Raw genomic sequence first — 1,153,433 nt, 5'->3', positions numbered from 1 at the left:
AGTGGCTGGGCCCGTGAGCCATGGCTGCTGAGCCTGCGCATCCGGAGCCTGTGCTCTGCAATGGGAGAGGCCACAACAGTGAGAGGCCTGTGTACCCCCCCACCACACACACACAAAAAATTTACAAGTTATGTAATTAAATCTAATGATTGCCTAATATTTTCTTCTGCTTAATTTTTTGAGCCTATGACTGTATCCTACGTCCTATTATCTGTTAACTATTTCTGCAAAATTCTAACAAAGTCAAAACTTCTATATTATCTATTCCACATTTTGCTTTTCTGGAGACAACCCTCTTGGAGTTCTTCATACTCCTGCTCCAATCTCGACTGACATAAAGCCATAGTCTGGGAATTATTTTTTTCTTCATTTTCTTTCATGGGCCTCTTAGTTTTCCAAGAAGAGTGCACAGGAAATATATTATTTAAGCCACTGCCTTTCTGAAATACCTTTATTCTGTTTTCTTATTTAAAAGATAGTTCAGCTGGATATAGAATAATTTTAGGATTTTCAAGGCGTTTATTCTTTTTTTTTTTTTTGCTCGTTTCCAACTTTGCTCCTAAGAAGTCTGGTCTTATTCTTATTTCTGGTGTCAAATAATTTTTTTCTCTTGAAACTTTAACATTTTCCCTTTTATTCCCAGAGTTTTGAAGTTTCATTAATGATGTTCTTTGGTGCAAATAGCATTCTAATTCATTATTCTGGGCACATAGTTGGTCATTTAAATCTGGAGACTCATTGATATTGAATTTCTTGAATTATTTATTTGATTATATACATTTTTCCCATTTATTTGTAATTTTTGCCTTTTTATGTATCCTTAGAGCAAATATTTTGGAATACATGGTGCTTTTGCTGTGATAGTTAAATATTTTGAAAATCATCCCTTCTTATCCTGTTTTACCATCTGACTTGTACTTTACATTTCAGTGAGGGGGTTTTATTCATGATACTGAAATATGCTAGGCTCAAATTTCTTCATGCTATTTCTCTAATCTGGAGTACTTTTATACTGCTTATGTTTTTTTTTTATGTTTTGGTCTTTTGGCCACAAGGCATGTGGGATCTTAGCTTCCTGACCAGGGATCGAACCCACATCCCCTGCATTACAAGGTGGATTCTTAACCACTGTACCACCAGGGAAGTCCCTACTCTGGAGTACTTTATCAGCTCTCAATTACTTCCTTCTAATAAGTCAATATTAATATATACTATTCCTCTTTTAGTCTTCTACCCCTCATGATGTTGTCATTAATCACTTAAATCGTAATTGGTTTATCTCCTTGAATATCATATTCCTTGCTTGAAGCATTCTATTTAGCTCTTGATTGTATTCTATATTCAATTTATAATAAAAATAGGGGATAAAGAAGATAAAATAGTTAACATGAATGTTTAAATATACAGTATAGCCACTGACATTAAAAATCCAATAGATGAGATCAGCTCTAGACTATTCACAATTAAAGAGAGCTTGGTGAACTGAAAGATAGAACTGAGGAATTCATCCTGAATATAGTACAGGGAGAGAGCTAGAGTTAACAAGTGTGAAAGAGCAGTTGAGACAAAAGGGTTAATTGAGTTACTCCAACATATGTTTACTAGGAGATTCTGAAGATGAGAAGTGAAGGAATGGAAGAGAAGCAATATTTGAAGAGATAGTTTAGAATTTTCCAAAATTAAAGAAACTTTTTTTTCCCCTTCAAATGGGAGAAATAACAGCTTATTTATTTGTACGGGGGATGATAGCCATAGCTATATGTATAAGTAGATGGGAAGGGGTTAGATCAAATACTTAAGTGAAGACAGTGACTTTATTTAGGAGTGAGGCACTTCTCCACTGTAACCTATGTGCCCATTGTCAGAGTAGCAGATTGATGAGATATAGTGGTGAGAAGCGTGGAGATTATCTTCTGATTCTTTCAGTGTTCTCGGTGAACCAGGAACTAGAGTCATCAGCTGAGGATGATATATGGGAAGAGATGTTGGAAGTCTGAGAGGAGGAGAAGATGAAATAATACTCTAGGAGAGTGGAAGTATGAGTGACTAGGGAAATGTCTATTGCTGGACAGCACTAAGAATCCACGTGGGGTCAGTGGTCATTTTCAGTGAGAAGAGTCAGTTATGTCCTTCTTCAGACATATATTCAGCAGTCTGGCATGAAGGAGGGATTGACCTGAATTTAACTAAAGATAGAGTCAAAAGAGACATAGAGGATCTGAGACTATACATAAAGGTGGGGTTATAGCTATTAACCAGGAATTTAAGTTGGTAAGAGTAAAGTCAGAACATGAAAGGGTGAAGGGTAGATAAAGGTGGAAGGATTATTGTAGAATTAGTTCCGATGGGGTTGATGAAATATTGGAATTGGGTACTAGAGAGATGGTTTGAATGGTTAGAGAATATGGTCAGACAGTGGGATGTTTGAAATCAGTATCATGGAGGGGGTGAAGTTATTGGTAATGACAAGTTCTGCAAAGAGCTTTACAACCAAAGTGACACAAATAGGTCACAGTTTTGCTCCAGTGATTAATCCAGGAATCTAGGGACTCACAGAGCCAACTAAATCTGGAGTGGCCCGAGTCCCCAGGCCCAAGGGCAGCCTCCTTCTCCTCTTACTGATTTGCATGCGTGACGTGAAAGTAGTTGGAATACAGTGGTCTAGTGTATGACTATAGGAATGAGTGGATGAAATAATGGGGAGGATAGGATTACTAGAGAAGAGGAGATCAAGCAACTCAGGGGCCAGGGTTTTGGAAATATTATTTCTGTGGTTTTAGGAATGACAAAGAATTATGTCAGGAGCAGTGTTTGAGAAAGTAACTGAGAAGCAAGAATGGAAATCTTCAGGGAGTGAGAGGGAGCAAGTCAGGGAGCTAAAGGTGACTGACAAATAGGGATAGGGTGGTGATGGATAGCCTGATGACATGACATCAGGATAGCCTGATGACATGAGCTTAAGAGCTTAATGGAAGAAATGGTCTGGACATAGCAATGAATAGAAAATTATCCATGTTATGAAAGGGCTGCAGGGTCTTTAGGAGTCGATCAGAGTTTTGCTGTAACAAGAAAGAATGTTCCAAAAAAAGGTTGTTGCCTGACCTTGCATTCCAAAAGCCACTTTGGATAGGGGTGGAAATAAGGTTAGAAAGAGGAATGGACAGAGCATTATGGATTTAGAGTCCAGGGGTAAGGGATAGCTTGAGTCTTGGGCTTTCTATGGTGAGTGACAGGAACAGGGATAAAGCACATTATGAAATTATCACTAATGCTCTTAAGGTAGATAATGGAGATGAGTCTGTGGATATTTAGAGAGTTGGAGTGGTGGAATACTTGACAGAAACAACTGCTAAACTTCCACTCCCTTCTTGTACACTCCCTTCTTCTACTCCCTCTCTTAATCTCTTCCCAGTTTGACTTTGTTGCTACAGGAGCTGGCTCCTGGTTTAGTTCAAGGTAAACAATTATCTACAAAGTTCTTTGCTTTTTTATTTTGATTGAAAGGAAAGAGTTAAGTGTGTGTAAAGTGCAGTGAGCAAAGGGGGGAGAGTAGTATGAGAGATATGATATTGAAGTATCAGGCAGGGACTGAATCATTTGGAATCTTTTAGACCAAGGAAAGGGGATAAGAATTTATCCTAAATGTTAGAATAAATAGAACCACTCAATAGATCTGTGTTTTGCTGAGATGGAGAAGACTGTGGGAGTATCAAATTAGGGGGAAAATCAAGACATGTTTCTGTTATGGTAAGCTTGAGATAGATCCCCACTAGAAGGTACACTCCATCAGGGCAGAGTTATTTGTCCACTTAATTCATTGCTCAATCCTCAACACCTTGAACAGTGCCTGACACATAATGCAGGCTCTTTCTTTATATTTGTTGAAAGAATGAGTGAACAGGTGAATGAATAAATGAATGAAAGAGTGAATGAATAAAAGAATAATAGGTTTGCAAGTCAAGATGGAAGATAGACATATGGATATAGGGTCTGGATTTCAGGGGAGAGAGACCAGTGCTGGAGATATAAATACATGTTCATTCAGGAAAAATTTGAAAGTATGATGATAGTAAAGATGATGACACAAATGATGTTAATATTTTTGTACATAATCTTTCTATGTATATGTACTGGAAAAAAATCATACTGTATGTAGTCTGTAATATTTTGGTTTGAGTTAATATTTTGTGACTACCTTTAACTATCACTACATATTATTTTGTATTTGAAACGATGGCATGTTATTGCATACCTATAGCATTGTTTATTCAGTGTTTATTATTCAAAACTCAAATTCTGTTGGATTTTTAAAACTGAACTTCCCACTATCTAGATCTTGTGCATATTTTACATTATTTCCTCAAAATAAATTTTCTAGAACTGGAAGTGAGTCAGAAATGATTAGAACTGCATATATTAAAGGCTTAATGAGCATTGCTCCTCAGAAAGGTAAACTCCCCTTGACAATGTATGAAAGTGCTTTCTTCTCCAATACCAAACATTACCTTTTCCTTTTATATCATTATTTTTTCTGACAGGTCTCTGTTGCTTTGAAAACTTCTACATAATGTTACTTTATATGAGGACACTTTGAGGAAAGAAACTTATTTTTTACAGTTTTGATCACAATGCTGATCTGTAACATATTACTGAAAGCACATCAATAGGGGACACATTTTCTTGGAAACATGAATTGGATGTTTCCAGAGTATCTGATTTTAAATTCTTTAGGACAAAGAAACTCGGTATCATGTCAGTACAAACATTCAATATCACACTAATTCAATCAGCAGCTATTTTATTCTCTGTAAAGTCAGACTGATTAAAAAGTCTCTCCTATATGCTTTGAGATCTATAAATGACATAATACAGAGAGGACCTAACATAAAATAGAAAAATATTTAAACCTAAGTTGGAAAAATTTTAGAGGTGCGGATTTACATATACATTCCTTGGAAATACTTACAAACTTTCACTCATGTGTCCTAATATCTTATCACATCTCATATTTTGTATTTAAACAAATATTTTCTCTGGGGCTAGTAATAAAACTCAGTTAATGTCTCAGCATAGGGTTTTTATCCTCTCTTCATATTATGAATCCCCTCTTGTTGAGAAAAATACCCATCTGCAGTTCTAAACAGCCACACTCTTTAGTCTCAGACAGGTTGATTCTGTAAATGTTAATCCCATGACTGGAGGTGATGTGGAAGGCAATAAACCCCTCCTGTTTCATAAACAGTGAGATGTGAAACCTGAGAGCTTAGGACAGCAGGAGACATTTACTGCTGAGTGACAGGTTCTGCCACTCTGGAACTACCACGTAAACAAAGCAAGATTATTAGACCAAGGATGTGAAGATTTTTCTTCACTCTTTTAAACAATTTTGTTCTGTAGGAAAATTTGAAGAAAAATACTTGAAGACATAAAATCAGTAAGCAGTGGAGCTTATTATTATACAAAAGAACTGGGTGAGATGTGTCTTCAATCGGGATATCAGAGGCAGGAATTTAGATCCACCCTGAGAGGAACAGGAGGGTCAATGGGTCACTCACACCAATGGTATGGCTAGAAGCAGTCTCAGATGCCTAGGAAAAATCAGACACAGGAGAAGGACCAGCAAGCAAACACGGTTGTACACCAAAACACAGCATCAGACTGTGCGTTTAAAACATACATATTGATTACTTTCCTTTTTTAAAATTAATATATGCTTACTAAGAAAAAAATAAAAACAGATGGAAGATTTTTAGAAAGTCTCTATAATTCTACCACTCAAATACTTTTCCATTTTGATGTATATTTTTCCTCTATCCTTTTAGAAGTACAAGTTTTTAAAAAATCCTTTTTAAATAAAAAGAATTCTTTTTTATTATAATAAATGAAGTAATCCAGAAATTTATATGGTAAAGAGTTAAAGATCCTCCAGCTTTCTAAATTTCTCTCCACAGAATAAAGCACTGTTAAATTTTATTTATATATTTCTGGTTTTGGTCTATGCACATGATACCCACTATACATATATGGCATATGTATGATATATAGTATATATTATCTACTATCTATAGTAGATATATATGTGTATATTATATATACATTACATTATTAAATATAATATTTATATTTTACATAACTATAATCATATTATATATGAAAGTTGTAAATCTCAGCTCTAGAGGTGCAAACATAAAACCTGATTACCCTTTTACTGTTGTGGTTCCCAGTCCTTTCCAAAGAAACATTTTTCCCCTAACTCATTCCAGAACCTTGACACCTTGGTCCATATTCATTCCATTTCTTTCTTTGTCTCTCAGGTAACAAGCTCTATTTATTTTGTTCTTTTGACAGGTGATAGATAATCTAATTATACAGTTGAATTTCTTGTAGATCACAAAATGATAAATTGTTTGTGTCTCATTATGTATGGATTCATGCACCATTTGCAATGCAGTTGGCCCAGAGAAATACAGTTACTGCTGTTACAGTTCATTTTAAAGAGTTTTCAACAGTGTAAGATGTTATCATTTCAGAACTGATAGTCTTTTAGAGAGATAGACATTCATATATATGTAAATTATCTTCCCAGACCTAAAAAAAAAAAACAGACTAAAAAAGTGAATCATAGATTCCTATAACATATTTTTAGTTTTCCTTGATAAGAAGAAAAAGACTTTAATTCTCATAGTTCACAGTTTGACAGTTTAGAAAGCGAAAAATCTGTTTCTTCACATCACTGAGTTTTGCTGACTTCGTATAAAGTCCGACAGATTATATCATACAGAGTATACAAATAGGGCCTGTTAAGTGATTTTTCCACTATCATAATTTTTTTGGGTGAAATTTCTCTTGTAGAAGGCTTCCAAAGTGATTTACTCACACCCACATAAAAAGACTGACCCTTGACAGTAATGGCTCATGGAGACTTTATTTACATTTTTACAAATATATTGTTTGACACAGTGGCAGGTTTTTAGTCTCAATTATCAAGTTTTGAGGTGACAAAATAGCAATTCTATTCTCCAAAGGGTAGTATAATTGGGAATTATCAAATGAAGTTACATATAATATTTTAAATAAAGGTCCAAAGTTACTAGTTTCTGTGGCTTTTATTTTTTATAAATTTTTCTCCATGGACATTACCATATTACTAACATTATTTTTCTTTTTTCATGATAAGTGTAAACTTTTATTAAAGACTTAGATGACATAAACATATTGGAAGCATATACAATATTTGTTATATTCACTTAAAAACAATCTTCAGGACATACCTCAACAAAATTCCTAAACCTTTTAGTTAACATTGAGTTTTCTTTTCTCTGAAAAATAATTTTAAATCACATTTCTAAACATCTCTTAATTTTTTAGCTCCTAGTTGTTGTTTTCTTCTAAGATCCATGAGAGAAATAATTGCCAACTCCATCCAACGTATCTTCTGTAACAGGGTTAGAGTAGCCAGACAGCAAACATGAATACAGCAGCCAGATTAGTTCCCCTGACACAGACATACTTGGTTTGCGTTTTAGACAGGTAGAACTACTGTAAAGAAATGTGTGCATTCCCATTTCTCAAAAACATTCTTCAAAAAAAAAAACACCAAAAAATCCCCCAAAACATTCTTGACTTCATTTTTTGCTTTTTCATAGATTTGGGTATAAGAAATACTTATTTCACTGTCCTGTTTACTACTAAAATGAGAATAATAACACAACTGATTCTTGGCTTCAGTGTAGGGACTGTGGCCGTGTGGAGAATACCACATGAGAATGAAGCTCAGTATGCCAAAAGGACTAATTATTTAAGCAAAGAAAGAAATGTAGATTTATTTGGGAGTTCTCCCAAATTTTGTAACTTCTTAAATAATTTAAAATTTAAAGATAGTGCAGACCAAGAATGTATGGCCCATATAAAACATGTGTGTAGGCATACCACCAATTTACCACCTCTGGTCTGTAGTATATAACAATGAAAAGTGCTCGTTAATCCAGTTTACATGATATGATCATGATGTGGAACCGAACCAACTTCTCCCTTATAGTTAGAGACTAAGCTTGCTCTTCAGCTATAAAGAAATGGCTAAGCAGGTTTCATTCATCACGGTATAGGTTACATTAATTGGTATCAGTACAGTGGGACTTTGAAACGGTTTTGTGATAATTGCTTTTTAATTGATTATAACTTTACCTGTAGTTCCTTAATTTAAATATCTCAACTACATAAGATGTTAGTATATTGAAAAACATGTGTTATTCTTAATAAAAGAGGACTAACAATGATGTTTCCAGGTTTAGTCCATCAATCAGCTGTCCATAGCATAAATTAGAAGCTTAGGGATTGACCCCAGGTTGAGCCATCAAGGAGAGTATTGTTTGTTCTACCCTTACCATACTTTTTTTATTGAGATATAGTTTATATATGATACAGTTCACACATTTAGATGTTCAGGTCAATGTCTGTGTTACCACCAAGCCACTTAATGTAAAGACAATTCCATTTCCCCACAAAGTTCCCTGTGTCCTTTCGAAGTCAATATCCTTCATTCCCACTCACCCCAGAAAATCCCTGATCTGATTTCTAGCACTGTAGATTAATTTTGCATGTTCCATATTTTCATATAAACGGAATCCTTGTGTAGCACTTTAAAAAAATCTTTTTTCACTTGGCTTTGTGTCTGTGAGATTATCCATGTTGTTGCTTTTATTAGTAGTTCATTCCTTTTATCGCAGAGTGATATTACATTGTGTGAATCTACCAAAATATAGTAATTCATGCTCCTGTTGAAGACATTTGCATTCTTTCCAATTATTGGGTATGATAAGCAAGGCTGCTATGAACATCTGTGTACAAGTCTTTGTTTGAACATATATTTTAATTCATTTTGAGTAAATATAGGCATACATTGGAGATATTGCAGGTTCAGTTCCAGACAACCACCACAGTAAAGTAATATGACAATAAAGCAAGTCACATGAATTTTTTGGTTTCCCAGTGCATTATAGAAGTTATGTTTACAATATAGTCTATTAATTGTGCAATGGCATTATGTCTTAAAAAACAATGTAATTACCTTAATTAAAAAATACCTTATTGCTAAAAAATGCTAACCATCATCTGAGCCTTCAGCAAGTCATAATGGTTTTGCAGGTGAAAGGTCTTGCCTTGATGTTGATGTTTGCTGACTGATCAGTGTGGTGGCTGTGGAAATTTCTTAAAATAAGACAGCAGTAAAGTTTTCCACATCAGTTGACTCTTCCTTTCACCTGCAATTTCTCTGTAGCATGCAATGCTGTTTGATAGTGTTGTACCCACAACAGAACTTCTTTCAAAACTGGAGTCAGTCTTCTCAAACCCTGCCACTGCTTTATCAACTAAGATTATGTAATACTGTAAACCCTTATCGTTTCAGCAATCTTCACAGCATCTTCACAGGAGTAGATTCCATCTCAAGAAACCACTTTCTTTACTCATCCATAAGAAGCAATTCCTCATCTGTTTAAATTTTACATCTTATTGCAGCAAATCTGTAACATATTCAGGCTCCACTTCTACTTATAGTTCTCCTGCAATTTCCACCACATCTGCAGTTACTTTCTTCAATGAAATCTTGAACCCCCAATGTCATCCATGAGGGTTGACAGCTTCCTTCAGATTCCTGTTGATGTTATATTTTGACCGCTTCCCATGAATCTGAATGTTTTTCATGGCATGTAGAATGGTGAATCCTCTGCAGAACATTTTCAGTTGCCTCTGCCTAGATCCATAATAGGAATTACTGTCTCTGGCAGCTACAGCCTTATGAAATGCGTTTCTTAAATAATATGACTTGAAAGTTGAAATGACTCCTTGATCCATGAGCTGCAGAAAGGATGTTGTGTTAGCAGGTGTGAAAACATTAATCTCGTTGTATATCTCCATCGGAGCTCTTGGGTGACCAGGTGTATTATCAGTGAGCAGTAACATTTTTAAAGGAATCTTTTTCTCTAAGCAGTAAGTCTCAGCAGTGGGCTTAAAATATTCAGTAAACTGTGTTATTAACAGATGTGCTGTCATCCAGGCTTTGCTGTTCCATTCATAGAGCACAGGCAGAGTAGATTTAGCCTAATTCTTAAGGGCCCTAGGATTTTCAGAACAGTAAATGAGCATTGGCTTCAACTTCAAGTTTCCAGCTACTGTAGCCCCTATAACAAGAGAGTCAGACTAACCTTTGAAGCCAGGCATTGACTTCTTGTCTCTAGTTTTGAAAGTCCTAGATGACATCTTCTTCCAGTATAAAGCTGTTTTGTCTACATTAAAAATCTGTGTTTAGCATAGTCACCTTCATTAATTATCTTAGCTAGATCTTCTGGATAACTTGCTGCAGCTTTTTTTAAAAAATAAATTTATTTTATTTATTTTTGGCTGCGTTGGGTCTTTGTTACTGCGCATGGGCTTTCTCTAGTTGAGGCGAGAGGGGGCTACTCTTCATTGCGGTGCACGGGCTTCTCATCGCGGTGGTTTGTTGCGGAGCACGGGCTCTAGGCACGCGGGCTTCAGTCATTGTGGCACACGGGCTCAGTAGTTGTGGGTCGAGGGCTCTAGAGTGCAGGATCAGTGTTTGTGGCACATGGGATCTGCCCGGACGAGGGCTCCAATCTGTGTCCCCTGCTTTGGCAGGAGGATTCTTCACCACTACGCCCCTGGGGAAGTTCCCTTGCTGCAGCTTCTGTATCAGCACTTGCTGCTTCACCTTGCAGTTTGGTGTTTTGGAGACGGCTTCTTTCCTTGAACCTCATGAACCAACTTCTGCTAGCCTCAGACTTCTCTTCTGCACCTTCCTCACCTTTCTCAGCCTTCACAGAATTGAGGAGAGTTAGGGCCTTCCTCTGGATTCAGCTTTGGCTTAAGAGAACATGTGGCTGGTTTGATCTATCCAGACCACTAAAACTTTCTCCGTATCAGCAGAAGGCTGTTTTGCTTTCTTATCATTCATATGTTCACTGGAGCAGCACTTTTAATTTCCTTCAAGAACTTTAACTTTGCATTCACAACTTGGCTGGCTGTTTGGTGCGAGGGCCTAGCTTTTGGCCTATCTCAGCTTTCACTGTGCTTTCCTCCCTAAGCTTAATCATTTCTAGCTTTTGATTTAAAGTGAGAGACGTGTGACTCTTAACTTGAACACTTAGAGGTCATTGTATGGTTATTAATTGGCTTAATTTTAATGTTATGCCTCAGGGAATAGGCAGGCCTGAGGAGAGGTAGAGAGATGGGGGAAGGGCCGGTTAGTGGAGCAGTCAGAACACACACATTTATCGATTAAGTTTGCCGTTTTACGTGAGCATAGTTTGTGGTGCCCCAAAGCAATTACAATAGTAACATCAAAGAGCTCTGATCACAGATCACCATAAAAATATAATAAAAATGAAAAAGTGTGAAATATTGTGAGAATTATCAAAATGTCTTGTGTCTCATGAAGTGATCAAATGCTGTTGGAAAAATGATGCCGATAGACTCGTTCAAAGCATGGTTGTCACAAACCTTCAGTTTATTAAAAACAAAAACAAAACCCCACAGTATCTGTGAAGCACAGTAAAGTGAAGCACAATGAAAAGAGGTGTGCCTGTATCCAGAAGTGCAATTGTTAGATACCAAGGAGTGTGTCTGAAGTTTATAGTTAAACTGTTACACTGTTGCACATTCACTCCATCCACAATTTATGAGAGCTTCAGTTACTCTGTATCTCTAACACTTGTCAGTATCCTCACTTTAATTCCAGCCATTCTAAAGGGTAGGAAGCTATATCTGTTGTGCTTTCACCTTAAATTTTCCTGAAACTAATTCTGTTTAGCATCTTTTCATTTGCTTACTTGAAACTTTTCTATCTGTGTTTACGGCATGTATGTTAAAGTCCTTTGCCCTATTTTTATTAAGTTTATTTTCTCACTGTTGAACTCTTGATATATATCTGTAGATAAGCCTTTGTTAAATATATATGTCAAGGATTTCCTCGCAGTCTATAGCTTGCCTTTCCCTTTCCTGATGGTATATTTGGAAGAAGAGAAAGTTTTACTTATTATGGATCTCTGAAAACGCTGAGTCTTCCAATCCATGAACATGGTAACTCTCTTCACTTATTCAGACCTTTAATTTTCCTCCTTATTGTTTAATGTTTATTAGTTTTCACGTAGAGGTATGGAACACATTCTGGTAGGGTAGGTGTGAGGGAAGATTCTGAGTGACTATATACCTTGTCAGATGTGACACAGATATAAAAACTAATGTGTAAAGATAAAAACCTAAAGACTAACTATTAGCTGGTAAATAAGTTTGTGGCAGGAGTGTGAGAGTTGTTCCTTAAAATGATAGTGAGGGCAGATGAGCCATTCCTCATTTGTTCCTTGTAGCTGAGTGTAGCGAAAATCTGAGTAATAAGCATTTAGCAGTTGGCAAAGAAAACTGCTATTTTCTGAAAAATATTTCCAAGCAAGAGGGTGGTACCAGTATACATGGGCACTAAACAGCTGCTGACTGTATGAGGCTGGGGAAGGAGCTTGAGAACTGTTCACAGTGATAGCTTGAGTAGTTTAGACAAGCAAGGTAGGCAAGATAAATACCTTTTCCCCCTTTGGGTTTAATCCACTTAAGACAGTTGAAGCCAGTTCCCATGTTCTCCATATCATAAAGAGTTACTGCCACTTCGCCTGATCCAAGGCAGATTTGTTGTGGCTTTGGCTGGTTTCTTTGTCTCATATTCCTGGTAATAACATTATTGGAAGAGACCTTAAGTGTATTGCAAGTGTGATGTGTGACAGTTCCAGGCTGAGACATGATCATGCTGGTCATGGTATTTGAAATGTTTTCGTAGAGTGATTGTATAAAGCAGTGAACTCCTTTGAGAATCTTTTTGTATATTGTGTTCTTGCCCACAGAAGTTATTAGGTAGGTTTGCATCCTCGTCTTGTTCTTGAAATTTCATGATTTCTTTCTGTCTCAGCACTCTAGCTATCCATGTGCAATCAGAGACACAGTTAGTGCTGAATGATAAAGATCAAAGAGCAGCTTATTTTTTAATAAATGCCCATAATAAATGAGAAGTGTGCTATAAAGATAAATTTGATTCAGCTGTAGTTTTAAATCACTGTAATTGTTTATAATAGGAATCATACTATAACAAGGCAAAGCTACAGTAAGACTATTTGAGAGCATATTAAATTATAAAATATGAATAGCATGTTATAAGGAAGTGTATGATTCCAGTTTAGATTGGTTACATATACCCTAAATCAAGACTGGAATTTAAAAAACACACATATACAAGGGGAATTCTAACGTAGATAATAGTGAAACTTTAGGTTAAATGATTTACAAAAAATATACATGTGAACAATTGTGATATCCAGATATTATAGAATTGCTTTTGGATTATCTCTAATATATTATAAACAGCCCACTTGAGTTTTCTCTTGTCTACTCACATGTTACATTCAGTTTAAAGGTTATTAACACCAGGTACTCCAAGAAAGGAAAATAAATTTATTGGGTGTTAAAGAGAAAAAGGGAAAGAGTGTAGCTGCAATCATCTATGGCCCTACTCTTGTATCCTGACCCCAAGTAGGAAGTTTCCCAGGAAGGGATTTTTTTCTCAAGATGTTTGTGGCTACAGTGTATAGAAGACCCTTCTTGGTTTCTCTTGGGACCTTATCTTTGAATGGTTCTTATAGGAGATGTAAAGGTTGAGCAGGGTCTCAAATAATCCTCTGAAAAACAATACGCTCCCTCAAGACATTCCAAGGCATAAAACTCCACTCTGAGTGGACTCAGAGTCCACTCTTTGCCTGACTGGTCCTTCCTCAAGACTGATACTTAGAGAACATGAGCTTATTTCAGTACCTTTATCTGAAAGATTCAGTCAAAGTGGTTCACAAGCTTACGAATGAAATTGTTTCTCATACTAGGTCCCACGTTTCTTTGTCTCACAATATCTTTGATTCATTGTTCATTGTAAGCCTAAGATTCTCAGTTTCAAGATCCTAAACGTAACAATATTTTTACTTGTTTTCTTCCAAGGGCAGGAAAAAAACCCATAACAATACTCCATTATAAACTTTTATGTGGTATGGATACCAGCTTTTTAATTTAATTTTTTAATTAAAAAATTTTAAATTTTTTATTAAAAAATTAAATTAAAAAAATGGCCTTGGGTCTTCGTTGCTGTGCGCAGGCTTTCTCTAGTTGCGGTGAGTGGGGGCTACTCTTTGCTGTGGTGTGCAGGCTTCTCATGGTGGTAGCTTCTCTCGTTGTGGAGCACAGGCTCTAGGTGCGTGGGCTTCGGGAGTTGCAGCATGCGGGCTCAGTAGCTGTGACTCGCGGGCTCTAGAGCGCAGGCTCAGTAGTTGTGGTGTATGGGCTTAGCTGCTCCATGGCATGTGGGATCTTCCCGGACCAGGGATGGAACCCATGTCCCCTGCATTGGCAGGCAGATTCCTAACTACTGTGCCACCAGGGAAGTCCCCCCAGCTTTATTTTTATCCCAACTTCCCAAATTTAGAATTTTAAGGAATATCCTCTATATCAGGAAAAAGCACATAAATATGAGAAAACTTGATTTAGAAAGAGGTTGATATCTGAGCAGTGTTCAACTTCCTAATTCTGGGTTAGAATTAGAAAATGTTACTACTCGAAGGAATCTTAGAAATCTGAGGCCCAGATGATGAAATGATTTTCCCAAGATCACTTATTAAATATTTGTGCTGGAGGAGTGATGATATTGCTTATCTCATTGAGTTGATGTTAAGGTTTATTGAGGTCATACATGTTAAGTGCTTGACTCAGTGTCTGGCACATATATGCATAATAAATATGAATTGTTATCCTGTTGTAGTTCTTTAAATCACATTATTACCAAAAAAAAGTCCTTGTGTGACAACGATACTCTTGAACCTATATATGTACTGACTTCCCATTAATGGTAATGGGTTTGGGTTTCTTTGTTTAAAATATCCAGCTCCTTATTCTTTACAGTTTGTGATACATTTACTAGAAATAAGCCAGGCCATGAAATCAGTGTAGACTGACTGCTGTTGCAAACAACTTCCAAATCTTAGTGTCTTAACACAACCCAATTTTATTTCTCACTGTATCGTCCAGTGCAGGCCTGCAGTGTGTTTTCCTTCACAAAGTCATGTAGGGACTGGGCTCCTTTGATATAGTGTCTCCACCATCCTTTTAGGGCCTTGCAATCCTTCACTGGGTCCTCTGCATATGGCTGACCGTGGAAAGTTATGCAGGAAGTTTTAGAGGTGTGGCCTGGAAGTAGCATATCACTTTGCTCACAGCCCATTGAAGAGATAAATTAAAAATCAAATTTACTTCTACAGATTATAGCTCAGAAATTTCTAAGTTTATTAATGAAAAGTATCACTAAAATAATCCATGCAAATTATTCATTTATTGCCATTTAGGAAATTCATGCTTATGGGTACCATATTTGCATGCTATTCACAGTTCAATTTTTACTTAATTAAAAACTTAGAAAATTAAAAATGTATGCAATGTGCTTTCCTAAAATCCATCAATTTGCAAATCTCAAGCATAGAATTGCCATTTTTGGAATGCAAACACACAGGCAAGCTGGAGGATGTAGGCCCAGGAAGAAAAGAAAATGGGATTTTATGATCATATGGCCTTGACTCTGCAACAGCCAAGGTACAGAGTACAACACACTGACCCACGTGGGAGAAAATAATCATACGCTTTCCAAAGCATTATGTCATTTGTGTCTATCACATCACAGTGGTGTTGGTATATATTATCACAAAGGAACTAGAGGTAAGTGATTTTTGTCTAGATGCTATGATTTCTGTTTCATTCAGTTTTAATAATTAGTTAATTCATGAAAAATTCTTCCTGAGTTTTTCATATTGGCAAAACAAAAATTTTAATCACACCCATTTTTTTTAGAGGCTGCTTAAGAGACTTCATAAATCCAGTATTTTGCAGAATAGTCTTAACTGCCTTTGTAGATAATAGTGGTTTTTTGCTTCCTGAATAAAATTTCAGTTTGGTTAGCATAACGTCACATTTATCAAAATCTTATTACCTAAATGAATGCTTAAAGTGATTTAATGATTTAAAAATTCTGCCCTTAATTAATTCTTGGTGTCTTCCTGCAGGAACCTTCCAAAAATGGCAATGCTATGCTTCTTATTTTCGAGTTGATGGATATTAGGCATATTCATTGCATAATTTTTTAATTTGCTAAATTTTAATTAAATAAAAATTATACTTTGACTAGCATGCAAATTTGGTACTCACAAACATGAATTTCCTAAATGACAGTCATGAATATATTTATGTGGATTATCTCAGTGATTCTTTTAATTAATAAACTTGGAAACTTCTGCACCGAAACCTGTAGAATTAAATTCAAACTTTATCTCTCATTCTTTCTTTTGAAGGAATTTGATTCTACCATATATTTATTTACTGGGCTTTTATGAAAAATAGATATGAACTAGCTAACAATCCAAACTGACAAAGTTGACTCCTAATTAAAAATTTAAGTACCTTTTTCATTTCAGTAGGTACATATTTATACACTAAAATAGCATTCATTTCTAAAACTAATTAAAATTTCATATTGAAATCTTACCAGAAGTTCTCATTTCATATTAAACTTTTGTTTTTTTCTCCAACCACCTATTTGTCCTTCCACGTATGTTGTTCTGAGTCTTCTACCTACAGTTTGGGAATGTACTTTGCAATTATGTTTCTTAAAATTTCTTTCAGGATATTTTGCCATGTGACTTCTGTGGTTTTATGTTTCCCTGTTGGGTTGGGAAGAGGAAATACCTGTAACAGTTAGGGATTATGGAAACGCTTACTACTTATCGTCCTCTCAAAATCTAGATCTGGAAGTACATCAAGGTTGACAAGACATCCACCACTTTATACAAATCTTATCTATGTTAAATTGAATTTTTAAATAGTGGTGGAGAGTTTCGAAATGGAGGTAGTAGTTGGTCACTTCATGTGTGGCAGAGGGCTCACCTGAGATGAGGGTCAGAGCGTCTTATGAACAAAAATGGCATCAGCAGTTTAAATCTCCCAGAATTTACATGTTACAGCTTCAATCCTAGCTCCCAAATTCTGAAAGATGGATTTATTGGCCCCCTTTAAGTCTGGAGTTGGGATTGATCCAAGCTTGGGTGTCAGGGGAGGGTCTTGGGGAAGAGATAAATGGTTTTGTAAGGGGGAAAGGTGTAAGGAGGAAAGGGGAAGAGGACCAGAGCAGATATATAGACAGGAGTCCACAGAAAAGGAGGAACAGCCGTGGTGATGTTCTAAGTCCTGAGTTCTAGCTTGCTGCAGAGGCCTTATCCCACTCCTCAACTTGGGTTCTCTGCGGCAACCAGCATCCTTATGATTAATATATTCTCTGCTTGAGCTCCTTCAAGATGGATGCCTATTATTTGCAGCAAAAATCCTCTGTAATCTAGTACCTATCTCATTTTCAAACTCCATAGAATAACTTTTTGGAACAGGATCTGCTTGATGACAATATCCAATATTTTATTTTGAATAAAGCTTTGGAATCTATGAAAGCTCTCACTACATTGTCTCCTTTATCCTTATAAAGTTTTGGGAGAAAACCTTGACTCCGGGTAAATCTGCTAAAATATTTGCATCTGAAGGAAGATCTGGTAGTTCTGTTTTATCCATTTGTCATTGATAGAGGATATGTCTTTCTCTTAAGCCAGTTAAAGTGTAAGTCATATTTTGCTGACTACAATTGAAGGAGATATATCCAGACATAAAGAATATGTCCTACGTATATTTGGAAACCAATATCTTTTATAATATACTGCTTGGTGTCTATTGTAGTTGTAAATCAAGAGGTTCCTGGTCTCACACTTTGTGATACAGCTATATGGAATGAATTTTTTTTTTTTTTTTAGCCTTACCCTTTTTATAGTGTAGAAATTCTTAAATCTCCCTACAGGATAAATTGTTTCCCCAGAATGTCAGTAGTAGAAAATACATTTTCATGGCCTCTGATGGAGATTGGAATTTTGTAGAAAGGAAGGAATTTGTTCAGGTAGCCCACTTCCACTTAAAACTCAATTATTTGTAGTTACATACCTCAAGCCTACATATATTATAATTCTGTTTCCATGAATAAAATAAAGACAAGACACTGGTGTTTGGGTTAGTCGTTATCCCTCTTATAAGCATAGAGAAAATGGAATAATCAGAATCATTGACGTAGGAAAAGTGGTGTTACTGGTGTTTTATCAAGAACTAAGCCTCAGAAAAATGCAATTTTTTATTTTCATCAGAATAAAATATTCAGTCTAGCATTGATTGTATCTTCAGTTAAACACACAGAGTCGTTAGGTGCTTATAAAATAAGTTGTTTTAATTTAAGAGGGGTGTATTAGCTGTATATTTCCTTGAGTTTTGCTGGCAATGATGATTCACATGTGTGCTGTTTTCCAGTATGTAAGACACTGCCTCATGGTGCAGTGAAGAATGAGTTTATCTAGAGTCTCAAACTCCAAACTGATTGCTACCATATGGGCCTATCCATTTGAAGGCAATCTACTTCTCTTACTGTTTTCAGGCTCCTAAGGAAATGGAGAGTATAAGTTATTAATGAAAAATTCTGAGTAACTAAGCCATTGATCTTCTTATCCTTTCCTTGCTGTTGTTAATGAGTCTTACACTTATAACCCGAAGTCATTGGCAAATCCCATTTAGGGAGGGAAGCTATGCTTTTCACAGTCTTCACTCGTATTTTCCCATGATTCTCTTAGTTTCCTTTCAGATTCTTATATGCTAAAAGAAAGGATTTACACACTTGTTTCAAAGCTTTTATTATTTTTCTACTGATTATTAAGTTATTTTAGTGGTGTAATTTATTAGGCATACTCGTATAGATCTTACCAAAAATTGTAATTTTAAAATCCAGTAAAATATTTACATTTGAAGCCGAACTGAATTAAATACAGCTAACTTTTATGAAATGATCCTGTCAGCACCTCTACAAAGCTGATCTTGGGGTGAAACTTACAGGTTCAAATCAACTGGATTTTGGCATTTCTCAGCTGTTGCTTCTTGTGAGAAATTACTGACAGTTTGAGACACTAAATGTTAACTGCACCAAATGATGGTAAACATTCTGGGTACTAGCATTTTTTCCTTCAGTCTTTCCCCTGAAAAATGAGATGTTTATATCTTCCCTTTGCTACTCTCACATGTTCTGAAATTGTTGCTTTTAGCCATAAGCAGTGGCACAAGGGTCAAGGGTATAATGGATATGTATATACAGAGAGTTTTAAAAAAACCTCCAGTTTTAAATTGCGCTGTTTTAGGTTGGTGCTCCCTGCTTTCTGCCAAGAAATTTTTATAAAATGTCTGGTTGTAGAAATATTTGAATCAAACATTATTGCCTTGATTTTTTAATTGATAGTGGTACCTATTGTTTTAGACCTTGAGAGATAAAGTGGATGACATAAAAATAGGAGCTTTTCATGCATCAACAAAACTGTCTATAGTATACTATTGTGTAAAAGGGAAGACCAGGGTAAATGAACTATGAATATTTTCATACTGCAGGATTCCTGTCACTTATTACTCTCTTTTTTCTTGTGAGTATTTAACCATTTTAGCAAATCTAATTCCATTGAAGCCATCAGGAAAGGGTTGGAAAGGTAATGATTTGGGTTTTTAGAATATGGGGCTTATAATTGTCTCTATGTGACTGAACATAAATAAACATTGAATTGGAAGGTGATATTAGCAATCTTGTTTTGAAAAGATACGCCAGGCTATTCAAAGAACAAGTTACTCTTGACTCTCTAGTTAATCGGAACAAATGTCAGACTGCAGTGAATTCACACAATCTGTTATTAATTCTCGTGAGAGCATGTTTTATAGCAGAGTAATTTTTTTCTCTTAATGCATATCTATTTAAAATAATTATACATGATTAAATGCCATACTGCCAAAACTAGATTGTTGATGTCATGTGCCTGAATTAGATATCAATCAAATTTGGCCATTGTTATTAATGTTAAGATCCAAAACTAAACATTAGTCACCATATTCAACAAAATGAAACACAATGTCCTCTTACGAGAAATCTGTTCTAATCAAGAGAAAATTCAACCAAAATCTTTTTTTATTCATTGGTATGCCATTACGATTTCTGATTTGTAATGCCATTTCAATTTGCAAAACATGAACAAAGAATATGAATAACATAAAGAGAAGGAAATAACCATTATGAGTGAAAACCTAGATAAATTTTGCTGGTAATGATTGTCTTTCCTTATCCTACTCAATAGAATGTAAACTTCCTAAAGACAGGAACTTTTTCTTCTATTATGGAATCAGTACAGAGCAGTACCTGGCACATAGAACTGCTCAAAGAAGATTAGATAAGTGTAAGTCCATTTAGAAAACTGATAATTATTCCCCATTTTCCTAGGTATTAAAATGGCTTGTATATTGAATTCCTGAATAGTTACAACCACCGACATATTCTATATCTGTTATATTTTATATAGATTAAGAATCCTTATAAAACATCAAAAACCTTCAATAGTTAAAATAATTAACTAATAATAACTAGGAATAGTTAGTGATTAAAACATATTATCTATGAATTTTGATTTAATTCTTGAGTTAAGGCAGAAAATCAAATCTGAACCCTGCAAATTGTTAAATCATGATCAATGTGTTCATTTTTATTTCTGAGTCAAAAGTATATATCCAAGGCAGTGTAGTGACTGTATCTAATATGAATTAATCACCAAGAAATTGGCATATTCTAGCTTTATTGTTTAGTTTCTAAACCACCAGCACTAATATAATTCAATCTTAATTGACATTTCAATTAAATTTTAATGAATCCAGAAATTATTACTCTATCAGATTTATACTAATTAGTGTTTAAAAACACATTTCTTTAATGTTTACTTTTAGTGACCATTAGCTAGTGAATGAACTTAGGTCTGACATATTCATTGCTCCAAACTTTATTGAATAATATTCTGTACCTGGTCCTGAATGAATGTATATAAATGCATATAAAGTAATGGTAGTCAATGAGATAGGTGGTCCGGGGTTTTAAAAATTTGAATTGGTTATAAACTTTTAAATTGGATTTGTATGTAGAATCTAAGATGTGCTTGATGTTGGCAGAGAACTGTAGTAAAACAAAACAAAACAAAAAATCCTCTGGTCACCATCTAAATGTAAGGCAAGACACTCTAAAACTCTTAGAGGAAAACATAGGCAGAACACTCTATGACATAAATCACAGCAAGACCCTTTTGACCCACCTCCTAGAAAAAGGGAAATAAAAACAAAAATAAACAAATGGGACCTAATGAAACTTAAAAGCTTTTGCACAGCAAAGGAAACCATAAACAAGATGAAAAGACAGCCCTCAGAATGGGAGAAAATATTTGCCAATGAAGCAACTGACAAAGGATTAATCTCCAAAATATACAAGCAGCTCATGCAGCTCAATATCCAAAAACAACCAATCCAATCCAAAAATGGTCAGAAGACCTAAACAGACATTTCTCCAAAGAAGATACACAGATTGCCAACAAACACATGAAAGGAGGCTCAACATCAGTAATCATTAGAGGAATGCAAAACAAAACCACAATGAGGTATCACCTCACACCAGTCAGAATGACCATCATCAAAAAATCTAGAAACAGTAAATGCTGGAGAGGGTGTGGAGAAAAGGGAACCCTCTTGCACTGTTGGTGGGAATGTAAATTGATACAGCCATTTTGGAGAATAGTATGGAGGTTCCTTAAAAAACTAAAATAGAACTACCATATGACCCAGCAATCCCACTACTGGCCATATACCCTGAGAAAACCATAATTCAAAAAGAGTCATGTACCACAATGTTCATTGCAGCTCTATTTACAGTAGCCAGGACATGGAAGCAACCTAAGTATCCATCAACAGATGAATGGATAAAGAAGATGTGGTACGTATATACAATGGAATATTACTCAGCCATAAAAAGAAACAAAATTGAGTTATTTGTAGTAAGGTGGATGGACCTAGAGTCTGTCATACAGAGTGAAGTAATTCAGAAGGAGAAAAACAAATAGTGTATGCTAACACATATATATAGAATCTAAAAAAAAAAAAAAGGTTCTGATGAACCTAGGGGCAAGATGGGAATAAAGATGCAGATGTAGAGAATGGACTTGAGCACATGGGGAGGGGGAAGGGTAAGCTGGGATGAAGTGAGAGGGTGGCATGGACATATATACACTACCAAATGTAAAATATATAGCTAGTGGGAAGCACCTGCATAGCACAGGGATATCAGCTCAGTGCTTTGTGACCACCTAGAGGGGTGGGATAGGGAGGGTGGGAGGGAGACATAAGAGGGAGGAGGTATGGGGATATATGTATATGTATAGCTGATTCACTTTGTTATACAGCAGAAACTAACACACTGTTGTAAAGCAATTATATTGCAATAAAGATGTTAAGAAAAAATGGGAATAATAAAAGTACTTTCCTTAAAGGTTTATGGCAAGGGTAAAATGGGACAAGACATGATGTCAGGGAAGGTATCATTAAAGGGACAGAGTTAGGAAACAAAACCATGTATATATTTTAGGATATCATTCTACTTCCTATTGGAGTTTGAGGACTTAGATAAATCTGTTACACTTACGAGAACCCAGTGAGGTTTCAAAGCTGGTCATCGGTAGTATATTTTAAGCAAGCATAATATACCAGAATCTAAATTGACAAAGGAAATAGAAATCATCACTACAAAAGGACACACCCAGATGTGTGCAAAGAAATAATTTCTTTGGTTCATTTTATAGTAAGTCAAGTTTTAAACTTTGGGAGTGAATCTATCATCTTGTTAAAAGCTGCCCTTATGAGGCAATTCACTTCATGGACAAGAGAGGAAAAATACTTAAAAAAGGTTCTAAATTCCTGATATGATATTTAGCTGTATAGAATAACTAGAACATTGGCTTTAGGGTCAGATGATTGTGTGTTTAAGTTTTTGCTTTTAGATTTTAGCTCTCTGACCTTGGGCAAGTTGCTTAATCTTTCTAAGCCTCAGTTTCCTCATCTGTAAAGTGTTGATAACAATACTTACCCCATAGTATTGTTGTGGGCATTAAATAATAGTGGGTAAGTGTTGATATATAAGATATACAAGGAGTGAGCCCAGTTGGCCACTTCTGTAGTTCCAATGTATAAGTGTCTGTGAAACATCACTGTAATACATCAGAAATACACATTAATTTGGATGCCCATGTGTCATTACATACTTGCCTTGTGATATGTAAATTGGTCTTTCTCCCATGGGATAAAGCAGAGCTTTGGGGTTCTGGAAAAAAAAAGTGAATTTCCTTTTCACAATTGTCTAACCTATCTCTGTTGAATATTGTGTGTGTGTGTGTGTGTGTGTGTGTGTGTGTGTGTATCTGTGTGTGTGGAGAGAGAGACCCTTAAACCATAACTCAGAATCCAAGTACAACCTGTGCTACACCGCAACACATACAAATATAAACCACATTTAAGTTAAATGAGCTCTTACTATGTATAATGTCTGTACCATGTGCCATACATGTATTCCTTCCTTTGATGCTCAGAACACCCAGTGAATTGGATACTATGATTTGCATTTTTTCTGATAGGAAAATTAGAGATTAAAGCAGTTAAATAACTCTCCTAAGGAAACACATCCGGGAAGTAGCAAAGACCAAATTTCAACCTAGTTACTCTGCTCAGAATCTCATGTTCTTTCTTTCCTTTCTGGCCTCACTGTGTGGCTTGTGGGAGCGGCTTGCGGGATCATAGTTCCCAGGTATTAAACCCAGACCCTGACAGTGCAAGCACCATGTCCTAACCACTGGACTATCAGGGGATAGTCCCTCATGTTCTTTCACTGTGATATGTTGTGATGCTACTTACTTTACTTTATTACATAAAGTGTAAGCCCTTCCTAAGAAGTTCTCTGGTTCAGACCATTGCAAACCAAACTCAAGTACAGAAATTACAGAAAACTGGGAACCGTTTTGTAAAATGTATTTTTCATGGATTTTGTTTACACATTTCTGTATACCTTTTTGTGTGTTCATTAACTTATTTTTAAAATACACTTGAATTGTGAAATAATTGTAGACTCACATGCAATCGTAAGAAATGACACAGGGAGATCCCTTGTATCCTTTACTCAAGTTTCCCCAATGATAACATCTTAGACTGTAGTACAGTATCACAACCAGGGTATTGACATTGGTGCAATCCACTGATCTTATTCCAGTTTCCTCCTTTTTACTTAGACTTACTTGTATGTGAAATGTGTGTATGTTAATTCTATGATTTGCGATTTTAGCACGTGTAGTTTTGTGTGCCCACCACTACAGTTCAGATATAGCACGTGTCCCTCATGCTGCCCTTTTACATCCATACCCACCTCCCTCCACCATAACCTTCTTCCCCCGCCATCCCCAACTTCTGCCAACCACTAATCTGTTCTTAGTTTATAAAACATTTTGAGAATGTCATGTAAATGGAATCCTATAATATGTAATCTTTTGGGATTGTATTTTATTATTCAACATTATTCACTTGAGATTCATCCAGGTTGTTGCATGTGTCAATAATTTGTTCCTTTTTACTCCTGAGTAGTCTTACGTGATATGGATGTCATATCACATAACATGAGTTTGTTTAAGCATTCACTCATTGAAGTGATTGAAGGACATTTGTGTTATTTCCAGTTTTGGGCTATTATGAATAGAGTTGATATAAACAACTGTGTACAGCTTTTCATGTGGATGTGAATTTTTATTTCTCTGGGATAAAGGAATAAGAGTACAATTTCTGGGTGTATGATAATTACATGTTTAGTTTTATAAAAAACTGTTTTCCAGAGTGGCTGTACCATTTTACATTCCTACCAGCAATGTATGAGTGATTCAGCTTCTCTACACTTTCACCAACATTTGGTGTTGTCACTATTTTAGTTTTAGCTATTTTGATAGGCATGTAGTGATAACTCAGTGAGATTTTAATTTGCATTTCTCTAATGAAGAAGATGTTGAATGTATTTGTATGAACTTACTTGCTATCTGTATATCCTAGTTGCTGAGATGTCTGCTCATGTCTTTTGCCCAGTTTCTAGCTGAATTTTTTATGTGTGTGGTTGAGTTTTGAGAGTTTTTTGTATATGTGTATTCTAGATAGCAGTCCTTTGTTAGATAAATGGTTTACAAATATTTTCTTAGTCTGTGGTTTGCCTTTTAATTCACTCCACAGGGTCTTTACAGAGCAAACGTTTTTAATTTTGATGAGGTGAAATTCATCAAGTTTTCTGTTTATGGACTGTATATTTGTTGTTAAGATGAACTCTTTCCTTTTTCTAGGTCCCCAAACTTTCTCTTACAGTTTTTTCCCAAATGTTCTATAGCTTTCTGTTTTACATCTAAGTCCATAATCCATTTTGAGTTAATTTTTTTATATAAGGTATGAGATTCAGGCTGGGGTTTATTTATTCATTTGTGCCTGTGGATGTCCAGTTTCTCCACCACCAGTTTTTGAATAGGTTATCCTTTTTCCATTGAATTGGTTTTGCTCTTTTATTCAAAGATCAATTAAGCATATTTGTGTGGGTCTATTTCTGGGTTCTCTGTTCTATTCTTTTGACCTATGTGTCTCTTTTGCTGATGCCACACAGTCTTGGTTACTGTAGCTGTATAGCAAAACTTAATATGTTAGAATGATACCTCCTACTTTCTTCTTTTTTTCCCCTCACGATTATTTTTGCTATTCAAGGGCCAGTTCCTTTTCATATAAATTTTGAAATTAGCTCATCTAGATCTAAAACAAACTTTGCTGAGATTTTAGTGTAATTGCATTAAACTCTGATCCATTTGGAGAGAATTGGTAACTTTATTATGTCGGGTCCTCCAATCCATGGGCATAATCTCACCATTTATTTTGGTCTACTTGGATTGTTTTCATCAGCTTTTTCTAATTTTCAGTGTGCTATACTGTACATGTTTTGTTAAGTTTATATGTAAGCATTTTGGGGGGATCAGTAGTTGGTATTGTGTTCTTAATTTTCAGTTTCCACATGTTCATTTTTAGTGCATAGAAGAGCAATTGATCTTTTTTGTGTGTGTTTTTCTTGTATCTTGCAAACTTGATTAACTCACTTATTAGTCCAAGAAATTTTTTTGTAGATTCCTTGGGATTCTTTGCAGACAATCATGTGGTCTGCAAATACAGTTTTATTTCTTCCTTTCCAATATATGTCGTCTTTTTTTTCTTGCTTCATTGCAGTGGCTAAAATTTCTAGTACCATGTTGAAAAGAGTGGTGATGTATGCATTTATTCTTGTGAGAAAACCAGTTTTTTGTGTCAGTACCAAAAAATAATAGTAAACAAAACCCAAGTTATTAGCTTATCTAGAAATTGTACATTATTTTGGCCCATGAGTGATTGCCTAGCTCATCATAAACATTGAGAAAACGTTAGCTAACATCATCATAATTATGTATTTTTCCTTATTGTTTCTGTAATTTTAACAATGACTAATAATTTTAAAGATATTTTATTAATTAATCACGTTTTTGTTATTTCACGTTTTAGAGAGCACTAATCCATGCTTATTTTGTCTTGGACTCTAATTCATGGCGGATTGTTTGTGTGTTTTAATAATGTATTATGAACTCATTTTAAGCACAAAAAAATGTTCTCCCTTGAAGAAGGTAAATATGGCAAGTTTTGGGAAAGCATTCTTCTGGAATGGTTTTAAATTTTGTCAGGAGGCTTAGGTGCATTATTTGCCTTTCCCCAATTTTCTAAGTAATTCAGTGGCTGGATATTTCTCTATACCACCTGTGCATAGTAAATATGGGCTCCAAGTCAGTGGAAAGCAATCCTCACAGTAGAATTGCTTTTTCCTTCCATATCCAGGACAGACCTAACCTGTCTTAGTTTGGGTTTCCCCAGAAGGAGACCCCAAGGTAAGGATTCACATGCAAGTAGTTTATTTGGGAAGTTATCCCAGATAATAGCGGTAGGAGAATGGCCAAAGTGAGACAGAGAGGGAAAGAAAACCAACAAAAGTTGATTGACCATTGTAAATGATACAGGATTTTTATTTTCAGTTCCCACATGCTCACTTTTAGTATATGGGATGAGGTTACCACTGTGGGTAACTAGAACACAATTCTGCTAGAGATAATGTAGAACCTACCCCAGAGTTTCCCCAGCAGAGGGAAAATGTTGAGATGTTTATATACCCACACACCAGCTGTCATTGGTCAAGATACTTCTGAGGGACATTCTCTCCAACAGTTCATTTGCCCTATTTATGCACACAGCAAAAAACCTACAGTAATTCCTCAGACAGTTACATTTTATTGGTGACTCAGGTATTTGCTCTCCACATTCGGGAGACGTGGACAGGGCACTGAAGGCATCTGTCAAACCTCTTTTGTCATTTCCCTGGGTCAGTGAGTTGATTAAATGGTGTTTGCGTTGGACTTGTAGCCCTTTCAGGGTCCAGTTATCTGCAGAGTGCTGAGTTCAAGTCCCCTGCCTGATGTAGGCCTAAGGCATGTTCTCCTGTTCTGTGGGGATGTTAAACGCTAAACCTCTAGCCCTTGCAGCTCCAATATTTCCCCAGTGCTACTGCAGTGTTGGCTCTCTTGCCCACTGCTCTGGTTTTCAGCTTCTTCCTTGCTTTTAGCACGTGGAGATTTCTTTTTGTTTTTTGCTGATAAATTCATCATTTTGCTGGAATTTGAGGACAGCTCACTCTTTTGAATAGCTACTATAATGAGGGATGGATTCACATTTATTCAAACTATTTACTTGGTGATGGATATTTTTTGTGTCTAGGTTTTTGTTTTTTTGCACTATAAAATGCAGTTGCTCTAAACTCCCCTTTACATGTGTCTTTTGTTGTAGTGCCTTTACGTATGGGATAATGCCTTAGAAATGATATAACATCCCAGAGATTTTAATTTAATATTTACTGCATTCCAGAAAAGCTATAACGATTTATATTTCCACCAGCAATGCATCCTGGTGGAAGGATTTATCAGTCTTATAAATATCAATCAGAAATTAAAATCTTTTCCTTAGAGCATTAATGCTTTAATTCCCTAGCTCCTCATCAAAGAAAGTAAATTTGCCATTCACTTAAACAGAAAAATTGTATAATAATAGTAAAACCAAAGTGCAAGGATCGAACAATAAATCTGCAAACCAGGAAAGTTGAGAGTATACGAACTGTCATTTATACCTGGACCAGAGAAAAAGAAATAATAAATCCTCACTTCCAAGGAAAACTCACTCCATCCAAGGAAAGTTATTACTTCTTAGCTCCTTGGATAATGAGGGGTCATTCAGGTGCTTGGTATGAATCCTTAGGATAATGGCTGCCTGGAGACATCAGCATGGTAATTAGAACATGCTCATGAAATCGGATGAAATAACTACTTCCTTGGAATTTAAAAAATGCTGCTTTTTAAAGTATGTAGTCTCAAAGTTATCTTGGGGATGCTTGAGTTCACAGGTTTCTGGCACTGTTGACTGGAAAGGCTTCTCTAAATCCAGCTTGGTTTATCTCTGTTAAAATGAGTTTCTATTTCTGACACAGTCCATCTGATAAAGATCTCTCAAGCTCTGTGTGGCCCTGGCTTCTGCGGCTGCAATATTCCTATGTGAACTGAGAAACTTTTAGAAGCAAAAGATCAACTCTGATGCCAGTACTATTTCATTGCATTAAAATATAATTCCCGGGCTTCCCTGGTGGCGCAGTGGTTGAGAATCTGCCTGCTAATGCAGGGGACATGGGTTCGAGCCCCGGTCTGGGAAGATCCCACATGCCGCGGAGCAACTAGGTCCGTGAGCCACAACCACCGAGCCTGTGCGTCTGGAGCCTGTGCTCCGCAGCAAGAGAGGCTGCGATAGTGAGAGGCCCACACACCGCGATGAAGAGTGGCCCCTGCTTGCCACAACTAGAGAAAACCCTCGCACAGAAATGAAGACCCAACACAGCCAAAAATAAATAAATAAATAAATAAATAAAAAGCCAAGCATTTGAAGCCCTTTAAAAAATATATATATATATAATTCCCATAAAATTAATTTCTACCTATAAAAATGTAGACACTGATTGAAATTTAACCAACAACAATATCACTATTCAAGTCTTTTAAATTCAGAATTTGTAATTTTAAAATCCGTTGTTGTACTGAAATTTATTTTTATATTATTTTCGGTAAAACATCAATAATATAAAGACTATGAAGGAAATATTTAAAACTACCAGAGAGAGTAATTTTCAAGCACTACAAGTACAATATTTAATATAACTTACATCCCAGTGAAAGATACTGTAATGTAATTGTAAATCTTTTTCTACATAATACTTGGTAAGCCTCTTTCTAGTTTTTGTGAGTGCTTGAAAGTTTAAGAAAAAGATTCTTTTCAAAATATAAATTCCATTTTATTAGTTGAAAATGACTTTTTGTTAATTCTGACAAATCGTGTAGTTTTATTTACTTATTTCTATTTGTTTATTTGTTGTGTGTTCTGAAATTGTTAGAAGTGACTTTTGGCTTTCAGAATAATATTTTATGTATGTCCAGATGGAGTTCTTAATAATTCAGTCTGTTTTCTTGTTGGTTTTTTTTTTGGTGCAGGGGTAGAAAGGGAAGTTTGGTTAGGAGAGGAATCTTAAGTCTTCAAATGGTCTAACTTCTCTCTTGAAGAGGTTGTGTAGATTCGCCTATTTATTTGATTGATTGTGGGAGACAGGTGCTCTGAAGGAATGTTAATGATGCCTTAAGAATGTATGGAAGAGAGACCCTGACTTAATTTCAAAGGGTAGGTCTAAGAATGTTGCCTTGAGGAAACAGTGTTTGAGCCAAGACCTGAAGAATGACTAGAAATGGATTAGAGAGGTTTGCAGAGAGGGTGGGGCATGTGGGTGGGGCACAGAAGTGAAGTGTATTCCAGGTGAAAGAACATCATGGGCAAAGAGCCAGTGGGAAATGACCTAACACTGGGGTGGGGAGAAACTGACAGAAGGTGGCAGGTGTGTGGAGTCCAGAGGCCAAGGGGCAAGGTGGTATGAAGTGATATCCATGAGGGTAGGCTCAGGCTAGGCCAGGCAGGCTCACTGTCTTTATTGCTTCTGGCGTCAGCATATTTAAACACATTCATGTCTGTTTCCTTATTTTATCTTCACTTTACCCGTGTAATGTAGGTGGGCACAGTGCCTACAGTTGACAGAGGGAAGGAATCTGAGATTCAAGTGATATTCTGAGGCCTCACCGTCAGTTAATGAAGTTGCTCACAACAACCAAATAATCTGTGAGTCCTGATCTGAGTCCTGGTCCCAGAGATTTTCTCCCAGGCTATGGTGAATATTAAATTTGCTTTCAGTGACTGTTCCTTCTTTCCTTGATTGTAGTCATGATAGTTGATTTTGCTTCTAAAACACGTAGCATATATGTAAATTTGGTATAGTTTTGAGCTGTTGGAGGATTTCAAATTCTGGTCTTTTTTTGGTCTGGTCTGGCTTAATGTTAAACTCTTAAGAGAGGAAATTGTACTATGTTGCATGTCCATAAATTCAAAATGAAATACCTTACAAAATAAGAGTTTTTATAGTACTTAAAGTTGTGATGCTATTTTTAATACAATTGTTAATACTCTTCAATCTAAGTATCCGGAACTTTGTTTTTTTATATCCTTTACCTCAGAATCATTCCTTTTATATTGATTTATGCAAATGTGTCAGTGACGTTGTCTCCAATATATACTCCAAATTTGTAGAAATGCAGAAATGTATTCAAAAACTGACAGAAACATCTGGAGACAGTCTCTACAAGGATTCAACAAAACCAACTTGTGTTAATCCAGTGATCTCTTTTTGCAGATAAAAATTTTCCTAAAACATCCTTCCCTGAAAAAATTTCCTATTTGGTAGTCAATTCCAACTTAACACGGGAATTATCTTTATGTGGCTTGTTTGTGGGAATTTTTCACTCCCTTAATAGCAGCTAGCTGTTCTGTTTAACATTCAAAAATTATGTGTATTTATATAACACAAGTACAAATTTGCCTATACTGAATTTATAATCTCTTTAAAAGGTAACTGCTCATTAAAAAATGTAATAATGCTGCCATATTATATATGTGGCTTTACTGTGTTATTAAAATTTCAACCATGTGTTTCTCTGTGTTTACAGTGAAGTTGATTAAAATTCTTTTAGTAATGCATTTTGTAAACAATGCATGAAAAAGTATCCCTAGCCTTTTTTTGTTTCATAATGATTTCAAAATCATAACAATTTCTCCTTTCTTAGAGGACGCTTCATAAATGTTTTGTATTCCCTTTTACTTTTGAATTGTGCATTTGTTCTGCTACTACTAAATGGCCATTTAATCTGATTTCTTAAGTTACGATATACAACACCGCCTCCCCCAAGTGAGCTCTGCCAATATTCTATAAATACAGCTCTGTTGCTCTTGACTTCTTGGAATATCTGTCATTATCTATACTCTAGTTACAAAGGAGACTAGTAACAAGCCTGAAGCCCAAGAAGACAAATGACTGTACACCATAAAAAGGGTGTATTAAGAGGATAAAGGAAAATCCTAACAGAGAAGACAACGCAGGCCCCCGTATATTTAAAGTTCCACTGTTCCTGAAACAGGATGACAAGGATAGTGTGCTACAAATTGTTTTCAGTGTTAGCAGAGGAATTTTGGCTGTGTAAGGATAATTAAAACTTAAAGCAGCTGAAAGGAAAGTTACAATCACATATCCTTTCACAGTGCTAAAGAAATAGTGTTATGGGGAAGAAAGGAAGAAAAGACCAGCATTAAATGCTGGTTGCTAGAAAGACCAATACGGAACAGTATTTAGTTAATGACCTCAACTCTCTCCAGGGTCTTATGGCACTGCCTATACTTTGATAAGCTTGTATTCAGTATTTGTATTTGTCTAATGTTGTAGCTCCTTGTTTTATGATGTCATTCTCATAAGAGATGAGAGGACCCAGGACATCCTGTATGGTGCTCACATATGTCATCTGGATATGAGAAATACTTCACCTATTCTAGGGAGGCTGTCATGAGACCTCATAGAAATGAGGTGGCATTCTTCTTCATCCCAGATAACAGAACTAACTCTAATATTATCCATCTAGCATACCTGTCTGCCTAGATATTGAATTCTGTCACGGTCCACAAGTTGTACACAAAATAAAGGCAATATTTTCCTTTAGAGCTCTCATCCAATATTCCTGTCTTTTGATTAAAAAAAAATCTGCACTATGAAAGTTCTAGGGAAAAGAGAACTTTGTTCTGTGATACTGTGGTTTAAAAATTGTGTTTACCAGGAAATCCAGTATATTTAGGATATGGGATTCTTATAATGGAAAACAATTCAGAGAAAGGTATGAACCCACCGTCAAGATGCTAAGGACAAAGTAAATTCAGGAATCACAGAAAACTACAAAACAATAATAAGTTTTTAATCATCAGTGAAAAGTACTATTGATATTCATTCTTCGGGCATGTATCGAATGCTTCCTATGTGTCATTCTTTGGGCTCGAGGATACAGAATAAGCAAAGAAGTGGGCCTAGAAAATGTGTCTGAGGATAGATTGAAGGAAGGTAGCATTGTAGGTGGGCCTCTGGACATAGCGCCTGAGACAGAGATTTCTATGCTAGTGATTGAAAGCAGTGCTTTCAAGAGAAACCTGAAAGGGAGTGAGGAAGCAGGAGAGAGAAACTAGTCAGAGAGCTGTGTCTCCAGGTGAAGTCTAGCCTCAGTCTGATCCTGTGGTGAGTTCTCAACTATAAAGAGGGTTGGGCTTTTGTACCCCTCACACCAGTCACTGGCTACTGGATGTAATGGAGAGTGGTCACAACCTTGCATGTGTTTCCAGGCAAGACAGCTTTCATTATCCAAGGGTACTCCTTCAGAGAAGGTGGCAGGAGAAAGCTCTTAGTGGCAACAGACACATTAATTGAGTAAAAGGGATTCCAAGAACCTGTGCATGGCACCAACAGTGTCTGCTGTTGTAACTGACAAAGGATGGAAAAGACGTTGTGGATGCATATAAGGAGAAATGCATTGTTTCGGATTTGAGAAAAGAGAAGTGATAGGGAAATACACTGCATCTCATTAGCATTGGGGACCCCAAGGGTGAGTGAGGAATTGAGTCGGATAATGCATCTACCAGAGTGCCCCTTACCAGTGCATGCCCAAACACAGTCTGGATGACTACCCTTCAGACATGCTTGCCTGGAAAAGGGGTGTACCTGCTAATCTATAAGGTCATTTTCAACTCTTGGGTTTTATAATCTTGCAGACACTTAGTCCTATGTGTTCCTGCATACCATTTAGCAAAATATTTATATGTCAACACTTCTGAACAGTATCCTATAATTAATAACTATACTTAAATTTTTAGTGAAACAATAATGCTACTGTTAGCTATTCTGAATTTTCATGGGATCTTGGTTCAACAAATTGCCTAGTAAGTTTGATAATCTCCAGTGGGAGGTAAATACTTTTAGGAATAAGCTAAGAACCATATGTAGAGTGGGACTGGATATTATTAAATACAATGGATATCGAATTAGTTTCTCAGGGTGAGTCAGCTTCTTTTTGCTGTGATCAGGTACCTGTAGAAGCTATGGAATCTCTATCTTGTGCCAACATTTTTCTTTAGAAAAGGAAATAACAGTTTCTGATTCCTCCTATAGTATGGCTTCCTCATTTGGCTGGTAGTTTCCCAAGTAGAGATGGTTGATTTGAAGTCAGCAGCTAGGCTTGTGGGCTTTCTAATTTGGTAGGGGCCATTCTGATCTTGTGAGAAGCAGCAGCCCTTAGGGTGGCCCAGCCCTGTGATGTGGCTTTGAAAATCCATCCTGGAAGCTCTAGCCATGGTCTGTTATTTCAGTCATCTAATCATTATGTAAGTGGTACAGTACCCTTTCTGTTAAAAATCAGCTAGAATACATTTTATTTTCAGGGGTTGAACCCTGACTGATCAACTTTTAAATTGAAATTTAGTGATTCCTAGATGTAGGGTGTAGAGGTAGGTTAGTTCTTTTAACTCACAGAGTTGAGAAACTTTCTTTCGCTTTGACAGCTATACATGTATATATTTACATGTATATATTAGATTTTAGGTAAAAATGTTTTATTAAAAAGTTTACTGGCTAAACTATGATTAGAAACATTTCCCACATTATGCAAAAGTTGAAAATGATTTGCAAAGGTACTTGATTGCTTAAAATATTTATTATTTTTATCTGACTTTAAAAATAACATTCACATTAAAGAATCTTTGGAAAGCTAGTTGCACTTTAAGCCTGCTTTTGGTGCTACAGCCAGCCCCTGTCTTGCCTTACAAATCCCTCTACTCTGGAAAGACAAACTGTAAATTCGCTGGCTCCTGTGACACATAATGAGCATCAACCAGTGGCTTTTTCACACAAGTGTACAATTATCTTTTACTAGCTACTTTGTCAGTGACTTGGTAACTTTAAATTCTGCATAGATTCCAATGCTTAGATTTTGTTTCTTCATGAAAATTAACTCTTATGCTAAGGTTTTTTCTCCTTTGTAATAGTATGTAATATCACGGGCTCTACAATTAAATTCAGAAAGGGACATTGTAACTTGCTAGTGAATTATTTATTTCCACTGAGTCACCCATAATATTGTATTCTCAGTAATATGATGAAAATAATTCCAGAGAGAATACTCTTAATACATTATAAATTTCAACGTTGTTTTACAATGGATAATTTGATTGCTAAACCAAGCAAAGCTTTAAGCAAAGGCTTCCTCTTTTTAAGAAATAAGGTAATGGGTAGGGAGAACATTCTTCAGCTTTCTTGCTTAAAGGTGAAGGAATCTTTTGCAGTCTTGAAGTGTGACATATATTGCATGTCCTTAGAGAATGCCACATAAAATTACAATAACAAAAATGTGTCAGTGTGTTTGGTACAATATTGCCAGTGACTTGATTTCATTTCAGTAGCGTAAGGTTTCTTATCTCGGGGTGATGATATGCTTATTTTTATACTGCAGGTATTAAAAACTTGACGTTCTTCATGCTTCTGAAGGGTTGTCAACAGTCACTCACCCAGCTAAGAAACCATAGAGTTGTCCGTGTTCTCTGATAAATGGAAGCAACTTGCCCAAGGGCAGAAGTACTGTTACATAATTAATATTATCTTGGAAATAAACATAGTGCCTAAAGAACTGAACCATAGACCATGTCTATAGGGGTTATTGATTTAATGATTGATGTTGTGTATCACACAGCTGACTCACTTTTAGTGTTTGGAGATAGCTCATGAAAATTAATGCACTGAATGGCTTGGTTATTTTATGATCGAAGTCAAGGCAATTAGAAAATAGCATTTTTATCATATTACTATATTTACTTGCATATCAATTTAGTGTTCGCTAGTAAAGGACTTAGAAAACAGGCTACTGTTCTCTTTGGCTCCCTTAATAGAATTGATTTGTGTCAACAGTGACTGGGTGAAACAATGAGCTTTAAAAATTAAATATTATTTTCTTGATAGTGATGAGGGTAATAATTATGCTAGAGGAGAAAACTGAAGATTTATTAGACTTTGCAAAGTCCTGTGACAGAAAAATGGGAAGGAGAAATAATCTAAACATATGAGGTTTCAAAGGCTACATCTCTATCTGCCACTTATTGATGTTTAACTTACTGAGTTTCACTCTGATACAGAATTTTAAATTTACTGAGAGAAAGAAAAACAAGGTACTACATATTAAAAATTATATTTTATATGCACAGGCAACCTTACTAACAACTCATATTTAATAAGCATGTATTAGGCATATTTGTATACAAGAGTGATTTTCAGAGTTAGAATGTGGCAAGTATCAGAATTCCATAGGTATCTTTTAGAATATGCTCTAAGATTATGTATACCTGGAGCAAGCCATAGTCAGCTTGGGCTGCCTTAAAAAATACCATTATCTAGGTGACTTAAACAACAAACCTTTATTTCTCATAGTTCTGGAGGCTGGGAAATCTAAGATCAAGATACTGACAGATTGAATATCTGGTGAGAGCCCTCTTCCTGGTTTGTAGATGGCAGCCTCCTTGTTGTATCTGCAAATGACAGAAAGTGAGAGGGTTCTGGCCTCTTGCCCTTCTTATAAGGGCACTAGTTGCATCACGGGGGCCCCATCTTCATGACCTCATCTAAACCTAATCTCTCAAAGGCAGCTCCACCTCCAAATACCATCACGTTAGGGATTAGGGCTTCAACATATGCATTTTTTTTGGTGGCGGGGGTGGGGGGAGGACACAAGCATTCAGTTCATAGCAGAGTGTATTTCAGCCATTGTGTCATTGTTGCTGATTAGAGCACAGTCTTAGGTGCAAATAACTGAGAATCAAATAAATGTTGGGAATCGGGGATATGCATCAACCAGGGAATGCTTATGGCTTCCATACCTGGCTGATCAGCAGGAACAGGTGATTCTGCAGACCAGATAAATCTGGGAATACACATATGGCTTATTGTCCAAGCTGAGGTAGTAGTATTACCACAACATTTCGGTTAGAATGCAGTTTAAATAGGAAGACCCCTACAGCTTCCAAAGAAGGATCAGTAGTTCAAAGGATCTGTAGTGGCTCAAGACTTCTTGAATTTGATGAGTGGCCTTATGTCCCCGATATTGAGCCATTTTACTCTCTGAAACCTTTGGTTCTGATTCATCCTGTGGCTCTTAAGATTTTTAGTCAACTTTGCTCAGACATGCCACCCTACCAGCTCAGGCCCCAGAACCAAACTCCAGGTCCATTTGACTTGACCATGTTGAATATCATCATGGGTGGGGAGAATGTTTTCAGGGGCATCCTCAAGTCATATATACAGGGGCAGGGTATACACTGTCAGGTCTAGGACTTGAAACTCATTTGCCCACTCATGGGAAGTGGGGTCAGTCAGCTATGCAGGTGTTACAGGTATGTTAATGGCAAGGGACAGCAGTTCAACACAGTCATTGACATCAGGCTTGGCCATTACTGCACAATAAGGATATATCTCTGTACGTGCATGGAGTACGAAAAAGAGGAGTGTTTTAGGGAAGCCTCTTGGCAGAGCATCAAGCCTCAGTCAGCCCTTAGGAAAAGAACAGACAGGAGGGGGGCAGGGTTCAAGTCCTAAGGCCATTAGTATATAGGAATATGCCCAAAGGAGAGGAAATGGTGGAAATTAATTTAAAAGCTTTGTCTTTAGTTCTAGACTGGAAATTCACATGGCCTACAGTCTACTGCACATACCAGACTGTACTACTGGCATCTCATACTTAACATGTCATATACCTGAGCATGCCACTCTCATTCCTGAGGTCCTCTGCTGCAGGGAAAAAACAGAAGCTTCTGTCCAAATGCCAGAGTCATGGGTAAAACAGCCTTCTTAGATTTTTATACCAGCAATGACAAGCCCACTTAACATTTACTTGTATCTCACAAACTTCCTTTTCCCATAATGAACCCAGAGAAGGCTGCTCTAATGATAACTATTACCTAGTGCTTACCACGTGTCAGGAGCTGTTCTAAGGAATTTACTTGTAGGGGATCAAATGAGGTCCCATAACAATTTTATGAAGCAGTTTTTATTATCATTAGCATTTTGTAGATGAGGAAAGGAAGACGCAGAAAGGTTAAGTAACTGGCCTGAGGTCAGCTGGAATTACGGCCCAGGTACTTCATCTCCACAGTCCACTATGCTTTTCACCGTTGTAGTATATTGCTTCCTAATTCTGTTATACTGCTAAGATGTTAATAGGTATTGCCTATTAGCCTAAAAGGGTTTTGTGGGGAAAATAAGTTTAGAAGTGTTGACTTCATTATGCAGATCTATGGACTGTTAGTCTGTGATGGGAGTGGTTGTTTTTGGTGGAATATCTCCAGGAGCCAGGCTTCTGTAAAACACATTTCAGGGAAAACTGATACTAGTTATTCAGCAGCCGGCTTTTGTATCCCAGTATATTCTCGCCAGAAAGAAGTTTCATAGGTAGGCTGGAATGCTGCTCTTTCTGGCTGAAAGCACTTTTTAAATCTAACTGATTGCTTATGCTATTGACTCAATACGATTCTGTGGTAATCAGAGCTGGAACTGCACTTACTCACCTGGAGATTCTCATTTCCGGCATTATCTGTGGAGCTTACCTCCATCTCAGGAACCAACTCGAAGCCTTTCTCTCCTTGAGGCTTTTCTCGTTTCCTCCATCTGAAGCCTTCACCTGTCCACGTTTGAAATACCATGACTGCAGTTCAGCAGTTCACATTAAAGATTTTTCACGAGCTACCTGATGGAGTAGTAATTTTTGTACATGTTTCTTAACTCCTCTATTATAAGCACTGCAGATCAGAAAGCTTGTTTACACCTCACAGTAAATTCCTACAGCTGTGGCAGTTGAAGATCTGTGTTTTGATCAGTGAATGAAAAGTTTTTCATGATTTGAAAATTACTTTAGATGGTCATTTACTTTATTTCAGGTATAAATGTAATGTTATTACATTTTGTTTTATTATTAATGATAACTTAATTAAAGTTTAAAAAAATAAAGATATCTCTAAGTCCATCAGTCACATGCATCAAACTGTTGGCCATTTTCTCTGATGGTGCTTGTCATTCTTGCCCATATCACATGCATGTATAATTGTTTGTAGTTTTGATTATAATAGAGGTCTACTTTCTTATATTTTTAAAGACCTTATTTTTTAGAGCAGTTTAGGTTCACACCAAAATTTAGAGGAAAGTACAGAGATATCCCGTATACTCACTGCCTCTGCATAGGTATAGCCTTTCCCATTATCAGCCTCACTGAGTGGTACATCTGTTACAACTGATGAACCTGCATTGACACATCCCAATCGTATTTATTAAGCTGCATGGGGTTGCATTCAAGAAATGTTCCATAATTTAGTCTTCCACTAATATTAGATACCCACATTGTGCTCTTTTTCCTATTTAACACAAAAATTAAATCTATGTGATTATAACATATACTGAAAAGTTGCAACATTCATGATGGGGGACGATGTGGTCAGTGGTAGATTAGATTATGGGAGCTCTTTTCTAAAAATCTTTTTTGCTTAATTTAATAAAAATATGGTAAAGAAAGTTAACAGAAGAAATTCCTTAACGTAAAATATGCTGACTGAAATGAGAAAAAAAAATCATTTAGTAATTGATTTATTTTTTTTGCTCAGTCTGAATCAAAAAATGGAAAAAGGTTTTTTAAATCAAATTTTGTTTTATGCAGAGGCCTATGGATTGAAAACAGGTCATGGGGCTTAACTGAGAGAAGAAATAAATAAGAGGGCTGAAAAAACACTGTGCCCAGCCAGCAATCAATGAATTGTTGCACAGAATAGAACCTAAACACACACACACACTCAGTGTAAACTCAGAAGCAAAGAAAATAGCTGCTCTAACATATTGGTCTTGCCTGCATACAGTACAGGAGACTTCTGTAGGAGAAGAGCCTTGTGTTTAAAACCTAAAGTGGCTCTACCCTACAATAGTAGACAGAGTAAGGAGGGGCTCTTGATAGTTGATGTGGCTCTGGCAATTCCAGAAGAGGCTGGACTAACCTCATCTGCTCTCTACTGGTTTTTCTTCCTTCTTCTTTCTTGCTTTCCTTTCCTTTTTCTCTATTTTCCTTCTTTTCCTCTTCCTTTCTTTCTGTTATCCTCTATTTAACAGGGTCTACGCTGTGCCAGACCCTCTTCTAGGAGCTAGAGATGCAGCAAAGAACAAGACAACATACACTCCTGCCCTCGTGGATCTTTTATATTCTGGTGAAGGGAGTCATAAAATAGACAAATGCATCTATAAACAAATGGAATATTTCAGATCTTGGTAATGAAAATAGAGTAGGTGATCTGTTAGTGATTGACAGAGGCTATGTGTGTCATCTTTGGATTAAGTAATCTGGAAGAGGTACTTTGAGGAACTAAAGATGAGTTAAGACCTGCAGAGTACTCATTAATAAGACATTAATTATAAAAATATTACAGGTAGAGTTTTCTGACAGAGGAAATAGCAGATACAAAGACCCAGGAATGACCTCGGTGGTTTAAGAAGCCCAGTGTGGCAGGAACATAGTGAATCACGCTTGGAGAGAAACAAGTCAATAACTGGTTGTTTTCTGGGGTGGGAAAAAAAATAGAGACCTCTGTGGGAATCAGAGACACTATCACACCACACCTTCATAGCAAGACTGAATGGGAAGGTTTTAAAGAACTTAGTGGTTCTTTAAACCACCAAGGTGGTTAATGGAGGTAGTTAATGGAGCCATCAGAGAAGAACATGGTTTTTCCATTCTTTAAATGTGCATCATGGAGAACCTTCTTCCCATTGGACAAAAAGTATATTCTCAAGCTCAGTTGGATTACATGTTAACAGACGGTTTATACAAGTTTGATGCCTAAAGTGTTATATTTGTCATGCCAGAGTGAACAGACAGAATAGTGCCTGTAAAACTTAATTGTTCGCTAGGAAATAACTCCTTGATGGCACAATTGATATTTAATTCAACAAGTTAATTGAGGGATAACTCAGGCTTACATTTTAGAAAATCGATTTACCATCCAATTTGTTAAGGCAAAAAAAAAAAAAGTCAGTGTCTGATTATGGATGAGAAAAACACGAACAAATGAGATTATGAAGCTGCCTTATTTTCAGATATTTGGCAAAGAAAACCCAAAGAGAATATTTTCATTGTTGGAGCTCTTAAAGATAAAATTTTCAAAGTATGTGGATTAAAATGTATCATATTTTACATAAATGTTTGATCCAATTTATGAAAGAACATTAAAACTTGAAGTTCCTTCATGTTTTTGAAGAAAAACAGGCTGGTATTCGTGGAAAATGAGCCACAGATAGAATTACTATCCCACTGGGAAATCTTTCAGTTAAATTTCATATAATTTTCTTCAAGCTTTGACATAACTCGAGTTGACTAATAACCATATGTAGTTTGAAACACACCTGTGTATTTAACTTTTCATGTGTCACTTTATTTGGAGCTGCTTGACTAGATTACAGTGTTCTTGAAGGTAGAGAGCACATTATCTGTTTCTTTTTTATGATGTTCTATAGGATCTAGACCCAAGATAATATGACAAACTTGGTAGCCATCATGATTTTTACTGGGGTTTATGTAGGTTTTAGGTAGGACACTGAGATGAGTTAGATAACGATTGGAAAACTATGGCCCTAGAGCCAAAACTGGCCCTTAGCCTGTTTTTGTAAATAAAGTTTTTCTGGAACACAGCTATGCCTTTCTTGTTTACTTATTTTCTGTAGGTGCTTTGCTGCTACAATAGCAGTTGAGTAGATGTGACAGAAACTATACGGCCCTCAAAATCTAAAATGTATGGCCCTTTATAGAAAAGGTTTACAGGACCCTGAAGTAGTTTTTCTGTTTGTGACTTGGAATGATCAAAAAGTATGTGCCTACGTCTGCAACTAGATTTAAAGCTTTAAAGTTTTATATTTGCTTTTATTTTGGTATAGGTGTAATGTAAAAATCTAACTACATTCCTACATGGTGGTTGCCTCCATGCCAGTTATTGGGTGACCCGTCTGTTCGTCACTAATATGAAATATAACATTTATTGTGTATTCAAGGCCTGAATTAGAATATTAATATGTGTTGAGCTTTTACTATATGATAAGCACTTTGTTAAGCATTTTATCAGTATAATTTTATTTATTGATACACAGTAATTGTGTGATGTGTGTACTTTCATTATCCCCATTTTACAGATGAAGAAACTGAGGTATATAGATGTTATATAACCTGCCCAAGGTCACACAGTTAGAAATTTGTGGAGAAAGGGATTTTTATAGATTTGAAAGAGATGAAAATGGCAATTGAATAATGACCAGGAATGGAATTGCTGGATCATATAGTAAGTCTATTATTAGTTTTTTGAACACCCTCCATGCCATGTTCCACAGTGACTGCACCAATTTACATTTCCACCAACAGTGTAGGAGGGTTCCTTTTTCTTCACACCCTCTCCAGCATTTATTATTTGTAGACTTTGTGATGATGACTATTCAGACCAGTGTGAGGTGATACCTCATCGTACTTTTGATTTGCATTTCTCTAATAGTTAGCAATACTCTAATAGTGAGCATCTTTTCATGTGCCTGTTGGCCATCTGTATATTGTCTTTGGAGAAATGTCTGTTTAGGTCTTCTGCCCATTTTTGGATTGGGTTGTTTGTTCTTTTAATATTAAGCTGCATGAGCTGTTCATATATTTTGGAGATTTATCCTTTGTCCATTGATTCATTTGCAAATATTTTCTCCTATTCTGAGGGTTGTCTTTTCGTCTTGCTTATGGTTTTCTTTGTGGTGCAAAAGCTTTGAAGTTTCATTAGGTTCCACTTGTTTATTTTTGTTTTTATTTCCATTACTCTAGGAGGTGGATCAAAAAAATATCTTGCTGTGATTTATGTCAAAGAGTGTTCTTCCGATGTTTTCCTCTAAGAGTTTTATAGTGTTCGGTCTTACATTTAGGTCTCGAATCCATTTTGAGTTTATTTTTGTGTATGGTGTTAGGGAGTGTTCTAATTTCATTCTTTTACATGTAGCTGTCCAGTTTTCCCAGCACCACTTATTGAAGAGGCTGTCTTTTCTCCATTGTATATCTTTGCCCCCTTTGTCATAGATTAGTTGACCATAGGTGCGTGGGTTTATCTCTGGGCTTTCTATCTTGTTCTATTGAGCTATGTTTCTGTTTTTTGTGCCAGTACCATACTGTCTTGATTACTGTAGCTTTGTAGTATAGTCTGAAGTCAGGGAGTCTGATTCCTCCAGCTCCATTTTTTTCCCCTCAAGACTGCTTTGGTTATTCGGGGTCTTTTGTGTCTCCATACAAATTTTAAGATGATTTGTTCTAGTTCTGTAAAAAATGCCAGTGGTAGTTTGATAGGGATTGCATTGAATCTGTAGATTGCTTTGGGTAGTATAGTCATTTTCACAATATTGATTCTTCCAATCCAAGAACATGGTATATCTCTCCATCTGTTGGTATCATCTTTAATTTCTTTCATCAGTGTCTTATAGTTTTCTGCATACCGGTCTTTTGTCTCCCTAGGTAGGTTTATTCCTAGGTATTTTATTATTTTTGTTGCAATGGTAAATGGGAGTGTTTCCTTAATTTCTCTTTCAGATTTTTCATCATTAGTGTATAGGAATGCAAGAGATTTCTGTGCATTAATTTTGTATGCTGCAACTTTACCAAATTCATTGATTAGCTCTAGTAGTTTTCTGGTGGCATCTTTAGGACTCTATGTATAGTGTCATGTAATCTGCAAACAGTGACAGTTTTACTTCTTCGTTTCCAATTTTTATTCCTTTTATTTCTTTTTGTTCTCTGATTGCCATGGCTAGGACTTCCAAAACTATGTTGAAAAATAGTGGTGAGAGTGGACATCCTTGTCTTGTTCCTGATCTTAGAGGAAATGTTTTCAGTTTTTCACCATTTAGAATGATGTTTGCTGTGGGTTTGTCATATATGGCATTTATTATTTTGAGGTAGGTTCCCCTGTGCACACTTTCTGGAGAGCTTTTATCATAAATGGGTGTTGAATTTTGTCAAAAGCTTTTTCTGCATCTGTTGAGAAGATCATATGGTTTTTATTCTTCAATTTGTTAATATGGTGTATCATATTGATTGATCTGCATATATTGAAGAATCCTTGCATCCCTAGGATAAATCCCACTTGATCATGGTGTATGATCCTTTTAATGTGTTGTTGGATTCTGTTTGCTAGTATTTTGTTGAGGATTTTTGCATCTATATTCATCAGTGATATTGGTCTGTAATTTTCTTTTTTTGTAGTATCTTTGTCTCGTTTTGGTATCAGGGTGATGGTGGCCTCATAGACTGAGTTTGGGAGTGTTCCTTCCTCTGCAATTTTTTGGAAGAGTTTGAGAAGGATGGGTGTTAGCTCTTCTCTAAATGTTTGATAGAATTCACCTGTGAAGCCATCTGGTCCTGGACTTTTGTTTGTTGGAAGATTTTTAATCACAGTTTCAGTTTCATTACTTGTGATTGGTCTGTTCATATTTTCTATTTCTTCCTGGTTCAGTCTTGGAAGGTTATACCTTTCGAAGAATTTGTCCATTTCTTCCAGGTTGTCCATTTTATTGGCATAGAGTTGCTTGTAGTAGTCTCTTAGGATGCTTTGTATTTCTGCGGTGTCTGTTGTAACTTCTCCTTTTTCATTTCTAATTTTATTGATTTGAGTCCTCTCCCTCTTTTCTTGATGAGTCTGGCTAATGGTTTATCAGTTTTGTTTATCTTCTCAAAGAGCCAGGTTTTAGTTGTATTGATCTTTGCTATTGTTTTCTTTGTTTCTATTTCATTTATTTCTGCTCTGATCTTTATGATTTCTTTCCTTCTGGATTACTAATCCTTTTTTGATAAGTTCTTTCACCAAATTTGTTTTTATTTCTAATTTTCCATGGTACTAAATGTTTATATACAGACCTCAAAATCATTGATTCCATTGCCCTTGACTTTATTGAATGAATGTTCTGTATCAGCTCTCACAAAATGCTCCCAATTTCATGCTTCTTATTGAATGAAGAGTAACATTCCCCTTCTTAACCTCAGAAATGCTTCTTCCAAAATTGAGACAGTACTCCCAATAAGATCTAGGAAAATTGAGGGTATAGAATATTTTTGGTATAGAGTAGTTTGGTAAGACAGCAAGAGAAAAGTAGCATTAATTACATTTTGAACTAGATTTGTTTGTGGCCTTATACAAGCCACTTCTCTGTCATTCCCAATTTTTATATTTGTGAAAAATTTAATTAGATGATTTCCAAGGATCATTTTGACTCTAAAATTCAGAATTTGTCAAGAAATTAGATAGTTGTATTAGTGAGGATAATTCTGAAGTGTATAGATTTTGTTTATTAGTAGAGGCTATAGAAATGAGCTTGATTCACCCTCAGTCTAGTTTGTCAGTTCATAGAGGGCAAGCATGGTTATTTTCATTTATCATTAGATCTTCCTAGCATTTATTAAACCTTTTTGCACAGTCAGTACCTTGATCAGTGTTATTTAGTGTACATTCAGACCCTCTGGACGGCTTTAGTAACCTGTGGAATCATTGTATTGTATATTTCCTCTAGTACTAAGGGGTCCACAAGGCCACCAGGAAGAAAGAGCATATTCTCTAGTCCACTCTATATTTTTTAAGGACATGGAAATTAAGATAAAGGGTGGTAGAGCTGCAGGGTGAAATGCAAGTGGTGACCTGTATGGTTATACTGGGGGTGGATGGGGTTAGGTAATAAGCTTTCAGATCCAGGTTTAGTTGGATGAGGGTACTGACAGCTGTAGTGCTGTAGTTACTGAGAGAAAGCTGTGGAAAAGACTGCTGGGAATCAAAATAGGCAAGCAGGACTCTACTTGTGTCTTTGAATTCCTTTGATCTTCACCCCATTCTCATTAGTTCCAGAGCAAAGAACTTCCCTGGCTTATCCCATCCCTCAGAAATAACTGAGTCTACCAATCTTTGAAAATAGGGTGTCCCAAATCAACAATCCTTTTGTTCTTTTGGCTTTTATTTTAAAAATAAATAATTGGAGATTGTTGCAACCCACCCATAATGATTTACTTTAAGAAAATATCATATGATAATTATATGGCAGGGAAGATTTGTTATAGCTGACATAAGTTATGAATCATAAGGCAGAAGAAAATATCTGGTGAGAGGACCAGAAATTAGATTTGCCCTGACACAGTGAGGATGCCATCAAAATGTGCAGTGGCATCTCTACACGTCATAAAGGTGATTATTCTGTGTCAAATCTCTGGCAAGGTTAGGTCTCAGATACTATCTTTAAGATTAAGGAAATGAGCGTTACAGCAGGTAGGCTGGGTTTAAAGAAACTCATGATTTTTTGTTTTTAAATTTATTTATTTATTTTTGGCTGCATTGGATCTTCGTTGCTGCACATGGTCTTTCTCTAGTCGCTGCAAGTGGGGCTACTCTTTGTTGCAGTGCGCAGGCTTCTCATTGCAGTGGCTTCTCTTGTTGCGGAGCACGGGCTCTAGGCACGCAGGCTTCAGTAGTTGTGGCACGTGGGCTCAGTTGCTGTGGCTCACGGGCTCTAGAGCTCAGGCTCAGTAGTTGTGGCACACAGGCTTAGTTGCTCCACTGCATGTGGGATCTTCCCAGACCAGGGCTCAAACCCGTGTCCCCTGCCTTGGCAGGCAGATTCTTAACCACTGCACCACCAGGGAAGTCCTGAAATTCATGTTTAAGCATTGAGGAGATTGTGTTTTGAGAGAAGATTATGGGCAGTACAATCATGATGCAGAGGTTCATTGTACATGAGTAGGAGTGAGCGTGTTATGTGGTAGCAGTTCAGTATGTTGGGCAATGATATGGACCATAATGCATAAATCATAAAGTTAAGCTACTGAAGGACTTCGCTATGTTTAGAAAAGTAAATTTAAAAGGATAATTATGCAGGGCCAAAAGAGGCTGCTGTGTCTCTACCTATGCATTTTCATATCCACTGAGTTAGTCCTATGAGAACATCAAAGTAAAGGCTAGTACATATGAACTTAATGTAATCCAAAATGCACTGGTAACAAGGAAGAAAATTAGGACTATTTCTCCTATTTCTAGGTGGTGAAATATAGAGGACAAGATTTTTGGTTTTATGGAGAAGGAGGGCACTGAAATTATCTCAGGGTTTTAAGACTAGTGATGGGGAAAACATCCCAAAGTCGAGCCCATGCAGGTAGTAGAAAAGCACTAGAGAAAGTTAAATACAATTCACTGAAATAGAGAAGGGCTTTATACCAGATATTTTTGATGGGGAACTTTCAGAACAACTGTGGAACTCAGATTAAATCTGGACTCAACATCAGTCCATAGATCTGCTCTATTAGTTCCCCACGGGGAACTTTTAAAAAATACATAAATCTCAGAGCTTTACACATAATATTTCTAGAAATTAGGTGAAGCCTAGAAACTGGAAAAAAAAAAATCTTTTTCTGGTTTCTGATTCTGATAAGCCATCAGGCTTGGGAAACACTTCCTAGACAATTCATAAAGTATCGGAACAGTTTCTGATGACAGGTAACATGTGATGAGAAAATGAGGAGATGACCACATAAGTTCCGACTGTCAAAAGAGACTTTCAATTTCCTGAGATAAAAGAGAGACTTACAAAATGCAACTCAGAAAAACCCAAAATTTCCCTGTTGTATTATATTTTTCCTGGTTTAATTAAATTATGCACGGAGTTTGTCTGAGGAGGCTCTGCTCACTAAACCAGTATTTACTTTGTGTGGTACAGTTCCAGGTAAAACCAAATCAGGGATATTTAAGAAATGAAACAATATTAAAGAACCAGTTCCATGATCCTCATGAGTTGATTTCATTAAAACACGAAAGACTAGTTTGTCAAATACTCTTTTATTGGTCAAAAAATGAGCTGTAAAAATAACACCATTCATAGATTTTCAACTATTTGAGCACCTTTTTATAATTAGCAGGAACAGTTGTATTGATAAGCTAAATGCAAACTCTAAGAACTCGTCATATATGGGGTGAAAAATAAGATCGACATACTTTAATCTCCATGGAAATTAATTCAAGTAAGATAATTTAGACTAGGAGGAATATGGGAGCAGTTTTCTTGCTAAAGAACACAGCCATGTTATAAACCCGAATTGTGAGAAGGCGCTTTTAAAATACTTTAATATAGTTGACTTTATGTCTTTGTGGAGTGAAGGCTAAATTATCCTTAAACATCAGAAAAAAGACATTTAAGAATGGTAAACTATTTTCGCTATAATTTAGGAGCTTTCCCTTTTTGTACTTTTAGCTTGAAATCTCAGCTTCTAAAATCTGAGGAGTTCTTTAGACAATGAAATTTGGTTTATATATGTACTTCCACAGAGTCACTGAGGTCTGGAAACTGCTTTTAAAGGCTTATTTCAGAGTTAATTTTAGATTTTGCTATAGACAATCAACTGCTCAATATCTATGGAGCATGTAATATGCCAGCATCCCAAAGTACAGAAGAAATAGAAAATCTTATAATCTAAATGGGAACAGGCATTATTGGTTGTCTTTTCTACTACCCATATTACCTTTTTTTTTAGTGTGCCTTTTACAGGCAAACTGCAGCCTCTACTTTAATACCTCTTGTGATAAGAAGCACACTACCTCACAATACTATTTCGTTGCTAGAGAGCCTACATGAAATAAAAGATCCTCCTTATGTAGACCATTTCTTAAAGTCTACAAATTGACTCTAGTTCTATAAAATACCACAGGAAACTTACATTTCTGCATTTTACCCAATTAATATCAGAAAAAGTATACTGTTCCCCATGAGTTCTCCGTTTCCTTGGCTGAAAATTTCCTGTTCTGTATCTGTTTATGGAGCTTTTCTTCTTACCTACAGCATAAAATTCCAAATGTCTTATCATGGCAAGGGCCTTAATCATCTAATTCCTGCTTACTTTTTCCTTTTTTTTTTTTTTTTTTTAGTTTCACCTTCTGTAATTCTCTAATACCTAATTCTCTAATCTCTAATTCTGTAATTCTCTAATATGTGCCAACCATGCTAAAATACCCATAGTTTGACAAATGCATCATGCTCTTTCACAGTGATGTATTCAGAGGCATATTTCTTCCTACGTTTGAAGAGCTCGGAAGAGCTTTCCCACCTAGCAAACTCCTGTTGTCTTTTAGGACTCACCCTAATAACACCTACTTGGAAATCCCCTTTGATCCCTCCAGGGGAAGAAAGGCTTCCTTACCCATCTGAAGATATCTCTGCCCAAGGTATATTCATGCATCTCTCTTCCCGAGATTGTAAACTTCTTGAAGGCAATGAGTGTGCCTTTCTTTATTGTTCTGGGTATTCTTGAGTTGCACACAGTCACACAATGGATATTCAGCAAATGTTCATGAATCCGTGTCTCATAACTTTGACTTTAAATATTAGATCAGCCCTAAATCCATAGGTCCTCTGGTAATAATTACAATTTACCATGCTTATGAGAATAAATATAATTGAGGACATATGACTACTTTTCAAGTCTCAGTCTCACTGCTTTGTCTCCAAAAATCCTAAGTGCCAGAGCTAAGCTATTTGGGTTACGTGGGTCATTGACCTTATCTCCTCTGACCCACAAGATTACATTTATTCTTTTTTTTAATTGAAGTATAATTGACTTACACTATTATACTAGTTTCAGGTATACAATGAGGTGATTCTATATTTTTATACATTATAAGATGATCACCACAATAAGTCTAGTTACGATCTGTCACCATACAAAGTTATTATACTGTTATTGACTATATTCCCTATGCTGTATATTACATGTGTGTGACTTATTTATCTTATAACTGAAAGCTTGTACCTCTTTAATTTATTTTATTTTATTTTTTTGCGGTACGCGGTCCTCTCACTGTTGTGGCCTCTCCCGTTGCGGAGCATAGGCTCCGGACACGCAGGCTCAGCGGCCATGTCTCACGGGCCCAGCCGCTCCGCGGCATGTGGGATCTTCCTGGACCGGGGCACGAACCCGTGTCCCCTGCATTGGCAGGTGGACTCTCAACCACTGCGCCACCAGGGAAGCCCTGAAAGGTTGTACCTCTTAATCTCCTTAACCTACTTCATTCATCACCCAACCCCCTCCTCTCTGCCAACCATCAGTTTGTTCTCTGTATCTGGGACTCTGTGTTTTGATATGTTGGTTTGTTTCGTGTTTTAGGTTTTGTTTTTTAGATTCCACATAAAGAGAAATCATTTGGTATTTGTCATTCTCTGTTCATTTCACCTAGCATAATACCCTCTAGGTCCATCCATGTTGTTGCAAATGGCGAGATTTCATTATTTTTTTATGGCTGAATAATAATCCATTGTGTATGTATATGTGTGTGTGTGTGTGTGTGTGTGTGTGTGTGTGTGTACAGACCACATTTTCTTTACCCATTCAGCTATTGATGGGCACTTAGGTTGCTTACATATTTTGGCTATTGTAAATAATGCAGCAATAAACATACATTTTTGAACTAGTAGTGTTTTTTTTTCTTTGAAAAAACTCAGAAGTGGAATTGCTAGATTGTATGGTAGTTCTATTTTTAATTTTTTGAGGTACCTTCATGCTGTTTTTTTTTTTTTTTTTTTTTTTTGCGGTACGCGGGCCTCTCACTGTTGTGGCCTCTCCCGTCGCGGAGCACAGGCTCCGGACGCGCAGGCCCAGCGGCCATGGCCCACGGGCCCAGCCGCTCCACAGCACGTGGGATCCTCCCGGACCGGGGCACGAACCCGTATCCCCTGCATCGGCAGGCGGACTCTCAACCACTGCGCCACCAGGGAAGCCCCTTCATGCTGTTTTTATAGTGGTTGTAACGATTTGCATTCCCACCAACCGAGCATGAGAGTTCCCTTTTCTCCACATTCCCCCCCACACTTGTAGTTTGTTTTCTTTTTGATAATGGCTATTCTGACAGGTGTGAGGTGATGTCTCATTGTGGTTTTGATTTGCATTTCCCTTATGATTTGTGATGTTGAGCATCTTTTCATGTGCTTATTGGTCATATGTATGTCTTATTTGGAAAAATGCCCATTTAGGTCTTCTGCCCAGTTCTTATGGGTTGTTCATTTCCTTGATGTTGAGTTGTATGAGTTTTTGTATATTTTCCATATTAACCCCTTATCAGATATATTGTTTGCAAATATCTACACCCATTCAGTGGATTGCCTTTTTGTTTTGTTGATTGTTTCCTTTGCTGTGCAAAAGCTTTTTAGTTTGATGTAGTCCCACTTGTTTATTTTTGCTCTTGTTTCTTTTGCAGGGGGAGACAGATTCAAAATAACATTGCTAAGACTGAAGTCAACATGTGCACTGGCTATGTTTTCTTCTAGGGGTTTTATGGTTTCAAGTCTTTTATTTCTTTAATTCATTTTGAGTTTTTGTATATGACATGAGACAGTAGTTCAGTTTGATTCTTTAGCATGTAGCTGTCCAGTTTTCCCAGCACCATATATTGAAGAGGCTGTCTTTTCCTCATTGTATATTCTTTTTTTGTTTGTTTCGTTTTTTGCAGTACGTGGGCCTCTCACTGTTGTGGCCTCTCCCATTGTGGAGCACAGGCTCTGGACGCGCAGGCTCAGTGACCATGGCTCACGGGCCCAGCTGCGCCACGGCATATGGGATCTTCCCGGACCGGGGCACGAACCCGTGTCCTCTGCATCGGCAGGTGGACTCTCAACCACTGCGCCACCAGGGAAGCCCTCATTGTATATTCTTGATGCCATTGCTGAGGATTTAACCACCACAGAAGTGGTGGTTCATTTCTGTGCTCTATATGGCTCCATTTGTGTCTGTTTTGTGCCAGTTCTATACACTTTTGATTACTGTAACTTTGTAGTATAGTTTGAAACCAAAGAGTGTGATTCCTCTAGCTTTGTTCTTAATTCTCAAGATTCTTTTGGCTATTCAGGGTCTTTGGTGTTTCCATACAAATTTTAGAAATATTTGTTCTAGTTCTGTGAAAAATGCCATTAGGATTTTCATAGAGATTGCATTGAAGCTGTAGATTGCCTTGGGTAGTGTGGTCATTTTATTTTACTTTATTTATTTAGTTTAATTAATTAATTAATTTTTTTGATGTGTTGGGTCTTAGTTGCAGCACGTGGGATCTTTTGTTGTGCATGGGCTCTTCATTCTGATGCGTGGGCTTCTTGCTAGTTGTGGCATGTGGGCTCCAGAGTGCATGGGCTTAGTAGTTGCAGTGCTCGGTGTCTCTCGTTGTGGCATGTGGGCTCTGTAGTTGTGATGCACAGGCTTAGTTGCCCCGCATCATGTGGGATATTAGTTCCCTGACCAGGGATCGAACTAGCATTCCCTACATTGCAAGATGGATTCTTAACCATTGGACCACCAGGGAAGTCCCTTGTGGTCATTTAAAAAATATTACTTCTTCCAATCCATGAGCACGGTACCTCTTTCCATTTGTTTCTGTCATCTTCAGTTTCTTTCATCAACATCTTGGAGCATTTAGTCCATTTACATTTAAAGTAATTATTGATAGGCATATACTTGTTGCCATTTTGTTCATTGTTTTTGTGGTTATTTTTTGTTCCTTTATTCTTCTTTTGCTCTTTTCATTTGTGATTTGATGACTGTCTTTTGTGTTATATTTGAATTCTTTTCTTTGTGTGTGTGTGTGTGTATTAGACATTTTTGTTTTGTGGTTACCGTGAGGTTCATATATAACAACATACCATATATATATATGTGATTATTTTAAGTTGAGGATCTCTTAATTTCAGACACATTCTAACAACCCTGTAACTCTGCATTTTTGCGCCCTCCCCCCACATTTAATGTTTTTGGCATTATATTTAAAATTTTTGGCTTTTGTATCACTTAACCTCTTATTGTGGGTATGGATGATTTCATTACTTCGTCTTTTAACCTTCCTACTAGCTTTATACGTGGTTGACCTACTAACTTTACTGTATGTTTGCCTTTACTAATGAGAATTTTCTTTTCATAATTTCCATATTTCTAGTTGTTGTCTTTTCTTTTACAGCTAGAGAAGTTCCTTTAACATTTCTTGTAAAGCCAGTTTAGTGGCATTGAACTCTTTGAGCTTTTGCTTGTCTGTAAAACTTTTTATGTTTCTTTCAAATCTGAACAGTAGTCTTGCTGGCTAGAATATTCTTGGCTGTACCTTTTTCCTTTCATTGCTTTGAATATATTGTGCTACTCTCATCTGACCTGTAAAGTTTCTACTGAAAAGTCAGCTGATGGTCTTTTGGGAGTTCCCTTGTATGAAACTAGCTGCTTTTCTCTTGCTGCTTAAGGTAGTCTTTTTATTTTTGCTTGTTTAATTATAATGTGTCTTGGTGTGGACCTCTTTGGGTTCATCTTGTTTGGGACACTCTGCTCCTGAAACTAAATGTCTTTTCCCTTTCCCAGGTTGGGGAAGTTTTCAGCTATTATTTCTTCAAGTATGTCCTCTGTACCTTTCTTTCTCTCTTCTCCTTCTGGGTCCCCTGTAATACAAATGTTAGTATGCTTGATGTTGTCCAGAGGTCTTTTAAACTGTCCTCATTTAAAAAAATTCTTTTTTATTTTTTATGTCCAGCCTAGGTGATTTCCACTACTCTCTTCTAGCTGGCTGATCTGTTCCTCTGTATCATTTGATCTATTGATTCCTTCTAGTGTACTTTTTCAGTTATTCTTCAGTTCTGTTTGGTTCTTTATATTTTCTAACTTTTTTGGAATTCTTGCTGTATTTTTCTGCTGAGTTTGTTGAGCATCTTTATGTTCATTACCTTGAACTCTTTATTGGGTATATTACTTATCTTTACTTCACTAAGTTTTTTCCCCTGGGGTTTTATCTTTTTTTTTGAAACATTCTTCTGTCTCCACATTTTTCTTAATTCTCTGTGTTTATTTCTATGTATTAGGTAGGTAGATTACATTTCCCAATCAAGGAGAAGTGGCATGTGTAGGAGACATCCTATGTGTCCCAGCAGCACAGTCCCCTTTGGTCACCTGAGTTGTATGTTCTAGCACTGTCCCCTATATGGGTTGAGTGCACCCTTCTGTTGTGGCTGGACTGATTACTGGTTGGTGTGCTGGCAGGTGAGGCTGGCCCCCGGCCCTTTTGGCTGCCAGGCCCTGCCTTGTGCAGTGGCTGGTGGTCTGATGGTGGGCAGGGCTCAGTTTCAGCATGGCTGGCTGCTGGGCCCAGGTGGCCCTGAGGTTGGTTTTGGCCCTCTGGTGGGCATGGCCAATTCCTGAGGCAGCTGGCTGTGGGGCCTGGGCGCTGGGTCTGGTGGTGGCTCGCTGGTGGGTGAGGAGGGTCCCAGCATGGCTGGCTGTGTGGCCCAGGGATCCTAGGGCTGTTGCCAGCCTGCTGGTGGTTGCACCTAGGTCCTGGGGCAGGTGGTTGTATGGCCAGGGTGGGCTTGGCCTGGTGACTGCCTGCTGGCGGGTGGGGCTGGCCCCTGGTGCAGCTGGCTGCGCAGCCCCTGCTGTAGCTGCTGATGGTTCAGGCGAGTCTAGGGTGGCTCCTAGGTGGGCTGGGGGATCCTGGGCCTGGTGCCCACCTACTGGTGGGTGGGGCTTAGTTCCAGGGTGGCTGGCTCCAGGCTGCAATGATTACATTTGTTCTTTGTAATTATTGCCCTCTTGCCACCCTTGACTCCACGTTTTCTTTGTTCTCTCTTTGACCTCCACATTGTAGTGGGTGCTGGGCATAAAAGAGGCAGTACATATAGTGAATTTAAGCGATGAGCCAAGATAGGGATATCTGATAACTAGTAATCAAAAAAGGAGAATGGTCCTAGAATCAGATAATCAGTCTGAAAGGTAAGGACAAGTATACCAGACGAAGCCATTAAGCAGGTCAAAGTTAGGACATATACAAATCATGAGAATCAGAGCCTCCAGCAGGAGACAAACCTAGGAGAGACGTGACTAGAACAAGAACAGTATATAAGCTAGAAGGCTCACAGTGCCGTTGGTCAGAGTTCAAACAGATAACAAGTCTTTACTGGTCCCTGACTACATACGAGGCAGGTACTGTGAGGTGTATTGTGCACTGAGGCGTGAGCAAGGGAGTCAAGCCTCTGCCCTTGGGTTGAGTACAGTTGGGGGACAGTTAAAGAATAAGCAATTATGACCGTTTGTGAGAAGAGTTGTGATGATGGAAGTATGGGATGCTATGAGAACACTTAAGGACACCTAGACTGCTCCTCCCAGGCCTTGCAGGGGTGCTTCTCTCAGATCTCAGGGTTGCTTTCCCTCTCATGTGACCACCTGAAGATTTTTCATTCCTGGATCTCAACATCCCTTTTTATGCATTCCAGTCTCAGACTGCATTGTTGGACCCTGTAACAACACTGCTGCTCGCTCTGCTAGTTAGCAATCCTTTTATTTATGTCACGTTCACTTCCTAATGCATCACCTGAGTGGCTACTCCAGTCCTGTCCCTTCCAATCAACCTCAAATCTTTCATCCTTAGCACACAACCTTGTCTCCCATTTTCCTGAGCAGATTGAGGTCATTGAGTGAGAACTCCTTCATTCCTTCACCCCTTGCTACCTGCCAAAACACCATCCTTGCTGTGTCTAATTACTTCTGCACTTTTGCTTATCCATATTTCTTTCCTCCTGACTTAGAGAACAAGGTAACCTTCCTTCAGAGCTGACTGCTCCCCTGTGCTTTGGCCCCACTCCTCCTTCCTTATCGAGAACTCCTTCTGTTTCCCTCCCTTTCTTTGGCAGGTTCAGTTTTTCCCTCTTCACTCACTTTTCCAGTACCAGAATGCATGCACAAGTGCTAGCCTCAATCTAAAACTAGCTTCCTTACCCACTATCCATTTCCCAGTATCTGTAATTGTCAGAAGTTTCTGGTTAAATCAAGTTGCTAACATTGTGTTGTTGGGGAGAAAGAATTTTCCTCTATCATTCAAACATTCTTGTGGCTGGTCGCATAATCAAGTTGATGTGAAATAGATTAGCAGAAGAGAAACCAAATTTAATTTTGTACATATGAGAGGTTCAAAGACAGAAAGGTAATATGAGGTATATGTGCCATCCTGAGGTAAGGATAAGAGCCTGGGACTTTCAAGGACAGGAGGGTAATTCACAGGACAATAAGAAAAAGCAGATGTTGGGTAATTACATGTTTGCCCTGCCCTACAGATGGGTCACTCAGATAAAATTTATCTCTGGTAATAATTCTCACTCTAAGACCCCCAATTTAAATTCTCCTAAGTAGTTGAAGGAAGGCAGAAGTTTTTCTTGAGCCTACAAGGTTTCAGTTGACTTTAGCTCGGAATAATTCATGCTAAAGTGGCACATTTTGGGGGAGGGTCATTCTAAATGCTTTCAGTGCTTTGCACATGATGGGCTGCCAGGTGTAGAGGTGGTCAGTGAGAATAATGAGCCAGACTGAAAAGTTACAATCAAGTCTTCATTCACTTATTACCACAGTGCAGTCAAAAGGCAAAAAAGGGAGACACTGGTTCTCCAGTATTCCGTTTCCCCCATGGAAGCCACCTGGAGAGGGTCAAATGGATGTAGCACAGACAAGGAAATTATTTCACAGCCTCCAAACAAAAGGCTCCTGCATTTTTATGAAGCCTTGGTCTTGGGAAAGACAGGGAAGGGCTAGGAGTGGAAAAGTACTGAGTCAGAGGGGAGAGAAAGTTCCTTAGCCAAGGCCGCTCCTCCATATGGCCTTGACTGCAACTCCCGCCGGAAAACTGCAATGAGGGAAGAAGTAAGTTTTTAAAATTGGTAAAAGAGTATTTGAAAAGTCAGGAATAATCAACAATTTAGGAAGAATTTTACAAGAAAACTGCTTGCTTAGATACCAGATTGGTTAACATCAACAGACATTTCCTGTTCCAACACCAGAAATTGTTTGCATCTCTGCTGGGCAAAAATCTTTAATCTTGGCCTTTCAGACTTTATTAAATTACTCAGACAATATTAGTCAAGTCTAGCACTACATTGGGGAAAAAACCCAGTAATCACTTTCAACTGCTCCTAAGTTTCGGATAATTTTTCTGACATCATGAAATGTTGTTATTCTGACCTACCTCACAGGGTTGTTGTATTAAATAAGATATGGTATGTTAAGCCCATACACATTATGTAGTGATCACTCAGATGCCAGGTGCTGTTATTATCATTAGATTGTCATTGTTCCTCTGCCATAACCTTTGCAATCTGACTCTTCTGCACTATTCGACTGAAGTGTTCCATAGCTAAGTTAATTGGCCTATTTTTGGATCTCACTATTATTGTTTCTTTCCCTAGCATTTGGCCCAATTTACTGTCTCCTACTTTCTGAAACTTTCTGACTAAGTTGTTTTTCCTGATTCATGTTCCTCCTATTAGCTTTTAAACGTGAGCACCCCTGCAATGCTTCAACTTTCTTCATCTCATTCTCTCCATGCTTTAATCTCTCATACAGGTAACTCATATTTCTAGTCTTCCCTCCTAACATAAGTTACAGATATATTTTCAGTTACATTTGGGAAATTTCCACCTGTACACTTTAATCAGTACTTTACACAACACATCTTATCTTGCTAAAATACCTCCTGGCCTCAGTATTATTGTCATTTGTTTACTCTCTCAGAAGCAACCCATATCCTAAGATATTCAGGCTTGAAACTCTTCACTGTAACTTTTGGCTTATTCTTCTCCTTTATTTCTTATATTTAATCAATTGCCCAAACTTTTTGATATTTTGCCTTAAAATACCTCTCACATTGTGGTAGACTGCTACTTTGCTGGCCCCAAAGGAACTATGCTTCCAATATTCATGCCTTTCGTAGATGGGGGCAATCTGCCCTAGAATGCAGGCATTGTCTGTAGAGCCTCTACTTCAATTTTAAACCAGGTCAGTGATCACATACTCTTTCTTGATGGAGTGGACTCATCCTTTTGCTTCCACCTGGGTATACACCTTCCTGTATTTACTCTAGGTTTAACTTTTCCTGATGGATCACCAGCATGCATGATACATTCAAAGCCTTGATAACACCTGCACACTGGACCTTGCTTTCTGAAATGTTTGCTTTTGGCTGCTGCCTGTCATCATTTAGCCACCATGCTGTAGGAAGCCCAAGACACATGGTGATGCCATGTGGAAGGCAACTGAGGAGCTCTGGTCAACAGTTCCACCTGAGTTCTCAGTGTTTTGTAAATCTAACAACAAAGTCTCTTACTTCATCTAGGTATGTTGCAGACCTAGTAATTATCTCAAAAAATTATGCACACACTCCCCACCAAACAGTGCCTATACAGAAAACAGAGACAACGTTAAAAACAACTGATATAGTCATGTTCTGAGAAAGACAACTGCAATAAGAACTGAATTTCTTTTAGGTCAACACCAGTCATCTTATGGAAGAATATAAAAGGTCACTCGTAACTGGCAGGAAGAAAATGAGGTTTTTCCAAACTTAAACCGACTTCCTGAAATATAAAGGCAGAAGTTAATGTTTTTAGAATACCAATATTATTATTTTATGATGTAGATTTCAGCAAAATTTAGCATATGGGAGGATTTACAAAGAAGTGCGTAAACTTGAGTGACTTTAATACTTGCTATGGTTTAAAAACTAAATTTATAATTTTTTTTGAAAAACAGAAACACCTAACACTCAATGTTCATAGATTTTAAACATCAATTAATGCAATATCAACTAAGCTCTGTGATATCTGGATGTATGAAGATAAAGCAACCTGCAGACCCTGCCCTCAAGATTTTAATCATTTAGGAAATTGGACATATGCACTTATAAAATTAATAGTGTGAGAGTTAAACAGTAACATGTAGTAAAAAGGAAAGAGAATTCTCAGAATTATATGTTTAGGTGCCCAATAAAATATATGAAAGAAAGAGAAGTGCCAACAACTTAGAAAGATGAATTTTTCTTTTGGGTCCATGTGGGGAGAGAGAGGTAAAATACTGGAATGGTGGGGGTAAGTGTCAGATTGTGAAATACCCTGTGTACTCTGGTTACCTAACATATCAAAGATTATAATTTTAACTGTAGCCATACAAAACTAAAAAGCTTTTCATATTTAAATATAGGGATGGGCATCTTTTCCCCTTTTAATCAGTTATAAGCAGTCCAGAAAGTTGCTTTAAATAGTATGCATCATTCATTCATGTTGCAAATTATTATTAATCGGCTCTTACTACGTGATAAGCACACTGTGAGGCATGGGGGATGTAAGAGTGAGGGAAATATACACACTTGAACTCATGGAGCCGAGACTCTAGAAGATAAGGCAGTTAAAACTAGTCCTTGTAATGCAGTGGGCTATAGCGGGGCAATTAAAGTTCTTAACATAAGCCCAGAGAGGTGAAGCTAGCTTTGGTAAAGGAAGATCAGGGAAAGCTTGCTGAGAATGAGAAAATAGAGACCTGAAGGTAAGTAGGGGTCAGCCAGAGAAGGGGATGCAGAGGAACTTTATGCAAGAGCCTAGAGATTAGAGAGAGCAAGAGAGTTTTGAAGAACTGAAGTATTTCTTAGAATAGTCTGATAGAAGAGGTGAGTATATCTATATCAATCTATCTACCTATCTCTACTTCTCTTTCTCTATAGAGTGATACAGAAAATTATATGAAATTGTAGCTTGTTTAATCAAAAGTTGATGGTTGAGGAGAAAGAGAAGGTATTGTGTGAATGGATATCATGCTTTAAGTCTCTATACTTGCTTTGGTTTGTCCGGTTCAATAACTCAGCTAACATTTATTCAGAAAGCCAGATACAGTGCTTGGTGATTGGGATGCTGAGATAAAAAAGACAAGGACTCAGTATCCAGTAGTGGAAGAGACACATCATGGGTGAATTCAGTATTGTCCTGAGTGCTGTGTGCTAAGAGATTGTGTACTGGATTCTGAACACACTGGGCTGCAGAAACACAGAGGAGGGCACTTCACTTGGCCTCAGAGAATGGGAATGACTTGCCAGAAGACTGATACCTGGGCTGAGCTGAGCCACAGATCTGCTCCATTCAGTGTTTTTTATTATGTACTCATATGAAAGCCTAGAAGTCTACAAAGAGTAAGCCTTACTAATGTCAGCAATGAATTAAACTATATGATTAGCATACCTAAAACATAGAAAACATTAAATGTCTTGATTCATTAAATAAGAGACAATTTTATTATATTTGTGAATGAAAGCCAAAAATGTTAATAACAGTAAAATTAAAAAAAAACTTCACAGGTTGGAATAACTGTCCTTAATAACAAGACATTTAATAGTGAAAAATGTAGTGGGTTGTACTAAGCTCATACAATCAAATGTCTAAGAACGAGAGTGGAGAGATCCTATTAAAATGGCAACGCCTCAGAATGAGTTCACATTATGCAGAGGAAGTAAAGACATTATTTAGATGGAAGTAGAGTGTTCAGTGCAGAGGGGTTGATAATTCCACTGGTCTCATTGCATTTGTTGGAATCTCTGGATAATTGTTTACAGTTCTTAGTGCAACATTTAAAAGAATGGCTATGACAAAATTGAATATACTTGGAGAAAAGCAGTCAAGGCAATGAAAGCTTATAACTAACATAAGGAATTTTCATGGTGGAGGAGAATTTTCCTCAAGAAAAATAACGCTGTTTTGTTATTGAGATTGTAGGTGCCAGCCTTGAGTTTGAGAATTCAGTATATTTCTATAATTTATGACTTTAGAAGAATAGGAAAGTGATGAAGAAAGTGTGAATATTGCTACAGTTTCACTTTATAAAATATTTTCTTGTTTTCTATTTGGTTCAATTTCTGATTTATATAATCATATATATTCATGCACTGTTAGTATAGTACTTAATAAGTTTCAAAGTTTAAAGGTACTACTTTATAAAATTTGAAGTTAAGGGCAAGCAAAGAGCATATACATACTTTTATGGCTTGATGTCTCCCCTTCTCCCTAGAAAATGATGGAGCATCCTTAGATTGGGAGATAAGCTATAATCCTTGCTTCTTAAAACACTTCAAGTGAAAAGAAACAGCATCGAGACTGCTGTCTTACTATCACTCTGAAAGGAATAGATGAGATAATATCCAAAGAATGTGTAATGTAATAATGGATCAGTGTAGCTGTATCCCTTGATATTTTCAAAATGATTGTATAGTAACTTTCTGCTATCTATAACCAGTGAGAGTGTACAAGGTAGTGATGGTAGAACAATCTGTGAATATTTAATGATAAACATATTTTATTATGGATTAAAAATCTTGTTCTTCTGAAGATAAAATTGCAATAACTTTAAAACATCTTTTACTTTCTGTGATTTGTTGAAACTATCAGGATAGTATCAGAAGCAAAGTGTGTATTTTCTTGAGTTTTTAAATTTACCTTACACACAAATCAGGCTAAGCTGAGAAAGTTAAATGTGAGAATTATGCAATAAAATTATTTAAAATCTTGAGTTCAAAAAGTGAGATTTGAGCATGCTTCAGGACATAGGGCATGGCTTTCAATCCTTGAACATAAAAAAAGACAAAAATAAGTTAGGGTCTGCTTTACCTTGGAGATACATTTTTTTAATATTATAGGGACCGTGAGTATTTATGGCAAGAAAATGAACACACAAATTAATGAGTGAATCAAATAGAAAGGCATATAATTCTGTATCACCAAAGTGAAACTTTAACACTGATTAAATCCAAATCTTTGCCCCTCCTTGGATCTGTAACTGCACTGTGTGAATATGACTGGTCAAAACCACATTTTTTTTCTCATTTAAAATTCAGGGTACTAAATCTCAGGCTCACCTTCATTGCTGCTTAGAAATCCTACTTTAGTTCATTCATTCCCCTATTTTCCTAGATAATAATTTATACTTTCTTCTCTTCTTTCAAACCTCTTATATTTCTTCTCCCATAATCATATACATGAAGTTTTCATGATTTTGTCTAAGACAAACCACTCCAGTTCTACAAATATTACATACTTTTGCCTTTGCCAACACAAGGCAGTAGTTCTAGCGATTCTCTGTCTCCTTATACTTTATCAAATGTTACCTGTTTGTTGTATTTTTTCTACTAGCATTAATATCGCACTAGAACCCCACATTTCCTTTTGTTAATAAAAAAAAAAGGAATCCAACTTTTGTTTTTAGCCATGGAGTAAGAATATTTGAAATTACCCTTCCATCACAAACAAACAAAAAACTAAAAAACCTATAAAAACAAACATTTTTCAGATATTAAAAAGCAAACAGCATGAGACTATGATCCCTGAGAAGGAGGGAAATGAGTTTATCCCTACATAAGCTAGACTCTCTACACAGAGGTAATTTCCAGATTGTGAAGGAGAAAGAGAGACCCTAAGCAGAAGATTTAACAGAATTCTGGGAGGCCAACACAGAATTTTGAGAGCATAGTGCCCAACAGAAGAGGGCTGCGTAGAGAAAGAATGCCAGAAACTTGCATAGGGATTTCTTTGAGACTTTAGCCAAATACAAATCTGAGAATGCATAGGATAAAACCCTGTGAGGTCAGGAAAGAAGAAATTCTATGGAAGGAAGCTGAAAGCTGAACAATTCACAGGTTTTACATAGGGCTGGGGATCATTCAAGTTCTCACCAGCCAAAGTGGACAGATCTTACTGAATACATGGGGCATTCAGTAGAGACTGTAGATGGGTCGTGACTAAGAAGTGGAACTAGTACAAGAGTAAAGTCTTTTCTTGAGCTTCCCTAAAAGAAATTGTAAAACTAAGACCTGAAAGGGTCAAACTGACCTACAATAACTTAACTGCCTACTAGGGAAAAAACTCATAAACTTGAAAGAAATACACAGACAATCTAGTATTCAACAATATAAAATGTCTGTCATTCAAAGAAAAATTTCTAGATATATAAAGAAGCAGAAAATGTGACTTATAACCTGAAGAAAAAACCTGAATAAAAACAGACACAAACTCAGAGATAATAGTATCATAAAAAGAAAATTAATATCATCTATTATAAGTATGCTCCATGTGCTCAAAGGTGTGAGCAAAAACATGACCATAATGAGGGAAGAACTGGAAAATATAAACAAGAACCAAATGGGACTTCTGGGGATGAGAAATACAGTATCTGAAATGAAATTTCTTTGGATAAAATTAACAGATATGACACTGAAGAAGAAACAGTTCATTTAAATGCATAACAATAGAAATTATCCAAAATGAAAACCAGAAAATAATATGATTGGGAATAAACAGAGTTATGAGAAATTATCAAGCAATTTCACATATGTGTTAAGTGAAGTCCCAAAATGAGTGGGGGAGGGGAAGGAAAATTATTCTCAGAAATAATGGCTGATATTTGTAGTGAGGTGGATGGACCTAGAGTCTGTCATACAGAGTGAAGTAAGTCAGAAAGAAAAAAACAAATACCGTATGCTAACACATATATATGGAATCTAAAAATGGTTCTGAGGAACCTAGGGGCAGGGCAGGGATAAGGACACAGATGTAGAGAATGGACTTGAGCACACGGGGAAGGGGAAGGGTAAGCTGGCATGAAGTGAGAGAGTGGCATGGACATATATACACTACCAAATGTAAAACAGATAGTTAGTGGGAAGCAGCCACATAGCACAGGGAGATCAGCTTGGTGCTTTGTGACCACCTAGAGGGTTGGACAGGGAGGGTGGGAGGGAGACGCAAGAGGGAGGAGATATAGGGATATATGTATATGTATAGCTGATTCACTTTGTTATAAAGCAGAAAGTAACACACCATTGTAAAGCAATTATACTCCAATAAAGACATTTTTAAAAAAAAGAAAGAAAGAACGGCTGAAAATCTTCCACATCTACAAAACTTACTGAAGTCCAAGCAGGTCAAACACAACATTAAGGCATACTATCAACATGCTGCAGTCTGATGATAAAGGAAAAAAAATTTTAAAAGCAGTTGGAGAAAAAAAGCATATGCAGAGAAAAAAAGATAAGAATTACTACAGATTCTTTTTCAGGAATTATGCAAGCAATTAGAAAATGGCATGATGTATTTTAAAGTGCTGAAGGAAAAAAAGTCAAGCTTTGAGAGTTAGATATTGCAGTACACATTAACATGTTGACAGGAGGTGGTGGCTCCGTAAATTAATAGCCTAAAAAGCCTAAGAGTAAAGTTCCTGCTTCTCACTCTCCACTTCTTTCCAAAGACTAAAACCAGATAGGTGGAGTAGCAGTAAGCCAGAAAGTGGCCTTGTTCTAAGACAGCTGGGTTCCTCAGCCCAAAGTTGCCCATCCATGTATTAAATAACTGTCATGAATATTTCCTAATTTTTCATTTTTAAAATTAAAATGAATAATATAGAAAAACAACATAAGCTTCTTGGGGGTGGGTCTGTTTATTTTATTCTCTATTCACATCACTAAGAAGGATGGATAGCATATTGTCGATACAAAAATATTTGTTTTGAATGAATGAATAAAATAAGTACTGTAGTTTACCACCCAGAATAGCATTAATATTTTGTTTGCTACCATATTTTCTTAAAGAAGATAAAAATATTACAAATGAAAGTAGTTTCTCTTAACCACTTTTGATTTTAAATTCACTTCATCTATTCCTAGAGGCAATCCTATCATAAATTTGGTATGTTTTCCTTTTGTCATCATTATTCCCTTGCAGATAGATAGCTATAAAGACGGATATAGAAACATCACTATATATAGATATATACTCAAGCACATGCAAACACAAATTCATCCTGTCTTCTATCATTAACACTTTCTAGCAAATCTCCATAAATGTTATTTAAGGCACTGCACAGTTCTAGGGGAAGCCATTCATGTTGTGCTAATGTGGATATCATTGCTTTTACACTAGACATATTGTTCTGTATCTACTTCTTTTATGTAATATATTTTTAATATAGTTCATACCTTATCATTGCTATGTAGTATTTCATTATATGAATAGGCCATATTTAATTTATCTATTCTCTGAGAGACAAACTTCTAAGTTGTTTGAATTCCCCAGTGTTACAAAAAAAGCTGCAAAAATATGTTTATATATGCATCTTGTACAAGATCCTGTGTAAAAGTTTCTCAAAGGGTGTGTTCCTGGAGGTGAAACTGGTGGGTCATAGGATATATTCCTTTTCAATTTTATTGGACTTTGTAAAATTACTCCACAACTCACAACAGGTTGAACCATTTTAGTGTCCCGCTATCCATATATGACAAAACCACTTTCCATATATCTTTGTCAATACTTAAAAGGGCCGAATGTTAATTTTTGCCAGTATGAAAAATGAAAACTGTTTTCTCATTATTGTTTTAATCGAATCCTTTAATAGGTTGAGCATGTTTTCCAAGGTTTATTAGGTATTTCTCTCCTTTGGGAATTACCTGTTCTTGTCCTTTGCCCTTTGTGGCATGTTTTCACACTTTGAATTCTCTTTAGAATGAGGCAAACTTCTGGTTACATAGTGGCAATAAGTAAATATTTGTTCATAGAGTTAGGAAAAGTGTGTTCTTCTGGTCTTTGAAGAAATTGGTGTTTTCCTCCTCTTTTTCTTTGAGCTGTGTTTTAAAAGACTCGATTTTTAGAGCAGTTTTATGTTCACAGGAAAATTGAGAGGAAGGTACAGAGATTTTACATATTGCTACTGCACTCACACGTGTATAGCCTCCCCCATTGTCAATGTCCCCCACCAGAGTGGTACATTTGTTACAACTGATGATCTCTGTGCTGTTTTCTGAATCCTGAGTGTGGCAGGATATGGTAGCCAGGATGGTTTAATGTGAGAGCCTGTGCTTTGGAGTCAGGTAGACTTGGGTTTGGGTCCTGGCTCTTTCACTCAGTTATTATGTAACATTGGAAATTTACTCAGACTTTCTGACATTTGGATAATAATTAGTAGCTCATAAAGTTCCAAGTATTAACTTGAGAAAGTAAGTATAAAGCACTTAGCACAGTGATTGTAAAGTAGAAAATGCTTAATAATAATAATAATTGCTTTTTTCCACACCCTTTATCCCAAACTGCATATGTAAATAAACATTGCTTTGGTCTGATGAGATGTCCAGTTAATCTTTTTCATCAAATGTTACATTAAAACCCCATCCAGGTATCTGGAAGGCCTACTAGTATGCTTCATCTACAACTAAGTGTATTTTTCTTTCTGGGAAAACTTAACTCCTGAGTTTACACTAAAAAGTCTAAACAACGTCATGAAAAACTTAGGGGTGAAACAGGAATAAAGACACAGACTTACTAGAGAATGGACTTGAGGCTATGGGGAAGGGGAAGGGTAAACGGTGACAAAGCGATAAAGAGGCATGGACATATATACACTGCCAAACGTAAGGTAGTTAGCTAGTGGGAAGCAGCCGCATAGCACAGGGAGATCAGCTCGGTGCTTTGTGACTGCCTGGAGGGGTGGGATAGGGAGGGTGGGAGGGAGGGAGACGCAAGCGGGAAGAGATATGGGAATATATGTATATATATAACTGATTCATTTTGTTGTGAAGCTGAAACTAACATACCATTGTAAAGCAATTATACTCCAATAAAGATGTTAAAAAAAAAAGTCTAAACAACCAATCAAAATAAGTGTTGCAGCTGTGGGTGATAACGTTTCTTATTGTGCCCTTTTAAACTTAACATGTTGAACCTTTTTTTTGTATTACAATCTTAGCCATACACAAATGGGGCTGGAGAGGGACAGGTGCAGTGCCTGTGGCTAATTTGCAGGGAGTTTTGAGGAAAAGTAGAACTATTACATGCTGACACATCGGTCCTTCCTTCAAATTTTGCTGAATTATCTATTTCTTGAGAATAAGAGTCATACTTTTAGACCTTGCACTGGTTTCTAGTCTAGTGGCCTTTATTACTAGAAACTTAAAGAATATTCAGTAATGGTGTTAAGTTTTTCCTTGAGAATTTAAATGTGCGAACACGTGGACAGCAGCGGTCACAGTTGTCTTAGATTAACATCAAAAAACTGGTGTGCACATGATCTTTGTTTGTTTTTGCTACTGTTTTTAGATTTATAGAATAATAGTTTTAAGAACTGAGTTTGGTTTGGTTTGAAAATTGCAGTCTTTGGCCATATTAAGAGGCTTAAGATCTTGTCTTTCCCCCATTCTGCATATTTGCATAATTGTTTTCAACATTGCTTTTCAGAGAGAAATTTTCATCCTTAGACAGCTAAGTTCTGAATAATGGTATTCTTTTAATCACCGCCAAACCAAACAGGGATTTTCATTAGGGACTTTTAAATTTTCTAATCAAAGTTCCTGAAAACAGTTTTTGAAAAAATGAGTTTCATATTTTACAGTATGGTAAAAACTATTTCTCTCTTCTACTTTGAAGAAATGAATGAAGTTACATTAAAGCTATAGTTGCTAGGAAATTATTGTAGCTCGTTATTTGCCAGTGATTGGTTAGGATAGATATGTTTACTTAAGTCTCTGCATCACTTAACTGTAATACATCATGAGAGCTCTTACAGCCAGGAAAATTTAATGCAGTATTTGATGCAGCAAATTATGCTGTTCATAACTTTTTGATTCAGAAATATTTGTAGGAGATCAATGTACTAGATAAACACAAAGGGGCATACTATTTATTGTAGACTAAAGGAGGATAACAAAGCACTGATGAAGATATGCAGTAACTGCAAATCATATTGCTAGTGAGAGTGAAAACTAGTACAACTCCTTGAAAGACTTGTTTTGGGCAGTACCTATTAAAGCTGATCATATTCATATGTAGCCACTCTACCCTTAAAAATATACCCCACACTTCTGTAGTAGTCCTAAATCAAAAACTGTCTGAAAATCCATCAACGTGTTATACTTCCATATAAAATTAAAAAGACCAAGAGTGTAATGATGAATTTGTTCTATTAATAAAGAATGGTTGGATGGTCTCGGTGCTTGGTGATACCTTTTTTTTTTAAATTTTGTTTTTGGATGTGTTGGGTCTTTGTTGCTGTGTGTGGGCTTTTCTCTGGTTGCGGCGAGCGGGGGCCACTCTTCGTTGTGGTGCGCAGGCTTCTCATTGCGCTGGCTTCTTTTGTTGCGGAGCACAGGCTCTAGGTGCGCAGGCTTAGTAGTTGTGGCACATGGCTTAGTTCTGCAGCATGTGGGATCTTCCTGGACCAGAGCTTGAACCCATGTCTCCTTCATTGGCAGGTGGATTCTTAACCACTGCGCCACCAGGGAAGCCCAGCTTGGCAATATCTTTATACACTTTCTCCATTGCTCAGCATGTGATCCTTAAGTTGCATGTCCACAATCATGTCTTTGCCAGTGTACTTTGTGTTGCTTATATTAAGAAAAAGTTATTCCTTTGAACTAAACTTATAGAAGACTGATGAATATATTAAGGTAGATGCATTAATTTACAATAAGTAATATTCTTTTTATCAACTGGAATATTCAAGTCCCTTGTTCAGGTAAACCTTTCTATTATTGTGAAATTAATAATTAGAAGTTGGTTTTAGTGAGTTTAGAATGAATGCAGAGGCAGGTGAATAATAATGAGGAGTTTTTCTTTATAATATGTCGATGCCCAATGATTTATTTCTTTTACATAACAAAGTTGTTTTTTTTCCCCTAGTGCCTATGTTAGTATCTTCCAGATGTGGTCTCATTCTGTAGGATGCTATATACACAGTGCTTGCTCTTAATCCTTTTCATTTATTTTCAGGCTGACCATTTTGTTTTTAGTCATCTTTTTTTTCATTATTTTCAAAATGATATGAGCATTTTCCTTATGGTCATGTCATCTTTTTTTTCCCATTGTCTGTAGAGGGCAATGTATATGAAAAAGTTTCAGACAACTGCAGATGTATCTTAGTACTGCATACCTGAGATGATATCCAGATCACCTTGGAACATTCACAGCTCTTTTTGGTCACACATTAATGATTTCTTAGTGTACTCCCCCACATGATTAATCATATTCTTTGATTGGGGATGTGTTCAAAGGGCCATCTCAATTTCAAGTTCTTTGGGGCTAACTTGTGCCCTCACTTATGAATCTCTGATATTATTATTATTTTTTGGCGGTACGTGGGCCTCTCACTGTTGTGGCCTCTCCCATTGCGGAGCACAGGCTCCGGATGCGCAGGCTCAGTGGCCATGGCTCACGGGCCCAGCTGCTCCCAGCATGTGGGATCTTCCCAGACCGGGGTACGAACCCGTGTCCCCTGCATCGGCAGGTGGACTCTCCACCACTGTGCCACCAGGGAAGCCCTATTATTTTTTTTTTAAATTTATTTTTCTATTGAAGTATAGTTAATTTACAATGTTGTGTTAATTTCTGCTGTGCAGCAAAGTGACTCAGTTATACACATATATACATTCTTTTTTGTATTCTTTTCTATTATGGTTTATTCCAGGATATTGAATATAGTTCCCTGTGCTATACTGTAGGACCTTGTTGTTTATTCATTCTCTATATAATAGTTAGTGCATCTGTTAACCCCAGACTCCCAGTCCATCCCTCTTTCATCCCCCTCCCCCTTTGCAAACACAAGTCTGTTCTCTATGAGTCTGTTTCGTAGGTAGATTCATTTGTGCTGTATTTTAGATTCCACATGTAAGTGATAGTATATGGTATTTGTCTTTCCCTTTCTGACTTAGTATGATAATCTCTAGTTGCATCTATGTTGCTGCAAATGACATTATTTTGTTCTTTTTTATGGCTGAGTAGTAGTCTGATATTACTGAAGTAGTTAAGCTATTTTCACTTCTTTATAACTGGAAGAAACATTAAAATATCATTGTTCTTTCCCCCTGTTCCAGCTACATTAACATAAACCAGTTCAACTAGATGAGTATATATTCTACTTTGAAGAAGTATTTTTCAGGGAAGACAACACAATTATAACACAGTTGTTCTCAAAACCTTTTTTTTTTTTTTTTTAGCTAGTTCTAGAATGGAGGAGAGAAAGCAATAGCACTAATTGTGAAGACACCAATACACCTAGTAATATTGTAGGGAAAAACTTGGTTTCCACTTAGTTTGGAGAAGTACTTGATGATTCAAAAAATTGCAGGCAAATTTCCTCTTGCTACTCATCACTTCTTGCTCATCCATTTTTAAAGTCAAGCAGCCACAGGGACCAAATACAACAGAATGAGAGGATGATTACAAACCCCTGTACTGGGGTGTTGGTATTTTCTAAAAATTCCTCAGAAGAGGCCCTTAACTTCAGCCCAAGATCTGAGGGCACACATTCAAGCAACCGAGCAGTACCCAAAAGAAGGATGTAACTTGTCTTCATAGAACTAACCACAGGTAGCTGTGGAATCCAAGTCAGCAGGGGTGACAGTATTACATTCAAGCATGCTGACCTTGCCACATTTTTACAGGATGAAACTAGAGCAACTAGTTAAATGATGTTGAGGGTAAGGTCAGAAATATAGCAAGGTCAGGTACCTCTGGTTAGAGAGCAGGCATAAAAGTCAGTATAGATAAAATACTTGCCTTTTAGAGGATTTTGAGTATAGAATATTTAACATTTCCACTGAAGCATGACAATGAGCAAAGGAGATTGATTTCAAACATTTGAATGCTTGAATATAAAACCATATTATAAAGGTGGAGAAAAGGATTAGTTTAAACTAATTTTAGAAATTAGTTTATTTCTTGTTGACCTGGTTACTTCAACTGGTGATCATGTTTAGATATAATATTGATAAGATAAAATGATGATATTTACAAAAATTAATTCCTCTTTGCACCATGGAGGAATTTCCAATATATCTGAAAAATATTTTGTGCTTTCATGAATGGTGGATTCCTGAACTTGGATGTTTTTGTTTAATGAAGATTCACTCATTCACTTATACATGTATTCATTCATTCAGTGCCTACCCTATTCTAAATGCTTTGCTAGGTGCTATTAGAGGATTCAGAGATGTCTAAGAAATAATCCGTGTGCTATAGGCATTTATGACTTGGTAATTGATTCTGTATCACTTACTAAGTAAGTATAGTTTAAATCCAAATTAAATTCATGCTAGAAGAGCTGTATTAGTAACTTGTGCCTCAGAAGAAAGGACAATTAATTCTTCTTATCAGGGAGAGCTGCAGAGAGGAGGTGACTTTTTAACTGAGTCTAAAAGATAACTAGTATTTTAAGGTCAGGGAAGGGTGCATAGGACAGCCTTGGCTAAGAGAACAGCAATAACAAAGATACAGAGTAATGTTCTTGGTGTGCTCTGGCCTCTAGAGGTGGTTTTACATTGTGATGCTCAGTAGGGTATGAAATGTAGTGAGATGGGAGAGAGTTGATTAGGAAATACACCAGTCTTTTATAAAGAGAGAAGCTGTAGTCATTTCTCTGACATTTAGCAAACTGAGTTTAATACTGAATATCAAAATAACTGAGAGCAAAGTGTTCTACAAACACATTTGATCTAGAGGGAATCTCAGAGATTATCTGGTTTAACATCTCTCTTTCTGTTTCTCTCTCTCCCCAAAACAGAGGCTCATAGAGAGGTTAAGGATTTTTAATCAAGACCATACAACCAAGTTGGTTAGGTATGAAATATCTCAGGTTGCTGGAGTTGGTCTGTAGCTGTTTTGACCACGGTAGGTAGAAGAGAGGCTGCTGGGCTGTGAGGCAGAGTAGAGATCAAAAATAGAGTTAGTTCCCATCACTGAAGGTAAAGAAGGCATTAAGTTCCAGTTTTGTAGGTAGATGATGGTCTAAATTTGATGTAGGCAACTCCTCAACATAGCAGATATGCTGGGAGGTGCATTTTCGGGTTTCTGAATTGAACTGTTCATAACAACTGCATAGTAGTACATCCAGGTAGTCAGATTCGTGTCCTCTGAGGCAGTTAACTACACCACCTACTTGACCAAACATGGACGTCTGCTTCAAATTGATCCAGTAACATGCCTTTCCTGGGAATGGGATCGGGAAGGCTGAGATGAAAGATCATGTTAGGTAAATTCTAGTGCTGGAATCCTGACAAGCTACAACCAGTTGTAAGAAGAGTTGGAAAAACAATAATGCCAGTAAAAAGAGGGAGAAAAAAGAGAAGGGGGAGATGTGCAGACAGAAGGAGAGACAAAGAGGAACAGAAGCAGAGCCTCAGTGGTACCTATCTGCAGCTCAGTTTCCCATTGCTCAGTGATACCTGATTTCACCTTTCCGTGTGACATGAGTGAGATCTGACATCTTTGCATGGGCCTCTGCTATATGCAGGCAAAGCAGCTTTGATCTGAAAAATCATTTCGTTACATGACTCTTTTTAACTTCAAATTGTGAATAACCCCTCTATTTCCCTTTGAATTGTGTGTTCACTACTTTTCTTCAAAATGAAACTGAACAAGAACCCCCTGAAAAACCCTACCTTATCCATTTTTTTTATTTGGGGGAAAATGCTTACTTCTTTTTACATAGATCTGCTGAGTCAGGATTACCTCATCAAAGTACCACAGGACAGTGGAAACTGTCTGAAGCATTCTTGAGTCTTTCATGCACAAGACCAATGTGTGTTAGACAGAAAGGCTTGAATTGCCCCCTGGAACTGAACACTGCATCAACAACTCGCTTTCCTCCATCCATTGCAAAATCACCTTTCAGTTGAATGAATAACTTGAAAATCTGAAGAACAGACGAGTTATCCTTAGTGGTTTTCTTTTCCATCTTAATCATCAATCCATTGTCATTAAAGGGAGTAGTGGATCTTGACAGAGATGCTGAAATGAGCACTTTCTATTATAAGGAAAAAAATTTCTGTAGACACCGTGCTGGGGCAGCAGTCACAGAAACTTACTGAGCTTCTGGAGCTTCTGTAGGGACAATGAGCCATCATAAATCTTTCTAACTGGGAAAAAAATGTAGGTATTTAGTTGGAGACTAAACAAAATATTAGGAGTGTATTTCAATTAAATACATTTATTTTTATAAACATTCATTTATACATATTTAAATATCTATATTTATAAATTACTTACGAATAATTTACTTACAAATTATAAACATGAATTTAGAAGGCACCTCTCGACCACCCAAAATCATTTCGCCTAGGAAATAGCACATGTCCTATTTAGTAAAAATTGACTTGCCTCCTGCTTTCTGAAAAGAGTACTTTTCTATTTGTAAAGTTTTTACCATGTTTATAAACAAACATACACATAGGTAAGGGCTTGAATTTGCCAGGATGTTCAAGATGTTCATTCACTGGAATGTTATCGTAGACTTGCAGAAGATTTGGAAAGACCAAGAAGCAGATTAATCCAGGCTTTAGTTTCTTGGAAAGAATGAGCCTTCTTGGGGAGGTTAGTACTGGAGATTAGTCACCAACTCTACTGCACTTAATTCAGGGCACATTATGGGTTAATGCTTGTATTTCTGTCCCTTTCTTTGCTGAAAGGAAATAATCACCTACAAGACTCATCCTCATTAAACTACACATAAAGGACTAACTGCAGGTAGCTTTAATCAGCAAAATAAAAGCAAATTCTGTCTGAGGCATATAGCTCAGCAGGTCTGCTCACCAGTGCTGTTCATGATTCTGTGTGTATGCTTAACTCTGAGCACTTGCTGGTAATTGACCTCTTATGTTTTAGCAACAAGTCCCGAGATTGGATCCCTTGTCTACCCTATCCTGTGGTATGTGTGGAACTCCTCCTTTTCTTCTGAATTCAAAGGCTAGCTAGCCCCTTCTGACTAGCTGTCTCTCTGGCACCCTGTACTATAGTTGAGGCACCAAGAAAGAATTAGGTTTCAGATACTGATGTCCACACATACCATTCCTTAAATGGTTACTTAGTCTTTGAGGTCTCACTATCTTCTTCTGTAAAATAGGAAGACTGAGAACTATGTTGCATAATTGTTTTAAGAAATAGGTAAACCATATATTTGATAAAATGTATATAAAGTGCCTAAAAATTCTAGACATATGGCAAGGGTCTCAGAAAATAGTAGTAAATTCTTGCTTGCATGAGAAAGTTGGCTTTGGATTCTCAGAGGGTCTATTATTATTACTATTATACCATAGTTAAAACACATGGTCAGATTTTCACATTTGCTAATGAACAAATACAGCAGTATTGAAAATGTATGTGCAAAGTACGTCTCCTGCTTAGGCCCTGATTTAAATAATTACTTGGGGTTTTATGGAATACCCAAGATTAATCTTGTAGAATAAGCTTTCTAATATGAGATTTCAAAATACTTGCTCAGCATTTGAACTCATTTTTTCCCCTAAAATAATCATTATAAATGCACACTGGAAGTGAAAAATGATATTAAGGGGAACATTGCAGCCCTGTGGTCTCTGTTCTTTCATTAAAGAAGCATCTGCTTTTTATGCCCCCAGAATCACATTTCCTAGCTGCTGAGTACTAAAAAGCTGTCTTTTTTTGGGAGAAAATAAAAATTAGCATTGTAAGTCTATTAACATAAAGGGAATGTACTTTAAGTTTATTCAAATTATGAAATGCTAAGAAAATCAATTTGTGTTAATTTAAAGCCCACTTAGTCCTCACAGGGCTTTGACTGGAGTATAATTTAAGTTGTTTCTACACATATGTCAGCAGCTCTTGCTGGGCCTGCCATAGGCCCAGGGTTGTGACTATTGGTAAAATGATTTAAGAGACGAGATGTGCAGCTTAGATAGGTTCTCAGAATTTACTGTCCAAAGAGAGGCCTGTGACTAAGGGAAGAGAAATGGTCATTCCATTTATCTATCATCTTCCTTCACTTAGAGAATTAGGGTCCTAAATGTACATGTCATAGTGCCTTAGAGAGAACATGGTGTCCCAGTTAAAGGAGTCCGGAGGATAGTGCCACTAGTCTCTGTACATCTTTGGATCCTGGGATTGTATGTAAGTGATACAGGCATACCTCCTTTCATTATGCTTCGCTTTATTGCACTTTGCAGATACTGTGATTTTTACAAATTGAAGGTTTTTGGTAACCCTGTGTCAGGCAAGTCTATTGGCATCATTTTTCCAGCAGCATTTACTCACTTTGTGTCTCTGCATCACATTTTTGTAATTCTTGTAATATTTCAAACTTTTTCATTATTATATTTGATATGGTGATCTGTCATTGATCTTTGATGTGAGTTGTGTGACTCAGTGAAGTCTCAGATGTTGGTTAGCATTTTTTTACCAGTTAAGTATTTTAAATTAAGGTATGTACATTTTTATACATAATGTTACTACACACTCAATAGACTACATTATAGTGTAAACATAACTTTCATATACACCGGGAAGCCGAAAAATTTGTGTGGTTCACTTTATTGTGATATTTGCTTTTTTGTGGTAGTCTGGAACCTGCAATATCTCCATGGTATGCTTGTATTTATATTTGAGTTGCTGAGAAAATGAGGTTTTTACTTATCATTTTCAGAACCTTGAAGTACACTTAGATTTGAGCCCTAGCTCAAATTACTGTTATGGGTTGAATTATGTCCTCCCCAAATTCATGTGTTAAAGCTCTAACCCCCAGTACCTCATGATGGACTTTATTTGAAGTTAGGGTCTTTACAGAGATAATTAAGTTAAGATGAGGTTATGAGGATGGACCCTAATCCAGTACAACTGTTGTCCTTATAAAAAGGGGGAATTTGGAGGCAGATACACACACAGTGAGAATGCCATGTGAACGTGAAGATAACCACCTACAAGCCAAGGAAAGAAGTCTGGAATAGACCCTTCCCTCACAGCCCTCAGAAGAACCAACCCTGTGAACATCTTGATTTTGGACTTCTAGTCTCCAGAATTTTGAGACAATAAATTTCTGCCACTCAGATTGTGGTACTTTGTTATGACTGCCCTAGTAAACTAATACAATTACTTATTAGCTGTGTGACTTTGACAAATTAATTTTTTAAAAAGCCTGAGTTCTCCCCATTTAAATTGGGAATGATAAAAACAGAATTGTTTAAAAGAATGAGTTCTGAGGTGAGTCCTTGTGTTCACATTCCAGCTCTACCACTTAATAGATGTGTAACCTTGAGCAAGTTGCTTAAAACCTTTCTCTGCCTTAGGGTTTTAATTTGTAACATGAAGATAGTAATAGTACCTAGCTCATAGGTTTGGTGTGAGGATTGAATGAGTTCATGTGTATAAAGCATCTAAAACTATCTGGTACTTGCTAAGTGCTCAATAAATGTCAGCTAATATTGGTCATTTGGAGGATAAGTTAGTATGTATAAAACATACTGCCTAGTGCCTGATACATAATAAAATCCTAGTAAATGTTTATTATTATATTAGTTTTTCCTACTAATCATCTTAAGTGGTCCTAATAACATTAAAAAAAATTCAGAGGTTTGAAAAATTGAAATTATAAAAGATAGTGATTATTAATAATTACATATTAATAAAAACCTTAATGTAGAATTTTATTTCAATTATTGCCTGTAAGATCTTGAAAAGCTGCCATTTTTCATATTCAACAATACATATTTGTACTCATTTTTGAAGATCTTATTCATGTCCTTATTTTTGTTTTTATGTGTTTCTTTAAATGTGTCATGGATTTTACATTTTCCTTCAGTAGAGCTAGAGCAGAGTTTTCTATAACTAATATTTCACTTAGAATATCTTCAGTATTATGCTATATAGGGGGATGCTTGTTTCCTTTACTTTTACTCTTTTCATTTTCCCTTTTCTCCCATAAAATAGCATTAAAATCAGAAATACCTCTCTTACAGCTATACTTGATGAAATTAAGATATAAAGACTTCATGATTTATTAAAATGGTAGTCTCTGTGGTTAAGGCAAAATTCTTAGTAAATGGCTTCAACTATCAAAAATAAGTAACTTTTTTAAAAATTAAAAAAAATATATTTATTTTTTTTGGCCGCGTTGGGTCTTCGTTGCTGTGCGTGGACTTTCTCTAGTTGTGGCGAGCGGGGGCTACTCTTCTTTGTGGTGCGTGGACTTCTTATTGTGGTGGCTTCTCTAGTTGAAGAGCACGGGGTCTACGTGCACAGGCTTCAGTAGTTGTGGCTTGCGGGCTCTAGAGCACAGGCTCATTAGTTGTGGCGCACAGGCTTAGTTGCTCCGTGGCATGTGGGATCTTCCCAGAGCAGGGCTCGAACCCATGTCCCCTGCATTGGCAGGTGGATTCTTAACCACTGCGCCACCAGGGAAGTCCCGAGAAGTGACTTTTGAACTGATATATACACTACCAAATGTACAACAGAGCTAGTGGGAAGCAGCCCATAGCACAGGGAGATCAGCTTGGGGCTTTGTGTCCACCTAGAGGGGTGGGATAGGGAGGGTAGGAGGGAGACACAAGAGGGAGGAGATGTGGGGATATACGTATATGTATAGCTGATTCACTTTGTTATAAAGCAGAAAGTAACACACCATTGTAAATCAATTATACTCCAATAAAGATGTTAAAAAAAGAGAACAAAAGAAGATAGCTCATGGTGACTAAAAGTATTTTCTTTTTAAATTCTCAATTCATATCAGTTAAGGAATCAAAACTTTCTTCAGGGAGAAACTTCTTATAGTTCAGGCCTTTATAATTCAAAGTTACACCAAGTGGATTGCAAAATAGTCTATTAGCTCCCAAATGGGTTGCAGGTGTGGTTGTTGAGCACAAGGAAGAATAGCAAACACTCGTTAACTGCATAGTGAACATTTCATGCTTGCTGTAGTGTGGTGAGAAGCCACTCCACCGTGGAGAGATGTCTCCTTGTTTGTTTATTGTTTCTGTTTTTTAAAATTAGGTATATCAGTCAAGGTCCCAGGTGGAATATAGATGTCTTACTCAAAAGGGTATCTGAAGAGTTGGAGGGGCTATTTATAGAGATGTGAGTGGAATAAGGAAATCAACAAGAAACATAGGATAGTAAAAGTGAAAACCTGTTACCTCTTCTAGGCATAAAAGGGCAAGGAGAGGGAGCAGTTACCTGAACCCACAGGAAATACAGCTCTCACAAGAGTTGTGCCTTTACACAGAGGAAAGAACCACTGCCAAACAGCATCCTGGCAGAATGGGATAGAGGCAGTAAATTCCTTGACTTGTTTATGTTCCCACCTTCTGACCCTGTAGAGCCTCCCAGCGGTTGAGTGTGGGAAGCCAGAGAGCAAAGGAGCTTAGTGACCAAAGTTCTTGCCAGTCAGTCTCCTGAGGCACAAAGTAGGGCACAGAATTGCTGAAAATGGATCTGGAAGGACAAACTAAGACAAAATGCATGTAGAAGTTTTGTTATTCTGAGTTAAAGCTGTATCTTAAATATGTGACTCAGTTACACATTGATTAGAATAGCAGTGATCATTTCTCAAATAACTCAAGTGGGCCTTGAATTCATTCTTTTATACTCCATAATAATCTTGATCCACAAAAAATAATATTTGATATATTCTGTTCAAATGTTGTTTTCTTCCTGCTGATGGGCTATTAAATATAAGTGAAATATTTGTCATAACTTAGTGCTTTACTGATTATGCAGCTGAATATTCACGTTTGTTTGCACGTAGAAAGTTCTTGATATCAGGCATAATCATCATCCTTGTATTGAAGATAAAATGATGCTTTGTTGAAGAGTGAGACTGGCGTGCTGTTGGGTGACCGATTGAGCATTAATCTTGCCATAATTGTTTCTGTTTGCTTAGTCATCACATCAAATAAGCACTCTAGTCTTGGTGATTTGACATTTAACTGCTGGGAGCACTTAAAAGCTAAGCCAACCACATGGTGAGTGATTAATAAGAGTGTAATTCTGGAGTCCTAATACCAGTGTTTCAACTGCAACTCAGCAATGAGAAAGCTTGGGTTAGTACCTTAACATTTTAAAGTTTATTTTTCTGATTTATAAAATAGACTCAATAATATTATCCATGTTATAAGGTGATTTATAAGGATTAAACAAAAATATAAATGTAAAAATATTTAATGTTTGGTACATGAAATAATTATCATGAGAAATACTGAATTTACCATTTAGACAGAATCTATGACAACTATAATTAATCTGGGTTAATATTGGGCCTATGGTGTTTAGAAGAGTGTCCTCACTAATGTGAGATTATATACACAATGGAAAACATGCCATATTCTTGAGGCAGCATGAAGTATGGTAGGAGGAAAATGATAGAAAAATTATAGAAACAAGGAAAGGAAGAAAATATAAAAGAGAATCTCCAAAATCAAAGAGTTAGAGCTACTTTCCTATTCTTCAGAAGCTAAATCAATTGACTGCTGAAAGTGTAGATGTGATTTTTTCATCACAATATTATAAAATTTTTAAAAAGATATAAGACTAGTTGGAATTCTTCTCAAAACAGTCCATGAGATGGGCTGGAGAGTAAGGATTGACATGAAAAATATTTCTTCCTCTAGACATAGAAAACTTGAATCCTAGTTCTATGATTACCTGTGACTTAGAATGAGCCACTTTTCTGAAATTCAGCTTCATTTTGTGCACAGAATGAGTTGGACAGAAGCAACAGTTTTCAAAATATCTTCCAGAAAAATTGGATTCATTAGTTAAACAAGTTGGGAGATAGTGCATTCTATATCTCCCTCTCAGAAATTCCTACAGTATGTGTATTCATTAAAAATTCAAAAAACATTCAGAGATATACTGTAGCAAGGGAAAAAAATAATAGCAGTTCACTTTTGTTTAACCTTATTTTAAATTTATTCATCATGAGATTTTTTTTCCATATAACATCTATTAATATCATATAAACTACTAATAAAGGGCTTCCCTGGTGGCTCAGTGGTTAAGAATCCACCTGCCAATGCAGGGGACACAGGTTCGAGCCCTGGTCCGGAAAGATCCCACATGCCATGGAGCAGCTAAACCCGTACGTCACAACTACTGAGCCTGCGCTCTAGAGCCCCCACCCCACAACTACTGAAGCCTGAACGCCTAGAGCCTGTGCTCCGCAACAAGAGAAGCCACGACAATGAGCAGCCCTCGCACCGCAACGAAGAGTAGCCCCCACTTGCCTCAACTAGAGAAAGCCTGCGTGCAGCAACAAAGACACGATACAGCCAAAAATAAAATCAATAAATTTAAAAAAACAAAACTACTAGTTAAGAAATACCTTATTAGAGGACTTACGTCCTCTTACAAGTCTTGGAATCTAATTCTTAAACTCTGTTTTATGATACAGTAACTACACAATAACTGTTAAAAATCCTGATTGATTTAATATCTCACTTCAGTTAGGTGAGTAAGGGTTAAGGAACAGGAGAATCCTGGACAGTTCATTTCTTCTTCTGCCTGAGACCCAAAGGAAAATAGATAATTAAATCTGATTCCCTGGAGTAAAATCAGCTTTTTTGTTGTTCTGTAGTATACAATGTGAAATCCTACATGACAGACTAGAGATAATTGGATGTATATGCATTTTAATGCACCTGTCATAGAGCACACTGAATACATAAATCTGTACTGAATACTTGCCATGTTGTTTTTAAAAAATCTGCTTGTTAAATCTTAGCAAAATATAGCTATTATTTTACTGGTACAAGTATGTAAATTAAAAGTATAAAAATAGAAGGTATGATAGAATTGTTGCCACTTACTATGAACTTGTAAACAAACCTGCTTCCTAGTCATTCCAAAATAGTATTTGCCTTCAGGAACCATAATATAAATTATCTTGGGTACTAACTGATCTTGTTATTGGGCCCAAATACTCAAAATGTATGGGAAATGTGTTTAGGACATTGGCTCTTCACTACCAAGCTCCAGAAGCAACTGCCAGAAGCATATCTTGTTACTACTTCAGCTCCACTCCATAGCAAATTTTAGTTTCCATCGGTTGTCATCTCATCACTTAGAATAGATAAGGCTTCTCTATTTCTTACTTAAAAGGGCAAAATAAGGAAAGAGTAACAGCTACTTCTGGGTGTTCATGATAACGAAACAATGTTAGTTACCCTTCATTGAGCCCTTCCTGTTTTAGACACTAACACGTATTATGTTGAATTCTTTCAGCAAGCTGTGAAGTAGGCAATTTTGCTATCCACAATCTCATACAAGTTGAAGAGCTTGTCCAAAATTTAACATCTAGTAAATTCCTAAATTATGATTCAAATCCAGGACTGCCCCAGTGTTCTCATTCTGCCACAAACAGATTTAAACCACAATGACTGTATGCACATGGCCAGTCTGATACCACATATAGTGTAGCACATGGTTTAGCAAATGGTGTTTTCTAGAGAATGTTTCATGTACATTTGGAAAGACTATGTAGTCTGCTCTTTTGGGGTAGAATATTGTACCAATGCCAGTTATATCAGTTTGGTGGCTATTGTTCACGTGTTTAATATTCTTACTGATTTAATGCAAATTGTTCTTTCAGTTACTGAGAGGGGTATTGAAATATTCAACTTTAAGTGTTGAATTATCTACTCTCTTCAGTTCTGTAAGTTTTTGCTTTGTGCATTTTGAAACTCAGTTGACACATGCATAAACCTTTATAATTTTTATATTTTCCTGATGCATTGATAATTTATCATTATGAAATTATTCTTTGTTTCTAGGAGTGTTGCTTAAGGTCTGTTTAGTATTAACATAATGCCTCCAGCTCTTTTATGATTACATTTTGCGTTTTTTTCCACCATTCATTTACTTTCCACCTATTTGTGTGTATTTCTGTACAGAGCATATGGTTGAATCTTGCTTATTTATTGTGTTTGACAATCTCTGCCTTTTGATTAGAGTATTTTGTCCATTTATATGTAATATAATTATTGCTATGTTTGGACTTACATCTGCCACTTTATTTTTTTTCTGTAGGTTTCATGTCATTCTTTTCTCCTTCGTTTAATGTCATCTCTTTGTTTAACAGATATTTTTCTTTCTACCATTTCATTCCTCTGTTGATTTTGAACTATTTTTAGAGTTGGTTATTTAGTGATTGATCTAGAAATATGATATACAATCTTATCAGAGTTTTCTTCAGATTAATACTAATGTAATTCTGGTAAAATATAGCAACTTTGCTCTAAGATAGCTCCATTTTCTGCCTCTCCTCTTATTTGTGCTAATATTAACATATATTACACTTTTATATGTTGCAAGCCTAATCTAACAATACTATAATCATTGCTGTTTTTTTTTTTTAACAAACTTATGTTTTTTAGAGAAACTAAGGAGAAAAGAGAAAACATATCGATATAGTGTCTTAGTTCAGTCTGCTGTAACAAGATACTGTAGAGTAGGTGGCTTATAAACAATGAACATTTATTTCTCACAGTTCTGGAAGCTGAGAAGTCCCAGATGAAGGCAGTAGCAGATTTACTGTTTGGTAAGGGCTTGCTTCCTGGTTTATGGACAGCTATCTTCTTGCTGTGTCCCTGTATGGTGGAAAAAGCAAGAGATCTCTCTGGGATCTCTGTTATAAGGGCACTTATCCCATTCATGATTTACCTCCCCAAGTCACCACCTTCTAATACAATCACATTGGGGGTTAGATCTCAACATGTGAATTCAGAGGGTGGACACAGTTAATAACGTGTAGTCTTTTTTATTTGCTGACGTATTTTCTATTTCTTATGCTCTTCATTTCTTTGTATTAAAGTTGCTATTTCGTGTCATTTTCTTTCCACCTGAAAGACTTACTTTAGTATTTCTTGCAAGGCAGTTCTGCTAGAAATAAATTATCTCACTTTTTATTTATGTACGACTCTCTTGGTTTCACCTTCATTTTTCTTTTTTTTTAACATCTTTATTGGAGTATAATTGCTTTACAATGGTGTGTTAGTTTCTGCTTTATAACAAAGTGAATCAGCTATACATATATATCTCCTCCCTCTTGCCTCTTCCTGCCACCCTCCCTATCTCACCCCTCTAGTTGGTCACAAAGCACTGAGCTGATCTCCCTGTGCTATGTGGCTGCTTCCCACTAGCTATCTGTTTTACATTTTGTAGTGTGTATATGTCCATACCACTCTCTCACTTCGTCCCAGCTTACCCTTCCCCCTCCCCGTGTCCTCAAGTCCATTCTTTATGTCTGCATCTTTATTCCTATCCTGCCCCTACAATTTTCAGAACCATTTTTTTTTAGATTCCATATATATATATATATATATATATATATTAGCATATGGTATTTGTTTTTCTCTTTCTGACTTACTTCACTCTGTATGACAGACTCTAAGTCGATCCACCTCACTAAAAATAACTCAATTTTGTTTCTTTTTATGGCTGAGTAATATTCCTTTGTATATATATACCACATCTTCTTTATCCATTCATCTTCGGTGGACACTTAGGTTGCTTCCATGTCCTGACTATTGTAAATAGAGCTTCAATGAACATTTTGGTACATGACTCTTTCTGAATTATGGTTTTCTCAGGGTATATACCCAGTACTGGGTTTGCTGGGTGGTATGGTAGTTCTATTTTTAGTTTTTTAAGGGCCCTCCATACTGTTCTCCATAGAGGCTGTATCAGTCTACATTCTTACCAACAGTGCAAGAGGTTTTCCTTTTCTCCACACCCTCTCCAGCATTTATTGTTTGTAGATATTTTGATGATGGTGTGAGGTGATACCTCATTGTAGTGTTTTTTTTTTTTTTTTTGTGGTACACGGGCCTCTCACTGCTGTGGCCTCTCCAGTTGTGGAGCACAGGCTCTGGACGTGCAGGCTCAGTGGCCATGGCTCATAGGCCTAGCTGCACCGTGGCATGTGGGATCTTCCCGGACTGGGGCACAAACCTGTGTCCCCTGCATCGGCAGGCGGACTCTCAACCACTGCGCCACCAGAGAAGCCCCCCTCATTGTAGTTTTGATTTGCATTTCTCTAATGATTAGGGATGTTGAGCATCCTTTCATATGTTTGCTGGCAATCTGTATATCTTCTTTGGAGAAATATCTGTTTAGGTCTTCTGCCCATTTTTGGATTGGGTTGTATGTTTTTTTGATATTGAGCTGCATGAGCTGCTTGTAAATTTTGGAGATTAGTCCTTTGTCAGTTGCTTCATTTGCAAATATTTTCTCCCATTCTGAGGGTTGTCTTTTCATCTTGTTTATGGCTTCCTTTGCTGTGCAAAAGCTTTGACGTTTCATTAGGTCCCATTTGTTTGTTTTTGTTTTTATTTCCCTTTTTCTAGGAGGTGGGTCAAAAGGGTCTTGCTGTGATTTATGTCATAGAGTGTTCTGCCTATGTTTTCCTCTAAGAGTTTGATAATGTCTGGCCTTACATTTAGGTCTTTAATCCATTTTGAGTTTATTTTTGTGAGTGGTGTTAGGGAGTGTTCTACTTTCATTCTTTTACATGGGGCTCCCCAGTTTTCCCGGCACCACTTATTGAAGATGCTGTCTTTTCTCCATTGTATATTCTTGCGTCCTTTATCAAAGATAAACCCACACACATATGGTCACCTTATCTCTGGACTTTCTATCCTGTTCCATTGATCTATATTTCTGTTTCTGTGCCAGTACCATACTGTCTTGATCACTGTAGCCTTGTAGTATAGTCTGGTGTCTGGGAACCTGATTCCTCCAGCTTCATTTTTCCTTCTCAAGATTGCTTTGGCTATTCAGGGTCTTTTGTGTTTCCATACAAATTGTGGAATTTTTTGTTCTAGTTCTGTGATAAATGCCATTGGTAGTTTGATAGGGATTGCATTGAATCTGTAGATTGCTTTGGGTGGTATAGTCATTTTCAAAATGTTTATTCTTCCAGTCCAAGAATATGGAATATCTCTCCATCTGTTTGTATCGTCTTTAATTTCTTTCATCAGTGTCTTATAGTTTTCTGCATACAGGTCTTTTGTCTCCTTAGGTAGGTTTATTCCTAGGTATTTTATTCTTTTTGTTGCAGTGGTAAGTGGGAGTGTTTCCTTAATTTCTCTTTCAGATTTTTCTTCATTAGTGTATAGGAGTGCAAGAGACTTCTGTGCATTAATTTTGTGTTCTGCTACTTTACTAAATTCATTATTAGCTCTAGTAGTTTTCTGGTAGCCTCTTTAGGATTCTCTATGTATAGTATCATGTCATCTGCGAAGAGTGACAGTTTTACTTCTTCTTTTCCGATTTGGATTCCTTGTATTTCTTTTTCTTCTCTGATTGCTGTGGCTAAAACTTCCAAAACTGTGTTGAATGATAGTGGTGCGAGTGGACAACCTTGTCTTGTTCCTGATCATAGAGGAAATGGTTTCAGTTTTTCACCATTGAGAACGATGTTGGGTGTGGGTTTGTCATATATGGCCTTTATTATGTTGAGGTAAGTTCCCTCTGTGCTTACTTTCTGAAGGGTTTTTATCGTAAATGGGTGATGAATTTTGTTGGAAGCTTTTTCTGCATCTATTGAGATGATCATATGTTTTTTTTTTTTAAATCAGAAAATCATTTAATAGACTCTTCACCATAGAAGATGTGCTGTAGTAATTGAAAATTTAACTATTATGTTGTTGAGGCACTGGGTTTATCTGACTAACCCATGAAAACTGAAATGCATGCAAATCAAAATGGTGCACAGCAAGGACTACCTATATTTTAAAAACATAATCACAACTACTTTCAACGTTTATGAATTTCATGTGTTTTCATTTGTACTAAGTGTTGGGCAAGGGACACATCCTATAGTATTTTGGGGGAGAGTGCCACACCATGAGTGTGTTGACATCTGGTATGAAACACTCTTTGCCCTAATTGCCCTTACTGACTAGTAATAAAAATGGCCCACATGTATTGCATCACGTGTCAAGCATAGTTTAAAGGCTCATCTCATTTTCTCTTCTCACAGCAAAGTAAGTACTGTTATTCTTTGTGGAGGCTTAGGTAGGTTCAGTAATTTGGAGAGAAGAGATTCAAACTCAGCTGGACTCCAGAACCTGTGCCCTTCACTACTGTATACAGGTGGAAATGATCGATATGGTGACTTTGCAGAGAGGGGAAACACAAGGAGTTATGACACTATGCCAGAGTGAACAACTTAGCTGTGGGACCAAGATGGACTTTCCCAAGGAAACAAGGTGTACACTTCTTCTTTAGTGAGAGTGAATGCTAGACACATGTGCACAGAGACAAGTGGGTTCTAACCAGGCCTTTGTCAATAACAGGGTAGGCGGTGTAGACCAGTGATCTCCCTGAACAAGCTTCTGTCCTTCACTCATGTGGCTACTGTCTTTTCAAGCTTCAACTTTTTATGCTTATCAATAAATAGGCACCTTTAGTAGATAAAGATTTTTATTATCTGAGTTTATGTTTTCAGATAATAAGTATGTCTTCTATTCCCTTCTTGTTTCTATGCCAACAATTTGATTAGGAAACCCAAGGTTTTTTAAATAGCTGTTCTTGTGAAAGTTGACATTGTCAGTTTCATGAAACAAATTATCATCTCTGTGTTTTAAGATCACACAACACAGATCCTCTGATTAGTATTTCCTTGTGCTCAAATTTCTGAAAATAATCAATGTGATTTAAACAACTGATGAGCATGTAGAGTATGTATTGGCCCGATGGAGGAAGATGTTTATGTGTGCCTTCCATGTGCCAGGCACTTTCACATACGTTGTTTACTTTAATTTTCACAACACTTTGAAGTTATTATTCCCGTAGAGTAGTTGGCAATACTGCAGCTCAGAGGAGTGAAGCAGCTTCCTCAGAGTTACACAGCTACAGGTGCAGAACCAACATGCTAATTCCAGCATATCTTTCTCCAAAACTTACGCTGGGAATCCTTTGCTTCCCATGCCATTACCCAGCTAATCCAGCCGTCTCTTTGTTCAGACAGTTTGCCATGAGCATAAGATAGAAGGAGATCATACTTCACAAGACCATTTTTTAAAAATGTTTTTCTTTCTTTTTTTAGTATTTATTTATTTATTTGGCTGTGCTGGGTCTTAGTTGTGCCACATGGGATCTTTAGTTGCAGCATGTGGGATCTAGTTCCCTGACCAGGGATCAAACCCGGACCCCCTGCATTGGGAATGTGGAGTCTTAGCCACTGAACTACCAGGGAATGAACCAATTCATGCCTCCTCCACATTCCTCAGTCCCAGCCAGACTCTGATTTGAGTTCCTAACTGCCCGTTACCCATACCCTTTATTCACAATTCTTACCTATGTTTCTTATTTCTACCTTGATTGGTCTTCTTGACTATTTGGTACCTGACTGATCTTTAACTTTTATTTGATCACTTTGGACTCTATCTCGGATCCATTTGACAGTGGAATCCTCTTAATGTACCTTTTCAAGCAGAATTACTGGTCCAGATCCCAGGACAAGAACCAGACCTTTTTCTGGTGTTTGTATAGGTTGACCAGAAGTGTAATCTTCCTATAATGTCCTGCAAGTCACCTGGGTCCTCTGGTATCAGAGGAAATGCTCACTCATGGTCACCTTTTTTAAAATTGAAGTATAGTTGATTTATAATATTGTTAGTTTCAGGTGTACAGCATAGTGATTCAGTTATTTCTTTGCAGATTATATTCCATTATAGGTTATTACAAGATATTGAGTACAATTCCCTGTGCTATACAGTAAATCCTTGCTGCTGATTTTATGTATAGTAGTTTTTATCTGTTAATCCCATATTCCTAATTTGTCCCTCCCTCTCCCCTTTGGTAACTGTAAGTTTGTTTTCTATGTCTGTGAGTCTCCTTCTGTTTTGTATATTGATTCATTTGCATAATTCTTAGATTCCACATATAAGTGATACATAGTATTTGTCTTTCTCTGACTTTTTCACCAAGCGCAATATTCTCTAGGTCCATCCATGTACTCTTTACTCTGAACTTTTTTGTTCAGTAATAGCTTTAGAAAAGCAGTGTCTGCTTTTGCTTTCAATCTTAAAAATGTTGAAAACAAGCTTTTATCTCATATAAATTCTAAAGTTTTATACATTCATTTAAAAAACTGTTAGTTCTCTTTTTGAAGTTTGCATTGACAGCTGCATAAATTTCTGTCCGTTTAAATAGCCGTGCTTGAAAGTCACTTCGACTTTTGAAAGCTGCCAGATTGCCTTATCATTGTCTGAGAGATTAGGGATGCTTGTTTGGAAGGTTGTTTTATTTCTAAATAAAACTGAAGTTTTGTTGTTCCATTGTAATGTTTCATTTTAATCTGGTTGGTTTCTATCTGGATATAATTTATAGTAGGAACCAAACATAGTTCAGTGAAAAACCTTCCATTATAAATGGCTGACTGTCGTTTGCTGCCTTTAGGTGTCCTTGTCAGCCGCATTAGACTGCTGCGTTTGATAGACAGGGAAGAATTTTCTCTGGGCTATTTAGGTCTGTGTCGGAGCAGGAATTCTATTCCTTTCTTAATCATGAACCATCGACAAGAGGAAGAAGCCATTTTCCATACAAATATCCTCTCTTTTCTTCTCAAACCTCCAACACTTTCTTTTCCTTCCTTCCTCTCATTGTTGACTTGTTTTGCTGCAGGGACTGGAAAACGGAGGTGAGGTGTGGGGAAGGGGAATGGTATTCGATAAGCAGTAAATGCTCTGCTGCAATGACGCAGACCCCCTTCAGCCACAATTTCTCTGCGTTTCTTTGTAGCCAGACTCTCTAACAGGTGGGTTGTCTGCCCACCTGCTCCATGTTCTCATATTCTCTTCTTCCACCAGTGTCGCTGGGGCTCTAGCCACTTCAGTAACTGAAACGTGTGTCAGATCAACAGGTGACCTCGACAGTAAATGCAGTGTTCATCCTCAGTCTTCATCTCAGTTGACCTTTTGGCAGTTCTGACACCACGGGTCACTTTCTCTTTGATAGACTTTAATCACGTTAACAGGTGGTATCACACTCCCCAGGGGTTGCTCCGGGTTGGACCACTGCTGTTATAGTGGCTTCGCCTTATCTTCACATCCCTTCATGCTTCTTTTCTCATCCCAGTTGACCCTGTCTAGCCCCACAGCTTCAATGCCATCCGCATGCTGGCGGCTTCCAGTCTGCATCTCTTGTCTTCATGTCTCTCCTGAGCCCTGGACTTGTATATCTAACCTCCTCCTGGACATCTGCCCTAAAATTCTGCTAGGAGCCCACACTTACCACTTCTGAAACAGAGCTCTCAGTTCCCCTCCAGTCTTCTCCAAGTCAGGAAATAAGACTTGCAGGCATCCCTGACTCAGTTCGTTCTTTCACAGCCACATCCTTCCTATAAGAAAGTCCCGCTGATTTTGTCTTTAAAGTACATCCCACATCAGACGGCTTCTCGTCACTTCTGCCATGACCACAAGGTTTAAAGCACCCTCAGCTCTCAGCTGGACTCTACTGCGGCTCTTACCTGGTCTCCTTTCCACACTTCTTCTCTCTAAACTCTGTTGTCCACATCTTCTGCTCAACACCTCTCAGTGGCTACTCACCACTATTAGGACAGAAGGGAAACTCCCTCACTTTGCCCTCAAGGTGCAATGCGATCTGGCCCCTCACTTCTCCAACTTATCTCCTGCTCCTTCCCCTGGTCACACAGACACAGCGTGGAGCTTTAGGCTGAGCTTGTTCTGGATTTCTCCTCTAGATCTCATGTCATCCAGTGACCAGCTGGTTCCTGCCCAAATGTTAGCATCCCGTCTCACTTTCTATGCTTGGACTCCACCTTTTCTCTCCACATTACTTTGCACTTCCTAGGATTTATGAATATTATTATTTTTATATTACATTAATTTATTCATTATTTACATTAATTTTTTTCACTATTTATTCCTTTTTTTCTTAGTTTCTGCTTTATAACAAAGTGAATCAGCTATACACGTACGTATATGCCCATATCTCCTCCCTCTTGCATCTCCCTCCCACCCTCCCTATCCCACTCCTCTACATGGTCAAAAAGCACCGAGCTGATCTCCCTGTGCTATGCAGCTGCTTCCCACTAGCTATCTATTTTATATTTGGTAGTATATATAAGTGCATGGCACTCTCTCACTTCATCCCAGCTTACCCTTCCCCCTCCCCATGTCCTCAAGTCCATTCCCAACGTCTGAGTCTTTATTCCTGTCCTGCCCCTAGCTGCTTCAGAACCTTTTTTTTTTTTTACATCCATATATATGTGTTAGCATACGGTATTTGTTTTTCTCTTTCTGACTTCACTCTGTATCACAGACTCTAGGTTCATCCACCTCACTACAAATAACTCAATTTTGTTTCTTTTTATGGCTGAATAATATTCCATTGTATATATGTGCCACATCTCCTTTAACCATTCATCTGTCAATGGATATGTAGGTTGCTTCCATGTCCTGGCTATTGTAAATAGAGCTGCAATGAATATTGTGGTACATGATTCTTTTTGAATTATGGTTTTCTCAGGGTATATTGCCAGTTAGTGGGATTGCTGGGTCGTATGGTAGTTCTATTTTTAGTTTTTGAAGGAACCTCCATACTGTTCTCCACAGTGGCTGTATCAATTTACATTCCCACCAACAGTGCAAGAGGGTTCCCTTTTCTCCACACCCTCTCCAGGGTTTATTGTTTGTGGATATATTGATGATGGCTATTCTGACTGGTGTGAGGTGATATCTCATTGTAGGGTTTTTTTTTTTTTTTTTTGCAGTATGCGGGCCTGTCACTGTTGTGGCCTCTCCCATTGTGGAGCACAGGCTCCGGACGCGCAGGCTCAGCGGCCATGGCTCACGGGCCTAGCTGCTCCATGGCATGTGTGATCTTCCCAGACTTGGGCATGAACCCGTGTCCCCTGCATCAGCAGGCGGACTCTCAACCACTGCGCCACCAGGGAAGCCCTTGACTTTATTTTTGTGTATGGTGTTAGGGAGTGTTCTAATTTCATTCTTCTACATGTAGCTATCCAGTTTTCCCAGCACCACTTATGGAAGAGGCTGTCTTTTCTCCATTGTACATTCTTGCCTCCTTTATCAAAGATAAGGTGACCGTATGTGTATGGGTTTATCTCTGGGCTTTCTATCCTGTTCTCTTCATCTATATTTCTGTTTTTGTGCCAGTACCATACTGTCTTGATTACTGTAGCTTTGTAGTGTAGTCTGAAGTCAGGGAGCCTGATTCCTCCAGCTCTGTTTTTCGTTCTCAAGATTGCTTTGGCTATTCGGGGTCTTTTGTGTTTCCATACAAACTGTGAAATTTTTTGTTCTAGTTCTGTGATAAATGCCAGTGGTAGTTTGATAGGGATTGCATTGAATCTGTAGATTGCTTTGGGTGGTATAGTCATTTTCACAATGTTGATTCTTCCAATCCAAGAACATGGTATATTTCGCCATCTGTTTGTATCACATTTAATTTCTTTCATCAGTGTCTTATAGTTTTCTGCATACAGGTCTTTTGTCTCCTTAGGTAGGTTTATTCCTAGGTATTTTATTCTTTTTGTTACAATGGTATATGGGAATGTTTCTTTAATTTCTCTTTCAGATTTTTCATCACTATTGTATAGGAATGCAAGAGATTTCTGTGCATTAATTTTGTATCCTGCTACTTTACCAAATTCATTGATTAGCTCTAGTAGTTTTCTGGTAGCCTCTTTAGGATTCTCTATGTATAGTATCAGGTCATCTACAAACAGTGACAGCTTTACTTCTTCTTTTCCAATTTGGATTCCTTTTATTTCTTTTTCTTTTCTGATTGCTGTGGGTAAACTTCCAAACTATGTTGAATAATAGTGGTGAGAGTGGGCAACCTTGTCTTGTTCCTGATCTTAGTGGAAGTGGTTTCAGTTTTTCACCATTGAGCATGGTTTTGGCTGTGAGTTTGTCATATATGGGCTTTATTATGTTGATGTCAGTTCCCTCTATGCCTACTTTCTGGAGGGTTTTTATCATAAATGGGTGTTGAATTTTGTTGGAAGCTTTTTCTGCGTCTATTGAGATGATCATATGGTTTTTCTCCTTCAGTTTGTTAATATGGTTTATCACATTGATTGATTTGCGTATATTGGAGAATCCTTGCATTCCTGGGGTAAACCCCACTTTGTCATGGTGTATGACGCTTTTAATGTGCTGTTGGATTCTGTTTGCTAGTATTTTGCTGAGGGTTTTTGCATCTGTGTTCATCACTGTTAATAGCCTGTAGTTTTCTTTCTTTGTGACATCCTTGTCTGGTTTTGGTATCAGGGTGATGGTGGCCTCGTAGAATGAGTTTGGGAATGTTCCTCCCTCTGCTATATTTTGGAAGAGTTTGAGAAGGATAGGTGTTAGCTCTTGTCTAAATGTTTGATATAATTTGCCTGTGAAGTCATCTGGTCCTGGGCTTTTGTTTGTTGGAATATTTTTAATCACAGTCTCAATTTCAGTGCTTGTGATTGGTCTGTTTATATTTTCTAGTTCTTCCTGGTTCAGTCTCGGAAGGCTGTGCTTTTGAAAGAATTTGTCCATTTCTTCCAGGTTGTCCATTTTATTGGCATAGAGTTGCTTGTAGTAATCTCTCATGATCCTTTGTATTTCTGCAGTGTCAGTTGTTACTTCTCCTTTTTCATTTCTTGTTCTACTGATGTGAGTCTTCTCCCTTTTTTTCTTGATGAGTCTGGCTAATGGTTTATCAATTTTGTTTATCTTCTCAAGAACCAGCTTTTAATTTTATTGATCTTTGCTATCATTTCCTTTATTTCTTTTTCATTTATTTCTGATCTGATCTTAAAGATTTTTTTCCTTCTGACTTTAGGGGTTTTTTTTGTTCTTCTTTCTCTAATTGCTTTAGGTGTAAGTTTAACTTGTTTATTTGAGATGTTTCTTGAGGTAAGATAGTATCGCTATAAACTTCCTTCGTAGAACTGCTTTTGCTGCATTGCATAGGTTTTGCATCATCATGTTTTCATTGTCATTTGTTTCTAGGTATTTTTTGAATTCCTCTTTGATTTCATCAGTGATCTCTTGATTATTTAGTAGTGTATTGTTTAGCCTCCATGTGTTTGTATTTTTTGTAGACTTTTTTTTCTGTAATTGATCTCTAGTCTCATAGCATTGTGGTTGGAAAAGATAGTTGTACCATTTCAATTTTCTTAAATTTACCAAGGCTTGATTTGTGACCCAAGATATGATCTATCCTGGACAATGTTCCATGAGCACTTGAAGAAAAAGTGTATTCTGTTGTTTTTGTATGTAATGTCCTATAAATATCAATTAAGTCCATCTTGTTAAATGTATCATTTAAAGCTTGTGTTTCCTTATTTATTTTCATTTTGGATGATCTGTCCATTGGTGAAAGTGGGGTTTAAAGTCCCCTACTATTATTGTGTTACTGTCAATTTCCCCTTTTATGGCTGTTTGCATTTGCCTTATGTATTGAGGTGCTCCTATGTTGGGTGTATAAATATTTACAATTGTTATATCTTCTTCTTGGATTCATCCCTTGATCATTATGTAGTGTCCTTCTTTGTCTCTTGTAACATTCTTTAATTTAAAGCCTATTTTGTCTTACATGAGAATTACTACTCCAGCTTTCCTTTGATTTCCATTTGCATGGAATATCTTTTTCCATCCTCTCACTTTCAGTCTGTACATGTCCCTAGGTCTGAAGTGGGTCTGTTTTAGACAGCATATGTACAGGTCTTGTTTTTTGTATCCATTCAGCCAGTCTGTGTCTTTTGGTGGGAGCATTTAATCCATTTACAGTTAAGGTAATTATCAATATGTATGTTCCTATTCCCATTTTCTTAATTGTTTTGGGTTTGTTATTGTAGGTCTTTTCCTTCTCTTGTGTTTCCTGCCTAGAGAAGTTCCTTTAGCATTTGTTCTAAAGTTGGTTTGGTGTTGCTGAACTCTCTCAGCTTTTGCTTGTCTGTAAAGGTTTTAATTTCTGTGTTGAATCTGAATGAGATCGCTGCTGGGTAGAGTAATCTTGGTTGTAGGTTTTTTCCTTTCATCACTTCAAATTTGTCCTGCCACTCCCTTCTCACTTGCAGAGTTTCTGCTGATAGATCAGCTGTTAACCTTATGGGGATTCCCTTGTATGTTTTTTGTTGTTTTTCCCTGCTGCTTTTAATATTTTTTCTTTGTATTTAATTTTTGATAGTTTGATTAATATGTGTCTTGGCATGTTTCTCCTTGGATTTACCCTGTATGGGAGTCTGCACTTCCTGGACTTGATTGACTACTTCCTTTCCCCTATTAGGGAAGTTTTCAACTATAATCTCTTCAAATATATTCTCAGTCCCTTACTTTTTCTCTTCTTCCGGGACCCCTATAATTTGAATGTTGGTGCATTTAATGTTGTCCCAGAGGTCTCTGAAACTGTCCTCAATTCTTTTCATTTTTTTTTCTTTATTCTGCTCTGCAGTAGTTATTTCCACTATTTTATCTTCCAGGTCACTTATCCATCCTTCTGCCTTAGTTATTTTGCTGTTGATTCTTTCTAGAGAATTTTTAATTTCATTTATTGTGTTGTTCATCATTGTTTGTTTAGTTTTTCTAGATCCTTGTTAAACATTTGCTGTGTTTTCTCCATTCTGTTTCCAAGGTTTTGGATCATCTTTACTATCATTACTCTGAATTCTTTTCCAGATTGACTGCCTATTTCCTCTTCTTTTGTTTGGTCTGGTGGGTTTTTACCTTGTTCCTTCATCTGCTGTGTGTTTCTCTGTCTTTTCATTTTGCTTAACTTACTGTGTTTTGGGGTCTCCTGTTCACAGGCTGCAGATTCGTAGTTCCTGTTATTTTTGGTTTCTGCCCCCAGTGGGTGTGGTTGGTTCAGTGTGTTGTGTAGGCTTCTTGGTGGAGAGGTGCCTGTGTTCTGGTGGATGAGGCTGGATCTTGTCTTTCTGGTGGGCAGGTCCACATCCGGTGGTGTGTTTTGGGGTGTCTGTGACCTTATGATTTTAGGCAGCATCTCTGCTGATGCTTGGGGTTGTGTTCCTGTCTTGCTAGTTGTTTGGCATAGGGTGTCCAGCACTGTAGCTTGCTGGTCCTTGAGTGAAGCTGGGTGCTGGTGTTGAGATGGAGATCTCTGGGAGATTTTCGCCATTTGATATTACGTGGAGCCGGGAGGTCTCTCGTGGAGCAGTGTCCTGAACTTGGCTCTCCCACCTCAGAGGCACAGGCCTGACACCCGGCTGGAGCACCAAGACCCTGTCAGCCACACAGTGTTCAGAGGCCTGAGCAGTGGGAGCTGCAGCCCTGACTCCAGCAGAGGCCTGAGGCCCAGTCGGTCCTCAGCAGGGAGTGGCAGGATGGGCACTGGGGGCTCCTGAGCACCCTCTGTGGCCTCAGGTTGAGGACCAGTAACCCCTGGAGCTGGCGCAGTCCGTTCACCATGAAATTCCTCCTCATTTGTGGCCCTTTTGGCAACCCCTGCCCGCCCTTTTCAATTTCTTCAGGATCTGTCCACCTTAATTTTTGAAGGATAATTTTACTTTGTTGATAGTTTATTTTTCCTGCAGCACTTTGAATATGTCATTCCTCTGCCTTCTAGCCTCTATTGTCTCTGATGAGAAGTCAGCCATTAATCATATTGTTGTTACCTGTTGTGTCATGAGTCGTTTTTCTCTTGCTGCTTTTAAAATTTTCTCTCTTGCTTTCAGTGGCTTGACCATGATGTGTCTGGGTGTGTATCTCTTTGTGTTTATTTTTTGGTTTCCTTGAAACTTTTGCATCTATATAATAATTTTTTAAAAATATATCTGGGGAATTTCCAGCTGTTATTTCTTTAAACAATTTCTTCTTTCTTTTTTTTTCTTATCATTCTAGGACTACTATTACACATATATTAGTACGTTTGAATTTTTCCTGTAGTTCTCCAACACTTTGTTCAATTTTATTCAGACTTTTCAACTTTTCAACTGTTTTTTAGATGGGACAGTTTCTTTTGACATATCTTTTTTTTTTTTTTTATAAATTTGTTTATTTATTTTTGGCTATATTGGGTCTTCGTTGCTGTGCACAGGCTTTCTCTAGTTGCAGCGAGCGGGGGCTACTCTTTGTTGTGGTGCACAGGCCTCTCATTGCTGTGGCTTCTCTTGTTGCGGAGCATGGGCTCTAGAATGCAGGCTCAGTAGTTGTGGCACACTGGCTTAATTGCTCCGCGGCATGTGGGATCTTCCCAGACCAGGGCTCGAACCCGTGTCCCCTGCATTGGCAGGCGGATTCTTAACCACTACGCCACCAGGGAAGTCCCTCTTTTGACATATCTGTGTGAGTGTAAAGTTACCAAGTAAATTCGACAGTGGAGATGATATCTTTTTCTTTTATTTTCTTCTCATCTGGCCTCAATTTCTTAATCTAAAGAACACTGGCAAAACCCTATGAATTTCTGAATAGGAGATAAATATAGATAGCAGAGACACCTCCACCCTGAAAACCAGAGTGAAGGGAGTAGTGTGGCTAATCAGTTTAGCTTTGGATCAGAATTTGCCTACTCCATCAGGAAAACCAGAGCCCCACAGTTAACATGACCCCTTCTCTTGAGATGGTAATTAGTGATCATTTATTCTTTTTAAAGTAAATTTTATATGTGTGCGTGTTTGGTTCAGGAGGGAATGGTAATCTCATTTCCCATATGAGGTGGCTGATCAGTGTTCCTTCCAAAAACAAAGAACAATTGCCCTGCAAGGAATTCTTGCTAATGCAATTTTTTTTTTTTTTGGACACATTACTTACCTTCTCTTGTGTCTCAGTTTCCTGTAGTCTGTAAATGGGGATAATAGATTATCATGACTAAATAAGTTAATATATGTAAATATTTTAGGAAAGTGTCTGGCACATAGCAAGCATTATGTGTTAGCCATTATTATGATCATTTAATAACATTTCTATGGTATTTAGAACCTCAGAGATGTACTAGAACACCAGATGAAATGGCACCCCAGGTCATTTCTCAATGGAGCCCTGGGCCAACTTCATTTCTCTAGAACTTGTGTGGCCCATGGTGGAAGGATGGTTCCAATGATAAGTGCTTTGAAGAATCACTGGGACAATATTTATCAGGTGTGAAATTCAGTTGCCCTTTAATGGTGTTTTTACCTGGTGATAGTATCAGTCAGTGATTAAGGCCACATTTCATTTTGGTTACTTTTGAAAGAGAATAGTCACGTCAATCATACGACAGCTTTGTTGTGGTTGTTGTAAACATTGCCTTCATCTTTCAGATCCTGATTTTTAAATGCACCTGTGTGTTGCAGTACCAACACTAATGGATTCTGAGTTCTTAACAGCTATTTCCACTCAAGTACCCCTTTCCCTACTTCCAACAGTTGAATTTAAGCAGAACTGAATTGAGTCATCTCCAGTGTCCTGGTTCTGTTATAGCTAGCGTTAAAACAAACAAAAACGTTTGACAAAAGGACCCTGGACCATTATGACACATTTTTTGAACAATCGCTAGGAAATACAAATCACCTTGATGAAACCAATATCTTTAAAACACTTTGCTTTAAAAACACTGAATTTATTAATCTTTTTGTAAAATTTGCATATATATAGAAGAAAACCAGTATAAATTCCCTTAACTAGGATGCCCTAAATAACTCTAATTAGAGCAGTTGAAGTGGGTTTTACTACAATTCAGGTTTCCACAGAGGGCTTAATCAACCTTCATGCATAATGAACACCCAGTAATGTTAAAGTGTAATCTATATGTGAAAAGGGCGTGAGAAAGAAACTATCCCCAGAGGTAAGACTGGGTCTTCAATGATTCAGATAGTTCAGAGCTAACAGAGATCTATTTCAGAAGTTCTGTTACACTTGTTGACTAAAAAAAATATATTTGACAACCTAAAATTTGAGAGGTACATTTTATTTGGCAGAAATTTTTAAGACTTCAAGCCCAGGAGGTAGCATCTCAAGTAACCCTGAGAGAACTGCTTCTAGGAGGCGAGGCGGGGAGTCAGGATATATAGGAGTTTTGCAACAGATGGCAGGTAGTCTGAATGTCAAAAGATTATTGTTAAAGAAAACCAGATATCTCAAGTTAAGGAATTTAGCGCTTTTCTGTGTATGGGAAGATGCATGAGTCTGGGCTCACTGAAATCATTCTTTTGATACGCACCTCAGCTATCTGAAGCCAGTATCCTCATATCCTGAGTTTCCTCAGGGCTCACCTGGAGAGTGGCTGCAATCTGATGGCTGCTAGATGTCAGGTATTCTTTTCCTTCCTTAGTTCCCTCAGGGCTCACCAGCTCACTGCTGGCAGTGGCTGCAACAGCTGATGACTGTGATATCCTTTGTTTACTGATATGACAGGCAGTCTTCCATTTCTCATACTGAATGTAAATTCTGATATTATTTTAGTACATTCAAGCTTTAGACGATGAAAATATGCATGTAGGATTTATAATACTGCATGTTTTATTAGAGAATGGCAGTCAAATATCTTTTTAGAGCTATCTTAAGTATATAAAATCAAAGTTACATGCCTCCAATTCATATAATAAAACTTTCAGCATTCAGTATTATGTGAATACTGTTACAAATATCTTTCTTATTGTTACTGTTTACATAGATCAGTATCTTTCGTGATCATTTTAATTCCCTCAGCATTAAGTAATTTCCTAAAGCAAGTGGCGAATAGGAGTAAGCAAGAAGCGTCTCAGTAAACCTTTGTTCACTGACTGGTTATTTAGTCTCTTCATTTGGAATAGGTATTTAATAACATTGTGTTGATCATTGTTCCACATGAAGCTGAATCTGGCCTCTGTACCCCAACACCGAATTAAATCTTGGAGACAGAGTTTTGGGTGAAGTAGAAAAGGATAGCTTTATTGCTTTGCCAGGCAAAGGGGGCCACAGTTGGCCAATAACCTCAAAACTGTGTCCCAACCTGGAGCGCACAGTGAGAAGTTTTATATAATGGTTCAGAGAGGGTGTGATCAGCTTGTGGACATTCTTCTGATTGGTTGGTGGTCAGGTAAGTGGGAGTCAGCATCATCAACCCTCTGGTTCCAACGGGTCTGGGGTCTAAGTGCCTGTGGGCAGCATACTGTTAATTTCTCCCACCTGGTGGGGGTTTCAGTATCTGCAAAACAGCTCAATGATATTGTGATGTGTATCCCTTGATGGGGAACCAGGACCTTGTCCCAAGGCTGCACTATTGTTTCTCTTGACTGTTCCTCCCTTGTCTCCGCATCCCCTCCCTTTCCTAATTAGCAACTGTTGGAACCTGCTCATTGGAACTCAGGGAAGGTCATGGAGGCCGAAATGAAGCATATTTCCAGTAATCAAGAAATGGGGAACACAGAAAGGCTTTTGTGCCCAGAAGCCCCATAGTGTCCTGCTCGGTATCATACAGAGTCTTAGGTAACTGAAAAGTTGGTCTTAATACTAATCCTGTGCAGAAAGGAATGAGAGGAATCAAAGTGTTGAATAGTGGGCATAGGTGGAATTTTTACAGTTTGCAGAGATGTCTTTATGACTGAAACCCACAACTGTGAAGGAAAAGATGTATTCTGACCATTTGAACAGTAATTATCAGTGATTTCTGTGACCTCTACCTGATTTTCCCATGTCTATTCAAACATGACTAAGAAGAAGGATCCTGGAAGTGCTATTTCCTGTGGTTTCAGGTGACTCACAATTTGTCTGTGAAGTTCACTGCCTGTGATTGGGACCTCTGACTTGGTTTACAAGTTGCTATCTCAGATCTCTTTTGTTGTGCTTAGTATTGCTCAGATGGGGGATGTTGTACTTGATAGAACGTAAACCTGCTAAGGACTAATTTTGCTCTTTATTTATTTAAAAAAGTATTTCTTGAGTGTTATAATAAGTACAGGGGATAAAGTGGTTAACATGGGGCTGCCCTTGACCGCAAATAGCTCCCTAGTGGCTCTGGCTCGTTTGCTTTAAAGAGGGCTGCATCTTGGATATGCCTGTGTTGCCTTGCTTTCCATTCCTTACATCTACCATTGACCCTCCCCAAATAAATCCCTACATTACCATAGTATTTTGCTTCTTGTTATGATTCACAGTGCTCTTACTATTTACAGCCAATATTTATTGAGCTTTATTCCATGCAAGGCACTGTGTCAAGGTCCTTGGAGGGATCATCTCATTTAGTTCTTACAACAACAGGTACTATTATTTTTTCTATTCAGTAGGAAATGAAACAGAACTTTAAAGAGTCAAGTACATTATTGCAGGTTATAAGCTGGTGGAGCTGAAACTACTGTTACAGTCCCACTCTAGAACTCAACACTTAGTTACTGTGACAAACTGTCTCCTACTCACTTTATTTTCTTTACTTACTCTAGTAATTCCTAACTAGGAGAGCTGGGTAAATGGGGGGTTGAATAGGGGAAATGTGTTAATTAGTCTTTTTGAATTATAAGAGGAAATTTCAAAATACACCTCTTAGATCTTCCTCCCCAGAGATTCTGATCTGCCCTTTGCTGGTAGGAGGGACCTGTAATTTGATCTGAAAAAAACTCCGGCAGTAATTTTGCTTCACCCTCTCTGAGAACCATCAGGGAACAGTTACATTTGCTGTATCCTAGACTGCATACTTCCTACTTCACTCTTCCAGCCATCTGATTTCCAGTTGGACTCTTGGCTTTTTTTTGACTTTGATCATTCTTTGTTCTGGGTGTCTGACTCTGCTAACCCGACAGTAAATGGGAGCACTGTAGCACCCAGTTTGATCCCTATCTCCCCTGAGCTACTCCCAAAGAGGCTGCAGGCCTTCAGGTTGGGCTCCTTCTTGACTTCTTTCCGCCCATAGTGTAAAAAGTCTTTTTTCACTTTTAGTATTCCTTTTCTTGGGGCTTTTAAGTAAGTTTTAATAGGAGGTCAGTAACTGCAGCATAACAGATTTAAGGCAAATGGGTTGCAGACAAAAAGTCCTAGAAGATATATGACCAGAAGTTAATTCCCAATTTGCTGTTTTCAAGTGACCTTTGATCCATGTGGACATTTGATGGGAAAATAGTAAAAAAGAATTATCCGCTGACTTTGAAAATTGTGTAGTTTTCTGGAATTATTTAAGTAAACCCAGCAAGCATTTATTCAGTTCTTAATACATAGGGTACTTTTATAGGCTTTACAGATGATATCTGAGTGAGATGTATAAACACTGCTCTTAAGAAGCCTAGAAGGAAGAACACAAATGCAGCTAACAATGATGAAAAGCATGAGACCTGTGGCAGAGGTTTAAAGCCATGCCTGTGGAATCCTTGGAGGCTGTTAACTTTTTTGGTTGTAGGTATCTTGGGATTCAAAGCACGAGCACCACATGCATTACACCTAAGCCTCATGGGAAAAGTCATTGTTAAGCTACAGGGAAGTGAGGTAGAGAGGAATTGGAATTGGAGAGAATAGCAGGAGGAGAGGCTAGAGAGGAAGGGAAGGGCCAGTACATGTAGACTGTTGCATACCATCTATGTTCAGTGTTACGTGTCTTTGGGTTCAAACCAAACTGTGTTTCATTCGTAGAGTTGGTGAATCTGATAGGAAGTAGCTCATTTTGATTTTCATTGATCTAGACTTACAGGCACTGGTGGACTCTTTTCTCCTAGCTATTCACAGCATTGACTCTGAATATGTTTCCCTGAGAGTGACCGAAATGCACAACCTCTTTTTATTTATTGTTCAGCAAGTCTGTGTGGCTCATACCATTCTATAATAGGGGCAAAATTGTCATCGAGAGAATCAGGACTATAGTTTTCATTAGTCTCACTTATATATTATGCACCAAAAAGGGAAAAGATAGATCCTACCATTAAAAATGATTGCCCTTACTGCTAATGACATGATCAACTTGTCGTAGTCTAAAAGCTAATTTTTGATAGCCAAGTCTGAGGTTCAGCAACACAAAGGTAATTATTATGCCTCTTACTTTCTTTAAAATTTACTGCCCCCACTAAATACACTACCACCATATAATTGTTTTCCTTACCTCCATCCCTTCCTCTCCTCTTCACTTGATCCCCTAACTTATATTCCATTATCTCAACCTAAAAAAATAGGGTAAATTGGCTAATCTTTTGTATGAAGTAAAAATCTTCTTCCTAAAATTCCCATCGTATTTCTTAAGGCTTGAGTTATCCCAATCTTGCCATATATTTATGCCCATTAGCTACATTTTCTCAAGGAGACCATTCATTACCCTTGAATAAAGACTGAAATTTAGGTTTTTCCTTCAAATGTCAGGAATTCAGGATTCTGTTTGTATCAGTGACTTTGAAATGATTGCAAGTACATAAAGTGCAATTTATTGCCACTTTAAAAAATATAAGCTGAGAAAAGGGGCATGAAGTTACTTATCCCACACTATACAATGAATTACATCTCTCCATCCATCTATTCAACAGATGTTTATTGAAGTTCCTTTAGCTAGTTTCTTGGAATACAAAGGTGAACACCAATGATAGCTGATCTACTTTACGTATTGCCCATAACTTATAGTGTCATATTCACAAGAAAATAATTATACAGAATTTATCAGTAACCCTGCTTTCTTTAGAACTTTAGGAATTAGCTACTTAGGGGACAATGAGTTTATACTGGTTGATATTGGTTTCAACTACAAAAGCAACTCATAGATGAGAGAAATCTGTGTGGCCTCTGGTAATTAGGAAAGGATTGGCAGAGAAACTGGGACTATATAAGAGCCTTGAAAGATGATTAGTACTTAAATAAATGAAGGCAAATGGAAATGTCCGTCCAACTATGGGAAGGTTGAGAAATAAATTCCATTCTTCCAATGCCCAGGCTGTTTTCCACACGTGTGTATCTTTGGTTTCATTAGACTGACCATGAAGAGCAGGACTGGTTTGAAGCCAACAATTTTGGTTTTAGGATTCTTCCTTGTGGCCACATTGACAAATTATTCATTTAGCCTTTTATCAATACTTCTATCAATCAGGTGAAAAAAAGATAGAGAAACTTACAGAAATCTTCTCATCTAAAGGGTGTCCTGCAGTGGGATCCATTTATCATTTTTATGTGAAGTGAGGCGATGCTCCTTGAAGACACTTTTTATTTGCTTTAGGTTTTTGCTTTATTTTTTTCTTGTTTACGGTAAACATTTAGTTTATAATAGTATATATTCATTAAGTATTCGGTAAATATTGAGGATACTGGGTAGAGGAAGAGGGTAGAGATTGTAATTTCTCATTGCCTCTTAGGAGGTAATTTTATGTAGGTTGAATGGAGTGGGCATGAGAAAACTATGAACCAGCAAAACCTGATTTTGTTGATTAACAAAAGGACACAGTGCTGAGAAATTTTGTTTTCTGAAATCATAGACTGTCAGAAACTTTGCTGTTTGAAGACCATATCAATAAGAATGGAATAGCTCACTTTGCATAAAGGATCTGAGTCACTTTGAGGCAACCTGAATTGCTAACCCATGTTCAGAGCTATATAGATAAGGAGTTTCTAAATAAAACCTGCTAAATTTATTTTAACTTTATAGTTTCCACAGAAACAGAGCCTTGAGTCCACTTTGCAGTCCAGACAGAATGTAAACCTTTTTAATACCAAGCCCTTGCTTTGCTTTGAGCCTATCAAAACTCCATTTCATTTAAATTTTACCTAAACTCCACCCTTTCCAGGAATCCTACAATAAATAATACTGCTTCTTCCTTTGTTTTGTGAGAGTCAACACACCGTTGCTTTGAAGTGTACTCCTTTGTTGCAGCAAGAAAATAAACCTATCTTCGTTAGAGTATAAATTTGTTCCTAAGATTGGCTTTATTAAATCTTAATACTTTAGATCATGATTTTAGGGAAAAAGATTATTTTTCTCCACCTGCTGAATAGTATTTGTTTCAAAGGTTATTGATCTTCGCTCAGTAATCTGTTTCAAAAATACACACACTGCCTCTAATGGAGAAGGTTATTTGATGTAAACTAGAGGAACTTTGGGTGAATTGCTAGGAGTGTAGATTCTTGGTCATTACAATGCTTAGGGATGTAAAAAAAAAAAAAAAATTAGAAAATTTTCCACTGCCACTAAACAGAGATTTTGTCTCTCTTATTCAGTGGTGTATCCCGAGCACGTAACAATGTCGGTCATGTATTTTGTTCTCAGTATATATTTATTGAATGATACATTCACACAAAGGTTTGCTGTGAAGGGCTAGAGGGAATGAGAGAATCATACAATTTTAGTCTTAAAGAAATAAAATAGAGGCAATTGTATCACTTTGTTCCTACCTTTTATAACCTGAAACTGTATATGAGCCTTTACCCCATTCACACTGTCCTCATTTATTATGCCTTCTGGGTTATAATAACTTAGTTACTTACACAATAAAATCAAATTCTCACCTTGCTATCAAAAGATCTGACTTAACGTTTTCATATTCATATCCTGTTACTTTCTCATTTGAACAAGAAACTGTTGGGTTGTTTTTGTTTTGATTTGTTTTTAAATTCCTACTTGTGGTGACAGTGATTGCTCCCCAGATATTCATGTGCTTCCCTGACACTTATGCCTCCTTTTGGGGCTGGATGACTAGTTTTGGTGGATGGACTTTGTGAACAAAGTGACATGGATCACTCCCAGGTTAAGGAAGTTAGAAGCTGTTGTACCACCTCCTCTCTCTTTCCCTAAATGATGAACTTGGAGACTGTGTATTGTAAATAGCAAAACTCCAAGATAGATGAGGGCAGCTTGCCTAAATCAGAATTTACATAAGGGACATGAGTGACAAAGCGTTATTGTACTAACGCATTGGAATTATTGTGTGTGTGTTATGAACTGTGCAAGATAAAATTTTTATATTCAAGCTGTTTCTCCAGTCTGGGTTGCCAGATTTCTACATCTCTATTAGAAGTTTTCCTATTTCTCAAGGTCCAAAAATAGTTCTACCAATTTTGAGCAGCCTGCCTAATTGCTCCAAATCAAAGGGGAAGATTGATCTGTTTTCCCTCTGATGACCCACTGAAAGTTAGTCTGCAAAATTTATTTAAAATTAACTGCTTATGGACTAGACAGGATGGCTTGGATTATAGTTTACCTCTTTCAGTATAGTTGTAATTATTCCTCTAGCTTCATTATGAGTTCCTGCATCTTTTACTACATCGTGATCCCCAAAGACCTAGGACAAAATGCTTACAGCCTCCTCCTAGTGATTAATTATAGGATAGATTTTTATCTTCTGAACTTCTAACAATGAATTTTTTATTGGAGATGTCCAACATGTTGAGGCATGTAGATATTTTTCTCAGATGATTTTTCAATAAAACTTGCGCCTTTCTAAAGCTTTTTTTTTTTTTTTTTTTTTGGGGTATGTGGGCCTCTCACTGTTGTGGCCTCTCCCGTTGCGGAGCACAGGCTCTGGACGCACAGGCTCAGCGGCCATGGCTCATGGGCCCAGCCGCTCCGCGGCATGTGGGATCTTCCCGGACCGGGACACGAACCTGTGTCCCCTGCATCAGCAGGCGGACTCTCAACCGCTGCGCCACCAGGGAAGCCCAATAATAAATATATTAATAGGGCTATTGTGAGGGTCTAATAGAAAATCAGACAAAGATACTCTATATATTGAAAGGAATTGTTCAAAGTCTAGCTGCCTCAGAGCTGTTTTTTTGGAAAGGAGTTAGCAGTATGAATCCACTAGAAAATATATTGATGCCCATAATTAGTTTCTATATTTTTCTACAGATGATGCTGATACAGTCAAGGTGGGGGAAATCTTGCAACAGTTTGCAATAGTAAGTGACATAGAAGGTAACTGCATTGGGTGCGGATTAAGGAAAGTCCACAAATACAAAGTTTCTTTTATTCTCAATATATTTAACAATAATTAAAGGCTATAGAAATTGGGAATTCCACACACCTAAGTTCCTGTTCTCTTCACAACTTTGAGAAGAAATTCTTGCATACTTCTTGAGGTAATCTTATTGGTTAATATGATGGGGTAGAAAATAATGTGATCTATGCCATCTATGTAGTTAAAATTTGTGCCCATTTAGCATTGCAGCACATGAAAACTGCTGGATTGATTGTCCAAAGGTTTTGTGCGTGTGATTGGAATTTTCTGACACAACATGGGATACATGACATATATTATGTTCATTTCGGAGAACTCTGGGGCCATAGAGGCATGAAGGGCTGCTGTGGGTGAGACACTGTTCCTGGCAGCTGAAACTGTTGTCTAGCCAAAAGATGTTTCCTTCTTATTGGGTGAGTCCTACATATTATTGTGTCAAAGTGAGGATTCTAAGAAATCTGTGAAGTTCTAGAATTTGCCACTCTTGTCAAGTCCTGAAAGCTGTATGCTTTCCTACTAGTAAGTTCAAATTGAAGCCAATATCCAAATCCCTCAGAGATATGGAAATACTTGTTAACATAGAAACATTCAGACTTGACATATAAAACATTTCAACAGGGTATATAATATAAGGAGATGAGTCTTCGCAGCAACCTCCACTACCTCTGATTTCTTAAAGTTACCCATTTACTCTAAACTGTTAAGTCACTACGGCGGTTGTGCTGATTAACTGAGGCCGACTTGTGAACAAGTTGCTTTGCATGTAGGCAGACTCACAGAGCATGCTCTAAGATAAGGCGCAGCAGGGATGGGTTCATCTTTACCCTGCAGACTAGAATAACAAACATGCCACTTAAAAGTAAGTTTTGTTATGAAGTAGAAAATTATGTAAGACTGTATTGATTCTTAAAATGACAAAGTGATTACAGTTCTATAAGCAATACTTTAATGTTGCTAATGAAATTTAAAATATTTGTAGATTATTTTCTTTAATAACACAAGGCAATAGAGCCAATTAGTAGTGATGCTACTAACAGGTGACACATACTGAACTCACACTATACGCCAGACTCTGTCCTGAGTGCTTTATGGGCTTTATCTATAATTGTAATATATGTTAAGACTTTGAGAAATTAGGTCATTTGCCTATGATGACTAATTCAGTAAGTGTTTTTCTAGAACTCACACTGGTCAAATTCCAAAGGCCACGCTCTTCGTGACTATACTGCATTACCTCCTTTGCATCACATGCTTTCTGCTTGGGTTCGTAAACAAAGTGATGTGTGGAGGAGTATAAAGCATTGAGGATATACTCACAAACACTGGGTGGTATTTGTAAATGTGGACAGGACTAGATGTGTTTCACATAGGGATGATGCTGTTAGAATAATGACTCAAAGCTGTGCTGCATTTTCCTCCATAGATTCTCCCCCATGCCAGTGTGGTCAGAAGAAGGCTATGTTGGCAAACAGAATGTACAGTGTAATTGCTCAATTAGAAGCTGCTTATCCAGCAAGGGTATTAAGCATGTGCAAAGCATTATAACGATCCCTGGGAAGGATCTGGGGGAAATAGATGCTTAATGTCTAGTAATTTCCTTCCAACACTTGACTACATCTGAAACTAAAGCTGAGGGCTGCCTTTAGCCTAGGCTATTGCACTCTGTCATGCTCGTTTCCACTGTAGTGTATTCTCAGGTGCTTCTCCCTTCCTTAGGAAATTTCTTTCTTTATAGCTTCCACTCATCCACACACTGAACATCATTGATGGTTCTGGTCAAGTCCCACAGTTCTTTGCCAGCCCATACTGATGTTTTTCCTATCTCAATTCTTAGTACCAGATAAATATGCCCTTATGCCTGTAAGTCCTCAGTTAAAATGACTTTCTTGTATTCTTCTTTAAAAAAGAAAAAATTGTGCAACTTCAGAGACATTGTCTTCATTTGTGTATCTTGCCAACAGTCCTCATACACTCCCAGACATAAAATTAAGGTAAAATGAAGACCTGTTGGTTGGTGCATTTTTACAAATTGTGCTCATTTGAATGTTTCTTTTAAAAGTTGATTCCTATATAGCTTTTCCCCTGCCCTGGGTGATTTAGGCATAAGTGACTTCCCAAGATCTCATTCCACACAAAGATTGCAATATCATGAAAACCTTAGATATTTTGTATTAAGAAATGTCTTTTAAATGGATGCAATTTAAATCTTATATTCTTTCTTTCCTATTTTGTCTTGCTAAATGCAGTTAGTATGTATTTGTGTATTGAAATGACCCCTATTCCTTGCAGTTTTTTCACACAAACAGTTCATAGTATTTTGTTTACGAACTGCCATTCCCCAGAAGAGGTGGTGGATTTTAAATGAAGAGCTCTTATAGAGATCATCTTCATGAAAAAGTTATTTCCTCCTTTTTATTGTGCTTCTCCAGGCTCCATCTATACTAAACATTTGCAATTATTCTTGTCTTGATATATGTGAGCGCTGTGACATTTCAGGACATCCACCTCTGCTGAGCTGAAAAGTCCTCAGTTCCTCGTGATGCAATACTGGTAAAGTAAATAAACAGTACTCAGATTTGTCTTGTGGTTGATGAAGCAGCTCTGTTTTTGTTTCCTGGGCATCCTTTTGCAAATCATCATACGCTCGTTTGCTTAGAGCTTCCTATCAATCATGCACTGTTCTAGGATCTGGGGCTACCATAATTCAAATATAAAAAGGTCCTTGCCCTCACAGAACTGACATTTTAGTGGAAGCAGACAATTAATGACAAAAATATAATACATCTCTCTTTAGCATAATTCTGAAATCAAAAACTTCTGGAGACCAAAATTTCCTTATAACTCATCTCCTGACCTAAATTAATGAAAGACTGTTTATAACTTTTACTCATCACAGAGTGGATATTCATATATTTTATTATAGGAGTATTAATTTGCTTAATTTGATATGGACAGTGTAACAGAAGTAGAATATGTGCACTGTATTGCTTTTCTAAAATTAAAAAGCATGTGAATTCTCAAAGATATTTAGCTTAGGTAAGCGAGTGTGACCTGTATAATGTGGGGAGTGATAAATCCTATGCATAAAATAAAGTAGGGAAAAGTGATAGGAAGTGCCAAGAAGTGTTCTTCCCTTTCTTGAAGTTGAGTTCATTGAATCCTTGTTGTTTTCACAGATCTCTGGTATCTTTAAAATGATTTATTTTTGTTAGGCATTTTTGGTCTTCAGTGAGTGCTTTGGCCTGTTGCATCCTACTGTATCTTACACTGAAGCAGAATCCTGATATGTGCTTCTTTCAAAATATGTCACGGATGTAGAAAAGTTAAATATCCTCAAATTCAACCATTTGGCTATAACCACTGTCTACATGTACATATATCTAAGTGTTTATTTTAGAACACTACACCCAGGAGAGTCTTAATTCATAATATTATTAACTTTATTTTTCTCATTAGCATATAATTTCACCAAGTTACTCTAATGACAAAATATAGGGATGGCAGAATGTATCTGATTTCTCTCTTATTCCTGGAATATTATTTCTCTCAGTCCCTCAGCGGGAGTCAGGTAACTTGTAATGGGTCTTCTGGGTAATAAGGCTAAGTCCATGTTTTTTCCTCTCTACTCATGGTTGAATAACATCTCCTTGCATTTTTTATTACTTTACATTTATAAAGTACTTTTAAAGTTTATACTGAAGATGGTTTTAGTCTAAAATAATATCCTCTGTTAACATTTAAGTTGGGATATGTATGGAATGAATATAAGCTACTTGACCTTGGCCAATTTAAACTCCCTGAGCTTTTTTTTAAAAAAAAATCACCTTGGGCTTCCCTGGTGGCGCAGTGGTTGAGAGTCCGCCTGCCGATGCAGGGGACGCGGGTTCATGCCCCGGTGCGGGAGGATCCCACATGCCACGGAGCGGCTGGGCCCATGAGCCGTGGCCGCTGAGCCTGCGCGTCCGGAACCTGTGCTGCCGCGTATGCCAAAAAAAAAAAAAAAGTTATTTGTTTGTTTGGTTTTTTGGTTTTTTTGTTTTTGTTTTGTTTTGCGGTACGCGGGCCTCTTACTGTTGTAGCCTCTCCCGTTGCGGAGAGGCCCAGGTTCGACCCCTGGTCTGGGAACTAGATCCCACATGCATGCTGCAACTAAGAGTTCACATGCCACAACTAAGGAGCCCATGTGCTGCAAATAAGACCTGGTGCAACCAAATTAAATAAATAGGTGACATCTAGGAATATCTCAAAAGAGAATTAAATTAAATGATAATGATTATATAAGAAAAATATCCATTTATCAATTCTACGAAAGAATGGCTTATAACAGGTTACATATTTGCAAATATGTAAAGCTTAAAAGTAGGAAAAATATAAGATTTTATGTTAGGAAATGAAGGTTATTAGGTCAGTAAACTAATCGAAGTTAGTGTGACATAAAATACAAAATACTCCAACAAAATTTGGGACACTTTGCCTATGCTTATACTTCTGCTTTGGTGAGAAAAGGAACACAATTGTAACAAAAAGGACACGAAGGTTTTCATTCACTCTTACCTGGAGCAATCAGCTTAATAATAAATCTTCGAAGTAGCATATATCAAAGTATTTATATCAAAAAACAAAGATTAAAGAAAGTGTCCAGAAAACACGTCTGGTATAATTTCTTTCTGATTGCAATATATTTGTCTTACTAGACAAAACAATCTTAAAAGTCAGATTTACTGTAGATTTATTTTTTTTTCACCTGGTTTTTAAGTATATATTGACAGGTTGGTGATAAAATATTCAAAGTTGGTTTTAACTACTTGTTTTGAGTTGTGTTAATAATAAAACATCCTTTTCTTGCCTCTAGCAAACCTAAAAGCAAAAATTACTTCTAACACCCAGATGGTATATTTTTTTTAACATTCATTGAAAGCAAGAATAACAAACTGACATGCTGTAGTTGCCTACCTGTCAAGCCTGTATAAGTATATTCATAATGCACATGAAACTGCTTGTATGTTGAAATGATTTGTATTGCAATAATAAAAATATAGCTTTTATAGGAGAGTGAGGTAGTCTGATGTAGAAGAAAGAAGTCCAAACTAGAAAACAGGACACTGGGTTCTGGTTCTGACTGTGTCACTAATTATGTGGGGTAAGTTTTTGTAAATCTCTTACCCTCACCGGACTTTTGCTTCTTTATTGGCTAAATAACAAGGTTAGAGTACACAACTTTTAAAGTTCCTTTTAGTCCAAAAATGTTTTAATTTCATAAGCCATGTACCCAGAATAATTTTCTTTTGTGATTCAACTTAAATTGTATAAAGTGCTTCTTCTGCCTCCTACCAGACAATGTAATTTTGGTTATGCTTGCTAGATTTTATCTAGTGACATTTAAACCCAGTAAGTTAATGATTGTCCCTTCTTTCTCATTCATTGTAGCTTGAGTGGCATCTAAATTGCTAAAGTGTCAGGTGGGGTTACCTGGTCATCTGTCTGTGTCTGCCCATAGTGGCATCTGCTGAGGTGTATGGAGTGTCCCGTCTGGTTCACAGGCATCACAGACTTCCACAGTGCTGTCCTCTACTGTATCTGAATCGGGCGCTTTATAGTCCAGGTCACTCCCCCTGTAGCTACTCTCATTACAGTCAAAGATATTTCCAAATAATCTTCTCTTTCTCCCTCTCCCTCTCCTTTTCCCTTTCCCCCCACCCTCTCTGTCTGTCTGTCTCTCTCTCAGCTAATATCTACAACTTTCTTGGAGGCATAAAAAAAACAGAAGCTGCTCTCTCATGAAGCCAAATGGAAATATTTGTATGCTGCCTGGACCAGTCTCAGCTTATATATCCCTCATTTTCATATCTGTCACCATGGAGACCCTTTGAAAACTCCTGAACCTGGGTTTGGGACGCAGTCCTCTCCATTCTGAGATCCTCAAGCCTGTCTAGCCGTTGTATTGCACCTCTGCCCAGAGCATAGCTAGAGGGGTGGGAAGGATGAAGCTCTGCTCAGAGAGTCTGTCATGGTCTGATTTTCTTGTTCCCTCTCCAGCTCTCCTTTTGCTTCCTTCTCCTTAAAGGATGTCTATCTAATCTCAGAAAGGGAGGAAGGTGACTAGAACAAAGATCACTTGTTTTACAATATCTATTATTAAACGAAGACCTTGGGGCTGCAATGTGAAAATGTTTGAAACTCAAAAGTCCTTTTGTTCTCAAATGTATTACCATGGGCATCAAAATTCTACCTTAAAACTCACTACCGAGCATTGGCTCATATATTTCTCAGTATATTTTTGCAGTAATTTTACTGAGGTCATTTTACTGAGGGCAGATGTGAAGGGGGGAGGGTTTTTACTTCTTGGGATCAGGGATGGCTTTGCATCCTGTGAAAAAGGTACATATTTTCACATACCAGTTTATAGTTGAAAATGTTATCTTTTCACATAATTTTTAACATTTTATACTTTTGCCTCAATTTTTATAGTAAAGTACTTTCGATAAATTGTTATTAGGTTAATGTAATACACAAGGGTAATAGAGTTTGATTTTTCTAACGTATATCAATATTGCAAAATTCTGAGGTTACTTGGGCATTCTCAATAAATATTGTCTTTTATTTTTATAGCCCTGAACAGGGGTGGAAATTGTGAAGTTATTTCATTTTCAATATCCCTGGAAATAGACTACTTCACAGATTTTTACCATATAAAATTAAATTATTTGGGCCTAAAATTTTACTTTTCAGAAAAGTGTAAGTGGTATTAGAAAAATGACAGTGTAGGCTGAGTGACATTTTAATTCTATGTTTACCTTTTTGAGGAACTGCCAGATTGTTTTTCACAGCTATACCACTTAACATCTCTTCCAGCCGTGTGTGAGGGTTCCACTTTCTCTATGTTCCTGCCAATGCTTTTTATATTCCTTTAAAAAAAATGATGGTAGCTGTGAAGTTGTATCTCATTATGGTTTTGATTTGTATCTTCCTAATGAATGATTTTGAGCATCTGTCCATGTGCTAATTAGTCATTTGTATATCATTTTGGGCCAAGTGTTTATTCAAGGCCTTTGCCCACTTTTAACTGGACATTTTTGGCTGCTGTTGAATTTAAAAACAATTGTCTTAAATATGCTAAAAGAGCTAAAGAAGAACATGGGCAAAGAATTAGAGGAAATCAGGAAAATGAACTATGAATAAAATGTTAATAAAGAGATCAAAGTTATAAAAAGGAGCCAAACAAAAATTCTGGAACTGAAAAGTACAATAACAAATAAAAAATTCTCTCAAGAGGTTCAATAGAAGATTTGGGGAAGCAGAAAACAGAATCAGAAAACCTGAATATAGGATAATTGAGATTATCTAGTTTGGGAAGCAAAAAGAAATACTAAAAAAGGAAAAAAAAGTGAACAGAGCATAATGGACTTGTGGAACTCTATCAAATAGAGTAATACATTTATTTTGGGAGTCTCAGAAGGAGAAGAGAGGGAGAAAGGGGGCAGGAAGACTATTTGAAGAAATAATGGCCCAAAATTTCCCAAATCTGATGAAAGACAGGAATCTAGAAATCCAAAAATGTCAGTGACGTCTAAGTAGAATAACTTCAAAGAGAACCATGTCAAGACAATTATAGTCAGATTGTTGAATGCCAAAAACAAAGAAAGAATCTTGAAAGCAGCAAGAGAACAGTGATTTACCATGTACAAAGGATCCTCAAAATAAAGCATGGAGGCCAGAAGGCAGTAGGTTGACATATTAAAAGCTATATGAAGAAAAAATGATGTCCAGTAAAGGTAACACATGGGAAGATATGTAAAAGCTAGCATTATCGTCTTTTGGTTTGTAACTGTTCTTTTTATTTTCTATGATTTGGAAGAAAAATGCATAAAAATAATTATAAATCTATGTTATTTGGCACACAGTGTATAAAGATGTACATAAATGGTTAAAATGTTAAGCTTTACATTATGCATTTTTACCACAATAAAAATGCAAAAGCATGTCCCAAACTGTTAGAATATATTTTTAGTACATAAATCTAACAGACAACTGATATTCAGAATATATAAAAAAATTCCTATGACTCCATAATAGGAAGGAAAACAACCTAATTTTTAGAAAATGAGTCAAGACTTGAATAAACACTTCACAGCAGAAGAAAGGTCAGTAAGCACAGAAAAAGTGCTCAGCATCATTAGTCATCAGAGAAATTCAAATTAAAACTATAACTAGATACTACTTAATATCCAGTGTGCCAGCTAAAGTAAAAAGAATTGAAATAATCAAATTTGGTAAGGATGAGGGGCAGTTGGAGTTTTCATTATTGCTGTTGGGAGTGAAAAACAAAAAAACAGCTATGGAAAAATTTTTTGACATTTTCTATTAACATAACACATATACTTCCTTATGATTTAGTAACCATACTCTTAAATTTTTAGCCAAGGAAATAAAAACATATATTACACACACAAAGAAATGTACATAAATATTCATAGTGGCCTCATTTATAACAGCACAAACAACAAATAACATAAATTTTCATCAACATGAGAAGGACTAAGCAAACTGTGATATATTTATATAATAGAGTGCTATTCAGCCAAGAGAATGGACACGTTGTTGGCATGTACAAGAACATTGATAAACTCAAAAATATCAACAGTCTAATGCAAAAGAGTTGATTAATTATAAGTCAATTTATGTGAAATTTAAGCACAGGCAAAACTAATCTATGTTGAGAGAAAATGCCTTGGGGTGAAGGAAGATTGAAAAGGAACACAAAATTTTTGAGCGTTGGAAATATTCTGTATCTTGATTGTGGTAATGTATAAAGATTTTATGTGTATATACATACACATATATATGATTTTGGATGAATAAGTATCAGCAAGTTGTGACCAAGTGTGCACAAAATATGCAATAGGAATTTTGAATTAAAAATAGGGGTAGAATTTGCCTGAGGTGTGTACAATATCTTTGACAGTCCAATGATTTATCTTATTATATATAGGATAATTCATTAATGAGTTAATGTACTATGCGAATACCAGACAACTATGCTGAAAAATGTGTTAATACTGTGTAAAATTTTAAAAAGCAGGCTTTCAGAGTCTGTCATCATCAAATGTAGGTAAACCCCTAATAAATCAGAAGTAATGAAATGCTGTATTTCAGACTTCCAACTTTGAACATCACAAGAGAGTCTGTATGGTGAACTATTACCATGTTGGGAAAGGGAGGCTATGGCAGGGGTCATAGATAGTGATTTATTAAAACCCTTACTCTACATTAGAAGATCTGTCCTTCAGTCAGATGCTCAGAAGCGTGAGATGACTAGATTTTTCTGATAAATTTAGGAAGCTGGCTACTGGTAATTTCCTGTTCAGTTTTTCACATTAAGTGACAGAAACTCTCATTCTAAAAACACAGAGTAAAATAAGCTACATGAATTCAAATAATGGAAATGATACTTGTTTGGAAATTTAAGTTGATATCAAAAGATATATGGAGTAAATAAAATTTTTGAACACATATAATAAGATGCTGAAGAACAGAGACTAGGACAGAAAGCGAAACAGAAAAAGTTGAAGGACATTCTCGTGTCTACTACTTTCAATTTCCTATGTAATGGGAAATATTTAGAAGTGAATGTAACTGTAGTAGCTGTGCCCTGGGCATGTCCTTTAAGAGCAAGAGCTCAGTCACCAATGATCCCCAGATGAAAATAATGAATGAATGAATATTCCAGTGAGATCTCTCTATACCGTATGTTTTTGTCAGGTGATTGGAGAGAGAGAATTTATCTTTGGTTGCCAGAAAATGACATATTTCTTCCTGTGCAGAGCCAGTGATGATGATGACCAGGGTGCCTCAAGTAAGAACGGTGAAAATGTGACTACAACAAGGATAGCAAAATGAGTAGGAATGCAAGGACTGTGAGCAATTTGTATGTATTTGGGGGTGGGGGAGAGAATAAAGATTTTTATTCTCATGGCTCACCAAACTTGACCAACCTTGTAGTTTAATGATTATAGAGTTTGGAAATCATCATAATAAAAGAAATCTAGTCAAAATGTCTTTTGATGGACACCATCAAACATCTTAAACTCTGTGAAATACAAAGAATCTCATTTAAAAATAACATAAAATAAGAGCTTCCTAATATAACAATGTTGACTAGAGATTTAATTTACAGTAAGCAATTTGGTCTGAGAACAATACCTTGTTACACAGTGGTAACGGAAAAGAATGTTATTGAAATAACAGATCCAAAGGTTCAACTCCAATATTTTAACTTACTGTGTATTTTGTAGAGCTACTTACTTCTGAGTGTAAATTTTCTGAATTACAGAATAGGAAAAAATAGCACCTCATGTGACTATTTGGCATTTTATATATATATATATATATAATCAACATAGTGTCTAGTATCATAACCATTAGTTATTGCATAGCAAATGAAGTTATTGCATAACAAATGAAAAATTTAGTAGCTACAAACAGCAATCATTTATTACCATAGCTTATGAATCATAAGGCAAGGGGTCAGGTGATCTCAGCTGGGCTCACTCATGAATTTTTTGTCTTTGATGGGGGTCTTCTGATCTGGGACAGTCTTTACAGGAGTGAGTATGGACACTTGGTTATATTCCACATGTTTCTCATCTTCCAGAAGATATGTTCTCCTGACAACGGCAAAGGGACAGGAGAGCAAACAGAAACACACACAGTCTCTTGAGTCCTAGGCTTGGAAATGGCATGCTGCTGCCTCTGTCACATTCCATTGGCAAGTTACATGGAAACCAAGATAGAAGGATTGGGAAAAATAGGCACTACCTCCTTCTTGAGAGGAAATAAAACGTCACATCAAAGGGTATGAATACTGTGTTAAAAAAGGAGAAGAAGAAAAAAGAAACAGGCCCAAGGTGGAATCACTTGCTCCCAGGACAGCAAACCAAGATTTAATTGCAATTTTAAACTTTCCCAAGAATGGAATTTCTGAAATTTTCTGGTCAGCACTTGTGAGGCAGCCTTGCCTGAAATCCCTTCTATTCTTTTGCTAATAACCTCCTTATCCTGCCTATTTCTATGAAAGCCTTCCATTTTATACAGTTCCTCAGAGCACCTCTCTATTAGGTGAGATGCTGCCCAATCCATGAATCATTTAATAAAGCCAGTTAGATCTTCAAATTTACTCAATCGAATTTTATTTTATTTTTTTAACAACTGGGAGGTATAAAGAAATGGGCCTATTAATGCAGTCTGTCTTTTATAGTTATAGAGAAAGTGGTTCAGAAACGGTAATTACTATTCCTGCAGAAAATGGGTGTTCAGTAAATTCTGCTGCTGCTGATAAATTTGACAAATTGTTTAAACATTTTTCTATATTTCTATGAAAACTTACTCTGCTCCTTTAATTGGTATTTATCTTTAGAAGTGCATTTTTTTTTCTTCTTAGAAAATACTTGGTTCTGGTATATGAGAGGAAAAGTACAAACTCCTCCCTGCCCCCTCTTCAGGAAATGCAGATCAAAATGACAATGAAATACCAGTTCACACGCACTAGGATGGCCATAATCAGAATGACCAACAGTAATGTGTTGGTGAGGATGTGGAGAAATTGTTGGTAGCGATGTAAAATGGTAGAGCTTCTTTGAAAAATACCGTTTAGCAATTCCTTAAGGTAAATGTAGAGTTACCATGTGACTCGGTGTATTAGTTTCCTATTGCTTCTGCAACATATTACCACAAACTTGGTGGCTTTATGAATACAAGTTTATTATCTTAATCATTCTATAGATCAGGAATCTTGCACTGTTCTTACTGGGCTAAAATATAGGTGTTGGCAGGTCTACATTTCTTATAGAGACTCTAGGGGAAAATCCATTTCCTTGGCTTTTGCAACTTCTAAAAGCTGACTGCACTCTTTGGCTCATGTCTGACCCTGCACCCCCCCCGCCCCCCACCGTTCAAAACAAGTAATGGCAGATTGAATACTTTTCACATTGAATCATTTCAACATTTTCTGCCTCCTCCTTCCATTTTTATGGACTGTTGTGATTATGTGAGACTCACTTATGTATTGTAGGACAGTGGTCCCCAACCTTTTTGGCACTGGGAACTGGTTTTGTGGAAGACAATTTTTCCATGGATGAGGGGTGGGGGAGGATGGTTCAGGCAGTAATGTGAGCGATGGGGAGCGGCAGATGAAGCTTCATTAGTTTGCCCACAGCTCACCTCCTGCTGTGTGGCCTGGGGTAGGGGTGGGGTGTTTGGGGACCCCTGTTGTAGGATACCTGATTTCCTAATTTCATGTGCAACCTGAATTCTCCTTTTCCATTTCTCCTAACAAATTCATAGCTTTTGGGGATTAAGACATAGATGTACTTGGCAGACCTTCTGTCTACCACAGTTTCAGTTCTACTCCTAGGTTCATACCCAAGAACTGAAAACATATATCTATATAAAAACTTGCACACAACTGTTTATAGTAGCATTATTCACAATAGCCAAAGAGTGGACACAACCCAGCTCCCTATCCACTGATGAATGGGTAAACAACAACAATAAAAGAGGCATTGTCAATGTAGCGTGGCCTTCACGTGAAGAAAAACATCCCATTCAACGTTAGAAAAATCACAGAATGCTTCATGGGGGATGTGAAATTTAAGCTGAACCATGGAGGAAGTATAAGACAGAAACAGAATTAATATTTTTTTCTTAAACTAGATACAAATTTTAATTACAAGGTGCTATCATTCAAATTACTACTTCAGCAAGATTCTCTGCAGAGATTTGGTAGTATAGGTCATGATCCAATTTCAGTAGACATTTGTTTTCTGCAAGAGAGTAGTGTTTTATTATTCTTATCAATCAAATAAAATATATTTTTCCATGGTTGAGATGTATGGGATGATACGTCAAGCCATAGCTGGTTTTGTTCATGAAAAGCATCTTAATCCTCTTTCCTTTAGGATTTAAAAAAGAAGAGAATAGTTATTAAAGAAAATATTCACAGAATGTACTCTTCATTCAAACTATACATTTCATGTTTTGATCACAATTTAAGTGTTTGCAAAAGCCTGTGGGTCTGATAAATGCAGCTAAATATTTATGCTTGACCTCTTTTTCTGCTCCTTTATCCCTTCCCAAACAAGCAATAAGTTCAGTCTCTTTACCTATAGGGACCAAATGCAGATTAATTTATCCATTACCCCTTATATTTTGGCTATTTTGAATGGTTCAGTTTTGTTCAGTTGTGTCTGTTCTGTAGCAATATAGCACATTTCTGAAAGTTCCGATTCAAATGAGGAGAAAATCATCCAAGTGATTGTCATCTTTGACATAAGCTTGAGAATCATGAGTATATGTGCCTTTCTCTGTAAGACAAAGACTTAAGCCTGAATTTATATATCAGGAGTTATATATCAGGTAGTGACTCTATTTTGTTGTTTTTCTGCTTTCTTCAATGGTATTCAGTTTGAATCTTTTACTATTTGGTAAAAACTTCAAAAACCAGACTTTATGAAAATAGAGTTGGAGTAGTAAAAAGAGACAAGTTACTTGACAGTAAGGCAAATGGTAGAGATCTGAAGTAATTCATTGGCGCACTTTTTCTGTGGAAAGGAAACTTATTATTTCTGGCAGATTACCTAACCCTGCAGAAAATGCAGACCGTGTGTTTGGAATCCAAATGGGATTTCCAAAAATTCATCACTGAGGTTAGTTGAAGACATGCCTCGTCAGTATTCAGTGCCTCTATCTTAAGATGAAAGAGAAGAAGCTCCTTGGGTGGAGAGAAAATAGAAGTTACTTTATCCGACAGCAAAAGCTGCCATCGTTTACTCATATCCAGCTCCCATTGACTTCAATCATCTTCATCCTCTCAGCAGGAAGAACTTGGCTGCAGGACAGAAATTTGAACATCACTAATAGTATTAGAAGGGGATCAAGGCTTTTATAATGAATTTAATAACTTGGGTGCAGAAAGAATCATTGGACACTGGAGAGTCTTAAAAAATTTTGTTGGCTTGGTGATTTTTATCACAATTCCAAATGGTGAATTTCTGGAGATGGAAAGTTTTAAGCCAAGTGCATATATTCATATAGATATGTAGTTGCTAGAACTCAAAAATAAATATGAGACCATCACAATGTTATATAAATGGTGTCCATTTATAGGAAAAATTGGGGTGAAAGACTCTCCAAATAAAGAGTGTGAATTGTAATGAATTTGATGATGAATAGCAACATTCTTAAGTGACTCCCATAGCATCCTTGCATCTTTTCCTCTCTCCTCTGCCCCTCTCAGTTTCTTAAAAAAGAGTGAATAATAAGATTTTTGAGTGTTTCCTGTGTGTCAAGTAATGAGCTATTGAGTTTTACATGCATTGTCTCATTATTTCTTATTACAGTTGCTTCGTGTGGGAAACTCAAGGCAAGTAAGGTTAAGCAACTTTTCAGGTCACATACCTAGAGGGATGGAATATGGGAAATTAAACTCAGGTCTGCTTGAATCCAGATTTTGATGAATCGGTTGATTGAGGCCACTTAATCCCTTATTTCTCTTCTGTGTGGTGTGTGTACATGTGTATGTGTATATATGTGTGTGTGTGTGTGTGTGTGTGTGTATATATATATATATATATAGACCAGCTTTTTTTGCCTGGTACCCAAGTTTACCTAAAAGAGCAGCATCAGCGTTACTAGGCATATCTCCATAGCTGGACGTATCTGTAACTACACTAGGTGATTTGAAAAGAACTAGGCATGGGTCTAGCACCCAGTATGGTGAGTGAGAATCAGAGCATGGCCCTTGACCACTGGCCCAGGCAGCCTCCAGTCCATGTGAGAAGCTATGCTATACTGTAGCATACAGTAGAGCTACAGTGTAGCTATGCTAAACTGGTCATATTTTTAGAAGATGTTTTCATATTGTTAGTATTGTTCTATGTGTGTATTTTACTCCTTACTGCTCTCTATATACTATATATAGCTGACAATGTTAGGTGCTTTTTTTTTTTTTTTTTTTTGCTGCACCGTGCAGCTTGCAGGATCTCAGTTTCCTGACCAGGGATTGAACCTGGGCCATGGCAGTGAAAGTGCTGAATCCTAACCACTAGACCACCTGGGAACTCCCAGTTAGGTGCTTTTTAACAAATATCTAGTCTTTCTAGATATTCTAAAGTGCCTGCTATATGTTCAAAGTAGAGGTAGTAAAATAACACATTGTATAAATATCCTTTTATTAAAATTGATATGAAATATTGTCTTTTGGAAATGCAATTGCTAAACCACCCCTTTGTATGGTCCTGTGTTTTTGCACTGGTTCCAGGAAGGAGGGACAAGAAAGACATGCAAAGGACTCTATGCCAGTGTGATTACAGTTAGGCAGTGTTCAACATCGTCTCATGTTCTGTGCATTTTATTTTACTTTGTGTGAATAGCACATTTAATGGACAAATGAGTCCTAATTTTTCATCTCATCTTTCTGTGTGTTAAAGAGGTTGCCAGTAAATAGAAGAAAATTAGTAAACTAATTCTTTTATAAATTTTGTGTTAAAATTTATTGGAAAGACTATCTTCTGAACATGACTTGTGGAAGTTCAGTTGTTAAAATTAGCTCATATCAAATCAGTTATTAAGACCCATGAATTCTAGTAGCATTTGTCCTCGTTTTCTTAAAGAACTTGGACTTTGGAATTAGACTGCTTGAGTTAGGGTCTTGGTTTACCAACTTGCTTAAAGCTCTCCAAGTCTCCTGTTTTCCCATTTTCAAAATAAGATAAAAATATCATCTGCCTTGGTGAGTTATTCTGAGAGTTAAGGTTGATAATAAATAGAAAGACTTAAAATGGTCACTGGCTTATACTAATTTCTCAGTATCTGTAATCCATTCTTATGGTTCTGTATGACCAGAGTATAGCATGCTTTTAGGAGACTTGGAGAAATTGAGTCTGAAAAATAGGCAGAAGCTGGGTAGAGAAGAGCCTCATTACCCTGTTAAGAGTTAGGATCAAATTCTCTATGTAAGAGGGAACTGTGTAAGGATCAGCTTAAGATGAAGAGTGCCTGGTAAACCTTATGGCAAACCTTTATCAACAGGTCAAACATGGGCTACTGTGGTCGTCTAAGAAGGCCATGATGTGATCCTGAATGAGGCAGTAGAAATAGGGTACAGTAGAGTAGAATGAATCTAAATAAACATGACTTGTGATATTTTGAATGTAGGTGTTGAATAAGGAAGAGAGATCTGGGAAGAATTCCTTTCCTTCTTTGAATGACTAAGTAGATACCAGTGCTAAGGTAGTGAATGCAAAGCAAGAAGTAGTATTGGTGCATAGATAATGGCTAATATAAGTTTGGATATGTTAAATATATGATACCTAAAAAAACCTTTCAGGTAGGCATATACAATACACAGTTGGAGGTAAAGGGCTGGAACTTGGAAGGTTGGGCTGAAGTTACTGATTGGGATTCATCACAAATATAATGATATTTAAAAAGAATAGATGAGCCCACTGAGCTAATGAGAAAAAAAAATGCAGGTCAAGGGTAGAACTGCAAGAAATTCTGCACAGAAGGAAGTAGATAGTTACTGAAAAGACCAACTGGATTGGGTAACAAAGACGTCACTGATTTTCTTGGGGTGTGCCAGGCCAGTAGAGGAAAATGAACAGAAAGCAGATTGCAGCATTTGGGGAAGAGCAAAAGGGGAGGAATTGGAAATATGAATGTAGACCAATATTTTTTAAGAAGTTTAACAAATGGGAGGGAGGGAGGGGCCATTAGCTAAAGAAATCTTATAGTTGAGGGATGCAACTATTTTGTTTGCTTTATGTGTTTAAAATGAGGAAAGCCCGTTTGTAGGCTAAGGGAGGGAGGCTGTGGGGAAAGTGAATTTATGGATGAAGGGCCTTGTTTTATCATATACCTAATAGTTGAAGAACCCATTTTCTTTTCATCCAGAGTCATCCGCTTATTTCCTTTATCTAGATATTTCCCCATTCTCCTTTAATCCTTTTTTGTTTCTTACCTCTTCTTCTTCCTACATTTATACTTACTCTGGTACCTATATTCTGCACCTATCTGTTGACATGTCTATTGGTGGTTATGGATAATACTGGTATTTTATTCAGGTAACACTTGGGTGGTTTATCAGGTATAGTCAATGCTTGAACTCAACCCTGTGACCTAAGGAGAAATCTGGGTCCAAGATAGGTGAAATAAGGGTAGATAGGTCTGCATAGTGTTTTGACACTATTTAAATAACAGTTTTTAAAAGAAAAGTCACAACGCAAGGTATATGCACAAGTCGGAAAAGGACCAAACTATCACTCGCAAATAACCTGAAACAGAAACCTTAAGGTCTGAACTTGTGTAACAGTTCAATGTTTCCTGACTCTTCTTTCCCTTTCAGACTATCTTTTGGGAGGAATATGACCATCTCCGAGCTATGAAGCACTTAGACAATCAGGAGAAATCGAGTTTTACTGTTATTAACAGACTCCAAGGACTTTCCTTATCTTTTTAATTTCTATTACTCCACAACTTGTACAATCCCTTAGATGTTTTATATTCAGAAGTCAGTATCCAGCATTTTGAATTTTAATGGTATATTTATGCTCTGCTTACTTCTCCTATCTCCTGAAGAGTGTCTCTTGAAGAGTTATGGCTCTGGTCATAAAATCCAATAAAGATGCATTTGTCAAACTGATTTTTTCCCCCCAAACTCTGTCCCTGTTAAATTCATAAAAGAAACCAGATTTCCGCAGATATTTGACTACTGTAGTGGAAATGATAAGAAGCGCAAGAGTCATCCAGGCACAGATATTAAAAAGAGCCACACGAAAGAAAGCTCTGTCACTTATACTAAATTGTTGCTTCTCAAAAGACGAGGCAATCACGTAAATAGAAAAATTAATCATAAAGCATGTTAAATCATCAGGCATGAAAACAGTTGGGTTTCATGATTCATGATAATGTTTGGAGAACCAGAAGTTATAACTAAATAGACTTGTGAGAAGAACTCACAACTGGGTAAATTCATTTTATTTTCAGACTGAGCACACAAGGCAAATGCTTTACCAAAAAAAAAAAAAAGTCTCTTGGATTTATTTGGTCATTATTTTAAAACCTACATTTTGAAGTCAGGGAACCTCAGCACCATAGTGAGATTTTATATACCACCTGGTAAGTAAGTAAACGACTCAGGCAAAACCTCAAAATAAGAGAAGAGTTTGTCCTCAAGTTTCTGTCCCCTTTCCTTGTCATCATAGTTCCACAAAATTCAATGCCTTTTTTTCTTGTTCCTTGGTTGCTTCATACAATAAAGTCACAATAATAATAGTAAAATTGTATCACCCTGGTTTCAGCTGTCATAAGTAAAAATAGCTGGAAATATCAGACTCAAATTTTTCTTTACTATTTCAGGGGAGTGACTCAAATGTCCTATGTGTGCTTGCAATGAACTGTGACTATCAATTTTTTTCCACTTCATATTTTTTATCTTGTCTTTTGACACTCGACATAATCCATTCATTCTGTGGTCACTGTGTTCACTTCCAGTGGATAATTTGTTCCTGTTATGTCTCTTTAATTACCATGTTGGCTCCAGGTTAGGACAGTTGTGAGGATTTTCAGTTTATGAAACTGACTTAGCTATTTCACCATGCTCCATTTCTTTTCCTAACCTGTGTTTACCTGTGCTTTTCTCCTCCTATTTTGAAGATACATTGAGGACACAGCTCATTGACATAGTCCTTCCTCTCGCCCCTTCTCACTAGGACTCTCTTATAAGTCACTTTGGGCTGGGCCAAAAGATAATCTAAGTGACTCAATGGAATATAAACAGATTTGATCCCGTTCATAAATCCTCTTACATTTTCCATACACTGAAACCTTCTGCATCTTTTCTCCTTTTACTCTCAGATAGGCCTATTGGGTCTTCTTTTTGAGAGGTTTAGTAGAGGAGTCTTTATTGTCTGATGGATTAGAGGTGAATGACCTGAGGACTAGCCATTAGTCCTAATGTATCCAGTTGTTACTGACACGATTAAAATTCTATTTCCTTTCTTGTCTTCAGTCATATAGTAAAGCAAGTCTATAAGCAAGGATCAGGCCTGAGAACATCTGATTTTGCCATAGATATAAAGCTTAATTCTGTGGTACCTTCATTCTGTAGATGTTGTCAAGTTACAAACCAGAATTATTTGCTTATTACTGAAATATATCCAGGAGCTTTATACACATAATTGGTGTCCCCACTCTACACTTTACCATCACGTGGAAAACAGGGCTACTTTTCATGAAGATCCATATTTTCCCCCAATATAAATCATTAAATGTCCTTTGGAATCCATGCTTATCTTTTCATATGAAAAACTAGACCTAATTTAAATTAAAATGGAATTTTATTACATTCAGCCTTCATCTTTAAAAACTATTTGGCCATCATCTTTTTCAAAAAAATTGCAAATTAGGACAGTATTGTTAGTCTTTGTTTTGCTGGTCAGGAAATGAGGGACAGGGAGAGGTTGAGTCACCTGGGACTATAGAAAGTCAATAGCAAAATGTGGACAGAAAATAATATTACAGGGACTTCCCTGGTGGTCCAGTGGTTAAGATTCCACGCTCCCAATGCAGGGGGCCCGGGTTTGATCCCTGGTCAGGGAGCTGGATCCCACATGCCACAACTAAGACCCGGCACAGCCAAACAAATAAATAAATATTAAAAAACAATATTATGGACTCCCTGGAAACCTTTGTTACTTGGTTTGTTTACTTATTATCTACTGAGCAGCAAAATCTCGTAATATAAAGAAAAATCATAGTTCAAGATTTTTAGCCTCTTATAATTTAGTTATTTCTAAAAAATAGGGAAAGAAAATCATAATCTTTGAAAAAATATTATGATATGAAGATGATTTAGACATTTAAATAGTTTATAGATATTGTGAAGTGGTGCTTCTTTGAGTGTACGTAGCAAACCCTTTTTGTAGCTAATGTTATATATCAAGATCACATTAATTCAGATTCTTACAGCATCAGCAAATAGAGTCAGGAAAATATCTGAGGCAGTTGTTGCTTGAATGAATATATGTGTAAAATACAATGATCACCTAAATTCATTCTTTAATCAAATATTTATTGAGCACCTACTATGTGCAGAGTTTATTCTTGGTGTTCAATACTGGGAAAATGTGTGCCTAAAATGCTTTACTGAGAAAAATGCATACTTAATCCTTTCAAAATGGGGAGAATTAACAGTTTCGAGTGCATCTTGAAAGCCAGTTTTGCATAAATTTTATTAGTCCCTTTCTGTATTCCTTTTGATTTTGCTCTTCTCATTTATAAGCCCATCTTCAAATGATTGATTAAACTACTGCCTGCTTCTGTTCTGAATGTTGCGCTTTGTACAATGTCAGAAAATACATGAACTTACTTTGCTTTTCCAGTGTTTCATATCTCAGTAGTCAATTGCAAACTATTTGATTCTTGTTGCTCTGACTTACGATTTCAACTCTCCTCCTTTTATTAGCTCTGTTTCAGATTATCTATTCTACCTCTGCTTTTGTTCTTTTTTTTGATGAATATTTCTTTTTTAACATCTTTATTGGAGTATAATTGCTTTACAATGGTGTGTTAGTTTCTGCTTTATAACAAAGTGAATCAGCTATACATATACATATATCCCCATATCTCCTCCCTCTTGCGTCTCCCTCCCACCCTCCCTATCTCACCCCTCTAGGTGGTGACATGTACTGAACTCATCTCCCTGTGCTATGTGGCTGCTTCCCACTAGCTATTTGTTTTACATTTTGTAGTGTGTATATGTCCATGCCACTCTCTCACTTCGTCCCAGGTTACCCTTCCCTCTCCCTGTGTCCTCAAGTCCATTCTCTATGTCTGCACCTTTATTCCTGTCTTGCCCCTAGGTTTTTCAGAATCATTTTTTTTAAGATTCCATATATATATGTGTTAGCATACGATATTTGTTTTTCTCTTTCTGACTTCACTCTGTATGACAGACTGTAGGTCCAATCATCTCACTAAAGTAACTCAGTTTCACTTCTTTTTACGGCTGAGTAATATTCCATTGTATATATGTGCCACATCTTCTTTATCCATTCATCTGTTGATGGACACTTAGGTTGCTTCCATGTCTTGCCTATTGTAAATAGAGCTGCAGTGAACATTGTGGTACATGACTCTTCTTGAATTATGGTTTTCTCAGGGTATATGGCCAGTAGTAGGATTGCTGGGTTGTATGGTAGTTCTATTCTTAGTTTTTTAAGGAACCTCCATACAGTTCTCCATAGTGGCTGTATCAGTTTACATTCCCACCAGCAGTGGAAGAGGGTTCCCTTTTCTCCACATGCTCTCTAGCATTTACTGTGTGTAGATTTTTTGATGATGGCCATTCTGACTGGTGTGAGGTGATACCTCATTGGAGTTTTGATTTGCATTTCTCTAATGACTAGTGATGTTGAGCATCCATTGATGTGTTTGTTGGCAGTCTGTATAGCTTCTTTGGAGAAAGGTCTGTTTAGGTCTTCTGCCCATTTTTGGATTGGGTTTTTTTTTTCTTTTTTGATATTGAGCTGCATGACCTGCTTGTAAATTTTAGAGATTACTCCTTTGTCAGTTGCTTCATTGGCAAATACTGTCTCCCATTTGGAGGGTTGTCTTTTCGTCTTGTTTATGGTTTCCTTTGCTGTGCAAAAGCTTTGAGGTTTCATTAGGTCCCATTTGTTTATTTTTTTTTTTTATTTCCCTTTCTCTAGGAGGTGGGTCGAAAAGGATCTTGCTGTGATTTATGTCATAGAGTGTTCTGCCTATGTATTCCTCTAAGAGTTTGATAGTTTCTGGCCTTACATTTAGGTCTTTAATCCATTTTGAGGTTATTTTTGTGTATGGTGTTAGGGAGTGATTTAATCTCATACTTTTACATGTAGGTGTCCAGTTTTCCCAGCACCACTTATTGAAGAGGCTGTCTTTTCTCCATTGTATATTCTTGTCTCCTTTATCAAAGATAAGGTGACCATATGTGCGTGAGTTTATCTCTGGCTTTCTATCCTGTTCCACTGATCTATATTTCTTTTTATGTGCCAGTACCATACTGTCTTGATTACTGTAGCTTTATAGTATAGTCTGAAGTCCAGGAGCCTGCTTCCTCCAGCTCCGTTTTTCTTTCTCAAGATTGCTTTGGCTATTCGGGGTCTTTGTGTTTCCATACAAACTGAAATTTTTTGTTCTAGTTCTGTGAAAAATGCCATTGTTAGTTTGATAGGGATTGCATTGAATCTGTAGATTGCTTTGGGTAGTATAGTCAGTTTCACAATGTTGGTTCTTCCAATCCAAGAACATGGTATATCTCTCCATCTATTTGTATCATGTTTAATTTCTTTCATCAGTGTCTTATAGTTTTCTGCATACAGGTCTTTTGTCTCCTTAGGTAGGTTTATTGTAGCTATTTTATTCTTTTTGTTACAATGGTAAATGGGAGTGTTTCCTTAATTTCTCCTTCAGATTTTTCTTCATCATCAGTGTATAGGAATGCAAGAGATTTCTGTGCATTAATTTTGTATCCTGCTACTTTATGAAATTCATTGATTAGCTCTAGTAGTTTTCTGGTAGCATCTTTGAAGTTCACTTCTTCAGCGGCCTAAACAGGCCGTTGGTGGCCTGCAGTCTCATTTTCCTGCTTTTCTATGTGTCCTCTGGGCATCAGCTGGTCTCCTGAAGATGGAAGGCTTGCCACTTTAGGAGCTGCTTGGGTCAGTGACTTTTTGCTGACCTTGTCCATGCCTGGCAATGCCAGCCAATGCCCAAGAATTTCCCCATCTCTAATTAAATATGACAGTACATAATCTCCTCCCAAGATTACCTCTAATTTTAACCTTACTTACACGGGATATTTTTTATTCTGAACATTTAATGTTTATAACTGGATCCATACACACTATTTATTTTACCTTGGGACCAATTGCTTGTAAATAATCTTCAATCCCACATGAAAGTTATTGCATTGTTGCATAAGATTTTAGACAAATTTTGTAGGGTATATTTTTCCTTCTCCACTAGAAAAATGAATATGTGTATTTGGACATGTTCTGTGACTTTGGTTTATAAATTGGGAATACATGAGATAGGAAGCAAAATCTATAATATAAGGTAAATTGTAATCTTACAGTGAGCAGATACCTTTTTTTTTGAAGATCTTGGTGTGGCTAAGCAATATCTTGTGTACTACTTGGAGCAGCGAAAAATAAACAAGGAATAAGGGAGAAAAATGAAACACAGCATTGTGAAAAACAGGGATGAGTGTGATGAGAGAAGTACAGGCCTAATACCTATAATGGAACACGTGCCACAACTTTTATATACCTTAAATCTGCCCTCTTTGTGGGCTTTGTCACTTATAATTACTAGGGGATATGTAAAGATAAACTTTCCACTCCCAGCTCATTTTAAACACAGTTTACCAAATGAACAGATTTTTTTGGTAATTAAAAAACTAATATTTATCATATTAGATGAAAAGAGTGTAAAGGTAATTTAATGCTATAATTGTTTCAATCTTGATTTTTAAAACTCTTTGTTTTGAGAATTGAATGTTATCACATAAGTCAATCTTTGAAGGTAATGAAAACAAGCATTATTATCGCCACTTTGCAGTTGGTGAAACTGAGACTTAGATGTGAAACAGTCTTCTCTAAGGCTAGCGCATGTTAAGAGTCCACTAAACGTAACCCTCTAAACTTAGTCACTTGGGTACAAACTAAAGGTATAGAAACTTCCAATTTTTTGTGTATCAAAGTGGGCTTTTCCCATGAAGAAAACCATCTTAGAAGCTAATCCTGGTAAAGTGAGGAAGACTTTCCATTCTGGGCTGTGGAATCAGGCTAAGCAGTTACTCAGCCTTGGTGGGCGGAAGTGGGATGTAATGCCCCCAAACCTCTGTATGTCTGCTACTTGCAGCAAAGATGAGTTGGTATTGATGTAGTCTTCTGATTTCTGGTCCTCTAGCAAATACTGAAAGGGCTAGGAACTAACCAACAACCAGAGTCCTCTCCCTGCAGTGAGATGAGAGCTGGTTCTGGCTCAGCATTTAACGGATGCAGGAGTCCTCCCTTACCCAGCTATCATGTCATTGAGTGTGGCATTGAGAGGAAAGGGCTGTCTGTATCTAAAACTGAATAAGCTGGCCTCATTGATATCTACATGTCCTCCAGAATTTTAAATAAATATTGAAAGAGCCCCAGCTATCAGAGTAATACTGCAGTAAACAGGCTCTACCTTCCAACTCCTGGGTGTCCAGGTTTTTGGAACATGCTTTCTATGTTGCATGTTTGTACCAGACTTCTGGAATTCCTGTTCCAGCAACAGTATCAGCAACAGTTGATCAGTCTAACTTTCTGGCACACTTGGAGTTCTTTTACTCATCATGACTGAAGAAGAAATGGACTTTGCTCAATCAGTGGGATATAGAATTATAATTATTTATCATGTATATTGTGTCAACTCTGATCCTGTTTTGTACTCCAGCAAATACATGGACTATATTAATTATATAATAAATAGAAGTTTATTTATCTGATGGGAACAGCTCTTTTACAAGTTTCATAAGAATCATGTTACTACTGAATGTAAGAACATTTGAATCTTTGAGGGCATATGTATCATTTTTCTTGTCAATTTTAACAATTTTTGACAAAAATAACTATGACTCTTAAAAGGTATAATTATACCTACTTCCTTCAAAGTGGAAATGTTCTGAGTTGCTATTTCTTTGTGAGGCATTTATAAGGTGTTAGATTTTTAACACTTGTCAAAATTATCTCTTCATAAAGGTCTTTTACATTTCTGGTATCTTTTCATGACTTTATTTTTAATTTAAACTACATCCTGGACAGATTGAATAATGAATAATAAGTATTTTTTAATACCTACCAATTTTTGGAAGCCAGAAAAATTGTTTTTTCTCAAATAAAGGAAAGGAATTGTATCAGATTCAATCATAATGTAGGTAAAAGGAGTAACTTGAGAAATTACTGCTGCTCAAATAAGTTATTTTTATCTGGAATTAATTTGGGATTGCTACCTCAATTACATGAGTTATTAATTATTCCATATTTGATCTATGATTAAGATATGTATATTGTACTATATATATGCACATACATTTGGAGTAAATAAGTATGATTTAAATATTTTTCTCTATCAAAATTATCATCTTCAATTGGCAAAACATTTCTTGAATTGTTAAGCCACATTCTGAAAGCATTTCAAAATGTTTAAATGGGTATTATTTCCTAATTTATAAACCTTCAAATGATTCCAGGAACAAAGATTGAGAAAAGAAAAAAAATAAAAGTGGTACAGTTTAAGAGCTTAAGGTCAAGGGACTCAGTTTAGCATGAATAGTGTTGTGATGGCTTTTTACTCTTTGGCTGGAGATGGTTTTCTGAAATACTGAAAGAAAAGAGAAGCTTGGATCATGAAGAGCTCAAATGTAGGACTACAGATTTCTCTTTCAAGTGGGTAGTTCCATTCTATGCAAACTCCTGTTGTTTGAAGTCAAAAAAAACATTAGTGTATCTATTATGTTTTGTGTTTTCACTGCAGTAGCATTGTGGCTCTGTTACATTTAGACACACTTTGAAGAACAAACTGATGTAGGTTGTTGAAGGTGAGCAAACTTGCTTGTTCTCTGCAATTATAAAACCAGACCTGGAACAAGGACTTTCTGTTTTCTACTGGGCAAATTTTCTATCTGATTTTGAGTTGAGGTCCTAAAGCCTTTAATTGAATTCTACAAAATGATTAAGAGACAGGGTTCACATGGAAGGTGTTTCTGCTTGTATTCTTAGAGTTGCAGTAAAGCCTAGTGGTTAAGACCTTGAGCTTTGAAGCAAAAAAAATAAATAAATAAAAAAAACTTGGGTTTGATTCCTGAGTTTATCACTACTGGCCACGTGATACTGAATAATCTCACAAGGCCTTGGTTTCATCACCTGTAAAATGAGAAAAAAAGAAATGAAAATGACAAGGAAAAGAGAATGGTTAGAATGAATCCTGTGGAGTTGGCTTAGAATTGCAGTTACCAGTGATATATATATATATATATATCTCATATATATGTGTATGTATGTGTGTTTGTTTCCTAGCTCTGAGAGGACCTAGAAGTGATAAAACCTCAGTACCAATAAGTATACCTAGAGTCCATAACTTGTTTTCTAAATTCCATTCTCCAATAAATTTCATTCCTTTCCTCCTACCAGGACCCAAGGTTGCCTAGAGAAATGTCTGGTTTCAGAGCTATGGCAGAGAAAGTATAAGATGAACCTGGGATATTTTGCACTAAAAAAATGAGATGTGCAAAAAATGATGGGGGCAACTCAAAAGAACATAGGAGCCAACCTGAACTGCCTTTCAATGTTAAGCAATTTAAGCACAAAATAAATAATATTGATAATGCTTTATAACCTATAGAATGAAATGATAATCCATGAGTCCATATTATAAATACATAATTAAATAAACACATGGGGCTGAAGGAAATGTCTTCGTGGAATATAGAAGGCATAATAATAATAGAAAAATAACAAATTACCATTTGACAAATACCACTGTAATAATGGTTTCTTATAAGAATCAGTAATAGTACTAAATGTAGTACATGAAAGGATGGTCAGAAACAAGATAATTGCATGTTCTCAAAGTATCATAAGATACTAATATTTATTAATTAAAAAGGCACAAAGTATCCTATATAGTGAAGAGCCTAATAACAGACACCACCTGAGCTCACATCTTCAACAGTGAGACAAATCAGCATCACGACCCTTCTGATATGAGAAGTTAACATCACTTTTGTGGTATTTTTGCCAAAACTGATTAACCTGAACTTAATCATGAGGAAATATCAGACAAACCTAAACTGAGAGAGATTCCATAAAATAACTAGCCCCATTTCCTCAGAAGTGTCAATATTTTGAAAGACAGGCAGATGGGAACTATTCTAGATCAAAGAAGACTAAGGAAGCATGACAGCTGTATGCAATGCATGGTCCTGGGTTGGATCCTGGACATGAAAAATGACAGTAGTGGGATAATTGGCAAAATTTTAATAAGATCTATAGATTAGATAATAGTCTGTGTCAATATTAATTTCTTGATTTTGATCATTGTACTGTGGTTGTATAAGATGCTAATAATCAAAAACTTCATCTCTTAGCCCAGTATTTCTGTGTGCAGTCTATACTTCGGACTCACAGTTGAGCTCATAAATCATGAATTAATAGGATTATCCTTTTGATTTTTTGAGGAACAGATTTATCTACTATATTCTACAAGCATTATGCATAAATTTGAGTGGGTTCTAGTTCATTATTTTAATCAGAATTCTCATCAAGATGGTTGCTACGCAATTAGGTTATTTAGGCATGTTGTAATGGTTGGAATTTCCATTTGCCTTACCTTTTAAAGACAATCTCCTTCAGTGAATTACTTTGATATTTTGGTCACAATTTGGGGCTACAAGTTAACTCCTAATTATCTAGCACTTTGCATCTGTATCAGCCCTTAAATTTGTGAGGAAATGATGAAAGCATTGAGAAAATCCCCATTACTTTCATTTGAATGTAAATTTAACTAATCTAATTCTCTGCTGGGCTCCTGAAATCTTTCAGAATTTTTTTCATTTTCAGTGTTCATGCAATAGCCGACTTTAATTTCAGACCCACTGGTAGAGTCCTGACTTAGGGGTGAATAACAAGCCCACCCTACCTCTGATGGGGTACCTCCTTCAGTATGGGATGTTGGAAAATATCAATTGTTTCCTCTAGGGTTTATTTCTCACCTTTGCAAATTGTGTGGTATGGAGAGAATTGAGGTGAATGAGGTGATTTCTAAAGTCTTGTTTACTGTGGAACAGTAATCAGTATCCAGGCTGCAAAGAACAAAGAGCTTTATTTGGAGTCTTAAGAATTACAGGGAGACACAGATTTGGTACAACTGAACAAGTATTCTGGGGAAGGGAAAGAGTTTAGGGGCTTATAAAGGCAAAAGCCACAAGGCTGTATTCTGACATGAGAAAGGAAATATTTGTCCTTAAGTTTGGCTGTCATGAGTTGTTTCAGGATGCATGTCTGATAAATATCTTGAGTTCTGGCAGATGTTCTAGATGCCTATGTTAGGACAATAAGTGGTCAAAAGGTCAGATTCCATCCAGGCTGAAACATACATAAGTCACCTTTCCTCAGTGGCCTCCCAGCTGGGTTTTAGAGAGCTCTCTTAGCAATACTGACTCCATTTTGATTTTTCTTTCACATTAGTAATGGTGGGGATGGGGAGTGATGGTGGTTGGGCTGTACTCATATAGAAGGAGAGCTGTAAAAATCAATGTGTTAAGATACTAAGTACAGGCAACAAAATAAACAAGTGGGACTACATTAAACTAAAGGGCTTCTGCACAGCCAAGGAGATGATACATTGAAAAGTCAACCTACAGAATGGGAGAAAATATTCACAAACCATATATCTGATAAGGGGCTAATATCCAAAATATTTTACCCTTTGACCTACATCACGTGATCTCCCCCTCCTCCTAGTTCCTGGCAACCACCATTCTTTCCTCTGCTCCACCGTAAATTCCATGGGTGCAGAGAATACGAATGTCTTTTTAACTGAAACATTGCTAGAACTGATGCTGAGTAAAATTTTCACTAAGAACCAAAACATGGCCTTGGTATTTAGCCAAAATCTAAGATTTGGCTTCAGTTTTGGCCTCAGATTTAGGAAGACTGAATTCCTGAATGACCACTTCAAAGACATTTCTGACATTTCTGGTCTTGCAAATGATGGACGATAGATAATCAGGTAGTTTAGCATCAGACTCAATCAGCATAACATTTTCAGTAATGTGTACAAGTTGTGTCATTGGGATTTACTGTTAATCTGAGAATTCACTTCAAATGTAAGCAAGTAACCAATATACATTGGACTGAAAATCTAGTGTCCTTTGTACATTGCAATGCTCTGTGTGTTAGAGTAAAATTTTATCATTGCAGTAATATAATCCTGCAATAATTGACTGTGAAAGATTTATATGCATAATAAATATTTATAACTTTCAAACAGTTATGAAGATAAAGATATTTTCAGTATGACTATCAAGAGAAAGTATGTTAGGTAGATAACTTTATGAAAAATACTCCTTTTGAAGTAAAAATACTTATAAAAATTTAAATAATATAGCAGAAAAATAAGAGCTTAATTTATATCACAATGATAAATTTGTTACATTACATGTGATCCTTGTATTTTAATAATAAACACATGATCTTTAAGAAATCCATTTACTTTTTCATTACTTAAGTTGTGAGTCATGAGTCTTGGGCATGAGTATAGAGAAGCAGAGTTACTTACTTGAGGACATCGTATGGCTTGTTAAGGATTTTGGATTTTATTCTAAAGGGAATAAAGTGTCTTTGAAGCATTTAGACAGGGGAGTGATGTGGAGACACCCACATTTTATATTACTCACTTCAGCTTCAGTGTGGAGGACAACATTAGTTTGCCTAAAACAAGATTCTGGGGTACAAATTATTAGATTGTGCTGCAGTCCAGGAAAGAAAGATGAGAGTGGTTACACTGGAAACCAGTGTTTAGGAAGTGAAATTAGCATGCTTTAGTCTTTTATTTCATTTAAGATAAAGTGATAAAGATCTCAGTTTCTGACTTGTGTTACAAGGTGTATAGTGCTTTTATTAATTGAGATTATATTAAAATGAGGAAAATCTGATTTTGTAGCAGTCTGAAGTTTTGAGTTTTGGACCCAAGTGTGAGGTATTAGTGGAAAGCCAATAGATATGTTTAGGAGTAAGTTTTATTTGTGAAAGTAGAGCTTATAAAGTGTTCACAATGTAGATACAAATATGGATTGGAGAGTTGTCAACATATAATTAGTTAAATAATGTATGAGAGTCACATTTTAAAGTTTTTTGAAAATTATACTTTTAGCACAAAATGACCGTGTTTATTTCTTTTGACTTTTCTTTGTAAGCAGATTATCCTCTTCGGGGTATACATATTTCTTTAGATGAATTAATATCTATAATTGAGGTATAGCTTAGCCTGTGGGCATATGAAGCATTCTTTCACTTTACTCTGAATCTTGATTTAAATAGTTTAAGTAAAAGAACTTTATTTCCTCATCCAAGTTACCTTAAAATCTGCTCTGTCCTGCCTAAAATGAGGTTACAAATGTGAGACATTTATGAATGAATCATGACAAGGTATTTAGAGACTGATTCAATAGACCTGAACTAGAACTCAGGAAACTGAATTTTAATAAGGATCAGGCAGGTTCTTCTCATACTTAACCAAGGAATACCTCAAAGGCACTGCTTATCTACTGACCTTGTCTGAACTGTTGCTGTCACTTATAGAATGATGTCCAGAGTAGTTATTTTGTTACAATGCAGTTAAAATAATAATTGTTCCATTGGATCACAGACTGCATCTGGGTCACATTGTTGGGTTGCTTCAAGTATGAAAAGACCAGGATTTAAACTACATTTTTACATATGGGCAAATTTGCAGTCTAGCTGGTAATCTGGGGTTAGTTTTTACAAGATCTACTCCGGGGAAGGGGCATGAGTAGGGATGTGGTTTTTGTAACAGGTTGACTGTCAGTGTCTAGATGTTTGAGCCATGTAAGAGGCTGCAGTATCAATACACAGGTAAAACTCAGCTTTATTCTTCTCAGGTTATGAAGGACCAGGTTTAGGCAATGGGTTTCTCCCAGGGCTCCAACCAGCAGGTGGTTCTTTACTCAATCCCAGGGCAATAGCTGCTAGCCTTAACACCTGGATTTAAGCAGCTCTCAGAATATGAATGACTAGGGGATAATAAGTTCCTGTTGCTCTACAAAGTAAGGCAGGGTTTTCTAGGTAAAGAGCATTTTTCTGGAAAGTCTAGTTCTTCTGGGCGTTCCTCATGCTTGACATTCTCCCAATAGCTCCAGCTTTTACAGTTGCCTCGTAGTGTTATTTTGAGTAAGCTAATCCTTAATAAGAATTTCTGATCTCATTTTCAGGAAATGTAAATGAGAATACTATGCCAGTCATTACTTAATAAAATCTTCTCTAAACTTTTCTGACTCCTTTTAGAACTAAAAAGAAAAAATAGTCATAACTCTGAAAATATGGCCTTAATATCTGTGGAAAACATGATATGGAATTTGTTACTAGCTTGGACTTAAACCAATAAAATAAAAGCTATTTATTTAAAATATAATATTTAAAATATAAATATTTAAAACATAATCATTTCTACATTTTACACAAGTGTAGAAAAAAATTAGAATGGAAGACTAAGAGCTATAACACCTGGAGGTAGAATTGAATGAGTTCAAATTTTCTTAGGGTCCACCTTTGCATTTATGTTTCCATGATCTTAAAATATTTCTCTTTATGTTCTCAGTATCTTATTAATAAGCTGCATTTTAAACTTTATGTATACCTTTCTAAAGCAGGTCCAAATAAGATGTGTTGTTTCCTTTATTTTTGGAATATCCTTATTAACCAAATGATCTAATTAGAGAAAATAATAGGCCTTAATTTTTAGCTAAGGTTTTTTTCCCTTTTGATTAATATTGTTTTCAAACCCAGACCAAAATTTTCCTTGTTTTCAATTAATTTTTTTTGGTTTCCTTCTTATTTGAGTTATCATACTCTTGATTTGATTAATTTATTTAGTCTCTGGGTATATTCTTCTGCGATCCTTTATTTTTTTAGAAGTAGTTAAATGGTTGAAAACTGGGGGAAAAAAAAAAACAGATGGAGAGAGATGGATAACTTATACCAATCACTAATACCTCAGTGTTTATCCCTTACCCTACTGTTCTGTCTCTGCGTCAAATAGTCAACTTATTCACTTGGCTGGTTCTGCTAGTATTCATGGATTCTGTAGATTTGCTCTAGACTTCTGATTTACGCTAGACATTACGAATGGATTATCATTATCCATTTTCACTGCTTATTAAGCACTCTTTTTGATGGCAGCCTGAGTATACACATGGTCTATATGTTGAGGCTACAGTAGAAATTCCATCTGGGAAGATAAATATTAGGACCTCCGTCAGAACTATGGATCTTTCTGGCCAGCACTCTGTCTCTACCATGAAAGTGTTTTGAAGAGAAGACCTAATCTTTCCCGATGATTTTACCTCAGAAGGCCAGGAATGAACGCTAAATGTCAACTCATCAGCAGGTATTTAATAAGCAGTGAATACTTATTCATTTCATTCATTCAGTAGCTGCTTACACACTAGGGGCTTGGTGGCTAAGTGTGTAAGCTCTGGTGTCAAGTTGCCTGGGTCCAAATCCTTTCACTGCCACTTATAATCTATGTGACTTGAGTGACTGACTTAGACGGTCTTTGTTCCTTAGAAGTATTGTATGTTTCATAGGATGCATGCTTATATTTATAATATGTAGGTCATGGAAGAACCCAAAATATGTTCACCATTATATTATGCACTAAAGATCATGCTAGGAAATGTGAGAAACCTTAAAGTTCCTTCAGAAAGTACCCCTACCTCTAGTAGTTGACAGTTTAAATGGGAAACATGTACCAATAATACATGTAATCTCAGCGTGGCTGGCAGCCTGGGTTTTTACTTCTTGCCCATCTTAAAGTTTGATTTTGCTTTTTGCTGCTTCTGTCCTTCCTCTCACCACAAAATAATTCCAAAGGCGTTGGTAATTAATGTAAATTTTACTAAAGTTTCTTTTAGGAGATGGATAAGAAGTTTACACGGCGCACTGTAAATTCACTAGCTAGCCATTTGCCCTCTGTCTCAAGTTTCTGTCTTTAGCCATATAAATGCCAGTTCCTCACTTTCAATTTTCTTTCTATCTGTGGAGTGTCTCCAAATTCCTTTTCTATTCCAGGACGATTAGTTTTTGTGCAGCCTGCATACTCTACTCAGCAAAGCAAAATCTCAGAAATGAGCAAATTTTTTCTCTTGTTCCACAAATATGTCCCATGGGGTGTCAGTTCATTCAGTCCAGATATAACAAGGTAAAAAAGTGACATATCAAAGAAAAGAAATAAGTGCTGTGTGACTTTATAAATGGAAGAGTTTATTTCTGACTAGGGATGCTGAAGTCTTTCTGGGAGTGAATGACAGTTCAGCTGGACTTTGAGAAATGAGTATGATTTGGACACATGGAAATGGATGGGTGGGGGAGGGGAATGAGAGACGAGACAACAGGGTATATAAGATGGAAAGAACTGAAAGTGTGTATAAGCAGACTGAAACGCTGTGCTGTATATGTAAAGATCAATGTTCAGTTCAACCAAGCACCACATTATACAAGCTTTCATTACAGTAGAGAAATATTGTCTGTTAACTCATCCTGAGAAATAAACTCTGGAAAAGAGTGTCCTAGAATATTCAGAATTGGGAGATTGCCTCTTCCCTACACTTCAGTAAGGGAAGTGACTATTGGATAGCACAATCTGTGCAATAACTCAGAAAGACAAACCATGAGAAAAAAGCTGGCATGCAGTAAATAAGTATAAAACTCCTCCCCCTGAAACTTCTCTGCCATCAAGGGTCAGTGGAAGGGGAACCTACCAGACATACCTCCTTCCCACTAAATGCTCACAAATATCCCTCAAATCACAAGTCATTATTTTAAAATATCACTGTCTCTTCATTTCTATTTCCATATACCTACTTTGCTTTTCTTGGTAGTTGCTGAAATTTGGAACAGTGACTAAGTTTTATGACTGTTTTGACACGGTACAGCTTCAGAACAACATATGCATGAACAGAAAGCCAGGAGTGACCAGGAGAACACAGGCTGTGGGCCTAGAGAGAGGCTCTGGGAAGGTACTGGTCTTCCACAGGGTAGGAAACGAGGGTACATCCTATCATTCTTACATCGCGAGGTCAAAGAGATCTCAGCAGTCATCTGGATTTCAGAAAATGGGCTAGAGGAGGTTGGACTGGATTATTGAAAGGACTCTTTAAGAGCAAACAGTCTGTGACTTTTATTTATTTATTTATTTTGCACATTGGAATTAGATGCAGAATTATTTTTAGAAAATTATTTGGAGTCAGGTTGCAATCACTTGCTTAGCTCAGCTTTCCCGATTTCTGTTAACCATGACCGGAGAATCACCCTGGTAACTGCGGTACATGTTTGTCATTTTCAAAAAGCCAGGCTCATTTACCTTGATTTGAAAGAGTAAATGGTGGACTTTGGCTTCTGCTTTCCTATCTGTAAAGAGACTGTGGTGATTAAATGAAAATCACTAAGATTTTGAGAGCATAAGTCATTGGTTAAAATCACGAATAGCTGGATCCGGACATATTAATGTTCCAAAGCAATTAACTACAAAGACATATTTTTCATGTGACCAGAGACAAATTCAGTTAAGAGAGCTGTCTGCTATCATAAATAAAAACTAAATATCTCCCATAGCACCATATTCTAATGAAAATGCCAGAAACAAGGGAAATGTTATAGCTAGGTGGTGATCCCAAGCCTTCTCTGAAGAGAGGACAGGGCAAATAGAAAACTGTGTAGAACTGACTGTTCAAAGTGCAAACTAATTTATCATTGGTAATTAGAACAAAATTGGGAGAGGAGTACCCCTAGGGAGTCATTTAGCCCAATTCTATAAATTATCACAATGAAAAAACTAAAACCCAGAGAGGATAATAAAATCAGTGTGCATTTATTGTATTCTTGTCTGTGTCAGGCATTGTGCTAAGTGTCTTTCGTATTTCCTATTTATAGCAACTCTGTAAGGTGGCTACAGCTATCCCAGTTTTACAGTGGAAAATTTTTAGTTTTTAAATTTTCATAGATTGCATAGCTAGCAAGATTAAAAGGATGACCTTAAACCCAATTTTTCTTTTTTCAAATCTTCACCTACTTTTAGATGAAGTATTTTGCCCAAGGCCTAAACAAGCACATCCATGTCCTGACTCCTAGTCTGATTTATTTTTTCTTGCTGCACTGTTTGAAGATTATTATGCTGAATTATTGATCCAAAAATCAATCTACCGAACCGTCTAATCCATGGGTCAAGTAACTGTATGTAAAGAAAACTGTTTTGCATACGTAAAACTATATGTAAAGAAAAACACATTAAAGTATTTGGCCCGTTAGCATGAAAGGAGAATTTTTAAAGAAAGGAAATCTTAAATGCATGATGAATTGCTATATATTAGAGAGCATGAATGAATTGTCCCATGTGATATTCCAGTACTTATCACATATTGTTTTCCAATGTGGCCTAGGAAGGGCAGCTGGATGAAGTAAATAAATATCTACTTGCTAAAATTTTTATTTTGGCAGATGCTCACTTAGCACATTGTTATTTTATCTGGAATATTCATGCTTTTATGTATAATGCTCAACAGCAAAACATTACATGCACAGTTTTACACAAAAGCTTTTACCTATTACTGAGTAAATACTTGATATTTATATCCAGAATAGTAACTGATGGTCCTAATGTGTCTACAGGGCTGTAATTCACTTCAGCGTTTTCTGCTGACTTATACACTGCAAGAATACTATCTGAGTGCTTTATTACTGACTTCAAAATCCTGAGGCTAGGGGCTTCCCTGGTGGCGCAGTGGTTGAGAGTCCGCCTGCTGGTGCAGGGGACACGGGTTCGTGCCCCTGTCCGGGAGGATCCCACATGCCATGGAGTGGCTGGGCCCGTGAGCCATGGCCGCTGAGCCTGCGCATCCAGAGCCTGTGCTCCGCAACAGGAGAGGCCACAACAGTGAGAGGCCGCATACCACAAAAAAAAAAAAAAAAAAAAAAATCCTTAGGCTAAGTTTAAAATTCTGGAATATTCACTCTATGGACATATTTTGTTTCCCCAAATTAGAGAGCAAAAATGGCTTGTAAAGTACTTAGAAGTTGTCATCCAATTATTTGTGTATTTGTAGAATCAGGACAGTGTGATAGTCTTATGTGTCAGCTTTTCTAGGCTATAGTGCATGGTGGTTTAAGTAAATACTAGTGTTGGAGATACGATTGACAGCTATAATCAGTTGACTGAAAGTAAAGCAGATTACCCTCCATAATGTGAGTGGGCCTCAACCAAACAGTTGAAGGAGCAAAGAGTGAGGTTACCTGGAGAGCAGTTCTGCCTCACAGCTGTAGCATCAAATCTTGACTTTACAGCTTGCTGGCCTGCCCTAAGAATTTTAGACTTTGTGGCCTCTTCAGTTCTGTGAGCCAATTTCTTAAAATAAATTTTTTATTTATATATACAGGCATATCTTGGAGATACTGTGAGTTTGGTTTCAGACTACCACAATAAAGCAAATATTGCAATAAAGTGAATCACAAGCTTTTGGTTTCCCAGTGCATACAAAAGTTTTTTTTCTTCCAGTTTTTTTTTTAACATATATAGCACTGTATAAGTTTAAGTTGTATGGCAGAATTTTTTTGACTTATATACATCATGAAATGATTATCACAACAAATTTAGTGAACATCCATTATCTTATATAGATACAAAATTAAAGAAATAGAAAAAAGTTTGCTTGTGATGAGAACTCTTTTTTTACTCTCTTAATGACTTTCATACATAACATACAAGTGTTAATTATATTTATCATGTTGTACATCACATCCCTAGTACTTATTTATCTTATAACCAGCAATTTGTACATTTTGACTGCCTTCATTCATACATGGGTGATTTACTACCTTTACTGTACATTTGCCTTTACCAATGAAAATTTTTCCTTTTGTATTTCTAGTTGTGGCCTTTTCTTTTTCATGCAGAGTTCCTTTAACATTTCTTTTAAAGCTGGTTGGTGGTATTGAACTGTTTCAAGTTTTGCTTGTCTGTAAAACTTTTGATCTTTCCATCAATTCTGGATGAAAGCCTTGCTGCGTAGAGTATTCTGGCTGTAGGTTTCTCCCTTTTATCACTTTAAATATATCATGCCACTCCCTTCTGGCCTACAGAGTTGCTGCTGTAAAGTCAGCTGAAAAGTTCAGTTTTCTGCTGTAAACTCCTTACAGAAATTCCCTTGTACACAACTTGTTGATTTTCCCTGGCTGCTTTTAATATTCTCTCTTTATATTTACCTTTTCCATTTAAATTACAACATGTCTTAGTATGGCCCTTTTTGGGTTTGTCTTGTTTGGGACTCTCTGTGATTCCTGGACCAAGATGTCTGTTTCCTTTCCCAGGTTAGGGCAATTTTCAGCTATTATATCTTCAAATATGTTGTCTGCCCCTTTCTCTCTCTCTCTTCTGCTCTAGGACCCCTATAATGTGAACATTAGTACACTTGATGTTGGCCTAGAGGTCACTTAAACCATCTTCATTTCTTTGTATTTTTTTTGTTGTTGTTCCTCATCTTCAGTTATTTCCAGTACTGTGTCTTCCAGCTCACTGATCCTTTTCTCTGTATCATCTAATCTACCGTTGATTCTTTCTACTGTATTTTATATTTCGGTTATTGTACTTCTCATCTCCGTTTGGTTCTTCTCTGTGTTTTCTCTTTGTTAAAAGCTTCTAACTTCTAACTCTGTTCATCCAGTTTTCTCCCAAGTTCTTTGGATATCTTATCATCATTACCTTGAACTCTTTATTGGGTAGATGCTTATCTCTACTTCAGTTAGTTCTTCTTGGATTTTATCTTATTTCTTTGTTTGGAACATTTTTCTCTGTCACCTCATTTTGCCTAATTAGCTGTTTTTATTTCTATGTGTTTGGTAAGTTGGTTACATTTCCTAACCTTGGAGAAGTGGCCTTTTGTAGGAGATGTACTATGCACCCTAGCAGTGCACTCCCTTCTGGTCACCAGAGCTTTATGTTCTAGGGGAGCCCCCTATGTGGGCTGCATGGATCCTTCTGTTGTGGTGGGTAGACTACTGTGGGAGATATGGTAGGCATTGTTGGCCCCTGGTCTGGTTAGTTGCTAAGACCTGCTTTGTGTGGAGGCTGCCTGGTGCTGGTGGGCAAGGCGGGGTCACAAAGTGGCTGGCTGCAGAATCCCAGGGGGTCCCATGGCTAACACTGGCCCACTGGTGGGTTTAGCTTGGTTCCAGGGTAAGTAGTTGCAGGACTGGGTTGTCAGATCTAGCGTCAAGCCTGCTGGCGGGTGGGGCCGGTTCCTGCCACAGCTGGCTGTGGGGTCTGGGGTGTCCCAAAGCTCGTTTTGACTCTCTTGTGGGAAGGGATCCCGAGGTAGCTGGCTGAGGGGCCCAAGGTGTCGCAGAGCTGGTGCTGGTGTTCTTTTTGTCAGGGCTGGGGCCCAGGAGGTCCTGAGTCTAGTGCTGGCTCACAAGTGGGCCGAACCTACCCCTCGGGTCTCTGGCTGCAATACCCTGGGGGTCGAAGAGTTGGCGTATTTGCCCATGATGGGTGAGGCTTGTCCCAGGGCTGGTGCCAGCCCACTAGTGGGTGGAACCACATCCCAGGGTCTCTGACTGCAGGGCCTGGGAATCTCGGGGCTAGTGCGGGCACACTAGTGTGTGCGGCTGGGTTCTGTGCCCTCTGGCGTTATAGTGCAGTGTTCTGGGTTGGCTTTGGGCTCAAGGGCTCTTAAGATAGCTGGCCTGCTGGTGGGTGGGGCAGTGTCCCTGCCTGGCTAGTTGCTTGGCCTGCAGTGTCCCAGTACTGGTTCTGACAGGTTAGTGGGTGGGGTTGGGTCCAGGTGCTAATAAGCTAGAGAGAGGATTCCAAAATAGCATTTGTCAGCACCAATGTCCTTGTGGTAGAATGAGCTCCCCAGAAGGGCTGCCACCAGTGTCTGTGCTCCCAGGGTGAGTTCCAGTTGCCTCCTGCCTTCAGGACGCTCTCCAAGATCAGCAGGCTCCTTTCAAATTACTGCTTCTGCCCTGGGTCCTAGAGCATGTGAGATTTTTGTGTGCGTCCTTTAAAAGTGGATTCTCTCTTTCCCATAGCCCTCTGGCTCTGTTGAAAATAAGCCCCACTGACCTTCAAAGCCAAATGTTCTTGGGGCTTGTCTTCCCAGAGCAAGACCCCTAGGCTGAGGAGCCTGATTTGGGGCTTGGACCCCTCCCTCCTTGGAGAGAACCTCTGCAATTTTAATTATCTTCCCATTTGTGGGTCACCCCCCTGGGGGTGTGAGTCTTGACTAAACCATGATTCCACTCCTCTTACCTATCTTGTTGTGGTTTCTTCTTTATATATTTAGCTGTAGATCTTTTCTGCCAGTCATCTGGTCTTTCTCATCAATAGTTGCACTGTAAATAGTTGTAATTTTGGCCCTTGGGTAGAGTCTTCCAACTCTGCCATCTTGGCCACACTTTCTGTCATATAGCAGTTATGTTTGTACTCTACTGTAGTCTGTTAAGTGTGCAGTAGCTAACCATCCTCTGAACCTTCAGCAGGTTGTAATATTTTTGCTGGTGGAGGGTCTTGCCTATGTGTTGACCACTGCCGACTGATCAGGGTGGTGGTTGCTGAAAGCTGGGTTGGCTGCAGCATTTTTTTAAAAAATAAGACAGCAGTGAAGTTTGCTGCATTGATTGACTCTTCCTTTCACGAACTATTTCTTTGTAGCATGCAATGCTGTTTGATAGCATTTTACCCACTGTAGAATTTTTTTTTTTAAAAAAAGGGGGACCAGTCCTCTCAAACCCTGTCACTGTTTTATCAAGTAAGTTTATATAATATTGTAAACTCTTTGTTGTCATCTCAACAGTCTTTACAGCAGCTTCATCAGGAGTAGATTCCATCTCAAGAACCCACTTTCTTTACTCATTCATAAGAAGCAACTGCTCTTCTCTTAAAGTTTCATCATGCGATTTTAGTAATTCAGTCACATCTACAGACTGCTCTTCTGATTCTAGTTCTCTTGCTCTTTCTACCATATTTGCGATTACTTACTCCTCTGAAGTCTTCAGTCCCTCAAAGTCATCCATCAGGATTGGAATCAACTTCTTCCAAACTCCTGTTAATATTGATATATTGACCTCTTCCCAGGAATCATGAGTGTTCTTAATGGCATCTGTTGTAGAATGGTGAATCCTTTCTAGAAGGTTTTCAATTGACTTTGCCCAGATTCATTAGAGGAATTACTATCTATGGTAGCTATAGCCTGACAAATTGTCTGTCTTAAATAATAGGACTTGAGAGTTGAAATGACTCCCTGATCCATGGTCTGCAGAATGGGTGTTGTGTTAGCAGGCATGAAATCATCATGAATTTCATTGTACATCTTCATCAGAGCTTTTGGGTGACCAGGTACATTGTCAATGAGCAGTACTTTTTTGAAAGGAATCTTTTCTTTTTTCTTTTTTTTCTGAACAGTAGGTCTCAACAGAGAGTTTAAAATATTCAGGAAACTGTTGTCAACAGTTGTGCTGTCACCTGGCTTCGTTGTTCCATTTATAGAGCACAGGCAGAGTAGATTTAGCATAATTCTTAAGAGCCCTAAGATTTTCAGAATGGTAAATGACCATTGGCTTCAACATCAAGTCACCAAGCTGGCTTAGCCCCTAACATGAGAGTTAGCCTGTCATTTGAAGCTTTGAAGCCAGGCATTCACTTCTGCTTTCTAGCTATGAAAGTCCTAGATGGCATCTTCTTCCAATATAAAGCCGTTTTGTCTACATTGAAAATCTGTTGTTTAAGGTAGCCACCTTCATTAATCAACTTAGCTAGATCTTCTGGATAACTTGCTGTAGCTTCTACATCAGCACTTGCTGCTTCACCTTGCACTTTAATATTACAGAGGTAGCATCGTTCCTTAAAACTCATGAATCAACCTCTGCTATTTTCAAACTTTCTTCTACAGCTTCCTCACCTCTCTCAGCCTTCATAGAATTGCAGAGAGTTAGGGCCTTGCTTTGTATTAGGCTTTGGCTTAAGGGAATGTTATGGCTGGTTTGATCTCCTATCCAGACCACAGTAATAAGGCTGTTTTGCTTTTTTATCATTCATGTGTTCACTGGATTAGCACATTTTTTTTTCTTGGCTGCGTTGGGTCTTCGTTGCTGTGTGCGGGCTTTCTCTGTAGTTGCGGTGAGCGGGGGCTACTCTTCATTGAGGTATGGGGGCTTCTCTTGTTGCGGAGCACAGGCTTTAGGCGTGCAGGCTTCAGTAGCTGTGGCTCACAGGCTCTAGAGCCGCAGGCTCAGTAGTTGTGGCACATGGACTTAGTTGCTCCGTGGCATGTGGGATCTTCCCAGAGCAGGGATTGAACCCATGTCCGCTGCACTGGCAGGCGGATTCTTAACCACTGCGCCACCAGGGAAGTCCCAGGATTAGCACTTTTAATTTCCTTCCGGAAGTTTTGCTTTGCATTCACAACTTGATTAACTGGTGCAAGAGGCCTAGCTTTCAGCCTATCTAGCCTTTTGATATGCTTTCCTCACTAAGCTTAATTGTTTCTAGCTTTTGATTTAAAGTGAGAGATGTGTGACTCTTTTTTTCACTTGAACACTTAGAGGCCATTGAGAGATTACTAAGTGGTCTAATTTCAATATCGCTGTGTCTCAGGGAATAGGGAGGCCTGAAGGGAGGGAGGGAGGGAGATGGGAAATGGCCAAGGGATAGAGTAGTCAGAACACACACAACATTTATCAATTAAGTTCGCTATTTTATATGGGCACGGTTTACAGCACCCTAAAATAATTACAATAGTTACAGATAAGATCACTGATCAAAGATCACCATAACAAAGATAATAATAATGAAAAAGTTTGAAATCATATGAGAATTACCAAAATGTGACACAGAGACATGGAATGATCAGATGTTGGAAAAATGGCACCAAGAGACTTGCTTGACGCTTAGATAGTTGCCATAAACCTTCAATTTGTTAAAAAAAAAAAAAAAAAAAAGCAAGCAGTATCCGTGAAATGCAATAAAGTGAAGCACAATAAAAAGAGGAATGCCTCTATATGTAAAGTTGATGAAGTTCTTAGACTTATATGCTAACTTTCAGGTTTCTGTGACAGTGAAGACAGTTATCTTTGAAGTGTTTTGAAAGATTATTAGTCACAACTCTCATGGTTGAAAATAAAGGAAACCAAATTTAAAAAATGGGAAATTGTTGGCTTTTGCCACTGGGAAGTGTAGAGATACAATTAAGCCTTAGGTGCCCATGAAACTAGGTGCAGCGTGGGCCAGGACTCTCACTCTACTCACAGCTTTGCTTTTCCATGTATGTTCCATTCACTTTATCACCCTGCAGGCCAGCTTCATCCACATGGTAGGAAATTCTGTATCAGGAGTTCCTGAGCATCAAACCTCCTCACAGCTTCTACCCTCACTGAGTCCTTTTACTCATTTCTAATAAGCAAAACCTTGGCAAAAGACCTGATTGACTCAACTTTAGTCAGGTGCCGTTCCCAAGAACCCTTCAAATGTGAGTGGAGGTGGGGCCATGTAGCTTCTTACCAATATTATAGAAATACAGACAGGACAAGGGACAATACTTGGCTGACAACACCAGAGGATTCTCAATCCAGAATAAGAAATGACTGATTTTGTTCTGGGTGTGTATATAATAGTTCACAGATTGAACTCTATTTCTTTCATGAACTAGAGAATTAGCGCTAACCAAATGACAGCTGAATATGAATCAAGTGTGAAATACTCAATTGGGTGAGTAGTTTTAGACTAGCAAAGAAACGATTAAAGGGATTTGGGGTGTTATGTAGGTAGATTAACAGTAAACTCATATACCAAATATCTTGACCCACAGGGCAGGAATCTCAACTTTGGCCTGTGCAGGCAGGTTGATATGATAGAGTTTGATTAGGAATCAAAACTCTTCAATCAGATTCTTTTCTTATAGTTGAATAATCATGATAAAAAATATGTCACTTTATGTTTTCTTAAAATAAAAAGGCTTTATAAAAATTTCTCTCTAAAATATTGATTTGATTACTCAAAATATAAAGATTATTATCTATTTAGTTAGAAAAGTTAAAAGTAGGCTGAATATAGTTATTCTAACCAAAAGAAGATTCTTAGATAGCATAAGTTCTCCTCAGTTGGAGAAATTATGAGTTGAAATACACTTTTTAGTCTCATTTTGTACATCGCTGGCTAGGTGAAGAGAGAGTTTTTCTTGCCTTTCAGCTCTTTTGGCCATTTCCTGATCTGTCTGTTTTCTTTGGAAGACCTTGCCTTTTCAGAGTTACCCTTCAGTATAGCTCAACATTACTCACTTTACTCTGCCCCGTAAGCTGCTACTTGAGAATAGGATTTTGGTCCTAGGGATCTTCTTATCTCCAGCACTAAACACGGTGTCCCAAAGCTAGAGCGTTCAATCAATGTGTTTGGTCTTTGTCTGCGAGTACCCTAAAAAAGGCACAGAAATATGAAAATATGTAGTGTTCAGGTACCAACAAATAGGGTGGAGCCTAAGGAACTCAGGGTGATCCTGCAAAGGGAAAACCACTTGTGAGTCATGTTAAAGAACTTAGGCTTGAACTTCTGTAGGCTCTGGGGTAGGTTTTATGCAGGGCAGTCAATTGGAGAGCCAGTGTTGTGCTAGGACCATGCTAACACTGGTCAAATAAATCTGGCTGAGATTAATATGGTAGACTTGCGTTTGCAGAATTAACAGAGAAAAGTCTTTTGGCAAATGACAAAGTTTTGTTTGGGTTCTCCTTTCTTCCTCTCATTGTAAAGGAATCTGTCTATGGAGAATAGTTCTAGGGTTTTTTTATGTTTTAATACCTGAATTTATGTGAGTAAAATTACTTGCAGCAGCCAGGAGTGAAAAATGTCAGAAGAAAGATATTTTAGAGAACACTGTCAGTCAATCTGGGAAAACCAAGATCAGTTGACAAGTCTAAAGAACAGGAGAAGGGAAAAACTTTACAACCACCACAAAACAACTGGAAATAAAAAGCAGAAACATAAAGGAAGCTTGAATCTGGAAGAAGATTGATTACAAAATGAGGGGTCACAGGGCATGTGTTTTCAGTCTCAGGCTGTGGGAATGGGCCAGGCTGGGTTAAAGGAATAGGGTCAGGCCTGGGATATGTGAATTAGAGAAGAATGGAACATGAACTTGGAGGAGTGTCATAATTTCAACAGCTGACATACAGTCCACTAAGCATAGTTGGCAGGTATTAGCAGGTGAGGGTGATATTCTATGATTGTAAAACTAAGGAAATAACATGGCTTACATCCCCTGAGAAAGTCATGATATGAAACAGAAAGATCAAAATACTGTCTGTTTGATTTTTTCACTTGTGAGGTCATCTTAAAATACAAGGACAATGCAGTATCAAACATCAGTTACACACTTAGATATGTAAATCGACTTGAGGATGAAATGTGACAAACTCCAAATGGATTAACGGTTATAATAATAACAGCATATTGCTTTTTCAGTTTTCATTCAGCAGCAAAATGGGGAAATACTACATTTGATACTGTACATATCAATGATGAGACCTGTGGGCCACACGTAATAGCATAGTGATACTTTACATCTACATAGAGGTTTCACATCAGCGCACAAATGAACTCTCAGTGGCGGCATCATTATCCCGTTTGCAGAGCAGAGGGGCCTGTGCAACTGCCTGGGAGAACAGATGGTCTTTATGTCTTGCCCTGGATAGTGACTGCTTTGATTTATTTGGAGGATGAACTCATTTCAACCCTGTAATTTTCCTCAAGACCCAGGTTCATTTTCTTGATCCTGAAATTCTTCTCTTCAGTTAACATACTGAGGGGGCATTGAAACTGGTTCTGGATCCCACAGCATCTGCATTTGAGGGACTAAGTTATAAATACAGAAGAGCATATATGTGTACACATAGATATGCAGGAATGCATTTATATATGCATGTGTATGTGTATAAAATGGCTTTATTGAGATTATAATACACATAGCATAAAATTCAGCCATTTAAAGTATGCTCCATTTGGAGCATATGATAGTACTGTTTGAGCAAAGTGTATTGTGAAGGGGATATTTCTCATTGCAGGGAGGAGACTGCTGGAGCTCATTGAAAAGAAAGAAGGATGGGTAGTGGGAGGAGAGCCCAGTGTTAAGAGCAGGTGACCAGCCACCTACAACGGGTCTGTTGCCCAAGAGCCTGGTGACCCAAAGAGTGAACCTCAGGAGAAGTGCATCATGGCTCTACGGATGCCAAAGCACTATACACTGAGCATGGAGAGAGAAGGAGGGGTAGAACCTTTCACAGCTTAGGAGTGACAGGTGATAGCCTCCCTACTCCTAGAGTTGAGGAGCCCAAGCAGTAGTTTCAGCAGGAGTGGGAAAGTGGGGGAAGACAATAGGGATGGATACATCATAGTTTTCAATCAGTAAGAGATCACACTAAGAATTTTGCTATGCAAAGAAATGGGGGCAGTGCCATTTAAAAAAAAGTAGATTGATTCATCATTCATTCATTTAGATGAGAAAGATTACATTAAGCTATTATACTGATAGGAATAATCCAGTCAAGAAGGGAAACCTTTTGATGCAGGAGAGTAAGGTCAGAGGGGATGGGGTCTAAGGCACGAGGGTAGAGGTTGGTCTTAGGTAAGAGCATCAACAGTTCTTCCATTATAACTGGAAGGAAGGCAGAGCAACATGGACACGTGTGAGAGGCCCCTATTGGGAGGAGAGTTCCCACAGTCCTGTGAGTGGGAGTCCAGACCTAGAAAATGTAATTCGGTTAATGTTGTGGGACCCCCATCCATCCCTCCATTCATTCATTTATTGAAGAAAATTCTGTACTAGGCATTTTACTAGCTGCTGAATACTGTGTAATAGTGAATAAATTAAAGACCGGAATAGTTTGGCAAAACAGTTTTCATAGAACAGTCATGTCTGAAAATTCTAGAAGGTAAATCATTTTTACAATATACTGCTTGGTGGAAAATTTAGTTTTACACGTTCTATTTTGGCTAACATTGCTAAATGATAAGCCAGGGATGAAAAGGATAAAACATGGGAATTATAAGATTCATGGAAAAGGCAAGTAGCTTTATTATAGAGGGACATTATCATTTTTAATTTTATCTCTCATTTTTCACTATTAATGTTTTAAATCACTTTTAAAGAGGACTATAATAAAGAAATACCTTTTGAAAACTGCAAATACAAATTTAGGCGCTAAATGTGTCGGGATTCTTTGGCTGAATATGGGATGGGGGTGATGATCAAGCATCTACAGTAGAAAAAAGTAAGCACATTTGTGGAATATCCATATATATCTGTATCTGTCTGTGTATCTGTATCTATAAAACATCCTCTCCTGCACCAATCTCCAGCTGTGTTAATTTCAGTCTCCTGTGCTCTTTTTCTTCCCCAGCTTTATTGAGGTATAATTGACAAATAAAATTGTAAGATATTTGAAGTGTACATTGTACTTTTTTGATATACCTGTGCATTGTGAAAGGATTTCCACTATCACCTCACATATTTATCTTTTTTTTTGGTGACAGTATTTAAATTATACTCTTTGTAAATTTCACTTATCTAATCCAGTGTTATCAACTCTAGTCACCATGTTTTACATTAACTTCTCAGACCTTATTTATCTTATTAGTCTCTTATGTTCTTGACTTTATTTTTTGTTGGCTACGTCAATTTCACCTCAGATACTGAATTACAACTGACCAAACAACAAACAAAAATACCAACTACATAAGGCCATAAGTGCAAACTTCTAGTTCCTTTATCCCCTTATTTATTATGAATACTTTTCAGAAGCAGAATACAGCAGTTATGTGTCAGATTGTCTTCTGTTCTTTTCTAACTATCTTTTCCCCATACAACCACATATAAAGCCAACAGGTAAGACAGTAGACACTTTTCCTGTCTCCAGCTGGCATGAGAATCTGTGTGTCCATGTATGAGTGTGATTGGGGAGCCTGATTTCAGGTTGGACTCTCTCCTAGTAATAATCGTGATACCTCTCCATGTTTCTCAGCATTTGTTAGAACTGGTAGAATTAGGAATTAAGCTTCATTAAGCTCCCTCTTCCTTGCTAAGTGAAGAAGGCACAGATTTTTCTGCAGGTCACTGAGTATATGATAAATTTTCCTCTGGGTCAGCCCAACTCTGAGGGCAAATTTTAGTTTCCTCCCGGAACGTCACTCTGGCTTCTGTTGTGGTGGTACTGGCGGTGGCTGTGTGGATGACTTCTTGATTTTACATGAGTTTTGGTTTTAATGGCATTTTGTAAGATTTGCAGCTCATTAGCTCAGTGCTCTGAGTGCTTTTATCATGAACAAGTTCAATCTGTTCAGTGTGGCTTCAGATTGTGATTGAATTTTGACCAAGGAAAGAGGTAAGGTTTTTAATTAGTAAATGTGGAAGGTGTATCCAAGTAATTTTGGCTCCAACTTTGTCGTTAAAATTTATTGGGTGATTGTTAAGCATCTTCTATTAAGCGATATTATAAATGTACCATCAGCATTGTTTTGCTTTTCCTTACTGACTCTAGCTTCGTGTCACTATGCAATGTAAAAAAATGGTGTGCTGATTATTTTAAGGCACAGTATGTTTGGAAAAAGAGGTAAGAAGACTAATATCTATATCTATATATATATGTTTAAGAGCTTGAATATCTCACTTAAACATTACAAAAACTTTTCAAGGTAGTCACTCACATTCACATTTTATTGACCAAGGACCTGTGCTGTAGGGAGTTTGAGTTGCCCAAGTCTTATCGTGAGTGGTCAGTAAAGCTGGGATTTAAACTTTGTCTTTCTGATTCCGCTTCTATATTCTTTTTCACTTTAGTATACTTGCATTTAAAAAATAGTTAGTTCATCTATTTGTTCTTCAGTGAATTGTTTGCCAGGAGATTTATCTAGTATCTTTATTATGGGATGGAAGTAGAGTTCAGAGATTGTATCCTAACCTTATGTCCCATGTACCACCTTGGGATAGAAATAAGATACGGTTTGTTTTAATGATCTAATCAATGACTCCATACTTTTAACTTCACTCTGGGAGAACATCCTCTTCCTATTAGGAGTAGGCCATCCGGAGTAATACTCATCCACACTCTCCTGACTCCAGTATTTCACTTCCGAATACTCCATTGGTGTAGGCCTTCAGGACTGCCACCTTATGACTATTTGCTTCTGGCCAAGCCTTTAGCTGGAGACTTGCTGCTGACAGGTAGAAAATAAGCAGGAATCCCTTTTACCCACCCTCAACCCTACTGTGAGAGCTTCTCAGAAATCACCTGTGAGGTAATATTGATTACCTCAATATAAGTGTCCTTCATTGGAGAAAACTGGAAGGAAGAAAGCAGGAGAGCTGTGTTGCTGTCAGGTGGAACTGCTGCTGAAAAGAATCCACGTCATACCACTGGAGGCAGTGTCTGGTATCAGTGGCTTTGAGAGGTGTAGGATCGAAGCGGGCAGGGGCAGTGCTGACTTCCTAAAAATTGTATACCACTGTATTGTATACAATTGAATGGCAACATATTTTTAATTAAGTAAAATTAAGTTTTAAAACAACTAAGAAAGGTTCAGACTCAGCTAAGGTTGATCCACAGCACTGTAGGCATGGCATCCCAGATGTCACAACTCTGTATTTCATAGTCACAGCAATTCCGACAGCCCTGAGCTTGCCAGCTGTGCCAGGGTGGAGAAGAGAGCTTTGTGGTCCCAGGCACATATTGAGCCTCTAACAGGCCCCTGGGTCCTGATGCTTCCTGCTCTGTGGGAGTGCATGGAGGAGGCATCACTGTCCTTTCTTGCCTAATGGTCGCATTTTGGACTGTTTTAAGCTCTCAGAGAAATTCTGCAACACTGAGCTCTGAAAGAAAAGGTGGTTTGGATGTTATGATTCCTTCATTGCAGGAGACTCTGGTTCTTAAGCAAAGGTTTCCACTGTGTCTCAAGTAGCAACCAGGAACAAATAACAAGCAATATAGGGAAGAGGAGGTCTGTGCCTCAGACCATTATTGAAACCAGTGTTTGTTATAGTTGTCTGTAATGTATTTTGTGGCTTTAACACTCTCCTTACAAATACTGGCATTTAAAAAATTGTAAGAAATTAAGCTTTGTTCACTCAAATAAGCAATTTGATTTTCAGGAAATTATTTATTTAGAAAACAAGATTTAACAAAAAACCCTCACATTTACTGAGTTTTGGATTAAATTTTCCCCTGTGTTAGCAACTGGGAATAAACCAATAGTTCAGACAATTTCTGGCTATTTATTGGCCTATAAATACAATCCAATATTCTGTGTATTCAGTATTTTAATACTGATTCAATAAACACTAAGCCTTAAAATATGCTGGTATTTCATTTTAAAGAAAGTATAAAATTTTTTTCCTGAGTAATTTTTAACTTAGAAATAAAGGGAGAAATTAGAAAGTACAAAAATTCCAGTTGAGAAAAATTAGTAATATATGTTTGGCCCAACTTCTGGAAAAAATAATTTGTTTCTAATTAAATATGTCACCATATTGAACTTGAGCACCTTTGACAATACAGTGCTGAAGGCAGGTTACACTGTGATTATCTGGCAATGCTTTACGAGGGCCTCTCACTGTTGTGGCCTCTCCCGTTGCGGAGCACAGGCTCCGGACACACAGGCCCAGCGGCCATGGCTCACGGGCCCAGCCGCTCCGCGGCATGTGGGATCTTCCCCGACCGGGGCACGAACCCGCATCCCCTGCATTGGCAGGCGGATTCCCAACCACTGCGCCACCAGGGAAGCCCTGGCAATGCTTTTTTAAGAGGACATTTTATGTTAATATGTTAGGTCTTGGTAATTGGCAATTCTTTTAAAAATGTACTTTAATTTTGTTGGTGTAATAAGTGTGGATGCTAAAGGTTAACTGTCTCAATCAGCAAGAACCCAATGCTCGCTGGTTACTAGCAGTAAATAAAAAGCTTTTCTATTAAGAGAGAGAAACTTGATTTTATTGGACTTTGGGATGTAAAGCGATTTTTCCTCTCCTGAAGCAAGCACCAGTGAGTGGATGTGTGGCTCTATGTTCAGATCTGAGGCTGCTGTGTTATCACTGTCAGACAGCTGGAAAAGCAGGGGAAATGTCAGTGTCAGGCCTATCAGTTGTATCCTGTGGGAAGAAGTGGCAGCCAGAGCCATTCAGTCACAGCCATGTAAAATATTGTGCGGACTGGAGTGAGGGATGAAAGTGATTCTTGCGAATTCATTGAATGTTGCTATTGATGTGGTTTTAATAGAATACAGAGGCAGAGAGAATGAGTTTCAGCTACTGCAGTGTGGGTAAGCATAGATTGTGGTAACAACGTGGTGACACTATAGGAGACGTGATTCAGAGAAGAGTATTAGAACTTTAGGGGCTAAAAGGTGAACCACAGCTTATTTATCCATTCACTCATTAAAGGGCATTTGGGTGGTTCAGGCATTGATTCTCATCTTAAAGTGGCTTCTTTACACTAACTCCAGGCTTCTGAGAGCTCATAGGACTCTCCATACCTTCAAGATTCTTTACTCATACACTTGGTCACTTCCAAGCCTCTTACTCTATATGGCCATTGAGAATTAGGAACAGTGCTTCCATTTCACTCATTCTATTATGGCTGTTGTGCCAGCACCTTGGTGGAGAATGGCCACACTTGGGGCTTTCCTATAAGCTTGCAGGGTTCCCCTACTAAATCCAGTCAAGTATGCCATTAGACCCAATGTTTTAGAGTGTCCCATACCTATCTGTAAATTAGAGAATAAATCTCCCTGCCTGCCCACATGCCTGGAAGTTCAGCCCCAGGATGAAAAAGGGCTCTGGAATCTGACCTTATTCTTCCTCTTTTTTCCCCCTCTTCTCTCTATAATAAAGAAGAGACATAAGAGGAGAGCTTTCCATCTCTATATTTCATATTCTCCATCTTTAGATTCTGGGGATATGATAATACACTCTAATAGAATCCTCTGTCTCTGTAAAGAGAGGATATAGCGGAATTAAATGTCTTTCAATTGTTGCCTTGATGAGGATTCAAAAGTTTTATATTGGATATCAGAACTGAATATTAATTCTCTCTCCATGCATTCTTGTTTGAACAATTCTGTTACCCTATACTTCATAGATATATGCCTCTTGATCACTGAGGAAGAGATTAAGTACATGAAAGTACAAGAATAAAGCATATTCACTTGTTTAAAATACTCTTATAATGCAAACAAATGTGCATAAATTTTTTAAATTGTGTATAAGGACTTTCAGTAGCAACACGTTGAAAACAATTTGAAATTCTATTAAATGGAGAAAGATTGAGAAATTTCACTATATCCACACTAAGGATTACAATCCATCTATTAAAAAGAATGAGGAAGAGCTACATATACAGAAAATGGGCCTGTTTTAGAAAAATATATAAAATATTCCATTTTTTAAAAGTCCTGCATAAGTGTGTACATAATTTTATATGTTTGTAAAAACATAGAAAAACCATGGAATAAAAAACACCTCAGCCTATCAACTTTAGTTATCTGAGAGGTGTGGGATTAAAGGGGTTGAGGAACATGATTGACTTTCTAGCAGTTTTATACCTCTGTACTGTGTAAAATCAAATGCAAATGTAAGTTGCTAATGAAGTGAAATTAAGTTTTAAAACATATAAAGACTGGATGGACATTGCTATGGAATGAATTTCCCCCCAAAGTGATGGTATTTGGAAAGAGGCCTTTGGGATATAATTAGGTCTAGGTGAGGTCATGAGGGTGGGGCCATCAGGATGGGTTAGTGCCTGTATAAGAAGAGACCTCAGAGAGCTCTCTCTGCCACATGAGGACACAACAAGAAGAAAGCCATCAGCAAACCAGAAAGAGAGCCCTCACTGGGAAACTGAATTGGCCAGCACCTTGATCTTGGACTTCCCAGCCTCCAGAACTATGAGAAATAAATTCCTCTTGTTTAAGCCTTCCAGTCTATGGTATTTTGTTACAGAAGACCAAGAAGATGAAGAAAGATTTTAGTACTGAGAAGTGGGGATGGTGCTGTAACAGATACCTAAACATGTGGAAGTGACTTTGGAACTGGATAATGAAGAGTTTTGAGGTTTTTGCTAGAAATATGGCCATTAAGGGTGATTCTGGTAAGATCTCAGAAACAAGGAATGTGTTATTGGAAAGTTTATGAGGAATATGTTATGAGGAAAGGTTATCTTAAGTTGGCAACAAACCTGGCCAAATTGTGTTCACATTCTAGTTTTTTTGTGGAAGGTAGAGTTTGTAAACATTGAAGTTGGTTATTTAGCTGAAGTGATTTCTAAACAAAGAGTTGAAGGAATGGTTTGGCTCCTCCTAACTGCTTATAGTAAAATGTGAGAGGAAAGAAATGAGTTGAAGAAGGAATTTTTTAGCAAAAAGGAACCAGAACTAAATATTTTGGAAAATATTCATTCTGTTCATATTGCAAAAAATGCAAAGTGTGTCTAGAAGAAAACACTGAGGGATTATCACTTGATAAATAGATTAAGGGATTATATGAGCAGAAATGTTAGTTTGAACTGAAGCGGATGGAGACAGTATGAAATGAGGGAAGATTGTCAGGCTTCTTAGATACTACAGCTATACAGCTGTGAAAGTGTGCTATTGTTCAAGACAAGGGGAAAATGACTCAAAAGGCAGTTCAGAGATCACTGGGGCTACCTCCTAGGTATCAAAGTGTGGGTAGAGGGGTGCTGCCTCAGTTTCATGGTGGGGCCACCTGGAGGCTTGGGAGCTTGACCCCTGCCTAGCAGAGTTTTGGGGTACAAACCCTGCCCCAGTGGGTCTGGAAGGCAGAGCATAGAACCGAAGAGGATTATTCTCAAGTCCTAAAATCGAATGGAATTCGCTTTCCTAGGTTTTGGACTTGCCTGGCACCTGTCATTCCTTCCTTCTTTTTTATTTCCCCCTTTTAGAATAAAATATCTGTCTTATGCCTGTCCCACCATTGTATTTAGGAAGCACATAACTTGTCTGGTATCACAGGTTTATAGCTGGAGAGAAATTTTGCCTCAGGGTAAATCATACCTCAAGTCACACTCATTTTATATGACTCAGATTTTATTTAGATGGGACTTTGGACTTTAGAGTTGGTACTGGAGTGAGTTAAAACTTTTGCAGATGTTCAGATGGAATGAATGTGTTTTGCATGTGAGGACATGAATTTGGGGGGGTGCAGCCAGAGACAGAATGCTAGGGACAGAAGTGTGTTCCCCAAAATTCATGTGTTGAAGTCCTAACCCCCAATGTGATGATACCTGGAGATTAGGCCTTTGGTAGGTAATTAGGTTGAGGTGAGATCATGAGGGTGGGGGTATCATGGTGGGGTTAGTGCCCTTAAAAGAGAGATACCAGAGAGCTTGCTTCCTCTCTCTCTGTCTCTCTGTCTGTCTGTCTGTCTGTCTCTCTCTTTCTGCCATGTTAGGACATAGTGAGAACGTGACGATCTGTAAGCCAGAAAAACAGCCCTCACCAGGGAACCTAATCAGCTAGCATTTTGGTCTTATACTTCTCAGTCTCCAGCTGTGAGAAATAATTTCCTTTTGTTTAAGCATCCTTTCTATGGTATTTTCTTATGGCAGCCTGAGCAGACTAAGACAGGTATACAAAAATGTTATATTGTATTTTCTATTGATTATCTGGGGCTTCTGTTTTGTTAAAAATTATTTAATTTATGCTTTTATATATTCTCTAAATGTTGAGGGTTGTTTATGAACCATAACACGTTTTATCATTTTTTACAAACACATTTTCTTTTTAATAAAATGAAATTAATTACATGTATTATTATCCATATCAGGGATACAAATGTGAGAACCCAATGCTATTTCAGTGAACTTTCCATCATAACATGCTTTTTTTTTTTTTTTTTCCGGTACGTGGGCCTCTCACTGCTGTGGCCTCTCCTGTTGCGGAGCACAGGCTCCAGACGCGCAGGCTCAGCAACCATGGCTCACAGGCCCAGCCGCTTCGCGGCATGTGGGATCTTCCCAGACCGGGGCATGAACCCGTGTCCCCTGCATCAGCAGGTGGACTCCCAACCACTGCGCCACCTGGGAAGCCCATAACGTGCTTTTTCATAACAATCTATATGCCGGCATTCTGCAGTAGCAAAAGGTTTTCACTGATGGTATTTGAAAGCAATAGCTTCTGAAACGTATATGTAAAATACATGAGTATGAAGTTTAAACAGTATGTTTCCATCAATAACATACCAACAAACTCTTTTTTTTTTTTTACATCTTTATTGGAGTATAATTGCTTTACAATGGTGTGTTAGTTTCTGCTTTATAACAAAGTGAATCAGCTATATGTATACATATGTTCCCATATCTCTTCCCTCTTGCCAACAAACTCTTAAACGAGACTTAGAAATCCAAATGTTTAGAGAGTCTAAATACATAGCATTACATTTAAAATCAATGAGAGTTACTGGGTGGCTAAGTATGCACAGTATTTTGTATGTTTTTTGAATGTAGATTTGTTTGTATATTTATTAGAATTATGGGTAGAAAGAAATGGAATGGTGCAGAAAGCTCTTGTCAGCTATATAAAAGTGGAACCTAAATTGTATGCTTATGCTGTAGCCCAAGTATATTACTTTTCCCTTTTGATTTTTAGAACATGCAATAGATAACCTTCCTATTTTCCCATTCTAAGCTTTAATTATGGGACTTCTTTGTATCATTGTTATTATAACTAGTATGTTTATACTTTCATGCATATAAAACTTTGGGAATCAAACTTAGATATCTATGTACCTAAGTGAAATTGAAGTCCAAACTGACTGTTCTTTGGGCTAAATGATAAATACCCAGTAATCAGTCAATACTGTCTTGAATATGGGTATATCCAAAATCACTTTCATGAGTATAGTGGAAAGTAATAGTGTCAATTTCTTGGGCCACAAATGAGCCACTTAATGAACATGATAAAGAAACAACAAGAGAAAACAGAGAAGTTCAAATGGTTAGAGGGATGATGTCAGTCTAGTGCAGAGCTTAAGAATAAGTTCTGTGGATCCAGACTGCCTGAGTTAGAAGCTTGTTTCTGCTGCCTATATTATATGCATGACAATCAGAATTTGTTTAATTTTCTATATGGGTTTCTTTTTCTGTAAAATGGAGATAATAATTATAATGCTTACCTCATAAATAAACGAAGAGAATTCCACAGTTCTGAAAAGCTCTATAGTACATTTTTTTTCTCATATGTTTGGTACTAAAATTAGATGGGCAACATAATTGGACTGGAATGTACAATTATATTTCTTTCTTTGCTGTTCACAGATATTTTATTACCTTTCTTTCTTTCTTTCTTTTTGGTGACTGAGTTTGATTGCAGTGGGGAAATGTAAACAAGTAAGCAAGTGTTAGTGCGCCTACTGCTCCCACCATGTGTTTCAGTGAAAAAGAGTAAAGGAAATATTTGTTATAATCAGTAATGCGTAAAATAGGGTTATTGCCCAAGTGTGATCATTTTAAGTCTTTTGGAAGACTTTTATAAATGGAATGTCTAACGGAAGTGTCTAACTACAGAATACTATATGGGAAATATGACTTCCTATCTCTTAAGGAACTAGAAAAACAGTTGATGAAGTTTCTCACTGATAATGGTAACTGAAAACTAATATAAAAAGGGAAAAAACTGATCCTGTAGAAAAATCAAAACAAAATCAAAACAATTAAGATTCCAGTCGTGTGTTGAATGAGTAGACTCAACAACTATGAAGTGAATCTGAACTACTGACTGGTGTGTGGTTCACAAAACAAACTTGAATAGACCATAAAGACTGAATGTTGAATGTGAGTACAAATATTCAAAATATTGGCTGCAGAAATTTCAGAAGCTTATGGTGTAAATTACCGGGAAATTTGTTGCTTAAAAGTTGCTGCTGATCGTAAAGCTGCAGATTTTATTAGCATACTTGCCAAGATAATACCTAATAAAACTCTGAACAGATTGACAGTGCCAGTACAACAGCTTTTATTGGTGTTAGAGTTCTAGAAAAACAGCAGCAGAGACAAATGAGAGAGAATCAAGAGGGTTTTAAGGACACTGAGCGTAGACGGACTGTGTATGGATATGCTGGTGCTGTCAGCGTATACAAGGTAGAGTCTATAGTGACTGGAAAAAACCAGCATCCAGATGTTTAAAAGTACATGCAGTTTGCCTGAACTTGAGTATCCAAGACATACTTCTGGTGAGTTCAGTTACTACTAATTATTAGTGTAAGATCACTGCAGGCAAGCTTAATTGGGGAAAATGTAAAATTTTATGTTTTCTAAATAATGATCAGCACATACCCGTTATGAAATTTTATGGGAAGTAATGTTTTCAGAAATTACTTTTCCCTCATGTGACATATGAAATACATCCTTGTGAAATACACAAGGAATGTTACAATCCTTGGGAGAAATAAAAACAAAAACAAAGTGAGTTGCTTGTTCCAGTTACCAGAGAATTAGGAATTAAGACTCCCTGAAAGACTCCAGTCTTAAGGATGGCTGCTAATGCTTGAAAATCTATCTATTGATAATGTTGATGAATTTATATTAGTAGATCACTGACACATTGTTGGATTAAAATAAATTTGGAAAAAACCTGTATCTAAAGACTTTGAAGGATTTTTAGTAACTGATAAGAAAAAAATTATGTCAAACATTTTACCTAAACCAGCAGTCTGTGGGCAGAAAGAATAGATGAGCCAGAGATAAAAAGCTACTTACCATCAGTGATTGGTCATGAGTCCAGAGAGTGGTGAATAGTTGTGTCAGAAAAGACAGCTATTGGAATTGTTCTTAAATCATCAGAGCTCCTCTAAGACTAGAGATAGTATATAGAGAAAATGTTGTGCTCATAAAATATTTCTGTTTCTTGAGAGAACTTGCTGTGTTTGCTTTTCTTTTGTATCCTCAACATGCTTACAAGTCTCCATTTATAAAAGTACATGTTTTTGTATGTCTTCCTTGTAAACTAAGATACTTTAATTTTACAAGAATAAATGTCAGTGCAACATTCACTTGCTAAGAAATAGCAAATTTTTATATTATTTATTTTGTGATTATGTATTATTCTTGCTTTTCTATGTTGACTTATGTTGTTGCTTGTTCCCAAATGGAGTTTTCTATCATAATCAAACTGACATAATCAGTATATGACATATAAAACTTATCTGGGTCCATGTCTTTGATTCCATTGTCTTTGATTTTATTTTGAGGCCAGATTATAGAAAAGTTACTATCTTCAACAGGTATATTTATATAAGGAGTTAGAATCAGACCAGCTAAATTTACAACAAGGCAATTAATTGTTTTCAAATGTTGTAACTGAAGACAAAATTAGAATTATGATAGATAAATTTGCATAAATAATAACCAAAGATGTATTATTTTCTAGAGACTGCATAATTCAGTGTCTTCTGTCTTTTGTGAAGTATAATCTTTTCTGACAAACGGTATGATTTTAATTTTTTCCTATATTGTTGGCACTGAATTCTTCTCAAAAACAAATCTGGCTTAGTTTGATAAATCGTGAATTAGGGGTAATCACTCTCAATTAGCTTATGGATAGCATTGTGTAGAAATATATTGCATTTAAATAAATGCTCTATTTTATGTGGTTGACATAATCCTGTACCTCTACATTTAAAGCCTGACTAAACCATACTTTTAAAGGCTTTTTCTGCAAAATGAATTGTATTTAAATGTAAATTTGGTTTTATGAAGCTTAGGAAATATAATTTTTAGACACAGAAATTTGAAAAAGATAATGAAATGAATTGCTACAAAGAGCAGGAATAATCCTTCAAATCTTAATTAAAGAGAGAATGTTAGCTGTTCTGAATGTGTCATAGTTATGACACATTCAGAAATAAGTTAATTGTAATAAGAAAAATGGAATAAAAGGCGTATTACTGTCAAATTCATGTAAGAGGAAGAAATTAGCTGATTCAGAGTTAAGTGAGGAAAACCTGTTGATGGAAGTTTAAAAAGGTCTCTTAAGTACATTATTCATTACTTTACAAATTTCTTTTGTTAAGTCTGGAAGTCTGGAACTCCTGTAAGATAAAATAAGATAAGATGATTTACTTTTGCTTATAAGGTTAAATGTAACTTTTTGTTAATGATATGAACTAAATATATCAAACATAATGTCTGGGTTTTCTAAGGGTAATATCTGCCTGTTTATCACTTATATGGGAAACCCTAGAGGTAATCTTCACAGAAAGTTCATAGTGCCAATAATTGGAGCTAGCAAGAGTGTGGGATACAGAGGGAATATTTTTGCATTTCTGTGGAGTTGGGGCATTTTGGATAAATTCTGCTGAAATCTTGGGATGCTGGTCTAAGAGCAAGATTGGGGAATTAATTTACAACTGTAGAGATAGTATGAGAACTCCAGACAGGTTTTCCTAACTCTAGAGTATATGCTTACCTTTCAAAGGAAGATAAGGCTCAGGGCTTTGGAGACATCTCTAGGTCAGAAAAGCCAGAGACAGTGGGCTTATCTGGTCCTTGGAAGTATGTATTTACATCCCAAAAGTTTATAGTGAGATCTCAGGATCTTTTTCATCATCCAGTATCCAAAGAGCAAAGGTTTTTCTCCCTTTGTCAAGAAGGGAGGAGGAGGTGGCCGTTTCTTTCTCCTGTAGATAAGCAGGTAAAATCCAATTTTCTCCATTCCTCATCTGTAATATAGACTTTGAAACTGGTGTGTGTAGGATATCTGACCCGGCTTTCATTGCCCTAGGGGTAATAACTGGGGCTTTGGGAAATACGCAGTCATTATTTACTTTTAAAGTGAATAATAGTAATCTGTCTTTGATTCAGAGCACCTTGTATGCACATTCAAGATAACATTAGTAAAGGTCAACATTAAAACCCTAATAAAGACTCAAAGTAAAGAACAGATCAAAATAGAATACATGATAATTAATATCTAGATCAGGGGTAGAGTCAGCAAGATTGATGTTAAACTTTAGAAAAGCCTTTTTTTTAAACTTGTATATCATACGACTTTATCAGAATATCACAGTATTTATAGATACAAATTGCTAATATTTTATTTACCTATAATTTAAGTGGAATCACATTTATTGTAATCATTAAAGATAATAAATAGAATCCTACTGAAGGGAGTTCTTTATTTCCTATAGTTGTAGTTCATATTCTTGAATTGTAATTCCACCTTAATAAAGAATAATTACAGTATCATTCATGTGATGATGTTTTCAGTTTGTGAGGACTTTGTACTAAAGCAACTGCATTTAGTTTCTTAAAACTGTGGGAAAGTTGTGTTTAGACACTTTTTACTTTTGTTATTTAATATTTTCATAAATAGTAGATCCAGTATAGATCCTATCAGAAAACAGTACTCAATAAACTAATACCTCTAATACTTGACCTTTATTACTTGGCTTCTGCTGACTTAATGCTCATTGGCAGCTGAAAAGACTTATAATTTGGAGGTCTGACCCCTGTGAACTGGGCATTGGAAAAGTGTGGTTTGCTGTTTTCAAGAAATCAGAAGAATCAGTTTAAAGTGAGATTTTAGAAAGCTCAAACAGATGTTGGTTTAAATGCTACAAAAAAAGGTTTGAAAATTTTTTTTTTTCATTGAAATAACTGCTATGTGATGGAATTGAACAGGATTTTAAAGATCACACAGCTAGAACCCAGTTTCACTTTTCAGTCCTGTGGTAAGATATCCTACTAAAAATATTTAAAATTCACCTAAAATGTATAACTTTAAGACATTCATATTGGCCACAACATAAAGTTACTTAAGAAACATGTCAGTGTACTTCACGGGAAGTGACTATTAGCACTGAATGAAAAGTGTTCAAAATGTTTGCATATATATTCACTGACAGTACTGTCCTGTATCTTGTAGCATTTTATATTGCAGGGATATTAATGTACACTTTTGCATTTATGAGAAATAAAGTTAGAGCCAACAGCTGGTGCCTCATAATTTCAATTTTTAAGATAGTGATCTTGTATGGCACAGGATTTAATCACTGTTCCTGTGATCGAAGCTTTTCCCCTCTGTGCTAACTCTTTCTGATATAAAAAGATCTACAGACTCTGCATTTACTAGGGCTTCTGGGAGACATTACAGATTAACAGATAGATCCAATGAATAGCATTTCTGTGGGAGATTTACAGGAGCATCTTTGAAACGATCATATTTCTTGATGTCTCAGCTTGGCACTGTGGGAAATGTGTGACTGCAACCACACCATTTCTCTGAGCTTAAGACCCTGAACATTTTTTGCCAATGTGGTGGGACGTTTTTCTAAGAAAAGTGGAGTTGAGATTTTTGGTTTAAAATGGTGGTTTGAACAGACACATTAATGCCTTTTCCCTCATGAAACCCCACTCAAGTGAGAGAAAAGGATTTTAAAGATGCTTATTTTGACAATGACAAAGAGAGCATGAGAAGAGAAAATAGCACTAAAAATTTGGATATTCAGAAAGAAGGTGATGGGTTTGATTGATTTATCATGTCCAAGAAAGTTGAATCCTAACCTGACAATCAGTGAAGTCAAATTGTGAACCTCATAGAATCCCCCAAGGCCCAGGAATTGGTAGAATTCAGGACCTCTGTAAGAGATAGATGGAGGTAGAGCTAATAACAGGATTGTTTAAGATCTATTTACAAAGCATTTGGACCCATATCTTCTCACTACTCTGAAACTTGAGTGACTGCCATCTCGTATCCTGGCAGAGTTCTGACGATTTATTATTGAGATTTATCTGAAGAGCATAAACAGAAAGTCTCTAGACTGAAGGACAGAAAACAAAATGGAAGGTATAGGTTACATATTGAAAGTGGTGATACAGTGAAAGTTTACATAGTGAATATGGAGATCATATGTCCTTGCTTATTTGATTTCTAGAAAACTGGAACCAAAGCTTATATCATCCAGATAGGATAATAAAATAATTTTGCATGGGAGTATCTCATCATCCCAAGAAGAAAAGACTTAACAGTACTCAGTACTGAATGGCGGTTCCACAGTGCATCAGAATATTTCAGAAAAGCTCACAATCAATACATCCCACCCATGGACACAGAAACTCTGATCTATTTTTAACTGACCCACTCCCATAAAAGTAGGCAACCAAAGATTACCAGACATTTGAAGAAACCTCAAATATGGAAGGCCAAGAACCCCCCCCCCCCCCAATTTTGAATATAGCACATTCAGGAGGAGAAAATTGAAAGGTGTGGGAGGAGGAGCGGGAGGGAGGGAGGGAGAAAAAAAGAGGAGGAGAGGGAGGAAAGGAGGGAGGGAGGGCAAGGGAGAGAGAGAGATGTGGAGAGATTGAAAGAAAGAAAAGGAAGAAAACATCTGCTTTGGATTGGTCTGTTTGCTCATTATGCAGGTGGTAAAGGACAAAGAAAAGTTATCAATCCCATGAAGGCATGTCTGTTGTTGGGTTTCTTGGGCATTGAAGGGCCTTTCATTGGTTCGTTGGATGATGTATGTATGGGTGGTAAGAAGAGTTACCCTTCTCTACTCATGTGCAGGGGAGTCTGTCATTGGAGAGACATTGCCTTTCCTTTAGCATTTGGATTGTGGGATAACTTAGGGTAATGCAGAGGTGAGATAATGAAACCATAGAGACTATGTTTTCCGAGTCATGACTGTATTATCCTAATCTCATAGGGCAGTTGTATAATTTGGGGGATCCCTTCTTGTCCCTGACTTCCAGTTAGTATGTTAGGTACAAAGTAGTCAGTTTGATTGTACCCATCCTTTAGTCATCATTGGATGAACACTCTCTATGCTGGTGTGTGTGTGTGTGTGTGTGTGTATGTAAATGTGCACACAGAAACACTTGCATGTACAAGTTTTTCAGTAGGACTTCCTTCAGTAGTTAATCACAACCAAGGAATTCTATTTCAGGTGATCTTACTGCTGTGAGTCTTCTGTTTTTAGGGAATAAGTTGGGCTGGTTCTTGGGAGCATCCAGTGACCACATATGTTAAAGACTGGCCAATTTGTACCAATGGACTTTCCCTCCTTTAAAGTTGGTCATTGTCCTCTGGACTCTCAATCCACTTCTAGAAATCCATGGTGGATACCTGACAAGATATACATCTTGCCTTGATAACTCTCATACAAATGAGGGGAAATGGTGAGAAAGCACACACACACTAAATATGCTGGAACAGCATTTATCAGTGAAATTTCATGGAGACAGGAGTAGTAGTAGCAAGTGTGTGAATGCTCATTGCGTTCTAGGTCAGTGCCAAGAATTCAGGCTGGGCTGGAAATCAGACTTGGCAAAAGGCACCTCACAGTTTGTCCATAGGATTTTTTTTTTTTTTTTTTTTTTTTTTCCGTATGTGGGCCTCTCACTGTTGTGGCCTCTTCCATTGCGGAGCACAAGCTCCAGACGTGCAGGTTCAACGGCCATGGCTCACGGGCCTAGCCGCTCCGCGGCATGTGGGATCTTCCCGGGCCGGGGCACGAACCCGTGTCCCCTCCATCGGCAGGTGGACTCTCAACCACTGCGCCACCAGGGAAGCCCTGTCCATAGGATTTTAAGTTACATGGTTAAGAAAGTACAAGCCCATCCTCTGGTGTGATTAGTGGCTAAGAAATAATGGTAATATGTCATAGCAGAACCTTGGCTTCACCCCTATTGTGACAGATATCAGGCTGCACTCTGTGCTGAGGAGTAGATGAAGACTAAAGGCCCTACTGTAATCAGAAGCACTTTTGGTGATCCCCTAGATGGAATAAACCCATTAGGGATATACCCATTACCTTTGTCTTGTTTTATATGATAATTTATTTCCAGGTCCAAACATTATGCCATGTAAGTACCATACTGACTTTTCTCACTCTGGTATGAGTACAAATGAGTGTATTACAATCAGGAACATGAAGGTCGATTAATGTGATGGTTAACAGGGAAATCACTGGTCCACATCAAGATGACTTGTTTCGGTATGGGACAGGGCCTATGGATATATTCCAAAGAAGATCCTTGCCTAGTAAGAGGGGAACACTGCATTCATTGGAGACTGGAAATAGGTACACACTGTCTTGTACTTGGATTTCTCCAGAATTGCCGCTAAGGCCATTCCAAATTCTTTGCTGCTGTCTTTCTTTGTTCATCTGTCTCTGATCTGCCAACAAGGGGGAGGGAGAGAGAATACTTTCAGCATCTGCTAACATACCTACTCTGCTTGTGAAACTTCATAGCAAACTTGATCTCTATACCATGTAGTAGTATTGGCAAATGAAAGTGATTGCCAACAGTGGATTTAGATCCCAAGGTTTTGGAAAAAATTATTTGGCACTTTCTTCTTCCAGAATGATACAGATCATTGGAGGATACTTGGGAGAAATCTAAAAGGTCCTCAAAAGACTTTTCTCAACCTTCATGCTGCTTCTGTGAATGGCAGCCTTATCAGTACTTTCCATACTAGATAGTGTATGCTTTTTAGGCTGTCCATAAAAATGGTCTTACCCCATATTTCTCAGGAGAAATAATCTGCATACTGAGGAAAGTTGTCAGGCACTGCTGACAAACCTTTAGTTTCTCCTTTGGCAACTTCATTTCAAATTCATAGCTCTTAGGAGATTGATAATTGAATGTGGTATTTTGCTTACAGGACACATTTTGTGATCAGGGTAGTAATATGATCAGGTAGATCATAATAGGGTTAATATGCCATCAGCAGTTTCCCTAAAGGGTAACTTCCTAGAAAAGAATTGATTGACAAAGCTCCACAGAAACTGGCTAAAGTCTAATAAATAATCTTGGTCAACCATAGAATCTGGACCCTTAGTCCCAGATCATGCCAGTGAAGATGTGTCAGTTACTTATGGCTATTTAACAAACTATCCCAAGGCTTAGTTGTTTAAAACAACTACTGTTTTTATCCCTCAGAAATTTACGTATTAGTTAGCTTGATATTTCTGCTGATTTGGACTGAGATTAACTGGTCTTGGCAATATTCTCCCACATGTTTTGGGGTCTGCTGGCTGCCGGATTGTCCAGAATGACCTCAGCATTTTCCCTCTTGTATACCTCTGTCAGGCTTGCTTGTTCTTGTGGTGACTGCAGACACTAAGAGAGAACAAGTACTACTGTGTAAAATAGCAAGTGGAAATGCACATGTACTTTTCAATTCTCTGATTATGATACATTTGATAACATCTTATTGGCCAAAACTAAGTCTTAGGCTGATCTCAGAGTCATAAAGGGAAGGGAATAGAAAAAGGGCATGGATATAGAGATGACGTTAATTGATGACATTAATGTCATCAATCTACCATAGTCTATCCTCTGTTCAAAATTATGCACCTCCTAAATGCAAAACACATTCATTCCCTTCAAAGGCCCCACAAAATCTCATCTAGTCAGAGCATCAGGCTAAGAGTTGAGTATTTTATGGTATACTTTAAATCAGAATGTGTTTTTCCTAATCCAGAGACTTATGAACAACTTCATCAATACGACATAACACCCGATGGATGAGTTAATTTGGGGCAGCGTAATCACAAGAGGCATATTCACTCAAAAAAGGGGAAAATGAAAACCGTATAGCAGACATTTGTCCATTAGTAATCATGACATCCAGCTGCTAGGTCTTCCTACTCTGGGCCCAGAGGCTGTTGCTTGATGAGACCCAGTTCTGCTACTTGGGAGTAACTCATCAGTTCATTACTCTCCGCCCCTCTTTGCTTCGCCCTTATGGATGTACTTTGTTTTCCATGCTCCTTGACCACTTTTGAAAAGAGCATCATGCTCTCTGGGCAGTTTTCTTGACCTGTTTCCTGCCTGTAGAAAGTTGGTGCCCACTTAGAAATGGAGCAGATGAATTGCTAACATTTAAGCTGCTACTCCAAGATCACACAGGGTCAATGTAATGTTTTTACACAGTTTTTAAAATATGAAGTAAAAAGTGCTGTTAGTACCTATTATACATAACTATGATTCTAGGAAATAATCTTCTTAGTTTGTTTATTTTAACATATTTTATCTTAAGTAGTTTCATGCGTAAAAGAGCAAAAAAACAAACACTGTCTCAGGTGGTTGTGTTACCATGGTAACAGGCTTCTGCCAATGAAGTACATTATTCAGCAACATTATTGTTTCACATATTGGTGTCCTCCCTCCCAAAATATTGTTCTTCCAGTTTTTAAAGAGGAAACTTGAGAGTAATACAGAACAGTAATAGTGTGCCATTTCTCATTGACATTAATTGTACCTCTTTTATTACATTATATGTTTCTTAACTATGTTTTGTGACCAAGGAACTTTTAAACTGTTTTGAATACCCTTAGAAAAGATGACAATGGTTCACAGGGATTCAGTATTTCCATAAAGACTAATTTTGTGCATAACATATGGTAAAGAAAGGGCCTATTTTGAATACAATAAATGTTTGTAATTTCAAGAGAACATGGTTTAAAATTTCTCATTTTAATCATTCTCATGTTTCACACTAAAATGCAAAAAATATTATGGCATTTTAATGCACTTGAATATAGTAATTTCAGAAGACACAGATCTATAAATGTCTTCTCAGATTGGAACCAAGATGGCAGAGTAGAAGGACGTGCTCTCACTCCCTCTTGTGAGAACACCAGAATCACAACTAGCTGCTGGACAATCATCGACAGGAAGACACTGGAACTCACCAAAAAATATACCCCACATCCAAAGACAAAGGAGAAGCCACATTGAGATGGTAGGAGGGATGCAATCACAGTAAAACCAAATCCCATAACTGCTAGGTGGGTAACTCAGAGAATGGAGAACACTTATACCACAGAAATTTATCCACTGGAGTGAAGGTTCTGAGCCTCACGTCAGGCTTCCCAACCTGGGGGTCCGACAAGGGAGGAGGAATTCCCAGAGAATCAGACTTTGAAGGCTAGCGGGATTTGATTGCAGGACTTTGACAGGACTGGGGGAAACAGAGACTCCACTCTTGGAGGGCACACACAAAGTAGTGTGCACATCGGGACCCAGGGGTAGGAACAGTGAGCCCAGGGGAGACTGAACCAGACGTACGTGCTAGTGTTGGAGGGTCTCCTGCAGAGGTGGGGCATGGCTGTAGCTCACTGTGGGGACAAGGACACTGGCAGCAGAAGTTCTGGGAAGTGCTCCTTGGTGTGAGCCCTCCCAGAGTCTGCCATTAGCCCAACCAAAGAGCCCAGGTAGGCTCCAGTGTTGGGTTACCTCAGGCCAAACAACCAACAGGGAGGGAACCCAGCCCCACCCATCAACAGTCAAGTGGGTTAAAGTTTTACTGAGCTCTGCCCACCAGAGCAACAGTCAGCTCTACCCACCACCAGTCCCTCGCATCAGGAAACTTGAATAAGCCGCTTAGATAGCCTCTTCCACCAGAGGGCAGACAGCAGAAGCAAGAAGAATCCTGCAGCCTGTGGCACAAAACCCACATTCACAGAAAGATAGACAAGATGAAAAGGCAGAGGGCTATGTACCAGATGAAGGAACAAGATAAAACCCCAGAAAAACAACTAAATGAAGTGGAGATAGGCAACCTTCCAGAAAAAGAATTCAGGATAATGATAGTGAAGATGATCCAGGACCTTGGAAAAAGAATGGAGGCAAAGATCAAGAAGATGCAAAAAATGTTTAACAAAGACCTAGAAGAATTAAAGAACAAACAAACAGAGATGAACAATACAATAACTGAAATGAAAACTACACTAGAAGGAATCAATAGCAGAATAACTGAGGCAGAAGAACGGATAAGTAACATGGAAGACAGAATGGTGGAATTCACTGCTGTGGAACAGAATAAAGAAAAAATAATGAAAAGAAATGAAGACAGCCTAAGAGACATCTGGGACAACATTAAACACAACAACATTCACATTATAGGGGTGCCAGAAGGAGAAGAGAGAGAGAAAGGACCTGAGAAAATATTAGAAGAGATTATAGTCAAAAACTTCCCTAACATGGGAAAGGAAATAGCCACCCAAGTCTAGGAAGCTCAGAGAGTCCCATACAGGATAAACCCAAGGAGAAACATGCTGAGACACATAGTAATCAAATTGGCAAAAATTAAAGACACAGAAAAATTATTGAAAGCAGCAAGGGAAGAATGACAAATAACATACAAGGGAACTCCTGTAAGGTTAACAGCTGATTTCTCAGCAGCAACTCTACAAGCCAGAAGGGAGTGGCATGATATACTTAAAGTGATGAAAGGGAAGGACCTACAACCAAGATTACTCTACCCAGTGAGGATATCATTCAGATTGGATGGAGAAATCAAAAGCTTTATGACAAGCAAAAGCGAAGAGAATTCAGCAGCACCAAACCAGCTCTACAACAAATGCGAAAGGAACTTCTCTAAGTGGGAAACACAAGAGAAGAAAAGGACCTACAGAAACAAACCCAAAACAATTGAGAAAATGGTAATAGGAACATACGTATCGATAATTATCTTAAATGTGAATGGGTTAAATGCTCCAACCAGAAGACACAGGCTTGCTGAATGGATACAAAACCAAGACCCATATATATGCTGTCTACAAGAGACCCACTTCAGACCTAGGGACACATTCAGACTGAAAGTGAGGGGATGGAAAAAGATATTCTATGCAAATGGAAATCAAAGAAAGCTGGAGTAGCAATACTCATATCAGATTAAATAGAGTTTAAAATAAAGAATGTTACAAGAGGGCTTCCTTGGTGGTGCAGTGGTTGGGAGTCCGCCTGCCGATGCAGGGGACGTGGGTTCATTCCCCGGTCCAGGAAGATCCCACATGCCGCGGAGCGGCTGGGCCCGTGAGCCACGGCCGCTGAGCCTGCGCGTCTGGAGCCTGTGCTCCACAACGGGAGAGGCCACAGCAGTGAGAGGCCCGCGTACCGCCAAAAAAAAAAAAAAAAAAGAATGTTACAAGAGACAAGGAAGGACACTACATAATGATCAAGAAATCAAACCAAGAAGAAGATATTACAACTATAAGTATATGTGCACCCAACATAGGAGCACCTCAATACATAAGGCAACTGCTAACAGCTATGAAAGAGGAAATCGACAGTAACACAGTAATAGTGGGGGACTTTAACAACTCACTTACACCAATGGACAGATCATCCAAAATGAAAATAAATAAGGAAACAGAAGCTTTAAATGACACTCTTCTCAAGTGCGCACGGAACATTCTCCAGGATAAATCACATCTTGAGTCAAATCAAGCCTCAGTAAATTTAAGAAAATTGAAATCATATCAAGCATCTTTTCTGACCACAATGCTATGAGATTAGGAATGAATTACAGGGAAAAAAATGTAAAAAACCCAAACACATGGAGGCTAAACAATATGTTACTAAAAAACCAAGAGATCACTGAAGAAATCAAAGAGGAAATCAAAAAATAACTAGACAAATGACAATGAAAACGTGACGATCCAAAACCTCTGGGATGCAGCAAAAGCAGTTCTAAGAGGGAAGTTTATAGCTATACAAGCCTACCTCAAGAAACAAGAAAAATCTCAAACAATCTAACCTTACACCTAAAGGAGCTAGAGAAAGAACAGACAAAACCCAAAGTTAGAAGAAGGAAAGAAATCATAAAGATCAGAGCAGAAATAAATGAAATAGATATAAAGAAAACAGTAGCAAAGATCAATAAAAATAAAAGCTGGTTCTTTGAGAAAATAAAATTGATAAACCATTAGCCAGACTCATGAAGAAAAAGAGGGAAGGACTCAAATCAACAAAATTAGAAATGAAAAAGGAAAAGTTACAACAGACACCGCAGAAATACAAAGCATCCTAAGAGACTACTACAAGCAACTCTGCCAATAAAATGGACAACCTGGAAGAAATGGACAAGTTCTTAGAAAGGTATAACCTTCCAAGATGGAACCAGGAAGAAATAGAAAATATAACAGACCAATCATAAGTAATGAAATTGAAACTCTATTAAAACTCTTCCAACAAACAAAAGTCCAGGACCAGATGGCTTCACACATGAATTCTATCAAACATTTAGAGACGAGGTAACACCCATCCTTCTCAAACTCTTCCAAAAAATTTCAGAGGAAGGAACACTCCCAAACTCATTCTATGAGGCCACCATCACCCTGATACCAAAATCGGACAAAGATACTACAAAAAAAGAAAATTACAGACCAATATCACTGATGAATATAGATGCAAAATTCCTCAACAAAATACTAGCAAACAGAATCCAACAACACATGAAAAGGATCATACACCATGACCAAGTGGGATTTATCCGAGGGATGCAAGGATTCTTCAATATATGCAAATCAATCAATGTGATATACCATATTAACAAATTGAAGAATAAAAACCATATGATCATCTCAATAGATGCAGAAAAAGCTTTTAACAAAGTTCAACACCTATTTATGATAAAAACTCTCCAGAAAATGGGCATAGAGGGAACCTACCTCAACATAATAAAGGCCATATATGACAAACCGACAGCAAATGTCATTCTCAATGGTGAAAAACTGAAAGCATTTCCTCTAAGATCAGGAAAAGGACAAGGATGTCCACCCTTGCCACTCTTATTCAACATAGTTTTGGAAGTCCTAGCCATGGCAATCAGAGAAGAAAAGGAAATAAAAGGAATACAAATTGGAAAAGAAGAAGTAAAACTGTCACTGTTTGCAGATGAGATGATACTATACACAGGGAATCCTAAAGATGCTGCCAGAAAACTACTAGAGCTAATCAATGAATTTGGTAAAGTTGCAGCATACAAAATTAATGCACAGAAATCTATTGCATTCCTATATACTCATGATGAAAATTCTCAAAGAGAATGAGGGAAACACTCCCATTTACCATTGCAACAAAAATAATAATACCTAGGAATAAACCTACCTAGGGAGACAAAAGACCTGTATGCAGAAAACTATAAGACACTGATGAAAGAAATGAAAGATGATACCAACAGATGGAGCGATATACCATGTTCTTGGATTGGAAGAATGAATATTGTGAAAATGACTATACTACCCAAAGCAATCTAGAGATTCAGTGCAATTCCTATTATATTACCAATGGCATTTTTTCACAGAACTAGAACAAAAAATTTTAAAATTTGTATGGAGACACAAAAGACCCCGAATAGCCAAAGCAGTCTTGGGGGAAATAAACAGATCTGGAGGAATCAGGCTCCCTGACTTCAGACTATACTATAAAAGCTACGGTAATACATACAAATGGTACTGGCACAAAAACAGAAACATAGATCAATGGAACAAGATAGAAAGCCCAGAGATAAACCCACACACCTATGGTCAACTAATCTATGATAAAGGAGGCAAGGATATACAATGGAGAAAAGACAGTCTCTTCAATAAGTGGTGCTGGGAAAACTGGACAGCTACATGTAAAAGAATGAAATTAGAACACTCTCTAACACCATACACAAAAGTAAACTCAAAATGGATTCGAGACCTAAATGTTAGACCAAGCACTATAAAACTCTTAGAGGAAAACATAGGAAGAACACTGTTTGACATAAATTACAGCAAGATCTTTTTTGATCCACCTCCTAGAGTAATGGAAATAAAAACAAAAATAAACAAATGCAACCTAATGAAACTTCAAAGCTTTTGCATAGCATAGGAAACCATAAACAAGATGAAAAGACAACCCTCAGAATGGGAGAAATATTTGCAAACAAATCAACAGACAAAGGATTAATGTCCAAAATGTATAAACAGCTCATGCAGCTCAATATTAAAGAAACAAACAACCCAATCCAAAAATGAGCAGAAGACCTAAATAGACATTTCTCCAAAGAAGACATACAGATGGCCAAGAAGCACAGGAAAAGCTTCTCAACATCACTAATAGAGAAATGCAAATCAAAACTACAATGAGGTGTTACCTCACACCAGTTAAAATGGGCATCATCAGAAAATCTACAAACAATAAATGCTGGAAAGGGTGTGGAAAAAAGGGAACCTTGTTGCACTGTTGGTGGGAATGTAAATTGATACAGCCACTGTGGAGAACAGTATGGAGGCTCCTTAAAAAACTAAAAATAGAATTACCATATGACCCAGCAACCCTACTACTGGGCATATACCCAGAGTAAACCATAATTCAAAAAGACACATGCACCCCAATGTTCATTGCAGCACTATATACAATAGCCAGGTCATGGAAGCAACCTAAATGCCCATCGACAGATGAATGGATAAAGAAGTTGTGCTACATATATACAATGGAATATTACTCAGCCATAAAAAGGAATGAAAGTGGGTCATTTGTTTAGACGTGGATGGATCTAGAGACTGTCAATACAGAATGAAGTAAGTCAGAAAGAGAAAAACAAATATTGTATATTAACGCATATATGTGGAACCTAGAAAAATGGTACAGATGAACTGCTTTGCAGGGCAGAAATTGAGACACAGATGTAGAGAACAAACGTATAGACACCAAGTGGGGAAAGCGGTGGGGTGGCGGTGTGATAAATTGGGCGATTGGGATTGACATGTGTACACTGATGTGTATAAAATTGATGACTAATAAGAACCTGCTGTATAAAAAAAAAGTCTTCTCATTTTAACCATGTTATTAAGTGATCTTCTTCAAGTCCATTCTACTACTTTTATATCCCCTTTCCTCTGTAATTTGCAAGTTATGGAAGCCAGTGACTTATCTCTCTGAGATGATTAGTTGCCGTAAATAGTTCTTATGTTTCTTAGGAAAGGTTGTCATCAATATATTCTGTAATTATTGTTTTAGTAATACCTGTTAATTTAAACTTATATAACTTAGTTGTTCCCCAAATCTCAGTCAAGAAAAGCATTTGAGGAAATGCATGTAAATGAGCTATTTCAACAGAGCAGTGAGGATCAATAAGAGTAAGTAATTATATTTACTCTAAAATTTTAAATAGGGGGAAAAGTACACAAATTTTAATAGCATTGGTAGAATCACCCATTATCTCTGAAAGAAAAATAAGTTGAGATAAGGGAATAATAAAATTAAATAATATAAAATTAACAGATTAAAACAAGAAAAAATCACCCCAAATTAAAATTTCTATGCCAGGTCTTTGTTTTAAGACTTGGAGAAAAGAACTCTCTCTCTTCCTTTTCCTACTTCCCTTCCTTCTTCCCTCCCTCCCTCCCTTCCCTCCTCTTTTCCTTCCTTTTCTCTGTAATATGCAATGATAAATAGCCATGTCATTTATTAGACGTAAACATGATGAAATCAATTCGAAGATGTCATGAGAAGAAATACCCAAGTTGCCTTCTTTAGTTCTATTTTAATGACTGAAAAGAGATATAAGTCAAAGTGGAATTTTCATTCAGCTACAGTAATGACAATTCCCCTAAACTCAGGGACAATGGGTTACACTTTCTCATTTACTTCTCAGGAATTAGTTCAATACCTTGCTCTTAGTAAGCTCTCAAAAAACTATTTTTGATGAGAAAATATTTATTTCTTAAAAAGGCGACAAAGGATTTTCATTTCCACAGCATTTTAGTGATTTTCCAAATGTAATGACAAATGGAAAGGGTGATATAAAAGTTAATGGCAATAGATCCCAAAATTAGGTAGTCCATTAGCAAATCATGTAAATTCTCTTGGCTTCAAATTTCTATGTGTAACACAAAAGGGTAGAGCTAGAGGACCTTGGAAGTATTTTTAGCTTTATGGATTAAAAAATTATATTTTTAAAAGTTGAAAATTTATTTGCTCGTTATTACAATTTTGTTACATTTCCTTTTGTATAATTCATTCTACAATTATGGAACTCTATGCCAGGTATTGTGTGAAACTCTAGGATAGAAAAATGAGTAAGACAAACTTTTCCTCAAGAGTTTATAATCTAGTTGGAGATATGAGAATAAATTTATTATTGCAGTAAAATAATACAAGCACTATGATTGAAGATTCACAAATGAGTGCTTCTAGTCTGTTCAGGCTGCTGTAACAAAATGCCATAGACTAGGTGACTTATAAAGAACAGAAATTTATTCCTTATAGTTCTGGAGGTTGAGAAGTTCAAGATCAAGGTAACTGTAGATTCCCTGGTGAGGGCCTGCTTCCTGTTTCATGGACAGCCATCTTTTTGCTGTGTTCTCACATGGCAGAAGTAGAGGGAAAGCTCTCCTTGGTCTCTTTTAAGGTGGCTAATCCCATTCATGAGAGCTCTGCCTTCTTGATCTAATCACTTCCCAAAGACCCCACCTCCAAATACCATCACATTAGGTGTTAGGATTTTTTTTTCTTCCATTCATATAACTTTTATTTGTTCTTCTTGCCTTTTTACAGTAGCTAAACCTCTCCGGGTTAAGTTAAAGTCGTGAGAGAACATATTCTTCTTCCAGGTGTTAGGATTTAACATGACTTTTGGGGGACACAAACATTGGACTGGAGAAAACAGTGGATAGAGAGTTGAGAACTAATTTCTAGAAGAGATATTGAGTATAGAGACTCCTAAAAGGTGGTAGTCTTTCCTCATGGACATGATAGTAGAGGAATTTCAAGATGTAAGGAGTGGAACATTACAGGGCAAGCAGATGTAATGTCATGTTATCATTGTGGTAGGGGAGCTAAAAAAAATTTTGTTCGCTCATTTTTTTCCCCACTAGACTAATAATTTTAGTGTTTCTCAAGAAAACGTGGCTCTGGGAAGGTAGTCAGGACATTTGCTGGAGGATTTTGTTTGTCATATTAATAAGGTTATATTTTAAGTAATAAGTAGCCTTTTTGGGGGGGGAGCTTGGGAGAAAGAATATATGGACTGAAGGAGAGAATTCAATAAACTAGTTCAATAAACTAGGAAGGGGAACTGACACATTATTTTCCGTATTCTTAGAGCTGTTTTTCATACTGCAGTTTTCCCTACTCAACCGTTTTCTTTCAGGACGTTTGTTTATTAAAAATTTTTTTAATTGAAGCATAATTGATTTACAATATTATGTTAGTTTCAGATGTACAGCAAAGTGATTCAGATATATATGTTTATCTGTCTTTATCATCAAAAGAATATATATATTCTTTTTCATGTGCTTCTCCATTGTAGGTTATTATAATATATTGAATACGGTTTCCTGTGCTATACAGTGAACCCTTGTTGTTTATCTTTTTTATATATAGTAGTGTGTATCTGTTAATCCCATACTCCTAATTTATCCCTCCCCTACCCCTTTCCCCTTTGGTAACCATAAATTTGTTTTCTATGCCTGTGAGTCTATTTCTGTTTTGTAAATAATTTTATTTGTATTATTTTTTAAGATACCGCATATATGTGATATCATATAATATTTGTCTTTGTCTGACTTCATTTAGTATGATAATCTCTAGGTCCACCCATGTTGCTGCAAATGGCCATATTTCATTCTTTTTTATGGCTGAGTAATACTCCATTACACACACACACACACACACACACACACACACACACGCCTCACATCTTCTTTATTCATCTGTTGATGGACATTTAGGTTGCCTCCATGTCTTGGCTATTGTAAATAGTGCTACTTTGAACATTGGGGTGCATGTATCTTTTCGAATTAGAGTTTTTGTCTTTTCTGTATATATGCCCAGGAGTGGGATTGCAGGATCATATGGTAACTCTATTTTCCATTTTTTAAGGAACCTCCATACTGTTTTCTATAGTGGGTGTACCAATTTACATTCCTACCAACAGTGTAGAAGGGTTCCCTTTTCTCCACATCCTCTCCAGCATTTATTATTTATAAACATGTTGATGATTGCCATTCTGACCCATGTGAGTTAATACCTCATCGTAGTTTTGATTTGTATTTCTCTAATATTTAGCAGTGTTGAGCATCTTTTCATGTGCCTGTTGGCCATTTGTATGTCTTCTTTGGAGAAGTGTTTATTTAGGTCTTCTGCCCATTTTTTGATTGGGTTACTTATTTATTTATTTTTGATATTTAGTTGTATGAGCTGTTTTTTTAAATTTGCGTATCTTTTTTGATTGTGCAAAGTGCCAATCTATTATGTCAGCAGATCCAAATAACAATCAGTAATATGGAAAATCAAGGACATTTGCAGATATTAAAACTAGGAGTTATAGACATTAAAGTCCCCCAAATAACTATTTAATAAGAGAGAAAATTATACAACGTAATATCCAAATCCCCAGAAATTTTTCCAGATAACTTCAAAATTCACCAAACCCTTTGCCTATCATAGTTTTCCCTGAGGAAAACTTTTACATCTTCCCTAATGAATCTCTTAACTTTACGACCAATTATGAAATCACAATAATCATATATAGGACCAATCAATGTACACTTAAGTTAAATATATATATATAGAGAGAGAGAGAGAGAGAGAGAGAGCGCACTTACTGTGTGACAGGCACTGTTCTAGCAGCCAGAGAATTTTTTTTTTTACATTTCTTTTTTTATTGAAGTATAGTTGATTTACAATATTTGAGCTGTTTTTATATTTTGGATATTAATCCCTTGTTGGTCGCATCATTTGCAAATATATTCTCTCATTCTGTAAGTTGGCTTTTCATTTTGGTTATGGTTTCCTTTGCTGTGCAGAAGCTTTTAAGTTTGACTAGGTCCCATTTGTTAATTTTAGATTTTATTTCTATTGCTCTGGGAGACTGATCTAAGAAAACATTGCTATGATTTATGTCAGAGAATGTTTTGCCTATGTTCTTCTAGGAGTTTTAACATGTCATGTCTTATATTTACCTCTTTAAGCCAATTTGAATTTATTTTTGTGTGTGGAGTAAGGAAGTGTTCTAACTTAATTGATTTACATGTGGCTGTCCAGGTTTTCCAGCACCACTCGCTGAAGAGACTGTTTTTTCTCCATTGTATATTCTTGCCTCCTTTGTCGAAGATTAATGGACTGTAGGTGTTTGGGTTTATTTCTGGGCTCTATGTTCTGTTCCATTGATCCATATGCCTGCTTTAGTGCCACTATCGCACTGTTTTGATTACTGTAGCTTTGTAGTATTGTTTGAAGTCTTGGGAGGGTCATGCTTCCAGCTTTGTTCATTTTCTTCAGGAATGCTTTGGCAGTTTTGGGTCTTTTGTGGATCCATATAAAATTTAGGACTATTTGTTCTAGTTTTGTGAAAAATGTCATAGGTAATTTAATAGGGATTGCATTAAATCTGTAGATTGCTTTGGGTAGTATGACCATTTTAACAATATTAATTCTTCCAGTCTGAGAGCATGGGATATCTTTCCATTTCTTTGAATCATCTTCAGTTTCCTTTATCAATTTCTCAGTGTATAAGTCTTACACCTCCTTGATCAGGTTTATTCCTAAGTATTTTATTTTTGATGCAATTTTAAAATGGATTTTTTTTTTTTACTTTCTGATATGTCATTTTTAGTGTTAAGAAATGCAGCAGATTTCTATATGTTAATCTTGCATCTTTCTACCTTGCTGAATTCATTTATCAATTCTAATAGTTTTTGTGTGGGCTCTTTAGGGTTTTCTATAGAGTATCATGTCATCTCCATATAATGATACTTTTACCTCTTCCCTTCCAAGTTGGACACCTTTTATTTCTTGTCTGATTGCTGTGGCTAGGATTTCCAGTACTATGTTGAATAGAAGTGGTGAGAGTGTCCATCCTTTTCTTGTTCCAGAATTTAGTGGGAAAGCTCTCAGCTTTTCACCATTGAGTATTATGTTGGCTGTTGTTTTGTCAAAATGTCTTTTATTATGTTGAGATATGTTCCCTCTCTACCCAGTTTGGTGAGAGTTTTTATCATGAATGAAAGTTGAATTTTATCAAATGCTTTTTCTGCGTCTATTAAGATGATCATGTGGTTTTTGTTTTTTCTTTTGTTGATGTGGTATATAACACTGATTTTGCATATGTTGAACTATCCTTGTGATTGTGGAATAAATCCAACTTGATCTGGTGTATGATCCTTTTTGTGTTGTTGGATTTGGTTTGTTAATATTTAGGACCTTTCTTAAAAAAACATTTCTGAGAAAACTGTGGCCTATTTAAAAGACAGTTTTATTGTTGAAATGGGAAAAGTTACTTTCTCCCCTCTTATATGGCCACTAATGGTTATTTCTTCACTAGGGCCATTGACTTGAGAACATACAATGTCTTGGTGCTGAATAAGCTATGAGCATAACTGGTGAGCAATGAAACAATGGAAAGGGTGTGCTCAAACCACCTCTACTCTTTTTTTTTTTTGAGGTATAATTGACATGTAACATTCTATTAATTGCAGATGTACAATATAATGATTCGATATTTGTAAATATTGTGAAATGATCACGGAAAGTCTAGTTAATATCTGTCACCTTATATAATTACACATTTTTTCTTGTGATGAGAACTTTTGAGATTTACTCTCCTAGTAACTTTCAAATATGCAGTACAGTATTATGAGCTATAGTTACCATGCTGTACATTATATCCCCAGGACTTATATATTTTGTAACTGAAAGTTTGTACCTTTTGACCCCCTTCACTCATTTTGCGCCTCCCCCCATCTCCCATCTCTGGTAACCACCAGTCTGTTCTCTGTATCTGAGCTTGGGCAGCTCTCACAGAGCTCTACTTTTGAGGTGAAGAGAGTCTCCAATATGTGGCCATGGATATTTCTGAGTCTCCCACTGATGTGAACAAGATTAAGATACCTGTGAACAAGAAAAACTGAGTTTGTGGGTACTCTGAAAGAAATACCAGAGATAAATGAAACTTTCTTTTTTTAATGAGGTAATAGAGCTAAAATATCAGTCAATTAAACAATCATTAGTGTGCTTACTACTTTGTATTTGGATTAATAGGATAGCGTAAAGAAATTTTTTAAAAACATCACAAAAACGTGTGAGGAAAACCATCTCATCATGGCTGAGCTAAAAGAAAATGTCATCTAAATGCTATGTGGAGCAATAATATTCTTGATGGTCAAAATTGTTTGTAAAGCTGAAGCTGAAAAGTAGGCATGTTCAAATACTCTCCTTTTCTTAGTGATTCTGTAACTGCTAAGTCCTAGATGACATATGGGAAAAGTGGAGTACAGTTTAAAGCCGCAACAGATATTAGTTAAAATCTGGAAGTTATATGTTGAGCATGATGTAATAACAATTCTAATATAAACCAGAAGAATGAGAATTTTGTGTTTTATATTGGCTGCTTGTTTAGAAATGATTTTGTGAGATTTCTCTGCTTCAGATACAGTCACCGAGTAGCTATTTGGAAGCATAATTGAATTTGAGCCTCATTCAAATGTCAAAAAGCCTCTTATGGGGAAACAGAATCCCAGGAGTGTTGTGAGAATACATGTTTAAAAATGAGGACAGTGTCACAGTGACTCCAGAACTCTTCTGAGCACTAAGTTATATCTTCTCATACATTTTACAGGTAGGGATCAGTCTTTTCATGACATACAGCTAAAAAAATTCTTGTAAATATCTGAGGAAATCTCTCTGGGGGTCCGCACTACTTGCAAAAAATGTCCATATTGATGACTTCTGCATTCATTTTCCATCCTAAACCAGGGCATATGATTTGCTAGACTGAACTGTTCATCAGAGCAGCACCACGGGATCCACTGTGGAATGGCACATTTGCTCTCCTTTTTGTCATTCAGCAAGATTATAAATGAACTGTAAACACCCTTGGTATTTCTTTTTGAACCACTCTACATTTGTCATCAGTGAATTTAGTTGCATCATTTTGCTAAAATGCTGAATGCCGTCTGAATGTTTTTTGTAGGGTTGATGTATTTAGTGTCAAGTCTGAAATAGACCACAAGCATTATTTAATAGTTATTAAACTATAGGGAGTTACACACTCTTCTAGACCCCTCTCCTTCACCAGATTGCATGTACATAAAGGCCCTCCTAGTATTTTTTTTTTTTTTTTTTTTTTGCGGTACGCGGGCCTCTCACTGTTGTGGCCTCTCCCGTTGCGGAGCACAGGCTCCGGACCCGCAGGCCCAGCGGCCATGGCTCACGGGCCCAGCCGCTCCGCGGCATGTGGGATCTTCCCGGACCGGGGCACGAACCCGTGTCCCCTGCATCGGCAGGCGGACTCTCAACCACTGAGCCACCAGGGAAGCCCCCTCCTAGTATTTTGAGTTAAAATTCCAAACAAAACTACCTCGACTGATACATGTGGTATCTGAGGCCAAAGTTAAATAACTTGTTTAGAATACACTCCTAATTAATCTCAGCCTCATAAGTGTAACCCTTCTAACTTGATTTCAGAATTGATGCCCTTTGTGTTACCAAGCGTTCTCTAAAAGGTCGAATGCCAGTTGTCTGAATCTCTAATCATAGGGCTCATAAGACCCTGTTTGCATTTGCAAACCTTAATAGACTTTGCATCAAGCTTTTATCAGCATTTGTTCTGTTCTTTAAAATCTCTTATTAAATAGTGGTTCCATCAATTTCTTGACCAATTTCTCTGACCACCATCGTTTCATCTTTCTTTGGTCCATGTGAGATTTGGACTGTATGTCCAATAATGCATAATCAGATATAACTGAAAACTACTTTCACAATCTGCATGATATATTTAAACACTGTATATTTAGTTTTTTTTAATTAATTTTTTTAGGAGTATAGTTGCTTTACAATTTTGTGTTAGTTTCTGTTGTAACAGCAAAGTGAATCAGTTATACATATACATATATCACTTCTTTTTTAGATTTCCTTCCCATTTCGTTCACCACAGAGCATTGAGTAGAGTTCCCTGTGCTATACAGTATATTTAGTTTTAAACATATCTGAGGAAAAAGAAATGAAGGAATCAATCTGGGAAAAATGCATTAGTTCTCAAAGTTTCAGATCTTGTCTATTTTTCTGCAATTGGGTTTAAATGGATAGAGTTGCAGATTCACAGGACATTTCTCTCCTAAAGACAAACTCTTCCTTGATCTTTCTATTTTTTATTTTATTTTAAAAGACTAGCATTTGCCTACATTTTTTGACACTACAGAAAATTTTCAGATTTTTGAGTAAATTGTGATCACTGAGTGTGTTCTCTATAGCAAGTTTAACAGAAGAGACAAAAATAATACCAGACTTTCCTTATTAGTTCTTTTTTCTCACCTTTTGAAAGAAACTATATATGCTTATGAGGAATCATACATGCCTAGGTCTATGTGACTAAGTACAGTAATGATGAGTTGATAAAGTTCTGTGGGCTAGAACAAAAAGGACAGAATTTCCAAATAGCATTGAATTTGGTCCTTGTATTTTTTGACCCAGGATTTTATTCAATTTTAAGCTATTTGTATTAGACTTCAAATAATTTTCAGTAGTGGAAATAGAGATGAAAGAGCACAAATGGCCAATTTATGTATTAGGAAAGATATTTTTAAGAAGCTCTTGATAAAAATGTTTTAGCATATAATTAAAATTTCTTCTCGAAACGAAAAGCAACAACTGCATAGGAAAAGAAGTTTGAACTCTTCTATTAAACAACTGTTGTTGTTTAAAATACTGTACATGTTAAATCTAAAGAAAAATGCCCATTTAGGTATTCTGAACTAAAAATACTCATGGCACTGATCTTGTTTCCATTGCAGATTCCAGTCTGCATGGAATTAAGAGGTAGAGATTATTTGGAGGCAGGCCGACTTCTCGGACACTTTCTTTGAGTTTAATTGTTTAATTAGGATTGCTCAAATTTTAAATAGCTGTCCTGAGGGGTGCAGATCATGGATCTGCACATCAGCAATTGACAGGGTAGCACATCTTCAAATCAGCTCACGAGGGAAAAAATGAGTTAGAACTCTACATTTAGGAAGCTGAATTTGTTAAGCCAGTGGCCACATACATTTTAAAAGCTAGGTAAATTCCACTTGCATTGACTTAGACTGGATTATTTTAACTGTAGATGGCTATGGCTTGGAGAGACCAAGGAAAGAAAATAATCCATTATGAAGCATGAGTTCCATTAGCCAGGTGCTGTGGTAACTGCGTTACATGCAGCATCTCTTTTAATCTTCCTAACAACTTCATGAGATAAATACTATTGTTCTCGCCTCACAGCTAAGGAAACAAAGGTTTTGCAGGGTAAATAATTTTCTCAAGGTAATTAATGGAGCCAGATGTTGAATTATAATTGGACTGTACAGTATATTCTGTTGATAACTCTGATACACCCTCATTTTAGGGAACCACAGTTCAGAGCTTAAGTGAATTCCTTAAGATCATATGGCTCATTGGCTAGGGGGCCAGGGCTTGTCTCCAACTCAAGTTAAAGGAAGTAAAATCAGATATTTACTGAGGAGTGTTTTCTTAAGATGATCACATAATATTTAAATGGATCAGAGTAGGGCCAGAGTTCACTCCAGTTTGCAGAGCTGGGCAAGATGCCAGCTCCTCAATGATCAATTCCTTTGATGGAAATGCTTACAAATGCCCTTGTAACAAAAGACTCAAAAGACTGTGCCTGTATAGCCTAATATACCTGTGCTACCGCTAGGTGGTGCTGTCTGCCTTCAAGAATCATTGCACCTGACCACAGGCAAACGTGTGAAATCTAAGCTGGGTGTTTAGAGCCACCCTTGACTACCTGTCATCCTTTCTGTCTTACTTCATCCCTGAAGTACTCTTTATCTTTCCATCTTCTGACAAAATGAGAGTCTAAATAAATAAGAAGAAAACTAATTGGCATAGGCTTTGGGGTTGGTAAGTGCTTACATATTCTTTATAGTGTTTTATCTGTACACTAACCATTAGAGATAGAGTTTTATCTCAATGACCTTAAAATAAGCAAATGAAAGGCCTGCATGCTAAAGTGCCCAGAGACCTGCAGTGATAGAGGCAATATTTGAACTCAAGCCTTCTGACTTAAAAGCCAGTTTGTTTGCCCCACTCCTTCTGGGTAAGGTGATCATGTATCCTGTTTTGCCTGGGATAGTCATTGTTTATATCTGTTGCCCTGGCATAATTATTATTAGTGCCCCTTTTCATATTCAAAGTGTCAAAATTTGAATGATTAAGTCACATTGTTCACTAATGAAATCAGTCATAAATTTCTCTCCCTTAGTGGTATCAAATTATAAGCCTTTATCTCTGGTTTGGTGAACATTTCTTTCTGTAAAGAAATCTCAGGCATCAGTGAATAGGTGAGGGATGCTTGTTGTTTTTCTGAAAGTTTGTGAATGTTTATATGGCATTTGAAGCTAAAGATGGAGAGACTGGCATCTTTTGCACTTCCAGCTGGGCCTGATACCTGCTTCATACTGCTATGATTTGAGTGCACTTGTGTTACTATGTTACGATTCTAGCTGTTCAAATCACAAAACCTCCATTCAAAGCTTGTTTAAACAGCAAAGGAATTGGATTGTTCACATAGCTGTGAAATTCAAAGGAAGTGACCTTGTTTGGACACAGCTGGCATCAGAGCTTCAGTGTCTCTCTTTCTCTGATTGTCTCTCTGTTTCTCTCTGTCTTCCTTGCTCCATCTGTTGCATATGCTTTCCCCTGTATGACTTTCATCTCTCAGAAATGAATCTTCATTGCGGGGATAAAGAAAGTCACCAGCCACTCCAGCACTGCATTTTACCTTTGGCATCAGCTAAAGGTCTGAGGCTGGTTCTCACTGGATTGACTTTAACTATATGCTTATGCCTAAACCAATCACTGTAGTCAAGGGTATGGAATGTTCTAATTAGATAGATGTTGCATCACATGCCCACATATCCCAGGAGCTATATAGCAGGGTTTGTCAGAACAGATAGAAGTTGAAGAGGAATGCTTCCCTAAAAGAAGACAAGAATGAAGAATAGGCAATGGATGGTGGACAGAATGACACCACAAGGCAAAACAAACACAAGGCATTCACTGTTCTGCTGCTTTGCTTAATTAAAAAAAAAAAAAATGAATGAGGTAGAGGTGTAATTAGAGGGACCTTTTTTTTGTTATTTTTCTACAAGTGACAAGAGTGGGTCCCCGTCATGGTCTGTTTAACTCTGGAAGGGGTACTCACAGATCCCAGTGCTTCCTCAAATTTATGCACTATGACTTCAGGCCTTTTGTTCTAAAGATAGAGGTGTGTGTGTGGGTTAGTTTCCTATTGCTGCGGAAACAATTTACCACAAACTTAGTAGCTTCAAACAACACAAAGTTATTATCTTACAGTTCTGAAGGTCAGATATACAAAACAAGATTTACAGGGCTGAAAACAAGTGTCAGCAGGGCTTTATTCCTTCTGGAGGCTCCAGGAGAGAATCTTCCTTGCCTTTTCCAGCTTCTAGAGGTTGCCTGCATTCCTTAGCTCATGGCCCCTTACTTCATCTTCAGGGTGCATCACTCCAACCTCTGCTTCTATCATCACATCTTTTCTGACTTTGACCCACTTGCTTCCCTGTTATTAGGACACTTGTGATTACACTGGCTCTATCTAGATTGCCTAGAAAGCCCAGGATAATCTCCATATCTCAAGATCCTTAACTTCATTGTATTTTCACAGTCTGTTTTGCCATGTAAGGTAACATATGCACAGGTTCCAGGGATTAGGATGTAGGTGTCTTTGGGGAAGCCATTATCCTGTCTACTAGAGGACGCTTCTCTGAATTTGGTCAAGCTTGACCTTCTCACTTAGAAATGGTTCAGCTATCACTCTCTTGATCTATATTCTGAAGCTTTGGTAAATAAACATCCTGGCTGTTTTCCAGGCCAGGCCTACCAAGTTGAGACACAAATCGTTGAGGGTAATTGCACAACTGAAAGCTCCTTAAAGATCATGACTTTGTCTTACAGCTGTAAGCTTTCTGCCTCACCCTGTATCCACTAGGTCCTCCCACTTGCATCACCCATGGTGAGTCAATAGTAGGTATAGATTGAACAGAAGGGTGTCTTTTAGAGTTCGTTCTGTTGATGCAAAAGAGTTTGAGAGGATAATTCCTTATCCTACAGCCAGTGGTAGATTTGAAGGACAAACATGACAGCACCTAGAACTCTGTTGTTTGCTTGTATGTTGGGGAAATTCCCAACATACCCAAATCAGCTTGTGGTGAATGAATGACATATAATGCATTCATCTTTTCCTATATAAGAAATATTTATTGAATGCCTATGATGTGCTATCCACTAAATTATTTACTGCTTTGTGAAGAACCCCTAGTCCCACAGTAGAGTTCTTTATCTTTTCTGAGACACCTGCGTAGAGAAAACGAGTTTATCAGAGGTGGACAATGAAATCACTGAAGGAGCTTTTCCAACTTACATGTGCCCACACACTCATAAGGTTTCGAGTGGGCTCTGAAGAATATACAGTTAAAAAAATCTTGTCAGGTAATGTTTTGACACATACAACCCTGATTAAAACTGGACATTTTATTCTAAGTCACTCCAGTTGGAATGGCTCCAAGGTCCTTTGGTCTTTTCCCAGCCCCACATTCCATCCCTGTGAGTATAAAAGTAAAGAACTCCCTGGGGCATGATGCAAGTTAGGCTGCTGTCAGTTGTTTCAGTTCTCCAGAGCCTGGAGGGAATCTTGGCTTTGTTAGTTAAAATACTCAGGGATGTGCAAACGGAGAAGAGCAGCTAACACTTTATTTTCTTATGAGAATAAATTCAAGGAGTTTATTTCTGTTGCAGTTTTTAATTTGGATGCAACGTATTTCTTAACTGCTTTTATAGTTAGGGCTATTTGTATGTCAGGCAGAAAATTACTGTGAAAAGTTATTAAAATATCATTACTGGCCAGGGTTGTCACAATAACCTTTTATTAGAATTGAAATATTCTCCTTTTCTACCTTCTCCTTTTCCCTTCTTTTTGTTTAAAAGTAATAGAAACCCAACTGAGTCTTGTTCAGGCAAAAAGGGAATGTATTGGCTTAAGTAACTTGGGAAGATAGAAGTGGGACAGTCCTTAAGCACCATCAGATAGAGGAATCAAAAATGCTCTCTTCTGCTGTCTCTTTTTCTCTTTCTCCCCACGTTATATATAGTAATAAGGAATTTGGCCTTGCGCAAAGAAAAGGTCTGGCCTTTGCCTTTGGTTTCTGGGAAGTAATATCTGATTTCTTGGAATATCGTGCCTGATAGGAATAGCTTTGCTTGTCCGGGGGCTTTGGGTCATGTGGATACTCTTAAAACTGTGACTTAGGGTGGAGACTGGCCATGCCTGGATGATCGACAGTGTGAGTCAGGGTCGTCTGATGATGAGTTATCAGTCTACCTGGAGAGTGAAATCAGCCACATGGGCAATCAGTCATGCTTATATCATGCAGCCCCAATAAAATCTCTGAATGCTGAAGCTCAGGTGACCTTCCCTGGTTGGCAGTACACCATGTGTATTGTCACACATCAATGCCAGGAAGATGATGAATGCATCCTGACTCCATGGGGACAGAACAACGGAAATGCTACATTTGTAACCTTCCTGGACTCTGTCCTATGTGCTTGTTCCCTTATCTGATGTCAGGCTGCGTCCTTTTCCTGTAATAAACTGTAACTGAGAATAATAGCTGTCGGTAAGTTCTGTGAGTCCTCAAACATGAGGGTGGTTTGGGGAACCTCCAGAACTTGTAGGTGGTGTCAGAAGTGAGCATAGTCTTATGGAGGACTGTATGCCCTCTGACTTGGGGCTGTTGGCCAACTCTCGTACCCCCTAAACTTTCTGTAACCTTTAACTCCTCTGCTGCAGACAGGTTATTCTTATGTGAGGAGAAGAAATGGATGCAGACAGCTCCAGAGTTGTATTATTACATTTAGATAGTCTCAGAGCAAAGAGAGAAACATCTTTCTCAGATTCAGTATATAAAAACGTGGGTAAGGTATCTGAATGGCTTTGTTTGAGATATCAGCCTGAACTCTGGAATAATTACCATGGCTAATGAATATGAAAGTACTATTAGAAGCCCCACCAGAATTACATGGATATGGGCGGTGTGGGAGAAGCAGTTCCCCTAAAGAAATGAGTGAGTATGTGTGTGTTGGGGGAAGCAGGGTTGGAGTTTGCAAATGGTTCTGTCCGGACAGAAAAAGGAGATAGGGTAGAATAAAATAACCTGTGTCATTAATATCTTTCCTGTGCACTAAATCTCGAATAAAGGATGGGTTGTCCCAGTAGCCTACCCACCCAAGGTTAGGTTTCAGCAAAATTTAGTAAAATTAGGTTTTACTGATCTGTGAGATCCTGTCTCTGAGGATCTGGAGAATTCACAGGAAAATATTGGCTTAATTATGAACACACACACAACCCTTAGTGACAACAGAATGTATCTATAGTAACTAATACTTTGTATAGTAATGTTGTGAGTATATCTGTCTCAGGGATTTATTTTTGTTACAGTTTGAATCCATTACCAAAATAGTCCCCAGATATTGTTACTGTTGTTACTGTTTCTTTATTATGCTGAAAATTTATGGTGTAGTTTGATTATTGTGCAACAGAAGTAGAAGGCCCCTGGGAACTTGAGGTGTTCTCTTCCTACCCTCTTCCTCTCCATCATTTTATTCTGCTTATTAAGTATTAAGTAAGTACTAAGAAATTAGAAATTTTGTGATTAATCAAAAGTTCAATTCAAATAGCTGATAGAGCAACAGTTTCTTTTATATTTTTTTCACTAAGAAATTTGGAAACAGGAAACTGTGACTTGCATCATTTTTTTTCTGCACACTTTTACATTTAAAATTTTCTGAAACCAAGATTATTTTAAAACTGATGTAAAAGAAAACTTGCTAGCCATTGTGTCTCATTTTAAATAATAATAAAAAACAAAACAAAGAGTGCTCTAGAAATGTTTAAATCTTATTTTTTTTTTTACATCTTTATTGGAGTATAATTGCTTTACAATGGTGTGTTAGTTTCTGCTTTATAACAAAGTGAATCAGTTATACATATGTTCCCATATCTCTTCCCTCTTGTGTCTCCCTCCCTCCCACCCTCCCTATCCCACCCCTCCAGGCGGTCACAAAGCACCGAGCTGATCTCCCTGTGCTATGCGGCTGCTTCCCACTAGCTATCTACTTTACGTCTGGTAGTGTATATATGTCCATGCCTCTCTCTCGCTTTGTCACAGCTTACCCTTCCCCCTCCCCATATCCTCAAGTCCATTCTCTAGTATGTCTGTGTCTTTATTCCTGTCTTACCCCTAGGTTCCTCATGACATTTTTTTCCTTAAATTCCATATATATGTGTTAGCATACAGTATTTGTCTTTCTCTTTCTGACTTACTTCACACTGTATGACAGACTCTAGGTCTATCCACCGCATTACAAATAGCTCAATTTCGTTTCTTTTTATGGCTGAGTAATATTCCATTGTATATATGCGCCACATCTTCTTTATCCATTCATCCGATGATCGACACTTAGGTTGTTTCCATCTCCTGGCTATTGTAAATAGAGCTGCAATGAACATTTTGGTACATGACTCTTTTTGAATTACGGTTTTCTCAGGGTATATGCCCAGTAGTGGAATTGCTGGGTCATATGGTAGTTCTATTTGTAGTTTTTTAAGGGACCTCCATACTGTTCTCCACAGTGGCTGTATCAATTTACATGGCCACCAACAGTGCAAGAGGTTTCCCTTTTCTCCACACCCTCTCCAGCATTTATTGTTTCTAGATTTTTTGATGGTGGCCATTCTGACTGGTGTGAGATGGTATCTTATTGTAGTTTTGATCTGCATTTCTCTAATGATTAATGAAGTTGAGCATTCTTTGATGTGTTTGTTGGCAGTCTGTATATCTTCTTTGGAGAAATGTCTATTTAGGTCTTCTGCCCATTTTTGGATTGGGTTGTTTGTTTTTTTGTTATTGAGCTGCATGAGCTGCTTATAAATTTTGGAGATTAATCCTTTGTCAGTTGCTTCATTTGCAAATATTTTCTCCCATTCTGAGGGTTGTCTTTTGGTCTTGTTTATGGTTTCCTTTGCTGTGCAAAAGCTTTGAAGTTTCATTAGATCCCATTTGTTTATTTTTGTTTTTATTTCCATTTCTCTAGGAGGTGGGTCAAAAAGGATCTTGCTGTGATTTACGTCATAGAGTGTTCTGCCTATGTTTTCCTCTAAGAGTTTGAGAGTTTCTGGCCTTACATTTAGGTCTTTAATCCATTTTGAGCTTATTTTTGTGTATGGTGTTAGGGAGTGATCTAATCTCATACTTTTACATGTACCTGTCCAGTTTTCCCAGCACCACTTATTGAAGAGGCTGTCCTTTCTCCACTGTACATTCCTGCCTCCTTTATCAAAGATAAGGTGACCATATGTGTGTGGGTTAATCTCTAGGCTTTCTATCCTGTTCCATTGATCTATCTTTCTGTTTTTGGGCCAGTACCATACTGTCTTGATTACTGTAGCTTTGTAGTATAGTCTGAAGTCAGGGAGCCTGATTCCTCCAGCTCCATTTTTCGTTCTCAAGATTGCTGTGGCTATTCGGGGTCTTTTCTGTTTCCATACAAATTGTGAAATTTTTTGTTCTAGTTCTGTGAAAAATGCCAGTGGTAGTTTGACAGGGATTGCATTGAGTCTGTAGATTGCTTTGGGTAGTAGAGTCATTTTCACAATGTTGATTCTTCCAATCCAAGAACATGGTATATCTCTCCATCTGTTTGTATCACCTTTAATTTCTTTCATCAGTGTCTCATAGTTTTCTGCATACAGGTCTTTTGTCTCCCTAGGTAGGTTTATTCCTAGGTATTTTATTCTTTTTGTTGCAGTGGTAAATGAAAGTGTTTCCTTAATTTCTCTTTCAGATTTTTTGTCATTAGTGGGTAGGAATGCAAGAGATTTCTGTGCATTAATATTTTATCCTGGTACTTTACCAAATTATTTCCCCACAAAAGAAAAATTTTAAGTAGGAATATCATCAACGCTATGGGCAGAGGATGCTGATCAGGGCAGGGAAAACCTAGCTGGCCAACAGCACAGAGGCAGATAAAGAGCTAAAACTTCTGCTTAAGGTCAACCAAAGAGCATGTGCCCAGAATTTTGAAAATTATATTGGAATATAGCAAAAACCTTTTTATAAATTCATTATAAAAGTTGTGCTAAAGAAAAATTTGCTGTAGTAAATGTCCTCAGGTAACTTATGCAAGTGTAATAAAATTTTCACCTCTAATAAAGCAGATAGACATGGACACCTAAGATAAGAAGCATTGAACATGAAACTGTGTAATTCATGGGAGAAAGAAGATGAATCTAGTTCAGTCTGGAATTATTTCCTAAATCACACTGGTTATCATCCAATTTTAAATGAGGAATAACTGAGACATGACAAAATGTATTATATATCCTCAACTTGCCAGTACATGTAAATCTGAGTTTAAAATAACATATAATTATCATTAAAGATGGGCATAATTATTTTCACAGGCTCTTTTCACATATTCTTAAAATCCCAAGACATCTTTACAGTATTAACACAAGAAGGTGTCAACACTCTGTATAGACCGTGAAGTCTCATGCCCACGTATGGCAAAATTAGATAAGCAGACTTCTTCATGGAATCACATCTAATGAAGGTTTATTTCTCTATGTGTATAACAGATGTTAAAGACTGCATAGCCTGCTGGGTCCCATACAAAGTAGTTGGTTGCTTTTAAAACAGAGGAAAATAACTAGGTATTTAGCGAATTTGGTGTAAAATTTTCACTTTTCCTATATATTTATGATTGTGTAGAAACACATTTACGGAAACACACACATATATTTACAGAGGAATATGATGTGTTTCACAGACCTTGACTTAGAAAAATTGGCTACCACATGATTCTGCAAATTATACATTCGTTACTAGTTACTTTAATTATGGCAACAAGCACTCTAACATACTTGATCTAAACAATTTCTAGAGAGTAAGACCTGCCTTGGAATACAACAGAAAAACCAGTAACTTAATCTCTGTGACCTATGCTTACTGGGGAAAAAAATTACAATGAGAAAAACAAAGCAGGGAGAAAATCACTCAGTGCTTGAATGCCTGTATAGAATCTGGAAAGAACTATTGTCAATTTCATAGACGAATGGCCCAGTGCACTATAGAGGAGAGTTTAAATAAATTTATTTTCCTTAAAATTCGCAAATAACTTGAAGAAAACTTTACTCCCCTGTTTCAGAAAATAATCCCCCTTAATGTGCATCATGGCATATTATGGCATTATTTAATGTGCTGTGCTGTTGAGTATTTTTTTCAACGTTTTGCAGAAGGTCTGTACAATGGAACATTCAATCAACTTTCAGGGGAGTAATCATGCTCCCCTGCTGTGATCATTTCACCTTGTTCCCAGATGCACTCCCATTTCAACTAACTTCTAACTGCATAAAAAAGCCCCAATTTTTCTATCAATACATTTGTGTATAATCATAAAGAATCATGTCATTTTTAGGCCTCTTAAAAATACAATTTGTGATGTCTTTTTAAGCTTCTTACAAATGCAAATAGAATAATAACTTCAGATAACCTTAAAAATAAGATTACTTATTTTTTCACCCTCATTGATGGTTGTCCGAACATTTTCACCTTGTACCAGTGGGCAACAATACAGTCTTGACCAAGAAGACAAATACAAAGAAGAATGGGCATATATTTTTAACCTAAATGTGTTTTTTTAGGTAGGGAGTCCATGTAGTTTATTATCTTAAAGAGGAAAGTACAGTAGACATTTGGGACACAAGAATAAGCTGAAACTGTCCTGGGAAACCAGTTATATGCTCACCCTAGTTTCAGGTGACCAGTGAATCTCCTGAAGTAGTCTAAACACTGTGTTTTCTTATTTGCATGTGCATTTAGGGATCTAGTGGAGAACACCCAGAGCTTTATATAACTTTTAAAAGGGGTCTATTTCCAAAGAAAGGTTAGGAACTCCTGGTCTGAGCTATTCTGTGACTAAGAAATGGAGGAATACTGCAACACCAGGGGAAATCACTCAGGAAATATGAATATGACTTGGGCAGAGAAGCTGTGCAAATGATTTATTTATGAACGTATTTATATGTGAACATACAAATTATAGAGACACACTCTATAATTTTCAGTTCTCTTTAGATATCCAATTTATCAGTTATTGAAATTTCATTGATTCAGTTATGGATGGATCTTTTAAAATCTCAAATGGTAAAGAAAGCTTATAATTTTTTGATACACTAACACCCCCTATAAATTCTAATGATAATAGTGGTTTAAATAATGGGGTCAAGAATTAAATAGAGCTTGTTTTAAACTCCTGTATTCCTTAACTATTTGTGTAACTTTGGTCAAGCCACTCATTCATTCTGAGCCTCACTTTCTACATCTGTGAATTGGGGAGGGTGTAAATAACCTTTTCATATGATTGTAGTGAAGATTAAATGAGATGATCCATAAAAGCTGTGCTGAGGCCAGTGATTAGACCTTTGTAAGTTCACTAAAATATTAGGTGTTAACAGTATTGCTATGTATGTACAAACTGTGCTGTTGTCATTCTCTTTTCTGTAGGTCTTCTGAAAACAGAGGGACTGTTTCTATTATCAGCGGTCAGTCTTCATTGTCTAGTAACCGTTCCATTGCATCGTTTGACTGACTCTCTTGATATCCAGATAATTTATCTCATTTTAGAACATAAATAAAATTTTAGAATTTTCATTTAAATGGAGAGTTCTGATATCAACAACCAGATTATTATGTATACCACCATTTAACTACTTTCCTCTGGCATTTTCCTCCTTTTTTCCCCCCAAGGTAAAAACTCTCTTAATAATACCTCCAGGATGCTTGCTATTTCATTCATATTAGTCACTGTCGACTCTGTCTAATATGGCGTTCCCTAGGAATTTATTAACATTATAATAGCCTTAAAAGATTTGTAGATAATTTTGAGCCTGTTGAAATATTTACATATGCTAAGTGAGAGAGGGAATCTTAAATGAATTAATTTCACCCCCCCGTTTATAAAAGCATAAGTTCATTGTATAAAATAAAAAAAAAATCAGAGAGGTGACAAAAATAGAATCTCTCCAATCCCATGATTAGAGAAGCAATTTTCCTATAACTGGGTCTCCCCATGTCCCAGATAATTAAATGTAGAATATAGGAGGCTAAGAGATTTAAGTTGCCCTAAATTGTCCTCCATGCCATTGGATGAGGTCAAGAAAGGGTCAGGTCTAAATTGATTAGAGAGCAAGAATTTCATGAGGTTTTTATATGCTTCCAAAGTTCCCAATTCTCCTCCACCTGTACAGTCCCACTCAATACTACATCCACACTTTCTCCCCTCTGCCCATGTAGTTATTGACAGAGTACTGACAACTGCCACTCTTGTCTGAGGGGTCTCTTGCTGGTACTAGTGAGTTTTGCACTTTATGACCTTCAGCACTTGAAGAATCTAAACCAGACCTCTTAAGAACTTCCTGCCAAACCCTAAAAGTCATTCATTTGTATACCATATAAAGAAAAATACAATCTTCACCTTTCCTATCATCTCCAGCCTGTTTACAGAGGTGCTGTAACCGATTCCAAGGTCTTATGTGTTCTTTTTAAGAGAGGGATTCTAGTTAATTAGCTGAGGCAGAAAACAATAAAGCCAAGTCCTTATTTTGCCTGATATTCTAAGGAGCACTGAATAGGGGAGGAAAAGTTTGGAAACTTTCTAGCCCTTTCATTATACCCCTTTTTCTATTTTATTATTAGACCTCTGCTTGAATATTGACAGTGTAATTAAGTTTGTCTTCATAATAAGCACTGTTAATGCATTTTCTGAAATCAATGATCAAATTTGTAAGGAATGTGGAAGGATTTATGCTTAAAATATTGGATCATATGCCACTAAAACAATATTAGACAATAGTGTGAGATGGATACAGGTGTAAAATACATCAAAATACCTTAATGTTAACATGTGATCATCAGAAAAGCTTTTGCAAATTAATCTTTCTACGTTAGAGCCATGACCATGACAATCACCAGATCATAAACTTTCCAAAACTCCAGTCCAGTGTCTATCTGATCAAGGTCAATGACTTAAATCCTAAATCAAAGCTCAGTAATTTAGCATCAGTCATTTTCATCTCTCACTACTTGTATAACGTCTCTGATACTACATCAGTACTGTACAACTGGCTTATAGAAGTCATCTGAGAATGTATTTGTTGCATAAAAAACTTAGGCAAGGGGCTTCCCTGGTGGCACAGTGGTTGAGAGTCCGCCTGCCGATGCAGGGGACACGGGTTCGTGCCCTGGTCCAGGAAGATCCCACATGCCGCGGAGCGGCTGGGTCCGTGAGCCATGGCCGCTGAGCCTGCGCGTCTGGAGCCTGTGCTCCGCAACGGGAGAGGCCACAACAGTGAGAGGCCTGCGTACCGCAAAATAAATAAATAAATAAATTAAATTAAATTTAAAAAAAAAAAAAAAACTTAGGCAATAAGTAAGTTACAAAAGTAAAGTAGCTTATGCACATACCTTTTGGATTCTTGCCACCAAGCTTGAAACTATAGCATCTTTTAAAACTTAAGATCTCACTAGTTTAATGATATGTTATGGAAAAAAATTTATAATAAAACTTAAGTGGGCTTGACATTTACTTACAGATCAGACATGTAATTTAAAATAAATGATAAAATTTATTTAAAAGTTTCACATCAGTTGTTAAGGAGGCTTTTTTTTTTGACACCCTCATATTAAGTACCATCTCCTGAGCCTTTTGATACTTACCCTTTTATAGCATTAATAAGTATACTTGTAATTAGTTGTTCTACTTATATCTTCCTTACTAGATGGTAAGAATCATGAGGGCAGCTTAAAAAAAAAGCATGCCTTACTCTATTATTCTGCATCTTATTATCTTATTCCGTATTTCTGTATCCACAGTGCCTAGCATAGAGTGTAATACATAGCAGCTGTTCAAAAGATTGTTGTTGAATAGAAATTAATATCCTACTGCTTTTCTGTCATATTAAGTTAAATATCTCAGACATTTAAAGCTTAACCTAAGACTGAAGCAATGAGATCCCAGGCTTCCCTTGATGCCCTACTCTCCTCAGTGGACTCCTCCTATATTCCTCATCTCCATGCGTGTAGCACCATACATCCGGAAACCTGGGTACCATTCCTTATGCCTTGATCCCTTTCTCCTGTGGCTTATTAATGAGGCTCCTTCCATGTTTATTTATCCCACAGCCACCACCCTGTTCAGGCCCCTTCGTCTCTTATCTAGCTGGTGGAACAGTCTTCTGACTGAACTTGATTTTTTTTCATCTCTCTCCCCTACCTTAGCCAGATGGATCTTTTTAATAAAATGCAAATATAATAATTGCACCACCTTGCTTAAAAACATCTTTAGTGGATTCCTATCTGCTGGGGTTTTAAGCTCAAACTCCTGTACATGGCTCATAAATTACTTCTTAATCTAGTCCCTGCTTCTCTCCTTAGTCTAATCCCTTACCAGAGCCCTCCTACTTTAGTTCTCATCAGACTGAGGTAACATGCCATGAACTTTCAGATTTTGGAGACATTGCATCACATGCTGTTCCCTTTGCCTTCACTGCTGTTTGTCCATTAATTAATATCACTTCTTCTCCAGAGCTTTCTGTCACCTTCCAAGTCAATGTTAGGTGCTCTTTCTGTATATATTCATCCTCTATTTCAATTTAACATTCTGTCATTTCTTTGTATCTCATAATAATCATAAGATCATTAGAGTAGAGAATGTGTTATTCATTATTAATAGACAAGCTGTGGCACATACTGGGCAATTAAATATTTGAATTAGTGAACAGATAAAAGATTGTTAAGGGGAACCACTAAATGATATTAAGCAAGAGAGGAACAAAACTGATTTAGAATAATTGTAAGAAAATTGGTTCTGGAGCCAGATAGGCCTGTAGTTGAATCCCATCTCTACTTCTTACTATTATATAATCTTGAGCAAATCAAAGCTGCACTTGCATCATTTTTAAGAATATCAATAATGACATTAATAAGGAAACTCATTTTGTCTGACTTTTAGACATTATGAACAATCATTTTGGTGTTTTGACCTAAAACAAATAGACTGCCAGTTATCAGTCCAGCAAAAAATGAGTTTATTCAGGATCAGAGGAGAATTGCAATTTGGGGTCTGCAGCCATGGCAAGCCACATGCAAGTCCCTGCACAGCAATGGAAGGAGAACATTTCTTATAGAGGAGAAAAGGAAGTTGGGAGGGCTATAGTAAACAAAGAGTTCATGGCTTTTCATTGGCTGAGTTCTTACTGGGAAAGAAGAGGAATCTGTCTTCTTTCTGTTGGACTCTGCTGTTGTCATGCAGGAGAGCTCTGTCTCCTGGTTTCTCGATGCTATTGATTAAGGTTTGTGTTTACAGGCATACCTTGTTTATTGTGCTTTGCAGATACTGTATTTTTTTCTTACAAATTAAAGGTTCGTGACAACCCTGTATTGAGCAAGTCTTTTGGCACTATTTTTCCAACAGCATTTGCTCACTTGGTGTCTCTGTGTCACATTTTGGTAATTCTTGCAAAATTTCAGATTTTTTCATTATTATATTTTTTATGGTGACCTGTGATCAGTGATCTTTGTTGCTGTTGTAAAAAGATTATGACTCGCTGAAGGCTCAGATGATGGCTGGCATTTTTTAGCACTAAATTATTTTTAAGTTAGGGTGTACATTTTTAAAGACATAACAGTATTGCACACTTAGCAGACTACACATAACTTTTATATGCACTAGGGAACCAAAAAATCATGTGACTCACTTTATTGTAATATTTGCTTTATTGCAGTGGTCTAGAACTGAGGCCACACGTTGGAGGGAAAAATTGTAAACCTCTTGAGGTCACATTAGAGTAATAAGGAGGGCTAAGTGGGAACTCTCAGGACCTTTTATCTAAAGTCCATATGTTATCAAAATCATAGACACTGGAGATCATCTGAAACATTGTCCTCATCAAAGGTTTGGCAACAAACTTCCAACGGGATATCTTGGGAAAGCTATCTCATCAGAAGTTTCCTGCTTCAATTCTGGAAAATATTTTCTTTCAGGACACCAGATGATGTATGAGTCCAGTCAGAGCTTGGTGCTTTCTTTAGGTGTGTCATGTGAATCCAAAAGTCTTTTCTTTGGAGTTTAGTGGCATAAGGGTTGGTTAGTAATACCTGATAGGGGCCTTTCCAGTGAAGTTGAAGAGAGATTTTCTGGAGGTATCTTTCCCAGTAGACAAAGTCACCAGCTTGCCAAGTGTGTTGCTTAAGGTCTTTGTCTCCTGAAGTCACACTATGAAAAGATTGTTCTACCAAAACATGGTTATTTTTAGTAAAAGCAGTTAGGCCTTTGCAATATTGGAATGTATCTCCTTTTATCAGTTGTGGGTCAAAAGAAGCAGGAACCAAGTGCGTTGGGCATCCTGTGACTATCTCAGTAGCGAGTTTATGAATTCAAAAGGGATGGATCTAAAATTTAGAAGGACTTTTGGCCAAAGTACATGGAAGGAGCTCTACCAGTTTTACCAGTTGAGACTTAATGCTGTTAGTGCATTTGACTAAACCAGACGATTGAAGGTGGTTAACACAGTGAAAGTATTGTAAAACTGGTGAAACAGCGCAGACTTGCTGAAGTACCTGACCAGTAAAATGGGTTCATCTGTCACTTTGAAGTTCCAGAGGAGTTCCCTGGGTAAGAATAATCTTTTCCAAAAGGACTTTAACCACAGAAGAGGCAGTAGCCTCTCTATAAGGGAAGGCTTCGGTCCAGTGTGGAAACATACAGAATGTGAATAAAGCATATTTATATCCATGAGGTTGAATGAAATCCATTTGCCAGACCTCAAGTGGTCCATTAGGTGATTTTAAATGTCTAGGAGCAGTACAAACAAGCTTCCTCGGATTTGGACAAATGGGACAAGTGAGGTAGGTACTTTTTGTGGCCTTGTTAATGTTTCCTATCAATATTGATTCATAAATGCTATCATTCTGTCAGTAGAGCAGTAGTTTAATGCATACACAGTTGCGAGAAGTCGGAATTTTAGAGTCTCCAGTAGGGCTAGGCTGTTATTTCGTCCAAATCAGAACTTTCTCCTTTTGTCAAACCAACAATTGTTGAATTTCCAAACTTGTTTTTCCTTTTCTGAGGCCAATTGCCGGGCTTCTCTAGCCAGTTTTTCTAGGTTATCATTTGGGGAAACATCCCTTCAGACCATGACAGAGGTGTGGCTGCTGCTGGTCCCTTCAAGGGAAGCCTTCCTTGCAGAAATGTTAGCAAGGTGATTTTCCTTAGCTTCCGGAGAATCAAGTTTAGAATTTCCTGGAAACTTAGTAATAGCTAAAGTGGCAGGTAAAAGTATTGTATCCAATAATTCTGATCATAGGGACCATGTTTAATTTGATTTCCACTGGAATTAAGGAAGCCACTTTGTTTCCACAACATTCCAAAATCATGAGCTACTCCAAAAGCATTTCTACTCTCAGTATAAACATTGGCGGTTTTGTCCTTGGCCAAAGAGCAAGCCTGTGGAAAAGCATATAATTCAGCCTGTTGGGACAAAGCACCATAGGTAAATATGCTGCCTCAACAACATCAAAAGGAGTTGCAGTAGCATACCCAGCACAGTATTTGCCATTGTCACCTTTTAAATAAGAACCATCACTGAACCTTGAGAAGTCAGTGTTACCTAAAGAAATTTTCTGCAGGTCATCGTGAGGAAGTCAGGAGGTGATCCCCAGCGTTAAGTACTTTTGAGGTACTTTGTTGGTGATGGAGGGGGGACAAGTAGCTGGGTTAATGTTTAAAATTGTAAAAGAGTTACGTGAGGAGCACTTAACAAAAGAACTTCATAGATGAGGTGACTGGTTAAGAAATGTTGACTGTGGTGAGAATTTAGGAGAACATCTACTGCATGAGGTACAAAGATGGTTAAAGGGGATCCCACTGTGATTATCCGAGTGACTTTAATCTAAAGGGCAGTGGTGGTAATGGTTCTAGGGCAGGGAGGCATCCCTTTGCCACAGGGTCGATGGTAATCTCTGTATTTTGGGGTGAATACCTCAAGGGTACTTTCTTTTCATCAAAAAGGAAAATGGGAATCTGATATTTGGGATGCCCAAGGTCAGGTGGCTTTATCAAACTCTCTTTTTAGGCCTTAAAAGCTATGTCATCCACTTCTTCCCATAAAATTGGGTTGGGGTTGTTATTGTTAAGCAAAGCACACAGAGATTTGGCCATAAGAGAGAAATTTGGAATCCAATATTGGCAATAACCAAATAGCCCGAAAAAACCTTGCAGTTGGCACTCAGTTTTGGGTTTTAGGAAACTGAGGACACCATGAAATCTATCTGGATCTAAGAGTACTCTTGTTCTGATATCAGACGCCCTAAATATTGAACCTGGGTTTGGGCGAACTGCGGTTTTTCTTTGGCGACTTTAGGTCCCTTTGAGGATAAAAGCTTTAGCAAGTGCACGCTGTGTTACTGTGAGGAGGCTTGAGAAGGAGAGCAAAGAAGCCAATCATTCACATGTTGCCACAAAGTAGAACCCTAGGGAACTTTATATCCTCCAGATCAGCCTTCAGAATTTGTGAGAAATAAGGACTTGCAGTAAAACCCTGAGGCATTACTGTTCCGGTGAATTGTTTTTCTTCCTAAGTGAAGGCAAAAAGGTATTGGCTAGCTTCATCAACTGGAGTACTGAATAATGCACCACGTAAATCAATTACAATTTACCTCCCATGGTAATGGATGGTGGTAATTGTGAGGGTTAGGAAAAATAGGGTGTTGAGGGATAACAGTGTTTCTTGCTCAGAGGTCCTAGACAAACCTCCACCCTCAGCCCTTAGGTTTTCTCACTAATAAAATAGGAGTATTGCAGGGACTAGTACAAGGGATATTGAGGCCTTGAGGCTCTTAATCTTCTATTATGGGCTTTATGCCTTGAAAAACTTCTTTACATAGAGGATATTGATTAATTCCGGAAGGAGGTTTTGAGGGATTTATTTGAATCTTGATGGGAGCTGTGCTGTGAATTTTTCCAGTATCAGGGGGAGATTTTGCCCATAAGGTGGATGGAAGATGATGTAGTAGGGACAAAATGATCAGTATTTTGAGAAGTAGCTTTAGTATTGTCAGAAGTGGAAGAAACAAAAGTAGCCTGGTTGGCTGTTTTGACGACTATTGTCAAATTCTGGAATTATTTCCTCCTTTTTGGAGAAAGAAATTCTGAAATGATACTTCTCTAAGAAGTCTCAGCCTAATAAAAGGATAGGGGTGGAGGAACCAAGGAGACAAGGATGTGTATCTCTCAAAGGGCCCAAACAAAAGGGAATAGATTCAGAAACAGGAACCTCTTGAGGTTCCCCAGTATTTGAACTGTTTTAGTACTCCAAGGCAGGGATGCTTTATAGTAGTGGGGTTGAGCACAGAGAATGCGGCTCTGGTGTCACTTAGGACTGGAAGAAATTCATCCCCAATCTGGAGTGATGTTTCTCCAAGCTGATTAAGAGGGAGGATTGGGAAGAGCCTCTGTACTTCCTCAGAGGGTGAATTGGGAGGATGTTGGAAAGGCTGGTTAGAGGGCTGAAAGTGCCTAAAGCACTTAAATTTGTAACATTCTGTTTTCCAATGTCCTGCTCTTTGCAATAATAGCAGAAACTAGGAGGGCTTCCATATTTCTCTGGGGGACAGCAGAACACCAGAAGCCTCATAACCCATTTGGTTTATTCCAGAATGGAGACAATTTGTGCACTGCTCCTGGGAAAGCAGCAAGATTCCCTATTTCTCTTTGCCCAGGCCCATGGACATAGCTTATGAACAGTAGGTTAGAGATGGTAATACGGCATGTCTAGGCAGGAGACTTGCGGCAGACCCACAGCATAGTGCCATCTCACTTTCAGAATGGCCTACTTGCTGCTAGTGAATAAAGCTTTGTCCTTTCTCTGCTGTCTTCTGGTGGTTGAACTCTGGGACTTTATCTGCAGTAAATAAATCTCTGTAGGTGTATCTAAACTCAATTCTTTATAGCTCCATCAGTTCTCTATTCACTATTGGTTAAAAATAGAAAATAGTATTTAAAATTTTTAATTTTGATACAGGCTTTTAATTTTTTCCATAAATACAGTTACCATGCGTAAGTAATACATTGAGTATACCATGACCATTTTCACTTACTTCACATTCTACTTTTAATCATATTTCAGATGTCTATGAAAGCAAGAGCCTTTTTACTTCCAGGTAACTGGGTTTGTCTCAAGTAGACAGCAGTTCTAAGAGTTGTCATTCTCTGATGATTGGTGGCTGCTTGAAATGCTGTGAGGTGAGGTTTCTAGTCCACCCTTCAAAGAATACTTACTACTGCAAAAAATGGGCAAACGTCTTTGCTGCTTTAGGAAAGGAGCCAAATTGTAAATGGTTCTAGAATAGAGTCATGGACTCATAGGGCTTAACTTAAGGATGCAAGATATTGAAATCAGAGAACACTTGAAATCAGGAGACTTGGACTGATGTCCTTACTGTGTGAATAGTTAGTCTTGTGGCTTAATTTCCATTACTTATAAAATGTGATTCTGTTATAGATGGCATCTAATATCCCTGCCAGCCCTGGCATTCAGTGATTACGGAAGGAGGCATTTGCATCTGTTATTTAGATCACAGTTTAAAAAGTCTTGTTGATAATCAAAAACCCTGAGAACTATGTTAGAACATTGATTCCCAGGTTTCATCCCTAAAGAAGCTGATTCATTAGTTCAGAGATGGGGCCTTGGAATCTGAATTTATAAAATATCTCCAGAGATATCTCCAGAACCAGCGTATATGATGTAGATCTAATTCAAACCACAATAAGATGAGTAAAGCCTGGAGCAATGGGTTAATACTGTGACACAGAGAAACGTAAAATTATTTTTAATTATAAAGGTAGAAAATGTGAATTATAAAAAAACTTAGAAAATACACTAAGTATAACAAAAATCTTAAAATCATTCATTCATAACGCCACTGCCTAGAGCAAATAATGTATTCATTTTTTGTGTGTTTAACATTTTTTGGTAAATATGTATGTGTGTGTATATACACATATGTGTATATATACATGTATACATTCATATTATAAATATATAAATTATCCATCTGATTAGGTTTATGTCAATTCTATTTTGCTGTTTTATTAAATATTTTAAATTTAAATTCAAATATCATGAGTATTTCCCATGTCATTAAAAATTCTTTGAAAATACAATTTTATCACTTGATTTCATTTTTGTGTGTGGAAAATTTCCTGAATAAAAGTTTCAGGCTTCTTCTGGGCTGACCACCTCTCCACATCCCATGTGCCAGGCTGGAATAAGCAAAGAAGAGGGCTCCTTGGATGGGCCATCCATTTTCCACCTTGTTGAATCATAACTGTGACCAGGCTCGATTTAATGCCGAAAATCCCCCCTTTGAGATGATGAAATTAGGAACTACAGGGCTTTCATTAATCTTCAACTCAGCTTGTCAGAAAGCACTGCTGATGAATCATTTGCCACAAGGCAGCTTTGTTGTTCCAAATTGTCTGAGTTGTCTCCATGTTCCTTCTTTTCTTCAACTTCTCTTCAACTACTTTACAGAAAAACGGGGATCCTGTTTCTATTATAAAGAGGTTAGTTGGTGATTTTAACTACAGGCGTACCTTGGAGGTAGTGCGGGTTTGGCTGCATACCGCTGCAGTATTAATCATATGTTGAAATAAAGTGAGTCATGCGAATTTTTTGGTTTCCCCGTGCATATAAAAGTTTTGGGTGCACTATAGACTATTAAGTGAGCAATAGCATTATGTCTAAAAAACGATGTACATACCTTAGTTAAAAAATACTTTATTGCTAAAAAATTCTAACCATCATCTGAGTCTTTAGCGAGTCATAAGCTTTTTGCAATAGTAAGATTAAAGATTGATGATGACAGATCACAATAGCAAATTTAATAAAGAAAAAGTTTGAAATATTGTGAGAATTACCAAAATGTGGCACAGAGACATAAAGTGAGCAGATGCTGTTGGAAAAATGGTGCTGGTAGACTGGCTCAACTCAGGGTTGCCACAGACCCTCAATTTGTAAAAAACAAACAAACAAAAAAACCCCGCAATGTCTGTGAAGCACAGTAAAGCGAAGTGCGGTAAAACAAGATATGCCTATAATTCCTTCACTCTGTTATTTGGCAGACAAAGGGATATAATTTAAGGTCCAGTTCTTGGATCATGGACTTACAGATCCTGAATAACTTGCTCATTTCAGAGTCTAACCAAAAGTCGTAGAATTTAGATGACTTGCCTGAGGAGAAATAGCTGATTTGTGACAGAGCTGGAACCCAAGTCTCCCTATCCCTAGTCTAGTATCATTATGTCTTACCATAATGACAATTCTTTAGCGCACCTGCTGAGAAGAGCAGGGCAGGTGTGGCAGCAATTCACAAGATCAAAGCCAATCATCAGATACTAGTGGCTGCTGATGTGGTCTTAATTCAAACAATTGACCCCAGCGATAAAAAGTCATAAAACTCTAATACCTCATTTCCAATAACGCATCAAAAAGAATCTGAAGCAGCATTTCTATTAACAGTAGCTCACATTTTATAAATATAATATGGCAAGTATATTTTTCATACATCTCAGAAGATGCATAGCCAGGTTATGTAATCATGTTCTTGTTTCCCTTTAAAACCTCATTTTACCTAAAATACTTAAGACACAATGGCTCCACTCTGCTTACCCCATGTCATCATCTCTCATTACCAAGCAACGATGCCCAGGCCTACCCTTCCTGCCACTTGTGGGAGTTTGGACTCCAGCAACTCCTGTGTTCACACTAAAGAAAGACTGAGGCAGGAGATTTTACTAAATTTCAAAAATGTCAAATCGTTTTAAGCACTGTTCTTATCCTTCTGGATTCAAATCCGTTTCCTTTATGTATTCCCCTTACCTTGTAGGAAACAATCATTGCCTCCTTCTCAATGTGATAAATAAATAAAAAAATGCCCAGCAGTTGGGGGCTTAAAACTCTGAGCAAGAAATTTAACAATTTTCTCATCATTGCAGTTTTTCTAAGTTATCAATCTAGTTCAAAGTTATTTTTTATGTATTTGGATTTTTTTAAAAGACGCTTTATTGGGCTTCCCTGGTGGTGCAGTGGTTGAGAGTCTGCCTGCCGTGGCGGGGGACACGGGTTCATGCCCCGGTCCGGGAGGATCCCACATGCCGCGGAGTGGCTAGGCGCGTGAGCCATGGCCACTGAGCCTGCGCGTCTGGAGCCTGTGCTCCGCAACTGGAGAGGCCACAACAGTGAGAGGCCCGCGTACCACACACACACACAAAAAAAACGCTTTATGATCTGTGCTTATAAATGAAGGTTCTAAGTAGTTTATTAATGCAGTTTAACATGAATAATATTTTACTAGTTGAGCTGATATATTTTTATATGTTGTATGATTAAGCACTCTGTTTGGACAAGCCCCAAAGCCACTTTGCCTTCGTAAATTAAGTACTTGGGAAAAATATATTAAGTCTATCAGGGCTCGTGAAGTTACCACATAATTTAGCAAATGGGCACTGCAGTCAATAGGATTTATAAATGATCTGGTGGCTAAACGTATCCCTTATCAACAATTAGCTCTCATAGAATGGCTTGGATATTGAGAAAATTAAAGATTACAGTTATTATGCTTACTAATGTAATTGTTTTAACATAAAATGATAATTCCACACATGAGTGATTGAACCTAAATGACAGATATTAATATGCCCAATCATATGGAGCTAGATTCCTGACATACTCCGGTATTTTTACTTCTCCAGTTTAGCTATCACTTCCTCTTCTCTAAGCCCTATTAGCTGTCTGAATCCCCTACTCAATCTGCCCCCACCCATGGCTACCTAGCTGATTTTATTCATATTTTGTGCCTTACTATCAAATTAGCCATGGCTTCCATCAGGAAATCAGACATAATCCTTCTCTGCCCTGGCACCTACTGCCAGTAAAGGCTGGATGCCCCTTTTATATGCTCCTAAAACGCTCAATTATAGCACTTACTGTGCTATTATAATTGCCTACTAAATAGTGGGAAGTGGTAGAATGTAAGTCAAATGAAAAAGTTTAGCATTATCTCCCCTAAACTCAAACTCCATGAATCCAGGGGCACTGTCATCTGTCTACTGTTTTTTATTCTTAGTGCCAAGAACAACGAGTCATATATAGTTAAATGCAATATATGATTATTATATAGTGACTAATTGAATTAGTGACATTATTTCTTAGGACAAATGTTGACAACATTTCGACTTAATGAGGTAAAAATGAATTCATTGAGTCCTAACGAAAACCTTTAAAAATATTTTCTAAATTGTGCTTTTTAAAGAAAGAACTTGTCAGTACTATAAAAATATGCTTTAAAATACCTCTGAATAGTCTTATATACCAAATTCATGTTCCTCACGTTAACTGGTTATTTTGAATTACTTGCCATTTCAAAGAACTGAATGAGAATTCGGTGAAAGTAACAAATGAACTAAAAGAACAATTCAAAGGAAAATGACTGAGAGAGGTTCACCTTCTTGATCCAGAAGAATGACTTTCAATCTCAACTCTGTTACATTGTTCATGAAATGTTAACCAACTGCCTTAGATCCCTGGAGTTTTAAGCCTTCTTGTACTAGATTAGCTGCAGAAAATATAAGGGAAATAGTGACCTTGTTGTCTCAAAAGAAGTAAAATGCACACAAGTAACATGTATGGATTCCTTAAAGTTAGCACTCAAGTAAATCAGATGCCAAAATATTAAATGTGTGTGATAACAATCTGATTCATTTAATTACTGTAAGGGGTATTTATTTCTTTAAAAGGAATAATTGAACAGTTGAAATTTTTGAATGTTGATGTTCACAAATTATTAGTAAAGGCAAATGCATTCATGTTCTAAATTCTATTCATTAGAATTCTGTTCAGAAAATTAGAAACATGAGGCATCATTACAGTGGGTATCTCTTATCACCTCATTATTAATTCAGTTATTTATTTAAAAATATTTACTGAGTGTTTATTACGTGGTGGGTGCTGATTACAGCAGTGCTTCAGAAAGGTATGTTTCCCCACTCTTGAGGGGCTTTGATTCTAGTGAGCAGGGAGGAAGAGATGCAATCAATAGAAAGGTCATCAGAGGAGAAAGGTGTTTTCAAATGGCGATATGTACTCTGAAGTTAACAAAGCAAGGTGCTGTGAAAGAGATCAAAAAGCAGATGCAGGTGCTTTCTGTTGATAGGTCCAGAAAGGTATGTCTGACAAGCTGGGTGGCATTTGTACTGATAAGTAAGTGACAAGAAGAAGCAGCCACGGGTGTGTGTGTGTGTGTGTGTGTGGTTGTCTAGGCAGAGCTAAAAGCCAAAATTAAAGACTCTAAGGCCAAAAGGATCTTTGCGTATATGAGAAACAACATTAAAGGTAATGTGTCTGTATATAGTGACAAAGGACAGCAGAAAGTTCAGCAAGAACTAGGTAAATATGAATTTGGATTTTAATCTAAGCAATGGGAAGTCATTGGAGGTCGTTTGTGTGTTGCATTATTGTTGTTGTGTTGGTGGTAGTTATTTTACACGTTTGGACCTCAGCCACCGAGAGTGGAGTCAGTCATAAACTTTAGTAATCAATGTGAAAGATCTCTCTTGATTAACTTATTAATCCTCATTCCTCTTCAACTTCCATTCTTACTTTTCTCACCCTAGGTCTCCACTCTAATTCTCTGGTTGGAATTGTTTTTATTAAATAATAACAGCTATTCAGAAATGTGTAAAAATTATGAGAATAGCTCAATGATTGCAGAAGTTTAAACATATCTGTGTAAGAGATAAAAAGACAAGCCACAGAGTGGGAGAAAATCTTTGCAAATTACTTGTCTTGGCCATTTAAATTACATTCTCTTTTCTCTGTTGGTGAGTTTACATGTTTAATTAAATGGGTTAATGCCTGAATGGAGATTTAAATGGCCATTAATTCTTATGATAGCTTTTCAGTCTACTGAGTGTTAGGTACTTTTCTGAGTCTGCAAGAGAAAACAAAAACATTGTCTCATTTCCTGCCATGTTTAAAATTTCACATTTATATACAATTAATACACATAATATGCAGAAATCAACTTTAAATATTGTGCAATAAAGGGGAAATATTTTGCAGTATTCGTTTTGAGGTTTCTGAGAATTTAATGCCATTTCAGAGGTGGTTTTCTAGGGACTTTCTCCCCATAGACACCTGCTAATCCCACTGCTCTGAAAAGTAATGTTTGTAAATAAAGTCATTACTTTTCAATTCTTAACAAAAGGAAAATCTTTAGGAGCTGAAATTAAGGCACTTTTTATAATGGGGAGTTAAAATAAAACTGTAGTTGTGTCATGAGGTTGCATGAAAATTATTTCAGGTTAATCATCAACTCTTCCAAATGCAATGAGAAAAATGTGTCCAAATATAAATGGATTCCCAGGAACAGCTAGTAATTGTTTTCTAAGGCCAAATGGACCTTTTGGCCAGTTTTCTTTCAAATTTTCACCCCTGGGTATGTTGTCAGTAATTTTGCACTATGAGTTATATAGCTTATAATTTGCTTGCATATCAAAACTATACTAAATCAGGTAGGAGTATGGTTGATCTGCCAGATGGCCCAGAGCAACATTGTACTGATTTGGAGATAGTAATTTCTATAGTCCGAGCTCTTCTGTGTGTGTTTGTGTTTGTCTGTCATCTTCTAGTATTTATTTTCTTACAGATTTACAGAGTGGTTTGTAGTAGAAGTGGGAAAGGGAAAATGAATGAAATAAATTGAGTCATGTTCATTGCCCTCAATAGCTGTTATTGTTATTAAACAGTAATTATTCTTTCCTACTTCAAATATGCCATCTGCTTAAATCACCTTCCAAAATCCCAATTAAACTATTAATTATCCATCTAAACAAAACAAAGAGCTTACCCAAATTTCAAGAAAGTGAAGTAATAACAGAGTGGTGTGAATATGCTAATTTATAATTAACTCCATCAGATTTAGAAGCTTTCTTGGCAGGTGTAAGAAATAATGATAGCGCTCATATATTTTTATAATGAATATAAGAACTGTTATGCCCTGTATGTTGAAATTTTCATGTAGTCTTCATCACAAACCAATGAGTAGATACTGTTATCCTCATCCTATGTTATTGATAAGAAAATAGAGGTTTTCAAATTATTTTAGGTATCTTGTTTATGGTCACATCTGGCACTGTGTGGACTTGAAAATAGTCAATGTGGCAAATTGTACTTTCCATAAATGACCAAAGTGATATTTCTGCTAACATAATCTTTTAAAAACCTTGCTGTTCCTCGCCAAGAGGTGGAGTCCATACCAACTTCCACCCCTACTGGAAACCTTGGTGGGCTTGTGACTGCTTTAATAAAGTGTGACCAACAGAAATGATGTTTTTTAACACCTAGGCTAGATTATACAAAAAGTAGAGTTTCCATGGTCTCTTTTTGTGACAGGACTGTCACCCTAGGAACCCAGCCTTCTTGGAGGAAATTCGGGAGAGATCACATAATAGGTGTTCTGGCTGAGAGCCACGGTTAAGGATTCAGCTGACAGCCAGCATCAACCTTGAGAGTAAGCAGGCTTAGGCCAAGTGACCAAGTTTTCAAATGATTCCAGTCTCTTGCCATCAAGACATCTCCTGTCGTTTAGTCTTTTCATAGGAGGCCCTATGTATCATGGAGCAAAGACAAGCATACCCAATATATTGTGTTTGATTTCCTAACTTAAAGAACCCATGAGCATAATAAAGGGTTCATTAAGTTTTAGTGTAATTTGTTAAGTAGTCCTAGTAAATGGAATAGGCAATCTAATTTCAAACTAGTATTTTGAAATATGAGAAAATACTGTCTCTGTCAAGGAAAATGAAGCATAAGCTATGTTATAACTCCAGTTTTTAAAGATTCAGAATATTTCCTCAAGCATGAAAATTATATACACACTTGTAGTCTGCAAAACTTGCAATGTTTGGGAGTCCTGCCTCTTCCATAGGCACTATATGACTTCTGATTCCTTCATGACCAGGAGGAGGAAGAGATGAAACCAGGACCAAGGAAAAACCATTTAGCATAGTTGAATCTTTGTGTTGTTATTTTTTGTTCATCAAAACATCTGGCTGGGCAGATTTCCAAACACTGACTCTTTCTCATTGGAATGTTTAATGGATTCTTTACAGACTTCCAGCCTCCCCACAAAGTGAAATCATTTGCACTATACATTTATCTGCACAGGTGGTACAGTAGCCCTCTGATTTCTTATAACCTGTTGAACTTTTTCTCTGCACATTGACAAGCTACAGTCTCTTTCTGCTGGAGTCACCTCACTCCACCACACAGACTTCTCGGACAGGATTTTTACAAGTTAAAATTGGTTCAAGAGGGAATACCACTTGAGTTGTCTATCCTGATCCATTTAAGATGTTATGAATTTTTGTCTCATGTCCCTCACATTTCAGGATGCTTCAAATCTCTCTCTCCATCTCTCTGTCTCTAATTGACAAAGTTAGTAGCACTGAACAGTCTTCGTCTATGTATGACCTTTTACACATCAACAATCATTTGGTCAGAGGTTGAGGTGCCCGTCTTTCTTCTTACAGACAAGTCCCTTTCTTCAAGTGGTTTAAATGAAGCCTCCCTTTCTCCAAAGCGGTAGGAAAAGAACCCCCTCATCTCATGAAAAACACAGACATATTCAGTCACAAGAGGGAAAGGGGCATATGCAGCACATCTTATTTGGCAGATGACTGTATTTAAAGAAAATTCCTAGTGAATCTCAAGCTTTTTCTCTTTTAGGCTGAAGATGGATAATGAGCTTAGTGTTGAGACACTGGGTTTGCTACATCTCAGCAAGTACTCTATTTATAGCAGAAGAATGCTTTGGAATCTGTTTTGGGCATTGGTTACCAGCCAAAATCAATAAGTAGGAAAAATCCATTTTTAACATCTCAAGAATCTTATTGTACGTGCGTAAGTTAACCAGACCTTTCTGTGTTTTGAACTTTTACAGTTAAAATAGAATTTGGATTCTTTTTTTGTTTCTTGTGTTCCTTCTCTTGCCCCAAGGGATTAGTGGTTTTTTTTGTTTGTTTTGTTTTGTTTTTGTCTTGGAAATAGTTCGACCACTGCTACCTGAAAGAATATGAGGAAAATAAGGTGTCAGGAGAACATGAGTTTTCTCCTGGGTATCTACAGATAACTTACAGAAGTAACTGTTGATAAAAACAGAAAAGATAGTTTGGGACAATATTATTGATGATATTTACTGTAAAATCCTAAATATCTTGAAATTTCTATTTGAAAATAATTTCAAACTTAAACTTACAAGTACAGTACAGAAGCACACTTTACCAGATTCAGTTATTAATCTTCTGCCCATTTTGCTTTATTATTTTGTTCTATCATTATCTGTCTGTCATAATTTAGCTATCATCTATCTATCTCTAGCTATGGTAGGCAGAATTCTAAAGACGTTCTCCTTCCAGCCCCCAGATTCCTGTTCCTTGGTCATTCAATCAAACATTAATATAGGTACTACTATGAAGAGATTTTGCAGATGTAATTAAACTCCAAAGACAGTTAACCTTAAGATACAGATTTTAGGGACTTCGTGGATGGTGCAGTGGTTAGGACTCCATGCTCCCAATGCAGAGGGCCCAGGTTCGAAGCCTGGTGAGGGAACTAGATCCCATATGCCTGCTACAACTAAGGAGCCTGCATGCCATAACTGAGGAGCCAGCAGACCACAACTAAGGTGCTCGTCTGCTGAAACTAAGGAGGCTACGTGCTGCAACTAAAGAACCCTCAAGCTGCAACTAAGGAACCTGCCTTCTACAACTAAGGAAGCTGCCTGCTACAACTAAGGAGCCCACGTGCCACAACTAAGACCCAGATCAACCAAAACAAAAAAAGATACAGATTTTATCCTGGTGGGTCTTATATAATCACATAATCTTTTATAAGTCAGAAGTCAGAGAGATGTGATAGAGGAAGGGATCAGAGTGATTCAAAGTGTGAGGATTCCACATGCCATTGTGGGTTTGAAGATGGCTCATGAACAAAGAAATGTGAGTGGCTTTAAAGTACTGAAAGTTTCCTAGCTGACAGCCAGGGAGGAAAGGACCTCAGGCTTACAACCATAAGAAACTTAATACACTCTCTCCATATAACACTGTTCTTTTCCTTTCTTTCTTTTCTTTTTACAAATTTATTTATTTATTTATGGCTGCATTGGGTCTTCGTTGTTGTGTGCGGGCTTTCCTCTACTTGCGGCGAGTGGGGGGCTACTCTTTGTTGCGGTGCTTGGGCTTCTCATTGCGGTGGCTTCTCGTTGTGGAGCACGGGCTCTAGGCGCATGGGCTTCGGTGGTTGCAGCATGCGGGCTCAGTAGTTGTGGCTCACGGGCTCTAGAGCGCAAGTTCAGTAGTTGTGGCGCATGGGCTTAGGTGTTCTGCGGCATGTGGGATCTTCCCAGACCAGGGGTCGAACCCGTGTCCGCTGCACTGGCAGGTGGATTCTTAACCACTGCGCCACCAGGGAAGTCCAATACTCTTCTTTTTCTGAATCATGAGAATAAGTTGTAAATATTACATCCCCTAGATATGTTATTGGGTAGTCCTTAAGAGTAAGGTTACTTTCTTAGGTAGGAATATAGTTACCAACTTAAGCAAATTTATCTTTGATGTAATACTTTTATCAAATCTGTTACTCATATTTTAGTTTTTGACCTAATAATGTCCTTGGTAGCAATTTTGTTACTCTAGTGAGAACATAGTCTCAAATCATGTATTGCATTTAGTTATCACATCTCTTTTAATCTAGGGTATAGTCAAAGGTTTTCCTTTAGTTTTATTAAATAGTTACTTTTGCTGAGGTTTTTTTGTTTGTTTGTTTTTGTGTTTTTTTTTTTGCGGTACGCGGGCCTCTCACTGTTGTGGCCTCTCCCGCTGCGGAGCACAGGCTCCAGGGCTCCGGACGCGCAGGCTCAGCGGCCATGGCTCACGGGCCCAGCCGCTCTGCGGCATGTGGGATCTTCCCGGACCGGAACATGAACCTGTGTCCCCTGCATCGGCAGGCGGACTCTCAACCACTGCGGACTCTCAACCACTGACTCTCAAATTGTTACTTTTGAATAATACAGTCACCTTTTAAAATAAAGTTCTCCTTATTTTGAGTTTGTCTGATGTTTCTTTATGATTAGATTCATGTTTTGCATTCCTGGCTAGAACATGATGTTACATATAAATGATGCTGTATACTTTTTAGGTTATCACAACTGAAGCTACATAATGTCAGTCTGCCCCTCATTGGTGATATTGGTTTTCATCATCTGATCAAGGTGTTGCCCTTGACAAAGAGTAGTTACTTACTGATTTTCCCCTTACAACTAATAAGCAATCTATCAGGAGACTTTAGAACCATGCAAATATTCTGTTCACTTACCAAAATTTCCCTCCAAGTTTGGCATCTGTTGATGATGAAACTGTGAAATAATAATTACTCTGATGGTTAGAAAGTGATGATTTCCAACTCCAGCACTCTCTTCTTATTCACCACTTACCATTGGTACTGTAAGGAATAGCCCTGTTTCCCTTCTACCCTATTTACTTACTTTGTATCTTTTACTATTGGTACAGATGTATGTTTTTCTACCTTTTTTCCTATATCTTATAATTTATTATGCTTCTTCTTATTTTTGGAGGGAGAGCTCAAATTGTCTGAGATTTGGCCAGTGGTAGCCCCTTTAAACTGGCTGCCATGTCCGTGGGACATGGCACTATCACTTTTTTGGAGAAGTTCTTTATTTTCTGACATAATAAGATGACCAGACTCATCTTGTATATATCCTGACTAAACCTAGAATCAGCCCTGTCTCCAAAAATACAATGGAACCTTAGATAGTTTAACTTGAGGAATTATACCATGAAATTCTGTAAGAATATTAATCTTGAAATAAAGTTTGAATTAGAATGCATTGTAGATAAAATGGGAAGACAGATTATGAGACTAGAAACTTTATTATTGTTTTTTTTCTTTCCTGTAGATCTTGGTAAAATTTTGGGGTGAATTTTATTTCAGAAGAGATGATCAAATTATCTCTTCTCCTCTCTTCCTCCTCTCCTTCATTTTATCAAAGGAAGACAACTTCATGGCCTTACCCTGGTAATTTCTTACAAAAATATGGTATATGAACACACCTTTGACATCTCTGTTTAGCTGTACACAAAGTCAAAATAAATATTTAAAGACAAATCTTTCTAAATAATCATAGAGTTAGTGGTTTGCAGAGAAGAGCTTTATGAGGACAGTAAGTTCTTACTAAATCAGAGGTGTAATATGAAGTTTAAAATTAGCAAAGCGCTCTGATGGATCCAGGTTTACAACCCTTTGTGCTTGAAACTGAAATATGATTTCATATGGAAGTCAGTGTTCATTTCAGTAGGCAATATTGAAAAAGTTTGCTCTGTAAATTTTTGAGGAACACCAACAGGATTTGAGCTCGTTTGTATTGCCTGAGGTCAAGACTAAATGTGTCATAAAGGAGAACTGTTACTCATTCAATTTTTATTGTATCTTGTGTGGTCTCTACAGAGAATAAGAATTTGCTAGTACTTATCCAGAGAAGGTATTTCTCTGGACTTGCATTATTTATTTTTTAAACCACAGCTAGCAGTAGGTCAAACTCAAGTGGGTATATTTATCTAGGACATTCTGAAACTGGGGATTAGTATCAGACACAAATGGATTATTTTCTAAATGCATGTTGTTTTAAAACTCATTACATAGATTAATAAGGGGATTTATATTCATTTATGCAAGAAAAAATGTCCAGAATTATCAAGAGCAATACTGCTGGAAAGGTGGTCATGGACTGCTATGATTTGTGGAATGTTTGTCAGTGGCCCTTAAGATGGGTTCAGAAAGTGAGACTTAACATTTGGAAACTGTTATTGAAATTAGCATTGCTATGATATACAGGCATGTGATCATTTTTATAGTAATTTATTACATTTTCCAAAATATCAGTCCAACCAATGGGTTGGAATTTTAAAACAACACAAAAAATAGATCCTTGATTGTAGAGTTTGTAAAGTAATAATCTATAAATTGAAAAATTAAGTCCAAATTAGGGGTTTTCCTGAAATATTTAGATTGAAGAATATTTTTAAAATTATATATGTCTATTTGTCACTTAAATTTTCTGGATGAATGTCTTATTTTCAATTTTTCTCTAATTATCTTTATATGAAAAATAAGATTCTTCTATCTGCCAAATATTTTTGGCTTCTTCTCAGCTCAATTGTCTGAGAAAAATCAGTTTTTATTTCAATATTAGAAAAGGGTCATTGCTACCCATGCTTCATTGCTTCCTCTGAATCTAGTTCAAAGTCTGCATCATAGTGTCAGGAGATCAGAGAACTAGTTCTTGTCTAATTCACAAGCTCTTTTGCAATTTAGATCTTAAGAAACATCAAGGACACAGAGTTCACTGAGAAAATTAGCCAATGTCTTGTGAATAAAGCATGGACATAAAACACAACACAGTATCAAATTGCGTTAGACAGTTGGCAAGATGGGGAAATCAATAGCATCTTGGCATGTTGATGAGAAATGCTGACTGATTTGTGGCATCATTCTGAGCTCTAGGCATCAGTTACTGTATTTTTTCATTTTTATTATATAATGCTTACTGTTTTTTTTTATGAAAGCATTACTTGATCATAATATAAACTTAAAATTACAGAAAGCTGTAATGATTAAAATGAAAATCACATGTATTCTTACCACCCAAGGGTAGCTGTTCACAATATTGTATCCAGTTTTACATATGTAAGTATTTCTTCTATGTCAATTGGTGTTATTTATGTACATGAATTTGATAGTGATTTTTAACCTGCTACCATATAGGCATTTTTTCTCATGTTATCTAAAATTCTTCAAAAATGTAACTTTAAACATCTGCGTAGTATTTCATAGTATATTTAACAATTTCCTCACTGTTGAACATTTACTTTAATATTTGTTAGAGCAAACAACATTACTATATATACATATTTGTCTGCATTTCTGTCTGTTCCTTATGATTGATTTCTAAAACAGTGCCATTTTATTGAATTGTATTTATTTCCTACTGGGACATTGCATTTTATTTATATTTTGAAAGTCATATTTTTCTGTCTGTTCAAGTATGTATAATAGCTAGTTTGGTTCATTGCAAAATAGACATAAATTCTTTCAATTCAGTTCTTAAAATTGAAACCGTATGTTCATATAATGATGCAAAATATAGTACAGAAATGCATGTTAAAAAATACTTAGGGCTTTCCTGGTGGTGCAGTGGTTGAGAGTCCGCCTGCCTATGCAGGGGACACGGGTTCGTGCCCCGGTCCGGGAAGATCCCACATGCCGCGGAGCGGCTAGGCCCGTGAGCCATGGCCACTGGGCCTGCGCGTCCGGAGCCAGTGCTCCGCAACGGGAGAGGCCACAACAGTGAGAGGCCCTGCGTACCGCAAAAAAAAAACCCCAAAAAACACTTAACCAGTACCTCTGCTTACAATCAAGCCTCCCCCAACATATGTAAAACTTTAAATCGTTTCTATTTTCAGTTCTTGTGATTATCACTCTAATAGTTAATGATATTCTTTTATATTCACTTCTTGATCTGAGAACTTGGGCATTTTCTATAGATTATTGCTATGAGAGGAGGGTTTCTCTCTATTATGGTCCCCCCGCCCCAACCTACTTCTTTTATTTTTGACGTTTATATTATTATTCTTGCTTTTTATTGCTTATCTATGTAACTCTAGGCAATAAAATTAGGTCATTTTTTCTTCTCCTCTGTGGCTAGTTTCATGACTCCTCACTAGGTAAGATGTGGATATTTGCCCTTATGATTACACCACATTTTTAATCATTTTTAATTTTCTACCCTGTGCCCTTTGTACTTTTAATTTTGTATTCTCAAAGGAGAAGAAGTTAGTATTGTGTATGCACAAAATTCAGTTTTCTGAGCACTCTCTGTATGTTGATGCCAAAAGATGTTAAATAGTAGTATTTTATTAGTATGAGAGAATAAAGAGATTGGATGCATGTAAGAAAATATAAATGATATTCAAGGAGATCTAATATATGTCACATGTGAGTTCCAGGAAGAGAAGGCTGAGAAGATAGGTCAGAGGAAAGGATCAAAGAGACAAGGGAGGGGAATATCAACAGCTAAAGATGACAGGAGTCTGCAGGTTTTTAAAAAGTTATTATGGTTTTCTAGGCCCTTTGTATTTTTGTTAGACGTTTAGCATAATTTGTCAACTTCCGGAAAAAAGAAAGCCTGCTGGATATCGATTGAGATTGCATTGAAGCTGCAGATTGATTTGGAGAGAACTCTTTCTTGATAAAATTGAGTTTTTTTGGTCTCATGAACATGGTATTTATTTCCATTTATTTAGGTCATCTTAAAGTCCTCTTAACAAAGTTTTGGAGTTCTCAGTATACAGGTCTTTCACATCTTGTGGAAGATCTATCCCTAAGTATTTTATATTTTTGGTACTATTATAAATGATATTTCTAAATTTCCACTTGTTTGTTACTAGTTAATAGAAATACTATTGATCTTAGACTATAGATCTTGAATTCTGTAACCCTGTTAAACTCATCAGTTCTGGTGGTTAATTCATCGGTTCCATAGGATTTTCTACATTGACACTTGTGTCCTCTCTAAATAAAGACAACTTTATGTCTTTCTTTCCATTTCTGATGCTTTTTATTTCTTTTTTCTTTTTCTTCTTATTGCACTGGTAAGAACCTCCAGTACAATGTTGTATAGACGTGGTGAGAGCAGAAATCTTTTTCTTGTTCCTGATATTAGGGACAAAAAATTCCATCTTTCACCAGTGAGTACAATGTTAGCTGTAGGATTTTTGAGGATGCCTTTATCAGGCCTAGGAAATTCTCTTTTATTACTAATTTTCCGAGTTTTTATTTTTTTAAACCAGAAATGGTCTTTATATCTTTAAATGGTTTTTTAAAATTATTGAGATTATTATTTTTTAAACTATAATATTTTAGATCATTTTTTTCTTTCAGAAAGAAATCTACAAGTTAGTATTTATCTTTACTGTGCCTGAGCTCTAACAACATCTAATAAAATCAAAGACACATCCATTGTCTTGGAGAATAGGAAAGCAAAAATTGCACCAAAGTTAAACAGGTAGGGAAAACTTTATCCAAGGCTATTGGAATAGTGTAGAAAGCCAGAACTAAAGTCTGAACTTAGCTCCACTGAAACAAAAGGCAGGAGAGTTTAATCACTGAGGTGAATGAGTGGAAAAATACTGGAGGATATTAGCGGAGAGATTAATCAGTTGAATATGTCCAGCACATTGAGTTATTCCTGAGTTTTCAACTGTTTTGCTCTGTAAATAGGCCTGTTTTGCTAATTGAGACTGATTGAAGGTAGACTCCTACCTCCTACAGAGACTGGGAGAAAGGGCTCTATCTCCCTTAATGATTACATTCAAATGAATGCCTCGCAAGTCCATGAGAAAGTCATGCCTGGATCAGAAAACTGGCCAGAGGCTTTTAAAAAGTTTTTCATACATCACAAAAGGACAGAGAAAGTTACAAGGCTTTCTGAAATAAGTGCTCTAAGAAAAGGGAGGTCGGGGGCCTAGAGTCAGGAAGTAGCCTGTCTAAAGATTAGGTAAGCTGACAGGAACATTAAGGCTGTCTTGGTCACAACTATATAGTCCCTGGGTAAGCTTGTTAAACAGTGCTCCTGTGTGACATTGGAAGGCATGCTGTACTCCTTTTTGATTTTGGATAAGTTTTGGATAAGTTTTCTTAGCCTCAGGTATTTCAATAATCACATAAGGTGGGAGATGATGATTTCTTTAGCCAGAGTAGTGGTAGTCATCGTGGTGGCTATAGGTAGTCAAATTTTTAAAAGTATTTTTTAAATTAAAATTCAGAAAAATTAAAATGTAAGCAAATAAAACTTGCTGATTGAAGAAATGGTGGGATATTAGAGAAAGAAAGGAGTCAGTGATGACACCAAATACTGTTTTTTTCTGAGCAGTGGGAAAAGTAAGGTTTTCATTAACTTTGTTTTTATAGAGTTGGTCATCAGATTAGCAATCAAACTATGTCTTGTTTTATATACTATCTGTGACTTTTTCCCTGCAGTATATTGGTCCCCTGCAATATTGCCTTCACAGCATTTCGTATCTAATTCTTAGCCTTTCGTCAAAAACCTGCTCTTACGCTGTCTTTTCAATGAAATAATTCCAGTTATCTCCAGCCTGATATGATGACAATACTATTGTTGGTATTGTTAGTGTTGTTGCTAAAGTTTTTGGCGGTTATACTCTGTGCTTGATACTATGCTAAGACCTTTACATTAATTGTCTAATATCATCCTTATAACAACTCAGTGAGGTATTATTATTATTAATTTGTTTTTACAAATGAGAAAACTAAGGCTTAAAGATGTTGTCACTCCTAGAGATGAGGATGCAAAGATGGAAGTGGTGGCACTAGTATATTAATTCAGTTTTGTTAAACTCCAGCGAACCAATCTCTTAAACTTCTAGAATGACTTATTAATTGCAATTATTGATGAATGACCATTTGTTCTATAGCTTATGTTTGGTTTCCCCAAGGTGATTGCATTTGTAATTTAATCCTGTGCATCCATCCTTTATTTCTCCTAGTTACCCCTGTGGTTAGTGCTGTACACTATTCAATTCTTTTTGCTTTATGGTTCTCTACTGAATCATATTTGAGAGAGAGATTGTTTCTTTATTCCAAATAACGTAGCAAGATCCTCTGGCAAATTATTTATATAAAGCGAGTGGATTTTATCAAAGGCTTTAGTTACCTGACAATTTTTCTATCCACACACATCGTTCATTACCTAATTATTTATTTATTGACTTGTGTTAATACATTTTTTTTAAGTGAGATAATGATGTTTATTACACAGAAATCTCAGATATGTTTTCTCTCTTTTTCTTCCCGGCATAAATTCTTTTTTTTTTTTTTAACATCCTTATTGGAGTATAATTGCTTTACAATGGTGTGTTAGTTTTTGCTGTATAACAAAGTGAATCAGCTATACATATACATATATCTCCATATCTCCTCCCTCTTGCGTCCCCCTCCCACCCTCCCTATCCCACTCTTCTAGGTGGACACAAAGCACCAAGCTGTTAATGAGAATAATATACACTGTATTGGAGAATCAGAGCTAGGGAACTTGAACATCACTTGGTACATCCTTCTACCCAAAGGTAAATTCCCTGCACAGCCTCCCTGACAAAGCACTGCTCTATTTCTGATTAATTATGGCAGTAAAGGGAAAAGCAGAATACCTCAATGCATTCAGTTTTATTATTGAATGAATATGTTTGTTCAGCGTTACTCATGATAGTTAGTTGAAATCTTCCTCTTTGTAACTTTTCAACCATTGCTTTTAGTTCTACACTTTTAAGAAATAAAAATAAATTTAAGATACACACTGTGCCACATGCTCAAACACTTAAAGATGCCCATCATCTTTCTCTCAAGGCTTCTTTCTTCAGGCTAACTTTGCTCAGTTCCCTTACATACTCTGTGGCGCCCATCCTACTCCCTCTCAATTGGCTCTGTTTTTCCCTGGAAAGAGGCAGCAAAAATATTCATTGCTGTAGGCTGCCATATTGATAGCAAACAGGCCAATTAAAAAATGCCACCACGATAATGACCTAGTTCCTAAATAACTGATCCTTCCATGCATTGATTCTAATCAGTAGATTGTGGATTCATGAGCACTTGGTTTATTGACACTAATCGCTGTATAGACAATGTCCCTGAAATAGTCAAGATGTTTGTCCACATTATAGTCTCTCTACAGTTTCTCTGACAAGTTTCTGTCCTTCCCATTTTGATCTTTGTCTTTTGCACAATTGCTTTGAAATGTATCAGTCTTTTCCTGAATCAGATCTAGTAAACGTCTCCTCTGTCCATCTTAAATGCTCTTTATTTCTTTTAATGTGGTTTTTCTAATTAATGGCATTAACATGAGATGATCTTCAATCTTGGTTAATCCGAAAAGGGAAGTGTAAAGTTTAGTTTTAGCTGGAATTTCTGCTATATATACAGTTGCTTCTCATTATTTGCCATAGTGATGTTTTAGAAAGTTACCATAGATACTGAATTAGTGAATACTGAAATTTTGCTCCTAGGGGAAATACAGGGTTAGGTTCCTGCAAGCCTCTGGCCACAACATTTTTATCAACCAAAACACCATTTATGTTTGGTAGGTTTGCTTGCTAACAATGTCCTTGTAAAACAAGCTAGTCTCTTCATTGTTGAAAACCTGCTCTACCATGAAATCCTTTTCCTAAATAACACTTAGCAGGTATTTTTACAATTCTTCTGCAGTCTCTTGACTCACAGAATCTGCCTCACCTGCAAGTTTAACTTTTTTCATGCTCTATTACCCTTTGAAATGTCCAAGCCAGCCAGCACTAGCTGTAAAGGGTTTAACATTTTTCTGATTCTAGGTAATGTGATTATAAATTTCTCTGGCTTTCAGCTTCACAATAGTGCCATCTACTACACTTTTTACAATGGGTCATCACCTCATGAATCCACAAATTTAGCTACTTCTATCTTTTCCATGGTTTCGTTATGTATTATAGATGTTGCTTTAGCACATTCTGGAGTAGTCTCATGGACAGATTGGTGAATTTCCTCTTCATTTTTCTGTATATACCTTATTGTTGATTCATTAATATTGAGCTCATAACCAACAGCACTATAACTCATGCATGAATGAATCTAACACACATATTTTCCCCATAAAGTATATCACAGCCTTCCACTTAGGAACACAACACAGCACTTCAGTATTATACCTGGGAGAATTTTAAAATTCTCAAACTAAATTCTCAGTTAAATCACCAAGAAAAAGTACAAAAATGTAAAAGATATGGCACTAAATAGACTTTTAAAAGTGTGCTTGTTTACAGCATGAGAGCTGACTTGCCTTGTTTGACTTCAGCTGGGAATGCGTGTGTCCAGCAACTTAAGTCTTTGCCTCTATGTACATGTCCATGAATAACCATGTAAGTGCCCAAGTATTGATTTGGAGGTTACAAATAAATTTTAGTGAGTAGACCAGTCTGTAAATATGGAATCTACAAATAATGAGGATCAACTGTATTAGGGTTAAAGGATATGAGCCTTCAGAATGAAAAAGTCCACCAAATGTCCAGCATAAAACCATATGCTTTGACAGATCATTGTGTATTTTCAGAACATTAGGCTTAAGAGAAGATTCCCAGATTATATCCTCCACCTTGTAAACTCAAAGAAAAGTTTTTCTCAGGCTAATTTTGCTGGTTACTCTTATTGCATCCTTTTTAAAAATTATTCCATCTTTTGTTTTTATTTGTTTAGAAATGTATTATCCTTCTACCTTCTACTGATGGTTGTATTCTCATGCTCTTCTTAATTAGAGGTTTATGACTTTATGTATGTTTTACTATCATCTTAGGGGAATTATAACAGAGAAGAAAAACGTATCTTCAATCTTCCATTTTTCACTGACAGCTCAGAGACTGAGAAGCTAATGTGCTCTGCATAAGCAGAAAGTAGACAAGTTTCTGGAAGTTGGATATGGGAGGGTAGTAAAAATTACTTGAACCCTTGAAGTGTGTGTTCCAGGAAGATCAGGTAAATCACCTGAGCTGGGAAAGAGACAAGTGATATGAGTTATACATCAGAATGTAGGTTTGGAAAAAGTAGACTAAAGCTTGTGGAAGAGTAGAGAGTGGCTCTGACTTGTTACTTTTTGACCCACCCCTAGGAGCCTGAAAATACTTTTTTTAATAGGAAGATATGATATGAAATCCTAATCAACTTTTTCTAGTCACATAGATTGTGTGCTTTTGTAGAATGAAACTACATATTTGTATTGATGTCTTATATTTGAATAATGCTAAAATTACTTTATTAACAAAATCTATACTTCCTATAGACTCTAAATGAGAAAGACTTCCAAATTGTTGAGTCCTCAGGTCCATGATTTAATGATGGCTGAAATGAGGAGATAAATTATCTATTGTATCATTATTTTTCCACCAAGAGAAAAAACAGAATTAAAGCTTTGTACTTTGTCAGCTTGTCCCCTGGGTAATAGAAGAGGAGGCTGAGCCTGAATAAATGTGATGGGAGGGATACACTGATTCAGGTTCTTACTGAGATGTGGTTGTAAGAGAAATTTACACACATAATTAATATTCAGGAAAGTATGGAAGCCAAAAAAGTCCTCAGATAAAATTAATGGTTTTGAAAACTCTGACAGCAGGAAACGCCATTAACTATTATGCTCAAAAACAAAACAACCACCTGCTGCAAACTTTCTTATTTTGGCATGGCAGAACAAATGTGCTAGAAAGAGAAAAACTGTAAGGAACCATTTTATTTTTGATAGAAATCAAATATCATGATTTGCCAAAGTCTTATGACAATTTTGGAAGGGAAGTTTCTTTTCAGAACTTGGAACTAAATCCATCTGTATTTCTATTGTTGAGTATTTAACCAATGAGGTTTTCCTAAGATGTTACTTTTATCCTGAATTTACATTATCCTGGATCACTTGATTACTGGCTTATGCTATAGTCTCACACATGATTTACCATGTATAATAACCTGCCTTCAAAACGTATGCATATATAAATAGATTACAAGATATTAGTGGATACATAACATAAAATACAAGAATGTAAAGAAAAGTCTGAGTTCAGAGGAGGTGGTATTACATTGTTCTGAAGAGGTGATTTTATTTTTCAGTAGGTTCAGGAAGGGGGAAAGTTACTAAATGAAATTAATATTTAAGCAAAAATTCTAAGGAGATAAATATGTACAAACCCAAGAGTCTTAAGAATATTTTATTAAAATATATGAAGGGTTATGGAAATAACAAAAAGAAATTATTTCATAGTTGAGTAAGCCATACTACCTATATGGAATTTTGTAAAGAATTTATACACATTCAAAGATTTATTAAATATGGACATTTTGGCCAATTTTCAGTTAGCCAAACATATTGTTTCGAAAATGGATTATGGAAAGAAGGTAGACACTTAAGGTAAACATGAATAGAAAAGCAATGAAGATTGGCACAACATTGTAAATCAACTATACTTCAACTTAGAAAAAAGGAAAAAAAAAGCAATGAAAGAGAGGAAAGAGGGAAGGAGGGAGGGAGGGAAGAATGGAGAGAGAGAGCAGCAGACTTGAGAGCATGCAGCAACCAGAAGAGAAAGTTATTTATATTCCTGCCTTTCCATTTAACCATTGCCATTAGTACTTTAAGCCTTGAGTTCCATGACATTTTTCTCTCTTCAAGTAGTCTCATTCCTTGATTATACTGAATAACTTTTTTTCACTGAAAAACAAAAGAGCAGTGTTACCACCAACTTCAAAAGGTTGTTTGTAGGATTACTTAAAGCATTGAATATGGAAGCACATTGAACGGAAAATGTACAGTGTTAAATGAAATGATACATTAATATGAAGGCAGCCATTTTTATTGCTTGGAAGTTTTTAATCAGTAAATCAACTTTTTATTTGTTTATAAATAAATTATTGTGAAAAATGGCTGATATTGAAATTGTGTTCATCTGTTTCTCGACTTTGACACCACATCCACAGAGTGTATGACATGAGGCAGCATTATTGGGGTCAAATGGACCTTGTGGGTCAAATTTTAGCTTTATAATTATTCATCTTTTTTATAGGCAATAATGCCTTCCTTCAAAATCACTTGCATGTCAGCTTTGACCTGTGTAAGTCATAATCAGCATTATACACACTCATACAGTGTGTTTGTTCACCAAGGAAAGACAAAGAGGCTTATTGAAAACTTCAATACACACTTCTTTCTGACTTTCTCAATATATATTTTTTTACACAGTGCAGACTGCAAGGGGAAGGTAAAGAGCAATCTTATGGGGCTACTAAATGGTTCATTTGAACTCCATTCAACCATGTGATGTGCAGTTATGCTCTAGTGAACTAGGTAGACAACACTTCTCTCAAGTGTTCATAGTTTGTTCAGGGAGGTAGACAATAAATAAGGAAATAAATAGTTTTGATAGTACTGACTTCTAAGAAGAAAATAAATCACAGTGATAATTAGAAATGGGGAACCATCTGCTTCGGTTAGGATGGTCTGGGAATGTGTGTGTCAGCTTAGATACTCAGGGAAGGACTCTTTAGGGTGGGCAGAGTGGGGGGCATTTGAGCTGAGGACAGAATGATGAAGAGGCTGAAGCTGGACAGATGTCTGGTAGAGTGCAAACATCCACAGGCAGAAGGAGATTGGCATATCTGAGTGAAAAAAAAGAAAAGATTCAAGCTGGGGATATATATTTTTTTCTTCAGTGCATGTGTCTAGGTAATGGGTTATAATCCAGGAAAAATTTTTAGACTCTTGCCAAAGGAGGTAAATTCAATGGATAATGTAGTAAAATGTACAGGTTTAAGATAATCACTTTTGATTTTCCCTGTGGAATGTATTCTTTACATATAGTTTTTCTTGATAGGTTTTGCCTTTGTTTTACAGTCACTGTACATATTAATGTTCTTGCAGAACTGCTTTAAAGGATATTATAATTATCCTGATCAACTATAAAAGCTATACTATAGTCGTAACTGTTGTAGTCCATATCCATGGATGATATCTTCTGGCTACTCATCTCTATTTTGAATAGTCATGGAAGTGTTTTGAAAATTAGAAAGGAAGAGCAAAAATATATCACAATGATGGTTTCCTGAATAGCTATGTTAAGCAGGTGATTTTATGTTTATGTGTGTGTGTATGTAAACACAAGATTTTTTTCTCAAAGGAAACTGTGACCTTTATTGTTTTGACTTTACGTAAGTTATCTTTTCTGGCCTACAGATTCTACAGCCCTCTTCTTCCAATAGACTCACAGCACTAATATACGCAGATATAGCCTCAAACCACAAGTAACATAAATATATTTTCTATTTGTATGAGGCACAGAAAACCAAGGAGAAGCATTGGAAGATTTAAAAAGAAATCTAGGGCTTTCCTGGTGGCGCAGTGGTTGAGAGTCCGCCTGCTGATGCGGGGGACACGGGTTCGTGCCCCGGTCCGGGAAGAGAGAGGCCACAACAGTGAGAGGCCCACGTACTGCAAAAAAAAAAAAAAAAAAAAAAAAAAAAAAGAAATCTAATGGGAAAAATTGGATGAATGAACCTTCTTTAAATACACACTGCTTTCCAAATGTTCCTTCCAGTGTGGTCAGCATTAGCTTTTTTTTTTTTTTTTTTTTACTTTGTAGTCGATTTCATACACACACACACACACACACAACCCACCCACAAGGGAGTATTGGTATTCAGCATACAAAAATCACACATTAAAATTGTAGATGGTTAAGTCCAAGCAGATGGTTGCACAGCATTTATGTCTTTGATTAAATTTTATTTTGATTTGTTAATGGAACTATAAAATTCCTTAATGAAGCATATTCACGAAAAGCCAAAGAAGAGAAGATTGTTAGCTGGGCTTGTATTACTGAGGCCATAAAATTAACAAGTAAATAGAAAACATAACTGTCAAATTATTTATGGGCTTCTCTTTAGCATAAATATTTTTAAGGCTGTATACCCAGGTTGATTTGGTAGCAGATGGAGTGAAGCAACCCAGTTAGAAAATATAAAAACAGTTCCCCAAGGCTCATATCATTTAGCAAGTGTGTTATTAGGGTATGCAGGGCAACAAGGATCAATGTTGGCTGTCACTCAGAGGACATTGAGCTGGAGAGGAACATGTAGAGATTGGAATTTAGGAACAAGTGAAGATTTGGAATAAGAGTTTATAATTGCCACTTTCTGGAAGAGATAGAACTTCAGAAATTTGAGAAAGTGTTCAAGGAAAAGAAACAATAGGAGTTATTAGTTTTAAATATTTTAAAGTCCTGGAGTCAGGATGGTATTTGTGGCCTGCTAGAGAAGATGTATCAGCAGCTCAGTCAGGTGAGGAAAGGGGATTTTGACATAGCAGTTCCTCTGATACTTCTTCCAAGCAAAGGCGGGACTTAATGTCATAGTGTAGATGCCTGTGGGCCTGAAGGTGTGAACTGCATGAAAGGTGAAAGACATTTCCAAAAGCCAGAAGGCAGCAAACTGTTAATTTTTCTTTTAACATCTTTATTGGAGTATAATTGCTTTACAATGGTGTGTTAGTTTCTGCTTTACAACAAAATGAATCAGTTATATATATATATACATATGTTCCCATATCTCTTCTCTCTTGCGTCTCCCTCCCTTTTTTTTTTTTTCAAAGAGCAACTGCTTTCCCGTCGTTAGGTTAACTGCCAGAGAAAACACATTTAAAACACACCTTTGGAATTTTCTATTCTGCTCTTAAGAAAAGATGCATGTTTCTCCCCTATAAATTCTCTCCCATAAACAGTTCATGGTTGTGTTTTAAACAAAGTGCTTCAAATCTGGGAGGGAGGAAACAATCTTTAACATGGTTTTGAAGAAGATCAATAATGAAAACAAAGTATTGTAAACTCTGTAGTGTTAAAAATTAAATCAGTTGCATTCCTTGGTTTTATGATACAGAATTTGCTTCATCACCTCCCAACCCAGCTTTAGGGCAGGGATGCACTCTTAAAATGGACAGAAGAGGAAGACACTCTTGCTGTGCTTGATTTCCTGCTCGGTGCAGTTTCATCTCCTTTCTGGTTTGGGCAGCGTTTATTACATCTACTGTCTTATTTATGTACATCTTTAATACCTCATTTGATTAAAAGTTTGTTGTTGAGAATGGAACTCATATTTGGATCACACTTGTATCCTTTTGCTAAGCACACATGATGTCTTTTAGGTCTTTGGTATTGATATTTTTTTTTAAAGCAGTTTGATTTGCAAGCTCTATCAGCTTGGTTTAATCCCACTGTGAGGCAGCCTGATGATTTATCCTATTGCTATGAAAGCTTAGAACTACGTGATGATAGAACACTGAAGTGCGTGTGATTAGTTCAATTCCACAGCATTGCTAGCACAATACTGACCAATACAGTATATTGGTAAGTAGTATTTAATTTAGAAAACTTCCTCTTGGGAATTGCATTGTAGTGCTAAAGATGTATAAGGCATGCAAAATAGACCACAGTCATTTGGATTATCTAAAATTATGTTAGTTACATTTATGCCAGAAACTGTGCCAAATATTTAGTATGATTTAAACAATATTTACTCATAGTTTAGTTATCTTTCTTGTATAACTTCATGCATATAGCATATAGATGAGATCATTCTTTTTTTGTTCTTGTTTTGTGCTTGTGTGACCATTTTCTGAATCTGATGGAAAAAATGAGTACTTTTAGCATCGATATGAATATTTTACCCTCAATTTAAGGAACATTAAAGATACACATTTAATTTTATACTACAGTAAAAGTAAATGGCAGAATCTTTATTTTTGTATCTAAAATTAATATATATGAGTAATAAATATATTTGGATACATATATAACAAAATGCTAAAAACTTTTTAAATTAAAAAATTTTGCATTAAATGCTCATGTTCTAATAATATCCATCAATATACCTGTGGATCAAAATGACAATATTTACACTCTTTTGAAATTTAGTTCTGAATGAATAAATTTACATTGTGACTATCATTTTTTGAGATGATGTAAGTATTTAGGAAAGTGGTAAAAAAAATTATGAATCACACAAAGAAATGGTTAGACTTGAAAGGATCTTGTTAAGAAATAACTCCTATGAGAATTCTGGTGCTCTTAGTTTGAAATTGACTTAATAATAAAACAATAAAATGTACTTATTTATTTTATATGCATTAAATATATATATTAGCCCTGTAGAAATGTATACTGTATTTATAATTTGAAAATTGATATGAATATGAAAATTATTTACAACTGAAATGATTTATTCCAGTGTAGGAGAACATTTATCTGTGCAATTGAGAGATTTAAAAGCAGAATGAATGACCCGTTTTTCATTAGGCTCGAGGCCCTGTCCCATGTACAGATTGTTGTAGATAAGCCATAGAAAACCAAGTAGATTACAAGTTTTAACCTAGTATTATATAATTCAGTAAAATTATAATAGGTTTTACATTAATACAGAAATGTTTCCAATGGCATTTGTTTAGATTTTTGCTTGTAAATAGCTCAAGCCCATTTTGAAGTAATTTAATCAAAATATAAAATCTATGAGGACCTTGGCATCTCATCAAACCTGTAGACTGAAATGTGGCTGGGATTCAGAAGCAATTATAGCCAGTGATTTGTCCACTATTGGGAATCTCTCCATTTATCCTCTCTCCCTCTCTGTGTGTCAGCTTCATACTTTTCTCTTTTTCTGTAGTTCTGCCATTTTCATTTCTCAGTTCTACATGACAGAACGTATAGTAGCTGATAGATCCTGAGGTTAATATTTTATAATGTCAGCCATTAGGAAGAGATCATCCTTGGGGATGAATTGATTGGTCCAGCTGGGCCAGACACTCACTTCTGACCATTATGTTATGGTCTGAAGTTGGATCATATTGAACCATGGCTGTTCCAGCTGCCATATGACTGTGGAAGGGAAAGTCCCCAAAGGAAGTAAGAATGTTGGTCAAATTTCATAGATTTCCTATAAAAATAATCCCTTGGAATCTCAGCATACATCTATATCTTTCAGTTCAAATATAAAACATCACATAATATATACCTATGCATTACAGGTTGGGAAGTAGACACTGAGATGGTGATTAATGTGTAAAAGTTTTAATAGGGAGTTAAACACCTATGGAAGGAAAGAAAGGGATGGAAGCAAGATTGAGCAGAGGGAGAAGTTGGGCTGAGACCCAGTCTCATCAATGGCTCAGCTGACCCTATGTGGTGCTGTACAGTTGTACGGGCCTAAGTAGGGCTGTGAGGCTTGGGCCTTTATACCCCTGCATTAACGACTCAGTGGATGTCAGCTGACTTAGGAAAGGAGTATATCCTTGGGCTAACTTTAACTAAGGCAATTCCTGAATAGGGTTCTTAGCTGAAGGCTTACTGCTGGTAGCACCCCCAACAACTGGGAGAGTAAGTTGTTCATCTCTGAAGTGGGACCTGAGCAGGTAGCACAGCATACATTATAATCTTTTACTTGTGTTTTCTGGATATATTTTTTCATATAAATCCAGAGAATAACACCTCTAATATTCCAGGGAGTTTTTTATTTTCATGGACAGACTTAGTTGAGGGACAACAGTGGGATGAATGAAAGCCCTCCCTGATGAATATAGAGCAGGAATTGCAACTGATGCTCCTCTTCCTCCTCTACTATCAATTCAAAAGTGCTCTGACTCTCAATTAGTATCTCTGCTGGTCTCAGTGGCTTAAGTGGTAATGTGACCTGACCTCAACCTTGAGATGCCTGAGCCCGTAGTCAACATTCTCTTCTCAAGCTGTGGCTGCTGTGCTTGTTATTTACCAACAAAATTGGGCATGGGGTACCATGAGGGTCACTTGCATATCAAAATATTTCTCCCTGCTCCCATAATTGATGATCATGATCTATAAAACCCACAAAGCTGACAACTCTTAACCTGCTAGGTCATCCCAAAGAGCCCAGGCAGTACCCACTTCTTATAGTTTAATGAAACTCTTGCTGTGTATTCAGGTTTTGTGACACAGAACCTCAAAAGATTCAGACAGATCCCAGAGTTCTGAGGATGAGAAGCACACTTTCCCCAATAGGGATGATGGAAATGACAAGTGAGATCACTCCTGCGTCCACCTCTTTCTTCCCAGACCCATGGATTCTTCCTATAGGGAAATAACCATATATAAAATTCTTAGTTGAGTGCAAATTGTGTCCTGGAAGAAGGCACCCTATCATTACAAGGTATCACCTCTGAACTGGTAGACAATCTGTGCCTACAACAAACACTGTTCTATCAAGTTGTCAGTTTCTGGGTGATGTGGTATATGATAGGATCAGTTGATTCTCTGGTTTGGTGCTTACTCCTTACTGAACCTCCTTTGCTATATAAAGTGGGTTCTTTGGTCTGATGTGATATTACATGGCATCTCATGCTCAAGAAATATGCATTCCTGAAGCTCAAGATAGTGGGGCTAACTGTAGCCAACTGGGCAACAAGGCAAAGCCAGGGTTTAAATTTCTTTTTATTCTTGTCAAAATGAATTGCTGTCCCTTCCAGGGTGTAGCCCAAATCTGGCCTGGTTTCATTGTTACTTAATCTTGGCTATTAGTCTACTGTGTAGGAGAATGTATGGAGGCAGATCCTGAAGGGGGGGCATGTTGCCCTACAGGGTGGTGGTAAGTCTCTACATGGTCTTCAAATAAATTCTTTTAACATCTCAAAGAGAGTTCACAGCAACCTGTGCATCAATCCAGATGTTCACAACTTAGGTCTTAGGATCCCATTCTTTCCCAACAAGAACCTTGACCTTGGTGTCTAGGCTGGGAATTTTACCCTCTGATTTTCTGCTACTCTATTGATTGATTCTTGGGGCTAGACCTAGACTTTCTCTGTTCTCACATTGAAGTAGATTAGAACCTCTTTGTATACTGCTACTTAAGAGACTTCTTTGCCTTTCATATTTGGCTTTTAATTAGAGTCACCACTCCTAGTCGTTTTTTTCCCCCAAGGTATGGATTGTGCTTAAAAATAGCTCCCCAATTCCACTATCTTTATAGTTATTATTTTTCTGGAACTTCCTAAATATTTGATACAGTCCTCTTTAGAATAAGATTCCAGTTTATCATTAGTGAAAGTTTAAATAATTGCACTGCTATCTTATACCATGTTTGGTTGCAACACAGTCTTATGAAAGGCCTTAGCTGGCTCCATAGCAATTGGGTAAGCTTAATCCATTTTCATTTGTTATGAAACTAACATATGTGGAATTATTTTTACCATTTTGATTTGTGTTTTTTATGTATTGTGCTTTCTCTGCATTTTGTGTTTTGTTATTTACTTTTATGCACTTATTGAAGTAATTAGTGTTTGTATCCTCGTGTTGTCTCCTCTACTTGTTTCAAAGTTATATATTTTATTGATATGAGAATTTTCTTTTAAATCTTTAAATGCACACTCTATTTAACATAGTGTAAAATTAATCATTATCTTTTATCCTTTTCTAAGACAATACCTTAACTTTTTTCTTTTTTTCATACTAAGTCTTCAAAAATCTGGTAAATATTTTTTTTTATTGAGATGTAGTTGATTTACAATATTATATTAGTTTCAGGTTGCAGCATAGTGATTCAAAATTTTTATAGATTATACTCCATTTAAAGTTATTATAAAGTGTTGGCTATATTCCCTGTGCTGTACAATTTATCCTTGTATCTTATTTATTTTATACATAGTAGTTTGTACCTCTTAATCCCCTACTCCAATCTTGCCCCTCTCCTCTTTCCTCTTCCCTCTGGTAACAAGTAGTTTGTTCTCTATATCTGTGAGTCTCTTTCTGTTTTGTTACATTCATTCATGTGTTTAAAGTTTTACATTCCACATATAAGTAATAACATACAGTATTTGTCTTTCTCTGACTGACTTATTTCACTAAGCGTAATACCCTCCAGATCCAACCATATTGTTGCAAATTTCATTCTTTTTTATGGCTGAACAGTATTCCATTGTGTGTGTGTGTTTGTGTGTGTGTGTGCATGTATGTGTGTGTGTATGCCACATCTTCTTTATTCATTGATGGACACTTAGGTTGCTTCCATGTCTTTGCTATTGTAAATAAAACTGCTGTGAACATTGGGGTGCATGTATCCTTTCAAATTAGTGGGGTTTTTTTCCTTTGGATATATACCTAGGAGTGGAATTGCTGGATCATATGGTAGTTTTGTTTTTAGTTTTTTGAGGAACCTCCATACTGTTTTCCACAGTGGCTATGCCAATTTATTTTCCCACCAACCATATGCAAGGGTTCCCTTTTCTCCACATCCTTGCCAAATTTGCTACTTGTGTTCTTTTTGATGATAGTCATTTTGATAGGTGTGAGCTGATATCTCACCATGGTTTTGATTTGCATTTCTCTGATGATTAGCAATGTTGAACATTTTTTCATGTGCCTGTTGGCCATCTGTATGTCTTCTTTGGAAAAATTACTATTCAGATCTTTTGCCCATTTTTAAATTGGGTTATTTATTTTTTTGATATTGAGTTGTATGAGTATTTATATGTTTTGAACATTAACCCCTTATCTGTCATACCATTTGCAAATATTTTCTTCCATTCATTCACTTACTTTTTCGTTTTGTTGATGGTTTCCTTTGCTATGCAAATATTTTAAGTTTAGTTAGGTCTCATGTATTTATTTTTGCTTTTGTATCCTTTGTCTTAGGATACAAATCCAAAAAAAATATTGCTGCGATTTATGTCAAAGAGTTTTCTGCCTATGTTTTTCTTCTAGGAGTTTTATGGTTTCCAGTCTTAAATTTAGGTCTTTAATCCATTGTGAGTTTATTTTTGTATATGATGTTAGAGAATGTTCTAATTTAATTTTTTACATGTTTACATGTCCAGTTTTCCCAGCATTACTTATTGAAGAGACTGTCTTTTCTCCATTGTATATTCTTGCCTATTTGGTCATGGGTTATTTGACCATACATTCACGGGTTTATTTCTGGGCTCTCTATCATGTTCCATTGATCTAAGTGTCTGTTTTTGTGCCAGTACCATACTGTTTTGAATCCTGTAGCTTTTTAGTAAAGTCTGCTTCAGGGAGCATGATACCTCCAGCTCTGTTCTTCTTTCTCAAGATTGCTTTGACTATTTGGGATCGGTTGTGTTTTCATACACATTTTAGAATTATGTCTTTTAGTTCTGTGAAAAATGCCATTGGTATTTCGATAGGGATTCCACTGAATGTGTAGAATATCTTGGGAAATTTGATCATTTTAACTAGTAATTCTTCTAATCTATGAACATGGTACTTGTCATCTTCAGTTTCTTTCATCAGTATCTTATAAGTTTTCAAGTATATGTCTTTTACTTTATTCCTAGGTATTTAATTTTTCTGATGCAATGGTAAATGGGATTTTTTCTTAATTTCTCTTTCTTATAGTTCATTGTTGATGTACAGAAATGCAACATATTTCTGTATATTAATTTTGTATCATGCAACTTTACTGAATACATTGATGAGTTCTGCTAGTTTCTTTAGGATTTTCTATGTATAATATCATGTTATCTGCAAACAGTGGCAGTTTTACTTTCTTTCTTTTCAATTTTGATTATTTTATTTCTTTTTCTTGTCTGATTGCAGTGGATAGGACTTCCAATACTATGTTGAATAAAAGTGGTGAGAGTGGACATCCTTGTCTTGTTCCTGACCTTAGAGGAAATGCTTTCAGCTTTTCACTGTTGAGTATGATGTTAGCTGTAGGTTTGTCATATATGGCCTTTATTATGTTAAGGTATGTTACCTCTATGCCCACTTTCTGGAGAGATTTTAATCATACATGGGTGTTGAATTTTGTCAAAAGCTTTTTCTGCATCTATTGGGATGATCCTATAGTTTTTATTCTTCAATATGTTGATATAGTGTATCACACTGATTGATTTCCAGGTATTAAGTTCAGAAGAGTTCCTTTCTCTGCAATATTTTAGAATAGCTTGAGAAGGATAAGTATTAACTCTTCTCTAAATGTTTCCTAGACTTCACCTATGAAGCCATCTGTTTCTGGACTTTTGTTGGTTGGGAGTTTTTTTATTAACTGATTCAGTTTTGTTACTGATAGACAATATCTTAAATTATCTTAACTATATATATATATATATATATATATATATATGGTACTTGATCTGTTTCTCTGTCTGTCTATATCTATCTATCTATCTACCTACCTATCTATCTACTATGTGCATAATGTATACCATATATACACAGATATATACTATATACACTGTATATTTTGTATGTATGTATATACACACACATACACAGTTGACCCTTGAACAACACAGGTTTGAACTGTTCAGGTCCACTTATACATTGATTTTTTTCAATGGTAAATACCACTTCTTTTTGAAACTTTTTCTTTATATGGCTTCAGTCTCAGCACATTCTCCAAGTTTTCTTCCTCTTACTTGATCCATTCCTTCTTTGTCTTATTTGCTGTGCCCATATCCCCTTTCTAAACTTTAAACATTTAAGATTCTCAGAGCTCACCTGTCCTTACCTAGAGTGATCTCATTTAGCTTCATGTCTTTTTGGCCAATCCAATACTATGTACTGATAACCTCCAAATTTATTTCTACTTTAAGCCAAATATATGCTCCCTAAATATGTATTTTCAGATGTCTATTTGACACCTTTCTTAGAAAGCTAATTGGAGTCTCAATATGTTCAAAGGTAACTCTTGGTATTATGCCTCAAAAGGAAAATCTTTCCCTCTTCTAGATGTCTCCACCTAAATTCACTGTACCTAACTGATTCATTTGCTCCTGCTAATATCCTGAGATTTGTCCTTAACTCCTCTTTTTCCTTCACTCCATAAATCCAATCCATCAGTAAGGTTTAGTCACATTATATGACAGATCCCTCTCATCTTTACTACTATCACTGTACTGGCCCAGGCCATCATCACTGCACTAGCCCCTAACTGTTCATCTTGCTTTCAGTCTTGCTGTTAACAGCCTTTTCTACACACAGTGACTAAAGTTTTTTTCATATGCACATCAGATCCCATCATTTTCCTGCTCAAAACATTTCAGTAGCTTCTTCTCACGTTTAGTACACAGTCTAAACTCCTTTTCCAGCCTTACAAAACCTTATGTGAACTGTCCCTTATTTGCCCTGGTAACCTGATCTCTACTGCTCTTTTCTTTCAGTATCCCTTAGTGCTTTAGCCATTTGCTATTCCTCTAGATATCATCACAGCCAGTCCCTCTATATCTTTCAAAGTTCTACTCAAATGTTGATTCATCCAAAGACCTTTCCTCACCAACCTGCTTGAAATGGAACCGCTCTGTTCCAATTTCTTTCACTCTGTCTCTAATTCTGCTTTACCGTCTACATAACACTTACTCTCTGAAATCAGTTTGTTTATTTGTTCCTCTTCTCATCCAATGAAAATCCTAAGAAGCAGGATTCTTATTTATCTTACTCAACATTGTATCCTAAATGCATACAAGGGTGTTTATAGCAGATTAATAATTCAATAACTACCTGTTTAATAATAATTGAATGAATTGGTCAGGGTGATGATGCCATTTTTTGTTATTTAGATTCCTATTTCAGGGTTGTTTCTGAGACCACCCCAGGATCATTTAGCTTCAGGTAGCAGTTCCTTTTTCCTTCTCCATGGTTCTTTCACAGTTTCCAACCAAGCCTAAAGACGAGGTCTGAGGAAATTGCCCAGTTTACTGTGTTATAGGGAGGACCCTGCTTACCTATCAGAAGAGAATTGACTGCATCTTTAAATACATCTATTTAGTTCATGTTGATGTTAGTAGTAACTTATTAGTTCTCCTCTTCAGTTAAAGGGTACTTTCAGGTTTGGCAACAATTCTAGCTGCTAATGACCGACCCAAGGCTACTTGGGTCCACAGAAGTGAGGACACGGAGCTCCTCTATTCTGAGGTTCAACAACATTAAGGGAAATCAGCAACAATGCTTTCTTCTTTATTTCTAATAATTACTTCCCTCTGCCCAGCCCATATTCAGTGTCATCATATAACTGGAGAAGATATTAAAACTTGTCATAGACTTATATATAACTTGTCCATGATATAAAAACTGATAGAAACAGATTCACCTCCAAATGCTAGAAATTTAGGAAGCTTCACCATGTGACATAGTAATTTCTTTTTTTACTAAAAAAATTTCTCTGTGTGAGGTAGGAATTAGGTTTTTTTTTTTTTTTTTTTTTGGTACCCATGAGGAGACTGAGACTTAACGAAGTTGTAAAGTGTTCTATTGCTAGTGACAGCAGAGCAGTGATTATAGCTAAGAACCTTTTGATTCCAAACCCAGGATATTTCCCAAAGGGGCTTTTCCCTTGTCTGCAAGAGAAGTCCTCATATAACTTGTCAAATATTATTGACCCGCTCAACTGTTTATATCTGATCCATTCCTTATAGACAAAGGGCCGGAACTGAATTGAGCCTCGTTTCCAAGCATCATGTCAAGAAGTATAGCTACAGGAAGGGGAAGGTTTGATCTGATACAGGGATAGAAGAACTGGATTCTTAACAATAGTTATATAGTGGGAAGAAGAGAGAACAGTTTGGGCTTCCATGTTTGGAAGAATTCAAAACCAGGACAGTGGCAGTGTCAGAGGGCACTTTCTAAATTAGTTTCTTTCCTCCCTGGGAATTAGGGAATTAAAAAAAGTCAGAGCTACTGGTTTATAATTAACTATATCAATTTTTTTTACATGATTATACATTGGTTGAATTTTTATATAGTTTATTATCAAATCTTGAACCATTTTGAAAGTGAAAGGAACAAGGGCAAATGTGAAGTCGCGTGAGATGTTCGGGCTGTGAATTGATAATAGTTGAAACTACGTGAAGCAGTTCTTCCTTTGTTTTTTGAAGCTTTACATAGTAAAAATTAAAAGTTTTTGATAATATTTTCAAGTGTTGGGATGAAATTATATAACAGAACTATGCATATTACTCTTTTAAGTATTAATGTATGCTTTTATTATTTAAGCACTATATTCAAGCCACACATATGTAGTCTTAGAGATAGTTTGAGAAAATAAATCCAAATACCACACACTTATATGACAGCACTCCTACCTTGAAAATATTGAAACTGCCAGATTTATTACTTAATACCAATGTCATTGGACATAATCCTGATGTGACCTGTAAAAGGGAGTGATATGTCTGTTTCTCACAGTGATTCAAGTAGGTAATTAGCTGAAAAACTGGATATTTTGGTGTAATCCAGATTCAAACCAAGTGAAAAGTTCAAAAGAGTAAAGCAATAAAGGGACAAATTATGAATCAGCACCAAACCTTATTACAATTATATTTGAATGAAAAGGAGTAGAGCAGATGTATTTCTTCTTGGAGTAGTGAATGAATATCAACTGCTATAGAAAACCTTAATGTTTTATTATTTGAATTTTGGGTATTTCTATAAGTAGACTCTTCTAAGCCTGATGAAAAAGTTTACCAAGTGGAAATAGGAGTTTATTCCCTGATATGCTCAGAGACCTCTGATTAATTACCTTTTCCAGCCATTTCACTTAGGGCCCCTTGGCTTGGACTCAATATTGCTCATCATTATATTTTGTTCAGATACCTCATACAGTGGCTGGAATGGAATGTTTGCTCAGCAATTGTTTATTGAATATCTGATAGGCATTTTTTCACTCCCTTAGTATTCACTTCTGTACTATATTTCTTTTTTTTTTTTTTTTTTTTTTTTTTTTTTTGCGGTACGCGGGCCTCTCACTGCTGTGGCCTCTCCTGTTGTGGAGCACAGGCTCCGGACGCGCAGGCTCAGCGGCCATGGCCCACGGGCCCAGCCGCTCCGCGGCATGTGGCATCTTCCTGGACCGGGGCACGAACCCGCGTCCCCTGCATCGGCAGGCGGACTCCCAACCACTGCGCCACCAGGGAAGCCCTGTACTATATTTCTTGATGGGAACTGATTGGATAAATTAAGGTGCTACTAGCTGATAATTTCAGATATCAACTTTTTTAGTGCAACTCATCTCGTGCAAAGAATGACCACTTAAATTGGAATTTGGCTAGTTGAGAGAAAATTTGGTGAGAGACTTTAGGAAATTTCCAGAAAACTTTTAATAAGATTATATAGATAACAGTTGAAATAGCATTCTTAAATTTAAGAATAACCTCTGGTAAATAATGGCATTGGTCTCTTGTATTACCTATAAAATAAAGAGGTGGACCTACTCTGGGTAAAGCTAATTCAGTTGCATACATATAAAATTATATATATATATTATAGTCATAAGACTTCCCACTGCTCTACATGGGGTGGATATCCCTAAGAATTATAAAAGTTAGCTAGCTGAGATAGTTTTTTGAATATGTTTTCCTCTCAGCACGTTAAATAATTGTTTTCTTGAAAACAGCATACACTGTATTTATACAGCAATTGAGGTATACATTGCCTGTGGTTTTATTAAGCATTAAATAGGAAAGATAGCTTTAGTTTGATTCACCAAAAAATTTTTTCAGAAACATTAACCAAAGGCACTGCATTTCTCTATTTTTATTCCCCTAGGCAATGAACTTGTGGGCAGCACAAAGTAAGATGAATGACAGAGCCACAGAATATAGCTGAGGTAAGAATTACATAATTGCAATTCACACAGATAACATTTTCCTGAACTGCCATTATCTCCCTCAGTTGATACCCACCATTTCTGAAATTATCCTACAGTTTTATCTACTGATAGGCTATGATCAAATTCAGAAAAATGTGTGGTTGAGAGTTGAAAAGATACTAAGAAAATGAATCAGTCTTGCTTTGATTTGCAATTCTATATAAAGTCCATAATTCAAAAGATCTCTTTCCCTGTATTTTCTACCACTCCATAGATAAATAAAGGTTAGTTTGGATGAAATTGTTTTAATTGCACAAAATTCTTTCAGGGTTGTGACTAATATCAAGGCTTGGAGTCATGACAACTGGGATAAGACTCTGGCTGTCACTTATATTGCTCAGGTTGCAACTCCCTGAACCATAGTTCATCTAAGAGGGCAGCTGAGATTTTGATCACCTGCTGTGTTACAGAGTGATAGGAAAATCACAGGAGAAAAGCCTGGGATGGGGGTAAAATTTGCTAATTTTACCAAGCAAACTCCCAGGTAAACCACAAATCAAAGAGAAAGAGATTCTGAGTCATTGAAACCTCTTTGTCCACAGTTTGGATCTTTATAATGTTCTCAAGGTCATTTTCTTTGATTGAGTAAATGTAACCTAATTAGAAAAATGGGCATTTTATCAGTCTCTTAGGATTAACTTCTCTGCTCTGTTTTTTGATGGGAAGTGTGTTTCTTGTATTTCTGTGGGGTTTAGATGTTTCCAGAGTTAACTCTCATGTAACTTTGCAAAAAGCAGGGAAGTTATTGTTTTCCCATATTATAGTTATGAGGAACCTGAAGCTCAGAGATGTTAAGTGGTTTGTCCAGTAATTGACATCTAAAAATGGCAAAACGCTTTCATTTCACTCATTTACTTATCCATTCATTTAATACTTAAATATTTATGTAACACATTCTTTGTTCCAGGCTGTATATGAAACATTGTGTGTGTGTAATAATGAACAAGGTGGGGGAATGCAGACAATAAATCTAATCAGGGAAATAAACACAAAATTATAACGTGACAGATGTAATGAATGACAGAATAATAGATGAAGAACTTTCTAAATAAGTGACTTTTAGGCAAATATTAGAAATATACAACAAGAGAGGATGGAGCATATATTCCAGGCATATAGAACAACCTTTGTGAAGGCTTCTGATCTGATCTTTATTGCAGCTCATTGCCATAATTAGAATGCTGTGTGTGGGAGGGTTGTGGGTGGGTTTATGCCTCTAGTGCAGGTCATGCCTTCTCAAAACTCCACTGTCTAGCAATATCTTGGGTACAGTTTATCTGTGAATATAAAATGGGACGTATAGGAAAGGGACAAGAGAAATATAGTTGGTACCATTTCTGTTCATGGTTAGAGAACTTAGTCATCAAGGACTTCCAGTCCACTCTGCTAGCCCTGTTGACTTTGGCAAGACCCAGTCACCTATGTGAAGAGAAAGGGTCAACATCAGCAAAAGTCTGCATATACAGGGGCTCATATGATTCCTTGCAAAATGGAACACTCAGTAAGTACTCTTGAAGGACGATAGCAAGGTGATATCCTGGGGCTTTTCCCAAAGAGCTACAGTTTCAGATGGTTTTCTCAAGACCTGTATTCTGCCATTGAGGAGACCTGTAAGAATTTCCTAAAAGCATTGAAAACATGCATAAAAATTCTTTGAATGTCAGTGTCTAACTGCTTGTCTCATTTACATTTAAGTCTGAGGGAAGATAGAGTATTTTAAGCAAAAATGGAAGAAATGGACACATTTAAAAAATTTCAAAAAGAGTGCCTCAGTCTCATGACATTCAAATACTCAAATATTTTCACAAGTGGTAGTCTTATAATTTTAATAAAATATATGTGTAAGAGGGCAAAGTCAAATTTTTAATACTCTTATGGGGATACTATTTACTATAAAATTTATAATTCAGTGGTTTTTATTAAATTTATGGAGATATGCAGCCATCACCACAATCCCATTTTAGAACGTTCCCATCACCCCTCAAAATACTCTCATGCCCTTTTACAGTTAACCCCTATTCTCACCCTCAGCACTAGACAATCACCAATCTGCTTTCTGTTTTTATATTTTTGCCTACAAAGGAGAAACTTACTAAAATAGTTCTGTATGTCTTGTGCCTCATCTCCAACTGCGGCTACATGACACTTGCCAAGGATCTGAGGCCTTGTCTTTCCGTATCACTCAGAGTGATTCAGGTTTTTAAAACTAAAGTGGGTATGGTAGGCAGAATATGCCCCCTCCTCCAAAGATGTTCACAGCCTAGTCTCTAGAACCTGTAAATATGTTATGGTACGTGGCAAGGGGGAATTAAGGTTGTTAATCAGTTGACTTTGAGATCAAAAAATTATTCTGTATTATCTGGATGTGTCCAATATAATCATAAGGGTTCTTAAAGGTAGAAGAGAGAGCATAGTTAATGACAATGTGATAATGACAAAAAATGTCTACCAGCTATTGTTGGCTTTGAAGATGGAAAGGGGTCCCCTAGAATATGGGAAAAATCAAGGAAGTGGATTCCCACTAGAACTTCTAGAAGGAACACAGCCCTACTAACATCTTGATTTTAGCTAAGTGAACCCATTTCCAACTTCTAATCTTGAAAACTGTAAGATAAGAAATGCGTGTTGTTTTAAAGCCACCAAGTTTTGGGTAATTTGTTACAGCTGAGCAAAGCTGTTAATTACATAATGTTAGGGGATTAGAACAAGTGCCTCCTTTTGGTACAATACAAGTTTTCAAGCATTCTATCAAATCTAGTTACTGTAAAAGGGACCTGGCTAATTCTAGAGAAAAGGCTTGGCATTTTCTCTGAGTGCTTTTAAGGGAAAATAGAAAAGAGTTACATAGGTTAACAAGTAATTGCTAACCACAAGAACCTTGAACTGGAGTTGGTCCCTCATCTGGAATTTTCTGGCTCTCTGTTTCCTCTCTTCCTCAATATACACACATTTCTTGTCTGCCCCACATTTACTCATCTTCAAAGCTCAAGGTTCCAGGAGACTTTCATAGTGAGTGTCATAGGAAGGTAGGTTGCTGGACTTTGTACATTGTGCTGGAAAGGTTTCACTCTTCTTCACCTGCCCTGTGCTCATGAAGTTGTACTTCACAGGCTGCAGTTATGGATCCCCTTCTGATTCTCTCTCATACTGGGTTCAGATAATGGCAGGCACTGTGAAGAGAACAGAGGCATTTGTCTTCCCTTCATCTTTATATTATCTGTATATGGTAGCGCAATGTCTGAACATCAGTAGTTAGTTAAGCTTGAACTGATTTATCTGGAATACAAATTAGACCTCTCGAAGACTGAAGGAAAACAAGCATACAAATGCAGAATGTTTTCCCAAAGCAATGGAAATACATTAAGTTGCCATCTTTCACTCTTACATATTTTTATTGGAGATTATGTACAGTTTTGCATTTTAGTCACACAATATCCTGAAAAAAATCTATATTGTATCAAAAAAATGTGCTTTGTAAAAATGCCATAGAGAAATTATTTCACAGTTTAATCTGACAAATTATACATAGCCACCACCCTTAGCCTTTCACTGATTTCTTCAAAACTAAAACAAGATTGATGACCAGTAGTATTTATAATTACTATGAAAGAACTTACGAAATGGAAAATTATAATTGCATGCTTAATAATCTTAATATTTAATGTATTCTTTATTAATAGTTACATATGTTACTTTGATTTTTCTGGGGAAATATGATTTTTCCATTGCCTGTAGTAAATGTTCTTATCCTATTGAAGTCAATGACTCTGATCTTTACAGTAGAAGTAATTAAAAATACCCTGAATATTTGTATATCTCTTGAAGGCAACTAGCTCAGTGGAGGACAATCTTTGGAAACTGAAACAAGGTTTTGTTTTTGGTGGGTTGTTTGGTTTTTTTGAGGGCTTCAGTTAAGATTTACCTAAGAAGTGATAAACACCGTACTTCCTTAAAAGTGTAACACTATAATAGCAGTGTTCTCTTCCACTGTGTTCTATTTCCTCTGCTCTGCTCTTTTTTCTCTCCCCCTCTTTCCCCTTTCTTCTCCTCTTCTTCCTTCCCAATTCTCCCTCCCCCTTTCCTCTCCCTCTTGGTCTCCATAGCCATCTCTCTGTCTTCCTTTTTCCTAGCTTTTTTTCCTTCTTGCAGTAGTTTTTCTTCATAGAGCTATTTCGTCTTGAAACTTTGATGTTGCTAATGAACTTTTGAGACATCTCTTTGAAAACCATTAGAAAGGTTCAACTGCAATCTTATATACATTCTTCATTAAGAGAATGTTACATTGTTATTATAAATTTTCAACTGATTGTAATTTGTTTATTGTCAGGCTAGTAACTACTTTTCTCACTGTGAGTTTTAATCACTCATACATGTTTTATAATTTGGAATAACTAAACATAGAAAATCATTGAGCAAAGCATGTTATGGGTTGTCATACCAGGATTTTGTTACGACTCTAAAGATGAAAGTGCTTGACAGATACTGATTTATTTGAAAACTGGAGTTTCAGTACAGCTTGAGTTTTGTGTATGTGTGTGCCTGTTATTTTAGTTTTAAAGAATGTCTTATGGGGATTACATTGATCTAAGACATTTATTTATCATTTATTTATTATTTATATTATTTAACTCTCTTAGCTTGCTATGAAGTTCTGCTTAATATTTAAAATAAGTGCTTACTACATGGTGAGTCTAGTAGTCACTCAGCAAACCCAGGGTTGTAGAGATTTAAATTAGTTTCTTAATGACTCACAGGGAGTTATTCATCTGATTTTCTTATTTAGACTATGTAGTCTTCAGGTTTCTAGTCTCCATCTTTAGTTAGGAAGACTTTTTATCTTTCCAGTGCTTCAGTGGGGCGGCGGGGGGAAACCAGAGTAAAATACCACAGTTCATCCTCATTGCCTATGTTTTGTAAAGTTGCATTTAAAGTATTATTTGTGTATACTCAAATGTTTTTATTCAACTTTATCGAGACAAAATTTTCATAAAATAAATGATTTTAAGTATGCAGTTTAATGAGTTTTGACAAATATAAACAGACTTGTAAAACCACCACCAAAATTAGGATAGAGAATATTTTCATCATCTCAAAATATTTCCTCACGTTTCTTTTGCAGTCACTTTCCCACAGCCACTGCCTCAGATAACCACTAATCTGCTTTCTATTACTTAGATTACCTCTGCCTAATCTAGAATTTCATAGTAATGAAATCAGTATATGTCAGTGTATACTCCTCGTTCATGTAGTTGTATATATCAGTATAAATTATTCTTTTAAATTTATAAATATCATTCCATTGCATGAATATAATTTGTTGATTCACCTGTGGATGAAAATTTGAGTTCCTTCCAAATTGTAACTATTAAAATTAAAATTTCTATACACATTCTTGTAGAAGTTCTTATGTGGGCGCATATTTTTATTTCTCTTGTGTAAATGCCTACGAATATAATGAATGTTTTATATAGTAAGGGACTTCATAAAAAAGTAACTTCATAAAAAAGCGGAGGAATCATTTCCAAGGAAGTCATACCATTTTATACTTCCACCTACAATGCAGGAGAGTTCTGGGAGCTTCGCATCACGGAAACGTGGTTTGTCTTTCTAATTCTAGCTACCCTAGTGGTTTATAGTGACATCTCATGGTTTTAATTCACATTTCCTTGATGATTGATATTATTGAGCTTACTTTTATGTTCCAATTGTTTGTTTAAATATCTCTTTTTTTAAGTGCCTGCTCTTACCTTGTATTAACAGATATAAAGATATGCATATTTTCTATTTCATCTTTTGTCATTTTTGGTACGTTGTTTTTCAAGAACTTTGTCAGTTTTATCTAAATTGTTTAATTTGCTGGTTTAAACATGTCCATAGTAATCCCTTTATCCCTTTAGTGTTTTAAGGATATATAGTGATTTTTCATTTTTGATATTATTATTTTATGTTTTTCTCTTTTTAATTTTCATGGCTACTACTTTTAGGAGTTTATCAATTTTATTAGTATTTCTACGGAACCTTTTTATTAGTATTTCTACGGAACCTGTTTGTTTATTTTTTCTAGGTTTGTGTTGTACTTCATTGATTTATTCTCTTCATTATTTGCTATGTGCTGCCTTCCTTGGTTTGATTTGCTCTTCTTTAACTAGGCACATAGTGAGAAATCTTAGATTATTATTGAATTTTTCTTTCTTTTCTGTTATAAGTACTTAATGCAATAAATTTCTCTACAGATTGCATCAGCTATATCCCATACATTTTGATATGTTGTGTTTTATCTTTAATTTTCTTTCACTTCGAAGTAGTTCCACACTTTTTTTTCTCTTATTTTCCTTTGACTCATGGTATTTGCAAGCGCTGCTCAATTGCCAAATATGTGTTTCTTTGTTTTGGATATCTTTTCATTTTGATTCGTAACTTAACTCCAAGTGCTCAGAGATAAGACTGTATTTTTAAAATTCTTTGAAATTTGTTGAAACTTTCTTTATGCCTTGGACTATAACTTATTTTGCACATGGTTCCACTTGAAAAAAATGTGCGTTCAACAATTACTAGTATAGTGTTCTAGAAATATCAACTAGGTCAATTTGTTTGATGGTGTTATTAAAATATTCTCTTGTACTTATTTTTGTCTAATTGTTTCATCAACTCCCAAGAATGGATCATTAAATTCGCTAAGTATAATTGTGGATTTGTTCATTTCTTCCTTCATTCCTATTAATTTTTACTGTGTTATTAGCTGTGTACACAACAAGGATTGTCACATCTTATTGATAATTTGCTGTTTGATTTCACTTTGAAATAACCTTTTTATATCTTGTAATGTTCTTTTTTGTGAAATATTGATATTAACACAGGCCAGCTTTCCTTCTATTAGTGTTTCCATGGAATGTCTTTTCTAAATCTTTTAGTTTCCATTCTTTGTAAAGTATTCCATTATTTCACCTATCTGGTTTTATATTCAAGGTGGTTTTTTTTACTTGTAAACAACATATTGACCTAGTTCAGTCTTATTTTTTTAATTCAGTCTGTCGATATCTGTCTTTTAGTTGTAGTTTTTACTATATAAAATGTAATATAATTATTGATATGTTTGGTTTAAGTCTACCATCTTGCTATTTGTTTTGTTTGTCCTATAAATCCATTTAACCTCCTTTCCCTTGCTATTGTTTCTTACATTCCCTTGCTATTGTTGTCATACATTTTACTTAAATGTGATAGGCATGATAACACATTATTAAAACTTTTGCTTTAAACAAATGATCTTTTTATAGTATTTAAGAAAGCAAAACAGTCATTTATATTTAGCTATCTACTGTTTCATCATTTCTTCAAGATATGAATTTCCATCTGATATTATTTCCCTTTTACTTGTAGATCTTCATTTCATATTATTGGTGGTATGATTCTGTTGGAAAAAAAATTTTTTTCCCAGTTTTATCTTACTCGAGTTTCTGAAATCTCTGTTTAGATTTTTCAACCTTTCAGTTTATTTCTTACGTATTTAATCACACTCTTGCATTACTCAGTTAAGAATTCTGCCAAAGAATTTGAGGGAAATTTCTATGCAAATACTGAGGCTTACCCACTATGGTTGCCTTTACTGTGGGTGTTCCTATTCATTTTCCAGCTGTCTGGTAGCCCAGTATTCTGACCTCTAACTCTAGATGAATAAGACTGCTGCTGTCTGCAGATAAATGCAGATACTCTCCAGGGCAACTTTTTTTTTCTTTCCCACCCCAGTGGCTATCCCTTTTAACTCTGGGGCCAATGGGATGAGGCTTGAATCCCAACTCTGACACCTACCTGTTAGTTGGGCTATCTCAGGCAAGTCACTTAACACTTCTGAATCTTACTCTCTTTTGTAAAATGAAGGAAATGGGATCTTCCAGGATGAATTGATTTTAGGATTCAAGATTGTTAGATATGTTTGCATATATTTACATATCTCCCCTAGGAGCATTGGTTTAGTATTTATTAATTCAGTGTTCATAGTGACTTTATAGAACATTACTACCAGGAATATCAAGAATTGAACGCATACCTAGAATTTATACTGGTTATTGACAGGATATTAAAATTAAATAAACAAAGCTGCCATTAACAAAAGAAGAAATCTGTTGATGCTCCTCCTTATTTTTAAGGACACTTCCTGGTAGTAACACATACTTTCCTATACATCTTATAGCCTGGTACGTAATAACATCATTATACCTAACAGTGAGTGATACTTGAAAATATAGTCTTTTAGCTCAACAAAAAATAGCCTGTTTTCATAGGGAAAAATAGGAGATAGGTTAATTAGAAGCATCTGAGGGTCTATGCCATATAGGCAGTGATAAGAATAATTCAACAAAAATAAAAGATGCAGAACTTACCCTTATAGAAGAACTCAAATCTAATCGAGAAACCAAGACTATAAGGTGGAGATCAATGAGAACACTTAAAATATAACCTAATGGTATGGGTTTTAAGAAGCAAAGAAACAAAATGAGAAAAGGGGCAGCCCAGCTGCCATGAGAATGTAGAAATAGGTACTGAATGAATATTTATTGAGTATGTGAAAGAATAACTGTGTAATTAAATGTTCAATTCAAGGAATAATCAAAATATCACTACTAAGAGAAAGAGTATTTAGCACTCTTTTCTTTTTTACAATTGATATCATAATATCAACTTAATGTTACCTAAATCTTTGACAAAGCAGGGAAACATTGGATGTCTTGATATGCAATCTTCATAGAATATCCTGTGTCCTAAAACGAATGAAAACCTTAAAAGTTTTATCTTATCCTTTTATTTTAGCCTGATAATCAGTTGTCACCCCCATTTTATAATGAGGCTTGTTAAGTATTTTATCTATGGGAAATCTCTTCATAAGTCATAACTCAGAATCTAGAGACAGGACCGATTTCTTTCAGGGAGTAACTTTTCCATTTTATTGTTTATAACTACTAATACTTAGTGTTAATACTTTTGGTGATTTGGGTAATAATTTATGTACAAAAAACATTTTTTGTTAAGTTTGTGACCCATCCTTTCTCAAAAGGGATAAAGGTGAAGTGTTTCAAGTATTTCAGGGAATTCTCAGCCGTAAATTAGTATGAAATGTCCCAAGTGCAGATACCTTCCTTTGCCCCCCAGTAATATTCCTCTTAACAAGGCTTACAGATATGGCACCTCCAGAAACAAGGCCAGCCTTCATGTGGGAAGATAAAAAAGTCACATTAAAAATCAAACAATTGAATCTTTGTGGTGTGTCTGTAAGAGAGGTAACTCACTAGTGGCCTAATGGGCAGCGCACAGTGTGAAAGCTTCAGGGGAAAAACACGTTAAAGGCTGGATCCAAACTTAATAGAAGGTTTCTTTTTGTTTCTCTATCTATTCTTTTAGGAAGAGAAGGAAACAATAGGTCTTCTAATGGATGAAGAGCAACTTGTAGAGGCAGTGCAATGATATACTGCATCTCGTGTTTTTATTTTTGAGAATATTCCCATTTGCTCATGAACTCTGCATTGTTAGGTCATTTACAGTGTTCCTTTGTGCAGATGACATAAAAAAAAAAAAAGGAGAGGACTAATGATGATAGCCTTAATTGAAATACCAAGAATTGGTTTATTGCCTGAGCATTGAAACAATTTAATAGGGACAGTTTCTTTTAAGTACAGAGAACAGAAATGCTTTTGCAAGAGGGTGAAAATTAGAGGCTCTGATCAATCTATTTGAGATTGTATTGCTAGAGGGCAAACTTTTTAGCAAACAACTTTGTACCATATGGCTGGGAGTTCTACTTCAGATCTGCTAGGGTGTTCTAGTATGTTTCTCCTGGCATTCTCTATGTGTCATTCTGAATTTACAACGGGGAAGCTCTGTCAGAGTGGCAGAAAAATTAAGAATAATGGACTTGTAAGTTGGTAGACCCTAAAGTGCTTTCTTTTAGAGGTCACTGAACCACTTTCTCTCATTTTAACTTGACGAAACTTCATCCTGTGGAGATGAAGAAGGTGAATCAGGTCATCCAAAATCATGTGGCCAGGTGAAGGCAGATTCAGGACTAGGTATCCTTATCTTGACCATCAGTTCAGACTTGAATCTCTGGCAAGGTGTTTTATTTAAAAAATACCAATTAAAATCTATTCAAATGAAGAAGGCACTGACAAGATCAAGGGTGTTGTTAGAAGCATTGCCCTCCCATTACTTAGTAGCAAATTTTGATTGGGCTAGAGATAGATGGTTTTCTTCTGTGTTGTTTGAATTTCAAAATACTTTGTCCATGTGTGTGCCCGTGCACATGTGTGCATTCCCTTTGCTCTTTTCAGCTTACTACCTTCCTTATTGGCTTTCTGGTAACCGAGGAATCTACATCTAAGGCAGGCTTAGAGCTAGAATGTGATTATATGCAAAATAATATGGATAATCAAGAATAATTAAAATTCTGGAACCAATTGGAGTTTCTCTTTGACTTTGCCACTTAAGCTTTCAGATTCTAATTTAGAAACAGACTCTTCGGTGTTTTTTTTTGTTTTGTTTTGTTTTTTTAACACGGGCCTCTCACTGTTGTGGCCTCTCCCATTGCCGAGCACAGGCTCCGGACACGCAGGCTCAGCGGCCATGGCTCACGGGCCCAGTCGCTCTGCGGCATGTGGGATCTTCCCGGACCGGGGCACGAACCTGCGTCCCCTGCATTGGCAGGCGGATTCCCAACCACTGCGCCACCAGGGAAGCCCTAGATTCTAATATAGAACTGACTTTTATTAGTCTTTAAAAATCCCATAAACCTGAGTAGCACCTTTCTGATATATCTTTGCTGCTCCATTCCAAGCTCTGCAGTGCCTCCTGACACTGTTTTTATTTTAATTAAAAAAATTTATTATTATTGGTTAATGTATTCTAATTTATATATATAAATGTGTGTAAAATATATAAATGTATGTTCATTTAAATAAATTTTATTAAAATCTGCCCACATATTTTGTTGAACAATGCATAAAATATATGTAGCTATCAAGAATGTGAATTTCTTAAGTGCAAGCCTTTTTTAAAACAAAATTTTATCTCTGTATTTCAAGCATCTAAATTGACTGACAAATAGAGGACGTTCAGTAGGTATCTAGATAGACCTTTGTATTTGCTTATGTTTTTCATGCTGTCTTTTTATATTGGTATGCATTAAAATATAGATAGACTCATCAAGGATCCTTTGTAAACTATATATATTTTAACATGTGGTATCAGTTTCAAATATTGGGAAGCACATAATTACATTAGTAAATAGTTTAACTAGTTTTCATGGACTTTAATATAGATGCATTTTTTTCCCCCAGGGATGAAAATATTCTCACCCCGTTTCTTGATTCATTTTGGAATAATTGCATACACTTTGTAAATTGCATACACTTTGTAAATACATACACTTTGTAAATTGCATACACTTTGCTCTGGAGAGAGATCATAGTAAATGTGTTAATCATCTAGTTTTAAAATTTGTAATTTAAAACATGCTTTGTTTTCCTTTTGCTGTTTCAGGGGAAGTAAATGCCACACATGAATGCATGTTCACATACACACATATAGACACACACTTGTATTCTCTTCTGCACAATTGAGTATTTTATTCAATGTTTTTGGTAAAACAAGGGGATGAGCAAAGTAGAGAAGAATTGTTAATGAAAATTATGCCCCCCCCGTGCTAATACAAATGGTTAGATATTTTGTTTTGATGTCCTTTTGTGTTTCATCTTTCTGGACAGGGCAATATGATAAAGCATTCTATTTATCTATAAATTTATCTATAAAACTAAACCCCAGCCCCGGTGACCACAAAAAGGCAATATAATGGTGGTAGAAGAATAAAAATTCAAATAGTCAATAACTAAATAAAAAAGAATGCGATTTCTAGCAGTATGATTAGATAATGGTAGGTAATCGGTAACTCAAATTGACAAAGTATAGATTTAAAAATCATTATAAAGTACTATTTTTACCCTGGTAATTCAATAGAGATTATGACACACAAGTGGGATCATTAATCTTAGGTTATTCATATGTATATGAATTATACAAACTGAGTTTATTCCCTTCACCTCGATGGGTTGTACCCACATATTTATGCCAATTGCCATGGGATTCCTTGTAATACAAATAGCATAATGTGAAAAAACATGAACTGTTTTTGTTCTTGTATAATTGATACAATGCTAATGCCAAATGTATTGCACAGTAAGTACTTAGGTAGAGTGCTTATCGATTTACAGCCAACATTTCACTTGATCTTTACAATAATTCTGTGAAATGGATAAAATTATTATCACTGTTTTACAGAGGAAAAATACTTTAGAGAATTCAAATAAACTGCCAAAATCCCACTGTTAGCAGTAGGGCCCATCAGAATCTCCACATTGTGTGTTCAGTGCCCAAAGACAGGACACAACTTGCACAACTGTATAGAAATTTACTCCATAAGATGCTGGAATTTAGAAACTCTGGGTGCAAAGAAAATTCCATTAGATGCTAAGATTTTGTATTCCTGATAGAGTCAAGTCTGAGTTGGCTAATTAAAATTTGGAATTTCAGCTGACCTGAATGCAGCAGAAATAGAGAAAACAAATGTGGCAGAAAGGTTGGGGAAATAAAAAACAAATCTCTAGGTAGAAAATCTTGGATCTCAGTTTAGAAGTTGCTTTGTTGATTGTGTTCCTCCTGAATCCTCAGTGTCTGGATGAGTACCTTTTAGTGCTTTCATAAGAGGCAGTATTTTTCTACCAAATCCTACATCACTCTACATGGAAGTGCCTGCATATGTGTGTCACCTTCAGTTTACTATAGTTTCTGTAAAGACAGGGACCCATTCAGGCTTTATGCCCAGAGCCTAGAGAAAGAGAGAAATTTGACTACAGAGAAAGACAATGACATGTCAAAGACCATGGATAAATATCTCTGAACTTTGATTTGTAATGATTTCATGAACTAGAAAGAAATATGACCTCACATAGTAACAAAATGAACTCCATATTTTAATGCACCCCCTTTATCTTTTTAGTTTTTATTTAGTGAAAAGCATTTTAAAGTATAATTAATTTGGGGAGGGGTAAAGTAACATTTTTAATGTAAGACACTAGTGAGTCTTTGGGACACATCACTGAATTTAATTCTCTATTTATAAAATATCTTAAATTATTCTGTTTCTGAAACGTCTTCCAGGTTTGATAAAAGCAACCAAAATAGGGATAATGTATTGTTAAGACTACTTGGGAAAGAATTTCTTGCTAGAAAAAAATGGATTCCTATTTCCATGTCACAAAATGCTAAAATGAAATTAAAGTTATTAAAAAAGGTTTAAGATCACAATGAAAAAGAAAACAGGAAAGGAGACAATAATAGAAGAGAGAGAAGGAGCTGGCAACTCAAAGATGGAAAATAAAGAGCAGTAGTAGCAGGCTTACCAGGCTAGAGAACACCAAAAACTAAATGCCTGAATTAGGGAAAAACAGGAAGAAGCTAGCTTGTTTATGAAGAAAAATAGAAACTTAGGAATTCAAAGCACTATGCAAATTTGAAGGATGTTAGATCCCTAGTCTTCAGAAATCACCAGCTCCGGTAGCCAGGTAACTTCCCTTCCCTATTCCAGCAAAACATGTAGGGCTTACTTTTAAGAGACATTCTGGCCTCAGTGACATCAATATCAGCTGAGGTTCTAAATGAGGAACCAACCCACAAATAAGAGAACCATGTCAAAGTCAACAGCATTATTTGGGAACTTGTTAAAAATGAAATTTACTTAGCCCTCCCCAAGACCTACTCAGAAACTCTGAGGGTGGATGCCAGCACCTGGATTTTAACAAACCTTCCATATGATTCCAAAGTACTCTAAAGTTTGAGAATCACTAATTCAGAGCACACCATCAGTAGTTTAGCTCAAATTCTGAAAAAAGTCACATTGTACCAGTAAAAGAGGGGGATGTTGTCACATTTATTTTAAAAAGCTTGTCCTCAGTGAATGGAGAAAACTACCATCTCTATTTAAAAATGTTTGCATGTTTGTTTATTCTTCTTCTGTGATAAATACAAAAGGGTTCCTGACAGCTAGAGCAGATGGCAGTTACTAATAGATTTTATTTTATTTAGAGGTGCTTGAGAAAACTTTTAGCGGGGGGTGAATATATTTATTATTTTGGTGGGGGTAATGGTTTCAAGGCTGTATACATAATGTGAACCTCACCAAATTGTACATTTTAGATATGTACACTTTTTGTACATCAGTTATAGCTCAATAAAGATATTTGGAAAAGGTGAGGTGGGGCTTCCTCTTTATTAAGGCTGAATAATGTTCCATTGTATGCATATACCAAATTTTCTTTAACATTCATATATTAATGGACATTTATGTTGCTTCCACATCTTGGCTATTGAGAATAATGTGCAATCAACGTGGGAGTACAGATGTTCCTTCAGGATTCTCATCTCAGTTCTTTTGGATAAATATCTAGAAGTGGGACTGCTGGATCATATGGTAGCCTCTATTCTTAACTTTTAAAGGAACCTATGTACTGATTTCCGTAGCAGATGTACCATTTTACATTTCCACTAACAGTGCACAAAGGTTTCCAATTTCTTCACATCCCTGCCAGTAATTGTTAATTTTAAAGTAATTGCTATTCTGAGAGGCATGAGATAATATCTCATTGTGGTTTTGATTTGTATTTGCCTAGTGATTAGTGATGTTAAACATCTTTTCATATACCTGTTGACCATGTATATGAACCTTGAGAACACTATGCTAAGGTAAATAAGCCAGTCGCAGAAAGGCAAATACTACATGATTCCAGTTATATGGTATCTAAAAGAGTCAAACCCATAGAAGCAGAAAATAGAGAATGTAGGGTCAAGGAAGAACTACTGAATCACAAAGCAGCATGAATGATTTTAAGAATAATTGTGTTTATAATATTTTTTAAAACTCATGTTCCAGTTATTATGGTTGACTCATGCATGCATTTGTGTTTACAATATATTTATTCCACAAGAAGGTGAAGCAATAGTATTGCGTAGAATTTTTAGTGGTATAAATGGAGAGAAATTATGAGAAGATTGTGACATCCCAAGGCAAATAGCAACCTATGCTGTAGCTTTTGGTTCCGCATTTACCATGCAAGCCTATGTTTGACTTGGTTCTCTGTCCCTATCAACTTTCAACAGTTAATTGGTTTAAGTAAACCAATAGGATGGTAGGTGAAGATTTTTTTTACCTTGATGATTATGTATCACTTGAAGACAGAATTCCTGAGTGGTACAATAAGGAATAAATCTCCAAGAAAATAAAAAGCGTTTGCAGGCTTATTAAATGAAACACCATTAAAATTCATATTGAAGATGGCTCTTTGAGAAGGTTTTCATTAAGTGTAATGTCTGATTATAGGAGACTAGCAAACTAAGCCTTTAGATAATTTAATACTATTTGCCTAACATTCTTATGGCCATATACTTCTTTATATTAGAAATATTGAAGAGAAAGAATAGGAAAAACTAACTATAAATCCATCCTGAGGCTTAATGTTTCTATTATGACCCACAATAGCAGTGATTTTGACAAAAAACCATCATCCATCACAGTAAATTAATGGACTTAACGTGGATTTTATGGGTTTGCATCTAATTGTAAGTGTATTTTGGTTTTATATATGTGAAAAGTCCTAAGCTTAGGAAATTTTACTTAGAAACAAAACTTAAACCTAGGAAGAGATGCTTAGCCACATTAGTAGCCCACGGTATTAATAATAAAATAACAGTGCAAAAAAGTTGGAAGAACTATAACCAGGTGTGAATTTTAAATTTGTTTAATTTGCAAAATTTAATACACATAATAAATCATTTTGGACATTTCAAGGTAGAAACAAATCAGTTATTTAAAAAATATTTACATTATTACCAGCAAAAAAACCAGTATCCCAGTACTTTAAAATAACATGTTTATGGGAATAGGGTATAAAAAAATTAGTATTTCAAGAATCATAACTCTCCTCAATATTTTTTCCCCATTGGTAGTGTGTGTGTTTTTAAAGCAGCTTTATTACTATCTAATTTACATGAAATAAAATGCACCTATTTTAAATGGATAGCTCAATGAGTTTTTTTAATCTTTAGTAGTCTTTATCTTTTTGTCCAGTTTTATTGAGGTGTAATTGACATACAGCAGTATATAAGTTTAAAGAGTACAGCATAATGATTTGACTTATGTACATCATGAAGTGATTACCACAGTACGTTTAGTAAACATCCATCATCTTGTACAGATACAAAATTAAAGAAATAGAAAACAAATCTTCTCCCTTGTGAGAACTGTTAAGATTTGCTTTTTTTTTAAAACAACTTTCATATTTAACATACAGCAGTGTTAATTATTTTTATCCTGTTGTACATTACATCCTCAATACTTATTTATCTTATAACTCTTATAACTGGAGGTTTGTACCTTTTGACTGCCTTCATCCAATTTCCCCCCCCACCCCCCCACCCCCACCTATGGTAACCACAAATCTGATCTCTTTTTCTGTGAGCTTGTTTGTTTTTGAAGTATAATTGACTTACAGCAATATGTTAGTTCCTGTTACAAAACTTAGTGTTTCAGTATTTCTGTACATTTCAAAATGGTCACCAGGATAAGTCTAGTTACCATCTGTCACCATACTAAGATTTTACATAGTTGTGGGCTATATTGCCCAGACTGTGCGTTTCATATCCATGACTTATTTATTTTAAACTGGAAGTTTGTACATCTTAATCTCACTCACCTACTTCTTTCCTTTCCCCACTCTACCTCCCCTTTTCCCCTTTGGCAATGAACTGTTTGTTCTCTGCATCTGTAGCTGTGTTTCTGTTTGATTATGTTTGTTCATTTGTTTTGTTTTTCAGATTCCACATGTCAATGAAATAATACAGTATTTGTCTTATTCCACTCAGCATATGACCTTCTTGGTCCATTCATGTTATCACAAATGGCAAGATTTCATTCTTTTTTATGGCTGAGTAATATTCCATTTTGTGTGTGTGCGCCTGTGTGTGTATTCTACATCTTCTTTATTCACTCATCTGTTGATGGGCACTTAGGTTTCTTCAGTATATTGGCTATGTAAATAATGCACTGAATGATATTGAGTTGGATATTAACCCCTTATCAGTAAGTGGACTTTTTTTTGTTGTTGATATTTTCCTTCTCTGTGAAAAAGGTGTTTAGTTTGATGTTGTCCTAGTTGTTTATTTTTGCTATTATTCCGTTGCATGAGAGGATATTTCCAAAAAATATTGCTAAGAATATTGCTAAAAATATTGCTAAGGGATCAGTAATATCTTTTGCTACCTTTTCTATCTATAGATCTTTATCTTTTTGACTGGAGATAGGTGTGACTTTAGCACAGGAAAATTAAGCAGCACATTTCATCTTCACCTTTGAGTAACATCCTTCACCCATATATTTTAGTTCTTTACCCCACAGCAAGAATCCAAAAGTACTTTTGCTATTTGTTCTGGCTTTTTGCCTTGATTTTCCTAATGACTTGTTCCACTATAGCAATATTTTGGCTTAAAATAAATTAATGGATTAAGTGAGCACATCAATTCCCCAATAGTCTCCTGGCGAAATGAAACACACAGTAAGCACATTTTGATATGTGGGTTGGAGGAGTACTGCAGATATGGTATGGGGAATGGTAGGAGGATGGGAGAGAGAATAAGGGGAGATTGAGAGAAGGACAAAAGAGGGGAAGAGAAAAGTAGAATATCAAAAGTATAGCTGTAAACCCTGAAACTAGGGAGATCTGTATTCAAATATCGCCTCCAGTGTGGTAAAATTGTTAATATTTGGGCAATTGTATTTTAGAAGACTGAGAGGAAATAAAAAGTCACAGGTTCTTTATAATAGAAGGGATAGTAGTAAGGTGTTAAATTCAGAAAATATCCACAGGATTTAAAAAAAATTCTTTTAAAACTATATTTTAATGATAATTTCATTAATAATACATTAACTAATATGTATGATTTTGTTCATCTGATTTCCTATTGTTTTTTTAGATGGACTTTGCCGCCTGGCAGAGATCTAGAAACACAGTTCTTATAGTTTCCATTTCTAGAACAGCCCATCCAACTGGCAATGTCTCAAAGTTATGAGATATAGTTTTTTAATATCTGGCTAAGTAGCAAAGACATTTTCCCCCATATTTTATAGCAAAAATTTTTCTTGTCTCATTAGTTGTGTTTGTGTAATGCACCATGAATCTCAGGTGAATTTGCCCCCAAGGCTCTCCCTGCTTTCTTAATATAAGTTGTTTTTCTGTTTGAGTGCTAATGTAAGTAACATTTTCAGAGCCTTTTCCCAAGTGCTACACAATAACTGATTCAAAGTGAATTAGAAATTTTGCTTTTTCCAAGAACAGCTGTTTTTTATTTTTATTTTCCATTTGTTCAATGATTCTGAGAAGACGTTTCCATCTTAATAATGGAAAAATAATGTCTGTATCATTTACACGCTTAAAGGAATTCTCTTTTCTTTCCCCACTGGTTGTGCCATTTTCTGCCTCAGGAAGATTGGTTGAGCAACGCAGAACTTTTGTGTTTGATATATGGGACCATTAGAGCTTGATGAACTGCAAACAAATACCCCCCCTTTTTTTTTTCTTTTCTGAGTTATATACTTAAGAACTTCTTTAGTACAAATGTGATTACTCTTTAACCTTTGAGATCTTTGAGGCAAGACTATTAATATGTAAATTTAACTTTTTGTGCTTAATATAACATAAAATAAACTAACTAAGGTACCTAATAGAGCATTTGGAGGAAAAGAAAGTTTATAACCACATTTTTGATGTGGGTTTGAACGGTAATAATTTCCATTAAAAACAGACAGACAAGCTTAGCTTTTCTTTCCAAGTCAGTTCCACGCAGAAGTTTATGTAGAGGTAGCGAACGTACACACTGTGGTCTCTCAAGTCCTATCTTATACTATCACCATGAAGCCCATTATTATGATTTGTCATTTATTATCTAGTTCTTATTTCTTTTTTGTACTCTTCCAAATTTAAATATCAACTCTGAGATATTTTAATATATTTTGAAGTATATATGAGGCACTATTTTCAAAAGAATTTGTGATAAATAGATCAGAAGATACTAATCTATTTGTAGTGTTTTACATATTTATACTTAAATATGCTGGTATAAAATTGTCAACAAGTGAAATAACGAGTTAGGTAAAACCAGGGTTTGGACCTGTGGTAGGCCAAATTCTAAGATGCACCCCCAACCAAGTTTCTTGCTGTTATGCACGGATCTGTCATTATGACAAGATCAGTCCCAGTATTATGTTATCTTATGTGGAAAAAGGAATTTTGAAGATGTAATTAAGGTTAGTGATGATCATTTATTTCAAGATTATTCAGGTAGGCCTAATGCAAACAGTCAGGCTCTTCAAAATTAAAGTGCTTTCTTCATCTGGTAGCAGAGGTCAGAGATATTCTTTTTTTTTTTTTGTGGTACAGGGGTCTCTCACTGTTGCGGCCTCTCCCATTGCGGAGCACAGGCTCCTGACGCTCAGGCTCAGTGGCCATGGCTCATGGGCCTAGCCGCTCCGTGGCATGTGGGATCCTCCTGGACCAGGGCACGAACCCGTGTCCCCTGCATCGGCAGGCGGACTCTCAACCACTGCGCCACCAGGGAAGCCCCAGAGATATTCTTAGCACAAGAAGAATTCAATGTGTCATTGCTGGTTCTGAGATGGAGGGGGCCCTGGAGCTATGACCTGGGAGGAACCTCTAGGAGCTGAGAGGGGACAGAGGCCAATGGCTGGGGAAGAAAATGGGAATTTGAGTCCTACAACCTCAGGGAACTGAAATCTGCCCCAAACCTGAATAAGGTTGGAAGCAGATTCTCTATTCTCCAGAGAGAGCACAGCCTGGCTGATTACCTTGATTTTGGTTTTGTAATACTCTGAGTAAAGAACCTAGTCAAGCCTGGGACATCTGAACTGTGAGCATAAAATGTTTCTTTGTTTTTTATCTTTTTATTTTGAGATAATTATAAATTTATGTTCAGTTGTGAAAAATAATACCGCGAGATTCCATGTACCCTTTTACCCAGTTTCCCAAAATGGTAACATCTTGCAAAACTATACAATATCAAAACCAGGATATTGACACTAATACAATCCATTGATCTTATTCACATTTCCCTAGTTTTACTCGTTCTTCTGTGTCTGCTACCACATTCAAGCTACAGAGTATTTCCATCACCAGGAGGAGCCCTCAGGTTGCTCTTCTATAACCATACCACTCTCATGCAACCCCCTCCCCCTAACCCTTGGCAACCACTGAAATTTTGTCAGTTTTGGGAATGGTACATAAATACAATCATGGACTATGTGACCTTTTGGGATTGGCTTTTTTTCTGTCAATATGCTTTTCATGAGATTCATCCAAGCTGTTTATGGATTAATAGTTTCTTTTTATTGCTAAGTAGTATTCTGTGGTATGGATGTATATAGTTTGTTTAACCATTACACACTGAAGGACATCTGGGATATTTCCAGTTTTTGACTTACAAATAAAACTGCTATATTTATGTAGGTATTGTGTGTATATAAGTAGATTAGTTCCTGTGGCTGATATAACAAATTACTACACACTGGATGGCTTAAGAAAGCAGAAATTTATTCTCTTATGGTTCTGGAGTCCAGAAATATGAAATCAGTATCATTGGGTTAAAATATAGGTGTTACCAGGTCCAGAGTCCCTCCAGAGACTCTAGGGAAGAATATATTCCTTCCCTCTTGCAGTTTCTGGTGGCTGTCCATATTCTTTGATTTGTAACTATCACTCCAATCTCTGCTCTGTGGTCACATTGCCTCCTCTTCGTCTCAAGATCCTTAATTTAATCAAACCCACAAAGATTCTTTTTCCAAATAAGGTAACATTTACAGGTTCCAGGGGTTTGGATATCTTGTGGTGAGGAAGGGGGAATTTTTCAGCTTACTAAAGTAGTTTTTAATTTCTCTGATAAATGCTCAAGGGTGCAATGTCTAGTCACGTGACAATTGCATATTTAGTTTTACATGAAACTGTCCAATGTTATCTGGAATGCCTGTACAATTTTACATTCCTACCAGCAATGTATGAATGATCCAGATTCTCTGCATTTTTTTAAGCTATTAAGTTTGTGGTAATTTGTTATACAGTAACAGAAAACTAATAAATTATCTTAACCAAATTAGTCTATTCGAGTGAGCAATATATTTTTCACCTTTTCAAATATCCAAGATATCAAAAATGTTAAAATGAAAACACAGCTAACCAATCAGAGTGCCTTTTAAAGCATATCAACCAGGAATAACTCTAATAGTTAATCAAGATGATGGTGTATGGAAAACATTTCTCACTATTTTAGATGTATGTGTATGAAAAGATTGCAATAGCATGAAAAGTACTACACAAGTTTCACATTGTGGGAAGTAACAAGTACTGGAAGTTCACCCTTAATTTTTTTAATTAATTTTTTTTGGAGTATAATTGATTTACAATGTCATGTTAATTTATGCTGTACAGCAAAGTGAATCAGTTATACATATACATATATACACTCTTTTTTAGATTCTTTTCCCATATAGGTCATTACAGAGTATTGAGTAGACTTCCCTGTGCTATACAGTAGGTTCTTATTAGTTATTTATTTTACATATAGTAGTGTGTATATGTCAATCCCAATCTCCCTATTTATCTCTCCCTGCCTTCCCCCTTGGTAACCATAAGTTTGTTTTCTACATCTGTGACTCTATTTCTGTTTTGTAAGTAACTTCATTTGTACCATTTTTTTTTAGATTCCACATATAAGCAATAGATATCATATGATATTTGTCTTTCAGTGTCTGACTTACTTCACTCAGTATGCAATCTCTAGGTCCATCCATGTCACTGCAAATGGCATTATTTCATTCTTTCTTATGACTAATATTCCATTGTATATATGTACCACATCTTCTTTATCCATTCCTCTGTTGATGGGTTGTTTAGGTTGCTTCCATGTCCTGGCTATTGTAAATAGTGCTGCAATGAATATTGGGGTGCATGTATATTTTCGAATTATGGTTTTCTCCAGATATATGCCCAGGAGTGGGATTGCTGGATCATATGGTAGCTCTATTTTTAGTTTTTTAAGGAACCTCCATGTTCTCCATAGTGGCTGTACCAATTTACATTCCCACCGACAGTGTAGGAGGGTTCCTTTTTCTCCACACCCTCTCCAGCATTTATTGTTTGTAGATATTTTGATGATAGCCATTCTGACCCATGTGAAGTGATAGCACATTGTAGTTTTGACTTGCATTTCTCTAATAATTAGTGACATTGAACATCTTTTCATGTGCCTCTTGGCCATCTGTATGTCTTCTTTGGAGAAATGTCTATTTAGATCTTCTGCCCATTTTTTGCTTGGGTTGTTTGTTTTTCTTGATATTGAGCTGCATGTGCTGTTTGTGTGTTTTGGAGATTAATCCCTTGTCGGTCGCTTCGTTTGCGAATATTTTCTCCCATTCTGTGGGTTGTCTTTTCATTTTGTTTATGGTTTCCTTTACTGTGCAAAAGCTTTTAAGTTTAATTAGAGTCCACCCTTACTTTTAAGGAGATTTGGCCTAAGTGAAGGAAGACAGACAATGTATATCACAGTGAAATAAAGTTACTATGTAAAACTGTCTAAATATATCATTTTTAACACATGATTGAGGTGTGCAGAGAAAAAGAGTATGGCTGCAAGAGAATTGAAATAACTGAAATGGTCTGAAATAAATGAAATGAATGAAACTTATTTTATGAAATGGGTCAAAGTTTTAAAGTGCTAATGCATTATGAAAGAGGTTAGACTTTCAGGAGTAAAATCTGAGTTAACCAAATGGCAAATGGTTAGAAGAGAAGGAGAGGAGTAACTGGAATAGTCAGACATATCTGCCTGCCAGGGAGAAGGAGCAACTACAGGTAAGAGAGGAAATCCTCTGGATTTCCTAGAACAAGCTTCAATGGCTTCATGGTGGTTTGGAGACTGGCACTGAATTTTGTATGAAACAAAATTGTCATAGCTGGAGTTACCTCAGGGAACGCTGACTGCAAATATCTAGGTTATGCAGTTAAAAAACCTAGGGGAAAAAAATCCCATTATGTGTTTTCTTTTAATGTTTATGTTCATTTTTCTATTAACTTATAAATATTATAGAGCATATACTTTCTGACAGAATTATGACCATAATGCAATAAAATTAGAAACCACAAAATTATTGCAAGAACAAATCCACTTGGAAAGTAATACAAAGATATAAAACATAACCAAACTGTCTTATTTTACAAAGAAAACTCAACACTAAAGCTACTGCAAGTATTGTAGAAATTATAGCTAGTGCCATATGTATGAGATATGGTTGCAGGAATAATCAAAGGAAATTATAGAGCCATAAATTAAATTTTAAAATGCAAGATATATTGAAAATAAATTATTAAACATTTGGTTCATTACACTACAAAATATTAAAAAAACAAACCCAAAGAAAGTAAACTAAAAGGACTGGTAAAAATAATAACAGGAAAGAAGGTAAAGAAAAACATTGAAAATTAATTGGATCAGTAACATTAAAGCTTATGCTTTGGAAAGACAATTAAAATAGAAGAAATTTTTGCAAATCTTAAGAGAGAAAAGGAAGCAGGAGGAAGGAGGGGGAAAGAGGTAGGGGAGGAAGAATAGAAAGAAGATGGAGTGAGGAAAATATTATCAATGCAGATATAAAAGACATTGAAAATATTTTCTATTAACGTGGATAGGATGTCTTGACATGCCACAAATCTTTGAACCCTAAAATCTTCACCAATATGATAGGCCTCTGAATCTTTGTATGGTTTGTCTATTATGTTCTGGCACACATTTGTCTTACAGGACATCCAGATTACTTGCCATTTTCTTCTCAAGAGATTCGATCAGTTGAGTGGTGAGGTAGCAGTTCAAGGGCTTCTACTTGACCTCATTATGATGCCTTTTATTCCACAGTTCAGTGAACTCATCTTAGGGTACTGCCAGCAATTAAGAACAGCTGCCCTGATTATACACTCAGAAATTAGGAAGATAACCACAGGGTGACCCATTGGACTCTATGTAAAAATGAAATGGGCCAGTACTTCATTTATCATCTGGTGACTCTATGCCCCCACTTTAACATGGGAGTTATTGTGATGCTCCACATCACCTAGAGCAGCTCAGCTCTGATACTGTATCAAAATGTCAACAGTCCCTAAATCATCTTGGTATGGCCCCTTTCCCCACAATATAGTTACTCTTGAAATGGCCATAGATCCTTTTGAAGAAGGATTGGTGAAATAGATACTACATATTCTTGCTGTGAAATTATAGGTTACTTTTTCAAGAAAACCTTTTAATTTGTTCAAGAGACAACTTCTAATCCGTTGTCATTGAGACTGAGATCTGATTCACATCTGGAAACTGGGCAAGGGCTTTTGTCAGCCTTCTGCCTAGCTGCATTTCATTATATAAACCAAGCAGCAGTCTCATTGGATGCCCAATTATATCACCTCGTGTTCTAATTTCCATTACAACAGATTGCTACATGTCAGGGCTCCCTAGTTGCCACTTTGGTCTTGTTCCTTATTATGGTAATTATTTCCTCCTTGCCTCTGATGGTTAATTACTGCCAACTGTCCACTGCTATACTGGAATCTTATTGCCAATTTACACTAGAGAATCCACTTCTCTAATAATATCTCTTATTATCAAGACTAATTTATAAATGACAACCACCATTGAGATTTCATCAATATCACTTCCCTTTATTAATGTTTGTATTATCCCTGTGAGCTTCTGGAACTTAATCCTCTGGAATGTCTGGGAAACAATATAGAATTCATCCCTGATTTGCCCCAACTGAGGAGGTGGAAAGCTTGGGTATTTATCCACTAATCCCTATTTGGTTTTGGTTGAGTGTTGAGCAGTGGTAAATGTTTAACAGTCATCTCTCTGAACAAATAGTCCTGATTTCTAGGATCTGTCACCTGTGTTGGAACCACTCTTACTATGACCAATTTCAGACTACAGCATGACATCACTGAGTGTGGGATTGAAAGGAGATGCTCAGTAGTGCACCATTATATGGAATCTCCACCCTACAAATACAAATAAGACATTAAGAACCTCAAAAGCATAGATAATAGTAAAGTGTAAAATAATTAGAAAGTGATGAGTTTTGAGCATATTTTACTCTTGTTTTTAATATAATTTATTTAATTGTAAGTTTATATAATTTAATTCTTAATAATGTTGTACTTAAGAACCAAGTTGTAAAATCCCTGAAAATGTACCAGCCAGCATTTGTACACTGGTACACATGACACCAGCACACCACTGCTCCTGTAGATGACGAATTGTCAGCACCTGTATTCTGACCTGCACAAAAAATCTAAGCGGCTCCTTTAGTCAGGGAAAGGAGTCGTTTGGAAATTTGTAGGTACTTGTGATGAGAAACCAGCACTGTGCCTGGGAGCAGTAAGTGCCAAGGATCCGGGGGTCACTGAAAGCATCTGCTGCATTACTTGTCCTTAAGAATTCATGAAAATGTGCATGGATAGGATTTAAAACATTTATATATAACTGAGAAGGGAGTTCTCATTTATTGCATACGCACAATGTGTTAAAGGGCCTTAATCTTCACTATAGCTATATGTAGGCTGTTATCCACCATCCAAAAGGCAAGCAATATGCTCAGGGGCTCTGACCGTTAACTAGCTGAACAAAGCTTTTAACCCAGGTTTGTCTGACCCTGAGGACTGAACTATTTATTTCAGGCTAGAGTCATGTGTGATTGTTTTAATTATATCACACAAGTAGGATAAAGATTAAATCTATTTTTTTTAAATTCTGAGTACCACAAATTAAGTAGAGAATAAGAAATATGTATCTTGCCTAGATTTCTTAATGGGAAATCTTTATATCAGAAAATTAGCCCAAGTTTGTGACTGACAATACAATACAGTTGAATTTGGCTAGGAGAGATTCCCCCTTTCCATTTCAGCATCCTGCCCATCTATCCAATAAAAGGCAAAGATTTTCCAAGGAGAAAGAGTCTTCGTGAGTTGTCTATTATTTGTGCGTATGAAATGCAGTGATTTTGTTAAGAAACTCTCTGAAGAAAAAATTTAAATTAAACAGAATGCTCTCATTCAGACAATATTGTTCTAAGTAAAAATCCCCAGAGCTTTTCTTTATAAATCACTATTACCTCATAAAAAATGCCCGATTAAGTGATAGGAAGTAATGGCAAAGAGAAACATAATTTGTTACTGCTTCTGAAGTTGAACAGCTTACAGTGAGTTCTTCGTAATTATCTCCACTTCGCTTTTTCAAAGTTAATAAAAGTTTCTGTTGACTCCAGCATTGCTTTGAGGTGACTAGAAATATAGAAAGGTAGTGGTGCCAAAAAGAAAGGAAATATAGGAAATTAAGCCAGAATTTTACAGTTTAGGCCAAGACTTGGCACATGTTTTCTAAAAAGGGCCAGGTGGTAAATATTTCATGCTTTGCAGGTCATAAAGTCTCTTGGCGTAGCCCAAAAGTAGCCATAGACAAAGGTAAATGAATAAGCATGGATGTATTACAATGAACTTTATTTACAAAAAAAAGGAATCAGGCTGAATGTGGCCTCTTGGACATAGTTTGCAGACTCCTGATTTATGCAGATGAACCATATTGCTAAGTTCCTGATCGTTCCAGGTTTTTTTTTTTCTTTAATGAAACAAAAATGCTAACAGTGGATTCATAGTTTATTTTTTTCATTTTAGTAAATGTTGACTTGGTGCTCAAGATGTGCCAGACACTGTTCTGGGTACCGGTGGTGCAGTGGTGAATTATTAAAGTCCCTCTCTCAGTGAGCTGTTCTTTGAGTGAAAATGCCTTAAGCAAATAAATAAACAAAAAATATAGAATATTATGCCAGGTATTGCTTAAAAAAACAGGCAGGTAGATAAAATGAAAGATGTTTTAAATTAGATAATTGATCTGGAAAAACACAATTGATAAGGTGATATTTGAATATAAAGCTGAATAAGGTGAGGTGGAATGCCACATAAACGACTGGAAGAATAGTCTCCTGGAAAGAAGAAACTTTTGGGACCAAAACCCTGAGAGTAGAGATTGCTGACTGTGTCCATGGTGTAGTGAGAAGTCCGTGATGGTTAGAGCAGATGAAATAAGAAGAGAAGAGGGGGGAAAAATGTCTGAAAGGAAGGCAAGGCCCAGATCCCTGAATTGCAAGAAGATTGTTTTTTCCATTCTCTTCTTGCTTTTCACCTGCACTAATACAACCATAGCAACCACTATCACAGCTTACCACTCCTGATTTTGGTGTGGTCTCAAAACAAGGGCATAGATGATGATTTTTCTCCTTCTCCTTATTCTCCTTCTTGCATATTCTGCCCCACATTCCCCTCCCATGACCTTGGTAAGAAAAGCTTGGGCCAGGATAATAGTGTTTAATGTAGTAAGAAATAGATACTTAATATAGTAGTTGGTGGGTAGGGCAAACTGAATATTTTAATAGGTTAGATGTAGAATGTTAGACAGAGAGTAGTCAAGAGTGACTGTAATTTTTTTTTGACCTGATGAATTGATAGATGGAGTTCTCATGTACTGAGATAAATAACAATGTGGATGAACATATCTGGGGTAGAGATTAAATGTCCAGGATTTTTTTTGTTTGACTTCTCTAGGATGTCAAGGTGGCAGTTTGTTTTAAAGCCTGGAGTTTAGGAGAGAGGTCCAGGTTGGAAAAATAACTTGGGAGCATCAGTCTACAGATATTATTCAAACCCATGAGCATGCATAAGATTTCCAAGGGAGAGTGTAGATAGAAGGAAAAAAAAAAAAAAAACAAGCACAGAGGCACCTGAGGCATTCCATCACTTGAAAGTTGGGGAGACATGGGGGAATCAGCAAAGTAGAAGAATGAAGAGTGGATAGATAGCAAGGTAGGTGGCAGTGAGGAATATATTCTGCAAGCCCTATGCAGAAAGTATTTCAGGGAAGATGGAATGATCAACTGTTAAATCCTACAGCGAGGATGTATAAACAAGAACTGGGAAATAAATGCTTTATTTTGCAGCATGACGATCAAGAGCAGTTTTGGTGGATGTTTGGATTAAAGCTTAATTGTAATACGCTCAAGGGAGAAAGAACAGAGTGGAATAGGATAAACTAAGTATAGATAACTATCAGAGAAGTTTAATTTAAAAAGGAACAGTAATACAGCAACACAAACAAATAGGACAGGAGTTGGCAGGAGATGTAAAGATAAGAGAAGGTATATAGACAAAAGTTCTTAAATAAGAAATGAGATGTAAAGAACAAGTGGAGGATATGTCCTTAGGAAGGGCAAAGGCAGCTGCTTGGTGGTAAAAGAGGGGAGGAAGACTATATAGACACATGTGCAAAGAGATGGAGAGAAGAGTGGTGGGTGGTAAGGTATTATCTCTTCAGAGGATCCCTAATTCCTTCAGTGGACAGTTTATCTGCTTTATCTCCTCATATGTGTGCATGATCTATTTCACAAAGTATAATTAAAGCTAAATTATTGCTCTGGGGCATGAGATGTTATCTAGTGAAAATGAAGCTTAGGTAGAAGGTGGTGAAAGTTTGAGGGAGAAATTTTGAAGTGGTTGTCTTAGAAGAATGAATAAACTATGGAAAAGTAGTAAGAATGATAAGCAGTCCTAAGCACTATGAGGTTACTGTTAGTACATTAAGTAATAAACGTGTCAGCTCTGTTCTCTCTGCAAGTGCAGATGCAGATGCAGAATAGGTTGAGAGTTGGATTTAACCAGGTTGTTTTTTCCCACTCAAGTATAATGAAGAAAGAAGGATGGTGGATGGGGATTGAGTATGCACCCAGGTAATTTGTTATGTATAATGCTGAACGCAATAAACTTGTAGGGTTAAGAAGTGATATAAGAAGGTGAGGGGATATGAGAGTGATAAAGTAGTTTTTGCAGTGGATGGTAGGTCTTGATGGAGTTGAAGAATTGTTACAGTTGTAGTACTAGAGGGAGTGAGCTGGGGAGATAAAAAGTTGTATCAGAGGATGGGATATATGAAAATGAAATTGGGGATAGACTATATTTAGTTATTAGGAAAAAGCATGTTCAAGTATGTTTTAGTGAAGTAATATAATAATACATATAATACAATAAACTAGTCCTCATTCATATTTCTTGTTTGCTCTCAAATCCAACCATATAGGAGGATTCCACTTTCACACTCCTTGAGTTTAGGTATGTCCATGTAAGTTGCATTGGTCAAAGAAATGATACCAGAAGGGTCACTCCCATGTTGGGTGCATTTAAAAACCAGATTTCTCCATTCTTTATTTTCCTTACTCAAGCTGTAGTTGTGGACATATTGAAATGATCATAAATAGCGTAACGAATGAAATGTAATAAATGTCCACTGTCTTCTAAGCCAAAGATGGGCAGAACTTGGCCACAAGGCAAGGTTAAAGCATCCTGGAACATTTAATAACCATGTAGAAGTCAGTTGCCCTGGAGAACTTTGTGGGTTCACAGTATTTTACAAGGGTGAGAAATAAACTTTTCTTACATTAAGCCACTGACAGTTTGGTGACCTTTTTAACACAGCATAATCTAGGATATCTGGCTCACCACAAAAGTATGCTTAGTAAGTGAATGGCTGAGATAGGCTGGATGACAAGGTCACTGAAGGAGAGGAGGTCAAGTGAAGGGAAGTCAAGGTATAGAACGATTGTCTGAATGAAAATTTAAGTCACCACACATCATTACGTGATACGTTTGAAGAGATGACAGTGAGCCAAGAGCTAAAATTCTCAAGGCATAAAGAGAAATGACTTGGAGATCTTAAATGACTGCAGCAAGCAGTGATAATACATAGCATAGTATGAGGACATAAAATCCTAAAGCTGAGAGATTCATGGAGAAGAAGGAAACATTGCAGAAGTAGCTATACAAAGAACCATTGAGGTCTGGCTATTTTAATTACATACAGGAAGATTTTATTTAAAAAATATCCTTATATTATTCAAATAAAAACATTTACCGAAACAGTTTCCCTTTTCCAGAACTTTAAAATCTACAATTAAAAAAAAAAATAGACCTTTTCCTAGCACTTTGACCATGGAAATGACATTAAAATAAATTAAGAAAAGACTTATTCTGGAATTCCCATCTATTAGGAGGTTACATGGACTTAATGTATAATTTACAAGTCATGTACTTTACTAATTTTGATCCTATTTTTTTTAAATTTACAATTCAGTTCCAATATTTGCCTTTGCTATTAATAAAGAAATGCAAATTTCTTCAACTTTGGAATAATACAGTGTGCCTGAATTCATTTTATATGAATTTCCATATATTTCATTTTCCTTTTCTTTAACTATGAGTCGTATGTTTGACTAATGTAACCTTTTGGCTGTTTTACAATTTAGAATATAAATGGTTCAGGCAATAATGTTTAATATTTTTGTAAATTTTGTTCTGTTGCTTGATTTTTTGGCAAAGTTAGGAACATGAGTAATTATGAGTTAATAATGAGAATCTGCTTCATAGCATGGGCAATCCTTATTGCCATATATTTAAACTTCATATTTTGAGGTATGTTTTAACTCACACATTTTAAAGAGTAAATATTACACTGGAAAATACCTTACAATGGACAGAGTGGGGAAGGATCTTTTTGTCTTTAATGGTAATTAGAGGTTAGACTTTCTTTAGGCCCCCAAATAACTAACATCCCTTTACTTTGAATGTAGATAAGAAGTTAAAGATTCTTTTCTGAAAAACTATGCAAGGTTTACTGCATCATTAACAAGTTCACATAATTAAAGAACCTGAAAATGCTCAGTAAAAAGTAGCATGGATTCTGTACAGATAGTAAAAGCTAATCGAAGTATTTTGGGGCTACGAACCCATGTCCCCTGCATTGGCAGGTGGACTCTCAACCACTGTGCCACCAGGGAAGCCCGAAGTACTCATATTTTTACTGAGAATATTAAATTTTTTTTGTCAACCTTCTAAATTCCTCTGTGTTGTAATATACTCACTTCTGTTATTTCTGTACTCTGTTTATGGCTATTCCTATTGGCAGAAATGTTTGTTGTAGCTTAAGTTTGAGCTTCTTCCTATTCTTTAAATATGAGCAAATAAAGATATGAGATATGAAATACTATTTTGGAAAATACCATAAACTCTAGAACTTGGAAGAACTGTGAATTCTAGAACTGTGAAGCTCTGCTGTTTCTTTTCTTTATAGTTCAGATATCTATACCCACCAGATTTTGTTATATCGTCCCACAGAATTCGCATTTTATTATTCCTTTAGCTATAAACTCAACCCCCCCATGTCATTTTCAGAAATAAAGGAAACAAGCGTTACATGAGCTCTCTGACTTATTAAACTACACCCAAAGACTAAATTTCTTTGATCTAACGTTTATAGCGTATTATAAAAAGTTTGTTAATTTTTCAAAATTAAGTGATATCCTTAATTTTACCAATCAGAATGAGGGGATGAAGCATAGTAATTTCCTTAATACCTATCATCAGGCTTTGCCTTGTTCTCAGCTCTAATAAGAGTGCTTCTTTTCTTTTTCTTTTTTTTTTTTTTTTTTTTTTTTTTTAAGTACGCGGGCCTCTCACTGTTGTGGCCTCTCCCGTTGCGGAGCACAGGCTCCGGACGCACAGGCTCAGCGGCCATGGCTCACGGGCCCAGCCGCTCCGCGGCATGTGGGATCTTCCCGGACCGGGGCACGAACCTGTGTCCCCTGCACCGGCAGGCGGATTCTCAACCACTGCGCCACCAGGGAAGCCCCAAGAGTGTTTATTTTCTGTGAGCAAATATTCAGTATGTACTATGTGACACGTACTATCCTTTCATTTAATCTTGTGAGATAGAATTTATTACCATTTATTCTGTTAAGCTGTGACTTAGTGAATTTAAGTAACTTGGTAAAAATCACACAGCTAGGACATGGAGATATTGAAATACAATTATGGGTCTGTCTGTTTCCAAAGACTACTTCCTAACCAGTAACCATTTTTCCAAAATATAATATTCAGATGATTTATGATGCTTTATAAAAAATAATCTAGAGAGTCAGTTTGGGTGAAGAACCAGAACCTGCATTTTTACAAAGCCATCATAGGAATTCTGGCATGCCTAGTTTGAGAAACTTTACAATGACCCCTACAAATGGCCTTGCTTGCTCAGTTGCTGGATGCTTTGGTTCCCACCTTTGATAATCTGCTTTCCTCTACTCTCTAGACCCAATCCCTAGCAAAGACACAAGAAATTAAGAACTAGGGCCCTATAGTGATTAGCACTAAATCAGCACTGAGTCTACCCTGAGCCATTTGTCTCTTTGGGTTAGAGTTACCATCTACTGTGGGTCACAAAAAACTGTATTTATTACATGATTTTGCTGGACTGGTATTTCTTTACGTAAATTTCAGCTGAGTGTGAAACATTCCACAAGCTCCATTTCAGGGAGCAAACTTATTTTCAGGGCTGTGCCAGTGATTGGATGAGCTACATCCTAAGATATGTCCTGTATCATTAAAAAACAACAACAACAGGGGGCTTCCCTGGTGGCGCAGTAGTTGAGAGTCTGCCTGCCGATGCAAGGGACACGGGTTCGTGCCCCGGTCCGGGAAGATCCCACATGCTGTGGAGCGGCTGGGCCCGTGATCCATGGCCACTGAGCCTGCGTGTCCGGAGGCTGTGCTCCGCAACGGGAGAGGCCACAACAGTGAGAGGCCCGCGTACCGAAAACAAACAAACAAACAAACAAAAAAAACAACAACACAGCAATCCTATCATATAGGAATATACCATATTAACCAATAGTATTAATAATGGGGATTTGGTAGATCTTGCAAAGTTAGATCTATGCCCAGTAGATAAGATTTAGGAGCAGTGTTTTTTTGTTTGTTTTGTTGTTGCTTTTAAATCATAACTTATTTCCTTTTTGATAGTTTTTATTGAAGTATAGTTGATTTATAATATTGGTTTTAGGAATACATCATAGTGATTCAATATTTTTGTAGGTGATACTCCACTTAAAGTTATTACAAAATAACATAAATATTTCCCTGTGATGTACAGTATATCCTTGTTGCTTATTTATTTTATGCATAGTAGTTTGTATCTCTTAAACCACTACCTCTATCTTGCCCCTCCCTACATCCCTCTACCCACTAGTTTGTTCTCTACATCTGTGAGTCGTTTATGTTTTGTTATATACATTTGTCTTATTTTTTAGATTCCACATATAAGCAATAACATAGAATGTTTGTCTTTCTCTATCTGACATATTTCACTAAGCATAATATCCTCTAGGTCCATCCACATTGTTGCAAATCACAGAATTTAATTCTTTTTTTATAGATGAGTAATATTCCATTGTGTGTGTGTGTGTGTGTGTGTGTGTGTATAGATGAGTAATATTCCATTGTCTGTGTGCCTGTTATCCATTCACATGTTGATGGACACTTAGGTTGCTTCATATCTTGGCTGTTATAAATAATGCTGCTATGAACACTAGGGTGCATACATCTTTTTGAATTAGTGTTTTTGGTTTGTTCTGGATAGATAGCCAGGAGTGGAATTGCCAGGTCCTATGGTAGTTTTAGTTTTTGGTTTTTTGAGGAACCTCCATGCTGTTTTCTGTAGTGGCTGCACCAATTTACAATACCACCGAAGGTATTCTAGGGTTCCCTTTTCTCCACATCTCTGTCAACATTTGTTGTTTGTAGACGTTTTGATGATAGCCAGTTTGACAGGTGTGAGGTGATGTCTCATCATGATTTTGATTTGCATTTCTCTGATGATTAATGATGTTGAGCATTGTTTTTCAAGTGCCTGTTCGCCATCTATAGATCTTTTTTGGAAAAGTTTCTATTCAGGCCTTCTGCCCATTTTTTGATTGGGTAGTTTATTTTTTTGATATGAGTTGTATGAACTATTTATATATTTTGGATATTAACCCCATATCAGTCATATTATTAGCAAATATTTTCTCCCATGCTGTAGGTTGTCTTTTTGTTTTGTCGATGGTTTCCTTTGCTGTGCAAGAGCTTTTAAGTTTAATTAGGTCCCATTTGTTTATTTTTGCTTTTCTTTCTTTTACATTAGAAAACAGATAAAAAAATATTGGTATAATTTATGTTGAAGAGTGTTCTTCTGCCTGTGTTCTCGTCTAGGAGTTTTACAGTTACCCATCTTACATTTAGACCTTTAATCCATTTGAAGTATATTTTTGTATATGGTGTGAGAAAATGTTCTAATTTCATTCTTTTACATGTAGCTGTCTAGTTTTCCCAGCACCACTTATTGAAGAGACTCTTTTTTCTCCATTGAAATTTTTTGCCTCCTTTGTCATGGATTAATTGACCATAAGTGTTGGGTTTATTTCTGGTTCCTCTCTCTTTTCCTCTTGATGAGCCTGCCTAAAGGTTTATCAGTTTTATCTTTTCAAGAAACCAGCTCTTGTTCTCATTGATCTTTTCTGTTTGTTTTTTTTTTTTTTTGGTCTCTATTTTATTTATTTCCTCTCTGATTTTATTCCTTCTGCTGATGTTGGACTTTGTTTTTTCTTCCTTTTCTAATTCCCTTACATGGAAGGTTAAGTTATTTGAGATTTTCCTTGTTTCTTGAGGTAGGGCTGTATCACTATAAACTTTACTTCTAGAACTGCTTTTGCTGTATCCCATAGGTTTTGGAATGTTGTGTCTCCATTTTCATTTGTCTCGAGGTAATTTTTGATTTCCTCTTTTATTTCTTCTCAGACCCATTGGTTTTTCAGTAGCACATTGTATAGGCTCCATATATTTGTGCTTTCCCCATTTTTCTTCCTGTAATGATTTCTTGTTTCATACTATTGTGGTTGGAAAAAATGCTTGATATAATTTCTGTTCTCTTAAATTTGTTGAGACTTGTATTATGGCCTATCATGTGATCTATCCTGGAGAATGTTCTGTGTGCACTTGAAAAGAATGTGTATTTTGTTGTTTGGGGATGGAATGTACTGTAGATACCTATTAAGACCAACTGGTCTATTGTGTCATTTCAGACCACTGTTGCCTTATTGATTTTCTGTCTGATCTCTCCACTGATGTAAGTGGGATGTTAGAGGTCCCTTATTAAATATTATTGTATTATTGTCAGTTTCTCCTTTTATGTATGGTAATATTTGCTGTATATATTTAGGTGCCTCCTGTATTATGTGCATTTAGGAGCAGTGTTTTACTGACATAAATTTTTTTTTCTGGACCCCAGACCAAGTGCAGTATTACAGGATTTTTGTTTATTTACTTACATTTTTAAGGAAATAGTATTTAATGTAAACATAACATGTATGCATTCTTAGATACTATCTCAAATATTCAAAATCTCTTACAGCCTCTGCTTTGGAGATTCCATAACTATACAATGTACATTATAACATGTCATTCTTAAGAAATCCATGAAACACCTATTAAAAAAGACAAGAGGTGAGAAAAATAGTATTTCCTTCCTAGAACTTAATTCAAGAGTGAAAATGGCTTGAAAACTAAAATATTTTAACCATGAAATACAGTGGAAAATTTTCGGCCTTACAGACTCTAAAATAAGCTTCTTATTGCTATTTACTTATTGCTGTCTTTCAAATAACCAGAAATTCCATGGGTATTAATTGATCACCATTTCCTTTGCAGTCCTTTCACCATCTGTTTTTATCATATATTCTGTTGTCTCTCACAGCCTTCTTCTATTATGTATGTCTCTTTTTCTGGCTTATTAACATCAAATCTCAGACCTTGTCAATAGATTGGGATGAGTTCCTGTAGTTTTGTAAATCATTATCTATGACTGATAGTTATATAAAGAAAGGGCTTTATACTTCATTGGTACATTATTACATAATTCTCCAGCAGCGGTTGAGAAAGAGTAATTGAATGAATGACACTCTTTGGTACAGCAGTCTGTAATGATAAAACTTAGGACAAATGCATAGAAAGAAATGTATTTAATTGTCAGAGAGTTTCTGAGGAAGTAAATACCATTCCCCCTACCTTCTTGTTCAGGATATACCAAACACAGAGAAGGATATGGGAAATTTGAGGGTCCTAGCCTCTTGACTAAGGAGTTACTGCCTCTTTTCTTCTTTCATCTTCTCCCACTGCCCCATATATGAAACTTTTCCTGGGAATCTTGTTAAGATGAACAGAAAAACTGAACATAGGAAAACTGCCTATGTCTGCATTATTCTTATGTAGTTGTAACCACTTTGATTTAACATTCTTGCTACTAATTAAATTGGAATAGATTATCTTTAATAAATTACCTTTAAGTGGCTTATCAAGGTAGATGAAACTACAACTAATATAAAAATTGAATAATAGGCTGAATAATGGCCTTCCCAACAATGTCCACACTCAATCCCTGGAACCTGTGAATAGGTTGCATTACATGGGAAAAGGGACTTTCCATATGTAATTAAGGTTATTGGTCCTTAAATAGGGCAATTATCTTGCATTATCTAGGTGAACTCAATCTAATCACATGAATATAGAACTCTCTGGCTGGAATCAGAGAAGGAGTGATAAACTCCAAACTTATGAAGGATTTGCAGCACCTTTAATGGTTCTGAAAGATAGGGGCCATATGTAAGGTCTGGAGAGAGGCCTTTATGAACTCATGGAAAGCATGAAAAGGAGTGAAGGCAGCCTCTAGAGTAAAGATTGGCTTCTGGCTGATAGCCATTCAGGAAGCAAGGACCTCATTCCTGAGATTATAAGGAACTGAATTAGGCTAACAGTTTGAATGGACTTGGAGTTCAGTTCTTTCCCAGAGCTTCCAGTGAGGAACAGAGTCCTGCTAACACTTTGATTTTAGCCCAGTGAGACCCGTGTCAGACTTCTAACCTACAGAACTATGAGATAATAAGCAAGTGTTGGGCTTCCCTGGTGGCGCAGTGGCTGGGAGTCCGCCTGCCGATGCAGGGGACACGGGTTCGTGCCCCGGTCCGGGAAGATCCCACATGCCGCGGAGCAGCTGGGCCTGTGAGCCATGGCCGCTGAGCCTGTGCGTCTGGAGCCTGTGCTCCGCAATGGGAGAGGCCACAACAGTGAGAGGCCTGTGTACTGCAAAAAAAAAAAAAACAAAAAAAATAAGCAAGTGTTGTTTTAAGCTGTGGTAATTTATTATGGCAACAATAGAAAATTAATCCAAATAGTGACTTAATGTAAGTTGTTACTTGAGCAAGTTATTTGCCTTCCCTGTGCCTTCAATCCCCCATTTGTACAATGGACTTAATAAGAGTATCTAACTCATTGTATTGTTGTCCTATATGACTATCAGTCCGTATACATCATTAAGTCTAGTTATATAGGAAGAGACATAATGCCAAACTTGTTGCCAGAGTACAGTACAATAAAATAAAGGAAGTAAAGGAAGTAAAAATTCATGCTATATAAAATGATCACATTTTCTTAAATTGAATTCAGATGAAAGAGGAAGCATGCATTTACAGATAGACAGTGGTCACAGGTTATATGAGATATGTATTCCTGACAGTCTCTTAATATTTGAAACTAAGTTAAGAAATGGACAGTATTTTGTTACCTAGATAAGGTTGTGTCACAAGCTTGTGATTCAGTCATTCAGGATTCTTCCAAAGTATGCAGTTACCCCCTTTTGGGAAGCATTTAAATTATATAAAAAAATACATAAAGTAAATTTTAGTAATATTATTTCAGATTAATATGTTTTGATTGGCATTGAATGCAGCCACACTGCTTATATTGTTTTCTCCAAATGGGTTTGTGCAGAGCCAGGTTGAGCATAGGCAGCATTTACTGACTGCAAGTACTATATGTCAAAGTAGTTTTAAGCCTTGTATCTGGGCATTAAATCCCACTACATAATGGGATTTTTTATACTTAACATAGTTCTGGTTAATTAATGATATATGTGAATTATTGATTAGTTCTTCAACTCACATGAATTTGTTATGTAGAAGCCTTGATCAATACATCCATGAAAAGACCTAAAGATTTTATCTTTATGCAAATTGGCTTAGTAGCTCTAAAAATCTTTAAATGTTATTAGTGTTTCATTTTCTACTTATATCTGCTGATAAGAATGATAACTCAATTAGACTTCTGAATATATATCCATGTATACACACACACAGACCCAGACACACACGTGTATATAACCTCAGGGAGGAGTAGAAAGCTGTTCTCAGGAATTTATTCACAAATTTTCCGATGTAACGAAATCATGCAGAAAGGAAAACACCTAACACTAAATTACCAATGCTGTTTGATAGGCATTCACATAGTACTTTTTTAAAAATCAAGGATATTCTCCTTTGCCCCAAAATCCATTTCTGGTACCAACTATAAAAGGATTGAGATGTTTTTACCACGATCCTGATCAAAGAGTAACATGTAAGGATGAGCATTGCTTTTTTCCTGAAAAGAGGGAAAAAAGATGCCAGTCTTAAGCAATGTGACATTAAATTTAAGACCAAAGTCATTCTAATATGACACTATTGAAAGAAATTTGATTTTTGTTATATCATGGCCGTTTTATCATTGTTGACCATTTTAGAACTGATAGATGATACATACTAGATCTATCCAGTAATGTAAGCAAAGTTCTAAAAAGAAAACAAAATTGTGAAAAGCAAAAGGTTATTATGAGGTATAAATAAGAAAGGAAAATAGCACAAAATGTCACTTGGATTTTGAGATTTGTATAAAAAGCCATCAAGCAGTGGGTGTCCATGCGACTTGCCATTTGTGCTTATATTGATTAATTGCAAAATAAATAAAATGTGAGCATTTTACATACAGAAAGAAAAATGCTGTTAACCTTCTGCAGACTGAACTTTATAAAGCTGTTTTTAGATGTGTAAATCTTGCTGAAATTAAGGGACAGAAAGTGTACGTTACACATCTTTTTATTTTTAAGAGATAATGATTCAAATCTGACCCAAATCCATTTTATGACTTGGGAGAGAGTTAGCAATGCTTATATGAACCTGTCGTCCAGGTGATAGCGATGAGTGGGTATACAGTGGCACTTCCCAAGAGAAAGAAGGGGTTATTATACAAAAAAGTAAAATAATTGAATGGGGTACTATTTTCTAAAATGGGCCATTTAGGGAATCTTTTTATGAATAATATTAAATGTCCAATCTGCATCAGTTTACAATGCAACAAACCAACCACCTCCTTAAAATATATACCCTCTACTTTCCTACTTGTTTCATTATCTTCATAAAAAGTACATTTGTCATTATGGACAAGGACCGTAAAAAGCAGAGTTCCTATACAGAAAATAAATACATGTGGGGGAGAGAGCACAAACAAAGAATCAAAAGGCCAAAACACCAGTCAAAATACTGAAGAAAAACTATATAGGTTGGCCTAAGCAATTGAAGAAAATTGGAGAGTGTTAAATAGTGGAGAAAAATGTCTGTGGGGGGAGTACAGTGAAGAATGTTTATACTAGAGCCTACCTTATTCAAATTGAGTAATGAAAGATAGAGAACCTCCTTGTGATACATGGTTATGAGTCCTTAGAAGTAAATGTGGCTTTTAGGGGTCAAGCTAATTTCTAGATGACATATGATCAAACAGTTGAAAAAATACATTATTTCTGTAACTGATGACATTATAGCCAAAATGAGGAAATACGATCTAAAAAATCAAAAGCTATATATAAATTTGTTTTAATTTATGTTAATTTATTCATATTAGATTACGATTTGCAGGGCACTAACTGGAATAGACAACTAGTGGTTGCAACAGAGGTTCATTATGCCATATGCTGAGAGATCTATTGTCTATTTTAATGAAGTCCAAAGTCTTGGTAAAGCTACTCTCTAGTAAATTTAATAAAAGCATGTAACAGGTATAAGTGTAGGAAATACTTTCATGGTAAACAGTTACATAAACCCCATGTGGCTCTGCATTTCTTCTACCTTTTGACCAGAATGTCCATATCATAAGGGAAAATAATACTGTCTTTGGAATCCAAGTTCACATATTACCCTATCAGGGAATACTTCCAACATACTTAGACAGGGATAATCTGTCTTCTGTGTTTCTGCATGTCACATTATATTACCCCATTCCAATAATCTTCACATAGCATTATATATATATCTATATATATATATCTTTTTTATTAGATTGTATATTCCATGAAGGAAGATTTTATTCACTTTGCATTCTTACTTTTTATGCCTGAGATATAATGAAAGCTCAAAATATGTAGATGACACAACTGGATGTAGTTCCTGGACTTAGAATTTTGAGTTTGAAATAGATTATGACTTAATTAGTTTTTCAGCACTGTTTTGCCTTTCTATGTTTCATAATTGATGTAGTGCCTGAAAAATGCTTACTGCAGTGACTGGCACAGAGCAACATATTAAATAATCAAACTCATGTTAAGTCTCTGCTTTAAGTAATTCTCCATCCCTCTCCTTCAAACACCCAGATCTTCCTACTCTGATACTGAAATCTGAGCCTTCACTTTACAGATAGCATCCTGACCTCAAAGCATAGATAGGTGATATTAGCATTTGTAAGAAAGAGTTATGCTGTTGGAATGAAGTTAGTACAAATCATCAAACTCTCAATCATTGGAAGACTTTCCTCCCTCCCTCTCTCTTCAAAAATGTATCTCCTGGCTTGCATGTATTTACAGTGTAATAGAAGAGAAACATGGGATTTTCTATAATAAATATAAGCATATAATACTGAAATAATACAAAACAAAGACAAGTTAATTCTGCCTGGAACACAAAGGAAGGCATTGCAGAGTTAGATTTAAGCAAATCCTTGAAAGATGAGTAGGCAAGTGAATAAACAATGTTTAAGCAAAAAGTGCAGAAGCAAGAAATTTCGTGGATTAGGTAGAAAATCATGATAAAATCTGAATCACAAAATCATGGGGGTGGTGGAGGGCAGGATGTGAGGGACATAACACCTCCAACGTTGAATAGGACCATATTGCCAGGGTGTTACGTTAAGGAGCAGTCTGGTGTTGACAAAGCCTACATGAAGAGATTTGTATTTTAGAACAGTAAGTAAAGGAAAAAACTGATTTCTGGGGGAAGAGAATGGTTACCTATCTGTTGTAATAGTGTATGTGTAATATGATGGGGGCAAGTAATCATGAGAATAGAGCACAGTAGAGAGATTTGAGAACCATATTGTAGAGTACTGCAAAATTTAGAGGGGACACAGTCCAGAAGAAAGTCCTCACTTATGATACCATTTGCAAGTTCGGGGTACCAAAACAACCTCAGGTTCAAAATCTCAACTCACTGAAGGCTGTTACACTCATGGTTATGATTATTACAGAGAAAGGGTTTAGATTCAAATTGGCCAAGGAAAGAGATTCATGGGGCAGAAGACAGGAGGTTCCAAACATGGAGCTTCCAGGTGTCCTCTCCCCATTGCAGTCATGGAAAATGTTGGCTTCTAACAACAGTGTGTGACAGTACTTATAGAGTATTGCCAAGTGGGAAGCTCATCCAAGCTTTGGTGGCTTTATTACATAGGCAGACTGAAGCCTCTGTGGCTGATCTCGTTCTGTAGCCTTTCTGGAGGTTGAGCTGACACCATGTGACCCCAAAACCCCACTATAAATGCCAGAACTCACCCTAAAGACACTTTTATCAGGGCTTAGAGATTATGGGAGCAGAAGCTGAAGATAAAGGCCAGACCTCTCATTGAGAACGGGTAAGTTCTTTACTACACAAGTATCAACAGGATGTGGTTTTAATGGTGGGTAACTGAATATTTGAATAGTGGAAGGATAACTGAATAATCCAACAGGATTTTCTGTTCCTAGCTTCTGTCAGACACTAGTTACCTTCTTAAACAACATTTGAAAACAAATAGAAGGAAACTCTAAGAGACTATTAAGGTGGAGATAATAAGATGGTTTTAGAATTTAATGAAGTCCAATGTTTGCAAAAATTTACAGACTTGAGTTTGTGATTTTTATTTGATAGAGAATATGAGTGGCAAAATAGGAAAATGAGACCAATGAGAGAGAGAGGGGAGAGAGAGTAGGGGTGTGGGGGTGGAGAAGAATTGAGTCACCACTATAAAATAGAAACTGATTGTCTTATTTATTTTATGACATGGCATACATTATTAATATTAAGAACAATTAATGATAATAATACAGTCTTCTAATTCATCTATATCTAATAGCAAATAGCATAAATTTATTACTCCATGCTACATATGTGAACAAGTAGTATCATTTTTCAATCATAAAGAGATCCTCTATTATCTATATTGTTTATTAGTCAGAGAGATGCTTAAAAAATACACATTATCACCAATTTTTAAATTTTAGTCCAGTTACCTTAAATGTATCATACTTACCTAAAAAGCTTAATTCTTACTTTTAAGGTGCTGTGACAGTATTTGAAAACATATTGGGAAAAAAGATGTAGCAATATCAAGTCTATTAATTAAAGTCCAGATGAATTAATAGATAAATATTACTTTAAGATAAGTGGATAGGTAAAAAAGAGAGAAAACCAGCCATGTTCTTTGAAATTTATTGTAAGATGCACAATTTTGTTTTTGGCATCTTTATTGGAGTATAATTGCTTTACAGTGGTGTGTTAGTTTCTGCTTTATAACAAAGTGAATCAGCTATACATACACATATATCCCCATATCTCCTCCCTCTTGCGTCTCCCTCCCACCCTCCCTATCCCACCCCTATAGGTGGTCACAAAGTTCTGAGCTGATCTCCCTGTGCTATGAAGCTGCTTCCCACTAGCTATCTATTTTACATTTGGTAGTATATATATGTCCATACCACTCTCTCACTTCGTTCCCTCTCACTTCGTTACCCTTCCTCCTCCCCGTGTCCTCAAGTCCATTCTTTACGTCTGCGTCTTTTATTCCTGTCCTGCCCCTAGGTTCTTCAGAACCATTTTTAAAAAATATATATTCCACATATATGTGTTAGCAGACGGTACTTGTTTTTCTCTTTCTGACTTACTTCACTCTGTATGACATACTCTAGGTCCATCCACCTCACTACAAATAACTCAATTTCGTTTCTTTTTATGGCTGAGTACTATTCCATTGTATATATGTGCCACATCTTCTTTATCCATTCATTTGTCGATGGACACTTAGGTTGCTTCCATGTCCTCGCTATTGTAAATAAAGCTGCAGTGAAAATTGTGGTACATGACTCTTTTTGAAGGGAACCCTCTTGTACTGTTGGTGGGAATGTAAATTGATACAGCCACTATGGAGAACAGTATGGAGGTTCCTTAAAAAACTAAAAATAGAACTATTATATGACCCAGCAATCACACTACTGGACATATACACTGAGAAAACCATAATTGAAAAAGTCACATGTACTGCAAGGTTCTTTGCAGCACTGTTTACAATAGCCAGGACATAGAATCACCCTAAATGTCCATCAACAGATGAATGGATAAAGACAATGTGGTATATATATACAATGGAATATTACTCAGCCGTAAAAGGGAACAAAATTGAGTCATTTGTAGAGACGTGGATGGACCTAGAGTCTGTCATACAGAGTGAAGTAAGTCAGAAAGAGAAAAATATCGTATACTAATGCATATATGTGGAATCTAGAAATATGGTACAGATAAACCTATTTGCAGGGCAGGAATAGAGACACAGACGTAGAGAACAAACATATGGACATGGGGGGAAGAGGGGTGGGATAAATTGAGAGATTGGGATTGACATAAATACACTACCATGTGTAAAACAGATAGCTTGTGGGAACCTGTTGTAAAGCACAGGGAGCTCAGCTTGGTGCTCTGTGGTGACCTAGATGGGTGGGATGGGGGTGGGGTGGAAAGGAGGTCCAAGAGGGAGAGGATATCTGTATACGTATAGCTGATTCACTTCATTGTACAGCAGAAACTAACACAACATTGTAAAGCAACTATACCCCAATCAAAAAAACTGATTCCATCATGAAACCAGTTAATATGTCAATTAAGACTACTGTTAAAGGAACAGAGCTCAGGGCAAACACTACCCTAGCCTCTTTTTCCTTTTTACTGTTATTTCTTGTTCTGAGTTCTGTGGTAATAAGAAAACATAGTAACTTCCCAACTATGTAAACCGCAAGGTGTTTGTGATTCACAACATAGTATAGTACTCTTAAAAATATAAAAGCACTTCATGGACAATGGGGAAGAAATCAATACATGTGTCAATGTACGAAGGCCTAAGGTCAAAGCTCCCAACTGGAAGGTGCAGGATTTTATAAACACTTTAGGGATTCCTTTTAGTAGAATATTGCCTAGATGTTACTATTGATTTTCTAAAGAGGACTTTGGGAGCCCTGATGGTCTGGAATACAATCCTCCAATTTTCCTAAATTCATGCTAGGTTTCTTTTCTTCCTCTTTCCACTGTAATTAGAGTTTATTGACTTCCAATTCTATTCTTCATCCTCCTGAATGAGGGCTTGACCCTCTTTAGCAGAATGAGGGATCTGAGAGAACACCCTAATCAACAGGCTACAATGTTTGCTCCAATCCCCAGACAATTCACAAAGGCTATCAGGAGAGTAATTTCCGTGCTTTCTCAGAACAGGTTTCTTTTCCTGTAACAGTTTCGACAGGGAAAGTGAGGTCACAAGAATACATAAACAGCTTGGTTAATTTGAAAAGACTGTTCAAATAAGTGAAAGAAATAATACACTTATATTGCACCCAAGAAGTTCTCATCATGTACAGGTACTCTGTATAATTTCTTTTGCTAAATTTTAGGTCCATCCACTGTGATCCAATCCTTGGTCCACCTCACAAATTCCCCTCAAATTCCTGTCCAGATCTTCAATCAGGGTGGAGTTGGCTAAATCACAAGATAATGAACTGCTAATTACTCTTTTCTAAATGGATCCACCTATTACTTATCACATTATAATATTGTTAGCATCTGGGAGGGGCCCTGTAACCTGAACACTGAGAAGTGGTGCTGTGTAGTTTGGTCATTGTCCAGAACATTTTTCATCTTGGCTGGGCTCCTACTGTGACCTTAGGCCACCTCACAGTTATGACCAGAAACAGATAAATGTAATATGATCTTATAATCTTGATTCTGAAAGTCAGTTGGGTAAATTTTTCCTCTTTGTCTTACTGATCAGGGCAACTTAACAAAAAACTGAAAGCATTTTCAGACACTCATAGAACATGATTTTATCCACAGTTTGCAAGGCTTTTTATAGATATAAAATTATAAAGTGTAATTATATATGTATTATAGGGAAGGAAAATTAATTTTCCCTTACCTTTCTGAGTTCTTTGCTAAGACCTCTGTAATAAAAGACAGATTAACAAAAGAAAAACAAACAAGATTATTAATATGTATACTTCATGTATACATCGGAGACACCCAGGAAAAATGAGTAACTCAAAGATGTGGCTTTAGAATTTAGGATTACATACCAAATTAATAGGGAAAGGGGAGGAGGCATGTAGGTCTTTTAGGGGAGATTAAATGGCTTTTAGGAAAAATGAATGGGCCTTTAGAAGAATAGATGGGAGGTATGATAGTTTGTGACAAAGTTGTCTGGGTGTGGTGTCCACTTGTAGACTCTTCTCTCATTTTACAAAGTAATACTTCTGAGATTTCCTCTGATGTGTAATATAGTATAATCAATAACTCTTCAGTCTGATTTTCATTCTGTATACTATTATTGTTAGTTATTGACAGATGAATAAAATCAATTTGCCATTCACTTTCTTGTATCTGGGCACAGCAGAGTGATGTATGTGACACTACTCAAGTCAAAGGCAAGGGGTTGCTTAAACCATTATTGATATGGGCATGCAGATGAGTCTGAACCATTTATTAATCTGGGTAAACTATATAAGAAATGGCTAACTGTACTGATGTGTTCTCTCTTACCATTATTTATTACTTCTATTAATTACTTATATGGAGTTACATATAGACTATAAAATTTCTGTGTGGAATCTAGAATATTAGATCTAAAAAGGACTTTGTAATAAGATCTAGTTCAACCCTTTCCCCTTATAAATAAGAGAACAGATTTTCTCTCATAGTGAATTTTCTGGGTCTGTGTGGTGAGACCAAAAAAGGTGGTGACTAATTGAAGTAGTTTTGCTTTGCTTGATGAAAGTAAATAAAAGTGATAAAATGTGGCCAGGATTGTTAAAATTCTCAGTTCTTATGAAAGTACTGGTTTAAAAGGCCCAGGAAGGAAGACATGTGACTCTCTGATTTATCTTTATGACCATAGTACCTGGCCTAGCACAGAGTAGAGGGTAATCAATTTCATTTAAAAAATAATTAGTTGGCCTTAGCATATGTTTATTACTAGGTTTGGATGCAAGTACTGTTCAAGAGAATGTTTGAGGAGTGGCCAGGATAGTGGAGTAGGAAGACCCTGAACTCCCCTCCTCCCCTGGGCACCTTGAAGTTCCAACTGTTTACAGAGCAATTATCAATGAGAATGACCTGAAGGCTAACAGAAAAAAATCTTCTACAACTAAAGATATAAAGAAGGAACCACAACGAGAAGGTTAGGAGGGGTGGAGATATGATATAGTCAATACCTATATCTCAGTAGACCACCCACAGGCAGGAGGATAATCACAATTGCAGAGCTTCTCCCCAAGGAGCAAGGGTTTCAAGCCCTACATTGGGCTCACCAGCCAGTGGGTCCTGCTCTGGTAAGGTAAGCTCCCAGAATGTTTGGTTTTGAAGGCCAGTAAGGCTTATTTGAAGGAGAGCCAGAGGGCTATCAGAAAAGAGATCCATTCTTAAAGGGTATACACAAAATCTCATATGCTCTGAGCCCCAGGGCAGTAGCAGTACTTTGAATGGAGACTGGGTCAGACCCACTTGATGATCTTGGAGAACCTCCAAAGAGGCAAGATGCAACTTGGACTTCCCCTGGGGACATAGATGCTGGCAGTAGCCATTTTGGGGAGCTCATTTTACCCCGAGGACACTAGTGCTGGCAAGCACCATTTTGGAATTCTCTCTCTGGCTTATTAGTGGTGGGACCTGGTCCCAACCACCAGCTGGTCGAATGAGGACACAGCCTACTCACTAGCAGGTATGATGCTGTAGGAAATCCTGAGCTCTTAACCTCACCTACCAGTGGACCAGCTGAAAACTTGGGACAACCTGCATCCTGGCCCCACTCACCAGTAGGTTGACACCAGATTCAGCGCCCCTGGCCAATGCATCCAGAGACCCCAGGATCTGACTCCACCCACTAGTAGGCTGTCACTAACACCAGGACCCTGCCTTACCCACCAGTGTGTGGCCAACAACCCTGGGATACCGTGGGTCCTGGCCCACCCACCAGCAGGTTAACACCAGCTCCAGGACACCATATACCCTGCAGGCAACTGTCAGAAAGGTGCCACACCCACCAGCAGCTCGGGGATCCACAGCACCACTGCACCACTGCCATCCACCCTGAGAACCAGCCCTACCAACCAGAGAACAGAGCCAAGACCTGGACTCCTTGGGTCATGCAGCCAGTATTCCAAGACCTAGCTTTGCTCACCAGTGGCCAGCAACCTCTGCACTAGACAAGACCTGGCAACCAACCAGACTGGGGGCCAGCCATGCCTACCAGTGTGCCCAACATTAGCCAATTCACCACAGCACAGGGCTCACACAGCCCATACAGAGAATATTCCCTAGAGCATATAGCTCTAGTGACCAGAGGGGAGTGCACTGCTGGGTCCCATAACACATCTCCTACATGAGGCTGCTTCTCCAAGATCAGGAAAATTAACCAACCAACCATATATACAGAAATAAAAATAGAGAAAGGCAAAATGAGGCAACAAAGGACAGTGTTCCAAACAAAGAAATAAGATAGAACCCCAGAAGAAATAATTAAAGTGAAGAAAAGCAGTTTACCGGACAAAGAGTTCAAAATAATGATCATAAAGTTGCTCAAAGAACTCAGGAGAAGATTGGATGAACAGAGTGAGAAGTTAGAAGTTTCTAACAAGAGTTAGAAAATATAAAGAACAACCAAACAGCTGAATAATACAATAACTGAAATAAGAAATACACTAGAAGGAGTCAACAGTATTTTAGATGATTCAGAGGAACAGATCAGTGAACTGGCAGACAAAGTAGTGGACATCACTTAAGCTGAACAGAAAAATGAGTTTAAGAAGTGAGAACAGTTTAAGAGACATCAAGCACACTAACATCCACATTATAGGGGTCCCATAATGAGAAGAGAGAGAGAAAAGGGTAGACAACATATTTGAAGATGCAATAGCTGAAAACTTCCCTAACCTAGGAAAGGAAACACACATCCACATCCAGAAGGCACAGAGAGTACCAAAAAGATCAACCCAAAGAGGACCACACCAAGACACATTATAATTAAAATGGCAAAAATTAAAGCTAAAGGGAGAATATTTAAGTAACAAGGGAAAACCTACAAGTTCCATAGAAGGGAATTCCCATAAAGCTATCAGCTGACTTTTCAGCAGAAATTCTGTGGGCCAGAAGGAAGTGGCACAATATGTTTAAAGTGATGAAAGGGAAAAACCTACAACAAGGAATACTCAACCTGGCAAGGTGATTATTCACATATGAGAGATAAACAGTTTTAGAGACAAGCAACAGCTAAGAGAGTTTACCGTAAAAGTTGCTTTACAAGAAACATTAAAGGAACTCCTCTAAATAGGAAAAAAAAGCCAGAACTAGGAATATGAAAACTACAAAATGAAAAAAATCTCATTGGTAAAGACAAACATACAGTAAAGGTAGTAGATGAAATACTTATAAAGCTGATATGAAGGCTAAAAGACAAAAATAACAAAATAATCTATATCCACAATAGGTAGTTAAGGGATACACAAATTAAAATGATGTAAAATATGAAGTAAAAATCATTAAATGTGGCAGGGGTGGTAAAAATGCAGGGTTGTTAAAACTCATTTGAATTTAAGAGATCAGCAGTTTAAAATAGTCAGATTGATTGATTTAGATTGTTATATATAAACCTCATGTTAAGCACAAACTAAGAATCCATAATGGATACACAAAGAAAAGGAGAAAGGAGTCCAAGCATAACACTAATGATAGTCATCAAATCACAGGGAAGGAAGCAGAAGACAAAATGAACAAATAAACATAACAAAGCAGAAACAGAGTCATAGATATGGAGAAGAAACAGGTGGTTGCCAGAGGGGTAGAGGGGTTGGGGCCAGGAAGGGAGGAGAGAAATAGGTAAGGGAGATTAAGAGATACAAACTTTCAGTTACAAAATAAATGAGTCACAGGTATGGAATATACACTGTGGGGAATATAGTCAAATAATTATGTAGTAGCTTTGTATGGTGATAGATGATAACTAGACATCATAGGTGATCATGTTGAAAAGCATAGAAATATAAAATCCCTATGTTGTGTTACAGGAACTAGCATAACATTGTGGGTCAATTATACTTCAAAAACAAACTCATAGAAAAAGAGATCAGATTTGTGATTACCAGAGGCAAGGGGTGGTGGGAGAGGGAACTGGATGAAGGCAGTTAAAAGAAACAAACTTCCGATTATAAAATACATAAGTCCTAGGGATGTAATGTGCAACACAATAAATATAATTAACTCTGCTATATGTTATATATGAAAATTGTTAAGAGGGTAAATCCTAGGAGTTCTCAGCACAAGGAAAAATTTTTTTCTCTTTCTTTAATTTTGTATCTATATGAGAGGATGGATATTCACTAAACTTACTGTGGTAATCATATAAGGATGAATGTAAGTCAAATAATTATGCTGCACACCTTAACCTGATACAGTGCTGTATGTCAATTACATCTCAATTAAACTGGAAGAAAATAAAGGAAAATGTTCTATTTATTATAAATACATACATTCCATTTTTTAAAATTAAGATATCATAACAACTATTTGAGATACATTTGATTAATTTTTTAATGAGGGTTTTGAATCTCCAAGTGGTTAGAGAATCTGGTAAGATTCCTGACTGAATTACAGGTTTACTGGCCAAAATTTGACTGTCAGGAAATTTGTTTTCCAGTATCAGGAAATATCAGGAACTCAAAATGATTTGTATACTACTGTGTAAAAAAATAAATTACTTCATGCATTTAATCCACAGTATGAATGTCCACTTCTTATATTTGAAATTCTGATTGTTCCTTGCTGGTATATAAAAAAACAATTGATTTTTGTGTATTAACCTTATACTTTGTAATCAAGCTAAACTCACTTATTACTACTTCCAGGGTTTTCTACTCCTCCTGTTCCTGTTCCTTTTCCTCCTCCTCCTTTTTCTATTTGTTGTTGTTCCCCTTCTCCTTTTTCTTTTTCTTCTTCTTCTTGATGATGACTCTGAGATTTTCTACGAAGACAGGCATGTGCTCTGTGAATAACAAGCTTCATCTTTTCTTTTCAATCTGTATACCTTTTATTTCCTTTTCTTATCTTATTGTGCTTGCTAGAACTTCCAAAACAATGTTGAATAGGAGGTGTGAAAGAGGATATCCTTGCCTTGTTCCTGATCTTAGAAAACATCCAGCTTCTCATGGTATGTGTGTTGAAGGTTTTTGTAGATATTCTGTATCAAGTTGAGGAAGTTATACTTTGTTTCTAATTTGTGAAGTAAGAGTTTTTATCCTGAGTGGGTGTTTAATTTTGTCAAATATTTTTCAGTGTCAGTGGATATTACCACATGGTTCGCTTTTGTAGCCTTTTATGTGGTGGATTACCTTGATTGATTTATGGATGTTGAATCAGCCTTGCATACCTGGAATAAATCGCACTTGATAGGGATGCATATTGTTTTCATACGTTGGATTTGATTTAGTAATTCTTTTTCTGAGGTTTTTGCATCTCTCTTCATGAAAGACATTAGCTTCACATTCCTCTCATGTCTTATTTTTGGTCTCCTCTGTTGATTTTGGGCTTCCCTTAGTACTCCTCCTTAGAGAGAGCCTGTATCTTGCAGCTATTTTAGTTGTAATCAATTATTTTTATAGTAATTTTTATTTTATTTATTTATTTTTGGCTGCGTTGGGTCTTTGTTGCTGTGCGCGGGCTTTCTCTAGTTGCAGCGAGCGGAGGCTACTCTTCATTGCAGTGCATGGGCTTCTCAATGCGGTGGCTTCTCTTGTTGCAGAGCATGGGCTCTAGGTGGGCGGGCTTCAGTAGTTGTGGCACGTGGGCTCAATAGTTGTTGCTCGCAGGCTCTAGAGCGCAGGCTCAGTAGTTGTGGTGCGTGGGCTTAGTTGCTCCACGGCATGTGGGATCTTCCCGGACCAGGGCTCAAACCTGTGTCCCCTGCATTGGCAGATGGATTCTTAACCACTGTGCCACCAGGGAAGCCCATATAGTAATTTTTATAATCCTGTTTTGTGGTGGTAGGGTATTGGGGAAGGGAAGCATTCTGTAATTTTATGATTAAATGTAGAGATCTGGAATGTGATCTTTACACGTGTTACTCTTATGGTTTAGCTTGTTTGTTTTCTCTTTAAGCAAAATAAAAAGGATAGATGATGTTGCATTGATGAGGATGCACTTTTCCATTTGGGATATTCCCTGGAAAGCCTTTTCCCTGGAATGTAGGCCTTTTTTAGAGAGACATTTCTGGGCATATTTTACAACGGATAATCTTTTGCTACTCCTGCTATATCTATAATATGGTCTTTCTTGGATCTTTACAGCAATAACCTGCAGTGACAACCTGGTGGGCTTCCTGGAGGTAAAGCTCATGAAAGTATGGGGAATTTTCTGAGCCTGCAATCCCTTAGGAGTTTCTCACTCTCACACTAGTCCATATTCAGCCTCCAGCAATTCATTAAAATTACCATTTAAGTGTATTTACCAATTTATGTCTCCAGTGAGTTCTGCTCTAGGTAAGGAGATCTTGGTTGAGATTCTCTAGATTCATCTGTCTTTCCAGGTTTTAGTGTGCCAGTTTACACTGCAACTTTAGTTCTTTAGTTCTTTAACGGGTCCAAGAATAGTTGTGAGATGTGTGAGATGAAAGAGAGGAACTTAAGGTACCTTTAGGTTTGGGATTTGAGAAACTGGATGAAACTGGGGAAAATTGGGACTGACAATCATCAGCATGGAGAGAAGAATATCGGGTGTGTTATAGACATGTTGATTTGAGATGTCTGTTATACATCCATATGAAGATACTGGGTACGCAATTGAGTATGTAAGTCTGAAATTCAGGGAAGAGGGTAGAGCTGGAAATACTAATTTAGTAGCCATAAATTTAGAGATAGCTTCAGAAAAAAAAATCCATGGACAGGCTTCCCTTGTGGCGCAGTGGTTAAGAGTCTGCCTGCCAATGCAGGGGACACAGGTTTGAGCCCTGGTCCGGGAAGATCCCACATGCTGTGGAGCAACTAAGCCTGTGTCCCACAACTAGTAAGCCTGTGCACCACAACTACTGAGCCTGAGCTCTAGAGCCCGCGAGCCACAACTACTGAAGCCTGCAAGCCTAGAGCCCGTGCTCTGCAACAAGAGAAGCCACTGCAATGAGAAGCCCATGCACCACAAAAGAGAGTAGCCCCTGTTCGCCACAGCTAGAGAAAGCTGTGCACAGCAACAAAGAACCAAAGCAGCAAAAAAAAAAACCAAAAGAAAAAATCCATGGAGGAAGTCTTCTTTGATATATACAGAAACAATGTTAAAATAAATCGTGCCTTTCCCTTGAGAGAAAAAAAAAAAAAAGAAGCTCATCACGGTGGCAGAAATCATTTAGTGTACAGGATTCTGTACTGTAAAACAAACGGGAAGTTATAAACCTCAAAGTATAGCTCAATGCTGGATAAAGGGTTTCAGGAAGGATTTTCTTCTCTTTTGTGAGTATGTGCTATCTATCTTCTTCCACAAAGAACATATTCCAGGGAACGTCATTTCCACTCAATTATATTAGAATAGAAGAAGGGGCAAACAGGGAATTGAAATGCATGCACTTTAGAAAAGGCACATAAAGCAGAACAATTTTTAACTTTAAAAGAACAATTCTCATCTGTGGCACTAATGTTTATTCAATAATTTCCATTTTTACCTCCTGCAAGACTGAGGTCACCTTATTTGAAAAGATTAGGAAATAAAGGAAAATACAATATCAAGAGACTAAGTATATCTATTGAAACCAGAAGAGGAAAACACAGGGAAATGCAAAAAGGACCTTTAAAAGTCATTTTCTTTCTATGCAGTTTTTTTCTTTTTAATGGAATTCATCCTTTACAAGAGCTCTTCGGTTTGGCCTACATATCTGAATGGTGGTAAAGTAATTCTAAGTTCTAGGAGATTCAAATTGCCATAATTTTTGACTTGGTTTTTTGAATTTTCTGCCATGTCTGGAATTATCTTGCTCTAGACCAGCTACTTTTCTTGCCTGTATAATTGTGCTATAGTCCACAGTGGGTCTTGACCAACTTAAGTGAGTTTAAGAAAAGGGAAAAAGATTCTTTCTGATTATGAGGAGTAGTCATAGGAGAAATTCTAATATCTAAGATGTCCAGGATTTGGGGTGTGTGATGAATAAAGGGTCAGTGATCTGAAGATTTGTAATATTATTTTGCTTCACTCTAAATAATGTGAAGTGAGGAAAACCCAATTTTATGGGTATATTCCCTTGTGCTCCCAGCCCTGGAATCTTAAACTGCACAAAGAGAATCAGCCCTGGATATTCACCAGCCCCCTCACCATTTCACCCACATTTCTGCAAAATCCATATAGAGTACACATATAGTCAGGAGAGACAAAGGAGAAAATTACAAAGACATGTATGTAGTTTGCCTCTCTTCAGTCTAAATGGTTGTCTGTGAGAATAATTTTTGGGAATTACAGATTTACAGGATTCCTAGGTTGTGGTTCAGAGCCACACTCTATATAGATCCAGAATCTGTTTTATTCCTTACTTTCTGTGAATTTTTGTCATTAGAAGCATCCCTTTTGCTTATAGGTTGCTGATGGTAAATTTTTAACTGATTTTACTCTTATTTGTTATTTTTTTTAGATATTAGAATGTTAGATTCTGCGGCATTTTTTTTTTTAATCACTCTGCCATGTTTAGTCTTTTTTTCTCATGCAACTGTCTGTGAAGATAACAGTTGCTGTAAAACAAATGTCAGAAAATAGAAGTCCTTGAAACTGCAATACTGGAAAGTAAGGTGCTGTAGAAGAAAGTATAGTGGCTTTAGAGTCAGCCAGGTTTGACTCCCAGACTTTTCTAAATATATGACTGTGTGACTTTGGCAAATAACTGAAACTTTCTGAGCACAAACTTTCTCCAAGTGTTTATAAAACAACCAAATGAATTATGTATGGCATCTAGCACAGTGATGGAGACATCAAGTTTCAAGAAAATGTAAATACTATATAATTACTATGTAAATACATTATATTTAGCTTTGCCACCATTCTATCATTGTTTTACCATGTGAATAATGAGATGGGGTATTCAACTCACTTTAAAGGTTTAAAAGAACTTCAAACGAGCACCAAACTAGAAACTGACATTTATTTTTTTTAACATCTTTATTGGAGTATAATTGCTTTACAGTGGTGTGTTAGTTTCTGCTGTATAACAAAGTGAATCAGCTATACATATACATATATCCCCATATCTCCTCCCTCTTATGTCTCCCTCCCAACCTCCCTATCCCACCCCTCTAGGTAGACACAAAGCACCTAGCTGATCTCCCTGTGCCATGTGGCTGCTTCCCACTAGCTATCTATTTTACATTTGGTAGTGTATATACTGACATCTATTTTAATAAGGATCAGCTTTCTACTCCTATCAGATACTTTTGCTACACTGCCTCACTTCAACTCAACCTCATCTGTAATTGCAGTTGTAGCTGCAGAGGACATAGTCGATCTAGGCTTTGGCTAATATAGTAGCTATGACAGTTGATACATAGTTACCAATCAGTAGAATACTTTCCCTTCAATCCCCACTATTAAGCAAAATTAATCTAATCCCTTATTACATGAGAAGGACAACAGTAAACACTGTCTTGCCCCAGGCTATGTTACTGTCATGATTTTGGTCACAATATGGTCTACAAGAGGATAACATTAAATTAATTGGTTCTAGTGATCTGGCAATCTCTTATAGATAGACGCATGACTGAATTTGGGAGAAAAATACTATGGTAAGTTTAAAGTCCTGCCTCATCAAAAAAGTATTTAGGGATTCAGTGTTTTGAAGCATTATCAGAACATTCCCTTAAAAGTAAAAAGCAAGTGTTGCATCTTGAACCTCTACAAAGGAAGCATAATTCTTAGTAGGTTTCTTTGGATTTGGGAAATAATAAGTACTGTATTTGGGTATACTACTGAAAACCATTAGATGATGCAAAAAGGTATTACTTTTGAGCGGAACCTAGATCAGCTCCAGAATACAGTATAAGCTGTTCTTGACTTAAAACATATTACTCACAACATCTAAATTACTCACTATCTTGTTACACATATCCATGTTGGATATGGTAGCTTTGTGGAGTCTGTCATGCCTCAAAAGGATTGCAGAGCAAGGCCACCTCATTTGTAACAGAAAACTACTTACCATTTGCAGAATAGTTCTCTTGGTGAGCTACTGGACCCTAGTAGCGTTCTGAAGTTCTGATCATGTTACATTCAACCAAAGCTGCATGTAAAATGTTAGGAAACACAGATACTCTAGGATTTAAGGGCATGCAGTCACAATAGCAATTTTTTGTACAATAGAAATTGTCCATTTTGTATTAGGCTAAGCAGATAACATGTTTATAAAGATGTTACATGACTGAATAGTGTAGATTCTCATATAACCTGCTTTTTTTTTTGCACTGATGCCTTTCCCTTTTCTACATCTTTGTCCTCATAGGGAATTCTCTATGACTGCTTAACAGAAGTGGAAAATATCTTAGACATAGATAATAGATGGGTTTGCCTGGTATGTTGATGTGAGCTAAAAATGGAATATTACACAGTATATACTCTATCAGAAGTCACCTTAAAAGGTAGCATGAAGGGGCAGATCTTTCCAAAGAGCATTTCTGTTAGCAGTTTATTTGGTCTTTCACGTTGTCTAAGATAAAGATACACGTGGACTCAGGCAGTGGTGAATGGCTTGATTAGTTGGTCATGAGTATAAAATTGGCAAGATTGAAAAATCAATAACAAGGAAGTCTACAAAGAGGAATATGGATAGACCTATGGGAGGGAATAAAAAGCATGTAGATCTTGTGTCTTCTGCAAATTCCCACCACATAGCATCCACTGTATAGAAGTTACTTAAATAATAGGTGGGCATAAAGACAGCTAGTCTGTTTCCTCCATTACTCCTTGTGCAAAAGTCCCATGAATGCATGGGTCATGGTAGCAGGCAGGATTATGTAAGACTTGGCCCAAATAGCATAAGCACCCTCTTATTAAGAATGATCTAGGTAATGCCATGACTGATTACTGTGTCTGCTAAGGGCAACGACTGATGATGAACCTTTAATAGGATACCATAGTTTGAGGAGACCAGCCAGCCACATACTGAGAGAAGTTAGTTCCATCAGACTCATTTCACACTGGAGGCAACAGGCATTCCTCTTTTGGCAATTTCCTTAACTTCTGTACCTCTGCTTGTACTACTTTGTAAGGCCTTATGGATTATTTTATTGTCCAACAAGGGATACTAAAACATCTTCCATACCTAGGGACTCATTTTGTGGTAAATGAGGTATAACAATGAGTTAGTGATCATAGGCTCTACCTATTATCTCATATCCTGTGTCATCAGGAAAAAAAAATGACCTAACAGAACAATATAGTGACCTATTAAGAGCTTTGTTAAACTATCTTAGAAACAGCACCCACAGTATGGTACACTACATGTACCAAGCCAGTAGCCAACATAATGGGTCTGTTTCCTTAGTGTCTAGAACAACAGGTAAAGGAACCAAAGGCTTGAAGTAAGTTTGGTTCTTTCTAGCATTACTTCCAGAAACTTACTGGAGAATTTATGCTTCCTATCTTGTGAATTTATGCTCTGCTGGATTAGAGCCTCTGTGTTCCAGCAGGTGACAGATTCTTCCAACAGAAGACAGTGAGATTTTCATTAAACCTGGAGTTATGACTACTGTCTGGTTATTATGAAGTCCTCACGCCAGTGGGTTTGTGGGATAATGCAAACTAAGGCATACTTTTTATTTAGTATAGTGTCAAAAATATATGTCTTCTTGAAAATGTTCATGTTTCAAGAAGGCTTACAGTGTCAAATCACATTAAAATATGTTGCAATTTCCATAATCAGACTTTAAATATCCACACAATAAAATATTTTTTGAAGTCATCACACACGTAATAAAAGTGTAACAAATAACTGATCAAATTGAAGAGTGTATTTTATTTTATCACTGATAAAAGATGGCACTAGATGTAAGTGGAAGATTTAGTTAATTTAATATTAGTTAATTAAGACAATTTTTATCTTATTTAGATGGTGTTATTTTATTCCCAATTCTATGGCATAACACATTTTGCCAGCAAAATCTCTTGCTATTCTAATGATATAAACCTAAATTAGTGACTTTCCAACATTCTGACTATAACTCACAGCAGGAAATACATTTTATGTCTTTAAAACACACAGACACACAGACACACAGACACACAGACACACACACACACACGATAAATGTATTCAAGTAGTCCTTACCTTTTCTACTTTGCAACTGGCAGCAGAAATCTGGAATAGACTATGAGATTAAATTCAACTATGCAGTCAGTGACTTCCTTTCTAGTACTGAGTCTAAAACTGTGGAACAGAATGCCCTGCTCTCCCCGCTTTCCCCATGAAGAGGAATTTCATATTAGTCAGAAGATACAGGGGAGCCATTCTAGAGACACGTTGCCTTCATTTCCAAAGACATATGTAGCTCGTTTATGGAAAAATTAAATAACTTCTCTCCTGAGGATATAACTTTTAAAAGCCTGTGCCCCCTGTGTTAGGGTTCTCCAGAGAAACAGAATCAATAAGAAGTTGCTCATATGATTATGGAGGCTGAGGAGTCCCACAAGATGCCTTTAAGCTGGAGAACCAGGAAAGCTAGTGCTATAATTCAGTTTGAGTCTGAAGGCCTAAGAACTAGGGGAGCTGATATCTGAAGGCAGGAGAAGATGGACGTCCCAGCTCAAGCAAAAAGAGCAAATTTAGTTCCTCTTGAAGTGATATGACACAATGTGGTATTTGTGGCATACAACATGAACAAGTCTTCTTTCTCTCCGTTCTACCATGCCTTGTATTAAAGAAAGCAAATATTCCTTGCATAAACTAATTCTCTGACAGCCATGCAAAGCAGATTTTCTTCACCTCCTCTTCTGACAATTCATTTGCCAGTCAACAAATGGATTTAGTCTGGTGATAGATAAAATGACATGCTTTCCTTCTATATTGCTTTCCTCCTCTCTAAGATTTTATATTTAATTATACATTTATTGAGTCTTTTATTTCATTTGAAAGGCAATGGGTAGATGCCATAAATCCTAATCAAATTAAAATTATGCTACAATATAATTAAACCAGTTTGAAAATTGTTGCCTCTAGAAGACATTTTTGTGTAATGGGAGCAGTAATCAATATTCTGAATATGAACACCCCAAAAGAGGTGAATTACTATTATTTTGACAAAGCATTCTTTTATTCATAGGACTCTCATTAATCACCTAGCAAACAATGTCACTGACAATTTAATAAGAATGCTTAATAGATATTTAGGTAGAAATTATTAAATCATTTGTATGCTTCTTTTTATGTGCACTTTGCTAATTTCACAAGGTAGCTGAATGTCTATGAAAAAAATGTCTTTATAATTTAAAATTCTGGCAGCTACTTTTATTATGAGTCTTTCATCAGTGACCCATTTGTAGTGTACATAGATCAGGCTGGCGTGTTAATGTCTCTTTTAACTAATTTTGGGGCAAATGAGTTATCAAATTCCCTGTTTAGCCACATCTCCCCCAGAGAAGGTGCATGCACATTTAAATTTACCTCCTGCAAATCCCTCTAACCTAAAACTCACAAGTACATGCAAGTATACATAATTTTCTAGCATAGTTTTGTGTTTGCATTTAATTTTCTACCCTCAAACTATTTTTTGCATTTTTATCTTTCCAAATAAGAGAGAGAAAATAAGAGAGAGAAAATATATTTACCATTCCTTAATTTTCATGTGGTTATCTGTATATGAAATGGTAGCTATTATGTAGTAGATAATAAATGTATATTGAATAAATTATTCAGGCAGTAAATGTGAAAGAACTGGATGCTTTTATTTATTTGCTCAGTCCCAAAATTCATTGACATTAGCTTAAAAATTTCCCCCATATCAGCTGCCAAAAAAGAATAAAAGAAAAGGAAAAAAGACAATTTATCGACTCTGAATCAGTATTTATGTAATTATTTTTGGTTTTAGTCTGCAAGCATTAACCCAAATGTGTTCAAAAGTTACTTGGATAAGGCCCACCTCTTATTTTGGTTAATTTTTGGTTAATTATTCATGTACTATTCTAAGTATATAAATAATTTATATGGTTTTAAAAGATAGCAATGTACCACAATGCACACACTCTTGCCCCACTCTTTTTTTCTCAATTTCTGCCACTCTCCATTTGCCTATCCAGTAGGTAATCAATCTCATGAACTTCTGATTTTTATTCCTGTGTGTCTATGTATGTATGTATTTTCCCTCCTTGTTTGCGTGCAAAGAGCATCGTATAGATATTCCTTTCACTTTGCATATTTCACTTAACAATACAGCCTGTAAATCATGCCATGTCAGCTCTTAAGGATCTTCTTTCTTGCTTTACAGCAGGACAGTACTCCATTATATGGGTGTACCAAATCTTTTTAAGCTTCTCTCCTATATATGAGCATTTAAGGTGCTCACAACAGGTTGAAATTATAAACTTTACTGCTATGAATAACTTTGTGCAGATGTGTTTTTATATTATTGGAGTTACATCTTCATGGTAAATTTCTAGATGGGGGTGAGAAGCTAAGTCCATATGTATATTTATTAAGTAATGCAAAACGTCCCTTAAAAGGGTTTTCAAATTTCTATTACCACCAGAAATGTATGAGAGTGCTTTTTTCCCTCAGCTTCAAAAACAGGGTTTTTTTTAACCATTTTTTAATTGAAATATAGTCAATTTACAATGTTGTGTCAGTTTCAGGTGTACAGCAAAGTGATCCAGTTGTGCACATATATATATTCTTTTTCATATTTTTTCCATTATAGGTTATTACAAGATATTGAATATAGTTCCCTGTGCTATACAGTAGGTCCTTGTTGTTTATTTTATATATAGGACTGTGTATATGTTAATCCTCAAATCCTAGCTTATCTCCCCTCTCCTCCCCCTGCCCCCCCGCTATCTCCTTTGGCAAACATAAGTTTGTTTTCAATGTCTATGAGTCTTATTTTGTAAATAAGTTTATTTGTATCATTTTTTAATTTCCACATATAAGTGATATCATATGATATTTGTCTTTCTCTGACTTCACTTAATATGATAATCTTTAGGTCCATCTATGTTGCTGCAAATGGCATTATTTTATTCTTTTATGGCTGAGTAATACTCCATTTGTGTATGTATATATATATATATGTGTGTGTGTATATATATATATATATATATATACACACACACCATATCTTTATCCATTCATCTGTCTATGGGTATTTAGGTTGCTTCCATGTCTTGGCTATTGGAAATAGCACTGCTCTGAACATTGGGGTGTATGTATCTTTTCAAATTAGAGTTTTCTCCAGATATATGCCCAGGAGTGGGATTGCTGGATCATATGGAAACTCTATTTTTAGTTGTTTTGGGGAAACTACATACTGTTCTCAATGGTGGCTGCACCACTTTACATTCCCACCAACAGTGTAGAAGGGTTCCTTTTTCCCCGCACCCTCTCCAGCATTTATTATTTGTAGACTTTTAGTGATGGCCATTTTGACTGGTGAGGTGATACCTCACTGTAGTTTTGACTTGCATTTCTCTAATAATCAGTGATATTAAGTATCTTTTCATGTGCCTGTTGGCCATCTGCATGCCTTCTTTGAGAAATTTTTATTTAGGTCTTCTGCCCATTTTTGGAGTAGGTTGTTTGTATTTTTGATATTGAGCTGTATGAACTGTTTGTATATTTTGGAAATTAATCCCTTGTTGGTAGTGTTGTTTGCAAATATTTTCTCCTGTTAAATAGTTTTGTTTGTTTGTTTGTTTATTTTGCTTATTGTTTTGTTTCCTTTTCTGTGCAAAAGGCTTTAAGTTTACTTAGGTTCCATTTGTTAATTTTTGTTTTTATTTCCTTTGTTTTAGGAGAGGGATCCAAAAAAACATCGTTGTGATTCATGTCAAAGAAGGTTCTGCATTTTCCTCTAGGAGTTTTATAGTATCTGGTCTTACATTTAGTTATTTAGCCCATTTTGAGTTTACTTTATATATGGTGTTAGAGAATGTTCAAATTTCATTCTTTTATGTAGCTGACTAGTTTTCCCAGCACCATTTATTGAAGAGACTATCTTTTCTCCATTGTATATTCTTGCCTCCTTTGCTGTAGATTAACTGACCATAAGTGCATGGGTTTATTTCTGGGCTTTCTATACTGTTCCATTGATCTATATGTCTGTTTTTGTGATAGTACCAAAGTGTTTTGATTACTGTAGTTTTGTAGTATAGTCTGAAGTCAGGGGGTGTGAGTCCTTCAGCTCTGTTCTTCCTTCTCAAAATTGTTTGGGCTATTGAGAGTCTTTTTTGTTTCCACACAAATTTTAAAAGTTTTTGTTCTAGCTGTGTGAAAAATGCCATTGGTAATTTGATAGGGTTGTATTCAATCTGTAGATTGCCTTGAGTAGTATGGTCATTTTAACAATATTGGTTCTTCCAATCCAGTAACACAGCATATCTTTCCATCTGTTCGGGTTGTCTTCAGTTTCTTTCACTGGTGTTTTTTTTTTTTTGGCCGTGCTGCACAGCTTGCAGAATCTTAGTTCCCTGACCAGGGAACCCAGGTCATGGCAGTGAAAGTGCCAAGTCCTAACCACTGGACTGCTGAGGAATTCCCTCATTGGTGTCCTGGAGGTTTTGGACTGCAAGTCTTTTGTCTCCTTAGGTAGGTTTATTCCTAAGTATTTTATTCTTTTTAATGTGATGGTAGATGGGATTGTTCCCTTAATTTTTCTTTCTGAGAGTTCATTGTTGGTGTATAGCAATGCAACAGATTTCTGTGTATTAATTTTGTATCCAGCAACTTTACTGAATTAATTGATGAGCTCTAGTAGTTTTCTGGTAGTGCCTTTAGGATTTTCTATGTATAGTATCATGTCATCTGCAAACATTGACAGTTTTACTTCTTCTTTTCCAAGTTGGATTCCTTTTATTTCTTTTTCTTCTCTTTTTGCTGTGGTTAGGACTTCCAAAACTATGTTGAATAAAAGTGGTGAGAGTGGACATCTTTGTCTTGTTCCTGATCTTAGAGGAAATGCTTTCAGCTTTTCACCACTGAGTATGATGTTAGTTGTGGGTTTGTCTTATATGGCTTATATCATGTTGAGGTAAGTTCACTCATTGCCCACTTTCTGAAGAGTTTTTATCAGAAGTGGATGTTTAATTTTAACAAAAACTTCTTCTGCACCTATTGAGATGATCATATGTTTTTATTCTTCATTTTGTTAATGTGGTGTATCACATTGTTTGATTTGTGGATATTGAAAACTCCTTACCTCCCTGGGATAAATCCCACTTGATTATGGTGTATGAGCTTTATAATGTGTTATTGGAGTCCCTTTGCTAGTATTTTGTTAACGATTTTTGCATCTACATTCATCAGTGATATTGGCCTGTAATATCATTTTTTTGTGTGTGTGAAATCCTTGTCTGGTTTTGATATCAGCGTGATGGTGGCCTCATAGGATGAGTTCAGAAGTGTTTCTTCCTCTGAAAAATTTTGGGAATATTTTCAGAAGTATAGGTGTTAACTCTTCTCTAAATGTTTGGTAGAATTCTCCTGTTAAGCCATCTGGTCCTGGACTTTTGTTTTTGGACATTTTTAAATTACTGATTCAATTTCATTACTGATAAGTGGTCTGCTCATATTTTCTATTTCTTTCTGGTTCAGTCTTGGGAGATTGCACCTTTCTATGAATTTGTCCATTTCTTCTAGGTGGTCTATTTTATTGGCATACAGTTGCTTACAGTAGTCTCTTATAGTCCTTTGTATTTCTGTGGTGTTGGTCATAATTTCTCCTTTTTCATTTCTAATTTTATTGATTTGGGTCTTCTCCCTGTTTTCCTTGATAAGCCTGGCTAAAGGTTTATCAATTTTGTTTATCTTCTCAAAGAACCAGCTTTTAGTTTCATTGATCTTTGCTATTGTTTTCTTCATCTCTCATTTATTTCTGTCCTGATCTTTACGATTTCTTTCCTTCCACTTACTTTGGGATTTGTTTGTTCTTCTTTCTCTAGTTGCTTTAGGTGTAAGGTTAGGGTTTTCTTGTTTCCTGAGGTAAGCGTGTATTGCTATAAACTTCCTTCTTAGAACTTTAGAACTGCTTTTGCTGCATCCCATAGGCTTTGGACCATCATGTTTTTATTTTCATTTGTCTCTAGGTGCTTTTTAAATTTCCTCTTTGATTTCTTCAGTGATCCATTGGTTGTTTAGTAGCATATTGTTTAGCCTCCATGTTTTTTGCAGTTTTTATTCTTCTAGTTGATTTCTAGCCTCATAATGTTGAGGTCGTAAAAGATGCTTGATATGATTTCAGTTTTCTTAAATTTGCTGAGGCTTGTTTTGTGGCCCAGCAGGTGATCTATCCTGGAGAATGTTCCATGTGCACTTGAAAAAAATGTGTATTCTGCTGCTTTCGGATGGAATGCTCTATAAATATCAAGTCCATCCTATCTAATTTGTTATTTAAGGCCTGTGTTTCCTTATTGATTTCTGTCTGGATGATCTGTCCTTTGATGTAAATGAGTTGTTAAAAATCCCCCATTATTACTGTATTACCATCAGTTTCCCCTTTTACGTCTGTTAACATGTGCTTTATGTATTGGGGTACTCCTATGTTGGCTGCATATATATTTACAATTGTTATGTCTTCTTCTTGGATTGATCCTTTGATCATTATGTAGTGTCCTCCTTTGTCTCTTGTAACAGTCTTTATATTTTAAAGTCTATTTTGTCTGATGTGAGTATTGCTACTTTGGCTTTCTTTTGATTTCCATTTGCATTGGAATAGCTTTTTCCATCCCCTCACTTTCAGTCGGTATGTGTCTTAGATCTGAAGCGAGTCTCTTGTAGGCAGCATATGTACAGGTCTTGTTTTTGTTTCCATTCATCCAGTCTATGTCTTCTGGTTGGAGCATTTAGTCCATTTACATTTAAGGTAATTATTGATATATGTGTTCCTATTGTCATTTTGTTAGTTCTTTTGCATTGGTTTCTGTAGGTCTTATTTTCCCCTTTTTTCTTTTGTTTTCTTCTGTTACGATCTGATGACTATCCTTAGTGTTATGTATGGATTCCTTTTTCTTTTTTATGTGTATATCTATTATAGATTTTTGTTTTGCAGTTACCATGAGGTTTTTGTATATCAGTCTCTCTCTCTATATATATGTACTTATTTTAAATTGCTGATCTTTTAATTTCAAATGCATTTTAGATACCCTGCATTTGTACTCCTCCCCTCATGATTACTGTATTTGATATTATATTTTACATAAAATTGCTTTGTGTATCCCTTAACTGCATATTGGGGGTACAAATGATTTTACTACTTTTGTCTTACAACCTCCTTACTAGCTTTGTATGTGGATGATTTCCTAACTTTATTTTATGTTTGCCTTTACCAGTGAGGTTTTCCATTTCATAATTTTCTTGTTTCTAGTTATGGCCTTTTCTTTGCCATCTGGAAAAGCATTCCACCTAGCATTTTTGTAAAGTTGGTTTGGCACTCCTGAATTCTTTCAGCTTTTGCTTGTCTGTAACGTTTTTGATTTCTCCGTCAAATCTAAATGAGTGCCTTGCTGGGTAGAGTATTCCTGTTTTGGGTTTTTCTTTTTCAGTACTTTAAGTATATTGTACTACTCCCTTCTGGCCTGTAGAGTTTCTGCTGAAAAACCAGCTGATAGCTTTTTGGAAGTTCCCTTGTATGTAACTTGTTGCTTTTCCCTTGATGCTTTTAATATTATATTTAATTTTTGTCATTTTGTTTACAATGTGTCTTGGTGTGTTCCTCTGTGGGTTAATCCTGTATGGGATTCTCTGTGCTTCCTGGACTTGGGTGACTGTTTCCTTTCCCAGGTTAGGGAAGTTTTCAGCTCTTATCTCTTCAAATATTTTCTCAGGCCCTTTCTCTCTCTCTTCTTTTTTGGGGCTACTATAATGTGAGTATTCACATGCTTGATGTTGTCCCAGTGGTCTCTTAAACTGTCCTCATTTCTTTTCATGCTTTCTTCTTTATTCCGTTCAGCAGCAGTGATTTCCACTATTCTGTCTTCCAGCTCACTGATCCATTCTCCTGCCTCATTTAATCTATTATTGATTCCTTCTAGTGTGCTTTTCATTTCAGTTATTATATTCTCCAGTTCTGTTTGGTTGTTCTTTATATTTTCTAATTCTTAGTTTAAGACTTCTAATTTATTATTCTCTGCAATCAAGCCTGCTGACATTCAAAGCCAAATGCTCTAGGGACTCCTCTTCCTGGTGCCAGACCCCTGGGCTGGGATCCTGGTGTGAGGCTCAGAACTCTCACTTCTGAGGGAGAACCTCTGAATATAATTCTCCAGTTTGGATGTCGCCCACCACGGGGTGTGGGATTAGCTTATATCCTGAGTCTGCCTCTCCTACCATTCTCTTTTTGTTCCTTCTTTATGTCTTTAGTTGTAGAAGTTCTTATTTGGTAGATTTCAGTCTTTTGCAGAGATGGTTATTCTGCAGATTGTTGTGATTTTGGTGTAATAGTGAGAGGAGGTGATCTTAGGGCCCTTTTGCTCCACCATGTTAGCCACTCTCCTAGGTAACTATTGATAGGCTCAACATGGCATCACAACCCAACCTTCTCACCAGCAGTAACTGCTTTGAGAATCTTTTTCTTCCTTTGTGCTTAGTTGAGTTTTACTTGCTCATAGGTCACCAGTGCAGAGGCCTTGCACCCAACAGTTCAGACCCAAGTTCCTAATGCAAAAATGGTTGCACCCAACACCTCAGCTTGGGGTCCCTGTCATACCAACAGTTTTAATCATTTTTATTTTTTAACTGATTATAGAAATGGGAAGTGATATCTCTGTGTAATTGAAATTTGCATTTTCTACTTGTGTGATTGAACATCTTTTCATATGTTTAGGCCATATTTATATATTTTTGTGAATCATCTGTTTACCTTTCTAACCTATTTTTCCATTTCAAACCTGTTAACTTTTTAAAAAGTTAAAAGTTTTATTGACCTATAAATCACATATAAAAATCACCCATTTAAAGTGTATAAGAGAGAGGTTTTTAGTATTTCACAGAGTTATGTAACCCTCACTACAATCAATTTTAGAGTATTTTCATTACCTCAGGAAGAAACTCTGTACTCATTAGTAGTCTTTCCCTATTTACCCTGAACCTCCCATCCCTCACCTCGGTGAGACCCTAGGTCACTATTAATATACTTTTATTTCTATGGATTTGCCCTTTCTAGATATTTCATGTAATTGGACTTTTATAATATGTGTCTTTTGTTACCTGTTTCTTCCACTTAGCATACTGTTTACAAGGTTCGTCTACATTGTATCATATATCAATACTTTTTTATTGCCAAATAATATTCTATCATATGGCTGTACAACATTTTGCTTATTCATTCATCAGTTGATCAGTGCTTGAGCTGTTTCCACATTTTGGCTGTTATGAATAATGCTGCTATTAACATTCATGTATTAATTTTTTGTGGATGTATATTTTCTTTTGTGGGAGGTATATACTTATAAATGTCATTGCTGAATTGTATGATAATTCTAACTTTTTGAGGAATTTCCAAACTGTTTTTCAAAGTGGCTGCGCCATTTTACATTCCCACCAGCCATGTATGAGGGTTTCAATTTCTCAACACTTGCGCCACCACTTACTCTTGTTATTTTTTGATTATAGACATCATATTGGGTATGCAGTGGTATGTCACTGTGGTTATTATTTGAATTTTGCTTATGTCCAGTGATGCTGAACATCTTTTCACGTTGATCATTTGTATATCTTCTTTAGAGAAATGTCTTTTCAGATCCTTTGCCCATTTAAAAAAATTAATAGACTTTAATTTTTAGAGGTTTTTTGATTTCACAGCAAAATTGAGAGAAAGATAGAGAGATTTCCCATATAGTCCCTGCCTTCACACATGTTAGTGTCCCCTAGTCAGCATCCCACATCATATTTTGTTACATTTGTTATGATCAATGAACCTACATTGATACATAATCACAAAAAGTCTATGGTTTACAGTAGGGTTTACTTTTGGCAAATGTATAGTGACATGTACCCACAATTATAGTATCATATAGAATAATTTCACTGCCCTAAAAAATCTGGTGTCCTCTGCCTGTTCATCCCTCTTTTTCCCCTAACCATTGATAACCACTGATATTTTACTGTCTCCATAGTTTTTCTTTTTCCAGACAGTCATATATAGGCATACCTATTTTATTGCACATCACAGATATTGTGTCTTTTACAGACTAAAGGTTTGTGGCAACCCTGCATTGTAAGTGATAGTTAGCAGTTTTTGGCAACAGAATTTTTTTGTTTTGTTTATGATTTTTTTGTTTTGTTTTGATTTTCCATTTTTATTGAGATATAATTAACATACAGCACTGTATAAGTTTCAGGTGTACAGCATAATGATTTGACTTACATATGTCATGAAAAGATTATCACAATAAGTTTAGTGAACATCCATCATCTCATATAGATACAAAATTAAATAAAAAGAAAAAAGTTTCCCTTGTGATGAGAACTCCTAGCATTTACCCTCTTGACAATTTTCATGTATAACATACAGCAGTGTTAATTGTATTTATCACGTTGTACGTTACATCCCTAGTACTTATTTATGACTAGAAGTTTGTACCTTTTGACTACCTTCATCCACCTCCCCCTCCCACTACCCCCTCCCTCTGTTAACCACAAATCTGATCTCTTTTTCTATGAGTTTGATTGTTTTTGAAGTATAAATGACCTACAGCACTATGTTAGTTCTTGTTATATAATGTAGTGATTTCGTATTTCTGTACAGTTTTAAATGATCAACATGATAAGTCTAGTTATCATGTACATCACTGTACAAAGAAATGTACATCACTGTACAAAGATATTATTTAAGTTACTGACTATATTCCCCACATTGTACATTTCAGATTCGTATATTTTGCAACTGGAACTTTGTACCTCTTAATCTCCCTCACATTTTTTTTTCCTTCACCCTCCTCCCCTATGGTAACCACCTGTTTGTTCTTTGTCTATAACTCTGTTTCTTTTTTGTTATGTTTCAGCATCTGTTTTATTTTTAGATTCCATATAAATGAAATAATATAGTATTTGGCTTTTTCTGTCTGACTTATTTCACTTAGCAAAATACTCTTTAGGTTTATCCATGTCATTGCGAATGGCAAGATTTCAGTCTTTTTTATGGCTAGTAGTGTGTGTGTGTACACAATGGAATATTACTAGTCATAAAAATACATCATATCTTATTTACCCATTTATCTATTGATGAGCACTAGGGTTACTTCCATATCTTGGCTATTATAAATAATGCTGCAGTGAACATAGGGGCTCATATATCTTTTCTAATTGGTGTTTTTGATTTCTTCAGGTAAATATCCAGGAGTGGAATTGCTGGGTCATAGGGTAGTTATATTTTTAATTTTTTTGAGGAATCTCCATACTGTTTTCCATAGTGACTGACCCAATTTACATTCCCAACAATAGTGTGCAAAGGTTCCCTTTTCTCCATATCCTCACCAGCACATGTTATTTGTTGTCTTTTTAATGTTAGCCATCCCCAAAGGTGTGAGGTGATATCTCATTGCAGTTTTATTTGCATTTCCTTGATGATTAGTGATGTTGACCATCTTTTCATGGGCTTGTAGTTCATCTGTATCTCTTCTTTGGAAAAAATGTCTGTTCAACAGATCCTCTGCTCATTTTTAAATTGGGTTACTTGTTTTGTTTGATGTCAAGTTGTCTGAGCTCTTTGTATATTTTAGATATTAACCAGTAGTATTATGTCATCTGCAGTGACAGTTTTACTTCTTTTCCAGGTTGGATTCCTTTCATTTCTTTTTCTTATCTGATTGCTGTGACTAGGACTTCAAATACTATGTTAAATAAAAGTGGCTAGAGTAGGCATTCTTATCTTATTGCTGGTCTTAGAGGAAATGCTTTCAGCTTTTCACCAATGAGTATGATGTTAGCTATGGTTTTATCATATATGCCTTTTATTATGTTGAAATATGTTCCCACTATACCCACTTTGATGGGAGCTTTTGTCAGAAATGGATGTTGATTTTTGTCAAAAAGCTTTTCTTGCATTCATTGAGATGATTGTATGATTTTTGTTCTTCAGTTTGTTAATGTGGTGAATCACATAGATTGATCTGTGGATATTAAACCATCCTTGTATCCCTGGGATAAGCCCCTCTTGTCCATAGTGTATGATTCTTATACTGTATTGTTGAGTTTCATTTACTAATATTTTGTAGAGGATTTTTGCATCTATATTCATCAATGATATTGTCCTGTAATTTGCTTTTTTGTGTGTTATCTTTGATTTTAGTATCAGTATGATACTGACCTCATAGAATGCTTTCAGAAGTGTTCCTTCCCCTGCATTTTATGGGAATAATTTCAAAAGGATAAATGTTAACTCTTTTATATGTTTGGTAGAATTCACCTGTGAAGCCATCTGGTCCTGTACTTCTGTTTGTTGGGAGTTGTTTTATTACTGATTCAGCTTCATTACTGGTAATTAGTCTGTTCATATTTTCTCTTTCTTCCAGGTTCAGTTTTGGGAGATTATACATTTCTAGGAATTTGTTCATTTCTTCTGTGTGTCATTTTATTGGTGTATAATTGTATGTAATGATCTCTTATGATCCTTTGTATTTCTTTGGTGTTGATTGTAACTTCTCCTGTATCATTTCTGACATTATTGATTTGGCTCTTCTCTTTTTTTTCTTCATGAGTCTGGCTAAAGCTCTATCAATATTGTTTATATTTTTGAAGAACCAGCTCTTAGTTTCATTAGTCTTTTCTATTGTTTTTACTCTCTGTTTTGTTTATTTCTCTGTGTTCTTTATGATTTCTTTCCTTCTACTAACTTTGAGTATTGTTTGTTCCTCCTCTTCTCGTTCCTTTAGGTGTAAGATCAGGTTGTTTATTTAATATTTTTCGCGTTTCCTGAGGTAAGCTTTTATCTCTATAAACTTCTTTTTTACGTCTAATTTTGCTGCCTCTCATAGATTTTGGATCATTTTGGTTTTGTTTTCTCTCATGTCCAGGTAGTTTTTGATTTCTTCTTTGAGTTTCTCAGTGATCCACTGGTTGTTTAGTGGCATAATGGTTGGCCTCATGTTTGTGTTTTTTGCAATTTTTTTCCTATAGTTGTATTCTGTTCTCACAGCACTGTAATCAGAAAAGATGCTTGATATGATTTTAATTTTCTTAAACTTACTGAAACTTGTTTTGTGGCCTAACGTGTGATATTATCTTGGAGAATGTTCAATGTTCACATGTATTCTGCTGCTTTTAGATGGAATATTCTATATGTGTCAACTTCATTTGGTCTATTATTTCATTTAAGGCCAATGTTTCCTTATTGATTTTCGTCTGGATCATCTGTCCACTGATGTAAGTGGGGTGTTAAAGTCCCCTCCATTATTGTGTTACTGTTGATTTCTCTTTTTATGTCTGTTAATATCTGCTTTATATATTTGGGTGCTCCTGTGTTAGGTGCATGTATATTTACAATCATTATAACTTCTTGGATTGATCCCTTGAGTACGATTTAATGTCCTTTTTGTATTTTGTTGTAGTCTTTGTTTTAAAGTCCATTTTGTCTGATATAAGTATTGCTGCCCTAGCCTTCTTTTCATTTCCATTTGCATGGAAAACCTTTTTCCATGTCCTCACTTTCAGTCTTTGTGTGTCTTTATATTTGAAGTGAGTCTCTAGTAGACAGTATAAATATTGGTCTTGTTTTTGTATGTCTTCAGCCAATCTGTGTCCTTGATTGGAGCATTTTGTCCATTAGCATATAAAGTAATTATTGATAGATATGTACTCATTACCATTTTGTTAATTGTTCTGGGGTTATTTTTGTTCTTCCTTTTTGTTCCTTTCTTCTTTTTTTGATCTCTTCCCTTGTGATTTGATGACTGTCTTTAGTGTTATGTTTGGATTCCTTTCTTTTTCCTGTGTGTGTGTCTATCAAAAATTTTTGGTTTGTGGTTACTGTGAAGGGTGTGTGTGTGTGTGTGTCTGTGTGTGTGTGTATAGATAGGTAGATAGATGATTATCTCAAGTTGCTGATCTTAAGTTCAAACATGTTTTAACAAACCTGCATTTTAACTCCCTTCCTCCCACATTTACTGTTTTTTGCCATCATGTTTTACGCCTCTTTGCTTTGTGTATCTCTTAACTACTTTTAGAGGATATAGTTTTACTACCTTTTTCTTTTGAACTTTTTACTAACTGTATACACAGTTGATTTACTACCTTTACTGTATATTTGCCTTTGCCAGTGATTTGTTTTTTCCTTTTGTAATTTGTGTGTTTCTATTTGTGGCCTTTTTTTTTTTTTTTTTTTCACTTAGAGAAGTTCCTTTAACATTTCTTATAAAGCTGATTTGGTGGTGCTGAACTCTTTTAGCTTTTTCTTGTCTATAAAATTTTTGATCTTTCCATCAGTCTGAATGAAAGCCTTGCTGTGTAGAGTATTCTAGGTTCTAGGTTTTCCTCTTTTATCCCTTTAAATATGTCATGCCACTCTCTCTGGTCTGTAGAGTTTCTGCTGAAAAGTCAGCTGATAGCTTTATGGGAGTTCCCTTGTATGTAACTGGTTGCTTTTCCCTTGATGCTTTTAATATTCTCTCTTTATCTTCTATTTTTGCCATTTTAATTGTAATATGGTCCTCTTGCATTGATCCTATTTTGGACTTTCTGTGCTTCCTGGATAGAAGCACAGGATTTGTGTTTCCTTTCCCAGGTTAGGGAATTTTTCAGCTATTACATTTTCAAATATATTCTCTGCCCCTTTCTCTCTCTCTTCTCCTTCTAGGACCCCTATAATGCAAATGTTGATGAGCTTGATGTTGTCCCAGAGTTTTTTTAACCTGTCCTCATTTAAAAAAATTCTTTTTTCTTTTTTCTATTCAGCTTAAGTGATTTCCAGTACTCTGTCTTTCAGATCCCTGATCCATTTCTCTGTATCATCTAATGTACTCTTGGTTCTTTCTAGTGTATTTTTCATTTCAGTTATTATGTTTTTCATCTCTATTTTGTTCTTCTTTGTATTTTTTTTACTTTGTTAAAAACTTTTAACTTTTCACTGTGTTCATCCAGTCTTCTCCCAAATTCTTTAAACATCTTTATGATCATTACCTTGAAATCTTTATCAGGTAGATCTCCCATATCTATAAAAGGAGTGAAGGAGATAAGCTTCCCTGTCAGACCCATTTGTAATGTGTCACCCATCAAATCACCTCTTCTTCCTCTTTCATCATGTGTAAATATTGTAAAAAGTCATTGTGAAAAAAATGTTGAAAAATGATAAATTTCTAAATAAAATGTTAAAAAGTTAAATAAATATATTTTCATATATCAAATCATTTTGTTGTACACCTAAAACTAATACGTTATATGTCAATTATATCTCAATTTAAAAGAAATTATTAAAAAATTTAAATTTAAAAGAAAATATATTTATTAAGGCCCATGAAAAATTAGACATCTATGTTAACAGATCTTCTTTGCTCAGGTTTAGGGGAAATTTTTTACTGTCACAATAGCAGTATGAACAATAATAGAAAATCATTCACTGATTTTAAAGCCACTCTCCTACAGGTAAAGCAGTTTTACATACCTTTCTCATATGAACTTCATATGTTGTCTTTTGAGATACATAAATGTGTTCTCATTTTACATTTCATAGGAGGGAGTCAAGGTTCAGAAAGTTTCAGAAAGACTTGTCAATGTCAGATAAGAAATAACCAGATCAAGATTTGAGTCTAGGTTTTCTAAACTCAGCAGTGTGAATTTTTAAGTCTACCAATTATCTCTCCTCAAATGAAGGTGGAAGGCTACTTCTTGGGAATTGGTAAAGACTTTGGTTGAAGGATTTGGTCAAAGGTTAAAGGATAAACACCCATTTATCTAAGTTTCCTTGAGGTGACCTTAGGCTTTCAATCTTCTTATCACTCAAGAACAACCATATTCCAGAGCACAAAATAAATCATGGCAAGAGGTTGGACTATGACATCCAGGATCACAGAGAACGGAGGCTAGACCTATAACTGTTGGCTATGTTTCTTGCTTCACACGGGCGTTCACTTCCCAGGGACCAGGACTGAGCTGTCTTCCTGATTACACATATTGACCTAGACTGGCATACCTGTCCACCAGATCTTATCCTTTTGATAATGACATCAGGCCAGATTGCATGTAAACATGCTCTATGACCCTGTTGTTTCTGAACACAAATCAGTTTTCTTGGGTGACAGCATCATTATTTAGTCAGATTCTTTAGCCATGATTATAATGGTGTATTCTAGGTAATACTTTGGCCCAAATCTCTTATAGTCAAGCCCAATGGCTTATACAAATATTTATTTTAAATATTTAATTACACACCACTTCTCTATATCATGTATTTTAGTGAGATATAGGCATTATTGTGTTCCTGAGAAAAGGTATATACAGTCGTATTTTAAATGCATTTGAGAAATTTGATAAGGCCATTTGTTAGTTTCATGGTACTGTTTTTGTTTTGTTTGGTTTGGTTTTTTTAGCAATTCATCATCCCAGAATTACATTCAGCAAGAGAAAATTGGGTTTTCAGGTTAGTTTTTAAATTTACAATGCAAAGTATGATGCGTTCCTCAGATACTCCTATGGTTCATGTGTCAGTCAGATTGCTATGTTCAGTTACTAAGGCTTCATGGTGTTTAGTTTTAAAGATACTCAGGCTTTGAGATTTTTTAAGGAGGGGATTATATTTAAACCACGGGTCATCAAAACTATTTAGGTATAGGGCCAGATAATAAACATTGTAGACTTTGAAGGCCTTAGATCTCTGTTAAGTTGAAGACTAAATTCTACCAATAGTGCTGGAAGGCAGCCAGAAAGTTGGCTGTGTTCCAATAACATTTTATTTACAAAAACAGGTGGTGGGCCAGATTTGGCAAGTTGTTATTTGCCTGATTTAAATGGTTCTGTGCTTTGTAGAAAGTTGATTTCACTAAATATTAGGAAGAGTAAAAACTGAGATGACATATCTAAGAACCTACATTTAAAAAATATTTTCACAAACAAATCAACCTATTCCTGTTGCAAATCATTATTTTCATTTTTTCTTTTTAAAATTATGTAAAACCCCCCAAATCATATAATTCATTTAGAAATTTAGCAATCACCGTGAAATAATATAAATTCCTCATTTATGATGCTCAGGATTTGAAGCAGTTAGAGGATATTGTTCTCATACCTTCTGCCCAAAGGTGAGGATAGAGAATAACACTAATTCCTCTCACCTGCTCTAGGGCTTAGCACAGAATCCACTCTGCCTCTCAAGATGATTTAGGGACAGGAAAACCCTGAGTAAAACTGTGAAGTAATTGAATTTTTGGTTTCATTCTGTCCACTTTTCCTTTCTATCCTCATCTACTCCTTTTTATTGCATGAGTCTTATCTCCCAGTACATGTTCCTATCTGACAAGACAACCCCTGCCATCCGGAGGCATTCTGCCACTGCCTGCCACTGCCTCTATATTCCCTTTTTGTGTCTTAAAACTTTAATTTCCAACAGCAGTTTGTTGAGGTGAGTTTTCCAACAGGGCAGTTAGTTATGTGATAAGTACATAACTTATTTACATTTCTTTTTTTTTTTTTTTTTTGCGGTACGCGGGCCTCTCACTGTTGCGGCCTCTACCATTGTGGAGCACAGGCTCCGGACGTGCAGGCTCAGTGGCCATGGCGCACAGGCCCAGCCGCTCCGCGGCATGTGGGATCCTCCCGGACCAGGGCACAAACCCGTGTCCCCTGCATCGGCAGACGGACTTTCAACCACTGCGCCACCAGGGAAGCCCTTTATTTACATTTTAATAAGGGATTCCTTAAGTTTCAATGTTTAATTGAGGAAATGAGTCTCTGTTCATTGGCTTTTATAGTACCATGAAGAGAAGGATGTGAAGGTGATTCCTCACAAACCACATAATTTTGCTAGTATACTATTTACATTTTATGACAGTCCTATTAAGGTGGTTGTTTGAAATCAAACCAATATCCAAGAGTCCTCTAACTACCATTCCAGTTCACAGGTAGAGAAGGATATAGGATACTAGTCTAAAATCAGTTTATTTATATATTAAATATTGTATTTTCTGGCCATTTTATAAATGTATAAACTATTGATCATTTGCATGGACTCTGTCTAGGTTCCAGTTTGATTTACTTTGATTCCCACATAGGTCTACCTTTTTTCATTGGGATTTTTCTGAAAGGACATGTGAATGATGGAGATAAGAAAAGAGGCAAAGGGTAGATGCCTTTTTCAGGCCTTCCAGGAAACCTAAAGGGAAACAACAGCCAGGAGAGGGTACTGACATCAGTTCCTGTGCCACTTAGACTTGTGCAGAACATTTAAGAAGATAAATATCAGAGCAGGAGACAGAAATTTGAGCAATTGCCAGTGGAGAGAAGGAGATTTCTGCATTTTGTGTATCTGCATTTATCTCAGAAAGACTAACCCAATATAAGATTCAGAATCTGAGAATATGGTCAGAGATGCAGTACAGTGATAATAAGTGGCTGTGGACTGGTCCTAAGCGGGGATCACTACTCTAGTTACCTCCAGTTAAGGGCTGAAAAACACCCTAGTGAGGGAGGATTTGTAGTTAACACCAGTATCTCACTCTAGTTCTAACTCCATGTTATCTAATTTCTAGAAACAGCAAAATCCTTAACCTATGACACTGTAATACTTAATTTACATGTATTAATGATTTGTAAGTATCCACTGGCCTCTTAACTAAAAATTACTGTGGTTCATGCTTAAAATGCATATTCTTGCACACCACCAAGACATTAGATATTCTGAATTAGAATCTATGGAGTTGTAACCCATGCAGGCTGCATTTAAACATGCCTGTCAGGTGATTCTTATGCATACTAAAATTGGCAAATCACTGGCATGTCATTTCATTAAATCCTTAGAATCGCTATGTGAAATAAGCTATTATCCCCATTGTATAGATGAAAAGTTTAAGGTTGAGAGATAATTTAATTACTCTAGTATCATTCCATTATTGAGAACCAGTGCCAGTGTTTGAACATAGGACTGCCTATAAAAACAACCCAAAACACTGTGACATAATGGATGCTATGCAAATTGTATTCTACTTTAGATGGCAAATTACAAAAACACATACTTATCTGAATGCAAAAATAGAAATCATGAATTTTAAAAGCTAATTTTAACTTAATTGTTTTCATATTTTCTGTTTACATTTCACATTGGTATGTTTGTATCTTTATAACTAATGCTTTTGTTGACCTACTGAATTTCAAGTTAAATCTACCCAGTTGGGTATAATTAAATAGAGATTCTTAAAGAGATCCAATTGACAAGGCACTCTTGATTCTGAGGCACACATTCCTCATACTTATAAAAGCAGATCAGAGGTCGATTCTTCGATGTATGTAAATGCACAGAGAGCAAAGCTTTCCATCTACTTCTACCATCCTTAAAATTTGTTTAGAAAAGGATGATCAGTAATGCTTTGGGAAGACATGGACTTAGTCTTGTAGTTAGCTGCTTAATGAAATTGCCAGAATGCAATCACAGATGACCAAACAATGTGGGTGGAAACAGATACTTCCTTGCTTTGATTAGATAGAATGCCAAGAGGCAGTTACATTCTTTAGCTAAAAATTGAACAGGCTCTACCACTTCCAATTTGTTCACATTGTTACTGGGCAAGTGATATTGGGCAAGAAATTTAGTATTCCAGGCAATGCAAATGGTACCAGAACAGAAGAGATGCCATTTGTAAACTTGGGTTTAGGCTCCAAAAATATAGGGTTGGAGGCATTTAACTGGAAATGCTTTGGAGGCTATGGAACAGAAGAAATATGTTCATACCAGCAAATCTCCACCTCCCCCATCACAGAAGGCAGAGGTTTCAAACAAGGGAATAATTTCCTTTGTACATGGCCCTGTAACTGGTTTAGAGATAAATTATAGTTATGGAAGACTGAAGTTTTCAGAATATGAGTTTTTTAACTTCCTTAGCTGAAGTGAAATAGTAATAATGCTTTTGCTTGGAGTAAATAAAATAATCTTTGATGAAGTCTTCTAGTTGGCTTGCACTCATTTTGCTCGCTTTGTTTCCAGTTTTGGGGGCTGTCAAGGAAATACTCTGTTTATATGCAACATCAACTTCTTGCTGACAAGAGAGAATTAAATAGGGAGAAACGAGTTTTTGGTTAAGCCTAATAATCATTGACTGCAACATAAACTCAAATTAAAAAGACCTAGCAAAGAAGGGAAATAGCCCTTCAATATTAGTAACCATCAGGCATGTAGATTTGTGTCCACGTGAATGCTGATTACAGAAGTGAGCTTTTCTGCAGTCACAAAAGGGAAGACAGCTGCTGGATCATTTTCATGTAGTAGATATTTTACAAACTAAGCCATTTGTTTCCTCCTTTTTTTCTTAATAATTGCATTGTTTATTTAAAATATTAACTATATAACATCTAATGTTTAATCTGTATTTCATTAGATCTTTTTCTCAAACTGAGCTCCTGTTAGTGAGTGTTCTTACGGAGACATCTGCCCACCACTGTGATCAAAATACAGAGCACTGATAGACAAAATATGAATAGATAAAATTTAAAAGGTGGCTATAAACAGAACAAGATAGATATCCCTCGGGCCAGAAATTAAAAGATACAAAATACTAAAGCTACAGTCTTTTCTTTAATCTATAATAGGGAGAGGCTACCTTCTCAAGTATGGAGCTGTATTTAAATACAAGTAGTAATCTCTGATTTTCAAGGCCTCTATTCACAATTAGGAGAGCCTCTTACAAGGTCCTGTAGAATAAAAGTGCCTCATTCTACACAGAAGACCTGACCAGGCTTACTTCCTGAAATGGAGTTCAGGTTTACAGCTTGAAACACCAGCCAGTGTAGCTTCAAAACAATGGCTTGGGCTAAATTCCCCTTGGCTCATATATTGGCTTTTTTCTTAAACCGATATCCATAGAATAGAATGAAATTTTGCTATTTGCAACAGCATGGATGGACTTGGAGGATATTATGCTTAGTGAAATAAGTCAGACAAAGAAGGACAAATACTGTATAATATCACTTAGAAATACAGCCAATTGAAGTACTATATGTATTTATAAATACATATTTATCTCTCAAAGATATTAGCATAATTTATCATACTGATTCAGAATAGTATTTTTTTTCCAGAATGGTATTTTTCATGAGTTAGTTTATATACATGATATTTCCAGGTGAGTTTTTGATAGTTTTGATTGATAATGATAGTGTCCAAGTCATTGTGTCAAGAAAGAAACTGCCTACCAAAGTTACTAAGGAATGAGCTCATTTTGAAAAACATATAATGTATTTTTAAAAGTTTAATTTGTTATGGATAGGGGAAAGACACTTGGAATGTCTGATGCTTTTATTAGTTTCAATTTATTACTTGAGTAGATTTATTTAATAATATCTATCCATAATTCACCTTAATCATGTGGTTCTCAAAATGTAATCCCATTGTGATAAATGTATCTCCACATATTTGTGTATGCAGTAAAACATTTCCTGTCATTAACCACTTTCACTACAAAGATAATTCTTGTAGTGATGCATAGCAAATCTCTTCATCTTGTTTAAAGTGTGATGCCTTTCGAATGGATGAATAACACCAGTAATAATGATGATGTACACTGCTCTGTGTGTTTACGGGACATCTGTATGTTTATAGGGCCGTATTTTCCTCTCCATTCTTTTATCATCTGGAAGTTAAATAAGTGTAACCCTCTGGGGGCCACAATGGGAGTCCCAATCTCTTTATGAAAATCCATCCACAATTTCAGAAAACAACCAATCAGGATACAAGATGATACACCATCTATCATTTGTAAAACTTGCTGAAGACTCATTTGGTCTTTGCCCATAAGACTACAGGCAAAAGGTTACTATAACTGATTCATTTATGCTCAGAGGTTGTAGTCCTGACTCCATGGAAGGTGGCATCTTGCAAAGTTACAATGTGGTTTTTGTGGAGGATAACATGGAATTTGATTTTTAACCTGATGATATGTTGGTAATTATGTGTCTGCCTCAGTTCAAAAGGCAATCAGACCCTATTTTTGTCTCCATCTGTAGAAAGCCTTATTTGCTTCACGAGCCCAGCATAATGTTGCAGAAATTCCATTTTGAGTTACATATAAGGACCAGGCTTCTAATCTTCACCTGTTCTTCTAGATGTTGTTGGCCTAGAAACTCTGACCTTACTTTATATGAACTTGTGTCTATCAGCAATTATGGTCTATAAATTCTGATGTGTATGCCTTCACAAAATTCCATATCTCTTGGTTGACTTTTGAAAAGACTTGTTTTCAGAATGTTAACTTGCACTAGTTCTTCAAACTAAAATTTTAAATAAAAATTTAAAATAGATTTTTATTTATTTTTAAATTTCTTATGATATATTTAAGGCATATATAAAATAGAAGAAAAATATAATGGACATTCATGTACCCGTCATCCAGGTTAAGAATAAAATAAATCAAAATACATTTGAAGTCCTCTATGTACTTCACCATGATTTAAGCCTCTTTTCCAAATAGATAACTACCATTTACACTTTCTGTAGGAATTATTTTATTAGTTAAATAGATTGTCTGTGGTGCTAGAGGTAGTAAATGGTTAACATATTGATGTATAACATAAAAAGATAGAGCAAATTTTGTGGTTTTCCAATTATATAATAAAACTATGTGAGATTTGGGTATAATCTGAGACTCAGTTCTTTACATATTGTGTGGTTCTTCAGATACTACTTGGCTTCTCTAATATTCAGCTTTTTTTTTATCAAAGAAATCTTATGGAATGTGACTGAATATTGAGCATTTACAAGTGAGTGGTACATAATTGGCACTCCATACATATTTGTCAAATGAATAAGTATAGAAGTTCCAAGCTAAGGAGATTACAATGTTTCTTTAAATCAGAAAATCACTGACATTATAAAGGGCATTTTGGTAATTTTCTTTTCTACTTTGACATTCTTAGAAGTGGTTTTTTCCTGTACTATTAGGGTAGCTTACCACCCTGGTCTCAAGATGACTTCCCAATTCCCAGCATGACAAAGAGGCCAGAGCGCTGAAAGGGAGTTTTCTCCTCACACATTTTTCTGCAAGTAAAGGAACTTCCTAGAATATCTTTTCCTGATACATATTTGTCTATCTCTTTAGCCAGAAGCCTATTCATAAACTAATCAACATTAAGATGAATTGCATTATAACATGCATTTTTAGACTTTTTATTAACTTTTTATTTTGAAATAATTATAGATTTAGAGGAAGTTGCAAAAATACTGTTATTTTGGTAATGTCATATAAATGGAATCATACAGTCTGTAACCTTTTGATATTTTTTCCCACTCAGCATAATGCCATTGAGGTCATTCCAAATAGTTGTGTATATCAACAGTTTATTCCTTTTTAGTGCCAACTAACATTCTGTGACATGAATGTACTGTAGTTTGCTTAACAATTCACCTATTGAAGGACATTTGAGTTGTTTCCAGTGTTTGGCTATTACAAATAACATTGTGTACAGGTTTTCATATGGATGGGTAATACCTAGTGACAAATGCTTGTTTGGAGGTAAAGCATATAGGGAATGCCCATAACCTGGTGTTGTGGGAGCACGTAGGAAGAGTCTTCAGTCTCACCAAGGAGAGTAGAAGGTGACATCCTAAAGGGAAAAGGATGATTATTCATAATGACAGTAAGTCCAAATGATAAACAATTCAACTCGAGCTGAATATTCTAATTGGGTAAATTGGAATAGATGATTAGCAGCCTGTAATCGATGATTATCTAGCGTATTTGGGAAAAGAGTCTGACTTTGTTTTGCCTTTTCAGCTTGTAATACAAGGCTCTACCTCATTTGTTACATTTACTACTTATCAGATAAGGAAAGCACAAACATAATCAAAACTGTCCCTGGGGAGGCAGATTTCACACACGCTCTATACCAGCAGGGTTCTTCATGCAGCTTATAAGCCAGTTCTGTTATATAATTATTTTCTAGCTTTTAGCTGGACCTTTTAATAGAGCTCTAATTTTAAGCTTCATTTCATCCTTTTCTATTGTTTTCCTTAATGTTTAAATCAAGGAACCTTTGATTTACTGCTGCCCTTTGCATATGTGAAGGTTAGAAAGCACAGGTCAGATGCTGAGTATTATTTAAAAGTGTCCTCTTGTGTGTGAGAGGAATAATTTTTACATGAATAAAATCAACGAATTATTAAAATCTGTGCCATCAAAATGATAAAATTCAATGGAATAGTTAAATGTTAAAGAAAACATTTGTGCTCAGACCATAACATCAAAGGCAAAATGAAATGTTACTCTGAAAATCTAAGACTATAATCAAATAAATGCAGTTTCTCAATTGAATGGACTAAAAAATACTCATTATTTTCCCTAGTTAAGTTTCATGCTTAAAATTCCTTCATCTTAATAATGTAAAAGATGTTTTATGGAGTATGTCATATTTGAAAAAGCTCATTTGATTTTCCATTCAGTTTAGTATTAATATTTTAGTTGAATACTGGGTAGCATTGTACCTGTTGTGGTAGATACGATTTTGCTATATATGTGTAGACGTATATTTGCCAAAAAATTTGGTAGATGTAGACATCTAGCAGACATCCTTGGTAAACTTCTTTTTCCTTTACACTCTAGCATCTCATCAATCACCAAAACCAGATAGTTCTGCCTCATGAATGTTCCTCAAGTTCAGCCATTTATTTCCATTTCCACTTACAACACCCTTCTACAATCCACAATTATTTCCTACCAGAACTTCTGTCCCTCTCCAAACTAATTGCTGATGTTGTAAAAAATAGCCCTGCTGGCAGATAGGCTGTGATGGGGCAACTTTAGAATTGAACATAAACCATGACTTGTAAAACATTACTATGAGTCACAAAATAGATAAACTGTATCAAACCAGGATATGCAAGACATATTAAACACAAACTCTATTTAATCCCCATATATTAATGATGAGACCTCAGTCAAACTAATCTAACAGTAACTTGGCATTAGGTCTTGTGTTCTAAAGCTAAGAACTCTGACTGTTCCAGCAAATCACTTAGTTTACAAATTCTGGCCAAGCCCTGCCAAAACCATCCTGTGACTAACTGTACCTTCAAATTTTTAAGTTCACTTAACTCTCCCCTTTAGAGAAGCTTATGGTTCTGCAGGGCTTCTTTTCATTTTGCTGAAAAAAGCTAATAAAATGAACTTTACTTTGTTACCAGTGTGTTCCTGGTAGTCTTTCTTTAGCGGGCTTATACAAGTAGAAATACAACAAAATTTGGCAAGATCCTCTGTGGACCAGAACCCTTGACTTAGTAATAGTTTGCACAGCTGAGCATATGTGAGTTTTTATTCCTTGAGGCCACTGTGGCTGTGACTACGAGGAATGACTGTGGTTGACTGAACTATAAATAGGAATTAAGGTAAAATATATAGCTAACAATTACTGAACACTTGATACACGCCAAACTCTGTCCTGAGGGCTTCGCGTGTATGATATCATTTAAACCTCACCTTATGAGGCAGATACTACAACTAATCCTACAACTAAAAAAAAAAAAAAAAGAGAGACTAAGGCACAGAAAAATTAAGTAACTTGCTGAAGGTCATAAATTATTTTCTCTTTTATTCTCAAGAAAAACAATTTGCATAATGCTTATGAGCATGGGATTTATAGTCTTACAGATTATGTCTTGCCCCACCTCTTGGCACAGTAATTGTTATTTATCAGAGTATTCCAGACATGGCAGAGAAACAGAGACTAAAAGGAACACATAGCTCTCATAAAAGAAAAAAAAAAAGATAGTCATTTTTCTACTCTGAAAACATTCTGAGACAATGGGAATTTGAAGAGTAATAGATGGACACACAGATACATGGGTGGATGGATTAATAATTAAAAGTCATCTTTTTTTTGTCTCTTGGTCTATGTATAACACATCCCAGTATCTAAGCAAGTATTTAAAAGAATCCTTCCTGGGAAGCACAAAGTATTTGCAAATAGTAAATAATAATTAGCTTTTAATCTCAGCCATTGATGGCCACACGGAGATTTTACAATTTAAAAGTATGGTACAAAATCTGATTTAATTTCTTATTCCCTGTTTTCCCTCTTTTCCTTATCTCCAATCATATTTTAAATAACTTTATTTTTCTCTTATGTGTACTTTTTGATCAATTGCTACTATGTTTTACTTTTTACTAAAGAGTACCATGGAAAATTCAATTTCATGATTATTCCTTATTCCTGAATAGTTATAAGTTAGATTTTATGTTATGTGTATTTTAAAACATTTTCAATGATTATTGTTGGATTTGGATGTATAACATATTGCATTCTTGCTCAAAATCAGTGTGCAAAACAGAGGAGTGGAATGTTAATAATTTGCTTATCCTCTGCAGAACACATCTGTGCCTATTTTGTAGGCACAGTAATACAGATATACATTTTCATTTATTTGGTTTTGAATAAAATTTTTCAATAACTGAGAAATGTGAGATTAACAAAAGAGTGTAAACTGGAAAAATATATCAAAAGGCTATGACCTCTTCTCTGGAATTTATATATGTCCTGGTTTTAAGCATTCAGTCCTTTATAGATTCAAGGCTATTGCTTGGGGTCTGTGCCTGCCCATTGCAGAGAGCTAATTTATTTCCCCCCAAAATGGATTTTATTTTTTAAAGTTCTGATGGTAAATTTTATAGTGGAAATGTGCAGAAGAATTTAATTTAATTAAGTTCCCAGGTTGACTAGCAATGCTAGTGGGGGTTTTATGGTTATTTTCAAAAATGCATTACTATTTGAAAATAGAAAATACCTAAAACATCAACTTATTTCAGGGGAATGGAGTTAGTGGAAAAGAAAGTGAAAAATAGTAATTCAAAGTATTTTTCTTTGTGCATTTTTAAAACGGAGTGTCTATAGATGTTTTAGATAAATAGATAGAATTCAGGTATTTATAAGTAAATCAGACCATGTTATTTTTCTTACATTTTTCCTTTGTTCTTTTACTAAAGGAATTATATATACTATCTTACTTTCCAAGGTTTGGGGAAGTTTATTTTTAACTTAATTTTTACATCTTAAAATTATTGGGATTCAAATTCAACAACAATAAACAATAAGCCAAGAATACAATTTTCTAAAAAATAATACAGAAGCTAGAAAGAAGAAACGTATAATACAAAGGAATCAAATTACCCTTTATTGATGAGGGCCAAACATTTGTCTTTACTCCAAGATAATAAATTAACATTATATACATTTTTCCTCAAAATAAAGGGAATTATTCCTATTATGGGAAGTTGAGACTGAGGAAGCTAAGGAGCTTTATTATTTCCATATTTACAGGCAGCCAAATATGTGGTATGAATTATTGGCTACTAAAAGACCCTGCTGCTTGCAATATTCATTGTACGATTTTATCAAGATTTGTACAATGTACACTTTTTAAGTTATAATTTGGGATTGATGTATAGAAAGAGCCCTGTTTGTGAGACAATGAATAAATGTTTACTGGAAGAAGGAATATGAACTCTCACCCATTGACTTAATTAATTATCCAGGTTTCAGATAGAAACCCTTAGGGTATGGAGAGGTATAGAAAAGAACAAAAGTGGGAAATTCTTACAAGTACAGTGTGGAAAATCAGATATATGGTTGGGGGGAACCTGAAAATCCAAGAAAGGCCATCTTGTTCTACTCCCTGGAACTTGTGACTGTGTTAAATTACATGGCAAAAGGGAATTAAGGGCATGGGCCTTGAGATGGGGAGACTATCTTGAATTACTCACGAGGACCCAATATAATCACATGAGTCCTTAAAAATAGAAAGCGCAGGCAGAAATGCTGGTCAGAGATAAGACATGAGAAGGACTCTATTTCTCTGTTGCTGGCTTTGAGATTGGAAGAAGAGGCCCATAAACCAAAGAATGTGGTGGCCTCTGGAAGCTGGGAATAGCTCTCATTTTACAGCCAGAAAATAGGGACCTTGGCCCTACAACCCCAAGGAGCTGAATTCTGCCAACAACCTGAATGAACAAGAAACACATTTTTCTCTGGAAACTCCAGAAAGAAATATAGCCTGTTGATTCCTTCATTTTAGCCTGGTGAGACCCATGTTAGGCTTCTGACCTACAGAATTGTAAAATACAAATTTGTGTTGTTTTGAGCCGCTAAGTTTGTGGGTATTTGTCTTTGCAGCAATGGAAAACGAATACACTGGGTGGCAGATATTTGACAGAGGTGGGGTGGGAATGGGGGAGAGGATATAAAGTAGAAAAATAGACTTCAACGTCATTTTGCATTTGGTGTATCATGTCAAGCAACGTTCGTTGTTATATAGATGGATAAGTTATTTGGTAATAGACAGATCCTGTGATAACACTCAAGCCCAACTACTTAGTTATTCATTAATTTCCTGTATACTTAGCGTCACGACTGCCTTCAGTTTGTACCTCATATGGAAAGGCTCTCATCTGGATAAAATTAGTAAATATCTAGTGCCCTTTTATGTTGTAATGACTTTTTTTTTTTTAACTCCATCATGAATTAGTCTAGCCCTATTCCAGTGAGAACTGACTCTACAACCAGAAAAACATGCATGTTATAGGTAAGCTAGAGAATGCTTTTATGGTAAAGTTTAGGATATTTCACAGGCCTTACTTATATCCTTCATTTCATGGGAGTCAAGCAATATCTTGACAAAAGGCAAGATGGGATTTTAATAAAAATTTAAATAAAGGATTTCAATAAAATTTTAAAAGCAATACTATTACAATATTCTTCAAAGTCCTCAGTTACTAGTTATATTTTCCAGCTTTAAGCAGCAGTGCTAGTGATGTTGGCAGGGAGTAGGGTGAGGAAGGGGGATGAAGACTATTTTTTTCTTTTTTTTTTTTTTTTTTTTTTTGCTGTACGCGGGCCTCTCACTGTCGTGGCCTCTCCCGTTGCGGAGCACAGGCTCCGGACGCGCAGCCTCAGCGGCCATGGCTCACAGGCTCAGCCGCTCCACGGCATGTGGGATCTTCGCGGAAGGGGGCACGAACCCGCGTCCCCTGCATCGGCAGGCGGACTCTCAACCACTGCGCCACCAGGGAAGACCGGATGAAGACTATTAACAGGGAGGGTAGAGCTTGCTTTGTAACTTAAACTCTTTGCTTGAAGTCCAGTCTCATCCTTGTGAACTCCAGTTATTTGGTGCCATTCGGGATGCACCAAAACAATCATATATTTCAGACTTTACTAGAAAACTTAGCACCCAATCCAAACTTCAAAAATGATATTACATATATTATTCAATTTTTATGCCCATAGCCTTCTCCTAAGAGGTCAGCTTTTGTAGCAAGGTCTAGCAAATGATTTGTCTAATACAATCCATCTAAGCTGATTGAAAAAAGAGAGAGAGAAATCATTATAAAGCACAAGGTCATACTAAGGTCTGAAAGGTTTGGTACCCTACCAGGTTAATGATAGTTATATTTTATATTTGACTTCTATTTCATAATTCATATGCAAAGTGAGTCCTGAGTAGATGATTTATTCTGTGCTGCTAAGATAACTTTTGCTCAGTGAATATTCACCTTTTATTGTGCAAGCATATTATTTGACCATGAAATTTAAGAATTAAAGTTCTGTGTAGGCTTTTGAATCTGAATATAGAGTTCTACCCTATGAACAAGGATTCCTTTGTAATGATTTGATTTCAGTAAAACTATCCAGTATCATTTTTTTTTTCCAGTATCATTTTGAAGTAATCCTGAGAGACAGTGTATATAACCAAGTTGTCATTACCCTGTGAGCTGAACCAAATATTGAGCAACTTGCTTGTAAATAAAATTTTTTTATTAGAGCTATGTTTAAAAGAAGGTATTTTTTTTGAATACATAGTTTTCCTGATCTACTAGAATTTGAAGATGATTTCTTAGAATTTTCAAATGCATTGCCATGAATGCATACAAAGTTTATATATATATATTAATTAACATTCTGTATTGCTAAGATTTTCCCCCAATTTATATTCACTAAACACTCTAGATGCAGCCAGTTTGAATCTTCAGATATTTCCTCTGCTTATCTCCATTGGGAATGTTTGTCACAATATCGACAGACTATCTGTCCTTAAAATCACTGAGAGAGTATTGAGCTGTCATATTTTGAATATGTTTTTCAAAATTAATTTCTGAATTTTAGGAGATAAGTCTACACTTTTCATGCTCTTCCTTTGCTGTTGGCCTTTTAAAAATAAAAGTCATGGTTATTTTGTCAATGTTGTCATCATGCTTTCATGTTTAAAAAAATTTTTTTCAGCACTGTTTTTCTACCTGGGAGCCATCATTTCAAGAATGTAGACTATTTTTGCCCCAATATAATGAAAAACACATATTGTGTTCTCATTTATACCAACTTTATACTAACACAACTCATATTAAACCATTTCTTGGGTGTTTTGCTGTATAATTTTTATGTTTTTGGTATGGAAAGGAGGATAAGCAGCAAAGCATGACAGCTGAGTTATTTTTGTGGTACTCTTATCTTTCTCTGAAATTATCAATATGTTCTCAATCTAGTAACACTTGGTATTAAAGTGTTCTCAAGAAGATTGGAATCATAGAAAGAACAACCTAAATCCTTTTACATAAGAAAAGGCCAAGTATTATTCCTGAGGAGTAGTGCATTTCACATCTATATACAGCCTCTCTATTTTGAATCTTTACCCCTTAGACCTATGTGAATTTTAGGTCTCTAAATCATTGCATAGCCCTAAGTAATCACAAGATATTAATTTGCCCTCCCACCCAAAATTATTATGTGAAATTTTTGAAAAATGATGATTGATAAGCAATGAGACAATATCTTGAAATAGTAAATTTTGTGCTATTTTTCCAAATCTCCTTTTATCTCTAAGTTTATCCTCAGTCTTCCAGAGGCATCCACAAAATTTTGGATTTTATCATTATTTCTAGTCTTTACTTCCAAAGGAGGCCTTAAGAACCCACATCATAACAATAATTTTCAACGCTAAACGTTATTTGCAAACCAGGGTTGTGTTAACAGGACGTGTGTCATAGAGTGTATACTATACAATATATAATAGGTGTAAAAAGTAGTAGCGGGAGAAACAGACTAGCTCACTCCCAAGGAGACTAGATGAGGGCAGTTTAGTCTGTGAGGTGGGTATGAAGGCATAATCCTGGGGGAGGGCAATGGGCAGACTCGTCAGCAGCATCATGGTTCTGGGGCAAGTGTACGAATGGAAGCCTATATATCATAGTTTTAAATATTTAAGAAAATATGAATCGAGCAAACAAACTAATTAAAAGTATATATGTTCTAACCTATTAGAACATATATATTTTATTACCTTCTCAAATCTACCTTCCCAACTGCCAGGGTGTACAGGTTCACATTTATAATTCTCAGATGCCTCAGTATTTTTCTTTGAAACAAAGAGGTTGGCCTGACCAGGCCTCAAGATCTGGCCTGCAGAGCATCCTGCTTTTCTTCTCCCTCTTTCCTTTGTTCTGCACTGCAATAATCTTACATGGGTGGACACCCCAGTTTCCACATTCCCGGGAAATAGCCAATTCTTGGCCACTTTTCAAACCTAGGAATAAGCTGAAGCAGACCCTGGAAACAGTCTAAGCATCAGTTGGTCAGGGTCATTGGATTCTGGGTATCTGGAGAATGGTCTAAGAAGGTGGTTCAAGAACCAGGTCAGCCCCATGAACATTTTGTCCCTGGGGAGGAGCTTGCCAGAGGAGGGGCCTGTGTGAGCCCCCTCTAAAGCAATCTCTCTTGCCATATTCTAAAATCTCTGCTGGCAAACACGCCAGAGAGGCGTGATATGACCTGTGGTGGTCTAGGAGTAGAGAAGCAGAGACAGTTTTTCCTGAGATCAGCAGGGAATCCATACTTGCTGCCCTTGTCACTGTCATTTTCTCTAAGATTTGACTGTAAGTTACCCTTGGATTGTTCAGCAAGCATGAAACTTGCCTTCAGTCAGAGATTTAGTTATTCTGTGCAGAAAATCTTTTGTATTAGAAAGAGAAACTGAAAGGGTAAGAAAGCTGGAAAAGACAATAAAGATTATTTAATTTAGGGGTCCTCAGCACCTAGGACCCAGATTTTGTATGAATTATCATATGTATGTGGGTATGCACATTGTTTTCTACCAAATTCTCCTAAAGATCTACAGCCTGCAAAGGATAAGGAGACTTGATGCTTTCATGACACAAAGGGAGAACCTACGGCCTAGACAGGCCGGGGCCTTGCCCAGGGTAACACAGGTCTGTCACTTCAGTTCAGTGCACTTTCAGCTGAGCTAAAGCAGCTGTCTGCTTCTTCCCACTTGGGACTGAACGCTACACCACTTAAGTTTTACCCTCTCTGTCATAGTGAGCTGCCCAGTCTGCATCACCATCCTTTTATTTTTATTCCCTTTCAACTGGAGGTTACCGCATTGGCCACACTGATTAACATCTTTCCACCTGGACTCTGTGCTGAGCTTGCACTTTGAGACAATTGCATGTGCAGGAACTGTTTTTTGAGTTGCATGCATAGAAACAGTTTTTATGAATTGTTTTATTTAGCTGTTTTCTTGTGCTGTGTGCTTTATAAGAACATTTTATGAGCATGTCAGCAGGCACCTTGGCCTAATAAATGCTTTTAGTAAGCCAAGCACAAGGTGAATTTTCAGCATTCATAAGCTTGTTTAGTAAATAACACTCTTGAAATGAGGTATTCAAGGAGATTTTAACCTCAAGGTGTTGTTGTTGTTTCTCATTTCATCATTATAAAACTCGGGTACAGAATTATTTTGTATTGTTTTTTAAATGATGGCCATGTGGGTTATTTTATTCAAAAATATATACATATATTTTAAGGAAAATATAATAGATATATACATATATTAAGTTCTAGCAGCTCTAGAAAAAATATATACATATTAAGAAAAATTATATGCATATATTAAGTTCTAGCAGCTCTATAGCTATGTTCATTTCTATACATTTTATCTATAAATATTCATTGAGAGAGAGAGAAAAAGAGAGAGATAATTTAGTACCTAAATCTCAAAAGGCCCATTTTGATCTGTCTTCCTGTATATATATCTTTGTGTGTGCATGCTCACATGTGTGTTAATTAAGATCTGTTGTTGTTGTTTTTGTTTTGCTTTTTTGCGGTATGCGTGCCTCTCACTGTTGCGGCCTCTCCTGCTGCGGAGCACAGGCTCCGGACGCGCAGGCTCAGCGGCCACGGCTCACAGGCCCAGCCGCTCCGCGGCATGTGGGATCTTCCCGGAATGGGGCACGAGCCCGTGTCCCCTGCATCGGAAGGCAGACTCTCAACCACTGCGCCACCAGGGAAGCCCAAGATCTGTTTTAACCTAAGCATGTATGGCAGGCTGTGGGAAATGCCAGTGATATTTGCATGAAGGTTTTAGCATTAAGGAGCATAAAAGAACAAACAGTTGGGAAAAGGATTGGAGCACAGCATGGTATCTTTCTTGGTGACTGGTAGATTGGCGGTTCAGTAAGAATTTTGCTGACCATTAAGTGTGTTGTTTTCTTTTTTCTTGCTTTAAGTTGTATATATTTTAAATTGTATACATTTTTAAAAATTCCAATCAATATTTATTTCTTTGAGTGAATCTGTGAACTATGCTTTTACCTAGAGGAAGTATCTCCAGTTTGAGCTAATACACTGAACTAAGATCATTTCAGCACTTGTTAATTGCTCTGGCATGAGTAAATTCACTTAAAAAATGAAACAAATACTTTTTTATTTGTTTTGTTTTTTAAAATTAATTTTTATTGTAGTATAGTTGCTTTACAATGTTGTGTTAGTTTCTGCTGTACAGCAAAGTGAATCAGTTACACATATTCACTCTTTTTTAGATTCTATTCCCATATAGGTCATTATGGAGTACTGAGTAGAGTTCCCTGTACGATACAGTAGGTTTTTTAAAATTTATTTATTTTCATTTTTATTGGAGTATAGTTGCTTCACAATGTTGTGTTAGTTTCTGCTGTACAGCACAGTGAATCAGCTGTACATACACACATATCTCCTCTTTTCCAGATTTCCTTCCCATTTAGGTCACCACAGAGCATTGAGTAGAGTTCCCTGTGCTACATAGTAGGTTCTTATTAGTTATCTATTTTATATATAGTAGTGTGTATATGTCAACCTCAATCTCCCAATTTATCCCTCCCCCCTTCCCCCTTCGTAATCATAAGTTTGTTTTCTACATCTGTGACTGTTTCTGTTGTGTAAATACGTTCATTTGCACCATTGTTTTAGATTCCACATGTAAGTGATATCATATGCTATTTGTCTTTCTCTGTCTGACTTAATTTACTCAGTATGACAGTCTCTAGGCCTATCCATGTCACTTCAAATGGCATTACTTTGTTCTTTTATATGGCTGAGTAATATTCAATTGTATATATGTACCACATCTTCTTTATCCATTCTGCCATGATGGACATTTAGGTAGCTTCCAGATCCTGGCTATTGTAAATAGTGCTACAATGCACATTGGGGTACATGTATCTTTTCGAATTATGGTTTCCTCAGTATATATGCCCAGGAGTGGGATTGCTGAATCATATGGTAGCTCTATTTTTAGTTTTTTAAGGAATCTCCATACTGTTCTCCATAGTGGCTGTATCAATTTACATTCCCACCAAGAGTGCGGGAGGGTTCCCTTTTCGCCACACCCTCTCCAGCATTTATTATTTGTAGATTTTTTCATGACGGCCATTCTAACTGGTGTGAGGTGATAGCTCATTGTGGTTTTGATTTGCAATTCTCTAATGATTAGTGATGTTGAGCATCTTTTCATGTGTTTGTTGGCCATCTGTATGTCTTCTTTGGAGAAATGTCTATTTAGGTCTTCTGCCCATTTTTGGATTGGGTTGTTTATTTTTTTGATATTGAGCTGCATGAGCTGTTTGTTTATTTTGGAGATTAATCCCTTGTTGGTTGCTTCATTTGCAAATATTTTCTCCCATTCTGTGGGTTGTCTTTTCATTTTGTTTATGGTTTCCTTTGCTGTGCAAAAGCTTTTAAGTTTCATTAGGTCCCCTTTGTTCATTTTTGTTTTTATTTTCATTATTCTAGGAGAAGTTGTATACATTTTTGAATGAAATGCCCAGCCCTTGCAATCACATGCTTGGGAAACAATGCTGACAGTGAATCAATTTCAGTTTGTTTCTTGGCTTATTTTCCATGACAAATGATCAGGGTTCACAAGCCTGCAGTTGAGAATTTCTGAGGTTCTCTTTGCACCTAGTTGTAATCATAAGAAGTTGTGCAGTGTATATGCTTTTTTTTTTTCCCAAATATGGATACATGCTAGCCTCTATGAATTAAAATCTTCACATCTCATTGTGATATGATTAGGTTGTCTCTCTCACTCCTACCTCTATGCCCCTAGAAGAAGATTTACTACCCTTAACTGCATGGGTTCATGGATCCCAGATCCAGAACCTGAAAGGAGAGTTTTGACAATGCTGAATAGGGCAACGGTTAGAGATTATGTGGGAATAGCATTTGTGTATGTTTTTTCTCCCACACTGATGAGTTAAAATGGATATGGAATCCCAAGGGTGGCCTAGGCAAGCTCTCCTCCTGGCCTGTGTGTACGTTTTCTCATTCTATTGCTTGAATTTTTGAGCTGGATTTTCTTCTAGTCCTGCCTTGCTGTCCTATCAGATTGGTGGAATCTGAAAGCTGAGTGAAAGTTCAGGTTAAAACGGTCAGAGAATGTGATTCATTCTGTGTGGTTTCTTTATCTTAGGGCTGTGTCTAACCTGGACAAATTGATGTCTCTGATGTTTAGGAATCTGGCAGTTATTTATTTATCTTGAAAATTTATACATTTAAAGATGTTGATTGGTACTTGCTTGTGTCAAGACTTATAGTTCCAGGACCAAAAAATAAAATATGCATAAAATTGTATAATACTGTGCTCATTTGAGCATATCAGCATATTGGATTTTTGAATCACTAATACATTGATACCTAAAGTTAAAATATCCAAAAGTAGTTTCCATAAGGAAATCAAATAAACTTTTTTCATATCATTACAGACAAACTTGTTAAAGTCACTGATAATGAATGTTCTTTTACTGTTAGTTTTGCTATGAATGTTAAAGTTTGAAAGCAACATGGCAGGACATAGAGATATGATGTGTGACATCTCTCAGGGTCATCCATAATCCAGCTAACTGTGAAATAGGGACAGTAAGCTTTCCACGACATTTTCCTATGGGGCATAGTCTTTTCAGTATTTCATAAATGACTTATTATGCATGTAATTCTAAACTTTTCATATCAAATTCTTTTTCTTTCTGGGCAAATTTGTTGTTCTTCAACACGGTTACAGATTCTGCAGTAAATATTCAACTTTATTTCAACTTCAGTAGCTTTAAAAGACCTTTTTAATTTACGGGAAAGTAAATATTTTTAGTTTTGTGTTCTTAAAGTCCCAACTAGAACATGATTTAGATTTCAATATATGCTGTATAGAATTTTTCAGTTTATTTTTTATTTTAGTCAAATTTGTGTATTCATGCAGTTTAAAGTGTCAAATGGTTCTTGTGCTTTTTACCCAGCCCATTTCCTGTTGTACAGATGCAAACACTTTCAGCTATATTAGCTGATTCTTTTAAGATCTCTCCATATCTCTAAATAACATGCTTATATTGCTATTTTTGGTTTGTTATTAATAGGCTTTATCTCTTGGCTTCCTACTGTGGAAAATGAGAATTTAGCTTTCTTTCATCTTCTGGCCCCTATCACACATGTGCACACTTTTGAGCTCCCATCCACTTGAAATAGTATATCATAATTTTGATTAAATGAATATTCATGTTTATTATGACTAAATGAAAGCATTCAGAGCTCAGTCATGCACTATACAAGAGTTGCTTTATCTCTCCTTCTAGCATTTTGTTTTCTTGTGTTAATTATGGGCTATTTTTATTGATTTAAGTCTTTTTTTTATACCTAACACTAATTCAGAGCTTCCCACTTGTGTAATGTACCTCAGTATTTGCAGGAATTTTATATATATTCTACACATTTTATCTTCTTTAAGAAATCTCTCCCAGAACTCTCTAACCAACTCCCACTGACTGGAGGGGTTGAAGGTGCTACTTTTTAACTCCAAAATTGTTGAATGGTTCTTCAGTGGGAAACCCAGAAGCTTGCTTGTTACGTGCTTCCTGCAGTTGGGGGACCCTGTTGATTAGTGCCCAATTCACACAAAGGAAAGCAAAAACACTCTGTGCCAGAGGACTACTGGGACATTAACTGCCCATCCAACAATGGCAGGGCAAGGAATGCATGTCACATGTTGACCAGGTGTGGGAAACAGGAACCTTAAGTTATTGTTTTCTCCAAGGGGATGTTAGAATCAAAGTCTTAAATATCATGACATATATTATGGTAGGAAAGGTGTTAGGGGAAGTGTTTTGCTTGTTTGTTTTATTTTAATTTTAAATGATCTTTGCTTCTTTAAAAACAAACAAAAGAAGCAGGTCTAAGAGAGATTCCACCCTTCTCTGACTACTTATTGAGCTGTAGTACAATTGGCAGCTCTCTTGCCACATTCTATAGGGACACAGTCTACCTCCTCAGAGCAAACTGGATCTTCTGTAGCCAAGAAAAGGATTGACCAGGCCTTTTCCCTCCCCTGTCTCATCTCTGTATTTCCACTGGACATGACAAGGAGAAGATTGGCCACTGACTATAAGATGGTGTTGCATAAGCACAACTGAATTCCATTTTATTTCCAAGGTCATATTAAAATTTGCTTATTGGAATTAGTCCTTTTCCCTACTTTGCCTCTTAAACTCTTATTGGAAGGATTCCATCACCTTCCCAGAAACGTCAGTTCAGTAAGAGTTTTTCAAAGTTGTACTGCCTAAGTTGGTCCTCTAATTTTCTAATCTTTGTTTTCCCAGTTTCCAAGCCTGTCTTGGTTCTATACTTTGGGTGCTCCCATTTATCTTCTGACTTTTCAATTTATTGTTTCACTTATGCTTTATAATTAAATTCCAATAACAGTTTTTATAATCTAAATATACTTTTGAGCTGGTCAGTTTCTGTAAAAAGAAAACTTTTAGAAACTCCTGCTTGGAGAGTTTTGGTTTTAGATTTTTTTCAGTCCTTAAAACCTTTCGATAAATTTAAAATTATTTTGAAGAAAAAGGACACAGCAAAATGAAAAAATAATGATTCAAAAGGAACTGGGATCTGAAGTAAAAATTTGATTTTTGTGGGACTTTGCACTAACAATTAGATTGCCATAGAGTAGAAAGAGAGAGAGCACTCCTAGTAGGGCTTGCTGGGAATTATAATTTTTCATGCACTTTTTCATTTCACAGTGTGTTAAAAAAAAAAGTAGAGGAGTTTGGAGTACATAGAATTTCCTTCTATCACATTCAATTGGTTTTGAAACCTGGAGTTTAATTACAACTTATTTGACTAAGGCTCTGGATTTTCTATTTGAAAGTATATGGGAAGCCCTAGCCTACACTAGTTCCTAGTACAGAGTAGACACAAATAAATGTTTGTTGAATAAATGAATATTATATACAAAGTCCTTATCATAGCATTATTTGATGGTAGATGCTACTCATCATTTTTAAAAGATAAAAAAAGTGGTATCTGTATACAGTGGAATATTATTCAGGAATTCCTGCCATTTGCAACAACAGGGATGAACTGGAGGACATTTTGCAAAGTGATATAAGCCAGATGGATAAAGACAAATACTGTATGGTATTAGATGTGGAATCTAAGAAACTTGTACTCATAGAAACCAAGAGTAGAATGGTGGTTGCCAGGGCCTGGGGTTTAGGGAAAATAGGGAGAAGTTGGTCAAAGGGTTCAAAGTTTTAAGATGAATAAGTTCTGGAGACCTAATGTACAGCATGGTGACTATAGTTAACAATACTGTATTGTATACTTAAAATTTACTAAGAGTAGAGCTTAATTGTTCTCATCACACACACAAAAAATGGTCACTACATGAGGTGATGGGTGTGTTAGCTTTATTATGGTAATCATTTCACAATGTATACATATGTCAAATCACCACACTGTACATCTCGAATATATACAATTTTATTTGTCAATTATACATCAGTAAAGCAAAGGAAAAGCTGATATTAAAATATCCAAACTGTTAGTAAATATGCTGTATAATAAGATGCTCAATTGGATTAAAAAATCTGATTTATTATGTTAAGACATTTGAACCCTAATTGTTTCAATTAATTAACTTACAGAATAGAATAGGAAGTAACTCAACTGCAAGTCTCTATAGAGCAATGACCTTGCCTTATTCATTTTTTCTCATCACAGAACCTAGGATTGTACCTGGAATACAAAAGAACTCAGTAGATATTTATTGAATGAAGAATTGTAGTGTGAAGGGGCATGTGTGTGTGTGTGTGCATACAAATGTGTGCAGTACTTAACTAACAAGAAGACAGAGCCTAAGCCTGAGCAAAACTGTTATAAGCACTTTTAATTTCCCTTATCTGTAGCCATTATTCAACTGGGAGAGATGACTAAACCATTTAATCATTGTAAGTGTCTTTTATTGCCATTGTGCACCCAGAACCTTGTCATCAATATTCTTTAATAGATGACCAAAAGGGAATTGGAATCATTTTACTAAGATTTGAATACTCAAAACAAATAAGAACACTGATAACAAGATGCTCAGACCCTTCAGAAAATTGCCATGCTCCTCATATTTGATTCTTCTTTATTTTGAATATTTAATTTGGAGATTATTGATGCACAAAGATTTGCAAATCTCAGACACCATTGTTAACAATATCCTTCTGGCACTTTATGGTATGATCATCAACAGTGATGGACTTGACATTGCTAAGTTCTGACAGCATTAGAGAGCCTGCGATAGAGTTCCACTCATAACCTTGTGTGTCCTATTGAGTGTACAGGAGGCAGGGGACAAGTCTGAAGCTGATCCCATACAGTAAGGTTTCGTTTTCATTTCCTTCTTTTTAAAATATTCATTTATTTATTTGTTTGCCCTTTCTAAAATATCTGTAGGGCTAGAGAAAGCCCAAAACAATTAAGCTAAGAGACAATCATCTTATTTTCCATTATTTCACCTGAACTGAATTACTTAGCATATTCCTGCAAGGTAATTCACACTGACAGTTGGCTTTGCTTCTTTCACTTGGACAGGTCATGCAAAAACTTTTTTGAAAAGACTTGGTTATGGTTGATTTTTCTCAATTTCACGGACAGAATCATCCACCTAGATTATTTAGAACTAGGGAGAAATTATAGGTTTGAGAAATGTTGTCCACTTACAAAAGTTCTTCCTGGCACCTTGTGATTTATTTATTAAAGTCATTTTGGTTTTAGTATAAAATATTCATCCAGATGAAATCACATCTCAGCTTCTCAAACATCCATTTAGACATTAGAAAATTGGCAAATCTCAAACCCACTGCTCCATATTGGCATTTTTTTTTTTTTTGCTTGAAACCATGCAAATTATGAAAAACATGTAAATCCAGAATCTTGTAATATAATGGGCAGAGGTTCTGACTGTTGCAAGCTATTTTCTCTTCCGATGACACTTTTTGTATACAATTTTCCCCTACATTTTAGTATGGTTTTTCTATTCATATTAATATTAAATGAATAAATAGAAAGCTATATAAAAGTCCTTTTTAATGAGGAAGAGAGATACTTAAAATATTTTTTAAAAATCCCTGGATTTTATTGTGGCAATTCTCCAAAATAAAGTAGCTATTGCTTACTTAATGGTTGCCGTACGTTAGATATTTGGGTTGCCCTTACATTTGACCCCAGATTCTTACCTGAAATCTTTCTTATTTAAAAAGTACCAGTCTTCTTGGCCCCCATTCTTCCATCGTTATAGATATTTGATGCTTACAAAGTAAAACATAAACATGGATCAGATGGAGGAAACACGACCTATTTATTCAGAAAGCCTGAGTTGGAGAGAGAGGCAAGTATCACTGTTCCAAGCTATCTCTCTGGGTCTAATTTCACAAGCCATCACCACTTTGAAAGAGGAAATTAATATGAATATTTGTCATATCCTAGAAAGTGGGATGAAGTATTGGTAAATAGTGTCAAGGAGCCTTAGAAAAGACAGATTCGTAAAAGATAAGTATTTTTGTTTAAAAAGGAGGAAGCCACCCGGAGAGGTAGAATTTTATTCTTTCAGTATTTATTAATAATTTAAATTTGTTTTCCTCATTGTCCTTGGAAAATTACTAAGGCAGTTTTACAAAACATTGTGGTCATGAACTCAGGGATAAATTAAAATATGTACGAACTGTGGAATGAGGTGCATGTAACTAAGCTTAACTATGGAGAGGTAAATAATCATAGAACTAGTGTCAGTGATGCTAAAGTACAGAAGGGAATGCCGTTTCCAACTAGACTCTTACATGTATCCATCAAATACAGTAAGCATTTGATTCTGGTGGTAATTATTCATTAGACAATGAAGTCTATGTATAATTATTTTGGATATTTTGAGTTAGAGTGGAATACATCAAGATTTTCCAGTTGAATTTAGTGGCAATTTGTTTTCCCTTAATAGCTTTTCACTTAGCAGCAGTATTTTAATGAAAAGAATGTTAAGCCATCTACCAAAAATATACCTGTGTCTGTATAGTGGTGTGCTCTACTCTAATGAAAATGAGCAAAGTAGAGCTACATGTAGCAACATGGATAAATCACACAAACATAAATGTGAGTGAAAGAAACCAAAAGAGGTCACATTGCATGATTCTATTCATATAACTCAAAAAATAGGAGAAACTAATTTTGGTTTTAGAAGCCAGAATAATAGTTAACTTTGAAAAGTTGATAGGAGACAGTGAATGAAAGGGGCTATGAGGGGACTTTTGGGGGACTCTAATAATCCATTTTAAGACCTGTGTACCGTTTTACACAGCTGTCATTTTGTGTTATCCCATTGAGCTGTACAGTTATGATTTGTTCTTTTCTCTATATATGGGTCATATTTCAGTTTTAAACTTGAAAGAAAATTTAAATAAATAAAATTAGTCAGTTAAAAATTTCAGAGCATGTATTTGTAATAGTGATAAAAATATTTTGGCAGAAAGTAGCTCAATATTATATTCTCACTACTATTATATCCCATCTACATGGGCAAAATATTTTACTATAAATGTAAGAATGGTCTCAATTGGCTTGATCTTTTAAGGATAATATATTAATTTACTACATCTTAAATGTTTTCTATTAGCCACATAATATGCTGGGAGTTATGCAAGTCAGTATCAAAGGCTTTTAGTTAAAATTAAAAAACAATTTTTCTGTAATTGTTTTACATCCATTTTGGGGGGTGTGTATATGTGTGTTGGGACATGAAGTTTTTTTCTAGGAAAATACTCAGATTATTTATTTTAGTGAAAACCCTCAGGTAAAAACATTTAGTGAAGTTTTTTTAGCTATGTAAAAATAATTTCAGACTATAGAATTGCAAATTATTCTATTAAGCTATCAAACAAAAGGTCAAGAACCAATTCCGTACTTAATATATACTCAATCTTGAGAGAAATAAAAGACCAGAGTATACTCCCTTTATAAAATGCAGAGAGCTTATTTTCTTGACTGAATTTATCCATTGCAATAGTATTTCCAAAAAGTCATATGTGAATTTTCTATTTTTAGATGGACGATAAAGACCTTAATATAAAAGCTCAGTGCTTTGCATTGAGAAAATCAGGATTTTCACTTCTAAACCTTTGTCTTTAAGTGTAATAAAGTTTTGGTAAATCACTTATCGTTAAAAAGATCATTTTTTGAGATGTTATGTCTGTGTCAGTTATCTTGTGGGTGAGAAAAAATACCACATAAAATTGTGACAGGCAGGATAATGGCTCTTGAAATATGTCCACATCGTAATCCTAAGAAACTGTGAATATGGTACCTCACATGGCAAGAGGGACTTCGCATACATGATTAAGTAACTTGACAATATCCTGGTTTATCTAGTAAGTGGGCCCCATGTAATCCTGAGGTTTTACAATATGAGAACCTTTCCCAGCTATGGTCAGAAAAAGAGAGTTATGACTGTAAAAAAAAAAAAAGAGAAAGATTTGATGTGGCTGCTTTAGAAGATGGAAGAAGAGGGACACAGTGAAGGAATGTGGGCAACCTCTAGAAGTTCGAAAATATAAGAAAAGAGGTTCCAGAAAGGAGCACAGCCTTTTTGACACCTTGATTTTAGCCTAGTGATCCCATTTTGGACCTCTCAACTACAGAGCTGTATGATAGTAAATCTATGTTGTTTTAGGCCTCTAAATATGTGTTATTTGTTACAGCAGCTGGAAAAAAGCTAAGAAGAAAAGTTTGGGCAATATGTTCTAGACACGTAACTGGGTGAATTGTAAAGATAACATTTAGAAAAATTTTAATTCAGGAAGAAAAGCATACTTAAACTTTGACTTTCTACAACTCATGTCTACACACACATACACTCTAGTAATCTCCTTCAGACAGAAACCTGGGAACAATGAGAAATTTCCAAATATATTTTTTATTCTTCTTTCTTGATATTTTAAAATACTTTATTTTAATTCTTTTCAATATGGAATACTTCCAATATCAAAAACCTATATTTAACGAATATGATTGAATCACTAACATCTTAAACTCAAATGATAAACATTTTTATTGTTTTCTGTTAATAGCTTATGTATTAGAATTTGGGTTTTAACTAAAGCCAACATCTTATTCGAATATTTTAGTTTAACAAGGAAGGGTTATACACATGAAAATATTAAGTGACTTTACTAAATAAGGAGTACCTACTAAAATATCTGTCACTTTGAATAACTTATATAATTTCTTAAGTATGTCAATTAATAGGAAATACCACTGGATTTATAACTTCTATAAATCCCTGTTGTTCTTTTCCTTATAGTGAATAAGTGTAAGACATTTGAGAAACAGTTGGGAAAGCTGGGTTCAAATCCTAACTCTGTGTGACCTTAGTCAATTCCATAAGTCTCTCTTATTTAAATTATTATCTGTATTATTCCTATTATCTGTAATAGGAAGGATTATTAGACTACATAACATTTAAGTTTATTTTCAACTTGAAAAAAATTTGTGACTGCACATTTTGTTTATGATAGTTGCCATTTAATATCTGGAGACAGTTTTAGTTGTCATGACTCGATGTGTATGTGTGTGGGGTGTGGCATGTGTGTGTGTGTGTGTGTGTGTGTGTGTGCGCGCTCATGTGTGCTGGCGGTGGGGTGGGTTATACTAGCATGTAGCAGCTTGAGTTCAGGGATCCTGCTAAACAAATTGCAATGCCCCACACAACAAAGAATTATCCAGCCCAAAATGTCAGTAGTCCTGATCTTGATAAATCCTGCTTAGAGAAATAAAGTATTCAATGTTTTTTTTTGCAAAAGGGGAGGTTTTTTTTAACTGGTAAAAGTGATGCAATTTCCAAATACAATCGAATTTAATGCAAACTAATGAATGTCTCTCTGGCAACTAGAAGAGTGATACTTCAAAGTATTTCACTTTGCCATCTTAATTACTGGAAGTGAATTAGCATGCAAGGGAAAAAAATTCACTTACATTTCTGGATATTTTGGAAATCAGCCAAGACTCCAAGACTTCACAGAGAAATTCAGGACCCAATGTGAATGTGAAGGAATCACGTGGCCTCTTATTTACCCCTGAATTCTTTGCCTGAAATTGTTTATCATTGTTGTATTTAGAAATAATGCAAGTTAATTACATTAGTCAGAGCCTATTATGACAAAGTTATTGTGACAAAGTTGTAATATCAACATTTTACAAGCTGCTGTATAAAAAATAATAATTAATTAAATTTAATTTTAAAAATTAAAAAAAACATTTTACAGCATTTCCCATATTTTTGCATTATCAATAAAGTAGCATTGCAGAGGTTAAAATTTCAGAATTAAAGGGTAACTAAAAATTTAGTCTTACATGATTTAGGAAGATACAGACTGTAAAAGAAATTCAAAAGACTGAACCCCTTTCTCAACGTTTTTTCAGGTTCAGTGAATAAACAGACATCCTGAGCTAACAAATGAGCGTTTATAATTGTTTTCTAGTCAGAACTTATTATTAGCTCAGCATTGCCCGGATTTCACTCTTCTTTTCCGATATACATAGACGAAACAGAACAAAGCAAGAACTTAAATTTCTGCAAGAAGAAGCAACTTATTTAGGCAAATTGTTTTCCACAATTCTCTATGGTCTAAAGGCAAATTCCATGGGATATATTCCCAATTTTCCCTATAGAAAGTCCACACGTCTAATTATGAAAATGACATGGAGCTGAATTTATCTGGGGTCATATCCTACTTAAGACTCTTTCTTTGACTCATATAATCATTATATTTGGCCCTTTCATAGCCCATCATCAGATGATAAAGCACTGTGTCTTATGAGAGACAACGACCTCAGCAAGCTCATTATCATGTGTAATTTTACTTCAAGGTTAGGAATTTGAAGTAATTTTTCAATGAATGCTATGTCTTCTATATCTTATCTGCTAAGGATTTAATTCTACACTCAGATTTCTTTTGTAGGTGAAGAGAGTGCAATTCTGAGTACTTGTTCGAAAGTTTAGGAAGGGGATTAGTGCTGTTTGTGTTTACACTCTCTGAACTGAGAATTTTCCCTGTTTGGAGAGGGCATATTCACCAGTTGTGCATGTGTCTTCAGAAAGGACTTGAACACATGAGATCATAAAATGTTGTGGCATGAAGAAGATATCTAGCCAGTCAGCCATATCAACAGATGTAACCCTAGAGATTGTTGGGGGTTACGTATGCATCAGTAATAATGGCCTTGCAGATGGAAAGAAGACAAGATTTGGAATCCAAAGACATAATGCGATTACACTCCATTGACTGCGAAATTGAAGTACAGATTGATAGATTCATTTGGACTTCCCAGCATCCCTTTTATTGGGGAAACTCATCTACATCATTCCATTTGGTTCCGGTGGGTATCAGTCTCAGCCTCTCACCCAGGATGCGGGAGCTGTTATGTGATCTAGGCTTGTCATGTCATAGTACTCCATGGCATTGCCAACAGTGAGTGTTTCAAGGAATGGAAAATGATGAAGCAAAGTCAGTTGAAGTACTTCAGTTGTATTGATATACTATCACCAGGAGCAAATTCTTTTTAATGGAAGCTTTAAACTAGTAGCCACAACTACTGCTAGTAGCCATCTTCAAGGTTTATAAAGCAGCCCAATAGCACAAGCCAGAGCTATTGTCATCACAGAGAGGGCAACAGAAAGAAGGAAAAACAGGTGACAAAGTGTGAACCCCTGGATCCAGCTGAACACGATTTCTCAAAGTTCCATGAACCCAAATATTTTCCTTTTTCCCTTATTTCAAGATGGGTATATATTCCTTGATATTAAAAAAACAATTTTAAAAAGCCTATTAGGCCCCACGTATCTTGGCTACCAGTAACATTCTGTCCTCAGTTGCCATGACTGTCCTCTGATGTACTTTTTTCTATTAGTGCTGACTCTTTGCTATTCTTTGAAAACCCCATTACACTCTTGGCTCATGGTCAGTACACAGGCTGCTGTAGACTGCTCTTCCTCCAGACACCTCCAGATATCTTCACATGCTCTACCTTATCCTTCAGATTTTTGCTCACATTCTGGCTTTTCCACAAGGGCTGTCATAATCAGTGTCAGTCACCTTGCATTCTGCCCCTACCAGCATACCCAATCTTCCTTATCTGTTCTAGGACTTACTACTTTCTAAAATATCATATGATCTATATATGTTTTTATTTATTGCCTGTTCTCCTTCTCCATACCACCAACAGCAGATTGAAGACCTATAAAGTAACATTCATCTTTTGTTTTGTTTTGTTTTTTACTGTTCTAACACCAGTGGTGATAATAGTGCTTGGCATATAGCATGATCTCAATAAATATTTGATGAATGAATCAAACAAATCATACACACATAAAACTATATTTGACTTTGGCTAAGTTACATAAATTCTCTGAGCATCAGTACTATGTTTGTAAAACATTGACAATGACATCTACCACCTGCTTTCCTTATATTACAGGTCTATTACATAGATCTCATGTTACTAAGTTTGTGAAAGTAGTTGAAAATCTGAAGAATGCTCTAATGATATGAGACAACTTTTTCAGATACTTTTTATAAGTATATATAGAATTAGAACTACATTTGTTTCTTTAGTTGTGACCCAACTCATTCTATCTTTTTTTTTTTTTCATGGAATAGTATAAAATGGTTTGGGATAGTTTGTTATGTAGCTATAGGTAACCAAAACATGCTTTGCAGGTACTAAATGATTTAATTATTCTATTTTTTATAAAATTTTACTTACCCACGCTCTGTCTTTGGGTTGTCAGTGTTTCTTAATGGTTACTTTGGTATGTACAACTGCCATACCTTTATTATATCCCTCAAATGTTTTTACTCTGCTGAGGTCTTTTCTCATCCACACGAAAGGAGAAACATTTGTGTAGGATAAAAAGCAATTCTAGAAATTAGAAGTACGACTATATTTTAATTTTGCCACTAGAAGTTTAAGTAATTTAAAATTAACTGAAAAGCATATGTAAGTGTTCTGATTAGCAATATGTCATATACAAAATAATTCTTCATTAGATATCTATTGTAAAGAGGTAGACTAAACTAAACTATATATATAATAAATACTTTGTTACCAATAATTATGTGAAAGGGGGAAAAAGCAAGAAGCAATTGAGAACTCTATATGTAATTTGAAATCTGTAAACATCATTAAACTCAAACTAACATGACCATTTAAATTATTCATACATGATTTCTTTCTTCACAGTTAATAATAACTCCTTTGGATTTTCTAAAATGGTCAGCACTCTAAGATGTTTATCATACTAAAAATTTCAAATCTTACAACTGTTCCAGACTGAGACTCTATTATAAAGCAGTTTCTCATCTTAAAAAGAAAGAATGGTGCACTGGAGCACATCCTTTCTCTTTAAGTTCAGGAAATTAAAAAACATTCATTTGAATCTCCCTCTACCATTTGAAATAAAGTTTCAATTGTTCAATCAACTCTGGTTTTTAAGATTTTGAACATTCCAAGCCAATTCTATATTTAAGTTTGCATTATTTCTAAAGAGTACCACTTTTGTTTACATGAAAACTTTTAAAAAAGATATCTAGCTCTAAATATCTGTTTTTAACATAAAGAGAACAATAACCAAGAGAATGTGAAAAGTAATCTAGTTCTTACAAGAGAAAAAAGAAGCAAGTTAATTAATCCCAAGGTACAGCCACCAGTTATTGATTTGTTCTATTAATAATTACTTTAATTTTGAACATCAAATTATGCTAATTATATAATTAAACCAATCTAGAGAGAACACTTATTTTCTTTTTTGAGGACTCTTTTAAAAAATTGTTAAAATTGACAGTTTATTCTGATATTATGTATTTTCATTAATTATATATTGATAACATCACAGATATCATGATTTATGATTTAAGTTTTGGCTAAATAATACATACACTTAAAATATTTTAGCATGATTTACTAGTTTCTGTTATAATAATGTCCAAATTTTCTTTGCTGTCTTATTTGCATAGGGGTCGTCATATGCCTCTTTTAAAACAGATTGCTATACCTGGCTGGAGGAAAAGTATCTTTTCAAGTACACATAGCTTATGTGTTATGGTTATGAAGAGCCTAGGGGCAGGACAGGAATAAAGACGCAGATGTAAAGAATGGACTTGAGGACACGGGGAGGGGGAAGAGTAAGTTGGTACGAAGTGAGAGAGTGGCATGGACATATGTACACCACCAAGTGTAAAATAGATAGCTAGTGGGAAGCAGCCACATAGCACAGGGAGATCAGCTTGGTGCTTTGTGACCACCTAGAGGAGTGGGATAGGGAGGGTGGGAGGGAGACGCAAGAGGGAGGAGATATGGGGATATATGTATATGTATAGCTGATTCACTTTGTTATAAAGCAGAAACTAACACACCATTGTAAAACAATTATACTCCAATAAAGATGTTTAAAAAAAAAAAAAAGAGCATACCAGAGCCTGTTTTCTCCAGACTATTGAAATGCCCTTGTTAGTCATCTTTAACCATGTGCTTTGGTTTTCATTCTTCTCTAAATCTCCTCACGTATTTTTTCCCCCAAACTCTGGCACAGCAGAATTGAGAAAACACCCATGACTGGGGCAAAAGGAAGGAAGATTATAGCCAAAGCCAGAATTATCCTTACAATGCAAGAGATAGCATTCATGGGTATTAATATATTAATACTTTTACTTTTATAAAACTTAACTTTGTTCAAACTTTTATGATTTTTCTGAGAGACTCCTCTATTTATGGTCTTATATCCCTAATTGCTTACCTTATATTTAGGAGTGTTCATGATTTCCCCAGCACTGCTTCTCACGTTCTCTTTCAAAAGTATGAAATATTTATTAGTGATGTGTGTGTTTCTGTGTGTGGGTGTGTTTAAGGGGTAAATTTCGGTATACTATTACTATATTTTAAAACAATAATGTCAAAATAATATTTTGCATTTAAGAATATCCTTTAGGTAAACATGCTTTTCTTTTGATTGCTTAATATTAAGATATATTTAATAGTTACATCTAAATAAAACCTAAGAACTTGTCATAATAATTGTATTGAAATAAGACCTAAGGACTTACTTCCTGACGGAAATGCAAGCCAAATGACCACAAGGCAAAGACGAGAGACTATCACTGTGTCATCCAGATACTGAGGGTACATGAGGCTTCATAAACCTTCCAAATGTTTTACCGGTGTCTGCTCAAGGCTTCTGTGTGTGATTGCAAAACCTTTATTATTTTATTTAAATATGATATCATGGTGTGAGATAAATGAGTCTAGGGCAGTGAAATATTGTTCTTGGGGGCTTTTAAATCCTTAAGGGCTGGAGTAGCAGAAGCAATACATATTCTCTACATGTCATTTTGAAGTGTAAAAATCAGCCTAATTTTGAAGAATACAAGATTTAGAAATGAACAGAAGGAGAGTAATTCATACCTTGCATTGGAATAATACCACACAAGAAAGTTATTAGGGGAAAAATTTGCTATTAATCATGATCTAAAAGCATATATAGTTTCATCTCCCTCTGAACCAGTAGGTTTCATTCATTCATTCACTACTATTAGACAAAAGTCTAGGAAACTCATGATGATAGCACCTTTACAACAGCAGGAAAATTTATGAAGGATCTTGAAAAAAAATGAGGAACCAGTGAAGATAATTTCCCATCATTCTAACAGATGTAGCTATTGGTGATCCAGCCTCTTTTTTCCTTCAGTGATGATCAGGGAAATAGTTTAAATCAGATCATGATTGGCCAAGCTAAGGGTTTTACGCATAAGCAAAAGGGAGATACTGAGCATTTTTGAGTGAGTACTGATATGATGAGATCTGAAGAGAAGATACATGAGAGTAATGTATGACAGTAGTGAAGAGGAGAGCTACAGAAGCAGAGAATGACAGAGCAAAGCAGGGAAAAAAGCAGTAAGGAGGACTTTGTGATTAATGAGATTGGTTATGCTGATGACTCTCAAGACAGAAACACCAAAATTTATGATGGGGAACAAAAGCATGCATTTAGGAGTATATGGACACTACTAAGAAGGCGCCCAATCTGCTGGCTTTGGTAACTGAGTAAAATCTACCAGCCAAGGGTAATGTAGGCAGAGAAGCAGATTTGGAGAGAAGACCTGAGGAGTTCAGGTTTAAACAAATTGTGGTCAACATCCCCATGGGACAGTCAGAGACCAGGCCACCAGAGAATTTGAATGTTTTTAGCAAAGGAGAGACATAAGTAGATTAGCATGTTTAATACCGTTTGCCAAAGGTGTGAAGAAATGTATTTTGTAAAAGAAAAAAAAAAAAAAAGGTCTTGTTTTGGTTTTATGATCATTAGGGGGAGCCCCAGTGCTTTTAATTCTTCTTTAGTTTATATCCAGATCAGAAATCTTGAGAGTTTCAGAAAAAAAATAATGTTCTTTTATACACGAAGTTAGCATTTTATAAAACTTGCTGTACATCAGTGACTCATATGTGTTTGCAGGGTTTGTGAAATAGACTCAAAATGTGTCTTTCAAATGGCCAGCTGCACCTACTTTTTATTTTCCAGGGTATATAATGGCAAATAAGTGCCTTGACAACATTAAATATACTACATTTCTCTCAAAATACCATGGGGTTTCTCAAGATATAAATCAAAGAACAACAACAACAAAATATCTCCAGTGTCATCTCTCTATCCCCTCCAAGATGAGGGAGAAGCATCATAGAGTAAAAGAAGAAAATACCTGTCCATTTTCCTCTCAGAATTGTTTAGATCTGAGAGCACCATGAATAGCTTACCAGTCCCTTATTTATCCTGATATCCAAGCTATAGCTTTGACATGATTTTCTACTTTTTTGCTCACTAAAATGCTGTAAAAGCATATGCTGTAGTGATGTCAAACTTGAGCCTTTTGCTGTGTATTACCTGTAGGCGAAAGGATCAACTTCCACTTGGATTACTGCCAGTCCGCAGTAATACAATTGTGTACTGAGGAATGCATGAGCTGCTTCAAAGTCTCCTACACCATTAATGATCCCTTTGATATGCTGGTGATCAAATCTAATGAGTAGGACTAAAGTCTTGGCCATGTGCCCAGCAGTGTGCATGCTAGAAAGAGCCATGAATGAAAAGTCGACATGATGCAGTGAGTCTGGGCACAGTGCAAGGGAACAGCCAAAAAAACTTAGAGAGAGGTACATGCAGTGTGTAACAGAGGGCCTACTCAGATCCAAGGTCTGCTTTTGTGATCATCTGTCAGGATATGGTCAGAAAGGAGATTCTTAGTAGAAAGGACATAGTCATGTCCTTTGATTAGTCATTTCAAAGAAGAAAGGCCAAGGAAGAAGTAGATTCCTAGGAGATTGGCAACTTTACAAACTCTGTTAGACTCAAGAAGTACAGCCAGATTATGACTGTTGTTCCTATAATGGAAGCCAGTTACCTTCAGCTGGGTCTTAGAGATATTTTTGCTTGAAAGTGGATGTATTTATTTGCTAGGGCTGCCGTAACAAAATATCCCAACGTGGGTGACTTAAACAACATATTTATTTTCTCACAGTCCTAGAGCCTGGAAGTGTAAGATCAAGGTGTCGCAGTTTAGGGTCTCCTCAGTGGGATATGTCCTTGTCTTGCAGATGGTTGCCTTTTTGCTGTATTTTCACATACATTTTCTCTATGCACATATATCCCTGATGTCTCTCAAGTGTGTCCAAATTTCCTCTTCCTATAAGGACACCAATCACATTGGACTAGAGCCCACTTATATGTCCTCATTTAATCTTAATTACCTCTTAAAGTCCCTGTCTCCAAATAAAGTCATATTCTAAGGTGGTGGGGGTTATAGCTTCAACACAAGAATTTTAGGAGCGCACAGTTCAATCCATACTAGTAAACAAGGCTGGCCAGGACACAGCATAGTAAAGGAAAGCTTAACTTCTTTCCAGATATGGAAGTAAATGGTGGCAAAAGCTTAAAGATCCAAAAATATTAATGCTCTTAGAGGGTTGTTATTTTTATTGTGATTATTAAAATATATTTCTCATTAGCACTATTTATTTATTTTGAAAATAGTATTATAGGTAGCATAAGAAATAAGGTCATCTTACATCCCTTGAAAGACTATTTTTAATTTTGTTTTTAGCAAACTCGATTTTTCTTCTTGTACAAATATGATTTCAACATAAAGACATTGAAAAATAGAGAATCTAGAGAACACGGGTATTGATGAACTTGGTACAAATAAATTGAACATGTTTATATCATTATAAAACAAAATTTAAACAAAACTATTTTAAATTTTCAATTGTTGACAGTTTGTGTATTCTTTAATGAATAGTGACTGTTTAAAAAGAAACTTAATACACTTTCAAGGATCATATAATTCATTAAGCATTATGCCAATCAATTCTATGGATTTTATTTATTTATCTGTAAATGCCTTTCTATATTTGCTATTGGATCAGAAACCAGTATAGGACATTGGGCTGTAAATTAGGAACATTGAATTTACTTGTACCTACCTGGCTGACTTCATGCAAGTTATTTAACCTCTTTAATTTTGAATTTCACTAGCCAAAGAGCTTTAACTGTGTAAAAAAGCTTTGAAAACACACAGTGCTTCACAAATATATTATTAGTATTATAATCATTATTCAGTTTTTTATAAGAACAAGTTCCATTTACCTTATTGCACTTTTCTTATCATTAGTTCAAAATTATTTTTTCATACTCAAGCTATATATTGGCATTGTCAATATTAAGCTCAGTTTTGGGGGTTGGTCTGATTGAAGGAATAAGTACTGTTGAGAAACTGTCATAGGATTTAATTCTCAGTATTCTCTGATGCCAAGGTTCATCTGAAAATTGCAGTTCATGAAATCTCAAGTACAAATAGGATCCTTAAATACTAATGGCTTCTAAAATGTATTCTATTTTGAGTATTTCAGTATTTGGGGAAAAAGGCTAAAATTCTGGAGTTATATTGAGGCAGATTCCTTATGAACAAGATCTAATTACATAGCAACCTTATGTTTTATTGAGACCTAGGTAATCACATACTAACATTAATTCTTTATATAATTCCTTTCTACTTTATTATATGTGCCAGCCTTCCCTAGATTCCTACCAGATAACTGAAGCACCAGTCCCCAAGTCAGAGAACTCATGCTATCTCCCTTAGGTCACTTTTGTTCTCTTCTCTTATTAGCTTTGCACACAGGTGGTTGTGTGAGCAAATTTATCAGCATAGTCTCTGACACGCTGAATGCACAGAGCAAATGTAAGTTATCTCCATTCTGTTAATAAGGCAATGCATTCCAGTTATACAAGTTTCTTGTCCAGTTTCCGATAGAACTTTCTTCCATTGCTGTTATAAATTTTAATGTCATTGTTAGCTGCAGGGATTGTGAGTATGTGACAGACATATGAGCCTTAACAAGACTCTTTATATTTGTAAAAGTGTAAGGGAAATCTTCCCTACAGTTTCCTTTCTTTGTTTTTTTTTTTAATTTATTTTAGATATTTATTAAGTGCCCACTATGTACCAGGGATTATGCCAGCCCATGGCTGTACCATGTTAAAAAAGAAGGAACAGCCTCTGCTCTCATAGAGTTTATAGTCTAGAGGGAATAACAGACAATAACCCAGCAAATATCAAACTGGTGAAACACATTTGATATGTGTTAGAGAAAGACTAAACAGGATGCTGTCTCACATATAACAGTGTAGTCAACTGCAAAAATGGCCACAATTCCCCATCCTTTCTGTTTCCACACCCTTGTAATGTGACACAGTAGCTTCTACCATCAAACGCTGGGGTCTATTTCCTCTCCCCTTGATTCTGAGGTGCCTGGTGACTTGATTTGACCAGTCGACTGTGGTAGATATGACAGTGTGCCTGCTCTGAGCATGGGCCTTAAGAAGCCTAGTATGCTTCTGAGCGCTTTCTCTCTCTCTCTTACACACACACACACACACACACACACACACATACACACTTGCATAGTAACCTGCCTTTTCATCCTGTGAACAAGTTGGCCTAGGCTTCTAGAATGTAAGAAACCACATGGATCAGAGGCCAGTCTTCCTAGCTCCTAATGACACACACTTGAATGGGCTGAATGAATGATCTGACCAAGACCAGAAGAACTTGCCTAGCTGAGTCCAGCCAAAATTCTTTACTGAAAGAATCATGAACTACAAACAGTTATTGTTTTAAAATATCATTGGAGTAGTTATTATGACGTAAATCTAACTGATCCAGTTAAATAGAGGATACCTCAAGAAAGACCTTAGAAGATGAGACTAGCTCAGATCTAGAGGATGAGAAAGTCAGTCATGTGAAGAGTGGTTGAAAGAGCACTCCAGGCAGAGGGAACTGCATGTGCTGAAGCCTTTTGGCTGAATTAAGTTGGTGTCGTATATGAACTCATGGTAGGACGACATGGATGAAATATATTGAACAAAGAGAAGAACAGGATAAGACAAAATTGGAAATGTAAACAAGAGCCTTATTATATGCTAGGCCTTGTAGGTTATGAGCAGAAGCTGGCTTTTATCCCTAAGATCAGGGGGAACTATTGAATGCTTTTAAGTAAGGAGGTAATACAATTTAATTTATATTTTAGAAAAATTAGTGTGGCAAAGACCAGATGGGAGACTATTACAGTAGTTTGGGAGAGATATGGTAGTAATTTATAATTACCTCCCAATTTCTTCCCCTTAGTAGACATGGGGGTTATCTGGGGTATCCTCAAATCATTTTGGGGGGTGCTAAACTGGGTCTGCCTACTTCTAGAGCTGTCCCTAAATAAATCCATGATGTTTTGCATATTCTCCTATGCCTGCATCTATCTCCGTTAACAAGGATGTTGATGAGGACTGCAGAAGTCCTTTGTAAACACAAACTTGTACTTTTAGTTATATGAATAGTCATGTTTTTAAATAGCAAGAGAATGCTTTTCCTGACTTTCTGTTTTCTACTTTAAACACTTTTCCCCGTGACATTTGCTTTATTCTTTCATGGATCTGATTTGCAGTTTCAATCTAACATTATCAGTATTTTACTCAAAATTTTCCATTCACTTACATTTTTTCTGTAAATGTTCATTCAAAGAAAGAAAAACACTTGAGATACTAATGAAATTCTTTTTAAATTTTCTTAAAAAATTCCTGTTGTTTTCTATTCAATCTGAATTAACATGTTCTTCTATACATTGTTTCTAGACTCACATGCGTTATATCTTACTCTTCATTTGCCCAGTATTTCAACAAGACCCATGACTATATATATATATACAATCTTCAATCTTGCCAAATATGGATCTGAAAATTGTTCCATTTCTTGTTCTTTTGAGCTCTATCTCCTGTTCACTTGGAGTTTAAAGAAGAGATGATAATGATAATAACAAAGATAATGGCACACTAATTCCTTTCATTGAGTTTGCTTTTTAGTGCACTTAGCTAGATATTTTGTGCTTGAAAGAGATACCATTTTCCTTTGAGGTTAAATTAATTGAGACACAGAGAGATTAATGATTACCTGTAGTGACATTATTAGTCAAAGCAAGATTCAAAGTCTCTTTCGTTCAATCATAGGCTGTTTCTGTTGAACCAAAAAGATTTCCCTGGGGGTGACAAGGTTATCTGAATAACTATCTGATAAATGTTTCTCACATTTGTGAATTACATCTGCTTTAATGGGAACCTTGAAAGTAATCAAAAAAAAAAAAAAGACAAAAATACATAGGTCCTATAAGAGAGCACCTAAAGAAATGACAAGAGAATAGTGAATATTTTTCTCAGTGTTTTAAAAAAAATCCTCTATTTTTTTTTTCCAATTAACAGTGGGCTCAGAAGAAAGCTAGAAACTTAAGTGAGATGTGAAAGAGATTTTTATTCTCTGTTTCTCAAAGCACATAGAAATAACAGGTAAAAGATCATTCATCTATTTTTAAAATAATTTGTTTTCACTTTTAAATCAATCAATAAACTCTGAACAGTGAACTAAGATTCATGAGACATGCAGAGATTATTGGGGCAAAACAGGGGCTAGAAGTAAAGGGGATTGTAATACATGAGGAAAAAGCATTTCTCTGTATCACAGTCTCTGACCTTGAAACAACTACTAACATGCTTTATAAAATTTCTAATTAAAATCTCTTGGGCTTCCTTAAATTTAATTCCCTTGTACTTAATTAAGAGCTTTCAAAACCTCAGAGAAAAATATTTGACACTAAATTGTGTCTGTAGTTTAGGGAAATAGGACTACCCATTTCCTTTCAGTTTTACTTAAATGTGTGATTTAAATAGATCTGTTTAATTCAGTGACGGAAATTACCCAACCAAAAGAGTTTTCTCATATGTTCTAACTTAGTGCAAAAATATTTCCCCGAAGCCTGTCTTTGCAACTCACCCACGTATTTGCTATTTGTATACAGCGCAACCTTGTGAGAGCTTTTCTATTATTAAATGAGCATCACACAAAATGTAATAACTGGTCTCCCTAACTAGACTATAATCTCCTTGAAGAAAATGATTAGGGCTAGTATTTGTATCCTCCATAGTCGTTAGTCAAGTCTTAGTATGAAGCATTAATAAGTTCATTATTCATTATATGGAAGGCTAACGATTTAAAAAAGTCAAACCGTGTTTGTTATTCTTGAAAGATCAAAACTACAAAGAGTAATATCAGGAAATAATTCTTTACAATATTGTATTTATTATTTTTGTCAATCTTATTTTAGATAGGAAATGAAAGAAAACTACAAAAAGTGAAATTTCTTAGTTTTTGATATACTTTCTTTTGACACAAAGTTAATTAATTTCATAGAGAAATAGCTCTATTGTACTTGTTAAAGAGTATTTTTGTTCCCTTAATATATACAAAGTGCTGGTAAATGAAATAGGAAATTGGCCTTCATGAATCCCTTCTGTTTGTGTGTGTTTGGGAGTGGGGGAAGAAAATAATTATTTAAAGAAATATATATATAAATATGTCCTTATGAAACAAATGTAAATATCTATTTATATATGTATATACTTATACACATACATGCATATGATTAAACATTATGATAAGTGCTGTATTTGAGTAGAGTTCTATCCTAGATACGAACAAGAAATAGCCAACTTTACATAGGGTCATCAGAGAAAGATGCTGTTTAAATTGTACCTGGATGCTACTGACGTGATTTATGCAAGTGCATGCCATGATTAGAGCTGTGTATTTCACAGTTCATTCTGCTTTCTGTGGAGACATTAGGTTGGTCTGAAGCAAAATTAGAAACTGTAACTGTATTTTTAGAAGCCATCATAATGAGCCATTGACAAAGCCATCATAACAAAAATATGGAGATCGAAGAAGATGGATTTATAGTATTTTTAGAGTATTTTGGAGACCCCAGAGATTCCGATAACCGCCAAATGATTTTTCTCTCTGACTTCTCAGTACATTTGAAATTCTTTTAATATTAGTCCGTGAAAAAATAAGATAAATGTAATAAATAAAATTAATTAAATTGTAGCATTGGTTAAAAACAAAACATGTAATGGATTGATTTATACATGCCAGGAAAACTTAGTAAAATATGTAATGAAGAGCCAATAATTTAGATAGCTGGACCTCACAAAGTCACATAATACTGACACTGAATCCTAATGCCAATAAGTAGATAAAACAACTATTTCAATTCAAACTGCAACCTCAAAGTTATTTTCTTTCCTCTCATCTATCAGTCTGCTGCATCTTTGTATTTGTAATAATTATATCAGAAACATTTTTCTATTTCTGATTATCTGATAGACACTATACAGAATAATACTGCATTATCTCAAGAGAACAACAGTTCATGCTGGCCTGTTGAACCTGAAATGCTCTTAAAAAGAACAAAAAGAAATGAGAGCATAGATGATATTTTCACCCCAAACACCAAGTCAGTTGTATCTTTATCCTACAGTGGGCAACAGAATAAAGATAACAGCTAGATCACACAGTTATTTTGGAAAAGAGGCATTAACTGTGCCATCTCAGATTGCTGGAGTGTTTCTGTCTCTCAAACATAGGTACCAAACCAAATACAGGTAACCACTTTTTTATTATGTCATATGACTGATAACAGAATAAGTGTCTACTTATGTTCCTATTTACAAACCATGGTAACTCAAGGAGAAAAACTTAAGACATTACAGTTGTGAGAAAAATGATTTATTCTCTATCCAAATCCCAATTCCAATGGAGATTTTCTTTTCTATATCTCTTGTAACATGAATAAATGGGCCGAGGGATTGTACCTGAATGTCTCTTCTGAGACCAGTGACCGATTTTAAATATGATTGCATTAACTCTAAGAACGTAATATGTGAAATTACAACCTGAAGAAAAATTTAATGTTTATCTGAAAAAGTTACCTTTCAAGCTCTCATTCTAGCAATGATATTGCATATTGTTGCCTGAGTGGACCCACAGAACTTCTCTAGTATTCTTTTCCTCCTTCAAAAAAATCTAAGGGCCAACTTGCAACATAGATTTTTTGTTTTTTTAAGTGAGACCTTAGGCATAATGGGAACAAAATTATCTGTCAATACAATGGTGAACTAATCTCCTTATTGCAAAATCATCAGTCACGCTGGGCTGCATTTATTGTCTGATATTAAGATTATCAGAGATATGAATGGTTGATAACTCATTTGGCTTGCAGAGCCCTCTGGTCATAAAATATAAAAAGTAAGTAAAAAGTTTTAAAACTCAATTGAAAAGGGCAGACAGCCTGCAGATGATTTTGATTCTCAGTAATGTTTATAACATTTATCATGCACTAAAGAGTTCAGTGGTAGTATTCTATTACTGTTGAAACAGCTTGGCACATATAATATATACTTACAATGTTAAGCAGCCTGTCATGGAGGCATTTAGACAATAAAATATTCTTGATTAATGATGCACTATCCCTTCTTGTTCTACCTTTCACTATAAAATATTCATAATATGTCTTGAAGCATATACAAGTTCACTTTATAAAATACAGATATGTCTACCTGCTAAATGGTATTTAAAGCCTTTGTTTAGACTTTTGTGATGATTTCAGCTATCCAAATGCATATTTATCCTTCCAAGAAAGATGATTCATTGCATTTTTTTTTTTTTAAATTAAAACTCTGGGGATTCCCTGGTGGCACAGTGGTTGAGAGTCCACCTGCCGATTCAGGGAACACGGGTTCGTGCCCCGATCCGGGAAGATCCCACATGCCACAGAGCGGCTAGGCCCGTGAGCCATGGCCGCTGAGCCTGCGCGTCCGGAGCCTGTGCTCCGCAATGGGAGAGGCCACAATGGTGAGAGGCCCGCGTACCGCAAAAAACCAAACCAAAACAAGAAAAACCTCTACCTCAGAATTGCATTATAAATTATCTCTTAAGGCAAAATACAATATATCCTATGGTAGGAGTTTACATGATAAAGCCTTTAGTTTCTCTTCATTTCAAATATGTGATAAGGTCTCTCTAGAACACAAAGACTTGCCAAGAATTATGCCTGCTGAACTGACTACTAATAATTGGTTCATCCATAAGGATGGCATCTTTGATGGTCTATTGCAGAAGTCCATGGAGAGCCTCTCTAGAATCTTTTCACATAATATGAGGTTAATGGTTTTGATAAAATGAGAGAGGCAAACTGTGAATAAAACTCTCTCTCGTCAGTTTCAGATTTATGGTAACTTTTATACAGACCTAGAAGAGGCCAAACTATTAGTGTTGACACTAATTGATAAGGGATATAAAAACAGAACAGAACATTTTATCTTCCTTCCCACAATAGGTGGTTCTCTGTGGAACAGATTCCACAGTCCTTTATACATGAATGTCTTCCAGGTCTCTTAAGTGCATCCGTACAGTGGAATGGACAAAAAAAGACTACTGTGATTTGCTGAGATGGACAATTAGAGCCAAGTAGTCAATTTACTTATCTCTGATTTAATAAACTCCATTTCTGATTATTTGACTTCTTTTTTTAAAATTTAGTTTATTTTTTATACAGCAGGTTCTTATTAGTCATCCATTTTATACACATCAGTGTATACATGTCAATCCCAATCTCCCAATTAATCCCACCACCACCACCACCATCCCCGCTGCTTTACCCCCTTGGTGTCCATACGTTTGTTCTCTACATCTGGGTCTCAATTTCTGCCCTGTAAACTGGTTCATCTGTACCATTTTTCTAGTTTCCACATATATGCGTTAATATACGATATTTGTTTTTCTCTTTCTGATCTACTTCACTCTGTATGACAGTCTCTAGATCCATCCACGTCTTTACAAATGACCCAGTTTCGTTCCTTTTTATGATTGAGTAATATTCCATTGTATACACGTACCACATCTTCTTTAGGCATTCATCTGTCAATGGGCATTTAGGTTGTTTCCATGACCTGGTTATTGTAAATAGTGCTGCAATGAATATTGGGGTGCATGTGTCTTTTTGAATTATAGTTTTCTCTGGGTATATGCCCAGTACTGAGGTTGCTGGGTCATATGGTAATTCTATTTTTAGTTTTTTAAGGAACATCCATACTGTTCTCCATAGTGACTGTATCAATTTACATTCCCACCAGCAGTGCAAGAGGGTTCCCTTTTCTCCACACCCTCTCCAGCATTTGTTGTTTCTAGGTTCTTTGATGATGGTCATTCTGACTGGTGTGAGGTGATACGTCATTGTAGTTTTTTTTTTTTTTTTGTCATACGCGGGCCTCTCACTGTTGTGGCCTCTCCCGTTGCGGAGCACAGGCTCTGGACGCGCAGGCTCAGCGGCACAGCTACTCCGCGGCATGTGGGATCTTCCCGGACCGGGGCACGAACCCGTGTCCCCTGCGTCAGCAGGCGGACTCTCAACCACTGTGCCACCAGGGAAGCCCACCTCATTGTAGTTTTGATTTGCATTTCTCTCATAATTAGTGATGAGCAGCTTTTCATGTGCTTCTTGGCCATCTGCATGTCTTCTTTGGAGAAATGTCTATTTAGGTCTTCTGCCCATTTTTGGATTGGGTTGTTTGTTTTTTTAATATTGAGCTGCATGAGCTGTTTATATATTTTGGAGATTAATCCTTTGTTGATTCAAATGCAAATATTTTCTCCCATTTTGAGGGTTGTCGTTTCATCTTGTTTATGATTTCCTTTGCTGTGCAAAAGCTTTTACCTTTCATTACGTCCCATTTGTTTATTTTTGTTTTTATTTCCATTACTCTAGGAGGTGGATCAAAAAAGATCTTGCTGTGATTTATGTCAAAGAGTGTTCTTCCTATGTTTTCCTCTAAGAGTTTTATAGTGTCCGGGCTTACATTTAGATCTCGAATCCATTTTGAGTTTATTTTTGTGTATGGTGTTAGGAAGTGTTCTAATTACATTCTTTTACATGTAGCTGTCCAGTTTTCCCAGCACCACTTATTGAAGAGACTGTCTTTTCTCCATTGTATATCCTTGCTTCCTTTGTCATAGATGAGTTGACCATAGGTGCATGGGTTTATCTCTGGGCTTTCTATCTTGTTCCATTGATCTATATTTCTTTTTTTTTTGCCAGTACCATATTGTCTTGATAACTGGAGCTTTGTGGTATAGTTTGAAGTCAGGGAGTCTGATTCCTCCAACTCCGTTTTTTTTCCCTCAAGACTGCTTTGACTAATCGGGGTATTTTGTGTCTCCATACAAATTTTAAGATTTTTTTGTTCTAGTTCTGTAAAAAATGCCTTTGGTAATTTGATACGGAATGCATTGAATCTGTAGATCACTTTGGGTAGTATAGTTATTTTCACAGTATTGATTCTTCCAATCCAAGGACATGGTATATCTCTCCATCTGGTGGTATCATATTTAATTTCTTTCATCCGTGTCTTATAGTTTTCTGCATACAGGTCTTTTGTCTCCCTAGGTAAGTTTATTCCTAGGTATTTTATTATTTTTGTTGCAATGGTAAATGGGAGTGTTTCCTGCATTTCTCTTTCAGATTGTTCATCATTAGTGTATAGGAATGCCAGAGATTTCTGTGCATTAATTTTGTATCCAGAAACTTTACCAAATTCATTGATTAGTTCTAGTAGTTTTCTGGTGGCATCTTTAGGATTCTCTATATATAGTATCATGTCATCTGCAAACAGTGACAGTTTTACTTCTTCTTTTCCAATTTGTATTCCTTTTATTTCCTTTTCTTCTCTGATTGCCATGGGTACGACTTCCAAAACTATGTTGAATAATAGTGGTGAGAGTGGACATCCTTGTCTTGTTCCTGATCTTAGAGGAAATGGTTTCAGTTTTTCACCATTGAGAATGACGTTTGCTGTCAGTTTGTCATATATGGCCTTTATTATGTTGAGGTAGGTTCCCTCTGTGCCCACTTTCTGGAGAGTTTTTATCATAAATGGTGTTGAATTTTGTCAAAAGCTTTTTCTGCATCTATTGAGATGATCATATGGTTTTTATTCTTCAATCTGTTAATATGGTGTATCACATTGATTGATTTGCATATATTGAAGAATCCTTGCGTCCCTGGGATAAATCCCACTTGGTCATGGTGTATGATCCTTTTAATGTGTTGTTGAGTTCTGTTTGCTAGTATTTTGTTGAGGATTTTTGCATCTATATTCATCAGTGATATTGGTCTTTAATTTTTTTGTGTGTTGTGATATCTTTTCCTGGTTTTGGTATCAGGGTGATGGTGGCCTCACAGAATGAGTTTGGGGATGTTCCTTCCTCTGCAATTTTTTGGAAGAGTTTGAGAAAGATGGGTGTTAGCTCTTCTCTAAATGTTTGATAGAATTCACCTGTGAAGCCATCCAGTCCTGGATTTTTGTTTGTTGAAAGAGTTTTAATCAGAGTTTCAATTTCAATACTTGTGATAGGTCTGTTAATATTTTCTATTTCTTCCTGGTTCAGTCTTGGAAGGTTATACCTTTCTAAGAATTTGTCCATTTCTTCCAAGTTGTCCATCTTATTGGCATAGAGTTGCTTGTAGTAGTCTCTTAGGATGCTTTGTATTTCTGTGGTGTCTGTTGTGACTTCTCCTTTTTCATTTCTAATTTTATTGATTTGAGTCCTCTCCCTTTTTTTTTGATGACTCTGGCTAACGGTTTATCAATTTTGTTTATCTTCTGAAAGAACCAGCTTGTAGTTTTATTGATCTTTGCTATTGTTTTCTTTGTTTCTATTCCATTTATTTCTGCTCTTATCTTTGTGATGTCTTTCCTCCTACTAACTTTGGGTGTTGTTTGTTCTTTGTTCTCTAGTTCCTTTAGGTGTAAGGTTCGGTTGTTTACTTGAGATGTTTCTTGTTTCTAGAAGTAGGCTTGTATTGCTATAAACTTCCCTCTTAGAACTGCTTTTGTTGCATCCCATAGGTTTTGGATCATCGTGTTTTCATTGTCATTTGTCTCTAGGTATTTTCTGATTTCCTCTTTGATTTCTTCAGTGATGTCTTGGTTATTTAGTAATGTATTGTTCAGCCTCCATGTGTTTGTATTTTTTACGTTTTTTTTCCCTGTAATTGATTTCTAATCTCATAGCATTGTGGTCAGAAAAGATGCTTGATATGGTTTCAATTTTCTTAAATTTACTGAGGCTTGATTTGTGACCCAAGGTGTGATCTATTGTGGAGAATGTTCTGTTCGCACTTGAGAAGAAAGTATAATCTGCTCTTTTGGATGGAATGTCCTATAAATATCAATTAAATCTATCTGGTCTGTGGTGTCATTTAAAGCTTGTGTTTCCTTATTAATTTTCTGTTTGGATGATCTGTCCCTTAGTGTGAGTGAGGTGTTAAAATCCCCTACTATTATTGTGTTATTCTCAGTTTCCTCTTTTATAGCTGTTAGCAGTTGCCTTATATATTGAGGTGCTCCTATGTTGGGAGCAAATATATTTATAATTGTTATATCTTCTTGGATTGATCCCTTGATCATTATGTAGTGTCCTTCCTTGTCTCTTGTAACTTTCTTTATTTTAAAGTCTGTTTTATCTGATATGAGTATTGCTACTCCAGCTTTCTTTTGATTTCCATTTGCATGGAATATCTTTTTCCATCCCCTCACTTTCAATCTGTATGTGTCCCTAGGTCTGAAGTGGGTCTCTTGTAGACAGCATATATATGGGTCTTGCTCCGGTATCCATTCAGCAAGTCTGTGTCTTTTGGTTGGAGCATTTAATCCATTCATGTTTAAGGTAATTATCGATATGTATGTTCCTTTTACCATTTTCTTAACTGTTTTGGGTTTGTTTTTGTAGGTCCTTTCTTCTCTTGTGTTTCCCGCTTAGAGAAGTTCCTTTAACATTTGTTGTAGAGCTGGTTTGATGGTGCTGAATTCTCTTAGCTTTTGCTTGTCTGTAAAGCTTTTGATTTCTCTATCGAATCTGAATGAGATCCTTGCTGGGTAGAGTAAGCTTGGTTGTAAGTTTTTCCCTTTCATCACTTTAAATATGTCATGCCACTCCCTTCTGGTTTCTAGACTTTCTGCTGAGAAATCAGCTGTTAACCTTATGGGAGTTCCCTTGTATATTATTTGTCGTTTTTCCCTTGCTGCTTCCAATAATTTTACTTTGTCTTTAATTTTTGCCAGTTTGATTACTATGTGTCTCGGCGTGTTTCTCCTTGGGTTTATCCTGTATGTCACTCTCTGCACTTCCTGGACTTGGGTGGCTATTTCCTCTCCCATGTTAGGGAAGTTTTTGACTCTAATCTTTTCAAGTATTTTCTCGGGTCCTTTTTCTCTCTCTTCTCCATCTGGGACCCTTATAATGTGAATGTTGTTACATTTAGTGTTGTCCCAGAGGTCTCTTAGGCTGTCTTCATTTCTTTTCATTCTTTTTTTGTTATTCTGTTCCTCAGCAGTGAATTCCACCATTCTGTCTTCCAGGTCACTTATCCGTTCTTCTGCCTCAGTTATTCTGCTATTGATTCCTTCTAGTGTAGTTTTCATTTCAGTTATTGTATTGTTCATCTCTGTTTGTTCTTTAATTTTTCTAGATCTTTGTTAAACATTTCTTGCATCTTCTCAATCTTTGCCTCCGTTCTTTTTCCGACGTCCTGGATCATCTTCACTATCATTATTCTGAATTCTTTTTTTGTACAGTTGCCTATCTCCACTTCACTTAGTTGTTTTTCTGGGGTTTTATCTTGTTCCTTCATCTGGTACATAGCCCTCTGCCTTTTCATCTTGTCTGTCTTTCTGTGAATGTGGTTTTTGTTCCACAGGCTGCAGGATTGTAATTCTTCTTGCTTCTGCCTTCTGCCCTCTGGTGGATGAGGCTATCTAAGAGGCTTGAGCAAGTTTCCTGATGGGAGAGACTGGTGGTGGGTAGAGCTGGCTGTTGCTGTGGTGGGCAGAGCTCAGTAAAACTTTAATCCACTGGTCTGCTGATGGGTGGGGCTGAGTTCTCTCCCTGTTGGTTGTTTGGCCTGAGGCCACCCAACACTGGAGCCTACCTGGGCTCTTTGGTGGGGCTAGTGGTGGACTCTGGGAGGGCTCACACCAAGGAGTACTTCCCAGAATTTCTGTTGCCAGTGTCCTCGTCCTCACGCTGAGACACAGCCACCCCACACCTCTGCAGGAGACCCTCCAACACTAGCACATAGATCTGGTTCAGTCTCCCATGGGGTCACTGCTCCTTCCCCTGGGTCCTGATGTGCACATTACTTTTGTGTGCCCTCCAAGAGTGGAGTCTCTATTTCCCCCAGTCCTGTCAAAGTCCTGCAATCAAATCCCACTAGCCTTCAAAGTCTGATTCTCTAGGAATTCCTCCTCCTGTTGCTGAACCCAGGTTGGGAAATGTGACGTGGGGCTTAGAACCTTCACTCCAGTGGGTGGACTTCTGTGATATAAGTGTTCTCCAGTGTGTGAGTCACCCACGCAGCAGTTATGGGATTTGATTTTATTGTGATTGCACCCCTCCTGCCATCTCATTGTGGCTTCTCCTTTGTCTTTGGATGTGGGTTATCTTTTTTGGTGAGTTCCAGTATCTTCCTGTTGATGATTGTTCAGCATTTAGTTGTGATTCCAGTGCTCTTGCAAGTGGGAGTGAGAGCATATCCCTCTACTCCGCCATCTTGAACTAACATCCATTAGTTGCATTTTTTTTCTACTAGTGTACTGCAGAGTTCACCATGAGATGAAATTTTAACAGTTATATTGTTACCTGTGCCAGAGATTATCCATGTTCCACCTACTGCTAACAGGGGTTCTTTAGCCTCAGCCAGCCAACAGGTGATCCAGCTCAGAGTCAAAAATCACATTTTAGCATCTGTTTTCATTGACTACTGCTGTTACAAACTCATAGGGTTGGTTTACTTGGGAAGTAAACTCAGAGATGGAGATTTGCCTAGAGGAAATTCCCTTTAAAGTGTTCTCACAGGAAAATCCTGTGTAAATCACAGGATTTACATACACCTGTGAAGAAAGGGAAGCAAGCAAGACTGGGAAGAGGGGGAAGTTGGCTGAAACTTCAACAGTTGCCTCAGCCAACTCAATGGGGTAATATGAAGCTATAAAGGCCCTTTATAGTCTCATGTTGGGGGATGAACTGGGCTTTCATACCCCTGTGTTGCCCAGCAGTCACTATAATTAAAAACAGCAGTTTATTAGGGAAGTGGACAAAATTTTCATACTATAATCTTTTTATCTTCTTTTTAGATGAACACACTTATCTCTAAATTTTCTAACATCTAAGACTGTATGTAAAATGCAGTACTAACTTAAGGGAAAAGACATTGTTGTAAATATTCACTAAAAATAAACATGTCCACGTATACAGCTAAAATTTCTACAGATCATATATCTAGAAGACAATATTTCAATGCTTTGCTAGTCTTTAAAACAACCCAGATTGCATTTAAGACTTTTCTCCATAAAAATACAGAAATTAATACTTTAATTATAAATTATAACTATATAATTATAAATTAATAAAATCACATGGTAGGAATATGAAGAGTTATAGTTGTTAGGAAAAGCTCATTAACCACAATTTGTTATTTATTTGGAGTTTTTATGAGAGAAAGTATAACTCAAAAAGAGCATAGTTGAAAAAATAAAAGGTATATTTATAGTGTCTTATATTTGCAATGAATATGGATAGTGCTATATTATAAATTTTAGAAATTTGTCTTAAATACCAACCTTTCCTATAGATAATTTTATAAAAATATTATAAAGTTGCTCTAAAAGCTACTGATCTGCTTTAATTTATAATAACAAATATATTTTGCTCAAAATAGAAGAAATTGAATTACATACACAAGCCTATTCCATGATACCAAAATATACTTCTAGATATAAATTTAAGACAAAGTGTTATCAGTTCTTTTATTTTTAATAACTGCTGATTATATGTTAAATATTTTGGGGGTCATGGTTAAGTGAGGATGATTAAAATTTTATAAAAATTAGAATTTGATTTCAAGACTAATCACATTAAATCAAATAAAATAGAACACTTTCTGAAGTAAAATTGATACCTGTTTATACCTGTGAGGCTGTGGGAGATTTCAACTCTTTAAAAACAGTAAATTATAGTCACTACTAATGAACTATTTTAGATTAGTTTGTATAAAATCAGGTTACAGGTAATACCTCTAGTTATGATTTGATCATGGCAGTAACTGTCAAAATACCTTGAGTTCAACATTTCTATTAACACTGACTTCACATCTGCCCTGATATGCCTTGACTGCAACAACTAAAAAATTTTCATTCTTGCAAGGCACCATCACATAACTTGCCCTTCACCTGCCAAAAAATACATCACTTACAATTTTTTAAATTATTCTGTATTATTTAAAATAGTTTCTTACTCTGCCACAATATATTTTGTCAAATCAATATCTCACGTTATTTAAAAATTAAAGGGACAAATACCTTTTCTTAAATAATGTTCTTCAGTCATATAGGAATTGTCACTGTATAAGAGAAAAATTCAATTTAACCACACAAATGTAAAACTATTTTAATTTTGACATTACATCATGTCAACCTAAAGGTATCAGACATGGTGGCCTTTACCAACACATTAAGTGTTAAATGTTATCTCTTTAGGGAACTCACTTTGCTTCAAACCAAGCACTGATACCCCATTCTAGAATATCTTAAATGGAGGTTATCAACTTGATCCAAAATATACTCATATTTATTTTTGTTAAGATAGTTATCAATTTGAAATTCAAATTTAATATTTGTTTTAGAATTTGAGGAACCCTGAAACAATCTGTTTTTTCCCAGATAACATCAATTTTGGAAGTGTTACACGAAGTACAAGATAGAAATAATACCACTAGAGAAGTGACATTTGGAAGGATGTCTTTTATCCCACTTCAGAAAAGATAGTCACAAAGATGATTTCTCCACTCTTTAAAGGTCGTTGTAAATCACAGCAAAGAAGGCTGTGTATTTACTCTAAGCATGAAAAAAAGAGAAGAGCCAGTTCCAAGAGCCTGAAGGGAACATCAAAAACTCCCAAGAGCACCATGGAGGAAACAAGTGGCCAGGTTGTCTTATACTGAGAAAAGTGTAAAAATATTTAACTTTTAAAAAGGTGTACCCATCCCTTATTTTCAGAATGATTTTGAAGAAGCCTAAAGGCAGTAAGTATAAAACCTTTGAGAGGAGAAAATTATAACCACTACCACCACAACCAAAGGAATAAGTGCAGTTATCCAGCATAAATAGGATGAGTTGTTTTCATACAGTGGAAGTTTTGCAGTTTTGTTCTCATCAACAGAATTATTCATAAATCTGTTCAATACAAATTCCATGTTCTTTCCCTGGTTGTAGTTGGTAACAGAAATGGTAGTAGTAATAGATCCTTTTAGCATACACTACTGACCAGGAAATCATTAGTCTTCTACAGGATTCATAAATGTTGGTGATATTATCTATATTTTGGAGATAAAGAAGTTTGTGCTTTAACAGATTATCAGTTGTTCAGGGGTCAAAATCAAGAAGAGTTTAAGGCCAGTTAGAACCTAGATTTGGATACAAAGTCCATGCCCATCCACTTGTTCTCCTCCTTAAACAGTGTTTTGAATGAGCTTTGACTTTTACTTAATAATGAAGTCTTAATTGTGAATATATCTATAGTATTAATTACTCCTTTAATCGTATTGAGGGTTATTTATCTCCTAACTAAATGGTCCAAGATTTATTCTTTGAATTCGTGTGATTTCCTGTATGCAGCATGGCTTTTAAAGGCTTTGAAATGTACTGTAAAGGGTAAACCTGGTTACATCAATTTAATCTGATGTTTTCCTAAACAGACAAATACATATATTTTTTTCTGTATATTATATATATATAATATAAAGATTCACAGAATCTACTTTTTTTGCTTCTCTCTCTCTCTCATCTTTCTGTCTCTTCTGTGAAAACAGACATTCAACTACACATTGAGAGGTGTTTTCCTCATATATTGGCATCACCCACTGCTTAATTCTTTTTTTTTTTACATCTTTATTGGAGTATAATTGCTTTACAATGGTGTGTTAGTTTCTGCTTTATAACAAAATGAATCAGTTATATATACACATATGTTCCCATTACTCTTCCCGCTTGCGTCTCCCTCTCTCCCACCCTCCCTATCCCACCCCTCCAGGCGGTCACAAAGCACCGAGCTGATCTCCCTGTGCTATGCGGCTGCTTCCCACTAGCTATCTACTTTACGTCTGGTAGTGTATATATGTCCATGACTCTCTTTCACTTTGTCACAGATTACCCTTCCCCCTCCCCATATCCTCAAGTCCATTCTCTAGTAGGTCTGTGTCTTTATTCCTGTCTTACCCCTAGGTTCTTCATGACATTTTTTTTCTTAAATTCCATATATATGTGTTAGCATACGGTATTTGTCTTTCTCTTTCTCACTTACTTCACTCTGTATGAAAGACTCTAGGTCTATCCACCTCATTACAAATAGCTCAATTTCGTTTCTTTTTATGGCTGAGTAATATTCCATTGTATATATGTGCCACATCTTCTTTATCCATTCATCTGATGATGGACACTTAGGTTGTTTCCATCTCCGGGCTATTGTAAATAGAGCTGCAATGAACATTTTGGTACATGACTCTTTTTGAATTATGGTTTTCTCAGGGTATATGCCCAGTAGTGGGATTGCTGGGTCATATGGTAGTTCTAGTTGTAGTTTTTGAGGAACCTCCATACTGTTCTCCACAGTGGCTGTATCAATTTACATTCCCACCAGCAGTGCAAGAGGGTTCCCTTTTCTCCACACCCTCTCCAGCATTTATTATTTCTAGATTCTTTGATGATGGACATTCTGACTGGTGTGAGATGATATCTCATAGTAGTTTTGATTTGCATTTCCCTAATGATTAATGATGTTGAGCATTCTTTCATGTTTGTTGGCAGTCTGTATATCTTCTTTGGAGAAATGTCTATTTAGGTCTTCTGCCCATTTTTGGATTGGGTTGTTTGTTTTTTTGTTATTGAGCTGCATGAGCTGCTTATAAATTTTGGAGATTAATCCTTTGTCAGTTGCTTCATTTGCAAATATATTCTCCCATTCTGAGGGTTGTCTTTTGGTCTTGTTTATGGTTTCCTTTGCTGTGCAAAAGCTTTGAAGTTTCATTAGGTCCCATTTGTTTATTTTTGTTTTTATTTCCATTTCTCTAAGAGGTGGTTCAAAAAGGACCTTGCTGTGATTTATGTCATAGAGTGTCCTGCCTATGTTTTCCTCTAAGAGTTTGATAGTTTCTGGCCTTACATTTAGGTCTTTAATCCATTTTGAGGTTATTTTTGTGTATGGTGTTAGGGAGTGATTTAATCTCATACTTTTACATGTAGGTGTCCAGTTTTCCCAGCACCACTTATTGAAGAGGCTGTCCTTTCTCCACTGTACATTCCTGCCTCGTTTATCAAAGATAAGGTGACCATATGTGCATGGGTTTATCTCTGGGCTTTCTATCCTGTTCCATTGATCTATATTTCTGTTTTTCTGCCAGTACCATACTGTCTGATTACTGTAGCTTTGTAGTATAGTCTGAAGTCGGGGAGCCTGATTCCTCCAGCTCCTTTTTTCGTTCTCAGGATTGCTTTGGCTATTCGGGGTCTATTGTGTATCCATACAAATTGCAAAATTTTTGTTCCAGTTCTGTGAAAAATGCCAGTGGTAGTTTGATAGGGATTGCATTGAATCTGTAGATTGCTTTGGGTAGTAGAGTCATTTTCACAATGTTGATTTTTCCAATCCAAGAACATGGTATATCTCTCCATCTATTTGTATCATCTTTAATTTCTTTCATCAGTGTCTTATAATTTTCTGCATAAAGGTCTTTTGCCTCCTTAGGTAGGTTTATTCCTAGATATTTTATTCTTTTTGTTGCAGTGGTAAATGGGAGTGTTTTCTTGATTTCACTTTCAGGTTTTTCATCATTAGTGTATAGGAATGCCAGAGATTTCTGTGCATTAATTTTGTATCCTGCTACTTTACCAAATTCATTGATTAGCTCTAGTAGTTTTCTGGTAGCATCTTTAGGATTCTCTATGTATAGTATCGTGTCATCTGCAAACAGTGACAGCTTTACTTCTTCTTTTCCGATTTGGATTCCTTTTATTTCCTTTTCTTCTCTGATTGCTGTGGCTAAAACTTCCAAAACTATGTTGAATAAGAGTGGTGAGAGTGGGCAACCTTGTCTTGTTCCTGATCTTAGTGGAAATGCTTTCAGTTTTTCACCATTGAGGACGATGTTGACTGTGGGCTTGTCATATATGGCCTTTATTATGTTGAGGAAAGTTCCCTCTACGCCTACTTTCTGCAGGGTTTTTATCATAAATGGGTGTTGAATTTTGTCAAAAGCTTTCTCTGCATCTATTGAGATGATCATATGGTTTTTCTCCTTCAGTTTGTTAATGTGGTTTATCACATTGATAGATTTGCGTATATTGAAGAATCCTTGCATTCCTGGAATAAACCCCATTTGATCATGGTGTATGATCCGTTTAATGTGCTGTTGGATTCTGTTTGCTAGTATTTTGTTGAGGATTTTTGCATCTTTGTTCATCAGTGATATTGGCCTGTAGTTTTCTTTCTTTGTGACATCCTTGTCTGGTTTTGGTATCAAGGTGATGGTGGCCTCGTAGAATGAGTTTGGGAGTGTTCCTCCCTCTGCTATAGTTTGGAAGAGTTTGAGAAGGATAGGTGTTAGCTCTTCTCTAAATGTTTGATAAACTTCGCCTGTGAAGCCATCTGGTCCTGGACTTTTGTTTGTTGGAAGATTTTTAATCACACATTCAATTTCAGTACTTGTGATTGGTCTGTTCATATTTTCTATTTCTTCCTGTTTCAGTCTTGGCAGGTTGTACATTTCGAAGAATTTGTCCGTTTCTTCCAGATTGTCCATTTTATTGGCATAGAGTTGCTTGTAGTAATCTCTCATGATCTTTTGTATTTTTTCAGTGTCAGTTGTTACTTCTCCTTTTTCATTTCTAATTCTATTGATTTGAGTCTTCTCCCTTTTTTTCTTGATGAGTCTGGCTAATGGTTTATCAATTTTGTTTATCTTCTCGAAGAACCAGCTTTTAGTTTTATTGATCTTTGCTATCATTTCCTTCATTTGTTTTTCATTTATTTCTGATCTGATTTTTATGATTTCTTTCCTTCTGCTAACTTCGGGGTTATTTTGTCCTTCTTTCTTACTGCGTCTGGGGTCTCCTTTTCGCAGGCTGCAGGTTCGTAGTTTCTTTTGTTTTTGGTGTCTGCCCCCAGTGGCTAAGGTTGTTTCAGTGGGTTGTGTAGGCTTCCTGGTGGAGGGGACTCATGCCTATATTCTGGAGGATGTGGCTGGATCTTGTCTTTCTCTTGGGCAGAACCATGTCCGTTGGTGTGTTTTGGGGTATCTGTGACCTTATTATGATATCAGGCTGCCTCTACTAATAGTGGGTGGGGTTGTGTTCCTGTCTTGCTAGTTGTTTAGCATAGGGTGTCCCACACTGTAGCTTGCTGGTCCTTGAGTGGAGCTGGGTCTTAGCGTTGAGGTGGAGATCTCTGGGAGAGCTTTCACTGTTTTATATTACATGGAGCCCAGAGGTCTCTGATAAACCAATGTCCTGAACTTGGCTCTCCCTCCTAAGAGGCTCGGGCCTGACACCTGGCTGGTGCACCAAGACCCTGTCAGCCAAATGGCTCAGAAGATAAGGGAGAAAAAAAGAAAGAAAGAAAAAAATAAAAGTTATTAAAATAAAAAATAATTAAAAATAGAAATTAATAAAAAAAAGAAAGAAAGAAGAGAGCAACAAAACCAGAAAAGAAATCCACCAATGATAACAAGCACTAAAAGCTATACTAAAAAAAAAAACAGGACAGACAGAGCCCTAGGACAAATGGTAAAAGCAAAGCTATACAGACGAAATCACACAAGAAGCATACACATACACACTCACAAAAAGAGAAAAAGGAAATAAATATATATATCTATGCTCCCAAAGTCCACTGCCTCAATATTGGGATAATTCATTGTCTATTCAGGTATTCCACAGATGCAGGGTACATCAAGCTGGTTGTTGAGATTTAATCCACTACTCCTGAGGCTGCTGGGAGAGATTTCCCTTTCTCTTCTTTGTTTGCACACCTCCTGGGGTTCAGCTTTGGATTTGACCCCACCTCTGCATGTAGGTCACCTGAGGTCATCTGTTCTTCGCTCAGACAGGACGGGGTTAAAGTAGCAGCTGATTAGGGGGCTCTGGCTCACTCAGGCCAGGGGGAGGGAGGGGTACTGAATGCAGGGCGAGCCTGTGGTGGCAGAGGCTAGTGTGATGTTGCAACAGCCTGAGGCGGGCCATGTGTTCTCCCAGGGAAGTTGTCATTGGATCATGGGACCCTGGCAGTGGTGGGCTGCACAGGCTCCGAGGAGGGGAGGTGTGGATAGTGACCTGTGCTTGCACACAGGCTTCTTGGTGGCTGCAGCAGTAGCCTTAGCGTTTCATGCCCATCTCTGGGGTCCGCTCTGGTAGCCGCAGCTCGCGCAGTCTTTGGAGCCTCCTCGCGCACCCTGAAACAATGGTCTCTTGCCTCTTAGGCAGGTCCAGACTTTTTCCCGGACTCCCTCCTGGCTAGCTGTGGTGCACTAACCTCCTTCAGCCTGTGTTCATGCAGCCAACCCCAGTCCTCTCCCTGGGATCTGACCTCCGAAGCCTGAGCCTCAGCTCTCAGCCCTCACCCATCCTGGCTGGTGGGTGAGCAGACAAGCCTCTCGGGCTGGTGAGTGCTGGTCGGCACCGTTCCTCTGTGCGGGAGTCTCTCCACTTTGCACTCTGCAACCCTGTTGCTGCGCTCTCCTCTGTGGCTCCAAAGCTTCCCCCCTGCCATACCCCGTCTCTGCCAGTGAAGGGGCTTCCTAATGTGTGGAAATTTTTCCTCCTTCACAGCTCCCTCCCATTGGTGCAGATCCTGTCCTTATGCTTTTGTCTCTGTTTTCTGTTTTTTCTTTTGCCCTACCCAGGTACATGGGGAGTTTCTTGCCTTTTGGGAAGTCTGAGGTCTTCTGCCAGCATTCAGTAGATGTTCTGTAGGAGTTGTCCCACATGTAGATGTGTTTCTGATGTATTTGTGGGGAGGAAGGCGATCTCCATGTCTCACTCCTCCACCATCTTAAAGGTCTCTCCGGTACTACCGAATATTACGTCAAGTTAAATAAGAGAAAGACAAATACCATATGATTCACTTATATGTGGAATCTAAAAACAAACAGACAAACAAACATAAGATAGAAAGACTCATTTATACAGAGAAAAAACAGGTGTTTGCCAGAGGGAGGCAGGTGGGGGATGATTGAAATTGGTGAGGGAAATGAAGAGGTACAGACTTCCAGTTACAATCAATGAGTCATGGGGATGAAATGTACAGCATGGAGAATATAGTCAATAATAATATAATACCTTTTTATGATGACAGAGATGGTCAAATCATACAAACTTCCAGTTTTAAGATAAATAAGTACTAGTAATGTAATTAATATAATTAACACTGCCCTGTGTTATATATGAAAGTTAAAGGAATAAATCCCAGAGTTCTCATTACAAGGAAAAAATGATTTTTTTATGTCATATCTATATGAAATGATGGGTGTTCACTAAGCTTGTCGTACTCATTTCATAATGTAGATAAGTCAAATCATTTTGCTGTATACCTTAAACTTATACAATGCTGTATGTCAAATAAATCTCAGTAAAACTGGAAGAAAAGAAAAGAAAAAAGAAAAGTCCATATTTTGGATTCTGCTAGATTCTTCAAAAATTTTATAAACATAATCATGGCATGACAGTCCTATTAATACTTTTAATCAGTACATACTTTTTATGCCTAAATTCCCTGAGCAGAGGTCTTAATAAAAGGGAAAACATTAGATATGGGCCAAACTTAAGAATTATGAATATAAAGTTATCAATACTTTTGACATAGAAATGATTATTTTAATAACATAATAAAATCCTTCAAGATCTTTATATATTAGAAATAGACATGAATCCTCTTCCTTGAGTTCTTTGAATATTATTTTATATAACCTTTGAGCCAATGTTGAACCATAATTTAAGCATCCCATATAACTTGATTTTAATTGAAAGTATTTTATGTCAACATCTAGTATAATATTTGTTTTTTTGATAAAATAATTTTATTATTTGAAATTACTTGTATTTCACTTAAAATTTACTGGTAATGGCTACAATCTTAATCATTTCCAGTATTTATTATTATAATAGCATTTTACATTTTATTATTTATGATGAAACTATTTATATTGCTTAATTTGTTTAGTTTTTGCATCACTTAAATATACCCTATTTGGTCATAAATTATTTAATGTACTGTTAGTTTTTTAGCAGCTAATATCTTATTTAGAATTTTTGTGACTGTACTTACTAAACCTATAACTCTCCTTTCTTAGTAGTATTTATCAATATCAGATAGTCGATTAATTCTGGCTATGGTCTCATTTATATAGCATCAAAATTACATAATTTTGGAGAATCTGATGACATTACAAGTCTATATTATTTTTGTCTTTTTTTTAAAGTCTACACAAGGATACCAAAGATACAATATATAAAGTGATCACAAACATAAGAGATCGAGCTAAAGTGTTTCGAGTAGCAGAAAAGGGTAACACTTAGTTTTAACAATGCATGGATCATTCACATATTGTACATTTGATCCTAAATAAATGTTGAGTGCTAATCATTTCTTTTTAAATGGAGTGTAATTGCTTTACAATGTTGTATTAGTTTCTGCTGTACAATGAAGTGAATCAGCTATACGTATACCTATATCCCCTCCCTCTTGGACCTTCCTCCCTCCCATCCCACCCATCTAGGTCATCACAGAGCACTGAGCTGAGCTCCCTGTGCTATACAGCAGGTTCCCACTAGTTATATGTTTTACAGATGGTAGTGTATTTATGTCAAACCTAATTTCCCAATTCATCCCACCCTCCCCTTCCCCCACTGTGTCCACATGTCCATTTTTACTTGTGCGTTTCTATTCCTGCCCTGCAAATAAGTTCATCTATACCATTATTCTAGATTCCACGTATATGAGTTAATATACAATACTTTTTTGTCTCTTTCTGACTTACTTCACTCTGTATGGCAGACTCTAGTTCCATCCACCTCACTACAAATAACTCAATTTCGTTTCTTTTTATGGCTGAGTAATATTCCATTATATATATTTACCACATCTTCTTTATGCATTTATGTCAATGGACACTTAGATTGTTTCCATGTCCTGGCTATTGTAAATAGTGCTTCAAAAACATTGGGATACATGTGACTTCTTGAATTATGGTTTTCTTAGGGTATATGCCCAGCAGTGGGATTGCTGGGTTGTATGGTAGTTCTATTTTTAGTTTTTTAAGGAACCTCCGTACTGTACTCCATAGTGGCTGTATCAATTTGCATTCCCACTAACAGTGTAGGAGGGTTCCCTTTTCTCCACACCCTCTCTCCAGCATTTATTGTTTGTAGATTTTTTGATGATGGCCATTTTGACTGGTGTAAGGTGATACCCCATTGTAGTTTGGATTCACATTTCTCTAATAATTAGTGATGTTGAGCATATGTTCAAGAGTCTCTTGGCCATCTGTATGTCTTCTTTGGAGAAATGTCTATTTAGGTCTTCTACCCATTTTTGGATTGGGTTGTTTTTTGATATTGAGCTGCATGAGCTCTTTGTATATTTTGTAGATTAATCCTTTGTCTGTTGCTTCATTTGCAAATATTTTCTCCCATTCTGAGGGTTGTCGTTTCATCTTGTTTCTGGTTTCCTTTGCTGTGCAAAAGTTTTTAAGTTTAATTAGGTCCCATTTGCTTATTTTTTATTTTATCTTCATTACTCTAGGAGGTGGGTCATAAAAGATCTTGCTTTGATTTATGTCATAGAGTGTTCTGCCTATGTTTTCCTCTAAGAGTTTGATAGTTTCTGGCCTTATATTTAGGTCTTTAATCCATTTTGAGGTTATTTTTGTGTATGGTGTTAGGGAGTGATCTAATCTCATACTTTTACATGTACCTGTCCAGTTTTCCCAGCACCACTTATTGAAGAGGCTGTACATTCTTTCTCCACTGTACATTCCTGCCTCCTTTATCAAAGATAAGGTGACCATATGTGCATGGGTTTATCTCTGGGCTTTCTATTCTGTTCCATTGATCTATCTTTCTGTTTTGGTGCCAGTACAATACTGTCTTGATTACTGTAGCTTTGTAGTATAGTCTGAAGTTGGGGAGCCTGATTCCTCAAGCTCCGTTTTTCTTTCTCAAGATTGCCTTTGCTATTAGGGGTCTTTTATATTTCCATACAAATTGTAAACTTTTTTGTGCTAATTCTGTGAAAAATGCCATTAGTAATTTGATAGGGATTGCATTGAACCTGTAGATTGCTGTGGGTAGTATAGTCATTTTTACAGTGTTGATTCCCCCAATCCAGGAGCATGGTATATCTCTCCATCTGTTTGTATCACATTTGATTTCCTTCATCAGTGTTTTATAGTTTTCTGAGTACAGGTCTTTTGTCTCCTTAGGTAGGTGTATTCCTTGGTATTTTATTCTTTTTGTTGCAATGGTAAATGGGATTGTTTCCTTAATTTCTCTTTCTGATCTTTCATTGTTAGTGTATAGAATGCCAGAGATTTCTGTGCATTAATTTTGTATCCTGCAACCTTACCAAATTCATTGATTAGTTCTAGTAGTTTTCTGTTGGCATATTTAGGATTTTCTATGTATAGTATCATGTCATCTGCAAGCAATGACAGCTTTACTTCTTCTTTTACAATTTTTATTCCTTTTATTTCATTTTCGGACTTCCAGTACTATGTTGAATAAGAGTGGCGAGCGTGGACATCCTTGTCTTGTTCCAGATCATAGTGGAAATGCTTTCAGTTTTTTTATCATTGAGAATGATGTCTGCTATGGGTTTGTTATATACAGCCCTTATTACGTTGAGGAAGGTTCCCTTCATGCCCACTTTCATTAGAGTTTTTATCATAAATGGGAGTGAATTTTTCAATAGCTTTTTCTGAATCTATTGAGATGATCTTATAGTTTTTATTCTTTAGTTTGTTAATATGGTGTATCACATTGATTGATTTGCATATATTGAAGAATCCTTGCATCCCTGGGTTAAATATCACTTGATCATGGTGTATGAGCTAATCTTTTTTGAGGAAATAGGTCTGGAAAAAAATAGTGACATGTAAGCACAAAGGGAGTTTGTCCTTGGCCTACTTTAAGTTTGAAATTTATCTACATTGTTGCTGTATAATTCTGCCAAATTTTTGTACTCTAATGTGCACTCTGACACTAGTTATTTGGGGTCAAAACTCGCCTAGTTAGAAATAAAGGAAATAGCTAGTTAGTATCTCAATATACCACTCTTCCATGATTTGCTTAATCAGAAGAGACAAAGAGCATTTATTACCAATTGGAAATTTGCCATGAAGTTTCTCAAGTGTTCTAAATCCCCGTGTTAATTAAATTTTAAGTAAGGAAATTGCATTAACTGTTTTATATCATAAGGACACTGTCCAGCCCAACCAAAGGCAGTAATTTTTTAACTTTGACCCAAGTGACCTGTTAGAATTAATGACATTTACCAAAACTGATTATTTTCTCCCTGCAAGTTTACAGGAATATTGCCTGGATAATTATCTAAATTGTATCAGATGACAGTCGTAATGTAAGTGAGAAAAATTCCCTGAGAGATTAGGCAGAAATAATTAATTGTAGATTAGAATAGTTGCATGTATCTTTTCAAAAGATCGCCATGGGTAAGTTTTCCCAATACAGACAGTTTGTCCTAGACCACATAAGTCCTGATACCAGAGCTAGTTGAGTGAAATATTCACATCCACCTTTAATGAAAGAGTTTTATGTGGAAGGAGTATGATTTGGGGTTTACCTATAATACAGTAGAACAATTTAAAATGCAATTTCAGGGGAAACAGCAACAACAAAAAAGGATGCACTAAGCAACAAATCCATGTCATGAACTATCCAAGCCCTATTCCTTTACCTATTTACATCAACTCATAACTGAGCCCAAGGAAACAGCTGGTTCCTATCAATGCTGAGTAATTTTTTATAAGTAAACCAAAATTGTAATAAGACATAGATTATAAACAAACAGGAAAAGTATTCAAACAGCAAAGTTTTTTTATATGTATATATGTCACCTTTCTCTTTATTCCTCTGTCAGTGTACATGGGTTGTTTCCATATCTCAGCTATTGTGAATAATGCAGCAATAAACATGGGAGTGCAGATAGTTCTTTGAGATCCTTATTTGAATTATTTTGTATACATACCCATAAGTGGGATTGCAGGATCATTTGGTACTTCAGTTTTTTTGAGGACTTTTCTTACTGTTTTCCATAGCTGTGGCACCATTTTACATTCCCACAAAAAGAGTACAAGAGTTGCAATTTCTCTACAATTTTGTCAACACATTATTTTCTATAATAGCTATCATACCAGGTGTGAGATGATATCTCATTGTAGTTTTGATTTGTATTTTCAGGATAATTAATAATGTTAATGATGTTGAGCATCTTTTCATATACCTGTTGACCATTTGTATGTCCTCCTTGGAAACATGTCTATTCAAGTCCTTTGCTTATTTTTTGTATGAGTTTTTTTCTTCCTTATGAAGTTGTAGGAGTTTTGGAAACTAATTAGTTATCAGATACATGGTTTGCAATATTCTCTCCCATTCCATAGTTTGCCTTTTCACTTTGTTGACTGTTTCCTCTGTTGTGCAGAATCTTTTTTGTTTGATGTAATCCCACTTGTCTATTTTTGATTTTTTTTGTCTGTGGTATGATAACAAAGTGTCTTGGGTATGATACCAAAGTATCATATCCAAGAAATCATTGCCAAGACCAATCTCAGGAAGGTTTTATCTTTTTTCCTAGTTTTACAGTTTCAGGTCTTATGTTTAAGTCTTTAATTCATTTTGAGCTGAATTTTGTATATCATATAAAGTAGGGACCCAATTTTATTTTTTGCATTGGATATCCACTTTTCCAAACATTATTTGTTGAAGAGATTCTCCTTTCCCCACTGTGTTATCTTGGCATCCTTGACAAAGATACAGTTGCCTGTATATGCAGAGCCTATTTCTAGGCTCTCTATTCTGTTCCGTTGGTCTTTATTCTGTCTTTATGCTAGTACCATACTGTTTTAATTACTGTAGCTTTGTACAGTAATATACTTTGAAATCAGTAAAAGTGATGCTTCCAGTTTTGTTCTTCTTTCTCAAGATTGCTTTGGCTATTATGAGTCTTTTGTGGTTCTGTATGAGTTTTAGGAGTGTTTTTTCTACTTCTATTTAAAAAAATGGCATTGAGATTTTGATGTTGCTAGCATTGACTCTGTAGATTGCTTTGGGTAGTACAGACATTTTAACAATATTAATTCTTCCAGTTCATGAACATGAGATGTCTTTCCATTTATTTGTTTCTTTTAATTTATTTCAATGTTTTGTAATTTTCTTTTTTTTTAATAACATCTTTATTGGAGTATAATTGGTTTACAATGGTGAGTTAGTTTCTGCTTTATAACAAAGTGAATCAGCTATACATATATCCCCATATCTCCTCCCTCTTGCATCTCCCTCTGACCCTCCCTATCACACCCCTCTAGGCGGTCACAAAGCAACAAGCTGATCTCCCTGTGCTATGCAGCTGCTTCCCACTAGCTAGCTATTTTACATTTGGTAGTATATATAAGTCCATGACACTCTCTCATTTCATCCCAACTTACCCTTCCCCCTCCCTCTGTCCTCAAGTCCATTCTCTACGTCTGCATCTTTATTCCTGTCCTGCCCCTAGGTTCTTCAGAACCTTTTTTTTTTTTTTTTTTAGATTCCATATATATATGTGTTAGCATATGGTATTTGTTTTTCTCTTTCTGACTTACTTCACTCTGTATGAGAGACTCTAGGTCCATCCACCTCACTACAAATAACTCAATTTTGTTTCTTTTTATGGCTGAGTAATATTCCATTGTATATATGTGCCACATCTTCTTTATTCATCTGTTGATGGATACTTAGGTTGCTTCCATGTCCTGGCTATTGTAAATAGAGCTGCAGTGAACACTGTGGTACATAGACTCTTTTTGAATTATGGTTTTCTCAGGGTATCTGCCCAGTAGTGGGATTGCTGGGTTGTATCGTAGTTCTATTTATAGTTTTTTCATTATGCAGATATTTCCCCTCCTTGGCAAAGTTTATTCCTAAGTATTTTATTATTTTGGATGCTATTGTAAGTGGGATTTTTAAAAATTTCCTTTTCAGATGGTTTGTCGTTAGTGTGCAAATTTGCACTTGATTTTTGTACTTTGATTTTGTAACCTGCAACACTATTGAATTAATTTATTAACCAATTGATTAATTCTAAGGTTTTTTTTCTTTTATGCAGTCTTTAGAGTTTTCTCTATATAATATAATACCATCTGCAAATAGAGGCAATTGTATATCTTTCTTTTCAATTTGTATAATTTTTTTCTTTTTATTGCCTAGTTACTTTGGCTATGACTTCCAGTATGTTGAATAGAAGGGGTGAGTGTGGGCATCCTTGTCTTTTCCTGATGTTGAGTATGATGTTAGTTGTGGGCTTATCATATATGGCCTTTATTATGTTGAGGTACATTCCTTCTACACCCAGTTTGTTGAAAGCTTTTATCATGAAAAAGTATTGGATTTTATCAAATAGTTTTTCTGCATCTATTGAGTTTATCATGTGATTTTATCTTTTGTTCCTTTAATGTGGTACATTTCATCAACTTATTTGTGTATGTTGAACCATTTTCACATCATACAGATAAATTCCACTTCATTATAGTGTATGATTCTTTTAATATGTTTGTGAATTGAATTTGCTAGTATTTTATTGAGGATTTTTGCATCTTTTTATATGAAAGATATTGGTCTGTAGTTTTCTTTTCTTGTAGTGTCTTTGTTTGGCTTTGGGATCAGCATAATGCTGGCCCCATAAAATTATTTTGGAAGTGTTCCCTCCTGTTCAATTTTTTGGAAGAGTTTGAGAAGAATTGGCATTAATTCCTCTTTAAATGTTTGGTAAAATTCACTAGTGAAGTCATCTGGTCCTGGACTTTTCTTTATTGGGCAGTTTTAATTACTGATTAAATCTTTCCAAGTTTCTATTTTTTCATGATTCAGTCTTGGTTGGTTGTATGTTTCTAGGAATTTATCCATTTCCCTAGGTTATTCAGTTTGTTGGCATATAAATTTTGATAGTCTCTTATGCTCCTTTTTATTTCTGTGCCATCAGTCGTAATGTTTCCTCTTTGATTAGGCAAGTAGCAGGATGAGAAGCCTTGTCATCTATGAATAGGAAGAAGGAAGATGACACAGAAGTGAGCATAGGAGCCCAGAGAGCAGAAAGATTCATGGCAAATAATTCCAAGGGTAAAGTACTGGACTATAACCAAGGAGCTGATGATATTTGCCTGATGGGATTTCAGAATTTCTATATCAATTACTGTGTGCCTACCACCTTCCCCCTTATTAAATGGAAGTGTTTGTTGCTATTGTGCTATCTTTGACTTCCATTGCATGTGAAGTGTATGTGAGGAAGAAAAGATGTCTCTTTAGTTAATAGGTATTTAGATTGAGAGGAATCATACCTGAGAAACTGAACTTACAGAGTCCCACTAAACAATGAATGTGAATGAGTTTCAAAAACCTGGACCTTGCGCCCAAGTCTGATACCATAATAGGTAAGATTTTAGGAAGTGTTGAAAGGGGTGAATGTATTTTGTAATAATTCCTTTCCCTGCAGGCAATTACTTCCTTTTTCTATAGTTTTGTTTTGCCTGATATTAGAGATTATATAAATGAAACCATACAGTGTCTATTCTTTTGTGTTTGGGTTCTTTATATTTTAAAGATTGATTTTTGTTGTTACATGTATAAGTAGTTTGCAATTTTGATGGCTGAGTGGAATTTCATTTTATTAATACATTACAGTGTGTTTCAACCATTCTGCTCTTGAGGGACATTTGGTTGCAAAGAAGATAACTCCTAGGAACATTCTTTACAAGTTTTTATGTGAACATATGTTCATATTTGTTTAGTACATACTTAGGAATCATAGGCATCAGTTTGAATTCATAAAAAATGAACAAAACTTTTCCCTAAGTGATTGTTCGTTTTATGCTCCTGGCAGCACTGTATGAGAATTTCAGGAGCTCCATATTCTTGCCCACATTTGATCTTGCTATTGACTTTAATTTTTGCTGTTCTAATAAGCATATAGTAGTATCTCATTATGATTTTAGTTTGTGTTTTCCTGTTTCACATGTGTTTACTCTCTTGCGCATATCATGATTTATAAATTTAAGTTTTTTCTGAGAACCTGCCCTTTTGTAGCAGCAGGAATCATGCCTACTTTGTTCACCCATTTGTCCACACACTTAGGACAGTACCTTAATAGTTAAATGCTGAATGACCAAAGGAAAGTTTTAAAGTAATATTAATAGAAGAGTCCTTAGTCTTTTTAAGGTACTCATCCTGAATTCAGAGATTTTTAGTGTTAAATGCCAGTTCTGCCAATTTGCCAATGTGCAACATTAGGCAAGCACTTATTTTAGCTCAATTTCCTCATATTTACAATGGTTATGTCTTCCTTATTCTATTCTTCCTTATTCTATTGCTACAAAAAATAATATATCTATATTATTCCTTATTCTATTGCTACAAAAAATATCAATAATATATCTATATTCTTCCTTATTCTGTTGCTACAAAAAATAATATAAATTTTTTTTGAACAGTGACTGAGATTTATTTAGCACTTAACAAATGTTAAATTGTTTTAAAAATGTATTTGTATTTTCTGTATTAATTCTTACGGGGGACAAAGGAATGAGTGAACAAGGAATACCTAATTTTAGATATCTCCCAGGCCCAGAATTAAGTTTCTATGAAGTGTAAAGCTGTCTTTCATTTTCTCAGCTACCACTGAATAGAATATGTACCATGGCTGTCAGTCCTGTTGCTGTTATTGCTGCTAGGATTCTCATTTTCCACTTACCAGTATTCATAATAATTCTAATGTGGCCTTGGAATGTTTTCTCTTCCTGACTCTTTCTTGATAGCCATTTATTCTCCATCAGCTCAGTACAAAGTAATTGTTGTAAAATACCAATTTTACCACGTCACCTGCCTCATCAAATCACTACTATCAGTAGGAGCATTTTTTTTTAGCTTGTTAGTAGTTTTATTGTATTGATTACATGTTGAAATAATATTTTGGACATACTGGGTTAAGTAAAATATAGTACTAAAACTAAGTTTACCTGTTCTTTTTATATTTTATTTTACATATTTAAATGTAGCTACTAGGAAATTTATTATATATGTGCCTTGCGTTATATTTCTGTTCGGTAGCACTATTTTAGACAGCCCAGCCAGCTGTGTCTTATTCTGAAAGGTTACTGTATTTTGATTTACCTTTTGACCCCATTCTTCAACCCCCTGCCCCCCACCTCTGGCAACCACCAATCTGTTCTCTATCTGTGAGCTTGTTTGGTTTTGCTTTTGTTTTCCTTTTTAGATTCACATATAAGGGAGAGCACATGGTGTTTGTCTTTTCCTGCCTGACATATTATTAGTATAATGCCTTCGAGATCCAACCATGTGGTTGCAAATGGCAAGATTTCATTCTTCTTATCACTGAATAATATTACTCTCCATGTGCCACAGTTTCTTTATGCAGTCATCCATCGATGGATACTTAGTTTGTTTCCATATTTGGCTGTTATAAATAATGCTGCAATGAACATGGAGGTGCATATATCTTTTCAAGTTATGTTTTTCATTTTTGGATAAATACCTGGAAGTGGAATTGCTGAATCATGTGGTAGTTCTATTTTTAATTTTTTGAGGAACCTCCATAATGTTTTCCATGGTGGCTGTACCAGTTTACATTCTTGTGCACCAGCAGTGCACAAGCCTTTCTTTTCTCCACATCCTCACCAACACTTGTTATTTCTTGTCTTTTTGACAATAACCATTCTAACAATTGTGAGCTGATATCTCATCATGGTTTTGCTTTGCATTTTTCTGATGATTAATAGTGTTGAGCATCTTTTTATGTACCTGTTGGCCCTCTGTGTGTCTTTGGGAAAGTGTTTTTTCAGATCTTTGCCCATTTTATTATCAGATTTTTTTTTATTTTGCTATTGTATGAGTTCTTTATATATTTTAGATATTAGCCATCAGATATATGATTAACAAATATTTTCTTCAATGCACTTAGTAGGTTGCCTGTTTACTTTGTTTGGTTTTCTTTGCTGTGCAGAAGCTTTGTAACTTGTGTCATCCCCCTGTTTATTTTTGGTTTTGTTGCGTTTGCTTTTGGTGTCAGGTTGAAAAAAATCGTTACCAAGACCTATGTCAGGAAACTTACTGCCTTTGTTTTTCTTCTAGGAGTTTTATTGTTTCAGGCCTTATGTTCCAGTCTGAGTTGAGTTGATTTTTACGCATGGTATAATATAGTGATTCAGTTTCATTCTTTTGCAAGTGGCTGTCCACTTTCCTCAACACCATTAGTTCATGAGACTGTCCTTTCCCCATTGTATATTCTTGGCTCCTTTGTCATAGATTAATTTACCATGTATGTCTGGTTTTTGTTCTGGGCTCTTTATTCTGCTCCATTGGTCTGTGTGTCTGGTTTTGTGCCAGTAACATATGGTTTGCATTACTATACAGTTGTTATAGAGTTTGAAATCAAGAAGTGTGATGCCTTCATCTTTGTTCTCTTTCTCAATTTATCTTTGGCTATTCAGGGTTTTTTGTTGTTCCATACAAATTTTAGGATTGTTTGTTCTAGTTCTGTAAAAAATGCCATTGGAATTATGATAAGGATTGCATTGAATCTATAGATTGCTTTGAGTAGTATGGACATTTTACCAATATTAATTCCTCTAATCCATGAGCACAGAATATCTTTCTATTTATTTGTATCTTCTTCAATTTCTTTTCTTAATGTTTTATAGTTTTCAATATACAGGTCTTTCACCTCCTTGGTTAAATTTATTATTCAGTATTTTATTCTTTTTGATGCAGTTGTAAATAGGTTTTTTTTTTTTCTTTTTCTTTTTTTTTTTTTGCGGTACGCGGGCCTCTCACTGTTGTGGCCTCTCCCGTTGCGGAGCACAGACTCCAGACGCGCAGGCTCAGCGGCCATGGCTCACAGGCCTAGCCGCTCCGCGGCATGTGGGATCTTCCCGGACCGGGGCACGAACTCGTGTCCCCTGCATCAGCAGGTGGACTCTCAACCACTGCGCCACCAGGGAAGCCCTCATATTCTTTTTTTGTTAGTAGTTGATACCTTTTCTTTTCAACTTGAAGTCCCTTTAACATTTCTTTTAATGCTGGTTTAGTGGTGATGGGTTCCTTTAGTTTTTGCTTCTCTGGAGATCTCTTTATCTCTCCTTCAATTCTGAATAACTTTGATGGATAGAGTATTCTTGGTTGGCAGTTTTTTCTTTCAGCAGTTTGAATGTATCATTATACTCCCTTTTGTTTTGCAACGTTTCTGCTGTGAAACCTGCTGACAGTCTCATGGAATTTCCCTTATATGTATCAGATTGTTTACCTCTTGCTGCTTTTAAGATTCTCTCCTGTCTTTAACTTTTGACATTTTAATTATAATGTGTCTTGGTGTGTGCCTCTTTGGGTTTATCTTGTTTGGAACTCTCTGTGCTTCCTGGTTCTGGATGTTTACTTCCTTCCCTAGGGTGAGGGAAGTTTTCAGCTATTATTTCTTCAAATAAGTTTTTTGCCTCCCTGTCTCTCTCTTTTCCTCCTGGGAGCTCTATAAATTGAATGTTAGTCAATTTGGTTGTGTCCCATAAGACCATTAAGCTATCTTCACTTTTTTTCATTCTTTTTTCTATTTGCTTCCCATTGGGTGAGTTCCATTTCCTGGTTTTTATGTTCACTGATCCATTCTTTTGCATCATCCAGTGTGTTGTTGAAATCCTCTAGTATATTTTTCAGTTCAGTTAGTATATTCTGCAGCTCTGTGATTTCTATTTGGTTATTTCTTGTATTTTTCATCTCTTTGCTGATGTTCTCATTGTTTTCATCCGTTCTTCTCCCCAGTTTGGTTAGCCTTTTTAATGACTGTTACTTTGAACTCTTTATCAGGTAAAATACTTATCTCCATTTTATTAAAGTGCTTTTTTTTTTTTCCTGAGGCTTTATCTTATTCTTTCGTTTGGAACATGTTCATTTATTTCTTCATTTTGCTCGACTCATTTTGTGTTGGTTTCTCTGCAGTAGGTGAAACTACCACCTCTTTCAGTCTTGAAGGAGTGGCCTTTTGTAGGAGATGAAACTTGTTGCTCAACCCTGCCCTAGCTCTTGGTTATCTCTCAATACTCTGTGCTTGTCCAAGCAGTCTATTATATTTTTAATAGCTCCCAGTAGTTAAGTATGTGCCAAGACCCGTTAGTGTTCCAATGAGAGGGTCTCAGAACCTAAGTTCAGGCTGACTAGATATCAGACCCTCAGATAGCAGCTTTTAAAAGTATACAAATATATACAGTCCTGTGGGGCTGCAAGCATAAGCCCCACTGGCCACCAAAGACTGACAATCTGGAGGTGTCCCCTTGGTGGAAGTTGTAAAAAATGGAGCTTCAGATGAATGTATAAGCTGTCTTCTGGGAGATACCACTGAGCTTGAGCAAGGCAGAGGGAGAGCACCAAGATGGAGTCCACAGCCTATGCTCCTTGAGAGCAGCTCCATAGGCCACTAGATGTATGCTACCCTGAAGGCTGAAGCTCCAGGATAAGCAAAGAGCCCTCCTTCACAGAAAGACTTGGTAAATGTGCCCAGTCTGATGTCTGTACAGTGCCTTAGGTGTTAGCCTGCCAAGAACTGTCTCTCTGATTGTCATAGTCCTATGGGATCCAGGAATGCAATCCTCCCTGGCTACCAGAACCAGGTGATCAAGGAGTGTTCTCTGAGCAGCAGCCACAAAACCTGGGGCACCATACATAAAAACCAGGGTGCCAGACACATGTGCAAATCTCTCCTCTGAAGGACCCTGGAGCTCTGGAGTGCAGAAGAGGGAGAATGCAAAGGTAGCACCTGCCTCTGAGGTCTGTGGAAAGGATTATAGCCAGCCCCTAAGTGTATGTTTAATTAGAAGCCTGCCCTCAGGCCACAGCCATGATAACTAGCTAATAGGTCTCCTTTACAGAAAGACCAGTCTCCTGGCTCTGTTGCCTCTTGCTCTACCCTAGGTGTGGTAGCTGTGTAAGAACTCTTTCTCCATTGATTACAGCCTATGAGACCCACAAGCATAAACCCCATGGCCATCCGACACAGGTTATGTGGAGGTGTCCCCTGGCAGCAGCCATAATAATTGGGGTGCCAAGCAAGTGTATAACCTCCTTCCTGTGTAACTGTATTTGTCACAGTCCCATAGGACCACAAACACAAGTTCCCCTGGCCTCCAGAGTCAGGTATTCAAGAGGTATCCCCTGGGCAGCAGATATAAAAATTGGGGCACCAGATGTGTGTAAACCCTTCCTTCTGGGAGATACTGTCACTTTAAGAGCACGGCAAAAGGAAAACACAAAGACAGCACCCACCAGTCTCTGTCCCCAATGAGTGTTCCAGCAAGCTCCTAGATGTCTGTGCTAAATTAGATGCCTGGTCCTCCAGCTGACACTTTAAAGGTGAGCTTCCTTCACTTTGAGTGTGGGTGATATCAGCTGCCTCTGAGCTGGGCCCTGGTGTGGTGAGTCTGATTATGCAGGTGCTTTAAGAGCCATTTGTCAGATTACTACAGCCTTGTGGGTCTCAGGATGGGAGCCCTGTTGGTTTTCAAATTTAGGTATTTTGGGAGCTTGTCTCTCAGGTGCAGTCTTAGAAGTTGAGGTGCCCAATGTGGAACTCAAACCCTTCACTCCTCGTGGAGAAACTCAGGGTTTTGAGTTCTCTCCCGATTGCAGGTCACATTATCAGGGGTGGGATTTCTGGAGGGATTGTGTCCCAGCCTCTCCTAGCTGCTTCAGTGTGGTTTTCTTCTAATTTGCCTTGTGTAATCATCACTCAATCAGTCACTAGGTCCTTTTAAGAGGAAACTGTTCCATATGTAGCTGTAGACTAACTGTATTCCATGGGACGAAGTGAGTTCAGGATCAACCTATATTGCCATGTGGAACTGTTCTCGACTACCATCAGTGGGAACAATTTATATGCAAAAAATCATGAGTACTCTTTCAAAAACTTTATGTTTCTTTTCACTAAAGCAAAATATTTTATTCTCAAGTATATTTGGGCCTGAATTTAAATGTTTAGCTTCTAGCTATTAACATCATTTGCCTTTCTTTCTGAGGTTTCATTACCTTTTAATGAAGCAAAATGGATTATTTAGATTGTCTTATATTTAAAAATGCAAATGGATGAGAAAACTGGGGGAAACTTAGAAGTAAAAAATTTATGAACATAGTTACACTATTATAAGCAATTTAGATATTTCTTTAAATGCTTAGGGCCCTAACAAGACCAGCCCACTATTTTCTTTCCTGAGCTTAACACAAGCTTAACAGGTGACCTAACAAGTAACCTATATACATAAATCCAGCAGGTCTATTTAGTGTGGTTACATTTGGTGATTAAATGTAATGCCACACTTGCCTTAAAAGGAACATTGATAATCTATGCTAATTAGTTTAGTTTGTTTTGTTTAATTTTATTAAAAATGAACTTCCAGAGTTCTGAATGGTTGTTTTTTAATTTTTCTCAGCTTTGTCATTACCTTTGGGGAGAGGATTTGCTGACTTTCTAACTAAATCATTCTAGTATTCATTAGCTCATTAGTAATACATTCTTTTACTATTTTATTGTTTATCCTAGAAATTACAACCTACTTTCTTGATCTACTAATGTCTAATATAAAGTAATTATTTTATAATTTACCTCACATGGCATTCACTTTAGAGTAATGTATTTGTATTAATGCTTTCCTGCCTATGTGCTACACGTATCATGTGTTACATAGATAGGTAAGTAGGTAGATAGGTAGATAGATAGTTTGCTTTCACAAATATCATTGTTCTCTTATAAAACTAATTACCCACATGATAAGCCATTTCTCATTTTATCTTTCCTTTCTGCATCCCAGAATTGTTATGTATAGTTATTCTTTTTCTACCAAAAAACACACATTAGTATTTCCTTGAGTAAGTTATTTTAGTAACAAACTATGTATTTTTCTCTAAATGTTTTTATTATTTTTTTTTATTCTTAAAGAATATTGTTTACTGGTTATAAAAGTCTAATTTGCTTGTTATTGTCTTTCAACCCTTTAAACATGCCATCGCTTTGTCTTCTGTTTTTATCCACTCTGGTGAGAATTCAGCTATCAGCTTTACTGTTGCTCTTAAAGCCATTGTGTTCATTTTCTTTTATTCTTTCAGTAGTTTCCCTTTTCTTTAGCTTTTATCAATGTTCTATGAGTCTTCCAATATCTCTGTCTCTGATGGAAATTTATAGCAATCTGTGGGGTGTTATCCTTTATTCAGTTTCTCTTAAAAATTTTTTTCTGGGCTTCCCTGGTGGCACAGTGGTTGAGAGTCCACCTGCCGACGCAAGGGACATGGGTTCGTGCCCCGGTCTGGGAAGATCCCACATGTCGCAGAGCGGCTAGGCCCATGAGCCATGGCCGCTGAGCCTGCGCATCCAGAGCCTGTGCTCCGCAACGGGAGAGGCCACAACAGTGAGAGGAAACGCGTACCACAAAAAAAAAAAAAAAAAAAAAAAAATTTCTGTCCCATCTCTCGTCATTTTTACATACTCCAGTTTTTCTAGTATTGATTTTTTTCCAGCATATCCCATATTGGTCTTATACTCTTTTCTGTAATTTCCAATTTTTTTTTCTTTGTGATGTATCTAATGTATTTTCTTCTATCTTCTAGTTTACCTATTTCCTTTTCAGTTGTGTCTAATTTGAAGTTAAGACACATTGAGTTCTTAACTTTAGTTTTTGCATATTCAGTTGTAGAATTTCAGTAGGGTTCATCTTTTTATAGTTGCTAATTATTTCTTTTAATGTTTTTAACATGTTGGTCATATTTATTTTATAATCAGTGTCCGATCCTTTCATAAGCTATATAACCTTTTGGTCTATTTTTTAATTGACTTCTTCCTCCCCCCAACTCTTGTTTTCTTATTAGGCTGTCATATTTTGACCTATTCCAGGTTCTTTTGTCTTGGTTTCTTAACACTATACATGAAAACTGGTAGAGTTAATTTGAGGCTCTGATAAATATTGCCTTATTTTTGGTTCTGCCCTGCTTGTTGGCTAGTAGAAGGTTGTCTTGATCCATTCAGTGGTTGAATTCATTCAGATGTGGACTTCAGTTCTTTTGAAGGCTAGACTGTATCCAGGAAGATTTACATACCATATAGTCTTCTGAATTTGGCAGGAATAGGGCTTTCTATTAGCCATAATTATCTTTATTTCTTCTATGATGATTATCTACATACTGACTTTTCTCACACTGGAATTCTGCTTTCCTCAGACACAAAAATTTCAGAAAGTAAGTTGCTGCTGAACTGTGATTTTTAGCTTTAAAAAAATGTCTTTCATACACTGAAATTTAATGATAAACAGAGAAAACATAAGATTTACGCATGCAATAATAGAACAGTGTTAATATTTCTTTTTTCTCACATTGCATAATTTTTGGCTTCTACCAAAGTTGTTCCATAACCTCCATCAAATGCTTCCCCCCTTAAAATATTTTAATAACATATTTTTCTATTTCTTCATTATTTTAGGTCAACCTAAAATAACAATTATCTCTAACTTTTCAAGTTTTAAGATGAAAAAATTCTTGTTTAAAACTCACAGACATAGAGAATATACTTGTGGTTGCCAAGGGGGAGGGAGGTGAGGGAGGAATGGATTGGGAGTTTGGGATTAGTGATGCAAACTATTATATATAGAATGGATAAACAATACGGTTCTCTTGTATAGCACAGGGAACTACATTCAACATTCTGTGATAAACCATAATGGAAAAGAATATGAAAAAGAACGTATGTGTGTGTGTATATATATATATATATATATATATATATGTATATATATATATATATATATATAACTGAATCACTTTGCTGTATAGCGGAAATTAACACAATATTGTAAATCAACTATACTTCAATAAAATAAATTAAAAATTTTTTAAATTCTTGTTTAATTTTTTTCCTGTGGTTTGCCTTTGATTTTCAAAGCATGATTTAATTTTTTATCTCTAGCATTGCATGACTGTGCCTTACCTAACTTCTCTTTTGCTCTTGCATGTGTGTATCACCAGTACTCTTTTTAAACCTCCAGCTTATCAGCTGGCTTTTTCTGACATATTCAAAATGATGATATGAGTTCTTAATATTCTTTTAATCCTTTTTCAAAATAAATCTCATTTTTTCTAATTTCCATTTTCTCCTATATGGAAAAATGATTGTTTATATAATATATATGTATTATGCACTATATAACATATATAATTATGTAATCTAATATATAATATTATATGGTATATAATATATACACATATATAGTAAATAATATACTAATATGTATATTCTTCATACTAATGTAAGTATGTTAAGTTAGGAGAACAGAAAACTTTAATCAAATTGATATTTTAGTGAAGTTTTCTGGATATACCTTCTCTATACTGTTTTCTTGTTCTCTTTATTATTAAGTCACTTATTTGAAAAGTAAAAAAGAAACAAACACATGTGGATATGCATATAAGTGAAAATACTTGTAATATAATAACCAATTTTCTATGATAGTAAATTTAATTTTCTAAACAAAAAGTTTGACTAATAAAAGTATTTATATTTCTTTTTACAGTGTTGGTTACAGTAAGGCAGTCATTCCTGCACTCCCCCTTGCCAGACTTTAGATACCTCTTCATATTTTGGTAAGTCAAATTATTCACTTTCTCCTGAAAGGAATCAAAGTCTTCTAGGTGGTAGTCATGTTTTTTCCAAAATTCTCTTTTCTAAGAATGGATTGGCAAGTAGAGATTATAATAAGAACTAACATTAGCAAAAGCCTATCATGAAAGATTGGAAAAAAATAAAATTGTTGCAGGAGCGTCATGAGTTAGTTGAAGATGGCAGCTCTGTACTAGGCCCTGTGCTAGGTACTGGTATCTGGTACTCAAAAAACAGAGTCTATCTCTACATTGTCCCTATCCTCACAAAGCTTACAGTCATGGAGCAAGACACAAGTGTGACAGAAGTTTAAAATGTTAAAATAAATAAGTGTCTTTGTAAAACTTGAAGTAAATATTCTGACTCTAAATATATTTCCTATATTTAGTATGAGCACATTTAGTTTATTAATCTAAACTAATCTTATATATAATACACATGTTGTATATTCTGCTCCAGATAGTTTTAGAAATAATCATTCTAATGTCTAAAACAAGGTTTCTTAACCTTGGCACTAGTGACATTTTACATTGGGTAATTCTCTGTTGTGGGGGGCTGTCCCATGCATTGTAGATATTTAACAACATCCCTGGCTTCTACCTACTAGATGCCAGTAACATTCCCCTCATTTGTGATATCCAAACATCTCTCTAGACATTGCCAGATCTTCCTTGGGATGCAAAATTGCCCCCGTTGAGAATCATTTATCTACAGGATTTTAATAGATGGATTCGTGATATATTAAAGGTGATTATGGTCACATTTCTTTGGGGGTTCTTTTAGTCATCAGAGTAGTCTGAGAGCTGCCTATTAAGAGATCAGGGTCTAGATCTATTGCTGAAGACATAGCCTGAGGACATATCTCTTCCAGCCTCCTTGTAGGCCAGGGAATCGTTTTGATGACAGACACAGGAGGAATTGATCCCAGGATGATCACCTTAATATGGAATACACCATGATAAGGTGAAGAACTGTGAAGTGAATAAGTAGCTCTAGGTGAGAATAGTAAACATTACACTTCATGTAAGATTGTCCTATTGAAAATTATTTTCTTATCAATCATTATATCAAAATTACTTCCGAGTAATAAAATTAAAAACAATAAGTGTTCTTTAAAATGTAAGAATCAGTTAGGTCTATAAGATAAGAACAGATCTTGATAAGCTACATGGCCAATTTTGGCTCTCTGTCTGTTAAAGATATCAGCATTTCTTAGTGACTTTGATTTATATCTTTCACTTTGTTATGAAGAATCTGCCTAAAAGTTGAATCAAAGTGAATTCATGTTGCTTAGAAATATGTGAGAATTTTCTTACATTAATATTCATTTCAGTGTGTTAAATGAGCATCAACAGAGTGCTTTATAATTGCTACCTATATATTCAAAAACTACAACATGGTTCAAATTCCTTATATGAGAAAAGATTCCCAATTGTATTTTCTTTTCCTTTCTATCCTCTTTAAGTATGGGCTGAGAGCAGGTGGCACAGTCTTTTTGTTAGCATTTGTGACAAAATAAGAATTGGGAAATTTTAAGGGTTATTGAGCACCACAGGGAAATTTTCATCCTGGCACATGGGCAATTAGCATGTAGAATCATTAACTTTAATGGGGTTGTGTGGCTAATCTGGAAATTTTCACAATGTATCAGCACAAAGTTATGTAGTACAGGTGTTTAATTTCTGTTGGAACTAAAACCAGAGCTGAATTAATTAATTTTAACAAAAACTTATCAATTGCTTGCAAAGGAAGGAAGGTCTAGAAAATAAACTTTTAGGTTACATTTGGCACAGATGAAATTATTTTATTAAAAGAATGAGAAGAATCTAAACATTAAACTTTCTTAATTAATATGTTCTTAATAAAATGCAACCAATACACCTAGGTATATGCCTCAGTGAGAGCCAGAAACACAGCTTCTTAGAATGTTTAGGCCATGTTTTGTAGTTACTCTTATCCAAGAATTATTGCTGTTAAGAAAAAAAACTCTAAGTGAATGTGCGTATATCAACAGGTAAACTATTATTACATTTGGTTTCTCTAGATAGACACTTTTATTCAGTTGCCATTTTGCAATTTCTTACTTAGATACCTCACAAGTAAAAACCATTTCTGAATGCGTTGCCTATATTATCATACGATGACAATGGCCAAACTTTTGCTTTTAGAATTTTAGAGTTTATTTCACTGTTCTGTGTTTCTTAATTTTCTGGGAAAGTATATTCACAACTGATTTTCTAACAACAAGAACAACTATGTCATCACGTATTCAGTATTTTTTAAAAGGACATTTGTGGATTTTGTGATTTGTAGATTATACAACCTTCACGGGTATGGGTGATTCCAGTTGGTGGACAAAGCTCATCTGGTTATTCATTCAGATGCCTGCACTCTGAAAATTCCTCTAAATATGTATCAAGTAGGAGATAACTCCTGTAGTAGATTACTTATAGAATGTTGAACACTTACATATCCTCTTACAAATCTTACATAATCTTAAATTCTCTGAACCTCTGTTTCCTAGTCTGTAATATAGTGGTAATACTATCTAAAATAATAATAGTAGGACTTCCCTGGTGGCGCAGTGGTTAAGAATCCGCCTGCCAATGCAGGGGACAGGGGTCCATCCCTGGTCTGGGAAGATCCCACATGCCGCAGAGCAACTAAGCCCATGAGCCACAACTACTGAGCCTGTGCTCCAGAGCCCGCGAGCCACAACTACTGAAGCCCGTGAGCCTAGAGCCTGTGCTCCACAACAAGAGAAGCCACCGCAGTGAGAAGCCCACACACCGCAAAGAAGAGTAGCCCCTGCTCGCCACAACTAGAGAAAGCCCGTGTGCGGCAATGAAGACCCCACGCAGCCAAAAATAAAGTAAATAAATAAATTTTAAAAAACAAAAAAATAGTAATAGTATTCAGGATAAAGGGAGGTAAAGGATGAGCCGTGTTTGCCATTTAAACCAAATCAGTAAATGCTGTACCCTCTTATTCTTTTCCTCATACTTCAGCATAGGAATGACTGGGATGAAATAAAGGGCTGTTAAACATACGCACTTTAGTGTCCCAAACCCATAGATTTGATTTGTCAGATTAGGGCTGATGCACTTAGTCTTTGGACCATAAACTGAGAAATTTTACCTTGGAAATGAGATGTTGTTTATATTTAAAGACAAAGTAGATGACTAGCTTTGTATAGTTGCTATGTAGATGAGCAAAAGTCCAATACTTTGGCTGTTCTACTAATATCACATTAAAATGGATATTTTAAAAATTCATTTTATAAGGATCCATTGTTTTCCATAACAATCTATACTCTGCCCTTATTTTGCTATGTGAGTAATTTTTTCTTTATATCCTTGTTCCTAACATCATTTCTTCAATTAATCAAGTAAAACAAATCACCTTTGCACAGAAACTTATGTATCTCAAAGACATTTTTTCAAATTTAACTAAATATTGGAAAAGGAATAAATTATATTTCTGTACTTTTCATATATAGCAAGGTCCAAACATTTGTTTTCAAAAATATAAATAAATGAAATATTTACTTTTATGTTCTTTATAATACATTTTTGTTATTCAAAGAAACAGTTTAGGCAAAACAGTGTCTCTACTAGAAATTATTAATTAAACCCTGGAAAAAATATTTAGGTCACAGAGCAATTATGGCTCTTTATGTAATCACATACACACACACACACACACAGTGAAGACAAATAATTATCCAAAAATGTTTATGGTAACGTGTCTCCTTATTATATTTTTAAAAAACTCTTTCCACTAATTTACACTGCTCTGTCTTTGCTTTTTCACATTGCACAGATAAATCTTTTTTGTATAAAAATAAAAAATTTTATGTGCTGTCTTTGGGAATAATTTAATAGAAATATCAAGGACAATAAGTTCAATATATAAAGATATAAATAGTCTCCTAATAGCAAGATATACTGTAGAATTAATGAAATGTGTATGTCAAATTTTATTCATTTATTTAAAATTTTTTAAACACTATGCAACTCTGGATATATGAATTATGTTTTCTTTCACAAATTATTATAGAACAATTAGTAATTCGAATCATTCGTGATCCTTGGCACTAAACATCTGGTGCTATTTTTGATAGCAATATTATGCAAAACAACGCTGAACTTAGCTGAGTAGAGTACTCAAAAGTATTGTTCATATCAAGAGAGAATTAGCAAGGTTTAACACATGGTTACTTAATGGTGCTTAAAAAAATAACTTAGAAGTGTCCTTTTATTTTGAAGTAGTACTGATTGCTTTACATTTATTTCCACAGGATGAGTAATTTTATACTCTGCATATCCACACATTTAGTTTATATTGAGCGTGTATATGTGCACGCACGTGCATGCGCACAGTGCATCAGCACTTTATTTTTCATATATTACTAAAAAATAATTCAGGCCTTTGAAGCAAAATATCCTAAAAAGGAAATAAAATTATTTTTTCCCATTCACACCACAGTATTCATTAAAGTCTCAGAAAATACATGTTTTAATTAAAGTTAAATGTATCTACAAACTACATTTATGTACATTCTTGGATTGGCCTCTTACTCATAAGAAATATGTTTATCACAATCTAACTTAAAGCTAACTACTCCCTAAGTTGTTGCGTTCCTTGTTGCATGTTAATAGAGCTAATAATGGTCACTGTCCACTACTTTACAACATAAGTTTTTCTCTACTGTATGCAGTTTACTAAAGCCTAAAAAACACTTTATATTTTCACTTTCTAAAAAACATATGCAATGTCCTTTATTCCCTTCTACATTGGTTTCAGATTTTCTGAAGTAAATGTGATGCATTTAGACAAGGACAAAAATTAGATGCATATTTATCTATCCATCTATTACTTCCATTCAGAAAGGATTCTGTAGATAATCTTATAACCACTCATTTAGAGTCAAGCGTTTCTACTGGCTGAGGTTGTTCCTTAAATTTCTATTTCTCCCCTTGTAAGACAGTTAGGAGAAAGGAACATTTGGGATTACTTGACACCATGAGGAATTAAAGTATGTTTTACAATTCTCTCTTTCTTTTAAATGTAAGTATACGTCTCTTTTTCTAAAACTACATGAAAAAAAAAAAGGCTCAGGGCACTTCTGTTTTCATTATCCCTTCTACCTAAGTCTCTTAAAGCAGTTTTATTTTCATTCTCTCTTCCTGTTAACAGAGGCGGGGTTCAGGTGTTCATTGGAGTGAATTGATTGCTAGAAAATGAGTTCAAGTTTAAAAGAGTATTACTATTTTTTTTAAACTTTACTATTGGGATGTTATTTGCATATCATAAAATTCACCCTTTTAAGTGTAAAATTCAGTGGTTTTTAGTATATTTACAAAATGTGCAACCATTACTACTGTCTAATTGTAGAACATTATTATCATTCCAAAAAGAAATCCTGGAGCCATCAGCGTTCACCCTCAATTTTTCCCTCTTCCAGCCCTTGGCAGCCACTAACTGACTTTCTGTCTCTATGGATTTGCCTATTCTGAATCTTTTATATAATTCGATTCATACAATATGACATTTGTGCTTGGATTCTTAAACCTCTGATATGTTATAGCGTGGATCAGTGCTTCATTCTTTTTATGATATATTCCATTGTATTGTACTTAACAATACCAAATTGTATTGAACCATTGACGAACATTTAGGTTATTTCCATGTGTTGGATTTTTGAATAATGATGCTGTGAAGATTCATGTACAAATTTTGTGTGGACCTGTGTTTTCACTTCTCTTTGATATTAACCTAGGAGAGGGATTAGCTGGGTCATGTGTTAACTCGATGTTTAATTTTGGAGAAACTGCAAAACCGTTTTTCAAAGCAGCTGTGTCATTTTACATCCTGTCAGCCATGTATGAGGGTTCCAATTTCTCCACATCCATGCTCAGACTTTTTATTTTCTTTTTGTTTATAGCCATCCTAGTGTGTGAAGTGGTATCTCATTGTGGTTTTGATTTGTATTTCCCTAGTGACTAATGATGTTGAACATCTTTTCTTGTGCTTACTGGCAATTTATTTATCTTCTCTGGAGAAATGTTTATTAAAAACCTTTGCTCAGGGCTTCCCTGGTGGCGCAGTGGTTGAGAGTCTGCCTGCCGATGCAGGGGACACGGGTTCGTGCCCCGTTCTGGGAAGATCCCACATGCCGTGGAGCGGCATTATAAGTATATAAAATTTTTACACAATTTTCAAAGGTTACTTTCCATTTACAGTTATTACAGAATATTGGCTATATTCCCTGTATTTTATGGTACATCCTTGAGCCTGTCTTATACCTAATAGTTTGTGCCTCACACTTCCCCACCCTATATTGCCCCTTCCCTGCCTTTCCTCACTGATAAGCCCTAGTTTGTTCTCTGTATCTGTGAGTCTGCTTCTTTTTTGTTAAATTCACTAATTTGTTGTATTTTTTAGATTCCACATATAAGTGATAACATACAGTATTTTTCTTTCTCTGTCTGACTTATTTCACTTAGCATAATGTCCTCCAAGTCCATCTATGTTGCTGCACATGGGAAAATTTCATTCTTTTTTACAACTGAGTAGTACAGTAAGTCCCCTACATATGAACCTTCAAGTTGCAGACTTTCAAAGATGTGAACATGTGTTTGCATGTCCAATCACGTAAGTTAGTTCATGTGTCTGGAGTACATTGTGAAGTGTGTGCATTCTCTATAAGTGGTTGTACTTTTGTGTACTTTATTGTACAGTACTATATAGAGTACAGTAGTAGAGTATCTTTATTTCAAGCCCAGGATATCCAGAAGCAAGCGTAAAAGCATCAGTGATGTACCTGGTACTGCTAAGAAGCACCAAGTGATAATGATGGAAACAAAAGTGAAAATGATTGAGAGAGTGGAGCAAGGCTTGTGAAAAGTATTATAAACCTATTACAGTACAGTACTATATAGCTGATTGTGTTAGTTGGATACCTAGACTATCTTTGTTGGACTTAACGAACAAAGTAGACTTTCAAACGCACTCTCGGAAAGGAACTCATTTGTATGTAGGGGACTTACTGTATTCCATTTTATATGGATACCACATCTTCTTTATCCATTCATCTGTCTATGGACACTTAGTTGTTTCCATATCTTGGCAATTGTGAATAATGCTGCTATGAACATTGGGGTGCATGTATCTTTTATAAATAGTGTTTATGTTTTTTTCAGATATATACCCAGGAGGGGAATTGCTGGGTCATATGGTAGTTTTATTGTTAGTTTTTTGAGAAAAACCTCTATACTGTTTTTCACAGTGACTGCACTTATTTATATTCCCACCAACAGTGTACAAGCGTTCCCTTTTTCTACACATCCTCATCAGCTTTGTTATTTGTGTTCTTTTTGATGATAGCCATTCTGACAGGTGTGAGGTGATATTTCACTGTGGTTTTAATTTGCATTTCCCTGAAGATTAGTGATGTTGAGCATCTTTTTGTATGCCTGTTGGCCATCTGCATTTCTTCTTTGGAAAAGTGTCTATTCAGTTCTTCATGCCCATTTTTAAAATGGTTGTTTGTTTGGGTTTTTTTTTGTTTGTTTTTTTGATATTGAGTTGCATGAACTGATTATATATGTTGGATATTAAGCCCCTATTGGTCAGATCATTTGCAACTATTTTCACCCATTCAGTAGGTTATATCACCCATTCAGTAGGTATGTCATTCTTTACTTTTGGAGATGGATCCAAAAAAATATTGCTGCAATTTATGTCAGAGTGTTCTAATTTTTCCCCTAGGAGTTTTATAGAATCTGGTCTTACATTTAGGTTGTTAATCCATTTTGAATTTATTTTTCTATATGGTGTTAGAGAATGTTCTAATTTCATTCTTGTAGCTGTAGCTGTCTAGTTTTCCCAACACCACTTATTGAAGAGACTGTCTTTTCTCCATTGTGTATTCTTAGAAAGGTATGTTTTAGTTCTTATTAAAAATACAACTATATTGCTATTAACTTTATCTCCCTTTAGTCATACCAACTTTCTAATATCTTTTCCGTAACTAAAAATGTCACTAATAATGTTCTGAAATTGAATGATGAGCTAGATATTCAAACCCATTCTTTCACAGGTGAGATTAACTAAATGCCAATCCATGCTCTCAGGAGGAATTTATATCTTACCCATTCTGGTAAGTCTTACTGTATTGGGAAGAATACGGGAACATCCAGTGGGCCCATTGGTCTGTGGTATGTTTGTATTTGGCAGGTTATTATAAGAAGACTGTGTATTCCTGTGATTGCCTTAACATCTAGTGGTTTTTAATGGTGGTAATATGCAGTACATCATATTGAGTGTGCTAGGCTGAACACAGATAAACACTAACAAATCAGTAATTTGAAGAAATAAATACAATTTTTATTCTTTTAACTAGAACACATGCTGTGAAACTTTTTATTGCTGGGTGATCACAGAGGGAAAAAAAGTGTTGTCTGTGTTATTGCTTCAAATCTTTTAAAAGTCAGTTGTCTTGCAAAAAAATGTAAAATAGAATTTCTCTATCTCAGGTTAGAATAGGGAGAAAAAGTGTAAATGAACAAAATGCATTTTACTTAAATGAATAAAAATATTTTTTTTTTTTTTTTTTTTACAAATGCCAATCAAAGGAAAAGGCTTCTTTCTGGTCATGAAACACAAACTCCTATACAGTCCCTAGCTTATCTCTTACAGTAATATCTTCCCTAGTTTACTTGTCTATTTGTTCATCATTTGTGTGTTATTTTTACTTATCTATGTAAACGTGGATGCTCTTTGGTGGAGAGCTGCACAGCCAGGTTAATTGATTTTGAACAGTGCCATAGAGTCAATTTTTGCAGATAGTCACTCAGCAAATGGTTTCGGTAAAACGTGGCACTCAGTATTTTAATGTGTTGTTTTCTTTCAGAAGTCCAGAGTCACACCATTTAAGGTGATCTGGATTTATTACTTATGTTATATACATAGTAAAAAGGCTAGGTTATTGTAAAACATTCTCAGCTACTAAGAGTAGATTTCTATTATGTAGCAAGTTACAGAGTTACCTTTAAATAAAAATCTCATCAAGGTATATATTTAACTCCAAAGAAATATGTAGAGCCATTGTCAAGTTAAAAAGTGGTTTTAAATTGACTATTAAATTCAGTATATTGATTTAATAAACTTGGACCTTTTCCATTTTCTTAACTAAGAGGGAGACAACAGTCAATTAAAGTTGAAATATTAGGAAGTGACATTAAAATTGAACATAAGGCAGTGAAGCAATATCTGTAAAAAGCAGCTGCTGAGCATATAACCAACATACAGCTCCAGATAATATTTAACATTTCTAATGACACATACCTCCTAAGATAAAGTTATGTGTTTTATCTCCCATCTGCCACTCTTCACCTAGAGATAAATATAAATATGCACATACATAGATTTGTATAGAATGCACACGTACAGACTGATACCTGTTAAGAACTGATGAAAAAAGCAAATCCAGGGCTTCCCTGGTGGCACAGTGGTTGAGAGTCTGCCTGCTGATGCAGGGGACATGGGTTCGTGCCCCGGTCTGGGAAGATCCCACGTGCCACGGAGCGGCTGGGCCCGTGAGCCATGGCCGCTGAGCCTGCGCGTCTGGAGCCTGTGCTCCGCAACGGGAGAGGCCACAACAGTGAGAGGCCCGCGTACCTCAAAAAAAAAAAAAAAAAGCAAATCCATATTCCTCCTACCCAGAGTAAAAACCAGAGCATTACCAGTAACCTTGAGTTCTCCTGAACGTCCCTCCACAAGTTTATCATTTTTCTCCTTCCAGAAGTTAACCACTCTTACAAATTTTGTGTTAGTAACTGGTTTTCACATTAAATGTTGTGCTATATTAGAATTTATTCCTAAACATTTTTATTAATTTTATCTGCTTTTGATCTTTATATGAATAGAAACATAATTTGTGCATTGCTCCATGACTAGATTCCTTTTTTGCTCAAAGTTATGTATTTGCTAACATTGTTGATGCATGTAATTCTAGTTCATTTATTTTTCACTCCATCATTTTCCCATTGTACTACTGATACACAATTTTCTTCCTGTTTTCTTCACTTCCTACTATAAAATACTGCCTAGAACACTTCTTCGCATGTTTTTCAAAGTGCTTGTTTCTAGGATATATTATTCATAGTTACAAAGTGATGCCAACAGTTTTCCAAAGTGGTTATACTTATATACACATTCACTAAGATGGTCATTAAAATGAAAATTTTAATGAGTAGTTAAACATTAGATAATAATAAAATGAAAAAAAATTGGTAAACTGTAAAATAGATTTGATGTGAAAAAGAAGAATTCAGTTCAAATGTTAAAGAGATGGAAAGATATTAATGAGAAGACTGAACATGCCTGTGACAAAATTGCAGAAGTACAAATTAGAATGAATAAAGAAATGTAATATTAAAAAAGATAATGTTGGAAAATTTTCTCAAATTGATGAAAGACATAAATCCTTAGATTCAATAGAAGAGCAAATCCTGAAATTTTTATCTTGATAAGTACAAAATAATATTCCACCAAGACACAATGGGGGGAATTTGCACCATCAAAGACAAAGTAATATCATCATAATTAGAAAAAAGAAAGATAACATACTAGGAGGAAGCAATTAGGAATTATTAGAGGTCAAAAATATTGGAATAATGCCTTCAAAGTGCTGAGTAACAGCTTACCTGGAATGCTGTACTGATCTCAGTCATCATTCCTTTATAAGGATAAAATAAAAGCATTTTGAGAAACAAAATTTTTATTATTGCTGAGGTAAGTTCTTTAATTTATTATGAAAAAAATATAGCCTTGGTATTAAGTTTTGAGGTAATAAAATATTTATTATGCTGAGGTAAGTTCTCTCTATGCCTACTTTCTGGAGGGTTTTTATCATAAATTGGTGTTGAGTTTTGTCAAAAGTTTTTTTTGCATCTATTGAGATGATTATATGGTTTTTCTCCTTCAGTTTATCACATAGAATACTTGCATTCCTGGGGTAAACCCAACTTGATCATGGTGTATGATCCTTTTAATGTGCTGTTGGATTCTGTTTGCCAGTATTTTGTTGAGGATTTTTGCATCTATGTTCATCAGTGATATTGGCCTTTAGTTTTCTTTGTGACATCTTTGTCTGGTTTTTGTATCAGGGTGATGGTGGCCTCGTAGAATGAGTTTGGGAGTGATTCTCCCTCTGCCATATTTTGGAAGAGTTTGAGAAGGATAGGTGTTAGCTCTTCTCTAAATGTTTGATAGAATTCACCTGTGAAGCCATCTGGTCATGGGCTTTTGTTTCTTGCAAGATTTTTAATCAGAGTCTCAATTTCAGTGCTTGTGATTCATCTGTTTATATTTTCTATTTCTTCTTGGTTGAGTCTTAGAAGGTTGTGCTTTTTTTGTTTTTGTTTCTGTTTTTTGTTTGTTTTTTTTTTTTTGCGGTACACGGGCCTCTCACTGTTGTGGCCTCTCCTGTTGTGGAGCACAGGCTCCGGACATGCAGGCTCAGCGGCCATGGCTCAGTGGCCCAGCCACTCCGCGGCATGTGGGATCTTTCCGGACTGGGGCACGAACCCATGTCCCCTGCATCGGCAGGCGGACTCTCAACCACTGCGCCACCAGGGAAGCCTGAAGGTTGTGCTTTTCTAAGAATTTGTCCATTTCTTCCAGGTTGTCCATTTTATTGGCATATAGTTGCTTGTAGTGTCATGATCCTTTGTATTTCTGCAGTGTCAGCTGTTACTTCACCTTTTTCATTTCTAATTGTGTTGCGTTTTCTCCCTTGATGAGTGTGGCTAATGGTTTATCAATTTTGTTTATCTTCTCAAAGAATCAGCTTTTAGTTTTATTGATCTTTGCTATCCTTTCCTTCATTTCTTTTTCATTTATTTCTGATCAGATCTTTATGATTTCTTTCCTTCTGCTAACTTTGGGGGTTTTGTTCTTCTTTCTCTAATTGCTTTAGCTGTAAGGTTAGGTTGTTTATTTGAGATTTTTCTTGTTTCTTGAGGTAGGATTGTACTGCTATAAACTTCCCTCTTAGAACTGCTTTTGCTGCATCCCATAGGTTTTGGGTCATCGTGTTTTCATTGTCCTTTGTTTCTAGGTAGTTTTTGATTTCCTCTTCAATTTCTTCAGTGATCTCTTGATTATGTGGTAGTGTATTGTTTAGCATCCATGTGTTTTTATTTTTTACAGATATTTTTCCACAATTGATATCTAGTCTCATAGCATTGTGGTCGGAAAAGATACTTAACATGATTTCATTTTTCTTATATTTACCAAGGCTTGATTTGTGACCCATGATATGATCTATCCTGGAGAATGTTCCATGAGCACTTGAGAAGCAAGTGTATTGTATTGTTTTTGGATGGAATGTCCTGTAAATATCAATTAAGTCCATCCTGTTTTATGTGCCATTTAAAGCTTGTGTTTCCTTACTTATTTTCATTTTGGTTATCCTGTCCATTGGTGAAAGTGGGGTGTTAAAGTCCCCTACTATGATTGTATTACTGTCGATTTCCCCTTTTATGGCTGTTAGCATTTGCCGTATGTATTGAGGTGCTCCTATGTTTGGTGCATAAATATTTACAATTGTTATATCTTCTTTTTGGATTGATCCCTTGATCATTATGTAGTGTCCTTCTTTGTCTCTTGTAATAGTCTTTCTTTAAAGTCTATTTTATCTGATATGAGAATTGTTACTTCAGCTTTGTTTTGATTTCCATTTGCATGGAATATCTTTTTCCATCCACTCACTTTCAGTCTGTATGTGTGCTAGGTCTGAAGTGCGTCTCTTACAGCAGACAGCATATATATATGGGTCTTGTTTTTGTATTCATTCAGCCAGTCTATGTCTTTTGGATGGAGTGTTTAATCCATTTACATTTAAGGTAATTATTGATTGGTATGTTCCTATAAGCATTTTCTTAACTGTTTTGGGTTTGTTTTTGTAGGTCTTTTCCTTCTCTTTTATTTCCTGCTTAGAGAAGTTCCTTTAGCATTTGTTGTAAAGCTCGTTTGGTGGTGCTCATTTCTCTTAGCTGTTGCTTGTCTGTAAATGTTTTAATTTCTCCATCGAATCTGAATGAGCTCCTTGCTGTGTAGAGTAATCTTGGTTGTAGGTTTTCCCCTTTCATCACTTTAAATATGTCCTGCCAGTCCCTTCTGGCTTGCAGAGTTTCTGCTGAAAGATCAGCTGTTAACCTCATGGGGATTACCTTGTATGTTATTTGTTGTTTTTCCCTTGCTCCTTTAAATTTTTTTCTGTGTATTTAATTTTTGATAGTTTGATTAATATGTGTCTTGGCATGTTTCTCCTTGGATTTATCCTGTATGGGAATCTCTGTCCTTCCTGGACTTGATTGACTCATTCCTTTCCCATATTAGGGAAGTTTTCAACTATAATCTCTTCAAATATTTTCAGTCACTTTTTTTTCTCTTCTTCTTCTGGGACCCCTATAATTTGAATGCTGGTACGTTTAAAGTGTCCCAGAGGTCTCTGAGACTGTCCTCAATTCTTTTCATTCTTTTTTCTTTATTCTGCTCTGCAGTAGTTATTTCCATTATTTTATCTTCTAGGTCACTTATCTATTCTTCTGCCTCAGTTATTCTGCTACTGATCCCTTTTAGAGAATTTTAAATTTTGTTTATTGTGTTGTTCATCATTGTTTGTTTGCTCTTTATTTCTTCTAAGTCCTTGTTAAATGTTTCTTGTATTTTCTCCATTCTGTTTCCATGATTTTGGATCATCTTTACTATCATTACTCTGAATTCTTTTTTCATGTAGACTCCCTTTTCCTCTTCATTTGTTTGGTCAGGTGGGTTTTTCCTTACTCCTTCATCTGCTGCTTATTTCTCTGTCTTCCCATTTTGCTTAACTTACAGTCTTTGGGTTCTCCTTTTTGCTGGCTCCTGGTTCCTAGTTCCCAATGTTTTTTGTGTCTGCCCCCTATTGGTAAGATTGGTTCAGTGGCTTGTGTAGGCCTCCTGGTGGAAGGGACTGGTGCCTGTATTCTGATGGATGCGGCTAGATCTTGTCTTTCTCGTGTGCAGGACTACGTCCAGTGGTCTGTTTTGGTGTGTCTGTGAACTCATTATGATTTTAGGCAGCCTCTCTGCTAATAGGTGGTGTTGTGTTCCTGTTTTGCTACTTGCTTAGCATAGGGTGTCCAGCACTGTAGCTTGCTGGTCATTGAGAGGAGCTGAGTCTTAGCATGGAGATGGAGATCTCTGGGAGAGCTTTCATCATTTGATATTATGTGGTGCTGGGAGGTCTCTTGTGGACCAATGTCCTGAACTTGGCTCTCCCATCTAAGAGGCTCAGGCCTGACACCTGGCTGGAGCACCAAGACTCTGTCAGCCACATGACTCAGAAGAAAAGGGAGGGGAAAAAAAGGAAGGAAAGAAAGAAAGATAAATAAATAAAGTTATTAAAATAAAAAATAAGAAAAATATTATTAAAAACAAAATAATTTTAAAAATAGAAAGAAGAGAGCAAACAAACCAAAAACAAATCCACCAATGATAACAAGCACTAAAATCTATACCAAAAAACAGGACAGAACCCTAAGACAAATCGTAAAAGCAAAGCTATACAGACAAAATCACACAAAGAAGCATACCCATACACACTCACTAAAAGAGGAAAAGGAATAAAATATATATATATATAAAAGAAAAGTAAGAGAGCAGCCAAATCAATAAGCAAATCTACCAATGTTAATAACCTCTAAATACTAAACTAAGATAAACATAAAACCAGAAATAAATTAGATGCACAAAGCAAACCCCAAGTCTACAGTTGCTCCCAAAGTCCACCGCCTCAATTATTGGATGGTTCATTGTGTATTCAGGTATTCCACAGATGCAGGGTACATCAAGTTGATTGTGGAGATTTAATCCGCTGCTTCTGAGGCTGCTGGGAGAAAGTTCCATTGCTGTTTTTGCACAGCTCCTGGGGTTCAGTTTTGGATTTGACCCTGCCTCTGCGTATAGGTCACCTGAGGGCATCTGTTCCCTGTCCAGACAAGACGGGTTTTAATTAACAGCTGATTGCTCACTCAGTCCAGGGGGAGGGAGGGGTATGGAATGAGGTGTGAGCCTGTGGTGGCAGAGGCTGGCGTGACATTGCAACAGCCTGAGGAGGGCCTTGTGTTCTCCTGGGGAAGTTGTCCCTGGATCATGGGACCCAGGCAGTGGCGGGCTGCACAGTCTCCTGGGAGGGGAGGTGTGGATAGTGACCTGTGCTTGCACACAGGCTCCTTGGTGGCTGCAACAGCAGCCTTAGCATCTCATTCCCCTCTCTGGTGTCTGCACTGATAGCTGCAGCCTGTGCCCTTCTCTAGAGCTTGTTTAGGAGTGCTCTGAATCCCCTCATCGCACCCTCTGAAACAATGGTCTCTTGCCTCTTAGGCAGTTCCAGGCTTTTTCCCGGACTCCCTCCTGCCTAGCTGTGGTGCACTAGCCCCCTTCAGGCTGTGTTCATGCAGCCAAGCCCAGCACTCACCCTGGGGTCTGACCTCTGAAGCCCGATCCTCAGCTCCCAGCCCACACCTGCCCCAGCGGGTGAGCAGACAAGCCTCTCAGGCTGGTGAGTGCTGGTCAGCACCGATCCTCTGTGTGGGAATCTCTCCACTTTGCCCTCTGCACCCCTGTTGTTGCACTCTCTTCCGTGGCTCTGAAGCTTCTCCCCCACCCACCCACTCCCCATCTCCACCAGTGAATTGAGTTCCTAATGTGTAGAAACTTTTCCTCCTTCATAACTCCCTCCCTGAGGTGCAGGTCTTATCCTTATTCTTTTGTCTCTTGTTTTTTCTTTTGCCCTACCCAGGTACGTGGGGAATTTCTTGCCTTTTGGGAAGTCTGAGGTCTTCTTGCAGCATCCAGTAGGTGTTCTGTAGGAGTTGTTCCACATATAGATGTATTTTTGATGTATTTATGGGGAGGAAGGTGATCTCCATTTCTTACTCCTCTGCCATCTTGAAGGTCCCTCCAAAAGTACTATTTTAAAAAGTTGCTAACTGTGGGAGTTTTGAAATGGGCCAGGTAGGCATCTAGAGAAGGTGTAATGATTAGAAAGAAATTAATGGCATGATGCAGCTGCTTCAAAAATTGACAGTTCTGTTAATAGTGATAAATGATGCTGTTTTTTCCTTTTCCTTTATACTTTGTCTAGTTTCACTTGCTTATACGGTGCTGCATGCATACGCCTCACACTGGGCACTTCAGACCAGGGTTCCCAGTGTGAAACAGCTGCACTGATGCCTCACATCTGCAGGCGGCCACGTGCAGAGACACCGTGCCTGGCACTGCGATCTGGAGCATGAGCCTATCAGTTATTCTTGATTCCAAAAGTAGAAGGGCTTATACTGTTTTATTTTCATAGTTGATTAAATTTCACCTCTTATGAAGATCGATTTTCTTTTCTAAGTGAAAAGCACGTATAGGGACTTCTTATTTGCCATGGGAAATCAATTTCCTTCATTACCTACAATGTAAGAGATGATTGAAAGGTGATTAGGACAGAGAGTATAAGCACTTATGGCACATTCATGGTCTCATTTTACATAGCAGTTATTTCTTGTGAAATATGTCACGTAATCATTGAATTATACAAATAAAACAACTTTGCAGTTGAAATATCTACCATTAAAATTGTCTCAAATTTGAATGTAAGTCAGGTAAAATTCCCATTAAAGTAGAAGCCTAAGAATTATGTATGGAAATAGTGATATGTGATCATAAATCATTCTGAAATACCTGAAGTCTTCTCTTTCTGAAGTGTGATGTTTACACACTTCATCATCTGTACACGGGAAAGAATGTGTATTATTTCTAGTGGTGAGGTGATAGAAGACACACTTGCTTATTTGATAAGCTTTTCTCTTTCCCTTTCTAGCTCTTATTTATCACATGGGTAGCTTCATTTACAGGAATTTTCTCACTCTTTTTCTAAAATAAAACTTACATTTAAAATATTAATCTCTATACAGCACCCAAAATTTTTCATGTATTTATGAGAACTGTAATTTTACATGATGTATTTGATATTATTTCTAAAAGATGGTTGAAAGGAGACTCTCTGGGCAAAATGCTCAAGAACAAACAAAATCAAATAGACCACAGATAATTCAGTAATAAAGGGAAATATTGCCATTTTATTCTATTTAAAGGTAGCTGAGATCAGGACAGGAATATAATCATAACAAGGTATTTTTTACTTTAAACTCCTGTCAACTCCTTTCTTCTACTAAGACTCCTGTAACCATACAAATTATTGTTGCCTTCTTCCTAGGTAGCAATATTATGGGATTGTCATTGTAGAAGGAAAAATACCTTTCTACAATTATACTGGGAGGGATTTGGCAAGACTCATGAAAAACAAGGTTGACTTGAAAATATTTAGTCAACTTAAAAACTGGAACATTTGTTTCAGATTTCCCCAAAGTTCAATATCTTTTCTATAAAGGATAAATTTCTAAATATAGGGCAGATACTCTCATTACAGAGTACTCACTGCCAGTATGTCCTTCCTAATGCAACTATAGGAAACCACATTCTGTATCCTTTGGTAAGCAGTATGTAAACATTATTTAACTAATAGAAAGCCCAACACTACTGGCATTTTCTTTGTTTATGAACTCTTTACATTGTCTTTGTAGGCATACACAATTCTATAATAATGTAAACAGTACTGGATAGATTATTTGGAACACAATACACAAGTTGCTAAAATAAAGATAATCCACTTGTTCCAGGAAACCTTATAAAAAATTTTTTTTTTTTTTGGCGGTACATGGGCCTCTCACTGTTGTGGCCTTCCCGTTGCAGAGCACAGGCTCCGGATGCACAGGCTTAGTGGCCATGGCTCACGGGCCTAGCCGCTCCACGGTATGTGGGATCTTCCTGGACCGGGGCATGAAGACGTGTCCCCTGCATCGGCAGGCGGACTCTCAACCACTGCGCCACCAGGGAAGCCCTAACCTTATAAAATTTAAATCAACAGTCCACTATAAATATATCTGTAGCTGTTATTAAATGACAAACATCTTTATCTCTTGTTCTCACCAACTTGGTCATCTTTGACTAACACTTAATAAAATGCACAAAGAAAACTGCATGACATTGAGAAGTTGGATTGAATAGTATGGGATTGTAAGGTTTTCTCTTTTCTCCCAGAAACACTGATGCATCAGCTGAAGCCTATATCTAATAGGACTTTTTAGTGTTATTTTAGCCACCAAAGATATACTTCAAGAAATCATATCTCTGGTGAGCCATTTCTTGTGTAAGTAATCATTGTGATAGGCAAAGTTCTAGAGACCATGAAACAAAATAGGAGATCATAACATTATTCTATTGAAAACAAACCCTCTGAATGCTGGAACAGCTTAACTAGGCCTCCAATTGTGAATCTTTTTTTTATTGCTTACTCCAGAGTTGTGTATTCTAGCTATATTGATCTAGTTTAGTAGGAGCAAGAGTTAAATAATTGATTGGATATTTATGTGAACTATATATGTGCATGATGTGCATGTGTGTGTTTGTGTGCCTGTGTATTTTTGTGTGTATTCCTTGATACATGGCACTACTCCCAATCTTAAATTTTCCTAAATATATTTAAACTTACTTAGTTATATTAACCTTTTAAAAACAACATACCATTAGCAATTTATAAACTTCAGGAAGGCAGGTGATTTATCTTCTATACAACCTATAAATATTAGGAAGACAGGGAGAAATACATAGCATAACCTGCTAACATTAATTGATGATCCTGCTCCCACTCAGAAGGCAATAGGTGGAAAGTTAGAGATTGTATTGATAATTCATCTTTGTAATCTATTATAAGGTACACTTTCTTTTCTTGGTGTTTTTAATCTTATTCCCATCCCTTGCTGCCATTTTCCCCATAATTAACAAAGCTTTACAATGGCGGGTGGTGTGGAAGATAAAGTAGTGTTCATTCTACCTTGTTCCCTGGAAACCTACTAGAAGTTTCATAACTAAATTTCTATAGTGAGTTAGTGCTTCAAGAAATTCTGTGAAATTCCATTTTCTATTTGAGTTAATAAACAAATTTGTAATTGTGCAAAACAATTATTTATCACTGACCTGAGCCCTCATATGAATTTTTTAAATCAATTTAATAAATTTTTAAATATCTTGAAAATTTAATAATGAGAACTAAGGTACTCTTTATTTAAAAAATGTGAGGAAAAATAGAATATCAAACTATACACTCAATGAACCCAAATTTGGTTGTTCTGTGTTTGTGTTACACTTTGTATGTGAAATATTTGTTGTGAGGAAACAAAATTGAATTATTTAGCAAATACTTTATTCTGAATCATTATTAAAGAAAGGTATTGAATATATAATATTTAAAGGAGTACATTTTTGTTATATATATGTGTGTATATATATATATATATACACACACACATATAATACATTTAGGTCACAGTTGTAGACTCATTGTTTTTAAAAAGAAATGTGAATGTGTTGTAATCATATGAAAAATTTGTAAGAACATGTTTAGATAATGCTTTTAAACTATATTTCAGTATGTTTCCAATACAGAATTACTTTATTTTGCATACTCTTTTATTCTGTAAATCTAAGGTGAACTTTAGTTTGGTTTTCCAGATCATATCACTGCAATTAGTTGCTCTGAAGTAAATAATGATTTTTTTTGTTTGTTTGTCAACTGAAATACAATATCCTTCTGACTGTAACTGCGTCCCTACCAACAGTCCTGATTTATCACTGGGGTTAGAGACATAGTCCCTTCTAAAATCTATGGACACTACTGATTTATACCCAACCTCTTCAAGAAGTTTTCAAAATTTCAGGTTTCTTTTGTTGCTTTGCTGTTGCTGCCTCTACTGATTGAGAATTTCTTTCCTTACACCCTGCCCTCCCAAACTACACTATTTATTTAAAGCCCAGCCTGTATATTGTGTACATACATACATATGTGTATATTGTGTACATATTGTGTACATATCTGTCTATATATATATATATACACACACACACACACACACACACACACACACACACACACACAAGAGAGAAGGAAGGACAAGGGATCAATCCAAGAAGAAGATATAACAATTATAAATATTTATGCACCCAACATAGAAACACCTCAATATATAAGGCAAATGCTAACAAACATAAAAGGGAAGTCAACAGTAACACAGTAATAGTAGGGGACTTTAACACCCCACTTACACCAATGGACAGGTCATCCAAACAGAAAATAAAAAAGGAAACACAAGCTTTAAATGACAGAATAGACCAGATAGATTTAATTGATATTTGTAGGACATTCCATCCCAAAACAAAAGAATACACTTTCTTCTCAAGTGCTCATGGAATATTCTCCAGGATAGATCACATCTTGGGTCACAAATCAAGCCTAAGAAATTTGAAATTGTATCAAACATCTTTTCTGACCACAATGCTATGAGATTGGAAATCAATTACAGGAAAAAAACTGAAAAACACAAATACATGGAGGCTAAACAGTGCAGTGCTAAATAACCAAAAGATCAATGAAGAAATCAAAGAAGAAATTTTAAAAATATGTAGAAACAAATGACAATGAAAATATGATGACCCAAAACCAATGGGACACAACAAAAGCAGTCCTAAGTGGGAAGTTTATAGCAATTCAGTCTCATGTCAAGAAACAAGAAAAATCTCGAATACACCTTACAGCTAAAGCAACTAGAGTAAGAAGGACAAAGAAAACCCAAAGTCAGTAGAAGGAAAGAAATCATAAAGATCAGAGCAGAAATAAATGAAATAGAAACAAAGAAAACAATAACAAAGATCAATAAAACTAAAAGTTCTTTGAGAAGATAAACAAAATTGATAAACCTTTAGCCAGACTCATGAAGAAAAAAAGGAAGAGGATGCAAATCAATACAATTAGAATTGAAAAAGGAGAAATCACAACTGATACTGTAGAAATACAAAGGAATATAAGAGACTACTACAAACAACTATATGCCGATAAAATGGACAACCATGAAGAAATGGACATATTCTTGGAAAGGTACAATTTTCCAAGACTGAACCAGGAAGAATTAGAAAATATAAACAGACCTATCACAAGTAATGAAATTGAAATTATAATTAAAAATCTTCCAACAAACAAAAGTGCAGGACCAGAGGGATTCACAGGCGAATTCTATCAAACATTTAGAGAAGAGCTAACACCCATCCTTCTCATACTCTTCCAAAAAATTTCAGAGGAAGGAACACTCCCAAATACATTCTGTGAAGCCGTCATCACCCTGATACCAAAACCAGACAAAGATATCACTAAAAAAGAAAATTACAGATCAATAACACTGATGAACATAGATGCAAAAACCCTGAACAAAATACTAGCAAACAGAATCCAACAGCACATTAAAAGGATCGTACACCATGATCAAGTGGAATTTATCCCAGGAATGCAAGGATTCTTCAGTATGTGCAAATCAATCAATGTGATACATCATATTAACAAATTAAGGAGTAAAAACCATGTGATCATCTCAATAGATGCAGAAAAAGCTTTTGACGAATTCAACACCAATTTATTACAAAAACTCTCCAGAAAATGGGCATAGAGGGAGCCTACCTCAACATAATAAAGGCCATATATGACAAATCCACAGCAAACATCATACTCAGTGGCGAAAAACTGATCCCCTAAGGTCAGGAACAAGACAAGGATGTCCACTCTCGCCACTCTTATTCAACATATTTTTGGAAGTCCTAGCCACAGCAATCAGCGAAGAGAAAGAAATAAAAGGAATACAAATTGGAAGAGAAGAAGTAAAACAGTCACTACTTGCAGATGACATGAAAGTATACATAGAAAATCTTAAAGATGCCACCAGAAAACTACTAGAACTAATCAATGAATTTGGTAAAGTTGCAGGGTAAAAAATTAATGCACAGAAATCTCTTGAATTCCTGTGCACTAACAATGAAATATTAGAAAGAGAAATTAAGGAAACAATCTCATTTACCATTCCAAAAAAAAAAAGAATAAAATACCTAGGAATAAAACTACTTAAGGAGGCAAAAGACTTGTACTCAGAAAACTATAAAACACTGATGAAAGAAATCAAAGATGGCATAAACAGACAGAGAAATATACCATGTTCTTGGATTAGAAGAATCAATATTGTGAAAATGATTATACTACTTAAAGCAATCTACAGATTCAATGCAATCCCTATCAAACTACCAGTGACATTCATTCACAGAATTAGAACAAAAATTTTACAATTTGTGTGGAAACACAAAAGACCCTGAATAGCCAAAGCAGTCTTGAGAAAGAAAAATGGAGCTGGAGGAGTCAGGCTCAATGAATTCAGATTATACTACAAACCTACAGTAATCAAGACAGTATGGTACTGGCACAAAAACAGAAATATAGATCAATGGTGAAGGATAGAAAGCCCAGAGATAAACCCACACACATATGGTCACCTACTCTATGACAAAGGAGGCAGGAGCATACAACAGAGAAAAGACACCTCTTCAATAAGTGGTGCTGGGAAAACTGGACAGCTACATGTAAAAGAATGAAATTAGAACACTCCATAACACCATACACAAAAATAAACTCAAAATGGATTAAAGACCTAAACATAAGGTTGGCCACTATAAAACTCGTAGAGGAAAACATAGGAAGAACACTCTTTGACATAAATAGGAGCAAGATCTTTTTTGACCCACCTCCTAGAGTAATGAAGATAAAAACAAAAATAAACAAATAGGGCCTAATTAAACTTAAAAGCAGTTGCACAGCAAAGGAAACCATAAACAAGATGAAAAGACAACACTGGGAATGGGAGAAAATATTTGCAAATGAAGCAACAGACAGTGGATTAATCTCCAAAATATACCAACAGCTCATGCAGCTTAATAACAAAAACACAAACAACCCGATCAAAAAACGGGTAGAAGACCTAAATAGACATTTCACCAAAGAAGACATACAGTTCTCCAAGAGGCACACGAAAAGATGCTCAACATCACTAATTATTAGAGAAATGCAAATCCAAACTACAGTGAGGTATCACCTCACTGCAGTCAGAATAGCCATCATCAAAAAATCTACAAACAATAAATTTTGGAAAGGGTGTGGAGAAAAGGGAACTGTTTTGCACCGTTTGGTGGAAATGTAAATTGATACAGCCACTATGGAGAAGAGTATGGAGGTTCCTTAAAAAACTAAAAATAGAACTACCAGATGACCCAGCAATCCCACTACTTGGGCATATATCTCGAGAAAACCATAATTCAAAGGGACACATGTATCCTAATGTTCATTGCAGCACTATTTACAATAGCCAGGACTTGGAAACAACCTAAATGTCCAATGATAGATGAATGGATAAAGAAGATGTGGTACCTATATACAATGGAATATTACTCAGCAATAAAAAGGAATGAAACTGGATAATTTGTAGAGATATGGATGGACCTAGAGTCTGTCATACAGAGTGAAGTAAGACAGAAATAGAAACACAAATATCGTATATTAATGCATATATGTGGAATCTAGAAAAATGGTACAGTTGAACCTATTTGTAGGGCAGGAATAGAGATGTAGACATAGAGAATGGACATGTGGACACAGAGGGGAAGGGAGGGTGGGACGAATTGGGAGATTAGGTTTGACATAAATACACTACCATGTGTAAATAGATAGCTAGTGGGAACCTGCTGTATAGCACAAGGAGCTCAGCTTGGTGCTCTGTGATGACCTAGATGGGTGGAATGTGGGGGGGAGGGAGGGAGGTCCAAGATGGAGGGGATATAGATATACATATAGCTGATTTACTTCACTGTACAGCAGAAACTAATACAACATTGTAAAGCAATTTTACTCCAATAAAAAATAATATATATATATATTTACAGTAGGTCCTTGTTATCTATTTTAAATATAGTGGTGTGTACATGTCAATCCCAAACTCTCAGTCTATCCCTTCCCCCACACTTCCCCCCACTATACATTTACGTGTTCATTTTATAAAAGTTTACAGTTATCTTCCTTTTTTTCCCCATCTTTCTATGCCCTTGACAGCAGTAACTCCATTTCATCCATCATTTGTGTCTTCTGCATTTAGCATAGCCACAGGCAGAAAGCTAATGCTTAATTACTATGTATGTATATATGAATGAAAATGTCTCATATTTCTCTAATTTTCCATGTTCCGACTGCAAACCAGTCCCCTTTATGACAGTCTTGCTATCCTGTTGGATTTCTTAATTACATTCATTCAGTTCTTTCTCTGGTCTAGGACTTTGCATATCCCCAATATATTGATTTACCTACAATAAACTATGAAAATTCATTATGATAATAAACCCTAGTGTGCTGTTATCTGACAATTTAATTGTATTACCAATGGTAATTAAGTACAAATTACTACTTTTAACATAATTTTGAATTCTTAATGGAGAGTGAAATATTATTTTAACAAAGTCTATGTTAAGGGAAAAATGACTACCCAGTGGAAGGCAGTCATTCAGTGGTGCTGAGAACACTACTCAGATCACAAGAAATCTTTTTAATTTCACGAAGCTATTTAACAGTAACAGTACAGTGACCCTAAAGAAGTTAAGTAACCTCTTTTTTTATCCAAAGCAAGGCATTTGGGTTTAATGCTCCCTAGTGGTCCTTCCATTTCAAATATATATTTTTAACATCTTTATTGGAGTATAATTGCTTTACAATGGTGTGTTAGTTTCTGCTTTATAACAAAGTGAATCAGCTATACATATCCATATATCCCATATCTCTTTCCTCTTGCATCTCCCTCTCTCCCACCCTCCTTATCCCACCCCAGACAAAGCTGTCCTTTTGTTACTCCTTTGGAATTTATGAAAGTCCATTTCAACGATTCTATGCTAACATTTCTAGTATCTGATTTATCCCATTCTCTGCTAAAGCTAAGATTTTCCTTTTACTTTCAAGCTGCTTTTTATAGCTAGAAAGTTGTAAAAAGTATGATCTTGTATTAAGTCTGACAAATTCAAGCCTGTTTTGACTGGATATTTCTTGGTCTAAGAAACATTTCTGTGGGCACTCATTTTCTTAAAACTCATGGAATCAACAATAATGGATTAAGTTCAAAGTAGTTTTATAGAGTCACTGTGTTTCCTTTAGGTCTATGATTGATTAAGTGAGCAATAGCCGTGCCATCCCATTGAGTACAATTCTTAAATTAGACCCACATTAATTTCTATTTTAGAGAGCATGACTATGATAGTGGAGGGAAAGAAGTTAGGATACAATGATCCCATTCCTACTCACTTGATGATAGGCAAACTGTGTGAATTGTTTACAGATTATTGGCAGAGACCTCATATTATAAATAAATGAGACCAGAGTAGAATGTGGGGCATTTGAGAATGAAGAGGCTCTTAGAGACATCGTTTCTTCTTTGTCGTCTTTACATTTAATAAAGATGAACTCTATTTATGTTTTGTGAGATCTATGATCTATTGAACTTTTGTAAAAAAAAAAAAAAACTTTGAGAGTTTTTATAGAACATGACATTCCTTTATTTTTACATGGATAATTTGGTAATTGTGGTTATTTGTACTTCGATTATCATCCTTTCCAAAATGTTAAATCTTATGAGGGCAGGGATTGTGTTTTTCTTGGTTATATTATCAAGTGCAGTAACTGATACATATGAGATGCTTAATAGTTTAGTAAACATTAATTAAGTTAATACTATATAGTCCTCTGATTGCCATTGTTCCTGAGTGCTTAGTAGTCTTTGTTTTTCTCATTAGTCTCTGAGTTCAGAGGCTGTCTGGGACTTGGGGAAGGTTAATCTCAATTTTGTTCATTGCAGAAAAGATATTTTTCCTATTGATTTTCAAATGATAGAACTATTAAGTCTATTCTTGGAATTGTAGGTTTTTTCAAAAGAGTCATGTACTCTACATTCTGTTTAGAATCTGGTTTTCTTTTGTGTTTATATGATTTTATTTCAGTTATGAGTCACTGATATGTTTAAATGATCTTTATAGTTTCGTTTCACATAAAAATGTGGTTTTGTTGTGGCTGTTTTGATTGTTGATGTTTCTTCTGTGGTTTTGTTTTTAAATAAGCTACCTATTAACACAAATAATTTTTATGGAGTTATTAGTTGATATGATAATAGTTATTTCACTGCACCCAACAATGGAAGTCAGATTACTTCTTTTTTTGAAAAATAATTATTAATAACTTCAGTTATTACAGAAAATTTTGGTTATTTTTATGATTGCATATTATCACTCTGAGGAGCATATATCCATGGAGTGCAAGAAAATTTGAGGAGTAAATGTGAGCTCAGGATAAGAAATACTTAGCAGAGAAAATTCTTTGTAATGGAATTCATATTTGACGGCATCTCAGGCAAAGTATGAGTAAAAATACAGATGTATGTCTACTAAGCAACATAACTGCTTTTGTAACTATATATGGACATTTGTTTAATATTTTATAATTCCATACTTAGGACAAAAATTAATCTGCAATACTACATTGACAAAGTCTTTGAGATGAACTTAATACTACATCTAACTAATATAAGTACACTTATTTCAGTTAGGCACTATACTATACTTTTTAGAAAATGGGTGGGGAGAGTGGATACTGAAAACAAACCACATGAACAGTGTTTTCTTTCAAAGAGCTCTACTGTGAAAAGAACAGTATCAACAAAAATGCAAGGCATAAAATTATAAAATATTTGTATAATTTGTACAGTTGTGATTAACAGGGGCAATTACTATTATGGGCAGTATAGAAGAAAAGAGGTCATTTTTGGTTCCAAATTTTCAGCCTATAATTCTAATGGCAAGTATTATTTCATGTTGATTTCTCTTTTCTTCATGTCCTGGGACAAGAATGTTCAGTGTCCAACTAAATATAATCAGACACCTCACTTGAGAATAACACGTGAGTTTGAATCAAGAATTTTGATGAAAATTTGTTTGGCTAACTTTGCTTTAAAGGTTTATTGTTACATGAAACATCTTAAAATCTCAGATTTCCAAGGCCTATGACATTAAGATGGATAAATAACTGTAAATTTTTAAAATCATATTGTATATAAACCTATGTGTAATAATTTCAGGGAAAATTTTGCAAAATATACTGTAGTTTAAATATTCAATTAAAAGAATATTATTCTGAAAACCACATTTATTTTTCTAGCTTTGATAAAGAATGCCTTCTGAAAATTATGTTCAACCTATTGTCCTAAAAGTATGATGAGATTTCAATTTTTTTTCAGTTTTCCTAGTATTATTTAAATACCTAGTACCACCAACTATCACAAGATCCATGTGTTTATTGTGAAAATGAAAATTTCTAATAAGACTTTAAAGAAAGTTATGACTTGTTTATAAGTTCCAAAATGAATTTCTTTTGTCTCATTTTTCTAATTTTTTCATTGATTAGTACAGCATATACCATCAGCTCAAATGTCATTTTAACAAATAATCTGTTTTGATGACAGATATGAAGATGGATTAATAATGTTAATTATTTTCATAACTTGTTTTATGCACAAGTGCATCTTGAGTGATGGATAGCAATAAATAATTAATATTCTTAAGTGTATATACACTAGAAATTTTAGACCATCCAATATTTTAGTTCAAATTTGATTATGTACTTCTTTTTCAAACCAGGTCTCACAGAATCTATACAAAGCACCTCAGTTTTCCAAAGGGGAAAATGCAAATCACATATGGGCTGCAATCTGATATTGAGCTACACATTATTCATGGAAAAGTATAACACTTTTTAAACTTTATAAAGTTGGCAAGTCTATGACTCCAGGAGCAGTATTATTTTCTCCTAGATACTATGCACACAATTTGGATAAATTGTCACAAATAAATGCAGTTTATGTCTTCATACCATGAACATTTACTGTTACTTTTTTAATGTTTGATGACAAAGATGATTGTAATTTTAGCTTGATGCATTTTCTAATGAAAATATAAATCTGTACAGAATCAAATATTAAAAATAACCTAGGAATGTTTAGAATATTTTACAATATAGCGTAATTCTGAGCACTTCTTCAAAATATACTCAACAAGCATTTGTTAAGTACATGAATTGCACCCAGGTAACATGGCAGAAGCTATGTATACATGACTTATTTTTTTATAGAGATCAAAGAATAGCAGGGAAAATGGGATGGAAAATAATTATAAAAAGAAGAATAAACATAATAATGAGGATATGCAGAAATATGTGTGAGACTACAAAGGAAGAAGGCACTTAATGGTGACAGGGAAGGTTAGGGTATACTTACGGAGAAAGTGACTTTTGAGGTGAGTGTTGAAAATATTTACTAGATGGACAAGTGAAAGGACAATCCAAGCAAGTGGAATTGCATGAACACTTTTGGAGGGATTGGATAAAACTACAGTGGAAATGAATATGGGGATAGAGGTATATTATAAGGATAAATTTGACTTGAAATTCTTACAGGATAGCTAAGAGGAGATTAAAAAGAAAGAGGCTCATATCCAAGTCTGTTTCTCACAGAAGAAGGCTGGGCAGTGTAAATGAATTTGATATATAAAGTTGATATTTAAAGTCTTAGAAATTCAGATCAAGAACTGGCATAAGGCCAGAAAGAGTAAGATTCACTTACAAATTACAGTTTATTATATAAACAAGTTTTATTACTATTTTATAGGCTATTAACATAACCTTTTAATTTATCTGCCATCAACATTAGGACTCTCTAGCTTGTCATGGATAAATAGATTTATCTTTCCAACACACACACATAATATACACAAATGTTTGCTTTAATCCTCTGCTCAAAAATCTTTCCCAACTTTTCATTGCCTGCTATATCAAAGTAAAATGTTTTAGCTCTGCATTTCAAAGATTTTTTTTCTGAGTTTCTACTGTATGTTATGAATTCACTTATTATGTTACTCTTATGATACCCCAGTGAAGGGAAAAGGGCACATCACAGGATTTCTCCTTCAAGTAGTAACCTTCCCTGCCCTTTAATCATGTTAGTTATTTCTCATTCATTAGGACTGCAGAAGCCTGTGTGCAAACCCTAAAATTATATCAACTTACCAGATAGTACCCACAGTTTTCTGTATCCATATTTTTTATTATAGAGAACACTCTTTTGTACTTAAATTTGCTGAATAGTACCATCACTTATGTTGTACAATTATTTAATTTGAAATCTGTTGTACAGTTATTTGAACGCTAATTTGATGTACTAAAACTCTGTGTATGTGTGTGTATATATATATATATATTTACAAGTATTGCCATATTCCTTTTGGGAATTGAAAATTGAAGAACTCAGAGAGATCTGTTTATAAAGTAGATGAGAAACTGTGTGAGATGTCTATGGTAATATTCAGTATGGTCTGGTTATATTCCCATTTTTTCATTTACCAGTTTTGGCAACCTTTGATCTCGGTCCTGAGATCTTTCTTGTTTTGCATTATTTTCATCAGTGAACCTGTTTAGCCTTGTAATTTTAAATATCATTACTCCATCAACAGTTTTATGTTTAGCCCTGATCTCTGCTCTCTGAACTAGAGACTTGGAGAGCAAACAGCTAACTAGTCATTTATAATGTCATCTCCACCTTGATAATTCTTACATATTTTACAGTCAACTTCACTAAAACGGAATTCCCTATCCCTAGCTCTTTCATTAAGCTGTTTCCCTCTAGTTTTCTCCATTTTAGTAAATTATCAATCAGATATCCTATTGCTGGAGTTTGTCTCCCACATCCCACCCAGCAGCAGACCTATTAGTTTAATTTCAAAATATATTTCACATCTGTCCATTTCTCTCCATCTCACTGGCAACTCTCCTACTATAATATCCCAGTTGAAATATTTACCTCCAAAGGAGACTGAATATGACCTCTGTGCACTCTTACCCTACTACAACAGCCTCCTGTCTGTATTCTGCTTTCCACTCTTGCTTGCACATTATCTGTATTTATTTAGTAGCCTAAGTAACCAGGCCCTTCCTACCTCCACCCTCATCTCTTGCATTCTTTGATTTCTCATTATGCTCCCGTCATTCTAGTTTCTTTCTATTCTTTAAACACACCAAGTTCTTTCCTAGTTTAGGCAAATGATGTTCTCCCTGTTGATTCTTAGTTGGCAGGAAATTTCTCATTCTTACACAAACATTATCTCCTCTGAAATTCCTTTCCACACCATCATTTCAAAGTAGCCCCCTTCTTGCCCTCTCCTTGCCCACTGAGTTGGTATGTTAGACTACTGTTCTGAATTTCTTCCATTTACCCCTCCAGATCCACTCTCATTTTTCTCCACCTTGCCTTCTTCTCGCTGAGGCTCGCATGTATAGAATATATCTTTTTTTTTTCATTTTAGTGAATTTAAAAACATTTTTTTAACATCTTTATTGGGGTATAATTGCTTTACAATTGTGTGTTAGTTTCTGCTTTATAACAAAGTGAATCAGTTATACATATACATATGTTCCCATATCTCTTCCCTCTTGCATCTCCCTCCCTCCCACCCTCCCTATCCCACCCCTCCAGGCAGTCACAAAGCACCGAGCCGATATCCCTGTGCCATGCGGCTGCTTCCCACTAGCTACCTACCTTACGTTTGGTAGTGTATATATGTCCATGCCTCTCTCTCGCCCTGTCACAGCTCACCCTTCCCCCTCCCCATATCCTCAAGTCCGTTCTCCAGTAGGTCTGTGTCTTTATTCCTGTCTTACCCCTAGGTTCTTCATGACATTTTTTTTCCTTAAATTCCATATATATGTGTTAGCATATGGTATTTGTCTTTCTCTTTCTGACTTACTTCACTCTGTATGACAGACTCTAGGTCTATCCACCTCATTACAAATAGCTCGTTTCTTTTTATGGCTGAGTAATATTCCATTGTATATATGTGCCACATCTTCTTTATCCATTCATCTGACGATGGGCACTTAGGTTGTTTCCATCTCTGGGCTATTGTAAATAGAGCTGCAATGAACATTTTGGTACATGACTCTTTTTGAATTTTGGTTTTCTCAGGGTATATGCCCAGTATAGCCTTCATTGCCCTTTGGGTTCTAGTTGGCTTCAGCTTGGGAGGAGCTTTGGTAGGAGGTCAGAGTGAGAAATGAGAGCAAAGCCAAGGAATTTACAACTCTACCTCCCTCCCTGTGAAGTTTCCCACTTCTTACCCCTTTAAACCTAGGGTGGTAATAACTATTCTTAGCTAGTGTATAAGTCACTGCATGATCTCTTGTTAATCCACTAAGCTCAAATCTTTGTAAACAGTCCTTTCTAGGAAACAAAACATGAGAATGCAAACAAATTATTTTGTTTGGATTATTCTAGTGTAAATCTGCTAATCTGATTTAAGTATGCTCTTGGTTTTTTTCATGGGACCCTGTTATCTTCTTGATTTCCATCATAACATGATAATAACGGGTAATAAGATTTTACATTTATTGGTTTACTATTTACTGTGACTCTGCCTAATAGAATATAAACTCTATGAGGGCAAGGAACTTTCCTTCTTTATTCATTGCTATTTTTGTCAGCTTCTAGAATAGTGTCTAATATAAAGCAGATATCAAAAAAATATTTTTAATAACTGAAGAATCAAAATTAGAGTAATTAGTATGTTAACATATAGAGAGTCTAAATGGAAGAACTGGGGTTAAAATTAAAGCCATTATACCCAACAAGTTTTATTTCTTTGAGAATTTTAGTGTGGAGGGATATTCCAGTGATTCTAAATTTATAAATTCAAACAGTTGAGGATAATTCGAATAATGTAGAAAACAAAATCAGATGTTTAAATTTTCATGATGCCAAAGAGGCAAATAGTTTAAAAGAAATTAAATTTTAGCAGCAAATATCAGTTTTATGCAGATTTTTTAGCATTATATATCATGTAATTGAAGCGTATATGATTGCTTGCCAAGTCCTCTGTTCTCTGTTACCATACTAGTAGAGGTAATGGGTAACCCTCAGTCACTAACTCTTTAATTAAATATACCAGGACACTTCGGCAGAAAAATCAAATAAACAATTGCTCACATACATAGCTTTGACTTACTAGAAATGAGAGTTGTTGTAAGCAGTAAGTGACAAGAAGTGACTCTAACAAATAGAAAATGTTCAGTGAGAAGATGTACTGTCTCTTACTATATTTAATCCTTTTTGTGTGTGTTACTAGAGCAAAGAGTCTTCTGACAAGTGGTATACTTTCTATACTCTGACAGCCTAATCTGCAGGGAAAGCCTGAGCTTTTCAGTAGGTCAAAGCTTTGCCTTTCACTCTCAGTGGCTGTGACACCGGGAGATAGTGCAGGGTGGCTTCTGCCAGAGTGAGGAAATTAGAGATGCACAGAGCATTGTTTTGAAAATATTGGAAGCAGTTCCTCATTGTGCACCTTAATGTACTAAAATCTTCCTTGTTAAATGAGAAGATTGAATTCCCACATCTTGAATCCTAAGTATCATATTCCATTCAATCAGTGTCCCTTCATTTCAATATAATCATTATGTGTCTTCATTTAAATATGAAAACAATTAAATGGTGCTTCATATTTTGTAAGAAGTAGAAGGATTTCTCTGGTTTCTGGACAAATCTATTGTTATAAAACAATATTCATTGGCATAGAAAGATTCTCTTGATATTTTCTTCATCAAGAAAAAATAGACTATAAAATAAGAAGTAGATACAATTTGTATAATATATATAATATCTAATATTATATAATTTTATCTGTATGTTATATATATCTTGTATAATGTATATAACATAAATATAAAATATAAGAATGTATAATATATTTATAGGTTATAAGTTTATGTTTTCTTTTTATTACTATTTTTTGCTCATTTATAATGTCAAATTTTCCTAATATAAAATACATACTAATTTCCTAATACAAAATATAATACTATATTTTCATATATTTATTATATATCTACTATATATTACATGATTTATGTTGTTATATTCAATGTATTTTACATTATATGTAATAAGAAAAACACTTAATTGTAATTATAATTTTGAAAAGAGCTCATGAATGATATGGAAAAGATTTTTAGTAACCAATAAAATAGTTTCCACCTGGTAAAGTTGAGCAGTAAAGACAACTTTTAACATATAGTCACTTATTCATCTCTGTACAGTACCTAGAATTGGGCCAGTCTTGGAAGTATACATGTTTTAAAATAAATAAACTAAGGTAGAATTCACAAGTAAATTGGCAATTTCATAGAATAAAATTAACAAAATTCAGATGAGTTACTTGAACGTTCATGGGGGGAAAAAACTAAGGTGTAAACAACAAATTGGTAAACAATAACCTTTAGATAATAGTAAACAATTTTTGGTACTTCTGAACTCTTAGTACAGTAGTGAATTAACTTCAGCAAAATCAACAGTGAGTAATGAAGCTAGCCCTAGAAATACTACTCTATATTTCTAGTCCTATTAGTCTTTCTCTAAATGTTTACTTTTCACATCCTGGTAATGCCCATATAGAAATGGAAGTTCGTAGGGAATTATTCAATATTATTTTAGGAAAGTTAAGCAGATATAACTATCTAGAAGGAGCCTTGGGATCATTTGAATATAATGGAAATCTCAGCAATTATGATTCTAATTCCAGATTCAAGGCTGAGTCTGGGAACTGGAAAATCCTTTCAAAGATTAGTTTCACAACATCTGGATGGCAGCTGAAAAAATCCAGTCTTCAGCAACATTCCATGTATAGTTGAAGCCATGCATATCCTTGATTACATGTCATTTACATTCTTATGTGTTGAAATTGTCTTATGGAGACTCACCACCATTTCCAAATCTTTTTTTTTTTTTTTTTTTTTTGGTACGCGGGCCTGTCACTGTTGTGGCCTCTCCCGTTGTGGAGCACAGGCTGCGGATGCGCAGGCTCAGCGGCCATGGCTCACGGGCCCAGCCGCTCCGCGGCATGTGGGACCTTCCCAGACTGGGGCACGAACCCATGTCCCTTGCATCGGCAGGCGGACTCTCAACCACTGTGCCACCAGGGAAGCCCCAAATCTATTTTTAATAATACATAAATTAAAGGTGAATTCCATTTATTTCAACAGTCAAGGCCTACTCTGTTTTAGGCTTTCAGTTAGACAGTGGGAACACAATGATAAAAATGATACAGTCCTTGGGTTCAAAGCCATACAATTCATCCAAAGAGACAGAAATTTATCTTAAGGAATTTAGTGATATAATGAAACAGGGGTAGTTACAAAGTGGCATAGACATGATGATAAGATAGCACCTAACTGTACTTGATGAGTTTAAAAGACATTTGAGCTAAAGTTTTAGGAGTAACTTTTGAGGAAGTTTTAGGAATGCCTAAAAACACTGGAGAATGGTTGGAAGAAGTGGATTTCACATGTTTTCAAAGATGTATCCCCAAAGCCTAATTAGCACCATTCTTTAGAATGTACAGCAAAATATTGTCTATTGTCCTCATTTTGGACCTCCTATGGAACTCTTGAGACAACAGGGAAAGTCACACTTAGGTGCCTATTAAAGGAGTGCTATGGTTGGTTGGACTTTGCCACTGTTTGCAGGCACATATTCCTTTGTCAGCAGACACCAGAAGAGAGAAAACGCCAGAGAAGAAAGGCTCTTTCTCTGTCTCTGTAAGCCCAACTCACAACCTCTTTTCTTCTAATTGTAAGCAAAAATCATTGTTTAAACAACTGCTAATTTAAAGCAAATTTTTAAGATAGTATTTCTTTTTGAACTTAAAAATGTATAGTAGCTAGAACAGAGATGTGCTTTGCAAGAAATGAAAGCATCCAATATAATTTTTCACTAGAATTAAATTGAAATCTTAAAAAAATGAAAGGATGAAGGGACCAAATACATAGCTTTGATGAGTTTGCTTTATAGTTATTTTTGACTATATGTTAAAGTATGTAAATAACGATAGATAAAAGATACATAAAGACAAAGAGAAGTTTGTGGTTGCATATGTATGTTTTTGTTCTTCAAAATAATTTTTAAAATATTCATGATCCACAGTCAAGTGTACTCTGAAGAAAGTAAAATCAGTTACAATTTGTGAGTAGAATTTTCAAATAGCTTAAAATTCTAAAGAGAAATTTAAGCTATCATTTCTACTTGCTACTTGTAAACATTGGCAGTGTTTGTATAAACACTGAAATCAGTACACTTTTTTCAAGAGCTTCTTAACAACCTTACTTTTATTCACCTTGGATTCAAAGATACTAACGAAAATAGCAGTGATATAACCTCTCCTATATAGGTTTGTGTCCTTGAGTGTCAGCTGGTGACACTATGATGATACATGGCACTAATAATTGATTAAAGTGACTTCTCTCCTTGCCCCAGTGCTTACTGATATGTGACACTTGGTAATATATTACTAAAGCCCCATCGTACTGATGATGCACTGGGACAGAATGTCACTAGAGAGTCCTTCCTTGAGTGATATATTTCTCATTCACAGGGTCATGAAAGTCTAAGGATGCACATTCAAAGCCAGTCTATTTGACTATTTTAATAGTAAAATCAACTTTTAAAATATATCAGTATTTCAGAGATTGCAATGGGTGTATTATAGCTGGAAACTCAGACAATCCAAACTCGTAAATAATGCATTCTGGTAGTATTGTGTATCTATGAAAAGGGGAGCCTTCCTCTTGGGAAAAGAAACTTATGGTAAAAGGCAGACACACTGAAGGATGGTTTACAAAATGAATTGTGATCATGGGCCCAGAGATTTATAGAAAAAGTTCATATGAAGTTTAAAAGAAAAAAAAAGACTCCATTAGACTGTAGAATCACCAAGGAACTAGAAATGATAAAGCTGAATGCCTGTGGTTTTAATCCCATGTATTTAAATGCCTATGAACAGCACAGGAGAACAAATGGTCTCAGAGTCCTGTCTGATATCCAAAGATACGGGAATAGGTAGTATTTATCTGCATATTATAAAGAATGGTGCTAGACCTTCTTCAGAGGACTTTCCATAAAGTACACCAAATGGATCATTTAAATATCCATCTTTATCAGCTCCCCAATTTTCAATGTAGGGAGCTAAGGCTAAATATCCCTGTAAAATAAAGGAAGGGATTTATAAAATGCCTTCCTTAGCTATCGCTATGTACATGAGAAAGAATAAAATTTAAAATGATTACCTAAAAGTTTTCCTATCTTAAATATCAAAAGTATTCTGAATTTGGGGTTATGCTAGTACATAGGAGTAAGGAGTAAAAAAGCCAGTAACTTACTCAGATCTGTTACTTTGCTATCATTACATGTTTTTAAATTATTTTCAGTTGAGTAAGTATAGACCAGAAATTCAATTATATATCAATATCCCCAAAAGAACAAGTCTCTAAAATCACATTTTTGTACATTTGTTCTTTTGTTTCATACTTTCAAAAGAAACCCCTAAATGACCATGAACTGCAACAATATTTCATTAAATGAGGAAAATATTCCTAAATTACAGGCAAGTAAAGGAGAAGGAAAAATGTGTGTGTGTAATGTGTATTTAGTTTTAATTTAAAACAATAGTATAGTATTTTTTTATTGTTATAATAGCCCAACAGTTTGTTTTTAATTGTCTATTGAAATGTCTTCTTTCTTTTTCTCTCCTTAATTCCAGTCCTAAACCTGCATCTGTAAATCAAGTGATAGAAACTTTGGTTTAAATACAGAAAGTAATATTCCAGCAAAAAGACGAACATTAAAACAATTTGAAGCTAGTTGTAGAGATGTCTCAAGTCAATTTCTAACTGTTTTAATTAGGCAGTAATCAGACTACCACAGTGTCAACCTTCATGAAATCCACTCAGGTTGTGTTAAAACAGTTTGGGACAATCCTCATTTGTTGCCTCTACAATGGGAATTCAGAATGAATAAAATAATAGCAGCAATTCAAATGAATCAAATTCTCTAAAACTAGCTGTTGTGTTTACTGGCATGTCTAGCACATACTATTTCTTTCTAACTTGCATACACCTACACCTGTTCCTTCTATATATATGCTAATTTAATTTAGAGATGACAAGTCATTGTCAGGATTTTCTAGGGAAAACAAACGCACATATTTGCCCTTTTTTCTCTTGTGAACTTCTACTTTCAATTACTGCTTCTTATGTAGAATTGCTGCATGCAGAATAGGCCCTGTAGTATGTATGGGATCATCATTTGCAGTTAGTGAGAAATCTAAAAGCCATCATTTTCCTCTAACTTTGGAAATTAATCTTGTCTGTCTATTCTGAGTGTTGTTGCCACTGGTATTTTCAAATACCCACTGACTTCAATCAGAGATTATATATTATTTTATAAAAGCATTACAACAGAAGAACATCTTTGAAATATTTTAACCTGATCAGTTGTCAAGATACATCTACAGACTGAAATCCATTTTTATGTGACATTTGTGTGGAAAGCTATAGCTTCTGCTCAAACTTTGTAAATGGCCCAAAATTGTAGGTATGGGGATAGGATTTGAGGAGGAGGTGTGGAGACATAGAGGTAGATACCAAAAAAATAATGAAGATATGGAATCACAGCTACATATATTTCCCCTTTAGCTGGCCCTGTTAAAATGTGTGGTTTCCTAGCATTTAAGAAGCACTTATAAATATTTAGTAAATGAAGTAATGTTATTTTTAGATAATTTGCAGTTCTTCTTTGATACTTGAATTCTGCTCAATTCTTTCTTTCTCAGTGGTATGACATAGGAACAGGGAGGGACTAGGGAAGGGAACCAGGATTCCAGTGTAGAGTAATTTTTATAACATGCACTCTGGAATGAGAGAAAAGTGAGCTTTGAATCCCAGATTCTTTAGTAACCAGCCACCTAATAGTTGGTGAGTTTCTTAAACTTTCTGTGATTCAGTTTCTTCATCTGTAAAATAAAGATAATTCTAGCATGTATTTTATAGGTTTCTTATGAATATGTAGTGAGATCATTTCTGTAAAGCACATAAAACAGTCAATGGAACATGTTAAGCACTAAGTGTGAGCTGCATAGTTTGGTTGAAACTTGAAGAATTTTCTAATAGATTCCACTTTTATGAATCAAAGGGCAGGGTTGGAACTGGAAGAGGATAATCCCTACTCCTTCCTCTCTTAGAACGTACAATACCATTTGGTGACCATCTTCCTCCCCAAGGGTGCCAGCAGCACCCTCTCCCTGGGTTTTCCTCCTTACACAGAGACATTTATCCCTGTACCTTCAGCATGCTTATCAGAAATGGAAGGTGTCAGAGAAGTATCAGAATTTGAAAATGTGAGGAGTTCCCATGTCTCCCATTTTTATAGCCAACAAAAGAAAACAACTAAGGAAATTAACCTGTAAGCTGCATTTTTTTAATAAATCGGGCTTATTTATTCTAGACTTCATTGCATTTAACATTAAAAATGTCAACACTAGAACATGGAATCTCCTTTAGAGGTATGGGTTATAAGTGACTGGAATTTTACCAATAGATAAGATGAAATAAAGATATAGACCAAAGATAACACCTATAAATTATAGACCCATTCAATATCTTCCATCCTGAAGAAAGGCTAAGGGTGGCCCTAACAAGACATTAAAACATGTCAATTCAGAGCCAAGAGACAGTTAAAATGGATATAAAAATGTTTATTAAAATACTTCTTACTCATCAATTGTTTCATTTGCTCTAAGAGCAGAGACCATTTATCTATGTCAAACCCACCTCCCTATACCCACATCCACAGCCACACACAAATCTTTCTTCCGTCTTACAGATGAAACAGAGAAAAACAGAAAAATAAAGATAAAGCCCATTGAGATCAAATCTTTCTAGGTGTAGTGGATGCAATGGTGTGCCACCCCAAACCCCCAAGTTATACAGGTGACTAAGGTATACAGTTTCCCAGGTTCTGGGTATGTTGGCTGCTGACAGAACTTCTTTCCCCCCAGATTGCCTTGATATAAGGAAGCTGTCTCTCCCAAATTTATTCCATCTCCTTAGTGGCAGCTTGCATCTAACAACTGGTTGATTCGAGAATAAAAATGTCTTGCCCCCTTGACACAATTTAGTTTAACTCTGAACTGTCATGTTAGCTTCCATGCTCCCTCTGGGATCCACTAAGGATAAAATATACTTAATATTCTTAATTCCATATTGTACGGTGTAATATACATACATTTGTAGACTATATATATATATATATATATATATACCTTATATGTCTGTTTCTTAGGATCACCTGGTAAGGTTTTTTTTTCTTTTTGTCATTGAACTTCCTCTGTATCCCTGAAACAAACTGACTAAATTGGTAAATGGAATCTACATCTGCTTCCCATGTACAACAGTGTTGTAGGTGGAAAAGTCTTTTTAAAGTTATTTTAAAAAGCCAAAAGCAGAACCCACAGCAAACACTTGTGTGGAAATGTGGAATATAAACTGTTATGCAAGGGTCCATTTTATAAACTCCATAGTTTATTGAGTGGAAAACATTATTTACAAAAGTAACCAAGGGTAAAGTGTCTTTATCTTCCTCTTTAGGCTGCTTAGTTCTCATAATTATGACTTTGGTGGTTTTCCCAACCTGCTAGTGATTTTCATCACTTTGAGACAGGAGAGACTTGTAAAAACGATAAGCATGCCTTCAGAGAATTATACCACTTACTAACCATTAAACTAGTCCCAGCCTTTGACAAATGATGCTCAGCTGTTTCTCCCTAGTTTGTCATTGATGTTAGTGTATTTTCCCTTGCTAAGTGAATGTGTCTTCCATCAGATTTCAGACTTCTAGATGATAACACTAGCTTATAAACTCACAAGGAAATAATTACAGCTGATCAACTGCAAAGAGGACTTATTTCAAAGAAAATATTTGCCAGTTGACAAATGCTCCCTAGGGCTTTTCTTTTAGTACATGGCATTTCAATTTGTGACTTTAAGGATAAAATAAAGTTCACTACTATCCATTAACATAGTTAACATCCATAATTTTGCCTCGGTATGTTTATGTACCATATATTATAGATTCATGTCAGCAACAGTTTCTCTCAGAGATCTAACACTATATAGGCTCCTGATAGTTCTATTATGAAATACCAAGCAATATTTTATACAACCAAATAATCATGGAGTACTTAGTTCTTAATCCTGTAAAAGAAAACAAAAATGTTTTATAGCTGGTACACTAATGATATGATAATTATTTTTATTTTCTGACATGGTTGTAATGACAAATTAATGCCTACTTTCAAACACTTCTCCCTCATTCATTTATTTCACTGACCAGTGTGGTATGGGTGAATATGGGTGAAGATTTTTTAAATGCACCTGAGGAGAATTTATGGATACTCTCAAATAGCATATCTCCTAAATTTAGTGGACTAGAAATAAAGCAGATGGTATTGAAGAACTGTGTTCAGGTGGATGTGTTAACAGTTGGTTTTAGGGATTGATTTTGACATGATAAAGAAAAAATGAATGAGTTGCTGCTTATTTGAAGCAAAGATGTCTAATTCCAAAACAAAGGGTGGGAAATGGCCTGCAAAGAAGGCTTAAAAGAGGAAGTTAAGAAGGCAAGAACAAAACTTTTAATCATTTCTAGACATAGAAAAAGGATATGCTGACCCATTACCATAGGGATTTCTATATAATCACTAAACTGTAAGACTCCATAAGGTGAGGGTTCATTCTGATTTTTTAACTTCTGGATAGTAGAATATAAGATGAAAAAGTTATTATAAGAATAAGGGGAATTATAAAGAGATTAATGTTCCTTCAAACAATGTAGACTTACCAGAAAAAAACATTCATACCAAGCTCATCTGACCCCAGTTCCTACTAAGAAAACAGAGGTTGCCCCTGATTCTTTGTCTAGTGGAGAAACTGGTGAATCCCTATTGGAGGAATAAGACATTATCTGAATTCTCTGAAATATTTTATACAACGTGGTTATAAAAAAATCAAAACAACACAGTTAACAAACATGACTAGTTACAGAACTGGATACATAACATGTGGGGGTTCAACGAAAGATGAAAATGCAGGGCCTATTATTCAAAGTGACTAAAACTTTAAGATGGTGACAGCAAGTATGGAACCATTTTAAGCACAGGGCCCCATGTTGTACACATCCATAAAACTGGTTGGAGAGAGAGAGAGAGGGGGGGGGAAGAGATGGTCAACATTAACAGAATGCATATTATTTTCTAGTACATATAGAATATTTATATATAGAACATTTATTATAGAAAATAATCTGAGTCATAGAGCATGTACCATTAATAAATTTCAAAAAGTCAAGCCACTCAAAGTACATTCTATAACCACTATGGGATTATGACAAAAAACAACAGTAGCATGTAACTAGAAAACATTTAACCATTTGGAAATTAAGTAGTGTACTTCTAAATAATAAATAGGATAAAGAAGAAAGGCCACAGGAAAATAGAAATCATATTGAATGATAATATATATGTGACATGTCAAAACTTTCAGGATGCAGCTAAATCTTAGTTAATAGGGAAATATATAACCTTAGTTAATATATTAGAAAATAAATAAATATATAGTAAGAAAATTTGAAATTCAGTGATTTAATGTTATATCTTCAGAATCTAGGGAAAAAATAGCAAATCAATCCCTCAACATGAGAAAATAGTAATAATGAGTAAAAATTAGTGAAATAGAATAAAAGCATTAAAAACATAAACTCAAACAAGGCCTAAGTTCATTATTTTTTAAGATTAACAAAATTGACAAATCCCTGGTAAGATTGGTCAGTAAAAAAGGGAAGAAGTACAAATTACCATTATCAGAAATAAAGACATCACTGTACATTTGTTGTGTTGGTCCCAGCCTATTGGTGGTAATCCTCTCAGCAAGGAATGTCTGAAGCATTCATCCAGGATATATTACTGAATGGGAGAATATATTTGCAAAGATATATGTGATAAGGGGTTAATATCCAAAAAATACAAAGAACTCCTACAACTCAACATCAAAAAACAAACAACCCAATTAAAAAATGGGCAGAGGACCTGAATTAACATTGTTCCACAGAAGACATACAGAGGACCAACAGGCACAAAAAAGATGCTTAACATCACTAATCATTATGGAAACGCAAATCAAAACCAAAATGAGCTATCATGTCAAACTTGTCAGAATGTCTATTACCATAAAGACAGGAAATAAGAAGTGTTGGCAAAGGTGTGAAGAAAAGGGAATCCTCATGCACTGTTGATTGGAATGTAAATTGGTGCAGCCACTATGGAAAACAGTATGGAGATTCCTCCAAAAATTAAAAATAGAACTACCAAGACTTCCAACAATTCTAGTTCTGGGTATTTTTCCAAAGAAAACAAAAACACTAGTTCAAAAAGATATATGCACCCTTATGTTCATTGCAGCATTATATACAATAATCAAAAGATGGAAGCAACGTAAGTGCCCATCAGTAAATGAATGGATAAAGATGTGGGGTGTGTGTATGTGTGTGTGTGTGTGTGTCTGTATATATATATAATGGAATATTCTAAAAAATGAAGTCTTGCCATTTGTGACTATATGGGTGTATATAGAGGGCATTATGCTAAATGAAATAAGTCAGATAGAGAAACAAATACTGTATGATTTCACTTATATGTGGAATCTAAAAAGCAAAACAAATGAACAAAGGTAACAAAGGAGAAACAAACTTACAGATATGGAGAACAAATAGGTAGTTGCTAGAGGGGAATGAGTGGAAGATAGTGTGAAATAGGTGGTCGAGATTGAAGTACAAACTTTCAGTTACAAAATAATGCATCATGGGGATAAAACGTACAGCATGGGGACTATAGTCAATTTTATTGTAATATCTTTGTGTGATGACACGTGGTAACTTGACTTATCATGGTGATCATTTTGTAATGTATTAAAATATTGAATCACTATGTTGTATACCTGGAACGAACATAGTGTTATAGGTCAATGATACTTCAATTAAAAAAATGTAGACACTGGGAGGAAATGCATCTAAATGCTAATGGTATTTATCTCTTCAGGGGTGTGGATTATAGGTGATTGTCATTTTTGACCTTATGTTTTTATGTATTTCTGTTGATCTCAGTGAACATATATTGCTTGTAAAATTAAAAAAAAATTAAAAACAAAATAAATGAAAACCACTAGAGTTCATTTTAACCTTTGGAATACTCAAGAATCTAGCTACCTAAAAGCTTCTAGTGAAATTTATCTATTTCCTAAATATATAATGCCACTGAAATATACAATCAGAACACGTTAGCCACTGTGGAAAACAGTATGTAGATTCCTTAAAAAACTAAAAATAGAATTACTGTATGATCCTGTAATCTCACTCCAGGGCATATATCTGGAGAAAACTGTAATTCAAAAAGATACATGAACCCCAGTGTTCCTAGCAGCACTATTTATAGTAGCCAAAACATAGAAACAACCTAAATGTCCATTGACAGATGAATGGATAAGGAAGATGTGATACACACACACACACACACACATACACACATATACACAGTGGAATACTACTCAGCCATAAAAAAGAATGAAATAATGCCATTTGCGGAAACATGGATGAACCTAGAGATTATCATACTAAGTGAAGCCAGTCAGAGAAAGACAAATATCATATGATATCATTTATATGTAGAATCTAAAATATGATACAAATGAACTTATTTACAAAACAGAAACAGACTCACAGACATAGAAAACAAACTTATGGTTACCAAAGTGGAAAGGGGAGGGGGAGGGATAAATTAGGAGTTTGGGATTAGCAGATATAAACTACTATATATAAAATAGATAAACAACAAGGTTTTACTGCATAGCAAGGGAACTATATGCAATATCTTGTGGTAAACTATAGTGGAAAAGAATGTGAAAATAATATATATAAGTGAATCACTTTGAACACATTGGCTTGGAATTTAAATTCAGAGAGATCCCTATCTTTGTCCCCTACTACCATAACCATCTTCTTAGCTAATATTTGCACAGGACTTAATGTTTGATGATATGGCTTTATCTAAATCGTCACAATTGATATTCACAGCATAATGGCAATACATGCAAGCCAGATGCTAATATCTCCCTTTTACAAATAAGGGACCTCTGTTTACAGTGTTAGTTGGCCTCCATCATAGAGCAAATAAACGATGAAGAACAGTTTAACTCAGGTTTTCTGATTTCTAACAGTATGTATTCTGTCCTTCTGTAAAATATTTCAGATGTAGAAATCAGAAAGCTTTGTGTGTTAAATAAATGACCAAAAAACTAAGAATATTCATCTTTTTAACTTAAAAAATTACTTTGAAAGCATTGGGTCAACTGGTTAATACTGTTAAAAGAAACCCACTTGAAAGGGACAGTGACAAATGCAATTCTCAGTTTGTGTTTATGTATGTTTGATAATGTTGAAGAGGAGAAATTTTACCCCCTACCCCTCTTGAGTTCTTATGGTTGGACTAATAATAAAATTGACAGAAGACAGATTAATGGGAGAAAAAGAAACCAATTTTAATTCATGAGCATGGAGGTATCATAGCAATGGGATCTAAGAATTGGCCAAAGCAGGAAGATTTTATACAAATAAACAATAAATTTGTGAGGAATTGACAGGACAAAGAAACTTAGGTTTTGGGTACTCAACTAGTGAAGAATCTAAACAGACTTTGGACTTGGTGTAGTAAATTAAAGAAGTAACAAGGTTTGCTTACATAGGCTTCTCAGCCCGAATTCCCTGTCTCTGGCAATAAGGGTGTCCTTCACCTCCAGATGCAGGGAGCGCACCTTTCTCATGAGAGATTTATATCCTGCTTTTGGAGAAACACATCAGCAGGGTCAGTGTCCCTCTTGCCTTGGCTCTTTCTTAATTAACTTTAACTCAAAATAATCAACATGCCATTGTGGCATATTTGGGGGTGGCCTGCTCTGAGCCAAAACAAAAACAGGATAACTTTAAAAGATAAATCATTTTATCTCTTCAGTTGAAAACTGCAAGTTCTGTAAGTTGAGAACAATGAGGAAGAAGAAAAAAATTAAAGAATTTATTGCAAAGTGTTTGGTAAAGTGTTTTGATTATTGTCTCTATAATTGTCATTCTCCTAAAATCCATGTTTTCATTGTTTTAAGCTAAATATGTGCATGGAGTGTAATCCATCATGGCAGGTGCATATGTTCCAGGGACACTTACCTCAGGCACACCTGCCCAACTTGTTAACTTTGGGTCAGAAGGCAACCTATACATAAGGAAACTGATTTCTAGCCAGTCACAAATGCAGGTCTGCCTCTTATAGATAAGGATTCTTCTGTCTGTTGCAAGAAATTTTCTTCAGTTTTCTTGATTTATCATTGTCTTTCATTCCTGAGCATATTTTCTGCTTTTTCATTATGTATTACACTCTAAAAGGAGTCAGACCTCAACTTACAGCTATCCCCCATATGGACCCCTCTCTGCTTATATCCTTCCTGCCGTTTTGGGAAGATATAAGACGAAAAATCTCTATCAGACTCTCACAATACTGTTGATGTTTGCAGCTAGTGAGAGTCCTCTCCAGCTACCAGCATGTGGAGGTATAGCCACAGGGCTTTGCCCAAATTGGCGAATGAGTAAGAGCAGCGGTCTTTTCAAAGGATAGTACAGTGCCCATTAAGCCAGACTTGGACGATTATTTCATTGGGGTTTCAATTTAAGATGAATGGTCTGGGTACCTTTAGAAAGCCCAGGTTTAGGAGGAGAGTCTTTGCTTTCTAAGACTGGAAATAACTGCTTGGTTTGATTTTGTGACTTAGTGTGTATGCTATTCATTATGTAGAGCATATATTGTCAATTGTAATATTATTGAAGATTTTTTAAAACATCAGGAGGGAACTAAACATATATCAGAGAATTTCACTTGGAAGATCTCCATCAAATGAGTTTATAGCTATTCTAAATTATTTTCTTAAAAAAAAAATTATTTTCTTTTGGCTCTTATCTAACATTTGTTTTTTGTATTGCTTTGTTTTCTTTTTTCCTGAGTTTGTTCTTACTGGCAGAACTCAGCCTCTCTAGCCTTCTTCCTTTTTCTTTCTTTTTAAAATATTCATGCAAGTTAGCGAGGGTATTTTTTCTTAAAAAAATGCAAACTATAGAGATTCTGGAGCTTTACTTTTACTTGGAAGTGATTTATTAAAGAATCACAGATTTCTCCCTTCAAGAATATTTTAGTACCATCTGCTACCACCCAATATAAATAATACTTATCATAGGTAAGTGGGACATTTAGGGAATTTTTCAGCTTTTTATTCTAAAAGCTGTTCTAAGAATGTAAATTCATAGTAAAAGTAAGGAAAAATTATGTATATATGTATATGTATATATATAATTTTATTTTCAGTCAAAAAAGGAATAATAAAGCACCATTTTCACTTACTTCCTCATTTATTTATATATTTGATATATTTCCCCCATAGTCCCCATCCAGAATCTATGATAAGTAATCCATTTAAGAGGGCAGATTATACAATCTTTATTACTGAAGAAGAAATTAACCTTCATCCTCTCTCAATTCTAATCCTATTGAAGAATATAAATGAAAAGAAAAGGAGAAAATTTGTTTAGTATTTCACAGTATGCCATGTATGTAATTAATCTTATATCATCATGGATACTCAATCTTTGCTGTCTCTCTGTTCAATTCTATAATTCATTCTAAAAGGAAGTCCTCAGGCATTTGAAATAAATCCAAGGCCAACTCATTTTCATTCTGTTGCTTGGATTTGTGAATGTCCCCTCTTAGGGTTATTTCAGCAAATTAAATATGATAATACTAGGAAGGAGTTTTTAAGGTTCTAATTATATCTCCTGTGTATCAGTAATATTTGCAAAAACATAAACAAGAAGATGCTTAAAAATAGTTGATTATGAATAGATTTATTGTTGACAAAATTAACTGCCAACTTACACTATTTTTCTGACGATCCGTAATTAAAAGTTAAAGTGTTTTCTGTCCTTTTTTGTATTAGAAAATAACTTTGGAAGTTCTACTAATTAAATTTCTTCTTAAACTTGTCAAGAGTATTAAAGACACAGGTCAAATGTATGGTAGCTATAATTACCATGCCTGTACTTACCATTTTTAATTAGGCAGGGTTTTTCTTTGCCTTGGCAAACAGACTGTAAGTGTTCTTGTCAATTTCAAATACATTACTCTGAGAAACACTGCAGTTTGCCTCTGGACCAAGTTGTCTTTTTAATTCTAATTCAAGGTCCTGAGAAGGGATGTTCTCTGACTCCATTTAAACAATATATCTCCAAAGTTTTCTACCTATTTTTCTCTATTCTAATCGTATCTGTGTTGGAATATCATACCGGAATAGACTGAGCCATTTTTGGCATGGTCGAGACTACTCTTGATTATTTTAAGTTACACAAGTGTGAGAATGTAAATTGAATGTAAAATTGTCCTAAATCATTGTACTAGATATTAACAGATTGTGTCAACGATAAAATAATTGCAAACTTTGGAGAGTACAAGCCAGGAGCTATTATCTGGATATGAATTGCTGGATAAAGCCTAATTAATCACATCTCAGCCTGTGTAATATTCTTGTAATAGCAAGCATTCTCGAAATTTCAATCTGTCTTTAGTGCACGACTTGATACCTTTGAGACTGAGGGCTTTAATGACGTTAGGTAGCAGTGTTTCTGTAGAGGTGTATGGAAAGAATAGTTTTCTTGCTGCAACATTACAAATTGATCTTTTCTTTTTAATTTTAATCCCAGCACCCTGTCATGGAAGTATTCTTTATTTGGAGAGAGATTTTCATTTGAAAAGAAGAAAGTTCTTTGGAATTAGTGAAGTTTCTTATGACAAATCAGCAGATCATCAAATATCAAGGATAATTTAATCATGAGTCAGCTAGCCCAGTATTCTCTCTCTGAGATTCAATAGTTCATCAGCAAATAGTTTTTACCCTCAGTGGGATCTGTCTTGGCATAAGAAAAGAAAATCCAACTTTCTTCTTGGATCATTCAATACTCTGATTTTCTCTTCTTACTAATATAAAATCCATTTTTATGTATGTAAAATATACATAGAAATGGGCTACAGATATATATTATATATATATATATATATAAGCTCTGTATATATAGAATATATACATAGCCCATGTCTATGTAGTGCTTCATTGTATGTAGAATTAACCTTAATTCTCTGATAAAAAACAGTAGCAGAAGGCTTGCTATTGTTTAAAAATGCCAATACATAATACTAGTTCCCACTACTTCTGACATAAACAGCATGCATAGATATTAGCTATATTAAAATAAAATGTGTCAACATTTAAATCTATATGCCTCATAGTCTTGGTATGAAACTAGTATCATTTACTTCAAAATGAATATTCTTCATTTAAGTTTAGATTCAGTCAGATTTGTTTATTTTATGCTTCACCTGTTAATTCCAGACATTTTGATTATATTAACCAGTTTATATTTCCATTTATTTTTATAAATACTAGTTTTATAAATTTTTGTTTATGAAGAGGACATTCCTCTATATGAACAACAATAGCACATTGAATTAGTGTTTGTAATGCCTTGCAATTTAGCCATTAGAAAATTTAACTGCTGTAACTCCACCCAGGTTTATAAATATCAGTGGTATTTCATTCATTTATTCTTTAATCTCATTAAATCAAGCATCTATTATTAACTTAAGTAAGAATATAGATGTATTTTTCTGATCTCACAAATGGAAGAGCAAGGTGACAGATATGTAAACAATTTATTATCATTTAATGTATTAGATGTCAGAAAAGTGGCCTACCATGGAAGGGAAGGATCCATGGACGATATTATTAAAGAGTACCTGAAGGAAAGAAAATACTTTTTCAGACAGAAAAGAAGGCTAATGAATTTTAGATAGAGGGAAATGTATGTTATGGAAACATAAAATAATATTGTACAAATAATTAAACAGTAATTAAACTGTATGGTCAGTGCTGGTTAGTCTCTTCATTTGATGCTGGCTGTCTTATTTTATCCTCTGTTTATACTCACAAAGAGACAAGGATATTCATAAGTAAAATAGAAAATTTTAAAATTTTTTGGTGAAGGCATTAAGGAGTAAGGCTGAATCACTCTAATAATTATCATTACTCTCATTTTCCATATATATAACTCAAAAGTCAACAAGCAAATAAATTGTTAGCCATGCTTCAGAATGAGAATATAAAAAGACTTGATATACAGCTGACCCTTGAACAATGCAGGTTTGAACTGCACGTGTTCACCTACATGTGTGTTTTGTTTTCAATCAATACTTACAGTACTACACAAACCATGGTTGGTTGAATCTACTGTTGCAGAACTGAGAATATGGAGGGTTGACTATAAAGTTATACTCAGATTTTCAACTACGCGAGGGGTCACGCGAGGGGTCAGTACCTCCTACCCCCACACATTGTTCAAGGGTCAACTGTTTTATATGTGTGTGTGTGTGTGTGTGTATATATATATAATAGACATTTATAATAAATACATAATTATATATTCACTATGCATACAAATTCATTGTAACTATATTAACTTCATATATATAATGTATATGTAATTGTATATATATAAAATTTTATATATATTGTGTGTATGTATATATATATATATATATATATAAAACCAACCATAGATCATGTAGTACTATAGTAAGTATTTATTTAAAAAATCCATGTATAAGTGGACTTGTCAAGTTCAAACCTGTATTGTTCAAGGGTCAACTATATATATATATTTTTTCATTTCCTGTCTTTATTTTAAAAAGGACTTAAAGAAAAACCAGTGATTGAAGGAAAAAATCACATAAAACTAGAATTAAATTTAACACACAGAGCCCATGTAAGAGAGTCATATAACTTACTAATATGGGTACTTTTACATCTTGTATTTCCAAGCAAGTAAATATGAAAACATGGTTAATTATAGGATCCATGGTTTCTATAAAATAAAGCAGTTGCTCAGGAGAAGTGAGACTATTCTATTCCTCTTACTAATATCTAAAAGAATGTTCTACCTTAGAATGTTATGTAATGTAGCAAACAATATATGTATTATACAATGCTATGTAATGTAGTGTGAATGACATACTTACCACAGATACAGAAGCTGGAGTTGAAGAACTCTTTGCCATATCACCCTTCAATATATGCCTTCATTAATACACAAAGCCAAGCTCCTTAAAACTGAACCAACACATTCACTAAATAATATTTTCTGAGCACACAGTTATCACGGTCTGGCATAAGGCAAGGATGAATTTAAAACTATCCACAGAGAAACAGGGAGTGCACCCCATATCAGATGATCTTTTTAGTATTACATGTTCCCTGACCTAAACTTATTAAGAAGTGGAGAGTTTGAAGTAAGGGTCTGTATCAAATAGCTTTGATTATTATCTATTCCAGTTTGCCAGTTAAGAGTAGAACAGTATCTTTTGACAATTTCTTAAACTGGAGGTGGATTTGACATTTCCTTATGAAAATGAATACATTTGCCAGAAGAGAGGTCTTAAAAAGAGAAAGAAGTTTGAACTGAGGACAGGAATGCCTAAATTCATTGACAAAAGGCTGTCATCCATTAACATATTTTTATCATCCTATAAAGATAACCTTAATCAAGAATTTAACTGTTCAAACAAATGGGTAATAAGTTGTGCATCAAGTATTTATTTTGTTCTTTTTTAAGTTTTCATACCAGTATAAATTTATAATGGATTTGAAACATACAAAGTATTAAAGCCCAGTTCACAATGACAATGCAAGAAGGTAGACAATCCTAGGGAATGAAAACAATCCCCAAGCAGCCTTCACTCTAGCGATAGTTATGATCATGCAATAATTATTTTTTTAAAACACTTAGTAGCATATACATCAACCAAGATTGAAAAAAAAGAAACCTTTCTTTCTCATTTTTATTTTCCCCCACAATCTCTTATTATTCCAGAAAATATGGTCTAAACATTATTTGGTCTATTAGCCATAGGGCAATTTAAAGCCCTGGACCCTTGTATTCTTTGAAATTTGGTTTTCAACTCTGGAATTACTGAAGACATGTTAGTGTTTGTTCTCATTAATATGTGTTTGGGCTTCCCTGGTGGCGCAGTGGTTGAGAGTCCACCTGCTGATGCAGGGGACGCGGGTTCGTGCCCCGGTCTGGGAAGATCCCACATGCCGCGGAGCGGCTAGGCCCGTGAGCCATGGCCGCTGAGCCTGCGCGTCCAGAGCCTGTGCTCAGCAATGGGAGAGGCCACAACAGTGAGAGGTCCGTGTACCGCAAAAAAAAAAAAAAAAAAAAAAAAATGAATTTAGGTGAGTATAAGTTGGATTTATTTTCACATCCATTACTTTTCAAGGATAGATTATTTTTTCTTCTGTCACTCATTGGAACCTTTTGATTTCTATTGAAGGAGAGACAATTAAAATTGTATCAGCATGGTCCAAGAAGAACAATCAAGATTGTATTCTACTGTTTTATTTTCCTGATAAAAATACTGCTTAAGATGATTCTGTGTCGCATAATTATTCTTTTCACAAAATAACATCTGAAAGTACTCATAAATTTCACCATTTTCTATACTATTTAGCCTCCAAGATGATTCTAATTGAATAGTAGAAAAGGATAAAGATGTGGCCTATTGCACCCCAGGTAATTTCAGTATCTTTTTTTTTTTTTTTTTGCGGTACATGGGCCTCTCACTGTTGTGGCCTCTCCCACTGCGGAGCACAGGCTCCGGACGCGCAGGCTCAGCAGCCATGGCTCACGGGCCTAGCCGCTCCGCGGCATGTGGGATCTTCCCGTACCGGGGCACGAACCCGCGTCCCCTGCATCAGCAGGTGGACTCTCAACCACTGCGCCACCAGGGAAGCCCTCAGTATCTTTTTTACTCATAATTTTGCAAATTTCAGCTAAAGAGATGTGATAGCTCTTAACAATCTAATAATAGTTTGGTTAAATTATATGCATAAACATTACTGATTCTAAGCCCCATCATTCTCTCAATAGTTCATAACTTTTAACATTTCTCTCAATTTTTAAATATGCAAAATTACTATTTTTTGATGGGAGATACTAGTTACTTTAAAGGAGGTACAGATTTGTAGAGGAGAATTGCCCACCAAAAAACCCTCAGGCTGAATTTTACATAATTCTGATGTTTAGCAGATTACAAGGACAAAAGAAGCCTAATTCTCATACATAAATTGGGTTATAATAATATTGAAGACTTCAGTAAATTTAAGCACTAAATACCTAAGAAAACTAGATTGTCATCCCTTCAACCTTATCCATAAAATCATCTCATCATCAGTCACGAGGAGCCTAATCTTTCCTATTTCCTTAAATACTATAACAAATGACTTATATTTCGTATATAATATTTCTTAAATAATATAAGAAATTAGGAGAAAGCCAAACTCTGTAATCAATCAATCAGACATCTGAGTTCCTTGATACTTTTTTTTTCTTTCATCTCACTTTAAAATTGGCTGTGAGGTGAAGAACTTAGACCCTAAATTTAAGAACCAATATTTATTAGCTGCTAAAACCATGGATTTCATAGTCACATTGACCTGATGCTAAATCTCATCTTGCCATTTTGTAGCTATGAGATTTGGGCAAGTCATGTAATCTCTTTACACTTCAATTGTTGCATATGTAATACATTATAATAAACTTACCCCAGAAGAGGAAATAATTTATGCAAAATATTTAACATGTTATCTAATGCATAGTAAGTTCTCAATAAAAGTAAATAATTATCTACTGCAAAGAGAATTCATTTTTAATTACTTTAATTGAAATCTACAGTGTGAAAACATATTTTGGAGACAAATACTACTTTTTACTGCCATCACACCCAAAGAACACTGAATTCCTATAGAATATATTGTCACATGGACTAAAATCTGTTTCCCATTCTGCATCCTGGTTTAATAGCTAGTCTCCATCAGGACTGAGAAACTCTCCTCCATTCATCTTTGAAAGGAATCCTCCTTCTGCCCGGAAGCTCTGAGGGCACTCATTTCCCACAAATGGGACTCTGGAAGTGCTATAATTCACAGCTCTCAGAATGCCTCCTCAGTTCCATGGGAGGTGACAGGGAGATTGGTGATATAGGAGTGTCAATGGGTTGCTAATCAACAGGAAAGAGTCATTACAGAAAGAAAATCACAGGGAAATAATGAAAATGTGAGAATATGAGAGGGAGATGAAAATGTGGGCTCCAAAAGCTGGATAGGTTTAAATACAGGCTTTGCCACCAAATATCTGTATATTCTCAGGAAAGTTTTTGAGCCCTTTTGTGTAAAGTATTTTATCTACAAAATGGGGATAATAATAGCTATGCTATTAGATTGTTGTGAATATTAAATAAGATAATGTAATCTCAGGTCTTTACTGAAGTGCTTAAACTATTGTAAAGTATAAAATTAGCTAAAGAAGCCTGAGGAGGAGGGGGAGGGGGAGAGGAAGAACAGTTTTCACTGAGAAAAAAATGGAAAGAAATAAAATTAAAATAAAGAAAGCAAAAATGGATAAACTTTTAGTTTGTAAAAAATTAATATTAAAGATAAATAAGTATTGGTGAGGATATGGACAACTGCAACCCTCGTTCATTCCTGCTGAGAATATAAAAGGTGCAGGCACTGTGGAAGATAATGTGGCATCTCCTCAGTAAGTTAAATATGGAGATCCTATATGGCCCAGCAGTTTCACAACTAGGAATATACCCAAGAGAAATGAAAACATGTTCACACACAAACTTGTACAGAAATGTTCATAGCAGCATTATTCACAATAGCCAAAAAGTGGAAATAATTCAAATGTCCATTAGTTGATGAATGGTTAAATGAAATGTACATCCATACAACGTAATATCATTCAGCCATAAAAATGCTAGAAGTACTGCTACATGCTATAACATTGATGAACTATGAAAGCATGATGCTAAGTAAAAGAAGCCAGACACAAGGGCTGCATATTTTATGACTCCATTTATATGAAATGTTCAGCATAGGCAAATCTAGAGCGACAGAAAATAGATCAGTGGTTGCCAGGGGCTGCGGGAGAGGGACTGCTGATGTGTATGGGAGTTATTTTGGTGGGGTGAAATTATTTTGGAATTAGATTGTGGTGATAGTTGCACAACTTTGTGAATATACTAAAACCCACTGAATTGTATACTTTAAAAGTAGATTTTATGGTATATGAATTATATCTTTATAAAACAGCAGTTGGTATAGGAAAAGTAAAGCAGAAAAAAAGCACAATATGGCAAAGAAATAATGGATTCGGTACACAAAGAATATGTAGATTTCAAAATAAACAGCTGAATTTCTTTCTACACAGAGCTATGATTGAAATGTGACTTTTCCCTCTTGCGATTACTAAGTCATTGAGTAGCAAAATGTGCTTAACTAACCAGAAAAAGCATAGAAAGAAGCAAAGTAAACTAAATAAAATAAGAACAAAGAAATGAAGTGTAATTACTGCAGTTAAAATACACTTAATAAATACTTAATTTAACCTTGCTACAATTTTTTATCAAAGCACCATTTTTATATGAACATGACTTGCCATAATTTACTTAGATTTAAGGATACAAACTTATGTTTCAATCCCAAAATCTATCCCCCTGAGCCTCTTTAAAAAATACAAAGAATAATAGCAGCTACTCTGTAATCAAAGCTCTGTTTTAGATTTCTGCTTCATTCTATTTGCATAAATTAACCTGGTTCCAGCAGTAATTGTAACCTGATTTTCCCAGCTTCACATACAGCACTTTTCCAAGTTCCTCTTCTTTTCTTAACTATCAAAGATCCTTCAAATATACATTTCTTGGCTTATTTTGTCCTATATCTTTCCTCATTCAACTGCCTGGACTTATGAACATCACCATGATACCCATGAAGAATAGCATGAAATAGTGGTTTATCAACATGAATGGAGCTGTAATTTTTGAAGTAACCAAGAGCTATAATTTAAAGGAGTATGTCAAGAACATCTAGGATTTTTTTTTTTTAAGAAGATGTTGGGGGTAGGAGATTATTAATTTATTTATTTTTGCTGTGTTGGGTTTTCGTTTCTGTGTGAGGGCTTTCTCTAGTTGTGGCAAGCGGGGGCCACTCTTCATCACAGTGCACGGGCCTCTCACTATCGCGGCCTCTCTTGTTGCGGAGCACAGGCTCCAGATGCGCAGGCTCAGTAGTTGTGGCTCACGGGCCTAGTTGCTCCGCGGCATGTGGAATCTTCCCAGACCAGGGCTGGAACCTGTGTCCCCTGCATTAGCAGGCAGATTCTCAACCACTGCACCACCAGGGAAGCCCCTAGGATTTTTTTTAAAAAGGTGATTAATAATGCATGAAACTTCCCTCATCCACTTGGCATTTTAGCTTTTACAGACCCTAAAAACAGTTCCTTTCAGTAATGACTTTAACAAAACCATTCAGAGCAATTGACGTGAAATTTGCTAAGTTGAGTCTCTTAGGTGTTGCCCTGTGCTGACTCTGATACTAAGCTGGGAAGGTCTAGGACAAAGCAGTAACCAAAACCTTTCTAATCTGTTAGACATTTTTACTGACTGGTCATTGTAGATCCACCATCAACCAAGATTCACTTTAGGTAACTGAAAACACCAACTTACCTGGTTACCTTAGAAGCTTCTATTATAATTATAGAATAATATGCAAACTGAAGAGAAATGTGTATATGCATGTGTGTGTGTCGATATTGGAAAGAGAATTTTCTAGTACATTTTTTCAGTGATTCCTGAATTATGCAAGCAGCAGTCTGTTATTATCTGTACTAGTTCTTATTCCATCAGCTTAGATGTATCAAAAGTGATTTTGATAACTATAGTCAAAGACATATAAGCTGGACATAAATGAACAGTGAACCAATCCATTTTCTCTGGCTAGCTTTTTGATAAGAAGATTTAATTGCAATAAAATACTCTTAAAATAAATATATTTATTTATAAATAAATCATTTTGATTTATAAATAAATGATTATAAATAAATCATCATTGCTCTTCAATGCGAATAATATCCTTTATGTGTCTTTTACTTGCATATTTTATTCATTTCATATATCTACACAATAAGGATTATCTTGTCCTCTCATTTCTATCTGTAGTCTTGAGAACAATTGATCTATCCTGTGACTTTTGATGTGACCAAACTGTATTCTACTGAAAAGGCAGTAATAAATTAATATTCTTTATAACAACTTCAGGTACATAAAGTAGCACTGAATAATAGGAATTAGTGAAAAAACCCACTTACTTCGATATTCAAACATCAAAGTATCTTATATAATTTCATTTCAATATACTCAATTTCTATTCTCTTATTTCATATGCTAATCAATATGAAGTACAAATCAGAATGCTGAACTGTAAATAGTTTTGATTCATTCTCTACTAAGCTTTCATGAGTCGTGTTATTAATGTAAATAGTTGACCAAATAACTTGCATAATTAATCTTCTCAACTGGCCTTTTAGGCTACTTTAGGTAAAAGACAACTGTTTCAGAAGGGACAGAATTTTAATTTCTTTTTATAGGGGAGGGAATACATATTGAGGACATTCAACACTGAAATATTAAAGATAATAGATATCATTCTAAGAGCACAGTATTTCAAAAAGAGAATGGTTCCCAAAATTCTCCATGAATAGAAAATAATTATTTTAAGTACTGGTAGCTGACCAAAAAAAACAAAACGTGGATGAAGCTTTGGGCTAGATCTGAGATTCTGTCCAGCAGGCTACAAATGGCCAAAAGTTTTAATATTAATTTACTCGGTGGAGTGCAGAGATTGGTGTTTTTAAATGAGCATTCAGAGGCTATCTCTACCACATCAGCCTAACTAAGTCATGTTCAGGTTTCAATCATCTATTTCCTTCCAAAACCCACTGTTGCCCTATAACTGTGTTTGTCTTTACATTTTGATGCACACATTAATTTTGAAAATTTTCAAACTGACCAAAATGTTATAAAATAGTACAATAGTCTCCATGTATTTTCACCAAGCTTTATCAATTGTCAACATTTCACTTCATCCCTTTCCATATAGCTATCTTCCTGTGTGTGTGTATTTGCTAAAAAGAAAAAATTGAGTTAGTTGAAGATATCATAACATTTACCCTCTAACTAATCTGCAGATAACTGTATAATAAGAGTATTATCCAACATGATCAAAGAATTTTATATTCAGTCAAATTTTTATTTTGGAGAATAAAAAAGATATGCTTTGTTTAAAAGTATAACTCTCAAATTCTGTAAATAAAAAAGGAAACTACTAAATGAATGAAAAATTCTTCCCCCACTATTTGCATGTTCATGTATTGTACTGAGTTTGTTAATAATTATGGGGTTTTAGATGAAGTTTTTTATTACATTTTATTATCAATAGCTAGCTCTTCTACCTATTATTTTTCTCATGTGCATTTAATTTTGTTACCCTGTTTAGAATAGTTAATACCCAACTGAGTTGACTGCTTTCAATATTCACTCCATACTCTTCAATTATTTATGTTATTGGAACATTTTATTCCATGCCTACTAGACTGTTAACTCTTTGAGAACAGGAGTTTTTGTCTGTTATGTTGATCACATATTCCTGGCTCCTGGAACAACACAATTACATGTGTTGTTCAACTTCACAATTACAACTAGATTTCATACCAAAATGTTTGAAAATCATTTTCCAAGTTAATTGCTTTAATAGTTGCTAGTAGTTTAAAATGTGTCCACTGATGATATAATTTTTTTTTGAATTTTTAAATTTTATTTTTTAAACAGCAGGTTCTTATTACTCATTCCATTTTATACATATCAGTGTATACATGTCAATCCCAGTCTCCCAATTAATCCGACCACCACCGCCACCACACCCACCACTTCCCCTCCTTGGTGTCCATACATTTGTTCTCTACATCTGTGTCTCAATTTCTGCCCTGCAAACCAATACATCTGTACGATTTTTCTATGTTCCACACATATGCGTTAATATACGATATTTGTTTTTCTCTTTCTGACTTACTTCACTCTATATGACAGTCTCTAGATCCATCCATGTCTCTACAAATGACCCAATTTCATTCCTTTTTATGGCTGATTAATATTCCATTGTGTATATGTACCACATCTTCTTTAGCCATTCGTCTTTCGATGGGCATTTAGGTTGCTTCCATGACCTGGCTATTGTAAATAGTGCTTCAATGAACATTGGAGTGTATGTGTCTTTTTGAATTATGGTTTTCTCTGGGTATATGCCCAGTAGTGGGGTTGCTGGGTCATATGGTAATTCTATTTTTAGTTTTTAAAGAAACCTCTATACTGTTCTCCACAGTGACTCTATCAATTTACATTCCCACCAACACTGCGAGAGGGTTCCCTTTTCTCCACACCCTTTCCAGCATTTGTTGTTTGCAGATTTTCTGATGATGCCCATTCTAACTGGTGTGAGATGATACCTCATTGTAGTTTTGATTTGCATTTCTCTAATAATTAGTGACGTTGAGCAGCTTTTCATGTGCTTCTTGGCCATCTGTATGTCTTCTTTGGAGAAATGTCTATTTAGGTCTTCTGCAAATTTTTGGATTGGGTTGTTTGTTTTTTAATATTGAGCTGCATGAGCTGTTTATATATTTTGGAGATTAATTCTTTGTCTGTTGATTCATTTGCAAATATTTTCTCCCATTCTGAGGGGTGGCTTTTCATCTTGTTTGTAGTTTCCTTTGCTTTGCAAAAGCTTTGAAGTTTCATTAGGTCCCATGTGTTTATTTTTGTTTTTATTTCCATTACTCTAGGAGGTGGATCAAAACAGATCTTGCTGTGATTTATGTCAAAGTGTGTTCTTCCTATATTTTCCTCTAAGAGTTTTCTAGTGTCCAGTCTTACATTTAGGTCTCTAATCCATTTTGACTTTATATTTGTGTATGGTGTTAGGAAGTGTTCTAATTTCATTCATTTACATATAACTGTCCAGTTTTCCCAGCACCAGTTATTGAAGAGGCTGTCTTTTCTCCATTGTATATCCTTGCCTCCTTTGTCATAGATTAGGTGACCATAGGTGTGTGGTTTATCTCTGGGCTTTCTATCTTGTTCCATTGATCTATATTTCTGTTTTTGTGTCAGTATCATATTGTCTTGATTACTATAGCTTTGTAGTATAGTGTGAAGTCAGGGAATCTCATTCCTACACCTCCATTTTTTCCCCTCAAGACTGCTTTGGCTATTCGGAGTCTTTTGTGTCTCCATACAAATTTTAAATTTTTTGTTCTAGCTCTGTAAAAAATGCCATTGGTAATTTGATAGGGATTGCATTGAATCTGTAGGTTGCTCTGGGTAGTAGAGTCATTTTCACAGTATTGATTCTTCCAGTCCAAGAACATGGTATATCTCTCCATATGTTTGTATCTATGTCTTTCATCAGTGTCTTATAGTTTTCTGCATGCAGGTCTTTTGTCTCCCTAGGTAGGTTTATTCCTAGGTATTTTATTCTCTTTGTTGCAGTGGTAAATGGGAGAGTTTCCTTAATTTCTCTTTCAGAATTTTCATCATTAGTGTATAGGAATGCAAGAGATTACTGTGAATTAATTTTGTATCCTGCAACTTTACCAAATTCATTATTAGCTCTAATAGTTTTCTGGTGGCATTGTTAGGATTCTCTATGTATAGTATCATGTCATCTGCAAACAGTGACAGTTTTACTTCTTCTTTTCCAATTTGTATTCCTTTTATTTCTTTTTCTTCTCTGATTGCAGTGGCTAGGAATTCCAAAACTATGTTGAATAATAGTGGGGAGAGTGGACGTCCTTGTCTTGTTCCTGATCTTAGAGGAAGTGCTTTCAGTTTTTCAACATTAAGAATGATGTTTGTTGTGGGTTTGTCATATATGGCCTTTATTATGTTGAGGTAGGTTCCCTCTATGCCCACTTTCTGGAGAGTTTTTGTCATAAATGGGTGTTGAATTTTGTCAAAACCTTTTTCTGCATCTATTAAGATGATCATATGGTTTTTATTCTTCAATTTGTTAATATGGTGTATCACATTGATTGATTTGCATATATTGAAGAATCCTTGCATCCCTGGGATAAATCCCACTTGATCATGTGTATGATCCTTTTAGTGTGTTGTTGGATTCTGTTTGCTAGTATTTTGTTGAGGATTTTGCATCTATATTCATCAGGGCTATTGGTCTGTAATTTTCTTCTTTTGTATTATCTTTGTGTGGTTTTGGTATCAGGGTGATGGTGGCCTCATAGAATGAGTTTGGGAGTGTTCATTCCTCTGCAATTTTTGGGAAGAGTTTGAGAAGGATGGGTGTTAGCTCTTCTCTAAATGTTTGATAGAATTCACCTGTGATGCCATCTGGTCCTGGACTTTAGTTTTTTGGAAGATTTTTAATGACAGTTTCAATTTCACACTTGTGATTGGTCTGTTCATATTTTCTATTTCTTTCTGGTTCAGTCTTGGAAGGTTATATCTTTCTAAGAATTTGTCCATTTCTTCCAGGTGGTCCATTTTATTGGCATAGAGTTGCTTATAGTAGTCTCTTAGGATGCTTTGTATTTCTGAGGTGTCTGTTGTAAGTTCTCCTTTTTCATTTCTAATTTTATTGATTTGAGTCTGCTCCCTCTTTAACTTGATGAGTCTGGCTAAAGGTTTATCACTTCTGTTTATCTTCTCAAAGAACCAGCTTTTAGTTTTATTGATCTTTGCAATTGTTTTCTTTGTTTCTATTTCATTTATTTCTGCTCTGAACTTTATGATTTCTTTCCTTTTGCTAACTTTGGGTTTTGTTTGTTCTTCTTTCTCTAGCTCCTTTAGGTGTCAGATTAGATTGTTTATTTGAGATTTTTCTTGTTTCTTGAGGTAGGCTTGTATTGCTATAAGCTTCCCTCTTAGAACTGCTTTTGCTGCGTCCCATAGGTTTTGGATCATCATGTTTTCATTGTTATTTGTCTCTAGGTACTTTTTGATTTCCTCTTTGATTTCTTCAGTGATCTCTTGTTTATTTAGGAACATATTGTTTAGCCTCCATGTGTTTCTGTTTTTTATGTTTTTTTCCTTGTAATAGATTTCTAATCTCATAGCATTGTGGTCAGAAGAGGTTCTTGATATGATTTCAAGTTTCTTAAATTTACTGAGTTTGATTCGTGACCCAAGATGTGATCTAACATGGAGAATGTTCTGTGCGCACTTGAGGAGAAAGTGTAATCTGCTGTTTCTGGATGGAATGTCCTATAAATATCAGTTAAATCTATCTGGTCTGTTGTGTCATTTAAAGCTCGTGTTTTCTTATTAATTTTCTGTTTGGATGATCTGTCCATTGGTGTAAGTGAGGTGTTAAAGTGCCTCACTATTATTGTGCTACTGTTGATTTCCTCTTTTATAGCTGCTAGCAGTTGCCATATGTAATGAGGTACTCCTATGTTGGGTGCCTATATATTTAAAATTGTTACATCTTTTTCTTGGATTGATTTATTGATCATTAAGTAGTGTTCTTCCTTGTCTCTTGTAACATTCTTTATTTTAAAGTCTATTTTATCTGATATAAGTATGCTACTCCAGCTTTCTTTTGATTTCCATTTGCATGGAATACCTTTTTCCATCCCCTCACTTTCAGTCTGTATATGTCCCTCGGTCTGAAGTGGGTGTCTTGTAGACAGCATATATATGGGTCTTGGTTTTGTATCCATTCAGCGAGCCTGTGTCTTTTGGTTGAAGCATTTAATCCATTCACGTTTAAGGTAATTATTGATATGTATGTTCCTATTACCATTTTCTTGATTGTTTTAGGGTTGTTTTTGTAGGTCCTTTTCTTCTCTTGTGTTTCCCACTTAAATAAGTTCCTTTAGCATTTGTTGTAGAGCTGGTTTGGTGGTGCTGAATTCTCTTAGCTTTTTCTTGTCTGTAAACTTTTGATTTCTCCATCGAATCTGAATGAGATCCTTGCCAGGTAGAGTAACCTTGGTTGTAGTTTCTTCCCTTTCATCACTTTAAATATGTCATGCCACTCCCTTCTAATTTCTAGACTTTCTGCTGAGAAGTCAGTTGTTAATCTTATGGGAGTTCTCTTGTATGTTATTTGTTGTTTTTCCCTTGCTGCTTTCAATAATTTTACTTTGTCTTTTATTTTTGCCAATTGGCATGTTTTTTCTTGAGTTTATCCTGCCTGGGATTCTCTGCACTTCCTGGACTTGGGTGGCTCTTTCCTTTCCCATGTTAGGGAAGTTTTGAACTATAATCTCTTCAAATATTTTCTTAGGTCCTTTCTCTCTCTTCTCCTTCTGGGACCCCTATAATGCAAATGTTGTTGCATTTAGTGTTGTTCCAGAGGTCTCTTAGGCTGTCTTCATTTCTTTTCATTCTTTTTTCTTTATTCTGTTCTACAGCAGTGAATTCCACCATTCGGTCTTCTTGGTCACTTATCCATTCTTCTGCCTCAGTTATTCTGCTATTGATTCCTTCTAGTGTAGTTTTCATTTCAGTTATTGTATTGTTCATCTCTGTTTCTTTGTTCTTTAATTCTTCTAGGTCTTTGTGAAACATTTCTTGCATCTTCTTGATCTTTGCCTCCATTCTTTTTCCGAGGTCCTGGATCATCTTCACTATCATTATTCTAAATCTTTTTCTGGAAGGTTTCCTATCTCCAGTTCATTTAGTTGTTTTTCTGAGGTTTTATCTTGTTCCTTCATCTGGTACATAGCCCTGTGCCTTTTCATCTTGTCTGCCTTTCTCTGAATGTGGTTTTTGTTCCACAGGATGCAGGATTGTAGTTCTTCTTGCTTCTGCTGTCCGCCTTCTGGTAGATGAGGCTATCTAAGAGGCTTGTGTAAGTTTCCTGATGGGAGGGACTGGTGGTGGGTAGAGTTGGCTGTTGCTCTGGTAGGCGGAGCTCAGTAAAACTTTAATCTGCTTATCTGCTGGTGGGTGGGGCTGGGGTCCCTCTCTGTTGATTGTTTGGCCTGAGGCAACCCAACACTTGAGTTACCCAGGCTCTTTGGTGGGGCTAATGGCAGTCTCTGGGAGAGTTCATGCCAAGGAGTACTTCCCAGAACTTCTTCTGCCAGTGTCCTTGTCCTCACAGTGAGACACAGCCACCCCCTGCCTCTGCAGGAGACCCTCCAACACTAGCAGGTAGATGTGGTTCAGTCTCCTGTGGCATCACTGCTCCTTCCCCTGGGTCCTGATGCGCACACTACTTTGTGTGTGCCCTCCAACAGTGGAGTCTCTGTTTCCCCTAGTCCTGTCAAAGTCCTGCAGTGAAATCCCACTAGCCTTCAAGGTCTGATTCTCTAGGAATTCCTCCTCCTATTGCTGGAACCCCAGGTTGGGAAGCCTGACGTGGGGCTCAGAACCTTCACTCCAGTGGGTGGACTTCTGTGGTATAAGTGTTCTCCAGTGTGTGAGTCACCCACCCAGCAGTTATTGGATTTGATTTGATTGTGATTGTGCCCCTTCTACTGTCTCATTGTGGCCTCTCCTTTGTCTTTGGATGTGGGGTATCTTTTTTCGTGAGTTCCAGTGTCTTCCTGTCGATGACTGTTTGGCAGTTAGTTGTGATCGATATAATTTTTTAAAATACATATAATTAAAACTTTTTTTTTCTAACATAAATTCTAGAGGTCCCTCCTTTCTTCTATTCTATCTTTTAAGTTTTTAGGGAAGTTAAATCCATTATATTCAATTCAGCATACTTAGAGTAAGAATGTGCAACCTTTGTAGCAAGATAAGGGTTTATATTCCATCTAGCATATCACCTAGCTACACAATAGATACATAATGGTTGAACTGCAGTCTGTACCCAGAAAAGTTCAATAGGTTATAACATTTTATTTAATTCAAATAATAGAAAATTATGATCTGCTGATGATTTCAGCCACATGTAGGAGTTCCAGGATTATAAAGAGAACACATGATTCTGAAAGATGTATTTATATGGACCTGATTACTGGAGAAGAATGTAGAAATTCATTAAATTTAGAGATTAAATGATTTTATATTTCAAATGTTATAGAAATGCCAGAGGATATTTATATTTATGAGAAAACAGGCATGAATCATTTTTTAAAACCCTGTCTTAAAACTTTGCTGGCCTTATATAGGATAGTGATTTTATATGTTTAACAATGCCATGTACATTGCAGTGTTCTAGGTGAATGAGCATAATCAAAGATAGATAAAACAGTAAATGAATTCTAGAATTTTGTGTTTCATGCAAAAAAAAAAAAGGATCAACCTGGGTTTAGCTAGAATCTTTCATATATATAAGAACAGATTTGTTAGAGGGATTTGGTCTTATTCAATTTTGGGAGCTTAATTAATATTGTAATGGAGCAAGAACCTATGGGGCATTCCTAGGACAGACACACCCCCCTCCATGTCTTTTGCCTGGTTTTTGTGTGTAGAAAAACTTTAGCTGAAGAATAAATGTAATCAGAGAAGTGAGAAAATGAAGAAGCAAAGAAAAGCGGTCAAACAGGACAAAATATAATAGTTTAGTCATTAAACAAAGTCAAGGACATTCAGTTCCTCCTCAAGGCTTATAGATAATATTCTGAGCCATATCCCTTGAGTTGTTTTATAGATACTGAAACCCCCACCAGGTGATAACCAGACTGTAGCCATGACATAAGTTGCCACAATTCCTGTAAACTGGCCTTAAGAAAATGGGAACAAACTGACCCTGGAACTGTAGATTAACTGTACTTTAAAACAATCAAGATGATATTGATCAGACCACCTCATGGCCAATTTCACGATGACTGTCAGAACCGACTGTGGTGTTCTGCACACAGCCCCCTCTTCCACCTACACACCCCTGAAGCTCCCCTTTAAAAGCTCTTGCTCCCTACTCAACAGTGGGGAGTTGGCCTTTGGACACGAGTCTGCCTTCTCCCCAGGCTGCCAGCTTCCTGAACAAAGCAAACTTTCCTTTCTACCAACACTTGCCTCTCAAGTATTTCCTTTCCAGTGGCAAGCAGCCGGGCCTGAGTTAGGTGACAGGTTTTGGCACCCAGTGTGGGGCTGTGCTCTTGCAGTGTCTGGCCCCTCCAGGTTTCCTGGAGTAGAGCCATTGGCCACGGCAACATACTAGGATGGTCATGATGAGCCAGCTGCCTATGGCTAGCTGGTCCCAAGAAGGGGATTTGGGGGAAAGTTCCCAGTAACTGCTGAAACTGTTTGTTTCGGGGATCCTCCCTGTTTCTCCCCTGCTCAGCACTGGCTGCCAACTTTTGCTTTCAGTTGGTGGAAACAGAAACAACAATATTATAAAACCAATGACTTTTTTCTATCTCGGAAACCTGAATGTCATATATAGGCCTAAACAAATATGCTTTTACTCTAGAGAATTCATACTCACAGGATCAAACTTGTACCCAACAGATCATGGGTAACTATATCCTGACATCTTTATAGACTAGTAAAATTTTACTGATATCATGTGACTCTTATAGTAGGTATAGGTACCTTGGACATTCCACTAGATAAATATGAAAAAAAAATTATCACACTACCATCTTTTATTTTAGGAAGCACTAAATTCTAGTTGATTTTATTTGAGCAATCTAGAAAGAAAAATAAAATATCACCAATAGATAATGAAAAACATGTTTTACATTTAGAGTAAAAAAGAGAGATAATTCATATCTATAAGAGTCAGTATTATGCTGTTTTTCATACATTATGTCCTTGCTTTTTTATTTGATCTCTTCTGCCATATAAGTATTTTACTGTTAACTATATAAATATGTCTGATTTAAATGATAAAAGAGAATCATAGTATTGTGTATGTTCATTTCCTTAAGCAGAATGTAGTAGTAAATTTGATGAGTAGTTTAACGCCTGCAGAGTTCTTTGGATGATACTGCTTTGTTTATTTATTTGAGCGTGGAAGTGTGCAACAAAAGAAGGTTGAGTTGTTGATGGGGAAGTGCTAACACACCTAAGAAGATTATTCTCAAAGCTACATATTAAAGCTTTAAGGCCTTTTTATGGTCTTTATTCTGCACATGACTGAGTAAAGCCTTAAGATTTAAATTCCCTTAGGTGTCTTAATGGTTAGGGACTAATTTATTTGACAACTCGCCACACAGTGGCAATGTGGGTAGGCTGCATCTCAGCACAAAACTTGGGATGTAGAATTCCAACAAACTAAGAACATGTGTTGTAAACTGGAGCCGTTTAACAGAGCATTTAACGATTATTTAGTTGAAAATCTCTCTAAATGGAACAAAAAATTCACACACCATGCTGCAATGTTCTTTCTCCTAAATGTTTAAATGAAGTGATTAAGGGTTCATTTGCTTTTTATGTCTGACATTTCACCATTTTAGTTTTATACACTGACTTTTACAGTGAGTGATGCTGGTTCAGAAAACAGGTGTCCTTTTTTTAAGTGCAATTTTTTTTTCAGAAAAAGGGAGAAAGTAATGTATCAAATGCAAATGTTGTAGATAAGATGATTAATATATTAGCTAGAAAAACAGACTGCAGACATGTAAACCAAGGTATTATTTAACAGTCAAAAACATATAGTGTACCAGTCACAGAAGGACAAATACTGCACAATTCAATTTACATGATATTTCTAATTAATGAAACTCATATAAGGAAAAAGTTGAATGGTGGCTGCCAGGGGCTGGGGGGAGGGGAAAATGAGGAGTTACTAATCAGTGTATACAAAGCTTCAGTTATACAGGATGAAAAAGTTCTCTCTGATGTACAACATTGTGCCTTTAGGCAATGATAGTGTATTGTACACTTAAAAATCTGTTAAGAGGGGCTTCCCTGGTGGTGCAGTGGTTGAGAGCCCACCTGCCAATGCAGGGGATGTGGGTTCGAGCCCTGGTCTGGGAAGATCCCACATGCTGCAGAGCAGCTGGGCCCGTGTGCCACAGCTGCTGAGCCTGTGCTCTGGAGCCCCTGAGCCGCAACTACTGAGCCCTCGTGCCTAGAGCCCGTGCTCCACAACAAGAGAAGCCACCTCAATGAGAGGCCCGCCCACTGCAACAAAAAGTAGCCCGCGCTCGCTGTAACTAGAGGAAGCCCATGAGCAGCAACGAAGACCCAATGCAGCCAAAGATAAATAAATAAAATAAATTAATTTAAAAAAATCTGTTAAGAGGGTAGATCTCATGTTAACTGTTCTTTCACAATAAATATATATATATTTTTAAAATATATATATGGCTAATATAGGGGGTTATTTTTTCTTCCAAAAATATTAGAAACTATACTTTTAGTTGTATTTAATGTTCAAAGAAAAATTCTGAGTTTCTGAATCAAATATATGATGTACACCAATGCTTTCCAATCATTTTTAGAGCAATAGGACATTTTTAAAAACATAAAACAGAAGTATTTGTGTAAAGTGATATTTATTATAATTTTAAATTATTTGTTATTTATATGAGCTATAGGAAACTAAACAGATAGATAAATCTACAGAAGAATTCTGCTTAAAATCCTTTCATTTTGTGTTTTTTTTTAAATCACAAAATTCAGAGTTAACTATCAAATGAAGGTTTCAATGAATTTTTTCTTAATGATTAGAAAACGGATCTCAAGTGTGAAAACCAAGTGAGATTCTCTTAAAGATAATGCTCAGCATGAGTAGAAGGAACAAGTTGTTGGAGCCCACAGTCTCTATATTTGAAGAGATGGTCAAACATGATCAGATAGAGGTGGGCACCTTTCCAAGGGTGAGTCTTAAAAGCATGTGTGGTAAGTGCTTGAAGGCTTAACTATACCCAGTCCATCCCCTACTGTTAAAGAGCACAGTCATTTTTGCATGCTTAGATGTAACTGCCTCGTGGCCTAAAACCAGAATAGGATTTCTACTGGACATCTTGGCTGGTCATTTAGGGCCAGGATAAGGCCCATCATCAGATATTGACCCATGTATTTCATTGTAAGAGGAAAAAAATGCAGATTAGCACATTTTTGATTGATCATAGAAGATTCTGCATCTTTTAGTGTGAGGGCCAAAATAGAGCTATTTTGCCTTAGAGCTCTTTTTATTGGAAGCATTTGATTAATATTGCTTTGAGGAGTTGGTTTCACAGTCTCTACCTGCTAACCATTAAAATCTTTTGGTTTAGTTCTCTTAATATACTTCTTGGTTAACAGCTTACATCTCTCCAGAAAAATCTCTATCTTTAACATAAGCAGGATGGAATAGACGTGGGCTCTCATTTACTCTGAGTTTTATAGGAGCTTATTTTTACGTAAATTTTCAACCATTTCATGAGTTTTCTATGTGTACATTTTAACTATCTCTGACAGTTTCAGCTCTGTATTCTCCCAAAACTTCCTTGCTGTCATCAGCTATTGTAGAAGAGTCATTAGTGTCTACTGCCTACATGCACCATATTTCTCTGCTTTGGGCTGAAGATTTGTATACATTTCAAACTTGAAATTTATTATTCTTAAACTCGTTTCATATAGGACAATTTTTCTGCTTGAAAATTTGACAGAATTTTTTATGAATTTTGCAATATTTTCATAGCTTTCTGATTTTCTAATACATGTATATATTTTCCTCTTTTTCTAGATTAAACAGCAGATTTTATACTAGCATTTGCTTTGTATGTTCTTTTTTTTAATACATCATTATTGGAGTGTAATTGTTTCACAATACTGTGTTAGTTTCTGTTGTACAACAAAAGTGAATCAACCATATGCATACATATATCCCCATATCCCCTCGCTCTTGAGCCTCCCTCCCACCCTCTCTATCCCACCCCCTAGGTCATCACAAAGGACCGAGCTGATCTCCCTGTGCTATGCTGCTGCTTCCCACTAGCTAACTATTTTACATGTGGTAGTGTATACATGTCGATGCTACTCTCACTTTGCCCCACCTTACCCTTCCCCTCCCCATGTCCTCAAGTCCATTCTCTATGTCTGCATCTTTATTCCTGTCCTGCCCCTAGGTTCATCGGTACCATTTTTTTTTTTTTGTAGATTCCATATATATGCGTTAGCATACGGTATTTGTTTTTCTCTTTCTGAGTTACTTCACTCTGTATGACAGACTCTAGGTCTATCCACCTCACTATAAATAACTCAATTTTGTTTCTTTCTATGGCTAATATTCCATTGTATATATGTGCCACATCTTCTTTGTATTTTCAAGTCTTGTTATGGTATCTTTAAGCCCCAGAACTTCATCAGAGTGTATATATTTTTTTAATCCTAGGTTCCTTTTTGTTTTCACTATTCATTCAGAACCTGGCACTCTAAGACCTTTCTATATTCCTTTTGAGATAGTTTCAAAGTTATTGTCGTTCAGTGCACCAGTGTCAGCTGGTATGTTTCACATTCTGTCTGGAAATTTCCTAGCTAGTGACAAATTCATTAGGTACGTTTCCTATTTGTACATTTTCTAAGTGAAGGAAATCACTGCAGAAAGCAGTACTGCAAACTTTCCACTATTACAGTAACAAGGATCCCATATTCTTTAGCTTCCACTACCATTTGTTGCTTGCTTACTTTTATTCCCTCATGAACATAAAGGACCTTTATGTTTCTGCAAACATTCACCCATGTTCTATTTTCTCCTGATACCTGAATTCAAATCAATATCATATGTTCAGGAACTAAATTATTTTTCAGTTAGTATATGATATATAACAAACCAGCCCAAAACTTAGCAGGTTAAAAAAAAAAGAATAATCTTTTTTATTATTTTTCATGACTTTTGTAGGTCAAAAATTTGGAAGGTGATCAGATGGGCAGTTCAGGTTCAAGGTTTCACATGTGATTACATTCGGATAGTGACTAGTTGAAACAGCAGAGGACTGGAGCAGCTAGATACTGTTCAGGCAGTCTCTTTTCATGTAGTTTCAAGGTCATTCCATATGCTGTCTCCACATTCACTTGTTTGGGCTTCTTCCCAGAATGGTAGCTGCAGGGCAGTTGTACTTCCTACACGGTAGCTGGCTTCTCTCAGGGCCGTTTTTCCAAGAGAATCAGGCCGTAGGTATATATTACTTTCAGAAGTCAATCACGGCATCACTTATGCCATACTTCATTGGATGAGGTGGTCACAAAATCTCCCCAGGTACAAGAATAGGGGAATAAACTCAACACTCAGTGGGAGCAATATCAAGGTCTCATTGTAAGAAGAACATGTAGAATGGGATAAATTTTTGGAAACATCTTTAAGAAATTCATTCTGCTAAAGGCTTTAGCCAAAATATAGGAACAGTTTTACATATTTAATGTACTCTTAAATTTACATTAATCAAAAATTAAGCTCTTCTAGGACATCCCTAGTGGCACAGTGGTTAAGAATCCACCTGCCAATGTAGGGGACATAGGTTCGAGCCCTGGTCCAGGAAGATCCTACATGTCATGGAGCAACTAAGCCCACAGGCCACAACTACTGAGCCTGCGTGCCGCAACCACTGAAGCCCGCATGCCTAGAGCCCGTGCTCCACAAGGGAAGCCACTGCAATGAAAAGCCCGTGCACCGCAACAAAGAGTAGACCCGCTCACCGCAACTAGAGAAAACCTGTGTGCAGCAACCAAGACCCAATGCAGCCAAAATAATAATAATAATAAAAATTAAGCTGTTCTAAAATGAGTGTTATGGACCGAATTGTGAACCCCCAAAATTCAGGTTGTGGAAGCCCTAACCCTCAATGTGACCTTATTGGAGATAGGGTCTTTAAGCAGCTAATTAATGTCAAATAAGATCATAAGGGTAGTGTCCTAATTTGAGAAAATAAACTTCTGTTTAAGCCACTTGGTCCGTGGTATCTTATTATAGCAGTGCACGCTAACAAATACAGAAAGCAAAGTGTATAATTGTTTTTTAGTTTAAAAGGTAGAAAATATGTCTTTTCATGTCCTTCTCTTGGAGCTCACAATGCAGTTTATCAAATAAAGTTCTCTGAAGTCATGCAATAAAGAGATATGTTCAATTGTATTTAATTCCCTTTAACCCATTTATTCCCAAACTCATCTGTGCACCAAGTAGCCCCCTTTTCCCCCCGATGCTTGTGTTGCATCTTGTGGAATAAAGTAGTTTTCTGCAGGATGACATTTTAATAAAAATTGAGGACATTCATTTATATTGGATTTTCTACTTAAAATGCAGTCTACTCCTGAAATATCTCTTTCTTAGTTACCTAAATGATGCTAACATCCAAGTGGTGGTCACATTAATTTATACTATTTAGCTTTACCCTAGGACTTTTACATATATTGTGCAAAACGTGAATTAAAGAGACAAATTAGTAAAGAATTAATATATTCTCTTAACCTGTCTCCAGGAGACATTTATTGAATGCCTATTATCAGCTACACACTGTCCTAAACATGCACTTGATGGATAAATTAACATCTTCAAGGATTTTATAGCTAGAAGAGGAAGAGAGCTTTGTAAAAAAAACCAAACAAAAAACTTAAGAGCTATATAGTACCATTTGTTTGGCTCTCAGAGTAATGATAATAATTACAGTAGGCATTTATTGGAAACATACTGTGTTCCAAGTACAGTGCTAAGTATCTCGAAGTATATCATCCATTTAAAAGTCACAACCATCAACCATATGTTAGAGATAATACTGTAATCTTTTTGCCTGAATTAAGAAGCTCAACGTCAAAAAAGTTAAGCAATTTGCCTGATAAGTGAGACACTTCTGATAATCAGTACAGTGAGGTTGAGAGGAAGATGCTTTGATTCGATTTTTTTATGAATGAGCAGGTTTGTGCAGAACAGGACAATGCAGAATAAGGTTCTCCTCAGAGAGGAAGCAGTGTTGACAATATCATGAGGGAGTGTTAAGACATAAGCCATCTGAAGACTGCAAGTGGTGTGGTGTGACTCTCAACAGTTTCAGCTGGGTAAAGAGAGGGCCTCACTCAATCTTAGCATTCTCAAGACTGTTCATCTGAGCTACAACAAAAGAAAGAACAAGTACTAAAAAAACCCTCTCTTTTCAGTAAAAAACTATATAAGCCAGTAGTTCTTGAGAGGGGTTGTTTAGCTCCATAAGGGACATTTTTGAAGTATTTTAAGTTATTTCAAAGATTGTTGGACATTACTGGCATTTGCTGTGTAGGGACTGGGGATATTAGACAACTGGCAATGTGCGAGGAAATCCCACACAAGAGAGAGTTGTCCTGAGTCCAGGGACGTTTCCAAAGGTCCCTGGGATATTCATTCAGGGGGAGTACTTGTTTAAAAGTATATAAAATCTAACTCCATAATACATATAAACCAAAGATTTGCTTTTCTCAGGTTTACTACACATTAAACTTTTACAATTAAAAGACCTCAGCGTGAATCAATAGAGATTACACTTTAATTTGTCGAAAACCAGAGTCAGAGACACTCCAAATTTAGAAAATCACATCACTAATGGCAACACTGAATATTTTGTTTGGTCACCAATATAGTGCATACATCTGCATTTGTGGCTCTTATACCAGATGTGATTCCGTGTATAGGATAAACATCTGACTCCTTTGTTATGACTTCTACAGTTGTATCTGTAAATGTGCAAAATTAAATACATATTATTTTATTATCAATTAATTTTCTCATTCTTTTTAGATTAAGTTTTGGGCATTGCAGCTAATTTTTTAAAATATGAATATAGATATTTCACTATTCTTAATTTCAATTTAAGGTTATAAAGGGGGAGTTGTGTGTGTGTGTGTGTGTGTGTGTGTGTGTGTACAGAGCGAGGCAGCATTAGATATGGTAGAGAACCATAGATACTGTCTTAGCATAGATTCAATATGGAAGACAGAATTTATACATCTTTTTCTCCATGGGTTTGCTATATATCTATTTAAAAATTCTCATCTTTCTAAACTTTCTTCCACTTATAGGAGTCAGGTTATATTTCTAACCATGAAATTGTAAACAGGATTGCTGAATACGATTTCTGAAAAAGCTTTTTGACAAGGGATTGTCTCTGTTCATGTGCTTCTTTTGTCTTTCCACTGTACTGCTTTGTTTTCTTTCTGCCTGGAATGATACCCAGAAATGTAGCAGAAATAGGACAAGTATGATGTAGAAAAGCCAAGTGATAATACTAATGGAGGAGAAAAAGGAGAAGGGATATTTGTTCACAAGATTATCATGGAATCACTATACCTGCGTATATCTTGACATCTTAAGTGAAATCAGTAAACTTTTTTAAGTTATTGTTTGGTGGATTTTCTGTTGCTTATATCGTAACATAGTATCAACTGATACAGAATTAGGGTTTGGAAGTAGAGTACTGCAAGTAACAGAACTTAAAATGCAGAATTGCCATGGTTAAAGAGGATGTGTGGTGAGGACACAGATATTGTCATCTAGAATGCTAGTGTCCCTTGTTTTATACTAGCCAAAATTTGGGCAAAATTTCATATGCAGTTCTGCATGACATCGACCACATTTTGATCAAGCGTTGGGAAAATAAGAAAAATTCAGAATGTTGACTTGTTTTTGTAAATTTTTACTGATTTTGAAAAAGGAAATGGTGATGTTAGATCAGAGCTATCCATTTCACTAGCCCAGAGAGAAGAAAACTTCATTTGCTAAGGGAAGAAAGGTCTCATGGACTGGAGAATAACATACACTGTCATATATATAAATTTATGTAATTTATAGCTTGCCTGGTTGAAAAATGATTGTTTCTAATCACCAAGCAATAATATCTGTAAGAGGGGGTCAGAAGCAGCAGCCTTAACAGGTGATAAGATTGTAGCCTGAAATGTTTTCCATGAAATGTTTCACTAAGAATTATCTGAAAAATAATAGGGCACTAGCAAAGATCAGATTAAAGGTTCCATTAGAGCCCAGTCTCTGAATTTCCTCAAGGCAGTGCCATTCTTTTAAGGATAGGATCCTGGGGAGAACAGAACAACCACTAGTTTATCACTTTATCTAATTAAAACCTGTGGAAGAAACACAAGAAACTATCCACAAAAAAATTTTTTTGTTGAAGAATCCTTAGGATGACCAACAATAGCCTGTAACTGTCCAAGGAAGTTCAACCTTCAATTAGCAGAGAATCCTGATTTACTGGTATTTCTAATAGAAAATTTCAATGTCCCAACTTGGCTTTCATCCAAAAGAGATGTTACTTGTTTAGCCTAGTAACAGTCAAGGAGTGATTTTCAACCATATATTAGCTAGCACATAATAAATTTGTTCATATAATTTCTAGTCCCCTTTCAGATATTCTCCATTGCTTGCCTTCCACACAATAATGTGTGTTCCTGAGACTCTTCACTCATTATTAGGAAAATCACTCAGTAGAATTTTGAGCTCTGTTTCATGTAGGTGCTATTCACTTTGGTTAAGTCAATTTCCATCTCATTGTCTTACTTTCTTCATCTTTGCTTCTCAAATTACAGTTCAAGTACTGACAGGGATATGAGATAAGGTAGTAAGGTATTAAGCCATAGGAGACTCAAATGCTTATTAATTTTAAACAAATAATTATTATAAATAAAAAGACATAACAAATTCTATGACTTTATGCATTAAGTTGCCAAAATAAAGAAACCAATGGATTGTTGAGGAAAATTTTCACATCCTGATCCAAGATCAATTAATGGAAAAGGGACATTATTTTTTATTCACAGCACACCCATATATTAACATAATTTCTGGTTTCTCTTATCAATTTCCCTTCTTATTTGGGAGTGCCAAAGGTTAAGAGATATATATTTGTCATTTTCAGTTACTTCTTGAGCTAATTATTACATTGGCAGAGCAGAGGGAATCTACAAAGTGCTTCACCTTTAGATAACTTTTCCTCTCAGCTGAAAGTACCTTTAATACATCAGTCCCTGTGCTCCTATGTCAATATGTTACCTGTTGTTATCTGGAACAACTTAAAGAGTCCATGCTAGGCAGGTTTGTCTACAAATGTTTACCTGGAAGGCAACTGAATGATCGATATTCTCATTTCTTCATCCTGCAGCTACAGAACATGTATAAACAGGGAATAGCTGGGAGATGGGAGTACATCCCTGGCAACACTGACTCAATGTATTAGAAACCTGAAAGGGCTTGTCGGCCATCATCTGGACCAGTATCCTAACACTGGACAGATGAATGACCAAAGATACTATAAAAGTGGCTGTCTATTGTATGTAAGATTATATTCTCAACACTTTTGAGTATTCTTGGGATCTATAATCATTATCAGAAATTCTAAACCTGAGGATAAACTAAGGTAGTAATTTTGATTTTACTCTAATTTCCAGGCAGCATCCCTGCCAGATGAATAATATCAAATAGATTGTAACTGGAAGGACTTTAACTTGCTATCCCTAGTGTCTGGCATGTAACAAGCACTTAATAAAAATTTGTAATGGTGACAGGATGTATCTACTTATGTAAATAATAGCTGTTGGTGTCACAGGTATGTGTGAACTGTGACAGAACTTTCCTTGTGTATTTATGAGACTCAAGGGATAAATTAAATAGTTATTCAGGTAACAAGCTCATATGAATGACGTAAGGTAATAAACGTCCTAATGGAATATTTTCCTCCAGTAACTGACTTGTCTTTTTGTTTTGTTTGTTTTAATTTTATTTACTATTTAGGTTACAAAACTGAGTGATCACACTGAGAAAGTCACTGGACAAGATAGGCCTGAACTGCCTGCCTTTGGTCACTTATTAATAACAAATAGTATTTGCTATGTCTTTATTTATCTTATAATTTTCTGCTGAGCATGTAAAGCATCAGAATGACAATTCAGTGAAATTACAAAACATGGAAAAGGTCAAAGGTATATAATCTAGTATTACCTTTCAGAGAACATGAGGCCCTGAAATTCTGAAACCTAATTCCTGTGACAAAGCTTGTAAAAGGAAGAGAAAAACAGAAAACCATAAATCAGGCCCCCTGCCACTATCTAGAGCAAGAGGAACCATAACAACTTAATCTATTTGAGTTACAAAGTCAGGAATGTAATCTCTAACTCAGTTTTATAATCAGGATTGAGTTTAGTTCCCTTCAAATAAAGAATTTTATGTGGGTACTTTTTTAATAAGCTTTGTATTACCTGCATGTTGTTGTTTTAAAGGTGATGCTTTAAAAATAGTCTCTGAGCTTTAATGTAGTTTAAAATATATTAAATTTGCCTATAGAAACATAGCTGATTAATTATATAAATTGCGTATTAAATTTGCCTATAGAAACATAGCTGATTAATTATATAAATTGCGTATATACCATCCATACGCAAAATTCTCCAATTATCCCATTAATATCTTTTATAACATTTTGCTCTAGTCACACATTGCATTTTTCTAAATTTATTTTTATTGAATTAAAATGTTGAATTACAATGTTGTGTTAATTACTGCTGTACAGCAAAGTAACTCAGTTATACATATATATATCTTCTTTTTAATATTCTTTTCCATTATGGTTTATCACAGGATATTGAATATAGTTCCCTGTGCTATACAGTAGGACCTTATTGTTTATCCATTCTATATATACCAGTTTGCCTCTGTTAATTCCAAACTCCCAATCCATCCCTCCCCCACACCCCTCCCCCTTGGCAACCACCAGTCTATTCTCTATGTCCCTGATTGTTTCTGTTTCATACATAGGTTTATTTGTGTCATATTTTAGACTCCACATATAAGTGATATCGTATGGTATTTGTCTTTCTCTTTCTGACTTACTTCACTTAGAATGATAATCTCTAGTTGCATCCATGTTGCTGCAAATGACATTATTTCCTTCTTTTTATGGCTTAGTAGTATTCCATTGTATATATATATGTACCACATCTTCTTATCCATTCATCTATCGATGGACGTTTAGGTTGTTTCCATGTTTTGGCTATTGTGAATAGTGCTGCTATGAACATAGGGTGCATGCATCTTTTTGAATTATATTTTTGTCCAGTTATATTCCCAGGAATGGGATTGCTGGATCATATGGTAATTCTAATTTTAATTTTCTGAGGAACCTCAGCACTGTTTTCCATAGTGGCTGCACCAACTTACATTCCCACCAACACTGTAGGAGAGTTCCCTTTTCTTCACACCCTCTCCAGTATTTGTTATTTGTAGGCTTTTTAATGATGGCCCTTCTGACTGGCGTGAGGTGGTACCTCATTGTAGTTTTGATTTGCATTTCTCTAATAATTAGCAATGTTGAGCATCTTTTCATGTCACACGTTGCATTTAATTTGTCATAATCCTTTAGTTACTTTTTTTTTAGGTCTCAATTTTATTTTCTGTAAAATGGATACAAGGATAATAACAATTACAATAAAAATAATAGTATCTACCTTCTATTGTTATGAGGATTAAATGAGAAAGAACCTTTAGTGATATGCCTGTCACAAGGAAACATTCAAGAAGTCTTAGCAATTACTAACAATCCTTAATTGAGTATTACATCTTGCATAAGACAGCAATTCACAAAGACATTAACATGATCCCACCAAGCAAAAGTCTGAGTAATTCTTCTTCCTCTGATGGCACTAATTCCAGTCGATGCTGTCAGTCCCCACTCCAGAGGAGGATCGTGAGATGATTCTTCATAAAACCAGTAAATGAAACATCAGTTATCTAGTGACAAGAGCTTGCCTCTAAGGGTTACAAACACTGATAAATCAATAAATAGCACTGGAAAGGTATTGTGATGGATACTACTAGTTTCAAAATTAATCATGTTTAATGTTATTTAATAACAATGATGATTTGATTCTCACTGTTGGTTAAATTTCTGAGTGAAACATTCCTCTCTCAAGACTATATTACCCACCACTCAGAGCTTTGGAATAGCAATATATTATGTTATTATTAGCCTGTTCATTATCTATTGACTGCTGTAGAAAATAACAGCCTCTGTAATGGCCACAGACTAAGTTCAGCCTGTTTGTGTCAAAAGGATTTTGAATTATACCTTCCCTCTAGCTTCTGCTCCCACCCTGCCATAACTTGCTGCCACAAAGTAGAAGAGGCAGAAGTATTTTTCTGACTGGTGTTGCAAGATATACTTAGTCTAGAACAAAATGAAACTTTCATTTATATGAGCTGAAAAAAAATAAACACAAAGCAAAAAGTTTTCATCTTATTTCTCTTACTTCTTTACTCAATGACCTGGTTTTTCAGTTTTCTTAATGTAACACCTAATTGTTTTCATTTCAAATTGTATGATTAGGAGTAGGATGGCTGTTTAATTTTTTTCCAAATTAGAATACTTTTGAGAGTGAAATGGGGTGCTGTGAATAATTGTAAAGCAGGTGTAACTATGCCTGATGTGGGAAAACCAGGACATTGGATCACCTGTACCTAAGGAACTACATTCCAGTGTTTGACAGTGCACATACTGTATTCAGAAGAGCCTTAGAATTCTTTTAAAGCTCGCTTCCTTGACTCATCTACTTATTGTACATGCTAAACAGGTAAGAGGCTGCCTGGTGTCGCAACTCGGGGTGGAACTGAACAACTAGTCAAGAGGAGTTCAGGACCATTAATTAATCTATTTATCACTCCAAAGAAAGAAAACACCTTTCCTTTGATACTTCAAGTCATTGCAACATATTACTGAAGCAGCATTAAAGGTGCCCTAATACCATTTCTTCTGAATACTGACAGTGTGACTAGGTCTAGCGACATTCCCTTTCAGACATTTAATCTGAAAAACATGCACCTTTTTAACATCTTTATTGGAGTATAATTGCTTTACAATGGTGTGTTAGTTTCTGCTTTATAACAAAGTGAATCAGATATACATATACATATATCCCCATATCTCCTCCCTCTTGCATCTCCCTCCCACCCTCCCTATCCCATCCCTCTAGGTGGTCACAAAGCACCAAGCTGATCTCCCTGTGTTATGCGGCTGCTTCCCACTAGCTATCTATTTTACATTTGGTAGTGTATATAAGTCCATGCCACTCTCTCACTTCGTCCCAGCTTGCCCTTCCCACTCACCTCGTCCTCAAGTCCATTCTCTACGTCTGCGTCTTTATTACTGTCCTGCCCCTAGGTTCTTCAGAATCTTTTTTTTTTTTTTTTTAGATTACATATATATGTGTTAGCATACAGTATTTGTTTTTCTCCTGATTTCCTTCACTCTGTAGGACACACTGTAGGTCCATCCACCTCACTACAAAAATCTCAGTTTCGTTTCTTTTTATGGCTGAGTAACATCCCATCGTATATATGTGCCACATTTTCTTTATCCATTCATCTGTCGATGAACACTTAGGTTGCTTCCATGTCCTGGCGATTGAAAATAGAGCTGCAATGAACATTGTGGTACATGACCCTTCTGAATTATGGTTTTCTCAGAGTATATGCACAGTAGTGGGATTGCTGGGTCATATGGTAGTTCTACTTTTAGTTTTTTAAGGAACCTTCATACTGTTCTCCATAGTGGCTGTATCAATTTACATTCCCACCAACAGTGCAAGAGGATCCTTTTTTCTCCACGCCCTCTCCAGCATTTATTGTTTGTACGTATTTTGATGATGGCTGTTGTGACTGGTATGAGATGATACCTGATTGGAGTTTTGATTAGCATTTCTCTAATGATTTGGGATGTTGAGCATCCTTTCATGTGTTTGTTGGCAATCTGTATATCTTCTTTGGAGAAATGTCTATTTAGGTCTTCTGCCCATTTTTGGATTGGGCTGTTAGTTTTTTTAATATTGAGCTGCATGAACTGCTTGTAATTTTTGGCGATTAATCCTTTGTCAGTTGCTTCATTTGCAAATAGTTTCTCCCATTCTGAGGGTTGTCTTTTCATCCTGTTTATTATTTCCTTTGCTATGCAAAAGCTTCTAAGTTTCATTAGGTCCTATTTATTTTTGTTTTATATTTCCATTTCTCTAGGAGGTGGATCAAAAAGGATCTTGCTGTGATTTATGTAAAAGTGTTCTGCCTATACTTTCCTCTAAGAGTTTGATAGTTTCTGGCCTTACATTTAGGTCTGTAATCCATTTTCAGTTTATTTTTGTGTATGGTGTGAGGAAGTGTTCTAATTTCATTCTTTTACATATAGCTGTCCAGATTTCCCAGCACCACTTATTGAAAAGGCTGTCTTTTCTCCATTGTATATTCTTGCCTCCTTTATCAAAGATACGGTGACATAGGAGTGTGGGTTAATCTCTGGGCTTTCTATCCTGTTCCATTGATCTATATTTCTGTTTTTGTGCCAGTACCATACTGTCTTGATTACTGTAGCTTTGTAGTATAGTCTGAAGTCAGGGAGCCTGATTACTTCAGCTCTGTTTTTCTTTCTCAAGATTGCTTTGGTATTTGGGGTCTGTTGTGTTTCCATACAAATTGTGAAATTTTTTGTTCTAGTTCTGTGAAAAATGCCATTGGTAGTGATAGGAATTGCATTGACTCTGTAGATTGCTTTGGGTAGTAGAGTCATTTTCACAATGTTGATTCTTCCAATCCAAGAACATGGTATATCTCTCCATCTGTTTGTATCATCTTTAATTTCTTTCATCAGTGTCTTGTAGTTTTCTGCATGCAGGTCTTTTGTCTCCTTAGGTAGTTTTATTCCTAGATATTTTATTCTTTTTGTTGCAATGGTAAATGGAAGTGTTTCCTTAATTTCTCTTTCAGATTTTTCATCGTCATCAGTGTATAGGAATGTAAGAGATTTCTGTGCATTAATTTTGTATCCTGCTACTTTACCAAATTCATTGATTAGCTCTAGTAGTTTTCTGGTAGCATGTTTAGGATTCTCTATGTATAGTATCATGTCATCTGCAAACAATGACAGTTTTATTTCTTTGCTGATTTGGATTCCTTTTATTTCTTTTTCTTCTCAGATTGCTGTGGCTAAAACTTCCAAAACTGTGTTGAATAATAGTGGCGAGAGTGGACAACCCTGTCTTGTTCCTGATCTTAGAGGAAATGGTTTCAGTTTTTCACCATTGAGAATGATGTTGGCTGTGAGATTGTCATATATGGCCTTTATTATGTTGAGGTAAGTTCTCTCTATGCCTACTTTCTGGAGGGTTTTTTATCATAAATGAGTGCTGAATATTGTCAAAAGCTTTTACTGCATCTATTGAGATGATCATATGGTTTTCATTCTTCAATTTGTTAATATGGTATATCACATAAATTGATTTGCAAATATTGAAGAATCCTTGCATTCTTGGGATAAAACCCACTTGATCATGGTGTATGATCCTTTTAATGTGCTGGTGGTTTCTGTTTGCTAGTATTTTTTTTTTTTTTTTTTTTTGCCCTTGGTACGTGGGTCTCTCACTGTTGTGGCCTCTCCCGTTGTGGAGCACATGCTCTGGACGCACAGGCTCAGTGGCCACTGTTCATGGGCCCAGCTGCTCTGCGGCATGTGGGATCCTCCCGGGTTGGGGCACGAACCCGTGTCCCCTGCATTGGCAGGCAGACTCTCAACCACTGCGCCACCAGGGAAGGCCTGTTTGCTAGTATTTTGTTGAGGATTTTTGCATCCATGTTCATCAGTATAGTGGCCTGTAGTTTTCTTTCTTTGTGACATCTTTGTCTGGTTTTGATATCACAGTGATGGTGGCCTCGTACAATGAGTTTGGGAGTGTGCCTCTCTCTGCTATATTTTGGAAGAGTTTGAGAAGGATAGGTGTTAGCTCTTCTCTAAACGTTTCATAGAATTCACCTGTGAAGCCATCTGGTCCTGGGCTTTTGTTTGTTGGAAGATTTTTCATCACAGTCTCAATTTCAGTGCTTGTGATTGGTCTGTTTATATTTTCTATTTCTTCCTGGTTCAGTCTCGGAAGGTTCTGCTTTAGTAAGAATTTGTCCATTTCTTCCAGGTTGTCCATTTTATTGGCATAGAGTTGCTTGTAGTAATCTCTCATGATCCTTTGTATTTCTGCAGTGTTAGTTGTTACTTCTCCTTTTTCATTTCTAATTCTATTGATTTGAGTCTTCTCCCTCTTTTTCTTGATGAGTCTGGCTAGATGTTTATCAATTTTGTTTATCTTCTCAAAGAACCAGCTTTTAGTGTTATTGATCTTTGCTATTGTTTCCTTCATTTCTTTTTCATTTATTTCTGATCAGATCTTTATGATTTCTTTCCTTCTGCTAACTTTGGGGGGTTTTTGTTCTTTCTCTAATTGCTTTAGCTGTAAGGTTAGGTTGTTTATTTGAGATGTTTCTTGTTTCCCGAGGTGGGAGTGTATTGCTCTAAACTTCCCTCTTAGGACTGTTTTTGGTGCATCCCAGAGGTTTTGGGTCATCGTGTTTTCACTGTCATTTGTTTCTAGGTATTTTTTGATTTCCTCTTTGTTTTCTTTAGTGATCTCTTGATTATTTAGTAGCGTATTATTTAGCCTCCATGTGTTTGTATATTTTACAGATTTTGTCATGTAATTGATATCTAGTCTCATAGCATTGTGGTCAGAAAAGATACTTGATACGATTTCAATTTTCTTAAATTTACCAAGGCTTGACTTGTGACCCAAGATATGATCTATCCTGGAGAATGGTCCAAGAGCACTTGAGAAGAAAGTGTTGTTTTGGGATGGAATGTCCTATAAATATCAGTTAAGTCCATCTTGTTTAATGTATCATTTAAAGCTTCTGTTTTCTTATTTATTTTGATTTTGGATGATCTGTCCATTGGTGAAAGTAGGGTGTTAAAGTCCCCTACTATGATTGTGTTACTGTTGATTTCCCCTTTTATGGGTGTTAGCACTTGCCTTATGTATTGAGGTGCTCCTATGTTGGGTACATAAATATTTACAATTGTTATATCTTCTTCTGGGATTGATCCCTTGATCATTATATAGTACAGTGTCCTTCTTTGTCTCTTGTAACAGTCTTTATTTTAAAGTATATTTTGTCTGATATGAGAATTGCTATCCTAGCTTTCTTCTGATTTCCATTTGCATAGAATATATTTTTTTATCCCCTCACTTTCAGTCTGTATGTGTCCCTAGGTCTGAAGTGGGTCTCTTGTAGACAGCATATATATGAGTCTTGTTTTTGTATACCTTCACTCAGTCTGTGTCTTTTGGTTGTATCATTTAATCCATTTACATTTAAGGTTGTTATCGATATGTATGTTCCTATTACCATTTTCTTAATTGTTTTCAGTTTGTTATTGTAGGTCTTTTCCTTTTCTTGTATTTCCTGCCTAGAGAAGTTCCTTTAGCATTTGATGTAAAGCTGCTTTGGTGGTGCTGAATTCTCTTAGCTTTTGCTTGTCTGTAAATGTTTTCATTTCTCCATCGAATCTGAATGAGATCCTTGCTGTTACAGCAATCTTTTTTCTAGATTTTTCCCTTTCATAACTTTTCATATGTCCTGCCACCCCCCCATCTGGCTGGCAGACTTTCTGCTGAAAGATCAGCTAGCTGTTAACCTATGGGGATTCTCTTGTATGTTATTTTTTGTTTTCCCCTTGCTACTTTTAATATTTTTTCTTTGTATTTAATTTTTGATAGTTTGATTAACATGTGTCTTGGCGTTTTTTTCCTTGTATTTATCCTGTATGGGACTCTCTGTGCATCCTGTACTTGATTGACTATTTCCTTTCCCATATTAGAGATTTTTCAACTATAATCCTTCAGATATTTTCTCAGTCACTTTCTGTTTCTCTTCTTCTTCTGGGACTCCTTTCATTCAAATGTTGGTGCATTTAATGTTGTCCCAGAGGTCTCTGAGACTGTCCTCAATTCTTTTCATTCTTTTTTCTTTATTCCTCTCTGCGGTAGTTATTTACACTATTTTATCTCCTAGGTCATTTATCCGTCCTTCTGCCTCAGTTATTCTGCTATTGATTCCTCCTAGAGAATTTTTAATTTCATCTATTGTGTTGTTCATCATTTTTTGTTTGCTCATTAGTTCTGCTAGGTCCTTGTTAAACATTTATTTTCTACATTCTATTTCCAAGATTTTGTATCATCTTTACTATCATTACTCTGAATTATTTTTCAGGTAGACTGCCTACTTACTCTTCATTTGTTTGTTCTGGTGGGTTTTTACCTTGCTCCTTCATCTGCTGTGTGTTTCTCTGTCTTCTCATTTAGCTTAACTTACTGTGTTTGGCATCTCCTTTTCCTAGGCTGCAGGTTCGTAGTTCCCATTGTTTTTGTTGTCTGTCCCCAGTGGCTAAGGTTGGTTCAGTGGGTTGTGTAGGCTTCCTGGTGGAGGGGACTACTGCCTACGTTCTGGAGTATGAGGCTGGATCTTGTCTTTCTGATGGGCAGGATTGCGTCTGGTGGTGTGTTTTGGGGTGTCTGTAACCTTATTATGATTTTAGGCAGCCTCTCTGCTAATGGGTGGGGTTATGTTCCTGTCTTGCTAATTGTTTTTCATAGGGTGTCCAGCACTGTAGCTTGCTGGTTGTTGAGTGGAGCTGGGTCTTAGTGTTGAGACAGAGATCTCTGGGAGATCTTTTGCCATTTGATATTATGTGGAGCTTGGAGGTCTCTGGTGGACAAATGTCCTGAACTCGGCTCTCCCACCTCAGAGGCACAAGCCTGACACCATGCCAGAGCACCAAAACCCTGTCAGCCATATGGCTCAGTTGAAAAGGGAGAAAAAAAAAAGGAGAGAAAAAAATAAGATGTTATCAAAATTTTTTAAATTATTAAGAATCAAAAAATTTTAAAGTAATAAAAAGAAAGAAGAGAGCAACAGAATCAAAAAACAAATCCACCAACAATAAGCGCTAAAAGCTATACTAAAAAACAAACAAAGAAACAAAAAACGGACAAACAGAACCCTAGGGCAAATGGTAAAAGCAAAGAGACAAACTCACACAAAGAAGCATACACATACACATTCACAAAATGAGAAAAGGAAAAAGATATATATATATCTACATATATAAAAAGAAGGAAGAGAGCAAACAAATCAACGAATGATAAACTCGAAATACTAAACTAAGATAAACATAAAACCAGAAACAAATTAGATGCAGAAAGCAAACCGCAAGTCTCCTCTTGCTCCAAAGTCCACTGCCTCAATTTTGGGATGATTCACTGGCTATTCAGCTAATCCAGAGATGTAGGGTATATCAAGTTGATTGTGGAGATTTAATTTGCTGCTTCTCGGGCTGCTGGGAGAAATTTCCCTTTCTCTTCTTTGTTCTCACAGCTCCTGGGGTTCAGCTTTGGATTTGGCCCCGCCTCTGTGTGTAGGTCACCTGAGGTTGTCTGTTCTTCTCTCAGACAGGACGGGGTTAAAGTAGTAGCTAATTCGGGGGCTCTGGCTCACTCAGGCCGGGGGGAAGGAGGGGTACAGAATGCGGGGTGAGCCTGTGGTGGGAGAGGCCAGCATGACGTTGCAACAGCCTGAGGCGCGCTGTGTGTTCTCCCGGGGAAGTTGTCACTGGATCACGGGACTCTTGCAGTGGTGGGCTGCACAGGCTCCTGGGGGTGTGTGGATAGTAACCTGTGCTCGCACACAGGCTTCTTTGTGGTTGCAGCTGCAGCCTTAGCGTTTCATGCCCATCTCTGGTGTCTGCACTGATAGCCACGCTTGTGCCCATCTCTGGAGCTCATTTAGGTGGTGCTCTGAATCCCCTCTCCTCGCACACCCTGAAACAATGGTCTCTTGCCTCTTAGGCAGGTCTAAACTTTTTCCCAGACCACCTCCCAGCTAGATGTGGTGCACTAGCCCCCTTCAGGCTGTGTTCACGCAGCCAACCCCAGTCGTCTCCCTGGGGTCTGACCTCCGAAGCCCGAGCCTCAGCTCCCAGCCCCCACCCACCCCGGGGGATGAGAAGACAAGCGTCTCAGGCTCGTGAGTGCTGGTTGGCACCGATCCTCTGTGCAGGAATCTCTCCACTTTGCCCTCTGCACCCCTATTGCTGCGCCCTCCTCCATGGCTCTGAAGCTTCCCCCCTGCCGCCACCCCCTGCCAGTGAAGGGGCTTCCTAGTGTGTGGAAACATTTCCTCCTTCACAGCTGCCTCCCAGAGGTGCAGGTCCTGTCCCTATTCTTTTTTTTTTTGCGGTACGCGGGCCTCTCACTGTTGTGGCCTCTCCGTTGCGGGGCACAGGCTCCGGACGTGCAGGCTCAGTGGCCATGGCTCATGGGCCCAGCTGCTCCGTGGCATGTGGGATCTTCCCGGACCAGGGAACGAACCTGTGTCCCCTGCATCAGCAGGCAGACTCTCAACCACTGTGCCACCAGGGAAGCCCCCGTCCCTATTCTTTTGTCTCTGTTTTTCATTTTTTCTCTTGCCTTACCCAGGTATGTGGAGATTTTCTTGCTTTTTGGGAAGTCTGAGGTCTGCCAGTGTTCAGTAGTTGTTCTGTAGGAGCTGTTCCACATGTAGATGTATTTCTGATGTATTTGTGGGGAGGAAGGTGATCTCCACGTCTCACTCCTCTGCCATCTTGAAGGTCTCTCTAGTTACTTTTAAACTTGAATAATTCTTCAGCCCTTATTTGTCTTTCATGACATTGTTTTGAAGAGTCTAAGCCAGTTTTTCTGTAGAATGTCCCTCAGATTTTGTTTTATGATGTATTCTGATGATTAAATTTCAATAGTGCATTTTTGGCATTAATATCATATAAGTAATGTATCCTTTTCAGCAGATCACATTGGGAAGCATGCGTTGTCAGTTTAATCACATTTTGTTGATGTTAAATGCATTTATTTGTTTTCCCCCATTCTATAACTTAATATAAATTGAACCATGTAATATATATCTTTGGGGCCTGGCTTCTTTCTATGTATATCTAATAAACATGTTTATTAGATATATTTACAGGGTTGTTTGTTTCCATAATATATTTTTCTTACTGCTGAGTAATTACAAGATTGGTAAGTTTTTTCTGTAAAAGCCACAGAGTAATATCTGAAGTTTTGCTGGTCACAAATTAGTCTCTATTACGTAACTGTCTTTAAAAAATGTTTTATAATTCTTTAAAAATATAAATACCATTTGTAGCACTCAAGCTGTATAGATACAAGCCTCAGGCCAGATTTGTCCAGTTGGCTCTAATTTGCCAACCCTTACTCTTAGTAAATTTGTGACAATACCTTTTTTCATTCAGTTTTTGATAGACATTTTGATTGTTTTTTGTTTTGAGCTATTATGAATAAAATTACCCTGGAAATTTCTGTAGAAGTCTTTCTATGGTTATATTTTCTTATTGTGGTGAGATATACACAACATAAATTTTACCATTTTAATTTAATTGTACATTTTAAATGTACAATTCAGCAGCATTAAGTACATTCACAGTGTTGTGCAACCATCACCACTATTGATTTCCAGAACTTGTTCATCATACCAAGTAGAAACTCTGTCCATTAAACAATAACTCTTCATTCCCCTCTATGCATATGTTTTTATTTCTCTTGTATAAATACCTAGGTGTGGAATTGCTAGGTCTTAGGGCACATATGTGTTTAATTTTATGAGAAATTGCTGAAGAATTCTCCAAAATTATTCTACCATTAGCCTTCCACAGACAATGCATAGGAGCTGTTGTTGCTCCACATTCTCACCAACATTTGATACTGTCAGTCTTTCCAAATTTTCATCTTTCTACTGGGTGTGCCACCAGTCAACCTGAGGCTTACGTTTCCCTTTATCTTCATCTACCATCCCCAAGTGTTCCCCCTGTGTGGTAAAAGCTGGTTCATATCTTCTCTACAGAGTGTGAAAAGGGGAAGAAGACATGAGAGTCAAGCTGTTTCAGGAAAATGTTATTCAGAAAATGCCCCTATCCCTTCCACTGCCAGTCTGTAGGGCAGGCTGCAGTTGCTAGGCCACATGTGGCAGTGAGAGAAGCAGCAAAATGTGATTTTTATCTGGGCAGCCACTTGTGCTTTTATAATTCTGGAGTTATGAAGAAAAAAGAGAAGAATAGATATTTCAAGAAGATTGCCATACTCTTACACTTTTGAAACATGTTACAGTTAGGTTCATTTCATCTTTCCTTTTAGAATGTTAACCCAAGATTTCTAGGTAGGAACAAACTGATATCCTATTCCTTTAGAAACCAAAAAGGAATGAATGATTTAATATACTGCATACTTCTGTGTGATCCAAGATAATATCATTCCCCTATGAAAGAAAAAAAGAAAGGGAGAAGGAAAGAAAAATTACCCCTGTCTACTTATTATTGCATAGTAAAATATTAGTGCTAATGGGGACTTTCAGCAAGACCCAACTAGGTAATAATCGTTTTCTCCACAATGCTCTCTAATGAGCAATAATAGTCTTTTCTTTTGACAATTTTAGGTATATGGAACTGAATTTCTTGTAAGGCAGCCATTCCAATTCCATGCAGCTCAAATTGATAACAAGTGGGTTTAGGGGCCAGTATTCACAATCATTTAATATTCATTAGTGTCAAATGAGAATTTTATTAATTTTTTTACTTGAGACCAATTTCTCATTTTGACCCTTTCCAAATAACTAAGAATTCGGTGTGTAGTCTTATAGTTTTAAAAAATTACCTTGGATTAACATATATTTTAAATTCATAGAAAAATAGTTATATGTTCATTATTTTAGTTTAAATGACTAGTGAATAAAATTATTTACTTTTGATAATAGTTTCCTTGGTGTTAGCTTTTCTATAACATATTCTAAAATACAAACTATTATACTATACTCTAGTAAAGTTGAGTGAAAATTACAATGAAGTAATCATTGCTGAGCCAAAATCAAGTGCATAACATTTTTCTTTAAAGTAAGTCACCACTGAATGCTGCATTAAACATTTCATGATATATTTCAGATATCTAGGGTACTATTTGGTCAATAAATGTATGATTGAAATTCTCCATTTGTTACATTGGACGACTAAGTGTAGCCTCTAAATTACCTAATCTGCAACCAGTATAAAACTTAACCACTTCATTGAGGTCTTTTTGGATTTGATGTTCTACGTAAATTCTTTTTTTGTTGTTTTGGTACATTCTTAATATAAATGCAAAGCTTTTTAACTCATTGCAAAATATGCAACTTGCTTTGCTGACCTATTTACTTTAGAGGCATTAGGAAGTTGATTAAAATAGAATACAGTTCACAGGTTTAGGAAATCCCTTCCAGAATTTCACTATTTTCTAGAAAAACATGTGCAGAGTCCACATACCTTCTCTGATGAATTTGTTGTATATTTTAGTAACCAAAGGTAATTTCTGTAAAGTAAATGTTGATGTAATCATGGATATCACTATCAAAAATAATTTCATCCTATTTTTATAGTATTTGGTAATTCTAATTATGACAAAGTCTCTAGAAATAATCTTTCCATATTCTCATATCAATTATTTAGTTTTAATTTTAAGAATAAGTATACATTATTAGGGATGACAAGCTATAAAAAGACACTTATCATTAGTCATTATGGACATGTAATTTTAAACCATAATGAGATGTGACTACACACTTGTTGGAATGGCTAATGCCACCACCAATAACAAAATAACACATAATACTAAGATCTCATAGCATGTGGAACAATTAGAGTTCTCATACTTTGCTGGGGATGTAAGATGAAACAACGGGTTTAGAAAACAGTTTTGTCACTTTCTCACCTAATGAAACAATAACCTGTCATATCCAACTTTTAGATATCAAACCAAGAGAAATTAAACTATCTGTTCATACAGAGACTTGCATGAGACTGTTTTAATAACTTTAATCACAAAAGTCAGACTAGAATAATAAGGTGCAAGAATAAACAAATGGTAGTATGTGTATACAACAGAATACTACTCAAAATTTTTTTAAAGCAAGTGATTCTGATACACGATATAGTGTAGATGAATCTCAAAAGCATTTTATATAGTAAGTGATAAAAGTCAATTTTGTGCCAACAAATTAGATAACATAGGTGAAATAGACAAATTCTAGAAAAATGCAAACTACCAAAGCTGACTTAAGAAGAAACAGATAATCTGAATAGATTTATAATAAGTAAAAGATATTAAAATAGTAATAACAAAATTTCCCACAAAAAAGATCAAATACTTTCACTGGCGAATTTCCATAAAGAAAAAATTAATACCATAAATAAAAATTTTTTAAATTAATTAGTCATTCTTTTATGATTTTTTCCAAAATTGAAGAGACAGAAACACTCTCTAACTTATTCTAGAATGCCAGTATTATTCCAATAGCAAAACTAGACAAGGACATCACAAGAAAATTATGGACCAATATCCTTACGAATATAGACATAAAATCCTTAACAAAATAATAGCAAATAGAATCCAGTAACATACAAACAGAGTTATACATCATAACCAAGTGGGATTTATCCCAAGTATGCAAGGTTTGTTCAACACTTAAATGTAAACTAATGATAATACAGCATATCCAAAAAATAAAAAACAAAAAACACATGACCATCTCAACAGATGCAGAACAAGCATTTGATAATGTCCGACACATTTTTTATAAAAATACTCAACAAACTAGCAAGCTGGAGAACTTAATCTACTAGATAAAGGACATCTATGAAAAACCTACAACTAAAATCATACTTAATGGTGAAGGACTAAAAGCTTTCCTAAGATGAACAACACAAAGATGCTCACTATTGCCATTTCTCTTTCAGCATTGTTTTGGAGGATCTAGTAAAGGCAATTAGGCAAGAAAAAGAAATAAAAGTCATCCAGATTGGAAAGAAAGGAGTAAAATTATCTATATTTGCATATGCTACATATAAAAAATCGTAAAGCGTAATTTTTTTAAAAGTATGCTAATAAACAGGCTCAGCAAGGTTACAGAAAACAAAGTCGTAAAAAGAAATGAAGTATTGATAATGCTAAAGCATGGATGAACCTTGAAAATACGATGGTACGTGAATGAACCAGACACCAAAGGCCAATCCATAGACCCTGAAAGCAGATAAATGTTTGCTATGGACTGGGGTGAGGAGGCAAGCTGGGTGAAGAGGGTAGAGGAATGAGGACTGACTGATAATGGGTATGGGGTTTATTTGCTGGGTAACAGAAATGTTTTTGAATTAGATAGTGGTGATGTTGCACAACTTTGTGAATATACTAAAGGCAACTGAATTGTAAACTTTTTAAATGTGAATTTTATGGTATGTGAATTATATTTCAATAATAAAAGCAGTTTTAGTGAATGACTTTTCTGAGGCAGTATAAGAGTTCTTGTTCCCTTATTCCTTACTGATACTTGGTATTACCTAACTTTAAAATTTTTTCCATTCTTCTGGTTGGAGAAAGTATTTCATTGCAGTTTTACCTTGAACTTTTCTGATCATTATGAATTTTTAATTGTTTATTAGACATTAGTGTCATCTGTTCAAATTTTTTCCTTCTGAATTTTCTATTTGTATGCTTTTTTAAAGTGGTAATTGTTTTTATTTATATAATACAAATAACTTTTCTAATTTTTTGTGTTTTTAGTTTGTATGGTATTCTGTGATAAATGAAACTTTAATTTTATAGAGGCTCAAATTATCAATATTTCATCATGATTATTCCTTTCTAAATTTTGTTTAGGAAATCTTATCTACCACCAAGGTCATGATATTATTCTCCTATATTCTCTTTCACAAGTTTTTAAGTTTTCACTTTCACATTTTTTTTGAGTCTTCTTTATTTTATTGGGGTATAGTTGCTTTACAGTGTTGTTAGTGTCTGCTGTACAACCAAGTGAATCAGCTATATGTATACATATATCCCCTCCCTCTTGGACATCCCCCACCGATTCCACCCATCTAGGTCACCACGCAGCACCAAGCTGAGCTCCCTGCACTATACAGCAGGTTCCCACTAGCTATCAGTTTTACACATGGTAGTGGATATATGTCAATCCTAATCTCCCAATTCATCTCACCCCCTGCTTCCCACTCCCCTTGTTCACATGTCCATTCTCTATGATGGAGATGTGTACATATATAAAATGCAATATTACTGAGCCATAAAAGGAATGAAACTGGGTCATTTGTAGAGATGTGGATGGACCTAGAGTCTGTCATACAGAGTGAAGTAAGTCAGAAAAACAAATACTGTATATTAACATATATATATGAAATCTAGAAAAATGGTACAGATGAACCTATTTGCAGGGCAGGAATAAAGACACATTTTTCTTTAATTCATGGTATCAATGCTTTTTGTTCACAGTATGATTAAAAATAAAACTTCAATGATTTTTGATATATTGAGACCACTCAGATGTTTCAGTTGAATAGTCTATCATATATTTACAGATCATTGGAGCCTATTTTGCCATATATTATGCAACATATGAACAATATTGTTCTCCCTATGCTCTCACATTGGTCTTTTTCTCTCTTCCTGCATTAGTACCTCAATGACTTGCTGTCAGTAATTTCTTTTTGTTTGTCAGCAAAAAATTTCTTTTTGCTGTCAGTAAGTCCTTTTCTTTTGTTCTTCTTCAAGAGAGGAATGGTTATATAATTTTTAGAATAAGCATGCCAGTTCCACAAAGCAATGTTAGGATTTTGTTTAGAAGAGCATTACTCCATTTATCAATTCTGAAAGTAAAGATATTTTTATGTTGAGAATTGTAAGCCATGGATATAGTCCTATATTTATATAGGTTTTCTCTACTGCCTTTCTGTAAAGATGTATGCTTTTCCCCCCAGAAAACTTAAATAACTTTTGTCAGAATGACTGCCATCCATGTTGTATACTTTCTGATGTTTACTTCTTTCAAATTTTATTTTTGGTCTAAAGAAGTGTAATTAAATTTTGTACATTGTTCTTATTTATAGCTAACACTACTAACATCTCTATGAAAAAAATCTATCAGACTCTATATAATCTACTGATAATTATAGTTTATTACTTTTCATCTCTATACTGTTATTTTTTTTTTGACTGTCTAATTTGGTTAACTTAATTATGCTAGCTAGTAACTCATATAATGTCAAATAATAGTGACATTTATGTCCTGGTTCATGATTTTTAAATATTCCACTAATTTTTATGATACCCTAATAGATTTTTGTTGCTAAGACCCATTCATAATAGAAACCTACCAAACTAGCTATAGAAGTTGAAACAACATTCACATTATAGGAAAATGCTTTTCTCTAGGGGAGAAGGTACATAAGCACTGTTGTGAGAGCAACAGTTATTAGAACAAAATCTTACACATTACAGAATGAGGTTCATATCTTTCCATGGAAGTACTTTGATCTTGATGTTTTACTATTTCAAAAATACCTTAGAATTGAGGATAAAATCTAATCAAAATAACAAGTTTATATATGTTTCTTAAACACCTACTGTGTGCTAGTTATGATAATATAACAACACTTACTGTCAGGAATTGGAGAATAAATATTAAGATAATTTAGTGTGGAGAAAACTTTCTATTGAATAAGCAGCCCATCCTCAAATTATTTCCTTTTGAAATTACGTGAGATCATTTGTGGGATTATATGTCCACCCAGACAGAGTGGGTGTTGATATATATATACAAATGTTGTTGACATTTATTTCCCAGGGCTTCACCTTTACTTTTATTCTCCCTGAATGAATTGCTCTAAACATTTTCACATTCAACTGGTTATTGAATCAGTGACATAGAAGGAACCATAAGGAAGAGGCCCAGAGAGATCAAGAGACATACTCAAGGTTAAACAACTACTTAGTACTAAGAGTATTATATACTTCTTATTTTCCCATAATGCCATTCCTCCTGATGTATCTATAATAATAATTTGTTGAAGGATTACTATGTGCCAGATGTGTGGGAAGCTTTTTTATGTATTTTCACAATCAATCCCCACAAAAGAGGTATATATTTTAACAAAAATGTACATATGAGCAAGCATTGAGAGAATTTACACATATATTGCCCAAATCCACTCAACTTGTCAAGGGTACAGCTGTGGGATGGGGATCCAGGCAGTCTGAGTTTGGCTCTACCACTCTTGCCTGCTCTGATGTACTGCCTGCTATGTATGAATAGTTAATATTTCTATATTTCATACATATATATAAATATCAACTCATAAGATGATTTTTAAACAGGTTCCATTGCAGTTTGTAAGTAGGGAATATACATTGATGGGTTCAACAATGTCTGCACTTTGATTTTGGCCAGCACTAAGGATAGTATACAAGACAGTGGATTTCACATTCACACCACTTTATTCCAGTTAAGAAAATTTCCAAAAAACACTATCATTAGCTTTTACTCATAGAGTATTTTTTTACATAATGTTTTCAGAGTACACTGATTTAAGATTAACATACTCCATAATCTGTGTGGCAGAACTACAATTCTTTTAAACCTTCCATCAGAGGCCAGTGGGAGTTAGGAAAGGTCCAACTGAGCTCTCTAAAAATCTCTGTTCATTAAATTAACTTCTAGTCAGAATGAGGGCCTTGATAAAGATATGCTGAATATTTTCCCATGGATATTTAAATATCCTTTTCCTCTACTAAATTATCTTTTTTATATTTGATGTAGATGACACATTTACAGTTATATCTCTACTGGATTAGACTCTCCAGTAAAAGACACTTCACTTATTTTGATGATCATGCTTCCTCTTCTAATCCTATTGCCTTTGCCCAGATTTCTTCCTGACACCCACCTTCAGTGACAAGTTCTCACCATGCTTTTACAGCCCTGGCTGAATAATCTCCATCTTCATACTTTTGATGAAACATATTATTAATAGCAGATGTATCAAATTACAGCTCAATATATTATACTAGGCGTAGGTTGGACAGAGAGAACAGAATGTTTATAAACTTTTCGTTTCAGAAATTGAACTTCCTTTTTTACTGCTGCAGATGATTAGTCCTTAAGCCTTTGCTACCTTTATAACCACCAACTCTTCTGTTCATTTTATTTCATATAGTTAATCATCTTAATAATCATTAGCTCCTTAATTCATTATTAGCTCTTCTGCAAAATGACCCTGGGAATATCCCCTAATGTCTATCACGATCCTGTACATAACAGGACTTCCAAAGAAATATATGACTGAATGAAACTTAACAGTAGAAGGAAACAATACAACAAAGCATATATACATATAGTTTTTTTTTAATATGCTTATTTATCATCTCCCTAAAATGGCTTACAGACAGGATGTTGACCAGGTCTTCAGTGCCTACCTGTTTCCTATTTTATTCTTTCCAGCCTTCTTAAGGATTTCGGTACACATTTCTATATTTCTTGAAGTGTCTTAGATTCCTTGGGTTGTTTGAAAAGATTATTAATAATTATTTCTTTTAGAAATGACATCATAAATGCTAACATCTATTTCTTTTTCTTTTTTTTTTTTTTTTTTGCTAACGTCTATTTCTATAGCTAGGAAATTTAAAGTAAAATTGTATCTCAGTTCACCTTTGTTGCATTGTTTTCTCTGGATAGTGACCAAATTATACATTGTATTTTCCAATTTTAATTTCAAAAGAATACTTGGCTAATTTAAAATTTTTCAACTGTAAGCATAATATTATACCATGCTTCTTAATTTAGGTAGAAAATCATATTCAAACTCTTAGTTATTTTATTAGTCTATTATAGAGATGATCCTGGAAACAAAAAATAATGTAGAAGGCAGTGAGTTTTAACTCTGGGGGGGCATTTATCAAGTCAATGTGGAAAATGCCTCTGCATATAAATTATTGTCAAGTAAAATCAAATAATGTGAGCAAAAGATAATATAATTAAAGTGAACTCCTTTTCAGCTAATGAAATACTTTCTTACATCTGTAGGACTGATGTGTCCATTCTTTTGCTTTTGTCTAACATATTCACAGTCCACACTCAAGGGAAGAAATTATACAAGTGATTCCAACCACTTAAACCAGGGGGTGGCAATCTTGGGGAAGCCATCTCAGAATTCTGTTTACCATACATACTTTGCCCTAAAATTGAATCCAGAGTCCATGAAACATCTCTAGCTTTTTATTTCTTAGAGACTTAGAGCCTTATTAAAGCTGATAGATCCAAAATAATTTAAATACAATATATACATCAATTTTGCCCTTTTTAAAAGAAAATGCTAGAAATATCCAATGGAGCTATCAATTGGAAACCCTTATTCAGAGCAGTCCAGAGCATTAAGAAGCAATTATAAATTTAGTGTCTAAGTTATGTTTTCTATTACAATATTTTTATTGTCATATATTTTAATTGTAGTTTATCTCATGAGTCAGATTTTTCTTCTGCCAGTATTCTTAAGAAAATATTTAAATTTGCATTTATTTTGAAATAATGACCATTCTCAAACCAATTAACTGCCCTGCATAAAGAAATCTAGCTTAGTTCCTACACCTAAAACAATAAGCATATCATAAAATAAAGCAAAAATAAATAATCATACCCAAATAAGTTTTTACTGATTTTTAATGAATATATGGCACAGCAGGAATATATATTAATTTAGATTAAATGAGAATGAAACCTAGAGGATTATATAAGCACTGTATGAGTAAAATATTATTGAAAGTGTTACATATAAAATGTTAACCTAAAAATGATGTTAATGCTGCCATTTATTTATTTCTTACAATTTTATTAAAAGTCCATTACAAACCAGGAAACACTGCAGTTTCACATTTCATTATTGACAAGCCAAAGCACAGTTTTGGGATATGTTGTAGTGTGTCTAGAAATAGGAAGAGGAAATATGAGATCAAGGCAATTGTTATGCATAAAGTCTGCCTTAAATATCATGATGAAATAACTACCACCAGGATTTAATAATTATCCTATTCTCACTTGTTCATATGAGAATGCAATCTGATGTTATTTCTTTCTTCCAGAATCCTATCAGTACAAGATTTAAATCCATAAGTGTGTGTATATATATATATATTTTTTTATTCACCCATGATATTAAACATAAAGGAAAATGTCTATCCAAATCTTAATCTGCATTATAATGCTTCACTTAATTACTGATGCTCAAGGTTTATTTGAGATTCTCATATGAATTCCAGAAACCTTCTTTGTGGAGCACCAACTATGTCTGGTATAGAAGAGACAAAGTGCTAGGTGCATAGTCCTCATGTCAGTCTAGTCCTCAAATAGTCTAATATATTGTTAGGACAATAAAGCTGAGTTTTGTAGTTACATGATACTTGAATTCCACTCTCACGTTCCTTGAGGAAAGGCATTATAGCAAAAGGTGATAAGGCCAAGAGCAATCCTGTGTTAGTCTTTTTACCTTGAACGCAATATTCAAAACAATTAAATAGAAAACATTAATGGACTTTAAACGCATATAATGCTGGGCGATAGTAAAAACAAAAAAAGATCAACTGTATTGATTGATTGGTCATTGGATGCAAAAGGATTTATAAAGCAATTACTTGCAAGCATTAAAGACTATTTTGCACAGAGTTAAGTGTTGGATTTATTTTAGCATATTTTTAAAATTCCATGAAATAGGCCAGTCTTAGATTAACAAAAAATTAGTGGTGCTATATCCTTCATTCCTTGAAAATTAGGAAACTTTTGGACTGGCAAATGAAACTCTAGTCTTGTTTTATTAATCTAATTATCCCATCTATTTCATGCAAGAGTAAGGTGACATCTGTCAAATGCCTTACAAAGTTTAGTTTTGTGATTTTGTTTCAATAAATGAAAACAAATTATAAGGAAAATTTTTATATTTGATATTTGAGGAACTGTGTGTGACTGTTCAATGCAGGCAATTTACATGAGGGAAATACGCAAACACATTATTTTGTTGTAAAACCTACCATCATGTTGCAGATATCAATCGCATTAATATCTCCTCAGAAATACATTGTAGTTCATGTCTGGGAAGATATACTTGACAACAACATACCACTGGTGTTTTTCTTCACAAAAATTAGTACTTTGAAATTCCTAGCTAGATTCCTTTACACTGAAATTGTCAAAAACAGATGTTCAAAATACATCACACTTTAAAAAAAAAATCATTCCTTGAGCAGCCATGCAGAACACTTTCATTCAGACATGAAAACATGTATGTGTTGTCATAATTGGCATTTATTTTAACTGCATTTGGAGTAAATATCTACATGTATATTTTGATGCCATGCCTTCTGAACACCTATTTTTGCAATTGCTATGGACAGGCAAAAAATGTAGAAGACTGTTTTTTTTCCCATCTTGTAATTTAGTTTACAAACACTTTCTCTTCTTTCCTTAAGATTCCTGTGCTGTAACAGGAGTATTTTGTGACTGCTTCTGTGAGCAACATAGAGCAACTCAATCACAAGTACTAAAATGAAGATATACAGGACCCAAAATTTAAACAGTTTGAAATACAGTAGGCTTATTCTAGTCCTGAGACTTTCTAATTAAAATTTTTTAACTATCTAATCTCTTGGCCTCTTCTGACGAATAGTCTTTCTCCTAGGAACACAACCTCAGTGCATATTTTCATAAAACACTGTGGATTTGTAACTGTCTAAGCATAAATAAGAATATCAAACATGCTCTCCTTTAGATGAGTCTTCTAGGAATGTTAAAAAAAATATATGGAACTTTTAGAGTTCTCATGATGACCTGGTAGTGATTTCTAGGTAGAGATTCTTCCATAGGAATAAAAGTGATATATTTCTGGGTATGTCCATGTAGGAAGTTTAAATTCAGTTGACAACCATTTAGTTCAAAATACAACACACCATACAGGTCTAGGCTGTAAGAACGAACTCATAAAACCTCCCACTACTCCTCCATGCAGCACCCAGCAGAGCTTGTGGCAGAAGTTTCCCTCGGTGATACTCATTTGAGAATACCCCAAACATTTTTCTTTGCTGTAGACTTTAAGGCATACTTCTTTACAATAATATGTCCCAATACATCTTATAAACTCAGAGAATACCGTGTATGTAAGACTATGAGAATGCTTATTTGAATTCCTGAATTGACTGCTTTGTAAGGAACACACATTTGCCTTAACCTTAGTACTACGTATTATATGCTTCTTTCATTATGAAAACAAGTTTAATAATGAAAACAAGTTAAAAGAAAACTTTTGACTTGTAGGATGAGAAGAAAAAAGATGAGAGATGGGTTAATGAACTAAAAAGACGTAAACAACGTATGTAATTACTCTGTGAGGAAATGCTCTTTAATTAAAACAGTCATTCTATTACATATACACCTGCTGCTTATAGGACTCATTTCTTCCCAAAATAACTGAATTCCTAAACAGGGTTCTCCTTCTAGTTCATCTCCTTGGGGAATCTCCATTTCTATTTTCTGCCTTAGTCTTATTTGTGCTGACACCTCTCATAGTAATTATGATAGAATATTACAGGATGAGCAAGAATTTATGATAAAATGTCCTTGTAGTCTTCATAGCCTGTGATTCACTGTGGAAGATAGGGAAGTGAAAATCGTTAATTTCCAAAATATTCTAAATCCTGTCATACCAGGCCTGAGAACACAGTATTTTCTTTAAGAACTCAAAGCACAATCTCAGTGTCATAGTCAAAACTAGGGGAGTATCATTTACACATACTGATCCTTCTAGAACAACATTACTACTAGGGAATTTTATTCAAAGAATTTATAAACTATATTTTATTCTGGAAACTTTAGTTTTTTTTTATAAAAAGGTTTTTATTTATTGGTATTTTTAATTATAATTTTTATTTATTTAAACTAAAAAAAAAGTTCACCCATTTCTCCTACCCCTTACCCCCTGCCTTTTGCAACCATCAGTCTGTTCTCTGTTTTGTTTTTCAGATTTTACACATAAGAGAAATCATACGGTATTTGTCTTTCTCTGTCAACTTATTGCACTTAGCATAATGCCTTTGAAGCCCTACCATGTTATTGCAAATGCCAAAATTTCATTCTTTTTTATGGCTGAATAATATTTCATTGTACATATATATACCTCAATTTCTTTATCCATTCATCCACTGATGAACATTTAGGTTGTTTTCACTTAAAGAGGTTACTTTTTCTATCTACTCCTCTTCAAAAATAACTAAATAAGTAGGTTAAAAATAATAAAGATAACAATAAATAATAGAATTTACTGTGAGCCGCATACTGCAGTATTTTATCCATTGATACGACTGGTCTGTTTGTGTTTATCTATCAATAGGATTCAAATTATTTTAATTTTCCATATGAGAGTAAAAATCTCTAATCTGCTTTTGGCCACTTAAAGCCAGCTCAAGCAAAAGTGCTGTTAACACGTTTATTCTGTTTATACATTTAAAAAGAATATTTGATATTTTTAATATAGTGAAGAATAAGAAAACTAAAACAATATATAAGTTCACTATCCAGATATCTCTGGTCTGTGGAAAAATAGCAACATATGAAAGTTATTAGACATCTAGAACATTCATGTTGTTGACATGTTGGAACACTCAGATAGTACCAAGAAGTTCAAAATGAAAAATGAGAGCATTCCAACATTTCATAACCCTGGAGTTATCACTATTAATAAGTATTCATATGTGTGTGTGATTCTGTCCTCAAAAAAAGATGTCCACAAATATTAATTTATATATTTGTATATCTTTTCAAATAGCATATGCAGATCTATGTCTCTCATTTAATGACAGCGCAGTATTGCATCACAGGCTTGTGTGATTACTTGTTTAAATATTTCCCTATTAATGGGCATTTTGGTTGTCATCTGTATTTTACTATTAAAAAAATGCAATGACATTACTTGGTGTATTTGTGGTGGGGAGAGGGAGTCTATCTTTCAGCACAATAAAACTTTCATTTGTGTAACTGTAGGGATAATTAATACTAGTGAAATTAGTGTGTCAAAGGGAATATGCATGTTAAATTTCAGTAGATATTGCTTAATTTTATACTTCAAAGAAACTGAATCAATGTGTCTTCCCAAAAGCAATGTGTGAAACTATTTTCTCATATGTTTACCAGTACTAAATAGCATCTCACATTTAAAAATTTTTACCTGATTGCTCAAAAATGGCATCTCATTTTCCTTTGACTTACCCAGTATTTTTTGATACTTTTTAAAGTATCTTAAGCAGTTACTTTTAAATGATTATTATTCACACTTTTCTGATACTGACAGTTTCTAATAATTTCAGCTAACATATTTGGTTGTTTATTATAACCAAGGCATTACACTAACCATACTGTAAGTTAAATTCATTTAATCCTCAAAATCAATTTAGGAAGTATCATCCTTATTCCTGTTTCACAGACAAAGCAATTAAGGTGTAGAGACTGAATGACTTGCTCAAGCTCAGGGAGTAAGTCATTAATGGGTCAGGATACAAAATTAGGCAGCCTGACTCCAGACACCATGCTCTTATCCTCTACTCTATGAATTGTCTTATAGAAGGCAAGGGTGGCTCTCAACTGGTGCATTTACTTTCTAGTAAATAACTGTAAGATTAGCTCTGAGGACTGTCATGAAATATTGTTTTCTTTCTAAATAAAATTATAGGTAATAAACAGGCACTAGTAATCAAATACATATCATATATTCTTTGCTTAGAATAGATGATAAGACAAAAATAAGGCACATATCTAAACATTTTCATAAATGTCATAGGTGCTGTAATAAAAATGTTAATGGAGCACAGAGGAATGTCATTTAATTCAGCTCTGAATTTCAGAGGAAACTTCTGGGGGAGATGGTTCTTTGGATAAGTCTTCATACATGAGTGGACCATTAATGAAGCCATGAAGTTAAAAGAGTGAAGGAAATGTGAATGGGATTTCATGGTGTACAGGTGGCATGGTAAAAGTTTAGTGCAAATAAGAAATATACTTCAAGGTGAGAAATAAGGGGAGATGAACCTAGATAAATCGGGAGTTAGTGAATTGACTATATAGCAGAGAATGTTGCTACTCACCAGTATTCATGTGCCCCTCTACATATTATCTGCTTTTCCAGGCCAAGGTGCTTAAGATTCTATTCTTACTCTTTTTCTTTACCTGCTGTGGCCATGGCCACACTATGGCTGTAGACTTGCAGGCCACATGGTCTATAATGAACTCTTAGCCATTGTCCATTTTGTTATCACCACATCCTCTTCTTTAAGTTCATGAATGTTCTAAGACTTTTATTTACTAAGTTAGAGTTTCAACCCTTCCCCCTAATTTTCCATATATCTGACTTAGTTTTATCAAATGTCCCCATCTCAGAGGGCTTTCCTTGATGACTCTATCTAAAATGACATCTTTCTCTATTATTTCAGTCTCTTACTTCCTTCAAAGCAAATATTTCAATATAAAATATACTTCTATGTATTTATTTGTTGCCACTAAAATCTAAAGTTCAATGAAGCCCAAACATTGCCTACGATAGTTATGATACAGATGTTGTTCAATCAATATTCATTGAATGAATTGAATTCATAAATTCAAAACAACAACAAAATTGAATTCATAAATTCAAAACAACCCAATGAGAAAGGCATTAATACTACCCATGTTTAATGAATAAAACAAAGGTTTAGAATATTTTTTAAACAGGTTTATTGAGGTATAATTGATATACAAAAACCGAAAATATTTAACATATACAATTTGATGAGTTTGGATATGTGTGTACACACTTGAAACCATCACCACAATCAAGGTAGTAAGACATATCCATTACCTCCAAAAGCATCTTTGTGTTTTCTTTTGTGGTAAGAACACTTAACATGAGATCTACCCTCTTAACAAATTTCTAAGTGCATATTACAGTACTGATAATTATAAGCACCCTGTTGTACAGATCTCTAGAACTTACTCATCTTGCATGAAACTTGATACCAATTCAACAACTCCCTACTTCCCTCTCCCTGAGCCATGGCAACCACCCTTCTATTTCCTGCTTACACAGATTAATGGATAAAGAAAATATGGTATATAAATATACTGGAATGTTATTAAGCCTTAAAAAAAACAGGAAATCCTGTCATCTTTTTTTTTTTAAGGTTTGTATATTCACTTTATTGGACTGGAAAATGGATACAAACCAAACCAGAGTTAGCTTTATCATTCTTTTATATGATAAAGATAGCTATCATTTAAGAGGTAAAATATAGATTTTATCTATTTTTGTCATAATTACATATTAGTTCACTGGCTTAAATCATTTTTTTATTTTTTTATTGGAATATAGTTGATTTACACTGCTGTGTCAGTTTCTGCTGCACAGCAAAGTGAATCAGCCATACATATACATATGTCCCCTCTTTTTTGGATTTCCTTCCCATTTAGGTCACCACAGAGCACTGAGTAGAGTTCCCTGTGCTATACAGTAGGTTCTCATTAGTTACCTATTTTATACATAGTAGTATATATATGTCAATCCCAGTCTCCCAATTCATCCCACCCTCCTTCCCCCTTGGTATCCATGTTTGTTCTCTACATCTGTGTCACTATTTCTGTTTTGCAAGTAAGATCATCTATAACATTTTTCTAGACTCCACATACATGCATTAATATACAATATTTGTTTTTCTCTTTCTGACTTACTTCACTCTATGACAGTTTCTAGGTCCACCCACATCTCTGCAAATGACACAATTTCGTTCCTTTTTATGGCTGAGTAATATTCCATTGTATATATGCATCATATCTTCTTTATATTTCTGTCAATGGGCATTTAGGTTGCTTCCATGTCCTGGCTATTGTAAAGAGTGCTGCAATGAACACTGAGGTATATGTGTCTTTTTGAATTATGGTTTTCTCTGGGTATATGCCCAGTAGTGGGATTGCTGGGTCATATGGTAGTTCTATTTTTAGTTTTTTAAGGGACCTCCATACTGTACTCCATAGTGGCTGTATCAATTTACATTCCCACCAACAGTGTAAGAGGATTCCCTTTTCTCCACACCCTCTCCAGCATTTATTGTTTGTAGATTTTTTGATGATGGCTATTCTGACTGGTGTGAGGTGATATCTCATTGTAGTTTTGATTTGCATTTCTCTAATGATTAGTGATGTTGAGCATCCTTTCATGTGTTTGTTGGCAATCTGTATATCTTCTTTGGAGAAATGTCTGTTTAGGTCTTCTGCCCATTTTATTTATTTATTTATTTTTTTTTTTTTTTTGCGGTACGTGGGCCTCTTACTGTTGTGGCCTCTCCCGTTGCGGAGCACAGGCTCCGGACGCGCAGGCTCAGCGGCCATGGCTCACGGGTCCAGCCACTCTGTGGCATGTGGGATCCTCCCGGACCAGGGCATGAACCCGTGTCCCCTGCATCGGCAGGCGGACTCTCAACCACTGTGCCACCAGGGAAGCCCTTCTGCCCATTTTTTGATTGGGCTGTTTGTTTTTCTTGATATTGAGCTGCATTAGCTGTTTGTATATTTTGGAGATTAATCCTTTGTCAGTTGCTTTGTTTGCAAATATCTTCTCCCAATCTGAGGGTTGTCTTTTCGTCTTGTTTATGGTTTCCTTTGCTGCACAAAAGCTTTTAAGTTTAATTAGGTCGCATTTATTTGAAATCCTGTCATTTGTAACAACATGGATGAACCTGGAGGACATCATGACTGTAGTATTTCACTTAACATAGAAGTATAAATACTGCAAGAGTCCACTTATATGAGGTATCTAAAACAGTTTAACTCATAGGAAGGCAAAATATACATCAAAATGGTATTCCAAAATATTACATTTAAAATATATATATATATATATGTATATACTTGAGATGTTTATATAAAATGATGGTGATAACTAGATGTTTTTCACCTCTGGGGAATGGATATTAAACCAAAGTTAGAGGTATTACAAACATAGTATGAGAAACTGCAGCATATGAATGGATGGTACTTATTCTAGAATTCATATTATTGACGATCTTTACCACACACTCAGAAGCATCCTCTTTTTTGGGAGAAAAGAGAGCATAATTATATGATGATACAAGTCTTTCTCCTAAATAATAGCATCTTGCTGAAGCTGCCAGAAATTAAGCTGACTGGCATTCTGGCTGGTGCTGACATAACAAGTAGTAGCAGTCATCCTGGCATCTGCATAACTGCTAACTAGCCTGATCCTTCAATAGTCAAATTTTATTTGACTGTTTTTTTCACCAATAAGATCTCAAAGATTTTTTTGAGAAAACTAATCCAGTGGTACAAGATTCCATCATTGGAATCCCTGAAACATTTTACACTTATAGTTTATTCCCCCATTTTGGATATGAGGAAATTAAATGCCAGAATGATCAAGAAGACAGAGTTACACAGGCAGAGGCAGAGCCCAGAATTCGTATCTGACTTGGTCAGAATCCATGTCTCTAAATGCAAACTATACCAATAATGAAACCACTATCTTTATGATAAGACCAAAGTAGGTCCCGGCAACTAAAAATCAGAAAAGGCTTGCAGGCAAGTTAATAGTCATCTTTCTGTTTGATCTACATTTATCCAATTCAAATTAACCAACTAATACAGGTAAACAAGTCAAGCAAACATACTAATTAAAAACCATCAAGCTAACAAAGATGTAATTTTGCATCAGCTGGCATATACCTTTCAATGCTTCATCCAGGATTTCTGCCATGAAGACAAAATTATCTAAATTCTATAAGCACGAAGTCTGTTTCCACAATGTATATTTTTAATTTGGTCACAGTACAGTTTGAATCGGGCTAACATTCAGAAGATCTGGGACATGTTAATGGACAAATTGTTTCTGACTAGGAGGACATCCAATATATGTCTTTGCCACAGAAAGTTCTTGCATTCAGCTTCACAGAATAGTATTGTTAAAGAATGCCTGATGCTGGAACAGTATTCAACTGAATCTTTAATAGCAGCACTTTAAAAGAGGCCAAGCTGTGAAAGTAATTTCTTCTGCTTAATTACTTTTCCAGAACTAAGGAACTTAGACATTCTCGCTCTAAATACAATTTTGTGCACTTATTTTCAGCATTTCTGTCAAGGCTTATTCAAATGTCTTTTCCCATACCTTTAGGTGATGGCATGATTTTATTGTTCATTGAGTAAGTTTTGTGTGAGCTCTAATAACACACAAAGATATAGACGGATTTTTTAGTCTTTTTCATCTATTTGTTTTTTGCTTCAATTGATTTGTATTAATTTTTAGTATTTGGAGAAATAGTGTTTGAAAACCACTATACCTCATAGATATTTCCTTTTTCTTTAATTTTTTTTCTTAATTACTGCTTATTTTTTCAAACAATGCATTTTTACCTTTTTCTTTATGTAATTTCAAACTTACATAAAATATCAGGAATTCCCTTACAGTAGCTAAGACAGGGAAACAACCTAAGTGTCCATCAAAGGATGAATGCATAAAGAAGGATGTGGAGTGTGTATATGTGTGTATACACACACACACACACACACACACACACACACACACACACACACAGAATGGAATATTATTCAGCCATAAAAAGGATGGAAAACCTGCCATTTGTGAATTGCATCAATACGTTGATGAACCTTGAGGGCATTATGTTTAGTGAAGTAAGTCTGACGGAGAAAGACAAATCCTGTATGATCTAACTTATTTGTGGAATCTAAAAAGAAATACACTTAGAAACATGGAGTAGATTGGTGGTTGCCACGGGTAGCAGTCGGGGAAGTGGAGGAAATGGGTAAAGGTGGTCAAAGGATACAAACTTCCAATTATAAGATTAACATGTTCAGGGGATCAAATGTACAGCATGGCAACTATGGTTAACAATACTATGCTTGAAACATTTGAAAGTTGCTTAGAGAGTAAATCTTAAAAGTTCTCACCACACAGCAAATAAAAGGTAAGTTTGTGAAGTTATGGATGTTAATTAATCTTACTGTAATCATTTTGCAATATACACATATATCAAATCATCACACTGTACACCTTATACAATGTTATATGTCAACTGTATCTCAAGCTGGGGAAAAAAGAAACCTGGCTCCAATTTTTCTCATAATAATGACTCACTCAATTTTGAAAAATATAGTAGTTTTAGGTTTGCTAACTTATGCCAATTAAAAATAATAACTAGAATTCAGTAATTGTGTATATTCTTTTTGTATTTAAACTGAGGTTATATAACATGTGTGTTGTATATATTACTATCTTCAAGATCAACTTATTTTTTAAGTAAAATCTATAACTACTAGTCAAATACTTTATCACATTAGGTATCACCTGAGTACTTGAAGGTGAAACTTGGAAACGAGATTATAAAGTAACTAAAACAAGAAGACTCATCCTCCTGGCAGCATGCTAATAAGAGAGACAAGACACACCTGGAAAGGGAAATCAACTTTTGTTTCATTGGTGATTAATCTGTCCATTCATAGTTTAATGACTCCAGTAAATTGTGTTTGCACAGAAATTAAGGTATCAGTCCATATGATCTGTGTCTCTCTTATCTAATTGCAGAGAAAAATGAAAATTTTCTGGGTTATAAGATTTGGCGTCAATGAAAGCCTGCTGAAAACAATCTTTTCCTTCACTGTTTATAACAGGGCAGCTGTAGCTACAACTGAGCTCTGTAGGCCACGTTTTGGACCGTCTGATGCACTTCATAGATGACTTGTTGCTTTCACAAGAGCTCTTATTTTCATACTCCAAATAGCAAGTATTGAGATCTAGAGGAAGTTCCACAGAGGCCTCATCAGTCATTCTGTGCTTGACAGTCTTCAGATGGAAATTCCTGAATAGAAAACAGGTATCTATTGTGCAGTATTTCATCCTATACCCTCAATAACTTGCAAATTTCATGGTTGGCTATGTAAGTGGCATGCTGACCTTAAGCTAATGTGTTTTCCATCCCAAATGACACAGCTGTTTTTCTCCTCCTGCATTAAGCACTGAGCAGGTGGTGTTTCCTAATCATTTATGTTCATCCCATCTGCCATCATGAGCAAGAGAGATCATAGATGTGCTCAGTGGCTCTTATAGTTAAATGGTGATGAATACAACAGTGAGTCTGCTTTGACCACAGAAGCATCTAATTTGAAAACCATGGCAACGAAAGTGTGGAGGTGGGGCTGGGCCCTGTCCTCTGTCAACTAGAAATAAATAATTCAACATCATCTAGCAGTCATTTGTCTTGGCTCTGGTTATTGTTGAGAAATGATGAATTGGAGCATAGAATCAATAGAAGTGGCAGAGTATTTTCTTCGGTTAAAAGAACAAAGTCAGTCAATGATAATTTACAAATACTTAATTTTTTAACATTCATTAGGAAGGTGCATATGCTGATGATAATATTTTCACTCTCGTAGTATCTTCATTTGTAGTCAGAGCTTTATGCATAAACAAAGATACTGGCTTTCTCACCCAGTCGTATCTGCTAAAATTTGCTTTTTTATTCCTTCATTTCCATTTCAAGGAAAATTAAAAAACAAATAGACAATCACACTTAGTGAAAAGGGTATTGAATACCAGATCTTGTGGGCCTTTTGACTCCTACTTGTAGGCTGATGTCTAGGTACAAAGAAAAATGTGGGTGAAAGTCACTTTGAATGAAATCAAGCTTGGAAAATACATTCATAAAAATGCAAAACGATTATCACCTTTCAGACTTTTAAAATGTTCTCTCTCTTACACTCTGCCATACTAAATGTGCCATTTGAATTTGTCTTGGTCCTATTGAATAGGAGCAAAATATACCACCCCACAATGTGCCCCCTTTGGCATATTGATTATTTTGAGCTGGTTAAGAAACAGCAGGCACAAGTGAAGCTCTGAAAAGTGAGTAGACGGTTGCCTTTTGTGAGAGATATTTACATGTAAAAGGAAATATTCATTTGTAAAGTTGTCTCCTCTGTACTGGGAAGGATGACTCTAAATCTCTAGAAACTCTTATCAATGGAGAAAAGAACAACCTAAATCTGAATAACAATGTTACTCTTGTTTAATGTGCTTTTCCTGGTAACTTTTCATAACTGGCCTTCCCCCCACCCCACTAACATCTTTTATCTTTAGCTTGAGATAGTATTTAAGGTGCTGGCTTAGGCCTTTTTGGAGAGTTACTCAATTTTCCTGGGTATCCCTCATATATTCAAGGGGTATACATGTTATGACATTGCTATTTTTTTCTCCTGTTAATCTGTCTCTTATTCTGGGGGAGGGATCTCAGCCCTAGAAGGGTAGAGGGAAAATTATTTTTCCTCCCCTATGCTATAAGTAAGGACTCTGCTGAAGGGGAACTATTATAAGTAAGACTATCTAAGAGACTGTCTGGTCCATGGATGCTGAAGACAGGCTAATCCAAATAAGAGTTCAACTACAGGCCAGGGAAGAGGCAAAGATATAAAATGTATAAGTAGTATGGAAATAAGGGAATATGTAAGTCCAAAAATGGGAAGGTGAGTGGGAAGATGTGAGGGCACATGGTACAAGAGGGGCGAGGTAAAGAACCATAGGGAACCAGATGTCTCTGGCACTGTCTAGAGAAAGTTCTAAGAGAATAAAGGAAGTAGAAGGATTTGGGAGCAGTGAACTTTTATATTTGTCAGGTTTCATTTATTTATTCTTTCATTATTCATTCATTCTATAAAAGGATACATTTTTTGATGTTTCAGATTCCTAAATTTACATATGCTATTTGTAACTCTACTGATGACTAGTCTCAAAATAAAATTGAAATAATTTCTGCTAAATAGAGAAGGCCTTTAAGTTCATATCGTCCTCTATTTTTTTCAATACTTACCAGGAATCCATAGAGTTACATTCTCCTGAAGGCTATGGAGTCCATTTCAATTTTCCCATATGAATGCTTTTTATTGGTAGAATACCTTACCCTGACAACCACAGGACAGAAAAGGAACAAGTTAAGAGTGAATGTATCTTACATCTCTTATACAAACCCTGTCAGTTTAAGATTTTCAATGAAAGGCAAGGCTGTGAATCATGGTTTTTAAGAACTTGATCTCAAAGCTGAGCCATCTTAAAAGCTGATTACATTAGACAAGTCAAGTCAGGACTCAAATTTTTCATCTCAAAAAATGGCCTGGGCTTCCCTGGTGGCACAGTGGTTGAGAGTCCACTGCTGATGCAGGGGACATGGGTTCGTGCCCCGGTCCGGGAAGATCCCACATGCCGCGGAGCGGCTGGGCCCGTGAGCCATGGCCGCTGAGCCTGCACATCCGGAGCCTGTGCTCCGCAACGGGAGAAGCCACAACAGTGAGAGGCCCGCGTACCGCAAAAAAAAAAAAAAAAAAAAAAAAGGCCTAATAATGCTACATGCTTCATAGAATTATTGTAAAGGAGGAGTGATTTTCTAGTAGAATTTGTAGTATGGTGCCTGAACATAATACTTTTCAAACACAAATTAGGTACTAGCACTATATTATTATTCTGAATGCCAGAAATTGAAGGACATTTATACCATGTTATTAATGACAGAAATCTGAAGTGGTTTGAGAAATAACAGTTTTTTGTTTTTTTTTTTTAATTTTCTAAATTGGGATTTCACATCCTTTTCTAAACTGGGATCTCACATCATTTTGAGTTAAAAAAAAATGAGCAGAGACCAACCTATATAATTTATTTATTTGCAAATTATACACTAATACCATTATACTAATATACTTTTTGTATATTGACAATAAACTAGTAATTAAAATAATACAAAAATTAGAGGCAAGGACTTATGAATAAAATCATTATGGAAGTTTTCTTCTAGAAGGCAAATTTATACCCATGATGTTTTATCTGGTTCAGAGTGAGATTAGTTCTCTTGGATCCCTAAAAGCTACTGTGGTTAAAGAAAAGTACTGACAGCAATGCACATTGGGTAAACATTTATTGAGCACAAGTCTACATAGTCTTTGATTTATGGAATTTAGAGACCCTATGAAGAAAACAGAAACATGTATGTAAATGTAGCTTAGGGAATTTTCCTTCTAAATGCAGCTCATCTTTGAGAAATACTTCCTCACCTTCCTGAAAGACTGTGCTCTTTCTGTTTTAACCAGGTTTTGATCATTATAATAGCACTTATTTTCATTCATCTACCTCCCTTCTAGACTATAACCTCCTTGAAGGATAAGTCATTTCCTTTTGTTTCCTTGGTACCTGGCATAGCGTTTGGCAGATAGTAGGTGGTTGGTGAATATAATATATATATATATATATTATATTCAACTTGAAGATACAGCCACCACACTGTCATGATTTGCTAAAGAATGTCAAATCTCCCCAAATTCTGAATGTAATATGCCCAATAATTTCAGTTATTTTATTTGCGGTACGCGGGCCTCTCACTGTTGTGGCCTCTCCCATTGTGGAGCAACAGGCTCCAGACGCACAGGCTCAGCGTCCATGACTCATGGGCCCAGACACTCCGCAGCATGTGGGATCCTCCCGGACCGGGACATGAACCTGTGTCCCCTGCATCTGCAACCTGTGTCCCCTGCATCTGGCACCCTCAACCACTGCGCCACCAGGGAAGCCCAATTTCAGTTATTTTAAATGTTTACCTTTATTGGTGGAGGTGGATAAGTAAAACTCTCTAACACACTTATAATTTCATATTCATTAAATCAACAAGGTAAGACGACCTTACCTCAGAACATATTTTACGAGTTACAGTTAACTTATTTTCTAAAGCTGAACTAATAGATAAAATAGAGACAGTTTTCTATTTGGGAGTGCAGGCACTTTACACTCCAGTGCTCTCATAAACACTTTTGACGCAACATTGACCAGGTTAAGGGTAAGTCTGAGAGTAGGCACGCAACTGTATTAACAATGAGAACTGGATATTAGGGGAATAAGGTTCAACTGAAAAGCAATTCAGGCTTCATCAAGGGGACAATTTACATAAGAGAATCTTCCTGAAATGCAAATGATGTTTTCTAGCAACCTGAAGGACATATGAGACCCAATATAAGCAGTTAACTAAGTCATGCTTAATTTAATTTCTGACAAAATGTGCATTTAATGTAGAGTATAAATTGATGGTTGACAGAGAAAATAGACCTGAAAATGATGAAAACAAAGTTCTGAGCTGAGCTCTGGACCTCAATCCACAAGATCTTTGGGATGAATGGTCTTGTTGTGGTTTCTAATCTTAACTATAAAATCAGGTATATAACATTTCTATGTACTTTTCAAAGTTCAATGATTTGTTTGCCATGTTACTAGAGGAAAGCCATTAGAGATTTAATGAAAAAGATAACATTTTCAAAAGGCACTTGTGATATCAATAAAGAAAATCTAAGCATTGTGGATAGCATTTTTATACATGTAATGCTGAAGTAGTTTATATGAGAAATCAGTAAGTTCCCATCATGTATTTATATCCACTTATCATCTGTAAGAGATGCTTAAGAGAGTGGAGTAATGTGAAATAAATAAATCTGTTTTTTCAATGACAATTTTGTTGAAGAAACCAAACAGATTATAAATACACACATTCAAATGTTGAAAGGACCTGGGTCAAAGGGAGAGAATTAGGAAAGGCTTTCTTGAAAAAGAGATAATTTTAAATAAAAATTTATTAGTCTTTTCTTCACACCACAGGTTAGAAGAAAAAAGAAGGCATTTGAGAATAAAGTCAAAGGCATTTGTAAAGGCCAGAGGGTACAACGAATCAGTTTTGTTAGGAGGTCACTGAGTTCCACTGGCTTGCATCAGCCACTTGAAGGATTAAGGTAACGTTCTAATTATGGAATGTAGCTCCTGAAGAGGATTGGATAAAACTCTGTGCCATATGTTTTTAGATAGATGCTTAAAATAAAGAAGGACATTTTCTGAGGTAACAGTGTTAACAGCTAACTTTTAATGAATGCATACTATTAACTTTGTCTATCATTTCATTTAATCCTCACAACAACCATGTAAGGTAGACACTATTATCTTCTTTTGCGTAAAAGGAAATAAAGGCATGAGGAGTTGAATAACTTGTTCATGTATGCAGGTGAGAATTCAAACCCAAACAGTCTGGTTCCAGGATGCACTCTCATAATTTAAGTCATTCTGCCTCTCAAGAGAGTTATTCTAGAAGTCTGTTTGCTTTTAAAAGGAATAGGTCATATCCCAATAAAACAAAACCAACTTAAAGCTAAAAACAAGTCATTTTCAATAGAAACCTTTTGCAGGAAGAAATGCTATCTTCTTCACCTCGAAAGTTCCCAAATTACTACTGGTAAATTGCTCTGTCTCTTGGCATGCTGATAGAATATCCATTTATATTCAGAGCCAACGGATTGAAAATAAACCTTGATATGCATCACCTAGAAAGTTTCTTCTAAGTAGTATCTATTCTCTCCCAATACTCATATATGTATAACTTAAACCTAAACATGGTGATAAAATATAGCCGGCAGTAAAAGGATAATTCTCTAGGAGAAAGTCTTGATGTATGAAAGAATGAGAATGAGGTTCAAAGTGGAAGAGTGTTCAGGAGAGAAAACCCTTTGGTTTTTCATGTCTTAAAATATAAAAAAATATATAAACTGTTAAACAAGTAAGAGCCTCCTGACACGTCTATGATAAGATATAAAATTTCAAAGAAATTCTAGGGAAATACAGACCTAATTCTCATCATTTACCATATCATTAGAGGTTTTATATCAAAGGGGTGAGTGTATTTTTATACAAGTAGTTATGAGAGTTTATTGCTAGAACCTCATTTTCTTTGTGTTTAGAAATCTGCTTAATTTGGTCTTCTATACCTTTCAAAATAATTTATTTCACTTGCTCTAGTCCTTTTTAATGATGTAATAGCTTTATAACCTTTTTCTCTTCCTCTGTTTTCATTACTTTATTTCAAGACCATAAGTAGCATAGGCATTTTATGTTTCTATATTAATCTTTTCTTCAATATCTTAGTATTTTTATATTTTAAAAATAGCTGCATACCAAAATCTATATTAGTTTTCTATTGCTGTTCTAACAAATTACTATAAACTTAGCAACTTAAAACAACATAAATTTATTATCTCTGTTTCTGCATGTCAGAAGTTTGAGTGGTCTCAACTGGGTTCCCTGCTGAACATCTAACAACATTGAAATAAAGGTGTCACCAGGACTGCAATCCTTACTAGAGGCTCTGGGTAAGATCTGGCTTCTAAGCTCATTTGGATGGTTGACTAAATCCAGTTCCTTGCAGTTGTAGGACTGAGGTCCTCATTTCTTGATAGCTATAAGCTAGTGGTTAGTTGTTGCTCCTAAAGGCTACTTTCATTCTTTGTTAGCCTCTCCATGTGGCTTCCTCCATCAAGAGCCAGTCAAGGCCATCTCATTTTAATTCTCTTTGACTTCAGCATCTGTCAAGTCTCTCTTGACTAAAGGAAGGTATTAGGCAATATAGTTGGGAATGGATTAGAACTACCTGACAAAAGGTCTCTAAGTATATTAGAGAAATTAACAGTACTATGAACTATATTAACCTAACAATGATTTATAGAACGCTATCCTAAAAAAAATGGCAGGACATATTTTTTAATTTAATTTTTCATGTTATCCAGATTTACTATATTTTACTATTATTATTTTAAAGTTTTTTGAATTTTTATTTTATATTGGAGTATGGTTGATTAACAATGTTGTGTTAGTTTCAGGTGTACAGCAAAGTGATTCACTTATACATATATTATACATGTATCTATTCTTTTTCAAGTTCTTTCCCATTTAGGTTATTACAGAATATTGAGCAGAGTTCCCTGTGCTATACAGTAGGTCCTTGCTGGTTATCTATTTTAAATGTAGCAGTATGTATAAGTCAATCCCAAACTCCCAATCTATCCCTTCCCCTGACCCTCCCCCTCTGGTAACCATAAGTTTGTTCTGTAAGTTTGTGACTCTGTTTCTGTTTTGTAAATAAGTTCATTTGTATCATTTTCTTTTTTTAGATTCTGCATATAAGTGATATATGATATTTGTCTTTCTCTGTCTGACTTAATTAGCATGATAATCTCCAGGTCTATCCATGTTGCTGCAAATGGCATTACTTCATTGTTTTTAATGGCTGAGTAATAATCCATTGTATAGATGCACCACATCTTCCTTATCCATTCATTGATTGATGGACATTTATGTCACTCCCATGTCTTGGCTATAGTAAACAGTGCTGCAATGAACACTGGGGTGCATTTGTCCTTTAAAACCATGTTTTTCTCTGGATATATGCCTAGGAGTGGGATTGCTGTATCATATGGTAACTCTGTTTTTAGTTTAAGGAACATCCATACTGTTCTCCATAGTGGCTGTACCAATTTACACTCCCACCAACAGTGTAGGAGGGTTCCCTTTTCCACACACTCTCTCCAGCATTTATTGTTTGTAGACTTTTTTTTTTTTTTTTTTTTTTGGGGTATGCGGGCCTCTCACTGTTGTGGCCTCTCCCGCTGCAGAGCACAGGCTCTGGACGCACAGGCTCAGCGGCCATGGCTCACGGGCCCAGCCGCTCCGCGGCATGTGGGATCCTCCCGGACCGGGGCACGAATCCGTGTCCCCTGCATCGGCAGGCAGACTCTCAACCACTGCGTCACCAGGGAATCCCTGTTTGTAGACTTTTTGACGATGGCATTCTGACTGCTATGAGGTGATACTTCATTGTAGTTTTGATTTGCATTTCTCTAATAATTAGTGACGTTGAGCATCTTTTCATGTGCCTCATGGACACCTGTATGTCTTCTTTGGAGAAATGTCTATTTAGATCTTCTGCCTACTTTTTGCTCGTTTTTCTCATATTGAGCCATATGAGCTATTTGCAAAATTTGGAGATTAATCTCTTGTTGGTTGCAAATATTTTCTCCCATTCTGTGGGTTGTCTTTTCATTTTGTTTATGGTTTCCTTTGCTGTGCAAAAGCTTTTGAAATTAATTAGGTCCCATTTATGTTTCTTTTTACTTCCATTACTCTAGGAGATGGATAGAAAAAGATATTGCTGCAATTTATGTCAAACAGTGTTCTGCCTTTGCTTTCCTCTAAGAGTTTTTATAGTATCCAGTCTTATATTTGGGTCTTTAATCCATTTTGAGTTTATTTTTGTGCATGGTGTTAGAGAATGTTCTAATTTCATTCTTTTACATGCAGCTGTCCAATTTTCCCAGCTCCATTTATTGCAGAGACTGTCTTTTCTCCACTGTATAATCTTGCCTCCTTTGTTGTAGATTAATTGACCATAGGTGCATGGGTTTATTTCTGGGCTTTCTATCCCATTCCATTGATCTATATTTCTGTTTTTGTGCCAGGACCATACTGTTTTGATGACTGTAGCTTTGTAGTACAGTCTGAAGTCAGGGAGCCTGATTCCTCCAGCTCCATTTTTCTTTCTCAAGATTGATTTGGCTACTCAGGGCCTTTTGTCTTTCCATTCAAGTTAAATTTTTTTTAATTCTAGTTCTGTGAAAAATGCCATTGGTAATTTGATAGGGATTGCATTGAATCTGTAGATTGCCTTTGGTAGTGTAGTCATTTTTACAATATTGATTCTCCCAATCCAAGAACATCAGCATATCATAGTTTTCAGAGTACAGGTCTTTTGCCTCCTTAGATAGGTTTATTCCTAGGTGTTTTATTTTTCTGATGCAATGGTAAATGGGATTGTTTCCCTAATTTCCTGCTCTTTCATTGTTATAGTATAGAAATGCAACAGATTTCTGTGTATTAATTTTGTATCCTACAACTTTACCAAATTCCTGGATTAGCTCTAGTAGTTTTCTGGTAGTGTCTTTAGGATTTTCTATGTATAGTATCATGTCATCTGCAAACAGTGACAGTTATATTTCTTTTCCAATTTGGATCCTTTTTTTTTAATTTTCTTCTCTGATTGCTGCTGTGGCTAGGACTTCCAAAAGTTTGTTGAATAAAAGTGGTGAGAGTGGGCACCCTTGTCTTGTTCCTGATCTTAAAGAAAATGCTTTCAGCTTTTCACAATTGAGTATGATGTTTGCTGTGGGTTTGTCATATATGGCCTTTATTATATTGAGGCAGGTTCCCTCTATGCCCATTTTCTGGAGAGTTTTTATCATAAATGGTGTTGAATTTTGTCAAAAGCTTTTTCTGCATCTATTGAGATGATCATATGGGTTTTATTCTTCAATTTGTTAATGTGATGAATCACAATGATTGATTTGAAGATATTAAAAAGTCCTGGTATCCCTGGGATAAATCCCACTTGATCATGGTGTATGCTCCTTTTACTGTATTGTTGGACTTGGTTTGCTAGTATTTTCTTGAGGATTTTTGTGTCTATGTTCACCAGTGATATTGGCCTGTAATTTGTGTGTGTGTGTGGTATCTTTGGTTTTTGTAATAGGGATGGTGGGCTCACAGAATGAGTTTGGGAGTGTTCCTTTCTCTGCAATTTTTTGGAATAGTTTCAGAAGGATAGATGTTGACTCTTCTCCAAACATTTGAAAGAATTTGCCTGTGAAGCCATCTGGTCTTGGACTTTTGTTTGTTGTGAGTTTTTAAAGCACAGTGTCAATTTCACTACTTGTGATTGGTCTGTTCATATTTCTATTTCTTCCTGGTTTAGTCTTGGGAGATTGTACCTTTCTAAGAATTTATCCATTTCTTCTAGGTTGTCCATTTTATTGGCATGTAGCTGCTTGCAGTAGTCTCTTATGGTCCTTTGTATTTCTGTGGTGTTGGCTATAACTTCCCCTTTATCATTGCTAATTTTATTGATTTGAGTCCTCTCCCTTTTCTTCTTGATGAGTCTGGCTAAAAGTTTATCAATTTTGTTTTTCTTTTCAAAGAACCAGCTTTTAGTTTCATTGATCTTTTCTGTTGTTTTCTTCATCTCTTTCATTTATTTCTCCTCTGATCTTTATGATTTCTTTCCTTCTACTAACTTTGGGTTTTGTTTGTTCTACTTTTTCTGTTTGCTTTAGGTGTAAGGTTAGGCTATTTGAGATTTTTCTTGTTTCCTGCAGTAAGCTCGTATCACTATAAATTTACCTCTTAGACTTGTTTTTGCTGCATCCCACTGGTTTTGGATCATCCTATTTTTGTTTTCATTTGTCTCTAGGTATTTTTTTATTTCTACTTTGATTTCTTCATTGACCAGTTGGTTGTTTAGTAGCATATTGTTTAACCTCCACGTGTTTGTGTACTTTGCATTTTTCTTGTAGTTGATTTCTAATCTCATAGTATTTTGGTCAGAAAAGATGCTTCATATTATTTCAATTAAATTTACTTAGGCTAGCTTTGTGGCCCAGCATGTGATCTATCCTGGAGAATGTTCCATGTGTAGTTGAAAAGAATGTGTATTCTGTAGCTAGCAGATAGAACTCTGTATAGATATCAATTAAGTTGACATGGTCTAATGTATCATTTAAGTCCTGTGTATCCTTATTGATTTCCTGTCTGATCTCCATTGATGTAAGTGGGGCGTTAAAGTCCCTCACTATTATTGTGTTACTGTCAATTTCTCCTTTTATATCTGTTAACATGTGCCTTATATATTGAGGTGTTCCCGTGTTGGGTGCATATATATTTACAATTGGCATATCTTCTTCTTGGATTGATCACTTGATCATTATGTAGTGTCCTTCCTTGTCTCTTTTAACAGTCTTTATTTTAAAGTCTATTTTATCTTATATGAGCATTGTTACTCTGCTTTCTTTTGATTTCCATTTGCATGGAATACCTTTTTCTATCCCCTCACTTTCACTCTCTATGTGTCTCTATGTCTGAAGTGGATCCCTTGTAGACAGCATGTGTACAGGTCTTGTCTTTGTATACATTCAGCCAGTCTATGTCTTTTGGTTGGAGCATTTAATCCATTTATATTTAAGGTAATTATTAATATGCATGTTATTATTGTCATTTTGTTAATTGTTTTGGATTTGTTTCTGTAGGTCTTTTTTCTTCCTCTCTTTTGTTCTCTTCTCTCATGAATTGATGATTGTCTTTAGTGTTGTTTTTGGATTCCTTTTTTTTTTTTCATGTGTATAGCTATTATAGATTTTTCATTTGTGGTTACCATGAGGTTTTGGTACAGCAGTCTATATATGAACAAGATTGTTTTAAGTTGCTGGCTTGTTCGTTTCAAATGCATTTCAAATATCCTGCACTTGTACTCTCCTCTCATAATTACTAGTTTTGATATCATATTTGTGTGTGGATGATTTCCTACCTTTACTGTATATTTGCCTTTACAAGTGAGCTTTCCCATTTCATAATTTTCCACTTTCTAGTTGCAGCCTTTTCTTTTATGCCTAGAGAAGTTCCTGTAGCATTTGTTGTAAAGCTGGTTTGGTGGTGCTGAATTCTTACAGCTTTTGCTTATCTGTAAAGCTTTTGATTTCTCTGTCAAATCTGAGTGAGAGCCTTTCTGGGTAGAGTATTCTTGGTTGTAGGTATTTTCCTTTCATCAGCTTAAATATATTGTGTCACTCCCTTCTGGCCTGCAGAGTTTCTGCTGAAAAATCAGCTGATAACCTTATGGCTTTGATCTATGCCCTCATCTGCTCTCACCTCTACGTGGACTTTAATTACTTTTCCTGATTTCCATTGCTTACCCTCTCTCTGTTTCTCGCCTATGGCAACATTTATTTTAGCCATTTTTTCTGCTCATCTCTTGCAGTAAAGCATCAGAACTAAGAAGGCTTCATGTGACAGAGGTTGTGGTAGGCAGTGTTAATGGTCAATAAAAAAAATTTCCCAAACCATTCTTTCTTTGCTGACTTGCAATTTAAAGCTGGAAAAGCACCTATTTATCTTCTCAGTTGCTTGGGCAGTTAGAATTGGCCATGTGATACAATTCTGCTCAATGAGACTTGAAAGGAAGTCTGTTAAAAGGGTTTTGGAAAATAATACTATCTATCTCCCTGATAAGTAGAAAAGCTCCTCTTCCTCTAAATTCCATCCCACTCCCCATTCCTGACTTTCTGCCCCTGACTTACGATGCCCCTGGTATTGTAAGTGTCTGTTAACAACTTGGGACCCTGGGGTGAAAAGCAAGAATAAATTTAGCAAACAAGCATAGAAGCGCTTATGGAGGGAAAGGGACCAGGTCCTTTATGATACTGTTGGACAGCCAAGCAAAAGCCAAATATTTACACTTTTTTTTTTAACTTTTGGGGCTTCGTTGCTGTGTGGGGGCCCTCTTCTAGTTGCCACCAGCAGGGGCTGCTCCTCATTGTGGTGTGTGGGCTTTTCATTGCACTGGCTTCTCTTGTTGCAGAGCACAGGCTCTAGGTGCATGGGCTACAGTAGTTGTGGTGCACAGGCTCAACAGTTGTGGCCTGTGGGCTTAGTTGCTCTGTGGCATGTGGGATCTTCCCGGACCAGGGCTCAAACCCTTGTCCCTTGCATTCGCAGGTGGATTCCCAACCACTGCACCACGAGTGAAGCCCTACACAGTTCTTTTAACGGGGGAATTATGTAGCGGAGAAACCCATTACATAGCCTTTATGGGGGAAGGGTTTAGCTTCCTTAAACAGAGAGAAATTGGCACCAAATATGGTCCTTTCAGCTTTAGCATATTTCTTTCTCTTTTGTTGCACAGAACATTTCACCCAAAAGTGGGGTTGGAAGGTGGGAGATGCCAGTGCAGTTTGACATTTTTCCAGGAACCACTCCTTGCTTCCAATCTGTAAGCTCTGACCCTTGAGTGTGGTCCATATAAAAATGCTCCTTCACATTATGAAAGTTTCTTCCTGAAAAGTTTTCTGAGACCTGTTATTTTTCCATCCAGAATGTCTTAAACCAGGTATAGCAGTATGTGTCTGAACCTTTAGAATAGAGTTTAAGTTCTTTTCCTTGAAATTGTGGGTCCCAGATGAATCAGAGCATGTGATTATACACGTACTGATTTTTCCAATGATATATGATTATTAAATAAATGGCAACAGGACAGTATAGGTCAAACATTTAAAGTACAGAAGATACTTATGAACTATTAATTTTTGGTATAAATGAGTATTTTGAACATTATCTGATCAAGAGAGGAAGAAACTAGTAAGTTCAAATTACTAAGAAAAAAATGAGGGAAGTGTCTTGTGATTTTTCATTACAGAGAGAGATTGATCTATTAAGTTATTAAGATGATAATCCAAAATAATAGACAAATAGGTTCAAGAAGGATTATTGGTGTGTTCTGATTTCAAGGAAGTTAGGATACATAATTGCCATGCATTTATTTGAAAACAAACACTTACATATTACTTTCTTTCAAAAACTTTTCCCCAAAACTTTTAGACATACTCTTTGGGAACAAAAACAAAAGATAGAACCACCATCTTTTTCTGGGAGAATACTTTTTTGAAGCATTTTGGCCTATTCTAAAAATACATAAAGCTATCTTTGATACTGAAGGAAGTTATGTATTAAAACTGAGAGAGATTGCATATAACATTTTATCAAGCATTATAAAATGTAATAATCCAGGAACATTTAATTTATATGTTTGAACAGTGAACCTAATGTCCTCAGTAATTTCTCAAATATATGAGGAAATCCCTGCATCCTACATATGGAACCACTAAAACATTCTTTAGAATTTAATTTTTCAATAAGCAGTTTTTTTGAAGTGGACTTACAAAGTAGGGAGAAGAAACCAATACATTTTGGCAGTAGCCCAAAAATGTAGTTAACATCATGGACTCCAGACCAAGAGAGAACGGCTAATAATTCTTGGCAGTTAGTCTGTTGGCAAATTTCCAAACTTCTAAACATCTCAGTTCCCTTATTTGAGGTAAGTAAGACTGATAATAGTTTCTGTTTCCCAATGTCATTGCAATGGTTAGGGCTTAGCACAGTGCCTGATAAGTGCATATAACAGAGCACTACCTAATGCCTATAGCATCTCATTTAAACTCCACAGGAACTCTATTTAAAAACTCTTATTTAGAACACATATTTTGGTGAAGAAAATGTTTTCCCAACAGAGCTATAGATATGCTTTTCTTTTTTTTTTTAATTGAAGTATAGTTGATGTACAATAGTATATAAGTTACAGGTGTACAAATACAGTGATTCACAATTTTTAAGGTTATACTCCATTTATAATTATTATAAACATTGGCTATATTCCCTGTGTTTTACAGTATATCCCTGTAGCTTATTTTATGCATAATAGTTTGTACCACTTACACATATTGCCCTTGCCCCCTTCCCTCTCCTCACTGGTAACCACTAGTTTGTTCTCTAAATCTATGAGTCTGCTTCTTTTTTGTTTTTTTCCCTAGTTAGTTGCATTTTTTAGATTTCATATATGAGTGCTATCATACAGTATTTATCTTTCTCTGAGTTATTTCACTTATAATAATGCCCTTCAACTCCATCCATGTTGCTTCAAATGGCATTATTTCATTCTTTTTTAAGGCTGAGTAGTATTCCATTGTGTATATATATATACACCACATCTTTTTCATCTGTTTATGGACACTTAGGCTGCTTCCAAACCTTAGCAATTATAAATAATGTTGCTATGAACATTGGGGTGCATGTATCTTTTAGACTTAGTGTTTTTGTTTTTTTTGGATATATACTCATGCGTGGAATTGCTGGGTCATATGGTAATTCTATTTTTAGTTTTTTGAGAAATCTCCATACTGTTTTTCATAGTGGTTGCGCCTATTTACATTCCCACCAACAGTGTTGGAGGGTTCCCTTTTCTCCACATCCTCACCAAAATTGTGTTGTTTGATGGTATCTCATTATGGTTTTGATTTGCATTTCCCTTATGACTAGTGATGTTGAGCATCTTTTCATGTGCCTGTTGCCCATCTGCATTTACTCTTTGGAAAAATATCTATTCAGGTCTTCTGCCCATTTTTTGATTGTTTTCTGATGTTGACTTTTATGAGCTGTTTACAAATGTTGGATTTGTAACCCCTTATCAGTCATATCATTTGCAAATATTTTCTCCCATTCAGTAGGTTGTCTTTTGTGGATGGTTTCCTTTGCTGTATCAAAGCTTTTAACTTTAAAAAGTTTTCTTTGTAGGCTCAACAGGATACTCTGTACCACATGTTTGCCATACTCTTTCTGGGACTGTCAGGCCACCTGAATATGTAATTCTTTTATCAATGGCAAAGTACAAGAGGGGAAGCACAATGATGTAAGAATTTTGCAAGTTTATGAACATATCATACCTGCTAACATTATATTGACTTAAGCATATTCCATGCCTAAACCCAAAGTTAAAGGGCAGAGAATACTCTGCAATTTCTAGATAATAATTTAATCCACACAGTTGTATTTTGAATTTACATCATCTTCCCCAAAGGAATTGCCCTCCCATGCATTCTAATGGATATCTGAGGTATTTAAGCACTGTGTTAATATCATAGTAACAATACTTCTCCCTGTATCAAGAGAGAAGCTAGTATATCTTAGATTTCTATACTAGTTTTTGTAGAGTCATGTGATCATTTAGAGATATCAAGAAATGTTAAAGTAAGCTCTTTTTAAGTAAGCTCTGTTACTTAAAAAGGATTTTACCAAAGGAGGTTATAGAGTCTTTTCAGATCCAGCAAACATGTACTATACACCTATTGAATAACAGATTTTTGAAAACGTTATCTCGCTTAGTCATCGTAACCATGTGGTCATTATAATTACCATTGCATCAGTAAAGAAAGTGAGAGTCATCCATAGTATCACAGTTTAATTGACATGAACAGAGCTGAAATCCAGGAATTACTCTTCTAATATTCTTTCCCTTGTACCAATCCCACTGCCCCATAAAGACCAATATGCCTTACTTTTTATATAACCTTTTTATATGAAGACTAAAATTTGAGGCTATAACTCAGCCTTGCTGATTCTTTTGGAAAGGGAGTTTGGCAGATTTACAATGTATTCATTTAGTGAACAAATATTTGTTGAAAGCTCAAATATTTGTTGAAAGCCTATTATTTGACAGACATTGTTCTACTTGCTGAGGATTTGGCAGCAAACAAAAAATCCTCTTCCTCAAGGGTATTACATTCTAGTGCAGAAGGCAGATTATATGCAAATAAATGAACAAAAAAGTTCTATATTTATGTAATATACAATATACTTACAAAAAGTAAATAAATACATAGTTTTATACTGTGTGTTCAAAAGAGACAGATACATACAGAGTAAAGTTCCATGTAAGAAAATAAAGCAGGATAAAAGAAAATAAAGGAGGATAGCGTCACAGGAGTGCTACTTTAGATAGGCCATTTGTCAGGAAATTTCTCACCTAAGATGTGACACCTGAGTATAAACCTGAATAGTATCAAGGAAATGTATCTAGGGGAAGGGTTTTCCAGGTGGAGGAAATAGGAAGAGGAAGTGAGAAAGGCCTGAGGTGGAAAGCAGTTTCCCTTGTTTGAGCAGGTGTTTACAAAGTGGTATCCTTGAACAAGCAGTGTCACCATCATCAAGAAACGCATTAGGCAAGTTTTTGGCCTCAACCTACTAAACCAGAAACTCTGGAATTGGGCACTGCAATCTGTGGCCTAGGTGATCCTAATGTTACCTAATGTTTGTTGAGAAATAGTGTGTTTGAAGAACAAAAGGAAGCAAAGGTGCTGAAGCATGACAAGTGAATGGGAAAGTTTTAAGAAATGAAGTCTGGGCTAAATAATGGAGGACTTTGCAAGGCTCTTGTAAGTAAGTCCTTTGGATTTTACAAATTATCATACATTTTCCAATCATACTACAATAGCATATTCATCCTATAAAGATAATGTAAAGATAATCACATTCTTAAATGGCAACCCACATTGTGTGTGTATATATATATATATATATATACACACACACACACATACACACATATATAAGCAAAATTTGTAATGAAACATTATAACTATTTGCATAATTTGAAAATAAGTTATGTCTGCTGAATTTATAAATACGGCTGTAAAAATTCTATATAAAGGGTTGAGTTGTAAGGAAAATATTTACAAAGAGTTAACATGTAATATAAAAACTTATATCATGGATACAAGCAAACTGCCCATGGATAAATATTTGTGCATGAGGGTCAGCCTAAGAAAGTACACTAAATTCTTGGATCTGGCATGGGATTTGTGTAGTTTAAAAGCACATTAAACAGAGTGAATGAGCACATGAGCCCTGGGGACCTCAGCTTACAACCGGCAACTTTAACTAGAACTTACATAAATCATCCAGTGTCAAGACAACCCTTTCTTATATGGTTGCACCTGCTGGCTGCCTGAAGAAGCAACTAATCTTTTCCTTTGTTTCTAAGCAAAAGCTAGTACCTTATAATTTCATAAATGCAAGTTTATTTCCTAAAGTATGCCATCAATGAGTGTCTCCCAGGAAAGAAAGTAAAGAACACTGAAGCCACCCTGACAGTGTGAGAAAGGATTGATCCAAGTTCCATCACAGTAACATGATTTGGGGTTCTGTTGGTTTTGAACCGAATGCCAGAAATTACTTAACAGGTAACATAGCAGCTATTTTAATGTCTCAAATTCCACCCTCTCTACTCCTTCATTTTATATAAGGGACTTGAGCATCTGTGGATTTTGGTAGGGGGAGTGGGGGATCCTGGAACCAATCCCCCCCCCCCACCCACTGTATACAGAGAGAAAATGATATTTTGGAATATCCATGACCCCATCTCTCTAGTAAAAAGGTAACACTAATTTAACTGCTATACCAGGACTGGGTAAAGTTCCTTTTGATAATAACTAAAAAAAAAAGTGCTTCTTCCAATAAATGTAAAGGGAATAGAAACAAGTTTTCATGCATAGACTGGCAACTACATATGATTTTTTCATTTGTATAGGGAGACATTACATTCTGTATCAATTTCTTAAACATGTTCCTTAGGAAATAGTTACTCTGAATTTTATTTTCCAAATAGACAGTTCTTAATACATTAATATAACCTTTTTATTGTGCAAATGCATCACTTAAAAGGGGACTCTCAATCAGTCAAACTTTCCTTTCCAGGAAGAGAGGAATGAAAATGGAAGAAGAAAGAGCATGTAACAACACATTAACTACAGTAATAGTTACAGTGAAACAAATATAAGAAAACAGAGAAAAAGCTGAATAAGAAATCTTAAGTAGACATCTACACGTGGAACGAATCCTACAGAACACCTACTGAACGCTGGCAGAAGACCTCAGACCTCCCAAAAGGCAAGAAACCCCCCACGTACCTGGGTAGGGCAAAAGAAAAAAGAATAAACAGAGACAAAAGGATAGGGACAGGTCCTGCACCAGCGGGAGGGAGCTGAGAAGGAGGAAAAGTTTCCACACACTAGGAAGCCCCTTCGCGGGCGGAGGCGGGGAGCTTCAGAGGCACGAAGGAGAGCACAGCAACAGGGGTGCGGAGGGCAAAGTGGAGAGATTCCAGCACAGAGGATCAGGGCTGACTGGCACTCACCAGCCCGAGAGGCTTGTTTGCTCCCCCGCCGGAGCGGGCGGGGCTTCAGTCAGAGTGGAGGGAGAGGACTGGGGTTGGCAGTGTGAACACAGCCTGCAGGGGGTTAGTGCATCACAGCTGGCCGGGAGGGAGTCTGGGGAAAAATCTGGACCTGCCGAAGAGGCAAGAGACTTTTTCCTCCCTCTTTATTTCCTGGTGCTCGAGGAGAGGGGATTAAGAACGCTGCTTAAAGGAGCTCCAGAGACGGGCGTGAGCCGCGGCTAAAAGCACGGAACCCAGAGACAGACATGAGACGCTAAGGCTGCTGCTGCCGCCACCAAGAAGCCTGTGTGCGAACACAGGTCACTATCCACACCTCCCTTCCGGGGAGCCTGTGCAGCCCGCCACTGCCAAGCTCCCAGGATCCAGGGACAACTCCCCCAGGAGAACGCACGGCGCGCCTCAGGCTGGTGCAACGTCATGCTGGCCTCTGCTGCTGCAGGCTCGCCCGGCACTCCGTGACCCTCCCTACCCCGCCCCCCCTGGCCTGAGTGAGCTTTGCTTCCACCATTTGTTCCAGGGTTCTATCCATCCTTTTTTATTTTAATAACTTTATCATCTTTCTTTCTTTTTTTCCTTCCTTCCCTCTTCCTTTCTACTTCTACTAATTCTTCCTACTTTTTCTCCCTTTTCTTCTGAGCCAGGTGGATGAAAGGCTCTTGGTGCTGCAGCCAGGAGTTACTGCCGTGCCTCTGAGGTGGGAAAGCCAACTTCAGGACACTGGTCCACAAGAGACCTCCTAGCTGCACATAATATCAAATGGCAAAAATCTCCCAGAGATCTCCATCTCAACACCAGCACCCAGCTTCACTCAACGACTAGCAAGCTACAGTGCTGGACATCCTATGCCAAACAACTAGCAAGACAGGAACACAACCCCACCCATTAGCAGAGAGGCTGCCCAAGATCATAGTAAGTCTACAGACACCCCAAAATACACCACCAGACATGGACCTGCCCACCAGAAAGACAAGATCCAGCCTCATCCACCAGAACACAGGCACTAGTCCCCTCCACCAGGAAGCCTACAGAACCCACTGAACCAACCTTAGCCACTGGGGACAAACACCAAAAGCAACAGGAACTACAAACCTGCAGCTTGCAAAAAGGAGACCCCAAACACAGTAAGATAAGCAAAATGAAAAGACAGAAAAACACACAGCAGATAAAGGAGCAAGATAAAAACCCACCAGACCTAACAAATGAAGAGGAAGTAGGCAGTCTACCTGAAAAAGAATTCAGAATAATGATAGTAAAGATGATCCAAAATCTTGGAAATAGAATAGACAAAATGCAAGAAACATTTAACAAGGACCTAGAAGAACTAAAGATGAAACAAGCAACGATGAACAACACAATAAATGAAATGAAAAATTCTCTAGAAGGAATCAATAGCAGAATAACAGACACAGAAGAACGGATAAGTGACCTGGAAGATAAAATAGTGGAAATAACTAATGCAGAGCAGAATAAAGAAAAAAGAATGAAAAGAACTGAGGACAGTCTCAGAGACCTCTGGGACAACATTAAACACACCAACATTCGAATTATAGGGGTCCCAGAAGAAGAAGAGAAAAAGAAAGGGACTGAGAAAATATTTGAAGAGATTATAGTTGAAAACTTCCCTAATATGGGAAAGGAAATAGTCAAGTCCAGGAAGCACAGAGAGTCCCATACAGGATAAATCCAGGGAGAAATATGCCAAGACACATATTATTCAAACTGTCAAAAATTAAATACAAAGAAAACATATTAAAAGCAGCAAGGGAAAAACAACAAATAACACACAAGGGAATCCCCATAAGGTTAACAGCTGATCTTTCAGCAGAAACTCTGCAAACCAGAAGGGAGTGGCAGAACATATTGAAAGTAATGAAGGAGAAAAACCTGCAACCAAGATTACTCTACCCAGCAAGGATGTCATTCAGATTTGATGGAGAAATTAAAACCTTTACAGACAAGCAAAAGCTGAGAGAGTTCAGCACCACAAAACCAGCTCTACAACAACTGCTAAAGGAACTTCTCTAGGCAAGAAACACAAGAGAAGGAAAAGATTTACAATAATGAACCCAAAACAATTAAGAAAATGGGAATAGGAACATACATATTGATAATTACCTTAAATGTAAATGGACTAAATGCTCCCACCAAAAGACACAGATTGGCTGAATGGATACAAAAACAAGATACATATATTTGCGATCTACAAGAGACACACTTCAGACCTAGAGACACATACAGACTGAAAGTAAGGAGATGGAAAAAGGTATTTCATGCAAATGGAAACCAAAAGAAGGCTGGAGTAGCAATTCTCGTATCAGACAAAATAGACTTTAAAATAAAGACTATTAGAAGAGACAAAGACGGACACTACATAATGATCAAGGGATTGATCCAAGAAGAAGATATAACAATTGTAAATATTTATGCCCCCAACATAGGAGCACCTCAATACATAAGGCAAATACTAACAGCCATAAAAGGGGAAATCGACAGTAACACATTCATAGTAGCGGACTTTAACACGCCACTTTCACCAATGGACAGATCATGCAAAATGAAAATAAGCAAGGAAACACAAGCTTTAAATGATACATTAAACAAGATGGACTTAATTGATATTTAGAGGACATTCCATCTAAAAACAACAGAATACCCATTTTTCTCAAGTGCTCATGGAACATTCTCCAGGATAGATCATATCCTGGGTCAAAAATCAAGCCTTGGTAAATTTAAGAAAACTGAAGTTGTATCAAGTATCTTTTCCAACCACAAGGCTATGAGACTAGATATCAATTACAGGAAAAGATCTGTAAAAAATACAAACACATGGAGGCTCAGCAATACACTACTTAATAACGAAGTGATCACTGAAGAAATCAAAGAGGAAATCAAAAAATACCTAGAGACAAATGACAATGGAAACATGACAACTCAAAATCTATGGTATGCAGCAAAAGCAGTTGTAAGAGGGAAGTTTATAGCAATACAATCCTACCTTAAGAAACAGGAAACATCTCAAATAAACAACCAAACCTTGCACCTAAAGCAATTAGAGAAAGAAGAACCAAAAAAAAACCCCAAAGTTAGCAGAAGGAAAGAAATCATAAAAATCAGATCAGAAAGAAATGAAAAAGAAATGAAGGAAACGATAGCAAAGATCAATAAAACTAAAAGCTGGTTCTTTGAGAAGATAAACAAAATTGATAAACCATTAGCCAGACTCATCAAGAAAAAAAGGGAGAAGACTCAAATCAATAGAATTAGAAATGAAAAGGAGAAGTGACACTGCAGAAATACAAACGATCATGAGAGATTACTACAAGGCAACTCTATGCCAATAAAATGGACAACCTGGAAGAAATGGACAAATTCTTAGAAATGCACAACCTGCCAAGACTGAATCAGGAAGAAATAGAAAATATGAACAGAACAATCAGAAGCACTGAAATTGAAACTGTGATTAAAAATCTTCCAACAAGCAAAAGCCCAGGACCAGATGGCTTCACAGGCGAATTCTGTCAAACATTTAGAGAAGAGCTATCACCTATCCTTCTCAAACTCTTCCAAAATATAGCAGAGGGAGGAACACTCCCCAACTCATTCTACAAGGCTACCATCACCCTGATACCAAAACCAGACAAGGATGTCACAAAGAAAGAAAACTACACGCCAATATCACTGACGAACATAGATGCAAAAATCCTCAACAAAATATTAGCAAACAGAATCCAACAGCACATAAAACGGGTCATACACCATGATCAAGTGGGGTTTATCCCAGGAATGCAAGGATTCTTCAATATATGCAACTCAATCAACATGATACACCATATTAACAAATTGAAGGAGAAAAACCATATGATCATCTCAATAGATGCAGAGAAAGCTTTTGACAAAATTCAACACCCATTTATGATAAAAACCCTGCAGAAAGTAGGCATAGAGGGAACTTTCCTCAACATAATAAAGGCCATATATGACAAACCCACAGCCAACATTGTCCTCAATGGTGAAAAACTGAAAGCATTTCCACTAAGATCAGGAATAAGACAAGGTTGCCCACTCTCACCACTCTTATTCAACATAGTTTTGGAAGTTTTAGCCACAGCAATCAGAGAAGAAAAGGAAATAAAAGGAAGCCAAATCAGAAAAAAAAAAGTAAAGCTGTCACTATTTGCAGATGACATGATACTACACATAGAGAATCCTAAAGATGCTACCAGAAAACTACTAGAGCTAATCAATGAATTTGGTAAAGTAGCAGGATACAAAATTAATGCACAGAAATCTCTGGCATTCCTATACACTAAGGATGAAAAATCTGAAAGTGAAATCAAGAAAACACTCCCATTTACCATTGCAACAAAAAGAATAAAATATCTAGGAATAAACCTACCTAAGGAGACAAAAGACCTGTATGCAGAAAATTATAAGACACTGATGAAAGAAATTAAAGATGATACAAATAGATGGAGAGATATACCATGTTCTTGGATTGGAAGAATCAACATTGTGAAAATGACTCTACTACCCAAAGCAATCTACAGATTCAATGCAATCCCTGTCAAACTATCACTGGCATTTTTCACAGAACTAGAACAAAAAATTTCACAATTTGTATGGAAACACAAAAGACCCCGAATAGCCAAAGCAATCTTGAGAATAAAAAACGGAGCTGGAGGAATCAGGCTTCCTGACTTCAGACTATACTACAAAGCTACAGTAATCAAGACAGTATGGTACTGGCACAAAACCAGAAATATAGATCAATGGAACAGGATAGAAAGCCCAGAGATAAACCCACGCACATATGGTCACCTTATCTTTGACAAAGGTGGCAGGAATGTACAGTGGAGAAAGGACAGCCTCTTCAGTAAGTGGATTAAAGACCTAAATGTAAGGCCAGAAACTATCAAACTCTTAGAGGAAAACATAGGCAGGACACTCTATGACATGAATCACAGCAAGGTCCTTTTTGAACCACCTCCTAGAGAAATGGAAATAAAAACAAAAATAAACAAATGGGACCTAATGAAACTTCAAAGCTTTTGCACAGCAAAGGAAACCATAAACAAGACCAAAAGACAACCCTCAGAATGGGAGAAAATATTTGCAAATGAAGCAACTGACAAAGGATTAATCTCCAAAATTTATAAGCAGCTCATGCAGCTTAATGACAAAAAAACAAACAACCCAATCCAAAAATGGGCAGAAGACCTAAATAGACATTTCTCCAAAGAAGATATACAGACTGCCAACAAAAATATGAACGAATGCTCAACATCATTAATCATTAGAGAAATGCAAATCAAAACTACAATGAGATATCATCTCACACCAGTCAGAATGGCCATCATCAAAGAATCTAGAAATAATAAATGCTGGAGAGGGTGTGGAGAAAAGGGAACCCTCTTGCACTGTTGGTGGGCATGTAAATTGATACAGCCACTGTGGAGAACAGTATGGAGGTTCCTGAAAAAACTACAGATAGAACTACCATATGACCCAGCAATCCCACTACTAGGCATATACCCTGGGAAAACCATAATTCAAAAAGAATCATGTACCAAAATATTCATTGCAGTTCTATTTACAATAGCCAGGACATGGAAGCAACCTAAGCATCCATCATCGGATGAATGGAAAAAGACGATGTGGCACATATATACAATGGAATATTACTCAGCCATAAAAAGAAACGAAATTGAGCTATTTGTAATGAGGGGGATAGACCTAGAGTCTGTCATACAGAGTGAAGTAAGTCAGAAAGAGAGAGACAAATATGCTAACACATATATATGGAATTTAAGAAAAAAAAATGTCATGAAAAACCTAGGGGTGAAACAGGAATAAAGACACAGACTTACTGAGAATGGACTTGAGGATATGGGGAGGGGGAAGGGTAAACTGTGACAAAGCAAGAGAGAGGCATGAACATATATACACTACCAAACGTAAGGTAGGTAGCTAGTGGGAAGCAGCCGCATAGCACAGGGAGATCAGCTCGGTGTTTTGTGACCGCCTGGAGGGGTGGGATAGGGAGGGTGGGAGGGAGGGAGACGTAAGCAGGAAGAGATATGGGAACATATGTATATATATAACTGATTCATTTTGTTGTGAAGCTGAAACTAACATACCGTTGTAAAGCAATTATACTCCAATAAAGATGTTTAAATGGAAAAAAAAAAAAAAAAAGATGCTCAGACATTTCACCCTCCCTGATGAACACTCCTTGGGGCACCCCCTGGACCTTATTACACTAACAGAGTGTCCTCCTCTGTATTCATAACTTGGTGTGTTCCTGACCCAGGAGGAGGAGAAAGGAGGAAAGAAAAAAAAAAAAAGAAATCTTAAGTAAAAGAGAATAATTAATGGTTCTAAATAATACTAATTTCAATAGAAAGCAAAAAGCCTCTCTGTTGGCAACCTATTGTGAAAATTTCCAATTCCAGCCAATGTTCTGGCTGGAATGTTCTACATATAGGTTTTACCAGTGTTGAGTAGATAACAGCCTAATCATTCCTCAGGCTCTAGTACTTCCTGATGCCTCATGATGGGGCACCTGTAGGAACTTCTTAGCACTGACATATAGGAAACCTGGAAATTTCTCCTGGAGAACTGATGTCCCATGGAGAAATCCTTGGTCAATAAAGAAACTCACTTTAAAGATAAAATAGATGAAAAGTAAATCTATAGGGCAAAGTATACCATGCTAATACTAAAGAAAGCAGGAGTAGCTACATTAACTTCAAACCAAAAGATAGAGCAGATTTCAAACCAAAGAAAGCTTCAGGGATAAAGAAGTTCATTTACATACTAATAAAAGTTTCAGTTCTTTAAGAAGACATAACAATTCTTACTGTGTGTCAATCTAACATAATACTGTCAAAATAAACAAGGCAAAAACCATTAGAAATGCAAGAAGAAATAGATGTATCCATTATCATGGATGGAGACCTTAGCACTCCTGTCTCAGAAAGGGACACAACTGGCAGGCAGAAAATCAGTAAGGACATAGTCCAACTCAATAATACCATTGATCAATAGGAGATAATTAACATACATAGACTACTTCATCCAACAGCAGTGGAATATACATGTTTGTCAAGCTCATGCACAACATTCACAAAGATACACTACATTATGGACCATAAAACACACCTTAACACATTTAAAAGAATAGAAGTCATACAATGTCTGATCGCTGATCACAAAGGAATTAAACTAGAAATCAATAACAGACAACTGGAAAATCCTAAAATACATGGAGATTAAACAACACACTTCTAAGTGACACATGGGTCAAAGAAGAAATCTCAAAATATATTTTTAAACACATAAATATGAAGAAAAACCTCACAGTTTATGTGAGACAGCAAAAGCAATGCTTAGAGAAATTTTATAGCATTGAATGAATATATTAGAAAAAATCTAAAATCAGTCATCCAGCTTTCCACATTAGGAAACTAGAAAATGTAGAGCAAATGAAATCCCAAGTAAGCAGAAAAATAATATAGCCAATATTTTATAATAACTATAAATGGAATATAACATTTGAAAATTGTGAATCACTGTTTTGTACACTTGATACATATACTATTGTACATCAACTATACCTCAATTTAAAAAAGAATTAGAGCATAATTCATGAAATTGTAAACAGGAACTAGAGAAGAATAACAAAAGAAAATCTGGTTCCTTGAAAAGATCAACAAAATAAGCTTCTACCTAGGCTAAGGGAAAAAAACACACCAGTTACTAACATTAGAAATGAAAGAGGGGACATCACTACAGATACATGGAAATCAAAACAATAAAAAATGAATACTATGAACAACTCTAAGCCCATATTTGATAACCTAGACAAAATGGATTGTACTTTCAAAGACACAATCTGCCAAACTCACACAAGATCAATGATCTGAATAGAACTGCATTTATTCCATAAATTAAATAAATAAATATAACCTTCCAAAATAGAAGGCACCAGGCTAGATGGGTTCATGGTGAATTCTACCAAACATTTAAGGGAGAAACTATACCAATTCTCTACAATCTTTCAGAGGACAGAAACTGAGGAAATACTTTCTCATTCTGTTAGGTCAGCATTATCCCAATACCAACACCAGACAAAGACATTACAAGAAAATAAAACTTCAGACCAATATCTCTCATGAACATAGACACAAAAATCCTCAACCAAATATTTGCAAATCAAATCCAAAAAAGTATAGAAAAATTATACACCATGACCAAGTAGAATTTATCCCAGGTATGAAAGGCTGGTTCAACACTTAAAACTCAATGAACGTAATCCATCACATCAACAGCCTATAAAATAAAAATCACATGATCCTATCAGTACATGCAGAAAAAGCATTTGACAAAATCTAACACCCATCCATAATAAGAATCAGTAACCTAGGAATAAAGAGAGACTTCTCAATTGGATAAAGACTCTTCAAAAGACTAATAGAAACTCAAAGCTTTCCCACTGAGATCAGATACAAGGCCAGAATGTGGCCTTTCACCTCTCCTTTTCAACATCATGTTGAAAGTCCTTGTTAATGCAAGAAAAGAGGGGAAAAAGGAATACAGATTGGGAAGGAAGACAAAACTGCCTTTGTTTGTAAAACACATGTCATTTATGTAGAAAAGTCAAAATAATCAACAACAGCAACAAAATCCTGAAATAAGAAGTGATTATAGCAAGGTTGCAGGATACAAGGTTAATATACAAAAGTCAATTTCTTCCCTATATACCAACAATGTAGTGGTGGAATTTGAAATTAAAAACATAATTCCATTTATATTAGTACTTCCAAAACAAAATACTTAGGTATAAATTTAAAAAATAATGGATAAGATCTATATAACAGAAACTAAAAAACTCTAACAAAATCAAAGAAGAAATAAATAAATGGAGAGGGCTTCCCTGGTGGTGCAGTGGTTGAGAGTCCGCCTGCCAATGCAGGAGACACGGGTTCGTGCCCTGGTCCGGGAAGATCTCACATGCCGTGGAGCAGCTAGGCCCGTGAGCCATGGCCACTGAGCCTGCGCGTCCAGAGCCTGTGCTCCGCAACGGGAGAGGCCACAACAGTGAGAGGCCCACAAACCACAAATAAATAAATAAAAATAAAATAAATGGAGAGATATTCTATGTTCATGGATAGGAAGACTCAATATTGTCCTGATGTCAGTTCTTGCCAACTTGATCTATAGATTCAATGTAATCTCAATCAAAATCCCAGCAAGTTATTTTATAGATATTTTATAGATATCAGCACATTGATTTTAAAGTTTATATGAAGAGACAATTGACCCTGAATAGCCAACACAATACTGAATGAGAAGAACAAGTTGGAGGACTGGTGCTACCCAACTTTAAGAATTTCTATAAAGCTATAATAATCAAGACAGTGTTGTATTGGTGAGGGAATGGACAAGTAGATCAATGGAACAAAACAGCCCCAAAGTACAACTCCATAAAAATAGTCAAATTATCCTTGACCAAGAAGCAAAAGGCAATACGTTGGAGCAAAGACAGTCTTTTTAATAAATGATGCTGAAACAACTGGTCATCCACATGCAAAACAGTGAATCTAGACATGGACCTTAAACCCTTCACAAAAATTAACTCAAAATGGATCATAGACCCAAATGTAAAATGTCTGTCTTCTAGAAGATACCACAGGAGAAAACTTAACATGACCTTAGGTATGGTGACACATTTTTTGATACAACACCAAGGATACACTCCATGAAAGAAATAATTGATAAGTTGGACTTCATTAAAATTGAAAACTTGTGCCATGAAACACAATGTCAAGAGAATTAGAAGCCATAGACTGTGAGAAAATTTTTGCAGAATATTCATCGTTTATCCAAAATGGATAAAGAACTCTTAAAAATAATAAGAAAACAACCCAATTAAAATGGTCTAGAGACCTTAATGGACACCTCATCAAAGAAGATATACTGGTGGCAAATAAGCATATGAAAAGGTTCCCCACATCATATGTCCAGGGAAATACAAAATAAAACAACAATGAGATACCACTACACACTTATTAGAATTGCCAAAATCCAGAACACAAATAACACCAAACACTGGCAAGGATGTGAAGCTCAGGAACTTTCATACATTGGTGGGGAAAATAGTCACTTTGGAAAACTGTTTCTTACAAAACTAAACATACTCTTACCACACAATACAGCAATCGCACTCCTTGCCATTTACTCAAAGTAGTTGAAAACTTATGTTCACACAAAAACCTGCATATTTTATGGAAACGTTATTCATAATAGGCAAAATTGGGGGGAAAAAAAACAAGATGTGGAGGTAAATGGATAAATATACTGTGATATATCTAGACAATGGAATATTATTCAGCACTAAAAAGAAATGAGCTATCTGGCCATGAAAAGATATGGAGGAAACTGAAATGCATATTACTAATCTGAAAAAGCTACATTCTGTATGATTCCAACTAAATGACATTCTGGAAAAGACAAAACTATGGAGACAAAAAATATATATATCAGTGGTTGCCAGGGGTTGGGGTGTAAGGGGACAGATGAATAGGCTGGGCATAGAGGATTTTTAAGTCAGTTAAAATACTCCATGTAATATTATAATGATGGTTATATATCATTATACATTCATCCTAAACCATAGAATGTACTATACCAAGAGTGAACCCTAAGGTAACTATGGATTTTGGATGATTACGATATGTCAACGTAGGTTCATCCTTGGTAACTAATGTACCATTCTGTTGACTGGTGTTGATAATGGGTAAGGCTATGCATGTTTTAGAGCAGGGGATATATGGAAAAATCTCTGTACCTCCCTCTCAATTTGGTTGCAAACCTAAAATTTCTTTAAAAAAACAAAAAACAAAAATTAATTTTTGCATTGTTTTCAGAAAAAAATCAATATTGAAATTTAAAAATATTGTATATAACATCAAAAATATGAATTACATTGGGATATACCTGACAAAAGATGTACAAGACTTCTACAGTGAAAACTATGAACACTGCATAGAAAAATTAAGAAATAGAATCACCTTGTCCATTTATTGGGGAAGACAATGTTGTTAAGACATTAGTTCTTTTCACATTCATCTATAAATTCTGTGCAATACAAATCAAAATCCCAACGTGTATATTTGTAGAAATTTTAAAGCAGTTTTAAAACATATACAAGTGCAGAGGACATAGAATAGCCAAACTAACAGTGACAAAAAAGAAAAAAAGTTGGAGGACTCATGATGCCTGATTTCAAGACAATATAAAGCTGTAGAAATCAAGACTTGTGAGAGTAGGAGGACACAGACTAACAGAGAAATTCAGGCCCCAGGGAATATTAATCAGTGTGAGCTCTCCTGGACATCCTCATCTTGGCACCAAGACCCAGCTCCACTCAACAGCCAGCAAACTCCAGTGCTAGTGCCCCAGACCAAACAACCAGCAAGAAGGGAACACAGTCCCACCCATCAAAAAAATTGAGATGACAAAAAAATATGTTACAGACAAAGAAGCAAGGTAAAAACATACAAGACCAAATAAATGAAGAAGAAATAGGCAACCTACCTGAAAAAGAATTCAGAGTAATGATAGTAAAGAGGATCCAAAATCCCAGAAACAGAATTGAGGCACGGATGGGGAAAATATAAGAAATGTTTAAAAAGGACCTAGAAGAAATGAACAAAAAAACAGTGATGAACAACACAATAATTGAAAAATGCACTAGAAGGAATCAATGGCAGAATAACTGAGGCAGAAGAATGAATAAGTGAGCTGGAAGATAGAATGGTGGAAATAACTGCTGAGGAGGAGAATAAAGAAAAAAGAATGAAAAGAAATGAGGGCAATCTCAGAGACCTCTGGGACAACATTCAATAAACCAACATTCGAATTATAGGGGTCCCAGAAGAAGAAGAGAAAAAGAAAGGGTCTGAGAAAATATTTGAAAAGATTATAGTCAAAAACCTCTCTAACGTGGGAAAGGAAACAGTCACCCAAGTCCAGGAAGTGCAGAGAGTCCCACACAGGATAAACCCAAGGAGAAGCATGCCGAGAGATATATTAATCAAGCTAACAAAAATTAAATTCAAAGAAAAATATTAAAAGCAGCAAGGGAAAAGCAACAAATAACATAAAAGGAAATTGCCATAAGGTTATCAGCTGATCTTTCAGCAGAAACTCTCAGGCCAGAAGGGAGTGGCAGGATATATTTAAAGAGAGGAAAGGTAAAAAACCTACAACCAACATTGCTCTACCCAGGAAGGATCTCATTCAGATTCGACAGAGAAATTAAAACCTTTACAGAGAAGCAAACCTAAGAGAATTCAGCACCACCAAACCAGCTTTACAACAAATGCTAAAGGAACTTCTCTAGGAAGGAAACACAAGAGAAGGAAAAGACCCACAAAAACAAACCATAAACAATTAATAAAATGGTAACAGGAACATACATGTAGATAATTACCTTCAATGTAAATGGAATAAATACTCCAACCAAAAGACACAGACTGGCTGAATGGATACAAAAACAAGACCCATATATATGCTGCCTACAAGAGACCCACTTCAGACCTAGGGACACATACAGACTGAAAGTGAGGTGATGGAAAAAGATATTCCATGCAAATGGAAATCAAAAGAAAGCGGAGTAGCAATGCTCATATCAGATAAAATAAACTTTAAAATAAACACTGTTACAAGAGACAAGGAAGGACACTACATAATGATCAAGGTAACAATCCAAGAAGAAGATATAACAATTATAAATATTTATGCACCGATATAGGAGCCCCTCAATACATAAGGCAAATGCTAACAGTGAAAAAAGGGGAAATCAACAGTAACACAATAATATTGGGGGACTTTTAACACCCCACTTACACCAATGGACAGATCATCCAGACAGAAAATTAATAAGGAAATACAAGCTTTAAATGACACAATAGACCAGATAGATTTAATTGATATTTATAGGACATTCCACCTGAAAGCAGAATACGCTTTCTTCTCATGTGCACACAGAACACTCTCCAGTATAGATCACATCTTGTGTCACAAATCAAGCCTCAGTAAATTTAAGAAAATTGAAATCATTTCAAACATCTTTTCTGACCACAACACTATGAGATTAAGAATCAATTACAGGAAGAAAAAAAGTAAAAAATACAAACACATGGGGGCTATACAATACACTAATAAATAACCAAGAGATCGCTGAAGAAAGCAAAGAGGAAATTTAAAAAATTCATAGAAACATGACAATGAAAACACAATGACCAAAAACCTATGGGATGCAGCAAAAGCAGTTCTAAGAGGGAAGTTTTTGGGAATTCAGTCCTACCTCAAGAAACAAGAAAAATCTCATGTAAACAATCTAAACTTACACCTAAAGGAACTAGAGAAAGAAGAACAAACAAAACCCAGAGTTAGCAGAAGAAATCATAAAGATCAGAGCAGAAATAAATGAAAAAGAAATGAGAAAACAAGAGCAGAAATCAATGAAACTAAAACCTGTTTCTCTGAGAAGGTCAACAAAATTGATAAACCTTTACAGCCAGACTCATCAAGAAAAAAAGGGAGAGGACTCAAAGCAATAAAATTAGAAATGAAAAGGAGAAATTACAATGACACCGCAGATATACAAAGGATCATAAGACACTACTACAAGCAACTCTATGCCAATAAAATCGACAACCTGTAAGAAATGGACAAATTCTTAGAAAGGACAACCTTCCAAGACTGAGCCAGGAAGAAAGAGAAAATATAAACAGACCAATCACAAGTAATGGAATTGAAACTGTAATTAAAAATCTTCAAACAAACAAAAGTCCAGGACCAGATGGATTCACAGGTGAATTCTATCAAACATTTAAAGAAGAGCTAACACCCATTCTTCTCAAACTCCTCCAAAAACTTGCAGAGGAAGAACACTTCCCAGCTCATTCTACGAGGCCACCATCACCCTGATATCAAAACGAGGCAAAGATATCACACAAAAAAAGAAACTTACAGAGCAACATCACTGATGAACACAGACGCAAAATAATAGCAAACAGAATCCAGCAACACATTAAAAGGATCATACACCACGATCAAGTGGGATTTATCCCAGGAATACAAGCATTCTTCAATATACACAAATCAATCAATGTGATACACCGTATTAACAAATTGAAGAATAAAAACCATATGATTATCTCCATAGATGCAGAAAAAGCTTTTGACAAAATTCTACACTCATTTATGATAAAAACTCTCCAGAAAGTGAGCACAGAAGGAAACTACCTCAATATAATAAAGACCATTTATGGCAAACCCACAGCAGACAGCATTTTCAATGGTGAAAAACTGAAAGAATTTCCTCTAAGATCAGTAACAAGACAAGTATGTCCACTCTCACCACTATTATTCAACATAGTTTTGGATGTCCTAGCCACAGCAATCAGAGAAGAGAAAGAAATAAAAGGAATCAAAAATTGGAAAGGACGAAGTAAAACTATCACTGTTTGCAGATAACATGATACTAATTACAGAGAAAATCCTAAAGATGTCACCAGAAAACTACTAGAGGCAATCAAGGAATTTGGTAAAGTTGCAGGATACAAAATTAATGCACAGTAATCTCTTGCATTCCTAACACTAACAATGATAAGAAAGAGAAATTAAGGAAACAATTCCATTTACCATTGCAACAAAAAGAATACCTAGGAGTAAACCTACCTAAGGAGGCAAAAGACTGGTACTCACAAAACGATAAACACTGATGAAAGAAATCAAAGGTGACACAAACAGATGGAGAGATATACCATGTTTTTGGATTGGAAGAATCAACATTGTGAAAATGACTATATTACCCAAAGCAATCTACAGATTCAATGCAATCGCTATCAAATTACCAATGGCATTTTTCATAGAATTAGAACAAAAAATTTTACAGTTTGTACGTAAACACAAAAGACCCCAAATAGCCAAAGCAATCTTAAGTAAGAAAAATGGAGCTGGAGGAATCAGGCTCCCTGACTTCAGAATATACTACAAAGCTACAGTAATCAAGACAATATGGTATGGGCACAAAAAGAGAAACATAGATCAATGGAACAAGATAGAAAGCCCAGAGGTAAACCCACGCACCTATGCTCAACTAATCTATGACGAAGGAGGCAAGGATATACAATGGAGAAAAGAGAGTCTCTTCAATAAGTGATGCTGGGAAAACTGGACAGCTACATGGAAAAGAATGAAATTAGAACACTCCGTAACACCGTACACAAAAATAAACTCAAAATGGATTAAAGCCCTAAAGGTTAGACCGGACACTATAAAACTCTTAGAGGAAAACATAGGCAGAACACTCTTTGACATAAATCACAGCAAGGTCTTTTTTGACCCACCTCCTAGTGAAAATAAAAGCAAAAATAAATAAATAAAATCATTTGCACAGTAAAGGTAACCATAAACAAGACAAACAGACAACCCCAGAATGGGAGAAAATATTTGCAAATGAAGCAATTGACAAGGGATTAATCTCCAAAATATACAAACAGCTTATGTAACTCAGTATCATAAAAACAAACAACCCAATCAAAAAATAGGTGGAAGACCTAAATAGACATTTCTCAAAGGAAGACATACAGTTGGCCAAGAGGCACATGAAAAGATGCTCAACATGACTTTTAAAGAAAGGCAAATCGAAACTATAATGAGATATCGCCTCACACCAGTCAGAATGGCCATCATCAAAAAGTCTACAACCAATAAATGCTGGAGAGGTTGTGGAAAAAAAGAAACCCTCTTGCACCATTGGTGGGAATGTAAATTGATACAGCCATTATGGAGAAATGGAGCCTGTATGGAGTTTCCTTAAACAACTAAAAATAGAACTACCATATGACCCAGCCATCCCACTACTGGGCACATACCCTGAGAAAACCATAATTTAAAAAGATACATGTTCATTGCAGCACTATTTACAATAGCCAGGACATGGAAACAACCTAAATGTCCATCGACAGATGAATGGATGAAGAAGATGTGGTACCTACATACAATGGAATATTACTCAAGCCATAAAGAGAATGAAAGTGGGTCATCTGTAGAGATGTGGATGGACCTAGAGTCTGTCATACAGAGTGAAGTCAGAAAGAGAAAAACAAATATCGTATATTAACGCATGTATGTGGAATCTAGAAAAATGATACAGATGAACCAATTTGCAGGGCAGGAATAGAGACGCAGATGTAGAAAACAGACATTTGGACACCATGGGGAGGGATGAATTGGAATATTAGGATTGACATATATACACTACCATGTGTAAAATAGATGGGTAGTGGGAACTTGCTGTATAGCACAGGGAGCTCACCTTGGTGCTCTGTGGTGACCTAGATGGGTGGGATGGAGGGCTGGGAGGTAGGGGATATATGTGTACATATAGTTGATTCACTTCATTGTACAGCAGAAACTAACACAACATTGTAAAGCAACTATACCCCAATTTTTTTTAAAAAAAGAAAATGGGCAAAGTGTATCCACAGTAAAATCACAGGGGAGAAAATGCAAATGCTCAACTTAACTCAAAATTAAACGAAAGCTAAGACAATAATGAAATGCTTTTTAACCTATCAAGTTGACAAAAAAAGTTTTAAAGTATCTGGTGTCAATAAGTGTGTATGGAAATCTGTACTGGAGGGTGTGCAAATATGAGCAACCTTATTTGGAAGATAATTTGGCTACCCCTATTAAATTTTAAATGTTAGAAATGTGGTATATACATTCAATGGAATATTATTAAGCCATAAAAAAGGAAACCTTGCTATTTGCGACAACGTGGATGGACCCTGAGGACATTATCTTAAGTGAAATATGTCAGAGAAAGACAAATACCACATGATGTCACTTATATGTGGAATCTGAAAAACAAGAACAAGAACAACAACAAAATACCAAGCTAACCAAGCAAGCAAACAAAGAAAAACCCCAAGCTCACGGATGCCAGAGGCAGGAGGTGGTGGGGTGGGAAAAGTAGGAGAAGGGAGTTAAAAAGTACAAACTACCAGCTATAAAATAAATGTCATGAGGTTGTAATGTACACCATGGGGACTATAGTTAATAATACTGTATTGTATATTTGAAAGTTGCTAAGAGAATAAATGTTAAAAGTTTTCATCACAAGAAAAATATTTTGTAACTCTGTGTGATGATGGATGTTAACTAGACTTATTGTACTGATCATTTTGCAATATATAGAAATATATATTGCAACAAATAGTAATATTAACCTAAAAAAATACTTGTGAGAGTGGCATAAATATAGCTAAATAGATTAATGGAACAGAAATAGACTCATATATACAGATAACTCAATTTCAACAAAGTGAAAAGGCAGTTTAGTGAAGAAAGGATAATCTTTTCAAGAAATGATACTGGAACAATTGTGTATCTCTATGTAAAAAAATAAACTTCAATCCACTTATAGCACTGTATATAAAATTAACTGAAAAATGGAACATGGAGCCAAATATAAAGCATAAAACTGTATACTTTCTAATGTATGGAAAAATAAAAGAAAGTCTTAGTGACCCTGTGATAAGCGAAGATTTTTAGATATGGTACCAAAGTGTCATCCGTAAAAAATCAATAAAGTTTACTTGTATCAGAGAATGAAAAGACGATCCACAGTCTGGGAAAAAATATTTGCAAATCATATATCTGATAAAAATCACATCATCCATTACATATAAAGAATACCTAAAACTCAAAAATAAGAAAACAAACAACCTGAAAAAATGGGAAAAGATTTTAAGCAGACATCTTACCAAAAAAGATATATAGGTGGCATATAACAACAAATTCAACATTGCTGGTTATTAGAAAAATGTAGATTAAAGCCATGATAATATAACTTTTCATACCTCGTAAGAGATGAAAGAAAGGGAGAAAGGAAAAGAAGAAAAAAAAAAGGTAAAAGAAGCAAAACAAACTTGACCCTACCACATGCTTATGAGGTGAGGAGGAACTAGGACTCATTATTCACTATTGTTGGGAATTCATTCTTGTTGGGAATGTAAAATGTTACAACTACTTTGGATAACAGTTTGGCAATTACTTAAAAAGTTAAATATACATGTACCACATGATACAGCCATTCAATTCCTAAATATTTACTGAAAAGAAATTAAAGCACATGTTCATACAAATACTTGTGTGTTAATAACAGCTTCATGTGTAATAGCCAAAAACTGTAAACAACCCAAATGCCCATCACCAGTGACTAGTTAAACATACAGTGAAATAATACTCATCAAGTCAGAGATGAACTACTGATAGTGTCAACAATGTGGATGAATCTAAAAATTATTATCCTGAGTGAAAGAAGCCAGAAAAAAAATGCACACTCTTATGATTCCACTTACCAAAATAAAGTATAGAAAATGTAAACTAATCTGTAGTAACAGACACATCAGTGGCTACCTGGGAATGAGGGGAAGAGATGGGAGGGAGGGATTACAACAGGGCACAAGGAAATTTTAGGGGCAATGAGTATGTTATTACCTCGATTGTGATGATTTTTCAAGTGTACGCTTATGACCAAAATTGTCAAGTTGTACATTTAAAATATGTACAGTTTACTGAATATTATTTATACCACCATAAAGTTATTAAAATTATATAATAAAGAGAATAAGTCACAGAAAAGAAGGCTTTTATGAAGCTATCCTAAGATTTGTTCCCTAAGTATTGTAGTTAAGCAAAGTTTTACTATACAATGTAACCAAATATAAACCCTTGCTCTCTACCTATTTATAGAAAATTTTCCTACCAGAGTTTGTACAATCCCTGCTCCCTGATCTTTTAAAAATTAATGTATTAATTTTCCTATATTGTTTTAACTCAATGTTTTCTCCTAATAAATTAATCATCACATTTTCTTTATAGTTGTTTCTTCATGGGTAAAATTTAACACACTCATATCATATTTAAGTGTAATCTTTCCCTCGTGAACATCAAATTTAATTGTTATTTGTATTTAAAATAATTATTTTAATATGTGCTCTTGCCTAAGCACTTTGAAAATTAGTCCTCTAAAGACTTTTGCTTTACATAAATTTATCTCCTGTGTTTTGGATAAATATTATTATATAGTAGAATGAGGTTAAAGGGGAAATATGCAATTAACCCATGCGCCTTATTATTAAAAACAGGCCCTATAAGGTAAGTTTTACTTCTGTGTCGATTGGATGGGGGATAGAGACTTGCAATGAAGACTTTTGGTTTCCATTTTTTCATCAAGGTAATAAGAATGATCCAGATCAGTCGTATCTTGACATTAAGGCATGTTTAATTAATACATGGAGTTACTGTGCCTCAGTGGTAGGAAACTTTGTTCCTGGCTCCTTTTTGCTCTGTTATTCTGATTCATCAGACTCTTCTGGTTTCTATCATCAGGGATCAGGGAAGGATCTACTATGGGGTAAAGGTCCTGCTTTTTTTTTTCTCTCTCTCTCTCTCTCTCTCTCTCTCTCTCTCTCTCTCTCTCTTCTATATATATATATATATATATATATCTCCTCCACCTATAAGCAAGGGGTCAAGTTAGTTTCTACTGCAAGTTTTCCTCCAATTCAAGGCGGAAGAATAAAAGTTCCCATTTTGGTTTCACATCTATGTCCTCCAATGCAGTTTTTACCAGAAAAACTTCATTTATTAGACATTTTACAGTTCTTTATAAACCAAACATTTATTTTCTCATTTGACTTCAGTTCTTTGCATATATACTTTTATTTGTAACAATTCCAAAGGGCATAGGAGAAAGTCCTAAATCTTTAACAAGGTATGATAAATCAAGTATAGTCATTAATATGGACAAATGATGACCTATCTGAACTATGGGGGAAAATGTACATTTTCACTGTGCCTAGCACTATGCTGTACATTACACATATGCTGGATTTTACTTCATCAACTTTGTTATGCTGATGAGTATGTTTTGAGAATCCCCTTCTCAGTATTGTTCCACATAGGAGCTAGCCAAAAGAGGAACTTGTTTAAGGTTTTAAAGAGGATATTAAGCAGCAATATTATTATGTGAAGGCCTTTATGATCAGGCAAAGGAGGACTGATGCATGCAAATCTGTCTGGCGGATTTCAGTGTGCTCTAGCTTTCTTTCTTTCCACATCTACTTCTTTCTGATGGCTTGTCCTAATAAGCCTGCCACCAGCTACTTGACTGAGGATCCTCAGAGGTGTAGAAGCAGTCACTACACAGAGGCAATAGCCTCCCCTAAACCTCTCCAAAACCTCCTTCAGGACCCACCATGGCAACTAGAAGTACATTTGAGACAACTCTCAGATTCCCCTGTAAAAATCAACTTGTGTCCACAAAAACCTCTGGGTTAATGCTGGCTAGTGTCCCCTCATATCCTCTAACTTCCTCTTCTAGACCTTTTCTTGACCAGCTTCTTCCACAGTTGTTTAAAATCACTTAAAAAGGGCTTCCTTGGTGGCGCAGTGGTTGAGAGTCCGCCTGCCAATGCAAGGGACACGGGGTCGTGCCCCGGTCCGGGAGGATCCCACATGCCACGGAGCGGTTGGGCCTGTTAGCCATGGCCATTGGGCCTGCGCGTCCGGAGCCTGTGCTCTGCAACGGGAGAGGCCACAACAGTGAGAGGCCCACATACCGCAAAAAAAGAAAAAAAAAACCTCATCCCATAGTCCATATACCAGTCATTGCATACAGACATTAAGCTTTAGTGTTTTGAGACAGCAGCAATTATTTCTTTTGTTTATAAATCTGAAATTTGGACAGATTTCATTTGGAATGACTCATCTCTGCTGCACAAAAATATCTGGGCCCTCAATCAGAATAATTCAAATGTCTGGGGCTTGGAATAGTTGGGGCCTGGTCATTAACCTCTCTCCTTTCTTGTAATAGCATTTCCCTCCATGTGGTATCTCTAACTCTCAGTCAATTTCCCAAGAGTGAGTACTTGAAGGAAGAAGTATAAGTCACCAATATCTTTAAGGCCAGGGCCCAAAACCAGAACAGCATCGCCCTGCCCTGTTCAGGTGGACAAAGCATTTCCAGAGCAGATCCACATTCAGGAGGAGAGACATAAATGCAGACTCTCAGTGAGAGCAGTGTCTTAAAATCTGTGGTTATTTTTAATCTGCCACATTCATAACAGTGGCTCTGCTTCAATAGAGTTTACAAGAGAGTTCATAAGAGTCAAGAATCCAACCAACTCTGCATAGAATCGGGAGCCCATTTTGAAAAACGTGTATGCCTGGCAACATGCTGTCTATGTTTACACGTATTCTCATTACATGCAAATCATTGAAATCTATACATCAATATTTTTTAGAGATGAAAATGTTAAGGCTCAAAAAAAAAAAATTAACTGCTATTGCCTATTAGTCAATGAAAGAGCTGGAGTTCAAATCCAGCCCTCTCAGGCAGCAAAACTTTGCATTCAGTCCCTCAGCACCAACTTTCCCATCCTCACTGTCTGCTGCTTGGAAGCACATCATTTCCTGAATAGTCAGAAAGCCTTATCCCCCATAGAGCAGGGGAATATTTTATATGTATATATGATATCCTCTGAAAATGTATATCAGTTTCTTTCCTTGGAGAAGATTAGGCAGAGATCATCTGGTCATTTCCTCTCAGTCTCAAAGAAGGTTTTTCCTTGCCTTTGGGAAGAGTAGATGCCTGGCTTAATGTCTACCAAGCCTTGAGATCCCAGCTGCTTCCCCACCCGCTTTCAATCCACTTGAGAGAACAGGCTTCCCACTTGAGGAAACCGAAGGTCTGTGAATGAAGTAGTACAAAGAAGTCATTGAGAACACAAGATTTAATGAATCTGATACCTCTGTGATTTAGTAGCAAAAAAGTTATTAACCTTCTAAGGTTCCCTCAGTGAGAAGATCATGATAAAACTAACTTAATAGCATTGTTACAGTGTTAATTTTTATCAGTTAAGATTTTTATTGACTCCTTTGAGTATGAGGACCAAGAGATGAGTTCCACAATCTTTTCTTAACAAATCACTGGTAAGGGGGACATATTACTATGATTGACTTACTCTAATTTCTGGAATGGATATTGGGAACAACATCTACAGCGACTGCTCTACTGATATTTCAGTGTACTAAGCTTAATGCAAGGTGCCAATACATTACAAGGTCTTTGATCAAAGTTTGAAATGTTATTAAGCAGCAGCCATTATAGAACTGTATAAACAACATTGATGGAATAGAGATCAAGAGAATACAAGTCACTTTTTTAAAAGAATGGATAAATTGAGTAGCATAGAACTCACTCCTATGCAATTTTACAACTTTGGTTAAAGATCTATTCAAGTCTCAAATGTTTAAACTAGTTATTTGTGTGATGCATGAATGTTGAATGTTTTTCAGCTGTTCATTTTTCTGTCAATTTTTATCTAAAGTATTAAGACACCATCTTATCTTCTTTTTGTTTTAAACTCCTTTTTTATCCATTTCTGGTTTGCCAAATAACATTTTAATTCAAAGAAAATAGCTAGAGAAGAGAAAAATTCTGTTTGTTTTTCTTGAATTCTTCATTGAATTAAGTTGTAATTGGGCTAATTTTCAAGGGGCTGGTGTCTGCCCTTGAGTAACTACAAAGCAGGAGGTGGAACATTAAATTGTGTGTAAAAATAGCTTTACAACAAATGATTACAAAGGGATTTCTGCCAAATCATTCATTTGGAATTGGAATCTTTGAGCCTTCCTACTGATGTTGGAGTTTAAGTTCTGACAAGAAGATACTGTCTGGTCTTGGCCTTTCTTTTCCATATACTGGAATTAATTCCATAAAACAATGACATTTGCAGCAAGAACTGCTGAGACTGGAAGTAAAATCTGTACAATGCAAGCCAAGGTAATTTCAAATGATTTGTAATTGGAATTTAGCAAAGAAAGATTTTACTTTGTAATAATTTTTCTTAACTTCAGCATAAAACAACTATGTGCTTTGATATCATTAAACAGTAAACATTAAGTATAGAAGTTTTAATACAGTTGAAAGGCAGGTTGGCTTTTATTATTAATGAGGACAAAGAATTTCATAAATCCCTATACTTATAGTGAGTTTTCTTCACCTGGACAAATTAAAGTCCATGAGCTCATGGAACCTGATACCTGACCTTGCCAGTTCTCTCATTAGCTATAAGGGCACTCAGAGAGTGTGTATAATTTAGCACTGTTAGTCTTGGGCTCACAGTAATATCTGGGTGCTTAGGACAAATAATATACAAATCAATGTTTCATTTTTGTATTTGCATGTACACAGAGGAGTATGACATGGAGCTCACCTCCCCCCACAAATACATCATAAATACATCCATATACAGATTGATTCTCACAGAACATCTACTGATCACTGGAAGATGACCTCAGACTCCCCAAAAGACAAGAAAATCTCCACATAACTGGATAGGGCAAAAGAAAAAGAGAGAAATTGGGAAGGGACCTGTGCCCCTGGGAGGGAGCTGTGAAAAAGGAAAGGTTTCCATACCCTGGGAAGTCCCCTCACTGTCAGGGAGATCAGCTGGGACAGAGGGGGATCTTTGGAGCCTTGGAGAAGAGTGCAGCAACCAGCTTGTGGAGGGCAAAGTGGAGAGAGACCTACACCTATGGTCAGTGCCTACCGGCACTCCCCAGCCTGAAACACTCTTCCTCTGGGGTGGGCAGGGGCTGAGTGTTGAAGCTCAGGCGTTGGAGGTCAGACCCTGGGCAGAGGATTGGGGTTGGCTGTGTGGAGACAGCCTGAGGGGGCTAGGGTGTGGTGTGCCACAACCAAGGGAGTACAGGAAGGAGCCTGGGCCCACCAGAGAGGGGGCCCAGGAGGGCATTCAAGGAGAGGGGTGGGTCCACCATAGGAGCTTCTTTCTCTGTGCATGCTCTCAGGTAGCACAGCACTGCCTACATGAGTTCTGGGGGCAGCTGTGAGCCACTGCTGCCATCTCAAACTCCAGAGGCAGGTGTAGACTGCTGCCACCACCAAGGATCCTATGAGCAGGCACAGGTTGCTGCCCCCACCTTCCCGGGAGCATGCACAACCTGCTGCTGCTGCCATGGCCTGGAGCAAACTGCTGCCCCTGCCTTCCTAGGTGCATGCATGGGCTGCACACCTGCACACCTCCTACAAAGGGGATAATGGGCAGCACATGCTGAAGAAACAGATAGCAAGCATCCAAACCAAAAACAGTCCTCACACCAAAAAAAAAAAAAAAAAAAATTTACATATATTAAACCCACACAAGCTATGCAGGGATGCTACTGCATTTAAAAAGCCCTCCAAGACTACAGTAGAAAATTATTTCTGCTAAACTCACAGAGTAAGAGAAATACAAGCAAAATGAAGAAGCAGAGGAACTACTCCCAGTTAAAAGACCAAGAGAATTCCCCTGAAGGAACAAACAATGAAACAGACCTCTTCAATCTAATAGACACTGAGTTCAAAAAGGATGTAATGCAAATACTGAAGGAACTAAGAAAGGCTATTGACAGAAATTCAGATTACTGTCAAAAGGAACTACAAACTATAAGGAGGAACCAAGAAAAATGAGAAAATTTATTTGCTGAGACAAAAGCTGAGCTAAAGGCAATGAACAGCTGAATGAATAATGCAGAAGAAAGAATAAGTTGTCTGAAAGATAGAATAACGGAAATTACCCAATCAAAACAGCAGACAGAAAGCCAAATGAATTTAAAAAATGAAAGCAATATAAGAGACCTATGGGATAATAAAAGTGGGCCAATCTACACATAATAGGGATTCCAGAAGGAGAAGGAAAAGAGGATGGAACATGTATTTGAAGAAATTATGGCTAAAAACTTCCCAAACCTAAAGAAGGAAACAGATATTCAGGTACAGGAAGCATAGAGAGCCCCACATAAGATGAATCCAAACAAACCAACACCAAGACATATTATAATAAAAATGGCAAATTTAAAGATAAAGAGAGAATTCTAAAAGCAGCAGAGGAAAACAATGAGTTAATTAGAAGGAAACTCTCATAAGGCTATCAGCTGATTTCTCTACAGAAACACTGCAGGCCAGAAGGGAGTGGCAAACTATATTCAAAGTTTTCAAAGGGAAAAATCTGCAACCTAGAATAGTCTACCCAGCAAGATTATCATTTAGAATAGGAGGAGAAATAAAGAATTCCTCAGACAAGCAAAAACTAAAAGAATAAAGCAATACTAAACCTATCCTGAAAGAAATATTGAAAGGCCTTCTCTAACGAGAAAAGAAGCAAGAAGATATAGGAAGGAGGAAATCACAATTGGAAAGTTAATCACTTACATTAGCCAGTATACAGATCAAAAAAGAAGAAGAACAACAACAAAACCTATTTGTGAAAGTGATGATAAACACAGGGAACAGCAAAAGAATAAACATGAAGATGTAAAAAAGGACATCAATATTATAAAATGTGGGAAAGGAGAATAAGAAAATGCAGTTTTTTTAAGAATGTGTTTGAGCCTATATGACTATCAGTCTAAAGCAAGCAGATATAGGAAGGGGTTAATATACTTGAAAAACAGGGCATACACATACCAAAAACATACAAGAGATTCACAAAAACCAAAAATAACACAAGCATAAAATAAAAGGACATCATCAAACCACAAAAAGAAAAAAAGAAAAAGGACCAAAGAAGAAACAAAGAATCAACTGGAAAACAAGGCAACAAATACATATGTATCAATAATTACCTTAAATGTCAATAGACTGAATGCTCCAATCAAAAGACATAGAGTGCCAGACTGGATAAAAAACAAGAGCCTATAATATGCTGCCTACAAGAGACCCACTTTAGGACAAAGGACACACATAGATTGAAAGTGAGGGGAGGAAAAAAGATATTTCATGCAAACAGAAATGACAAGAAAGCAGGTTGTCCAATACTCATAACAGACAAATAGACTTTAAAGCAAATGCTATAAAGTAAAAAAGGACACTATATAATGATTAAAAAGATCAATACAAGAAGAGGATTTTACACTCATCAGCATATATGCACCTAATATAGGAGCACCCAAATATATAAAACAAATACTAACAGACATAAAGGGAGAAACTGATGGGAATACAATAATAGTAGGAGACTTTAACACCCCACTCACATCAATGGACAGATCTTCCAGACAGAGAATCAGTAAGGCAACAGAGATCCTAAATGATACAATAGAACAGTTAGACTTAGTTGATATTTTCAGGACATTACATCCGAAAAAACCCAGAATACACATTATTAAGTGCACACGGAACATTCTCTAGGACTGACCACATACTAGGGCACAAAACTAACCTCAGCAAATGTAAGAGTATAGAAATTATTTCAAGCATCTTCTCTGACCACAACAGCATGAAGCTAGAAATCAACCACAGGAAAAGAAATGAGGAACAAATGATTAATGGAGACTAAATAACATGCTACCAAAAAACCAATGGGTCAATGCGGAAATTAAAAAGTACCTTGAGACAAATGACAAAGAAACCACAACCATACAAAATCCATGGGATGCAGCAAAAGCAATTCTTAGAGGGATGTTCATAGTGATACAGACCTTCCTCAAGAAACAAGAAAAATCTCAAATAAACAACCTAACCTATCACCTAAAAGAATTAGAAAAAGAAGAACAAACAAAACCTAAAGTCAGCAGAAGGAAGGAAATAATACAAATCAGGGAGGAAATAAATAAAATAGAGATTAAAAGAAAAAAGAATCAATAAAACCAAGAGCTGGTTCTTTGAAAGGGTAAACAAAATTGAGAAACCTCTGGGCAGGCTCACCAAGAAGAAAAGAGAGAGGACCTAAGTAAACAAAATAAGAAATGAAAAAGGAGAAATCTCAACTGATACCACAGGAATACAAAAAACCATAAGAGAATACAATGAACAATTATATGCCAACAAATTTGACAACCTAGAAGAAATGAACAACTTTCTAGAAATATACAGCCTACCAAAATTGAATTAAGAAGAAACAGATGATTAGAACAGACCAATCAGTAGAAGTGAAATAAAATCTATAATAAATAAAAAACTTCCTAGAAACAAAAGCCCAGGACCAGATGTCTTCACAGGTGAATTCTATCACATACAAAGAACTTACACCAATTATTCTCAAATTCTTCCAAAAGATTGAAGAGGAGGGAATGCTCCCAAAGACATTCTATAAAGCCACCATCACTCTGATACCAAAACCAAAGACACCACCAAAAAAGAAAATTACAGGCCAGTATCTTTGATGAATACAGATGCAAAAATTCTCAACAAAATATTAGCAAACCAAATCCAAACACATAAAAAAGATCATACACCATAACCAATTGGGATTCATCTCAAGTTCACAAGGATGGTTCGACATATGCAAATCAATCAATATAATACACATTAACAAAAGAAAAGTCAAAAACCACATGATCATCTCAATAGATGCAGAAAAAGCATTGGAGAAAATTCAAATTCATTCATGATAAAAACTCTTACCAAAGTGGGTAGAGAGGGAACAGAACTCAACATAATAAAAGCCATTTATGACAAACCCACAGCCAATATAATATGCAATGGTGAAATGCTGAAAGCCTTCCTGCTAAAATCTGGAACGAGACAAGTATGCCCACTCTCACCACTTCTTTTCAACAAAGTATTGGAAGTCTTAGCCACAGCAATCAGACAGGAAAAAGAAATAAAATGTATCCAAATTGGAAGGGAAGAGGTAAAACTGTCACTATACGCAGATGATATGATACTGTATGTAGAAAACCCTGAGGACTCCACACAAAAACTGCTAGATCTAATAAGTGAATTCAGCAAAGTAGCAGGATACAAGAAAAACGTTCAGAAATCAGTTGTATTTCTTTACACTAACAATGAAATATCAGAAACATTACCTTTGAAAATCACACACACACAAAAACAAAAACCTAGGAATAAATCTGACCAAGGAGGTGAAAGACTTATATGCTGAGAAGTATAAAACATCAGTAAAGGAAATTAAAGAGGATTCAAAGAAATGGAAAGATATCCCATGCTCTTGGATTGGAAGAATTGATACTGTTAAAATGACAATACTACCTAAAGTGATCTACAGATTTAATGCGATCTCTGTCAAATTACCCATGACGTTTCTCACAGAGCTAGAGCAAATATTCTAAAAACTTATATGAAACCATAAAATACCCAGAATTTCCAAAGCAATCCTGAGGAAAAAAATGAAGCAGGAGGCATAACTCTCCCAGACTTCAGACAATATTACAAAATTGTAAATTGTATTGGTATAAAAACAGACATATAGATCAATGGAACAGAATCGAGAGCCCAGAAATAAACCCATACACTTATGATCAATTAATCTTCAACAAATGAGTCAGGAATATAAAATAGGAAAAAGACAGTCTCTTCAGCAAGTGGTGCTAGGAAAGTTGGACAGCTGCATGTAAATCAGTGAATTTAGAACACACCCTCACATCATGCACAAAAATAAACTCAAAATAGCTTAAAGACTTAAACATAAGACATGACACCATAAAACCGGTAGACAAGTTTTTTCCTAGAATTAGTTTCTCTACAAAACTACAATGAGGTATCACCCTACACTGGTCAGAATAGGCATCATTAAATAGTGTACAAATAATAATTGCTGGAGAGGGTGTGGAGAAAAGCGAACCCTCCTACACTGTTGGTGGGAACGTAAGGTGGTGCAACCACTGTGGAAAAGAGTATGGAGGTTCCTCAGAAAACTAAAATAAAATTACCATATGATCCAGAAATCCCACTCCTGGGCATATACCCAGACAAAACTATAATTCTAAAAGATACATGCATCCCTATGTTCATAGCAGCACTATTCACAATAGCCAAAACATGGAAACAACCTAAATGTCCATCGACAGATGAATGGATAAAGAAGATGTGGTACATATATACAATGGAATACTACTGAGCCATAAAAAGAAGGAAATAATGCCATTTGCAGCAACATGGATGGACCTAGAGATTATTATACTAAGTGAAGTAAGTGAGAAAGAGAAAGACAAATATCACATGATATCACTTATATGTGGAATCTAAAATATGGCACAAATGTACCTATCTACAAAATAGAAACAGACTCACAGACATAGAGAACAAACTTGTGGTTGCCAACACGGGAGGGAGGGAAGGACTGGGAGTTTGGGATAAGCTGATGTAAACTATTATATATAGGATGGATAAACAACAAAGTCCTACTGTATAGCACAGGGAGCTATACAGTAAGTTCCCTACATATGAACCTTCAAGTCACGAACTTTCAAAGATGCGAAAGTGCCCCTGTATGCCAGCTGTTGTACCATATTACTGTACTTTTCAAGGTACTGTACTACAAGATTAAAAATGTTTCCTTTATTTTTTCTGTTTGTTTTTTATGTATTAGTTGTATGACAAGTATTATAACTCTATTACAGTACAGTACTATATAGCCGATTGTGTTAGTTGGGTGCCTAGGCTAACTTTGTTGGACTTTTGAACAAATTGGACTTAAAAATGTGCTCTTGGAATGGAACTCATCTGTATGGAGGGGACTTACTGTATTCACTATCTTGTGATAAACCATAATGGAAAAGACTATTAAAGAAAATAAGTCTATGTGTATAATTGAGTCACTTTGCTGTACAGCAGAGATTGGCACAACATTGTAAATCAACTATACTTCAATTTAAAAAAAAAGAAAACTGAAACAGATAATTTTGGTGATTAAAGTCATGTGCTACAGAGTCAAAAGTTTAAATTCCTCCTATTCAATGCTTACATTTAAAGCTTTGCAATGTTTATGTTTAAAACTGTCAAAATCACTTTCATTTCTTCATGTCTCTTTAAATATCTATACTACCATCAAGCTTTTGTTCAAAGAAAAGACACCTGAAGAGAAATTTAAATTTATTTCTTCCTTAGTAGCAATTTGGAGAAAAAGATGAGACAAAAAATTATTCTGGTAATTTACAACTTAAGTGAAATATAAGTGAAATAACACTATCTTCTCCAAAATCATGTTTGTGATTGAAGTAATTCTCTCAAGTGTAAAGTTTAAAGGATACATTTCACATGTAATTACACATGTTTAATAGTAAACAAAGTACGTTTTTGCACTAGAAATTTTTGGAATTGCAAAAAAAAAAGAAGCCACTGAAGAAATTTGCCATATCTAGAAGAATCAAATTTATTTTTGTCTATTCTGATTAGTTAGTGGTAGATTCATTGTTTAACAAACTAAGTCATAAATATTCAGTATCATTAACTTCTCTTATCAGCAGAGAGGAGTGCCTTATAAAATACAGTCTCAACAACAATGTATTTTAAGTCCAAGTGTCTTGTTTTATATATTCATTAATTATTACTGAATCCCTGCTTAATGGGAGATTCACAATTCTAATATTATGTTACCTTTCCTTGATCAGAGAGAAGTTGTGTACTTTTTTTTTCTACTTTCTACAGAGACAAGAAAGACATTTCAACAAAAATTTCCACAACCCCTTACTAGCTGCATAGGAAAAATCTTTAATCACTCTGAATCTTATATTGAATAACTACAAATTAGAAATAATAATAGCATATTGCTCTTGGGTTAATTGGGTGAATAAGATGAAATATGCCCAGAGATAAAGTGCTTTGAACAGTTTCTGGAACCAAGTAAACAACAAATAATAGTTAACAGTTATTATTTTTATTATATTACCCTCTCATTTGAAGATTTTCAGAATTTCCACTGGTTTTAGTACCATATACAGAAATTCTCTCCTGAGCACTCTGTGCCTTTTTATCACAAGGCCTGTGAAATGTGTAATGATGACATTTGCCTGATTACCAGAAATCTTAGAGCCAGATTGATGCCCAAATCCCCTAAACATATTTATATGAATCAAGAATAGCTAGGTTATTTTATGGTAGCAAAAAAATCAACTTTTCAGCGGTTTAATGAGACAATAGTTTCTCTCTTACTCCCACAAAGACCACTGTGAACTCTGTAGAAGCTGGAAACCATAAGTTGTTTAAACATTTCAGGCTGAATTGATGTTATGGCTCTCTTTTGTACTGGAGCTAACTCATACTCTATCTCCAGCCAATTGTCAGTATTTCTTCCCCATTTCAAGTTCAGTGGCATAATGTTGGTAGCTTGCAATCAGGAGTCATTTACGCCTCAGATATCACTAAACACTACTAGAACTTTTTTTCTTGTTTCAGAAAGCCAGATGCTGAACATTTACCACCACACTTTACGTTAATAAGCACTCTCCTGAGCTTCCTTGCAAAGTTAGAGCATGGAAATTTACACACAGGCTTTTAACTGCTTCCAACTAGAATTTAAATGATTCAAAATAAGTAAAGATGGTTATGGAAGTAATAGTTTAGATAGAATGAGTAAGGAAGGCCTCTCTGAAAGGGACATATTTAAATAAAGTAATGAAGCAAGCCATTTGGCAAAAGGGAAACAGCAGATGCAAAGGCTCTAAGGTATGTTTGAGAAATAGCAAGAAGGCAGCCTGGCTAGAGTGAAGAGAATTACTTGGAGAGCAGTAAGAGATAAGGTCAGAGAAGTAGCCAAGGGCCAGTTCTGTAGGGCTTTGTATGTCAAACTAAAAAATCTGGACTTAATTCTACAGAAAATGAAGATTCACTTGACAGTGTTGAGAAGAGGAGTAACATTGTATCTTCATATTTTAGCAAAGTCATTTTTAGTTGTCCTTCTAAAGACTGATGTCTGTGTTTCTGGATTGAGCAACAGGAAAATGGTACGTGTAATTCCCTGAGCAATAAACACTGGAGGAAGAGCAGGGTTCGCAGGGCAGAGGTGTAGCTCAGTTCTTTGTAACTGTCAGACTAGGATTTGAGTATGATACAGAAATAGGAAACTAGATATGTTGATATATTTCATTCATGTATATTGGCCTACTTTGGTTTAAGAAACATACTATGATGAGAATAAAAACTAGAAAGATTTTGAACATCTGTGCAAGGGGAAAGATTTGTATGCAGTATATTTAAGACAATTTCTTACAATGACCTTCACAGAAAAGGGAAAAGACTGAAACCAATAAGCTTGGAAACTCTGGCTCTGAGGCCATTCAATCAGGAAACAGACTATTTCAGATATGTCCCTAATAAGTATGCAGAATGATTCACCCTGTTAAACAATGCTTCTATGCCTGAGGTCCAGTTTTGGCTCTAACTAGTATGCTTTTCCCAATCCTCCTCAAAGAATTTTCTTTCACTAAAAAAAGAAAATAAGAACATTTCAGGTAACACCATCTAATCATTCCATTTATATGAATTTTATGAAATTAAAAAAAAAAACACTTTGTCTAGGGACCATTTTATTTATTCAAAGTACTAGTGGGAATATATTATCTAGATTCTTGTTTACGCCTAAACAACATCTCAGTGCTCCACTAAATCATTAAGCATTTTTGATGCTTTGGTAATCAAACAACTTACTTAACTCTTATAAATTGTCTGCTAGTCTCCCATACACTTCGGGAAATATTCTCAGGGTTTGCTTTAGTTTGTTGTTTGGATATGGCAGACAGACACAAATTTATTATTTATAGTTATTCACTTTAATCAAATCATTCACGAACATGAAAGTTTTCTTTAGCTTAAAGATTTTCCAGGAAGACCTTCAAGATCGCGGAGGAGTAAGACATGGAGATCACCTTCCTCCCCACAAATACACCAAAAATACATCTACATGTGGAACAACTCCTACAGAGCAGCTACTGAAAGCTGGCAGAAGACCTCAGACTTCCCAAAAGGCAAAAAACTCACCCACGTACCTGACCATGTGGCTGACAGGGTCTTGGTGCTCTGGCTGGGTGTCAGGCCTGTGTCGCTAAGGTGAGAGAGCCTAGTTCAGGACATTGGTCCACCAGAGACTTCCTGGCTTGATGTAATCTCAAAAGAATAAAGCTCTCCCAGAGATCTCCATCTCAACACTAAGACCCAGCTCCACTCAACAACCAGCAAGCTACAGTGCTGGACAACCTATGCCAAACAACTAGCAAGATAGGAATACAACCTCATCCACTAGCAGAGAGGCTGCCTAAAATCATAAGAAGGTCACAGACACCCCAAAACACACCACCAGACATGTCCGGCCCACCATACAGACAAGATCCAGCCTCATCCACCAGAACACAGGCACTAGTCCCCTCCACCAGGAAGCCTACACAACCCACTGAACCAACCTTAGCCACTGGGGGCAGACACCAAAAACATCAGGAACTACGAACCTGCAGCCTGTGAAAAGGAGATCCCAAACACAGTAAGTGAAGCAAAATTAGAACACAGAGAAACACACAGCAGATGAAGGAGCAAGGCAAAAACCCACCAGACCAAACAAATGAAGAGGAAATAGGCAGTCTACCTGAAAGAGAATTCAGAGTAATGATAGTAAAGATGATACAAAATCTTGGAAAAAAGAATGGAGAAAATAAAAGAAACATTTAACAGGGACCTAGAAGAACTAAAGAGCAAATACACAATGATGAACAGCACAATAAATGAAATTAAAAATTCTCTAGAAGGAATCAATAGCAAAATAACTGAGGCAGAAGAACGGATAAGTGACCTGGAAGATAAAATAGTGGAAATAACTACTGCAGAGCAGAATAAAGAATAAAGAATGAAAAGAATTGAGGACAGTCTTAGAGACTTCTGGGACAACATTAAATGCACCAACATTCGAATTATAGGAGTCCCAGAAGAAGAAGAGTAAAAGAAAGGGACTGAGAAAATATTTGAAGATATAGTTGAAAACTTCATATGGGAAAGGAAATAGTCAATCAAGTCCAGGAAGCGCAGAGAGTACCATAAAGGATAAATACAAGGAGAAGCATGCCAAGACACATATTAATCAAACTATCAAAAATTAAAAACAAAGAAAAATATTAAAAGCAGCAAGGGAAAAACAACAAATAACATACAAGGGAATCCCCATAAGGTTAACAGCTGATCTTCCAGCAGAAACTCTGCAAGACAGAAGGGAATGCAATACATATTTAAAGTAATGAAAGGGAAAAACCTAAAACCAAGACTACTCTACCCAGCAAGGATCTCATTCAGATTCAACAGAGAAATTAAAAATTTAACAGAGAAGAAAAAGCTAAGACAATTCAGCAGCACCAAACCAGCTTTACAACAAATGCTAAAGGAACTTCTCTAGGCAAGAAACACAGGACAAGGAAAAGACCTACATTAACAAACCCAAAACAATTAAGAAAATGGTCATAGGAACATATATATCGATAATTACCTTAAATGTAAATGGATTAAGTGCTCCCACCAAAAGACACAGACTGGCTGAATGGATACAAAAACACGACCCATATATATGCTGTCCACAAGAGACCCACTTTAGACCTAGGAACACAAACAGACTGAAGTGAGGGGATGGAAAAAGATATTCCATGCAAACAGAAATCAAAAGAAAGCTGGAGTAGCAATTCTCATATCAGATAAAATAGACTTTAAAATAAAGACTATTACAAGAGACAAAGAAGGACACTACGTAATGATCAAGTGATCAATCCAACAAGAAGATATAACAATTGTAAATAATTTTGCATCCAACATAGGAGCACCTCAATACATAAGGCAAATGCCAACAGCCATAAAAGGGGAAATCAACAGTAACACAATAATACTGGGGGACTTTTAATACCCCACTTACACCAATGGACAGACCATCAAAACTGAAAATAAGGAAACACAAGCTTTAAATGATACATTAAACAAGATGGACTTAATTGATATTTCTACGACATTCCATCCAAAAACAACAGAATACACCTTCTTCTCAAGTGCTCATGGAACATTCTCCAGGGTAGATCATATCTGGGGTTACAAATCAAGCTTTCGTAAATTTAAGAATGTTGAAATCGTTTCAACTATCTTTTCTGACCACAATGCTGTAAGACTAGATATCAATTACAAGAAAAAATCTGTAAAAAAATACAAACACAAGGAGGCTAAACAATACACTACTTAATAACTAAGAGATCACTGAAGAAATCAAAGAGGAAATCAAAAAATACCTAGAAACAAATGACAAAGAAAACAAAATGACCCAAAACCTATGGGATGCAGCAAAAGCAGTTCTAAGAGGAAGTTTATAGCAATATTATCCTACCTAAAGAAACAAGAAACATCTCAAACAACCTAAATTTACATCTAAACTAATTAGAGAAAGAGGAACAAAAAAACCCCAAAGTTAGCAGAAGGAAAGAGATCATAAAAATCAGATCAGAAAGAAATGAAAAAGAAATGAAGGAAACAATAGCAAAGATCAAAAAAACTAAAAGCTGGTTCTTTGAGAAGCTAAAGAAAATTGATAAACCATTATCCAGATTCATCAAGGAAAAAGGGAGAAAACGCAAATCAATAGAATTAGAAATGAAAAAGGAGAAGTAACAACTGACACTGCAGGAATACAAAGGATCATGAGAGATTACTACAAGCAACTATATGCCAATTTAATGGACAACCTGGAAGAAATGGACAAATTCTTAGAAATACACAACCTTCTGAGACTGAACCAGGAAGAAATAGAAAATATGAACAGAACAATCACAAGCACTGAAATTGAAACTGTGATTAAAAATCTTCCAACAAACAAAAGCCCAGGACCAGATAGCTTCACAGGCGAATTATATCAAACATTTAGAGAAGAGCTAACATCTATACTTCTCAAACTCTTCCAAAGTATAGCACAGGAAAGGACACTCCCAAACTCATTCTACGAGGCGACCATCACCCTGATACCAAAACCAGACAAAGATGTCACAAAGAAAGAAAACTACAGGCCAATATGCTGATGAACATGGATGCAAAAATCCTCAAAAAAATACTGGCAAAAAGAATCCAACAGCACATTAAAAGGATCATACACCATGATCAAGTGGGTTTTATCCCAGGAATGCAAGAATTCTTCAATATATACAAATTAATCAATGTGATACACCATATTAACAAATTGAAGGATAAAAAACATATGATCATCTCAATAGATGCAGAAAATGCTTTTGACAAAATTCAATACCATTTATGATAAAAAAAAAAAAACCCTGCAGAAAGTAGGCGTAGAGGGAAATTACCTCAACATTAAAGGCCATATATGACAAACCTACAGCCAACATCGTTCTCAGTGGTGAAAAACTGAAACCATTCCTCTAAGATCAGGAATAAGACAAGGGTGTCCACTCTCACCACTATTATTCAACATAGTTTTGGAAGTTTTAGCCACAGCAATCAGAGAAGGAAAAAAAATAAAAGGAATCCAATCAGAAAAGAAAAGGTAGAGCTGTCACTGTTTGCAGACGACATGATACTATACATAGAGAATCCTAACGATGCTACCAGATAACTACTAGACTTAATCAATGAATTTGGTAAAGTAGGATACAAAATTAATGCACAGAAATCTCTTGCATTCCTATACACAAATGATGAAAAATCTGAAAGAGAAATTAAGGAAACACTGCCATTTACCACTGCAACAAAAAGAATAAAATACCTACGAATAAACCTACCTAAGGAGACAAAAGACCTGTATGCAGGAAACTATAAGACACTGCTGAAAGAAATTAAAGATGATAAAAACAGATTGAGAGATATTCCATATTCTTGGATTGGAAGAATCAATATTGTGAAAAAGACTCTACTACCCAAAGCAATCTACAGATTCAGTGCAATCCCTATCAAACTACCAATGGCATTTTTCACAGAACTAGAACAAAAAATTTCACAATATGTATGGAAACACAAAAGACCCCAAATAGCCAAAGCAATCTTGAGAAAGAAAAATGGAGCTAGAGGAATCAGGCTCCTGGACTTCAGACTATACTACAAAGCTACAGTAATCAAGACAGCATGGTACTGGCACAAAAACAGAAATGTAGATCCATGGAACAAGATAGAAAGCCCAGAGATAAAGCCACACACATATGGTCACCTTATCTTTGATAAAGGAGGCAAAAATGTACAATGGAGAAAAGACAGCCTCTTCAGTAAGTGGTGCTGGGAAAACTGGACAGCTACAGATAAAAGAATGAAATTAGAACACTTCCTAACACCATACACAAAAATAAACTCAAAATGGTTTAAAGACCTAAATGTAAGGCCAGACACTATAAAACTCCTAGAGGCAAAGCATAGGCAGAACACTCTTTGACATAAATCACAGCAAGATCCTTTTTGACTCACCTCTAGAGAAAAAGAAATAAGAACAAAAATAAACAAAGGGACCTAATGAAACTTAAAAGCTTTTGTACAGCAAAGGAAACCATAAACAAGATGAAAAGACAACCCTTACAATGGGAGAAAATATTTGCAAATGAAGCAACTGACAAAGGATTAATCTCCAAAATTTTCAAGCAGCTCATGCAGCTCAATATCAAACAAACAAACAACCCAATCCAAAAATGGGCAGAAGACCTAAACAGACATTTCTCCAAAGAAGATATACAGATTGCCAACAAACATATGAAAGGATGCTCAACATCACTAATCATTAGAGAAATGCGAATCAAAACTACACTGAGGTATCACCTCACACTGGTCAGAATGGCCATCATCAAAAAATCTACAAAGAATAAATGCTGGAGAAGGTGTGGAGAAAAGGGAACCCTATTGCACTGCTGGTGGGAATGAAAATTGATACAGCCACTATGGAAAACAGTATGGAAGTTCCTTAAATATCTAAAAATAGAATTACCATATGACCCAGTAATCCCAGTGCTGGGCATATACCCTGAGAAAACCATAATTCAAAAAGAGTCACGTCGCAAGAGGGAAGATATATAGGGACATATGTATAGGTATAACTGATTCACTTTGTTATAAAGCAGAAACTAACACACCATTGTAAAGCAATTATACTCCAATAAAGATATTAAAAAAAAAAAAAGTCATGTACCAGAATGTTCACTGCAGCTCTATTTACAATAGCCAGGACATGGAAGCAACCTAAGTGTCCATCGACTGATGAAGGGATAAAGAAGATGTGGCACATATATACAATGGAATATTACTCAGACATAAAAAGAAACAAAATTGAGTTATCTGTATGAGGTGGATGGACGTAGAGACTGTCGTACAGAGTGAAGTAAGTCAGAAAGTGAAAAATAAATACTGTATGCTAACACATATATGTGGGATCTAAAAAAAAAAAAGAGAACGGTTCTTAAGAACTTAGGGGCAGGACAGGAATAAAGACGCAGACATAGAGAATGGACTTGAGGACACGGGGAGGGGGAATGGTAAGCTGGGATGAAGTGGGAGAGTGGCATGGACTTATATGTACTACCAAATGTAAAACAGATAGCTAGTGGGAGGCAGCCACATAGCACAGGGAGATCAGCTCGGTGCTTTGTGATGACCTCGAGGTGTGAGATGGGAGGGTGGCTCAAGAGGGAGGAGATATGGGGAGATATATATATATATATATATATATATATATATATATAGCTGATTCACTTTGTTATAAAGCAGAAACTAACACACCATTGTAAAGCAATTATACTCCAATAAAGATGTTAAAAAAAGAAAAATTTCCAAAAACTGAAGTTATAATTCTCTTTGTTGTGAAGGAGGATAAAACACCGCCTCACTTTTATGTAGCACAGCCTCTGTCTCTGCATGTGGATGGAGCTTGGAGTCTAAGCTGTCCTTTTCAAAAGGCTGCAGCCCTTGAAAATGACAGCCCTCTGTCATTTTCCATAGCAGGGAAACTTGTCTGAGGATCATTTGGACATTGTTGGAGGCTTATGTTAGTTATTCTGTTTTGCTCTTTATTCTTCCTATGTGATTCAAAGACTATCCTTTCTTTCTATGATTCATTATTTTGAAGTATAAATTAACAGGAATAATGGATATTGGAGTTGCTTTTTTATCAGCAAATGTGAACATAATCATAGAAATAAATATATAAGCTGAGATTAATGAATTGATTCTAAGTGCCTTGAATGCTATATTATTTCTGAAATCAACCCTATGAAGTGGTTAGTATTAATAGTACCATGTGATAGATACTATAATGCAGGCATAAAATTAAACTTGTTATAGACCACACAGGTAGTATACAGGGAGTCCTAATTTGAACCCAGGAAATCTGACACTAAACTAATTTCTTAGCCGTTAGAGTGTAATGATTTACTCTATGCTATACTGAAATGCACATCAGAGGTAGAAAATCAACTAGGTGTCATATATTATGAGGAACTCTGGCAACATAAAAAAACTAGTAAGTCATGTTTTCACAAGTTTCTTAGGTAATGAATTGCCACCTCAACTTTTTGGCAGTAGAGTATATTTCCTGACCTTTACTAGTTAGTAAAGGGCTTCCCTGGTGGTGCAGTGGTTAGGAGTCTGCCTGCCAATGCCGAGGACATGGGTTCGTGCTCCGGTCCGGGAAGATCCCACATGCCGCACAGCAACTGAGCCTGTGCACCACAACTACTGAGCCTGCGCTCTGGAGCCTGTGAGCCACAACTACTGAAGCCCGCACGCCTAGAGCCCATGCTCCACAGCAAGAGGGGCCACCGCATTGAGAAGCCCGCACACCGCAACGGAGTAGCCCCCACTCGCCAGAACTAAAGAAGGTCCACGTGCAGTAACAAAGACCTAATGCACCCAAGAATAAAAATAAAATAAATACATTAAAAAAAAACTAGTAAAGTAGCTGATTCTTCTATTAAAGTGACTCTTATTGACTTCTGATAACATTTAGCAAACACACTTATTCCTTCACCTTTGCCCAAGGTGGGCTTTACTCACTTCCTAAAATTCATGTTGTCCTTTTACACCCTTGCTACCTTTCTTCAATTTGAGAAATAAAACAGCAACCCTGACGGCCTGAACATGTCTTGGCACTATCAGCTATACCTTGGTGTTGCTAGGAGCTGGTCTACAGCTAGGCCTTGGTGTTCTACTGAACATAAACCATTTCACATAACACCAATTCAGACAAGGCCATTCTGTGACTGTGATGGATCAAGAAAAAACAAAAGCACTAATCACAAAAATGAACACATATCCCGTTACATCTGCTAATATCTGTGACTATGGCTCCTTTACCTTCTGTAGCTTTAGCCTAGCTTCATTCCACCAACCATTTACATAAGATTTATTCAGGAACCAATCGTGGACTTACCCCCACATCCTGACAGCATCCAATGCAAATCAAAGACCTACTTCTTGAACACTCCCCCAAAATACCTAAGTTCAAATCCAAAAATAAGTACTTTCTAATATCCTCTCAATAATACACCCCTGGGATCCTTATATTACATATTCTCCATCATCGCAATGTGTCAGTAAACTCCATTTTGGTCAATTACAGGTGTGCTACAGGTGATATTTAACTTGAGGACATTAATGAGCTTCTAGTATATCTTTGTAATCTTACTATTTTACCTAGAGCAGCATCTGGAATACTTATCTCCTTAAAATCTACAGTCTCAATAAGGGATATAAAACCTTGCTGAGTAAGGTACCTAACATTCATACAAATTCATACACTCTGGTCCTTGCACACATACCTTTATGCAATAATCAAATTTCTACTAAAGTCATTTCTGAACTCAACTGAGGATTTACCTCATTTTTTTTTTTGTATAGTTCAGGGGTTCCCACTACCCCTTCAAGTTGGATAATTCAGTAGAATGACTCACAAAACTCAGGAAAGTTTATACTTATGATTAAAGTTTTATTCTAAAAGATAGAAATCAGAGCGAGACAAATGAAGAGAAACATAGGTTTAGGTTTAGAAGGTTGCCAAACATGAAGCTTCCATGTCCCAAGAACATGTCATCCTCCCAATAGATTTGTCATGACTCAGGTTGCAGAGTTTTTATTGGAATGTTATTACTTAGGCAAGATTGAGTGAATCACTGGCCACATGACTGAACTCAATTTCTAGCCCCTCTCCCCAACCCAGAGGTTAGGCTAATATCACCCACCTCAATGCCCCAACACTTTAATCACATGGTTGGTCTTTCCTGCATGGTCAGCCCCCATCCTGAGTCATTTCCTTAACATAAATCATGTATAGATATATAGTCCAAGGGACCCACCATAAATAACAAAACGTTTTATCACTCAGGAAATTCCAAGGATTTTGAGGTTACAACAGAGAAACCAGGGACAAAGGTTAGCTAAATGTTTTATTATACAACACTGGCATTGTACATATATATCCTAACATACTCACTTCAATTTACGTTATCTGTCTTTACAATTGCCATCAGAGAATGTTCCAAGTGAATGTTAGTTATGCGTCATTTGAAATACTGTTGCTCTACTTTTCCCCCCATAAGCTCCTCAGCCCATCAGCAATATGGTAGCCAATGTTTCTTAACTGATTTTTGAAGATGAATAACAAAACTGAATGTCTGCCATATACCTAGAACCAGGGAATGTAAGGGTGAATTCATTAAAAACATCTATACCTGGTAAAGGTTATTCTATTCTCTAAACACCAGACATATTTCTGGTATCAAAAGATTCTGAGTGGGCTACAAATATAACTGAAAATTTTATGGCAGTTTTCCATATCTATATCTGTATGTATCTATCTAATCTACCTATAATATATATAGTATATGTATATTCTGACTTCATTAGTTACTTACAAGGTGCCAGGAATAGTGTTAAAGTTTTTATATATAATTCATATATTTCATGTAAAAAAACTTATCAGGTAAGTCATATTAGAACCTTTTAGCAGATAATAACATTGAGCCTAAAAAACTGTGAAAACTGCAAAAAACCACACACCTAGGAATTGGCAAATCAAGGATTTTCTAATTACAAATCCAACATATTTGGAATTTCTGCATAGAAAAGGAAGGTGCTAAATACACACAAACATTTCAAGCACAAATGCAAATATAAAAATATTTCCCAAGTTAAAGGTGTTTTCACTGCTTTGACTGTTTCTCCTTGCTCCTTCAGCTAGAATTTGAATGGGGCAACAGCATAAGGAAAGAAAGGGGAGTTAAAGTCACATTTCCTTGATATTACAGTAGGCAACACAAATTCTCTGAATTCTAAACCACTTTCAGGTTAGTCATTAAGCATATCCTTTTAACTAACAACATCTGGGCTAATTAACAGTAAAAATATTTGTATAAATGAAGTGCCCAGGGTGTAGAAATAGATGTCCTCTATCACTGTAGTCCTCCCAGACCACTGCAGTACATAATGGGAGTGAGGTGTTGCTTTTGATCCTGTCAGAGCAGAGCAGGGTCTCACAGGATGACGAAGTGTTTTTTTGCTACTGCATTGCCTTTCTTACTAAGTGCCTGAATTATCAGTCAAGAATAATTTAATAGAATAATACCTATAGGACCAACATATAACTGAAATGCTTATACCCATCACACTCTCTTAGTTCTTCAACCATGCTCAGTATCAGCAATGCCATAAGCCTTACCCAGGCAAAAGGAAACAGAGTCTGTGCTCAGGTGAGCTGAACCCTATCTATGCCTACATCTTTAAAGCTTTACAGAAAGCCCATAAATCCGCAATTCTATGCTCAGTTTTGGTTTAATCTCTCTCTTTTTTTTTAGTATATTTATTTATTTAGTTAGTTAATATCTGTATTAGAGTATAATTGCTTTACAATGTTGTATTAGTTTCTGCTGTATAACAATCAGCTATATGTATACATATATCCCCATATCCCATCCTGCTTGCATCTCCCTTCCACCCTCCCTATGCCAACCCTCTAGGTGGTCACAAAGAACTGAGCTGATCTTGCTGAGCGATGCAGCTGCTTCCCAAAAGCTATCTATTTTATATTTGGTAGTGTATATATGTCAATGCTACTCTCTCACTTCAGCTCAGTTTACCCTTCCCCTCCCTGGGTCCTCAAGTCCATTCTCTATATCTGTGTCTTTATTTCTATCCTGCCCCTAGGTTCTTCAGAAACTTTTTTTCTTTTTAAATTTCATATATATGTGTTAGCATACAGTATATGTTTTTCTCTTTCTGACTTACTTCACTCTGTAGGACAGACTCTAGGTCCATCCACCTCACTACAAATAATTTCATTTCTTTTTATGGCTTAGTAACATTCCATTGTATATATGTGCCACATCTTTATCCATTCATCGGTTGGTGGACACTTAGGCTGCTGCTATATCCTGGCTGTTGTAAATAGTGCTGCAAGGATCAATGTGTTACATGACTCTGCTTGAATTATGGTTTTCTCAGTGTATATGCCCAATAGTGGGATTGCTGAGTCATATGGTAGTTCTATTTTTAGTTTTCTAAGGAACTTCCATACTGTTCTCCATAGTGGCTGTATCAATTTACATTCCCACCAACAGTGCAAGAGGGTTCCCTTTTCTCCACACCCTCTCCAGCATGTATTGTTTGTAGATTTTTTGATGATGGCCATTCTGACCAGTGTGAGGTGATACCTCAGTGTAGTTTTGATTCGCATTTCTCTAATGATTAGTGATGTTGAGCATCCTTTCATGTGTTTGTTGGCAATCTGTATATCTTCTTTGGAGAAATGTCTGTTTAGGTCTTCTGCCCATTTTTGGATTGGGTTGTTTGTTTTTTTGATATTGAGCTGCATGAACTGCTTGTATATTTTAGACATTAATCCTTTGTCAGTTGCTTCGTTAGCAAATATTTTCTCCCATTCTAAAGGTTGTCTTTTTTGTCTTCTTTATGGTTTCCTTTGCTGTGCAAAAGCTTTTATGTTTCATTAGGTCCCATTTGTTTATTTTTGTTCTTATTTCCTTTTCTCTAGAGGTGAGTCAAAAAGGATCTTGCTGTGATTTATGTCAAAGAGTGTTCTGCCTATGCTTTGCCTCTAGGATTTTTATAGTGTCTGGCCTTACATTTAGGTCTTTAATCCATTTTGAGTTTATTTTTGTGTATGGTGTTAGGAAGTGTTCTAATTTTATTTTTTTACATATAGCTGTCCAGTTTTCCCAGCACCACTTATTGAAGAGGCTGACTTTTCTACATTGTATATTCTTGCCTCCTTGATCAAAGATAAGGTGACCATATGCGCATGGGTTTACTTCTGGGCTTTCTATCCTGTTCCACTGATCTACATTTCTGTTTTTGTGCCAGCAGCATTCTGTCTTGATTACTGTAGTTTTGCAGTATAGTCTGAAGCCCGGGTGCCTGATTCCTATAGCTCCGTTTTTCTTAAGATTGCTTTGGCTATTTGGGGTCTTTTGTGTTTCCATACAAATTGTGATATTTTTTGTTCCAGTGCTGTGAAAAATGCCATTGGTAGTTTGATAGGGATTGCATTGAAACTGTAGGTTGCTTTGGGTAGTAGAGTCATTTTCACAATGATGAGTCTTTCTATCCAAGAACACAGTATATCTCTCCATCTGTTTGTATCGTCTTTAATTTCTTAATCAGTGTCATAGTTTTTATGCATACAGCTCTTTTGTCTCCTTAAGTAGGTTTATTCGTAGGTATTTTATTCCTTTTGTTGCAGTGGTAAATGGGAGTGTTTCCTTAATTTCTCTTTCAGATTTTTCATCATTAGTGTATAGGAATGCAAGAGATTTCTGTGCATTAATTTTGTATCCTGTTACTTTACCAAATTCATTGATTACCTCTAGTAGTTTTCTGGTAGCATCTTTAGAATTCTCTGTATATAGTATCATGTCGTCTGCAAACAGTGACAGCTTTACTTCTTCTTTTCCAGTTTGAATTCCTTTTATTTCTTTGTCTCCTCTGATTGCTGTGTCTAAAACTTCCAAAACTATGTTGAATAATAGTGGTGAGAGTGGGCATCCTTGTCTAGATACTGATTTTAGAGGAAATGGTTTCAGTTTTTCACCACTGAGAACGATGTTGGCTGTAGGTTTGTCATATATGGCCTTTATTATGCTGAGGTAAGTTCCCTCTATGCCTACTTTCTGGAGGATTTTTCTCATAGGTGGGTGTTGAATTATGTTGAAAGCTTGTTCTGCATCTATTATCATATTCTTTTTATCCTTCAGTTTGTTAATATGGGGTATCACAAAGATTGATTTAAATATACAGAAGAATCCTTGTGTTCCTGGGATGAACCCCACTTGATCATGGTGTAAGATCCTTTTAATGTGATTTTGGATTCTGTTTGCTAGTATTTTGTTGAGGATTTTTGCATCTATGTTCATCAGTGATACTGGCCTGTAGTTTTCTTTTTTTGTGACGTCTTTGTTTAGTTATGGTATCAGGGTGATGGTGGATTTGTAGAATGAATTTGGGAGTGTTCCTTCCTCTGCTGTATTTTGGAAGAGTTTGAGAAGGATAGGTGTTAGCTCTTCTCTAAATTTTTTTATAGAATTTGCCTGTGAAGCCATCTGGTCCTGGGCTTTTGTTTGTTGGAAGATTTTAAATCACAGTTTCAATTTCAGTGCTCTTGATTGGTCTGTTCATATTTTCTATTTCGTCCTGGTTCAGTCTCAGAAGGTTGTGCTTTTCTAAGAATTTGTCCATTTCTTCCAGGTTGTCCCTTAAATTGGCATATAGTTGCTTGTAGTAAACCCTCAAGATTTTTTGTATTTCTGCAGTGTCAGTTGTTACTTCTCCTTTTTTATTTCTAATTCTGTTGATTTGGGTCTTCTCCATTTTTTTCTTCATGAGTCTGGCTACTGGTTTATCAATTTTCTTTATCTTCTCAAAGAACCAGCTTTTAGTGTTTTTGATCTTTGCTATTGTTTCCTTCATTTCTTTTTCATTTATTTCTAATCTGATACTTATGATTTCTTTCCTTCTACTAACCTTGGGTTTTTTTAGTTTTTCTTTCTCTAATTGCTTTAGGTGTGATGTTAGGTTGTTTATTTGAGATGTTTCTTGTTTCTTGAGGTAGGATTGTATTGCTATAAACTTCCCTCTTAGAAATGCTTTTGCTGCATCCCATAGGTTTTGTGTAGTCGTGTTTTCATTGTCATTTTTTTCTAGGTATTTTTTTGATTCCTCTTTGATTTCATCAGTGATCTCTTGGTTATTTAGTAGTGTATTGTTTAGCCTCCATGTGTTTGTATTTTTTACAGTTTTTTCCTGGAATTGATATCTAGTCTTATAGGATTGTGGTTGGAAAAGATACTTGATACAATTTCAATTTTCTTAAATTTACCAAGGCTTGATTTGTGACCCAAGATATGATCTATCCTGGAGAATGTTCCATGAGCACTTGAGAAGAAAGTGTATTCTGTTGTTTTCAGATGGAAGGTCCTATAAACAATTAAATCCATCTTTGTTAATGTACCATTTAAGACTTGTGTTTCCTTATTTATTTTCATTTTAGATGATGTTTCCATTGGTAAAATGGGGTATTAAAGTCCCCTACTATGACTGTGTTACTGTCAATTTCCCCTTTAATGGCTGTTAGCATTTGCCTTATATATTGAGGTGCTCCTATGTTGGGTGCATAAATATTTACAATTGTTATATCTTCTTCTTGGATTGATCCCTTGATCATTATGTAGTGTCCTTCTTTGTCTCTTATAATAGTCTTTATTTTAAAGTCTATTTTGTCTGACATGAGAATTGCTACTCCAGCTTTCTTTTGATTTCCATTTGCATGGAATATCTTCTTCCATCCCCTCACTTTGTCCGTATGTGTCCTTAGGTCTGAAGTGGGTCTCTGGTAGACAGCATATATACAGGTCTTGTTTTTATATGCATTCAGCCAGTCTAAGTCTTTTGGTTGGAGCATTTAATCCATTTACATTTAAGGTAATTATTGATATGTATGTTCCTATTACCATTTTCTTAATCGTTTTGGGGTTTTTTTGTAGGTCTTTTCCTTCTCTTGTGTTTCCTGCCTAGAGAAGTTCCTTTAGCATTTATTGTGAAGCTGGTTTGGTGGTGCAGCATTCTCTTAAGTTTTGCTTCTCTGTAAAGGTTTTAATTTCTACATCGAATCTGAATGAGATCCTTGCTGGGTAGAGCAATCTTGGTTGCAGGTTTTTCCCTTTCATCACTTTAAGTATGTCCTGCCACTCCCTTCTGGATTTCAGAGTTTCTCCTGAAAGATCAGCCGTTAACCTTATGGGGATTCCCTTGTATGTTATTTGTTGCTTTTCCATTGCTGCTTTTAATAGTTTTTCTTTGTATTTAATTTTTTTTTTTATTTATTTTTTTTTGTGTGGTATGCGGGCCTCTCACTGTTGTGGCCTCACCTGTTGAGGAGCACAGGCTCTGGACACGCAGGCTCCATGGCCATGGCTCACGGGCCCAGCCACTCTGTGGCATGTGGGATCTTCCCGGACTGGGGCACGAACCCATGTCCCCTGCATCAGCAGGCGGACTCTCAACCACTGTGGCACCAGGGAAGCCCTGTATTTAATTTTTGATACTTTGATTAATATGTATCTTGGGATGTTTCTCCTTGGATTTATCCTGTATGGAACTCTGCACGTCCTGGACTTGACTATTTCCTTTCCCATATTAGGGAAGTTTCCGACTATAATCTGTTCATATATTTTCTCAGTCCCTTTCTTTTTCTCTTCTTCTTCTGGGTCCCCTATAAATTTAATGTTGGTGCATTTAATGTTGTCCAAGAGGTTCTGAAACTGTCCTCAATTCTTTTCAATCTTTTTTCTTTATTCTGCTCTGCAGTAGTTATTTCCACTATTTTATCTTCCAGGTCACTTATCCGTTCTTCTGCCTCAGTTATTCTGCTATTGATTCCTTCTAGAGAATTTTTAATTTCATTTATTGTGTGGTTCATCATTGTGTGTATGCTCTTTAGTTCTTCTAGGTCCCTGTTAAATGTTTCTTTTATCTTCTCCATTCTATTTCCAAGATTTTGGATCATCTTTACTATCATTACTCTGAATTCTTTTTCAGATAGACTGCCTATTTCCTCTTCATTTGTTTGGTCTGGTGGGGTTTTACCTTGCTCTTTCATCTGCTGCATATTTCTCTGTCTTCTAATTTTGCTTCACTTACAGTGTTTGGGGTCTCCTTTTCACAGGCTGTATGTTCGTAGGTCCTGTTGTTTTTGGTGTCTGCTCGCAGTGGCTTGTGTAGGTTTTCTGGTGGAGGGGTCTGGTGCCTGTGTTCTGGTGGGTGGGGCTGGATCTCGCATTTCTGCTGGGCAGGGCTGCTTCCAGTGATGTGTTTTGGGGTGTCTGTGAAGTTATTATGATTTTAGGCAGCCTCTCTGCTAACGGGTCATGTTCCTTTCTTGCTAATTTTTTGGCATGGGGTGTCCAGCACTGGAGCTTGCTGGCCATTGGCTGGGGCTGGGTCTTAGTGTTGAGATGGAGATATCTGGGAGAGCTCTCACCTCTGTGGCTCTGAAGCTTCCCCCCCGCCCTGCCCACCCCCCCGTCTTCGCCAGTGAAGGGGCTTCCTAGTATGTGGAAACTTTCATTCTTCACAGTTCCCTCCCAGTGGTGCAGGTTCCATCCCTATTCTTTTGTCTCTGTTTGTTCTTTTTTCTTTTGCCCTACCCAGGTATGTGGGGAGTTTCTTGCCTTTTGGGAAGTCTGAGGTATTCTGCCAGCGTTCAGTCCGTGTTTTGTAGGAGTTGCTCCATGTGTAGATGTATTTCTGATGTATCTGTGGGGAGGAAGGTGATCTCTGCGTCTTACTCCTCCACCATCTTCTGGACTAGTTGTGGTTTAATCTTTTACATGAGTGGCTCTTATACTCAGCTTGATTCTAGTACCATAATCACAGTATTATTTCTCTACAACTGATTTCAGTACATCTGCAAAAATACCCAGAGATGAAAATCCCAATGATTTAACTGTTCTTACTTTGCAAATCTCCTAGGCAATATAGTTAATAGCCCTGAGCTAGAGTACAATTCTTTTGTTTTAGCTCTACTGAGCCCTTTGGTTACAAGTGATAGAAATCCTCTAAAATTAATTTATTGTTTATTATTTGGATGGAGATGACTTGTAATTCAGGAACAAGAAATGCAACTGAATGGTCACCTAATCTATGACAAAGGAAGCAAGAATATACAATGGAGAAAAGACAGTCTCTTCAATAAATAGTGCTGGAAAAACTGGCCAGCCACATGTAAAGGAATGAAATTAGAATACTCCTTAACACCACACACAAAAATAAACTCAAAATGGATTAAAGATCTGAATATAAGGCCGGATACTATAAAACTCTTAGAGGAAAACATAGGCGGAACACTCTCTGACATAAATCACAGCAAGATCTTTCCGGATCCATCTCCTGGAGTACTGAAAATGAAAATAAAAGTAAACAAATGGGGCCTAATTAAACTTAAAAGCTTTCTCATAGCAAAGAAAACCATAAACAAAATGAAAAGACAACCCACAGAATGGGAGAAAATATCTGCAAATGAATTGACCGACGGGATTAATATCCAAAATATACAAACAGCTCATGCAGCTCATTATCAAAAAAACAAACAACCCAATCAAAAATTGGACAGAAGATGTAAATAGACATTTTTCCAAAGAAGCATACAGTTGGCCAAGAGGCACATGAAAAGATGCTCAACATCACTAATTATTAGAAAAATGCAAATCAAAACTACAGTGAGGTATCACCCCACACTGGTCAGAATGGCCATCATCAAAAAGTCTACAAACAATAAATGCTGGAGAGGGTGTGGAGAAAAACGAATCCTCCTATGCTGTTGTGGGAATGTAAATTGGAATAACTATTATGGAGAACAGTAGGGAGGTTCCTTAAAAAACTAAAAATAGAACTACCATATGATCCAGCAACCCCACTCCTGGCCATATATTTGGAGAAAAACATGGTCTGAAAAGATATATGCACCCCAATGTTCATTGCAGCACTATTTACAATAGCCAGGACATGGAAGCAACCTAAATGTCCATCAACAGATGAATGGATAAAGAAGATGTGGTACATGTATACAATGGATTATTACTCAGCCATAAAAAAGAACAAAATAATGCCATTTGCAGCAACATGTATGGACCTAGAGATTGTCATACTGAGTGAAGTCAGACAGAGAAAGACAAATATCATATGATATCGCTTATATGTGGCATATTAGAAAATGGTACAAATGAACTTATTTACAAAACAGAAAGAGTCACAGATGTAAAAAACAAACATTATGGTTACGGGGGGGAAGTGGAGGAGGGATAAATTGGGAGATTGGGATTGACACAAACACAGTACTATATATAAAACAGATAACTAATAAGAACCTACTGTATAGCATAGGGAACTCTATTCAATACTCCATAATGACCTATATGGGAAAAGAATCTAAAAAAGAGTGGATGTATGTATAACTGATTCACTCTGCTGTACAGAAGAAACTAATACAACATTGTAAATCAATGATACTCTAATAAAAACTTTTTTAAAAATGCAACTGAATCTGAGAGCTGGGACTCTGCTGGGGAAAATAGAGGAACTTTTTCTTCATTTCTCATACATTAGGGCAGTATTTTTTTTTTCTCTCATCTCTGCTTATTTACCTCATCTTTTCTAATTCAGGTCTTCTGCTTATAATGGCCCAATAATATTACTAGCCCTAAAGCTAAATAATTTTATGTGTGGAGTTAATGATTTGCTTTCTTTTGAGTCAGATATCCATTTTGGTCCAGTCAGCTGTGGCCAAGAGTTGTTAAATCACGCAGTGTAGACATACCTCAGAGAAGATGTTTGTGAGCAAATTCTCTATCTTTCAAAGCTTAAGTTAAACTTCCATCTTTAACGTTTGAATAGTGTAAAAAAAAAAAAAAGGTGACTTCCACAGAGTATTCAGGATATTATGGAGATTACTTAAGGGCTAATTGGGAATATCAGGTAGTATAAAGCAATTATGCTCCCAAACATTCAACTTTATTTCAGCCAAAGACATCTACCACTTTTGTTTTCTAAGACTTCCTCATAATATTTTATTTGAAAGATGGTTTTTAACAGAAAAAACAAATAAAATAAAATCACCATTCTAAAGAAAAGGTTGTAATTCTTTCCCCTTATTTTGATTTTATTTTATACAATGTATAAACCATGTTGATAAAGTGTACTTGAAAATGATATATTAATAGAAGTCCCTTAACCTGAGAGTTATAAAGTGAAATCTTACTTACTCAAGAATACAAAAGTCAATATACTTGCCATTGAAATTTGTCCAGAGAGACCACCACATTTCCCATTAAAGATGATTATGGCCAATATCATTTCAAGTATTATAAAAGTGCATTTTAAATTTAATAGTAGTATGCATAGTGTGTACACTCAACTGTCTAATTACAGAACATTTAAAATATATATGATTTATTAATACATGCTTTTATTCTTTTATATTACTATAGGTATGTATCCACACATTGCTGAAGTTGAATAAAACTGAATGTAAAACTAATAAGCCCCATGATATTTCAGTATAAAATAATCTGATTCAGGTATATAATCAGGAGAAATAAATTCAAGAAAGCATAGAAAAGCACATGAAATATAAATATGGTTATGTTGAGAACATTTTCACTACTGTATTCTCTCCATTACCTGGAATATTGTTGGGCATATAGGACAACTAAAGAGGACAACATAGAGACAAAAATAATGTGTGCATTAGAAAACATGTGATCGTTTTTACTACTTACCACAGAACCTAGAACAATACTATATAGGTAAGAGTCACTTAAGAAACAGTTATGTGGAACCTAGAAAAATGGTGCAGATGAACTGGTTTGTAGGGCAGAAATAGAGACACAGATGTAGAGAACAAATGTATGGACACCAAGGGGGGAAGTGGCAGGGGATGAATTGGGAGATTGGGATTGACATATATACACTAATATGTATAAAATAGATAACTAATAAGAACCTGCTGTATAAAGAATAAAATAAAATTCAAGAAAAAAAAAAAAGAAACAGTAAGCCGCCTATATCTGTGGTTCAACTTCTGCAGATTCAATAAACCCTGGATCCATTCATTCAACAGATACCAAGGGCCAACTGTACTATGACAGTTTATTTAAGAGACTTGTGCATCCATGGATTTTGGCACCCCCCATGAATACAGTGGGACATTGTTGAAAAATTGAATAAATATTAAAAATATATAAAGGAGGATTTTAAGAATTTAATACATCCCTTGTTAAGTATGTGTTACTACATGATTTAATAAGCTTCAAGAAATTATTCCACATTTCATAGTATTGCTTCACATGGTATACTAAAAAAAAAAGGAAGATAGATAGGGTTCAAGGGTGGGAGAGAAGTGGTTGTGGTTATAAAAGATAAATAGACGATAGCTATAAATATTTATTACATATGGATTTTTCACATGTATATGCTTATGTATTGGTATGTAAAAATTTAAAACAAATTATTCCTTCAATTTAGACATTCACATATATGTGTATGTATTGATAGATGTGTGTCTGTATGTACATTATATATTATACATATTACATACACTAAAAGAGATATACAAAAAGCACTATTCATAATAGTTCAAAATCAGAAAATGCAACACTTTACAGCAATGAGAACTACTGATACAATGCAACAGCATGGATAATTCTTAGACACGTAACATTAAGCAAAAGAAAAAAAGCAAAAAGAATACATACTGTATCATTCCCCTTTTGTAAAGGACAAAAACAGGCAACAGTGATTAATGTTGACAGAAGTCAGCTTCTTGACTACCTTGGGGGCAGTAACTGAAGGGGCAAGAGGGTGAACTTTGGGGTGCTAATAATGCTCTATTTCTTGATTTTGGTTGTAGTTCCCTGGATGTGTTCACCTTTTAAAATGTACAGAGTTGCAATCTTATGATTTGTATGCTTTCTGTATATTTCAAAAATTATTAAAATAAAGTGGTTTAAATTTGTATTTGCCTGATGGCTAATGGTCTCAAACATCTTTTATTATGTTTATTTGACGTCCATATATCTTCTTTGGTGAACTATCTCTTCATGTCTTTTTTTCATGTTCAATTTGGTTTGTTTACTTTTGTATTATTTAGTTTTGAGAGTGCTTCATATAGTCTACATCCTAGACCTTTATCAGAAATATGGTTGAAAATATTTTCTTATACTCAAAACTTGTCTCTTTATCCTCTTATTGGTGTCTTTTATAGAGCAAACAATTTAATTTTGATAAAGTCCAATTTTCAGTTTTTCCTTTTATGGATTGTACATTCTGTGTCAAGTCTAAAGATTTTCTCCTACGCTTTTATCTTCTAAAAGTTTTATTGTTTTTACATTTTCATCAAGTCTGAGATTCATTTTGAGTTAAATTTTGTGCAAGTTCTTAGGCTTGTTTGCCTATGGATATCCAGTGACTCCAGCATAAATTGTTGAAAAGATCTTTCCTCCATTAAGGTACTTTTGTACACTGTCAAAAATCTGTTGGGCATATCTGTATGGGTCTATTTCTTTGTTCTCTGTTTCACTGATCTTTGGGTTTATCGTCTGTCAACACACACAGTCTTAATATAGCTATATAGTAAATCTTGAACTTTGGTAGACTAATTTACCCTCTTCGTTCTTCTTTTTCAAAATTGTTTTATCAACTCTAGTTCCTTTGTATTTCAATGTACATTTTAGAATAATATTGTCTATACCTACAAAAAATCTTACTGTAATTGTGATAAGAATTATATTTAACCTGTATATCAGCTTAGGGAGAGTTGGAATCTTTACTATGTTTTCTTCTAATCCATTAATACAGTATACCTCTCTATTTATTTAGACCTTTGATTTTTTTCCCATCAGTGTTCTGCAGTTTTCAGCATCCAACCCCTGTCCATGTTTGTTAGATTTACATATAAGTATTCCACTATACACCTGTTATATAGCTGTAATTATTTTAAAAATAGCAAAAATGCCCTATGCTGGCAAGGATGCAGAGAAACTGGATCACTCATAAATTGCTGGTGGGACGGTAGAATTGTATAGCCATTCTGGAAAATTGCTTTCCAATTTCTTAAGAAAATGAAACATGCAAATACCATATAACCTAGCAATTATATTCCTGGGAATTTATCCCCAAGAAATAAAGATTTATGTTCACACAAAAACCTGTACATAGAAGTTTATACCAGCTTTACTCATAATAATCAAAATGTGGAATTAACTTAGATATCCTTTGACGTTAAATAAACTACAGTAGACTACAACTCAGAAGTCAAACATGAACAAATATACAAAACCACTGACGCAGTCAACAAACTGGATGACTTTTCTGAAAATTATGTTGTATGAAAAAGCCAGTGATAAAGGATCATGTAGTACATTATCCCATTTATATAAAATTCTTGAAATAACCAAATCATGGGAATGCAGAAGAGATTAGTGGCTGCCAAGGTTTGGAGGAGGTAACTGAGAGGATGTGACTGCTGCCAGTTGACCCCAGAGCTGGACCCAGGCAATCAGAGGATTCTCACCACCTCCCCTGTCCTTGGAATGTACACTCTGCCTACTATTCTCACAGTAGGAGCTATTCCAAAGATATAGCCTTGAGAGAGGAAGGTGTTGTTGAGACCATCTGGACTGTGTACATGACTGGACCCAGTTAAGACCTCTCTGTAAACTTTTAAGATTCTAGCAGGCTGGTGTAGAGATCTACTCATCTTGTAGTCACCCAAGACAAGCCCCATAAACAAGTCTCCCTGCTTATTAAACCTGCCACCTACCAATCAGGAGTGGTCTGCCTCTTTCATTGGTCTCTCGCTGTTCTCTGTGTACAGGGCCAGTTTGCAAACCAACATAGGAGTTGAGGAGGGTTTGAGGGTAGGAGAGAAGTGGGTGTGGCCATAAAAGAAAAACATGAGGGACCCCTGTGGTGATGGAAATATTGTTTCTTAACCATATCAATGCCAATATCCTGGTTGTGATGTTGTTCTACAGTACTGCAAGGTATTATTACTGTTGGGAGAAACTGGGTAAAGGGTACTTCAGATGTCTCTTCTTTTTCTTAAAATGGCACGTGAATCTACAACTGCCTTTAAAGAGTTTAATTAAATAAAATGTGCCAATGCAAAACAAGAAAAAAGGAGAGAAGACACCAAAATGTAGAATGTGAATAGTGAAAAAATTAGAAAATGCAAGATTCAAAAAAAGCAATTGAAGAAGTAATGAATGTCCAGTAGTATCAGACTGCAAAATCAGCAGACAGGGATTGTTTCCAAGGTATTTACTTTGTATTACAAGGTATAGTCCAATAATCAACACCAACTATACACTGTAGAAATATTGTTTTAAATACTGAGCAAATGGAAGAATGTCAAATGCCTCAGAGAGGCAAGTTGTATTCGGATTAAGGAGTGATAGACTTTGAAAATATTACTTAACAAATATTAGAAGGAGGTTAGTGATGTCATGCATTTAAAAGGGGAATAGTAAGTGAAGAATAAGAAACTGGGACTCAAACTAAATTCAAAAAAGTTTGCCTATGAAGAGTAGGGTGGAAATAGATTTTTGCTGAAAGAAAACATTGTTTGAAAAGTGTTTTTGATAAAAACATTTTCTATGATTTCTCTGTATTAATGCATACTTTTAATCTGGTGTTAATATGGAAAGTAAGCAATAAGTTGGATATTTAAGTTGAAATTACAAAGATAAAATAGTACTGCCTGGATACCCTGTTATATCAACTTGATACCCATCATCTCACTGTTCACCTAATTAAAAGGTAATAAGAAGACTTACATGCAGAGAAGTCATATAATATAGTCACAACCACTCATTTACTGTGGGGCAGTATCAATACCTATTGTAGACTCCAGAACACATAAGGGGCTCAATAAATGTATGTTAAATGTAGAATGAATGGCAGAAAAAAAAGAACAAGAAATGTACTAACAAACAGATCTTTCTTATCATAAAGCCCATGGCTTTTCTCCTATGCTACTCTGTGTTATGATTAGATCTTCTTGTAAGGGAAATAACAGCCTCCCTAAGTATTCAGTAACACAGTTTAAAGTAAATGAAAAAAAATCAAAACCAACACCTTTTTTCTAAACCATGTTGGTACCTAAGATATGCTAATGTGAGAAATAGACATTCTGAAATCAATGTTTTTATTTTTTTACATACAGATTTCCTTATATCATCAGTTAATCTGCAGGTTAAATTTTATGCCATAAGCTTCAATTTATACACACAAGGCTAATTGTGTGAACCCTGTGTCCATCCCAGAGCTAATCAACTAGAGTCTACATTTAGAATAAGATTAACAGCTTTGTGGAAAGAAGGAAGCTTGGGTTACAGCAGCTCATCATTACTCATTAAATATTATAATAATATTTGTGTCTATGATGACTAAAGAAAGCAAGGTAAAAGATAATTAGTTTTATGGTCCTATGTATCATCTTATCGTTTTTCACCTTGTATAACTCACACAGTTACTTTATATCCGTTTACAGCTCATAATCTTAAAATTATAATTATTGCATAATTTAATTAACTATAACTAGGTCATCTCATTTAACTCTCATTACTTTGACATTTTCTAAACTCACAGTCCATTGGAATTAGTTTTCCAAGTCATTAGATACTTATGGATCCATTTTAGAAGTTTCTAAAACCATTACATTTAGAATCTCTCTTTTCTTTAATAACATCTCTGAAGCTCAAAACTTTTAGCTTTCATATATTTCTTTCTTTAAGTGTTCCAATATAGATGTTGACCTATTGAGTTTGAGCCTACAGATTGTTTATTTCTCTAAACCTTGAATAAATCCATGAGAAAAAAAGGAGTCTCAGTATATTCACATAGCAGAATAGATGGTTAAAAATGCACTATGCAGTAAGGTTCACCATTTGATAGTATCTGCATTTCCATGCCTCAGCAGTGCTCACTCCCTCCTGATTTTATTATTCCTCCCCTAAAAATCATTAGACAAAATCTTTAGAAAATATTGGCTCCACGATGTGACTTGCAGAAGGAGGAGTGCGGATCACATTAAAAGCAATAACCTTATCATGGTTCAGTTTCCCTTTCCTCAAATTCATCCCTGGATGTTTTCTATCAGTAGGTTTTGATTTTAACAGATAAACAATCTATCCATCCTCCTCCCGATGCATAGTGATGGAGTCCCAGGCACAATTCTTCCAGTTAAGTCTTTATGTCATTTACAAAAGCCTAATAGCAAGACTCTGTATTGCAGAACCTGATATTGATGCTTACGCTTTTTTTATATACATTAAGCTGAAAAGTATAAAATGTTGCAAGACGGTAGTAAAGGTAAATTCTCTAGAGCTGGGAAGACTCTGCTAAAAAACTTAGTTTGCCATTTCAATGTTTTTCATATGAAAATGTTATCAGAGTTCACTCACATCTATCATGTCACAAGGCAATTTATTGTTCAGTCTGTTGGCTTTAAACAAGTGAGCACACAACTGCACCTTGATCCAAAGGAGTACTCCACTGCACCTTGAAGTAATTAAAGCCAGAGTTTCATATCTGTTACTTTAACTCACAATTTACAATTCACAGTGTCCTTGAGTTACTCCTTACTGAAATGTTTGTGAGCCATTTATGTTTTCTTCTTTATTTCTAATTTGGTAATATCAGTTCTGCTGTTCTAAATAACCATGTAGCCATTTCAGAAAGTGCCTGTTACTCTGTCATATCCAAATATCCTCCTACTATGCTCCTCACCCAAGCAGCTGAACACGGTTACAGAAAAACACAAAATAATACTAACTTATCTCACTTTAAATTTATAACCCTATGAACACTCTTAATTATATCCAGAAGGCACACTGTATTTATCTAGTCCATTCACTCTCCCACTTTCCCAAATGACTGTCCCAAACATTATCATTTTTCTCCTAAAATCTTAACCACATCTTTTCTACTCTTCATTTTAATTGATGTACTTGCTTCCTAATTACTGAGAAAATTATACCACAGAACATTTACAGATACTCATCAACACATCCACTCACCTACTACTAGCATCTCTCCTCATAATTTCTGCTTCCTAACTGTGCTCATAAATTATGTGTGTGTATGCACGTGTGCATATTACTTCCAAGGCAAATTCTTGCCGGTGTGTTACTGATCCCATTTTCATTCAGCTACTCAAAGATATTGCTTCAATACTTTGCTCCTCTCTTCCCTTTGCTATTAATTACGTTTCTTCTTTACTGAATTATACCCTTCAGTTTACAGACATTCTGTTATTTCTTCCATTTAAAAAAAAGGCACACTTAAAGGTATGATTAGAAGGTGACTATCAAATCAAATAGCTGTGGACATAAATCTAGCCCATACATTTGCTAGTAGGTGACTTCAGGCAGATTATTTAATTATTCCAAGATTCAATCTTTTTCTAAAAGGCAGATGGTAATTCTTCTCTTACAAGGTTGTTGTGATGTTGAAATGGGATCATATAAAAGTGACTTTGGGGGGCCGTGAACCAAGATGGCTGAGTAGAAGGACGTGCTCTCACTCCCTCTTGTGAGAACACCAGAATCACAACAAGTTGCTGGACAGTCATTGACAGGAAAACACTGGAACTCACCAAAAAAGATACCCCACATCCATAGACAAAGGAGAAGCCACAATGAGATGGTAGGAGGGACGCAATGACAGTAAAATCAAACCCCGTAACTGCTGTGTGGGTGACTCACAGACTGGAGAACACTGATACCACAGAAGTGCACCCACTAGAGTGAAGATTCTGAGCCCCACGTCAGGCTTCCGAACCTGGGGATCTGGCAATGGGAGGAGGAATTCCTAGAGAATCAGACTTTGAAGGCTAGTGGGATTTGATTGCAGGACTTTGACAGGACTGGGGGAAACAGAGACTCCACTCTTGGAGGGCACACACAAAGCAGTGTGCACATTAGGACCCAGAGGAAGGAGCAGTGACCCCAGGGGAGATGGAAACAGACCTACCTGCTAGTGTTGGAGGGTCTCCTGCAGAGGCAGGGGGTGGCTGTGGCTCACTGTGGGGAAAAGGACACTGGCAGCAGAAGTTCTGGGAAGTACTCCTTGGCATGAGCCCTCCCAAAGTCTGCCATTAGCCCCACCAAAGAGCCCAGGTAGTTTCCAGTGTGGGTCACCTCAGGCCAAACAACCAACAGGGAGGGAACCCAGCCCCACCCATCAGTAGTCAAGCAGATTAAAGTTTTACTGAGCTCTGCCCACCAGAGCAACAGTCAACTCTATCCACCACCAGTCCCTCCCATCAGGAAACCTGCACAAGCCTCTTATATAGACTCATCTACCACAGGGCAGACAGCAGAAGCAAGAACTACAATCCTGCAGCCTGTGGAACAAAAACCACATTCACAGAGAGACAGACAAGATGTAAAGGCACAGGGCTATGTACCAAATGAAGGAACAAGATAAAATCCCAGAAAAACAACTAAATGAAGTGGAGATAGGCAACCCTCCAGAAAAAGAATTCAGAATAATGATAGTGGAGATGATCGAGAATCTCAGAAAAAGAATGGAGGCAAAAATCAAGAAGATACAAGAAATGTTTAACAAAGACCTAGAAGAATTAAAGAACAAACAGAGATGAACAATACAATAACTGAAATGAAAACTACACTAGAAGGAATCAATAGCAGAATAACTGAGGCAGAAGAACGAATAAGTGACCTGGAAGACAGAACGGTGGAATTCACTGCTGCAGAACAGAATAAAGAAAAAAGAATGAAAAGAAATGAAGACAGCCTAAGAGACCTCTGGAACAACATTAAACACAACAACATTCATTTTATAGGGGTCCCAGAAGGAGAAGAGAGAGAGAAAGGACAAGAGAAAATATCTGAATAGAATATAGTCGAAAACTTCCCTAACATGGAAAAGGAACTAGCCACCCAAGCCCAGGAAGTGCAGAGAGTCCCAGACAGGATAAACCCAAGGAGAAACACGCCGAGACACATAGTAATCAAATTGGCAAAAATAAAAGACAAAGAAAAATTATTGAAGGGAAAAACGACAAATGACATACAAGGGAACTCCCATAAGGTTAACAGCTGATTTCTCAGCAGAAACTCTAAAAGCCAGAAGGGAGTGGCATGATATACTTAAAGTGATGAAAGGGAAGAACCTACAACCAAGATTACTCTACCCAGCAAGGATCTCATTCAGATTCAATGGAGAAATCAAAAGCTTTACAGACAAGCAAAAGCTAAGAGAATTCAGCACCACCAAACCAGCTCTACAACAAATGCTAAAGGAACTTCTCTAAGTGGAAAACACAAGAGAAGAAAAAGACCTACAAAAACAAACCCCCCAAAATTAAGAAAATGGTCATAGGAACATACATATCAATAATTACCTTAAACGTGAATAGATTAAGTACTCCAAGCAACACACACAGACTTGCTGAATGGATACAGAAAAATGACCCATATATATGCTGTCTACAAGAGACCCACTTAAGATCTAGAGACACATACAGACTGAAAGTGAGGGGATGGAAAAAGATATTCCGTGCAAATGGAAATCAAAAGAAAGCTGGAGTACCAATACTCATATCAGGTAAAATAGATTTTAAATAAAGAATGTTACAAGAGACAAGGAAGGACATTACATAATGATCAAGGGATCAATCCAAGATATAATAATTATAAATATATATGCACCCAACATAGGAGCACCTCAATACATAAGGCAACTGCTAACAGCTATGAAAGAGGAAATCGACAGTAACACAGTAATAGTGGGGGACTTTAACACCTCACTTACACCAATGGACAGATCATCCAAAATGAAAATAAATAAGGAAACAGAAGCTTTAAATGACACAACAGACCAGATAAATTTAATTGATATTTATAGGACATTCCATCCCCAAACAGCTGACTACACTTTCTTCTCAAGTGCACATGAAACATTCTCCAGGATAGATCACATCTTGGGTCACAAATCAAGCCTCATTAAATTTAAGAAAATTGAAATCATATCAAGCATCTTTTCTGACCACAATGCTATGAGATTAGAAATGAATTACAGGGAAAAAAACACAAACACATGGAGGCTAAACAATACGTTACTAAATAACCAAGAGATCACTGAAGAAATCAAAAAGGAATCAAAAAATACCTAGAGACAAATGACAATGAAAACACGATGATCCAAAACCTACTGGATGCAGCAAAAGCAGTTCTAAGAGGGAAGTTTATAGCTATACAAGCCTACCTCAAGAAACAAGAAAAATCTCAAACATTCTAAGGTTACACCTAAAGGAACTAGAGAAAGAAGAACAAACAAAACCCAAAGTTAGCAGAAGGAAAGAAATCATAAAGATCAGAGCAGATATAAATGAAATACAAACAAAGAAAACAACAGCAAAGATCAGTAAAACTAAAAGCTGGTTCTTTGAGAAGATAAACAAAATTGATAAGCCATTAGCCAGACTCATCAAGAAAAAGAGGGAGAGGACTCAAATCAATCAAATTAGAAATGAAAAAGGAGAAGTTACAACAGACACCGCAGAAATACATAGCATCCTAAGAGACTACTACAAGCAACTCTATGCCAAAAAAATGGACCACCTGGAAGAAATGGACAAATTCTTAGAAACTTATAACCTTCCAAGACTGAACCAGGAAGAAATAGAAAATATGAACAGAACAATCACAAGTAATGAAATTGAAACTGTGATTAAAAATCTTCCAACAAACAAAAGCCCAGGACCAGATGGCTTCACAGGTGAATTCTATCAAACATTTAGAGAAGAGCTAACACCCATCCTTCTCAAACTCTTCCAAAAAATTGCAGAGTAAGGAACACTCCCAAACTCATTCTATGAAGCCACCATCACCCTGATACCAAAACCAAAGATACTACAAAACAAGAAAATTACAGACCAGTATCTCTGATGAATATACGCAAAATTCTCAACAAAATACTAGCAAACAGAATTCAACAACACATTTAAAGGATCATACACCATGATCAAGTGGGATTTATCCCAGGGATGCAAGGATTCTTCAATATATGCAAATCCATCAATGTGATACACCATATTAACAAAGTGAAGAATAACAACCATGATCATCTCAATAGATGCAGAAAAAGCCTTTGAAAAAATTCAACACCCATTTATAATAAAAACTCTCCAGAAGGTGGGCATAGAGGGAAACTACCTCAACATTATAAAGGCCATACACAATAATCCCACAGCAAACATCATTCCCAATGATGAAAGCATTTCCTCTAAGATCAGGAACAAGACAAAGATGTCCACTCTCACCACTATTATTCAACATAGTTTTGGAAGTCCTAGCCGTGGCAATCAGAGAAGAAAAAGAAATAAAAGGAATCCAAATTGGAAAATAAGAAGTAAAACTGTCACTGTTTGCAGATGACATGATACCATATATAGAGAATCCTAAAGATGCCACCAGAAAACTATGAGAGCTAATCAATGAATTGGTAAAGTTGCAGGATACAAAATTAATGCACAGAAATGTCTTGCATTCATATATACTAATGATGAAAAGTGTGAAAGAGAAATTAAGGAAACACTCCCATTTACCATTGCAAAAAAAGTAATAAAATACCTAGGAATAAACCTACCTAGGGAGACAGAAGACCTGTATGCAGAAAACTATACAACACTGATCAAAGAAATTAAAGATGGTACAAACAGATGGAGAGATATACCATGTTCTTGGATTGGAAGAATCAATATTGTGAAAATGACTATACTACCCAAAGCAATCTACAGATTCAGTGCAATCCCTATCAAATTACCAATGGCATTTTTTACAGAACTAGAACAAAAAAATCTTAAAATTTGTATGGGAACACAAAAGACCCTGAATAGCCAAAGCAGTCTTGAGGGAAAAAAATGGAGCTGGAGGAAGCCGACTCCCTGACTTCAGACTATACTACAAAGCTACAGTAATCAAGACAATATGATACTGGCACAAAAACAGAAACATAGATCAATGGAACAAGATAGAAAGCCCAGAGATAAACCCACACACCTATGGTCAACTAATCTATCACAAAGGAGGCAAAGATATACAATGGAGAAAGACAGTCTCTTCAGTAAGTGGTGCTGGGAAAACTGGACAGCTACATGTAAAAGAATGAACTTAGAACATTCTCTAACACCATACACAAAAATAAACTCAAAATGGATTAGAGACCTAAATGTAAGACTGGATACTATAAAACTCTTAAAGGAAAATATAGGAAGAACACTCTTTGACATAAATCACAGCAAGATCTTTTTTGATCCACCTCCTAGAGGAATGGAAATAAAAACAAAAATAAACAAATGGGACCTAATGAAACTTAAAAGCTTTTGCAAAGCAAAGGAAACTATAAACAAGATGAAAAGATAACCCTCAGAATGGAAAAAAATATTTGCAAATGAGTCAACAAAGGATTAATCTCCAAAATATATAAACAGCTCATGCAGCTCAATATTAAAAAAAAACAACCCAATCCAAAAATGGGCAGAAGACCTAAATAGACATTTCTCCAAAGAAGACATATAGATGGCCAAGAAGCATATGCAAAGCTGCTCAACATCACTAATTATTAAAGAAATGCAAATCAAAACTACAATGAGGTATCACCTCACACCAGTTAGAAGGGGCATCATCAGAAAATCTACGAACAACAAATGTGGGAGAGAGTGTGGAGAAAAGGGAACCCTCTTGCACTATTGGTGGGAATGTAAATTGATACAGCCACTATGGAGAACAGTATGGCGGTTCCTTAAAAAACTAAAAATAGAATTACCATATGACCCAGCAATCCCACTACTGGGCATATACTCTGAGAAAACCATAATTCTAAAAGACACATGCGTCCCAATGTTCATTGCAGCACTATTTACAACAGCCAGGTCATGGAAGCAACCTAAATGCCCATCGACAGACGAATGGATAAAGAAGATGTGGTACACATATACAATGGAATATTAATCAGCCATAAAAAGGAACGAAATTGGGTCATTTGTTGAGACGTGGATGGATCTAGAGACTGTCATACAGAGTGAAATAAGTCAGAAAGAGAAAAACAAATATCGTATTATTAACGCATGTATGTGGAACCTAGAAAAATGGTACAGATAAACTGGTTTGTAGGACAGGAGTTGAGACACAGATGTAGAGAACAAATGTATGGACACCAAGGGGGGAAAGCGGCGGGGTGGGGTGGGGGGTGGGGGGTGGGGGTGTGATGAATTGGGCGATTGGGATTGACATGTGTACACTGATGTGGATAAAATTGATGACTAATAAGAAACTGCTGTATAAGAAAATAAATAAAATTAAATTAAAAATTTTTTAAAAACGTGCCTTTTATAGAATCGGGCACAAAGAAGATATTTAATAGATTGGTAGATGTTGTTTTTGTGGGGAAAAAAAGACACACATTCTTAAATTCCAGTTTTCCACTAGTTATCAACCTTTCCCTGCTCCCCTTCAAGCAATTTCCCATGCCATGGTGTATCTTCACTGTTTTCAGTTTTTCTCTTATTTTTCTCTTAAACCGAAAGCAATTATTTTTTTCCTTCAAGACTCTACTAAAACAGTTTTTTCAAAATCCCCAATGTCCTTATTGTCAAAAACAGCTTTGCCAAGGTCACCAATTTCTTTTACTTTGCTAAAAATATTGATTAGTTGTCAATCTTCCAGTAACTTGAGTTACAGGAACATTTGATGGAAGGAGTATCTTCCATCTTGATATACTTTTTTCTTTTCGCCTTTACGTGCTTACAGCTATCAAAGTTACAGATGGCACAACTACTAGGGGGAGCTGTTTATCATGTAGTCACTGTATATTTACATACTTCTTATTTCCTTTTTCGAGCAGATGGCAGTAGGTGCCATAATAAAAAAGATTGTTTTCTGATGTCCCCCCAGAATGGCCATTTGTGTTTGCTGAAGCAAGAGACCTTACCTTCTTGATATTCCTCCTTCCTCACAGGCTACTACTCCTCAGTCTCCTCTGAGAGTTTCTTCTCTTCTCTCCAACCTGTTAATGTCGGATTATTCTAGGGCTTACTCTAGTCTCTTTTGGGCTTATATTACAACTTTAAACACTATATGACAGAGATTACTATGTTTATATCTGCAGCCCAAACTTCTCTTTTAAATTCCAAACATTTATATACAACTGCCTACTATATTTCCAATTGTGTATCTATTTTAACACAGTTGATCATTAAACAATATGGGTTTGAACTGAGCAGGTCCACTTATACACAGACTCTTTTTCAATAAATATGTACCATGCAATCCGTGGTGGATTTAATCTGAGAATTCAAAACTGCAGATAAGGTTATAGGGCAGACGATCAAGTTATGCATGGAGTTTTGACACCACAGGTATCAGTGCCCTATCACCCACCCATCATTCAAGGGTCAACCGTCTATATGTCCAATATAACAAGCTTAACATTAAACTCCTGGGCTTTTCCACCACCCTGACTTGATTCCCCTAGTGTTCCCAACCACAGCTGATGATAGCAACTCCAACTCAGGCCAAAAATGTCCTGTTAACTTTCACTCATTTATTTTTGTTCACTCATGCCACAAGCAACTCATGAGGAAATATCCAGAATCCACTGTTCTTCCCCCCTTTGCCTTTATTTATCAACTTACTACCTGGTACAAGCCCCCATTATCTCTTATCTGGATTTGATTATCTTCTAACTAATCTCCCTGTTTCCGTCCCTTGATTTCTAATGTCTGTTCTCAGCCTAGAAACCAGAGGAATTAAACTAGATATCTGTCTTCTGCTCAAAACTCTCCCTGGCTCCCCATCTCACTAAAGTAAAACAGAAGAAAATCCTTATAATGGTCCCTGCTAGGTCCACATAATCTGACACTCCATTTCCTTTCCAACATCCACGAAGGCCCTCATCCTTTTTTGTTCCACTCCAGCTGCTGGCTGGCTTGCTTGCTTGCTGTACAATCAGGGACATTGTACAGGTAGTTCCTCCTGACTAGGACATTCTTTGCCCAAATATCTGCATAGCTAACTACCTTTGTAGGGGCCAGGGGTGCTAGAAAAGCTAGAATATTGCTTTTTCAGTAAAAATCTGGATATAGTAAGTATAATTTCAGTCAGAGTAGAAATTTCCCTCATGCACCTTTTCTGATCATCCCCCACTCCAGAGGTAACTGCTGTTCTAACTTTGGCCTCTCCCATTGCGGAGCACAGGCTCCAGACGCACAGGCCCAGCGGCCATGGCTCACAGGCCCGGCCGCTCCGCGGCATGTGGGATCTTCCCGCACCGAGCCACGAACCCGTGTCCCCTGTGTAAGGCCAACTGGCCCGAGGCAGGGGAACACAATCAGATTCACAGGTTGCATCAGACAGAAATTCTCCGGACCACCCAGTTCCAGAAACTGCCCTGGAGACATTCCAGACCACCCAGTTCCAGAAACTGCCCTGGAGACATTCTGGACCACCCAGTTCCAGAAACTGCCCTGGAGACATTCCGGACCACCCAGTTCCAGGAACTGACCTGGGGACTTTGAACCCAGCCCAGCCTTCCCGCCTTTCGAGGGGCGGGACCAATGGTCCCCCAGGATACCCGAAAAGACCACCAAATAAGGAATACCCTGCGCCCTCCCAGATTCACCACACCCTTTTCCCTTCTTCCCCTATAAAATCTTGCCCAACCCTCGCCCGGGTGCGACTTCTCTGGCCCCTTTCTCTCGGACCAGTGAACCTCGCCCGGGAGCACTCCCTAATAAAGCTCACTTGAAGCTTTCCTATGTTTCGCGGTGCCGTTTGTTAAGATCCGACCTTACAACCTGCATCGGCAGGCGGACTCTCAACCACTGCGCCACCAGGGAAGCCCTGTTCTAACTTTTGTCATCATAGTGAAACCAAGTGGGGCCCTGTGGAGCTCCCAAGCACAGAGGCCCTTTTGTCCCTCGTTTCTTGTAGGCCAGACTCCAGCCTCCATGACCTTCCCTGAGTTCCAAAGGGCAGATTCAAACAGTTGCTAAACAGGGGAGGAGTAGCCAAGAAACCACCTAAGGCCAGATTAAAGGGACCAGAGAAGCTCCTCAAGATTAGGAGGAGATGAGGTTAAGAAGTGCAAGTCCTGCTCACACCCTAATCTTGTCAGAGACCCCACCCAGAGCCACTATTATAGAACCCTTCATCAAACCCTCCCAGGTTGGGACACAGCTTTTCAAGGCAGGAGCCCCCTGTGTCCCCCTTTGCCTGGCAAAGCAATAAAGCTATCCTTTTCTACTTCATCCAGAACTCTGTCTCTGAGATTCAATTCGGCACCCGTGTAGAGAAGCCGAGTTTTCGGTAACAGTAGATTGCCTTTATTTCTTAATATCATATAAATGAAATTTAAGTAGAAACTCTTTGTCTTGGCTTCTTTTTCCTCATTTATGTAATTACTTTGTATCAATAGTTTGTATCTTTATATTGCTGGTTATTATTCCATTCTATGAATATATCAACATTTATTAATTTTTCTTCTTTAAAGGGGCATTTGGGTTGTTTTCAGCTTTTGATTATGTATACAATGACGGTAACATTCTTATATAAGTCATTTTGATGACATATCCTTTTTCTTTTTAAATACCCGAGGGTCATAGGGTACATATATGTTTAATTTTATAGGTAAACACCAACCAGTTTTCCAAAGTTGTTGTATCACTATACACATCCTTTAAGAAAGTCTGAGACACTCCCACTACCCATGTTTACCAGGGCCTGGGACTGTTAGCTTTCTTTTTTAATGTTAGCCTTAGTAAAGTTTTGAAATTTTGTTTCATTGTCATTTTAATTTGTATCACCTAATTATGTTTGGAGATGTTGTTTGTTTATTGGGCATTTGTATATATCCTTTATTGTTGCATCAGTTCAAGCATTTTTCCCCTTTCTGTTGGAATATGTAGGCCCTCCATTGCTACTATGCGAGTCCAACAATGAGATATTTTAGCATAGAAATCGATTTGAGTCACAATTTGAAAGGAAGTTAAGAATGCTTTAAAAGTTTTCGTGGACTTTCAACCCTACTCTTAATTGAATATGCTTCAAAACGCCTTAAAATTTCACATTAAAATGGAAGGATATTTCACTCTACTTTTGAGGATGAAGGGGAGCAGCATACATCACCACAAAATATTTGTCTTTGGCATAAGGATTATCTTTAGCTGATTATTTTTAAGAAACAGCAGGCATAGGAGAGTCTCTAAAAACCAAGTAGAAGTTACCCTTCTGAAAGTGACATTTTACATTTATAAGGGAAATCTCCATTTATAAGGTTCTCTCTCTCTCATACTAGGAAGAGGGTCATGGCTAAATCTCTAGAAACTCTCATCAATGGAGAAGGCAACCAACTTAAATCTGTATAACAACTATATCTTTGTTTACAGTGCTTTGCCAGGTAACCTCCCATAACTGGCTTCCCTCCCCTTCAACATCGTCTTTTGTCTTTTGTTGGTGATGGTATTCAAGGTGGTGGTGTGGGCCATTTTGAGGAGTTACTCAGTTTTCTTGGGAATTTCCCATGTATACAGAAAGTACCCATGTTATTAAACTTTTCTTTGTTTTTCTCCTATTAATGCTTTTTTTTTTTAAATGGGGGTGTGGGTCTTAGCCAAAAACCTAGGGTAGAGGGAAAATTATTTTTCCTCCCCTACAAAGATTATTTCGATCTAAGAAGCTATGAGATACACTGGCAATTATAGGCAACCAATGCAAAGACTTTCTTATCACCCCAAAAGAACTTTGACCATCAATTTACTTCCAGGTGTATCTAAAAGTGGGGACTACAGATTATAAATGCATTAACAGTTGAACCTTAGCAAAATTTTGGAGTAACACTGGGAACCTTATTACTATGAAGTGTAATATAATCTAGAGGTACTGGCATATAAAAGTTATTATCTTTATATATAGATTATCACCCTGTCAGAGAGGAAGAAATTTTCCTCTATCCTTCTAGGTTCTTCTGGCTGGTCTAAGAATTAAATTGACATGAGGCAGATTAACAGGAGAAAAATCAAACAAAAGTTTGATAACGTGTACACATGGGAGAGACCCAGGAAAACTGCATAACTCACCAAAACGGCTGAGACCCTAACCTTAAATGCCATCTTCAGCAAAAGAGGATGTTGTGGGTAGTGGTTTAGGACTTCAAAGGAGAGGAAGGCAATCCACATGAAGATGGAAAAGCAAATGTTTGGTAAACAAGTGTTTGTTGGGCCAGGCAGAGACAATGGGACACAGGGAGGAATTTTAACAAACTTTGTTAGCTTTCTCCCTGCCTACCATAGCTAGTTTATATTATAGTTATCTATGGTGATAGTTCCCTTCCTGGAATACGTCCTCTATTTACATTCTTTTAGACAGGGGTAAGGTCAAAGTTTCTTTCTGAGTCTTTTGGGCTTGGACTGTTTTCAGCTTGGAATAAAACACATGCCAAAGACACATTTTGGGGTGGCAAGTTTTGCTCCCCTACAACCCCTATACACAGAAACATTTACTGTTCCTGCCAGATGCATAGCTCAGAAATGAGCATAGTCCAAGATGCATAGCTTAGGAATGAGAAAAAATATTATCTTTTAATGTAAGCTAAAACAGATAATATGTCAATGTCTACTATAGCATAATTATTTTATTTTTGAGTTGGTTTAATGGCTGGCCAATCACTTACTGATAATATTCATAAGCATTTTCTCAATTACTTAGTAAGGGAAAAGTTTACTGAGATCTTAATGGCTGAAAGTGACTCCCTGAAAATTTGCAACTACCTACTTTACATTTTCTCAGTTGTCAACTGCTGTACAAACAAACGACGTGCATTTAAGCATTGATTTTTTTAAAGCACTTATGAGCTTATTTGGCACTTATTTGGAATTACTCAATGTAACTCTATTTCCTAAAAATTGCTAAAATATATAGAGTATTCTCATTTCAAGGTATCTTTCTATCTCATAAGCTGTTTCATTCTGAGAAGACAAATACACTAGTTGAAAAATGGTACAGATAGAATAAAAGAAGGCAAAAGTTTGCAACCTGATGAATTAAATGTGAACAATCTGCCCATTTGAACTGCTAACCACATAGGTAAACAATTTTTTAAATAAAATAATAAAAATAAGAATAAATAATATGAAAACAGAACCTTTACCTTAACTCTTTCTGAAGGCTGATAGTATCATCAGGGAAAAAGAAAGAATAGAAAAAGGGAAGGGGAAGTGGCTGGAGACGTATAGAGAGAAGGCTATGATTTGCATAGTGACCTTTACTTCCAGATGCTAAATCATAGCCCAAATGCTCCTGGTAAATGATTAGTTTTGCCTCAGTATTGACAGTTATTTTTTTCCTACATTAAACTTAAGTTCAATTGACCTTGTGAATTATTTTTTTTCATTTTTACTTTTTTTTTTTTTTTTTTGGCTGCGTTGGGTCTTTGTTGCTGCGCACGGGCTTTCTCTAGTTCACGGGCTTTCTCTAGTTGCGGCCAGTGGGGGCTACTCTTCGTTGCAGTGTACAGGCTTCTCATTGCGGTGGCTTCTCTTGCTGCGGAGCATGGGCTCTAGGCACGCAGGCTTCAGTAGCTGTGACTCACGGGCTCTAGAGCGCAGGCTCAGTAGTTGTGGCGCACGGGCTTAGCTGCTCCGTGGCATGGGGGATCTTCCCGCTCCAGGGATTGAACCCGTGTCCCCTGCACTGACAGGTGGATTCTTAACCACTGCAGCACCAGGGAAGTCCTGACCTTGTGAATTTTAACCCAACCTTTATTTTTAACCTCCCTCTCTCCTAAAAAATCTATCACCCTTTCCAGACTTTTTCTATACAAGAAAAAATACTAAAGAATTGAATTTTCTAGGTAGTTTGCTCTATGTGGCTAATCTACCCAGTCTCGGAATTAGGCTCAGGACAAATTGCTCTAAGATGGAGTAATTCATATTAGATTCTCCTCGCACTATAAGCAACTATACAGCTGGATGATATAAATGACAAAAATAAAATTAAAATACTCTTTACTGATATCAAACAGTTGATAGCATAGTACTAGAATGATTGAAAGAAAAGTAGTATACAAAATGAGCTTCACATTTATGCTGAGTTTGCCTTGAGGACAATTTTCGAACACGTAGGTATGGTGTATGAAGCAGTAAGGGACAGTCTCACTAGATGGAGGAAATACAAATTGGAGTTCAGGGATGCTAAGATGAGCAAAGATGGTAGTGATATAAGTTACTAAAGTAGGGGGGACAACACAGAAAGATTCCCCAAAATTCTGTGCATGGTTTACCTTGGGATCTTGGTTAAAACATAAGCTACACAGGCAGAGAATGGATTCTGAGGAAGCAGCTTTGGGAAGACTCAGAGCGAAAGTGATTTCAAAGGTAGCACACATAATATGGATTATGCTGACCATAATGTCATTCAACTGAAAAATCAATGACAAGACAATACCTGGAAAATACACAAACACTTGGAAATCAAGCAATACTTTTGTAAGCAATCTGTAGGTCCGCAATAAATAAGCAAAAAATACACAGAGAATGAAATTAAACAATAATTTTAAAAAGATATCAAGATTCATGGAATACAGTTAAAGCAGTGTGTAGAAGGAAAAATATAGCTTCGAATGTATAAATTAAAAAAGAAAAATATTTAAAAGTGAATAACCCATATTACCACCTCAAAAGCTATAAAAAAAAGAAAATTGTTCCCCTAAAATAGACATCCAAAAGGAAATAATAAAGGAATAAGTAGAAATCAAGAGAAAAATGACATAGCAAACATAAAAGTTGTTTTATTGAAAAGATTAATAAAATCGGTAAATTTCTAGCAAGACTGATCAAGAGAAAAGAGAAATAACCAATATCCAGAAAGAGGAAACTTCACAACATCTCACGAAGATATTATGATGTGAAGGAAGACTTGTGAATCATTGTAAGTCAATAAATTTGACAACATCAAGAAAATGTATAAATTCTTTGAAATATACCATTTTATGAAATAAAACGTAAAACACAAGGAACTGTCTGGAGTGGCCTCATCTCTTAAAGAAATTGACTCTGGAATTACAAACTCTACACAAACTGAACTCTAGCACCAGATAGTTTCACTGGTGAGTTCTGTCCAACATTTAGTAATGTAATAGAAACAAGCTTACTCAGACTCTTTTAGAAAACAGAGAAGAAATATTTTCTGAGGCCAACAGAGCAATGATATCAAAACTGGCTACAATATTTCAAGAAAAGAAAATTACAGATCAATATTCTCAGACCCTTAGACACAGAAGTCTTAAATTCAATATTAGAAAATTAAATCCAGGATGATATAAAACTGATAAAACCTTAGGACCAAGTGGGTTTTATCTCACTACTATAACTGAACAGTGAATTTAGTAATGTTGCAGCACTTATGAAAAATACACAAACTGTTTATATATATTAATTAGAAAATGCAATAAAACATAATACTACTGGAAATCACATAACTTAAGAAATCCAAGAAATGAGTTTAACAAAGGTTGTGCAAGGACTGATCAGAAAAAAAAAGCTGCTACTATTTTAATGTTATCAAGGTCTATGCTTAAATGTTACTTCCTCGTGTAAGTCTTCACTGTTTCCCTCATTTTACTCTACTTGATAAGCTAATTTATATAATTATTTATATGCTGTATATAAGTGTGTGTTTATAATTATAGGTGACATATGTTAGATTTTATAGAGTCAAGGATATTTTAGTTTTTAAAGGTAGAAATCTAATTCCTAATAGTTTAAGAACAGAGGGACTTTATTGATCCATTGCTTCATGTAACTGGAAAGTTCAGGGATGGTAATATTTCTGTTGTTAGATCTAAGTGTTTAAACGAGGTCTCTCTGACACTCAACAGACACTATCTTTCTATCCCTCAATCTTTTAGCTTTACTTTCATTACTGTCTCTCACTGAAGAGAGTTTTCTTTCATACATTTTGGAGAGTTTCCACTCATTTTCAGAATCTCAATGTTCAAAATTCATGGGCAGAATTTTGATGACAGCAATAAGATGACTCCAAATGCTTTCTGTCCTGGTATCTTGGTTTAAGGTTCATTAAATATATACATAGCTCCATCACGTGAGAAAGGAGGAAGAGATGCTATACAGATAGAAAGAGTAGATATTCATTACAGAGTAATTTAAACAGCAGGAGGCAGGTCCAATGGCTATAACATTTTTATGCATTTTTTTTCAGGGATTAATCCCCAGTACTTAGCACAGTTCTTGACAAAAGTTATTGGTTACTATTTGCTAAATGATTACAGGTGAATCCCAGATGTATTTCACTTATTCCTTAGTCATTGTTAAATTGCTTTCCTCACTTTTATTTGTAAATTTTATTAATTGTGACTTCAGTGATATTTGCCCTTTTATATCACACAAATAGGAAAGTATGTTAGACTGTTCTTAATAGAAAAATATCAAAATCAGGACATATTCTAATTTTTCATTACTGCGGTCTTTAAGTTGTAAATAAAGTTCATAAAATCAGAAAAGAGATGGATCATTTAATGCATTAAGAAAATGAATAATAAATTCTTGTCTTATTAATTCACGTTAATAGGCCTCTTCACTAAATATCTGCTCTGTAACTCAGGTCTAAAATGTCCTACTCACACTATACCCTTTCTCCATCTTATTTGTATTTAGTGAATTAGTTAAAAATCTACACCCTTGATTTAACCTTCCCTAGGTCCCTACCACTGCACTTCCTTATCTCCTTTGGTGCCCACAGCACATTGTATATGCCCCTGATGGTACATACCCACTCTGTTGTACATATTGCCTCTCTCCCTCATGAGAGGAAAATCTGTACCGTCATTTGTTTTAAGTTACTTCAACAGCTAAGAGTTCTTCAGCATGTACTGTGTGTCAGGTATTATGCTAAGTAACAGGAATGTAAAGATACATGACCATCCACTAAGGAAGCTCTTAGGCTACAAGTTACACTCGTTATTTAATATCCAGTATTCCTTGCTCACGGTTAGCTTTCATTTCAGACTAAAACATTTTTAAATGTTGGCCCCAAATTCTTACCTCTTTACCAGGGTTCTTCTTTTATCTTTACTTATTTTCCCCTAGTATAATTTTTGGCCTTCCGGACAGTCTTTAATTCAACTAGAATTTTAAAAAGAAAAGAGCCAAGAAGCACCTATTACCTCTGTAGGTAAATCATCATTTTGAAAAGTAATTATATCCTCAGAATTTCATCATGTCACATCAGGGTTACAATAATAATAATTGTATAACCAGTGCTCTTGTCTAAAGTTTTTCCTCTTCCAGTCTGTTTCTTATGATGCTTGTCAGATTAACATTAAAATTTGGCTAAAGCCATTGCCATTTTCCTCCTAAAAAATGCCCCAGTTGTTCCTTCTTTCTGGAATGCTGTACATTTAGTTTCTACTTTTATAAATTCTAGCTCTTATCCCAACTCCTCTGTGCTCCTTCCCTTATAGAAAGCACCAGCAAGACTCTTCCCTCTCTGAGATCCTGTGGCCTGAAGAATCTTTTAGAGCAACTGGTTTGCACATTGCATATATTCTCACATATTATTTTGCTTGTCGTAGCTTTTTAACTAGCGTGAATGTTTGTTAAGATCCATATTGTGATAAATTTCTGTGTCAAGTAAATAAAGAACCTTCCAAAACTGATGTATTCAAGAAAAAGTAAGTGCTATCATTAATAACGATAGAAGTGGCCTAGAAAGGATTTAGCATTTTTATGATATTAAAACACATAGTTCCTAAACATATTTAATTTCATCTTATCTAGTTTTGTGTCTTAGATTTTAAGATGATAAAAAAATGTGTGTTTTAATTTTATAAAATATGATCCCACATGCATGTAATCATTAGGACAAAGAAAAATTAAATTGTGAAACCATGGATCAATAACTCTTCAGACAATAAAAACATGAAATGAAACAAAGTATATCATGGGTATTTCAAAATAGCAATACTATTTTTTTAGACAATTGAAATGAATATTTCAAATGAAAGGAAAAAAAAGACTACAGAGAATCATTATTTTCACTTTTATGCTATATCCAATTAGGTGAAATTATCTAATTCATTAGAGAGAATAAATAGTGAAGATTAAATTATAGCTTTAACTAAGTCTGTTATGAGGTAAGGAGCCTTATATATGTGATATTCTTATTTTTGTAGAAAAAAATGAAGCACTGCATGAAGGGAGGTTAGTATAGTACTTAATACACTACGTTGTGGTGGATTTTGATTTGAATCCTGGCCTTACCTCCTAATACATGTTTGATTATAAGGAAGTCATATATTCTCGCTGATTGTCAATTGTCTCACATATAATTTGGTATAATAATATTTACCTCAGAAGGTTGTCGTGAGATTTAAATAGTGCATAGTAAAGTGCTCATCATGGTGTCTGACACATATTAATAACCCAGAAATTGGGAGCTATCAATATTTTCAGATACCTTGCAACTTGAAATCTTCTCCTAAAGCACTTATTTCTGTAACAACAGGGAGGTCCTGCTCCATTGTGAAATTTATTCTAAAAATGCCCAGATTTGGGGAACCACATGAGCTGATATTAAAGGAGGTAAAAGCTGAGGGAGTTTCTGAAATTCAATAGCAGATTTGATGATTAAAGCTATAATCTTAATTATAAAAAAAAGATTATTAATACCCCCATTGATTTGTAGCTACCTTTGAGCACAGGATGTTGACTGGAAAGGAGCAAGAGACTAATTTCTGGAGGCATTTAGAATGGTTTGTTTCTTGATGTGGGGCCTATAACATGGTGTTGATCAGTTTGTAAAAATAAACTGAGCGATGCATGTGTGTTATGTTCATACTTACGTATGTATGCTATACATAATAAAGTTTAAATTCCACTTATTTATTTATTTTTGTCATTCATTCAACAAATAATGTATTTTGCAAATATGATAAAAGTGTTCAATTGTATATTGTGTCATTGAAAAACACAAATCCAATAATAGTTCATTTTTTTAGTTGAATAATCATTTTTCAAAATCAATATTATACTTGCATTGATCAAGTGTATGTTCATTGAAATTGCAACAATGTATATTTAATAGTAATAGAGTGAATTTTTAAATTAGAGACTTATGTCCACTACAGAATATTAAATTTCAATGAGAATACATAGTATTTGTTAGAGAAATACGGTAAGGTTATCAGTACAAGATATAAAAGCACTAAAAACATCACATTATGATAGAAAATCCAAAAAGGTGGATATATTAGTTTGTAGATATAAATGGTATATTTTAAAAGTTAGATTAATTATATAAAAATAAATGAAAAAAATTAAGACTTTGTAATGTTCAGACTAGGGCCTAATTTTCCAAGGTAGATTTTCTTTGGATAGGCCAGCTTATCAAATATGAGTATTTTATTTACTTCCTGTGGTAGTTACATACCCTTTGCCTTACTTGCAACAAAATCATTTATCTCAATTAATTCTACATTAAAAATCATAATTTAATTTGGGAGCTGATCATTACATTTCTATGACACTTCAGCTTTGGCTGCCTCCCAGGATTGAACCTATGAAGGCAGGTTTTGAGAGTTTCCTGAAGTGGTAAATGTGCATCACATACCGTGAGCTCTCTTCAACCATAAAAACCTGACATTATTTCCTTCCTGGCTATCAGGCATGCCAATCTTGTACAATAACTATGATTTTTCCCTACACACTTTAAACTGGGCTCTGGTCTTATAATCCTTTTAATGTAATAATATGACATCCTAACAACAACAAAAACTTTGTAATTTGCCAGACTCTGACTTACTATTTACCCCTTATAAAAGTGGTTCTCTTGAGTGCACAGAATTATTCATTATGTAATACAAATTTAAAGCTAGTTCTCATAAAAAATGAAATGTCAGCTAATGAAGTTGATAATGAAATTTGGAACTATCAAGTGTTTATACTTTTATAATAATTTGAATTAAATGACTTTGATGATTCTAACATGATTTAGGCATATTTATTCTCAACATGACTTACAGTCTTTGCAAGATTAGTTTATTTTACCAACTAAACAGTTCTATTAGAATACATATAATTCATTATGATTATAATTTAGTAAAAAGCTCTGAAATCATAACAGAAAAGGAGGATTATTTCTAAAACTAAAATGCACCCATATAACTATATACCTAATAAGTATCTTCACTGTCTGCTATATTCCCTTACCTATTTACTTAAGACATTCGATCATTTATTATTGTAACTGTCTTTTAATGTTTCCATTTATTCATTCAGACCGTGAGCTACTTGAGGGAAACTTCTGCATCTCATTCTTCTTTGACTTTCCAGATTCTTTATTAGCGTCTGAAGCTAAGTTTAGTGCTCCTTAAATATTTTCTTTATGAATACATGAATAAATGAATGAATGAAATATAAACTGTAAATTTTACCAAAGTCTCCTATCTTCTCTGATTTGCTTATTGTTTTGGATATTATAAAGGCACAGTAGTCACCTTCTGTTAATCAATAATGTAATTTCATTTTTAAGAATCAAAGAAAAGGCTGACGTAAAATCAAAGCATCCCAGAACATATGTTGTTATCTCCAATTACTAATAAATTGTAAGATAATTTTAAGGAATTCTCCAAAATGTAATCCTGGCCTTTCAAAGAACAGAAACTGGTTTTATGCATAAGTATAGCTTACAGTCTACAAGAAATATCGTATTCATGAATTTCATGCAATCATGAAATCTGGGAAGGCATTAACAGAATAATATGGAAATTTTTCATTTCTGGTTGGAAGGTGATTGGGACTACATTGCACATTAATAAAATTGATCTGATAATTGCTCAATCTACACTTCGTTTTGTAGTGAATAGCCTGAGGATCAGAACTCAGGAACTTTCGAAACAAAATCAAGAGAAATAAAAAGGCTTTATGAAGATCAGAGTCTTCTAAAAAAAGAGACATTACATAAGCCTAGTCTTACATCCTATTTTCTTTCTACTACACCATTCTTCACTATTTTATGATAAAATTCCTCCAGTCAAAAGGTTATGATTTTGAAAAACATTTTAAACTTTGTTGATGTAAAAAATCCATACTGAAATGAGCAAAAATGCACTAACCTTAAGTGTGCAATGAAAAACATTTTTTTTTTTTTTTTTGGTGAGGGAGGGAGAGACAGAGCCTGAGTGATGGAGGGTGAGAGGGAGACTGAGTGAGAGGGGATGAGAGGTAGCCTGAGTGAAGGAGGGAGTGAGGGAGCCTGAGTGAGAGAGGGTGAGAGTAAGTCTAGGTGAGTGAGAGTCAAAGGGAGCCCAAATGAGGGAAGGTGAGAGGGAGTCTGAGTGAGGGAGGGAGAGACGTAGTCTGAGTGAGAGAGGTTGTGAGGGACCCTGTGTGAGTGAGGGTGAGATGGAGCCTAGGTGAGTGACGGGGAGAGGGAACCTGAGTGATGGAGGGTGAGAGGGATCCTGTGTGATCGAGCTACAGGGGCAGGCGTGAGCTGCAGCTGCCATGTCAGACTCCAGAGGCAGATGCGGACATGCCAAGGGTCCCTGAGCCGGGGTGCAGGTCACTGCCCCCACCTTCCTGGGAGCCAGCACTGCCTGCCACTGCCGAGGGTCCTGCGATCTGGGGCCAACTTCCCCGGGAGTGCGTATGGCCCCCGCAGCTGCTGAGGAGGGACCCACGACTAGGTGCCAACCACTGTCCCCATCTCTGCCGGAGTACGTGACCTGCTGCCACCCCCTAGGGCCTCACAATCTGGGTCTAACTTCCCTGGGGGATGTGCAACCCATTGCCATCACTGCAGAGGGACCCACCACCAGGAGCCAACCACTGCCCCTGCCTCCCTGGGAGCGTGCACCTGTGCATCTGCACACCCCCTATCAAGGGAATAACAGCCAGCACATGCTGAGGAAAGTGAAATCAAGCATCCAAACCAAAAACAGCCCTTGTGTCAAAAAAAATATTAAACCCACACAAGCTACTCATGGACACTGCTGCTTGTAAATAGCCCTCCAAGTCTACAGTAGATAATTGTTTCTTCTAAACTCACAGAGTAAGAGACATATAAGCAAAATGAAGAAGCAGAGGAACCACTCTCAGTTAAAAGACCAAGAAAAATTCCCCTGAAGAAACAAACACTGAAACAGCCCTCTTCAGTCTAATAGACACCAAGTTCAAAAGGCAATAATGAAAATACTGGAGGAATTAAGAAAGGCTGTCAGCAGAAATGCAGATTACTGTGAAAAGGAACTAGAAACTATAAGGAGTCAAGAAAAATTAGAAAATTCATTTGCTGAGACAAAAGCTGAGCTCAAGGCAACTAATAGCAGAATGAATACTGCAGAAGAAAGAGTAAGTGACCTGGAAAATAGACCAGTGGAAATTACCCAATCAAAAGTGCAGACAGAAAGCCAAATTAAAAAAAAAAAATGAAAGCAATATAAGAGACCTATGGAATAATATAAAGTGGGCTAATCTACACATAATAGGGAGTCTGGAAGGAGAAGAAAGAGAAAAGAGGCAGAGATGAGAGTTTCCCAAACCTAAACAGATATCCACATACAGGAAGCACAGAGGGTCCCAAACAAGATGAACCCAAACAGACCTACACCAAGACATATTATAATAAAAATGAAAAAATTTAAAGATAAAGAGAGGATTCTAAAGGCAGCAAGAGAAAAACAGAGTTCTTCACCAGGGTACCCCCATAAGGCTATCAGCTGATTTCTGTACAGAAACACTGCAGGCCTAAAGGGAGTAGCAAAATGTATTCAAAGCCTTGAAAGAGAAAATTCTGCAACCTAGAATATTCTACCCAGCAAGATAATCATTTAGAATAGGAGGGGAAATAAAGAATTTATCAGACAAATAAAAACTAAAAGACTATAGCAATACTAAACCTATCCTAAAAGAAATATTGAAAGGTCACTTCTAAATAGAAAAGAAGCAAGAAGAAATAGGAAGGAGGAAATCACAACTGGCAAGTAAATCACTTAAATTAGCAAGTATACAGACCAAAAGGAAAAAAACAAAAAAACCTATTTGTGAAAGCAATGATAAACATCAGGAGCAAAAGGGATAAACATGAAGATGTAAAAAGGGACATCAAAATCATAAAATATGGGGAAGGAGAGTATGAAAATGCAGATTCTTTTTTTTTCCAAGAATGTGTTTGAGCCTATATGACTATCCCAAAGCAAGCAGATATAGGAAGGGGTTAACATACTTGAAAAACAGGGCAACCACAAATCAAAAACATACAATAGCTTCACAGAAAACCTAAAGGAAGAGAACACAAGCGTAAAATAAAAGGAAATCATCAAACCACAAAAAGAAAACCAGAAAAAGAAAGGGCCAAAGAAGAAACAAAGAATCAACTGGAAAACAAGGTTTACAAGGCAATAAACACATATGTATCAATAATTACCTTAAATGTCAATGGACTGAATGCTCCAATCAAAAGACATAGAGAAGCAGACTGGATTAAAAAAACAAGAGCCTATAATATGCTGCTTACAAGAGACTCACCTTAGGACAACGGACACACATAGATTGAAAGTGAGGATGGAAAAAGATATTTCATGCAAACAGAAATGGTAAGAAAGCAGGAGTTGCAGCTTTTTTTTTTTATGGCTGTGTTGGATCTTTTTTGCTGCGTGCAGGCTTTCTCTAGTTGCGGTGAGCAGGGGCTACTCTTTGTTGTGGTGAGTGGGCTTCTCATTGTGTTGGCTTCTCTTGTTGCAGAGCATGGGCTCTAAGCACGTGGGCTTCAGTAGTTGTGGCATGCAGGCTCAGTAGTGTAGCTTGCAGGCTCTAGAGCACAGGCTCAGTAGTTGTGGCACATGGGCTTAGTTGCTCCACAGCATGTGGGATCTTCCAGGACCAGGGATCGAACCCGTGGTCCCCTGCATTGGCAGGCAGATTCTCAACCACTGCACCACCAGGGAAGCCCCACATATCAGACAAAATAGACTTTAAAGTAAAGGCTATAAAGTCTAAGAAGGACACTATATAATGACAAAAGGATCAATACAAGAAGAGGGTTTTACACTCATCAACATATATGCACTTAATATAGGAGCACCCAAATACGTAAATACTAGCAGACATAAAGGGAGAAATCGATAGGAATACAATAATAGTAGGAGACTTTAACACCCCACTCACATCAATGGACAGATCTTCCAGCCAGAGAATCAATAAGGCAACAGAGGTCCTAAATGATACAATAGAACAGGTAGACTTAATTGATATTTTCAGGACACTACATCCAGAAAATAAACTGAATACACATTCTTTTCAAGTGCACACAGAACATTCTCTAGGACTGACCTCTTGCTAGGGCACAAAACTAACCTCAACAAATTTAAGAGTACAGAAATTAATTCAAGCATCTTCTCTGACCACATGGCATCAAACTAGAAATCAACCACAGGAAAAGAAACAAGAAAAAACGATTACTTGGAGACTAAGTAACATGCTACTGAAAAACCAATGGATCTATTACTCAGCCATAAAAAGAAGCAAAATTGAGTTATTTGCAGTGAGGTGGATGGACCTAGAGTCTGTCATACAGAGTGAAGTAAGTCAGAAAGAGAAAAATACTGTATGCTAACACATATATATGGAATCTTAAAAAAAAAAAAAAAGGTTCTGAAGAACCTAGGGGCAGGACAGGAATAAAGATGCAGATATAGAGAATGGACCTGAGGACACGGGGAGTGGGAAGGGCAAGCTGGGACAAAGTGAGAGAGTGGCATGGACTTATAAATACCACCAAATGTAAAATAGGTAGCTAGTGGGAAGCAGCCACAAAGCACAGGGAGATCAGCTCAGTGCTTTGTGACCACCTAGAGGGGTGGGATAGGGAGGGTGAGAGGGAGACACAAGAGGGAGGAGATATGGGGATATATGTATACATATAGCTGATTCACTTTGTTATAAAGCAGAAACTAACACACCATTGTAAAGCAATTATATGCCAATAAAGATGTTAAAAAACAAAACAGAACAATGGGTCAATGAGGAAATCAAAAAGGAAATTAAATACCTTGAGACAAATGACAATGAAAACACAACCATACAAAAATCTATGGAATGCAGCAAAAGCAGTTCTTAGAGGGAAGTTCATAGTGATACAGGCCTTCATCCAAAAACAAGACAAATCTCAAGTAAACAACCTAACTTATCACCTAAAAGAATTAGAAAAAGAAGAACAAACAAACCAGAACTCAGCAGAAGGAAGGAAATAATAGAGATCAGGGAGGAAATTTTAAAAACAATAGGAAAAAAATCAATAAAACCAAGAGCTGGTTCCTTCAAAGGGTAAACAAAATTGACAAACCTCTAGACAGGCTCACCAAAAGAGAGAGAACCCAAATAAACAAAGTAAGAAATGAAAAAGGAGAAATCTCAACTGATATGCAGAAATACAAAAAACCGTAAGAGAACACTTTATATGCCAACAAATATGACAACTTAGAAGAAATGGACAGCTTTCTAGAAAGCAAAATTGAATGAAGAAGAAATAGATAATTTGAAAAGACCGATCACTAGAAGTGAAATAGAATCTGTAATAAAAAAACTTCCTACAAACAAAATTCAGGACTAGATGGCTTCACAGGCGAATTCTACCAAACAAAGAAGAAGTTAAACCAATTCTCCTCAAACTCTTCCAAAAGATTGATGAGGAGGGAACACTCCCAAAGACATTCTATGAAGCCACTATCACCCTGATACCAAAACCAGACAAAGAAACCACCAAAAAAGAAAAATTACAGACCAGTATATTTCATGAATATAGGTGCAAAAATTCTCAACAAAATATTAGCAAACCAAATCCAACAACACATAAAAAAGATCATACACCACGACCAAGTGGGATTCATCCTAGTTTCACAAGGATTGTTCAACATGTGCAAATCAATCAATGTAATACACCATATTAACAAAAGAAAAGTCAAAAACCGCGTGATCATCTCAATAGATGCAGAAAAAGCATCGGACAAAATTCAACATCTATTCATGATAAAAACTCTTACCAAAGTGGGAATAGAGGGCACATATCTCAATATAATAAAAGACATTTATGACAAACCCACAGCCAAAATGATACTCAACAGTGAAAAGTTGAAAGCCTTCCCACTAAAATCTGCAACAAGATAAGGATGCCTACTCTCACCACTTCTCTTCAACATAGTACTAGAAGTCCTAGTCACAGCAATCAAACAAGAGAAAGAAATGAAACGTATCCAAATCGGAAGGGAAGAGGTAAAACTGTCACTATATGCAGATGACATGATACTGTATATAGAAAAGCCTAAGGGCTCCACACAAAAACTACTAGATCTAATAAATGAATTCAGCAAAGTAGCAGGATACAAGATCAACATTCAGAAATCGGCTGTATTCCTTTACACTAACAATGACATATCAGAAAGAGAATGTAAAAAAAATACCTTTTAAAATTGTACCAAAAAAAAAAAAAAAAAAAAAAAAAAACCTAGGAATAAACCTGACCAAGGAGGTGAAAGACTTATCCACAGAGAATTATAAAACATTAGTAAAGGAAATAAAAGAGGATTCAAAGAAATAGAAAAGATATCCCATGCTCTTGGATTGGACAAATTAACACTGTTAAAATGGCAATACTACCCAAAGCAATCTACAGATTTAATGGAATCCCTATCAAATTATCCACGACATTTTTCACAGAACAAATAATCCAAAAATGTATATGGAATCATAAAAGACCCAGAATTGCTAGAGCAATACTGAGGGAAAAAAACAAAGCACGAGGCATAACTCTCCCAGACTTCAGACAATACTACAAAGCTACAGTAATCAAAACAGTGTGGTATTGGTTCAAAAAAACAGGTATATGGATCAATGGAACAGAATAGAGAGCCCAGAAATAAACCCACAGACCTATGGGTCAATTAATCTTCAATAAAGGAGTCAAGAATATAAAATAAGAAAAAGACAGTTTCTTCAGCAAGTGATGCTGGGAAAGTCGGACAGCTGCATGTAAATCAATGACATTAGAACACACCCTCACACCATGCACAAAAATAAACTCAAAATGGCTTAAACATAAGACAAGGCACCATAAAACTAGAAGAGAGCATAGGTAAAACATCCTCTGGCATAAATTGTACCAATGTTTTCTTAGGTCAGTCTCCCAAGACAATAGAAATAAAAACAAAAATAAACAAATGGGACCTAATCAAACTTACAAGCTTTTGCACAGCAAAGGAAACCATTAAAAAAAAAAAAACTGAAAAGACAACCTACAGAATGCGAGAAAATGTTTGTAAATGATGCAGCAGACAAGGGCTTAAGCTCCAAGATATACAAACAATTCATACAACTCAACAACAAAAAGACAAAATAACCCAGTCGAAAAATGGGCAGAAGAGCTCAATAGACATTTCTCCTAAGAAGACATACAGTTGGCCAAGAGGCACATGAAAAGATGCTCAGCATCACTAATTATTAGAGAAACGCAAATCAAAACTGCGAGGTACCACCTTCCACCAGTCAGAATGGTCATCATTAAAAAGTCTACAGATAACAAATATTGGAGTGGATGTGGAGAAAAGGGAACCCTCCTACACTGTCGGTGGGAATGTAAGCTGGTACAGCCACTATGGAAAACAGTACGGAGGTTCCTTAGAACAGGGGTCCCCAACCCCTGGGCCGCAGGCTGTTAGGAACTAGGCCGCACAGCAGGAGGTGAGCATCAGGTGAGGGAGCGAAGCTTCATCTGTTGCTCCCCATCACTTGCATTACTACCTGAACCATCTCCCCACCCCCCAATCTGTGGAAAAATTGTCTTCCACAAAACCAGTCCCTGGTGCCAAAACGGTTGGGGACCACTGCCTTAGAAAACTAAAAATAGAATCGCCATATGATCCAGCAATCCCACTCCTGGGAATATACCCGGACAAAACTATAATTCAAAAAGATACATGCACCCTATGTTCATAGCAACACTGTTCACAATAGCCAAGACATGGAAACAACCTAAATGGCCATTGACAGATGAATGGATAAAGAAGATGCGGTACATAGATACAATCGAATACTACTCAGCCATCAAAAGAATGAAATAATGCCATTTGCAGCAACATGGATGCAACTAGAGATTATCATACTAAGTGAACTAAGTCAGAAAGAGAAAGACAAATATCATATGATATCACTTATATGTGGAATCTAAAATATGGCACAAATGAACCTACCTACAAAACAGAAACAGACTCATAGACATAGAGAACAGATTTGTGGTTGTCAAGGGGAGGGAGGGGAGGGAGAGGGATGGACTGGGAGTTTGAGCTTGGTAGATGCAAACTATTACGTTTGGGATGGATAGGCAAAGGGTCCTAATGTACAGCACAGGGAGCTGTACTGAATATCCTGTGATAGACCATAGTGGAAAGGAATATGAGAAGGGAGCGTCTCTATGTGTAGAACTGAGTCACTTTGCTGCATAGCAGAGATTGGCACAGAATTGTAAATCAACTCTACTTCTATAAAAATTTTTTTAAATGCTTAGAAACATGAGATTCTGGTTTTATCATCAGTCATGTTTAACTAGAGTGTTTGCTTTATTTTTTTTTCCCTGAAAGTGACTGTTTTTAGACTCTAAAATTATCCCAACCTCCTGTTACACAGACACACACACAGACACAGAGTACTCAGGCTCTCTCTCTCTCTCTCTCTCTGTGTATAAATTCTATAGCTCTCTCTCTCTCTAGATCTGTATATTTATCTCTCTGTCTCTCTCGACACACATACAAACACACACACATATATATAACTGCTAGAGTGATGGGGCAACTGATGGAAATCAGTTTTTGACTACTAATACTTTTGTCCCTGTTACTGTTATGATTCCCTCTGTTTATAGATATTGGCAACTAACACTAATACAGGTTGTCTTATAATACAAGTCAATAGGTCAGTCTAATTTAGGCTTTACAAATTCTCATCTCCACAGCATCCTTCCTTTTGTGGTTAGCTTGGCTTCCAGAGCTTCGCATCTTTAGTAATGTATTTTCATAGGTTTGAAAATACAGTAAACACGGTAACACAAGTTTTGACGTATGGCAAGTAGTGATAGTCTGTCGTCTTCTGCCCAAACCTCCTATCTGCTCTGGGGAGCAGGGAGGTGGATAACAGGGGCCTTTGGCAAGTGACTGCCAGCTGGCAACCTGTGAAACTCTTATTTATATAAGGTGAGCTGATTCCCTATCTTCAGTTTTGTGCTCTTTAGGGACAGAATATACCGATAACAAATCCTTGGTTTTATTAAGCTTATATTATTAATATTATGACCCTGAGGTAATGGGATTGTTTTTCAATACCTATCTATTGGGATTATGTTTTCCAAGCGGAAAAAGACACCAAAGCTGATCTTACCTTACTGTGTATCTCCCAACCTAATTATTGCAAAAGGAGGAAAGGATTAGAATAATCCAAACAAGGTGCAGAATCTATAAATATCAGTAACCGTGTACCCAGGTGGATAGGGGTGATACGCACACACCAGGAAAACATTAAAGTCTGACACAGGGGCTGAGGATACCTGGGAAATAGTAGCAAGTAAGGAGAGCAAGAAAGTACCTGAGGGAGAGACGTCTTGCTACAAAGCATGCATTTTCAAGAGCTTTTAAGAAATTCAGATTCAAAGTTCCAATATTGCAGAGATGGTTTTTAATGTGATTCACTGAGAATGCATCACAAATATATTTATATCTTTACACCTCTGACTTCCAGAAAGTATTCTAAAAAGTGTTGTTACGTTGTGTATCTCCTTATGTATCAACTTAAACACATGTTTAAATAATCCGCAGAATGATGAAAATATAAACAGTCATCTTCAGGAAAGCAGGGAGTTTTTAGTGGCTGGATTTTTATTCTCTGTTTACTTCCTTAGCATTTAAAACCATGCAAAAGAATGCAGATAAACCAGCAATACCCCCAGTTATTCTAAATGTTAAATTGACCTCAGTTACTGAAATCTGAAGCTGGATTTGTATTGATCTTTTCAAGTAATTTGTGATTTCCCTTCAAGAAATCACTCATGTATGTTGCACTACCATACAAGTAGAAGCCACAAACCAGTCTGTCTATTGCTAACCAAATCACTGCCCAGTAACAGGAAGGAGCAAATTCAACTGTAGCCCATTCAAGTATTGACAAATACCTTACAGATAAAACATCTGAAATATGGACAGTCTTAAATTTACTGATTATATTTTGTATAGAATTGATTGGTAGTTCTTGCCATCCTTCTTGGCCCAAATAAATTCCTGTCAAAATTCCTGTGTCCATTTCACTCCTGTTATTTGAAAAGATAGCTAAGAATATGCAATGTCTTAAACATATTTATCATGAGTAAAAAAGAGTCTGCAGACTGTTTGCCAATTATTGGGATAAGGCACTAAAGATTGAAATCTCAAACCTGTCTTTCCATCTCAGCTATTAACTCACCAAACATAAGCTTGCATTATGATGAAGTAAAGTCACAAAGTAAAATGAAATAATTAAATATCAATACTTCACATTTAAGCTTCCAAAATGTGTGCACTTGTTATATCCATTTGAGCCTCAAAACAACCCCAAGAGATGGGAGGATTTGGTTATATTATTATTACTTTGTCAAAAGGATGTCAATTCTACTCTCTCCTGTCAAAATGACAAGGTACATAACACAAGAGACAAAGGTTTGGATATTTGCCATTCAGAGCCTTAATTTCTTTCCCATATCATTCAAATTACCAGGCTCTTCAGTCTACTTCTGTACAAATTGAACATAACGCTTCAGGATTTCAAGTCAAAAAACCTGATATAAAAAAAGAGTTTAAGTCTCGTATATGAGGAAAAACTAGACAGAGGAGAAATAGCCTAGAGCAATTCAAGGGAACCACATATGAAAATAAAATGCTTTTATGTAAGCATGGAGCTATTTAGTTTTGAAATAGAATATTCAGCCTCAGGAAGAATGGAGAGGAAGAATTTTCAAAATTTTTATTCCTTAATTGCCAGTTCACTCTAGTTCTAATTAAGTATTTTCTAGAAGTTTCCTTAAAATGTTTTCTACCTCCTCAGTTCTTTTGTCCTATCATTCAAGAGGTCATGTCAGTGTAGTTTTTTCTGCAAGTTTATATATAGGTACAGATATATAGATATAACCTCCACATTATTTCCACCATCATTAGCCATGGTCAGGGATTTGTCACATCACCCTTAGATGTCCATCGCAATCCTCAAATTCATCTTCTTGCTACTATTGGCTCCTACTGCAATCTATTCTGCTTCCACTGCCAGATTAATCTTCCTAATATATGGCCTTCAGAGTACCACGCTCATTCCAAAGAAATCACCTTAACTTTTTAGAAGATAAAAGAAAACATATTTGTTCTTAAAATCTTCCACAATCTGACACCAAATTACTGCCAGATACTCTCTGAAACCTCTCCTTTACTTTGGCAGTTTAGTGCCCTAGATGTTCCTGTAAGGAATACAGGTGTTTTGTGCCTTTCCAAGATGCCTTCGTCTGATGGTAAATGAAACCATCTTTACGTGAACAACCCATTTCATAAAGTTCAGGTAGGATCTTCCTCTATCACCACTTGAGAAATGGGCCTATTATCCCAGTCTAAACCACAATATTGTATCACTCAGATCACAATCATTAGTTCAGTGATAGATGACAGAATCAATCAAATTTTCTAAAATCTAATTTTCTAATGAATGTTGTATATATGTATATAGCTGCCTTCTTTCCTACTACTTAGGCAGAGCCTATCTGAAAACATCAGTGAATGGAAGAAATTGGATCCCAGAGATGGAAAGAGAGAGAGAGAGTCCTAATTATACTGTTCACGCCCCAGGATTCAGCAATGCCATAATTCATAGCTATGTGAGCCAATAAATTTCTTCTTTAAGTTAGTTTAGGTTGGGTGTTTGTCATTTACAAACAAAATGTTTTAGGTTAATATTTCTTCCAGACTCATCCTGATATTCAGGTACGTACCCTTACTAACACACTTCCCCTTTGCCAGGAAAGAGACCTCTCTTCCCTCTACCAAGACAAACACAAGTTATCCTTGAAGGCCCAGATAATTCCTTTGCATTGGGTACAGATTTCCCTGACCATCCCTTGCTCGTAGAAATATCTTTATCCTTTGATCTATCAATTTAACTAATTTACTCTTGAAATAATTTATATGTTAAACAGTTTTATTTTACAATTATATAGCTTATATTCCCAACTATTTAAGCTATTTGGTGGAACAAATAGTGTCATACTTTTTAAAAGTCAACAAGGTTTCTAAAATACTGCCTTGAAATAATATCTATCATTCTTTAAGAGACTAATGTCTAAATACACACTAACTACAAAAGAAAGATGGTCTTATTTGATTTGTTCTTAGGAACATAATTATTCCTCTTTATTCAAGTGGGACCACTCATTTCTGTATCTAAGGCTTTCATAGTCATTAAAGCCTATCAGCTAGAGATAATATGCTTAACATTGGAAATGTGTGACTTCCATACAATTATTTTATAGAATATTATCATAGTTACAAAGTTTTCTTTTCATTATTCATCGTACTCAAGGTCATTCAAATTAACAGCTAGCAAGATTTAGTTTGATATGAGCACATTAAAAACAAAAGAAAGGTTGTGGTAATTATATTCTAAGCACATTGAAAAATGAAACCTTATCTTACTGGTTGCATTAACTTGTATACACTCTGCTATAAAACAAACATGTTTATTTTGATGCAGGTAATAAGTAAATAAAAACAGCATAGGCGACATTTTATTTAATACTTAATATTGTGATTGTTAAACATTTTCTACATTCAAAATGTAGTAGAAAATACTTAGGCTTAAAAGTTCAAAGGAATAAAATGGCTTGCTAAAACCATAGTTTGAGAAAATTTTTAGGGCCCCAGAATTGAGCATGTGAGCATATGAATGACAGTGTGCCTACTTTATTGTCAACTTGAATAAAAATGAGGGCAAAGGGCAGTCATGAAGACATTTCAACCCCTTCTTCAAATATCACCAGCCTCCTCATTCACCATTCCAGTCCAAATAATGATAGAATCTAATAAGACAATGAAATTACACTATAAGATGCTTCACGAAAAGTCCCCTAGCTCCCCTTCTAACCAGACTGCCACTCCTAAGCTCTCCCTATACAGAACTTGTTGGGCTGCCACTAATTAGTTGCTAAATAGATATTTGTGGAATTTCATGATAATGAGGGGATAAAGGAAATATAGGAGGGGAGAAATGATGGTAGCAAAAAGGATAGCAGCAGAAGTATACTATGAAGAAAATACAAACTCACAGAATCAAATGTGAGAAAATTCCTAATCTTTTAACTTTTATATTTCATTCTGTGACAGAAATTGTTTACCAAACCTATTTCCTCCTCCTTCTGGGAATACTGCATTTCTCAGCATTACTTGATGTTAGATGTTACCATGTGTCTGATTTATAGACAGTTAAATGTGAGCAGAAGTAATGTGTGCCCCTTCCAGGCTTGGCCCAGTAAAACAAACAAACAAACAAAAAACCTCTTCATCACACTTCCTCACTTTTTTTTCCCTCATTTTATCTACATGACACAGATGTGTATGATACACAAGAAAGCTACAGGACAAAAGGATATTGAAAATCAAATAACCTTTTTGCTTTTAAGACTGTCTTAACATTCCTAGTCAAATTAATGTCTCTTTTCTCTAGGTTAGTATAAAACTGATCTGGAAACAGCATCTGTTAACATATTATGAAGGGAGAATATCTTGGTTTCTCCTGAGATCATAGAAAACAAACTGGCAATCAGAAAGGCTTATTATTCCCTCTACCTCTTCTTCCTTCGTAAAGGATCAGTCACCAAAGGGTTCATTTGAAGCTATAGGAATCTACTGAGTTGAAGAGAATCTTTCTTTGCGATCTACAACTGGCTATATATTTTCAAAGCTAAAAAGTTAACGCAGTGAGAAGCTGTATAGTATATTATTATTTATAGTAAGCTGCCTTCTTATTATTTTTGTGCATTTGATTTCAGAGCTTTGGTTTTACTTATGAAGATTTGTGTCAGAGAAGCTGTCTATAATGAAGAATCTGCATCCTATTTTGGAGTTTATAACTACTTTTATCACCAGAAAAATGCATGAGTTTAGTGAAGACTTTTTGGAATTTGTTCATTTATTAATTCATTTAGCAAATACTTGTTGCACACCTTCTATGTGATAGACCACGTGTGGAGCACTGCAGATAAAGTAGTGAACTAAAAATAGCCAAAAATCTTATTCTCATAGAATTTATATTCTGATTTGAAATATGCCTTCTGAAAATTGACAAGATGTAAATAACCATGCCTGAAAATCAAAGTATAAGCTCTCAGAAGCAAGCTCAGTGAGAGGAGCAGGTGGTGGAGAGGTCTCTGGGCTCCAACGATTAAGAACGATTTCACTGAACATAAGGATTTTAGACAATAAATGAGTGAAAACAGGGACAGAGGTTCTAGCCAGCCTGCTGAGGCCAATAGGAATACCCATAAATTAAGTGGCCCATCAGACATCCCCCACATGCCCTATGGCCAGATGAGGGACCAGAAAAAAAATAAATAAATAAAGTATGAGCTCGCAGATAATCTCAGACAATGTGGTGTGGGCACCACATTGCTATCCAGAAAGTCATTGCACATTTCCACCCAAAGGATCTTTTTATTTTTTCCTCCAAACAGCCAATTCTAGTAGAGGTAGTGCTAGGATGGACACATAGACTTTGTAATTGAAATGGATTATGTTTCACTAAGTCTGAATCTGTCTGCTTTTTTTTTTATTTTATTTTTTATTTTTGGCTTCATTGGGTCTTCATTGCTATGTACGGGCTCTTCTCTAGTTGCAGCGAGCAGGGGCTACTCTTTGTTGTGGTGCACGGGCTTCTCATTGTGGTGGCTTCTCTTATTGTGGAGCATGGGCTCCAGGCATGGGCTTCAGTAGTTGTGACTCGCAGGCCCTAGAGCACAGGCTCAGTAGTTGTGGCGCACGGACTTAGGTGCTCCGCAGCATGTGGAATCTTCCCGGACCAGGGCTCAAACCCGTGTCCCCTGCATTGACAGGCAGATTCTTAACCACTGTGCCACCAGGGAAGTCCCTGCACTTGTTCATTTGAGTACAGCAGAGGCCCTAGTTTACGACAAAAGCTGGGCTGGAAGTGATTTGGTTAGTGGAGCAATAGTATGCGAGGATTCTAGAGAGAACCTTTCAGTTCCAAGTCTTCAGCCTGTGAAAAGAGTATGTTTTCCAGAAGGAATGGTGGGTATTGTGTTTTCAGATGGGTCAGTGACATGGAAGTCATTTAAGAAAGCTTGCACTGGATGTCTCTATTTCATACCATACTTTGAGGCATGATGAAAACAAAATAGGGTGCATCAGAAATTACACAGTGCTTGGAATCAGAAGCACGAAGCCTAGCCTGGATAACAAACAGGAAAAATCTGTATGATCTTGTGGCCTCTCTGGAAATCACTATCCACAATTTAAGTATTGGAATAATATTTTACAGTACTTAGAGTTTTCCAACAATAATAATAGTAATAGCAAATCACAACACTATCCAGTTCTCTTCCTCAATATGCAGGCAGTTCAGCATTGTTGCTAATTACATGGCAATGCCTGGTGACGTTTCTTGGGGAAGGAGAAATTTCTCCCTCTACCCCTACTGAGTTCTTATGGTTGGAGTAATAATAAAATTGACACAGATGGATTAACAGGAGAAAAAGAAACAAATGTTAATTCCTGCGCATGGAGGTCTCATAGAAAATGGGACCTAAGAAGTAGCCAAAGCAGGCGGCTCTTATACTTTTTAGACAAAGAAACAATAAATTTCTGAGGAATTGACCAGACAAAGAAATTTAGGCTTTGGGTGCTTAATTAGTGAAGAATCTAAGCAGAGTTTGGGCTTGTCTGGTAAATTAAAGAAGTAACAAAGTTTATTTATATAAGCTTCTTAGCTTGAATTCCCTCTCTCTGGCAATAAGAGTATCCTTCTACCTCCAGATTCAGGGAGTGGACCTTTCATGTTAGAGATTTATTTTCTGCTTCCAGGGAGACAGAGAGGAGAGTCAAAGTGTCCCTCTTGCACTGGCCATTTCTTAAGTAACTTTAACTAAAAATAATCAATATGCCATTGTGGCACATAATAGAGAAGCCATCCCTGGGTACCAACAGCTTCTTGACACTACTTTCTAATAGTTGAACCACCCTAAATAAGTGAGAATATTTCTAAGTGTCATTTTCTTCATCATAAAGTGGTGTATGATTCTAGTGTCCTTTTAAAAAGGTTTATAAGGATTAAATGAAATAATCAAGAGAACAGCATGTTTCAAGTGCTCAAAAATCATGCTGTTATGATTATTTACTTTTTTGGGTTATGAGTAGGGAATTAATGAAAAGGTATAGAAAACTACATTAAAAACTGCAATCACTTTATAAATGCCATGTATTATTGTGTAATTTGGTTACAGAAAACCAAAGCACACCAGTTTTGTCAGGTTTGATTCTCTTAGGCACACCTACATTACTTAAAGTGATTCTAAATTAGTATCCCCTATTCCCTAGGAATTTTCTTATTCTCTAGCTTCTGGGTTCATAAGACTTCCCTGAATAATTTATTAATTTCAATCTAGAATTTTTTAAGGTATTTATTATTACTCTTTAGATTTGCAGGTAACATTTGAGTAGTTTGCTGATTAGAGAAAGTAATGAGTTTCATTTTGTTGCAAATGAAACTTGAAAGCTTCAGTGATTACAAATGTCTGACTATAATTGCTTTTATTTCAGAGGCTAAGGTAGATTATTGAAGATCAAATTTGCCGAAACTCCCTAACAACAGTCTAATGATTTACAGTGGGCTGGGGGAGTAAATATGCAATCCTTGACTACTGTTTAAGTTCAGTGTTCTTAGAATTACAGAACTTTGGCTCTGGAAGGGGCCACAAGGAGATGTTTAAAAGCCTTTCTTTTAGCTTACTGACCAGAAAGCAGAGGATAAGACAGGCCGTGTGATTTGACATCTCTGACACCATGCCAGGCTCCCCAGCCTAAGGGTCTGGCATTGGGAGAAGAGGCCCCCAGAGCATTTAGCTTTGAAGGCCAGCAGGGCCTGACTGCAGGAACTCCACAGGAATGGGGGAAACAGAGACTCTACTCTAGGAGGGTGCACACAAGGTCCTGTGTACACTGGGTCCCAGGGAAATAGCAATGACTCTATAGGAGCCTGGGACAGACCTACCTGCTGGTCTTGGAGGGTCTCCTGGGGAGACAGGAGGTGGTTGTGACTCTCTCTGGGGTGATAAAAGATGGTGAAGGCATATCAGGGACCTACCTGAACTCTGGCTGCAGGCAGATATTTTGGGTCTTTGGTACAGAGACTGGCCCCATCCAATAGCCTCTAAGCACCAGTGCTGGGATGCCTCAAGCCAAACAACCAACAGGGAGGAACACAGCCCCACCCATAAGCAGACAGGCTGCCTAAGGACTTCCTGAGCCCACAGCCACCTCTAGACATGCCCAATGACACAGCCCTGCTGACCAGAGGACCAAGACCCAGCTCCATCCACCAGTGGGCGGGCACCAGACCCTCCTGCCAGGAAGCCTGCAGAAACCTCTAAACCATCCTCATCCACCAGGGGCAGACACCAGAAGTAAGAAAACTATGATGCTACAGCCTGCAGAACTGACTCCACAAAGACAGGTCAGAAGCTACCCTGGGGCCAGCTGGTCCCTGGCCCTTGGGTGAAGAGAGGGGAGTATACTGCTGGGACACACAGAACAATGCCTACAGAGGGCCACTTCTCCAACACTGAGAAATGGAACTAAGCTACTACATATACAAAACTACAAAGAGAAATTTAAACAAAATGAGACAGCAAAGGAATATGTTCCAGGGGAAGGAACAAGGTAAAACCCCAGAATAACAACTAAGTGAAGCAGAGACAGCCAGTCTACCTGAGAAAGAGTTCAGAGTAATGACTGGAAAGATGATCCAAGAACTCAGGAAAAGAATGGATGAACAGAGAAAGAAGTTACAAGAAGTTTTGAGAAAAGAGTTATAAAATATAAAGAACAACCAAACAGAGTTGAAGAATACAATAACTGAAATGTAAAACTACACTAAAAGGAATCAGTAGCAGAATAAATGAGGCAGAAGAATAAATCAGTGAGCTGGAGGACAGAGTGGTGGAAATCACTGCTGCAGAACAGAATAAAGGGAAAAGAATGAAAAATAAATAAGGACAGTTTAAGAGAACTCTGGGACAATGTCAAACACACCAACATTCACGTAATACGGGTCCCAGAAAGAGAAGAGAGAGAGAAAGGACCTGAGAAAATATCTGAAGAGATAATAGCTGAAAACTTCCCTAACATAAGAAAGGAAACAGTCACCCAAGTCCAGGAAGTACAGAGGGTCTGACACAGGATAAACCCAAGGAGGAACATGCCAAAACACATTCTTTTCAAGTGCACATAGAACATTCTCCAGGATAGATTTCATGATGGGCCACAAAGCAAGGCTTGGTAAATTTAAGAAAACTGAAACCATATCAGCATCTTTTCCAACCACAATGCTATGAGATGAGAAATCAACTATAAGAAAAAAAACAAAACACAGAAACATATGGAGCCTAAATAATTTCCTACTAAATGAACAATGGATCATTGAAGAAATCAAAGAGGAAATTAAAAAAATACCTAGAGACAAATGAAAACAAAAGATGACAATCCAAAACCTATGAGACACAGCAAAAGCAGTTCTAAGAGGGAAGTTTATGGGGATAGAAGCTTACCTTAGGAAACAAGAAAAATCTCAAATAAACAACCTAACCTTATACCTAAAACCACTAGAGAAAGAACAAACCCAAAGGTAGTAGAAGGAAAAAAAATCATAAAGATCAGAGCAGAAATAAATGAAAGAGACTAAAAAAAAACAAAAAAAGATTGATGTAAGTAAAAGCTGGTTCTTTGAAAAGATAAACAAAATTGATAAACTTTTAGCCAGACTAATCAAGAAAAAAAGGGAGAGGGCTCAAACCAATAAAATCAGAAATGAAAAATGAAAAGTTACAACTGACAACAGAAATATAAAGGACCATAAGAGTCTACTACAGGCAACTATATGCCAATATGGACAACCTAGAAGAAATGGACAAATTCTTAGGAATGTACAATCTCCCAAGACTAAACCAAGAATAAATAGAAAATAGGAACACACCAATCACAAGTACTGAAAGTGAACCTGTGATTAAAAACTCCCAACAAACAAAAGTCCACGATGAGGTGGCTTCGCATGCTTTTAGAGAAGAGATAACGCCTATTCTTCTGAAACTATTCCAAAAAAGTGAAGAGGAAGGAACACTCCCAAACTCATTCTATGAGGCCACCATCACCTTGATACCAAAACCAGAAAAAAAAAAAAATTGAAAAAAAGAAGAAGAAAAGAAAAAAAGAAAATTATAAAAAAAAGAAAATTACAGGCCAACATCACTGATGAACATACATGCAAAAATCCTCAACAAAATACTAGTAAACTAAATCCAACAATACATTAAAAGGATCATATACTGACTAAGTGGGTTTTGTCCCAGGGAGGCAAGCATTTTTCAATATTGGCAAATCAATCCATGTGATCCACCACATTAACAAACTGAAGAATGAAAACCATATAATCATGTCAAAAAAAAAGAAAAAGCTTTTGATAAAATTCAACATCTATTTATGATAAAAACTCTCCAGAAAGTGGACATATAGGGAACATACCTCAACATAATAAAAGCCATACATGACAAACCCACACCTAACATCATACTTGATGGTGAAAAGGTGAAAGCATTTCCTCTAAGATCAGGAACAAGATAAGGATGTTCATTCTTGTCACTTTTATCAAACATAGTTTTGCAAGTCCTAGTCACATCAATCAGAGAAGAAAAAGAAATAAAAGGAATTCAAATTGGAAAAGAAGTAAAACTGTCACTGTTTGCAGGTCACATGATACTATACATAGAAAATCCTAAAGATGCTACCAGGAAACTACTAGAGCTCATCAGTGAATTAAGTAAATTTGCAAGATACAAATTAATACACAGAAATCTGTTGCATTTTTACATACTAACAACAAAAGATTGAAAAGAGGAATTAACGAAACAACCCCATTTACGCACCGCATCAAAAAGAATAAAATACCTAGGAATAAACCTGCCTACAGAGGCAAAAGACCTGTACTCTGAAAACTATAAGATGCTGATGAAAGAACCCGAAGATGACACAAACAGATGGACAGATATACCATGTTCTTGGACTGCAAGAATCAAAATTGTCAAAATGACTATATTACCCAAGGCAATCTACAGATTCAATGCAATCCCTATCAAACTACCAATGGCATTTTTCACAGAACTAAGACAAAAAAATTTACAATTTGTATGGAAACACAAAAGACACCAAAAAAGCCAAAGCAAACTTGAGAAAGAAAAATGGAGCTGGAAGAATCAGGTGCCCTGACTTCAGACTATACTACAAAGCTACAGTCATCAGAACAGTATGGCACTGGCACAAAAACAGAAATATAAATCAATGGAACAAGATAGAAAGCCCAGAAATAAACCCATGCACCTATGGTCAATTAATCTACGACAAAGGAGGCAAGAATATACAATGGAGAAAAGACAGTCTCTTTTATAAGTTGTGCTGGGAAAACTGGACAGCTACATGTAAAAGCATGAAATTAGAACATTCTCTAACACCATACACAAAAATAAACTCAAAATGGATTAAAGGCCTAAATATAAGACCAGACACTATAAAACTCCTAGAGGAAAACATTGGCAGACATTCCTTGACATAAATTTCAGCAGTATCTTTTTGGATTCACCTCCTAAAGTAATAGAAATAAAAGCAAAAATAAACAAATGGAACCCAATTAAACTTAAAAGCTTTTTCACAGCAAAAGAAACCATAAGCAAGATGGAAGACAACATAAAGAATGGGAGAAAACATTTGCAAGTGACACAACCTATAAGGGATTAATCTCCAAAATATACAAACAGCTTATACAGCTCAATATCAAAAAAAAAAAAAAAACCCAATCATAAAACGACAGAATATCTAAATACACTTCTCTAAAGAAGACATACAGATGGGCAACAGGCATGTAAAAGGATGCTCACCATTGCTAATTAGTAGAGAAATGCAAATCAAAACTACAATGAAGTACCACCTCACACCAGTCAGAATGGCCATCGAAATGTCTAAAAATAATAAATGCTGGAGAGAGTGTGGAGAAAAAGAAACCCTCCTACACTGTTGGTAGAAATGTAAATTGGTACAGCCGCTATGGAGAACAGTATGGAGGTTCCTTAAAAAACTAAAAATAGAGTTATCATATGATCCAGAGATCCTACTCCTGGGCATATACTGAAAGAAAGCTATAATTTGAAAAGATACATGCACCCCAATGTTCATTTCAGCACTACTTGCAATAGCCAATACATTGAAGCAACTGAAATGTCCATTTACAGATGAATGGATAAAGAAGATGTGGTGCGTGTGTGTGTGTGTATATATACACACACACACACACATATATATAGACAATTGAATATTACTCAACCATAAAAAAGAATGAAATAATGCCATTTTCAGAAACATGGATGGACCTAGAGATTATCATACTAAGTGAAGTAAGCTCGACAAAGAAAGACAGATATCATATGCTATCACTTATATGTGTAATCTAAAAAGAAAAACATATAAATTAACTTATTTACAAAAGAGTGAGACTCACAGGCATAGAAAACAAACTTATGATTACCAGGTGAGAATACATGGGGAGGAATAGATTAGAAGATTGAGATTAACATACGCACAGTACTATATATAAAATAACCAACAAGGACCTACTGTATAGCACAGGGAACTATACTCAACACTCTGTAATAACCTATTTGGGAAAAGAATTTGAAAAAGCAAAGATATAGATGCATGTATAATTGAATCACTGTGCTGTACATCTGAAACATGACATTGTAAATCAACAATACTTCAATTTTTAAAAAAAGAAAAAAAAGGAGTTAATTGCCACAAAATTTCCAAAATGTGTTGAAGATGTCAACATATGGATTGAAGAAGCTCGAAAACTCCAAGAAGAATAAATACAAACAAGCACTATCTTAGCACCTATTACTCAAATTGCTGAAAGTCAAAGAGAAAATCTTAAAAGCAGCCAAATGAAGAATATTTTGTGTAGAGACTTTTTTAAATTATAAAAAAAAAAATTATAGCTAACCACTCATGACACTAGACATGATAGATGCCAAAAGTCAAGAGAAGACATTCTTAACATGTTGAGGAGGAAAAAAAATTTCACACTAGAATCTTCCATTCAGTGAATATATTCTTCAAAATGCAAGTTGAGTAAAGACATTTTCAGTGAGAAATTTGAGAGTTTTCTCAAGGCTATATATATATAAGATCATACAAATAGATGGAGAGATATACCATGTTCTTGGATTGGAAGAATGAACATTGTGAAAATGACTCTACTACCCAAAGCAATCTACAGATTCAATGCAATCCCTATCAAACTACCACTGGCATTTTTCACAGAACTAGAACAAAAAATTTTGCAATTTGTATGGAAACACAAAAGACCCCGAATAGCCAAAGCAATCTTGAGAACGAAAGAAGGAACTGGAGGAATCAGGCTCCCTGACTTCAGACTATACTACAAAGCTACAGTTATCAAGACGGTATGGTACTGGCACAAAAACAGAAAGATAGATCAATGGAACAGGATAGAAAGCCCAGAGATAAACCCATGCACATATGGTCACCTTATCTTTGATAAAGGTGGCAGGAATGTACAGTGGAGAAAGGACAGCCTCTTCAATAAGTGGTGCTGGGAAAACTGGACAGGTACATGTAAAAGTATGAGATTAGATCACTCCCTAACACCATACACAAAAATAAGCTCAAAATGGATTAAAGACCTAAATGTAAGGCCAGAAACTATCAAACTCTTAGAGGGAAACATAGGCAGAACACTCTATGACATAAATCACAGCAAGGTCCTTTTTGACCCACCTCCTAGAGAAATGGAAATAAAAACAAAAGTAAACAAATGGGACCTAATGAAACTTAAAAGCTTTTGCACAGCAAAGGAAACCATAAACAAGACCAAAAGACAACCCTCAGAATGGGAGAAAATATTTGCAAATGAAGCAACTGACAAAGGATTAATCTCCAAAATTTATAAGCAGCTCATGCAGCTTAATAACAAAAAAACAAACAACCCAATCCAAAAATGGGCAGAAGACCTAAATAGACATTTCTCCAAAGAAGATATACAGAGTGCCAACAAACACATGAAAGAATGCTCAACATCACTAATCATTAGAGAAATGCAAATCAAAACTACAATGAGATATCATCTCACACCAGTCAGAATGGCCATCATCAAAAAATCTAGAAACAATAAATGCTGGAGAGGGTGTGGAGAAAAGGGAACCCTCTTACACTGTTGGTGGGAATGTAAATTGATACAGCCACTGTGGAGAACAGTATGGAGGTTCCTTAAAAAGCTACAAATAGAACTACCATATGACCCAGCAATCCCACTACTGGGCATATACCCTGAGGAAACCATAATTCAAAAAGAGTCATGTACCAAAATGTTCACTGCAGCTCTATTTACAATAGCCCAGAGATGGAAACAGCCTAAGTGTCCATCATCGGATGAATGGATAAAGAAGGTGTGGCACATATATACAATGGAATATTACTCAGCCATAAAAAGAGACGAAATTGAGCTATTTGTAAGGAGGTGGATAGACCTAGAGTCTGTCATACAGAGTGAAGTAAGTCAGAAAGAGAGAGACACATACCGTATGCTAACACATATATATGGAATTTAAAAAAAAAAAAATTGTCATGAAAAACCTAGGGGTGAAACAGGAATAAAGACACAGACGTACTAGGAAAAAAAAAAAAAAAAAGAAAAGCTTAAAGAAGTAAATTAAGTTAAAATGGTAAGAGATCTTTGGAATGTTTGGGAAGAAAGTAAAATCTTAAATTAATAATAGTATTTGATAAATCAAGAATTTATATTATAACATCTAATGTAATCACTAAGACTAGATTTTAAACGTACACAACTTTCAAGATGTTAGAGAAGTGAAAATGAAATAAAAAATATTCAATCCAAACAAAAGTAAAAAGAAGAGAAAAAGACAGGAAGGAAACAGACAAACATTTATTGGATGGTATATTTAATTTCTAACATATCAGTAATTTTCTTACATATAAATCAACTTAATCCAGTTAAAAGAAAAAAGGAAAAATTAGATTAAAAAGATAAATACAGGTTGAAATACATTCATCTAAAACAAGAAAATTTTAAAGTAAAGGAAAGGAATATATGTATACCATGCAGAAGTTAACAAAAAGAAGATTGGAAAATCTGTATAAATATCAAACAGAGTAGATGTTAAGGAGAAAATTATTACTAGAGATGAAAGGAGACACTGAATAATGACAAAATATTCAAATGCTTTCTGCACCCACCCTCCCACCTATCCCCAGATAAGGTGAAGCTATTAAGCTTTAAAATTAATTACAGCCTGGAGCTCTCCCAAGGACAACCTTCCCCATTTCTAAAAAATAGCGACTTCACAGTAACAGCAAACATCCAGTTGGTATTCACAGTTCTCTGAATACTCAAAATTATTTTCAGCAGTTGCCATTCAGATAGGAACCAAAAAAAATCCACAATTTGGCTGACTGTGACATCTGTCTTTAACAAAGTGTTTCTTTTTCCTCTTTTTTCTTCTTTCAGTTTATTTGTTAAATATAAAATATTTGTTATATTTAACAAACTATAACTTCTGTTTGTCCTACAGAAGTCCCTTATTCTAGATTTTGCTAATTAAATTGCCATGGTTAAATTTAGAGGTTTATATGAATCAACCTAAAATTTTTGTCAAGAATACTGTATAGGTGATTATGTGAATCACACCAGAAGAACCATATTACCTGGTTGGTATCTGTGATATTAGAAGTATTCATGGTCTTTGTAAAGATCCATCATTTCATTAGGAGACTGTAAAATGGTGTTATTCTAATAATATTTGATATTTGTTTTGTTCCAGTTGCAAAAATACATTGCTTGTCTACAGAGCACTAATCAGAATGTGCCCAAGTGTGATGTTCCTAAAAAGAATGTCCTATTATGGCCCCTCCTTAGTTAATTTATTGAGCATTTAATACGTGACTGGCTTTCTCTAGACTATAAAAACATGGCCAGGAGCAAGAGAGACAAGATCAGTGTTCCAGTGTTCCTGGTACTATGTTGTGGGAAAAAGACAATGAGCTGGTAAATAAATAACCAAAGTAATTTCAGGTTATCATAAGCAGAGTGAAAGAAACTAACTAGGTGAAGTGATAGTGACCTGAAGAAGAGTAAACTTTAAATAAGGTGGTCCAGTTCCCCCTTATATCTTCTCTGGCCATACACTAATCCCCAAAAGCCCATATGCAAGACTTCAGGTACAGAATGAAAACTATTGTCTTAGGACAGAGAGCAGTCATACAAAAATGAAATGGTTACTTCAGGTATGGAAAAAAGAAAGGGGGAGGAGAAATTTTTTCCTGATACCCATCATCAGAGCATCTGCTTTTAAATTCATCTTTTTGAAACTCCTGAATCCTGATTTTTAAAAATTGAAATGTACAGAAGTGATGGTTTGATCTGTCACAATCTCCCCATCTTAGTTATTAGAGCAGTGTACTTGAAATAACTGAGAATAAGCTTTTTAAAATCAAGTTTATTTTTTTCTCTATGAACAAGTCTTGTGACCAGACCCCAAAGGAGGAAATCTTGTCTTCTTTTTCTCCCTACTTCCTCAGTCAGAGTCAACCCCACTCTCTTCGAGGTTCCATTCTTAGAAGATGGGAAGGAAAAAAGAGGCAAAGTGGTGACTATATGTGCGTGGGTTTATCTCTGGGCTTTCTATCCTGTTCCATTGATCTATATTTCTGTTTTTGTGCCAGTACCATACTGGATTGATTACTGTAGCTTTGTAGTATAGTCTGAAGTCAGGGAGCCTGATTCCTCCAGCTCTGTTTTTTGTTCTCAAGATTGCTTTGGCTATTCGGGGTCTTTTGTGTTTCCATACAAATTGTGAAATTTTTTGTTCTCGTTCTGTGAAAAATGCCAGTGGTAGTTTGATAGGGATTGCATTGAATCTGTAGATTGCTTTGGGTAGTAGAGTCATTTTCACAATGTTCAATCTTCCAATCCAAGAACATGGTATATCTCTCCATCTATTTGTATGATCTTTAATTTCTTTCATCAGTGTCTTGTAATTTTCTGCATACAGGTCTTTTGTCTCCTTAGGTAGGTTTATTCCTAGATATTTTATTATTTTTGTTGCAATGGTAAATGGGAGTGTTTTCTTGATTTCACTTTCAGGTTTTTCATCATTAGTGTATAGGAATGCCAGAGATTTCTGTGCATTAATTTTGTATCCTGCTACTTTACCAAATTCATTGATTAGCTCTAGTAGTTTTCTGGTAGCATCTTTAGGATTCTCTATGTATAGTACCATGTCATCTGCAAATAGTGACAGCTTTACATCTTCTTTTCCAATTTGGATTCCTTTTATTTCCTTTTCTTCTCTGATTGCTGTGGCTAAAACTTCCAAAACTATGTTGAATAAGAGTGGTGAGAGTGGGAAACCTTGTCTTGTTCCTGATCTTAGTGGAAATGCTTTCAGGCAGGAATGTACAGTGGAAAAAGGACAGCCTCTTCAATAAGTGGTGCTGGGAAAACTGGACAGGTACATGTAAAAGTATGAGACTAGATCACTCCCTAACACCATACACAAAAATAACCTCAAAATGGATTAAAGACCTAAATGTAAGGCCAGAAACTATCAAACTCTTAGAGGGAAACATAGGCAGGACACTCTATGACATAAATCACAGCAAGGTCCTTTTTGACCCACCTCCTAGAGAAATGGAAATAAAAACAAAAATAAACAAATGGGACTAATGAAACTTCAAAGCTTTTGCACAGCAAAGGAAACCATAAACAAGACCAAAAGACAACCCTCAGAATGGGAGAAAATATTTGCAAATGAAGCAACTGACAAAGGATTAATCTCCAAAATTTATAAGCAGCTCATGCAGCTTAATGACAAAAAAACAAACAACCCAATCCAAAAATGGGCAGAAGACCTAAATAGACATTTCTCCAAAGAAGATATACAGACTGCCAACAAACACATGAAAGAATGCTCAACATCACTAATCATTAGAGAAATACAAATCAAAACTACAATGAGATATCATCTCACACCAGTCAGAATGGCCATCATCAAAAAATCTAGAAACAATAAATGCTGGAGAGGGTGTGGAGAAAAGGGAACACTCTTGCACTGTTGGTGGGAATATAAATTGATACAGCCACTGTGGAGAACAGTATGGAGGTTCCTTAAAAAACTACAAATAGAACTACCATATGACCCAGCAATCCCACTACTGGGCATATACCCAGAGAAAACCATAATTCAAAAAGAGTCATGTACCAAAATGTTCATTACAGCTCTATTTACAATAGCCAGGAGATGGAAACAACCTAAGTGTCGATCATCGGATGAATGGATAAAGAAGATGTGGCACATATATACAATGGAATATTACTCAGCCATAAAAAGAAACGAAACTGAGCTATTTCTAAGGAGGTGGATAGACCTAGAGTCTGTCATACAGAGTGAGGTAAGTCAGAAAGAGAGAGACACATACCGTATGCTAACACATATATATGGAATTTAAGGGAAAAAAATGTCATGAAGAACCCAGGGGTAAAACAGGAATAAAGACACAGCCATACTAGAGAATGGACTTGAGGATATGGGGAGGGGGAAGGGTGAGCTGTGACAAAGCGAGAGAGAGGCATGGACATATATACACTACCAAACGTAAGGTAGATAGCTAGTGGGAAGCAGACGCACAGCACAGGGATATCAGCTTGGTGCTTTGTGACCGCCTGGAGGGGTGGGATAGGGAGGGTGGGAGGGAGGGAGACGCAAGCGGGAAGAGATATGGGAACATATGTGTATATATAACTGACTCATTTTGTTGTAAAGGAGAAGCTAACACACCCTTGTAAAGCAATTATACTCCAGTAAAGATGTTAAAAAAAAAAAAAAAGAGGCAAAGTGGGAAGATTACTAGGAGCTGAGATGGAGATTGTGTCCTCTAGTTAAAATGTAATGGGAAAACTCCTATCTCAGATGTTTTTACTTCATGATCCATCAGTAATGTTGATGGAGGATACTCCTCTTTTCATGCTCAGAGTTCTTCAGTTATTACCAGGTTGAAGATTAAAATCTTCTCTTTGAGTTCATACAGGGAAGACATTAGGTGAGGGCATAGATTTTGGTGTCATACCAAAATGTGGTTCAAATTCCTTCTGTACCTTTTAAAGCTGTGTGTGACCCAGACAAGTTATTTAATCCCCTAAGCCTCAGTTTCATCCTCTATAAAGTGACAGAACACTTTGTTATGCTTTTTTTTTTTTTTTTTTTTGGCAGTATGCGGGCCTCTCACTGTTGTGGCCTCTCCCGTTGCGGAGCACAGGCTCCGGACGGCGCAGGCTCAGCGGCCATGGCTCACGGGCCCAGCCGCTCTGCGGCATGTGGGATCTTCCCAGACCGGGGCACGAACCCGTGTCCCCTGCATCGGCAGGCAGACTCTCAACCACTGCGCCACCAGGGAAGCCCCTGTTATGCTTAATTTTATGTGTCACCTTGACTGAGTGCAAATAGTTGGTAGAACATTATTTCTGGGTATGTCTGAGATATCTCCTGAAAAGACTTAGCATTTGAGTCAGTAGACAGAAGAATCTCACCGATGTTAGTGGGCATCATTTGACCCATTCAGGGCCTGAATGGAACAAAAAGAGGGAAGAAGGGTGAATTCACTCTCTCTGCTTGGGCTGAGACATACATCTTTTCCTGCCCAAGGATATTGGTGCTTCTGGTTCTTGGGTTTTCAGATTTGAACTGGTACTTACACCATTGGCCCTCCTTTCTCAGGCCTTCAGACCTTAGTGGATAACACCTCCGGCTTTCCTGGTTCTCTAATTTGCAGATAGCAGATCATGGGACTGCTCAGCCTCCACAACTGTGTGAGCCAAATTCTATAATAAAGCTCCTTTTATATATCTATCTATATATCCTCCTGGTTCTGTTTCTTTGGAGAATGCTAATACACACTTATATCTCATAGCTGAGTTTCTTGTGAGGATTATGTGAAAAGCAGATAGCACAGTGCTTGATACATAATAAATATTCAGAAGAAACATTCAGAATCTGGGGGCTATTACTTTCTCAACCCCAGGACTACAAAGGCCACACTCACTCTCCTGAAAAGGAAGTATTATCCACTACACAGAACTTCTGAAATACACTTCCCAGAATCCCAAAGAAGTAGTAGGGCTACATCCTAACCTTCCCCGGGGCAGAAATGCTTCCAACTAAAAAGACCATATGAAGGTATTTTATCCAGCCTTCTTTACCTAATCATATAAATCATAATATGGCATATTCATCTTTAAAAATTATTTTCATAAAAACTATAATTTCATTAGAGGTATCTAAGATTCATATACAACAGAACGGTGTGTGGAGGGGGCCCAGTAAGGCTTAGGGACTCTGTTTTTCTTACCAAAGAACAAAATAGTGATAGGTTCTTATTTTACTGATACTAAAGTTTTCCTACAGTATATCGTATTGACAGGTGTTAAAACTTGGCTTGGTTTTCTTCCTCCTTGACATAGGTTAAAATAATTTGTTAGCCACCTGAATAAGGAGCCCTCAAATTCACACATAAATCTCACATCAGCAGAAGGAGAGAAAGATATGCCTCAACTGCTTCAGAGTCATCAAGATTTCATTCAAGAGGAAACAGAGCTCAAAGATGGAGAGAAAACATTCATGTGTTTCAGCAAAGGTGATGCCTGCTGGAGAGGTGAGAAGTATTTGCTGCTTCAATGAGTCAGATGAAACCTACCAGCCTTGGTGGAGGCGGACAAGCTTTGCAAAAGATTTGCTTAAATAAACCGTGTCCCTCGCATGGCTCCTAGTGGCTTTCTCTTCAGATGATACCCCTCTTAGGTGCAAAGTTCAGCATCCACATTCAGTCCAATCGTCAGACCTTGGAAGAGAGGTTATAGAACTGCCTTCTGTGAGAAAATGTGGTTTACTCCATGCGGGCCTGCCAACCCTTCAAGAGCTAAGTCAATATAAATTTACAGAGAGGCTGCCCCTTAAACAGTTGACATGTGTGGGGAAACTGAATTTAATTATATCAGATGACTAGAAAAGCTTTTCATAAATATACAGTGCCTAAGAGAGTGGGCATTACTATCCTAATGTGCATAACGGCCTAGAGTACAGGGATGCAACATTGCCCAAGTTCTCGAGAAATAAGAGAATGCCTGGGATAAAACTGTTTTCTCAGCCTGTACTCCTCTGATATTCACTCTGTATCATATAACCTGAAAGGCTCAAAGTCTCATTTTCAGGTTCAGCCTAAATTCTAATACAAAGTAAATTAGAAATCAATTAATTTAATCAATTGATTTTTTTTCTGAGACAGAGAACACTACTGACACGTATTGAAGAGATTAGGCCATAATTATTTTTTACAACAAACAATTTTGGAATATGCATGTGGATTTTAGCTCATTGTTAACATCGCTGGTTTTTCCCAAACAAGAAAGTTCCAAAAATGCCAAGGATAGAAAATGGAATTTTATTTGCACTCAAGCACTTGGTCAGATGATTTTAACCCAGGACCTCAGTCGTAACTTCATGTATGTTGCACATGAGCACAGGCACACATTTAGGAGCACAAACACTCTTCAGTTGCTCTTCCAGATAGTCTTGAACCCAGTCCTGAGAGGTAGCCCTGGGCTTCTCATTCAAGACCTACCACTCTAGACATACCAAAAAAACCAGGAAAACAACCAATACAAAGCCCAATTTTAAAGTTAATTTTTATTTTTATTCCCTTTAACCTGTGTACTACTAATACTTAATCTCTCTCAAGAATTAAATGCCTTCAAATTGCCCTTTGGCTATCAAAATTGTGCTCAGTGTGAGTGCCTTGGGCTTCCCTATCTTCTAATGTCACACTGATATCTAGCAGGACCCTGTGGGGCTACTGGGCACATAGTCTTCATTTCAGCCTCCGTGACCTTCCCTGAGTTCCAGTGAGCAGGTTCAAACAGCTGCTAATTAGGAAAGGGAGGGGATGTGGAGACAAGGGAAGAACAGTCAAAATAAACAATAGTGCAGCCTTGGGACAAGGTCCTGGCTCCCCATCAAGGGATACACATCACAATATCATTGAGCTGTTTTGCAGATACTGAAACCCCCACCAGGTGGGAGAAATTAATGGTATGCTGCCCACAAGCAAGCAGTCCCCAGACAGGCTGGAACCAGAAGGTTGATGATGCTGACTCCCACTTACCTCATTACTAACCAGTCAGAAGAATGTCCACGAGCTGATCACTCCCTCTTTGAAGCGTTACTGTAAAACTTCTCACTACTCCCTCCAAGTTGGGACACACAGTTTGAGGGCATTAGCCCGCTGTGGCGCGCTTTGCCTGGCAAGGCAATAAAGCTATTCTTTTCTACTTCACCCAAAACTCTGTCTCTGACAATTCAGTGTCGGAATACAGAGGCCAGATTCAGTTTCAATATGCTCTGCAGTTACATCTCTTTTTCCCTTTTCCACAAAGCTCCCCACCCTCTCCTTGTGTGAGCCTAAAATCGATGTTAGGAAAGCACTCTCATTGGACTAAAGCACCTGAGCAAAGAATTTCTGATGTGACACCTTCCCCTTAGCCAATCCTTATATCTTCCCAAACAAATGTATATTTTAATCCTAATGATTTTAAAATTACGTAAGTCAAGGCAAAAGATATTTGGGAAGAGATTTCTTTAAAAAGAAGTCTTGGTTTAATGATATTCAAACATCTTATTTTTAGCTCAAGAACATTTTCTTCAAACAAAACTTATGCAGAATCCCAATGTATAAAATACTCAAAAAAAAAGGCAAGCGGAACTTCTTGTTGAAGTAATGGCAGGAGGACATAAAGGCTAGCTCTATTATTTGCTCTCTCAGGAAGAATAGCCCTAGACACATCCTCAGAATCTTTAAGAGTTGCTTTCAGAGTGAACTTTGAAAATGACTGAAAATTCATTCTAACATGTCTCAGCTTTCTCTGAGCCTTAGTTAGGAAGAAGAGAGGCAGATCTTCAGCAACGTGCTTCCACCATATAAGACAAACTTAGGACTACAAATACAGTTACACCATTCTCACCCACTGCCAATGTCCTATCTATAGTCTACTCTTCTGTTAGAAGGAATCACAGAAAAACCACTACTAACACCTTTTTCCTTCCACTACAAGACCTTTTTCTAAACTCTGATGCCTGGAGGACCTCAGTTTAATCACTGACCTACTACATAAAAAGGACAAATACCACAAGTGTTGAGGAACACCATACTCTTAAATGAATGTTTGTGATAACCCTGTGTTGAGCAAATCTAGCCGTGCCACTTTTTCCAACAGCGTTTGCTCTGGCTTCTTTCAGGATATTTTCTTTATCTTTGTAGTTTGAAATTGATACATCAAGGTGTAGTGTTTTTTTGGTATTTCTCCAACTTGATATTCTCTGAGGTTACTGGATCTGTGGTTTTAGGAAAATTCTCAGTCATGATTGTTTCAAATATTTCTTCAGTTTCTTTCTTTCTTCTCCATCTGGTATTTGTATCATGCATATGTTATACCTTTTGTAGCTGTCCCACAGTTCTTGGATATTCTTGCTTACTCAGGCTTTTTCCTGGTTGCTTTTTAGTTTTGAAGGCGTCTATGATTGATCCTTAAGAGCAGAGATTCTTTCCTCAGCCAAGTCCAATCTACTAAGGAGCCCATCAAAGGCATTCTTCATTTCTGTTAGCGTTTTTGATCCCTGGCACATATTTTTGGTTCTTAGTATTTCCATGTATCTGCTTACATTGCCAGTATATTTTTGCCTGCTACTTTATCCATTAGAGCCCTTAGCATATTAACCATAGTTGTTTTAAATTCCTTGTCTGATAATTCCAACATTCCTGCCATATCTGATTCTGGTTCTAATGCTTGCACTGTCTCTTCAAACTGTGTTTTCTGCATTTTAGTATATCTTGTAATTTTTTTTATTGATAGCAAGACATGATGTACTAGGTAAAAGGAAGTGCTATGAACAAGCCTATAATTATGTGGCATTGGGGCGTGTGGGAGGCAAACTATGCTAGAGTCCCATGACTAGGGCTGTTTTTCAGCAAGCCTATACTTCTGGGCTGTGAACCTCACACATGCTTCTCAGCCCCGGCTCCAGCACCCTTAGGTGGGGCTGAACGGCTAGAGTGAGATGGAGTTGGGTGTTTCTCTTCCCCCGGCTCTGATAAGATCCCAGCTGGTTAGGTTTTGGTTAAACAGTTTCCCCTGAGGGTAGGCCTTATAAAGAACAGATGCTCTGGACTATTTCAAAACAATTCCTTTTCACCTCCCCGCCCCCCCACCCCCACCCCCGCAGTAAGTATAAGGGGAGATTTCTCTGATATTCACCGTGAGAGCCCAGTAGAGCTTTAATAAATAAAACTCCCCCAAATGTGAGGTTCTCCCCAAATTGGGTCCCCCTGGAGATTTTATCTCAGAGTCGCCCTCACTGAGCCTCCAGCAATGTGTCCATTACCCTTCAGGTTTTCCTACTCTGGCACGGGTTCCTGCAGAGCTTTCTCCTCTGGTAGGTTGTGATTATCTGTATTTACCTGTCAGTTTCCCAAATCTGGGTGACAGTGATTTGCCCTGTGATTTCACTTCTTTTAAAGATCTAGGCAGATATGCTGACATTTCAGTTTGTTCAGCTTTTTACTTGTTAGGACAGAGTGGCAACTTTCAAGCTCCTCACATGCAGAGCCAGAGCCCAGAAAGCTCCTCCTTCCATCTTTGCTGAACCTTGAAAGTGAGACCTTCACGAACCACACAGTGCCCACTCTTTACTCAGGCTGTCCCTAGCCCCCTCTCTGAAAAGGGATTCTCTAGCTACAGCCTTCTCTGATGAACCCATCAGAAAAGGGATTCTCTAGCTACAGCCTTCTCTGATGAACCCATCAGAACCACTGGGAGTAGGATAATTTCTCACTTTTCTTTCCATAGATAATTATATGCGATGTGGCCAAAAAATGATTGTCTATACAGTGACATAGCCATGGGTCATCACCAGTCTCCCTTTTTTCTATAAAAGGGAAGCTTTGACTCAAAAGAACATAATTTAATAGAGATTTTGTCCCTAGATCCCAGTAAAAGTAGATGTTAATGTCTAATATAACCCTTTTATGATTCACCTGGGCCTTGAAAACAGAGTAAAGACAGAGTCCCTCAGAACAACAATGGGGACCCAATGACTCCAAGCATACACCAGAGACCTTCACAGTCTCAATGTGAAGAAAACCTTCATCTCTCTCAATATGAAATAACTTTAAAAAATAATATTTGCCCTTGGAAGAGGTGATTAATGTGTCATAAATTTAATAATAACGGTAAAGGGCTAGCAGGTCTGGAGCCCCAACTAGAGGAAGTATTGAAAAGGCAGCTTGAGGGAAGGGCATTTTTCTGCCTCACTGGATGAGCACAGGAACCCATATTCCCACCTCATCTCCACTTTCTTCCAGCCCCCAGTGCCTGTAAAGCATGGGGTCAGACAGCACGAATGCCGAGCATATTTTAAGGCTGTGTAGCCCAGAGCTGGAGAATTGTATGGGCAAGGATGGAAGTGATAGGGACAGAGTAAAGAGACAAAGTAGGTGATTAAACAGTTAATCCCACTAGGGGACTGTAAGTAAAGAAAAAAAAGTATGGGAGACCTCTGTAAGTTAATGATTACTCAGGAAAGCAGGCTTGCTCAGGAACAAAACCATGCAACAGAAGCATAACACATGCCCCCCAAACAACAAAACAATGGTGGCACGAGACCCACATCCTGCCCAGTGAACTCAGTGAGTTAATGACTCTTAGGACACGCTCTCTGCACACATAAAAAACAGTAATTTATGGAAAGGTGACATTTCAAAGTGAAAGACCCTCATTATACTGAGACCTTAAGTAATTTTTCCATAGTGCCATGACAGTCCTGGCTTGACCATGTAGGGACAAGAAAACTCCCCCGTCCAACCTGAAGGAGGAGCTGATAAGGGAAGCATGACATCTACTCAAGAATGAGGAAGAAGGTGGTCTTTTCCCCCTCCCAACTTTTCCTTTGAGTATAAAAACGTAGCCCACTAAGTTCTCGGGATGTGGCACCCTCTCACCCACCCATTTTTAAGCCTCACAAGCGTCCCATTCTAATAAATCCCTTCTTATCTATCACTTTGTCTCTCACTGAATTCTTTCTGCACTGAGACATAAAGGACCAGAGGTCCTCAGAGCCCCCCGAAACACCACCTAGCGGTTTCAGAAGGATCCTTCCAGCGCAGGTTTCTCACTGTGGAGAGGGACTGGAGTTGCACACTGAGGAGAGTGAACAGAAGGCTACTTAGGAGGCATGTGCAACCTGAGGGCAACAGAGCTGAGTCAGGAGGGAGGTCAGTGCCCTGGAGACTGTGTTCCTGGCTCCAAAGGTAAGACCTAGTTTGCTGGGACTTTAACTGGAAATTCTTATAATGTAATGCCTTTCTGGAATTGCCTTAATCTTCAGCAAATATATATATATATAATATATATATATATGTATATATATATATTATATATATATGTACAACAAAAATACATTTTAGTCAAATGCTGAAAGGCAGAGTATTTAAATCAAACTTCAACCAAGCAAAGACTGAAGCTGAATATCTTTACCACAGAATAACTTCTGAGATGAGAGTACAGTTGACTCTTGAACAACATAGGGATTAGGGGTGCAGATCCTCTGTGCAGTCAAAATACCACATATAACTCCCTCCAAATTTAACTACTAATAACCTACTGTTGACTGGAAGTCTTACTAATGACAAACAGTTGATTAACACATATTCTGTATGTTATATGTATTGTGTACTGTATTCTTACAATAAGGTAAGCTAGAGAAAATAAAATGTTAAGAAAATCATAAGGAAAATACATTTATAGTACTGTACTATATTTATCAACACTAAGTTTACATCATCTGTTTACAAGATGAATCATCTGTCAGTACCTATATCAATATTGTCTTATATTATACAAAACAGTGTAGATGTTATATATATAGCTAACGATGGACACCAAAAATGAAAAGATAAACATGGATTTTGTTTTCACATTATTTACAATATAACAATTAATTCATGTACTGATAATAAAGAAGCAGCACTATGACTGCTTTATGGTAGCCTAGTGTAATCAATAGGATTGCTTCATGGCAGCCTAGCCTATGAAGTGAATAGGCTTCATATTGTTTTTTCTGTGTGCAGAGAGCGTGTCCTAAGAGTCATTAACTCACTGAGTTCACTGGGCAGTGATGATATTCACTCATCACTTTATAATGAGTGAATCATTATAAAAATTTGATGGCATTTAGTATTATTAATACAATCATATTCATAATACAGTATTGAAAACATTATTACATTTAAAAAAAAACCTGTCATGATAGGCTGATACACAGTTTCTCCAATTATGAGAGAGAGAGAGAGAGGGGAGCATACTGTTCAGTAATGTAACCCTGAAAGCAAAGTTATAAAAGTGAACTAATACACTATTAATTTTATATTAAATATCACTCATTTTATGCCTATGTAAGGATAGGCATCCATTGCAATACAAGTCTTGCATATCATGTTCTACACAATGACACTTAGGTGATAATAATGATGACATAAAACATCTCATACGGTTCTTGCCATACAGACAAGTTTATTGACTGTATGCATTATAATTAGTTATGATTCATTAAGGGGATCATCATAAAAGTTTTTATCTTCATGTTGAGTAGGCTGAGGAGGAAAAGGAGAGGCTGGTCTTGCTGTCTCAGGGGTGGCAGAGGCAGAAGAGGTGGACAAGGTGGAAAGAGAGGTAGGAGAGGCAGGCATGCTCCGTATGACTTTATAGAAACACATCCATACTATATTTCACTGCCTTTGTTGCTTTTTCATTTCTCTAAAAATGTTTCCATATGGTACCAATCCTTCTTCCACCATTTCCTTTAGTTTCAGTGCCTGTATCATAGAAGAGTCCATGTCATAAAAGAAGTCAAAAGCAGTCCTGAATAATCAGAACCCTTCTGCCAGATTGCCTAATGCCAATTTGTTTTCCGGTACTGTTTCTTTTACGTCTTCTTCCTCATCATCTAGCACTGGTTTGGAAGCACTCATCTCCACCAAGTCATCCTCTGTTAACTCCTATTAGCTCTTGAATCTATCCAAGATCTATACCTTGAAACCTTTCACACACACTCACCCCTTTTTGCCATATCCACAATCTCTTTCATGATTTCCTTGATTGGCTCTGTTGTAAATCCTGTGAAGTTGTGCACAACCTCTGGACACAGTTTTTTTTCCAGCAGGCTTGATAACTTGTTTAGGGCTCCATAACTTTCACAGGTTTTTTTTTTTTTTATAACAATGGCATCTTCAATGATGTAATCCTTCCAGACTTTCATGATGTCCTCTCTACCGGGGTTCTCTTCCATAGCGTTTACAATCCTTTCCCTAGAGTATTGTGTGTAATAAGCCTTAAAGGTTCTTATGACCGCCTGACCTAGAGGCTGAATTAGAGACATTGTGTTTGGGAGCAAATAGATCACTTCAATACCTTCAGTGTTGAACTCATGAGGTTCTGGGTGGCCAGGGGCATTGTCTAATATCAAAAAAACAAAAAAACCCAAAAAACTTTAAAAGGCAGTCCCTTACTGGCATGGTAATTCCTGACTTCAGGAACAAAGCATTGATGGAACCAATTCAGAAAAAAAGGGTTCTCCTCGTCCAGGCCTTCTTGCACAATCAAAAGACTAGCAGCTGGTGTTTCTTTTCCCTTCAAGGCTCAGGGGTTAGCAGCTTTATATAAGGGCAGTCCTGACCATAAACCCTACTGCATTCACATGAAAGAGCAGAGTTAGCCTATCCTTCCTGCCTGCCTTAAATCCTGGTACTCGCTTCTCTTCCTTACTAAATAAATGTCCTTTGTGGCATTTTTCTTCTTCCAGAAAAGGGTACTTTCATCTGCATTAAAAACATGTTCAGGCAGATATTCTTTCTCAGTGATTTTCTTAATGGCATCTGGGAACTCGTCTTCTGCCTCCTGGTCTGCAGAAGCTGCTTCTCTTGCTACCTTGACATTTTTTAAGCCAAACCTCTTTCTAAAATTATCAAACCACCCTTCGCTTGCATTGAATTCTCCAGCTTTAGACCCTTCACCTTCTTTTGCTTCAAGTTGCTATATAATGACTTCACTTTTTCTTGAATCATATTAGAGTCTATAGGTATGCCTTTCTTATAGCATTCCTACACCCACATAAAAGCTAAGCTGCATTCTAAACATGGTCCTTATGCTGGATTCATTTCTGTTGAAATGGCGGGCAGCTGTAGCTGTAGATCTCAATCTGTGGTACGTATCAAGCAATTCAATTTCTTGTAACATCATGACTTTTCTCTGCTTCTTGGAAGCACTTTTAGCATCACTACTGGCACTTTGTATGGGTCCCACGGTGTTAGTAGGTTTATGGTATTGCACTAAACATGATGGAAAATACATGAGAACTGCAAGAGATCACTTTATACTGGGATACACAATTTACTCCAGAGAGAAACTGCTCAGGCAGAGAAAATCAGCATCACATGGCATTTAAGTGAATACCTGCAACATTTGAGCTCACCACAGCAGCAACAGGAGGTGGCTAAAATATTATTACAGTAGCACAGTGTGTACTACAGTAAATTTTATGCAGTTATAATATTTCATCTTTACATTTGTTTACATTTCTCAACTGCAAATGATGTCATGTATGGTCTGTAAGTGTGTGTGTAAATTTTAATAAATTTTAACTTTTTATAATAAATTTGTGTGTATTTCATGGCAGTAAATAATAGACTAGTAACTACATATATTTTATGTACTCATAACATACCATTTTCTTAATTTTTTTTGATATTTCTAGGCTACATAGTTCATCTGTATTTTCAAATTGTCACAAAACTCCAAAATATTTATTTTAAAAACATCAGCATGTAAGTGGACCCACACAAACCCCTGTTGTTCAAGGATCAACTGTATATCTTAATTTATATTCAAAATTGTGAAATAATATTTGACTATAGGCTATACTATACTGTTACCATTATAATACAATTGACTGTCTTAAAATATAACAGGTTAGATTTTTTAAAGTTTAGCACTAAAGAGAAAAGAAGAAAACCTCAGCACAATCACCAGCTAATGGCTTCTGCAGCCCCTAAACTGCACATTTGCAAAGCTAAGTCAAAGCTCACGTCCAACCACGGTGAGTGGAATAAGTGAAATATATCAGTTCTGCCTGTATTGTTTCCTGTTGCTGCTGATTATGTTGGCACTAAGTTCTTAAGAATTCTTTTCCTCTAGTATCTCTTCTTTACCTCCTGAACCAAACGTTGATGGTGATTATGCTGATTAATTTTGTGTATCGACCTGACTGGGCCATGGGGTCCCCAGATATTTGGTCAAGATTATTCTGGATGTTTCTGTGGGGGTATTTTTGGATACGGTTAATATTTAAATTGGAAGTCTGAGTAATGCATACTGCCTCCCCCACTAAGGTGGGTGAGCCTCAGTCAGTTGAAGGCCTGAAGAGAATAAAAAGGCTCAACCTCCCCCAGGTAACAACAAATACCTTTTACTTGATTGCTTGCAAACCGGGACATCAACTTTTTTCCTGCCGTCGAATTTGAACTGAAACACTGGCTGTTCCTGGGTCTCAAGCCTGCCAGTCTTCGAGCAGGAACAACACCATTGACTCTCCTGGTTCTCATGCCTTCAGGCTTGGACTGGAACTAAACTAACAGCTCTCCTAGGTCTCCAACTTGCTGATTCATCCTGCAGTCCTTGAGACTTTTCCACCTCCATTACCACAAGTCAATTCTTTATAATAAATCCATATATATGATATTTATTGGGGGGGGATAGAGAGAGAGAAATAGAGAGATACAGGTATAGAGATATAGATACAGATCTCCTATTGGTTCTGTTTCTGGAGACCCCTAACTAACATAGTGATGTTACAGTTTCACCGATGCATTCCCCAAAGGTTTGTACACTGCTTGCAGAAGATGTAAACTATTTTCAGAAGCAAATTTAAGACCCTAACTTATTTTTATTTCTAATATATTTGCAGGTCCTTAATGTTTCACACATTTGAGAAAAATTTGTCTTTAAACCCCAAACAGAAATATGTGGTAATGGAGATATAAACTTGAGTTTCAAGATAACAAAACTGTCTCCAAATTGCCAACTGCAATTTTCATTGCATATATACCCATTTTACCTTTTTTCCTGGAGTAGAATAGGAGGACGATCAAGCAAGCATTATGTAACAAAATACCTGCCCTCACAAGAAATTTCAGCAAGTTCTGGAAAAATGAACTATTTTTTCCTAGGCCAGCATTGATTGTTCATATGTCTATCCTGGTATTAGTAAACCATTTAGTTCATAGTTATGTAAGTAATGTTAACTGCAAAGTACAGTATTAAAGCTATTTGTCTCAAGCAGTGTTTTTTACATGTAATTGCAGTTATTCCAAATTATTTGAATATCATAAGGCAGTTCTGAAATTTCTTGCATATCATGCAGTTTGTCTATGACTGAAGAATAATGATAAAGAGGCCCATTATCTCTCTCGATATGACCAGTAATTCTGGAGTATGTTCTGTGCTATGTTTTCTTTCTGAACACCCAACTGAAAAGTGTGCATAAACATGAGAGGCTTCCCATATCCTTCACAGCCCTCACCATGTGCATTGCCATTAATAACACTTCTATGATGTTAAAATACATATGCAGTTACTCAGTTTCCCAAAAGGTAAGCCATATAGCAAATTTGTGCAGATACTGAGACAAGTCTAAAACTAAGATTTAGTGGCATCCCAAAAGTCAGGCTGGGAGAGTAAAGCAATTAGGAGCCAAAACTATAAGAAAGGCTGGCCCATCCTATCTCCTGGATCTGGCAAAGAATAGCCACTTGCCAAAAGTAGTAAGCAATGACTCCCATCTCTGGGTGGTGATCAGTGCTACTAGAGGTGACCCACAGCTAATGCCCAATGACAGTGCACCATGAGGACATTCCAGGGACTACATGGGCAAGATAGAATCCACGACAAACCTTCCGGTTATACCCAGAGGTTAAAGGACAGTTTCCTTTAATGACAGAAGGGCCAATAAGTAACTGAGTTGCAGTTCAGATTATCTTATTTACAAGGTGACCGACATATGTGTTTCTACATACATCCGTAATGGACATATCACAACCTGGCAATAAAAGATGAGAGTACTGATGATAACATCAAGGCTTCCTTTTTTTTTTTAAATCTCTTTAATTTTGGTTTATAAATGAAAGTGAACTCAACTTGATTAATTAAAACATAAAAATAGGAGTTAAAATGGCTACTTGTCATAATCATGTAGAAAAATGGCCTCTAAAAGTAAAACATCCCATTATCGAAGAAAGGTGAGCAATTCCCACGATGAAAAGTTTGCTCCCTTGTTTAATTTGGTTGTGACCAAAACTAATCTGGAATCAAACTCAGGGCAGATAAATAATGAATCGCTGAGTTTTTTTTTTTTAACCAACTGAACCATTTAGATAAGAAAAAAGGGCTTATCTTTTAAATGCTGCACTCATTTCAGACATTTTGCTTCACTGATTTGGGGAAGTAAGACATTTATGTGCTTTTATGAGCTTTGTGATAAGACTTTATACAAAAATGTTACAATATGCATTTGCTTTACTGTGAGAACAGCTCTTGTATCATTGAAAGAGGACCATAAGTCACAATTACCATTCCTTTCTACATGCCAAGTTTTCTGGGTTATTTTCTTTCATAACTCTACTTGGCTACTGACCAAATAGATCACTAATTCTATCAGAGTCAACAGCTGAAGTTGAGTGTGGGTAAATTTAACTTCTCCTGGGTCATTACAAAATTCTCACCTATTAATATGTTTATTGAATTTTGCTTATTACTCAAATATATGTTCAATGGAGAAAGTTTAGAAAACATGGATATATAAATGGAAAAAAAACAGGCACAAATATGATAAACTCTACGAAAAATAATCATGAATAAGTAGGTTTATAAAACTATATTGATGAATCATCAAAACATTGTTACACAGAAGGTAGACACAAAAAAGTACATATAGTATGATTCCATTTTTATGAAGTTCAAATAAGTAAAAATCACCTATTATAACAAGAATAATCACAGTGGCTGCATATGGGGATGTTGACTGGAGGAAGGCACAGGGGAACTTTCTGAAGTAATGAAAATGGAAATATTCTGTATCTTTATAAGATGTGGGCTACATGGTTCTATGCATTTGTAAATCTTATCAAATTTCATACTTCAGATCTGTGCAATGCATTACATGTGAGTTACAATTAAACACATGATGCTGTTATGGATTTTCCAGGAGGGCTAAATGATTTGCATCATTGTACTTTGTTGTCAGGTTATTTATAAACTTTTTTAAAAGCTTACCTTAAAATTATACATAGAAAAGCTTTATCAGAATACTGTTAGTTTGTTTTAAAAGTGAACTTTAGGACCACTAGCCATTTCTTTGGAAGTTGGACACAACAGTGTTACTAGAAGAACTTTAAATGGTCCCACCACCAGCCTGGTTAAACAAGTTATCTAATAGTTATTTGAATCTATAAAAATAACTATTTATTGCCTTATTATAATTAATTAGGGCATGTGAGCCAATATGAATGAGCCAAATTCAGTCACTTGCCATTTAAATATTTGCTACATCAATTTAATTTCTAGCAGTATTAGTACCAATACCTAACACAGATTAACCATTTATAAAATTCTTTCACACCTGTTATCTTACTTACTGCTCTTAACAACTCCATATGGTGCGTACTTTTAGCCCCATTGAATTGACCTGACATGAAAATGGGCAATCAGTCACGTTAAAGGATTTTTCCAAGAACATGTGTATCAAGTATGAGAGTCAAGATTCAAAACGAGATCTTCTGTTTCCATACTTTGTGCTCCATCCAACAAACTAGATCTGACTAGCGGATGAAAACAAGGTTATTTCTCGACAAATTCATAAAAGCAAGAAGAGAAATGACACACTCTGCTGCTTTAGGGTTAAGACAGTCGCCATGTCTTAAATCATAGACTAACAAAATATCTGAAAAATAATTTTAGATGACTTTAAACAGTATGCAAAATTAAATGTTTAAGCCTCAAAAAAAGATAACACTGAACTTCATTTTTCTAATCTTTACCTATCCAAACAATGTTTTTATAAAAATTATTTTATTATATAGCTTTTTCCTTATCTTGTTAGTTTAAATTAACTACATATGGTGTACTCATTGCAATTGTATTAACTATTCTTTTACAAAAGCATTTTAAGAGCTACATAGCATTCTACTGTATGAGTATGCTATAAAAATATTTAGCCATGGAATTATGCATTTGTAATTTGATGATGGATATGTTTAAGTTTTTAAAAATCAATGATGATTCAAATTGCATCTTTGATGCATTCGACCATTCTCTTCTAATTACTGAAAGTCATAAAACTGGTAGAGATTTTAAATTATCCATCAAAGTCTATTCTCCCCTTCTTCCTGGAAACATAGCTGGGGACCAACTACATCCTCCAAATCCCCTTGCTTCTAAGTGTGGAATGTAACAAGAAAATGTGCCATTTCCAGGCCTTGACTTTAAAACATTGCACATGGGCTTCCCTGCATTCATCTCTCCCCAACCACATCCCATTCCACACATGCCTCAACTGAAACCAAGAATTCACAGCAACCCATCTTTAATCAAAACAGATGACTACATACCCTAGAATAGTGCACTGACTTGAAAGGATCCTCTGATTCCCTGAATGACTGAGTGGAAGGTAACTTCCCCATACAGTTCCAGGACGACTGTGAGGGAAAGAAAATAATGTACAGTGGCCCTTGGTATCCACAGGTTCTGCATCCTCAGATTCAACCAACTGCAGATTACATACTATTACTATAATCTGCAGTTGATTAATGTGTGGATGAAGATCCACAGATACTGAGGGCTAATTATGAGACTTGAGAATCCATGGATTTTGGTATACTGAGGTAGGACTATATTTGTTCTTTAATAGTAACTTTTTATTGGCTCTCTGTTATAGGAGCAGTTACACCTAATTCACCTTTTACTTGTCCAATGGTGGTTCATCTAATAATAAATAGTAACCCCATTTTAGCTTGGTCTGTAATTCATTTCATATTGGAATTTCTTCTTCCTAAAGTCCTAAGATCTATGTGAAGCAACTCAATCAGTTTCCATTTCTGCATCTAGTGGTAATAATATGGAATAAGCAACATTCCTTTTGCCACAAATATGGAAGGTTCTCAATGTTATCTGCTTCCACTAGAGCTTATTGACATTTGACAAAACAAGGCAATACCCACCCTCACCTCAAGAAGCTCACTAGCCCTGTCACTGATACCAAGTTGCTATTCATATAATAATAGGATACATGTGCAAAGAAAGTCTGGAAATCAAGTTAAGGGCCTACTTTTCACACATACAGAAACTGATGTCCAGAGAGGTTAGGAAGCTTGCCAACGGCACATAGATGTAGATGCCACGTAAGTACCAGAATTGGAATTCAAATCCTGATCTGGTCAAGAAAACATTTGACCGCTCTAAAATACGCAAGCATAAAAATTTTCCAAATGTTCTGACTTTGAATATCCAGCCATATTTCCTTTTTTCCCCAATGTTACCCTTCTTTGAAGCCAAATATACTGCAGTCCAGTACACACAATCCTATCAGTTCTTCCAAGCTGAGTGATAACCATTCATTCATTGATCAATTATTACACAACCACCATGAAGTTAGTGCTAGTGAGTCAGATAAAATTTCTGTCTAAGGAAGCATACATCTGGAAAGCTAGAAATTATAATACAATACTCTGAGTGTTAAGAGCTATGTAGGATGGGGGAAATACAAAATGTTTATGGTTTTATATAATCACAAACCCTAACCCACTCTTGAAGGTCATGGAAGGCTTCCTGGAAGGGTTGCCATGAAGTTGATTCCTAACAATGTATAGATGATAGACAGAGAAGGAGGGAAGATGGAAGCACCACATATAATGGAACTCCAGATGAATCCAGTTTAACAGCTATGCCCATCTCCTTCAAATCCATTACCTTCTTACCCTCCCCATATGCTTCTCCTCATATTCCAATTTCTGTTCTAAGTGGTGAGACAATACTAGTCATAACCATGAAAAAAAAAAGTAAAACACCTACAACACCACAGACTCCAATTTAAATTAAAATTGTTGGAAATAACTTCATTTTACTGCCAATTTACAATTCTTCTTACCATCACATTAATATTCTCTACAAAACTGAAATATATGTGCTGAAAATATTCAGGGTTTTCATGCATCAAGGACCATGATTTTGAAACTTTTCTCTGGAGTTCCTTAAAAGCTTGATGAAGCCTGTAATCATTTGTCTGGATGGAGGTGGTAAATGGGCCTGCAGTGGTGTCTCTGGGTCATGTAATCATCTGCTTCTCTAGTCTCTAGAGTTAAACAAGGAACGTTCCCGATTGATAGCACAGGTGCAAGTCATCTCACGTAACACTAGCTTTCCCAAAAAACCTCTTAGTTATAGATGTGGAGGTTTGTTGCATTTTATTAAATGCTTAAATAACTATGAAAAAGATTTATACTCCATGCTTGATAATAAAATAATAGAGTTAAAGATCTGTTAAAACATTACCAATAAAACTTTTAAAGCAGCTTAATATAGGTAAGGAAATATGATATTGTATTTAAAAACATATCATGGAATGTGATATATATATAAAATGATGATGTACAAAATACCTAATGTGTCAACATAATGAAGTCTTCTTTTCAAGGATGTACAGATAGATACTAAAAATTCTTTAATGATATAATCTTGTGATTATGCCAATTTTGAAACATTCCAACCTGACACAACAATCTTAAATAATTATTAGAAACATGAAATGGAGCAAAATTAAATATTTTCTACCCATTACTGAAAAGCCAATTTATTAATGATGCACACCAAAGAAACTGTGCTCTGAAAAGATATGGAGAAAATTCAGTATGTATCAGTACTATGAAAAGTTACTGAATGAAAAAGTTAAAATTTAAAACCAGACCAAGTGATCACATTAGCGTAGTCCAATTTTAAAATAAAAGTTTACACAATGAAAGAGCCTCATTAAGAAATCCTTATGCTAAAAGCCACAGATGTAATAATACCATGATAAAGATGCAGTTCTTACGAACCAAACATTTCCTGTTTTGTGGGAAGGAGTACGCTCAGAGCAGGATATTTAAAAGATTTAATAATTAAAGCCTTCATTTTACAAATAGCAAAAGGGCAATAATGGTGCTGTTTCCATCACTATCGTTAAGTGCAAGTTGTGTAAGTGCAAGTTGTGTTCTACTGCTCGCAAGAGAAAGTGAATGTTCTCCAATGGGTTCTGCTATCCTCTCTTCTGCTTCCAATTGATTAACTATCACATGGTTTGAAAAAATTAGTAGTTACACAGGTTTAAGCATAGAAAGTTGGAAAAACAATAAGCCACCACCTTACACGCTCAATGTTTTTATATAATGCCATATAATATTTATATAAAACAAAGTTCTTTATTCACTTTTATATGTAATAAGACAAACCAAAGAGGAAAAAAACTTAGAATTCAAAAAGATGGACTGCATAGTGTCTCACCTTGACTGTAATAATTACTTTGATCCAGTTTATCAGAGATGTCTCTCAATTGTTTTAAGTATCAACATCAACAGTTCAATTCAAACATTAACAAAATGTTCCTTCTATAAGATAAATGTATTCCCTCAACCCCACCTCACCTTACTAAGTCTCTCAATTTTATCTAGTGTTTTAGATCCAAACAAATGCCATTTCCATGAGCACATCCCCAATAATTTGAGAAATTCAACTCCTAGTCACCTCCCATGGAAGTTCCTTATTCACTCTAAGGCAGTGGTTCTGCTGCTTGAGTCAAATTTGATGAGCTCAATAACAAACAAACCCAAAAAAAAGCACATCTTTTCCTCTAATGACTATATCCTGACAAAGGTAAAACATCCCACCCTGAGTGTTATGTACTGGTTGGTTACTAAGTACCCCTTTCAAATACACCATTTGAACAGCAAGCCTTCAATTGCATGAGCTGCCCTTTGGGAGCTGTACAATTTACCGTCAGGCTTAGTGTGGCGTTGTTTGCCTACTTTCCTTCTGTCAACATCAACCAGATGACTACACCCCACCTGTTCCAGTGTCCCAGATAGTCCAATAAGTCCTGTCTTATTCTGATTACCCAATATCAACCCTTCTTCTCTGACTTAACCCACCTTTTAGTCCAAATTCAACTGCATTAATCATTTTACACACCTGATTTGACTCTTTCATTAGTCTCAGAGCACCTAGATTGCACTCAGCTGTGTACCCCTGTCTGGTGCCATCCTGTGCATCTGATCTTGCTTTGGTGATGCTGACACCTTTTTGCCTGTTAACATGGAGGTGAGCAGATCCCCCTGCTGGCTCACGTTGGACATGCAGAATTAGCAAGAAAAAAACTTATGTCAAGCCACTGAGATATTTGGAGCGGTTTCTTACTTCTGCATAACACTGCCAATTCTGTCTAATATAGGAATTAAAAGAAGTGTAAAGGATAGATTTAAACACACTTGTATATCTAACAGTATCTGTAATTAGTTACAACTAAGTGGGTCCTTTTAGCATAAAGCAGTGAGCCAAAAATCAGTTTCCATCTACTTAATTTTAAATAGAAATTGATTGACATTTTCTCATTTCAACTGAAAAAAAATGGTAGTGTTTAGACTCCAAACTTTCATCATTTCTTCTAAATTAATAGTATAAGAAATAGTATTTTTATTCCATAACATCTGTAAAGACTGCAACTCTACAAGGACACAGTTAACCAAAGGAACAACACTCAGTTTAGGGCTCTAGTCACACATTTGATATTAAACTAGCTATAAATTTATCTGCAGATTCATTATCTACAGATTTACAGATTATAATTTGATACATTTTATGGAATTATTGGAAATCTGTCTCTGAATACTAAAACTATTCTCAATGTTCTTATTAATAAAATGCTAAAATATATTATTCATTTGCATTAAAAAATGAAAAATCTCATGATCAAACCACCCAATGATCAAACTCTTTAGAGCAACATGTTATCTTCGACTAAATACTGCAACCTGAAAATATCTACCAAAGGATATTTAGTCAAAACGTGTACCCATAGCTTGTTGGAGGTGTTAAAAAAGATCAGTTTTGGAACTATCGCCTTTTGACTATGTGGGACATGATTAAGCAAATGAAAAGAAAGGTACTTGCTGCTGGAAAAGCTTAACCAAATTCATTAGTGCTCATAATAGGAACATATTTTTCCTATTTTATATTTTTCCACTTTGCTTTAAATTGTTTGCATCCAGTACTTCTATTTATAGTCCTTTAGTGTCTTCAGACATAGAGAACAGACTCATGGCTGCCAAGGCGGGGTGTAGGTGGGGGAGGGATGGATTGGGAGTTTGGGATTAGCAGATGCAAACTATTTTATATAGTTTGGATGAACACCTACATCCTACTGTATAGCACAGGGAACTATATTCAGTATTCTGTGATAAACCATAATGGAAAAGAATATGAAAAAGAATACATATATGTGTATAACTGAATCACTTTGCTGTACACCAGAAACTAACACAACATTGTAAATCAACTATATTTCAATAAAAAATAAACTTAAAAAATAAATAGTACTTTAGTGTCTTGCTCTTATTTCTTTTCTATTTCATTTTCCTCTGTTCAACTTAGTCATCACAGAATTTCATTGGATTTTTATAGTCTGATATTTCTTCTAATGATGCAATAATTTTTGCGTTTCTCAGGATTTCTATGCAAATTTCCACCTTTGTATAATTGTAAAAAAAAAAAACAGTGGGAGAGGTTGTGCTTCTGCGGAGGTAAAGGGCATATAGAACTCTATTTTCCACTCAATTTCACTGTGAAGCTAAAACTGCTCTAAGAAATAAAGTTTCTTTTCTTTTTTTTTTTTTTCTGTTAAATCAGCCCAAGTCCCATAAGGACAGACGCACCATACGAGGGCTGAGGATTACCACCGTTCAAACCTCATCAGTGTCGTACTGCGGGGTGGGGGGTGGGTGCGGAGCAGAGCGTTAGCCTCAGAAAGACGGCCTGCTGGGCAAAGGCGGGCAGATTACCCAACAAGCCTAGAGAGCACGACAACCGGCGCAGGTGCACAGGAGCGAAATGCGCATGCACGTACCTTGCTGACTCAGCATCCAGGCTCCCGGGATCCGTCTCTGGGCCTGGACCATGTAGCAATAGGGCACAAGTGGAGATTTCCGGGGGGCAGATCGGGCTACCAGGGTCCTTCCCGTTCCAAAACAGAGTTGCTAATTCCCCTGAAGCCAGCTCTCACCGGAATTCCTTACCCTCGTACTGGGCCGTGCAGGGGAGTCCGCTAATGAGAGACACCTGGGAGACCTGGGTCCCGCAGACGGCCGGTATATCTTCCCAAAAGAGGGCCAAATTGGTCTGGCTCAAAAGACCTTCACTGTCCTGTACCAGGCATGCTGTCCGGGGAACCGCTGGCCCAGGAAGATGGCCTGCTGGGTGTGGGCAGCCCATGTCCATGCAGAGCTAAAGGTCCTGGTGCCTGAGGTTCGGTGAGCAGAGCGAACTCCACCGGCGCGTGCTGTGTCACTCTGCTTCCAGGCTCCTCGGGAACAGTCCCAGGTCCAGGAGTGTAGGGGTAGGCTGGGGCCACAGGTGGGGACTTCAGGGCGACACACCGGCTGTCCGCGTCCAACCCAGGACAGAGTTGCTAATTCCCCTCAAGCCAGAATTCGCAGGATTTCCGAAGCCATTAGAGGCCTGACCAGGGCTGCAAGAGATGGGAGACAGCTGCGAATCAAGATTGTCAGACAGGCCCCAAGTTCCATAAGGACAGCAGGGCCACATGCGGTCTAACGGCTGCCACGACGCACTGCACAGAACTGCTCGCCCAGAAAGACTGACTGGTGGGTGCTACCAGGCAGTATATAACAGGCGGAGAGGTGCTAATGAAAAGCAGGTGCGTCGACGCCAAAGACGCTGCGCTTGCGCAAACGACGCTGACTCAGCATCAAGGCTTCTGCGGAGAGATCCCCGTGCTCTAGCCACGTCAGAATAAACTGGCCACAGGTGGGGGCTTCTCCGAGACACGCCGGGCTGCCAGGATCCATCCCGCTCCTAAACAGAGCTGCGAATTCCTAAATCTCGCGTAAACTCCTTTGCCTGGCCATCACAGGTAGTACCGGGAGTCCACTGATGAGAGACACCTGGGAGATTACCCACACAGAGGGCCTGCTTATCTTCCCAGAACAGGGCCTTAAGTGGTCTGGCTGAAACGGTTTCCCTGTTCCAGAGGGGAAAAAAAAAAGAAGAAAGAAGGAGAGAGAGAAAGAAAGAAAAACAAGTCACCAGTATTCTACAGGCCATTTGTATTTTTACTGTGTTAGGATAACGCAGACACCTCTATGTAACGGAGCAGGACCCAATGGGGCCTGCCCAGAGCAGGACTCCTCTCCCCGCCCTCCCCCCCACCCCACCATATCCTCCACTGCCTTTTGTCTGTAGAAAAATGTAGTCAAGGAATCAATTTAATCAGAGAAGTGAGAAAATGCAGAAAGGAAAACAGTCAAGCAAGACAAATGAGTAATAGTTTAGCCTTTAAACAAAGTCAAGGACATTTAGTTCCTCCTCGAGGGCTATAGGTAATATTCTGAGTCATGTCCTTTAAGCTGTTTTGCAGGTACGTAAACCCCCACCAGGTGGAAGAAGTTAACTTCCTCCAAATGAGTTTGCCTATAAGCACGGAGACCCCAGACTGGCTGGAACCAGAAGCTTGATGATGTTGATTCCTGATAACCTCACCACCAACAAATCAGAAGAATGTCCATGAACTGATCACATACCCCACACTCCCCTCCCTCAACCTGTCTTTAAAAACCTTTCCCTGAAAGCCTTCGGGGAGTTCGGGTCTTTAAAGCACTGGCTGCCCTGGACTCTTTGCTTGGTGCCCTGCAATAAATGCTGCACTTTCCTTCCCCACAACCCTGTGTCAGTAGATTGGCTTCACTGCGCTCGGGCAAACAGACCCAAGTTTGGTTTGGTAACACCTAGAGAGCCATGGCTACTAAAGGATGGATATAGCATGGGTAATAATATTCAAAACCATAAGTATGATTTACTATGGTTTTTAATTTTTTTTTCACGGGGGGGTGGGTAATGACCTTAAAGGTAGGCATGATTATTTTCTTCACTTCATAATATTGATCAGGGGCTTCCCTGGTGGTGCAGTGGTTGAGAGTCCACCTGCCGATGCAGGGGACACAGGTTTGTGCCCTGGTCCGGGAAGATCCCACATGCCGCGGAGCGGCTAGGCCCGTGAGCCATGGCCGCTGAGCCTGCGCGTCCGGAGCCTGTGCTCCGCAACGGGAGAGGTCACAACAGTGAGAGGCGTGAGGCGTACCACAAAGAAAAAAAAAAAAAAAAATAATATTGAGCAGTATTAGTGAAGCCATTTGCAGCAACATGGATAGACCTAGTGATTATCATACTAAGTGAAGTAAGCGAGACAGAGAAAGACAAATACCATATGGTGTCACTTATACATGAAATCTAAAAAATGATACAAATGAACTTATTTACAAAACAGAAAGAGACTCACAGATATAGAAAACAAACTTACGGTCACCAAAGGGGAAAGAGGGTGGGGGGAGGGATAAATTAGGAAGTTGGGATTAACATATACACACTCTATATATAAAATAAATAACTAACAAGGACCTACTGTGTAGCACAGTGAACTATACTCAATATTTTTAATAATCTGTAAGAGAAAATAATCTGAAAAGGAATATATATATATAAAACATAACTATATATATTTATATATATAAAACTGAATCACTGTACTGTACACCTGAAAACACAATATTGTAAATCAACTAGACTTCAATTTAAAAAATCTTAAAAATGTTTCCTCAAAATTAGAGTATCTAGACAAAGTTTTACAAATGAAAAACAGATTAAGGATAAGGGTGGAGTGAAGTGGTAGTAGAGTAGAGGGGAAGGGATGTTGTTTTAAAATGTCCACCTAAGGGATACATGTGGTGATGGAATTCTGTTACCTTGATTCTGTATTGTGATGGCAGTGGTGGTTACATGAACCTACATATTTAATACAATTTTATCAAAGTAAAGACACACACATAAATGAGTACAAGTAAAACTGGGGAAATCCGAATAAGATCAGTGGATTGAATCAATCTCAATATCCTAATTGTGCTGTCATTTTATAAACCGTTGCTATTGGGAAAAACTGAGAAAAGGGTATACAGGCTTTATCTGTATTATTTCTTACATCTGCATGTGGATCTATAATTATTTCTATAATATTTCAATTGAAGTTATATTATTTTTAAAATGTCATATTACAGTTAATTAATTTATGATCCACTTTAAGATTACTTGAATGTAAAAATATACAAGTTAAATTATTTTTGATAATTATACCTAGTCATTATAATCATAGATCATAGATCAGACACCTAACAGGAGCTTAGACAAACAAGTATGGCTTTGCCTGTTGTGAACAAAGGATATTCAAATCTATGAAAAAATAACAATCTCAAATATTAAAACTAATTGTATTTTTAAAAGATAATATTTCAACTAGACATACTGTTTATTTTTAAAGATAACAAATTTGATATTCTATTTGATATTTTATACTATTAAGTTATCCATGTTTATGATGAGCAAAAGGCAAAATTGGGCCTAACCATAATCATTTGTCAAAGTTTCTTTTATACTTTCATTAGAGACTAACTAATAACTAAACCAATTATAACTTCTAAACATTTCTTGAGTCTTCACATTTAATTTTTCTGAAAACATAAAAACTACAGATTCTAAAATGATTTTGACAGTTTTCATTCTCTTTTAACCAGTTACTGTATTTTATCTTAGGAACTTGGAGAGCTTCTGATTCTTGAGCATGCTAATCTAGTTCTCTGAAGATGACTTTTTATAGTTATTTATAAAGCTCACTCTTTGGTTAAAAACAGAAAGTGGTAGCATTTGTCTTTGTGGTCCTTAAAAAGAGAGTGATGGGAGGGTAACTGGAAGGTTAATTATGAGGAAGCTTAACCTGTAGGCAACAAGTGTAATTATTGTTTTTCATAAAATTAAAATCTTGTATCTTTGAACTGTGCTCATAAAAGCGCACAAAACCCTAGAGATTGGGATTGTTGACATTCTGAGCTCTTCATTTAATTCTAGCCAATGTAACTATATGTGAACGTTTCCTAGAATAAGCCTAGAAATATTTTATCCTAGCTTCTGTTTTTATTAAAGCTCAAGGCCAGGGATGTTTAGCTAATTATCTCATAAGATCACAACCTATGGGCTTAAAATATAAAGTCAAGCTCACAATCACACTACAAGTTATTTTATGAATAATTCTGTGTCTCAGGTCAGTATGTTGGCAACCACTGTTAGAGTTACTGAGTTCATTACAAATTCACATTACAATGTTAATGTTATATAATACACAATATTAACATTTTCCTCAACTGTATTCTTGTGTCCCTAAACTTCAAACCTGAGAAAACTCTCAGAAAGATTTGAATGACTCAAAGTCCTAAAGTCCTGTCCATGAAATCTTACTTCCTTATGGATCTGGCAACAAATTATTAGTGCCTTTTAAAAAAATCAAACAAAATAAAACACAACAAAATTTTTTTTTAAAAAGAGGATTCTGGTGAATTAAGGGTTTTGTTTGTTTTATTTTGTGATAGCTGCATGTTAAGATTTTTATTTATTTTATTATTATTATTTTTTTTGCGGTACGCGGGCCTCTCACTGCCGTGGCCTCTCCCGTTGCGGAGCACAGGCTCCGGACGCGTAAGCCCAGCGGCCACGGCCCACGGGCCCAGCTGCTCTGCGGCACGTGGGATCCTCCCGGACCGGGGCCCAAACCCATGTCCCCCGCATCGGCAGGCGGACCCTCAACCACTGCGCCACCAGGGAAGCCCTGCATGTTAAGATTTTAATCACCTGCACCATCTATATGGGCTGTGAGGAAATTGTAAAACACCATGGAAACATTTAAGTTTTAAAGCCCTTAGAACCAAATAAGGGGCTATTTTTAGATGTCTAAATTACCTCTGGGAAGGGAAGGAGTGGCTCTTAATAAATTTAATTATTATTTGGGGGCTACAGGAAGGAGTCATATGGTAAAGCTTACAGAGTTCCAAATCTCGATTTGCTATCTCTTCATAAACTCTTTCCATTTGTTTCTTATTCCCTACATCTCAGATTGATCACAAAAACAACTAAATGTTCCATTTTTTACTTTAGCATCAATTGATAAGCAGGTTTAGAAGCTTCATACCCCTACACCAACCCCAAAGAGTTTCTTAAAGTATTTCTCATCTAGACTATTCTCTCCCTTGAATTTTTTTTTTTTTTTTTTTTTTTTTTTTTTTTTTGCTTCTCACCGCTGCGGCCTCTCCCGTTGCGGAGCACAGGCTCCGGACGCGCAGGCTCAGCGGCCATGGCTCACGGCCCAGCCGCTCCGCGGCATGTGGGATCTTCCCGGACCGGGGCACTAAGCCGCGTCCCCTGCATCGGCAGGCGGACTCTCAACCACTGCGCCACCAGGGAAGCTCTCTCCCTTGAATTTTTTTTCCTTGTTACATTGAGATATGCTTTTTTTTGAGTAAGAGAGGAAGTAAGATTTGAGTTAGAATTAATGAGCCAGAAATTGTCTGCCTGTGTGTACCCTTCTCCTTGCAGTTAAGTTATGCATCCATCTTAAGTGTCTTAGAGAAAAGGTGAAAGTGCTGATCCTCTCCAGCACTGAAATGCTACGTTTCTAAGAAGACACCTATAATCTTTCCCTATCTTGATAACCTGCACAGTCTCAACTTAAGGGGCTACTAAAAACAAATAAACAGCAAAATGTTTTAAGCCCTGGTGAAAATTTTAAAGCACATGTAAATATGTAAAGAAAAATCAGTCTATAATCCAGTCCTATGCTTTGCTTGGGTGAGTGGGAAGATCTTCTCATAGAAAGATGAAAGAGTAAGTTGATTAATTAATTAATTAACATGAAAAATTGAGAATTTCTTGTTTTGTTTTGGCCCCTTATCTGATGTTTTCTTATTGGCTATTTGACCTTGATGGGATAAAAATCTCTCATATATAAATTTCTCATTTATATAAGTTAGATTGTTTCTAAAATGTCATTCATTAATCAATTATTATGTTCTCATTCAAAAATCCAGCACCATTATATTATCAATACATCCAATTTTTTTCTGTCATACTGGTGAACCCAAAACAGGTATTATTGTTTTCCAGATCTCTAGCTATAAGTGTACTTATTCTCATTAGAAAAAACTGATTATTATTGTATAAAATGAACATGAATTTTAAAAATATGGTCAAAACAAAGCTATAGCCATGATAGTTACCTCATATTCTAGGTGGTTCTAACAAACACTATCACAATGGTAGATTTTAATAACTTGCCCTTTCCCCATAATGAATTGGGTAAAAACACTATTTTATATTAAATAACTGAAAAGTCTATTTTTTTAAACTAAAATGTCAGAAATTACCCCTTTAAAACTGCAAAACAAGCAGTCATTAAACTCTTAAAACTGCAGGTTAAATTTGACACCATATCTAGATAGAAAAAGAATGCATAAAGTCGGCAGATTTTGTTTGAGTTTAGGTGCTTTTCTTCTCTTCTCACTAAGGCCCCAGCCATGTGAGTAGTGAAATTTAAGTGCCATTAAAAAAATCAGTGAATACGGGGTTCTCAAGAAACTTAGATTAGCCAGTGTGAGAATTTTTGAAATTAGTAAAACCTCCTACATGGTTAGGGACATTATCCACACTGAACATAAATGTGATCATTTTGGAGTCCTTTGAAATCCATTTCTCATAAAAGTATTTGGGTGATAACAACACAAATGATTACAAGGTTTTGGCATCACTCTTTCTTAAAGCTTTCCAGAAAAGGAATTCTCACTTTCCATAAATAATATTTTATATTTACAATGAATGTAATCTCTTGTAGTAGGTTAAATTAATTTTTTTTCTTTTTGTGATCAGAGGACATGGAGAACAGTTGGCTACATTTTAATCACAAAATAAATCACGGTGTACAATCCACAATTTTCAGTTCTGGTTTGCCCCAGTACTCCACAGTATTAGGTGATTTAGAAAAATCACCTAAGTTTTCATTGCTTTCTATTAAAAAAATGTTCACCAAAGTTCAATGCATACCAGTATTTATTTTTGCAACAAATTAATTGGAGTTAAATAACTGAAAACAAAAAACTGGAACTTAAAAAAGTTATTAGGAATCATCATGTTAGATGCAATAATCACATTTTCAATCTGTGTTGGCTTGGGTTAATATATACTTAAAAGTCATGGGACTTCCCTGGTAGTGCATGGTTAAGAATCTGTCTGCCAATGTAGGGGACACAGGTTCCATCCCTGGTCTGGGAAGATCCCACATGCCGAGGAGCAACTAAGCCCGTGAGCCACAACTACTGAGCCTAAGCTCTAGAGGCCACGAGCCACAACTACTGAACCTGCATGCCACAACTACTGAAGCCCGCATGCCTAGAGCCCGTGCTCCACAAGAGAAGCCACTGCAATGAGAAGCCTGCACACCACAACGAAGAGTAGCCCCCACTCATTGCAGCTAGGGAAAGCCTGCACACAGCAATGATGACCCAATGCAGCCAAAAATTAATAAATAAATTAATTAATTTTAAAAAATCATGGGGATCTAATAGTTGGAAACTAACTTCATGTTTAACACACACATACACACACACACGTGTACACACATACATGGAACTGAAACAAAAGATTCATGGAGATATATTTACCTATAAATCCTATGCAGTGTTTTCTTTCGTATTTCATTAAATAATGCTTTTTATAACACACTAAATTAATAATTTAAATAATGTGTTGTTAATTTAACAACACATTAATAGATGTGGATGCAACCTTCAGTCAAAAGAGCTAGACTAGAAAAGGAGGCAGATGTGTGCTGAATACTTACAAAGTAATATTGTATGTGCTAACAGAGAATGTACCAGCTGCAACTAGAAAGAGAGGGAAATATTTTTATTTAGGGTGGAAATGTCAAGAAGATCTGCTGTAAAAGGTGACGTGCTGATTCTTAATATATAAATAAGAATCAACAATGGCAGGGATGAGAATGTGGGTAGATGAAGAAAGAGGAAGGAATGTCTGTAGAGAGAAGATGATATTTGAGCAGCATCTTGAAAACTGAACGAGCGTTCTCCCAAAATCCAGTGGCTCTAAATTATAAAAAGTCTCATATACCATGCTGAGGAGGTTGGCCTTTATTTTTTAATAAACAGAAAGATGTAGAACACACATAATGGTTATGACTGTAGGCTTTGGGGTCAGACTGTCTAAATTGAAATTCTGGCCTCACTACCTAGTAGCTATGCAACCTTGAGCTGGTTACTGCTTTCTGTGCCTGTTTTCTCATGTATAAATGGGGACAATAATACTGTTTACCTTACAGAGTTGTAAAAGTTAAATGAGTTAATACGTTTAAAATTTTGTTTTGGCCTATAAAAGCCACAATAAGTTTTAGTTGATATTTATTTTATTATTAAAGGAGGATGCCATATAAAGAAGTGAAAGAAAATGAGGACTTATTCCTGGCTGGTTTGTAAGGGATTAGCAAACTACAATCTGGGGGCCATATCTGGCAGTGGCCTGTTTTCTTGGGGTCAGCCAGCAAAGAATGATTTTAACATATTTCTAAGGGTTGCAACAAAGAAGAAAAAGAATATGCAACAGAAACTGTATATGGAGAATAAAGCCTAAAATATTTACTATCTTGCAATTTCCAAATAAGTTTGTCAATCCCTAATTTCCAGAGTGGGATTTCTTCCACAAGGGTAATAGCAAGTATTTCATTAAACTTGAAGTGTCTTGTTGTCACTTCAAACTATTTGTGCCAAGAGACTAGCAAGCAAGGAAATGGGTCACCATCCAGCCAGGAGTCACTGACCCTGTTCATATTGTGTGCTGTACACAGTAAGGACAGGGAAAACATGTTTGTCACACAGGGTCTTATTGTTGGTACTTTTCTTGCACAATTTTGATGATATGTGGACAAGTGTAGCAGCCAGTTTGAGAATACTGTGGTGACTAGGGGACTAAGATCTCTCTGCAGTGGTGTGGCAGGCAGAATTATGACACCCAAGATGATTACACACCCTAATCCTGTGAATGTGAATATGATGAAACACTACCATCGCCAATAGGTTGCTTCATGTCATAAAAGGAACTCGTGATGTAATTATGGTTACTAATTAATGAATTTAAGATAGAGATTCTTCTATACTACTTAGGTGGATCTACTGTAATCACATGAATTCTTAAAAGTAGAAAAGAAAGGAAGGAGATAAGATTTTAGGACTCCAGGTGGTACAGCTGAGAGAGCATGCATTTGAATGCAGAGTTACTAGCCAGTTACTAGCTCTGAGACCTTGGGCTTGTTGCTAAAATACTCTGAGCATGTTTCCTCATCTGCAAAGTACAAAACAGAATATCTGCACAAAGAGTTCTACCAGAAACAAATTAAACATAATAATTCATGAAAGGGGGCCATACACAAGGTACTTAACAAATATTGATTTCCTTCTCTCCTCTAATTTATTGAATACTACTACATGCAAAAAAACTATGAGGGAATACATAAAATGTATGAGGTTCTACCTTTTAAGGAGCTTAGAATCTAATTAAGGATATGTTTTATATATATATATATGTGTGTATATATATATATATATATATATATATATATATACACACACACACACACAAATATGGCAAATATGACATTTTAGAATAGCCATCTAGGCCTTTGTGAAATTTTACCTCTATTTGAAACTAATATTGGAATTAGATCCATACAACCTTATAGTAATTCTTTTTTATTATCATGCCTTTGCTTCCTGTGTTCAGTTTCCTTCGCACCAAATTTATGCACTGAGAAGTGTGTGCCCTCTCTCCCTAGCATTGCATCCATAGCATTTACTGCATTCGAACTGTGTGTAATGAATAGATCGAAGTAGGAATGTTTGTCTTCCCAGCATGTTGTTCTCTCTCTGCACCTGCTCCTCTTAACACTTCACTCCCAAACACAGATAATTTCCCCCTGTGGCAACTGTTTCTGGAATGAGCCAAACACAGAGCCAGCCAAATGAACTCATTTGAGATGAACAGGAAATCAAAGCGATTGGAAAAGGAACCATCCCAGGAATCCTGAGCCAGTCTGACCCAAATGGGAGACCTTTCAGACTAGGGGAGCTGCCTCACCAAGGTTACTGCACGTGATCCCGCAGCAGAGCCTGCGGGATCCAGGGAACACCGAGTCCTCCTAACATTGGTAATTACGTGCTGCTGTTTTCTCACTGTGAGCATGGCAGGACTCGCATTGTCACTCTTAGGAGGCTTCGTTTCTCACCTGTCCTCGGATGTTCATGGAGCTGCAGGTCTGAGCCAGACAATAACACTGCAGCAGAGACTGTGCATGGGGTTTTGATTTTTACTTGCTACAGGCAGCCTTGTAGATTACATTGGGGGCCTGCAATTTTTTTTTTTTTTTGCTTGGCTCTGATTCTGAAAGAATTTCAATATCCAGGCAACGAAAACCGAAATTAGAATACTCAACAGGCATCACCAAGACTTTGTAGACATCTCTGTTAGCAGATGGAAAATGACTCAACATCTAATGACTGTAAACAGACCATGGTAAGGGCTGTCTGTAGCCCAGCAAGGAAAGACTTTTCCATTTCAGCAGTGGACTTCTATAGCTAATAACTACTACAGGATTAACTCCTTAGTGATTTTTGACTTGGGGAAAGACAGGTTATTAAGGGGGGTATTTTAACAATCTTCTTTTTAAAGAGGGTTATCTCTGATTAATCCTTTAAAATATTTCAAGAGCTCCTGTAAACTAAATGTTCACTTAAAAAAACAAAAGCAAAACAAAAAGAAGACTCAGAATTGCCATCAGTCCTTAGGTAGAATAGTAATACCTATGTGCAGTTAGTCAGGGATATTGGTTAATAATTTCTCTGGTTTGGATACAAACTAAAGAGAGTAAGACAAAATATTTCAAACTCATGTATTTTTTAAAATAACATTTGTTTTACTTTATTATGAAATTCACATAGATTATTGGGGAACATTTACAAAATGCAGACAGGTAGTAAGAAAAACAAGTGCCAACTGTAATCCCAGCATGCAGAGATAACAACTTTTCTGAAATGTAACTTGAGAGCAGGGACCATACAGTGGTCTTGTGCCTTGCATAAATTAAGTCAGCAGTTCTCAAACTTGATTGACTATTGGGTCAACCCTGGAACTAAAACACAAACAGCAACCAAACCTACAAACTTACTAAGTCACATTTTCCAGGTGACTGTCCTTGTTGTCTGTGTTTTCAGAAAGCTGCATAGGTGATTCTGGTGCACAGTCATGGCTGAAAATAACTGGATTACATACTAAGAATGATTTTTTAAATGGTGATAAGTAAAATGAAAAGATATTGCATCAAAAGAAATGTGAGTGCATAAACTGGATATGTGATTTCTTTTTCTCAACTGCAGAATGTCCTTATATTGCTTAAAGCCTTAAATCAGCAGTGGAGAACTCCCGTACACATAATGCTGCTTTGTGCCAGAAGAACTCCAGCCTTAATCATCTTGAGACTGTTCCATCTACCTTTGACTAGCTCCTGACCAAAAGCTTTAAGCATCAGATGTCTGTTTTCTGGCTATGGCCTCAAACCTCTCCATTAACTGGTGACGTGCTGTCTGGTATATTCATTTCCTAGTTTTCAAACTCCTGACTCCAAGTCCTGGATTCAGCATCCCTTTTGTATTATTTTTTTCTTTGGAAACAGTTATAACTCATCTTTTTTTTTTTTTTTTTCTGCAGATTAGGAAGAGGGTCTATAGTATGTCTCTGGTTTTGGTTTAGGCTTTTTGTTTTCTTCCTCTTAGAAATTCCTCCTTCCTGCCCTGGCCTGGTGGAACTAGCTAGGCTAACCACCTTGGGCTGTTCAAAGGCCAACACTCTTGCACATGAGGTTCCTTGGAACTCAGATTCTAAGCCATAAAGAAGAGTTAAATAAAAGTGCCCTATTGGAGATCCTCTTTGGAGGACCTCTTTCATTCTTCTTCAAGACTCTATGCATAGTTTTGTATTCACTGAAGTGTACCCCTTTATTCATTCCTTAAACAAAGCGATCTCCAGAGGCTACACTGAAAGGGGAAGGACACATAGCAAAATCAGAGGCCAAATCCTATATGGAATTCCGAGGTTTTCCACCAGTAAACCGGCAATAATAAAATGTAGGTTGGGAGATCACTTCAAGATGGTGGAGGAGTAAGACGTGGAGATCACCTTCCTCCCCACAGAGACATCAAAAATACATCTATATGTGGAACAACTACTACAGAACACCTACTGAATGCTGGCAGAAGACCTCAGACTTCCCAAAAGGCAAGAAACTCCCCAAGTACCTGGCTGTGTGGCTGACAGGGTCTTGCTGCTCCAGCCAGGTGTCAGACCTGAGCCTTGAAGTGGGAGAGCCGAGTTCAGGACACTGGACCACCAGAGACCTCCCAGCTCCATGGAATATCAAACGGCAAGAGCTCTCCCAGAGATCTCCGTCTCAATGTTAAGACCGAGCTCCACTCAATGACCAGCAAGCTCCAGTGCTAGACACCCAATGCAAAACAACTAGCAAGACAGGAGCACAACCCCAAACATTAGCAGAGAGGCTGCCTAAAATCATAAGTTCACAGACACCCCAAAACCACCAAAACAGGACAAAACGCAGTCCTGCCCACCAGAAAGACAAGATCCAGCCTCATCCACCAGAAAACAGGCACCAGTCCCCTCCACCAGGAAACCTACACAACCCACTGAACCAACCTTATCCACTGGGGTCAGACACCAAAAACAACGGGAACTATGAACATGCAGCCTATGGAAAGGAGACCCCAAACACAAGAGTTAAGCAAAATGAGAAGACAGAGAAATACACAGCAGATGAAGGAGCAAGGTAAAAACCCACCAGACCAAAAAAATGAAGAAGAAATAGGCAGTCTACCTGAAAAAGAAGTCAGAATAATGATAGTAAAGATGATCCAAAATCTTGGAAACAGAATGGAGAAAATACAAGAAACATTTAACAAGGACCTAGAAGAACTAAAGAGGAAACAAACAATGATGAACAGCACAATAAATGAAATGAAAAATTCTCTAGAAGGAATCAATAGCAGAATAACAGACAGAGAAGAACGGATAAGTGACCTGGAAGATATAATAGTGGAAATAACTACCACAGAGCAGAATAAAGAAAAAAGAATGAAAAGAATTGAGGACAGTCTGAGAGACCTCTGGGACAACATTAAATGCATCAACGTTCGAATTACAGGGGTCCCAGAAGAAGAAGAAGAAGAAAAAAGGGACTGAGAAAATATTTGAAGAGATTATAGTTGAAAACTTCCCTAATATGGGAAAGGAAATAGTCAATCAAGTCCAGGAAGCACAGAGAGTCCCATACAGAATAAATCCAAGGAGAAACATGCAAAGACACATATTAATCAAACTATCAAAAATTAAATACAAAGAAAAAAATATTAAAAGCAGCAAGGGAAAAGCAACAAATAACATACAAGAGAATCCCCATAAGGTTAACAGTTGATCTTTCAGCAGAAACTCTGCAAGCCAGAAGGGAGTGGCAGGAAATATGTGAAGTGATGAAAGGGAAAAACCTACAACCAAGATTACTCTACCCAGCAGGGATCTCATTCAGATTTGACAGAAAACTTAGAAACTTTACAGACAAGCAAAAGCGAAGAGAATTCAGAACCACCAAAACAGCTCTACAACAAATGCTAAAGGAACTTCTCTAAGTGGGAAACACAAGAGAAGAAGAGGACCTGCAAAAACAAACCCAAAACAATTAAGGAAATTGTCATAGGAACATACATATCGATAATTACCTTAACCGTGAATGGATTAAATGTTCCATCCAAAAGACACAGGCTTGCTGAATGGATACAAAAACAAGACCTATATATATGCTGTCTACAAGAGACCCACGTCAGACCTAGGGACACTTACAGACTGAAAATGAGGGGATGGAAAAAGATATTCTGTGCAAATGGAAATCAAAAGAAAGATGGAGCAGCAATACTCATATCAGACAAAGTGGACTTTAAAATAAAACTATTACAAGAGACACTGAAGGACACTACATAATGATCAAGGGATCAATCCAAGAAGAAGATATAGCAATTGTAAATATTTATGCACCCAACATAGGAGCACCTCAATACATAAGGCAAATGCTAACAGCCATAAAAGGGGAAATCAACAGTAACACAATAATAGTAAGGGAATTTAACACCCCACTTTCAACGATGGACAGATCAACTAAAATGAAAATAAATAAGGAAACAAGCTTTAAGTGACACATTAAACAAGATGGACTTAATGGATATTTATAGGACATTCCATCCAAAACAACAAAACACACTTTCTTCTCAAGTGCTCATGGAACATTCTACAGGATAGATCATATCTTGGGTCACAAATCAAGCCTTGGTAAATTTAAGAAAACTGAAATCATATGAAGTATCTTTTCCTACTACAACACTATGAGACTAGATATCAATTATAGGGAAAAAAATCTGTAAAAAATACAAACACATGGAGGCTAAACAATATGCCACTAAATAACCAAGAGATCACTGAAGAAATCAAAGAGGAAATCAAAAAATACCTAGAAACAAATGACAATGGAAACACGATGGCCCAAAACCTATAGGATGCAGCGAATGCAGTTCTAAAAGGGAATCAGAGAAGAAATAGAAATTAAATGAATTCAAACCGAAAAAGAAGTAAAACTGTCACTGTTTGCAGATGACATGATACTATATACAGAGAATCCTAAAGATGCTACCAGAAAACTACTAGAGCTAATCAATGAATTTGGTAAAGTAGCAGGATACAAAATTAATGCACAGAAATCTCTTGCATTCCTATATACTAATGATGAAAAATCTGAAAGAGAAATTAAGGAAACACTCCCATTTACCATTGCAACAAAAAGAATAAAATACCTACAAATAAACCTACCTAAGGAGACAAAAGACCTGTATGCAGAAAACTATAAGACACTGATGAAAGAAATTAAAGATGATACAAACAGATGGAGAGATATACCACATTCTTGGATTGGAAGAATCAATATTGTGAAAATGACTATACTACCCAAAGCAATCTACAGATTCAATGCAATCCCTATCAAACTACCAATGGCATTTTTCACAGAACGAGAACAAAAATTTCATAATTTGTATGGAAACACAAAAGACCCCAAATAGCCAAAGCAATCTTGAGAAAGAAAAACGGAGCTACAGGAATCAGGCTCCCTGACTTCAGACTACACTACAGAGCTACAGTAATCAAGACAGTTTAGTACTGGCACAGAACAGAAATATAGATCAACGGAAAGGATAGAAAGCTCAGAGATAAACCCACGCACATATGGTCACCTTACCTTTGATAAAGGAGGCAAGAGTATACGATGTAGAAAAGACAGCCTCTTCAATAAGTGGTGCTGGGAAAACTGGACAGCTACATATAAAAGAATGAAATTAGAACACTCCCTAATGCCATATACAAAAATAAACTCAAAATGGATTAAAGACCTAAATGTAAGGCCAGACATATAAAACTCTTAGAGGAAAACATAGACAGAACACTCTATGACATAAATCACAGCAAGATCCTTTTTGACCCACCTCCTAGAGAAATGGAAATAAAAACAAAAATAAACAAATGGGACCTAATGAAACTTAAAGGCTTTTGCACAGCAAAGGAAACCATAAACAAGACGAAAAGACAACCCTCCGAATGGGAGAAAATATTTGCCAATGAAGCAACTGACAAAGGATTAATCTCCAAAATATACAAGCAGCTCATGCAGCTCAATATCAAAAAAACAAACAACCCAATCCAAAAATGGGCAGACGGTCTATACAGACATTTCTCCAAAGAAAATATATAGATTGCCAACAAACACATGAAAGGATGCTCAACATCACTAATCATTAGAGAAATGCAAATCAAAATTACAATGAGCGGGCTTCCCTGGTGGCGCAGTGGTTGAGAGTCCGCCTGCCGATGCAGGGGACACGGGTTCGTGCCCTGGTCTGGGAAGATCCCACATGCCGCGGAGTGGCTGGGCCCGTGAGCCATGGCCGCTGAGCCTGAGCGTCCGGAGCCTCTGCTCCGCAGCCGGAGAGGCCACAACAGTGAGAGGCCCGAGTACCGCAGAAAAAAAAAAAAAAAAAAAAAAAAAAACAATGAGCTATCACCTCACACTACTCAGAATGGCCATCATCAAAAAAACACTAATTCTGGAGAGGGTGTGGAGAAAAGGGAACTCTCTTGCACTGTTGGTGGGAATGTAAATTGATAGAGCCACTATGGAGAACAGTATGGAGGGTCCTTAAAAAACTAAAAATAGAACTACCATATGACCCAGCAATCTCACTACTGGGCATATACCCTGACAAAACCATAATTCAAAAAGAGTCATGTACCACAATGTTCATTGCAGTACTATTTACAATAGACAGGACATGGAAGCAACCTAAGTGTCCATCAACTGATGAATGGATAAAGAAGATGTGGCACATGTATACAATGGAATATTACTCAGCCAGAAAAAGAAACGAAACTGAGTTATTTGCAGTGAGGTGGATGGACCTAGAGTCTGTCATACAGAGTGAGGTCAGAAAGAGAAAAACAAATATGGTGTGCTAAAACATATATATGGAATCTAAGAAAAAACAAACAGTTCTGAGGAACGTAGAGGCAGCACAGGAATAAAGATGCAGAATTAGATAATGGACTTGAGGACATGGGGAGGGGTAAGGGTAAGCTGGGATGAAGTGAGAGAGTGGCATGGACATATATACGCTACCAAATGTAAAATCAATAGCTGGTGGGAAGCAGCTGCATAGCACAGGGAGATCAGCTCGGTGCTTTGTGACCACCTAGAGGGGTGGGATAGGGAGGGTGGGAGGGAGACCCAAGAGGGAGGGGATATGGGGATATATGTATATATATAGCTGATTCACTTTGTTGTATAGAAGAAACTAACACAACAATGTAAAGCAATTATACTCCAATAACGATGTTAAAAAAAATGTAGGTTGGAAATAAAATTCTCTAATGCAAAAAAGAAACAAACAAACAAAAAAAACAAAGAAAACAAAGTGATGAAGCACTTACTATCTGGGGCTTTGGGGCTATACTAGCCAATAAACCATACAGTTTCCTCTTGCACATGAGGGCTACAATCTAGTGGGGGCTCACAGAAAAGAAACCAACAAGTAGGTAATATGTCCGGTGGTGATTAGTGCTAGGAAGAAAAATAAAGCTGCTTAAGAAGATGTGTTGAGTGGCCATTTTATATAGAATATTTATGAAAAAGTCCTTTTTGAGAAGTTGGGTGACTGTTGTTAATAGGGTGTGCAGATATATAGGATGAGGGAAAGCTATGTATGTGTAGCTGGAGCACAGTGGCAGCAAAAAGGACAGGAGCTGAGGCCAGTGAGATATTGGAGGAGTGAATTCAATTTGAATCTTACAGACTAGAGTTTGGAGTACCAAATTTACTCTTAGTGACTGGGAAGCCACTGGAGTGTTTTGAACACAAGAGCAACATTATCTGACATATTTTTTAAATAAGGACACTGGTTGCTGGGAGAAGAGCCTGTAGAGGAGGCAGAGTAGAGGGTCTTACAAACATTTAAGTGAGGGTTAATGGGTACTGGATGGGAATTGTGGAAGTGGAGGTTGGGATAAAATGTCAAGTTTTAAAGGTAGAACTGACCAGATTTGTGGGTGGATTGGATGAAGATATGAGAGAAAGAGTAAAGGAGAACTTTAAGGTATGTTATGTTTTTCTGTATCACAAATAATGCTGTTGTAAATATTTCTTGTATATGTCTCTTTATTTAAAGATGGAAGGTCTCTATGGTGTATATCTAGGAGTATAATTTTTGAATAATTTTATGTATGTTTTAATTATTTAATATTTCAATATTGCATTCAAAGTGGTTATAAAAATTGATATCCAACTGTTTATGGGTGTCTTAGTCCATTCAGGCTGCTATAACAGTACAGAATGGACTGAGTGGCTTATAAACAACAGATGTTTATTTTTCACAGTTCCAGAGGCTGAGAAGTCCAAAATCAAGGCACCAACAGATCTGGTACCTGGTAAGGGCCTGCTTCCCAGTTCATAGATGGCTATATTCTCCTGTGTCCTCATATGGCAGGGATGAGGAAGGCTCCTGAGGAAGGCTCCTGAATCACCTCAAAAAGTCCCCACCTCCAAATACCATTACACTGGGGATTATATTTCAACATATGAATTTTGGGGGGGACACAAACTTTGTCTATAGTAATAAGAATTTCTGTTGCTCCAATTCTTCACCAATATTTTGAAGTGTTGGACATCTTAATTTTTGCCAATCTGATGGATGTGAAAGAATATTTTATTACTGGCTTAATTTGAATTTCCCTATTAATGAGTATGTTTTAGATTTATTTACCTTTCATCTTCTCTGTCTTCCTGGTTCATATCTTAGGATAATTTTTTTACTGGATTGCTTTTTATTATTATTAATTAATGGAGAGTGTGTGTGCGTGTATACTTAATTTGTGATACATTTTGTGCATCTCTTCTATCTGGCTGTTCCTGAGCTATATCCTTTTATAATAAACTGATAATGTAGTAAGTAAAATGTTTCCCTGAGTTTGCCGCTCTAGAAAATTAATCAAACCCAAGGAGGGGGTTGTGGGAATCTCTGATTTATAGCCAGTAGGTCAGAAGTACAAACAACAACCTGGGCTTGGGACTGGCATCTGAAGTGGGGGAGTGGTGGTGCAGTCTTAACCTGTAGAATCTGACACTGTCTCAGGATGGATAGATGTCAGAACTAAGTTGAATTCTTAGACACCCTGCTGGTGTCCCAGGAATTGCTTCATGGTGTTTGGGGAAGCCCAACCTCTCCCCTCTCCACCAACACAAATTGGAATTGGGTCCAAGAACCCAAAGTAGAAGTGCTCAATATTGATGTTTCCAAATTTATCAACTTTCCTTTTTTTGTATGTATTATTTATCAGATCCTTCTAGGTGCTGAGTTCATAAAGTTATTCTTGTTTATCTTTTTTTTTTAAGTTTTGCTTTTCTATATTTAGGACTTGATTCTACTTAGAACTATTTTCTGTGTGGTTTGAGATAGGGTCGATTTTTTTTTTTTATTTGAATGATTATATCCATCAGGATGAACTACTTTTGCAATGGTAACAGTTTTTTAAATAAAAACATTTTTTATATTTAAATTTTTAAAGTTTTCTATACAGTTTTTCAAGGTTACACTCTATGTAAAATTATTACAAAATATTAGCTAAATTCCCCGTGATGTAATACAATACATCTTTGCAGGCTATCTTACACCTAATAGTTTGTGCTTCCCACTCCCCCACTCTATATTGCCCGCCCCCTCTCCCCACTGGTAACCACTAGTTTGTTCTCTATATTTGTGAGATTGCTTCTTTTTTGTTATATTCACTAGTTTGTTGTATTTTTTCGATTCCACATATATGATATCATATGGTATTTGTCTTTCTCTATCTGACTTATTTCACTTAGCATAATGTTCTCCAAGTCCATCCATGTTGCTGTCAATGGCAAAACTTTGTTCTTTTTCAGGCTGAATAGTAGTGCAGCATATATGGATACCACATCTTCTTTATCCATTCATTTGTTGATGAACACTTAGGTTTTTTCCACAACTTGGCAATTATGAATAATGTTATGAACATTGGGGTGCATATATTTTTTCAAATTAGTGTTTTTGTTTTTTTGGGATATATACCCAGGAGTGGAATTGCTGGCTCATATGGTATTTTTATTTTTTTGAGAAACCTCCATACTGTTTTCCACAGTGGCTGCACCAATTTACATTCCCATCATCAATGTACAAGCGTTGCCTTTTCTCCACATCCTCATCAACATTTGTTGTTTGTGTTCTTTTTGATGATAACCATTCTGAGAGGTGTGAGGTGATGTCTCATTGTGGTTTTACATTTCCCCGATGATTAGTGATGTTGAGCATCTTTTCATGTGCCTGTTGGCCATCCGTATGGAAAAATTTGGAAAAATGTCTATTCAGTTCCTTTGCTTATTTTTTAATTGTGTTGTTTATTTATTTATTTATTTATTTATTTGCATTACGCGGGCCTCTCACTGTTGTAGCCTCTCCCGTTGCAGAGCACAGGCTCCGGACGCGCAGGCTCAGCGGCCATGGCTCACGGGCCTAGCCGCTCCGCGGCATGTGGGATCTTCGTGGACCGGGGCATGAACCCGTGTCCCCTGCATCGGCAGGCGGACTCTCAGCCACTGTGCCACCAGGGAAGCCCGTGTTGTTTATTTTTTGATGCTGAGTTGTATGAGCTGTTTATATGTGTTGGATATTAATCCCTTATCTGCAATGGTAACAAATTATTGCCCAGATTTCAATGTCAAGACTAGTTTATTTCTTGATATTGGTATGTATGAGCTGTTTGTATATTTTTGAAATTAATCTCTTATTGGTAGCATCGTCTGCAAATATTTTCTCCCATTCAGTCAGTTACTTTTTCATTTTTCCAGTGGTTTCCTTTCCTGTGTAAAAGCTTTTAAGTTTAATTAGGGTATTCATTCCATATTTTTATTCCACTGTTCTATTGGGCATGTTTTGTACTATTATTATTACTGTTACTTCTTAATAAGTCCTTGTGTGTGGCAGGTGGGCCGACTTCTTCAATATTGTCTTTTTGCCTATAATTAGCTCTTCACTAATGTATAAATTTTAGAGGCAATTTGTCAAGTTCCGTAAAAGATCATGATGAGATTTCAGCTAGAATTGCATTGACTTCATAGATTTACTGGGGATAAATTACACGTTAAGATACTAAGTCTCATGGTGCATGAACATGTGTATCTCTCTCCATTTATATAGATTTTAAGTCCTTCAGTAACGTTTTATGTTTTTCTTCATAAATATCTAGCAAATCTTTCACTAAATTAATTTCTAGGTACTTTGCCTTTCCTTTTTTTTTACCTGTTCTATTTTAAATGGTGTATTTAGTCTGTTTACAGAAATGCTATTGACTGAAAGTAGATTTTGGGTCCAGCAACCTTGCAGAACTCTCTTCATTTTTAATTTTTTTGTACACTTTTTGGCTTTTCTACATGGATAATCATATCATCTTCAAAATCTATGCCTTTTCCCCCCAATTCTTCAAATTTTTCTTTCATTCTTTGTATTTCTTGATTCTTTAGCTAAGATCTCCAGTCCAAAGTTGGGTAGAGTCATTGATAATGTCTTCCTACTGACTTTAAAGGAAATGCCTTCAACATTTTACTATTCAGTGTGTTGTTTAAGGTCGGTTTTCTGATACACCTTTTAGCAGGTTAAAAATTCCCTCTCTGTTTATATTTACTTGAGAGTTTTATTATCAATAATTAATGTTGAATTTATTGCACCAGAATTTCATGTGAATAAAATATCCTATATCTTTGACTTTTTTCCTCAAAGATTAAGATGTAGCTTTTTCTATCTATTAATTATTTTCATATCTGGCCTTTATATTACCCTCTGGTTAATTTTCCAAAAATATTTCCAGTTGCATATGGCAGTTTAATGTTTTTTGCTTTCTAAAAAGTGATATCTCAATGAGTTTATGGGCACAGATTAGTTCTTCTTTAAAGTTGATACAATTTAGTGTTTTATGTTTGTAAATCTATATGTGTGAGTAAAACGCATGTACCCCCTACAAGTTCTGGCTCATAATATTGTTTGCTAGAGAGACCAATTTAAAAGTCAGAATTTTAAGTTAAGCTAGTAATGCCCTATTAATTTCAAATTCATGATAATTTAATAAAATTGAGCTGAGATCTTTGAATATTCAAAAGACCATTTTGGTTAAGACATTATCAGGCAATGGAAAGTGAGCTAGAGTAAAGGAAGCAGCCAATTACTTCTATTTTCTTTTGCCATAGTTATAAATGTCTCTCAGCTGCTGCATTGCTGGGGCTGTAGATTAATAGCAGGTATTCCAAGACATGGGCATCCTTTTCTGAATTTTGCTTGTTGAGGGCAGAATCAATATCAGCTTCTTTGTGGCTGCTTCCTCATTAGAAACCCTATCTCTATCACCAAACTTTCTTAAAGAGCCAGATGACTGTGGAAGTTCATTGGAAAAACAAAACAGAAAACAAACAAAAAGCTGGAAGTGGATTTTATTTTTCATTCTACCCCTGCAAAAGGAAGAGAGAAACAATTAAATTTAAATCAAATCACTAGTTCAGTCTTAGGTCCTTCCTCCTCAGAGTTCAGGTCCAAATATTTTGGTGTGAAAAACAGAACCTTCTCAGACTCCTATTTCCTGACTGGTTTACTGCTCCAGTGTTATCATGTGGCTGATAATCTCCCAGTCAGTTTTACTTGAGAGCAGGTTCTATCCATGTATATAAATTAGTGACTATGGGCATTAAGTCTTAAAAATTGCCTGGGTGGTAGAAAATATCTGTCTAAAAATATGGTCAAATCTTCATTGGCATAATTCCTAAGTGTCATGTAAAATTGATAAATATGGTATACAGTAAGTCCCCTACATACGAACGAGTTCTGTTCCAAGAGCACATTTGTAATTCCAGTTTGTAAGTCCAACACAGATAGCCTAGGTACCCAACTAACACAATCGGCTATATAGTACTGTACTGTAATAGGTTTATAATACTTTTCACACAAATAATACATAAAAAATACAAAAAATGAAACATTTTTAATCTTACACTACAGTACCTTGAAAAGTACGGTAGTATAGTACAACAGCTGGCATACATGGGTTGGCATCGAGTAAACAGGCGAGAAGAGTTACTGACTGGAGGAGGGAGAGGAGGTGGGAGATAGCAGAGCTGTAGGATTGGCAGCAATAGGAGATGGAGGGTAAGCTGCAATTTCGCTCACACCTGATGCTGATGGCACAGGTTCTGTTTCCTTGCTGGATTCAGTTATATCTACTCTCTTAAAAAATTGATCCAGTGATGTCTGGGTAGTAGCTTTTTTTTTTTTAGTCATAGATGACATCCTGGGCTTGAAATAAAGATACTGTACTACTGTACTCTATACCGTACTGTACTGTAAAGTACACAAAAGCACAACTTGAAGGTTCGTATGTAGGGGACTTACTGTGATATGGGATGAAACGTTCTAGATATGTTGCAAGACTTTGATCCTTATTGAAATTTTTTTTAGGAAAAGAGGAAATAATCACTCATTAACCACTTTTTCTTTTTATAGAAGGTATAAAATGACGCTTAAAGGAAATGGAATAGCCTGGACTCTGTTACAAGTTAATAAAATCTCTACAACCTCTACCTCTGGTATCAACTTAGGAACTATGTTCCATATAATTACCAGACTGATGACTAATTAACTCACCAGAGTTATCAGTTTGTCTTCCAAAGTATATTACTTTGTAAATGAACAGCTGAGTGTATTGAAAGAACTGTGTATATACCCTTGCTTCTCAGTAGAGAGCACTGTCAGGTCAATTGCCTGTGCAAGATCTCACCTAAGATGTGCGTATTCTAGGCCAGTTAAACAGTAACTGCTGGTGACACCAAGCAAGGTAGGGTATTGCCAAATCTGTAAACCTTGATTATTGCCATGCCATTGTCTGTTTTTCCTTAGAGTTTATACCTCTATTCCCAAATAACTTATTCTGGCAATCCATTTGCTTAAGAATGTTTATAGCATTCTTGATTATGGTACATTACATCAGTGTGGTTACTTTCTCATTTCTCATTGGGAGAAAACAGAATCAACGTCCAAGTGGCCATAAATACTACTTTTTCTCCTTAGTTTTCCAGCCTTTTGGAATGGTTATTTATCTGCAAACACATATCACATTAGCTGAAGTCATTTGTTTGGTTCCACAAGCTATAATGGACTCTCAACTTTTAAAGAGCAAGCACTTCTTCATGTTCATCTTTGTATCTCCAATTCCAATCATATAGATAGCATTCAGTAATTCTCTTCATACCTCAGTTGAAGTGCGCATTACAGTGTAAAACAATGCTTTTTAATTTTTGGTTTGCACCAGATAGTTACAGTTTAGGCCAGTGTTCTAGTACAACTATTATTTTTTTTAATAAATTTATTTATTTAATTTATTTATTTTTGACTGTATTGGGTCTTTGTTGCTGCACACGGGCTTTCTCTAGTTGTGGTGAGCGGGGGCTACTCTTCATTGTGGTGTGCGGGCTTCTCATTGTCGTGGCTTCTCTTGTTGCGGAACACAGGCTTTAGGTGTGCGGGCTTCAGTAGTTGTGGTATGCAGGCTCAGTAGTTGTGGCTCGTGGGCTCTAGAGTGCAGGCTCAGTAATTGTGGTGCACGAGCTTACTTGTTCTGTTGGCATGTGGGATCTTCCCGGACCAGGCATAGAGCCTGTGTCCCCTGAATTGGCAGGGGGATTCTTAATCACTGTATCACCAGGGAAGTCCCTCTAGTACAATTATTAACAATGATTCCCTTCTTACTCAAAAGTGTCCCAATTTAGATGGTAAATTATATGGTCACACCATTTATGTATGTTTTTCTGCCACTTAATGGAGTTCCTTTATGGCAAAGGCCATTTTTGCATCCTCAGGATTTAGCTCAGCATCAAACATAGTGGACCCTCAGTAAAGGTTTTCAAAACTGATTAGGTTAAAAAATCATGAAATATCATAAGTGATTTTCCACACATGAAAAATTTTTGAGAAAGAAGTAAAAAAGTATCTATATCATTCAGGGAGCTGGCAAGACACAGAGTGCACATTCAGATTGGGTGAGAGTTTAATAAATGGACTCTGTATAAAGAGGTGGGGAAAATGAGGGAAAGAATAAAGGTTAAAATAAAGGAAAGAATAAAAAACATAAAGGAAAAAATAAAAGTTATTCTGTGTAAAGATGTGAAAAAAACCGTAAGGGAAAGAATAATGGTGATTAATAAGGGAGGAGCAAGACATGACTGTCTAGGCTGATGTAGGAGAGGTGGAAACAGTTAAATTCAGGGAATAGGAAGATGCTTGGAGAAGGCTTCATTATAAGAGCTATGGTTTTCAGTTAGGGAATGCAGCCAGCCCGTGTTGATGTTGCTGACAGGAAACAAAGAGATTACATAACCTATTCTTACTCTTCTCCCTTTCTTCAATCTTTTATTGGCTAAATGCAAGGAGAAGCCAGAGGGCAAGGAAGCTTGTTGATATCCATTCATGTCAGCCTCTTGGAATATAGAACATGGTAGAGAAAGAAGAAAGTGGGCCTTTTGGGGGTACACATAAGACTAGGAGCAGAACCAGGAGAGGAAAATTAAATAATATTAGACATCTGTCATGAGATGGCTGGCCAGGGCTAGACTTCCCTGCATGAAGCAGTACCATCTGTGTGCAGCTAATACCTAACAAGCAGTGACAATACATGTGTTGATAGATAATATCATTTGGTTTCTTCAGAGCTTTAAGAAATAAAAATAATATTCTGACTCTACATTTATTAATTCAGTGATTTTCCCTGTGGTCATCTCTGATTCATGAGCATGTAAAGACAGTAATCCAGGGGCTCCTAAATGTGCCTTCTTTCAAAATGGAAATATTTTTATTTCTCTGATTGAAAAAATGTTTTTTAAAAGTGATGGAAAAATTTAAGAAAAATAGTAAGTAAAGAGCTATAATTCCACTATTCAGAGATAGTTTCCTTATGCATATATGTGCCTGCATATGTATGTATTTTATATTCATGTGGGCATATACACATTTGTAAGTTTTAAAAATATATTTCTTAGATTGACATATACACACTACTACATATAAAACAGATAACTAATAAGGACCTACTCTATAGCACAGGGAACTCTACTTAATACTCCACAATGACCTATATGGGAAAAGAATCTAAAAGAGGGTTGATATATTTGTATGTATAATTGATTTACTTTGCTGTACAGCAAAGTAACACAACATTGTAAATCAACAATACTCCAATAAAAAATTTTAAGAAATATATATTTCTTAAAATATATTGTGTGTATATATATATATAATAACATACTTTTAAAGGAATATTTCTGTGTAGATCTTATCCCCTTGTACCTAAGAAATAAATGAGATTAAAATAGATTGCATGGCAGCTCCATGGGCAGATCTGAGGTTTAAACTAAGACATGTCTGATTTCAAGATAGTCATTGGCTCTTTCACTTTAAAATCTTATCTTCTGCAATAAGGGGTGTTCACAGAAGCACAAAATTTAATATCACCTTTTCAAAGTACCCATTTTGTGAATGGTGGGATTAGATGCTGTGGCTCAGTGATTAGTCAGTTTTGAGGTCTGCGATTGAGCTGGTAGGCACTTAAGATCAATCAAAAGACTACATATGTAGCAAATGTACCAAAGTTGCCTGAATAAATTGTCATGACTTGGAATACATCAGAAACTCTACAACTAGTATTTCCTCAGGAAAAGACATATAAAGCAAGCAAGCAAGAAAGAAAACCCACCCACATCCCCAAAATAAATAAATAAGTAGAACAACTTAAATTCTGAAATTTTCAAATAGAATTTTTAGGTTAGGTGCACTAAACATTTCCCTTCCATTTATTGTTCTATCAATTTCTCTTGTTTCTTTCTTTCTTTCTTTCTTTTTTTAATGCCAAGGAAGAATTACAGGGAGACCATATGAAATAACAGCAAATGTAAATAAAATAGCAGTGATTTATGTTTTAACAGGTGCAATAAGTTGATTAGAAAATTGTACTGGAAACTGCTTATTTGATAAAATATATATTTGAAATAACTGGTAAGGAGTTGATAATAAAGTTTTTTTTTTTTTAATATTCTAGCTATTGTACAATAGCTTTCATTTACGGCAAAAAAAGAAGAAAATCATGATATTAGTGCTGAGTTGTTCAATCTTGTACATGACTTTTCCAAAGTCCAAATTATGACTTTGGCCAGTCAGAATAGTTTGCTTTATTTTGGTTGTAATTACGTAGTAATGTTTTCATGAAAAAGGCTTAGAAATGAAAAAAAAAAAATATGTTTTGGCAAGTTACAACTCCTGAGATCCTCAGTTTCCCAATCTAAAGATGAAAAGAAAGCATCAAATATACACATTCCCTTTGACTGGAAAGAGACCAAAGAGTGGATATGTTGACATAAATATATATCACTATATATTGTAGAATTAACCAAAACAACTGCTAGAAACTACATTGAGAATGATGGTGCTAAACTAATAGCAATTTATAACTAAAAAACAACAGCAGTTAAAACCATGAAAGCCTCAAAATGTACTGTCTTCCTAAAAATTTTGGAATTCCCAAAGTTCATGTGGTTAGTGGGAACTTTGCTATGTTGTTAAATGTTGCCAAGATTTAGCAGTAGATTAATGAAATAGGTTCTTCAGTAAACTCTTGCAACGTGAAACTTTTTGTAACAATTCATAACTCAGCAGTCACAAATAAGAAGCTTTCAGTTCTTATAAGTGAAAATTCATGGTTTGCAGTAAGTGAACTCACAGATCACCTGACCCTCTTCACCAAAATGTGTCTTTAGCTCCCTTGATTTGAAAATGCAGTGTGTAAAAATGAATCGTAAAGGCTTCCTAGGGACTTAGAATTGCTACAGTGCACCATAAGTTACAACCAGCTGGGGATAAACTCCTTTATGCTTTACCAATTTCTACCAAAGATCACAGAGTTAATTTGTGATTTTAGGGTTAGGCAGTTGCACACAAATATGATATTTACTTTGTCTTAGAGTTTGCTTATGATACGAGATATGTGTAAAATTGGGAAATTGTCAAAGGAGAACTAAAAAAAATGGGATGGTTGTTTTTTATAAAGTGGATTTTCATGGAACATTTTGGCAAAGGCCAGTTCAGACCACACACCTTCCAAACTTGAGTCTTGTTAAACTGCAAAGCCATGGATGGACCCAGTATAATTCAGAAGTTTCACAAGTCTCCTAAAATGACTTCTCACCTGAGCCAGGCATTCAAGTGCAGGCCACTTTGTATTGTTTCACAGCAGGATCTTGCATTCTTTGAGTGATGTTACCGTTTGTTGGAGTTCCCAGCAGGGCAGCTCTTCCACCCAGTTGCAACCAATTTCACTGATCAGTAGTTCCTGGTTAGCTTCACCCTATATATTCAATAATTCATTTGGCAGGTGCAAAGTAGACAGATCTTTAAGAAAACTCAAGATTTTAGGAGAATCAGAAAAAGACTCACTGATTATTTGTTTCTTGATTCTGACATTTAATTTGGATATTGAGGAGGATTTACTAGTCTCAAAGTGTTTATACTACAGAGATTTTTATTACGTAATTTTTATTCTTCTTTTAAAAAAAAACTTCATCCCTGTTGTCTATTTAATGCCTTGGATATCAATAGGTTGTTCAGATCTGCCCAGTCATTGGACTGTGGATTCAGATTTACGAAACATGGAAACAGGGAGTATTTGCTTGCAGAAACCTCTGCCCCAATATGCCCAACATTGTCTGGGTTTATTTCTTAGTTCTGCTACTAATAAGTGGGGTAAACTTGAGGGAGGTAGATAAACCTCTCTGTACTTCATCAATAACCTGGGGTACTAATAATATCACCCTTGTACTTCAGGAGACTAATGATACTAAAGTCATTTAATTAATTAATATATGTATAAAATACCTTAAAGCAGTAGTAAGCATATAGTAGGCACTTAGTGAGTGTTAACTTATTATAATTATTATACTCACTTTTGAATAAATATGTATCTATCATTTGGTAATTGCTTTCCTATGTGACCACAAATTACTGTTTCTGTTTTATTTTTAACATATATTTTTCTTAAATAGGTAATACATTTTAAAAAGGTAAAATGCTAAAGGATATATAGTGAAAAGTAAGTTTCTTGTCCTCACAGTGCCCCAATTGCTATTTCAACCAGTGATGTTTTATGCTAACATCTATTTATATAAGCTTTCATTTGAAGCATTAAAAGAACATGGTGAACACAAAATGAAGGATGTTATTCAAAAGGAAATACATTTTTATCTCATTTTTGTTGTTTATAATGATAGTAATAATAATAGAGTAATCTTGAAAAAAAACTGTTTTTGATAGGGTACTTGTTATGTAGCAGGCATTCTGCTACTACTGTGCTTAATGCATTATGTCATTCAGTAATCACAATTTTGTGAGATAGGTGCTATTATTAACTCAATTTTATAGATAATATCTTAAGCATAGCCAACTGGGATTAAACATTATGCTTTTAAAATTTAAGTTGTTTAAGTTGCCAGAGAGTAGAGAAATCCAAATACATTGTGTTTCTTTGAAAGGAATCTTATAGTCTACCTTTGTTTTCTATTCCCTTTTAAATACCACCCACTTATTTTTTATCAAGTTTATCTAATTTTTCTTGTGCTTTTGGTGCCAAATCTAAGAAACTATTGCCTAATCCAAAATCATGAGGATTTACTCCTGTGTTTTCTTCTGAGTTTTTGTTTGTTTGTTTTGTTTTTTTATTAGTTATCTATTTTATACATATTAGTGTATATATGTCAATCCCAATCTCCCAGTTCATCCCACCACCACCCCCCTGCCCACTTTCCTCCCTTGGTGTCCATATGTTTGTTCTCAGTATCTGCATCTCTATTTCTGCCTTGCAAACCAGTTCATCTGTACCATTTTTCTAGATTCCATATATATGCGTTTATATATGATACTTGTTTTTCTCTTTCTGACTTACTTCACTCTGTATGAGTCTCTAGGTCCATCCATGTCTCTACAAATGACCCAATTTAGTTCCTTTTTATGGCTGAGTAATATTCCATTGTATACATGTACCACATCTTCTTTATCCATTTGTCTGTTGAGGGGCATTTAGGTTGCTTCCATGTCCTGGCTATTGTAAATAGTGCTGCAATGAATATTGGGGTGCAAGTGTCTTTTTGATTTATGGTTTTCTCAGGGTATATGCCCAGTAGTGGGACTGCTGGGTCATATGGTAGTTCTATTTTTAGTTTTTTAAGGAACCTCCATACTGTTCTCCATAGTGGCTGTATCAATATACATTCCCACCAACAGTGCAAGAGGGTTCCCTTTTCTCCACACCCTCTCCAGCATTTGTTGTTTGTAGATTTTCTGATGATGCCCATTCTAACCGGTGTGAGGTGGTACCTCATTGTAGTTTTGATTTGCATTTTTCTAATAACTGTTGATGCTGAGCAGATTTTCATGTGCATCTTGGAATACCACCTACTTTTGATGGAGGAAATAACCCCAATCTAGACTCCTTGTCCAGTCTCCAATTCATTTTACATTGTCAACAGTTTGTACATTCCAAAACTCCAATGTTATGAAGTCTCTTGTTTGCTCAGAAGACCTAACTCCCCTCTGCTGAGATATTTACAAACCACTTATCCTGACTCCCAAGGTCTTGATTTGCCTACATCTTAACTAGCAACTTTATTTCCCATAATGCACCTACTTTGGCTTAATTAATAAAGGTTACTTAACAATTTCCTTATCACACAGCTAAAAAATACTAAAACAATTCTCTTTAGGATGTGGAATGATGAAATTCAATCTTTCGGTTTGGATAATTTGGATAGTGTAAAACAAAGTTTTCTCGCATCTACATTCATTTTTTAATTAGGAGATATTGATGAATTTTGCTTGAGGATTGGGAATATAAGCAAGCACACATTCTGATTAGACTTTTCCTGGGAGCCAGAGCTGTACCATGACTGTATTCCTCATCGGGCTGATCAACTCTTGGTGTTCAAGTTTAAAATGTGTAATAGTCCGGTGTGGCCTTGGGTGCTAGGGTCTGATTTGAAGATACAGTTTACTCTGTAGTGTGGAGAATGGAAACCATCACTGAAGAGCCCATTTTAGAATTCAGAGACACACCTGCTACCAGAGGAATTTTACATAGAGGCCTACTTAAGGAAAAACACATTGCTGATAATTTTTTTCTGTTGTGATTTTTGGCAAGGAATATTTCACATTTTTTGGAAGCACAGATCATCTGGTCAGGTGAATAATTTCCTCTCCAGTAAATCAATAGTGCCTTGTATGAAAACATAGAAGTCTCATCCATCCCTTTTAAATAAGAATGTTTTGAGATCCCCAAAGGCTGGAATTATGTTTCAGTCATCACTTTATTCCCCTTGCTAAGTGCCTTTCCTGGCACCAAGGAAATGTATTTTGAGTAAATGAATGTGTTCATGCATTGTCTGTCTGTAAAGGGGGCTTTGGATATCAATCTCTTGGAGATGAGTCTACGAGGATTGCTGCAAATTCCCTGGCACTAGAGAATTCTATGATGTAAAAAGAATTTCTGGCTCCTTAACAAAGCCCAGGGATTTATAGGACTAGATAAAATTGCTTCCAAGGCATGCTGGTGATGTACATGTGTTGCACATAAAGTATCTTATTTGAGTCCCAAATGCTCACTACTATATCATGGAACAGTGCCCAGAAGTGTACTTCTGAGCAGAGGCAGACAATGTACACTGTGTTTACTTTGATCTGTGGTGTCAGTGAATCATTTTGTTTTGACCTCTCAATGATTGATCTCAACAGAGAAACAGATCTTTAAAGGAACGTCATAGACCTTAAATAGAATTTTTTATTTGTTTTCTTAAGGGTAGGCTTGGGAATTCAGAAATGTGGAGGAAAGAAGGGCAGATGGTTAGTGTTGAAAGTTCAAAGGAGTTTAATGAAGAAATTAGTAGAACAGGGCAAAATAATGAAACAAGAGAAATTGTGTTCAGCCCATGTTCCAGAGCTTCTCTTTTTGTTTCCTATCAGATGCAATGGTGCCCTTTTAGTTCCCTTGGTATCCAGGGAACTAATTTTCCCTCTATTTTTCTATTAAATCTTGCTCTTGGGAAACAGCAAAATAGCTCTATGTTAGAGTAATGATAATCTACTTCCTCTCCAAAAATACTTTCATGTTAATGGGAGAGAAACTTTGGATTAAACAAGGAATAAATTGCTCCATATGGTTTTAGACAACAGTGAAGTAGGTGGAGGAGATATTTTAAGGTACATGAAAAGAGACTTACCCAGGCCCTCCTGAAATGATGTACCATAGACAACTCTAGCAGTAATGTTGCTCCCCCCTTAGAAACCAACAGCTGCCTTCCAGAATTGCCCTTGACTCCTAAGAGTTGGAAGCAATTCAAATTTGTTCATGGGATTTTCCCTAATCTGCACTGTGAAGACTGTCCAAAATAGTTGCTTTCTCTGAATTCAGATACTTCCATAATGTAGCAAAAGTTTAATAATTTTTACAGTATAAACTTGAAAAAATTATTTCCTTTTCTTTTGAATTTTATTTTATTTATATTTTTATACAGCAGGTTCTTATTAGTCATCCATTTTATACACATCAGTGTATACATGTCAATCCCAATCTCCCAATTCATCACACTGCCACCCACACCCCCTGTCGCTTTCCCCCCTTGGTGTCCATATGTTTGTTCTCTACATCTCTGTCTCAATTTCTGCCCTGCAAACCGGTTCATATGTACCATTTTTCTGGGTTACACATATACATGTTAATATACGATATTTGTTTTTCTCTTTCTGACTTACTTCACTCTGTATGACACACTCTAAATCCATGCATGTCTCTACAAATGACCCAATTTAGTTCCTTTTTATGCTGAGTAATATTCCATTGTATATATGTACCACATCTTCTATATCCATTCATCTGTATATGGGCATTTAGGTTGCTTCCATGAACATTGTGCTGTAATGAACATTGGGGTGCATGTGTCTTTTTGAATTATGGTTTTCTCTGGGAATATGCCCAGTAGTGGGATTGCTGGGTCATATGGTAATTCTATTTTTAGTTTTTTAAGGAACCTCCATACTGTTCTCCATAGTGGCTGCATCAATTTACATTCCCACCAACAGTGCAAGAGGGTTCCCTTTTCTCCACACCCTCTCCAGCATTTGTTGTTTGTAGATTTTCTGATGATGCCCATTGTAACTGGTGTGAGGTGATACCTCACTGTAGTTTTGATTTGCATTTCTCTAATAATTAGTGAAGTTGAGCAGCTTTCCGTGTGCTTCTTGGCCATCTGTATGTCTTCTTTGGAGAAATGTCTATTTATGTCTTCTGCCCATTTTTGGATTGGGTTGTTTGTTTTTTTAATACTGAGCTGCATGAGCTGTTTATATATTTTGGAGATTAATCTTTTGCCCGTTGATTCGTTTGCAAATATTTTCTCCCATTCTAAGGGTTGTCTTTTTGTCTTGTTTATGGTTTCCTTTGCTGTGAAAAAGCTTTTAAGTTTCAGTAGGTCCCATTTGTTTACTTTTGTTTTTTTTTCCATTACTCTAGGAGGTGGATCAAAAAAGATCTTGTTGTGATTTCTGTCAAAGAGTGTTCTTCCTATGTTTTCCTCTAAGAGTTTCATAGTGTCCGGTCTTACATTTAGGTCTCTAATCCATTTTGAGTTTATTCTTATGTATGGTGTTAGGGAGTGTTCTAATTTCATTATTTTACATGTAGCTGTCCAGTTTTCCCAGCACCACTTATTGAAGAGATTGTCTTTTCTCCATTGTATATCCTTGCCTCCTTTGTTGTAGATTAGTTGACCATAGGTATGTGGGTTTATCTCTGGGCTTCCTACCCTGCTCCATTGATCTATATTTCTGTTTTTTCTTTTTTTTTTGCCAGTACCATATTGTCTTGATTACTGTAGCTTTGTAGTATAGTCTGAAGTCCAGGAGTCTGACTCCTCCAGCTCTGCTTTTTGTCCGCAAGACTGCTTTGGCTATTCAGCATCTTTTGTGTCTCCATACAAATTTTAAGATTTTTTGTTCTAGTTCTGTAAAAAAATGCCATTGGTAATTTGATAGGGATTGCATTGAATCTCTAGATTGCTTTGGTTAGTATAGTCATTTTCACAATATTGATTCATCCAAATCAAGAACATGGTATATCTCTCTATCTGTTGGTATCATCTTTAATTTCTTTCATCAGTGTCTTATAGTTTTCTGCATACAGGTCTTTGGTCTCCCTAGGTAGGTTTATTCCTAGGTATGTTTTTCTTTTTGTTGCAGTGGTAAATGGAAGTGTTTCCTTAATGTCTCTTTCAGATTTTTCATCATTAGTATGTAGGAATGCAAGAGATTTCTGTGCACTGATTTTGTATCCTGCAACTTTACCAAATTCATTGATTAGCTCTAGTAGATTTCTGGTGGCATCTTTAGGAGTCTCTATGTATAGTATCATGTCATCTGCAAACAGTGACAGCTTTACTTCTTCTTTTCCAATTTGTATTCCTTTTATTTCTTTTTCTTCTCTGATTGCCATGGCTAGGACTTCAAAAACTATGTTGAATAACAGTGGTGAGAGTGGACATCCTTGTCTTGTTCCTGATCTTAGAGGAAATGCTTTCAGTTTTTCACCATTGAGAATGATGTTTGCTGTGGGTTTGTTGTATATGGCCTTTATATATGTTGAGGTAGGTTCCCTCTATGCCCACTTTCTGGAGAGTTTTTATCATAAATGGGTGTTGAATTTTGTCAAAAGCTTTTTATGCATCTACTGAGATGATCATATGGTTTTTGTTCTTCAATTTGTTGATATGGTGTATCACATTGATTGATTTGCATATACTGAAGAATCCTTGCATCCCTGGGATAAATCCCACTTTATCATGGTGCATGATCTTTTTAATATGTTGTTGGATTCTGTTTGCTAGTATTTTGTTGAGGAGTTTTGCATCTATATTCATCAGTGATATTGATCTGTAATTTTCTTTTTTTATAGTATCTTTGTCTGGTTTTGGCACCAGGGTGATGGTGGTCTCATAGAATGGGTTGGTAGTGTTCCTTCCTCTGCAAATTTTTGGAAGACCTTGAGAAGGATGGGTGTTAGCTCTTCTCTAAATGTTTGATAGAATTCACCTGTGAAGCCATCTGGTCCTGGACTTTTGTTTGTTGGAAAATTTTTAATCACAGTGTCAATTTCATTATTTGTGATTGGTCTGTTCATATTTTCTATTTCTTCCTGGTTCAGTCTTAGAAGGTTATACCTTTCTAAGAATTTGTCCATTTCTTCCAGGTTGTCCATTTTATTGGCATAGTGTTGCTTGTAGTAGTCTCTTAGGATGCTTTGTATTTCTGTGGTGTCTGTTGTACCTTCTCCTTTTTCATTTCTAATTTGATTGATTTGAGTCCTCTCCCTCTTTTTCTTGATGAGTCTGGCTAATGGTTTATCAGTTTTGTTTACCTTCTCAAAGAACCAGCTTTTAGTTTTATTGATCTTTGCTATTGTTTCTTTCATTTATTTTTCATTTATTTCTGCTCTGATCTTTATGATATCTTTCCTTCTGCTAACTTTGGCTTCTGTTTGTTCTTTCTCTAGTTCCTCTAGGTGTAAAGTCAGATTGTTTATTTGAGATTTTTCTTGCTTCTTGAGGTAGGCTTTTATAGCTATAAAATTCCCTCTTAGAACTGCTTTTGCTGCATCCCAGAGGTTTTGGATTATCGTGTTTTCATTGTCATTTGTCTCTAGGTATTTTTTGATTTCCTTTTTGATTTCTTCAGTGATTTCTTGGATATTTAGTAACGTATTGTATAGCCTCCATGTGTTTGTGTTTTTTATGGTTTTTTCCCTGTAATTCATTTCTAATCTCATAGCATTGTGGTCAGAAAAGATGCTTGATATGATTTCAATTTTCTTAAATTTACTGAGGCTTGATTTGTGACCCAAGATGTGATCTACCCGGGAGAATGTTCCATGCCCACTTGAGAAGAAAGTGTAATCTGCTGTTTCTGGATGGAATGTCCTATAAACATCAATTAAATCTATCTGGTCTATTGTGTGATTTAAAACTTGTGTGTCCTTATTAATTTTCTGCTTGGATGATCTGTCTATTGGTGTAAGTTAGGTGTTAAAGTTCCCCACTATTATTGTGTTACTGTCGATTTCCTCTTTTATAGCTGTTGGCAGTTGCCCTATGTATTGAGGGGCTCCTATGTTGGGTGCATATATATTTATAATTGTTATATCTTCTTCTTGGATTGATCCTTTGATCATTATGTAGTGTCCTTCCTTGTCTCTTGTAACATTCTTTATTTTAAGGTCTACTTTAACTGATATGAGTATTTCTACTTCAGCTTTCTTTTGATTTCCATTTGCATGGAATACCTTTTTCCATCCCCTCACTTTCAGTCTGTATATGTCCCTCGGTCTGAAGTGGGTCTCTTGTAGACAGCATATATATGGGTCTTATTTTTTGTATCCATTCAGCAAGCCTGTGTCTTTTGGTTGGAGCATTTAATCCATTCACATTTAAGGTAATTATTGATATGTATGTTCCTATTACAATTTTCTTAATTGTTTTGGGTTTGTTTTTGTAGGTCCTTTTCTTCTCTTGTGTTTCCCACATAGAGAAGTTCCTTTAGCATTTGCTGTAGAGGGGTTTGGTTGTGCTGAATTTTCTTAGCTTTTCCTTGTCTGTAAAGCTTTTTATTTCTCCATTGAATCTGAATGAGTTCCTTGCCAGGTAGAGTAATCTTGTTTGTAAGTTCTTCCCTTTCATCACTTTAAGTATACCATGCCACTCCCTTCTGGCTTGTAGAGTTTCTGCTGAGAAATCAGCTGTTAACCTTACGGGAGTTCCCTTGTATGTTATTTGTCATTTTTCCCTTGCTGCTTTCAATAATTTTTCTTTAATTTTTGCCAATTTGATTACTATGTGTCTCAGCGTGTTTCTCCTTGGGTTTATCCTGTATGGCACTCTCTGTGCTTCCTGGACTTTGGTGGCTATTTCCTTTCCCATGTTAGGGAAGTTTTTCACTATAATCTCTTCAAATATTTTCTCAGGTCCTTTCTCTTCTCCTTCTGGGACCCGTATAATGCAAATGATGCTGCGTTTAATGTTGTCCTAGAGGTCTCTTAGGCTGTCTTCATTTCTTTTCATTCTTTTTTCTTTATTCTGTTCTGCAGCAATGAATTCCACCATTCTCTCTTCCAGGTCACTTATCCGTTCTTCTGCCTCAGTTATTCTGCTATTGATTCCTTCTAGTGTAGTTTTCATTTCAGTTATTGTATTGTTCATCTCTGTTTGTTTGTTCTTTAATTCTTCTAGGTCTTTGTTAAACATTTCTTGCGTCTTCTCGATCTTTGCCTCCATTCTTTTTCCGAGGTCCTGGATCATCTTCACTATCATTATTTTGAATTGTTTTTCTGGCAGATTGCCTATCTCCACTTCATTTAGTTTTTTATCTGAGGTTTAATCTTGTTCCTTCATCTGGTACATAGCCCTCTGACTTTACTTCTTGTTTTCCTGTGAATGTGGTTTTTGTTCTACAGATTGCAGGATTGTACTTCTTCTTGCTTCTGCTGCCTGCCCTCTGGTGGATGAGGCTATCTAAGAGGCTTGTGCAAGTTTCCTGATGGGAGGGACTGGTGGTAGGTAGATCTTGCTGTTGCTCTGGCGGGCAGAGCTCAGTAAAACTTTAATCTGCTTGACTGGTGATGGGTGGCCTGGGTTGCCTCCTGTTGGTTGTTTGGCCTGAGGTGACCGAACACTGGAGCCTACCCTGGCTCTTTGGTGGGGCTAATGGCAGACTCTACGAGGGCTCATGCCAAGGAGTACTTCCCAGAACTTCTGCTGCCAGTGTCCTCATCCTCACGGTGAGAGAGAGCCACCCCCTGCCTCTGCAGGAGACCCTCCAACACTAGCAGGTAGGTCTGGTTCAGTCTCCTATGGGGTCACTGCTCTTTCTCCTGGGTCCCGATGTGCACGCTACTTTGTGTGTGCCCTCCAAGAGTGGAGTCTCTGTTTCCCGCAGTCCTGTCGAAATCCTGCAATCAAATCCCACTAGGCTTCAGAGTCTGATTCTCTAGGAATTCCTCCTCCCATTGCCAGACCCCCAGGTTCAGAAGCTTGATGTGGGGCTCAGAACCTTCATTCCAGTGGGTGGACTTCTGTGGTATAAGTGTTCTCCAGTTTGTGAGTCACCCACCCAGCAGTTATGGGATTTGATTTTATTGTGATTGTGCCTCTCCTACCGTCTCACTGTGGCTTCTCCTTTCTCTTTGGATGTGGGGTATCTTTTTTGGTGAGTTCCAGTGTCTTCCTGTCAGTGACTGTTCCGCAGTTAGTTGTGATTCTGGTGTTCTCGCAAGAGGGAGTGAGAGCACGTCCTTCTACTCCGCCATCTTGAACCAGTCTCCTGAAAAAATTATTTCTTGACCAATTCTATTGACTCTTCACTCTGAGGTTCCCCCACGCTTCCTGTAGGTCCCGTGGTACTTTGTAGACATCACACTCTGTGAATCACTTCATGCTTAAATTATTCTCATTTTTTTTGTCACCTAATCTATTAAACTTTTGCGTCTTTTTTGGACAGGAGTGATATTATCGTCATCTCTGTATCCCCAGGGATGGTACAAACTAGCACAAAGGAGTTGCTCAAGAAATGTTTGAACAAGTGAATGAATGATCTCCTCTCACGTACAAGGTACTAACATGGGGGAAAATGTTGTAGAAATAGCCAGTACTTCTTTAGTGCATATATAACTGCATCTTTGGACAAGCATGACACATCAAGGGATATACTTAACATAGCAATTTATTTTTATCTCCTGGAGACTTTTTTTAAAAATAATTAATTAATTAATTTTAACATCTTTATTGGGGTGTAACTGCTTTACAATAGTGTGTTAGTTTCTGCTTTATAACAAAGTGAATCAGCTATACATATACATATATCCCCATATCTCCTCCCTCTTGCATCTCCCTCCCACCCTCCGTATCCCACCGCTCTAGGTGGTCACAAAGCACCGAGCTGATCTCCCTGTGCTATGCAGCTGCTTCCCACTAGCTATCTATTTTACATTTGGTAGTATATATAAGTGCATGGCACTCTCTCACTTCATCCCAGCTTACCCTACCCCCTCCCCATGTCCTCGAGTCCATTCTCTACGTGTGCATCTTTATTCCTATCCTGCCCCTAGGTTCTTCATAAGCATTTTTTTTTCTTTTTTAGATTCCATATATATGTGTTAGCATACGGTATTTGTTTTTCTCTTGCTGACTTACTTCACTCTGTATGACAGACTCTAGGTCCATCCACCTCACTACAAATAACTCAATTCCATTTCTTTTTATGCCTGAGTAATATTCCATTGTATATATGTGCCACATCTTCTTTATCCATTCATCAGTTGATGGACACTTAGGTTGCTTACATGTCCTGGCTATTGTAAATAGAGCTGCAATGAACATTGTGGCACATGACTCTTTTTGAATTATGGTTTTGTCAGGGTATATGCCCAGTAGTGGGATTGCTGGGTCATATGGTAGTTCTATTTGTAGTTTTTTAAGGATCCTCCATACTGTTCTCCATAGTGGCTCTATCAATTTACATTCCCACCAACAGTGCAAGAGGCTTCCCTTTTCTCCACACCCTCTCCAGCATTTATTGTTTGTAGATTTTTTGATGATGGCTATTCTGACTGGTGTGAGGTGATACCTCATTGCATTTTGATTTTCATTTCTCTAATGATTAGTGATGTTGAGCATTCTTTCTTGTGTTTGTTGGCAATCTGTATATCTTCTTTGGAGAAATGTCTATTTAGATCTTCTGCCCATTTTTGGATTGGGTTGTTTGTTTTTTTAATATTGAGCTTCATGAGCTGCTTGTAAATTTTGGAGATTAATCCTTTGTCAGTTGCTTCATTTGCATATATTATGTCCCACTCTGAGGGTTTTCTTTTCATCTTGGTTATGGCTTTCTTTACCGTGCAAAGGCTTTTAAGTTTCATTAGGTCCCATTTGTTTATTTTTGTTTTTATTTCCATTTCTCTTATCTCCTGGAGACTTTAAAAAAATTCTCTCTGTTGAACTGTATCTTCCTCTGGTTCATTAAGTTATAGTTACTTGAAAAGAAGAGGAGATTCTTCAGTCAGTAAACAAAATGTTCATGCTTGCATTACAGTCATACTTTGAACTTTTTTTTTCTTTCAATATGGAGCCTTCTTCTCAGGCATGCTGTAGGGGATCAAAGTGGGGGTTTGAGAAGACCTGGAGCTGTGTGGGCCAGGAGTCTCTTTGGAGGCCTGTGTGTGCAGCTGAAGGGTGTCTCAGTAAAGGTTTTGACATTTGGGAAAAGATGCTAAGGTCTCAAAAATTAATCCCAATCCTGTGCATTTATAAGGTATCTTATATTTTGAGGCTAAGAAAAGTTTTTATTCTCTACTAATTTTGATACTGGATAGTGGTTATTGAGGGTAAGCAATCAGTTTGCCATCTTGAGACTGTTTTGTGGAGCTACGTATTTTATTATTGTTTTTATTATACTTTTTTATTATTATGTGTAGTGCTTTCCCTCACAGCCTTTGGAGTGGCAGGAACTGATAGAGGCAGATGGAGTTCAGGTCCAGCTGGAAAGAGCTGAAGCCTCTGTGGAGTTATCTCTGAGAAGCCAGTAGGCCAGTGGAGGCCTTTTTACCTTTGCAGCACCCCTTCCTCAGGAAGAACTATAAAACACATAGTCAAATGGGAGATGCTGCTCTGTCATGTTCTAAGGTCAGAACCGCCCTGAGGACCTCAAGCACCTGTCAGGCCTTTCCTGGGCCCTGAATCCACTTCACAGAGACATTAGGAACCTGGCTCTCCTGCCCCAGAGCTTTTGTCTTTGAGCCCAGTGGTGTTTTGTTCATACATCTGCCTTGTGGGGACTTTTTGCCAAGGGAGTGTGGGAGTTTTGTACGCTGACTCCTTCTCCATGGAAGAGGCAGGACTAGGTGGGAAGCCTACTTGCTGCACTGTATAGAAAAGATGCCTGTCACAGATGCTGACCTCCAGTCTTTCAGTGCAACCCTGCTTTCATCGTCCCCTCTCTGGGTTAGTGAGGCAGTGACAATCTATAATTCATGCTAGAATAATTCAGTTACAAGTGAAAACCATTTCCTCTAAGTGTCTGGTTGTGGCACCTTTTAAGGAGCTTTTAAATTTGGTAGGTTGAGTAATAGTCACTTACCACAGCAACACAGCACACAACTTGGATGGAAGTCACAATGCTTTGGTTGTATCCTCACCAAGGAAACCCAAGTCTTCCAGACATACCTCTTTGGTCTTCATTACTTTCTCTTGTGGGGGCCAGCATCGCTCAAAAAGTTTCCTCTGGGTCTCTCCCTTTATCCATATTTCATGTGAGATTGACTTCTAGATCCACCAGTAACCAGTGGCAGGATCTTGAACTGTTGCCTGGTTATAGCCGCAGTTTCTTAATCTGTAAAATTTATGATAACAATATACCAATATCATAAGGTTGTTGCAAGGATTAAATGAGATCAAATACTCAATATACTAAACCAGTGCCTGGCATGGTAAATTATAAAGATTACGATTATGACTGTGATTAAGTTTAACTCTGTTCTGTTTCAAAGATATCCACTCGTAATTTAAGTACTACTTAAAACACAATCCCTGTTTTTCAAAAGCAAATACATATGAATAAGGTGCATCATTCATGTACGTATGAGTGTAAAGAATGAAAATATAGAAGCCAACCTGTCAATAGTGGCAATCTCTCTGTTGTAGAGCTACAGGTGTTCTTATTTACCTCATCTTGACTGATTTAAATTTTCTAATTTTTCTAAAGTTAGCTATTAAAATAATTTCAGTAATAAGGTAAATGATATTTTTCTTTATTTTTAATTATTTAATTTTGTAGGTAGAGAGTTTCAGAGAGCAATTTTCCCAATCAAGGGTTCTAAATCTGGTCAGTGTTTTCTGTTACCCTGAGCACTGAAGAGAATTCCACGATGAGACACTAACTATGTCAACAGGTAATAAAAATACAGAGGGAGGGAAAAGACAGTGAACCCATTGTATACTATTGATGATATTCTATTCACTGTTGAAGAGATGTGGCTTTATTCCTAAACAGGAAACACTAGTAAGCAGCTACTAACTTCAGATCTGATCTGACTTCAGAGTTGGAATGAAGCCCTTTCATCTCCCCAGAGCTTCTCTCCCTCCAGATCTCTGAATCCTATAATTCGAGATCCTCTGCAGTTTGCAGGGTTTGATAGATTTATCAGCCTACAAGACAGGGGAAAAATCTTTCTTATTTTCACTATTATCTTTCTTAGCACAGTAACATGTATGTAGGAGGATTTGAATAAAATTTTTGGATAAAAGAAAAAACAAACTACTCTTCTACATATTTGTGCAAATGAGTTCATCAAGTTTCTTCCAGAAAGCAGATTTTGATGGAGGAAGGTTGGAAGGAAATTGAAGTCTACTTTGAGTATATGTGCCCATTATGGAAGGTGAGAATGGGAAGAAACTGCAAAGGAAAGACATGTGACTGAGGATGGAATAGGCTGTGCGGGGAGTGGGGAGGAGTTGTGGGGTGGACATCAAGCTACCTCAAAACTCAAACAAGCCCTGTCTAACTCTGCACGTGGCCAACTGTTTATTGTGGTTGTTTATTGGTGGAAAGCAATAGATTTGATTCCGTTAATTAAAGGGAATAAAGGGAGACTTGCTGGGAATGAAAGAGACTCATAGAAGTGAAGGAAAAACTGAAGAAGAGGGTTCAGCATCAGAGAGGTCAGGGGCCAGTATGATCCCCAAGATGGTGAAAACTAGTTGATAATCTCAACAGAGACATGCCTCTGGGATGAATTTGATCATTTTGTTTTGCCATCTTGGTGTATCTATTCAAGATTCAAAGTCTAGCAAGAGTGTGACTTTGGCCTAGTTTAGATGCTATGCCCATCCACTGCAGGGGGAAGACAGAGAGCTTGGTTAGTGCTTCTCCAGACAGTATGCAAGGGAGAAGGGTATACCCCTTACTCTAGCAAAATTTGAGTTTTATTACTGAAAGGAAAGTAGTTATTCTGTGGCAAAACAACCAGTAATGATGACACCATTTTTTTCTCCTCAGCCACGTGCCTTGTAATAGCTTACACGTTTTCTATTTTGAAAATGGGCATAGCAATACATGTCCCTCTGTAACTCCTGGTTTGGTTTGAGGTCAAGAAAGATAATGAGTTTTGCAGTGAGATGTTATTTAGTAAGCTATAAAGCAGAGATTACAGCCTGCAAAACAAATACGATAAAATAAGAATAATCACTGTTCTCTCCAGAGTTTAGGATCTGAAATAAGGTGAACATTTATCTATCCAATCTGGTAAATAAGAGAACAATCTTTAATGATCCAGTATTTATATTTTACTAGCTTGTCTTCTGCCTGGCAGGTAAACAGATATGATAAATTCAGTCAGAATCTTAATTCATTGCTCAGAATGACTTGCTACTCATCCTGACCTGAGGCTGTGGCTATCATCTCTTTCTCTCTCTCTCTCTATTTTTTTTTCTCTTAAATATGTTAGAGGACATTTATTATTTAATTGTCATCTTACAAGGGAGGAAATACCTATACAGTATTTCAAAAGAGTTGCTAACATTGTAGAAACTATGTTCCTAAGCCTCTTTTCTATCATTGAAGAGGACCGTGAGGATTGAATGTCTACCCTGATATCTTTCAAAGGAGCTCCCTCAGAAGGAGTGATTCAAATGTGGAAGAACTGACATTTTCTAGGTTGCTCTGAGATATGTTTTTTTAAGGAAGAGAATCCTGAATGGAGGGCCTCTGAGAGGTCACAGTTGAACTCAGGGATCAGGAGACAGAGGCTCTGTAATCTTCATAAAATTTATTCTGTTTTTTATAGCAAGGTGTGGTGTTTGGCTCTTTTAAAGAAATAAAAAAATAATTACTTTTTATTGATTATCTTCTATAACTTGCTTTGTACTCCCAACAATAAGCCTCTGAGATTTTTTTTCATGTCAGTACCTTATTTTTTTATCTATTAAATAGCATTTCATATTTGGAAATGCCATAATTTGTTTCATGATTCTAGTTTTGATGGACAATTTGTTTCAGAGTTTTTATTATTATAAATAATCATGAGATGATTTTTCATCTATGCACCTCCTTGTGCACATGCATAAATACCTCTAGGGGTAAATGTGTGTAAAACACACATGCACACACACACACGTAGAGTCCTTAATCAATTTCAAATTTTTGTTTATGAATGGATAATCAAAATTTTCAACACTTCCTGAGCTGTTCATCTTTTCTCCACTGAATTGAAGTTCAATTGTATACTAAAATAATAAAAGTAGCTGTACATTTCCACATTCATCTAAACTGTCTAGCCTGTTAAATAGCTCTATTTAACTTTATTCAAATATTTTATTTGCATTATTATAATTTATCATATCATAATTTGAAAGTTATCTTGGCTATTTTTGTACATGTACACTTCTATGAGAAGTGTTGAGAATTTGATTGGAATTGAATTTTCAGATAAATTTGGGAAGAACTGCCATGTTTCTAATACTGTCTTTACATTCAAAAATATTTCCATTAAAAAAAATATTTCCATTTATTCAATCTTCCTTTACATCCTTCATTATATATTATAGTGATTGTAATTCAGTCCACATGTTCATTGTTAATACAGAAATGCAATTAATTTTTGTGTGTTGATTTTGTACCTGTCAATTTGCTGAACTCACTTATTAATTCTATGAACTTTTTTATAGATTCCTTGGGATTTTTCTACATAGGTATTCATTTCATCTGCAAGTAGAGACAATTTTATTTTTCCCCTTCTTATCTGTATGCCTTTTATTTTTTTTTTTTGCCTTGTTGTAGTGGCTAGCACATCCAATATTATGTTGAATAAGAGTGGTGATAGAAGTCCTTGCCATATTCTCAGTCTTACAGAGAAAATATTGTCTCTTACAGTTATTTTTGTTAACTGTAGTTTTTTTTCAGATGCTTTTTATCAAGTTGAGGAAGTCCTCTATTATTTCTCATTTGCTGAAAGTTTTTATTGTGAATGGGTATTGAATTTTGTTAAGATTTATTTTTCTGCATCAATTGATATGATGATATGGTTTTTCTCTTTTAATCTGTTGATTTGATGAAGTACATTGATTGGTTTTGAAAGGTTTAATCAGCTTCATGTACATGAAATAAATCCCACTTGGTCATGGTGCATAACTCCTTTTTCTATATTATTGGATTAAATTTGCTAATATTTTATTTAGAAATTTTGTGTCTATATTCATGAGAAATAGTGGTGTGTGTGTGTTTGTTTCATATTAGCTTCTCGGCGTTAAATAAGTGGAATGGGGAGGGCTTCTCTGAAGAACTGAGTTTGAAGCTAAGACCCCAATAATGAAAAAGGCTGACTTGGAGAAAATTTGAGGAAGATCAATCTAGACAGAGGGAGCAGCAAGGGCAAAGGGTGTGGGGACAGGAATGAATCTGGAGTCTTTGAAGAAAAGAGGGAAGGTCATTGTGATTGGAATACAGTTATGGGGTGGAGGGGGGGATGATACAATATAAAAGTCAAAGAGGCAGGAACAGGACAACTCAAGTTGGGTCTTGCAGGATAGCTAGCTAGCTTACTTGCTTTCTTCCTCTCTTCTTTTTTAATTAAAAATGCAAAATGAAGACCTTAGAGAGTGTAAGAAGATGAATGAAATGATCTGATATACTTTTTTAAAAGCTGCCTCAGGCTTATAAGAATAACTGGATTGGTATAGAGTGAAAGAGAGAAAGCAAGCAGGAAAACAAGTTGGAGGATGCTGTAGTGGTTAGAAAGGGTATGGTAGAGTAAGTGTTGTCATTTTCATTTTAGAGTTGAGTAAGAAGCATAATTAGTTCCAAGATCTTAGTTTCCAAATACCACGCTCTACCAAATGAAATCAGGTCTCCTTGGAGAAATGTTCAAACTTTACAAGTACAAGGTGAACTTGGAATATCTTGTGGTAGATACTAAGAACATACTAAAAATATGATGGAGACATATCAGAAAGATGCCATCTTGAAATGGTTCACATTGGCCAAATATAGTATAATTAGAGCATCAAAACAAATAATGACATTATCACAATACACAACACTGAATAAAATAGGAATACACAAGTCCATTGTAAATATAATAAAATAATAAGTAAACAAATATGGGAAAAGGAAATATCTTTAGTGTAGAATGCCAATCAATAAGCAACATATGCCTGAGAAGCTTAATACCCATTCATTCATTCATCGACAGCAAATTTTTTGTGTGTAACCAGTGGATAACTCCATGTAACAAAGCTCTTACAGAACTAATTTTCTCACTGTTACGAAGTGTTTGCAGGAAAATTGTATAACAATAAATTTCAGCTTTTATTTTCTCTTTCCACTTTTTCTTGATGGTAGTCGGGGGAGGGGGGAGAGATTCATTCTGTAGGAAGTGTTTTCCACACAAAAGTTTTCAATCATTAAAGTTTTCTAATAATAAATTGCAATACATCACAGTGATTATCAGCTGATAATTTTCTTAAAAAATAGCATCTATTTGGATCAATCCCTTTATAACCTTGTTTCCCTTTCCAAATGAGTTAATAATCAATATAAAATTGTTTCTAACTGAGCAGACATTAGGATTCCAATACTGAATTTATTGACAAAAATCAATATAATCTAATTTTGCCTGATGTACGTTTGTAATTTTAATGCTTATAAGAAACAACTTGTTATGTCAAGGCAGAAGCTGATGAGGCAAATATTTTGTAATAAGTTTTTATTATTATGGATTATTTTGTATTATAATGTAACTATTTCATTATATCTTGGCATATACATAAAATTAATTTTCTTGGCAATTTCTCAAGAATGACGGTGCTGGTACTGTAAGGGTTTCTAGTGAGTCATTTACTATAATTGTTCTAGTAACTACTTTATAAATGTTTATTTTCAAAGACTTCCCCACTTAACAAGTAATACCATATATGTTCTACCCAGGCAAAGGGAGGTGGTAATAATGATACACTGACAGACAAAACAATTCCTTCTAATTTAAGGTTTCTCTTTCAATGATTATACTAGGTGCATTAGAAATATCATTTATTGGAAGCACATTAGTAAAGCATGTCATTTATAACTGCAGTTGCATTTTAATTGAGTTCTGCAGGATTCCAGAAGTGAAGTAGCTTGCTAAACCATGTCACTTATCGTCTCTATTTCACCACTGACTTTCCCACTTTTTACTAATAAACCTTTCCCATATTTTGCATTTAGGGAAAATTATCTGCAAAATTTCTCCAACTATTTAGAATCTTTATTATATCACTTCATTATTTTCTACATTGTAGAACCTGTTCTTCTAATGCCATCATATGGGAAAGATATTTTAGAAGGGCTAAATGACAAGGTTACTGTGTTCCTTCTTTTCTCTTCTTTGTTTTCACTGTTCTGTACTGCTAGCAAAATAAAGAAGTTGATAAATCAGACCGTGTGGGCAAAGATTTATTGAAATAACTTATTTATTAATAAGCTAGACCGGGTACCCAGCTGCTTATTACTGTATTAAAATACATTTTCTACCACAAGGGCAAATCTTCATTGTAAATAAGATTGAAGTATTTTTGAGAGTACATGAAAATAGTGCTATAATAACAATTTTCAAATGTGTTAGATTATTTACATAAAGAAATTGTGAGAATTCAGATTTAAGAGACAGAGGTTCAATAGATCTGAGACCTTCATTTTGTGTGTAGGTATTGGACTAAATGGTCTCTTGGCCTCCTTAAACTCAAACGTCCTATGAATATTGGCATTTCTAATTTTGAAATTTATGTTTCTTATTAAATTTTCAAATCATTCTGCTTAAGCTTGGGAACAATTATCTACTTGATGATTGCAATTTGATAAAGTCAATTCAAAATAGCAAACTTTATGGCAAACCTATTATGAGCAAGGAATAATAAAGAAATGTCCTTATGAATCAGGTCAATGATATTATTGCATCAGAATTACTGGACCTGGACAAGATCTTAGGGAGTATGACATATAGAAAACCTTGCTGGTCTTATGGGGCTGACCTGTGTTCTCTCATGCGGTGGTCTCTATAGTTCAGAATTGGACTTTTCTGTCTTTTGAACCAGCAACCAACTCTCTCATATTTGGGATTGAAACAGCAGGCACTACGTCAAACACTAGGAATCTAACTTAAAAAAAAAAATTGTCCATTTAAAAGTAAAAGGAAATCAAAAAAGGCTTGTTCACCTGAGGTGGTTACTGTTGAATCTACCAGGTAGTGTCCTGAACCTAGTCTTGACATGGAATGAAAAAAATTCAGATTATGCCACAGTTCTTTATGTATGTGTGTTCTTTAAGTGTGAACAGACTTCAGGGCAAAGATCAGGCTAGTAGTAACTCAGGGGATCAAATAGTGCCCACAAACACAGCACTGTGTATCTGTTCCTAATTTTCAGTGAAATGTAGTTTGAAAGTATGGTGGGGAGGAAGAAAGGAGGTTATTTCTCCCCTTTTCTCCAATCACTCCTGCAGATTACTCACCCCCCAGCACTGGCCTCCTCAGTCAGAGGTCTCCCAGCTTGACTTTCATTTCCTTCCCCCCTTCTTTCTGCAAGACCCAGCTCTGCTGCTTTAACTTAGAACTTGGGTTCATCTTTGTGATAAAAAAATCAGTAAATGTGAAGTCTGTTTTTCTTTTTACGTGCTAACTGATCTTTGGGTCTTTAGAAACCCACAGATTTATGATTGCCAAGATGTACAGAATATAAAAGGCCAATCATAAATGTGGGAAGACATAGAGAGAGAAGCTTTATTTCCTCATTTTTATATTTTTGTACATAAAATGTACAATACACTGTGGGTGTTTAGTTCAGAGATGACTTGGTTGGGGAAAAACTATGAGACTTTCTTCTGTTCCACAGAGTGGAAGAGAGAAGAGGGAGGAGAGAAACACTGGCCAGAAACAAGAATTTTCACAGAAGAATAATGATGAGGGCGGAAAAGGCCGCATCTCCTGATGCTCCTTGCTTAACACCCTTGGGAGGACCTGTCTCTAACATTCAGCCACTACCTATCAACTAGTCTCAAGGAACATCTCTCCTAGAACAACATACATGGTTTGGAGTAAGGGAAAATATCAGAAGCTAGAAGGGGCTGCAGTTGCTGACCTTGCCATAGTAATAAGACAATTGAAAGGATGTTCCAGTAAGAATCTCGTTAATAGGCCAGGTTCTACAGAGCAACGTTTTGCAGTCAATAATTTACCTCCAGGAAATTAATTAACAGCTGTCCTGATATTTAGATGTTTTATAAAATACTCAGGAGAATTTCAGAAAGTCACAATTAAGGAAAATGTGTTTTTCTTCAAGGGTATATTCTATCCTTGTTACCAAAGGCCTAAATTCAATATTTAACACCCTACTTTCAGAGTTGATTTGTATTAAAAAAGGAAATGTAGAAAGCTCTATTTCTCAAAAAAACAAATTTGATTGTACACAACTACTGCTCTCTGCATGCACTTGGGACAACATATACATTGTCTTGTCATTCAGGCAGATTTATGAGATCCACTTCTCCTTTATTCATACAAAAAGGCTGGCTAAGGAAATAGGTTTGAAATCCAATAAATCTGAGTCAAATCCTTAGTTGGCTACTTGTTAGTTGAGTGATTTCAGGCCATCTACTTAGCTATTTTGGGCCTCATTTGCAGATGGGAATTCCATTTCCATGTATAGATGGGAGTAATGAGAGTACTAATCTCATAGAGTTGTAAGAATTAAATAAAACAGTAAGTTTTAAATAAATGTTAGTTATCATTATTATTAATAGTTTGGGTCAGTACCCGTTATTGTTTTGGAGGTAAGATTCAAAATCAGGTAGTCTGGCTTGATAGCTTGGTCTCATAACCACTGCATTATTCTCTATATAAGACATGAGGAACGTTTGGAGAAGGAGAATGGCCAAGATGAAAGAGGAAGATGCTTTTGCTCATTGAAGTATCAAAGATCATCTTAGAGACAGAAACATTTAGCTTCGTAAAATTTCTATTAAAACGCTAAAAATTTGGAAGCCGCAGGGGGAAAATGGTGGACGGGAAGGCTGGAGAGGAGAAGCCTGAGAAGCTGCAGCAGACTGGAGCCGCCGGAGGACCTGAAGAAGGAGCAGAAAAACCCGTGAAAACTAAGACTGTTTCTTCCAGTAATGGAGGGGGAAATTCCAGTCGCAGCGCTGAGAAGCGATCCGCTGAAGAAGCTGCAGACCTCCCAACAAAGCCTCCAAAGATCTCCAAGTTTGGATTTGCCACAGGTAGTCAGACAACAAAGAAAGCCTCAGCCATATCCATCAAACTTGTCTCAAGTAAGCCTAAAGAAACCGTTCCAACTCTTGCTCCAAAAGCCCTTTCAGCAGTAGCAGCTTTTAAGGAAGATGAGGATAGTGAACCAGAGTAAATGCCTCCAGAAGCAAAGATGAGGATGAAGACTACTGGAAGGGATACACCAACATCAGCAGGACCAAATTCCTTCAATAAAGGAAAACATGGGTTTTCTGATAACCAGAAGCTATGGAAGTGAAATATAAAATCTCATCTTGGAAATGTTCATGACCAAGACAATTAAATGATGTGTTTGGAAACTGGGGTGTGGAGTGGGTGTAAAGTTAAAAGGAACAGCTTCCTCTTTTTTAAAGAATGGTATAAGACTATTTTTGAAGCCACCGTTTTTTCTTTTCTTTTCTTTTTTTTAAAGATTGAGTGGTACACTAATAAATGAGAATTTGAAATTAGAGGTAATTTATGTTTTATATACAGATTTCAAGACATTTACTAATTTTGTAGTTTCATGTGATTACTTTCCAAAGCTTATAGATAATAAAAAAATCAGAAATGAATGGTACCTTTCTAAGAATTGCATATTTTACTACATGCAACTGTTAACACATTAAGAGGGAAGCAAAAAGTTGTCTATATAAACTGTAGGCAATTACTCTCTAGCTTAACTCCCTTATTTACCTAAACTGTCTGGCTCCCAGGAACAGCCTTATAGAGAAGGGAGTATTGTATTGGGAGAAAAATGTTACTGGACTATTAACTGAGAAAGTAAATTAGATAAAATTAAAATACAGCTTTTTTTTCCCCCCTAATGGGCATTTTTTGTTTCAAATCATCATAAGCTAATTATTGCATTGCTATCAGTGGATACAGATGCTTAGCTCTTTAAAAACAACATTTAAAATTTTTATGTAAACTGTTGAGTATTTAAAATAGCCCACTTCACTTGAGAGGGTCTTGGCTACCTTCATTACTCTTCAAAGAACAACCATTTGCTGCCAAAGTAAACCAATATTTTGAATGTGCTTCTCTTGATTTTTGTTATTAGCTAGTTCCTGTAAGCATTTCCACCAGATCTGGAGGCAAATCATAAGGAAGCTGTTTTTTTTAAAATAACAAACCACCACCAAAAGTTTAAATGGACATGATAGTTAAATATTTGGCTGTTCTTATTTTTTAAAGGGTATAAACACACACACACACACAAAGGCAACACTGTATGAGGATGGAAAATAAGAAAGATGCACTTTCTGTAACTTTATAAAAGTATTTATGTTACTAACTTGTGAAATCCAATTTGATTTGCACTTATTATAGGAATTCTTATTTAGCACAGTAATATGGTTTATTTTAACTGTATACATATTAACCAGTGAACTCTCAAAAGCACATTTTAGATACTGAAAATAAAAGGAAAGAAAATGCATCTTTAAACATATTTTATGGAATCTTTGACCACATATAGTTTGTTAATCTATGTGTTGTAGGATTGTGTTTATTTTGTCTCGTATATGAATTCTTTTTTAACGTGACAGTTAAAGACATCTTTAAAAGCATAGTCACACATAAAAGAAACATATAGTATAATGATTACCTTGAAAACTCCTACAATGTTAGGTTTGGGGGCAGCTTCAGACTGATTGGTGGTACCTACTCGCTGAACTCTTTTAATAGGTAATAATTCCAGAGAAGCAGCCTGTATATATTCCTAATACTTTGTTCACTTGCATTTGAGTTTGGAGTAAGCCCCAAGTAAAACAATGGAAATGCATATAGAACTATTAGTTCTTACTTACATGATTTAATTATATCAAGATACATGAATTTAACTTGCTTTAACATAGGCAAACTTTCCATTTTTGTTTATTTTAGGGTTTATGTTGAAAAAACTTCCCTCTTCTACATTTTCTTTTCTTGACTCAAATGAAATATTAACTTAAGGTCAAGATGGGAGAAACGACTGAGATGAATGTCTTTACTAAAATACCAATAAATTTGTCAAATTCTAAATAAAATAAAATAAAATAAAACAAACATTAAAAATATGCTTAAAAGTTTACTTGTAAAGAATGTGAGTCAGCCTTCAGATAGACTGGTCGGCCCAGTTGAATATATTATAATTTAAAGAAAAAAATTCAAAAGTTGCTAATGTCACCAATTAATCTGTTTATAATAGAAAACAGTGACAACCACATGAGAATCACATTCACAAAGGTCATATCAAATCTGTGTAGACATCAGCAAAGCCAGAATCAGGGCTTGTTTTTGTGGAAGTCCCAGTATATGGGACATATTTAAGGTTCTGTTACTTTAGAACCAAAAATAGAGCCACCCTGTATTTGTTGGGTTTTTTTGACATTGTAATTGCTTTTTTTTTTTTCTTTTTCTTTTATCTTTTTCAGTACGCGGGCCTCTCACCGTTGTGGCCTCTCCCGTTGCGGAGCACAGGCTCCGGACACGCAGGCTCAGCAGCCATGGCTCATGGGCCTAGCCGCTTCGCGGCATGTGGGATCTTCCTGGACCGGAGCACGAATCCGTGTCCCCCGCATCGGCAGGCGTACTCTCAACCACTGCGCCACCAGGGAAGCCCTGTAATTGCTTTTTTTTTTTATTACTCTCTTGCTATTTGTTTTATATCAAGATGAAAATACATTTTTCTTCTATTTCTTTTTAATTTATTAAAAATAAAATGATAAAATAATAAACATTAGATATTAAAAATATTTATTTATGTATCACTGGTAGATGTCATACTTTGTGATATTCAAAGCGGGCCAAATTATTAGGTTTTTCTTTTTCTACAGATTCTATACTGCCTTGGAATTATAAAGTATGTGAAAGCAAGGCGATTTAGTGTGGTTTTAAATTTAATTTTTAAATTCTCAGCACCCAGTATGTCATATAGCTCTGCAGTAGTTTTGTAATTATTTACGCAATTGCTCATTATTTTAAAAAACAACTTATACGGTTTGTAAATATTCAGCATTTCTATTCTGTATTCATGGTATTTGTGCTCATGCCAAATCATCTTATTTTAATATATACATTTAGTTATTTCTGATTTGATTGTTTATTCCAAGAGCACATTAAAAAGATTGTTGATTTGGAGTGATGGACTTCAGTGACTCTCACCTTTCACTTCTCATTGTTTACAGTTGGGACTGTAAATCATCTATAATTTCTTACATTAGTCTGTACTTCACTAGAAGAAGTTGTCTTAGGAAGAAGTCTCTGATTTTGGATTCACCCTGCTGAACATGGTTTGTTCATAGTTATATGTCAATTCTAAATCAGGGTCAACCACAGCACAAAACTGAAATTGCTGCTTACAGCTAAGAGAGTTGCAATAATTACTGCTGGTTGTCTTTGGTGCCCAAAGCTATAATTATTAAGAGAAAATGATGTGGTTTTATTAGAGGTAACATTTTATAACACTAATATTCTTGTTTCAGGGCAGTAAATAAAATGTCTTTAAGCCTATTTGTGAGTAGAAGTTTCAAACCAAATTAATGACAGACTATACATGGGCTGTCCCAGGGAATTTACTCTTGCCATAGAGGAAGGACCAGAGATAACTTTTTGAAAAAAGAGGTACATTGTATTCTTCTCCTAAAAGGACATTGGAGACTACTCTGACCTGAAATGATGTCTCTTGTACAAGAGGATCTCAGCTCAGCTTAATAGACCAAGCTACAAGCAAGCAGTTATTACTCCCATCTCAAACTTGCTATTTTAGTTCTCCTCCTACAAAATAACATATCTCAGTCTGTCTCTTTGGTAGTTGGACTAAATGACTTACAGACATGAGTGCAACAAAACTAGCACAACTAATGCTCAGCCATTTAGCTTTTTCCTCAAACTCACCCACATAAAAGAGAGAACATTAGGCAGACTGGATTTTCTACTCCTGTTCTCATTTCTCCTCTCAACATAGTGCACAGGCACTGTGAGAAAAGATGAATGATAAAAAGAAAAATGACGAGAGGACATTGACCTCTATAAATTAAAAAATTATTTCTATCAATGTCTGAAAATACAGAGAGAAGGAGCTCAGAGGGACATATAAACAATTAACAACTGCCCAGAGCCCTGATACTACTCTGTCCTGAAGCTAAGTCAGTATCTGCCTCCACCCAGTCACAGTATTATATCAGAATTACATATGGTGTATTTAAGCCACTGTGAACTTATCTGGACACTGAGAGAGACAAAATGCACTAGACAATTAAGATGATGTTATTCAGGCTTTTGCAATGTGGAGAATGCTCATTAATGAGGAACACCTCAAAGAAAAGGAAAGGAAGGTTTTATAGAGGGAGGTAAACAAGGGATTCATCCATGAAGCTTATGGGAGTCCTGAGGAATGGAGGGGATGATATTTTCTTGGAACATGCAAGACGGGGTGGCCCTTTGAGGTTGGCTGCTTCACAGAACACAAAAGATGGAGGCATTTTGGAAGACAAAAGGGTGAGAGGATTTCATAACTATCACTGTTTTCTGGGAGCACAAGGCTCAGGTAAAATTCAACATTGTCAGGACCATGTATTCTTCAGATTATTTCATTATGAAGAATCTTATAATGGGGATGTTCACCTCTTTGGAAAAAACAGTTTTAAGAAAACAGCTTTATGGAAGTAGAAATTACATACAACAAACTGCACATATTTAAAGTGTACAATTTGATTAGTTCAACATGTGAAGCCATCACCAGGTTCAGGATAATGAACATATTCATTACTTCTAAGACTTTCTTCATGGCACCCATTTTCAATTCCTCCCTCCTACCCATATTTACTAGACACTGATTAAATGCCAGATATTTTTCATATACTCATGTTTACTGAGCCTGGAAGGAGTGATATCCACTTATAAATCTTTCCTTATTCTTCACATTCAAGTCTCACATCAGCAGAATGCAGTGTTTAATATCTTCACTCAGGAGTCAGAGCTACATTTGAATACTAGCTCTGCCCTTTATAAGGTAGTGACATTAGGCACGTCACTTAACCTGAGTCTTTGTAAAGTGAGGATATATTAGAAGTGGAGTCATAGGGTTCATAAGAGGATTAAGCCATATAGTTAGTACATTTAAAGTGCTAAACTCAGTGTACAATATAAAGAAGTAGTAGGTAGCTATTTGTATAAGTATTATACTTCTTCTCTCCTGGTTAATATGCTACCCAAAGCCATACCTCTGAGTAAGTAGAGCAATAGTGCATGGCAAAATTTCACTAATTCAGATTAATGGGAATGTTTAAACTGAATTAATTAAAAAAAGAACAATGTATGGATTATTTTAAAAGAAGTATACATTTGTAACTTTTGAATTCAGGCATTATCTGGAGCTCTGCTAACAACATATTGAATAGAGTCTTTGTTCTAAAAGTATAAAAGAATAGTCATTAATTAGCATATCAAAGCACCAATTAAATGGTAATACTTATTCCTTACTGGGGACTCTGAATAGAGCAGCTCCCCAGAAAGAGATAATCCTTCACTTAAATAAATTAGAAACAGGAGTGGGCAGGATCAAGATGGTGGAGTAGGAAGACTCTGAGCTCACCTCCTCCCACAGGCAGAACAAAATTACAACTACTTGCAAAGCAACTATCTATGAGAACAACCTGAAGACATAAAAGATTTTCTATGACTAAAGATAAAGAAGGAACCACAGTGAGATGATAGGAGGGGTGGAGATATGTTCTAGTCATGACTCACATCACCAGGTTTGTGACCCATTAAAGCGAGGGATCACACAACCACAGAGGTTCTCCCCAAAGAGTGAGACATCCAAGCTCCATACAGAGCTCCCAAGCCTGGGGGTCCTGCACCAGGAAGGACCAGAATGTCTGGCTTTGTAAACCACTGGGCCTTACCTTCGGAGACAGCCAGAGAGCTATAAGAAATAGGGACTCTGCTTTTTAAGAGTGTGCCCCAAATCTCACATACTCTGAGTCCTAGCACAGAGGCAGTAGTTTGAAAGGCTCCTGGGTCACTTTCTGATCTCAGAGATAGATTCCCAGAGAGGCAAGTGTCAGCTGGAACTCCCCATGGGGACAGAGACCCTGATGGTAGCCATTTTTAGGATCTTGTTCTACCACCATAATACTGGCACTGGACAGCACCATCTTGGAATCCTTCCTCTGTCCTATTAGCACCAGGGGCTTATCCTGCCCACTAGTAAGCCTGCAGCAGAAGCACTCTGCTGGGCCACATAGCCAGTCATTTGGGGAGACTGCCTTACCGACCAGCTGGCTCATAACACTTGCACACTGCCAGGCATCATAACCAGTTGCACCAAGAGCCTGCCCTGCCCACCAGTGCACCTGCAGCAATCTCACAAGGCAGGGCCATGCAGCCAGCTGGGGTGGAACCAGCCCCAATTATCAGTGTGCCCACAGTAGTTGGTCTTGTCACAATAATCATGAGGTTAACAATCACAAAAACTAGAGGAAATAATCTGCAGAAAAATACCAAGGAATAAATAAATTTAAAATGTTTTAAGGAATAAAAATGAACAGACAAATATAAAGAAAGAACAAGACACTATAAAAAAGATGAAGAAAAAAGAACAAGAAAGAAAAAAAAAGAAGAGAAAGAAATGAGGAAAAGGAAAATTAAAGTAAATTCTTTTGGAATTCTAGAAATAAAAATAAATCGTTGAAATAAAAAAAAAAATCCTGAGCAATTTTACATAACCCATACACAAGAACACTCCGAAAACTGGAGAAAAGCCAGGGAAATAAAAATGTTCTCAGATGAACAACTGAGAGGATTCGCTGTCAGGAAACCTGCCCTGCAAGAAATGTTAAAAGAAGTTCTTCAGAAAGAAGTAAAATGATATAAGTCAGAAAATTAGATCTCTATAAAGAAAGGGAGAACATCAGAGAAGGAATAAATAAAAGTAAAGTATCATCTTTTATATTTTGTAATTGATATAAAAGATAACTGTTTAAAGTAATAACAGTAACAATATATTGGATGATTGTAGCCTATGGATAAGTGAAATAAATGATATCAATGATATAAGAGAAAGGAGAGAGGAATAGGAAATACTCTGTTATAAGGTATGTACACTGCAAGCAAAGTAATATAGTATCATTTAATGTGAACTGAGATTAGTTATAAATGTATATTGCCAACTTTATGGCAAACACTAAACAAAATTCCAAAGAAGTATAATTGATATGATCACAGAAAAAATGGGAATCATATAAAATGTTCATTTGAAAGCAGAGAAGGCAGAAACAGAGAAAGGAAAAATAATGTGCCATGAATAAAAAAATGTTACAAACAAAGTAGATATTAATTCAATTATACCAATAATCACCTAAAATGTGAATGATCTAAACATCAGTTAAAAGATAGAAATTGTTAGAGCAAAACAAAAAATAAGACCTAACTATGTTTTGTCTACAAGAAACCCAACTTAAATATATAGATATGGTAGCTTAAAAGTACTGAATGGAGAAAAGTATACTATGTTAACAGTACTCAAAAGAAAGAAGGAATAGCTATATTAATTTCAGACAATCAGACTTTACAACAGGAAAATTATCGAAAATGAAGAAGACGCTACATAGTGATAAAAGGGTCAAGACGTAACTGTCCTTAACATGTATACAACTAACAATAGAACATCAAAATGCATGAGGCAGAAACTGTTAGAACTGAAAGAAAAAATAGATAAGTCCACTACTATATTTGGATACTTCAACACTCTTTCATAACTAATACACCAAGCAGTCTGAAAATCAGTAAGGTTAGAGTTGACCTGAATAGCACTATCAATCAATTTGATCTAATTGACAGTTATATAATAATCCATTTAACAACAACAGTAATAATATTGCTCTCAAATTTACATGGAACATTGGCAAAGACAGAACACATTTTTGGCCTTAAAATATACAATAACAGATTCAAAACTAGGAATCATTCAGAATATGTTTTAGACTATAATGAAATTAAACTGAAAATCAACAATAAAAAAAGAGCTGGAAAATACCCAAATGTTGGGAGTTCAAACATAACACTTCTAAATAACCCATGTAGCAACAGAGAAGTCTCAAGAGATTAAAAAAAGTTTTTAAACTTTAAAAATAAAAATACAATTTATCAAAACTTGTGGGATGCAGTAAAGTCACGTTCAGAGGGAAATTTACAGTTTTAAATGCATTTATTGGAAAAGGTGAAAACATAAAATCAATAATCTAAGACTAACAATCTATTTCCCTTAGAAAACCAGAGAAAGAAGAGCAATTTAAGCATAAAGTTAGCATAAGAAAAAAATAATATAAATTAGAGCAGAAATCAATGAAATTGAAAATAGAAAAACAGAGAAAATCAACCAAACCAATAGCTGCATCTCTGAAAAGATAAGTAAAATTAATTAGCCTCTAATAAGGCTAAACAAAAATTTAAAGAGAGAGAGAGAAGACACAGATTACATATTTTTTTAAAGTATCATAATGTTCATTGATAGATCCAAGTATATAAAATCAGGGCAGGAACATAACTTGCAAAATTAAGTAGACAATTTTAATACTATAATAAGAGGGAACAATTCAAATTCTCACCATTTGTATAACTTCCACAAAAAAAAAAAAAAACACTTAAGAGCATTTACCATCTTTTAAAACTGATCATTTTTGTGCAAGTAAACTGTTTCTTTTAAAAATACTTGTGTACTTGCCCAGCTCAAGGATATTAAAGTCCAGCACATAAAGCCCATTACCAGAGGTCAAGCTACAGGCAATACTACTGAAATTTGAAAAGTGTTTATCATTATTTATCTCATGGGCATTAAAAAGATAATAAAGATATTTCAACTCTATGCACACATATTTTATAAATTAGATGCAAAAGACCGACTCCTTGAAAGACACAGACTTAAAAAACCTCACACAAAGAGGAACTGATGATTTGAATATGCATATATCTATTAAAGAAATTTAACCAATAATTAATAATCTTACAAAACAGAAAGCACCAGGTCCAGAACAAAACAGAAAGCACCAGGTCCAGATGATTTCAATGAGGAGTTTTACCAAACATTTAAGGAAACAATGCTACCAATTCTCCACAATCTCTCAGTGAAATAGGAGCAGAGGGACTATTTCCTAAATCATTCTATGAGGCCAGCATTCCTTAACAGCAAAACGAACCAAAGAACTATTAAAAGAAAGTAAAATTGCAAACCTATATCTCTCATGACCAAAGATACACTAATCCTCAAAAAAATTAGTATTTTGAATCCAACAATGTATAAAAAGAAACATGCTTCATAATCAAGTGGTATTTATTCCAGTTATGCAAGGCTTGTTGAACATTAAAAAATAAATCATTGTAATCCACCATATCAAACACATTACAGATGAGAAACATTTAAGAATTTGGATTAAGAAATGCACTTACCAGAGTTGATTTTCATAGTTTGGACATATTAAAATGCTTTATTATCTTTATATTTGATGTATTTTCCAATAATAAAAAATCCAGTTTTTCCAATTACCCTCTTTGGGTAATGGGAACCCCAAATGCCAAGTATCTAATCATCTCCAGGGTGGTAAGAGATGGGAGGCCTTTTAGGTATCAGTATAGTTTTATTAGACAGAAATATTTATTATTCAGTTTTCTGAGATGTTCTTTTTGTTAAGAACAGAACTGAATCAGTTTGCTGTACACCCGAAACTAACACAACATTGGAAATCAACTATATTTCAATAAAAATTTTTAAAAAGAACATATCTCACTCTATTAAACTAACACTGTTTTGTCATATAAGCAATAGCAGCAGGAGAGAGTAAGTTTAATTTTTGCACAAACAATTTCATGCAGTTGTCATTAATATCATGGAAGTAAATGTTGGTCTTAATGCTGTCCTGGTTTCTAAATAAAGAGACGTCAAACTGTACCTTTGCAGAATAGAAATCTGTGCCTTATTTAGCACTGAGAGAATGACGAGAAATCGAAAGCTTCCAGCATGTATTTGCCATTCAAAATGTGCACAGAAATAAGAGTCTCTTGTAACAAGAGAAACATGAAGAGAAAAACTAGAGTTTTCTTTTCTTTTTTCCTTTTACTACATTATAGCAGTTGGAAGTCATTATAATGCTTGTCATTGCATTTGGATAGGGTGTGCCAACTTTTTACAATGAGATTCTATACAAAGGGGCAGGAACTTTTCTTTGAGTGGCATTTCTGCAAGAATTTCAAGGAAAGGAAAAAGAAAAGAGGAAAAAAAAAAAAAAAGGAAATGAGGGTAGTTTTCCTTCCCAGCCTTGAGCATGGTCTCTTTCTTGCCTCACTTGGAGTTAACTTCTTGACTCCACAATTACTATGTGTAATAAGTTGACTGTATGCCACAATCTCTTTATAATTCAGTTTCTTTATCTTTAGTGAATAACTACAGTTCTATTCATGAAAATATTCTTATGTTTTGGAAGAAAATAGATAGCAAAATTCAGTTTCATACAATCCAAGAGTTGCAAGGGGCTCTAAGATTTAGTCTGTTTGTGTCATTGAAATGTAAGTTCCTTCCTATCTTTATACAGGAACATAAAAGTAGTGCATATAAGATTTGTAAACAAAAGGGCATTAAGTAGGAATTTGCAGACGTTCCTGTTCCTCTTCCTAGTAGCCCAGATGCAATCTATCCTCTGGAAACAGGCACATGGAATTTTGTGTCTTGTTTAAGATAAAAACTTCTTAAAGAAAGATTTCTCTAACAATTAGGGTCTTTCAACAAGTAAATGAACTGGAAGCTTTCAGGCGGCTGGAAATATTAAAACAGGAATTATGTAGGGGATTCTGGTACCGTGGAGGAGACTGACTTCCAAGGTCTATACACTTGCTATGAGTCTATGGTTTCTTCTGCCTAATTTTTTCCAGCTCCCTTCCTAGTTATACTCTACTGTGGGCCGTTACTAATGCCATAATAGCATTTTTAATGTAATTCATGAAAATTAAATTTTATGTGAAATTCGAAAACATTGCGTATGGCAAACATTTTAGCTTGCTCTTTTGGCATCAGTGAAAATACAAATTACAAAGGCAACAAACGTGACCATGGCTTGATATATAAAAGGGTAGTGTGTAAATGAATTAGTCATGAGATTATCATGTAGAAAATGATAAACAGCTTTTATTAAGGGAAGGGAGTCAATACCCCTTCCCTTTTATCTTTTTCTAATTTTTAGGTCTAGGCCATGAGACCATGTTTCTTAATATTCAGAGGAGATGCCTTGTGAACCACCTTCAGCATGGCAGCTATGATTCAGCATCATGACCCCCACTAACACAGAAGAGTTATTGCATCCTTCCTAATCTGATGCTTCTATGGCCTGTTTTCTTTGACTTTCAAATGAATGTGAAATGACATTCCAAAGAAAATGAATCCAGGGACTTCCAAGGTGGTCCAGTGGTTAAGACTCCATGATTCCACTGCAGGGGCGCAGGTTGGATCCCTGATCGGGGAAGTAAGATCCCACATGCCACACGGTGAGGCCAAAAAATAAAAAAATTTTAAAAAAAACACAAAAAACACACAAAATGAATCCAGCATTACTGGATATTAGCTGTACTTATTATGACTTTTGCAGAACTTATTTGTGTTTTAGAGTCAAGTAAAATAAAATGTGAATCAGTACTTTTTGAAACAGGTCATGGCTGTCTGCTAGAATCACAAAGACCTTGTGTGACACTGAAGTGAATCTCTGTGTCTGGGAATACGGATCAATGGGTTCATTAAAAATCATTTAGCAGAGATAGTTTCCATTAATTTCCATTCTCTGTTCTTCACATTTGGGAGGGCCTGAAAAGAATCAATACGCACAACACTGTGTTATTTACTGGTGAAGGCAGAATTTTCTGAAAAGAAATAAGGTTTGTTCTGATGATGGACATGTCTATTTCAGGCTAAAGTTGATTAGGATATAAATAAATGTACTAGGAAAAGTATGACAGTGATTATACTACAAATACAGGTGTAGGGGGTACCTCTAAAGACCTCTAAATGTAAATTAAATAACATTTACCTGGTTGGTAACATTGGACCGACCATTTATTTAATCTATTAATTTATAAAATGCAGGTGATAATTTCACCTATCTCCTACAGTTGCTGTCGAGATTAAATGAGAAAATATGTTTAAATTATGTAACAAACTGCCTGGAAGATAGTAAGAGCTTGATAAACATTAGCCTTTATTGCTGTTATTATTGTTGTTACAAATTATACAGGACAGAGAGTATGCAAGCAATGCGGTGATAGGAATAGTACCAGACTGCAAATCAGCAAGCCTGTATTCTAAACCTTTTTTGATGACTAAAAACCTGAATAGCTGTTAGCAAACCACTTAACTTCTTTGAGCTGAAGGTAATTGTTTTGTTTCTTTGTTTTGTTTCTTTCCTGCATTCCTGTTTTGTTTTCTCTTGCATTGTTTTGTTTTTGCCTATGTTATAGAGAAGTAGGCTAATGGATCTCTCTCTCATTGTCTCTCTTTCTCCTAAACGCTCTTTAAAAAAAATAGTTGTAAAAGTCGTCTACATGAATATATATATATATATATATATATATATATATGATTCTATAAAGGCCATCATATTGATTGCAAATCCACTTGTTAAATGTGTCTTACTAACTTTAAATACTGAAAACTTATACATTAGAACATTTTGAAGTGAATAGGATACAAGAGCATGACTTAATCAAGGTATTTAGAATAGCAGTTCTCAAACTGCAGCAATTTTTTCCCCCACAAGAGACATGTCTGGAGACATTTTTGGTTAAGATTGGGAGTGAATGAAGGTACTATGCCACTGGTTTCAAATAAATACAGGCCACTGATGTTACTCATCATCCTACAACACACAGATAGGGCAGCTCCATACAACAATACATTATCTAGGCCCAAACATTAATAGTGTCAGTATTGTGAAATACTGATTTAAAGCATCGTTTAACAAAAGCAATTCCATAGACTTTTACTGAGGGCCAACTGTGTTCCAGGCATTGAATCTATACAGAGAGTTGGATAAAATAGCCTTTGTCTTCAAGGAGACAGTAAGTCATCTATCATTTCTTTGTAATCATATCCTTGCCTTTAAAAGTAAGCAAATATTAGTCATAAGTCCTAGAAGTACATGTATGAAAGGATAAAGGTCACAGACTTTTGGCTTCTCTATTGGATCAAGATATCAGCTGAGTGGGTTTAAATAGCAATAGTTCTATATTCATACATGTATATGGTCCAAGTCATTTGGAAGAAAATAAAATAAAAATAAATGACATAAACTAAGAAGTAAGAAATACAGTACCCATTGATAACATAAATTCATATATTAATGTCATCTCTGCAAATATACTTGAAAATGACTAAGGAATAAAATCAGAGATCTCAGAGAATTTTTTTGGGCAGAGATCAGAGCACTTAACTGAAATTTTAGTTAAGAACTAAGAACACTTTTTATTCTAAGTAGAAATAACTTTTCACAGAAACTATTTTTGTGAAACTGTCAGTGTATCACGGAAAAGAAAAGGGCACAGGAGGTAAGTTGAAATTAAACTTGTAATAACTGTCTGTTTCACAGGTTGTCAAGGGGGTAATTATGATTCACACTCACAAAGTGGAAGGTGGCAATGTACGGAAAGAGTGAAATTCCTTACAAAATACCAAATAGGATGGCAGAAATAATCATGTCAGACGCTATGTTAGGAACCTGATGTTTTATTAGGAGGGAAACTGTTAGAGCAGGGGCTGCAAGGAATGGTGCATAGATGATTTAAAAGAAAAGCAGTGGGATGACTCAATCTCTTTAATTTACTGTTTAAAAAAGTATTTTGTTGTCATAGGAACATTTAACATTAGATTTATTCTCTTAACAAATTTTTAAGTGTACGATAGTCTTGTTGACCATAGGTACACTGTCGTACAGCAGATCTCAACAGCTTATTCATCCTTCCTAACTGAAACTTTATGCCCCTTGATTAGTAACTCTCAGTTCCCTTCTCCCCCAGGTACTGGCAACTTGATCTCCCTAGATTAAGTTGACCATAGTAATGGTGTTTATGTGGAGAAACATCTGGGAAAAAAGTTGAAAGTTTACAAATAACTCAAATTTCTGTCTATAAAATTTTATTTTTTAAATGTTTTTTGGCCATTTGGAGCACAGGGACCATATTTATAGTCCCACCTTATACACATAGAAAATTGGGAAGACATACATAAAGCATTGGTTTTCAGACATTGAACAATGGGAAGTGCAGGACCATGATCCTTGAGTGAAATGAAACAAAACTAGGTGAGGTTTATGCTCACTTTGGCTTAAGGCAAGAAGGCAATTTTCAGGCCACAAAATGGAGAGGAGAACATGAGCAGAGCCTTGTAAGAGCAATAAATCGAAGAGACAGATGTAAGTTGAAAAGGGAAGCCACAATGACTGAGGCAGAGTACATGAGAGGAAGGGGCTGCATAGAGAGAATGTTCTGGAGACCTGCAGGGGTCCCCTGGAGTCATATGACTCCAATCTGGAGAAAGAAGCAGCAGAAAGCAATAGGCTAAGCAATTCCTGGAGCTCATTCAGGGGTGGAATGTGTGTGCATTCTCACGAGCCAGAGTAGAAAGACTCCAGTGTACACTTGACATCAGGTAGAGTCCTCAGAAATATGCTGCCTTAATATTATGGCTGTATTAGCTACTGAAAGGCTAGTCAGAATCTGTCCTAAAAAAGCAAGCCACAGAAGGATCCAACCAATTTCAATTTAACACATGACAGAGCAAAGTCTAACACTATTTAAAGAAATATATTAAAATCCAGCACATAACCACATAAAATTCACAATGTCAGGCGTCTAATAAAAATTGCCCAACATTCAAATAAGCAGGGATATTTAACTCATGACAAGGAGGATAACTGATCAGTAGAAACAGACCCAGAAGTGACATGGGTTGTGGCATTAATAGACAAAGACATTAATTAAAAACAGCTTTTTAAAATATGCTCCCTAGGTTCAAGAAGATAGAGGAAAAGTTTGTGTTGATGAGGAGAAAAAATAAAGACAACAAAAAGACTGAAATAGAATGTCTAGATTTAACTGAAAGAAAAAAAATTAAACCCTGATAAAATAAACATGAGATTAGACATCACAGAAAAAAGGATCAGTGAACTGGAAGGCATAGTAACAGAAACTATCCAAAATCAGGTATAGAGAGAAAAGACAGAAAAAATAAATTAAAAGACCATGGGTGACCTGTGGGATAATATTAAGGAGGATAGTGTTAAGCAGTCAGGCTTTCATGTAACTGGAGTCCTAGAAGAAGAGGAAGAGGAAAAATATTTGAAGAAATAATAGCTGAAAAGATTTTCAGATTTGATGAGAACTGTAAACCCATAGATCCAAGAGGGTCAACAGACCACATGCAAACAAATACAAAGAAAATCATCTCAAGTCATAATCAAATTGATGAATACTGGCGATAAAGAGAAAATATTAAAAGTGCTTGAGGAAAAAGTGTTTCATACAGAACAACAAAAATGATTGTAAATTTCCCATCAGAAACTTTGTAGGCCAGAGATATTATGCGAAGTGAGAGAACACAAAATGCTTTATACTGTATGATTCTGAAAAAAAAAGTTTTGGAGGCAGAAACTGGTACATTATTGCCAGAAGTCAGGGAGAGGGGGCAGAAAATGACTGCAAAGGAGCATGAGGGAACTTTTTAGTAACTGAAGTCAGGACAGTGATGGTAGGTACATAATTGAATCTGTTATAGAATTATATAATTAAATTTATCAAACTTATTGTATGTAACTAAGCCTCAGTAAAGCTGCTTAACAAGAGCAAAAACAATAAAGGTAGCCTGTAGTAAACTCTTTGGCAAAGCACAATTGTGTGATGCAAATCTTTATTTGGTAATTGATCTTCTCTATTAAATCAGATAATTAAGTATTTGATTTTATTATATCGAAGAATAGCTAAACTTGTTATCTTCTCATTTGTTCCTTGATTTATTTGCTGATTTTTGGTTAATGTTCATAGTCCAGAAGAAATTTTAATGTCAGTGAGTAAAAGAGGCATTCGAGCTCTTGAAATATTGCAAAGTATACAAGTTTCTTCTATGATATGAAAAATCCTTAGGTGCTTCAATTCATTGGTGTTCAAATTGGAGATTAATATTTTTTGTCACTAATTTATTGTTGGACTTAGATGGTTGAATGCTTAGAATGAAAACATTAGTTTCTTATCATTTTTCTTTCCTTTCTCACCAAATTTTTCTATCTCTGATGTGGAGCAGGTCAGAAAGATTTGCTCACTGGATGGCCTTGAGGTGTACGTCCATTTGGTTGTAGGATCAAGGGACTTGTTAAAGTTATTAACCTGAAGATGCCATAGTCTTTCTGCACAAATTCACCCTGGACATGATATATAGTGGATATCCATTCCATGGCTTGGTCCCCACCCCCAAATTCCATGTTTTTGAACTGGGTCTGACCTGTGGCCTGGCTGTACTCTTATGGTTGTGATAAGCCAGAAAAAAAAATGGTTTGTACCAACCTGGGCCATAGTTGGCCCAATGTGATGGCCTACTTAGACACTTAGCAATTGTAGTGTCATTCAATTTATTTTTTAAATGTGCTACTATGAAAGATTAGTATACTATTCTATATCCTGTAGATAAATAGTGAATAGTTATTAACTAGAAGATTTAATGGCATTTAAATGAAAGGTAAGAGAAAGTAGCCAAAAGTGAGGAAGTTTTCCATGTTTTTGAGAATAGCCTAAAAATGTGCTAGTGAGATTTCACAGAGATCAGAATCACAGAATCTAACTTTTCTGTTATAACTTCCATCTAGTGCCAAAGTATCTTATAATAGGTAGTCTTTAGTGAAAGTAAAAACCATTCCACTGTTAAGTCTGTTGATTAATGTTCTCAGACCTAGCGAAGTTACATGTAAACTTGTAGAATTTTACTCAGTAGGAAGCAAATCATATCTGTCCAGTGGAATAGATCATTCCGTTTTTGTATGTAACCCAGCAATCCTAACATTCTATTATTAAATCGCCTAGAAATATCTTGCTCTTCAAATGCCCTTTTAATCAATTTTAACATCTCATGTGTACCCTCATTGATAAGTTAAATTAAATCTTTTCATGTGTTTATTTTGGACTTTTATGAGAGCCTTTTAAAATCTTCCTGAAAATTACATTTTACACCATGTTTCATATTATTCCATAGCCCAGAAACTCTTCAGTTCATTATATTAACATTGACTAATTTCTCCTCTGTGCCAGACACTGTTCCAGGTACTAGTTCCATCCTTGAGATTTTCACAACGGTTACAGAGTTCATAATGCCATGTGGCAGGATCTCTAATGGAATTACTCAAACAGTCTGTGGGAAAACAGGTAGTGTACATGATTCTGACTGGACTGTTGAAATCAAAGAGAGCTGCAAAGGAGAAGCAGTATTACATCTGAGCTTTGAAATTTGAGAAGAATTTAACCAACAAGGCAAGGGAGAGAAGTACAAGGTGGGTAAGAGGAGGACATTCTAGGTAGATAAATGTAGCAGCAAAGGCAGGAATGTATATAAGAGTTTGGCACATTCATTTAATCAAGAATTTCAGGCTTGCCAGAGTAGATAGCATGTAAAATGAGGAGTGGCTGCAGTGACACTATAAACAAAGGCCCCCTATACTTGGTGAAGAACATTTTATTCCTTGCTAAGGAGTTTAGCATTATCCTTTTGGCAATAAGGATCTATGAAGGTTTTAAAGCACCTTCCTTCATGGTAATCTACATCTTTGGACACTCTGTGTCAGAGTGGAGAATTAATTGAAGGAAAAAGATGCTATATTTATGGAGACCAAAAAATGCTTCCTGAAAGAATTTAAGACAGAATTAAGATCCACATCAGAAACACTGCAATAGAGATGGAGTAATTTTCAGATTAATTAGGGAGATAGATTCGACAGGAGTTGATGAGGTATGTGTGAGAAGGATGAGTTAATGAAGCCTCTTAGGTTTATTGCTTGGGTGATAAACTGAGCTGATAGTCTGGGGTGGCAGTTACTCTATAAAGGGAAGGCAGAATTAAGAACAACCTGGTGAAAGAGCTGAGTTTAAACCTTATAAAGGAAATGAAATACAGCCAGAATATATGACTAGGGAAAACATGTGCCCCATCCCCAAGACATCTTTATCTAAAGAAAATTGAGTTTATTTTAACATAAAGATGGCATTAAGCTCACAATATGCTTTGGAGCTGGGCAGACTAGGGTTAGAATTCTGGCTCACCATGAACTATGTGAAATGGAACTTATTATGTAACTTTTCTGGACATTAGATTCCTCATCTGTAAATTGGGAGTAAAAGCGCCTACTTTGTTTAATGTTGTTGTGAGCCAATGACTTTAAAGAAACTAACCCTGAGTCTGGCAGTTAGTAGATCCTCAGCAAATGAGAATATGAGAGGTGAAAATTCCTTTACTCTCCTAGGAATAGTTAAGTTTTTAATGCTACTTCTTGTTTAGACCATAGTAAATGAGCATTTGCCCAATTTCAGTTTCTGTGTCCTCATTCTTTCATTGACTCAAGCTTTTCACAAATATTTTTGAGAGTCTATTAAGGGTCAGATACTATTCTAGGTGCTGAAGATACAGCAGTGAACAAGATAGGCTTGGTCTCTGCCCTCATAGAGCTTAATAGTCCAATTGAATACCATGAAGGAGATCCCTCCACTAATAAGACCTGGACAAATAAAGGAGAGAATTATAGCTTATCTTTGACTCTCTTCTCAAATAATAATCTGTAAAATAAGTATATGTCGGGAGTGGAAACTAACTGAATAGAGCTGTGTTTATATTTTTAAAATTCCTGCTCTATAATGGAAACCTGAGGGAACAAAGTGGGCAATTTGCATGTACTTAGGGTTTCACCTCAGATATGATGATGGTTAAGGAGGAATTACACAGAGGTTGAAGCTAGATGGTCAGAGCAAGAACAAATGCTACAAAATGTTTCAGAGGAGTAGATAGGAAGTGGATAGAAAACCAAATTTAAACTTTTAGTTCTCTATTACTCTCTATGCATTATCATGCAGTTCCCAACACTTGCAGTGCCAAGTTCTAAAATTAATGTGTCTTGTTACCAAAACTTTAAATTTAGAAAGGAGGGTGGGTTCTTGGGTGAGAACTCCAAGACGTAACTTCAACAGACATTTCTTGATCTGCAGTAGCAGGAGAACATAAAAGTTCAGATGACCCATAAAATTAGATGACTCCCATATATTTTCCTGCTTATAATGCAATGCTCCATTTATCTAAGTTTGTTATAGATGGACTTTATTTGATTTGAAAATGACTGAAAAATATTTGAGCTCACTTTTGAACTTGGAGATTGCACTTAAAAAAATATCCAGATTTCTAGCTTTTATTGAAAAATCTAGGAATCTGGCTATTCTGGACCTGAACTTTGCATGTCAGCAGCTGTCTGAGTTGCTACCCTATTGAGATGTAGCCTATGTTCTTTCTCTCATGCTGTCTACTTCCTCAGCATAATACATCAGCAGTGTAAGCATTTGATTTTGAGAACCTGCCTAGTCCATAGAAGTTAATGGATACACTGGTGTGAGTTGTCAGTTAGTTGGTATAGTTTACCTTCCCTTTGATGCCTGTGATCGCATTTTTGAGACTCCGTTATCAATTAGGTCGTAGATACATTTTGAGTTTTCAGATTCAATGCGGTCACATGAGATTCAGAAGAGAAGCACCAGGGAACAAACAGTGGTGGCCAGTGCAAGATTTTTTCTTTCACAATTTCTTTTAGAGGTATAATTTAGAAATAAACAAATGCTCATTATTTTCAGTGTTACAGATTGATGGGTTTTGACAAATGCATACACTACTGTAACACTTAGCTCTATTAAAATATAGAATGTTCCATCACCACAGAAGATTCCCTGTGGCCCTTCGCAGACACTCCTCTCAATACCTCCAGGAAGACACTCTTTAAAAATGTCTTTCACCATAATTAGTTTTGCCTGTTCTAGAAACTTGGTATAAATGGACCTATACACAATGCAGTCTTTTGTGTCTGGCTTCTTTTATTAAGCATATTTTGAGATTCATCCAGTTCACTGTGTACTAGTCCTTGGTTTCTTTTAATTGATGAAAAGAACAGCATTGCATAGTTATACCACAAGTTGCTCATGGTTGTCTCCAGTTGGGGGCTTTTATGGATGGTTATAAACATTCTAGTATGTCATTTTATGAACATATGTTTTCATTTTCTTTGGGTAAATGCATTGAAGTGAAATTTCTAAATGTTTAACATTTTAAGAAGAGGTCAAGCTGTATTTCAGTTATACCATTTTACATCCCTACTAACAATACATGGCAGTTCCAATTACTACACTTTCTAATCAATGTTTAGTATTAGATTTTCAAATCTTAGCCAATCTAAGAGGTGTGTTTCAATATTACATTATAATTTTAATTTTATTTGCCCACTTGATTAATGATATATAATACTTTTTCATGTATTTATTTTCACCTATTTCTCTTCTTATTGAATTGTCTATTGAACACTTTTGCCCATTTTTTGATAGGATTGTTTGTATTTTTGTTATTAATGCTTAAGATTTCTTTATGTATTCTGAATACAGGTCATTCTTTGTATCTCTACCTTTATAGATATATGATGAGTTATTTATCATATATCTATATATATATCAATGACAATATTGATATAAAGATATACAGTTATATAAAATATATTCTCCCATCCTGTGAATTGCCTATTCACTTTTTTTTCAATTTTTTTTTAGATTTATTTTATTTATTTTTGGCTGCGTTGGGTCTTCGTTGTTGCGCACGGGCTTTCTCCAGTTGCGGTGAGCGGGGGCCACTCTTCGCTACGGTGCATGGGTTTCTCATTGCGGTGGCCTCTCTTGTTGTGGAGCACAGGCTCTAGGTGCACGGGCTTCAGTAGTTGTGGCCCACGGGCTTAGTTGCTCCATGGCATGTGGGATCTTCCCGGACCAGGGCTCGAACCCATGTCCCCTGCATTGGCAGGTGGATTCTTAGCCACTGCGCCACCAGGGAAGCCCTGCTTATTCACTTTAATAGTGTCTTTTGATGAGCAGAAATTTTTAATTTCAGTGAAATCCAGCTTCTGATTTTATTTCTGGTATGGTTTGTATTTTCTGTGTCTTGTATAAGAAATCGCCTACCAATTAGCTAGAATCAGAAGTTAACAAAGCTTTGATGAACGCTGTATTGTCTCCAAATACCCATACTTCCCTTCTTCTTGCCCCCAAAGTTAAAATACTATTTTGAATTTTGTCTTAATCATTCTCTTGATTTTCATAATTTTTTTATTATATATATATACAAATACAATTTTGCTATTCTGATTACTTGTGGTCTTAAGTAAATCATATCTCACTGCACATAAACTTTTATAACTTTCAACACTACATTTTTAGGCTTCATTTATGTTCATATGCAAAGCATTCGTTTATTACTTTTTTTTTTTTTTTTTTGCGGTACGCGGGCCTCTCACCGCTGTGGCCTCTCCATTGCAGAGCACAGGCTCCGGACGCACAGGCTCAGCGGCCATGGCTCATGGGCCCAGCCACTCCGCGGCATGTGGGATCTTCCTGGACCGGGGCAAGAACCTGTGTCGCCTGCATCGGCAGGTGGACTCTCAACCACTGTGCCACCAGGGAAGCCCCTAGTTTATTACTTTTTATGGGGTTATATAGTATTCAATTCTAAGACTATGCCACAATTTATCAGTTTTCTTGTCAGTGGACAATTTTTTCTGCTTTCCCTCTAACACAAAATTGCTACTGTAAACATTTTTGCATACATCCCCTGGAACACATATGCCAGAGACTCTCCAGAGTATATAGTTAGAAGCTGAATTACTGAGTTTATAAGTTACAACTTGGCTTTATAAGAGAAATCGTTTACCACAGTAGTTGCACTGATTTATATTCTCACCAACAGTTTATAACATTCTCTGTAACTCCTCATCCTCTCTTGGTGTGGTCTGCCTTTAATTTTTGCCATTTACCTCTTCTACTAATAACTGCTGAGGGCCTATTACATTTCAAGAACTTAATACCTGCTTTACAACGTTGTTTCTTAATTCTCACAACAAACCTGGGAAGCTAAGGACAATTATCCTAATTTAACCACATTAAATTTGAGGTTTAAGAAGACTAAATATGCCCAAAGTTTTAAGTTAATAAAAGGATTTTCTTACTATGTCCTATATACTGTGTTCAACACTTTGTAGGCATGATTTCAGTTTAGTCCCCACAATACCTCCTGAGATAAAATCAAGGTATAAGCAGGGCTGTATTCCCTGTGGAGGCTCCTGGGGTTAATCCATTCCCTTGCCTTTTTCAGCCTCTAGAGCCATGTATATTCCTTGGTTCATGGCTCCCTTCTTCCATCTTTAAAGCCAACAACAACAGATTAATTCTTTCTCATGCTGCCATCTCTCTTCTGATTTGTCCTTCCATTTTTATAAACCTTTGTGTTTACATTCAACCCACTTGGAGAACCCAGGATAATCTACCTGTTTTGTGATCAGCTGATAAGCAACATTAATTCCATCTGCAACTTCTTTGCCACGTAACAGCATACTCACAGGTTTCTGGGATTAGGACGCGGACATCTCTGAGAGGTCGTTGTTCTGCTTACCACAGTGAGAGACCAGAATTTAAAGCCCAATCCGTATGATTGCTGGATGTCCTCATAATCCTAAATCTTAGGCTCATATAGCTGGCAAACCCAGGCTGAGCATGAAGATATGTTAGAGTAGAGAGTCTGGTGATATACTATGGGAGGATTTCTTTAGGACCTTCCAGGCAAGATCAGAGCCATTGCATTCCCTCTTTAACAATTACTGTGAATACATAAGACAGTGGGACAGGTAGAGGTCTTTATTTATCCTTGATATTTTTGCCTCACATTTTACTTCCGGCAACTTTCCACTCCGTGAATTCTCCTGGCCAGGCTCCTTGATTCATTTCAGAAACGAACAACATGCTGAAATGCATGGCACAAGGTGAGCCAGATAAACCTCATCTCTCAAATCTCACAAACTGATCCAGTCCTGCTCCTTAGAACACTTCCCAAACCACGCCCCTAGAAACACTAAAGACCAATGAGTAGGGATTAAAAAGAAAAGGTTCCTTGGGTAAATATTTTATTAAATAATTTGGGGGAATGCTGCATAATGTATTTACTCCCGTTTTTAGATTAGCAATGTGCATTAGCATATTAATAACCCCAGGATGCCTGGCAGTAAAACAGTCTATTTAGCTTTCTTGTTTCTGCAACTAATTGGATATGGAATCCTTACTTCCGGAATTTTGCCTCTTGGCTCTTGGATCACTTCTAGTGGGACATTTGAGGAATCACATGCTATGGAATATTGTTTCAGCATATTGTCACTAATATTAATTGAATATCCATTATTTTGGTAGTCAACTAATATCCGGAATAGGTACTGGGGTACCTTGACTGAAGAGGGAAATTTAAGTGGGACGGGTTCACCTCATTTATAAAACTTTCAAAATTAGAAATTAGTAGAGAGAGAAAAATCCTTTTTCAAGTAACATTTTAAGTTAGATCTACTCAACGAGATGCCCTTGCCTAGGTTGAACATAGAGCTCAAAGAAAATTGAATATTCAGCAAGGGATATATTTTCCAAATAAGCATTGTTGTGGCCAATGTTTTCTCTCTGTTTCTTTGAAGGAGAAAGTGCATCTTTTCTTTTTATAGTATTTCTAGAAACAATAAAGTTCAGATCTTTCATACAGAAAATGCTCAAGGAAGTTGCTTTGTGGGGGACAAATGTTTTGAACATAATTTATGTAAAGATATGGGACAAAAATGTAAGGAAATCATTACATAATAAGGGTGTAGATCTCAAGAATTGTACATGTAGAAATGCCTAGGTTTTTCTTTGTTGACTTTCCATACTAACAATTTATTATAAATTGTGAAAAAAATTAGAAAATTCAGAGAAGAGCAAAAGGAAAATGGAAAGGATCAGATGCAAATATTATTACTAATTATTGCTAATCTATCACTTCAGTGCATTTCCTTCTAAGTTTGTAGAGGATAAAGAAAAAACAAACAAAACCAAAACCAACCCTTCCCCCCAAAAAACAGTGCTATTTGTGGCTTTTTATTACTTAATTTATATTATAACTATTAATTTGTTCATTAAAAATCCTTTGCAAACATCATTTTTAGTGCTAAAATATGTTCTCTATTGCATTTTATGAATATAACATTATTTTAATCTTAATTTAAGTTTGCAAATTAAAGAAAATCACCTGCATTACTGGCAAGAACTCACCATTTCTCTTTATATCCCAAAGTATATGTAGATGCAATATTGAAAAAACAGTAATTTGTGAACACAGACAAAGAGGGTAACTGCCTTGTTTAAGATCCCATCATCCTATATCAGAAAAGGGAACTAGATCCTCCCCTTCTGTTTTGGATGCTCACATACCCCATCCCAGTCCTCCAAGTAAAATTTCTGCAAGCAACTATCGTTTGAGAATTATTGACCTGATGGGTGATATACCCCACAGCAAAGGATCATAACTGAGAATGCTTCTGCTGAAATGCAGAGAGCCACTGGAGTGTTTCTGTCTCTGCTTTATGCCCTTAGAAACTTTTCAAAGGGCTGACACAGGGCAGCCACCTCAGCTTTTCACAGTGTGAAATGAAGTGGGCAAATCTGGGCCTGTAGCAATTACCACTCTCAATTGCTGTGAAATGCTCAAAGCACTTTTCTATAGACTTTTCACAACCTGATCAACAGCTGAAAACGATCCATTTAGTTTACAAATGAAACAAAGGAAGATGGGCATCCCCATTTCTGGAGTAATCAGCGGGAGGGTTATGGAAACCACCTGACAATGTAACAGAGTAAGAGACTGCCTATCAACAGCCAGTGTGACCAATTCTGACCACAGTGATATAATTCTTTTCCTTCATGGGGTCATCCTGCATCTATCCTTCTTCTCAAACCAAGCACAACTCTACAAGATGCATTTTAGGAAGCCAGAAAAATCCAAAGAAGAATAAGTCCTTTATTTTTGTAGCTTTCAGTTGTGGGTTGTTTCGTTTTAGAAGGAAAAAAAATTATAATAAAATTCCTCATATATATAAGAATCTTTCTTCCATAGTGATTTTAAAGGAAAATTTATTCTAAACCAGATAACTTTATTAAAATGTGGGGGATATTGAATTATTTCTCCATTGACCGGGATAATAAAATCATGGTTTATGAAATTCTATGACTGGGAGAGCAAAGGAAAAGCACTCGCTTTCAATTGCAATAAAATTCATATTTATGAATCCCAGTTTTTACATTAAAGGGCTTCCCATCTATTTATATAAAACCTATTTACATCTACTCATTACACACAAACCCCATAGTAAGTTGGCCAAATGTCAAATCAGTTTTTAAGACCTCACTCAAGCAACACATATGTGATTTCCACTTTTTTCTTGCAGAGTTCTTAAAGATTGTAGTCAGTCAAATTGCTCATGACACTGATCCGAGAAATATTTTCTTCAACCTTTCTTCACTTAGCAAGCAGCTAAGTAATTTTGTGTTCACTATGACCAGTACTGCTAGATACTTTAAAAGAGATTACCTTATTTAATTATCACAATAATGTTATTGATGGGTTGTACTAATAATAGGCAGTTATTAAGCATATTGTGTGCTAGTTGCTGTGAAACTAGGCATTTTTCATATTATCTTTTTTTGTTGTTCGCAAGAAAACTGAGGTTCTGAAGCTCAAAGTTCTGATTATATACTTGACCAGATTTAAACTCTTATTCTGGGGACTTTTGCCTATAAGATGAGGAACTCCTAAAAGCAAGAGGGAGAGGGAAAAGGGGGGGTACATAATCCAGCAATTCAATTCTACCCTCCTTTAAGACAAAATCAGAAATGGTAAAGAGGAGGAGAAAAGAGTGTATTTTTTCACCATTTATTGTGAGGTATCTTCCTCCCCCCCTACTCAATCTCATCAACAGATTTATTTTTTAACTCTTATTTAACAGAGGTAGATTTCTGGCTCTTGTTGAGCACTTTGAACAGAGTACTTTCTGCCTCCAGAAAATCACCTCAGACTTTTTGGAAGGCTCTTTGGCCAGTTCCAGATGCAAATGTGAGAGCTTGGCAGAAATGTAGACTGTGGGAATTATGTACAGTAGCATTCTTGAAGAAAGGTTATTTTGAGTGCAGAAGGTGGGAGCTTAAGTTATTGTTTGCCTAGATTCAGAGATAAAAATACTCTCTTGGATATCACAAATTTCAATTAATATCTTCCAACTTCTACCATCATCCCTAACATGATGATGGGTCTTCCACTTTATGGACTGTGTGCCAATAGAAGGGTAAGTCCAAGGGTCTATAAGTAATGAGTCTAAGAGTAATATCCTTTTATTTTTGATTCTACCATGTGTATTGTCTGCTTTTAGGTAATTAAATGGTTCTGTGCCTCTGTGGTAAAGCAATGAATCACCACCATTCCCATCTACATCATCACTGTCATATTTTCATCACTACCATCATCATCACTGCTGTAATCATTATCATCAGCAATAACTACCTCCATAATAAAATGTTGTTCCATTTTAAGTAATGATACATGGTTTTACTTATTACCTCATTTAATACTAATTACTCAACTAGTAGGTCTCACTATATACATGGTAGGTCTCAACTGGTAGGTCTTACTATATTCATACACATGAGGACATTGATGTATAGAGAAGTTAAGCAACTGATCAAAGGTCACATATTTGGTGTCAATAGCTAATTTTTTTTAAAAAAATTTGACACCTTGCATATCTACAAAGACTATGCTCTTTCTGCTGCACTTTCTTCCTTCAAGTCAAGTTAGATAAAAAATTCCCACTTACATTGTTCTTTCAAGTCCTGACTGCCTTTCAGGGAAGATGCTTGAATATATCCTATCAGTAACCCCTCTTGAAGTATGCTATTAATTCTGAGCTAATCCCACCTTGAAAGCACGTTGGATGAAGGGCATTAGAGGGTACAGCTCTTTGAAAATATGTTCTTTACGTCATGATAGCCTTAAGGGCACCCCAAAGGAATTATAATTAGATTGTTTTTCCTTTTATTTAATGCTATTAAACATGTAAATAATGCTGACCTTATAAAGTATTTTGGAAAGTTATTAGAGACCTGCACTTGTTCAAACTATATTCAATAAACACATATTAGTGGAAAGCATGTGCATCTGTTCCTTGCTTGTTGAGCACTAATAAATTCTCATTTGCTTCATAAATATACATTTTAATATGTATGTTTAATATGTACGTTTTAATTTAAAAAATGCATATTATTTGCAGGCTTTGATTTTTGTTGCTAGGCATTGATAAAGATATCTTAAATTTTATTTTGCAAATCAAGCTCAATGATTTTGAAAAAACATCAATTTTAGCTTAAATTGCAGTTTAGGCTGAAAAAAGAAGCCAATTATGGAGGCAGTTTTTTTGTAAACCTATAAAAACATGAAGTAACTGTTATTTCTAAAGTAAATAATTACTCCAGAAAACTAGTAAGTCTATAATCCTGGGAAAACCACTGAAGGCTGCATAGTAGGGGGGAAATGGCACTAAATCAATAGTCACCCCTGTTCTTCCAGGAGTTTAGTACTTTGTGACTTTGGACAAGTCACCTAATCTGTCTGAGACTCCTGTTTCTCATCCAAATAACAAATGTATGACCCCAGAGTTTCTGAGGTCTCCTTTAACTGAACAATGCAAAGAGTGTATAGAGTTTAGCACTTATGCATTAAATAAGAATATTTATTTTCTAATGAATTTAGATTGTCTTTAAGAATATGAAAGGAAATAAAATAATCTTTCAAAGAAATAAAACCTTGTTCATATGTCAAATTCTTCATTGACATATTATCCACGTAATATAGGTATCTGTTTCCATACCCTACATAATTAGGAAAACTAAAAAGGTATATAATAATTGCCTAAACAACATTGGCTTTATAGGTATAAAATAGATAAGATCATAAAGGTTGCTTGATTTCCAGACAACTAATGTGGATTTTTTCAATCTTAGACCGAAAAATATAGGTATTATTGTTCACAATTTTTAACTGAAGAAACAGAGGGTCAAGGAGGTTAACTGAACCAAAGACATAACTGGTAAGTGGCAGAGCTGGGATACAAACCCAAGTCTCTGCTCTTATTACTTCCATATCACCATAAAGTTTCCCAAATATAGAGAATAATGACCTCACTGAAAGACAAAGTAAGCACTCAATATAAGAAAGCAAAAAGCTGAATTCACTGTTTATGTAAGTAAGGAAGTCATGCTACTGGGATAGTCTGTTGTAGCAAAGCAATTTGCTAAAATTATATAAGATTTTTGGGAAGTGTTGATTTTGGAATTTTGTTGGTTACAGAGACAAGAGGGCATAGACACCAGTGGTTGAAACATGTTTTGTGTTGATTTCAGAGAAGGGAATGGATTGACATCAGCCTTAGAGGAGTGATCACTGAAGAGAGTCCACAGCCCACCCACTGAGTTTCAAAGTAGCAAGCTGTGTTTACGGAGGCTATTTGTCACTGATCAGTCAGGCTTAAAACGTTTTGATCTTTACAGGCACCATGGCTATAGAACTGCAATAGATTGAGTAAACAGTTTTAAAACCATTTCTAGTGTTTACTTGTTACTATAAGCATCAGCAGTCCCATAACCACCTATCAGTTTGGTGATTCATTGGCAGGATTCATATGACTCAACATAAAGCTATAGTTAAGGTTAAGGTTTGTGCGGTAATGGATATAGTCCAGCAACAGCAGGAAAAAGAAATAGAAGGTGAAGGTTAGAGAAGTTGAACAAAACCTTTCTTGTCCTTTCTCTATAGGATACATTTTTCTCTACAGCTATGAACTGCAGGGATGTGTATGAGATGTCATTGCCCCAAAAATCCTGCTTGAGACTTGGAGTCCAACTTTCTTAAAGGGATCTGGTTACATATTTACCACCTGACCAGCCATGGTGCAATCCAAACGAGGTACCATGTGCCCATCATGAATCTTTAGGTCTACTTTAAACATTGAAAACTTGGTTCAACTTTATCCACTGCTTTAAGTGTATAGAATAACATCAATACTCAGTAACTGAGAAAACATTCCAATAGATTGTTTCTCAAAGTCTAACCACGAGTTATCATCACGGCTGCAGAGATAAGCTAGGACCAAGTGAAACAGATTTGCTACATTGATTACATTTTATCACACCATAAGCATAGAAATGACAGCTTTTTACATGTGTGGGGATTTAAAAAAACTTCTCAACCTTCACCCTTCCATATGGATAGGAAGGGTAACTTCCAGATATCTCATGAGTGTGTATATAGGAATAACTTCTTATGTATTATTTACAAGCTCTTTTGAGTATGGCTCTTAAAGCAGGGAATTTCTTGTAGCACTTGAGTGTTTACTCTGTCATCAGACTGCCTTGGTTTGAATCCTGGCTGCATGCCTTACCAGCTCTTTGATCTTGTACAAGTTGCTTCTCTCTCTGTGCCTCCATTTCCTCATATGCATTGAGAATAACAATAGTACCTACTTCATCGGGTGTGTGTAAGAATTAAATGAATTTATGCATATATGCTCCTTAGCAAAGAGTCTGGCACATAATAATTGGAAAATAATAACTTTTAATAATAATCATTATTAGTATTATTATTATATTTATGATCTCAGTGGGTTTTCATAGTCAACCCATGATTAGACATGTCATGTGTTATCATCTTAATTTAGAGATGGGAGAAACTGAGATTCAAAAAATACTAAAAAATTATTCTTCATGGGTAGCCATTTTGATAGAGTTTAGACTTATGACTTGTTTCTCCTCAACTAAGAAGAGATACTTTAAATCTGAGAATAGAAACAACTACCACATAAGGTTTTGAGTAAAATAAAGGAAGTGAATATCCTGAGGCAAATCTCAAAATTTTGTGGCCATATTTGGATTTGTAACTTACCAGGGCTAACTGTTTGAGGGATGTGTTTTCATCTCAGGAAAACAAGGGTAAGCACCAGGAACTCACATAGCATTACTAGGTATAACGTTCTAACGCAGAGGTTCTTACCTCCGGGGCTCACAGATAGATCTCCTGAGATGTCATATGGGTTTGGTAAAAGGTGCCATAACTTCCTTAGCTTTGTAAATGGTTCTAGAACTTCCCAAAAGACTAAGAACAATTGCTTTTGGATATGAGCTTTATTTTAGTTTGCATAAAAATTTTATCTTTGTGGCAAAGTGTGATGGCCAACTTCATGATTACCAACCCTGTCACATTCTTTGGTGTCAGAGAAAAGAATCAGGGAGTATTACAGTTGGAAGGAGCCACTGACATTACCCTGACCAAAGTTATGATGTAAAAGAAGAAACTAGGACCTTGAAAGTAAAGCAAGGCATTCTGAATGAGTATAATGGTTTATTTTTTAAAAATCAAACTAGCTTATCATAGCTTCATTTAAAGTGCATTGACCATATAGGAAATATTTCTGACTTAAATCTTTGTCTAATCATGTAGTAAAGTCTATTCAGGTCATGGGATGGTTGATATTTCAGTTCAGTGAATTCTCTAAAGCTAAATTGTGAGTATGCTACTTTGTACCCTTAAGCTACTGTGCTAGGAATAAAAGTAATATCAGCCTCTTTATATTGATCATTTATGACTTTGAACACTTTTTACTGTATTTGAAAACTGTCATCTTTTTTTCTCCTTAAAACATTTGATTTTTGAAAAGTTTTCTCATTTTAAAAATGTCTAAGGCATTTTCCCCTAGAGATAAAAGTTTCCAAGTATAATGATGGCCAGTATTAAAGAATTTTCAATAAATAATATTGTTATTTAATAAATATTTTCAGGCACATATCATTAGTATAATGCGAAACATAACTCAAAATCTGCATAAATTACATATTTTATCTCTTACTGAGTTCTCAACAAGATCTCAAACATTTGTTCTAGGTCAGGCACATATCATTAGTATAATGTGAAACATAACTCAAAATCTGCATCAATTACATGTTTTATCTCTTACTGAGTTCTCAACAAGATTGCAAACATTTGCTCTAGGTGACTGATACATGATACTTGTAATCCATACCAAGTCTTCCAAAGTAAGTATTATTATTTCTCCTTTACAGATGAGGTAACTATGTTTAAGCAATTTGTCCTAGGATATATAAATTCTAAGTGACAGCTGGAATTTTAACCCAGATGATTACCTACTCTTCCCCAATATCCTACAGCTTTTTTCCTTATGTTATTGCCTACCCGGGAGAAAGGTGATGTTTCTAATTTGTGGAGATTCTGATGCTGGAACTTAAAATTTACAGAGAAGAGATGTACTCTAATTTTCATTATCTTTTTGAGATCAATTTTTCTTTTCAAATGCAGATTAGATAAATTTATTTAAATGATTTAATAATCTTAGTAACAAACCATGATAATATAATAGGGAAAGACTTTCAAAAAGTAATTTACGGCACTATCAATCACTTTGGCAATTACTAAAATTTGCATAAAGAAAAATAAAGTGAGAATAGAATTTTTAGACCTTAAAAGTAATTCTTCCTCTTATAAGATAGGGTATATTGGAGAGAGGTATAAAAAACAGATTAACCTAAGAGATGAGGACTAGGCCCTCATTCATAATTGGTTCCATGCTTTGTACTATAGGTAAGTAAGATAAACTCAGCAACCTGGAAACCAAATAAAACAAATATGTGATTATTAGCCTAATAGAATAATTTGTTAAAAACACTGGAATTGATAGTTGGTGAAGATGAAAACCTATAACTGAATATAAATTCATTCTAGGTGGAGGGCATTACATTTTCATTCAATGAATTTTTATTGAAGAACCTACCAAATGTCAGGTGCTATGCCAGACTGAGATACAGCAGTGAGCAAAAGAGAAGGAAACCCTTTCCATGCCCTAATGGAACACACTTCCAGATGGGGAGACCAACAGCTGGATAACCAGTTAAATGTGTTGATAGAAGGGGTGCACTGCCTGCTAAGGGAGGACATAGGAGGACACTGGGCCCATATTGGGCAGGTCAGGGAAGACTTTACAGCAGTAGTAGCATCTAAAATGAAAAAAGAAGGATGAGTGGGTCAACTAAGTGGGAGGGGTTAGAGTGTGTGTGAAGAAAAGTTCCAGGATAAAAAGGAACTTACAGGTAGCAGGAATTGTATGGATAGGCTACCAGGCAAAAACAAGTAAACAAACAAACAAACTTGTCATATTGTTATAGTCAGGAGCTGCCAAAAAGTTCAGACTCTGGGTGGTCATAAGACCTTTGTAGCCCTTATGCACTCTTATCTTGGAAGCCACATTATATGCACAGAAACATATTGAGTCATTGAACAATGAACCATGAACTGTACACATCAAGATATCCCCGATTCATATTCCTTTCTCTATTGTAAAACTAAACATGCCAAGTAATATCTCCCCTCCCCTTGGTGATGTGATAGCTCATCAACAGACCAAGTCCCAGGCAACGTGGCTTTAGTGCACCAAGATTTCACTCATGTAAGTGTTCAGTTATCATTTACATGACCAATTAACAGTTTATTCATTTTGGTGATAGCCAAAAACAAATAGTGCTTTTAAAAAAAATCTGTCTTGGGGCTTCCCAGGTGGCACAGTGGTTGAGAGTCCGCCTGCCGATGCAGGGGACACGGGTTCGTGCCCCGGTCCGGGAGGATACCATGTGCCGCGGAGCGGCTGGTCCCGTGAGCCATGGCTGCTGAGCCTGCGCATCCGGAGCCTGTGCTCCGCAACGGGTGAGGCCACAACAGTGGGAGGCCTGCGTACCGCAAAAAAAAAAAAAAAAATCTGTCTTGAATGTAAGAGGCAAATGATTGATTTGATGCCTCAAATCTTTTTTGTAACATCCTAGATTAGCACTGGAAAAAACTTCATGAAAATGCAGTAACTTGGTAACTAAGGTTTTCAAAAATTGCTATAAACCAAAGCTATATACATCAGAATACATTCATCCTTTATCAAGATCCCCAAGGTAAACATTATGTGAAGTGTGTGCTGATTCTCATTCATACCAAGCTATTCCTTAAGACTTATCTTCCCACTTTATCAACACACCTTCACATTTGAGTTATTGGGACAGGGCATCACTATATATTTAAATCTGCTTTATTATTTTATTTTACTTGGGCTTTTTCATAGGACCTTTTTTTGACATAGGGAACTTCATTTCATTTTAAAATACTTTTCAAAATCTTGAATAAATGTTTTTCCCTCTGAAACACTAGCAAAGAGAGGAATGCAGGTTCATACTTGCTGCAAGGGCATTCAGTTGATGCAATCATCTGCAATTTTTATATGTCTCTCTAGGAGGAGAAAGAGGAAAGAAATGGAACCAGAGTGTGAGAAATGGCAGATATGTTGACTCCTTGTCACTTAATCTTGGTGCTGAACTTGTACCTGGGAAAGTAAAACACCTCGATGTGGAGACCTTATCTGAATTTCAGTCTCCATTTTGTCCTTGTTTCTTTAAGCTCCACTGTACGGCCTTTATGCCTTTAGCATGACATTTACATATACAGAATACTTGTATTTTATCTGCTCTACTGGAAAATGCATTCTTCGTTAGCAGAGACTGCATCTCCTTCATTCATCCTTGTACAATTTCTGACACAAAGTGGACTAGCAGTATATCCTTTGGGATTGAATGACTGCTACACTGAAATAGATTCCAACTCTCTGTTTAGCCTTCTATGTAGTGTGTTGTTGGGCAGATTGCTTAAATTGTCTGATCCTTAATTTAAATTAAAAAATCCAAAAGGAGGAAAACCTGTTTTGCCGTGTTGTTGTGATCATTAGATACATATATATCATGTTTAGCATTTTACAACTTTGTTTCTTACTCAACGCAAGCATCTAATAAATTTTTGATTGAATAAAGGAAAAAGGTAGGGTATTTACTATCTCTTAAAAGAGGCTTGGGTTTGAGAACTGCTTATATTTCTGAAATGTAACAATAGAAGCATTAACTGATTAATAAATAAAAGTTTTCAGTAGGAAGTTTATTTTCACGTAGGTCAAGACAATGAAGGAAGTCTTCTAAAAGTCACAAGCCCTCAATTATGACCCAGAGTTTGTCCTTAGATTCTGCCTGGTATGTTCAATATAAAGTCACTACTAAAGGTTATTAAATAGGGTTAGGGAGGCCAGACAGAAAGAAAACAGGAAAGGGTGAGAGTTCTCGTGACAAGTGAAGGACTTGTCATGGCCTTGCCCTAAAGGCAAAAATACTTCACTGTCACTTTTTAGGCCTAGTCCTCTGAGTGTTTTCTAGTTGTCTCTTCAAGGTTAAGAGAGTTAATAAAGAGATATGACAGGGGCTTCCTGGTGGCGCAGTGGTTAAGAATCTGCCTGCCAATGCAGGGGACACGGATTTGAGCCCTGGTCCGGGAAGATCCCACGTGCTGCAGAGCAACTCAGCCCATGTGCCCAACTACTGAGCCTGCGCTCTAGAGCCCACGGGCCACAACTACTGAGCCCGTGCTCCGCAACAAGAGAAGCCACCGCAATGAGAAGCCTGCGCACCACAATGAAGCATAGCCCTCACTCGCCGCAACTAGAGAAAAGCCCGCGTGCAGCAACGAAGACCCAATGCAGCCAAAAATAAATAATTAAAAAAAAAAAGAGATACGACAAAGATTTTGAATACCATTATTTGTGTCTTTAAAGTAGAAACTAAAAAGTGAGGTCTAAAGCAGATTAAAGAAGGCTCCAAAGAGAAGGAAGATGCACAAGAAATGGAGTCCAGAGAAACCATGGCATGCTCAGGATTTTAAACCATTTGTCCACAAGCTAAAAACTTTACCTCTTATCATTGTGTCTTGATTGTGTCTTTGGCTTTAGCCTTGATCAGTGCTGCTGTTTCTCAGTGTGAGGGAAGAGGCATGAACTCCCCCAGATATACTAGTTTAACAACAAACAAATTTTCCAGAAAAGATGCCCCCTCAGATTCTCCCAACATACCTTTCAATCAGAGAATAAGTGTGTATAAAAGACAAATGAGCTTTTATTCCTCTGAGCAGATGAGTAACAATTGTTGATACTAACTGCTAGCTATGAGTTCCTGAGCATAAGTATTTGCTCAGAAAAACAGAAAGATGCCCACTTCTCAGTTCTCTTATGTCAATGTTAATAGTGTAACAGAGAAGAATAAACCTGACTCCATATTGGCTCTATTCCTTTAACTCTAACCTTTGTGTTCTTTTGCCTGTGCTTAGTCATGCTGGCTCTGCACTTTTGTAAAAGAATGTTGCCTATAGCCTGAAATATACACAATAGCCCATTCTCAAGGCTCTGACCTTTAAAGATATACACTTTCCCATTCATATAGAGATAAAAAGTTGCAGAACAGAAAATAATATTTGTCTCCTTGGAGGTTTACAGGAACATTGTGACCAGACCTACATGGACAGCTGCAAGAACAAAGGATTCCTGCACCAGGAAGTTTGCAATAACCAGCCACCTACCCTCTCCTTTTAAAAGAAGCCTGAATTCTAACTCGGGTAAGATGGTTCTCTGGGACACAGTGCATCATCTTCTCTGTCTGCTGGTTTTCTGAATAAAGTCGTCATTTCTTGCCCCAACACCATGTCTCTCGATTTATTGGCCCGTTGTGCAGCAAGCACTATGAGCTTGGACTCAGTAACAATAGAAGTTAATGACCTAAGTTTCTTATACTAACGGACTGTGGTAATACCTGCAGGTAGGATGACTATTCTGTGTGTGTGTACATGTGCGTGTGTCTGTGTGTGTGTTGACTATCCAAGCTAAAATCAATCTGCCAGATCAGAATCAAAGTGATTCAATATAATGTTGGGTGTACAGGTTTAATGCTATTTTTATCAAAATCCCAGAAAGACTTTGTAGATCTAAACAATGTTGTTCTAAAATTAATACAGAAAAGCTAGTGAGATACAATAGCTAAACAATTTTTAAAAAGAAGACTAAGGTGGGAGGAATAAGTCCACCTGATTTCTGGACTTACATTTTATAGCTACAGTGACCAAGACTGTGTGATATTGGCAGAGGAAAAAATATATCAATCAATAGAACAGAATAGAGAGCCCAGAAATAAACTCACAAAATATGCCCAACTGATTTTTGACAATGGTTAAAAAAAAAAAAAGCAATTCAAGGGAGGAATTGTAATCTTTCCAACAAAAGGTGCTGGAACAATTGGACATCCAGAAGCAGAAAATTAAACCTCAACCTAAGTCTCAAACCTCATACAAAAATTGATTCAAAATGCAATATTGCCCTAAAAGTAAAACATAAAATTATGAAACAAAAAATTGGAAAAATATCTTCAGTTTCTAGGTCTAGGTAAAAAACTTTTAGCCAATAGCTAGATCTATAAAGGAAATATTTATAGATTGGAATTTATCAAAATTAAAAATGTTTTCTCTGAAGAAGATTGTTAAGAACTAAGAAAAAGATTAGAAGACTGGGTGAAAACTATTTGCAAATTACATATTAAGCTAAAGACTCATACCTAGACTATATAAAGGACACTCAAAACTCAACTATAAAATAATAAAAAATCAAATTAGAAAATGGGTAAAATACAGGAATAGACATTTTACTCAAGAGGACATACACTTGGAAAATAAACACTTAAAAACATATTAAACATCATTAGCCATTAGGGAAATGCAAATTTAAACCAAAATTAACTATTACTATGCTCCTATCACAATGATTAAAGTAAAATCTAGTGACGGTACTAAATGCTGATTAGGATGAGAAAAACTGGGTCACTTGTTTTCCTGGTAGAAATGTAAATGGTACAGCTACTCTGGAAAACAGCTTGCTGTGTCTTAAGTATCTAAAATGTAACTACCATATGATTCAGCAATTGTACACTTGGGCATTTATTCCAGAGAAATGAAAATTTATGTTCACTCTAGATCATATACAAGGATGTTCATAGTAGCTTTATTTGTAATAGCCCCCAAACTGGAAACAACCCAGAAAACCTTCAATGGGTAAATGGCTAAACAAACTTTGTGTACCTATACCATGGAAAAGTACTCAGTAATACACAGGAACAAACTGTAATACACACAACTGGCTGGATGAATCTCCAGAGATTTATGCTGAGTGAATACAGCCAGTTCCCAAAGGTTACATACTGTAAGATTCCATTTATATAACATTCTTGAAATGACAAAATTATAGAAATGGAAGAAGGACGATTGCTTGCCAAGGGTAAGAAGAGACTAAGTGTTCCAGGGAAGTAGATACGGTATAAAAAGGCAATCTGAGGAAGTCTTCTGTGGTGAATATATGTCCAGTATATTTTCTGTACCAATGTTAATATCCTGTTTATCATATTGTGAGATGGTTTTGCAAGAAATTAGCATAGAGGGAACCCGGGTAAAGCATATACAAGATCACACCATATTATTTCTTAAAACTACATGCATATATAAAATTATTTTAAAATTTAATTTATTAAAAATAAAATTTTGGAGAGGCAGATTTGTCTTAATTTTCTACCCAAATTTATGTGAAAAATGAATGACAGCCTAATATATAATGGTGATCTCTTACTGGAGGTGCTTACGAAAAGGATGGGTGATCAACTCTTAATGATAGGATGGAAGGGAGCCATGAAATGGGTAAAATGTTACACAAGGGAAATTTTGGCCTTTACAATGACTTAGGCCTTACAATGGCTTCTATGTCAAGGGGAGGAATTATGCAATAGGAAATATTAGACTGTGGAGATGTCTTGAAATAGCTGTGTTGAAGAAGGATACAAGAAAAAATAAGACAGATTATATCCTAATACAGACTAACAAACTTCACATCCCTTTTCATAGTTGCGAAAAGTTTCATAGTTTCGTAGCCTCATGACCACAGTTGCGAAATAAGGGGCAAGGTTTCATTCCTCAGTCTTCTTGTATATTCTCCCTGTCGTTTAGTGTCAAATCCCAATAGCACAGTTCTATTTCTTATAAGTCATTTGGATCATTTTACAGTTTGGTTTCCCACAGCCATATGAAACAATTGAAACCAAAACCAAAACAAAACAACATTAAAATATTTTAAAGTTCAAGTTTCTTAAGTTCTATGGCTATATTCCAAAACTTCATAAGTAAAGTGAAAAATAGAAACATCAATTAATATCAAATCTATATTGGATATGTCTTTATAAACTGAACACCTGGATAACAAGGTTAAGGATACTTTCATGCCTTTGTAATCCAGGGATGCAAGTGGGGATACTATAACATAGATATTCTATAAGATTAATTGCCTTAGACCTCACGAGTTCAGCAAAATAAATGGGAAAAGTTTGAAGAACATAGTGAAAGTAAATTTAAGAGCATAGAAACTTAAGCATAGAAATTTAAGGTAGAAACTTCAAGGGGAACTAGGCTGTGGTGAGAAAAATCATTATCATTATTTCATCCATCTTGGTGGTGACAAAAATAATCTAGGAATCTTATAACTTAAATTGTGATTTTACTGGCCCTCACTAACTATATTCATTTAAAATAGTTTATTTATATTCCTGTTAGATTGAATCCTAGCAACTTTATGGATGTACTGTTCGTAGAAGCAATCCACCGTAGGCCCTGAGACTTGCTCTTGCTGACCACACCAAGAACGCAGGGTCCTCACCATGTTTTACCCAAGTCATTTCTCAGGATTGTATTTGCAGCAAGCAACCTTGAGGAATGAGATGACGTCTTCCTCTGAAACAAACAGCAGACTTTCTAAACACTTACTACAAAGGTGATGAGTCTCTCAATTTGTGTTTACCAGGTTTGGTATACCCGTACCATGAATAGTACTCAGCAATAAAACAGAATGAACTATGATACAAGCAACCCACTGCACGTGCACTATCTGCTTTGCATCACTCCCATAGGACTTAAGGATCAATGGGAATCAATGCAAATTTTATGCTTGTACTTGTTGCTGTGCTACACATAGTAAAGGCGTTGGTCTCTAACCCAGGAATCTATGTCATATGCCAGCATCCATAAAACTGTGATAAACTAGTTTATTACCTTGTAAGTAAGGTAAAATGGAATCCCAGACCCTGAGATATATTTTTTCTGAGAGTTGTGAGACTATGTGATTCCCTAATGTAAATGATACATAGTACTGAAAATGTATCCCTTTGTTTGAGACTCAATTTTAAACATTTAAGAATAAGGAGCAAGTATTCTGTAATAGTCCTTCACTTGAATCATTTAATGGAATTTACAGAGCACTCATATATTACAGAATAAACATCTGCATTCAATTTTAAAGAAGAATCATTTGATTATTTTAATCCTATGCTTAAAATTAAAATAATATGACAAAATGTGGGTTGGGCATTATGAAGCATATTTAATAAGATGGATGATTTATAAATTTGTTAAATTCTCTTTCTCCAGCCATAATAAGTATTTTAAAGGTTTTAAAAATTTATTTATACCATAATGACTTAGCATTATTGACAGTCTCAGTAAATGGTCTAATAATGATAACACATACAGGAGGAATTTGTACAACATTAAACGTAAGTACAATAGGACAACATCTATTTGCAAAGTCACTAAAATGTAAGCGTTTCATGGGTGACAATTGTTTTATTGGTATCGTATAACGATTTGTAGGATATTCATTCAACAGGGAACTGATAAAGTAAACCCCTTTGATCCTACCAATGTATTTCAAATTTACCTACTTTATTCCATCTCTTTCCCTTTATACCTTCATCCAGCTACTATTATCTCTCCCCTGGACTATTTTAACTGCTTCCTGAGTGTTCTACCTTCATCCTCTTTTCCCTGAAAGTTATTAACTTCTTGCTCTGGTCCCTGTCTTCTTCTCCCTCCTTCCTTACTATGCTCCAGCCACACTGTCCTACTTTCAGTCTCTTGTTCAGACCAATGTCATACTTTACATTGGAATTCTTTACCCCTGTTTTTCAGATGATAGGCTCCTTGTCCGTCCCAGCTCTGCACAATACTCATTTTACAGGGAGGACTTCCCTGACTCACTGATTACAATCATCTCCCTCCTTCTTATTACATTACACTACCTTATTCTCCACACAAAACTTATTGCTTTATTGTATTTTCCTTATTTCCAAGTATGTATATACTTATTTATTTATAATCCACTTCTCAGGTATGATCCTTGGCATCAGATTCAAATTTCTTTCGTTCATGACTTACTTCTCATCTTCTAGAAAAGTGTCAGTCACATAGTAAATGCTTCATAACTATTGAATGAATGAATGAATGAAAAGGTAAAGCCTATCAGTATTAGCTCTGGTATCAGAAAGATCAGAATTAAATCCCCAACTCTCCATTTTACAAGCTATATGATATTCGGCTAGTTGCTCACCCTTACTAAACTGTAGTTTTGTCACTAGAAGAGTAGAGAGAATAACAATTCCTATCTTATAGGGGTCTATGAAAAAATACAGTAAATATAAACTGCTGAACCCACTGCCTTGAAGAGAAAAATTTCTCAACAAATCGCAACAGTGATTTGACTACTAGTACCCATGTCCTAGATAGTTCCTTTTTATTATGTATGGCTCTTGGAGTTTCTGAGCTAGCTTCACACATGAAAGGAACCGTTGGCCAGTCAAACCTTAGGATTATACGAGGAAATGCTCTTCCCCATATCATGGGAAATAGGCAACATCCTACTCCAAAACGGATTCAGAGAGATATTTTTAAAAAGTTAAAATAGTAAAACACTTCCCTTAGAATCCTTCCAGTCTATTTCCATCGTTATGGCTATGTAAATAACTAATATCATGGGGAGAAGGGGTTTCTGATCCTAAATTATCCAGAGACCCTGCCTCATCCTGAGATATTGAAAGACTCCTATTTCCACCAAAGCATTTTGCTTTGCAAACGACAGTACTTAAAGCTATCAGTAGGACTACTTGAGATGTGAGAATTCAACAGGACAATCTAAAACAATTTTTCAGGGCATTAAAAAGAACAGAAGAAAAAAAGTGTTATTCAAACGTTTATTCATTCACAGCTATTCATTCTTAGAGGGCTTAGAAGAAAAGGGAACATTGGAAGATTTGAAAGTTTTCTAAGTTATTAGACCTCCCTCTAATTAATGTGTCTTTTCATTACTGTTAATGTTATTCTATAGCACCTAATATTAAAATTATTATTAAGTGAAATGGTGACATGTTGAAAATGAGATAAGTTTGGGAGACACTGGAGACACTGGATAGATAACCAAAAGAGAAATTTTAGAAGGTGGGAGTGATTTCCAGATGATTTTGGAATAATGTTGATAGCTACATGTCCTGCTCAAGTGGACACAAAAAAGTTAAAAACTCAATCTTTAATGTCAGCATAGAGCTAGTAAATTAACTCAGCCATGAAACCTATCAGTTATGAATCAATAAATTCCCAATAGTGTTTAAGCTAGTTTGAAATTTATTTTTCTTTACTACTTAAAACATCAAAACTGATTTTCTAAAGTAGGAGCTTGTCAGGTGGAGAAGAGAGAATAGCATGCATTGAAAAAAGAAGGTATAAGAGGGGCTGGATTGTCTTGGAAATGGTGATAAGTATTGAGCCCACTGGGGAAGAGATGAGGGGGATGGAATGCTGGAATTTGGAGTCTGAAAAGCGGCCTGCATCAAGATTATTGATTAAAATCTTTGAATCAGTCCTTTACATGAGCAACTCAGGAATTGTTTTTGTCAGAAGGAAAAGGTAAGTTGGGCTATAAAACAACAGTGTAGATAAAAGTCTAGTATAAGAAAATCTATTGAAAGTTTTGTAACAAAACTACCACTACTTTATGTCAAGTCTTCATTATTTATTTATCTAGGTAATTTATCATCACTCAGAAAATTATAAATGCTCATTCTCTCCAACATACAGCTTCTTTCTCTCAATCTCTCCCCACCAACCCTTACCGTTGTCAGACAGATTTATAATAAAAAAAAATAAACACGTCTTTGATTATGTTACTCTTTTGATCAAATCTCTTTCAGTGACTTCTCAATTCTTTCTAAATAAATTTCAGAAAAATTTAATTGATAGTCTTTTCTGGGCTCAGTATCTACATCCATACTTCCATTCACATTCTAGGGTATCTCTCCAAAATTTTCTGCTTCTTTGACTTCACAGTTTTCTTCCTGGAATGTTCTCTGTTCTCTTTACTCATCTCTACCTGTGAAAGTGATACCCAACTTCAGGGCCAGTTTCAAATGCCACATCTATTATTTCCTAATTGCTCTTCCTCAGCGGGATTCCATGTTTTCCTCCTTTGTTCTGTCCTAGACTTATTGGTAAATTTTTAACAGCATTTAATTTTACTTTATGTATTCATTTGTCTTTCTCTCCTAAATTATGAACTGACATAATTAAAATGGACCCTGACAGGGTCCATGACTTAATCATTCTAAGGAACATATTTAATTATTTATTTTAAAAGCTCGATACATATTTGATGACTGACTAAATAAATGAATATGTGACTCTCATCTAGCTGTACATTCTAGATATTTAAAAATCTAGAGTAAGGTCTTCTCAGGTGGCGCACTGGTTGAGAGTCTGCCTGCCGATGCAGGGGACACGGGTTTGTGCCCCGGTCCGGGAAGATCCCACATGCCGCGGAGCGGCTGGGCCCGTGAGCCATGGCCACTGAGCCTGCGCATCCGGAGCCTGTGCTCCGCAACGCGAGAGGCCACGATAGTGAGAGGCCCGCGTACCGTAAAAAAAAAAAAAAAAAAAAAAATCTAGAGGAATAGTTCATGACCTGCTTTTAGAATTGTATAGTAACTGGGAAGTTCTCAAAAGGGGAGAAATAGACATCCTGCCACGTGAGCTGATGCTCTGCATCCTTTTCAGCACATTATTTTCATATGTAAGGTGATTGATTTACACTTTCTTCTTGACTGGGCAGAGTCAAAGTAGCCTGAAAAAAGATGTACTGCAGCCTAATATACAAGTAGGAGAGAAGGGGCTACATTAATGAGTTTGGACAATATATAAGAACTGGTATTAAAACACATAGACTGGCGGGCGTGACGTCCGCGCGCAGGTTTCGTCGCGTTGCAGCTCTTTGCTGGTGTAGTCTTTGTCCGCGCCATGAAGCCTGGTCTGATACGGCGTTTAGCCCAGTGCCTGGGTATCGCCAAGCCAGAGGCGCTGAGAGTACTTGGGACTATCCCATGTGAAGTGTATTGGCCTGTCTGCACGAACCACAGAAACCAGCAGTACAGTCATGTGCCTGGACCTTGCAGTTTCCTGTGTGAAGTGCCCCTTGGACAGGGATTCTAAAGCTAAAGGTGAACAAAAATAAAATGGCAGCCACATCCGGTGTAAAAAAAGCCGTGTTTGATCGACTCTGTAAACAGAGAAGATTGGGCAGCAGATGGACAAAACAGAGAATGTAGTAGAGATCCCACATAAACCGCAAAAAGATGAAGCTCTGACACAGCATTATGAACAGTGGAAAAGGAAAATTTTGGAAAATGCTGCCAAAGCACAAAAGGCTACAACAGAGTGATTTCAGCTTCCGACTACCTTGTACTGCAAACCAGCAGTGCATCCGCCACCTCAAGGAAGATGTGAGGGCTTTGGAAATTGGTTTGAACTTTTATAACAAGGATCCTATCCTTAATAGCAAAGAAACCAGCATTGGGGCTGAGCAGGCTGGCTCTGACAAGGGCAGCAAATTCATTAGATTAGCCACAGTGCCTGGTTGGCTCAGCCTTGGCTCCCCACAGGTCTGCACTCTCCTACAAAATGTAATTGAAGCTATTTTGCTTTCTTGTTTTGTTTTAAGCAAAAGACAGTCTCCTGTCCTATCCAGAATATGAAATTCAAGCTGAATGGAATCTAAAGATTTTACTTAAGTTTTTGTGTTAATCTCTTGGTTTGACTAAATCAATATATAGTACAACCTAAGTTAATAAATATTATTTTTATATGCAAAAAAACCCACATAAATTTCTTAATAAAAAGAAATATCTCATCAATAATCAGGAAATGAAGAGTCAAAATATATGTCCTTTAAATTCAAATGTGCTTGATTATACTGAAGTACAATGAAAGATATTGAAGCAAACATTCATTCAAAAGACATTTAACAAATCTCTATATTTTCCCAACGTGTTCCTGGTACAAAGGATGCAGGAATGAATATGGGATTTGCCTTTTCTTTGAAAATCTCACAGACTATTTGGGATGATACATGTAAACCCAGGTAATTTCAAATGTGAAAACTTGATACATTAAAAAATTCATGTATGCATCCAGGACACACAAGAAAACCACAGCAGTTAATCTTGAGAGATGAAGATAGTGACTGAATATAAAAACTACACGATTTCTTAGTGATTGCTCATTTTGGATGAAAGTTAGGATTACCATATATAAAGTCAGACATGTGTCACTTTTTAAAACCTGCATAAACCAAACATACGTGTATAAGGGTATTATGTACTTCCGACTATTCAGTTCCTTAATTCAAATATTAAAATTTTAAGGATTTAAAAAGTGAGTAGGAACCCAGAGAAACTATAAGAAATACTAATGGGACATTAGAGAATGTATTAGACTCTATGAAAACCAAGTGAAATTCTCTGAAAGCTAAGACAAAGAAAATGAAGTAGAAAACAAACTAGAAGAGCAAAACTTTATAGATATATATATTCATCAAAAAATGGCAATGAAAGTGCAAGACACCAATATAGGAAAACTGAGTTACAGCTATAAGCACAGCAAAGGATTTGAATGTGTTTCTTACACAGTGAGTACCTCTCATTTTATCTGGTCAAATATATTCTTTATATTTAACAGATGATGTTTTCCTATAATTAGCTTTTTCACTGACCATTAACAAGTCAAACAAATTTAGACTCTGTTTCAAGGGTATCATGTTGGTCAGATATAATGTAGATTGCAATAAGAGTTTGAATATTAAATATTTGTTGACAATTTATTAATAACAACCAGGGTAATTTAGAATATCACATTACTTTTAGAATAAATAGAAAGAGTGCCTTAATTCAATGAAATACACTTATAATTAATTAATAATGTAGATGATTAATTTTAAATTAATATATAGTTATTCAGAGATAAACTCATTTATAGATGGTTAATAGATAATATGATAAGTGTGCATAGGATAGTAAATTGAGTGATGTTTCTGAAATTAGTTATGTCCTTTTAGAGCTGCATGGAATGAAAAATAAACTGGTCTTGATTTCTGTGCCATTATTTTAGAAAATATGGAAATCTGGAGTATAAAATATCTTTTTTTCCAGCTAAAATGAGTATAAATTGTCCTTTAATTCCTATTTAAATTTAAATGAATGACTTTAAGTTTTGATTCACTGCTTCATAATATAGGATTCACAATGACTGACTAGTTATATTGTTCCTCTCAGACATATAAGCCTGTCTAATTTTATGATTCAGATTATTACATTCATCAACATGGGGTAGGTTTATTCCATACATTAATGACTCTAAATTCTTAAAATAAGTTTATTTCTTAGTAGGGCTATGTAAACACAAAAAGGGTCACCAACGAGGTTCTGCTAATCTGTCACTCAGACTTCATTTTAAAACATGCTTCCAAAATCATATTAGCGGTAGGAAGAAAGCTGGTAAGTCTTGTTCTGGCTCTTAAGGCTACTGTCCAAAATTGACACTACTGCTAAACTTTCACTTGGGGGGAAAAAACATCACATGACTATATCTAACTTGAAAGAGGGCAGGGGAGAACAATTCTACCAAATACTAAAATATATTTATGAGTTATTTGTCAAACTTCAGTGAGATATAGTTGAAATATAATATTGTAAGTTTAAGTGTAAAAAGTGTTGATACACATTCATTGCAAAATTATTACCACCATATATTAGCTAAAACCTACCTCACATCACATAATTACCATTTCTTTTTTATGGTGAGAACATTTAAGATCTACTCTCTTGGAGACCTTCAAGATGGCGGAGGGGTAAGACATGGAGATCACCTTCCTCCCCACAGATACATCAGAAATACATCTACATGTGGAACAACTCTTACAGAAATTGGTATTCATATAAGGAAAACTGAGATGCAGCTGGAAATTCACACACCTACCTAGTCATAGTTTTTGATCTGAGGCTTAACAACAAAATTTCTTCAAGTGATTGTGTGAAACATCAAGTGCGTGCAAAATGTGAGAAATACAAAATAGGACGGGACAGTTTCTGAAAATACTCAGAAAGCGTTTTCTTAAAATGTACAGAGCCACCGTGTGAGATTGCCTCAATGAAACTGCAACATCACTATTGATACAATTTTAAAGTCCAGGATTTAAAGAGAGGATCACTGTATTTTGATCTTTAACTTGGTCACCTACATTAAAGTGGAAAGAAAGCCCAAGAACTTGGTGGCAACATCATCATAGTCAAGCAACCTAGAGAGATTGTGCTGGCCAAATTTACTCTGTGCTTCCACTAACCTCAGCTGAAAGTGGGCATCTATTTAGTATTGTAAGTATTCAGCATAGCCTCTGCAGAAGGAATTAGTGAGTGAAAATGCTGAAATATTTTCTTTTACTTTAATACCAAACTTTTAAAATGTCATCTCAGTACTTTAAAAATTATAAAATTGTACTAGTGCTCCATGTACTTGAATACATTTTAGACTTATTCCTGCATCTCAAATGTTCATTCGATGCTGATGATATTTTGCTTCAGTCTTGGCTTTGGCTGAATAGAGATTTTAACCCTTATCTATCCAGTGTTTGGACAATGTGGTTTCATTGCACTTAAAAACATTTCTTTGCTGAAGGATTAGAGCAATTTTAGAAAGGAATTACAACGTAGGAAGTTAAAGGTTAAGGTTTTTGCTAACATGGGCTTTCTTTGATCTCAGAGATCGAGTTCTCAGGAGAATTTTCCTTCGTCCTAATCTGACATTTCTGTCTTCCATTTGCAAAATACCTCTTTGAGGCCCTTGGTCTGAAACCCCAATCCCTTCTCTATAATTAGAAATCCCCTCTCTGGAAGATCCTTGTAGGATCTGTGCAATAGCCCCAGTTTGGGCTATACAAAATCAAGAAACATCCAACACTTATGATGTCTGTTCCTGAGCTTCACAGTTATTGGGGTGAGGTAGGAGTGGAAATGGGGTAAGAAAAATGAATTCCTGTGCCTATCCCACAGCCAGAGAAATACATTTCTTTTTATTCAAGTATTCCTTCCAATACTCCCACCAGTGAGAGCTATAGGCCTACTAATTCTTTACTATTGATGTATTAAAATAATAGCTGATTTAAATAGTAACTTTTCTGGCAAGGACAAACATCAGTTTTTAAGAGACAGTGAAACATTAGCTCATAATGACCAAATTTACTCCCTTAATAAGATACCTTCTTTGTCTTTGAAACCATTGTGTCCTCACTGAAAGTTTATTTCCTATTCTTCCCATGGCTCAGAAGTATCATCAAGGAGGTAGATAAGGCTTTAATTTCACTTTTATTGGGTCCTAGGGATGTACTCTATTGTATTCTGTTCTTTTGTGCCAGAGCCTTCCTTAGAAAGAAAGGAAGGGAATGATGGTGATTATCAAAATGCTCTACGATTGATCTACGGATACATGGTTAAACACTTGCCCAGTCATTATTAGATCTCATAGTATACAGGCATGCAGGGAAAAAAAACAAGTTGGGAAAAAGAAAAAATGAAAATTCATACATCTCTTGGTATTTCAGAAAATTTTATCCTATCAGGATTCCCATAGGTAAATCATTTGTAGGTTTCCTCACAGAGCAGGGAGGAAAAAATTATAATGCTATTTTTCAATTGGACCTTTATTGCCAGCTTTTAAAAAATTGGATGAGATCCCCTATGTCCAATTTTTCATGGTGCTTCACCAAAACAAAGCCTTTCATAAAAAATATGAGACCAGTTCAAATCTTGCTCTCCCGCTATTAACATCTCAGCCTGAGGATCCTCTTGAATTCCTTTGCCAAGAGTAGCTACCTCTCCTGAGTCCCCAGCACCCTCTACTCCCTCAAATTCTCCAGCTCCCTACCTGGTGCCCCCTCCTCCTCCCAACAGGGTGGACCCCTCCCTGGACTCCCACCTCCATTTCTCACTATGCCTCCCTACGAAGACTAGTCCAATGCACACCAGTAGCGGCATTTAGTACCAGCCTTCTGGAATCAATAAGCTATTCTCCCTTCAGGATGTCCCCAATGGAGAGGGTGGACCTTCTCTTCCTCAGATCTATATAACTGGAAGGATCGATGCAAGGGTTTGAGGGAAGACCCCACCCCAAGGGAGTCCTTAATTTAGTTCAGGGAATATTCAACACTCATTTCCCCACTTGGGTGGATATCCAAACCCTCCTAAACATCTTACTCTCTGGGGAAGAAAAGGCACTGATTATAACTAATGCAAGGGAGGAAGCAAATAAGACCAATCAAAATAATCAGGGAAGGTTGTATTATCAGCCTGGAGTCCAGGCCATTCCCGAAATGGTCCCTGAGTGGGACCACTGAGAGGAAAACAGTTATCAGCAGCACCTCACACACTTCAGGGATTTGATTCTTAAGGACATTCAACGAGCTGGGAAGAAATCCATGAACTGTAGTAGGGTTCAGGAAGTCATCCAGATACCAAAGGAAAATCCCTGGGCCTTCCTTGAGTGCCTAAGGAGTGTCTCCAGGTATACACGAACGTGAACCTGGAGTCAGGGGGAGGGCAGGCCAGTCTTAAGTCCCATTTCACTTCCCAGAGCACCCCAGACAAAATTACAGAAGTCGGAGATAGGGCCCACCACGCCCACTTCCCAGCTGGTGTAGTAAACATTTCGGGTGTTCAACAACCAGTATCTGGAGGCTGATGCAAAGGAAGATAGATGAGCAGAAGGAACTGCCAGTATTCTGGCTTTAGTGATTCAGGGTCAATTGACCTCCTAGGGACAACTTCCGTGCCCGAGGTATCATGTAACATCGATGAGCTGCCTGGGGTTTCAAAGACCACACGCACAGCGGAGAGAGGGGATTAAAGCTAAGCAGTGTGCATACCGCATGAAGGAAGGCCATTGGAAGGGGGAATATCCCAAGTCTCAAAAAGAGACTAAGTGGAATGTCGTGTCCTGGCCCATCCTCGTTGGTTGCACACATGAAAGAAGAGGGCTGAAGGGGCCTGGGGCTCCTAGGAGTACCCTGGAAATTACCCCCAGGAGCCTAGGCTCACCCTGACCATAGGAGGTAAAAAGATTTACTTTTTATGGACACAGGGGCCACCTATTGGGTCTCGAATACCCGACAAAGCAGAATGACCAAGGTTAAATGTAAGATAGTGGGAGTGGAAGGAAAAAAACCACAGAAGTGCAATTTTATAGAGCATTTGAGTGCGATTTGGAAGGGAAAATGTTATGTCATTCTTTCTTTTATGTCCCAGAATGCCCAATTCCTCTAATAAAAGGAGACTTACTATATAAATTGGGATCTACAATTTATCTCAGAGACAAAAACCTTACCGTCAAAATACCTAAGACTCCCTTCTGTTCTGTAGCCCTAGTGCTACCACTCTACTGAGAATAATGGCCTGATTAACCTTGAGGGGATTGAATCCCTCAATATGGGCAAGTGACACCATGGGCAGAGCCATGAGGTCCCCACCAGTCAAGCTGTAACCTGGCTACAATTACCCAAATAAAAAGCAGTACCCTGTGGACTAAGAATGCTGCCTGTCATATCAATAACCAAAGGATGTTGCAGCCATCAGAGATGGCAGCCACACCCAACAGTGAGTCCTAAGGGAACTCAAGATGGAAATGAGAAATGCCAGCCATCTATCAGTCATCAGACTGCAGCCACCCACCATGGTGCAGCTTGAGGAAACTCAGGATGAGAAAACACAGGATGCTGGCCCCAGATAGCTGAGGTGCATATCAAAGGAATACTTACAGTGAGCCCAGACTCTTGTATCTTCCCATACATAGAAAGGCACTAGATTCCTTAACTTGAGATATCTGATTTATTTAATTAACAATAATCTTTTGACTTTCTGACTACCTGCCCTTCGTTGCAAAAACTCCTCTATATCCTGGCTCCCCCACTTGCCTCCTCAGAGCAGTTTTCTCAGTGCTATCTGAGAGGCTGGATCCTGGGCTTGAGGTCCTAAGAATGTCTGCTGAATAAAACGTAACTCTCAACTTTTTTAGGGTGTGCATTTTTTTTGCAGTCGACAACCCTTTAAGCAAGGAAGCTCTAGCAGGCATTGAGCTGATAATAGAAAGCTTACTCAAACAAGGGCTTCTTTTTTTTTTTTTTTTTTTTTTTTTGGGGTACGTGGGCCTCTCACTGTTGTGGCCTCTCCCGTTGCGGAGCACAGGCTCTGGACGCGCAGGCTAAGCGGCCATGGCTCACGGGCCCAGCCGCTCCGCGGCATGTGGGATCTTCCCGGACCGGGGCATGAACCCGCGTCCCCTGCATCGGCAGGCGGACTCAACCACTGCGCCACCAGGGAAGCCCAAACAAGGGCTTCTTAGACCCTGTCAGTCCGCTTGCAACTCTCCTATTCTGCCAGTAAAAAAAAAAAAAAAAAAAAAAAAAGGAAATACCAGCTAGTTTAGCTTTCCGGAGCTGTAAATAAAACTCCTGAGTGAGGAGATTCACCCAGTGGTGCCCAACACTTACACCTTGCTTTCTATCCTAAACCCTGGGAGGATCTGGTATTCAGTGTTAGATTTAAAAGATACCTTCTTTTGTGCACTCTTAGTCCTGGAATCTCAATACGTTTTTGCATTTGAATGGCAGGATCCAGATAGCAGGAGAAAACAACAGTTGTGCTGGACAGTTCTGCCCCAGGGATTTAAAAACTCCCCCACCCTTTCTGGAAAGGTTTTAGCTAAGGATCTTGGTGACCTTGAGCTAGAACAAGAAACTATATTTCAGTATGAGGAAGACATTCTAATCGCCAGCCCCACCAAAGAGCTTTCCAACCATAATATAATTAATACCTTAAATCATCTGGCTGAGAGAGAGGATATAAAGTTTCAAACAAAAAGCCCAGATCTCCCTCCAGCAGATAGAATACTTAGGATTTAAAATAGAAAAGGGGCACAGGGCACTGTCTAAGGAGAGGAAAAAATTGCCAGATGGCATCCCCTAGTATGAGAAAATGGCTCCAAGGTTTCCTGGGGATGGTCGGGTCTGCCATATATAGATCCCCAACTTTGTCTTAATTGCTAAGCCCGTGTATGAGCAATTAAAAGAGAAGGAACTTGACCCTTTTAAGTGGACCCTTGATTGTAACCAGGAGTTCCTGGAACTGAAAAACCATCTCATGAGAGTCTCTGCATTAGCTTTACCCAAGTTGAGCTGCCCCTACCATCAATATGTATATGAGAAAGGAGGAACTGCCCTGGGGGTGCTTACACAAAAATTGGGACCTCTAACTCAGGTTGTAGCTTATTTTTCTAATCAGTGGACCAAACTGCTAGAGGATGGTCCCCCCACTTGTGGGCTGTAGCTGCTACTTCTCAGTTCCTCAAAGAGGCTAACAAATTAACCTTTGGACAGCCTCTGACAATCTGGACCCCCCACTGCATCTGAGCAGGACCCTGTGGGACTCCTGCATGGAAGCCTTTGAAACAGTTGCTATTCAGGTAAGAGAGGGGATGCAGAGACGAGGGAGGAGCAGCCAAGAAACCATAGTGCAGCCTTGGGGCAGGGTTCTGGTTCCACCTCAAGAGATACACATAACAATATCTTTAAGCTCTTCTGAAGAAATAAAAACCCCACCAAATGGAAGATGTTCCAGAGAGAAGGTCACAGTTTGATAACCTCAAAGCTCATCAGGAGACTACCTAAAACCAGATTAAGGGAATGCAGGCCTTGCACACACCCTGATCCTTATCAGCAACTCCGTCCTTGAACCATTGCTATAAAACTCCTCATCAAATCCTCCCAGGTTGGGACACACAGTTTTTCCAGGGCACGAGCCTACTGTGTCCCCCTTTGCCTGGCAAAGCAATAAAGCTATTCTTTTCTACTTCACCCCAAACTCTGTCTCCGAGATTCAATTTGGCACCAGTGCACAGAGTTTTCGGCATCACCACCACCTCCAACCCCTCATAAAGGAAAGGGGGGAAGATTGGTATTTCCTGGTCGAATCCCCCAAGTCCAAGCCATGCTTCTAGACAACACATCTGTGACTCTGAGGCCCTGTAATGTCCTTAACCCTGCCTACTTGCTACCTCAAGACAGGTCCAAAATTAATTCATAATTGTGAGCAAGTTATGGAACAAGTATACTCCAGCAGGCCTGACCTAAAGATCTGCCCTATAGAGAATGCAGAATTGGAATGGTTCATTGATAGGAGTAGTTTTGTGAAAGAGGGAAAAGGAAAGGCAGTTTATGCCAGAGGTTTCCATCACAGAGTGCCAAATTAATTGCCTTAATCAGAGCATTAGAACTAGAGAAAAGAAAAGTTGTCAATATCTACACTGACTCTATATGCCTATTCAATCCTACATGCCCATGGGGCTATCTGGAAGAAGAGAGGAATGCTGACCTCAGGTAATAAACAGATTAAGAATGGGGAGGAAATTATGTTACTGCTGGAGGCTATACTCCAAAGGAGGTGGTGGTTACTCACTATAGAGGCCATCAAAAGAGAGAAGCAGAAATAATAAGAGGAAATAACAGTGGATATGGCAGCTAAACAAGCAACAGAGGATGGGAACAGACTTCAAAAGCTACTCCTACTGGCTCTCCCAGACCCTAACTCCTACACTTCCATATATACACCAGAAGAAAGGAAAAAGGCTTTGAAATGGGGTTACTTTGAAAGCCCAGAATACCCGGGGTGGATGGTTAATGGTCATAAACAGCAGTTCTTCCCATCAGCCATTGCATTCCAAGCCATCCAGGAAGCTCATCAGACTACACATTACAGGCATGAGGCTCTATATCGATGGCTCAACAAATCCATTACTATTCCCAATTTCTGTAGTATCCTTAAAGAGGTGTTTGAAGCTTGCCGTAACTGCCTCCAGAATAACCCCAACACTCACCACCCCACACCAATGTCTTGGAACTGTCATGGCTCCTGTGAGTGTGTCATTTAGCTTGGTGATGTTTACAATGAGCGTATACTGAGGCTCAAGGTCTAGTGGAAGTTGACTTGTCCGCCATCTTGGATCCATTTGGTTCTAATCAGTTTATGTCATGTCCTTGGGCTATGTTATTCTTTCAAAGGTTGTGCCCTGCTCCGCTTCCCTCCTGTTTCATTTGCACTCCACTTAGAGACCACAATCTTCAGGAAAAGTAGAAAGAACAAATCCAATCCTCATAAGAAACTTAGCCAAACTGTGTCAGGAGATTCATCAACCCTGATCTCCCTTCTTCCTAATGTACTTTTGAGAATGCAGATAGCCCCTAAGGGAAAGCTCAGGTTAAGTCTATATGAGCTTGTATACGGGAGACCCATTCCTAAAGGACCTGGTTATAAAGCCAACCTTAGGGAAATGTACTGACTAAAATATGCCTTACAGATAGGGGAAATAGTCAAAATTTTACATGCTTATGGGAATCAGGAATCACCTTCCCCTTCATACATGGGTTTACATCCTTTCTCTCCTGGGGATTGGGTTATTTGAGAACCTGGAAGGCTGGAAAGACATAAGACCAGTTAGACCCCAAGTGGACAGAACCTTATCTAGAAATCTTGACTACTCATTCTGTCTTAAAATTACAGGACATACTTCCATGGGTCCACCATTCCAGAGTGAAGACAGCACCAACGCCTGAGGAAAAGTTACTGAGTCACCCATTCAATACACCTGTGAACCTGTTACAGACATTAGGTTACTTTTCAAAAGGACAAATTTACTGATAGAAAAGTAATGTGGTGGATAGGCTTAGTAGTTGGCCTTGTCATTGCTATTGCCTTACTTGGCTTCTGCTGTTCTACCAAACCCCCTCCTCCTGGAAAACATCTCCTCTGTTCATGCTAGATATAGGGAATATTAATACTGAAAGTGAGATGAATGTCTACCATTGTCTATACTTCTTAACTCTTTCTGCCCTATCTCTTACAACCATCAACGCAGAATGGGAAGTCAGTAGTAAATTTCTTGAGAATTACAGCCTGTGGATAAAATCGATCCCAGTGCTGGATCTGTCACAACCACCCTCAAAGTGACACCTATAGATTCAAGGTATTACATTTTACCCCCCAAAATGACAACCTCACTCTCACCTTGGCTAACTAGGTCTACTAAAACCTATCTCTCTTGAAGTTCACATCCCATACTTAACACAGCTTCCCTGCTTGGATCTCACCCCTCACATTAACATCTCTAATGAATAAAAGACACTCACTCTAAAGTGCCATCACTCTAACCAGACTTGCTGCCACCACCCCTATCAACAGCCCCTACCAAAGGGAGGAACTTCAAATAACACCTTAGGGCTTCTCTGGACTCTGTCCCATCAGAACAACCCCAACTCCTCCTTTCCTTCTCTGGGATGAGCTCTAGCCTATCCTTGTTTAGATAATGCCTAATTTGGGGAACAAAACACGCTAGGCCGGCTAAGTTCTCAGAACCTAGGTGTAAGCATTCATAGTGTCACTCAGCCCTGAGCTACAAGGGAAATAGGACCCATTCTGGCAGAAGTACGGATTGCTTTCAGACAGGCGGCCTCCACTGGAGGACAAACATAATATTAGAACTATGATTGTCAGCATTATCTTCAGGGGGAAAAAGCTTATTAGGAGCCTAGCTGTATAACCGTCATGTATATATATACACACACACACACACACACACACACACACACACACACACCCCTTCTGGACTTCATGAATAACGATTTTGGAAATGGGCAAGTTTCTTTATTATTAAAATAAATAACTCCTCTGGCAATTTTAATGTGTTGCCAGAAAGTTGAAATTAAATAAATCTAAACCTCCCCATCTAATATCTAGCTTACAGAAAATGCAAGGGGCAGGGGAACATGTTAAATAACACCCTGAGTATGCAATCAATAAAATCCACAATGAAGGAACTTTAGAGTACAATTGATGCAGTAGTATTTTTCAAAAACAACGTAATAAACAAAAGGTGGTGGTTGAGTAGAGACCCATCAGTCAAATAAAATATGTAAATATTGTTTAATCAATTCACATGCTATTCTCATCTCTGTGGGGAAAACACAAAAGGAAGAAAACATTGGAAACTATTTTTTTCATTCTGACTACAATCATTCTAACCCTTAATTACCTCGTTTTTCCCCCAACAGAGACATATTTATAATCAATTCTTTATCGACTGAGCATTATCTGACTTTCAGTAAGCCACATAACCTTAGATAAGCCACATAACACTTACCACAACCTAAGTTTTGTAGGAGGTATTCCTGCAGGGGGAGTCATATGCAATATTTTAGTAATAAACAGCCTTGCTCATTGCCCAGGAGAACACAAGCATTTTTTTTCACAACGTCCCAAGGCCTTTGAGAATGCCCTACAAGTAGTAGGTGCTTAATGAATGTTCGTTGAATAACTACATAAATTGAAAAATAAATGAAGCTTCTCATCATTAGTAAGCATAAAACTTGTATAAGTTTAGCAGCAAGATCAGTCCTTTTTAGGAAGTGAAGTGGTGATCTAATAACTGATATAAGGAGAATTAAGTGCACAAATTAAATATTACCACATAACAAACAACTCAAAACTTAATAGCCTGAAACAACAATAATAAACATGGCTCAGGAGTCTACAGCTCACTTGAGTTTGCTTATATAACCAGAGTTTACAACTTCACTAAATTTAAAAGTGATACACAATTTTTTGGTGGGTGGGGTAGAGTTGCTTTACAATGTTGTGTTAGTTTCTTCTGTACAGCTAAGTGAATCAGCTATAGGTATACATATATCCTCTCCCTCTTGGGCCTCCCTCCCACTCCCTCTCCCATCCCATCCATCTAGGTCACCACAGAACACTGAGCTGAGCTCCCTGTGCTATACAGCAGGTTCCCATTAGCTGTTTTACACGTGGTAGTGTATATATGTCAATCCCAATCTCCCAATTCATCCCACCCCCCACTTCTGCACCCCACGTCCACATGTCCATTTTCTATGTCTGGGTCTCTATTCCTGCCCTGCAAATAGGTTCATCTGTACCATTTTCCTAGATTCCACATATATTCGTTAATATATGATATTTGTTGTTCTTTTTCTGACTTACTTCATTCTGTATGACAGACTCTAGGTCCATCTACATCTCTACAAATGATCTAATTTTGTTCCTTTTCATGGTTGAGTAATATTCCATTGTATATATGTACCACATCTTCTTTATCCATTCATCTGTCAATGGACACATGAAATGTCCATGTCCTGGCTATTGTAAATAGTGCTGCAATGAACATTGGGGTGCATGTGTATTCACAAATTTTTATCTAATATACCACTCATGTTTCAGTTTTGTCACTTGGCTCAATGTGTTTCATTGTATTTGTTTTCCTCCAGTATGTGATGTTGGAATAGGTCATTGAAAGGATGTGACCATCAGTTGTCCCATGAGCTGGACCTGGGCAATCAAAGCCTCCTCACTCCCTCCCCTCTCTTTGGAGTGTATGTTCTACCCATAGTGGGAGCCATTTCAAGGATGCAGCCTTGAGAGAGCACTGTGTTGTTGAGACCATCTGGATGGTATATGTGACTGAACCCAGTTAAGGCCTCTGTATAAACTTTTAAGATTCTGGCAGGCAGGTGTAGAGATCTACTCACCTTATGGCCACCCAAGACAAGCCTCATATATAAGTTCTCTTGCTTGTTAAACCTGACACCTATCAATATTGAGGGGGTCTGCCTCTTTCTTCAGTCTCTTCTTGCTGTTTGTGTTAGGGGTCAGGACCAACACACAAGGCCCTGCATGTAAGTGTCATGTCTTCATCTATTTTAATCTTTAAAGTTTCACACAGCCTTTTTTGCTCCTACAATATTGATACAGTTAAAGAATACATTCTATTTTGGGTCAGTCTAAAGCTTTCTCAGTACTAGAGTCAGATGCATTTCTTGCCTGAATACCTTATAAGAATTATCTTGTCTTTGTTAGAATATCATACCTGGAAGTGTCCATCTATGCTTCATTGATGATTTAATTATTGATTGCCTGTTTGATTTCTCAACTTTGTAGCTACTATTTTTTTTCCCCTTGCAACTTATTAGTGATCTGTAGAGTGACATTTTAAGATCATGTAAGACATAATATTATTTTTTCTTCTTAGCCTATTGCTTTTTTATTATTATGTAATATTATTTCTCACTATTTTCAATTTTTCCTTGAGCTCTATTTTTATCCTAAAATATTTTTGCTACATCAGATTTTATGAATCAATTATTGATTAATTAATACTTATTGATTTTTTTGATTAAATGATCGATTTCCTATTGTGTCCACTTTAGATATTTTCTTCATTTTGAAAATTTCATTTTATACTTCTCTCTTGCAAACGAACGATAAGGCAAATTTTCTTTGTCCAATCAGTGATTGAAAAATTACACAAGTTGGGATTCCTTATATCTTTAGAATTCTTACCATATTTATAATTTTTGCTTTCTGTTTACCCACCCTTTTTATCTTTTTCTTCTCTCCTGACTTTTCTTCAATTTTTTTCCATATATTCTTCCCTTCTACTTTCTACACTTCTCATTATAAATTGTAAAATATGTTACTGTGTGGTTATTCTTTAAAATCCTACATACATAGTCATAAATACTTATTATGATGTGAAAAATAATTCACTACTTTTGTCATCTTCAGAAACACAACCTAGATGTTATCAAGCTTTAACTATCAGGGAAAAACTTTTATGCTCACTTCTATCTTCTATTGTTTTACTACATCATTAGTTTTAACTTTAAAGAAGTTTCTTAACACTAAATATGTTCATGTTTCTTGGAATTTTAGTGTTCAAGCTTCACTTTAACTGCATTTTTTTTTCTTTTGCTCTATTGCTTTTTTCCTTTCCTCTAATCTTTCCTCTTCCCCCTCTCTCCCCTTTGTTAAGTTTCTTGCATTCTCTCTAACAGACCTGAGTTCAGAACCCAGTCTCTTAAAGGCACTTTAAAAAATGATGCCCTTGGATGATGTGAAGATACTGTAGATTCATTCACAAGTCTAGTTGGTAACTTGGCTTAGTTTTGTTTACAACGTTATATCTTTATATTCCAGAGATGCCTGGTTATAGTTTAAAACAGAGATTTGGTTTCAGGATCCTTCTGGGAATTACAATGCTTCACTTCACTTCCTGGATTTACCTAGTGAGCCAGGCTTGCCTCGCCATCCAAGGGAATACTCTTAACTATTGTTACCTGGTAGAAGCCCAATTCCCAGCTGCCACTGGCTGCCTCCAGACCCTGAGCCCACAAGATCAATGGTTTTACCTCTAATTATTTCTTGTCACTTTTATATATGTTTAATTTCTGTTTTTCTTTGGATCCAGCTATGCCATTTTCATATTATAATAACCCACCATTATAATTGCTAGTTATACTGACCTTATCTCTTGAGTTTCTCTGTTCTTTTTAGATCTTGGCTACTTTATTATCTCCTGGGCCTTGGTTTGTAACACCACAGATACACTTTGTGGCCCTCAAATTAGCCTCTTAAAGCCAACACATTCTTCTTGGTTTTAGTGAACAGAAAGAATTTGTTGATTCTGTAATTCTGGACCCTTGAATGGCAGGAGTCCTTTGACAGGTAGAAATCAGAGCTATCAATTCTCTTATTTTAGTTGAAGTTTCTTTAATTAGCAATAGGTTATATTATTCTTATGAATTGCATATTCCCTAAAGTCTTTGAAAAGGGAAATAAAAATCTTTTTTATGTAAAAGAGTTATCAAATTATAACTTTTTCCTTCCAGAATGATTGAACTGAAATTTTCTAAGTGTGAGCATAATGGCCAATTATTCTGAGCAATTATCTTTTATTTTGTTTCTTCTCCAGAGTCTACATCATAGTGTGGCTAGAATCATCATTTGCTTCATTTATTTGTTTCTTCTTTTGTGGCAAACTTGTTCTATTTCTCTTCCCCCCCCGCCACAGTTCACTAATGCCCTAATATTTAAATGTTTGTTAATAGTTTAAGATTTTCTTGAGTTTTAAATTTTTATTTAATTTTTTTTTGGTCATATGTTTTGGTACTTCTTATCCATTATTGCTGTTAAAATGCAGGTTTCATTAGGTTAATGAAAGAATCTACTGACATTCAGGATCCCATGTCTGTGGACTAGTTGGTTAAATTACCTAAGTAAAACATAGCTGAAGTAATAATTTTAGAGAAATTAGACACAGAATGGGGGAGTTTGGATTAAGAGCTTTAATAAATTTCTCTCCTCTTAGAGTGCAGCTGCGGGATTAAAGGGAATTTCATAGAGCTGGAATTTGTTAGAAAGTTACTGAATGTTAAAAGAAAGATGATAAAAAGGGGGAAGGCAAGGGTTCAGGTTCATCTGGGCAAAATGAATAGGTAGATAATTTCCTTCAATGTTTTGCCAGTTTGCCTAGTTGAGTTTACAATTTTATATGGCTTTGGGTGTTATTTACGATGTTCTGAGTGGATTTTTATAAAAATGGAAATAGTTGCTCATACTTTGCATAAGATTTGAAGTTTTCAGTGTAACAGTGACAATAACATACTAGCTCACAGTCATTGAGCATTTACTATATGCAATGCCCTGTGCTCAGAATTTGCAATATATACCTACCCATGAAGTAGTTGCTCTGAGCAAAACAGCTAGTAAGCAGCAGGGCCAGGAGTCAATCCTAGGTCTGTGAACAAGAAATGTTTCCTCATTCTCTCATGCCCTTTCTATAAGTACTTTACACATTTATGATGATGTACCCTCTAGCCTTTCTGAACTCTACTCATCCAGACACAGCAGTTTGAACCTTAGTTGGATGCCTGAGAATGTGAAATTGATGGTTGGTGGCACTGGTGCAGGGAGAGCATGTAGCTTTAGAGCTAGAAAAGCTACTTTCTATCATATAATTGGAGAGCCAAAAAGAGTGACTGACCCTTGAGAAGGGAGGAGGTGTTATTCATCACACTATCCTAGATAAGTGTCCCTTATCATGGTAGTAAATAATCCAGGTAGGCTTACCTTAAACCTTGGAAGGATTCCTGTCTGCAGGGAAAGAGATGTTGCCAGAGTGGCTGCAGCAGAGTGTGTCAGAAAGGAAGAGCCAGCCCGCAGAGATGAGTCCAACACCAAATGGGGCTGCCCAGAGAACTGGATCTGCATCTGATTGACAGATGGCAGTCAAAGCCTGAGAAAGAAGAAATAAATATCAACGTGGCTGATTTGAGACACCAGGCATTTAGACCCTGGGAAATCCTATCAGCACATCTCTGAGGAATGCTTTACTAGTTTAGATATTTAACAAGAACACAGAGGTTTTCACTGAGGTGAGGATGATGCATAGAAAATGCACCCTGGAGTCCATCTCTAAGATTTGTCTCAGTTAAGCCCAGTTCAGTTGCCTTTTACAGTGATCACGGCGGGAGGATTGTGATTAAAAAACCAAAGGGGTATTTTATAAAACTCTCTATAAGATATCTGGGTATAAACAGCCATCATGTAATAATTTTTAAAAAAACAACACTGATTATCAATATTATTCTACTAACATAAGAGGCCCAAACAAGAAAATGAAGAAACTTTGCCAAGGACACTATGCTGTTTTGACAGCTTGTGAGATCTATTGTCTCAAAATTGTAGGGTGCCATTCCTATCAAGCCCATAAATGTTTTATTTTGCTTACAGAAGATGGAGAATATTTTAAAAATATTTTAACTATGAAATAGAGAACATATACAGGAAAGTACATAAAACAAATTTACATTTTAACAAATAGACATAATAGCCAAGAAATATAACATTTCCAACATCCCATAAGACCACAGTAAGTACACTTTCCCCACATAGGGTAACTACTACCTTAAATTTGCTTTCCTCGTAGTTTTAGTAACTACGTATGTCTTCAAAAATATATAGTTTACTTTTTAAACACTTTATGTGAAGGTAATATATATTTAAATGGGATATCATTTTTTATACATTTTTTGTTTCCCACAACAGTGCTTATAGAATTTGAGAAAGACATATTCATGTAATTAATATAATTTGTTATTTACCAGGTTACTGTACTGAAGCTTCAAATCAAAGTGTAGGGTAGAAAAATCAAGGTATCAACTAAGGTACAAATTTATGGAAAGTTTTTTTCTGGGGCAATGGGGGACTCTGTATTACACATCTCTCAATCTTACAAGCTATGATAATTGCCATTACAAAGTTTAGCATGCTAGAATAATTTATATTTGTGAATGCATGGTTGGATGGTTGTCTCCCAAATGGCAATATGTAATGGACTTTCAGTCCCAAGATTGGAGTCAATTTTTTTTTAGATCCCAAAGAAGATTCTTTATTTTTACCTCCTCCTTTCTGCTATTCAATTAGTATGTACACTTCTGGGTACCTTCAAAAACAAACAAACAAAAAAAAGCAAACACAACAAAACTTGCTTGAATAAGATACCAAGTGATTTGGATAGAGTTATCCTACATCAGATATCAGATTCATCAAGAGTCCTTTCAGTAGCTACTAAAATATACATTAAAAAAAATGTTGTATATGTGAAGCTTGCATATACAACCTGAGTTTCTCTTGACCACTCCAACTTATGAATAGTAAGGATTCACAGTTTTAGTAATAATTTAATTCATCTAACACTCACCTGTACTTTTTTTTTTTTTTTTGCAGTATGCGGGCCTCTCACTGTTGTGGCCTCTCCCGTTGAGGAGCACAGGCTCTGGACGTGCAGGCTCAGCGGCCATGGCTCATGGGCCCAGCCGCTCCGCGGCATATGGGATCTTCCCGGACCAGGGCACGAACCCGTGTCCCCTGCATCGGCAGGCGGACTCTCAACCACTGCGCCACCAGGGAAGCCCTCACCTGTACTTTTAATGCAATATTTTAGTCCACCCTAGGGTCACCTCCAGGTATTTCTGGGAAGTATACTCAAGTATTTCTTAAGGGGTCTGACATCCTCTCTTCCTGCTAAGCAATAGTACTGTGCCATTGTCTCCTGCCCAACATTCACAGATCGCTGCTTTGTTCATTGGACAACAATATCATCTTATAGAGATGAGGAAGCATGTTCCTTAGGATGGTAAACTCTTTGGTGTTCTGCTGCAAAGTGAATCCTAGCATTCCTTTAGTTTTACTTAGTGTTAGTTCATAACCATCCTCATCCTCCTCCTCATCATCATTTTATGCTTATTTACCCTAAAGCTGCTGTACAGAATTTTTAGTGAACAAGGTTTTTAAATTTCTATCTACAGGTTTATTGTGGTTTGTAGGCCTAAGATATGAATCAATGAGGGGCTGATCTATTCTGGGAGACAAATATTAGTGACAAAGACAAAGATGTGCTCAAAATTGACCCTTTTCTCTGAAGACTAAGACTTTCTTAGTCAGATAACATGAGTTCTTTCCTGAGACTTAGTACAAACTCACAAGACTCTTTAGTCTTCATGCCACATACCAGTCTGACAAATGCTCTAGAGATTTCTTAATCCAATGGATGCAGGATTAGCTCAAGTGGGATGCCAAGTGTGCAAACATTTGCTATTTTTTTTTTAAATTTTTATTGGAGTATAGTTGATTAACAATGTTGTGTTAGTTTCAGGTGCACAGCAAAGTGAATCAGCCATAGATATACACATATCCACTCCTTTTTAGATTCTTTTCCCATATAGACCATAACAGAGTATTGAGTAGAGTTCCCTGTGCTATACAGTAGGTCCTTATTAGTTATCTATTTTATATATAGTAGTGTGTTCTATGGTTTTAACTGAGTCCACCATTGAGAGGTTGGAGATATGCTACAGTATATGTTGCCATGGCTACCAGCAAGTTCTTTCACTTATTTGCCTTTCTGTTTGTGAGAGTTCAGTTCTAGCTTTATTAAAATAGGACAAAAAATAAGGTGAGAAGTAGACTAAGGGATAGGTAATTCTGGCCAAACACATAGTTGAAGAGGCCAAGTAGTCAATATGAATAAATCACATACTGTGTTCACAATAATACTGATCCAATAATATTTTCACTAGAAATTCTGCTATATTATTCTAGTACACATTTTGCTACTATAAATACATGTTGGGGAAGTATGGTGCAATGGAAATGAAACTTGGTTGTGAGTCCCATCTCTGCCATTGCCTTCCTTTATCACCATGTGCTGCCCATTTCTCCTTTCCTGGCCTAAGTTCTTAACTATCAAAAAAATAAAAGTTTGGGTTTCCCTGGTGGCGCAGTGGTTGAGAGTCCGCCTGCCGATGCAGGGCAAACGGGTTCGTGCCCCGGTCCGGGAAGATCCCACATGCAGCAGAGCGGCGAGGCCCGTGAGCCATGGCCGCTGAGCCTGCGCGTCCAGAGCCTGTGCTCTGCAACGGGAGAGGCAGTGGGAGGCCCGCAAATCGCAAAAAAATAAAATAAATAAAAAGAAAGTTTGAGGTAAGTGATAGTTTGAGGTCTATATAGTCGTCACAGTCTATGAAACCCACCATTTCACATGCTGAACCAATCTATTGAAAATTATACTTAGATCTGTCAGTGAAAGTTGAATACAGAATTTTTTGCCTTTTAATGACCATTTAAAATACTTGGTCCACACAAGAGAAAGTAATTTTTTCACAGAAAAGTTAAGCTTTTGGAAAATCACATGGTATATATTGAAGAACATTAGACATTTATACACTGTATTTTCTTGCATTGATATGACCAACATTTCTTTATACTATAAAATTTATAGTACTAATATAGAAGACCAAAAATGCCTCTTTCAAATCACATACAAAGCTGAAGTTCATATCAAAGAGTTTGCTTTTCTTACGCATTTTTTAAGCCAACAACGCTGTATTGATATGGAGGAATCATGAAAGAAGATGAAGAAAACAATGAGGGGAGAGTAGCATTCTTCATCTTATTGCTAATAAACAGCCAATTGTTTATTAAAACTCCCTTTGACTTTAATCTGGAATAAGTGGATTTTAAATATGATTCATCCAGACACAGTTTTTACTGGGTTGGCCAAAAAGTTCGGGTTTTTCCATAACAACTTACAGAAAAACCCGAACGAACTTTTTGGCCAATCCCCAGTAGACTCATAACTGTTGTCTTGGAATTAATATGTCAGCAGAGCTAAATGTGTTTTTCTAATGCTCAGAGGTCCTTAGGAGCTGACTGCTAGAATATTAAGCATTTTAAGTTATTTAATTCAATCCCTTGGTCTGATTCCTCCTGCTCTGGTAAGATAAGTACTGACCTAGGTGACGTAAAACAGTTTATTGCTGAATTCCTGAACTATGGAATTCCCTAGAAGAATCCAGGAAAGTAGTGATGATTTTAAATTAACCTCGAGATAGCTGAATTTAATAAAACGAAATGGCATAATTACTAGCCAAATGAAAACATGTTTTATATGCTCTGAAATCATTAAAGGTAGTTGTGATTTTAAAAGAAAGTCACAAATACAGGTACATGTGGAGAGAATAAGCTTTTTATTGGGTCCTTAAAATAATTTATCATCTGATACATAGGTATATTGAGAAAGAAAAATATTTGTTTCACACCTCCTTAAAAATGTATTTCTGAATTTAGGGTAATAAATCTTTTGCATACTAAGTCATTGTAATTCCACATTTCTCTGCAATGTTCTCCATGAACTCAAAATACGATGCTAAGGTAAGAATTTTTTTGCAAGACTTTTGTTCTGAATTTCAAAATTTAAGATTTAGGAGAGAGTTTATTGATCACTGAAAAAAGACTGTTGTCAATAAAACAGTAATTTGTATTTTAAGCCATAATCACATAAGAGCTTCTGCTGCTGCTGAGAGCTATTGATTGCAGCCTGAAGGGTTCACTCTTTGCTTTTTTAAGGTCTTACAACCATTGCTTTCTGTTGTTAATGAGGCTGAGTTCCATTCTGTGACCCATGCACAGCTCTCACTGATGTGGATGATTGAAAGCCGTTTCCTTCATGAAACTCCCTTGGGTTCCCTGACCTGCACTATGTAATCACCAGGGAATCATACCATACAGAGAAACTTCAGTTCTTTTTGAAGATTGTTACTGCATAAGGTGTATTTAATTAATTGCAATTACTGTTATATGAAAAGGGCCATTTGTAGTATCAATACCATATATTTTAAGCAAAGGCATGCTAGTGCCTTTAGAGAGATGCTAGTGTGCAATTGTATCAGTCAAGAAGACTAGGTTATGCTGCAGTTATAAATAATCCTTACAGTCTTGAGGGTTAAGTAAAAACAAGTGTTAATTTCTTGCTCACACTGCATGTCCATCACTGGCTGGCTGGAGGGCATCCTCTCTGTTTTCTTCATTTTGAGAAGAAGGCTAATGAAATAATCAACATCTGTTGCAGCCATCAAGCCATCACATTACAGCCTCCCAGTGGCCGGTGAGCCCTGAGGGAACTCAGGATGGAAACAAATGGCCACTGCTCCAGTCACCCCCACCCCCTACCCTGTACAGTGCAGCCTGAGGAGACTCATGATGAGAAAACAGAGGACACTGGCCCCAGATATCTGAGGTGCATATCAAAGGAATGATTTCAGTGAGCCCAGACTCTTGCATCTTCTCATACAGAGAAAAGCACTAAATTCCTTAACTTGAGATATCTGGTTTTGTTTAATTAACAGTAATCTTTTGATGTTCCAGCTACTTGGTCTTTTGTTGCAAAAACTCCTATGTATCCTGGCTCCACCTTTGCCTCTTCGGATCAGCCTCTTGGAATTATCTGACATGCTGAGTCCCAGGCTTAAGTCCTCAGTTTTGTCAGCCAAATAAAACCTAACTCTCAACTTTTTGGCTGTGCATTTTTTTCAGTTGACAGTTGCCAAGATAGAGAAAAAGAAAACATGAACTTGTGTCCTGGCTCTTAAAACTCCCATCCAGAAGTGACATAAGACTCTGCTCACATTGTACTGGCCAAATAAAATTATATGGCCATATTTGCCTTGAATGAGGGCAATGAAAATATTTGTTCATAAATATTTTGCAATGACTACTAGAGTTATGTGCATATTAGTGTACTATTTAGGAATGTTTTTTCTGAGGATTAGTGACTGTGGGTAGAAATTTACATGCCTTAATTTTATGGAAGGATTACTCAGGATTTATCCAAGGCAGGATTTATCCAAGGCAGTATAAGTGCACACTATAATAAGCTTTGTTAAAACAGAATCTGTAACCTCTGCTGATTACTAGAAATGCCCATTTTAGGCACCAAAATCTTCATTATAGTTGCCCTTTGAGTTATTCTGGTTTTGATATCTATTTTTAAAATGTTTGGAGGGATTATTTAATTTGGGATTTTAATGATATGAAAGTATTCACTGTTAATTGTTGAACACAGAGCCTATAAAGAGAATCTTGAACAGTTTACTGAACAGTTAATATTAATAGATATGTGCATCAAGCTAAAACTGATGAGCCGTCTCCTCCTGTTTCCATTTCAAATCCTAGCAAAAACCTTGATGATGAGGAATGGCTAGAGCCCCTCAATCTCTTCATTATCCTAATTTTACTTTCAGGCTATCTCTTCCTTTATGCAGTTTTAGCTATACATATTGTATTGTTTGCATGTTATCAAGGCTTTCAGTGTTAATTCTGAAAATTCCTAGTATCTCCAGCTGCGTCAGACTTGACTAGAGACCTAAGCAACACCACTTTATGACTTGCATACTTCTGCTCACTGAAAAGAATTTAAAGTTTTCTTTTGTCCAATACACTCTGAGAAATGCTTGCTGGTGCTTTCTCTCTGTTTGATTTGCTTTCCTCTGTATTTCTCTCGATCACCTCAATTACTTCCACTGTGTCTCCTCTACAGTTCTTGACATTTTTTGTGTGTGGAAGAGATCAGTTTTCATGTTGTGAACATGACCTCAGAAATACTGCCTTTCATTGCTTGAAAATCCCACTCTGGGACAATAGGTAGGTTGCATTATAAAATACCTTGCCGGAATACAAACATTTTAGGTCTTTTTTTGTATAATGGTTCAATGACTCTTGTGGGTAAGCTCCATTTGTTCCAAAGCTAATGCTATTGATGTATAATACTATTTATCTAGTTCATCAATTGGCAAACAACATTTTCTATGATATTTGAACATTTTTTCTGGGCTCCTAGTCCTAGAGAATCTGTTTGAATATGTTTTAAGTAGGATCCTAGGAACTATTTTTAACAAAGTTATTCAGGATATTCTCATGACACCACTGCCTTTCATCTAGATATATTATCCCAAGGATGTAATCTAACTATTGTGTGTTTCTTGTTGTGAATGAAGAAACTAAAGTACATGCAGCAAAATACAGAAATCAAGATCTTACAGTACAGCAGAGGCAAATCCTAGCTATGACATAACAATTGTGTGATCATGGGTGAGTCATGGGTGAGTTACTGACCTCTAGTTTCCTCACCTTGCTGACCTCCAGTTTCCTCATCTGTGAAAGTAGGAAGATCTTACAGGGCAGTTGAAATATTTAAGTGAGTCCATATACGTAAAGTACTTAGCACATTTCTTGGCACATATTAAGAATCAATATTGATTGTTTTTATTGTCTTTGACATTTTTTCCTTTGTTCTCATCTTTCTGGGCCTCTTGGCCAGATCTCACACAAAAAATAAATTCAAAAAATTATGGGAGAAAACTGTCATAAATATATTTGTGTTTTTTTGTATCATATCATATGGTTCTTCTCTTGAGGTTCCATCAGTGGCTCTATCTATTAGCACTTACAGCCGATGATGTTGGTGCCCTACTCAGATACCTCTATTGAGCTGGCACACCATGTCTCAGCTGTCTGTTTTAGCTGCCAATAGTTCCCGCCTTCACCTTTCCTGGAGAATAGCCTTTGGTTGAATGAGCCACCTTTCTTGGAGTTGTCTAGTAAGTTACACCCTCTTCTCCCTCTCTTCATGGCTGATGCCGGGTATAACATCAGCTTTCTTGTCTCTGGGCAAGACACAACTCATGCTCCAGAGCTATACTTGGAAACAGTCTGAGATTAAAACTTCCAAAATCACATATTTGCTCTATTGCTTTCCCTGACCTGTCCTGTTTCCCTTGCCCTATTGCAGGTTTCTCCTGAGGACATCCCTTCAATAAACCACTCATCAGGCTCTGCCTCTAGGGAACTTGATCCAAGACAATGCTCATAGTGTTTTCTTGGCAAGACAGGCTCAGGGTCAGGAATACCACCAAAGAGAAAACCACTGGATTCTTTAACATGGCACCTCAGCGTGAATCACCTATTACATTGTCTGACATATGGCAAAGATTCAAACATACTTGTTTAATGAATACGAAAGAGTCTTTCATTAAATGAAAAAGCAAATCTCAAAACTTCCCTAGTCCTTGCTATGCTAAGCCTAGTTGGTGAAAACTTATCCCTTTGCAAAGAAATAAACCAAGTCTTCCAGCAGGCACTACAGAATCACTGAAGTGAATCTGGCACAGTAAAACCTCTGAAAGTTGAGTAACTACTTTTCAACAAGTGGGTACTTATCTACTAGGTAAGAGGATTGACTAAAATGAGTGTTGTTTATGAGACTTTCTTGTCTTTCAGACTCCAAATTCTACAAGGGACAATAGAGTATGGTTTGTTGTAAATACATTTACATTTATGGTTTGTTGTAAATACATTTACAACATGTAAAGACATGTTGTAAATACATTTATGGTTTGTTGTAAATACATGTAAATACATTTCTCAAGTGCCTTGAGAAATCATTATTAGCAGCAGAGGAAGTCCAGCACCCTGGGTTCTCTTCGCTGCACCTACCCTGTGCTTTGGCCTTGCCTCTTTGTACTTTTCCCTCAGTTTAATTAACAACAATAATAATCATAAAGCTAATGTTTAGTGAACATTCACCAGGGCCTTATATGTTTTATTTAATTTAAAACTTTCAGTAATGATATGAGGTAAATACAGACTATTGTTTTGGAAGAGTGACAACTTCTGTGGTAAACAGGGGAATCTAATGAGCAGTGACAGTCATAAATCTATCTTTTTGATGTTGTTGCATGAGTGAGATGAATAATGTATCAGTGATAAAATGTATTGACCAGAATGGAAGCTGTTATTTGCATAAGACTGTGGGAGTCTTATTTTTTCCATTGGTAAAAATGACATAGCAGGAGATAGGTGTGGCTTTAGCATGTGACATTAACTTGGAAAAGGCAATGACTTTATATCACCCATACCTTTTTACAATAGTGGGTAGCAAACGGGCTGTCATTTCTGACATCGGGGCATTATCACCAAGTTACATGGTGGTTATGTGATTCATAGAATGAAATTTACTTTTCAATAGTTCTATGAAGAATCGCTTAACCTGGGTGCTGTTATTAATTAAAATGAAGAAACATTAAATTTATTTTCTAGCAGCTTACATATTATGTATCAAAATTAGGTTATGATTTCTGGAAAAATGTCTTCTAATATTGCTCTTTTAGAAATTATTCCCATGTAATGTCTGTAATCATGTATTTTGGTTAGAAGCAATGTTTATAATTGTCCTCAGAGAGTTTATGTTTTAAGGAAGATGCAATATTCGTGAATTTTATCATTTCCAAAATTTACATAATTTTTTAAATTAAAGTTTTAATGTTGATAGGGAAGACACATACGTGATATGCTTTTTCAATAGCAGGAAACTAAACAATAGGCACTAGTCTATTACTTTGATTTACGATGAAGAACTTAAGAGGTGCAGAATTTGAGTGAGTTGCTTAAACTAGGATTAGGAATATGGAAAAATTGGGGGATGTGATGTTTAAGTCACTGAGTATTTCCTCAACAGATGGACTGCATTACTGAATTTTGTTTTTTTCAGACAGTTATTAGGAATCTGGAATACATTCAAAAAGAGCTGTTACATAAAGTGATTAGTTTCTTGGCTTCTAACAAATGCTTCCTTATCATTCAGTCCAGTTGAAATGCTATTCACATTAGGAAAGAACACTCTTAAATTACTGCTGTAGTGCAAAATAGGAGAAAAAAAACCTCACAAAGTTAAATAATTTAATTTTCATGAGTGTTAGAACTTAAGGAGAAATAAGTTTAATCAGGATGATGGAAATAGAAGTTCTTCAGAACTTCTATGCAGTTCTTCAGAAGTTTGTGGAAATTTAAAGAGCCCTTCGAGGCAGAAAGCACTAGCTCTCTCATCACTTCAAAATGTTCAGATTTCCTTCGCCTGAGTGGAGTTGCACCTAGACTAGCTCTGCTCTAAACAGCTGAGATTAGAGTCATGAACTGAATACAGAGAGAAATAAATTGAACAGGTTGAGAAAGCCAGGATGGCATGGGGTAAAGAAGGAGAGAATTAAGAGGTGGAGATATATTTTCTTGAAGAAATTAGATAATATTCATAGAATAGAGGAAGAGGACTAAAAAAGATGCAAGTTCATCTGTGGAAAATTGCTGGAGACAGATGAGTTAGTAATGAAAGACCAAAAAAAGGAATAAAGTGTGTCAGAATGGATAAATCTCTGCTAGGATTGACCATCACAAAATTTCAGTTCCTGGTTTTTGGACTCTAGAGAGGAGGCAGAGTAGGAGGAGGATGTAGAGGGCTACCAGGTGTTCATGTACATGAGATTTTCCTAAATCTGGTGTCCATTACTCAAGGAGGACCTAGATAAAAGTTTAATTGTTTAGTTTCTACTTTTAGGATACAACTGATTGTTTCTTACTTTGTGAAGAAAGGATTAGGCTACAGTATGAATGCCTCTTCTGATCTTGGCCTGCCTCAGATCACAGTGTCATTGGCTGCAGAACTGAAAAATGGAACCCAGGTTTCTGACTCCAAGTCCAAAGTAATTTATACTCTATTCTCTTAAATTTCCTTTGATCAGAAATATTTTGTTTTAAAATAAATTGGGAAACTGATTCGCATTACTAAAAGTACTAAATTTAGTGTGAGAACACAGGGTTTTTTTTTGTTTTGTTTTTTTTTGCGGTACGCGGGCCTCTCACCGATGTGGCTTTTCCCGTTGCGGAGCACAGGCTCTGGACGCGCAGGCTCAGCGGTCATGGCTCACGGGCCGAGCCGCTCCGCGGCATGTGGGATTTTCCCGGACCAGGGCACGAACCCGTGTCCCCTGCATCGGCAGGCGGACTCTCAACCACTGCGCCACCAGGGAAGCCCCAGGTTTTGTTTTTAATTTCCAGCATTTCCTAGCTGTGAGTCATGGTGCAAAATAGCCTCTGTAATTGTAGTTTCTTCAGCTTCAGTGGGTGTATCTAATTGATCAGAATACCAATCTTGCACTTTTAGTGCAATTTGGTATGATTTGAATGACAAATGAAGACTTTATATGAAATGTTTATTACAGTGCTTGTAAGTAGTTGGTATACAGTAAATGTACTTGTTCCAATTATCTGCCTTTCATCTCAGTCCCAGGTGTACTACCTGATTACATCTAGTACTAGCAGAATGTAGAGAAAGTTTCTTGCCTTGGGGATTTGCAGCGTGCAAATTCTGTACAAATGGAAAATTAATGCCTCTCAGCTATTCCTCAAGAAAGATAAACCCAAAACTGATTTCCTAATTCCTGACTTTTGACTAGTCCCATAGGTATTATTTCACATATCTATTTCAGGAGATAATTTTCTTTTAAAAAAAAACTTTGAAGAAGAATTTTCTCACAGTCAGGTTTGAGATAAACTTGGGCATATTTGCATCAGTGAACCTTTCTTGAACCAGCTAACTAAGAGAATGTATGAACAAGAGAATATAAAATATAAGACTCTGTAATCGTTTTTAGTCATTTCTTTACATGGATAGAATAATAGACAGCAAGAATCCCTAGACACTAAGAGGGAAACAGAACAGAAACATTGAATTGAAGGCACATAATATTCCCGTTTACTGTTATGTTTTAATTCACTTATTTTATTCATTCAATTACTCCATCATTAATATATTCAATAAATATTTATTGTTGTAATTGTGTTAGAAAAAAGCAGATAAGACCTATGCTCTCATGGAATTTACATTCTAGCTCTGGTATATAGGAATGAATGAATTTTTAAAATGATAAATATTATACACATGCTATACAGAAGTTAAAATGAGGTGCTAAGATAGGGAAGACTAGGTGCTAGTTCAGATTGGGTGGTGAGGAAAGACTTGTTTGCAGAGGTGTATTAATCAGTATAGCTTAATTCCTGTTGAAAATAACCCCAAATATCAGTGTCTTAATGCAACAAAGTTTCATTTCTTGCTCACATCACAGTCCAATGCAGGTTGGAGATAGTTCAGTCACCTGACTCCAAAGCCAATGCCACAGTTTATGTTTTTAGTATGACAGCATTCCATTCCCAGATACCAATTACCAAATCAGTTAGGGTTCGACCAAAGAAAGCTACTAAAAATATTATGGAATAGAAATTTATTAGAGGAATAAGAACTCACACAATTATGGAAATAAAGATTGAGACTGGCAAGTTGGAGATTGAGAAAATCACTAACCAAACTTCCTAAAACCAGGTACATCCAGCTGTCAGAGGGTGACTATAAAAGAGGGCTGGTGGGAAAGTTTATGGAAGCATATTGCCTTTGCATTTGATGTTGCCCAGGGGTTAGTTTTGGCCAGCAAGACCAACAGGTGGGGAAACATCTAGAAACAGAATGGGCAAGAACAACACCTTGCTGCTACTCTCTGGGCATCCTGTATCTAACATTATGACCTTAAAATAGTGATTGTTGTTTAAATTATCCTATCCAAATCTTGAGCAAAGTTTTCTTTTTGATAAATCATACCTGATATGACACAGGAAAGGGGATTCTGGGAAACACAGTTCCATCTTATCCACGTTGACATAGTACAAAACTACCATAACTATGGATCAGTTCTGAGATACTGATAATAAGAATCAATTACAGAAAAATTGGAAAAGCACAAACACGTGGAGTCTAAATAACATGCTACTAAAAAAACAATGAGTCAATGAAGATATCAAAGAGGAAATCAAATAAGAAGACAAATAAGATATTGATAAACTGAAATGGCTCCAGAATACACTGATTGAGATGGTGATGGAATATTGGAATAATGTCTTCTGAGCAAATGCTGAAAGGATCACAGAAATGGATACAGGCTTTAGAGGACCTGAAACTTTTACATTTTAAGAGAAAGGCTTTAATTGATTCAACAAAAGCATTTAGCAAAATTCAACACCCTTTCATGATAAAATTTCTCAGAAAACTAGGAATTCAAGGAAACTTCCTCAGTCTGATAAAGAGCTTCTACATAAGATCCTGAGATAAATCATACATAAAAGTAGAACAATGAATGCTTCCTACATAAAGTTAAAAATAAGGCGAAGATGTCATTCTGACCACTTTTATTCACCACATGTGAGAGGAGGTCCTTACTAGTGTAATAAGGCAAGTAAAAGAAATAGAGGCAAAAGATTTGAAAGAAAAATTAAAATATCCAAAAATGACATTATTTATATAGACTATCCTAAGTATTAACAAATACTATAGCTAGTAATGAGTCCAACATACTCCCAGGTACAAGGTCCATATATAAGAATCTATTCTACTTTTATATACCAGAAACAAACAATTTAAATATGAAATGAAAAATAACCATTATATTTAAATATCAAAATATTCAGCAATTAAGGGAAAAAAACACTATATTAAAATGGAAAGATATACTATGGTCATTGCTATGTTATGTTATGCATGATACTGTTTTCAAATTTTAAGATTCCAATTCTCCCAATTTAATATACACATTTAATGCAATTCCAGTCACAGTTTCAGCAGACTTTTTTTGTTTAATTGAGAAGCATTCTAAAATTCATAAAGATACGCAAAGGACATAAAATTGGTAAAATAATTAGAAAAAAATAGTTTTTTTGTAGTGCCTGAAATAAAGATTTATCACAAAGCTAGATAATCAAGACATTTTGATATTTGCATTATATAGAAAGATAGGTCGATGAATCTAAATAATGAATTCAGATATTGACTCATAGTTTCAAGGTGAAATGATTTTTTAAAAAAAATGTGAAAGCAATTCAATGGAAAAAGGACTATATTCTAAATAGTTGGTGCTGGAACAACATATCTATAATCTATAAGTTGTTTTATATGTTATATGGATGTTTGAATACCTAGCTGTTATCAAAATTATCTAATATTTTCAATCTATATTTTTTCTTAAGCTTATATAAAATTCCTAAGTTATTACATAGTAGTTATATATTATTTTTAATGAATACACCAAAATCCCATCAAATAAATAAAGAATAATATACATATATTTAGGTTGTCTAAGTTTTGGCTATTATAAATTATATTGTACCTCACATTTTTTGAGTATAAATACATATATATTTTTTCTAATGGTATTCTTAGCACAGATTTCAAGGCATGGAATTACTGGAAACAAATTTTTCACTCTTTGAAGCCAAATTGCTTTTCAAAATAGTTATTCAAAGTTACATTGTCCTAGCACATTTCGAAGTAATTGAATCTTAACCACTGAAAGGTTATAAATAGAACAATAACATAGTCTCACTTATAATTTAGGAACGAAAAATGAGACTGGAGACAGTATATATAGTTAGGAATTGATTACATTAGACAATGCAGGAAATGATGTGAATATACACAATTGAGCACTCCTTGACATCCATTCATTTCTACAATACTTAATAAATATTTATTGGTCATCCACTCTGTTTCAGGCAGTATGCTTGACATAGAAATGATCTGAAGCCCAGAACTTATGTTCCAACAGTAAAAACAAAAACAAGATGAGCTTATTTTGCGATTTAGGAATGCTTGGTAGTAGTTGGATCCGAAGATCCCATTTTCTGGCTTGACGACAAAGTACATAGTATGGTCATTTATTAACCACATTTCTTGCTTTTTTTTCTGAATCTTTACACCCATCATATCACCTGAATAACTTTAAACTCTTCCTTCAAGTGTCAGCATAGATTCCATTTCCTTCAGCAAGGCTTTATGACTCATCTCTAACAGGTGAGATGAATTTTTCAGCTACTCTCCTGCCTCCTAAACACAGACAGGGTAACAATGTCTCCAATATAATACCTTTGAAAGAAGCCAACTGCAAATCTCAACAGAAAAATTGCAAATTTAAGAAGACCTGAATACATTTTCTGTGTATAAGCTCATCAGTCCTCTCTGAAGAAACTTTTTTCCCTAGAACCATCTCATCTATTTCAAGCTCCAACTCAGCACCTTGCCATACGGAGCTGTACTCATTCCATTTTCCCTCATCTTTCTTTAAGGCAGCAAGCTCTAGTTATTCTATTCTCTTGACAAACTTGGATAACATAATTATGCATTTGAATTTATTGTGGATCATACAAAGAGATAAATGGAGCACAGCTTCATCATGTATTGATTCATGCATCATTTGCCATGAAGTTGATTCAGAGAAATACAATTACTGCTGTGATGACTGCGTTTAAAAGTGTTTTCAGTAACATAAAGTGCTAAGTTTTAGAATTGATGGCCTTTTGGGGAAATAGACCTTAGTGTAGATTTTTGAAGTTTTTTTGCTGTAAACCAAACAACACTTAAAAACTGAATCATAATTATCATAGTTCTCTCTTTAAAAACCTGTTTTGTTTTGTTTTTTTACAGAAAAGGAGGAATACATTCTCCATTATTCCTGTTAGATTATAGTTTTATTGTTAGAAAATGAAAATTGTTTCTTTACCTGGCGTAGTTTTGATTACTCTATATAATTCTAATAGAATGTATAGTATGCTGTATGATGGCTGCATACATAAATGCTTTTTCCAAAATGATATCTTTTCTCTTTCATGAAACTTTCTTGCTTGATCATATAGCATTCAGAAATAATTAGCAAAAAGTATACAAATAACTGAGTTGCTACAATGATGTCTTAGTCTACTTGGAATTTTTTAAATATCTTTGATAATTATTTATAACATTCTGACAGAATCTTATTTTCGGTCAAAAGGTGTTTAGGTGATAAAATTAGTAATTTCTATTCCTCAGAGAGAAGGATAATTGAAAAATCTTACATGGAAAAATACATGTTGTCTTGTAACTGAAGGCAAACTTTTACTAACATCTGTTTTTTAAAATTTTCACTAACTTATTTTCTTCCACAGAAGTTGCCAGTGTAATAAAATTATCATTACTAGTATTACTTTTCTTTGTTTTCAGTGAGTGATTTTCTTCAAGAACTTATATAAAAAATACATCGTGAAAACATAATTTTTTTATGAGATTGAACTCAAAAACTACCTCAGGGCAGCTAAACACATCTGCTCTTCACAATTATTTAGCCAATTCTGACTTCTCTCTTTTCCCATTTTTCCCCATATTTATAAGTAGTTCCAATGTAATTTGGTACATGATTATGTATAGCAGCATATATTTCTTAGTTGTTGTAAGATCCATGAGAGTGGGGTTTGTCATCTTTTCCTGTGTATTGCTCTAAGAAAGGGCTGTTATACCAATCCTTACAGTACTTATATAGGTACCATGACTGTAGTAAGCCAGAGAATTCCTCTGGCACAGCCATATTAAACAGGTAGGATTGACACAAAGAAATACGTGTTCTCCCAGTTTTTTGTGACTATATCTCTGTTTCATTTCTGTATTTGTGATAGAGAAATGGGAAAAAATGAGTATTTATTTCAATTACTACAAATATACAACAAACTTAGTAAATTGCAATATAACCAACTTCAGTAAATATCACATCTAACAATTCAACCAATAATTGGCCTCGGTGTAGGAGAAAAAAAATAGAGATTAGTGAGAACTATGGCAATATGGTGACTAACAGGCAGGGACAAGGCCGAGTGCTACCAGATACTCCAATTATTTAAAGGAAGAAGGAAATACACGTCAGTTTATATGATAATTTTCTCCAAATTTGAATGTGGGCACATAATTAAAAACGAAATTGTTTAAGACAAGAATATATATGGCCAATATCAAATATGTATACATGCAGAAAATAGACTATGGCCCGTCCTTCATCCATAAAACACAGCACAGACAAAAATCTGCTCAAGAATTTCTATTATTATTTTCAATTTGTTTCTCATGTAATTTTGGGCTGTATCACTTGGAAGACAAAGAGATAAAATGTGTAAAATTGATTTATGGAAGTTACTGATCTTTGCTTTTTTTTTTTCTTACAGATACAGAGGAAGTGAATGCTCATTTGCTCTTCACTTTAAACATGCCTAAACTGGTTTATCTGGCGGAATCATATTAATTTCATCATCTTGCATACAGAGGGGATTTGAATGGATTTATGAATTTCTTTTTATCTGATAGTGACTTTTCTTACTATTTCTTTAAGTATCTCAGCAAGACAAGCAGATATTACTTTCTTGTAGAAAACATGTTATTTTTACCGAAGGAAGAATAAAAGCCACTTCTATATGTGGTCAGTTAGTCAATTATGGTTAATGGTGAATGCTGACTATCCTGTAGCCCAGTGATAGATACTTAGGAAAGGACCACAGTTAGGAATCAGGAGTGAGCTGTCCGGTACTACCTCTCCCTTGCTTATTCAAGAGGAATAGGGCAGAGGTTCCTCTAGCTAGGACATCAGGGTTGTGAAGATAGGGGCTTTGAAGGTCATAATAAGAGCAAGGGGAGACTCATCCTAGATTACAGGAGATACTGAAGATGAATCAGCATCTCTGCAAAGTTTAAAACTAGAGAGGTGCCTAGTTACAAAAGGTAAAAAGGGAAATCATAAAGTTGCTCAAACTGGGTGGGTAAAGTGGTTGTCAAGTTAGGTGAAGAGGTGGTTATCAAAGCTAAATATGTAAATAGGTCACCATCAAATAGCAGGTTGTGTGGCAATCTGGTATAATCTTGAGTAAACACAGACCTGTCAAGGCTGCTAGCAATGGATATCATCTAATGGGGGTATGGTGGGAAAAAGACCTAGAAATAAATGTGTACAGATTAAAAACTTTTAAATACAGGCTGATAAGTGTCAGAATCTCTGGCACTGCTATGAGTTTCCCCAAAATATGTCTAAGTAGGAAGTCAACAAATATAAGTGAGTAGGAAACAACTGTTGTTTGTGTGAGGCTCATGATAGCCACACCTCAAATAGCTTAGACTAGCAAGGTGGACAAGATGAATTCTTTCCCCTCTGGATTTAATCCAGTTATAGAAGTTAAAGCGTGTTCCCATCTTTTCCCACATGATAAGAAGTAACTTTTATTCAACTTGATTCAAGGAAGATTTGGCATTATTTTTGGCTGGGATCTTTATCTCATTTTCCTGGTAGTAATGTTATTGGAAGAGAGCTCAACTGTACTGCAAGTGAAATATGTGGCAATTCCAGGCTAAGATCGGATACTTTCATTCATGGTTTAAATGTATTTGGAGAGCTACATAGGTCTGTATGGAGTTTCTCTATAAAGCACTAGACTCCTCTAAAAATCTCTGCATGCATTTTGTTTTTATCAAAAGAAGTTAGTTTTGCAGTTGATAGGAGCGTGCATGCATGTATGTGTGTGTGTGCTTTTCTTTTTTCTCAGCACTATAGCTATTGTCCAGAGATGGCAAGCTTATTTCCTTAAGAATTTTCACTCAGAAGTAGCATTAGTGATGAAAGGTAACAGTAAAAAAATAAACAAAAATGTTTAACATTTTAAATGTTATTATAAACAAACCTTTTAAAAATCCTAATTTAAAGATCTATTGACAAAGCTATGGTTTAAAGCACTTTTACTATTCAAAGTAGAAAACCCAAAATATTGTAAAAGGTCATTCAATACTTCTTACAGGTACTAAAACAAAGCCTATTTGAGGTCAAACTAGACTGTTAAATACAAACATTATATGGAAAGGAAACATAAGATTTCAGTTTAGTTTGGTTACACTGTCCTATAAGTAAATGTCAGTGTACAAGTATGTAGACAAGCCTTTGTAAATATATTTATATTTGTATGGAAGATTATTATGATCATGAGGAATATTATAGTTTTAAAATTATAGTAATAAATTTTCTAAAACAATCTGTGTATGAACAGAGTCTATTTTCAAGTATGTGCAATTATTATAGTGAATTATCTTAAGTACATTACAAACAGCCTATTTCACTTTCTCTTTCCCCACCCATATTAAACTAAAAAAATAATAGTAATAATTAAGCATCATGCACCTAAAAAAGAAAGGAAGCTAACTTGGGGAGTGTTATGGGGAAAATGGCATAAACAGTGTAGCATCTATTGCTCATACAACTATTATTTTATCTTTGCTCAGGAAGAGAAATTTATCTCAAGATTTTAGTGACTTGAAATAGATGTGTACAAAGAACTTCTCTTGATTGCTTCTGGGAACCTGTTTGACATGTTCTCATAGAAGTTCTCAAATTTGAGCTGGATCTCAAAGAATCTTCTGAAAAGCAAGATGTACACACAAAATTCTCTTACTTGCGATGCCCTACTCCAGCAGAGATATGCATTTTTTCCTTAATGGCTCTTCAGTAAGGTTGCTAGATTAAAAATGGGCTTATCTTTTCAATGGGTTATTTTCTCTGAAGTCTCTATCAGAGGGGTTCACCTACTTTATTTGACTTAGAAAAATAGGCCTACACAATAAATTTCTCTATTTAGGTCTCACATTTATTGGAAAAGCTATCTTTGACTCACTATATGTTTTAAACCTAAGGATGCTCAATACCTAAACCCTAAACATAACAGCATGACTTGTTTTCTTTTATTTTTTCCAGGGAGCTGGCGGGGTGGGGGGAAACTTTATATTCTCTAAAAGAAAACCCCATACACAAGTGGATATTTGCTTTACTTTTTCATCCCAAACTCCAAAGGTTAGAATTTTAAGAAATATCCTCTGCATATAGAGGTGAAAAAAAGATTAAGCAACCAGGATTTAGATAGCGATTGTGTCTCTGTAATTATAAACATCCTACTTCTGATTTGAAACTACAAAATAATACCACTGGAAGGAGCCTTGGATATCTAAGACCTAGCAAGATGAAGTACTTCGCCCATGAGCAACCTGTTATTGTTAGTATTAGCGACTGGGTGTCAGATTCCTGGTGCCCTAAATGTCATTCCATCTCTTCTTCTCTTCTTTATGTTACAGTTTGATGAGGTAGCTAAGAACATAAGTTGCAACTTCAGATGGATGTGATTCAAATCCTTTTTTGTATCATATGAACCGCATAGATATGCTATGTAAACTTTCTGAACCTCAATCTCTCTACTGGTAAAATAGGAATATTTGTGTCTGCTTCATAGGATTAAGTTTTATCATACATGGAATGTGCTTGACTAGTACCTGGCCCATGTTATGTGATCAATAAATGTTAGTGATTACTCAATACAGCAGATTACATCATATTATAATAAGAAATATCGGTACCTTCCTGGTGGTCCAGTGGCTAAGACTCCGCGCTCCAAATGCAGGGGGCCAGGGTTTGATCCCTGGTCAGCAAAGTAGATATTACATGCTGCAACTAAGAGTTCACATGCCGCAACTAAAAGATGCTGCACGCTGCAATGAAGATCCCATGTGCTGCAACTAAGACCCGGCACAGCCAAATAAATAAATAAATAAAAATTAAAAAAAAGAAATATCAGGGTATGACAATATAATTATTAACATAACATCAGCTGAGTATGTGCTTGTGGCTATTTTACCCTTAATGGTAGTGCAATTTGGATACTGACTCACAGTCTCTTGCTTATCATATCCTAGAGTCAGTGATACTATTTAATTGGAAAACTCTGATATAACCTTCTCCCCCAAATCTCAGAGGGTTGATTGTGCTGAAGACCAGGCCCTGATCTTAATTTTAAGAGGAACATAACTTTAAGAAGGCATTAGAGTCTAGGAAAATTACACTGTGGTCTTAGGGCACTTATAAAGGACAGGTGACTTGAGAGGAGATAACTAGGTATGTGTAGTTAAAAACATTAAACTACCATATCCCCTGTATCCTCTTGCCCTGCAGAAGTGATCCATTTACTGTTACAGAGAATAGCAGCCCCTACCTCCCTTGACTAAAGACTGTAAAGAGGACTCAAAGGAGGCATTGGCATTACAAGACAGTGTATACATTTCTTGGCAGCATCCCTTCCCCTCTGCCACCAGACTAATAACTAGGGTAATATCAGAACACAATCCTATGGCAGATATCAGACTTGCATCGAGAAGAAATCAAAAGGCTTAGATAAATGGGCATGTTAGAACGGATATATTTAGAAGAACTACCAGTCAAATAAGTTCCTTGGGAGTGACTGGAAGACACTTCTTTTACTGAAACAAAAAGTTGTGAAGGGGTTACTTTCTTGTTAGCTGAAGCTTAGAGAAGAGTCCTCTATAGGCCAGTGTTGATAAGAGATGAAGGTTTTTTTTTTTTTTTTTTTTTTTTTTTTTTGCGGTGTGCGGGCCTCTCACTGTTGTGGCCTCTCCCGTTGCGGAGCACAGGCTCCGGACGCACAGGCTCAGTGACCATGGCTACGGGCCTAGCCACTCCGTGGCATGCGGGATCTTCCTGGACCGGGGCACGAACCCGTGTCCCCTGCATCGGCAGGTGGACTCTCAACAACTGCGCCACCAGGGAAGCCCAGAGATGAAGTTTTAAACCTCAGGTCCCTTGTAGCAACTGGGATAGAAGAATCTAAGAATAGTAAGGAATAGGTAACAGCAAATACATTTTTAAAAATATGTTCGTTATTTTACAATGCGACTTCAGTGGTTTTTGGGCTTCCTTATACAGTCGAGAAGTGAAAATACATATAACTATTAGGACATATACAAATACATCCTACTTCTTCTCCTTTATTGAAAATCTTGATTTGTAGGTTCATGAATGCTAAGATGCATATACAGTAATTCAAGCAAATGCTATTTATGTTAAACAATTTTTTTAAGGATGGAGATTTTTAAGTAACAAAGTAGTAGTTAATAAGTGTTATATATTTCAGGGACGTACATCATGTAAGATGAGGATCAAAAGCATCTTTTGAACGAGGATATTAGCACCTGACAACATATCAATTGTACATGTAACAGATTCAGCCACCACCCCCTAAAATTGTCTGTTTCTGAGTCTAATTTCTCAAAGTCTGGAGAAAGGACTGATTGGTCTAATTCAGATCTAGAACTTGGAATAATACAAGACTGTTTACTAGGATATGGGGGTTCATATTATTGGAACAGAGATAGCTGGCTTACAAAGCAAGTGAGGAAAGGGGAGAAAAGCAGAGCAGGGTTATAGAGAGGAGGAGATAAAAGGGAGGGTGATAGCCCACTTGCTAAGGCACAGCTTCTTTATTTCCCTTGGGTTATCTGAGAAATAAGAGCTTCCTTATAATTAACATATATTTGCTTAAGTCAGTTCTAATGCATGCATGCATGCCATTTGAAAAAAAAACGTTCTATTAATAGTTCCTATTGTATATTTACTAAACTATAGAATTAAATTGTAACTATCTGCAGTACAAAACATCTATTGCTTTGTACATGAATAATATGCTCCAGTTAGATCATGTCTTCTATGCCCTCAGGGTTTCGATGTAATAGGATTATTATATGGGAGGGAAAAATGGTTCTATGTTAATCTGGCTGAACAAAACGCTGAAGCGAGAAGATTTTAGCCATTTGCTTAGCTATATGCCACTGAGACAGAACGATGGCTTTCTCTTAAGCCAGTGGAAGAGCCTGTCTTATTTTGCTGACTGTAGCTGGCACCATTGAAAAGAAATCTATCTAGATGGAAAGAATATGTTCTAAGTATATTTGGAAACCAATATCTTTTACAAAATACAGCTACAAGTATATTGTAGTTGTAAATCAAGAGGAAGCTGCTCTCTGACTTTGTGATATACAGACATATCTATATAGAATAAAGTTTTATAAGCTTTGCCCTTTTTACAGCTCAGCAAATCTAAATTCTTATTTCTCCTTGCAGAGTAAATTGTTTCCCCAGAATATCAAGGTTAGTGAGTATATTTTTAAGGGTTCCAATGGTTGAATTATCAATGTAATACATCCCCCCCCAAAAAAAGTGAAAAAATCATTTAGGTAGCCCATTTTCCATTTAAGGCTCAATTATGTGAAATAACATGTCTCAAAATTATATACATAACTTGCTATCAGTCTGTATAATTAATGATGTGGGCATTCCTTACATGGGTAAAGTAAAACCTCTTGATCATGAGTTATTAGCCCACTCATATCTTAGGTAAGAAAACAAATTGACATTCTGTAAAATTGTATTATTGTTTGTTTTTTCTTAATTAAGAAGTAGGCTTTTTAAACTCAAATTTGTGACCTTTAGCAATAGAAGATTTTAATGAAGCAAATGGCCAAATCTACAAATAAACACATAGAATTGTTAGAACATTTTAAAGTCTATTATTGTTGTAATTGGGTGAGAGAAAATGGACATGTTTCCCATGAGTTTTGATAACAGTGGTTGTATATGTAAATATGTCTCCCACAGAGTACCTTACTTAAAATTGAATTAAAACAGACTTTCCCCAAAGCCCAAACTTCAATCTAAATGCTTTTAAGTGAAAGGATGAGATATTGTCAGTCAAATTCTACATACTGGAAAAGATATTTTACCTTGAACCAGGAACCTAGGGGACTAGGAATAAAGTATCAATACTAAGTGACTAGTATTTTAGGGAAAGAAAAAAAAAAAACACTAGGTACATAAAGATAATGACCTTTTCCCCCTTTCATTGCTTTTTCTAGCACACATGTAAGTTCATCCTGAAACCACATGCTGCAAACAACTAATGGGCAGCAAACCATGTTTTTCAGACTCCTTCTCAGGTCAGATGACCATTCTTTATCTTTCAGATTCTGTGTTATATTTCTTAGTAAGCTGGAATTTCTAAAAGAGGTGATTTAAAAACTTGTTTTAAAGATTTTAATATTTATACTTTTTGTAAGTTAATTGAGAAATGTATTTGGCATATAACTTCGGTCATATCAAAATTATAATTTTGAAATTAACATAAAAATATTCCCAGCTAAATCAAGCTGAGTTTTACTTTTTTTTTTCTTTTATTTTAAAGACATGATCCTGGCATCTCTTCTCTAGAAAGCAGAGGTTGGCATGAAAATTGAAGATTCAAATGAAATTGATTTTGATATTTTTCAGCTATTTCTTCTTGTGAGAAATGGTTAACAATTTGAGAAACTATATGTTCACTGCATCAAATGATGAATGATCTGAGTAATAATATTTTATGCCATCTGTACTGGTCCCTAATGATTCCATGTTTATATCTTGTTTTTGTTACTCTTGATATTTTGAATCTGTTGCTGTCAGAAAACAAATCCAAAAAGTACACTCAGAGTCATTTTTAGACTCTATCGTAAATTGTGCTACATTAATATGATCCACGAAGAGACAAATCTTGTGTGAAGGGAACGGTACTCAGGTCTGCAGGAAGAGAAGAAAGAGGAGGATTTGGGACTGGCAGAGAATGGTGGCAAATTAATATAATTCATATGATTGTGTTTGCTGTTCACAAAATATTTTGTACAAATGGTGCACTGGGAGAAAGGCATTGCTACTTTAACTTTGAATTGGTATTGCTTGCTGTTATTGATATAAAATGAATGAAATAAAAATAGCGGAAACTCTACGAAAACAAGACTGTCCATAATATACTCTAGTGTAATAGAGTAAACAAGAGTAAACCAGTTACTAATATTTTCTTAGTGCAGGAGTCCTGGTATATACTACTATGCTATACTCAACTTGAGCAGATATTTCCCCATATAACAAATCAGTTCCTTACTCTAGCTGAGTTAAATTCACTGAGGAAGGGTGGAAAATAAAAGGACCTGAGGTATGAGAATATGGGGATCATGACAGTTAATAAAGACTCCATTTATGTGATATACATAAATCCTGAAACAATGAAAGAAATGATAATATTTCAAAAAAAGAGGGCTAAGATAAACCAAACTATTCCAAAGACAAAATCCTCTCGACTCTTTAATGAATCAGAAAATTTTTGAAGTCACGATGAACTGACTTTACATATGATGTTAGTCCTTACGCAAACAGGTTTATGCTAAAGTAATCTTTTTTCCTTCCATGCATATCTGTAAAATTCATATGTGTAAATACTATACTGGTGGAATTAGAGAATTAATGTAATTGAGAATTAGAAATCAATTACATTTGCTAATTCTTATTAATCACAGGTCTCATAAACTAAGCATAAGAGCCATTAGCTCTTTTTTTAAACTTTTTTATTTATTTTATTTATTTAGTTTTGGCTGCGTTGGGTCTTCGTTGCTGCACGCGGGCTTTCTCTAGTTGCGGCGAGCAGGGTCTACTCTTCGTTGTGGTGCACAGGCTTCTCTTGTTGCAGAACATGGGCTCTAGGGCACGCGGGCTTCAGTAGTTGTGGCACGCGAGCTCTAGAGCGCAGGCTCAGTAGTTGTGGCACACAGGCTTAGTTGCTCCGCGGCATGTGGGATCTTCCCAGACCAGGGCTCAAATCCGCGTCTCCTGAATTGCCAGGTGTATTCTTAACCACTGTGCCACCAGGGAAGCCCCGCAGGGGCTACTCTTCGTTGCGGTGTGCGGGTTTCTCTTGTTGTGGTTGCAGAGCACGGGCTCCAGTAGTTGTGGCACGTGGGCTCAGTAGTTGTGGTTCACAGGTTCTAGAGCGCAGGCTCAGTAGTTGTGGCACATGGGTTTTGTTGCTCTGCGGCATGTGGGATCTTCCTGGACCAGGGCTCAAACCCATGTCCCCCGCATTGGCAAGCGGATTCTTAACCACTGTGCCACCAGGGAAGCCCGAGCCATTAGCTCTTAAGAGACAATTTAATTAAAATCTATTACAGTTATTGCAAGTCATGTGTTTTTTGAAACGCAGCAGCATTTCATTTTGGAAATCATGGACAAAAGAAACATGCAAGATTAAAGAGTACAAAATAAGGCATATAAGTGAAGAGAGCTAGGTAAATTATTTGTTCTGCTTAAATAATACAAGTTCCACAATGGCAAAAAAAAACTTCTTGTCTACTACTGAATCCAAACCACCTAGATTGTGTCTCCCAGTTTGTGCTCAAAATACGTTAGAAAATGATCTTCTTATTTTCCAAAGCCACTATAAATAGCACATATTAAGAATTACTGAACAGTCATAAACAGCAACATATTTTATATCTAGATTTTTAAAAATTTTACCTAGAGTAAAAACATTTACAAAGTGTCAAAAACCTTAACATCATTAAAGCTATACTGCCTAACTGTAGAATATTTAGTAACTTCCTGACCTGAGGCAGAAAATTAAAGCTTGGGAACTACAAATGTTTAAATCATGTTCAATCCATTTATTTTTCCCTCTAAACAAGGATAAGGTATATATGATAGCTTAATTACCATCTACTGGTAATATTGATTAATCATGAGCAAATTAACTTATTACCTATTTAGTTTCTAAATAATAAAAATATTTCCACTGTTTGTTAAATATGTAAATTTTAATTAATCTGGAAATTATTAGTTGCTTTACCAGGCTTAGAACTAAAGTATCTAAATAAACACTATATTTTTTAAAATGTAGATTAACTTCATATGACCAAGAGAGTAGATTTATATTAACCAATCCCTATTTATTCCTTCATTCAATAAATATTTACTGAAGAGATGTTTTGTCAGGTCCAGAATGACTATATAAAGATAAATAAAAGAATGCTTATCCAGTATCAAATTTGACAACTGAAGGGTTGCTTTTAAAATTTTGTAATAGGTATCAACATTTAATTGATTTTTCTATATACAGTTCAAGTTGAGGTTGGCATTTGTAAGAGACTTAGTTGAATGGCTGGGGACAGATTCTCCAAAGCTATCAGATCTAGAGGCTTTTAGATAAAATGCAAGGAGAAGGTGTGGGGATCTTGAGTTTAAGCTGGTGAAGGAAGTGAGAAGTGAGATTTTTGACCAAGACAGTGTAACTGATAAACAATTTACAATTCTATGTATATTAACCTTGTGACCCACAAACCTTTTAAATTTCCTTATTGATATTAACAGTTTTCTTTATAATATATATGGATTTCTGCATACAAAGTTGTATCACTTGCATATAATAACATTCATTTCTTATCATTTATCATACTTCATATAACTTCCTTATCACCTCTATACTACTTATCACATTTCTTACCACATCCTTATCAGTCCTTACAATTTTATTATCTTTGCCTTATCATGCTGTCTAGAATATCCAGTAAAATGTTAAATAGAAGTTGAGATAGTGCACAACCTAACCTAAACCTTAGGAGTTTCCCTAGAAAATCATGCTTTTCTATTTTATTCTATTTGATTGGTTTATACATCTCTGTGTATGTGTATATATGTATATAAAATTTATCGTGAGATTTGGTTTGTTAATATTTGTTTAGGATTTTTATATTTATTTTCTTTGAAGAGATCGACTTGCAATTTTCCTTTTCTCTAATGTCCTTGTTAGGTTTTATTATCAAGGTTATGCTGGCCTTATAAAGTGGAGATTTTTCTTACTTTTTCTTTCTTCTATTTTCTTTGAGCTTCATTTAATTTCTTCCCATAACTTTTTGAGATGTAAGCATTTATTTTCACCTTTTTTTGTAATATATATTAACATTATAACATTCTCTTTAAGCACAATATTAGCTGTATCGTACAGATTTTATTACACACTCTATTTTCAACATAAACAGTTTCCTGATTTTTATTTTATTTCTTCTGGGTAATTTAGTAATATGTAGTTAATTCTAAACATATAGAATATTTTTAGTTATCTTTTGAAAATTGTTTCTTAGCATAATTTCATTATGGTCAGAAAAGATAATTTCTATGATTTCTGAATTTAAAATTTGACAGACTAACTTTCAGAGCCCACACATGACCAATATGGATGACTATTATATATGCAGTGGAAAATAATATTTATCCAGATGATTTTATGGATTGTTTTTAGTATGTCATTAGCTCAAAAGTTGTGTTGTTCGAGCCTTCTATAGTGTTGCTAATACTTATTTCCTGACTTTTCTATGAATTTCTAAAAGCTGCATTATAATTTTCCAACATAATTAAGGATTTGACTCTTTTTCTTTTCTACTTGTCAATTTTTGCATAAGTTTGAGGTATGTATCATACATATATACACATTATATACATAAACATACATGTGTGTATATATGTGTGTATATATATGTGTGTATGCATATATTTTGCATACTACATTTTGAGATGATGTGCATCCTACATATATACACGTTATATATATACACACACATATGTGTGTATATGTGTGATTGTACATATATATGTACATATATGTATATATATATTTTTCTCCTATCACTTCTCAGAAAATTTTATCACTTCTCAGAAAATTCAAACTCTTTGGAATCTTTTATCCTGCCTATCTTAGAGCTATTTTTTAAATTTTGGTATAAATTCTCTCTATATTTAAAACTCACAAATATTATGTTTCTCAAGTAATTGTTAATCAGATCAATCAACAATTTACATTTTCTGTTTTCCTGCATCTCTGTGTTTCCATTGGGATTATTTTTCTTCCTTTTAATAATTCTCTTTATATTTCATGTATTGTGTGGGTCTACTTGTGTCACATTTTCCTAGTTTTGGTTTATTCAGTTTTGCTATTCAATTTCACCATTAATTTTGAAAGATATTTAGGATAGATACAGAATTCCTGGTTGACATTTTTTTCTTTTAGAACTTTGAATATATAACCAAAGGTGTTTAGCTCTTATTATTTCTCTTGAGAAATTAGCTCTCAGTATTTTTCTTGCATTTTAAATGTAATATAACTAGGTTTTGCTTTAGATTCAGTTAGTTTTCTTGATACTTATTAATTTAGTATGATATGCAGAAGTATACTTTAAAAAATTTTATCTTGCTGTTTTTTGTATTGCTTCTGTAATCTGTTTGATAGTTTTCATTAGTTTTTGAACATAGAACCATTTCTTTAAATATTGCTCCTCTTCTATTTGATCTCTTATCTCCTTTTGGGACTACAATTCCATACATCACGGTGAGAAAGCTTTTGTATATACTAGGCCAAGTAACAAATAATTTAGGCTTTGCAAATCTCATAATGTTTTTATCATATATACTCTTTTAACTGTTTAAAAATGTTAAAAAGCATTCTTATCTCAAGGGCTGTACAACCACAGTCCACATGCTGTATTTATTTCTAAATTATTTCTTCCTAGTTTCTGAACAAATAGTGTGTTTTTAATGACTTTTTTTTGGTTTGAATGCCATACATTGTTTATAATAAATGTAGAAATGATAAAAACTCTCAACAAAGTGGGTATAGAGGGAATGTACCTCAACATAATAAAGGCTGTATATGACAAGTCCACAGCTAACATCATACTCAGTGGTGAAAAGCAGAAAGCTTTTCTTCTATGATCAGGAAAAACACATGGATGCCCACTCTCTTGCAACTTTTATTCAATATAGTATTGGAAGTCCTCTCCAAAGTGGAGAGGAAGAAGTAAAACTGTCACTATTTGCAAATTATATTATATATAGAAAATCCTAAAGATTCAACCAAGAAAGTGTTAGAACTAATAAATTCAGTAAAGTTGCAGGATACAAAATCAATATACAAAATCTATTGTGTTTCTACATACTAATAATGACCTATCAGAAAGAGAAATTAAGAAAACAATCCCTTTTACAATTGCACCAAAAAGAATAAAATACCAAAAATAAATTTAACCAAGAAGTGAAAAACCTGTACACTGGAAACTATAAGACATTGATGAAAGAAACTGAAAAAACATTAATAAATGGAAAGATATTCTGTGTTCATAGACTGGAAGAATTAATATTGTCAAAATGTTCATACTACCTAAAGCAATCTACAGATTCAATACAATACCTATCAAAATTCCAATAGCATTTTTCACAGAAATAGAACAAACAATCCTAAAATTTTCATGGAACCACAAAAGACCCCGAATAGCCAAACACTGGGTTTTAATGTTCCAATATTTACACTTCTTTCTTCTTTTTGCTTTTAGTATCATGTTATCTTTTCTTCTCCAAAGAAGTTACTTGTTGTGCTGGGCTCCTGATAATAGCTATTAATACCTTACCCAGATACTTTAGTCACCTTTACTTCTAGTCACCTCTACTTGGTTGTACAGTGTGCTAAATTGTTTCTAAAAGGCACAACAGATAATTGACATAGTGATGGAATCTCTTTTGAGAACTGGACTTATTTGAAAGATTTGAAGTACAGGGAAGAAAATTAAAGTTGGCATCTATATGAAAATAATATTAATGGAAGAAAATAATCAGAATAATAGAAGCAAATAATTATTCAAAGCTGCAAAGGATTATAAATTTTCTGGAATATTGTCTATTTTGCATTCAATCTCTTTAATCCATATAACTTGTGGAGCTACACTTTAGCAAAATTGCTCATTCAATGAAATGATTTATCAGTAAAAAAAGTAAATTTAGAAAATTTGTAATTGCAACAGTTTCTTTTGCTCAAACTAGCTCCTCAACCTTCTGAAGCAAAGATGAATTTGGTTCATGCTCTGAGAGAGTTGAGTCAAACTCATACACTAAAATAAAAGCATTGATTAAATAGACATTAATATGAACATCAGGACAGTGAGATTCTAGAGAACCTTACATGTTCAGCTGGCATTCTGTTAATGAAATAGAACTCCAACTGGTATCTTTTTTATTCAGCTGTGACTAATTATCTTCCACAATCATATTAAAATATTGAATGCAGCTTGATTTACAATAACACTAAAGGTCTAACTTCGGCGTTATAATCCAAATAATAACACCCACAACTGCCTAAGGGTCATGATACTCGTTCTCACAGTGAAGGAGCAAAAGAGCTAATTATACACACAAGAGAATGAGTTACATGTTCTCTTGTTTTTCCTAGACAATTTCAGGCACAATACTTGTGTGTGTGTGTGTCTGTATGATCCTTGTGAAAAATCCAAGGGAAAAAAAATAATATTCCCCAAAGCGCACACACACACACACACACACACACACACACACACACACACAATACACAGAGCAAGACCTTGACTTTTAAATTCTGATGCTGACCCCCTTTAAAGGGATATTGATGCCTTTAAAAAGCAGTGCTTTTTGCATCAATTATCTGTTGTTAAGTATGAAGAAACTTAGACGTGTGTGCGTATGTGTGTGTTTGTATGGGTTTTGGGATTGGCAGTTCTATGGAAATAAGATGATATGTACATCTTATTTAGGTATTTAGATGTCATTTCATCATTGTATAACAATTCTGATAATGTCAAAGTCAATAAAAAAGGTATGGTCAACAAAAGCACACATCCAACTGAACTAGATTTGATTGTTGCCTGAAGACTGACTATTTGTTTCTAGGTTGAATAAGCACAGAAATATCTTTAAGATAGGTTAGTAGGCTTTCAAAATACTGATTCTCTTGGGTGTCCTTTCTTTTTCAAAAATTATTTTTATTGAGGAATAACTGACATACAACATTATATTAGTTTTGGGTGTACAACATAATGATTTGATATTTGTATATATTGCAAAATAATCACCACAATAAGTCTAGTTAACATTCATCACCAGACAGAGTTGTAAAACTTTTTTTTTCTTGTGATGAGACTTTTTAAGATTTATTCTCTTACCAACCTTCAAATATGCAATACAGTATTATTAGATATAGTTGCCATGTTATACATTATATCATAATGTATATTTGGAAGTTTGTACCTCTGTAAATTGGAATTTTATACCTTTTATAATAATTGGTAATTGGAAGTTTGTACCTTTTGACTCCCTCCACCTAGTTAACCCACACCCATGCCCTGAGTCTGACAACCACCAATCTGTTCTGTATGAGATTGTTTTTATTTTTAAAATCCCTGCATATAAGTGAGATCATACAATATTTGTCTTTCTCTGTCTGACTTATTTCACTTAGCATAATGTCCTCAAGGTCAATCCATGTTGTCACAAATGGCAAGATTCTGTTATTTCTTATGGCTGAATAATATTCCATTATATATATATATTCCATTATATATATATACATATATATATATATATATATATATATATATATACACATATATATATAAAATCTTTATCTATTCATTCATGGACAGACACTTAGGTTGTTTCCAAATCTTGGCCATTGTAAATGATGCTGCAATGAACAGGGAGGTGCAGGTATCTTTTCAAGTTAGTGTGTTCATTTTCTTTGGATAAATACCCAGAAGTGAAATTATTGGATGGTATGGTAGGTCTATTTTTAAAATTTGAGGAATCTCCATACTATTTTCCATAGTGGGTGCACCAATTTACATTCCCACCAACAGTGCATGAGGGTTCCCTTTTCTCCACATTCCTGTTTAAAAACCTCTGCCTTGATCATATACTATGATAAACATACACACACACACAGTTTCCTTTTATATTTGGTGCTATTTGTTTTACAAAAATTGGTTTATATTATATTTAATTACTTGCTTCTTGCTTTTCTCACTTAAAAGACATCCTGAAAAACGTGCCAAGACAGAGATTTAACTCACATTTTAATATATATTGAAACTATTACCTAGATATCTGAAGTCTCGCCATGAGTCTTTCTTATATTCAACCAATTTACCACTTTGTGCTGCATTTTACATAATTTTCTCACATATATCTTCAGGCTCATTAATTTGTGCTTTTACTTGTACTTTATCTTTTTCTTTTATAAAAGTGTTCCTTAGTTCTTTTTCAAAACTTGTTGTTTTTCTTTATCACATCCTTTCCTTTGACAACTTTTAAAAATTCCCTCTTTAATTGTTTAAATATATTTATTTTATAGTTTCATCATGTTGCTTCTTTTTATGAACCTAAGTTATTGAGTGTGCCAAATCTTCTGTTTGTTACATCTTTTTCTCACTTATGATGGTTTGTTTCTTTGTGTGTTTAATGATTTTAATTATAACCTCATTTTAAGTATAAATTATTTTTTAACCCTGTGGGATTCTCATAGGGATTTGTTGAAGTTTCTCCCCACAGAAGTTTTTAATTTTTTTGTTGTAGGTGTTCTATGTGCATCACTTTCCAGTGACAACTTAAAAGGAAAGTCAGTTTGAATATTTTAAAAATATTATCTTGGTTTAGGATTTCTCTGTAGCACCAAGGTAAAGTAAATGTAGATTGCAGGTTAGTGAGAGATGAAGTTTTATTTTTTCTTAGGAGAATTTTTTTATCCTACTCAGATTCAGAATAAAAGTAAATCTTCATCTTAGTTTAGATACCTCTAGAACCCTGAAGTTAGAACTCAAGTTCTAGTAAATAGTCAGTTTGAGAGATGACACCAGGAAAATCAGTAGGGGTGTGGCCAAGTACAGTAGGGAGGAGAAGAAAGCAAAAGTTGCATCATCAACCAAGTTGCCACTGTGGGCAAATAAAACTCAGTCTAGCTGGGAAATTCTAGGAGGAGGTGTAGAGTACTTAGCTATGAATGAGGAAGCAGGTATATTTATCTACCAACTCCCCATCTATCGCTGGCTGAGGGCTCTTCTGGGGGCCCTTGCAGCCCCTCCAGGACTTACAGCTGAGATTGTGCATGTCCCAGATCGAAGAAAAAAAATGTTCTTAGGCAAACTGTGACAGGTGCTAGTTATAAGCAGTCTCATGTGTACAGAACAGCACCAAGAAGATATGAATCATTCATCAGTAACATCTGAAAAACCATTCTTGTCATCTCTCTGGGTCAGTGGATAGAGTGATTGTGTCTTCTTTTCACTAGGCTTGTAGTTGTTGGAGGACCTTGACTCCTACCCTGTGCGGTGTTAAAACCTAACTTGAACCTTTAGTCATTATACAGTTCAACTAACCTTCCAGGGCTGCTGTAATATCAGCTCACCTGCTTACTGCTTTGGCTTTCAGCTTTCGCTTTGCATCTGACACCTGAGATTTGTTTCTTTCTTGTATATTAAGCCATAGATTCAAAAATATTTATCTATGGGAAGCAATTATACTTTATCTAGTATCTCTTGATATTTATAGTGAAAGCGTTTGATGCTAGCCTAGTTCATAATTTTGCTGGAAATAGAAGTCCCTCACCCTTTTCAATAGCAACTTAATATTTTGTGGTAGAAAATGTATTTGATCATTCACAGAGTAATAGGCATTTACTTTTTTCCAGTCCCCCCTTACAGACATAGCCCCAAATAGCATGTCTTTGCATCTAACTTTTGTAACAATGTTTTTCTCTTTGGGATAACATTCCTAGAATGCTAATACTTTGTTAAATCTTATTTATATTTTTAAATTTTGATAGAATATTACTCTACTGAATTAAAGAGGGCAATAACTTATATTTATTATGACAAATGCTGAAGAAATGATTTATTTGTCATATGGATATCAGTAAATATATATGCATATACATGTGCATGTTTATGTATATGTGTATATACACACTGATATAAATATTTTAATTCATCAGATCCTTGAAGAAAGAGGTAATTTAGTCCATCCTTCTTTTGTACAGAAAATAATTATAAAATTAATAAAATGAAAAGGAAAGCACATGAATAGAATAATAAATCTAAAAACTTTGTGCATTGCAAACTAGGAAAGTTGAGATTAAAAGCACCATCATTCAGACTTGAAGAAGAGGAGATAAATCCTCCCAAATAAAACTAACTCCATGCATGGGGTCATTTAGGTGTCTGGTATGAATCCTCAGGAGCCATAACCAGCGGTCATAGCTGCCTGAAGACATCAGTATGGTAATTAAAACATGCTCATGAAATCAGATGAAATAACTGCTTCCTTGGAATTTGATAAATGCTGCCTCTCAAAATGTATAGTGTCAAAGTTATCTTGGGAATGCTTGAGTTCACAGATTCCAGGCACTGTTGACTGAACAGGCTTCTCTAAAACTAGTCTGGTTTATCTCTTAAAATGAGCTTCTATTTCTGACATATACCAAGTGACAAAGATCTCCCAAGCTATATGTCATTATGGTTGCTGCATTTGCAATCTTTCTACATGAACTGAGAACAAGTTATTTTAGACAAAAATGACCAACTCTGATTATTAATTTATTACATTAAAATACTGTTCTCCTATTTATTTTCAAATAATAAAAATGAGATCATGTCTATTTGAATAAACTGTAACTAATGTAAAATATTACATCAACTATTATCAATTCAGAATTTATTTTATTTCAGAGACTACATTGAATTTTTGTCAATATTATTTTGGAGAAACATTGGTTGGATATATGACTAATATAAAGGTTGTAGAGAATATTTAAGACTAGCAAAACAAATAATTTTCATGTACTCCAAAACCTCATTTTGTACAAATTATTTGATTACTAATGAAAAAAATCCTACTTTTATATATTTTAAAAGATACTAAAAAAATGAAATAGTAGTCATTTTTTGTAGTTTATATAAATGAGTTAAAGTTGAAAAAACGTCTCTAAAAGTACAAATATTTGCTATGTGAAAATAAATTTCCATCAAGTAATTCTAATTAATAAAATTTTAAGTATCAGATTGTGACAAGTAAACTTTGACTTGAATGTTTCACTTATATACAGAGTGCTGTAAAATCAAAATTTATTGTGAGTGGGGTTGCTTATATTTTCCAGTAATATTTAATTTCTCTGATGTTTTATTTTGTGGGAAGGGCAAGAATGCCATTAATTTTTAGAAACTGATAGAAGTTTTCCTTTGTGGGTTTTTCTTAACCCTTTGTCAAGGTCTAAGTAAAAATTCAACCCTTCATATAGAAATTTCCTGAAATTTCCAGAAATTAACACAGCAGCAATTAAGTTCTTTGTCCACTATACTATAACAATTATTTTAATTTTCAGAGCATGATTCATGTACTGTCCTAGATTACAGTTCTGCATATAAAATCTTTAGAAGAAGACACTATCTCTTAAATGGTTTGGTATCCTCACTCCACCCAGGGTGTCAGTATGTTTCACATTCTGCAAAATAATATATGTTCACTGTAGTTATGCCAGTGTTAATTATCAAGGGGTGGGCAGCAAGACTCATCAAGAACCCCCAGAGAAACTGTATGAATGCCTGTATTTTCTCATATTTCTCACTTCTCATGAAGTGATCTCTGGCTCAGGAATCATCATTTTGGTAACAGTAACATTAATATTTATTGAGTACTTGCTATTTACCAAACACTGTGTTTATATGTATTATCTCATAATCTTCAGAGCATTCCTATTTGTGTAGAAATTACTACTAAAATCTTCCCCCAAGTTTACAGTTGAAGAAATTGTGGCTTAAAGAGATTAAATTATTTAAGGCCAGATAGCCTCTAAGTGTTGAAGCCAGAATTTGAATCTAGGCATTCTCAATCCAGAGTCCAGATTCATAACCACTATTTAATGATACAACTTTACCACTTCTTTGTCCTCTTTGAGACCCTCTTGCAATTCATTTAACAACAAATTTTAAGTCAGACTTTATATACATTAAGAAGAAATAGCATTGACTAAGTAATCTGACTTGTCTTTAAATATAAATGTCAGAGCTTTATCATGTTTTGATCAATCATTTATACTCTATTCTCACTCTGTATTTGGTATTGTACCATAGTATGTCAGAAGAAATTAAATACTATGGAGAAAAATAAAGAAAAGGAGGAAGATAAGAAAGGTTGGGAGTGGGTATGATACAATTTAAAATGGGATGGTTAAGAAAGCAAAGCAAAGGCCAAAAAGATATTCTAAAATCTGTATTAATATCCATCTGATTCATCTAGCCATCATTTATTAAATATTTAATATGTGCCTGTTGCTATATTAAGCTTTTAGGATAGCATAATCAGCAAACACCAATATGATTCCTACCCTCATAGATGTTACCAAAACAAACCAAATAGTTGTAAATAAGTGTAAAATTAAAACTCTGACAAGTGTGATGATCATGAAGATTTGCGGCAGAGACCTTGATTAAGCTCATGGCAATGCGGACTGAAGGAAGGGGGAGAGATGGTGCTGTAATTTGGGGAAATCTCCTCTGAAGAAGAGGTGCCTGAGTTGAGATCTGAAGATAAATGGAACAAAACTAAGTAGAGAAGGGTGCAGGAGGCATGTATAGTACACAGAGGTCAAAAGAGCATTTTCAGTGAAGAAGACGATGTACCAAGAGCTTGTTGCTGGGGCAGGATGACTTAGGTGATGGAAGCTGGTGTGGGTGGAACACAAGACCTGAGGCAGACTGGGTGCTATAACAAAGCAGGCAGAGCTACTGACATTGCCACTCAATTGTGTTGTACATTTCCAACTTCAAATCTACTTTCTCATTGCATTCTCATATTTTCCATTTGAGGCAGATAGAAAGGAATACCATAATGAACTGATTTATTAGTTAGAAATTCAAATGATGCCCCAAATCCTACAACCGGTAAGATAGAATTGAATCCTAGGCCGGGGTCTTTTCTCTAACTCAAGCTAAATATTGAGTTTAATTGCATATTTTATATTTTTTTCTATTAATCATGGACAATAATAATTGACTGTGTAATCTAAAACATGCAACAGATGTGTAGTTTAGTTTTTAGTTTAAAAGGATAGATAAGACTAGTGGTCAGGGCCTGGGCCTTGAAAGTCCTAGGGTTAGTGCAGGCTTGCTGTTAGGTGGGACTAGGTCCCTGGGTGCCTTGCTGCTTTGCCTGGGTGGGCCCAGGACTGGTGCCAACTAATTCGTGGGTGGGGCTGGATTCCAGCACTAAGTCTAGAGAGAGGGCTCCAAAACGTCACTTGCCAGCACCATTGTCCTCTTGGTAGAACAAACTCCCCCAAATGGTTGCCGCCAGCATCTAGGTCCCCAGGGAGAGTTCCAGTTGTCTCCAGCTTCTCCAGAGGCTCTCCAAGATCAGCAACTGACTCTGACTCAAGCTCCTTTCAAATTACTGCCTCTGTGCTGAGTCTTGGAGTGTGTGAGATTTTTGTGTGTGTCCTTTAACAGTAGAGTCTCTGTTTCTTACAAACCTCTGGCTTTCTCATACTCAAGCCCTGAAAGCCTTCCAAACCAGATGTTCTGCTGGCTCAACTTCCCAGTGAAAAACCCTCGGGCTGGGGAGCCTAATGTGGGGCTCAGACCCCTCACTCCCTGAGGAGAATCTCTGCAATTGTGATTATCCTCTTGTTTGTGGTTTGCCTACCTAGGGCTATGGATCTTGACTTTACGGTGTTTCTGCCCCTCCTACCCATTTTGTTGTGGTTCTTTCTTTATATCTTTAGTTGTAGAAGACCTTTTCTACTAGTCTTTAGGTCTTTCTCATTGATAGTTGCTCTGTAAATAGTCCATTTAGGAAGCTCAGCCTAGAGTCTATTACTTCAGTCCTCCCAGTAATTCTATAATCCATTTAGAACCTTGAATTAATCCCCTTTCTGCTTATGCTAACCAGAATGGAAACATATATTGGCTGGTGGGGAGTGGGCTTCAATGCAGCATGTTCTAAGTCCTAGAGGCCTTCTGAATATTGGGGGCATTGAAGGAAGTCTAGCATAGCTGGTATATTAAGCTGATACTGGATGCATGAACCACTGCAAGAACTAATAGGCCAGAAGAATAAATTTATCCCTTTTCTCTGGAACAATTAGAAGCTATGGAATATTTTATTAGGAAAAAAAAACCTATGACAGATCCTTTGAGAAAGGGTTGGAGCCAGGTAAGACCTATTGAGAGGATATCACAGTTGACTAGACTAGAAAGAGGATGAGGGCAGTTGCATAAAAATAGAAAGAAAAAAAAAAGAGTCTGTAAATTACACAACTATTTAGGAATTAGAATTGACAAAATTCAATGATACCTTTGATATGGATAGGTAAGTGAGTGGGAGGAATCAAGAACAATTACTGGGTTTCCGGTTAAGAAGATGCAAGGTGCTATTTACTAAAAAAAAGAACAACTAGAATATCAAATGTTCAGGTGGAAGTTAATAATTTCATGTTTGGCCAGGTTATGTTTAGCTGCCCCAGAAGTGAGGCCTGGCTTGAAATATAGCTTTGAAAATTGTAGAAATGTGGACTACATAGTAAACAAGTTATTGAAGTGACTATGTGAGATTATTTACCTTGTGAGAGAGTCCAGAGTGAAGAGAAAAAAGGAAATAGGAAAAGATCTGAGGAACTACAAAATTTTGGATACAGTTCAGGAAGGGCAGCTGGACATAGGATAGAAGTGGTGGAAGCATTTAAGGAAACTTCACAAATTATTTTGTTTTAGTTTAAAATAAAAGGAAAGGGCTTCCCTGATGGCGCAGTGGTTGAGAGTCCATCTGCCGATGCAGGGGACACGGGTTCGTGCCCCGGTCCGGGAAGATCCCACATGCCGCGGAGCGGCTGGGCCCGTGACCCATGGCCGCTGAGCCTGTGCGACCAGAGCCTGTGCTCCGCAACGGGAGAGGCCACAACAGTGAGAGGCCCGCGTACCACAAAAACAAAAACAAAAACAAACAAACAAAAAATAAATAAAATAAAAGGAAAAATACTTTAAGAATGGATATAAAGACATTCATGAGATTATACAAGTAGTGCCAGGATGATTATGGGCATTTCGTTAACAAGCATAGAGGATTAGAATGAAAAAAATGTAATGCCCCCACTGTATTTTTCTTACTTCTAATAATTGTATTCCATACCAAATGGCTCCTTTTTAAGACAACTACTAAAAATTACAGCAAGCTTGGAAAAAGGTGATCAGAAATGAAGAAAATCTAAAAATTATTTTATGTAGAAGAAAGAAGTAAAACAGACTTGATAGAAATATTATAGAAAACATAGGACATATTTTCAAATATTAGGAAAGCTGCTTTGTGGAAGAAAGATTATACTTATTCCATGCAACCACAAGGAATCTAACTAACACACAAAAATTGTTATCATAGGGATGTGACTTGTGACTAATATTAAGGAAGAACATTTTTTTTACATCTAGAATACTTTTAATATGCTATAGATTTAGATATTATGTTAGAATGAGTAATTTGATTTCCAAATAAAACAAACTTTCAAGCAAAGCTTTTTTCTTTTTAATGGAAAAAGACATTAGGTTGAGAGACCATTCCAGTTTTCTTGATTGAAGATTAATGAACTATTGAATATTGAAATATGATGCAATATGAATGTCCTTAGAGATTGTCACACAAAGTTACAACCACAAAAATATTGTGGTGTTATTCTTACTGATACTGCTCCGTGTCAGAATATGGTGCTCTTGTAAAATGGCAGAATCAAATACATAATTTTTGTTGTGCAGAGCTATTTTTTCACAGAAAGGATGTTGCCAAACAAAGTATCATTCATAGCGCATGCCTCCTTCCTTAGGTATGATTCCCAATTTAGCTAGTGATGATTTCCTGCTCACAATAGAGGTCTATATTTTGCACTCAGCAGCTGTGATGGGGGCATCTTAATTCAATAGGGCACAGCAGTTTCTTTAGTGGCTGGTCGTGCGGCATGGCTTTGTTAGTCCATTTAGGAAGCTCAGCCTAGAGTCTATTACTTCAGTCCTCCCAGTAATTCTATAATCCATTTAGAACCTTGAATTAATCCCCTTTCTGCTTATGCTAACCAGAATGCATATTGCTCCCTGTATGGATATATCTTCCATACTATATAGAAGGACAACTATATTTAAAGGCAAGGTATAAATATGAGTCAGCTCTTCCCTAAAGATACATTGTTGGAATAGACAAATGTTTCCCTTTGACCGTTGTACATTAATTTATGGGATTTTTGACCAAGAGGAATACATATTTATTGAGATGCAAACTATTCACTGACTAAACTACGACTAGAAGAAAATCCTCAGAGTATTAAAATAATGAAGTTTATTTACAAAGAGACATGGTTTTTAATTATAATATTTATTGTATTTATATTGTTATAAAAATAGTATATACTGATAATATAGAATAATTGGGAAGTCAGGTGTGCTCTGAAATTCAGTTTTGGTGCTGCAATCAAGTATTGTGTTGCCCTGTGTTTTCTTTATTTAAAAACAACAGACTATTTCCGTTTTGTAAATATTATTTACAAAATGGAAACAGACTCACAGACATAGAAAACAAACCTATGGTTACCAAAGGGGAAAGGGGGGAATAAATTAGGAATTTGGGATTAAAATATATACACTAATAAATGGTGCTGGGAAAACTGGACAGCTACATGTATGAGAATGAAATTAGAACACTCCCTAACACCATACACAAAAATAAACTCAAAATGGATTAAAGACCTAAATGTAAGGCCATACACTATAAAACTCTTAGAGGAAAACATAGGCAGAACACTCTATGACATAAATTACAGCAAGATCCTTTTTGACCCACCTCCTAGACAAATGGAAATAAAAATAAACGAATGGGACCTAATGAAACTTAAAATCTTTTGCACAGGAAAGGAAACCATAAATAAGATGAAAAGACAACCTTCTTTTCATCTTTTTTCATCTTTTCAACCTTCTGTCAAGTGTCCATTGACAGATGAATGGATAAAGAAGATGTGGCACATATATACAATGAAATAGTACTCAGCCATTAAAAAGAATGGGAGAAAATATTTGCAAATGAAGCAACTGACAAAGGATTAACCTCCAAAATTTATAAGCAGCTCATACAACTCAATATCAAAAAAACAAACAACCCAATCCAAAAATGGGCAGAAGACCTAAACAGACATTTCTCCAAAGAAAATATACAGATTGCCAACAAACACATGAAAGAATGCTCAACATCACTAATCATTAGAGAAATGCAAATCAAAACTACAATGAGGTATCACCTCACACCAGTCAGAAAGACCATCATCAAAAAATTTACAAACAATAAATGCTGGAGAAGGTGTGGAGAAAAGGGAACCCTCTTGCACTGTTGGTGAGAATAAATTGATACAGCCACTATGGAGAACAGTATGGAGGTTCCTTAAAAAACTGCAAATAGAACTACCATACAACCCAGCAATCCCACTACTGGGCATATACCCTGAGAAAACCATAATTCAAAAAGAGTCATGTACCACAATGTTCATTGCAGCTCTATTTACAATAGCCACGACATGGAAGCAATCTAAGTGTCCACTGACAGATGAATGGATAAAGAAGATGTGGCACATATATACAATGGAATATTACTCAGCCATAAAAAGAAATGAAATTGAGTTATTTGTAGTGAGGTGGAGTCTGTCACACGAATGAAGTAAGTCAGAAAGAGAAAAACAAATACTGTGTGCTAACATATATATGGAATCTAAAAAAAAAAAAAAAATGGTTCTGAAGAACCTAAGTGCAGCTAGGTGCAGGACAGAAATAAAGATGCAGACATAGATAATGGACTTGAGGACACAGGGAGGGGGAAGGGTAAGCTGGGACGAAGTGAGAGAGTGGCATGGACTTATCTATACTACCAAATGTAAAATAGATAGCTAGTGGGAAGCAGCCGCATAGCACAGGGAGATCAGCTTGGTGCTTTGTGTCCACCTAATGGGGTGGGATAGAGAGGGTGGGATAGGTAGGGCAGGAGGGATACACAAGAGGGAAGAGATATGGGGATATATGCATATGTATAGCTGATTCATTTTGTTATAAAGCAGAAACTAACACACCATTGTAAAGCAATTATACTACAATAAAGATGTTAAAATAAATAAATAAATAAAATTAAAAAAGAAAATATATACACTACTATATATGAAATATATTACCAACAGTAACCTACTGTATAGCACAGGGAATTATACTCAATATCTTGTAATAACCTATAATGGAAAAGAATCTTAAAAAGAATATATATATACATACATACATGCAACTAAATCACTTTGCTATACACCTGAAACTAACACAATATTGTAAATCAACTATATTTCAATAAAAAATTTTTTTTAAATGAGGGCACACTATATAACCATTTAATGATGTTTGGGGGTGTATTTGTTAACATAAAATAACATTTATGGTATTAATCAAATAAAAAACCATGCAGATTATATACATATATTTTTTTAAAAGACAGACAAATTACCATAACCTGGTAGCTACTGCACTAATAAAGTAAATTATCATGTACTAGCTATATTGCTAGTGACTTGTAAACTTTAACTCTGTTTACACTTGCTCTTAGTATCAACGTTTTCATGATAATGAACTTTTTTATGATGACTTTTGAGGATGACTTTTGCCTAACAATATGTACCATCTCTTTTAGACAGGAGATCAACAACTAAATTAGGAAAAAGATACTGTAACTTGCTAGTGAATTACTTATTTCCAGAGTCACCAGTAACTTCGCTTTGTCTGTACTATGATGAGAATAATTCTACAGGGACTACTCTTATTATGCTATAAATTTCAATATTATTTCAGAATGAGTAATTTGGTTTTCAAACAAAGCTGCAAGCAATGACCTTTTTTCTTTTGGGTGGAATAAGGCACTGGGTAGATGAAAAACTATACAACTTTTTTGATTAAAGTTTAACAAATTATTTGCAGTCTTGAAATATGATATAAACTGAATGTCCTTAGAGGTTGTCATGCAAAATTACAACAAAAGAGTTACAGTGTGCTTCTTGCTGATATTGCCAGTGACTTGATTCCATTTCAGCCGTGTAAGGTTTCTTATCTCTTGGGGAAATGATATGCTTCAGTTTATATTGCAGATCTCCAAAAGCTGACTTTTTTCATCCTTCTAAGAGACTGTCAGGAGTTAGCCGACTGAAAAATCACAGAAATACTGTTTGTTCTTCCAAGAGTTGTTTTGGCAATTCTCTGCTGTATTGGAAAAACTAACCCAAGGGACAAAACTCTGTCAAAACATTAATGTTATCTTGGAAATGAACAGAGAGCCTAAATCATTGAGTTCCAGCCATATTTGTAAGAGTGGCCGGAGTAATGATTGATATGTGCATCACACAAGTGATTTGGTGGCAATAGTCTAGATAAGATAGTGAAAATAAATTTGGATAGCTTGGTTATTTGTTCTATGGTCATAAATAAAGCACCACTAAATATTTTTATCAGATTATTTGGACCATTATCAATTTAATGACTATTGATAAATAATTTGAAAGAGCGGTGACTCCTGGTCTCTTGGCCTTTTTAGTTCACTTGGTTTGTGCCAGCAGAGATATTACTCAAACAGTAAACTTTAAAACTTAAATGTTACTATTTTTAGCAAAAATGATAATGATTATAGTAAAGGAATTCCACTTTACATATGTAGAACATTTTCAGGTTACTTTGCATTCTTATCCCCCATATGATCTTTATAGTAACTCTATGATATAGGATAAAGTATCACTATCCCTATTTTACGGATGATTAAACTGAAGTCCAGTGAGATATTACGAAGTGCTCTGGCCATAAAATTGGAAATAATATTTAGACCAATTACATGAACTTTTGAAGGCTATATCCCAATCTGCCCATTCCTGACCTCTAAAAAGGCAAAAACTCTATTACATCAGGTCAAATTAATTGAGACAGATAAAAAATCAAGGCACTACATACTATACAAATTGTCCCAAAATGTCTATGATATGTATTTAACCACCAATTTATGTTTAATAATCACATAGTATTTGTTAGACTCAGTCTATACAATAGGGGTTCTCAAAGATTACATTACGAGCTGTATCAGATTTCCCTGGGCATATTTTCCAACACACTCATGCTTCAAGACTATGTCTGTGGTATGGCGGAATCTTTTACTTGGTGAACTACTCTCACCACTGCGAGCGTGTCATGACAAGCCAGTGACAGGGCAGAATAAATGATGAAGATCAGGGACATACATTATCCTATTGAATGTTAAATTAAGGATATAACAGCACATAGGTGAAGTACATAAAACGGGAGGTCCATGATTAGAAATACTGCATTAAGATCTTACAGTCCTTCAGGGAAAAAATGGCAAGGGAAAGGCAAAGTTCCAAGTCCCAAAGCCGCTAGACTACCAGAGGTATGCCCACGAGAGGAAATGGCAGAAATCCATTTTTTTTTTTTTTTTTTTTTTTTTTTTTTTGCGGTACGCGGGCCTCTTACTGTTGTGGCCTCTCCCATTGCGGAGCACAGGCTCCGGAAGTGCAGGCTCAGCGGCCATGGCTCACGGGCCCAGCCGCTCTGCGGCATGTGGGATCTTCCCGGACTAGGGCACGAACCCGTGTCCCCTGCATCGGCAAGCGGACTCTCAACCACTGCGCCACCAGGGAAGCCCCCATCATTTTTTTTTTTTTTTTATTTAAGTATAGTTGATTTACAATGTTGTGCTAATTTCTGCTGTACAGCAAAGTGACTCAGTTATACACACACACACACACACACACACACACACACACACACACACATATATATATACATTCTTTTTTAATATTCTTTTCCATTAAGGTTTATCTCAGGATACTGGATATTGTTCCCTGTGCTATACAGTTAGGACTTTGTTGTTTATCCATTCTTAATGTAATAGTTTGCATCTATTAGCCCCAAACTCCCAGTCCATCCCTCTCCCTCCTCTCCTCCAAAGAAGACATACAGATGGCCAGAAGGCACATGAAAAGATGCTCAACATCACTAATTATTAGAGAAATGCAAATTAAAACTACAATGAGGTACCACCTCACACTAGTCAGAATGGCCATCATTAAAAAGTCTACAAATAAATGCTGGAGAGGGTGTGGAGAAAAGGGAACCCTCCTACTCTGTTGTTGGGAATGTAAGTTGGTGCAGCCATGATGGAATATCAGCACTATGGATACAGAGAAGGCTGCTCTAATAGTGATAACACTTTTATATCACTTAGCAAGTATCAGGACTTGATCAAAGTTTATAATCTTGATTATTCCTCACTCACACTCAAAAAGAAAATCTATTTACCATCCTATTATCATCCTAATTCTGTGGAACAACTCTCCAAAGATCACAATCTCTAGCCAGTGCTTCTGATTTTAACAGCTACACTATATTGCTGCTCAAACATGAGACTTGGGACATTAACACATGATACCTATTAATCCAAAGGATTTTGTGGTGAAATAAGATTGAGGATACTGGTTAAAGTTCAGTATAACTGATATTATTAAGCAGACCTCAGGACATTTAATTTGCAAAGGGCATGGTGAATCTCTGGCAGGAGAGGGGTATATATACATAGTGTTTCCCAAAATTGTTTCCTGGGGTACCACATGGGACCACATTCCATGGTGTAAACTTCAAGAAAAGCTGCTACAACTTATTAGTGTAGCCAAAATTTGTATATATTCTTGATAGAAAAGAGTTTTATATACAGACTACAAATATGCCCTCTGATAGGGAAAAAAAAAAGTTTTAAAATCTAATCAGTTGCTTATGGCAAATTATCAATGAAAAGTTACTGAAATCAGGATAAAATTGCCCCTTACTCAGTTGGAAATTTCCCATCATTACATGGTGAGAGTATTTTCATTGCTAATGAACCAATTTGAAGGTTCACCTCTGAAAGAAAATAAAAAACAAAAATATTTCTTTCTTCCTCGAGTCTGAAGCCTTCTGTCACTCACCTTAGATTCTCAAAACAATTCTGTTTTGCAATTCACATATAGTAACTACTGTATGCTGCCTGGTAATGGATTAATTCATGCATATGTTTTAAACTCCTCCACAGATTATAGGTTCCTGAAGATCAGAAACCTTGTTCACACCTAACAAATTGTCTTCACAACACCTGGGACCGTAGATGTTCATTGATTTGTTCATGAATGAAAAGGGATACATATGTAACAAAATTATTTTAATGTGCCTTTACTTTCTTTTTGGCAATATAATTATATCCTCCCCATCTTCCTCCTCCTCTTCCTACATTACTAACTATAAATTATGGGAAAATTAAAATTAAAGAAAGCAATGGTTTTGTATTTTCTTTACTCCAAAACTTCTTTCCTTTTTTTTTGATTGTTCTAGTTCTCACCCATTGAATCACATTTTATTTTATATAATTTTTTAATAATGTGGATCTAATTTTTGTCTTACATTTTCACTGTGATATAATTTTATATTGTATATATTCTTTTCAATTATCATGTATAATTTTGAAAAATAGTTTATTTAAAAGATGCACCATACTTTATTTAATACTTACATCAGTATTAGCACTACTATTAGGTATATATGTTACTTACTTTTTTTCCTCTATTACGGATGTCAGTAACCCTAAATTCAATCTATGCAATTATAACCAATTCAAAGGACTCATGAGGAACAGGACAACCTGGTCAAAAGTAGACTGAAGCATGGTGAAAATACTGTGAAAGGTTTCTCTCTCAAATTATTAAAAATGTGTGTAAAGTTTAAATAAAGAAACTCTGGTTCCAAAATTCCAAAATATGAGTAAATATATTAAAATTTATTTAGGAAATTAATTGTTTTATTCCAAATTGTAGAAAAATATTTACTAGAGTTTGCTGCATTGAATCTTATGTCATTCAGGGTCATCCATCATAGGGAAAGGAAATAGAGTTTAAAAAAGAGAAAGAAATTGATAAGAAAGAGGACTGAGAAAACATTGGTATAATCTCAAGTAGTTTTTAAATAGACTGAGGGAAACTAAAACATAAAATTATAAGCATGATGTGAACTCTAGATAAAAGAAAATAGCAGCACTGACATGTTGATCTTGACTTTGCACAGCACAGTAGTCTTTCCCAAGTGAAGCACCCTTGAATTTAAATCTCAAGTGGGTGTTTATACTATGAGAGTTGATAGAGTAATAATGGAATTTGAGAGGCCAAGTGGCTCCTTTAACATGCCTATAACTTGGACTGCTATTTGTCTTCTGTCTTATCTTCCATTCTCGCTCCTTTGCTCTTCCTTCCTTCTTTCCTCTCTTATTTCTTTCTATTATCTTACCCTCGAGGGCCACTCAGTAGATTAGACCCTGTCCTCCAAGCTGGAGGTACAAGAAAGAACCTCTGTCCCTGCTCTCATGGATCTTATATTATAGTAGGGGAGACATATAAGACAAATAAATAACCGAACACAATCATGACACAGAATAATAAAGAAAAGGAAATGAAGTTCTGTGGTAGTGACTGGCCAGGTGTTTGTGTGTGTGTGTGTGTGTGTGTGTTGGAAGGGGTGTGGTTTCTGCTGTTTTAGATGGAATAATCTGGGAAAGCTAACTAGAGTAAGTAATATAAATATTCTAACACATGAACAATACAGAAGACTCAGATACAGGAAGACTCTGGGTAAAATTTTTCAGACAAAAAACAAAACAAAACCAAAACCCAGCAGGTGCAAAGATATCATGGCCAGCATGAGGTTGATGATTCAGAGCAAGAGGAAGGCAAGTGTGGCTAGAACATGGTGACTATGATTGAAAAGAAGTAAGTTCTATATCTTCCTGTCCTCTAGGAACATAAAGCTCTGTATAGCAATCAGAGAAACCACTAAACTACACCTTCAACAGCAAGACCAAAAGGAATGATTATAGAGCCAATTTAACTGATTTTTAGAAGCATCAGAATTTTGCAATATCTCAAATGAGCACCATGGAGCCTCCTTTGTGTCTCCGGGTGAAACTCTAGATTCTCAAATTAATTAGACTGAAAATAAATAGATAAAACCCAAAGTGTGTTGCCTAAATAGAAATATTAGTTTTGTCAGAATGAACAGATAGTGTAATGTTTATAAAATTTAGCTATTCCTTAGGAAAATATTCCCAGATCACACTATTGAGATTTTCAATAATTTGAGAAGTTAATGAGGGATAAATCAGGCTTCATTTTTTAGAAAATCTATTTTTCATCCAATTTACTAAAGCAAAGCATACTCCCCAAATTAAATACAGTGTCTGCTTATAGAATTGAAAAGAAAAACAGTGACACATAGGGCTATGATGATACTTTGTATTTTCCAGATACTCACAAAGAAAACCCAGAGAGAGCATTTTAATGTCTGTGTTTCTTAAAAATAAAAATTAAGAAGCAATATAGATTAAATTTGGCTAAATTTTCCATGAAATATGATATAATTCATTGAGAATGAATGATTTCTTCTTTTCTGGAAAGACACTAGAATTTTAACTTTCCATATTAAAAACAAAATCTGAGCTGGAGCCTATAAAAATGTGATAAGGATTGATAACATTCTGAAAAATAGCACAGTTGCATTTTATATAATTGTCCTCAAGGTTGGCTATAATTTGACTTGGATTACAGATCATGTGTGATTTACCATGCATCTTATGTTCTGCTTCATACGTTTCACAAGTTATTTTATTCAAGGATATCTGACCAGATTTCATAGCCCTTGAGAGCACAGAATATGTTGCTTCTTTCTCATAATTTTCTGCAGAGTCTGTATTCAAGAAAATTCAGCAAGTTTTCTCTAATAACATAATTTCTACTCTGATGTTATATAAGTTTTGATTATATCACTAGGATGAAATAGACTTTTTTCTTTGAAAAATTATACTAATTTTCAAATTTTCTTTGAAAATTTTCTTTATGAAATTATACTAATACCCACCTATATTTTTTCTAGTACTGTAATGATTTCTATTTTACATATAAAATTGTTTTTGTGTAATGTGTAATATAGAAAAGGAACTTTTTTATTTAGCTGTAATGAATGGTCAGTTGCCCCAACACAAATTAATGGTTAATCTATGTTTTCAATATGAAATACCTTTATAATATATTCAATGCCTCACTTATGTCAATAACATTACTTAGCATTTGGTGAAAGCTTAAAATGTTCTAAAATCTTTCTTATTTTACCATTATCCTATTTTTTATACACAAATCTATATGGATGGTACTATTAAAATCCACATTTTACAGATAAAGATCCTGAAGTGTACACATGTTAAGTAAAGCTGCCTAATGTCCTGCAGATAGAATGTAACAGAGAAAGTAAAGTTTGCACAAATAAAAGTGGTGGAAATGTTAATTAAACAGTATTTATTGAGTATAGTTTAAATAAACACATAAAATTCTTAAAAATACTTGAAATGTTTTTTATCCTATGTCTTTTAGACATTTGCCTTAAAGGTTAAACAATACCAGACACTATTCTAAGCATATAACAAGTTTTAATTCATTTAAACCTCAAACCCACCTTAAAAGATAGTTACTGGGAAGAAACTGAGGCAAAAAGGAGATAAGTAACTTTCCCAAGGTCACGTGGTAGATAGGTTGCAGACCCAGGTTTCACATCTGGGCAAAATTACACCAGTGTGCATGCTCTTAATTATTGATTATATCCAAATATTTTCCTTTGATTTGTCTTAATAATCAAGACGTTTTTATATAAAGATGAAGAAATTAGAATATGCAGAATGAGATTTCTTTTTGAATATAATTGTATAACTAGAAAATCCAATAAAATTCAGAAGCCAGTTAATATTAAAGCAAATAATTTGGTATAGTATTTCTATATATCAGCAATAGCCAGTCACTAAACACAATTTTTAAAATTCCAATTCAAACTAACACATGTGTAATTTTTTCAACTAAATCAACTGCTTGCTTAATATGTTACATCCTACATTTTTCCTTTGAAATGTGTGGTGATATCATACAGAAAATCATTTATTCAAAAGATTCAATGTTTCAGTATCTCTAATGAGGAACATGCAAGGTATATGAGCGAAGAATCAGGGAGTTCTCGGAATGAAGATGGTAATTCAGTTGATTCATAGAAAAGGAGTACAAAGTTTCCAGAGGTAAGATAAAGGAATAAGTCCCAGGCAGAAGAAATACATGTACAAAACAGATAAATATAGGAATGCACACTTTACTTTTTATTCAGAAAATGTAAATGTTTTGCTATTTTAAATTTTCAATTATTCCTACTTTTTCCTTTATTACTATATTTCCTTTCTCATACTTTTCTTAGGATTCATCATGTTTTAATTATCTGAGTTCAAATGCCTATTTTTTGTTAAAATGTTCTTTTTTAATAAAGTTGGCATTTAAGGCTTTATCTTTAATTACAGCTCTAGTAGCTTTTGTCATAAGTCTTGACAAAAGATTTTCACAGTTTGTAATTGTGTAAATATGAGGTTTGTAGCTTTGCAAAACAATTTTTGACAAAATGTTTACCTGGGAGTATATTTTCAGACTTTAAAGTGATTTTTTCCCTTAACTATTTGCTATAAATTTCTAGATTTATTCATTTGTTATTTGCTACTATGACCTGTATGATTTTCTCTTTGGGGACTTTTGTGTTGTAGCTTTTATGCTCAACTTTTGAAAAATGCTATATAAAATGTGATAATGTTTCTCCTATCCTTGAGATTTTATGAATTTATAAGCTCTATCTTTTAAAAATATGTTTCATCTATAATGCCCATTTTCTTGTATTTTATGAAGTCTAACAATTAAGTTTAGAACTAAATATTATGCAAGTAAACTCAGAAAATCAATGACTTCAGCCTGTATGGAGTATTATTGAGTTTCAAGAGTAAAATATAATTAGTTGAAGTTAAGAATTTTGCACTAGGTCTATAATTCCAGGCATTTTTTGTACTTACTTAGAGTGTATTTTCTTTTTTATGAATACCATAAAATTATTAGTAGTTCTCTAGGATAGTAACTTAAATTATTTTTAGAACATTAAACTTAGGGAGATTTATTTTAGCATTTAAGCTTATCCTAAACTAGGACATGCATAAGTTTCTTTAATAAAATTTAATCTTGAAAAATATCAGGTTAATGCCATTCTGGAAATGTGTTAAAGAGCTAACATTATTTTAAGTTTTAGCATGAGAATATAAAAAGCAAAATTTTCATGTCACATTTATCCTGTAAACAGTTTTTATTTAATCTTGGAAAAATTGAAGATGTAGTTAAAATTTAAGACTGATTTGATTGATAATATACACATAATATTAATATGTTTCATAAACATGTGAAAATTTGCTGTTGACTCAACATCATACAATGAATAATTATGGTTTATGCATATAATTATAATCACCTCATGACAGTTATGTAGTTTAGGAAGGTTATAAAAATCTGATGTCTCTCATTAGCAATAAATTTATCATTTGTATACAAAAATCACTTTCAAAAAAATTTTGGCATAGTTTTACCTTATGTACTATATTTAGTCCTACAAATGCCTTGCTTACTCATACTGAAGACAGAAAACTTAAAATGATTACCAGAATTTTCACAGCTAATAAATGGAAAAGGTGATTTACCTTAAATAGTCTGTTTGGATGAAGGCAGTGGTGATGGATCATCTAATTTCTTGAAAGAGCTCCTGATACTTCTGGAATCAGGATCCATGATGCTATAAAACATATGCTAATTAACAATTCTGACGATCAAAAAATTGCAAATAACATTGGGAGCAAACATAAAACTACTATAATTGAAAATTAATAATAGCCCTTAAAGTACATATATAATAGTATTAGTCAACTTCTTTAATCTTTCAGTAAGATAAAAAATATACAGATTTCACTTAGTAATCATTCATGTGTACTTCATCTTCTTTTATATGTTCGTGTCCTTAAACAAGAAGCAAGAAAAAAAGGGAAAAAACATCTAGAACTTAATGACCCATAAATTAAACAATCTCACAATATTCTAGAATTAAATGCTGAGGTTAAAGTAAATTAGACTATTAGCAAAACAAAAATTAGCAATTAAAACTTTTCCAAGAAACAAGTACACCAGAACAAGGTTATGTCACATGGGGAAGAGGGACTGGCTGCTCAGAAACCCAGTAGCATTTGCTTTGGTGGATTCATCACAGTTCAAGGAATGGATAATAGTCTCCCAGGATCAGTTTGTTTGCAATTTAAGAGGAAAGCTGTCTCTGTGCACAGACTCATATTCACAGCAACTGATGGCTATAAACCACTGATATGTATGAATGAAAATGTCATTGTTCATTTACACAGAGAAATTAATCTGTCAAGTGAATCAGAATGTTTAATTCAGCTTCTCTAGCATATTCTCTTTCTGTAGGGAAAATACATTGGAAGAAACCTTCTTAAGAAGTTTAAGTGGAGAACAAGGAATCAATTAGCTGATTTAAATATCTTTCAGGTAAAGCCTAACCTGTGCAATCAGATTGCTAATGTTGGATTGGCCAGAACTCCATCCACTTTGAACCTTGAACCATGTTAAATGAGCAGAATCAACACACTCTTCCCACCCCCCACCTCGACTCTCATGATTGGTCACTTTTCTACCATTTTAATTTTTCTCACGTGAAGAACATAAACCAGTTTTCTGCATAGCAAGCAGTGAATCCTTATATCATAGGAATTAAAGTGCTGAACTTTACCAAACTAGTCCATTACTCACTTATTCACAATATCTTGTTTTACTCTCATTTATGGCTAATCCTGTATTTTCGATACACATTTTATTAGTTTAGATTTTAGAGTAAAATCTAATTCTGGCTTTTGAGGGTACCTTAATTCAGCCCATATTTGTCTTTTATCTATTAAATGTTATTCTTTTTTTGTTGATATTGAGTTTCATAAATATTTTCAGAATATTTTGAGAATTTGTAGATATGCACACATATTTTATGGATATGAATCTATAGATACATATTTTGATATAGATAGATAATTTCTCAGGAAGTCAGAAAATGCTCATCCAATTTGTGTCTGCAGTAGGCATATGGGTATACAAGCAATCGGGTATTTTTTAATATTGATTCACTTGAAGTTTTTCAATTAGTATGTGAAACGTTATTCATAGTTTACTCATTTATTGAAAAAAAATGGTCTTCAGCTCAACAATAATTACATGCTGAATTAAATTCTCTCTTTACTCCCTTCCCCTCACCAACCTTTAATGAGATTAGCTGGAGTATTTGGAATGCAAAGTGATATTGTGTAAGAAAAGAACAAACAAACATTTTTATGTAGCACACTCTCCTGCTTTGGGATTCTCTCTAGTGAAGGTTATTTAACCTTAGCTTAGTCAAATAAAGACATTTTTCTTTGGAGAGTTGCCTTGTTGCTGTCTACTCAAGGTAGTTCACTTTTCATTTTTGTATAGTGAAATGCCTGTTTTATTTTTTAATCCAAAGTGTGTTTATTGGGATGGTTTCCCATTCATCTTGATTCAAAGTGCTTTTAGTGCTGCTTCCCTTGGAAGGAGCATCCTTCTGTAAGCCTTGCTTTTCCTCCTGTGGGCTAGCAGAGGACAGTAGAGCAGCCAACACACAAAACTACTGTTTGTGTATGGCTAACGATGGTGGTGATTTTATAGCATCCTGGATATTTCACATCCATGAAGTAGGGATTGGGGTTCTGCACCAGGTACTTCTTCTTGTGTTTCCTCTTCTCTTCTGGAGAGGGATGAAGAAAATTCTTTCAAGAGGCATGTTCTCCTAGGTAGGTCATCACCAAGTGAAAGGTTGAAATGCCTCTTTGTTTCAACATTGGTTAGCTCCACAAATGTTAATATTCTGAATCACACATATTACTTTATTTTTTTTCCTTTGAAGTATACTTTTATTTTATTAATTTTCAAGGGCATCAAAGGCTTAAATTAGCAGTTGCAATTACTACTAATTAATCAAATAATGGGGCTTTACATATACACTTTATGGAGGAGACTACTAGCTGATGTCAAACCTGCTAACTTTTCTTCCTGGAAACATAGCTCCACTACATTTTTAAGACTCCAGTGAAATTAGGAATGGTCATGTGACTGAGTTCTAGTCAGTGAGTTATGTACACAGTTAAAAATTTCTTTCCATGATTCTATGTTCATTTGTCTGGGTGGAATGGAAACAAATACTAGAGTGAACTTGAGAGCCAGGTGTTGGTGTGACCACAGGATGGAAGTATCCTGAGACTCTGCTTGGACTCGATGAATATTCAGCTAATAAGTGTGAAATCTTAGACTTAAACAAAGATTTTCTCACTCCAAATTATTATTATTATTACTATTTTGTCATTTGCCATGTTGTCAAATATGGTGATTTTACAGAATATTTGAAAGTTCAGTACCTAGAGTCAGAGAAACCTGCATTTACAATGATTCCAATACTTACTAGCTGTGTGGACTTGGGAACATTTCTTAATCTTTGCCTTTTTTTTTCTATCTATAAAATTGAAGTTATAACAGTTTTTACATTATAATGTAGGATTAGGTGAGAATATTTAAGTTAAAGGCTTACCAGAATTCTTTATACATAATAACCATAAACCAATGAGAGATTGTTTGATGTTTGATATGAAGTCCTCCAAAGAGTGTAAAATTTGGGAACTACCTTCTCTCTCCTAAATTACATACTCCTTTTGCCCATCTTTCTTCATTTATGTCAAGCTTTTTATATAAATCTATAGTTTTCAAATGGGTACATATCAAAATTCTCTCTTGGACTTTCTTCTTTAACAACAAAAAAGAAATAGAAAATTTAAAAATAACATCCAGAATTAAAAACAGAGTATCAGGGCTTCCCTGGTGGCGCAGTGGTTGAGAGTCCGCCTGCCGATGCAGGGGACACGGGTTCGTGCCCCGGTCTGGGAAGATCCCACATGCCGCGGAGTGGCTGGGCCCGTGAGCCATGGCCACTGAGCCTGTGCGTCCGGAGCCTGTGCTCCGCAACGGGAGAGGCCACAACAGTGAGAGGCCCGCGTAACGCAAAAAAAAAAAGAAAAAAGAAAAAAAAAAAAACCAGAGTATCATGTTAAAATACATGTAACAAAGGTAGGTGGTGAAATATATATTCTCATATACATTACATTCTGTTTGGTAGCTTTGTAAATAGTGGAGAAATGACTGGTGGATGAAAGGTAGCATTTAAAGTTGTGTACTGAAATTGCTGTGATCATCAAGATGACAGCAGGTTATAAACTATTAAAATTTTTGAGATGCTCCTGTTTATCAATTTTATAGAGCCTTACCACATATTATTGAAGTTGAAATGAAAAATACTAGAGGAAATGGAAATAAACAGTAAATAGGACAAAGTCAGAATGACCCCAGCTGGGTGGAATATCTAGAGGGAGTACAGTAAGGGTTTGAGAAAAAGAACAAAAGTAAAGTACAAAGATGGCTTTTAGGTTATAATAAAAGCCAGTTTATTGAGCCTGAGGAATGGAGAATTTTTAAGGTACCTCAGACCTGTTGCATGTCTTTGGTACCTGTTGTATGACTTGGCTAGGTCACCTAAAGGAACTAGGGTAAACTGGATGCTTGGTACCTGCAAACTGCCTCATCTATTCTATTTGGTGATAATTTCAGGTCCTGGAGATGATAGAGCTCATTCTTACTGGGTGGTGGTTTTGGGAACTTTCCCTAATACTTCCTGCTTTTTCCCAAAGGGATAAGGCCCAATTAATGGGCTTGGCACTGGTATACAGGAGTTAAATCTCACACCAGCCTACTTTCATTCTTCATCTCAGTGATAATGACTGTTAACAGTCTGAGGTGTTTTTCCAAGTCTTTGGCTAAGTATTATATTTTCATAGGCAGTCAGTACATGACCATTGAATAAATGGATAAGAGCCATGAGGGCTGTAGGAAGAGGAAGGAAAACTAACATTTTATTGGGGATATATAATATTTCATGAACTTTATGATTTTTTAAAATTCAATATTCACAATTGCCTCATTATGTCCCCATTTTTAATGTGAGAGATGTTAGTGAAGTTAGTTACTTACCCAGGACCACACAGTGGGTGAATGGTAGAGTTCAGATGCAAAAAATGGGCTGTTTAAATTTAAGCTTTCAAATTCTGGCTCAGCTATGCAACCGTAGGCAAGTTATTTAAAATTTCTCACCTGTTTCTTCATCTGGAAACTGAGAATGATAACATTACCTCATAGGGCTTTTTCATGAATTTTAAATGGTTCTTTTAAAGTCCTTAGAACAGTACCAGGCACATAGTAAGCTGCATGAACTATTATTATTATTATTATTATTATTATTATGCTATGCCATGTTTCCTACTCACTACCACACCACTAAATGCCACCTCCCTTCTTCCTCACCACTAAAAATGCAGTTAGTTTTATTTTAACCTATCTTTGTTGTATTTGGTGAGAGGTGGAAACTAATTTATGTTGAGGCCCTTCTACAAGCTCTGCACTGAGTGTTCTTGGTGATTTTGCAATGTTGTTCTGTTTGCATGTTACATATTAGGTACATAGGGTGGATATCACAGGCAAACCCTCATTAATTTCTCCTCTTTTTTCAGTACCTGGAAGTACTAAACTGCTGCCAGGTTTTTCTTCTTTGTTTATGTATCAATTCTCTGGCTTCCAGAACTTCGCATTTGCTGTTCCCTTGTTTTTGACATGAACGCTTCCAGGAAGTCACCCTTGACCCTCTAAGCTTAGTTTCTTCAATTCTATCGTACTTAGAGTTCATCTTAAGGGCAGGGACTGGATAGTTGTTTGCAATTGCATAAACTTAAAAAAAGTTTGTAAATAAAATCAATACTAAAAATAAATATATAAAATATTAAAATTAAATTTAATTAAAATAACATATAAATACTTAAAAAAATAAAATAACATTTACAGAATATTTAAACTAAGCTCTCTTATAGGTTCTTTAAAAATAAGCTTTCAAAATAAGAAATATAAATTTTCAAAGGATAGTAATCTATATTCATTGCATGTATCTGAGACTATTGTGTTGTATCAGGCTAGAAGAACTACATTTATTATAGAGAGTTCCACATATTTAGCAGTCTACTTGGTAAATATCACTAGACAGTTCTAATTCTTCAAATATGCAATAAGTATATTTATTTAATTGGCTGAACTCTATTCCTAAAGATTTAAAAATAGAAGTATTTTTTAAAAATCTAAAACTCATTAAATGGGAAAAAAGTTCTTCCTGCTTTCAACCTGTTTCTCTCAAATATGGTGAAATCAACTTTTAAGCCTCATCAAGTAATAATTTGTGGATTCTGCATAAGCAACATCAATTTTACTAATAGAGGTAATTTTGTCAGACTACTCTTTGAAAATAGAGGCATCTCACTGGCTTTGTGCCCCTTAGCAGTTATTAGATTGAGATAAGCACCATTTTGGAATTCAGAACTGGTGTCTGGGATCAAAATGAACATAGGATAATGATAATGTTAAATACTTATGGTTCCTAATGAGTTATATTTTTACAATGGGGCTTGAATTTCCCTGAGAGGAATATGATAGGGCCATATCCCCAATTACATTAAAGTTCACGTCATTGGAGGGTAATTTGTGAGAAATGCTGGCATAGATTTCTAATACCATTTGTGGTATCTAACTTCTAGAGATCTAAAATCTAAAACCCTTTCAAAAGTTTGGATTCATTTAAAACTGTCTTAGAAGTAAGTGATTTATGAGGGCCCTGGCTAATGACTATTTTGAAAAGGATTTCTTTTGAACACTCTGATGCTAATTATATCATGAATTACACTCAGATATGACCAGATAGCACCTCTCGGATTCTGAGTTTCTGAAATGCTGAATTTCTGTTCAAGAAGGTATGGCTGATAATTCAGAGTTTTTTTCTTTAACTATTAACCAGAATCTTTGGTATCTAGCTCCCAAAATAAACAAAAAGAAACAAATGAATAAAGTTACAAAAAGCAAGTTCATATCACTCTTTAAATTTTGTGCCTACTTAGTTATGTTAAATGGAGATTAATTAAGTTAAATGGCTGGGATTATTAAAAGTAAAAATAAAAGCTGTAATAATTAAAACCACCATCCATCTGCAGAACTCTTCATCTTGCAAAACTGAAACTCTGTACCCAGGAACAATAACTCCCCATTCACTCTGCCCCAAGACCTGCCAACCACCATTCCATTTTCTATCTCTATGACTTTGACTACTCTTGGTACTTCATATAAGTGGAATAATACAGATTTTGTCTTTTTGATTGGCTTATTTCCCTTAGCATGATGTCCTCAAGGTTTGAGCATATTGTAGCATGTCAGACTTTCCTTCTTTTTAAGGTTGAATTATATTCTATTGTATGTTTATACCACATTTTGCTTATTCATTCATGTCAGTGGACACTGGGTTGCTTTCCATGTTTTAGCTATGAATGCTGCTATGAACGTGGGTACACAAATATCTCTTGATGTAGTGATCATGTTTGATGTTTAAGACCCTGCTTTCAATCCTTTAGGGTACTCATCCAGAAGTGAGATTGCTGGATCATATCTTAATTCTATTTTTAATTTTTTGAATAACTGCCATACTGTATTTTACAACACCTGTACCATTTTATATTCCCACCAACAGTGCACAATTGCCTCAATCCCTCCACATCCTCACCAACACTTGTTTTTATTTATTCTTTGCAACAGCCATCCTAATGAGTGTGAGTGGTTTTTCACTGTGGTTCTGATTTGCACTTCCTTAATGATTATTGATGCTGAACATCTTTTCATGTGTTTATTGGCTATTAATATCTCTTATTTGGAGAAATGTCTATTCAAGTTTTTTTGCCCATTTATGAATCAAGTTGTTTTTGTTGTTGTTGAGTTTTAGGAGTTCTCTATATATCCTGGATATTAATCCCTTACCATATATACGATTTATAAATAGTCTCTCCCATTCAGTAGGCTGACTTTTCACTCTGTTGGTACACCAGTTTTAATTTTCATAAAGATCAATTTGTCTATTTGTCCTTTTGTTACCTACCTGTGTCTTTGGTGTCATATCCAAGCTATGTCTTTGGATCTAAAGTGAGCCTCTTACAGGACTTACTTCTGCTATCTTGCTGTTTGTTTTCTATATGTCTTCCAGCTTTCTTATCCCTAATTTCTGTCTCTTTGTATTTAGTTGACATTTTTTTTGGCTGCATGGGTCTTAGTTGCTGCGCAGGCTTTTTCTAGTTATGCCAAGCAGGGTCTACTCTTCGTTGCAATGTGCGGGGTTCTCATTGTGGTGGCTTCTCTTATTGTGGAGCACAGGCTCCAGGCGTGCGGGCTTCAGTAGTTGCAGCACGCAGGCCCTGGGGCGTGTGGGCTTCAGTAGTTGTGGCGCATGAGCTCAGTAGTTGTGGCTCGCAGGCTCTAAAGCGCAGGCTCAGTAGTTGTGGAGTACGGGCTTACTTGCTCCTCGGCATGTGGAATCTTCCTGGACCAGGGATCAAACCCATGTCCCCTGCATTGGTAAGCGGATTCTTAACCACTGCGCCACCAGGGAAGTCCCTAGTTAATTTTTATCGTGAAATATTTTAGTTCATTTCTCATTTCCTTATGTGCATATTCTGTAGCTATTTTCTTTATGGTTGCCATGGAGAGTACATTTAATATACTAAAGCTAACACACTAATTTGAATTTATTATAACTTAACCTCGGTAACATACAAAACCTCTGCTCATTTACAGATATGAACCCACTCCTTTCAGTTTTCTTTTCTTTTTTTTGCTGTGAATGTACTTTATATATTTTTTTTGATTTTTTTTTATACAGCAGGTTCTCATTAGTTATTTATTTTATACATATTAGAGTATATATGTCAATCCCAATCTCCCAATTCATCCCACGACCACCACCACCCCCATCCCCCACTTTCCCCCTTGGGGTCCATATGTTTGTTTTCTACATCTGTGTCTCTATTTCTGCATTGCAAACCAGTCCATCTGTATGATTTTTCTAGATTCCACATATATGTGCTAATATAAAATATTTGTTTTTCTCTTTCTGACTTACTTCACTCTGTATGACAGTCCTAGGTCCATCCTCATCTCTACAAATCACCCAATTTTGTTCCTTTTTATGGGTGACTAATATTCCATTGTATATACATCTTCTTTATCCATTTGTCTGACGATGGGCATTCAGGTTGCTTTCATGACCTGGCTATTGTAAACAGTGCTGCAATGAAGAGTGGGGTGCATGTGTCTTTTTGAATTATAGTTTTCTCTGGGTATATGCCCAGTAGTGGGATTGCTGGGTCATATGGTAATTCTATTTTTAGTTTTATAAGGAACCTCCATACTGTTCTCCATAGTGAGAACATAGCTGTATCAATTTATATTCCCACCAACAGTGCAAAAGTGTTTCCTTTTCTCCACATTCTCTCCAGCATTTGTTGTTTGTAGATTTTCTGATGATGCCCATTCTAACTGGTGTGAGGTGATACCTCATTGTAGTTTTGATTTGCATTTCTTTAATAATTAGTGACGTTGAGCAGCTTTTCAACATCATCTTGGCCATTTGTATGTCTTCTTTGGAGAAATGTCTATTTATGTCTTCTGCCCATTTTTGGATTGTGTTATTTGTTTTTTTTTTTTTGATATTGAGCTGCATGAGCTGTTTATATACTTTGGAGATTAATCCTTTGCCCATTGATTTGTTTGCAAATATTTTCTCCCATTCTGAGGGTTGTCTTTTCATCTTGTTTATAGTATCTTTGTTGTGCAAAAGCTTTTAAGTTTCACTAGGTCCCATTCGTTTATTTTTGTTTTTATTTCCATTACTCTAGGAGGTGGGTCAAAAAAGATCTTGCTGTAATTTATATCAAAGAGTGTTCTTCCTATGTTTTCCTCTAAGAGTTTTATAGTGTCCAGTCTTACATTTAGGTTTTTAATCCATTTTGAGTTTATTTTTTTGTATCGTGTTAGGGAGTGTTCTAATTTCATTCTGTTACATGTAGCTGTCCAGTTTTCCCAGTACCACTTATTGAAAAGTCTGTCTTTTCTCCATTGTATATCCTGGCCTCCTTTGTCATAGATTAGTTGACCATAGGTGCATGGGTTTATCTCTGGGCTTTCTATCCTGTTCCATTGATCTATATTTCTGTTTTTGTGTCAGTACCATATTGTCTTGATTACTGTAGCTTTGTAGTATAGTCTGAAGTCAGGGAGACTGATTCCTCCAGCTACATTTTTTTCCCTCAAGATTGCTTTGGCTATTTGGGATCTTTTGTGTTTCCATACAAATTTTAATATTTTTTGTTCTAGTTCAGTAAAAAAAATGCCACTGGTAATTTGATAGGCATTGCATTGAATCTGTAGATTGTTTTGGGTAGTATATTCATTTTCACAATATTGACTCTTCCAATCCAAGAATATGGTATATCTCTCCATATCTTTGTGTCATCTTTGATTTCTTTCATCAGTGTCTTATACTTTTCTGAGTAAAGGTCTTTTACATCCTGAGGTAGGTTTATTCTTAGGTATTTTATTCTTTTTGTTGCAATGGTGAATGGGATTGTTTCCTTAATTTCTCTTTCTTGTTGTTAGGGTATAGGAATGCAAGAGATATCTGTGTACTAATTTTGTATCCTGAAACTTTATGAAATTCATTGATTAGCTCTAGTAGTTTTCTGGTAGCATCTTAAGGATTCTCTACGTATAATATCATGTCATCCATAAAGAGTGACAGTGTTACTTCTTCTTTTCCAATTTGTATTTCTTTTTCTTCTCTGATTGCCTTGGCTAGGACTTCTAAAACTATGTTAAATAACAGTGGTGAGAGTGAACATCCTTGTCTTGTTCCTGATCTTAGAGGAAACGCTTTCAGTTTTTCACCATTGAGAATGATGTTTTCTGTGGGTTTGTTGTATAGGGCCTTTATTATTAGAGGTAGGTTCCCACTATGCCCACTTTCTGGAGAGTGTTTATCATAAATGGATGTTGAATTTTGTCAAAAGCTTTTACTGCATCTGTTGAGATGATCATATGATTTTTCTTCTTCAATTTGTTAATATGGTATATCACATTGATTGATTTGCATATACTGAAGAATCCTTGCATCCCTGAGATAAATCCCACTTGATCATGGTGTATGATCCTTTTAATGTGTTGTTGGATTCTGTTTTCTAGTATTTTGTTGAGGATTTTTGCATCTAAATTCATCAGTGATATTGGTCTCTAATTTTATTTTTTTGTAGTATCTTTGTCTGGTTTTGGTATCAGGGTGATGGTGGCCTCATAGATTGAGTTTGGGAGTATTCCTTCCTCTGCAATTTTCTGGAAGAGTTTGAGAAGGATGGGTATTAGCTCTTCTCTAAATGTTTGATAGAATTCACCTGTGAAACTATCTTGCCCTGGACTTGTTTGCTGGAAACTTTTTAATCACTGTTTCAAATTCATTACTTGTGATTTGTCTGTTCATATTTTCTATATCTTCCTGGTTCAGTCTTGGAAAGCTATACCTTACTAATAATTTTTCCATTTCTTCCAGGTTGTCCATTTCATTGGCATAGAGTTGCTTGTAGTAGTCTCTTAGGATGCTTTGTATTTCTGTGGTATCCATTGTAACTTCTCCATTTTCATTTCTAATTTTATTGATTTGAGTCCTCTCCCTCTCTTTCTTGATGAGACTGGCTAAAAGTTTATCAATTTTGTTTTTCTCAGAGAACCAGCTTTTAGTTTTATTGATCTTTGCTATTGTTTTCTTTGTTTCTATTTCATTTATTTCTGCTCTGATCTTTATGCTTTCTTTCCTTCTACTAAATTTGGGTTTTGTTTGCTCGTCTTTCTCTATTTCCTTTAGGTGTAAGCTTAGATTATTTGAGATTTTTCTTGTTTCTTGAGGTAGGATTGTATAGCCATAAAATTCCCTCTTAGAACTGCTTTTGCTGCATCCCATAGGTTTTGGATCATAATGTTTTTGTTGTCATTTGTCTCTAGGTATTTTTTTATTTCCTCTTTGATTTCTTCAGTGATCTCTTGGTTATTTATTAATGTATTGTTTAGCCTCCATGTGTTTGTTTTTTTACTTTTTTTCCCTGTAATTTATTTCTAATCTCATAGTGTTGTGGTCAGAAAAGATGCTTGATATGTTTTCTTAAATTTACTGAGGCTTGATTTGTGACCCACGATGTGATCTGTCCTGGAGACTGTTCCATGTGCACTTGAGAAGAAAGTGTAATCTGCTGTTTTGGGATGGAATGTCCTATAAATATCAATTAAATCTTTCTGGTCTATTGTATTATTTAAAGTTTGTGTTTCCTTATTAGTTTTCTGCCCAGATGATCTGTCCATTGGTGTAAGTGAGGTGTATAATCCCCCACTATTATTGTGTTACTGTCGATTTCCTCTTTTATAGCTGTTAGCAGTAGCCTTATGTATTGAGGTGCTCCTAAGTTGGGTGCATAAATATTTACAATTGTTATATCTTCTTCTTGGATTGATCCCTTGATCATTATGTAGTGTCCTTCCTTGTCTCTTGTAACATTCTTTAAAGTCTGTTTTATCTGATATGAGTATTGCTACTCCAGCTTTCTTTTGATTTCCATTTGCATGGAATATCTTTTTCCATCACCTCACTTTCAGTCTGTATGTGTCCCTAGGTCTGAAGTGGGTCTCTTGTAGACAGCATATATATGGGTCTTGTTTTTGTATCCATTCAGTCAGTCTATGTCTTTTGGTTGGAGCATTTAATCCATTTACATTTAAGATAATTATCGATATGTATATTCCTATTACCATTTTCTTAATTGTTATGGGTTTGTTTTTGTAGGTCTTTTTCTTCTCTTGTATTTCCCACTTAGAGAAGTTTCTTTAGCATTTGTTGTAGAGCTGGTTTGGTGGTGCTGAATTCTCTTAGCTTTTGCCTTTTTGTAAAGCTTTTGATTTCTCCATCAAATCTGAATGAGAACCTTGCTGGGTAGCGTAATCTTGGTTGTAGGTTCTTCCTTTTTATCATTTTAAATATATCATGCCACTCCCTTCTGGCTTGTAGAGTTTCTGCTGAGAAATTGGCAGTTAACCTTATGGGAGTTCCCTTGTATGTTATTTGCCATTTTTCCCTTGTTGCTTTTAATAATTTTTCTTTGTCTTTAATTCTTGTCAATTTGATTACTATGTGTCTCGGGGTGTTTCTCCTTGGGTTTATCCTGCCTGGGACTCTCTGCGCTTCCTGGACTTGGGTGGCTAGTTCCTTTACCATGTTAGGGAGGTTTTCAACTATAATCTCTTCAAATATTTTCTCGGGTCCTTTCTCTCTCTCTTCTCCTTCTGGGACCCCTATATTGCAAATGTTGGTGCATTTAATATTGTCCCATAGGTCTCTTAGGCTCTCTTCATTTCTTTTCATTCTTTTTTCTTTATTCTGTTCCGTGGCAGTGATTTCCACCATTCTTTCTTCCAGGTCCCTTATCTGTTCTTCTGTCTCAGTTATTCTGTTATTGATTCCTTCTAGTGTATTTTTCATTTCATTTATTGCATTGTTCATCTCTGTTTGTTCTTTAATTCTTCTAGGTCTTTGTTAAACATTTCTTGCATCTTCTCGTCTTTGCCTTCATTCTTTTTCCAAGGTCCTGGATCATCTTCACTATCATTATTCTGAATTCTTTTTCTCGAAGGTTGCCTATCTCCACTTCATTTAGTTTTTTTTCTGGGCTTTTATCTTGTTCTTTCATCTGGTATATAGTCCCCTGCCTTTTCATTTTGTCTGTCTTTCAAGCATTTGAAAGAATGTGAATATGGTTTTCTTTCCACAGGCTGCAGGATTGTAGTTCTTCTTGCTTTTGCTGTCTGCCCTCTGGTGGATGAGGCTATCTAAGATGCTTGTGCAAGCTTCCTGAGGGGTGGGACTGGTGGTGTGTAAAGCTGGGTGTTGCCTTGGTGGGCAGAGCTTTAATCCACTTATCTGCTGATGAGTGGGGGTGAGTTCCCTCCCTGTGGTTGTTTGGCCTGAGGCAATCCAGCACTGGAGCTTAGAGGCTCTTTGCTGGGGCTAATGGTGGACTCCATGAGGGCTCACGCCAAGGAGTATTTCCCAGAACTTCTGCTGCCAGTGTCCTTTTCCCCATGATGATGCACAGCTGCCCCCTCTGCTTCTGCGGGAGACCCTCCAAGTCAAGCAGATAGGTCTGGTTCAGTCTCCTATGGGGTCAGTGCTCCTTGCCCCTGGGTCCTGATGCACACACTACTTTGTGTGTGCCCTCCAAGAGTGGAGTCTATGTTTCCCCCAGTCCTGTTGAAGTCCTGCAATCAAATCAAGTTTTGCCTTCAAAGCCTGATTCTCTGGGAATTCCTCCTCCCATTGCCAGTGGATTGGGAAGGCTGATATGGGGCTCAGAACCTTCACTCCAGTGGTGGACTTCTGTGGTATAATTGTTCTCCAGTTTGTGAGTCACCTACCCAGCAGTTATGTGATTTGATTTTATTGTGATTGTGCCCCTCCTACCATCTCACTGTGGCTTCTCCTTTGTCTTTGGATGTGGGGTATTTTTTTTGGCAAGTTCCAGTGTCTCCCTGTCAATGACTGTTCAGCAGTTAGTTTTGATTCTGGTGTTCTCGCAAGAGGGAGTGAGCACATGTCCTTCTACTTTGCCATCTTGAACCAATCTTCACTCCTTTCAGTTACTGATGTCGAAAAATTACATTGTATGTCCAAAAACATAAACCAGAAAAATTTTAGTGCACTAATCTTTTAAATTCTATAGAAAACAATATGTAGAGTTACAAACCAAAGTTATACTAATACTAGATTTTAGTCTAATAATTTTTTTTAAAGTATTAGTATGTTAAATTGTGTAAAAACAAAAAGTGGTGCCACAGACCATTGTTTTAATACTAGCTTTTATAACTGCATATGTATTTACCTTCACAAGATCTTTATTCCTTCGTACAGCTTTGAGTTACTGTCTAGTGTCCTTTCATTTTAAACTGTAAAACTTCATTTAGGGCTTCTTGCAAGGCATGTCTAATGATAATAAACTCCCTCAGTTATTGTTTAACTGGGACTGTTTTAATTTCTTCCTTATATTTGAAAGACAGTTTTGTTGGATATAGGAGTCTTAGTTGACTTTTTTTTTTTTTTTTCTTTTAGCACCTTGAATATCACCTCACTGACTTCTGGCCTCCAAAGTTTCTGATGAGAAAGCTACTGGTGATCCTTGTACATGATGAGTCACTATTCTCTTTCTGCTTTCAGGATTCTCTTTGTCTTTGTTTTAAAATGCTTCCATTTTATGGTATCTTAATGTGGGTCCCTTTGAGTTCATCTACTTGTTGTTCATTGAGCTACTTGGATATTTATAGTCACATCTTTCATCAAATTTGGAAAGATTTTGGCCATTGTCTCTTCAAATAATCTCTCTGCCTCTTTCTCTTTCTCTTGTCCTTGTGGGAGTCCCACAATACATATGTTGGTCTGGTTGATGGTATTCCATAGGTACCTCAGGTTTTATTCACTTTCCTTCAGTCATTTTTCTTTCTGTTTCTCAGAAGATAATTTCAGTTTTGCTTTATTAAATTTATTGATTCTTTCTTCTGTCTGCTCAAAACTGCCTTTGAATCCTTATAGTGTATTTTTTATTTCTGTTATTGTACTTTTTCAGCCCTATAATTGTTTGTTTGTTTGTTTTTTTTTTTAGGTTTTCAGTCTCTTTATTGATATTTCCATTTTGTTCATACATCATTTTCATGACTTTCCCACTTCTTCCTTAGTTATTTGAATATCTTTAGGATGCTGTTTTAAAGTCTTTGTCTAGCAGATTTGTTGTCTAGTCTTCCTCAGGGACAGTTTCTATTGGTTTATTTTTTACTATGATTGGTTCATATTTCCTTGGGGTTTTTTGCATGCTTTGTGATTTTTCTTGAAAACTGGACATGTGAATTGAATAATGTAATAACCCTGGAAGTCAGATTATCCTCCTTTCCGAGAGTTTGTTGGGTTTTATTTATTTTGTTTTATTTTTGATTGATGCAGGTTGTCTCTGTGCTGAGGTGTAAACCTAAGGTTTTCTTAGGTCCTTTCTGAGCCTGTGCCTTTCCCTCAGCATTTATAGTGACTCTGTAATTTACCCCATATATTCAGTTGCTTTTGAATGTCCTAATACTTCCAAAAGAGGAAAAAAGGAAAAATAAAGTAAGAAGGGAAGCACACCAGCCCCTAAATCCCCCAGAAATCACTTCAGTCAAAGGGAAGTGTTCGAAACAATGAAGGGTGGGTAGTGCAATAAAGGCTGCCCACTTCTGTGACTGCAACTCCACGGTGAGAAGGAGCAATCAGTGTTCAGAACACAGATCCCCAGTATTTGTAGGACAGGGTCCTTATTTCCCACCCTGCTTCCTGCAAGCTTCATGCAAGCTTCTCCAGGAATACATGCACAGCTGCCTGCTATTAGGCTAGGTGGTGGGAATGTTATCCATTAATAAACTAAGAGCTGAAATTAACTGAAATTCACCACCCAAGATTTCCCCTGGAAGTTGCAAGTCTTCAAAAGACCCCAGAGTCCCAAAATAGTTACTTCAGACAGTTCTGCCAGTGTAGTTGTTGTCTAGGTGGGAAGATGGATTGTTGGTGCTTCCTATTCCACCATCTTGTCAGACTCCAAGTTCTTTTCAATTAAATTCTTAAGTATATAAAGTGGGGATAATGACAAATGCTTGTCCTCCCAGGATTAATATAAGGATGAAATGAAGTAATGCATATAGTACATAGAAAGTATGCAATGAAGAAATATATATCTCTATGATATCATTCCTATTATATTCATTGTAGTAGACAGTATTATTACTCACAAGTATTCATTTTCCCTTTAATATGAGGCTTGACCATGTGCCTTGCTTTGACCAATGAAATATGGATGGAATTGGCATGTGTCTATTCTGGACAAAAGCTTTAAGAGCCAGCATGAGGTCCTATTTCCTGTTTCTTTCTGCCATCATGACCAATAGTGTGGGGAAGCCTAGGTCCTAGAGTAAATATTATGTGAAGTTGGGTCATTCCTAACCTACAATAGACTTGTCATATGTGCAAGAGGAAAACATTTGTTTTACAAGTTAAAGAGATTCTGGAACTTGTATATTATTACAACATAATCTAGTCTATTCTTAGTGATACACTTTCTCTTCCTCTCGACAACTTCTTACAATTGTATGATGAGTGACACAGAATTTTTGTTATTCTACATCTGCCACAAAAGAAGGAAGTAGAGTGCCCTTACCTAAAGTGGCCTCTGAAAATTTCAAATACAATACGGGATTAGGAAGACCTTCTTTGGCTGACTTAAGAACATGATGAGCACTAAACACATTGTATCTATGAAATATTCCCAGGTGGAATCAGCTTAATCATTTGCAAATTAAGAACTGTGGGTATTTCCCTCTAGCTGAGGAGGAGACAAGCTAGGCAAATCCTGTTTATGAACATTCAGACTAGTATGGGAAATCTCTCAATGTGTGGCAGACTTCAGCAGAATGAGGTTTTGAAATTAAATACTTACAGTAAACTAAAGAATGTTGGAAACTAAAATACAATTTTTAACGTAACAAATACAGTTGCAACTTACAGATGAAACCAGAATATTCTGTGGAAAAATTAGGTGGAAGAGATGTAATAACAAAAGAAAAGTACTAATAAATAGCATTTATTGAGCATTTAGAATGGCCTGGTTTTGCTTTTCATGATATCATTCAATTCTCTCTTCAAGCATAGGAAGTAAATACTTTAAAATCTAATTTTGTAGATGAATTCAAGTTTAGAAAAGTTATGGAAGTTGTCTAAGTTTACATAACTGGCAAATAGAAGACAGAAGATATGCACCCAAGGCTATCTCACTTCAAAGTCAAGATCTCCTTTATTTACTTGCTATATTTACCGTCTCTCTAACGTAGAACAGTTAAGTTAGTCTGAGAATTAATAGATTTCTTAAGGAGGATCAGAGTCTGGATTAGTTTATCAAAGTAGCCTTAAGGAGAAAAGTTTATTATGGTTAATGTAAGCCTTGCATTTTTAGAAGGTCCTTTTCTGCTGCATAGGTGTTAAAAAAAAAAATTTGACTCCATCTAGAGTGACAAAGAGGAAGCCCATCATTAAATGCTGTATTTCATGAGCAGTCTTATATAATTTATATCCATTATATAATAATATTGCTTTAGATATAGGTTTAGATATAGATGTAGATATATAGATAAAACCTGCCCTATAGTTCACTCCTCCAAATACATGTTTTATATAGATGAAAACAATGTCAAATAATCTCTTTCTAATTTTGCTACACTCCATTTCAACAATTTCGAAGTATTCTGATACTTAAAGTATGTTAACTTGAAGTCACCTGAATAAAAATATTAAAGTACCTTTTAATTTGTCTGTTTTCTTCATTGTTTTAGCTTTAATACTTTGAACAGTGCCCAACACTATATATATATATATATATATATATATATATATATATATATATACACAGTAGTGTCTGGCAATAATATTTATTGAATGAATGAACAAATAAGTAAACTATGATGATCAGTTTAGTTTGTAGTGCTACCTGAAACACGGTATTCATTGGCTATCTATATATATCAAGAGTAGCCTTACCCTCGTTAGAGTCGGGTATCTGTCTCATTTACACAGAGAAATGGGCCCACACTAGCTCATAAAAATTGGGTATAATATATATTTATGTTTTTGCTTTAGGTTGTAAAATAAGCACATGCACTTAAGGTCTAAACAAAATGTTTAAAAAATGGAAATAAATGATAAAACATATATCAGTATGGAAAAATAGAAGGGAGTCAAGAGTGGAAAAATATGTCAGTGAGAATCCTGGAAAACAGAAAGCTTATGAAAGCATGTTGATGGATGGAACAGCTGAAAGCATGCATAAGGATGTTTCATGAGAGACTGTTTTCCCAGGGAAAGATATAGATAGTTCATTCTTAGAGCAGCTGTTTTAAAGGGTGGAAGAAAAGAGATGTAGTTTAAAACAGAGGTAGTCGAAGGTCTGTCTGCAGAACAGCTGTGCTAGTCAGCCCTTTATTCCAATTCTTCCTTTCTGCTTGCATACTGGAATTTACCTCAAAATAAAACAACATATAAAGAAATGAAAATAACTGCCTTGGGAGAACTAAAGAATGGTGAGTGTTGCCATCACAAAATAAAGTACTTTTTATGTTGTATCAGAGAAAATAAGGTACATCCTTCCCATTGGTTCCCTGCCCCCAACAATAAAGTAAGCCTCCTTTACAACAAAGTTATCTCATGTGGATAGAGGAGCCATTTAGTTTTGCATTCAGGGGAAAGACCTTCTGAAAAAAGGAACTGTATATACCACAGTGAAGGAATCACATGCAAGTTTGCTGGGTAAATCTACCTTTTGAACATGAAAGCAATTTAATACACTCAGGTAAAAAGAAACTCAACCACATAAAAAAGAAAGTTAAAGTAAACAAACTGCTCTGGAAGAAACATAAGTTATAAGGCACAGGAGAAATAAACAAAACAAAAGCATAATTTTTAGGATTAGAGGAATTTGAGCTGTTATATCTGTAATAGAGGATAGTAAGTTATGAAATAAAAAATAAAACACAAAATGGGTGTGAAGGGCTTCTCTGGTGGCGCGGTGGTTGAGAGTCCGCCTGCTGATGCAGGGGACATGGGTTCGTGCCCCGGTCCGGGAAGATCCCACATGCCACAGAGCGGTTGGGCCCATGAGCCATGGCCGCTGAGCCTGCGCGTCCGGAGCCTGTGCTCCGCAACGGGAGAGGTCACAACAGTGAGAGGCCCACACACCGCAAAAAAGAAAAATGGGTGTGAAAATTTATTTAAACATAATTTTAAGTTTTTAAATTAGATGAATTAAGATAAAGACAAGACATTTCTGAGAACACAGATCAAAATAACAAATAGTTTAAAATACGAATAATTACAATTATACTAATAACATTTCCAGGAAGAAAAAACAGGAGAAAAAAGGGAGGTAAGAAAAGCCAGAGAAATAACCAAGGATATTTACAAAACCTAAAAAAGAGTCATACATTTTTAGATCTAGATAATATAAAAATCACACCTACACTCACTATGATTAAGATTTTCAAATACCAAAGGAAAAAAAAAATCCTAAAACAAAATCTAGAAAGAAATGACACTCAAAAAGATTGGAATTACCAACATGGGATATTTAGACTGCAATGAGTATTATATCTGCAATATTTAATTGAAGGAAACTTAATCTTAAAACTACATTTATATATACAGACAAATTATCAATCAAATGTAAATATACAATTAAGGACATACAAGGAATCAGAAAACTAATCATCCATATATACTTTCTGAGGAAGTAACTTGAGAATATACTCCAGGCAAGCTAATGAAGAAAGAAGAAAAAGTACACAGTCGCATGACTGGTTGATTAATTCTAAAAGTTGAAAACCAACATACAGAAGGTACATTAACATGACAGTCATGTGTACAAAAGAAAATGTATATCATTATTGACAGCATGATAAGAAAGGTATAATTGACAAGTGAGGAGGTCAAAGTGGGAAGGAGCCTTGACAGGAAAGAACAGAGATACTTTTACGTTGCATAAAAATATCAGAGACATAATGTTTAAAGGTCTTAGCAAAATAAACCAACTTTTAAGTTTATTATCCCACTTTACCAATGTTTTCAATAGTGGAACTAAAAATATCTATATCTCTCAGGTTAGGAAATTCAAGTTAGCAAAAAGGAAGAAGGAAATAAAGTGAAGTATAATGAGCTAAATCCTCATATTTCATAATAGGAGTCAACTGAGATTGTTAAAAGAAAGAGAAGAATAATCACATTATTTAATGTTTGAAAAGTAACCATAAGAAAAGAAAATATCAATAGTTGCAAGTACTTGTCTCTGAGATGGAGCTATAAATATGGAAGGAAGGGCTGACAAGTGGTATTTCTTGTTTTAAAACCTGTACTGCTTGATTGTTTGAACTGCTTAAAAAATATTATTTATATCAGGATGACTTTTTGGTATGGAATAACTTGAACACACTCAGTTTGGTTTTCCCACTTGGAAAATAGACAAAGATCATAACAAAATTTTGTTTAAATGTAGAAATGCCAGGAGGAAATATGTTACTCTTTATAAAAAGAACTTTGACATGTTCATAAAAAACTCACCTGAACTGAATTACTACCTACTGGATGATAATTGATAGAATGATTTCACTCCATATCTTTGGACAAGGCCAGTAATAAAACCAGTAAACCAAGAGGACAAAAATTGTTTCTATGTCAGTGACTTCTAATAGGCATAAAATTGGACTGAAAATGGTTATAACATTCAGGTCAACACTGTAGTGTTTAAAAACAGAACACACATTTCTAGCTTAAGGACATTTTAGTAACCTGCTGTCCTAAACACAGCCTTATAATTTGAAGGAATCAAAATATTTAGGCAGATAATTATCCAGCTGTAAATAGGAATTCACTCGATGTCTTTGAAAAGTTACAATCCGAGGTTTTCTATTTAGGCAGATCATATTTTTATTAGAATTTGTGGGAGACAAAAAAAGAAGGTATGGAAATGAAATCCAAACTGAAATTGCTTAATATTGCCTTTCAGTTGGCTGAATAAACTTATCGATTTTGCCCTTCTATAAGAATGAAAGGTTAATGAAAACAATCACACAGCTTTCATTTTTAGGTGCAGAATACGTACTACACAAATGCCTTGAAATGTTTCTCCCTCAAAATATGATAGTGTTGGGCTTCCTTGGTGGCGCAGTGGTTGAGAGTCCGCCTGCCGATGCAGGGGACATGGGTTCGTGCCCCGGTTCGGGAAGGTCCCACATGCCGCGGAGCGGCTGGGCCCGTGAGCCATGGCCGCTGAGCCTGCGTGTCCAGGGCCTGTGCTCCGCAACAGGAGAGGCCACAACAGTGCAAGGGCCGCGTACCGCAAAAAAAAAAAAAAAAAAAAAAAAAAATATGATAGTGTTTATACATCAACTTTATGTGCTGTTATGATTGGGACTATGTTATGCCACAATATCTTTGCTTGTAAGACCTTGACACATTTATAATACTTTCTACTTTGCATTCTAGGTTTCATTATTTAATATGGAGAACTATTTATTTTGGAGGCTAAACAAGAAAATATTTTCTATATCAGCTGGGACAGCATGGCAAAGGAAGAGATGTAAGGAGTTATTTTTTTTCTCTTTTATTGAGGATAAAAAATAAAAACACATATGGGCAAAATCAAGTTTATTATTAGCAGTGCAACAGTAATTTTTCAAAGAATATACTGATAAATGATAGTCCCATGCATTTTATTATTTGTTAGTGGACAGAGCAGAAATGTAATTCTTGAGTCTTTTAAAATCTTCATTAATATATTTTACTTATGTAAGTTTTTTCAAAGAAGTTGTTCTCCCATATTTTTCAAGCAAAATTGTTGTAGAGTGGAATGAAAAGCAGAAGTAATTATTTGAGAATTTCTGTAAATGAAAATAATTTCATCCATAAATGCTCATATAATTGAGAAAATATTTATTTATCTGTGTATGTATATACGTATGTATTGGTTAGTTGCAAACTATTACAAATCTTCATTCCAGTTCTAGAAAAGTCATCTTTCTAATTATAGTCAGCATTAGGTATTTACATGCAATTCTCAAAATCATTAATTGTATTGCTTTTTCTTTCACTAAAGAAATCTACTACAGTAGCTCTCTCAAAGTTCATCCAATCTGTAATGAATGAAAAGTTATATATCCAAAAAGACAAAAACACTAATTTGAAAATATACATGCACCCCAATGTTCATAGCAGCATTATTTACAATTGCTAAGCATGGAAGCAATGTAAGGGTCCATCAACAGATGAATGGATAAAGAAAATGTGGTATATATATACACAATGGAATACTACTCAACCATAAGAAAGAACAAAATTTTGCCATTTGCAGCAACATAGATGGACTTGGAGGGCATTATGCTAAGTGAAGTAGGTCACACAGAGAAAGACAAATACTATATGATATGGCATATGTGGAATTGAAAAAAATATGACAAGCTAGTGAATAAAACAAAAAAGAAGCAGACTCACAGATACAGAGAACAAACTAGTGGTTACCAGTGGGGAGAGGGAAGGGGGCAGAAGTAGGGGAGTAAGAGGTACAAACTATTAAGTATAAAATAAGCTACAAGGATATACTGTACAACATGGGGAATATAGCCAATATTTTATAATAGCTGTAAATGGAGTCCGACCTTTAAAAATAGTGAATCACTATACTGTACACCTGTAACATATAATATTGTGCTGCAACTATACTTCAATTAAAAAAAAAGTAACATTCATTTTTTATCCATGAAAATTCTTTCCCAAACTTGTGGCAATATCATTAAAAGGAGGTGAGGGGTGTTTAAGGATAGATTACTCTTGAAGAGTTGTAGAGCACAGCAGCTACAAAAACTTAATATCATTTTGTGAAAAATGTCTCTTCTTTCTGCCTTCCCCCTTTTGACTAAATACACTCTTACTTTCAACGTTTACACCAAAACCATTCCTGTGGAGCAGAGGAACCAGTTCAGATTTTCCATAGTCTGAAGTTAACAGTTAGGAAAACCAAACCAAACTCATTTGCTAGAATTCTCTTTTCCATCATTGATATTCAATTTCATGTAAGAATGTCAGTATCTTGGTGAGATATGTAATTGATGGATATTGAAGTCCATAAATAAAAGTAACTAAATATATTCAAATCATGAAATATTGAGTAATGAAAACAGGTTATCTGGGTCAATATTGAAAATATCTACCCATATAGTTCTTTGAATTACATTTAACTGAATTACATTTAACTGAAGCATTCCCAACTTAATAATTGACTGAATTGACTGAATTGACTGAATTGATTATAATATTTGGGGAGACCTTGAGATATAATGTTTGAAGCAAGGAGCACCAAGTTATAAAGTCAATTTAGTATATAAAATGTGGTGCAGTCTAGTAGGAAAGTTGCAGTGTTTTCTTGTATTTATCAACTATTGCTGCTTGGAAAAGTTCAAGCCTGTAAAAGGTAGTTGTGATTAAGTGGAAAAAACTTTGACCTGGAAGTCAAAACATTACTAGGAGGCCATTGTGATAGTTGACATCTATTTAATGATAATGATGTACCAAGAGCTTACCTGAGGGTTCTACACTACATGAATCATCTCACTGATATCTTACAAATTATTTTTTATCAGGTGGTTGTGTTATTAACCTGTTTTACAGGAGACAAAAACTAGACTTATAGAATTAAGCACAATGTCAAAGGCCACACACTGAGTAGCAGAACTAGAATTTGAACCCATGTTTGTCCATTTTAAAAGTTTGCATTCTTAAATAGCATGCTATACTCCCCACAAGGACATATCAGCTTCTATGACCTATTCATTTTATGAGCTAGATTTCTGGCTTTGGAAAAGCACTTTACCTTGGTTCTCAAACAATGATTTTACATATTCTTTTTTTTTTTTTTTTTGCGGTACACGGGCCTCTCACCGCTGCGGCCTCTCCCATTGCGGAGCACAGGCTCCAGACGCGTAGGCCCAGCAGCCCGTGAGCGGCATGTGGGGTCTTCCCGGACCGGGGCACCAACCCGTGTCCCCCGCATCGGCAGGCGGACTCTCAACCACTGCTCCACCAGGGAAGCCCTACATATTCATTTTGGTACTAAAATCCTAGATGTTGTCAAGCAAGTATATAGTTGTTTTGGTGGGGATGATTCTGAAATGCATGGATTTCAGTTATTAGTACAGGCTATAGGGACAAACTTGATTCAACCTCTGTCTAGGTTGTCAGATCACAGGGAACAATATAGGCCACTTTGATTTCATGGTAGCTCTTCTCAGCATTTACCAAAGTGCTCCTGCATAGGCAGTGCCTCAGTCAATGCTGTTGTCTAGTTAGTGTACATTCAGAACCTCTGAGAGCTTTGGTAACCTGTGTGATACTGTACTGTATATTTCTTCTGGTATTATGAGATTGAAATAGCCTTTAGAAAGAAAATTAGTATTTTCTATCTTTCTCAATATTTTTAAAGATATGGAAATTAAGGTAAGGCCTGGTAGAGTTATGAAATGAAATGGCTCTGGTGAACTATGCAGCTATCCACTGAGGTGGGTGGATGTTTTGACATACACTTTTAGTGTCAGGTGCAATTGGAAGAATGTACTAACAATAATAGCTAATGGAAAAGGCTGTAGAATTAAGAAGTAATAATGTTTTGGGTGTTAGACGTGCAGGTGAACCCCGGTAAACACTCTACTCCTTTGATCCTACTTCACTCCTGTTTGTTTCTGAACAGCAGTCCTCACTCATCCTCTAGCTTTGCTAATAATTTACAACTCCTATGGCTCCCATGATCCCTTAGAAGTAGGCATACACCACTCAAACATAGCATACCAAGTTGACCATGCTTTTTTTAGCCTTAATTTTATTTTGAAAAATTGAGATGGATGCAAAACTTTCAAACATTTACTTTAAGAAAATGCTGTACAATATAATGAATGTACAGAAGGGTAGTTTCTGAATAAATGCCACAGATTCCCTTCAAGAAATATATGTTATGAATCAATTAGACAGAAGTAAACTTCAGATTAGAGCAGTACAGAAATTAGATTGCTCCGACCATCAGAGACGGCTGTCAGGATGTGCAGTGGCATTTGTACGTGTCATGAAGGTCATTATCCTGCATCCAAGCTCTAGCAAGGTCAGGCCTCAGATGCTGTCTTTCACATTAAGAAATTTTGCATTGACAGAAGGTAGGCTAGGATTAAAGGAACTCAAATGTTTAAGCATGTAGAAGACTGAGTTGTGAAAGATTACAGAAAGAGGCAATACTATTATAATGCAGAGATTCAGCTTGAATAAGTAGAAGTTAAAGGGATATTTGATAGTAATTTAACATGTAGAGAAACTATGCAGTTCATAATACATATTTCAAAACAACTAAACTACTGGAAGATTTAGCCATATTCAAGAATGAAATATAATTTTGTAAGATCAGAAGACAGGACTTTGTATCTCTGCCTATGTCTTTCACATACATTATATTTCTCTTATATAAGATCAAAGAAAATCTAATAAAAACTAACTAAATATAATTGAAGAATAATTGAGAACTAGAGTAAAAAATGCAGGCTATAAGTACAGGATATAGAGATCTAAGGACATTTTTACAAATGGTCAAGAGAGGTAGATACAGGCATTCATAGGTAGAGAGATATGGAGGAAAGTTTTGTGGGACATTATGGAGATGGACAGTACTTGGAGGAATTTTCAGGACTTAGAGAACAACTATAGGTTTGACTTTCAAATTCTGAGCACGTGGAATTGTTGACAAAGCACTGGAAAAATCTAAGTGTATTACAATGGGCTAGAGACTCTGTAAGATGCTTCTAAAAAACCTGTAACTTCCAGAATAATGTAGAGACTATTTATAGAATGTTTGGAAGTCCACAAAAGAGCTGTTTTTCAGATCAGACCTAGACCAAACAGCAGTCAGTGGATCTATTAATAAATCAGAATAACACAGGGACTATTTTAAAAAATAAAAATGTCAAAGCCTACTTCTAATGTTCTAACGATTCCACATCTGAAGTAAATCCTGGAACTCTATTCATAAAATGTTCCTCAGTTAATTCTGATGCTTAGCCAGCCTTGAGGAACACTTCATATACAACTCATAAATACAGAAAAATCTGTGTTTAGTAATTTTAGATAGCAAATTGCAGGTGGAGAGAGAATGGGGAGATTGTGGTCAGATAAGCTAAAATTATCTTGGCAGTGACTTTCATTGGTTAATCTGTCAGTCACTGATTATGGAGACATTAAAAGTGCAAACAGAAAAAAAAATTCTTCTTGACTATACATTCTTCATGATTGGCATAATCAGGTCACTGCAGTGTTGGCTAGGGAATTTCTCCAGATTAAGTTGACAGATAGATTGTGTAGTTGCAATTTCGGTTTCAACTAAAGTAGTCAGAATTGAGCAATTCTGTATAATGTTAACAAGTAGGCATTAGGATCTAGTTTTCAGACTTGATGTCATTAAAATACAAACACTAGTTTTCAAATAGTCTTTTACAGGAGAAAGATGAGCTTTTCAATATTATTAAATAGCACATTTAGTTTCTCACTCGTTTGAATACTCTTACTCAAAATTTAGTGAGAACCAATTTTTTGAAAATATTGATAAATTATTGTAACTAAAAGTAGCTTGTCACATTTGAGTTGAAAAATAATAAAAGAAAATTAAAATAAAATAAAATGGGTAAAATATATTTAAAAAACAAAGATTCCATTGAAGAAAGTTACTGTATTATAAACCCTAATTGGGTGAAGTTAAGCTTAAAATCTGTGTTACGCCAAATAATAACTTCCTAAATTATCCAGATTCTAATCCTTGGAACCAGTGACTATTACTTTACATGGTAAAGGGAGACTTTTCAGAAATGACGTTGAGGTGGATGATCACCCTGAATTATCTAGTGGACCCTACAAATAATCATAAGTGTCCTAATAAGAGGGAGGCAAAGGAAGAGCTGACTAAAAGGCAGGAGGCAATGCCAGAACTTTTAGGAGAGAAATCTGAAGATGTTACTCTGCTACCTTTGAAGATGGAGGAAGGGGCCATGAGGCAAGAACCTAGAAGCTGCCCTAACAGCTGGAAAAGACAAGGAAGCACTTCTGACCTGGAACCTCCGGAGGGAGTTCAGCCCTGTTGACACCTTGCTTTTGGCCCAGCAAAATTGATTTCTGACTTCTGGGTTCCAGAGAGGCAAGAGAATATATTTGTGTGGCTTTAAGTCACCAAATATATAGCAATTTGTTACAATAGCAATAGGAAATTAATACAAAATCCCTGAATATAATTGACTCTGTAAGGTCAAAATGTTCTTAAGATAAAAAAATAGGTCTTTCAGAAGGCCACTCTAACTGATCTATAATTTAGAAAACTCTCCCTTTTACACATTTAACTTTGTAATCTCAGTTGCTAAAGTCTCAATGTTTTTTGAACAGTGTAATTTGGTTTATTAAACTATTCCATAGGATGACACAGTCTTGGGACAGTTTGTTAAAGGATTAGGTCAGAGATAATGCTATCTTTTAGCAATTAGCAATCAATTGCTCAATATTTGTTGAGCATATAACATGTGCCTAGCACAGGCATAGAAAACCACAAAAGGAATAGGAAACTATACAATCTGAGTTGAAGGAGCAATTAGCGGTTGTTTAATCCACTTCCATGGACTCCCAGATCATGTAAACCTACTGTAGCCTTATTTCAGTATCTCCACTAATAGGAAACTCACTACTTCACAGCATATTTTATTGTTCGTGATCTCTAATTAATAATACAAATATTTTTGTAAACCCATATTTTCCTTCTTACACTTTTCAGAATTTGATTCTGGTTTTGTTTTATGGCATTCTGCAGAAACCTACTATCTTCTGGGTTTGCACCATTAAGTATCAGAAGGAGGATCATTTGCATGGTATTATCGCTTCCCTTGAGGATAAATTTCCAGGTCCTTTAACTTCTCCTTTTAGTAACATCTTTTCCAGATCCATCACTATTTCTACAACTATGAAAGCAGCACTGAGAGGGAGAAGGGCTTCAGCCCTTGTGCTGTGCCCTTCTCATCTATTCTCCCAATAGAAGTCAGACCACAATCCTAAGGATGTATATTGCACAATAGTAAGTAATCAATATTAGAGTGACATTTGGGAAGGCAAAACCCCTAGTTAACTACTCTGTTAGAATGAAAGCCCTTTATACAGAACAAGAATCCAAATTTCTTACCATGGCAAGGACTTCAAGCATCTCTTCCCCCTTACCTTCTTAATTGCATTTCCTGACAACCACTGTTTCAGCATTGTTAAATTACCTACAGTCTGCCAATGCATCATGCTCCCTTACACCAATATATCTGAGTCATACTTTTGCCTATGCTTAAAAAAAAATTTCTCTATTGAATAATTCTTCCATCAAGGTTCATAAAAGGAACAACTGCTCCGTGAAACCTTCTCTGATGCCTCCAGGAGGGGGAAAGGCCTCCTCTCTTAGCCCCATGGGTATATCTCTGGTAACACACATGACTTTGTGTATATGTCTGAGTCCTTCCTTAGACTGTGAACTTCTTTAAGGCAAAGACCATACTTTGCTTTTTTCTCCAGATACCCCTATAGCCTGACACATGATGCATGTTCAACAAATAATTGTTCAACAAATGGTCTCCTATCACTGACTCAGAATATTAGAATTGAAGCTGCAGTTCCTCTGGTAATAATTTTCATCTGCCATGCTTATAGGAATAAGTACAACTTAAGACAAGTGGTCTATTATCTAGAGTAGGGCTCACTTGTTTTATGTCAGAAGGGCAAAGGTGCCAGATCCAAGTTATTTGGCCAACCTAGGACTACATGGCTATGAGCTTTATCTTCTATGACTCAGAAGACCTGGTTTCTTCATTTTAATTTATTGCCCTCTTAGCATCTGCAATTTCTGTTTATTTTTTCCCTTATTCTTTTTGTGATCTTCTGGCTCCAGTCCCTTGACTTATTTTTGACTTCACTTTCTATTGCCTAAATCTGCCAGGTGTTGGAATCTCTCTCTCTTATTCCGACTATCCTGATGTTGCCACACTCCAGCATAATTTGTTTTATTGAATTATTCATATTGTGTTGAATGGTACAGCTTTAAAAATTCATTTCAAGAATATTTACTGCATGGTACTCAGTACCGGGCATATAAGTAGCAGCAAGCATAGTAAACGTATGCAATGAGCAAGGATAGAATAACCTAGAAATAGGTAGATGAGGCAAAATTATGTCTCAAGACACATGCGATTAGAACAAAGGTACTACTGGAGTCAAGTAGGCAGGCCAGACTCAGAATATACAAGAAATATTACAGTGAGATCCATAAGCAGGTGAAAAGCCAGCAAGAATAGCCACAAGAATCAGAAGAGCATAAATGCCAGAAGGCCTACAAGGTGGTTGGTTTGGTGCCTGCAAGTATTTGGTTTTACCTGAAAAAGGTAGATAATCTATTGACTAAGTCCTCAATCTTCCATGTATTATATATAAATGAGTAGTATCAGCATTACTTGGTAGCTTATAAAAAATGCAGATGCTTGGACCTCATCCTGGAACTTAATCACAACAGATATTTTAACAAGATCCCTAGATGATTTCTATGAGAACCACTGGGCTAAGGTATTTATGACAGACAAATTCTAGTAAGTGAAACTTTCTAGATAAATGAGTGTCTAATTTGGAATATGTTGTAAAGCTTATAAGAGAGTTTTTGTCCTGCAATCCTTCTCCATTAGAAGTCTACTTCTGAGTTCATGGGAAAAAGGGAAAGAAAAGAACAAACCTATTTGCTAATCACATATTCTATGCCAGGTACTGTGCTGTGTGTTAGGAATACAATACTTAACAAAAGAGTCCAAATTCTTGTTCCCATGAAGACTACAGTCAATTGGGAAAAGATCCTCATTAACTAATTACAACAGAGTGTGTGCAAAGTCATGATGGGAGAAGAACAGAACGTTTCTGGAGCACAGCAGTGGCCCCCATATTACCGCTCTCTGTTCTATCTGAATGCTGTGGTCAGGAGCACATTGCAAGAGTGCTTCTCTCTCTCCCACATTCTAGAATCCTTTGCTTGTCCCTTGTCTGGAATTACCTTGATAATCTCTATTCCTGATATTTCTGCTTTCTCTGCTACTCAGAAATTCTTTTATTTATTTCATTCACTCTTCACTGCATTACCTCACTGTCCACCCCAAACCTGTCAACCTCAAATCTTTTCACCTTCAACATATGACCTTGTTTCCTATTTTACTGAGCAGATTGAAGCTATCCTTCTTTCTCAACATCTACCTTATCATCTTAGCTTCCTTTAAATATTTCTTCATTTTTTACCTATTTGCTTCTATTTTCCTCTGGTTCTAGAGGCAAAAGGTAACCTTCCTTTTCAGGGCTAGCCTCCCCACCTGTCTCCTCCAAAACTCCTTTAGTTTTCTCTCTCCCTGTTTGGAAGTATCATTGATTGTTCTCTATTCACTTCCAAGCTTTTATCCATACACAGATGCTAGCTCCAATCTACAAATATTTTCACAAGATCTTGGCCTCTATCTTTTATTCCACAGCTTCCTTACTCTCATTATCAAACTTTTGGTCAGTTGGATATTCTCCACATATACTTTGAAATGTGTCATGAGTTTAGGATAGGGGTTATAAATTTTATCTGTTGCTTCTATGTCTTCACTACCAAGATTTATTCCCTTTTTCTTACGTTCAGATTATTTCATCAGTATTAGTGGTAGTATCGCCGTTAGCTCCTCTTTCTCTGCTCTGTGTTTGTGGCAAACATCTCCAGACAATTACAGAATCTCTTCAAAGAACATGGGCCTCCTGCCAACAAATCCTGTTTCCATCATGTATGAGTCATGTGAAATTGGCAAGATACTTAGGCATTCCACCTGAGATTCTGTTCTTGTAATGATAATTATGCTGAGTTTCTGTAAAGTTTAAATAAATTAATCTTTTAAAAGAGCTTAACAGAGTAATGTACAAAGTAAACACTCAAAAATTAAGATATTATTACTTTTTAGCTATCTCTTAACCTATCTTTTAGGAGCCATACCTGTTAAAGGTGTCTAGATAAATCAAATAATTAATCCTGTGCCTTGTATATAATTCATAATCAGTTGTAGAAATCAAACTCTTATCAGGTAGACCCTAGATATACTAGGGTCATGATACTTAGTCTCCCTGAAACTAATTCATTGCATATGTAGTATAGCTATTACCATCTTTTTATAAAGTTGCCGTAGTATTAACTAAGATACTGTATGTTAAGCACTGAGCAAAGTATATGGCAGGCATCAAATCATCATGGCAGGTGCTATCAACATCATCATAATCGTCATCGTCATTTCTCCTCCTTGGCAGTCTGGCTCCTTGCACCATTTTACTTAAAGATTTTCTTGTATGGGACCTCCCAATAACCAAATCAAATGGCCCATTTCAGTCAATATCAGTGACCTACGTTTTTGAAAATCACTTATGCTTGGTTCAACTCCCAGTTTATTTTTCCTTCCTTTCTGACTCATCTTCCTCCTTTCATCTCTTATGTAATAATTTCCTATAATTCTTCAACCTTTTTCACCTCAAAAACACCATCTATTTCCTAGGTTTTAATATTTATTATACATCATCCGAATCTCTAGTCTTGATCCCTGTCCTAAGTACTATAAACATTTCCAAATCCATATGGGAAAATTTCCTTCTGCACATCCAATAAGAACTTTACACTAAACACATCTTATTTTACTAAAACACACCCTCCTTTTGAAAATTGTTTACTTTTTCAAAACCACCATTATCTCAATGCATCCAAATTTTCAATATAATTTAATCATTTGATCAATCAAATGATTCCCTAAAACCAGCTTCCACATCCATCTGTTTTTCCCCAGTCTAACTAACAGTAAACAGAGAATCCCCACCAGTCAGGTGATAGGAAATGGAGGAAATAGCATGAATCTCAAGACCTCCCATAATGCATCACTGAGGATTAAAATCACATTCTCCAAGCAAGAGCTTCCCGCAGATGAAGGGAAAAAGAGTATTGAAACAATCACTGCATATCATAGCAGATAAAACTATGAATCTAAAATCAAATATACATGATTTTAAATCCTGGCTCCATTTCTCACACTACTTAAATATGTGGTATTAATAGAAAGTTATTAATCTTTCTGATTCTTATCTTCTCATCTGGAAATTGGGAATACTGATAATGCTTATCTCACATGGGTGTTGTGCATATTAAACAAAATAATATAGAGTTTATTGCATAAGACACTTTCAACAAATGGTAGCTATTATGATTACTGCCTACATTTTTTATTGGCTGTTTAAATAACTATACATAACGTTTACACATTTAACCTTTATTTTAATTTCCACCTTCACCTGGTTAGAAGAATAGGGACTTGGCTGCCTTGTTTCTGTGGGTATCAGGTGTGGTGTTCTAACTCCGATTTATTTTTTGATCCAATAAAATTTCCAAGGGTACCAGCTGAAACTCCTTAATGACTCTTCACAGATATCTGTTCTCATTTCCAGGCATGTAAGGAGAATGTCACTTTCCTAAAGCAGTTAATGCACCCACAGTTCAGTTATAAAAACTTTCTGCATAACTTTCACCAGTAAATAAGACTTTGAACTGGGTGTTGGTGACGTGGAAGCATAAATGTCATTTCTACTTCAACAGTTAAAGCCTAATGACACCTCTGAAAGTAAACAGTGAGCGACAGAAGGGCAAGTTTATTTTCCTGAAGGCAGACAGTTGACAAATATAAAATGCTCTTTGCCGGTCTAATGATTTTTCAACTCACAAAAACCTATGGTGCTGTAAAGACTTGTTGTCAAGCACATGACTGAGTCACTTTTTCAAAATTCCAGAACTACATAAAGCATCACATGAGGAATCTGGTTCTAGAATCATCTGGGTTCATACATTGATGCCATTGTGTTTAGAATACTATCCAACTGTGTTTTGAACACTGCTTTTATAGACTTAGCAAAAAGGTATTTCACTTCAACTAGTCATTTTTCAGACCAGTAACAATTTTCTTTGCATTAAAAAAAATTTTTTTTTAATTTTTATTTTATATCAGAGTATTGTTGCAGACTAGTAACAATCTTAAATTATTCTGTAAATTATGATAAACAGAAAATAGAAACAAAATAAAAATAGATTATTTGCCCTAGATTCAGTGGCTAAAAATTAACTTATTTTAGGCTATCATTATTCATAGTATAAAATATTACTAATAACTTGGCATCTTGAAATATAGTGACAGGAAATAATATATTTGTAATAGTCATACTCTTATTTTTAAATATAATTTAGTAAAATATAGCATATGGATAAAATACAGAAAGAAGTCAGTACCTTCAGTGAATTTGATAACTCATATAATAAAATTTTATTTCATTTTGGGGAAAATTTAATAAAATGGACATATGATTTCATAGAATTTTAAAATTATAATTAGGTGTTTTGATATTAAAGTATTTATTGTGTCTACGCTGAGTACTTTATGTAGTCTGTGAAGATAAACAATATACAAACTTTGCCTCCAAGGAAATTTTAATATATTTGTGACATCGGATACATATACTCACAAATAAGATGAGAATTAAATTATAATATTTGGTAGTAATTCTATACATATCTGAGTAATGAAAAATAAATGCCTAATGAAAAATAAAAGCCAGCATTCTTAGCTTCAAGATTTCAGAGAGGGAATTTGTGCCTTTCCCTTGGAAGATGGCCCAAGTGGTGAATTAAATGAGATAAAATGTTGGATAAATAGGTAACTGTCAAATTGCAGCATAATATGTGGGATGCATATTTCCCACAAATAAACCATATATGACTTTGTGTTTTCCTTTTGCTGCCTTTAGAATTCTAGTTTCTTTAGAATTTTCTAGTTCCTTGTTAAAATTCTGTGTTCACCTATTCTGGAGCATTCGCTGGACTCATGGTGAGGCATACATCATGGTGGTCATGGAAAATAGGCCAGCCACTGATACAGTTTTCAATCTGCCCTGTTTCAGGAACAAGCAAACGTTTGTGTGCTCCTCACAAGTGGAGTTGAATCTTCCCACAGTCCTCCTGTTAGTCCCACAGGCCCTCCAACCAGCCAAGGGGGCTTACCTTCACTATGTCAGACTTCAAGGCTGGGGCACCCAATATGTGGCTCAAACCACTGACTCTCCAGGAGAGTATCCATCCATGTAATCTCCCTTTTCCTCTGAGTCCCCTCCCAGAGATCTGATCACTTCTCTTACCTTCCTACACAATTCCATGTGGATCTTTCTTACAGCTTTCAATGTACAGGAATCTTTCCGCCAGTTTCCAGTTATTTTCAGTGACAGCTGTTTCACGTGTATTATGTATTTTTGGTGTGTTGGTGGGTGGAGTTGAATTCTGTGTCCTCCTACTCTACCACCTTGATCTCCCTTCTCTCTCTTTGCTTTTTTTGAAGAGAAGATTTTCAGAGTCCTTTTTCTTAAATTTTTATTGACCTTACAAGCACTTGTTTTATGTAGCATTTCATCTTACCTCTTACTTGGCCTTGGTTTGATACCAGCCCTATGGGTAAACATAGCTTTCTACCTCCCAATTTATCTTAAATGACTTTAATCATGTTTTCTTCTCAAGAAATTCGCTGGAACTTTTTAAGTAAACAAAAACCTCTTTTTTTGCTAAATACAGTTGTCTGTTCTTAGTCTTCATCTTCCTTGTCTATCATCACCATTTGATAGTCGATCCCTCCTTATCCTCCTGGAAAACTTTCATTACTTGTCTTCCAGTCCACCAAGCTCTCCTATTTCTCCTTTAACCACACTGGCTTCTCCTCCTGAGGTTTCTGGACTGAGTCCTCCTCATATGACATTTTAATCCTGAGCTTTGGTCCATGGATCTCCTCTTTTCTATCTGTACTTATTCTTTTTGGGATCTTAACCAGTTTTATGATTTAAATATTATGAAGGCATTTTATACTTAAGCTGTTCCAAACCAAGAATCCTAAACTGCCCTTTCCACACTTCTTATTCCTTCAGTGTATACATTATTTCAGTTTTTTGGACAAAATCCTTGGAGTTATGGTGGCTTTAATAAGTGTAGAATAAAAGCAGAGGAAATGAATAAATTATCAAGTGACTTTTTTCATCTAGACTATGGTGAGATCTAATGATTCATTCTCATCCTACAAAATAATTCTTCTTTCTTATTCTTGTGATGATTCATCCAGTATTAATGTCTCTCATTTTGGAGGATGCCATTTAAACTACTGAGCTTCCTTTTTCTACATTTCATAATGACAATTTCCCTCCTGTTTAGGCAACATGTCTTGATGTAGAGTACAATATAAATAATAAGTTTGCAGATAATTACAAGTGCATCTCAATCTGCTTAACTGAGATAACAACCATGTCATCTTGATTGATGGGCTGAGATCTTCATAGCATTTTAATCACATATTCATTACAAAGGATTAGTCTTACATTTTGTGTGAAATTTTGTTCATAGTGCCATTTCAATCCCAACTTCTTTCAGGCTATCATACTTTCTCACTCATATAACTCATATTATTCAAGTAGCTCACTAACTGGTTTTTGTTTCTTTATAATATAGAATTAAAACACTGCAAGAAATATGATGGGACCATGATATATTTCTCCTTAATTTATTTTTTAAATTAATATAAATCAGTTCATCCAGATAAAAATGTATCATTCTTTCAAATATCTCTACTGATGATAACAAAACCCAGCTTACTTTTTTGGCCAGTTTTACAAGATAGCATGGAGGAAAAAAAAGCAATAACAGTGACTGCAAAGTAAGAGTAATCAAATTAGTGTTCTCATTGGGTGAATTTAGAGTTTTCATTTAATCTGAAGAAACATCTCACACAGGTTTCTACTATTTCTAATCATTTTAATCATCCATTTTAAAGGCAAATAGCCATGGGGTGTGATAGAGTAAAACTGTGAAATTATGTATGGAAGTACTGATGTGTAATAAACATTCATTGAATAAGACTCTTTCCTTTAGCCCAAGTTCTATGGATACATAATAATGCAATTGAGTAACACCAAAAAGAAGGATATATTTTCTTTGCTCAGCTCCCCATACAGAAGTGGAGTCCAAGTCAAAAGAATGGCCATGATATATTTACACATGCCAAACTCTACATTTTCACAAGAGGAAACTTGAGCACGAATTATAATTGTACAGAGGATAAACTCAGAAACATGGAAGGCCCAACTACTCATGTTATGAGACGGGCATAAGGGACAGGATATATTAATCACCTTTTAGAGTGTATTTGAGTGCAAGATTTTAGAAACTTTTATCATTTTGATTTAAGTACATGATGTACAAACAAAGAAAATGTATTACTAATAATCAGATGTTTGTATAAAAAACTAATTTGTCAAAATGTACAAAACAATCAGAATTTTAACAAAATCAATGTTCTATTGACCCTGTTATGTGGTTTAGGTATTACGTTGATAAATCTGAACAGTAACATTTTCATATCTTAAAACTGATTATGCAGGATGTTTTATATGGAGAAAGTTCCAAACTGTTGATACATATATATTTTGGTGCTTCCTGTACTACTAGACCTATGGCCCCTGAATTTTATTATTCAAATAATAAATTATTTTATTATTAATATTTATTTATAATATTTATAAATATTTATATTTTAATTTATATATAATATATATTATATATTATATATAAATATTTATATATTTATAATTAATATTTATTAATAATAATTATTTTATTATTATTGTTCATTTACTTTTCAAGGTGTCCTGTATTTCAGGAACTCTTCTAGATGGTATAATGTGAGTGATTTTTGTATCACCTCAGAGGAAAGAGGAATCGCAAAAAGGCTACAGAGAGGCAGTGATATTTGATCTGGGTATTTAAGGGTAAGTAATAATCTATAAGCAGGGAAGGGCATTCTTGACTAAAATAACAGCATGAACAAGGACACAGAGGAATGTTCAGGGTTGCTCAGGAAATTTGGTATATTCCAATTTGGCTAGTGCTAAGTGTATGATCAGATATAGTGATGTGAGAAAATTCAAACATGAGATAAACCAACCTCTTTTAAAGAGGGAAGGAGTACTTATTTTTCTGTTATTTTTCCATAGGAACTTAATATCAAATCTCTCAAAACAACTGAGAGGAAAATATCTCATATTATGTTAGAGGTGAGACAAAAATAATACAATTAAATTTTCTCATGTTTTTAAGAAAAAAATTCACTACTGTCCAGTTAGTTTCTATGATTCTTTCAAGGTCACACAATCGATATAGCTGGCTTAGAAACAGAGCCAAAGTTTCCTTAATTGCGCTGTTGTTTTCTCCTAAAAAATAGTCATTATAGGTGCTGTTGGGCTGTGAGGAATAAAAGAGAATCCAGGCAGAAAATTACCCTACAATATTGTGAAAGTGGCAGATACTGCCTCCTTTTTTAGGTTGACGTTGTCAACCTAAGAAATATGAAGCGACTTCTTAAAGAGAAAGCATACTCTGAAGTACAAATCATTTTTTTCTGGCCTGAAATAAAATATTCATAGCAGCAGTGAAGTAGTCAGGTTTATACCATATGATACCATGTCCACACAAAGCTGATTTGCCTGGACACCTGTCCCAGAAAAAGCAAACATATTCTTTCCCTAGCACTTAGAATTGAGGTACTAAAAGGCTGAGAAAAAAGTTCATGTAAATTTAGGACAAAAAGTGGTATCATAGCAAGGTTAAACCATGTGTAGGATGAAATTACAGGCATTGAGTGTGAGGAAACAAACACAAATGGGATTGAGAAATTTTTCAGCTGAGGGAAGAATGGATTAGATCTATAGAAAGAACTGGAGACAAAGAGATGGAGTCCATGGTAGCACTCCATTCCGCAGATGAATTTCACCTGAGGCCCAGCAATACGAAATTTCTTCTTTTGGGGGAGTATGATATTTATGAGCACTACCACATTGGAGTTGAATAGCACTGATCTGGGATATTTGCAGCAAAATGAATTTTAATTAGAACAATAACAACATTATCAACTTGCTTTCATTTCTCCAATACTACTTTATAATAACTCTATTTTGACTATGCTAACTCATATTTTGAATAATCTGTTTTTACCTTCTGTGTTTTTTTTTTCCCTACCTCTTCTAAACAACCCCCCCTAACTATTTTAGCTATTTAGAGAAAAACTGTCCATTTTGCTCTATTCAGCCTCACAGATATTACTGTAAGGTAATGGTAAATGCATGAATCTGTCATACCAGCATGATCAGAAGGAAAGATCCAGGATTACCTCTGGAATTAAGCACTGCATCAACAATTAATCTTTTTCTGGCTGTTTGAAAAGAGCATCATTCAGCTGAGTGACTCGCTTGAAATTCTGAATGATGCAGGAGTTATTCTACATGGTTTTCCTTTACCTCTTCATAATTCCATTGTTGTAAAAGAAACAGTGAGAAAGAGTAAAACAGGTGTAGGCAACATTCTGTGGCAATAGATACAGAAATTACTTGTTTACTAGCTAGGGATTTTTTTCAGGATAATAAACTATTATAAATCTTTATAACAAATTAAGGTAGGGTATATATTTCAACTTCAAACTCCTGCTTCTATCTCCTCTCCTCCTGTCTTTTTCTTTTCCTCTGTCTCTGTACACACCCCACACACACGCACACACAAAGTGAGTGAGAGGGAAAGAGCTTAAAAAATACATACCACAGCCATCCAAAAATTATTTTACTTAAGAATGCTTATAATTCTATAATTCTGGTTATTTAGAATTGGCTTCCCTACTACTTTTTTAAACTAGATGTTTTATTTCTTAAAAATCTCCTAGAATCTTACTATAGAACCACATACCTGAGAAGATCAAAGAAAATTTTAATTCATTCTTTTGGCTCCCAAAATAATTCACTAATTCTGCTCATTTCTTTCAGGTAATTATGTGAGTTAATATTTACCACTTGGTCCCATACTTAAGCAAGCCAGGAGTCATTGTTAGGCCTCATTATCCACATCAAACTATAGTTAGCTTCAAACTCACTGCTATGGTGGATTGAATGTCTATGTCCTCTCAAAATTTATATATTGAAGACTTAACACCCCCCCCATGTGATGGTATTTAGAGATGGTGCCTAGGGAAGTAATTTGTTAGATGAGGTCATGAGGGTGGGGACCTTCCCTTATGATGGGGTTAGTGTTAGTGTGCTTATAAGACACCAGAAATGCTGCGAGCTCTCTCTCTCCTTCCCTCTCTTTCTCTCTCTCTCTCTCCCTCTCCTCTCTCTCTCTCTCCCTCTCTCTCTTTCTCTCCCTCTCTCTCCCCCTCCCCCCTGCCATGTGAACACAGTGAAAAGGTGGACAACAGCAAGGTAGGAAGTGAGCCCTTACCAGGAATCAAACTGGCAAGCACCTTGATCTTGGACTTCCCAGCCTCCAGGACCGTAAGAAATAAATTGGTGTTTAAGCCACGCAGTCTATGGTATTCTATTATGGTAGCCCGAGCAGATTCACCAAATTTTTCACCCACGCTGTTCCTGTTAACTCCCTATAAATGATATGAATTCTTAACTCTGAATGTTTCTTAGAACCGACCTCATATGTTTTAGCTATGAATCTTTTAGAGTTAACCTAAACTCTAAATTTGTTTCTTTGAATTTGTAGCATAGGCAAGTCTTTTCATATTCATATAAATTCTAACCCTAAACTTTCTCGATTAGTTATCCCACTGTTTCCCTCAATGTCACTACTTCTAGAGCTGTGTTGGCAGCTTTCAGGATCCAGTTCAAGCACTGTGCTTTAAAGGAAATATTCCAAAACTATTTTCATCCACACTGGTATATCGGGGCCAAGTGTGCATGGGTGATCTCAGCCTGGGGTCCTTTTACTCTCACCTTTGTGAGGAGTGAAGTGCTTTATCTCCATGGCATCATTTCTTTTGTGGTGTCAGACTTGCAAAAGATGGCCCAGGTTTAGTGCTGCTGAGATTACGTGTTTCTTTTTCTCACATTCTCTTGTCCCTCCTCCTATTTCCCTCCACATACCATCTTTGAACACATGCATACAAATCTTTCTGTCTTACATTTAGACCAGATGATCTTGAACTTAATTATCAAGAACTTGTGGCTTTTGTTTTCTGTTTTATCCTTGGTTTATTCATGAATAACCGTAAGGTCTGAGAATAGTTGAATGGAAGTCTCTTGAAACGCTGGTTTAAGAATTCAGTGAGCCCCAAATACCAATTAATACTTGAAATATGATTTCATCCCACTGGTATTTTTGTTTTCTAATTTTTATAGAGTTTATCTCTACCATTGATTTGACACTTTATCATATGCTGTGCTTTGTTCATTGACATTTTTTCGTTCAGTTTGTTTTATTTTTCTCATTGCATGTCAGAAACTTGAGAGAAGTAAAGGTGGCCTACACTGACACTGGTTCTCTTACAATCCTAGCAAAATGCCTTGTATGTTTAGCAGTTAGTCAATAAACTATTTTTGAGTTGAGTTTATCCAGGTGGAAGAATTTGGCAGTTGGAGTAATAAATAAAGATGTATTTCTAGGGCTTCCCTGGTGGCGCAGTGGTTGAGAGTCCGCCTGCCGATGCAGGGGACGCGGGTTCGTGCCCCGGTCCGGGAAGAACGGACCCACATGCTGCAGAGCGGCTGGGCCCGTGAGCCATGACCGCTGAGCCTGCGCGTCCAGAGCCTGTGCTCCGCAATGGGAGAGGTCACAACAGTGAGAGGCCCGCGTACCGCAAAAAAAAAAAAAAAAAAAAAAAAAAAAATGTATTTCTGTATCAGTTGTACTGCCATGTTTTAAAAAAATACTAATTAATTTGAGCTACTACTATGAATACTTCAGCAAATTTACTTCAATTCCCTTTTAGCATTATTTGGAAACGTAAGAGTTATGCTGTTGCCCACCACCGCTATGTATGTCGTTTCCACAAAAGTGAAGCCCAAATAGTGAAGTGGACATCAAAGGTCTGCAGTTTAGTAATCGCACAATTAGGCTTACAGCTCAGCATTTTTCTGCACAACCTTCTCTAACTAAAGGTTAGATTTTTATAATGTAAGAAATTAAATCCAGAGCTATTTCCTTGGAGAATATTTAATGTAAAATTGTAAAGGGCTGTTTGGAGTAGACTTTCTTTGCCTCTTTTCAGAAAAATGACAGGATATGATTGAATGAAAAAATTAAATACAGAAGCATATTTAGTGGTCATTCTTCCCTGCTATTCTGCTACTCAAGAAGGAAGGCAGGCTTCATAAGAGGAATTCTACTTTGTAAGGCATTTATATTTCCATAATTCTTATGGGAAAAAAAAAGAGGTTTTTTTTTTTGCAAATAATCATTTGAAAAAGTTAACTTTGGATTTCAGAGATTGTAATTTAATTATTATTACTAAATTATTAATAAATACCCAGGTTCTGATTTTCACCTCTGCTAATGAACAAATATATCAGTTTTGCACTATCAAGCATGTATTTGCAAAGTACAGCTCCAGCTTGAGGCTCTGATTTAAATAATTGCTTTATGTTTTACTGAATCCAAAGATTAATCTTATGGAATAAGCTCACTAATTTGAAGCTCAAAAAATACTGTCCCAGCATCTTGAATCCACTTTAAAAAAAATAGTTACGTAACGCAAAACTAAAAAATGATATTAGGAGTGATATTACAGCCCTGAGGTCTCTTCTTTCATAAAAAGAAGCATCTGATTTTTGTAATCCTAGAATGTTAGCTTCTAGTCTCTAAACGCACACACACATCCACACATACTCGTTTATCTTAAAAGTTAAAAAAAAAATAAGATTTTAAGTGTATTAGCTTATTAGAATCTTGTTCATATCCAAAACAACAGAAGAATTTGACTTAATTTAAAGTAACTCTGTATAAAGTACTGGATGGAGTGTAACAGGCTTTTTCTATACATGTAGCAGTTGTCATATTAAAAATTTTATTAAAATTTGTTTCTGTTTGTTTTTATGTTAATTCCAAGGTTGTGACCAGATACAAAGTCTTCTAATAGCTGAGACATAAAGTTTAATATCTTTCTAAAAGTTCCAGGATTTATCATCAAAAAAGTGGCCTGTAAAGTAACATAAACAAATCAGTTGACTCCTTTATCCCCATTTCAAGTATTTTAGACTCAAACAAATAAGGCGTGGTGTCCCCCCAAAAACTTGGTGTCTTCAGTTAGTGGATTCTGGAAGTCAATTCTCTAGACCTCTCTCTATTACTGGCTACCAGGTCATGGAACATCCGTAGTTCTGGGATTTTCAGAGTAGGTGATCTAGTGGCTGTCATTTCTAACTGTATTATTAGAACATTAGAAATAGATCTTGATTTGTATCCTAGCTCTATTAATTACTTGCATATAACCTTAGAAAAATTACTTAAATGTTAAGACTCAGTTTCTTCTTTTGTTAAATGTGGGTGATAGAAACAACTTGTCTGTGAGAGTGAGTTTTGGGTTCATATCCCAAATATGGCACTTACTAGTTGTTCTATCAATGAACAAGTTGCTTAACTTCTGTGTGCTCTATTTCTTCATCTGTAAAAGGGGATAATAAAAGTACTTAGCTCTTAGGGTTGATGTGATAATTAAATGAATTAATGTGCATAAAGCATTCTAAACTCTATGCGGCCTGTATTAAATATGCATAAATGCAATCTATTACTAACTATTTGAGAGAATAAAACAAGATAGTATATATGGAACATCTAGCCAAGTGCCTGGTTTATAATAAATACATAATAAATATTTCCTATATTACTAGCTTTTCTGTATGGATTATCTTAGGTATTCTTGATAATATTAAAAACAAGTAAAATTCTCCATTTCTTTAAAAAATGTACCTTTAACAAATAAAATTATAAAAGAAAATTGAATCAGAATTCCACATTAAGAATATGTTAAGGTTTAAATAAGGTTTGCAATCCACATAAAATCTTAACAAAATTAAATGTTTTCTCATGTTCAGCAATAATACAATGAAATTAAATTCTATAATTATTTTTGAGAAACTTTTAATTCCCATCTCTTCATTTCCTATGTTTTATTTAGAAGAATGTGCTATTGTTTTCTATTTTCCTTCAGTAGAATTAGGATAGCACCTTCCAAAATTGATTTTTCCTCTGAAAGAAATCTTCAGTATTATATTTTGTGGAACAAATTCTTCATCTTTGTATTATAACTATTATATCCTACTTCTCTTTTTAACTGTCTTCCTTACCTAAAATGAAGTATTAAAATTAGAATCTTAATCACACCTATTACTACACCTGACCATTTAGATATAAAAAACTTTTATGGGGCTTCCCTGGTGGCGCAGTGGTTGAGAGTCCGCCTGCCGATGCAGGGGACACGGGTTCGTGCCCCGGTCTGGGAAGATCCCACATGCCGCAGAGCGGCTGGGCCCGTGAGCCACGGCCTCTGAGTCTGCATGTCCGGAGCCTGCGCTCCGCAACGGGAGAGGTCACGGCAGTGAGAGGCCCGCGTACCGCAAAAAAAAACCTTTTATACCTTAAAATGATAGCCAGTGTAATTAAAACAAAAGGATCCTCAGTGGGAAACTTCATATTAAGTACAAGAAGTGTCTTTTGAGCCAATTCGAAAGACAGTTCTTTATAATTAAAGGTCTTTCATCTTCTAATTTTAAATTCATATCTCTTTCTCTTTCCTTACTTCAGGAAGAAACTTCTTATAATTGTGGCCTTTACAAGGAAGATGAAATGTGACATAATCTACAGAGTCAAGTGGATCACAGCTGTAGCTGGTGCAACACCATGAAGAATAGCAAATACTGATAGACTCAATCAGTTCTCCTGATTGTCTAAGAACTGTCTGCTGCTGGCCCACAATAATATAACAAAGTTTCTCAAGAATGTAAATCAACTACATCATTAACCACGATTAAGCTTAGTGAAGGCTTTCTCAGGACTACATTAATATGTGTTATCCACAAAGTTTGTGGATTAACACTTTGAGAATTATTGATATAAATTACACTTTCTTTGCTCTGATTACAAGCAGTTTCAACAGTACAGAGAAGGTTATCGTTTTTATTTATTTATTTATTGGTGTAATAAGCAATATTTGTCAGTCAGGATCCCAACTGGAAACTCATGACTTAAAATGAGCAACAAGAGATAGGTGCTCTGGAGGGCTATCAACAGGAACAACTATTGCTAAAAAACTTGGCTTGAGAATTCAAGGGAAGGAAGATCTTCTCTTCCTGGTGAGTACTAGAGTTACAGAAAAGGGCCACAAAAACTGGAGTTGTGGCTGGAAGCAAAGTAAAGAAACCACTGACAACAGCAAACCAGCAGGCAAGAGGTAGGGAAATAAATGTGTTTAATGTTTTCTACTACGCTGCAGGAACATTTGGGTGATCATAGGTGATTAACTGTATCTCAATTATAAAACATATCTGCCAAAAATAGACAGCTAACTGAATTCTTAAATCAATAGTTTTTAAGAATGTATATGGCAGATGAATGTGGGGTTTGATATAAATATTATTTCAACATCTTAGTAAGCAGACACTACTAATTATCCCCCAACATTCATTCCTCCTTTTGAAAATGGAAACATCATGTTTTAACTGGGCAAATTGCAACACACATAGTCTTTAGATTTCTGGACTCCCTTGCTAAAAGGTGTTTCCCTGTGATTAAATTCTGTCCAGTTGAATGTGAACTGAAGCAATATGTATAACTTTAGTTTGATGTCCTTAAAAAACAAACAAACAAAAGCCTGCTTTCCAGTTTCCCTTTTTACCTTATTATGGCCTGGAATGTGAGTGTGGAGGTGGGGAGCCAGCTCTGAACATGTAGGCAAGAAAAATACACCTAGAAGACTGTGGCACAAGACTGAAGGGCCTCTGTTCCTGGTGGGCCTCCCAGAGCAAAAGACCTACCAATTTGTGTGTGTCTATATGAGAGCAGGTATGGGTGAGGGCATGAGGAGATATAACTTTTATCTTGTTTAAGCCACCATTATCTGGAGTATGTTAAAGCAGCCAAACAAACAGAAAAACATAGTTTCCAAAAATCAGAATGCCTATTCGTAAAAGCACATAATTGTGAACGCCGTAAGAGAATTTAGGAGGCAACATCAAATAGTTAAAAGCTTGAGTTCCGGGATCACACAACAAGAATGTGGAAGTGGGATCTGCCACTTATCAGCTGTGTTGAATTTGTTTAATGACAACCTCTTGAAAACTCAGTTTCCCCCTCTGGTAAATGTGGGGGAAAAAAAACCCCAAAACAAAAACCTCCCCCCAAAGAATTTTTATGAAAATTAGATAATATATGTGCAGTTCTAATCACAATGACTGACACATAAAGGACATTCAATAAAATTGGCTATTATTATTTTATGAATAATATCAAGTGTCATGAACCAAGTATTTTGATTAACCAATTATTATTTATTATGCTGAATGACACTGGATCTGTCTATTCAGTATTGCTAACATGGAATTGCTGTAGATGTTCCAAGAAATACGGATCTTTTGATCTTCTCCAGAAGACACTAAGATGGAATTTAAAAAAGGAAGAAAGGAAGCTAGGCAGGCTAAAAGGAAAGAAGAAACATAACTCATAGCAGCAGAGAATTATCCTAGGATGTACCTTAAGAGGTAATCTGGGAGGCACAGCACAAGGCAAGAGTTAACTACACAAGCTTACGACATCAGACAGTGACATGAGATAAGAGGAAGCTTAAAACCTGGGTGCTTTCTGCTAACAAAACTCCTAAATGCAGTTTTGTGGTCATAATGATTGAGAACGCTATCGGTGTAAACCATAGCTGGCTGGTAAGATTCAGGGAGGAAGGGTAATTACTTTGAAGCTCTGCAAAAGGCAGGGGAACCCAAAGAAGTGGTGATGGGGAGTGCTTGTACACTGTGTGTGAGATTCTGAAAATCCATCTAGATTCCAGAAATCATTCTGGCTATTTGCTGCTCACTGCATTGGACCTTCTTGCCTAGAATTTTCGGCTGCGTTAGATAGGCTATAGTAGATGAGAGTCAATTAAAGAATGATGGAATTCAGACATAAACATACCAGAGCCAGTGAAGCCTGTATTAGGACCAAGGATATGAGGTCCAGATAAGAAGACCATTAAGCCTATAAAGAAATCAATTATCATATATGTTAATGTTTTACATAGTCTTCATATTTAAGACTTATTTGCCTCCTTTTCTGAGAATTTCTTTTAACCCTTAAGAATAAAATAAAGTGAGAAAAAGATTCAGATGATAAAATCAGACTATTTACAATAGCCAGGACATGGAAGCAACCTAAATGCCTACTGACAGATGAATGGATAAAGAAGATGTGGTACATACATACAAAGGAATATTACTCAGCCATAAAAAGGAACAAAATTGGGTCATTTGTAGAGATGTGGATGGACCTAGAGTCTGTCATACAGAGTGAAGTAAGTCAGAAAGAGAAAAACAAATATCATATATTAATGCATATACGTGGAATCTAGAAAAATGGTACAGATGAACCTATTTGCAGGGCAGGAATAGAGACGCAGACGTAGAAAACAGATGTGTGGACACGGAGTGGGGGAAGGGGGAGTGGAATGAATTGGGAGATTGGGATTGACATATATACACTACCATGTGTAAAACAGATAGATAGTGGGAACCTGCTGTATAGCACAGGAAGCTCAGCTTGGTGCTCTGGGGTGACCTAGATGGGTGGGATGGGAGCGAGGTCCAAGAGGGAGGGAATATATGTATACATATAGCTGATTCACTTCGTTGTACAGTAGAAACTAACACAACATTGTAAAGCAACTATACCCCAATAAAAAAAATTAAAAATAATTTAAAAAAAAGAATTTCATAACTGAATGAACCCTTAGAAAACATACAGAATCCTGCTTTATTCTCCCTCCACATTGGTCTCTATTTTACAGATACAGAGACTGAGGCTGAGAGATGGTACATGGCTGGTTTGTCACTCAATTAGTCAATTATAGAGCCAAGGCCAATATCAATACCTGTCTGCTACTTTTTGACTATGCACTCAGTATTTTGTATTTCAATTGTTAAGCAATAATAAAAATACATTTTCAAAGGGATTGAATACCAGTTTTTATATCCCAGACTTTCTACATTTTTCAAGAAGAAGATTAAAAAGGCAGTTAGAACTCTACAGCATCATTTGACAGATTCCCCTAGGTTCGCAGATTTTGATAGCATGTGATTTTATTACTATTAGTGTTTGTAGTAGCAGTGTAAGGGTACTTAGCTACCCTGTGCATTTTGAAGCTGAGGCCATTGAAAATGCTTACTGAAAGAATTGGTAATGGCAATTACATAAATATTTAAAGTAAAAAAGCCAGGGAATACAACGTTTTACTTCTGTAATGAAAATCATTGGAAGATAGTATTGAGATCCTCTGTGGTGATTTTATGAAGAAGCATGATGAATTATCTCTGCAATAGAACTGCCTTTAGTCTGGGAAATTTCTAGATGGGGGACAGTCATGTTTACAAAGCTTGTAAGGGAAGAAGAAAACAGGTCCTAATAACCTTAATCTATATCCTGTGGGAGGCGTTCCTACATGTTGCAATAAATCCAAGAAGATTCAAAGAAGTTTTAGTCAGCTTGAAAGGAGAGATGTTGAATGAGACATACCCTGAAGGTAGTTCACCTCAATCTTACACGCATTAAAAACAGACCAGAGTGTTGAGTGTCCCACTGTGTTTGGAAAGCAGCAAAGGGAAATTATTAATGTGTGAGTGTTCTCAGTCCTCCTTCTTTCCTATTAGCTAAAGTAATTTATTCATTGCCTTCTGAACTTCCCTTTCTTCCCTACCATATGCAAATAATTCTAACTTGAAGGGTGTGCGATTATATTAACACAAAGGGTGAAAAAGAAAATTCTTTCCCCTCCTCTTTCTCTTCATTTTTATTTTCTCTTTCTCCTTTCATGCCCTTCCATTTTCTTCTCTCCCTAAACAATACCTCTTAAGCCCCTGGGTAGGGCCAACCAAGAGAGGTGAGCGCAGGGATCGGAGAGGAAAGTTAGAGCCTGAACAAGTAAGGATGGCACCCACACAGAGACAGAGCCTCGAGCGTTGTTTTAAAGTTCAAGGAGGGAAAAGCAGCCATCATGTAGAAGAGCTGTCTGGCTCAGAGCATTGAATCTCAAGCAGAGCATGTAGGGTGCTGATGCAGAGGTGAGGATGGCCTAGGACAGAGGTTCAAAGCACATGCAGGATGAAGGAATATCCATGTAGGAAGTGAGAGCAGTGGTAACAACCCAGCCCAGTGATAGTAAAGAGGATATATCCATGAAAGAGGATGTGGCAGCACCCATGGGAGATTGCCTACATACAGGAGATGTGATGAAATAAGTAAATATAATAAAGATAGTGGAAGCCCCATTTCTCACTGTCAGAGAAGGGCTGTACATATACAGAAAGAAAGAAAACTATAATGAAACCAATGATTTTTATATTAAAATTGGAAATGTTAGGATTAACTCATGATTTTCAATAGATTAGATAGATAGAAACATAGATATTGAGATTAAATGTTAGTATATATATATTTATAAATGTTAGTGTGTGTGTGTATATATATATACACACACACACACACACACACATATAGATAGATAGATAGATAGATACACTTCATAGTTCCATATCCTCAGAAGGACTCAGAGCACTGACAGCTCAATACCTCAAAATAAATGAACACTCCTATCTTGGTGTCTTTGTTTCTAAATATTATTCTCCACTCAAAGGAATGAGTGCTTTAGGGCTCTTGGGGGAAATGGCTGAGTCCAGGGTTGAGGCAGACAAGCTTAGAATATCTTTTTGAACCATAAAAGAAGTCCTCAAAGGATGATAAGGATATGGACACAGGATCTTGTTTGAAGGAACTTTCACTGGCTTTAGCCAAATGCAAAAATACATAAGTGATATTGAATAAAGTGTGACACTATGAGTCCTAATTGAAATAAATAAATAAATAGCAAGTTTGATGCGTTATATTTCCACAATACCAAGCACTTCATTACAAAATACTTATCTACAGTGAAGCAAAGTAGAATAAAATACTATTTATCTTAATTAAATTATCAATGTGAATATCATCAGTTATGAGACAAATTAAAATTGGGTGTTGATGGGATCCAAGGTGAAGAATACATCATCTTTTCAATAACATTTTTACTAAAGATGTGTAACCTGAATGTGATCACAGGAAAACCTCAAATAAAACCAAATTAACAAACATTTTAGATTGACTGATGTGGCATGATGCTGACCACTTAATCTGAAATGGTTCTATGAAGGAAAATAAAAGTTCTCTGTATTGAACTTCCAATGTTTCTGTGAGTTTTAGATTGTTTCAAAATAAAATAAAATTGCTTTAACAATAAAAATGCAGAACTGAATAAGTGAAGATGAGGAATTTACATATGTCAGAAAAATATAAATTTAAGTAAAATATGAACAGAGGAAGAAGGAAAGGTAGGAAGTTAGGAGAAATTTTAACAGTAATACTGTGATTTAGAAACAATTTTTGGTTGGAGGACAAAATTAAAAAACATTGTTTTTGGTCTTCAATCATCATTTATACAGAGAATATTGAGAAAAATAACTGAGAAATGAATTTTCTTATATTAAGAATACATTCCTCTCTTTTGGAGAATTTTCAAGGGTATGAGCAAATATCACAAATACTTTTCTTAATATATTTCTTGTGTACCAACCACATAAAGAAAGTAGATCTAACTGGAAACTCTCTAAGATTCTCTCTAGTTCTATTAGTTCTTTACTTATTTTATTATGAAGGGAACTGAAATTCTACCACAGTTGGATTCTGAATATTTTGATTTGCATCTGCTTATAAAACATTTTATATGTATATAATATTTAATAATATATAATAATAGTATATATTCCTAGATACTGCAACAGAAAGCAATCTTGATAAATGTGCTTTCACACCTGAATAAAAATGTGTCCTAAACAAGATGTTAATGTATATCATATGTTTTATTTACTCATTTTTTGTTTTCATTTGTGTTTTATATGTTGCTAACAAAATTTTTCTTGTTGAAAGAATGCTAATAATGTTTAAATGTATGTTCAGCTAATCAGTTTCAATATGGAGTTAAATTTAGGCATAAATTTACAAAAATATTGAACACATAAAATGTTCAAGAAAACATCTATTAAAATTTTGCCTGTAGGAAAATTATAGATAATGGATGGGTAGATAGAATGATATAGATATACATATCCATATACTAGGTCTATGTATAGCTAGACCTATATCTGGATATCCATATAATGGTGCATGAAGCATAAAATTCTTATTCTCAAAGGGTGGCAAAAAAGAAGGAACTAAATCTAGAGTCAATAACTTACATGCAACTGTACTACAAGTATTTTGCAGAGTCCACTGTTTCTACACACAGCTAATTTTCACACCCCTCAGGACAGAAATTGATGAACTCCATTTCAGGAGAAATAGTAGTAGGAAGATGAATGAATGAACTTCCCTGTGGCTTTAGTAGTCCATGGCAGTTTTGAATTACTGGATACTCTTAGGACCGCATGGCATTAGATTGATAAGGACAGTATAAAGTCAGCTCCAAAGACACTGATTAAAGCTAACAAAATGGATAAAAGAGTGCCCAAATATATTTAAAGAGAAAAATAATCTTGAAAAAAAATATGAAGCTCCTTAATAGTTAGAAATTTCTATCTCATTTTAAAGTTAGAATTCAAATCAGCAAAGTAAGATCTTATACAGTAACTCAAAAACAGAAAATTTGGGGGATAATATACTAGAAAAAAAATTAAATATAAATCAATCAGCACCTCTGCAGGAAGAATTCATGAAGCACTTACAATTATCTCTGAGCTTTCAAAGCAAGGTATAAACTACAAGAACACTGAAAAAGTAGAGGTTAACATGGGAGAGGACTGGAGTTAAAAGAAACATTTTCCTGTCAGCTTGCCTCCTCACACTGAGAAGCCAAAAACTGGAACTGAGTCAAGGATGGTAGCAGAGAAATGTGTTCTAAAGAAGCCTCTTCAACACCTGTCCTGATATATTTTCCTCAATGTCTATATTTTACAAAAACAATATTCATAGCATTGTTTTTCCACTGTAGAACAAGCTTATGTTCCTTCTTCCTTGAAGCTGTTATTGATGGGATGTCTGGTGATACTGAGTTGTCCTAAGGGTGGTCTCTTCTATAGATGAATTGGTGAATCCATTATGGTTCTTGAACCTATACTGTTTATCCAGGGTCATTTGTGACAATGATAACCACCTTAAAGAAATCTAACAGGCATATAAACCCACCATTTTTTTCCTACACCAAACCTAAATAGGAGTGTATGATAGCTCACTGGGGGCAAATTATTTTCTCCTAACTCCTTAATATTTTAGATTCCATTTGTTACTGAATATTAATATGTCAGTTGGCCAGAATAGATAAAAAAGAGTTAACCTGCAGTGTTCACTGTTCATAGGCTAGTTAGAACATATCTTACAGGCAATAAACTTTATGTAACCAAATAGAATTCTGGGGGGAATATGGTAACCATATTTTAAAGCTTTACTATGTATTTTTTTGTAGATATAAAGAAGTTCCTATTAGAGCAATTATTTATTTTGAGACATAAACACTGAAAAAATAATAGTTACATGGACAAAGAACTAAAAGTAAATGGGATGAAACGAATAAAGAACAAAATGTAAGCTGACTCAGATGGAAATATTGTCTGAACCATGAGAGCTATTAAGGAAGTTAGCCTTTATTTTTGAATGAATTGATTAAAATCATAATCAGTTTTTCACTTGAGGCGGTGAAAGAGAATGAGACTTTGAAATGATGCTGCATATGAAATAGCCTTAGGGTCTGCAGTGCTGATGGAGTAAATGCACCATATGTAACATAATTGTCTTTCCAAATATTAGGGATATAAAAAGTCTTGATAAATATTAAGTTCTAAAAAGTACCTGTGGGATCACAACTTCTGTAATCAAAGTTTTGGAAGCAAATGATCAGAGATTTAATTTATGTGCAAGGCAATGATCTTAATACTTTATGCATTTAATGGGATCTAATAGGCTTTCCTTTTTCCAAACCAATTTGACTTGCATTATCCCATCTAATAATCACTGAAACTTTGTGTATCCATCCAGGATGAATTTGTTGGCATCATCGTCATCTTAATTACCTAGACTAAAAAAATTAAGCACAGAAAGATTATGTGATTTACCTGAAGTCACAAAAATGGTACAGTTCACATCACAATCCTAAATCTGCCTTTTAGCTGTGCTCTTTTGCTGCTATATCATGCTGCTCTTTGCTCATTTGTTTAAGAAAATCTATGAGATTGACATGTTGTTTGAGTCAGGTAAAAGAAATTAGTTTCAAAATTCTCTTGCTTTTGACCCTATTGTTTAGAAACATTTTTATTAATCAAAAGTAAATATGGCATTTCATGACATTTCAAACATTTTTTAAATTGGGAACTATAACCTAAAAAAAAACATGAGTAAAAACAGAACATTGATTAATGTATATTTTGCAAATATATTTCATATTACATCTTTATTAAAATTGATTTTAAGAATATTTATTCAAAAGTGATAGATGTGAAAATTTTAATCAAAACAAGAGTGAAAAAGAAATAGGATTTACTTCCCATTCCTCCATCCTTTTCTCTGCTACTCTCTGGAGGTAACCAGAGTTATTCACTTCTGTGAAGTTTTCTAAAAGAATTATGTACATGTAAACATATACAGAAATATTCACTCATACACAATTTTATGTCTATATAATACCAGTTATTATATAGATAGTTTTATATCATGCAAACTTTGTCACTTTGGTTTTGCTTAATTAAGTACAGGACATTTTTTTATTATGTAATTTTTATACTTGGCTTCTAGAACACTCTTCCTTTAGTTTTTCTTCAACCTCATCAGGTTTTCCATTTCAGATCATTTTATCCATTTCTTCCTAGCCTATATATTTTGGAGTAAATATTGAGTCAATTCTGGCTTCAAGTTCTTATGTCACTTCTCTCCTTGATCTAAATTCATTCTTTAGGTAATGTCATTCAGTTTCTTGCCCTTAAATATCATTTGTAGAATGATTTCTCCCAAATTAATGTCTCCAGACCTGATATGTCCACTGAACTCTAGATTGACAAATACCACGAATTGGACTCTCTCCTTTGATATCTAAATGGACTCTCTAACTGAACATACTAAAACAGAATTCTTGATTCCCACTCTCAAACCTGGTCATATGGGAACTCATACCATCTAATAAACAGCAATTCTAATCTTCTAGTAGTTCAAACCAAAGAAACCTTGGTAACACCCTTAACTTCTCCCTTTCTCACCCTCATAGCCAATTCATTAGTGAATTCTTTGTTTTATTTTCAAAATATACCTAGGATTTGACATCTTCTTACTATCTTCACTTTTCTATCTTTGGTACAAGGAAATGTCGTATTCCTCACATCCATTAGGTGGTAGATTTCTAAGTGGTTTTCCTAATTCCACCCTGGATTATTACAAAAATTGTTTTTAGGCAGAGCACTGTCACCTAATTTCAAACTCATTATCTCACGGAGAGTAAGAAAAGTTAAGCCACAGTGAAGATTTAGCTTTCTCCACCTCCAGTGGGCTTTACTGAAGACAGGAGTGATGTTAAGATGAGGAAGGATGGAGATCTCATAAGCAAATTTCAAGGTCCTCCTGTGCCTATGGTTAAGTTTGACTGTTTACTAAGAAGTATCTCCTAATTGCCAAGATATTAGCAGCAAAACTTGCAAGAAGCATAATCTCCTTCCTGGAACATTTAAGGAAGAATCATTCTAGTTTTGTAATTACAGATTAATTAGACAGTCTCTAGTGTGAAGTTTGAGAACATAAAGCATCTAATCCATTTGCTTCTTCTGTGCAGTCTTTGAAGTTAACTGAGTAAATCTCTTCACATGATGTTCCTATTAGGAATAATCTCCAGTAGACTCCACTGCAGTAATCTTCAAAGTATTTGTGCCCCAGCTCTAAGTTGTCTTTAATTATAGAGTACTTTGCAGGTTATAGAACTTTTTCACATTCTTTATCATACCTCAGTTTACTTATTTGTTCTTTCAATTATATTCATGTATTGATTGCTTGGGATCTCTGGGAAACTTTGCTTGTTCATTGAGATAAATTACAAATGAGGCCCATACAGTCCCTCTCTTCACTGAGCTCAGATTTTCACTTGCTTAATTAACCTTTACTTTCCCCACACTATACAACTCCCGAATCAACTACTTTTTAAAATGTGTTTCGTACTTTCTTCCCTGTCTGATTTTCCTGTTAATATTTCTGTTTAGAATATCTTTCCCGGGAATTCCCTGGGGGTCCAGTGGTTAGGACTCTGCTTTCACTGCCGGCTGATCCCTGATTGGGGAACTAAGATCCACAAGCCGCGCAGCGCAGCCAAGAAAAAAAAAAAAAAAAAAAACAGAACATCTTTCCCAATCCTTGCATGCCAAAGTCTTACCTGTCCTCAAGGGTAAAGATCAGCCTGCTTTCAGAATTCGCTTTTTGTTTCCTTAGCTGCAAATATGCTCTCAAATAGGGCAAATATATACACCTCTCTTTTGACACTTTACTTTTTCTACTTTGTACAATGATGGAAAGAGTTTATTTACAACTTGCTTACTATATAGTGTGCATCTTAAAAACAGGAAATTTACCTTACTTATCTTTGTACCTCATTAACCCTACCCTGCTGGTGCCTGAGACTGTATTATTCAATTAGTGAATGCTGAAAAAAATTCTTGAAATATGTATCTTATTTAATATTTGATGGCATATGAGTATATGATGAAAACAGAAGAAATAAAATCTAGGAACACAATAAAATATCACCTTATTCATTCATTTGGCATTATTATTTGTTTGATCTTGAAATTATAATTTTTCTTACCAGAAAAATATTTTTTAAATGATTTGGGGTTTTTTTGCTGCATAGAAAAATGTGGAAGTCATGGAGAAGGAATTTGTCTGTATACGGTGGTATTCTCTATGCCTTCCTTCTTTTTTTGTTTGATTGTTTTTGTAATTTTTAAAATTGGGTACAATTCACACAATATAAAATTAACCATTTTAAACTAAGCAATTCAGTGACATTTAGTACATTCATAGTGTAGTGTAACCAACACTTCTATACAGTATAGATCCAAAACATATTCACCACTTTAAAAAAAACTAGTACATAAGCAGTTACTAACCACTTCCCTCTTCTTCCAGCCCCTGGCAATCACCAATCTCCCTTCTGTGGCTATGAATTTATCTATTCTGGATATATCATATAAATAAAATCTCACAAAATGCAAACTTTTTTGTCTGACTTATTTCACTTTTTGCCTAATGTTTACAAGGATAATACATGCTATAGTATGCAATAGCACTTAATCTCTTTTTATGGCTGTGTAATATTCCACTTTATTTATATACCACAGTTTATTTATCCATTGGTCTGATAATGGACGTTTGGGTTGTTTCCACCTTTTGGTTATGGTGAATAATGCTGCTATGAACATTTGTGTACAAGAATTTGTTTGAGTGTCTGTTTTTCTTTATAGTATATATGTAGGAGTTGAATTGATGAGCCATATGCCATCTATGTTTAATTTGTGAGGAACTGTTATGGTATGCATGTTTGTGTCCCCCCCCAAAATTCATATGTTGAAACCTACCCACCAGGTATTAGAAATTAGATCCATTGGGAGGTGGTTAGGTTATAAGGACTGAGCCCTGAAAAATGGAATTAGTGCTCTTATAAAGGAGGACTGAGAGAGCTCTCTTAGCTCTTCTGCCACGTGAGATCTGGCTCTCACCAGACACCGAATCTGCCAATGCTTTGATCTTGGACTTCTCAGCCTCATGAACTGTAAGAAATAAATGTTGTTTATAAGCCACCCAGTCTATGGTAGTTTTGTTATAGCAGCCCAAATGGACTAAGACAGGAACCTTGAACATATTTTCCATAGTAGTTCAATAATTTTACCATTAGCAATGTATAAAGGTACCAGTTTCTGCACATCCTCACAAACACTTGTTATTTTCCAATTTAAAATATTTTAATTAATTAATGTTTCCATCCTAATGTATATGAAGTTGTATCTCAATGTAGTTTTTATTTGCCTTTCTTTAATGGATAATGGTGTCGGAAGATTGAATGACCTAAAAGGATGTCTCATTTCCATGCTATTTTAATGGAGATAGGAGTATGGAATTTAAGTGCAATTAATAGGGACACAGTAAACACTTCAGGTTTTCCACCGCAAGTCCAGAAGAGATGCACATTATGTATGTATAAGCCTTGAACTAAGGGAAAAACTAAATTGAAATAGGTCTATCCTAACAATGTATAAATCTAAGCCTCCAGTATTTAATAAGTTAATTAATTAATTTCATTGCCTCCAAGGATAAAAGTCAACACCATTCAGAGAAAGATTAACTAGAACTTCTACAATGTATCCTCCATAATGTTCAACATAAAATACACTGAGCATGCAAGAAAATAGATATGGCCCATATGTGAATAAGCAGGAAATAGAAACAGAACCTGATTATCCTAGTTGTTACAGTTAGCAGGCAGGTTCTGATCTGCCCTTAGTAGGGATAACCAGACATTTGAATCTGAAAATAGTTCCCAGGGGATTTTGGTTCACTGATACATTTAGTGACAGTTACAACACCTAAAACTGCTAGTTTCTCACTTCACTATTCTAGGTTTCCATTTAGAACTCTACATGGTCTCTGATACACTCTCTAAGCAGTTTCTGAACTTCACCTTCAGGGTTCTGTTTACGATTTCTTTTTTGTCTGAGTGTCCACTGCAGTTCTCTTTTCTGAACCTACATTGAATGGTATGATCCCAGACTCTACTCGCCTGTTTATAGAGGTCGAAGTCTTCAAGAGGGCCTCTGTTTTGTCCATGGTATAAAAAGGAGCTTTTCCAAATCTTTCTAACTTCCCAGTGAACCTCAGACAACATTTAATAAAAGGTCAACAAATGATGCACCACAGAGATTTAGGACAAATTCATTGTTAAAAGAGAGGCCCCAAGAGAAATATGGCCAGAAGTTAAATCCTGCGACCAGAAAAATTTCTAGTGACTTTTGTGATCTCTTGAAATTTTGGTGGGGAAAGGGCAGAAGAAGATACCTGCTGACTTGATAAGCTGCTTAGTTTCCTGCCATCGTTCACTTATTCAGCATTTAATATACATGAAACATTGGTAGTTACTATAGTGATAAAAAGTAAATAAGAAATAAACACTATTTTCCAGAAGCTTATGGTAAAGAACACAAGCACAAAAGCTTCTATTTTTTAACTGCAATAATTAATCTAGTAGAGAGTGTTTGAGGCCATTTTAGTTCTCTCTTTTAGTTGTAAGGAACAGATAGTCACTCAGGCTTTTTCACTTATGTGACTATTTTAGACACCAAAAGATAGGAGTCACAGTACAGCCAAACCCCATGGGAACTATAACTAACAAAAACTGACAAACCACCAGGAACTGAAGCAGAGAGAAATGGGGAGAGCAGGAGATGAGACTGGGGCAGAGACAGGTCACGTGGTGTTGTCTAGGCCACAGTGAGGATTATCTATTATTCTGTATATGTTATACCTTATGTTTTATTTGGGGGATCTCATGATCCCCAAACAAATTAGGTTATTTCCCTTTTGTGTCTAGTGTAAAACACAAAATCTAGTGTACAAGTTCTAGCGTAAGGTGGGCCCTACCTTTCCCCCACATCTCTGTGGATTGACTTTATATGCTTGTCTCTATGAATGGCAGCAAGGGAGCAAAGGGATTTCCTCTGTTGTTCAACATGCACCTATTGCTCTATTAACCTCAAGGAAGATCACAGAGATCCAGAGGAGCAGATATATCTACAGGTATTCATTAATCAACACTTTCTTATTGAGTCCTCTTATATAAAAGAAAAAGACAGTATAGTCACTCTCCTTGGAATATGATTGTTGTCGCTAGGATTGGCAGTAAACTTCCTAGCAACTACACTGGGTCCTGTACAGAGTCATAGAAATGTTGTACATTTGGTTAACTTTTGATAGACCAATTAAAGGTAAAATATTAGAAAGTTAGTTCACCCAAAGCCAACCAACAAACTGGTGCCATCTTGTCCCACAAACAGCCCCAATTAAGTTGATCCTTTTATTTCCCTCCACTCTCTCAACCAAATAATTACCTTAAATTAGTCTATTTTGTATTCTTTTATCAAAGGCCAAAATTTCTTTCTCAACAGTACCTTTTTCTTCCTCTTTTTCCAAGGTTAGCATTATCCAATTTTTTTTCTTATTTCTTTTTCCTCATTCTAAGAAAAATTAATATTTGTGTAGAGTTGCTACATTTTCTTCTGAATATTTTTCTTTTCTTTTCTTTTTTTTTTTTGCGGTACGCGGGCCTCTCACTGTTGTGGCCTCTCCCGTTGTGGAGCACAGGCTCCGGACACGCAGGCTCAATGGCCATGGCTCACAGACCCAGCCACTCCGCGGCATGTGGGATCTTCCCGGACCGGGGCACGAACCCGCATCCCCTGCATCGGCAGGCGGACTCTCAACCACTGCGCCACCAGGGAAGCCCTATATTTTCTTTTGAGTAAAGAGGTAAACTCTAAAATCAGGGATCCAGGTTTCTAGGGAGTCAGAGATTCTATAATAATATCAAGTAAATAAATTGTGACTTAAACTATTTTCAAAAACAATAGGACACTTGTTTGGAGAGCAGTCAATTACCACAAAATGAACAATAAATTACATCTATCAATTATTCTATCCAACCCGTTAATAGACAGTCTATAATTAATAGATATTTTACTATGCTATCACTTTAACAGAGATTCCAGTATAAATAATCCCCAGTCTAAGTGCTGGCAATATGAAGAAGAACACACTGTTGCAGCAGATTTACTTTACATTCTGCACATGTGTTATTTATATAATATTAACAAGAAAATAATTATACTATATAAAGTGCATCTGTAATTATTCCTTTAAGTGTAAATTCATTTATAACCCTGTTAATGAGCCAGTTAGAGGCCAGTTATGTGTGAGATTGATTTTAACTAAAACAAAAAGCCTCATAGATGGGAGAAATATGTTGTAGAATGTGGTAATTAAAAGAGGATTAAATTAGAAGCTGGGTTCTCATATAAGTTTCAAGAAATGATTAATAATTGGACAAATGGATGGAAAGTGAGATGTCCTCCTACATGGGACAAAGATGAGAACCAATCATACTTTTCCCAGTGTCAAGGCCAATTTTCACCTTTGGTTATCTTATGCTATGAACTGAATTGTCCACCCCAAATTCATATGTTGAAGCCTTAACCTTCAATGTGATGCCATTTGGAGACGGGGCCTTTGGGAGGTAATTAGGTTTTGATGACATCATGAGAGTCTGGCCTATGATGGGATTAGTGGCTTTGTAAGAGAAACTAGGGAGTTTGTTTTTTTTCCTCCATGTGAGGACCCAGTGAGAAGCGGCCTTCTGCAAACCAGGAAGAGAGCCTTTACCAGAACCTACCCTTGTTGGCACTCTGATCTTAGACTTCAACCTCCAGAACAGTTAAGGAAAAAAAAAAGTCTGTCATTTAAGCCACTCAGTCTATGGTATTTTGTTATGGCACCCTGGGCTAATACAATTTAGGTACGTAATCATGACTTTTCCCACAGAGCAGGACCAGCGTGTTTTAGAACCTACCCATACATTGTACAACATTAGGCAATTTATTCATTTGATTTTTTACTTTGAGTGAAAGATTCAGAACCCTGGAAAAATCACCTTGTCTAATGAATAACCCATACCATATTTAATGTGTTGCTCTTTTACCCCTCACACACATACACACACACACATATTTCTTCATTTAGAATGTCTTCCGGATGGGCTTCCCTGGTGGCGCAGTGGTTGAGAGTCCCCCTGCCAATACAGGGGACACGGGTTCATGCCCCTGTCCACGAAGATCCCACATGCCGCGGAGCCTCTGGGCCCGCGAGGCATGGCCGCTGAGCCTGCGCGTCCAGAGCCTGTGCTCCGCAACGGGAGAGGCCACAACAGTGAGAGGCCTGCGTACCGTAAAAAAAAAAAAAAAAGTTTGTCATTTAATTTTGCCAGTGATTGGGGATCCAATTCTGAACAAGTTCAATCCCTGCCTTAAGGCACTCATGAAGTAGGTAAAACACACGTGCGTGCGCGCACACACACACACCATAATTCCATAAGTCAGAAAAGAGGTAAAAATAATATACCATGGAAACTGAGAGGAAAGCAAATAATCTCAATTGCAGAGGCAAAGGACAGATTTCTAGAGAAGATAACCCCTATTATAATTAAAGATAAGTAAAAACTGGCCAAAAAGAAGGCATTCTAAATAATGAAAACAAATATTGTGTGTTCAAGTTTTAAAGTTACTAAGTCTGGAGATAGCAAAGCTGTTTTCGCGATTTGCTCCAGTGATCATGTCAGTTTCAGTTAAAAAAATCTTTCTAATATTCTACTGAATCCCTTCCTGATATCAAATGGTGCCATGATACAGCAGAATCATAGCCCTGTAGTTAAGATTCAGGAAAAGAATCGACCAGAATGCATATCAAAACCTTTACGCAAAAGACTGGCTAAAATGACTTGGATAATCTTCTCCTAAGTTGAAGGCTATACTCTTCCAAATAAAGGCAAAGTACTAAAAACAAACCAACCAAAAAAACCCTCTAATTTTGGTCTTCATGATGATGACTATGACTAAGTCAGTTTATCTGCAGTGGTTAAGTGTGATGGCTCCAGAGACAGGCTGTCTGGTTTTGAAACCTAATTCTACTAACCTCTGACTAGCTCTGTGGCTACAATCAAGTTAATTAAAGCTACATGCCTCAGTTTTCTTATCTGTAAAATGTGGCATGAAAATTGCTTCTTGTCACAGTAGCGAGGATTAAATAAGTTAAAACCTTAAGGTCTTTAGGAACTGTACTTGTTACATATTAAGTACTAAATAATTAACAATTATGAGGAGTGATATCAAATTATTTAATAACTGTTGTGTTGTACTGGCTGAACTTCAAGCTTTATCATTAATTTATTAATGATAATGATGGTGATTAATTATGATTAATGATAATGATTAATTAATTTATTAGTGATAATGATGATGATGACAGTACATTTACTCAACGACTTCTATTATCAGATACTGTTGGAACATATCTGACATTGAATTTTCCCATCATCAGAAGCAAAGAAAAGGACTTGGGTGCAAGTATTTTATTTGGGAGTTGATCAAGGAAGCACAAGTGATGGATAAGAGAAAGTGATACAAAGAAGGGAAAAGGGCCAACAGCATGTGTTAATGAGTGGTTACCTTTCTAATCTTAGTCCTTCTCAGGACCCTCTGTGAAGCTTAGAACATCTAAAAGTGTTCCCAGCACCCATCCAGGATTTAGAGGCTGGGACATTTATCCACTGACTCCTACTCCACTGTGATTGAAAGTTGCTTTTGGGACCATTATATTTTCCTGCAGTTCTGCAATGCAAGAGATCAACATTTTGAATTGGACTCAACTGGAATTAACAACTGCTTATCCAATTTATCCAGAATGTCCAAGAAACTGAAATATTTTATCACAAGGTGGAGGAGTTATGTAAAGAGCATCTTGAGACTCAAGAAATTCCAAGGAAGAACTTTGACTAATCAGTTTGCACATGAAGCAGCTCCACAAAAGTAAAATATAGAGCAAGTACCCCCAAAATGTTAGCTATTACTGGTATTAGGGAAGAGAACAGATATAGAAATAGTCATTCTTTAGCAGCAGCATACCTTTGTCCTAAACTGTATATAGCCAGCATAGTCCTTTGTCTCAAACAAATATTTGTCTAAAACTCTTTTAAAGAACTGGCCACTTTTGGCCTCATTTACCCCTCTCCCCATGTTTTGGTATTATCTTCTCTAATAGACTGTGAGCTCCTGGAATGGAAAAATGAGGTTTCTTTCACTATGATACCACAGAACTTAGCAAGTGCCTAGCATGCTATATTTAAGTCAGGACAAAAGAAGGAAGGGAAGATCATAGAAAGCAAAAGAGAAATAGTATTTTAAAATAATGTCTTACATTTATTGAATGCTTTTTATATGTCAAGTACTTTATTTTCTAATTTCATCATATTAATCATTCTGTGTTTTATTAGCTCCATTTTATAGGTAAGACCATTGAGGTTTGAATAGGATAAATAAGGTGCTTAAGTTTTCACAGGTGGAAAATAGTAGAACCTGGACTTGAAATTGTGTCTATTTCCTCTGAAAAATCCAATGGTCATCCAAAATTTTATGCTGCCTCTGAAGAAGGGAAGGGGGAGGGAGACGGAGAGAGAGATGGAAGGAAAGACAGAGCAGGGGGAGGGAGAGATTAAGGGATCAATTCTGAACTTGCCTAGGAGTCAAGGCAAAGTTTGCTCTTACTCAAAAAGCTGTCACAGACTTAACTGATGATTTTTGCATATGAACTAAAAAGGTTTCAGAAGAAATCATGCAAAGATGAAAAGAGTAGTTTCCTGAAACATCATTTTGGAGTTATTTAGTTTAGAGGGTTTTCTGACTTGTTTTTGATTTCTATTTTTGATACAATTAAAATTAGAATTACATGTGCATTTAATTAGGCTAGGACTGTGGCACTGGAGAGAAAACAAAAACAAAAACAAAACTAATCAACCATGGGATTAAAATAGAAATATTTTCAGATTTTTGTCTCTGATAGTTTACCTCCAGTATTGTTTTGTTAAATTTCTCAATTTAGAACAAAGATTTAGATTTAGATTTAGAACAAACAGTTCCAAGTGCTCAAGTCATTTCCAGAGCTAAAACTGCCTGTTTCACATTTTTCCTGTCATACTATGATTTATTGTTTTAATTTTCAACACAAATTTTAGAGTTTTCAAGAAAGGATCTTCAACATGACCCGCGTTTGGGATTTGTTTTGCTCCAAACCTCATTGTACCTTGAAGATATTTATTTTATCAAAGATATAAAGCAAAGCCACTGTTTTTCAGAGTGGAAAACAGTTTCAAATGTCATCCTAGGTTTAATACATCCATGATAACTGTGCCCACTATCTGAGATAATTTGGAGGGTTTGAGACCTTTACTTTCTAGAAATAGTTTCTACTTAAGAGTAAAATACTTGTAAAGTCTGGATATATTTGCAAATAATTCTTTTGGATATCAGATTCCTTCACAATTAAGACCAGACATTAAGAAAAGTTTTCCACTCATTCCCACAATCATTACTGCAGTAAAACCACTATATGAACTCTTATAGTGAGAGAAAGGAAAAACCAAGTAAAAAGAAAAGGCAGAGGAATAGAGAAGTATATAGGAAAGATGTAAAAATGGCTCTTTGAAGATAGTTTCACTCATTTATAAGACAAGTCTCCCTAAGTGTTCACAAATACAGTTCTCTCCTTGATGTTACCCTAAATCTTTGCTTTGGAAAATGTGACAGAGAGAATCTGGATGACAGATTTCTCAGTAATTATGCTAACTATTTATATTTATTAATTTCATAAACTTTTACTGGGTGCCTGCTAGAGGAAAGAAAGTGAGGTAAAATATACTCACAGTCTATGAGCCAGGTATTATATAATCTTGTATAAAAGAAGAGTTTATAAAGTCATGAAACTGGACTTCCCTGGTAGCGCAGTGGTTAAGAATCCATCTGCCAATGCAGGGGACACGGGTTCAAGCCCTGGTCTGTGAAGATCCCACAAGCTGCAGAGCAACTAAGCCTGTGCGCCACAACTACTGAAGCTCACACGCCTAGAGCCCGAGCTCTGCAACAAGAGAAGCCACCGCGACGAGAAGCCCGCGCAATACAATGAGGAGTAGCCCCTGCTCGCTGCAACTAGAGAAAACCCGTGTGCAGCAACAAAGACCCAACGCAGCCATAAATAAATAAATTAATTTTTAAAGAAGTCATGAAACTTTCTTAAAAGCATATACCAAGTAAACGATAGAGCATGTTCTGATATTTTCTTGTTATATGTTTACTTGCCTAAGCCCACTTTCATAATTTGTTCATATAAAAGATGTTCAATGGACGTTTGCCTGTCAATTCAAAAGGATCTGCCTGTCTATAACAACAGTGACTGAGGAAGTCAACTATTGGCAATAAAGGTGCCATAAGTGAATGTGTTCTGCTAATAGTCTTTATGTACTTTCCAGACTTAGTAGTGTTCATAAAATAATATGGGAACTATGAAACCCTTAAACAACAGTTAACAGTTATTAACATTAAAAGTTTCTTAAAAACCTTACTGAGGTGGGTCAAGGGCAGGACAGTGAAGGAAGCAAAAAGGACTAAAAGCTTAAAATACAATACAAGAACTATGGACAAAATTTTTTCTGCTGTTGGTTTTATGGGGACTCAAGTGAATATGGCATAGTAAGTAAAAAAGGGAGTGTTTGGTGGTAATGGAGAAAAGGGTTATCTTTTGCTCTTTAACACTTGTTAAGAAATTGCTGTGCCCTAAGGCACAAACTATACAAGAAGTGACTTCCTAAGGGATTCTTTTAAAGGGATATATTGTTGAGACTTCACAGAAAGAAAAATATTCTAAATATCTCAGAGTTTGCATCAGGAAAATAAATCAAAGCTAATATATAACATTAATATGGATTAAATTCATGTGCCATGTTTCTCTGTGATCTTAATTTCTTAATCATTTTCTTGTCAGGAACATTATAAGATTTTTAGTACTTTTTTTAGAAAAATTTTTTGATTATCTACTTAATCACAAAGACAAATATCAGGAAAGCTACAACCACACAAAGTACTAAATATGATGTATTTGCATTATATGAGTTGCATCTAAGGATGGTATCTCTTTAAAGAAATTTTCAGGTGATTTATAATGTGATAAATTTTTCATTTGCAAGGAAAGAAGACATATTAATATCAGAAAAAAACTCATAATATTAAAGTTTGTACTCCATGCATTTATCTAACTGAAGAAAAACTTTTCAGAGTGAATAGACTGTGGATTGGAAAGAAATACAATTTTAATGGAAATAAATATTATGAACTAAACTGATAACTGCTGGGTTAATAACTGAAATGAATGGCCAAGTTTCAGGGGTTTATAGAAGTTAAAAAAAATGGGCTCTGGAGACAGGCTGCCTTGATTTGGATATTGGTTCTGCCACCATAAGTTGTATGACTGTGGGTGAGTTATTTAATTTCTCTTTGTTTCATTGTGCCATCTGTAAAATGGGGGCAATAACAACATCAGTTTCATATGATACTCAGGCACTTAGAATAGTGTTTAGCATAAAATAAATTCTATACAAGGGGTTGTTGTCATTTTCTAAGAAGGGTATTTGTGGTGGGCAGCTAAGACAGATACTGGAAGATCACTGGGAAACTGGAGAGTGGAGGTAATAATAAGAGCTGAAATTTTTAAAATATATATTTGCCTCCATGATAGGCAAATGATAAAAACCATTGGCAAGTTCAGTTCATTTGTGAAAAGGACACATACACAGATAATATGCATACATCAGTACATATTTAAGATAGTACGAGAAAATGGAAGTATATATAAAATATATAAACTTATTTTAAAAAATAAGTTAGGGACTTCCCTGGTGGCACATTGGTTAAGAGTCTGCCTGCCAATATAGGGGACATGAATTCGAGCCCTGGTCTGTGAAGATCCCACATGCTGCGGAACAACTAAGCCTGTGTGCCACAACTGCTGAGCCTGCGCTCTAGAGCCTGCAAGCCACAACTACTGAAGCCTGTGTGCCACAACTACTGAAGCCCGCGCACTTACAGCCCATGTTCCACAACAAGAGAAGCCACTGCAATGAGAAGCCCATGCACCGCAACAAAGAGTAGCCCCCGCTCGTGGCAACTAGAGAAAACCTGCGTGCAGCAACAAAGACCCAACAGAGCCAAACAAAAAAAAAAAAAGAAAAAAGTCAAATAAATTTTCCTGAATAAAGGACAATTAGAAGCTAAAACATCTAAAAGAGCAAAAATATGTAAGTTTTACAATGTACAGATGTGCATAAAAGTTTAATTCTCTATTGACTTTGATATAGTGTTTGTGTTTAAGGTACCAGGGACACTTGCTGCTACTTCATTGTCTTCTCCACTATCCATTGTTTTTATCTTTCTAAAAATGGAAGCCTTCTTAGATAAGTTATTTTCAGAATCCCACTCAAAACTATTCAAAAATGACATTTTCTCTTCCTTCTTAAATAAAAGCTTTGATAAAAGAATGATAACAGCTTCATGGCAGCATAAGATGACCTTGGTTTTGACCCTCCTTCACAACTAAAATTTGGCATTCATCCATGAACTAAAGTGTCTCTGTGGGAGTTGTGGAATCCAGCAACATACACCAAGGGACCCCAGAGAGGTTCTGCCCCCATATGCATCAGGTAATAGGAAGACAGACTTTAGTACAAGCTGTGGAACCAGCATGGGCATGAGCACTGGCTCCAGCCCTGCTCAGCCACAGAATGGGAGCACCTGAAAAACACTGACTTATGTGGACACACACAGAGGAGAGAGCCTTTGTAGAAGTCCAGGCTTCCAGAGAAGAAGTTTCAGGACTCCTTTGGAGCAAAAAAACATCTCTTCTGCAGGGGAAAGGGAGAGCAGTGAGTGAGCATCTGGCTTCCCAAGCAGTGAAAGAAGCTGTTACAGAAACCCATTTCTCACTCACAGCAGCCAGAGTATTAATCAAGAACTCCAAGATTGGGGAGTGGAGGGGAAGTTAAGGAAAGAGGTAGATAGGAATATCCAAGGGCATTAACGGGACACAGTTTCAGCTGACTGTATCCTGGACTCCAGCAGTGAGCCCACCCATGAGCTGCAGGGAAAATCTCACCCCAAGATCCCCCAAGTAGCCTTTGAACACCCACAATGACCTGAATTCCAAACTCATACCACCCCCAACTCTGCAGCTGGCTCCTAGTACATGTTCTGTGGGCGGTGGCAAGAGTGAGCTTGGATAGAGAGGGAGCATGTGCAGAAAACAGGCCAGTATCTGTGGGCAAGGGAGAAACCACAATCTTGAGCTGTAGTACCACCACCTTTGGGAAAACAAAAGAGAGGTTAGCAGCTGCCAGCCTGGTGCATTTTAAGATTGAGAGAAGACATACAAGAATTCTGCCACAAGAGGGAGCAAGAAGTGTGGAGTAGGTATATCCATACAAGGTCAGAGAAAGTCTCAGAATATTGCAACAAGACCAGTGAAAACTATCCCTCACTGATAAGAACAGATACTACACTTGATCTTAGCCAAAAGGCTGAGAAGTGATATACAATGGAATATTACTCAGCCATAAAAAGGAACGAAATTGAGTTATTTGTAGTGAGGTGGATGGACCTAGAGTCTGTCATACAGAGTGAAGTAAGTCAGAAAGAGAAACAAATACCATATGCTAACACATATATGTGGGATCTAAAAAAAAGGGACTGATGAACCTAGTGGCAGGGCAGGAATTAAGATGCAGATGTAGAGATGGACTTGAGGACATGGGGTGGGAAGGGGAAGCTGGGGCAAAGTGAGAGAAGCATTGACATATATACACTACCACATGTAAAATAGATAGCTAGTGGGAAGCAGCAGCATAGCACAGGGAGATCAGCTCAGTGCTTTGTGATGACCTACAGGGGTGGGCTAGGGAGGGTGGGAGGGAGGCTCGAGAGGGAGGGGATATGGGGATATATGTATGCATATGGCTGATTCACTTTGTTGTACAACAGAAACTAACATAGCATTGTGAAGCAATTATACTCCAATAAAGATGTATATAAAAAAAGTATCCCTCATGTGAAGGCAGCTAATAAAGATTGGAGAGGCGACTGCTACTTCAAAAACAACAATGCAAACTCCAAAAAAAAAGTGAGGAATCAAGAAAACATGATATCAACAAAAGATCACAATAATCATCCTGTAACCAAACCTAAAGTACACAGAGACCTGCAGTTTACCTGATAGAGAATTCAAAATAGCTATTTTGAGGAAACTCAATGAGCTACAAAAAAACACTGTAAGACAATTCAATGAAATCAGGAAAACAAAACACAAATAAAATGAGAAATTCAACAAAGAGCTAGGAATCGTTAAAAAAACAACAACAGAAATTCTAAAATTGAAAATGCAGTGAATGAAATGAAAAATGCAATAGAGAACATCAACATTAGAATAGATCAAGGAGAAGAAACAGTCAGTGAATTAGAGGATACAAACTTTGAAATAACCCAGTAAGAGGAAAACAAAGAAAAAAGAATGAAAAAGACCAAAAAAGAATCAAAAAGACCAAAGACCAAATGAAAAAGACCAAAATCTACATGAGCTATGGAATACCATTGAAAGAGCCAAAATCAGGATCATTGGAGCTCCATAAGGAGGAGAGAAGGAGGCAGAAAGATTATTTAAAGAAATAATGACTGAGAATTTCCCAACCTTGGGGGGGAGACTGGACTTCTAGTTCATGAAGCTAACAAATTACCCCATTATTTCATTACAAAAAGATCTTCTGCAAGACACACTATAATGAAATTGTCAAAAATCAAAGACAAAGAATCCTAAAAGCAGCAAGGAGAAAAGACTGTAACCTACAAAAGAATCTTCATTAAGCTATCAGCAAGTTTCTCAGCAGACACTTACAGGCCAGTAGAGAGTGGGATTATATATTCAAAGTTCTGAAAGAAAAAAATCGCCAACCAAGAATACTCTGCATGGCAAAATTATCCTTCAGGTATGAAGGAAAAATAAAGACTTTCCCTGAAACACAAAAGCTGAGGGAGTTTGTCTCCACTGGGTCTGCCTTATAAAAAATGATGAAAGGATTTCTTCAAGTGAAATGAAAAGAAGCTAATTAGTTAAGTGAAAATATACAAAAATATAGAACACACTGGGAAAGTTAAATGTATAGTCAAATTCAGAAATCTCATTCTGTAATATGATGGCAAGTTACCACTGAACTATAGTATAAAGGTTAAAGGAAAATAGCATTAAAAATAACTATAATTTGATAATATATAGTCTAGAAAACATACAATATAAAAAGAGATAAATTGTGACATTAAAAAAGTAAATGGGAAGGAGTAAAAGGGTAGATTTTTTTGTATTTAATCAAAGTTAAGTTGCTATCACCATAAAATAGACTTTTTAAATCTGTAAGATGTCAGCCTCACATGGTGACCACAGAGCAAAAACCTATATTAGATTCGCAAAAGATAAAGAGAAGGAAATCAGAGCATACCCCCACAAAAAAATAATCAATTCACAAAGAAAGGCATAAAGAGAGGGAAAAACAGCAATGGAATTATAAAAGAACCAGAAAGCAATTAATACAATGGCATTAATAAGTCCTTACATAGCAATAATCACTCTAAACACAAATTTATTGAATTATCCAATCAAAAAGCACAAAGTTTTTACCCTTTGACCAATATCACCCAATTCTCCTACCCCCCAGCCCCTGGTAACCACCATTTTACTGTCTGCATCTACAAAGCTTTTACTTTGCTAGAAGAGGAATAGAGTTTCCAAATCTAAAACATGACATAGTGATTATAGTTAACAATATTGTGTTATATATTTGAAAGTGGCTAATAGAGTAGACCTTAAATGTTCTCACACAAAAAAGAAATGATAATTATGTGACATGATTCAGGTGTTAACTAATGCTATGGTGGTAATCATATTGCAATATATAAATGGATCAAATCAATACCCTCGACATCTTAAACTTACACAATATGTCAATTATATCTCAGTAAATTTAAAAAATAGGAAATAAAGAACAAAAATGGGAAAAAATTTGATACAAAATTGTTACCAAAAAAACAAAAATGTGTACAGAGGAATATGAAAAAGGGGGAGGGGAGAAAAGTAAATGAGAGGGGAATAGAAGTGACCTTATGCAAAATAATTGAGCCTGCACATGATATGATAGAAACATTTTCCTCAGTTACTGAGAAGATTGCAAGTAAATCTAGAATAGTAGAGACTAAAAATAGCTTGGAAAGTTAACAGACTACTGGATAAAATAAATATTGATGTTAGCAATCAAAGAACAACAGATAGAATGATTCCATAAGCACATGAAATTTTCTCAAAATTAAAGTTTGCAAGGTGATTAACATGAAATCAAAACTATCTGTCTAAACAAGAGCAGTGGCCTTTGTCATATCTGAAAATTTAAAAAAAGTTTGAATAACACTTGATTTGAGATTTTATTTCAATTTTAGCATGGCCTATGTTAGAAATTTTGAAGTAGCATCACATAGAGCGTAGCGAGAACAGCGTTGAACTATAAAAGTGGAAGAAGGCATTGGAAATGTGGATACTCATAACTGCAAATGTGATGCTGTGGTACTTTCTGGTGTTTATGGACATGTACGACTGGTACCCACATTCCTTGTAAAGTACTGACTTCTGCTTTTCCCACTCCCCACCCCCGGCTCACTTGCATCTCTACTTCATGGCTAATGTAATGGCTGAAGAAGTCATAACTAGTTATTAACTGAACAATTACAACAATTAATAACAATTGTTAACTTGAATATCTCCAAGGTGAAGAGAGGTCAACTAACTAAAATCCATGGAAAACTGAAAAGTTTTAAAAATGTCACTTACATATACTATAACAGATCTATGAAGTACATACATATATGCATTCATAAACATATATATAGTCAATATATAGCTATGTCTATAACAAAATATTTGGTTTGACTCACTAGCAGGGCTTCCCTATGATGTTTCGGTAAACCAGTGAGCATATTTTAATTGTTAAAAAGTGCTGTCATAAACTAAATGGATCAGATGAAGATATGTGCTAAAAACCGTTCAGACGCTCTATGGGGAATATAGGGAACGTATACTCCGAATCTGCCTGATAAATTTGTTCAAATAGTTGATATTATATATCAAGCATATTTTGATATGTAATATCAAAAGCATAAGCATATTGATATTATAATCAATATATTTGCTATCATATATCAAGCATATTTTAATAAATAATTACTTGAAGTATACCTCCCTTATTCTTAAAAGGGTTTGAAGTTGGTGCAAAAAAATAGCAAAGAATTAAAAGAAACACATTAATAAAATGGGGGAAAGAAAAGAACACAAAGTATAGATTATACTCTGAATTCCTGGAACTACTTACTAAGACCAATCTGTAATAGTTTCTCTTCTTCCTCCTCCTCGTCCTTCTTCATCTTCATTAGTTTAAAATCTAAAGAAAAAAGATATCAGCACTTATTTATTGAGAAAGTATTTTGTGGATATATCAAACCTCAACCATTTGAAATCTTTACTGTTTAGCATTGAATGATGGCATAGAACTCCATCATAGTGTATCTTACTTTTACTTGAAGAGGGGCACAAATTATATAATAGCTAATACTTATTCAATACTTACTAAATGCCAGATGCTGTTCTAAGAACCTTACCTGTTGAAACTCATAATTCTGTCATACCAGCCATGTAATAAATACTATTATTATCTTCACTTTATAGAACCTGGTGTCCTGAGAGTTTTAGGTTATAACTTTATATGGAACATATCTGAACCTTACAGAGCCAGTGATCTTAACCACTATGTTACACTGACTGTGAGTATACCACAGATTGACATATTTCTCTCAAACATGATAACCACATAAAAAACTAAAAATATAATACAATACTTCTTGTCACTAAGTCATGTAATAATTACTTATTGAGTAACTATTATTGTCCTAGGAAAATATTAAGTTATGTTATAAAATGTCCTCTGATACTTATTTTAAAAGATGATGCTCTATATTATTACTCTTATTATATTTGGATTTCTTGAAAATATCTTTGAATGGAAATAATTTTATTTATATTTCAACCAATGCAAATAAAAATCTATATTAAATATTTATTTATTTATTGTTTTCATATATATTATCCCAGGATTATAGTCTACTCCAAATGAAATTCAGCCAAATCTAAATAATTTTAACAATAGACCTCAGGCAATTTTCTCAGTTATTTACACAAACTATAACTGAATAATGAGATGGCAAGTTTTGTTGTAATTTTAAGTCTACCTTGTTATTCACTTAGCTTTTGTTTCCATCCCGATTCAGTATGCCATTGTGATTACAGCATGTGTGTTGGCAACAAATTCATAACTGTGTTATGACTCTGTTTTCATATCTCTGAAACATCCATGAAAGTATGTGTGCATGGGGTAGTTTGGAGGAATTAATGAGATAATGTAGGTAAAGCACTGTTGCCAGCATATACTGGCTTTTAATAGGCCAGAATATAGTGGTTTTTAAAAAGCCATTTTAATAATGAGTTTATAAACCATATTTGATATCTCAAATATCTCTCTTTTGACTACATTTGTAGCCTTGAAATTCTCCAGCACTGGCCTCTTTCATTATTTGTCATATTATACAGACACTGAGCACTTACTGAACTCAAGATGTGTGCAAAGTGTTTGATATACAAAAATCTTGGCCGGCCCTGTTACCTTACTGCATTAGATTTAATAATTAAAGCATTATTTGGGTTAGACCAAAATATCACAAACTTCCTTGGGTAAGGTGTTATAGAGAGGGAGAACAGGATGTACCTCTTTCTCAGTACATTTTATCCATGGGGATAGTGATGAGCCAAGTGACACACCCCTGAATAACAAGGTAAATTTACTGAACACTCTCTTCCAGTTCTAGTGCTATAAATATGTAAATTATAGATTATTCCTAAGTAATTTTTTTTCCTGCAAAATGTTTCTCTACCTTGTCTGGCTTGGCCAGTTTTACAGGCTTCTCAGTTCCTTCTCATTAGGTTATTTTTGTTTGTTTGTTTCTCGAATCAACATACAACAAAACTTAACAAAAGACAGGTGCAAACTATTTGAAAACTCATGAGATATTGTTTTGATAGATTCAGTAGAGGGAAATCCCAGTAACTATTGGCTTGGGGAAATTCTGGCATCTATATTTGGCACAGAACTGAGCAGCAAAACTTATGCTGCACTCGAATTCAGATAAACACACACACATGCAAACATATACAGAAAAATGGTTTTGAAAAGAAGCTGTCTAGATTGGAGAAAAGGTTTCTATAAATGAAGGAAATAGGCTTTCTTTAGGCATGATACATTTGACTGCTTTTTAAATTTTCCCATCAAGCGGGATGTAAATGTAAACTGTAGAATTGAGAGAAATGACTGAATATTTCAGCATTCCTAAACATAAGTATATTCACAAATATCGTTGTGAAATTGGAAACTTGAGAGAAAAGTGTCTTTGTATTATGTTCCTTGATAACTACACTCCTTTTCCATTTTTCCATTAAAATCTGATGGTGCACACACTCGATTGTGACACATTCAACTTGCTTTTCATCAAAGATTATTCATTTTCATAGCAACTACTGAGATTAGGAACTAGCACCATACTCTCTATATTACTTTCCTATTCGTGGAGGAAGGATGGACATAGAAGAAAGTAGATGACCAAGGGCAGGAAAAGCAATCAAAATATACATTTTCATTTCATAAATAAATGAGTTAGTATCAAACATATGCATAGTATAGAAATCAGTTCAAAGTAAATGCTAAATATTAGTAATTATTAAAATAACCCAGGTATCATCCAGGACCCTCCCTGCTTCTTGAGATCTGAGTAAAAAATGCTTGAAATGCCCCAAATTCCATAGATTATGGATGTCCAAAACTGTTAAAAGAATTTCAAGTTTCTCATGTAAATATATTATAAATTTGCATTTATATTTGAAGTCAAAGGCTAATTTATTTTTCTTCTATATTCTTCATCCTCTCATATTTCATAGCAGATAGGAAGTATTCAATTAAGTTGCATGAAAGGTAACATCTCAGGTTAAAAGCATGATTTCTTGGGCATGATAGCATTTAAATCAACATTTTTAAAATTCAATTCAATTAAATATTAAAAAGAGACATTGTTATTTGAAGCAATAAATTTAGTAAGTAAATTTAATTGTAAATGATCAAGGTGTTAATACTGCTAACAACTAAGAACGATTAACGTAAGAAAAGCAAACACGCAGATTTCAGTCTGGTTTAGTCGTATCTCATGTAAATTAGGCAGAGAAATATCATGGAGTGTCTAGAAAATCTGACTACCAGGCGAGAAGATGTAAATTAAGTAATTAGAAAGCAGTAAAGCATCATTGTTTTTTTAGTGTAGAATGGGAGATAGCCAAGAAGGAAAGGGAAAGCAGAAGTGTTGAAATGAAAAAAAAATCACTTGGAAAACTCAGAAACTTCCACAGCATGCAAGGCAGAGAAAACTGCTTCTTAATCTTAATACTGAAGAGAAAATAGCCAATCTCTCTTACAATGGTCTATCTACTACTCTGAATTATATCCTGACATCAATAGGTAGTCTATATTTTCATGCTGGACATTGTGAACAGGAAACAGACAGGCAGGTGGCTTTGTGGTCAGGATGTCAGTGACAGCTTAGATCCTGCACTCCTTTCCCATCCTACCTTATTTATTTTAGAAAAGAATCACTTTAGTTACGGGAGAGAGAAATAACACAATACCAAATTTATTTACTTCGTATATAAGAAAGCTAAAAATGCATAGCTGTTTGACTCCAGAACATCTGATCTTTTACAGGAGGCACAGGAAAAAATGACTGCTGGGGCTGCCTGCCTCAATACAGTGATGTATTTTGAGAGTTTACTTTTGCATTTCTTAACTTTATTCCTGTCACTTTAGATGAGGATATGTTTTGCACCTACCATCTGTATGTTGTAGGCAACATTCACTTCAATAAACTCAATAAAATGTTACACTGGTATAGTTCTGACTCTGCCAGTAACCAAAATAAGCTATTTTCCCCCCTTAAATGTGCTTCAGTTTCTCCAGTGGTGAAATATATGAACTCGCTTCTTAACAACTGAGAATGATGTTGTGAGTATAGAACATTCTGCTAAAGGTCAGAAGGAGGATATAAGTCAGAAATTTCTGTAGCTGAATTTCAGAAGTTTAGACAGAGACATATTTTAATTGGATCAAATAGGTTACAATACTAGTAAATCCATTTCAGATCCTTCAGGGACATGCTGATATAGGAACGTGTGCAATTTAAAAGTGAAAGAACATTGTGTATGGGAAAACTTTAAAATCATTCCAAAGTAAAGGTAAAAGGTTTATTTATGTTTGCTTATCTACAGTTCATATACTTTCTTGTTTTTGTTGTTGTCATTTTTGTTCTTGTTTTTCCTACTCCTCCTCATTGTCCTTGTCTCCTCCTCCCCTCCCCCTCCTCCCCTCCCCCTCCTCATACCCCACCTCCTCCTTCTTCTTCTTTCTTCTTATTCTTCACAAAATTCAGTGTTTCCTAAACTGAAAGCACTAAACAAAAAAATAATCATTTTGCAGAATTTCTTAAAGTGACATGCATAGCATCTATTCCAATTATGGTTTTTATGTTTCCTTTTACTCTATTTTGAGGAAATCTTTTGATTTGGGTTTTATTGATGAGGTGGACAAAAATAATAGCTCCCAAATATTCTAATCCATAAAATGAATATGTTATGGGAAAAAAGGCTTTGCAGATATGATTAAAGACCTTGTGTTGGGGAGATTATTCTCGATTATCCAGAGATAATCCAATATATAATCGCAAAAGTCCTTATAAGGAAAAGAGAGTGACAGGAGTGTTAGAGAAGATGTGACAACAAAACAGAGGTTGGTTGGATTGATATGATTGCTGGAAGAGGGCCAGGAGCCAAGGAATGGGGGCAACTTCTGGAAGCTGAACAGGCAAGGAATGGTTTCTCCTCTACAGCCTCCAGAAAAAACGTAGTCGAGCCAGCATGTTGATTTTAGCCCCATAATACTCATTTCACACTTGACCTTCAGAATGATAAAAAACAATAAATTTGTCCTGCTTTAAGCCACTGCATTTGTGGTAACTTTTTATAGCATCAATAGGAACCTAATACAATTGACAATTCATTTTGAGCCCTAACAGTAGACCACATTTAGTCTTAATAAAAAATCACATAGCTCACATGAGAGTGTTTATATAATAGATCAACAGCATATACAGAGGAATATTTTTCCTCTTATAGAGAAAATAAAATAGTATACATGTTCTGCCCAGGGAGAAAGCTCTTCACCCTCTGACACAATATATAAATCACTATTCCCCATTATTAATTTTTTTTTCTCATTTTTATAGCATGCAGCAGAAAATCAGAAAACCTGAGATAGCAGTATCTATAGCAGAGATGCTAGTTAGCAGAAAGCTTATCAACATAGCACAAGGACCCTGTCACATATACACTTGTGACAGAAATTTCAGAGATGCTACTGGGAGATTGGGACCCTGAAAGTAAAATAGTGGTTCAGGATATGTACTTAACACCTGAGTTTTGAGCAGCAGATAGAGACTGTAATTCATAATTAAGACCCTTTCTTAAAGAAGCTTCTTTCCACTGGTGACTGCAGTGGGCCAGGAAAAGGGTGAAACACAAAAGCAATCAGAAAACCTTATTCAAGTAAAAGAGAAGAGATATCCACATCAGATGGAACAGAGAAAATATTATTTTCCACACGTGGTTTGAGATTTTACCAGTTTCTTCATTGTGAAGGATTAGAATTCAAAACCAGTCTCCTTATTTATTCATCATCCTTGTAAATGTGTGGACTCTTGGATTCTAAAAGTAGCTAAAGCTACTTTTAGAGGGAAATTCATAACACTACATTCTTTTATTAGAAAAGAAAAAAAAGTCTAAAATTTAACCCAAAGTAAGTAGGAGGAAGGAAATAACGATGACAAAAGGAATCAATGAATTAGGAAACAGAAAACATTATAGAAAATGAATGTAAGTAAAAGCTGGTTTGTTGAAAAATTATTAAAATTAATAATCTAGTCCAGTTGATCAATTAAAAACAATACCAGACTAAAATAATTAGAGAAATGAAAGAAGAAACATCCTACAAAACCAACAAACATTAAAAAGAAAAAAGGTAATAATATGAATATTCAATGTCAATGCATCCTACAAACGTGATAACATGAGTAAATTTCCTGAAAGACAATAACTAAAGAATTAGATACGCTGAAATTAAATGAAATTCACATCACAGTTATAGCCCATATATATATATATTCCAAGCCTAAATTAATTCTACATTAGTGAATTCCACCAAATTTAAAGAAATAAAAAATACCAATTTTATACAGACTCCTCCACAAGTGGAAAAGGAGGAACTATATATCAACACATTTTATAAAAACAATTTTAAGCTGACACCAAATTCAGGAAAGACAGTACGATAACTAAATAAAATTACAAAACTATAATGTTTACAAATATAGACTCAAAAATCCTTACATAATAGTAACAACTTGAATCCAGCAATATCTAAAAATAATGTATAAAAATAGTAGTACGTCATTGCCAAGTAGGCTTATTTAAAGAAACCAAGAATTGTTCAATCTTTAAAAAGCAAACATTATAATTGTCCACATCGACAGAATAGATAAGAAAATATATAATCATGTCAATAGGTACAGGAAAAACATTTAAGAAAATTAAATATCCATCCAAGTTAAATTTAGCAGTGAACTAAAAATAGAAGATAACTTCCTCAACTTAATAAAGTACCTTTACAAAAACCCATCAATTAGCTAACATTTAACATAGAAAGATGAAATTCTTTCATCCTATGATTGGAAACAAAACAAAAATTTCCACCCACACCACTTCTAATCAAAATTGTACTGTCCTATCAAGTGAAGTAAAGTAACAACAACAACAAAAAAGACATTAATTACTGGAAGGGAAAAAGTACTGTCTTTATAGGCAGACAAACAAAACTTGTAAGTAGTAAATCATAAGAAATCTTTAAAAAGAGCAACCAGAACTATATTTAGCAAGTTTATAGAACACAAGGTCAACATAAAAAATTCTATTTCTACATAACAATGAATAATTATTAAAATATTAAATATTTTATATTATAATTAAATTAATACACTAATAGTACATTTACTGAAAGATATAGGAATGCTGTACCCTAATACCTACAAAATATTGCAAAGAAAAAATTAAGAAGACAAACATCTAATTGTTTTTTAAAGGGGAAATTATTTGTACAGTAATTTCACACAAAACATGCTCAACATCAACCATCTGGTATGAGGTAAAAGCAAATTAAAAACAAAATGAGATACCAATATGCATGCACAAGAATAGTTAGAAATAAAAAGACTGCAAATGCTAAGAGTAGGCAAGGATATGGAGGAAGTTGAACACTAAGATATGGCTAATGGGAAAGAAAAATGATAGAGCAACGTTAGCTATATTCGGTTGTATTTATTAAGATTAACGTTTCATTCCAACATGACTAAGTTATTCTATTCTGAAGGAAAATGAAAGTTTGTGCCCACAAAGACTTACACACAAATGTTCGTAGCAGCAACATTTGTAACAGGCAATATGAGGAAAGTTGATATCAAGAGGTAAATGTATAATATCAAGAACTGAATGGATAAAAGGCAGAATATTCCACATACTGGTATATTATGTAGAAATAAAATGAAAGAAACTAGTGATACATGAAACAATGTGATTAAATCTCAAGATAGTATGCTAAATTAAAAAAAAACTAGACAGAAAACCCAAACAATTTAATATTCATTTAACATTTAATCAAGTGAAAAATTATAGCAACAGAAAGAAAATCAGTTGTTGTCAAGGGACATGGGTCAGGGCAGGAACTGACTGCAAAGGGATACTTGGGAACATTTTTGGAGTATGCATATATATTCTAAAACTTAATTGTGTTGATGGTTGCACATTTGCAAATATTTATCAAATATCATCAGATTATATACTCACTTAAAATAGGTGAAATTTATTGTGAATATATCATACTTCAAGAAAGCTATATTACCTTTTAGAAATGTAAAACATGTAGGGATAGATGTATAAAAACTATTTGCAAACGCTATGCAAAAAAATAAATATTTCTGAGAGAATTTTTAAAAAACAGTATCTAAATCAATTTAGAGATATAAAATGTTCATGGACTAGAAGACTCAGTATTGTTAACATAGCAATTCCCCTTAAATTGCTTTATAGACTCAAAGAAATTCAGGAAGCTAATGGTCTAATATATGTTGAGAATCTAAACATTTTGAAATAAAAGTATAAAGTTGGTCAACTTACGTTATCCCATTTTAGGACTTACTGTAAAAACTACAGTGATCAGAGAATATGGAAATGGCTTAAGAATACACATTAAATCAATAGATTAAAGTCATCAGAAAAATATCTCTGTGTGTTCACCTGAGTTTTCAAAAGAGGTATCAAGATAATTAAATAGGCAAGAATAGCCTTACCAAAAAAAGATGATGCAAAAACTGAACATCTCTATAAAAAATGAAACCTAACACCATATAGAAAATCTAACACTGTATACAAAAACAAAACAAAACAAAAAACTCAAAAAAGTCATAGACCTCAATATAAGAACTAAAATGATAATACTTTTAAAAGAAAAATTGAGACTATATTTGGGGCTTTGGGCTAAAAATTTTAATAGGCCAAAATAGTATGAACTAAAAATGAAAAAAAATGGAGTTTATCAAAATTACAAAATTGTGCTCTTTGTAGGACATTTTTAACAGAATGTAAACACAGCCATAGACTGGGAGAAATATTCTCAAAATGGATAGCTGATAAAGTCCTATTATCCAGAATATATAACACTTCTAACTTAATAACAAAAAGACAAACAACCCAATTTAAAAAACTGGGCAAAAGATTTGAATTGGCACTTACCAAAAAAGAAAAAAAAAGTACCAATGTCAATTAAGAACATGAATAATATTCAACATAATTAAACATCAGAGAAATGAAAATTAAACCACAATGAAATACCTGCATGCTCACTGAAACGCAACAATTTAGAGGGTTTTTATATTGTTTTTACTTTTAATTTTTTCATATACTAATATTGCTTTTTTTTCTTTTCATGCTCAGTTCCATGTATTTTGATATGTATGGAGTTGTGTAACCACCACCACATTGAGGATGCAGAACAGCTCCATAATTGTGAAACTTCCCTCATGCTTTTGTCACACTTCTACTCACAATCCCTACAACCACTGATCTTCTGTCACTGATATTTCTGTCACTTTTCATCTTTCAGGAATGTCAAATAAATGTATGTTACATCACATAGTACATAACGTTTTGATACTAGCTTCTCTCACTCAGTATAATGTTCTAGAGATTTTTCTGCTCACTTTCTTGCATTGTGTCAATAGTTCCTTTTTACTGCTGAATAGTATTCAAGAATTGCCATAAAAAGACTACCAATACCATGTACTGAGATCACATGGACCAACTGGATATTTTACAACTTAATGGTGGGAATGAAAAATGATACAGCTTTTCTGGCAATCAGTTTGGCAGGTTTTCTTTTCTTCTTCAAATAAAGTTATATATATATATTTACCATATGACTCAGAATTTTCATTTCTAAGCATTATTCAAAAGAAATGAAAAACTTAAGTCAGCACAAAGACCTGCCATGACCATTCATATCTTCATTTGTAATGGTCACAATTTGGCAAAAAACCCAGTGTCCGTCACCTGTTGAAAACATAGACAATTGTGGTGTATTCATACAATGGGACACTTTTCAGCAATAAAAAGGATAAGTGAACCAATATGGATGCATTTATGTTAAGTGAAAGAAGATAGAAATAGCATACTGTATTTTGCATTCCTGAAAAGCAAAATTACAGGTATAAAAACAGATTAACCATTGTCAGGACCTGAGGATAGGAGCAGGGGAGAGGATTACAAAGAGACACATGGAAATTTTTTGCTGTGTTAAAAATATTATAAATCTTGATTTATGACTATACAAATTTCTTAAAATTCACCAAATTATACCCCTAAAAGGGATGAATTTTATTATATATAAATTGCCACAATTTAAGAAAATGACTTCCAAATAGCTTTTATATTCCAGGATGATTTAGCTATAATTCCTATCTAGAAGAATTTCAATAAGACCTCATTCAAAACACTATCATGAAAAGAGAGACTTTCCCTTTTATGAAGTATCTTTTAAATGGGCTATAAGCAAATGTTTTTATTATATCTTTACTATTTTCTATTGCCCAATAGGCCACTATGGTTTATGTGTATATTAGCTTGATCTCTGTTTCTTGTATTTTTTTACACTGAGAGGTTGTAGTTGTCCCTTATTAAGTTGCCTTTTCTCTTTTTTCCTCACATAAACTGGACACAGTCTTCTCTTCAAAGATCATCATTCCAGGGCTTCTCTGGTGGCACTGTGGTTAGGAATCCACCTGCCAATGCGGGGGACACAGGTTTGAGTCCTGGTCCAGAAAGATCCCACATGCCGTGGAGCAACTAAGCCCATGTGCCACAACTACTGAGCCTGCACTCTAGAGCCCACGAGCCACAACTACTGAAGCCCGCGCCTAGAGCCCATGCTCCACAACAAGACAAGCCACCACAATGAGAAACCCGCGCACCACAGTGAAGAGTAACCCCCGCTCTCCGCAACTAGAGAAAGCCTGTGTGCAGCCACGAAGACCTAACGCAGCCAAAAATTAAAAAAAAAAATTTAATTAAAAAAAAATCATCATTCCCCGAATGTATTTTAAATGCATAACTATTCTGGAATTCCTATTCACAAGAATGCTGTTTTATTTTCTTGTTATCACATGAATGTTATCATGTAAGTGAAGAAATTATATTTTCCAGGCTTCGTGGAATATTTGCAATTTAAAAAAATCTTTTCTTTACAAATATATGGGTGCTTGTGATTGCTTGAGATATTCATACCACTGAGCCTGGGTAAACCAAGACCTTAGCTATTTATGATCCAATACATATATAAAGAAATAAAACAGTTCTCAGATTTTTCTTGTTGTTTGTTTTTGTAATTATATAAATTGGGAACCATAAATATTTCCATGAGTAATGCCCGTCCGGCGGCCTCACCCTCAGCTGCTGCTCCAACCCAGACCCCAGCACCAAGGTGGGCGCAGAACCTAATTCTTAACATATCTATTGAATGCCTACTGCTCGAGGTACTGTTCCAGACGGGGGATATAACAGAAGCAAAACAGGAAACTCCTTCTGTCATGTGGTTTACATATTGGTGAAGGCAGACAGAGAATAAACAAACAAATAAATACATGATATAATTCTAAAATCCCATATCCAAATTTCTAAAATAAAAAATCTCTGAAAACTGAAAATCTTCTCATAACTTATTGTCTGGCAAAACTGAACTGTATCTGTCTGAGCTGATACAAACCTCTTTATAATCTTAATTTGTCAACCTTAGTGTGTCTATTCATATATATCACTAAGAAGTGTTAATATGTTTGATTTAGTGGTTGCTATCCTAAACCTTATTGAATGTCCCAGGTGTAAAGTATATATCCTGTAGGAATTTCAGATTAGTGTGTCTTATATAATACCAGGTATACTGATGAATACTATGAAAGAAATTTTAGCAATATAAGGTTATAGAAAGGGGTAAAACCTATTACTATACTGATTACCCTATTGATGTGACATTTGAATAGAGAACTGAATGAAGTGAAGGAATCAAATGAGAAAATTCTTCCAGGCAGAGAGAATAGTAAGGTTGTGACAAGGGAGACAGAGGGAGAGTTGCCACAGAAAAATAAGTCAATGTAACCACTAAAGCAAGATGCTCTGTGGCTGGTTTTAAAGATGAAGGAAGAGACCCTGAGCCAAGGAATGCAAGAAATGCAGCTTTCCAAGTGGGAAAAGCAAAGAACCATTCTCCGCTAGAGCCTCTGGAGAATGTTCAGTCCTGCTGATACTTTAATTTGGACCCAGTGAAACTGATGTTAAACTTTTTACCTCCAGAACCAAAGGAGAATAAATGTGTCTGTTTAAAGCCACCAAATTTTCAGTTATTTGTTACAGCGGCTATTGGAAGCTAATACAACTTTTTAAAAGAGCCACACAGACAAAAACTGTAAAAAGGAGAGCAAAGCCTACTGATCATCTCAAAACTTATTGCCCTACTCAAGGCAGAAGAATAGGGTTTTAGCAATGGATATGATTCTGTATAACTTTTGATTGATTTGTTCATATACATTCTACGTTTAAGTATTTTATTTTTAAATTTTATTTTCTAATTTCCCGATGCTAATATAGAGAAACACACTCTTTTTAATGATGACCTTGCATCCAGCATTACTGCTAAGTTGACTTATTCATTCCAGTAGATGGTTTATACATCCTTTGATATATTTTACATATGCCATAATGTTGACCTACAATTAACGGCAGTTTTCATTTTTTCCTTTCAATCTTTATAACTTTTATTTCTTTTTTTTGCCTTGTTGCTCTAGCATTAACACTTCCATGACACTGTTGAAGAGAAGCAGAGATATTGGACACCCTTATCTTGTAACTTAAGGGAAGAGTATTCGATATTTCACCATTCAGAATGATTTTAGCTGTACTTTTTATTTTATATATACTTTTTAAGATTACGTAAGTTTTTTTCTTTTTTTAAAATAAATTTATTTATTTATTTTTGACTGCGTTGGGTCTTCGTTTCTGCGCTCGGGCTTTCTCTAGTAGCGGTGAGTGGGGGCTACTCTTTGTTGCAGTGCACAGGCTTCTCATTGCGGGGGCTTCTCTTATTGTGGCACACGGGTTCTAGGCGTGTGGGCTTCAGTAGTTGCAGCACACAGGCTCAGTAGTTGTGGCTTGCTGGCTCTAGAGTGCAGGCTCAGTAGATGTAGCACATGGGCTTAGTTGCTCTGCAGCATGTGGGATCTTCCTGGACCAGGGATCAAACCCGTGTTCCCCATATTGGCAGGCGGATTCTTAACCACTGCTCCACCAGGGAAGTCCAGGTAAGTTTTTTTCAATTGATAGTTTGTTGACAGTTTTTATCATGAAACGATGGTGAATTTTATCAAATTAATTTGTTGAGATGATCCTACAGTTTCTCTCCTTTAATTAATGTGGTAACTTATGCAAAATAATTTTCAAACATTAATCTAATTTTACATTTACAGAATGAATTCCAGAACCATGATGTATTTTCCTTTGTGTATACTGTGTTTTGATTTGCTAATGCTTAATTTACATGTTTATTTGCATCTATGCTGATGAAATGTACTGACTTGTGATTTTACTTTCTTGTAATGTTCATTTCAGATTATAACATCAAGGTAATGTTGGTGTCATTAAATAAGTTGAGATGTTCTCCCACTTTCTCTACTCTGTTTTTGTAATGAATTATTTCTTCCTTAAATAATTGGCAGTATTCATTAGTAAAATCATCTTGTTCTGGAGTTTTCTCTGTGGCAATTTTGTTTTGTTTTGCCCTGTTTTATTTTGTTTTAGCATACTTTATTTTAAAAGTAGTTTATAAAACTAACTTTTAAACCATTCCAACATCATATAAGCTATAGGTGTTTATTTCAATGCTAAGAAACAATGTTTAGTAGCATACTTTTAATGTGAAGTAAAATCCATATAAATTAAATTTTCAGGTAGTTAACATAGGCATACACAAAAATGTAACCCCTATGTCCTTATCTTTCATGCAGCTGCATGTGCACCAATCTTACACTTATAAAGACATTTCAAAACGACCAAGAATTTAAATGATCTACACATGCTCCAAACTCATTTTAAATTTCAGTTAACCACTACAAAAAAATGATAGCTATGAACACTACAGAAGTCCTGATATCTTTTCCTTCCACTTATGAAATTTTGCTTTATATTTTGCTGTAGCTCTTGCCAACATTACATAGAAAAGAGTTGGCCTTTGGAATCCATTTACTTTAACCACATCAGCTTTGTTTGTTTTGTTTTGTTTTTACATTGTATATACTTTTGCATCTTTTTAATTTCAACCAACTAGGTTGAAATTAGGGTCTTGATATTTACAACATGTCTGTTATAAACTGCATACAGTCGTTTCATGGTATGTTTTAACCAATTTTATAATTTTTTTCCTTTAATACACATTAAAAATGGTAGGAAAAATGGCTTGAAGTAGTCTCTCAACCTACAAATATATAAAGTTTCATAAACAGAAAACTTCAGTAGCATTACCAAAATTAGAATGATATAAAGTTCAAACACAAAACAAAAAGCAGAACTCAAAAGATATTTTGTATATTTCTATGTCTATGCTTTTATAACAAAGAAGACAATATTGTTACAAAAATTCAGAGGAAATAAAAAACGGCTTTTATTACCTCTTGCTTGGAGCAATCATTTGAAAGCCAAGTTTTGAAGTAGATGCTTTACAAATCATTTACATTACAAATAAAGAAGAAAAATATGTAGTATACAATTTCTTTCTAATTGCAGTATATTTCTCTTATAAAAATGTCATACTTCACAAGATAAACTTAAAAGTCAGATAAGCTCCACATAAATTTGAGTTGAAGGCAGTGATTTTCCTACCTAATGTTAACATATAATAAACAGGTTGGCAGTAAGATCTTCAAAGGTGATTTTTAAAGGAATAATTGCTTTGAGTTGAGTTAATAATAAAAATGGCCTTTATTTGCCTCCAGCAAACCCAGAGGCAAAAGTTACTCCTAACACATTGCAACTTTTGAATATCCCTTAAAGACAAGATGACATATTATTGACCGTCATCTGTCATAACACACAATACATTCATAAATGATACTTTAATAGTAATGGAGAGGCAGTGAGATATAGCAGGAAGAACAGGAAAGCAGGACAAAAGATTCTGGCTCTAGCTCTGCCCCTTATTACTTGGGTATGTACTTTGGGAGACAACCTCTCCAGGTCTCCTGATAGGTTAAATGAGAAGGCTGGATTAATTTCTAAGGCCACTTCTAGTAAGAATAAAGTTAACACATGATTACTCTAGGAAATTTTCAAACTTTGTATTTAAGTATACAAAAAAAATGTAACCTTAAAAAAACGTAACCTCAAAAATAAATTCAGTATTGAATTTAGCATTTTACGTCTTTTCTGCCTGATATGACTAATCTAGGTTTATGCCAGGTCAAATATCTTAGGTTAAGTTTAAATGCACTTCTTAAAGGCTGTTCCTTTCCTCCTCATTCATTGTTGCTTGGGTGGCATCTATACTGTCATAGTATTAGCTGCATGTCTGACCAACTCTTGGTGTCTGTCAGTGGCATTATTTCCTGAGATGTGTATATCTTCCAGTCTGGTTCTCTTGCCACCCTTCACATTGCTATCCTCTGAAAGATCTAAATATTGATCTGTATAAACCAACTGCCTTCTTGTCACAGCTCTACAATATGTTCAGGTCTGCTGACTTTGGTCTTTTCTAATATCTGTAAACATCCTGGAAGCCTAGGAAAATTCAGCTGTTCCCTCATGCATTTCTGGAAACAAGAGAAACTTTGTTGGCTGCCTCTGTTAATCTCAGTTTAGATACAATTCATTCCATAAATGTCTCCAGTGAATGCCTGTGAAACTACTTGGGAATCAGGGCAGGGTTCTAACTAATATGTCAGAATCTTTAAACTGTGTGGGAGTTGTATTATATCCCCTCACCAGGACATAATCTGAGCAGTGGGCAGGGTGAAGATTTCCTCTACAGAGACATACTTCAGGGTCCTAATTTATCTCTTTGCTTCCTTTATACTTTTTTTTTTCACTTTCCCAGGCTTATAGAATTTTTACTTAATTTCACATATTTATGCTTTAGAGGGAGGAAGGTGAAAAGAATCAGATCATATATTATTCTCCTTCTAGTTATTAAGATAGAAAATTAGCCCATGATGCTCAGACTTTGAAATGTGTTTTCTCTCAAAAGTGTTGCCATGTTCTTCAAAATTTTGTTTTGAATCTCAAAAGTTTTTAGTGTTTTTCTTTGTCACTTTTTTCTTGAGGCACTGAAGGTGGGTGGGTGGATTTTGCTCCTTGAGCCGGAGGAAAAGCATATGTACAAAGAATGAGCATGTTGAAATGCACCAGGTAATACTTAAAATATTTTTTTTTCACATAACTTGCAATGATTTTCCTTTGCCTCAGTTTTTTAAAGTAAGATACTTTTGGCTAGTGAACATTATTTAGCCAGTTAAGGTACATAAAGTTGATGGAAGGATAGAATTTTGTATATATTTTTTAAGAATATAGGTTCTGGGGCTTCCCTGGTGTCGCAGTGGTTGGGAGTCCGCCTGCCGATGCAGGGGACGCGGGTTCGGGCCCCGGTCTGGGAGGATCCCACATGCCGTGGAGCGGCTGGGCCCATGAGCCATGGCCGCTGAGCCTGCGCGTCCAGAGCCTGTGCTCCGCAAGGGGAGAGGCCACAATGATGAGGGGCCCGCGTACTGCAAAAAAAAAAAAAAGAATATATGTTCTGGGAAATTCTGAAGATACTTAGCTCTCTCCAAAGAATGTAATTTTTCATTTCTGTGGCCTTGAAAGTGTGCAAAAGGAGATGGAAATCGTGTGGATTATCTTATATTCAACTTCTCCTTAAAACAGCCTGGTCACAGGCTATTCTCTGTTGCTTTAGGAAAACATGATAATGATTTGGGCCTAAAATTTTAACTCTCAATAAACAATGTCAAAAATAACTCACAACTTTTTATAGCCCAGCTGTTTATCAAAAAGTTTATTCATAAGTCTACAAATATGGACATTACTGAAAACCTATACCCAAAGCAGCATCAGAGATGGAAAACATTGCAATCAAGGGGAGTCTTATACAAAGGAAAAAAATGTTGTTGTCAAATCACAGAACAGGCTATAAATTATTTATAGACTATCAAACATAGCAAGTCTCTGATGTTATTCAATCACTGGAAAGATTTTAATATAGAGAAAAGCCCCATTCTGTTTTGTAATTGAATATTTGTTTTATTATATTTCATTGTATTGGTTCATTGTCTGCACTAGGAGATGGCTATTCTCTACAAAAGTAATCTTTCACCAAGGATTGGAAATTAGAAATGATTGGAAGTACAATATAATAGAATAAACAAATTCATCATCAGGGGAACTGAAATGGATTTTGGTTTTCCACAAATATGTCTTCACTTCTTGTCACAGCTGATCTGCTAGAAGGTCCTGTACCATCATGCAAATATTTCTGAAAACATTATTTTATACATGGTCATTATCACTAGGAGACACGATTAACTTAATGTATGATCATATTATAACTAATGAGTCAAACGAGGTGTACATGAATACTAATCTGAGTTAATTTTGCTATTATTTGAAACAGAAGAAATAAAACAGTATGAGTATAATTTTGTTATAACAAAAATATACTTTTTAAAATTAATTTAAATACTTTTCAAATGATAATTTTCCATTGCTGAAATAATGGAAAATAGTATGATTTCCATTTGCTTTCTCAATATTTTAAATAAAAACATGTGGTACTAAAAGAAAAAAGAGCCTACATGTTTGCATGTGTGTTTGCGTGTGTTGTATGTGTGTGTTAATAAATCTAATGTGTTTTACTACAGGTGCACTGATTTTGTTTAATTTTCCTACATCAATAAATGTTTTCTCCACTTTTTGTTTATTTTTTATTTTGTAAGTACAAACATGATACATGTTTTCATATAAACTTTGAAAAATATATACTTAAATTCAAATTTAAATTCATTAGAATTATATACAATTAAAACATTACACTAGTGACATTTCAAAGATTCAGTAGGTATGTGACATTGTGTCCACTGTAATGGACAGTACAGATATAGAACATTCCATCATTGCAGAAATTTCTATCAGACAGTGCAATCTGAAACCATTTTTAGTGGCTACACAATATCCCATTGTTGGATATTGTTGTGGTATCATAATTACTTAAGTATTCCTATATTGCTGTATTTTTGCAGCGCTTACAAGTTGATTTTTTGTTTGTTTTTGTTGATGTTGTAGTTATAGCTGTGGTTCTTATTTTATTATTAGAAATAATGCTATAATGCATTATACGTAACTTTTTTACATTTTTATTTTGGGCATACTAATTGGGTGACTTTGGGCAATTATTTTGAAAACATTTGTACACATTTTTTTTCTTCTGTGGTCATAACTAAAGTTTGTATGGCAGAATTATTGGCTAGAGTACAGAACTCTAGAAAACTACAACTCTAAGTATGGGAAAATTATTTTAAATTATTTTGAATTTTAAATAGATTTGGTGGAAGATTTTTTAAATAGTACACATTGGGGTTTTTAAGAGTATTTAACTTTTTTGGGGTCTGAGGTAATTGTGAGCTCACATATTAAGAACTAAGTGAACTAATAAGATTTGGAAAGCTTTCGGCTGGTGTACTTTATACATTATGTATTGTTATGCAGTATAATTATGTGATAGAGTAAACACTGAATGAATTAGCCCATTAAAAGTTTCTGTAAAGTGTTTTCTTTGTAACTGATTTTAATTTTTCAAAAGACTTCCTAAAGCTTCCATTTTCTCCTGTAATTTTGAAAATTACTTCTTTTCTTCTGATTTAAAAATATCACATCTTAACTATAAGAGAAAAGTTGTCTAGCCTATATATATATATATATATATATATATATATATATTTTTTTTTTTTTTTTGTGGTATGCGGGCCTCTCACTGTTGTGGCCTCTCCTGTTGCAGAGCACAGGCTCCGGACGCCCAGGCTCAGAGGCCATGGCTCACAGGCCCAGCCGCTCCGCGGCATGTGGGATCTTCCCGGACCGGGGCACGAACCCGTGTTCCCTGCATCGGCAGGCGGACTCTCAACCACTGCGCCACCAGGGAAGCCCTAGCCAATAGGTTTTGAAGTCAGAAGGTACTTTACTCAATTGTGAGTGTTGAGCAACCAGAGACAGTTTTTGTTCCATCTCTAAATACCATTCTCCAAACTCCACTGCGTGGCATAATGGCATAAACACATTAGATAATTGCTTTAGAGTTAAACAAGCCTACTTTCAAACCCAAGCTTCAGGACATACTAATTGGGTGACTTTAGGCAAATTATGCGATTTGTTAGCCTCAAAGAGAAAATGAACAATGAATACTTAGAATGGCACATGGCATATAACAAACTCTCAGTAATTTTTAGTGGTTTCCACTGAAGAGGCTGAACTGAATTAACCCTTGAAGAAACCCTTTTTAACTTCTAATTTAAAAGAATAAAAAAACAGAGGTCCAAAGACATAATGACTTTTTCTAATTTTCACAAAGTAGAAGAGACTAAGCATGTAAATCTCTCATGCATTTTCTATTGTACTATTTTTTTTCTGAAGATTTTAAATCTATATCTAGTTTACTTCTCAGTCAAATGAGTCAACTATCACCCATCCCAAGTACCTGTGAATTCATAAATATCAAGGCAGACAGGCTGAAACACAAAGTTCCTGGAGCCCCAGTGCAGGAAAGAAAGATGTAACAACAGAGTGTTGGGAGGCCACTATAGCATGTTTCTGTGCCAGAACAACAGCAAGAAGTGAAGCTATCACAAAAACTGATTTCAGAATCTGAATGTCATTGTACTAAGAGGGATCCTGTGAGGAACACGATGGTAATGAGATTGGGAAAAGACATGCATAAAATCTGGTTACTACTTCCATCTGGGTTATATTATATCACAGAGTTAAGGGGAAAAAAGCAGTTATTATTATGGCTCATCTAGTACTCCCAACTTTTCATGTGAAAATGGTTTTTAAGGCCAAACAATTTATGGTCCCTACAAGAAATATTGTTAAATCAATAAAGAATATATGAAATACATATGCATTTACCCAAGGGTTACCAGAACACGATTTTAAAATACTGGTGTGTACTGTAGGATTTAGGAAAAAATAGATTCTGTATGCTACCATTCATATTTAAAATTCCTAGGGAACTAAACCTCCAAAAAATCAAGGAAACTGTAAAAACAAACGTGAAGATCAAAAACCTTCCATAAAATACAAATTAGTGGCACAGATTGAAAAGAGAAAGTTATTAAAACCTAGTACAGGAAGAATGACAGACCTTCTCCATTAAATTTCCATACCATAACTTCACCCTTGCCATTGTACTCACGCCCCATTCAGCAGCAGATCCAGAGAGTATGTGTGTAACAATAAGACATTTAATAATAAATGTCTCATGTGCTCCATATGCTCTATTGGGCACTTAAGTATATTATCACTGTGACCGCAAGAAACAGGAGCTATTATCATCAGCTTTCTACACTTGACAAAACTGAGGATTAGTCAGTTAAATTATATGCTTGAGGACATAGCTAATTAGTGGTTGACATGCGGTTCAGACAGGAAACTGCCAATGCCAAATTCCAAGAGTGCTAGAAAAATTTGAATGGTTCAAGGTTTTGAAAACTTTTTGAACCCTTGGAGTGTGGGGGTACTCCAGTCTTCGACATTTTCAGGACCCAAATGAGAAACAAGAGAGCATCAATAGGAAACTTATTTATCTCAAATGTCTATGGCACACATAGGCCTTTTGAAACTAACTCTCTAAAACTTACTTAGCAGTAGAAACTCTTTTTGGGATTGATAGGATAGGAAGCATCCAATCGTTTTCAAAGTCATTAAAGGGAGAAATAAAGACAAAGTCTAATATGTGAGAACTATACCATTGTTTAGATTTTCACTTATTTCTTTAACCTCTGTAAAATAGCACATTTAAGTTGTCAATTTAGAGTATTTGTTGTTCTCATTTTAAAATATTTACAATTCCTAATTTTAAATAATAATAAAATATTAATTTAAAAGGTACTCATTTCCAAAGAATCTGAACAAATATAGACCATATGTATGTTTAATGATTAAAAATTACTCAGCTCTGTATTTAATTAATCATTAATTTTCTAATTAGTTTACTGTGAAATTTTAAAAGAAATAGCTTTAATTTTTTACTATATCCTGAAAGGCATTAGAAAACCTTCAGAAATTGTTTCTCAAACTGTATTCTGCTGGCACGAACACCCAAATCACCTGAGGTGCTTTTTCAAAATGCGTATTTGTAGGACCAGCTTTAAATCTACTGAGGAGAGTATTCAGATTTGCACATCCTGAAAGAGCTCTGCAGATAATTCTTATACTAAAAAATGTTTGATAAATTGTCTTTAGATTTAAATTTGCCAAAATTTTAGAGACTGCACTCTTAGAGATGTACCGTATCTGGCATTTAATCATAAAACTGATGTTTTAAAGAAAGGGATATTGAGGGTACAAAAATTTAAATCAAATAGAGTCTCAGAGTATTTAAAGCAAAACAAAAAACAAAAATCATTGATTCAGCCATATATATCAAGAGCCTACATGTACAAGGTAGTGAGTATACTAGGCCCTATGAAAGGCTAAATCTAGAAATATGGTCACTATAACATATTGTAGAGGAGATATACAATTACCCCACTCTTACTCCAAAGCAGATGCTTTAAACAGTAAAGCTCTAAATGTTTTCAGATGCTGTCAATGTTCAAATTTATGACCTGTGTGTCCATAACATAAGCATTTGTTACATAATCATGAATTAAACTGTACATGTATGCTTTGCAAAATAAAATAAAATTGCTGAGACATCATTAAAATTATTTTTAATTATTATTTTTAAATGGGAAAAAAGATAGCCTCAAACAACCAAGTTGGCACAATGCTCAAGTAGATACATTTATTTATAGACTTCAACAATTTTTCTCTTCAATTATCTACTGCAAAGCTCATCAGCTAAGTTTAAAATGCACGAAGATACAACGTTATTTTACCCTGGAAAACTCAGTCTCTAAGGAAGGCAAAGAAATGGACCTGGATAGCAGGTCCATTTTCTAGGACTCTAAGACTCAGAAACACCCTTACGGAAAAGTTTTAGCCATTTTACCAGGATTTTCCAGAGACTTATTTCAGTTCAATCTGAAATTAACATTAGGAACGATAGGTGAAAGCTGCAAGATGCAGAGTTTGCATCAGTGTAAAAGAAAATTCATAATTGGAAGTAACTAAATGTGGAATGGGGCTATTGCAGTGCCATGAATTTTTTGTTATTAAATGGAGCCAGTAGATGACCTGTTCATAGAGATATGCTCAATCAGAAGTTTAACTAGAAGTTAAAGTAGGTGTTCTCTAGTTCCCCTCAAATACTATTTTTTTCATATTCTGATATTTTATTATTTAGATGAGTTAATAATCCTTCTGAAATTATCTAACATGATAAAAGATGTCATTCATTAGTGAATTTGATCAAAGATCTACCAAAATATGAAAATTTATGAACAGACTCTCTGGTGTAGCAAAGAAAGATCTCTTTAAATTTCAACCCTGCATGTCCAAGTTAATGAATGCACTTGCTAAAAGAAATATGAATATATATATAATATATATACAGTATATATGTATAAAATGTTCCTATTGTTCACATAGAAGTTGTAGAATTTCTATTGGGGAAGGTTATTTCTTGTAATATATCTGATTAGCTAAAAGATACAGCATATTATAATCTGTTCATTTCTAAAACAGCTTTGTTGAAAGATTAGATTATGTTTAATACTTTGTTGGCTTCTCCCTTCAGTATCACATAACCAAAAGATATCTTTAAACAACATTCTTTCATAAGAATCTTTCATCTTCAAAGAAGATGCAATTCTGGGGTTTAGAATGTTATAACTTTCCTCTACCTGGAGATAGCAAAACAATGTAACTATAACCATGAACAAAGCAGAACACTAAAATTGTTTGGAAAAATGGGTTTGAAAACATTCAGAGAACTATTCTCCTTGTCACTGGATAAATGTTACCTACTTTACCGCCTTTGGAAACCAATTTCAAGTTTTTTCTGAAAACCTTTTTTCAAGACATTAGAAAAAACAGGTTTATGAATACAGTTTCTTTCTTCAAGCACATTTGAGTATCTAAACGCTTTAGCTTAAAAAAATTCTGATTATAATTTTATTCTTTTCAGTTGAATCTTAATCATTTTGGTTATGCAACTTAAAACTAAATTTGAAAAATGGAAAGAAAAGGCATGTAAAATACTACTAAGAATTAAATTACCCAAACTCGACTTGCTATCATTATAGTATCAAGTTTTAAGAGGCTTATCTTGCCTCTAATATCACTGCAGAAAATAGTTTTTATTAGACCACACTCTGATTAACTCTACCTGAACATCCTGAAGGTCTGTTCATATCTTTTGCCAATTTTTTTTTTTTTTTTTTTTTTTTTGCGGTATGCGGGCCTCTCACTGTTGTGGCCTCTCCCGTTGCGGAGCACAGGCTCCGGACGCGCAGGCTCAGCGGCCATGGCTCATGGGCCTAGCCGCTCCGCGGCATGTGGGATCTTCCCAGACCGGGGCACGAACCCATGTCCCCTGCATCAGCAGGCGGACTCTCAACCACTGCGCCACTAGGGAAGCCCCTCTTTTGCCAATTTTTTAATGCTATTTTTTAAACCAAAGTATAGTCTTTTGCCCATTTATAAATGTTTTTGTTTCTTTTCTTATTGTTGATTTTTCAGAGTTTTCATACATTTTGGATAACCTTTCTTTATCAGATATATGTTTGGCAAAGACTTTTTCACAGTCTGGGAGCTTGACTTTTCATTCTCTTAACAATGTATTTTGCATAACAGAAGATTTCATTTTAATGATATCCAACTTATCCATTTTTTCTTTCATGAATCATGGTTTATTGTTTTTAACTAAAAAGTCATCATGAATCCCAAGGTTAACCAAATTTTTCAGTGTTATCTTCTAGGAGTTTCATAGTTTTGCATTTTACATTTAGGTATATAATCAATTTTGAAATAATGTGAACAGTGTAATGACAATTGTCTAGATTCCTTTTTTTTTTTTTTTTTTGCATGTGGATGTCCATTTGTTCCAGTACCACTTGTTGAAAAGACTATCCTTCCTCCACTCAACTGCCTTTGTCGGTTTGTCAAAGATCAGCTGACTACAGTTGTATGAATCTATCTCTAAACCCTTTATTCTGTTCCATTGATCTATTGATCTATCTTTCATCAAGATATCAGTTCTTTCCAGCTTTATAAATTCAATGCAATTTATTTTATGGTTATTGACAAACATTCTAAAATTTATTTGGAAGGCAAAAGACAGGGAACAGACAACACAATATTGAAGAACAAAGTCCAAGGACAGACACTACTCACTTCAAGACTTAGTATAAAGTGACAATAATCAAGTCAATGCCATTGGTAGTTTTATAGGGATTGCATTGAATCTGTAGATTGCTTTGGGTAGTATAATCATTTTCACAATTTGTTTCTTCCAATCCAAGAACATGGTATATCTCTCCATCTGTTTGTATCACCTTTAATTTCTTTCATCAGTGTCTTATAATTTTCTGCATAGAGGTCTTTTGTCTCCTTAGGTAGGTTTATTCCTGGGTATTATATTCTTTTGGTTGCAGTGGTAAATGGGAGTGTTTTCTTAATTTCTCTCTCAGATTTTTCATCATTAGTGTATAGGAATGCAAGAGATTTCTGTGCATGAATTTTTGTATCCTGCTATTTTACCAAATTTATTGATTAGCTCTAGTAGTTTTCTGGTAGCCTCTTTAGGATTCTCTATGTATAGTATCATGTCATCTGGAAACAGTGACAGCTTCACCTCTTCTTTTCCGATTTGGATTCCTTCTATTTCTTTTTCTTCTCTGATTGCTGTGGCTAAAATATCCAAAACTATGTTGAATAATAGTGGTGAGAGTGGGCAACCTTGTCTTGTTCCTGATCTTAGTGGAAATGGTTTCAATTTTTCACCATTGAGGACAATGTAGGCTGTGGGTTTGTCATATATGGCCTTTATTATGTTGAGGTAAGTTCCCTCTATGCCTACTTTCTGCAGGGTTTTTATCATAAATGGGTGTTGAATTTTGTCAAAAGCTTTCTCTACATGAATTGAGATGATCATATGGTTTTTCTCCTTCAATTTGTTAATATGGTGTATCACATTGATTGATTTGCATATATTGAAGAATCCTTGCATTCCTGGGATAAACCCCACTTGATCCTGGTGTATTATCCTTCTAATGTGCTGTTGGATTCTGTTTGCTAGTATTTTGTTGAGGATTTTTGCATCTATGTCCATCAGTGATATTGGCCTGCAGGTTTCTTTCTTTGTGACATCTTTGTCTGGTTTTGGTATCAGTGTGATGGTGGCCTCGTAGAATGAGTTTGGGAGTGTTCCTCCCTCTGCTATATTTTGGAAGAGTTTGAGAAGGATAGGTGTTAGCTCTTCTCTAAATGTTTGATAGAATTCGCCTGTGAAGCCATCTGGTCCTGGATTTGTTTGTTGGAAGATTTTTAATCACACTTGCAATTTCCGGGCTTGTGACTCGTCTGTTCATACTTTCTAATTCATCCTGGTTCAGTCTCGGAAGGTTCTGCATTTCTAAGAATTTGTCCATTTCTTCCAGGTTGTCCATTTTATTGGCATATAGTTGCTTGTAATCTCTCATGATCCTTTGTATTTCTGCAGTGTCCGTTGTTACTTCTCCTTTTTCATTTCTAATTCTATTGATTTGAGTCTTCTCCCTTTTTTTCTTGATGAGTCTGGCTAATGGTTTATCAATTTTGTTTATCTTCGCAAAGAACTAGCTTTTAGTTTTATTGATCTTTGCTATTGTTTCCTTCATTTCTTTTCCATTTATTTCTGATCTGATCTTTATGATTTCCTTCCTTCTGCTAACTTTAGGGTTTTTTTGTTCTTCTTTCTCTAATTGCTTTAGGTGTAAGGTTAGGTTGTTTATTTCAGATGTTTCTTGTTTCTTGAAGTAGGATTGTATTGCTATAAACTTCCCTCTTAGAAGTGCTTTTGCTGCATCCCGTAGGTTTTGGGTCATCGTGTTTTCATTGTCATTTGTTTCTAGTTATTTTTTCATGTCCTCTTTGATTTCTTCAGTGATCTCTTGGTTATTAAGTAGTGTATTGTTTAGCCTTCATGTGTCTGTATTTTATACAGATTTTTTTCTGTAATTGATATGTAGTCTCATAGCATTGTGGTTAGAAAAGATACTTGATAAGATTTCAATTTTCATTTTTTTTTTTTTTTTTTGTGGTACGCGGGCCTCTCACCGCCATGGCCTCTCCCGTTGTGGAGCACAGGCTCCGGATGCGCAGGCTCAGCGGCCATGGCTAACGGGCCCAGCTGCTCTGTGGCATGTGGGATCCTCCCAGATTGGGGCACGAACCCGTGTCCCCCACATCGGCAGGCAGACTCCCAACCACTGCGCCACCAGGGAAGCCCCAATATTTTTTGTTTTTGTTTAATTATTGAGAGTTTGATTAATATGTGTCTTGGAGTGTTTCTCCTTGGATTTATCCTGTATGGGACTCTGTGCTTCCTGGACTTGATTAACTATTTCCTTTCCCATAATAGGGAAGTTTTCAACTATAATCTCTTCAAATATTTCTCAGTCCCTTTCTTTTTCTCTTCTTCTTCTGGGACCCCTATAATTCGAATGTTGGTGTGTTTAATATTGCCCCAGAGGTCTCTGAGACTGTCCTCAATTGTTTTCATTCTTTTTTCTTTATTCTGCTCTGCAGTAGTTATTTCTACTCTTATCTTCCAGGTCACTTATCCGTTCTTCTGCCTCAGTTATTCTGCTTTTGATCCCTCCTAGAGAATTTTTAATTTCATTTATTGTGTTGTTCATGACTTTGTTTGCTCTTTAGTTCTTCTAGTTCCTTGTTAAACGTTTCTTGTATTTTCTCCATTCTATTTCCAAGATTTTGGATCATCTTCACTATCATTATTCTGAATTCTTTTTCAGGTAGAGTACCTATTTCCTCTTCATTTGTTAGGGCTGGTAGGTTTTTACCTTGCTCCTTCATCTGCTGTGTGTTTCTTTGTCTTCTCATTTTGCTTAACTTACTGTGTTTGGGGTCTCCTTTTTTCAGGCTGCAGGTTCGTAGTTCCTGTTGTTTTTGGTGTCTGTCCTCAGTGGCTAAGGTTGGTTCAGTGGGTTGTGTAGGCTCCTGGTGGAGGGGACTAGTGCCTGTGTTCTGGTGGATGAGGCTGGATCTTGTCTTTCTCGTGGGCAGGTTCACGTCTGGTGGTGTGTTTTGGGGTGTCTGTGGCCCTATTATGATTTTAGGCAGCCTCTCTGCTAATGGGTGGGGTTGTGTTCCTGTCTTGCTTGTTGTTTGGCATAGGGTGTGGAGCACTGTAGCTTGCTGGCTGTTGAGAGGAGCTGGGTCTTGGCGTTGAGATGGAGCTGTCTGGAAGATTTTCGCCATTTGATATTACATGGAGCTGGGATTTCTCTTCTGGACCAATTTCCTGAACTTGGCTCCTCCACCTCAGAGGCACAGCCCTGAAGCCTGGCTGGAGCACCAAGAGCCTGTCATCCACATGGCTCAGATTAAACGTGAGAAAAAAAGAGAGAAAAAAAGAAAAAGATAAAATAAAATTAAAAAGTTATTAAAATAAAAACCAAAAAATAATTGTTAAAAATTTTTTAAAGTAATTTAAAAAAAGGAAAGAAAGAAAGAACAACCAAATCAAAAAACAAAAAAAGAAAAAACGGACAGACAGAACCCTAGGACAAATGGTAAAAGCAAAGCTATACAGACAAAATCACACATGGAAGCATACACATACACACTCACAAAAAGAGAAAAAGGGAAAGAAATATATATATATATATATATATATATCGTTGCTCCCAAAGTCCACCTTCTCAATTTGCGGTGATTCTTTGTCTGTTCAGGTATTCCACAGATGCAGGGTACATCAAGTTGACTGTGGAGATTTAATCCTTTGTTCCTGAGGCTGCTGGGAGAGATTTCCCTTTCTCTTCTTTGTTCGCACAGCTCCTGGGGTTCAGCTTTGAATTTGGTCCCGCCTCTGAGTGTAGGTCGCCTGAGGGCGTCTGTTCTTTGCTCAGACAGGACGGTGTTAAAGGAGCAGCTCATTGTTGGGCTCTGGCTCACTCAGGCCGAGGGGAGGAGGGCGTACGGAATGCAGGGTGAGCCTGCGGCAGCAGAGGGCAGCATTGCAACAGCCTGAGGCACCGTGTGTTCTCCTGGGGTAGTTGTCCCTGGATCACTGGACCTTGGCAGTGACGGGCTGCACAGGCTTCCGGGATGGGAGGTGTGGATCGTGACCTGTGCTTGCACACAGGCCTCCTGGTGGCTGCAGCAGCAGCCTTAGCATCTCATGCCCGTCTCTGGGGTCCGTGCTGATAGCCGCGGCTCGCGCCCGTCTCTGCAGTTCCTTTAAGCAATGCTCTTAATCCCCTCTACTCACGCACCAGGAAACAAACAGACAAGAAAAGGCTTGTCTGCTCACCCCTCCCAGCTAGCGGTGGCACACTAGCCCCCTTCAGGCTGTGTTCACGCAGCCAACCCCAGTCCTCTCCATGGGATCCGACCTCCGATGCCCGAGCCTCAGCTCCCAGCCTCCACCCATCACGGCGGGTGAGCAGACAAGCCTCTCAGGCTGGTGAGTACTGGTCAGCACCAATCCTCTGTGCGGTAATCTCTCTGCTTTGCCCTCTGCACCCCTGTTGCTGTGCTCTCCTCCATGGTTCCGAATATTCCCCCCTCCGGCACCCGCAGTCTCCGCCCGTGAAGGGGCTTCCTAGTGTGTGGAAACCTTTCCTCCTTCACAGCTCCCTCCCACTGGTGCAGGTCCCGTCCCTATTCTTTTGTCTCTGTTTTTTATTTTTTCTTTTGCCCTACCCAGGTACATGGGGAGTTTCTTGCCTTTTGGGAAGTCTGAGGTCTTCTGCCAGCGTTCAGTAGGTGTTCTGTAGGAGTTGTTCCACATGTAGATGTATTCCTGATGTATTTGTGGAGAGGAAGGTGATCTCCACGTCTTACTCTTCCGCCATCTTGAATCTATGTGCATTATTTCATTAATTCTTACTACAACTTCTTGCATTTTACCAGTTAAAAAAAAAGAAAAGAAAATGAACTTAAAGCAACTTTTCAGGTCACTCACACAAAAGGAGGGAATGCAGGGAATAAAACTCAGGTCTACCTAAAATTAAAACCTGTGTAAATGGTGCGTTTTCCTACCTCACACAGAATCAATAGAATCCCTCTGTTCTTTTCTATATAAGCTGCTTAAGACGAAATCCTCTTACCTGAACCCAACTTACACATCAAAGGAGCATTAGCAATAAGGCATGGCAATATAGCAGGAATTGTACATAGTCATTTAGGTATTTGGAAAGACTTAGGTTGATGAAATCATAAATGTGCAATTAAAAAAATTTAATTGAACAGGAAGGTGGACCTGGGCACTCCTAACATGGAAGGTTTGTGGAACCCATTCTTCATTCCTTCTTTCAAAGCTACATTCTCGTTTATGTCAGATAATCCAGTAAGACAAAGTCTATCTTCCAATCTCATAAAGCAATGGAAACAGAATTTTCACCAATTAATAGGTAACATGAGATTTTTCCAAATGTATTCCTTTAAAGAGTACTTTACAGGCCATTTGAAGTTCTTTTTGTTTTATTTTTTTTTTGAGAGGACATTTTTAAGGGTTCAAATCTCATATCAAAGAACGATGGAAGAGTATAGAATAAAAACAAAAAAGGCTGAGCAGAACAACTTAGCCTAAAAATAATGAAAGAAATCAGGAAAGGTCTAGTCATAAATCCCGAAGTCTTAAACAGATTAGATTCTCTTATTAAGATAGTTAGAATGAGATAAAAGATTTATTGGCTCTAATTTTTTTCTTCTTTATGTAAGCATATGAGAGGAACTTTTTCTGCTTCCTCAGCTAGTTCTTCAAAATAATTTTAGATCACATCTCAGTGGTCAATTCCTGGGTCTCTAGAACCTCTTATTGAGAGTCACTGATGCCTCTAAGCTTTAGCTTGGATATACCAAATATTGAGGTGGTTCTCATCAAGACAAGGATTATTTTAGGATGATTACTATTACCAGTCCAAAAACCTGAGCTTCTGTCTTAATTTCAGAGCTTAGCATTTTCTGTTGGGTACTGGAGCCTGGCTCTGTATCCTTGGCTCTTATACTAGTTCCTGACAGCACTCATTCCCATAATAGTTTATTGTATTTATCTAAGTACAACCAACCTGCGGTGGTGGTGTCAGAAAACTGACCTAGCAGCAACCATGATAAAAAAAAAAGTGATAGTACAGAGAACTTAGATAGCTTCAGTACAAAGACCACATGTAATTTAGTGCTGTATTCCATTTTTATATATTTTCCCTTGAATTCACTTTTCCTATCCTTTAGCTATCTAACATATCATTCTTCAGGTTCCAGATTATACGTCTCTTACTTAGTGAAGCTTTTATGCAACACCTCCTTCTCAAGCACACTGATTTTCAATCTCTCTCTTTCTCTCTTACACACACACACACACACACACACACACACACACACACAGATTAGGCTATCCTATTATATTGTCTCACAGTACCCTCTTCTTTTCCTTTATAGTATGAATCAGGATGTTATTAATTAATTTTGATAATTATTTGATTAATTTCATTTCCTTCAAAGATAATAAATTTGATGGAGTCTGGGAAAAAGTCTTTCTTGCTTACCATTTTATTGCTAAGGCTAGCATTGTATCTGCAATACACCTGGCAGTAAATAAAACTGAGGAGTGACTAAATAATTTAAGTTTTGCCACCCAGACCCCTGCATTTCCTGGACTATGTCTCTTCAGATATCTATATTTATTTGCACCAAATCTGTATTTACCATCTCTTTGGATGATTGTTGTTGGAGGTTCAGTGCTACACTTCATTCAGTTTTTCCAGCCTTTTTCCTACTCAGTCCCAGCTATTGCTTACCTCTTTGTTTTCTACTGTAACCCTTACATGACTTCTGACAGACTAGTCCTCAGGCTTGCCATAGAATAGACACCAAACTCCTGTTTTGAATTCCTTTACCTATCTCTTTACTTGTGAAGGTACCTAGACATGGCAGATTATTCCAAGATAGCTAGCTTTGTATAAGGCTGTAACTGGTTATTATTACTTTAATCTGCATTTCAACTTCTCTAGAAAACATTGTCTGAATCTGAATGAATTTGATTAATCAGAAAATACAGTTTACAAATAAGTCAAACATTATAAGGTATGAGAAGTAATCATTTGATTTGGCAATTATAAAGTTATTACTCTCCTTGAGAAGAGCAATTTCAGAGATGTGGGAGCCCAAATTAAATTCATAGCATCCATATGCATAGCTTTCAGTTATGTACCTCTATCCTGATAATGCCCACATATATCTATTTAATCAATTACTTTCTCTTCAGTATGAATCATATATACAACTGCCTAAGTTGAAATGTTCATCAGGATAGCACACAAATATTTTAAGTTTGATTTAATTAAAACCAAAGGTATTAATCATGTTTTACCACTACATGACCCCTGCCACCACTATGACCAAGTGTTCATGGACATGCACACACACATGCATACACACACACAGCTATCCTTTATCCTATGTTTCCTATCTGAATTAATGCCACTACCATTCACACAAATCAGAAACCTAGGAGGCATCTTGGACTTTTTCCATTGATTACTCTCTGAATCTTATTAAGTACTAACACTCCTTGATTTTAGCAATATCTAGATCTGGAATTGGACTAGATATGACTCCAGATTAAGTGAGTTATTAACTGTCTGATGTTAGAAAACTTACTTAAACTTCTCCATGCTCCCTGATTCCCAACCTGTTAAATGAGGATAACACTGCCACCTCCCTTGGTGGGTTAGTGTAACTGTTAAATAATTGAGATTATGCATGTAAAACATCTAGAATCTTATCTATTTTTCTTTTCATTACTATTATTTACTCTTCTAGTGCCTTGGTTCAAGACTTTATCAGGCTATAATCTTCCGATATTTCTACCTCTAGTCTTACCCATCTTAGCTTCATTCCCCACACTGCTACCAGAATGATCCTTCCAAACTCCAAACCCAAGCACATGATTCCATCCGGCTTAAAGGCCCTCAGTAACTCGTCACTGCCTCTTGGATGAATCTCTCACCCCCTAGTGCGATGTCAGAAATCTTGGTCTTATTTACCTCGCCAGACTTTTGCTCCTCTCTTCCTCGTAGCCTTTGTTCCAACCGTACAAAACCCATAAATGTTTCTAATTTATGGTATGGTATGTCCCTGTGTCTGCTATTTCTTCTTGGAAAGCTTTTCCATGTTTCTTTTGCCAGCTTAAATCCTATGTATCCCTCAATACAGTCTCAACTTTCTTATTCTCTATAGGGCTGAACTTGACCTTCTCAAGACTAGTGGATTATTTTCTTCTTTTTGCCACTAATGAATCTTGTATACACCTATATTACAGCACTTGTGCTTTCTGTAGTGGTTTCTTACTTACGGGTGTACCTCTTCTACTACACTGTGAGTGCTTGTTTTATGTTAGGAATTATGTACTGTGATAGAGATACAATGATGAATAAGACATGGTCACAGATCCTGAACAGTTCAGAATCTGAAGGAGGCAGAAATGTAAATAAGAAGTTTGAACTCAGGGATGTGTTTCAAGTGAAAGTATATAAAAAGTGTTTTGTAATTTCCAATAAAAGAACATTTTCCCACTGTCTAAGAAGATTGAAAAGAATCTCAGCAATGGAATTACTTTTGAGCTGTGTGTTAAAAATGTTAAAATTAATCAGGAAAAAAAGGAAGTAAGGGTGAGAAATTTGAAAAAAAGATGTCATTGGTAAAAGCACAGAAAGAAGGCATTGTATACATGGGGAAATGCAGTTTTTTAAAGGCAAAGAGTAGCATCTGAGGGATAATGGCAAAGTTTAGGACAGAAAATAGTTTGATGTTGAGTTATGAAGATATCTGTATGTTTAGTTAAAAGTCTGAATAATAATACTTTGAACAATAGCAAGCTATTGAAGTATTTTTAGCAGAGGAAAATATGATAAGGTTGTGTCAAATACCCTTGTGAAACAGCCAGTGAGGAAGGTAAAGTAATAATATAAGCTGTCTGTGATGGGGACCCAAAATACATGAAGGTAGTTGAGATGGGGCATAATGAAGTACAAAAAATTGAAGTATGTATTACATAGAAGATGGATGGATTCAATGATTCATTGCAAGTAAGTGACGATGAAGAGAGTAGAATCTAGTAAGGCTCTTAGATTTCTTAATTGTAAAAGCAGAAAATACAAGACAGGTATACATGAGGAGAAGTGGATTTGTTGGGTAGAGGGTAGACAATAAGACAATTCTGGAATACAATGAATTATACCTGAAAATCAGAATTTCTCCAGTAAGCAACTGAAGACAAGGGTTTATAACTAGAAAGGCAGGTCTGGGCCAGAGAGAGCAACTGAGAAATTCTGAGTACATAATGGTAATTGAAAAATGAATAAGTTCACTCAATCAATGAGAAAATAGTAAGTCAAGGGGAAAAAAATCCAAGAAACCTAAAAAATTAAGAAGTGAATAGAGGGAAACATATTTATTGAAAACCATAAAAAAACCCATCACAAATCTATAATAAAGTGGAATTAAGGAGAAGCCAAAGGAATCGAGTTTAAAGAAGGAAGAAGTATTCCAAAATGTGAAACTCTTTGGAGAAGGTAAAGAAGATAATGGTCAAAAGTAGTCACTGGATTTGGCAAATAAAATCTCCTTGGAGAATGCAGGGTCAGTAGAATATAATGGAAAGGAAGCTGATAGCAGTAGCTGGGAGGAGGAGGGCAGGAGGTGAGGGTCTGGGAATGTGAGTGAAGTCTTGTATTTTTCAAGATGCTTAGTTGATGGGAGGGTCAGAGAGCTAGTAACTGGAAGAGGTATCACAGTGGAAAAAAGTGATTTGTTTAGTTGCATTTATTTTTTAATGGAAACATTTAAGTAAAGTCTATCAGCTAAGATAAGAAGGTGGTGGAGAAGATAAATTTATAAAAGAGGAGGTTTGTCTTAATTACTAATATTAAACTTAGTTTGCTGTCTTATCACAGATATAACCAGCTTTGTAAAGAATACAAGTAAGACAGTTCTTCTCTTCCTCAAAAAGCTTCTGGAACAGTTCTTTTACTCTTCTGTATATAAAGAGCCCATTAAAAAAAAATTCTGAAACAAGATCATTCTCTCTCTTATCCATACATTTTCCATCTTCTTTTTCTTTCGGTATTTCTATTCAGCTGTGTACCTTCCACACCTGACAAGTAAAGATTTTCTTTATTCTCTGTACATTTTTTGGTTTCCTTTTAGCATAAGAATTTACCAGTTTCTTGCTTTGCTGTTGTAGGTATTTGCAAGATGACCATGACTATCAGAAAGGTATTCCTGCTGATGTGATATTGTCGGTATGACTGTGTTCATGATTGGTGATGTTACTGATGTTTTGCTTTTTGTTTTTTTTGGGTTTTTTTTGCGGTACGCAGGCCTCTCACTGTTGTGGTCTCTCCCGTTGCAGAGCACAGGCTCCGGACGCGCAGGCTCAGCGGCCATGGCTCACGGGCCCAGCCGCTCCGCGGCATGCGGGATCTTCCCGGACCGGGGCACGAACCCGTGTCCCCTGCATCGGCAGGCGGACTCTCAACCACTGCGCCACCAGGGAAGCCCAATGTTACTGATGTTTAAACCAGGTAAGTTTGTGGCTTAGAAGTTGTATTCAGTGTTTGATCTCAAAAAATAAACTAAGGCAATGGTGCTCAAACTTTAGCTTACATCAGAAACATTTGCAGAAAACACTGATTTTTGAGCTCCAACCCTAGAGATTCTGTTTCAGTTAGTCTGGGGTGAGCCTCAAGTATTCGCATTTCTAGCAGATTTCTGGGTAGTGCTGATGCCGCGGCTTGCTAACCTCGCTGTCACTTAACACCACTAACAAGGATAATCAGGTTCCCAGTTGGACAGAGTAAGTATAAATGTATGTGGGCAGCATTTTGATACTTGTTAAATAACAGCTATTGACTCCAACTAGCATCATCACTGTTTGAAGAGAGCAGAAATAATACAGGTCATAGACTATTGTCCTTTCAAGAGCACAGGTTATTAAAAGACCAGAATTCACTCAGTAATAACCTGAAACTGAGACTCTGAGATTTGAATGTGTTTTAATGGCTCAAAACATATAGCACCTCCGTAACATTTCAGATTATTGTCTCAGAAAGTACATGGCAATTTTGAAACGTATAGACATGGAAAAAATTGAAAATTTTAATAGAATTCCATTTTAGACATGCCGGGGAACATATCAGAAAATAATATACGTTTTAAATGCACTATCTCTGAGTCTGCCACCTTCTTGACATAGATTTAAGTCAAATAAGCACTTTTTCTTTCTGGGTCATTGTGCTCCGCATTATGTTCTATTGTTTTGTAGCAACAAAGGAGCTAAGGGACAGTCTCTGAGCATCAAAACAGTGTCCCTAACATAAGCACAGTTGCAGCCATTAGGTAATTACTTTTGTTTCCCGGGAAACTAAAATACTTGGATGCAACCCATCTTTGACCACTGGCTGTGTCTCTAGGCAACAGCATACACTGGACCACTGACCTTTAGCTGGAGGTGGATGGCTGTTAAAAAAAATAAATTATATTCCAATTGGAAAATTTTGTTTTGAAAACTTTTTGTTTTCAGTTTTTATGTAAATACTAAAGCAGCCTCCCATTAAGAGTCCAGGGAGGAATGGACCACACTAATCCTAGCCCTTACTCTGTCTAGGATTTGGGCTCAGCTAGTCCTCATTTCAACAAGTCTGCCCCTTACTCAATGTATGACTTGGGCAAGTTACCCATGCTTCCAATGCTTTAATTTTCGTCCCTGAAAAATAAGGATAAAATGCCTATCTCAGAAATTCCCTGGTGGCGCAGTGGTTAAGAATCTGTCTGCTGAGGCAGGGGACACGGGTTTGAGCCTTGGTCCCGGAAGATCCCACATGCCATGGAGCCACTAAGCCCTTATGCCACAACTACTGAGCCTGCACTCTACAGCCCACAAACCACAACTACTGAGCCAGCTCTCTAGAGCCCACAAGCCACAACTACTGAAGCTCATGCACCTAGAGCCTGTGCTGTGCAACAAGAGAAGCCACAGCAATGAGAAGCCCGCACACCACAACAAAGAGTAGCCCCCACTCGCCGCTACTAGAGAAAGCCCATGTGCAGCAACGAAGACCCAACACAGCCAGAAATAAAATTAATTAACTTTAAAAAATGCCTATCTCATAAGACTATAATAAAAACTGCTAGCTAATACATGTAAATCTCCCAATACTTCTGACTGTTCCCATATTTCTATCAAATTATCCAGGAGAATAAAAGTAGGGAAAGGATGTGAATAGGTGGTCTGACTGAGAAAGCAAAAATATTTAACTAAAAACAGCAAATATAATCTATTGTACAATAAAGAATTTGTCTGGTTTTTGTCCTGGGTTCCTGGCATGTTGCTTCTAAAATCCTTGGAATTTCTTAAGTGATAGGAGAATCTTCACGTTATATTAATGAATGACTCACTGTAGATCCCTAGAGAGCTTTGCAGTGAGGGCTGGTGACCAGAAAGACCAACTGTATGATTATAGGGTTTGGATTTTGAGCCAGGCCAGCCTCCTGGGAGGATAAGGAGCTGGAGATTGAGTTAAATCATGTGGCCAATGATTTAATCAATTCATCTCACCTATGTAATGAAATCCCAATAAAAACTCTGGATATCAAAGTTTAGTAGAACTTCCTGGTTGATGAACACATTGATGTGCTGGGAGGGTAACAATCCTAATCCCATAATGAGAGGGTGCAGAAGCTACACATTCCCATGAGTCATATGCTCACTTGAGATAATCAGAAAGATATATATATATATATATATATATATATATATATATATATATATATATATATATATTTAAATTGCCACCTCCTCCTATCTAATCCATCATAGTAATTGCTCTTTTTTATCTGTGTTTTCTCTTATATTATGAATTAGTAATCTGGGAACCATGGCATATAAATAATAGCCATGTGCTCCCAGTTGACTCAAACTGAAAGCATGGGAAGAGTTCAGGTTGGGAAGCTATGGTGAGTTATGCAAAATCAAGGGCAACAGGTGGTAAGATTCACAGTAGTAAGGGCCCTGTAAATCATATTGTTGATTAATATACAATCAACAATGATAATATTCTGACAGTAGGATAAATAGAAATGAAGTGTGAAGATGGGAATTGGGAAATAAACAGAGTCAGGTACACTTAAGAGGAGGCTCATAGCTCAGGGTAAAGGAACTAAGTTGTGCGATTGATTCTGAGGTTTTCTGCTTCACATGTGAGGAGTCTGTGCTTCTATCTCATTCCACTTGATCTTAGAGGAGCCCTTTTCCAGAGGCAAAGAAGAGTTTATAAGTTTGTCGACTGTGTATCAGGAAATCTGGGAGATATCTGACTGTTATATTGAAATGCTACTTAATTTAACTTTGTCTTCACTTTTACTACTCCTGAAACTTTCCAATTTACCCCACTGCCAGCCCACTACCACCTCCCTTTTCCAACTCCTCGACTTTCTCTCATTATTCCTTGCGACTCAGACTCTATCTAGTTTTATTAACCAAATTCATTCCAACAAAATCCACTTCACTGATTGGACAAATTTTCCAAAAGGCCAAATTAGCTAAATATGCTTATTTTGTCGGTTATTCATATGATTTACAGAAATTCAAATTAGATCATATGGTTTTAACAACTTTTGAGATTTCTATTACGTTTTAGTTGTCTAACTTTCATGTTGGCTTACAAATAGCTTTTAAAGATTTTTGCAACATGTTTCTCCACCATGTCCTTACAGCTAAATCCAGTGGTAGCTGGAGGAAGGAGAGAGAAAGCTTTCATCTGGAGGAAAAACTAAGGAGAGTTCACTCAGAAAATTCTCTTCTTGATAATCTAGCCACTGGAATAATTGGCTTTTAGCCAATTAGCTCAAAGAGAATTGGCCTGCTTTCTGCAACTTTAGACAGTAAAGCTAAAAGTTTGCCTACCAACTTTCAAAGGAGTGAATTTTTTTTTCCTTTGACTGTATATCAGGTTCCTAGAAAACTACAGAATAAAATCCTGCTACAGAAAAGGAACTAGACATAGCAGTAATAATTGTCCATTTTGCATACTGATTTACAATCTTGAAATATGCATTAACATAGAAAAATTAGTTCATTAAATTAAATAACATGGGGCCAAGTTCTCAAGGAGACTGTATGATGGGATCTTGGATACAAATGAAATTCATGTGTGCTAGAGAATCATAACAACTGTCTGACAGTCATCTTGTAAATCCCAGCAGGGACAGAGATGGTTTAAAGCTTAGTTAAAAGCAAAATCTTTTCTACTTAAAAGGATTATTTCTCGTCAGCTTGCAAGAAAAAATCCTGATGCAGAAGTGACAATGCTCAGTTATCCAGCGGTACCAAGACCACCAGGAAGTAGCAGCTGTTGGTCAAAGCAAGAGAAATTTAAAATCAGAATTTGATCAGAGTTTGGACTGTGATGACAACTATAACCCTAGAGATGCAAGTTCTGCTTCTGAAAGGGTGCACTGGCTGTTAAGAAGTGACAGCATTCAAATGTGAAGGAGTCTAACAATTGCTCCATTTTTCTCTTTTCCAGAAGTCTATTATTAGCACATGAGTTAACACTTGATATGTCAGAAATTCAGACTTGCTTTCTGCTAACTTGTATATTTACCACACTGCCAAATAGTTATTTTTTTTAATTAAACCAAAATAAATTAGTTTAGAGGTTGTATATATGTTTCTGTATAATGGAGAGATGATTTATACTTGAAAATATTATTAACTTATTTATTGACTGAAGGTTACTTAAAAACACAAACTTATTAAAACTAAAGTAAGAATAAAAATGTGTATTTTCCACAAATATTTAATTATTCAGATTTATCTATTGTCTCTTTCCAAGTGGGATTAAACACTGAGAAATGAACAGGAAGTTCAACAGTCAGTCTGTGATAGCATCAATGTAAAATTTGCTTTTCAGAGATTTTTAAAACTGTTCTATAAGGTCAAATGGACAGAGGATTTTTATAAATTTAGAGTACACATTCTTCAGGTTATCTGACTTAAAGGTCGTGTGTAGTCTCATAATTTTAAGGAAGTTAATATAGTGGTTGTAAAATAAAATTTAAACTGAAGGAGCTAGGGGTGATGATGTAGAAATCAGGGAGTTTCAACTCATGTAAACATGTGAGGTGGGACTTTTAAAAATTAATGGCGCTAGGGAAATAGAGGGCAAATTTGAAGATTCTTTTCTTCCATTTACTGACTAATCCAATGGTAAGGCAAGTCTACGGCCAGGAATAGAAGATGTTCTCCATAGTATTGGACCGTGACTATTCATATATATATTGTCCATATTTCTTCTTTGAACTTTGAAGTGCCTTACAAGCCTAACTATACTTAATGCATGTATTTTTTATCATCTCTTTAAATATCATTCTCCATTAGTTTTGAGTTTAAGGATAAAAGTATAAGGTAACCCATTCTTATTTCACTTAATTTAAATCAGAAATCAATACGGGAGAAAAAAGAAAGAACTTTAAACATCTATAACCATAATTTTCTAAATTCTTGTTTTTTTCATTAAGTTTAAAAAAAAGATCACAAATATTTTCTTGTCTTTTCACTCCTATCATTCTACTTCACAACTTACATTTACTCAAAATCCAGCACTTTGAAATTTACTGTATATTTATGCTTTGCTTACTTCACCTATCTCCTGAAGAGTGTCTCCTAAATAGTAATAGATACCATCACAATATTCAGTAAAGATACATATGTCAAACTGATTTATTTTTCAGTCTCTACCCATGTAAAATGCATAAAATAAACCAGATTTCTGCAGATATTTGACTATTCTAGTGGAAATTATAAGTACAGGTCATCCAGACACAGGTATTGAAAGAGCCACTGGAGGGCTTCCCTGGTGGCACAGTGGTTGAGAGTCCACCTGCTGATGTAGGGGACATGGGTTCATGCCCTGGTCCAGGAAGATCCAACATGCCGTGGAGCGGCTGGGCCCGTGAGCCATGGCTGCTGAGCCTGCGCGTCCGGAGCCTGTGCTCCACAACGGGAGAGGCCGCAACAGTGAGAGGCCTGCGTACCGCAAAAAAAAAAAAAAAAAAGCCACTGGAGAAAAGTCTCTGTCTCTTATACTAAATTGTTTCTTCTCAAAGGATGAGATAATTTAATAAATGCAAAAAAATTAATCATAATACATGCTAAATCATCACACATGATAAAAGCTGAACTTTACGGTTCCTGATAATTAGTTTGGAGGACTGGAGGGTATAACTCAATAGATCTGTGACAAGAACTTAGAACTAAGTTCATTTTATTTTCAGATTCAGCAGCCAAGGCAGATGCTCAAAAAAAAAGTCAGCTAGATTTATTAAAACCTTGTTGTAAAATCCTTATTTTTAAGTTATGGAGCCTCAGAATCACAGTGTGAATTGATATGCCACCTAGAAGATAAACAAATTACTCAGCAAACAAGCTAAGAGAAGTTTGCTTTTGTTTTTCTCCTGCTCCCTTTCCTGGTCATCATCATATTTCCATGTGATTCCATGCCATTTTTCTGTCCCCTGGATGCTCCTTACAAGAGGGTTAGAATAATAGTTTGTAATATTGTAAGCCCCCAACTCACCATTCTCAAACAAAATCAGCTAGAAATATCAGAATCACATTCATCCTTCCAAATTCAAGACAGTAACTGAAGTACCTCATGTGTACTTGCAAATGGATTTGACTCATTTTTTAAATTAATCAATTTTTTAACATGTTTATTGGAGTATAATTGCTTTACAATGGTGTGTTAGTTTATGCTTTATAACAAACTGAATCAGCTATACATATACATATATCCCCATATCTCCTCCCTCTTGCGTCTCCCTCCCACCCTCTCTATCCCACCCTTCTAGGTGGTCACAAAGCACTGAGCTGATCTCCCTATGCTATGTGGCTGCTTCCCACTAGCTATCTATTTTACATTTGGTAGTGTATATATGTCCATGCCACTCTCTCACTTCGTCCCAGCTTACCCTTCCCCCAACAGACATTTCTCCAAAGAAGATATAGATTGCCAACAAACACATGAAAGTATGCTCAACAGTACTAATCATTAGAGAAATGCAAATCAAAACTACAATGAGGTATCACCTAACCCCAGTCAGAATGGCCATCATCAAAAAATCTACAAACAATAAATGCTGGAGAGGGTGTGGAGGAAAGAGAAGTCTCTTGCACTGTTGGTGGGAATGTAAATTGATACAGCCACTATGGAGAACAGTATGGAGGTTCCTTAGAAAACTACAAATAGAACTACCATACTACCCAGCAGTCCCACTACTGGGCATATACCCTGAGAAAACTGTAATTCAAAAAGAGTCATGTACCACAATGTTCATTGCAGCTCTATTTACAATAGCCAGGACATGGAAGCAACCTAAGTGTCCATCAACAGATGAATGGATGAAGAAGATGTGGCACATATATACAATGGAATATTACTCAGCCATAAAAAGAAATGAAATTGAGTTATTTGTAATGAGGTGGATGGACCTAGAGTCTGTCATACAGAATGAACTAAGTCAGAAAGAGAAAAACAAATATCATATGCTAACACATATATATGGAATCTAAAAAAACAAACAAAAAAAGGTTCTGAAGAACCTAGGGGCAGGACAGGAATAAAGATTGACTCATTTTTTTCTCTGTTCATTGTTTACCACTTCTTCCCTGTACTCAGACCATTATTCACTCATTGTCTGGCAAGAAATTTCTATAGATGTAATGTTGGCATCACTCATGTTGACTCCACTATTAGGGCAATATAAGGCTTTGCTGTTTCTGAGTTTGGAAGAACAATTCTTTTGCCCCAGTTTTAAACATGATGTTGTTAAAAAGGGAAGTATATTCCCCTATCATGTGTGTCCCTCCATGTCCTTTTTCTACCATTTTATAGAGAACTAAAGACACAGTTCTTTGATACCTCTTTCCTCTATCTTCTTACACCTAGGACTGTGTTACGAGTCATTATAACTGGGCCAGAAGACAACCTGAGTAACACACACAAGATTGTACTCAAAATTGTTGCTCTCTCTCGACCCTTTTTCACAATCTCTACATCAAGTCCTCCTCCCAGCAAGTTCCTGCTTTAGCGGATACACCTTTTCGGGGGGGATGCATGGTAAATGGTAGCCCTTATTAATTTATGAATTAGAGGTATTTTTTCTGGAGGACTAGTCTTTGGTCCCAGTGAATCTAGTGGTTTCTATAGGACTCCTCAACCCATCGTGGAAAAAAAAAAGAAAACTAATAGCAAGACTGTTTTGGAAATTGAGTTTTAATATCTTTCTTTACTTCAATTAATTCAATGATAAGGCAAGTCTATTATCAGAAACAATACTACATATATCTGACTATGCTATAGTTATAAAGCTTGGGATATCATTGTGTGAAATTCCTACAGAACAGACATTACTAAATTATAAACCAGACCACATTGTCTATTATTGAAATATTTCTAGGAGCTTTATGTACAACTAATAGATGGACATCCACCCTTTTAAATTATTTTTTATCTTATCAAGTGAAAAGAAATTGACTTAATTTAAATTAACGTGATATTGTAAGTAGGAAAATATACTATTGCATTAGCCCTTAACATTTATACTGTTTTTGACCATCACCTTTTTAAAATAACTGTAGGCTAGTCTTATTATTCTTCATTTTGCTGATAAGAAAATGCGGGACAAAGAGAGGTTAAGTGCGTCAACTCAGAGTACACAGAAAGTCAATGGCAAAAGAGACTAATATTACTGAATCCTTAGTGTCCATTGTTGTTCTGCTCAACAGTGCTGTCTCTTATTAAAAAGGACAACCATAGTTATCCCATTTGTAAGCCTGCTATAATTTAGTCATATTCTAACAGATTCAATTTGGTATTTCACATTGATTAAATGATTTAAAAGATATTTAAACATAATTTAAATTATTTATCAATGACTTTGAAGGTGTTGTTTCTTCAAGGCCACAAAGCAAACCCCTTATAAAGCTAATAAATAAGTCAAGATCACATGTTTGCAGATCCCTGTGGCTATCAGCTGAACAGACCTCAGGCATTTGGGGGTGGGGTGGGATTAATTAATTTACATAAGAACTTAAATAGTCCTCAAAATCCAGTCTTTCATCAAATGATTACTGACTGCCTACCATGATCCAGACATATTCTAGGTGCTAGTAGTACGTAATACAGAAAACAGAAAACATCTCAACCTTCATGGAGTTAACACTGTAGCAGGGAAAGACAGATGATAAACAAGATAAGTAAATACAATGTATAGTATGTTACCTGGTTATAAATAGTATAACCACAAAAACAGGAAAGGGAGATAGGAATTATTGCAGGTCAGTGGTTGCGAGTCCGCCTGCCGGTGCAGGGGACACAGGTTCGTGCCCCGGTCTGGGAAGATCCCACATGCCACAGAGTGGCTGGGCCCGTGAGCCATGGCCGCTGAGCCTGCGCGTCCAGAGCCTGTGCTCCGCAACGGGAGAGGCCACAACAGTGAGAGGCCCGCATACCGCAAAAAAAAAAAAAAAAAAATTCACATGTAGACTAATACTGTACTGTTAAAAACAAATTTAGATACAAATGTTCACTCACAAAATAGGCATTTAAGAGGTTCTCCTTTTTATCTTTTGTGACTATCATAATGTATCTCTATTTATCATCATTACATAATGTGGGTCCCTAGGAAAAGCCTCTCCAACCAAAATAGTAAAGAAAGGAGAGGTTTAGCCAAGATGGGACCCAGAGAGGTTATAAATTAGTTGATATTTTATCTTTGATGCTATCAATCTTTCATCTCTGACCCATATCTTCTTATTTCCAGGGCTTCTTTTCCCCACACTTGTTCTCTCTTCAAAGACTTAATCAAACGCCTTTCCCAATATTAGTCTCTGACAATTTCATTTCCAAATAAGTTACAATTTTACCTTTTCTAAAGGATTATTTAATTGACTCCTTTTTCAGTAGAGACATTGATAGTCAGATATTTTATAGGGTGCTTCTCTAGTCAAATTTGCCTGATTTTTTTCCAGTGCTGGCAAAGATACTGATGAAATAAAATTCATAGTTTATGGCAAGACAAGAAAAATTTAAGCATAAAAATTGTTTTCTCTGTTTGAGCTTCCTCTTTCCCCTTTAGTGTGTATTGTGCATCTGCATTAACCAGACCTCCCTAGGAGGTAACCTTCCTTCTTAAATCTGTAAGCAGTCATGATGACCCACTACTCGCTTTGTACATGCAGCGCTGGATTGTATAAACTGTCAATACATCATTTGATGTATAACCCTTTGTCTCAAAAACATATATAACTGTGCTTTGACCTTTAACTGGCAGAACAGTCCTCAAAGCTTTCTGAAAGACTATCTCCAGGGTTATAATCCTCAGGTTGTCTCGAATAAAATTTTCCATTTCTTTCTCAGATTGACTATTGATTAATTTTTTGCAGACAATATGTAAATTCTGGATCACTCATAGATTGCTGTCATACACATCAAGCTTCCCTTGAAAACGTTTCGGCAAGAAGTCACAGTGAGAAAATGATATAGACACGAGTGGCTTCCAAGATGTGGCTACCAATTACAGTTCAAAGTTTAAGTTAGTGACAAAATTTTGATGCAAGGTTTGATAGCAGCCTCTAAGGATCCTGAGCTGATGAGCTCCCCAAGATGAGCCATAATCTCAGGAGTTGGGAAGCTCTGGCCTCTACTCACCATGGTTTAAGCTTCTTCTGTGGCAGTGGACCTTAAGAGTTAGCATGTCTTGAGCTCCTGCTGTACAGGAGGTGGTCCTAAGACTTATCCATGCTATGAAACAGGTTCTGTTCCAAGGTGGCAACGTAGGAACTTCCTGAACTCACCTCCTACTATGGACACATCAAATCTACAGCTACACCCAGAGTAATTTCCTTTGAAAGAAATCTAGACACTAGCTGTATGATTCCTACACATCAGGCAAACAAGAAAATACACACACTGAAATGCATAAGAAAGGCTGAGACACACTCTCACCATAAACCCTACCCCAGGCATAGTGTCACACAATCGGGAGGGAATTCCCGACTGCCAGCCTGTCCTTTCAGTGTTCTCATTTAGTCACATTTGTAGTTCTTAAAACCAGATGAATCTTTATAAGACAAATAAATGTGTACTATGTTTTTAAAGGATGTTTTCTTCTTTAATATAAATCAGAAAAATTTTAATTTCATTTTTTCTTCAAAAATATATGCGTGAAAATAATAATTCAATTTTTGATATGGAACATACTTTGTTTCCTTGATTGTAAGCCTTAAATTTCATTTTCCTTTTTACTTTTCTTAGGCTGTCTCAGACATAAAGCCTCCAGAACTCAAGTTTTAATTACTAGTGTGAGTGGAGTGGCACTAAGGAAGTGAAAAGAAGCTGAAAACAATTAAGCTAAAGTCATCCATTTTTAGTGAATATACCAATGTTTTCCAAAGTCTCAGTGATGTGGCTAAGACCAGTGAAACATGGAGTCTTACTAAGAAAATATGTTAACATTTCTAAAAATAATAGCTTCTTGAGTCTTCTCAGTTCCCAACACAGACATTTATTGCCTTTACTTACATTGTAAATGTTTCAAGAGGTATTTGAAATAACCCTTAAAGAAGACATAACATGGTTTGTTAAAGTCGTTTTGCATTTCAGGGTGAATGTAGTAATAACACTTTACTGTTGTGGTAAAAGCAATTTTTCTCTACACTTGTACTAGAGTTTTATCAGAACCCACACATCTGAGTCTATGTTTGCTGGAAGGATGGGAACCATATATTCACCATGCTTATATGCTTAGCTTATATAGAGAGTTTCTATATAAAGGCAATAGCTTATATATACAGGCAAAATTATATAGATGGCGAAGTTGTGCTATGGACATTGTTCTCCCTCCCTTTTCAGAAATTCCCTCCTTCCTACAAGCCCCTCTTCATGCCTTCTAGATTCTCAGCAGGTCTCATTATGACTCCTGTGAAACTATCCTTCATAAATAATCTAAATGTGACTGACTTTGACTTTGGTGGTACATTTATTTTTCAGAAGTCCCTATCTTACATATCATAGCTAAACAGCTTGATCTCATTGTAAAATGTTTTCTTATACTTGTCCACAGTAAAAACATGATGAATCGTGTTATATTTAAAGATTTTTATGCATTTTTATTATCCCTAGAAATTCAGAGAATGAAGCTCTGATGATGAAATTTCAGTTACAATGTTGAACAAATTGGGAGAAGCAGTTCCTCATTGTGTTTTTCAAGTTATACCACATACATAGCTTTTTATCCTATTACCTTTAAAGCTGACCCTGCTTAAAAGTCATATTCTAGCTCTGCTGTTGTATCAAATATAACTACTGTCTGATCACTTGAGTTAACAGAAGAAAGGGAAAGAGGATATCGTGACTCTTTAATGTCTTAAATGTGTTGTAGTCTTTCCTGACTTAGTGTGTTCAGGTAGAAAAAATTTAATTTCCCTTAGTTGTTCATGACAGAGTGTTACACTCCAGTGTATGTGTGTGTATGTGTGTGTGTGTGCGCACACATGCACGTGCACACATGGACATATGCATGTACAAAAGTGCCCAGGCTGATGGTGGTAGGTTAGGTGGCAGTTTCGTAATCACATGAATCATTTACTTGACTCATGATCTCACTGATAATGGGATGAAAGATACTGGCTTCTGTGCGTGATGATGAAGCCAATGACACCACCATTTCACACCTGCAAAGATTTCTTCCCTTTATACCCTCATTCAGCAGCCCATCAGAAGACCAGGTACTCTGGGCTGCATCTCTAAGTGTAGCTGATACTGTCAGAAGTATATGCTCCAAGGGCAAAATACACCTTCACAATCAAGAAAGTGTATGCATAGATATGATCAACAGGTATTTAATTCATTCCAGAGTTAAGTAGGAAAAAAAATACACCCAACACTGTATTCATCTGTCAGAATGGTAATTATAAGGAGGCTAGTCATGAATCAGATGTTGGAATCTGAATCATAAATAACTGGACCCAACAAAAAAGCACAAATTCATAGAATTTATAGAAAATAAAATCTGATAGTAATGTAGGACACAATTTAAAATTAATGGTTAGGGCTTCCCTAGTGGTGCAGTGGTTAAGAATCTGCCTGCCAATACAGGTGACATGGGTTCGAGCCCTGGTCTGGGAAGATCCCACATGCTGTGGAGCAACTAAGCCTGTGGGCCACAACTATTGAGTCTGTGCTCTAGAACCTGTGAGTCACAACTACTGAGCCCGTGTGCCACAACTACTGAAGCCCATGCACCTAGAGCCCATGTTCCGCAACAAGAGAAGCCACTGCAATGAGAAGCCCATGCATTGCAAGGAAGAGTAGCCACCCCTCGCTGCAACTAGAGAAAGCCCGCGTGCTGCAACGAAGACCCAACGCAGCCAAAAATAAATGAATTAAATTAATTAATTAAAAAAAAGACATTTAAAAAATTAAATTAAATTAATGGTTATGTCCTAATTTCCTTGGAGGTACTGGCATTTTTTTATGACAAAATTATAATGTATATATAAAAATTGTACATTTATTGAGTGCCACAACATATTTGGTACAGTTTTTCCTGGGCACTTCATATGCATGCAATATCTCTTGTAATATTTTCAAAAATATTCCCATTTTTAATATGAGAAAATTGTGACAGACACAGGATAAGTGACTTATTCAAGGGCATAGAACTAGTAAATTATGAAAACAGAATCTGAACCCAGGCAGACTGACTCTATGATCCACTTGTTTAACCACATAATACATCAATCTATTCTTGCTCAATATGTCTTGACCAATTTATCAAAGATAAAAGCAATATTTTAAGCAAACGTACAATTTTTACCTACAGTGAAATATGAAATTAAAAGACTAGATTAGATATAGCTTTTTTTTATAACATTTACTCAGTGCAGATCCCTCACTCTTTTTCTTTCTATCTCTCCTTGCCTTAAACACATACTTTAAAAATACATTTATTTATTGTATTGTAAACAAAAAGAACAAAGAGTCTCTCTCATCATCCTGTAAAATAGAGGATTAATTTGAACCCAGTGCAATAGCCCACTGACAGTGTGCCCTGAGGGGAATTCAGGGTGGAGGAAAATAGGATGAAGCATTCTGTGTTTGGGAATTATGGGCCCCTAGGTAATTAAGATGCATATCCAAGGAAGAATCTCAATGACCCTAGATTCTTGCATCTTCCCATACATAGAAAAACAGTGAGAAAATTAACTTGAGATATCTGTTTTTTTTGTGATTAGCAGTAATCTTAACAAAGATGTATGCTTGACTACATGTATTTCCCAGGAAAAAATATACACTGGCTCTTTCCCTATTTCTTCGGAGCAGTCCCCTTAGAGCTACTGAGAGACTATTTCCCAGGCTATAGTCCTCAGTAAAGTCCCTGAATAAAACTGAAACTCACTGCTCTTTTGTTGTGTTTTTTTTTCCATCGACCATTTGAAAAATTATCATTTAAAAATAGCTCATCTACTATGTTATTTATATATAATGTAGTGCTTTAAATTTCCATTTGTTGTAAGGCAACTGTTTATGTACCAACTGCTTTGACTTGATGACAGGCAATTTGAGGCTATAAGAAACTCCTTAATATCCAGCAGTGTGCATCTGTATTATACCTTAAGTTGGTGAGAAAGTAATGAGGGCATTGAGGAGAATGCTGCTACCTTCATTTGAATGTAAATCTTACTAATCTAATTCCATGCTGTAATCTCAGAACTTTTTTTTTCCTTTTTGGTATACATGCAGCAACACATTTTTATTTCCATCTTGTAAATGCTCTTCCAGTCAATTATTTCAAAATTCTTTTCCTTGGATGGATGTTAGAAAAGGTGAGTCTTCCTCAGGAAAATCACTGTATTGATGAAATAAAATTCATATGGCAAGACAAGAAAAATTTAAACATAAATTCTTTTTTCTGTTTGGGCCTCCCCTTTCCCGTTAGTGTGTGTTGTGCATCTGCATTAACCACACCTCCTTAAGAGATAACCTTCCTAAATTTTGCAGGGGGTCACAATGACCCACTACCTGCTTTGTACATGCAGATCTGAATTGTATAAACTGTCAATACATTATTTGACTTACAACCCTTTGTCTCAAAAACTTACATAACTGTGCTTTGACCTCTAATGGGTGGAACAGTCCTCAGAGCTTTCAGAAAGACTGTCTCCCAGGTTATAACCAATTTCCTTGGGTTTTATATTGAGATGTTAATACTTTTACCATCAAAATTTAATAAAAGTTTTGACAACTTTATTAAGCAGCCCCAAGTCAATCATTTGAAAATTTTATTCATTAATCCTTTGCATGTCTTTAACTGTATGCTTGGCACTGTTTTAACCTCTTTGCAAATGTTGTCTCATTTAATTCTCATAACTCTATGTTGTAGGACTTATTATTATCCTCATTTTACATTTAAAGAAACTGAGGAACAGAGAGTTTAAATAACTTGTTAAATGACTTTGTGCCCAAGGTAACAGAGGTGGCAGGTGAAGGAGCCAGATTCAAAACAAGACAGAGCAGCTCTAAAGTCTATGTTTGTCCAGCATAGGAAAAAGATCATAGAAAAATTCTATTTGAAAAGTTCCAAACTTTTCATTTAAAAAATGAATTAAATTCAAGAAAATTTTATTTTCCTATGCCACAGGGAGAGGAATGTTATAATTTTTATTTTATTTTATTTTATTTATTTTTTTACATCTTTATTGGAGTGTAATTGCTTTACAATGGTGTGTTAGTTTCTGCTTTATAACAAAGTGAATCAATTATACATATACATATGTTCCCATATCTCTTCCCTCTTGCGTCTCCCTCCCTCCCACCCTCCCTATCCCACCCCTCCAGGTGGTCACAAAGCAATGAGCTGATCTCCCTGTGCTATGCGGCTGCTTCCCACTAGCTATCTACCTTACCTTTGGTAGTGTATATATGTCCATTCCTCTCTCTCACTTTGTCACAGCTTACCCTTCCCCCTCCCCATATCCTCAAGTCCATTCTCTAGAAGGTCTGTGTCTTTATTCCTGTCTTACCCCTAGGTTCTTCATGACACCTTTTTTTTCTTAAATTCCATACATATGTGTTAGCATATGGTATTTGTCTTTCTCTTTCTGACTTACTTCACTCTGTATGACAGACTCTAGGTCCATCCACCTCATTACAAATAGCTCAATTTCATTTTGCAGATTACATGATACTATACATAGAGAATCCTAAAGATGCTACCAGAAAACTACTAGAGCTAATCAATGAATTTGGTAAAGTAGCAGGATACAAAATTAATGCACAGACATCTCTGGCATTCCTATACAATAATGATGAAAAATCTGAAAGTGAAATCAAGAAAACACTCCTATTTACCACTGCAACAAAAATAAAATATCTAGGAATAAACCTACCTAAGGAGACAAAAGACCTGTATGCAGAAAATTATAAGACACTGATGAAAGAAATTAAAGATGATACAAATAGATGGAGAGGTATACCACGTTCTTGGATTGGAAGAGTCAACATTGTGAAAATGACTCTACTACCCAAAGCAATCTACAGATTCAATGCAATCCCTATCAAACTACCACTGGTATTTTTCACAGAACTAGAACAAAAAATTTCACAATTTGTATGGAAACACAAAAGACCCTGAATAGCCAAAGCAATCTTGAGAACGAAAAATGGAGCTGGAGGAATCAGGCTCCCTGACTTCAGACTATACTACAAAGCTACAGTAATCAAGACAGTATGGTACTGGCATAATTTTTAAATTGAACCTTATACATAGGAAATCTCATACATGGCAAATATGACATGTATGTACATATATATGTATATGTAAAAAATAGCATAAATGAAGGCATCAAAATTCCACTGGTTATATTATGCTTGATGTTGAGAGTTTCTAACATCTTGGTACAAGTTACTATATAGACTTACACCATAAAAGTACATAAAAAAGATAAAGTCTTCACAGGGTAAGGTCACCTAGGAAGGGCAGAACAACTGCAAGGAGAGGCGACATACTCTCCTTTTGCCAATTTCTGTTTGATACATTTTCCAAGCCAGGCACTCTGTTCATTTTTCCAAATCTATAGGATATGAGCTCTAAAATGCTTTAAAATCAGGCAGCTTGAACTGAAGTTCATATCAATGTCCTAAGCTCAATTCTTTCCCCACTATGGCTCATATGGAAGGGATAATGGGCTACATTGGTTCACTTAGTGGGTGTACTTTTGGATGAGTTTTAGAACATATTCAAACTCCATCCCTGCAGAGAGATCATCATCCAATCTTACATTTGCTGTTCCTTGTTTACTCTGTAGGTCTGCTGGTATATGCCCAACTTGACTAACACATTTACCAAGAAAACTTGAGGGTAAAATGGAAATGATTTAGAAACAGTACAGATTCTGAGAGCTGGAGGTGGATATTGTAAAGACTGTGTAGGACAGGAATAGTAGGATAAGGTCTAACTATTGGGACCATACCTGAAGTTTTTGAAACACACAAACATATTCCAATCACAAAAGAAGCTATGTGATAGTTTTGATGGCATAGAAAGGATTTTAGTGAGTATCTTAATATACACATTTTTGATTATCTGACTGTTTCTAGGAGAGAGAAGCAAAGAAAACATTCCAAATGAAGTACCAACCTGTAGTGGAACATCTATAGATTCTCCCATACTCTGCACACACCCACTCTCCAATACCATCCCCCATGCCCACACACAACCACATGTGTGTAATCATATATATATATATATATATATATATATATATATATATATATATATAACTATATAATACCAAACCCACATATCTTAGTAGCAGATCTATCCAGACTAAAACCTAATAAAGATGAATGGCTGACAATTCATGTAATAACTGAAGGGCTGGGGAAGGAGATGAATGGAATAGAGATTCTGCTATTAAACCCTCAGTTCAATGTGAATTTAGTATGGTTTTGAAAATATGAACAAACCTACCACCACAAAGACCTATTTTGCACATTTTCCTAAACTCTGTGTGTGTGTGTGTGCATGCGCACACTCCTTTAGCTAATAGTAATGTTGTTAATGATGAAGTGAACCAATCCTTTCTAATTGTAAACTTAAAGCACTGAAACTACATATATTACTATAAAGTCTGGGCTGTAAGTCTGTGTGGAAACCCCTAATCTTGGTGGTCTGAAAAGGATGTCATGGAAGCACAGGAACACCTTTTGCCTCTCTCACTTAAATGTTACACAGAAAGTAGTACTCTTGTTTCCATAGGCCCATTCTCTAATCTTGACCCAGAGATAATTTTATTGTAAAGGTGAGATGTTGTTTTCAAGATACGTGGAAAGCCAGGTCTCCAAGGATAAAGGAAATATTTTGCTTCCAAACAATTATTTATATTCCTCCTCTCATCCAAGATCCATTTTCAATAGTTTGATCCTATTCCTTGACTCTTCAGAAGCTGTGAAGGGTAAGACTATTTTGGACTTGGTCATCTTTGTTGCTTTAAATTTTGCTTGGCAAAGAAATTTTAACACAACACTAGCATGCATTCATTCTTTTATCTAGGATTTCAACACATGAACAGTTGTTGTAGTCACAATTAAATCTTAATTCTCTTTCTTCTTGGCTCATTAGTGCTACAGAACACTTTGTCAGTCTTAACTTCCACATATTTGTTAAAAAGTCACTATGTCTTCTCTATCATGTTCTTACTAAAAGTTGAAAATTCTAAATTATAGCATATATTGAACCATAACACTTCTCTACCATTGTAAGTTGATTTTCACAAAAGCTGTTACAATTTGTAATATTTTGCCTGAGCTTAAAGCATTTAAACATTCCACTGAGTATAAAGTATTTCGGTGTGATACTCACAAGAGATGCATTAAGTCACTGATAATATGATTCTATTAGTGTAACTAATGCTTTCATTAAAGGCAATAAATCCTGCACTATGACTTTCGTGTGCTTTGTATTTTTTCCAAAATGCTATTACATTTTTTTTATGATCTTCTGAAGACATTAAAAAAATACGTGTTCTTAGTAGAAAACTGAAGGCAATAAATGCTAAAGATGTGTAACTATCTCTTTTAAATGACTTATCTATTGTCACAATTTTAAATTATCCTGTAAAATGAGAATTTTTTGGAGGAGCCTAAATACCCAAGTGCAATGACTAGAGTGTTACTATCTTAAAATTTAAATAGATTAAAGAACTGCTTCTTGAAAAGACCTCATAACTTGCAGTATAGGAAAAGAGATACTTTATATTAGGCAGTGCTTAAACATTTATTGATTACTTATCCATGCTTGGCATTCTCAAATTATTAAGAAAACAAAAATTTCAAAAATTTGGAAATAAAGCAAAAAGATGCATTTGTGCCCTTTCAGTGTTTTACTGGCACTTGCTGTATGGGTCTAGTAGTCTCATTTGAAGATTATTTAATTTAACTCTTTAGGAGTATTCACTTTTCTTTGACTTAGTATTTACTAGTGGATAGGATATTTTGCAACTCTTTAAAGGTTGATATTAACTTTTATAAAAATGATAGTAACGCAAATGATCTTTGTACAGTAGCACATCAAATGGATTTTGTCCTATATAGATGCAAATGATTTATGCCCAAAGAAAAGATAATTCCAAAGTTACAGTTTTATTACTGTCAAACATTAACCAGCTTTGAATCTATTTATCAGTCTTATTCCAGTGTTCTTTCTTTCAGTGCCTATAAATAACTTTATCTCTCCTACACTCCTTTGAACCAACATTTCCTTCTAGCTGGCTGCCTCATTAATGACTTAAATAAATCTTTGACACATGCTTATATTTTGAAGAGAGTCATGCTCTTTATCTTTTGAAAGTCATATTTTAACAGGTTTTTGTTCATCTGGCTGGCTCTTCTCTCTTTATATAATATATAAATATATATATAATGGGGCCTAAATTGCATAAAATCTGCCACACATTTCTACAATCTACTTCAAGCCTTATTCCTTCTAATTATTTATTAGAGCTTATTAAGTCTCCTAATTTTATTCCTCATTATTACTTACCTTAGAATTTCTTCAAAAATCTTAATTTCTAAACTTTTTCCTCTTGGGTTTACCCCTGAACATTGGCTCCCACTACCTGTCTGTATTTTAGAATTATAATCCTAAATTGGGCTTATGATTAAATTCGTCAGTCTTTCCTTCTGTATATCTTTATTTTTAGGCGTACTTATGTTTCACCATTCCTAGTTTATATAAGCCTTCCTTCATGTTTTTCTTCTACTTTGTGTGGTTTTCATTCTATTATAGTCCTATTGCAGTTATTTTTTAATGTAAATCTCTAAATCCATTTGGAATTCATTCTAGTTCATGAGAGAAAAATGGGCTTAATAATGTCATTTCCTTGTGTTTCTTCATTTATCCCAACACTGATTATTGACAGTTCATCCTTTCCCCATAGATTTGAGTCACACACTGTGTGACAAGAGGGAAGTCTGACAGTTGACTGCCATGGACTCCACAAGGTGACATTTTTCATAGCTCAAGATCATATCCTCAACCTTTTATGTCAGAAACCAATTCACCCAGGGACAATCAGACTCTCAGTGTTGGGTTCACACTAGATTTATGCATAATGCTAGTTTACAATCATTTTAGTTCAATTATGTACGGAGAAGAACATATGCTTTAAGTGGGTAGAATATTATAACGCTTCTTAGAACACATCCTACTTAAAAATCAGGATAGCTATGACATCTATCAGTAATCAGGAAGTTAACTGGTGTAACTGGAGTGACAATAGAGAAACATAGATAGCTGGAGAGATACTTAACTCAGGTCATGGGGAAACCTAAAGAAATAAAAATGCCATATATGTGATAACATACTCTGGTGACCAATTTGATCATATGCACCATATTCAACATCCAGCCTAATCACTGCTGCCTTTTCTATGCTGTTGAACACCTTCAGTACATACAGTCTTTCTTTAGATAAATGAGTATCATAGATTGACATATAACTATTCTGACACATAGCTGTTCCCTCACCACTATGTGTATATTGATTTAATTGGTTGAACTCATCAAAGTCAATTTTTTCCATTAAAGCATCTCACAATCTGCTATGTCCTGCTTACAGTGGGAATTTAAAAAAGTAAATTGTTGCCCCTGAAAGTGAATTCTCAAAGATGACTATGAAAGGGTTTCCCTGGTGGCGCAGTGGTTGAGAGTCCGCCTGCCGATGCAGGGGACACGGGTTCGTGCCCTGGTCCGGGAAGATCCCACATGCCGCAGAGCGGCTGGGCCCGTGAGCCATGGCCGCTGGGCCTGCACGTCCGGAGCCTGTGCTCCGCAACGGGAGAGGCCACAACAGTGAGAGGCCCGCGTACCGCAAAAAAAAAAAAAAAGAAAGATGACTGAAAAATTGGATTCAGTAAATCCAAGCCAGGGCCCATATATCTGCATCTTAAATAAGTACTATGCATAATTGTGCTTACACTTGGTACCTCAAAAGTTCTTTGGGCTTCCAACACTTCAGTTCCGAGCCATGGCTATCATTTATTGAATTACCTAATCATCACTATTACTAAGGGAAAAGCATTCCATTTGCTCATAAACCTTGTGAGAACCAGGTTATGAGTTGCTTCATGTTAAGGGTGAGTGGTCTCAGGTTAAGGATGGCAAGGTTTTTAGACCATACTTTTGGACAGGGGCAAATTTTGCAGTCCAGCTGGCAAGTTGGGTTTTGTATTCATGTACATACTATTCACACTGGGCAGGAATCACGAATAGAGAATGGTTATGGTTACATTCTAGGATTAAAGGCAGAAGTTCAAGCCACATGGGAAGTCAGTTTCAGTCACACAACACAAATCAGTTTTGTGGTCAGATTAAATGAGAGAAACAGAATATTCAAGACTTGGAATGGGCAACTGGTTCACTGAGTACTAAAACTGGCAGGTGGCTCCTGATCCTAGAACGAAGACTGCCTATCTTCCTCCCTGGCTTTAAGCAACCATAGCACGTGGTTGGAGAAGACCTAATTAGCTTGCTTTATTCTCTCCAATAAGGTAGGGATCTCTGGGTGAAGAGAATTGTCCTGCGAGTCTACTTTTTCTGGCAGATCCTCAGAGTTAAGCAGATCATTTTTGGCATTATCTCCAAATCTCTAGCTTCTACTCTTATACCCTCAGTAATGTAAATTTTGTACAGGCCAATATTTAGCAGGAGATTCTCATTTTTAGGAAGCGAAGCAGTAATATAATGCCTAGTCAATAACTAATAATATCTCCTGTGAGCTCTTTTTCTATATGACACAAATATAATTCTCTAAAGTTAGCCTCTTCTCTGAACATGTGAGACTTATTTCTATTATATGGAAATCATTACTACCTTTACCTTAAACCATAAAACAAAACTATTCTTTTGGAGTACAATCATTTATAAGAGTGGACTCTTGGCCAGCAGACTAAGAGCTACCAAAAGAGCCTGGACTGGATTGGTTCTTAGTTTTCTTTGAGTTCAATATTCTAAGATTTTGGGATTTAGGACTGCATTATTTTCTTTATATTCTCATATCTTGTTAGTAAGCTGTATTTTTCATATTTATACACACCTTACCAAAGTAGGACAAAATAAGATGTTTTGGTCACTCTACTTTCTTTTTCTACATCTATTATTGACAGGAGAATGCAATAGGGGGAACAACATGGCTTTGTTCTCAGCTGAGCTATTTTCTTTTTGATTATTTTGGTCCTGGAGACTGAAAACAAATCTTCTTTAGTTGCTACTAATTGTTTTGCTTTCCTTCTATTTGCTTCATTACATTCTTGAATTGATTTCTTTTGTCTTTGGGTACATTCTGCTCTGATCTTTTATTTCTCAGAAATAGTTAAGTGGGTGACAACTGTAAAAGGAAGAAGATAATTTATACCTATTTCCTATGTTTCAGAGTTTACCACCAACTGCTCTCCCACTGCATCAAACAGTCAAATTATTCACTTTGACTTCTTGGTTAGTACTGACAGTCAGTATTCAGGAAAATGGTGGTCTTGCTGAAGGTCTGTTTTTTGGGCTGAATAGTAAATCGTGACTTACTTTTCATTGCTCACTTTGTCCTCTTAATGATGACAATATGAGGGTGAATATGTTTTATTTGTTGAAGCTGAAATTCAAATTCTAATAAAGACAATATCTGTTCTGACTCTAAGTCAAACCTGTCACCCATTCTAGCCCAATATTCTGTCTTTAACAAGAAAGTGTACTGAAATGAAGGTCTAAATTTCCATTATGATCTGACCAGAAATGGTCAGGAATTAACTCAAACATCAAACTTTAAGCAGATTTTTTGATAAACACAAAATATTAATTCAGTGTATCAATTCAGCAACTAGTGATCTATATACTATGAAGCTCAGTATTATTTAGCAGTTAAGGTTATGGACACTGGTGCCAAATCACGAGTCTAAATCACCTGCTCTGCTGTTTGCTAGCTTTGGACTTTGAGTAGCTTATTAAATTGCCTCAGTTTTTTACTATGTAAAAAATCCCATCTCACAGGATTAAATTATACAATGCATATAAAGTATTTAGGATAGTTTCTAACACATGCTAATTATAAGATGAAAGCTAGTTATGAAGTTATGTACCAAAGAATATGCTAGGTATGTGAGGGTTCAAAAGTTCCTTCAAATATGATGTCTACCCTCAAGTATTAAGAGTTTAAAAAAAAATGATGAGCTTACTTGAACCATTATATCTAGCATCAACATGGCTGGCCGTCTTAGAGTTTTGCCTGAACCCCACCTTTTTCAGAATGTTCCTCTACTTCTTCCTGCTCCCTCTCCAAGGAATTGTAATTTATATGGATTTTGTTAAAATTTACATGGGAGGCAAGACAACTTAAACTTCCCAATTAGCCATTTGTCCTCTCTCCAAGATTCTCCCCTTAATCACACACTAAGGCTTTAACCTCTATTCCCTTCTCTCATAGTCATTCAAACTCCCTCCTTCCCATAGTCTAAACTGGAGCGATTTTTCTCAGCTTGCAGACCTGCTCAGCAAATCAAAATCTCTGCAATTAGTAAGCTACTTTCCCTTATTCCCCAAGTTTGACACATAGTGTCCCCAGTTTATCAAAGCACACATATACAACAAGAAATAAAGTGTTATGAGACTTCAGAAGGGAAATAATTTATTTCAGCTAAAGCTGATGGGGGTTGTGGTTCATGGAGTAAACTACATTTGTGCAGTAAAGGACTAACTCAGTAGACTTGGGTTGTTAGAACCCTGCACGTTCCAAAGACTGGACCAGCCTCTGGGAGATAACCTCCAAGTCCTTGGGATATCCTGCCTGATAAGAGTTGTTGTTTACCTGGGACTTTGAGTTATGCCACATTGTTAACCAGTTTCATGCAAACATTGTGATTTATGGTGAAGGGCTTGAGCCATGCAGTGTCAGTTTGACCTCAGGAGAGGCTGGAGACTGAGTAAGTAGATCAGCCATGTGGGCACTCCATGCCTATGTGACTGGTCCCACTGGACACCAAGACTTGGTAAACTTCTCTGGTTGGCAATATTGTGTATATGTTGTCATGCATCATTGCTGAGAGAATACAGTGCTATCTATATGAATCCACTGGGAGAGAACAAGTAGAAACAAATAACTGGTCTCTCCTGGACCCTATACTATGTGCTATTTTCTTGTGCTGATTTTATTTTATTTTATTATTAATTTATTTATTAATTTATTTATTCTTGGCTGCGTTGGGTCTTCATTGATGCACACAGGCTTTCTCTAGTTGTGGCGAGCGGGGGCTACTCTTCATTGCAGTGCATGGGCTTCTCATTGCAGTGGCTTCTCTTGTTGCGGAGCACAGGCTCTAGGCACACGGTCTTCAGTAGTTGTGGCACACGGACTCAGTAGTTGTGGCTCGCAGGCTCTAGAGCGCAGGCTCAGTAGTTGTGCCGCACGGTCTTAGTTGCTCCAAGGCATGTGGGATCTTCCCGGACCAGGGCTTGAACTCGTGTCCCCTGCATTGACAGGCGGATTCTTAACTACTGCGTCACCAGGGAAGTCCCTCTTCTGCTGATTTTAATCTGTACCCTTTCATTCAAATAAACTATAGCCATGAATAAAACAGTTTTTCTGAGTTCTGTGAGTTTGTATAGTGAATCTCAAACTGAGGGTGGTTTGGGGGAACACTAGTGACAACATTTTTATTTGGATTTTCAGTTGGACTGAATGAATACAGTTTCAGAAATGTAGAAATGTGAGGGCAGAGGATGGAAACAGAAAGTAACAGGAACAGAGGTTACCTGAGATGGAGGAAACTAGAAGAATCTAGGAACATAGAGAACACTGTACCATGTAAAAGCATCAATGAACAATTCTGCCAAATATTGCATTAAATCTGTTTTTTTAAAGCCCATTACCTCAAGAAGAATAGACAGTAGGGAGAGGTAAGATTTCATGAAATGTCTTTCTCTGTAGGACTTACATGTGGAATCTAAAAAGTAAACTAAGCTCATAGATAATGTGAAATTTACAGGTTAGTTCTGGCTAATAAAATAAGATAAATAGATTACACACAGCAATTCTAAACTGCATTAAGCTAGAATTTCCTATCATAAATAGGACCTCACTGGACATTTCTTAAAAAGTACTATAGGAAAAAAAAATTATTTCACCATAGTCTTTAAAATTGTTCTCAATTAAAGTGAGTGATTCTATGTTTTGGGAAGTATATAATTCCCTTTTTTTATGGATATGTTTCATGATTTTATAAAACAGAATTCAAAGTTGATCATGAATCAGAAACTTAAACACCTACAGGAATAGAGAGGGGCTGATTGCCTTACAGTCAGCAGGAAAAACAAGCAAAGTGAAATAAATTTACACAATTAAAGGAAGCTGTATAGCAGAGTGATTAAGAGGATGAATTCTGCAGTCAGATTTGCTCAGTTTAATCCTGGCATGTACTTGGGCAAGTTTTTAATACAATCTGTTCTATGTGTTAGTTTCCCAATCTGTCAGTTGTGGTTATTATATTAATTTCACAAAACTGTAAAAATTAAATTCTATATAAAGTACTCAGATTTGTGCTTGACTCATAGTATACACCCACCATGTAATAGTTTGTTTTATTTTTTCAGATTTTGTTATGTTGTATTTTCATTTTCATATTTCTCAAGATATTTTTTGATTTTTATATTGGTTTCTTTGTTGACCCATTGGTTGTTCAGGAGTATGTTGTTTAATATCCATGTATTTGTCATTTTTCCAGTTTTCTTCTTGTAATTGATTTCTGGTTTCATATCATTGTGGTCAGAAAAGATGCTTGATATTTCAATCTTCTTAAATTTATTGATACTTGTTTTGTAACTAGTATATGATCTTTCTTGGAGGATATTCCATGTACACTTGAAAAGAATGTGTATTTTGATGCTTTTGGATGGAATGCTCTATGTATATCTATTAAGTCCATCTGGTTTAAGGCTGGTGTTTCCATATTGACTTTCTGTCTAGATGATTTGTCTATTGATATACGTGGGTGTTAACATCCCCGACTATTATTGTGTTGTTGTCAACTTCTCCCTTTATTTTTGCTGATATCTGCTTTATATACTTAGGTAAGTCTATGTTGGGTGTATAAATATATTTCCAAATGTTATATCTTCTTGTTGAATTGATTCCATTATCATTATGTAATGTCCTTCTTTGTCTCTTGTTACAGTCTTTGTTTTAAAATCTATTTGTCTGATGAAAGCATTTGTACCTCAGCTTACTTTTCTTTTTCATTTGCAATGAATATCTTTTTCCCTCTCCTCACTTTCAGTCTGTGTGTGTTTTAAGATCTGAAGTGAAGTGAGACTCTTATAGGCTGCATGTAGATGGGTCTTGTTTTTGTACCCATTCAGCCACTCTATGTTTTTAAATTGTTGATAGGTTTGTACTTATTGCTATTTTGTTCATTGTTTTCTGGCTATTTTGCAATTTCTCTGTGTTCCTTTCTTCTCTTGTAGTTTCATGAATTTCTGTAGTTTTATTCTTGGATAAGTTTTATTCTTTTCTCTTTATCTTTTGTGTATCTATTATAGGTTTTTGCTTTGTGGTTCCCATGAGGCTTGCATATAACAGTCTATCTTAAGTTGATGATAGCAAGTTATGTTTGAATGCATTTTAAAACTTAGCATTTTTGCCCTCTCCCTCAACACTCACATATTTTATGTTTTTCTTGTCAAATTTTACATCTTTTTATTTTTGATATACTTTAACTAATTCTTGTAGTTACAGTTATTTTAACTACTTTTGTCATTTAACCTTTATACTAGCTTTACAAGTAATTAATCCACTACCTTTACTGTACATTTACTTTCACCAGTGAGATTTTTACTTTTATAATGTTTTCTTGTTACCAATTAGTGCATTTTCTTTTCAGGTTAAAGAAGTCTCTTTAACATTTCTTGTAAGGCTGGGTTAGTGGTGATGAACTGCCTTATTTTTTTTGCTTGTCTGGAAAGCTCTTTATTTTCCTCCAATTCCTAATTATAACCTTACCAGGTAGAGTATTCTTTTTCGAAATATTTTTCCTTTCAGCACTTAAAATATATCATACCACTCCCTTATGGGCTACAAAGTTTTTGCTGAGGAATATTCTGATAGTTTTATGAGGCTTCCCTTGTATGTAACAAATTGTTTTTCTCTTGCTGCTTTTAAGATCCTCTCTTTATTTTCAACTTCTGTCATTTTAATTATAATGTGTTTTGGTGTGAGTCTCTTTGGGTGCATCTTGTTTGGAACTCCCTGTGCTTCCTGGATCTGGATATCTGTTTCCTTCTACAGGTCAGGAAAGTTTTCTGCCATTTATTTCTTCAAATAAGTTTCTGCCCCTTTCTCTCTCTTCTCCTTTGGGACCCTTATATATGAATGTTATCCTGCTTGATATTGTCCCATAGGTCCCTTAAGCAATCTTCACTTTTTTAAATTCTTTTTTCTTTTTGCTGCTCTTTTTGGATGAATTTCACTGTCTTGTCTTCCAAATCACATATTCTTTCTGTTCTCCATCTGGTCTGCTGTTGAACCCCTCCAGTGTATTTTTTAATTCAGTTATTGTATTCTTCAGCTCTTTGACTTCTGCTATACATTCTTCTATTTTCTATCTCTTTGTTGAAGTTCTCTCTGTGATCATCCATTTTTCTCCCAAGTTCGAGTCTCTTTATGACCATAAATTTTAAACCTCTATCAGGTTAATTACTTATCTCCATTTCATTTAGCTTTCTTTTTTTCTGGGTTTTTATGTTGTTCTTTTGTTTGGGACATATTCCTCAGTTTCCTCATTTTGTTTGACTCTCTGTGTTTGTTTCTATGTATTGGGCAAGATAGCTATCTTCCCCACTCTTAAAGGATTGGCCTTGTATAGGCAATAAACCTTATTGTTTAATCTTGTCCTGGCTTGGTTGTCTCTTGAACTGTCTCCCCAGTTGTTTCAGACCTGTGGGACCCAGAAGTGCAATCCCCCCAGCCACCAACGTCTGGCATTCAAGAAGCATCTCCTGTATGGACTGCTCATGCCTGCCAGCTCTCATGGGGCTACAGGTGTGGCACAGGGGGTGGGTCACTTGCCTACCACCTCTGGCTGGGCCACAGGCAGAATACTGAAAAGAGCCAAGAATTTTAATGTTTTAAGAAAATTTTCAAAATGTTAAAACATTTTTTAACCAAATACAATATACTGGTGGTCAAATGGACCACAGACTGATAATTAGAAACCACCCCTTTATAGATAAGAAGAGTTCTTCTAATGTAGTAACACTATGACTATTTAAACATCTAAAAGTTAATTTGTAGAGTAGATGCAGGGAGAAGATGTTTAACTATATCCATTTTTATTTTATTGTCTTAATAGAAATAAGGAAATAAACAGGAATTATTAGTAAAATCCATCATCTGAAAAGCCAAAAAGTGTTCCTCCTTGTGAACCAATTCTAAAGGCATTCTAGTTTATAAAAATTACCTGGAAGAACAGTAGTAATGACAGTTCTGTAAGCCCTTTCCTCTGTCCCTCCTTGGGGACACCACTCATATTAATTACTACTTTAAATAAATTTTTAAATAAATTAACACTCTTCCACCCCACCTTCAGCATAACACAAAACTAGAATACAGGAAACTAAAGAACTATCAAGCTACATTTTTATATTAACACACATTTTTACAATTAGTTTGAAAAATTTTAACTATGGCAGCAAGGGGTTCTGTGTTGACTATCAGTGAAATCTGCAGGTTTGTCAACTTGGAACATCTCAGAAGTCCAGCAAAAAGAAAGACAGACAGATTGAAAGAAAGAAAGACACTGCCATCCAACAACTACAAGAAAAAAAAAGAAACCTTTGAACAACCAAAACTAAACTTATTAATCTTATTGTATTACTGCAGTAGGATAAAATTACCTTGATAGAGTCTTAGTTGTATCCCAGAAAGGGAACGTCAGGGAAGGATATTTATAAAATTTCAGAGCCTGAGCTTAGTGATTTTAAGGAAGGTGTTTCAAGAAAGAGAATTTGTTAAGATGGTGTAATTATAGCATAATAGCTTTGGATTAGTTGGCACAGTGAGCAAATATCTTGAAGTAATTCTTGACAAGCAACCAATTAGTCCTGATAAGTAAGCTATTTTAGTTGGTTCACAGTCTTATCTTTCAGGAGCAAGTATTTTCTGGTCAAGTAACTAAGGTGGTTTTGCTTATTCTCAATATTATTTAACATATAGATAGGAAAGTATGCCCAGTCCGAGTACTGTCCAACATAAAGACAGGAAATTATGTTGACTTCGGTTTTCAAGTTGCATATGGGTAAACTTTTATTTTAAGGTCAGGTTTTTCATCCTATAAATTCTCTTAATGTTAAGCATTTTTTTATGAGGAATAAACTATTATATACATTATATACATTTACTGAATCCTAGGATTATTTTTATTATTTCATTGTTTAACGATTTTTATGGTAAATTGTTTATTGAAATATCAGTCTATTAAAATATCCACTCAGTGAGAGCTAATAAACCTGGATGTAAAGAAGGTGTATATTATGTTACAAATATTTGGCCACAAGCACGCACTCAGCATTTTTTGGTAAAAAGAAATCATAAAATATGATGAACTACTATATGCAAGTGAAAGGAAGGAATAAGAATCACTTGTCCAACTTGATATTCCAGATGTCATTTCCACATTTTATTTTCAGTCTGGCCAAGGAAGTTGGAACTGATCTAAGTAAATAAATATCCATTCTCCAAACTTTTCTTTTTTGCAAGTAGTTAGCCTAGTGTTATGTGATTTCGACCAAGCTATTCATACTTTTGTTGTAATGCTCACAACAAAACATTCTAAAATACACATCGCTTTATAAAAAAGCTTTTACCTGTTGCTTGGTAAACACGTGATGTTTACATACAGAATAGTAATTGATGGTCTTATTGTGCCCACAAGACTGTTATTCATGTCAGAGTTTTCTGCTGACTTTATAAATAACAAGAACATCTTTTGAGTGCTTTAAAATCCTGAAGCCAAATTTAGAGCACTGGAATATTTACTTTACATACATGTACTTGTTTCCCCAAATGTGAAAATTAAAATTCTGTATAGATATATAAAAGTTGTCATTTAAATATTTGTATTAAAAGGAAGGAAAAGAGTTTCTAATGTGGATTTTAGATCTCACATTTCTGTGACCTGAAATGAGGAACTATGAAGAAAATTATCTTTTAAATAGTTTACAATGTCATTGTGGTTTCAAATGATGAAAAGTTAATTCCAAAATGAAAATCATTTACTCCCATCACTGGGAAGAATGAGGATGCCACTAGACCTCAGGGATCAGTGAAAACATGGGCTTGATTCTGCCAGGACTCTCATTCCACTCTCAGCTTTGCACTTATCTTTGTATCAGTTTCACTTTGTTGCACTACTGAGCACTTTCAACTACATGGTAGGAAAAATAGTCATCAAGAGCTCTTGAGCTTCATAACTTTTGGCTTCCATTACTGTTAAGTTTCTTTCTCTATTTCCAGTAAGGGAAAAAATGACTCAGATGGTTTGGCTTTGGTCAGGAACTCTCCACAGGACCAATTATCTGTGGCCAGTGATAGGAACACATAATACATTTGCAGTTCCCAATATAGCAATACAGATGTGAGTGGGTGGAGGGTGATTTTTGGATAAAAGACAAAGATACTAAGTCAGCTATACCAAAGATATTGATTGTTTTCATCTCATCTGAATAACAATAAGCATTCTTCTCTGAAGACATATCAGTTACACAGTATTGCTTAAGATAACAGAAAAATTGACTCAAACTGGGTTAAACAATATATATAGAGATAGACAAAGAAAACATACGCGAAAAACCCAGAGGTATAGTCCAACAATTCAATGTTTCTAAGAGCTCAGTTACTTTATGTCCCTCTCCTCTGCCTCTGCAATGCAGCTTGAGCCAAAGGAGGGCTGTGCTTGTGATTGCAAGATGATTGCTATAAGCTCTTCGACACAGATATCTTTGTACCAGTATTCCCACCAAAAGTCCTCTTATTCACTTTTATTATAACAGCTTAGACTCATTTCTACCCTGGAAATGTCACACTTGGCCAGGATACTGGAACGCTCTAACTGGTATGTCCTCTGCTTTTGGAATTTGGAATGGAGTCAAATGGATAACTAACATAATTTGGGGGCTACTGGATATCAAGAAGTAGAGGAGTGCTTACTGGGAATGTAACCTAGGCTATCTGTCACACATCCATCCCTTTACTCTTATCTTTTAATTATTCTATTGCTATTTTATTTTATTTGACTGGAAGATAAAACTTAACTGAAGCCATCATCGTTAAGGCTTAAATATGTAACTCACTCCTTCTTCCTTATAGGAAACCAAACAGTTATGAAATGCTGGTTGTTGATCAAATGCTTGATATTTCAATGAAAACTCTTAAGGTTAAATTAAAACTCACAGTTTATATTTGAGACTAAATTATTCCTGCTCTCTCTTCCCCACTCTAAATCTTTGGGAAGACATATTTGGGTATGCCTGAGACAGAATGAGAGAAATAGGACCAGGTCCGTAGAGAGCATCCAACTCAGTTCACCTGTCTCAGTAGAGGGATGAGGAGAGCCAGCCTACCTTAGGTGGCAGCAGGAAGTATAAGAGGAGTCAGAAAGAAAGAGAAAGCACTCTGAAGGAGTGCTGATTTACAGCATGGTGACCTGTCCATTTATGCTGATCAAGAACCAACAAAAAAGATGGTCCCTTCTCTCTTGTGGAAAACTTCAAAAAGGAATGAGGAGAGAAGCAAAATCTCTCCCCTCATTACTTCCCTGCATGAGGAGAAAGGGCAGAAAATTCCTGTGTTTAAAATTTCTGTGAGGAAAGAGACAATATTTCTACAAACTGTAATTGTATCCACACTTCTTTAAGTAACAAATCTCATGTTAGGTAGGAGACCACAATTATGTATGTATGTATGTATGTGTATATATCTATATATACCTCTCTATATATAGTTGGCCCTCAATATCTGTAGGTTATGCATCTGTGGATACGGAGGGTCAACTGCACTCTGCCACTTTATATTAGGGACTTGAGCATCTGTGGATTTTGGTACCCAAGGGGGTCCTGAAACCAATCCCCCATGGATACAAAGGGATGACTGTACATATTTCTCTTTTATCTTCTGTAAATGGTGCATGTCTGTATTTACTTTGAACTTATATTCATTCAACGACTGATTTAGAACATGGGAAGTGGGAGAGAGAAAGAAAAGATCAATGATTGAGCTGGCTGAAATGGGACCTCTGCTGGAGTTAGAGTAGGAAGAAGGGAAATAGGCAGAAACAAATTTGTCGACCAGTTTATTTACTGTATTGATTATGTGATGATGAAGACCGTGTACATTTTCATTACGGACAGTTATTCCTAAGGCTTGGGAGTTTATCGATCTATTTGAGAGTGAAAACTTTAACAGACTTTAAGTTACTAAGTTACTTTGTCTTTTTTTTTTTTTTGGTCTTTCTCAGAAGTAATTCATCAATAAGACCCATTTATATGTACAATGGCATTATGGTGCTTGGTAAAGAAATAAACAGAGAATAAAACCTTGGCCTAAGCCCTGAAAATGCAACACATCTCCTTTTCACTCCTTCTGTCATTATTTAGCATTGGTTGATTGACTGACTGATTAAGAGGCATCAATCATCATCAGAGGCAAGGAATCTAGTCTCTCAGGCCAGTAAGTAGTCATTGTATAAGTAAGTACTGATCCCTGGAGATTTTATAAAAGCAGATTTTTTTCACTCTCTCCCCTAATGAAATTTCCTGATCTTGTTATATACTACATTATTTCATCTTAAAAATCTCTAGTGGAAATGAGGACTCTCTGTCATAAGTCACTGGATGCGCAGGACAACAGGGCACACAGGACTACACAGTGGCCTTCCTAGGTTTTGTCACTTGCCTAGATTAATGTTAGAGCCAAAATATTAAAAGAAAAGACTCTTAGGACAGTTGGTTCTTCACATGTAGATGTTTGGTTCTTTATGTAGAAAGGCTGGTCAAGCATGGAGGGCTAGGCAAATAGGAGGTTTGAACTGCAGTATGTCAAGATTAAAAGGGAACAGAAGGTCTTTGGCAGGTGTCAAATAATTATAGTCAAGACCATTTCCCACACAGCATTGATAGACCTTTGTTTTGCCCCTTCACCTCTCCATGTTGCTTTCTGGATTCCAAGTGAAACTCCTCTGACTAAGGACAATATTTCTGTTCCTCTCACTATTTAGTTAGGAATTACTTCACTGGCTTGTCCAATCTGTCTCTAACTTTGTTCTTAGAGGTCACCCTTGCCAGATATGTCATGGAAGCTTGAGGCTTTATAGATGATTTTTTTCCTCAAGAAATTGACTAGTACACATGACTGGACTTAGTTTTCAAGTATTTCAATGTAAAGTCCACCACATTTAAAGCTAGCTGATATCAAAACAATTTAAGGAGAAAATCACAATTTATTTTTTAGGGAAAGGAATATCAGCAATCACTGTGTTAATCTTTTCTTCTATAAGTGAAAAGAAAAATGTTATTTTGGTATTTGACTTCTAACAAGATTCCACATCCTGTCACCTCAGTTAAACAAATTAAAAAAACCCCTTCCTAAGTTTTCTATTAATTTATGTTGTTTCACAGATAGCTATGTTAGTCAATTACTCTATTGTAATGATTCTAATTACCATGTGTATTCTGAGAATAGAACTCTTATTACTTGATCATCACAGTAAATTTAGATACTTTTCTATTAAGAAGAGTGTCAATTCAGATGCATGTAGTTACGTTTGGAGTGTTATTAAATATTGATAGTCATATAGCAGTCTAATTTTAAAATAGAATGGGAAATTAACTCAGGCATAAAAGTTAATATCTGCTATCTTCCCTCTGATCACTACTCAAGTTCATTAATGGATGATGGCATTGAATAGATATATGGCTACATAACAGCAATGTGTTCTTTTATCTCCAGTTGGCTGTGTTAGAATGGGTATATTAAACCAAAGTATCTTCACATTTTGGGTTCATTTGTAAAATTTGTTATCTAACTAATTAGGCAGTTTAGAAGCCCATTACATTGATGCTCCCAATGAATCATATCTCTTAGCACTCATGACCTATTTATCCCCTCTCCTTGAAGCCAGGCTGGGCCTGTAACTTGTTTGAACTCTTAGAATGTGGGGAAAGCAACTGTCCAGGTTCTGCCTGAGACAAAAGAAGGCCTGGGAGCATCCATTTTTGCACTTGGATACCCTATGGAGATACAATGTGAAGAGAGACTCCATGAGGAAGGGCGGTTCTGAGGCTACAATGAAGAGAAGAAGAAGCTCAGCCATCTAAGAGACCCAGTAGAGCTCAGCCCCTAATAGACCTATCAGCTGAATGCAACCTCATGAAAATCCACTGGCAAGGAGATTTGAAGAAATAAAGTAAAAATAAAATGGCAGTCATTTGAGAGTCATAGTTTTTTTTTGGGGGGGGGGTTATTATTTAGTAATAAATAATTAGAACATGTAGAAATGGCAAAAACTAAATATCTCTCCACTCCCTACCCCTACCCCTATCCTCATCCATGTGGTATACAGTATATGGATTTAGACCTTTGAGGTTTGATGCAGGCAACTGGAGTCTGGTGTTCATCCACTTCGAGGATAAAATAAGGAGATATATTAATTGGACAAAACAGGATCAGGAGTCTCACTGAATAAATTAGGGATATTACGTATGGAATGTGTTTCTCAAATAAGATCCCCTCTAACAGGCCCCCTCCACATTTCATGAAGTAGTAACTATGTTGGCTTGAGAAAGTAAGAAATTATGGGCAGACAGGATGTTATAAATTTTTAGTTCTTAAAATCCTTGTGAGAGTCAGTTTCTTTCTCTCTCTCTCTCTCTTCCCCTCTTCACCCCCCACCTGGCCCCTCATTTCTTTCTCTCTCTCTCTCAGTTAATCTTGAATGGGATATTCCTTATAATTTCCTAAAATTCTGCCTGCCAGTTGTCTTAGTTTTAATTACTTCACTACAGGTCCATACAGAGACACTAATTTTGTGTGTGTGTAAAACTGGACACAATGATTTGCATATGCCAAAATGGCTTTACAATATGCTCTTTGGCTGTGTACTGAATACAACATGTTGGATGTATTTTTGTCTAAAAAAACTCAGTCTAATTTCACTATTTTGATAAAAATGAGTGGGTTTTGCTGAGAACATTGAGGGCTCTCACTAGATTAACTTTTTAAAACACTTGTACATATATCAAAAACACTGGTTCTTATTATATTGACTGTAAAGCTAACTTTTTATGACTAATGAATATGATTAATGTGATGCATATGATGAAAGCTCACTATATTAAATATCACACAGGAAATACTTAAGTATCAAATTAGAAATAAAATAATAATTGTGTTTTTAAAATTTTAGTATATATGAAAATCACCTGTTTAGTATGTGAAAATAATTCTTGAAAATGCATAGCACTAGGTCATACCTCTAATTTCTAATGAATAACATGTACCATTATAGAATTTCATTGAAACAATGTTCAAAGCTACTTAGTAAGTGAATTAGTAAGAATAATTAAAATATGATATGAATAAATTATATTTTCTTTTTGCTTAGAATTCTTGTGGTACTAGCTCAGTAAGAAGTCTGGTTTCTATAATATGTTGTTAGACCTCTACTCATGGGTGTATCTGCAACCTCTACATTTTTGGCTTCAGTGTTCTGTTTTCACTGCATCCTGAAAGTTGACTTGAGTTGATATCATTTCAATTGCTGTTTTCCTGGTTTAATATGAATAATTGTTATATTTACATAATACATTTTCCTTGTTGTGGTTTTTGGCTTATTCCTACTGCGTGTAAAGATGCATATTTTCAGCAACAGAGTTTTTAAACTATACATTTTATTAACTAGATTTTTATCATACTATCAATATTAAAGTTGGTATAAATAAAAATATTTTTAAAATTCTTGAACAGTGAAACATCACTAGTGATATAATATCTATGAATTTGTAGTGTCTCTAGAAGTTGTAATGTAATATCAAAGGAACAGTATTCAAATTATTTGGGTATGTTTTTAATTTATGGGGGTGTCATTTAGTAATATAAGATCATGTGTTAAGTTTATATCTCTTATTAAATATTTATTAAATAATTCATTTACGTTGGTACAAAAATGTTATATTTTTATTTATACTGTTATGAAATTATTTTATCATGGGATATGGAGGATGTTTAAAGACACAATGTCCTGAAAGGAAATAGCACTTTCAGTTTAGGCAGTTGTAGTAGAGTTCACTAAAGGCCTATTTAGGAAAACCACAGGATATAGTACTGGCATAGTACTAGCAACAGTGGAAGCACTTACAATGACTTGGAACATGGGCTAATACGGTTATCAGAATCCAGAGAGGACAACTGTATGGAAATGACTTCCTTCCAGGAGCAGAGGCTTGATAGAGGGATAGAAAATCAGTAGGGAGAAAGCTGGGAGAATAAATACTTTAACCTCATTCTGACTGGTGTCCATCTCCTAAAAGTGCTTCTTGTTATGCTAACCCAGGCCTGAAGGCAAGGGGGCCCACTATGTAATCCATAATGGTCATCTTTCCAGGGTACAGAGGATTATGAAGAAGGGTAGAGAGTGAATCTGGAAAAACAAGTGAAATTATCCAGAACAAATGGGTAACTTAAAAATTTTTGGAGAACCACTGTCTTAATAAATTGGATATTTATATAGTAATTAAAATCACGCCATCAGTGTATTCATAGACTGTATTGGATGTGCATTGCAGGGTTAATTTCATTGTAAAATTTAAATACTCATCTCTCTAAAAGCTGGGTATTGGTCCCACAGCATCTTGGGATGCTAATTAAAGAACTCTACTAAAGTCTTATCAGTATTTTAAAGAACTCTACTAAAGTCTTATCAGTATTTTAAAGAACTTTCTCTCATTTTTCAAGGTCACTTAACATTGATTTTATATCCTGAAAAAATTAACAATTCTATATACTTCAGATTTAAATGGGAAGTTACCAGGGGATATCATTATTACATTTTTTGAATCACTGATGAAAGAATGACATTTTAAAAATCACATCTGTGTAAACTTTCAGTAGGTATTCATCCATGATATTAGTGAAGCATGGATGTAATATAACTGAAAAATCACAAAGTAATGAGTGTGTTTGCATACTCTACTCATGTATTTTACAAGAACAAAAAGGAAAATGGTAAAATTTCCTAGTTATGATAGTTTATAGGTTACATTTTGTGATATTTATTTGATCAATGTAAATGGTCCTAATCATAGTGAAGCTGGACTTGGTATGCAATAACTAATTTGGTAAATAGTTTTAGAAGAGGAAGGTAATGGAAAAAAAGAAACTTCAAATTTTGGGTAGGTGGATTGAAAAATGTGTACAATTATTGGGAGTCTCAGTGTTAGCCAGTGGAGACAGATAAAATTATCTTAGATCACAAATGGTTTATAGATCATCATATAGTCAAGTTAATACTGGGCTAGGAATCAAAAAAGAAACACAAAATTGATTTCTCCGTATAGCCAAGTGATCTGGTTAGATAATACAGACATGTTGTCCTTTATTTTTCTCTCCATAAATTGATGGATTTTGTGATCATGTGCCTTCCGTTTTAAATTATTTCACTTAAAAGTTAAAAATATTAACATTATTATGGAAAATTAACTTCAAGTTTCTCTTGAAACTTGGAAAGTTATAAACTAAACACACACATTTTTAAAAAAATTCCCAAATAGTTTGAGTCCTCCTCGATTATGGAAGAAGTCATAAATTTAAACAGATTTTAACTAATCTTGAGTCTAGCTTACTGGACTGGGGAGCTATACCTTCTTTCCTTTCAGTCCTGTTTTTCATTCCTTGGATTCTTCATAGTCTGTCTCTTTACTTTTTTTTTTTTTAAAGAATATTACCTATTTATTATTTCTTCCAACTCAACATGGCGATTGTATATTTTCTCCTTATAACCCATGGTTCTCTCTGACCAGAAACATCAGCATCACCTGGGAACTTGTTAGAAATGCAAATTCTCAACCCAGAACAATTGAATCAGAAAACCTGGAAGCAGGGCTCATATTGGTTTTTACTTTCCTGGCAATGACCTTTTCCCTCTTGTCCACTTAACAATTTCTGACCTATTTTTTAATGATTTGGTTCAGATACTATCCATTTATAACATAACTGTAGTTTCTGCCTCTGGAGGAAAGGTTTCTCGTAGTGATCTTTTTATCCCCAGTGTCAAGCACCGTTCCCCAAGCACAGAATAATTAATTAGTAATCAACAGGGCTGGGACTTCACTGGTGGTGCAGTGGTTAAGAATCTGCTTGCCAATGCAGGGGACACGGGTTCGATTCCTGGTCTGGGAAGATCCCACATGCCGCGGAGCAACTAAGCCTGTGGGCCAAAACTACTGAGCCCGCGTGCTGTGACTACTGAAGCCCATGTGCCTAGATCCCATGCTCCACAAGAGAAGCCACCACAATGAGAAGCCCGCGCACCACAACGAAGAGTAGCCCCCGCTCGCAGCAACTAGAGAAAGCCCACGCACAGCAACGAAGACCCAACACAGCCAAAAACATAAATAAATAAAACAATCAATAGGGCTAACTTTATTACCCCTTTGAATTACCTGAAAAGATACAACAGTATGAAAGAATGTAATACATTTGGGTAACTGCATAAAGAGTATAATGTTTTACGCCCCAAGAACTCATGGTCATCTGGTAAGGTAAACAGGAGGTAGACCACAAAAAGTTGATAAGACATGTTAAAGAGTTTGGACTTCGCCTGAAAGCTCTATGTAAAATTTTAGGCAGGGCAGAATGTTAAATAGTTAATGTTATGGAAGGACCACATCACAGTGGTACTGAGGTTGGTAATAACTAGCTTCACTTCGTATATATAAATACAGGGAAAAGGAATATCTGAGACAAAGAAAAGAGCTGTTTAGATTCTTCCATCTTCCTCTCAATCCATGGGGAAGGGTGCTAAGCAGTGGGGCCTATCCTATGGTTTATGTTCTAATACTTAAATTTAGGAGAGGGAACTTTACCAAATAAAGACAAATAGTGAGACAGAAAAATATTTTTTGAGAAAATTGAGGGTCAGTCTGAGAAAACCAAGATCAGTTGATAAGTCTAAAGAATTGGAGAAGACAAAAATATCATGACCAACTCCAAAAACAATAGAAAATACAGATCTGGAGTAAGGAAAAATGTTGAACGTGAGAGTAGGTTGTGTGCAAATTGAAGAGATTCTATATGAAATTATCTTTATTGTAGTCACCTCACCCACAACGTATGTCAATGGGCCTGACTGGTTTAATGTACAGAATCAAGGAGGGAAACATTTGAATAGAGGCTCTGAATTAGAAAAAGAAATGAGGCATGAATGGAGAAGAGTAAGTCATACTTCAAAAACTTGACACATTTATGATGAGCTAAATGTGACAGAAACACGTGAAAAATATTCTATGTTTATAAAACTCAGAAAAGAACACAATATACATTCCTTTAAGTAAGATTTATCAGAACAGCAGGGCTAAAATAGTAATTGCCTATTTAATTGTCTCTTTTATGAGAGAATCTTAAAATACAAGCAGTTTCTGTAACATCAGTCACATGTTTGATAAAGGATTTAAGTAGGTCTAATGATGAAATGTTGACTCAGTTAAATGTGACATCCACAAAACTGATACTGAATGATAATTCCGACATATTTATTTTTCATTTACCAGCATAATAAAAACACTGTTTTTGACACTGTATGTATCAGTAATCAGAGCAGTGAGTCATGTGTAATAGCAAAATGATGCTTTGCATTTCATAGTGTCTTTCAAATTAATTTTCCATGGCAGCATCATTAGCTCCAATTTATAGATCAGAGGGTACTGTATACAACTATCAGAGTGAACAGACAGATTTTGAGTGAGTCTGAATAGTGACTGCTTCAGTGTTTTTGAAGCATAAATTCCTTGCAAGTCTATAGCTTGTCCTCAAGCTTGTCCTGGATTCATTTTCTTGTTCCTGGTATGTTTCTCATTATTTACATACTGGAACGGGCCATGAATCTGTTCTGGATCCGTCAGCATCTGCATTGGAGTGACTCATAAATAGAGAGTTTTCTTCCCTCTATACTTTTACTGATTAGTATGAACACCTGATATTGTTCACGTTACTTTGTAATCACCTTTAATTCTTTCTGGTCTTAGCAGTTGGATATAAATCTTAAAAAATGAAAGTTAATGATGATTATTATTAGTTCGTAATGGTCTTGAAGTTCATAGTTCATAATGGTCTTGACGTCTTAAAAATGATTGCCCTATTTGGACATTACAGTACTCCTATCATGTAAGTATGATTTGGGGTGAATGTAAGGAAACTTAATCTCAAAAAGTTTGAGTAACTTGTCTAAGATCAAACTGTAAGTGGCAGAGCTAAGACTGAACCAAAGTCTGTCAAATGCTAAAAATTCCTTTCCCACTATATCAAAGAATTGACTACACAGTATAATGATTCACTTTAAGTGGCTGAGAAACAGTACCCTGCTCAATGTTATGGTTCAGAGAAACTAGAGATGGTTTCTCAGTGCAGGGTCTTAGAACCAGGGAGATGAGTACTAATTCAGCACCTTAATTTCCTCAGTATGTATATCACACTTCTTTTATTTTCCTTATGATCTTTCTACTGATGGGAAATCAAAACAACTTTAGTGACACTAGACAATGAAGACTGAACTTTTAGTGACACTGGACAATGAAGACTGAATTTTCATTTTTTCCATCAGATGTTTCAGCATTTGTTCTACCATATAAACTTGAAAAGAAAGGTATAATAAACAACTTATCTGGATTTTCCTCAATGGAATATGATAGTGTCCTAAGTGATTTATATTTATTCCCCTCAATAAATGGAAGCAGCTTTTGAAAAATATCACATATTCTTTTTAATCTCTAGCTGGAATCTGTAAGGTTTTTCTTTTCCAGTTTGAAGTGAAGAGATAGAAATTTGAGACAGAAAATATTGAATCATTATACTTACTAGTGGTTCATTACACACACACACACATGCACACATTTGGTGTTTTGTCCAACTGAGAATTAAATATCTTAAATTTTATCACTTTACCAGCATCTGCTACATATACAATATTTCATTATATCAAACAACTTATGAGAATGCAGTTTCCCTTATCTCTGATAGTCTAGTCTTTTTGATCCACTGACCAACCAGCCAAGCTATTCTCCATTCCCATGAGTCAAACTATATTCCTACCTTGGGCTCTTCTTTCCACACAAAGTGGATGGACGAAATAGTAACCACTGGGAGGACTTTTTTTCCTACCTGCTAGTTTCAGGACCGCTCCTGATTTTGGCTTTAGTACAGCAATCATCCTTTATTGGTGTGCATCCCATACTAAGAAACGCTTCTATTAAGCAAGCTTTGCCTTTTTCCTCCTTCATTAGTTAGTCATAAGGTAACCCAGTGTGGACACAGGTTTGAGCTGAGGAAGAAGTCACAGTGTGACCGTAATGGATGACAGGGAGGTTACCTACTCATGTATTTGTGTTCTTTGATTCTGCTTGTGATTGATCTTGAATGTACCTCTTCCACCTAATGATGGACTTATGCTGGGCCACCTATGCTTTTGACTTGTTGGTTCTGACAGAAACTGAATTATGAAGGAGAAGCTCTGATCACATGGTTACTTGATGTGTCAAGTGACCCATCTTGATAACAGATTCTCTGTCTCTACAATGCCCATAGCACATCAGAACTATTTTTGTATACTGTACAATTATATGCTGCAGATGTCAAAAACTGGGCCCATTAGCTTAGAGTTCTAAGTAGTGATTTTCATATTGAGGTTGCCATGAGATCCAAACAGGGTATTTTCCAACAGCATATAGACCTCTAATGTCTGTTGACTTGTATTGTTCAAATGACAGGACTGCTTGAATTGCCACCTGGACCTCAGAGTCCTTTCATATTCTGAATTCTGCTCAAATCTGATAGTCTTTTATGTCTGTCTCAGTCTACTTAGGCTGCTATAACAAAATTCCATAGACTGGTAGCTATTTATTTCTCACAATTCTGGAAGCTGGGAAATCCAAGATCAAGGTGCTGGCCAATTCAGTTCCTCGTGAGAGCACACTTCCTGGCTTGCAGATGTCCACCATCTCTCTGTGAGCTCACATGACCTCTTCTTTGTGACCATGAAGACAGAAAGAGAGCTCTGGTGTCTCTCCCTTTTCTTATAAGGGAGCTAGTCCCATCAAGAGGGCCCCAGTCTCATGATCTCATCTAAACCTAATTATCTCTCAAAGGTCCCATCTCCAAATGCCATCACTTTGAGGGTTAGGGACTTTAACATATTAATTTGGGAGGGAGGGGAGACACAATTCAGTCCATAGTAATGTCACTTGGTAAAAGTGGCACAACATTATTTACAAGTTTAGAATATGCTGCTGCCTCCAGAACCAGCAAAAAACTATCAGGTATTGTGCTTCTTTCTTAGCAGTATGACATATAAGATGCAATGATTCATCCTTTATTTTTTTTATTTTATTGGAGTAAAATTGCTTTACAATGTTGTGTTAGTTTCTGCTGTACAATGAAATGAATCAGCTATTTGTATACCTCTATCTTCTCCCTCTTGGACCTCCCTCCCACCCACCGCCAACCCCATCCCATCCATCTAGGTCATCATAGAGCATCGAGCTGAGCTCCCTGTGCTATACAGCAGGTTCCCACTAGCTATCTATTCTATACATGGTAGTGTATTTATGTCAAACCTAATCTCCCAATTCGCCCCACCCTCCCCTTCCCCTCCATGTCCACATGTCCATTTTCTACATCTACGTCTCTATTCCTGCCCTACAAATATGTTCATCTGTACCATTTTTCTAGATTCCATATATATGCATTAATATACAATATTTGTTTTTCTCTTTCTGGCTTGCTTCACTCTGTATGACAGATTCTAGGTCCAACCACACCCTTTACTTTAGAAAGTGTCCCAGCATCCCTCAGACAGCTGGATCCCTAAAAAATTCACTGATATGGTAAGGCTTTGAATTTTTTTAAATCTCCATGTTCTAGAATACATATGTCTTGTCAAGACTTCCAATGTACTTGTTCATTCTTAGTCATCTACTTCAATTAACAAGATATCATTGACAGAATGACTAATGTGATGTTCGGAGGATCGTATAGATTTTCCAGGTCCATTCAGACTATAGTATGACAGAAGGCAAGAGAGTTACTCAGCTCTGGATCAATAACATACATATGCATTGTTTTCTGTCCCATGAGATTGTGAAATGCATCTGGTCCTCCTTCATAAGAATGGAAAATAGCACATTTGTCAGATTCAATGGTAAATTACTTTATAACTGAAGGCATGATTTAATCCCATCTTTCATGTTACATTCCCTTTGGTTCAGCACTCTCAGTACCTATTTCCATACATATTTATCATTGCTTTTATTATATTAGCCACACTTTGTAACTCTTTCGCAATATAGTCCCTGTGGCTTTCACACTTCACCTTAAATTTGTGATTATCTTCAACTTTTCACTGATATCAATTACCCCAACAATATCATTCAATTCCTTAGTCATTATTATTTATATTTTTCAATTAGAGCATTACAACTACCAATACATTTCCTGCCTCAACTATCTTACCTTAGTTTAACATAAATAAGTTCTAATAACTGTACAGCCACATTATAAGGGCTATCATTGTTCCACTTACAAGCAGTAATGATGTTCTCATTATCAGCCTGCTGGTGGGTGATCCATGTCCAGTGTCTTATTTTAGAGCCTGCTTCCTTAGAGCATGCCTAATATCAATAGTCTTATTTGAATTCCCTTGGAAACAGACTCTAAGATGGAGATCTTTGTGTTGCATCAACACCTGTGGTAAGGAAGTATAATTGTGTACAGTGAGATGTTGAACTGGGATGCAGTATGACAAAAGGCCTTAATCAATCCTACAGAGAGCCCTGGACTTGGAATGGCCCTTCATAATCATCCTGTCCTGAGAAAAAGCCAGTCCTTTATATGGTTTCATGGACCAATAATTGGATGTGAAATAGGAAAGGAGTGACTTAGGGTAAGTGGCTTTTCCTGGTTAATGACAGTTCCTGAAGAGGAACTCAGCTTATCATTGTTATTTCCCAGTATACTCTGAAGCTGGGGGAGTATGTATCTAAAATATTAGTTTGGGACAGCATTCCACAGGTTCCAGTTCAACGGCTTTAAAGAATTCCATGAGAATGAGAAAATACTAAATCCTCATTATTTATACCAAAATTTTATCCAACAAACATGTATATAAATCAGAGACAGAAGTAACCTAATCACCAGAAGAATGGTGGGTCACAAGATAAGTGAGCAATGGATATTTCCTGCTGAAGGGAATACTGCTAAAACTGTTGAATAATCAGAGCTACTGGCAGACTAGAGACCTTTAAGTATTGTTGTATCCTAAATAACATTTCTATTATTCTACAAACCTAACTGTATAGTTGCTGGGATAGTTTCCTAACCACTCATGTCTCAAAGGATCCTCATCACACGTCCCATGTATAAAAGTATTTGTATGAATATTCTTTCTTTGCAACTAAGGTAACTTAGTTTTTACAAAACAAATACTATTTAAGGAAAAATAAGAAAACTTGACCAAAAATTATTTCAGGATTATTTATTATTCTTGAATTTTTCTCCTTATTTGTATTGTCAGTTGCTTGCAAATATTTTTACTATCAGGGTCAAATTAACATAATAAATGTATGATTCATGAAACTAATCTTAATCCTTGTTTTGAGTCTCACTGTCTGTGATTTAATTTCCATGACAAATTAAATAAATGTTATCATTTGTAATTCATATAATTTGTTGTAAGGAAGTAGAATTAGGTCAATTAAATTTACATCAGGGCAATATGTTGTTTTAAATTGTTATTTAAACACAAAGCCGAAGTTGATATAAGGAATTTGCATTATTAAGAGCACAAGATTTATTGTTCTCTATAAAATCCATATTCATCATTTTTTGGACAGCTAAGAAATATAGTCTATTCTAGAAGACTATATTCTTTTCATTTTTTCCCCCAGATTTTTGGCACTGAGATAGTTTAGAACACTAACTGGGCTTACTTTGGTAAATCATATATTAAAAGTAATCTCTCTCTAATGAGTACATGGAGAGTATTATACTGAATTATATTTCATTTCATTTAAACCCTTCAATTTATGTAGTTGACATAATCCTGTAGCTCCACATTTACACCTAGGATAAAACCACTCTTTATTTAAGTCTTTTTATTTTTTTTTTTCAGCAGAATGGATTGCATTTAAGTGTAAATTCAGTTTTATGAAGCTTAGGAAATATGTTTTTTTGACATGTAGAAATTTGAAAAAGATAATGAAATGATGCAACACAGAACAAGAAGAAACCTTCAGATCTTAATCAGTTAAAGAAGGGATATAGTTTCATAAAGGAGCACAGTTATAATAAAATCAGAAATAATTTAAATGTGATAAAGAAAAATGAAGAAAAATTATGCCAGCATTATATTTACATGAAAGAAAGTAATTAGCTGACTCTAAATAACTATGGTAAAACAGCTGCTAGAATTTTATGAAGCTCTTTTTAGCAATATTAACCTTTTTTGCACATACTTTTTTGTGGTCTGGTATTCCTATAAGCACAAACTTTTTAGTCTTTTTACTATTAAAAATGATATTGTATTGTTACTAGAAACTGGGTATATCATATACAATTTTCTAGGGGACAGGTGCTAGCCTGGTATATGTACTTGGATGAGAAACATTAGAAATAATGCTTAGCAATATTTGGAGATAGCAAAGTAAAAAAATTAGAAACAAAATGCATAAAAGTTTACATCTTGACTAAGGATAAGTTCAGTAGAGCTGATATTCTAAAATTTTGAAAAGCCTGCTCATTTTTGCAGGCTTTTAATACACAGTATTAAATTTTTATAGTACTGCTCATGTCACTAGAAAAGAGGCTTAGAAAAATGCCTCCTTGTTTTCCATGAGCTTAGTGATGAACTTTGACAGGTCACAAAAGAAATGGGATGTAAAGCCGTCTGTGGGGTGCTAGGAGTTTGTACAAAGCCAGATTATTTTTTCACCCTATTTTATTTCCCACACCCTCATAAACAAGTAATGCCACATCTTCAGCTTGCACCCCACTCCTAACCCACGATGTAACTCATTATTTGTTGAGGAAATATATTAATAGTAAACATTTAAATATGGAATTAAATATGACAGTAACATTTATTCTTATTTGCTTGGCACAAGTGGCTACTTGATTAATGTAGGCTAGTTACTATATTTAAAATGAATTTGATGAGATGTTTCAGAAAATATTGTTGGATGGACCCGTTGTTTTTAATATAAATATATGGGCAGAGAGATATACACACATATATACAGAATATAATTTTTATCACAGTAACCACTACAACTTTACTAAGACACCACAATTTTTACATGGTCGGCACATTTGAAAAAAGGAATGCAATCACAGTATAAAATAGGGAACAGTGGACCTGTTATATATATGGTTTGGATATTACTTAAATATTGGCAAATCAGTAAGACTTCCCTAAATATGCTCTTTCTTATATTCATGGCTAATAGGTCTGAAAATTATTCAGGTGAACTGCCCTTATTTTCAGTTAATCACAGTGCCAAAGTCCATAGATACCCTAGAGACACTTAGAATACAATTGGACTGGCAAACATTTTTTGCTGTATTTATTTATGTTTCTTGTGACAGAACTAATATATTGTGAAGTTTGTCCTTAATATGATATATAGACAGATGCTAAAAGAAGTTTGAGAAAAATACAAAAGAGTTTCCTATTCACCTACATCAAGCTATCACCCAGAATACAGCTGGAAAATATTGAGTAGGCAAAATTCTTTACTCATGTTAGAAGAGATACCTGTACAATTTATAGTTCTTAAATATAAAAATAGATGTTCAGAAAAAAGATAAATTATAGCAAAAGCAAATTAATAAGGCATAAGTATGTTTGTGTCACTCAAATATTTTTTATAAATTTCATAGAATTTTATAAACAGGTTATAAAACAGGTTATACTATAAGAAGATTACCCAGTGGTCCTGTACTGTAATTCTATCAAAAAAGGTGGAAAACTTATGAAATTATAATTGAAACTCTACCCATTTTAAGAAAACTTTCTACTATGTGATTCAAGTTAGGAATGAGCCTTTCTATGAAGTAATTACATCACTACTCTTGCAAAAGCAAATGCAACCCAAATATTCTATACCTCATAATAATTAACTTGTATCTACTGAAAATGGTCAATGGTGTGGCATCAACAAAGTGCAAATATTTGCTGAAATACAATTATAATACCAAAGAGAATCGTTTGGTATAATTCTACCCTTAGGTCTCTAGTGGAAATGGTTTCATCTTTAGGTCAGCACTTGTTGCATTTCCTGCTATTCTACTGGCAAAATCTTCATGCACTTATTATAAGGCTATGACATCAGGTAAAATTCACCAGAGAAAGCAGTCATTGTTTTCTCAGTAAATTTGATAATATTGACATATAACTCATTAAATTCTAGTCACTAAGCTGGCTTATATAGTTTTAAAAAGATATAAATTCTGCCCTGAAAAAGCTAAAATAAGTTTAAAACTAATGAGGGGAAATGTTTATATAATGATACTTCCTTATCATGCTACAATGAAGGAATAAACAGATTTGGAAGAGTGAAAAAACAACAAAAGACAAGACACTTGAGACGGGTGGGGAGGGTCACATGATGGGTAGCAGAATAGGAAATAGGCACACTTTATGCATAATCTGGAGTTGGAAAGCTTATTTTACCTACTTCACAGTTTAGTTCGCTTTTCCCATGGATGATGGTAATAGATGGAAAGGAATTTCCTTTTTTCCAATGTAAACACCAATGGTTTCCAAATCGTTATTAATGGAGTTGTATTAATGACTACAAATATTTTTTTTCAGGATATTTTCCCTCAATGCAAGAGCATATTGTGCTGCCTTACTCACTAACACTGCACACTTGCCCTGTAGGCTCCACTAGCAATATTAGAAACATCTTAGAAGTAAAACAAATTGGGGCTTCCCTGGTGGCGCAGTGGTTGAGAGTCGGCCTGCCGATGCTAGGAGACACGGGTTCGTGACCCGGTCCGGGAGGATCCCACATGCCGCGGAGCGGCTGGGCCCGTGAGCCATGGCCGTTGAGCCTGCACATCCGGAACCTGTGCTCCGTAACGGGAGAGGCCACAACAGTGAGAGGCCCGCGTACCGCAAAAAAAAAAAAAAAAAAAAAAAAAGAAGTAGAGCAAATTAATCACTGAAAGACTTCTTTAAGATCACTCAATGAGTGAGGATGCAGGTCCCAGCTGATATTTTAGTTTACTAATTAGTTTCAAGTGTACAAGAACCTTTTGAGATCTGACACTTCATAATTTATGAGAAATTATTTTTTTCCAATGATTATTGACCAAGAAATTTTTCAACACATGGAAACATCAACAGTCCTGTATTGTATGTTTACAAATATTTCCATGGTTGACCTAGTTGGAAAATATTTAGGAAATCTCTTTAATTTCTTTGAAGAACATTGTGGCCTCATACTGAATTTTAGAGTATATTTCCTACATAATATTAACACTTTTAAAAATTTTAAATCAATTGGTTGTGATTTTAAGGAACAGGCCCTTTATTCTACTGTGTTTTTTAAGACCAACCAGATGTTGTTTTAGGGTACAAATTTGCAACAAGTAGTAAATAAGTCCTAGAGAGCTAATGCACAGTGTACTGAAGATACACAACAATATTGTATTATACTCATCAAACTTACTAAAAGACTAGATCTTAATTTTTCCATCTACTAAAAAGAAATTATAATTATGTCATGTGATAGAAGTGCTAATTATCACTGCAATGGCAGTCATATTACAATATAGAAATGTATACATGTCTACAACATGTTGTAGACATTAAATTACACAAAGTTATATGTCAAATATATTTCAATTAAAAAAAAAGACCAATCAAATGCCTGAGGATTATAACTCTTGGTGAAATGTATAATTTTGATAAATATTAAAATGGAGCATTATAACTTAAGTAGATTCATATAATTTTAGTGCAAAAATTGACTAAATAATTTCTAACCTGAATGTTCATATTATAGATAAGGAAATGGGTTAAAAGTATGGTAGTATATTTTTGCACACTAATTGCCATGTATCTAAGAGAATCTTGCTGCTTCTCTCTCTGGTTCAAATAGGATGAAGAATAAATTTGAAAAAACTACCCACTGAGAAGAAACAGAAATATAATTCAATCAAATTTGACAAATATTATTGAATGGAATGGAAACTAATAATTCAAAGTAAAAAATATCGCTATAATTTTCCATTTGTGGTGTTAATTTTATCCTAGATAACATAATGAAAACATCTTAGTAACTTGTTTTTATGAAGACTGTTTTCCCCAATCTGACATTGTTAAACAGCTTTAAAAAATAAAAGATAAAATGTACAGTCCTCGTGTATTATAAACAACTCTGATGGCAGGAAAATATCTAATCATGTTTGTTAATTTTTATGTCATATTTCACCTTGAGAGTGGTTTCATACAAAAAGGTAAAGCAGTGTCCACTCACACTGTTGCGTTTCCATGGTGACAAGCTCTGACAATAAAATATTTTATTGTAGTTATGTTGTTTTACTTATTGGCATAAGTCAAGTATGTTTCCAAGTTCCTCACGTCGAAGGAAGGTCCTTTATGCCTGAAAAAGGGATATCTACCATGGATATAGAACAGCCAGTCTACCATTTCTCACGACCTACATTACAGGAGCTGTCCTGACCCAAGCCTATCCGTCAGAAAAAGGGTTCTTTCTAACACTGCGATTGCTCCCATGGTCTGTTCTGGTCTGTTCCTGGTTGAGATGGGTGGAGTGGGGGTTTTCTGAAGAAAGGAGACAGTACTGGGCTGAAACCTCTGATATCTTTTTATATTTTTCTTCTCATTTCTTCTGTGAAGTTTGTCCTGGCTCACTTTCCCCACTTTAATGAAGTTAATACTGATTTTTTTTTAACCCTGCTAAAATTCTATACCTTCTGGTATCATTATATGCATCTCATTGGATTAAAATTAATTATTGGAATAAGTTTCTCAGGATTTGTTTAGAATTTAATTATACTAATAATTTCAGTATATTTATTTACCTTATCTAGTATTCCAGAATATAATCTGGAAGGTGATATTTTAAATACCTGATATATGACTACAGGATGTTGAATCTGGCTTTAATTAAGTACAGTTTCTTTAAAAAGTGACAATATTTTGTATTTTTCCAATAAGGGACAATTTAGTTCATTACATATAGTAAGGATAGGCCTGGTAGGATGTAATTAATGTTTGTAATTTCATTTGATTTAGTTTAGAATTTTCTTCTCATTTTTAATTATATTTTACACTAAAATGAAAAAAAAATTATCTGCCTCATTGACTTTACTAAGTTGATTTTGTAAAAACTACAGATATTGCAATTATTTTTCTCACTTCCACCACGTTCTTTTAAATGAGTTTGATAACCCTTTTCTCCTCTTTGTGCCCTTGTGCCTTTTAATTATGAAAATCAAGGTTTACATCTTTGGTATATTTTAATGGCATGAATAAAACAAGTTTCTTTTTTAAAATAGCTATAATTAATAGTACCTGATTCTTTGAGCTTATAAAACAAAAAAAGCCAAGAAAATTAATGTGGAAAATGTACATGTAAATTTAATTACATCACAGTCCTACCATAAACATGATCTTGTAAATATTTCTATACCAAATTTTCAAAATTAGAGGGTAAAATGTCAGTAATTTTAATGGTATTTAGAATGGCAAATTTACCCATTAACTCTATCAGAAAAAATACTGTAGGGAGAGTGAGAAATTTATACGGGTAAGAAAATAAAAAAAGAGATACAGAAAACTCAGAAAATAAAAAAATGTTCTTGTCAGGTATTTCTATTTGCTTAAGGCAGGAAACTACATTTCTATCAGTAGAAATCAGCATAAGATGCAATGATAGATGATACGCCATCTCCAACAAGCACTTACAATGAGACTGACTTAGAGCGCTCATGACCTATTCCCTTAGTAGAAGAGATAACCAAATTATCTTTCACAATCCTTTTAGTGACGGCTAGAAAAAGAAAATAGAATACAAGTCATAAGGCAGCATTCTTACCCAACACAAGTTAAATTACACCTTCTCTGAAGTAAGACACTATGACATATATCTTTTATTTTAGTGGAATTCATTCCATGCCTTGCTCTCAGTAAGCGCTCAAACAAGTTGATTGCTTAGTGAATACCAAATCAATGAAAAGTTCTGAATAAAAGAGATAATACAGTAATTTTCATAGCCTTATCATTTTAAAGATAATTCACATATATTCTCACATGGAGAGGGAACATGATGTTATAGGCTGAGCTGAAATAATCATTAATAAACCTGTGCTTAAATTCCAATTTTATCAATAATTTGTCCATAGTGAGTTCACTCAAATTTTCTTGGCACAAATGCTTTATGTGGGGTGGAGGGGAAGATGTTGAACTAAATAATTTGCACCCTCTTTCCAGTTTCATAGATCTAACAATATCCTAAGATAATATTTATATTGAAAATTATACTGTCCACTGCAATTAATTTATTGCATACATATATTACATATATGTATCCTACACGTAAACTACTGCATAACAAATTACCATAAACTTAGTGCCATAAACCAATGCATATTTATTATCGCACACTTTCCATGGGTCAAGAGTCTGGGCTTGACTTAGTTGGATTCTCTGCTTAGGGTCTCACAAAGCTGAAATCAGGTGTTTGCTGGGCTGTGTTCTTATCTGGACACTCAACTAGGGAAAGGTTCATTTCTAAACTCCCTCAGGTTGCTGGCAAAATGCATTTCCTTGGCTATAAAATTCATGACAGTTTGCTTCTTCAAAGTCAGCAATGGAAAGGGAAAGTTTTCCATTTCTTCAAGTCTCTAGCTTCAGCAAAGGCTAGGCCCTCTTTTATAAGCTCACCAAATTATATCAGGCCCACCCAAGAAATTCTCTCTTTTGACTAACTCAAAGTCAATTAATTAAAAGTCAACCTTAATTACATGTGCAAAATCCCTTTGCTTTTGCCATATATCAACAAAATCCCAGGGGTGATATACCATCAACCTTGCCATATTTTATTTGTTAGATGCAGATCACAGGTCCTGCCCACACTCTAGGGAAAGAAATTACACACAGACATAAATTGTAGGTGGCAAGAATCATTGGAGTTTCTTTAGGGTATGACCATCACACTAGCTCTATAACAAGCACTGTGCTAAACCCTAGGATTAAAAAAATGTGAGTAAAACAATACACTTTTCCAAGAGTTTATAATATAGCTGGAGACACAGGTAAGCATACACATACGTTCATAAGGATTACTGGTACCATGATAGAAGGGATATGAATGAGTGGTTCCATTCTAGCTGGAAACAGAAGTGAATAGGGTTCTTAGAAAAGGGAACACCTGTGCTAGATCTTGAAGTCTTGCTCATAGACAAGATAGAGAAGTAGATTTAAGGAGTGGATAAAGAAGCTTCAAGATATGTAAGATGGCATATCATTGTGTATCAGAACAAAAAAGAGTTTGATCACTCTTTCACTAGTGTAGTGATTATACTTAAACTTGTAAAATATGTGTACAATGCACAAATCAGGATGTGCAGTGTTTTCTGTACAGTGAATTCTGTGATTCCCAGATCTCTACCTTAGGACCGAGACCTTCCTTACGAAGGCTGCCAGAACTTTTGGCTTCTGATAAATCAAAGCTCAGTCTCTCTATGGAAATTCCTTTTAGCGGAAAGGAGCTGCTTCTATCACGATTATGTCCCATTGCTGGCAGCAGCTCACACCCAATGACTGGAAGATACAGTACAAAGGTCCTCACTTCAATTCAATAGTATCATCTGAAAGAGTAAGTGTGCTATGTTGTTTAAAAGATGGCTACAATTCCTTCCATGCTCCCTCACAATGTGACCTTACTACTACTCTCATCACCAAGAGGTGGCATCTATCTTATGTCCCGTTGAATATGGGATGACTTTGTGGCAGGGTTTGACTAAGAACACGGTGGAATTTTGTCCCAGTTGTCCAAAATCCACACCTCAAGAGGCCTTACAACTTCTGCCTTCACCCTCTTGGAACATCATACCAAGATCACCATGTTATAAAGGAGCCCAGGATGAAAGATCTTGTGGAGAGAGAAAAAAAGAGAGAGAGAGAAAGCTGTCTCAACTTTCCCAACCTACCTGTCAGCTGAAAATAGTTGCATGTATGTGCCAAGACAAAAGCAGCAGAGGAAGCACCCAGACTACCCATAGAATCATGAGAAATAATATATCATTTATATTTATGCCACTAAGTTTTGAGGTCATTTGTTAGACAGCAATAGATAATATATATAAATGTGTACTAATAATACTAAAACATAGGTATTGGCTTTGGGACAAGGCAGTGAGTGGAGATCTGAAGAGTGTTAAGAAAAAACTGTTATTGGAGACTAAAAGGGCAATGAGGAAACTGCTATATGAGGCTGGAGAACGGGTGACCCTTGTTTATGTAGGGCAGAACAATACATGCAACAAGAGGATGGTCTCCAAAATGAGGCATGGACAATTCTGCGTATTTTGTTGAATGAGCAGATCATACACTATGCTTAAAACAAAATACATATAAGCATATATTTATTTATTTATTTTTGCGGTACGCGGGCCTCTCACTGTTGTGGCCTCTCCCGTTGTGGAGCACAGGCTCCGGACGCGCAGGCTCAGCGGCCATGGCTCACGGTCCCAGCCGCTCCACGGCATGTGGGATCTTCCCGGACCGGGGCACGAACCCATGTCCCCTGCATCGGCAGGCGGACTCTCAACCACTGCGCCACCAGGGAAGCCCTATATTTGACTTTTAATAAGTCTCTGAGTTAAGACTGAGAGTCTGGTTCCTGATTCCAAAAATGTGCACTTTCTAATACCACCACCATCAACAGTAATTTTAAATATCAACTTTCTTACTTTAAAGTCCTCACAGAGCCACAGAACTGACAGAATTTAATTTATATTTGATGACTCTATAGACTTGGAGTGAAACTATTTCTCAGCATTTGTTCCTTTTGTGCAAAGCCCTAACTCCATGGCCTCTCCTTAGAGAATGCTTCCTCCATTTTCTTGATCATTTCGGTTTTTCTACTCTGACCACCATATTCCTAGGTTTATGTGAGATCTGGGTTCGGTCCAGTAATGCACAAGCAGAAGGATACAGGTGAAAACTATTTTCAACAATCTGCATTATATATTTAAAAACATGTAGCTTTAAAAGGAAAAAAAAATGATAAGAAGAATCAAACTGAGGGTGGGGGAGCTGAAAAAGCCTACTTGATATTACTTAGATTGTAATATTTGAGAATGTGTCTCTATCTCTTTAAGACATGAATTTTTTGGAAGTTATTTGTTTTTAAATGAATACTATAGTAAATTTGATTAGCCCCTCCTCTACTTTTCGAAGAGACAAGTTCTACTTTGATTTTTTTAAAAATTATTGCATTTCCCTTCCAACTTTAAATGTCAGTTCTTCAAATACTTATTAATTTGTGATCTTTTGATATGCTCACTCAATAAGAGAGGAAAAACATATATTCTTTATCAATGTATATTTTCAATTTTCCCCTTTGAAATGAGGTCAATATGCAGAGGAGAGTCATACATGCACAGGCTCTAAGACTCTGCACTTGACACTTACACAATCAATGTTGAATCAATAAAGCCAGTAGGTAAGAACCACAGAACAAAAGTTCCAAGTACCTGAATTTGGTTTGACGCTTTGACCCAGGATTATAAGATACTACATTTGCACTTGGTTTCAAGTAATTTTCAATATTAATAATAGAGATAACACAACCCAAATAGTCCATCTATATATTAGAAATGATAGCTCCTGATGAATTCAAGTTTTACCATATCAAGAAAATTTCATTCATCAGCAAATTAAAACAGCTGCATTTGAAAAAAAATAAGTTTGGGATCTTTGATTAAACATTTTAATTAGAACTCTAAATTGAGGAGACTGAACTTATATTTTGTAAGGTCAATGGCCATGTAAGTAATACATTTTAAACACTAGATATTATTCCAGTTACTATGGCTATGTAACAAACCAAACTTCCAATGTTAGTAGTCTAAAACACCAGTAATTTAATTTGCTCACAAATCTCTAATTTGGGAAGTACTTGGCATGGACAGCTTGCCTCTGCTCTGCAGAGTGGCTCAAATGCTGAGGATAAAGTCACCTGAAAGCTTACTCACTGCATGTCTGACAGTTGATGTTGGGATGGCCCAAATAGCTGGAGACTGAAAAAAACTGGGCCTTCTTGGACAACTCCATTTTTATGCGGTCTCCCCATGTGATATCTCCAGCATAGAAGCTTCAGGGAACCAGACTTCTTACGTGTTGGCCCAGTAGTGCTTGTTCTGTGAGAGAGAGCCACATAGAAGCCATGCTGCCTGTTTAGACCCTTGGGAGTCAGGCAGCATTAGGTCTGCTGTACCATATTGGTCAACAAAGCTACAATGTTGACCCGAAGGGAGAAAACTTAGACCTCTAGCTCTCAATTGAAGAACTTTAATGTCATATTTCAATAAGAATGTTTAACACGGGATGTATACTGCTACGGCAATATTTGGAAAATACAATCTCTCCATAAATGATTAAGCTTACTTTAGAGTTAACCTAGTAATATTACTAGGTTTAATATTATGATGTTCTAAGAGTTCATGGGAATTAAAAAAAAAATTACTGATCCCTTAGCAAATATTAGGTGCTGCAATAAATACATTAAGCACAGCATCTCATGCTATCTTCTCAACTTTCTGAGACCCTTTCTAAAGTTTTTCTCATTTTGTAGATAAGAAAACAAAGATTAAGTAAGTTAAATAATTTTCCACAGGTATATGGTGGATTTACACTTTGAATTCATATTTGAGTTCTGAGTGATTACTCTTAATAGTTCTGCTACATCATCCTGGTCCCTCATTTTAAGGAAACGTTTAAGAAATAAGTTGATTGACTCATGAGCACACAGCTCCATGTCTATTGACCTGAGACTAGTGTATAAGATTCCTGAATCACGGTCCATACCAAACTGTTTCTAATGAGTAAAGCAGATGTAAGAAACACTGACAGTTACTTGCAAGGATTTTTTTAGAAGGTGACATAATATTTAAATGGATCAGAGTAGGGCCAGAGTTTACTCTGGATAATGCGCTGGGCAGGCTGCCAGATCCTCAATGATCAATTCTCTTAACGGAAATGCTTACAGAATTGTTCTTATTACAGACTCATAGAACCTATACCAATTTGCGCTAATGCACCCCTGTTACCTCCAGATGGTGCCCTCAGCCTTCGAGAAAGTCCTCAGCTGAGCCACCACACCCACCAATAAATAAAAATCCAATGCTAGGTGAACACAGACACTCTTGGCCACTTTTGACCCTTTTCTGTCTCACTTCAGCTCTTATAATGTGTTTCTGGTCCTCCTCTTCTATGAAAATTGAACTTCAATAAAACAAAAAGAAAATTTGGTAGTTTTTAACTGTATACATGTCCATTATAACACATGAGTTTTGAAACAATCATTTGCAATAAAATAATTAACCCATTAATGACAGAGAAAAGATTTAAACTTGAGACTTTTGAACTAAAAAATAATTGTTTTCACTCTCCAATTTCACTCCTTTTGTGTAAAATAAATATGTCTTGATTTCCCTAGGATAGTCCTGATTTATACCTGTTGTCCTGTTGTGATTACTGTTAGTGTGTTCTTTGACTATCAAGTGTCTCAGTTTGAATGATAAAGTCATCTTCCTTGAAGCCTATAAACCAAGTGTAAGCCATTAAGTCTCCCCTCCCCAGAATTAATTTGAAATTCTCTGAGTGGAATACTTTCCTTTCCGTAAAGGAAATTGGGACACTGTATCTGTACATACACATGCACATCTTCCTTCTTGTAGGATTTGTGAGTATTGCCATGATCTCAAAACACAAAAAGCCCCTCCTAGATCCAGTCTAACTCCTAAACCCTCTTTATGCTGTCTTGATCTTAATCTTAAAGCACCTGGTCCATCTGTTTTACATAAATTTTTTGTTGTTGCAAGTCACAAAATCTTGTCTCAACTTCACTTAAACCAAAAAAGTAATTTAACTAATTACATAACTGAGCAGCTCAAAGGAAGTGGTCTGATGGGGCACCTTTAGATCCAGAGCCTCAACAAAGTCATTAGCACATATTCTCCCCCTTTCTCTCTCTCCCTCCATTAGTTGCCTGCTCTTTTCTCTGTATGACCTTCATTTTTCTCAAGTAGTCTTGTTTACTGTGTTTCCAAACAAGTCACAAGCAACTCCAGGCTTACATTATATGAATGGACCTCTCTTCACCAACAACAGTACTAGAAAAAAGTAGAGGGCTGATTCTTACTGAGATGATTTGGGTCACATGCTCATTTAGGAACCAGTCACTATGGTCAGGAGTAGAGAAAATTCTAGTTTGCCACGCTCACAATCAAGTGTTCACCCTTGGATTTACAAAGTGATATTATTTCTAAGCCAAAGACATTGATAGAGAGTGGGAGGATGGTGCTTCCCTGAAGGAAATAAGGATGATTAAGGGGAAATGGGTGCTGGAAAATTAAACACCCAGCTGTGCACAATTTTGCTTTTTTGTTTGTTATAAATTATATATGCATTAAGTGGGGGTGGAGCTTATATAATTAGAAAAGTGTTATTTTTCCAAAAATGAAACAAATTAATGTCCAGTACAGTTATATTTTAGAAAAAAACCAAAACAGGTATTTCTGTGCTTCTTTAGTGCATGGCTATACCTTTTCTGTCCCACAGGAAAGGTGCTAAATATCTTTGGACATACTTGGTGTTCTTTTCTGGACTAATTCTATCATCATTCTCTGCCTCTAAGCACTGAGGCTGTGGTTAAAAAATAATCCTTTTCTGCTTTGTTTTATGGGATATATCTAGACCAGGTCATATCTGCTTATGTAGGACACCGGTAATGATGGCAAATTCAAGACTGCTTGTTTACTAAAAGCTGGGCCTTTTCTCATCCTTGTCTTGACCTGTACCCTGCTCTACCAGCTTCCTGAACAGTTCATCACCCACTGTAGGCAAACAGTGAATATTACAAGCTTGTTGAATAATACTTATCTATTCTTAGATTTTAGCATGTTCTCTTTATAAAACAAGTGATTGAAAAGAAGATGCATTATCCTAGGAATGGTGTTTCATTTTACAGTAGAAAAAAATCATGGCACAAGGAATTCAGATTTTTTTTTTCCAGTTTGACAAATTAATAAAGAACTCAAATCAACTTGATTTATTTGTGATACAATAACTTATTGAGTGCCTCCATTATGCCACACCCATATTCACTATAGTTAACTGCAACGAGTACCTAGTCTTAGAGCATAGTCTGTTTGCTAAGGCACATGGTCAGAGAAAACTAATTTATGCATAGCATATGTTTTTAAATCAGAGATGAGTATCAGAATTAGGGAACTTTATCAAATGCACATGACTGCATGTGCTCCCCAAAGGTTGAGACAGTCTGGAATGAGACTTGAGTAGTACAGACTTCTAAGTTTCTTCTCAAGTGATTTTTGGAAGACATGACTGATTAAGTCTGGGTATTATATTCGAAGGTGTTCCAGACAGAATGGGTCCGAGATCCCTTGAACCTTTTCCAATACCACAACTTTGAGTAAGTAGTGAGGTATTCTACTTAAACATGCACTCCTTGAGTAATGTTGCAAACAGAGGTTAAAGATGCATCAGTAAACTTTCCATTCCATTTCATTCCTATTGTTGACAGAGTAGTAGAAGCTGTCAGAGATTCCCCAGGATTTATGGAGTACTGGCTTTGTGGGAATAAAATATACAAAACTGGGCAGATAAATAAGAGTGGTAGTTAATTCTTTTATTTTGTTACATTGAGAGTTAATTTGTGGAGTACATTTTTGTTGCAGTTTTAAAATTTGAATCTAAAATGTTTCTCAAATGCTATTATTTGTATGGCCTACTGGATGTCAGGCAAGAAACTATTGTGAAAAGTCATAAAAATATCACTATTGTCCAGGGAAGTTGCAAACATCTGTAACTGGAATTCAGATCTCCTCCTTCTCCTTTTTCTCCTTATTGTCTAAAAGCTGAAGAAACTTGAGACAAAATGGGAATTTATTAATTCATGTAACTCAGAACAACCAGGATTAAGGGAAACAAATAATGTTCTTTGTCTCTGTTTCCATAACTCTATATGTAGGCTCCTTAACTCTATATGAAGTGGGAGGAGGGGATAAAATGGCCACAGTTAACTTCAAGTTTTCATTATTACAGTTTAGCAATCTCAGAGAAGAGAAACTCTTCTTTTCCCAATTTAGGATACATAAACGTGAGAACGGGGATCTGATCAACCTAGTTTGCATCATAAGCTCAATCCCTGGGAACATTCATGATGGCCAATCCCTATAATACTATGATTAGAATCTCTACCAGAATGGCACGGTAGATGTAATGAAGAGAAGCAGTTCCCCTAAAGAAATGTGCGTGTGTGTGTCTGTGTGTGTGTGTGTGTGTTGGGGAACAGTTGATACTGGAGTTGCTCAAACAGAAGAAGGAGAAATAGGTGTTGAGCATAGTAAATCCACAGATGCCTACTGCACATACTTTCAGTACTAATAGTCCAAATAAAGAATGTGTCTTCGCACTAAGCTTAGACACAGAAGTTAGGATTCCTCAGCAAACATTTTGTTCTCTGGGGTGGTATATTAGAATGCCTACAGAATTCACAGGAAAATATTGGTTTAATATTGTTTTTAAGAAAAGATCTTATGGAAAATAAAATAAAATACAGAAATCTAATATTTCATTTATTTGTGTTAAGAGTATCTCCAAGGGGTTTGTTTTTATTACAGTTTTCCATTTCTCACCAACATAGCCCCAAATGATGTTAATGCTATCATTGCTTGTTTTTGATCTGAAATATATGGTGTAATGTCCTTATCATGCTGCCCAGCTCTGTCACAACAGTCCATTACCTGAATGGAAAACTCCTAGTAATGTGAAGCTTCCTTTTCTCTCTTTTTTTTCCTTCAAGTTTCATTGAGATATAATTGACATACAACACTGTATAAGTTTAAGGTGTACAGTATGACGATTTGACTTACATACATCATGAAAGTTTAGTGAGTATCCATCATCTCATACAGACACAAAATAAAAAAAAACTTTTTCTTGTGATGAGAACCCAGGATTTACTCTCTTAACGACTTTCATATACAATATACAGCAGTGTTAATTATATGAATCATGTTGTATTTTATAACCCTAGTACTAATTTATCTTATAACTGGAAGTTTGTACCTTTTGACCACCTTCATCCAATCTCCCCCGACCACTGCCACCACTACCTCCCACCTCTGCTAACCACAAACCCGATCTTTTTTTCTGTGAGTTTCTTTGTTTTTGAGATACAATTTACCTACAGCACTGTGTTAGTTCCTGGTGCACAGTTAGTTCCTGGTGCAATATAGTGATTCAATATCTCCATACGTTATAAAATGATCTCAGTGAAGCTTCCTTCTCTTAATTTTTCTCTTCTTTCTTCTCTTCCTCCTTCATCTTTAAAAATCTGTCCTCTTCAGTACATATAAAGAAATTTAATCCTTCTCAAATAGCAGTGATTTTTGTCACATTTTTCCACTAAGGAACATGACATATAAAAATAATTTGTGAGGACCTTCAAGATGGCGGAAGAATAAGACGCAGAGATCACCTTCCTCCCCACAGATACATCAGAAATACATCTACATGTGGAACAACTCCTACAGAACACCTACTGAATGCTGGCAGAAGACCTCAGATCTCCCAAAAGGCAAGGAACTCCCCACGTACCTGGGCAGGGCAAAAGAAAAAAGAAAAAACAGAGACAAAAGAATAGGGACGGGGACCTGCACCAGTGGGAGGGAGCTTTGAAGGAGGAAAGGTTTCCACACACTAGGAAGCCCCTTTGAGGGCAGAGACTGCGGGTGGTGTGGGGGTGGGGGGGCTTCGGAGCCGCCGAGGAGAGCGCAGCAACAAGGGTGCGGAGGGCAAAGCGGAGAGATTCCCGCACGACGATCGGTACAGACCACCACTCAGCAGCCAGAGAGGCTTGTCTGCTCGCCCACCGGAACCGGTGTGGGCTGGGAGCTGAGGCTCAGGCTTCAGAGGCCCGATCCCAGGGAGAGGACTGCGGTTGGCTGCGTTAACAAAGCCTGAAGGGGGCTAGTGCACAACAGCTGCCCGGGAGAGAGTCCGGGAAAAAGTCTGGAGCTGCCGAAGAGGCAACAGACATTTTCTTGCCTCTATGTTTCCTGGTGCACGAGGAGAAGGGATTAAGAGCGCCACTTAAAGGAGCTCCAGAAACAGACGCAAGCCGCGGCTATCAGCACAGACCCCAGAGACAGGCATGAGAAGCTAAGGCTGTTGCTGCCGCCACCAAGAAGCCTGTGTGCAAGCACAGGTCACTGTCCACACCTCCCCTCCTGGGGGCGTGTGCAGCCCACTACTGCCAGGGTCCAGTGATCCAGGGACAACTTCCCCCAGAGAACACACGGCGCACCTCAGGCTGGTGGAACGTCATGCCGGCCTCTGCTGCTACAGGTTCGCCCCGAACTCCGTACCCCTCCCTCCCCGCCGGCCAGAGTGAGCCAGAGCCCGCGAAACAGCTGCTCCTTTAACCCCGTCCTATCTGAGCAAAGAACAGACGCCCTCAGGTGACCTTACACGCAAAGGCGGGGCCAAATCCAAAGATGAACCGGGAGCTGTGCGAACAAAGAAGAGAAAGGGAAATCTCTCCCAGCAGCCTCAGGAGAAGCGGATTAAATCTCCACAATCAACTTGATGTACCCTGCATCTGTGGAACACCTGAATAGACAAAGAATCATCCCAAATTGAGGAGGTGGACTTTGGGAGCAACAATATATATATATTTTTCCTTTTTCTCTTTTTCTGACTGTGTATGTGTATACTTCTCTGTGTGATTTTGTCTGTATAGCTTTGGTTTTACCATTTGTCCTAGGGTTCTGTATATCCGTTCTTATGTTTGTTTTCTGCGTTTTTTAGTATAGTTTTTAGCACTTGTTATCATTGATGGATTTGTTTTTTGGTTTGGTTGCTCTCTTCTTTCTTTCCTATTTTTTTCCTTTTTTTATTAGTTAAATTTTTTTAAAAAAAAATTATTATTTTTAAAACTTTAGTTTATTTTATTTTCTCTTCTTTCTTTCTTTCTTTTTTTGCTCCCTTTTACTCTGAGCCGTGTGGATGACAGGCTCTTGGTACTCTAGCCAGGCGTCAGGGCTGTGACGCTGAGGTGGAGGAGCCAAGATCAGGACATTGGTCCACAAGAAACCTCTCACCTCCACGTAATATCTAACAGTGGAAATCTCCCAGAGATCTCCATCTCAATGCCAAGACCCAGCTCCACTCAACGACCAGCAAGCTACAGTGTTGGGACACCCTATGCCAAAAAACGAGCAAGACAAGAACACAACCTCACCCATTAGCAGAGAGGCTGCCTAAAATCATAATAGGGCCACAGACACCCCAAAACACACCACCAGACATGGACCTGCCCACGAGAAAGACAAGATCCAGCCTCATCCACCAGAACACAGGCACTAGTCCCCTCCACCAGGAGCCTACACAACCCACTGAACCAACCTTAGCCACTGGGGACAGACACCAAAAACAACGAGAACTACGAACCTGCAGCCTGAAGAAAGGAGACCCCAAACACAGTAAGCTAAGCAAAATGAGAAGACAAAGAAACACACAGCAGATGAAGGAGCAAGGTAAAAACCCACCAGACCTAACAAATGAAGAGGAAATAGGCACTCTACCTGAAAAAGAATTCAGAATAATGATAGTAAAGATAATACAACATCTTGGAAATAGAATGGAGACAATACAAGAAACATTTAACAAGGAACTAGAAGAAGTAAAGAGCAAACAAACAGTGATGAACCACACAATAAATGAAATTAAAAATTCTCTAGGAGGGATCAAAAGCAGAATAACTGAGGCAGAAGAACGGATAAGTGACCTGGAAGATAAAATAGTGGAAATAACTACTGCAGAGCAGAATAAAGAAAAAAAAAAAAGAATTGAGTACAGTATCAGAGACCTCTGGGACAACATTAAACACACCAACATTCGAATTATAGGGATCCCAGGAGAAGAAAAGAAAAAGAAACAGACTGAGAAAATATTTGAAGAGATTATAGTTGAAAATGTCCCTAATATGGGAAAGGAAATAGTTAATCAAGTCCAGGAAGCACAGAGAGTCCCATACAGGATAAATTCAAGGAGAAAGACACCAAGACACATATTAATCAAACTATCAAAAGTTAAATACAAAGAAAAAATATTAAAAGCAGCAAGGGAAAGAAAAACAAATAACATACAAGAGAATACCCATAAGGTTAAAAGCTGATCTTTCAGCAAAAACTCTGCAAGCCAGGAGGGAGTGGCAGGACATATTTAAAGTGATGAAGGGGAAAAACCTACAACCAAGATGACTCTACCCAGCAAGGATCTCATTCAGATTTGACAGAGAAATTAAAACCTTTACAGACAAGCAAAAGCTAAGAGAATTCAGTATCACCAAACCAGCTTTACAACAAATGCTAAAGGAACTTCTCTAGGCAGGAAACACAAGAGAAGGAAAAGGCCTACAATAACAAACCCATAACAATTAAGAAAATGGTAATACGAATATACCTATCGATAATTACCTTAAATGTAAATGGATTAAATGCTCCAACCAAAAGACACAGACTGGCTGATTGGATACAAAAATAAGACCTGTATATATGCTGTCTACAAGAGACCCACTTCAGACCTAGGGACACATACAGACTGAAAGTGAGGGGATGGAAAACAATATTCCATGCAAATGGAAATCAAAAGAAAGCTGGAGTAGCCATTCTCATATCAGACAAAAAAGACTTTAAAACAAAGACAAGAAAAGAGACAAAGAAGGACACTACATAATGATCAAGGGATCGATCCAAGAAGAAGATATAACAATTGTAAATATTTATGCACCCAACATAGGAGCACCTCAATACATAAGGCAAATACTAACAGCCATAAAAGGGGAAATCGACAGTAACACAATCATAGTAGGGGACTCTAACATCCCACTTTCACCAATGGACAGATTCCAAAATGAAAGTAAATAAGGAAACACAAGCTTTAAATGATACATTAAACAAAAGGGACTTAATTGATATTTATAGGACATTCCATCCCAAATCAACAGAATACATTTTCTTCTCAAGTGCTCATGGAACATTCTCCAGGATAGATCATATCTTGGGTCACAAATCAAGCCTTGGTAAATTTAAGGAAACTGAAATATTATCAAGTATCTTTTCCGACCACAACGCTATGAGACCAGATATCAATTACAGGACAAAATCTGTAAAAAATACAAACACATGGAGGCTAAACAATACACTACTTAGTAACCAAGAGATCACTGAAGAAATTAAAGAGGAAATCAAAAAATACCTCGAAACTAATGACAATGAAAACAAGACAACCCAAAACATATGGGATGCAGCAAAAGCAGTTCTAAGAAGGAAGTTTATAGCAATACAATCCTACCTTAAGAAACAAGAAACATCTCAAATGAACAACCTAACCTTACACCTAAAACAATTAGAGAAAGAAGAACAAAAAAAACCCAAAGTTAGCAGAAGAAAAGAAATCATAAAGATCAGATCAGAAATAAATGAAAAAGAAATGAAGGAAACGATAGCAAAGATCAATAAAACTAATATCTGGTTCTTTGAGAAGATAAACAAAATTGATAAACCACTAGCCAGATTCATCAAGAAAAAAGGAAGAGGACAAATCAATAGAATCAGAAATGAAAAAGGAGAAGTAACAACGGACACTGCAGAAATACAAAGGATCATGAGAGATTGCTACAGGCAACTCTATGCCAATAAAATGCACAACCTGGAAGAAATGGACACATTCCTAGAAATGCACAAACTTCTGAGACTGAACCAGGAAGAAATAGAAAATATGAACAGACCAGTCACAGGTACTGAAATTGAAACTGTAATTAAAAATCTTCCAACAAACAAAAGCCCAGGACCAGATGGTTTTACAGGCAAATTCTATCAAACATTTAGAGGAGAGCTAACACCTATCCTTCTAAAACTCTTCCACAATATAGCAGAGGGAGGAACACTCCCAAACTCATTCTATGAGGCCACCATCACCCTGATACCAAAACCAGACAACGATGTCACAAAGAAAGAAAACTATAGGCCAATGAACACACATGCAAAAATCCTCAACAAGATACTAGCAACCAGAATCCAACAGCACATTAAAAGTATCATACACCATGATCAAGTGGGGTTTATCCCAGGAATGCAAGGATTCTTCAATACATGCAAATCAATCATTGTGATACACCATATTAACAAATTGAAGGAGAAAAACCATATGATCATCTCCATAGATGCAGAGAAATCTTTTGACAAAATTCAACACCCATTTATGATAAAAACCCTCCAGAAAGTAGGCATAGAGGGTACTTACCTCAACATAATAAAGGCCATATATGACAAGCCCACAGCCAACATCATTATCAATGGTGAAAAGCTGAAACCATTTCCTCTAAGATCAGGAACAAGACAAGGTTGTCCACTCTCACCACTATTATTCAACATAGTTTTGGAAGTTTTAGCCACAGCAATCAGAGAAGAAAAAGAAATAAAAGGAATCCAAATTGGAAAAGAAGAAGTAAAGCTGCCATTGTTTGCAGATGACATGATACTATACATAGAGAATGCTCAAGATGCTACCAGAAAACGACTAGAGCTAATCAAAGAATTTGGTAAAGTAGCAGGATACAAAATTAATGCACAGAAATCTCTTGCATTCCTATACACTAATGATGAAAAATCTGAAAGTGAAATTAAGGAAACACTCCCATTTACCACTGCAACAAAAAGAATAAAATATGTAGGAATAAACCTACCTAAGGAGAAAAAAGATCTGTATGCAGAAAATTATAAGACACTGATGAAAGAAATTAAAGATGATACAAAGAGATGGAGAGATATGCCATGTTCTTGGATTGGAAGAATCAACACTGTGAAAATGACTATACTACCCAAAGGAATCTACAGATTCAATGAAATCCCTATCAAACTACCACTATTTTTCACAGAAGTAGAACAAAAAATTTCACAATTTATATGGAAACACAAAAGATCCCAATTAACCAAAGGAATCTTGACAAAGAAAAACAGAGCTGGAGGAATCAGGCTCTCTGACTTCAGACTATACTACAAAGCTACAGTAATCAAGCCAGTATGGTACTGGCACAAGAACAGAAATATAGGTCAATGGAACAGGATAGAAAGCCTGGAAATAAACCCATGCACATATGGTCACTTTATCTTTGATAAAGGAGGCCAGCATATACAGTGGGGAAAAGACAGCCTCTTCAATAAGTGGTGCTGGGAAAACTGGACAGCTACATGTAAAAGAATGAAATTAGAGCACTCCATAACACCATACACAAAAATAAACTCTAAATGGATTAAAGTCCTAAATGTAGGGCCAGACACCATCAAACTCTTAGAGGAAAACATAGAACACTCCATGACATAAATCACAGCAAGATCCTTTTTGACCCACCTCCAAGAGAAATGGAAATAAAAACAAAAATAAACAAATGGGACCTAATGAAACTTCAAAGCTTTTGCACAGGAAAGGAAACCATAAACAAGATGAAAAGACAACCCTCAGAATGGGAGAATATATTTGCAAATGAAGCAACTGACAAAGGATTAATCTCCAAAATTTACAAGCAGCTCATGCAGCTCAATATCAAAAAAACAAACAACCCAATCCAAAAATGGGCAAAAGACCTAAATAGACATTTCTCTGAAGAAGATATACAGATTGCCGACAAACACATGAAAGCATGCTCAACATCATTAATCATTAGAGAAATGCAAATCAAAACTACAATGAGATGTCATCTCACACCAGTCAGAATGGCCATCATCACAAAATCTAGAAACAATAAATGCTGGAGAGGGTGTGGAGAAAAGGGAACACTCTTGCACTGTTGATGGGAATGTAAATTGATACAGCCACTATGGAGAACAGTATGGAGGTTCCTTAAAAAACTAAAAATAGAACTACCATGCGACCCAGCAAATCTACTACTGGGTATATACCCTGAGAAAACCATAATTCAAAAAGAGTCATGTACCACAATGTTCATTGCAGCTCTATTTACAATAGCCAGGACATGGAAGCAACCTAAGTGTTCATCAACAGATGAATGGATAAAGAAGATATATATATATACACACACACACACATATATACATATATATACATATATATATATATATATATATATACATACAATGGAATATTACTCAGCCATAAAAAGAAACGAAGTTGAGTTATTTGTAGTGAGATGGATGGACTTAGTGTCTGTCATACAGAGTGAAGTAAGTCAGAAAGAGAAAAACAAATACCGTATGCTAACACATATATATGGAATCTAAAAAAAAAAAAAAAAAAAATGGTCATGAAGAACCTAGGGGCAAGACGGGTCAAAGACGCAGACCTACTAGGGAATAGACTTGAGGATATGGGGAGGGGGAAGGGTAGCTGAGACAAAGTAAGAGAGTGACATGGACATATATACACTACCAAATGTAAAACCGATAGCTAGTGGGAAGCAGCCGCATAGCACAGGAAGATCAGCTCGGTGGTTTGTGACCACCTAGAGGGGTGGAATAGGGACAGTGGGAGGGAGGGAGATGCAAGGGGGAAGAGATATGGGGATATATGTATATGTATAACTGATTCACTTTGTTATAAAGCAGAAACTAACACACAACTGTAAAGCAATTATACTCAATAAAGATGTTAAAAATAATAATAATTTTTACCTTCTAATTGACTAATTTAAAAATATTTTAAAGTCTCTGAAATCAGAATGAGCTTCACAGTTGCTATCAAAGGAGTTTCGCTAGCCGATTTCTCTTACTATATTTTCTTGAAAATTTCTTATGGATATAATGGCTCAAATTATAATTGACAGCAGTGTTATTATCAGAGTAATATGAAATTAACACTCATTGGATAAAAGGAGCTGAACAAATACATGTTATTTGAGAAGAGGGACAGATTGCCTAGATTTAGTTCCTGGTTCGGCTTCTTATGAGCTGTCTGCTTTGGGGCAAATTACTTTGACTCTGTGCCTCAATTTTCTCATTTGTAAAATAACAATACTATAATTAATTATATTTCAGAATTGTTGTGGACTTAAATTGGTAATGAATTGCATTAGTGCAGTGCTTAGAATAGTCCCTGGTACGTAATAAGTATTATATGTTTTGTTCTTATTGTAATAATCATCATTCTCATTATTGTTAGGCTGTTGTTAAAATTCTTATTTATAATACTTTCAATCTGCAAAGAACCCATAATGATAGAATAAGCAGATTCTCAATCTCAGAACAGGTTTAGTTGGACTATTTAACCCATCTGGTTGTAAAATACGTAACCCAGAGTGGATCTGTTCAAGCATTGTATAAAAGGACACAGATTTATTTTAAATTAAAAATAATACAAATCAGAAGGACCTTAGAGTCTGATATTAGGAAAAATGACACTTGCTAATTGACATTACTGTGCTATCTTTAAGAAGCTTAACCAGGAAATATCTATAAATTGAATTTTTAAGAGGCCTACAAAATGACACCTCTGTTTTGTTTTGTTTTGTTGCGGTACGCAGGCCTTTCACTGTTGTGGCCTCGCCCGTTGCGGAGCACAGGCTCCAGACGCGCAGGCTCAGCGGCCATGGCTCACGGGCCCAGCCGCTCCGTGGCATGTGGGATCTTCCCGGACCGGGGCACGAACCCGTGTTCCCTGCATCGGCAGGCGGACTCTCAACTACTGCACCACCAGGGAAGCCCGACACCTCTGTTTTTGATTAACCACCAGTATATTGGTACAAAATGTGAGGGTTTTTTTCTCCTACATACTAGAGTCAGTTGGAATAACTGTGCACCTGGGAATGTGCTAAAACCACAACAGTAATAGAAGTTGATTACTTCACTGAAAGTTGATTGGATTTTCCACTGTCGGGCCCTACTTGATACAAAGAGTTGAAATCATGCAGCTACTAAGAATATTAATCTAGCCATAATATGCCATGATGCAAATGCAATAATTTTTTTGAGAGAGAAGAGTAATTTTTTGAAAGATAGAAATAAATTCTGAGGGAAATTATTTTAAATATAAGACCATTAAAATCACTTTGACTTGGGCTTCCCTGGTGGCGCAGTGGTTGAGAGTCCACCTGCTGATGCAGGGGACACGGGTTCGTGCCCCGGTCCGGAGGATCCCACGTGCTGCGGAGCAGCTAGGCCCGTGAGTCGTGGCCACTGGGCCTGCGCGTCCGGAGCCTGTGCTTCGCAACGGGAGAGGCCACAACAGTGAGAGGCCAGCGTACCGCAAAAAAATAAATAAATAAAAAAAATAACTTTGACTTGATGTAAGACTACTTCTCTTAGAAAATGAAAACATTTGTCTTGATCCTTTAGAGACATCCATTCAGTATGCAGAATATGTTTTCTGCTTTGCTATTGTCATTGTTAATTGTTGATTTTTTTTCTGCTCTACTCAATGCAGGCTTCTAATTACAAAAATCTGGTTCTGTGATATATGTTTGAGGGCTGGTTGTCATAATTATAGTAAATAATAACATAATTTAATTGGCAGGAGAAAATTAGTGCACATTTCTATAGTCAAGGACTGAAAAAACACATTATAATTATATATGTGTTTTCATGTGTGTGTTTCTACAAAATATATACTCACAGAAAAATTGAAAATGTTTTTGTATGTCTTAATATCCAGCAATTTTGTATGATATAAGCTTAGCGTGAACAAAGGGAAACATCCACCATCTATAACACTGAACACACTGCACAGACAAGCTTTAAATATAGCAGAGTAGGGAGAATCAAATCTTGTTGAGAGATGATTCCACAAAGAGGGTTGCTTATCTAATTTTGCCATATTTGGACACTAGACTCCACAGTGACATGATACTGTCATCTACGCATGACAGTACTTGAAATAATTCCTTAATTTGCATTGGAGAATATGTGAAAATAATTTATGGAGAGCACGGTGATAATATATCATTAAAAACATGACCTTTTTCATACTGACTCATCAAGGATATGTAGTAAATTTTGGCATCAGTCTTCAGTTCCTCCTCACCAACAATTTTATGATCACCTTTAACCTGTATGAGGAAATAGTTCTAACCTGAACTGGATTAATTATTTTTCTCTCACATATCCCACATTGTTGTATTCAATACAATCTAATCTTAGACATCGGATTCTTTTTTCTAGGTTCTAATTAGAGGCAGATTGTAACTGTTGCATTGCAGAATTTAACTGGGTACTGGCAGACACTGAGAATTTGTCATAATTCAAAGGACAAATATAAGAATTTAGTACAGTGCCTTTTAAAATTGATTTCCAAGGAATAATGTTTATCCTTTCGATAGATTTTTCAAAATACTGGTGGCCTGCTTCCCTACCGATCTCAAGAATGTTTGCATGAAGCTTAGTTTTTTGTTCATGAGCCACTTCTCTGTTCTATTGGCATATGGGTCTTGTCTGTCCTGATCAGTATCCTCCACACACTGGAGCCATGGAAGTCGTGTTTAAAAACATTTTGGTGGAAAATGTCTCTTTTGCTTGAAGACAGCATTGAAAGGGTTTGGTCAGAAATATCATAATTTATCCATTCATGTCAATACTGCAGAGCATACATGTACTAAAGTCTATAAAATAAACCGTTTAATGAAACAGTTACCCTCAACTCTTGACTGCCAAGGTCATTGCAGAACTTCAGTTAAGATAACCAAATAAGGAATTTAGTATTTTCATAACTTTATCCACATCAGAGAGTTCAGTGGGGAATGTACAAGTTTGGTGACTTCAGCTTTAACTTGCCCAATACAAACTAGAAACTAGAAAAGAAAATGGAATTATTTAACGTAGAGGACCATTAGGGGACCAGCAGACCATCTGAAATTGTATCAGCACGAGTAATACTGTGATTACATTTGCATGTGAGATATAACTGAGGATATCCATAGTTTTATGAATATTTTTAAAGGGGTCTGTTACCAAGGAATGTTTAAGAACCAGTACCATTCTGGTAATTCTGTGCATCCAGTAAAGTAGAGAAAGAATGAACACAGAAACAGTCACTCTGCAAATATATGTTTATGCACATGATAAAAGAAATCCATACGCTTACATGTGGACAAATAAATATCCAGCATCTGCTAAATATCCCATTAACTTTTAAAATTCCTACTAACAGACACTAAATTTTCACCAGGTCAGTTAAAAGTGTGCTTTTAGTTTCAATAGCAGAAAAAAAATCCTTGTACTTTCTTGGTTTCCCTAAATCCTTTTATATTCTGGTGATAATATTTCAAGGTTTAGAAAAGTCAGTCATTATAAACCTCAGAAGTTTGTACTTCTGTTAAGAGGAAAAAATAAATAATGAATAGCTACATAATATAGTTAGGAGGATTATATGAATAAATACATGTAAAGCTCTATTTAGAACTTCCTAAATTCACTATAAATATTCGCTATCATTATTATAAAGGAACAAATTATGCTATTCTCTGAACATCTTCAGAAAACAGAAAGATTATTTCTGTAATCTATAATTCATAAATCTATGGTGTAACTGCTGCATTGTGGTATTTGACTGGGTCTTTGTAGACCTTGATAATTTGTCATACTTCAGAACACAGACAGCATTTTAGAATTTCCAGCCTAATCTAGAATTCCAGTAACAACTCAAAGGGATTCCCTTGACACACCAGGAAAGACCATGTGAAGAGGATGAAAAGACAAGGTTCAGACTTGGGGAAATATGTGCCAACAATATATCCAACATAGGATTAGTATCTAGAATATATAAAGAACCCTCAAGACTCAAATTTTTAAAAATTCATTTTAATTAGAAAATGAGTAAAAGACATGAACATATCTTTCATTTAGAAGGATACGCAGGTGGCAAATAAGCATGTTAAAAGATTTTCAGTATCATTAGCCATCGAGGAAATGCAACCACAAGGGAATATCACTGTACACTTACCAGAATGACAAAAAATAAAAAATTCTGGGAACACTAAATTTTAGTAAGGATGCAGAGAAACTGAATTACTTGTACATTACTGGTGGGAATGCAAAATGGTACTGTCACTCAGGAAAAGTTAGGTGGTTTCTTATAAAGCTAAATGTGTAACTACCATATGAAGCAGAAATTACTCTCTTGGACATTTATCCCAGAGAAATAAAAATGTATGTTCACATAAAAACCTGCACACAAATGTCCACTGTAGCTTTATTTATAATAACCTAAAACGTGGAAACAACCCAGATGTTCTTCAAAGAATAAATGGTTAAATAATCTAAATATTTCTCAGCAATGAAAGAAACAAACTACTGATACATGCCACAACTTGGATGAAACTCCAGGGAATTATTCTGAACGAAAAAAAAAAAAAAAGAGGCAATCCCAAAAGGTTACTTTACTTATAATTCTATTTATATAACATTTTTGAAATGACCATGTTATGGGTTGAATTGTGTCCCCTCAAATTCATACGTCGAAGCCCTAACCCCGATTACCTCAGAATGTGACTGTTTTTGGAGACAAGACTTTTAAAGAGATAATTAAGTTAAAACGAAGCCATTAGGGCAGGCCCTAATCAAATCTTAACTGGTGTCCTTGTAAGAAGAAGAAATGTGGTCACACAAAGAGACACTGGGTACACACATACTCCAAGAAAGATCATGTGAGGGCAGAGCAAGCCAAGAAGAGAGGCCTCAGAAAAAGTCAAACCTGCTTACTCCTTGATCTGGGACTTCCAGCCTCCTTGGGCTTTACCACCTACTTGTAGTTATGGAGTTGTTCTATATTTTGGCTGTGTGGTAGTAGATACACTAACCTATGTACACATGTGATAAAAGTTTATAGAGCTAAATACACACAAAAATGAATACAAGAAAAACTGGGGAAATCTGAGTAAATTTGGTAGATTATAACAAGGTCAATATCTTGACTGTGATATTATACTATAGTTTTACAGGAATTTACATTTAGAAGAAAAGGGCACAAAGGATCTCTCTGTATTATTTAGTATAAGAGCCTGTGAATTTAAAATTAAACTAACAGAATTTTTATTAAAATATGTATTTTGAAAATAGGGCCCTGCATCTTCTCTGTTACATTAATTAAGGCTATTTTATAATTTGTGTTATTTATTGTTGTTGGGATTTTTTCCCACTTATTTTGCCAGATAATTACTCAAAGGTAGACAAAGACAAAATGGTCTTTATTTGAGGAAAATACAGGTAATTCAATATCACTGAATTAGCAATATAGGTTTATTCTATTTACAAATTATGGGAGAAAAAAGCTTCATGTTATCATTGTAGTTTGAATTTCAGCCAACAAATTCTAGTATGTATGTGAAATGTAACTTGCCTACCAACACTTATTTATTCCTTTGTTTGTTTTTTTGTTTGTTTGAAATTATCTTGAATTATATTTTGAGATCTAATTCTAACTGTAGGAATTTAATGAGTCACTTTAATTCTCATCAGTTTCTTGGGGATGAAGGGCAGGGTATTTGAGGACTCTGTGTCTATAGTGTCTGTGAGCGAGGAGTACTAGCTAGTCCTTGTTATCTGAACACACTGAATCCTTTGAGATATGCATTTTACCACTTCATACTCAGTCTTTTATCAAATTAACTTACAGGTAAATCATCCATTTTTACCACTGCAAGGTCTCTAAAGTTTCAGCTTTCTTTTGGTAAATATCATGCCACTCTCAAGGGTGCAGAAAATATTTGGTTGCTCTTATACCCCTCTAGGTCTAAATTAAACTTTATGCAGCTTTTAAAGATTCCGTACTATTCACAGGTAAAGAAGATATCATTCTACTATATCTGCATTGGGATGAGAGCCAATCTCAAATCTATCTGCAGAAATACTCCACATAATGATATCTGTATGAGTTTTCTATAACTTTGTAAAAAAAAGAAAATCACATTGAAACTTAGTGGATTAAAACCACAGACATATTATATCACCACTGGATCAGGAATCCAGACTTAGCTGTTTCTCTGGCTCAAGAGTCTCTCACAAGGCTGCAAGCAAGATAATGTCCAAGGCTGCAGTTATCTTAGACCATCTCACATGGCTGTTGGCAGTACTCAAGCCCTCACTTCCTGTTGACCAGAGACAAGTTCCATTTCTTGTGGATTCCTCCATAGGACCACTCACAACATGGCAGCTTGTTTCCTCCCAAGTGAGGGCACCAAAAAAAGAAGAGATCTGGCAAGATGGAAGCCATAGTCTCAGGAATGCCATATTTTATTTAAAAGAAGAAAGTTACTAGGACCAGCCCACACTCAAGGTGATAGCATTGCCCAGGGCCTGACACTCAATGTTGCAGATCTCTGGAGGCCATCTCATAGGCTTCCTACCACCCTAACCTACTGCCCATATACTGTGCCTGTAGCCTGTGCAAAGGGGAAATCTGGTTTCCCTCAAGGAAGACACAGATCTGCTTTCTCAGGAGAGACATAGATCTCCTCTGCTCTGGAATGTCCCGCTGCCCTTTAGCCTCCTCTTCCTCCTCATAGACATAAACAAATTGATCCAAGGATGGGGACAAGTCAAGATATAGACACAAAATTTTGTGTTTCTTCCCCAAGTTTACGATTTCCTTTATCCCTAAGAATTTTTATTTAACATGGAAGTGAGGTAGCTTGCCCCTTCATCTATTTTTTTCAAATCTATTGTTTATGCCCTGAATCCTTCAAGGCTTGGATTTTTGAAACCCAAGAGCATAGCATTGACTTCATTGATTTCCATATTTTGCTGTGTCCTCCTTTCTTTGAGGAGGTAAGCATAGAACAATCTAGATCCTGATTAAATAGGGGAAGTATCATGGAGTAATGTCAAGAGTGAGGGAAAAAATTAGCATATCAAAATGCATCAAATTTTCATCTCATCATATAATTTTATAAAGTAATAGTGATTCCAAATAATCACTGTTAAAATTAAAGGAATCTAAATAATGACTTTCAAGAGAATAAATAGAGAAGAAAGGTTACTAAAATGTAAGACTTTTCACAGAAAATTCTAAACAAATTACATTTAATGATGACTTACTAGACCATTCCCCTTCAAAGCAGAAAGAAGGCTTAGATGGTCACTGTCCTCATTGCTGTTTAAAATTGTTTACACAGCAGCGCTATTTACAATAGCCAATGCATGTAAACAACCTAAATGTCCAGTGACCGATGAATGGATAAAGAAAATGTGGCATATATATACAATGGAATATTACTCAGCCATTAAAAGGAATGAAATAATGCCATTTGCAGCAACATGGATGGACCTAGAGATTATCATACTAAGCGAAGTAAGTCAGAAAGAGAAAGACAAATACCATATGATATCACTTCTATGTGGAATATAAAGTACGACACAAATGAACAAATCTACAAAACAAAAACAGACTCACAGATATAGAGAACAGACTTGTGGTTGCCAAGGGGGAGGGGGTGTGGGGGAAGGAGTTTGGGACTAGCAGATGCAAGCTATTATATATAGGATGGATAAAAAACAAGGTCCTACTGTATAGCACAGGGAACTATATTCAATATCCTGTGATAAACCATAATGGAAAAGAATATGACAAAGAATATATATATATATATATATGTGTGTGTGTGTGTGTGTGTGTGTGTGTGTGTGTATAACTGAGTCACTTTGCTGTATAGCAGAAATTAAATACAACATTGTAAATCAACTATACTTCAATAAAATTTAAAAAAATTGTTTAGAAGGCTCTAGCTAATGCAATAGCAAGAAGATGTAAATACTGGCAAGAAAAGAATCAAATATATCTTTACTTGAAGATGATATGACTGTGAGAAACACACAAAAATTTGGTAAGAAGACAATATTTGTAAATAGTATAGATGTATATGCTTAAAGAACATTTATTATATATATATATGTATGATTGAAGAGAATCATACATCCCTAGAGGCCATTCCAAAGTTGATAGCTTGAATATATTTGCATATAAATACACTCATGGCTTATTATATTGTGGAACTGTTTAGTGCATCAGTAGAATTCAATGTAAAGTAAAACAGAAATCAACAAACAAAAATAACTTTTTTTGTATTTTATATACAAATAACTGTGTTCAGATCTTTGTTGAATTCTTGTCACCCTAGATACTCTTGGCTCTGTTTTTCTTCTGTTTCATATTTGGTTTTTTTCCTTCTCTTATTCTATTTCTGGCCTGCCTACACTCAGCCACTTCTTAAATATAGGGATTTTCTAAGTTTCTTGCCTTGTCTTTATTTTACCTTTCTTAACACTGCTCCCATGAAGATCACTTTCAATCTCATTCAGTATCATAGACTCATGACTTCAGAACTTCCTTTCATATGAGTAATATTCATATCCTCAATTAGACCTCTCCTGAGAATTCCAGCCTTACCACATACTATAGCCCAGGGATGTCCTCAATGCTCAATATGATATGCAATTCAAACTGTACAGTGCAATACTGAACACACATCTTCATTCCCCTGAAAAAATTAAAACAAAACTTAACTCAGTTTATTATCATGACTTCACTATTTCAGATAAGATCATTACCCATTTACTAATCACACAGGTTTGCATGGTTGAAATCATTCTCGAATTTATATCTATTTCTTTATCCTCTTTATTCTGTCTCTTTGATACTGCTAAAATCATTATTCATTTTGCTTTTCCACTGTGGTTTTCTTATTTCAGGTCCTCTTTAACTCTCACATAGACTATTAAAGTTTTTTTGTTGATACGGTTTTCTGTCAGTAGTCATGGCCTCCAATACATTCTGAACCCCACTGCCAGATCTGTCTTCCTATTGCAGACATTTTATTCCATCAGACATATTAAAAACAAAACAAACAAATAAACAACAAAGCTCAATTGAATCCCTCTTTCCTATACATTAAGATCTGGGTACCCTAACCTGGCAATTCATGCCCTTTTTAACATCTTATATCTTCCAACTCTTATTCTCACCACCTAAGCTCTAGTCAAACTGAACTACTTATTTTTGTCCCTATACAACTTATCCTTACTGACCTCTGAGATATGACTTATAAGCCCCCTCTATCTGCAATCCCCTTCAACATCATCACAGGCTGTAATTTACCTATTCTTTATATACAGCATAAATACCATTTTTTTAGTGAAATTCTCTAGCCAGAGTAACATCATCTTTCTCTGAGCTCCACTAGCACTTTAACTGTGGCATTTTTATAGCATTGATCTCATCTATGTTATATTAAAGTTATATTGCAGACTTGTGAGATGCTGAAGGAGAGGACCCTAAGCTGTGCTCAGACTCTAAACCCATAGAAAGTCTGAGATAATAAGTATATTTTGTTTTTAGCTGTTAAGTTTATGGTAATTGTTGTGCAAGAGTGTAAAAGTAAATACAGATCTAGATGCCTCAAAGTGGGTATTCTTGTCAGATACCTAAAAATGTGAGAGCAGCTTTGAAATAAGGTAGAGGCCAAAGTAATTTTGAGGAGCATGACTGAGAAAGCCTAAACTGCCTTAAACAACTGTTATTAGAAATATGGACTTGGAAGATATTGCTGGCAAGGGCTCAAAAGGAAAGGAGGAACGTATTTTCAGAAATTGGAGGAAGGGAAGTCTTTGTTATATAGTGACAGAAAACTTAGTAAAATTGTCTCCTGCAGTCATATGGGAAGAGGAACTTAAATACAGAACTTGTTATATAGCTAAGGAGATTTCTAAGCAAAGTATTAAAAATGCCACCCTGATTGCTTCTTGCTGCTTACAGTAAAATGTGAAGAGAGCTTATTTGAGGGAAGAACTAGTAAACAAAAAGAAACCAGGGCTTGATGGTTTAGAAAACTGTCAGTCTCTCCACATGGCAAAAGCTATTAAAATTAAGTAATTGTTTCTAAAAATGTGGACTAGAGAAAAAGGGAGTATCCATAAAACCTTTTACTAAAAACACAGAAAGATCCAAAGGTCACTGTATTCAGTCACACAGAAACCCTTTCAGGAGACTAAGCATGTGCCTCACATATCCTCTCAAACCATAAGGTCTCTGGGAATCTTAAGGGCATTGCCCCTTGGTCATTTCAAAAGGAGCCAAAGAAAGAGAAGGGATTATTGTTCTTAAAGAAAAGTGGATGTGGTCTTTGTACAACAAAGTGAAATTTGAAATACATTGCAGATACCCAAAGTTCTTAAGAAAACTGTCTCAACAGAGACACTACTATATGGAATTGAAATTGACAGAGTACAAAAGGGCAGGACCCTGTTGGACCCTCAAAATGCTATTGGTGCAAAGTCAGTTGATAAAACTATTCAGCTGCAAACATATACAAACCATGTTTTACAGTTTTTCAGATGTGGACTTTGAGTGAGATGGAAGCAGCTATTCAGGATGTTTATTTTGCAAAGTTTTAAAAAAATGAAGTGTAATTTTTTCTGCTGACAAAATTCACTGGAAGGGACTGTGTCATCTACCTTCTAGTTTGCAAAGATCTTTATGTTTTTCTGATATGTTCAAGAGTGTACTTAGTATTTTCTGAGAGGGATGATTTCATGGTCTCCTCTGCATTAGCAGGAAAGAATACAGAAAGTGAAGGAAATGACAACCAAGTAGACTTTTGTGACTGATAGTTATTATAAAAAGGCTTTTTGAAAAGGTTGATTTTGTAGTATGTTTACTAACAGTATGCTTTTCTGCAGAAATCTCCCCAGGGTGAGAGATCAGTGAGAATGAACACAACAGCAATGCAATTTACAGATGTAGTTGGCAAGTCAGAGCCAGAAAGCTTTCTGGGCCAAGAGAGGACCAACTACCACAGCTATTACTGAAACCTTGATCTCCTGGTTAGGATCAGTGCCTCTGACCATAAAGAGTAGTATTTTTGAGGTTTTGGTACAGTTTATTAGATTTTTATTGGTTTGGATGAGTCACTAAATAATTTATTATTGAGTTCTGTCTATGTACTAGTATAATAGGCTAATATAAATTAAACCATACTTATACAAAAATTGTCAATGGCCTCATCACATTCAACATTACATATTTAAAAATCCATAAGATTTTAGACAATATAGTAGCTGCCTATATTGTTATTCTTGCTGTGTTCCAACTTCACATTTTATTTTATTTTCTGGCTTCTCCAAATGGTTGAATTCTCCCTTCAGGATATTCAAGCAGTGCAATTTTCTCTGGCTGAAATATTCTGATTTATCCTCCTTCCTGAAACACACACACACACACACACACACACACACACACACACATTCATGAGATTTCAAAAAGCAATTTCTACTCCTCATTTAACTAACTTCTTTAACTCAATCTAAGTTTGGTCAATCTCTTAAAAAATTTTAAAATGGATAGTGTTTTCCATTCATTGCACACTACATTTCACCATTATTTACTTGTGGGATTTTTTGTTGTACATCTGTCATTCCTATTAGACTCTAATTTCTATGAATGTAAGGACTGTGCCTGTTTTATGATGGTTAATGTGTGTAAGGCACTGTAAAAGGAATGTACAAAGTATTCAATCAATATCTGGGGATGAATTAAATATCAAATTGTTAATAGATATTTTGCATAAGTATATACATTTATATTTAATGTAATATCTCCATTAGCACTCTTCTTTCCCCTTTTTTAGGGGAACTGATATCTTTGGAATTTATTAGAAATTTAAAATTTCTGTTTATGTAATTATACATTGCCAATTCGCAGTTAGCCATTTCCTCTTTCAGTCATGTACTCAGCTTCCTGACATAGGAAACCTTAATATCCTGGTTAAAGGGAGGAATAATGCAGCAAAATAGGCATATTCCTTAAACAGAAAACACTAAGTCTTGCATAATGTTAGAACCAATAAAGTAATTTTGATTAAACCTCTGAAACTGATTTTTTTTAACATTGCAATATTTATGCAAGTATAATTGTTGCTCAGCTTTCTCATCCTGTCTATATTAGATTCTCTCATCCTTCAGCCTGGCTGTAACTGGGAGCCTAGAGGACACATTAGTTTGCTGCTACTCACATGTTTTCAATTTAAGTTTTATCTGTTATCTTCTTTGCATAAATGGCCTCTACATAGCTGCCAATTATCTACAGAGTCCAGAGGAGAATATAGTGGGACTGCTTAATATACTGCATGTACAAAAGTGGGGGTGGGGGGAGAAAGGAAAATTGGAATCATTTAAAATTTTATCTGAATACTCTCTGTTTCCTGACAAAATATACCCAATACTATCAGCCTCTACTTTTCTGGTTCTGTTTTTGTTTTTTATAGCTATATAAATATAAAAATATTTACCAGAATAAAGTGGGAGAAGCCAGGAAGGAAGGCTTCTGGGTCCCTTCAACGCACTAATTAATTTAGTTAAATCAAGAGATTCCCTCTCTTTTTCTAAGTTTCCATGTTCTCATCTGAAAAATGAGTAAAACACATATCTGCGCAAAGTCAGAGAACTACACCAGGCCATGTCTAATTGAGTCTCTAAGCTCTAGTGTTCTCCATCTTAGCCTAATAAAAGGATAATATATCAAAATGGAGCTACTGCTTAAATCATAAAGCACAAGTCTTGCCTACTTTTAGGACCAATGAAATTAAGTTCAAATTGAAACTACAAAACAAATTGTCTTTGTTAAAAGAAATTTAAATTAAAATTCATTGTGGGTGTCTTCTCTTCACAGAACTAGAATAAATAATCCTAAAATTTGTATGGACCCCCAAAAGACCCTGAAGCAGTCCTAAGAAAGAAGAACAAAGCTGGAGTATCACACTCCCAAATTTTGACTACACCACAAAACTATAGTAATAAAATCAGTATCGTAGTGGCACAAAAACAGACACATAGATCAATGGAACAGAATAGAGAGCCCAGAAATAAACCCATGCTTATATGATCAATTAACTTACAACAGGGAGGCATGACTATACAATGGGGAAAAGACAGTCTCTTCATTAAGTGGTGTTGGACAAACTAGACAGCTGTATGTAAAAGAATGAAACTAGAACATTTTTTCAAAATGTATACAAAAATAAACTCAAAATAGATTAAAGACTTAAATATGAGACCTGAAACCATAAAACTTCTAAAAGAAAATATAGGCAATACACTCTTTGACATCAGGCTTAGCAATATATTTTTGGATCTGTCTCCTCAGGCAAGGGCAACAAAAGCAATTAATGGGATCTAACCAAAAAGCTTTTGCATAGAGAAGGAAACTATCAACAAAACAAAAAGGCACCCTAATGAATGGCAGACTATATTTGTAAACAGTATGTCCAATAAGGGATTAATGTGCAAAATATATTAAGCACTCAATTCAATATGAAAAAGAAAAACAACCAGATTAAAAAATGTGCTGATGACTTGAATAGACATTTTTCCAAAGAAGACATACATATGGCCAACAAGCACATGCAAAGATGCTCAACATTACTAATCATGAAGGAAATGCAAATCAAAACCACAATGAGATACCACTTAACACGTGTCATCTTTTTCATCAAAAAGACAAGAAATAACAAGTGTTGGTGAGGATGTAGAGAAAAAAGGAACTCTCATACACTGTTGGTTGGAAGTACATTGCTGCAGACACTATGGAAAACAGAACTGGAAGTTCCTCAAAAATTTAAAAATAGAACTACCATATGATGAAGCAATTCTTCTTTAAAAATTATCTTTCCTTTAGCTTGTTGGTTCATTATGTTTATGTGCTCTAATCAATACTGGTTAAAAATGTAAAATATAATTTAAAAATTAAACAAAGACTTACATATTTAATTACTCAGTCTTTCAATCCACTTTTTTTCAAAGTATGCATTATAATACATAAATAATACATTAAAAACAAGTGAATTTTCAATTATTTTACACTCTACTCAAAAGTCTGTGAAATACAGGTCTCTAATGCAAGAGAAAAGATTCCAGTCTTTGCAGTTCTGAGTGAATGGATATGACCCAAGTAGGCAGCGATTCTGAGTTGTCTTTGTCTGAAGGCTGATGCCTGCTTAAAATGCTGTGTGAGTTGATAACTTTATCTATCCTCCAATAGGAAGAAGATGCAGATGTTGGCAAGAAATAAGCCAAATTTTAAAGAATCTGTAAGAGATCATGAGCATTGCGGTCTTTGGATTTGGCAGCAGAGTACTGGAGAGCCAGAAGAGGGCTAGAAGTCAGGATACCAGGTTTCCTGTTCTGTCTGCATCAAAAGTTGTGCATTTGGGGGGCTTATTTTACATCTTTTTCAAATAAGACACTTCTAAGAGATAATATTTGAAGCCCATGCCAGCAATGCTGTTCAATGATTGGGGCACTGAGCATCTGCCTTTTTATTTAGATTTGACTTCCCATATCTGGTTGATCCCCAGACTTTCTACGATGTTTTTGCTAACTTACTAGTTGCCAGCATCCATCACTAAAACTTGGTCTGTGGTGGGGCTTTGGAATCTGTATTTTTTAAAAAACTTCTCCAGAGGTCAACATAGATAAAACAAAACCTCACTAAACTTGGCAGAGACCTGAAACACCTGTCTATCCTATGCCTCAGAGACATTTTTTTTCCCATTTTAAATTTAAAAATAGGTATATACAGTCCTGATTTTTTTTTTTTTTTTTTTTTTTTTCAGTACGCGGGCCTCTCACTGCTGTGGCCTCTCCTGTTGCGGAGCACAGGCTCCGGACGCACAGGCCCAGCGGCCATGGCTCACGGGCGTTGCCGTTCCGCGGCATGTGGGATCTTCCCGGACCAGGGCACGAACCCATGTCCCCTGCATCGGCAGGCGGACTCTCAACCACTGCGCCACCAGGGAAGCCAAAAATAGGTATATAAAATTATAGAAAACTTGGAAGACAAAATAAGGAAAAAAATCCCAAATCATTCATAACATCAAACCATAATATAAATACTATTAATATTTTGATTAACTTAAAAATTTTTTGCTAATATAGACCCTATTACATAAAGAATATATTATATATTTACAGTATCATGAAAATAGATTTATACATTATACCATTAAGACATAATGAACATTCTCTCATGCCATTAAAAATTCTTCGAAAATAAAATGCAGCAATGACATTTCTTCCATAATATACAATTTATGTAATGAGTGCTATTTATCATCTAGCTTTAAATTTTTATAATTATAAAAGTTTGTGATAAATACTTTGGTTTGTCAATGTGAGTCCACATCTTTTACTATTTCCTTGGAGTAGAAAGTCGAAGAATTACACTATATTGGAGAAGCTATGTGGAACATTGCCAAAGCCTGCACTGTTTGACATTGCTCTGAGAATGTGAAAGGTAAGAAGGAAATGGGCAAAGTTGTGTAGAAAGTTATTTAAGTACAACTCATAGAACCTTAGATTTCTCCTTTATAGGGAACTACAGAGATATGCATCCTCAGCAAGGCTGTATTTCATAAGTAAAAATAGTTATGGCTGGGTAAAGAGACTCTGCATATAACCCCAGTCTTCCTTATTACTTTTCCTCTACTGGCTTTTTGTGGCATCTACAGGCATTTTCAGAAATTTGTTGAAAGCTGTGTCAAGGATGGCTAATGTTTGACAAATGCCACTTTGAAGCATATTTGATTATGTTTTCTGAGATGGATCATTTCAATAACACCATAAGTATGTTTAATAAACCCAGGTGCATGATTGAAAATAATATGTATCTTGTATGCAGAAATGAACACAATTTTTGAATGTTATAGAAAACCCTGAGTTAATACTTCTGAGATAAGCTATCAAGATCAGCTGTTTACCTTGGCTGGAAATACTGTGAAATGTCTTTCTATGGCTTTTTTTTTTTCTTATTTCTTCCCAATATTATTTTTTTATAAATTTATTTATTTTTGGCTGTGTTGGGTCTTCGCTGCTGCGCGCGAGTTTTCTCTAGTTGCGGTGAGCGGGGGCTACTCTTCGTTGCGGTGCATGGGCTTGTCATTGTGGTGGTTTCTCTTGTTGTGGAGCATGGGCTCTAGGTGCATGGGCTTCAGTAGTTGTGGTTTGCGGGCTCTAGAGCGCAGGCTCAGTAGTTGTGGCGCGTGGGTTTAGTTGCTCCGCGGCTTGTGGGATCTTTCCGGACCAGGGCTTGAACCCGTGTCCCCTGCATTGGCAGGCGGATTCTTAACCACTGTGCCACCAGGGAAGCCCTCAATATTGTTTTTATTTAATCTCTCGGTGGTTTATTTTCTGAAGGGCTTTCCAGTGGTCAGTGGTTCTCCTAGATAGGATTTACAATTGGTGACTCTCTACAATGAGAAAAAGGTAGTCCTTTCTACCATTAGCACTCACATCCTAGAATAGACTAAAAATTAAAGAAGTCACTCTAGAAGAATCCATTTTAGTGGTCAGTTCTTAATGACAATTTCTAGGCAGTAAAGTTGGTTTGACTGGCAAATAGAAGCAGCAGGGTGAGAAAGGAGTAAAAGTAAACTGGGGATAAACATTTAAACAGCACGTCTATTGTGAAAGATAGGCTGGCAGACTGAAGATGGTCTCACTCCATACCCTATGAAGGGATTCAGGCTCTAGCTGAGCTTGAGCCCTTGTCTACACCCCATGTGCTGGGCTGGTATAAGCAGAGGAGGGTGTTCTGATAGACCATAAATTTGCAGCCTTTTTCAATTATAAATGTGAGCTGGGCTCAAATGATGGAATGCTGAGAACACCAGCTTTTGGATGAGAGAGGATTTTGAAACCAGAAGGCCTTCATCAATCTTCAGTTAAGACTTGTCAGGTAAAACAGGTGACGATTTAATCGTTCTCAGCAAGGCAGTTTGTTGCTCTAAAATGTGTGGTTTTCTTATCGTTTCTTCCTCTGCAATCTACTTAACAGAGGAAGGGTGTCAACCAACATGCGTTGTAAAGAGAGTAGTCTGAGATTGCAACTAATTCCTTGGCCCTGCTAATTGTACTTATACAATGTACACAAATACAATTTGCAATTGGGTTTTTTAATCATACACTTGAAAATTTACAAGAAACTTCCTCATTTCACAGTTAAGAAAAGTCCAGTGAATCCATGTGGCTTGCCTAAGTCCAGACAGCTTATGTGGGGCAGAGCTGGCACTGGAATTCCTCTCCTTACCCCAGGTCCATTTCATTTCATCAAAAAATACTGCCACCTGCTTAGAGTATTTGATGAACAGAGAATATCAGATGCTGCAGCAATTCACAAGCTCTGGAACAACCATAATGCCTTTCAATGACTGTTGACTTGTGTGAATTCAAACCAGTGACCCTGTGCTATTAAGTCATAGAGCCCTCTATCACGATACTAAATGCTTACCAAAAATAAGTGACTTTTCTATTAGTAGCAGTCCACACCCCATAAACATATCAGTAAGTCATATTCTATTTCATTTTCAATATGCGTAGGAAAGTAGTTTTATTACTTACTATCTTTTAAAAAGTATTTCCAGCCTAAAATATCTCAACCTTGCCTTCTTCATGTATCTTTCATCACCAGGCAAGGCCCCAGGCCTGTTCCTCATGCCCCTTCTCATATATGTGATTTTGGTTCCTGCAAATGTATGTGCTCACACTGAAGACTAAGGCAGGATTTTGTTTTTGTTTTTATTTTCTAAGATGTCAAATCCTTTGCAGCATTATTCTTATCCTCCTGGATCCACACCTATTTATTTCATCAATTGTTTTTATTTTGTAGAAAACCATTATTTTCTTTTTTTCAAAGTAATGAAGCAGTTATGACATAAGTTTAGAGACTAAACTCAGAGTGAGAGTTTAGCATTTTCTCACCATTACAATTAATTCAATTTCTCAATCTAGTTCATACTTCCTAGTGTATTCTGTATATTTTAAAATATATTCCAAAGGATATTTTATGACCTGTGGCTTTGAGGGCTTTACATTCTTTAAGGGCTTTACATTTTTATTAATGCAGCTTATCTTTAGATATATATTTTTTGCAAATGCTCTGAATTTACATATCATGTGTTATTAAGTTAGAGAGTCTGTTATCACAAGGACCCAAATCTCTCTTTCTTAATAAATTAAGTACTTAGAAAAATACACTAAGTATATCCGTGCTTATAAAGTTACTATTTAATTTAGCAATACATTCTTTCCTCTTTTCTTGTTTTATAACAAGAAAATGTCTAAATATATTTATTAGCAAAAAATATCTTTCACATAATAACTTAAACATTGAGGAAAATAAAGATTATTATAATGCTTTCTAATATAACAGTTTTCATGTCAAGAAATAATCACAGAAATTTGAATAATTGTATCCAAATAATGTATAATAGCATAACCAATCATACTGAATTACTTTTGAGTGATACTATAGCACATCCAATTTCTGGACTGGCCATGATCTCTCTCCACTTCAAGCCCTATCAGTGGTTTGAATGCCTCCCGTAGATCACCTCATCCCTCTCCATCCATTATCCAGCTAGCTCTCACTCACACTTTATGGCTCCCAAACAACTCAGCTCTTCTAGGAAGTTGTAGTAACCCTTGATTAAATACCTTGAGTAATTCTACCAAAAGAGGTGTCAGGTAACATTATGAAACATCATTTAAAATTAGATAATACTAAATAAATGGAGGGAAATATAATGTTTAAGGATCAGAAGATTTAGTATCACAAAAAGATTTTGCTTTCCCCAAATTTGATCTGTTAATGAAATGCAATTCTAAGAAAAATCTTGTTTTTTTTATTTTTTAGAAAAATTGAAAGGTTAGTTCTTAGATTTATATAAAAATATGGAAGCGATAGTCGATAATTTTAAAGACGATAGGAAATTGTAGCACAACCACCCAATATAAAGTTTTATTATAAATATATGATAATAGAGGTGCTATGGTAATTGCACAAGAATAGAAACACAGACCAATGGAACAGAATTGGGAGTCCAGAAATAATCTCATATATACGTCAGCACTCAATTTGTTGTGATGATGGCCCTGCAGAGCAGTCAGAAAAGGAAAGTCTAATCAATATGGATAAAATATTAATATTGGCCCCTTCTTCTTATCATAAACAAAAATCAATTCAATGTACATTTTAGAGCTAAAAATTTTTTAAATCTAAAAGGTGTTCATGACCTTGGGATAGGCAAATCTTTCCAAACAGGATATAAAATGTAATAACTAAATAAAATCACTGGTTAAAAAATGACGTTAAAATTAGGCACTTCATTCATCAAAAGACAGGATTTGGGGAATGAAAGGCAATATACAGAGTTAGAAAAGATATTTGTAACATTGAATATAACTCCCAAAGGACTTGTGTGAAGAATATGAAAAAGACTTCTACAAATCAGTAAGGAAAAGACAGGCATCCTAAGACAATGGGCAAAAGACAAGAATTAGCACATCACAGAAAAGGCTATCCAATTCACCAATAAATGTATGAAAGGTGTTCAACTTCATTAAAATCAGGGAAGCACAAATGAAAGTCAAAATGCTATACCCGTACACATCCATCAGAATGGGTACAATTAGAGATACTAACAACACTAAGTTTTGGGAAGGATGTATAGAACTATCATATGCAGCTTATGGACATGTAAAAAGTATATCAACTTAGGAAAATTATTTGTGGCTCCCTAATAAAGCTAAAAACATGGCTCAGCATTTTTCCTACATATATCCACAAAAACGTATATGTCAAAATTATTGGCATAAAGTTGTTCACGATTTTTCATTATCATCTTTTAATGTCTAAAGGATCTATTGTGATGGCCCCTCTTTGATTCCTGATAATCTTCCTTCTCTCTCTCTCTCTCCTCCCCTCTCTTCTCTCTCTCTCTCCTTCTCTCCTCTCCCTCTCCCTCCCTCTCTCTTCCTCTCTCTCTCTTTTTGAATCTTTCACAGGCAACCACTCTGCTCTACTCTAAGCTTCTCCGGAGTTCATTGCCTCTGTCCTCTCTGGTTCAGCTCTTTATTATATAGATCCAAGTAGCCTCTGCCTTTTTCAGTATTTCTTCTTCCCTCGTTCCCAGGTACCCCAGAATCACAAAACTTTTGGGGCCTTAACCTGCAAGCAAGAAGATTCTTCCTTAGAAATAGAGAATTACAAACATTCATAATTGAATATCTTTTTATTCCTCTCATATTTAGACTAAAATTCCAAAAGTTCCTAGTAACATTTACTTATGGAAAGAATAACAGCTGAAGACAGCACTAACTATCAGTATGTTGTGACTTAGATTTTCAGACACATTTGGGAAGTACAAACTGCAGGGAGAGGGAGACGGAGAAAAAAAAAAAAAGATCATAAAAGTTTTAATGGGGAGAGTGTCATTTTTCATGGGAGGTGGGAAGAGTGCAAGACTCCAACATAAAGAAAAATAAATGACCGTGTATTTGATAAATGGAAAAGAGGACCAGATAAGGAAAAGGGAAACATTTTATTTTCCAATTTTGCCTGTGCTAAATTGTCTATTCCTTACCTCTAGACTTATAAAGAGAATAAAGCTTTAAATATTCTTCAAGTTTTAGCCAGCTTTGTTGGTAGACTGATCACTAAGAAGGGAAAACAAGAAATTAACCAGTATATCAAGTATAACTGTTAAGTCAACAAAATAAAATGTTGGAGCATAGACTACATAAAAAAGTCTACATTTATAAAAGTGCTCACTTTATAATTTTCTATTGTAATACTGGCTTTGCTAATACAATATTTAAGAAAAGTGTTTGATTTTCTTTCTCTTTTATTATATTCCTTATTTTCACATAACTTATAAATATTCAGGATTCCTAAATTAAGAAGCTTCTCATCACAGCACAGTAACTGCTCTTCATCAATACTCAGTCTTAATAGTTTGAAACATCTATTCACTTTCAATATGCTTTCAATATGTATCCATTCATTCATGACTCATTCAATCAGGTCAAGTATACGAATATGAAACCCACTGGAATGAAGCCATAGTAGAAATTCAATATTTCTACTATGCAATAATTTCCAGCAGCAATGGAAACAGGCAAAAGAGGTTACTTTACAAACCTAGAAGGAGGTATGCATTGGTGGGGAGAGAAGAGAATTAAAACACGCACTCAAAGTAATGATCACAGCATGCTAACATAACACCTAATATCCCACAGGGAAAAAAAACATTATATGCATTCATAATACTACAGTGCATGATTAGGAACTTTGTCTGGGGCTTCCCTGGTGGCGCAGTGGTTGGGAGTCCGCCTGCCGATGCAGGGGACGCGGGTTCGTGCCCCGGTGCGGGAGGATCCCACATGCCGCGGAGCGGCTGGGCCCGTGAGCCGTGGCCGCTGGGCCTGCGCGTCCGGAGCCTGTGCTCCGCAACGGGAGAGGCCGCGGCAGTGGGAGACCCGCGTACCGCAAAAAAAAAAAAAAAAGAACTTTGTCTGTAAGTGTTCTCCTATACCAAGTTAAGTAATTTAAATCTAGGGTAATTTCAGAAGATCTCAATGGCAAGCTTTGGCAAAGTCCCAAGAGTGCTTTATATTATGCTGAGTGGTAAAAGACTTCACAGAAAACTTTAATAATCTCAAGGTTGGACTTGAATAATTTTAATATTTAGGACTTTAAAAACAAAACGAATGTAAATAGACATTCTAAGGTAAATAACCTCTTCTAAAACTGTTAACTCTCTTAGCATTGTTTCTGCATCTGTTAGCATAATCAATATTTGGATTCATTTTTACAATACGATATATGAGGTCATTTATTTACTCATTATAAAAGCATTTAGTATATAGGTACTATGGGCAAGTTTTTTGTCGGAAGGGATAAATATAAAAATTCATGAAATACTTTTTATGCTCTCAGGAACCACAGTCTACTCTATTTGTTTAAAATTTTGTAATCATCAGGGCTTTTCTCTCATATTCCTGACAAATAGTAGGATAGAACTTCTAAGCTCCCTAGCAGTTAGGCATGAACATGTGCCTTCCTCGCACTAATGATATGTAAGCTGAAATGTCTTGTGTTTTGTCTATGTGAAGACTGTTTCTTTACTCTTTATGTGGTAACAGATGAAGTTCCAAATGTGGATACTTCATCAGTCTGGGGCCCTGATTAAAAACAATGTCAAGTAGAGCCCTCTGCCACCCAAGATGGCTATGAAATCTGAACAGGAAATAAATTAATATTTGCTGCTTTAAGCTTTCAGTTTTACTGTTGTCGTTGTTACAGCATAATTGAATACACTTATTTTCTTTTGTAATCCTAGTTATTTGCATCTCAAGGATCCTCTAGGTAGTTCTATCCATGAGCTTTTCTGTATTCTGGATTCCTAGGTACCAAGCAGCATAACCAGAACCATATCCATGCCTATATGAGGTAGAGAAAGAGAAGTAATAGGCTATTCCTGACGGAGAGGGACTGGGGTTACATGGAGAGTTGCTCCCTTGGGATCTGTTTGCAACTATAGGGGAGATTGAACATGGAAAAAAGGCATGAAATAAATAGATGTCAAAGAGAGTCTGCAGCAAAGAAAATAAAGGACAGAGAAGGGATTGAAAAAGTATTGCAACTGTGGGAGAGATTCAGAACTCCAAGTGGATGAAGAGTGAGAGGAAGTGGGTCCAGAGGAAATGAGGAAGCCGACTGTAAATTTTACACAATAGTATTATTAGAAGCAAATATCAGCTAACATTTATTGAGCATTTACTATGTGCTAGATATTTTGCTAAATACTTTTCACATTTAACCTCATTTAACCCTTATAACAACCTTAACGAAATATTGATGGATACTATTATTTCTGCTACTTTAAAAATGAGTGAGCTGAAGGTTAGAAAATTTCAATAATTTTCCTAAAACCAGAGAGTTATTAGGAGAAGCTAGGACTCAAATCCTTTCGGTGTGTATCTAGAGTCAGTACTTACATAACTGCCAGTTATATTTCCTAAATTAAAACAACAAGGAAGAGATCAATGGACTTTCTTTTACTAGGGATTATAGCGAGACTTCAGTCTCTGCTTTTGCTTAAATTTGAGATTTCAGGAAGATTCTCATTCCCTTTTCATATTTCTCTTTCTAATTTAGTTCCTATGAGCTGCTTATACCAAATCTAACTCTACTGGTACTTGTGTAAAATAAAGCACTCAAAGATGCAGAATTGTTTATAAGGAATTGTTGACTCATACCTACTCAACCTGAACCCCCAAATATTGATTCTGATAGCACCAGATAGGGGCCATCACATTCTGGGGCCTTTTATGACTTGAAAGTATAAGGAAAAGGAAAAAAAATAATTGCTTAAAGGCTGAACTTACTCTTTGAAGGAGAAGTATGCACATTTTACCTGTTTATTCCTAAATAATAATTTTTTTTACTTTAACATTTCTGATAGTGGTTCCTATTTTTATTGCCATTAGGCTTTATTTTCCTCAGCTAGTCTAGCAGTGTAGCAGGAGTAATAGTTTGAATGCTTGCCTAGTGATTTTTGAAAGTCTATTTTGCTTCTGACGATTATTACAAAGCCTTAAACTTTGTAAAATTTTAATATTGTTTTTAATATTGATTATTTTAAAAATTGATTTCTCTGGAAGATATAACTGCTCAAATATCCCCCCATCCCCCAGCAGCACAAACATTGGATAGTATCCATGCTTTGCAAAATATTTTCTGCAGCTACCTAAAATTCCCTTTTTGTTTTTTTGTTGACTCCGTGGTTCAGCAGCAGAAAGAATTTCTTAGTTTGGTATAAAGGAAAGAACTGCTGGATTGACATGAAAAGCTACTGATTTTATGTTACTCCTATATTTCACTGATAATCTGTGTTCTATTCTATGATTTCACAGCCCAAAGTTTTGCTTTGTAATTATGTCAGGCTAGTTATGTGTTTGAGATACTTAATCATGGCTTACAGCAGGGATAGCAAATGGGGTTCATTAACTGAGCCACTATTAGACATTTGGGAGTGATTACCTATCCCAGGCTCAAGAGAAAAACGAGTGGAAAAATGTATTATTATGTTTACCGTGTACCGTGGTTGTAGGAGGAGGTAAGACAACCTGAATATATTATTATTTCTCAGACTTTCCATATATGAGAATATTAACTTACAAAGAAATTCTATTTGTCTTAATTTTTGTTGTACATCTCACTTTTATATTATCAGAATTTAAAGTTATATATTATGCTCATCTTGTAATGTAGTTTGAAATTCGAGCTTCACAATTAAAAACAAGCAAAGGTTTAAAAAAAATCCTTATACTTCTAGGAAAAATCGAAATCTAGGAAATGTTGCGTCAAGTGTCTGCATCAGTCTCTGGCCATGCTTACTGCTGTCAACAGAAGAGTGTCAAAGACAATTATCATCCTAGTGAAGGAGGCTGATTCCTGTCTCATTTGTCAGCGACAGCAGAATATGAGGTACAAACTTCCCTAGTTTCTCCGAGTCCAGAAAAAGAAAAAAAGAAATGTCCATTTGACAGACACATAAAATCCTCATCAATAAAGAGTAGCAGCAGGGCAGGGGTGGGGTGGTTATCTGCCTTCTCCTACTATTGATTTACCTCCTTCTGATCTCAACTTAGACATATCATCTCCCTTTCGGGGAGTAATCTTTTCACTTCTGTATTTTCATTCTCCCTGAACATTCTCGTTAGCATTGATGCTAGGTCTTGTTGTGAAACTATTACGTTTTACAATTTTTCACTGTGTGATAAGCAGTATAAGCCCATGCAAAGCCAATACAGTCTGTTGTAGGCTCTTAGATGGAAATCATTAATGAAATTAATATTAAATCTATTTGAAAAATACACTAAAATTTGCTATGGATATCTTTTGATTATTGTTTTCTTTTTCTTTTGGAATAAAAACAAATAAATGCTGATTAATTCTTTTATTTCATAAATGCTGTTCTCAATGAACTCATCAATGAGTACCTGGAAGCTTTGGAATGATAAATATAAAATGATCTTAGTGAGAAGCAAACAATTGTTCAGTATTGAAAACATCACAAAGGAATATTTTATTTGGTCTGTAATTGAGAATAATCTTTCAGCAAAGCAGGAAGTTTAGACACTTCTCTGGGAAATCATTTGCTTTGAAAGACTTCATTTTTAGCACATGTTTCATATACTTCTAGCCACCAGTATGATCAAATTGGGGCTTGAATATGAGGTATATGACTTACGGTTGTCCCTTAACATTTCTGAGTTTCACCTTTTACATTAGTCACTATGTATTTTACAAGGTTGTTGTGAGACTCAAAAGAATGCATGAATATAAAATAATGGGATGGATATAGCCTGGTGGTTGACTGCATTCAGGTGGCCCTGCATTCAGATTAAGTCCAGCTTTGACCTGGGACTTCCTGACTTACTAACTGCACAGCCTGGGAATGTTACTTAAAGTCTTGAAACCTTAGTTTCTTCACTTGTAAAGTGAGAATAATAATAGCACCTACCCTACTGGATCGGGTAGGATGTTTTGAGATAATGCATGTAAATACTAAGCACGGTGCCATATGCACAGTCGCTCAATCAATACTGGCTATTAACACTTTTGTTGTAGAAATCAAAATATGAAAGGTGTTACACTATTTTTCATTCATCTTTCATTCTTTCATCTTTCAGCAGCCTTGGGAATGGTCACCCTGATCCCAAGATGTTTTCTTTTCATCATTTCTGCACTGATCTTTCAGAGCTCCACTTCCTTGTTGTCAGGTTTTTGTTTTTTTTTTTTCAGGATTTTCAGTGACCTCCCTGTACCCTCACCTCCATGTGCCTAACACATTATGTCTAAACTCTTGGAGACAGAGTTACACATTGTTTCAGTGACCTTGGTACGGTCTTGTGTTCAAATAATACCTACATCAAGAATTAGCCTCTGGAAATACATTTACTCCCTTTGCACCTCATTTTTTTCATATGTAAAAGAAAAACAATGCTAATACCTACCCTGTACATCCTTTACACTTGGAATGAGATAATAAATCCCTTAACACGGTATTTGGTACATAGTACATGTTTGGTAAAAGCTAGCCAATTTTATTCTTATTGCCAATCAGCTGCATTTTTAGAAAGTTTCTCCTTAAATGTCTCCGAAGGTTGCCTATCACTCACATCTACTCTTTGGTTTTCTAGTCATCCTATGGAATACCACTGAGTTTTAAATGCCTTTTTAGATTGAATAGTTCTTCAAAAAGTGTTTCCTAATAAAAATTTTCAAACATCATCATATATTTTGCTTTAACTATGAACAAAATACTTTTTATACTAATTAGAGTTTTCTCTCCAATGATCTCTGATATTTTCAAAAGATGAATATTTATCTTCCAGTCAAGAATAGAGATTCTCATCAGCAATAATCTGCAGAGAAATACTGATGGAAAACTATAGGAGACTTTGTGAACTCTGCTTAGAGCAGAAATATTGTTCATACATGTGTTACCTCTGCATTTTAACACCTTTTATAGGCAGTTATATTTAGAACCCTTATAGCAAAACCAGGGAAGATTTTTAGAAGTAAATTGCAAGCAACTTGCACCAACTGCATATATTCCCTAGTTCATGGAGGACCTCAGCTGGAAATAATCTATTTTTGAGTCATTTTTCAATTTCTACATATTTCTAAACCACAATTGTGACAATTATCTGTTGAAAATGATGATTAAAGTGAAGAGGAAATATAGGGACCTACGATTATTCATGAAAATTTATTTTTTGTGTGCTTAATTACTGTTTCATAGCTCCCTTAGAGAACAGCAGGGATATTCTTACAATACACAGTCTCGTGGAGATCCACTGTGTGTTTTCTTTGCATTTTCATTTCAAAACGCCAGGAACAGGGTGAGACAAGTGAGTTATCTAGGGTGCAAAATTTAAGGAGAAATGGCCCTCCTCTGGTCTTATGGAATTAAAACTGATTTAGTGTGTATGGTCATTGGTGAAATCTAACGGGTAGACATATTGGCCTCTCCTCTGGGGGCAGCTAATTTATACAGATATAAATCTGTATCTTCTTCAAGCTTTGGTTAAATGTATGTTACTAAATGTAAGAACTAACAGAGTTGCCCTGAAAATGCCATCTCCCTACCCCCCAACTTTATATACCTCTCAGGATGGATATGTAGCAGTTAATCTGTGCTAGTCATCCTTCAAAATTTTATGCATATTTTGACTCATTTAATTTTCACAACAGTCCTAGGGTTAATAAGCACAATTATCATCCCCTTTTCAAGAGGAGGTACACAAGATGAGGAAGTTACGTAAGTAACTTCCCAAGGTTATGTGGTCCATAAAAAGCAGAGTTATGATGTAAATCCAGACAGGCTAGTTCTGGCTGGCATCTATGCTCTATTGCTTCTTAAAATACAGCTTTAAGACAATCTGTTGGGGTTTTACACTAGGTATTAATGTTGATCTCAGTATTTTTAGCTGCATGTTTGTTTTATAAATTGAGTTTTGTGAATATTGCTTTTACTTTGCTACTTCTCCTTCCCCCACCCCTTTTCCCTCTATTTGAGTGTTTATTCCACCCTTGCTTGGATCTCATGTGAAAACTTTTTATTTAACTGTGTTGAAGCGAATCCCATTTCAGGAGTTCAAATTTTTTCCTGGAGTATTTTTTCTATGGTTTTTATTTTGCTTGAAACTTCAAAAGAAGTTGAAAGCAAGCACTTCCTAGAAATCGCTCATACATAAAAAGCCAGACAGGGTAGTTTAGAGTTTTTGCAAAGATTTGCACTATGAAATTTTTAACTATATCTGGACCAGGGAAGTATGCCAAGCTATGAATTTTCTTGGAAATTTTTTCTTTGATTACACTTATTTGGGAATTACAATGAAAATGTTCTTAGGATTAATTCAGAATCTTTCCAGATTTTCTTGAAATCAAGGGAAAAGTATTAGTAGCACATTACAGTAACTCATAAAATGTCCTCCCATACGTTTATTCATTAATTCAACCAACACATTTATATAAACAATAAGAGTTTGAATTTTGGCTCATCACTTAGTAGCTGTATGATCTTGGACAAATTGCCTAATTATTTAAGTTTTTATAAAATAAGAATACAAATAATACCTCTCTTCAAAGTATACCTGGTCATTTAATGAAGAAATGCATACAAAGCACATGGCAGCAGGCTCAGTATATGTTAAGTTACTAAAATTTGTCCTCTCACCTCTTATATCTTTCTCTTCTAATTTGCTCAGAATTTTACTGCTGTATAAATAATATTGTCACAAAGTCCATGCATAATTATAGTAGGTATCTATTGTTGCATAAGTAATAGTGCCCAAACTTCATTTTAAACACAACAAAAATTTATTATTCACACATCTTCTGAAGGTCAGGTATCTGTGAGGATTTTTGCTGTGTGGTTATATTCAAGGTCTCTCATGAGGCTGCAGTCAAACTGTTCAGTGGGGCTATAATAACTGAAGATTTGACTGTGACTGGAAGTTCTCCTTCTAAGCTTACTCATGTAGTTATTGGCAGGAAGCTTCAGTCCTTCATCATCTTTATAGAGCTACTCCTGAAATGGCTTCCCCAAGAATGAATGATAGGAAAGGAAGACAGAGAAAGAGAGAGAAAGAGAGAATAAGATGGAAAACACAGTATGCTTTATAACTTAATCCAAAGTGGCATACATCCATCTGACTTACTCTGTTGGTCACACAGACAAACTCGTACAATGTGGAAGGGTACTACAAAAGTGTGCAAATACCAGTAAGTGGAATCACTGTGGGCTATCTTGGCGGTTGGTTATTATAATCATTTCCCCTATTAACAAAACTTCAAAGCCTCCCTTGTTTTTCTGAGTTAAGTTAGAATTTTTATTCTTGTTTTCCATCACTTTGACAAAGGTCCTCGATACCACTTCCCCTGTCCTCCTACACTCCTACCTGTATTCCATGACTCTCTTCTATATGTTGCATGTTGGTTCTTAAGCATACCATCCATACCACACAGCTTCATGATTTTGCTTACTACATGTTTTTCTACTAAACTTCACTATACCCTCTTTCCTAGGAAAGAAACTGAGGCCAACAAGTTTATACACAGCCAACTCTTTTTCAAATAAGTCAATAATATTTTACTATATATAATAACATTGAGAATATTATTACCACATGCCCTTCTTAAATAATCTGCTGGAAGAGATTCACCTAACTGAAAGGTGACTAGAAAATGTACAGTTAAAGGATTAGGAGTGAGCCGTGAATACATTTGATGGTAGAAGCAAGACCAAAACAAATGTGAGAGCTATATAAAAAAATAAACTCTTATCATAGAAAAGACATTGACCACCTATTTTGGAAGGCCAAAGGGAAAGTTGGAAGATTGTGTGGCAAGGCTGATTTTCTCATCTTTAATGGTTAAAAATCAAAAGATTTCTTCATAACTAATACATCAAGTAATAGAGTAGTAAATATAAAGAGTTACTCTCTGAAAAATAGAGTTTTAAGAAGATAAAGAATTCAAATTATAGTTATGAACTTCTCAGGGTCTCACAAGCCTAAAATCAAGGTATTGGCTGGGGCTACAATTTTATCTGAGACTCAAGGTCCTCATTCAAATTCACTGGTGTTGGCAGATTTCATTTCCTTATGGAATATGACCAAGGGTTCTATTCTATTTCTTGTTGTCAGCTCTCAATTTCTAGAAACCACCCAGATTTCCTTGCCATGTGGCTTTCATAGGCAGTTCACAACATGGCAATTCACTTCTTCCAGGCCAGCAGGGGAGTGTCACCTGATTAGGCGGGGCCCACCCAGGATGTTCTCTCTTTTAATTAACTCAAAGTCAAACTGATCAGGAATCTTAATTCCATCTGCAAACCATCACCCTATAATATAAAATGATCATATGAATGATATTCAATCATATTCCATATTCTGCCCACCCTCAAGGAGAGGGGAATATATAAGGGACTAAGTCACTGTAAGTCATTTTAGAATTCCACTTATCACAAAAGTATTTTAATTGAAAAAAATCAAAATTATTTTCTATATTTCTAAGTATATACATAAGACATCTTTCACAATAATCCAATAACACTGAAGGATTATTTTTTTACTATATTCTCTTTTACACATGAATGTATATCCTAGTAAAATTAAAGAAATGGTGTTAAATAAATTGCTTATTAAGTGAATTTGAAATAGTTTCAACCACTGTTTCAGTGCTCCCAGAGAGAGACAGCTTATAATTTGAATTTGTTTTGAACATATCATGTATTTCAGTTTTTGAACTTGTTTAACATCATTGATAATCATGACTAAGGTTGCCTCAAGTTAATTCTGAATTCCCTACCTATTCGTATCCCCATCACAAGCCCCAATTTATTGGAATGATAAACAACAATAGACACAGATTTAATAGAAACCATATGATTCATATAGAGAAGTTAAAGATGTTTTGTGAAGTGGGAGTTGGGACCATATTAAATTAATTTTATACATTAAAGTTGGAATACACCTCTAGAATAATTGTTTAATGCAATTATTAATAAATAACCATTAGGGCTTCCCTGGTGGCTCAGTGGTTGAGAGTCCACCTGCCAATGCAGGGGACACGGGTTCATGCCCCGGTCCGGGAAGATCCCACATCCCACATGCCATGGAGCGGCTGGGCCCGTGAGCCATGGCCGCTGAGCCTGTGCGTCTGGAGCCTGTGCTCCACAATGGGAGAGGCCACAACAGTGAGAGGTCTGCATACCACAAAATAAAATAAAATTAAATTAAATTAAATAAATAAATAACCATTAATTTTGTTGCCTGTGCACATATTTTCCTGAGGTGATTGGTAATTTGATTCATCTTGTATATTGATCTTTTCTTTTCCTCAATTATCCCTATGGTTACAGACACACTCTTCAGTTCTTTCTACTTAATAGTTCTCTACTGAATCGTAACTAAAGGAGGATCTGTATCTTTGTTACAAATAATGTTACAAGGTCCCTTGGCAATATATTTGTATAAAAAAAGGGATTTCATTAGAGAGAGCATATTTAACTAAATGGTATCTATCCACATTGCTGAATATCTAATTATTATTTGTTTAACCGTTTATTGCTTTTTTCATAATGGTTAGTATCAAAGAATTTAATGCTGAGAGGGACTTTAACATCATTTGATATATGCTTTTCTCTAGGGAGAAATTTTCTACAAAGCACTCCTGACCAAGCACCATTTAATTTAATTCCATTAGTGTTGGATAAAACATAATTCTCAATGCAGCATTTCTATCACTGAACTCCTACAATTATTCAAAAATTATTTCCCATCTTAGTTGAAATCTTACACATTGTATCTGGCTCAACCTTCTGGAGGAAGAAAAATGCATATGCTATACTCAGTCCTACATGTTCGAAAACAATTTTCACTCCCAAGGCTCATTTTCTCAGGGTTTACTCCTTTTGGTTCTTTCAAACACTCAGTTGTCTCATTCCCTGTCAGCTCACTTTGTCCCAGTTAGGGGCAGGAAAAACAATCAAGCTTAAAGCCTGCCAAATTGGTAGCATCAAAGCCAACTGATAAAAGCCATCATGAGAATGAGTACCCCTATTTCTAAGCAAAGGATATATATATATATATTTTTTTTTTTTTTTTTTTTTTTTTTTTTTTTTTTTGCGGTACGCGGGCCTCTCACTGTTGTGGCCTCTCCCTTTGCGGAGCACAGGCTCCGGATGCACAGGCTCAACGGCCATGGCTCACGGGCCCAGCCGCTCCGCGGCATGTGGGATCTTCCTGGACTGGGGCACGAACCCGTGTCCCCTGCATTGGCAGGCGGACTCTCAACCACTGCGCCACCAGGGAAGCCCGCAAAGGATATTTTTATGCAGTGATTCCAATCAGTAGGATTTGGGTTCATTGAGCACTTGACTTATTGACACTATTCTTAAATGAGAAACATTCTTGAAGTGTACCTAAAAAGTAACCCACAGGAAAGTCCTCCACAGTTCCTTTTATAGACACATTAGTGTCCCTTTTGATCGCATGCTTTCTCCAGTGCACAAGAGGCTCTTAATCATCTCCTAGCCCTTTCCTTGAGTTGTTGCAAGTTGAAGTACATTGGCTCACTCATCCGTTAGTAATAGGCAGCCTTGTTCTCTGTATTTTGACAGCTTTTCTCAATACCGTTTTGATTGTGATAAATATTACTTAATGCCTGTTATATTTTATATTAATTAATTAAGCATATTGCATTAATACACATAAACATTTTCCTTACAGTATCTTTCACCTTATACAATTTATACATTTAAAATGTAACCAAACTATAAAATAAATATTTAATTTACTATAAAATAAATATTTATTATAATAAATTTCATCTAAACCAGTACTACCAATTTAGACCCCTCAATATTAGTTTTGGATTCAAATATTGGGTTCACTGCCATCAGTACAATGGCCATGGAGAAATTAATTCTATAAAATGTTGATTAAGAATATGCACCATTTGTGTTAATATGAAGATTAAAGATAGCATGAGTAAAAATGCCTAATATAGTACCTTGATTGAGGTTGAGTATTCAATATATGATAGTTATCTGCATGTTTCTGTTCGTCATCAAATGTCCTCCTCCTCTTTCTCTTCTTCTTCTTTGTCATCTTCTTCTGTTTCTACTTGTTAAACAAAATTTTCACTGTCCACTTTTAAATTACTTTAGTTTTCTTAAATATGAATGTAGTTCTTTGATTTTTGTCTGTTCAAATTCATTTTGTGTTTGAACATCTATTTTAAAGTAGTGATGTCATACTGAAGTGTTAATTTAACAAAATGAAATTTTCAATTTTGAGTTACTCATAGTTTGATAGGCATGTTTTTGTGTTTTCATCAAAGTCAGTCATAAAGGTGTTGACTATTCTAGCACTATTGACAGAATGCTATATCTCTCAGAGCTCACATTTTTCCTAATGCTACTTAAATGGCACTAAATGTCTGTCACATATGGCCCCGAAGTATCCTGTTATTATCATTTTGGTGTTATTTATTATTCTTCATTGTACTTGCTGATTTAATTGACTATTTTCTCCAAAAAGGGAGTATGAACCTTGAAGTCAAAGAATACATCTTGTTCACAATTCTATCCCCTTTGTCTAGCTCACACAAAGTAGGCTATCAACATAATCATTTATTATTCCTATTTTACTCTTTTCAAATTGACATTTATCTACTGACCAACATTTTTAATCAGAAAATAATTTCCAATTTGATACCAAAATTATCCGAAGTTTGCATACCTCACTGTTTTGCTTTATGTTCAACATATCAAAGTACAAAAAGGTATTATTTTCCCTGGACTTCTGGAAATAATCCCATAGCTACTAACACTGATGCTCCTGACTCCTTGCTTGTCTGGTTCTTTTAAGGCAGCTAGGTTATAATCCCTGTTTATTTAACTATCTAGTGTAGCATTCAAAATAAAGACAGAATTCATAGTCTAGAAATAATGAAATATAGGAAACAGTAAATTTTAGAAAGCATCTTATTTGTGATTTCAAAACAGGCTGAAGAGAAGGGATGATAAGGAACTGAGTAAAAAAAATAAAGTAATATAAAACCCATTAACATAACTAAATCAGGCAATTTCATTAGGAAGAAATTGTGATAATGATCAGTACAGAAAATAAATTGAATGTTTTATTACTTCCTGTTTAATGTTTAACAGGAAGTAACAAAGATATAAAAATGAGGAGACTGAAAATCATGGATATAGACAATAGAAAAGAGACCCCCATCTATAGATAAGTTCTATATATGAAAATGGAACAAGAGCAATAATCAAAGATGCAAGAGAATAAAATATTATGACTAGAAGAAAACAAATTCCAAATCAGAGTTCAATCCAAAATTAATTCTACATGGAGGAACAAATGAATGTTAGAACACCTTAAAATTGAAAAGAAAATAAGCATAATAGTTTTCAGCTTTCTACATGGGAAAAAATTTTCTAAGTCTAAAAGGAACATAAGAATTTTTTTTTAAATAGTAGGTAAAACCAGATATAGTATCATGTGAAACAGAGTATTAACATTAATGATTACCACTCAGTAAATTAATTATAATCAACTGGTGAGCTCTATGTAGTCTTTAATCCTCTCATTAATGCCAATTAAGAATCCTAATGCCCTTTCTTACTTTGAGAACTCTTTAATGGCTGACCATTCTGAGTGCTTTATATATTTTCTCTAAATTCTACTTAAAATATGAACTTTTGTTCATTAGTTAATTTCTCTCTTCTTTTATGCTGTTATAGGAAAAACAGAATAAGCCGTATGGCATCATCAACATTGTGCTCAGAAATAGCTCAGTGAACAAATTTATTAGGTACTTTTCTTACTTTCTACATCACAAGTGACAACGCCCTCCACTACTTAATGAGTCCCCTTTTCCCCTAAATTCAATAGTCATTTCCCACTTTCCTCAAACCCTTACAAACAGCCTCCATAAGGTCCAATATGCTTCCAGCAATACCTGGTCCAACAATCAACACTACATATTTTAAGTTTTGTTTTGGCAGCAAGTTGCTTCCAGGCACCAAATTCTGTTCTATTTATTAGTGCAAAACAAATCACCCCAAAGTTTAGCGTCATAAGGCAGTAAGTATTTTATTATGCTCAAGGCTCTGTGGCTCAAGAATTTAGACAGAGCACAGAGGGGATGTCTTGTCTCTGCTCCATGATGTCTAGAGACTCAGCTGAAAAGACTCAACCAGCCCAGAGCAGGTTAACCAGCTTAGGGCTGGAATTCTATGTTAGCTTCTTCACTTACATGTAAAGCATCTGTGCTGAAATGACACAAATGTTGGGCTCAGTTGGGACTTGGCCAAAGCACCTATATAAGTAGTCTCTCCTGTATGTGTTTTGGAATCCCACACAGCATGGCAGTATCAGGGCAGTCCAACTTCTTTATGGAGGTTAAAGGCTCTGAGAACCAGTGTTTCAGCAAACAACGTGGAAACTCCTGGCATTTTATTATCTACCTTTGGAAAACACAGCATCACTTTTGCCATACTCTATTTCAGTAGTCACAAACCAGGCCAGATTGAAGAGTAGAGTTATAAATCCCTACCACTGAGGGGCAGGAATATAAAAGAATTTGCAGGCATATTTTAAAATCACCACACATATAATAATATTAAATTCCCTGATTACTTATATAGTGAAGTACTTTTCATATGTGCACTGCCATTTGGAGTTCTTCTTTTGTAAAATGTCTATTCATGTTTCATCTATTTTTGTTGGTCATCTGCCATTCTGTTATGATTTATTTATTTTAAAATTCAGTCTAACTCCTTACTATCCATTTAGGTCTTACAATATATGTATATTTTAATTTATTTATTCAGACTACTTTGGTTATTTTTATAAAAAGTTTGCTCCACATAAATTTAGTCAACCATTACTCAAGGCAAGGGTTCCTGCTTTGTTCTTTGGAAGAATTTAGAGTCTTCTTTTTTATAATATTTAATAGTCTGCAATTTCATGAATTTTTTTGTCAGGTAAAATTGATGGACACGTTTATTCTGAACACTCATGCACTTTAGTTTTTGTAATTCTTATGTATTTTTGTTTTGATTTTTCCTTCTATTTGCTCTGTTTTTTAAAATAAAACATTTATTAAGATTACACTGGACCCTTTGAATTGATCTTTCACTCATATTTCTCTCTTTCTCATGATTTTCAATGGTTTGTCAAAATTATTTTTCAAAAAATCTAATAAAATATCTTTTCAGCCATTTATTTTTAATTCTGGAGGATTTCTTCCATGTTTTCTGTTTTTGTTTTTTTTTTCATAGTAGCCAATTCTTGCTTTATGGATTGAACATATAGTTCAACTGAACATATAGTTCTATTGATACAATTTTTTTCTTCTTTTCAAGGGGCAAAAAAATGTGTTTGACAACTCTGAGTTCAGCATGGGGCTTTTCACTGAGTGAGCTTTGCTACTGATGAGGAATACTAAATGCCAAAATTAGAAGCCTTTGTACTTCTTACCCGGCCAGGCATGCAGAAATTCTAGAGGACAAGTATATATATAAATTATTTCAGATCTATGATACATGGTCATTAAGTTAATCCCAATATTTGCAGCCCCAGGTTTCATTCTTACTCTACTTAGTGTCTGGCTAGTCTGAGCACCAAGAGACTGAGTTTTTGCCACAGTGACTTGCCCTTTCTTGATTATATCCTATTCTTCACATACTCTAGGATAAGCATTTCTCTGATCTACTATATTGGTTACCATTACTCTTCTTCCTGCGCATGAGAAATTTATTGAAATCTTGCTTATTGATGCTTGCCTTCCATTCCTTCTCTTCTTAATTGAAGATTTATACAATTTTTATGTCTTTATTCTCATTTTAGTGGAATCTTGGTAGAGAGGCATAGGTATTTATTCAGTCTTCACTCTATACTAGGAAAGTCAAAGTACTTTTTGACTGAGAACCCAAGATCCCCTGGGAAAAACTGGGAAGAGGATAGTCTCTAGTTGCTGCTTTATAAAATCTGGACAATAGAAGTTAGATAAAATATATGAGTTACATATTGAAATATAGGATTGGTATATATAAATTTTTGAGAACAGTGCAGAGTGCTATAGCTTCTTTTCTATTATAATAATTTCAACCCTAGTAATCATATCACATCTATTTATAGAGGCAGTTTTGTTATGAAAGTATTGACTTAATCCTAATCAACTTTTATAGTTGAGATACAATGTAATTTAACAGAAAAGAATTAAGTTTGTACCGGATATATCTTACCTGAATACTTGTGAATTCATTCTGTTAATGGAATCCATGCATGCAACAGAAGCTGAACAATAAATACCTCTGAACTATTTTAGAGCCTACATACCCGTGATTAACTGATGGCTAAAATGAGGATCTAAAGCCGCTGTGTCATTTCTTTACCATGAGAAATAAATGACAGAAGTAAAGCATTGTATTTTGTCAACTTGTCACTGAGGTAATTAATAGAAGAGGGCACTGAGCCTGAATAAGTGTGATAGGGGAGGAATGAACTGATTTGGGCTAGTAAGGAGATGTGGTTGTAAGAGACATTTACATAATTAGTATGCAGGCAGGTATGGACTGCAAAAAGGGCTCAGATAAAATTAATGGCTTAAAAAATTCTGAGAGCAGAAAAAGCCATTAACCATTATGCTCAAAAACAAAATAAACACATGCTGCAACCTTGCTTATCTTGGTGTGAGGAAACAAATGATGTGCTAGGAATAGCAAAATATAAGAAACCATTTTCTCAACTGATAGAAATGAAATATTCTGATTTACCAAATACTCCTAGAACTTATCATAAAGAAAATAAATTCACTTTCTTCAGAAATAAGCTCTTGGGACCAAATCAATACAATTTCACATCATTGAGTATTTAAAATATGTGGCTTTCCTGAGATTTGACTTTAATCTTGAATGTATCATTGATTGCTACAATGTGATGTGGGCCATAACACAGGTTTTACAATATACCCTGAAATTTCTGCAAATTCCAGTAGCAGCAAGAATATTTATACACATATAAATAAATTTCAAGAAATCAAAGGAGGGCCATAAAATAAGTAAATACATATCAAATGTTGATTTCAGAGAAAAGAAAGATTACTTTTCCTGAGGGATATCAATAGTCAGAACATTTTAGTTTCAGGCCAGAACAAAACAAATAAAACAAAAATTCAAATGGCCATAAGCTAAAATGTAAAGCATTGATTCTTATAACTGAAGCACATCAGACTACATAATGACATTGATAAGAGCATATATTCTTGAGTTAGGTTATTTACTAGCTATGTTACTTTGGGTAAGTCACCTAACTACTCTTTACCTCGTTTCCTTATATATAAAATTGTATATTAATTATAATTTCCTCATAGAGTCCTTGTGAATATTATATGCATTGGTCTTATGAAGCACATCGAATAGTGCCTAGCACATTGTATTTGCCATATGAATGTCATTTATTATTAACAGTATTATTATTAAAAATCTAGATTTAAAGCTGGTTTCAGGCTCAAGTTATTCTAGGTTGTAAGAAACTTCTCGTTATAATTTTGTTCTACTTTCCTTTATAATGTGTACATTTCTTGCAGGCTTTCTTGAAGAAATGTACCCTAGACAAGATGGCCACCAGCAGCAGTGAGCTTACATCCTGGTAGTATAGCTACTTCTGCAGAAAAAATAACATTTGTTTCATCCAATAATTTCAACAAAATTTCTGGTTAAGTTTCTCATTAGATTAGCATGGAACATGAGCACATTACAAAATAAACCATGGTTAATGGGGTAGTGAGTGTCTTCTTTTGGACAGGCCTGAGACATACTCTGACTACTACAAGTGATGACTGGGTCAACCCCTCTCAGATCATGTGAACTAGAAGAGGAAGAAATAGGTAGCTCCCCAAAGGACAACTGGAATGCCACTACAGAAGAAAACAAAAACACACTGAGTGTTCTATAATCACAAATATCCATGTTATAAGAAATCAATGCAGATAAAGAATTAGGTAAGATCATTGATTTACTAATAATCATGGAATTTAGTTATGTTTCTCTGCAACAAATTCATTGTGATGCTGTGATGGGGATCAACAAGCTACATTTTCTGGACTCCTTTGAATGGCTTCCTATTGTATTCCACTATTGGGAGGTACTAGAGAAACACTTGAAGGCAAGGAGCAGTCGTTTGCCCTAGAAACAGTACTTGATTTCAGCTTAACTGCTTTTTTCAGCATCCCCTGAACCAGCGTTACAGCACCAACTTAGAAGCAGCAGTTGGAACATATCCTTTACTCAGGGGTGTGAGCCCCAGTTCAGCAAGGCTATTCCTCTGAACTTATAAATTTTGATAGCCCCAACCTCTTCTCTTTGTCCACTTAAGCCTCTGGGGTAGGATACTTGGGGCGGGGGGGGCAGAAGGGAACAGATAGCTACATCTTAATTTCTTTGTTTGCCACAGTGTTATTACTTTTGTTGTCTGTCCCCTATGTAGTCACTTTCTATTTTAATAAGTAGTCTAGTGTTAATAGTGTAGGTGAAATTAAATTTTTTTGTGATATAGCCATGACCCACCAATAACAGACCTTTTCCTACATATTTGGTAATATATATGTTGCCTGAGCGCCTCCAATTTTGCTGCCCAAATAAGTCTTTTACCTCTATAAAATCCAGTATTGACCTTGTCCCATCATTTCTCCTGATATCCAAGGTGAATTCTTTGTCTTTTCCACTTCAGACTATGAAGTCATATAGGTCTGTATAAGATTTCAGTGCCACAATGTATTCTCTGTGTGAACCTAGGCAATTTATTAATCTACAGATATGTTTCTTTAGATACAATTCAGAGATAATAATATTGACCTCACAGGGTTGTTTAGAGGATTAAAAGGAATACAATATGAACATCGAGCATAGAGAATTTCCCTGGGTGTGCATTTAACAATGTCAGTTTATTTCTCATTCAATGGGAAAACTGACTGTGTAGCTAAACTAATAAAGTTGGATAACAAAACAAAAATATATAAACAAGAGAAAATATCTTCAGAAATCATTATAAAGTAACACAACAGACGTTAAAACAATATCAAGAGTCCAGATGAATTGAGTTTTTCTTGACAATAAGGATTGTAAGTTTTCTTTTATGTTGTGGTTAATGCAAGAAGCATCAGTAAGGAGAGTCCCATGGCTAGAAAGGGGTGATATTGAAACTGAGCAGAACCCTGCACAGCCTTCCTGGGAACATACCCCCACTCCCCTCCATGTCTCCCCTCTCTTGTTCATAGAAAAGCTTTGGCCTTCTGAGTTCCAAGTAACAAATTTAATCAGAGGAGTGAGAAAATGCAAAAACAAAGAAAAACAGTCAAGCAAGACAAACTAATAATAGTTTAGCCTTAAAACAAAGTCAAGGACTTCTAGTTCCTCTTCAAGGTCTATAGATAATATCTTGAGGCATATCCTTGAGTTGTTTTGCAGATAGTAAATTCCCCACCAGGTAGAAGTTAACTGCATGCTGACCACCAGCACATAGACCCCAGACTGGTTGGAGCCAGCAAACTAATAACTGAGATTCCAGAAACATCACCCTGTTACCTCACCATAAACCAATCAGAGAATGGTGCACAAGCTGATCACACACCTTGCAACTCTCTCCCTCACACTGTCCTTTTTTTTTTTTAAAATAAATTTATTTATTTATTTTTGGCTGCATTGGGTCTTTGCTGCTGTGTGCGGGCTTTCTGTAGTTGCGGTGAGCGTGGGCTATTCTTCGTTTCAGTGCGCAGGCTTATCATTGCGGTGGCGTCTCTTGTTGCGGAGCACAGGCTCTAGGCATGTGGGCTTCAGTAGTTGTGGCTCGTGGGCTCTAGAGAGCAAGCTCAGTAGCTGTGGTGCATGGGCTTAGCTGCTCTGTGGCATGTGGGATCTTCCCTGACCAGGGCTTGAACCCATGTCCCCTGCACTGGCGGGCAGATTCTTAACCACTGTACCACCAGGGAAGCCCCCCTCATACTGACTTTAAAAACCCTTCCCTGAAAGCCATCAGGGAATTCAGATCTTTTGAGCATGGGCTGCTGTTCTGCTAGCTTGGCACCCTGCAATAAATGCTGTACTTTCCTTCACCACAGCCAGATGTCAGTAGATTGACTGCTTCGAGTCAGATGAAGGGACCAAGTTAGGTTAGGAAACCATATTAGTGGCGTTTATGTTTGAACCAATTTGAACTGCTTATAAGAACAAGTAGTACTCACCTCTACCCAAATCTGCACTCAATGATGTTACGTTCTAAAACTGGACATGCTGGAAGTATTTAACACCCAGAAATTAAGAAGCTAAAAATATGTCATTTTTTCTCAGAGAACCGGTTGTTGAATATTTACTAAAACACCACTAGAAAACTGTCCTTAAAAAATGCTCAGTAGGGCTTCCCTGGTGGTGCAGTGGTTGAGAGTCCGCCTGCCGATGCAGGGGACACGGGTTTGTGCCCCGGTCCGGGAAGATCCCATATGCCGCGGAGCGGCTGAGCCTGCACGTCTGGAGCCTGTGCTCCGCAACGGGAGAGGCCACAACAGTGAGAGGCCCGTGTACTGCAGAAAAAAAAAAAGCTCAGTAAATCTAATATTAATTACTAGAGATGATTTTTTTCTAGAATGGGTTATTCAAAGTACAATGCTAGATGAAGAAACAATAATCACTAGGTATCAGTTTAAGTTCTTTAAGTCAGACTGATATCAGGATCCTCTAATAATACAGTAAATACCCACTAATGTCACAGTTTACTATTTGGCAATGTAGCTTATTATATTCTTTTGGACAAGAAGGAGCAACATGGACCAGGTCATGGAATAATTTCATAAAATATTATATGACTGGCAGATATACTCATAAATGACTAATAAATAAGAAAATTTTGACCTGAAAAACTCATTTTTGTCCATGTTCTGGTAATATTTCATCTGTGACTTGATTTGTTCATCTGCCAAACAGATATGTGGAATGACACAGAACTTTGAGTACTAGTTAATAGGCTAAATAAAAAGATAAAAACCTAAATAAATGTTAGTGAATCACAATTACCAATCAGGTTTTAATAAATGAAATGGAATAGGGAAGATACTTAAATATTATATGCTCACACATAATTTACAATTCAAGGATGAGAATGATGTGTTTCAAAGGCCAGGTGTCACTATAACAAGCAGTGTTTAGCTAGTTAGGCCTTAAACCAAGGGTCAGCAAATTATGGCCTGCACAACAAATCCAACCTACAGCCTTACTTTGTAAATAAAGTTTTATTGATGTATGGATATATCCTTTCATTTATTGTCTGTCTACAAGTGCTTTCTCGTTGCAACAGCACAGTTAAATAGCTGCAAAAGAGACAATCTGGCCCACAAAATCTAAAATATTTATTCTCTGCCCCTTTACAGTAAATGTTTATTAGCCCTGCCTGAAACCAAGTTAGCAGAGCGATTTGGCTACAAGGAAAATGATGATTTTCTCTTATAAGTCTACTGTCTGGATAGATAGTAAGAGCCCTGCTTTTCTCTAGTTAGATCACACTAGAAGCATAGTTTTCATACACATTTTAATAGGAAGAAACTAGAGGGTGTGCAAATACAAGATATCAGATTGATAAAGAGGTTCAAAAGAATATTTCCAAGTGTGGTAGAAAAAAGTTGGAGGTGTTTTTTCCCTAAAGAATGGGGAGAAATGGTTAGGTAGGATAATTTTGGCAAATAAATCGCATCAAATTTGGCAGAGTCTAACATGTGGAGAAATGATTTGGTCTAATCTCATATAATTTAAAATGTAAACCCGGAGATTACAAATTTTATAGTAAGGTATATTTTGACTTGAATCAGCAAGAATGTTCAAATATTTAGAACTATCTGAAAATGAAAAAGTTTGGTTCTGCAAAGAGCGAGATTTTCCTCCCAGAGAGCCATGCAGATAGACCAGCTGGCAGGTTATAATCGGGAGATTCACAAACCTGATAATGGTAACATAGCCATATCTGCAGTTGAGCTTGTAGTGGTTCAGATTAAAATAAATATATACTATACTAAACAAACCACATAGAATTGAGAAGAAAATTGGCCTTGGGCTACACATAGATAAAAGTATTCCTAGTTAAATGTTATATGTATGTATGTATGTATGTATGTATGTATGTGTGTATATATATATATATATATATATATATATATACACATTTTGAAGCTATTTAATTTTTAAAACATAACCAAAACAGTGATATTCCCTTTTTTGGATAATTTTAAAGTAACCTTTTCCTCTCATTACTTAAAGATTTATTTCAGAGTTTTTTTTCAACTCCTCCTAATTTCAGCTCCTCATCTCATATGTGGCTCATCTGATGTATAATCTGCTCATTTGGTGCATAGAAAATATAAATAAGGAACTTTTAAGGAATCCTATTTTTAAGTAGTTCTAGGGAAAAGGCCATTGTATCCACATATATGTATAAAATGAAACATAGCCTTAATAACTGGGGATAAATAGCTTCACTGTTTTAATAAAAGAATGTATTGAATTTATGATAAAGCTGAGTCTCTGGGAGTTTCTGAGTACCACCATTTAGGAACAGTATTGTGTCAAAAAATAATAAGAAAGCATATTTGACATGATTTATGGATCAGAAAGCCCATTGAGCGAAGTCTCCCAAGGTGTGTGTGAGAAATGGTCAGTTTGTTTTCCTCTTATTGGTGTACAGAGGAAATAGTTTTCTTGCCTATATCTCCAAGGATGGCACTAAGCCCCACAAAGCAAACACAGAGGAACATCAGACAAACTGCATGGATCTGTCTGTATGTAAAAACACTGTTTTTAAAAATTTGTAATTCATGGGCTAGATGTTTCCTGATAGGTATATTTTTCAGTTCAGGGATTTAAAAAAAAAAATTCTGCCATGTACTTTTATTTTCATTTTTACTTTAGTCTTTTGGTTTTGTAAGAATGAGCAATCTCTCTATTTCTTTCCTGTAAGTTTGTCTCCAATGCTGACATGAGCACAAAGACCTTATGTGCTGTGTTAGGAAATATTTTGTGTCTTAAGAATAAAAGTTTTCATTAGACTTAGTCAATGTATCACAGATATTATCCTTCCTGGCAAGAGGAACACAGAAGCGCAGACACTGTTGGGCTATGGTTCTCAATGGAAAAATAAAGCTTTTCAAAATGTTTTAGTCATTGCCATGGTGGATGTTTCTTTAAGTCATTTTTACAACCTGCTTTGATGAATTCTAAGAATCTGTATTACATTATTTATTCCTATGGCTTACTGTTAAAATCATATTCATAATATTAACTATCATTCATTGAATACCATGTACCAACATTATGAACCAGAAAGTAATTTATATTTAACCCTCATAACAATCCTGCAAAGTAGAAATTATTATCCCATATTGCAGATGAAAAACAGACTCAGAAAGGATATAAATTGCCTATATCACAAAATTAGTAAGTGGTAGAGCCAGAATGCAAACAAGATCTGCCTGGTTACAAAGTCAGTAATTTTTCTTCTATAACATGCCAACATTATAAACCTTTTCGGTTTGAGGTGAAATGCACTCAATATCACATTTTAAAATATACCTATAAAATAAGAGCAACAAGCTAGTAATGAGTGTTATTCTCTATTTCAGCTAGGATAGTCAGGGAATGGATATGATGACTTAGAGTAATTAGGAATGACCTATTTTGGAAGAGGTATCATTTGAACTCAATGATGAAGAGAAGGCAGCCTTGTAATGGTTTATAGTGTTCCAGATAAATAGCAGTATGTGCAAAGACACTGAGGTAGGAAGGAGACTGGCATATTTGGGAAAAGAAAAACGTTCATATATAGTTTTCCTGTGTAGATGTGGCTTAGATGTGGGGTTAAAATAAAGAAAGAAATCTAAGTCTTTCACCCAAGAGGACAAATTCAACTGATAATTTAATAAAATTTGCAATTTTAATTTAATAGAAATTTTTATCTCCCAAGAATTCTTCTCTGCTATAAAATCATTTACTTATAGTTTATCTTAATATATTTTCCTTTGTTTCACTGAATCTCAGAGAGTATTAATTTGTTTACATATTACTACAACTGGTATAAATATTGTATTCAGCTGTATGTTATATCATATTCTTTACTAGTTCTGCCATTTTCCAAAAATTATATCTTCTTACAACATAATCTGTTTAGATTTGACAAGGCAAAGACTTTGAAAAATAAAAAGTAGGATTATCACAACAATGATTTCTAGAATGGTTATATTAACTTTTCTTTTGTGATGACCTGTAAATGTAGGTGTACATGTATGTGTACATGTACTAGAAGTATCTTTCCCAGAGAAAAGACTGACCATTTATGTTCAGACTTCAAAATATATACATACATATACACAAATACATATACACATATACAAATACACATCTTTCCTGATCTTGGATTTTATTACCCTCTTGCCTCCATTAGACATACAACATAATGATCATAATCACAAACGAAGACTCAAAACATAATTAACATTGTTTGCTATCTGAAAGAGAGCACAGAAAACTACATAATTGCAATGGGAAGATTTTCACGTCTCTAAAAGGAAATAATAGGATGGATTTACCTTTTTCTCATGACTTCTTTCCAAATATTTACTTCTGCTTGGTCAGGGTTGGCTTTCTCTTATTTCTGCACCCACACACATGCACATACACGCACATATGAATATTAAAAAATCTCATTAAATATTTGGGTTATTAAGGGTAAGCAGATGGTTCTTCATGGCTTTTTAATGTTTAAATTGTATTCTGATTCATTCATGTAAGTATAAATTTCCATATTAAAGCATGGACCTTCCCCTCCTCAAAAAGAAAGCCATTAGCTACACTTACTGAGCCCATAAAAATTAACATGCAAACATAGAAAACATAATTGCCAAAGTATTTATGGAACTCTCCTTAGCATAAATATTTTTTGCCTATATATTTCCAGGTAAATCTGGCAGCAGATGAAATGAATCAATCCAATCAGAAAATACAAAAACCATTTACCAAGCCCTACATCATCTATCAATATAATATACCAGGATGAGTGCAGAACAAGTTACTAGTGTAGATTTGGACTTATTGGGCATTGAAGTAGAGGAAGAGTTTGTGGATATTGGAAATAAAGGCTTAGAAATACTTGAATATGATCAAGGTTGAAGTTTATGTAGTTATCACTTCCTGAAATAAAGACTTAAAAATCCAGAAGATCAAGAAAAAGTCCAACAGGAGGTATTAAGTTTTTTTTAATATTTTAACACCCTGGGGGTAGGATGTCATTCATGATACACTGAAGAAGTAAAATCAGAAGTTCAGGGAAGGACAGGAAATTCTGACTAGCGAGTTCCTTTTTGGTACTCTTTGCAAGGTTTGTAACCGGAGTCAGAGTAAAGAAACCTGAAATCGTGAACAACGAGGTGAAAACCATTTCTGCTGGTTTAACACTTAAAAAAAATATAGTAATTATGACTAGCGAAAATTTTAGGAGAGAATAGGGCTGACAAGTCTAGTGAACTGTCTTTTTAGCAAAGAGCTTCTGTGTCTTTTTCTCTTTTCTAGAGTCAGAGGAAAAAGCCACATTATTTTCTAGTTTGAGTTGGCCAAGGAAACAATCTTTGAAGTAAAATTTGGTTATACTTCATTCTATATCTTGAAAATTAATAACACGTTGCTGTCCAGTCTGTTATTTTCAAACTATCCTTCTTGTTTTGAGAGTAATATTAAAAAAAGATCAATTTTGGGTACCATATTTGGGAGTAATCAAAGCCAGAGTTTGTGTGAATCAGAGGTCAAAAAGAAACAAACACTTTTTAAAAATAATTACCTTTCACCCTAGCTATCAAATTTTAGGGCTAAAAAATATAAGTTCTTGTCTAAAGTGGGATTCCTTAAAAATGAAAGGGGGAGGAATAGATCCTTAGCCAGTCAGAACATCAAGACAACATAGGTAAATGAAAACTGCCCACGGAAAAGCAAACATAAAGGTACCCCCTACAGAGGCAGTTGCTTCATCTTTGTATATCTATTCTGCTGTCCTAATGCTTGTGGCATGCATTCTATGTGGCATCTCAATCTGAAATCTATTTGTAACTCAGTAGCTTCTCTCCTTCTTATTATTATCTGTGTTTATCCCCTCAGGTAAGCATATCATAGAATCATAATAACCATTCACAGGTGACACCCATCAGCACTTTCAACTTTCTCTCTCTGTTTGATTAGAAAACAGATGCATTACTATCAGACTAAGCTTGTTTGCTTCCTCTTACTGAAAAAAAACAAAAACAAAACAAAACACTGAGAAATACCTGGTTGCATATTTACAAAGGGCTGGAAATAGAACATTACTGGAATTTCTATAAGATAAAAGCAAATATTTATATGTCTACATATCTGAAATTCTGTCACCATCTTCCTAGAAGCACATCTCAAGAACGTCCTTTTTTTCCTTTAAAAGTTAATAATATAAAAATTTTGGTCTCAGCTTCTCTGGAGGAGGGGGAAATGACTCATTCAAAAATTTACATTGATCTCTCATCCTAATATATTCTGAATGATAAAACTGATTTAACTTTCCTCTATAAATGTATTCTTCAGTAAAAAGAGATTTCTTGACAAGTTAATAGAGACTTCCTGCAGTCTGCTTGAATATTATTGTTCAAATATCAGTTTTTTTAATAATAAATATACTTATTTGTGTATTTCCTTTTGATGAATACTGCACTCTGTTTGCTGCAGTTTTAAGGAGGAAATAAATGAGCTTCTCAGAATCTCTACAGTAAGGGAAGAGGAATTATACTCATAAACAGTAGCTGCAGCCTAGAGTTCACGCCATTAAGAGTTGTAAGTGGATACTATAATATTCTAACCCCTCTCCAAGTTTAAGCAGTAAAATATCTGGAAAAATCAGAGGCCAGTTAAACACATACATTTAATTGGTAGCTGTCCACAACTATACATAGAACAATTATCTGAAATATGAATTTAAGTTGGAATAATTAATTCCAAAAATGTCCATCTCATTTTGAATTAGCAGTTGATGTTGATTAGAAGGATTCTATTAAGAGATATGAATATAATGGTGAGATAGATGTATAGAAAGAGGGAAGAGACACCATGGACAATGAGTGGGGATTTGGTCATGGTTCCCTCTGAAAAAAGAAGAAATCTCAGCTTTTCTCCAAGTTGAAAGTGGGAAGAAACATCTCAGGGAGATATAGCCCTAACACAGGCTACTGTTCCTTGTACAAGTGTGTTATAAAAAGGAATGAAGAGTCTGGCTACTTTGTACAGGGATGAGGAAACAGAATTTCCATCTGATATATTCCCCAGACAATATGCCAAACCCCTTTTGATTCGGAAATAAAGTTATTTAGAGGGACAACAAATCTAAACGTTCCTTCCCCTCCCCCTGCTAGCTCATTGTGTCACTCAGAATGAGGGTGATACTTGCTATTGGGCTGGCCAAAAAGTTCGTTTGGTTAGTGAATACGTTGTTCAATAAAGTTCTTTGTGAAAATGAAAAATGCCTTTTATTTTTACTTAAAACCAAACGAACTTTTTGGCCAACCCAATACTATTGAGTCCAGTCCATCTGATCACCATACCTTCTCAGTTGTGTCACCTAAGGATCTTCCTTACTCCCTCCTCTACACCTTCTCTCTACCAACCAAATCCATCTTTCATATTACAGGTTAGAATTATTTCCTAAAATATATATCTGACCATGTCACTTTCCTACTTAAAATCATTTAGTGGAACCTGATCACCTATGGTTTTGAACTCATTAGAATGAACTGCCTGCATCTACAAACCTGTTATGTCAAAATTCCGCAGTTCCCCCTAATGCTCAGTGCCTTTTATATCTGATTTGTTAATGTTGGTTATATCCTAAGCACTAAGCACGCTTCATAAATCCACATATGTGTCATTTTATTTATTCATTCACTCACTGAATATTTCTTAGGTACCTTCAGTGTGTACAGAGAAATGGTGGGACAGGGTATAGAACAATGAATAAGGTAGTCAGTCTCTGGCCTCAAGAAACTAGGGAATCAAGCAGGTACTTTCCCCCCTGACTGAGTTAAATTCTTCTCTTCTGGCTTCCCACAGCATCCTAAGCATGCCTTTATCTTAACTCTCCTCAAAGTATACAGAAATATCCTGTTTACTTTTGTGTAATCCTAATATACCATGAGCTCCTTGAGGGCGTATAAACATTATTTGCATCTTCATCCCCAGCACATGACTTGGTTTTATAAAGTCTGTCGGATTTAGAAGTGCCTATATCATGTTTTGAAGATATATAATAATTGCAGTCTGCATAAAAAGTATGGATTATAAAACAAGAGGTCATAGGATTTCACATTAAAAATCAGAATTAATATAAAATTTGAAAAACCTTAGAGAAGAATAAAAGTATAAATTATACTGCAGAAGAGAAAACTATACTAAGGATCTGTCACCCACATGCACACACACACACACACACACACACACACACGATAAGATCAGAGAGAAATAATGTGACACGTAGATAACATTAAGGAATGGAGATGAAATAACTGGAATATTCGAGGGGTCTACCCTGGTGCCACAGTGGTTGAGAATCCGCCTGCCAATGCGAGGGACATGGGTTTGATCCCTGGTCCAGGAAAACCCCACATGCCTTGGAGTAACTAAGCCCGTGCGCCACAACTACTGAGACTGTGCTCTAGAGCCCGTGAGCCACAACTACTGAAGCCCGTGTGCACTAGAGCCCATGCTGCAACTACTGAGCCCACGCGCCGCAACTACTGAAGCCCACGTGCCTAGAGCCCGTGCTCTGCAACAAGAGAAGCCACCGCAATGAGAAGCCCACACACCAAAACAAAGAGTAGCCCCTGCTTGCCACAACTAGAGAAAGCCCACGCACAGCAATGAAGACCCAACACAACCAAAATAATAAATAAAATTTAACAAAAAAAGAATCTAGTTATTACGTGACCAACTTGAAGTATAGAGATGAAGTGTTAGAGGATGGATGAATGCTGATGAGAAAAAAGTGGTATATCATCAGTCAGTGAGAGAAAAATAATGATAATTTAGCATAGAAAATTAAGGATAAGAAATGATTACATGAAAATATAGAAACTTGAATTTGATTGAGGAATACAAAAGAGAAAGATATTAAAAAGAAAAATGACTTTTTCATTTATATGTTTAAGTAAATTATGGACAAAAACTAGTCAAGAGTATTTGTGATAAGGAAACAGAATGGCTGTTGACTACATACCATTTGGGTTTTAATGGGATAGAAAGTTATTAAAAGTAAAGCTAGAGGGGAGCAGCATTAAAGTCAGCATAAACAAGGAGTGGATTTTTTGCAGGCAGAAGTGTTGGAGCATCTTGTGGATCATCAGGTTGTACACAGCAGCAGGGATGTGTAGCATTAAGATATCAGATAGGAGGAAAGAGCCCTGAAGCCAGTGAGGGATCGAGAAGACAGAAGGCATGCATACAGGGGCAGTCAGTCCAAGGTCAAGGAAAGACGTTGGGAAATGGCAGCTGAGTCAGGTAACTTGGAGAACTGAGGCAGGTAACGGGCTTCTAGGAGGATTCTACAGGGAGCATTTGGCTGCAGCGAGAATGAAAAATTGTATCATCTGCTCACCCTTGGATGATGCTTGGATTTTGAATTTTATAATTGCTACTGAGTATAAAGAAAAAGAAGAAGCCTCTGTGGGTAAGGAAACATTTGTTACTTCCAAGACAAAATGCATCTGAATAAGTAAGAAAGGGATTAAAGAACAGCCAACAATGTGGTTAGAAGAAACTGCACATAAAATAACACAGGCCACACAAACAGCAAGGGCAGAACTTCTACTTGTGTCAAATAATGATTACACAGGGTTAGAACTAGTATGAAGATGCAGCTTTACCTACCATCAGTAATTACGCAGAAGAAAGAACAGATAATAGATATTACTCAAAAAGTAATACCACAGGGTTTCAAACATATCATCACCAACAATAAAAAATTACTTAAGGTTTTAAAACCCAAAACCTCTCACTCATGTATGAAGATATCAGTTAATTAATAAAAAGCTGTCAAATAATAGAAAACGGCTTTTGTCCATCTTCCTATTTTCATCAATTGAAAATCTATGAGGAAATGGATAGGAGAGATATTGAATCTCAGCATGTAGCCTCTAGTAGAGAGTTAGAGGATGCACATGAGAATGTGAAAACAACTAGTAACATTTCAATGTGCAAATTAAACGATGCTGAATAGAAATTACAATGACAATAAAAGAGCCATGAGCCCATGTGACAATATATACAAAAAAACTTAAAGAAAAAGTGACAACTGTGATAATGAATGTGCTTCCCAAGGAGAATTAAACATTTTCTCAAGTGACTAAACTTCAAAAAATTAATTACTTCTTTAATATTTTATATTTACCTACTATTCTTAAAATACCCCTGAGAACAACAATAATTGTTATGTGTAGGAATTTAGAAAATACATGGTATCATTTTTGTATACAATTTGGGTTCATTCTCCTTTGAAAAACAACTTCTGTCTGACAATCAGCTTTCAGGCCTTTGTTCAGAGGAAGCCGCATTATCACATTAAAACCCAAAGGTCAGACATCTGTGAAACATTGTGTTAAAAGACAAGAAGCTGAGGCAGAAAAATTCTCTCTGCTTCATCTCAATATAAATTGCAGATCAAACAGTGTTCTAGATTGACATTGGCCATCCAATCTGAAATGAACTGTATTATATTTAACATCTAAAATGTCATACTGGGCATTGCATATGGTTTTAATTTTCAACTGCCCAGCCTTATATTTGGTATTTGTACTTTCCAAATGTGCTTTTTGACCTTCATATAATAGGATTTTATACCTAGGAATGAACAAGCAAAAGCTTTGTTAAATTCATTGTAGCCATTGACTGCTTATTTGCTTATTTAAAATATAGCTTATTTTGTGAGTAAATGATAAAAATATAATTTTAATTAACTCATTTTTAACAGATGGTAACTTACAAAGAAAAATACTTTTAGCATTCTGTGCAATGGGAAATATTTGAAAGTGGAAACTTGAAAACCATTTCTCAGCAGACTCAAGAATTAAATATAATTCTAATAATTACCATATATTTGGTGTCTATGTCACATATTTTATATTGAGTTGCTAAGTCTTGCGATACAGTTGTTTTAAATGTTCTCAATTTTGTAATTCTCTGGAAAGAGCAGTTTACTATGAAGATAAAATAAAATCCCTTACAGAAGTTCATTTTGAAAAAGCAAAAATTTTTAAAAGAAGAATGTTTTATCTCTTGCCCTTCACCTCAGGTTTTTCCAGATTCCTTTCCAGTATCTGTCCACCTAAAAGTAATGTTAAGGGGAAAAAAAATGTTGGAGCTCCTATCAATATAAATGAAAGTTAACCAAAGGAAAAAAAAACTTTATGTAGAAGTGATAAGCATGGAAGAGAAAGTACAGGTGACTGAATAAAAGGCAATGTACAATAAAGTTAAAGAATGAGCTTTGGAGTCATGCTAGCATTAGAGAATCAAGCTGACCAATTATTAGTTTTGTCAACTTGGAACAATTCACTTCTCTGAGCCCCAATTCCTTCATCTGTAAGATGAGTTTGACAATGCTTACTTCAGAAAACTGTTCTAAGAAATATATTAGCTAATGCCTAAAAGCAGACAATACAATGTAAAATCAATAACATGTATTCTTTTCCTACTAAAATTATTTTTTAAATGAGCCATATTTATTGTCCTGCAATCGGAATATAAATATCTTTCTCACTGTTGTATCTGAATAGATTGTACCTGAATAGAATTTTCTACCAAAAGGAATAAATCAAGTATCCCTGAAGAATTGGTTGATTTAGGTGTGGGTCAGAACATGTACAAGATGTTCCTACAACATCTTGTAAAACCAGATAACCAAAATGATATCAAAGGTTACTAGGGTCATGTCAAAAAACTTTCAGAGACCAATTTGAAGAGCCTCTCCTAGGATACAATTGAGACAATTAGACCAACAATTAGAATGATAATGGCAATAACTAAAATTCATCAAATGTATTTAAATCTATGTGTACATGATGATATCGAAACAAAACCAACAAATTAAAGAAACAGATCAAAATGAAATAGAAAAGCTCATTAGTCACTATTAGAGAACGATAGTTAACTAACTTATTGCGTTAAAAACTGAGTTATAAAGGGAAAGAATCAAGAGTTTATCTTTCCTTAGTATAAAAAGTGTTCCTCAGTGCAAATAAATAATTGATAGGAAAGTTATTTTTATAAAACTATGCCAATTACTTTTTAAATTAAGAAATGATAGAAATAGAATACCATTATTATCCAACTTCTAACAATGTGATGGCTCCTAGAAAAGATCATCAATGACTGTTAATACCTCATAAAGACAACCAGACACCATGTATCTCCTGATAGAAACGTCCACCACCTAAGAAGTGTTCTTGCCAAAAAAAAAATGGACCTGACTGTTTAAATCTAATTTTATTTTTTTCCCAGAAATATAGAAGACAATGTAACGTGTTTTCAAGAAATGTGACTAGCCCTCCCGTTTGCTGTGTCTTCCACTATGATTTAACAGAAGGACTTGGAGTCATGGCATGTGGGATGAGATTCTGTCTGTCATTTATTAAAAACAGGAAATTTTGAGCAGGCTGCAACTTCTATGAGCTACAGTTTCCTCTAAGAAAGTAACTGAACTCTTAGCCACCCCCTGTATTATGAAACGTTAGGAAAATTAGAGGAGAAAAGTGTGAGCAGAGAGTGAAATTCTGTTAACTCAATTAGAGAAAATCACAGACTAAAAAATAGAGGGAAAGTGATGTTTAGTTATTAAAACTGCACTGCTTACAGTTTGGATTTAATAACCTGGTAGATGTAACCAAATTTGAAAAATGCTCAATATTTCCATGGAGTTTAGAGGTTTAAAAACACTTTCTCATTCATTTCCCCAGCTGATCATCACAAAAGTTCATTAAATATCAAAAAAGTCATAATTTCTTCTTTTTACAGATGAGAAACCTGAAGCTCAAATGTTAATTAATTAGCCCAATACTCACAAAACTGTTTCACATTTTTCCATTTAATTCATTTATGCATTCATTTATTTAATTAGCACAAATTTACTTAGTATTTTTCATGTTCCAGGAAGTATACTAGATATTAGGTATACAGTGGTGAGCAAAAAAGACAAGGTAATCTGCCTTCATAGGATTTATCTCACATTCCAGAGGGAGACATGGACAGGACAAATGTAAAAGAAAGAGAGAGACAAATACCGTACGCTAACACATATATATGGAATTTAAGAAAAAAAAAATGTCATAAAGAACCTAGGGGTAAGACAGGAATAAAGACACAGACCTACTAGAGAATGGACTTGAGGATATGGGGAGGGGGAAGAGTAAGGCGTGACAAAGCCAAACGTAAGGTAGATAGCTAGTGGGAAGCAGCTGCATAGCACAGGGAGATCAGCTTGGTGACCGCCTGGAGGGGTGGGATAGGGAGGGTGGGAGAGAGGGAGATGCAACAGGGAAGAGATACGGGAACATATGTATATATATAACTGATTAATTTTGTTGTAAAGCAGAAACAACAACAACAAAAAAAAGTGCTATACAAATAGCTTAAGAAAGCCTTTGTAAAGGTCTTCTGTTGAGACTGAAGAGATAAAGAGGAGCCAGTCAAGTGAGGAATGAGAAGAGTGCTCCAGGCAGGAGGAGGAAGATCATGTTTCAAAGCCTCTCACCTCCTATTTACTAGTCTAGCCTGGCAGTATTAGTGGCACTGTGTGTGTCTGTTGTGTGTTTATGCGGGGCAGGGTAGATTGGGGACTCTTCCCCCTCTCTATCATAGGTCTCACTTCCTGGGACCATAGCATTTTAGCTAAGTTTACTGTGAAGTTTTTCATAAGACTATAAAGCGGGAGAGAATGAAAGGGAGAAAGGTGAAAATGGTCATGTCTAATACTCTTGTATACATGGTCAGGAAATCTTGGCTCCAGGAAACTTCCACTTGCACGTGGATTTTCTCGACCAAACTGCCTAGACTGAAGAGACAGGGGCCACGTCAGTAATATTTTCCATATATGGTGGCTCAATTCCATCTTGCAAAATGTGACACTCCCTAATTAATTATGGCAACAATGTGATACCTCTGTGAGGTTTCCTGATATGCAGAATTTTCTCTCTCTTCTCGTAAAAACTGTACTTTGCATTAATGAGTTATAAAGGGAAAGTTATAAACATTAGACTGTTCATAAAAACAGACTATAGACTATTAGACTGTTCATAAAAATCACTGAAAACCTGTATAAGTTCTCTGAGGTTTCTTTCACTATATAATAGTTTCCTCCACCCCTGCCACAGGAAAGATATTAAGGCATTTTGTGTGAAAGTGTAAGGAATGGAAAAATGAAAAGAGCTGCTCAAAAAAAGCTGCCTCCTTCTCATGGCAGTCAAATAATCAACATTTCCACAAGTGTTTTATTTCAAAGCAAGTTATATCTAACAAAGAGAAATTTACTAAAATGATTATGTGTTTCCAGTAAGCCTCATCTCCAACTGCAGCTAAATGTAGCTGGTTGGAATTATAAGCACAGCAGTATTTTATATATTACTGAGATTGATTTTGAGATTTGAAACTCTAGTGTGGTAAACCCGGGGGAAATGACTAGAGGCAATCATAGATGGGACAAGTAACTCTTATTCATTGCATACAAATAGTTTTACATACAGACCCTCAAATCTGTTGACTGAAAAATGGATTTGGCTAATTCCAGAATAAGAGACTAGCCTCAGAATGATTATGTTGAAGACTCCTAGAACAGAAAAATGTTAAATAGTAAAGTGTTATAGTCATTAACAAGCAGTTTCTAACACAAACCTAGAAGTTGGAAGGATCTGTGCTTTTCCCTCTGCCTAGAAACTTCTGCCTCTTAGTCATATGTCTTGCCATATGTCTTGTCTAACAAATATTTACTCATCTTTCAAGAAACAGTTTTAGCATCACCCATATTTTGGCAATAAAAATATTTCTTACAATTATTTGAACAAAGAGCCAGTGATAGTTAATTTTATGTGTTAACTTGGAGGGTGTTTTTGGATGATAAACATTTAAATCGGTGATTTTTGAGTAAGCAGATCACCCTCCATAATTTGGGTGGGCCTCATCTAATCAGTAGAATGACTGAATAGAACAAAAAGACCGGCCTGCTAGACTGCCTTTGACTTGATCCTGAACATGGCAATCCTGGGTCTTCACCCACTGGCCTTCAGACTAGAACTGCACCATCGATTCTCCTGAGTCTTCAGCTTCTCAGCCCATCCTGCAGATTTTGTACTTCCCTGCCTCCATAATTATGGACATGGAGACACTCTAACAAAAGAATACTAATCATGCTCTTTGTAAACATGGGCAAAATAAATGGGATGGACTGAGACATCATCTCTCTTTTATATTATTATCAGTAGTATTAGTATAGTACTATATTGGAACTTATTATTATGTTAGGGCAATTTTTATGTCAATTTTTTATTTTTTTCATCATTTTTTCTTCCTATTTCTGTAACATTTTCAAATAACTATGAGTCTGTGTTAATTTAAATTTGCAATTAAATAAACCTTGTATAATGCTAACTCTGACATTTATTACTATAGGAATTACTTCCCATATATGACAGGATATGATAGGATATATATACACATACACACACGAATGGATACATTTATAACCCACAAAATAGGGGTCAACTATTCAATATGGATTTATTAACATTCTTAGTATGAACCTGACACTTTATGAGGTTCTACTGGTTAGAATTTCAGTTGGTTGTGAGTAGCAAAGATTTGAAAAGTAGCACCTTAGCCAAAATGACATTAATTCTTCTATAAAAGAAAAGGAACTAAAAATTTGATAGTCCAGAGTGAGTATTGTCAGGATAGCAGGCTTATTTTCTTTGTTCCCTGGAAGAGTCTCCACATAATCCAGGATGGCTATTAGAGCTTTAGCCATCACATCAACATTCTAAGCAATAGGTAAAAGGGATGGCTCCTCTCTCCTTTTAAGGAAGCTTTATGGGACAATAAAAAAATTTCTATTTACACCTCAACAGCCAACCACTGCAAGAGATGCTATGAAATATATCCTTTTATTGTGGCGGCAATGTCTCCAGTATTTTGTTTAGTTAAGTAAAAAGGAGAGAGATGATACCAAGAGGAATCCAGTAGTTTCTGCCATACCATTGGGAGAATCCAAAATAAATTCCTTACCATTTTTTTTATTGGAGTATAGCTGCTTTACAATGTTGTGTTAGTTTCTGTGTAGCTGTACAATTAAGTGAATCAGGTATACGTATACATATACCCCCTTCCTCTTGGCCCTCCCTCCCATCCCCAGCCCCCATCCCCCATCCCATCTATCTAGGTCAACACAGAACACCTAGCTGAGCTCCCTGTGCTATGAAGCAGGTTCCCACTATTTTACACATGGTAGTGGATATATGTCAATCCTAAACTCTCAATTCGTCCCACCCTTCCCTTCTCCCACTGTGTCCACATATTATAGAGAAACTCAAATCTGGTTAAGAAGTCAAAACTATAATGTATGAATCTACTTTAAAAGTTAAAGTATAAATCTTGTAATATGGATCATGAGGGATGGAGGACTTCCAGAAATAAAGAGCAGCCTGACATGAAACAGAAACCACAAAATTTAGGCCCTAAGTAAGTATTTGTTGAATGACTGATTAGCAATCCAAGGGATATTCTCAATATCAGTGCTGAAAGTAAGTCCAGCTCAATGTGATACAAATCTGTGAAAAACCATAGATCAGCAATTCACCTTAATGCACTGAATCATCTTTAGTATGAGAATTCTGGCTCTCAGAACTACCAGAGTCCTTAAAAGAACATCTAGTGAAATCCCTTACCTTTAGTAAAGAATTATGATTCTCATTTTAGAGGTAAGAGCCAGAGATACCAAGTGACTCAGATATGGGAACACAGCTCAAGTCATCACTTGAGATCCAGAATACCTAGTTGTTTTTTCCATTTTACTGCTTATTCAGTGAGCTATATTTTCCATTTCATTGTTTATTCAGCTGTGTTAACCCTATTTGGGAACTTTGTGGAATAGTTACATACTAAATAGACACTTATGAAAGTTGTACTAATCATATCATTTTTGAAGTGTGTGTGCTATCCTTTCTAAGAGGGAATAATGATCAGCTATTAATTAGTAAGAAACTTCCTAATGAACAAAATCCTTCCTTTTCCCATATACAATATAATTTCTATTTGACAAAGCTTATAGCATCTCTAGAGACAAGTCCAACAGCCCAACATGTGGGAAAATAAATACACCTCATTAATCTTCATTATAGATCTGTGAGAGAGGTTACTATTGGCATAAATTGCATGTAGGGTGAAAACTTGAAAAAAATTAGAGGTGAAGTAAGGACTCAAAAGCCTTTTTCTCTTTGTCTCTGTTCTTCCTTTCAGGAAGAGTAAGAGACAAAACTATGGAGAGCAAAAGAAAAGATAAACAAAATTACATCATGCACAGTGTTCATATTTTTGAAAATGTCCAAAGTTTACTTATGACCTACCCAGCATAGTTAACTCATTATCCATGTTTCTTTGTGTTGATGGCTTTATTTTTTACAGATGACTGGTAATTACAGTGTTAATTAAAGGACCAATCACTAGTTTTTCTTGAGCTTTTCACTGATATAATGGGAATAATTTATTTTGAGCACAAATAATAAAATTGCTTTAGCACAAAGGTGAAAATTAGGAGCACTATAAATTTTACTGGATGTTGCTTTGCCAGTGGACAAACTTTTCAGCAGACAATTTTGTACTGTCCTGTTCAAGTTCTATAGCAATTCCACTGAAGTTTCAGGATGTGTTTCTCATTGCACTCACTAGGTACCATCATGAAATTTTAAAGAGGAAACACTATCAGAATAGACAGTAGATGAAGAGGAATAACATTATCAGTTGTTAGAGTCTAAAGTTCTTTAAAGGTCATTGAGCCTGTTTCCTTCCCTTCATACTTGAAGGCATTTCAGCCTGTGGAGGTGCAGCTCATTCAAAATCATGTAGCTGGGTAAAGGTGGATCCAAGCCTAGATACCAGTCTCTTAATTATGTATCCAGTTCTCTTTCTTGTTAAGGAAAAAATCTATTTAATTTTAAAAACACTAAGAAGATCACCAAAAATATCAGTAGAAGGACTACCCCCCTACTTTTCATTCCTTACAAGAAAAGTTTGATTTGTCCAGAAGCAGATGACCTTCTTCACCTGTTATTTGAATTCCAATATAATTTACCCTTGTTTTTTCTTCACTCTTCTTATATTTTCATTGTGTTTCTATTAACCTAGGAACCTACAATTATGGTAGGTCAGAATGTGACTCACTCTCAAAAATCATACAAGACAGATATGGCAGAAACATAATTTCATTAGTGGAAAGTGAAGAAGTACATACTGAAGTTCAGCTTGAAAATTGTTCAAGAGAGAGAAATGCCCACATTCACTCCTCATCCTATTTGTTCATTAATTTTGGGATAATTACATTCATTTTGCACACCCAGATATATTTTCATGAGAAACATAGTAAAGTTTCATAAGTATTAAATGCACCATTAAATATATTTTTAAATTTAAATTATAATATGTTCTGATTTGTTTTTTCTATTTAAATAAATCCCTTTCATGTAGAAATATACATCCAATTGCCCTTCCTTCTTCCCTATTGAGGAACTGAATGTGTGTGTATTTAATAAAAAGAAGTACTGATTAAGTAGAGGAAAATTTTAAATTCAAGTTAAAATTCAGTCTTGAAACACAAACTATTCTTTGTCTATATTATTGTTCACTTTTAATGTCCTTCCACGATCCATTTCTCTTGACAAGGCAGTAACATAAAAGCATTCCAATTATCTATAATAGAAAATGCAATTTCATTCCCAAAGAACAAATAAAGCATGATACTAAAAGGTGGCAGGAATAAAACTGACCCAATCAATTATTAAATAGTTAAAGAAATGTGGCCTTCAGAGCTATGGTTAGATAATTGTAGATGGTTCAAAGTTATGGAATCACATTCTGTTTCAGTATATGTATTGGTCAACTCGGACTGCCATAATAAAGCACCACAGACTTGGGTGGCTAAAACAACAGAAATTTATTTCTCATAGTTCTGGAACCTGGAAATCTAAGATTAAGGTATGAGCAAGATTGTTTTTTGTGATGCCTCTGGGCTTGCCTCCAGAAAGTGACCTTCTTGCTATGTCCTCACATGGCCTTTTCTCTGTATGTGACACTCCTCGTGTCTCTTCCTCTTCTTATAAGGAGAGCAGTCCTATTGGATCAGGGCCAACCTTTATGACCTCATTTAACCTTAATTACCTACTTAAAGGCCATATCTCCAAATAGTCATATGGGGGTTAAGGCTTAACGTATAAATCTGGGGGAGACACAATGGAGTCCATAACAGTATGAACTTCAAAAACCATTATAAAGTATTGTATACTATGGATCAATAGCAGTGATTACAATTTGCATTTGGATCCAGTAACCCTGGACTATCCATATGCCATGTTATTTTTATTGTCCATCCTCCCATCTATTTTAATGGCTATATCTCTGTCCAGGATTGCCATGGCATTCTGGGTATATGAATAGTATAATGTGAAGCAATCTGAACTGTTCTTTTTAAAATATTTTTAAATATTTATTTATTTATTTATTTTTATGGCTGTGTCGGGTCTTAGTTGTGGCACAAGGGATCGTCCTTGAGGCATGTGGGATCTTTCGTTGCAGTGCACAGGCTTCTCTCTAATTATGGTGTGCAGGCTCCAGAGCACGTGGGCTCTGTAGTTTGCAGCACGTGGACTCTCTAGTTGAGGTGCAGGAGCTCAGTAGTTGTGGTGCGCGGCATCAGTTGCCCCACGGCATGTGGGATCTTAGTTCCCCGACAAGGAATAGAACCCGTGTCCCCTGCATTGGAAGGTGGATTCTTTACCACTGGACCACCAGGGAAGTCCCCTGAACTGTTCTTATTGTCTAATCGATATGCAGATAATAACATTAGTATCTACAATTAAGAACTCACTACATGCCAAGCAACCTGCTAATTTATTTATATTTGTTATCTTATTTAATCCTCCTAACAAGTCCATTAATTCTATGAAGTATTATTATTATTATTTTCAGTAATTTACATAAGAAAACATAATAGAGAAGTTAAATCCTTTGTCAAAAGTACCACCTCTGCCTCCCTAAGGCCTATGCACCTGTTAGAGTCTGCCCAAACCCTAATTCTTTGCTTAAGCCCTCAACCCCTATTTAACTGATAAAGACCCAAAATGTAAAGCTCAGTTTCTTTAGGATTTTGTTGTTAAAGCCATCATAAGTTAAGTCAAGCATTGCAGTTTAAATTCTCTTGCCCAGACGCAGCAATTAAAAGTCGAATACGCATGGTGTGACATATTCCTCTACAAGCATTAATAGTTCTCTCCCCATCCACTAAAATTTAAAAGCCAAGCCACAGGCCCTGGACAAATGGACTCCTCAAGTACTACATGTGTTCTTCTTCCCCAAATGTGATTTTTATCCCCTAAAACTACAGATCTCCCCTATTTTGCAGGTTTAGGGCCTAGAACCATAAACCAGATGGCATGGAGGTCACTCCATGAGCAAGTTCATTCTTACTGGGAGGAAGTGAGAGGGAGAGGCAGGGCCAAACCTTCTCTGTTTTTCCTTCCAAATTCACCAATCAATTGATACTCCTACCTCCCCTAGAGTGAAGTATGTGAGAAGCAGAAAGAAACCAGTAGTGCTCACATCAAGGCATTTACTCTTCAAAATCCTGCCTCAATAGTAATTATAATTTACAGACTAATTTATATAACTGCTGAAATTTGATTTAACCAGAATTATGAAGAAATTCCATTAGAGAGATGCAGAAGCGGATATGCCATTGTGTGTGTGTGTGTGCATGCAATTTCAGGTCAGGTCATAACAAGAGAATTGCATCCTCATCTGCCATAAATGGATATAGGATGATATTGAAAATAGAAAACTCAATTTTAAGCATATTTTATATATATGAAAGGAAACAGAAGAAATAGCTGAAGAGTTCAAAGTAGTTGCTTCAAAGTAGCATAACTCAGGGGTGGGGCAAAGTAGTTGCTAGGAAAATATCTTTTTTATTTTTTAAGATTTGTAGTATTATTTGACCCAAATATATATATATATAGCTTTGATATAAATTTTAAATACCATGGAATAATAACAAAAGAAATATCCAATCTTTGTCTGTTATTCTAATGCCTAATTTAGCCAAGAAAACAAAAGAAAAGGGAAGAAGGAAGGAAATAAAGTAATTCAAAAACAACTAGTTCTGGTAGCAGGTAGAAACTTATGGTCAAGATTAAGACAATGACATTGCATCTCTGTAGGTGCTTTTTTATAAGGAAAAAACAGAAAATGTTGCAGCATATTTTCAAAATGCATTTTTAGAGATCCATGCCAGCTCTCAAGTTCTCTAGAGTTGCACTGTCCAATATGGTAACCATTAGCTACATGTAGCTATTTAAAATTAAATTTAAAATAATAAAATGTAAATAAAATTTTAAATTCTATCCCTCACATTAGCCACATTTCATATGCTCCAAAGCCACATATGGCTTATGGCAATCTTTTTAGATAGCAGAAATAAACATTTCCATTATTGCATAAATTTCTATTCGGAAGCACTGCTCTAGGCCTTGCTGTTTATACGCTGAATTTGCACAAGACTATACCCTGAAACCCACTATCCTGAAGAGAAATAAACAAACCTGCCAAGGTATCAATGTCTTTATAAAACCAAATATTTTTAATGTCATTTAGAAACAAGTCTGATATTCTAGCCCTGAACTGGGACTACTTCATTCAGATTCTACAGGCATTTGTTAAGCACTAATTGTGTGCCAGGCAGTGTGCTGGATACCAAGAAAACAATGTTACTCAAGATGCTCAAAATCCAGACGTAACATCAGCAAAATGATGGAATAGGAAGCCCCAGACCTCAGTGCACTACAGAAACATCAACATACAGCCCCAAAAGCTTCTATGAGAACTCCAGATATCAGTTAGGAAGATGCAACACCCAGGCAAGCTCAAATCCAAGAACAGCCTCAATGAAACAGGTAAGAAAATTCCAACCATGCTCCCAAAGCAAGCACAGTTTGCAATTGGGAGGAAAAGTCCAATTGCGGCTTCTCCTTTGGGAAGGAAAGAGAAAGGGAGAATGTACATTCAAAGCTCTAGATTGTGGGGGGACTACTTTCTGTCTCACCTGACTCAGGGCACTGACAGGGAACTGGCATACCTTGAGTGTCGGGGGGCTGCAGAGAACAAAAGAGAATTCAGCAGATTGTGGCAGCACTAGAGAAGTGGTAAAACTGCAGACAAACAGCCACCATTCACCATGATCAGGAGTAAGCACCCACTTTGTGTCTTCCCCCTAGAGAGGGAAAAAAAAAGAGTAGAGCATAAGTCCAATGTTCTCGCTTTTGCGGGTGCAGTCTGAGCTTGGTTTCTGTCTGCAGTCTGGTTTCTGTCTGCAGTCTGGTTTCTGTCTCATCTGATGTGGAGCGCTGACAGAACAGTTATACTTTGGACACTTGGTGGGTGCACAGAGCTTGGTGGCTTCAGGCAGAGCCAGAGAAAAGCAGCAATCCTTTCTAATTGGGAAATCACATACACAAGCCAGAGAAGGTACATGCTCAGAAAAAGTTGGAAAGACCCCCAAAAATCTGTAGCTGGGGTGATGGGTAAAAGTCTTTCCTTGAATGAAGCCAGTCTGTAAGACTGGAAGAGGTGTCTATGTTTTTCAACTGTGTGAATCCCAACACAAAGTTACAAGGCACATGAAGAAACAGGGAAATATGGCCCAATCAAAGGAATAAAATACATCTCCAGAAACTGACTCTAAAGAAAGTAGCACAGTATTGTTAACTATGTTCACATTGTTGTAAAGCAGATCTCTAGAACTTATTCACCTTCATTAAATGAATCTTTATACCCATTGATCAACTCCCAATTTCCTCCTCTCCCCAGCCCCGGGCAGCCAACATCCTACTTTTTGTTTCTAAGAGATTGATCACTTTATTGATTTCATATAAGGTATCTAAAGTTAGATTTCAGGTTATATGTTTTTTACCACAATAAAAAAAAAGGAATTTAAAAAAAAAGATGCTCAGGATCCATCTGGGCTTTGAATAATTAAATAAGGCTATACACTACTGTTCAAAACAATGTGATAAGAGCTATCATAGGACAGTATAGAGTGATAAGGGAGAATAGAAGAGAAGCACTTAGCTAACGTCTAAGGCTGTCAGGATCATCAGGAAAGGCCTTCCAGAAGAACTAGTATCAAAGCTAGGGATGAAAAACTAGTGGCACTTTCCACACAAACATGCAAGTTTAGAAGATGAGGTAGTATTTATTTCAGTCAAAAGGAAGAGGATGTAAGAAAGGTTAAGGGCAACAGAAAGCATGTTTTAATTTGTAGTGGGGAAGTATGGGGTAGAGGGAATGGTGAAGTGATAAGGAGAGAATGAAGAGAAAAATCTTAGTAAGAAGTTGTAATCAGGGACTGTATCACGTAGTGACTAGTAAAATATTTAAAGAGTATGGTCTCCCAAGCATTCATCTAATAGTCTGTAATTTTCATATTTGTTTTAGTCACACCCTGAACAATACTCTCCACATCATATACAGTATGTTGAATGTATTAAATATTCAATAAGTATGCACCGAAAGACAATAACGTAATGTAAATATATGCTTGGATTTGCATTTTAGAAAGTTCTACTTACATTTGGAAAAAGGAATTGTAACAAGCTATCATAATATTAATTCTGAACAGTCTTTGTACTTGCATCTGAAAACAACAACCATAATGCCATATATATTATGAAGCATACTATATACCTGTTAAGGCTAATGTATATATCTATAACTATAGCTAAATGTCTGCATGCATGTGTGCGTATAAAATATGTTTATGATGTTAGCATAATAGTATTTTAATGATGCATTTATATATTTCTCCTCTGTTGACAGTTTTATTCTCACTTCCAAAATTTGTATAACACTCTTATATATAAGACTATTAGAGAGTTGGGGCCAAGAGAGTAAACATATGCACCCTCAGCACATTCTTAGTTACTTCTTGCATAAAAAGTTTAGGTCCTAATGGTATATCAAGAAGGCAGTTATCAGTTAAATGAAATATCTATTAGCCTGGGAACAGAAGTTCCAACAAAGGCACAGACTGCATTAACAGTTGGATGGGCATTATCCATGATACGCTTGTCCTTGGTGTTCAAAGATAATAGCTAGTGGATGGTTTTCTCTCAATATGTGAACATATATGGAAAACCACAAGTGTGTGACCAGCTGCTCACAGGTGAAAGCTCTATTGAGCCCTTCATTTTTGGCAGCTCAACCCCTTTGACTCATGCCCTACATATGCCATGGATTGGGAAAATGTACAGAATCCGCTATTGTTTTACACCAATTCAATCGACTTGTTGCTGTTTCCCACTACTGCACAGCTGTATCGAAGGGTTTGCATGCTGCCTCAGGGGTCACAACTATAAGATCTATAGCAGATGATTTTTAGGTACAGCGTCAATTGTGACTTTCAGAAAAGCTGTTTGAGAGCCACAGCATACATGACTGGAAGGGATGACAAATTTTAAGTAAAGCCTTTAATTTTATAAATAAGAAAACATAAGTTTATAGAATTTAAATTGATAGGTAATAATGCTACATTGGTTAGTTACACAATTGAGGCTGGTGCTCTTTCCAATATATAATGTTGTTATTAAAGTAGTCCATTGACAAAAGCATTCTTCCTTTCCTTTCCTTTTCTTTTTTCTTCCTTTATTCTGTCTTTCCTTTTTTACTTCGCCCTTCCTTTCTTCCTTCTTTCCTTCCAACCCTCCTTCCTTCCTTCTCTCCTTTTATTTAGGCAACCACTCATTTGCTAATTCACTTATTCACTTTTTTTTTTTTTTTGCCAAGCACCTAGTGTGTTCTAAGATCAATGCTAATTGCTAAAGCATAAAAAATATAAGCTATAACCACAGCTATAAAAATACTAGCTAAGGCTTCAGGAATAAGAGAGTATAGACTCACTTTTCCCTGTTCCTTCTAAGTATAATTATATACCCTGGAAATTATTTCATAGACAACAGTAAGAGAAATCTGAAATCTGAAAAAAGAATGTGTACTGGCTAGAGAGTGCAGGATTTGAAGAATAACAACATGGCAAGTTACCTGGGTTTTCTTTTCATCTCCCATATACCTTGGACTGGGCAATGGAGAGGACTGCCACAAGAAATGACCAACAGGCATAAAAGAAAAAAGGCAAAAAGAGAGGAAGAAAGAAAGATCGATAGCAAGACAGAATAAGAAAGAGAGAGGGAGGAAGAAAGAAAAAACAGACCTGCTCTTTCTCACCAAAGGACTGGGAAAGTAGAAACCTAACAGAGATCTGATGGGGAACCCCAAGCACTTCTCCACAAAGAGGGCCTCTGTTGATGATCCAATTCACCAACAGCAATGGCAACAGCAAAGCCTCAGCCACCCCAGCCCCTGCTCCATACCTTAGGTCAGGTGAGTACTGTGATCTCCCAGCAGCAGCAGAAACAAACTTCTAGCTCTCTTATCACCCAATCCAGAACCAGGGCCCAGAGAGTGGTCCCATCCTCTCATATCTACTGCAATAGCAAAGCCCTGTGACTTCCTGGCTTCTACCCAGTGGTATAAGGGGACTAGGCCCAGTGGATTCTTGCCTCATCCAGAATACTTCTCAGTGCCCCCACAGATGGCTCCAATAGGGCTTAAGCAGGAGTCCCAGCAGCACCAGAAAACAAAGAAGACAAAAATAACATTGCAAGGGCTCAGAAACTAAACATTCATAGGAATTAAAGTCAGAGAAGTAGACTATAACTTACACACTAAACTTAAACAGAAAAACTACCTGCTAAAATAGAATACTTAGGAAAAAGAGTCCCCCAACAAAATAAATGTCCAGGATACAATTGAAAAAACCATTCATTATACCAAGAAACTGGAGAACCAGAATTTAATGAGAAAAGATAATCAAGGAATGCCAATATGGAGATTAATCTTATACTGAAATTATCTGACAAGATTTTAAAAGCAACTGCCTTAAAAATCCTTTAAATCAATTACAAATTCTCACAAAACACATGAAAAAAGAAAATTTCAGCACAGAAATAGAAATTTCAGCACAGAAATAGAAATTTTAGAATTGAAAACTACAATAACTGAATGTTTTTTAAAAGAACTCACTAGTTGTACTCAATAGAGTGTCAATGAAAAGGAAGAATCACTGAACTTGAAGACAGACCAACAGAACAGAAGTTTCAGTAGAAAAATTTAAAAGAGCAAAAATTCATATTATCAGAATACAGAAGAAGAGAAAGAATGTGGTACTGGAAAAGGATTTGAAGAAACAATGGCTGAACACTTGCCAAACTTGGCAAAAGAAACAAATCTACACACTCAAACATGTGAGAACCTCAAACAACCCCAAAGAAATCCACACCAAGACATAACAAAATTACAATTCTAAATATTAAATAAAAAGAAAAAAATCTTAAAAATAGCCAGAGGAAAAGAATGTATTACGCATAAAGGAACAGCAATTTAAATTACAATGGATTTCCTATCTGAAACCATGCAGGCCAGAAGGAAGTGGCACAACATTTTTTTTAGGTGGTGAAAGAACTGTCAATTCTAAAAAGAAACCAGAAATTCTATATCCAGTGATGAAACTATCCACCAGGAATAGAGGAAATAAAGACATTCTCAGTCAAAGGAACACTAAAATAATTTGTGCTAGCAAATCTACCCTTAAATAATGACTAAAGAAAGCTCTCTCAACACAAAGAAAGTGATAACAGAAGACAAGGATCTTTAGAAAGGAAAGAAGAACAATGAACTGGATAGTAAATATAATAGACTATTCTTCATCACATGAGCTTCGTTTAGCAAATATTTTGATTAAAATAAAAGTTATAACTATCTGATGTGGTGCTAAATGTATTAGAAAATTATATTTTTAAAATGGAAAGGGTAAAGGGACCTAAAGAGAAGCAAATGTTCTACACTTCTAAGTCGTAAAACATTGACACAGGGCTTCCCTGGTGGCGCAGTGGTTGAGAGTCCACCTGCCAATGCAGGGGACACAGGCTCGTGACCCGGTCCGGGAAGATTCCACATGCCGCGGAGCGGCTGGGTCCGTGAGCCATGGCCGCTGAGCCTGCGCATCCGGAGCTTGTGCTCCACAACGGGAGAGGCCACAACAGTGAGGGGCCCGCGTACCAGAAAAAAGAAAAAAAACAAAACAAAACAAAACATTGACACAATAGCTTGTGATAAGTTATATATGTATACAGCAATACCTATGACAACCACGCAGAAAATTATACAAGTGGATATACTCAAGCCATCGTAAATAAATAAAAATGTAACTCTAAAAGATGTTTAGGTAATCTAAGAAAGGCTAAAAGAAGGAAACAAAGGAACAAGAAACACAGGAACAAACAGAAACAATAATGACAAAATTAAACCCCAACATATACATAACTTCTTTATATGTTAAAATGTCTAAATACACAAATTAAAAGACAGAGATTGGCAGAATAGATACAACTCATAATTCAACCATACTCTGTATACAAATCGTTAACTGAATTAAGAAAAGATGATTAATCTTATAAGATACCTTGGGATATATAATTATAATACAATACCTTGGAAAAATTGTAATGAGTGAAGGGTTTTTTGATATAATTTCATTTGACATACAATTTTAATATAGGCAATAAGTATCTTTGTACATGTTAATAAAAATATTGATATTTAGATATTTAAAACTGACAAAATAACTGACAAAAATACCAGTAAATCACTACTTTCAAAATGGCACAGTACATTGTGACACCGAAATAATGAAAACCTGTATTTTAGTCACCATGATTTTTAAAAAATTTTACTTACTTGGAAACTAAAATAACTGTCTAAATTATTGCTTTTGAACATAGTGTATCTATGTGATATAAAGGGACATGTTTGCCAGGATTGAGTTTTATTTTTAAATGCATTTCATTTAGTGGAAATATAAATTTACCTGAAGATTTATGACTTTTTTCTCATAATCATATTTAAACAGAATAAAAAAATTTCAGAGGGATGAGTAATTTCTACAGCAATATTGTAGAGTAGATGTATAAGGATGAAATGGGGGGAAATCCCTAGATTATGTCTTTGTTCTTCCCCTTGCTTTTCCAAGCCACCCACTTTGTGCACCTATGAGATATTAGCTGTCCCTGGGTGAATCTCTGTGGCTGTTGAGTGGTAAAAAACAAATATATTTAGCACTTAGCTTAATCTACGAAGAGAAACAGATAACTCTTCTTGAATTGAAAGGGAAAGATTTATATAGATAAGGTGAAATTATCTCCCTTCAAAATTAGAGGAAAGCAATGGGAATAATCTAAAAATGATTATAAGTGCAACAGATACATAAAAATGAGTTTGAGAATGAAAAATAATCCCTTTAGCTTTCAGGCTTTCACCATGTTGATTTGGTTCATTACTGTCAGAAAACAAAGAGTAAGAAGCTGGAGGGTTAGACAGTGATTAGAAATGATTCAAAAGGCAAAATATGCTTTCTCATGAGGGTCTTGCAATTTGGTTCTGATGGTTCATATCCAAATTGCATGGTTGCTTAGCATTGTTAGAAGAATGAGACTGAAACAGGGAATGGAACAGGGTGTAAGATAGAATCTATCCATCTGGAACTAGCAAACCAAGGCAATACCTTATGGTCTGCAATTTAGATGCTAAACATGGAGATTCTTCCTAAAACAAGATGTCGTATGTTAATATGAAAATTCCAGCAAAGCACAGTTGTAGCAAACATCAAACTATCACTGACTCTCAGAATCATAGCTCATAGTAAAACAGTAATAGCTTTATGAGCTAAATGTTAAGTCTTTGGAAGGGTATTTCTTAGTTGTTTTAGTGAAACCCAAAATTAGAGTTTTAAGTTTAATGACTAAGTTGACATTGAAAAATGAATAATAGGGCATTGTGAAAGGTAAAAATTGTAAATCATGTTAAACAACCATGCAATTGGAGGAGATAGTTTATTGGAAAACAAGTTTAATCTATGTTGTATACATTTACGCATTTACTGAGTACTTATATGACAGACTATTCCCAAATAATTTCTGCAGTTATTCATGTTTTGGCTTTAGTTAAATATGACTCCTAAAAGCGGCTGATGGACATGGAAACTAAAATGTTAATAACATCTACTATGTGTCGAACATAGATCAAGATATTTTCCAAAAATTCTTTTACTCTGTTTTTCACAAGAAACCTGCTCATCATTATCCCTATTTAATAAATGAGAAAACAGAATTCATGATTTCATTTAAATTGTCCAAGGTCACAAATGCACTAGGTAGTTGAACTGAAATTGAACCTGAATCTCTTACTATAAAGACCATGTTCTTTGCCTTTTGCCATGAATTGTGCTATAATAAACCTGATTTTCAGCATCTTCAGGGGGCAACTAATTTCCTCTGATGAAATATGACTCTCTCAGCTGTTGAAAATGTACAATGTTGAAAATGCTAGTCACTGAAATGCTATAATTGAAGAGAATCTAAAAAACTATTTGTACTAAGATATGTCCTCTCTCAACTGAAATTCCCAATAAATAAAGCTTTTAAAGTTTCAGAAACCATAAATATAAGGCACACATATTTTGGGGGTAAAGCACTACTATTGCATGTAGGTAGAACAGAAAAAAAGCAAAATAACAAAGCAGGGACTTCCCTGGTGGCACAGTGGTTAAGAATCCATCTGCCAAAGCAGGGGACACAAGTTCGAGCCCTGGTCCAGGAAGATCCCACATGCCGCGGAGCAACTAAGCCCATGCGCCACAACTACTAAGCCTACACTCTACAGCCCGCAAGCCACAACTACTGAGTCTGCGCGGCACAACTACTGAAGCCCGTGCGCCTAGAGCCCACGCTCCGCAACAGGAGAAGCCACCACAATGAGAAGCCCACGCACCGCAACGAAGACCCAATGCAGCCAAATAAATAAATAAATTTAAAATAAATAAAATAAAATTCTAAAAAATGTAAAACAAAGCAATTTCAAATCAATTTTAAAAACATTTACTGAGAATCAGGTAGAGAATAAGATGCTGATGACATAAGAAAAACAGGCCTTCAACAAAGTCTGAATTTTATTGCTGAAAATCTCTCAGGTCTAACTCCAATCAGTTCACATAGAAAGAGCTAATTTGGTGTCAGACATATTTCAGATTTAGGTTTGCAACTTACAACAGTAGTTCTGTGGCCTTGGTAAAATTACTTCAGTTAGGCTTTCCTGAGTTTCTGTTTTTTTTCTCTTAATCGGGAATAATGAGTTAGTTCAGAGAGTTTCTGTGTGGCAGTTAAATGAAAGAATTTTTTTTTAAGTCTAGCTTAGTGCCTTGAATTAATAAATGTGAATTTCATCCATGCAGAACAAAATTCCCACAGATGCCAGGTTTAAGGAGGACTTAATCCATTTTCTTTTCCAAATTTCAAAATTTGCACATCAGTTTAGAAGTTGCCATCGCTTTTTTCAAAACACAAAGATGATCAGCTCTTGAAATGTTCAGAGAGAGCAGTTATGAAGGAAAAAATACCTAATTGTGTCAGAGCAAATTATCTAGCTTTGTCAATAAAATATTACTGTGTCCTGTTAATAAAGTATTTAATCTTCTGCCTGCTTTCTTTTAAACAAGGTGAGGTTATTGTGTCAAATACTTTGATTTGAACGTTAAAGTTTTTCCAAAGTCTAACTGGTCCACCTCTAGTTGGTGTTTAAGATAGTTATCTGGAGAGAGAAGTGTTTACCTAGAGTTCGGCCTCACCAGTTCCAGAGAATTCCTGGAGACACTTGGCTGCTTCACTGTCTTATGCAATAAATATACCAAGTATTCCCTGAAAATTATTGGCAGCCTAGCTTTGTAATAACACACAGTGGTAAAAATAAAAATAAATGAAAAAAACAGAGACAAACCAAAACCATTATCCGTATCTTCCAACCTAATACAATGCAAATCATAAAAAATCCCAGCAGGCCTTTTGATAGATATTGATCAGCCATTCCTAAAATGTATATGGAAATGCAAAAGATCCAGAATAGTCAAGGGGAACTAAGATCCCACAAGCCACGTGGTGTGGCCAAAAACAAAACAAAACCAGAAGAGTCAAGTCATATTTGTAAAGGAAGAAGTATTTGGAAGACATACACTTCCCAATTTCTAAAGGTACTATAAAAAGGTGCAAAAATCAAAACAATGTGGTGCTGCTGTAAGACTAAGAATGTTGATCAATGAAATAGAATTGAGAGTCCAGGAAACACAATACATTTTTAGCCAGTTGATTTTTTGACAAGAAGTGCCAAGACAATTATATGAGAAAAGAATAATTTTTTGACAAGTAGTGCTATAACAACTGAATGCCCATATACAGGAAGATGAATTTAGACTCTTATCTCACATTGTACACAAAATTAACTCAAAATGAATCATAAATGTAAGAATTAAAACTATACAGCTTTGAGAAGAAAACATGGAAAAAACATTCCATAACTTCAGCTAGGCAAAGTGTTCTTAATATTTAAGACACTGTTAAGAAAATGAAAGACAAGCCACAGCCTGGGAAAAAATACTTGCAAATCATGTATCTGATTAAAAAATACTTTTACATAGAATAGAAATAACTTTTACAACTCAATATTAATTAAAAAATTAACCCAGTTTTTCTAAGTGAGGACTGTAAAATATTGGAATAGATATTTCACCCAAGAAGATGTATAAATGAATAATAAACATATGAAAAGATGGCCATCATAATTAGTCATTGGGGGAAATGCACATTAAAACTACAACGAGATACTACTTTACACCCACTAGAATGGTTATCATTAAAACTACTGAGCGTAACATGTGAAAATGTGGAGAAGTCTGAAACCCTCGTATATTGCAGGGGAGAATGTAAAATGGTATCGCCACTTTGGAAAGATACCTTGGTACCTCCTTAAAAAGTTAAACATAAACTTACCAAGTGATTCAGTGATTTCATTACTAGGTATCTCCTCAAGAGACATGTAAACATATGTTCACACACACACAAAAATCTTTTCTGGGAATATTCACAGCAGCATTATTCATATGTCAATCACCAGAAACAGTACAATTTCCATCAACTGGTGAACAAATAAATTGTTTGTGGTATATCTCCACATTGGAATATATTCATCAATAAAAATGAACAAATTACCAATGTATGCTACAACATGGATGATTCTCAAAACACTGTGCTAAGGCAAAGAGGCCAGATGCAAAAACACCTACATATTGTATGTTTCTGGAATGTCCAGAAAAGGCTAGTCTACAGAGACAAAGAAAAAAAATCAGTGTTAGTCTGGGCCCGGGGCTACAAAAAGGGATTCACTGCAAACAGGCAAAGTGGATCTCTTAGGGGTGATAAAAATGTCTTAAAACTGACTGCACAATTCTATGTAAATATAATAAAATCATTGAATTTTACATTTATGATTGATAAATTTTGTCACATAATTCATACTTCAATAAAGCTGTTTTTAAAAAGTAAGTAAACCGATGGGAATTTCTTTTTCCCAGAGCAAGACTGAACACACACACACACACACACACACACACACACACACACACGAAAACCAAAGCATATATTCACTGGTTGATAAAAGCAAAAGTATTTTCCTCATCAAGAGTTTGAGTGTCAGACTTCCCTAGTGGCGCAGTGGTTGAGAGTCTGCCTGCCGATGCAGGGGACGCGGGTTCGTGCCCCGGTCCGGGAAGATCCCACATGCCGCGGAGTGGCTAGGCCCATGAGCCATGGCCGCCGAGCCTGCGCGTCCAGAGCCTGTGCTCTGCAACGGCAGAGGTCACAACAGTGAGAGGCCCACGTACCGCAAAAAAAAAAAAAAAAAGAGTTTGAGTGTCAACACTTTTTGATTAATTATTTGTATTGTCTGCCACATATTTAGCTTACTGCATAGATGTTCCAATCAGCTATACAATTTGCCTTAATGCATTAAAACACCTACACCAAAGCAATAATTATTTACCAAGTTTTTAAACAAAATTTTCATCATATATTTTGTGAATGAAAAAAACCCTAAAAAGTTACTATTACCAAAAACAATTAAAAAAAAAATCAGCAGACTAAATTGTGTAAGCTCTCGGAGGGCCTGCTTGGAGAATAGTTGAAATATAGAAGAAAACATCCAGCAACTAATGGTCAAAGTGATATAAACACAGAAATATTCCTATGTTTAGGAAGGTAGAAAAGAGGAGATATTTTTGATAGTTTTACCATAATGAATAAAATTTTCAAGCAGCCTTTGAAAATGGCCTAGCACATATGTTTTATTTACCTGCATTGTTATTGCTTTAGCCTCTGAACTAATAAATATCAGAAGAGAATTACATTTAGTACTCTGAGAGTGACTGTGACATGGAAAGCAAAAAATCAGTGAAGTTATAGAAAAGCCTGGTGTTAAAATACTAGGAGAAAATTAAATCGATTTTAAGATATTACTTTTCAGTTAATTTTTACTGTGTAAGATATACAAACACATATGAAGATATGTATAGAGATATAGACAGATGTATGTGTATCTATGTCTATATATACCTATTTATATATAATGTTTTATTCACTGGATTTCCCGTGACTCATTTAGATGACCTTGCGACAGGGCAGAGAAGATGTAGAAATACAACTTTAAATCCTAAAACAATGCTGGCAGAGCTGGCTATACCAAACAGAGCTTTTGTACAAATAGAAATTAGTCCCCAAAGCACAGTATTTTGTTTTCAATGTTTTATAAAGTACTGGAGGTATTTTTTCTATAGACAATTGCAAACACATGTCTTATCTTATTATTTATATTTACTTAATGCTCTATGAATCTCAGATGAATCTGCTCCAACAATCATTTCATGCATCCCAATAAAGCAGCTGATATTCCATCTGAGTGTTAAAGTAAGTGCTATTTTCAGAACTGTTTCACGTGGACTACACAAAGAAAGCGTCAACATGAGTGAGGAAATTTTCTATTTCTAGGAACATATGCTTTATAAAACATTTTCCACTTATTCAATGACTGAATAGATGTTTCCACCTTAATAAATGAAAATATAATGCCCATATCAATTATATGTTTAAGGGAATTTGCTTTACATCCTTCCTGGTTGTGCTGTTACCTTCTACAACAGGGGAAGATCGGTTGAGCAATACAAAATTTTTTAATATAATTTATGGAGGGCGTTAGAGTTTGATAAGCTGCAAACAAGAACTCTTTAAATTTAAAAACACATACAATTTATACACTTGCAACCTCTTTACTGCAAATGTGACTTTTTTAAGCTACGGAATTTTTTTTTACCCTGTTGGTTTTGTTGAAATTAATGTAAACTTTTTGTACATAAATTACAGGATGTATGTATCTAATGTACCTAAAAGTTTATGAATCATCACTGTCCAATTGAACTTTCCATTGATGGAAATGTTCCAAAATTTGCATTGTCCAGTATGGCAGACACTAGGCATACATAGCTATTGAGCACTGAAATGTGGCTAACGTGATTTAGACAATAAACTTTTAATCTTATTTAACTGTAATTAAATTCAAATAGCCACATGTGGCTGTTGCTTGTGGATTAGAAAACACAGAAAGAGGAGGAAACTTGGAATCATACTTTTTTATTATCTATAGTAATTTTCATTAGAATTCTAGGTCAGATCTCTATAAATCAGAGTCAAGTGGAAGGTTAAACAGAGCTGGCAAATTTGGGTTTTGTTTGTTTGTTTGTTTTTGTTTTTGGCCATGCCGCGCTACCTGTGGGATTTTATTCCCGACCAGAGGTTGAACTCAGGCCCTTGGCAGGAAGAGCACAGAGTCCTAACCACTGGACCTCCAGGGAATTTCCCAGAGCTGGCAAATTTGTGCTATGTATAGTCCAAAGTCAACTTGCATTCAAGTTCAACTTGCAGTATGTCATTTTGATTTGCTATTTATTGTTTGCTCTTTTAATGATTTGGTCTTCAGTTTACCCTAAAATATTTGAATTTAGATGTGAAGTGAGGTCATTTCAAACATTTGAAAAGGATTTTATTCAAAATGGAATTTGTGATAAATAGATCAAAGGGACCCAAACCTTCAAACATAAAGAGAGTGATAGTCAATCCTTGTTACTCCAATCAAATGTACTTTTCAGAAAGTGTCATTTATTTTCTCCATTGTATTGTATATGTAGAATATTTAGAAAGTTCTAAAAAGTAGACTCATCAAGCAGGAAGGACTCAGTCAAGCAAGAAGGTCCTTTATGGAAAGCATAGGTTGTCAGAAATTGTACCACAGCTCACTGTTGCTTTGTTCTTTTTATGTTTTAGTTTTCTACTATTTGTGTTAGTTTCTAAGACTATGTCTTCAATTTCTTTTATCTCTTATTATGCAATGTTTAATCTGCTATTAATTCCATTTAATTTCATCCGTCACATTGCAGTTTTCACCTCTACAGGTTTGATTTAGGTCTTTATTACATGTTTCATAGTTCTGATTAACTTTTTTCAGAGCTTTATTAAGATCCATTTAAAGTGTAAATTGAGTGGTTTTTTTGCACAGAATTGTTCCACCTTCCCTATAGTCTAATTTTAGAACATTTTCATTTATTTACCCAGTAAAAGAAACCCCATGTCCATTTGCAGTCTCTCCCCATACACTAGCAACCTTCCCCCATTCCAGTGCCAGCTCCCAGCCCTGGCAACCACTAATCTATTTTCTGTTTCTTCAGATATGCTTAATCCGGACATGTCACATTAATGAAATCATACAATATCTGCTCTCTTTCAACTGGCACTTAGCATGTTTTCAAGGCTCATCTATGTTTTAGCATGTATTTTTACCTCATTCTCTTTTATTGCTGAAAAATACCCCATTTAACGGATGTAGATTTTTGTTTTTTTCATTCACCAGCTGAAGGGACTTGGGTCATTTCTACTTTTCAGCCCTTGTAAATAATGCTGCACTATGGATATTTGTGTACAAGTTTTTATGAGCATGTTTTCATTTCTCTTGGATATATACCCAGGAGTGGAATTGTGGTTCATATGGTCACTATATGTTTAACATTTTGAGAAACTGCTGAACTGTTTTCCAAAAGCAGATGCACCATTTTACATTCCTACCAGTAACGTGAGCAGTCCACTTTTTCCATATCCTTACTTCTTATTATCTTTTTGATTATACCTCTGCTTATCTTTTTGAACATAACTGGTTTAAAACCCTTGTCTGTTAATTCTAGCATCTATTTCTATTCTGAACAGTGATTGATTTTTCTCCTAAACATGGGTTTTCTTTTCCTGCTTTTTTGCAAGCTTGTTTTTTTTTTAATATCTTCATTGGCATATAATTGCTTTACAATGTATTAGTTTTTGCTGTACAACAAAGTGAATCAGCTATACATACACGTATATCCCCATATCCCCTCCCTCTTGCGTCTCCCTCCCACCCTCCCTATCCCACCCCTCCAGGTCATCACAAAGCACCCAGCTGATCTCCCTGTGCTATGCGGCTGCTTCCCACTAGCTATCTATTTTACATTTGGTAGTGTGTATATGTCCATGCCACTCTCTCACTTTGTCCCAGCTTCCCCTTCCCCCACTGTGTCCTCAACTCTGTTCTCTATGTCTGTGTCTTAATCCTGCCCTGCCTCTAGGTCCATCAGTACCATTTTTTTAGGTTCCATATATATGCGTTGACATACAGTATTTGTTTTTCTCTTTCTAGCTTGGTAGTTTTTAATTGGATGCCAGACATTGTGAACTGTACCTTACTGGTTGCTGGACATTTTTGTATTTCTATAAATATTATTTAACTTTGGTCTATCATATACTTAAATGATTTGTTAACCGTTTGATCCACTTGGGCCTTGCTTTTAAGATTTGTTAGGTGGCACTAGAGGCGTGAGGTGTCTAGGGCTAATGCCCTATTACTAAGGCAAAACCTGTCTGTGTACGCCAACCAACGCCCCATGGATTATGAAGTTTTCCAGCCTGACTGGTGGAAGGAGTTACTGACCCTAAGTGATCTCTGGGAATCCTTAAAACCCCTTCGGGGTAGTTTCCTCAAACACAAGATGCTCAGAACTCAGCAGAATACTGGAGAAAACTCTACAGAACTCCGAGTTCTCTCTCTGAGCAACCCTCTCCTTTCTGCTATACTCTGGAGGTCATTACCTGCCTTGGTCTCCCACAAACTTTCGGCTCCAACCGGTCAACGCAGGCAATTCGCTGGGCTGTGCTTAGGTTTTCTCTCCCAAACCCGCATCCTGGAAAATCTTTGAAAGGCTGTAAGCATTTTGAGCTGATTATTTGTTTCCTCAGTCTCCAGGATTAGTTATCCGTTATTGATGCCAAGTGTCTCGGAAGACAGACCCAGCGTTCTCCTTCAAGGGCAGATTTTTTTTCTTTTTCTTTTTTTTTTTTAATAAAGGTAACTCTGAGAGTTGCCCCTAAAAGCTAAACAGAGCAAACGTCTTTTCTCTTACTCAGAGAACTAGGCAGCGCGCCACTGAGCGAGCTCACGCCGCACCTCCAAGCCTCAGCACCGCCTACGGGTTACTGCGCAGGCGTAGAACTTCTGCGCGCCTGCAGCGCTCAGCAACAACTGCGCCTGCGCCAAACAACGGGGCGCGCTAACGCGCCAATCTGCGCCTGCCAATGAGAGTGCCCAATGGTCCTTGATTCCCGCCCACTGACAGGACATCCAATCGCCTGTCCCGGCGCGCGGTTCGCGGCGGGTCCAAAGTGGACTGAGGTTTGAGCTGAAGCGCGGCCCGGGGAATGATGGAGGCGGCAGAGACTAAGGCGGAGGCCGCTGCCCGAGAGTAAGTGTGTCTCGCCAGGTGGCAGCCGGGGGCGGGCTGGGGCGGACCTTGCGCGGTCCCAAGTAAAATCAGTAATTCCCCTCCACCCCTTACAGCGGTTGCGGGTCGACTAAGCCGTGAAGTGATCCTGATACCAGCCCCCCAGTCTTAGGTTCCTGAGGTGACGGTTGCGTCTCTCCAGGAGTAAGGGCTATGAGGGACTGTCCGTCCCCCTCCGTACACACACACCCCAGAGGTGTGTTCTGAAAGGGGACCGTTCCATCTCTGTTAACCCTCCATATCTCTTCGCAGATCGACCATCCTAACAGGAGACTTTCCATCCCTAGGAGACATGCTGGGAGGGCCATTCAATTTCTGTCAGCCCTGTCCAACACACACTCTCCCAGTGGATTATTTTGTCCCCATCCCCGACTCCTAATGGACTGCTACGGCCGCTAACAAGGGAGAACTCTGGAGAGCCTAGACCCAGGGGTCCAGCCCCCTGTCCTTAGCTCCTCCTCAAGTACTCTGATACCCTGCCCCCAAGCTTGTGTCCTCTGCGTGGCGGGGCTCCCCTCTTCCCTGTATATTTCCATGACTGATTTCAGAAACTCAAACGGTTTCTATTCAGTGAGACATTCCCTATTTAAAATCACAGCTCCTTCCCCACACTCCTATTCCCCTTGCTTTGCTTATTTTTCTTCACGGCACTTACTACCTCCATGTGTCTTCCATACAAACACCATTCCTGGTCCCAGATGGCCCTTCAAGCCAGTGCTAGGCAGGACAAGACTCAGCGTTAATACACATAATCACATATGTGCATGTGCACACAAATTGACTAGACCTAGGACCCCAGGAGTCTGCAGTTTCTCCTGTTTTCTTGCCCCTTCAGGGCCCTGGCCAAGGTGGCAGACATCCTGGAGCCTCTAGGTCTTCAGGAGGAGGCAGAACTGCCTGTGCAGATGCTGGCTGAGTTTGTGACGGTGCGTACAAGATGGGAGCTAGCCTTTCACAAGCCAGGGACTGCTCCTGGGTCCTCCTATTGAGACACTGGGCAGCGATAATGGTGAGCAGACTGGAAGGTAACCTTGTTGGCCTATAGTACAAGGAGGTAAGAATATTACCTGCGTCCACCCTCCTTCTGAACAGGACTCCCGGAAGAAAGACAAGCTTCTCTGCAGCCAGCTTCAAGTAGTAGACTTCCTGCAGAATTTCTTGGTTCAGGAAGGCACTGCCCAGGACCTGAACCCCTTGGCTTCTGAAGACACGAGCCGTGAGTGGGCAGGGGGTTGGAATAGGGGCTTCCCTAGTGAAGAAGGAAGAGGGACATCAGTCAAGTCAGCTGTTTGGCTGACAGGAAGACTGAAGCCCCAGTGTTGCAGGCAGGTGGGCCAACCTCACTTATTCCCTCACTCTTGGCTCTTCTCAGGGCAGAAGGCAATTGAAGTCAAAGAGCAATGGAAAGAGCTGAAGGCCACCTACCAAGAGCACGTGGAGGCCATCACAAGTTCCCTGACCCAGGCACTGCCCAAGGTGGAGGAGGCCCAAAGGAAGCAGGCCAAACTCCAGGAGGCCCTTGAACAACTCCAGGCCAAGGTGAACCAAGGATGAGGGGAGGAGAGGGCAGGCAGAGAGGAGGAGGAAAAGGGTGAACATGCTGGGTTGGACCCACTGGCTGTCTTTTAAAATCCAACCACATGGATGAGTAATATTCCATTGTATATATGTACCACATCTTTTTATATATATATATAAATTTATTTATTTTATTTTTATTTATTTTTGGCTGTGTTGGGTCTTCGTGTCTTCGCGCCAGCTTTCTCTAGTTGTGGCGAGTGGGGGCTACTGTTCGTTGCGGTGCGCGGGCTTCTCATTGCGGTGGCTTCTCTTATTGCAGAGCCCGGGCTCTAGGCGTGTGGGCTTCAGTAGTTGCAGCACACTGGCTCAGTAGTTGTGGCTCACGGGCTCTAGAGTGTAGGCAGAGTAGTTGTGGTGCACGGGCTTGGTTGCTCCCCGGCATGTGGGATCTTCCCAGACCAGGGCTTGAACCCATGTCCCCTGCATTGGCAGGCGGATTCTTAACCACTGCACCACCAGGGAAGCCCCTGTACCACATCTTCTTTATCCTTTCATCCGTCAATATTACTCATCCATTAAAAAGAATGAAATAATGCCATTTACAGCAACATGGATAGACCTGGAGATTATGGTACTAAGTGAAGTAAGTCAGACAGAGAAAGACAAATATCATATGATATCACTTATATGTGGAATCTAAAAAAAAAAATGATACAAATGAACTTATTTACAAAACAGAAACAGACTCAGAGAATGAACTTATGGTTACCAGGGGGAAGGGTGAGGGCCAGTGATAGATTGGGAGTTTGGGATTGACATGTACAAACTGCTATATTTAAAATAGATAACCAACAAAGACTTACTATAAAAAAAAAAAAAGAAATCCAAACATAAAAATGCACTCCTCCTCTCCTTGTTCCCCTCCTTTGCTTACCTGCAGAAGCAAATGGCCATGGAAAAACTCAGAATAGTCCAGAAGCAGTGGCAGCTACAACAGGTTGGTCCATTCACCTGGGAAAATACCTCTTCTCGACACCATGCTATTGCATGGGCCAAGTCCTAGAAAACCTTTATTCTATTTCCTCCAGTGAGGCATTATAGCATGGGTACCAACATGGACTTGAATCCTAGCATCACCACTTACCACTGCATGATCTTGGGCAGTCACCTAACTTTCTCTGCTTCTGTTTCTTAATCTGTGAAAGAAGAAAATAATAGCATCTACTCTATAGAGTTACTATGATGATTAAGTAATTGGTATAGCAAGTGCTTAAAATAGTGCCTGGCACATAGCAAACTAAATAAGTGTTATCATCTTCTTTGTGCTCCTTTTCTCCAGAATGCCTCACCTTGTAACAACACATTCTGACCCTTCCTTTTTTCTAAGCCCCTGGTCCTGCCTAAAGTGAGTAGAGTCCCTCTTTCCATCTATGCGTCTGAACCCCCAGCTAGGTCTAGGCAGTAGGGTTTGGGGAAATGGCTCTAAGACGTCAGCATCTGAGGAACCGTGTCTACATTCTCACTCCTGGTAGGAGAAGCGTCTGCAGCATCTGGCAGTGGTTTCTTCAGAGGTGAGGGAGCGTCAGACAGGAACTCAGCAGGAGCTTGAACAGCTATATCAGGAACTTGGAGCCCTGAAGCAGCAGGCAGGGCAGGAGCAGTACAAGCTGCAGAGGTGAGGCCGGGAACATGGGCTACAGACCCAGGGTGGTTCAGCTGAGGTTCGCTGTCTTCACACCCACCTCCTCCTTCCAGGCACCAGACCTTCCTCCACCTGCTATACACCCTTCAGGGTAAGCTGCTATTCCATGAGGCTGAGGCAGAGGTGCCACAAGAGTTGGATCTTCCTAAGGATAAGCCCCAGCAGCAGACCCAGCCCCAGGAGCAGAACATTCGGGACACCATGGGGAGAGATGAATGTGTGTCCTTCAAGGTGAATGAAAGATGGAACAGTTGGGCAGGGAGGCAGAGAGAAAAGCTGGGAGATAAATCTTACTCACTGCTCATACCTTGTCTCCCCAAGGCCAACAACCCACAGCCTGCTGGAGATACAGGCTTACCATGGCTTCCTGGGAGACAGCAACATGGGGAAGGATCCTAGATCAGGTCAGACTCCAGCTCAGGCTATGGTGTCCCTGGACTGTAGGTATGGCAGGAGCGAGGGTCTCTGGTCTATCTGTCTCTGTTTCTGTGCTCCGCTATTCATGGAGGGGATGGGACATGGGGAGGAGCAAGGAGTTTATCTTACGGATGAAGTTTTGTACATTATCCCCATATCCAGCCTACCCTGGGCTAAACCCTCTCTTCCTCTTCCCCAGCTCTCTGGCCTCACCCACATTGCAGGATGGACTTAAATTCCTTGAGTGCAGCCTGATTTTTGACTACATACCAGGTCGGGGCAGGCTCTGGATTCTGTTTATTAAAAGCCCTGGAGTTCTCTCAGTTGCCTGTTTGTCCGCTTATCTTCATATGTTGGTGGGAAGAACCACACTCATAGGCCAGCAACAAGATAGGTGCTGGGACTGGTGTGAATAGAGAGGGTACAGATGGGGAAGGGGCCCTGGCCTGGGGCATCAGGGGTTGCTTGCCCAAAGGGATATACTACAAACATGCTGAGCTTAATTCAGGGAGAAGGTGAATGCTTTATGCAGGTGATTAGATGTTGGAGGATAATTTTAATTACTGATCCAAATGTTTACTGAATCTCTGATTTGTGCCAGGTCCCTTGCTATGAACTGGAGCTACAGCAGTGGGCTTATCTGACCAGTCCCTGCCTACATGGAGCATAATGAGAATGAACAATTGAAAAGATAAATAGGATGATTTCAGGGTGTGTTAAAACAGGGTAGCAAACTAAAACAGAGTAATACAATGAAGATCAATAGTGAGAGTAGAGAGACCCCCATCTGTGTATATTGGCCTGTGTCTATGAGTCAGTATTTCTATTTGTGTTTGTGTGTGTGTGTTTCTGTGTCTTTGTTGCTTTCAGTCTCCATTCCTCTGTGTGTCTATCGCTGGGTGTGTGGACAGGGGCGGGCACTACTGTGTTTGAGAAAGAGATTGCATTCCTGATTGAGAGTGTGGAAACTGCTACTTCAGAGAGAAAGAGAGAAAAATGACAGTTCTCAGAGCATAGAAAACTCATTTTCCATATGAGAAAAGGACCTTCATGTGAGAGAAAGACCTAAACATCCCCATGAGAAAGACACTGGGGCCTTTTGTTTTTGGTGAGAGAAAGTTTTAAGAGTCAGTGTTCCCTGTCTGTCTCAGACTGGGTCACCTTCTCTCAGGTGGAGATTGAGATCCTTGTGCATTCTGATGGTTTGCCCTGCTTTACTAAGGTGTCCCTAGTTTTCTCTCAAATTGTCTTTTCAAATGTGTTGGCCCCATTTTTTACGTATGAAATAGGATAATTATCAGAGGTCTTTGGGCTCAGAGAGGATTGAGGATACTCCACCAGGGAGCACACAAATGCCCACAGAGTGGCTTCCTCAATCTACTCATCCCCCTCCCTCCCACATGGTTCCTGCTGTAGCCTTCTAGTAACCCAAATATCCAGTCCCCTTTTTCCCTCCCTCCTACTGGATAGGCTCCCTTACCCCTACAGTCTCATTTCCTTTCTAGTCTCATGTTCTCCAAAATGTCTGCAGCACTAACGAGAGAGCAAGAGTACATATATATATATGCACCCCAGGAAAAGAGTGTCTACTAAGGGACACTGGGGTGTGGGTTGGGATGTTGTGGAGTTTCCCTATCTTTGCATACATTATGGCTGTCAGAAAGTCAGCAGGGAAGAGAAGACACTCACATGAAGCCCACCAAGATGGGGGTGAAGGATAATACTCTGAGATACTCCAAGCCAGGGACAGGGGAAGGAGATTGGGCAGATGTACAGTAATCAAGCACAGAGGTCTGCAAACTTCTGGGAACCAGATTTCTCTCAAGGAGTGTGAAATGCATCAGTCCACACTGAGGCCGAAGAGGAGGGGAGCCTTGATTATCTGTTACGTTCAAAGCCCTTGATTCGCCCATGTGGCTGGAGCCTCAAGTTGGCCGGAAGTGTCTTGACTGACCAGCTCAGGAATTGGGACTTGCTATCAGATAGAAGATGGACTTCAGCTTCCAGCTCTTCTCAGCCCTCTGTTAGGCCCTTAAAGACTATCCTTGTTCATTGATACTTGCACAAGGTAGATGTGTGCAAGGAGGAATACTACCCCTGGGAAATCGTGATCTCTTACACAAAGACATGGAAATCTATGAGTCCACAGAAGCTGCTGAAAAGGCCCTGCTGCCTGCCAGAATTTTTTCTCTTCCTCTTTTCTATTGAAGGGAAGGACACAGAAACCAGTGAAGAGTGGGGGCGGAGGGGAGACTAGGCAGTGAATCAGCACAGTCAAGACACTGTTGCTCTGTCTTGACCAGAAGTCTTCTTGATAACCTAAAGTGAAAATTAAGCTTACTCTGTTAAACCAATAGGAAAACTTTCTTTTTCTATTCTCTTTAAGAATAATGTTTTCCTTTTTTTTTTTTTTTTTTTTTTTTGCGGTACGCGGACCTCTCACTGTTGTGGCCTCTCCTGTTGCAGAGCACTGGCTCTGGACTCGCAGGCTCAGCGGGCATGGCTCACGGGCCCAGCCGCTCTGCGGCATGTGGGATCTTCCCGGACCGGGGCACGAACCCACGTCCCCTGCATCGGCAGGCAGACTCTCAGCCACTGCGCCACCAGGGAAGCCCAATGTTTTTCCTTTTTAAAGATAATTTTGTTTAACATTATTATGGTTAAACATTATTTTGTTTATTTTTTTCTAGTTTCATATTTTCTAGGTATTGTCAATTTTTTCTAGCAATTTTTTGTTTCTAATCTTTTTAAATTGGTATGAAGTTGTCGTAATCTTTTTAATCTAAATCTGCAGCCTGTTTTAGGATGGCCTAATGTTATATTCCTGATACTTTTTTTGTGCTTTACTGATTTTTTCCTTTATACATCCCTTCAGATTTTCATTAATATTTTTTATTTTCTGAATATCATCTTCTGAGAGGGGTATGTTCAAGTCTCCAAGTGAGAGTAGATTTGTTTTTTTCTCTTACAAACATCTGGATAGTTTTAGCAAAGCTAATCCCCCTCATTCTATCTTTATAATCTTGAAATTTGTGAAACTAAGCTCATTTCAAATATTCTACCCTGTCATGAAAAGAAATCTATCTTCCCATTTTAGAATCTGTCCTTAATAAACCCCATCCTGTCTTATAGAATTATGTAACTTCTTATATTACAATTTTTACAACTCCTCTTTGGGCCAAATATGTGTAAGTTTTAAAATATAAACTGTGGTATTAAATCAACTAGTTTCCTTATTCCCAGCACAGTATTTAAATGGCCCTTTTGATACTTCGAACATTGGGCTCTGAAAAATTTAGTGAGTTTTGACACACTTTGCTCTTGAAACCCTGAATAACCAAGGCATTAAGTCTGAAAACTATAGTCTCAGGAATCAACATCTTGAGGCCTTTTTAAACTGTCATGGGGGGGGGGGGGGGGTAAATTCTTTTTATGTTGTTAAATTGAATTTGTGTAACTGTTGACATAGTTATAAAAAAACTTGTTAATCTTTATGGAGCTCTGCAATTTTAGATGCCATATTCAAACGCATTTCTAAAATTTTAAGTTGTCAAATGAACTTTAGCAAGCACATTTACGCAAGGTATGCATAATTCATTTCATCATACATTTTATAGTGATTATATTCATATGATAATTATTTAAATGAGTTGATTACTGTGTACCTAAAATCATGTTTTGAGATAGAAAAAAGAAGGGGAAAATCTAGAAATATGCTTTCAGATGGTGACAGAACTTTTGGAAATAAAAGATTATCACAAACATTATAAAAGAAATAAACCATAAAATTATATAATCTAGTGCACAAATTTTTTATGTACTATAGGTAATGTTAGGAAAAACACACAAGTTGGAAATCAAAATAGGATTTATTTTATGAAAGTTTGTTTAAAATATCCTATAGAGTCTCCGTGTTATGAAATTATATTGCAAAAACTTTGGGTCTAATCTTAATAACCAATCATAAATAGCAATTTTATTAATAAAAATACTAGGTGTATTAAATTTTTGTCCTGTTTATGTAACTTAGTAGACAAGAAGTTATGCTTTATATGTGTCTTTGAGGGAAAATACTTCTCTTTAGGGACAGGGACCTGTCCACAGTCTCCATATATGTAAGCCTTGGATTTACCTGGCCAGGTATTCTAGAAATAAAAAAGAATTTGCAAGAATTTATTTACCAAAATTCAGCATTATCTCTGGTTGTTTCATTTGGTTACTCCAAGTGAAGATATTATATGAAGATAATAGCGTTTGGGGCAAGATATACTAATTTCTTGGTTGAAAACTACTCTTGATGATGATTGAAATGCCTAACTTTGTTCCAGTATGTCATTTTCAACATGAGAAAGAAGGGGAAAAGGAAAGAAATGGTAAATTTAGTTGAGGAATTTAGTCATAAAATAGATAGCATTTGTGTGTGTGTGTGTGTGTGTGTGTGTGTGTGTGTGTGTGTGTGTGTGTGTGCGCATACACATATAAAATTGGCAGGGATAATGTAGATTAGCTGGAGGAAGTGAGAGTGACTGCATGACAGATATTTGACCTCTTTTTTCAGATAACCATTTGTTCTCTGTGATTCCTCTCTATAGGAATATATATATCTTTGCATCCACAAATGAACATATATCAATACCTTCACACTTTAAAAGTACTTAGTAAATGTTCATTGGATCATCTTCAGGGAAGATTTCCCAAAGAGCTGCCTCTTAAGCTCAATTTCAAATAAATGAAATTATCCAGAGGCAGATTTCATCATTTATTGAATGTCGGCTATTACTGAATGTCAGTTCTGAGAATTTAAAAAAAAACAAAACAAAACAATCTGAGTTTAAATTTAGAGATAGGAAGGAAAAATTTAATTTTAACAAAAAATTATGTTTGTCATTAAGGACTAAGAATTGAAATGTTTTGGTGGCACCAAGCATAATCATACATACTAAGCAGAAGGAACATTATAAGTAAAGTATAGGAAATGAGAAACTGGCAATTTCAGGAATGCAAATTCCTGACAATCAGTGCTTGGAGCATAGGATATAAGGGAGGAAATGGGAGTAGTGAGTTGCTGAGAGCCTTTTGCCTTTACCCTGCTGGCTATAGGAAGTCAAAGCCTACACCTGGAAGCCAAGGAAACCTATCAAAATTTTATTTCCTACTTGGGTAAAAAATTTTCAAGTACCTTTTAATCTATTGCAATAGAACTCTCAGAAAGTCATACCATTGGTGAGTACATTTATGAATTTAGAGCAGAATGCACATTTAGAAAGCAGTACAAATGCTTTCATCCTCCTCCTGAGCTAAACGTGTCTCCCTGTCTAACCATTGCTTATTATTGGGACTTGCTATAATGACAGCAGCAAAAGAGCTGAAATCCACTTAGGCAATTAGATATCATATTAAAGCAACATTGGAGTAGCAGGAGAATGGAACCTCTATTTTAGATGTTGATGCTTAAAAATAAGTATAATACAATGATCATAGTTATTAGTAGCTGCATATTATACCCACTAAAATAATCACTAAAGCAGTTCAGTGATACTAGTATTCATGGATGATGACAGTTACCAATCCAAACAAGTACACACCAACTAGAAACTAATGAACCACCTATCCCAGAGCTCAGTGCTTTCTGGTGACAGAAGTCACCAAAGCCTTTAGTCACTGAAGGCTCATGACAGAACATCGGAAAACATATTCAGCAATGGAAAATCACTCATCGTGCCTGAGAAATATTCTACTTATCAAGGTTTTAGGGATTAACAATTGAAAATAGGAGGGGGAAAAAAGCTCAGCCTTAATATAAAATGTTTATATTAAATAATAGTAGATAATAATAGACCTACTTCACATCAATTAGAAAATGAGTATGGTTTTTAAACAGTATCCTATGACTACCATAATTTTAATGTTAACAATTATGTTGAACAATATTCAGAGATTACTGGAATGTAAAGATAAGAGAAGCTTTCCATTAGGTGCCTATGTCACCCTTGGCACTCACAACAGACAGTTCTTATTCTTTTGGAAAAGAAAAAGACAAGTCTTATTTGGTTAAAAAAAAAGTCTGGTATCATAAGAGATTTTCTATTTTACTCTTCCACCCCTATCTCTACTCCTATATCTCAGGAATTTTCAGGAACTAATTCAATAGCTAAATTTAACTCTGTTGGTGTGTGGTGGTGCTGGTGGTGGTGGTGGTGATCTCAAGAAGTAGAAGTAGTTATTGAAAAAAAAAAATTACAATGAAAAGGAAGGGCTAGTAGATATTCAGTTAATTCTAATAGTCTAATAATATTGTATATCTCTTGTATAGAAGAAAAACTAAAACTGGGATTTCATGTGCCTGAAATTTGTTTTATATCTAAATAAGATAATTTTTTTTGGGGGGGTGGGATATTGCACAACAGTGTTATTGGTATGTCACGGTACATGTAATTTAGCAATCACATTGTCTAACTCAAACACGTGGCACAGTCTGGCAGATGGTAGTAAGGATTTGTTTATAAGGCTCACAGTTTCTTGCAAATGTCTTGCCTTGTTCTTCTAAAATTTTGTGTGTTTGTGTGCAGATACCTAATCATATTCATATAAGGTGTGCTATTTTATATTTTGACACTAAGTTGTTGATTACATATAGATTTGTTACCCTGATAATTTTTTCTATTAGTATTCATTCAATGCCTAAACAACAAGCTTTTCTGAGTACCTATATGCCAGGTACTATTCTATTCCTTTTATTAAAATATATTTCACATATAACATTGTATAAATTTAAGATGTACAACATGTTAATTTAATAGGTTTATGCATTGTAATGTGATTGTCATTGTAGCAATAATTTGTAATTCTGTCATGTTATATAATTAATCATTTATTTTTAGTGGTTACAATAATTAAGCTCTAGTTTCCTAGTAAATTTGATGATTATAATACAATATTGTTGTCTATATTCTCTATTTTGTGCATTAGCTCTCTAGGGCTTGTTTACTACTTATTACAATTTGTACCCTTTAAACAAGGTACAAACTATTTCTCTACGCCATATCCCCTGGAAACCACCATTCTACTCTCTGTATTTACCAGTTCAGCTTTTTAGAGTCCATGTATGAGTGATATAGTACAGTATTTGGCTTTCTCTGTCTGAGTTATATCACTTCACATAATGCCCTCAAGGTCCATCTGTGTTGTTGCAAATGGCAGGGTGTCCTTCCTCACAGCTGAATAATACTCCAGTTTGTGTGTGTGTGTATCACATCTTCTTTATCCATTCATCCACTGATGGGCACTAAAATTGTTTCCATATTTTGTCGATTGTGAATAATGCTACAATAAATATGGGGTGCATATATCTCTTTAATATCCTGTTTTCATTTCCTGTGGGTATATACCCAGAAGTGAAATTGCTGTATCATATGGTAGATATGTTTTTAATTTTTTGAGGAACCTCCATATTGTTTTACACATTGGCTGAAACAATTTACATTCCCACCAACAGTGTACAAGGATTCCCTTTTCTCTACATCCTCACCAACACTTGTTATCTCTTGTCTTTTTAATTATAGCCATTCTAACAGTTGTGAGGTTATATCTCATTGTGGTTTTAATTTGTATTTCCCTGATGATTGGTGATGTTGAGCATCTTTTCATGTACCTGTTGGCCGTCTTTGGAGAAATGTCTATTTAATTCCTCTGCCCATTTTTTAAACACTTTTTTTTTTTATTGAGTTGTATGAGTTTTTTTTTTAAATATATTTTGGATATTAACCCATTATCAGATATATTGTTTGCCAAAATTTTCTCCCATCCTGTAGGTTGCCTTTTCATTTTGTTAATTGTTTCTTTTCCAGTATAGAAGCTTTTACATTTGATGTAGTCCCATTTGTTGATTTTTGCTTTGTTGTTTGTGGTTTTGGTGCCATAACCAAAAAATCATTGCCAAATCCAGTATCAAGGTGCTTCTTCCATACATTTTCTTCTAGGTTTTGAATTACTTTTTGTGAGTACTGTAAGGTAGGGGTCCAGTTTCATTGTTCTGTATGTGTTTATCCAGTATTCCCAGCACCATTTGTTGAAGAGATTCTCTTTTCCCCATTAGATGTTTTGGGCTCTTTTGTCAAATATTAGTTGACCTTATATGTTGGTGCTTAATTCTGGATTTTCTATTCTGTTCCATTGGTCTGTGTGCCTATTTTTATACCAGCACCTGCTGTTTTTAGTTGCTGTAGCTTTATAGTATAGTTTGAAATCAGGAAGTATGATACTCCAGCTTTTTTCTTCTTCCTCAGGATTACTTTGGCTATTTAGGGTCCTTTATTGTTCTGTACAAATTTTAGAATTGTTTTTTCTGTTACAGTGAAGTATGCCATTGGAATATTTTTCTTTTTGATTTTGGTTTTTATAACAATTTGCATAGCTAATTAAATTTGAGAAAATATTTCTCTTTTAATTTGATCACATGATCTCACTTTGGAATTTTGATGAGGAAATTGTGTTGAATTTATAGATGGCTTTGGAAACATGGACATTTTAACAATATTAATTCCCCTAATTCATAAACACATAATGTCTTTCCATTTGTTTTTGTCTTCTTCAGTTTCTTTCAGCAAAGTCACATATTTTTCATTGTGCAGTTTTTTCACTTTGATTAAATTTAGTCCTAGGTATTTATTGTTTTTGATGCTCTTGTGAATGAGATAGTTTCTTTATCTCTTTTTCAGATGTTTCATCATTAGTATGTAGAAATGCAACCGATTATTGTATGTTGATTTTATAGCTTGCAACTTTACTGAAAGTTTCTATAGTTTTTTGGTTGACTCTTTGGGATTTTGTGTATAGAAAGTTGTATCATCTGTAAACAGCAAAAATTTACTTCTTCCTTTTTGATTTAGATGCATTTTATTTTCTTTCCTTGCCTAATTGCTCTAGCTAAGACTTCCCCTAATATATTGAATAAGAGTGGTGAGAGTGGGCATCCTTGTCTTGTTCCTCATCTTTGTGGAAAAGTTTTCAGTTTTTCTCCATTGAGTATAGTGTTAGCTCTGGGTTTGTTGTATATGACCTTTATTATGTTGAGGCATGTTCTTCTGTACCCAGTCTGTTGAGAGTTTTTATCATGAAATGATGTTGCGTTTTGTCAAAAGCCTTTTCTGCATCCATTGTAATGATCATATGGTTTTTATCTTTCATTCTATTAATGTGATATATTTATTGATTTGCATGTGTTGAACCATCCCCACATCCCAGGGATAAATCCCACTTGGTCATGATGTATAATCCTTGCAATGTTTTCTTAAATTCAGTTTGCTAATATTTTTTGGAGATTTTTGCATCTGTATCATCAGGGATATTGGTCTATAGTTTTCTTATAGTGTCCTTACCTGGCCTTGGTATTAGGCTAAAGCTGGCCTCATAGAAGGAGTTTGGATGTGTTTCCTCCTCTTCAACTTTTTGGAAAAATTTGAGAAGGATTGGTGTTAGTTCTTCTTTAAATGTTTAGTAGCATTTTCCAATAAATCCATCTGGTCCTGGACTTTTAATCTTAGGAGGTTTTTTGATTACTGATATAGTCTGTTTACTAGTTATTGGTCTGTTTAGATTTTCGAGTTTTTTCCTTATTCAGTCTTGGTAGGTAGGTTGTGTGTTTCTAGAAGTGTATCCACTTCTTCCCAGTAATTTAATTTGTTGGCATGTAATTGTTCATAGTAATCTCTTATGATCATATATATTTCTGTAATATCGGTTGAAATGTCTCCTTTTTCATTTCTAATTTTATTTATTTGAGTCTTCACTTTTTCTTAGTGAGTCTAGCTTATGGCTTGTAGATTTTGTTTATCTTTTTGAAAAAACAGATTTTAGTTTCATTCATCTTTCCATTGTTTTTCTGGCCTATATTTCATTTATTTCTACTCTGATCATTATTTCCTTCTAACTTTGGGCTTAATTTTTTTCTTCTTTTTCTGTTTCCTTCAGGTGTACCGTTGTTTCAATTTCTTAATATATGCATTTATTGCTATGAACTTTCCTCTCAGAACTACTTTTGCAGCATCCCATAAGGTTTTATATGATACAGTTCCATTTTCACTTGTTTTGAGATAATTTTTTTTGTGTGGTACGCGGGCCTCTCACTGTTGTGGCCTCTCCTGTTGCGGAGCACAGGCTCCAGATGCGCAGGCTCAGCGGCCATGGCTCACAGGCCTAGCCGCTCCGTGGCATGTGGGATCCTCCCGGACCGGGGCATGAACCTGTGTCCCCTGCATCGGCAGGCAGACTCTCAACCACTGCGCCACCAGTGAAGCCCGAGATAATTTTTTATTTCTCTTTTGATTTCTTCTTTGATCCAATAGCTGTTTAGTTTCTACCTATTTGTAGATTTTTCCAACTTTCCTCTTGTTGATTTCTAGTTTCATACTGTTGTGGTCAGAAAAGGTAGTTATTATGATTTCAGTCTTCTTAAAATTGCTAAAATGTGTTTTATGTCCAGTCATATTGTCTATCCTGGAGAATGTTCTGTGTGCACTTGAGAAGAATGTGTGCTGCATGGAATGTTCTATATATGTCTGCTACGTCCATTTGTTCTAAAGTATGGTACAGTTCCAACATTTCTATGTTGATTTTCTGTTTGTGTGATCTATCCATTGCTGATTGGGGTATTGAATTCCCCTACTATTTTTGTATTGTCTGTTTTTCCCTTCAAATTTGTTAATATTTGCTTAATATATATAGGTCATCCAATGTTGGGTGTGTATATATTTTCAATTGTTATGTCTTCTTAATTTATTGACCTCTTTATTATCATATAATGACCTTCTTTGTCTCTTACTCTTTTGAGCTTGAAGTCTATTTTGTCTGGTATAAGTATGGCTACCCCTGCTTTCTTTTGATTTGCATGGAATATTTTCTTCCATTCCTTCACTTTGAACTTATGTGTATCTTTTTTTTTCAATTGAACTTTAGTTGATTTACAATGTTATGTTAGTTTCATGTGTATAGCATAGTGATTCAGTTATATATTATTTTTTAGATTCTTTTCCATTATAGATTATTACAAGTTATTGACTATAGTTCCCTGTGCTATACAGTAGGTCCTTGTTGTTTAGCTATTTTAAATATAGTAGTTTGTATCTGTTAATCTCAAACTCCTAGTTTATCTCTTCCCCCGTTTCCCTTTTGGTAACCAAAAGTTTGTTTTCTATGTCTATGAGCCTCTTTCTGTTTTGTAAATTAGTTCATTTGTATCATTTTTTAGATTCCACGTATAAGTTATATATGATATTTGTCTTTCTCTGCCTGACTTACTTCACTTTGTGTGATAATCTCTGGGTCCATCCATGATGCTGCAAATGGCATTATTTCATTCTTTTTTATGGCTGAGTAATATTCCTGTGTGTGTGTGTGTGTGTGTGTGTGTGTGTGTGTGTGTACCATATCTTCCTTATCCATTCATCTGTCAATGGACATTTAGGTTGCTTCCATGTCTTGGCTATTGTAAATAGTATTGCTATGAACATCGGGGTCCTATGTGTGTCTTTAGATCTGAATAAGTCCTCTGTAGGCAGCATATAGTTGGGTCTTATTTTTTTTTAATCCATTTTATCATTTACCTTCATGTTGTTTTGTAACTCCATTGTTTTTTTCCTCTCTTTTTCTGTCCACCTTTGTAAATTGGTGGTTTTCTGTGGTAGTATGCTCAGTATCACCTTTTTTAATGTTTTATGCATATATTTTATAGTTACCATGAGGCTTACATAAAATATCTCATAAATAAAATAGTCCATTTTGTACTAAAAACAACTTATCTTCACTCTTCTATAAAGGCTCCACCCTTCTACTGCTCCTCTTTTAGGTTTTGAGTTTGTTGGACATATAATTAACATACATTACATTATATTAGTTTCAGGTATACAACATAAAGATTGCAAATTGATCACCATAATAAGTCTAGTTAACATCTGTCACCATACATAGTTACAAAAAATTTTTCTTCTCTCTTGCAATGAGGACTTTTAAGATGTATTATCTTAGCAACTTTAAAATATGTAATACAGTATTATTAAGTATATTTTACGTTTCTGTGTTTTTGGTGTCCCAATTTACCTCTTTTTTTTTTTAAAGGTTTTTTTGACGTGGACCATTTTTAAAGTCTTTATTGAATTTGTTACAATATTACTTCTGTTTTATGTTTTGGTTTTTTGGCCACAAGGCATTCCCCAACCAGGGATCAAACCTGCACCGTCTGCATTGGAAGGCAAAGTCTTAACCATTGGACTGCCAGGGGAGTACCTGGCTTGCAGTATCTTAGTTCCCCGACGAGGGATTAATCCAGGCCACCACAGTGAAAGCACTGAGTCCTAACCACTGGACCGCCAGGGAATTCCCCCAATTTACGTCTTTTTATGCTGTGAATTAGTTAACAATTAGCTAGTTTTAATATTCTTTTCCTTTAACCTTATAATATAGTTAACTGGTTAAAACACTATTCTAATATAGACTTACAGTTTTCTAATTCTGACTGTTTTCTTTCTCCCCACTGGTACCAGTGTGTTATGTACTTTCATATGTTTTTGTGTCACTGATTGACATATTTTCATTCCAGGTTAAAGAACTTTAAGTATTTCTTGCAAATTAGGTCTAATGGTGCTAAATTCCTTCAGCTTCTGTTTGTCTTGGAAAGCATTTATTTCTCCTTCATCTCTGAAGGATAACTTTGCCAGATAAAGCATTCTTGTCTGGTAATTTTTATATTTCAACAACTGAATATGTCATTTTACTCTCCTCTGGCCTATAAAGTTTCCACTGAGAAATCTGCTGATACCCTAGCGGGGGTTTCTTAGTAGGTTACTTTGGTTATTCTTTTTTTCCCTGCCTGCCTTCAAGATTCTTTCTGTGTCATTGATTTTTGACAGTTTCTTTATAATGTGTCTTGGAGAAGAAGGTCTTTTTGCCCTGAGATAATAAGGTGACTCTGTTACCTTCCTGGACTTGTATGTCCAATTCTTTCCCCAGGGAAATTCTCAACTTTTGTTTTTTAAATAAATATTCTGCTCCCTTCTCCCTCTTTTCTCCTTCTGGAACACCAGTTATTCCTATATTTGCTTTTCTGATTGAAAATGATAGCTCTCATGGAGTTTCTTCACTATTTATTTAAATTTATTTTTTATTGAAGTATAGTTGAATTACAATGTTGTGTTAATTACTGCTGTACAGATGACTCAGTTATACACATATATATATATACATTATTTTTCATATTCTTTTCCATTATGGTTTATCACAGGATATTGAATATAGTTCCCTGTGCTATACGGTAGGACCTTTTTGTTTATCCCTTCTATATATACCAGTTTGCATCTGCTAATCCCAAACTCCCCCTCCTACCCTTTCCCACCACCCTCCCCCTTGGCAACCACCAGTCTATTCTCTATATTCCTGATTTTGTTTCTGTTTCCTATATAGGTTCATTTGTGTCATATTTTAGATTCCACATGTAAGTGATATCATATGGAATTTGTCTTTGTCTTTCTGACTTACTGATAATCTCTAGTTGCATCCATGTTGCAAATGGCATTATTTCGTTCTTTTTTATGACTGAGTAGTATTCAAGTTTCTTCACTATTTTAAAATCTCAGTTCTCTCTCCTCTTCTAATTGAATTATTTCTATATTCCTATCCTCCAAGTCACTTATTTTTTCTTTTTCCTGTCTCTCATGTTATCAGTGCTTTCTACTGCATTCTTCATCTCATTCACTGAATTTTTCAGTTCCAGAACTTCTGTTTTTTAATTTCAATCTCTTTGGTAAAGAACTCTTTATGTCCATTATTTTTAATCCTAAGTTCATGGAATTGCTTTTTAGGTTTTCTTGTAGCTCATTGAATTTCTTCATAACAACTATTTAGTTAGATTGCAATATTCTGTGCCTTTGAATTTCGTTGCTGGAGAATTATCATTTTCTTTTGGTGATACCATCTTTCCTTGATTTTTCTTAGTGTTTGAAGGTATGCATTTCTCCTTTCGCATTTGAAGTAGCAGACATTTTACTAAACTAAGGCTTTCTGTTTACTTTGAGTCTTCTGTCTCAACAGGTTGGCTATTAGAAACCTTTTTTATTCCAGAGGGTGGCGCTCTAGCTCAAGTTTGTGGTTTCTTCTATAGGCACTGGCTCTTAAATATGCACTAGGCAGTGGGCACAAGGAGTCCGCAGCGGAGTTGGGGAGGTGGGGACTTAGCAAAATCTTAGGGTTTTGGGGGTGTCCACAGGGTCAGTGGGGGATCCTCAAGTGGGGCACACCCAGAGGCAGTGGGCAGTTTTCCTTTGAAGTACCAAAGCAGACAGCAGGAAACATGACACTTTGATATTCTTGTCAGCTTCCTTTCCTTTTTTCTACCTCTCCCCAGTCACAGAGGTCCTTCCTCAGAAATCCGGGTGCTGCTGGAGATAAATGGGTCCCTCTAGCCACAGCCTGCACAACTGATGTTGACATCACTCTCTGAGGAATGAATGAAATGATTTTGGCCTTGTGTTATAGTCTTGTGGGGTTTTTTGTTTTTTTGTGGGTTTTTTTTTGCGGTACGTGGGCCTCTCACTGTTGTGGCCTCTCCCGCTGCAGGGCACAGGCTCCAGATGCGCAGGCCCAGCAGCCATGGCTCATGGGCCCAGCCGCTCTGCGGCATGTGGGATCTTCCCGGACCGGGGCACGAACCCATGTCCCCTGCATCGACAGGCGGACTCTCAACCACTGCGCCACCAGGGAAGCCCATGTTATAGTCTTTATATCTCTAGAAACTTAGTTCCCAGCAACTAGGGTGTAATTTATAGTAACTATCTTTGTTAAAAGGCTTTTCAATAAAATAGTATTTTCTGTTACACATGTTATAATATTTAATTTCAGTTTAGAAACTTAGGTTATAGAGCTGTTTGATATTGTGTTTTGTTTTTCCTAGCTAGTTATCTTGAGCTTTAAATATTTTTTTGAATATATGTCCATTTACATATATTCTAAAATGTGAAGTCAGGCATCATTTTCTCTTTATAAATTTAATTTATTTTGTGTTATTTTTTTAAGGAGTCATTTATTTTAATCATGAAGACACCTGGAAACTACAGGAAATTCATGTCATTTTGTTGTAATACTGATTGCTATCAACAGTTTGCTATTTTTTACCTGAGTATCCTGTTTATTTGTAAAGAAGCTAAATGACAGCCTGGTTCATTTTTAAATTTTGTATTAGGAGCAGAGTTTTCACTTAGGACTGTCTTAGAATTCAAAAGATGCTTGCTTCCTGGATGTTTGTCTTAGTTTGATAATATTAAAGTTTTGTGATGAACAGTATACTTATTTTGTTCAATCTGTTTTGAAGTATATCTAATATTTTCTATATTGGTAAGTATGTGAAATTATGCATAATGTAAAATATAGAAAAATTGAAAATCTAAACTCTAGGTATCACTGTCTTCGTAGAAGTATGTGTGTTTGGCAGAAATCTGGATAAAGAATCTCCAACCTTGTAAAAATCCTCCAAAGATTTCCATAAAGTTTCATACTTTAGTCCTCAGTCCCTGGATCTGCAATCTCTCTAACCCCTTGAGACATTTTGTATTAACATATGATGTCCCTCTTGCATGACGTACTATCTCATTGGTGTTACTCTTCTTGTGCTATTGAATAAGAAACACCAAACTCCTAGTGTTGTGCATACTTTGTCAAACAGTGGTTGCTTGCTTCTTTGTAGATGGTTTTTGAGGAACAGCCCATATCAAACTGAATTTTCTGATATCCTTATGTATTTAACCTATGCTATCCTAAGTATATCTAACATGAGAATAGCCCTGTGAAGGCAACCAGAGTCTCTCTGAACGATCTTTCAAAAATCCACTTGAGGGGCTTCCCTGGTGGTGCAGTGGTTGAGAGTCTGCCTGCTGATGCAGGGGACACGGGTTCGTGCCCCAGTCCGGGAAGATCCCACATGCCGTGGAGCGTCTGGGCCCGTGAGCCATGGCCGCTGAGCCTGCGCGTCCAGAGCCTGTGCTCCGCAACGGGAGAGGCCACAACAGTGAGGGGCCCGCGTACCGCAAAAAAAAAAAACAAAAAAAACCCACAAAAAAACGGAAGTGATTTATCTTACTGTGTTATTACGTTAAATGACGTTGGTGGAGTGGTACATAAAAAATATTGAATAGTGATATAGAACGATGATTGGGGCAGGAAATGAGGAAAATAATAAAAACTCTGTGTTTTAATAAGGTCTGGCAACGCTAAGTTTTCTACTAGGTTATTGGTGGTAACATGGGGTTACTCAGAACCATAAAGAAGTACTAGAGAAATAATAGAACAGGGCATGCATCAGGTGGAATGTACCCCAAAACACAGTTCTTATATTTTACTCAGCTTCAGATATTATGGATTTTTTGTAAGTTTTTTGAATTTAGGAATTAGTTCTTTTATTTAGTCTATAGCTTATAAATGCTATTATGTGACCTTACTCCTATCTGGGAGAAATGTGACTTTTTTCTTTACAATTTAATGAAGTAAGGAAAAGGTGAAAAGGTTCTATTATCTTGTTTGTGCTGATGCTCAGCTAGAATTTAACACGGTGGTCTGTTTGTAGGCAGCATTTTCAAGCATTCCAAGTAGATTTATGTTTCTCTGAGTTATAAAGAGCAAATATAATATAATTACATGTGTGTTGGGAAATAATGCTCCATATATATTTAAAAAACTGATTCTCTGATGAAACTCATTGGAATCTTGCTTACTGTTCATGACAGCAACACCCAGATTGCCACTCTCATTGCATGAATCATCATCACGCTGGACAAGGTAACCTGTTCACCATAATACACTGGCTCAGAGGAAAGGATGTTGTTTCTCATGTGGAGGCCACCACTGCATGCCAGTGGCAGGGCCCGTGTCAACTACTAACAGGTTGACTACATCTGTGATTTCTCACCACTTTAGAATTTTTTCAGTTATTGATGTGTTAGCTCGAGGTATACTGACATGTTTCTTAAAAATAAACTTATGGTATATCTTTGGCTTTCCAGACTGGCTGCAGTTTGACAGCCTCTGCTTCTTATGGCAGAAACTACTCAACAATGAGCTGATAGTTTAACTCTACTTCTCTCAGCTTTTCCTCGTCCATACACCATAATAAGGCAGTTTGATTATTAAATGCAGCTGTCCCTAGAATGAGATAACCTTCACTTGTCTGCTTCCTGGGTGATAATCATGAGGAAAGGCTGGGGGGTTACAGAGACATATTTGAAGATTTTGCTGTGATCATTTCTGGGCATAGTATGTCATTCTTTATACTAACAGCAACTAGGACAGTGTGGTTGGCATACCCTATGGCTGGCAGCCTGGTTGAAAGACTGCCTAGGGGATTTGGAACTGTATCGTTAGACCATTCAAGATAGCTGTTCTCTTGCTCTCTGTATAACCCCTGCTCAATCAGTCCCTGCTTTACTATCCAATCCTGTAAATTATAGGTCTTAATCAGTAACTGCCTACGTGCTTGTCCCCTGCCCTGACACTCGTTTCCCTGATAACTGATGAGCCAACCTGATGTCAATTCCCCCTATAAATGGTAGCCTCCTCCCTGGAGTAGCGAAGATTGCTGCCTTGTCCTGCCAGCTATTTGACATACAGGATGGGGTGTCAATCCAGGAGCTTTTGCTTCTGATTTGTAAGATTCCCTATCCAATAAATCGTGGATGTCTCTGGGCTCTTTCTTGGGTCTTAAGACTGGGCAGTTAAATGGCTTGCAGGCCTATAGGGTGTAGCCCAACAGAACTAAATCTGGTTAACTTTTATGAAAATATCTTTTTCTACTTGCATCCAACCCTTCTGGACAAAGGTCTGTTTGCAAGTAGGGGAAGGTTGGGGGGAAAAGTGAAATTATAGCTACTGAAATGAGACATACTGATTTTATGACATTGGAGGAAGAGCAAAAACCCCTAAACCTGGGAAAAGAACAGCTTAGACCACAAGAGGTGCAGGAGAGTTGTATTAATGATCTTTTTTCTTCAGAACTACGTGTGTAGCTTTTCTCCAGAAGGAAAATGCTCTGGTGCTGCTCTAACAAACTTTACAAGTATCTTGAATTTAACTGACTGCCGAGTCTGACAATAGCAGCAAGCTGTTTTGTTAACTTGTAAGTAACATAGCATGTCAGACCCTTCACAGGTTAAGACTCAACAATGTATAATTGACATCCCATTTCATGTATAATTAGCTGACAGTTACTGGAGAAATGTTAAGCCTAAGATAATCAATAGCAAAAGTTTTATTTTCAAATACAGAATACATTTTTGAAATTGTATTTTCTTTGAAACTGGCTTTATACTATTGAACATTTTGAAGTTTTCGATGACTATATAAATACTTAAAGTGAATATCCTTGTCTACAGCATCTTCCCTAAAAGTAACAAAACAAAGGTGATAATTGCTATTATATAAGTTTAAAAAGATTTACATTTCCAAATTTTTAAAGGAGTAAGTGAATGCTAACTCTGTGATTTTTTTTTTTTTTTTTTTTTTTTTTTTTTTTGCTGTACGCGGGCCTCTCACTGCTGTGGCCTCTCCCGCCGCGGAGCACAGGCTCCGGACGCGCAGGCCCAGCGGCCATGGCTCACGGGCCCAGCCGCTCCGCGGCATGTGGGAACCTCCCGGACCGGGGCATGAACCCGCATCCCCTGCATCGGCAGGCAGACTCTCAACCACCGCGCCAGCAGGGAAGCCCTAACTCTGTGATTTTAATAGATGTTAGCGCAATAAGGACAGCCATGAAGAAACTGGATTATAGGCAAATAACATTGGGCCAAGTTAAATGGAACAAAATAGTAGTGGGCATTCAGTATTTTCTTACTATGGATCTTTGATTTGGCCAGAAATACTTTAGGGTTGGACAGAAATGAATTTAGATATGATTCATACAAATATAATGGAGGCAGATTCTTATTCTGTCTGTTTTTTCTTCTGTAAAATGTTCAGTTGTGAAGATTGAGATAAGGATAACATATTCTGAAAAATACTAGGCATTTAGTCAATGGTACTTATTTTTATTAAAGATAAAGAGAAAATATATATGAAGAGAGATGCAAATATTTATATATGTGCAGTTTTGAGATACCTTTAAATAAACATTTTAGATGACATGTTAAATTATTCTTAGAAAATAGTATCATTTAAAAATGTAATATGTGAAATTATATAAAACTACAGAAAGTAATTTTTGAATGAATTTATTAAATGATATTCTTGAGACATAAAATTATTTACAGGAAATACTTTTTAGACAATCTTACATGTTTTTGAATTAATTATAGCATAAATATCAAAGCACAAACATGATCTACACGTGAAAAAGAACAATTAGTTTCAACTACAGTTAAGGTCTGAACCCTGAGAATCTGATAATACATTCACAAAATTTTATTTCTGTTTAAATTTTTAATGTCAAAAGTTTTTTTAATAGAGTCCCATTATCTTTATAAAAGAGCTAAAGAGTTTTAGATTATTTAGATTCACGTTGTGAAGTGTTTAGTAGGTAAATATTATTCTGTTATGAACTAAAACCCATGTTTTTAAAAAATTTTGCTGAAGTATAGTTGATTTACAATGTTCTTTTAGTTTCAGGTGTACAGCAAAGTGATTCAGTTTTATATATATATGTATACATATAATATACATATAATTTTATATATATATATATACTTTTCAGATTCTTTTCCATTATAGGTTATTACAAGAGATTGAATATAGTTCCCTGTGCTAGATAGTAGGTCCTTGTTGTTTAGCTATTTTATACATAGTAGTGTGTATCTGTTAATCCCAAACTTCTAATTTATCCCTCCCCTGCCTTCCTTTTTGGTAACCATAGATTGTTTTCTATGTCTGTGAATCTATTTCTATTTTGTAAATAACTTCATTTGTATCATTTTTTTTAGATTCCACAAATAAGTGATATCATATATTTGTCTTTCTTCATCTGACTTACTTCACTTAGTATGATAATCTCTAGGTCCCTCCATGTTGCTGTGAATGGCATTATTTCTTTCTTTTTAATGGCTGAGTAATACTCCATTATATATATATATATATATATATACCACTTCTTTATCTATTAAAAATCTGTCCATGGACACAGGTTGCTTCCATGTCTTGGCTGTTGTAAATAGTGCTGCTGTGAACCTTGGGGTGCATATATCTTTTCTAATTAGAGTTTTTGTCTTTTCTGGATATATGCCCAGGAGCAGAATTGCTGGATCGTATGGTAGCTCTATTTTTATTTTTTTAAGGAACCTCCATAATGTTCTCCATTATTATTCAATGGCTGCACCAATTTACATTCCCACCAACAGCATAGTAAGGTTCCCTTTTCTCTACACCCTCTCCAGAATTTATTATTTGTAGACTTTTTGATTATGGCCATTCTGACTGGTGTGAGTTGATATGTCATTGTAGTTTTGATTTGCATTTCTCTAATAATTAGAGATATTTAGCATCTTTTCATGACCATCGGGATGTCATCTTTGGAGAAAAGTCTATTTAGGTCTTCTGCCCATTTTTTGATTGAGTTGTTTGAGTTTTTTTGGATATTGAGCTGTATGAGCTATTTGTATATTTTGGAAATCAAGCCCTTGTCAGTCGCATGATTTGTGAATATTTTCTCCAAGTCCCTCAGTTTTCTTTTCATTTGGTTTATAGTTTCCTTTGCTGTGCAAAAGCTTGTAAGTTTGTTATGTCCCATTTGTAAAACCCATGTTTTAATACTTACTTATTAGCCAAGGAAATAGAAGTCTATACTGAAATCCAAGGAGTTTAATGTTGGTTTTTTGTTTGTTTTTAAAAATTTTATCTCTACTGTCAGTATAGGAATTTGTTTATGTGATTTTTTTTCCACTCTACTATGACTCATTAATAGTCCACATGATTCTTTTTAGCTCTAAGAGATGACCTAATCACCTTTTGTATAAAGGAAAAATGAGAGGTCAAAAGTCCAGTGGAAACTCAGTTTTCTTCCTGAAGCTGAATGCATTTGCATATTTCACTTTTTAGTTGAGACAACTACTTGGCTGTGTCTTCTGGCAGATAACATAGATAAGAAAAACAGCAACAATAATATCAACAAAAAAATCAATAAATAAAGATGTTTCACTTTTCCTTTGGTTTGTTATTCCATGTTACCAAAAACTGCACTGACTTTCTCAAAAGAGTATTCATAATCTTCAGGAAGATGCAATAGTAAAACTATTCAATGAACAACTTTAAAAATGATAAAGTTCATTTATTTAGATGTGATTTTTTTAAATTTTCAAAGTATTATTAGTAACTAATGTCTGAATTCATTTTGTTATATTAAGATATATTTCCTCACATTTACATACTAGTAATTGTTCTAGCAATAATGTACATAAACAAAAGGTCAATAAACAATTAAAAAGCATTATTCAAATATTATTTTAATATATATGATCCAAATTAAAATCGATATCATATTTTATTTGAATACAATTAACATACAATAATTGCTTTTTACAAAGCTTGCAGTCTATATAAAAATACTCTCAGGTAGGAAACACATAAAAAAAAGATTTTTTAATATGTCATATTTTTACTAATGAATCTGTGTAATTCCACCAAGTACTTGTAAAATACATGATTTCTTATATACTCATTGCAAGATTAATTACAGTTGAGCGCTGGGAAATAGAAAAAAAGTTAACTCATTAGATTAATTACCTCTTCCTATCTCTTAGTAATACAATGGGGTAAGGGAAGCTGCTGATCCAAAACTTAACAAGTTTCTCTCAATGTTTTCATATTTCAATAGAATCATTTAGAAAAGTTTATCCTGGCAACAAAGCATTGACAGATAAAATGCACAACTTCCACTTCTGGGCAAGATGGAATATTAGGGACTGAATTTACTGGGCTGCCTGAAAAAAACTGAAAAAAAAAGCACAAGGTACATGAACGGATGTTTCTCAGGATGTCTATCAGGTAACAAAAGACAGTGTTTGCTGAGACATGAGAAAGAAATGAGGTGAGTTTTATCATTACCCAGTTGAATCAGAAACAAATGAAGTAAGCCCTCTGTTTACCCAGCTGACTGCCTTGAGAGACTTTCCAGGCCAAGGCACAAGGTGCAGGAATCCAGGCAAATCCAAATGGAATCCTTAAGTTAAGAAATAAGAGCCAAGAGCCTGGGGATAACAAGGCAACTGGAGTTTGCACAGCAAAGTTATCTGAGAGGAGAAACCTGTATAAAGATAGAATTTCAGAGATCTTCAGAGACCCTATCACATGTTTAGCTAAGCATGATGAACATGTTCATTAAATTAAATAAACTATCCAAGGTTGTAGAAATAATCACCAAAAAGGAATAGAGGCAAAAATTCCCAGAGATGCAGGACTTGGAATAGTACCTGTTCCCAACAGATAGTCTGGAAAACCTCATGATGCACAAGGCGCTGGATGGAGTATAAAGAAGGCTTTAACCTTAGTAGTGGGGAGTGATTAGCCCTAGACAGAGAACAACTCCAGCCTTGTCTAAAAAAATCTTAGGAGCAAGACTCTAAAGGAAAACTAGTGTGACAATGTTCAAGAAAAATATTGTGACCACAAGAATTCAAAATTATTTAGCACCAATAAGGTAAAATGCTCAGACTGGCATCCTATTAAAAATCACTAGTCTTCAAGGAAAGAAGAAAGTATACCCATAAAAGGCGAAAATTAATCAAAACTAACAAAGATGATAAAATTATCAGACAATAACATCAAAACCCTTATAACTGTATTACAAATACACACTGGACATCTATCAAGATAGACCATATACTGTGTTCTAAAACAAGCTTCTATATATGTGCCACATGCCGCATAGCACAGGGAGATCAGCTCGGTGCTTTGTGACCGCCTGGAGGGGTGGGATAGGGAGGGTGGGAGGGAGGGAGACGCAAGCGGGAAGAGATATGGGAACATATGTGTATATATAACTGATTCATTTTGTTGTGAGGCTGAAACTAACATACCATTGTAAAGCAATTATACTCCAATAAAGATGTTTTAAAAAAAAAAAAATAAAAAATAAAACAAGCTTCTATAAAATAAAAAAGATTCAAACCCATAGAAAGTATTCTGCTATTATACACTGTGACCAAATTGGAAACCAATAAAAGAAAGACTTCTGGAAGAGCCCCCAAGTTTGAAAATCCAATAATGTAACTCTGAATAATTCATTATTCACTGAAAAAATCAAAGAATAAATTAGAAAATATATATATGAACTTAAAATGAAAATATACCTATCAAAATGTGTGTGATGCTGCTAAGGTGATGTTTTGGAGGAAATTTTAGTGCGAAATGTCAATACTAGAAAAGAAGGGCCTCAGATCAAAGATCTTAGATCTAAGAAACTAGAAAAAGATAAACATATTAAAGCCACCATAAGTTGAAGAAAGAAAATAATGAAGATCAAATTAGAAATCAGATATAAGACAAGGAAATGGTAGACAAAACCAATGAAACCAAAGACTGACTATTTGAAAAGATAGATAATATGTATCTCCCTCTAATGATTATAATTCAGATCATGATAAGATTTTGGTTGTTTTCTCACCCATTATCTACCCATTTTGATCAGGAAAACAGAGAAGACACTTAACCAATATCAGGATTGAGCAAGGTCCTACCACTAGAAAGTATACTGATTTTAAAAGGAAAATAAGGGGAGGTTATAAAAAAACTTTATTCCCAATACATTTTAGAACTTAAGGAATTGACAAGTTCCTTAAAAGACACAAACTACCATGCTCACTTGAAAGAAATAGACTGAATAGCACTGTATCTATTAATGATATTGAATTTGTAGTAAAGACAACTTTCCACAAACAAACTCTTGGCACAGATGGCCTTATTAGTAAATTATAAAACATGTAAAGAAGTAATACCAATTCTACAAAAACTTCTGGAAAGCTGAAAAAGAGAACACTTCCCAACTAATTTTATGAAGCTACAATTACCCCGATACCAAAATCAGACAAAGACAAGTAAGAGATCCATATACTAATACACCACTTTAACATCAAAAGATCAAAACAAAATTTTAATCATATCCAACAATATAGGAAAGGAATAATTCATCATAACCAATGAATGCAAGGTTGGTTAAGCAACTAAATGTAAATAATGTTACCATTTCAACAAAGTGAAAAAAAAATCACTTAACTCCAAAAAATGGATAAAACCCGAAGTCTGTTATTGATAAAAATATTATCCGCAATATTGGAAGAGAATGTTCTTCAAATTGACAATGGACATCTAGAAAATAAACTTATAACTGACATATTTAATGGTAAAAGACTGAAAGCTTTCCCTCAAAGATAAGAAAGAAGACAAAGATATCTGCTCCTGCCACTTCTATTCAATATTGCCCTGGATGTTCTAGCCAATGCAATAAGGAAATAATGAGAAATAAAAGGAATCCATGTTTTAAATGAGAGAAGTAAAACTGAATTTATTGACAAATGAAATGATCATCTATACAGCAATTCCAGTGGAACCTAAAGAACTTTACTGGAACTGATGAGTTTAGTACAGTTGTGAGATATAAGATCCTTATACTCATATCAATTGTATACCTACCTATATACTAGTAAAAACTAATTGAAAATTAAAATTTACAAAAGACTCCATGAACAGTTGCATCAACAATATGAACTATTTAGGAATAAAGTAACAAAAGATGTAAAAGAAATAAACAACTAGAGCACAAATTATTCTAAGACTTAAATTAAGACCATGTTCATAGACTGAAAGACCAAGTATTGTGAAGATACCTGTTTTCCAAAAATTGAATATATTCAATTCCATCGAAAAGACCATTGTGATTTCTATGGTAGAAATCTACAAACTGATTTCATAATTCCAGTGGAAATTCAAAAAACCTAGACGAGCAAAACATTTTAGATAAAGAAGAGCAAAATCAGAGACTAATAATACCTGACTTTAAGATTTTTTTGTAAAATCACAATAATCAAGACTGAAAATAACATAAAGATAGATCGATGAAACAGAATAGAGTTCAGAAAGAGTCACATATATATGGACAACTGATATTAGACAAAGGCAACTCAGAAAGAATTAGTCTCTCAATAAATGGTGCTGGAAAAATTGGGTATGGAGGGCTTCCCTGGTGGCACAGTGGTTGAGAGTCCGCCTGCCGGTGCAGGGGACGTGGGTTCGTGCCCCGGTCCGGGAAGATCCCACATGCCACGGAGCGGCTGGGCCCGTGAGCTCTGGCCGCTGAGCCTGTGTGTCCGGAGCCTGTGCTCCGCAGCGGGAGTGGCCACAACAGTGAGAGGCCCGCGTACCGCAAAATAAAAAAAAAAAAAAAAAAATTGGGGTAAGGAAAATAGTCATGGAAAAATTCATAAACAAACAAGAAATTAACAGTAATGCACCTGTCACATTTTATATAAAAAGTAACTCAAACTGGATTCCAGACATGAATGTAAAACTTAAAACAAGATATTTTTAAAAGAAAACTAAAAAGAAGCCTTTCTGGCCTTGAGTAATGCAAACATTTCTTAGAACCAATAATAAAAGCATGATCCATAAAAGAAAAAATTGATAAATTGTACTTCATCAAAATTATAAACTTCTTTTTAAAATATGTTGTTAAGCAATGAAACTGTAAGCCACAGACCATACAAGCCTAGAAAAAATGTTTGAAAATCATATATCTAATATAGAACTTACATCCATAACATATTATCAAAACTAAACAATAAACAAATTAAAAATAAGCAAAATATTTAACAGATATTTAACTGAGCATATACGAATGGCAACTCAGCATATGAAAAGATCTCTTACTAAGGAAATGTGAATTAAAACCACAGTGAAATACGTCTACATATCTATTAGAATCACTAAAATTGAAAGACTTATACCCAGTTTTTATGAGCAAGTAGGTGAACTGGAACTCTCATGCAGTGCTGATGGGGATACGTAATGTTATAACCATTTTGGAAAAGAGTTTGGCTGCACCTTAAAAATTTAAACATTCCATTCCTGAATATTTACCCAAGAGAAATGAAAGTAAGTACATATAAAGACCCAATTCAAGGGAAGTATAGAATTCATTTAGCATAAACTGTTCCTATAACAAGTGAGAAATAGCACACTTGGAGAGGGGAAATGACTTTAAATTACTTTAAACATAAACATTACTTTATGTTAAGGCTCCTCTGCCTTAACATAAAACGTAATAGTTTTCTTTCAAAACTTTTAATTGTTTTAGTTGCAATTCTAAAGAATATTTTTTTTACCTCTTGAATTAAGCCAACACCACTTTCTCTTTAACAAATATATACTTGTCACCTCCATGTTAGTTCATGTTATCCAGTAAATGTACCTCTGTCAAAGTCCTTGTCATATACATAATTTTTTAAAATTTTTCTTTCTTTTGAAAAAGAGACAATTTGACAATCCATTTGAGAAGTAATCCTGGTTGTTTTTTTAATAAGGTAAGGATTATCAGTATAGCTCACTTCTGATCTGTCAATATGATTTTTCAAAGAGGTGTTTCCTCTGCTTACTCCCCTCAGAAGCAGACTGTGGGTTTTTCACCATTCCTGGTTACCAATGCTAGTAGGGAATTTGGTGACACAAAAGCTTATACTGGGAACTCCTTTTTCCTTTAAATGGGGATTTTACACACTGTTTTGAATGCACCAGAAATTAAACATTTTGGACTCCAAAGACTATAAGTTCTCTGTCACAACTACACAACTTCGCCAATGCAGCCAGAAAATATGGAAACAAATGAGTATGGTCAATAAAACTCTATTTCTAAAACAGATAGAGGGCTGGATTCTGCCTGTGTGCTAAAGTTTGCTGACCCCTGCTCCAAATTGTGAAGAACTAAAGAAAAATTAATCTTCAAAGTTGTAAACTCATAGAGTGTCTGCCTACTGATAATAAGGATGATGGTGACATTGGCAATATTAACATAACCTACATCTTCTTGAGCCCTAGGATGAAGGATTTAAATATGTTTTTCCATATATTCATAAAAATAACTCTATAAACTCAATCTACTACTCTTACTTTACAGATGAAGAAAATGACCCTCAGAAAATTTTAGTAACTTGCCAAAATCAGTCTGATAATAATCAATAGAGGAAAAAAAAATTAAAAACGGGCTTTTCTGGCTCTTACCAACCAAGCTATAAATATAAAAATGCTGACGACAAGCTAGCTTAAAAACCTTGTAATGTCTTTGTTCTGAAACACTTTGGCTGTTTGGTCCATATTCATCTTCCCATGAAATGGAATGGTGAATTGAACAGCATCCAACCTAATTAATATAAATAATAACTGGACACACGAAGTCAGAAGTGATCTCATTGCTAACAGTCTGTGAGTGGGTTATCTAAATAATTTTGCAGAATATTTTCACTTTGGCATCTTTTATTCACTTCAATAAAGAATCAGGATTAAAAGTTTGATCATTAATAATCATACCTTTGGTATTACATTGCACAGGTTATCTGATTGGATAACAAGAAGAAAATTGACTAAGTATTAGATTAGGGCTCATGATTGTTTTGAGTATGTTTGAATAGAGCAGAAACAATAGGATTTATTACAGCATCACAGAGTCAGGTAGTTGTTGGTTTACATCCTAGGGAACTTCCAGGGTGTAACCTGAAACTGACCCCCTTACACGGAGGGCAGGGAGAGAGGAAGAAAGAGAGAGACCATTTCAGATTGGTAAGTTGCAGGTTTAATAAGCAAGGGAACTTACTTATGAGGCTTACCTTGGGTGGCCACAAAACTAATACTTGCCTCCAGCATCTTAAACATTTATAAAGAGGCCTTAACTGGGTTCCAACATGAACACAGTCCAGACGGTCTTATTACCCCATTACTATCTCAAGGCCTTATCCTTGGGGCAGCTTCTGGGAGTGGGGAAGGCAAGTGGAACACATATTCCAAGGACAGGGGAGGGGGTGAGAAGCCTCCAGTTTCCTGGGTACATCTCGTGGTTCAAACCATTGGTCTCTTCCTCTTGATTACCTCCTCCAACAGGAGTACCTGGAAATAGGGGTCCAAGCTTTTAGAGTTCCAAAATCAGGCATCCAGTGTAGAATAAAAGAGCAACAGGCAAAGAGGAGTACAGCGGACCCTTGAACAGCACAAAGGTTAGCGATGCCGGTGATCCCTGCAGTTGAAAATACATATATAACTTATAGCCAGCCCTCCACATATGCAGTTCCTCCATATCTGTGGTTCCGTATCTGTGGATTTAACCAACCGTGAATTGTGTAGTGCTGTAGGATTTACTATTGAAAAAAAACTTGTGTATAAGTGGACCCATGCAGTTCAAACCTGTGTTGTTCAAAGTATATAAGATAATCAAGTATGGCTGAAAAAAGTGAAGAGTTTTCTCTGATCACACACAAGCTGAGATTGAGGAATCCAGGCAATCAGTGGAGTGATGTTAAAATAGCAACAATAAGGGATTAAAGTTGTTGGTGAAGCAAAATTTCTTTGATCCAATAACTTATTACAAACTTCTTTCTTGAGCAGAACGGGTGTTAGGAGCAGGCAGTGCCTAAACTCCGATGTAAATTAAAAGTGATGATTTTCAATTTGCAGATGGAATAGATTGTTGATGGAATAGATGGTCTAACACTTGAAGCAGGAGTAAAATTAAAATCACAAGTAGAATTGACAGTCTGCGTTCTTATGAAAATACCTTCCATAGTGGAAGGAAAACTGTATTGTTCAGAATTTTATCCTAGCACAGTGCCTGACGCACAGTAATCACTTAAATGTTTGACAGAATGAATCAGAAGATGGATGGAAGGATAGTTCGCTGGTTGGGTAAGTGAGTGAAGCTGCATAAATGTAACCTGAGAGTTAGTTTTCCCCCAAACAAAAGCATTGGGAGGGAGTTTGTATGTCCTTCAGTTCAATTGTTTCATTTTACAAATAAAGAAAATGTGTCTTAGAATAATCACGATTTGAGTTCCAAGCTCATCCATGAAGTAGTAGTGTCATCTTGTGAATATCTTTGTCCCTTGTGATATGCAAAATGTGAGATACACTATCTCCAAGCTTGAGAAATATTAATTTTAGTTAAATTAAATATTCTATAATTTAATTGCTATATGAGTGAATTGCTACTGGAAATTATTATAAATTATGATAAAAATAATTTCAATTTAGTTATTTGAAGTTTGTGCTACTTTCCACACCTCTGTGACAATATCTGTGTAGGGCTTTTGTAACTTGGTTTATTGTCAAAGTACCTGACCATGCCTCTAAAACATGACATATGAAAGGCTACATATTTAAAAACGTTCAACTAAACCTTTTATGAAATAAATTACGTAAAATTACCTACATGAGCTCAAAATCATCCATTTGTACCAGAATTCATCCAGGCACAATGAGTTTTTAGCAACTTAGTGATGGCATTCCACAGTTGGAAAAATTTTCCCCTTTCATTACATGAAAGCATGTATGAAAATTGCATTCCTATATGGACTTAAGCATTTGACACAGGAAGAAATAAAGAAAATGTGACTTTAACATAAAAAGTTTAATGCCTTAATTTTAAAAAGTGACATTTTAAAAGCCTATTCAATTTTCATAGTTTAAAATTTTTGATGTTAATTTCTTGCATAATTATTACTTTAAGGCTTCATTGAATCAAACTTAGGGCTGAGTTCCTTAACTAGAAGTTCTTTATTGACCAGTGGATATAAAATGTGTAGCTGTCATTTAACCATATGGTTTTATGGCCACAGTGTAACCCCTGACACTTGTAAGATTCCTGAAGATGGTGAGATATAGGTAGAAATGGCCCTCTGCTCCATGCTCTCCCCATCTTCACCACCACTATCACATATCCAGTCTCTGCTCCTTGAGGGAATTAAAAAAAAAATCTTAAAATAGTTTATTCTATCATGTATCTTTACTTGTAAAATAAATGCTTCTGAAAGATTTTCTAGGCGGGTGGATGGGTGAAAGGTTAGAAATTACCCTTTCCAAACTTGTAAACACTCATGTGTAAAATTTTGCTGACATCTAAAGATGATTCTCTTTAACAGCATATGACTTAGCATTTGATATCTAAACCCATTCATTGTCAGCCAGGGGCTGATTTTTCTTATGTAATTATGCAGTAAGTCAATTGGATTATGGATTGCATAGCTTGAACCCCTAACCCTCAGGACCTCAGAATGTGACCTTACTTTGAAAGAGTCTTTATAGAAATAATCAAGTGAAAATGAAATCATAGAGTAAATCCTAATCCAGTATGACTGGTGCCTTTATAAAAAAAGGATGTTTGGACACAGAGATAAACATGCAAAAATGGAAAATGATCCGAAGAGACACAGAGAGAACTCCATGTGAAGATGAAGGCAGAGATTGAGGGGATGCATCTATAAACCAAGGAACTCCAAAGAGTGCTGGCAAAGCAACCAGTAGTGGCTAGGAGAGAGGCACAGAGCAGCTTCTCCCTCACATCCTCAGAAGGAACCAACAGTGCCAACATATTAAACTTGGATTTCTAACATCCAGAACTGTGACACAATAAATTATCTTGATTAAACCACCCAGTTTGTGATATTTTGTTATGGCAGCTCTAGAAAACTATCACACTGGCCAAGACAATTTTTTTTTTAAGTAACATGGCAATTATCCAGGAAACAGAAACAAAAGACAGCTTAAAAAGCCTAGAAAATTAAGGCAGCATTTCCTTATAATTTATAATTAGAGATTTCATCTCTTTTTATTCTCTTCTTTCTTGAAAAGTTTTATGTTATTCAATATTTTTTTAAAAATTTGTGTATAATGTATATCTCATTTAGTACTTAGGGTTACGTACTATTAGAATAAAATTATAAGAACATAGATGAAAAAGATTAACACCTGCTTTAGGATGATATTTACCTTTTGAAGAAGATAGAAGGTGCATGCCATTGGATAACAAGGGGAGTTCAGCAATTCAATCAGTTTATTTCTTTAGGACAACTGAAATACATATGGGACATTTTTATTTATTTATTTTTTGCGATACGTGGGCCTCTCACTGTTGCGGCTTCTCCCGTTGCGGAGCACAGGCTCCGGACGCGCAGGCTCAGCGGCCGTGGCTCACAGGCCCAGCGGCTCCGCGGCATGTGGGATCTTCCCGGACTGGGGCACGAACCCGCGTCCCCTGCATCAGCAGGCGGACTCTCAACCACTGAGCCACCAGGAAGCCCCAAAGGTCACATTTTTAACAGCAAAAAACAACTCTGAAAATTTTAAAAAGTACACATAAGGAACTTAATTTAGAAGTGAAATAATACTTAATATTTATTTTTTTATACTTTGTAATTCTTTTAATATTCAAATCCACTTTCTATTTACTCTCTTAATGATGGGAGTGACTAAGAAGGCATACTTCAATAGAAATTTGAAAGGGTTACCTCATTTGTTATTACTGGGTAGGTTGGCTATATTAGAATAATAATTGTATATTCTTTCTCTATAATATGAATAAGTATCATATGAATAAAATAAGTATTATATGCTTGTCTAAATACTTTATTTCTGTATTTTAGTGCACAGTCTATATGACTAAATTATCCTGTGATATTTATGGCCACTAGGGAAAACTTTCACAATTTGGACTATCTCTGTCTCTTTAAAGCTTTTTAAAGCTTTCTAAAATTAAAATCTCAGGTTTATCTTGCATATCTGCTTATTTCAAAACCAACCTGAACACATGATTGTTCTAGGAAGTCATACTTTTTCTGATTTAATATGTAATTGAATGGAGATGTAGAAAGATTTATTTTTATTTAGAATAAAATAGTACTTCTTACTTGGAATGCCAAAGTACTACATGGAGATACATTTTTGAAAAGCAAGGCAAGGAATAAATGAAGATTTCAACAAATATAGTTAAATCCCCTCTACCATTTCAAGTACATTTTTAGCAGGACAAAAAAATGTTAGTTACTGCACTGGAATTTCTTTTCTGCCTTTCTTGCTGCAAGAGTGTACTGTAGTTGACTAATCATTAAATAATGAAGTTTGAAGGAACAAACTTTTCTTTTTGTGTACTCCTTTCCTCCTCTTGTGCACTCATTATTTTTTAACATCTTTATTGGAGTATAATTGCTTTATAATGTGTTAATTTCTGCTTTATAACAAAGTGAACCAGTTATACATATACATATGTTCCCATATCTCTTCCCTCTTGCATCTCCCTCCCTCCCACCCTCCCTATCCCACCCCTCTAGGTGGTCACAAAGCACCGAGCTGATCTTCCCGTGCTATGCAGCTGCTTCCCAGTATGCTAACACATATACATGGAATCTTAAAAAAAAAAAAAATGGTTCTGAAGAACCTAGGGGCAGGACAGGAATAAAGACGCACACGTAGAGAATGGACTTGAGGACATGGGGAGGGGAAAGGGTAAGCTGGGACGAAGTGAGAAAGTGGCATTGTCATTAATCTTTTAATGCTCCTTTCCTTCCTCAGGAACATCCCAACATACGGACATCACAGGGTTAGCAAATAGAGAAAATTGGGGAGAAGACTATGAATATAATTAAATTGGTTCCACTGTGTTTTCTAACCACTCAGGAATTAGAACTACTATATTCTGTATCGTTTATATCTTCCATTGAATTATCTGACCTTATACATAATCCAGTGTGCCCCGAGGTAACACTAGATGATTTTATCAAATAAACATTTACTGAAAAGACAATTTTGGGACTACCTTGTACTAGAAAATATGTTTAGTCTACAGAAAATGGCCAATAAGGTTGGATCCCTAGGTGTAGTAGCTCAGATTGAATGGGGTCACAGACATGCAAATAAGTAATTACGGTAATATGTGATATGGGTATAAATAAAATATTTATATTGGTGTATTTGTTTCCTATTTCTGCTATAACACATTGACCACAAACTTAGTAGCTTAAATAAATATAAATTTATTCTCTTATAGTTGTGGAGATTGGAATTCTATAATCAAGGTGTTGGCAGGACTGCATTCCTTCTTGAGGCTGCGTTTTTCAGTTAGTAGAGGCCTCCTGCATTCTTTTGGTTTATGATCTACTCCTTGTATCACTTCAACTTTTTGCTTCCTTTGTCACATGTTCTACTACTCACTTTTGCCTACTGCATGCCTCTTATAAGTACCCTTGTGATTACATTGGGCCCACTCAGATGATCTGGGACATAGACATCTTTAGGGGTCATTGTTTGGTCTACAAATGGGCTACGTACTATAGGGCAACATTTAGCCTCAGGGGGAAAGGAGCATGTGGGAGTCTCCACAGAAGAGACCACCTCTGAATCAGGCCTTTAAGGGAAAGATAAATCATTGGTATGACCCTGATATGTGGAGAACAGCAGGTCTAACAGAACTTGCTCATAAAAGTCAGTATTATGATTAACAAAAGTCACTTTGGAAGACTGTTTAATTCAGACACTCACTCTATCTAGACTTTTAGTACAGCACCTATTGTTGTCAAAGAGAATAGGAACAGCCTAACAGTCTGAATCATCAGGATTTACCCCCTGAGTTCCCTGGTGAAGAAAAAAAAAAAGGGTCTTTGCAAATAAAACAAGATGAGGAAATGGCTATTAAGTAACAACCATAATTCTATCCCAACCACTTTTTTTTTGTGCTGTGGACTGTAAACATCTCAGTTTAGCTGCTTGCCACATCATCCTTATACAGTCAATACTTATGTTTATTCTTCTCATTCAATCTTTTTTCTTCTCTTGTGATCTCTTAATTCTCTTAAAGCTACCACCATCATTTAGGCCCAATGTGTACTAGATGGAGAAATGGCTGTTCCTCTCTCCATCACATCAAGCCAATTTATTTCCATGGACTCTTGATTTAACTGATCTAACTCCAATGGAAGAGGGATAGGTAGGCCACTCCAAAACATTGCCCATAGGAATCAGGTGTTACCTAGCCTGTGGTTCATCATCTTCTGTTTCTTGAAATGTGATGCTTAATTTATTAAATAATCTTACGTTTTGAATTTTATATTATGAGCTAAAGCATTAGCATTCAGAGGAAGAGCCAGGTTTTAGGCTTAGCAGATGCATTACACCCTGGAAGTCCTCCAGGTCATTCCTAAATCATCAAGACAGATCCTCTTCCAAGAATCGAAGTCTTCTTATCTAGACTGAAGTGAGAGGGGGCTACAATTGTGTCTCTCCCTGGGCAGTTTAGGGCAGGGTGGAGAGGCAAATTAAGAAGGCAGGTGAGCAAAATATTACATAGCCAATTGAGAGAATAAAGCCAATGGAGTAGATGAACATAGGGGAAGTGAACAAGGAATGACAGAGGTGAAACTGGCACTTTAGGATTACCTTATCCCAAAGTCAATTCTGGTTCACCTTCCCAGTAGAGTGTGTGCATTTCAGAGCTTTTTGTATAAACATTAAGAAACCATTTGGGATAGAAAATAAATTCTATTATGCTGGATAGTGTTACTTACAAACTACAAGGTTAAATAATATATTATTGTTGAAAATCGGTTGGTAAGACATGAGGTGCATAGACTAGAAATTATTCTTGCCATAGTGCTCACATGTAGAGCCACAGGGTAAATCCCAGTCTCCTGAAAGCTCACGGAAATTTTCTGGTCACGTTTTATATCAGAATCCTTAGCTGTAGAAAACTAAATACAAATAGTATATCCTCTTTGTACCAGTACAATTTCTGTGACCTTTTCATTTGGAAGGAAGATTATCTAAATAAGTTTACGGTTTATTGTTTATTCAATTGTGAGAAATTACAGAGGAACAAAATAATTGGACGGTTTTCCTTCAGTATAAGAAAAAGGTGCTACAAATGTAATCTATAGTCATTTTTTTGGTAGTGAATTCCAAGAAATCTGGAAGAACTAATTTTTTGAACAAAATTTTCAGTATTTCTCATTTGTCTTATAAAACTAGGCTTCACTTTTGCTACGTGGAATTTATAAACTTCATATCTAATAGCTATTTCCTGAAAGGTGAAAAATGTGAATAAAGTCAATAAATATATTAGTTCAACATATTAGCACAGGAACAATGATGAGATTAAAAATAAATTTAAAATATACTGAGGAAGTTTTCGGCCATTCTACTATAAGCTATCAATGAGAGTAGGTTGAGTATCTAAAATTGCAAGATCAGCCTAAAATGAAAATAGTTTCAATTCATCAGTTTTACATTATTCTGAATTTTTAAAAGATTTGGAAAAGAGCACCAGAAATGGTGAAATAATATGTATCACTAAAACTTTGCTATTTAAAATGTGAGGAATGTCAGGGAAATAAGAAAACTAACCAATTTTACACATTGAGTATGATATTTAGAGGAGTTTCTCCCTTGGCAAAATGATGATTTATCCAATAAATCCAGTTCAGAAATTCAGTTTGAATTTAGAAACATGTTTTATATACATAAGCAGTTAATGATAGATAACAAGCCAGGATATAGTTTATTACTTTATAAATTTTTAATGACAAAAAGAAATCAGTACTTTGGAGATCTTTTGTTATTAAGGAGCCTGTGAGAATTATATCAGTTTAACCACCTATTAATATGAAAATTCAAATCTAGCTATTTCTTCTCTAATAGTTTGCTCATATAAAAGCATATGCATATTTTTATATTTTCCTGAAATTCCTGCATAATGGCACATATGTACATTTTTAGACAAAGTGTTACTCTCTTTTGTGCCAGAAAGTTATTTCAACTTGTCTAGGATTTATCCAAAGCAATTGTTCCTTTTTCAGAAGGGTATAACGGCAATGCTATGTTATATTTATTGTTTTTTTATGACTCTTTACCAAAGAAATATATAATTTTGTAGCACTGTGTTGTAACAGCAATAAAATAAGTGACACCTCTGAGAGTAATGTGAATAATGCTGATTCATGCTATGCTAACAATCTCAAATTACATAGGGATTGTTGGGTCAAAGTTATGTAGAATTTTAATCTCTTTTATTGCTTTAAAAGATCACTTTTTAATTCTTCAATTCCCCTGTCATTTCAGTTAGCTAGCTTTCTTTAATTTGGAAACTCAGGAAAACCAAATATCCAAGTTTATTAGCACTGTATACAAAGTTAAAGTAAATCAGTACCCTATGAGGTCTCTATGTTTTATTTGTAAAGAAATATTTTTTATTTGCCTTTTTGCAGTGGATTTTGTCAAATCTGCCTTATTGGGTCAAAAATCTTTTCAGCAAAATAATTTCTTAGGTTTTAGCAGAGTTACAATCATATACTATACACTTACAGGTAGACATGTCAATACGATCAATTTATCTGATCACATATTTATCAACTTATCCTGTGACACATATTGCTCAGTCATATATGTATGACAAATCTAAGCCTATTATATTAATTGCCAGTACTATGTTTACAGGCTCACATGACAGGAGATTCATTGAATTTATCTCCTAGAGATAACTGGTGTTACCAGCATTTTACTATTGGTGAATATGAGAACTTCTAATTAAGTCAATTTTATTAAGTTAAATATCATACTAGGGTAAAGAATTTTATTGAGATGAAATTATTTAGTATTGTATGCCAACATTACATTCTCTTATATTTTTACTAAGTAGTTGTAAAATATTTTTTCACTAAATTTCAGCATAGAACACATGGAATATTGATATATTTGTCTAATATAAAATATTTTCAGTAAGTATATGTACAGCAAACATTAAAGGAAGTCATGACGTCCAGACACAGAACAGATTTACTTGCACTGATTACAGATGATTCAAAATAGAAGTATAAGTTTAGTAATAAATATACAAAGCAATAGGAAAAAATCTCAGTCTTAAAATATGCCCTTACGACTTGGACTTATGGTTATGGAAAAATAACAGGGTTACCCTCCTGCCTTAAACAATTAGTAAACCAGAAGAAGAAAAGGAAATAACAGTTTTTAGACATTTGTTGATAGCTAAAAAAAAAAAAATTTTTTTCACCATGTGATGGGGGAAGCTGTGCCCTTCACCCAAGCTCCTCCACAAGGAAATGTTCTCTTTTGAGCGCCAATGGGGACACTCGCTGACCACAGACAGGGGTGAGTCCTGGTCCAGGTGGGTGGTGTGCAGGTTTTCCAGGAAGGCAAAGAGAGCTCAGTTAGAGCCCACAAGGTGTGCTGTGAGGCTTTGGGTGTGTAGGGGGTGGTAACTGTGGGTCCTGATGGGGCAGGGTGAAGATGGGCTTGGAGGCCCAGAGCCATCAGGGGCTCAAAGAATTCCGGAGGAATCAGGCGCGACGCGGCGCGACGCAGCGCGACACGGCGCGACGCGGCGCTCAGCAACCGTTCTTCCCAGGGAAGTTCGATCTCGCGGGATCTTGGGAATTCTACGTGGGCGTAAGGGGAGTCCTGGGATGAGAAACGTGCAGATGTCACAGCTTCCAGAGGCCCCTCGTCAAGACCCATCTGTAAGGAGTCTGGTTCACATAGTCTATAAAGCAAACCCCAATCCTTACGGACACTGTCTGCCACCTCCAGAGTCTCAGCGCAGCAGAGCCTCGTCACAGGGGCCTGGCCAGGTGAGAACAGGCTGTGGCCCAAAGGCTGTGTAGAAGCAGGACCGTCAGCCATAGACCAGAGCAGGGGCGTGAACTGCTCATGCTTGGGCCCCAAATCTTTAGCCTTCCACTCCCGGACAGTGATGCGGCCTTGTGGGGCCGCAGTGCTATGTCTGCCAAGGTCCAGCGCCGCAACAACCCGAACTGTGCTGTTCCACTGCACCCGCTGTGTGCAGTTGTTTCTACTGGCGGCGGAGAGGTATCTAGGATTTGTCCTAGGAGACCACTGCCGCCTCTTCTCTGAAGAACAGCCTCAGGTCATTGCTCTCTCTTTCTGAAACAGCTGAGTTGCCCAGCACCCTGCAATTGGGTAGCTGGACCCTTCACCCAAGCTCCTCCATCAGGAAATCTTCTCTTTTGAGCACTATGTGAGATGCCGGTGTACTGAGACCGAAGTCTAATACAGGTGAGTGGAGTGTGGGCTTTCCCATGAAGGCAAAGGGTGTGTTATATGACTTTATTTAGTGGCTATACCTGGATTTCTTTGCTTAGCATAATGCTTTGAGGATACATCTATTTTGCTGCATGTATCAGTACATTATATTTTTTTATTGTTGAGCAGCATTCACCATCCAATGGATAGTTGCATTATTTCACGTTTTGGGCTTTTATGAATAAACCTGATATTGATATGTATGCACACATCAGGTTTATTTTCTTGGGAGGAGAGTGGAGAGGATGAGAAGTCAGTGTATATTTGCCATTATTAGAAACTGCATAATTATGTTCCAAAGTGGCTGTACCATTTTGCATTCCCAAAAGCAGTATATGAAAGGTTCATCCACTAAATATCCTTGCCAGTATTTGGCATTGTCAGTCTGTTAAATTTTAGCCATTATAGTGGTGTATAGTAGTGTATAATAATGATTATACATTTCTCTAATGATTAAAGATCTTTGCACCTACATATTTCCAATCCATGTATAATTTTGGTGAAAGATTCATTTAAATTCATTGCGTTTTTAATTATTTGTGTTTTTTTATTATGGAGTTAAAAGTATTCTTTATCTATTTAGAAATAAGACCTCTATGTTTTACAATCATTTTTTCTCATTATGTGGGTAGTCAATTTATTTTCTTAACATGTCTTTTTTATAAAGTACAATTTATCAATCTTTCTTTCATTCTTTTATGTTTATGAAACATTTCCTTAACTCAAAGTCATTATACTTAAAAGTTTTTCTTCCAGGTATTTTACAGTTTTAATCCTGTTACTTAGGTCTAGGACTCACTTAGAGTTAGTTTTTTAATGTGGCATGACGTGTGAGTCTAGATAGGTGATTTTTTATGTTTTATTTTATTTTCACATGATATACAATTATTCCAGCCCTATTTGTTGAAAAGATTATTATTCACTAAATGATTTCTCATTTCATCTGTGTAAAAAATATGATTGATTCCACATGTATAGATCTAATCCTTAGATTTTATTCTATTGCATTAGTCTATGCATTCTTCTTAAATCAATAGCATGAAGTCTTAATTATTGTACCTTTATAATAAGCAGTGTACTCAGACAGTTTAAGTCTTCCAATTTTGGTCTTGTTTTTCAAAATTGTTTGTGTCATACTACATCCTTTGAAGTTCTATATCACACAGTTATATGCAGTAGTCAAAGCTCATTCAATTGTACACTTAAAATTGATTTTTATTTTATGTAAATTATATTTTTAAAAAATTAACAAAGAAGTCTTTGAACTATATTTTTCCTTCTAGATACAACAAATAGTGTAGTTACTAGGAAGCTAAGTGAGATCACCCCAATGAATAAACCTTGACATCAAATACTAGGACTCCATATCCTGCTTCTTTGCTGTATACAGCATATTGCCTGACAGAATCTGTGCTGCCAAACCATATATGGAGTGTGCCTTTAAGCAAAGGAACATTCAGTGGAAGCGAGGAAGGCCTTTTCATTATGCCATGATCAGATGGAAATAAATCAAATGTTTTCAATTACACCTTTACTTAAATATGGCAAGTTCTAATTTCACCTTTGACGTTTTGAGGGACATGAAAGAACAGATGACAGTTTTAGGCAAGATGTTATAAAATGTCATTCCAAAATGGATGCTGATATGATACTATTTAAATAATTTGCTTCCTATTTCTACATGGTTACTTGATGATTTAAGAACTGACAAATGAAGCATATTAACACTAGACAGTAAATATAAGGAAATTTCTAAAAAAAAAAAACCAACCCCCCAAAAAAAACAGAAACTGAAAAGCAAAGGTTACAGTAAATTATAAATAAGAAGGAAAAATAACACAAATGTCAATTGTATTCCAAGAATTGTATAAACGCCATCAAGCAATAAGTACCCATGAACATTTACCTTATGTGCTTGCACTGATTAATGACAAGGGAAATACAACGAAGACTTTTCAGTCTGGAAAGCAAAAAGCTGTTAACCTTCTGCAGACTAAACCTTACGAAGCAGTTTTTAAATGTTCTTATATAGCAGAAACTGTAGGAAAGAAAATGTGCTATTAAAATTCTGTCAGGCACTACGCCAAGAGCTAGTGACACAAAAATAATTTCTGCCTCTGTTGTCACATGGAATTTCCCCCTCATGTATTGGGCTCTGTTTCTTCTCCTCCTCTTACAAGGACAACAGTCATAGTAGATGAGGAGGCCATCTTAATCCAGTATGACCTCATCTTAATTTAGCTAATTTCATGTGCAGTGACCTTATTTCCAAATAAGGTCACATTATGAAGTACTGGGGGTTAGGATATCAACATATTTTTGTGAGGAGACACAATTCATCCAATAACAGTCAGCTTCTATGGTCATTCATAACGGTTTTTTTATGGACCTCTTATATAATAGCCTTCACATAACATTAGTTTGTGTGCTCTGTGAAGGTTGGAATTACTCATTTTTTTATCACTAGCCCTTGGCATAGTGCCTGACACCTAGTGAAAGCTCAAAAATTCATATGGTTATGTGAATGTAGGACTGGACTGCAGCACTCTGAGGTCCAAATAGGATGCCCTCTTATTTCACCTTCTATTAGTGTTTTCTTGTCTTTCTATATTTCATAAATATGATAGTGTATATGAAGTGCTTACCGAGTTGCCTAGCATATAGGAAGCACCCAATAAATAATCAAACTAGTATGATTATAACTCCATTTTTATTTATTCTTCATTTCCCTACTTTCTATACCCAGGTCTCCCTACTCTAATTACGCAGATATCTCATCTCAAAGTTTAGGATATGACAGTAGGTGAAACTAGAATTTAAAAATAAGGGAAGTGTTTTTGCAGTAGAATTAGTAAAAAAATCATAATGAACCAGATGTCTTTTAAAGACATCTTCTCCCTAAAATATCCTATCTGCTGGCTGGCATACCCTTACAGTATACTAAGAGAGACATGTAGCTCTGCGGTACGTTTTATGATAAGATAAATATAAAATGCTACAAAAAGATATTTTAAAAATCAGTTAATTCAAAAGGAGGAATGAAGATGAAGGCATCACAGGATTACCTTTCAGTTAACCCTTGAAATATGAGGGGTCAAGCGAGGTAGTCATGTTTCAGAACAAAAGCACAAAGGCATGAAAGTTTGTTGTACTGTTAGAAAATCATTAGTAAATATGAGGGACCAAAATATGGGGTTGACTAAGGGCAGAGTATGGAGAGATGCTCCTGCCAAAGATGATAGAGGCCATGTTGCAGTTATGCCAATTGCTATATTGAGACTTTTCCTTGAAAGTGTCAAAAGCTACTTGATGATATCTAACTTTAGAAAGATAATTTGTGGGAAGAATTGATTTCAGTGGGAGGAGCATGTTTGCAGAGCTGTTGTATAAGCCAGCAATAAGATAAGTAGGGCTAGAACCGGAATAATAACAGTGGGGGTGAAAACAGAATTGACAGAATTTAGAGCTATTTCCTAGGTAGTATCAATAGAACACAATTTTAAGTGTTATGTGTTTAACAGTGATAAAATAAATTCAATAGGGTTAGGATCAAAATCTCATGGGATAGTTATTAACACTATCAGCCTGACCTTTGGCAAGTAATGAAAAGTCTATCTTCTTTGGGGATTTCCAATGTATTTTAACATATTAGTGATTCTGAGAATTCCTTCAAGGAAAAAGAAAAACTGGTTAACTGCTTTTATCCAGAATTTCCAAATTTGTTTCATCATGGGGCCCTTTTTCATAAAACATCTACCAAGTAAAAATATTTCAAGTAAAAAGTAAATGTTGCTAAAACATAAAATTTCTACATAACTATAAACACTATGCAATGTATAGTTCTAGAATGAATATATTGTGAGCTGAAGATAAGAAAAGACTGTTGATACAATTCTGTCCTATTAGTGTAGAATTAAAACTAAATGCAGTTACATAAAACAATAACACTGTAAGTAAATATTTATTATTGGAAAACTTATTTCAGCTTTATAAAATGACAAAAACAGTATAAAATCATTACTTTTGAGCATAGTTGTCGGCTTAAAAATAAAAATTAATTGCCTTATCACATCTACAGAGTAACATAAAATCGTGTAATTAACATGCCTTAGGACTAGTATACTGTTAATAATAATGTAGCATCTTCTAGTGCACCTAGATCTAATATTGTACTCACGTCCCTATAATACAAATGTTAACTTACTTTATCACTTTTTGACTATAAAAAGATTCTCCCTCGGGCTTCCCTGGTGGCACAGTGGTTGAAGGTTCGCCTGCCGATGCAGGGGGCGCGGGTTCGTGCCCCGGTCCGGGGGGATCCCACGTGCTGCAGGGCAGCTGGGCCCGTGGGCCATGGCCGCTGAACCTGCGGTCCGGAGCCTGTGCTCTGCGGCGGGAGAGGCCACAGCGGTGAGAGGCCCGCGTACCGCAAAAAAAAAAAAAAAAAGATTCTCCCTCAAGCAAACTTCTTGAAATTCAAATACTCATTTAAATATGTCTACTCCATTATTGATTTTGTAAAATTAGAGATTGCATTACATTGCCAGCATAATACTTAACTACCAGGTTTAGTTCTAAATTATTAAAGCAGTGACATTTGAGAAACATAGTAAGAATATAAGAAATAGCAATATCCATTATACCATAAAAATTCAGTTTATATTCTCAAAAATCTACCTCCAAGGTTTTATTGGCTAATTATTTCCCCTTTCTCTTCTACTTCACTGCCTTAGATCATAACGTTTTATACAAAAGTAGGTGTGATAATTCTTCAGATTCTCATAGTTCTGGGAAAGGACCAATCATAGTTCACTACAGTATAAAGTAAGGCATTTTTTAAAATATAAGTTTATTTGCGACTGTTTATCCTTGAACAGGCAAGTCTTACTTCATTGCCTGATGAGATTCCTTTCAAAGGGTCACATAATATTTATTATCTTTTTGATGTTGTTTGTAAATTCTGTACATTGTAATTATTAGGAAGGGAGATCTGTATAACTCCTTGCCCTATGTTCTGTGTATGAGTAAGCTGTAGTTATTCCATGTGTTCATTATTAGAAAAGAAATTGCTTTGGGCTGTGTTATAGATAGAACAAATATATCAGATGAAAGGTAGAATCTTGACTGATAGAGCTGCCTAAACAAAATGCCACAGACTAATGTGGCTTAAACAATAGAAATTTATTTTCTCACAGCTCTGGAGGCTGGATGTCAGCAGTTTGGGTTTCTTTTGAGGTCTTTCTCCTTGGATTGCTGATATCTGCCTTCTGGTGTCCTCACATGGCTTTTCCTCTGTATGAATGCATCCCTGGTATTTCTTTTTTATGTGTTCAAATTTCCTCTTCTTATAAAGACACCAATAAAAGTAGTTTAGAGCTTATACAAAGGGCCTCACTTTACTTGAATCACCTCTTTAAAAGCTCTGTCTCCAAATACCTTTAACTCCTAAGGTACTGGCAGTTAGGGCTTTGACGTAGGAATTTTGAGGGAACGTAATACGACTGGTAATAGAACTCTAACAAAATATCAGAAAAGTTGGGTAAAGTTTATGTAAATCACATTTCTTGCAGCATTATTACTTTTTTAACTTGATTTTTTTAAATAGCACTTTAAGGTTCACAGCAAAGTAGAGAAGAAGGTACAGAGATCTGTCATATACCTGCTGCTCCCACACATCATGCAGTCTCTTCCATTCTTAACATACCCCACCAGCATGGTACATTTGTTACAATTAATGAACCTACATTGACACATCATAATCATCAAAAGTCCATAATTTGTATTACGATTCACCCTTGGTGTTATACATTCTATTGGTTTGGAAAAATGTATATCATGTATCCATCATTATGGTATCTTGCAGAATATTTTTACTGCCTGAACCTCTGTGCTCTGCCTATTTATTCCTCTCAGCCTCCCCTAACCTCTGGCAACCACTGATCTTTTTACTGTGTTCATAGTTTTGCCTTTTTCAGAATGTCATATAGTTAGAATCATAAAATATGTAGCCTTTTCAGATTGGCTTTTTTCACTTAGTAATATGTATTTAAAGTTCCTTTGTGTATTTTCATGGCTTTATAGCTCATTTCTTTTTAGGGCTGAATAGAATTCCATTCCCTATATGTACCACAGTTTATTTATTCATGCCAGCTGAAGGACATCTTTGCTGCTTCCAGTTTTGACCATTATGAATAATGCTGCAATAAACACCCATATGCATATTTTTGTCTGGATATACATTTTCAACTCCTTTAGGTAAATACAAAGGAGCACAATTGCTGGATCATATGGTATGAGTATGTTTAGTTTTGTAAGAAACGGCCACACTGTTTTCCAAACTGGCTGTACCATTCTGCATTCCTACCAGTTCCTGTTGCTCCACATCCTCACCGGCATTTGCTGTTGCCAATGTTCAATTTTTTGGCCATTCTATTAGGTATGTAATGTTATTCCATTTCTTTTAATTTGTGTTTTCCTGATAACATATGACGTAGAATGTATTTTCATATACTTATATGCCATCTGTGTATCTTTTTTGATAGAGTGTCTGTTAAGGTCTTTTGTCCATTTTTTAAAACTGGGTTGTTTATTTTCTTATCAAGTTTTAAGAGTTCTTTGAATATTTTGATAATAGTACATTATCAGGTGTTTCCTTTGCAAATATTTTCTCTCAGTCTGTCTTGTCTTCCCATTTTCTTGACATTGTCTTGCAAAGCAGAAAGTTTAAATCTTAACAAAGTTCTGTTTATCAATTATTTATTTCATGGATCACGCCTTTGGTATTGTATCTAAATAGCCATTGCCATACTCAAAGTCATCTAGGTTTTCTCCTATGTTATCTTCCAGGTGTTTTTTAGGTTTACGTTTTACATTTATATCTGTCATTCATTTTGAGTAAATTCTTGTGAAGGGAGTAAATCTGTGTCTATATATATATATATATATATAATTTTTTTTTGCACGTGTATGTCCCATTGTCAGTTGTTTAGCACCATTTGTTGAAAAGACTATCTTTGCCCAATTGTCTTGCCTTTGCCCTTTGTTAAATATCAATTAGCTATATTTATGGGAGTCTATTTCTGAGCTTTCTATTCTGTTCTATTGATCTATTTGTCTATTCTATAGACAATATCACTTGATTACTGTAGCTTTATAGTAAGACTGAAGTCAGATAGCATTAGTCCTCCAATTTTGTTCTTATAATATTGTGTTGACTATTCTGAGTCTTTTGCCTCTCCAGACAAACTTTAGGATCAGTTTGTTGATATCCACAAAATAACTTGCTGGGATTTTGGTCGGATTGTACTGAGTCAAGTTGGGAAGAACTGACATCTTGACGGCATTGAATCTTTCTATCCATGAACATAGAAGAGCTCTCCCTTTACTTAGTTCTTTGATTTCATCCACCAGAGTTTTGTAGTTTTTTTGTATATAGGTCTTGTACATATCTTGTTAGAATTATACCTAAATATTTTGGGTGTTTTCGCAGCTCGTGTAAATGGTATTATGTTTTTAATTTCAAATTCCGTTTGTTTATTGCTGGTATATAGGAATGTGATTGACTATTGCATATTAAAATTGTATCCTGCAATCTGCTGTATTGCTTACTAGTTCTCAATATTGTGGGAGCCCTTCTATCACTGAGCACCTCGGGAATTTTAAATTTTCAGACTTTTCTACACTGAGCCTCCAGCAATTTGCCAGTTATAGTTCAGGTTTGCCTACCCTGGCACTGGTTCCCTCGGTGGTTTCTGCTTATGAGTCTCTGCTCTGTTAATCCTACCTTGACTTTATGTATTCACCTGTCTGTCTCTCTAATCTTGGGAATAATGGTCTGCCTTGTGCCCTCCCCTCTTTTAGGGTTCCAAGAATTTTTATAGATTTTTTTGTTGGTCCAACATTTACCTATTGTTAAGATGCAGTGGCAACTTCCAAGCTCCTTACATGAGGAACTGGAAACTGAAAGTTGCAGCATTATTTTTATAAGGTAGAAACTTGAGAACAAACTAGACACTAATAGTGCCTAGAAATAGATGATAGTTAAAAAATTGAGTTATAGTCATATAAAGTTAATATTAGTCACTAAACACGGTTTAGAAACTATTTTAATTACATGAGAATACAATATTTTGTTAAATGAAAATAGCCATTTTCAAAAATGTATGTTAAATATGTTTCCAACTTTTGTCACATATACAAATAGGCTAAATAGTTCAAGAATTAAAAATTATCATAATTTCCAGTTGAGATGGTTATAAACAAGTTTTTATTTTCTTTATATTTTTCTATCATTTAAAAATATTATACCATTTACAATGAAAATATACTTTAAAATATATTTTGCTTTCATTAAATTCAAATTTCAAATTAATTAGAATATGTAATATATTTCTATATGCCCAAATATAACATATTTTAAGAAACTATCAGATAGTCTCATAAAATATTGTTTAGTCCTTCAAAATTGAACTTTTTCAATCACTATGTTAAAATAGAAATAAGAATAACTCAATATAAAACATATAATCCAGATGATACTGCTAGGCAAATTAAAAGCTTTTAAGTGCCAAAACTATGTTTTAAAGCCCTGGTCTTTGCATATGTATACCTTCTTTATCTTCATACCATACTTCTTTCAAGAGATTACAAATGTCAGCAGAGTTGAAGGTCCTAGAGGAAGACCACCAGAGAAGAGAATGGTCAGTTAAAAAGAGAGACTCTCCTTACCTTCTGGCAGTTAGTAGGAATTATTTTACAGTCTCTTATTTGGTCTTGAGAAAATAGAACAAGAACAGAGAGATGAGGCAGGGGATACGACAGAACTTAGCATCTCTTAGTTCTTGGAAACAGTGGTTTAAGATTAAGATAGTTCCAGAGAAATGTTTCCTGTGGGTCTAGGTTTATTTTAAAAAAGAAAAAAAACAGGTAATTTAGTCCAGAGGTTTGCAAATCTTTTTTACCTAAGGGCATCAGAACTAACATAAGTTTTTAAACCATGAATTAAGAATTTTTTAAAAAATTGAAATTGCATCATGCTCAGTTGTGGCCACTGGTGAAGTGAAGGATAGGGTTTAGAGCAACACACTTGCCTTTAATTTCTGGACTCTCTTTCTTTTACATTTTATTTATTTATTATACCTCTTTATTGGAGTATAATTGCTTCACAATGCTGTATTAGTTTCTGTTGTACAACAAAGTGAATCAGCCATATTCATACACATATCCCCATATTCCCTCTCTCTTGAGCCTCCCTCCCAGCCACCCTATCCCACCCCCTAGGTCCTCACAAAGCACAGAGATGATCTCCCTGTGCTATGCTGCTGCTTCCCACTAGCTATCTATTTTTTTTTTTTAATATCCAAATTACTTTATTTATTTATTTTTCTTACATCTTTGTTGGAGTATAATTGCTTTACAATGGTGTGTTAGTTTCTGCTTTATAACAAAGTGAATCAGTTATACATATACATATGTTCCCATATCTCTTCCCTCTTGCATCTCCCTCCCTCCCACCCTCCCTATCCCACCCCTCTAGGTGGTCACAAACCACCGAGTTGATCTCCCTGTGCTATGCGGCTGCTTCCCACTAGCTATCTATTTTACGTTTGGTAGTGTATATATGTCCATGCCACTCTCTCACTTTGTCACAGCTTACCCTTCCCCCTTCCCATATCCTCAAGTCCATTCTCTAGTAAGTCTGTGTCTTTATTCCTGTCTTACCCCTGGGTTCTTCATGACCTTTTTTTTTTTTAGATTCCATCTATATGTGTTAGCATACAGTATTTGTCTTTCTCTTTCTGACTTACTTCACTCTGTATGACAGACTCTAGGTCTATCCACCTCACTACAAATAACTCAATTTCATTTCTTTTTATGGCTGAGTAATATTCCATTGTATATATGTGCCACATCTTTATCCATTCATCCGATGATGGGCACTTAGGTTTCCATCTCCTGGCTATTGTAAATAGAGCTGCAATGAACATTTTGGTACATGACTCTTTTTGAATTATGGTTTTCTCAGGGTATATGCCCAGTAGTGGGATTGCTGATTTTACATTTGGTAGTGTATATATATCATGCTACTCTCACTTCGCCGTAACTTCCCCCTTCCCCCCACTGTGTCCTCAAGTCCATTCTCTGTCTGCGTCCTTATTCCTGCCCTGCCAGTAGGTTCATCAATACGGTATTTGTTTTTCTTTTTTGGACTTAGTTCACCCTGTATGACAGACTCTAGGTCCATCAAACTCACTACAAATAACTCAATTTCGTTTCTTTTTATGGCTGAGTAATATTTCATTGTATATATGTGCCACATCTTCTTTATCTATTCATCTGTTGATGGACATTTAGGTTGCTTCCATGTCCTGGCTATTGTAAATAGTGCTGCAATGAGCATTGTGGTACATGACTCTTTTTGAATTATGGTTTTGTCAGGCTGTATGCTCAGTAGTGGGATTGCTGGGTCATATGGTAGTTCTATTTTTAGTTTTTTAAGGAACCTCCATACTGTTCTCCATAGTGGCTATATCAATTTACATTTCCACCAAGAGTTCAGGAGGGTTCCCTTTTCACCATACCCTCTCCAGCACTTATTGTTTCTAGATTTTTTAATTGTGGCCATTCTGACCAGTGTGAGGTGATTCCTCATTGTAGTTTTGATTTGCATTTCTCTAATGATTAGTGAGTGTTTTTTTTTGCCTTCGGTCCTGGAGGAATGATAAAAGTAATTAGTTTCCTATTAGACCAACCACACAGTACTTATGTGTCATAAATATATAGACTGACCATAAAGTGTGAAAGCATAGGTTATATTCTTTCATATTTTTACAGAGTAAAGATTTTTCTGGACTATAGTTTTGTATATTCACCCTCTTTTCCTGAACTGATGGACACATTTTAGTGGTATTCTTATAAAAATAAAAGGACCTCATGAACAGTGGGAAGAAAAATCAATACATTGCATCAATGGGACAGGGACTTAAAATCAAAGCTCTCTATTGAAAGATATAGGATTTTATAAATGCTTTAGAAATTTCTCTTAGTATAGTACTGCCTGATATTGCTATTGATTTTCTAAAAAGATCTTTAGAAACCCAAGTTACTTGGAGTATATTTCTCCAATTTTCCTAAGCTCATGAAAGATTTCTTTTTGTTTTTTTTAAACTGAAACTTAAAATTATAGCATGTTGACCTTGCATTCTGTACTTACAGCCACTTTTTGAAGGGGACTTGACCCTCTGGGAAAAGCAAGAAACAGGAAAAGCACCTTATAAAGTAGTCTCCACTGTTTGCTATGCTTGTTCAGCAATTCGCACAGACACAAGACTGAGTAATTTCTATTGTGTTTCAGAACATGTTCCTTTCCATATAACAAAACTGACAGGAAGAATAGTTGGGCTAACAAGGATCCGCAAGATTGCTTGTTTTCTTTACACTGACTGTGTTCAATCAGTGGAAGAAATAACTCACCTTTATTATACCCCAGAATTTCTCAAGGAAACAGGCTCAACAATTTTTTATTTACAATGTGTGTTCATCCCCTTGAGATAGCATCTTCTGCTCCTCACGGTTCCTCACAAACTCTTGTCAAGACATTTGACAAAGGATAAGATTGTTATTCCACCTATGATCAGTCAATAATTACTGTTTAATTAATTGAGCTGATAGGTAAACCTTTATATTATCATTAACTTGGTCAAGAGACACTTAATCCAGGAAAACTCTGCTTATTTCAGTCTTGAGGGCACAACTGTATAATGTAATTTAGTTTTATGTGCCAATAACCAATGCAAATTTTTCTTCTTTATCATATTAATTTGAATAACTCAACCAAACACTTAAAATATACTTAAATACTTGCATCCATCGGTTTTTCTTACATCTTCCAAAGGCTTTTTACCAAATAAAATTATATGTGTGTAGAAGCATTTCATCATATATTACTATTATTTTTCATTAATAAAATGAGAGCTTACCTGGTGGTGCAGTGGTTGAGAGTCTGCCTGCCGATGCAGGGGACACGGGTTTGTGCCCCGGTCCGGGAAGATCCCACATGCAGTGGAGCTGCTGGGCCCATGAGCCATGGCCACTGGGCCTGCACGTTCGGAGCCTGTGCTCCGCAACGGGAGAGGCCACAACAGTGAAAGGCCCACGTACCACAAAAAAAAAAAAAAAAAAAAAAAAAAAATTGAATTGCCTCATTTATACTTCTAAAATCCCAGCAGAACCATCCTCAGGTAAAATTGAAATGCAAGGAAATGTTTGTCAATGGAGAACATGGTATTTTGTCAATTTTGTACATCCTTTCCTGTCCTTTATTTAACTGGATCAAATTTTAAACTTATCTTCTTTCTACAGAAGCCCTACTATTAAAAGGTACCATTACACTTTCTTATCTAGATCAAGATGTATTCCTTTCTCTCTACTGCAATGTGTTTGCTTTGAATATTATACTCTCAGTTTTGTCCTCTATTTTCCAAAGTTTCAGCTAGTTTTCAGTTGATTTATACAAGTGAAGTTTAAATACTAAGGTAATAATGACTACTTCATTAATATCTTAATTTCTTCAAATTATTATCTACATTATCACTTGGGATAACCAAAGAGACTTCAATCCTAAAACTGAAAACCTCAATGATAAAAGTTTAAACCATGAACATCCAACAAAACGGCAGTCTTGATTATCACGGACATCATATCCATTCCTAATATGGTATTATGTTAGGGATATCACATCCAATATGTCACATTACACTTAGTTATCTGTCTCCTAATACTCCTTTTTGCTCTGAAAGTTTCTCAGACTTTCCTAGATTTTGATCACCTTGATGTTTTTGAGGATTCCTGGCCATTGAGGGACATTGTAGAATGTCCCTCAACTGATATATGTCTGATATTTTCTCATAGCAATAATGGGGTTGAATGCTTTGGGGAGGAAGACAATAGAGATAGGTTATCATTTTCATCACATCATCTCAAAGGTATATACTATCAATAAGATGTGTCATTGTTGATGTAAACCTTGACATCTGACTCAGATAGCATTTGTGAGGTTTGTCTTCTATATAGTTACTCCTCCCTTTTTTCTTACTGTACTTTTTGGAAGGAAGTCACTGCACAGCCCTCACATAGGAAGTGTGACATTATGCTCTACCTTTTGAGAGTGGACTATCTATATAAATTATTTGGAAACATTCTGCCCTGGAGATTTTTTTTTTAACCTTTTTTAAAACCCCTCCCCTTTTTTATGAGAACATTTAAGTTCTACTCTCTTAGCAAATTTCAATTATACTATACAGTGTTATCAACTTTAGTCACCATGCTGTACATTAGATCCTTAAACTTTATTCATCTTAAAACTGAAAGTCTATACTCTTTTACCAAACTTTCCCTATTTCCCTCACTCGCAACCCCTGGAAACCTCTTCTCTACCCCTATTTCCCTCACTCCCAACCCCTGGCAACCTCTTCTCTACTCCCTGTTCCTATGAGCTCAACTTTTTTTTTTTTTTTTTTTAGATTTCACATATAAGTAATACCATGAATATTTATCTTTCTCTGTCTGGCTTATTTCACTTAGCATAATGCCCTTCAGTTTCACTCCTGTTGCCCTAAATGACAGGAATTCCTTCCTTTTTAAGGCTGAATTATATTCCACCATATATGTCGTCCACATTTTTTGATCCATTTATCTGTGAACAAATTCCTAGGTTATTTCCATACCCTGTCTATTGTGAATAATGTTGCAATTAACATGGAAGTACAGATGAATCTTCAAGGTGATGGTTTCATTTCCTTGGATATATACACAGAAGTGAGATTTCTGAGGCATATGGTAGTTCTATTTTTGATTTTTTAAGAAACCTGCATACTGTTTTCCATACTGGCTGTACTAGTATACATTCTTACCAACAGTGTACAAGGATTCCCTTTCCTTCGCATCTTCACCAGCATTTGTTATCTCTTGTCTTTTTGATGATAGTCATTATAACAAGTGTGAGGTGATATCTCATTGTGCTGGGTGATTTTTCCTCTTTCCCCAATTTATTTATCTATTTAATAATTTATTTATTTCCATAGACTCATGGATATTTATTTTAAAGTTGTTATAATCCAATACTACTTTATTTTGCTGCTAAAATGGGTCCATTTCTGGCCATTGAGAGCTCTTTCAGTTTGCTTCAGTGCCCATTTGACATACCTCTATCAGTGTGGGGTTTGTTGGTATGTGTTTTGAGTACTTCCTGTATTTCCTGCCCAGTATGAGAATCAGACATTTTCCCCAAAACTGGTTCCTTTTACTGGAGAATTGTATTAGAAACCAAGATCTGGGCACTGGATGTGTTAATTTTGACTGGAGTTGTGTTGCTCTAGGCCCTTTAAGCTGACAGAGCAAGAAAATACATGTGAGCATAGTAGCCCGTGCATACACACATATCTATAAATATGTTTATGTCTGACTATCTGTACTATGTAAAGCTAAACATGAGTTCATGCTGATGTCTCCAATTCTATCACTGCATGGATGATTCTAGTCTCTTCCCCTTACTTCCACTTAACTCCCCACTCCAGCAGTATGAATTTTGGCTCTTCAATTTTTTTTCATTTATTAGTTTTTAAGTTTCAGTGTACGTGTATAGCGGTATCAGAATTGTTAACTCATATCGCTGTGGCAGTCAACCTCCTCAACTAGAGTACAGTGCTTATTGCACATTTTCTTTTGCATTTAGTTTTACAAACTCCACTCATTTCCAAAGTTATTTAGGTTGGCACCCTTTTCCCCTTTGCCATTCAGTGATGTTGTTGTATGTAGTTATAGTACAGTTTGTTTTATAGCTCCACATTTGATCCTGGGATCCTCTGGCCTTTTAAATGATTATTTTAAAATTTGCATACATTATAGTTCACTCTTTGTGCTGTGAAGTTCTAAGGATTTTGATAAATGGTTATTATTATCCAACATTTCTGTTCATACAGAACAGTTTCAACACCAAAAATCTTTCATGCTTCATCTGTTAAGCTCTCCCTACTTCCCTTGGGAACCCTAGCCTCCATTCACCTTTTTACCATCTCTTTAGTTTTGTCTTTCCAGAATGTTATAATATCAAAATTATACAATATGTAGCCTTGTTCAAATTGACTTTTTTGTGTAGAAATATGCATTCAAGTTTCATACAGGTCTTCTCATGGTTTTATATTTTGAATATTTTTTTTAAACAAGTGTTACTTCTTTGGAGAGAAAGAATAAATGGACTTGGGAAACATAAAAACCTAAACTGGCAAACAATTTGTATTTCATATTTTGATTTTTTGAGTTGCATTTTGGTTATATGTCACCCTCACAGTAACCTAATTTTATTGAGATATAATTGACGTACAGCACAGTATAAGTTTAAGGTGTACAGCATAATGATTTGACTTATATACACCATGAAATAATTATCACAGTGAGTTTAGTGAGCATTCATCTCATATAGATACAACATTAAATAAATAGAAAAAATTTGTTCCTTGTGATGAGAACTCTTAGAGTTTAACTTTAACTTTCATATATTAACATACAGCAGTGTTAATTATATTTATCATGTTGTACATTACATCCTTAGTACTTATTTATAACTGGAAGCTTGTACCCCTTGACTGCCTTCATCCATTTCCCCTTCCCCCACTCCACCCGCTGGTAACACTGTGAGTTTATTTGTTTTTGAGGTATAATTGACCTACTACATTATGTTAGTTCCTGTTGTGCAACATAGTGATTTGATATTTCTCTACATTTCAAAATGATCACCACTGTAGATCTAGTTATGCTATGTCACCATACAAAGGTATTACAGTTATTGACTGTACTCCCCACACTGTATATTTCATACCCGTGACTTACTTATCTTGCAGGTGGAAGTTTGCACCTCTTAATCCCCTCACCTATTTCTTTCCTCCTCCCCACCCCCCCAATCTGGCAACCACCTGTTTCATTCTCTATATCTATAACTCTGTTTTTATTTTGTTGTGTTTGTTCATTTGTTTTGTTTTTTAGATTCCACATTTAAGTGAAAACATAGTATTTGTTGTTCTCTGTCTGACATCTCAGTTAGCATAATGCCCTCTAGGTCCATACATGTAGCAAATGGTAAGATTTCATTCTTTATTATGGCTAATATTCCATTGTGTGTGTGTATATATATATATATATATATATATATATATACACACACATACACACATGTATTTAGGTTACTTCCATATCTTGGCTATTATAAATAATGCTGCAGTGAACATATGGGTGCATATAACTTTTTAAATTAGTGTTTTTGTTTTCTTTGGAAAAATACCCAAAAGTGGAATTGCTGGATCATACCATAGTTCTATTTTTAATTTTTTGAGTAACCTCCATACTGTTTTCCATAATGGCTGCACCAATTGACATTCCCACCAACAGTGCATGTGGGTTTCCTTTCTCCATATCCTTGCCAACACTTGTTATTTGTTGTCATATTTTTATTCTTTTTATCACTGAATGGTAGTCTTTATATAGTTGTACCAGTTTGTCCTTTCACTCCTTGAAGGAACTCCTGGTTGCTTCCAGTTCTTTGGAATTATGAATAAAGCTGTTACAAATATTAATGTGCAAGTTTGTTGGGTACATAAATTTTCAAATCCATTGAATAAGCACCTAGGAGCATGATTGCTGGATTATATGACTATGTTTAGCTTGCAAGACATTAACAAATGTTCTTCAAAAGAGATTGTACCATTTTTCATTCCCACCAGCAATGAATGAGAATTTCTGTTGGTCTGAATCCTTGTTAGCAGTTGGTACTGTCAGTCTTTTGGATTTTAGCCAATCTAATAGTTTTGTAGTGGTATCTCATTGTTTTGATTTGCAGTTCCTTAATGACAAAAGATGTGAGCATGTTTTCATATGCTTATTTTCCATTTGAATATCTTCTTTGGTGAGTTGCCTGGTCAGAATTTTTTGCCAATTTACATGCTTTTTTGTTTTTATTATTGTGTGTTTTAAGGATATTTGTATATTTTGGATTCAAGTACTTTATGAGATACGTGTTTTGAAAATATTTTTTCTCAGTCTGTGGTTTGTGTTTTCAGTCATTCATCAGTGTCTTTCACAGAGTAGAAGTTATTAATTGTACAAAAAACAATTTATCTTTTTTTTTCTTTCATGGATTATGCTTTTGATACTGTATTTAAGAACTCATTATCAAACTTATGGTTATACAGATTTTCTTCCATGTTTTCTTTTAGTTTTATAGTGTTGCATTTTACATTTAGGTCTATGATTGATACTTTTTTTTTTTTTTTTTTTTTTTTTTTGCGGTACGCGGGCCTCTCACTGTTGTGGCCTCTCCCATTGCGGAGCACAGGCTCCGGACGCGCGGGCTCAGCGGCCATGGCTCACAGGCCCAGCTGCTCTGCGGCATGTGGGATCTTCCCGGACCGGGGCACGAACCCGTGCTCCCTGCATCGGCAGGCGGACTCTCAACCATTGCGCCACCAGGGAAGCCCTATTGATCCTTTTTGAGATATTTTTTTATAAAATGTATAAGGTCTGTATCTAGGTTCATTTTTCTACATACAGAGACCCAATTCTTCCAGCTCCAATTGTTGACAAGCCTTCTTTCTCCATTAAATTGTCTTTGTTCCTTTGTCAAGAATTAGTTGAGGGCTTCCCTGGTGGCGCAGTGGTTGAGAGTCCGCCTGCCGATGCAGGGGACACGGGTTTGTGCCCCGGTCCGGGAAGATCCCACATGCCACGGAGCGGCTAGGTCCGTGAGCCTTGGCCCCTGAGCCTGCGTGTCCGGAGCCTGTGCTCTGCAACAGGAGAGGCCACAACAGTGAGAGGCCTGCGTACAGCAAAAAAAAAAAAAAAAAAAGAATTAGTTGACTATATTTGTAGGGGTCATTTCTTGATTCTCTATTCTAGTCCATTGAGTTATGTGCCTATTTTTTTTTCACCAGTACTATACTGTCTTGATTTTTCTACTTTTATCAGATAAGATGAATCATCCAACTTTGTTTCTGTTCATCAGTATTGTATTGCCTATTCTGCCTTTTCCCTTTTCGTATAAACTTTAGAATCAGATTGTCAGTATTTACACAATAGATTTCTGGAATTTTGATTTGGATTTCATTGAGTCTAGAGATTAAGTGGGGAAGAAATGATATCAGTAGTAGTGACTCTTTTGACTCATGAACATGAAAGATATTTATTTGATATCTTAGATCTTCTTTGAGATTCTTCATCAATTTTGCAGTATTTTCACATAGAACCTTTTTGTACTTTTTTATAGTTATACCTAAGTATTTCATTTTTTGTACTATAGTAAAGGATATTTTCTAAAATTTCAAAGTCAACTTATTCATTGTTGATACATAAGAAAACAATAAATTTTGTATATTGACCATGTATCTTGCAACCTTGCTATTTTTGTTTATACTGCAAGTTTTTTTGGTTTTCTTTGAGGTTTTCTACATAGACAGTCATGTCATATATGAAAGAATATACTGTTATTTCCTCTTTTTTTGGTCTGTTTTCTTGCACGAGCTAGGATTTGCAGTCCATTGTTGAATTGGTTTGGTGGCAGAGGGCATCCTCACCTTCCTCCTGCTCTTAAGAGAGTAGCATTCATTTTTTTTTCACCATTTAGTATGTGATTAGCTGTGGAATTTTGAAGATATTCTTTATACTCATTTACTGGGATTTTTTTTTTTTTTTTTTGTGAATGAGTGTTGGATCCTGTCAGATGTCTCTTCTGCATCAGTTGATATCATCACATGATTTTTCTTTAGGCTGTTAATGTGGTCAATTTTTATTTTTTTGGATATTGAACCAAACTTGAATATCTGGACTAAATCCCACTTGGTCATACTTTTTATACATTGTTGTTTTTACCTACAGCTCTCAATTACCTACATCTCTCAATTATTCTTCACTTGAAGTGTGTTCAAAGGTTTATACTATGGTAAGTACATATTAATAATAATCACTTGAAGGACCAGCATATTTAGATATCACCAGACTAAAGCCTGATGATTACTCAAAGAATTGTTAAAAATGTTATTTTGATGCTGAAGAATGCAAATAGAGATTATATATATATATAATTTATATATATACACATATATATATATATATATATATATATAAAATTTTTTTTTACTATGGAAAACTTGTCCTGGAAGAAAAATGAAATATTAGCACATATGTAAGGCATTACATATTAGCAAATATGTAATGCAGAAGCTAAAACTGACTGAGAATAGAAGTTTCCCTCAGAATATGAAATAAAATGTGGAGGAATATGTTTGCATCTTGTTAAACATGTCAACAGCCATCTAAAATAAGACCGTGGTCAAGCAGTTTTCATTGGCTGGAAAACAGTAGTTATGTTAAGGAAGTTGCATTTGTCCATGTAGGCAAAACATTTATGAAAGAGTAACCTACATGAGAGTTTTGTGATAACAGCAGTAGGAGAAGAAAAATAAAAGGTAATGTAACTTCACTGCAAGCCAATTCCATGATCTGTCTTATTTGTGAAAGCATAATTTAGGGAAATGTTAAGATATACTTCCAGGAGGAAAACAAAAATATATCATTATTTTTAACTAAAGTTGCTGGTCCAGTGGATTTTAACAATGTACATACAATTTTTTTTATTGTTTTATTGACCTTTCTTTGAGATTTGTGGATTGCTTCTGCCAACCTTCAGCAAGATAAAGCAATAGTTCATAAAGCAGGTGGTAGATTTATAGAAAGAGAAAAATATTTTGTTCAGTGAGGCTACTGTGAGAAGGACAGTTGTCTCAGGTAATTGTCTCAGGTATTTTTGAAAAAAGGCTATATCTAAGGTATAATTCTGTAGTACTGGAAAATGTAAGGACACTTGTGTGGAAAATATAAAAGTTTCTAACTCTACATTTATGGTTTCCCCAAATAGTCCCCATTTTTTACCTCACCTTAGGGTGTGACTTTGCCATTTATTGACTAACCTATTCCTTCTCATTTAAATGTTTTTATTTTGTTTAATTATTTTCAAATAGTATTTAAAAGCAATATATGTGTCTTTGGAAGTTATAACAAAATTAGACAGTTCTTCCTTTTAGTATTTGATGGGATTGTAGCCCAGGTGTTTAGTGTTTATTTTTTCCCCTATATTGTTGATAATCCACCATTTTATGAGCCTATGTTTCTCTTCCTCCAAGTGAAATGGGTAGGTACTCTTTCTAGGTTGTGATTCCTGCATTTTTCATGCTGAATGTTTTTTCTTCCACCTAAATGTTATTTTAATAAGACCAGTATTTGAACTCTCTGAGCCCCTATTATTCCCTTCCTTTCAACAAGTGAATTAAATAATAAACAAAAGATGAACTTGTTTTGCTTTTTCCATCTTAAATGAAAGAACAGGATTCCTGCCGGGGCAGAAGGCGATTTTTCAGCTTAAGGCATTTCTTTCAGTGTTTCTCTGTTTTCCTCTGGAGTCTTGGTATATGAACTTGCCCAAGTTCAGGACTTTTGGCAGTTTCTTGTTAAGCTTTTGGGAAGCTTTGATTCCACCTCTAAGAAATAGCCACTGGTAGCACATAATTCATTCTAGGCTTTAACATATCCAGTTTCTTTTGTGAGGCATACCTTTAGTCTTTCCTGTTTACCAGCTTCACTACTAAGAACTCTCAAAGGGGCTATTTCTTGGGGAAAGACTGACTAATTCAATTCTTTAAAAAAAATCTTTCCTCCTGTGTGTTTGTGTGTATGTATGTGAAACTAAGAAGAAATTTATTTATTTAAACTTAATTCTCAAGAAAAACATTCTTTTTGTTCCTAAGCTCACCTCACTATTAAAATCAGAAATTTTTGGAGGAATATATTATCTAATTTTTAAGCATTGAGGTAATGTGATTTCAAGAATGAGAGTGTGAACATTACTAACGGATGATGGAATTGTAAAATAGCACTGAGATCAATTCTTATTTTTAAGAAAATAGAATATTAATTTTAAGGCCCAGAGGTATATATTTAGGAAATGACTTTAATACCATTCTATGATGTCCTTAGGGTCAAGAAATAAAATTAAATATTTCTAGAATTGGTGTCCCTATGTAGGATATGAATCATTATCGGTGAATCTAGTCATTGATGCAGATCAGTAAATATTTAGTGAGAAAATGCTATGTACTTACCAGTTTTAAGAGTGATGACAATACTGTATGAGATAAAACTTCTACTATTAATGAATATGTTACATAGTGGTAAACACTGGCCATATACCAAAGAGAAAAAGGTCACTGATAATAATAATAACTGCCATTTTTTTACCCATACTAAGTATGTGATAGGTACTATTCATATATATAATTAATTAATGTATAACATTTATATGTATAATTCCCACCAAAATTTTAGTTGACATGAGGCACATTTTGCAGGTGAGAAAACTGAGACAGTGTGATATTAAGTAATTTACTTAAAGCTTCACAACCCATAGGTGTGGAGCTGAGATTTTTAACCCCATCAGTACAACTTTGCAGTTAGTGCTCGGAACTACAAGGCTATTCAGTGTCTGAACATTGTGAAACAGCAAATACTAATTCTACAAGGAGCCAGCAGAAAATGATAAAACGAGTGCGATCTTCGAAGCTAAGATGATCTGAGTTAGACACTCCATCCCACTGCTTCCTAGGAATGTGTCTTAGGTTCTCTGCTCTTCAATTCCTGTATCATAAAATTTATAAATAACATTTACTGAGTGCTTACTATGTTCCAGTCACTGTACTAATCATTTTATATGTATTATATACTTTCATTCTTTTATTGTGAAATGAGATAGAAACTACTGTTTTCTCTATTTAGAGATGAGAGAACTTTGAGAATTTAAATATTTGCTTGAGGTCATATAACTAGTATATTCCAGGCAGTCTGACCTGTATCCTCTCTTAACCTGTTTTACCATAGGTCATGGTACAAGATTAACAAAAAATTTGTAAATCTGATTATTGTTGCTATTTTATATTATATGATAAACACTTTAAGATTTTTATTAGTATATAAATGTAGGAATTCATTGTGGGCTAGGATGTTCAGAGGAACTACCCAGGGAAAAGTGAGACTTGACAAAAAGAATTCTACTTCTAGGACATGTGTGCAAATATGCAAATTACCTACATAGTAGTGTATTCATTGAAGTATTTAGAATAAAGTTCAAAATTAAAAAAAATCTCATGTCCGTCTATGGACTATAAACTATATAAACTATACTATATTGATGCAATAAAATAATATTTAGTGATTAAAAATACAGATGATATATACATCTGGATAGAGAAAAATATATTGTTAAATGGAAACAGCAAGTTACAGAGCAACATATAAACATCTCTTTCCTCTTTATATTAAATATATAGGCATTGAAAATACTCCAAGGATGTAAAATAATATATTTCTTGAGTATCTACTGAGGGTGTGATTTTGGAAGATTAACACATTCATATTTAAATTTGTATTCTTGAGTTTTCTGAATTATTTATTACAATAAAAATTTATAAAGTTTATACCTGGGCAAAAAGAAAACATTCCCTTTTTGGAAAAGATTTTTAAAAAGTATTGGATTCTTTCAGGCCCAATCTTGCCATTTTTTGTTTGTTTGTAGTGCAGAATTTTGACAAAGGAAGGGCCAGTTTGTCTGTGGATCCAGTGTCAATCCAGACCTATTATCAAAGTCTACGTTATTTCTATTGTGTTACCTTAAGGAATTGGGAATTCCAAGCAATAGGAATTTAAATAAATTTAGCATAAAAATACTTTTTGATCAACAATTAGTTGATATTTATGTAATTCATGCTGATATTTGTCTAAAATTTGTAATGGCCTATCACTGCCCATAATCTTCTTAAAATCATTCTGCTTGCTCCCATTGTCTATAGAGCAAATTCTCAATCTTAGTGTTATACAAGAATGTGGGTATAAATAAGTTCAGTATCTTGGATGTCAGAAACAAAGTATAGAAACTGGGATTACTAGAAGACAGGTAACAGGGAAGAGAAAAAAATGGGGAAAGTCTAATTTTCAGGGTGATATCCAGGGGCAAACATAACCACCTGAATAAAGGAAGGAAAACTTTTCTGTAGTTGCAGAGCTGAAGCTGCTTCCTGACTGTAAAGCTATCTGTCATCAGGTCCCAGCCTACTGATGAGGGCTCCCTCCTAGACCAAACTTTATTCAAATTCTTTGAGCCCTCTTGCCAGCTAGGCATTGACCTTGGCCTCCTGCCCATGCTTGACCTCCTGAGCCCAGGTTAACAAAAAATCCTGTTAAGCCGTTAATCAAGAATTCCCTCACTCTTGATTTCTAATCAAGTTCCTTATCCCTCACCATTGATATCTAAGTCCTTGGCCTGGCTTTAGCAAGAAATCTATTAATTCACCTTTAGCAAACATACCCCCCTCCTTCATATCTAATCAAGTTCCTCTTAGTAATTTTCCATCCACCAACACCTTTACTCTGTTCACTGACTATAAATCCTCAGCTGTCTTTGCTGTATTCAGAATTGAGCTTAGTTATATAGTGAATCCTCTCTCCTCTACTGCAATACCTTGAATAAAATCTATCTTGTTTTTAATAAGTGTCTGGTGCAAGATTTTTCTTTTATACCACCCTTCCAAACTCCTAAACAATGATTTTTCAAAAGAACCAAAATATGCTTCTCTTCATAGATTTGCTTTGGCATTCTTGCTTTTGTTGTTGCTTGCAATTTTTCCCAAACACATTCTTCGTGATCTAAATATAAACCTCTTCTAAGTCTGTTAAACAGAATTTCATTAAGCCCTTCAGCTCAAACTACTCTCTCCCTTCACTCAAATGGGCCATGCACCTGCATTGTTATTCTGACTAGATCAGCAAATTTAATAGTTCCATCCTCACATTAACCAAGACCACTGGAGTACATTTGACAACAGCCTGTAGCATCGCCCCAATGCTGGGAATTCCCCCAGGCTCTACTTTGCACTCTCAGCTTTGATCTTTCTTGGCCTAGATTGTAGTCTTTTATTCAATTCTCTATCCCACACAGAAAATTACATCAAAGACATATTACTTGCACAAATGAAGCTCTATATCATCAACCATAAAGAAAAAAAAATGAAAAAATGAAAAATGTGTTAAATAGTGTGGGTAGTTCTAGTCACTATCTCACCTAAAGCATTTATGCCCTAGCATGTAACTCTCACTTTTAAATTCAGCATAACTACTAAGAACAAGCCAACTACTTTATGTGCTGATACTTGAAGAAAGAGTAAACTGTGCCAATGCTGGGGAAAACAAAACAACAACACTGGCTGTGTTAGATTTATTGAGAAATAGTATAGAATATTTGCCTTTAGAGTAGTAATGTTCTAAGTATTTTTAAGAATAATTTTGACATATGCAAAAATTGCCGTTTCAAAATAAATTTAGAAATTGACCCCTTGACAGAAGATACGATGTTATAAATTATTCCCCTGCCCAGCCCCAGAAGATTTTGAACTAAATTGGTTATTCCCCTTGGTTTTGAGATATTTCTCCCCAGGTCCTGCAACACAGATTGATCCCTTTCTTCATTCACTACTGTCCAAAGTCAAGTGGCCCTCTAAGGGCTCACATTAGATTCAGAGTAGGAGTACACTGTCCTTAGTCTATTTTCTCAGACTTAGTAACTTACTTTTATACTACTGGTTCTCTATCTGGGGTGATTTTTTCACCCAGGAAATATTTAACAATGTCTGGAGATACTTTTGGATGTTGAAACATTATTGTTGTTTGGGGGGGGTGGATAATGGCATCCAGTGGGTAGAGGCCAGGGATGCTGCTAAATAGCCTATAATGCACTAAACAGCCCACCACAGTAAAGAATTATCTGGCCCAAAATGTCAGTACCTGTAGTGCTGAAGTTGAGAAAACCTGGTTTTAATGGATGATATGTTTCTCCAGGGGAATTATAAGATTTTGAAAGATGAAGTTAGTACTTTGTATTTCTTTTGGGAACCATTTATTGTACCAACAGCTATGTATCAAGGGCTCCCTCTCTATTGGATAATTTACCTAAGTGCCAAGCACAAAACTGTGTGTAGTCCAATGATGTGTACAAAAGCTCTATAAATGTTAGTTGAACAAATGCCTTATTCATTACATCATACCATATTCATAGCACAAGGCATGGCACAAAAAATAATCCTATTTAGATTTATGAGTTTTTTCAAGATTAATGGAGAAAAGAATCTAATGGTATATCACTCAAACTGTCAAGGGAGAGGAAGCTTTTGTAGTAGATACATTGAGAGTGGCTATAAGGGATTGCTATAAGTATCAATTGTTGATTCCAGTTCTTAAATATCAAATATATATTATCTATTTCTAGCATTTTTCTCTAAACAATTCTGACCCTTGCCTGAATAAATGTGGCAGAGATTTCACTGTATTTTGGGAAAAAGAAGTTCATGAGTATTCTGATCACTTCAGAATATGCAAAATTGATTGCTTTTAGGGCAAATTGAGTTGGAGCACAGTCATTTCAAATCTTTGACAGCATCATATGAGTCCAGCTTAGTATATAAAATAGTTTACAAAGACCAAAATAGAACAGAAATAATGTTTCTGATTACAGTTATAGGCAGTGTTTTGAAGGTGATTTCATGATACAGACATCTGACTAACGCATTGCACCACTAGGGTAATCAGCTTGTTCCAGTTGGCCCAAGACTTTCCTGGTTTTAGCATGAAAAGTCTGCTGAACTGGGAATCTTAGTCCCAGGCAACCTGTGTTGGTTGGTCATCTACAGGACATTGTTATTTCAGCACTGGTGACTTAATTTTAGGTAGCTGTTAGGTTTGAAGTATTTCGTATAAATACAACTTTTGTCCATGTTTAAATATTCTGACAACAGTATGTACTTGTATTAAAGTGTTCATAAGTAATGATTTATAGTTATATTCTCTGGTTATAGATGCATAAACAAATTGATATTAATTTTATGCAGAAGAACAGATTTGCTGGATCAGTGAGGGTTCTTCTTTGTTACAATACTATTTCTGCATCCTATTCTAGCAAAGCATTTTATTAGAGTAAAAACTTAACTATGGTGTTTTTCAAAATTGATAGAATTGGCCTTTATTTACATCCCCTGGACAACCCAAGAGCCATCTATTTGCTTTTATAAATTGTATTTTATAGACATCCTTTTAAATAGTTTAGATTGTGAGGAAATAGTTCTTTCCAAAGTACTCTCATGATATACTTAGATTAAGTGGTCTTTTTCTCTCTGGAAGTATATTTAAGCTGAAAATCTGCTTGCCAAAAGTCCTGGATTTTAAGATGTGATGTAGGCAGCATTCCTTAAGAGAAATCTTTAAGGTAAAAGAAGCCTCTAGATTTGACTTGAGAGATGTATTTGTCATGCTAAGTGAGCATCTGATACTCTGGCCTTGATTAACCCCTTTATAAAGAACTCACCTCTTGCTAAGTGAAGTTGGTTGGGCCATATATAAGAACAACATGCTTAGTAGGTTCACATTGTTGGTGCTGTCTCCAGAACTGTTCTCATTTCCTTACCTTGTACTTTCTCCAGTGCTTTGTAATCACTGCCCATTATCCACCCTTTGTACTCTTGTCTCATTTGTTCTCCATTCTTGCTTTTGTCTATACCCTTCTTATAATGTCAAGTAAATTTGCTATGTGCTCTAATTCAGATTTTGCCTTTGCTCTATATCGTCTTCATCACAGATTGATCATTCAAAATCAAACATTTTTCATTAATCAAATTGTCAGGGCTATACTCTGAAAGCAGCTATTAATAGGCAGACTGAATCCCATGGGTGGGCTCTGGACACTAAAAAAATTGTGGAGGAGATATCTGTGTTCTCTTTTTAAGGTCACCAAGCAAACCACCTTTTCTCCCCTACTCCACACAAACACTATGACAAGTAAATCGGTAACTTATTACTTAAAAGTAAAAGGTTAAAAAAAGGTATGATAGAATAAAACATTTATTTAAATTCATGCAAAATTAGTTATTTATATTGACAGGTTTATTAGCTGGTGTCTAGCAGCAAAATCACCATTATCATAGTTGCGACAATAGTAGTAATGAAAAGTATTGCAGATTTGTAAAAAATTGCCTAGACAAAGTGATTTTGCATAAGTTTTTCATATTGCCCTTATAAACCCTCTTGATATATATACAGGTCAGTGTTATCTTTTAATTCTCTATGAGGGAAATGAGGATCAAGAAGTGATGACAGTTATATTTCAGTCCACGTTTTCTAACTTCAGACCAATGAACTTCACTAAGGAATCTCTACAAGTGAATTCAGAAGGCTGCATCCAGAACTTTCTGAGAATTGGTAAAGAAATTAGTTGAAGGTTGAATACTCTCTTTGGATAATCTTGGGTTGAGCTGACTTTCAGTTTTTAATCTTATTAATACTCAAAACAAAATGCAATCCTGCTCTAAAATAAACCGTGGCAAAAAGTTCGGCTAAAGCATCTGGTCTCATGGAGATCATAGTTTGTGTCTATTGCTGTTGGCTATGGACTTTACACTGGGTTCAGGACCCAGAGACAAAGACTGGCCCATCTTCCTGCTTATGAATATTGACAATAATGTGGAGTACCTAGCTACCAGATCTGCTGTTTTGGATATTGGCATCAACCCATGTTATGCATAAACATGTCCTGCTGCTCACTTCTGGGATTACAGCTATTCTGGGGACAGTCACTTCCTCTAACCCTGATCCTGGTCCTGATTTATTCCAATGCATACTTCTACCAAGGAAACTCATGTTTTCCTCACGGTTAAGCATGTGGCTTATGTAAAAATGCATCTTTAATATCTACTTATTCATTACTTCTATAGAAAATAAATTCTGGATAAATATAGTAATTATCATGTCCCCCTAAAGCACAATATAAAGCAGTTTTACAAATAAATTGTATTTTAATTTTAATTAATTATATTTAAATGTCATTTGAGAAATTTGTGTGAAAGTCATTTATTAGTGTAATGATAGGGGCCTTAGTAGCCTAAAAAATCAATTTCTATGTCAGATAATTACATCTGAATTTACCTCTTGACCGCAGGGGAAAATTGGCTTTTTTGCTATTTATATATTTATTTTTAAATAACAAAGTTGCTTTATCTAGAAAAGACTCATATTTAAATGGAATATTCTTGATATTAGCCCTCTTTATTGACATATATTTTCATTTACCTGTGTCATTTAGTTATGTTTCGTTCAGATGTTCACTCATATTTATACCTAGTTATGGAAAACTTTGGCCATTTGCATGTGAATATAGAATCAAATTATGAAACTGATGGCTATCAAACTAAAACAAAATCAACCTGTTATTTTTTTCCAAGGATGTGAGAGACTGTATGTTACAGAAAGAAAATGGTAATGAAGTTTGCCATAAACCAAGAGAAGCAGAATACTTTTACCTTAACCCCAAAACACATCAAGCATGACTATGTAAAAACATGAAACACCCTCTTAAAAGATTTTTCCCAAATTGATTTTCATGGGTTTCAAACTTGTATTATATTATGTTTTTCAAGATCAAATGAACCATATCACTCACAGTGAATTCAACTAAAACTAATGAGAGTTTTCTTCTTTGAGGCCTAAATTGTTCATACCTAGATTGAATTACATACAATATTTGCATTAAGTTATTCTTCGCTTTATTGAAATATTCCATTTCTGAATTTGGCTCTCTCAGGGTTTTTATGTTTCACTACGGAACTTTCTCTCCTTTCACTTCTGTTGTTTAACAGAACTTTACTCAGAAATTTTATTATGTTGAATTCTTTGATTTTAGTAATTAAAGAAAATTGTAGTATACATATATCCCCACTCTGGATAAAATATTTCCAACTGATGGAAAAAAAAGAAAATTGTAGTATATAACTAATATTATTTGTTCTAAGAGCCATTATAAAATGTCTAATTTTTAATTTGTATGCAATTATTAGGGGAATTTTTGGTAAAATAGGCCTGTTTCAAATAAAAATGTATATCTTTCCTCCAGTTTTGTTAAAATATAATTTATATGGAACCATTATTATAATGCATACATTTTTATGTTCTTAATGATATTTTTGTTAAGTACATCTGAAATCAAATGAATTACTTAGGGAAGAAGTTATTTTGGAAGATTGAGCTGCTCTCTGATCTAGTGTTGTCAAATAGAAATATAATACCAGCTAGACATGTAATTGAAAATTTTCCTGTAGCTATATTAGAAAGTAAATATGTATCTAAAATATTATCAAACACATTAGCAGTATAAAATTATTAATGCAATATTATGAATTATTTTTTAGTACAAAGTCCTCAAAAAATATATATGTTCTATACATATGGTACCTCTTAGTTCATACTGCTCATAGTTCAAGTGCTCAATAGTCATGTGTGGCTAATGGTTACTATATTGGACAGAGCAGCTATAGATGGAGGTAAAACAGAGTTAAATCTGGTACAGTTCTAAGAACTTCTGTAATCACACTATTATCTGAAAGTGCCTTATGCCTTGTACTAACATTCAGAGCTGGTTGGAGTACATATAACCACACACCCACATCGGTCTTGCATATTTGGGTTCAATTTCTCAGACTCCCCTTTGTTCCAAATATTTTATTTCTTGGTTTACATTCTTCTCTGCCTACCAATCCCTCCTTTAAACTCCAGTTTCTTGTCTCTGTCTTTCATTCAGGTTAAATGCTGCAGTATTTGACTACTGATTAATATGATGTTTCTGACTGGACCCTTAGTTTAATTTGATCTGAGAGTCAAATAGATTTAGTAAAATCTGTTCAGTAATTTTTGTGTAATGCAATAGCAGATAAAGATGAAGCAACACATTTGTTAGTTTATTTACATAGTAAACTTAAATAAAATTAGGATTGTCTTGGAAAATCTAAGATCAGTAGTTGCTATAATTCTAAGAGGCTGGTGGAGAGCTAAGTCACTATGAACCTGGGTAGTTCTAAGAATATATTCAGGATGAACTAGAGGTATAAAGAACAAAAGAATGGAAGCAGGCCATCTCATGGAATAAGAAGGGAATTGCCTTTACTTCAAATTAGCAGATACCTATTGAGTGGCCAATAAACACCAGGTATTGTGTTAGGGATTGGGAATAGAGGAGTGAAGCCTTAAGGATACTTTCACTTTAGAAAAAAAAGACAATTAAACTGATAATAACAATAAAAACCTGCAAGTGATTTCTTTGGGATAAGTAAATAGAAAATACAACTAACTTCACTTTTGCGAGGCATCGGTGAATTTCTGAAGGCAAGTGGGAGGTAAAATGAATGTGCAGAAGGAGAGTAGAGTCAAAGTAGACTCAGAATTAAAAATAGTAACTGGGAAAAGTGGAACAGTTTTTTCTATCATATTAATAATTCTCTAAGGGAATGCTGTCCAACTTTGTTTTGTTTTTCTAAGCTTGCATTGTAAGGTTTCACATCATTATTTTTTCTTTTTCTTCTTTAATGGTTAGATCAGGTAGGAGAAGTACTTGTCATCAAGTGCTTTCCCGGGAGATAACCTTCATTCATACTCTACACCTGCAGGGTTCTTGACTAGCTTAGCAAACTGATGCTGCTGTATGATTATTAACTAGATTATATCTAAATCTCTTTAGTAGAAGCCTAATTTTAAGCTTTATTTCACTCTTTTTCAATGCTTTCTGTAGTGCTTACAACAAGGAGCCTTTGATTTACCTCTGCGCTGTGCATATGTGAATGTTCTGAAACAAGGGTCAGATGCAGAGCATTATTTAGATATGTTCTGTCATGCAGTAATGCATTAAGCATTAGGAATGAGCAAAGATCCAACTCAGTGAAGAGGAATAACATTTACATTAACAATATAAATTCTTAAAATTTCAGCCGCACAAAAATGATAAAATACAATGGGATTTTCAAATGTTAAATAAAATATCTGTGTTCAGACCATTGTTCCAGAGCTAAAGCAACGTTTCTGAGGAAATCAAAGGTGATATTAAATATGCAACTGTTCAGCCAAATGGTCCAAAGCATAACTGCTATTCCTGTTTTCCTTAAAATTCTCTAAACTTGATGTTTTATGGAGTATGGCATATTACCTACCACCACACAATTTACTCTTTGGTGTAACATTAATTTGTCATGTACACACTGAGTAGTGGGTGTATAATTTAAATATATCTAACTTTCATCAATACAGACGCCTGAGAGTCATTCTTGATATGTCCTTCTTCCTCAAACTTGGGCATCGCAGTAATCATCATATCCTGATACTTCTGCCTCCTAAGTATTTATCAGGTTTCTCTCTATTTCCACTCCCCAAACAAATGTCCAGGCCACAATTTTCTCTCACCAAAACACTAGCTATTCGCTATCTAGATTAGTTTTATGTTGATGGCTCTCAAAGCACAGTGACATACATGATCCCACTGCCAAATGTGCCAAATATTTGTTTTAGTTCTGTTTACTTTATAATGGAAGTATGTTGTATATTAGCTTCTTAGGGATTCCATAACAGATTATGATAAAATTGGTAGCTTAATGTATCAGAAATGTGTTCTCTTATTGTTCTGGAGTCAGAAGTCTGAAGTCACACGGGCAGGGCTGCACTTCCTTGTTGCCTCTTCTAGCTCCTCATGGATCCAGGTGTTCTTGTCTTGCGACAGCATCACACCAGTCTCTGCCTCTGTCTTCATGTGGCCTTCTCCTTTATGTGTTTTCTCTCATTTCTGGTTTAGGGCACACCCTAATCTAGGATGCTCTTTTTTTCAAACAAAGTCACAATCAGAGGTTCAAGGGGACATAACATTTTCATAGATCCAATAGTTAAGTAAGTGGTGATAACTTTTTGTTTTCAAGTTTGACATTGTAACATTAGGATAGTTGAAATACCTCTTATGCTTGGATTTAAATCCTACTAAGACTTAAGTCTTGCACACTCTTGGGTTTAAATCCCTTAGCATCATGACGGTCTCACAGTTACGTGTTCAGTATAGTCAGAGAAACAAGCAAATTATAACAAAGGGAGTATATCACTATTGCTGTCATAAGAAGAAGAAGATTGCATTGTGGAGAACTTTATGAATTTTGGACACATTGCAGGATGATGAAAATATGAAGGGTGGAGAGTTGAATAAGTAATTGCAGAGAAAAGTGAGAGGGCTGATGAATAATGAAGTTCATCGTTTTTCATTTGTTCTCTGACTTTGTCCCTTCACTAAAAGACTTCTAAATGCCTACAATCAGTATTTTTAAATATTAATTTTGAGGAGATACAAATCCATTACAAGTAATAGACAATGATTACAGATTAATTGCAGCCATCAGTGATCACCTGTACATTTTTTCTCCTAAAAGTATGATGCCAGCCTGGATTGATAGCACTTCCCCATTTTGCTTTTTCTTTTTCTCTCCCCAACTATCTTCTTAAGGATTTTTAAAAATCTCATCTGTACACTTTATCAATTACTGTTTACCTTTACCTAGTTCACTATAACTTATTTCTTACTAAAAAATTATATGGAAAACAAGATTTCACTAAATACCCCTTTGTTTCTAAATATTATATGTTAAGATTTTCTTTTTCTTTAAAAGACATTAAATAACACTAACTTGATGGAATATATAATATAAAACATCTTTTCTTTAAGACACAGTATAGAAAACACATAGATCAGTGAAATATGGGTAAATAGCTTATATAGAGAATGTGCCTATACTGTGCTGGTCATTCATATGTTTAACATTTTAATTTACTTTTTTCTTGGGTAGAAGTGATGTACAGACATAACTGTGGAAATAACAAATATATAAATTGTACTTATGTGGTAGAAAAATACTAAAGTGAAAACACATTTTTTTCTCCTAATTTTATATACTTCCCAGGTATAAAACTCAGGCATTCCTCTTTAGAATCAAAGCTATAGCTTAGCTTGTGGACTGTGCTTGCCCATTACAGAGGGAGCTTATGTATTTTCCCAAAAAGTATGGATTCCATTTTCTGTTGGGCATCATAAGGAGTTTTTTTTTAAAGTTTTGATACAAATTTTTTAGTGGCAATGTTTAGAAAAACTCAATTTAATTTTGGTTCCTTGATTGATTTTTGCAGTGCTTATAGGGTATTTCATTATTATATTTTCAAACTACATTTCTACTTTAAAATTGAAAACATTCAATAACATTAACTGACTGTAAGGGAGTGGAATGGAGAGAGATTGGGGAAAAAGTAGGAAGTGGCAAAGCAAAGCCATGTTTTAATACTGAGGCCTAGAGTTTATAGTACTTTTGAATAAGTATGGTGGGACATTCAAGTATTTAGTTTTTAGTTAAATTGGAACAAGCTACTTTCACTCTCTTTTCCATAGTTTCCTCACTGAAGATTACTACATATATACTATATTATTTCCTAGAGTTTTGATAGACTGCTTGAAGCTTTATTTTTAAATCCTTGTATCTCTGGGATGCAATTTAATGACAAATTTTAAAAAATTAAACATTTAGAAAAAAATTAAGATCATGGTATTTATTAAGATCATGGGATATAAATATCTTTCATTAATGATGATTCTGTAATAGATTGTTATTTTTAAGTTGTACTCTCAAAATGATTTGTAGGGAGTGATTTTCATAATAAGAATTTGATTTAATTGTGGGGTAGGTAAGCAGCATGAGTCTTATATAGGAAGATTATTAGAGTGTGTGATGTAATAGCTTCTAAAGAGCCCTGTTGCCTAAGATATTTATTCAGTGCATTTTAATGGTTTGTCAAAATGCCCTATTTCTACATTATAATTTTGCATTTTCTAGAGGAAACAATCTTTGTGAGGCAATGCTTATATATTCTCATTGATTTAAAAATTAGATGTTTTCTATGGAGAAATCTTTTAGGAATGGAACGTGGGATTACTGTTTATGAAGAAGAGCAAAATTCAGTAAGTTTCATAAATGAAGTATAGGCAAAAAGGGCAATTATTTGGTGTTTATGTGAGGGAGCTGAATGAATCATCGGGATAGCTTATGGATGTCAAAACTAGGAGCAGAGAGTAGTACAAAGTAGAAAAATGGAGGTGTTTAAGTCATCCTTTCACAAGTATATATATGCATAAGATATATTGGAATAATCAGTCATTGTGATATTGCTTATTGTCGAATAACTTAGTTGTCCATTTCCTGCATGCCCTGAGTCAGGACTGCTTTCAGGTTGCACATCACATGGAGAGACTCTTGGCTACATAAGTTTAGAAAGGAAACATTGGTCCTTAAAGCTGCTATGATTCTCTACTCAGTCATGAGTCGAATTGCTCTGAAGCTGTAAAAACTGACCCAGGGACCAGAAAAACAGTTGATGCTATATGTAAAAGTAATACTCCAGAAAATTTTGAAATTCAGTATTCATGAAATTAGTAAATATATTCAGTTTTACTTGTGTAAACCTTGTTGCATCTCTTTTTTCTCTATTTTTCCACTTCTACATTGTTCTATCTCTTTCACTTAATGCACTAATGTGTTATATTTCCAGATTTAACATTTCTGATCCATTTCTTATTTACATGTGACACCGCTTAGCATGGTATCTAATTTTCTCAAACACTGAACAAATTTTTATTTAAATAAGAATTAAAAGGTAATGGTCTACAAGTCACAAGTCATCAGTTATAGATCCTGTAATTGCAGTGTGGCTATGCAGGACCTAGACCTCTTCCCTATCTTCAGTCTCTTTCATAGTAATGCTTTCTGGGTTCCTGTAGTTAAGACAGAGACCATTTGTTCATCAAAATTTCAGAATATTTGATTGACCACAAAGTGTTCACCATGCTATAGTAGTCAAGTAAAGTCTGTATCAAAATGGACCTCGAGAGGATTTTACTAGATTTTGCAAAGTCTAACATTAAAATAACTCCTAAGTTTCCTATCATTATTTATATTCTTTTTCTTATAAACAACGGAATTGGCCTCTGGATATGTATCGGCATGGCCAGTGGAGATGGGAGGGACTGAGAATACCTTTATTAGGAAAGGCAGAGCTTGTTGCAACTTTAATTCTTTGTCCTAGGAGACCGTATCTCTTTCTTGCAAGTTGTAATTTGGTGACCTTCGAGATTCACTTATGAACACTGAAGAACATAGATTTTAATGAGAGACATGAGGCTTCAGGCCAATCTTCAAAAATTAGAAAGTATTTATCCTTCAACTTTTATACTTATAGTTTTTTAAAGAGTTGTCTGTTTTTTTCTGTTTTTGTTCTGGAAGCATGTTTCTTTAATAGAAGCTGTCTTAATTTCTAGAAAAGTACTCTGTTATACTAACTTTAAGCCACTTCCAGGTTTGAAAGGCTTTGACCTTTCAAACTAATCAGATTTGTGCTGATTACATTTCAATACCCAATTTTTATATTATAGTTCATTTTTAAATCATTACTAACTTTTGCCTCAAAAAACAGATTATTAACTAATGATCCATGATTCATTCAGTAATCAATATAATTTTGCTAGACCCATGCCCCCTTTCCTGCTGTCTCTCATCTATGTTGCTCTTAAAAGCTACACATTCTGGGTTTGACCTGACCCTGTAGGTAAGTCAGTCTCCAAAACTAATCAGGACGGGGTGGACATTGTTGGAAATGGATTTGGGGACTTTCCTCTTCCCATATTTTGATAGAGCTATCAAATAAGTTACCTTTATTTTGTGAATACTTTATTTACTTAGAACTCAAAAATAGAAATAAAAACCAAGCAGGTCACTTGGATGTATTTCTGACAGAAATGCAAGGGAGTGAGGAAATGCATGCTTGGGATAAATGCTCAAGATATAAAAGTAAACCACCATTCAGAAAATGAGTCCCTTGGAAGATTACACATTTGTAGGACATAATTTCTTGTGAGGACCGAAAATAAATTTGCTCTTTGAACGATCAATTTATTGCATGTGTAGATTATTCAACTATGAAATAGCAAAAATTAATATATAGGCTTCAAGATCAATATACTATTCTGCCTTGTGACCCAGCCTACTTTATAAAGACTTGATTTCATTGACACTATCCAGATATCATTTTGAACTAATTTTACCAGAGGATATATTTCCAGGTTATCATTACCAGATGGGGTGAACAAAGTCAAGAGCCCATTATATTATATAGAATGGTGATAATTCTTGTTAGATGGTTATATAAAGGAATTTGTTATTGTGCTTTACAAATTAAGTGCTCACTTGATCTGACAAGTTGATAAAGCCTCAGTAGGGATAATACTGCAGCCTGAGTTTTGTGAGTTGAAAATTAGTAATACTCTTAGGACTACCAGGTTACTTTGAATTGAGGGACACCAGGTTACACTTTTTGTTCAGAAGTTTAAGAATGGGTGAATATCCATTAGGGAAATCACAAAGTCTAAAATGGTTTTCAAAAACAGAATTAAATCAATGAAAGGATACTAAGGCCAAAGATGAATGTAATATTTATAATTTTATTTAGAAAGGTGAAATTGTGTTATCCTAGCCAAATCCTTTTAAACATACAGTCTAGAGAGCCCTGATATTATTTTCATCAGATGTCTTCACAGCAAACAAAAGTAAAGGATTACTAAATTTGGGGGTAAATCCCAGAGTTTAGACTCTAGACAGCTAAATTTAACCTGATAGGACAAAATACCAGTTTGTTCTGAAATGTTAGGGTTTCATAGAATAGGCAGTGTCAAAAATGTATGAATACAGGAACATTTAATCAAGAAGTAGCATTTAGTAGAGGAAATACATTTATCCTGGAAATATAAAACATGTCCTCAAACACCAAACAAAAATATCAGAAGCTGTGATGTGCAAGCCACCTTCCTAGGTGGTAAGGGAAATTAAAATAAAGAAAAAAATTCGAGAGCCTATAAACTTTGAGATAGTTTGGTTTAGAGACTAAAGACACAAATACATGAAAAGCTAAATATAAGTAAATGATTATCAGAAGCTACTACACAGATAACTATCTTGACATCATAAAAGAATAACTCAGATTCTCACATACAAGGGAAAGCAAAGTGTTACACTAAAGGAAAAATGTTTTTGGCATCAACATTACAAGAGAAAATGGGCAGTTGGGTAACTTCATCAGATATCTAATGTCTGTGTCTACAGTTCTCCTACTGGCAGCTATCGCTTAGACAGCTTAGTTGTAATGAATCTGTTTTTATTTTTTCACACTCTTCTCAGACTTTAACAAAAGACAGCTTTACAATAGCATTTCATCATTCTGCATTATATGACATTCATCTTCCTTAATAAAGCTTTGTTCTATTCATATTCATATTTTAGCAATAAAACTAAATATTCATGTAAATTAATTTTATTTAGATTGTCGTCTAGAAGGTAATATGTTTTAATGAATATTATTATCAAATGTCCTTTCCTGTCCTCTCGATAATGAAATTATATCTGTGAGAGAAAGAAAAATAAATAGGAAATTCAGAGACACAGTGCTGAGCTTTCTCCAGAAAACTGGTTTGCAGCTGGGAATTTTAAATGCCAGATAAAAATACCACAGAGAATGAAAACAACACACATGTGAGAAAATATCTAAAAAGAAGTTTGAGGTTGGTGTGTCAAATGACAGAAAGCAAAAACGTCTTTTCTTTCTATTTGGCTTGGGGAAAACTTCCAGCATTAGTCTCCTAAGGAGAAGAATCTAGATGAAAAACAATTCAGCAAGGAATGCTGAGAACTATATCCTGAGGTGTAGAGGTGCCTTGGGACTGCTGTGTGTAGCAGTGAGCAATTGTTTTGAAACATAGTATCTTGACCACATTCAACCTTTGTGATTTCTAAATTGCAGAGATATTGCCTAGTCCTAGGTGATCTCAAATTTCTACTTTCTGAAAAGATATCTTATGGAGTTCTAAATTCATAATACTCTTGATAAGGCTGTTTCCCTGGACTTTATGCGCTTGAGAAGCTGCCAGCCTTTGGCAGATATTTACAGTGATTAGTAGTAACTAAGTCTTAAATCTCTCGTTTAATCTAAGTCCCATCCCACCAAAGGTTCATTCTCAAATAGATTAGTAGCATACAGGTATGAAAAGAAATTAACATAGATCACTTCAATCCAGAAAAACAGGCCTTACACCCCTAAAATACAAAGCAGCAGAGCTCTCAGACGATAATATAACTGTTTTCGCAGATGAATCTAGCTGTTACATCACATTCTAAGTTCTAATAAGCCTTTCTGCATTACTCTATCAGTCTGTGTTATATCTCTACATTCTCCCCAAATTGGGTAAAAAATGAAATATCAAGCCTCTAAATATTGGGCACATTCAAAGAAAGGGCTTCAGCTCTAAAAAGCTGAAGTTTTTCCATGATTATCTGTTTTAGACCTGCCATTCTAATAAGAGGTTATCATTTTCGTTTTAGAGTTTAACCTCTTGCATCAATCTGAGCTCACAGCTCTGAGCTTGTCCATTCACACCTTTAGAAATAGATCTAAAAACATTTTCTACCCTCTAGGAAAATAATACCCTTCTCCCAGATGGATAAGGAGTATCCGATTTCTAATATATCTGCCCCACTGAGGTTTACTAATGCCAGTGATGAAAATTAAATGTTTGTCCTCAAATCTTTGTGTGTGTCTATGTTGTTGCTGTTTTGAAAAACAAGGGCAAGCATAGTAAAATATCCAGTTAAGCCGATGTGGTGGTTTCTCTTTTAAATAGTAGGAGGCATTTTGGAACAAATGATATGTCAACTAATGAAGTCATGTTTTATATTTTCTTCTTTTTCTCCACCGTGGTTAATAATCATTCATAATATAATTAATTATCTCTAGCTGTTTTACATATTTGTGGTATTTAAAAAATCTTGATTTCAAGAAGCAAAGCAGGGACTTCCCTGGTGGTCCAGTGTTAAGACTCTGCGCTTCCACTGCAGGGGGCATGGTTTCCATCCCTGGTGGGGGAACTAAGATCCTGCATGCTGTAGAGTGCAGCACCCTCCCCCGAAAAAAAATCAAAGCAAATGTTGCTCATTTTAAGCTCTTCCTTAACCTGATGTTTCCAAAAAACAATTATAAATCCAGTATTTACAATCTCTTTCAGAGTTAATGTCCTCAGTGAGTCAGAATTAATATAAATGATAAGTACTTCAAGTTGAAATTTGAGGTAATTTTTGGGGCTTCGCAAATTCACCATACTTTGTTCTGTTTAAATGTCCAAACAGAAGATAAAAATCTTCTAAAAGCATAATAGCTATTAATTGTTGTTTTTCTTTGAGGATCACTCATTTCAAGACGATTTATCTCTTCACAGTAAGCCTGCCTCGTTTGTTCATAGGTACAAATAAAAGATAAAGGCCTTCGTTCAGACCATTCTGTATTTTCATGATGTTTTCTTTCACTCTATTATTTTGTCACATCTTTTTAGGTCTCTTTGATTTGTCTGTATGGAAACCGTGTTTACAATCCATTTTATTTAGGTGTTGTGCAGTATGTTTTGTATGAAGAGCACTTTATGAGTGTGGCTTCGGTCACCTTGGCCTGATAAATGTTTTATTGAACAAAGTTCCAGCATTCATAATCCTATTTAGAAAATAGCACTTTTGAGATTAAACATTAAAGGAGAATTTCACCTCTACAGTCCTTTGTCTTATAATTTGTTTTGCTTTTTTCCAGTTTCTCGATTATAAAATTCAGGTACAGAGTGTTTTTTTTTTTAACTGAAGAAATGATAGAAGTATTTATATATGTAAAGAGTGAGAGAGAGAGAAGGAGACACACACACAGAGAGAGAGAGAGAGAGAGAGAGAGATTTAAAAAACATAATCAGGGTGCAAATTTTCAAAATAGCAGTTGTTAATGAAACCTCAAAATCTTAAGAATGAAAGCTTTGGACTTAGACTGGCCAGATTAATATGATGATTCCACCACTCAATATCTGTATTATTTTCACGAAGTCAAATAATTTCTCTTCTTCTAGGTTTCTTCATCTATAAATTCTCTTATTCTAGGTTTCCTCTCTCATAATATTCTTGTGAGTAATACTTGATATAATCCATGAAATTACTTGGTATAGCACTTGAAAGCACAAATTCTCCCCAGGTTAGTTATTGTTAATAATTAACAAATATATTGCAAGGTATAGACTGCTGATACTTTTAGGTCCACATGAACTTCTGCTTTCTTTTGATGGTGGATGTGAAGGAAGTACAGTGATGATTAAACTTTATTGCCAAGAATAGGAATACACTTTTGATACATTCCAGTTTTATAATTAAGTCAAACTTCATACATGAGCTGAAGTAGAAAAATTATTTAATCTCTTGGGCACCAGCGCCCCTGATGTGTAGGTGCTTCCTGGTGAATGTGTTAATAAAGATTGTGTCACTGAACAGGAGCCCAGTAGGAACCACTGCAGAGGTGGATTAGCAGTGTCTGCCATGGCAAAGTGTGATAAGTTGCAACACAAGTTCAGTGTGTTTGCTCACTTTGTTCCAGACATGGTTCTTTCTCTTCTAGTTTTTTCCCCATTCCAGGCCATTCTGATAAGAAAAGAGGAATATGAACAGTTGCTGAGTAATTACAGATGTTCTTAAGAGTTCTTCCTAGAGAGGAAAAAAAAAACAAAACAGAGGTTAAAAAAAAAAAATACAACCTCACGTCTACCTCTATTATTTCTGAGATGCTGGATTCCCCATTCTTGGGTAAATTTTTAGTTGGAGCCACAGAAGTTTCAATGGCCTCACCTGTAAGAGAATCTAAACAATTAAATCTGACCTGGGAGTACTTTGAACTGTTCATCCTTATCTGTGTCTGAGATTCTAGATTTCCTCTTACAAATATTAAAAGCGAGTGTCTGTGATGGTCCTTTATCATATGACTGGAATCAGTGTTAAAAATATGTGAAATAGGGTATCTTGCTTTGGGGAGTTTTCTACTTATACTTGCATAATTCATTCTTTCCTGTTGGTACTTATCATGATCCTATCTTTACCTAGATGAAAAATAATTTAGAACAATGTGCAGTCTTTAAATTCACGTTTCATTCTTGTCCTGTTTCCTATCATAAGTGATACCTAATGGTGGCATTTCAAGAACTGTGGGAGACATACTTAAGGAGAAGAGGATCTTTCTATCACCTGTGAAATGATATAATTTAATAGTTAAAAAATTGAGATATAATAGATATATAACATTATATTAGTTTCAGGTGTACAACGTAATGATTTTGTATTGGGGTACATTGCAAAATGATCACCACAATAAGTCTAGTTACCATCCCTTACCATACATAGTTACAAAAGTTTTTTCTTATGATGAAAATTTTTAAGATTTATTCTCTTAGCAACTTTCAAATATGCACTGCAGTACATGCTATACCTCACATCCTTATGACTTATTTATTTTATACCTGGAAATTTGCACCTTTTGACCTGCTTCACCCACTTTGCCCACCCCCACCCCCCTCCCCTCTGGCAACTACCAGTCTGTTGTCTGTATCTATGAGATTGTGTTTTGTTGTTGTTTTGCTTTGTTTTTCTATTTTGTGGTTTTAGATTCTACATGTAAGTGAAATCATACAGTATTTGTCTTTCTCTGATTTATTTCACTTAGCATAATGCCCTCAAGGTCCAGCATGTTGTTACAAATGGCAAGATTCCATTCTTTTTTGTGGCTAAGTAGTAGTCCATCTTCTTTATCCATTCATCCAACAGTGGGCATTTAGGTTGTTTCCATATCTTGGCTATTGTAAATAATGCTGCAGTGAACATGGATGTGCATATATCTTTTTAAATTACAGTTTTTGTTCTCTTTGGATAAATGCCCAGAAATGGAATGCTTTATTATATGGTAGTTCTATTTTTAATTTTTTGAGGAAACTTAATGCTGTTTTTCATGGTGGCTGCACCAAGTTACATTCCCACTAAAAGTGTTCAAGGGTTCCCTTTTCTCCACACCCTCTTCAGCACTCGTTATTTGTTGTCTTTTTTTATAATTCTGACAAGTGTGAGGTGATATCTCATTGTGGTTTTGAGTTGCATTTCTCTGACGATTGGTCATGTTGAGCATCTTTTAATGTGCCTGTTAGCTATCTGTATATCTTTGCAAAAATGTTTATTCAGGTCCTCTGTACATTTTTTTAAGCAGATTGTTATTTTACTATTGAGTTGTATGAGCTTGTTATATATTTTGAATATTAACCCCTTATTGGATATACGATTCACAAATATTTTCTCCATTTTGTAGGTTGCCTTTTCATTTTGTTCATGATTTCCTTTGCTGTGCAGCAGATTTTTAGGTTTATATAGTCCCACTTTATTATTTTTTTTTTGCTGCTTTTGTTTTTGGTGTCAGATTCAAAACATTATTGCTAAAACCTATGTTAAGGACATTATCATCTATGTTTCCTTCTAGGAGTTTTATGGTTTCAGGCCTTACATTCAAGTCTTTAATTCAATTTTAGTTAACTTTTGTGTGTGGTATAAGGTTTTAGTCTAGTTTCATTCTTTTTCATGTGGCTGTCTAGTTTTCCCAACACCATTTATTGAAGAGGCCGTCTTTTCCTCATTGTATGTTCCTGGCTCCTTTGTTGTAAATTAATTTACCATATAAGCCTGGGTTTATTTCTGAGCTTTCTATTCTGTTGCATTGATCTATGTGTCCTTTTTTTATGCCAATATCATACTATTTTGATAATTATAGTTTTGAAATCAGGGAGTGTGGTACTTCCAGCTTTGTTCTTCTTTCTCATGATTGTTTTGGCTATTCAAGGTCTTTTGTGATTCCATACAAATTTTACAGTTCATGTTCTGTTTCTGTGAAAAATGCATGGTTTACAGAGTCTGTAACTTTTTACATATTTTTCCAGTTGTTTTTGATATGAGGATAGATTCAATACCAAATGATCTATTGTTAGCAGAGACAGAAGTCTTCTAAGTGTACCTTTTGTTTATAACTATTGATTATATTGTTTTCATTATGAATTAAAATTTTCCATGCATTTCAGGTGATTTCTTTTTATAAGTATTATCAAAAAAAAAAGAAAAGAAAAGAAAACAGATTGTGGCAGTTATTTGTTGTAAAAATCATTCTGCCTAATAAAAGCACTTAAAATTTAGTTGCTCAAAAAATATAAGCATATTTTTAATTTTATGAATATTTGATACCTTTATAAAATTTAAAGCTGACATTAAAATATAAAGTTATTAGCTATAATTCAGATACTTTTCTCTACCAGTCTTCCAAATGAAGTTTCTATGAGGACATCAGATCAAAATATTGCAGATAACCTCAGAAATACTTTCTGAATTCCTTGATGATGAATGATATTTTCAATGTTAGTTTTTATTTGAATGCTATAGTGAACATTGCAGGGCACAGCTTTGATATGCGACATCTCTCAGTACCATCCATAATTCTGCTTAACTGTGAAATAGGGAAGGTAGATTATTTTCATAACATTTTCCCATAGGCATATTCTTTTTAATATTTTATGAATGGGTTATTATGTATATAAATCCATTTATCTTATATCAATTTTCCATCCATTTTGGTAAAAATTACTGTCATTTAATTCTGTTATATTTTCTTTAGTAATAAACATCCTATTTGACTTGTGTTTCAGTAGCTTTAAAAGCATTTTTCTTTTTATGGGAAAGTAAATATTTTTAGTATTATGTTCTTAAAGTTATAACTAAAATGTGAAATTCATATAGCCTTATGTAAGACAAGTTAATTTCTGATTAATTTAAAATGTTCTTAGAATGAATTGAAATTTGTAAGATATATTAAATGTTAATATGTATATCTATACGTGCATTAATATCTAAATGTGTGCGTATATATGTATATATGTGTATATCTAGATATACATATATAGATAGAGATATATGGATTTCAGAATATATAAAGTATCAAATAATTAAATGATGTTTTAATAAAGCTGTACTGTCATATGTTTCCTTCCTTTACCATTTCCTTTTCCTCAGAGGCAATCATTTTCAAATCCTTTAGTTGATTTTCGTATCCTTTCATATCTTTGAACAATGTCCCTCCATTTCTACTTTTTTATTTTTAACTTATAAATATTATGTATTGATTTTCTCCTATGGAAGATTAGGATTTAGCATCCCTTAACTACTCCACACATACTTTCCTGTACTAATCTTCCCTCTATCACTATATCATAAATTTAGTCACTGTGCAATTTTATTATATTGTTTCCAAAGAAAAGCTATACAGATCTATGCCATGCAGTATCCTATGATTGCTCTTCATTTCCTTTACATCATTTTGTTTCTTGGTTACAGTGGTCTTTTATGTTTCCACTTACATAGTTTTCTATGTCCATATCACAAATTCAACTCATGATTCTCAGTTTTGTAAAGCTTCTTTGTAATATGTGTTGATAGATTAGATAATCCATTATTTTTTTTCTTTTTGAAAAAATCTCTCCGAGGGCCCTCTGACCATTTGACTCTCATACAGTGGCTTCCTAGGCTTGATGAAGAGTTGTCATAGAGATATGTTCCTCCAACTTTATTCTGGGAATTGCTCTTGTCTGTTATCTATTTGAATTGCCTGTTTCCTGAGGCCCATGACTTCTTTATTCTCATTTATTTCTTTATTACGGTGTGAAACATCCTCTAATATGATACCGAGACACGGTCATTGGGTAGCAAAGTTTCTGAAACTTAATAGTTTGAAAATATCACTATATGCCCACCTCAAACATAGAAGATACTATTTATAGATTTTTTTTTTAAACCCAACATTTGTTTATTTATATTTTATTTTTTTGGCTGTGTTGGGTCTTCGCTTCTGTGCAAGGGCTTTCTCTAGTTGTGGTAAGCGGGGGCCACTCTTCATCGTGGTGCGCGGGCCTCTCACTATCGTGGCCTCTCTTGTTGTGGAGCACAGGCTCCAGACGCGCAGGCTCAGTAGTTGTGGCTCACGGGCCTAGTTGCTCCGCGGCATGTGGGATCTTCCCAGACCAGGGCTCGAACCCGTGTCCCCTGCATTAGCAGGAAGATTCTCAACCACTGCACCACCAGGGAAGCCCTATTTATAGATATTTTACATGCCAAACATATAAAGGGAGTTTGGTTGAATATTGACATGTAGGTTGGAAACAATTTTCCCACAGAATACAGAAGGCATGTTCCATTATGTTCTAGCTTTTAGCGCTGCTATTATTCCAATGCCATTCTGATTCATGATCCTTTGTATGAAATTATATAATTGGAACATATTTTCTTTGTACTGAGTTCTGAAATTTCATATTGATGGAATATTGTGTGGATTAACTTTCATTCAATTTGGGAAGAACTCAGATTACCATTATAATCTAAAAAATGTCTATGTTTTAGTTCTGGGAAATATATTTGAAATATTATCATTTTTATATTTAACTGAACTTTTTTGAAAGAATGTATAACCACATTCAGACTATAGTATAATGTCACAACCAGGATATTGGCATTGATATAATCAAATAATTTTATGCAGATATTTCCAGTTTTACTTTTACGTGTGTGTGTATATAGTTCTATACAGTTCTGTCATGTGTAGTTTCATGTATTCATCACTACAGTCAAGATACTAAACACTTCCATTGCCACAAGTGTTTTTTGTGTTTCCTTTTTATGACTGCATCTCCATAAAAAATTTTAAGATTTTTTGTTCTAGTTCTGTAAAAAATGCCATTGGTAATTTGATAGGGATTGCATTGAATCTAGATTGCTTTGGGTAGTATAGGCATTTTCACAATATTGATTCTTCCACTAAAGAACATGGTATATCTCTCCATCTGTTGGTATCATCTTTAATTTCTTTCATCAGTGTCTTATAGTTTTCTGCATACAGGTCTTTTGCCTCCCTAGGTAGGTTTATTCCTAGGTATTTTATTCTTTTTGTTGCAGTGGTAAATGGGAGTGTTTCCTTAATTTCTCTTTCAGATTTTTCATCATTAGTGTATAGGAATGCAAGAGTTTTCTGTGCATTAATTTTGTATCCTGCAACTTTTACCAAATTCATTGATTAGCTCTAGTAGTTTTCTGGTGGCATCTTTAGGATTCTCTATGTATAGTATCATGTCATCTGCAAACAGTAACAGTTTTACTTCTTCTTTTCCAATTTGTATTCCTTTTATTTCTTTTCCTTCTCTGCTTGCTGTGGCTAGGACTTCCAAAACTATGTTGAAAAATTGTGGTGACAGTGGGCAACCTTGTCTTATTCCTGATCTTAGAAGAAATGGTTTCAGTTTCTACCATTGAGAATGATGTTTGCTGTGGGTTTGTCATATATGGCCTTTATTATGTTGAGGTAGGTTCCCTCTATGCCCACTTTCTGGAGAGTTTTTATCATAAATGGTATTGAATTTTGTCAAAAACTTTTTCTGCATCTATTGAGGTTTTCGTATGGTTTTTATTCTTTAATTTGTTAATATGGTTTATCACATTGATAGATTTACGTATATTGAAGAATCCTTGCATCCCTGGGATAAATCCCACTTGATCCTGGTGTATTATCCTTTTAATGTGTTGTTGGATTCTGTTTGCTAGTATTTTGTTGAGGATTTTTGCATCTATATTCATCAGAGCTATTGGTCTGTAATTTTCTTTTTTTGTAGTATCTTTGTCTGGTTTTGGTATCAGGGTGATGGTGGCCTCATAGAATGAGTTTGGGAGTGTTCCTTACTCTGCAATTTTTTGGAAGAGTTTGAGAAGGATGGGTGTTAGCTCGTCTCTAAATGTTTGATAGAATTCCCCTGTGAAGCCACCTAGTCCGGGACTTTTGTTTGTCAGAAGATTTTAAATCACAGTTTCAATTTCATTACTTGTGATTGTTCTGATCATATTTTCTATTTCTTCCTGGTTCAGTCTTGTAAGGTTATACCTTTGTAAGAATTTGTCCATTTATCCAGGATGTCCATTTTATTGGCATAGAGTTGCTTGTAGTAGTCTCTTAGGATGCTTTGTATTTCTGCGGTGTCTGTTGTAACTTCTCCTTTTTCATTTCTAATTTTCGTGATTTGGGTCCTCTCCCTCTTTTTCTTGATGAGTCTGGCTAATGGTTTATCAATTTCGTTTATCTTCTCAAAGAACCAGCTTTTAGTTTTATTGATCTTTGCTATTGTTTTCTTTGTTTCTATTTCATTTATTTCTGCTCTGATCTTTATGATTTCTTTCCTTCTGCTAACTTTGAGTTTTGTTTGTTTTTCTTTCTCTAGTTCCTTTAGGTGTAAGGTTAGATTGTTTATTTGAGATTTTTCTTGTTTCTTGAGGTAAGCTTGTATAGCTATAAACTTCCCTCTTAGAACTGCTTTTCCCTCATCCCATAGGTTTTGGATCGTTGTGTTTTCATTGTCATTTGTCTCTAGGTATTTTTTGATTTCCTCTTTGATTTCTTCAGTGATCTCTTTTTATTTAGCAACGTATTGTTTAGCCTCCATGTGTTTGTGTTTTTTACCATTTTTTACCTGTAATTCATTTCTAATCTCATAACGTTGTGGTCAGAAAAGATGCTTGATATGATTTCAATTTTCTTAAATTTACTGTGGCTTGATTTGTGACCCAATATGTGATCTATCCTGGAGAATGTTCTGTGCGCACTTGAGAAGAAAGTGTAATCTGCTGTTTTTGGATGGAATGTCCTATAAATATCAATTAAATTTATCTGGTCTATTGTGGCATTTAAAGCTTCTGTTTCCTTATTTATTTTCATTTTGGATGATCTGTCCATTGGTGTAAGTGAGGTGTTAAAGTCCCCCACTATTATTGTGTTACTGTCGATTTCCTCTTTTATAGCTGTTAGCAGTAACCTTATGTATTGAGGTGCTCCTATGTTGGGTGCATATATATTTATAATTGTTATATCTTCTTCTTGGATTGATCCCTTGATCATTATGTAGTGTCCTTCCTTGTCTCTTGTAACATTCTTTATTTTAAAGTCTATTCTATCTGATATGAGTATTGTTATTCCAGCTTTCTTTTTATTAACATTTGCATGGAATACCTTTTTCCATCCCCTGACTTTCAGTCTGTATGTGTCCATAGGTCTGAAGTGGGTCTCTTGTAGACAGCATATATATGGGTCTTCTTTTTGTATCCATTCAGCAAGCCTGTGTCTTTTGGTTGGAGCATTTAATCCATTCACGTTTAAGGTAATTATCGCTATGTATATTCCTATGACCATTTTCTTAATTGTTTTGGGTTTGTTTTTGTAGGTCCTTTTCTT

At 35.9% G+C, this 1,153,433-nt stretch overlaps 1 protein-coding gene, 2 long non-coding RNA genes and 3 pseudogenes across 9 annotated transcripts; 3 read left to right on the top strand and 3 right to left on the bottom strand.

Annotated features, from left to right (window-relative positions):
* Positions 1–242,301: 242,301 nt before the first annotated feature.
* LOC141276645 (uncharacterized) lies at positions 242,302–475,448 on the top strand. The gene is made up of 3 exons (XR_012326526.1): positions 242,302–242,366; positions 394,349–394,418; positions 475,375–475,448. It is a non-coding gene; the product is annotated as an uncharacterized lncRNA (long non-coding RNA).
* Positions 470,813–1,063,124, bottom strand: LOC109550123 (uncharacterized). The gene is made up of 9 exons (XR_012326525.1): positions 1,062,759–1,063,124; positions 1,047,686–1,047,820; positions 881,682–881,750; positions 810,278–810,369; positions 758,052–758,217; positions 688,544–688,795; positions 675,516–675,674; positions 647,473–648,606; positions 470,813–472,114 (listed from the first exon to the last, which is right to left on the bottom strand). It is a non-coding gene; the product is annotated as an uncharacterized lncRNA (long non-coding RNA).
* On the top strand, positions 697,483–698,016 carry LOC101338808 (PEST proteolytic signal-containing nuclear protein-like; annotated as a pseudogene).
* LOC101318250 (small ribosomal subunit protein eS27-like) lies at positions 812,180–812,338 on the bottom strand (annotated as a pseudogene).
* On the bottom strand, positions 877,688–877,811 carry LOC117308592 (U2 spliceosomal RNA; annotated as a pseudogene).
* A 140-nt stretch (positions 1,063,125–1,063,264) lies between the features above and the next one.
* Positions 1,063,265–1,074,433, top strand: ZWINT (ZW10 interacting kinetochore protein). Of its 7 annotated transcripts, none has more exons than XM_019936201.3 (9): positions 1,063,265–1,063,408; positions 1,064,283–1,064,373; positions 1,064,540–1,064,663; positions 1,064,820–1,064,986; positions 1,065,909–1,065,965; positions 1,066,501–1,066,643; positions 1,066,724–1,066,901; positions 1,066,992–1,067,074; positions 1,067,689–1,074,433. In XM_019936201.3, exons 1-8 carry the CDS (start codon positions 1,063,365–1,063,367, stop codon positions 1,067,067–1,067,069), a joined length of 882 nt encoding a protein of 293 aa, XP_019791760.2. In that variant the 5' UTR covers positions 1,063,265–1,063,364; the 3' UTR covers positions 1,067,070–1,067,074; positions 1,067,689–1,074,433. The 7 variants fall into 7 exon arrangements, with proteins under 7 accessions (XP_019791760.2, XP_033697728.1, XP_019791623.2 ...); XM_033841837.2 differs by having other exon boundaries at positions 1,066,992–1,067,114; XM_019936064.3 differs by lacking the exon at positions 1,067,689–1,074,433 and adding an exon at positions 1,067,287–1,067,412.
* Positions 1,074,434–1,153,433: the final 79,000 nt, after the last annotated feature.

The sequence above is a fragment of the Tursiops truncatus genome, chromosome 16 (genome assembly GCF_011762595.2).
Source record: "Tursiops truncatus isolate mTurTru1 chromosome 16, mTurTru1.mat.Y, whole genome shotgun sequence".
Taxonomy (NCBI): Eukaryota; Metazoa; Chordata; class Mammalia; order Artiodactyla; family Delphinidae; genus Tursiops; species Tursiops truncatus.
The sequence above is the reverse complement of the archived record's forward strand: the minus strand, read 5'-3'. Positions and strand labels throughout refer to the sequence as shown.

Coding starts and splice junctions, on each gene's coding strand:
- ZWINT (XM_019936201.3), top strand. CDS start 1,063,365: ATGATGGAGGCGGCAGAGACTAAGGCGGAGGCCGCTGCCCGAGA. Junction 1,064,374..1,064,539: donor TGCTGGCTGAGTTTGTGACG/GTGCGTACAAGA, acceptor CCTTCTGAACAG/GACTCCCGGAAGAAAGACAA. Junction 1,064,987..1,065,908: donor TTGAACAACTCCAGGCCAAG/GTGAACCAAGGA, acceptor GCTTACCTGCAG/AAGCAAATGGCCATGGAAAA.